This window comes from Capricornis sumatraensis, chromosome 5, assembly GCF_032405125.1.
Source record: "Capricornis sumatraensis isolate serow.1 chromosome 5, serow.2, whole genome shotgun sequence".
NCBI classification, from domain to species: Eukaryota; Metazoa; Chordata; class Mammalia; order Artiodactyla; family Bovidae; genus Capricornis; species Capricornis sumatraensis.
Genome location: NC_091073.1, coordinates 27,138,195 through 28,291,627, shown reverse-complemented (window position 1 = coordinate 28,291,627; position 1,153,433 = coordinate 27,138,195). Strand labels below are relative to the sequence as shown.

Sequence of the window (1,153,433 nt, the reverse complement as noted above, 5' to 3'; positions counted from 1 at the left end):
GTAAGAAATTATATGAAAAAGAGGTGAGGAGTACAATACCATCTTTTGTTTCCTTCCTGAAATCAGATGAATATATCAATGAATTAAACATTTTACAAACAGGAAAAGGCTTTATCTGGTTCAAGTTAAGTGACTAAACTCAAAACGAAATTCCTCCAGCTTTTGTCTAGGATTATATCCTGGATTATTTAGGCCAAAGGCAGCATAATATGGACTGATGAAAAATTCTATTGTCGTGATAAACTGACAACTTAAAAGGCTATGGAAAAAGATCTGGGCTGTGCCTTTTGAGTCACACAAGAAGAGCGTTACCAAGGAGACTCCATAGCTACCACAGAGATAAGTGGCTCAGGTAAAAAGGTAGGGAGAAAGCTAATCAGCCACCAGTAAGCAGAGGACTTTTGGTTTGTTGGTTTGTTAATGGACTTTTGGTTTGTTGGTTTGTTAATGGACTTTTGGTTTGTTGGTTTTGATCTTGCTTTGCCTGCCACTTATCACCCGTAACTATACGTGTGAAACAATGGTTGTGCAGTTAGTGTTCTAATCAGTTATACTATCTCCACTGAAGCTCTTCATCACAAATATAGTGAAACTCAGAGCTTTTTAGTTCAGACTGTTGTGCTATGAGTTACTGATTTGAGACATTTCACAAGAATATTTGAGGTCGAATCAGATGCAGATTTAATTGAAAAGTTACGGAAAGTTAGCTGAGCAAGAAAAGTATCTTATCGAAAAATGTGTATGCGTGCTCAGTCCATTAAGTCACATCTGGCTCTTTCCAGCCCCATGGACTATAGCCCACCAGGTTCTTCTGTCCATAGGATTTCCCAGATAAGAATAATGGAATGGGTTGCCATTTCCTTCTCCAGGGGATCTTTCCGATCCAGGGATTGAACCCAGGTCTCCTACACTGGCAGGCAGATTCTTTACCACTGCACAACCAAGGAAGCCCCTAGCAAAGGGTGCATCCGCTTTATTATGATAAATTGTTTGATTTTACTACTTCTTACATCACAGTTTTTATGTAATGAAATGAACTCATCGAAGGTTTTTAAAATCTAAGTTGATTAACTTGTTTTTCCAGTTCAAAGTACTAAAGTAATACCCATTTTTTAAAAAGCAGAATGGCTTCGTTTAACCTGTTCCATTATTATTCATCTATGGAAGAAGATATTAAAGCAGGGAACATAGGAGCAGATGCTGGGATGTGGTGTTGGTAATGTGTAGAAGTAATTTTCCTGATTGTTTTCATTTTCTCTGTTCAGTTCAGTCACTCAGTCGTGTCCAACACTTTGCAACCCCATGGACTGCAGCACACCAGGCCTCCCTGTCCATCACCAACTGCCAGAATTTACTCAAACTCATGTCCATTGAGTCAGTGATGCCATCCAACCATCTCATCCTCTGTCATTCCCTTCTCCTCCCGCCTTCAGTCTTTTCCATCATCAGGGTCTTTTCAAATGAGTCAGCCCTTAGCGTCAGGTAGCCAAAGTATTGGAGTTTTAGCCTCAACATCAGTCCTTCCAATGAATATTCAGAACTGATTTCCTTTAGAGTTGACTGGTTGAATCTCCTTGCAGTCCAAGGGACTCTCAAGAATCTTCTCCAACACCACAGTTCAAAAGCATCAATTCTTTGATGCTCAGCTTTCTTTATAGGCTAACTCTCACATTCATACCTGACTACTAGAAAAACCATAGCTTTGACTAGATGGACCTTGGTTGGCAAAGTAATGTCTCTGCTTTTTAATATACTGTCTAGGTTGGTCATAGCTTTTCTTCCTAGGAGCAAGTGTCTTTTAATTTCAGGGCTGCAGTCACCATCTGCAGTGATTTTGGAGCCCCCCAAAATAAACTCTGTCACTGTGCCACTGTTTCTGCATCTATTTGCCATGAAGTGATGGGACGAGATGCCATGATCTTAGTTTTCTGAATGTTGAGCTTTAAGCCAGCTTTTTCACTCTCCTCTTTCACTTTCATCAAGAGGCTCTTTAGTTCTTCTTCACTTTCTGCCATAAGGGTGGTGTCATCTGCATATCTGAGGTTATTGATATTTCTCCCGGCAATCTTGATTCCAGTTTGTGCTTCTTCCAGCCCAGCGTTTCTTATGATGCAGTCTGCGTACAAGTTAAATAAGCACAATGACAATATACAGCCTTGACGTACTCGTTTTCCTGTTTGGTTCCATGTCCAGTTGTAACTGTTGCTTTCTGACCTGCATACAGATTTCTCAAGAGGCAGGTTAGGTGGTCTGGTATTCCCATCTCTTTCAGAATTTTCCACATTTTGTGGTGATCCACACAGTCAAATGCTTTGGCATAGTCAACAAAGCAGAAATAGATGTTTTTCTGGAACTCTCTTGCTTTTTCCATGATCCAGCGGATGTTGGCAATTTGATCTCTGGTGCCTCTGCCTTTTCTAAAACCAGCTTGAACATCTGGAAGTTCACGGTTCATGTATTGTTGAAGCCTGGCTTGGAGAATTTTGAGCATTACTTTACTAGCATGTGAGATGAGTGCAATTGTGCAGTCGTTTGAGCATTCCCCAAAGAAAGGCAATGCTCCAGCATTGCTCCAGCGCTGCGCAGCTGCCGCTAATTTTCTCTGTAGGATACAAAATAATTAATATCTTAGATTGAGACTGGTGGGGAAGTATTGGGAATTAAGAAATCGTGAAATATTTGTCTTTGGAAGTATAGTATAATTGTATGAAAGCATGAAGGGCCAGTGTATTTGATGTTAATAGTCTTCTATTATAGCTGGAATCATGAATAGGTCATGTGTCTCCCACCAGCCCTGTTCAATTACAAGTGTTCAGAGGTTCATAAATTGGGTGTAATAAGCCAGGTAAATTTGACCATGTCAGAGAGGTGCAAAGAAACTCAGGGCATATGTAAGGGAGTGTTTGTATTGACTGACCTTAGAAATTAAGATGGGTTAAGGAAGGCAGATAGAAATTGAAAAAAGCAGGGTAGTGAGATGATGGTGGGGTCAGTTTTAACATTATAGAAATTAGAACTATCACGTTAGAGAAAATTATTTTGCTTTATGAATCAGAGTATTCATTCTTGATGTAATCATCAAAATTATACCTCACTTGATGTGATTATGTTCTATAAGACAGGGTGAGAACATCTTATGCCAGGCATTATTTATTATAAATCAATTTTAAATATATGTGTATTTATTTATATATTGTTAGGTAGCACTGTTACTAATTTGTCTTAAGTTTAATAACCATCACAAACCAATTTTCCAACTGTATGCTTATATTTTAATAATTTGCCATCATGTTTTCCATTTTTAAATTTCATTTGCCACCATTTCTAAGGTTTTAAATATGGCCACATTAATATTATTATATATGTATACATACTATAATATATGAGGTAAAATTTTAAAATTATATACATATAGTGCACATTATTTGTGTATAATCAAAACATCTCTGTAGTTGGATATAGCCATACAAGTCAGGGATACCAACTGCCTCATGCACGGGACTGTATTCAAGTTGTAAGGTGTAATTATACCTAAATGTAAATCAATCTATTTATCCATCTATCTCTATATCTACATTTTGTCCTTATAGATGCCCAAGATTTCTTTCATTTCTTATTCATTTATCTTAGAGCAGGTGGAAGGAATCACTCTAGTGACATTCATATCAGCCGATTTCCCCCTCTTATTCAGTTCTTAAAAGGTCAAAGGAAAAGAATCCACAGCTTAACTTGGTGTTTTCCATTGTTGGATAAATGACAGAATCTCTTGGTAAGCTTTTATAAATGACTGACACCTGGGCTCTGTCTCAGACCAAATCAAAATATTTGCAGTGGGGTGGGGTGAAGATCTGGACTAGAGTTTTCCACTTATACGAATCAAATCCAGTCTTAATAGGCTGCCCATCTATTTCATTTGTAGGGATACCATGATCCCCTAGTCAATACAAAGGTCTCTGGGGATCAGACTATTCTAATTAATGTCTTAACTCCATGTCAGCCAATTAACTATGTTCACCATGTCCTTGACAATTAAGTGCTACCACCTGGCTTCTGAAACCCTCCAGGATTTTAATGGTATTTAGAAATGGCAACCCACTCCAGTATTCTTGCCTGGAGAATCCCAGGGATGGGGGAGCCTGGTGGGCTGCCGTCTATGGGGTCGCACAGAGTCAGACATGACTGAAGTGACTTAGCAGCAGCAGCAGAAATTGATTGTAGCACTTTCCTCTATAAACAGCATACAAAGAAGAGGCACAATAGAGCTCCTTCAAAATGGAGGTGAGGGGCTCCCTTCATATTTTTCTCATAAGCTTGGTTAAGACATTGTTTTTTAGACTCTAGGGAGCATAGTTAAGGTTTGGGGTGAGTAAGAATGTCTTACATATTAAGTTCACTTTACCATTCCAGTCACACTAAGCCTTTGGTTAACTGCCTTTACAGTTTAATAAGGAAGATACAGAAGTTGAGTTTTATTTGATATAGACTGTCTTTTGTTCATATTTTAGTCAACCAACCAAACAGACCATTTTGAACCATTGAAATTGATACATTCGAGCTGGAATCAGCATGTCAATAAATTCACCCTAATCAAACATTATATTATATTCTACCCTAATCTCACACATATTCCTATGCTTCTATTAAATATAAGTGGTAGAATCATGCAGCTCTTCTTTTTTCATTGGACTATCTCATCAATCAAATTTTGTATCTCATCTTTTGGTGCCTAATAAGATTTGTTGTTGTTCAGTCCCTAAGTTGTGTTTAACTCTTTGCAACCCCATGGACTGCAGCACACCAGGCTTCCTTGTCCTTCATCATCTCCCAGAGCTTGCTCAAACTCATATCCGTTGAGTCAGTGATGCCATCTAACCATCTCATCCTCAGTTGTTCCCTTCTCCTCTTGCCTTCAATCTTTTCCAGCATCAGGGTCTTTTTCAATCAGTCAGCTTTTCACATCACGTGGCCAGAGTATCAGAGCTTCAGTTTTAGCATCAGCCCTTCCAATGAATATTCAGGGCTGACTTCCTTTAGGATTGACTGGTTTAATCTTGGTGTCCAATGGACTCTCAAGAGTCTTTTCCAGCACCACGACTGAAAAGCATCAGTGAATCTGGAGTTTGATTATAATGTCTAGAAGTAAGAAGCAAGAGTTAGTGGTAGCTGTAAGGAACATAAGCACCTCTGGCAAGACAACTACTTCTGGGATAGACCTTACATATTCTTCAGGTCAGGAAAACTAATCTCTTCTGCAGTGTTCAAAGGGCCATTTCTGCTGGCCAAGTGGTCACCATAGAATTTATGGTTTCAGAGTCCTTAGCTTCAGTGGAAGAGAAGGCAATGGCACCCCATCCAGTACTCTTGCCTGGAAAATCCCATGGATGGAGGAGCCTGGTAGGCAACAGTCCATGGGATCGCTAAGAGTCAGAAACAACTGAACAACTTCACTTTCACTTTTTACTTTCATGCATTGGAGAAGGAAATGGCAACCCAATTCAGTGTTCTTGCCTTGAGAATCCCAGGGATGGGGGAGCCTGGTGGGCTGCCATGTATGGGGTCACATAGAGTCGGACACGACTGAAACGACTTAGCAGCAGCAGCAGCTTCACTGAAATTTGTACATAAGCCACTGTCCCAATTTTCAGTGTCTTATTTCCTAAGCCATGATGATAACTTTAACAAAAGAAGCTTTGAGAGGTTGAGAATTGAATTTCTGTTGTAATTCATCCATCTATAAAGTGAGACTTTGGGTCTGGTGTTTGGAAATCTTGATGGTTACAGGAAATGAAAGGAGTCACAGAAAATTTGAGTTCTCATATGTGGTCCTTATGCTAAAAACTTAAATCCTTCAGCTCCTTGTTTTCTTTTATCCATGTTCTTCAGTACAGGTAGAAGGAAGCAAACAACCCCATTATTTTCATTTTCGCTAACATTTTCTACAGCAGCAAATACTTGGTCACTTGCAATTATGTCTTTAGATATTTGATTAAGGGTTCTATAGATGCAATTTGTTTAATTGTTTTGCAACTGCAGCCATGGATTGCTACTATCCCCCTTTCCCTAGGAAGCAGAGTTATTATTGACTTTAATCATATCAGAGAACCAAAGGCATAACCCCAAACCAATTCACTGAAGGCATCTTTAAAATTCTGTGCATTTGGAATCATACATGGTCCATTCAATTAGAAAAGTAGATTGAATATAGATATAGAATAAGGAATGTGTTACAGATATTTGGCCTTATACAGAGACATGCTGTTAGGAAGAGAAGATGGATATAAAATATAAACATTGAAGGTATAAAATTTCTTACCAGAAAGCAGTAGAGATGCTTGGGTAATCCAAATAAAAGGGGAACAAAATTTCATCCCCCAAGACTTGCCCTTCTACTCATTCAACAAAACATGAATCTACTGAAGGACAGCAGAATGTACAACCCCAAATACACTTCTTTGGCATAAGAATTATCCTGAGCCTATTATTAAAAAAAAAAAAAAAAACAGGAGACATGAGGGAAGTTCTGAAAACTAGTAGTTTACTCTTTCATAAACAATATTTATAAGGGAAATCTCCTTTGCAAAGGTTTCTCCTCTGTTCCAGGAAGAGAAGGATGAGTGACCCTTTAGAAATGTATCATGGAAAATACATGGACTTAGATTTGCATGCCAAACATACTTTCATTTTCTGTGCTTTGCTTGAAAACCTCCCATAACTACCCTCTCACAATGTCTTCTTTTGTTTTCAGCAACTAAAGATGGTATTTCAGGTGGTGGGCTTAGACCATTTCAGAGAGTTATTCAGTTTTCCTGGATCTCTCCCGTGTATACAGGAGCTATACATGTTATGAAACTTCTGTTTATTTTTCTCCTGTTAATCTGTCTTTAATTACAGTGGTATCTTAACCAAGAATTCAGAAGAGTGAAGGGAAATCTGTTTTTCCTCTTCAACACTGGTTACTGCTGTGGCGAAATTTTGCAGATATAATTGAAATTTTATAAAATTGACAAGGTTATGGAGGACCAGATAAATAGTCTGCAAATGAAGTGCTTTATAATCTGTAGAAGTCTACTGAAGTATTACTAGGTGTCCTCAGTTACTCGTGGTGGAGTGGGGGTGGGGAATAGAATAAGAGTTTTAAGATATCCATCAAAATATTTTACACAGTTTCTAAGCCTAATAAGACAATTATTGAGATTCTAAATTTTTAATTAGCAAGTAATCAAAGCCTGAAGTAAATTTTTGTGCATCAAGTAGGATGAGGAATAGATAAATTCCAAACAACTTGAAGATTATAAAATGATGATCCAGAATATCATGTTTCCCAGGTCTGTTTTCAAAACATTATACAACTGAATAGATTTTGAAGTTATATCTAAATGTATCTTGAATTTTATAGCTAGAATTTTTAAACACTCAAATATTATATTTTAAAATATTAAATTTTCCTTTAATAAAACTGAATTACTAAATCCATAATTTTATATTACCCTAGCGTAGCAAACTTTACAAGATCCAGCACTCCCCAAACCAATTGCCATCTTTACACTTAAACTACAAAAATTAGATCTGTGAGGTAGTTAGAATAGGAAACAGGAGTCCAGAATGGCAGTGGCTAAAAGACAAGGAAGGGAAAACCCTGCAAAAATAGAACAAAGGAGGGTCAAAGGAAGGTCCGAGGACCAGAGTGAAGACCTCAGGTAGAACAAACAGCACTCCTGGCCAGCCCAGTTTACACAGGGCGGGCCCGGGGGGAGGAAAAAACACAAAAAGATCCTGGCTAGCCCAATTTACACAGGGCAGGCCCAGGGTGGAGGAAAAAACATATAAAAAGAGGAGCCAAAGGGCCAGGCTCTCTCTCTTCGCATCTTTGAGTTGGCATGCCCTCATGCCTAGAAGATGTATTTTCCTGCTATTTTCTAAATAAAACTGAGTTGTAACACGGAGCTGTAACACTGATCTGTCTAAGAGCTATAACACGATCTGTCTGAGAGCTGTGACATGCCGAGGACTTTAATGTCAGTTACTTCAAATCTTTGTTGTGATGAGACAGAACTGAGGAGATTACACTCCCCTGACAGATCCATAAACAAAGCTAAAAAGTGGTGGAAAGCCTACTAAAGATATTGAAAGTAGAACAGAAAGGAAAGAAAATAGAATATAAAGGAATTACATAGTGAATGCATAAACACATGGGAAAAATATTGAACTGTCTTGTATGAAAGGAATAAAAAATGAGGGAATCTAATTAAAAGTTGACTCCTGAATTGTTTTGCATTTATCCCCATAGCAATTTTCATGGATATGAAACAGACTGTTTCACTTCTGGCTTGAAGAGAAGTCCAAGTATGTGGATGACAGTTCCTATTTAAATATTTGGTATTTTTGTTAACTGTATTTGCCTTTGATTTGATGAATGTGTTTGAATGAAGGTACACATTTATACATTATCCTTAGCCTTAAGGAAACAAAGCTCTTTTATAATGCCCTGCTCAGGAAATTTAATTGGATTAATTTAGATAATGCAACTGTAAGAACATTTCTGAGATGTCTATATAAATAAGTTGTTATGCCAAGAACAGATCTAGATAAAATTATGATGTGTAAAGAATGTTCTCACTTCCCTACTCTGGTGATAATTCCTCACCAGAGCAGAAACTGTGTTCATCTATCAAAATTTGCCCTGAGGAAATTTCTGGGACATGTTTTGTCTTATATGGAGATAGAATCATGTATAAAATGTGGCTAGTAATAAACACATGAGTAAAAAGTAACAGACCCAGCATGACTTTATATCTTAGAGCATCTCTTAAGAAATATGTTTTTAAATATTATCTTAATCTTCATTAAGCAAAATGAAAGATTCTTCATTATTGAAAATTCAAACATTACTCAACAGAATTGGGTGGTTCTGTTTGTGTACTTCGTAGTTTTGGGTTTTAGAAAATCTGTACCAATATTCCCTGAAGTTTTATTATACAAATAAAGGATTGTTACACATACGGTTTGGCTGAGATTAGAGGTTGGTATTTCCAAAGTTTCTGTTGGAAAATTCACTTTAGGAAAGATCCACATAAAAGAGTCCCTTTAGATAAAAAGTACAATAGAAGAGTGTACCCTTTAACGAGTGTCTTAACTTTATAGTCTCAGTCATTTATTGAAATAGCATTTAACATATACCTAGTACATGGAAGGCATACAGTTAACATTATTTGAATAAATGAATGCATGCTGTCTTACAGTGGGTGTGAAAAAATTGCATTTACCCCAAAGTGTGAAAGTGTTAGTCACTCAGTCATGTCCAACTGTTTGTGACCCTATGGACTGGAGCCTGCCAAACTCCTTTGTCCATGGAATTCTGCAGGCAAGAATATTGAAGGGTGTTGCCATTCCCAACACAGGGATTGAATCTGGATCTCCTGCATTGCAGGCAGATTCTTTTACCCTAAAGAAGACAGTAAAAGGAATTTTACTAAAAATATACTTAAAACAGAGTCATGTTTGCAGGTATGGCTTCAATGTGATCAAGTAACCTCAGAATCCTTTTTGGAAAGAAATAGGCTATTTATAATTTTTAAAAAGCAGAATAATCATTTTTAATGAGATTATATCTCTGAAAATGTATTTTTTATACCTAGAAAATACTGACGTTCATCCTTTAAAGAGAAAATTGCATTCTTCTCCTCCCACCAAAATTCTCAAAACAAATTATTTAAATTCATGTGAATATTCAAGAGATATCCATGACACTGTTGTTGTTTAGTTGCTAATTTGTATTCAAGTCTTTTGTGATCCCCTGGACTATAGCCTGTAAGGTTCCTCTGTCTGTGGAATTTCCTAGGCAAGAATACTGGAGTGGTAGCCATTTCCTCCTTCAGGAGATCTTTCCAACCTAGGGATCAAACCTGAGTCTCCTGCATTGCAGGCAGATATTTCACCTTTGATCCACCAGGGAAGCCCATCCATGTTAGTTAGATCAGTCGGTCAGTCGTGTCCGACTCTGTGACCCCATGATTCACAGCATGCCAGGCATCCCTGTCCATCACCATCTCCCGGAGTTCACTCATACTCACGTCCATCGAGTCCGTGATGCCAACCAGCCATCTCATCTTCTGTCGTCCCCTTCTCCTCCTACCCCCAATCCCTCCCAGCATCAAAGTCTTTTCCAATGAGTCACCTCTTCGCATGAGGTAGCCAAAGTACTGGAGCTTGAGCTTCAGCATCATTCCTTCCAAAGAAATCCCAGGGTTGATCTCCTTCAGAATGGACTGGTTGGATGTCCTTGCAGTCCAAGGGACTCTTAAGAGTCTTCTCCAACACCACAGTTCAAAAGCATCAATTCTGCGGCCCTCAGCCTTCTTCACAGTCCAACTCTCACATCCATACATGACCACAGGAGAAACCATAGCCTTGACTAGACGGACATTAGTCGGCAAAGTAATGTCTCTGCTTTTGAATATACTATCTAGGTTGGTCATAACTTTTCTTCCAAGGAGTAAGCGTCTTTTAATTTCATGGCTGCAGTCACCATCTGCAGTGATTTTGGAGCCCAAAAAAATAAAGACTGACACTGTTTCTACTGTTTCCCCATCTATTTCCCATGAAGTGATGGGACCAGATGCCATGATCTTCGTTTTCTGACTGTTGAGCTTTAAGCCAACTTTTTCACTCTCCTCTTTCACTTTCATCAAGAGGCTTTTTAGCTCCTCTTCACTTTCTGCCATAAGGGTGGTGTCATCTGCATATCTGAGGTTATTGATATTTCTCCTGGCAATCTTGATTCCAGCTTGTGTTTCTTCCAGTCCAGCGTTTGACATGATGTACTCTGCATATAAGTTAAATAAGCAGGGTGACAATATACAGTATAGGACTCAAAATAATAGAGGGAAATTTTTTAAGTAAAAAGGAATTCCACAGGTATCAAATGATTAGAAATCCTTAATAAAGTGAAGTAAATACCAAAAGTAATATGCTTTTCTACTTCTATATCCAGTATGTTTAAATTGATTAAAGTGGTTGTAGACTCCTCTTTACAGCAATCTAAATCAAGAAAGTTTCCACCTTCATGAGCCCGTATTTACAAACAGCCTCAGGTTTTCAGCCTGTGTTCATTCAAGTGAAACATGATCCCTTGCTTAACTAGATATTCATCAACTATTTAAATGTGTACATTTTGTTTGTTTTTGCTGTGAAAAGCAAATGTTTGTTTATTTTTAAATTAATGTTTATTGACGAATGGTTGATTTACAGTTTTGAGTTAGTTTCCGCTATACAGCAAAGTGAATCAGTTATATATATACAAATCTCCACTCTATTTTAGATTCTTTGCCCATATAGGTCTTTACAGGGTATTGAGTAGAGTTCCCCATGCTATGTCGGTTCAGTTCAGTTCAGTCGCTCAGTCATGTCTGACTCTGTGACCCCATGAATTGCAGCACGCCAGGCCTCCTTGTCCATCACCAACTCCCAAAGTTCACCCAAACTCATGTGCATCAAGTCGATGATGCCACCCAGCCATCTCATCCTCTGTTGTCCCCTTCTTCTCCTGCTCCCAATCCCTCCCAGCATCAGGGTCTTTTCCAATGAGTCAACTCTTCACATGAGGCTGAAACTCCAAAGTATTGGAGTTTCAGCCTCAGCATCAGTCCTTCCAGTGAACACCCAGGACTGGTCTCCTTTAGGATGGACTGATTGGATCTTCTTGCAGTCCAAGGGACTCTCAAGAGTCTTCTCCAACACCACAGTTCAAAAGCATCAATTCTTCGGCGCTCAGCTTTGCTCATAGTCCAACTCTCACACCCATACATGACCACAGGAAAAACCATAGCCTTGACTAGACAGACCTTAGTCGGCAAAGTAATGGCTCTGCTTTTGAATATGCTATCTAGGTTGGTCATAACTTTCCTTCCAAGAAGTAAGCGTCTTTTAATTTCATGGCTGCAATCACCAATGCAGTGATTTTGGAGCCCCCCCAAAATAAAGTCTGACACTGTTTCCACTGTTTCCCCATCTATTTCCCATGAAGTGATGGGACCAGGTGCCATGATCTTAGTTTTCTGATAGTAGGTCCTTATTCATTATCAGTATTTATATAGTAATGTCTCTATATCAATTCCAATCTCCCAATATATCCTTCTCACCCTTTCCCTCTTGTTAACCATAAGTTTGTTTTCTACATCTGTTGACTCTGTTTCTGTTTTGTAAATAAGTTCATTTGTACCAATGTACATTTTTAAATGAAATAAAAAATCTTACTTAGAAGAGAGAGATGTTTGTCATGATTTATGAGTAGTAAAATGACACCTTGACCACAAAGCAATTACATCCTCATACTGACAGAATGAAAAATTACCACTAACAACAGAAAAGCAAGATTATAGTATTATTAGAAAAAAAAAAAGTTGACCTCCAAAATGCCAAGAGAAAAGGCATGAAAATATTCTGTTACTCTGTATAGAACCCTGGTAATACCTGAACTATTTACATCAGCTTTCCAATAACAAGCTAAATTGCTTATCCATGACTTTCATTAAAATACAAATTTAAAAAACATACAGGGTTTAATTTATTTGATCTAAAGGGCAATAACACTGTTGGCCTACTTTTTAAGGTGGAGTTAGTTTAAGTAGATATAATTTAGGCTGAAAAGTTCATGTGAGAAGTAGAACATATTAGGTATCTTAGGAGAATAACAAAGTTCTCTGAGGATCCTAAGGAACTTATATAACTGCAATTACATAACTGGAATAGAAATAGAAAAACTTTTGTTGTAGTTTATTTCAGGAGGGAGCATATAAATTTAAAGGTTATGCATCTTATTGGTAATAGTTTGATCAGTTAAGGTGGTGGAATAAGACCATTGCAACTTAAAGCAACAGTGAAGAACGCCAAAGATTTAAGAGGGAGTCAAATCAGAGAAGAGGAAGTGTGTGTGTGTGTGTGTGAGTGTGTGTGTGTTTGCCTTAGTGCATGCAGTAGAAATTCAAACAGAAATATGTTTTAAAGAAAATATGAGTGGGCTGATAGGTAAGTCTGAGCTTGAGAGTATATTCATTTCCCCCTCTCCCTTTGGAAGATCAATTCGAAAACAATGCAGAGGTGCACTAGACAAAGGAAAAAATCAGTCAGTTCAGTTGCTCAGTTGTGTCCGACTCTTTGCGACCCCATGAATCGCAGCACGGCAGGCCTCCCTGTCCATCACCAGCTCCCGGAGTTCACTCAGACTCATGTCCATTGAGTTGGTGATGCCACCCAGCCATCTCATCCTTGGTCGTTCCTTTCTCCTCCTGCCCCCAGTTGCTCCCAGCATCAGAGTCTTTTCCAATGAGTCAACTCTTTGCATGAGGTAGCCAAAGTGCTGAAGTTTCAGCTTTAGCATCATTCCTTCCAAAGAAATCGCAGGGCTGATCTCCTTCAGAATGGATTGGTTGGATCTCCTTGCAGTCCAAGGGACTCTCAAGAGTCTTCTCCAACACCACAGTTCAAAAGCATCAATTCTTTGGCGCTCAGCTTTCTTCACAGTCCAACTCTCACATCCATACATGACGACTGGAAAAACCATAGCGTCGACTAGATGGACCTTTGTTGGCTAAGTAATGGCTCTGCTTTTGAATATGCTAACTAGCTTGGTTGTAACTTTCCTTCCAAGGAGTAAGTGTCTTTTAATTTCCTGGCTGCAATCACCATCTGCAGTGATTTTGGAGCCCAAAAAAATAAAGTCTGACACTGTTTCCCCAACTATTTGCCATGAAGTGATGGGACCGGATGCCATGATCTTCGTTTTCTGAATGTTGAGCTTTAAACCAACTTTTTTACTCTCCTCTTTCACTTTCATCAAGAGGCTTTTTCGTTCCTCTTCACTTTCTGCCATAAGGTGGTGTCATCCACATATCTGAGGTTACTGATATTTCTCCCGGCAATCTTAATTCCAGCTTGTGTTTCTTCCAGCCCAGCATTTCTCATTATGTACTCTGCATATAAGTTAAATAAGCAGGGTGACAGTATACAGCCTTGACATACTCCTTTTCCTCTTTGGAACCAGTCTGTCGTTCCACATCCAGTTCTAACTGTTGCTTCCTGACCTGCATACAGATTTCTCAAGAGGCAGGTCAGGTGGTCTGGTATTCCCATCTCTTTCAGAATTTTCCACATTTTATTGTGATCCACACAGTCAAAGGCTTTGGCATAATCAATAAAGCAGAAATAGATGTTTTTCTGGAACGCTCTCGCTTTTTCGGTGATCCAGCAGATGTGGGCAATTTGATCTCTGGTTCCTCTGCCTTTTCTAAAACCAGCTTGAACATCTGGAAGTTCATGGTGCACGTATTTCTGAAGCCTGGCTTGGAGAATTTTGAGCATTATAAAGAAAAAATAGAGAACAACTAATTGGAAGCTGATGAATATTAGTTCGTGGCATGAGAAGGAATTGGGATTGGCTGTGTAAATTACTGAGAAATTTACTTCTGCAGATTTTTAAATAATTTTTTGTAGTTTGTTGGAGACAGTAAGATCGAGCACAACAAGAAGTCTTTACAAAAAGGAATGCTGAAAAAAAAATAGCATTCGTTTCCCATCCATGTATATATCAGCTATGCATGAGGCACTGTGCAAGGACTAACCATACGGAATGTATAGCCTCTACACTATGATGCATAACATCTATATGAGAGACAGTTAACCCTAAGACAGTAATGTACATGAGAGAGGTATGAATGAGATGCTTTGGAAGCACAGAAGCACACTTCTGTACTGGGGGGACATGGAGAGCTTTCCAGAGGAAAAGATGGCACGTTTTTTCCAGGTGAATGTGGGATTGTGACTGGATGGAATGTTATGTTAAGAAGTGCTTGCACTTCTGAAACACCTGGAGTATAGTTTCCTTAATAGATGGATTGTATGATATGAGTCAGATGGGACACACGATGATCAAATCATCAAAACTTATATATTCAGGAGTTGGATTTTGCTGTAGATATATTTTAAGTAGGGGGCAGGCATGATCAATTTTCATTCAAAATTTTAAAAAAATTACTTTCAAAAACTGATAAATCTGAAAAGAGGTAGAGTAATAAGGAATGTATCATGTCAACCTAGGTCAGGAGCTGGAGATCAGATTAAGCCAGAGGAAGTATGAGTAGAGAAGTAGGAATAGATTCAAATGCTGATTATGATAATGATGATGGTACTGATGATTGTTTCTGCTGTTCTTGCTGCTGCTACTGATTACAGGTAACGTTTCTGAGAACTTACTGTTTGACATGTTCTGTGGAAAGTTTATTATATAAATCCTATCACATAATCCTCTGGCATCCCTCAACCTATTTTTATCTTCATTTGAAATAAAAGGAGAGATTAGAACACATATTTGAACAAAGATTTTCTCAGTATAATGACAATAATGCCTACTCATCCTGCAATTCCACTTGAAATAAAAGATTCCTGCCCTTTGTCATCTAATTTGCATACTCACCCATGCTCTTATATGAAGCATTGTAATAAGGGTGCCATCTCTAATATTTACATCTTTACTGGCTTTTATGTGTGAGTAGCTAGACTGATAATTATAATTCTATTGCTTCTTTCATGGGCATCAATTATCATATTAAAAGAGAAAAAAAAAAAAAAAACCTGAGAACATCCCTTGAAAATTACCTTGAGTACATGTAATTTTTTACTTGTAACAAATTTATACATTAGGGTGATTTTTAGTATTGAAATTTATGATGATCAGTCTATAAAACAAGAAAGCCAATGCTTTATCAGGTAATCTTTCCATTATGCTAAAAAGTTAGACTGATAATGATTCAGAACTTGCGCCGGAAAACCAATAATTCTAAGGTTTTACTTGAATGGCTCCTTGCATTATCAGGAACACCTTTTTGACACTGTAGATGAAGACTGTGCATCCAGGCAAGCTTGATAATGACATTCTGTCATCATACAGCACACAGGGTGAAGCCCCTGGGGGGAAAGAGAATGTCTTAAACTAAATGGACAGCTAATGAGATACTTGAAGGCACAGCCAGTGAAATGTGTTATGGGAACAAGGTCTATACAAATTTGTTTGAGGCTTCTGGTTCATTGATCTGTTTATGGAGATGTCATAGGTTGATATATCCTTTATTGCTGTTGCCAAGAACGGATTGAAGACATATTGAACACATCTTATTTGGTGAGAGTTCCCAGAGGGAGTATGAGAATGAGCAACCTCCATCAATAACACTGGAGGGTACCCTGCTTGATTTAAAAAAAAATTAATTGTGTAGTAATTGCTTCTCCAGTGTTGTTTATATTGCAGCCAATTCTGAATGTTAGTAATTTACCCTGAAGAAGCAAGCAAAACCACATGTCCTTAACATTGTCATGACTGTCCGTCTCATTTATGTGTAATTTAGCTGTGTCTAAACAAAGGAAGTAAATGAAGAATTAAGCAATTAAAGAGGGAATTTATTTCCACCAGCCACACTAGATCACCATTTTATCAGTTTTCTCAGTAGTGACATTGACTCTCCACTTCTGTTTCCAATGAATATAGGTGAAAACACAAATTAAAACTGAAGCACATATTTATACAATTTGTAATCATGAGTTTGAGCAGAAAGCTGATGAAGATGGTGGCTCACTGGGAAAGAACCTGCCTGCCAATGCAGGAGACGTAAGTTTGATCCCTGGGTTGGGAAGATCTCCTGGAGAAGGAAGTGGCAACCCACTCCAGTATTCTTGGCTGGGAAATCCCATGGACAAGAGGAGCCTGTTGGTCTATAGTTTATGCGGTTGCAAAGAGTCAGACACAACTTAGCAACTAAACAACGACAAGGCAATGATATCAACACTCCTAGAGGAGAATAAGAACAGTTCAATATAAATACAACTCTTTTAAATGAGAAGCTGGGGAAAAACTGATATTTTCAATAGGATTTTTCACATTTAAGTATTCGGATGTCTGTTTACCAAAATCCCACAGAAACACAGAAAAATCAATTTAATTATAAAACCCGTAAAAGCAAGTCTAAAATAAAAACAATTTAAGTCAGTAGGAAAGCTGCAAATACATTTAAATATATTACAATAGTCATATCCTTGACTAGTTAATAAAAGAGAATACTTACTATATTTACCACATCGTATGTATTTCAATGTAGTAGGAAATTATTAATGACACAGCAGATGAAAATTTCAGTGATTCAGATTTTCTTCAATATATCTCCTTATAATTTAACCATCACAATGATACACCTTTGGCCAGGTGGCTAAAAATTGTAATGATGTGCAGTTTATAGCTGGAAATTATAGAAATCATAACATAAAAATTTAGAATTATTTTAAAAATTATAATTTCTACTGCAGATTTCAGTAACATACATTAATGATGAAAATGGACTGCTTATAATTTCTAAAAGTACAACAGCGTGTATACACCTGTCATTCTATCTTATTTCACCTTTTGGATCTCTGTTCTCTTTACTGTTGGACAAATTAAACTATTTGAAAAAGAGGCTTTTAAAAATATTTTATCCTTTGAAGTATTAATCATTCAGTCATGTCTGACTCTTTGAAAATGCATGAACTGTAGCCCGCCACGGTCCTCTGTCCACGGAATTCTCCAGGCAAGAATACAGGAGTAGGTTGCCATTCCCTTCTCCAGCAGATCTTTTTGACCCAGGGATCAAACCCAGGTCTCCTGCATTGCAGGCAGTTTCTTTACTGTCTGAGCCACAAAGGCTCCAGATTTTAACCTTTATCTTTACTATCTGAGCAGAATTGTGATGATTAATTTTCTGTGTCAGCTTAAATGTGCCATGGGGTACCCAGGTTGAATATTATTTCTCGGTGTGTCTGTGAGGGTGTTTCAGAAGGAAATTAGCTTTCGGATCAGTAGACTGAGTAAAGATATTGCCCTCCTCAGTATGGGTGGGCATCATCCAGTCATGAGGGCCTGAATAATAGAACAAAAAGTTGGAGGGGAGAATGTATTCTGTCTGCCAGGCTGTAGAGCTGGTACATTGGTCTTCTGTCCTTCAACTAGGACTTATACCATGAGCGATCCTGGTGCATTTGGACTAGATTTTATACCATCAGTTCTGATTATTTTGGTTTTCAGGCCTTTGTACTTGGAGCTTGCTAGAACTAGAACTGTACAGTTAGCTTTCCTGGGTTTTCAGCTTGCAGATGGCAGGTCATGGTATTTCTCAGCCTTAATAATTGCATTAGCCAATTCTTTACAATAAATCACACATATATATGAATTATGCAATTATAGAGGATATATATATAAAGGAACATGGTGAGCTACAGTCCATGGGTTGTAAAGAGCTGGGTACACCTGAAGCAACTGAGCACACGTGTGCATGCACACACACACACACATAATATACATATGTATTAGAGAGACAGTAAGAGAGAACCATGACTAACGCCAGGATATTTCAATGATAGCTAGTCTTTCATGCTCCTAGTAAAGAATTCTCATGTTGTAGGTTACCTGTATGGAGGCAAAGGAGGTTATTTACAGATTATCTGTTTCAGTTCAGTTCAGTTCAGTCGCTCAGTCGTGTCTGACTCTTTGCGACCCCATGAATTGCAGCACGCCAGGCCTCCCTGTCCATCACCAACTCCCAGAGTTCACTCAGACTCACGTCCATCGAGTCGGTGATGCCATCCAGCCATCTCATCCTCTGTCGTCCCCTTCTCCTCCTGCCTCCAGTCCCTCCCAGCATCAGAGTCTTTTCCAGTGAGTCAACTCCTCACATGAGGTGGCCAAAGCACTGGAGTTTCAGCTTTAGCATCATTTCCTCCAAAGAACACCCAGGGCTGATCTTCAGAATGGACTGGTTGGATCTCCTTGCAGTCCAAGGGACTCTCAAGAGTCTTCTCCAATACCACAATTCAAAAGCATCAATTCTTTGGCGCTCAGCTTTCTTCACAGTCCAAGTCTCACATCCATACATGACCACTGGAAAAACCATACCTTGACTAGACGGACCTTTGTTGGCAAAGTAATTATCTGTTTATAAGCATTTTAATCCTTTTTTAGCATACTTCCCTGGTGGCTCAGATGATAAAGCGTCTGCCTGCAATGCGGGAGACCCGGGTTCAATTCCTGGGTCGGGAAGATCCCCTGGAGAAGGAAATGGCACCCTACTCCAGTATTCTTGCCTGGAGAATCACATGGACAGAGGAGCCTGGTAGGCTACAGTCCATGAGGTTGCAAAGAGTTGGACACAACTGAGCAACTTCACTTTCACTTTTTTAGCTTATCATTGGATTTATTATCTCACAACTATGAACTAGCTTAGTTATATTTGAGATTCAATTTAGTCTGCTAAATGTTTGCATTAATTCACACTGTCATTTTTGTTATGCAGAACATAGTAGGTTATGCTCATTTAACCAAAAATACAAAAATTTCAGTTTAAAACCAGGTAGAGTATACTTATAGCTGAGTCACATTGCTATACAGCAGAAACTAATGTTGTAGCACAATTATCCTACAATTAAAAAGAAAAAAAAAGCATGTTTGTTTCTCTTCATGATATTTCTTTGGTGGGTTACTGTAGGTTTTCCTCTAGCTCACCTCCACTGCCGGCCCAAGGCTAATAGGGAAGTGACCATCTAAGCCACGCTTTGACAAATTACAGCCCACAGGCCAAATACAGCATCCTCCCTGTTTTAGTAAATACATCTTTATTGAGATTCAGCCATACCCGTCTATTTATATATTCATTTTTTCTACTTTTAACTAAGACAGCACAGGAAAACACCTGCATCAGCAACCCTAAAGCCTGCCAAGCCTAAAATATTTGCTATGTGACCCTTTTTGAAAAGTTTATTGACCCCAATCTGGTACATTTCTGTTGCTGAATGGGGAAAATGGAAAGAAATCGGGTCTGGTGAGCCATTCTCTGTCTCTTAAAGTTTAATTCCTAAATTGAATTTTATCACATTTTATCTTTTAAGCAAGGGATCATGTGTTCTATTTACCTTGACATATTTCAGTTTAGCAATATCTGCCCATTAATTTTATACTGTAAGGACAGCTAAACTGCAGATTAAAAAAAAATTGAATCACATTATTTTTTCCTGGAATATTTCAGTCTTTAACTATCTCATGACACTGGATATTGATGAGAAGTCTGAGATCAGTCCGATTTTTTTCTCCTCCACTCCCATAAACTCTCTGCCCCTTACTTTTGTATTGATTGCCTGAAAAAAAATTTTTCTTCTTGAAAATACAGCACTTTAAACAGGGTGTGTCTCAGTGTGTCATTTTCCCTGAATAATCTAAACAGTTTTTTTTTAATTAAGTAATACAACATGCCTTTTCAGTGTACTTATTTAATTCTTCTTTCAGTGGAAGAAAATATTCTGTTGTATTGGTTCTTTTTCTAGTATTTGGTGTTAACTGTGATTTTTAAGACCTTTATGTCATTTTATTTTGGATATTTTTATTCACTTTCTCAAACTCATTACTTTTGTAATATTGTTGCTTCATTCATGATTTTGTTCCCCTGAGTCTAAAATCCTCCTATTCGTTTAGTTTTTCACATTAATCATCTCATGTTTAATATCTCATTTCATTGAAAGTATGCTGTGTTTAAATCCTTTTGTGGAAACACCTATAATACTAGTGGAGTTATTTTGTGTGGCTGGGTTTTGTTTAATGTCAGAATTAAATACTTCATCACTCTGATTTTAATGTCTTTAGTGTATCTTCTTATAGTGGATAGATGTCATTTTGCCTCATTTCTCCTTTCACTCATGTCTTAAAAAAATTTTTTTTTATTGTTGTAGAGTTGCTTTACATTGTTATATTAGTTTCTGCTGTAGAGCAAAGTGAATCAGCTATAAGTGTGCATCAGTTCAGTTGCTCAGTCCTGTCCGACTCTGTGAGCCCATGGACTGCAGCCTGCCAGATTTTCCTGTCCATCACCAACTACTGGAGCTTGCTCAAACTCATGTCCATTGAGTCAGTGATGTCATTCAACCATCTCATCCTCTGCCATCCCCTTCTCCTCCTGCCTTCAATCGTTCCCCAAATCAGGTCTTTTCCAAGGAGTCAGTTCTTCACATCAGGTGGCCAAAGTATTGGAGTTTCAATTTCAGCATCAGTGCTTCCATTGAATATTCAGGACTGGTTGGATCTCCTTGCAGTCCAAGGGACTTTCAAAAATCTTCTCCAACACCACAGTTCAAAAGCATCAATCCTTTAGCACTCAGCTTTCTTTATTGTCCAACTCTCACATCCATACATGACCACTGGAAAAACCATAGCTTTGACTAGATGGACCTTTTTTGGCAAAGTAATCCTCTGCTTTTTATATGCTCTCTAGGTTGGTCATAGCTTTTCTTCTGAGGAGTAAGCGTCTTTTAATTTCATGGCTGCAGTCACCATCTGCAGTGGTTTTGGAGCCCCCAAAATAAAGTCTCTCACTGTTTCCATTGTTTCCCCATCTCTTTGCCATGAAGTGATGGGACTGGATGCCATGATTTTACTTTTCTGAATGCTGAGTTTTAAGCGAGCTTTTTCACTCTCCTCTTTCACTGTCATCAAGACGCTTTTTCGTTCCTCCTCGCTTTCTGCCATAAGGGTGGTGTCATCTGCATATGGGCTTCCCTGGTGGCTCAGATGGTAAAGTGTCTGCAGTGCTGCCTCCCTGGCTGCCATCCTCGTTTTGCCCCAAATAAAACTTAACTCACAACTCTCAAATTGTACATCATTTTTTAGTCAACAGTTATGGCGACCGACGAAGCAACCCAGAGTGGACTTACTTCCTTCAACCTGACTCCACGAGGAACTGGAGCTTTGGTACCAGCAGTGGCCCCTGGTACCCATCTGCCTCTTTGGTGGGGGGAGGGAGGGGTGCGGGGGGTGCAGATGAATTTGGGACACTCTAGGGTTGTTCTGACGCTTATCTCAGTAATCTTTCTTTGGATGAAGATCAGATGCCTCAAGCGTGACCAGCAACCAAGACAGGAAGAAGACATAATTTAAGGAACTGTCTCCAACATGGATGGAAGGACCTTTCTATCAGGTACTATTTAAGGAACTGTCTCCAACATGGATGGAAGAACCTTTCTATCAGGTGCTCATACCCAGTGAAACTGAAGGGAAATTGACTCCTGGGTTAATTCCCACTTCCAAAGGCCCCTAAGCTGGACTGGTCTATGGAGAAGGCTTCTGACTTCAAACTCACCTTAAAACAATGCTCAGAGGAAACTGCACTACACCAGGACAAGAAGAAGATGACATCAGAAGCAGACAGCTTGCCCAAGATGCTGATCTGACTTTTATGATCATTTATCATGTTTTCATGATTCCTTGGACCTATGCCTATCAATCAAATATTTTCTATCATGGATATGATTCTATGCCAGTTTAAAACTCAATCAGATTGTTTGGTTGTGGCCAGTTACCTGAGTCTAGTACTTCTGGATTACCTTGGGGAATTTCCGTTCTCTAGGGCTCTGTTGGATACACCCTAGGAAATTTATTTCAGATGAATGTTCAGTCCTGTTCTATCTATTCATAATATTACTAGATGGGATTCTCTCACCTGACCAGTTAACAATACCTGCTCTGATGCTGGCCATAGATTTAAGTTTTCTCTTAGGGTCATTCAAACTCAATCAGAATGATGAGCTAAGTCTGAATAAAAAATTAACCTCTTATAATTATGGGGTGAATCTACATGGTTAACACCAGGCTATGGTCATTTAAGTTTAAAAGCTCCTCTATGTTGCTGCTGCTGCTGCTAAGTCACTTAAGTCGTGTCCAACTCTGTGCGACTCTATTGGCAGCAGCCCACCAGACTCCCCCATTCTTGGGATTCTCCAGGCAAGAACACTGGAGTGGGTTGTTGCCATTTCCTTCTCCAATGCATGAAAGTGAAAAGTGAAAGTGAAGTCGCTAAGTCATGTCTGACTCTTAGCGACCCCATGGACTGTAGCCTACCAGGCTCCTCTGCCCATGGGATTTTCCAGGCAAGAGTACTGGAGTGGGTTGCCATTGCCTTCTGCCCCTCTATGTTGGGAATGGTTAAATCATACTAAGAAATGATCAACCTGATAATTACGAGACAAGGCTGGGTGGTTTATGACATATGCCTATTATTACCCTTAGAGAGAGTGATTGGTATAGAACTCAGTGGATTTGTGGCACTAATTTATGGCCCTGACATCTACAGGAATGAATATGAAGTTGTAGGATGGGAGTCCCATGAATTTAAGGTTATACATGTTAATAAATTAGAGGTAACCCCAACTAATCTACCATTGGGATGATCCCAATGGGTCAAAGATCTGCATTCTACTGGTCTGACCATCTAGCAGCTTTATGTGTGTGTGTGTGACTTAAGTGGGGTTAGAGGATGTAATTGGCCATATCAAAGCCTTAAATTACATGAGCTTTAAATGACAGTAACTGCACTATTAGCCTATTGAATTCTGATATCTCTCTGTTGAGAAAGGCAGTGCTACACAACTGCAAGGTCCTTGACACCTTACAGGATCTCAGGGAGATATCTGTGCTACAATTCAAAGTGAATACTATATTTATATTCCTAAAAATCCTTTAATGTATGTAATACATTTGATGAACCATATGAAAAATCAGATTACTGCTTTAAGTGACCCATTCCCTAGTCTTGATGATCTTTTAAACAACTGGTTTGATGTGGGAGTTTAATGGCTAAAATATTTACTTTTAATTCCACTAATAATATTAACTATACTATTTGTATTTTGCCTGTTTCACAAGATTATTGCTTCTTGTATTACCAAATGTATGACTGAGCCTTGAACAAAAATAATGATGACTAGACCTAAAGCAGTTGATCAAACATATAGCTCAATATGTGATCAATGATTGTAACAGTGTAACTCTAGATACAGGAAGATGCAACAAAAGGGAATACTTTCCTGGACCGTAACTAGAATACAGGTGTCCAGAGAACTTTGACTTTTAAGACCTCAGTTCAGTTCAGTCACTCAGTCATGTCCGACTCTTTGCAACCCCATGAATCGCAGCACGCCAGGCCTCCCTGTCCATCACCAACTCCCGGAGTTCACTCAGATTCACGTCCATCGAGTCAGTGATGCCATCCAGCCATCTCATCCTCTGTCGTCCCTTTCTCCTACTGCTTCCAATCCCTCCCAGCATCAGAGCCTTTTCCAGTGAGTCAACTCTTCTCATGAGGTGGCCAAAGTACTGCAGTTTCAGCTTCACCATCATTCCTTCCAAAGAAATCCCAGGGCTATCTCCTTCAGAATGGACAGGTTGGATCTCCTTGAAATTCAAGGGACTCTCAAGAGTCTTCTCCAACACCACAGTTCAAAAGCATCAATTCTTTGGCGCTCAGCTTTCTTCATAGTCCAACTCTCACATCCATACATGATCACTGGAAAAACCATAGCCTTGACTAGATGGACCTTAGTCAGCAAAGTATTGTCTCTGCTTTTGAATATGCTATCTAGGTTGGTCATAACTTTTCTTCCAAGGAGTAAGCGTCTTTTAATTTCATGGGTGCAATCACCATCTGCAGTGATTTTGGACCCCCCCAAAATAAAGTCTGACACTGTTTCCCCATCTAGTTCCCATGAAGTGAGGGGACCAGATGCCATGATCTTCGTTTTCTGAATGTTGAGCTTTAGCCCAACTTTTTCACTCTCCACTTTCACTTTCATCAAGAGGCTTTTTAGTTCCTCTTCACTGTCTGCCATAAGGGTGGTGTCATCTGCATATCTGAGGTTATCAATATTTCTACCAGCAATCTTGATTCCAGCTTGTGTTTCTTCCAGTCCAGCATTTCTCATGATGTACTCTGCATATAAGTTAAATAAGCAGGGTGACAATATACAGCATTGACGTACTCCTTTTCCTCTTTGGAACCAGTCTGTGGTTCCATGTCGAGTTCTAACTGTTGCTTCCTGACCTGCATACAGATTTCTCAAGAGGCAGGTCAGGTGGTCTGGTATTCCCATCTCTTTCAGAATTTTCCACAGTTTATCATGATCCACACAGTCAAAGGCTTTGGCATAGTCAATAAAGCAGAAATAGGTGTTTTTCTGGAACTCTCTTGCTTTTTCCATGATCCAGCAGATGTGGACAATTTGATCTCTGGTTACTCTGCCTTTTCTAAAACCAGCTTGAACATCTGGAAGTTCACAGTTCATATATTGCTAAAGCCTGGCTTGGAGAATTTTGAGCATTACTTTACTAGCATGTGAGATGAGTACAATTGTGCGTTAGTTTGAGCATTCTTTGGCATTGTCTTTCTTTGGGATTTTAATGAAAACTGACCTTTTCCAGTCCTGTGGCCACTGCTGAGTTTTCCAAATTTGCTGACATATTGAGTGCAGCACTTTCACAGCATCATCTTTCAGGATTTGAAACAGCTCAATTGGAATTCCATCACCTCCACTAGCTTTGTTCGTAGCGATTCTTTCCAAGGCCCACTTGACTTCACATTCCAGGATGTCTGGCTCTAGATGAGTGATGACACCATCATGACTATCTGGGTCATGAAGATCTTTTTTGTATAGTTCTTCCGTGTATTCTTGCCACCTCTTCTTAATATCTTCTGCTTCTGTTAGGTCCATACCATTTCTGTCCTTTATCGAGCCCATCTTTGCATGAAATGTTCCCTTGGTATCTCTAATTTTCTTGAAGAGATCTCTAGTCTTTCCCATTCTGTTATTTTCCTCTATTTCTTTGCATTGATCGCTGAAGAAGCCTTTCTTATCTCTTCTTGCTATTCTCTGGAACTCTGCATTCAGATGCTTATATCTTTCCTTTTTTCCTTTGCTTTTCACCTCTCTTCTTTTCACAGCTATTTGTAAGGCCTCCCCAGACAGCATTTTGCTTTGTTGCATTTCTTTTCCATGGGGATGGTCTTGATCCTTGTCTCCTGTACAATGTCACGAACCTCCTTCCATAGTTCATCAGGCACTCTATCTATCAGATCTAGGCCCTTAAATCTATTTCTCACTTCCACTGTATAATCATAAGGGATTTGATTTAGGTCATACCTGAATGGTCTAGCGGTTTTCCCTACTTTCTTCAATTTCAGTCTGAATCTGATAATAGGGAGTTGATGATCTGAGCCACAGTCAGCTCCTGGTCTTGTTTTTTTGACTGTATAGAGCTTCTCCATCTTTGGCTACAGAGAATATAATCAATCCGTTTGTTGTTGACCATCTGGTGATGTCCATGTGTAGAGTCTTCTCTTGTGTTGTTGGAAGCAGGTGTTTGCTATGACCAGTGCATTTTCTTGGCAAAACTCTATTAATCTTTGCCTTGCTTCATTCCGTGTTCCAAGGCCAAATTTGCCTGTTACTCCAGGTGTTTCTTGACTTTCTACTTTTGCATTCCAGTCCTAGTCCAGTAATATATAGCACCTTGAGTAGCCTATCAACAAAAAACCTTCTACAGAACTGGGAACAAGCCTTCCCAGCAACATGGGACAAAATGGTCATGAAATGCCCCCCAAAGTATGGTCTGATTTATGAGCACTAGGGAGCCGTGTCACAAGGGGGCTGAAATTGACACTTATGAACAGCATTGCCAACAACTGAACAACAAAGGCATTTGCCATCTGCCTCTATAGGAGATTGAGCTCCATGCTGCTATAGCTATTGACCTTCAACAACCCCTGAGGGAGTTCAGGGTGGAGTGAGGTGCTCTAGGGAATCTGGTGGGACAGGTCTTTAGATAGTTGGATGCTTTTAGAACTTTTCAGGAGACATAAGAGAAGCTGACTTGATCCCTGGGTTGGAAAGATCCCCTGGAGGAAGAAATGGCAACCCACTCCAGTATTCTTGCCTAGAAAATCCCATGGACAGAGAAGCCTGGCGGGCTATAGTCCATGGGGTCACAAAGAGTCAGACACAGCTAAAGTGACTTAGCACAGCACATCTGCATATCTGAGGTTATTGATATTCCTCATGGCAATCTTGGTTCCAGCTTGTGCTTCAACCAGCCTGGCATTTCACATGATGTACTCTGCATATAAGTTAAATAAGCAGGGTGATAACATACAGCCTTGACATATTCCTTTCCTGATTTGGAACCAGTCTGTTGTTCCATGTCCGGTTCTAACTGTTGCTTCTTGACCTGCATAGAGGTTTCTCAGGAGGCAGGTAAGGTGATATGGTATTCCCATCTCTTTAAGAATTTTACACAGTTTGTTGTGATCTACACAGTCAAAGGCTTTGGAGTAATCAATAACCCAGAAGTAGATGTTTTTCTGGAACTCTCTTGCTTTTTCAGTGACCCAACGGATGTTTACAATTTGATATCTGATTCCTCTGCCTTTTCTAAAACCAGCTTGAACATCTGGAATTTCACAGAGGTTCATGTACTGTAGAATCCTGGCTTGGAGAATCTTGAGCATTACTTTGCTAGTGTGTGAGAATAGTGCAATTGTGTGGTAGTTTGAACATTCTTTGGCATTGCCTTTCTTTGGTACTGGAATGAAAACTGACCTTTTCCAGTCCTGTGTCCAGTGCTGAGTTGTCCAAATTTGCTGGCATGTTAAGTGCAGCACTTTCACAGCATCATCTTTTAGGATTTGAAATAACTCAGCTGGAATTCCATCACCTCCACTAGCTTTGTTTGTAGTGACGCTTCCTAAGGCCCACTTGACTTCACATTCCAGGATGTTGGGCTCTAGGTGAATGATCACACCATCTCCTCTTTTTTTATTTATATACAAATATTTTTATTGTGAAAAGTATGATAATACTAATCCATTTACAAGTCCCAAAGCACCAGGATTAAGGAGAACACATAATTTTATACACACATTTTTCATACAAAATGTTGTTCTTTATAGGCATTTGAAATAAATGATCCATACATCAGTAGCACTGATTGTGAAATAAGTATCTTGCTCTCTGTCTCAGGATGACCAAATTTCCTTCATGTCTATATCACCACTGTCTTCCCAGGCATCTCAGATGGTAAAGAGTCTGCCCGCAGTGCAGGAGACCCCAGGTTGATCCCTGGGTCAAGAAGATCCCCTGGAGAAGGGTTTGGCAACCCACTTCAGTATTCTGGCCTGGAGAATTCCATGGACAGAAGAGCCTGGCGAGCTACAGTCCATGGGGTCACAAAGAGTCAGACACGACTGAGCAACTGACACACACACTAGGTCACCGCAGAGCATTGCGTAGAGTTCCCTGTGCTATATAATAGGTTCTCATTAGTTATCTATTTTAGTTAGATTCACTCATTTCTAATTTGAACAGTTGTATTAATATTTTGTTTTTCTCATGTGATTTAGTTACATTTTCCGCAACTCTTCTTACTGTTTTATCAAAGACTTGTTTGTCTCCACCTCTATTTTATCTGAGAGGGATAAATTGTATGTTCTCTTTGGTCTTCCAGGAGCCTGAACATATGCCAGTATTTGTGTAGGGGAAGGTGGGAGTGGGTTAGGGTCAAAAGTGCTGCGTTAGAACTATGTATTCAGTTTGGGAACTGGCAGTTAGTCAGGAGTTCTGTCACAGGGCTTACACCACCTGGTTGGAATATGTTCTATCCTTGTTAGAGATATTTTTGAGCTTTGAATTTTTCCCCAGTGCATTTGGATCCTTTTGCTTTTGGAAAACACACAACCCAGATATCCTCATCAATTACTTTTGTTAGTTTTTGAGTTAGGAAATTCCAGGATCAGCCAGTCTTTACTCTGCCACATTATTTAGGATGTTAAAAGCTATTATAAATTTTTTGTCAATTTTAGAAATGCCCCCAGATCATTTTCGGAGGAAAGCAATGAATAAGTAATAAATGATAGATATGTTAGCCCTACATAGCTGATTCTTCTGTATAAAAACCATTTGTCAACAGTTCAAGAGTACGGCTTCAGGTTATGCCAACAAAGTATTTTGAATGAAATTTAAAGCAACTCTATTAAACAGGTTTCTAGCCTAATTTTTTTCCTTATAATCCATTGCACTGCTTGATATGCAAGTGACAAGAATATTAGCTGTCAAGGTGACACATAATTCCTATTAAGAATTCAGTTCAGTTCAGTCATGTCCGACTCTTTACGACTCCATGAATTGCAGGACACCAGGCCTCCCTGTCCATCACCAACTCCCGGAGTTTACCCAAACTCATGTCCATCGAGTCGGTGATGCCATCCAGCCACCTCATCCTCTGTCGTCCGCTTCTCCTCCTGCCCCCAGTCCCTCCCAGCATCAGGGTCTTTTCCAATGAATCAACTCTTCACGTGAGGTAGCCAAAGTATTGGAGTTTCAGCTTTAGCATCAGTCCTTCCAAAGAAATCCCAGGGCTGATCTCCTTCAGAATGGACTGGTTGGATCTCCTTGCAGTCCAAGGGACTCTCAAGAGTCTTCCCCAGCACCACAGCTCAAAAGCATCAATTCTTCGATGCTCAGCTCTCTTCACAGTCCAACTCTCACATCCATACATGACTACTGGAAAAACCATAGCCTTGACTAAATGGACCTTTGTTGGCAAAGTAATGTCTCTGCTTTCGAATATGCTATCTGAGTTCAAAATGGAATCAACTAGGCATAGGTTCAATCTTGGTTGTTTCTGACCAACTGAGTGACTTTGGGTAAACCACTTCACCTCTCTGAGCTCTAGTTTCCTCTTATACTATCCGTATCTTTGGGTTATTGTGACTTCAACTGTGGGTGAAGTATCTGGTTTATTCTGTCATAGAATATCCTCAGCAAATAGTTGTTATTAATGTTAGTTAATAATGGAGAGTTTTATTCAATTTAATAAAAGCATAAGGTGATAACTATCCTATGGTTTTACCATAAATGTAAAAACACATAGATGTAAATGTGGTGGCTATGTATTGCCACAACAAGATATGAAAAATAATTGTCAAAAATTTTGAAGACCTGAAAACAAGTGTGTAAATATTGTTCCACATACTGCCTTAGTATAATAGATCTGAAATTGTTCAAGTAAATCTCATTTACTCTAGGGAGTAAACAATACTTTAATTCTTTAATTTTTAGTTATTTTTAAATAACTTGATTTTTATTTATTGTGTTTCTTTCCCATTTGGAATAGTAATTTCAGTTAAAAATTTCATAGCAAATTTATACCATCTAAATTATTTAGAAAACTGAAGATTTAACAAATGTCTTCGTGAGTCACATACTTTCCAGCTTTTCTTCTTTGGTAATCAATTCTCTCATATCTTATAAAATGAGATAAACTTCCAGTTGCAACTTATTGATGCAGAAGTGTAGTATATGACTTGATAAATGTAAGTTAAATTAACTGAGTGTATTAACTGTTGAACACTTCAAAACCCTCAACATCTACCAAAGAAAATAATTTTTAAAAAAACCTCACATGTTTGGATAGGGCATTCTTGTGCTAAAACAAAATGGTAATGATTAATGTTATGTTAATGTTACATTTTTCTGAGTGTGCTTTTTAAGTTTCCTCCAGGATAATCAGAGAAAAGGCAGTTTTTTATATACTGGTTGTGGGTGGTTCATGTTTTCTTCCTTATATCTATTTATTATGTCTGCATTTTATAAAAAATCAATATAAAGCAATAAAAAATCTAAAGCAAAACTAATTTAAAACTTTCTATAGGAAAAGAACATGTAAAATTAGAAAATTTGATTTACAGGAACATTTGATTTGACAGAGAATAAGTGTTCAATAAAGCAAACTCCACCTAATTACATTATTTCAGTGTTTATAAGAATTATGTTTGTCCATTTATTCGTTTGTTGCTTTATTTCAAAATAAAGCAACTTTTTTCTTTTTTAAAAGATCTTGACTTCACACTTATGTACATCAACAAATCCACTTGATTTTCTCACAGTATCTACCTGCTGCTGCTATTGCTAAGTCGCTTCAGTCGTGTTTGACTCTGTGTGACTCCATAGATGGCAGCCCACCAGGCTCCCCCATCCCTGGGATTCTCCATGCAAGAACACTAGAGTGGGTTGCCATTTCCTTCTCCAATGCATGAAAGTGAAAAGTGAAAGTGAAGTCGCTCAGTCGTGTCCGACTCCTAGCGAACTCATGGACTGCAGCCTACCGGGCTCCTCCGTCTATGGGATTTTCTAGGCAAGAGTACTGGAATGGGGTGCCTTTGCCTTCTAGTGACCTGTTAAAGTCAGAAGGACAACCGCTATGAAATCTTCGTAGATTTTGTTGAACTTTAATTGCCTTTTTAGTATGGCTGTGGACCTCTGAACCTGTGACCTTTAATCTCTTATGGAAAACAGAAATATTACTTTACCTCCATGTTTACAATTTTCTACAAATAATTTTCCTGAAAATAATTTATTTCTGCCTAATTATGCAATCATAAGGATTTGTTCATTACAAAGTGTTATTCACTGTTTTATTGAGGAACTTATTTTCAAGATTCTTAAATCCTTGTTTACATACAGAAAAGTTTTACAGGCAGTTCTTAATCCGTAAGTGCAGTTTTTATAAGGTGCATAACTTAAATGTGTAAGCAGAGATATCACAAAGCAAGACCACCTGACCTTAATATTCTGAGAAATGCTTCCAGGTGATACTAGTCCCCTCTTCAGTATTATTCCACCAATGTGTACCACTTGTCTTTAAGCACTAGGTTCTCATAAGGATGCTGCTGTCTGTGGCAAGTTGACCTTTCACAGGGCAGTAGAGCTACTCAAAAAGTGTGATCACTGTATATTAAGCAGTATAAATACAGGGATGGTGCATACCTTCTGACCTAGAGGGTCTTCTGACTTCTTCATTACCTCTGCCTTTGTCTTTTCCCTCATTTTCAGAAACTATGACATATTAAATGCATTCTGTGAAGGAGAGATTAGAAGCAGCATTCTCATGGGAATTACCCATTGACTTTAGGCTTTAACACAAAGGATAGAGCCCAGCCCAATGCTTTATGGGACTAAATAAGACCTTTCATATTGCATATGTTCAAGAAAAGAAGCCCACAATACATCATCAGAAGATTGATACATAATAATCTATGTTTTTTAGATCCAAGAGCCATTGCTCTTTGAAGGGTCAACTAATCACTATTTTCCCCATTCTTTGTCTCCCTCATAGGACAATTATGATGTCGTACTTGGAAAAACCAGAGCCCTGCTAAAATGGCATATGGCATTTAACAATATAAATCTCCATTTTCAATGCTTGCATAAATCTAATGATTTTTTTCTCTTGAGCAAAGAGTCTTTAATGCCTTCCTGGTGTGTTTTGCAGAGCACTGGATCAACATCACACATGGAATATATTTGTAAAGAGACAGGCAGGATTATGTCATACCCAGAAGGGATAATAATCAGGTAACAAGCCTGCATTTGCTGTATTAATCATATTTTTGTGACTGAGAGAATTAAGAATAGAGTTGGTTAATATACTCAAGTTGACCTTGTTCTCAGTCTCTAATTTTGGTGTTTGAAATCTGTTGACCTGTCGGCACATTGTGTCATTGATAAAGTAAGGCTAATCATGCTTAATACCTCCTCACTGGCTTAGAGCTTTGGAAAGTAAAATTTCACATTTTGCATGTTAACTTGAAAACGTTTATACTGTTCAGGTGCTAATGGCTTTCTCTGGCAAAGAAAACTAAAGCATACCCTCGTATGATGATTTAAAGATTTTTTTTTCCTCAAGATTTTGTTTTGACATGTATACACTGCTTTATTTGTTTGTTTTTATTTTTGGCTGCTCTGGGTCTTCATTGCTGTTCATGGGCTTTCTCTAGCTGCGGAGAGCAGGGGCTGCTCTCTAGTTGCAATGCAGGGACTTCTCATTTTGACGGCTTCTCTTGTTGTAGAGCACAGGCTCTAGGTGCACAAGCTGCAGCAGGAGCAGCACACAGCTTCCGTAGTTGTGACTTGCCTGCTCTAGGATGTGTGGGCTTCATAGTTGTGGCACTGGGGCTCATTTGTTGTGGCTGATAGACCCTAGAGCCTGGGCTCAGTAGTTTCGGTGCGAAAGCTCAGTTGCTCCACGGCATGTGAAATCTCTCCAAACCAGGGATCGAACCTATGACGCCTGCGTTGGCAGGCAGATTCTTATCCACCATGCCATTAGGGAAGTCCTGATTTGAAGAAGATTTTAAGTGAATAATTACATTAATATTTTAAGTCAATTGCACATCATATTTATATCATAATATTTAGGGTTGTTAGCATTCAGTAAAAATTAAAATGTAGATATTAAGGGTATTAAGATGGAGGGAAATGATAAAATGCAGTTTTAAGGAGACTATTTGGTTTTAGGTAAGATAATGTTACATTACACCTGGTAAAAGGAAATTTAGTAAAATTTTTCGGTACAGTTTAGCATCGAATTGGAAATGAGAATGACTGGAAATGGTCATGTTTTGTTAATAAGCTTTTGGGATGAATTTTATGGAATAATTGTATGAAACAAGGTAGTTGTAATACTCGTCAAAAACCTATCAGTTGAACTAGAGTTAGAAGTGCTGTACTAATAAGATATTACTATTTGTCAATCTAAAAATCATATAATAGTGATGCTATAATTGATAAAAGTCAAGAGTTTGAAAAGTCATGGATGAACAGTCTTTCTATTAAGAAATGGTCCATTTCCTAAATGATACTTCATTGCAAAGCAGTTGTACATGTCTGTCAATGTCAGCTTGCATACAGAGAAGAGTACAGGATAGGGTAGAATGTGTGTTTCTTTTTAAATTAAACAAGGTAGACTTTATAGCCATTTCTCATTTTTTCTTTTTAACAGAGCGCCACTTTTGTTCAGGCACTGGAGAGCCAAATACTAAAGGTCGTATATTTTAGAGTGTATGTACCTGGGGCTAATTTTGTTCAGCTAAGCCTATGATTATAATTCAGTTTTCATACTGATGGCTGAAACATGTGGTTGACTTCTGGCTCAATAGAGATGAGGGAAAATCTGCAAGGAGGGTTCTGGAAAAGACTTATTCTCACTGATAGCAAGAAAAAGTAGAGGCAAAATAAGTCTTCTCTCTGATGGATTCTTTTGTGACACCTGAACCTTTGGCACTCATTTGGGAACATGACTTGAGCCAACATTAAAGACTTAGTCAACATACATGTAGGCAGAGAAAAATCATAGAAAGAATGACTCATTATGATGTAATGTATCCACTAAATTAGCCAGTCATTCTGACTCTGATCTTTTTAGCTGCAATATGAAATTTCTATACTGCCAAGTTAGCTTGTTTGGGTTCTTCTCTAACTTTCATATAGTTGATACTTGAAGTGTTAGTCGCTTGGTCATGTCTGACTCTGTGACCTCATGGACTGTAGCCCACCATGCTCCTCTGTCCATGGGATTTCCCAGGCAGGAATACTGGAGTGGGTTGCCATTCCTTTCTCCAGGGAATCTTCCTGACCCAGGGGTCGAACCCTGGTCTCTGCTTGGTATTCAATATATTGAAGCACTTATTTGTGATAGACATTCTTTCTGAGTGGATTTGAAAGCATTGAAAGTTTATATCAATGGCATGGGTGTATCAATTAGGGTTGCATTCATCCAAATTTGTAGGACAACTTTTAGATAATATTAAAATTTAGAACAGAGAGGACCTAAGGTAACATTTTGTACATTTTCTTTCCACCTTGCCATTTTATAACAAGTACAGTGAACTCCTGAAACATTCATTGGCCTACCAAAGAGAGTCTAGTTTTCTGTATTTAGAGCTATATTTAGATACTTGTCCTTATTCTTGATTCAATTCTCTTTATGTTATACTATGCTTTTTCATGAAGCTTAGGAACTAAATCATATATCTGATTTTAATTATTACCTTAAAGCCTTGTTATGTAGTTGTCTTTAAAAAAAACTGGTGGTAGTTATGAATTTTCAATATTAACCAACAGACTTGCTTTAACTCTTGGTATTGGCTAGTCACTGTCCATGGTGCTATCATAGTGGAGAGAGGAAAAAAGCTTTCTAATGTTGACTCAGTTCTTACTTTTTGATATTAGACAGTCATATACCTGTGGTATCATTTAAATTTTATTTAAAATAAAAATTTATTTTAAAATAACTTTTAAAGTTATTGCCCACTTAAAAATATAGCATATTCACTATATTTGTCTTGAAATTAAGGTTTTAAAATTGTCTTTATTTCTTTGCGGCATCCTTGGTGGCTCAGATGGTAAGGAATCTGTCCACAATGCTGGAGACCTGGGTTTGATCCCTGGGTCAGGAAGATCCCCAGGAGGAGGGTATGGCAACCTGCTCCAGTATTCTTGCCTGGACATAGGAGCCTTGCAGGCTATAGTCCAAGGGGCAGCAATGAGTCAGATAATGATTGAGCAATTAACACTTATTTGTTTATTATACTGGTAAGAGTTTAGATGAATATCTTTTTAGATTCTATGTGGTCAATAATAGAACAGTTTAAAATTATAACAGAATAATAAAGTAATTGCATGATTTGAGTTTTAGTTAGAAGTTTCAAGCACTGGTTTAGAAGTGGTAGTTTAATATGTTAAAATTTTTTTAATATGTTTAAATTTATGATATATCAGCATCTCAGACTGCCATGAATCAATTATTAATATTAAATATAAGGAAAGTTACATACTTTCCTCAAAGAACTATAATTTCCTTACCAAGGCCAATGAGACTCTATATGATCTAACCTCCCTAATCTCTTTCATGTCCTACCAAGCTCCTCTTCTTTTACTTGCGCCAGCAACAATTGCCTTTGTGCTATTCCTGAAATATACCAGCATGCTCCAGTTTACACTTTTAACTCTTTATTGTTCCCCCTTCTAGACGGCTTTTTTCTTCACATTCATATGGACTCACTTATCTCCTTCCTTCTGGTGTTATTTAAAATGTCACTTTCTGTACATAAATGACAAAAAGCAACGTAAAATTGATTTAAAATGTTGACAACATGGTAACAAGTCACATGATAAAAGGCCCAGTGAACCATGTTCATAAACCATCTAAATGGTTTTCGTGTCACTGATAATAGAGGTATCATCATGAGTGCTTCTTTGACCCTATTGGCACAGAACAGCTTTCTTTGTAGTATGTATTCAGCTCAACTATGAAGAATTTCACATTTAGCTTTATTTCAACTGATAAAAGGACTTATCTTTTACACATTTAGAGATAAAGAAAAAGTCAGATAACTTTCCCAAGGCCAATTGACTTGTAAGTAATACAACTGGGAGGGTACATGCTTTTAAGTAGTAGTTTTTTTTTTTGTTTTGTTTTGTTTTTTTTTAATAATAGAGATCTTTAAATATCTAAAAAGCATAATATTTATTACAAACCTTATAAAAGTGATAATTGAACTTCAGTAACTTTATGCTTTTTGGGGAAGAGCATTTTAGTGTTTTTCAAATACAGGTTACGTTATTTTGCTTCAAGTGTTTTTTGTTTTTTTCTTAAATTATTTTCAGGATAAAAGAATCTTTATCCAGTCATGCGCAAAATTCAATAAACTGAATTTTCCATAAAAATGTAGGATTGTATGTCATTCCAATCTATAAAACTGCAGAATTTAAGCCAACATTGTTAGGTTCCATAAACATTACAGTTCTCACCTCGATCCTGGACTCCAGCTCAGTTTCAGACGTGGCTCTGTTTTGTAAAGGATATGAGCAAAACAATGATTTAGAAGAGAATAGGCTGCTAGCTCAGTTGGTAAAGAATCTGCCAGCAGTGCAAAAGCCTTGGGTTTGTTTCTTGGGTTGGGAAGATCCCCTGGAGAAGGAAAAGGCAACCCACTCCAGTATTCTTGCCTGGAGAATCCCATGGACAGTGAAGCCTGGAAGTCTAAAGTCCATGGGGTTGCAAGAATCAGACATAACTTAGTGACTAAACCACCACAGGCTGCAAGAATCTCTAATAATCTTGAAAGAAGCATTAAGTAAGCCATGAAGATCATATCTAAGTATGAATAATCTAAGTATGATCATATCTAAGTATGGATAATCCAGTGGAAGAGTCATGGTAATTTGGGAACTTTTGAGTGTCTATCACATGAGCAAAGTGATAATAGCCCAGATAATTTAGAAACAATGAATTGAATTAACTGAGTTCATTAAAACATGGCAAGTTTATACTGTGATAATTCATCTTTTCCATTAAAAGGACTTATTCAGTCCATGACCATGTATTCTGTTTGCCCACAAATATACAGTTCTTTGAAGCATTGTTATTTACTAATCCTGAAATAAACATTTTTAAAAATCAAAACTAAGGAGAGTGCTTGAAAGGAAGTTTCAAACAAAAACTTGAGAATTTTCATACTGGGACAATTAGTGACATAAAAGGAGTTCAGTTCAGTTCAGTTGCTCTGTCGTGTCCGACTCTTTGTGACCCCATGAACCGCAGCATGCCAGGCCTCCCTGTCCATCACCAACTCCCAGAGTTCACTCAAAATCATGTCCATTGAGTCGGTGATACCATCCAACCATCTCATTCACTGTTGTCCCCTTCTCCTCCTGCCCCCAATCCCTCCCAGCATCAGGGTCTTTTCAAATGAGTCAGCCCTTTGAATCAGGTGGCCAAAATATTGGAGTTTCAGCTTCATCATCAGTCCTTCCAATGAACACCCAGGACTGCTTTTCTTTAGGATGGACTGGTTGGATCTCCTTGCAGCCCAAGGGACTCTCAAGAGTCTTCTCCAACACCACAGTTCAAAAGCATCAATTCTTCTGCACTCAGCTTTCTTTATAGTCCAACTCTCACATCCATACATGACTACTGCAAAAACCATAGCTGGGGATTTTATAGAAAAGAATTATTGAGGAGCATATATGGAGATGAAAACAAGTGTTGTTTCCCTAAATTTCATCATTATTTGCTTTCAGACACAGTTAACAGTAGTTTTTCCACAGATCTACCTGCTTTGAAAAATTGCCTATTGAATAAGCAACTACATGCCAGATAAATGATTTTCTGACCATGAATTTGTTGGCTTGGGTGTAATGCACTTCCACCATTTGTTGATATACGTCATCCTACACTTTACTTTTCCTGCTGCCTCCTAACCTTTCTGCTTCAATTTGCAATAGTGGTTGATGTCTAAAATGTGTAGCCCTGTGGAGACAATCCCAAAATGAAATGGGGCAGTCAGACCTTGATACCACCAGTAGATCAGACTCATAATACTTCGGTTATGTCAGTCTAAACATAATGGAGACAGCAGTCTGTCCTAAAACAAAATTTAAAAAACAAAAAACCTGTTTAAAAACCTGCATTAAATTAGATTTAAAAGGAAATGGCTTGATTATTCTTATATGATACTGGACAGAAAATGTTGCCCAGGACATGGTCTCTCTGTCCCTTGTCACTGATGATGAAGTGACCTTCTCTTTGACTTAAAAGATTATGTATCTCAACCTGATACTTCAATAATTTCTCATCTACCAGTACTTAACGGTGTTCCCAGAGTCTACCAACAGTACTGCAACAGTGTGAGTGAGCATTGCGTATATATATAATAGGAACTGCCATTTAAGTAAAATCTTAAATATCACTCAGCCCTAGCTAGCTGTAAAAATACCTTTTTATTACCCTTCATCTCTTTTCCTTCTCTTTTGCATTGTCATGAGAAAACCTGAAATCTCTAAAGTCTGTAATTTCAAATATCATTACTGATTTAAAAAAAAAAAATTATAGGACTGAATGACAAGTTGGAATGATTTGAAACCCAAAATTCAGGAAACCAAGTTTGAGGCATAGGTTCATAATTCTTGTAGAAGGGTGCATTCTAAGTAGCTGTACTCAAATTCTCTACTCTTTGTGATACAGGTTTTTATCACTTTTCTGATGCCACGTATTGTCTCCACAAAATGCTCTGCACACTCTGGATTACTAGAATTAGAACTCTGCTTTTTGTAGGAGCTAGGAATGGGTTGCCATTTCCTTCTCCAATGCATGCATGCATGCATGCGTGCTAAGTCACTTCAGTCGTGCCTGACTCTGTGCGACCCCATAGATGGCAGCCCACCAGGCTCCTCTGTCCCTGGGATTCTCTAGGCAAGAATACTGGAGTGGCTTGCCATTTCCTTCTCCAATAAAGAGAAAAGAAAAATATGACCAACTCACCAAACAAAGTTTTGTGTCAGCTTTTTCTGTGCAAGAAAGCTATAGAGGAAGTTTAAGTACCATTTCTAATTCAGGTCAAAAACCAAAATTTCTTTTTTTTTTTTTTTTTCCTCAAAAGAAACAATTTATTTAGAATAAAACAAAAGCAGCTCAACTGTGAGCGCACGTTTGAGTGACAGCTACTTTTAAGCTGTGTGAGCCATAAAAAGGGTTTTTCTTTTCCAGAAATCTTGTGTACACAGCACAAAGCAAGGTCATTTTTTTTTTCCACTTAAAACACCGGCATTGGCATCACAATAGCAGATACACAACTTTAAGCTGCCATTTTAGTAAAATGCACAAATACTAAACAGATTAGCTTTCAATTTCTAAGAAATATTTCATGATCACCTCCAAGATCACCCCTGCTCTCCATCACTATAACATGACACATTGTATAATGCACACTTTAAGTCTATAAACTGAAAGACACAATAACATTTTTTATATTTACGTTTCAGATTCCCCCTTTCCTTCCTTCATTCCTCTTTCCCCCCTTTCTTTCTTTTTTAGTATTGTCTGCACCTTCCGCTGGCTCCATTTATCCAAGATTTCTGGATTCTCACATTTTAAATCCACATGTGACTGCTAACCATTTAGCACTACCATTCTTCACCATCCCCAGTTTATGTAGGCCAAGACACTGGAGCTAATTGGACAATCTATTGGAGACAGAGAAGTTATCTTTGATAGATTTCTGTATGTTCCACTATATTTAGTGTTTCAGTCTCCTTACCCTCTCTCATGTCTTCTGTGTTGTTTCCCAGAGTGGAGAAGTGAGTACCACTTCCTCCATGGCGGCTCCATGAAGGTTGATGACTTTTATTAATAGCAGCAGACAACCCAGTTGACTGCACCCTCTCTTTGGAACATTGGCTTCTGCAATTCACAGGACGTCACCCTTTGCTGATTTTCTTCTTACTTCTCTGGCTTTCCTTTCTCAGGTTTTTTCCTTTTTTTAGGCTGATTTCTGTTCCTCATTGTACTCTTGAACTGGAATATATTGGGCTACATTTGATTCTTTCTTTTTTCTGTGATATATACATAATTATATGTACATGATAATATATTTTCTCCCCATATGCAATGTGTCATCTCTGTATAATGCATCTCTTAATACACAGTATATCTTCTTTACATACATACAAATGTATGAGTCATTAAAATGCTATTGAAAAAATGGAATATTAATAATTATAGCCAAACAGATTCATGACTTATTAGTTTCTAAAAACTTGCAAAACAATTGTGATCAAATAGCATGTTATATGATGGAGAATATGCTTTCTAATATTAAAATTGTTTATCTTTTGAGAGGTCAGTTAAGTAATTTTCCTTATTGTTTTATGCCATTTCTTTCATGTGCTTATATATTATATTTGCACATATGTAGTATATGTGTATCATAATTAACATATATTTGTATATAGTAGAGTAACAGAAACATTATTCTTAAAAAGTAATAGGTCAATGAATAAAATAATTCTTAAATTTTACATATTACTCCATTAATGTTTATTTAGCTTATTTTTAGATACAGATTTTATTAGACTCAATGGATATTATGTGGCATTTATAATGGAATAATAAGGGATTAAAATATTTGCATATATCATGTGGTCATCATATTTGATGGGTCATATGACCAAAATCACTTAAAATATTTTTCATGAAATATGCTCATTATCTAGTTCTATTTTCCATAATTCTCCCATACTACCTTGGACTTTTCCAAATAATTGAAATTGGAAATATAAATTGGAATCTAGCTAAAATAATTTATTGCTTAAAATGGTATACTGACTTTCTTTTGAGAGTGTAATGCTGAATTATGAAATACATGAACACTCAATGGCTTAAAACAATAACCATTTTTTAGCCCATGAACATGCAGTTCATTGATTTAACCTGGTCTTAGCTGGTCAGTTCTGTTCATTTTGGCTGGACTTACTCAGATCTAGTAATCAATAGCTATAAACTGATATAGGTTAGCTATGGGAAAACTGGTGCAACTGACTCTCACCATTTGCCCTTAAATGTCTAGGTTGAGCATATTTTCTCAGGGAGGACAGAGATGCAAGGGCACAATTGAAAGCGTCCAAGTACTTTTCAAGGCTCTGCTTTTAAAATACTTGCCAATATTCCATTGACCAAGTAAGTCTTATGCCCAAATCTGTAGTAATAGTGGGAGAGTTCTGTTTGGTTTTAGGTCAAAAAACATGAACACTAGGTGGGGAGCAGAATAAGGTCAGCAATGGAAATAGTCTACCACATGTGATATGAACACATTGGAAACTACTGTAGGAGTTATAATCATCTGTGGAACATATTAACCGAAACATACCCCTCTCCCTCAAAATTCTCACTCAAAGTGTATATGTGTTCAAAAAGCCATACAGATGATTGGAATATATACACCTGATTGGGAATCACTAGCTTAATAAAATTAATACCAAGAGATATGGTGTGGCAATTGATTGGTCTAAGAATGTACTTATATTTTTGGAACAGTCAAGCAGTTTATCTGGTTCAGGGCATCCACAGAAACTTTAAAAGTAAGCCATTTATTCAAAGGAAAATTTCTTTCTAGGACTTGTGATTTATCCCTTGTGCTTACTTTTTAAAATATAAAAATCAAGAATAATAAATATCTAACTTCAATAAAATGGTCCTCCTAGATTCCCTGTTTTCATATTTTCACTTGGTTTTTCTACTTATTTCATTTTATAATCCAGTTTTTTCCTTTATCCAGACTTCCCAAAGGATCTGTCTTCATTCTCATACTTGCTCTGATTCAGTGGACTTTTCTAATAATAGCTTAGTAGTAATCTCTGACTAAAGTCAATGCCACAAAATAACTCTGCCTTTAGTATTTTAGTGCCATTTGAATTACTAATACCAGAATGTTATTTTCCAGCTCCATCATAAAATGTTATTGTAGTAAAATATCAAAGGTCAGGTTAAAAATACTGAAATAAGAAAATATATATGAAAATTGACTCTTGAAAACACATAAATATGTACAAGAACTCTATTAGATTTTAACATAGGAAAAAACATAGACTATTTTCTATTTTAATTTTTCCATTTTTTAATCTGCTTCATTGACTGGTTTTAAAATAACCTCTCATCTAGAAACTTCAATTCTTATGAAAAAATAAGGTTATTTTTGATGTTCAAGAATTTTGATGGCATACCCCTGTTTTTGTCTATTTTCATTTTGTTGCCTTTGGCTTGGTGTTTTATCTGTGAAACATTGCCAGACCAGTGTCATGAGCTTTTATGTCTGTATACTCTTCTAGAAGCTTTGGAGTCTGGGGAATTGTTTAAGTCTTCAGTCAATTTTAAGTTGAGTTTTATTTATGATGTAAGATTAAGGCCCAATTCCATTTTTAAGTATGTGGATATCAATTTTTCTAAATGCCATTTATTAAAGAAGCTAACCTGTCCTCATTGTGCATTTTTAGCACCCTTGTCAAAGATCAATTGACCATATGATACATGGACTTATTTCTGGGTTTTCTATATGTTATTCCATTGATGTGAATGCTTTTACTTATGTCAATACCATACTTCTTTAATTACTGTTATCTTTGAATTACATTTTGTAATAAGTAAATGTGACGCCTTCTCCAAATTTTTTGGTTATTTAGATATTTTGTGTTTCCAAATATAGTTTAGATTGTTTTTTCTACTATTAAAAAATGCCGTTGTTTGTTCTTCCTTCTCCAAATTTTTTGGTTATTTAGATATTTTGTGTTTCCAAATGTAGTTTAGATTGTTTTTTCTACTATAAAAAATGCCATTGGGATTTTGATAGGGATTGCTTTGAATCTATCGGAGAAGGCAATGGCAACCCACTCCAGTACTTTTGCCTGGAAAATCCCATGGACGGAGGAGCCTGGTAGGCTGCGGTCCATGGGATCGCTAAGAGTCAGATATGACTGAGCGACTTCACTTTTTTTTTTCACTTTCATGAATTGGAGAAGGCAATGGCAACCCACTGCAGCACTCTTGCCTGGAGAATCCTAGGGACGGCAGAGCCTGGTGGGCTGCCGTCTATGGGTTTGCACAGGACACGACTGAAGTGACTTAGCAGCAGCAGCAGCAGCTTTGAATCTATAGATCACTTTGGATAATATGGACATTTTTAAAATATTATGTCTTTCAGTCTAACTAAAACTCTTTGGAGAAAAAGAAACAATGAATAGATTGAAACAACTACCAATAGCATTAAAAATGAACTGAGGACATGCATAAACATTTCTCCAAAGAAGCCATACAGATGGTGAACAGGTTTTTGAAAAGGTGTTAAACATCATTAACCATTAGGGAAATACAAATTATAGCTACAATGAGGTATCACTTCATACCTGTTGCTGCTGCTGTTGCTAAGTCGCTTCAGTCGTGTCTGACTCTGTGCAACCCCATAGACGGCAGCCCACCAGGCTCCCGTGTCCCTGGGATTCTCCAAGCAAGAACACTGGAGTGGGTTGCCATTGCCTTCTCCAATGCATGAAAGTAAAAAGTGAAAGTGAAGTCGCGCAGTCGTGTCCAACTCCTAGCGACCCCATGGACTGCATCCCACTAGGCCCCTCCATCCATGGGATTTTCCAGGCAAGAGTACTGGAGTGGGTTGCCATTGCCTTCTCCATCATACCTGTTAGGATGGTTATTAAAAGAAAAAGATGAGTATTGTCCAGGATGTGGAGAAATTGCAACCCTTGTAAACTGTTGGAGGAAATGCAAAAATGGTGATGCCACTATGGCAAATAGTATGGAGGATCCTCGATAGATGAAAAACAAAACTGCCTCATGATCCAGCAATCCCACTTCTGGGTATTTATTTAAATAATTGCAATTAGGGTCTTGAAGAGATAGTAGCATTTCCACATTGCAGTACTAGTTACAGTAGCCAACCTAAATATCCATCAGTGGATATGTGGTATAAAAATACAATGGACTATTACTCAGCCTGAAAAAATATGAAAATTGTGCAATATGTGAAAACATGGATGAATTATAGAAACATTGTACTAAATGAAATAAGGCAGCCACAGGAGGGTATATATGGCATGATTTCATTTATATGAGATATCCAGAATAGTCAAACTAATACAAGTAGGGAGCAGAATAGTGGTTGCCAGGGCTAGGAGAGAAGGGGAAATGGGGAGCTTCTAACCAAAGGGTGTGAAGTTTCAGTAGTGCATGCTGAATACATTCTAGAGATCTGCTGTATGTTATCATGCCTAGAATTAACAGTTCTGCATTATACACTTAAAGATTTGGTAGGAGGTTAGAACTCATAGTAATTACTACCTGAGTAAAGGGCTTCCCTGGTGGCTCAGATAGTAAAGAACCTGCCTGCAATGCAGGAGACTGGGTTCAATTCCTGAGTGGAGAAGATCCCCTGGAGGAGGGTATGGCAACCCAGACCAATATTCTTGCCTGGAGAAACCCATGGACAGAGGAGCCTAGAGGGCTGCAGTCCACAGGGTTGCACAAAGTCAGACATGACTGAAGCAACTTAGCACTCATGCCACAGTAAAACACAAAAATAATATTATTGGATAAATTAGAATTAAATGTCATATTTGAAGAAGCTCCTCAAATGGATGATCTACCTATTGAAAAGCTGAGGCCTGGTTTCAGAAAACTGGACCAAAGAAAGTCTAAAGTGCTTGAGGCATGTTTCCTGGCACCATGTTGCATCACCTTTTCTGAGTCTGAAGCCAAAACTCATAGCTTAAAGAGTAGGATGTTGATTGTCAATGTGTTACTAATCAAAAGCTAAGCCCTAAGATTTCCAAACCAGACATATTTGCAAAACCATTGCAATTTCTTATTTTTTTCCCAGTATCAGCTATTCATCTCACACTCCTGAAAAGCAATGCATGACTTCATTCATTATGATCTGTGCTTTGGTTTGAACAATTCAGGAATATTCATCAAGATTTACCATTAATCAGTTAAAGATGTTCATAAACAAAGCCAATGAATAATTCATTTAAAATTGAGTACATGTGCTCTTATGATGAATAATCATGGACTGACCTGGAATTTGTTAATGACTTATGAATATTTATCTCTCGATGGTACTCCTGTGCAATTCACAATACCATGAAAACAGCTTGCTTTCAGATTTCACTGTGTACTTCTGCTGAAGATGCCACTGGGACCATTAAGTATCTTTCCTAAAGGATTATAAGACAATAAAAATTGTCAATGTGATGTCATCTGCAAGACTTACTAAACACACAAAAAATATTGATTTTTTTCCATAGTCTCAATCCAGATTTTTCTCAGATAATATTGCCTTTCACCATATGATCTTCTTATATGACAAGAAGATTGCTATGTGAGGCTCCCTTAACTAGTCAGATGTGAAAAATGTGAAAAAATAAGTCAAATTGAAAACCAAATGCTGGAAATAACATTTCCCTGAAGCAGCCGCTAATCTTATGCCAGGTGCAGAATGCAATGCTCTTCTGTGAATGTCTTCTGAGTGTGCCCCCTGGCCGCTTGCAAATAGGAAATTTGACAACAACTTTGGATTCAGTGTTTATATGACATGAGATACTTCAGCCTAGGATTGTCATCAGCTGGCCCTTCTCAGGGTGAGGAGAGTTAACAAGCAACGTTTTTGGAACACTTAAGGGGTTCCAAGTGCTTGGCAATCATTTACCAGTTAATCTTTGTTTGAGGGAGGTCAATTTTCACATGAATTTTCTGCCTGAATTTTCATGTGAAGTGTTTCACACAGATGTGAAATAATCTCTAAAAAGGCCACAGGGCAGCAAATCTAGGGTAAAAGAAATAATCGGATATAGACCAGGAGCAACTTGAGGAACCAGAAAATTATACCTTTGGTTGACCATGTGGATGTTCTTTGTACCAGCTACTCTTCCTCTAAACACAGTCAGTGAGTCAGTTCAGTCGCTAGTTGTGTCCGACTCTGTGGCCCATGGACTGCAGCACACCAGGCCTCCCTGTCCATCACCAACTCCCAGAATTTACTCAAACTCATGTCTATCGAGTCGGTGATGCCATCCAGCCATCTCATCCTCTGTCATCCCCTTCTCCTCCCACTTTCAATCTTTCCCAGCATCAGGGTCTTTTCAAATGAGTCAGTTCTTTGCATCAAGTGGCCAAAGTATTGGAGTTTCAGCTTCAGCATCAGTCCTTCCAGTGAATATTCAGGACCAATTTCCTTTAGGATGGACTGGTTGGATCTCCTTGCAGTCCAAACGACTCTCAAGAGTCTTCTCCAACACTATAGTTCAAAAGCATCAAATCTTCAGCCCTCAGCTTTCTTTATAGTCCAACTCTCACATCTGTACATGACTACTGGAAAAACTGTAACCTTGACTAGACCAACCTTTGTTGGCATTAAAGTCTCTACTTTTTAATATGTTGCCTAGCTTGGTCATAACTTTTCTTCCAAGGAGTAAGCGTCTTTTAATTTCATGGCTGCAGTCAGCATCTGCAGTGATTTTGGAGCACCCCAAAATAAAGTCTGTCACTGTTTCCACTGTTTCCCCATCTATTTGCCATGAAGTGATGAGATCAGATGCCATGATCTTAGTTTTCTGAATGTTGAGCTTTAAGCCAACTTTTTCACTCTCCTCTTTCACTTTCATCAAGAGGCTCTTTGGTGCTTCCCTTTCTGCTGTAAGGGTGGTGTCAACTAAAAAAGATGTACAACTTGTGAACTGCAAGTTAAGTTTTATTTGAGTGAAATACGAGAACTGCAGCCCGGGAGGCAGCATCTCAGATAGTTCTGAGAGACTGCTCCAAAGCGGCAGTGGGAGAAAGCCAATATACAAGGTTTTGGTGAAGGGTGAGTTCAATACCATGAAACTCAATTTACAAAAGGTTTTTTGTTAGTCATGAGGGTCTGATGTCACCATGAAGGGATTTAGTGCTTCTGTAGATATGAGGAGATGCAAAGATTGAGATCATAAAATCTGTTTCTAAAAACATCCAACTATATGCATCCTGTCCCACCAGATTCCCTGGAGCACAGTGTGGCTCACTCCACTGTGAACTCCTTCAGGGACTGTTGAAAACCAACAGCTATAGCAGCATGGGTTTCAGTCTCCCTAGAGGCAGATGTCAAATGCATTTGTTGTTCAGTCACTGGCAGTGCTCTTGGTAAGTGCCAATTTGTCGTTGTCAGTGGTGTCACCTGCATATCTGAGGTTATTGATATTTCACCCGGCAGTCTTGATTCCAGCTTGTGCTTCATCCAGCCCAGTGTTTCTCATGATGTACTCTGCATAGAAGTTAATAAGCACGGTGACAATGTACAGCCTTGATGTACTCCTTTTCCTATTTGGAACCAGTCTATTGTTCCATGTCCAGTTCTAACTGTTGCTTCCTGACCTGCATACAGGTTGCTCAAGAGGCAAATCAGGTGATCTGGTATTCCCATCTCTTTCAGAATTTTCCACAGTTTATTGTGATCCACACAGTCAAAGGCTTTGGCATAGTCAATAAAGCAGAAATAGATGTTTTTCTGGAACTCTCTTGCTTTTTCCATGATCCAGCAGATGTGGGCAATTTGATCTCTGGTTCCTCTGCCTTTTGTAAAACCAGCTTGAACATCTGAAAGTTCACGGTTCACATATTGCTGAAGCCTGGCTTGGAGAATTTTGAGCGTGACTTTACTAGCGTGTGAGATGAGTGCAATTGTGCGGTAGTTTGAGCATTCTTTGGTGTTGCCTTTCTTTGGGATTGAAATGAAAACTGACCATTTCCAGTCCTGTGGCCACTGCTGAGTTTTCCAAATTTGCTGACATATTGAGTGCAGCACTTTCACACCATCATCTTCCAGGATTTGAAATAGCTCAACTGGAATTCCATTACCTCCACTAGCTTTGTTTGTAGTGATGCTTTTAAGGCCCACTTGACTTCACATTCCATGATGTCTGGCTCTAGGTGAGTGATCACACCATTGTGATTATCTGGGTCATGAAGATCTTTTTTGTACAGTTCTTCTGTGTATTCTTGCCACCTCTTCTTAATATCTTCTGCTTCTGTTAGGTCCATACCATTTCTGTCCTTTATCGAGCCCATCTTTGCATGAAGTGTTCCCTTGGTATCTCTAATTTTCTTGAAGAACTCTCTAGACTTTCCAATTGTATTGTTTTCCTGTATTTCTTTGCACTCATCACTGAGGAAGGCTTTCTTATCTCTCCTTGCTATTCTTTGGAACTCTGCATTCAAATGGGTATATCTTTTCTTTTCTCCTTTGCTTTTTGCTTCCCTTCTTTTCACAGCTATTTGTAAGGCCTCCTTAGACAGCCATTAAGCTTTTTTGCATTTCTTTTTCTTGTGGATGGTCTTGATCCCTGTCTCCTGTACACTGTCATGAATCTCCGTCCATAGTTCCTCAGGCACTCTGTCTATCAGATCTAGTCCCTTAAATGTATTTCTCACTTCCCCTGTATAATTGTAAGGGATTTGATTTAGGTCATCCCTGAATAGTCTAGTGGTTTTCCTACTTTCTTCAATATAAGTCTGAATTTGGCAATAAGGAGTTCATGATCTGAGCCACAGCCAGCTCCTGGTCTTGTTTTTGCTGACTGTATAGAGCTTCTCCACCTTGGGCTGCAAAGAATCTGATTTCAGTGTTGACCATCTGGTGATATCAATGTGTAGAGCCTTCTCTTATGTTGTTGAAAGAGGATGTTTGCTATGATCTAAATACAGGCAGGAGTTGATTTATTCTTTGCTGTAATCTTAAGAAGTTGGTGTTAGCATTGTGTCTATTATATAGATGATTAAACTAAGGCACACAATGTGCAAATCAGTTGTTCAGTACATGGCTAGTAAGTGGCAGATCTGAAATTCAAATCCATTCAGCAGGGCTCCAGGCTGGTCTGATGTGTGCTTAATTGCTCAGTCATGTCTGACTCTTTGCGACCCTTTGGACTATAGCCTGGCTTCTCTGTCCATGGGATTCTCCAGGCAAGAGCACTGGAGTGAATTGCCATTTCCTTCCCCAGGAGATCTTCTGGACATAGGGATCAAACCCACATCTCCTGTGTCTCTAACATTGCAGGTGAATATTTACCCACTGAGCCATCAGGGCTGGTAATCATTCTCATATGCTATCTCCACCACCTGTGAGATGTCTGCTGCCCCATATTGTGTCTTGCCAGTCAAGATTGTCCCACCGTATTTTGTCCATGCCAGCAATTATCTGTATATACAGTTCTGCTACGTTTTATCTAATAAGCTTGTTTTATGTCCAGTTACTCTCTTGTCTCTGGTAGGGAGCTATTCAGTTATCCCTAGTATGCAACTCTTTTTGTTCTCTGAAAGTCTTTTGAAAGAAAAACTTTTAGAAATGCTTTTAAAATGCCATATAAGTAGGTTGATACTGTCCCTTTTAAAAGATTAGCTAGTCAGGAGGAAGTGTGGAATTTTATATCATTTTTTCGAGAAAATCCTAAAGTGTGTCTTGGAAAAAGGGGATGCTTTTGCAGTTAAGCCAGGGAGGGGATCTTAACTAACTGGATGTGTATATATTAGTAATAAGTGCAGGATTGAACCAGCAGAGGAGATTGCATGATCTTTGACTTTTTTTCCATGATGCCAGGACATTTTTCTTAAGTTCAGGTGTGGTATTTCTGGGTATATTTAGGCAAACTACTTTGAGACTGGAAATCCTGTTGATGTCACACACTGGGTGGTTAAATTCTTCAGTTTTCAGTGAAAGTTAGTGGTTGCTATGAGGTCAGTCTCTATTCAAAATAAGTATTCTATTTGGAGAGAGGAAAAATCTTTGAACTATTTTACTTTCCTTTGAGTTCAGGACTATTTTATGCAGTTTTAAGTGTTTATCTCTGGACCAAGCTTTTAGATTATGTATATACATTTTTAAAGCAGTTCTCCCCATCTCATCAAAAGGATAGTAATATTTGTTAATAACCAGAAATTATAGTTATTGGTTACTTTACAAATATTATTGGTATAATGGGGATGATATCCGACAGCTTTAAAAGAGCTGTGAATATGCAATGGTAAATATAATAATATAATTATGAAATCTGTTTAAGAAACCAAATTGAAAAAAATAGATTCTTAGAAACATTTCTGAAATTACCTAAATTATTGATGTTCATAGAACTTCTTTCTTTTGTGTTTAAGATTTTCTTCCTAGGAAAAAATTTCTAAGGGCCAGTAGTCTTCTAAATGTGTATAAAATTTTATGAAAATTATTCTATTCACCTTTTTCATAAATGTTGTATACAGTTGTCTTCAAATAAAATAGTCTGATTCAACAACAGGAAAATATAGCTTTATTATTAGGATTAACAGCTATTTTAAATAGACTGATTTCATATTCAGGATTTTTCAAAATTTTTCTCTCTTTCAGTTTGCTGACACTTTGTATAGGTCTTAGATATTACTAATACAGATTATTCTTTTGTAGACCTACTGTAATGATACTGTTTTCTCATTTATACGTATTACTTTAAAATCATAATTGCTATTTTAACAAAATAAAATCTGTTTTTAAAATAAAAGTCTTACCTGCATTAGCTTATATACTGTCTATGATGTCTCTCATGTACTTTTATTATACCTATATTAAAAAGGAAAAAATTGAGACAGATTTAGTCACTCAAAGTTGCAGTTAGTATTTGGCCAAGTTCAGTTTATACATAGGCCTTTAAAATATAGAACTTGCATTCTTAACCTATAATTTGTTGGGGTTTTATTCATTTCAATTTATATTACTTTTCTCCAGCTTTACTGAATCATAATTGATAAATTCTGTTCTGTTTCTAAATCTCTAATAGTAGTACCCAGCTAATGATAACAACACCCCCCTGTTTTTCCATCAACCATTATCACTTTCTTTATGCCCTCCATCTTCCTTTTCAAAAACTGTCTCCACATTTCTAACTAATGTAGTTTACAGAACCATGTCTTTATTTTTCACTGTTAAACTTTACTTATGGACTTACATTATAGAAGAGGATTTACCTTGTAGAGTTCTTCCCTTTGGGATTCCACTTCTATAGCCATTCTCCTAAAATACTAATATCTAACTTCCTGGTTAAGTCAGATTTCAGTGTTTACATTTTTATGGTTTTGCAAATATTGCTCTCAGTTGAGTCATTGTCAGAACTTTCACACTTCATTTCTGTACTAAAGACACTAACACTTCATTTCTTGTATGAGTTTTTCTTTATCTTGGAGTTACCTCATTCACTTCATTTGCTTTTTTCTATATACTTAACACTAACTCAGCACCCAAATGCTTTCAAAGAACTGTAAAATTATTTTCAATATGATCTAATACTTAATATACATCTGTAAGTTTTACTATTTTTCCCTTGATATGTTCTTCCTGGATCTCTGTTTCCCTTGCTCCCATCTGACCTGTTTATTCACAAAACCCACTGCACATATGGCTTTGAATATTACCATTTTTCATCATTCTGAGAATTTTCTTCCTCTGACTTCTCTATTGGATCTCATGTGTTCCATTTTGGTATTTACTTCCTAATTTAGGTGGAGTATTTTCTAAGAGATCAGGAGTAAAGCATTTAGAGACCTCATACGTGTAATCATGACTTGACTTTAAATTGTAGGCTGAAATTATTTCATTGACTTCTAATTTTCTAGATTGATCTTCTAGAAATACCCTGAATACATATAGGTTGAAATACCCTGCAAATTTTATATGTAACCTTTTTCCTTCTCTGGAAAGAAAATCTGAATATAGGTTTGAAGTATCATTATGATCTTGCCTGGCTTACTGTGATGTTTTTCTTCCTATGGAATAATCAGACAGTCCTTATATGTAATCTGAAAATCCATAGGATTCAGGTCCAAGAAATCTCCCTCCCTGTATCTTTCTTTGTTATCTCTTTCTGGAACTATTAATTGCTGGTTAAATTTTTTGATTATCAAATATTTATCTTCATCAGGGTTAACAAATGTTTCTATAAAGGGCTAAATATTAATATCTTAGACCTTTGGAAGGTCTGACACCCTTTACAGTCTCTGGCACAAGTGCTCTGACTCTGCCTATAAAAGCAGTCATAGATGGCACCTAAAGGAATGGGCATGGTTATGTTCTAAGGAAACATTATTTACAAATACGGTGAGTAGGCTGATTTGGTCTGCAGAGAATTGTTTGCCAACCCTGATCTTGATCCACTTTACTGAAATCATTAATTTTAATTTTTATAATTTTCCAAATCATTGCTTTGGATTTTCTAGATGAAATCATTCACATATAGATTTGTATTAAAACAAACAGCACAAAAACATAGATTCTTTCTTTTCACTGCTACAACATTCTTTGAAAAAAATTTTTTTGACAAGATGTTTCAAATGAAGGACTTAATACTATTGACAGCAATATTCTAATGTTAATGTAAATGATTCTAGTATCATACTAGCTTTTAGTTTAAGAGGATTTCTTAATTTTCAAAGTTGTTTTTTTAACTTTAAGTACAGTTTAATTGACTTGAATTGAATTGAATTGCCTATGCCCCAACCAGTAATGCTGAAGAAGCTGAAATTGAATGGTCAATGAAGACCTACAAGACCTTTTAGAACTAACACCCAAAAAAGATGTCCTTTTCATTATAGGGGACTGGAATGCAAAAGTAGGAAGTCAAGAAACACCTGGGGTAACAGGCAAATTTGGCCTTGGAATAGGGAATGAAGCAGGGCAAAGGCTAATAGAGTTATGCCAAGAGAACGCACTGGTCATAGCAAATACCCTCTTCCAACAACACAAGAGAAGACTCTACACATGGACATCACTAGATGGTCAACAGTGAAATCAGATTGATTATAATCTTTGCAGCCAAAGATGGAGAAGCTCTATACAGTCAGCAAAAACAAGACCAGTAACTGTGGCTCAGATCATGAACTCCTTATTGCAAAATTCAGACTTAAATTGAAGAAAGTAGGAAAACGACTAGACCATTCAGGTATGACCTAAATCAAATCCCTTATGATTATACAGTGGAAGTGAGAAATAGATTTAAGGGACTAGATCTGATAGCTAGATGCCTGATGAACTATGGGCGGAGGTTTGTGACACTGTACAGGAGACAGGGATCAAGACCATCCCCATGGAAAAGAAATGAAAAAAAGCAAAATGGCTGTCTGAGAAGGCCTTACATATAGCTGTGAAAAGAAGGGAAGCAAAAAGCAAAGGAGAAAAGGAAAGATATACTCATCTGAATGCAGAGTTCCAAAGAATAGCAAGGAGAGATAAGAAAGCCTTCGTCAGCGATCAGTGCAAAGAAACAGGAAAACAACAGAATGGGAAAGACTAGAGATCTCTTCAAGAAAATTAGAGATACCAAGGGACCATTTCATGCAAAGATGGGCTCCATAAAGGACAGAAATGGTCTGGACCTAACAGAAGCAGAAGATATTAAGAAGAGGTGGCAAGAATACACAGAACTGTACAAAAAGGATCTTCACAACCCAGATAATCACAATGGTGTGATCACTCACCTAGAGCCAGACATCCTGGAATGTGAAGTCAAGTGGGCCTTAGAAAGCATCACTACAAACAAAGCTAGTGGAGATGATGGAATTTCAGTGGAGCTATTTCAAATCCTGGAAGATGATGCTGTGAAAGTGCTGCACTCAATATGCCAGCAAATTTGGAAAACTCAGCAATGGCCGCAGGACTGGAAAAGGTCAGTTTTCATTCCAATCCCAAAGAAAGGCAACGCCAAAGAATGCTCAAACTACTGCACAATTGCACTCATCTCACACGCTAGTAAAGTAATGCTCAAAATTCTCCAAGCCAGTCTTCAGCAATATGCAAACCGTGAACTTCCAGATGTTCAAGCTGGTTTTAGGAAAGGCAGAGGAACCAGAGATCAAATTGCCCACATCTGCTGGATCATGGAAAAAGCAAGAGAGTTCCAGAAAAACATCTATTTCTGCTTTATTGACTATGCCAAAGCCTTTGACTGTGTGGATCATGATAAACTGTGGAAAATTCTGAAAGAGCTGGGAACACCAGACCACCTGACCTGCCTCTTGAGCAACCTGTATGCAGGTCAGGAAGCAACAGTTAGAACTGGACATGGAACAACAGACTGGTTCCAAATAGGAAAAGGAGTGAGTCAAGGTTGTATATTGTCACCCTGCTTATTAACTTCTATGCAAAGTGCATCATGAGAAACGGAAGAAGCACAAGTGGGAATCAAGACTGCCGGGTGAAATATCAATCACCTCAGATATGCAGGTGACACCACCCTTATTGCAGAAAGTGAAGAGGAACTCAAAAGCCTCTTGATAAAAGTGAAAGAGGAGAGTGAAAAAGTTGGCTTAAAGCTCAACATTCAGAAAACGAAGATCATGGCATCCGGTCCCATCACTTCATGGGAAATAGATGGGGAAACAATGAAAACAGTGTCAGACTTTATTTTGGGGGCTCCAAAATCACTGCAGATGGTGATTGCAGCCATGAAATTAAAAGACGCTTACTCCTTGGAAGGAAAGTTCTGACCAGCCTAGATAACATATTCAAAAGCAGAGACATTACTTTTCCGACTAAGGTCCGTCTAGTCAAGGCTATGTTTTTTCCTGTGGTCATGTATGAATGTGAGAGTTGGACTGTGAAGAAAGCTGAGCACTGAAGAATTGATGCTTTTGAACTGTGGTGTTGGAGAAGACTCTTGAGAGTCAAGGAGATCCAACCAGTCCATTCTGAAGGATATCAACCCTGGGATTTCTTTGGAAGGACTGATGCTAAAGCTGAAACTCCAATACTTTGGCCACCTCATGGAAGAGTTGACTCATTGGAAAAGACTCTGATGCTGGGAGGGTTTGGGGGCAGGAGGAGAAGGGGATGACAGAGGATGAGATGGCTGGTGGCATCACCAACTTGATGAACATGAGTTTGAGAGAACTCCGGGTGTTGGTGATGGACAGCAAGGCCTGGAGTGCTGCAATTCATGGGATCACAAACAGCTGGACATGAATGAGCGACTGAACTGAACTGTACTGAATTGAATTCCATAGAAACAGACATCTATTAAGGTAGTCATGATTTTTTTTTTCCCTAGCAACCTAGGATATAATGTAATGATAACATAATGGTATTATTTACTTGGTGGGGTAAATCTCAGTTAATCTTGGAGAAAGCAATGACACCCCACTCCAGTACTCTTTCCTCGAAAATCCCATGGACAGAGGAGCTTAGTGGGCTGCAGTCCATGTGGTCACTACATGTTGGACAGGACTGAGCGGACTTCACTTTCACTTTTCACTTTCATGCATTGGAGAAGGAAATGGCAACCCACTCCAGTATTCCTGCCTGGATAATCCCAGGGTTGGGGGAGCCTGGTGGACTGCCATCTATGGAGTCGCAAAGAGTTGGACACAACTGAAGTGACTTAGCAGCAGCAGCAGCAGCAGCAGCAGCAGCAGCAGCAGTTAATCATGGTGTTTGATTTCAGTTGCCAAGAATTTAAGTAGGATTGTAACATATATTTATTTTAATGGTCTTACATAATCTTTTAAAAACACATATTCAATTAACCAATTAATTGAATCCACACTTCATGCATATGGAGCCTGTATGAAAAAAAAGCCCATATGAAAAAAATTTTATTCAACCTATGCAAGTTGACGAGGTAAAAGTGGAAATAGTGACAGATTTTATTTTCTTGAGCTTTACACTCACTGCAGATGGTGACTATAGCCATGAAATTAAAAGATTCTTGCTCCTTGAAGGAAAAGCTATGACAAACCTAGACTGCAAATTCAAAAGCAAGAACATCACTTTGCTGAAAAGAGACCTTATAGTTAAAGCTATGGTTTTTCCAGTAGTCATGTACAGATGTGAGAGTTGGACCAGAAATAGCTGAGCACTAAAGAATTGATGCCTTCAAATTGTAGTGCTGAAGACTGTTGAGAGTCCCTTGAACAGCCAGGAGATCAAGCCTGAAGGAAATCAACCCTGAGTTATATTTTGGAAGAACTGATGCTGAAGCTCCAATACTTTGGCCACCTGATGTGAAGAGCAGACTCTTTGGAAAAGACCCTGATGCTGAGAAAGATTGAGGACAGGAGAAGGGGCCAACAGAGGATGTGATGGTTGGATGGCATCTTTGACACAATGGACATGAATTTGAGCAAAGAAGGATGGGAAAGCCACAGTCTCTGTTCTGCAGCATGCTGCAGTCCATGGGGTCACAAGGAGTCAGAAGTGACGTAGTGGCTGAACAAAACAAGCGGATCACTAATGATGTTGACTTAGCAAATGGCACATTTTTTGTCCTCTCTATCCATGAGACATTTGAATTCAAAGATTTACAAAAAGAAAATAAGTCATTAAAACAAAAGTAGATTTAAAAAAACAAAAGTGATTGGTGTGAATAAGAGATGCTAGATTGGGCTTCTCTGATGGCTCAGATGATAAGCTAAATTACATAGAAAAAATAAACATCTGCCAAGAATAGGATAAGATATAATGGCCAATTTTATGCTGAGTAGTCTACCAGTTCTTATTTTGTGAAGTTTGATTATTCAGCTGTTTCAGTTTTTTACCTTCTTTATGTATACCTTTTTTACCTTTAAAATCTAAAATCCTTAAGTTCAACATTCAGAAAACTAAGATCATGGCATCCAGTCCCATCACTTCATGGCAAATAGATGGGGAAACGGTGGAAATAGTGTCTGACTTTATTTTTCTGGGCTCCAAAATCACTGCAGATGGTGATTGCAGCCATGAAATTAAAAGACGCTTACTCCTTGGAAGGAAAGTTATGACCAACCTAGAGAGCATATTCAAAAGCAGAGACATTACTTTGTCAGCAAAGGTCGATCTAGTCAAGGCTATGGTTTTTCCAGTGGTCATGTATGGATGTGAGAGTTGGACTGTGAAGAAGGCTGAGCAGCGAAGAATTGATGCTTTTGAACTGTGGTGTTGGAGAAGACTCTTGAGAGTCCCTTGGACTGCAAGGAGATCCAACCAGTCCATCCTAAAGGAGATCAGTCCTGGGTGTTCATTGGAAGGACTGATGTTGAAGCTGAAACTCCAATACTTTGGCCACCTCGTGGGAAGAGCCAATTCATTGGAAAAGACTCTGATTCTGGGAGGGATTGGGGGCAGGAGGAGAAGGGGATGACCGAGGATGGCATCACCGACTAGATGGACATGGGTTTGGGTGGACTCTGGGAGTTGGTGATGAACAGGGAGGCCTGGTGTGCTGCAGTTCATGGGGTCGCAAAGAGTCAGATATGACTGAGCGACTGAACTGAAAACCTAAAATTAGGTTTTTACACATACTGTTAATCTAAAGAAATTTTAAAGTGTTAGTATGAATTATAGAATGTGCAATTAGCTGTTCTTTTATAGCTTAAAAAAAATCACTGGTGAGTTATATTATCCCAGAGCTTTATTTGGATTTAATTTTTTAATTTTTCATAATTTTCCAAGTTATTGATTTATTCACTTTTTGCTTTACCCAGTCAGTTTTGTCTTTACATATGTTTAGAAAAAACATTTAACTTAATGAGATTTCAAATTAATTGGCCTATGTGTGGGCATGGTATTTTCTTAAAATATCCTGAGTCTCCTTTAAATATATTGGAAATGTTTAACCGTGTAAACTCTTGAAAGCTACTGCTGCTGCTGCTAAGTCACTTCAGTCATGTCCAACTCTGTGCGACCTCATAGACGGCAGCTCACCAGGCTCCCCCATCCCTGGGACTCTTCAGGCAAGAACACGGAAGTGGTTTGCCATTTTCTTCTCCAATGCAAAAAAGTGTAAAGTGAAGTCACTCAGTCTTGTCTGACTTTTAGCGACCCCATGGACTGCAGCCTACCAGGCTTCTCTGCCCATGGGATTTTCCAGGCAAGAGCTCTGCACTGGGTTGCCATTGCCTTCTCTCTCTTGAAAGCTAAAGAAGTGTTAAGGACATAGGGGATGTAGAATGACAATGGCTTTCATTGTCTCTGAAAGTTAAAATATTCAGTCACTTGGAAACACTGCAAAACTCTTGAAGGTTACCTACTCAGATTGCCTCAAACTGGAAGTTGGTTTTTCAGTTGTTTCTTTGCAGATGTAAACATAGCACTTTTCAAACTCAGATAGATATCACTTAATTGGCATACATACAAAAGGCAATTAAAGCATAAATTTGCCTTGAAGACTGTTTGAGAATTATGATATTTCTTCAGTTCAGTTCAGTCGCTCAGTCATGTCCGACTCTTTTCGACCCCATGAATCGCAGCATTCCAGGCCTCCCTGTCCATCACCAAATCCCAGAATTCACTCAAACTCATTTCCATCGAGTCAGTGATGTCATCCAGTCATCTCATCCTCTGTCGTCCCCTTCTCCTCTTGTCCCCAAGCCCTCCCAGCAACAGTCTTTGCCAATGAGTCAACTCTTCACATGAGGTGGCCAAAGTATTTGAGTTTCAGCTTTAGCATCAGTCCTTCCAAAGGACGCCCAGGACTGATCTCCTTTAGAATGGACTGGTTGGATCTCCTTCCAGTCCAAGGGACTCTCAAGAGTCTTCTGCAACACCACAGTTCAAAAGCATCAATTCTTCAGCACTCAGCTTTCTTCACAGTCCAACTCTCACATCCACACATGACCATTGGAAAAACCACAGCCTTGACTAGACGGACCTTAGTCAGCAAAGTAATGTCTCTGCTTTTGAATATGCTGTCTAAGTTGGTCATAACTTTCCTTCCAAGGAGTAAGTGTCTTTTAATTTCATGGCTGCAATCACCATCTGCAGTGATTTTGGAGCCCCCCAAAAATAAAGTCTGGCACTGTTTCCACTGTTTCCCCATCTATTTGCTATGAAATGATGGGACCAGATGCCAAGATCAGTTTTCTAATGTTGAGCTTTAAGCCAACTTTTTCACTCTCCACTTTCACTTTCATCAAGAGGCTTTTTAATTCTTCTTCACTTTCTGCCATAAGGGTGGTGTCATCTGCATATCTGAGGTTATTGATATTTCTCCTGGCAATCTTGATTCCAGCTTGTGCTTCTTCCAGCCCAGCATTTCTCATGATGTACTCTGCATAGAAGTTAAATAAGCAGAGTGACAATATACAGCCTTGACATACTCCTTTTCCTATTTGGAAACAGTTTGTTGTTCCACGTCCAATTCTAATTACTGCTGCTTCCTGACCTGCATACAGATTTCTCAAGAGGCAGGTCAGGTGGTCTGGTATTCCCATCTCTTTCAGAATTTTCAACAGTTTATCGTGACCCACACAGTCAAAGGCTTTGGCATAGTCAATAAAGCAGAAATAGATGTTTTTCTAGAACTCTCTTGCTTTTTCTATGATCCAGCAGATGTGGGCAATTTGATCTCTGGTTCCTCTGCCTTTCCTAAAACCAGCTTGAACATATGAAAGTTCATGGTTCACATATTGTTGAAGCCTGTCTTGGAGAATTTTGAGCATTACTTTACTAGCATGTGAGATGAGTGCAATTGTGTGGTAGTTTGAGCATTCTTTGGCATTGCCTTTCTTTGGGATTGGAATGAAAACTGACCTTTTCCAGTCCTGCGGCCATTGCTGAGTTTTCCAAATTTGCTGGCATATTGAGTGCAGCACTTTCACAGCATCATCTTCCAGGATTTGAAATAGCTCCACTGAAATTCCATCATCTCCACTAGCTTTGTTTGTAGTGATGCTTTCTAAGGCCCACTTGACTTCACATTCCAGGATGTCTGGCTCTAGGTGAGTGATCACACCATTGTGATTATCTGGGTTGTGAAGATCCTTTTTGTACAGTTCTGTGTATTCTTGCCACCTCTTCTTAATATCTTCTGCTTCTGTTAGGTCCATACCATTTCTGTCCTTTATGGAGCCCATCTTTGCATGAAATGGTCCCTTGGTATCTCTAATTTTCTTGAAGAGATCTCTAGTCTTTCCCATTCTGTTGTTTTCCTGTTTCTTTGCACTGATCGCTGACGAAGGCTTTCTTATCTCTCCTTGCTATTCTTTGGAACTCTGCATTCAGATGAGTATATCTTTCCTTTTCTCCTTTGCTTTTTGCTTCCCTTCTTTTCACAGCTATATGTAAGGCCTTCTCAGACAGCCATTTTGCTTTTTTTCATTTCTTTTCCATGGGGATGTTCTTGATCCCTATCTCCTGTACAATGTCAGGAGCCTCTGGCCATAGTTCCTCAGGCACTCTATCTATCAGATCTAGTCCCTTAAAACAGACCTATTTGGCAAAGAGAACCTTAGTATTTTTTTCTTCCCGCATATATTTGTGAGTTTGAATTTTTAGCACATATGGCCATTAAAAAAATAAAATAAAACTGTTTTAATAGAAACAATTATGTGTGCATTGTCATTTTCAATCTCATGTGTTTTCAAATATTTATTTAAACTTCATTTTAACATGTTCATTTTGAAAATCACTTTTTACTGTAATTAAATTTTGTGTATTTATGTGTTAGTTGCTCAGTCATGTCTGACTCTTTGTGACCCCATGGACTGTAGCTCACTAGGCTCCTCTGTCCATAGAATTCTCCAGGCAAAGAGTATTGGAGTGAAATTATTGCCATTGCTTTCTCCAGGGGATCTTTCCAATGCAGGGGTCAAACCTGGGTCTCCCAAATTGCATGCAGTTCTTTATCATCCAGCCACCAAGGATGCCCATTTAAATTTTGCTTTTGCTTTATTGTATAGTTTGTATTAATTTCCTTTTCTTTTCTGAAGTGGTAATCAAATTTTTGATTAAAAAAAAGGAGAACTATGTCTTCATAATATTGTCTATGTATTATATGTAGATAATAACTGAATTTTAAAGGTATAAAATATGTTTCATGCAAAATTTTTTTAACTTTGACAATTATATGGCATTTTTGCCCCAGGAAGGGAGACTGTTGCACAAAATATTTATAATCATTGATTTGCTTTGTGAGACTTAAGTAATTTCACCATAGATTAAATATTTTAGGTCTTATTTTTCTCTAATCTATATTAGCTAAGGGTTTCCCTCATAGCTCAGTTGGTAAAGAATCTGCCTGCAATTCAGGAAACCCCAGTTAAATTTCTGGGTCCGGAAGATCCACTGGAGAAGGGAAAGGCTATCCACTCCAGTATTCTGGCTGGAGAATTTCATGGACTATACAGCAAAGAGTCAGACACGACTGAATGACTTTCACTCACTTTTAATATTAGCTAACATTTCCAGGTAAATGAAAGCAATCCTGAAAGTGAAAGTGTTAGTTGCTCAGTCATTTTCACATCTTTGCAATCCCATGGACTGTAGCCCACTAGGCTCCCATGTCCATGGAATTCTACAAGCAAGAATACTGGAGTGGGTTGCCACTTCCTATTTCAGGGGATCTTCCCAACCCAGGAATTGAACCCTCGTCTCCCACATTGGCAGGCAGATTCTTTACCATCTGAGCCACCAGAATATTAGCTAACATTTTCAGATAAATGAAAATAGTTATATTGCCTAACAGTAGTTATTAATATTACACTATTCTTCAGTTAATAGAAATAGCTCTTCTGTTAATATTTTACCAAGAATTTTATTTGTTTTATAATCACAAATGGATGGTGATTTATTTTTTAAAATTTGAGATTTCTTTAATTCATATCTTTTTTCTCCTTTGAACCATTAAACAGTGAAGCATATTCATAGATTTCCTGATAGGTGTTCATGAATTTCTAGATTAAAGAAGCAAAAGATTATCATAAGTCAAATACAGTAAATTTTTCATTCATGATGAATATATGGTATTAAAACAAACCTACCATTAGCTGTTAAATTGATGAAGAAAAAACAGAAGAAGGCATTAATATTCAAAATAAGAAATAATAAGGAGAGATGACTTGAAACATAAGAAATTTAAATTTAAATACATTTGTATATTTTCAGTTCAAATAAATTTGAAGACCTCAATGAAATGGATAATTTCTTAGGGAAATACACATTAACAAAAGTAACCCTAGTCGAGTTAAGACAGCTTCAACAGGGCAATTCCCTAATCAAGAAAATGATTAAGGAACTATCATGTAAGTGCCAGGATCAAATGGTTTCACAAAGGAATTCTACCAGTCCTTCAAACTAGATAATCTCATTGCTCTATAAATCATTTGAAAGCACTAGCAGTAAGGAAAAACTTAAAAATTCCTTTTAGAAAGCAATTATAACACGCATAGCTTAGGTTCCTTCTTCTGTCTTCAGTACAGCTTTTCATCATTTGCTTTCATTCCAATAAGCCTGTCCACGAGAAGGAAACGACAGGATAGTGTGAAAGATCATATGGTGTTCTGTGGTGAATTACTTTTCTTCTTCTGTATTAAAGCCTTAGCATTCTCTGTCATCAGACTATATGTGGGTGTTATTTGTATTGAATATAATTTTTCATTTTGATCTGTTGCTACTTGATTTTTACTCTTTAGACATATATAGACTGAATATGGGCTCATTTTCACTAGGTATATAATATTATTGCTCCATTGCTGGCATATGTTTTTAATCCTTATGCCTTTGCAATATACATACTTGCTTATATTATAGTGTGACTTCATTCCACATTTATTGTTTTCTGCTGTGCATGCTACTTTGCTTGAAAATTATAATTCACCTCTTTATTTTTCATGATTTTCTTATGTAGATTTTTTTCTTTTAATCTTCTAAGTCAGTAGTGTCCATGACATAAGGTTTGATGCAGAGTAAATTACTTAACATATGTAAATCACTTAGAAAAGTACTCGACATAAGTATTTGACAGTAGTTATTTTGTTTCAAGTAAGCAAAATTTAGCTATATATTTAAATTTTGTGTGAGACTCTCAGTTTTTGTAAGTGTATGTACACTGGGCTTATCTCAGTCACGGTGGATGTCAGATTCCTTTATCCTTACCTGCCTCCTGGTCTGTTCCCTTGCTCCATCAGCTGCTACCAGGACAACTAACCCACGTGCCCTTGGTCTTCCACCCATTTGAGAGTGAAGCCCAAATTCTCATTATCCTCCCACTACTTACAGATGTACTCCAAAGTTAAACTTGCCTGTTACTCCAGGTATCTCTCGACTTCCTACTTTTGCATTTAAATCCCATATGATAAAATGGACATCTTTTTTGATGTTACTTCTAGAAGGTCTTGAACCTTGGCATCAGTGGTTAGGGCATAGACTTGGATTACTGTGATGTTGAATGGTTTATCTTGGAAATGAACCAAGATCATTCTGTCATTTTTGAGATTGTACTCAAGTACTGCATTTCAGATTCTTTTGTTGACTACAAGGGCTACTGCACTTCATCTAAGGGATTCTTGCCCACAGTAGTAGATATAATGGTCATCTGAATTAAATTCACCCATTTCCATTTATTTTAGTTCATTGATTTTCTAAGATGTTGATGTTTAATCCTGCCATCTCCTGCTTGACCATGTCCAATTTACCTTGATTCAGGGACCTAACATTCCAAGTTCCTGTGCAATATTGTTGTTTAGAGCATTGGACGTTAGTTTCACCACCAGGCACATCCACAACAGGGCATTGTTTCCACGTCAGCTCAGCCAACCTCTTCATTCTTTCTGGAGCTATTTCTCTGTTCTTCCTCAGTAGCATATTGGACACCTTCTGAACTGGGAGGCTCATCTTCCAATGTCGTATCTTTTTGCCTTTCCATACTGTTCATGGGGTTCTCAAGGCAAGATTACTGGAGTGGTTTGCCATTCCCTCCTCCAGAAATTGACTTCGGCAATTGCTGGAGAACGACCAGATAATACACCTGAAGTCAGGAATATTAGCTTCTCTTGTCATGAGATTTGACTTTGACCAGCATTGGAGGTGGGGGTAGGTGTGGGGGAGTGATATCATAGATATAGTAGTGTTAGTCTTTTAGTTGTGTCTGACTCTTTGCGACCCCATGGACTGTAGCCCACCAGGCTCCTCTGTCCGTGGGGATTCTCCAGACAAGAATACTGGAGTGGGTTGCCATTCCCTTCTTCAGAATAATAGATATGCAAATAAGTTAAATTACCCTTTCCATACTTTTCTGAAAGATAGTATTTTTATCCTGTTTGGCTGAGTTAATGGACGTGTCTGTTTGTGAAACTGCATGTTCATATAATTTTCTTGTGTTTTTTAGAATGTCGTTAGTTCTGTCCTGATTAGATGATCTCCACTGCATGATGATTTTCTGATGTTTTCATGACTTAGTAACACAGCAACATGTAGATTATGGATGGCAGTTTTGAACTTGCTTCAGAATCCTTTTCCATTGGGATCCACTCACAGCTAGCAACTATTCACAACTTATATAATTGAGTTGGGATATTATTCTCAAGTGTATTGTATGCTACTTCTGAAATTTCAAAAGACCTAAAGCTGTTGTCTTAGTTGTTAGTGTCAGGAAGTACAATACAATGAAAAATCTATCTTTTTATCTTAAATATCCTAGAACATCACAGACAGTTGTCATCCAGACCCCTCAATATCTATAGAATTTCTCCAATAGTGTGTTGGTAAATGTTTAACGGTTAGAACTGGACATGGGACAACAGATTGGTCCCAATATTGTCACCCTGCTTATTTAACTTATATGCAGAGTACATCATGAGAAATGCTGGGCTGGAAGAAGCACAAGCTGGAATCAAGATTGCCGGGAGAAATATCAATCACCTCAGATATGCAGATGATACCACCCTTATGGGAGAAAGTGAAGAAGAACTAAAGAGTCTCTTGATGAAAGTGAAAGAGGAGAGTGAAAAAGTTGACTGAAAACTCAACACTCAGAAAACTAAGACGATGGAATCTGGTCCCATCACTTCATGGGAAATAGATGGGGAAACAGAGGAAACAGTGACAGACTATTTTGGGGGCTCCAAAATCACTGCAGATGGTGATTGCAGCCATGAAATTAAAAGACACTTACTCCTTGGAAGAAAAGTTATGACCAACCTAGACAGCATATTCCAAAGCAGAAACATTACCTTGCCAACAAAATTCTGTCTAGTCAAAGCTATCGTTTTTCCAGTAGTCATGTATGGATGAGAGTGTTGGACTGTCAAGAAAGCTGAGCACGAAAGAATTGATGCTTTTGAACTGTGGTATTGGGGAAGACTCTTGAGAGTCCCTTGGACTGCAAAGAGATCCAACCCGTCCATCCTAAAGGAAATCAGTCCTGCATATTCATTGGGAGGACTGATGCTGAATTTGAATCTCCAATACTTTGGCCACCTGATGTGAAGAACTGACTCATTGGAAAAGACCCTAATGCTGGGGAAGATTGAGGACAGGAGGAGAAAGAGACAACAGAGGATAAGATGGCTGGATGACACCACCGACTCAACGGACATGAGTTTGAGTAAATTCCAGGAGTTGGTGATGAACAGGCAGGCCTGGGGTGCGGTAGTCCTTGGGGTAACAAAGAGACGGACATGACTGAGTGACTGAACTGAAATGTTTAACAATTAGCTCTCTAGCAAAAAAAAAAAAAAAAAAAAAGTACTCTTTTTTAGATATGTAAATTATTTCATAGAACTACTTCCACTATTGCCAAAATTTGGCTCTTTGTGCACCAATGCCAAACTGAAATACAGAGAGTTATGGAGGAGAAGGAAAGATTGGCTTCATTAATTTGCCAGGCAAAGGGTGCTAGCACCTCAAAAACTGTGCCCTCCTCCCTGGGGAATAGGGAGAGGTTATATAGTCAGGCAAGAGTGTTGTAGGAAGAGGGACCCCTTCAGGGCCTGAGAGTGTGCTCTTGTCTAACATGTGGAGATGAGTTGTCCAAGGAGCCCTACATGCTGACAAAGGAAGAGATTTGATTGGTAAGGAGCACCCTGAAGCAGTAGTATAAGGGAACCTGGGAGAATTGCTCTGCCACTAGGACCTCCTGTCATAAAATAACTCATGCAAATGGTTACTATGGTGCCTGACCAGGGGGTGCGGTTTCGGTCAGTGTGCTTCCCCTAACTGAGGTATGTGATAAGGATCAAGGCAGTCATAATCTTCATTTCTTTTCTGCAAAATCTTGAAAGGGTGGGGTTGCTGACAAGCTTATAGTGTGTTCAGGGTCTTAGGTTGTCTCCTAATCTTGATGTGCTTCTATGGTCACTTTACCTTGCCTTAGATGGTTTCCTTGCTGCTTCTCCTTTGATTAGTGACTGTTCTGCCCTTTGGAACTCAGAGAAGGTCATGAGGCTGGAGTGTTGCCTGCAAGGATGGGAAACAAAAAGGCCTCTATGCCCAGGAGTCCCATAGGGCCCTACTCAGCATCGTCACCATGGCTTATTTCAAATCATCAAAGTGGCATTTCAGAATCCATACTTGGGAAGAGATACACACATTTGGATCTCAAAAGCTGTTGCAGGCCAGCTGCATGAAATCTCTTTTATATTCTGAAAGTGGAGAGTGAAAAAGTTGGCTTAAAGCTCAACATTCAGAAAATGAAGATCATGGCATCTGGTCCAATCACTTCATGGGAAATAGATGGGGAAACAGTGGAAACAGTGTCAGACTTTATTTTTGGGGGGCTCCAAAATCACTGCAGATGGTGACTGCAGCCATGAAATTAAAAGACGCTTGCTCCTTGGAAGAAAAGTTATGACCAGCCTAGATAGCATATTCAAAAGCAGAGACATTACTTTACCAACTAAAGTCTGTCTAGTCAAGGCTATGGTTTTTCCAGTAGTCATATATGGATGTGAGAGTTGGACTGTGAAGAAGGCTGAGCACTGAAGAATTGATGCTTTTGAACTGTGGTATTGGAGAAGACTCTTGAGTCCCTTGGACTGCAAGGAGATCCAACCAGTCCATTCTGAAGATCAACCCTGGGATTTCTTTGGAAGAAATGATGCTAAAGCTGAAACTCCAGTACTTTGGCCACTTCATGCAAAGAGCTGACTCATTGGAAAAGACTCTGATGCTGGGAGGGATTGGGGGCAGGAGGAGAAGGAGACGACAGAGGATGAGATGGCTGGATGGCATCACTGACTCGATGGATGTGAGTCTGAGTGAACTCTGGGAGTTGGTGATGGACCAGGGAGGCCTGGCGTGCTGCGATTCATGGGGTCACAAAGAGTCGGACACGACTGAGCAACTGAACTGAACTGAATGAATTACTCGGTGATCTAGGATACATGTAGCATTCTGCTTATCAGGATCAGTATGGTGTTACTTCTAGTAGTATTAAGCTATGTATTTTTTCCCAGTAGTCATGAAAAAGGCTGAGCGCCGAAGAATTGATGCTTTCAAACTATGGTGTTGGAGAAGACTCTTGAGAATCCCTTGGACTACAAGAAGATCAGACCAGTCAATCCTAAAGGAAATCAACCCTGAATATTCATTAGAAAGACTAATGCCAAAACTGAAGCTCCAGTATTTTGGCCACTTGATGTGAAGAACCGACTCACTGGAAAAGATCCTGATGCTGGAAAAGATTGAAGGCAGGAGAAAGGGACAACAGAGGATGAGATGGATGGATGGCATCACGGACTGAATGGACATGAGTTTGAGCAAGCTCTGGGAGATGGGTGATGGACAAGGAAGCCTGGCATGCTGCAGTCCATGGGGTCACAAGGAGTCAGACAACAACAACACCAAAACGTTGAGCAGGGCTCAACTTTTGAAAGAATAGTATAGCCCAGTAACACAACATAAACTGATTAAAATCAAGTGAGCCCAAGATATAAGACAGGTCAAGTTGTCTTGATCCTCAATCAGCAAGTTATATGACACACCCAGAAGCACCATGACAGTTTCAGTGAGTAAAAGTTAGTCAGTTGTGTCCAACTCTTTGTGATCCCATGGACTATACAATCCATGGAATTCTCCAGGCCAGAATACTGGAATGGGTAGCCTTTCCCTTCTCCAGGGGATCGTCCCAGCCTAGGGATTGAACCCAGGTCTCTGCATTACAGGCAGATTCTTTACCAGCTGAGCCATAAGGGAAGCCCATGACAGTTCCAAGACACCATCAAAAGACCAAAAATTGGCAGTGGCCCAACTCTTGGAAATCTCCACCTCTTAGACAAAGTAATTGGAATAATCCTCCCACTCATTAGCCCGAAATTACCCAGCCCATAGAAGCTAACCATGACACATTTCGAGGCAGTTGGACTGGCCCTCTGCAATGGTCCACACTGTGTCTGTGGGGTGTGCTTCTCTTTGAGTCTCTTTGAATAAATCCACTTTATCTGTCACTGAGTACCTTCTGTGATGAGACATCAAGAACCTGAGGTCCATTAGGTCCTGAAACCAGGTACCATGGGCCTTGGCTGGGTTCAAGTCCTGGTCACATGGGTTTGAGTCCCAACCTGCGTATTGGCTGGGTTTGAGTCCCAGCACATGGGTTCAAGTTTCAGTCTGAGGGCAACGGTTCTGTTAACACAAGTCGTGTGCCCAACAACACAGTGAGGCCAACCAAACTGAAACATCGGAGTCTGGAGTGGAGAAAAGTTTATTTCAAGGCCATACAAGGAGCTGAGGTGGCTCCTGCACTAAAAAGCCTTGAATTCTCCCAAGGGTTTTGGTAAAGCATTTTTTAAAAGCCAGATGAGGGAGAAAGAGGTCACGGGGTGCATGATCAGACTGTGCACATTTCTCTGGTTGACTGATGATGCGGGAACAGGGTGTCACAGGGGTTAAGATTGTCAGTCCTTAGGCTCTAGGAAGCCTGGGGCTATGTGCTCACCCAGGAGGTAGTTAACATATTCCTTTTGGTAGGGGGTTTTCACATCTGCAAAACAGCTCAGGAAATTTGCACCAAATACTGTTGTCTAAGTACTTCAGAGAGAAGCTAAAGCAGATTATGGGAGAAGGCCTGTCCCAGGACAGTCCCATAGGGTCCTGCTCCAATACAGTAGATTGTGTATGATGTTCTGTAGACCACAAGAACATCCTGTGTAATTTTGTATGGTATATCAAAGAAAATCAAAGCCTATGTGTGTATATTATGATAGAAGAAGAGAATTCATCTGAGTTCTACATTGAAGTTGCATTGTTGGCTTTAACATATGAAAGTAAGCCGCTTTGGGGCTCTCTATCATGGAGCTCAAGAAGAAAGTTCACAATGGAGTATTACTCAGCCGTTAAAAAGAATTCATTTGAATCAGTTCTGATGAGATGGATGAAACTGGAGCCGATTATACAGAGTGAAGTAAGTCAGAAAGAAAAACACCAATACAGTATACTAACACATATATATGGAATTTAGAAAGATGGCAATGACGACCTTGTATGCAAGACAGGAAAAAGGACACAGCTGTGTATAACGGACTTTTGGACTCAGAGGGAGAGGGAGAGGGTGGGATGATTTTGGAGAATGGCATTCTATCATGTATACTATCATGTAAGAATTGAATCGCCAGTCTATGTCTGACTCAGGATATAGCATGCTTGGGGTGGGTGCGTGGAGATGACCCACTGAGATGTTATGGGGAGGGAGGTGGGAGGGGGGTTCATGTTTGGGAACACATGTAAGAATTAAAGATTTCAAAATTTAAAAAAAAAATAAAAAAAAAGAAGAAAGTTCAGTTCAGTCACTCAGTCATGTTCGACTCTTTGCAACCACATAGACTGCAGCCCTCCAGTCTTCCCTGTCCATCACTACCTCCCGGAAATGGTTCAGACTCATGCACATTGAGTCGACGACACCATTCAACCATCTCATCTCTGTCATCCCATTCTCCTCCTCCCTTCAGTTTTTCCCCAGATTCAGGGTGTTTTCCAGTGAGTCAGTTTTTAGCATCAGGTGGCCAAAGTATTGGAGCTTCAGCTTCAGCATCAGTCCTTCCAATGAGTATTGAGGACTGATTTCCTTTAGGATTGACTGGATCGATCTCCTTGCAATCCAATGGACTTTCAAAACTCTCCTCCAACACCACAGCTTAAAAACACCAAGTCTTGGTGCTCAGCTTTCGCTTTGGTGCAAGTCTGACACCCATAAATGACTACAGGACAACCCATAGCTTTGACTAGATGGACCTTTGTCGGCAAAGTAATGTCTCGGCTGTTTAATATGCTGTCTAGATTTGTCACAGTTTTTCTTCCACGGAGCAAGCGTCTTTTAATTTCATGACTGTAGTCACCATCTCTAGTGATTTGGGAACCCAAGAAAGTAAAGTCTGTCACTATTTCCATTATTTCCCCATCTATTTGCCATGAAGTGATGGGGCCGGATGCCATGATCTTAGTTTTTTGAATGTTGAGTTTTAAGCCAACTTTTCACTCTCCTCTTTCACTTTCATCAGGACGCTCTTTAGTTCCACTTCGCTTTCTACCATAAGGGTGGTGTCATCTGTATATCTGAGGTTATTGATATTTCTCCTGGCAATCTTGATTCTGGCTTGTGCTTCATCCAGTTCAGGATTTTGCATGATATACACTGCATATAAGTTAAATAAGCAAGGTGACAATATATAGCCTTGTATACTCTTTTCCCAATTTGGAACCAGTCCATTGTTCTACATCTGTTTCTAACTCTTGCTTCTTGACCTGCATACAGATTTCTCAGGAGGCAGGTAAGGTGGTCTGGTATTCCCATCTCTTTCAGAATTTTCCACAGTTTGTTGTGATCCACACAGTCAAAGGCTTTACCAGAGTCAATGAAGCAGAAGCAAATGTTTTTCTGGAGTTCTTTTGCTTTTTATATGATCCAACGGACCTTGGCAATTTGATCTCCAGTTCCTCTGCCTTTTCTAAATCTAGGTTGAACATCTGGAAGTTCTCTGTTCATGTACTGTTGAAGACTAGCTTGGAGAATTTTGAACATTACTTTGCTAGTGTGTGAGAAGAGTGCAATTGTGCTATAGTTTGAACATTCTTTGTCATTGCCTTTCTTTGGGATTGGACTGAAAACAGACCTTTTCCACTTCTGTGGCCACTGCTGAGTTTTCCAAATTTGCTGTCATATTTAGTACCGCACTTTCACAGCATCATCTTTTAGGAATACAAATAGCTCAGCAGGAATTCTGTCGCCACCTCTAACTTTGTTCATGGTGATGCTTTGTAAGGCCCACTTGACTTTGTACTCCATGTCTGGCTTTAGGTGAGTGATCACACCATTGTGGTTATCTGGGTCATTAAGATCTTTTTTGTATAGTTCTTCTGTGTATTTTGCCACCTCTTCTTAATATCTTCTGCTTCTCATAGGTCCATACAGTTTCTGTCCTTTATTGTACCCATCTTTACATGAAATGTTCCCTTGGTATCTCTAATTTTCTTGAAGAGATCTCTAGTCTTTCCCATTGTCTTTTTTCCCTCTGTTTCTTTGCATTGATCACTTAGGAAGACTTTCTTATCTCTGCTCACTATTCTTTAGAACTCTGCATTCAAATGGATATATCTTTCCTTTTCTCCTTTGCCTTTTGCTTCTCTTCTTTTCATAGCTATTTGTAAGGCTTCTTCAGACAACCATTTTGCCTTTTTGCACTTTTTCTTCTTGGCAATGGTTTTGATCACTGCCTCCTGTACAATGTTATGACATTCCGTCCATAGATCTTCAGGCACTCTATCTATCAGATCTAATCCCTTGAATCTATTTGTCACTTCCACTGTATAATGTAAGGGATTTGATTTAGGTCATACCTGAATGGCCTAGTGGTTTTCCCTACTTTCTTCAATTTAAGTCTGAATTTTGCAACAAGGAATTCATGATCAGAACCACAGTCAGCTCCTGGTCTTATTTTTGCTGACTGTATAGAGCAGGGGAAATAGATGGGGAAACAGTGGAAACAGTGTCAGACTTTATTTTGGGGGGCTCCAAAATCACTGCAGATGGTGAGTGCAGCCATGAAATTAAAAGACGCTTACTCCTTGGAAGAAAAGTTATGACCAACCTAGATAGCATATTCAAAAGCAGAGACATTACTTTGCCAACAAAGGTCCGTCTAGTCAAGGCTATGGTTTTTCCTGTGATGTGAGAGTTGGACTGTGAAGAAGGCTGAGTGCTGAAGAATTGATGCTTTTGAACTGTGGTGTTGGAGAAGACTCTTGAGAGTCCCTTGGACTGCAAGGAGATCCAACCAGTCTATTCTGAAGGAGATCAACCCTGGGATTTCTTTGGAAGGAATGATGCTGAAGCTGAAACTCCAGTACTTTGGCCACCTCATGTGAAGAGTTGACTCATTGAAGAAGACTTTGATGCTGGGAGGGATTGGGGGCAGGAGGAGAAGGGGAAGACAGAGGATGAGATGACTGGATGGCACCACTGACTCGATGGGCGTGAGTCTGAGTGAACTCCGGGAGTTGGTGATGGACAGGGAGGCCTGGCGTGCTGTGATTCATGGGGTTGCAAAGAGTCAGACACAACTGAGTGACTGAACTGAACTGATAGAGCTTCTCCATCTTTGACTGCAATGAATATAATCAATATGATTTTGTTATTGACCTTCTGTTGATCACCATGTGTAGAGCCATCTCTTGTGTTGTTAGACAAAGCTGTTTGCTATGACCATTGTGTTCTCTTGGCAAAACTCTATCAGCCTTTGCCCTGCTTCATTTTGTACTACAAGGCCAAACTTTCCTTCTACTCTGGGTATCTCTTGACTTCCTACTTTTGCATTGCAGTCCCCTATGATGAAAAGGACATCTTTTATTGGTGTTAGGTCTAGAAGGTCTTGGGTAGGTCTTCATAGAACTGTTCAACTTCACCTTTTTCAGCATTAGTGGTTGGGTCATAGACTTGGATTACTATGATATTAAATGGTTTGCCTTGGAAATGAACAGAGATCATTCTGTCATTTTTGAGATTGCATTTTGGACTCTTCCGTTGACTATGAAGGCTACTCATTTCTTAAAAGGGATTCTTGCCCAAAGTAGTAGATATAATGGTCATCTGAATTAAATTTGCCCATTCTGGTCCATTTTAGTTCACTTATTCCTAAAATGTCACTATTCACTCTTACCATCTCCTATTTGACCACTTCCAACTTACCTTGATTTGTGGACACAACATTCCAGGTTCCTACGTAATATTGTTCTTTATGGCACTGGACTTTACTTCCATTACCAGTCACATCCACAGCTGGACTTCATTTTTGGTTTGGCTCAGCCTCTCCATTCTTTCTGGAGCTATTTCTCTACTCTTGACCAGTAGCATATTGGGCACCAACTAACCTGGGTAGTTCATCTTTCAGTGTCATATCTTTTTACCTTTTCATACTGTTCATGAGATTCTCAAGGCAAGAATACTGAAGTGGTTTGCCACTCCTTTCTCCAGTGGACTGCGTTTTGTCAGAACTCTCCACCATGTCTCATCAGTCTTGGATGGCCCTACACAGCATGGCTGATAGTTTCATTGAGTTGGACAAGGCTGTGATCCAAATGATTAGTTTGGTTAGTTTTCTGTAATTGTGGTTTTCATTCTGTCTGCCCTCTGATGGATAAGAGTAAGAGGCTTGTGGAAGCTTCAAAGAGGAAAATTTTTGTCAAATCAGTTTCTACAGAATAAGTGCCAAAGAATGTGTGAAAATGAGTCATTCCATATGAGATATGGCAGTTTTAATTAAGATTACCATATTGATAACACTATAGCCCTTTACATCATCATCTACTGTGATCCATATGGTTCTAGCCAGAGGCCATATAAGTGAACTGAAGGGGATATGTCTGTGTCTGTCTGTGTTAGTTGCTCAGTCCTGTCCAACTCTTTGCAACCCCATGAGCTGTAGCCCACCAGGCTCCTCTGTTTATGGAATTTTCCAGGCAGGAATCCTGGAGCGGGTTGCTATTTCCTCCTCCAGAGGATCTTCCTGACCCAGGCATTGGACCCAGGTCTCCTGCATTGTAGGCAGTTTCTTTAACATCTAAGCCTCCAGGGAAGCCCCAAAGGGGATATAATGGGGGCCAATCATAGTGAATCCTTCACTTTTTTTATGTAGATACATTGCTAATTGCTATATTATATATTGACATATTTTTAAACTAAAATCAAATACAGGTATAATAAAACTCATTTTGTTTTAATTATGAATGGTAATTATTTGGAAAGAAACTTATAGTTCAAAGAAGCTTGTCATACATATATCTTTAAAACAGTAAGAGTTATAGGTAAATAGTTTCATATATTATTATATATGTTATTTTTCATAAATATAATTTCCTCCATAATATTTTATCTTTCTTTCTTCTTTTAGAAGTGTTCAGGAGATAAACTTTCATTTTTGAAATTTTGTCAAGCAAAGACCGTATCTCAAGGGTCAAACTCAATGAGTATTCACCAAGCTGAACATAGTAATGGAACTGCCCCCCAGATTGAGAGGTAGGGCATTATTAAGATACCAAAAATCATTCTTGAGTACCCCATTTCACTTAATAACCCTAATGATAAAGGTAACTATTGCCCTGACTTCTAAAGAGCTTAGATTAGTTCTGCTTTTTTTGCTATTAATGTAAATGGAATCATACATTATGTGCACTTCTGTTTCTGACTTCTTTGTCTCAACATTTTACTTGTGAAATTTATCCATGCTTTTGCCTTTAGTTGCAAATAATTCATTCCTGTTACTGTGTAGTATCTTTTTGTAAGGATATTCCATTTTAGTCAACCTAAAAATTTATAGGTAACAGTAAGGAATACCTTTTCAAATATTTATTGGCTTTTAAATATCTAGTATCTTTTGCAAATATTTGTTCAAGTCTTCTGTATATTCTTCTGTTAGATTTTTATCTTTCTCCTATAATAAGTTTATTTTAAATATGTTTTTGTTAGAGTATATATACTGCAAATATTTTTTCCACTCTGTGGATTGTGGTATCTTTTGCCAAATATTAAGATGGTAATAAAAGTTCAATTAAAAGAAGAGTTCTAAAAATTTATTTGAATATATTCTATCCTTCCCTATTTATTTTCTTTAAAAAGCTGATTTTATCTCTTGATATATTTAAGAACAAACATACTCTTTTTTACCTATATCTGAATAAATAGCTTTTTCAACATTGACTCTCCATTATCTGAATGAATTATCAGACTCTTTGCCTAAAAGGGGACAATTAGTATACTAAGTAGTTTTTTTCACCAAATAGTTTAAGGTTCAAATATATTCATTTTTAGTAAACCAACATATTGTTGACAGTGGGATCAGTATAGCTACCAACTAATGCCTAAGTGTCAACATTTCAAGTAAATAATTTCTTATGTCAAATTCAGTTTACTCAAGGAATAAGCAAATTATTATAATTATCTCCTCTCACCTTGTTTTTAGTAGATTAATTGACAATTCTCTCTTTTTATGGATGAATGCATATATACACGTGTGTGTGTGATGAAATGACACACACATACATAGAGTTGAAATAGTGTCTTACTAGAGGATAAGACGCAAATAATATTTCAGGCCTGAAGGACATTTAATTATAAGTTTGACAGCATTCATTACTGTGATTTGCAACAAGTCTACCAGGTTCAAATATAAAGATGTTAAATTTCCTCTAAGCAAAAGCATTGATCTGAAGAGTTAACTTCTTCCCCTTGACAAAATATATCAGAAAAGTGTGGGAAAGGCCAAAATAGAGCTACTTGTTCTTAAATACTTTAGACCACTGCGTTTTTTCAAAGTATGCCTTAAGATTTCCTAAAGGAAATCAGTCCTGAATATTCATTGGAAGGACTGATGTTGAAGCTGAAACTCCAATACTTTGGCCACCTGATGCGAAGAACTGACTCATTTGAAAAGACCCTGATGCTGTGAAAGATTGAGGGAGGGAGGAGAAGGGGATGACAGAGGATGAGATGGTTGGATGGCCTCACTGACTCAATGGACATGAGTTTGAGTAAACTGTGGGAGTTGGTGATGGACAGGGAGGCCTAGCATGCTGCAATCCATGGAATGGCAAAAAGTTGCACATGACTGAGCGACTGAACTGAACTGATGCCTTAAGAATAATCATTAATAAAAGAAATCATTGAATAGTATTGTTGTAGCCATATGTTCTGGGAGACAAACTCACTCAGAAGAACAATGCAGATAGTGGAGAGCAGTTTATTACATCGGCAGGCCCAGAGTCTCCTCTTAGCCAAGGACCCTGACAGACTTTTGTGAAAACCTTGTATACTTTAAATGCACTGCTCAAGCCCACATTCCTGAATTCCTTAAACCTAGCCTGGAAAGTGTTAAAGGGAGATGCAATCAGGTTACAGCCATGATTCATAATAAGAAGGGTCAGCTGTTTATACATTGTAGCCTGTACCAATGGGTGCCATAAAGATTACAAAGGCGCTTGACTACAAGGGGATTATTACATTCTTTTTGGCAACGGGAAATCTTGGTATAGAATCTGGTGTGTATCAGTCCAGGAGGCCAGTTCGGCCATAGGTATGTTATACCCATGGTTACCAGGCGCGTAGTCCAAGGCTCAGTGAAAGTGCAAGATGGAGTTTCCTTCTTTCTCAAGATGGAGTCAGCTTGGCCTGTTCCTTTCCTCCCTCAGTATAAGTAGGAGAAAGAATAAAATAGAATAGGGAAGTAGTAATATCAGTATTACCTAGAGTTTGTAACTTTAAAATTTCTAGTTTTTGAAAATAGCCTAATATTTCCTGCAGATTACATTAAAATAATTGTACAGCATTCTTTTCTTCTACAGTGACTTCTTTTTGTGTGTGACTAAGTGATTTAAGAACAAAAACAAACGTTCCTTTGAATTATTTTTCATTTTCAATCCATTCCTTAGGGGCCATTGCTTTTTCTTTCTCGATTGAAAATTTTAAATCTAAGCCCCAAATGTTCTCTGATGCATTAGAAACATATTTCCCCCCTTTGCTCTTGACTTTGCCTAGATGGATAAGTCATAAAAGGATGGGGGCATAAGCTGTTTTTAGATTTGTCTAATGTACAACTACTTCTCTAAATTAAAGAAGTACTCCTTCCAAGTATCCTCTTCATATACACACATATGCATATTCATGCATAAAAATAAGCTAAATAAGTCACAGGAGACATTTTTTTCTTGAGCTTTTATTTCAGGAAATGTAAAATCCAGCCAAAAGGAAATGGGTTGCAGAGAATACACAGCTTATTTATTGTCAAATTCATTCAAGTTAAATGACTCAGTGGAGCCAGCAGTCATCAAGAGGAAGGGGAGGTGGAGTAATAGAAATATCCACAGTGTATTATTTAACCAACAGAGAGCTGTAATGGAAGAAAAGTGAGAGTTTTGATTAGGGTGTGGGGCTCTCTCTGGAGTGGGTACTTGTTGTACCTCTGTTTCATAGGTGAAAGCCACTGGGTCTCCAGTCACTTCATTTGTGTTTAATCTTTTAGGGGGTGGAATGATTCCTGATCTCTGTGATGTAAAAATATCTGTGATGGTGTTCTGCTAAGAGCAAATATATAAAATATCCAAATGACTATAATAATCTTCATGTTTTCACATCTTAAACATATTTTTTGGATGTTTCATTTCAGTCATTTTCTTGGACTGAATATAGATTTTTTAAAATTTATTTACTTAATGAATCAGCATATTGAAGTTAATATTATAGTTTAATAGCAACCTTCACTAAAGTTCCAAACAAGAATTTCTTCATCTGAGAATTTATTTCAGGAACTTTTAGCCCTGTAGAAATAGCCTAAGCATCTAGATAACACCAATATCTTTGAAACATCAGAACAAATTTACAATTCCAAGAATAGCATCAACATGTTACCATCTCACTCTTCAATACAGCATGCTTTTCTTTTCTAGTCAAGCCTTTGAAGGTAGGGTATTGAATTTTTCTTCAAACTTTTAAATGATCCATAAATATCCTTCCATAAAAGACCTAAAACTACTTTTTTGGAAAGCCTTTAAATTTTTCAAATGGTTGATACAATTTGTGCAAACTGAAAATGTCAGCAGGGAAAAAAGGATCACTAGAAAGAATTACAAACTGTTGAAAAACAAGGAGCAACCTAAGATACAGTCTCTTCTTCTAAAAATTGAACTCTAAGTGACAAATTTGGTTGCCACAGAGAAGTCATTAAAATTTTTTTCTTCAGTCTTATACTTACAAACCTAATAGGAATGTAGCAAAAGATGAGGTTTTTTTTTTTCCATTTAGTAAAATTTTTACTTGAAATAAAATTCTGATAAATCTATTTTTATTCAGAGTTTTATTTTCTTTCCTGCTTCAACCAAAGTAACATAAAAATAAACTCCAAAAAATTTTTTAGGACAGTTTTTATTGCCTTTTTGCAACTGGGCTCCATTTGTAATAGGATATTTTGTAGGACAATGGTATGTAGCCCTTCCTTCAAGGGAGTATTTGTTCAGGGTGTGTGCAGGAAAAAGCAGAAAAGTGGTGCCGAGTTTCTATTTTCAGTGAGTTTGGGATATAACATTGACCTGTCTATTCTTCTCCATCATTCACTTGCATACTGCCACTGTCTGACAGACCTAATACACAGAACTAAGTAAGAAGGCATAACCAGTAGTATCAGAGAAGGTAAGAATACTTCTAATCAATGCAGAACAGCAATGCCTGTGAGCATATCTGAGAGATCACATAGTACCACTGTATTTTGAATCTCTGTCTTATATTTTTCAGATATACTGAAGGTGAACTGGGTGCTCAACACCAAATAACTGTGGTATTTTTAGTTATGAAAGAACAAAAAGTTTGACTTGCCATGTATTAAAATATAACAAAAGATAATGTTTCCCCCCTAGAACAGCTTTGCTATATCAGATACAAAATAACCTGTTTTATTTCTTTTTTCCTTTTTTCTTATAACAAAGTAATATAAAAATCAATGTAAACATTAAAAAATACAGAAATTAGCATAGCACATTTACCTTCTCAAAGCATATTTTTCATAACTTGACTCATAAATATATCGAATGAACATGTCAAAGAATTTTGAACTCATTAATGAAGGAACCAGTGGACGTTAAAATGTAGTTACCAGTGGTGTAGATGTGAGATGCTTTAGGACTTGAGGACTTGGGGGAAGAATTGTGGAAGGGAAGGGGCTCGCTGGGCTTGAAGCCTGGGTTGGATCTGGGCAGAGGACAGGTAATTCAGAATCACACCCTGGTGAAAAGGGAGAAGGAAGAAAGTGTTAGTCCCTCAGTCGTGTCCACACTTTGCAGTCTCATGGACTATAGCCCACCAGGCTCCTCTGTCCATGGGATCTCCTAGGCCTGAATACTAGAATGGGTTGCCATTTCCTTCTCCAGGGGATCTTCCTGACCCAGATCACAAACCTGGGTCTCCTGCAATGCAGACAGATTCTTTACCCTCTGAGCCACCAGGGAAGCCTAGTAGTTACCAGTGCAACTGAATATTTTTACACATTTTAAAAAAGGTACTGTTAGAAGATTTCTAGTTCAGATAGAAAACTGGAGGCAATAAAATCCTGTTGAGTGTGTCTTTTCTCCAGGCAGAAATCTGCAAATGACCATGTATAGTTTTCCACTTCTAGATTAAAAAACAACAAAAACCTCACTACCTGATTGAATCTCCTGGTACAGCCTGACCATTGTCTAAATGATGGTAGGTTTAAGCTCCAAAGCCTAACACTGTGAGTCTAATCCTATAGGTATCAGTAATTAAAAAAATAAACAAACAAAACAAAACCTTGTTTATTGGTTTCCAGGAAAGTGAGCATACCTTTCTTTGTTGAAGATGAACATTTGCCTATATCCTATGCAGAACCAAGCATGAGATGATCCAGAGAATATCTGTAGATGCTTGAGATAAATGCAGAGAATATATGTAGATGAGACTGAATAGCTGTGTTTAATTTATTACAGAACCAGTTTCAGTGTGGAGAGGAGTAAAGTTCTTTATTGGGGTATCAGGAATAATTCTTTCATAAGAATTGTATCAGCGTTGTCTCTGAGGACAAGTTAAGGACAGCGAAGGCATTGACAAATCTTTAGGGCTTTCAAATCCATTTTGAAAATTGTAGAATCTCTGAAATATTTATGTAATTCACAATTTACTTGTATAAAATCGTTTACTTTGAATCTCTTTCCATGCTTCTCTTATAATAGTGTTAAACTAGGCCAAGACATATGGAGCATTTCAAATAAATCTAATTTTTTCTATTTCCCTTTTGATTAAATGAGGAAAACAAGCCTTTATTATTCCCCAAATGTCTCTAAGAACTCTAAACTTAGTTTTAGATAGAAAAGACATGCATTTTTGGGACTAAATTTAGGGTTTGATCTAAAGGAAAACAAAAAAGATTAGCATGGAAAATTTGGTCATCTGATTAAAATAGGCTCCTAGGTGTCTAAGAACCATTAATCAGTATGGCAATATAATACTTTAAGTAAACATGAGAGAAGAAATCTCAACTCCTTCTGATATGAGCAATATATTTTTCATTGTTTAAATATCAGGGACATGATGAGGACAAAACAAAATCATACATTTATTTGGATACTCTGATGAGGCATGAAAATGTAGCTGTTTGAGCATACCATTTCAATACTCCATGCATGCTGCAGTCCATGGGGTCGCAAAGAGTTAGACACAACTGAGCGACTGAACTGACTGATGTTAAGAAATGACAACATACTTAAATTATGATATTAATTGATACCTAAATTCTGTCTTGCACTAATATGTGGCTGTAAAAAATGTATCAGTTCACATTTTAAAAACTTGCTTGAGGACAAGACTACATCTTTCTTTCTCTTAAAACCAAGAACTTATTGCATATGTGCAGTCATTTTTTTCCATGCCATTAAAATTCTTAGTCTAATTTCAAACATCAAAATTGATTATAACTTTCAGTCAGGTAAGTTCTATTGCAACTGAAGGTAGTGAATGATAACTGTCAATGTCAACCATGTTGCTAGACAACAAAGGATCTGGAGCAAAATAATGGGCTACCTACTGATACCCACACTACATTTACCCATTCTTAATTGACTACATGGACGTGTTCATTAACTCGACCACCAAGTATAGCCATTCTGTAGCATGCTAAAGTAACAAAAACATGTGTGTGTATATATATGTGTGTATGTATATCTTACTCCTTGAAAGGAAAGTTATGACCAACCTAGACAGCATATTAAAAAGCAGATACATCACTTTGTCAACAAAGGTCATCTAGGCAAGGCTATGGTTTTTCCAGTAGTCATGTACGGATATGAGAGTTGGACTATAAAGAAAGCTGAGCACCGAAGAATTGATGCTTTTGAACTGTGGTGTTGGAGAAGACTCTTGAGAGTCCCTTGGACTGCAAGGAGATCCAACCTGTCCATTCTGAAGGAGATAAACCCTGGGATTTCTTTGGAAGAGATGATGCTAAAGCTGGAACTCCAGTACTTTGGCCACCTCTTGTGAAGAGTTGACTCATTGGAAAAGACTCTGATGCTGGGAGGGATTGGGGGCAGGAGGAGAAGGGGGCAACAGAGGTTGAGATGGCTGGATGGCATCACTGACTCAATGGACATGGGTTTGGGTGGACTCTGGGAGTTGGTGATGGACAGGGAGGCCTGGTGTGCTGCAGTTCATGGGGTCACAAAGAGTTGGACATGACTGAGTAACTGAACTGATACTGATATATATATATATATATAATTCAGACTTTGTAATATTTTACAAAGTATCTAAATATTATCTGGAGGCTTCCCTGCAGGCTCATCAGTATCTACCTGCTAATGCAGGAGACACGGGTTCAGGCTCTGGGTTGGGAAGATCTACTGAAGGAGGAAAACCCACTCCAATATTTTTGTCTGGAGAATCCCATGGACAGAGGAGCCTGGCAGGCTACAGTCCATGGGGTCTCAAAGAGTTGGACACAACTTAGTGACATCATGTCTGACTCTATGACTCCATGGATTGTAGCCTTCCAGACTCCTGTGTCCATGGAATTTTCCAGGCAAGAATGCTGGAATGGGTGGCCATTCCCTTCTCCAGAGGATCTTCCCAACCCAGGGATTGAACCCGTTTCTCCTGCATTGCAGGCAGATTCCATTTGAACCGCCAGGGAATCCCTAAACAACAACAAAATATTGTTTATTAATGATTTTATTTCACGTCATGGTAAATAGAAGGGGAAAAGGTGGAAGTAGTGACAGATATCGTCTTCTTGGGCTCTAAAATATCTGTGGATGGTGAGTGCAGCCGTGAAATTAGAAGACGATTGCTTCTTGGCAGGAAAGCTATGACAAACTTCAGTTCAGTTCAGTTCAGTCACTCAGTCGTGTCCGACTCTTTGCAACCCCATGAATCGCAGCACGCCAGGCCTCCCTGTCCATCACCATCTCCCAGAGTTCACTCAGAATAACGTCCATCGAGTCAGTGATGTCATCCAGCCATCTCAACCTCTGTCGTCCCCTTCTCCTCCTGCCCTCAATCCTTCCCAGCATCAGAGTCTTTTCCAGTGAGTCAACTCTTCACATGAGGTGGCCAAAGTACTGGAGTTTCAGCTTTAGCCTCAGTCCTTCCAAAGAAATCCCAGGGTTGATCTCCTTCAGAATGGACTGGTTGGATCTCCTTGCAGTCCAAGGGACTCTCAAGAGTCTTCTCCAACACCACAGTTCAAAAGCATCAATTCTTCGGCGCTCAGCCTTCTTCACAGTCCAACTCTCACATCCATACATGACCACTGGAAAAACCATAGCCTTCACTAGACGGACCTTAGTCAGCAAAGTAATGTCTCTGCTTTTGAATATACTATCTAGATTGGTCATAACTTTTCTTCCAAGGAGTAAGCGTTTTTTAATTTCATGGCTGCAGTCACTATCTGCAGTGATTTTGCAGCCCCCCAAAATAAAGTCTGACACTGTTTCTACTGTTTCCCCATCTATTTCCCATGAAGTGATGGGACCAGATGCCATGATCTTTGTTTTCTGAATGTTGAGCTTTAAGCCAACTTTTTCACTCTCCTCTTTCACTTTCATCAAGAGGCTTTTTAGTTCCTCTTCACTTTCTGCCATAAGGGTGGTGTCATCTGCATATCTGAGGTTATTGATATTTCTACTGGCAATCTTGATTCCAGCTTGTGTTGCTTCCAGTCCAGCGTTTGACATGGTGTACTCTGCATATAAGTTAAATAAGCAGGGTGACAATATACAGCCTTGACGGACTCCTTTTCCTATTTGGAACCAGTCTGTTGTTCCATGTCCAGTTCTAACTGTTGCTTCCTGACCTGCATACAGATTTCTCAAGAGGCAGGTGAGGTGGTCTGGTATTCCCATCTCTTTCAGAATTTTCCACAGCTTATTGTGATCCACACAGTCAAAGGCTTTGGAATAGTCAATAAAGCAGAAATAGATGTTTTTCTAGAACTCTCTTGCTTTTTTGATGATCCAGCGGATGTTGGCAATTTGATCTCTGGTTCCTCTGCCTTTCCTAAAACCAGCTTGAACAGTTCATGTATTTCTGAAGCCTGGCTTGGAGAATTTTGAGCATTACTTTACTAGCATGTGAGATGAGTGCAATTGTGCGGTAGTTTGAGGATTCTTTGGCATTGCCTTTCTTTGGGATTGGAATGAAAACTGGCCTTTTCCAGTCCTGTGGCCACTGCTCAGTTTTCCAAATTTGCTGGCCTATTGTGTGCAGCACTTTCACAGCATCATCTTTCAGGATTTGAAACAGCTCAACTGGAAACCCATCACCTCCACTAGCTTTGTTCATAGTGATGCTTTCTAAGGCCCACTTGACTTCACATTCCAAGATGTCTGGCTCTAGATGAGTGATCACATCATCATGATTATCTGGGTCATGAAGATCTTTTTTGTACTGTTCTTCCATGTATTCTTGTCACCTCTTCTTAATATCTTCTGCTTCTGTTAAGTCCATACCATTTCTGTCCTTTATCGAGCCCATCTTTGCATGAAATGTTCCCTTGATATCTCTAATTTTCTTGAAGAGATCTCTAGTCTTTCCCATTCTATTGTTTTCCTCTATTTCTTTGCATTGATCGCTGAAGAAGGGTTTCTTATCTCTTCTTGCTATTCTTTGGAACTCTGCATTCAGATGCTTATATCTTTCCTTTTCTCCTTTGCTTTTCACCTCTCTTCTTTTCACAGCTATTTGTAAGGCCTCCCCAGACAGCCATTTTGCTTTTCTGCATTTCTTTTCTGTGGGGATGGTCTTGATCCCTGTCTCCTGTACAATGTCATGAACCTCATTCCATAGTTCATCAGGCACTCTATCTATCAGATCTAGTCCCTTAAATCTATTTCTCACTTCCACTGTATAATCATAAGGGATTTGATTTGGGTCATACCTGAATGGTCTAGTGGTTTTCCCTACTTTCTTCAATTTAATTCTGAATTTGACAATAAGGAGTTCATGATCTGAGCCATAGTCAGCTCCTGGTCTTGTTTTTGTTGACTGTATAGAGCTTCTCCATCTTTGGCTGCAAAGAATATAATCAATCTGATTTCGGTATTGACCATCTAGTGATGTCCATGTGTAGAGTCTTCTCTTGTGTTGTTGGAAGAGGGTGTTTGCTATGACCAGTGCATTTTCTTGGCAAAACTCTATTAGTCTTTGCCCTGCTTCATTCCACATTCCAAGGCCAAATTTGCCTGTTACTCCAGGTGTTTCTTGACTTCCTACTTTTGCATTCCAGTCCCCTGTAATGAGGAGGACATCTTTTTTGGGTGTTAGTTCTTAAAGGTCTTGTAGGTCTTCATAGAACCATTCAACTTCAGCTTCTTCAGCATTACTGGTTGGGGCATAGACTTGGATAACTGTGATATTCAATGGTTTGCCTTGGAAATGAACAGAGATCATTCTGTCATTTTTGAGATTGCATCCAACTACTGCATTTCAGACTCTTTTATTGACCATGATGGCTACTCCATTTCTTCTGAGGGATGCCTTCCCGCAATAGTAGATATAATGGTCATCTGAGTTAAATTCACCCATTCCAGTCCATTTTAGTTTGCTGATTCCTAGAATGTGAACGTTCACCCTTGCCATCTCTTGTTTGACCACTTCCAATTTGCCTTGATTCATGGACCTGACATTCCAGGTTCCTATGCAGTATCGCTCTTTACAGCATCGGATCTTGCTTCTATCACCAGTCAAATCCATAGCTGGGTATTGTTTTTGCTTTGGCTCTATCCCTTCATTCTTTCTGGAGTTATTTCTCCACTGATCTCCAGTAGCATATTGGGCAGCTACTGACCTGGGGAGTTCCTCTTTCAGTATCCTATCATTTTGGCTTTTCATACTGTTCATGGGGTTCTCAAGGCAAGAATACTGAAGTGGCTTGCCATTCCCTTCTCCAGTGGACCACATTCTGTCAGATCTTAAACTTAGACAGTCTGTATCAGTATAGTTCAGTTGCTCAGTCATTTCCAACTCTTTGCAACCCCATGGACTGCAGCACACCAGCTTCCCTGTCTATCAACAACTCCTGGAGCTTGCTTAAGTTCATGTCCACTGAGTCAGTGATGCCATCCAATCATCTCATCTTCTGTTGTCCCCTTCTCCTCCTGCCTTCAATCTTTCACAGGATCAAGGTCTTTTCCAAGGATTCAGTTCTTCACATCATTGGCCAAAATTTTGGAGTTTCAGCTTCAGCATCAGTCCTTCCAGTGACTATTCAGTGTGATCAAGGCTATAGTCTTTCTTGTAGTTACATATGGTTGTGAAAGCTGGACCATAAAGAAGGCAGAGCACTGAATAACTGATGCTTTCAAACTGTGGTGCTGGTGAAGACTCTTGAGAGTCCCATGGACAGCAGAGATCCAGCCAGTACATTTTAAAGAAAATCAACCCTGAATACTCATTGGAAGGACTGATGCAGTAGCTGAAGCTGCAATATTTTGGTCACCTGATGCAAACAGAAAACTCATTGGAAAAGATCTTGATCCTGGGAAAGAGTGAAGGCAGGAGGAGAAGAGGTAATCAGAGGATGAGATGGTTGGATGGCATCACCAATGCAGTGGATGTGAACTTCGGCAAACTCTGGGAGAAGGAGAGGGTCAAGGAAGCCTGGTGTGCTGAAGTCCATGGGGGTTGCAAAGAGCTGGACATTCTGGGCGACTAAACAACAACAACAACAATAATATTTGAAATAAATCCGTACCTTTGGGCTAGGCTTATCCTTAAATAAGTAAGGTAATTGAACATTTTGTTAAGCTTACAGACAAGAATGAAACTGAATACTTATGAATTCTTAACTAATACTTATATTAGCATAAAGTTTTAGAAGTTTTTTCTCCCTCAGGTTTCCTGAAACTTCGTTTAGTTGCTCAGTCATGTCCAACTCTTAGTGACCCCCTGGACTCTAGCCTGCCAGGCTCCTCTGTCCATGGGATTTCCCAGGCAAGAATACTGGAGTGGGCTGCCATGGGTTCCCTAATATTTGGTTTATGTGACCTTTATTAGTCTCTATAAGCTAATTAAACAGTGCCCCTTAAGAGATTTTATAGTTCAATATATTGATGTAACATGAAAGAAGGAACAATTTCAAAACTCACATCAAGAGAAACAGATGTTTCCTAATTATAAATACACGGATATGTAGAGCTTGCAGGTTTGTTTTTACAACATCAGTCACGAAAATAAGCACAAAACAATAACAACAAAAAAATCAATGCTGCAAGTCTCAAAGGGCTATTCTTTCTAGTGGGTAAGAAATATTTTCTTCATCAAGTTCACAAAGAATGCAAATGAACAAAATAAAAACCTAAATAGATTTATGTCATCTCTCACGTGACTGAAAAAGATCTCCATCACCTCAGAAAAGATTATCAAATGTTCAGATTATAGAACTAGAATCCTAATCATTTCTGCAGCCCAGTAAGAAATAAGGTATTGGTCATACATAAAGTAGAATCAGTACCATAGTTGATCAATAACCTGAAACAAAATGAGGACAAGGGGGTGGGGGTGGGGAGTAGATTAAAGTACTGTCAGCATATTGGCACTTGGCAGTAACTCTAAAGATCCATTCTAAACCTCAATAAAATGTCAAAGATTTAATACTCATTAATCAGGAAATCACTCAAATAAAAACAGTAAAGCTTATTTCAAGAACATTCAAGAAGTTGAGAATTTATTGAAGTATACAAAGTTAAAGGAGAAGTAGGAGGAAGAGAAGAGAAGAGTGCTGTGAGGATAAGATTAATTACATACAATCCTATTTATTGTCTTACAAGGCAATAAATCCATACCTTTGGGCTAGCTTTGTCCACTAGACAGAAAGTTACAAGTTAATAGCAACATCACATTTTATGAACTACAATTAAATAATAAACAGAAAGTTAAAAAAAAAAACAGATACATTCTCTTGGGTCCAAAAAATGAAAAGATTCTTATTAAAAAAGGTACATGATGACATTAAAAGGGCATGCTATATTCCATTTTGTTGTGGTTTTCTTTTACTGTTTGCAAATTTTATATTATTTCTTGGTACTTTATAATTTCAAGTGCCAGAGATTACTATTTGGTCCACAGATTTTTTTTTTTCTCATATATATATAATTATACTTGGGAACTTTGTATGGGATCTTATATAGTTTGAAAGCTTCAAACTTTTCATGGTAGGATACAACTGCCTATTTCATACTTAACTCATTAAAATGACCAACTGGTGACTTTTCTAGTGGTTCAGTTGCTAAGACTCTGTGCTCCTAGTGCAGGGAGGCTGGATTCAATCCCTGGTTGGGGAACGAGATCTCACGTGCAGCAAGTAAAAGATCCTGCATGCTGCAAGGAAGATGGAAGAGCTTGTGTGTTGCAACTAAGACCAAGCACAGCCAAATAAATTAACTAATTAAAAAAATATGGCCAAATGATTGTACATATTTTCCATTTTATCCTAATATGCCTCTCTTCATTATATTATTACATCATATAAACAGTAAAGATTTAGATCCTTATTACTTTTAATCTTAAAGAGAAATAATTTTAGGATGTAAGTATTTCTACATTTTTAATTAATAGTATAGTGACATGTTTCTCTATTTTGTGTTATTTTTTAGTTGAGGTGTATGTCTCAGTGGTCAGTGAGTAAATGATTTGTGAATATGAGTCTTTGAACCATGTTCATTGTGTTTACCATTTTGTATGAAAACGACAAATACTTCTGTTCAGCTGGTTTCTCAGTAATCATGTATATTCACTAGCTTTTTCTTTAGTTTGCTTTCTCAACAAAGCAAAGTCTAGAGAGACTGTGTTATTCTCTACAAAGGTTTTGTGCATTTTATTTAGTTTTCCCCTATGGGAAAGTCTGAAGGCTAGCAGTAGTGTTATGATTTAGCTAGAAATTCTTGAGATGAATAAGCAAGTTGTGAGTGGCAGAAAAGGGTCTGCAATAGAGGAGTAGGAGGAGAATAGAAAGGGAAAAGGAAAAAAAAAATTACTTCATATTGTAAAACCTCAGCAGCAATTAGAACTAAATATGCACCATCATCTCTAAGAAATTCATTATAGGTTTATTGCAGTTTTCTTCTTTTGTAATCTGTAGAAACAACTGTAATCTGCAAGAAAACAATATATTGAAAATGATACATTTTTTCTGCCCTTTTAATCTGTAAAAGAAAAATATTTCTTAAATAGTTTTAAATTTTCACAATTTACTTATATTTATAGAGTTTATCTCCTAATATTCTTAAAATTTGTAGGCTGCCAAGTGACTGAAATTTTGTAAACTCTCCTAAAATATGCACACATTTTTTCATGTTATAGAATTTATTAGGTTGATTCTTTCAATTCAAATGAATAATTTTTCTCAGACATCTTTATACTCACTAAATTGCTGAGTTAGTCTGATTCTGGTTCTGCCAATCCCAGTCTAAAAGGTATATCCTGATGCTAAATTGGTCTTTCTAAACCAGACATTTTCAATTATGAAGAAATCTGTTACACATCTCATTGGTTCCCTACAGTTTCATTTCCATTTGTTCTTCCAAATCTACCAATCTGTATATATCCTAATGTCAGTTATGGATTTGATTAGAAGTCATTTCCCTCAAAGGGGTCTCCAAAGTTTTCCATATAAGCTAATATGCACTATTCAGTGTGTTTAAGTTTACCTGTCAGTTGTATCTCCTCTCTGCTCTCATCCCAAATGGGTATATTGCTACATTTAAATATAATGCCTAACTCGAGCTTTTTTGATATTTAATATTATTAACTTTATATGATATATTTTAGGATATTATGGCTTAATATTTTATTAGTAAAAATCAAACATATGAAAGTTTCTATATTTTCCCTTGAAATTAAAACCCAGCTGTCTCACAGTGCATTGCATAGAGTAAAACAAACTTATAACTTGACACATTTCACAAAAAAAAGGACACTAATCATTTTTATATGGGAGCCTAGAAGTTACTACTAAATATTTGATGAGTATCAGTATGCTCATTTACCCCTAAACAAATTAAATGAGCATTTTCTCACAGACAAATATGTTAAAATAAAATAAAATAAAATAAAATATTTTTTATTTGAGCAGTGTATTTTGTTGAACTGAACCTTCATGTTTCCTTTCAATATTTTATTAATATTGCTTTCCATGTTGTCTGTTCTAATCTAAATATGTTTATTATTATTGTAATTTTATGTGTTTTAGGTTCACAAATACCTTATTTTTAAAAGACAAAGCACAACTCTTAAAGTATAGATATTTTGGGATTTGGATGCTATTATGATATGTACAGATGAATACAAATATACTTTAATATCTAGGTGCCTATAGTTATTTCCTTTAGGAGTCTAAAATGTGCTCTGTACAGTTTTATTTCCTTCTTCATGCATTAATTGTTCCATTTTTCTGTTTGAGTGATTGTATAAAATAAAACTAAAGGAGTATTCAACTCTATTTGTGTATGAATATATAATTAATATTTTACATAATATAAACAAAATATTTTAGTGAGCCTGCTATGTGCAAGTCCCTGTAAAAGGCTTTAAGGAGAGAAAATAAAATCATCTTTAATATATATATCATGTATGAATAAAATATCATTAATAAAAATTTTAATTTCTGCATATCTTACATATTGGAAATGGAGATAAATTGCTAGGCTTGCTTCTTGGCTTCACACTTGCCAAATCAGCTGCAACCAGCTTTAAGAATGCTTCATACAATTCTTTAATGCCTTTACTTTTTAGCACTCTATGGATTTCAAGGAGCTTTCAAATTCAATGACTCATTTAACTCATACACCCTTATGAAAGAAAGTAGGCGGAAACAGAAACAGATTCAGGGTTGTAAAGTGACTTGTTTGGGGCCAAAACAGTAACAAGTATCTGTGAATTTCCTTTTGACTTTGACTCCAAGCTCAGATATTTTTTCATGATAACTTGAATTCTTTTTCAGAAATACATTGATTATACTGGAAATGAAACTGTTGGTGGTTGCCTGGGGCCACTTTTCTTCACTCTCTCTGGCATCTTTGTTCCCCAGTAGAGAGGACATTGACATACTTGATGGGCCGTGTATAGACACATAGGAGTTCAAATTTCAGATGTGATGTTTTCTCACACTGATATGGAGAATTTGGACAAGAGTCGATTTCTCTGATCCTGTTTCCCACATTGAAATGAAGAACTGTGCAACTAAATGTTTGTTCAAATCCACTCCAGCCAGATTATTCTGTTCTAGGAACTGGCTGTTTCTATTCTCTATTACAGAATTGAACTTAGCAACAAAATGATGGATCTTATTTGTCAACAAAGAGCTTCCCAGTCATGCCTGACTCTTTATTTCTGTATGTTCCATTATGCAAATAAATATCTAAAGTGTACTTGATAAAATGATAAACCTTCAGTTTATAGAGGAGGCCTCAAAGGGAGAAAAACCATTTATATAATCACAGCACTTATATATACTGGAGGACATCTTTAAACACATGTAATTATTATAAAAATCAATGCTGACCTTCTCTACAAACACTACTTTGCAACATTAAATAGGATAAGTCATTTATTTAGGAAAAGCTAATATGGCAGAGTTACTGACTTTTGTAAATTTGAGATTAAAAATTCCCCAGATCTTGCAAAGTATTTTCAGCATCTTGAATTGCTAGTCTTTTGAACAAGAATGTTTCTTTTCAAAATGTCCTCAGCCTGATATATTATTACTATGACATATCAAATTGAGTTATATCATGTAATAAAACATACTGAGAAAGATACATTGTTTTGAAGTACAGCAGACTCCTCTTATCTGAAGTTTCATCCATGATTTGTTAACCCACGGTCAGCTGAGTCTGCAAAATATGAAATGAAATAATAATTCATATATTTAAAATTGCACATCATTCTTAGTAGCATGGGGTTTCCCAGGTGGTGCTAGTGGAAAAGAATCTGCCTGCCAATGCAGGAGACTTGGGGGGATCCTCTGGGAGAGAAAATGGCACTTCACTCCAATATTCTAGCCTGGAAAATTCAATGAGTGGTGGAATCTGGCAGGCTACAGTCCATGGGGCTGCAGAAAGTCAGACATGACTGACTGAGCAGTGACTATCATGATGAAATCTCATTCTGGCCCACCAGTTGTGAATCATCCTTTTGTCTAACACATCCTGCTCACTAGTCACTTAGTAGTATCTTCATTATCCGATCAACTGCTTGGTATCACAGTGCTTGTGTTCAAGTCACCCTTATTTTACTTAATGGCCACAGTGCATAAAAGTAGTGATGCTGGCAATTTATGCCAAAGAGAAGCCATCAAGTGTTTCCTTTAAGTGAAAATTCTTGACTTAATGAGATTAAAAAAAAAAAAAAGTCACATGCTGAGATTGCTAAGATGTTCAATAAGGACAGATCTTCCATCTGTGAAATTGTGATGAAGGAAAAAGAAATCCATGCACCTCAAACTGCAAAGTACCTAAATGCTCAGTTAAGATGGAAAAAGGCATTACACTTACGCAATAAGATATTTTGAAAGGGGGGAGACCACATTCACAACATTTATTACAGTGTATTATTATAATTGTTCTATTTTGTTGGTAATTTTTGTTGTCAACCTCTTACTGTGCCTAATTTATACACTAAACTTTACCATAGGTATGTACGTATAGGAGAAAACGTAATATATATAGGATTTTGTGCTATTCTCACTTTCGGCATCCACTGTGGGTTCTGGAATGTATTTCTATCAGAAGTCTTCTATCAGAAGTCTACTATAGTAGTCTTCCAAAACTTAGAAGAAAGCATGTCTTAAAAAAGATACAGATGTGCATATCTAAAATATCCTCACTTGCATTGTTTTTGGTAGAAAATAATCAATGTGCCCTAAGTATGTAAGTAAATCATATGTAAATTTAGGCATTATATTAGCATGTCTTTATCAGGCTTTTTAAAACATTCCTTATTGAGAATTGCATGTGTGAAACTTTGAAAAATATAAGATTTTGGTAGGGAACATTTGGAAAATTGAGTGTTTAGAAGAAAGTGTCATCACTTCTTCACAACAGATATACCTTGTCAACAAGGATTAGTTTTCATTCCTTGCTTGACAGCAAGTTAATCCTGTCTGTCTTTTCAGTGCAGAGCAGTTCCATCTGAAGCCAATGAGGAAACATATAAGTTTGCAATTACAGGAGATTTAGACATGATGACAATTTATTTGCCTTAATTTCTAATCTGTCTAACTAAGAAGCTTTGTCTCTGATTAGATTTTTGTTTTAAGTGAGGCCAGTATGTAGCAAAAATTATATACCCCCTGTATCTGTTTAAAATTCCTATTGATTGAATATACATTTGCAGTGTACATTGCCAGACTTTAGGTTTCTTAGAGACTGTTACCAACACTAAGATTTAAGGACACAAGTGTAGAAATTTTGAAAATTATTTCAAGAAATATAAAGAAATATTGAAGTAGTTTTGAACTCTTGAGAATATGTTACAGAATAAAGCAAATATTTAAGTAGGTTTGTTATGTTGTTTAAAAATTCCAGAAATTGTACTATCTGAGGAGAAAGTAGAAAGGTTCTTACCACTTAAGTATTTCCTCAAATCCTTACTAGTCTTGGTAACTCTCAGTTCAGTTCAGTTCAGTCGCTCAGTCGTGTCCAACCCTTTGCAACACCATGGGCTACAGCACACCAGGCTTTCCTGTTCATCACCAACTCCCGGAGCTTGCTCAAACTATGTCCATTGAGTTTGTGATGCCATCCAAACATCTCATCCTCTGTTGTCCACTTCTCCTCCTGCCTTCAATATTTCCTGGCATCAGGATCTTTTCAAATGAGTCAGATCTTTGCATCAGGTGGCCAAAGTATTGGAGTTTCAGCTTCAGCATCAGTCCTTCCAATGAATATTCAGGACTGATTTCCTTTAGGATGGACTGGTTGGATCTCTTTGCAGTCCAAGGGACTCTCAAAAGTCTTCTCCAACACCACAGTTCAAAAGCATCAATTCTTCGGTGCTCAGCTTTCTTTATAGTCCACCTCTCACATCTATACATGACTACTGGAAAAACCATAGCTTTGACTAAATGGACCTTTGTTGGTAATGTCTCTGCTTTTTAATATGATATCTAGTTTGTTCATAACTTTTCTTCCAAGAAGCAAGTGTCTTTTAATTTCATGGGTGCAGACAATATCTGCAGTGATTTTGGAGCCCCAAAAAATAAAGTCTGTCACTGTTTCCACTGTTTCCCCATCTATTTCCCATGAAGTGATGGGACCGGATGCCATGATCTTCGTTTTCTGAATGCTGAGTTTTAAGCCAACTTTTTCACTCTCCTCTTTCACTTTCATCAAGAAGCTCTTTAGTTCTTCTTCACTTTCTGCCATAAGGGTGGTGTCGTCTGCATATCTGAGGTTATTGATATTTCTCCTGGCAATCTTGATTCCAGGTTGTGCTTCCTCCAGCCCAACGTTTCTCATGATGTACTCTGCATATAAGTTAAATAAGCAGGGTGACAATATACAGCTTTGACTTACTCCTTCCTGATTTGAACCAATCTGTTGTTCAATGTGAAGGAAAGTTACATGGCAAAACAGCCTGGAGTTAAACTCCCCTCCCCATTGGTCCTCCCCACCATTCTATGCAAAACAAAGAACTCTCTCACCTGAACAAAAGAATGGACATTAAGGTTGATTTGCCCAACTCCCAGCCGGTCCAGCCTCTGGCTTATCTCCAGAATTCCTTGCCCCAGCCATTTAAGAGATAACTACTCTGAACAACCTTGGAGAAGAACAGGTCCCCTTAAGACAGTAGATTTCCACATAATATGCCTATATACATTTACTCTTTTCTTGGGTTAGTTGAGCAGCTCACTAATCTGATTGCTGCCCCTTCTCGCCTCATTAAAGGTGATCTGTTCCTGTAAAGTGCCAGTCTCATTCTTTCTCTGAACCTCTCTTTCTCTAACTCCGTACCCTACAACATGTCCAGTTCTAACTGAGGCTTCTTGAACTGCATACAGATTTTTCAAGATGCAGGTCAGGTGATCTGGTATTTCTATCTCCTTCAGAGTTTTCTACAGTTTATTGTGGTCCACACTGTCAAACGCTTTGGCATAGTCAATAAAGCAGAAGCAGATATTTTTCTGGACCTTTCTTGCTTTTTCAATGATCCAGCAGATGTTGGCAATTTGATCTCTGGTGCCTCTGCCTTTTCTAAATCCAGCTTGAACATCTGGAAGTTCATGGTTCATGTACTGTTGAAGCCCAGCTTGGAGAATTTTGAGCTTTACTTTGCTAGTGTGTGAGATGCATGCAATTGTGAGGTACATTGAGTGTTCTTTGGCATTGCCTTTCTTTGGGACTGGAATGAAACTGACCTTTTCCAGTCCTGTGGCCACTGCTGAGATTTCCAAATTTGCTGGCATATTGAGTACTGCACTTTCACAGCATCATCTTTTAGGATTCGAAATAGCTCCCCTGGAATTCTGTCACCTCCACTAGCTTTGTTCGTAGTGATGCTTCCTCAGGCCCACTTGACTTCACATTCCAGGATGTCTGGCTATAGGTGAGTGATCACACCATTGTGATTATCTGGGTCATGAAAATCTTTTTTGTACAGTTCTCCTGTGTATTCTTGCCACCTCTTCTTAATATCTTCTGCTTCTGTTAGGTCCATACCATTTCTGTACTTTATTGAGCCCATCTTTGCATGAATGATTCCCTTGGTATCTCTAATTTTCTTGAAGAGATCTCTAGTCTTTCCCATTGTATTTTTTTCCTCTATTTCTTTGCATTGATCACTGAGAAACACTTTCTTATCTCTCCTTGCTATTCTTTGGAACTGTGCTTTCAAATGGGTATATCTTTTCTTTTCTCTTTTGCCTTTTGCTTCTCTTCTTTTCATAGCTATTTGTAAGGCTTCCTCGGACAACCATTTTGCCTTTTTGCACTTCTTCTTGGCTATGGTTTTGATCACTGCCTCCTGTACAATGTTACGAAGTTCCGTCCATTGATTTTCAGGCACTCTATCTAGGAGTTCTAATCCCTTGAATCTATTTGTCACTTCCACTGTATAATGTAAGGGATTTTATTTAGTTCATACCTGAATGGCCTAGTGGTTTTCCCTACTTTCTTCAATTTAAGTCTGAATTTTGAAATAAGAAGTTCATGATCTGAGCCCCAGTCAGCTCCTGGTCTTGTTTTTGCCTACTGTATAGAGCATCTCCATCTTTGGCTGCAAACAATATAATCAATCTGATTTCGATATTGACCATCTAGTGATGTCCATGTGTAGAGTCTTCTCTTGTGTTGTTGGTAGAGGGTGTTTGCTATTACTGGTGTGTTCTTTTGGCAAAACTCTATTAGCTTTTGCCCTGCTTCATTTTGTACTCCAAGGCCAAATTTGCCTGTTAGTCCAGGTATCTCTTGACTTCCTACTTTTGCGCTCCAGTCCCCTATAATGAAAAGGACATCTCTTTTGGGTGTTAGTTCTAGAAGGTCTTGTAGGTCTTCATGGAACCATTCAACTTCAGCTTCTTCAGCCTTACTGGTCGGGGCATAGACTTGGATTACTGTGATATTGAATGGCTTGCCTTGGAAACCTGGTGACTCTCTGATGCCTTTAAAAATAAGATTTTATTTCTCTTTTATCTGCTTTGTTAATTGTTCTTGACAAGAAAATTGGTTTGATATTAGTAAACTCCCCCACTTAGAATGCACATTTCTCTTTCTAAAATTGAAAGATAAACTGTTAATTATAGAAAGACTTGAAAATTTCAGCTATATCAATAAATATGCACAATCAAGACTTCTTGTATAATAACAGGCAAAAGTGAAGAATTCATTGCAGATGGCTAAACTGTATTTCAAGCTGCACATGTGGAAAAAAAATTCTCCCTACTTAAAGCCACACCATATTTTCCACTCAAGCCATTTGTAGGTTGTAAGGGGAACACTTTATAATGATAAAGTGAAATTCATGACAATTTTAGATGTGTATACACATAGAAAAATAGCCTCAGAGTACATAAATATTTTCAAATGTTGAGTAAAACTTGAGTGCTTAGAATTAAATCCCACTTGGTCATTCTGTGTAATTCTTTGTATATATGGTTGGTTTTGATTTGCTAATGTTTTGTTAAGAATTTTGGTATCTACAATTATAAGAAATATTGATTTGCAGTTTCCTTTCTTAAAATGTCTTTACCTGGTTTGGCTTCATAGAATGAATTAGGAAATATGTTCCTTTTGCTATTTTCTGAAACAGATGGTAGAAAAATGATATCATTTCTTCTTAAATGTTCTGTAGATTTACCAGTGAACCCATCTATGCATGGTACTTTATCTTTGGAGAGTTATTAATTCATCATTCAATTTCTCTAATGCATTTGGGCCTATTGAGATTGTCTGTTTCTCTTTGTGTGACTTTTGGTGGATTGTATCTTTCAAGAAATAGATCTGTTTTCTTCTAAGTTATCAAATTTGTGAACATATGTTTTTTTAATAATAAATCCCTTATTATCCACTTAAAAAACATGGTATTGGTAATGATGACTAATCTTTCATTTTTTATCTGTAATTTGTATCTTCTTAACATTTGTTTTTAATTCTTAACATTTGAGATGGTTTTATTACCTATCTGGTCTTGCATATTGTCCACTTTTTAAATTATATCCCTTAGCATATTAGTCGTAGGTGCTTTAAATTTCCAGTCTTATAGTTCCAACATCTCTGCCATTTCTGAATCTGGTTTTGATACCTGTTCTGTCTCTTTAGACTGTGTTTTTTGACCTTCAGCACATCTTGTTAACTTTTGTAAAAGTCAGATGTATTCTGTGAAGTTAAAGGAACTGGGGTAGAGAGGCTGTTAGTATGCAGCTTTATGTTTAGCTGGCTAGGAGTCAGACTTGACTCCGCAGCTGTAGCTGTGGTATCAGAGGCTAAATTTTCTGAAATATCCTTGTTTTTATCTCCAATGTTTTCTTTGGGTCTAGAGAGTCCTTCAATAGGATCTAAGCCTTGTATGTCTTTTAGTTGTAATCCCTTACTGTTGTACAACAGCCCTAGTGAGGTGTGGAAGAGGAGAAGCATTCTACATGATTAGGTCTGTCTTCTAGTAAGCTTGAGTTGGGTATTTCTCTTTTCCCACATCAAAGACTGGAGAAGGCTATATTTTCATATTTCCCTTTCTCCTGGTCAGTTTGGGCTTTGGTAAAATCCCAGGAAGTTAGGCTCTGATGAAATAGATTCTCTTGAGGCAGTTGTCTTGTTAAAAAGCACAGGGAGTGCTCAGTGTATTTCAAACATACTTTTTCAGTTTGATCACCTTTTTTCTTGGTGTGTGGACTGGAGTGATGATTTACAAGTGCCTTACATATAGAATGGAAAATTTAAAGTCGTCCCCAGAACTTTACAGTAACTTCCCTGTGATGGTATGCTCAGATGAAACCCTGTCGCTAGAGTTGTCAGGCCCAGTGCTTCAACTATAAAGCCATCTGTGGTTTTGAAAGTCACAGATTAATTTTCTTTACTCTCTTTATTGTACTGTCCCCTTTACTTTGAAAATTCTATTCTCTGGTCTCAACACTAAAGTTAACTAATTTCCACTTTTCTCTCAAAATTCACTTTATTGTAATTCTTGTTGGTACTGAGCTTTCAGTGCATCTCACTAGGCTTGTACTAGCTTCTCTAATTTTACTTTTCATAGTATATTGCAGCTGTCTTTTAATTTGCTTGTCTCCTTGACCAGACTGCTTTGTAACACTAGAACTTGCCACATAGGAGTTGTTCCATTGGTAGTGGTAGTTTAATCACTAAGTCTTGTCTAACTCTTGTGACACCATGGACTGCAGCCTGCCAGGCTCCTTTGTCCATGAGATTTCCCAGGCAAGAATACTGGAGTGGATTGCCATTTCCTTCTCCAGGGCATCTTCCTGACCCAGAGATCGAACCCAGGTTTCCTGCATTACAGGTGGGTTTTTTACCAACTAAGCCACCAGAGAAGGCCAGTTGTTCCATTACTGATCATCAAATAAATGGGAGAATGATACATGTGATAGACACTACTGTTGAAAGATGAAAAGATTGACGATGGGATTGGATAATTCTAGAGTTGCATGGCCTATAGACATTGTTTACCAATCTCTTTAACAGTGTAATGAAATATTGACACATGCTACAACATTTTTGTGTAATGTTGAAAATATTGTACTAAGTGTAAGATGTGAGTCACAAAAGATCACATTTTTTATGATTTAATTTATATGAAAAGTCTATATTAGGAAAGTCTATGTAGTTGGAAAGTAGACTAGTGGTTGCTTAGGTTCGTAGGGGTTGAGAATAAATGGAAAGTGGCTGCAAAAGGATATGGGATTTCTTTTTAGAATAAACTGTATGTTCCAAAATTGATTGTAGTGATTATTGTACCATCCTATGAATATAAGAAAACTGTTTAGAGATGCAGACATAGATAACAGCCTTGTGGACAAAGCAGGGGAAATAAAATGTGGGACAAATTGAGAGAGTATCGTTGAAACATAAGCACTGCCATATGTAAAGTGAAAGTGAAGTCGCTCAGTCATGTCCGACTCTTTGTGACCCCATGGACTGTAGCCTATCAGGCTCTTCCATCCATGGGATTTTCCAGGCAAGAGTGCTGGAGTGGATTGCCATTTCCTTCTCCAGGGGATCTTCCCGACCCAGGAATTGAACCCAGGTCTCCCACATTGCAGACAGATGCTTTACCGTCTGAGCCATGTGTAAAATAGATAGCTAATGGGAAGTTGCTGCATAGCACAGGGTGCTCAGCTTGGTGCTCTGTGACAACCTAGAGGGGTGGGATGGTTTGGGAATTGGGAAGGAGGTTCAAGGGTCAGGAGGACATATATATACTGTGGCTGATTCACATTGTTGTATGGCAGAAACCAACACAACAATGTAAAGCAGTTAAAAATAAAAAAAGAAAAATGTTGAATTGTAAACTTTATACAGGTGAATAGTAAAATGAGTTATGCTGTGATGAAGCTACATTATTTTTTTGGTAAAGGCATGATGCAAAGAAACAGCAGACTAGAGAACGGTGACTTTAAGAACTAATTTCTATAAAATTTACACAAAGCAGAAAAGAAAAGAATACTTACCAATTTATTTTATATGGCCAGCATGATTATATCAAAATCTGACAAAGACCTAAAGGAAATCTGCAGGCTAATCTTTTTAGTCAACATAGATGTTAAAATATAAATAAATCAATAGCAACAAACAAATATAAAATATAAAAGACATAACACATCAAAACTGAGTTAAATTTATTTTAGATATACAAGGCAGGTTTAAAGTAAAAAATTAATGTACTTTATATATTAATAGTAAAAAAAGGAGATTTATAAAGTTTTATTAATTGATGCAGAACAAACTCTTGATAAAATTACTTATGGCAGTACTCTACTTCCTCAACCCCAGTGCTCTTTTTCAGAGTTTCCTATATCAAAACATCCACATTTCCAGTTGATGAACTTGACTCCATGGTGAAGCCATGTCTAACACTGGAGGCAGCAGCATTTAGAGAAAGAAAATAAGAATAGTTGTTTTGCCACCCTTTGGCAGACTACATAAAGCAGTCCTCAGTCCCCTTCTCATGCTGACTCCAAGATTCTGTCATGAAAACTCACCTTTAAAGCTGGTTTCTGTCTTTGGTGGGAGCTCACCAACTCTTCCGTTATCCTAAGTTTCACAATCACAGTGACCCCTTTTAGATCTCAAGCAATTCTGTTAACCCTTCAGTTTTCTTTTTGCTAAGTCCTTGCAGTCTTCTGAGGTCACTGGCATAGGTATTATTTTATTAGTATTTATTTTTGGCATTTCAATATGTTTTCCAAAAGGAATAGAAAAAAACCTGAGTATGCAGTCACGCTTCTTGACCTAAATATATCATTATGCAGATATTTTCTTCATCTTTAACTATGATGTAACTAGTCACTAAATTAGTTCTAAAATAATTAGCAAATTCCTGACTCCTAGCTGTTGACTGAAAGTCAATGGAAAAACAAAACAAAGAACAAAGCAGCTTATATCCTTCAAAAACTTTACTGATGTTTTCTGATTATTGAGAATTTTTATAAGCTTCACTCTAAATTTTTTTTTCTTTGTTTAATGAAATTAAGCATCTCCAAAAGACTATAAAACAAAGTACTCAGTAAAATACCTCTAATTCATATACCTATTGATTTAAGCTCTGGAATTTATTATGAATACAGCTAAATATAAGTGAGCATACCCTGAACATTATGAAGTGCATTTATGCATTTTTATGAATTGGTTTCTTTCTTAGCTGGTTGCAGGGCCTCCATAAAATTGAATGCCTGAAGGATTTTAATAGCAGATCATTGACTTTCCATTCATCTATTACTGCTACTCCTCATTTCTATTTTCTTGGCACTAAATAACCTTAACCATAACAGCATATATTGAGTAGTCTTGACATAAGTGGAAAATTGACATATTATTTGCAAAGCGGAGAATTAGCTGGTTACAATGGAAGTATTGGGCGGCTTTCAGTTCAGTTCAGTTCAGTCGCTCAGTCGTGTCCGACTCTTGGCGACCCCATGAATTGCAGCATGCCAGGCCTCCCTGTCCATCACCAACTCCCGGAGTTCACTCAAACTCATGTCCATCAGACTGCTTTACTATAGGTCAAATACAAACTATTGTATGTCCTCATTCAAGCACCTTTTAATATTCTTGGTTTCCCATTTCCATATCACCACCTCAGTTTAGTTTATCTCCTTTCTAGATTCTTCCCTCTGTTGACCTATATCCATCTTGATTTTGTCCAATTATTTCCCGCTTAGGAGTAAGAGAGATTCTAATAATGTGCAAAACAGAGCATGCCGTTTTCTTGCTTAAAATTCTTCAATATTTGCTCATTTCTCTTAGGAAAAAAGACAAAATTCCCTCACAGGAAAAATAAGAACGTGCAGAATCAAATTCCTTCTAAGCTATCTACCATCTTCACCCTCTGTGTTTCACTCAATGTAGTTTTGTTTTTCATAGCTCCTTCACTGAGATAAGGGCTTCCATGGTGTCTCAGACGGTAAAGAATCTGCATGCAATGTGGGAGACCCAGGTTCAGTCCCTGAGTTAGGAAGATCCCCTGGAGAAGGAAATGGCAATCCACTCCAGTATTCTTGGCTGGAGAATTCCATTGACACAGGAGCCTGGCAAGCTACAGTTCATGGGGTCACAAAAGGTCAAACATGATTGAAAGACTAACATTTCCACTTTTCAATAAGAGATGATCCTAATTATTTCAGAGTCTTTGCATAAGCTGTTACCTCTGCTTGGAAAATACTTGGTCTTTTATTTTATAACCAAATGACTCATATATTTATATTTTATCTTTTTGGTCAAGAAACTGCTCTTATTAGTTACAACATACCAGGTGCTATGATAACATTGCAGATACATGGGTGAGCCCATAAGACACAGTCTTTGGCCCCAAGGAAAGAAAAGTCAAACTAGGAAAACAGACCGAGAGCAAATTCTTACACAAATAACCTGACAGTTATGAAAGTGCTGCAAAAGAAAAGCATGGAGCAGTATGAGAACATAAAATGAGTGTGATAAAGATATTTCACCTAATCATGGAGGTCAGAGAAAGTTCCCATGAAGAAATGATGATTAGCTGAGCTGTGGAAGAGGAACCATTAAAGGCCAAGTGGAGGAGACACAGCGTAAAGGCACTGCTATGGGAGAGATCAAGCAAAAGTGAAGAAATGGCATTTCACTCCATGATTGCTATGGACTGACTTGTGTCCTTAGAGAATGCAGATGTTGAAGCTGTACAGCCCAGTGTGATGATATCTGGAGATGGGTCTTTTAGGAGGTAATTATGGTTAAATGAGATCATAAGGGTGTGGTTCTAATCAGATCGACTGACTAGATCGACTACTTAGATGAAGAGGAAGAGAAAGGCCAGGAGAGGACATAGCAAGAAGGTGGCTGTCTACAAGCCAGGAAGAGAGCACTCACCAGAAAATGGATCTGCCAGCACTTGACCTTGGGCTTCCAAACTTCTGCAAATATGAGAAATAAATACTTATAAATATTACTAATGATATGTCATTATGATAGCCCAAGCAAACTAAGGGCTGCCCTGGTGGCTCAGATGGTAAAGAATCTGCCTGTGATCCAGGAGACCTGGGTTCAGTCCCTGGGTTGGGAAGATCTCCTGCAAGAGGGCATGGCAGCCTATTCCAGTATTCTTGCCTGGAGGATCCACGGACAGAGAAGCCTGATGGGCTAAAGTCTATGGGGTCACAAAGAGTCGGACATGACTGAGCAACTAAACAACAACATCCAACCAGTTCCATTGCAACTGCCCTTCTCTTGATCTCACTTCAGCTTTGCTCGGTGTGTTTCTTCCTTCTGTTGACAAACTTTTGTTTCATGGTTTGGGAAAATGCTGCCCCAAATTCCAAGTTTATTTTATGTAGATCAACTTCTAGAGCAGGAATAACTCCCCACTGTTGCTCTAGAAGGGGCTTCCCTGTTGGCTCAGACAGTAAAGAATCTGCCTGCAATGTGGGAGACCCAGGTTCAGTCCCTGGGTCAGGAAGATCCTCTGGAGAAGGGAGGGGTTACCCACTCTGGTATTCTTGCCTCGAGAATTCCACGGACAGAAGAGGCCAGCGGGTTACAGTCCTTGGGATCACAAAAATCAGACACGACTGAGCATACACGCACATTCATATAAAATTCTAAAGAAGCATACTGATTGGTCCTGCTGGGTCGTGTGCCTAGACATTACTGTGAAGTATGCTGGGCTCACCTGTCGCCAAGGTCAGAGTCGTGACTAGAAGAAAGACAGGCGAGAACCATGCCTGGCAACCAAAAGCAGCTACCATGGCACCCCAGCACTGCGCTCAGGTTTATGCCCTCCTTCACTTTTTGACTCTGTACTTTAGTCATTTCTTTGAGAGTACCTCACTTTGAAAGATAGTTCCATCATCTTTAAATATTTAGGAAAACAACATACTTAAAGAAACTCTAAGAATCCATTTACAATGTGGCTAGTGTAAACATTCTTTTACTTGATTTCAAGTGTGTTACAATAGAATACCTGAAATCATTAGAATTGAGAAGTAGTTTGTCGCTGCAAGAAAAACAGAAAATTGGAAGCCAACTTTTCCAGCTTTTATAAGCGCCAAACCCTTGTCTGCACTCACTCTTAGGACAAGAATTGGTTTGTACTAACTTTTCCATTTATATTGAAATTTACAATTTCACCCATGAAGTCTCTCAACACCTGGTAAATTCCTCTCTAGAGAAAACAGTCTATCAAGTATGGAAATAATCCATCACCCTTAAATTCTAATATGGACAAAAATAAAAATGGAGAAAATAAATAGTTTAGAGTAAACTAGATAATTTTAGATAAGTTAATATGTTAACTGTTATTTTAAGAGCTGACAGTATATTGGGTTGGCCAAAAGGTTATGGAAAAACCTGAATGAATTTTTTGGCCAACCCAATATGTTGCTTATTGTAATAAATTATAGAATAGGGAGTGGTATTTTGCTCTGTACTTCATGAAATATTAATAAATCCATAATCCCCAGTTACTCATAGAAATCTAAATTTATCTAAAACTTACACTAAAAGTATACATAGAAACAATGTTATTTAATGAGAGTGAGTTGTTAACAACAGGTATTAATTGAGTGCTTACTCTATGCTTGGCATTTTCTAGGCGCTTGGGATACATCAGTGAATAAAGCAAAATTGCTTGCACTCATAGAGCTTAAGTTCTAAAAGATTCTAATAATTATTTATACTCATAGTTAGTTGAAAACTTCAAAGATGTCTCACAGTAAATGAGGGATCTGGGATCATGTGCCTACTGAAAAGTGTTAGTCGCTCAGTCATGTCTGACTCTGCCACCCCATGGACTGTGGTCTGCCAGGCTCCTCTGTCCATGGGATTTCCCAGGGAAGAATACTGGACTGGGTAGCCATTCCCTTATCCGGGGAATCTTCTTGACCCAGGGATCGAACCTGAGTCTCTTGCATTGCAGGTGGATTCTTTACTGTCTAAGCTACTGTGGAAGCCTATTAGACAGGTCCCTGTAAATTGGCTCTTATGTTAGTGAAATCAGTTCACTTCATAGGCCAGCCTTCAACTGCATAGCTACAGAAACCCAATATTTTGTAAACCAAATGGTGCTTCATAAATCTCTCACAGGTAGAATTCAGTTAAACTCACTGACACCAGTGTGTCTATGATAAAATCACTGGTTTACATTAAAAATTGTAAAGGCTGGTGTACAGAGACTAAGCTCCTCTATGCATTCTTTCACTGTGGACAAAAGCTATAATCAGAAGATTGCTTGGAGAGCATAAAATTACAACATGGGAACTGAAGAGCGGTTTCAGATATTTGCAATATCAGATTTTTCAAAATCTGCTAATAGTAGCTTTCTATGACGTGTGTAGCTCCAAATTTTTGTGCAAATTATTTTGCCTTTCCTGAAGTATATGCATAGATAAACACAAACATGCTTTCTTCTTGTGGCTGATTCTATAAAGAGCTTTCCAGTTATTTAGTTAAGAACATGATTTCTCAGTCTTTCCATTGTCCTTCCCTCAGATCCATGCCCCTGGGAAAAGAAAAGGAAAAGGATTCAGAAAATGTGCTTGTCTCTCCTTTAAATAGTTGCATGATCTTCATTACTTTGCAGTGCTACTGCTGCTAAGTCGCTTCAGTCGTTTCCAACTCTGTGCGACCCCGTAGACGGCAGCCCACTAGGCTCCTCTGTCCCTGGGATTCTCCAAACAAGATTACTGGAGTGGGTTGCCATTTCCTTCTCCAATGCATGAAAGTAAAAAGTGAAAGTGAAGTTGCTCAGTCGTGTATGACTCCTAGCGACCCCATGGACTGCAGCCTACTAGGCTCCTCCATCCATGGGAATTTCCAGGCAAGAGTACTGGAGTGGGATGCCATTGAGTAGACCTGCCTTAGCAAATGCAGTATAAGATTTCAATCAGAAACTCCTTCTTGTTTCTCTAAATCTCCAATTAATACCTAATTAATATCCTCTAATACCTAATTGATGTGTTTTTCTAAATATTTTTTTCCCCAATCCGTGACATTCTGTTTCTGGGTTTAGTATCTGAAAATGGATTTTCTACACTCTGAATAATAGTTATCAATTTTTCTCCACCAATCCCAGTTTTAATATCTTAACAAACTCTCACTAGTCTTTTCACTGTCAGCTCTACTTTAAAACTGATCTTCTTTCATGTTTCTGGTTCATCCTATCTGGATGAATTTATTATGTTTATTCATATTCCCTGTTATAGTGTCCTATTACTTTGTGAAGAATTGAAGTGAATTTGGTTTATATACATATAACATAATAAATGCTCCCCACAGAAGACAATGGCATTTGTGCAAAGGCTGGTATTTTGAATAAAGTGCAGCTGGAAAAAGCATTTGTGATATTGAATTACAAATGGGTTATTCGTGTCTGACAAATTCAACGCTGTGTTTGTCCTTAATGGATCACTCTGAAACTGGTTTCTGATTCACAGTACAACCCAGGTTCTACAAATTAACATTGGGAGATCTGTAACAGATCATTGTTCAAAGTCTTCATATCATGACCTGGAAGATAAACCTGAATTGACCTTTGGTTATCGTATGTCATGGACTTACCCAGGACATCCTGCTTTACTAGTGAAATCACTGCTGCCAGAATATTTATTTTATTTGTTCCTTCCTTCCTTCAAATAGTTGGTTATTGAGCTACCTAGTGGCTCAGATGGTAAAGAATCTGTCTGCAATGCAGGAGACCCATGTTTGATCCCTGGGTCGGGATCCAGTATTCTTGCCTGGAGAATTCCATGGGCAGTTTGGTGGGCTATGTTCCATGGGGTAGCAAAGAGTTGTACACAACTGAGCAACCTATGGTGGACATGGAAGTGCCTCAAGATCCCCCTTCAAGCAAGGACTCTGGAAAGCTGTAGCTTAAACTCCATCAAGTCCACTTCAGCTTTGCAACTGAGGACAGGCTTTGCACAGAAAGGCCCCAGCCAATGACTGAGTCAGACTGTGGCATCAGGACACAGGCACCTCTGCTCAGAGTGGGTCTTGTCAAATTCATTACAGGTTTTGCAGACTGACATACACCGTGGTTTGATGACTATCCCTTTCCAATCTGGCTTTTTCCAATTTCCTTTCCCAGATATGTCTCCCAAATGTAACTTTTGTACTCCTAACTCCATATGGGTATCTGATTCTCAGAGGACTTGATGATGCCAGAACTGAAGTTTCAGAATGGGATCACTTCCTGCCTAGCTGGAAATGATAACCACATATGAAGAGGACTGTGGGGCCTGGATATTGCTTAGCTCAAGATGGCAGTCCAGTTACTAAAATTCCACCTTGTCACTGATAGCAAATGCAGAGAAAACTATGCATATAAGGTCAATAGAATCTGTTGACTGAAATTAAATTCCATTCATATCCTAACTAAAGCATGTTGAAAGCCTAAAAGCTTTTAACAAATAACTGAAAACTAAGTGTGAAAGCCAGAGGGTTTTATCTCCTGCAGGAGGAGAGAAGAAAATAATAAACTAAAGGATTTAATAGAGTTTTAAAATTTCAATGACATTTTTAATATTCAGTTGAGCAGGTGGGAGAACCTGGAACCCTGACACATGGGATCTTGGTGAATAAATCTGAACATTCCACTGCTCAGATTTATCTGAAGCCTCAGAGTGCACATAGGTGGCCAGTTCTCTCTGTTAAGAGCTTATGGTCTCCCTGCAAGAGAAGACACTGCAAAACCTCTCCCAACCAGGGCAACAGGGGGCCATCATGAGGATCTATCCTTACTTTCTCTTCTATCTTCAAGCCATTAGGAAGGGAGAAGTAACCGCTTATCTTAGTCAGGTCACATATCTTAAGGGAGAAAGACTTTATGTCACAAGAGCTATAGCAATTATCTGCTGGATATTGGCAGGAATTGGGGTAGTACAGATAGGACTCAATTTTAAGGGTGCTTGATCAAGAGGGTCATATAAGACTGAATTTGTTGTTGTTTAGTCACTAAGTCGTGTTTGCCTCTTTGTGACCCCGTGGACTGTAGCCTGTCAGGCTCCTCTGCCTGTGGGATTTCCCAGGCAAGGATACTGGAGTGGGTTGCTATTTCCTTCTCCAGGGGATCTACCCAACCCATAAGACTAGATAAAAAAGCCTTTATTGACTTATAACTTCTTTTGATATATAGGATTTAATACCACATAAAGAATCCTAAAATTTACTGTGGGGATGGTACTAGAAACCTGTAGAAAGTGATGACTTTGCTGGACACAAATGTGAAATGCCAGAAATCCTTTGGCAGACAGTTGAGAAACAAATTAAAAGGCTCAGGGAAGTGGGCATGAAAGAGTGGATATTCTGGGTAAAGCCTGGTGTTCTAGCAGAAGATTACATTTCTGGGAAGACCTAAGAGATATAGCTTGAAAAGGAGTATATTTTATCCACATTAACATCCTCCTTCTAAATGTCCCCTCATTAAAGCAGGGACAGTCAAATTCTGGATGAGGGCTCCCTAAAGGTATATGGGTAAGTGGACTCACGTGGCACGTAGGGAGGATGGTGGCAGATCTTCTTCAAGAAAGGACTCATTGACCAGTTGCAAAGACTGTGGTCAGTCGATAGTCTCATTGCTAAGTCCTCCAGGCCAGCCTCCACTTTTGAGCTGAGATCAAGCTGACAAGTTTCTTTAAAATCTGTGATTATTTTCAGGAACTTAAAGGACTTCATACACAAACTCAAAAGTTCTTTTCACATATATAGTTTATTTATATAGTCAAAAAATGGTGTTTTGAAGCTTGATGATTTATTAACACTATTTTCTACTCTTGGAGAGATCTTTAAAAATCTCCAGAATATTATCCTGGAAAATAGGAATATATAACATGCACAAATTTTTCAAGAACACATATATTGGGAGTCATTTTCATCTTGTTAGATGACCTGCTTTAGCATCCATTGGGTACAAGGCACATACTTTTTCCTACTGGCTGACCCACCTTCTACTTCTGTCCTCACAATAAGATTACTTCGTGGTTTCCTCAACTGCACGCTTTGCTGTCTGCTCCCTCTTGTGGACTGTTCTTTAGTTGGTTTGATTTTGCAATCAAGTTTAGACAGCACCTATTGCTGTATTTCTAAGACTGCTTGCAGTAACATGAGACTTGTATTTTATGTTTTGAACAATGCCTGGTCAGTACATACTGATGTATTTTACATTAAAAAATTTTTTTTAATTAATTTAAAAATCAATGATTTTTTTAAAAGGCAGTCAGAATAATTTTATTGAGCTATTAACTATAGGTAGATTGTGAGTGAGTTTTTAAAATTTCCTCATTTCTCAAATATCCTATAATGCTCTGCTGTTTTGCACTTATTTTTTAACCAGTTTTTCCTTAGCTAATTGAATTGTCTCTAATGTGCTTAGATAAAATTTAGAATTTAATGCTTAAATTTAACATTCAATCAGACAGAGAAAACTGATTGAGCAGTCTTTTGTAGTATATCTCTTTATTTTTTATACAATTGTGAAAGATTACTTTACATTTACAGTTCTTTAAAAACATTGGCTATATTCCCCATGTTATACAACCCACGCTTGAGCCTATCTTGCATCCAATAATTTGTACTTTCCAGTCCCCAACTCCCATACTGCCCCATACCACTGGTAACCACTGGTTTATTCTTTGTATCTGTGACTCTGCTTCTTTTTTGTTACATTTGCTAGTCTCTTGTATCTTTTAGATTCCATATTAGTAATATTATAGAGTATTTTTCCATCCCTATCTGACTTATTTTACTTAGCATTAATGCCCTCCAAGTCTATCCATGTTGCTGCAGATAACAATGTTTCATCTCTTCAATGGCTGAGTAGTATTGCATTGTTTGTGTGTTGTTGTTGAGTCATTAAGTCATGTCCAACTCTACAACTCCATGGACTGTAGTCTGCCAGGCTCCTGTGTGCGTGGGATTTCCCAGGCAAGAATCCTGGAGTGGGTTGCCCTCTTCTCCTTCAGAGGAGCTTCCCTGATCCAGGAATTGAACCCACAACTCCTGCTTGGCAGGTGGGTTCTTTACCACTGAGCCACCTTGGAAGCCCATGAATATGTCTTTGTGTGTATATGTGTGTACATTTCCTTTATCCATTCATCTGTTGATGGGCACTTAGATGATTTACATATCTTGATATCTTGGCAATTGTAAATAATTCTACATACACTGTGGGGTATTTATCTTTTTAAATTAGTGGCTTTTTTTTTTCTGGATACATACCCAGAAATAGAATTGATGGATCATATGGTAATTCTACTTTTAGACTTTTTTGTTTGTTTTTTAAGGAAACTCCATATTGTTTTCCACAGTGACTGTACCAGTTTACATCCCCATCAACAGTGTACAAGGATTCCATTTTCTCTATATCCTTGACAACTATTTTTTAATATATATATTAGCCAGTCTCACAGGTATGAGGCAATATCTCATTACAGTTTTGATTTGCATTCCCTTGATTATTAGCTATATTGAGCATCTTTTCACATGCTTCCATATGAAAAATTCTCTTTGTAAAATGTCTATTCAGTTCTTCTGTCCATTTTTAGAAATTTTTTTGGATGTTGAATTGTGCAAACTGTTTGTATATGTTAGATGTTAATCCCTTATGAATCATATAATTTGCAAATATTTTCTCCCATCTGGTAAGTTATCTTTTCATTTTGTTAATGGTTTCCTTTGTGGTACAAAACTTTTTAAGGTAGCCTTTTACCTAAGTCACATTTGTTTATTTTTGCTTTATTTTCTTTTCTTTAAGAGATGGATCCAAAAAATATTGCTGCAACTTATGTCAAACAGTGTTTTGTTTATGTTTCCTTCAAGCACTTCTATAGTATTTGGTCTTACATTTAGGACTTTAATCCATTTTGAGTTTATTTTTGTGTATGGTATTAGAGAATGTTCTAATTTTATTGTTTTACATGTAGCTATCCAGTTTTCTCAGCACCACTAATTGAAGTGATTTTCTTTTCTCTATGATATATTCTTTCATATATTAATTGACCATAGTGCATGGTTTTATTTCTGGGCTCTGTATTCTGTTCTGTTTATCTGTGTGTCTGTTTTTGTGCCAGCACCATACTGTTTTAATTACTGTAGTTTTGTAGTACAGTCTGAAGCCAAGGAGCATGATTCCACCAGTTCTGTTCTTCTTTCTCAAGATTATTTTGGCTAATTGGGGTCTTTTGTGTTTCCATAAAAATTTATAGATTTTTTTGTTCTAGTTCTGTGAAAAATGCCATTAATATTTGACAGGGATTGAATCTGTAGATTGCCATGAGTAGTGTGGTCATTCTAACAATATTGATTCTTCCAATCCAAGAGCATGCTATATCCTTCCATATGTTTGTGTCTTCTTCAGTTTCTTTCATCAGTGTCTTACAGTTTTCAAAGTATGGGTCTTTTGCTTCCTTGGGTGTTTATTCCTAAGAATTTTATTCTTTTTGATGTGATGGTAAATAGAATTGTTTTCTTTATTTATCTTTCTGGTAGTTAGTTTTTAGTGTATAGTTTATAACTTAATACTTAAATTTAACATTCACTCATACATAGAAAAAATGATAAAGCAGTCTTTTCAGTGCTAGCTGGGTAAATGGCAGTTTTATCATTTGTTGCTTACAACTACAGTGACTAAGTAAGGAGAATTTCAGAAACTGATGATTAAATTCTGAACATATTGTAAAATGTATGAGAAGATTGCAAAAGATGCTATAAAGGAAAGAAGAAAGGGAAGTTAAAATATATTATTTGGTCTTGATTCTCTTAAAATGAAAATTGGGAAGGCAAAGGGAAGTCTATTATAATTTTCACATATATTTATCAGTTTTACCTATCAGTTTTATTATAGAATATGCCAATCTAAGCTTATTTTATATCTCAAAACTGTCGTGCATCCTTATACAATTCCTCTTTTAATTTCCTTTTGTTCTTCCTAATAAACCTTTCATGTTTTGTCTTTTGGCCACGAATTTTACACCCTCATCTTCATTTATTTTAGTCACTGTGGATTTTCCTCCAAGACTTAATTTAGTTCCCTCATTAACACTTGCAAAGCAGTCCACTACATTACAAAGAATTACTGAAATACATGGTTATGTAAATCTTTCTTAACTTTCAGCTGTGGATATCTTATATTTTCTTAGCTTATATTATTGAAATCATATAATACTCTGTACGACCTAAATTCTTTTGTCAGTATGTATTTGTTTATTTTTATGTTTCCTTGGCTAAATCATTCATAAATCAAAATAATCAGGGGATAGATTCTTTCTGTGTTATACAGAAAATAGCTGTCTGGTATTCACTAGGATTTTTAATTATGACACATACGTATCCTAATTCAAGTGTCTTAGTGATACTTACGTTCCAACATCATTTAGGACTGTATGATGACTGAAATATGAATGGGCAGTAAATGGGACATTTCCAAACTCATCACTGCATAATTCACTTCAAATTAATTGCTTTGGGAATATGCCATTTATTAGAAAAACCTGTTCTAGGAACAAAAGAAAAGAATACATTTTTTAAACAGAGTTAAAGAAACCTTTGAAAGTACTTGAAATCCCATCTCTTGTTTTCTTTATTTGCCTAGAACGGTAGGCAATGGGAGATTAATACAGATTTCAAAAGTTTTTATAAAAATTCTGAGGCTTACTCATGGGAAAAAAAATAAAGAGAATAATATTTATCTCCTAGTAACACTTACAAATAGCTGTGAAAAGAAGAGAAGCGAAAAGCAAAGGAGAAAAGGAAAGATATAAGCATCTGATTGCAGAGTTCCAAAGAATAGCAAGGAGACATAAGAAAGCCTTCTTCAGCAATCATTGCAAAGAAATAGAGGAAAACAACAAAATGGGAAAGACTAGAGATCTCTTCAAGAAAATTAGAGATACCAAGGGAACATTTCATGCAAAGATGGGCTTGATAAAGGACAGAAATGGTATGGACCTAACAGAAGCAGAAGCTATTAAGAAGAGGTGGCAAGAATATACAGAAGAACTATACAAAAAAGATCTTCATGACCCAGATAATCACGATGGTGTGATCACTCACCTAGAGCCAGACATCATGGAATGTGAAGTCAAGTGGGCCTTAGAAAGCATCACGAGGAACAAAGCCAGTAGAGGTGATAGAATTCCAATTGAGCTGTTTCAAATCCTAAAGATGATGCTGTGAAAGTGCTGCACTCAATGTGTCAGCAAATCTGGAAAACTCAGCAGTGGCCACAGGACTGGAAAAGGTCAGTTTTCGTTCCAATGCCAAAGAAAGGCAATGCCAAAGAATGCTCAAACTACTGCACAATTGCACTCATCTCACATGCTAGTAAAGTAATGCTCAAAATTCTCCAAGCCAGGCTTTAGCAATATGCGAACCATGAACTTCCAGATGTTCAAGCTGGTTTTAGAAAAGGCAGAGGAACCAGAGATCAAATTGCCAACATCTGCTGGATCATCGAGAAGCAAGAGAGTTCCAGAAAAACATCTATTTCTGCTTTATTGACTATGCCAAAGCCTTTGACTGTGTGGATCACAGTTAAAATTCTGAGAGAGATGGGAATACCAGACCACCTGACCTGCCTTTTGAGAAACCTATATGCAGGTCAGGAAGCAACAGTTGGAACTGGACATAAAACAGACTAGTTCCAAATAGAAAAAGGAGTACGTCAAGGCTGTATATTGTCACCCTGCTTATTTAACTTCTATGCAGAGTCCATCATGAGAAATGCTGGGCTGGATGAAGCACAAGCTAGAATCAAGATTGCCAGGAGAAATATCAATAACCTCAGATATGCAGATGACACCACCCTTATGGCAGAAAGTGAAGAGGAACTAACAAGTCTCTTGATGAAAGTGAAAGAGCAGAGTGAAAAAGTTTGCTTAAAGCTCAACATTCAGAAAACTAAGATCGTGGCATCCGGTCCCATCACTTCATGGGAACTAGATGGGGAAACAGTAGAAACAGTGTCAGACTTTTTTTGGGGGTGGGCTCCAAAATCACTGCAGATGGTGATTGCAGCCACGAAATTAAAAGATGCTTACTCCTTAGAAGGAAAGTTATGACCAACCTAGATAGCATATTAAAAGGCAGAGACATTACTTTGCCAACAAAGGTCAGTCTAGTTAAGGCTATGGTTTTTCTGGCGGTCATGTAAAGATGTGAGAGTTGGACTGTGAAGAAAGCTGAGCGCTGAAGAATTGATGCTTTTGAACTATGGTGTTGGAAAAGACTCTTGAGAGTGCCTTGGACTGCAAGGAGATCCAACCAGTCCATCCTAAAGGAGTTCAGTCCTGGGTGTTCATTGGAAGGACTGATGCTAAAGCTGAAACTCCAATACTTTGGCCACCTCATGTGAAGAGTTAACTCATTGGAAAAGACTCTGATGCTGGCAGGGATTGGGGGCAGGAGGAGAAGGGGACAACAGAGGATGAGATGGCTGGATGGCATTACCGAGTCTATGGATATGAGTTTGGGTAAACTCCAGGAGCTGGTGATGGACGGGGAGGCCTGGCGTGCTGCGATTCATGGGATCGCAAAGCATCAGACACGACTGAGCTACTGAACCGAACTGAACTGAACTGAGCATTGAAAATGAAAGTGAGGAAACATTTTGTAATCTATCCGTTGAATGTTAAGGAAATTGACATTATTTATATATCATTTATGAATAATTTCTTTTTTATTATTTTTTAGTTTTTATTTGGAGGATAATTGCTTTACAATATTGTGTTAATTTCTGCCATACATCACCATGAATCAGCCATAGGTATACATTTGTCCCTTCCCTCTTCAGCCTCCTTTCCACCTATGATTAATTTCTTATTTAAAGTAGATGGATGTGCAACTTACTTCATCCAGGTTTAAAGCACACCAAAGAAAATTTGAGTTTAGTTGTCCCAAGAGACTTAATCAATTTCCTGAGCATATAGTTTTTAGAATTATTATAACACAGTTACATTTTTATAAACTTTTATGTATTTTAATGGGCAATATGAACATTAGCCCTCTTAGTTGTTATATCATGATTTAGTGCTTCCAGATATGTTGGTACTAAAAGCAAAATTAATAATAATGTGATGAGTATATTTTCTCTCTTCTGTGGTTTTCGGTTTCATTTCACCCAGCCAGCCACCTTTGCTAGCAATTACCAAGGTATCTGTCTCCGCCTCGTTCTCCTCCTCTGTCCCTCTTTTCCCACTCCCTTCTTTTTCACTATTTTCCCCAGCTTCTACTGGTACTTAGATTCCCCACTCAGTTAAAAATTATCCAGAATTTTTACATTGGCAATCACATTGTGCTGGCTAATTATCCCGGTGTTTTTTGTCTGTTCATTTTTTACTTCAAGTCTTCTATTTTCCGTGAAAGGTAAACGTTCTCCTGGAAGTTCAACCTTTGAACTCTTCAACCTAGGACCTCAAGCACATTGAAAGTTTAAACCTTCACAATCCTAGGCGTATAGTACAGTAGCTGCACATTAGAAATGCCTACTACAGGACTAGCTTTCACATTTGCTATCACAAAAGTGAGTGGGCTCACTTTACCCTCCAGCTGTAGCTGTACATCTTCCTACCGTTGCCTCATGTGTGCCTGTAATCCTTTGGTCCATCGTTGAGAACCTTACTAAGTCTCTCATGAAGAAATAGTTCGATTAATTTCAGGTCTTCCATGTTGCAGAAACAAAGTTTAAGAACATATACCTTATCGTCTCTGTTTATCTACTCTCCTACCCCACAAACAGTTCAAAACGGGACAGTAGTGGAAAAGGGACAGCGAGAGTTTCCCCTTAATGGGGGCAGAAATTGAACTTCAAGAAAACTAGGTAAAGATTTTAGTTTAATCTGTTTCCCACTGGACTAGAAACTCCTGTAACAGACCAAACTGGGAAACATGCTATATCACAGTGACCCGCAGAGCTCTGTGCCCTGTTAGCCTTTCAAAGTGGTTTTGAATATTGTTGAGACAAAAAATTAAATGGACAAGTACATATAAAGAAGGCTTTTGAAAATTAAATCCAAGTTTTCCCTCTGGAGATTAAAATTTTTGTTATTATAAATACTTCCAAAGAATAATTCAGGCATATAGTTAATTTTTGGAAATGTTTTCACCTGTATATAAAGTATAACAATCAATAGTTTGTTCTTACCCATCAAAGGAAAAAGAGCAGAATGATTTATATCCAAGATGAGAGTGAGAAGAAATACAAATACAGATGATTTTGGTAAAAGTAATTTTTTCCTTTTAGATTGGCCGGCAGCCAACAGAGAGGATGTTCAGAGTGTTCTGCCCTTGGGCAGTTCAGTGGGTCATGAAAGAAAACCATTTTAATTGTTTACGGTTCTCTTGACAATCTTTGGGACACATTTAACAGGCTGTCTCTATATAATATCTATCAGAGTGTCCTTTCTTAATACCTCCTTCTCAGAACTATACATGCTTCTCTTATCAGAATTTAACAAACTGGATCTGAGAATCATTTGGCATGGCTATACTTGTTAATGAAATCTATATCATCTTTAGAAATGACATAACTATAATTTACTTATTCTTGGAACCATATTTTATAAAATCAGGATGAGATTTCCACATCTATCATAGCAATGGCACCCCACTCCAGTACTCTTGCCTGGAAAATCCCATAGACGGAGGAGCCTGGTGGGCTGCAGTCCATGGGGTCGCTGAGGGTCAGACACGACTGAGCGACTTCACTTTCACTTTTCACTTTCATGCATTGGAGAAGGAAATGGCAACCCACTCCAGTGTTCTTGCCTGGAGAGTCCTAGGGATGGGGGAGCCTGGTGGGCTACAATCCATGGGGTCGCTGAGGGTCAGACACGACTGAGCAACTTCACTTTCACTTTTCACTTTCATGCATTGGAGAAGGAAATGGCAACCCACTCCAGTGTTCTTGCCTGGAGAGTCCTAGGGATGGGGGAGCCTGGTGGGCTGCCGTCTATGGGATCACACAGAGTCGGACACGACTGAAGTGACTTAGCAACTAGCATGAATGATTAGGTATCCTAAACTTCTGATTGCAAAATCAGACTTCTAAATGAAACCCCCACCACTAATGATAACGTTCTCCTCTCTCTAAGTGCTAAGTGCTAAGTGCTAAGTGAAGTCACTCAGTTGGGTCTGACTCTTTGCGACCCATGGACTGCAGACTACCAGGCTCTTCTGTCTACGGGACTTTCCAGGCAAGAATATTGGAGTGGGTTGCCATTTCTACTCCAGGAGATCTTCCCAACCCAGGGATTGAACCTGGGTCTCCCGCATTGTAGGCAGATGGTTTACCATCTGAGCTACCAGAGAAGTCTCCTCTCTCAGTCTTTTCTATTTATTTTTCTTTTATTTTTCTAGTTCTCTGAGAAAAGAAACTTGAGAAGTGTTAAAATTCTGAGCCTAATACACATGTTTACTGCACAGCCAGAAGGTCAGCGTGGCTGGGCCTAACCTTAGCAGAAAAGCAGCAGGCATAGCAATGGATAGGGGCCCATGGCCTTCAGAGGCCCTGCTCATGGAGGGGTTTTAGGGCATGATAAGAACTGTTGCTTTTCAGTTCAGTTCAGTTCAGTCACTCAGTTGTGTCTGACTCTTTGCAACCCCACAAATCGCAGCACGCCAGGCCTCCCTGCCCATCACCAACACCCGAAGTTCACTCAGACTCACATCCATCAAGTCCGTGATGCCATCCAGCCATCTCATCCTCTGTCGTCCCCTTCTCCTCCTGCCCCCAATCCCTCCCAGCATCAGAGTCTTTTCCAATGAGTCAACTCTTCACACGAGTTGGCCAAAGTACTGGAGTTTCAGCTTTAGCATCATTCCTTCCAAAGAAATCCCAGGGCTGATCTCCTTCAGAATGGATTGGTTGGATCTCCTTGCAGTCCAGGGGACTCTCAAGAGTTTTACTTGAGTTGATTTTATGTGGTTTACATTTTAGCAGAATCCCTCTCATGAGTGTTGAGAACAGAATGCAGATTTGAAAAGATGGAGTAGGTGGGATCTATTAATAGGATTATAATAACCCATGGAGGAGTTGATTATGGCACTAAAGTATAGCTATGAAGGTGATGAGAATGGTTCAGATGCTGGATTAAGGATCTGTAGATGGAAAAAACGCAGGGTGTGAGAAAAAGAAGGAACTCAAGATTGACTTCATCTTGTCATTTTATGTGTCTTGAACACTCTGTTGAAGCAGCCTTAATAGGATTGTGTGTCTGAACCTGTTGTGGAAATAGCCTAAATAATTAGATCAACTGCATTCACTGGGATTATTTCAGCCATCTAGATATGGGAAATCTAGCCATTCAGATAGTATTCTGAACTATTGAAAAGATGCTCACCCAATCACAGTTAAATAAAGGCAGTTACAACAATGATATGTTTTTATCCTATTACTTTGGCAAAATAACATTTTCTTTTTTTTTTTTTATTTTTGCAAAATCATATTTTGATAGTAGAGATATAAGGGCTTGGGAAGGCAGAATTTTTCATACACTGTAGAAATGTGGGGGAGTGTAGCTTGGTAGGACCACAAGAAAGGAGTGATATTTTCTATGCATAAAAATTTGAAGTTCACATCTAACTTTTAACTAGAAATTTTACTGTTCAAAATTTACCCCAGAGATAGATTTTTCAGGTATGTTTCATGCATATATATCATTGTTGTGTTTTTTTTAACAATAACAAAACATTGAAACTGACAACTTCCTGTAGGTCATTGGTTGAATAAATCATTATTTTTTGTTATCCATTTAATACATTACTATGCAATAGCTTTTTAAAAGTATACAATTTATCTCTAAGATATATTCTTAAGTAAAAAGTGAAAGGTGGAAAATTTTTATAATGTAGCCTTTTATTATTAAAAAGGTTTATATATGTATTGATATATAATATATATGTATCTATATGCATAGAAAATCTCTTGAAGAGTACACAGATGGTGAACTGACATAGCCTTTGTGAGGAGAATTTATTACCTCAGAAGAGATCCTTATGTTTGACCTCTTTTTCAGTGGTGGATTTATTTTTTTCATGTTCATGTATTATACATTTAATTAATTTAGTTAAAAATACAAAGCAACTGTAATGTAGAGGTGGTATGACCTAATATAGAAGACAATACTCCGTAAATATCCATCTGTTAACTTCTGAATTATTTTAATTTTAGTTTATTCTGAAATATCTGCAATATCTAAGGTAGTGGTCAAAATTATCTGGGTTATTGTTTTATTAAGTATCTCAAGTTCTATTTTGTGTTCAATATAGGCACTGAGTTCTTCTTCAGTGTCCAGCATAGCTAATAGAGGCTGGAACATTGGAATACCAATGACTTTTTATTTACTAACCTTGTTTGTTTCTCAGACTTGTTTTGATCTCCTTCAGGCGTTACATTGCATTGACCACCACCTATTGGTAGTTACTGTATTCTACCTTGACTTCAAGATGATCACTCTTTCTTGATTTTTTTCCCCCCTCTTTACTCCTTTTCCTTCTATTCTTTAGCTGGCAGTTGCTTCTCCTTTGTGTCCCCTTTAAGGATCAGTTCTCCCCAGGGTTCTGTCAGTGCAAGTCAGGTAAATATTCTTAACTTGAAGTTCACAGACCTCAAAGTTGTTGTTATAACTCAGAGGCGGATCTGTGAACTTGGATAAGAAAAAGAGTTACAATTATATTCATTAACCTTTCATTTAAAATTTGAATGTAGATGAAACCCACAGTAGTAGTAACAGTACCGTATCTTTGTGACTGCAATAGACATTGAATCGTTTTATATCACATGACAGTTATTATAGATACCCAATATATCACTTATACTCACCACTACTTTTAAATTATAGTAGTTTTTAGTTTTCCACAGGATCTTGTTATTGATTTTTTAGTGAAGAGGTGGATGTATGATCATTCAAATGTGTTTTGCCAACATTTTAGGAGTTGTGTTTTAATAAATGGTTTTCTTTGTGACCCTGTGTATTTAATTCTACACATTTAAAAAGGTTGTTTAAGGCTTTCATAGATTTACCAGTCTCTCAAAGAAGTGAATAACACAGAAAAGGTGAAGAAAGTTAAGTCTTTCCATGGATGAGCACATCACTTCCAAAACTTCACTAGTCATCTAGAGTCTAGTAACCTTTGAATCTGTATCTGTAATAAAGACTTCTTTCATGAACTAGACCATCCGGAAGTCTCATGGACATTTTAAATTCAAGTCATCCCAGTCTGGACTCTCTATGTATCTACCATTCCTCCCCCTCCCCACCTGCAAACCTCAATCCTGTTTACTCTCAGTTTAGTTATATTGTCCACATTCATCTAGCTTTGCAAACCAGATCATTCAGTCAGTCATTCTTTGTTTCAATGGCTTAACAAAGAGAGAAAAAAAATTATTCCATCTGGCAATTTTTGTGCCAAGAGCTATTTGGGATTTGCATCTCAATTTCATTTTATCTTCACACAATCCTACACAAAAAGAAGGTTACTGGCTGCTTGGTAGGCTGAGAAACATGAGCTTAGAGAAACTGAGTAGTATTATTAAATGAGAAAATCAGGATTCAAGTCCAGGTTTGTCTGATTCAGAAATCATGCTCTCTCTATCACATAGGAGGTCAGTAGAGTCCATTTTGCTGTTCTTATCCTAGTAGAAATGCAAGAAAGCAGGAGCCATGCTTCTCCCATTCATTCTTCAGCGATTCATTGATCTCCCCCCATGCTTTACAGGGTCTTAGGTCTCTGTTAGGAGAAAAGATAAAGTTGAATGAGACATGATACCCACTCTTAAGTACCTTGTAGTCCAAGGGACTCTCAAGAGTCTTTCTCCAACCTCTTTAGGCAGAGTGAATTGCAGAAATTGGAAAAAAAATAAAACTGTTTTAATAATTGGATAGTGTGATAATAATCAGAGAAGGGCATCCCATTCCAGTACTCTTGCCTGGAAAATCCCATGGACGGAGGAGCCTGGTAGGCTGCGGTCCATGGGATCGCAAAGAGTCGGACATGACTGAAGTGACTTAGCAGCAGCAGCAGCAGTGTGATAATAATACCAATTTTTTTTCAATGCCAACTAAAGAAATGAAAAAATAGGTATAGCTTCAAAGAAGCAGTTACAGAATTTGTTCTACTATCTTGAATTTGTTACACAGTCACGTTCTTATTTGTGAGTATATTTCATTCAAAGTTTCCAGCACTGTCACAGATAATAAATTTGCATAGAAATGTGGACAGGATCATGAAAGAGACCATAAATCACTGTCAGTGATAAAATCTGACTTTTTACATTTTTCTCACTGTGATTGAAACAAACAAATCTTTACCACACATTAGTAGATTCTTGAGAATTTCCCCTGTAACTGTTATGCCTATATTTAAATACTTGAATAATGTTTTAAGAAATGAATTTTTTATTTTCTAAAAACAGTGCATGCTTGCTGTTTTTAGAAGTGCATTAAATCCAGAAGAAAAATGTAAAAGATCACCTCATATGTGCAAGCAAATACTATTAAAAGTTAGATTAACACATTTCCACATATCCCTCTCATATATTTTAAGAGAAGAACACATGAATAGATAGCTAAAAAGACATAGATGGGAACACTTTAATAAAAATTGGATTAAACATGCCACTTCATACAAAGTATGAATAGTTTTTAAGTAAACAATGTATTTTTCCTCTTAAAGAAGTTTAATTTCTTAGTGTTTTTCAAACTAAGCCTGCTGCTGCTGCTGTTGCTGCTAAGTCGCTTCAGTTGTGTCAGACTCTTAGTGACCCCATGGACTGCAGCCTCCCAGGCTCCCCCACCCATGAGATTTTCCAGGCAAGAGTACTGGAGTGGGGTGCCATTGCCTTCTCCACAAACTAAGCCTAGTGTAGTCTAAAAATGTGGTTAGTTTCCCGAGTGATGACAATCTGTTATAATTGCCTATGTGACTGCATCAGATATTGTTTACAAGCCTTCCAGTAACACTAATTAAAGAAGAAAACATTCGCTCAATAACTGGGAGGAAGGAAAACCTTGTCCTTGGGGAAAACCCTAAGCACTGACCCGTTTCAATAGCTACCCTCATGCTTTCTACAGAATCACTTTTGCTGGAGCATGATGTTGTGGGTGGGTCTTTTTGATTCTGTCCACCTCCATGTTTACCCTTGGACAATGAGGAGCTTCATCATCATTCCTCCATCTATTTTTCTCTTTGTGAAACTGGACACTACCACTTGACAAGCTTTTATATCCTCTCTTCCTCCTCCCTTCATAGCCATACATTTTGGTTAAGCATGTACCCATATAAGTTGCTTTCACAAACTGTATATCCACACTATACCAAAAGTTGCTCAATATAACGTAGTTTTATACATATTTAAGATGCTTTGTGTTCTTTATCTTGTTGAAGTCTACTAGTCTCAGAGAAAGTCTTCAGAAGAAATAAGGTATATTGCTCCCTTTTAAGAGATGGAGAAATTTAAAGAGTAGTTGGTTTGTGATTTGCTGGAAGTCATAGAATATATTAGAGTACAAGCAGAACCAGGATCCAAATGTCCTGGTTTCTAAAGCAGGACATTCTCCAGTACATCAAGACACATCCCTGGCTCACTGTTCCTAGTGAGGATACAAGTAGTAAGGAATTTGTAGCAAAGTACAGAGAGAAAACTGCTTATTGCATTTTAGTATATATGAACTACTCATGCTATCACAAATTTATTAAAACTCCAAAAGATTATGCTTAATTTGATTCAAGAAAGACATTTTACTTGATTTCTTTTAATTCACTGCCATCATTTCCTTTGAGAAGGTTCATTTACTGAACCAAAATTAGAAGCATCAGTTGTTCCATACCATTTAGAACATTTGTAACTATGGCAAAATTGTTTTTTCACAATTGATTCTTAATGGAACCAAATATTATTATGCCTGCTAGAAAAAGAATTTTGGAATAGGCAAATGAAGTGTTTTGAGTTTGATTGACTACATTTTTATATAAGGTTATATTTTTCTTTCTGAATTAAGATACTAATTTTAGACACTTATAATTAGGTCAAAAGCTGAACATTTAAAGTATCCATAACCTGACAACTCAGAGATCCTTAGTCCTACTTCACTATGATTAATGATTTTTCTTTCCAGAATATAAAAATAGGCTTAGAAAAAACTGTTAATGTAGGGAAATCATTGTAATGGAACCCCAGTCTCTCTCTCCTGGGTTCCTTTGCCCAGCTCCTTACATATTCCAGGACCTGTATATTTGCAGTCTGGCTGTCCTTCAAAATCCATTCAGGCCATGTCATGATACTCAACTATGATGATGATTTATCTGAAAGTACAATCTATTGATTGAGAGACTTCATTTTCCACTTGCGTTCTGTTCATTGTGCTTACTCTTTTGAACCTATATTTGAGGTGAGAGCTGTTCCTCAGGGCTGCTTAACCTTTGACATCTTCATACCAGCTTGAAACAGACTGACAGCTGAAATCTAGATATGGGTTTCATTGCTTAAGAGTCTCAAAAGGATTATCTTTGTGCCATGGTTTTGTTTCAAGTTCATAATCCATACCAGACTATAGAGCATTCACTACAGCAGCTGTGGGACAAATCACCAGGTTTTATATATTGAATCCAGAGGCCTAGAATGTCAAAGTGTGTGGCCTTGGCAATAATCATTTTTGCTTTTTTTTTTTTTTTCTCCCCTAATAATGGAATGATAATGCTACAGCAGATCTAGCCCTGGGAAGTTTTTTTCACTATACTTAAGGTCAGATCTTGCCACCAGAGTTTCTGATTTAACTCATCTAGGGAGGGCCTCAGTCACCAGTAAATGTTAAAGGATCCTCAGGTGATTCATTTCCAGCCAAGGTTAAAGGCCTCTGCTACACCCTCAGTGATCACAGGTCTTTATCAGCCGAGGGGGAGACAAGACGCCAGCTAATGGTCCAGGCTAGAACTCATTTGTTTCCTCTTTCAAAAGAGCTCCCAGAAAAGTACACACATGATAAAGTCAATCTCATAGCTATGCACATATTAGAAAAATAACTGACATTCAGTATTTGACTTGGAATTACTTCCTTTTTGTTATGTTTAACTTTGAAATACAATATACATTCACTTTATTTATATAACTGGGATTTGGCTTGCTTTTCTGTAGGTAAGTAGTAGGCTGGGTTTAACGGCTTTGGTCCCTAGAATTCATTCCACTATGACAAAAACAGGAATAGGAATAAAAGAATAATGATTTAAACTATCTTTGTCCTCTTTTGTTTTAAGGGTAGTGTTGCTACCAGCTATTGTAAGCATGAGTACTTTGGGCATAAGAACCTTAGTTTGCATCATATATATGTATCACCTACATATATAAATGTATATAGGATAAGAACCAAAAGGATGACTTTTTTCCACATAGGTTATTTTTTAAAGGGGCTACTAAAGAGCCTCTTGATTAAAGTGAAAGAGGAGAGTGAAAAAGCTGGCTTAAAACTCAACATTCAGAAAACTAACATCATGGCATCTTGTCCCATCACTTCATGGCAAATAGATGGGGAAACAGTGGACACAGTGACAGACTTTATTTTGGGGGGCTCCATAATCACTGCAGATGGTGACTGCAGCCATGAAAATTTTAAAAGATGCTTGTTCCTTGGAAGAAAAGTTATGACCAACCTAGACAGAATATTAAAATGCAGAGACATTACTTTTCCAACAAAAGTCGATCTAGTCAAAGCTATGGTTTTTCCAGTAGTCATGTATGGATATGAGAGTTGGACTATAAAGAAAGCTGAACGCTGAAGAATTGATGCTTTTGAACCATGGTGTTGGGGAAAACTCTTGAGAGTCCCTTGGACAGCAAGAAGATCCTACTAGTCCATCCTAAAGGAAATCAGTCCTGAATATTCATTGGAAAGACTGATGTTGAAGCTGAAATTCCAATACTTTGGCCACCTGATGTGAAGAACTGATTCATTTGAAAAGACCCTGATGCTGGGAAAGATTGAAGGCAGGAAGAGAAGGGGATGACAGAAGATGAGATGGTTGGATGGCATCACTGACTCAATGGACATGAGTTTGAGTAAACTCCGGGAGTTGGTGACGGACAGGGAGGCCTGGCGTGCTGCAGTCCATGGGATCACAGAGTCTGACACAACTGAGCAACTGAACTAAACTGATACCTGTGTAGGAATTATAGAGAATGGGCTCACAACTGAGCAAACAAATCTGAGGTTTTGAGATTTAAAGAATATCAGAAAGTGGAAGAATGGGGGGAAAAAAACACCAAAGAAAGGATAGGGAAGCAATTGCAAAGGCAAAGGGTGGTAAATATCTCAGTTCCCATTTGGGATATGCATGTGTGTGGGCTGGAAAGTCGGGAGGAGGGAGGTGGATTTAAAAAAAAAAAGCTCTCCCAGAACAGGAAAATATTTTGTTAAAAAGGTAATATATTTTTTAAAAGTATTGGGTCAAATGTAATTATTTAGAGGGTGGCATATGAGTTGTATTAGCCCTATTTAATACAGTGAGGTTGTAAAATACATAATTTTGTTTGGTTAAATACAACGATCAAATAACTATAACTCATGTAGCCTTAGAACAAAGTATTGCAATCTTTTCAAACTGAGATGATTTTTAGAGTGCTCACTAATGCTTAATCACTCCTTCCTCTGTCTCTTTTCCCTAATTGCATCATACTTCATGCCAGGGAGATGTGAAGTCTCCTTTTGATACTTGAAAGGAGTAATACCTACTGCTTTAGTCACATAAAGATGCCTTTAAAAAAAACATTTATGATCATTTATAATACCTGTCCTATCTTGAAATATAATTCAGGGGGGAAATTTGGCTAGTAGGCATCCAGTTTTTAATGCATGAGCTAGAAATCTTCCTATATATTTCATAAATGTGTGTATGTATATATATATGCTTCCCTGGTGGTTCAGTGGTAAGGAATCTGCCTGCCAATGCAGGAAGCATAAGAGATGCAGGTTCGATCCCTGGGTCTGGAAGATCTGCTGGAGGAGGGCATGGCAACCCACTCCAGTATTCTTTCCTGGAGAATCCCTGTGGATGGAGGAGCCTGGCGGACTACAGTCAATAGGGTTGCAAAGAGTTGGACACAACTGAAGCAACTTACTGCGCATGAATGATCTTTGAATCTCAAATGATGACTAAGCAAATTTTTCAAGGAGTTTTAGAATCAAGCTGAAACTAAATAAACGCATAATGAGAAAAAGCATAGTTTGTTCTTGAAAACTTTAAATGAATATAAATATGTATGTGAATATATATATTTATAAATCCATTTTATCTTACTATAATTTAGTCATGATTGGTCCTAATTAGAAACTTGGCTTGGTTTAAATCATACCACAAAGTGCTTTATTGCATGGAAGAAAATGTCCTTGATTCACTTTCTATTTATTATGGAAATAAATGCTAGTTCAGGGCTTCATGGATTAATCATACAGATGATTCTCAGAAATCCTTTCCCTACAGTGTAAAATCAGATACTGTGCAAAAGGGAAGAGAGATGATTAACTTCTTTCCTCCTAGTGTATATGGTCCCATAGTCTAATCACTGCCTTGAAGAGAAAATAATTTTTTTGTAGAAGACAGCTGTGGCTAGGCATCTGGCTTAGAATTAGAAGACCAGGTGTTATTTCTGGCACAGCTCTGTGATATCTTGGGACCATGATTTATCTTCTCTGACTCTAAACTCTCATTGATAAAACAAAAGTGTCAGTTTTCCCTCAGAAATTTTAAGGATTAAATTTAAATACTTTATAAACTGTAATGAACTATGCAAATAATTGTTTTCTTCTATGCTTATGACAATTTATTAAGAGCATGCATGCGTGCAAAGTCACTTCAGTCATGTCCGACTCTTTGCGACCCTATGGACTCTAGCCCCCAGGCTCCTCTGTCCATGGGATTCTCCAGGTAGGAATACTGGAATAGGTTGACATTTCCTTCTCCAGGGGATCTTCCTGACCCAGGGATCAAATCTACAACTCTTGTATCTCCTGCATTAGCAGGTAAGATTATTTACCACTAGTGCCACCTCTGTGCCTGCTAAGTCGCTTCAGTCACGTCCAACTCTTTGTGACCCCACGGACTGTAGTCCTACAGGCTCCTCCGTCCATGGGATTTCCCAAGAATACTGGAGTGGGTTGCCATTTCCTTCTCCAGGGGATCTTCCTGACCCAGGGATTGAACCTGGGTCTCCCGCCTTGCAGGCAGATTCTTTACCATCTGAGCCACAAGGGAAGCCCTATTAAGGGCATATGAGGTATCATATTTATAGCACTTCACTTAACTGTGTGCATCAGGAATTTGGCAAGTCTCAGCTGAGAGGTGTGTCTCTGACCCTCTTGGTATCAGGTGGAGCAGCTGGGACCAGATGACCCACTTCCAGCATGACTTCTTCATTCACAGGTCTGCTCTCTGGGTGCCCTTTGGCTCCCTGTCTCCATCTGGCATCACAGTGAGACGCTGACATCTTGCACCATGGTCATCTCAGGGTACTCACTTTTCTTATGTGGTGGCTGACTTCCATGAAAGAGGACCTGTCAACCCCAGCTCAGGGTTGTGCCCAGAAGGGACACAGAATCCTCCTCAGTGTGTGCTCCTGGTCAAAGCCATCTTAAGGACTGCACAGGTGCAAGGGGAAGCAGATTCTATCTCTTGATAGGGTGGTGGCCAGGTCAGCTGGGCTTTGAATCAGATCTGAGCCATTATCTTCTACTGCTTGAGTTTATTTTTTTCTGATAGACATTTAATAAATGAACACTTCTAGCTTCTTACATATTACACAAAGCATGCGTGCTCACAAAACAGTATATGCAAAGGCATCTATTGCCTGCTATCTTACCATCTGGAAATATCCAATCTCTGAACATTTGCACATACTTTTGTTACTATGACAATTGATAGTTGAATTGTATGATATTGAAAGTGTGTGAAATGTCAGTGTAGAATATTTACACTTTATTTTGACTAGGGTACTTTAAGTCTAAGGAATAATGGACTTTTGATGCCTAAGACAGCCTGGTGATGAAAATATTTTAAGACATGGATACGATGGAGGCAGCCACCTCCTCTGCATACAACTAGTCATCGTTTTTATAACTTTGCAGTGTGGAAATACATCTGTGGTGTATATATGATGTATCAATGTGGGTGAAATGCCCTCTTTATTCCTTAGGATAGTTGACTAACCAGAACACCACATTCCTTCATTATGTCAGAAAGGAGAAGACTAATTTTTCTAAAACTGTCATAAATGTTATTAGTACTCACCGCTAGAATAGCACCAGCTCTACAATGACCTTAGTAACCGTGACCAAGTCATACTGTGGCTCTCCTTCAGTAATCTCAGGTGGATGTTGAGGGACCATTTACTGTGTGTGTGTGTGAAAGAGAGAGAGAGAGAGAGTGAGAGAGAGAGACCTCATCCTTTTCATTCATTCTGGGGAAATTCCAATACTGCTCTTCCTCCACTATTTTTCCTCCTTGCCTTCTTGATGTCTGCTTTCTCTGGCATTCTCTTCTCATCTTCCACTGGGCCCCTTCCTGATAGGATTGAAAGGAAGAGTCACATCGTTTGCAAGTGGCAAGACCTTGAACTCTGTGATGGGGCCCTCTTCTTCCCTGTGTCTACATTCCCATTCTCTTGCATGCTGTGGAATCTGATCTATGTGAGGGGATCCCAACCTTCAATATCAGAAAGTGCCTCACAGGAAACATAGATGAATAACATCATGCAGGCTGGATACAAATAAAATACGGTATTCGGGATTACTGTTTTCTCCCTGGGTGGTTCAGACATGAGTAAATGGAAATACTTTTATAATATAAATACTTTTCTACTATAAAAATTTTATCAGTGAAAACTGACACTCAGACTCATTGTGTAAGAGACAATAAAGAGTGGGGGGGAGTATGGCAAATGGAAGGACAAAAGCCTTATAGGAGAGGCACAGGCATTACTCGGCTCCAGGTCACTGGAATCTTGTGAGAATGCAGAGCTGTTATTACCAGATCCAGTTTATGTGAAGTCCCTTGATTTTTAAATGTTGATGACCATTTTCAAACAAAATAAAATTATATATAGATCAATAAAACATATCTTCGGGTCAAATTTTGCCCATAGACCACTCGTCCATAAATTTATTGACTCTTGACTGTCATCTTCTTCCTGAGCTTTAGATTTATATCCAGCTACTCCTAAAACACCTTCATCAAATGCCTAAAAGGCATCCTGCTTAACATGTCCAATCAGAGCTCTTACTATGTCCCCCTAAATCTCCCTCTCTCTGGAAATGGCATCATTATCAGTTTAGCCATCTATCTTCATCATCTTCTTTCTATTCCTTCCTGTAGCCCAATACATCAATAAGTTATGCTGTTTCTAATCTCCAGAATTTAGCTAGAGCACATGTGCTTCTCTCCATCTGCACCATCAGTCTCAGTTTTTGCTCAATTTCACTTTCCTAGACCAATGTGATAGCCTTTATGTTGTCTCTCTGCTTCTGCTCTTTGCCCTTTTCGTCCTTACTCTATCAGCACTGGAGAAGTACTAGACGACCTCGACAAAAACAGCAGCAATATCATTCTTTCACTAGAACCTTCCAGTGACTTCCCACTCCAGTTGGAATAAAAGCCACAATCTTTTCCATGGCCTGCCTTTTTATAATCCCACTTGCTCGCTCACTGTTTTTAAGCTACACTAATCTTCCCAGTGTCATCGAAGAGGACAGGCTCTTGTCCGTCTCAAGATTGTGGTGGTTGCTTTTCTCCTGGAGCTTTGAATAGTTGGCTTCTCAATTTTTAGGTCTTAGCCCACGTGTCTTCTCAAAGAGGCATTTCAAGACCATCTTATCTAATGAAGCCCTTTCTACTCTGTTTCTATCATGTCACCTGATTTATTGTCTCCATTAATAAACTATTAATTTGATTGCATTTTTTTACTAGTTATAACTTCCCTACTCAAATGTAAACTCTGGTTAAAGGAGAAATCTCATCTTCTTGTTCGCTCAGAAAATTCCTGAAAATTCTCAAATCATAAATTATCCTATATTTGTCTTTTTTTTAATGAGATATAAATTGACATGTACCATTGTATTAGTTTTAATTATTTAGTTTATGTTATTTAGTTTTTAAAAGTTTTTTTAATTTTTAAAATTTTATTTTCAAGTATAATTGATTACTTACAATTAATTGATTAATTACTTATAATTGATTAATTGTGTTAGTTCGTATATTTTCACAACACTTTATTCTCATATTTTAAAAATAATGTGATTACATGATAAACATTTTTTCCATGTAGGGTCTAGCCTGGATCTAGCCTGACATGGTATTTCAGAATAAATATTTGAGGGAATAAATGGTTTGAATACTTATACATATCTAGTATGAAGATATCACTATTTTACAAAAAGCCTCTAATTTTTAACATGCCTGATGTTCTCTGGACCTGCCTATGTTAATGACTGCAGTCAGCACCAACTTTTCCCATTCTCTATGAACTGCATAATTGCTTTGGCATCATCACAGGTGTCATTTCTTCTGCCCAGAGTGATCCTTCAGCTCAGACTCCTCTCAGTTATCCGGACTTCTTTTCCGTTCTTCCTTCAAATCACAACTGAATATTGCTCCCCAGTGAAGTTTCCCCCACCCACCTCACATCCCATCACCTGAGACCTGCATTGTGTGTGTTAGTCGCTCAGTTCTGTCTGACTCTTTGCGACCCCTTGAACTGTAGCCCACCAGGCTCCTCTGTCCATGGAATTCTCCAGCCAAGAGTGCTGGAGTGGGTAGCCATTTCCTTTTCCAGGGGATCTGCCTGACTCAGGAATTGAACCCCGGACTCTGGCATTGCAGGCAGATTCTTTACCATCTAAGCCGCGAGGGAGGCCCTTGCGACCTGCATTGGTTTCCCCCAAATATGTTTTTTATGTCCTTTTAATTTATATCTCTTATCCCACTTATAATTAACCTATTTTCTGTTAAATTTTGTTTACCATCTGTAAAGACCAAGTCTGTCGTGTTTACTGCAACATTACAGACTTTCTAGAACAGAGGTGAAACTAAATAAATGTTCATGAACAACGATTTGTTACTTTATATTTGAAAATAGGGAATTCACTTTTCTGCTATTCCGGTTCCCTGGGGAGTACAAATTAATTACCATTAATAGAAATTAGTTAACATGTCATCCTACATTACTAATACAGGACCTTCATTCCCTAAAACAGGTTTCCTCCGTTATTTCTGGGAGGTCTTAAGGGATTTGCACGTGTGCTCATGAACCCCTCCTGTCAGTTACCATATGTCTGCCGTTCCCTTTCCTCTCTTCTATGGATAATTTGCCACTAAAGGACCTGTGTGAATGGATTCTGCCACTGTGCTCCAAGCTCTCAGCAAGTCAAATTCCATTTTTTCCTTTCAGGCACCATTGCTTTCCAGGTGGTAAAGTACCTGGGAAAGAACGTGCCTACCAGTGCAGGAGAGGTAAGAGATACAGGTTCGATCCCTGCGTCAGGAGGATCTCCTGGAGAAGGGATTGGCAACCCACTCCAGTATTCTTGCCTGGGAAATCCCATGCACAGAGTAGTCTTGTGGGCTACAGTCCATGGGGTCATAAAGAGTCAAGACATGACTGAAGGAACTTATCAGGCACCATTGCTGGTCTCTGCCACCGTATGTGCTGCTGCTGCTCTGAAAGTGCTGAGTGCTTTAAAACATTCTGTGTGGACTCACTCCATTGAATAATATACAGAGAAAGAGAAAAGACTCCTCACTCTTTCCTGAATTGTACCTTGTAACAACAATAACATCTTGTATTCCAGTCCTCTACAGATGTTTTTAGAGAAGAAATTATTTATTTCCTGATATTTTTAAAATTTATACTCATCCCTCTTAGGAGTCAGGCACAAATTCATGAAACCCTGAGTGAGATTTAGATTTAGTGACTGTTTCTCACTTTTCTCAAAATTACATTACTTTTCTTTTAACTGAGGCTTTGATGTGGTTGGGAGAACATGTCTCATCCATTTCCCAAGCCTGGAATACCATTGAGGTGTTCCCCACCCACCAAATTTTGTGTCAGTAAGAAAACAAACAAACATCGCATCCAGGCAGATTCAGACCCTGTGTTAAAATCTAATGGAAAATGGCAATTGTCGGGTAGGAAGAGTAATTTTCCATCTATGCTTCTAAGTTCATGGTTGGAACACCCCCTCCATAATAAAAGTTCAACAAGAGAAAAACAAAAATTTATAACATATATATATCTCCTGTACACATGGGAAATAACTGGGAAAACTGAGTGTTCAGAATGGCCAAAACCAGCACATTAAATACTTTCTCCAGCTAAAGACAAAGGAAAGATATTGGGAGTGGGGAGGCCAGTTATGGGAGGTAACTGGGAGAAACATAGCAAAAAAGGCTATGAAGGGAATGGTAGTTAAGTAGGTTTAGGTCACTGCCTTTTTCATTGATAAGAATTGCTGCAGATTTAGAGATTTCTCTTATAAATGTAAAGTTCTCTTGCGAAAGGGTAATTTCCACTCATTTTTCAGAGCTTTTCCTATGTCTGCTGTTTCTTAAAAATAATCAGGCTAGAATAACATTTATTTCAAGAAGGCATAGTTTGGGGTGGTAAATTCTGCTCCCCTTAACAATTTCCGCATGGCAAACCACCTGCTATTGTTATTTACTGTGACGCTATACAAAGGCAAACTAATGAACGTGGTCTCAGGATCACACAGCCAGCAATGGGCCTAGGTTTCAGATATAGGTATAGCAAATCCATCAAAATGATCAGGGATCCCAGCCAATGTCCCCTTCTTTCTCCTTTTCCCTTTATCTTTGCTGATGACTGCAAGAAATTTCATAGGCTTATAAAAGGGAAAAACACTGGTGTGAGACCAAGGACTCAGAATAGCATGGCGTCTGCTCTTCAGCAGGCAGTGTTTTTTCAACGTGTAGGTGACTAAACTTTTCCATAGAAAGAATTTTCCACTCAGATAAATCTGCCATACTTTATGACCAAATGCAAAACAGGATCATAGACCCGGAACAGCCTAGAGAAGGCCTGACCTGCCGTTTACATCCTTGCAAGAGCCAACTGAGCTCTGAGCAGTGAAGAGCCTCACTGCCTGAGAAATACAGAAACACCAGGTAAGAATTCAGAGGTCTGCTGTTAAAATGCAGGAGTTGGAACAAAATAGCAAAATTGTACTCTTAGAAAATTAGTAGAGATGGAATGACCTGGGAGGGCAAATGTTTAAATCAAGAGAGATAAAAATAATTAAGGGAAACAAGAATAGACTGAAGAAAGACCTTGCCAATTCTTAGGCTCTGCTTATAAATAAGGATCAAAGGGAAAAGTGAATACGTCTAGAAATGAAAAACAACTTACTTTAACCCAGATCTCATATGTGCATGCGGGCTAAAATGCATAGGTCGTATCCGACTCTGTGTAACCCTATGGACTCTAGCCTGCCAGGTTCCTCTGTCCATGGGATCCTCCAGGCAAGAATACCGGAGTGGGTTGCCATGCCTTCCTCCAGGGGATCTTTCCAACCTAGGGAACTGAAACCACATATGTTTCTGCACTGGCAGGCGGTTCTTTATCACTAGCACAATCTGGGTAGCCATGATCATATATGTATTACTTTGAAATATTTAAATATATGGCATGACTTTGACTGTGTTCACATATCCATTGAAACTTCATGCTTTGTCATGTCTTGGTGATTTTTACCACCTGCACGAAGTGATGGAAGCTAATACTTCCATTCAGTGATGAGGAGGCATAAGAAAGCATTATTCACAAGTAGCTACTGATGTATTCAGATGTGCTTAACTGCTCAGATTCTTGTTGTAATTAAATGGAACTCCCACAAGGGGGAGCAAGCGAACACGTCTCAAAGCCTTGTCCAGGCAACTTTCCAACTGAAGGTACACTCGATTCCAGAGGGAACTGCTCAGTATTCCCCCCAGCCCCCAACCCCGGAGAATCATTTGCAGCCTGCATTTTACTGTGGGAAGTTTCTTTCAGATTTATTTTCTCTGTTTTTTTTTTTTCAGCTGCTTTTTTTAGTTGTAAATCCATGCTTCGGTTGAGCAGCAAAGCAACTGCTTTGCTGGAGTTCCCAGCACACTCCAGCAGGGAAGTATTTCCCTGCAAGATTTCTAAAAACCTTGCAGAGTCAACAGAACCTTCCCCAGCGCGTTGCCAAAGGTAGCACTCTGATTACCCAGCTTGGGGCTGGGGAGAGGGACGACATAGACGGGAAGGAGACACTTTGCTTAGGGAAGCTCTGGGAAAGAGGCTTCATGACTCAGAAAGAAGCGCTGGGGAAGCGGGCAGGTCAGCACAATAGATGCAATTAGCAAAAGCAATTAGCATCGGCAGATAAATCCCTCCCTTTTGACTTTCTTCTGTGTATTGCCAAGGCAACCCAGACAGCCTCCTCCTTTCCTACCCCCTCTCCATCCCAACAACCCCGATTGCCACCCACTCCCCCTTCTCCCCACTTCTCACTTACTGCCTCTGCCCTTGGTATTGACTTTAATCAGGTTGCACCTGGGTTAGCACGTGTGTGGGGGTGGAGGAAGGGCAAAATGGATGCGGAGAGTGAGGACCTAGGGTTTGCAGATGAGATTTTCAGTGGTGGGCTCACAATCTGGCCTTATTTTACCCCTTTTTGTGATCCTCAGCTGGCATGAAAAACACCTTTCTTTTCATCATGACATGGGAGTTTGCAGCTGCAGAGCAGTGCGCCAGGCACTTCACTATCTGCTCCAAGTGGCATCTTTACACATTTAAATCTGCCACTAGCTAGTTTATTGTAAGAGGAGCAACGTTTGGAGTTCATTTTCATGGCCACTGATAGCTGGAAATTGTGAAGAGCAAAATCACAACTCAGGAAAAGAAATGGGAATGACTTAAAAAGTGGTATATATTATGAAAGGAAAAGTGAAGTCGCTCAGTCGTGTCCGACTCTGCGAACCTGTGGACTGCAGCCTACCAGGCTTCTTGGTCCATGGGTTCTCCAGGTGAGAATACTGGAGTGGGTTGCCATTTCCTTCTCCAGGGGATCTCCCCGACCCAGGGATTGAACCTGAGTCTCCCACACTGCAGGCAGAGGCTTTAACCTCTGAGCCACCAGGGAAGCCATTATATATGCCTATAAACAGTAGTATCTGAGTGAGAAGCGGTATTGAGGAAGAATGTAGGCACTTTCATTTTCTGATTTAAACAGTTTTGCCTTTAATTAAGCAACTATGTAATATTTTTAAAAATACAAAACTACTCCCAAGCTAAAATTCCTTTAAAACTAAAGACATTCTGATCAGTTGGGAAAAAAAAGTAAGATGTAGATTCGAAATGAAGCCAATAACTCCAATAATAGCAAAACCTTCCCTGAATGTTTTCTGCGTGCCAGGCAGTATTCTAAGCCCTCATTTGATTCTCACAACCACTCTGGAATGTAAGTATTTTTATCTCCTTTTTGTCAGATGGGGGAACTGAGGAACAGAGACAACTTGCCCAACATTACTTAGCACTGTAAGCTACCAGGCCATACTGCCTTTCCCTTTCACAACTGTCTGCTGTGATTTGTTGTAACATTGCATTTGGACATTATTCCTATAGACAAGAAGGAGCAAAGGACAGGTAGGCAGCTTGATAACATTAAACATAATTAACCCTTTGGTCTAGCGAGTCATCATGTAGCTCTGGAGTCAGGTGGCACAGTGGCAAAGAATCTGCCTGCTAGTGCAGGAGACCCGGGTTCTATCCCTGGGTCAGGAAGATCCCCTGGAGGGAGGGGATGGCAACCCACTCCAGCATTCTTGCCTGAAAAGTCCCATGGACAGAGGAGCCTGGCAGACTACAGTCATGGGGTCACGGCTTAGCGACTAAACAGCAACAAATAGGTACATGCCTGTCTAGACTTCACCACTTCGCCGACTGGTGGGATAGCTTCTCAGCCTCAGTATACAGACGTGTACTGTAGGTCAAATAATAGCCACCTCCCATCCAAACTACCCACTCTCCTTTCGCGTCTCATCCCCCTCATCCAGTGCCTCCCACCCCCATGTTTTGGATACTTTCTTCTTTCTTGATGAAGAAAGTTCTGGATAAAGACATTCAGATAACATTTTAGTTGTGCAGTGCTTTTCTGAGGGAGTATTGACACTAAAATAGAACTCAACTAGAAATAGAAACACTTAAACCAAAGACACGCATAATTCTTAAATATTGTGGGAATGAGTTCCTCACAGCAACTTTGCCCTGATTTGCACCTCTATTTATCATTTGCATTTTCTGCTTTAAGGCTTCACTATAGTTTTCTCTGTGTTAGTCACATATATAGCACATACAGATATGTAGAAATGACAGGAAAGAAGTGAGAGACTTTATAGAATGCTTTGCATCCCTGCCCAGCCTACCCATAAATGTGCTAAGTCTTGGCTAACATGGGTGATACAACCCATATCGAACCTCACATTTTTCAACTGGTTTTTCCCTCCAAAGGCTGTTTTATGGGAAAAAAGAAAGACTGCCCATTTAACTTCTCCAGATTTATTGAGATATAATTGAGATAAAAATAAAACACTGATGTATTGAATAATGATCACCACCATCACGTTAGCTAACACCTGCATTATGTCATCTAATAGTCTTGCCTGGAGAATCCTATGGACAGAGCCTGGAGGGCTACAGCCCATAGGGTCACAAAGAGTCAGACATGAGTGAAGTGACTTAGCATGCACACATGCATGACGAAAATATTTAAGATCTACTCTCTTAGCAACTTTGAAGTACTTAATTCAGTATTATTAACTATAAACACAATATTGCACCTTAGATCCCTAGAGCCTCCTCATAACTGGATGTTTATACTCTCTGACCAACATCTCTTCTTTCCCATGCCCAGCCCCTGTGAGTTCAGCTGTTTCATATTTCATATATAAATGATATCATATAATATTTATCTTTCTATGTGACTTACTTCACCTAATGCTCTAAAGTTCTGCTCATGTTGTCACAAATGTAAGGATGTCCTTTTCGTGGCTGAATAATATTCCATTATATATATGTGTTGCATCATCTTAATTCATCCACTGACAGACACTTAGCACTTGGGTTGTTTTCATATCTTGGCTATTGTAAATAATGCTACAGTGAGCATAGGAATACAGGTACCGCTTCAAAATTCTGATTACGTTGCCTTAGGCTATATACCCAAAGTGAGATTGCTGGATCATATAATAATTTTTTTTTTTAATTTTTGAGATGCCTCCATAATGTTTCCCATAATGACTGCACTAACTTACATTTCCACCTACAGTGTGCAAGTGTTCCATTTTTTCCACATCCTTGCCAACACTTGTTATTTCTCGTCTTTTAGATGACAGTTATCCTAACAGTTGTGAAGTGGTATCTCACTGTGGTTTTAATTTGCATTTTCCTGATGATTAGTGATGTTGAGTACCTTTACATATACCTGTTGACTATTTGTGTGTCTTCTTTGGAAAATGTTTATTCAGTTCCTCTGCCCAGTTTTGAATCATTTTTGTTTGTTTGCTTTTTATTTATTTTTTCTGCTATTGAACTGTGTGAATTCTTTATATTTTTGGGGGGGTATTAACCCCTATCAGGTATTTGATTTGCAAATGTTTTCTACCATTTTGTAGGTTGCTTTCATCCTTATTTTTAGATACCATTCTTGAATGGGATGTTAAATGATTTAATCTCATGGAAAAACCTGCTGCCCTCGTTGGAGACACAGGATTGAGACGTAAAGAACAGTTAGTTCACAACAGACCCATATCAGTTCACTGGCTTGAATGCTTATTCCTGGCCACTAAGGATCTGAAATTTTCCTTGATCTGTATTCAGGCTATGACTCTTAAACACCAGGAAAAAGTACTCCATGGTACTTCTTTTGCAAGTAGTGAATTTGGTTATATGCCCCAGCTGTTCTATTGAGACTGTAGAGCTTGGCAACTCCTGAGCATGTGCACGTGCGTAAACACACACACACACACACACACACACACACACACACACAGAAGAGAGAGAAAAATGGATCTCTCTTTGACTTAAATTTTCAGGGAATATTAACATGGAGCCCAGAGGTTACAGTAGGGACTTTGGTTTAGATTCAGAGAAAGATGGAGAATCAGAGAAAGGTTTTCAGGCCTGTGCAACCCTCTTGACTTCCCTTGTCTTAGATACTAGACACAGGGAGGTAGGATTAGAAGTGGGGAGACCAGCTAGAGGAGGACGAGTGCAATAGACGGATTGGACGCCAACTGCTATTTGGATCAAGGTGGGTGAATCTTGAAAGAAAATGAATTCAAGGTAGACAAAAAAAAGTAGCCCCAAAGGAGGCGGTGACAGGATGAATGTAGTGCTTGAAAGAAAGAGGAGCCAGAGAAAACTACAGAGTATATACTTTGATTAGAGAAAATAGGGTTTCATGCTTCCATGATTATGGTTAGATGACGCTTAGTGGCACAGTGCTACCTGTAATTTGTCCAAAATGGGTTAAATCTAGAGAAAAAACATTCCATGGCTTTTTAAGAACTGTGTTTCTGTAGCAATGGAGTCCCCTGCAGCAGAATGGGCTGGGCTTCTGCCTGCCAATCGTGGTGCTGATAACATCTCCCTTTGTTACCTCAGGAAGATCGCATCATCTTTCTGGATCTCCTTCTGTTTCATTTGCAAAAGCCAAATGACTGTACCAGGCTATCTGAGGTCCACCTCAGCTCAACATTCTGTAATTCTTTGTGCCTGTTACCTGATGAGGCAGACAACTCACTCTTCAGATGTAATTGAAGCTAATGGTAAAAATGTCACCCAGAAGATTATCAAATGGCTTTCTGTCAAAATGAGTCTGGGAAATATTTCAGAAATGAAAGTAAAAATTATTTTAAAGCATTACTAGTTCATAAATTGGAGACATTTCTAAAGGTCAGAATTTTAAGCCTCAGAAATAACTATTTACAAATAAGGTAACATCAATAAATCAATAATATGTTTTTGTTTGAATAAATTGCAATGTTTGCTTCCCCCCAAGAAGGACTTTCCTGGTGGCCTCTCAGCCTAATTATAAACCATAAAGAAGAAATGTTGAGTTAGAGTCAGAGGCATTAGTTTTGTACTGTTTCTGAGTAAGAGATGGAAAGAAATCATTCCATATTCATTGATAGATTCTCCAGTTTGCACAGTTTATTAACTTAGTTCCATAATATTTACTTATGAAACATCAATCAAAGAATTAAACTTTCCGAACAAAAGGATGTATTTTATGATCAAATTGAGCCTTCAATGAGTAATCTCAAAATAGTAGAGTTGTTTTATCCTCCTGCTCAAGTATCTAATCACATATTTGCTAAGAAACTATTTTTTATAAATCATTCCATAGGTTGGCTGCTTACAAACCATTAATTCTTTCATTCATTCAGTATACTATGTGCAAGCACTATTTTATGTATGAGGGATAGAACCGCAAACAAAGTCATTAGGCTTATGAAACATTGCAATGGTCTGTTTCATGTTCACTTTCTCCGTGTCAGGTAAACTATCTTTGAAGAAGCTAGAGTGTGAGATTGTCCACACTTGATTAGAAATGTAATTCTTAAACAGATCTTGCTGCTGCATGTGTTTAAATCCAATTATTGACTACTACTTACCATTTTTCCTTCTTTAGCTCTCAGCATTGCTATATAAGCTGAAATTTTTAATTAATTTTTCATCAACAAGGATCTTTCATGTAGGCCAGTGGACTGTGTACATTTCAATAAATTGAGGTACTGTGGTTAAGAGTAAAGAAACTGGATTGGGAATCAAAAGTTTAAGCTCTGCCCTGTCATGTATTATGGACTCAAACAGTTTACTCACCTTGTCTGAGCTGAGGCCTCCTAAGTAAATTGGATGCCTCTTGAGGTTTTCTTAAGATTCTAGTGAAATGATGTATCCTATTATTCTCACCTCTTAAAGCATGCTAAGATACTAATGTTTAAAACACCAATTTTTAGTTTTAATAATAACAGCCAAATTTGTTGTATATTTGTAACATACTCCATATGCATTATAGAGAATGAGAAGATAAATAGCTTTTAATTAACTTGAAAGTTTTAATCATCACATCTTTTTATTCATCAAACGTATCGAATCAGAGAGGTTCCCAAGACATATCAATTTACTTCTATTATCTTTAACTTCTGACTGACAGATCCAAACAGCACACTCAAAACAGAGCGTGACAGAAAATAAAATGTCTTTACCTCTGTTTATCTGAAAGAGGATGAGCAAGGGTAATTCATTTTACAGTGAGAGTCTTATGCATTCCAAATAGTACAAACCACTTGTGGGGACATTCTTCTCATTTCTAGTGTGATTTTACCCTTCAGAGATTTACAAAGGGTGACAAAGGTGTTCCACAGGTACTGCAGATTACTTATCAGGATGTCTTAGGCTCAGTGAGATCACAAAATAAAGTGCTGATTGAGAGATTTTGAGAGTCTCAATAGAGAATGGAAAATGAACAACACTATCCCTACCAATAAGTTAAAGTGGTCTTTGAAATTTCCACAGTAAATTTAAAGACTCTAAGGGACAGAATAAAATAATGGCAGTGCCCAGGGCAAAATGAAGCATAGGTTATGTACTAAGAGCATATCAATCATCTCAAGCAGAACCAGCCATCATTCTTAGCTGAATGTTAGCCTCATATTTTATTCTCTCTGTCTTCAAGTATGTCCCTGTTCTACTGTCTTACTAGGGAAATTGTTTTATTTTAGAAAATCTACTTTAAATATTTGCAGGGAAGCATTTTATCTTTACCTATTTAGCATTCCTCATAAGTATTTGTTGTTGTTCAGCCACCACGTCCGACTCTTTGTGATCTCATGAACTGAAGCACACCAGGCTTCCCTGTCCTTCACTTTCTTCCAGTTTGCTCAAATTCATGTCCGATTGGAGTTGGTGATGCTATCTAATTATCTCATCCTCTGCTGCCCCTTTCTCCTTTTTCGCTCAATGCTTCCCAGCATCAGGGTCTTTTCCAGTGAGTCAACTCTTCTCATCAGGTCTTCAATATACAGACACTAGTGCCTGAAAGAAGGGAAAAAAAAAATCTAAACGTGATGGACCACATTATTGACTCATGTTTCTTATTTTAAAATAAGTTGATTCTTGGTCATGTGATCCACACTTGAAAATAATTTATTAACTGTTCTGTTTGCTCGATGAAGTACTAGACATATTATGGATTTGGGAACTGCCATGGGAAATAGATTAGCATAGGTCAGCATTGAGTTGACATTCAGAAACTGAATGAAGGAAAAACAAAACCAGATACAAATATCACAAATGATTATATTACTTTACATCACTGTGTAAATAAACTAATCAAATGGAAACAGTCTCATATAGAAACTAAGTAAATGTGTTTTGGGAAAGTTTCAGCTCATAAATTGATATATGATATATGTCTCACACCAACACTCTGAAGCCACTTCTTTCTCCCATGCACTAATGATTAAATGCTCAGTGGCTGCGCTTGGCAAACCATTTTGTCTCATGCAGCCGTCCATCAATTTTCTGTAAGAGGAAAAGCAAAATTAGAACTCAACTATTATGCCATTGACAAAATAATAAGTAGAGACCCACCAAAAATGTGATTAAAGAACAAAGGTGTGAGCAACCCAGTTCTGAAGACTGTCATCTCCACCACACATAAGCCTAGTTTAATATTTCAAAGAATAAATACAGACAAGAGAATGAAGTGGGAGGTTTCCCTGGTGATCCCATGGTTAAGACTTTGCCTTCCAATGTAAGGGATGTGGGTTCAATTCCTTTTAGGGGAGTTAAGATTCCATATGCTTTGTGGCCAAAAAAGCAAAAAATAAAACAGAAGCAATATTGAAACATTCAATAAAGACTTTTAAAATGGTCCACATTAAAAAAATCTTTAAAAAAAGAGAATGAGGTGAAAATAATTGTTAAACAGCAGTACAACAATCTATGTGCTAAAAGGGTGAGGGGGTGGTTATTTTAAGAATGTCTCATTATTGGATTTGACAATATAGACTTCATCAAACTTGTTTCCTTAATAAATCTTAAATTAATATTTATTTCTTCAAAGGACAAATAGAAGATAATCAGATAACATGTCCTATAACACAAAACTAGATAAATGTGCAGCTTCTTCCTGACTCTACTGTAGTGGATGTTGAGGTATACCAGATAGACCACCCGTTTAGAAGTAATGCACAAGTTTCTTCTGCAGATGGGGGAGTTCCTGGCTCACAACCCTCCCTAAGAATTGTCTTCTGCCAAAGGGAACTTTCTCTCCAGAACAGGTGGAAGAGTAAAAGGGAACAAAACCTGAGCCCCTTTGCCTCCATTTGGGAAGTTTCTTAGGTAGAAGGCCAACCCCAGAACTCCCCGGGGAATCAGGTCAGACCTCTGCGGTCACTCTTCCTTCTGCCCAATCCTGCCTCCTTACCTCTCTTTCTGGTGTTTTTCTGAAGAGTGCTATTCAATATACCACGTGTAAACAAATGTCAGTCTCAGAGTCTGCCTCCTAGGGCACTGACCTTGGCATTGGCCTCCTCTCTAATTAATTACAGTTTGAAAATGCATACACTCTAACAGGAAATTGGGAAATCTCTGCATTTTCTCATTACTTTACCATCATTTTATTAAATTACTTTGCTCATTGTCTCAAAAAGTCTTATACCACCTCCCACTTTCTATTCTTTAGCAATCTTGATCAAATTTTGATCACATCAAGAGTACAGAACACCAACTTTTTCTTTTCTAGATGCATGATTTAATAAGGACAGAAAATTTTGAAAGGTCATTGAATCCAGTTGCAGTTCTAGTTTTCAAAAGCCAATAGACTATGAACATTCTATTCAGTCTTCCAAATTAGCATTAGTCATCCCTGTTCAAAATGTCCCTGTCTGACAGTTCATGCAGATTTATATTCCCAGACATAGGCTACTATGAAAATTAAGTTTAAAAGAAATGAGCCAGGAGTTCTATCAGGAGCAGTCCAATTCTATTAGGTGCAATTTGTATTTTTAAAAACAACTTAAATATACAAATAATTACCCAGTATCTAATAATGCTTACTATCTAGTACGTATAACACTAAACACTTTTCCCATATTGTCCCTAAACCTCACCACGTGTGCACATGGTCTAAGTCACTTTAGTCATATCCGACTCTTTTGAGACTCCATGGACTGTAGCCCAGAGGCTCCTCTGCCCATGGGACTCTCTGAAGTGGGTTGACATGCCCTCCTCCCAGGGATCTTCCCAACCTAGGGATCAAACCTGTGTTTCTTATGTCTTCTGTATTGGCAGGTGAGTTCCTTACCACTAGTGCCACCTGGGAAGCCCAAACTTCACTGTAAACTACAAGTTAAGTATTATTAGTATTATACAAAGAAAGAGACGTGAGTTTCATGACTTTTATGTAACTAGGCCATAATTGCATGTTTTGTTAGTGATAATTCTGAAGCCCATTGGCCAAAGGCTACCAAGGACGCACCTATAGTCATACAATGTCAAGTTTATTTAGCTTGGTGTAGCAAGGGAGACAGAGAAGGCAATGGCACCCCACTCCAGTACTTTGGCCTGGAAAATCCCATGGACGGAGGAGCCTGGTAGGCTGCAGTCCATGAGCCTATGGTTGCAAAGAGTCGGACACGACTGAGCGACTTCATTTCCACTTTTCGCTTTCATGCCTTGGAGAAGGAAATGGCAACCCACTCCACTGTTCTTGCCTGGAGAATCCCAGGGGTGGTGGAGCCTGGTGGGCTGCCGTCTATGGGGTCACACAGAGTCGGACAGGACTGAAGTGACTTAGCAGCAGCAGCAGCAGCAGCAAGGGAGAACACTCCACAGGCCAGCCTTGGGACTTTCTCAATCTGAGGAAATAGTGAGAAGCTTTTACAGGGTACTGGAGATTGGTTTGAGTGGTTTTAAAATGAGTTGTACAAAACAGATTATCAGTTAAGATTGGTAGAGTGAGAGAAGCAGGAGGTATTTACTGATTGGTTATGGGCTCTTAGTGTATATGTTTAGTCTTGCAGTCGTGTCTGACTCTTCGTGACCCCATGGACTGTAGCCTGCCAGGCTCCTCTGTCCATAGGGATACTCCAGGCAAGAATACTAGAGAGGGTTGCCTTATCCTCCTCCAGGGGATCTCCCCAACCCAGGGATGGAACCAAGGTCTCCCACATTGCAGGCAGATTCTTTACCATTTGAACCACCATTAACCACAGGGAAATGTTGCCTCTAGTTTTCTTTGATCTAAATCTATTATTGTGACATATGAGTTAATACTCTTTAAAGGGCCCATCAAGCAGTTTCTCAGTTGACCTAAACCCCATAGCCACCATCTGAAAGCTGCCAGTGGACATGAGCCCATTTTATCTTTTCCGCTCCATCATGCTGCCTTCAATCTGGGCAAAAATTCTAGAACATGGGTGAAGTAAAACATTTTCTTTAACATTTAAAACTTAATTTAAAATATAATGTATAATATATTGTATAATTAATGTATAATTATGTATAATGTATAATTACTGTATAATATAATGTATAATTAAAGTATAATGTCTATTGATGTGAGCCTCACCTCAGCTTTCTCTTTAGCAAAGTAAGAATGTAACCTTTTCCTTCTCAGAATTGGATATTATTTTCTACAGTTAGATATACTGATCAGCAGAGGTTTTTTTTAAAGTAATTTTAGGATTAGTCAGCAGAAAATACTCTAGAACTGTGGAAGGACAGGAAAACAAGAATGAGAATTTGATTTTTAATATCACATATAGTTAAGAATTACTTTGCCAACAAAGGTCCATGTAGTCAAAGCTATGGTTTTTCTGGTGGTCATGTATGGATGTGAGAGTTGGACCATAAAGAATGCTGAGCGCCGAAAAATTGATGCTTTCAAACTGTAGTGTTGGAGAAGACTCTTGAGAGTCCCTTGGACTGCAAGGAGATCAAACCAGTCCATCCTAAAGGAAATAAACCCTGAATATTGCTTCCCTGATAGCTCAGTTGGTAAAGAATCTGCCTGCAATGCAGAAGACTCTGGTTCGATTCCTGGGTTGGGAAGATCCCCTGGAGAAGGGAATGGCTATCCATTCCAGTATTCTGGCCTAGAGAGTTCCATGGACTGTCTAGTCCATGGGGTCTCAAAGATTCAGACATGACTGAGTGACTTTCACTTTCATTTCATTTTCATTCATTGGAAGGACTGATGCTGAAGCTGAAGCTCTAGTGTTTTGGCCACCTGATGCCAAGAGCTGACTCATTAGAAAGAAACCCTGATGCTAGGAAAGACTGAAGACAGGAAGAGACGGTGACAACAGAGGATGAGATGGTTGGATGCCATCACTGACTCAATGGACATGATTTTAAGCAAGCTACGGGAGGTGGTGAAGGATAGGAAGCCTGGTGTGCTGAAGTCTATAGGGTCGCAAAGAGTTGGACATGACCGAGCAACTGAAAAAGAGCAAAATAGTTAGGAATTGCTGACAGTTTTTAAGGTAGAAAATGAAATCATAAAAATACTAGTGGAATGAATTTGGGAAACTATGAAAAGGAAAAGACCTCAAACCCATAAATGGGGCTAAGGCCTATATAATACAATACACTTTTTAAATGTTAGATGTTATAGAGCTCTGATATTAATTTTATTTGAGCAATACAGTAGTGGAAAATGGTTCTGATGTCTTGAATCTGACTGAACAATCAGTGTTTGCTCTTTTGCAAAGAGGAAAGTTGAACTGATCTGCTTTAGAGCCACTGATCTTAAAGGATGACATTTCTGCCCTTCTCACTTTCTCCTAGACCTTGTCAAGCAGAACATGAGTGATTTTGCATGCTTGTTATAACATTGCATAGTTTTGATTTACTGTGCAAGTGAGAGACAGTCCTCTCCTCTATTCATCACTGTGGCCACTGCAGAAGGACAGCATGGGTGATGTAAAGACAGTGTGTCCTGTTCTGGAGCTTAATATGGTAACATAGCTTGACAAAGACTGTTTTCAAACATATAAGGTTAATTTTGCTAAAGTCGGGATGACTGACTTAGGAGCTATTATGGTTACCTGTTGCCCTGATAAACTCCCCTACAGCTTAGTGAATTAAAATAACAACCACTTTAATATATCTCCTGCTTTGAGGGTTAAAAATTCAGGTGGGCTTATCTAGACAGTCCTGCTCCCCATGGAAGTGGTTTGGATCACTGGTCAGTATCCAGTTAGCTGAGCCCAACTGGAGGGTCTGAGACTTACACTTACATGACTTATTTCTTGGTGGGGATTGCTGGAGTGATGGGTTTAGCTGGGTTTCTCTTCCTTCCTTTTGCTGTGTAGTTTTAGGGCCTCACCATACAATATCTCTGTATCTCTACCAGATAGTTAGACTGCTTGCGTGGATGTATGGGGCTCCCAAAGACCACAGTGGAAGCTGCCCACAGTCTTAAAAGCTGAGCCCAGAACTAGCATAATTTCACTTGTGCCAAATTCTATTTGTCAGTTGTCATCTCCAGCCCAAATTAAGGGGCAGGGCCATGAGATCCTGATTCTTAATGGGGAGAGTGCCAAAGCATTTGTGGTCATATTTAGTTTGTGATGGGAGTGTGAGAAGTTGGGTGAAGCCTCCACTCATTGCTGTCTCAAACCTGGCAGGGCCTCTTCCCACACAAGTAGAATCTATTTGTTTACTACCTTCTGACATATCAACCCTGAGGGAACCAAGGATGCTAGAAAGACTGTACACACTGAGTGGTACCCATCAAGAAGCCACTAGTATTTTTTGCTGAAAATATGTTGTTTGAGTTTATCAAGAAATGTAGCTTGTAAGCAATTTTAGGGTGCTCTTATTTGCCATCTCTTAAAACAACTAAACAGACTATAATGTAGATGGTTGAAACTAGTGGGAATGTCTAGGATAGCAGTATATATTTAAATGGTATGTGAACTCTGCTTTTAAATTTTGTAGATCAGATAACATATATATTTTAATTTTATGAAGATAAGCGTTACCAATTTCAATTCTGCAAAGAAATTGGATTCTCAAATGAGATTTTTTAAACAAGCACATGTTTTCTTTTGAATATTTTTTTTTACTTAAAGATGTGTCCAAACCTAGAGTCTTATTATTGACCAATGTACTTATTTACACAAAATTATATTTATAATACATATATAATGATTAGTTGAAATAAGCAGTAAATACCATGTGCTCTTATTTTTAATCAATAATTCATTAATGAGGACATCAGTGTAAATGATGAACATCTTTTTTCAAAACCTTTTTTATTGTGGAAAATTTCAGACATACACAAAAGTGAAAGGAGTAGTGTAATAAATCCCCACAAGTCCATTAATTAGCTTCAAGAATTATCAACACATGAACAATCTCATCTCATCTATGTGTCACTTTTCCCTCTCCATTTTTTTTAATGTGGTAGGTTTTATTGGTTATTTACTTTTTTAAATAAAGCAATGTGTATATGTCCATCTCAGACACTTAACTATCTCCCTTGGGTGAGTTCTCTGAATCTGTGAGTCTGTTTCTGTTTTGTAAATAAGTTCATTTGTATCAATTTTTTTAGATTTCACATATAAGCAATATCATACTGCGTTTCTTTTTCTCTAAGATTTCATTTAGTATAATAGTCTCTAGGTCCATCCATGTTTGTTTTGAATGGCATTATTTTATTCTTTTTAATGACTGAATAACATTCCCTTGTATATATGTACCACAATTTCTTTATCTATTCCTCTGCTGATAGACATTTAGGTTGCTTCCATGTCTTGGTTATTATAAACACTGTTACAATGAATATTGGGATTCATTTATCCTCTTGGACCATGTTTTTCTCCAGATTTATGCCTGAGTAAGATTGCATGATCATAAAGTAACTCTATTTTTATTTTTATAAGGAACCTCCATACTGTTTTCAATAGTGGCTATATGAATTTACATACCCAATAGTATAGAAGAGTTCCCTTTCTCCAAATTCTTTTCAGCATTTATTGTTTGTGGATTTTTTGATGATGGCAGTTCTGACTGGTATAAGGTGATATCTCACTGTAGTTTTATTTACATTTCTCTAATAATAATAGAGGAATAGAATGGGAAAGACTAGAGATCTCTTCAAGAAAATTAGAGATACCAAGGGAAAATTTCATGCAAAGATAGGCACAATAAATGACAGAAATGATATGGTCTTAACAAACAGAAGATATAGAGAAGAGGTGGCAAGAATATACAGAAGAACTGTACAAAAAAGATCTTAATGACCTGGATAACCATGATGGTATTATTACTCACTTGCAGTCAGACATCCTGGAGTGTGAAGTCAAATGGACCTTAGGAAGCATCACTATGAACAACGATAGTGGAGGTGATGGAATTCCAGCTGAGCTATATCAAATCCTAAAAGATGATGCTGTGAAAGTACTCCACTCAATATGCCAGCATACTTGGAAAACTCAGCAGTGGCCACAGGACTACAAAAGGTCAGTTTCATTCCAATACAAAAGAAGGACAATGCCAAAGAATGATCAAACTGCCAGACAATTGCTAGCAAGGTCATATGCTAGCAAGGTCATGCTCAAAATCTTCCAAGCTATGCTTCAACAGTACACGAAGCAAGAACTTCCAGATGTTCAAGCTAGATTTAGAAAAGGCAGAGGAACAAGAGATCAAATTGCAACACCCATTGGATCATAGAAAAAGCAAGAGAATTGCAGAAAAACATCTACTTCTGCTTCATTGACTATGCCAAAGCCTTTGTGTGGATCACAACAAACTGTGGAGAATTTTAAAGAGATGGAAATACCAGACCACCTTATTTGCCTCCTGAGAAACCTATGTGCAAGTCAAGAAGCGATAGTTAGAACCTAGAATGGAACAACAGACTGGTTCCAAACTGGGAATGGAGTGTGTCAAGCCTGTATATTGTCACTCTGTTTATTTAAGTTCTCTGCAGAGTAAATACATCATATGAAATGCCGAGCTGGATGAATCACAAGCTGGGATCAAGATTGCCGGGAGAAATATCAATAACCTCAGATACACAGATGATACCACGATTTTGGCAGAAAGCAGAGAGGAACTAAAGATCCTCTTGATGAAGGTGAAAGAGGAGAGTGAAAAAGCTGGCTGAAAACTCAACATCCAAAAACTGATGATCATGGCATCCAGTCCCATCACTTCATGGCAAATAGGTGGGGAAACAATGGAAACAGTGACAGACTTTATTTTCTTGGGCTCCAAAATCACTGAGGACAGTGTCTACAAAAGCCATGAAATTAAAAGATGCTTGCTCCTTGAAAGAAAAGCTATGAGAAACCTAGACAGCATATTACAAAGCACAGACATTACTTTGTCAACAAATGTCTATATAGTCAAAGGTATGGTTTTTCCAGTAGTTTTGTATGGATGTGAGTGTTGGACCATAAAGAAGGCTGAGTGCCGAAGAATTGATGTTTTTGAACTGTGGTGTTGGAGAAGACTCTTGATAGTCCCTTGGACTGGAAGGTCAAACTAGTCAATCCTAAAGTAAATCAAAGCTGAATATTCATTAGAAGACTGATGCTGAAGCTGAAGCTCCAATACTTTGGCCACCTGATTAGAAAAGCAGACTCGTTAGAAAAGACCCTGATGGTGGGAAAGGAAGGCAGGGGGAGAAGCTGAATGACAGAGGACGAAATGGTTGGAGGTTAGATGACATCACCAGCTCAATGCGCAAGATTTTGAGCAAGCTCTGGGAGATGGTGAAGTACAAGGAATCCTGTCATGCTGCAGTTCATGGGGTCGCAAAGAGTTGGACACAACTGAGCGACTGAACAACAGTAGTTAGTGACGTTAAACACCTTTTCATGTGTTTCTTGCCCCTCTCTATGTCTTCTTTGGAGAAATGGCTGTTTAAATCTGCCCATTTTTTTATCGGATTGTCTGTTATGATGATATACAGCCACATGTGAATGTGTTAGTTGCTCAGTTGTGTCTGACTCTGCAACACCCTGGACTGTAGTATTTAATGAGATTTAAACAGCCTCTCAATTCACTTGATAAACATTAACTGAGCTCCCACTCTTGTCAGACTCTTCTATGAGTGTAATGATGAACAAGATGAATGAACCCCCATTGTCCAGAAGCTCACATTGTACTGGAGGGAGAGACATTAGTAAATAAAATAAGAGTATACAATTTGGAATAGTAATTAGTGCCCTAAAATTCAATTTAAGGAAAAGGAGAAAAATAGGGGGGCAGGGATACTCTCCTACATCACATGGTCAATCAGGTCCTTTCTAAGGAGGTGAGGTTTAACAGGGCTAAATAAATACAAAGAGTAGACTCTGTGTGATCCTGCCCTTTCCCCATTATCTTTTCTCCCCTGACTAAAGTCTTGTATGGCACTAATTAATATCATAGAACTATATATGTTATAATATCATGTATAAGATGATTTTCTTGTCTGCTCCCTTGAATAGAATGTGAATCTCAAAACTTAAGGATAGCAGATGCTGAGTCAGTCTTATCCATCATTACAGTTCTAAATGGTATATTATAAATATATCTGTCTCTAAATCTATCCAGTTCTCCAGATGAGGTAGCAAGGGCTCTTAAGTTGCCAGGTGTCTTAACCCAAATCTTAAAACCTAGTAAATAGAATGAGGAGGTAGAAGGAAGGAAATGAACATGTGCTGAGTGTTACTATGTGCCAGATATTACAATAGGTACTTATCTAAGTCTATGATCTAATATAATCCGTAAAGCAACTGTGATAGGCTGAATGTTAGCCTCCAAAGGTCTCACATCCTAATCCCCAGGACTTGTAAAGGATGCCTGATTTAGCTAGGGACCTTGGGAAGAAGAGACCATTTGATCATCCAGATGGGCGGTAATCACAGGAGTCTGATAAGAAGAAGGCAGGAGATCTGAGAGAAAGCAGATGTTTAATTTGGAAACGAGGCTGAGGTGATGTAAGGAAGAGCTATGAGCCAATGAATTCAGGTAGCCTTTAGAAGTTAGAAAAGGTAAACGAGTGGATAATTCCTTGGAGCCTCTAGAAAGAATGAGCCATGTCAACACCAAGACTTTAGCCCAATAAAATTGATTTGGAACTTCTAGTCTCCAAAACTTTTTAAAGATAATAAATCTGCATTGTTTTAAGCCATCAGGTTTGTGGTAGGTTGTTATAATGCTCATAGGACATTAATACAGCAGCCCAGCTGGGGAACTCAGGTAAAGGTTAGGTACCTTGTTCAATATCACAACACCTTGGTAAAAGAGAGTTAAGTGTTCTGTGTCTGTGCTCTTAGCGCTCCAAAGTTTATCATCATAGGCAGAAATCACTCCCGTGTTTCAGACTGTCAAGTAGTTACAAGTAATTCACAAAGCACTTACAAAAAGATGATATGGCAAGCGGTTTTTTGATGGGAAAATATTTATTCATTTTAGGTTTCACAAGCTCAGCATCAAATACAGGTCTTCCATACCAGAGGCCACCTGCTCCTACAGAACAGCAGCCCTTTATGAATTAGACATTCAACCACATTCTTCAATGCTAAAGTGCCCTGCTTCCTTCTCTGCAGAATGAACCTAGCACTTTCAACAAGCTAATTCTACCATGATTATGCAGCAGTAACAATGTTTATTGGGGTATAAGATCATTCCATAGTGCTTTCAGCTTAGAATGAGTATCAGTATCAGCGGGGTGAGATAGCTAAAAAGTTTGTGACCAAAATTCTTAAGAAGAAGGCCATCAACCTGATGTGCAGCAACTGCTCTTCTATTCTGGAGGTAAGTGAGGACTGTGGTCCACATGGCTTATATTTGATGTGTTATTCTTCAGTCAGATTCCTTGTCTTCAATCGGCTCGCCTTCTCTGAGCCATCACTATTGCTTTGATAAAATATAACAGGAGGAGGTGTACCATCTGCTTCTTCATATTCACTTAATGCGGTTCTCTTGACCTTCACACTCGCACCTCATTCAGTCTAAATAAGATCTAGAAACAAATAATTCATCTGGGTTGTTGAGCCATGAGCTCAGAAGAGAATACTGGGGCATGGAGGCTCTTTCCCTCCAAGATAAGGTGACCCATGCAAAGCATATAGAGACAGTGCCTTAAAGAAAGGCAGACCATGCTACACCATGGTTGAATGCTTAGGAGTCACAGAAACTCACAGGCTTATCTTGTGCGCTTCCTTGGAGTAGAACACAAGACACTGCTTAATTGAATCCCTGAAGGGTAGATGCCTGAATATAATGAAAGCTTTGGGCTTCCCTGGTGGCTCAGTGGTAGAGAATCTGCCTGTGAAGCAAGAGACCCAGGTTTGATCCCTGGGTTGGAAAGATCTCCTGGAGAAGGAAATGGCAACCCACTCCAGTATTCTTGCCTGGTGGAGGAACCTGGTGGGCTGCAGTCCATGGGGTCACAAAGAGTCGGACATGTCTGAGCGATTAAGCACAGCACAAGCAGGTGAAAGAGGAAAGCTGCCAAAAAGAGATCCCCAGAGCCTAGCACCCACAATACAATCCTATGCATTGTGGAGATCCATACTCCGCTCCAAGCCCTCTGAGAAAATCCACACAATGTGCCTGAAGACAGCAAACATACAGGAATGCTGTCATGAAAGAAAACGAAGGCCAGACTACAGAAATAGGAGAAAAGACTTTCGCCCTTCTTTAATTAATTCCTCTTTTCTCACCTCAGTTCAAGAGGAAGCAGGAAAGGAAGGAGGAGAAGGATGAGGGAAAGTGAAAGATAAGTGAAAAATGCCGTTTCTCATAGGAAGCCTTTGAGCCATGGGCCAGTCTTGAATTGTGGAGAAGAAAGAAGCTCTGAATGGAATTTGAGATTAGACTAGACTGAACTTTTGGAGAAGTTGACTGAGTGAGTCAGAATAACTGAAGAGGAAATAGAAGTCACTTGGAAGTTATGAGATTTGCATAATGTGCTCTCAGGGAGCAGGGAAGGTTGATCAAAAAGGAATGATAAGTGGAATACTTGGTTAAAAATAGACTTCCAGAACACATTTCTGTCAAATTTAGTTCACTCAATAAACCAGTTAACCTCAAATGATGTAGGGTGCGACAGTTAGGCCTTGAGAGCAGACCGCCCATCTTATTTTCAGGTTTTCTGCGTCATAGCATACATAACCTGATGTCTAATAGCCTTAGAAATCACCCTCACATGAGAATTTAGTCTCTCATCTCTTTCCATTGAATGTGCCTCTGTAATGTATTATAAAATGCAGTGATTTGGGGCTTCCCAGGTGGTATGTGTTAGTTGCTCAGTCATGTCCGACTCTTTGTGACCCCATGGACTGTAGCCTGCAAGGCTCCTCTGTCCATGGCGATTCTCCAGGCAAGAATACTGGAGTGGGTTGCCACTCCCTTCTCCAGGGGATTTTCCCAACTCAGGGATCGAACCCAAGTCTCCCACATTGCAGGTGGATTCTTTACCAGCTGAGCCACTGTTCAGTTCATGGACATAGGGGCCAGGTGGACTGCAGTCCATAGGGCCACAAAGAGTCGGACATGGCTGAAGAGGCTTAGCACACAGTGATATTAGTGATCATTATTCAATTCTATTCCTGCCTTACAGAATCAGATCAACTTTAGATTTCCTTGGTAGGTGTTTTTCTCATCTTATTGTTTTAGTTTCTGGTTTGTGTAAGTTGCCACACTTTGTTCTTGCTTGGAAACTTTTCCATTGTTTCATGTAATAATAAAGTAGAAGAGAGACATGGGATGATAAGAAATTATAAAATGTATTTCCAGGAGCAAAATTTGGAGTATCTTTGAAAGCACAAAGACAATATTTGTGTTTCTTTAGGGTTTATCCTTCTAATCGATGGAGAGAAGGAGTAAAGGAAACATTATTTTCTAAATGATTTTTGAAAAATTTAAGGTGTCTTGAATGTCAACCAGTAAAAGACTGTCAATTTAAATTAATCATGGTTATATGAAATAGCTAGAAAATAATATTGGGAAAGTTAAAGCCTATGTTTAGTCATTGAGTGGCCTATGGACATTTAGAAGATAAATAAAAGCATCCTCTAAATCTGAGACAAATTTAAACACTAAATATTAGTAAAGCTATTATACAAACTGGCTTTTAAGAAGGAAAGCTCTCTTCCTTATCCTGTATTACTTGGAAATTTTAAGAGCCAGCATGTCTCAACTTTTCATTTCTGCTTTAAATCTTATTCCCCCACCAAAATAGGAAAAGAAAAAAAAAAATCCAAGGCATTTAAATCAAAATATGTCAGACTTAAGGATGGAATTTTCTCTCTATTCTCGTCAAATGTCGTGAAAAGCATATTTGTGCATCAAAATGTTTTGAGCCTACTATATATGTGTCATTATAGAATGATAAAGGTCTATTCTCTTCCCTGTTATAAAATAAGCCATTCAGCAAGAGTCAGGTTGTCACATCTGGTTGGGATCTTAGGGCTCATCTAAATCACTCCCTTCGTGATTGAATTCTATCATCCAATATTTCTCATCTGAAAAGTTACAGAATTTGAATCCGTGACCATTTCTGCTGACTCTTATCCAGTACACTCATTCTTTCTGGAGAGCATTTGTCCTTTTAAATTTGGCTTAAAATAGCATACACATTCTTCCCCCTACTCCAAACACCTCACCCCAAGCTACAAAATAAAGTTTGGAATAATTTTATCTTTGTATTTTTCAAAGTTCATAGTTGTTTTGCTTTGTGAAGTACCTTTCCCGTTCCATTTTCTTGTCTCTGCGTTTCTTCTGCTCTAAGCCTTAACTCAATTATTCACACATTGGGCATCTATGGACGATACTGTGGCCTAGAAGCTGGGGTCAGTTGTAGGAGAAATAGGACAATCTGTAGAAAGGTGGCAAGCTACAGAACTTAGTATGACCCGTTTCCCAATCACTCAGTCTGCTTACAAGGTTACATTGTAGTTTGTGTCAGATTAGCTATTTGTATCAGCATGAAAATATGATGATTTTGACCATGTTTCCATAATCACTAGGGGAGGTTAGATAGGGGAGGCTACAGTGCTTTAACAATAGACCCTGAATGTAGTGGCTGTAAAAAAGAGACTTAAAAATATTAGTTTTTTTCCTACACAATAGTCTAGGACAGCACTTCTCAAAGTGTGAGAACTGTAAGGGAGGTAGATTCTTGAGCCCCTCTCTGCATGCCGTTGCTTTAGTTGTGTCCGACTCTTTGGACTCCATGCACTGTAGCCCGCCAGGCTCTTCTGTCCATGGAATACTTCAGGCAAGAATGCTGGAGTTGGGTTGCCATGCCCTCCTCCAGGGGATCTTCTCAACCCAGGGATCAAACCTGTGTCTCTTATGTATCTGGCAATAGCAGTTGGGTTCCTTACCACTGGGAAGCCCCACTGTAGATGTACTGAATCAGAAATGCTCGTCTAGAGGGCCAGCAATATATGTAAATTTCCCAGATATTTCTGATGTACATTAAAATCTGTGTGACAATTTTCCAACCCAGGGAGATATATGTTTATGATAGTGAAAGGGGATATCTCTGCCTTACTAAGTCATTCAGAGACCCAAGTTGATTATATCTCTGCCATCTTCAACTTGCCCTCAAGAAACGGGTAAGAACACAGAGCAGAATATGTGGGAAGTTTCTTTATCTCTCTTTTTTTTAGGTGCAATCTTTTTTTAATTGTTATTGGAGTATAGTTGCTTTGCCTTCCCAGGTGGCTCAGTGGTAAATCTTCCTGCCAATGCAGGAGACACAAGAGACGTGGGTGGATCCCTCTGATGGGTAGATCCCTTGGAGTAGGACATGGCAACTTGCTCCTGTGTTCTTGCCTGGAAAATTCCATGGATAGAGGAGCCTGGCAGGCAATAATTCATGGGGTCACAAAAGAGTTGGACATGACTGAGCAGCTGAACACACACATAGTTACTTTACAGTGTTATGCTAGTTTCTACTGTAAAGAAAAGTGAATCAGCTACATGTATACAAATCCCGTCTTTTCTGGATTTCTTTCTCCTTTAGATCACCACAGAGCACTGAGTAGAGATTCCTGTGCTATACAGTATACCATCCTTATTTATTTTATATATTGTATCAATAACATATGTATGTCAATCCCAATCTCCCAATTTATCCCACCTCCTCCTTCCCCACTTGGTATCCATGTTTCTTCTCTATTTCTTCACTGTAAATAAGATAGTCTATACTAATTTTTTCAGATTCCACATATATGTGCTGATATATGGTATTTGTTTTTGTCTTTCTGACTTACTGCACTCTGTATGAGAGTCTCTAGATGCATCCACATCTCTACAAATGACCCAATTTCATTCCTTTTTGTGTCTGAGTAGTATTCCATTGTGTATACATATCACATCTTCTTTATCCATTCCTCTGTTGATACACATTTGGGTTGTTTCCATATCCTGGCTACTGTAAATAGTGCTGAAATGAACATTGGAGAGCATGTGTCTTTTTGAATTATGGTTTTCTCTGGTTATATGCCCAGTAGTGAGATTACTGGGTCTTATGGTAACTCTATTTTTAGTTTTTCAAGGAACCTCTGCACTATTCTCTGGGCTTCCTTGGTGGCTTGGTGGTAAAGAATCTGCCTGCAATGCAGGAGATGCGGGAGACACACGTTCAATCCCTGGGTCAGCAAGATCCCCTGGAGGAGGTCCTGGAAACCCACTCTAGTATTCTTGCCTGGATAATCCCATGGACAGAGGAGCCTGGCGGGCTACAGTCCATAGGGTCCCAAAGAGTCAGACACAACTGAAGCAACTTAGCACCCATGCACGCATACTTCTCCATAGTAGCTTTATCAATCTATATTCCCACCATTGCAAGAGGGTCCGTTTTCTCCACACCCGCTCCAGCATTTATTGACTGTAAATTTTGTGATGATGGCCATTCTGACCAGAGTGAGGTGATGTGTCATTCATAGGACCATTGCAGTGCTTCTTACTTACCTTTCGAGGAATTTCAGCAAGTCGTCACAGCCAATTTTAAGAGAGACTGAAAAATGTAATGTAACTAGGTGTCTTATATCCAGTTGCTATTAAAGAAGGGAGAAGAGATTTTGGTGGATGGTCTTGGCAACCATCACATAATTATTTTTGGACAATTGGGTTTACTGGTGATGGGTTTTATCTCTCTTTTTTCTTTAATCTTACATTCCTATTGATGTTTCTTTCACTCGGGTACTTTAATTCTGGCATCCTACAGGAGCATTGCATCATGGGAGCACAAGTAAGAGGGCAATTAAAGAAAGAGTAAGCAGTTAACAGTGCCAGATGCTGCTGAGAAATTGATGAAACGAGCACTAAAAATATCCCCTAGATTTGGCAAAATGGAAGTCCTTGATGACCTTAAGAAGGATTGTTCCATAAATAAATGGTACATAGCTATGTTGGCATGAAGTATGCTAGTAGATGCATAGGAGAGGAGAAAATGAAGACAGCAAAACAAGTAATTTCTTTTAAAGACCAACTGTGGAGTGGCAGAGAGCTGGAAATGTAAGTAAGGGTGATATATGATAGAAGCCTAGGATGACTGCATGTTGATGGAAAAGTTCTAGTTGAGAAGGTATGGTTAAATATTAGAGAAAGCAAAGTTAGATAATATTCCTGAGAAATTATGATGGGGTCTAAACACACAGATGGGAGGAGTTGCCTTGGATAGGAAAAGAAAAACTCCCCCTAATGTAATAGGAAAGATGGAGACATACCGGGAAAGAGAAGAAAATTTGAATCAATCATTGGGGAAACTGAGAGAGGAAGTTTCTAGGGTAATGCAGATGGACTGCTGAGCTGTATGAAAGCTCATACTGATTGAAGCTACTTTGCACAAATCTACAAATCATTATAATAGCCTGTTAATGTTATATTGCATTGCCTTATTAATTTGGATGCTATCAACCCTAAAACTTACATTTATTGAAGTGTCTGTTAATTTTTTAAAAACAATAAAAAACTGACCAAGAGTAGGAAAATCTTTTTTTTTTCTTTTTTGCCTAACTCTGCTTAATTAATCTGTGGTAAGAATTCCTTAGTCATCAGGCTTCTTACAAATATAACACTTTGTGAAATTCAGCAACTCTCTCAAGACTTCAAAATGAGCACTCAGATGGAAGGTTTTTAAGAGTTGACATCATTTATCCATATTTTATTGGAATTTTAGAAAATTCTGAAAAGAATCTCATCAAATGAACCAGTATTTCATGTTTATTAAAAAGTAACTAAGAAAATTGAGTGCCTCATTTAAACATCCCATATATGTGCCAAGAAGTGGAGGGGGGAAAGACCTTTGTCAATCATTAGACTTTTTTTTTAATGGAATCTGCCTATAAACTGTGAAGGGACTTGGATATTTATCCAAGGTCAGGTTGTTTCAGCCTTGTAACCTGGCTGCTGTCAGCGTCTGGGTGTAGGATTCATTTTGCTGGAGCCCACCATGTTGCCCTGGAAAGTTAACTTCCCTTTCCAGGCTCTTACAGTCTGGATCACATCGCATCACCCTAATAATGGCAAGTACCAACTTGCTCCATGGGAGAAAACCTATGACAAACCCAAACAGCATATTAAAAAGCAGAGGCATTACTTTTCCAACAAAGGTCCATGTAGTCAAAGCTATGGTTTTTCCATTAGTCATGTGTGGATGTGAGATTTGGACCATAAAGAAAGCTGAGTGCCAAAGAATTGATGCTTTTGAACTGTGGTTTTGGTGAAGACTCTTGAGAGTCCCTTGGACTGCAAGGAGATCCAACTAGTCCATCCTAAAGAAAGTCAACCCTGTATATTCACTAGAAGAACTGATGTTAAAGCTGAAGCTCCAATACTTTGGCCACCTGATGCAAAGAGCCGACTCTTTTGACAAGACCCCAGTGCTGGGAAAGATTGAAGACAGGAGGAGAGGGTGATGATGGAGGATGAGATGGCTGGATGGCCTCACCGACTCAATGGACATGAGTTTGAGCAAGCTATGGGAGATGGTGAAGGACAGGGAAACCTGGCGTGCTACAGGCCATAGGGTTGCAAACAGCTGGACACGACTGAGTGAACAGCAACAACAACCAGACATCTGGGCTTCCCTCATGGCTCCGGCAATAAAAAATCTGCCTGCAATGCAGGAGATGTGAGTTATATTCCTGGGTCGGGAAGATCCCCTGGAGAAGGAAATGGTAACCCACTCCAGTATTCTTGCCTGGGAAATCCCATGGAAAGAGAAGCCTGGTTGGCTACAGTGTACGGGGTTGCAAAAGAGTCAGGCACAACTTAGCAACTAAACAACAACCAGACAACGAAGGATAACCCTTCTGCTCATGATTCAAATCGGCCCGTCCTCACGAGCCTCATAAACCTGACTCTACTTTGCCTGCCAAAGCTACCTGTATGGCTGTCACCCCCTCGCTGGTTGCAGCTCCCTGAGTGGCCCTGCCCAGCGGCCAGCTCTCCTCAGTTGCATTAAGTAACAAAGTGTTCAGCCTTTCATCTGCATTAATCAGTGTGTTGTATGCTACCATTAAAAGAATTCTTCAAGTCTTATAAAACAATTGGCGCTGTGGTCAAAACCACTGACTTGGATAACTTCTTGGGTGACCACTCCTGGCCCACTAATTGGCTCCAGACCAAGGAGAGAACAGTTTGGGAATGGAATTCGAGCTTGAGCTTTAGTCCTGAAGCCTGAGGCCCCTTGAGCCATGCTTTTCAGGCCAGAAGATTCCGCAGGTCTGCTTTTAGTCACAGTCTGTGTTTGCCAGAGACCTGTTCCAGGAGACTCTTCTTGTTGGTGGTGGTAGTTTCTTTGTTATTGTTTGAGGCAGAATTCTGGTTGGTCTGTGTGTTTCATGGGGCCCCTGTGCAGGGAGATGTCGATTGGGCTCCCCCATAGGAGAGACCACCCCATAAAAGAGAAATAGCAGCTGAGTCTCATTTTGGTGTTGCTTGAGTAGGGGTAGAAACTACTGGTCTTTGCTGCTGTGTATCTCATTGAAACTTTATGCTCTGTAGATTCTCAGGAATATCATAGGCTGCACCTTCGGGGACCTGCTGTGTGTGTGTTAGTTGCTCAGGCGTGTCCAACTCTTTGTGACCTCATGGATGGTAGCCTGCCACACTCCTCTGTTCATGGGATTCTCCAGGCAAGAATACTAGAGTGGTTTGCCATTTCCTTCTCCAGGAGATCTTCCCGACCCAGGAATCGAATCAGTGTCTCTTATGTCTCCTGCATTGCCGGGTGGCTTATTTACCACTGATGCCAACTGGGAAGCCCGTACATATATATAATATACTGTATATATTTTTAAACAAAGGTCCACAACTTAAAACAATTGAAAATCCAAAATTTACTAGAATCATTTCTTCAACAAAAGGATTCAAAGGCTGCTGTTTGCCTTTTGTGCCTCTAAACACAGGCTCTAAATTTACTTTAACAAGTTCTAAAGTGCACCAGTTGACAAAGCTTCATATACTTAATTGTACTGGATCTCATATTACAGTTTTGTCAGGAGATCCTACTAAATTTAAACATGGAACCCCCTCTGACCTTAGGAGAGTAACTGACTATAAAGGAGAAAGAATAGGTATTCTTCATTTTGTTATAGCTCTGCCTAGGTTTCCTATAGTCATAATATCTGTTGCCCTAAAATATTCTATATTGGATGTGGACACTCTGAAACAATGAGCAATAAGTTGAAGCTAAGTAATGACTTGATATAAAAGGATTCCATGTACCTCCCAGTGAAAATAGTTAAGATGGCCCAATGAGTTAAAACAGGGCCTTAAAAAAATTCAAGCTTTGTATAAGACCTAATTAATATAGGTGCTATATTAATTAGGTGATTATGTCCACCACCTCTCTATTTAATAGTCGAATTTTACCTATACTTAAACCTCTTATAATTGAAGGGAAAAAAGAGCAATGCCTCACAGTGGATCACTACATTAAGGTTACTTACATTAGAAGGGATGGCCACTGTGGCAGAAAAATGGGAGAGAAACCACAAAAAATGAAACAACACAATGAAGTATGCCAGGAAACGTTCAAACGCAGAGGTGACCGAAAGCAACATATGGAAACTCACATCCCAGTGTGTGTCAGTGTCTGAGGCAAAAGTCTGGTAGAAGCCATGCAACTGTGCTTGCTCTCAAGAGTCATATTTTCTCCCTGCTGGAGGAAAATCACCCATGTATGTGCAAACATGCTAGCTGGCGCTAAAGGTTTGCAGTAAAACATAGTCTCACAGGGAACACCATTGAGCATGATACTGATGGGCAGAAAATGAAATCTGAAGTAATAGCATCTCATGAAAAATTGAGTTGGGCCTTTCATCTCAGTGGATATATCCCTTCTAAAAGGAAGCGCCAGTGAGGCTTGTCTCTACCTTAATACAGAGTCACTAACTAGTATTGATCTCAACAGTTGTAGTAATTATTCTCAGCTAAATATCCGATTGTATCATTGAAAGGACTACAACCCAAGAAGCTTAGTTATTTTCTCTCAGAAACATATTTCTCTTTACTAAAAACACTGATTTAGAAAAAAAAAAATTGACAGGCAGTCCTGTTAGTGGCTTCTTCACTACAAAGGTTTTATCAACCTCTTCTCACATCTGCAGGAATTTCAGGATGCTTATGGGGCCCATAGGTTGCACTTAGGTTTTTGATGTTAGTAACTGAGCTTGGTTCAGTGCTGTACACCACGAGACCAAAAATCACTTGCCACATACTGGCCTTTCCTAGAAATGGTGGCTCTCACAGATCCCTAAGCATGTGACCTTCTATACCCAGTTGGCAATTATGCCCTGGTTTATAAATGCAACACCCCTCAAACTTAGCGCCTCTACTTAGTCCTTCTTCTTAAAGGATGAAACCAAACCTGAGCCTTCTGGGATATTCTGCCCGAGGAGCGCTTGGTCTTTCCTATCCTCAGTCTCTTGCCAGATGACAGGCTGCTTGATAAGGCCGTCTTTCCCCCAGTTACCTTAGCTACCAACAGAGGTCCTTGGGATCAACTGATAGAAGAGAAGTGCAGTTTTGTAAACTATTAGGCGGCATTGCCACCATCATGAATGATGAAGCTCAGTGGTATAGCTATCAGGGAAGGTGCTCAGATGGTAAAGAATCTGCCTGCAATGCAGGAGACCCGGGTTCAATCCTCAGGTCAGGAAGATCCCCTGGAGAAGGGAATGGCTACCCACTCCAGTATTCTTGCTTGGAGAATTCCATGGACAGGCCTGCAGCCCACAGAGTCACAAAGAGTCCGACACAACTGAGCAACTAACATTTTGGGCTTCCCTTATGGCTCAGCTGGTAAAGAATCTGCCTGCAGTGCAGGAGACCTGGGTCCAATCCCTGGGTTGGGAAGATCCCCTGGAGAAGGGAAAGGGCTACCCACTCCAGTATTCTGGCCTAAAGAATTCCATGGACTGTATAGTCCATGGGGTTGCAGAGTTGGACACAACTGAGACTTTCACTTCACTTTGCTTCACTTCAGTGGTATAGCACTGCTTCCCATCTCCCAAGTGGTAAGTCTGTTATAAAGGACAGGGCCCAAGAGTCAGAAAATTTGCCATGCTTCAGAGAAGCATTTTAGCACTGGACGCCCTCATCAGTGAATTACTCTGTATACATTTTTCTTTTCTTTTTACGTATACATATTCTTGAATCATTGCCTAAAAGTTGTTCCCTCTGTTCAGGATAAAAAACTCTGTGAACCTCTTTGCTCACAGCCCAGAATAGAAATCAAGGTCACACATATCTCTGCATGTATTAAGGTCACAATATAAGGCTCCAGCAGGTCATTCCTTATCCCTTTGGGCATTCCAGACATTGCTGACACTGATCAAGGCACATATTTCACTTCTCAGAATACACGGTGCTGTGCTGCTGGACTGGCAGCCAATAAAACTCAATTCTCCAATAGGTCCCAGACAGCTGGTCTAATTGAGAGGCCTAATGGGCCCCTCAAAGAACTCTCTGTTCAGTCAAAAGATGACAAACCACTGGACAGTGTCTATCTTGCCCCCAGGCATTAATCCCTCTTAAGTCAAGGCTTCTTAGCCAACTCATACCACACACCAGCCTTCAGAAAATCCTACCTTTAGACGTTTGCTTCATTTAAAGAGACAGATGTCTGCCTACTTGTATATAAAGATGCATTATATATGAGGTCCTTTAATAATGTCTTTTCCTGCTGTTATAGATTTCAATTCTGTTCCTCTCCCATAGACCCATTCACTATAGCCTGTCTCATGGGCCAGGTTCCTGCCCATCTGACATGGGACTCATTTGAGCCCAAACTTCCACCACTCCAAGAATCTTCATCAATATTCAGGATAATTAATCTTGGCTCTCCAGCTGATTTCTTCCAGAAAATTAAAATTACTTCCCTGGGAACATTCCCTTAGGCAGTGTGGGCTACCAAAAGGGAGAAAACTGGACTTAGTAAATAAAATGAAGATAACATGAGGAGATAATAATAAAACCAACATCATATCCCATAATGATGAAGTCAGACAACCCCTTGTTGGTACTTACGCATGCCAGAGGAAACTCTACATCAAACAACAAGTCTTTCAAGTGCAGTCACATACTATTCTGTTGATCTGGAGAAGGAAATGGCAACCCAGTCAGTATTCTCACCTGTAAAAATCCCAAGGACAGAGAAGCCTGGCAAGCTACAGTCCATGGGGTGCAAAAGAGTCAGACATGACTGAGCGACTGCAGAACTTGATCTTATTGCTATTGGTCTGGATGCTTTCATTGGATTGCAATTCAGAGGCTCCAATCCTCCAGCTAAGTTACTGTTTCAACCAAATTTGGCAGTTTCTGGAACCCACATCCCTACAACCTGATGTCTTTACTGGCTTGCCCATTACCCACCAAGTCAACAACTGAGGTAAAGGGTCCATGGTAATTGGCTAAATGGGAGGGCTTGCCTATGGGGAAATGCTGGAGCTCCACACTCAGCCACAGATATTTTAATTTACAAACATGACATCCCATTAACAAGATGTACCCCAAATCGATCATGTGATTTAAAACCTGTCTGCAATAGAATCCCATTCATCATCCATCTAGACAATCTCTTGGACAGTGGGAGCTTTTAGATTTGGCCACCCTTCATTACAAATTTAATTATGTCAGTTGGGTTCTGGTGCTTTAGTTCAACTATGGTAATTTCATTGAGGCAAACATCATCTTTGTTAGCTGTTCATCCACAAAGCCTTGATTTTAAAAATGTTTTTTAAGTCAAGCTCCCAGGATCAAAATTGTCTTCATATTTTACAAGAGGCTCAGTCTTGTTATAACACTATAGAGCCACAAAATCAAGACCCTGATTAACTTGAGCGGATATCCATATATAAAGATACGTCAGTCCCATATCCCAAATTTCTTTGCCCTGGACTAGGAGTCTGTTCTTAGAAAAAATACCACGTTAGATAATACTACCTGGGCCTAAGACTTGGAAATGACTTGGCACCCTGTGACAGAGACAGCTACTCCCAAACACTGAGACCACCATCCCGGAAACACTCTTTACTGACTCTCCTAAGATGCCAACCAACTGGACATGAACTCTTTATTTTATCTATTTATTTTTGTAGATTTGGGATTTTGTATGTTTCTTGACTTTTGCTGTTTACTTAGCCTGTGGTATGCTCCTTGCTCTATATCTACACTTACAGACCAAAAGGGACATCTTATAAAGGTTACTGCTCTCTGTGCCATTCCAAAAATTAATAGGAATTATTTCTTCCCCAAGTAGGTAACTGCCTCCCATTGGTCCACCCTTTAGTTGGACCTCCCACTCTGCAGAGCCTTATCCCGCTTCCACTCTCCCTCCAGCTTGCCACCACAACCACCCACCCTATATGGCCACCAAAACCACCTCTTGCCCTTGGCTATGAACAAATACCACTAACCTTTACATATACCTTTCTGAACTAGCAATACATGTGTGTGTGTATGTGTGTGCTCGGTCATGTTGTGATTCTTCTGTGACCCCAAGGACGGTAGCCCACCAGGTTCCATTGTCCATGGGATTTTTCAGACTAGAATACTGGAGTGGGTTGCCATTTCTTCCTTCGGGGGATCTTCCCAAGCCAGGGATGGACCTGCATCTCCTGAGTCTCTTGCATTTGCAAGTGACTCTTTCCCGCTGTTCCACCTGGGAAGCCTGAAGCAGTTCATACTCTCCATCTATAAAATGCTGCATCTACCACCTTAACTCAGGGAATACAAGATAATATTATCAAAAATATATAATTTGGACATTAACACACCTTACAAGTCCGGCATGATATTGTTCAGTTCAGTTCAGTCACTCAGTTGTATCCGACTCTTTGCGACCCCATGAATCACACCATGCCAGGCCTTCCTGCCCGTCACCAACTCCCAGAGTTCGCTCAAACTCACATCCATCGAGTCAGTGATGCCATCCAGCCATCTCATCCTCTGTTGTCCCCGTCTCCTCCTGCCCTCAAACCCTCCCAGCATCAGAGTCTTTTCCAATGAGTCAACTCTTCGCATGAGGTGGCCAAAGTACTGGAGTTTCAGCTTCAGCATCATTCCTTCCAAAGAACACCCAGGACTGATCCCCTTTAGAATGTACTGGGTGGATCTCCTTGCAGTCCATGGGACTCTCAAGAGTCTTCTCCAACACCACAGTTCAAAAGCATCAATTCTTTGGTGTTCAGCTTTCTTCACAGTCCAACTCTCACATCCATACATGACTACTGGAAAAACCATAGCCTTGACTAGATGGACCTTTGTTGGCAAAGTAATGTCTCTGCTTTTGAATATGCCATCACTCAGACGTGAGTTGAGTGAATGCCAGGTGTTGGTGATGGACAGGGAGGCCTGGCATGATGTGATTCATGGGGTCGCAAAGAGTTGGACACGGCTGAGTGACTGAACTGTACTGAACTTACTAGCGTGTGAGATGAGTGCAATTGTGTGGTAGTTTGCGCATTCTTTGGCATTGCCTTTCTTTGGGATTGAAATGAAAACTGACCTTTTCCAGTCCCGTGGCCACTGCTGAGTTTTCTAAATTTGCTCGCATATTGAGTGCAGCACTTTCACAGCATCATGATATTGTTAGAGACTCCCAAACTTCAGATCAGTTTTTGCCTTCAAATAGGAAACTTGGTTACAGGTTGACCTATTTGTACTTCTACTTGTTTTCCTCCTTCTGACTCTCATAATAAAATATTTTCCTAAGCAATTTAGGAAATTGCTACTCTCTGATATCTCCTCTACTACCTAGGCTACTAGATTTCTTTAGATAATTGAGCCCAGAACTGATGCCAAGACAACAGAAGGTCAGCTGTAATATAGTTTTGGTTTTGTGCTGTCTAGACTCAGTTTTGAGGACCTAACTAATAAGTGGTCAGTCCACTTCCTGAGCAACTAATTAAGTCCACACTCCAGCCGTGTCCCTTATCAGGCTTCCACCTTCAGAACCATTGCTCCTCCATGCTAACTGCCTCAAGGTCAGGAAGCAGGCAACTGAGGACTGCCCCTATGAGCTGAGCCGGAAAAAGCATACAAAGTAGCCAGCCCACAGGGGTCCCTCTGGACCTAGCTAATCCTCTCTCCTTATCCTCTATAGCTATAGCTTGCTGGTACCTGATGGGATGGTGGGGAGGGGAATTCTTCCATGTCTCTGTCTGGTAGCCATCTCTTCTTTGGAACTCTAAATGATAGGGAGTTCTCCTTTTCATCTATCTAAATGTCAGTATGTTTTGTTCCTCTATCAAAAAATCTTTAAATCTCATGAAACATGTAGTTTATTTTCCTTGACTATAAAGCAATAACAGGAATGTTTCACCCAAATCTGAAATTTCTAAATTCTTAGGATTGCCCCAAAGCAAAAATAAGTCACCTTAAGTTACCGAAAATTTAGATAATACATTTACACCTCCAATAAAGCCTTGTGACCTAAATGTCAAAAGAACCTAAATGTCAGAAGAAGATTAAACTCTTACAGGCATTGATTCATCATAATCATTGTCCTTTTTTGTCTTCGTATTTCTCCTGTCGTTCTGTTCAAATCAGTTTTGTTTCCTCTGATCTCAGCTTTTTTGAGCCATTGGTATTCTAGAATGGCACTCTTCAATACACTAGCTATTAGTCAAAGTTAAATAAAATACAATAGAATTTTTTATCCTTAAGTTACACTAACCACATTTCCAGGTCTCAGTAGGCGCATGCTACTAGCTGTGACTATACTGGTGGGTGCAAAAAGGCATTTCTTGCATTGCAGAAAGTCCCATTGAACAGCTGTCTTCTGGAATACCAGTGCCTATTAATTCCTTCAACTACTTCCAGTATTATTTGTAGACATAGTCTTATGGAACATATCAGTATTTTAGGTGAATGTTTGCTAACTGAAGGATAAGATAAAACAACCCAGGAGAAAAAGTGATAAAAAGTAAGAAAGAATGCACTTAGAGGAAAAAATCATTTTTAACCTAAAGAAGACAGATATACCAATTATGATAAAAGATTCTATGCAATCTTGGTATCCCTAATCCTTTTGGATGAGTCTTTCTTTCTCTTTTGTCTACCAGAGATAGTATATTATCTTGGATTTGATCTCTACTCTTCTGGGTGGTAAATGTTTTTCTGGGCACACATGTAGTAATACAAAACAAAAACAGCAAGCATTTGCTCTTATGCAACGTTCAGAAGACTTTCCTAAATGCATCTGAAAATATGCTCCTGATAATGTGGTTGGCTATCCAGACAGAGTGTGGGCATGATGTGAACAGGTCATCATGAATCCTTTTGGGTTGTACTGTCTATTAAGTCTTGCTGAGTGGAAGCATGGTGACTTTCCCAATTAGATATGCATTGCAGCAACTTATACTCATCTCCGTTCAGCAAACCGCATGCTCACTTAGAACATGTATGAAACATTGTCCAGCATTGGTACTGGTTTTGAAGTAGCCTGAGCATGTGTCTGAATGCTGGGATGGTTCCCCACATATCATGCTTAAGATTAAACCTTGATAAATTCACATTTTATAAAATGTATATTATTTGATCTGCTTTTTTGAGCAGCTGTATGTGGCCATGATTATCAGCTCATTTTATATATCCTGTGTGTGTGTGTGTATGTTCATGTGTGGTGTGTGTGTGTGCATGGCAGTGTTTCTAAACCTTAGCACTGTTGACATTTGAGACATTTGTAACTGTGTCAGCCTCTGTTGTGAAGGAAGGCCTGTTCTATGCATTGTAGAATGTTTAGCAGCATCCATGTCCTCTACCTAATAGATGCTAGTAGCGCCCCCTCATACACAGTTGTGACAAACAAAAATGTTTCCAACTGTTGGCGTATGTCTCCTGGGTGGCCAAATAGCCTGTATTTGGGAAGCTCTGTTCTATGATCATTTCTCAGAATTATGAACATGTTCATATGTATGTTTCTATAAATGTAAATATAGCACATGAACATGCTACTGACAGCAAATATTCAATATTGCTTTTGGCCTCCAATCCCTCTACACTAAACCAGTCTGAGATGCTATGGTATCAGGTAAATACTCAAATCTGCAAATATCAAATCTATGACTTGTGCAAATTGCGTAAGTGGAAATAAAACCCTTGATTAATAATACCAAATCAAAATCACCTCTATGTAATCTGTCTTTATTAATAGAGCCCTGAGTAAACACATCATTTTTTTACTCAACCAAAAGATGTCCTTTTAGTGCAGAGAAATTATTATGTTTGGCCATATCTAAGTCACTGTTTTTGAAGTGAAATTACAAGGCTGGTGAAGATGCAATGCAATGATTATAGTTTATAGTTTATCCTCCACAAAATGATAGATCTTACCCTGCTGGCACAGTCAGTGACGAGTCTGCCTGCAACACAGTAGACCTGGGTTTGATCCTTAGGTCGAGAAGATCCCCTGGAGAAGGAAGTGGGGAACCCACTCCAGCATTGTTGCCTGGAGAATTCTATCGACAGAGGTGCCTTGCAAGAGTTGGACATGACTTGGCGACTAAACCACCACACAAATCAGAAAATGTAAAATTAAAAACCACCACCAACAAAAGCTTTTGAGTTTGGAATTTGAGTATGGTGAGGTCTCCTTTGCCCTGAGAGCCTCTTAATCCCTTTATTTTAATTAGGATTGATTACTCATAGATAAGGAATTATGACTGGCCATACTCACACATGCATGAAGGGCATTACAATCTCAAAATGAGGCTGCACAATCAGTCACAGACACATGTTGCCCGGATTGAAAAAGAAGGCAACGTTCTTCCAGATTTAAGCCTGGGATCCTTTACTGGTTAACATCCACGGTTCATTAGGAATTACTATTTTAAAATAATAAATTCTATAATTTTGTGTGAAAGCTTACTTATTGTATCATAGTTTGATGTTAGTTTCTAAAAAGACATTTTAAATATAGAGAATTATAATCATTTTTGTGTGTATATATAAATATATATTTGAATATATGTATATATTTAAATATATTTATATAAATGTATATATATTTGAAAACTATATATATATATAGTTTTCATTTTTAATATGCTGGTGACCTAAAAATGGGATTTCTCTCCATCTTTGAGAGATTCTGCCAGTGTTCTCCTTGCTTATCGTGACATCCATCTGCGAAGTGTTGGAGTAAGAGGTAATTAAACCACTAAGTGCAACATCTGAAGTTTCAATGACAACCCTTTGGCATGAAAGGTGAGGACGGAAAGTGTTTTGCCAAGATGTGAGGGACGGAATCCAGAATTCAGGACTATCATCACCATATCACTCTTGGAGTCCAAAAATATTAAAAAGGATTTAACAAAATAATTAAACCAGGCTCATGACTAGAGGAGCTTTTGCATTTGGCAAAGGCACTTGAGAGCAGACTCTTCCTTAGCAACCACTTAATCATGATCTCATGGCTTGTTCACCCATATCCCCATCATCCATTCAGATGCTTGCTTTTGTGTGTGTGTGTATTTCATATATATATGGATATATTTATATATCCATCAGTTAGTCCAGAGTTTCTGTCTGCTTTGCTTAAGGAAAACACATTTACCTGTAATATATTAGATAGCCTATTTTTCAACATTTTAAAATATAAAACGCATCAGGAATCAGCACTACTATTTTCTCAGATAAATCTCTGCACTGATTACCATGAAGTACATTGATGTCACTATCACTATGACAACATTATGACAAGAACTAGTCACTCTCAGCTACCTAGTAAAAGGAATTGTCATCTGTATTTGCGAATAAAATGTAACACACATTAGAATCTCTATTTTCCTGCATAAATTAGTACCTTAATGGCTAGGGAGTTCTGAATCACAGTTGGATGAAGACCGTATTCCTGTTTATGTTTCCCTAAAGGTAAGATTTGACTATTTGAGGATTCTATACTTTAATTTTTCAGGAGGTTAGAAAGGAATCAATTGTTTTATCGTTATAAGGAAGTATTGGAGGCAATAAGTACTCTTCATCTGCTTTTTTGTTTTGTTTGTTTTTCATTTAAGGAAGCACAGAGCTGTGATATCAACAAACGGTCTGAATAAATAAGTGAGCTTTGGGATCTTGAAGTTTTCTATGTGAAGCAGTATTTGAATCAGTCTTTATGATTTTAGGATTTTGCAGAATTTTTAACTTTCAGCTTCTTGTGATAGAAGTGAGTCACCCTCTTGTACTGTTCCATTTTTAATTAAGCAAGGATTCAAAACCATATTTTCATTGTTAGCTTTAAAAATAAGTTGCCTCTCCTGCGATCTCTGTTCCCCTTCCAATAGGGATGTCCTACAGAAAATAAACAAAGGTATGCTGTACCCTTAGAGAGACAACATTAGCCCCCATAAACACACTCCGCTGACTACATTTTTAGAATATTTATGCTCAATTTTGTACTTGTGTTGGTTTGTACAGTAGAGTGTCAGCATTCTGACATTTGTTGCTTAGAGAACTTTATCACCACACAGCATGACATGAAGCAGTTGGCAAATCTCAATCTTCCCAGGAATGTTTGCCTTTTTATTTGATCTGAGCCAAACAGAAACTCTTTAGAGGAATTCCTTCTTTATAAGACTTGGTTGACCTATAAAAAGGAAAGCAAAGGTATGACTTATCTTGATTTTGAAATTCTACCTTTCATTTTGAGAGTTAAGATAATATGACAGATATCACATAGAAACAGGAGCTGCAGTCATAGAGTTAGTCAATGTGTTCCCTTAATTACAAAATCCTTAATGAACATGATTGAAAGACTTTTCTTAATTGTAAATGTATGTTGTATCATTTGGTGCTAGACACACTGAAGGAAAAATAAACATTTTTGACAAAAGGCGTGCTATTCCAAGTATATTATTTGATGCAAAAACACTATGTTTTTGTGTTACTCGAGTATCCATCTGAAACAGTTGGGGAAAATAGTTGCAAAAAATTGAACATGGATAATATTTATCTGTAAACATCCTGAAGTTTCTCTGAGAAGTGATATGATTAACTCAACATTCAATATGTATGTATTTTGGTATAAGTCTCTGTCTTAGAACACAAATGTACATATTCTGATTATATTTTTTTTCCTCGCTCCCTGATTATGCTGTTTTTTAAATTAAACAACTTTTGTTTTCCAAATTCTACTTATGATAGCTGCATTAAACACCATCTAGTATACAAAGAAGAAAATAAATATTTCAATAGAAGGTGTTTTGAAAATATTTCAATGGCATCTTGAGCAAAAATTAAACACAGATAAGCATAGATATGAAGAGAAGAAAAATAATCAAGAATCTGTTGGCTATGCAGAAACTTAAGAGAAGAGAGAATTTCAGACTTGTACTCTTAGTGGGAAAAAATAACAACAACTTCAAATTGATTGCTTTAAGAAATTTGTTTCCATGAGGCATAATTCCCCTGCAAATTATAGTTTCTATTTTAAAGTAAGCCTTTAGCAGAGCATATTGTATATAACTAAAAAAATCTGCTCAGTATCACTCATCTAACCTATTTTTATCATATAATAACACAAGCATTAGATTTCCTGTATCCTCTATAAAGTTAACCTAATTTCTACAGCCTTTTCCCATACACACAGACACAAACACATACTTACATGCTTTTATGTTTCTTCTTCTCTCTAACCCATCTGATATGGTTTACAATAATTTTATTTTTATGTCTGTCCTTTAAAATTCTTACAAAAGTAAACCAACTTAAAACTCAGTTCCTATCATAAATGAACAAAATTGACAACAAAAACCTAAGAGCAAAGGTTAAAAATCTGTTTTTGAAGACAATGGTCTGCTTTTCTGGTTGCCTGATGTCCTCTTCCAGCCTACAGAAGTTGTTTTGTGGAGTTTGCTCAGCGTTGAAATGTTCTTTTGAGGAATTTGTGAGGGAGAAAGTGGTCTTCCCGTCCTATTCCTCCGCCATCTTTATGCTCCTCTGAAACTGGAGCCGATTATACAGAGTGAAGTAAGCCAGAAAGAAAAACACCAATACAGTATACTAACACATATATATGGAATTTAGAAAGATGGCAATGACGACCCTGTATGCAAGACAGGAAAAAAGACACAGCGGTGTATAACGGACTTTTGGACTCAGAGGGAGAGGGAGAGGGTGGGATGATTTTGGAGAATGGCATTCTATCGTGTATACTATCATGTAAGAATTGAATCTCCAGTCCATGTCTGACGCAGGATACAGCATGCTTGGGGCTGGTGCATGGGGGATGACCCACAGAGATGTTATGGGGAGGGAGGTGGGAGGGGGGTTCATGTTTGGGAACACATGTAAGAATTAAAGATTTTAAAATTAAATTAAAAAAAAAATTTAAAAAAAAAAACAAAACTCAGTTCCCTGAGAACAATTTTTTATTTGAAGATTTAAGCAGCTATAGATATTATGGTAATCTCTGAGAGAGCTAGGGCATCAGAATCATAAAGGAGTTCAAATCTTAAGGAATATGGTTTAGATCTAATAGGATATTAATCCTACTAAATCAATCACTTTAACATGATGAATACTCCCTCACCTAGTATTTTAAATTTAAGTTCTGTGATTTTATAGCACGTCAGAAATAGACGACAGTGAAGTACGCCTCTTTTTCTTTCTTTAGGATTTAAAAAGAAAGTGTTTTATTTAATTGCTCTGGAAATAAATAAAATTTATTGCTTATAAATTTAGAATGAAAGGACAGCATAATCTCTGTGTTATACACAGACTGATTTATTGCAGATTGCCCATTTAAGTTACATCAAATAGCTTTTACTGCACACAGGGAATCCTAACGTTTAAAAAACTATTCAATTTAAAATGGAAACTTTTTTCTAGTACATTTGTTAGAGTATATATCAAGCCTTAGTTTCTGTGCAATGTGTGGTAAAAATGGCATTTGTGACTAGCACGACAAAGATCCCAGACACTGATTTTTACCTTATCCAGTTCCTAAGGCAAAGTAGTGTGTCATTACTTTCCTTAAACAGTATCATCTTGATTTAGCTTAAAGTTACATTCAGTGTTCTTTTATAAGCAGGTTTAGGTATGATCAGATACTAAAAAAAAAAAAAAAAGGCTTTCATGAATCGAGGAATTTTTCCATGTTCAGTATTGTATTTCACAAGCTTAATGTTAATATACCTAATTATTTTTCCTTTCCTTTTTTCTTGTATAAACCTAATTGGTTTCACAAAGTTTGTTTTAAATTCAGTAGATTTTGTTTTGTAGTTAGGAAATGGAAAATCGATAGATATTTTTACTCACCTACAAATTTTAAATCAAATAACTGTTTAAAAAATATTGTATTTAGTGTCCACAAATGAGATATCCTGGGACCAGACTTTTCTGCTATGAATATGAGGTGAGTCTTTCGTTAATATTATGCAAAAGAAGGTAGGAAGCTTTATTTTCTGCAACATAAATGAGATATTTTTTTCCTCTACCATCTCAGAGCTCAGTGTACATAGGGATACCATAAAATATATTTATTTATGATATTTATTTTGTGAGCCCAGACATGTTTCAGGCTCTGAAATACATAGGCCCTATTTACTTGCTATATCACCATCTGTCAGAAAATATTTTGAGTTGAATAGAGGCAGCAAAAGAATGAGCCGATGTGCAGATGTTGTTCAACTGAGAAATCAATTATTCCAACAATTGAAATTGTCCTTTAGGGAGTAGAGAAATTTTTTTTTTTTTCATTGTGATACAATAGTTTACTTGATCTGACTCCTTGGGATGGAAAGAAAATGCTAATTATTTTTCATTCAGATTTGCATTTGAAATTTCACTTTAGGACTTAGCACAAAAATGGTTCAAGAGCCCTGTGACACCTCCACCCTCTAGCCGTGTGTTCTGTGCCAACCTAGTCTTTACAGCTGATCTGCACTCAACAGAGAGATTTATAAATGGTTTCCACAGCAGGAGTTCAGGGCCATCTTTTGGAAGAGAGTCTAAGGACTATTGCACAGTATGTTCTCATTAAGATTTGTTTCCCTGTTAAAACAAGGATAGCTTTCCCAGGAGAAAAATCACCAAAAAGGCAACTTTGGGGAATGGGCAGGAAATTCTGAGGGGCAATATTATTTGCATTCTCTTTGATATTGATGAGGGAAGCATTTTGAGGTTGATTTCTATCCTCTTTGTCTTTTTCTCCTCCAAGTCATTCATTCATTTATTTCCTTTTCCCCTTGTCATTCATTCTTTAACTTATTCATTCAACTAGTATGTACTAACCATTTTAGCATTGTAAGCCACTCTGTTGGAGAAGGAAATGGCAACCCTCTCCAGTGTTCTTGCCTGGAGAATCCCAGGGACAGCGGAGCCTGGTGGGCTGCCGTCTATGGGGTCGCACAGAGTCGGACACGACTGAAGCGACTTAGCAGCAGCAGCAAGCCACTCTATTTGCTGAATTTGCTCCTAATACGAGAGTTTACGTTTTCCTATTACCATCTAGTATTTCTTCACTACTTGATGCCATCCAAACAAATGTTCACTTCATTGTCTGTTTCCCTCTCACAATTTGCACCTTGTGAGAAAGAGAATGTCTCCACGTTGTTCAATGCTGACTCTCCCAGATTTAGCGGGTGGCCTGGCATCAACAATAATAATTAAGTAGCTACCTTTTGTTAAAATTTTTTTAATGTTTGTTCAAAAATGAAAGCATGAATGAAGGAAGTCTTACTAGGGGAATCATTGGCATTGATAAGGCCCCAATCATGTTAATGTACTTAATGACCAATTGATTCCATACATTTTCACTTTCAGATAACCCAAAGTTTCCTATAGTCAGAGGGTTTCTGCAATCTCTCCTTTTCATCATCTTTCCAGCCCATTGGTATTCCACAGGCATTAGAATTACTTTTTTTTTTAATTTTTATTTTTACTTTATTTTACTTTACAATACTGTATTGGTTTTGCCATACATTGACATGAATCCACCACGGGTGTACATGTGTTCCCAAACATGAACCCTCCCTCCCACCTCCCTCCCCATAACATCTCTCTGGGTCATCACCGTGCACCAGCCCCAAGCATGCTGTATCCTGCATTGGACATAGACTGGCGATTCGATTCTTACATGATAGTATTGAATTACTTTTTGTGTGTGAGAGATTAACAATGTATTAAAGAAACCATCACTTGAGGCAAAGCCCCTAATTGTCCTTATATTGTTTATGATTCAAAAATCCTTAAAGAAGACCGATGGTAACAACAAGAGTGTATACTTGCTTTGATTCCAACATCCTCTGCCTCTGGCACGGTTGTTGCTATCAGAGTTTTTGTTAACTTTTATTATTATTTTAATATTTATTTATCTAGACTGTGTTAAGTCTTCACTGCTGCATGCAGGCTTTCTCTGGTTGCAGTGAGCAGGGTCTACTCTTTGTTAAAGTGCAAGGGCTTCTCATTACAGTGGCTTCACTTGTGGAGCGCAGGCTCCAAAGTGTGGGCTCAGTAGTTGCAGCACGTTGGCTCAGTAGGTGTGATGCACGGGCTTAGTTGCTCCAAGGCATGTGGGAGCCTTCCCGACCAGGGATGGAATCTGTGTCTTCTGCATTGGCAGACAGATTCCTTACCACTGGACCACAGGTCCCTTACGAATGGCAGAATGCAGGACAGGACAATGAACGTGTAGGGGCGCCATGAACCATCAAAATAATTTGGACATACAGAAAACATGTCAAAATAAAGAGCTAGTGTTTTACAAAAATTAATGGAAATTCTTGTATTTAAGTTAAAATAAATAGTCAGCAATGCATAATAAGAAAATGCCCAGAATATTAGTGTGAGAAGAAAACATACCACATTCTTTGAATGATGCAAATGTATAGTGAAAATGCTAAAAGCATGAAATTTCATGTTCTTTGATAAAAATATATGCTTAAATAAAGGATATCATGCATTGCATTTATAAGGTGGATATTAAAATTTTACTTCTGTTTCAACAGGTGATTTGATTTAGTTCATGCTCTTCTGGAGCAAGAAACCTGACCCTTACCCCAAGGAGATCTTTGGGGAAAAAATGAATAATTGTCTCTCAGTCAAGTTACAGGGAACATTCCAGTAATGGATAGTAGAAAGGAGTGTATGATATTCAAGTCTCATACAAGACTGGAATGAGACTATTGGCTAAGTAATTCAAGACTAGAGAGCAAACAAACAAAAAACCCAAACAGTAACAACAACAAAAACCCCAGAAAGAAAAGGGTAAAGACAGAGTCTGTTGTTTCCAGTTATCAAAAGTAGTGGATATATTAATTTGTTTTTCAAGAGAGCTCTCTTGAGAATGTATAATTTTAGTTCCACCTTCTGTATTAAAAAGAGCTACAAATGGGTAATTTATTATCACAAATATTTTAATTTTCACTGTGAAAACAGTACTGTTGCATATATTTTGATTCAGGTAGCCATACATGCAGACTCAACAAATCAAAAATCTTTTAAATAAAATTTTATAAAGCCTCAAGTTATTAGAAGCTCATTTTTTTTCTTTATTCAAATTCTAGTTGCTTATCAACATACTTGCTTATCAATTAGGAGCAGGCTTGTTCTGTTTACTGTTTCTTGACTAATCTGAAAGAAAGTCAACTGAAGCTTTTTTTTCTTATTGTGATATGCATTTTAATATTTGACGGGAAGGAAGGAAGCAGAAAGATCAAATCTATCTGAGATTTAAAGGTATGAGGATAAGAGAAATGTTCTTGAATTTTCTGCTACCATCACCATTAAGCATAAAGTGCAGTTCAGTTCAGTCACTCAGTCGTGTCTGACTCTTGCGACCTGATGAATCGCAGCAGGCCAGGCCTCCCTGTCCATCACCAAATCCTGGAGTTCACTCAGACTCATGTCTATTGGTCAGTGATGCCATCCAGCCATCTCATCCTCTGTCATCCCCTTCTCCTCCTACCCTAATCCCTCCCAGCATCAGAGTCTTTTCCAATGAATCAACTCTTCGCATGAGGTGGCCAAAGTGCTGGAATTTCAGCTCCAGCATCCTTCCCTCCAAAGAAATCCCAGGGCTGATCTCCTTCAGAATGGACTGGTCGGATCTCCTTGCAGTCCAAGGGACTCTCAAGAGTCTTCTCCAACACCACAGTTCAAAAGCATCAATTCTTCGGCACTCAGCCTTCTTCACAGTCCAACTCTCACATCCATACATGACCACAGGAAAAGCCATAGCCTTGACTAGACAGACCTTAGTCGGCAAAGTAATGTCTCTGCTTTTGAATATGCTATCTAGGTTGGTCATAACTTTTCATCCAAGGAGCAAGCGTCTTTTAATTTCATGGCTGCAGTCACCATCTGCAGTGATTTTGGAGCTCAAAAAATAAAGTCTGACACTGTTTCCACTGTTTCCCCATCTATTTCCCATGAAGTGATTGGAATGGATGCCATGATCTTCATTTTCTGAATGTTGAGCTTTAAGCCAACTTTTTCACTCTCCTCTTTCACTTTCATCAAGAGGCTCTTTAGCTCTTCTTCACTTTCTGCCATAAGGGTGGTGTCATCTGCATATCTGAGGTTATTGATATTTCTCCTGGCAATCTTGATTCCATCTTGTGTTTCTTCCAGCCCAGCGTTTCTCATGTTGTACTCTGCATATAAGTTAAACAAGCAGGGTGACAATATACAGCCTTGACATACTCCTTTTCCTCTTTGGAACCAGTCTGTTGTTCCATGTCCAGTTCTAACTGTTGCTTCCTGACCTGCATACAGATTTCTCAAGAGGCAGGTCAGGTGGTCTGGTATTCCCATCTCTTTCAGAATTTTCCACAGTTTATTGTGATCCACACAGTCAAAGGCTTTGGCATAGTCAATAAAGCAGAAATAGATGTTTTTCTGGAACTCTCTTGCTTTTTCCATGATCCAGCGGATGTTTGCAATTTGATATCTGGTTCCTCTGCCTTTTCTAAAACCAGCTTGAACATTAGGAAGTTCATGGTTCACGTATTGCTGAAGCCTGGCTTGGAGAATTTTGAGCATTACTTTACTAGCGTGTGAGATGAGTGCAATTGTGTGGTAGTTTGAGCATTCTTTGGCATTGTCTTTCTTTGGGATTGGAATGAAAACTGACCTTTTCCAGTCCTATGGCCACTGTTGAGTTTTCCAAATTTCCTGGCATATTGAGGGCAGCACTTTCACAGCATCATCTTCCAGGATTTGAAATAGCTCTACTGGGATTCCATCACTTCTACTAGCCCTGCTCATATTGATGCTCTCTAAGGCCCACTTGACTTCATATTCCAGGATGTCTGGCTCTAGATGAGTGATCACACCATTGTGATTATCTTGGTTGTGAAGATCTTTTTTGTACAGTTCTTCTGTGTATTCTTGCCACCTCTTCTTAATAGCTTCTTTTTCTGTTAGGTCCATACCATTTCTGCCCTTTATCGAGCCCATCTTTGCATGAAATGTTCCCTTGATATCTCTGATTTTCTTGAAGAGATCTCTAGTCTTTCCCATTCTGTTCTTTTCCTCTATTTCTTTGCATTGTTCCAAAGAGGAAAAGGAGTATGTCAAGGCTGTATATTGTCACCCTGCTTGTTTAACTTATATGCAGAGTACAACATGCATTGATTGCTGAAGAAGACTTTCTTATCTCTTCTTGCTATTCTTTGGAACTCTGCATTCAGATGCTTATATCTTTCCTTTTCTCCTTTTTTTCCCGCTTCTCTTCTTTTCACAGCTATTTGTAAGGCCTCCTCAGAAAGCCATTTTCCTTTTTTGCATTTCTTTTTCATGGGGATGGTCTTGATCCCTGTCTCCTGTACAGTGTCACGAACCTCATTCCACAGTTCATCAGGTACTTTATTTATCAGATCTAGGCCCTGAAATCTATTTCTCACTTCCACTGTATAATCATAAGGGATTTGATTTAGGTCATACCTGAATGGTCTAGTGGTTTTCCCTACTTTCTTCAATTTCAGTCTGAATTTGGTAATGAGTTCATGATCTGAGCCACAGTCAGCTCCTGGTCTTGTTTTTGTTGACTGTATAGAGCTTCTCCATCTTTGGCTGCAAAGAATATAATCAATCTGATTTTGGTGTTGACCATCTGGTGATGTCCATGTGTAGAGTCTTCTCTTGTGTTGTTGGAAGAGGGTGTTTGCTATGACCAGTGCATTTTCTTGGCAAAACTCTATTAGTCTTTGCCCTGCTTCATTCCACATTCCAAGGCCAAATTTGCCTGTTACTCCAGGTGTTTCTCAACTTCCTACTTTTGCATTCCAGTCCCCTGTAATGAGGAGGACATCTTTTTTGGGTGTTAGTTCTAAAAGGTCTTGTAGGTCTTCACAGAACCGTTCAACTTCAGCTTCTTCAGTGTTACTGGTTGGGGCATAGACTTGGATTACCATGATATTTATTGGGTTGCCTTGGAAACGAACAGAGATCATTCTGTCGTTTTTGATATTGCATCCAAGTACTGCATTTCGGACTGTTTTGTTTACAATGATGGCTACTCCATTTCTTCTGAGGGATTCCTGCCCACAGTAGTAGATATAACAGTCATCTGAGTTAAATTCACCCATTCCAGTCCATTTTAGTTCGCTGATTCTTAGAATGTCGACGTTCACTCTTGCCATCTCTTGTTTGACCACTTCCAATTTTCCTTGATTCATGGACCTGACATTCCAGTTTCCTATGCAATATTGCTCTTTCAAGCATCGGACCTTGCTTCTGTCACCAGTCACATCTGCAGCTGGGTATTGTTTTGGCTTTGGCTCCATCCCTTCATTCTTACCCCACACCCAAGGTAAAAGAAACCCAAGTTAGATGGTAGGTTTTGCAAGAGGGCATCAGAGGGCAGACACACTGAAACCATACTCACAGAAAACTAGTCAATCTAATCACTCTAAGACCACAGCCTTGTCTAACTCAGTGAAACTAAGCCATGTCCGTGGGCAACCCAAGACAGGCGGGTCATGGTGGAGAGGTCTGACAGAATGTGTTCCACTGGAGAAGGGAATGGCAAACCACTTCAGTATTCTTGTCTTGAGAACCCCATCAACAGTATGAAAAGTAAAATGATAGGATACTGAAAGAGGAACTCCCCAGGTCAGTAGGTGCCCAACACGCTACTGGAGACCAGTGGAGAAATAACTCCAGAAAGAAAACAGAAGGTAGACACAGATATTTCTGTTCCAATTTTCTCTGATACATAGAACATGGCTTCATGGGCTACCACATGTTTCTCTCCATTTCTTTGCCAGAAAGATCTCCAGCAAATATTAGAGTAGATTCCTTCTTTTAAATGTAAACCTGTCTGCCTGTCTGTCTTTCCCCGTGTCTCTCAGTTTCTCAGACACCTTGAGCTCCAATTATTTTTCTGGCTAACATTTCCAGTAGAGTTTATTAGTTGTACATACTTCGGTAATTTTTATATTTTAAACAATATTGTTCTTCAACAAATATAATTCAAGTCTTTTCAGCTCTACAATTACATGTTGCCCCCAAATGAAATCTGAAAGTATGTCACATCAAAGTAGTTTTTCATAATTTTCTTTAATTATAAAAGCCATTCACCTAAAGTATCAATCACATTGTTTAAAGTTAGCAAGCTCTTCTTATTTAGGGTATGCTGTGTATAAAATAGTTTATTATTTCTATTTATTTGAGAGTTTAAGAATCTTAAATTTTCCTTAGCACGTTTGGATTAAAGTTTTCATTTAAAAGTGCTTTCATCTTTCATGTAAAAAAAAAAAATTGTGTAGATAGCCAGCTATGTTTCAGTCTGAAACTTAGTATTAATTCAGTAGTTTAACTGAACCAATAACTATTTTGAGGCATGTCATTAAATTTGTTCATTTCAAATACCTGGCTCCTAGAGGACTTCCTTGGTCTATCAGTAGCTAAAATGCCAAGCTCCCAATGTAAGGTGTCCAGGGTTGATCCCTGGTTGGATAACTAGATCCCATACACCACAAGTAAGAGTTCTCATGCTTGAACTAAAGATCCTACATGTGCAATGAAGACCCAGTGAGGCCGAATAAGTAAACAATAAATAAAATAAATATTAAAAAAGAGAAACCTCAAATAACTGGCTCTTATAAAATTTCCATTACATGTGGAATGAATAAAACATGTCAGCAGAATCTGTTGTAAAAATGTACAGTTTATTCATATTATGTCCTTAAGATGGAATTTTAAAGGGCTTTACCTGTGAAGAAATTTCCATCTTCTTATTTTTATATAATGATCTCTAATATGGATTTTATATGGTATATTTTAACAAAATTGTGTTAGCAATCCAATGGAAGTATTTCCTTCTCTAATTCTCAGCTGTTTGTCTTTACAATATCCCTGTGCTTGAGTTAACCACATAAGAAAATTAAAAATTAATTAGACCTCCTGAGGTTATCGTGCACTGGGGCCAAGGGAAAAATCCAACTCGATCCCTCATCTGGCCAGTCGATTTAATAGAGGCAGCACAGACTCCGGGAGTATGCAACAGTGATTGAACATTCTTTTACAAACTTCTCCCATTGCTGTCTAATTAGGATTTTCCCCTTGAACCAGGAAAATGGTGCCAATCCATTCTGATATCACCAGCATGAATCACTAAAAAGTTATTTAGCAAAATTTTACTATGCTTTTAATGTTGTACTATGTGAGATATAAAAAAGCATTTTAAGCCTTAGTCCTTCCATCAAGACACTGTGTCTTAACTAGGGAGGCACATTAAAAAGCTAAATTGTATCTTATTCCTTCACTCCTAGGAAATGAGAGAAGGAAATGATTAGCATGGGCCGTTACTATAAAATCACCACGGAAGAAAAAGACTCGAGTCAGGCCTTGAGAATTTGGGAGGTTATAGTTTTGTTGACAGAAAGAATGAAAGATAGGTTATGATGGGAAAAATATAATTAAATATATGAGTCAGGAAGAAAATAGCGTATTTAAGAGGGAGAAAGGAGTGGCCATTTGGGAGTGTGCTTGCTATGTATGAGTTGGGATTTTTTTTAATTGGAGTGTAATTGCTTCACAATGTTGTGTTACTTTCTGCTGTACAACCAAGTGAATCAGCTATATATGTACATACATCCGCTCCCTCATGTACTTCCCCCGACCCTGCCCCATTTCCACCTCTGTAGATAGATCATCACTGAGCTGGGCTCCCTGTATTACAGAGCAGCTTCCCGCTAGCTAGCTATTTTTGTCAAGGTAATGTATATATGTCAATCCTACTCTCCTGATTCATCTCACCCTCCCCTTCCTGAAAATGATCTTAAATATATGGGAGTGCTGCCAAATAATGAAGAGCATTGAAAAGTCAAATATATGATTGTAGAACGGATCAGAAATTTTGTTCATAATATTTAATGTTCTTTTGATGGTAGGCCTATCCAGATTTAATAGGGTTTGGATGGTGGTGTTAATATGTTATTATTACTCTGTTCTGTTTTATTTTTCTATGTTTTGAAATAAATCTGTGTTTCCTAATGATAACTAAGTGGTCTGTGTATGTAATGAATACAAATCATCACTAAACCACAATTAAGAGACAAGTGTTTTGGTTTGGTTTTGTTTAATTTAATGTCTCTTCTAAAATGTAGATTGGAATTTTTTTCTTACAGACCTTGCTATAAATGGTGCTCCAGTTTCTATCATCATTCTGCCATCTTGAGCGTCACTGATTTGGTTAAAGAAATTATACTTCTTGCCCCTATCTCATTTAATGGCCAACAGTCAGTTATTCATTAGTCTTTTCTCCTCACTACTGTCAGCAAGATCTCTTTAAAATGAAAATTTAAAAATAATTTTTCACTGCCCCCAGATTACCCAAATCCTGTTTAAAAAATTTTAATTATGTTAGAATAAATTCCAGTGTTCTTTTGATAATCTATAAGATCTTATTTTTTTATTTGATTATCTAATTCTTTGTCTACTAAACTAATTTACGTTCTTTACTTGCCATTTATCTGAAATATTTACAATTATTCAGAGTGCTATGTTATTCTGTGACTCTATGATGTAGCACTTTATATTCTTATCTATAAAATTCAACTATTAAACACATCAGCTCTTCCAAATTTTTATCAGACATCACTTCCAATGTAAAGTCTTTCCTTACTCCTAAATTTCAACCCTTTTCCCTAAAGATAATCAAGTTTACTAATGTAAAGTTTTATATGTAAACTCCTTAGGGTAAATATCATATATTTATATTTTAAATTTTATTTATATATTTTTTATTGCATTATATACTACCTCAGGGAAAGGTCTATTCTATATTTATCTACAGATTTCCATTGCTTAATGCAGTGTCTGCAGTATGATAGATTTTTATTAATATTGGTTGAATCAGAATAAATCTTCCACCTACTGAAAGGAAGAATAAAGAATTTTTGATACATGTTAGCTGTGGAGTGGGTGTACAGCTCATGTTTAACACCAGGAATTCTAGAACAAGCTTATTTGCCAGTCAAACCTTGCTTCATCACTCCCTAGCACATCAAACCATTGTCTTTGGATTTTAGTAAGGTAATTGATTCTCAAGGGCAGATATCCCACCCACTCTTAATCCAATGTCAACTTATTTAAAACAAACAAGCAAACAAGTAGGCCAAGAGAGACAAAGTTGAGCAGCAGAGAGAGAGTGAGACAGACAGACAGACAGACAGAGGGACAGAGAACACAAATAGTTCGTAAGCTCTCGCTTCTGGTGGCCTTCCTTAGGACCTGTGGTCTATATCTGGCGTGAGCTCATTTTACCTGCATTTCTGTCCCTTGAAACCAATGGAATCCTAAAAAATAAAATTGAGTATATATACATATATATGTGTATTTTTATTAACAGCTTCAGGGTTTTATATATTTGTTGAAAGTAAGATGGAAAATGGAAACTACCACTTGAAATAATCGTAGAAGCATTTATTAGCTTTGCTACTAGTACTATCTTGTTTTGTGTGTACACACACACACACACACACACACTACACCTATATCTATTTACAAAGAATTCCATAAACATTAATGTGTTCTAAAGAGGCAAAGGGAGACGTTTCATTATACTTTGAATGAATTGCGTCAAAAATCTTGATTTGCCAGGATTGTGATGAAAAGCTCGTTTTTTCTAATGTGAACATGTACTTTCTACCCCAGGATAAATCATTTTATTCAAAACATAAAGTGCTAAGCTGATTCTGATCTTTGAAGAAGGTGATGCTGTGCTTTTGCTGTTGCTGCTGTTATTTTCAAGCAAAAATGTGATGTCCTCTATACTTCTGCAGCTGAAATGAGGAATGTCATTTACGACAACTCTTTTCAAATTGGAAAGTACCTTATTCGTTTCTGAAATTGGAGGAATAGGGAAGCTTATAAATTTATTTCTCAAGTTGGAGAGTCTGAAGTACCTCATAAAAACACGTAAACCATTACATGATCAGTAATAAGTCAAACTGATGATTATTGGTAATTATAAACTTTCTCATACAGTGTTCATACTGACAAGTGTTTTTTTCACAATTCTAGACAAATGGTTGTGTGGTTGGTGAGACTATGCTTATAAAGGAGTCGCAAATATATCATCCCATGTGATATCAAGGCTAAGAGGAGAAGTGTGTCTAGCCAGTGGATAGATGTCGTAATGAAGCAGCCTGCACTACGTGTCTTCATGTTATTATATTTTTTCTATTATATGTAATGTGGATCCTCTGAGAAGTAGTTGCTGGCGATCTATCTACTCAGAAGGGCTGTGAAGGTTTATTGTGAAGTAAAATTAAAAAAAAAAAAAGAAACTTGTTAAAAAAAAAAGAAGAAGAAGAAAGAAAAGTGGGTGAGGAGGAATTAGCAGGATTCTGCAGGAGACATTTTCAGTCCAAGGTTTGAACTTATTAAATTCTGTCAATCCAACAAAGAAGTCTGAAAGAAAGGTTACTCATTAGAAGAGTCCTTTGTTAAGCAGAAATGACCCAACTTGTATACCACAGTTTACTCAACTATCTGCTGCATCCAAAGAGTGGCCTTGGCTCAAAATTTGTGATGAATGAGAAAGACCTGGTAAATGGAAGCCATCATCTGAACCACGCTCTGCAGAGCTGGTCAAGGATGCTGTCCTTGCATCACCATGGCACATCCCTGTGGTGTGCAGCCACGCCTGACTCTGAGCGACTCTACAGACTGTAGCCCACTAGGCTTCTCTGTCCATGGGGATTTTCCAGGCAAGAATACTGAAGGAAATGGAGTGCCATTTCCTCCTCCAGGGGATCTTCCCAACCCAGGGATCAAACCTGAGTCTCCTGCATTGCAGGAGGATCCTTTACAATTGAGCCATCTGGGCTCACTGGAGATACATAGACAAAGAAAGGTGTATGTTAATCAAGTTAGTAAGCACAGTTCTTTGAGAAACAGGACCGTTGGCCAAAATTCTAAATACTGTGTTTTTAAATTAGAAAGGTTTTGCTTACTGAAGTATCCAGAAAGTGCTCGAGTGGCAATTGGAAGGAGAGATATGGAAATAAAATCAATATTCTGTTCAATAAAACAAAAATAAGCAGTTAACCTGCATGTATACAAATCTTCGAAACAAATGAAACACAAAACCATTTTCAAAATAGAATAAAAATTCAAGGATAAAAGGAAATAGATGATGAGCATAAGTAGAGTCATGCCAAAGAAAATGGAATAAAAGAAGGACCTAAAAAAGTCTTTTCTAAACTGGAACATATATTAAATAAACCATACAACCCCTAAAATAACTATCACCTCCAAGAATGAGTTTGCCAGATGTGCAAGTGAGTATGTGGAATTAAAACATGTAATAAATCTGTAAGTTCGGATGTGATGTTCTCTGGTGTCTGAGCCCTTCTGCCTGAGATCCTGAGTAATGAAAAATTTACCAATGGCTTTTATTTTATTTGACAGAAAAAGAAGTATTTATTATTAAAACTTTCAAAATCTGGATAGAGAAGATAAGTGGATTCTCAGCACTGAGCATACAGTGTTCACATCAACTTTAGAATGAAGCAAAAGAGGATCTGCTATGGGACATTGACAGCAGTATCACACTAGTCAGTGTCAATATAGGTTTTGGAGGAAAATCACAGTTGTCACTGTCATTTTCACTCCTTGGCTAGATTTGCTCTATTAAACAAAGTGATATTTATAAATTAAATTTTCTCAAATTATAACATAAACAAGTTTGTATTTGCGTTTTTTTCTTTTTCACTTTCAGTAATAAAATCTAATGTTTAGAGCTTTTCATTTGTTGACAGCAGGGACTGGAAGAATAGAACTAAACTGTTTAAATTACTGAGATTTCCAGTGACCTCTTTCAGGTTGGCACATTGGAGCAGGTACTTAGTGAGCTAGCACCACAATATGTAATTTAGTAACAAAAATGGTTACTGGTTACAAATGAGTTATGCCGCCCTTAGTGGACTGTAGGACTGTGAATACCTGATTTAGTTTCCTCCCTCAAATTTAAAGATATTTAGTTCAAGAAACTGGATCATGATGGCAGATGGAGTAAATAAAGGCATGTAACTCTTGTTTACCTGAAATACCCTAAAAAGATGAAAAATGTGTTTTTTAAAAAGATCTCCCTCCTGTGCTGGCAAACAAGAGAGTCAGAGCCAGGTGTCAAAATCATTCTGTCAGAATCAGCAGTTCTCACATAACCCAACTATAGGCAATTACACAGTGTAACTGAAAAAAACTATTAATACCAGAAATAGACCTATCAATAAATGTGCAGTTATTTTATCAAGAAATTTATAGCATTTTACTAAAAACGTGTGAGAGATCTGAGCAAGGGGAAGCAAGTTCACTATTCCTAAATGTGAATACATATTTGTGAAGATGTCAGGTTTCGTCTAACCTCCCTTCCTATTGATTTATAACTCAGTCCAATCCCAAACAAAATACCAAGTAAAATAATCAGCATCAGTGATTTCTCTACAAAAAGAAGTTAATTTCAAAAACAATGACCACCATGAAACTTTGGAATTACATAGCTAGGTTCTTTCTTGACTTTTGATGTAAGAATAAAACTATTTATTTAACTATGAACTGGGACATTTCCTTATGCCTAGAATTTTAGAACACCTAAAAGTTCCTTCTCAAGAGAAGTTCCCATGGACGACCAAGAGACCATGGTATGGTCTCTTTCATAGGAATCACTGTGAAAAGATGAGATGTAAAGACATGAAGAGATGATTTAAAAATTGGCTAAGGATCTGCATGGTACCTGTGTGGAGATGATCAACAAAGAGGGTGGGGCTGAAAACCCTGAAGTAATGAAAACATCAGTTACTTTAAGAACTAGAAATGGTATCTTTGGGAACTTTGGTCATAAAACCAATCATTAAAGGAAGAAAATCAGGTAGTTTGGGCTGAAAAGTATTGAACACATTTCCCGAGACTTTGACTTTCTTGCTCCCTCCCTCTCTTCCTCCTTCCTCTCTCTCTCTCTTTGCTATTTTAGTAATATCTTCTGGAAGGGGTATGTATATGTAGAGAGATTGGTGGAGAGTGGTGTTAATGTAATTAAACAAGAAGGCCACTAGACCGAGATGGCTCTCAGGCTTCAGGAGCGCATGGAAGCAAACCAAAATCTAAGTCAGAGTCAATGCAGCCACTAAGTCTGAGGAGATAAAACCCAAGAACAACCTATCGCGTAGCCAGCTAGGCTTTCCTGTTTAAGGCAACTGTCTAAACTATAGGCAATCAAGTCCTTGCTTTGCTTCCTCATCTTCTCTATAAAAAGGTCTCCCCTAATTCCTGTCAATATAGCCCTCCTCACTACATTGGGTTTCATCCTACCCAATTCAAATTGATGTATGCTAAAATCAACTCTTGAAAATTAAATGTGCCTCAGCTTATCTTTTAACAGGGTTGCTTAACAAGTTAAGAAACTACCCAGTTCCTTTTTGCATGTTTACCATCTGCCATCTACTAAAATATCTTCTGTCATGAAAGGGTTCCTCTGTTGAAGATCCCATCCTCATGAGGTCACCAGAACGGCCTGGAGGCCTTCTTAGCTACATCATTGAAAATTTTGCAGATGGAAGGGAAACAAATGTCTATCACAGCAGTTGGGGATGCTAAAAGATACAGTGATATGGGTGCCAGGTTGACTGGATGTTGATTTAATTCTTGTAAAAATTGTTTGAATAATATAATGATTTAGAAGTTGTATAAGGGTTTCAAAACAGTGCATTTAAATTGTACATGTACAATAGAATAGAGTCTGCAGTAAAACAGATTCTGTGCAACTATACAAGTGTGAACTTAATTTTGAAATTTCACTGTATGTTATATTCACTCATTCATGAAAAATTCTATAAATGAGTCTATTTGCCTTATTGTCAAATTATATTATTTAGGCCTTTATGTACAATATTTTGGGACAGGTATAAAATCTGTAGTATATGGCAATAGGCATGGTAAAAGTCATCACAGACTCATGTTAAAAAGAGGAGCTTACAAAACACATGTCAAGATGTAATGTGAGGAAAGGGTATCAGGGTTATTGTTAGGTGAATAATAGCTGGCAGCAGAAAATATATTCATAACCCTTCCCATCCTTGTAGACACATCTGTAATATTTCTCAGTCTTCCTTGGTTGGAATTAATCTCTCTCTTTCCTTCTCATGTTCTTATGCTTCCCAATCCCTACTTTTAACATATTCTATTTTATATTTCTGGAGAAGGCAGTGGCACCCCACTCCAGCACTCTCGCCTGGAAAATCCCATGGATGAAGGAGCCTGGTTTTGTGATATAAGAAAATATCTCCAGTACTAGGCAGTATTATTTATTTTATCCATCCCAAAGGTATCACAGGGTAAATAACTCTTTAAGTGGGTCAAAGAAGCTTTCACACAGTTCCTATTGGGACATTTCCAGAAAGCTTCAGAAATAATATAGAAAGAAAAAAAAAAAAAAAGAGGAGAATCAGCAATTTTCAAAGATTGCCTGAGAACTAATTTTTGGAGGCATTGAAAAATGCTTAGAGTTTTTTATTAATGGTTTTTATGCCATTTTTGGTTTTAAAAATGAAGCAAAAATATTTAAGAAGATAATAGATTCAAAAATATGAAATTTGAACCATGAAACTAAAAAACTAAGAGGTTCACAAATTCAGATTTGGTGTTAGCATATGATTGGCCTGCTAGAGGTTAGAGAGACCATTCCTTTTGCAATGGAATTGTGAAGGGTGATTTAGAGAAGCCAGGGAGAGAGAAACAAGAAGGAAGGCTACATAAATGTTTTAACGTTGTTCTCCGTTCATTTGCCTTTTGTATTTTTTTTGAATGAAATGTCTTCTCTCTCTCTCTCTTTTTTTTTTTTTAACCAAAGCAAAGTCTCATGCTTAATATACAACCCAAACTTCATCTTAACATCTGCTGTGCTGCACACATGGGTATATTTATCTTTTTCTTCTCTAAGAGCCCATATTTCTTATGCAATTAAGTTGGTTGGTGATGTTATGATAATATTTCTTATACAGACACAGGAATGTTGTTAGAAGCCAAGAGGTTCTAATTAAAAGCTGAGAAACTGTCATACTCATTCATGTAGCCTCTCTGGTACAGATAGAATGCATATTAATTTTTGGATAAATAGAATTGATTAGCAACACACTTTCACATCCCATAAAAATGTGGGCTCCTCTAGTATGTTACTGGGTTTCCCTGATGGCTAAATGGTGAAGAATCTTCCTGCACCCGGGTTCAATCCATGGGTTGGGAAGATCCCCTGGAGAAGGAAATGGCTACCCACTCCAGTATTCTTGCCTGGGAAGTGCCTGGTGGGGTACAGTTAATGGGGTTCCAAAAGAGTCAGACACAACGGAGTGACTAAACAACAACAATGAATATGTTACTACTTAGCAGCAGATTTTGCATTTCAAAAAAGGCTTCATAAAATCTTTACCAGATATTGAATGAAACTAATGAAATAACAGCACATACATAATAATCAACTTTACAGTAACAGTACTCAGCCTTTTAACAAATTTAGAGTCCTTTATGTGTGGGCATGAACAGTATGAAAAGGCAAAGTGATAGGACTCTGAAAGAGGAACTCCCCAGGTCAGCAGGTGCCCAATATGCTACTGTAGATCAGTGGAGAAATAACTCCAGAAAGAATGAAGGGATGGAGCCAAAACAAAAACAATACCCAGCTGTGGATGTGATTGGTGATAGAAGCAAGGTCTGATGCTGTAAAGAGCAATATTGCATAGGAACCTGGAATGTCAAGTCCATGAATCAAGGCAAATTGGAAGTGGTCAAACAGGAGATGGCAAGAGTGAACGTCAACATTCTGGGAATCAGCAAACTGAAATGGACTGGAATGGGTGAATTTAACTCAGATGACCATTATGTCTACTACTGTGGGCAGGAATCCTTTAGAAGAAATGGAGTAGCCATCATGGTCAACAAAAGAGTCCGAAATGCAGTACTTGGATGCAATCTCAAAAATGACAGAATGATATCTGTTCGTTTCCAAGGCAAACCAATCAATATCACAGTAATCCAAGTCTATGCCCCAACCAGCAACGCTGAAGAAGCTGAAGTTGAACGGTTCTATGAAGACCTACAAAACCTTTTAGAACTAACACCCAAAAAAGATGTCCTGCTCATTACAGGGGACTGGAATGCAAAAGTAGGAAGTCAAGAAACACCTGGAGTAACAGGCAAATTTGGCCTTGGAATGTGGAATGAAGCAAGGTAAAGACTAATAGAGCTTTGCCAAGAAAATGCACTGGTCATAGCAAACACCCTCTTCCAACAACACAAGAGAAGACTCTACACATGGACATCACCAGATGGTCAACACCAAAATCAGATTGATTATATTCTTTGCAGCCAAAGATGGAGAAGCTCTATACAGTCAACAAAAACAAGACCAGGAGCTGACTGTGGCTCAGATCATGAACTCCTTATTGCCAAATTCAGACTGAAATTGAAGAAAGTAGGGAAAACCACTAGACCATTCAGGTATGACCTAAATCAAATCCCTTATGATTATACAGTGGAAGTGACAAATAGATGTAAGGGACTAGATCTGATAGATAGAGTGCCTGATGAACAATGGACAGAGATTGGTGACATTGTACAGGAGACAGGGATCAAGACCATCCCCATGGAAAAGAAATGCAAAAAAGGAAAATGGCTTTCTGAGGAGGCCTTACAAATAGCTGTGAAAAGAAGAGAAGCAAAAAGCAAAGGAGAAAAGGAATGATATAAGCATCTGAATGCAGAGTTCCAAAGAATAGCAAGGAAAGATAAGAAAGCCTTCCTCAGCCACCAATGAAAAGAAATAGAGGAAAAGAACAGAATGGGAAAGACTAGAGATCTCTTCAAGAAAATTGGAGACACCAAGGAAACATTTCATGCAAAGATGGGCTCAACAAAGGACAGAAATTGTATGGACCTAACAGAAGCAGAAGATATTAAGAAGAGGTGGCAAGAATACACAGAAGAACTGTACAAAAAAGATCTTCACAACCCAGATAATCATGATGGTGTGATCACTCACCTAGAGCCAGACATCGTGGAATGTGAACTCAAGTGGGCCTTAGAAAGCGTCATACGAACAAAGCTAGTGGAGGTCATGGAATTCCAGTGGAGCTATTTCAAATCCTGGAAGATGATGCTGTGAAAGTGCTGCACTCAATATGCCAGCAAATTTGGAAAACTCAGCAGTGGCCACAGGATTGGAAAAGGTCAGTTTTCATTCCAATTCCAAAGAAAAGCAATGCCAAAGAATGCTCAAACTACCACAAAATTGCACTTATCTCACATGCTTGTAAAATCACGCTCAAAATTCTCCAAGCCAGGCTTCAGCAATACATGAACCGTGAACTTCCAGATGTTCAAGCTGGTTTTAGAAAAGGCAGAGGAACCAGAGATCAAATTGCCAACATCCACTGGATCATGGAAAAAGCAAGAGAGTTCCAGAAAAACATCTATTTCTGCTTTATTGACGATGCCAAAGCCTTTGACTGTGTGGATCACAATCAACTGTGGAAAATTCTGAGAGAGATGGGAATACCAGACACCTGACCTGCTGCTTGAGAAACCTATATGCAGGTCAGGAAGCAACAGTTAGAACTGGACATGGAACAACAGACTGGTTCCAAAAGGAAAAGGATTATGTCAAAGCTGTATATTGTCACCCTGCTTATTTAACTTATATGCAGAGTACATCATGAGAAATGCTGGGCTGGAAGAAGCACAAGCTGGAATCAAGATTGCCAGGAGAAATATCAATAACCTCAGATATGCAGATGACACCACCCTTTTGGTAGAAAGTGAAGAACTAAAAAGCCTCTTGATGAAAGTGAAAGAGGAGAGTGAAAAAGTTAGCCTAAAGCTCAACATTCAGAAAATGAAGATCATGGCATCTGTTCCCATCACCTCATGGGAAATAGATGGGGAAACAGTGGAAACAGTGTCAGACTTTATTTTTCTATGCTCTGAAATCACTGCAGATGGTGACTGCAGGCATGAAATTACAAGATGCTTACTCCTTGGATGAAAAGTTATGACCAACCTAGATAGCACATTCAAAAGCAGAGATATTACTTTGCCAACAAAGGTCTGTCTAGTCAAGGCTATGGTTTTTCCAGTGATAATGTATGGATGTGAAAGTTGGACTGTGAAGAAAGCTGAGTGCTGAAGAATTGATGCTTTTTAACTATGGTGTTGGAGAAGACTCTTGAGAGTCCCTTGGACTGCAAGGAGATCCAATCAGTCCATTCTGAAGGAGATCAGCCCTGGGTGTTCTTTGGAAGGACTGATGCTAAAGCTGAAACTCCAGTACTTTGGCCACCTCATGAGAAGAGTTGACTCTTTGGAAAAGACTCTGATGCTGGGAGGGATTGGGGGCAGGAGGAGAAGTGGATGACAGAGGATGAGATGATTGGATGGCATCACAGACTCGATGGACGTGAGTCTGAGTGAACTCCGGGAGATGGTGATGGACAGGGAGGCCTGGCATGCTGCGATTCATGGGGTCTCAAAGAGTCAGACATGACTGAGTGACTGAACTGAACCAAACTGACTATGTGGGCATCAGAGTCATTGTGAGGAGGCAAAACTAGTTTTGATTTGGGGAAGACCTGTTTACATAAGTCACTGTATTCAAAAGTCTTTGAAAAGTGTCAAGTAGCCTCACTTGAGCTTTGCCAATGTTAGTTTTAATCTGTCTCTTAAAATGATCGCTTTTTCCATGTTACAGGTATTATTGTCCCCCAGAAGATATATATCTCATACTGGCTTCGTCAATGGAACTTGTGATCATTCTTTCTAAAGAATTACATTCTAAAGGCCTAAAGTCAAATGAAGAGATGCCCACCTTCAGATATGCCTTCTGCTTATAGTGCTTGTACAGCAAATACTTACATGGTTATTACCTGTATATTCATGATCCTGTGTATCATTTGTGACTATCAACTTAGCGCAGTTTCAGTCAGACATTTTATCCTGTTCTGTTTATCACTGCCTTCCATTTTCACTGGGTGTTGAAGTTTTAAACCGTATCTTTCTGTCCCAGCTCCTGAACTCTTTGTTTCCAGCTGGCATCTTCTTAGACAAGCAGTTCTAGGTATTCCTGAAGCTACGTGTTCACATCAATATCATTAAATGTCTCCCTCCTCCTTCTGCTGCTTTGCAGTGTTCAGAGATGACTTTCAGGTGTGTTTTGAAGTCAGTCAGTTTGAACTGGAGCACTTTTGCTGGTTCTTTGAGCGAACTTGACTGTCCTTCCAGATAAGTCACCGTTAGTCCATGAAGTAAAATTTTATAGGACTGCCTTTTTATAGGATTGGCTTTCCTGTTCTCAGCCAAGAAGGTTGACTCTATCCCGCAGTGAAAAGTTGGACCTGTTCAATATTAGCATTAAGTTTTGCCAAATAGAGGGTTTGTGGCATCAGAGGACTGGCCTCCACTACAGATGGCTCAAGGGCATTGAAGGTGTATACAATGAGTTTTTTCCTCCTGTTGACTTTAACATACTCTACCCTTCAGGCAGCAAATCCTTTGGCTAGGTCATTGCCCCTCAAAGTATGTCAACTTTTTACTTTGCAAGTAATCAAAGCAACATAAAACAAAATTCTCCAGGGAAACTCAGAGATTTGACCCTTGTGTTCATAATTTAGACAGTATCATTGAAGTTCCACGCAGCTGATGCAGGAGTAGTGGGAAAGCCATTTTCATAGCCATAAACAGGCCCTCTTTGGTTCCAAAGGACATTGAAACTGCCTCTAGCCAGTAGCATCAGGGTTACAGCTCCCTGTCCAAAATCCTGTTTGTGTTCTGCTTTAAAACCACTCAGAGCCTGACAACCAGGACAGACCATCAGTAAGTAAGGGGGAGGTGGGCTGGTTTTGTACGCTAGTGATATCTACATTTGATGCAGTCACTGCACAATTACAAAACATTACCATTTGTATAGTACATTGAGAAAATGTAAAGGACCAGTTACAGTCAGAGCGATGAATTGTGGCCTCTGTAGGCCTGCATGGCCCCACTGGAAGGTTAGGAGATCCAAGCAGTGCTATGCTCAAACCAAACCTATTAAACTAAGAGTAAATAAACCTAGATTTTTGGTCCTTGTTCTGCCTCTTCAATAGCTTCATGAACTGGGTCTTCAAAATTGTAGCCAATATTTGCTAAAAGCAACACAGAACATAAATCATTTTCTTATGCAGTATCTTATTTAAAACCTGGCTATCCTATGATATTGGTCCTTGTCTTAATTCATTCAGGCTTCTATATTAGAATCTCAGAACCTGGGTAGCTTAAACAATAAATATTTTTGACTATTCTAGAGGCTGAAAGGTACATGATCTCAGTGCAAACACCTAGGTTTCCAGGTGAGGAGGACTCTCTTCCTGCCTTGAATTCAGCCATCTTCTTCTCATATCCTCTAATGGGGAGAAACAGACAGCAAGCTCTGGTCTCTTCCTCTTCTTATAAGTATACTGATCCCATCATGGAACAATACCCACATGTCATCTTCTATGTCTAATTACCTCCCAAAGGTCCCACCTCCAAATATCACCACACTGGAGTTGGGGGCTTATGGCTTCATGATAGGAATTTGAGGAGGACACATTTAGTCTATAACACCATCCTATAGGGTCATTAAATCTCTTAAGTGACAAACTTATGTTAAATGGTTCTCCTAGGACATTGACTATTACATTATAGTTGGATTTTGAATCAAAACCATCTGTCTCCAACTATCATTTTTTGTTTTAAACCATTGTACATGGCTTAACAATTTTACCCTACTTTGAAAACAAATAATTTTCCAACAACATTCTTTTTGACTCTTAATACAATAGCAAAGCAACCATTTTTAATACATGTAGTATTTACCCATTTCCTTTCCAAGTATTAACAGAATTATTCCTATATGACAAGTGCTGGTGCCACAGAAAAAAGGAGCTCACAGTGTGGTCAAGGGGACAAGTTAACACACAATTACAGTTTGCAAAGGTGCTATAATAGAAACAATGTAAACCTGGGGAAGAGACCCAACAGCAGAGGTTGGGAAGGGGAATGGGCTAAAAACTCAGTTAATGTGGGAAAATATACCTGCTTCCCTGGTGGCTCAGACCGTAAAGAATCTCCCTGCCATACAGAACACCCGGGTTCAATCACTGAGTCGGGAAGAGCCCTGGAGAAGGAAATGGCAATCTGCTCCAGTATTCTTGCCTGGAGAATTCCGAGGACATAGGAACCTGGTGGACAACAATCCATGGGGTTGCCAAGAGTCAGACATGACTTAGTGACAAAGAGTCGAGAGCCGGATACCTAAATTGAATTTTGAAAGATGAGGAGAAAGTAATTTTTGATGGTGTGCCCCAAAGATGGAGTTTTAAAGATAAAAGAAAGGGTTCATGTGAGAGCAAACAGAAATAATACAGTGCTTTGGGAAACCAGATGCTTTATGGTTTAAGAACTGGGCATGACAGTGAAAGTGGTAGGATATGATTTCACTAGATTGTCAAATAGTGATATTTTACAAACTGCACATTTTGCTAAAAAAACTATAGACTTCTGGTTACAAGGAAGGAAGGGAAATAAGATGATCAGATTAGATTCATGGAATATACTTAATTTGGAGAATAAATTGTGAGAGAAAGAGCACTGTAGATTGGGAAAACAAAGTGCAGGTAAATTGAAAAATATTTTTAAAAAGGATTGAAACAAAGGCTGACATATGAATAGAGTACTTGATAGAGTGATTAAGGGAGTCAGAAATCAACAGGCTGTATGGATGACTGTACTTAGTCAGGGTGAAGACTAGAAAGTCAAAGATAACTCCCGAGTTTCTGACTTGAGCAACTTTGTTGAAGTTCATGCCAATCACAGAAGAAGGGAAAACAGGAGGATGATCAAGAATACATGTGTTTATTTGGGGCGAAAAGTTGAGATTGAAGCACCACTGATAATAGAAATCTATTTCTAGAAAGAACTTAGGCAAATACAAAGAAATATTTCTGAGGTCAAAGTTTTACTTAATGGGAAAAGTATAGTTCTGATAACTTATGAAAAGTGTGTAGAATGAAAGTCAAAGAGTGGAATTCCAAGATTTAAGAAATTAAAAGAGAATTGAGCTTGCAAAAGAGATTGTGAAACACTATTTAATTTTTTTTTTTTTTTTGATCTAGGGTATAGCCAACTAGCAAACAGTATTGTGTGAAGCACTAACTTTGACAAGACTTGTTCACAGGGGTTCTCTCTACTTCTTTTCTTCACTCTGCAGTTGAAAAATCTCTGGCTTCTGCCCTAAAGTTTCCATTGGACTGGCACCTGCAAATTATCTTCATTGTTGAATCAAACGTGTGCTTCCAAGTCCTAATTTTATTTGACGTGTCAACAACTTATCGCAGTTGATCTCACATGATTCCAGACACTTTGTTTTCTTTATACCTGACAGTCTTCTGAGAAAGTGAAAGTGAAAGTTGCTCAGTCGTGTCCAACTCTTTGCAACCCCAAGGACTATACAGTCCATGGAATTCTCTAGCCCAGAATACTGGAGTGGGTAGCCTATCCCTTCTCTAGGGGATCTTCCTGACCCAGGCATCAAACCTGGGTCTCCTGCATTGCAGGCAGATTCTTTACCAACTGAACAAGTGGGAAGCCCTATAGAGACTTCTTCCTAACTCTTTGGCTTAAGTCTCTTTTGTTGGCCACTCTTCCTCTAATGAACCTTCTAATTTTAGACTTTCTTCAGACTCAACTGTGTACCAGCTCCTGTTTGTGTGTTCTCCCTGCAGCTTCTATGTATTTGGAAAAATATTTACATACCAGTGACATCTAAATTTGATCCTGAACCTAAACTTCTCTTCAGATCTCTGGACATATGTAGACAACTATTTACTCATAATCCCCACTTAGATATCTAGTAGGCATCTACTTTGCATATTTTATATATTCTATATTTAATATATTATATTATATGTTCTTCTTATCTCCTTTGTCTATACCTAACTGATGCTTTTGAGCTGTGGTGTTGGAGAAGACTCTTGAGAATCCCTTGGACTGCAAGGAGATCCATCCAGTCCATCCTAAAGGAAATCAGTCCTGAATAGTCATTGGAAGGACTGACGCTGAAGCTGAAACTCCAATACTTTGGACACTGATGCGAAGAACTGACTCATTTGAAAGACCTTGATGCTGGGAAAGATTGAAGGTGGGAAGAGAAGGGGACAACAGAGGATGAAATGGCTGGATGGCATCACCAAATCAATGGACATGAGTTTGAGTAAACTCAGGGAGTTAGTGTTGATGGACAGGGATGCCTGGCATGCTATAGCAGTCCATGGGGTCACAAAGAGTCGGACACGACTGAGCGACCGAACTGAACTGAATATCTAATATATAAATAATTGTTGGATTTGGTTCTTCCTCCAGAATGTCTCAACTAGGTCCACATTTACTTATTTTGACACCAGCTCTGTAATTCAAAGGAATCACCATGCTTACCAGAATGACTCTAAGAGCCTCCTGTTAACTTTCTAAGTTTCACTCTCTCTGTTCTTGCAGTTTATTCTCAATTCTGTGGCTGGAGTGATTATTTTAAATGCAAATATCATCTTTACGCTGCTTAAATCAATTAATGGCTTACTGTAATATGATAAAATTCAAAACCTTGGTGCTCCTTGCAAGGCTTTTCATAACTTTTTATTTTTCAGCCTCATCTCATAACTCTCTACCTAATATTTAATGTATTTCTCCAAACTCATCCTCAGTGCTCATCTCTCCGAAGTGCTCTCTACCCATGACTAAAAGATTCTTTGTCATGGCCATTACCATGGACATCAGTTGTCACTTAGAAGTGCAGCATCTCGGCACATAGAGAGAAATTTATGTGGAGGTCGAAGAGTCAGAGATGACATCCAGGTTTTTTACTTGAACAAGCAGATCTACGTCATTTTCTCTCTTCACGCATACTTAAATCTGAGATTCCCTACATGGATGAAACTTCTTTAGAAAAGCCTTCTTTGATCCCCTGATAGAGTGCTTCTCACATTAGAGCAGCATCATAATCATCTGGAGGGCTTGCTGCTGCTGCTGCTGCTGCTCAGTCGCTTCAGTCGTGTCTGACTCTGTGCAACCCCATAGACGGCCTCCTACCAGGCTCCCCCATCCCTGGGATTCTCCAGGCAAGAACACTGGAGTGGGTTGCCATTTCCTTCTCCAATGCATGAAAGTGAAAAGTGAAAGTGAAGTTGCTCAGTCGTGTCCAACTCCCAGCGACCCCATGGACTGCAGCCTACCAGGCTCCTCAATCTGGAAGGCTTAGTAAATCACAAATGTCTGGGTCCCAACCCTAGAGTCTCTTACTCAGTAAGGCTGGTATGAAAGGCTGAAATCCATGTTACCAGCAAGTCCCCAGGTGCTGTTCATGCTGCAGGTCCAAGGACCACACTTTAAGAAGCCTTGCTCTGCTGAGAAGTTTGCAGTCTTAGCTGCAAGGTAGGAATAACTGGTGGAGTATTTTTTAAAAAAAAAAAAAAAAACAAAACACTGATTCCTGTACCACATCCTAAGTCAGTTAGATAAACATTTCTGGGACCTTCCTATGGATCCTGAACTTAAGATGGCAAGCGTTAGCTTCTTCAGATACTTGGGGGACCTATAATAACATCCTGATCTCTGATTACTAATATCTTAAGATAAAACACTTTAAGATTTTCTTGTCTGTTATTTCTGCTGAAAGTTAAACTCCATGTTTGTTGCTGTGAATTTACAATTTGGAAATGTCCTCCACATTCTAATTAACCCAGTAAAGTGTTAAATTTTTGTATGTTGTAGTTAATACAGAGACTTAGCATATTTCAGTGGGATGGAGGCTGGGTTTCTAGAGGATTCGTCTACCAAGTCACTGTTTTAAATGGCATGCTGAAAAGTTTGAAGTTAAAAAGTAAAATTTCAGTACAAACATAAGAGGGAAGAGTTGTTATGAATTTTCATAATGAGTGGATTTAAAGTAAATAATCTTTCAGTCCAGGTTAAGGAAAAAAAACAGTGAAGATAGAAAAGGGTGACATTAGGATGTTTTTAATCTCAGAATTATTCTATTTTGGATACTCTGATACAGTCTTCCTATTGAACCACATTTTCTAGACCTCAAGAATTATTTTTCTTCTCTTGCAAGTTTCTCTTCAGATAGGAAAATACAATCGTCAATATGTTATACTTAGATTTGTAAACTACCTATTAATAGAAGGGATCGCTCCAGGTGTGTTGGTTAAACAAATGACTTTTTACCCTTTATTATTTTGACCTTGGGAGGAGTATATTTCGCTTTGGGTCTTCATAATATGCGGGTTTTATGTGGAAGCCAGTGACTGGGAAAGGTTCAGAATTAATGTGGAAAGTTGTGCAATGAAAGCCGTAGATGAATGGTAATGGACTGATTGGAGTTATTGAACCCTCTAAAATAAAGAAAAAATGAGAGATGCATGGATAGGGCTTGCTTCAGCAGCACATATACTAAAATTGGAATGATGCAGTGAAGATCAGCATGGCCCCTGCTCAAGAATGACAAGCAAATTCATGAAGTGTTCCATACCAAAAGAAAAAAAATGATTGGACAAAAATACTGGAACTGAGTACATTCAGCTATGTCTAATATATCTCTTTCAGCATTTGCTTTTCTTGAACTTCTATTTGAAGATACATGATAAACTATTTATGATACAAATTAAGATAACCACATATATTTTCAGATTTTGATTTTAAAGTGCTTCATGTATATAAACCAAGAAGAGTGTTTTCTTATGTGGATTATTCAGTACATACTATTATGCTGCTGCTGCTGCTAAGTCACTTCATTTGTGTCCGACTCTGCGACCCCATAGACGGCGGCCCATCAGGCTCTCCCATCCCTGGGATTCCCAAGGCAAGGACACTGGAGTGGGTTGCCATTTCCTTCTCCAATGCATGAAAGTGAAAAGTGAAAGTGAAGACGCTCAGTAATGTCCAGCTCTTAGTGACCCCATGGACTGCAGCCTGCCAGGCTCCTCTGTCCACAGGATTTTCCAGACAAGAGTACTGGAGTGGGGTGCCATCGCCTTCTCCGACATTCTATTATACGATCATATAATTACATTAACCTGACTCCAGTGTATTCAGAATAAATCTCATTAATACAAGAATAGTGGTTAAATATACATATACATATTTTCTGTGTTTCAAAAAGCTAAGGATGCAAAAATAAATTATTAGGTAGAAATTTACATTTGAACAGTAATTCACCTAGAAACAAGTGGAATGACAGAAACATAAATTAAAAGACTCATAAGAGAACAGTTTTGTTTTTGTAAAGGAAATTGTTTTACAAGCAAAGTGACAAATGGCTTAAAACAATATTCTTGTTGCTAGGCTCTTAGATCCCTAAACAGACCTTATACTTTTTAGGTTTAACCATAACAAACTGAAACATTATAAAGATGCTTAGTAAAAATAAGAAGATGACTCACTGCAAAAATTAGAATTTTGCTCTTCTACTAGTTCTTGAAACTGTATACAACAGATAATTCTTTCTTCAGACTTTCTGCCTTTTTTTGTTAATCACTTGTCTTAACAACAGTCTCACTATGTGAATTTTTTTAATTTTTAAAAAATACAATATTATTTAAATATTCTCTTAGGTTATAACCTATTATTTCTTGCATGTTAGAAACAAACTATTTTATTTGGAAACATTTTTCCACTATATCTGTCTGATGAAAAATATAAAGTGGCTAGTTTTGATGAATCAATCCAGTATAACAACAACAGATTAAGAAACTTGATTCAAATGTTAGAAGAATCTTGCCAAGTGATAGGGGTACAGTATTGAGAAAGGAATTTAAAATGACAGAGTAATTTTCTTTCTTTCTTTCTTTCTTTTTATTACTCATTGGCTATGTAACTGTGGGCAGGTCATGTCTCCTTCTGAAATTTTTCAACTGCCCAACTTTCATGATGACATAGATTCCTTGGGTGCAAGACAGTCAGAAACTTTGAGGTCTTGATATTTGTATTTTAATAAAGGACAGAAATGGTATGTACCTAACAGAAGCAGAAGATATTAAGAAGAGGTGGCAAGAATATACAGAAAAACTGTACAAAAAAGATCTTCACGACCCGGATAATCACGATGGTGTGATCACTCATTTAGAGCCAGACATCCTGGAATGTGAACTCAAGTGGGCCTTCGAAAGCATCACTATGAACAAAGCTAGTGGAGGTGATGGAATTCCAGGGGAGCTATTTCAAATCCTGAAAGATGATGCTGTGAAAGTGCTGCCCTCAATATGCCAGGAAATTTGGAAAACTCAGCAGTGGCCGCAGGATTGGAAAAGGTCCATTTTCATTCCAATCCCAAAGAAAGGCAATGCCAAAGAATGCTCAAACTACCGCACAACTGCACTCATCTCACATGCTAGTAAAGTAATGCTCAAAATTCTCCAAGCCAGGCTTGAGCAATATGTGAACTGTGAACTTCCAGATGTTCAAGCTGGTTTTAGAAAAGGCAGAGGAACCAGAGATCAAATTGCCCACATCTGCTGGATCATGGAAAAAGCAAGAGAGTTCCAGAAAAACATCTATTTCTGCTTTATTGACTATGCCAAAGCCTTTGACTCTGTGGATCACAATCAACTGTGGAAAATTCTGAGAGAGATGGGAATACCAGACCACCTGACCTGCATCTTGAGAAATCTGTATGCAGGTCAGGAAGCAACAGTTAGAACTGGACATGGAACAACAGACTGGTTCCAAATAGGAAAAGGAGTACGTCAAGGCTGTATATTGTCACCCTGCTTATTTAACTTATATGCAGAGTACATCATGAGAAATGCTGGACTAGAAGAAACACAAGCTGGAATCAAGATTGCCGGGAGAAATATCAATACCCTCAGATATGTAGATGACACCACCCTTATGGCAGAAAGTGGAGGACCTAAAAAGCCTCTTGATGAAAGTGAAAGAGGAGAGTGAAAAAGTTCGCTTAAAGCTCAACATTCAGAAAACGAAGATCATGGCATCTGGTCCCATCACTTCATGGAAAATAGATGGGGAAACAGTGGAAACAATGTGTTTTTTTTGGGGGGGGGAGCTCCAAAATCACCGCAGATGGTGACTGCAGCCATGAAATTAAAAGATGCTTACTCCTTGGAAGGAAAGGTATGACCAACCTAGATAGCATATTCAAAAGCAGAGACATTACTTTGCCGAATAAGGTCCGTCTATTCAAGGCTATGGTTTTTCCAGTGGTCATGTATGGATGTGAAAGTTGGACTGTGAAGAAAGCTGAGAGCAGAAGAACTGATGCTTTTGAACTGTGGTGTTGGAAAAGACTCTTGAGCGTCCCTTGGACTGCAAGGAGATCCAACCAGTCCATTCTGAAGGAGATCAGCCCTGGGATTTCTTTGGAGGGAATGATGCTGAAGCTGAAACTCCAGTACTTTGGCCACCTTATGTGAAGAGTTGACTCATTGGAAAAGACTCTGATGCTGGGAGGGATTGGGGGCAGGAGGTGAAGGGGATGACAGACGATGAGATGGCTGGATGGCATCACGGACTCGATGGACGTGAGTCTGAGTGAACTCCGGGAGATGGTGATGGACAGGGAGACCTGGCGTGTTGTGATTCATGGGGTCGCAAAGAGTCGGACACGACTGAGCGACTGAACTGAACTGAACTGTACGCTTATAGTCTTGAAATGGGAATTGAGGATGCTCTCATTGAGCTATATCACATTAAAAAGATACAGAATCGACTACAACTTATGAAGTGTAGATTTAGATTTATTCTAATTTATATATTTTTAAATTATATTTATTTATTTTTGCTGTGCTATTTGCTGCTTTTCTCTGTTTGTGGTGAGTGCGGGGCTTCTCTCTAGTTACAGTGCACAGGCTTCTCATTTCAGTGGCTTCTTTTGTAGCAGAACATGGAGCTCTAGGGTGTGTGGGCTTCAGTAGTGTGGTTTCTGGGCTCTTAGAGCACAGGCTCAATAGTTGTGGCACACGGGACTAGCTGTTCCACGGCATGCGGGATCTTCCCGGACCAGTGACTGAAGCACTGCCAGGTAGGTTCCTTACCTCTGAGCCACCAGGGACGCCCAAATTTTTGTTTTCATGCAGCATGTGTGCGTGTTTTAAGGGGAGTTAAATCAGTTTAAAACAAAGATTACCATGATTAAAATAGAAATATATTAAGAAATGAGTATAAAAGCAAGTGGAGTCTGGCCTAAAGAAAAAATATGATAGTTAAGAAAATAGATGGTGTATTGATTTTTCTCTGCAAGAATTTGTTCGTGATTTTTTTTTTTTTCTGAAAACTTTCTGTCAAAGGTCAAGCTTAAATTCTACTGGAGGTGATGAGCAGATCATGAAAATCCAAAAGCGCACACAAAAATAACTTAATAAACACATACAAATCAGTGATGCCATCCAATGATTTCATCCTCAGTCATCCCCTTTTCCTCCTGCTTCAATCTTTCCCAGCATCAAGGTCTTTTTCAATGAGCTGGCTCTTCTCATCAGGTGGCCAAAGTATTGGAGCTTCAGCATCAGTCCTTCCAGTGAATATTCAGCATTGATTTCCGTTAGGATTGACTGGTTTGATCTCCTTGAAGTCCAAGGGCCTCTCAAGAGTCTTCTCCAGAACCACGGTTCAAAAGCATACATTCTTAGACACTCACCCTTCTTTATGGTCCAACTCTGACATGCGTACGTGACTACTGAAAAACCACAGCTTTGACTAAATGGACCTTTGTCAGCAATTTGTCTCTGCTTTTTAATATGCTGTTTAGTTTTGTCATAGTTTTTCTTCCAAGCAGTAAGTGTCTTTTAATTTCATGGCTGAAGTCACCATCTGCAGTAATTTGGAGGCCCCCAAAATAATGTCTGTCATTGTTTTCATTGTTTCCCCATCTATTTGCCATGGAGTGATGGGACCAGATGCCATGATCTTAGTTTTTTGAATGTTGAGTTTCAAGCCAGGTTTTTCCACTCTCCTCTTTCTCCTTCATCAACAGGCTGTTTAGTTCCTCTTCACTTTCTGCCATAGGGTGATCTGCATATCTGAGATTATTGATATTTCTCCCAGGAGTCTTGATTCTAGCTTGTGATTCAGCAGCCTGGCATTTCACATGATGTACTCTGCATATAAGTTAAATATGCAGAGAGACAATATACAGCTTTGATTTACTCTTTCCCAATTTGGAATCAGTCTGTTGTTCCATTTCTGGTTCTAACTGTTGCTTCCTAACCTGCATACAGATTTCTCAGGAGGCAGGTCAGGTGGTCTGGTATTCCCATCACTTGAAGAATTTTCCAGTTTGTTGTGACCCACACAGTCAAAGGCCTTAGGATAGTCAATGAAGCAGAAGTAGATGTTTTCTTGGAATTCTCTTGTTTTTTATATGACCCAGTAGATGTTGGCAATTTGACCTCTGATTCCTTTGCCTTTTCTAAGTCCAGCTTGAACATCTGAAAGTTCTGAGTTCATGTTCTGTTGAAGCCCTTGGAGAATTTTGAGCATTGCTTTGCTAGCATGTGAAATGGGTGCAGTTGTGTGGTAGTTTGAACATTCTCTGGCACTGGCTTTCTTTGAGATTGGAATGAAAACTGACCTTTTCCAGTCTTGTGGCCACTGTTGAATTTTTTAAATTTGCTGACATATAGAGTACAGCACTTTAACAGCATCATCTTTTAGGATTTGAAATAGCTCAGCTGGAATTCCATTACCTCCACTAGCTCAGTAGTTGCCCCAAAGCATGTGGGATCCTTGTTCCCATGCCAGGGATTAAACTGGTTTCCCCTGTATTGGAAGGCAGATTCTTAACCACTGGACCACCAGGGAAGTCCCCCCATAACAAATAATTTTAAAATTTTATTCTACATCAAATTGTAGCATGAATATCCCATTTAAAACAAAATCCAGCTTTCGGCTTTTGGCTTGGAGGCGGCAAAGGTGCAACTTTCTTCGGTCCTTCGGAATCCAGGTTCATCCGACACCAGCTGCCTCCACCATCCACCTAAATTCGACCCCAACGAGATCAAAGTCGTGTACCTGAGGTGCACCGGTGGGGAAATCGGTGCCACGTCTGCCCTGGCCCGCAAGATCAGCCCTCTGGGTCTGTCTCCAAAAACGGTCAGTGATGACATCGCCAAGGCAACTGGTGATTGGAAGGGTCTGAGGATTGCAGTGAAACTGACCATTCAGAACAGACAAGCCCAGATTGAGATGGTACCTTTTGCTTCTGCCCTGATCAAAGCCCTCAAGGAACCACCAAGGGACAGAAAGAAGCAGAAAAACATTAAGCACAGTGGAAACATCACTTTTGATGAGATCTGATGAGATTGTCAACATTGCCTGGCAGATGTGGCATCAGTCTCTAGCTAGAGAAGTTTCTGGAACCATTAAAGAGCTCCTTGGGACCACCCAGTCTGTGGGCTGCAATGTTGATGGCTGCCACCCTCATGACATCATAGATGATATCAACAGTGGCACAGTGGAGCACCCCACTAGTTAAGAACTGCAAAGGAAAAAGAAAAATAAAGGATCATTTGACAACAACAACAACAAAAAAAGCAAAAACAAAATCCAGAAGAATGACTTTAAACTCCTTATTATAAATTCCCCCCAAATTTTATCATCAGCAGTTATTGCTTAGTGCATCTCTTCACAAGTATCACAGATTTCTTCTTTAATTAGCTAATTGCAGCATCCAAAAAGTTCTAATGCAAGCTGTTGTGTTTAAGCGGGTCCAAATAATGCTGGATTCCTGAATCTACCATTTACAAATTTTGTAATAGTAGATAAGCTAGTGAGTCTCTATTTTTCCCAATCCTCCCATGTACAGACTATTGGCATTAGTATGTAGAGTTATTCTGAGGTTTGAATGCAATTCCTCATGTAAAGTATGTGAAACATTGGGATAATAAAGCACAACACTGATGAATTTATTAGGTCATTCAATGAAATCTAATTGTCTAGATGCTATTGACAATGAGCCTGAATTTATTTAACAATGACCCCCAGAAAAACCCTGCTACAGTGATAAAGTGACCTTTGATGGGCACATTTCTTGAGAGAAGGAGGGACAGTCTTTGCAGGGTAATAGCTTAAGAGTAATCCACAGCTAAAGAGAAGTCAAATAACACTGTGAAGGAAAGAATTGTGGGGACCAAGAGAGGAGTGAAATGCACTTGTTAATAGTAAAATGTAGTAATTAGAAGACATTTATTTGCATATTTATTCACTTTATTTTAATGTACCTTGTTTAACTGTAAGTTAATTCTAGCAATAGCTGTGTTTAACAATTGAATCAGCAGAGTTTTGAAAATTCAGTAGTATAGTTGACTCTCCTGAGGTGGTACAATTGCCTTTTGCAAACCACTGAGGGACACTGATTGTGAAAATGCACGAGTGATATTTGCACATGTGCTTTGTTATCTCAAAACAGGCATTACAATCAAAGTTCTATTCACCAAATGTCTGGCAAAAAATATCTGCATATTATCACACTATCTAGAAACCAGAGTCTAAGACTCATCTTCATCATTCCCTGACAATAAAAATAATGTGGATAATTTCTTCTGGATTATGAGTTCATACATTCCCTGAACAGAAAATATGTCTATAAAATAACCATTTACTTGTAATCATTGTTATCTATTGTAGGCTACACTTGATTTATTACAATAATCTGAATTTTTTGTGGGGTTTTATTTTCCTATGACATATTATGTATAGCATTAGAATTCAGAAAATAAATTCATTGATGTGTATAAACATGATTTTTTCCATTCTAAAACTAAGACTTCATTAACTTTAATAATCTCTGTTTTCATCCTTCTAAAAGCAATGTTACAATACAACAGAAAATGACCTTTCATTATATCTCAAGTGAAGGAATCTGTACATATATTTTTTTATACTTCTGTATTTTAAATACAAAAATAAAGAAAATAAACATACTTTTTTCAATAAGTCAGTTGGTTATCCAGTAAATATTTAATGAGCAGTTACAGTGTGCTTGTTAAATTATTCCAGGTATGAATAAAATAGAGCACATTTTTGCATTCATTTTGGGGCTTGTCCTTCATTTCATGTTGATTCATTTATGTTTGTTCTTTGAAAAGAAGAGGATTGCAAGTGAAATGGAGAAGGTATTTTAAAGTGATGAAGGAAGGACCTTAGGAAAGATAACATTTGACTTGATCCTGAAGTAAAATAAGAAACTGTGTCATGCACATATCTAGGGGCGAGACTATCTGGAAGAGAATTCCAGGCAGAGATAGCAGAAAGTGCCAAAGCCCTGAGGCAGAAGCTTGTTTGGAGAATTCAAAGGGCAGAGGGAAGTGAAAAAAGCTGCATGCGTGCCCAAGACACTTCAGTCATGTCTGACTCTTTGCAACCCCATGGACTACAACTCACCAGGCTTCTCTGACCATGAGGTTCTCTAGGCAAAAATACTGGACTGGATTATCATGCCCTCCTCCAGGAGGTCTTCATGACCCAGGGATCAAACCAGAGTCTCATGCATCTCCTTCACTGGCAGACAGGCTCTTTACCACTAGCGCCACCTGGAAAGCAAGCTGGAGCAGAGTATATTGAGAACAGTAAATGGAAAAGAAAACAGAATCACGGACTGAATCAATAATTGCTAAGCCCTGTTAGGATATATCACAATATTAAAACTAAAACAGGGAAATTATGACCCCCCCAATTGCCCCTTTATAAAAAATATATATGAGAAATAACTTTCAAATAAAATTGTTATTATTAATAATATAATAATACAAATGACCAGGAATGAACATAGTATTATTCCTGTTAAATTAACCTGCATCTTCTGTATACAGTTTTGTTATAATAACCTTTCTTTGGAGAAATTTGCTTCATTAATTCATTTATTTACTGAGTATTTATATGCATTATTTTAGTGTCAGGCTCTTTTTTAGGAGTAAGAAATAAGAAGTGCAATGAAAAATTTCCTTTTCTCAATGTTGTTTACCCTCTATATTCAATTTTGTACTTGAAAATATTATAAAGACATTTTTATATTCACTCACTATTCTAGATCTCTAACACACTTTTGATTCATCATTTTATATGCAATTCTTTTGAAATACTATATCTAAAACTTTAGAATTTTCATGATTATGATTATATGTTTCAACATATGTGGTTGAAATTATAATAGACTTATTTAAATATTGCTTATCTGTAGTTTAAAACATTATTATGAATAAAACTCAAAGTTCAGCTGTAGGAATATTTCCATGTAAAACAACCTGAAGATAGTATGCCATGGACTCATTTGGGATACTTTGAGCTGCAAGTAATAGAAACCTCTGCTCAAAGTGTCTTAAACAGTAGGAATCTTCATTAATTCTTTTTTATCCTGAACTAGAAGCTAGAGTTAGGCAATTCTAGGCAATTTAAAGGCTCAACGAGTCAGAATGCCACTGAAATTTATATTATACAAATTTTTACTCTTTTTCTCTGATGGCCTAAGGATTCTTTTTGTCCTCTATGTATCATGTCTTTGCCGAATGTAAGAGAGAAGCAATTTTCAACGCATGTTACACCTCCTCATGCCTCTTTCTCTTTTGAACTGATATGAAAACCTCCATCAGGTCTCAGTAGAAATTTGTCACTGGCAAAGGAGGACAGAGTTCCTCATTTTGGACATCCATGATTCAGGATCTAGTGTGGGGACAAAGGCCCATTTTACCTAACAAATTATTTGCCTAATGTAATTTTTTAAAAATAAATTTATGATTCTGTTTAAAAGGAAGGTAAGATTGGGGAAAATTGCTATTGAGTGGGCAAACAATATCTGTCACTTTATGTTCCTCAGTTTATTTGAACTGATAAATCTTTCATGCAATAGCAAAGATAAATCTGTGAACTAGATTAATATAAATGAGTACAGCTCCAAAGAAACTATTACTAATTGGATTCTAAAATTGACTGTTACTTAAGTTGCATTCAAAGTAATAATTTAGTAAATTGTGAAATTATATCTTGTTAAATCTATACTGCTTCTAAGCATACACTTTGTTAATTTTTATCTAAACTGTTTAGTATAATTTCTGTATCTTTCCATTATAACCAATTTCTAAAATCTAGTATTATTTTTAAAATCTTATGTGATCATTATTTTAAGTGATTAGGAATTGACCTTTCTAGCTAGTTAGTCACTTCCAGAGGATTTTTCAGAATAAGTGACAAGAAATTTAAGTTAGTACTGGGTATTATTCACCAATATTTCAATCATTATTATTAATTACCTGAGAACCACCTCAAGAATTTTTGTAAACTATCAGCCATCTCCATGAACAACGTATACGTGTATAAATTATGCACGTTTTCTGCAGTGAACACTCTCTATAAAATCCATTTAAGCACCCCTTAATTCTACAAGCCTCAGGGATTTCCCAGGTGGTGCAGTGGTAAGGAATCTGCTTGCCAATGCAGGAGACGTGTGCTCGATCCCTGAGTCAGTAACATCCTCTGGAGGAGGAAATGGCAACCCACTCTAGTATTCTTACCTGGAAAATTGCACAGAGAGAGGAGCCTGACAGTCTACAGCTCGTGGGGTTGCAAAGAATTGGACATGACTGAGCGACTGAACACACACACAAGATAGGAATTCTGATTTAAATTACTATTTCAAAAATCATCTTTTATAAAAAAAAAATCATCCATTAAAATCACACATTGAATTCTTTTATGGATAAGACAGTCTTTTCAAAAATCCTCCCCCAAACAATCTCCAATTAAGATTCCTATTCATTATATAAGACACTACTGATTTAATAATTTTTTATATGTGCTTGAACAGATGCAGTTCTTATGATAATATCAGTTCTTTTTATAATCATTCCCACTGTCTATGCTCTATTGAAGTTAGTTGACCTTTGCTCTGAGCAAGAATAAGTAATTCATCTCATAAATTTTCATGAAAAAATATAACTCTGCTTTCCTCACATCTAATATTTAAATCATGATCCTTACCATTACAAAAAGTACGATCTGTAAATCAACTATACGTCAGTGGAAAAAATGCTGAAGGTAAAGGTATGATCTGTATACTTTGAGACTTCAAATAATAAATTTATATTCAATCAAAGTTTTATTTTGGACATATGTTACTTGAAAGGAACAGTCTAAGGAATTATTAAAAACCTTTTAATTTCATGTTCCCATGAAACAAAATACCTAGAATCATATCTTACTATGATAAAATATATATATTTGAATTGAAATAGGATTTATCAGTGTCCTTAGTCATTAAAAAAATGGTAACATAGGAAATGTTAAATTTTGAATAGTGATTTTTGATGCTTTTGGCAAAATATGGTTCCAGACAAGTGTGCCTTACAGAAAAATATTGTTGTGTCTCCAGAATAAAATATTTAACTTTATACATTTGTTGATATGATCTGCTTTATTGGACAGGAAAAACAATGCAACTGAAAGTTTTATGTATTTCTTCTGAAAGGTATTGTTACTCAGTCGTGTCCTATTCTTTGCGACCCCATGGACTGTAACCCGCCAGGTTCCTCTGTCCATGGAATTCTCCAGGCAAGACTGGAGTAGGTTGCTATTTCCTACCCTAGAGGATTTTTCCAGCACAGGGATCAAACTGGGGTCTCCTGCGTTGCAGGCAGATTAAAAAAAAAAAAGAAAACCATTTGAGCCACCAGGGAAGCCTGTCTATGAGGGAGACTCAAGCCTTATTATCTGCTCATTTATTTCAGTCAGCCCAACTCCAATGCCTAATAGTCTTTACTCTAGGGCCCTTCTCACTTGCTGTTTTCCTCTCTTGGATGTCATTTCTAAAACTGCATTTAAAAATCCTTTCAGGGACTTTTGGACATGGACAACATATTCATATTTTTAACCAATTTGGAATTGTGTGTGTGTTGAGGAGGTACAGATAACATGCAGAACCTCCATGGTTTCTGTGTCGCTAATCGCATCCGTGAGCATTATCACGTTTGCCTACTCGGGTCCTTGTGTGTTGTGTGCAGGTTTACATACGCTATAGCTGGGCACAGAGGCCGTAAAAACAGTAGAGGAAAGAAAAGGCAAGGCACAGATGTTTCATTCATGGCTTGTTTGATTGGATTCTGTCTAGGTGTATCATATGTATTATTTCATTTAATTTTTGCAACAATGCTATGAAGCTGGTATTCATCATCATCCTAGTTTACATATGAGATAACACATGTTACATGTATCAGATGTTTTAGAGAACATACATATTATATATATATTTTTTAATGTCATGAAAGAAAGAACACTGCCACTCTTGCCAGTCTCTGCTCGGTTAAATTTTTCTCAGAATTTGAGTATTGCATAAAGAAGATTTTAAGTGGAGAAAAACATTTTTACCACCAAGGTTAAGAATGAAACACTTAAGGGAGTGTTGGACATTTCACAAATCACTAACTTTATGTTTCCAAAATAAGTGCAAGTGATTATTTTAACATTGAGGCTAACTCTTTGTACATGCAGGAAAAAGATCTGATTTATTACTGTTTCTTTCATACTGTGGAAAACATATATATAAATATATATATATTCATCACCTACATGATTGGCACAGAATAAAATGCATGGAACAGAAATATTAATGAGTAGTCTAGTTTTGAAGAGTTAAAATTTGATGAGTAAGATATTGTAATATCTTATGTAATGATATAAAGTATGCACACAGAATGCTAAAAAAGCATGCAAGAAGAACATTTGAAGGTTTGAAGTCATCTGGGGCTTCTCTGGTGGTTCGGACGGTAAAGAATCTGCCTGCAGTGTAGGAGACCCAGGTTCGATCCCTGGGTTAAGAAAATCCCCTGGAGCAGAGCATGATAACCCACTCTAGTATTCTTGCTTGGAGAATTCCATGGACAGTGGATCCTGGTGGGCTTCAGTCCATGGGGTCGCAAAGAGTTGGACCCAACTGAGCAACTGAGCATGCTTCTATAAAACCTACAAATATAATAGTTTCACTTTAATCATTCTCTATCCTGGTGTAATACTACTAGACTACTCCTGTAACTTCAGTTCTGTTCAGCTCAGTTGCTCAGTCGTGTCCGACTCTTTGCGACCCCATGAATTGCAGCACGCCAGGCCTCCCTGTCCGTCACCAACTTCCAGAGTTCACTCAGACTCATGTCCATCGAGTCAGTGATGCCATCCAGCCATCTCATCCTGTCGTCCCTTTCTCCTCCTGCCCTCAATCCCTCCCAGCATCAGAGTCTTTTCCAGTGAGTCAACTCTTCTCATGAGGTGGCCAAGGTACTGCAGTTTCAGCTTTACCATCATTCCTTCCAAAGAAATCCCAGGGCTGATCTCCTTCAGAATGGACTGGTTGGATCTCCTTGCAGTCCAAGGCACTCTCAAGAGTCTTCTCCAACACCACAGTTCAAAAGCATCAATTCTTTGGCACTCAGCTTTCTTCACAGCCCAACTCTCACATCCATACATGACCACTGGAAAAACCATAGCCTTGACTAGACGGACCTTAGTCAGCAAAGTAATGTCTCTGCTTTTGAATATGCTATCTAGGTTGATCATAACATTCCTTCCAAGGAGTAGGCATCTTTTAATTTCATGGCTGCAATCACCACCTGCAGTGATTTTGGAGCCCCCCAAAAATGAAGTCTGACACTGTTTCCACTGTTGCCCCATCTATTTCCCATGAAGTGATGGGACCAGATGCCCTGATCTTCGTTTTCTGAATGTTGAGCTTTAAGCCAACTTTTTCACTTTCTTCTTTCACTTTCATCAAGAGGCATTTTAGTTCCTCTTCACTTTCTGTCATAAGGGTGGTGTCATCTGCATATCTGAGATTATTGATATTTCTCCCGGCAATCTTGATTCCAGCTTGTGCTTCATCTAGCCCAGCATTTCTCATGATATACTCTGCATATAAGTTAAATAAGTAGGGTGACAATATACAGCCTTGATGTACTCCTTTTCCTATTTGGAACCAGTCTGTTGTTCCTTGTCCAGTTCTAACTGTTGCTTCCTAATCTGCATACAGGTTTCTCAAGAGGCAGATCAGGTGGTCTGGTATTCCAATCTCTTTCAGAATTTTCCACAGTTGATTGCGATCCACACAGTCAAAGGTCTTGGCATAGTCAATAAAGAAGAAATAGATGTTTCTCTGGAACTCTCTTGCTTTTTCCATGATCCAGCGGATGTTGGTAATTTGATCTCTGGTTCCTCTGCCTTTTCTAAAACCAGCTTGAACATCTGGAAGTTCACGGTTCATGTATTGCTCAAGCCTGGCTTGGAGAATTTTGAGCATTACTTTACTAGCATGTGAGATGAGTGCAATTGTGTGGTAGTTTGAGCATTCTTTGGCATTGCCTTTCTTTGGGATTGGAATGAAAACGGAGCTTTTCCAGTTCTGTGGCCGCTGCTGAGTTTTCCAAATTTGCTGGCATATTGAGTGCAGCACTTTCACAGCATCATCTTTCAGCATTTGAAATAACTCAACTGGAATTCCATCACCTCCACTAGCTTCGTTCATAGTGATACTTTCGAAGGCCCACTTGAGTTCACATTCCAGGATGTCTGGCTCTAGATGAGTGATCACACCATCGTGATTATTCGGGTCGTGAAGATCTTTTTTGTACAGTTCTTCTGTGTATCCTTACCATCTCTTCTTAATATCTTCTGCTTCTGTTAGGTCCATACCATTTCTGTCCTTTATCGAGCCCATCTTTGCATGAAATATTGCCTTGGTATCTCCAATTTTCTTGAAGAGATCTCTAGTCTTTCCCATTCTGTTGTTTTCCTCTATTTCTTTGCACTGATCGCTGAGGAAGACTTTCTTATCTCTCCTTGCTGTTCTTTGGAACTCTGCATTCCTGTAAAGGCAAGTTTTATTGGCCTAGAAACTTGGACTCCTGAGTAATGATTTGAACAGGATGATACAGAGTGATAGGAGAGTTTCCCAAAGAAAAGTCTACATCCGCTCGCAAAAGAGGGTGGAAAGGATGCTGAGCAGGCAGATGAGCCTGCCCTTTGTTTACATGCAACCATAAATTGTGATCTTTTCCTCCTCGGTTCCTTTTCTCCTTCCTTTCATGTTTTCTTTAGGGGGCAGAAGAATGCTCTATATAGACAAGTCAAAGTTAAGGAGGACATTTAAAAACTGAGAAAAGGAACAGAAAGTGCCCTCTAGAGATACTTGTCTGCCATTCCCCAAGTCCCCACTGTTATAACACAGGGAAGCTTCCCAGGAATTTCTTTTTCTTCATCCTCCTCTCCATTCTGCTCCTAAATTATCTCCGTATTCATTCAGGTGGAGTACTTTCACTTGTGATTTTGATTCAATTTAGCCAATTCTTACAAGAACTGTTCTACATCAGTTTCCTTCATTTTCCTTTGTACAATTCCCAGCTGGTGTACTCAGGCGTGCCCTTTGCAGAGAAAGCAAAACAAGTCTTTGCTTCACTCTTAATACCCTCTCAATCACTCTTTCTTTTTCTCCTCATTGCTTTCTCTCTCTCTCTCTTTTTTTACTCTATCCCTGCTAGGTTCATTTTCTTGTCCCTATTTTTCACCTACACTTTGGGGTCTGATACTGAATACTCCAGAGGTTGTTTTTAAAAAGATAACTAGCAAATAAAATCGTTTTATGTGTGTCCTTACTCTTTTTACTCTCATGTTCTCTGTATTTTCAGAAAGCACCAGATGGAAACTTTCTTCTCTTTCATTTTTCAAGCACTCCATGTGTGGTTACCCTCCTACCTCTGATAGCTACTTCTCTGTCTCTGCTATGATATTTCTTACCTTCCCCACCTCCAAAATATGTGTGTTTTCTAAGCTGTTTTTCAACCATTTTTTTCATTGCACTAAACATTTTCTGTTTAGACCTCAGCTAAATGTATAGGTATAAGTGTGACTTCTCCACTAACAACTTTCTAACTTTTGCTTAGGTCCTTCACTTACTAAAGGGCTTCCCTGGTGGTGCAGAGGTTAAAGCATCTGCCAAATGTGGGAGACCTGGGTTCAGTCCCTGGGTTGGGAAGATCTCCTGGAGAAGGAAATGGCAATCCCCTCCAGTATTCTTGCCTGGAGAATCCCATGGATGGAGGAGCTTGGTGAGCTACAGTCCACGGGTCACAAAGAGTTGGACACGAATGAGCGACTTCACTTTTTCTTTCACTTTCACTTACTATACCAAAATGGAACTTGCTTCCCAGCAAGTCAGATCCAAAATAGTGACACCTCTGTTCTTGCTAAGAATATCACCTTTGTTTTCTTATCAATCCTCTCATTAATAATTCATGGAGATGCTTCTCATCACTCAACCTCTGGCTCTGAAAAATCCCTCTTCTCAGTTTTATAGACAACAGTTCCTGACTGGCTGCCCATTTATCTTTTGCCTAGATTAGCATTTCTCAGGATGAATCCTATAGTCTTGCTACTCAAAGTATGGTTGAGACACCAGCTATATAGTTCTTATCAGGTAATTTTTTGTTTGTTTGTTTTTTAAATTTATCTTTAACTGGAGGATAATTGCTTTACAGTGTTGTGTTGGTCTCTGCGATACCACAACGTGATTTGGCCGTAAGGATACATGTGTCCCCTCCCTCTTGAGGCTCCCTCCCCTCACCTCCATCCCACCCTCTAGTTTGTTACTGGGCACCAGGTGGAGTTCCCTGTGTTATGCAGTAACATCCCACAACTATCTGTTTTACGTATAATAATGTATATGTTTCAATGCTACTCTAGAATTGAAGAATCCTCAGACCCTACTGAATTAGAACCTACATTTTTAATTAGAGCCTTTTTTTGGTAGCTCAGATGGTAAAGAATCCTCCTGCAATGCAGGAGACCCGGGTTCAATCCTTGGGTCAGGAAGATCTCCGGGAGAAAGGAATCCCATGGACAGAGAAGCCTGGCGGGCTACACTCCATGGGGTTGCAAAGTCAGACACGACTGAATGACTAACACTTCATTTTCTGTCAAATATGAGTTCCATGAAATTTTTTGGAGGGAGACAGGCACTCAGGAACGGTGAAGGAGGGAGGGAAGGAGGAAAGTAAAGAGGGAAGGAGGAGGAAGGAAGGAAGGAAGGGGTGAGTAGGGAAGGGTGGGGGAAGGAAAGGAAGCAGCAGACAGAAGAGAGAGAGTACCGATTGTTTTTCCTCTTAAATATTCCCGGTGTGATGAGCTGCTTAAAGCCTTACATAAAGAAAGAATATTTTCATGTAATATACTTTAGAGGTCTTGTAAAGAGCATATTGGACACTGGTCTAATTCACCGACTCCCTCATTTTCTGTTTCATATAGCATTATTGCTCTTATTCATGATTATCAAACCTAACTATAAACATTTATGTGACTGTTTTATGTGAACATTTTCAGTCAAAAATGCATGTAATAGCTTTATTATATTATTTTTACACAGATTTTTTTGGTTTGGAGTTATATGGTAGGATATTTTTAGAAAAAAATTTCTTGATAGACATTATCTTATTTGAGGTGTTCCTGAATCTTTGAGACTCTTTCATGGTTCTTTTAAAATCTAAAGAGTTCATCCTGCTGTTGATGTGAGATAAATTTTATTTTTCTCCTTGGTTAAAAAAAAATACCCTCAGTGTGACACACTCACCTATCTTACACATTTTCACAATAAAGACTCTCGTCCTTTCTGGAGATTTCCTATAAAAACATCATGAATTCACAGACGGATAAGGCTGCCGAAGCCATTTTAAATTGGTATCCTATTTGCAAGCTCATTAAAGCCCACAATGAGATAGGACCTAGTCACCACTGATCTGTCAGTTGATATGTCCAAAGTAAAGATGACACGTGAATGCTTTCTTGTCCAATAAAACTCAAAGCAGTTTAAGGCTTGTCTCAGCATTAGTAAAGTGCTTTTAGAACCTCAAGACTCCAAATGTAACATTAGGCTGTAGAGAAAATGATGATGGAAAAGAAATATAGTTGTATGGGTTTTCTTTTGTTTGCCTCAGTCACTGATAAAAGTCATTGAATTAAAAAAAATTGGGCAGATGTCAGGTACATATCAATATACCACATGGCATTTTAATCAAGCTAAGGGGGCTGATTGAAACAGACATTTCTTTTGTAATTGTTTGGCTTTATTTTTCATTTCCTTAAGTGAGTATTCATTCAGAAATATACCCATTTCTGCATATTATTTTTACATGATAAAATTTATTATATTAGACAGATTATATTGTAGAGATATCAATAGGAACAAATTGTGGTAGAATATATATAAAAATTCACTCTTGATTATTCTTAAAATTAGCATTTAATGATTTCTTATTGTTTATAAATTCTCTACTTTGGAGTCCTCAATCAGCACATTAAAAAAGCAATAGCTTAATCTCTCAACAATGACTGAAAATAAATAAATGAAAATGAAATTTTAATTCAATGAGATCATATTGATAATTTATAGCATGCCAAGCACTCCTGCACTCAAAGAATTGATAATTTTCAGATTATCAGATAATTGCATTTATAAATAGCATATTTTTTATTCTTATTACAAATGTTTATTTATCATATTAAAATATACTTGTAGCATATTTGCATAACGAAAAATAAGATTTGCCATTAAAATTTTTTGGAGTACTATTCCTCTCCTGTGAGTGATTTATTAAATTAGTAATTTTGAATGTTAGAGATGTCAAAAGGGAAAAATAATTGAAATTATTTTTCTGCTGATCAAACGGAAGTTGAAATTATTCATGAGGTTGAAACACTGAAAGCATACTTACTGAATCTAGAGCTGACAGGTACTTTAAATGTTCGCTTTTTCCTGAGGACATTGATCATCTGCAGATACAAAACAATGAAAGGGTAGTCAGAAAGGGTGTCGTTTTTTGTGATGCCACAAAGAAAAATTGCTACTGACAGGGCATCGTTTTTCTACAGAGTCAGGGGGTAGATTCTGGAGAGGATATATTGAGATGTAATATTGTTAAGGAGGCAGCCTTTCCCAGTTCTTCACTTCTGTGCCATAATTGATAACAGAGAAAATAACAAAGCAGTGCCTTGTAATTTTCAAGCATCAATTGAATAGAGAAGCTTTTGGAACCATTGAAAGTGAGGTGTGTTTGTTGTTTTAAATATTAACTATAATTAATGAGCAGAAAAGCAGAAAGTAGAAAAACTGAAAAAAATTGAGTTCTGAAGCTAGTTGAAATTTTATCTTCATAAAATTATTGTTTGTGTGTATGTGAAATTTTTTCCTCTCTTTTTGTACATCACTTTTGGAAATTCCATCAATTGATGGGCACTTAACTTATGGGGACTGCAGTTATAAGTAAGACATCATTTCTACCCTGAAGGAACTTGTGAAGTGATCAAATTAGCACAATAATTACTTAAATAAAAAGGCAGAATGTAGTAACCTTGAGAGAGGTACAAATATAGCTGGACCTGATTCATGCAGCACAGAGTTCCCATAGATTATATGCCAACACTGTGCAAAGAATAAAAATTTAACTCTGGGGATAAGGAAAATCTTTATAAACAAATCAATTTAAGATAGGAACTAAGGGATTGGTAGATACAATTTCCAGTGATGAAGAGAGAATAGGAAGACAACTCCAGGCATACAAAGTTGTCATGATGTAATGTGCATAAAGGCAAGTTTAAGTGTATTCAGGTGGCAGAGAATAATCTATTAGAGAGTAAGTGGTGACGCTTTGTTGTTGCTGTTTAGTTGCTAAGTCAGGTCCTTCTCCAGGGGATCTTCCCAACCCAGGGATCTAACCCGCATCTCCTGCATTGGCAGACAGATTCTTTACCACTGAGCCACCAGCGAAGCCTGGAGATGCGTAAGTAGATGATTAATCTGGAAGTAAAAGTATATCCTAAGTGAAATATCCTGTGGAGGTTATTGTTTCTCAGTGCCAGCTTCACCCATTTTATTGTATTCTCTGTGATATTGGGAATGGGAGTCAACAAACTCCATTTCTGCAATTTCTTTACTATCTGGGAAGCGATGGTGTGTTATTGGAAGGGCAGGGATTGTCTTTCTCCCTACAATTTCTATCTGCATCTTTTTAGCATCAGCAAACTCTAGCAGCTCTAGTGCTATTTGGTACTTCTAGAGTCAACCACTTAGCATTTCCAAGGTGGCCCAAGAATTACTCATAAAGTTCCTACCATATTCCGTCACCTCTTCTTCTTACACTGTAATCCCCAGCCAGGTTCCTGCATGCCACCTGGAAGCCCTTCGGTCATGATTACCGTTGTTGTTGTTGTTCAGTCATTCACCCCTGTATGACTTTTTGTGACCCCATGAACTGCAGCACGCCAGGCTTCCCTGTCCTTCATCATCTCCTGGAGTTTGCTCAAACTCATGTCCACTGGGTCGGTGATGCCATCCAGCCATCTCGTCTTCTGTCACGCCCTTCTCCTCCTGCCTTCAATCTTTCCCAGCATCAGGGTCTTTTTTTAATGAATCAGCTCTTTACATTAGGTGACCAAAGTATTGGAGCTTCAGCTTCAGCATCAGTCCTTCCAATGAATATTCAGAGTTTATTTCCTTTAGGATTGACTAGTTTGATGTCCTTGCAGTCTAAGGGGCTCTCACGAGTCTTCTCCAACACCACAGTTCAAAGGCATCTGTTCTTAGATACTCAGCCTTCTTTATGGCCCAACTCTCATACCTGTACAAGACTACTAGAAAAACCATAGATTTGACTATACTGACTTTTGTTGGCACAGTAATGTCTCTGCTTTTTAATATGCTGTTTATGTTTCTCATAGCTTTTCTTCCAAAGCGCAAGCACCTTTTAATTTCTTGGCAGCAGTCACCATCTGCAGTGATTTTGGAGCCCAAGAAAATAAAGTCTATCACTGTTTCCATTATTTCCCCATCTATTTGCCATGAAGTGATGGGACTGGATGCCATGATCTTAGTTTTTTGAATGTTGAGTTTTAAGCCAGCTTTTTTCACTCTCCTCTTTCTCCTTCATCAAGAGGCTCTTTAGTTCCTCTTCACTTTCTGCCATAAGGGTGGTGTCATCTGCATATCTAAGGTTATTGATATTTCTCCCAGGAATCTTGATTCCAGCTTGTGCTTCATGCAGCCTGGCATTTCACATGATGTACTCTGCATATAAGTTAAATAAGCAGGGTGACAATATACAGCCTTGAAGTACTCCTTTCCCAATTTGGAACCAGTCCATTCTTCCATGCCCTGTTCTAACCATTGATTCTTGACCTGCATACAGGCTTCCAGGATGCAGGTAAGGTGGTCTGGTATTCCCATCTCTTGAAAAATTTTCCACAGTTTGTAGTGATCCACACAGTCAAAGCCTTTAGCATAGTCAATGAAGCAACAATGGATTTTTTTTTCTGGAATTCTCTTGCTTGATCTTCGGTTCCTCTGCCTTTCCTAAATTTAGCTTGAACATCTGGAAGTTCTGGGTTCACATAATGTTGAAGCCTAGCCTAGCTTGGAGAATTTTGAGCATTACTTTACTATCTTGTGAAATGAGTCCAATTGTGTGGTTGTTTGAACATTCTTTGGCATTGCCTTTCTTTGAGATGGGAGTTAAAAGTGACATTTTTCAGTCCTGTGGCCACTGCTGAGTTTTCCAAATTTGCTGACATATTGAATACAGCACTATAAGGGCATACGTCTTTTAGGATGTGAAATAGCTCAACTGAAATTCCATCACCTCCACTAGTTTTGTTCGTAGTGATGCTTCCTAAGGCCCACTTGACTTCACATTCCAGGATCTGACTCTAGGTGAGTGATCACACCATCGTGGTTATTTGGGTCATTAAGACCTTTTTTGTATAGTTCATCCATGAATTATTGCCACCACTTCTTAATATTTTCTGCTTCTGTTAGGTCCATACCTTTTCTGCCCTTTATTGTGCCCATCTTTGGATGAAATGTTTCCTTGGTATCTCTAATTTTCGTGAACATATCTCTAGCCTTTACCATTCTATTGTTTTCCTCTATTTCTTTGTATTGATCACTTAGGAAGATTTTCTTATCTCTCTTTGCTTTTCTTTGGAACTCTGCATGCAGATGGGTATCTTTCCTTTTCTCCTTGCCTTTGCTTCTCTTCTTTTCTCAGCTACTTGTAAGCCTCTTCAGACAACCATTTTGCCTTTTTGCATTTTTTTTTCTTGGGGATGGTTTTGATCACCACCTCCTGTACAATGTTATGAAACTCTGTCCATAGTTCTTTAGGCACTCTGTCTATCAGATCTAATCCCTTGACTCTATTTCTCATTTTTACTGTATAATAGTAAGGGATTTGATTTAGGTCATACCTGAATGGCCTAGTGGTTTTCCCTACTTTTGTCAATTTAGGTTTGAATTTAGCAATAAGGAGTCCATGATCTGAGCCACAGTCAGTTCCCAGTCTTGTTTTTGCTGACTGTATAGAGCTTCTCCCTCTTTGGTTGCAAAGAATATAATCAATCTGATTTCAGTATTGCCCATCTGGTGATGTCCATGTGTAGAGATATGTTATCTCTTGTGTTGTTGGAAGAAGGTGTTTGCTCTGAACAGTGTGTTCTCTTGGCAAAACTCTGTTAGCTTTTGCTATACTTCATTTTGTATTCCAAGGCCAAACTTGCCTGTTAGTCCAGGTGTTTCTTGACTTCCTTCTTTTGCATTCCAGTCCCCTTTGATGGAAAGGGTATCACTTTTTTTTTTTTTTGGTGTTAGTTCCAAAAGGTCTTGTAGGTCATCATAGAACTGTTCAACTTCAGCTTTTTCAGCATTAGTGGTAGGGGCATAGACTTGGATTACTGTGATATTGAATGGTTTGTCTTGAAAACAAACAGAGATCATTCTGTTGTTTTTAAGACTGTGCCCAAGTACTGCATTTCGGACTATTTCATCGGCTATGAGGGCTACTCCATTTCTTCTAAGGAATTCTTGTCCACAGTATAATGGTTATCTCAATTAAATTTGCCCATCATTCAGTAGTTTTGTTCAACTCCCAGTTTGATGATACTTTTGAATCTTTTTATTTTTTCCTTGCCTTGGGGACTGCAACGACTTCTTTTATATCCCATTTTTCCTTTAGCCTTTTGATATCTGAGTAACCAGTTATTTACAGTAAGCAATCATGTTTGAAAAGCTTAGCTTGTTTCCTAATTCTTGAATGTCCCTTAATGTATATGAACAGCATCGGTAAATTTGACAAATTAGTGAATGTAACAAAGAGAAACTGATTCAGAAATACAGAGAACAAATCAGTTGTTGTCAGTGGGGAGAGGAAAGGTCAGGGGGAATACAGGGGTATGGGATTAAGAGGTAAAATAAGCTGTAAGTGTATGTTGTATAACACAGGGAAGATAGCCAATATTTTATAGTAACTATTAATTGAGTAAAACCTTTAAAAATTGTTAATCACAATATTGTACACCTGTAATTTCCATTAGTATTGTGTAGCAACTATCAGTTCAGTTCAGTTCATTCGCTCAGTCGTGTCCAACTCTTTGCGACCCCATGGACTGCAGCATGCCAGGCTTCCCTGTCCATCACCAACTCCTGGAACCTACCCAAACTCATGTCCATCACGTTAGTGATGCCAAGCAACTATACCTCAATTAAAAAAGCATTGGGAGATTTTGCCGTGGATGTGATATAACAAGTCATGTGTGTTACAAAGTTTGTCTGTATGATTAATAAAATGCATGATAATCTCAAGTATGGTATGCATTTGGGAAACAGCTAGTAATTCAGATAAAGCCAAAAATGTGAGTTGGTTTTGATAGAAGGGAAGTCCTTGCAGACATCATTGTTGTTGAGTCACTAAGTTGTGTCCTACTCTTTTTCAGCTCCACGGACTATAGCCTGCCAGACTGCCCATGGGATTTCCCAGGCAAGAATTCTGGAGTGAGTTGTTATTTCCTTCTCCAGGGGATCTTCCCCACCCAGAGATCAAACCCACCTCTTCTACACTGGCAGGAGGGTTCTTTACCCATGATCCACACTCAGTGAAGCAGGGAGGCCCTGCTGGCATTGTTAAGAGTAGTTTAAATGACACGTAGAACACAGAATACAGAGAAGAGTGTGTTGAAACAATGAAGATATTAATCCAGGCTGTGTATATTTCTACTGAAAAAAAAGGTTTGCTTTGAAAGAACAGAGAAATTCAGTAACAGACAAAGAAATATGTGTGATCAAAGAGATTTTTATAGTCTGGCAGAGGAAAGAACATATTATTTTGAGTTGCTAGTGGTTTCAATAAAATTCTAAGGAAAGCTTGATTATAATTAGCATATTGCTAGGATAACTAGGTATTTATATAGTTAGCATTTCTTATGTATATGATAAATCTTTATGTTGCCATAATTATGTTCATTTATGAATTACTAGTGCTTGACAAATAGTATTTGCTCAGTGAATATTTGAAAGACTTATTCTATATTTTAGCATATCTATTTTCATTAACTTTTATTTATAAATCTAATTTTAAATAGATTTTTGTTGCCAAGTTGAAAGGACTTCTGCAATAAAATTTTATTTAATTAGATATCACAAAATTTCAAGCAACTCCATTACTTGCTCTTGTCATCTCATCTAGATATAGTACTATGAGTGATATGTTTGTAATAGCAATACAGGAGAGAGAAGAAAAGAGCCTAGGTTCCACTCATTGTGGACGAGACCACCATCCTCCCCATCTGCATAAAATCAGGATGCACAAAATCTAAATCACCTTGAAACAGTTAAGTAGATACATCCGCCTACCAACAACTCCAACAACAGGAGGGAGTTGCCTGTATTGAAAACTTGATGCTTGATAAAGAGAAAAGAATCTCACACACACACACACACACAAATTTAATGATATCATATTCACACGTTCTAGAGAGACAGAGTCACCACATGCCACAGATGACCAGATGGGATGAGTACTAAGAGAATGGGTTCAACCAAGCAGTGGCAAGCTGAGAAAGCAAGGACCTGTGGATAAATGCCTTTCATGGGGTCAGGTGGAGTACACAAAGAGAAGCTGCAAGGGGATTACATTGGTTCTTTGAATGTCACTAGCTCTCAGTCATAGGAAAGTGAATGGGGTAATTTGTAGCAACAGCAAGCCTTATCACATTGGTGCTTATCACAGCCTCTTTGTGAGGATATTGAAACAGCCAGAAAGTAAAGTTTTTAAATTTGCAGTACAAGTTAACATTCCTCTCATGCAGTCTCAGAAGCAGAGAAGACAGAGGTGGGACTAGAACAGTATGCAAAGAAATGACGGCAGAAAACTTCACAAATTTGGTTAAAGCTATAAATCTAAAAGCTAAAGCTGAATTAAATTTTTTAAAGGATAAACTCAAGGGATCCAAGACACATTATCATTAGACTTATGAAAACTAAAAACAAAGAAAAAATTATCAAAAGTGACCAGAGAGAAGCAAGCCATTAATTGTAGAGAATCCACCAATTTGAACGATCAGTTCAGTTCAGTTCAGTCGCTCAGTCATGTCCGACTCTTTGCGACCCCATGAACCGCAGCACACCAGGCCTCCCTGTCCATCACCAACTCCCAGAGTTCTCTCAGACTCAATGTCTATCGAGTCAGTGATGCCATCCAGCCATCTCATCCTCTGTCGTCCCCTTCTCCTCCTGCCCCCAATCCCTCCCAGCATCAGAGTCTTTTCCAATGAGTCAACTCTTCACATTAGGTGGCCAAAGCACTGGAGTTTCAGCTTTAGCATCATTCCTTCCAAAGAAATCCCAGGGTTGATCTCCTTCAGAATGGACTGGTTGGATCTCCTTGCAGTCCAACGGACTCTCAAGAGTCTTCTCCAACGCCACAGTTCAAGAGCATCAATTCTTCGGCATTCAGCCTTCTTCACAGTCCAACTCTCACATCCATACATGACTACTGGAAAAACCATAGCCTTGACTAGACAGACCTTAGTCGGCAAAGAAATGTCTCTGCTTTTGAATATGCTATGTAGGTTGGTCATAACTTTTCTTCCAAGGCGTAAGCGTCTTTTAATTTCGTGGCTGCAGTCACCATCTGCAGTGATTTTGGAGCCCCTCAAATAAAGTCTGACACTGTTTCCACTGTTTCCCCATCTATTTCCCATGAAGTGATGGGACCGGATGCCATGATCTTTGTTTTCTGAATGTTGACCTTTAAGCCAACTTTTTCACTGTCCTCTTTCACTTTCATCAAGAGGCTTTTTAGTTCCTCTTCACTTTCTGCCATAAGGGTGGTGTCATCTACATATCTGAGGTTATTGATATTTCTCCCGGCAATCTTGATTCCAGCTTGTGTTTTTTCCAGCCCAGTGTTTTTCATGATGTACTCTGCATAGAAGTTAAATAAGCAGGGTGACAATATACAGCCTTGACGTACTCCTTTTCCTATTTGAAACTAGTCTGTTGTTGATAGTAGACCTCTTATCTGAAATTTATGGAAGCCAGAAGGAAGGACGTGACCTTTTTCAAGTTTTGAAAGAAAAATGTCAACTGCAAATTCTTGATGAAAGTAAACATCAAGAATGGGAAAAAATAAAGACTTTCTCAGACAAAAGAAAACTAAAAAAGAATTGTTAGTGAACATTAACTTAAAATTTCACTTTTAAAAGTAAGGTAAATCATTCTAAAGGGAAGTGAGATTTAAAGTTGTCGTGAAGCACTATATGGTAATACCTAGAACACCCACTGAAAAACACACAATGCAATGTATCAGTAGTCAAAAGCACTATGAATAAATCAAGACAAAGTCTTTAAAAAACAAACTTTTAAAGTCACCTATAGGAATCTCAGATGGTAAAGCATCTGCCTGCAATGCGGGAGACCTGGGTTCGATTCCTGGGTCAGGAAGATCCCCTGGAGAAGGAAATGGCAATCCACTCCAGCACTCTTGCCTGGAGAATCCCATGGACGGGGGAGCCTGGCAGGCTGCAGTCCATGGGGTTGCAAAGAGTCGGACATGAACTGAGCGACTTCACTTCACTATAGAAATGTAAGAAAAGTGAAAAAGAGTAAACCAACAAAATACAAAACATAAATTATCATCACATACTTAAGATCTAAGATATGAATAATTACTAAAATATAAGTAGTCAAAATACAACAGTTAAAAGACAGATTAAAATAAACCCAGTGCAACTATTGCAATTTTATTTTAAACATAACATACCCAGGTTGAAAGTAAAAAAAAAAAAAAAGAAATAATATACTTTGTAGATATTAGTAGAACATTACAGGAATACTTATATTTATATCAAATAAAGTAGACTTCAGAACATAGAGAATTACTAGATACTGAGAGCCCTTACATAATGAAAAAAGGTTCCATCTGCCAAGAATACACAGTGATCTTAACTATGAATGATTGTGTACTCAACAAAGCCTCAAAATATATGGCTTCTGCCACTGCTAAGCTGGTTACCACTGTGATTCTCTATATTTGCTGGTCTCTCTAGTTTTGGATGATATTTCGTCTTGTGACCTCAGATCTCTAATAGTTATAAGAAGAGTCATTGATTTCCATTTTTCAGATATGTCTTGATGTGAGGATGGGAATGACAAGTTCCAAGCTCTTTATATATCAAGGGTAACACTTTGAGTCAATAGACTATCTTTTTTTCTTTCCATTTAGCACTTCATCCTTAAAAATTCTCCTCAAATATCAAGCACCTAATGGAAATTTTCATGTCACGTTCTTCCCATTTTTATTTGATTGGATTTGATCTACCGCATACCCTTCTTTACTCTCCTTCTCCTACGTTTACTGATGCTGTCACCTTCGTCTGTAATCTTTGAATTGCTTGGTGGGCTCTCTATGTTAGGAAAGTGGTGTATCATTCATCTCAGTGTTTATAATGCAGAGCACCATATCTAGCATGCAGGGCTTAATTTTCATATGCAAAAGTAATGAATATTATGATCAATATGATGCCTAACTTTAAGTTACATGTTTTAGTTGGAGTAACAGGGAAACTAATAGGTATTCTATATATAAGGTAAAAAGTACAAAAAATTGCTGAGTGCACAGGTACTACCTATGAGAGGATAAGTTTCATGTATTCTAGAGAAGAGGAACCCTGAACTCAATATGAAAGAGTTGCTTGAATCAAACAAAACAAAAAAGGGTCCCAGGGGGACCAATCTTGAAAGAACAGAGATGACATCTTAGAGTGTGAATGTGAGTGACCGCATGGTGGGGTGAAGACTCACTGATCCATATGTCGGAACATTATGTGTGAGTCTGGCTGAAGCTGAGCAGAATGCGTGACAGTATCAACTTTCTCGGTGAAGCGGAAGACAAGGTCATTTGCTCTGAGTAAGAGGCGTGTGTCAAGTGGGAGTCTCAAGGAAAACCCTAACACCTGAAATAGTGTATTATTAAGGAAATGAGAGTAGTGACCGTTGAAAGTGGTTCAAAACAAGAAGGGGCAACTTAAAGGGAACAGAGAAGAAATTCTGGACCAAGGCAGTGTGAGAGAGGGTGTGAAGGTAGGGAAGACATGGAGAAGTGCAGGCCATCATGTGTGCAGGACACTTAGCACTCTACAAAAGAAATAAGCCTGAAGCCACCACTGGGATCATCAGAGTGGAAATGGTGAGGAAGCAGACAAGGCAATGTTCAGTCACGGTCAACCCTGTGCAACCCCATGAACTGTAACCCTGTAACCCACCAGGCTTCTCTCTCCAGGGATTCTCCAGGCAAGAATACCGGAGTGGGTTGCCATTTCTTCTTCCAGAGGATCTTCTTGATCCAGGGATCAAACCCATGTCTCCTACTGCTTCTTGCATTGTCAGGTAGATTCTTTACAGCTGAACCACTGAGGGAAGCCCCAGGTAATAGGTTTCCACTAAAATACTTAGCTTTGACATTGGCATCTATTTATCTCTACTTTCATATCTAGTTAAAGCGTCTGCCTACAATGTGGGAGACCTGGGTTTGATCCATGAATTGGGATGATCCTCTGGAGAAAGAAATGGCAACCCACTCCAGTACTCTTGCCTGAAAATCACATGGATGGAGGAATGTGTTAGGCTACAGTCTACAGGGTCACAAAGAGTCAGACACAACTGAGCGACTTTACTTTCACTTTTGTACCTAGGGGGGGAAATGATGAATTTTGTGTCTGAAACTTGTTGTTGTCCAGTTGCTCAGTCATGTCTGACTCTTTGCGACCCCATGGACTGCAGCATACCAGGCTTCCCTGAATCTATATAACACTAAATATTTTTCATTTTAGCATCATTAAAACAGTTCTGGCTTCTCATGTGAAGTTTTCAACAGTTTCCTGTATTATTCTCCTGGTGCTTGTCTCTTTTGACTCTAGTCCATTCAACTCATTATCACCAAGTGAATCATCCTAACTGTTCTCCCAATGAACTCATTCTTCTGAAGCACATTCTGAGTGTTTCAACATTGCTTGATCAACTGCTAATGTTCCTGTTGCTGACCAGTGAAACAGATCCTGGCTACTTGACGCAAGATAGTATCATTTCACCAAGAGAAAATGGTTCATAAATTAAATAAACCACAATAGGACAAGGCTTCAGAAAGTTTAGAAAACAGGCTGACTTGATCTAGACAGAAACATGTGAGGATGTTTCTATGGAAGTTTATCAACTGCAATATCTTCATATAGTTTGGGAAACTTAAATTTCTAGTGAGAGAGTGCTACTGGCTTAAGTTAGTTCCCTTGACTTTAGTAACAAGATATCTTTATTTACCATCCAACAAAATTGTATCCAAAGGAAAATCAGAGTTTGTTACCAGAAGATAGGGAAGTAGAGCTAAGTAGGGATAGACAGAAACTAAAACAAGTCCAAAAATCAAAACTCAGATATGTTTTGAATATAGTCCAAAGATCTTAGCCTGATAGCCAACCTTTTTCTTTTTGTATGGCTTCCATATACTATTTCAGTGTCATACAACATTCCAACATATTGTTATACAAATAACATCACCGACTCAATGGACATGAGTCTGAGCAAGCTCTGGGAGATGGTGATGGACAGGGAAACCTGGCATGCTGCAGTCCATGGGGTCACAAAGAGTAGAACATGACTGAGCAACTGAGCAACAACATTCCAACATATTGTTATATAAATTAAGTCAGAAAATAAATAATCACTTACTAAGTCGGACGTGACTTAGCGACTAAACCACCACCAGTACTCTCACTTTTACTTCGACACCCTTGGTCTCCCATCTGAGATTAAATGAAATACAATATTGCTGCAGCTTGACTTCTCTGGCTTTTGGTATTCAGGTGCTTACAATGTACTTTAAAGCACTCCTGAAAGTCTCCGATAATCATACACATCTTTATCAGATGATTGAGACTTGGAAAAGTCAGTGTGGTTTTTGAAGGAAAACAAACAAACAAAAAGACTTACCACCTCTTCTTAAATTTATTAATTTTATTTAGATGTGAGTAATTAATAAATCATTAAACTTTAGTGACTATCTGACATTGAGCTACATGTTGAAGGTATAATATTAAAAAAAGAAAAGAAAAATTAGAATCCTCCCTCTCATAGAGCTTACAAGTGACATTGGCAAATATTAATCAAATAAACAATAAATGCACTATTTAATTAATAATTATCCTAAGCCCTCAAAAGGAACACATACTTCTTTTTCAGCACCTGGCTATAACATTTACATGATGTAAAATCAACTGCTTAAAGTGTTTTCAGCATTTGGACAGATCCTCACACGGACACATTTATTGATACTGTGATAATTATGGCATGTTTCTAGTTTCAGTTTTTTTTTCAAAGAACTAAAACCACAAAGGCAAATGAGTGTCTTTTCCTCACCAAGTTTATTGTGTAATGAGGGTGAGCCCACAGAGTAACTGTACTATTGTAGCCTGTCCCACTGCATGCATGCATTTAAAGTTAACAAGATTATTAAAACACATAAATTAATGGTTCTGTTAATCTTTAATTTGGTATGATGTATATCAGATACAAAGTATCAGTTATAATAAATATGCATCTGCCTGAAATAAATTATAAGATGAGAAACGTAGCTTAATTAAGATTTTAAATTGTCAAGAAATCTGCTTCTAAGTAATTTAATGTTAATATAAATTATTGACGTTTCAAATATTAGTTAACATCCTGTACGGATTAAACATAGATTAAACAGTTATCTGCTGTGTTGCCTTAAGTATTCTAATTTCATATCTTAAATGATACTTCCCTGTTATAAGTAGAGAAATGATAATGCAGAGCTGTTAAGAATATGACATCTGGAGCCACATTATAAAGTTCTAGGCCCTTCACCATTCATCACTGAATATGGTCCTTGGATAAATTACCTAAATACTCAATGCTTTGTTTCTTCCTCTGAAAACTGAAAATCACAACAGTATCTGCCTTTTGAGATGGTTTTGATTATTAAATGAAGTACCATTGTGTATTACATAACTTTTAGATTAGTGCCTAGAAGAAAATGATTTCTTATTGAACATGAATATATTTTGGTGGATGAAAAGGAAACAAAAAGTTAACATAAAGCTTTTTAAAAAAGCTGTCAAGCTTTTTAAAAATGTATTTTTGAATAAATCTTTCCAATAAAATATTTGCTTACTATAGGTGTTTGTTTCTGTAGCTTTTAAAATAATGTCATAATTTTTTTTTGTACAAAGTATCATGACATCACAGCTTCCCAGAATTATCATAATAGGTGTAAGCTTTCCTGTAAGCATTTGACGTCAATTCCCATTGATATAGAAGTGCTTATGAGCCAGTACTTCATGGAATTATTCAACCTCAAAAACCATTTTTAGATAAATCATCCAGGACAAATACAGTGCCTGGAATTCAGGTCATGCCAACTGAGGAAAAGTGACTGATTTTTAAAAATATATTTAGTCATTGTCTGTTTTAATTATGCAATTTATTTGTAGGCTGATGTGTAGTGAAGCCCATTTGCAAATTTAATTTTTCATATTGGCCAAGAAATTTTAGTTTTAAACAATGGCCTGGGTATATTTATAACTATTTAGTAAATCTGCAATGAAAAATACTGTTGTGTTTTTCCTCATATTACTCTAAGAAGAACTACAAGGCTGAATCCCAATAATGCAGTGTATACCTGATATTGGTATACATAAGAAGAATGGCAAGATTATAAAAATTGTTAAGAATGATTAGAAAAAGATAACAGGACACCAAAACATCCCCTCTTTCAGGAAATCTTTCTATACACTGAGTGTTTTGAGAATCTGATGTTTAAAAATAGTTACAATCTGAAGAGAAGAAATTACTCACTGTAGGGAGAAATGAATTTGTCTTAATAGGCATAACTGCTTGGGGTATACAGGTCACATATATGATTTTTCCCTCCATCAAACTGGATGCAAAAAATTCATAGAAAGCCATCACAAAGAAATGAGTTCAGTTTAAGAAAAAAAAAATTACTTAAGGCTTAGAATGAGCTTCTCTATTTTGTGCATGTACTTAATATTTTCATATTTATATTTATCTCTTGGTAAATATTTATCTCACTGAGACTGAGACGTTTCATTAAAAAGATACATCCTAAGTTTCTCAAACTAATTTCAAATATCATACAGATGGCTGATTTCATAGTAGTGAAGATAAAGATAATGAATCTTGTTAAAATTTTCATGATTGTATAGCATTTGTCTTTTCAACAAAGTGCTTTGTTAAATTCACCTGAAACAATCTGTATGTATATACATTGTCAACACATAGTGCAGATAGGCATAATTACTGTTACAGATTTTAATACAGGCTCTTCCTTTCAGGTTACTTGCCACTCTAGAAGTTATAGAAATGTAAGTTCCAGTTTAATAGACATTTAAGTTTAAATCACATAAAGGATACAATAGAAAGCTTTTCAACCTCTGTCCCTAGTCAGAAATACCTGCATTTCGTCTTATGGCCGTCTTTCCTAAACTTAAGTAATGGAAACCATATTTAACCAGTTAAATAGCTTAAAGCTAAAGTATCTATAAATTATCAAGCTAATAAGCTTGAAATTATCCATGGGATTTCCCAGGCAAGAATACTGAAGTGGGTTGCTATTTTCTTCTCCAGAGGAAATCTTCCCGACCCAGGAATCAAAACTGGATCTCCTGCATCGCAGGCAGATTCTTTGTTAAGAGAGCTATGAGAGAATCCAGCTATTAAATGAAGACTTAGGTATTCTCTTTCAAAAATTGCATTTAAAAGGATTATTTATTACAACTCCATATCAGTGCAACTGAAAAATCTTTGAGTGCTTTCTCTTTTTAAAATTTTTAACTGAAGGATACTTGTTTTACAATATTGTGTTGTTTACTGCCATACATTAACATGAATCAGCCATAAGTATACATGAGTGTTTTATGTTTGTAAGCCATGTCCAAATACAATACACGTACATTTTGACCTGTAAATCTAGGAAAAGACAAACAAATAGCTCTAAAATGTTAGAGAGAATGACAAGGTTGTTGTTCTAGGATTAGAGAATTATTTAAATCCACCTATCTGGTTTCTTAGTAACACAAAACCAGTCATTGCATAATAGGTATGCTTTGTCTTCTTTCAAGTCATTGGCCCAATTAATAAATATACAATATAAAATATGACCATTTGCAGGAATTGTCTTACAACTCACTCTGCTAAATCAATTACAGCGTAATCCACATCTATCATGGAGACAGTCAAATGAGTGGCTAGACTGCTAATTTCCCATGTAAAACTTCCATTTCAATACTCCAACTTGTCTGTCATAGGCTTTCTGTTTTGTGCTTTAAATCATGTTTTGCTGCATTTCCTGTAATGTTTAACCATGTGTGTAGCTCAGGACTTCACACAGTGTGGATGCTTTAAAAAATTTCGTTGAGCTGTTTCTTCAGTAATTCATATTATCACTTGTTCTGTCAGACCTCTTTACAATACCATTTACCATCCTTGAAGTAGAGGGGGAATTCTGTGTGATTTTAAAAAGTGTCTTGTCATACCAGCAGTGTGCTTGCTGCCCATAAGGGAATCATGCAGATTCTACACTGTTATTCATTTAAAGTAAATTAAATAACAGGAAAGCCGTTTACTTAAAACTTAACCTCCAGTGAGGAGGAGAGATAATAACCATAAAACGGATAGTTCTTGTGTGTGTGTATGTGTGTGTGTGAATGTGTGTGCATGTGAGTGTGAGCATGTGTGTGTGTGTGTGAAAGTGTGTGAATGTGTGCATATGCATGCATGTGTGAATGCATGTGTGGATGTGGGGGGAGACTTGCATGAGCACACGTGTGCATAAGTGCACATGGAACTCTACCAGGCAGTGACCAGTGTGCTTTCCACGTGCCGAATTCTTTGATTCTGTAAATCACTCTATGGCGCTGTTATTATCCTCATTTTGAGAGGGACCAAGATGGCAACACTGGCTCCCAACACCTTGCAGGAGCAGCTCACGGCAGTACCACTTGCACAGCTACATATAGAGAGCTGAGAGAAGCCCGGACACTAGCTGAGCGACTCCTCCACGTCGGGTGAATGAGAAAATACCCACATCAAAGTGGATAGAAAAAGCTGAGACATCCTCTCCCCAGAAACCCCACTCCTGGCACAGAGCCATATACTTAGGAGGGAACCCCTAACTCCTAGCTTCTCTCTGAGGAGTGAATGGTTTGAAGCACCCCTCAATGGACCAACTTTTAAGGCTTCCATGTGAGGGATGGTTCTGAAAGTCAAAGGGGCTTATGTCCACAAGACTATCTGGGCTATAGAAAACAAAGAAGCCGTTCTTAACAGGCACTCAAGAACTGACCAAACTATCACCCCGGGGCTCAACACAGGAGGAGGAGAAAAAATGCCCATGCTCTCAGTCTTCACTTGGAAGGGATTTTATTACATGCTTCGCATGCTTCCTTTCTCAGGTCTAATTTCCCTGTGTCTAGGAGCAAGCTGTGATTCTCCACGATGTCAGGAGGAGCCAGTGGGTACTTCCACTGCTTCCTTCCTCCAGTGCACTCTAACAAAACGAGATCCCCAACATCTTTCTGGAAATAGCTCATTTAAAGAGCCTGGGTCCCAGTTTTCATGACAACCACCTGAGGGGTGTGACCATCAGATCGCCTGGCTCTGACAGCCAGTAGAGTTTGCATTCACAACTCCAACAGAACTACAGCAGAGTTGTTTTGTTCTTTTGCTTTATTTTAAGTTGAAGTATAGTTACAATATTGTGTCAGCTTCAGGTATACAGCAAAGTGATTTGTTTGTGTGTGTGTGTGTGTGTGTGTGTGTATGTGTATTCTTTTTCAGATGCTTTTTCCATTAAAGTTATTACAGAATTCAGTATAGTTCTTTGTGTTACACATTAAGCCCTTGATTGTTTTTTGTTTTTATATCAGTTTGCTCAGTCATGTCTGCCTCTTCATGACCCCATGGACCACAGCATTCCAGACCGCCCTGTCCGTCATCAACTTCTGGAGTTCATTCACACTCATCTCCATTGAGTCAGTGATGCCATCCAACCATCTCATCCTCTGTCGTCCCCTTCTCCTGCTTTCAGTCTTTCCCAGCATCAGGGTCTTTTCAAATGAGTCAGTTCTTCCCATCAGGTGGCCTAAGTATTAAAGCTTCAGCATCACCATCAGTTCCTCCAATGAACACCCAGGACTGATCTCCTTTAGGATTGACTGGTTGGAGCTCCTTGCAGTCCAACGGACTCTCAAGAGTCTTCTCCAACACCACAGTTCAAAAGTATCAATTCTTCATTGCTCAACTTCCTTTATAATCCAATTCTCACATCTGTACATGATTACTGAAAAAACCATAATCTTGACGAGATGGACTTTTGTTGGCAAATTAATGTCTCTGCTTTTTAATATGCTGTCTAGGTTGGTCATAACTTTCCTTCCAAGGAATAAGCGTCTTTTAATTTCCTGGCTGCAATCAACATCTACAGTGATTTTGGAGCCCCCAAAATAAAGTCATTCACTGTTTCCACTGTTTCCCCATCTATTTGCCATGAAATGATGGGACCAGATGCCCTGATCTTAGTTTTCTGAATGTTGAGCTTTAAGCCAACTTTTTCACTCTCTTCTTTCATTTTCATCAAGAGCCTTTTTAGTTCTTCTTCACTTTCTGCCATAAGGGTGGTGTCATCTGCATATCTGAGGTTATTGATATTTCTCCTGGCAATCTTGATTCCACCTTGTGCTTCTTCCAGCCCAGCATTTCTCATGATGTACTCTGCATAGAAGTTAAATAAGTCACAATACACAGCCTTGATGTACTCCTTTTCCTACTTGAAACCAGTCTATTGTTCCATGTCCAGTTCTAACTGTTGCTTCCTGACCTGCATACAGATTTCTCAAGAGGCAGGTCAGGTGGTCTAGTATTCCTATCTCTTTCAGAATTTTCCACACTTTATTGTGATCCACACAGTCAAAGGCTTTGGCATAGTCAAGAAAGCAGAAATAGATATTTTTCTGGAACTCTCTTGCTTTTTCCATGATCCAGCAGATGTTGGCAATTTGATCTCTGGTTCCTCTGCCTTTTCTAAAACCAGCTTGAACATCTGGAAGTTCATGGTTCACGTATTGCTGAAGCCTGGCTTGGAGAATTTTGAGCATGACTTTATTAGCATGTGAGATGAGTGCAATTGTGCAGTAGTTTGAGCATTCTTTGGCATTGCCTTTCTTTGGGATTGGAATGAAAACTGAGCTTTTCCAGTTCTGTGGCCACTGCTGAGTTTTCCATGTTTTCTGGCATATTGAGGGCAGCACTTTCACAGCATCATCTTTCAGGATTTGAAATAGCTCAACTGGAATTCCATCACCTCCACTAGCTTTGTTCGTAGTGATGCTTTCTAAGGCCCACTTGATTTTCCATTCCAGGATGTCTGGCTCTAGGAGAACCCCATGAACAATATGAAAAGGCAAAAAGATAGGACACTGAAAGAGGAACTCCCCAGGTTGGTAGTGCCCAATTTGCTACTGGAGATCAGTGGAGAAATAACTCCAGAAATAATGAAGACATGGAGCCAAAGCAAAAACAACACCCAGGTGTGGATGTGACTGGTGATAGAAGCAAGGTCCGATGCTGTAAAGAGCAATATTGCATAGGAACCTAGAATGTTAGGTTCATGAATCAAGGCAAATTTAAAGTGGTAAAATAGGAGATGGCAAGAGTAAACAACATTTTAGGAATCAGTGAACTAAAATGGACTGGAATGGGGAAATTTAACTCAGATGACCATTATATCTACTACAGTGGGCAAGAATCCCTTAGAAGAAATGGAGTAGCCATCATAGTCAACAAAAGAGTCTGAAATGTTTATATATATATAATTAGTGTGTATATGTTAATTTCAAACTCCTTAATTATCACTCCTCCCTTCGCCCCTTTGGTAATCATAAGGTTGATTTTGTGTCTGTGAGTCTCTTTCTGTTTTGAATATAAATTCATAGCTTTTATTTAAATTTTTTAAAGTTTCAGCCTTATTGAGGTGTAATCAACATGTAAAATTATGATATTTAAGGTGTATATTGTGATGATTTAATGCATGTATACAAATCAAAGGATTTCTATGTTGTTGAACATGGCAGTATCATCTTTCTCATCACTGACTAAAATTCCACTGTGTGTATGTATTATAGGTTTAATTCACCTTTAGCCATTCATTCTTTGGTGGGCACTTAGGTTTCCATATTTTGCCTATTGTGAATAATGATGCCATGAACATGCAGATGCAGATGTCTCTTTGAGATCCTCTTCTCAGTTTTTGGATATATATCAAGTAATGTAGGTTGCGGGTCATATGCTCGTTCTATTTTTAATTTTTTAGAAACTTTCATACTGTTCTCTGCACTGACTGCACCAATTATATTCCTACCCACAATGCACAAGGGTATCCTTTTGTCTATATCCTCAGCAATACTTGCAATCTCTTGTCTTTTTGATGAGAGACATCCTATCAGGTGAGAGACAATACATCGTTGTAGTTTTAATTTGCATGTTCCTAGAGTCGGACACCACTGAGCGACTTCACTTTCACTTTCCACTTTCATGCACTGGAGAAGGAAATGGCAATCCACTCCAGTGTTCTTGCCTGGAGAATCCCAGGGACGGGGGAGCCTGGCAGGCTGCCGTCTATGGGGTCGCACAGTGTCAGACACGACTGAAGCGACTTAACAGCAGCAGCAGCAGTGACTGGTGATGTGGAGCACTCTTTCACATATCTGTTACCATTTGCATGTCTTCCTTGAAAAAAATCTATCACATCTTTGTCCTATTTTGTAATTATCATTTTTTTGGTTATTGAGTTATGTAAATATCATTTATATTTTGGATGTTAACCCTTTTGGATATGTGGTTCACAAATATACTCTCTCATTGCATCAGGTTGCCCTTTTATTTGTTGGTTTCCTTTGTTGTGCAGAAGTTTTTAGATTCTTGTAGTCCACTTTTTATTTTGGTTTTCTGTATTTTGATATTATATCTAAAAAAATATTTGCCAGAAACAAAGTCAAGGAACTTGGACTTCTCAGGTGACACAAGTAGTAAAGAACCCACAGGAGATATAAGAGACACAGGTTTGATGTCTGCGTCGGAAAGGTCCCCTGAGAGAGGGCAGGGCAACCCACTTCAGTGTTCTTGCCGGGAGAATCCCATGAACAAACGAGCCTGGTGGGCTCCATAGGGTCGCAAAGAGTTGGACACGACTGAAGAGACTTAGCACAGCACAGTATGAAATGAGGAACTGTGTCACCAGCTTTGTTCTTTCTCAAGATTGCTTAGGCCGTTTGAAGTATTTTGTGATTTTACACCAATTTCAGGACTTTTCTATTTCTGTGAAAAGTGTCATTGGATTTTTGATCGAGATTTCATTTAATCAGTAGGTTGCTTTGGGTAGAATGGTCACTTTTAAACATTAATTCTTAGAATCCATGAGCACAGTATATCTTTTCATGTATCTGTGTCTTCTAAAGAACCAGTTGTTAGCATGTTGATGTTTGGCAGAAACGAACATAATACTGTAAAGCAATCATCCTTCAATTAAAAATAAATAAATTTAATTTAAAAAGAAGCAGTTTTTAAATGAGAACAGGAGTACCTTACCCCTGTACCATAATTATACACCCATACTCAACACAGAAGAAACAGGCAAAGTTGCCCATCTCCCAGTTTTTCCTGGGTGGAGGCTTAACTGCATACTTTTCCAGCTGATACTCGAGGATCTGGCTTCTAATTACCCTGCTAGATACTCTGTTAGGTGCTGATTGCAAGCAGTCCCTTTGGTGTACTGACAGGTCTTGGCACACCCTCAAATACTGGGAGCCACTGAGAACAAAGACTGCAGCTTGGACAATCACAAAGGATTGAGAGAAAACCCAGAGCTTGAACTGGACTGACTGATAGACTTCGTCTCCTACAAGAAAGCAGTGTGTCAAGATTAGGAGAGATGGCTGTCTTACCTTATGTTCAGAAACCAACTTGGAAAGGCAAGGGAAAGGAAGAAATATAGGAATATGTTCCAAACAACAGAACAAGATAAATCTTTAGAAAATGATCTTAGTGAAAAGGGGATAGGTGATTTACTGAAGAGAGGGTACATGCAGACAAGCCAAAGAAAGCAGAGGTAGGTATGTTTATATCAAAGAAAACAGACTTTAAGCCAAGATGGCAACAAGAGACAAAGAAGGCCATTGTATGATAATAAAGAGGTCAATTCATCAAGATTATATAACAATTATAAATATTTATACACCCAGTGTCAGAGTACATAATTGTATAAAGCAAATATTATCAGATCTGAGGAGAGATATAGACAGCAGTACAGTATCAGGGGACTTCATACCCCACTTTCAATAATGGTTGATTATCCAGAGAGAAAATCAATAAGGAAAGAGTGGACTCAGGCTACATGATAGATATAACACGCATACACAGAACAGTCATTCTAACAATAACAGAATACACATTCTTCACAATGCCCATTGAACATTTTCTGGGACAGATTAAATGTTAGGCCACAAAACAAGTCTTCAGTTCAGTTCAGTTCAGTCGCTCAGTCGTGTCCGACTCTTTGCGACCCCATGAATTGCAGCACGCCAGGCCTCCCTGTCCATCACCAACTCCCAGAGTTCAAACAAGTCTTAATACATTAAAAAAGATTGAAATCATATCAGGTATCTTTTTCAAGCACAGCAGTATAAAACTGGAAGCCAACTGCAAGAGGAAAAAGTGAAAATTCACAAATATATAGAGAGTAAGCAGCATGCTCCTTAACAACAAATGGATCAAAAAAAAAAAAAATCTTGAGACAAATGAAGTTGGAGACACAACATACCAAACTTATGAAATGCAGCAGAATCAGTTGGAAGACAGAAGTTGGTAGTGATAAATGCCTACATTTAGAAAAAGCAAAGATCTCAAGTAAATGACCTAGCTTCAGACTTCAAGGAACTAGAAAAAAAAAAAAAGAACAAACTAAGCTCATTAGCAGAAGAAAGGAAATAACATAGATCAGAGCAGATCAAAACCACAGTGATATGTTACCTTACCCCTGTTATCAAAAAGACAAGAGCTAAATGGTGGCAAGGATGTGAAAAATGGGGACTCATGAATTGTAGGTGGGAAAATAAATCAGTGTGACTTCTATATGAAGCAGTATGCAGATTCCTCAAAAAATTAAGAATGCTGTATGATCCAACATTCTCACTTCTGTGTGTATATACATATATATCCAAAGGAAAGGAAATCATGATCCTGAGGAAGTATTTCTCCTCCCATGTTCATGACAGCATCATTCACAATAACCAAGGTATGGGAACAACCTAAGGGCCTGTGAACCAATGAATGAATAAAGAAGATGCTTCTCCTCTGTCCTTTGACTTCTCCAAGGAAGAACACCAGAGTGGGTAGCTATTCCCTTCTCCAGGGGATCTTCCCAACTCAGGGATCAAACTTCAGGTCTTCTGAATTGTGGTTAGATTCTCTACTGTCTGGGCCACCAGGGAAGCCATTATACCCACACCCACACCCGCACCCACATAACAGGATGCGCCTCCACCTCAGCATGTAAACATTTTCTGGCCACTGCAGAGCCTCTGCTTCTCCTTGCCCTTCACCCTAAGTTGCATTTTTCATTCTAGACATCCTATTCTGTGTCCTCAGGTGGGTACCCTTTGGGAACCAGGGAGTAGCTCTCACTCCAGGCAGCAGCATTGGTTGCAAGAATCAGGAGTGAGGTCACTGTGAGTCCCACCTATGACCTGCCAACAGTGTTGATCCAAAAAGAGCATTTTCCTTTTTTTAGCATCCACCACTCTGCAATTACCTGGGGCATACACACACACACACACACACACACACACACACACACACACACACACATATAACTCAGCCTTGAAAAGAAGGAAATTCTGTGGTTTTTAATAATATAGGTGATCCTGGAGGGCATTAAACTACATAAAATAAGTAAGAGAAAAAAAAAATACTGCATGGTTTTATTTATATATGGAATTAAAAAAATACTTGAACTATCAACAGTAGTTGGAGAATTAGGTAGAGGCTGGTAAAAGGATACACACTTTCAGTTTTAAGATGAATATATTGTGAGGGCCTAATACATAACATGGTGACATAGTGAGTAAAACTATATTTTATAATAGAAATTTGCCAAGAGAGTAGAAATGTTAAGTGTTTTCACAAAAATAAGAAAAAAATCAAATGCATGAAGTGATGGGTATGTTAAGCTGGTAATGGGAATTCTTTCATAATGTATATGTACCTCAAATTATCACACTGTACACTTTAAATATATTCTAATTTTGTTGATTATACCTCAGTGAAGGGATATTTTCATCCTTCATTGCATCAATTGCATTTTCTGCCCATTTCTCTCTTCTCCTTCTAAGATCCTGATAATGTACATGTTGTTGTTGTTCATTAGTTAAGTTGTGTCTGACTCTTTGTGACCCCATAAACTGCAACATGTCAGGCCTCCCCGTGCTTCACTGTCTCCCTGAGTTTACTTAAACTCATGTCCATCGAGACAGTGATGCCATGCAACCATCTGATCCTCTGTCGCCCCTTTCTCCTCTTGCCCTCAGTCTTTCCCAGCACCTGTGTCTTTTTCCAGTGAGTTTGCTCTTTGCATCAGATGGCACAGTATTGGAGCTTCAGCTTCAGTATCAGCCTTTCCAATGAATATTCAGGACTGATTTCCTTTAGGATTGACAGGTTTCATCTCCTGCTGTCCAAGGGACTCTCAAGCGTTTTCTCCAGTTCAAAAGCATCAATTCTTCGGTGCTCAGCCTTCTTTATGGTCCAAATATCACATCTTTACATGAATACTGGAAAAACCATAGCTTTGAATATACAGACCTTTGTCAGCAAAGTGATGTCTCTGATTTTTAATATGCTGCCTAGGTTTGTCATAGCTTTTCTTCCAAGGAGCAGGCTTCTTTTAATATCATCATTGCAGTCACCTTCCACAGTGATTTTGGAGCCCAGGCAAATAAAGTCTATCACCGTTTCCATTATTTCCCCATCTATTTGCCGTGAAGTGATGGGACCATATGCCATGATCTTCATTTTTAATGTTGTGTTTTAAGCAGGCTTTTGCACTCTCCTCTTTCACCTTCGTCAAGAGGCTCTTAGTTCCTCTTCACTTTCTTGCCATTAGGGTGGTGTCATCTGCATATCTGTGGTTACTGATATTTCTCCCTGTAATCTTGATTTCAGCTTGTGCTTGATCCAGCCTGGTACTTTGCATGATGTACTCTGCATAAAAGTTAAATAAACAGGATGACAGTATACAGGCTTGACGTACTCTTTTCCCACTTTGGAACCAGTCTGTTGTTCCATGTCCAGTTCTAACTACTGCTTCTTGTCCTGCATACAGGTTTCTCAGGAGGCAGGTAAGATCATCTGGTTCTCCCGTCTCTAACACTGTGCTGTTCTTTCACAGTGGATAAACTCATAAATAACCTTCCCAGCAGTAAACTGTGATGAAATAAGATGTTAGCTTCTAGCCTATAAAATATGAAAATTGAACTAGATGAGGTCAAAGGGCCTGTCCATAGCCAGCATGTGATTATTACTTTTTAAAGTCAGTTCCATAAGATTGTATCTTTTCTGGATCTTCCCCAACCTCCCAGGCTACATCTACTGATTCACAGATTGGAAACCAGTGGAATATTCCCCATGTGACAGTCTGCTCAATTTAAGAGGTAGCTTTCCTTTCATCATCTAAGTCGAATTTGGCTAGGTTTTAAATCATGTTTGATATAAGTTTGAACTATTTTATTTTTATAAATCATAATATACTTAAATCAAAAAACTTTCATTACAAAGTAGGAATACATTTTTTATGGGGCCATATGTCCTGTGAATGCAATTGGATGGTGTTTATCTTTCCAGTGCTTTGCAGTAAATGGATGTTCAGTAAATGTTTGTTGAATAAAATTAACATGACAAGGTGTTTTTAAATACCAGCTTACATGAAAGTCTGTGATTGAACATGGACTTATATTTACTGTAAGTAATCTATGGTATTACATTATTTAAGCTTTGCTTCTCATAATTTTTGTTTGTATAAGATTTACCTTCTTTCTATTTGTAGAAGGTCAACAAAGGTCTTGCTTGTAATCACCGATTCAGGACTATTATTTTAGAAACACACGCTTAAACGTGTAACATCCTATTTTCTTTAAGCATCTGGCCCAGTACTCATTAGACCCTTTGCAGATTTAAAAGTCAAAAGTGGGAGAAAACCATGTGTTTCTTAGAGATTATATGGGTCCTGTTGTGACTGGTTTGTACAATGTTCAGGAAATGAGATTTTAGGGAATTTTATTGATTGAATTTGTATAGTAGAAAAACCATTTTGGAGAAGTACTGGGGAGAGGCATTTATTACAGTTTTGTGGGGTCTGAGTGATATGCCTGAAAGGATGCTTGAAACCACAAGAATTGAGTCACTTCCCTAAACTGCCACAGTTATTTACCAGCAGAGTAAGGGCTGGGTGAATTTAAACATCTTTATTCCCTGTCCACTTATCTTTCCAATGCCTTGCATTCATAGGCTAATGCATTGACTCATTTTCTCATTTATTAAAAAAAAACACAACTGTTTACTGTGCATACACATATTTTAAGCACTTTGATGGATTCCAGAGATACATGAGTGAGCTAAACAAACAGGACTTCTGCCATTGTAGGTTTACTAAACTTTGGCTTTTCTTTGCAGTGAATGAGTATTATTAAATCACTGAATTTAGTTTGAGAATACATGTTTCTATGGTAAAAGAGATTTAGTTGAAAGTTAGGAAATTGTTTCTTTCTGTATTCCCATAAATTGTAGATTTTTTTTGACTAATGGGAATTTATAGGACACGTTCATTTTTCTATCACTATCTTTTTAGATTAAGTATTCAATGATCCCTAGGAAGTTTCTGAAAATTTAGAGCTGGGGGCCAAGAACCATCTTAGAGAAACGGGCATGAGTTTATGAAGCAGCTATTTTTAAGTTTTCCTCCAAAATGGAAAATACTGAGTTACAAGGGTCAGAGATAAGGATCGGCCATCAATCCCCAACCAAAACTTTTTTTCTTCCATTATCAAACCTTGGGGATTGTGTGGTAGTCTTGTTAAGAAAGTGGTTTCTTCTTTAAATCTCACAAAAGTTGTAAGCAAGTTTTTAAAAGCCAGCCAAACTAAGTGCTCATGATCAATTATTTCAATTCTTCCTGGTTCTTTCTTTTCTGTCTAGGCTGGATCTTTAGTTTCCTGTTTGTCTATAATAAAGATATCTAAGAAATTCTCTCTGTCTTGAGAATGTTTACAACGTAACTACTCCTCCTAAATATATTTGAATTTTAAAATGAGAGTAAAAGTAAAGCTGAACCGCTGCCCCCCACCGATATTGCTAAATGATGGGATTTGAAGGGCAGAATAACTTTCACATCACATCACCTAGGAATAAAGTTAGTCTCTGTATCAAATGTGTCTTTCAGTGATGTACACTACTTTTGGCTAGTTCCTTAGGTTCCATTGTATATAAATACGAAATGTGGAGTTACTCATCACATTTTTAATTATGTTTTTAATTTGTTTATTTTTAACTGAAGGATAATTGTTTTACAATATTGTGTTGTCATTCATCAACATGAATCAGTCACCGGTATACATATGTCCCCTCCCTCTTGTACCTCCTCCCCCCCTCTCCCCCCATTGCACCCCTTAGGTTGTCACAGGGTCCTGATTTGAGTTCCCTGTGTCATATAGCAAATTCCCATTGGCTATCTGTTTTACATATGGTAGTGTATATGTTTTCATGCTATTTACTTTTCAGATTTTTAATATCAGTTGCATGTTATATGACACTTATTTAATGAAAGTGAAAGTGAAGTTGCTCAGTTGTGTCCGACTCTTTGCAACCCCATGGACTGTAGCCTACCTGGCTCTTCTGTCCATGGGATTTTCCAGGCCAGAATACTGGAGTGGGTTGCCATTGCCTTCTCCTGGGGATCTTCCCAACCCAGGGATCAAACCCTGGGTCTCCCGCACTGCGGGCAGACGCTTTACCATCTGAGCCACCAGGGGAGAGATTGAGGCAAAAATATGTGGCTGTTTGGCATCAGTTTTCATTAGAATTTGACATTTGAAAAGTTGTAGATACTCTGAATTTACTGTATTGCATGATTTTTAAAAGAAAACTTTTTTTTTTTCTGTTACAATTGTAGTTGGGTTGGTTTAGTAAAATTGATATTTATTGGATAATTGAGAAATGCTTTGAACATTCACTGGCCTTTGTTTTGCTAAAGGCAGTGATTTTTCTAATGTAAACAGATCAGGAAAAGATGTACTATCTAATCCTTTTGGGTTTCTTCCCTCCTTCTGGGTTCCCTGTTGTATTTCCAGGGGCTTTTTCTTTTTTTTTTGCATTAACATCTGTTCAATTTAATCCTGACTCTACAATTTCTAACAACTGGGAAAATGTATGGCAAATATGAAGATTGCTCAGAGCAAGGTAGAGATAATTAAAGGTGTTCATTACTAATAAAATAAAAAATAATTAAGTTTATTTTTAGTTCAGAAAATTGAATGCTGAAAGAGGATTAAAAGTAATATTCAATTAAGGTAAGTGCATGAGCGCTCGTGCATATGTGTGTTCATAGTTTCCCATCCTATTACAGAACAAGAACACGAAGACAGACTATAGCAGATAAATTTAGTCATTAAGAAGTATTCTAGTCTTGGGGGGTTTGGAGACCCTCTTTAATTTATAAATTCTGCTGCATATCACCTTATGTGAGAATAATCTGGAGATATAACAGGGCAAGGAACGAGCAGCCAATAAGGAGAAAAGGAACATTCATAGACAGCGGTAACCAGTAGGTTTCACCAGAATTTGTAGCCAACAGTGTTATTAACACATTGAAATCACAGTAGATGTATCACAGGGGAGCTGAGAGACACCCAGGGGCATGTATATCAACATTGTCTGCATTTAAGCTGTTAAACACACTCCTTAATAGCTGTCTGTCTTTGCACACATTTTGTAAAACAGGCATGTTTTTTTTACTGACATTTTTATTCCCCCCCAATTTATTATTTTATACACATAGTTCAAAACTTTCATTTTTACCTGTGCCCTAATTGGTTAGACATATGTACAACTCTTTTAACATTCGCCTACTCTCTCCCATCCTTTCCTTCTTCATCCTCATCCATCCCCTAATCACCTGTTCCCAGGTTACCAAGTCCAAATATAGAAAGAGTGTGCAGCTGCTACAGTTTCTAGAAGTGGGTTAGGCAGGTCATTGATGAACAATGACCCATCAAGGACTTTAGTTGGCTGAAGGGAGAGACAGACAGGTATCAGGTTTCCTGCTGGAGGGGAATTGTATTCTGAATGGTAGTAATTGCCGTGAATCAAGCTCAGTGCTTCAACGACAGCCACTCATACCTGTCCAGTCTCCTCCCTTGTCTTATAACTGGTCCAGCAGTTAAATAGCTGTAGAGCACCATCTCCTGTCTCATTTTCCCTGAGTTCCAACAGCAGTAGTAGCAACAGCAGCTGTAGAAGCGGCAGCCAGAGATAGGCAAGGCTGTTGCTTGCAGCCGCTGCGTGGATCGCCTCCTCCTCGCTACACACACACACACACAGACGCACACACACTTCAATATCAACGCATCTTGCTATAAATCAAGGACTCAAAGACACGAGAGAAGAGCATTAGTCATGGACAACAGGTATTTCATCTCTGACAAATTCCTCCCGATGCTTATTGGTATGGATAATAAAATAATCATTCGTGATACCTAGTGGGAGCCTGGAGGCGGCCGCGGTAGAGGCGGGGGGAAGTGGGAGGAGTGAGGGGTGGGGAGGGGGGCTGCCAAGATGACTTTGAGGCTCCGGAAACCTCCAGCTTTCAGCCTCCGCGGTTTTTGAGTTGCAAATTGTCAGGAACCGGGAGGCTGCCGGCAGCCCGTGTTGTTGACTGGAAGTGGATTTCCATCTCTCAGACACTAGTTAGACTGGGCTGGGTGTTCTGGAAGGGGGGTGGAAGTCGAGAGGAGGAGATGCTGTGAGCAGAGTTCTTGAAGCTCCACTCCTCTGGGGAAGCCGAGCTGAGAGGGAGCCTTCTGACTGAGCGGAGCGTGTGAATTGGAAGGGATCCTGTTAGCTGGCGAGTCCCGGTTCCTCTCCGGAAAAGCAGTCGCTCTGGCTTCAGAGCTGTGCCCAGCCTTCGCCTGCATCACACTGCAGTAAGTTCAGCTCGACACGGTTGGTAATTTGAGTGGCTTCTGGGTATGTGGTGCGGGGGGAAGGGAAGCTGACCAGAAATGGCGAGGAAAGTTAGAAAAGCAGAGCTTTGGATTCTCCAGGAGATATTGAATCGGTTTGTCTCTTTGACTTCCGTCCTAGTTATGCTGTGACCGAGTTACTCTGTTAGGTACCTACGGACACTGCTTGTCGGGTAGGTCTGCAGGAAGCACCCTGTTTATGGTGATTTTCGGCAACAACACTGGTAAATACGTTTTCTAGATTTACTTACAAGAGTGGGCTTCTCAAAGTTACTAATGCATAACAGCTTGCATTTTCAACAGAAAATTTGTGAGGAGGCTGGCTTAGATTTTCAAATGCCCAGTTAATTAAGTTTCATTCCAGACTTACTGGTAACCTGTAAAGAAGCCATCAAACAAAACAAGAGTCTTTGATTTACTTTATTAAGACGTGAAGTAAGTCTTTAAATAATTGCTAGGCAACAACCTGAGGCGACACTGATGATATGAGAAACATTCAAGTACTCTTTAGTGGGTACAGGATTTCCCCACTTTCTTACTCCAGCAATAATCTCTTCCACTTGCTAAACGGTGCCTTCTTTGAAATTTCTAAGTGTTGGTTTATTACATACATGGATTTATACTTAGATCCAAGCAGCACTGTGTTCACTGGAAAAAAAAAATGAGGCTTAAAAAACTTTTTAAGAAAATGACTTCTACTGGTTGCTCAAATTGCAGATAACCAACTTTTAAAAGGAGGTAGAAACAGGTCAGCCCATTGTAAAGCAAATGACCAAATGAATGTGAATACAAGCAGAACATGAAAGGTCTTTTTCAAAAAGGAAACCAGGAATAATCTAAGAACACTGGGGTATTTCTAACCAGGTCCTCTCTTACACTGACTATATTTTTATAATAGAGAAAAAAAGAGGACTCTCAAGCAGAAAGAATATGTCACAAAAATACTAGATTTAGCTACAGGATAGTTGAAGACAATACTCTGTTACTATAGTTTTCTCCAAGAAATATTAATGGAAAAGCAGAGGTTATCCAAAACATAATCCAGAATTTTGAGATGAACACTTTCATGTACTGCCATAAATTCTATAGGTGGAAAGGGGTGTCAAATAAAGGCAACTATTGTGAAATATAAATTAATTGGAATTCTCTATTATTAGAAAAGAGGAAACAAAAGATCAGTCTTTTCCAATTATTTTAGTTTAATAATCTCCAAATATTATAGTTTTCAGTTTTATCAATATTTGTCTAACTACCTAATTGTGTTTTTTTATAAACATATTCTGAATATAATTAAATTACTTTGCCTATGCATCTTAGGGATCTCCAGATATATTTGTGTTCTTATTGCAATACACAGCTTGTTGGAGGTAGTCCATTCCACACATGCATAATTTCTCAGTGCAAAAAAACTTACATCACAAAGTCAAATATAATCCAGGGGATATATTTGTTATGATAGTGCATGCATGATGGTGGTTAAAGTTTTTAGCAAAAAAGAAAAAAAATCTATACAAAGACTAAAAGAATATGTTTGTGGTGAGTTTATAAGTAGTTCCCAGATAACTCTAGAATAAATCATTATCCGAACTTCAATAATTTAGCTAAAGAGAATAAAAATCAGCCTGAGAACCTGGTTAAAATTGATAAAAATTTAGATTGAATAGGAATCCTTCAGGATCTTTTAAAGAAAAAAACTTAGGCAGGTGGTATTGAGTTTGGGGAATACCTTTGCTTGGTAATTTGGTTGTCCTATTGGTAAACAAACCTCGTGTTATATCCGAGAAGATTTTCAAAGCCATTTTTGGAATAAAATAATTATTTTGAAGTTTAAACTATTGGTAAGGTTTGCTGGAACAGAGTCTGAACTAGACAAGTCTCCTGTGACTCATGCTTTTCCTTGCACACGTGAAAGAAGGAAGAGCTGTGGCCAGACAAGCCGGACGAAGATCATCTGGTCCCTCAATCTAACTCTGCCTACCAATCATGACTGTGACGTTGATATCCAGGCTTGAAATGATATTTTAAGAATATCCTTTCCTGGGTGCTTCTCTTCCTGGCTGGCCTCAGGAATAGAACTGTGCTTATGTATGCTTGGTACTCTAGCGTTATTCGCTTTATAAGAGTAACGCCTTTAGCTTAGAAGCACCTGCCTGGAGGGAGTTCTAGACAAGATATTGGTGAAGCCTCTTCCTAGTGTTCCTCTTGCATCCATGGCATTTTCTTTCTCTTGCAAAACACCAACACAAAATATGACCTCCAGTAAGAATCCCACCCACCTGTTCATCCTTAAGGTATTGACTGTGAAGTAGGTTCAACTCCTTGATAGCTCCTTAAGTTATTTGCATGCGTGGTTTTCTCACCGTGTAACCCATTAGAAGTTCCTGGTTATAGTGAGCAGTAATGGCAGGACTTAGGTTAAGCACTTTGTTTGCTTTATAATTGTAGTCAATTTACAGTATGAGTTTCAAGTGTATACCATCGTGGTTCAATATTGTTATGATTGTGTTCCATTGAAAAATTATAAAATGTTGGCTGTATAACCCGAGCTGTATATTACAGCTTTGTATTTTATTTATTTCAAACCAAGTAGTTTGTACCTTCCCCTGTCATGCCCTTCCCAAGGTTAAGCACTTTGAATATGTTTTCTCACTTATGGGATAAGAGCTACAGGAGAGAGATGGCATTCTCTCCCATTTATAAGAAATTCAGCCCCAGAGGGAGTAAGCAAATTACCAAAAGAACATATTTAGTAATGGTGGGTTTGCATTAGCCCTCAAGTGTGACTAGCTCCAACCCTTCATCACTTTGTCACTTTGTTTTATTACAAAGGTACTCTACCATGGATCAAGTGGAATGAGCTGATTGTTTTGTGGATGGTGTGGGCTCAGAGTGCTTGAAAAATTATATCAGTCAAGAGAGAACTCTCAGCTTTGCTGATACCCAAGATTGAATCTGCTTAAATTGGAACCTAAATTGACCCCAAAACCAAATGTGGCGTACTTTACAATTCCAATTTCAGTGTTCTGCTCTGGCTTCATGAATCATGAAAATGAAGCTGAGGGCATCTTTGCTGGGAAGAAAGATGATGGAGTTAATGTGGGAGTGAAATAAGGAGATCGCATGGTTGGAGGCTGGGCTGAGACCTTGTCTAGATTCTGTGCTCTGGGGAACTCTTAAAAACAACCTCTTTTGGCTGTGTGTGGGGTGGAGATGTTTAAAGACACAGATAAAGCAGAGAACCAAAATATCTCCTTAAATAGGTCTGATTATAAAAATTAGATTAGCCTTGTGTCCAGATAATCTCCTTTGTGTGTGTGTGCGTGTATGTGTGTTCAAGAGTAAAAATGATGATTCAAAGGAAAGTAGGGATAAAGACTAGATGATGACTGAAGAGGAAAAGCAGTGCTTGGAAATATCACTGGCTCTTGCATAATCACCTTCTGAAAATTTGCCAGGAAATGAAAGGCCATCTTTAACTGGTGAGGATAAAAGCAAAATGGTTCATTTAGGTAAAATTTGAAGTGTTAAGAATAACATGATTACTGTCATTTGTCATCTCATCACAGAAGACAAATACTAACAAGGAATAAAATGAAAATGTTATGGGCGTAATGCCAAGCAATATTTTAAGATTGGTCTTTCTCAGCATGCTAAATTTAAACAGCTGAAATTCTTTTTTTTTAAGTATTATCTGAGTCAACAATTGGAAATGAAGAATTTGCCTTGTAACAGGGAGTCTGTATTGCATTTTAAGTTTGAAACACAATGTCCTTGACTCAGTTATTTCTTATTGGCAATATGCCAGTCACTACAGATTAAGGAGCACGAAAGCTGTCATCTTCAAAATCAATGTATAAATGTAGATGCTCCATAAGGAAAGGTGATGCTACTGAGCTGTTTTCATAGATCCGTATGGTGATGGGGCTTTGCAAATACATTCATGATGTCAGCCCTGATTCTTTCTCTTTTCTTTATCATTTGTGATACTGCCGGTGGAGGTTAGGAATAGAGTTAGTTTCAAGGGTTGATTTTTGAATGTGGTGCCTTGGCTTTCTTGCCCCCACATTTTAAAAATAGTGACAGTAACTTTTATTGTGTGCTTCCTACATGCTAGTTGCTTGTTTAAGCATTTTGAGCATATAATCTTGAAAGTACTCATATGGGATAATCCTATTATCATCATCATTTCCATTTTATAAAGAGAACACTGATGCACAAGAGGGTTAAATGACTTACCACACAGTTAGAGACTAGGATCCAGCTGGGATGGGAACCCAACAGTCTGGCTTTGGAGCCCATGCTTTTAACCAAGAGCTCCAACCTACTCTTATCACTGATTTGTTATGACCCTGCATGTTACAAGCTGTTTGGGACTTCCCTGGTGGCTCAGACGGTAAAGCGTCTGTCTACCTACAATGCGGGAGACCGGGGTTCAATCCCTGGGTTGGGAAGATCCCCTGGAGAAGGAAATGGCAATCCACTCCAGTACTCTTGCCTGGAAAATCCCATGGACAGAGGAGCCTGATAGGATACAGTCCATGGGGTTGCAAAGAGTTGGACATGACTGAGCAACTTCACTTTCACTTATGGCTATTTTGGGGCTTCCCTGGTTGCTCAGATGGGAAGGAATCTGTGTGCAGTGTAGGAGACTCAGGTTTGATCCCTGGGTCAGGAAGATTCCCCTGGAGAAGGCTATCTCTGTCTATAACTTCTTTCTGGATACAGTCAGTCTGTTAGGATTTACCTGCTGATGCATCTGTATCTCTTAAGCTTCTGCTCTAGTATCATCACCTTCTTGAATTCTGTTTATATTCCACGACTGGCCCCACTCTCCTTCTCAATGGTTCCACTGAAATGTGTGCTTGACTTTAAAATTGAATATGCCACAGAAGGTTGAATAATCTTATCTAAGGAAACCAAGCCTTTTTTATCTCTGGGACTTCAGTGCTGGTACACTGGATTCAAAGCTCTAATTCAATTCTATGAAAAAATTAGTCGCTTTCACAGGCTTTGCTGTTGTTCAGTCGCTAAGTCGTGTCTGCCTCTTTGCGACCCTATGAGCTATAGCCTGCCAGGCTCCTCTGTATTCTCCAGGCAGGAATACTGGAGTGGGTTGCCATTTCCTTCTCCAGGGGATCTTATTGGCAGGCAGATTCTTTATCAGTGAGCCACAAGGGAGGCCCTTCACAGGCTTTACCTCTGCAAAGGAAGGCTAGAGAATAGTCTTTCAGTTGTAAGTTGCAAGGTCTGAGCCATGTAGTATATTTTAATACATTGAACTCATAATTATTATAAAATTACTCACAAGATATTTCTCACCCTGTCTGGGACTGCATATCTAGAACATAGGAGCTAATGTTTTATGATATGATAGATGTCATACTTATTTCCAAATCATAATATTGAAATTTGTAATGATAGCTAGTTTATGGTACTAATGTATTTTTAAGGGGGAAATATTGGAATAAATATTGGAATAAATTATCCATTAAAAATGTTTTGCTCTGTGGGACCATAAAGTTGCGAAATGGTGCTTTTTATAAATTGTTTGTTGAACTCTTTTTTGAGGAAAAGTCTTGAGGCTTTAATTCAGTCATTGCTCAAAAATATTGAGTCATATCTGTGACCAGACGATAGAAAGTTGACTACCACTAGAGAAAAATGAAGAAATGGATGAAGGTGAGAGTGAAAGTTGCTCCGTTGTGTCCGACTCTTTGTGACCCCATGGACTATACAGTCCATGGAATTCTCCAGGCGAGAATACTGGAGTGGGTAGGCGAGAATACTGTAGTGGGTAGCCTTTCCCTGCTCCAGCGAATGTTCCCAACCCAGGGATAGAACCCAGTTCTCCTGCATTGTGGGAGGATTCTTTACAAGCTGAGCCACAAGGGAAGCCTGGATAATGGTGGGAAAATTAATCCCCATTTCTCCTCCTCCAAAAGAAGCATTTTCTGTTTATGGGATAATTTGGGTTTTACTTGGTAAATGATTTTTAAAATTTCTTTCAGTAAGTATGTAAATATTATAACAATGTGAACTAGATGGACATCACATAAGGCTTTCCAAAACACAATATTTTTATTAAAAATATCATCTTAGGTCAAATGATTCTATTTCAGTCTCTTTCTAATCCACATGAATTAGTTATGAAATATTAAATTATAACCAGGAAAAGGACAGACGGAATGAGAAGTGCGGTAGCTATTTAAAATCTCTTTGAAATTCTGTCAACAGACTAATCTCTGGATAAGCTTCCCCCACTAAGGTGGCTAGGCCTTCTTTTGTAATATAATTACAATTAAGTTGAAAGAATCTTAGCTCATATCATAGTTTGATGATTCATCTTGAAGATGTGGAGAAGTTGACTCCATGTATAATTTCTGAACATGCAACAATGCTCATTTGAATTTCATTATTCCCTTCTTAGACACTATGATATAGGGGTTAAAACTTACATTTTATATTCAAATTGCCTAGCTGCAAATCTTTACTACTTGGATGACCTTGAGCAAGTTAGTTAAATTCTACGCTTTAGATTTCTCTTTGAAAAGCAGGGATAAATGAAAATGATACCCACTTCATAGAATTAAATGATTTAATCATGTAAGGGTCTGAGAACAGAAGGCACATAATAAATATTTAAAAGTATTAGTTATTTATTATTTCCTATTAATTTGGGGGATGTTGTCTTAGGTAAAGAATGAAATATCAATAACAGAAAATATTTGAAATAAAATCTAAATCTAAAAGTAGTTTTTAATCTTAGTTTTATATTATTAAAAATATGACTCATAAAATCTATTAAGTGTTATAATCAACATTCTCTATAGAGTCTTATTGTTTTTCCCAAAAAGGTTTTATTGAATTTTAAAAAATGGTAACAGTTAACCCAGATCATTTAAATAACACATGTAAACACCACCCATAGAGTGGCTGGCAAAATTTTAATTCACCTCCTCTTAACTAGAATCATAATAAGAGGTCTTTCATTTTCATTCTTCTTCTTAAAAGTATAGTCACAGCTATCCCACTCCAGTATCATGCCTGGAGAATTCCACGGGCAGAGAGGCCTGACAGGCTACAGACCGTGGGGTTGCAAAGAGTCGGACACAACTGAGCGACTAACACACCTACATCATTCATTTAAGGTACAGAATGATATTCTGTTTTCGTTGATATTGACTACTCTGCTGTTTATAGCCAAGCCTGCTGGGAAATGTGACCTCTTCTGTGAGGAGACTGATTACTCCCTAGATCAGCTCCTTTTGAATTGGATGAACTGGATAGAAGAAGAAACAGAGGTGCTGTGCAAAAGCATTATAGGATCCTTGACCTGAAAACAGGCTTAAAGCACAAAAGATGAGTTTGTAGTTTATTCAGCAAGTTGTTTTGCTGAGACAGAGAATGTAAGGAAAAGTTCTTCCTGGGCTTTTGACCAAGGAATCCCTTTGCTGCTTCCTTAATCAAAAGACATAAGAGCTGCGGAATTCTCACTTGCCTGCTCTTTGTAGTATATGTTGTAGAGATTGTCAGCAACACTCAACTATTTCTGGGAAATGTAAGGTTCAGTAGACTTAATTATTAAAACCATCTCCTTAAGAAACACAACTCGTAACACCACGACACTGGATTCTGTTTCATCTCTCAGTCATGGATGGGCTACTGTCTTTGTCAGGCACTGGGCCAGACTCAGGGAAGGCAGTGGAAAATAATAGACAAGTTCCTACAGTACTGGCCTCATTTCACTGAGAGAGAAACAGGAAGCAGATAGATTAAACAAAGACCCCAGGGCGTGATTTATTGTTGTGGTTGTTATCATTGTAATACATGCTATGAAAAAACACAAAATGCTAAATAGAGAACAAAGATCCCATTTACTGGAGGACAAACTGGTTTCAAGACCCGTAAGAACTACTCTCCCCCACACCCCCCTCTTTTTTTTTTCCTTTTTCATTATAGAACAAATTTCTAGTGTTCACAGTGAATAGAAGGGGATTATACACCTGAGATAATCCTTTAAACCAAGACAGATGAACTCATGGTGAATCAGAATTTCAGAATTATTGAGCAAAACATTTTCATTCAGGCAAAAACATGACTCCCACATTGCTTTTCCCTTTACCTTTATATTACAGGATTATTCAGCTCGTGGCAGCTTTTAAAGATGAGAAAAATGCATGTACTCAATGTTGCTTAGTAACTTCTCTTGCCTGTCATTTTGGGCTGCACATAAACAACTCGTAACTTCCCCACACTTGTCCCAAATTACTAGAATCGGGAAAGAGCACACAAGCTGATGAGTCACTTTGCGATCCTGTTGTTCCTAATAAGAGTTCTGATTACCAGGATGGGTGCTTTATTGTTATATAATGTTATTTGCCACGCCATATGTCAGAACTTTCTGTTTGGCAAGTAGAGGTTCCTTCCCTATAACACATGGAAGAAAGCAAAACATAAAAGCCTTTCATGGGAGGGCTGTTGTTTTGTTTTGGGTCTTTGGTTTTAAATGTGCTCTATCCAAAGTGTACTAGACAGCATTCTGTGGGAGTAAAGTGGTAAGGTTTTTGAGCTTCAAATGGGGATTCTGTTTTGGAGCTACTAATGCTCCTTTCATTCAAACTACCTGCAGAACTGCATGGTGGCCCAGCTGGTGTTGAGGTAACTATATTATCTTTGTGTGCTAAGTCACTTCAGGCATGTCCGACTCTCTGCAACCCTATGGACTGTAGCCTGCCAGGCTCCCCTGTCCATGGGATTCTCCAAGCAAGACTACTGGAGTGGGTTGCCATGCCCTCCTCCAGGGGATTTTCCCAACCCAGGAATTGAACCTGTATCTCTTATATCTCCTCCATTGGGAGCTGGGTTCCTTACCACTTGGCGCCACCTGGGAAGCCCATATTATCTTTATAAGCGCACTTTCAAAAAAACCCCAAAAGAATGGTTTCAATGTGGCTGTAATAATTTTCCTATTCTATTGGTTGAATTCTTGAAATTAATAACTTTGCAAAAAAGGAAACACTAAGAATCTGTTAGATTTGATGTATATGTCAATAGAATTGTAGTACTTTGTTGATCAAAATTTCTTTTCTGCTAAGTGTCAGAGCTCTTTTGAAGGAGCTATACATTGGTGAGTATCATGGGTGAAGAGGACGTGCCATACTCTCTGGGTCTTTGACATCTGTTTTGCTGATCCTAATAAGTTAAAATCCTAACTATCTCAAGAAATAAGGAAAAATTGTTTGAGAAATACCAATGTGTTTTAAGAGAAGAAAAGGGAAAGGAAGCTTTCCTTATCTAAACGTTGTTTAGTTGCTCAGTTGTGCCTGACTCTTTGCAATCTCATGGACAGTAGCCTGCCGGGCTTCTCTGTCCATGGGATTTTCCAGGCAAATATACTGGAGTGTGTTGCCATTCCTTTTCCTGGGGATCATCCTGACCCAGGGATCAAACCCACATCTCCTGCTTGGCAGGCAGATTCTTCACCAGTGTGCCACCTGGGAAACCCATCTACACATTAAGCAAAGTTAAATAGTTTTCCATATTAAGGATGTCTTACAATTCTTCAGATGCAAGTGTGTGTTAGATTCTCTTGGAGTGAGATTTAGTACAAACTTCTCTGACCTTATTTAATCACAGAATCCCTCTTTATGGAAGTATCTATTAATATATACTTGAAAACCCCAGAACACAATGTGTTGTTCTAATTTCCAAGCATCTACCATACATCAGATTAGTAAGTTCTGGGAAGAAAATTATAAATAGAATCTGGCCCTAACATTAAGTAGCTTCTAAATTGGGTGTTGCAGGAAGACACATAGATGTAGAAATTATAATATCGTGGTCTACGTGCAGCAATAAAAGTAGTTGCAGAGGTTTACCTGATTGCTATAGGAGATGAAGAAATAAGACACTAAGAAATTAATCACAGATCATTTAGAGTTTGAGTTGGGTCTTGAGGGAAATTTGGAATTTATCAAAAAAAAGGACAATAAAAGTATCCACAAGGGTATATTCACAAGAGATCATTATTCTTTTACCCTCAAGTGGAAACCAGTATTCCTTTCATTCATCCAGCACAACTCTTGAGTGAACAGTTGGCTACATGAATAGAGAGATGAGAGCAGCAAAGAAGGGAAAGAGATATATAAATTGTGTGGTACAGATGGTAATTCATTCCTTTGAAATAGATAACAATTCATGAGAAAATAATGTAGAATGAGAAAGCATATAATTTAGGGAACACATCTTGATGAATTCGAATATTTTTGAGTGTATTGGAGTAGATGGAATTGTGAAGAGGAAAATGAATCGTCACAGAGGAGGAAAACAGTGAGAGATTTGTGGTATTCCAAAGACCAGAGAAAAACCTCCCACAAGAAAGACGAAGTATTCATAGCTGCCAGATGTTGCTGAGAGGTTAAGATGAGGAGTGAAAAGAAAAAAAATCCTTGGATTTGAACACAGGGGGCTCCATGCTGATCTTCCTTAGCTAATGGTGTGATTGGGGTGAAGCCGACATAAAAAATGTGTTAAGGACTGAGTAGGAGCTCAGGAAACGGAGATAGAGTGACTCATGGTACATGTCTGTCTACAAAGCTTTTGAGAAAAGATAGGCTGGTTCTGAAGAATCATAGACATTTGAGGAAGCTTTTTCTTTTCTAATGTGGGAGATTCTTGAGCATGTTTCCATAACTATGAGATGTTGAAATAATTAAAATGTAGAAGCTAAAGGGATGTTTGATGGATACCACAGAATGTGGAATTGAATTGGTGGCTTGGGCCATGAGTAACATTCTCTATAAAGAAAGAGGAAAGGAAGGAGGAGAAGAGCAATCTGAGTAGGTGTGCATGTTTTGTGGTGCTAAATTGAGGATATTTCTGGAATTTAAATTTATTTTGTAGACTTTGTACAAAGTGGGGAAAATTTAAAGTTTTTTGACAGTGCTGGAGACTTTATGATAAGAGAAATCTAGAATCTGGATTATATTGGGGGGCATTTAAGTAATCAATTTACAATGATAGTAGTATATTACTGTTTATCACTCAATGTGTGACTCCTTTCAGCAGGTCAGGGTATGGCATAAAAACAGTTCACCTGAGATACATGGTTTCATTTTGCTTTGCTTTTTATATTATCATCCCCTACTGCCTTTGGTGGAGAAGGAAAGGGCAACCCACTCCAGCGTTCTTGCCTGGAGAATCCCAGGGACAGGGGAGCCTGGTGGGCTGCTGTCTATGGGGTTGCACAGAGTCGGACACGACTGAAGCGACTTAGCAGCAGCAGCAGCAGCAGCAACTGCCTTTGGTATCATCTGTCATCTTTATTACTCTTTCAAATTTAGAAATCTGGATGACAGTTTTTTATATCTCCTATTTTGATAATGATTAATGAAAGTATATAGGTAGATAAGTCAATCAATACCCTACAGAAATTCCTTAGCCACCTTACCTTCGTTAACATACCACTCTGTTGCAGGTTAACCACTGGACAATGACTCCAGTCTGAATCTTGATATTACCTGAAATTTATCATGTTTGAGATAATGAATCATGAAGCAGTCATCGCCTAATTCTCTCTACCTCCTACCAGTCTCTAGTACCTTGACATACCTTCTTTTCTTCCCATGCTTTTTTTCTCATTCATCTTTTCTATACTATTCGGGCAAGGACTAGTGTAAAACTTAAATAAATAACTCTTTGCTCAACCAGATCTTTATTCCTTTGTATTCTTTTCTTTCATTTTATATCTGACAAAATCTACCATCTCTCTATTGAGCACCCTGGCTTTGCTTTTTCACTTGGGGTACTGAATGCTAGTGAAAATTAAAAAAAAAGAAAACCTGAAAACTAGTACCATAATAAACTTGTGATCTCCCATCTTAGTCTCATCTTTGTAATTCTTCAAGTGCCTATGTTTTATTTTCCTTACCATTCTCCACAGCAATCTTCTCATAACCCTGCCGCACATGTACTGCATATTTCCTTAAGAAAAGAAACACTTGAATATCTGTAACCTTTCCTCTGTGTCATTTATTTTTTGTACTGGCATTTAAACATTTTAATTAACTTTGGTTTGAATTTTAAAAAATATGAATATCCACAATTACTTCAACCTTGTTCCCCATTGCCACCCACCTTCTCTATACCCTGGCTCAGTGGAGAAGGAAATGGCAACCCACTCCAGTATTCTTGCCTGGAGAATCCCAGGGACAGAGGAGCCTGGTGGGCTATGCTCCTCGGGGTCGCAGAGAGTCAGATATGACTAAGCATGCATGGAGATAAAACTCCATGACACTGCCCCTCTTTATCGCTTCAAGAATGTCTGTTGCCACTCTGTTCTCTTCCAACCCAGTATTCTTTTGACATTAAGCTGCTTAAAATACCCTTTCTGTCAGTGCTCCTTTCTCATCTGACTTGTTCTCCATTGTGTCTCACGCTCTTTATTTCTCAGAGCTTAGAACAGTAACTGGTATAAAACAGGTGCCTTAAAAAATCACTGAATATGTAAGTGAACTTTGAAAATGTCTCTTTCTAGACTAGGGTCGATCAGTTATCTTGTAGAGCATCTCCCTGGGTCAGCAATGTTTTCATCCTCATTCTCTGAAATACATTGTTTCTTATGTCTTTCCTGTGCATTTTTCAGCATGATTTTTCACTGATTCTGAACAACTGTCTATGCTTTAGCATATGTTTTCCCCTTGGAACATAATAGTAATAAATATATTTGCTCAATTGGATATAAGTCATGTGATTCTGTTTTGAGAGAATGAGAGTAATCTTTTTTAATTTTAAAAAAGTTGTAAATTTTTAATTGGAAGATAATTGCTTTACAATGTTGTGTTGGTTTCTGCCATACAGGAAGAGATTATATTTTTTTTTATATGAGGGTAGGAATTAGAGCTTTATTTCTGCAGGATTGGCAGCTTACATTAGATTTAGGCATTTGTTTTATTTGTGACATTTATCTGCGGATTGATGATTGGCATTCAGTTGTGAACCTGAATATAAGGAGGGAAAAGGATCAGGGTTGTTTTCAATATTTGACAAGAACAAGGAGGGAGACTTTGAGGGCTTATAGGAAATAAACAGAAAGCTAAGAGGTCACCAATGTGGAGAGAATAGAAAATAACCTAGTCTGTTTTCCCCGGTGCTGGGACACTTTCTCAGAGCCTTATTTAAATGGTGATGTGCCAATAACAGAAAAAAAAATAGTTTTCTCAGGCATATTAGAAAAAATGTGGAAAAATTCTTATAGAAAGCTTTCATTGTGATTTTCAGGCACAATTGGTGTGTGGGTGGTCACTTGTTCAGATTCTTGCTTTCCCATAACCTCATCCATCCTCCAGTCTTCCCATAGAAGCAGATCTCAACTAAGGAGATAACTGAGGGCATTTTCTGGAGGAAATATTATTCCTGTCAACTTTGATTTCAAGTGAATTTATTCATAGCTATACACTAGTCTGCTTTGCAATTTGAACTTTTCACTTACATATAGTCTCAGAAATCATAGACTGAGGGTGTCCCTGAAAAAGCTTTTGAATTTCTAATGTTTTTTTTTTTTTTCCCTATGTACTTTTACCTAAGCAATATAAATGAGTAAGGTTAACTGAGACCTATAAAAAACTTGTTGTTTAGTTGCTAAGTCATGTCTGACTCTTTTGTGATTCCATGGACTGTAGCCCGCCAGGCTCCTCTGTCTATGGGATTCTCCAGGCAAGAATACCAGAGTGTCATTTTGCCTGGAACACAGTATAGTATGTGCCCTCGTTAATTTTATTTCTAGGATTTAAAAAAAGTATAAGTTCACAAGGAAATTAAAACTGTGTGGAAAAAGCAGCCTTTCTTTCTTTCTTTCTTTTTTTTTTTTTGAGAAGCCTTTCAAACTGGGAAGCTATTAGATTTTACATTTGGTAAATTCTGGTAAGCTGACACATGTAACTGGATATGCTAGATTTTTTCCTTTTTATTGGTTTTTTACATCACTGAAAGAGGTTAATGTATTTCTGTATAACATTTATTGTAGGCAAAACAGGAATAGCTCAGTTGGTAAAGAATCTGCCTGCAGTGCAGGAAACCGTAGTTCAATTCCTGGCTTGGGAAGATCCCAGTATTCTGGCCTAGAGAATTCCATGGACTGTATAGTCTAGGGGGTTGCCAAGAGTCGGACACGACTGAGTGACTTTCACTTTTTTAAACAGGAAAAAAACACGAAAAACTAGTTTTCGGTTTTGAAAAGTGACTTCCTTGATTGGTCTGAATTGAAGGTGGTGGAAGTCAAGGTTCCCCCTGTCTTACTTGTCCAGAGTCTGTTTATTCCACTCTTTTGTTTCTGTCAGTTGGGGGTGGAATTTTATTTTCTTATTTGACATCTTTCCTTTTCATTTTCCACTTTATATTGCCAAGGGATTAATTCAAAACTATTCATTGATTCACCTGAAGACTTGTTCTTCCCTGGGCTTCCCAGGTGGTTCTGTGGTAGTGAATCCACCTGCCAAGCAGGAAACAAGGGTTTTATCCCTGGGTTGGGAAGATCCCCTGGAAAAGGATGTGACAACCCACTCCAATATTCTTGCCTGAGAAATCCCATGGACAGAGGAGTCTGGCAGGCTACAGTCCATCGGGTACAAGAAGAGGGACAAAACTTAGCCAGTAAACAGCAGCAATACCATACAATGAGCAATGTGTTGGTGGCCTGTTACAAACCAGGGGATGTTCATTGTCTCTTGGGTAATATGCAGTTCTGTTTCTTAAAATGAGCACTGATTTATGAGATGACCTTCCTCTCCCATCTGTTTTGGAGCTGGAGGATTTTCCCAGTGGGCTTTTTGGTAGGCTAGAGCTAGGCCCTCTGCAGTTTGGTTGGTTGGCCTAATAAAGGACAGGAAAGAGAAGAAGAAATAGCTCTTTGGTGCAGCAAGAATGCCAGTTACATGAAGAGGGCTGGCCCTTTAGTACTGATATGGTCCTCCTACCCAGGTGGTGATTAAAAGAACCAAATCCCAGGTCCTACCCTGTGTTGGCGGGGAGGATTCCGCCCTCTGCATGATATTCTGGTACTTTGAACTTTGACTGTGCCCTTGTGTGGAATAAAACAAAGCCTCAGGGAGCACCTACTCACCCACATTCTTAATCCTGTGTTTATTCTCTGCAAGGATTATTTGCTAGTGTAATTGTGAATCAAAGTGAAAGCCAAACAGAGCTGAGTCATGGTCCTAATTCTTGCCAATGCTAGAATCTGAACCAGATTTTTTTCTTTTCACCATATTAGAGTCAGTGATAGAAAAGATCTTTCCTGGGCTAGGCATAGATTCCTTGCCATGTCCTCTATAACATCACCACTACCTGGTTCCATCGTGTTCCTTTTTATCCATATCATACCCCCTGGAGTGCAAGATGTACACTTTTAATAAATATTACAGAAATCATTAAGTTTTAAAAAAATTCTGACAGGCCAGCAGTTATTACGCTTACCAATGCTTGTTTACTTACACTTCCTAATTTCAGTATTTAAATAAGAGAGCACAAACACTACATACATGTTACGAACTTTGAAACTTCATAGCAATGCTCTATATTCTATGCTCTACAAACTAAGATCATGGCATCTGGTCCCATCACTTCATGGCAAATAGAGGGGAAACAATGGAAACAGTGAGACTTTATTTTCTTGGGCTCCAAAATCACTGTAGATGGTAACTGCAGCCATGACATTAAAAGACGCTTGCTCCTTGGAAGAAAAGTTATGACCAACCTGATGTGGCTGCTGCTGCTAAGTCGCTTCAGTTATATCCGACTCTGTGCGACCCCATAAATGGCAGCCCACCAGGCTCTGCCATCCCTGAGATTCTCCAGGCAAGAACACTGGAGTGGGCTGCCATTTTCTTCTCCAATGCATGAAACTGAAAAGTGAAAGTGAAGTCATTCAGTCGTGTCCGACTCTTTGCGACCCCATGGACTACAGCCTACCAGGCTCCTCCATCCATGGGACTTTCCAGGCAAGAGTACTGGAGTGGGTTGCCATTACCTTCTCCAGCCTAGACAGCATATTAAAAACCAGACACATTACTTTGCTAACAAGGGTCCATCTAGTCACAGCTATGGTTTTGCCAGTAGTCATGTATGGATGTGAGAGTTGGACTATAAATAAAGCTGAGCGCTAAAGAACTGATGCTCTTGAACTGTGGTGTTGGAGAAGACTCTTGAGAGTCCCTTGGACAGCAGAGAGATCCAACCAGTCCATCGTAAAGGAAATCAATCCGGAATATGCATTGGAAGGACTGATGCTGAAGCTGATGTGAAGCCACCTGATGTGAAGAAGAGACTCATTTGAAAAGACCCTGATGCTGGGAAAGATTGAAGGTGGGAAGAGAAGGGGACGACAGAGGATGAGAAGGTTGGATGGCCTTATCGACTCAATGGATCTGAGTTTGAGTTAACTCCAGGAGTTGATGATGGACAGGGAAGCTTGACGTGCTGCAGTCCGTGGGGCTTCAAAGAGTTGGACATGACTGAGTGACTGAACTGAACTGAACTGAACATTCTAAGCAATGACCTTGCCTTCTAATTTTCAGAAATATGCCTCTCTTTTCACACAAAATATGACAATGAAGAGGGTTGATCCTTTCAGATTTAAGATAGCAATTGGAAAGGAGACTCATTAAACACAGGCAAGAGAGGTATTAGAGTCTTAGTTGATTAAATGATTCAAGAAATACCAACACTGGCATGTACAATGAAGGAGACCCAGGTGTTAAGAATAATGTCTACTATAGAATTCTTACTCTGGTGGCCTCTGTGTATGTGTGTGTGTGTTCAGTTGCTCAGTTGTGTCTGCCACTTTGCGACTCCAGGGACTGTAGCCCACCAGGCTCCTCTGTCCATGAAATTTTCCAAGCAAGAATACTGGAGTGGTTGCCATTTCCTATTCCAAATGGATCTTCCCAACCCAGGGATTGAACCTGGCTCTCCTGCATTGGTTGGCAGATTCTTTACCATTTCGCCACCCACTAATTCTGTAAACAGTTACAGTTGCCATCAACATGCACCTAGATTATAATTGACCTATAATTTATTAATAATTTCTGAATTATCAGGTGCATTCACCTTTCATCATTTCTTATCATCTTCAGCCTCTTCAGCATTAGCCATTTTTGATAGCTTCACTCACTGTCACATCTCTATCCTCTGTCATATGTTAAGAATGCACTACTATAGCATTATTTCTATTTATTCAAGCAGTCAAAAGCATTTAATGACCATTATTTGCCAGGCACTCAGAAAACAATGCTATTCAAACACATAAATAGTTTCTGTCCCTACTGACCTTACAGTTTAGGGAGCTGGATTGATATTAATCATTTATTATTTAATTTAATAAATATATTTGGCCACCATTGTGGGAGATGTGGGTTCGATCCCTGGGTCAGGAAGATCCCCTGGAGAAGGAAATGGTAGCCCACTCCAGAACTGTTGCCTGGAAAATTACATGGACAGAGAAGCCTGGTAAGCTGCAGTCCATGGGATCGCAAAGAGTCAGACATGACTGAGTAACTTCACTTCACTTCACTTCAGACTACCTATGTGGTGTGAAGTTCTATTCTAGGCATCAGAAATGGAGTGTAAAAAATAGGACATTGAAAAACTTAAATTTTCTTAGAGGAGTTGTTAGTTATGTCGGACTCTGTGACCCTATGGGCTATAGGCTGCCAGGCTCCTCTGTCCGTGTGAATTTCACTGTCTCACCTAGGAAGCTCAACAATGAAACATATAATTTTATATATGAGTGTCATGAAGAAAACTAAGGACAAGAAGAAAGTGATAGAGAACAGGTTTTAATTTAAATACTGTACTATTTTATATTTATTTTAAAAATTTGTCCCATTTTCTGTATACATATTACATTTGAAATTCTTTATTCCCGTATAGGTGATTTACAGTGCTGGTTGAGTTTTAGGTGTACAGCAAAGTGATTCAGTTTTATGTATATATATATATATATAGGTGTGTGTGCGTCTTTTTCATAGTCTTTTCCATCATGATGTATTACAGGATATTGAATAAAGTTCCCTGCACTCAACAGTAGAACCTTGTTGTTTATCTACTTTGTATATAATAGTTTAAAATGTTTTTGATGTATTCAAGAGGTGGTATTAAGTAGGCAGTTGGGTCAACAAAGTTGAAATTAAGGGAAGTTGTTGGAGACAAAAAAATGTGAGCATCAACAAGTCAGATGAACAAACCAAGCCAAACAAAAACAGAGATACAGGGAACGGAGTAGTGGTTACCAGAGGAGGAGGGTTGGGAAGGAAGAAGTGGGTAAAGGGGATCAATTATACAGTGATGGGTGGAAACTACACTGCTGGTCTCGGTCATTGTGCAGGGTGTACAGAAATAGAAATAGTGTTGTATGCATGAAATTCCTTTAATGTTATAAATCAGTGTTACCTCAGTTTAAAAAAGTGAACATGTGTACAGACCTGGAACCAAGGGAGGTCACCTAGAGGTTGAATGTAGGTAAAGGAAGTCCAGTGCTGAGCCTTGGGGTAAACTAACATTTCATGGGATAGAGAAGAGGTGGGAGAATCTACAAAAACAACTGAGAAGGAGCGGCAGGAGCTAGCCAGGAGAGCGTATCACTACTTCCCAGGATGCCAAATAAGAAAGTGTTTCAGTAAGGTCTGCTGAAATGTGCAGTTGCCACTGAGAAGACCAGCAAGATAGCTACAGGTCGATCACAGGATTGGAAGAGAGAGTTCTTGGTTGACCTTGCAAAGGGCAGTTTCAGGGGAGTGGTGGGGCAAAAGTCAGACTGAAGCAGACTGAAATGTGAGTGATTGGTATTAATGTAGAAAGAAGACGAATTAAATACCAGTGCAAGTAAGTTGGGAAATCACATACAAAATGAATGGTCCAAATATAACAGTATTACTTGACCCAGTCAAGAGGGCTTGAAATGTTTTATGAAGTGATAATAAACTGAGGTCTGAAAGTATCAGCTAGATAATAAAGCAGAAATAGAAAATGATATAAGAAGAGTTAATTGCATGGCATACTTGATGGGTGAAAGAGAAGTCTTTTCAGTTTGGAGTGAGTATGTATGAGCTTAAAGAGGGGTCAGACGGTATAAAGCTGCGTTAAGGGAGCTGCTGTTAAGGAGACAATATCATCTATTTTGATTAGATTACTCTAGCTGTAGTGTGTATAGAATGAATAGCGGGTTGATGGCAGTTGAGTAACCCATTAGCAAGGCATTGTGGTGAGAAAGGTTAGTGATTTTTTCGTCTAGTTTATAGCAGTTATAGTGAAAGTCGTCGTTGTTCAGCTGCTAATTCATGTCCGACTCTTTGCGACCTCGTGTGAAAAATGGAAACCTGAGAACCACTGGTGAACTGCAGCATGCCAGGCTTCTCTGTCCTCCACTCTATCCCAGAGTGTGCTCATACTTACACCCTTTAAGTCTGTGATACCATCCAACCACTGTATCTTCTGCTGTCCCCTTCTCCTCCCGCCCTCTATATTTGCCCAGCATCAGGCTCTTTCCCAATGAGTCAGTTCTTTGCATCAGGTGGCCAAAGGAGCTTCAGCATCAGTCCTTCCAGTGCATATTCAGGGTTGATTTTCTTTAGGATTGACTGATTTGATCTCCTTTGCTGTCCAAGGGAGATAAAGATAAATCTGAGTGATATTTATGAACTGTGAATAGTGCTTATAGCAATCTGGTTATGAGATGATGAGGAAATGATGTAGAGAAGTTGAAATGAGCTCTAAACTTTTATCATTTGGTGTAGAGAGGCACTACCTTGGTACCAAATAGAGAGAAAATTGGAGCAGGATTCTAGGGGTTTGCTATTAATTTTGTGGGCCTTAATGAATTCAGTTGCATTTGAGAGACTTTTGAGCCCTCTTCATCTGCCTACTAGAATTTTCTGTCACCCTATTGACTTCTCAAGAGTATTATTAAAACTAAGTTTATGTTTATCCTCCCAACTTTCTCCTTTCCATGATCCCAGGCTCAGTCACCTAAATGTCCCCTCTTCCTGGTACCCTCTCAGCTTCCATATTAGCTGCCTCAAGATCAAGCCTCTTGATCTTTCCTATCTGTTCTCTCTCACATTTTTTTCCCTTCTTTTACATTTTTTACACAACCAGGCAATTTCAAACTGTTAAATTTTACTCATCTGTACTCTTAACCTGCTATGTAGTGTCTTCATTTTCAATCCATTCCTTGCTTTGTACTTCTTTTTTAATCCTCCGTATCAAATTTTCAGTGTAAGATTCTGACTTTCTCATGTCTGTGCTCAAAATAATTCAGTGTCTCCCCATTTCCTTTGAAATAAGCCATAAGTTCCCCTCGGGTTTGCATCCAGCTAAAAATAAATAAATAAATAAAATTGTTGATTTTCTTTAACTTGCTACACTGTCTAAGGCAATGCTTAGGTTTAAATCTTGACTTTAGCAATTACCAGTTGTGTGATTTGGGTTGCATTGGTTAGTTACAATTTTCTGTTTTTCAAATGGAGTTAATAAAAGCAACTCATTTTACATGGTTGTTTTAATGTCAAAATACATGACATTCTCTTTGCACAGCCCCTGGCACAAAGCTGACACACATTTAATACAAATTCTGGGATAATTCTGTGAGTCTTGCACTATGTGCCTGCTCTGTATGCAGACGCAGATTTAACCACATCGTGAGCACACCTTTCAATTCCCTTTGGTGCCATATTAGACTCCTTCCCTGATGGCTCAGTGGGTAACAAATCCACCTGCTAATACAGGAGACAGAGGAGATGTAAATTGTAACTAAACAACACAACCCAAATCATGCAACTGGTTTAAGTGCTAAAGTCAAGATTTGAACCTAAGCATTGGAGAAGGAAATGGCAACCCACTCCAGTATTCTTGCCTGGAGAATCCCATGGACAGCGGAGCCTGGCGGGCTACAGTCCACAGGGTCCTGAAGAGTCGGACACGACTGAGTGACTTCACTTTCACTTTCACTTTTTATTGCCTTAGACAGGGTAGCAAGTTAAAGAAAATCAGCAGTTTTGATCCCTGTATCAGGAAGATCCCCTGGAGGAGGAAATGGCAACCCACTCCTGTATTCTTGCCTGGAAAATCCCGTGGACAGACGAGCCCGGTGGACTTCCATGGTAGACTACCAAAGAGTCGGACGTGGAGCACATGGCGTATCGCACATACTTCTGCCTAGAATGCTTTCTCCTTCTCTTGGCAGATTCTCCCCCCAACACAATTTCTTCCTGTTTGAATTATTTCATATCTTGAAGGAACAGGTCCATTTTCTCTCTCTCACTCTCTCTCCTCTCTCTTCCCCTCCCTGTTTACTTCTCTCTCCCTCTTGTAAGCGTTCCTCATTCAGCCCTTCCCCTCCCCAGTCTCAGGTTCTGTTCCCCCACATGTTTATATACCTCAACATGTGACATCTTACAGAAAAACTCAAGTGAACATTTTGCCCAACCCAGTATCTTATCAGCTCTTTGTCTGTAGCCTTGTCTATTGCTTTCTTGCCTTAACCACCCAGTGGTCCTTGAACATAGGAAATTTATTTGTATAACATTCATAGTGTTTCCAGTATTTGTAAAGAAATGAGTATGGTGTAAGTGGGCAATTCCTTCAATCACCTGTACATATTCTCTCTTTTCCGTCTCACACACTGATTTTGGCTCTACTCCACATCCAGAAACATCAAATTACCTGTCCCAGATCTTTTTCCTTAAGGATAGGAGCTTTTAAGTCAGCAGGCTTCTAAACCAATCATTGCTAATGTGTTTTCCTGTGCTCTCAGGAACTCTGAGTACATTTAACTAAGCCCTTCTGGCAACAATGGGCCTGCTTTTGTGTTCCAAGTCATTAGTTGGGGGATTTTTTGGTGTCTTTTTCTCCCAGTTATTCATAATTTGGAGGAAGCAGTCTTAGCAGAGGTAGCCAAACAGCCGGCTTAATGCTGTTCCACTCAGAGATCTCCAATAATTGGCTTCTTAAAAAAAAAAATGTGTCATAAAAGAAGAATATTTAATATATTTTCTGTTTCCTGCCTAATTTCCTGTGGTCGAAGTTTTGCCGAGTCCTGGCCTTTGGAGCATGAGCTGCCGGTTTTTAGGGTGTTCCAAAGGCATGAATCAGGATTGATTCTTATTTTATTCATGGCTATACTTGGTGGTAATTTACACAGCCTGAGATGAGGGTTTATTTTTCCCCTCTGAAGGTTTCAGGGATGTTTTTGTCAGGTTTTGGAAAATGTGCTCCAGGAGCAGTGATAAATTGAGTGCTGCCTTAGAGAAAGTCAGGCTGTCAGGGAACATATTTATCTCCACGTTTGGGAAGCAGGGGCAGGAGAAGCACAGACCTTTTAAAAACCTGTGTGAGAACTTTTTAAGGTAAGGGAGAAGGTCAGTCTGACATGGCTTTCCATCCATTTTGTTTAGAATTTATGGGCTGCCCAGGCATAAAGAATAATCTGAAATCCATGACTATTCAAACATGAATATTTCTTTTTCCTGTAGTAATGCAGAACTGAGGAAGATTGGCTAGTTAAGTTCTGTTTCGGGAATAGATATCCTGATATGAGAAATAACTATATTAAAAAGTACTGTCCCAGGTTTGCTTAAAGCAGATATTGGCCTGTTTTTGTAAACAAAACTTGGGAACGTGGCTGAAGTCATTTGTTGATATTGTTTGTGGCAGCTTTTGCACGAAAACAGTAGAGTTGTGTAGTCACAACAGAGACCTTTAGTCCTGCAAAGCCTAAAGTACTTGCTTGGCGACCCTTTAAGAAAAAGATCGTTAACTTCTGGCCAAGAAGGACATTTTTTTCTATTCTGTTTTCTAGAATGACATGAATAAGAAGCTTACTCTAATTGTGATAAATGACAGAATTGTGATGGCAGCTGTGTTTATTGTGTGTGTATGTGTTCAGTCACTCAGTTGTGTCTGACTCTTTGTGACCCCATGAACTGTAGCCAGCCAACCTCCTCTGTCCATGGAATTTCCAAGGCAAGAATACTGGAGCAGACTGCCATTTCCTCCTCCAGGGGATCTTCCTGACTCAGTGCACCTCCTGCATTGGCAGGCAGATTCTTTACCCGTTGGACCACCTGGGAAGTGCATCTATTAATTATTGGTATGCTATTTTACTGATTGGTTCATTTGTCAGATATAATTGGGTTTAAAATAGGGCTAACAGTGAAAAGACAATATATTTATATCAGCCTCATCCAGCGAAAGTATTGATGAGGGGCTTAATTAGACCTCGCAGAGTTAGGTATTAGTTGTAGAGCTAGACAGTCTACTGGTGTGAGCAAATTGCCAATTAAACCTGTAGGTTCAAGGTTCTCCAAATTGTTCAAAAGTATAAATGGTCACAGTGGTTAATGTCAAACCACAAAGCCCTCAGTATAAACTCTTAGCGAAAACCCTAGAGACTGTCCCACACTCTGCCTCTGTCTCTGTCTCTTTCCGTCTCTAACATCTCAATCTGTGTGTGTGTATTCTTCCATCTTACATATTCACTCAAAGAAACTAGAAAACTTGAATGTATTAATACTTTATATAGATCTACATATTTTGTGTTCTAGTTATGTATTAAATGTTTACAAGCACTCATTGATGATCATCTAATCAAATGTTAGCACTGTGATAGGTACTAAAAGGGAGCAAAAAGGCACAACTCCCAAATTTGCCAAATCTTCATAATTGGAGAGGATAAATATTTAATACTTTGTTGGGGTTCTTTAATGGACCAGAAAACGTGAAAGAAAGAAAGAGGCTAATATTCCCTGGGTTATGCAGAAAACCAATAAAGCCCTAGGACAGAGCTTGTACCGCTCATGTAGGCGCAGGGTGCCCTCTCAAGAATTCTGGAGAGGTCTTGAAAGCCCAGGCAGGAAAATGAGCTTGGCCTCCGCACTCCATGGAATCAGCCAGAAAGAGAGATAGAGAGAGAGAGAAAGAAGTACACGGGGACCCAAGTCTCTGGTGGAACAAAGGTACTTTAATGAATTCTGTATGGATATACATACCATATTACAAGGTAGCTTCTTCAGATAAAGATCAAAAGACCAGACTTTACAAGTTACGAAGGAAACAACAGTAATGGAGGCCATAAAGCCAAAAGACAATCTATATGAAAAGAGGGTCTTAGATAATCCCTTTCAGCATAAGGAAAAGCTAATGAAGGAGATCTCTTCAAGAAAATTAGATACCAAGAGAACATTTTATGCAAAGATGGGCTCAATAAAGGACAGAAATGGTGTGGACCTAACGGAAGTAGAAGATATTAAGAAGAGGTGGCAAGAATACACAGACGAAATGTACAAAAAAGAGCTTCACGACCAAGATAATCACAATGGTGTGATCACTCACCTAGAGCCAGACATCCTGGAATGTGAAGTCAAGTGGGCCTTAGAAAGCATCACTATGAACAAACCTAGTGGAGGTGATGGAATTCCAGTGGAGCTATTTCAAATCCTGAAAGATGATGCTGTGAAAGTGCTGCCCTCAATATGCCAGCAAATTTGGAAAACTCAGCAGTGGCCACAGGACTGGAAAAGGTCAGTTTTCATTCCAATCCCAAAGAAAGGCAATGCCAAAGAATGCTCAAACTACTGCACAATTGCACTCATCTCACATGCTAGTAAAGTAATGCTCAAAATTCTCCAAGGCAGGCTTGAGCAATACGTGAACCATGAACTTCCAGATGTTCCAGCTGGATTTAGAAAAGGCAGAGGAACCAGAGATCAAATTGCCAACATCTGCTGGATCATGCAAAAAGCAAGAGAGTTCCAGAAAAACATCTATTTCTGCTTTATTGACTATGCCAAAGCCTTTGACTGTGTGGATCACAATCAACTGTGGAAAATTCTGAAAGAGATGGGAATACCAGACCACCTGACCTCCGCTTGAGAAACCTATATGCAGGTCAGGAAGGAACAGTTAGAACTGGACATAGAACAACAGACTGGTTCCAAATAGGAAAAGGAGTACGTCAAGGCTGTATATTGTCACCCTGCTTATTTAACTTCTATGCAGAGTACATCATGAGAAACGCTGGGCTGGAGGAAGCACAAGCTAGAATCAAGATTGCCTGGAGAAATAGGTTTGTTCAGTAGGTTTGAACAATAGGTTCAGTGGGTTTGTTCAATAACCTAACATATGCAGATGATACCACCCTTATGGCAGAAAGTGAAGAGGAACTAACAGCCTCTTGATGAAAGTGAAAGAGGAAAGTGAAAAAGTTGGCTTAAAGCTCGACATTCATAAAACGAAGATCATGGCATCTGGTCCCATCACTTCATGGGAAATAGATGGGGAAACAGCGGAAACAGTGTCAGACTTTATTTTGGGGGGGCTCCCAAATCACTGCAGATGGTGACTGCAGCCATGAAATTAAAAGATGCTTACTCCTTGGAAGAAAAGTTATGACCAACCTAGATAGCATATTCAAAAGCAGAGATATTACTTTGCCAACAAAGGTCCGTTTAGTCAAGGCTATGGTTTTTCCAGTGGTCATGTATGGATGTGAGAGCTGGACTGTGAAGAAAGCTAAGCGTCGAAGAATTGATGCTTTTGAACTGTAGTGTTGGAGAAGACTCTTGAGAGTCCCTTGGACTGCAGGAGATCTAACCAGTCCATTCTAAAGGAGATCAGTCCTGGGTGTTCATTGGAGGGACTAATGCTAAAGCTGAAACTCCAATACTTTGGCCACCTCATGCAAAGAGTTGACTCCTTGGAAAAGGCCCAGATGCTGGGAGGGATTAGGGGCTGGAGGACGACAGAGGATGAGATGGCTGGATGGCATCACCGACCCAAGGGACATGATTTTGAGTGAACTCTTGGAGTTGGTGATGGACAGGGAGGCCTGGTGTGCTGCTATTCATGGGGTCACAAAGAGTCGGACACAACTGAGCGACTTAAATGAACTGAACTGAACTGAACTGAATGAAGGCAATCCTATGCAAAAATCCCATCTCTTTGATCTCAGTCCTGGGAGTGGCTTGCCACTCTGCTTGCTCCTATCAGGAACTGATAAGGAACAGAGGGCTCAAGAGAGATAGGAAACAGCACACAGGAATCCTACTGTTAAACATTCCCTGACAATACATCACAGACAAATTCATACTTTCACATGCATGTATATTTTTTTCTCCCATTTACCTTCTATCTGAGAGGAAAGGCACAAATCTTAAGCATATGACTCCATGAAATACAAGCTGCACACACCCATGTAGCCAAGCCAGATCAAGAAACAGAAAATTCCCATTGTTCCTCCAGATGTCCCATCCTGGTCATCCCCATCCTTCAGGGAAAAGCACTGCCTGACTTCTAACCTCAGAGATTCAGGCCTGAAATTCCAAAAGCACTGAGTTTCTGATACACACAAATCAGGACATGTGCATATCTGCCATCCTTTGAGAAACAGATCTTGGTTGTCCTGGGTGTGTGTACTCCCTTCTCCAGGCAACAGGAGCAGATTGACTTGCCTGGTTTGGCCACCTGCCTGGCCTGCTGATTGCAACACTTGTCTTTTTGCATCTTTTGATGGCAGTTTCAAAGTCTTGGTACATTTGACCCCCTTGAGCCTTTTGTCTTTTGTGTAACAAGGTAGTGTTAGAGATAAATAAGTACATCAAAAAGAAAAAAAATATATGTAAAATGACAAATTTATCATGGGCCATATACACAGAAGGTAAAAACAGAGTTTGTTATAGGGCATGATCATTTGGACAGAAGAGTTACAGAACCTTTTTTCTAATAAAGTGATTATTTAGCTAAGGCAAAAAGTGAGAAGGAAATAACAAGATGAGAGGAGAAAATATATCCCAGAGAAGTCTCTTTATACATTCATAATTATACTAAGTACTTCACTGTGGGACTTCCCTGACAGTGAAAAATCTGCCTCCATTGCAGGAGACCCTGGTTCAATCCCTGGGTTAGGAAGATCCCCTGGAGAAGGGAATGACAACCCACTCCAGTAGTCTTGCCTGGAGAATCCCATGGACAGGAACCCGGTGGGCTACCGGCCATGGGGTCCCAAAGAGTCGGGCATGACCGAGCAACTAACACTTTTACTTCACTTTTTTTTTCCACTTCACTCTACTAATCCCATTAATTTTTTTCTGTTTGACTCTTGGCGACCCCATGGACTGTACCTGCCAGGCTCCTCCATCCATGGCGTTTTCCAGGCAAGATTATTGGAGTGGGTTGCCATTTCCTTCTCTAGGGAATAGTCCCAACCCAGGGATTGAACCTGGTTCTCCTGCGTTGCAGACAGACTCTTTACCGTCTGAGCCACAAGGGGGCTTCTAAAAGCTTGTTTTTATATGCTTAAAATGACACTTAACTTTTCCATTCTCCTTAAATTTTCAGCCATTACTTTTCATGCAATTCTCAGATCACTGGAGCTCCTATTTCATGTAGAAACATGTAACAGAAATTCAAACATTTGAAACAGGAAATACAGCGCTCCCTACCAAATTACAGAGTGATTCCATCCCCACCCCTCCTTCTTTCTGCTAGTATGAGAGGAAGATTTGGTCCTCTGTGGAGTCTAATGGTCCCAGCATTTGTGGTTGTTTGGTTGTGACTGTCATGTCCAACTCTGGGACCCCATGGACTGTAGCATGCAAAGCTTCCCTGTCCTTCACTATCTCCCAGAGTTTGCTCAAACTCATGTCCATGGATTCAGGGATGGCATCCAACCATCTCATCCTCTGTTGCCCCCTTCTCCTCCTGCCCTCTATCTTTCCCAGCATCAGGGTCTCAGTATATACTCTGCCAGACTCTCTCCCCTTCTGTGGACTGCCTTGTTTCCCTTAATAAGTCTCATTCGTTCTTTGTCTTATCCTTTATCCTCTTTCTTCCTCATTCTCTCAAATATATTTACAGTTTCTGTTTTCTTACTTCCAAACTCCCCTACTGTTTATTTTCATCATTCTATTTGAAACCACCAAATTCTCTTTCTTACGAAACTTCTGTTAAAGCTGAAGTATCTATCACTTCCAAATTCCCCCAAATTTCCTTGTGTTCTTTGGTGGTGGTGTGTGTGTGTGTGTGTGTGTGTGTGTGTGTGTGTGGTTTCTTTGATTGTATTTTTGGGAAGAACCTTGACGTGAGATCTAACCTTTTAATATTTTAAAGTGCACAATAAAAATTCTATTATATAAGATAAATAAGTTCTAGAGATCTAGTGTACAAGATTAGTACCTATAGTTAACTTCTTGAAATTTAAATCATGTGTCTGTACTAATTTCAGAGAACGCAATGGCATCCCACTCCAGTACTCTTGCCTGGGAAATCCCATGGACGGAGGAGCCTCGTAGGCTGCAGTCCATGGGGTCGCAAAGAGTTGGACACGACTGAGCGACTTCACTTTCACTTTTCACTTTCATGCATTGGAGAAGGAAATGGCAACCCACTCCATATTCTTGCCTGGAGAATCCCAGGAATGGGAGCCTGGTGGCCTGCCGTCTATGGGGTCGCACAGAGTCGGACATGACTGAAGTGACTTAGCAGTATGTACTAATTTAAGTAATGTGTCTATGTATGTGTATATATTCATATGTACAGTTAAATATATAAAACAAAAAGTGTGTATACATGTATATGTGTATATAATAAATGCAGAATATTCATAGCAAAAAATATGACTTTCATGGAAGTGACTCAATATGAGCTCATTCCAAAGATTTTATTCACTTTATCAGTTACTGAAGGACCTAGTAAAATGCCCAGAATGATTCAAAAGAGAATTAGACAGTGTTGAAATTTACAGAGTTGGTCACATAGGAATGAAAAATTAACTAAACGAAAGATACAAAAGTGGTTATTATAGTCATACAAGGTAATAAATAATAGCAGTTGAGTTTTGTCATAGAAGTCATTTCTATTTCTCCTAGACAAAAATCATTTAAAATTTTCTCAAAGAAGGGTCATCGGCATTTCAGTCAGTTCTACAAGTTAACCTTTACTTTTAGGTAGTTGCAGCATATCTTGATCAATAATAAATAGGAAGCTGAACAAAAGTACCCAGCCCTGGAAAGTCAAAAAATCTCCCCTTTGGGTGTGTCTGGTATATAGCACCCAACCACTCTACAGAAATAACACCAGGTAATCCTTTGGCTGTTTCCAAATAGAGACAAAAGTGCATGACTTGATTTTTCTGTGTATAGTCTTAACTCCTATTATTTTCCCTAGGAAATTGTAAAATGTTATAAATATTTTGACAGTTTTATTAGATAGAAATTTAAATCACCTTTATGAAAAAGGTATCAATTAAAATTTTAAAAATGATTTGTTGGGAGGAAATACATTTTATTCAAATAATAGTCAAAGTGCTAAATTCTCTCATGTTCAATGATGTGTAAAAAACAATTTTAGAAAAGGTGATAGAGCTATAGAAAGAACAAATTATAAAAGTGATTCTGATAGCTAAGAATATGAAATGATCCCGGTCTCAATTGTTGTCATAGAAACAAAATGATGACCATACCACCAGCACCACCAACAATAATATAATTCAGAATTCACCCATTAGATTGGAGAAATTTAAAAACATTTAAATGCTTCCAGTATTGACAAGGATATAAAGAAATTGCTCTTAGGAGCTGTCAGCAATTCTGTAAATGCTGTGGAAAATTTGAAAAGCATCTTGCCATAACTTATTAAAATTCAAATTTCCCATCATTTTTTGGCCCAACAGCTCCACTAATTTTTATTCAGTAAAGATATCTGAACATAAAATATGGCAGTGTTTTTTTAATTGTGGCATTATCTATTATAGCATAAAACTGGAAATAAGAGCAAATAAGCATCAATAGTTATTATTGAGTAAATTATACTTCTATACATGTAATATTCTGTGGATACAGAGAATGTTAGAATCACCGTATGTCTTTTCTGTTTTAAAAGTAATAATGGTAAACTATGGAATGTGTAGCTTATGATCAACTATTTTTTTCTTCCAGTTTTATTGAGATTATAATGGACATATGGTATTGTATAAGCCTGAGGTATATAGCATAGTGATTTGACTTACATGAAGATCATATCTTTAAAAAAGAAAAAAACATCTAAGAGAAGAGCGTTAAGTATTTCCTATTTATGATGAGGTTGTATCAGCAGAGAAAAGTTACACACAAAATTTTACCAGTGATCAGACTGCAGTTATGAGACTGATATGAGGTTCCAAAATACATTTTTAAATTTATTAATTTAGCATTTTGTTTAAAAGAACATTAGTGTTTTTGAGTTTACATGTAAATTTATCTTTCAAGGCACTTCTTATGGCATGAAGAATGCAATCTAAACTTCTTTCCCCATCTGTAAGTCTTTTGTGATTCACTTCTGCTCCAACTTGACCTTGAGCAACTCTAGTACTCCATAACAGCCTTGAGGAATAATATCTAATTTTTAATTTATTTTGAAAAAGAGTAATTCTTTCTTAACTTAAACACTTTCTATTCACTACCATACACTCTCGCTGGAACCATATTTCCCGAAATTTTTTTGGCTGATTCACTCTGTCACTTGCCTGTAATTGTCACTTTGATCCTTTAGTAGAAATTAGGTCCCCCAGTCATGAATTCTCAAAAGGATTCCGGAGAATTTAGTTTTTTAATAGAAACCAAATCTACCTCATATGAAGCTCAGAATTGCTAATATGAAGATTTTGAGCATGCTTTGCAAGATGAACTAGATAAATATTCATTAAATGTAATTTTTAAAAAGTAGAACCCTATTATGAGAGAAAACAAGGATCAGGTGTACAATTCTGGACTGTATCATTTAGAAAGGATTTTGACTTATCATGCAAAAGTCTCATGTGGCAAGATTATTTCAACATAGTATTAATTTGCCTTGGATAAGAATGACTGTCCTTGCTTGATCTTTATTCCCAACTATAAGGTGGTTAATTGGAAACATTTTCATTGGATAAAAGAAGGGAGTTTTATAAATTTGTTTACTAGCCTAAATATTTAAGATCATAGGCCTATTTTTTGGACTTTATAGACTTAGGTTGTTTCAGATTTTAAAAAAAGTTTTGACTATTTGGTTTAGAACCTTCTAAAGACAAATATTTAGATAGAATGAAGCATTATGTTGGATGTTCTGACAAGATGAAGTATAAACTATCCAACTAACTTGGAAGAAGAGTGAAGTGTTTTATATTTAGGGGGCAAACTCCCACTGAAGTAATAGAAACAGTCTCTTTCAAATGATTTATCTGACCAGAGTCATGTACTGAATGCAAAGAGTGGAAGCTTATCATATTAAATTGTCGCATTAGATAGGCCTGGCTAGCTAACCATAGACAAATCATATCTTAAGAGGATATCCTTTACCTTGGTTATGAATATTTTTAAAATAATGTTATTTTTATTTACTTTCTGACTGTGCTGGGTCTCCGATTCTGCACAGGGTTGTCTCTTATTTGTGGCAAGCAGGGGCTACCCCCTGTTAGTGGTGTGCAGGCTTCTCACTGTGGCGGCTTCTCTTGCTGCCGGAGCGTGGGCTCTAGGGTCTGTGGGCTTCAGTAGCAGCAGCACGCAAGCTCAGTAGTTCCGGCTCTCAGGCTCCAGAGCACAGGCTCAGTAGCATTTGCTCCACGGCATGTGGGATCTTCCCAGATCAGAGGTCAAACCCATGTTTCCTGCATTGGCAGGTGGATTCCTCATCGCTGAGCCAACAGGAAGCCCAGGTGGTGAATATTTTGAAACACATCACTATAGATCTTTTTATTTGTTTTGTTTGGAAAGAGTTACATTACCCTGAGTGTGAGCCTTGATACACAATACATCCTTAATAAAACAGATGTATCAGAAATCTGTATGATAGATTTTTCTGTCTGGTTACATGAGGCTGTGAGTATACCATTCATTATCAAAGAAAGGCATGAATTTTCGTGTCCTAAAATAGAATGATTTATAGAACTATAGGTTTTATTTTGGTGGTGATGTTTACATAGTTGTTGGGTTTTTGATACAAGTCGAATGGCCTGGGGAGATCTTATGACCTATGCCCCAAGCTAAAATATATGCAAGATATAAAATTAATTCAATAGGAGGGAAGCAAAATTAGTATGTAAGATATTTAAATAGATCACATAATATAAAAATATTTGCATCTGAGTTTTTTATACCCAATAAAAATATAGTTTATAAACTACAACTTTTCACCAGCTTATAAATTATGTATATATAGTTGTATAACTACTGTAGTTGCTGACATCACTTAAAGCTTCAATGCAAGAACATTAGTCCAAGTTTTACTCTCCATTATTCTTTATGGATACAGATGAAATAAAGGGAAAGGTGGAAGTGTTAAATTCTGGATTATTTTTGGCATAAAGTTTTCTAGTTCACTTGATTTATAGATGCATATGTATAACAGTCAGACATAAAAAATTTGTTGACAGACTTTATTTGTGTATGTACACAGTTCACTGATAAAATATTATCAGCTTCCCCATTAATTGGACAATTTCAAAGTCACTGTAAGTTAAAATGAAAAGTCTATTTCTGCCCCTTCTGTAAAAATTGGCACAAATATGAATTCTTTTTTTGAACACATATAAATTAGGCACTAGAGTTACAAAAAATCATAAAATGACAATCAGTCCCTCAAAGCAAGGGCTTTGGTTTAATTTTCCTATATATAGTTTTTCCTCATGACAAATCAGCATATTTTCAAAAGCTTCAAGGGACTATTTTTTTGTAGAACGCTGCTCTGTGGAGAGTTACTTCATCATCCCCTAGGAAAAGTTTCTTTAGTAAATAAACAGTGAGCATCGATCACAAGCTTGATATTCTGGAGAACATTCCAAAGCTAAAGAAGGCATATATATAAGTTATAAGCCGCTGACACATGCAAGCCAGCACCAGCTGCGCACAAGGGTGATGGAAGTGCAGTGCCCAAGTGATTACCCAAAACAGGACTTTTCAAAAGAATATATCAGTAGGAATGAGACCAAAAAATTGGCTGAATTTCAGCAATAATATTGTAGACCTTAAATTACATATGTGAATTCTCAGAGACAACAGTAATGATATACAGTAGTTACGAAACTTCCCTTAGCATCCCCAGCATTGTTTCACAAGGAGAAAAACTCTTAACTAAAACTGTGGTCGAGACTTCCCTGGTGGTACAGTGGATAGGAATCCGCCTGCCAATGCAGGGGACATGGACTCAGGCCCTGGTCCAGAAAGAGTCCATGTGCTATGGAGCAACTAAGCCCGGGTGCCGCAACTACTGAGCCCTCGCTCTAGAGCCCGCGCGCCGCGGCTACAGAGCCCGCGCGCCGCGGCTACAGAGCCCGCGCGCCGCGGCTACAGAGCCCGCGCGCCGCGGCTACAGAGCCCGCGCGCCGCGGCTACAGAGCCCGCGCGCCGCGGCTACAGAGCCCGCGCGCCGCGGCTACAGAGCCCGCGCGCCGCGGCTACAGAGCCCGCGCGCCGCGGCTACAGAGCCCGCGCGCCGCGGCTACAGAGCCCGCGCGCCGCGGCTACAGAGCCCGCGCTCTAGAGCTCGCGCGCCGTGGCTACAGAGCCCGCGAGCCGCGGCTCCTGAAGCCTGTGTGCCTAGAGCCTGTGCTCTGCAGTGAGAGCAGTCACCCCACTGAGTAGCCCCTGCCTGCCACAACTAGAGAAAAGCCTGCACAGCACAAATACCAGCACAGACAAACATCAATGAATGAATGTGTTTAGAAAACTGTGGTCATGTAAGTCCTCTTAATTTTTTCACATGATGTCTAAGACTATTAATGTCCTTTTATTATCTTCTCAGCACTAAGCACAGTTCTTAGCACCGAAAAAGCTTCGAGATCTTGAAATGGCGAACATTGAGAAATTTTTATTTTCTAAAACAGAATTTGGTGGCTGTTACTAATCTTCATTAAAGGATACACAGGATATGAGGGCAGCAGTTTGAAATAAAAGTTTTTTATGATTTGATTCTATTGATGACAATTATTTACATTGAATAGACTATAGATAGTGCTAGGCACAGTAGATTTGGAGTACAGAACATGTATGTGGCCTGTTTAAGGAGACATGCCCATGTCACCAAATGACACTGTAGAGCACCCTGCAGTTCGTCTTGAGCACCAGCTGTATAGGAAAGACAACTTCAGAAATGCAGGTGAGTTACGTTGAGTTGAATTTGTTGCAATTTACAATTCAAAAAAAAACCAGTATAAAGCTGACATAGTAGCACTGATATAAATAAGCATGAAAACCTAACAAATATAACAAAAACAGCTGAGGAAAATTATTTGGGTTCTAGCTTGACTCTTCTTAGTTTTCAAGGCAAAAATGTAGCCACAACAGTTATTTACTGGAATGATGCTTAATAGTGTATTAGGCAAGATAATTTCTTTCTATCATGAATGATTGTGAGTTAAGGATATGGTATGTGTGTACTAAATCTAACATTTAGCATGTATGTACATATTCATTCACATTAATTTCTAAATGGTATTCATAAGACATTGTATCAGTAGTTACCAGAAGCATTTTTATTTTACAGAGGGGTGCAAATTGCTATAGTTCAAATATAGAACATTCACTTACCTCTGTGGCCTAATGAGAAAAAGCATGATGACTTCTAAAAAGTGACTGTTAAAATATTCTTAGATTTTTAAGCTACAAGCAGATATAGGAAGCAGAATTTCCCTTCCAAAATAAAGGAAGTGGTTTTGGCATTTAGTGAGGATGCCTGGAAAAGAATAGAAAGTCCTAGATGGCAAATAACTTTAGAGGAACAGAACTTATTTTGTCTGCAGCTTGTAGAGACAGCTTCATTTCTTCATCGTCACTTCTGTTAATATGTTATTGATCGAACTGTGGTTAAATTCTTATTCTTTGAATGCTGTCCTGGATTTCAGGTAAATTCATTTTAACTCAGGGAAATTCATCACGCTGAAACTGTTAATGACACATCGAACTCCTCTGTAGATAATGAGCATTATTTTCTCACACAGAAGGAAAATCCCTTACCATGCAAAGATGCTTATGGAATTATGCAAAAATATCTAGTCATTTAATTTTCTTCCCATAAGCTAGCAAGATGAAAAAAGGGTTTGGGAAAGGAAGATATTGCAAAGCTATTTTTTCTTCCTTCTTATTTTAGAGGAACAACTTGAAAATTTACATTCAGGGGACTGTGTGATCTAAGTTTTTTTGTTGTATCTAACAATAAATCCATGTAGGGGGACTGATTTCAAATAATGCCTCAAAACTCAGGATATAATGAATCTTGTTGTAGTTGTTACTTTTTTCCAGTTGTTACTGAAAAAATGCCCTATTTCAGATGACTTAAATCTTTTGTAGTGATACTCTCCTTTTTATCATATATGTATATTCAGTATTTTAACTGTACGTTAATGTTTAGTATTATCTATTAGCAATATCATACTGCTTACTGTATTTTAAAGTAATATAATATTTTTCTTAATTATAAACTCATGGTGAGATTTTGTAGATAACAAAATTGAAATTCTCATACATTAATCCATCTGATATATTAGGACAAATGGAGGTAAACAGTTTGTGTTATTAACCTTAATGGATTGAATCTGAAATATGGAAAGTATATTCTATTTCCAGTGCTAAGCTGTATCAACTAACTTTTCTCCACAAAAATTGCATTATAGTGAATGCATGTCTACTGAAATGATCCATGAGTTCAATTATGATAAAATAAATCCTGATTAGAGAGAAGTAAATGGGGCAACTAAAGAAATAGAGCAGAGGAACTCAGGTCCTTATTTTATCATCATTTTCAAAACAGATTTCTCAAGGACAGGTGTGCGTGTATGTGCGTATGTCTGTGTGTGTGTGAGTTTGCACGTGCACACATGCATGGACATGCACACTTACATAGGTAATACTGCAGGATAACAGGATAAGTCTCTTCAACTAGAGAAATTCATTCTCTGATGCATTGACCGAACTAGTAGAATTTTATTCAGAGGACAAAAAGCTATTACTAAAAATATTTAAAAATCACAACTGTATATTTTTTATTCATTGTGAGTAACTCAGCATTCTAGTTTTTCACATTTTGACTAATAAAAATTATTTTTCCATATCTGTGTACTCACCACCTATGTAATATTTTATAATTAATTTACTAATGGAATACATAAATACTGCCATTACTGAATCTGCCACTTTTATTTCTTTCAGAAACTGAAACAGTTTTAAATAATTTTCATTCAGTTCAGACATCTTTAGTAATAATGAATTTGTAAGTTTGCACTTTGGTAACTTTCCCCAGGAATAGTGGAGCGCAAAAGTAACTACATCATTGTACACCTATGTGTCATAAAAAACCATGCACATGTGCAAATGTATATATATATAAATGTGTGCTTGCATATATGTATATATGAACATGTACATGTGTATATATAAAAACATATAAAAACTTAGTTGACAGAAAACAACAGAATTCTGTAAAGCAGTTATCCTTCAATTAAAAAGTAATTTAAAAAAGTTATTGGGATAGTTGATACTAGGTTGGTGATATTTCTATTTGTTTTGTTATATTTGGAATATTTCACACAAATTCATAGGTATAGTCTGCAAAAAAATGTAATGTGTTTGAACTTTTACTATTTGCTATTCTTGAGTAACGTTTACTTGAGTAAATTTCTAAATTTATATCTGTTTTATTATATTCTTCCTTTATGTTTTTATTTGGTCATTGTGATCAAAGTATCAGTTCAGTTCAGTTCAGTTTAGCCACTCAGTGGTGTCCAACTCTTTGTGACCCCATGAATTGCAGCACGCCAGGCCTCCCTGTCCATCACCAACTCCTGGAGTTCACTAAGACTCACATCCATCGAGTTGGTGATGCCATCTAGCCATCTCATCCTCTGTGGTCCCCTTTTCCTCCTGCCCCCAATCCCTCCAAGCATCAGAGTCTTTTACAGTGAGTCAACTCTGCATGAGGTGGCCAAAGTATTGAAGTATCAGCTTCCAAAGAACACCCAGGGCTGATCTCGTTTAGAATGGACTGGTTGGAACTGCTGGCAGTCCAAGGGACTCTCAAGAGTCTTCTCCAACACCACAGTTCAAAAGCATAAATTCTTCAGCGCTCAGCTTTCTTCACAGCCCAACTCTCACATCCATATATGACTACTGGAAAAACCGTAGCCTTGACTAGACGGACTTTTGTTGGCAAGGTAATGTCTCTGCTTTTCAATATGCTGTCTAGGTTGGTCATAACTTGCCTTTCAAGGAGTAAGCGTCTTTTATTTCATGCTGCAGTCACCATCTGCAGTGATTTTGGAGCCCCCCAAAATAAAGTTTGGCACTGTTTCCACTGTTTCCCCATCTATTTGCCATGAAGTGATGGGACCAGATGCCATGATCTTCGTTTTCTGAATGTTGAGCTTTAAGCCAACTTTTTCACTCTCCTCTTTCACTTTCATCGAGAGGCTTTTTAGTTCCTCTTCACTTTCTGCCATAAGGGTGATGTCATCTGCATATCTGAAGTGAAGTGAAGTTGCTCAGTCATGTCTGACTCTTTGCAACCCCGTGGACTGTAGCCCGAGAGGCTCCTCTGTCCATGGGATTCTCCAGGCAAGAATACTGGAGAGGGTTGCCATTTCCTTCTCCAGGTGTCATCTGCATATCTGAGATTATTGATATTTCTCCCAGCAATCTTGATTTCAGCTTGTGCTTCTTCCAGCCCAGCTTTTCTCATGATATACTCTGCATAGAAGTTAAATAAGCAGGGTAACAATATACAGCCTTGACGTACTCCTTTTCCTATTTGAAACCAGTCTGTTGTTCCATGTCCAGTTCTAACTGTTGCTTCCTTACCTGCATATAGGTTTCTCAAGAGGCAGATCAGGTGGTCTGGTATTCCCATCTCTCTCAGAATTTTCCACAGTTGATTGTGATCCACACAGTCAAAGGCTTTGGCATAGTCAATAAAGCAGAAATAGATGTTTTTTCTGGAACTCTCTTGCTTTTTCCATGATCCAGCAAAGGTTGGCAATTTGATCTCTGGTTCCTCTACCTTTTTGAAAACCAGCTTGAACATCAGGAAGTTCACAGTTCACATATTGCTGAAGCCTGCCTTAGAGAATTTTGAGCATGACTTTACTAGCGTGTGAGATGAGTGCAATTGTGTGGTAGTTTGAGCATTCTTTGGCATTGCCTTTCTTTGGGATTGGAATGAAAACTGACCTTTTCCAGTCCTGTGGCCACTGCTGAGTTTTCCAAATTTGCTGGCATATTGAGTGCAGCACTTTCACAGCATCATCTTTCAGGATTTGAAATGGCTCCACTGGAATTCCATCACCTCCACTAGCTTTGTTCATAGCGATGCTTTCTAAGGCCCACTTGAGTTCACATTCCAGGATGTCTGGCTCTAGGTGAGTGATCACACCATCGTGATTATCTTGGTTGTGAAGACCTTTTTTGTACAGTTCTTCTGAGTGTTCTTGCCACCTCTTCTTAATATCTTCTGCTTCTGTTAGGTCCATACCATTTCTGTCCTTTATCGAGCCCATCTTTGCATGAAATGTTCCCTTGGTATCTCTAATTTTCTTGAAGAGATCTGTAGTCTTTCCCATTCTGTTGTTTTCCTCTATTTCTTTGCATTGATGGCTGAGGAAGGCTTTCTTATCTCTTCTTGCTATTCTTTGGGACTCTGCATTCAGATGCTTATATCTTCCCCTTTCTCCTTTGCTTTTCACTTCTCTTCTTTTCACAGCTATCTGTAAGGCATCCCCAGACAGCCAATGTGTTTTCTTTGCATTTCTTTTCCATGGCGATGTTCTTATCCCTGTCTCCAGTACAATGTCACGAACCTCAGTCCATAGTTCATCAGGCACTCTATCTATCAGATCTAGTCCCTTAAATCTATGTCTCACTTCCACTGTATAATCATAAGGGATTTGATTTAGGTCATACCGGAATGGTCTAGTGGTTTTCCCTACTTTCTTCAATTTAAGTCTGAATTTGGCAATAAGGAGCTCATGGCCTGAGCCACAGTCAGCTCCTGGTCTTGTTTTTCTGACTGTATAGAGCTTCTCCATCTTTGGCTGCAAAGAATATAATCAGTCTAATTTCGGTGTTGACCATCTGGTGATGTCCATGTGCAGAGTGTTCTCTTGTGTTGTTGGAAGAGGGTGATTACTATGACCACTGCATTCTCTTGGCAAAACTCTATTAGCCTTTGCCCTGCTTCATTCTGTGTTCCAAGACCAAATTTGCCTGTTGCTCCAGGTGTTTCTTGACATCCTACTTTTGCATTCCAGTCCCCTATAATGAAAAGGACATCTTTTTGGGTGTTAGTTCTAAAAGGTTTGTAGGTCTTCATAAAACCATTCAACTTCAGCTTCTTCAGTGTTACCGGTTGGGGCATAGACTTGGATTACTGTGATACTGAATGGTTTGCCTTGGAAACGAACAGAGATCATTTTGTCGTTTTGGAGGTTGCATCCAAGTACTGCATTTCGGACTCTTTTGTTGACCATGATGGCTGCTCCATTTCTTCTAAAGGATTCCTGCCCACAATAGTAGATATAATGGTCATCTGAGTTAAATTCACCCATTCCAGTCCATTTTATTTGGCTGATACCTAGAATGTCGACGTTCACACTTGCCATCTCCTGTTTGACCACTTCCAATCTGCCTTGATTAATGGACCTGACATTCCAGGTTCCTGTGCAATATTGCTCTTTACAGCATCAGACCTTGCTTCTATCACCAGTCCCATCCACAACTGGGTATTGTTTTTGCTTTGGCTCCATCTTTCTGGAGTTACTTCTCCACTGACCTCCAGTAGCATATTGGGCACCTAATGCCTGGGGAGTTCCTCTTTCAGTATCCTGTCATTTTACCTTTTCACACTGTTCATGGGGTTCTCAAGGCAAGAATACTGAAGTGGTTTGCCATTCCCTTCTCCAGTGGACCACATTCTGTCAGACCTGTCCATCATGACCAGCTCGTCCTGGGTGGCCCCCCATGGCATGGCTTAGTTTCATTGAGTTAGACAAGGCTGTGGTCTGTGTGATCAGATTGACTCATTTTCTGTGATTATGGTTTCAGCATGTCTGCCCTCTGATGCCTTCTTGCAACACCTACCGTGTTACTTGGGTTTCTCTTACCTTGGTCGTGGGGTATCTCTTCATGGCTGCTCCAGCAAAGCACAGCCTGCTCCTTACCTTGGACAAGGGGTATCTTCTCACTGCTGCCCCTCCTGATCTTCAACATGGGATAGCTCCTCTAGGCCCTTCTGTGCCCGTGCAGCCACTGCTCCTTTGGCGTGGGGTAGCTCCTCCCGGCCGCTACCCCAGGCCTCGGATATGGGGTAGCTTCTTTTGGATGCTCCTGCGTTGTCGCAGCCTGGCACTCTCGGCTGCCACCCATGACCTTGGATGAGGGGTAGCTCCTCCTGGCCACCGCCCCGTCCTCGGACTTGGGGGGTAGCTCCTCTTGGCCGTTTCTGTGCCATCCTAGCCTGGCACTCTCAACTGCTGTCCCTGACCTCGGACGTGGGGTAGCTCCTTTTGACTGTGCTCGTGCACCGTCGCAGCCACCCGCGTTTGTGTGCCGTCGCACAAGAGCATAGGGTATCAATAAATATTTTCAGGTGTTAATTATTGTACTCCTAAGCAGGCTGTTCTGTTGTTGTTTAGTCAGTAAGTTGTGACCAGCTCTGTGCGACCCCATGGACTGTATCCCTCCAGGTGCCTGTGTCCATGGGATTTCCCAAGCGAGAATACTGGAGTGGGTTGCCATTTCCTTCTCCTGGGGGTCATCGTGACCCCAGGGATCAAACCTACATCTCCTGCTTGGGCAGGAGGTTTTTCTACCACTGAACCACCTAGGAAGCCCACTAAACAGGCTACTTTCATGATTAAGAACAAAATGTGAAAATGTTTATTTGTCCTTGATAACAACACAAGTAAAGATGAAGTTGAGTGGGTTCATATTTGAATGGAAGACTGCAGAGGGGTAGTGGGAAGGAACACTGACTGTGTTGAATTTGTACTTCTAACAAGAAATTAACTGCAGCCATGAAATTAAATGACGCTTACTCCTTGGAAGGAAAGTTATGACCAACCTAGACAGCATATTAAAAAGCAGAGACATTACTTTGCTGACTAAGGTCCATCTAGTCAAGGCTATGGTTCTTCCAGTAGTCATGTATGGATGTGAGAAGGGGACTATAAAGAAAGCTGAGCACTGAAGAATTGATGCTTTTGAACTGTGGTGTTGGAGAAGATTCTTGAGAGTCCCATGGACTGCAAGGAGATCCAACCAGTCCATTGTAAGGAAATCAGTCCTTAATATTCATTGGAAGGACTGATACTGAAGCTGAAACTAATACTTTGGCCACCTGATGTGAAGAAAAAACCCTGATGCTGGGAAAGATTGAAGGCGGGAGGAGAAGTGGATGACAGAGGATGAGATGGTTCGATGGCATCACTGACTCAATGGCCATGAGTTAGAGTAGGCTCTGGGAGTTGGTGATGGACAGGGAAGCCTGGTGTGCTGCAGTCCATGGGGTCGCAAAGAGTTGGACACAACTGAGCGACTGAACTGAAAGATGATATATTATTCCTAAGAAGTTTAACAGAGCTTTTGGAAAATTCTATTTTTGAGCCAGGATACTTTTCTTACTTTTGACAGTGATTAGAATTTTCCATTACACTGGTCAGTTCTTGTAGATGACGCCACTCTTTGATGACTTTTTTGAACTTACATTTTGGATTGCATTTGAGTATGTTATGATTATCACTAAATAGTTGTATTCCTACTAAGTTGTTTGTCAAATAAAATGTTAGATTCCTTACGCCTTTCACATTGGCTATTTCAGAGTTGAAAAAGCTTCTCAGAGAAATATTTATTATTTACAGCATGCAAATATTTTAATAAGCAACTTTCTTTGCTGGGAGCTAAGAGTGAGGCTGGAAGAATGTCTTAGAGAAAAGGCACTTATAAAGGGCACAATTCTGAAAATAACTAAAGGCAGCAAAACAAGCAGGGTTCATTTTCAGAAGTTTTGGAGCCACTTGGGTTCTTGAAACAATACTGATGATGTCAATGCTATAGAAATAGTCACTAATAATTATCTTATTCATTCAACAAGCATTTATCTAGTACCTGCCGTAAATCAGTAACTGTGCTGGGCATTTGGAATATAATAAAATATATGACAGATACTTTGTCTAGATACTTCCTGTAAATTCTGTGATTTTAGAGCAGGCAAGAAATAGGTTTCATTACATATGCCAGCATTAATCAACTATTAGTATTTGCCTCCAGTGCTTTGTACAGAGGAAATGTCTGAGCCTGCCTGTTGGTGCCGCAGTTAACTATTTAAATTGTTTATTTATTATCGTGGCTGTTTGAGTGTCTAGTGGTAGCAGGTATGTGATGTATTTGCTATCCCTGTTCTACACCTTTCTTTTTTAGAATTGGCATTTCACTGAAAAAAAGTAGTTGTGCTTTATAGGTATCATATTTATATAAATATAAATATAATATGAGCAGATTAATAATAATTTTTATATTAAACTGCAGAAATGACTTATGATGCTAGAGTCTTCATCCTTTATAAACTCGTATTTATTTTTAGATCTAATGAATCACCATTTGCCCTTTGCTTCACAATGAACTTAGAGAGGTGAATGTTGTTGAGAATTTTAGTCCTGTCTCAATGATAGCTTGTTTTTGGCCAAGTGCCATAACCATGATAGAAGTTTTAGCAAAAAACATTAGAGAATGTTAACATTTCAAGCTTCTAAAGATCATTTAAGAAAAAAAAGTACAGAAACTAAATGGGTAAACATTGCAGTTCATTTTGATAATGATCGGCTATTGTCTGCACCGTGCCACCTGTCTTTATATCTCCCCATATGTAGCAATTAACAGTAAACTTGTTTATGTTTTTACGAGATCTAAACAGTGCTGGGTACTTAGTAAAGCCTCACTGAATGCTTGTTATTTGATAGATGGCAGGTCTATGTGTCCTAAGTCTTTTTTTCAGCTCTATACTGTGCATATTTTATAAGAAACGAAAAACCTAGTCTTTCTGAGTCTGAATTCTAGATAATATTAGCATACCAAATGTTGAGGTATATTAACATTATCAAAGGCAAAAAACAGTAAGCATGTTATAAATAAATAATAAACTGTATAGGACTGACCTTACGGATAGTAAATCAGAATAAAGTTAATCTTGGAACCTAGAGACAAATTTTCTCAAGAAGGTCAGGCTTAAGTTAGTCTTTGTCAGGATTTCCATAATTAGAGAAAATGAGAAAAGATTTTTTTCCAAGGCATTAGAGAAAATAGCCTTAGTGGAAGGCCAAAGTATTTTCTAAAGAATTAACTCATTATTTCATGTGTGTATTTATTTCATTTCACTCATTTATTCAATGCCCAAAAAATTGCTTGTGTACCTATAGTGCAGATTATAGGAAGCTGCAAAATGGAATAAACAGGGGATTGAAGCAACCACTTAATTTAAGGTATTTGTGGAATACCTAGATGAAAAGCTCAAGTTAATATATGACTCTGTGGGCTTGGATTTTACGTGAAAATTAGGGACCCAGATAAGTTTAGAAGGCTTGTCATATAGGTGTCAGTGTATCCATAGATATGGTGAGGTCACTAAGGCAAAAAGTATGTAAAGTCAAGACCCACAAGATACAACTCTGGGCCAAAGTGTTGCGGAAATTAAGAAAAGTTGATAACAGGAATTAGAAAATAGAGAGGTAGAAGTATCATCAAAGAGAGCGTAATATAAAAAGTAAGTGCCAGATTATAAAACATAATTTAATATTGTCTCCCAGATTATAAACTAGATCTGACATAGCATGAACATTAATGAGTTATCTCTTATTTGTCTACTGCTGTGTCATTGATAGTGACTGCTGCTGCTGCTAAGTCACTTCAGATGTGTCCGACTCTGTATGACCCCATAGATGGCAGCCCAAGAGGCTCTTCCGTCCCTGGGATCCTCTAGGCAAGAAAATCTGGAGTGGGTTGCCATTTACTTCTCCTTGATAGTAACTACATATCAGTAAATTATTATAACTGCACAGCATAATTAATTTAAAAATCTGTATATTTTGTATATATAATTGTTTCAAAGAAAAATTGGTTATAGAACAGAGAAATGCCCATGTATAGTAAATGTATGTTTACTTTCCTATTAGTGAACTACCTTTATAAAATTTAATGAGAATAAACTTTCAGAAACTTTTACTGAGATGATTAATTATATATTGTTCAAAGTAAAGTACTTAACTGCTATGAATTGATTGATATGATACAACATAGCAGCGTAAACATTTTCCTACAAGTGGAATGAATATTTTATTTTCGGAGGAATGTATGCTCAATTACAAAACTGTGATAAACTGCATTGGTACAAAATAAAATGTACAGGAAATTATGGACTGAGGTAAGCCCTACGTGTTTAATTGTTAAAACATGATAGAGTCTCAAAGTCTCTAGAGTGGACCATGATGTAAAATAAAAACCTAGACTGAATTCTTAATTGCTTTTTCCAAGAATTACATAGGATATTTTTGGCTTTTCATTACTCATTTTGATGAGCAACGTAATTCTTTTTCTTTGTATGTAATACTCCCTTTGGCAAGATGTCATTGCTCATCTCTGTAGGTTTAAATTTTAGTGATTGCCATCACAAGGATTTATAACATTTAGTTATAAAGAATTCTTACAGTGTTTAGATTATAAAATCTAGAGGGCATGTCCTTGCAGTTTGATAAAAACATTCTGTCTTGAAGATGCAGTGGCAGGGATTTCTTTTTCCACTATTTTCTTGGAACTACTTAATGTCTTTATCTTCCTTTTGAGGCATCTGAAATTTGCCTTCGTGCCAGGAAGCAAGGAGTGCACAGCCTATTAATATAGACTGAGTGCTGAAATATGAACAGAGACTATGGTAGCTTCTTAGGGTTACACTTTAATTCCATCAGAACCCCTTGAGGTAGGTACTGTCTTCTCATTTCATATATTAGGGAAGATTTACCCTCTTCTCCACTTCTAAAGAGGGAAACTGGAAAATGGAACATTAGAAAAGTTGAATGGAAGAGAAACGGTTCATGAAAGGAAGTGGAGATTTAAAGCGAAGGTGGGAGGAAGGCCTGAGATTGGGGGTAGAACCAGAGTCACCGTGCATAGAACTTCTCTAAGTGAGAATGTGAGCACGGGAGCTATAGAGGAGTGGTGACCAGGGCTTTTCCAGTGGTCATGTATGGATGTGAGAGTTGGACTGTGAAGAAGGCTGAGCGCCGAAGAATTGATGCTTTAGAACTGTGGTGTCGGAGAAGACTCTTGAGAGTCCCCTGGACTGCAAGCAGTTCCAACCAGTCCATTCTGTAGCAGATCAGCCCTGGGATTTCTTTGGAAGGACTGATGCTGAAGCTGAAACTCCAGTACTTTGACCACCTCATGCGAAGAGTTGACTTATTGGAAAAGACCCTGATGCTGGGAGGGATTGGGGGCAGGAGGAGAAGGGGACGACCGAGGATGAGATGGCTGGATGGCATCACTGACTCGATGGACGTGAATCTGAGTGAACTCGGGGAGTTGGTGATGGACAGGGAGGCCTGGCGTGCTGCGATTCATGGGGTCGCAAAGAGTCGGACACGACTGAGTGACTGAACTGAACTGAACTGACCAGGGAAGGTTAAAGGAAAATATTAATAGCTCCTTCTTCTGTACTGAATTGTAAAACCTTCCATATAGTCCACATTGTTGTCCATGAGAAACACCTCAGGAGGGTTCTTGGTCAGACTAGAGCCAGAACAAAGTTCTCTTAGATGAAGATTACATGTTGATGATGAAATGGAGAAGCAGAGATGTTGAAAACAGTGCAGTCCAGGTCTGTCTGATGCCAAACCTCATATGTTGCTACTCCATTAGCATGCCACTTGAGATCAGCTATCAATCCAAGAGGAAACACCTCAGAAACACTGCTATATCCTTTGTTGATGATAGCTTAGTAATTATTCTGTTAACGATGCCTGGATAGCTGATTTGATTGTTTTGACAGATATCTGAGAATTAGACATCCGTCAGAGAATCAGTGCTAGTGGTTCTTGAATATAGTAATATGTCCTAAGGAAGTGTACTTCTCAGCTCTGCTGGTATTATTAAGGATGATTCTCAAAGGAGTGAATGGAAGCCTAAGTTAGTTTCACATTCCATTAAAAGTAAACGAGAAAATATGATTCATTTCAGATATTTATATAGGTTAACTACATTTTCTTTTAATAATTTAAAAATATTCAGAGCTTTATTACTGTTTTTCATAAACACTGCTAAGCAAATGAATTTGAAAAATTAGTGTTCCAGTTTCAAAAAACACACAGTCAGGCTTTAAAGAGTAATTTAGCAATACTATCTCATAAAGTGAAATGCAGTTCAAGAATGTATATTTTTTTTAATGTAAGCAGAAAAATATTGGCTTTAATATATTTTGCCTCCTGCTGGAAATTAGTTCTTGAAGTGCTTGAAACTCAAGAGAAATGACATTTTAGAAGAACAGTGTAAGTAGAAAATGAGTATTTTCTGAAAGTATTTCATAAATTTATGTGATTGGATTAGAACATAGTACCACTCTCTTCAAATAATTAAGTAGCCTCTAAAGTAGTCACCAGCCTTATAAATATAGTAATTTACCTAAGACTATGCATATCAATATCTTAAAAATACTAGTTTACATTACAGTGCTTTATAAGAGAATTTCTCTACTTTGCCACTATTAACATTTGAGGCCAGAGAATTCTTTGGGGCTTGTCATGGGCATCACTGGGTGTGTAGCCACATCCCTGACCTTTACCCTCTGGATGCCGATAGTGTCCTCAAACCCACCCACAGTCCTAACAATCAAAAGTCTCTCCAGACATTGCCAACTGTCTCCCGGGGAAAAACTGTTACAGTGTGAGAGCTTGTGCCCCATCAAAGTCATCTTTAACTCCATCTGAGCTACCTTCATACATTATTCTAAGGCTTAATACTTGCTTATATTATTCATGGTGGCTCAGGTGATTAAGAATCTGCCTGTAATGTAGGAGACGTTGGTTCAATCCCTGTGTCAGGAAGATCCCTTAGAGAAGGGAATGGCAGCCCACTCCAGTATTCTTGCCTGGAGAATCCTATGGACAGAGGAACTTGGTGGGCTCCTCTGGGGTCACAAGAGTCAAACATGACTTAGTGACTAACACTTTCACACTTTCATATTATTCATAATTATTACAAAATAATTTAGATTTCCTATTTGTGCTGACTTTCACAAGCTCTGTATAATACTGTAGCTCAAAAAATTAGTATTGTGATCCTTTCCATCTTGGCCAACCAAGATTATTTGTTACTAATGAATGAATTAATTAAAGTCATTTTATTTGAAGATGCTCTTCAGAAGAGATAAAATGTTATTTGTGGAACATTCTGCCTGTGACTAGACTTACTTTGTTGAATGTCAATTTCTTTGACAACTACTGTCATTTTGCTTTTTAGAAATGGACTTCTTATACCTAAGGAAGAGCCCAATAAATTCAAATACAACTAAAAAAAATAGGTACCATCTGTAATTCTAAACTTAGTTGAAACTTTTAAAAACCAGATTAATTTTTCTGACTCTCCTGTGAGCTGGTTTCTGTATGGGAGTTTTGTCACAGTTGGCTAACCTCAGATAGCAAAGGAGGTGAGGTTATAGTAGGAATAACAGGAACTGTAAATAACCAGACTAGAGCTCATATATCTCAAAAGATCATTTCATTAGAGTCCTTTTCCTTGATGATAACAAATCCATTCCTCTTCTGAAAGTGAAAGTGAAGTTGCTCAGTTGTGTCCAACTCTGTGAAACCCTATGGACGGTAGCCCACCAGTCTCCTCTGTCCATGGGATTTCTCAGGCAAGATTACTGGGAGGGTTGCCACTTCCTTCTCCAGGGGATCTTCTTGACCCAGGGATCGAATCTGGGTTTCCTGCATTCCAGGCAGACTCTTTACCATCTGAGCCACCAGGGAATCCCATTCTAGAGTCCTATTAATGGAGTTAATATTTACCTGGGTTGTTTGTGATCATCTTTTAGTTCATCAATAGGTCAATTCTTTACAAAATTAGCTCTGAAATATCTCTAGAATTTGCCATTTCCTCTCCATCCCCACCGCTGTGACTTTTGCGTCTAACCGTGAAAGTGAGAGTGTTAGTCGCTCAGTTATGTCTGACTCTTTGCAACCACATGGACTGTAGCCTGCCCAGCTCCTCTGTTCATTGTATTTCCCAGGCAAGAAGACTGGATTGGATTGCCATTTCCTTCTCCAGGGGATCTTCCTGACCTAGGGATCAAATGCAAGTCTCTTATGTTTCCTGTGTTGTAGGCAGATTCTTTCGGAGAAGGCAATGGCACCCCACTCCAGTACTCTTGCCTGGAAAATCCCATGGGTGGAGGAGCCTGATAGGCTGCAGTCCATGGGGTCACTAGGAGTCAGACACGACTTAGCAACTTCATTTTCCCTTTTCACTTTCATGCATTGGAGAAGGAAATGGCAACCCACTCCAGTGTTCTTGCCTGGAGAATCCCAGGGACGAGGGAGCCTGGTGGGCTGCCGTCTATGGGGTAGCACAGAGTCGGACACAACTGAAGCGACTGAGCAGCAGCAGCAGCAGCAGGCAGATTCTTTTACATCTGAGCCAGCAGGGAAGCCCATTAGAGCTCTGTTTGTACCCTACAGAGCTGCCTCCAAAATCACCGCAGATGGTGACTGCAGCCGTGAAATTAAAAGACACTTGCTCCTTGGAAGAAAAGCTGTGACAAACCTAGACAAACCTCAAAACATTACTTTGCCAATAAAGGTCCGTCTAGTGAAAGCTATGGTTTTTCCTGTCGTCATGTATGGATATGAGAGTTGGACCATAAAGAAAGCTGATCACTGAAGAACTGATGCTTTTGAACTGTGGTGCTAGAGAAGAATCTTGAAAGTCTCTTGGACAGCAAGAAGATCAAACCAGTCAATCCTAAAGGAAACGAACCCTGAATATTCACTGGAAGGACTGATGCTGAAGCTGAAGCTCCAGTATTTTGGCCACCTGATGTGAAGAACTGACTCATTTGAAAAGACCCTAATGCTTGGAAATAGTGAAGGCACAGAGGAAGGGGATGACAGAGGATGAGATGGTTGGGTGGCATCACTGATTCGATGGTCATGAGATTGAGCAGGCTCCAGGAGTTGTTGATGGACAGTCGTGAAGCCTGGTGTGGGCAGTCCCTAGGGTGGCAAAGAGTCAGACATGACAGAGTGACTGAACTGAATTGAGAGCTGCCTCACAGGAGCCCTGGTCTAGACTTCACTGCCAGCACAGTTCTTGCTGAGATATGATTAGAACCATGAGATTCTCCTGCTTATATTTTTGCCATAATTACCGATTTTCCAAAGAGTAGTCTGGAGGCCTCAGCCTGGTCTCTGATTCCATTTTTTTCCTCCAGTTATCATCTATCATCCCTTTCTCCATAGCCTCTCTTCAGTGCTTTTAAATGATTTATAATACCCTTAGCTGTTACCTGTTTATTTTTCTTTCTTTTTATGTATTCTTCCTTCAGCCTAGCTAGTTCCTAGTGCTTCTACAGGATTCTTCTCAAATGCCTCATTTTTTGCAAAACCTTTTCTCTAATGCCCAGTCATATGTAATTCTATTTGTATTTATCTCCTTCTCCTTTGCTGTACTATGCTCAGTTGTGTATGACTTTCTGCAGCCCCATGGACTGTAGCCCACCAGGCTCCTCATTTCATTGGATTTCCCAAGCAAGAATACTGGAGTGGATTGCCATTTCCTTATTCAGCAGATCTTCCTGACCCAGGGATCAAACCTACATCTCTTGCATCTCCTGCACTGGCAGGCAGATTCGTTACCACCGTGCAAGCCCATATTTATCTCCTTGTATTTAATAATTTAATACATACACTCTGTCCTTTGACTTAAGAACATGTAGGGGTACCTACAGAAACATATCTATTATGTAAAATAAAGATCGTTATAAAGTAGCTTCTATAGGAAAATTGAATTAAGATTAACGTTTACAATTTTAATTTTGCAAAGTCAGTATCCTATCTTTAATTTGGTATCTTTTAAATTTTAACACATGCTACCTGAAATTTTAAAGTTGTATTTTAATGTATCTTATAATATTCTTAAATCCTTACACAACTAGAGATATGTAGTAAATATCCATTCCTTTTAGGTTTGAAGTGGTTTTCCCATTTTTCTCATACTAAATAGTATATTTTGAGGTTTACTTTTCTATTTCATTCTAAAATATGTAACTTTAATCAAGATCTTTTTAGTTTTCCTTTTGCCTTTTCGGTTTGGGCTCTGACTTTGAAGGAGTGGGTTTAGTAGATAACCTTAAAAACCTTCTCTGTGATTCACCCTTCACCTTGACTCCTTTAGCATCCCTTTAGGCCTGGCAGGTGGTCCACTCAGCGTGGGCGTTGGAGGGGCAGACTACACACAGAGGTGCTGTTCCATGCAGTGGGGCAGGTAGGAGCTGTCCTTTCAGCACCCATTGCTCAGCTATCTGCCGCCCAAACCAACAAAGCCCCCGAAAACCTGTCAGGTGTCTCCCTTAGGTCTTTATGTTCCCACACCTTGGAACCCTACCACAGAATGGTCTGTTTGTTTTTTTTTTTTCTTTTGCTATAATTGCAAATTATACCCAATATTTTTTGAAATTTAAATGAGAAATATTAATGACATATGAGACCCAAATGATTAATACCTAATATAAAAAATTAATTACATATACAAGAAAGCAGAGTCCCAGTGGAAAATGGACAAAGTGAAAAAGAAGAGACAGAAAATTACAAATGTCTAATAAATATCAAAAGTTGCTCACAGCTTCACTACAACTTAAAGAAGTGTAATTTACAATGGTTTACCATTCCTGGATCATTAAATAAAATAGATTAAGAAGCATCCAGCATTTCCTCAGAGCTCAGTGCCATGGGCAAGTCTGCAATTCCTGACTCTATACTAGTCCTCTTCTCTTCACCTCTTGTCATGTCTAGTAGAAAATGAGTTCTACCGAGAGTTATTATAAATAATAATTCCTGAGGGAAAGTACAGAAAACAAAGTAAATTTAAAGGTTTTTGTGACCTTTATAATACATTTAATGCAATAGAAGTAGAGTGGTTGAAATAAAACAGAAATATACAAAATGTTTTGTAAATACACAAATTTAAAAAAGAAAATTGTAAAGGTGAATAAGGAGATCCATCCAAGCCACCAGGGAAACTCAAGTTAATGATACAACTACACTATATGTTGAAAAGAAAAAAAGAAAAGAGAAGTAATGAGGGCCCTTTAAAATATTTAGTCTATAAATAAGGTAGCAGTAGAATTTAGTGGTTCCAATCCACTGAGAGGAGGTTCCTCCACTAGACCCCATGAGTTTGACTTCTGACTCCATCGTTATTTAACTGTGTAACTTGAGGCAAATAAATCTTCATCTCAGTTTTCTTATATAAAATACGGAAATAATATTACCTCATTGGAACGTTGTTATAACCATTAAATAAATATAAAGGGTTAAACATGTATCTAGGTTATAGAGAACACTTAATAAATGTTACCTATCTTTTTATATTTTTCTATGTATTGATCATTTACTATTTTTAACCATTTCACAGTTTACTTAGATTATGCTGAAAGTTAAACATTTAAGCACATTTTCTTCTGTTGTAAAATCTATTTAGTATACTTATATTTGAAAGTATAACTGAGCAGAAATATTTTTATATATTTTACTGGAGGTTTTAGAGTCTGAAAAGGGGCTTCCGCAGTGGCTCAGCAGTAAAGAATCCATCTGTAATGCAGAGACGCAGAAGACTCAAGTTTGATCCCTGAGTTGGGAACATCCCCTGAGGGGGAAATGACAACCTACTCCAGTGTTCTTGCCTGGGAAATCTCATGAACAGAGGAGCCTGGTGGCCTACAGGCTATAGGAGCACGAAGAGTCTGGTATGACTGAACAACTGAGCCCACGCTAGAATGAGAAAGATAACATGTGCCAATGCAAATAGTGAGAAAAACCCATACATTTATATGATTCATAAATAAATACAGTGGCCGAAGACTGTCAGGGGCCTAGTATTATATATATATGCCAGCTATCTTGAAATAAAATGGGATTGTGGGAAAAATCATCCTGAGTTTGAATTCTGAGTGTGAATTTTCCCTACAGTGGTATCTTGTATCACTACTAAGTCATTTTCTTACCCCAATATAGTAATACAGGGATATAATGTATCATTCACTGTTTATGAAGGAAGTGTTTGGCATCATTCAAAATTCCCAGGGGAAGTCAATATTTAAATTCTTAGAGCCTTTCTAGAATGTCTCCAAATCTATGAATTTTCTCTCTTGTTTATATACATAGTCAGACAATTTTGCACATACTAATAGGGTGTTCAAAGATTCCCTGACACTGTCTGTGAATGATTAAATATCCTGAGGGGAGAAACTGAAGAAAGGAGATTGTTATACATGATCCTCTAAACGTGAATAATATTTAACTATGCCATTTGAACCTATAAAATTAGTAAATAAATATAGAATGTTATCGCTGTTTAGTTGCTAAGTCGTGTCTGGCTCTTTTGCAACCCCATGGACTGTAGCCCATGAAGCTCATCTGTCCATGGGATTTTCTAAGCAAGAACACTGGAATGGGTTACCATTTGTTTCTCCAGGGGATCTTCCCCACCTAGGAATCAAACCCACGTCTCTTGCATTGCAGGTGAATTATTTACCAGTGAGCTACCAGGGAAACCCAGATTAACACTGGAGAAATGAAATGCCTCTTAGTATTTACATATCATCCAATTTTACAGTGTAATAAAAAGAGAATAGAGTATCTGTCTTTAGAAAAAGATGCCAAAATGCCATTTTAAAATCATTTTCTTTTGCTTCCTGTCTTATCTCAGTTTTTGTCTGCCCTTCACAAAATCATTTCCTGAGTTCCAGTTTATTAGGATTATGTACACATATAAAAGAAATATATAACGGGAGATAAATATAGATGTACATGATTGTTGTCAGAGCTCAAAGTTTGTTCAAGAAGCACTTATATTATGAAAGAGGCCAAGAGTTTTCAAGAGTGGATGACTTTTGTCATTCAAAAGTGAATTTGTGTTTTGTAAGAAAATACTTAGCACCTTATAGATCTAAAATACAAAACATTTTAAAACAGGTGCTTGAAGTTACAAAGTTTCAGTTTCTAAAATGACAGAAATGATAGATTATATTTAAAGTATTTATTATGCTGTCTTTTATAGTCAAAGAAGTTACTTAACAAAGGAAATACCTGGCACATTGTTGTTAGACTGTGCCTATCATTGAAGTATGAAAATATAAAGCCACTTCTGCCCATATATGTATAGTTAATGAAATTTTTTCTTGTCATTTTGTTTTAGTGAAAATAAGTAAATACATGTCATCAAATTGTTTCTTATGTCTTGCTACTGTTTTCTGACCATATGGCTGTTTATTGAAATCACCTTAATTTTTGCTACTAGGCCTTTTGTTACAACTTTGGCTATATTTTGCATCTCTTTGGGGTGCCCTTAATGTATATCGAAAGTGACATTATTACATAAAATAATTCTTGGATCTAACATAACTATTGTGAGATATGCATTTAATCTAATTTAGGTATTAATATTTGCATTTAGCAAAGAAAGGAGGTGAGAAAGGAAGGTATTTATTAAACAACATGAAGATTCCATAATTAAAGCAGCAGTAATCTTCAGTGGTTTGGTAGGAGGAGACTGGAGAAGGAAATTGTGAACTCTTGAAACAATAATGAGAGAGAAAAAAGTGTCTTTCCAACCTCCTACACTACTAGTTACCTCCTTCTCTGCTCTTGTTTGTCTGAAGATGAAAGCCAGTGATCTTTGTATTTCAGTTCTCTTGGTTCATCTTTTTGGAGTCAAGCTTTCCTATCTTTTATGGCACTCACTTATATTATGACTCTGAAAAAACACATATTTGATAATGACATACACTCTTGTCCCTGGGTATGCACTGGGGATTGGTTCCAGAACTTATTTCTTCCTTACCCAATATTGTCACATATGACTGAAGAATCAAATGTCATTACCAAGACTAGTAAGGAGAATCAACTCTGATACCACATCCCTTTACTACCTTCTTTTCTTGATATTTGGGCTTCCCTGGTGACTCAGATGGTAAAGAATCTGCCAGCAGTGTAGGAGACACAGGAGATGCAGGTTTGAATCCTGGGTTGGGAAGATCCCCTGGAGAAAGGAATGGCACCCCACTCCAGTACTCTTGCCTGGAGAATTCCATGAACAGAGGAGCCTGGTGGGCTACAGTCCTTGATCACAAAGAGTCAGACACTCTCGAGCGACTAACACTAACTTTTTTTTTTTTTTATTAAATTTTAAAATCTTTAATTCTTACATGTGTTCCCAAACATGAAACCCCCTCCCACCTCCCTCCCCATAACATCTCTGTGGGTGATCCCCATGCACCAGCCCCAAGCATGCTGTATCCTGCGTCAGACATAGACTGGCGATTCAATTCTTACATGATAGTATACATGATAGAATGCCCCTGTATGCAAGACAGGAAAAAAGACACAGCTGTGTATAACGGACTTTTGGACTCAGAGAGAGAGGGAGAGGGCGGGATGATTTGGGAGAATGGCATTCTATCATGTATAACACTAACTTTTTGTTATATTCAGATCTCTTGTCCAGGTGCCAACCCGTTTTGCTCGGATTTTGGTTTTCTTACCTGACATACCTTACAGTCCATACTCTCTGCCTGGGTTATCTCTTGATTGCTGACCACAGTGCTTTTGCTGCCTGGAAAGCCCTCTGTCCTGTTCTCTGTCCCCTGGTGAACATGTTATTCAGGTCAGACTTGGATTGTACACTTCCGCTTTGTAGCTCACCTTGATCTTTCCAGCCAGAATCGCGTTCTCACCTCCGTGCTTCCAATAGTGCGCTTGTTCACCGAGCTGCCTCATGTGAAGGTGAATGTGTTTATGTTTGTCTTTCCAGATAGACTATGAGTTCACTGAGATGCAAAAACACTGCTTAATTGTGTTTATTTTCTCCAGAACCCACGACAGTGACATGCACTTGTCACTTGATGAGTGTGTGATTGGAATATCCGTGCCTTGCCCACTCTGGCTGGTTTTTATCAGCTCCCTGGATGATCTGCCTGGTGGCTTTGTTGGTCATTAACGGAGGCTCCTATTCGTATCTTCCTGCTGTTCTAGTGGTTCTTTCTCTTTCCTCTCCTTCCTTGATCTGTTGCCATGTGACACCGTGACAACTTAATATCCCTCATGGCTCTCTGCCACCTAATTATAATACCCATTTTGCAGGCCAAGTAATTGTGCTCCCTTCAAAGCGAGTGCCACCTCACTAAACAAATTTTGTTTGTGTTCCATGGGGCAGAATCTTAATCTCATGTAGAGTTGATTGTGTCCTTTTGCATATGCCTTCCATTGCTTTTGCATGCATTTCTATGTCTGGATACACATACTTTCTGTTTTTACTTTCCTCAGGATATATACATTCATACCCTACAATAACATGAGAAGAATGTAGTCATGCTAGTTCTTTGATGTATATTACTGTTGGTCTTCAACATCCTTTTAATTGTTATTTTTTAACCTAAAGATCTGCTGTGGACAGTCTCTGAAGTATCATCTTATGGAGGCAATTGGAAACAAATAACCTAAAGTGTGGTTCTTGACTTTTCTTCTTTCAGTAGTGCTATAGGCCTGGAAAATCCCATGGACAGAGGAGCCTGGTGGGCTGCAGTCCATGGGGTTGCTAAGAGTCGGACACGGCTGAGCGACTTCACTTTCACTTTTCACTTTCATGCATTGGAGAAGGAAATGGCAACCCACGCCAGTGTTCTTGCCTGGAGAATCCCAGGGATGGGGGAGCCTGGTGGGCTGCTGTCTATGGGGACGCACAGAGTCAGACACGACTGAAGCAACTTCGCAGCAGTAACACAGGCCAGTATTGGCTCCCCAGGTGGCTCAGTGGTAAAGAATCCACCTGCTAGTGTGGGAGACAGCTTCAGTCCTTGGATTGGGAAGATCCCCTGGAAAAGGAAATGGCAACCCACTTCAGCATTCTTGCCTGGGAAATCCCGTGGACAGAGTCTGATGGGCTGTAGTTCATGGGGTTGCAAAAGAGTCGGAGAGAACTTAGTGTCTAAACAATAACAACAGGCCAATATTAGAAAACAGTTTCAGCTCACATTCTAAATTCTTAACACAATCTTGAATATTTGTTTGGATTCTGTTGAAAGAATACTCTTAGAGGTCTTATAGGACTTTTTCTATCTACAAACCCCTTGGCATATAATGAAACTTCATCAAAGGAGTGACCACTGCCATATTCTGTTGGTTAAAAGTAAATCACAGTTGTCATCCACAGTTAAGGGGAAGGGATTATTTAAGGGTGTAACTCACTGGGATTCAACCTCAGATGTGTCCCTCACACTCATCTTATGGGCAAAAACTTAAGCTTGCTAACATAAGTTCATTGTGAAGAGAAATTTGGCAGCATATAGTAAAGTGTGCTCTAAAAAGCCAGCAATCACATGTATACTTATGTGCCTGATAGATATATGAAAAAATGTCCAATTGCATTATTGTTTTTAATAATGAAAAATAGGAAATAAAATATAAATTCTATAAGTAGAAAAGTAGATGGATAAATTTGACATATTCATAAAAAGTTTATTGAAATATAACTGATTCATGATGTTAGTTTCAGTTGTACCACAGTGATTCAGTTCTATGTAGAGAGATTGTTCTGCACATGTATTCTTTTTCAGATTCTTTTCCACTTTTTCACTGTGCCATACAGTGTGTCCTTGGTTATCTATTGTGTATGTAGTAGTGGGTGATCATCCCTCCTACTTTGTCACTCCCTACCCCGCTCCAGTACTTTGGCCGCCTCATGCGAAGGGTTGACTCATTGGAAAAGACTCTGATGCTGGGAGGGATTGGGGACAGGAGGAGAAGGGGATGACAGAGGATGAGATGGCTGGATGGCATCACTGACTCGATGGACGTGAGTCTGAGTGAACTCCGGGAGATGGTGATGGACAGGGAGGCCTGGCGTGCTGCGATTCATAGGGTCGCAAAGAGTCGGGCATGACTGAGCGACTAAACTGAACTGAACCCCGCTTTCTTCTTTGGTATCCACACATTTGTTTTTTAATGTCTGAGTCTATTTCTGTCTTGTAAATAAGTTCATTGTATCATTTTTTTTTTTAGATTCCACATAAAAGCAGTATTATATGGTATCTGTTTGTCTGACTTATTTCATTTGGTATCATAATCTGTAGGTCTATCCATGTTGCTGCAAATGGCATACTTCATTTGTTATTACGACAGAATAACATTCCATTGTGTATATATACCACATCTTTATCCATTCATCTATCATTGGACACTTAGGTTGCTACCATGTCTTGGCTGTTGTTAACATTGCTGTATTAACATTGGGGTACATATATGTTTTTGAATTAGAATTTTTCTCTGGATATATGCCCAGGAGTGGAATTGCAGATAACTCTATTTTAGTTGTGAGAGGAACTTCCATACTGCTCTCCACAGTGGCTGTATCAATTTACAGTCCCTCAACAGTAAAGGAGGGTTCTTTTTTCTGCACACTCTGTCCAGCATTTATTATTTGTAGATTTTTTGATGATTGGTACTGACCAGAGTGAGACAATACCTCATTGTACTTTTGACTTATGTTTCTCTGCTAATTAGAGATATTGAGCACCTTTTCATGTACCTATTAGCGATCTGTATGTCTTCTTTGGAGAAAAGTCTTGCTTAGATCTTCTGCCTATTTTTTCACTGGGTTGTTGTGTTGATATTGAGCTATATGAGCTGTTTGTGTAATATATTTTGGAAATTAAACTCTTGTTAATTGCGTAGTTTGCAATCTGTCGGTTGTCTTTTAGTTTGATCATTTCCTTTGCTGTGCAAAAGTTTGTAAGTTTGATTAGGTCCCATTTGTTTATTTTTATTTCCATTATTCTAGGATTCACATTCAAAAAGATACTGCTGCAATTTATGTCAAAGAGTGTTCTGCCTGTACTTTTCTCTGAGTATCCAGCCATATAGTTTGGTCTTTAATTTTGCCTTTAGTTTTGTGTATGGTGTTAGAGAGTGTTCTCATTTCATTCTTTTGCATGTTGTTGTTGACTCACTAAGTCGTGTCCAACTCTTTTGCAGCCCCATGGACTGTAACCCATCAGGCTTTTCTGTCCATGGGATTTCTCAGGCAAGAATACTGGAGGGGTTGCCATTTTCTTCTCCAGGGGATCTTCCTGACCCAGAGGTTAAACTCACATCTCCTGCATTGGCAAGCAGATTCTTTACTGCTGAGCCACCAGTGAAGCCCTCTTTTACGTGTAGCTGTCCAGTTTTCCCAGGACCACTTGTTGAAGAGACTTTCTTTTCTCCGCTGTGTTTTCTTGCTTCCTTTGTCATAGGTTAATTTACCATAAGTGCATGGGATTCTTTTCAGGGCTTTCTATCCTGTTATGTTGATCTATGTGTCTGTTTTTGTGCTGCTACCATACTCTTTTGGTGACTGTGGCTTTGTAGTATAGGCTGAAGTCAGAAACCCTAATTCCTCTAGGTCTGTAATTCTTTCTCAAGAATGCTTCTTTAGCTATTTAGTGTCTTTTGTGTTTCCACATACATTTAAACATTTTTTTCCTAGTTCTGTGAAAAATACCATTGGTAATTTGGGATTGCATTGAATCCATAGATTGTCTTGAGTAATATCGTCATTTTAAGTATTAATTCTTTAATACAAGAACATTGTGTATCTTTCTATCTGTTTGAGTTTGCTTCACTTTCTTTCATAGTTTTCAGAGTACTTGTCTTTTCCCTCCTTAGGTAGATCTATTCCAAGTTATTTTATTCTTTTTTGATACAATGTATTGATACAATGAATACTTTTGGTCCACAGAGCAGTAAAAATGAATGAATCAGAGCTATACATTCACATATATATATAGATAAAATATATAAATAAAATATGTATTTATTTATAGAAGAATTGAGTGAAAAATGCAAGATATAGAAAGTGCTATACAAAGTATATAAAGTGACAAAACATATAAAATGATACTATATAGTGTTTATACCTACACACATCTATCTATTTGTCGATATGTTACAGACACAGTAAAAGAAAAAAAGAAGCTAGAAGTGATAAATAGTGGTGTTAACATCTGAACTTTAGAAGATGTGAGTGAATTTGTATGCATGAAAAAAATGTATGCTTACCAGTTGGAAAAATATCAGTTGTAACTAAGAACTTTTTAATTTGTATTTCAATAAGAAACTTTTTTCAAAGGACACCTGGGGATCTATTTGCTAGATTCCATGCAGACGGTTTTTAAAATTTAATCTGGAATTTTTCTGTTCTTAGAAGTAAGCCTCAGGAGGCTAATAAGGTGAAGTTTATTCCTTGAAAGTTGTTCAGTTATAAGTTCCCTTATAAAAAGTATCTTGAATATTATGAGATTTCATATTTGACTATGGTATTATTTCTATCATTAAAATTGATGGAAATCCAGAAATTCAATTGTACTATAGGTTTAGGAAAAATTTAATTACTAGTATTTATTGCACCGTCTAAATTGAAACTAATGCCATAGTATAACTATAAAATGATATTTTTATATATTGTCTTCTGCATGTTTTACATTATCTTTTAATTTTTATTACTTTTGCCCTATTCTCAGGGTAAACAAATATCTTTTAAAGTGCACATGAGGTATTCTTCAAAAGAATAGAATTTTATCGAAAGCCATTTGCAATCAAAATAGAGTGTTAATATTTAGAAATTAAAATGAGAACAATGAATTGAATATAGAAAGAATCTGGTCTTTCCAAAAACATCTATTCAAAAACGCTTTTGAAATATCTGAGACTAAAAGAGTTTAATCACTTTTAACTTAGGAAAGCAACATGCTCAATCAGTCTCTAACAAAATGGGTACATGTGTTTTGAGTGTGTGTGTGCTTGTGTGAGTGTATGAGAGTCAGCTATGTCTGTTGATTAATGGAAATACACATTTACAGAATCAAATGTTCAGATCTTCATCCTTGTCCAATGTGTCGTAGAAACAGCTGTAACAAACATCTCAAGATTAAAAGTATATGCCTTAAGTCGAAGGGATATACAGCTTGTCTCTGGAAGAACTTTGAAGATAGAATCTGTTAGTTGGAAAGAGTTCTCATGGGTGATTTAGGCTCTCCTTGAATTTACAAGTGCTGCTAAATTTAGGCCATTCTAACCAGGAGAGGCTGAGGTGTGCTATTTCTCTGCTGATCTCCAAACAGCTGCTGCTGTTCCTCAATCTTTTTTGAGATAGACCTGATTTAAAATATTACAACCTCATTTCACACCTTGAATTCTTCTCAGAAAGAGTGATTTAATTTCAGTACCTTTTTAAAGAAACCTCTTGTACATTACAACCTTTGTCATATGGTTCAGTTCGTCACTGTTTCTGGTTTCTGAAGGACGTCCTACAGGCTGTCTGGAATGCATTACCCTACAGCACGCTTCTCCTGAGGAATTACTCCAGAATTTTAGAATAATTCCATAATTAAAATAATCTTTTTGTGTATGTCTCTTTGGTTATAGAAATGTTCACTTTTTTCCCCCTTCATGACAATTAACATATGCCTGATTTCATTACTTGATTTGTTCCTTCCGTAATTATGAGGACAAACTTCTGCAGGCTAAAAGTTTAACTTGTAAAGAAAAAAAAATTCCTTCTTTCCATTCAGTTATTCAGTGTAGTAAATATAGTGCCTTCCACAACATATTTAATACCCCCTGAACAGCAGCAGCAGCAGAGATTATATTATCATTTTGCCCAAGGTAGGATATAAAGAAATTAAATATTGTTCCAAGTAACAGTTTTAGGGCAAATATGGCTTTGCGGTTACCATGCTAAAATTGTGTTTTCTTAGTCAGTTTAGAGTTTATGGTTTACTTCTATATGCTTAATGATACAAATTGGACATTATTCTGTAGGTAATAAAGAACCATTAAAGGATGTCAGAGGTCAGATCAGAGGTCAGATTCACAAATGCCGATGGGTTCTTAGAAAGGGTACCTTGATTGCAGTGCTGATAATGGAATAAAGAGGGCTGGGGTCAAATGAATGAGGGAAGATGTCATATAGATATTTTGTAATGCAGTGACCAGAGGGATGGAGACAATGTATGTTTTGCTTATAGGATGTCATGTGAAATTTAAACTAACCACCATTTTTTTACATAAATTTTAGGGAAAATAGTTACATTCAAAAAATGTACAAGCTCACTTCTAAAAGTTTCTGTAGTTTATGGTAAAAAAAAATCACTAATCTTGAACCCTTGGTAATTTTCAGTTCAGTTCAGTCTCTCAGTCACGTCCAACTCTTTGCGACCCCATGAATCGCAGCACGCCAGGCCTCCCTGTCCATCACCGACTCCTGGAGTTCACTCAAATTCACGTCCATCAAGTCGGTGATGCCATCCAGCCATCTCATCCTCTGTCATCCCCTTCTCCTCCTGCCCCCAATCCCTCCCAGCATGAGTCTTTTCCAATGAGTCAACTCTTCGCATGAGGTGACCAAAGTATTGGAGTTTCAGCTTTAGCATCATTCCTTCCAAAGAACACCCAGGACTGATCTCCTTTAGAATGGACTGGCTGGTAAAAGATGTTTAATATTCTATTGCTGATATCTACCTGTGTGTCCGTAAATTGAATACAGCTCTATGTTTTTGTACTGTGGATTTACTACAAGCATTACTTGTTCCTCAGAGCAAAGATCAAATTTCATTTGGTAAAAAGGTCCCTGGTGTACTTCAATAATGATTTTCCTTAGGCAGTTGTGTACTGTAACTTGAAGTTGAATAACATCTTTAGAGTTGATTATTTTCAAGGGATTAAAGGTTTGAAGGATACTAGTTCTTCCAGCAATCATCAATTTACAGGAAGTGCCTGAGACTGAATTTATTATTTTTTTAATTAATAGAAGATTATAAGCACCTGCATTCTTAATTCAATACAAAATCTGAATGTATTATATTGGAGGCTCTTCAGGAAAGGAGTTAATATTTGGAGAATTATTTTTAGTGAATTTCTGCTTTCTTAAGCTAGATGTCGAAAACAGTAAAGAAATGTTTATCAGTTTACCATAATCAGCACTCTAGGTACTGTTTCTGTTGAAGAAGTCCCAGGTCAAATAGATTGAAAAAGCCTTTTAATGGCATTCTTCCTTGATCAGTGTTCCATCCTGGAGGTGGAAGGAAAGGGTTATCCTTTTTCCTTTTCATTTTCTCCTCTTTATTTGGGCTTAAATTTATACTTGGAAAATCTTTGTAGAAGACAAACAAGCCTTGTTTCCTGTCAAAATATAACACCAACAAAAAACTGGCATATGAAATGTATCTTTTCTTTTTCTGAGTTCATGATCTTTGCCTTTGAGTAATATATCCTGCTAGGTTTTGATTTTTTGTTCCAAGATTCTCAGTCTTTGAGCAATCCATCACTGCAAAGTCCAAAGTTAGAAGAAAACCCACTTTAAATATTTATACTCCACTCCCAAAGGCTCTATTCCTCCCTTCAGAGGGAGATAGAAAATACTTGGCCATATGAACTTGACTGTATAATGTAAGAATAGTAAATTAATAGTTAAACACTCATATACTCACATACATTTTGCATATTTGAACATCTATGAAAATGTAATCACCATCACCATAGTAAAATGATACTTCTTGTACTTTTTGTGTGTGTCAAATATTGCTCCAAGTCACTTGTTCTTTTCACTGTCCCATAAGAAAGTACAAAATACTCTATGCTTTAAAAAAACCATTTATTGCACTCATGTACTCAGTGGGTCAGGCTTTTAGAATGGGTTTCATGGGTTCACTTGTTTTTTTTTTTCCTACTCTCTTTGGTGCCTCTTCTGGGAAACTGCCAGCTTGAAGAAGGGACTGCTTGATAACTTGGGGTGGGATCATCCGAAGGCGTCTTCACTCACATACTTGAGAGTGATTTTGGATGTTGACCGAGACTCCCCTAGACTGTTGACTGATACACCTACACATGGCATCTGCAGGTGGTCCCTTCACATGACTACCTCAGGCTCTCTTCCAGAGCATCATAGAGCATCACTTCCACTGTAATCTACTGGCTAACAACTAGTTGTAAATGTACTCACACAAGGAGGAAACAGACTGCACCTGTTGGAAAGGTACTATACAGAGTTCTAGAAGGGCATTTATACTCAATTTCACATTGAGAAAGGTTGTGCCCAGGGCATGATCATCGTTTCCCCTTACCGTCTATTCTCTATCCTGAGGGGTATCCTCCTTGAAACTATGTGTGAAAAGAAAAACAAAATTCACATAAACTAATTTTCTTAAGAAGAATAAAATAGTCAGGTTAAAAACCAGGAGTACAAAATGCAGACTATTAATACAAAGCTTGATTTATTTCCCTGTTTTACATCATCAAAGATTTCCCTTGAAAGTGTTGGCAGAGTTCAAAAATAACACAATTATGAGTCTTATATTAAGCCACCCACACAGTCTTCTAAAAGGTTTGTAGACTTCGAATCTGTTTCCCATATATGCATACTGTATATATGTATAAATTAAATACTATAGATATATTTTAGATCTTTACTTACAAAAGCAAGGAAAAAGAAACTGCTATGGAGAATCTTTTATTTGTTATGCACCAAGCACATGTTATTTCATTAATAATACCTGTGGGAGGTGCATGGTGTTATCTACTTTTCATGAAAAAGGAATTAAAGCTCAGATAGATTAATTAAATTGCTTTACCTCAGGAATACAACTCGAAACTTGAATGGGGATACAGAGCTATCAGATTCAGAAGTAGTAGTTTAAGAATATATTAAGAATTAACCAATTAAAATCAGGCTGTTATAATTTTAAATTAATGAAAAGCAATATCCCATTAGTTTTTAACTCTGCCTGTTGTTTATACTACATGCCTTTAATGAGCTCAGTTTACCACACTGGTGTATAATTGTTTTCAGTTATACACTGTTACTTTCCTCTTCCCTTATCATTGCCTAACTAATCTCTCAGCTAATAACAGATATATAGAGATATAAAAATTGAGAAAACCAAAATTGTCAATCAGAAGTCTTTCACTTTATCAGCACCAAATCTATAAAATCACTTGTATCTATACACATTGGTAAGATTAATTTTGGTCCTTATGTAATGCATGGAACTTATCTTCTCCTGCTGTTAAGGACTTTAAAAATCCTTTATAAAAGGACTTTGAAACCCCAGTCAGTTGCTCTCTTTCCTGAAGTTTGAATCACTCTTACTATAAATTATTCTCTTCAGTTTACAAGTTTTTTTCCCAGGGAGTCCTACAAACAGATGAAATCCACTGCCCATTCTTCTCTCCTCTCCATAGCTCCTTTTGGCCATCCATTCACCCCCACAATCACAGTTCTCAAGGAGTTGATGATATTCACAGTCTTCCCAAATCCAGTTCTACTATGCAACCCATTTCAGTTTGGCATAGTCAGCTTCAGAGAAATTGCTTTGTTGAAGTCACCAGAGACCAGCATATTGCCATTGGATGTTTCAATTCTCTTCTTATTTAACTGCTTAGCAACGTTTGAAAAATGCCTTTCTTCCTTGTCCTTAAAAGATTCTTTTCTTTCCCTTCTGTAGTTGGTTTGACACCACATTCTTTTCTCCCCCAGTGTTTTTCCACTTGTAATCGCTAATTTGGAAATGCCCTAAAGCTCTGTCTGGGCCCACTTCCTCATACCACACACTTTGTGCTGATGTGCTTGATATTTCATATTTGTGCCTTCAGATTCCCTACTTATCCTCCTCCCACTTGGGTTGGTGACTCATGGGGCGGTTTCCTATGGGCTGCACCAGTGGCTGTCTTTGCACTATGGCTTATGACTGGGTTTGATCAGTGTGATGCAAGGGAGAGTTGGAGGATAACACGGTGGGGGAAGTTATTGCCCATCTCCTCCCAGCTAAATCATTGAAAGGGAGATACATTCTAGTACCCTACTATACAAGTCTATGCTTCCTATCATGATTTTGTATACTCTGGGGTTTCTTACCTGCAACATCTCTAGTCCCTTTGGGCTTAGGGTCAGTAAGTTCCCAGCTTTTGCTAGAGCAGGATACAGCACCAGCCTCTAATAGCTTTGCTAATCTCTGTCTACACTTCCTAAATAATCCTTTTATTAAACTCCTACTTATTCATTTTATTGGTATCTTCTGTTTCCTACTGGGATCCTGACAAATGGGATCCTTCACCAGGAAACAAAGACTGAGATGGAGTTACAGAAACAAAGGCTTATCTGGAAGTTATTCCTGTGAAAGATTAAAAAAGAAGAAAAGGAAGATAAGGCAGAAAGAGCCTTCAGACAACAATGTAGCTCAAGTACCTGAGAAAAGAAGGAAGGTGGGAGATGCAGCATTGGTTATGAATAGCGTCAGATTATAATGCAGACAGGCCAGCCTCAGCCAGGCCACTGGGGAGTTTTGGAGCAAATATGGATCTTTAAAGGATTCCTCCATTGGACAAAGTGGCATGACCTTCATCCATCCATCATCTTTCATCATCAACCTTTACTTCTGAAGAATGTGACCTTGCTTCAAAAGCTACATGTATTCTGAAGGAAAAAGAACTCAAAACTGTCAGCTAACTGAACCCTTTGCAGCTGAATGCAAGTTCTTTCTTGAAGGCAGAGCTTGGTAGCACAGCTTTATGGTCGCCGTATCAGGGAAACTGTATTTCCGTATCTTCACACATTGTCTGTATCAGAAAATTCACAATATCATGCCACCGTATTTTTTTATTAGTTCTAGGCTTATCTCACTTTCTAATAATCCTTTAAATCTAGAGTTCTCTTCACAAATTTGCCACATCCCAAAACAAATATACTGATTTTTCTCTTCTTCTGAAACTTGATACTGCTCTAGTATTTAGAAACTTTAAACTCCACCCTTATGTACCCTATGTTGTTGTTGTTGAGTTGCTAAGTCATGTCTGACTCTTTGTGACCCCATGGACTGAAGCCTGCCAAGCTCCTCTGTCCAAGGGTTTTCTCAGGCAAGAAGAACTGGAATGGGTTGCTGTTTCCTTCTTCACGTCATCTTCCTGACCCAGGGGTTGAACACTTGTCTCCTGCACTGCTTGGTGGGTTCTTTTCCACTGAGTCACCAGGGAAGCCCTCTATACACTGTGCTCAAGCCAAAACTATAGGAGTCATTCCTGACCCCCTCATGCTGCACACAGTGTATCCTATTGTGTGATATGACTCCGGAAATGTATCTTGATTTTGGCTTTTCACTGTCACCTCTAGTGTGACTTTCCTACTTAAAGCCACTATCAGCTCTTATCCAGTTACTGGAATAGCCTTCTGTTTTGGCCTTCCCACTTCCATTCCTGTTATCTTCCAATCCGTTGAAGAAAAAAAAAAAAAAAAAAACTTTGTAAGATATATGGGGAATATGTTTGTCTCCTGTCATAGATGTCAGTGGCTTCCTAATTTACTTGAGCTAAATCCTCAACATGGCCTCTGAGAAAGTTCATGCTGTGGCTTTTACCTGTTTCTGAGGTCTAATCCCCTTCCCCTCTTCCTCACCAGGCTTCAGTCACCCTTGCCTTCTCTGGAGGTCTTCTAATATTTATATTCTTTTGTTTTGTGTTTGTTTCTTCACTTCCAGGTTCTGCTCAAAATGTTTTTCTTCTCACTCAAGTTTATAACTATTACTCAACTTTTATGATTTAATTTAAATAAAACTTCTCTGTGTATTCTACTTTGGAACTCTTAATCTAAACCAGGGCTCTTTCATAGAGTTCCGTTACCTGTATCTCATATAACTTACTTACAGTTTGGGGTAGTGGTAAAGAATCCTCCTGCCAGGGCAGGAGACGCAGGAGGTGTGGATTCGATCCCTGGGTTGGGAAGATCCCCTAGAGGAGGAAATGGCGATCCACTCCAGTATTCTTGCCTGGGAAATCCCATGGACAGAGGAGCCTGGCAGGCTACAGTCAATGGGGTGGTGAAGAGTCAGACATAACTTAGTGGCTGAGCACACACACTGCAGCTTATAATTATTTATTTCAGTAGTTGGTTAGTTTTCCAGGCAAGAATACTGGGCTGGGTTGCCATTTCCTTCTCCAGGGGATCTTCCTGACACAAGAATTGAATCCGCATGGCTCAGTGGATTCCTTACCCCTAAGCCACCAGGGAAGCCCCTTATCCAGACATTGTTTTTGCCTCATTCGTGAAGGGATTGATTTCTTTTCCTAATTCTGGAGAAATGTTTTAATTCAGGTGCAACAGGCCGAAGAGCCTTATCCAACTCCTCCACTATATGTATTTCCTACCACCAACTAAGCAAAGTGGCACATCCATTGACTAGTTGAGAATGCACTCTAACAGCCAGCAGAGTGGATTCTTCCTGGCTTTCATTTTACGTGCGCAGAGAAATCCCCATGCAGGAAAACAGGAAGTCTGTTGAAAGTGTCATAAGAAATCTCAGCTGAATACTGCTGTTTTCTTTGTATACATTTATACAGAGGCAGAGACTATAAGGAAATGTTGCCATCATTCCCACCTCCTTCTGAGGCATAGCTGTGCCTCTTGATTTAATATTACACATGCAACATTTTTCTTTACAGACTTATGATACATTATTTCAGCTAGTTTAAAATATTTGCTTAGGAAATATGAAATGTTCGTTCATCTAGTTTAAAACATTTGATTAGGAAAACCGTCTTCATTTTTACCCCACCCTTACTTATTTTCTTATTTGGCTGCATGCCATTTGGTGAGAGTTGGAAATAACCAGAATTGTGAAAATCAAAAGGCTTCCATTAGGAGAAGAGTCAGAAGGAGAAATTCTATTCAGAGCACACTGGTGTTGGGATTAACCAGATCAAAGAGCCAGAGAACTTACTTTGAATCCTTCAGGGATGTCATTACCCTCTAAATACCTCTTGCTGAAATGCAAATGGATTGGATCAATTCAGAAATCCTGTCCTTGCTACAAAATGTGCAGACCTCAGGTGACAAGATAATGCTAAATAAAGAAAAGCTAAGTAGTGCTTTTGTTAAATATCTAGATGTAATTTATAGATTGTCCTGGTGCTCATGTGTAAGTGTTGTTATTACATATTGCTTAACTGACAGCTCAATTATGGCATCCTTTGGAAATGCTCATTTATACAAAGTCGATTATATTTAACAACCAAACATAGAAGCTATGGGAAGTAAAGCTTTTTTTTTTTTTTTTAATTGTAAAAACTTTGTATCTCTAAGCTCAGCTTATTTTGTTTATGTCAAGTCAGTTGAAGGGAGGGGAGGTGGCGTTAGGGAAAGTGGAACCTTTGGTGACTGCTGTTCCTGACTCCTTCTTTATGAGCCATTTTGTCTTTATCAACTTCAGGGCCACCTTTTAACTGCCCTATCCTTGTTTTTCATTATGGAAAAAAGCATTTAAGTGAATTCATTCTATAAATATTTACATATCCCAAGCACTCTTCTAAGCCCTGTGAACCAGCAGTGAACAGATAAAAATCCATGCCTTCATGGAACTTCTCTCTTAGAGCACAGGAGAGGATGGTGACTCAAAATCTAATAAATATGATTCCGATGAAAGGCAAGTTCAATAAGTATTTTTAGTTACTTAATTCACAGCTCAGCTGGTAAAGAATCCACCTGCAATACAGGAGACCCTGGTTCGATTTCTGGGTTGGGAAGATCCCCTGGAGAAGGAATAGGCTACCCACTCCAGTATTCTTCGGCTTCCCAGGTGGCTCAGCTGGTAAAGAATTGCCTGCAATGTGGGAGACCTGGGTTTGATCTCTGTGTAGGGAAGATCCCCCTCGAGAAGGGAACAGCTACCCACTCCAGTGTTCTGGCCTGGAGAATTCCATGGACTGTGCAGTCCATGGGTTTGCAAAGAGTTGGACATGTCTCTTTTTGATAATAAACAAATTTGATATGAACATTTGATAAGATATTGTATTCCAAACAAAAGTGTAATGGAGGGATGGTGTGTATGAATGTTCAAGTATAAATTGAATGACCAGGTGCGACTTTACTGAGAAAACATAATTTGTGTAAAGATCTGAAGAATGTTAGTTAATCAGTCTTTTTTAAAAATAAATATTTACTGGAGTATAGTTGCTCTACAATTTGTGTGAGTAGTTTCTGCTGTTATAGCAAAGTGAATCAGCTATGTGTATACATATATTCCCCATTTTTGGAGTCCCTTCCTATTTAGGTTGCCACGAGCATTAAATAGAGTTCCCGGTGCTATACAGTAGGTTCTCAATAGTGATCTATTTTATATGTAGGTGAATTATTTTATGCATAGTATCAGTAATATGTATATGAATGTCCATCCCAATCTCCCAATTCATCCCACGACCCCACTTCCCCCGTTGGTGTCCATACATTTATTTTCTACACCTGTATCTCTATTTTTGCCTTGTACATAGATCATCTGTACCATTTTTCTAGATTCCACATATATGTGTTAATATACGATAGTTGTATTTCTCTTTCTGACTTATTTCACTCTTAATGCATCATTTTAAATTTGAGTTTCTTATACCAAATTAACTGAGGAATTTTAGTAAATTTCAGAGCAGATATCCAGGTGGAAACCTGTAGTTAATTAATAAATTACTATTGTAATTTTAATTAGCTTGTTGGTAATTTATCAGACAGACCTCTGGAATCATGTCAGTTCATGAATACCCACGGACAGGCCATGTTAAGGAGAGTAGAGAGACCAGGGGAGCAGGTTAAGAAGCTATCACAAAAAAAAAAAAAAAAAGAAGCAGCTATCACAATCCGAGTGAATGAGAAACTAAATGAAGACGTTGACGTTTTTCCAAAATGACATTTTCCCAATGTAATCAGGATTCTTGCCTTTCCTGTATTTCTTTTTGTTCCTTGTTACTTTCAGAAAAGTGCCCCAACCTCCCTATTTAGCATTGAAATTCTGTAAAAAATTGGCCTCTTATTGGTTTCTCTAATAGATTTGTCTGCATTCCAGTAAAACTTTATTTACATAAATAGGTGGTGAGCCAATATTTTCTGTAATCAGTTGTTTGCCTAGCCTAGGTCTACTTTATGAGACTTCCATTCTTAGCTTATGGCTTCCATTCTAGAAGTTATCTCACTAGTATAAGAAACTGCTGAATTTGTAGCCAGTGTGTCAACATTCCAGGTGGGAAGTTGGAGGCAGAGAGAAGAGATTAAGAGAGCACTTTCCAGCTCTTTTCTCAAATAGAACCTTCCTACATATCTCACCCGACATCTGCCACATCTCACTGAGTACTTCTTCATGCAAAGCACCAAAGGAATCTGTTTAGGTGGATATATTTTCATTTAATAAAGTTAGGTTTCTTGTTATGAAGAAAGCAAGAAAGAATGGGTATTGTGTGGGTTTCTAGCAGTCTCTGTCCTGTCAGATTCCTAACAGGTGTGTCAGTTTCTTCATTTGTCAAAATGGGAGACTGTTAGTGCCTCACAGAGTTGTTTGGTAAAGACTGAATAATCCAACTTTCTGCCATAAGGGTGGTGTCATCTGCATATCTGAGGTTATTGATATTTCTCCCGGCAGTCTTGATTCCAGCTTGTGCTTCTTCCAGCCCTGCGTTTTTCATGATGTACTCTGCATAGAAGTTAAATAAGCAGGGTGACAATATACAGCCTTGACGGACTCCTTTTCCTATTTGGAACCAGCCTGGTGTTCCATGTCCAGTTCCAACTGTTGCTTCCTGACTTGCATATAGGTTTCTCAAGAGGCAAGTCAGGTGGTCTGATATTCCCATCTCTTTCAGAATTTTCCACAGTTTATTGTGATCCACACAGTCAAAGGCTTTGGCATAGTCAATAAAGCACATATAGATGTTTTTCTGGAACTCTCTTGCTTTTTCTATGATCCAGTGGATGTGGGCAATTTGATCTCTGGTTCCTCTGCCTTTTCTAAATCCAGCTTGAACATCTGGAAGTTCATGGTTCACGCATTGCTGAAGCCTTGCTTGGAAAATTTTGAGCATTACTTTACTAGCGTGTGAGATAAATGCAGTTATGAAGTAGTTTGAGCATGAAAGTGAAAGAGGAGAGTGAAAAAGTTGGCTTAAAGCTCAACATTCAGAAAACTAAGATCATGGCATCTGGTCCCATCACTTCATGGCAAATAGATGGGGAAACAGTGGAAACAGTGACAGACTTTATCTTTTGGGGCTGCAAAATCACTGCAGATGGTAATTGCAGCCATGAAATTAAAAGACGCTTGCTCCTTGGAAAAAAAGTTATGACCATCCTAGACAGCATATTCAAAAGCAGAGACATTACTTTGTCCACAAAGGTCCATCTAGTCAAGGCTATGGTTTTTCCAGTGATCATGTATGGATGTGAGAGTTGAACAATAAGGAAAGCTGAGCGCTGAAGAATTGATGCACTTGAACTGTGGTGTTGGAGAAGACTCTTGAGAGTCCTTTGGACTGCAAGGAGATCCAACCAGTCCATCCTAAAGGAGATCAGTCCTGGGTGTTCACTGGAAGGACTGATGTTGAAGCTGAAACTCCGATACTTTGGCCACCTGATGCAAAGAGCTGAGTCATTTGAAAAGATCCTGTTCCTGGGAAAGATTGAGGGCAGGAGGAGAAGGGGATGACAGAGGATGAGATGGTTGGATGGCATCACCAACTCAATGGACATGGGCTTGGGTGGACTCCAGGAGTTGGTGATACACAGGGAGGCCTGGTGTGCTGCGGTTCATGGGGTCCAAAAAGTTGGACACGACTGAGCAACTGAACTGAACTGAATAATCCAACACATAAATACTGTCAGGAGAACATTCTGTATACTGTAGGCTCTTAGTAAAACTGACACATTGCTGAAATTGCCTTATTTTCATCTTTTATGTTTCTTTGTTATATTTTTGGTGTCTGGAATGCTTTCAAGCACACAAGAGATTGGGAAACATTTTTTGGAATAAATTAATGAACTGCCATTGTCATCAGTTTAGGTTTTTGAGTTGTAGGTAACAGAAACTGATTCTGGCCTGCTTATTTGTTATTAAAATAATGATACCTTTAGAAGTGACAGGATACCTAGAATGTCAGGGTCAAACAGGGACAGGTATCCTCATTATTGCTATAATCATTAAGACCAGAGCTATTTTCATGCTGTTCTTGCGTAACTCTCTGTTCAACAGTTAAAGCCCCATGAGACAGAGTCTGATGATCAAAATGTTACTGAATCATCTGTCTCCCTTTGGATACAACAGTGCACCTTGTTTTACAGTCCCACCAAAATTGCATCTAACTGGAGAGAAGCAAAGAGTCAGGATGAAATCAACGTGAAGGATGAAATCAGCAGAAAGAAACTGGGTGGAAAGCGCAAAATTGTCTATCACATAGTCTCATTCCTTTTAGTTTGTGTTGCTTCCACAATGTTATGGTTGTGATGTGAGAGCATATCCTGGGAGGAAAAGAAAAAGATCTAGCAATTTGGCCTCTGTTAATGCATTGGTATCTTCTTTTTTTTTTTTTCCATTTAAAAGCAAACTATCACCTTGTAAAACTAATTGCCAGAACCTTAAAAGAGAACACAAAGAGATTTGTTGTTGCTTTTTCTTTAGGGTAAGATGACAGACTGTGACAATAAGGTTGTAGGGTTGATAGTGGAGAAGAGTAAAGAGATATTGAAAAAAGATTAGGCAATAATGCCAAATACAGGTTCCATGCCTTTAGGTAATGACATCTATGTACTTAAGCCTTCCAGTGATTTAATTGCATAAATATCTAAGTAATTGTTTCTAAATATTTTAGTTTCGGTAATGATGACAGTGCCAGTCTGGTGGGTCAGTGAGCGATTGATTACTGTCTCTGATAAAAAGTTAAAGCCAGATGGTTTTTCATTTTGTTTGCTTTTATAGATGTTGCAGTGAATGTAGGGCCATGAAACCTAGGAGCTTATTTTTAAGCATGACTCACAGTAGTTCCATCTACTATCATTATGAAAGTCTGTCAGACATTTGAAATTGCTTTAGTTTGGTAAATTTTATTGGGAGTTTTACACATGGTAAAATTAATTTTTCTTTTTTTTTACTGCTAAGAAAACAGGCAGTTTATATGGCTCCCATACTGATATGCATAATTGTAAATATATATGCTGTGGGCTTCCTCAGTGGCTCAGTGATAAAGAATCTGCTTGTAGGGCAGGAGATGAAGGTTCTGTCCCTGAGTTGGGAAGATCCCCAGGAAGAGGAAGTGGCAACCCACCCTAGTACTCTTGCCAGGAAAATCCCATGGACAGAGGAGCCTGGCAGGGTACAGTCTATGGGGTCACAAAGGATCGGACATAACAGAGTGACTGAACACACACACGTGCACACACACACAAGTACAAATATCTGTGCTTCCATTGATTACCATTGCAAACCATTGTTAGAAAATGGACAGGGCATCAGATTGTTTGTATAGGTAACTTAGATCTTACTTAGCTTCATTTAAAAATTTTGGTTTAAATATAACATTCATTTAGATGTTTAAATACTGCTAATTCAGATTGATAAAAATGGCACCTTTCTTTGCTCTTGGAATATGGAGTTTATAAAGCTGAACAACATAAAAAAACTACTTGTATGAAACTAGACCTTATAAAATTTACTTCACACTTTGTATTTTTAATCATATTTCTTCTATGATTTGGTATTAGAAAACGTATATAAAATGCCATTAAAGAGTGAGCAATGAAATATTATTATGCAAAATAGAATAACTGAAATATTTAGGAATTTAAAATCTTTAGCATTCTGTAACTTGTCAGTTTTTTTCTTCATTTAATAATGCTAATCTTTCAATCTTTATGTTTTTCTCTCTACAGTGATTTAATACCTTATTGAAACTACAAACTCATATCCACAGTGGTCTCATGTTGACAGATTACATAGTTTGAAAGCATGACATATTTTATAATGAAACATGCCATGTGGAAACTTTGAAGCCTAAATTCTGCCAAAATCTGAATAAAGAATTCCTCACCTGGTATGTAAGAGATCTCCTGACCACCACCATGACAAACCAGGAAAAGTGGGCCCATCTCAGCCCCTCAGAATTTTCCCAGCTTCAGAAATATGCTGAGTGTAAGTATTCATATTGATATGATTTTACTTGGTATTTATTTTAAATGGCATATTATATACTTTCAATAACAGATTATAGGTCCTGTTCAGCACTGGGATAAACGTCTTTTGTGTTGGCAAGTAAGTGGACTTGAAGCTACTTGTTTGGCATGAGGAAAAGGAAAATCACTAAATCTAGAAGAAAAAGAACTGGATGTTAGATGCAACACTGAACTTGGGAACCCTCCAGCTGTAATAGGTGCGATGCAAAGGAAAAAGAAGTTTGGGAGAAGAGAGATTGGCGAGTCTGTAACCAAGAAGAAGGATTAGCAGAAGTAAGAGGAAAAGTGAAATTTTTCCCCCCTTGTTTGTTAGCATAACATTTCTATAAGACTGGGAACAGGGAGTCTTAGATACATTGTGGCCAATCCCACATGTATAATAAGAGGTTGTAAAATAAAAATACAGAATAGAATAAGAGATTGTAAAAGAAAGAGAAGGTATTAGGGTGTGTGTATTAATATGAAGATAAGCCATGGTGATTTGTTTTATAGTGTGCAATTTTTAAATATGATTATCTTTACACATAAACAGCAGGATTGTATTTATTGTTTCTACCATGGATTTTTGAAAATTTACATATTTCACAAATTGAGTTTCAGCTGTAAATATAGGGGGCAGCTGTGTCAAGGTATTAGAGAAAATGAAGCAACTAAGAAATAGAAAGCAGCAAAAGGTTGCTGGGAGCATGATGAGTAGAGAAAAAATAAGCAGAGAATGTCATAAGAATGGTGATTATGAGTGACGAAAATGCAAGAAATGGACAGTGAGAAAGAACCAATAGCACACACAGTAGTGAAGGAGGCAGAAGGTGGAGCAGCTGGCTGGAGATGCTTATGCCAAGAGCTGGGGTGTGTAGGAGAGAAGTGACAAGAATGAACTGAATGATGTTTTGAAGGACAGGTGGAGAAAAGGATTAAACTCAAATGAGGGATCTTGAATAATAATAAATAGATAGGTGAGTGATAATAAGACTGATTTATGGGGTACATATTATAAGACAGGAACTATCTTAGAATGTCTGTTTATCTGGAAAGGCCAATAAATAGGTATTCCAGTCTTTCTAACTGGAGGGCTGAAGTGTTCTGGGTAAGGTTTTGAGAGTGCTGATGGGTATTTGTAAGGAAGATGCAAATTCCTATAAGAACCTGTGAGTTTTCTCCATCAATAATGATTAAAAATAAACAAAACAAAACAAACAGTGACTACCAAATTGGGGGGAGGAGGGCAAATAATTGATATCAAAATGTGGTCCCAGCTTCAAAAACTGTTTGGAGCCCCTTAAAGCCGGGTTCATCTACTTATCTCATGAGGACAGCTTAGTCCAGAATGGCTGAATTCTTGTCAGCATGTTTATAACTCAGTAGTTTTGAAGCTGACTGGATGGCATCACCGACTCAATGGACACGAGTCTGAGTGAACTCCGGGAGTTGGTGATGGACAGGGAGGCCTGGCGTGCTGTGATTCATGGGGCTGCAAAGAGTGGACACGACTGAGCGACTGAACTGAAACTGAAAAATTGGTTCACCTGTGTTTTCTAATTTTTATATGCTCTTTACTGTAAATATTTCTGAACATCTTTACAGAGAGTATTTTGCTTGGCATGGTGGGAAATGAAGATATGCATTTTTGGAATTTACAGTTTAGTGAAGGCTAGGAACTGATGGATAAATGACTCTAGATCTAGATAAAATATAATCGAAGGGCTACAAGCAAAGTTTAGGTATCTGTAGGGTTACAGTGTGCCACTTGAGATAGGGAGAAAGTGAAATCTTCATGAAAGAGGAATTTGAAATGAATTTAAAAAAAAGACAAGGTACATGCAAACAAATGATATATTTTAAAAGAAAAATTTAGCATATATTTGAGAAAGTGAGATGAGCCACATTTAGCTACAACACAAATTAAAGAAGTGAGTGAATTAAGGCTGTAAAACTGAGATGGAATTAAAATATACAATACCCAACCTGAGTTAGACAGTGAAAAGTATTTGTAGGATGCTAAGGGTTGGTTGTTATGAACAGCATTATAGCCCAAGAATTTGGATTTGCAAATATGAAAATAGTATTTGAAACAGACAGAAATTATGGCAGTGAGCTACTGCAATAAATTAAAAATTTGAATGGAGAAAGATGATAATAAAAACATAGATTTAATATTATATCATTAAAACTAATGGAAGAGAATTTAGGCAATAATAAAATATGAGAATTGAGAGAGAGGAGCAGATTTCAGCTCTAAAAATTTGATTGGAAAGACCGGGGTATTTGGTGACATAATTCCCCAAGTAGAATAAACATGATAGTTTTGTTTAGGTTATACTGAACTTAGCTGGACTTTTAAAATATATTTTCCAGTGCTTAGATACCTACAGGAAACATACCTATGGAGGCACTAATATAAAACAGATAAATTATTGCCAGAGCAGCTAAATTATTATTTAGAATAACTTTGGCTCAACTATTTAAATTGCATTTGAACTGATAAGTAGAATTTAATGCTAAAGTATTAAATATATTATTGACCACTACTTTTATTTTATTGGCTAAGGAATATGGGAGTACATTTAATTACATCATTAAAATCCTTCATTTTGTAATAAATTTGCAGAAATACCTATGACAGGTATAATAAAAATTGTCAAATGTAAAAGTTGTAACCTATTGAGACAAAGACTAATGGGCATTCCATAAAATAGTGAGCAGTGACCCAGTGAGTATAAGAACATTATTAAAGCAGATTTTTTAAGGAGACAAGTTAACTGTAAAGAAATAAATAGTACTGGTTCCATGATCATTAAACTTCTTCTCTTTTTTAAATGACCTCGACAGCAATGAAAAGTGCTAGATTTAATCCTTGAAGTTTCCTGTATAATTAAAAAGCAAAGACCGCTACGATTAGGATGTATCTTTGTGTAATAAATTGCCATTGTCAAAACATAACTGGAAACAAATTTATTAGCCTGAAGATTATAAAAGGGATATATTTTCCATGCTATTCAGTACATGTCATCAGTTTATTTGCAGCCTTTAAATCAGATTTTTCATGTTGCAATGCAATGTTGGCAAAGTGACATTCTTCCACAGTCTATTAGAAAAATGCTATATTAGATTTTAATTGCTTTCTTGATTTTAATTGTTTTGTGAATTTCAATAAGAAATTGTTTGTATATATTAAATGACTCAATTTTTAAAAGTTATTAACTTAAGTCTATATTTGTAGCATGCCAAGGTTATATGTGATATATTTCAAATAAGTGTTTTATATGCTTTTGGGGAATGAAGGTGTGGCTGTCAATTTCTTGGTTGAGATGAATGAATTCATGGAACTCTTACCCCCACAAAACCAAATCACTCAGCGTTAGTCCTATAATACCATATAGATCTTTTCCTCAAGTTATCTGATCTTGAGTTCTCTCCACAATTGCCATAATATATCGTGTCTTACTTTTTTTAGGCTGCTAAAATGAAATACCACAGACTGGGTAACTTATAAAGAATAGAACGTTATTTCTCATAGTTCTGGAGGTTGGAATTCTGAGATCAGGGTGCCTGGCATGGATTCTGATAAAGGTCTTTTGAGCTGCAAACTGTCAGCTTCTTGTATTCTCACATGGTCGAAAGAGCAAGAGGGGCAGCAAGTTCTCCTGGGATTCTTATAAAGGCTCTAATCAGAGTTCTAGCTTCAGGACCTCAGGAGAAATTCATTTCCTCCTGCAGGGGAGCTTCCTGACTAAGGGATTGAACCAGGGTTTCCTGCGTCTCCTGCAGAGCAAGCAGATTCTTTATGGCTGAGCCATCAGGGAAGCCCATTTACCTCCTAACCACAACCCCCCCATCATATTGTGAAATAGGATTCCAACATACGCATTCGGGGAGACACAAATTTTAGTCCATTATACCCTGCAACTATACATGTTGTTTCAACTTCTAGGCTTTCCTCATAATTAATTGGGGAAAAATTAAATGATATTAGCATAGCATTCCTGGCTAGGCAGCTAGCACATCAGTTTGTGTTCAAGTCCTGGTCCCACCATAGTGCAGCAAAGTACATAGTACTTTGTCTGACTTTCAAAAGTTATATAACATCTCTGTGTCCCAATTTTCATACTTCTAAAATGGGAAAAATAATAAATATGTCAAATGTTGTGAGTATTAAATTGAATGAGTTAATATATGTCAAGTAATGAGAACAGTGCCTTGTGAATTGCAAGTAATGTAGCTGTTTACAATCATTATTTTAGTAGAGAAGGAGGGACTGTTTTGTTGGCTGTTTGAACATATTGTTGATGATCGAGTTAAAAAGTGCCACATTTTGGAGCATGAAGAACCAATGTCTTTTTTTTTCTGCTACAGGACCAAATTTTTCCCACAAGGTAGAAGCTTCTGGTGCTGTTGGCAGCCTCAGATCTGTGTTGTCCCCACAAATGCTCAAGGCAGCTAATGCGAAGCCCGCTGTGGCCGCCTACAGCATGCTGAGCGCATGCTCCTGTTTAAGTTTTCAGACTGAGTCACTCCATGGGAAGCATTTCCATTGATATGTGGGAGAGGAGTATAATTTTCTTTCCCACTCTATAAAAAGTCATCCAAACTGTTGTTGTAAAATGAAGAGCTCTCACTCCTGCCGTGTAGAGAATTGAGCTTATCAGATTACTAGTTGTCAGTGCTTCCTGCTGTGGTTTCAAGACACAGCAAAGGGTTAAGAAATTCCAAATCTTTTCATGGATGAAAATATTTTCTATGTAAAATCTACACAGTATTTCCAAGTGATTCATTATCTGCCCACATATTGTCACTTAGGATTATCTTTTTATTTGCTATTTATAAAGAGTGTTATAGAGCATGTAAATTATTTTTGAGAAATACTGTGTTATTACAGTGGGAACACTTCTGAACTTTCATAAATTTCATACTGTTTATAGCAGCTGGCATTGTAGAGGGTTGCAAAATTATATGATGAACTTGTTCTTTTCAATAAGGACCAGTGTGCCTAATATTTGGACCAAGTGTACAGTTTCTTCCATTGGAGAGAGGCGTGCAGTATGACTTTGTGGAAAAAACACAGGCTTTGCAGGCAAACTAATATTTGACAGCGTTGAACTCCTGCTCTGTCTTCAACTTATTAGCCCTAGGGCCTTGGGGAGGTTATATATACTACCTGTGGCTCAGCTTACTCACCTGGAAAAGTGGAATTCCACCTCACAGTGTTGTAGGATTTAATGAGACAGTAGCCATCATCATCAATAATAGATTTTTAGTACCCTGTTCTAAATACAAGTATTGATTCATTTAATACAGTAAACCTTAGAGGAGGCAGATGATCTCTTAGGAAGATTACTTGGCCCATTGCTGTGGCACAATAAGTGATGGCAAAGATCAGAACAGTAATAATTCATTTAATATTTCTTACAAAGATCACTTTGTTCTTAAACAGGCTTTTAATCATGTTTCACATGTAGGAGAAACTGGAATCCAGGATTCATCGGGTCCTCTTATCTCCAACAGCCACAACCATCTCTCAAAGGGCTTTTGTGTACAGGACAGAGCTTCTAACTGTGGCTGTGGCTTTTGCTCCCAAATATACCCTTCTGCTCTCTTATTCTGCTTCATCGCACTGGATCCTGTGTGGACTTCCATGATGCCCTGTCTTAAGTGGAGTCATTTTTCTTCATCCTGCCCACACGTCTTTCTCCTATTTCTGGAACCTCCCTTACTCTTCGTTATGAAAAACATGTGAGGGAAAAGAGAGGAGAATAAAATCAGCACACAATTGTAATAATAATAAAAAAAATTGGCAGAGTCTTTTTCCGTCTTAAGTAGCTTTCCTCTCTCAAGAAACCCCACCCTTCAGCATGATGATCTGTATCTTTGAGATGTCTTCTGTGCTTGATCCATACCTGAAGGTTTAAGGAAGTGGAGGGAGAGACTAGACCTCCCCTGTGCATATTCAGCTTATTGGTAAACAAGTTTAGATCACATATTAGCCCTCTGATTCATCTCAGTGGGATTAGCTCTCTTACTTTTGTCCTTGACTCTTTGTTACATTGGCTCTATTTTGGGAGGCCAAGCCACTTAATGCTAATTACTCTCTTTGCCCAGACAGAAGAATAAATGGCTCAGAGTCAATTAGCATAGTGGCTGAAAACACATAACTCCTTGTTAGGTTAAACTGGGTTTGAGTTCAAGGGCTGTGATGCACACCTTGTTTTCCTCACTATGCCATAGGATTGCAATAATGATTCAGCGTGAAGAGGCCTGTAACATGCTCAGTACTCAATAAATAACTCTTTTGTTGAGAATCCTAATGGTGGTGATGGAGGTGATTTCCTGTGAAAATGAGGACTTTGTTCTTGGATTTATGCCTACTCACTTCTACTACTCACGCAGACTGTCTTGACTTTGCCCTGACACTTGTCTGCAGTTGGAATCTGTGACTCTATTTTAGATAATCCATGTCTTTCATTTCCAACCCTGTTTCTTCTTATTCACATTGATTAACTCAGCAGTTCCTGGCTCTCACCCAGATTTTATTTCTGGAATGTATGTTGGCTGCAAAATCTCTTTCGCCTCATCTCTGGCTTTGGTTCCTATTTGTTGTACTGCTTCAGGCCGAATTTCCTGCTGGTGGCTTCTCTGGGTCCATGTAGCTTAAGTTTTTCAATACCTGAATCTTGTAGTAGTAAAAGAAAGTAATAACTATGAATGTCTAAGTTTCCATTATTTCAGTATCCTGAAAAACCATCATTTTCAATGACTTTTAACATCTACTTTTTTTTCAACTTTTCAAAATTGCCCCAAAGCCATAAATTAAGATTTATGGTCAAACAAACTTTAATATTGAAGTTAGGATTTCTGAGAAATGTTTTGGTCAGAGTGGACCAAATTGGGCTATGATTGGAAAAGTTAACAAAATCTCAGTGGCTTAACAAAACAGAAGCTTATTTCTTGGTCCTATGTACATTTCCAAATCTGAATCAGCAAATGGTTTAATTTCACATTGTCCTTAATCAAGTCCCAGTCAGATGGAGTAGTCATCAGCTTTAAAAATTGGCACATGCTGTAACAGAGAGAAATAGACTTTGTACACTGGGGGCTGACTCTTAAGGCTTCGTCCTGATAATGTCATTGCTTACGTTTCTTTGGCCCAAGCAATCCACATGATCACATCTAACTTGAAAGGAGTACAGAAGTGCATTCTTTCTGTCTGTCTAGCACTGGGGAAGATAGAAATATTTGGTGAAAACTACAAATGTGAACAGTAACTCACAAGTATTTATTGTGGATCATTAAGAAAGTCATTGCAATCTCTTTAAGCTTCTGTTTCTTCACCTTATAAAATGAGGCTAGTACTCCCCACTTATAAATAATTAGTCTTGTTGTTATTACTAATATTAGTATGATGAATTGTAACAAAAGTTATCACAAAAATTCATAGAGGTTAAATTATGCACTTCATCCTTAATTGAGTTGTAGATTAAAGGTTGCTATTTTCTAGAAATTTCCTTAGATGCTGCCATCTACATTTTAGCAGGAAGTGCCCTCCACACACATATGCATACACACACACACACACATGCACTAATATGAGTATGTATACTTCAGTTCAGTTCAGTCGCTCAGTTGTGTCCGACTCTTTGCCACCCCATGAACTGCAGCACGCCAGGCCTCCTTGTCTATCACCAACACCCTGAGCCTACCCAAAGTCATGTCCATCGAGTTGGTGATGCCATCCAACCAGCTCATCCTCTGTCATCCCCTTCTCCTCCTGCCCCCAATCCCTCCCAGCATCAGGGTCTTTTCCAGTGAGTCAGCTCTTTGCAGCATGTGGACAACATATTGGAGTTTCAGCTTCAACATCAGTCCTTCCAATGAACACCCAGGACTGATCTCCTTTAGGATGGACTGGTTGGATCTCCTTGCAGTCCAGGGGACTCTCAAGAGTCTTCTCCAACACCACAGTTCAAAAGCATCATTCTTCGGTGCTCAGCTTTCTTCACAGTCCAACTCTCATATCCATACATGACTACTGGAAAAACCATAGCCTTGACTAGATGGACCTTTGTTGGCAAAGCAATGTCTCTGCTTTTTAATATGCTGTCTAGGTTGGTTATAAATTTCCTTCCAAGGAGTAAGCATCTTTTAATTTCATGGCTGGAATCACCATCTGCAGTGATTTTGTTGCCCCCCAAAATAAAGTCTGACACTCTTTCCACTGTTTCCCCATCTATTTAGAGGAACTTAATTTTACTCACTGCTTGTTATTTAGCCAGAAATATTTAGTACCTTTTACTCTTAGGCAGTAAGCTTGGTTTCAGATAATACAGAAATGAATATCATGGTTCTTTTAGTCAAAGAGCTTAGTCTATTCAGAGAGAGTAAATACCATGGCAAATGATGATAAAGCAATAAAATACTTACTCCTGCTAATATATATGCAAGGTTCTTTTAAAATGAGATACAGTTGACATATAACATTGTATTAGGTGTACAACACAGTGATTTGATATGTATTGCAAAATGATTACCACAATAAATTTAGTTAACAGCTATCAACACAATGACAATTTTTTCCTTATGATGATAACTTTTAAGAGGCACTCTCTTAGGAACTTACAATTATATAATACAGCATTGTTAACTATTGTCACTATGCTGTTCTTATAAGGGAGAGTTTGTACCTGTTAAACACACTTACCCATTACACTCATCCCTTGCCCCTTGCTTTTGGAGAAGCACAATTTTGTTCCTGTAAGTTTCTGAGATTCCACATGTAAGTGAGATTATACAATATTTGTCTTTTTCTCTTCTGACTTACTTCACTTACTATATTGTCCTTAAGGACCACACATGTTGTTGTCACAAATGTCTTTCTTTCTAATGGATAGATAACATATGTATCAGTTCAGTTCAGTCACTCAGTCGTGTCTGACTCTTTGCAACCCCATGAATCACAGCACGCCAGGCCTCCCTGTCCATCACCATCTCCCGGAGTTCACTCAGACTCACATCCATCGAGTCTGTGATGCCATCCAGCCCCTCGGTCGTCCCCTTCTCCTCCTGCCCCCAATCCCTCCCAGCATCAAAGTCTTTTCCAATGAGTCAACTCTTCGCATGAGGTGGCCAAAGTTCTGGAGTTTCAGCTTTAGCATCATTACTTCCAAAGAAATCCCAGGGTTGATCTCCTTCAGAATGGATTGGTTGGATCTCCTTGCAGTTCAAGGGACTCTCAAGAGTCTTCTCCAACACCACAGTTCAAATGCATCAATTCTTCAGCTCTCAGCCTTCTTCACAGTCCAACTCTCACATCCATACATGACCACAGGAAAAACCATAGCCTTGACTAGACGGACCTTAGTTGGCAAAGTAATGTCTCTGCTTTTGAATATACTATCTAGGCTGGTCGTAACTTTTCTACCAAGGAGTAAACATCTCTTAATTTCATGGCTGCAGTCACCATCTGCAGTGATTTTGGAGCCCCCCAAAATAAAGTCTGACACTGTTTCTACTGTTTCCCCATCTATTTCCCATGAAGTGATGGGACCGGATGCCATGATCTTCGTTTTCTGAATGTCGAGCTTTAAGCCAACTTTTTCACTCCTCTTTCACTTTCATCAAGAGACTTTTTATTTTCATTTATTTATTTTTTTGTGTGTTTTGTTTAATTTTTTTTTAATTTTTACTTTATTTTACTTTACAATACTGTATTGGTTTTGCCATACATTGACATGAATCCACCATGGGTGTACATGCATTCCCAAACATGAATCCCCCTTCCACCTCCCTCCCCATAACATCTCTCTGGGTCATCCCTGTGCACCAGCCCCAAGCGTCCTGTATCCTGCATCGGACATAGACTGATGATTCGTTTCTTACATGATAGTATACATGTTTCAATGCCCTTCTCCCAAATCATCCCACCCTCTCCCTCTCCCTCTGAGTCCAAAAGTCCACTCTACACAACTGTATCTCTTTTGCTGTCTCGCATACAGGGTCATCATTGCCATCTTTCTGCGGGGCATACACACTGAGGAAACCAGAATTGAAAGAGACGCATGTACCCCAGTGTTCATCGCAGCACTGTTTATAATAGCCAGGACATGGAAACAACCTAGATGTCCATCAGCAGATGAATGGATAAGAAAGCTGTGGTACATATACACAATGGAGTATTACTCAGCCATTAAAAAGAATACATTTGAAACAGTTCTAATGAGGTGGATGAAACTGGAGCCAATTATACAGAATGAAGTAAGCCAGAAAGAAAAACACCAATACAGTATACTAACACATATATATGGAATTTAGAAAGAGACTTTTTAGCTCCTCTTCACTTTCTGCCATAAGGGTGGTGTCATCTGCATATCTGAGGTTATTGATATTTCTCCCGGCAATCTTGATTCCAGCTTCTGTTTCTTCCAGTCCAGCGTTTCTCATGATGTACTCTGCATATAAGTTAAATAAGCAGGGTGACAATATACAGCCTTGACGTACTCCTTTTCCTATTTGGAATCAGTCTGTTGTTCCATGTCCAGTTCTAACTGTTGCTTCCTGACCTGCATACAGATTTCTGAACAGGCAGGTCAGGTGGTCTTGTATTCCTATCTCTTTGAGAATTTTCCACAGTTTATTGTGATCCACACAGTCAAAAGGCTTTGGCATAGTCAATAAAGCAGAAATAGATGTTTTTCTGGAACTCTCTTGCTTTTTCCATGATCCAGCGGATGTTGGCAATTTGATCTCTGGTTCCTCTGCCTTTTCTAAATCCAGCTTGAACATCTGGAAGTTCACGGTTCACGTATTGCTGAAGCCTTGCTTGGAAAATTTTGAGCATTACTTTACTAGCATGTGAGATGAGTGCAATTGTGCGGTAGTTTGAGCATTCTTTGGCATTGCCTTTCTTTGGGATTGGAATGAAAACTGACCTTTTCCAGTCCTGTGGCCACTGCTGAGTTTTCCAAATTTGCTGGCATATTGAGTGCAGCACTTTCACAGCATCATCTTTCAGGATTTGAAACAGCTCCACTGGAATTCCATCACCTCACTAGCTTTGTTCATAGTGATGCTTTCTAAGGCCCACTTGACCTCACATTCCATGTCTGGCTCTAGATGAGTGATCACACCATCGTGATTATCTGGGTCGTGAAGATCTTTTTTGTACAGTTCTTCCATGTATTCTTGCCACCTCTTCTTAATATCTTCTGCTTCTGTTAGGTCCATACCATTTCTGTCCTTTATCCAGCCCATCTTTGCATGAAATGTTCCCTTGGTATCTCTAATTTTCTTGAAGAGATCTCTAGTCTTTCCCATTTTGTTGTTTTCCTCTATTTCTTTGCATTGATCGCTGAAGAAGGCTTTCTTATCTCTTCTTGCTATTCTTTGGGACTCTGCATTCAGATGCTTATATCTTTCCTTTTCTCCTTTGCTTTTTGCCTCTCTTTTTTTCACAGCTATTTGTAAGGCCTCCCCAGACAGCCATTTTGCTTTTTTGCATTTGTTTTCCATGGGGATAGTCTTGATCCCTGTCTCCTGTACAATGTCATGAACCTCCATCCATAGTTCATCAGGCACTCTATCTATCAGATCTAGTCCCTTTAATCTATTTCTCACCTCCACTGTATAATCATAAGGGATTTGATTTAAGTCATACCTGAATGGTCTAGCGGTTTTCCCTACTTTCTTCAGTTTGAGTCTGATTTTGGTAATAAGGAATTCATGATCTGAGCCACAGTCAGCTCCTGGTCTTGTTTTTGTTGACTGTATAGAGCTTCTCCATCTTTGGGTGCAGAGAATATAATCAGTCTGATTTCGGTGTTGACCATCTGGTGATGTCCATGTGTAGAGTCTTCTCTTGTGTTGTTGGAAGAGGGTGTTTGCTATGACTAGTGCATTTTCTTGGCAAAACTCTGTTAGTCTTTGCCATGCTTCATTCCGCATTCCAAGGCCAAATTTGCCTGCTATTCCAGGTGTTTCTTGACTTCATACTTTTGCATTCCAGTCCTCTATAATGAAAAGAACGTTTTTTGGGGGTGTTAGTTCTAAAAGGTCTTTAGGTCTTCATAAAACCATTCAACATCAGTTTCTTCAGGATTACTGGTTGGGGCATAGACTGGGATTACTGTGATATTGAATGGTTTGCCTTGGAGATGAACAGAGATCATTCTGTCATTTTTGAGATTGCATGCAAGTACTGCATTTAAATTATATATATATATACACATAATTTTATTTACCATTTATTTGTCTATGGACAATTAGGTTGTTTATATATTTTGGCAATTTCAAATAATGCTGCAATGTAAATGAAGGTACAGAGATCTCTTCAGGATATTGATTTTATTTCTTTCATATAAATACTCAGATGTGGAATTGCTGGATAATATGGTAGTTCTATTTTTAAATTTTTGAATAATCTCCATACTGTTTTCCATAGTGGCTATACCAATTTATATTTCCATCACAGTGTACAAGGTTCTCATGCACATCCTTTCTGATACTTGTTACCTCTTTTTGATGATGTCCATTTGAAGAGGTGTGAAGTGTTATCTCACTGTGATTTCATGTGGCATTTTCTTAATGATAAGTGATGTAGAGCACCCCTGTTTGTACCAGAAATACGCATCTTTCTCTGAGCAAATGGGTGTTTCAGTCCATAGCTTCTGCACTGTGTCCTGTGGGCCAATTGAAAACTTATATTCTATTATAGACTTGTGAGACTTTGGGACATAAACCCTGTTGGCCAGGAGAGCCAGATAATCAGGGGGTAAATCCTCTGGGCACAGCTGCAAAAGCTGGGGTACCAGACCTCTGTGCAAACTCCTTTCTGGAATATCAGGCCACCTGGAGCAAGGCAGGTAAAGAGAAAGAGAGCAAAGATGGTGCCTGCTAGCCTCCTGTCTTTGGAGAGTATTACAGTCAGCCCCTAGATGGGTATTAAATTAGATGCTTGCTCCTCAGGCCACAGCTTTTAAGCTAAGAAAATAGCCCTTTTTAATGAAAAGACTGGACATCTTTCGTACACAAAATTTTGCATATTTTGTTCTGGAAGATATAATTTTACTCATTTAAAATTCTGCATCACTCCATGATCTCTCAGTGGTATTGATTACATTAATATACCTATATCTACATCTCTCTATGTATGTACAGATGTCTGATAAACAATACATAATATGTTTCATTTTGAAATCTGAGCATTACATATTTAATCTGCTGCCTCTGCACTGGACCTGGGGGCTTAGCCACAGTAAGTCTGCTTGGGCTGTTATGAACATTTTCTCAGTTCCCAAAAGCCTTGTGGGCCTCCTAGACACAAGCCCCATTGGCTTTCACAGATAGACGTTTTGGAGGCCCCTCTTTCAAGTGAAAGGATTCAAAGCTGGGACACCATATGTGGTGTTCAGACCCCTGGCTCATCAGGGAAAAGTGGTATTTATGAGTTCCCTCCTAGCTGTGGATCACCACAGTGGGGCCGGGGCTCATGGCAGAATTGTACCTCAGCCTTTAGTACCTATTTTGATGTGGATTTTTTCTTGTTTGCCCTATACGTAGGGGTCATTCACATCCTCATTGTTTACAGCGTTCTTACTTAGGGAATTATTCCATGTAGCTGTAGAGGAAGTGAGTTCAGGAGCTTCCTGAGTCACCTTTTTGAACCAAAATCTAGCAAGACTCTTTGAGAGCTTTTAACTCTTCTTCGCATGGATAGGTGTTGAAAGGGGAGAGGAATTTTAATTGAAAGTATTGAATAGAGTTTTTCAAAAAGCAGAGAAACTCCAAATAGATATCAGAGCATGTGTTGAGGCATGAAAGAAAGTTGGGAAAGTAGGGAAGAGTTGGAAATGTGTGTTGGTGTATGTATATATTTGTGTCTCAGCAGATATATGTGTACACGGACATGTGTATGAAGACAATACTAAAGAATTCAGCGCCAGTCATACAATACCAATCTGTAAGTGACATTAATAAAACATTGCCTATCAACATATAATCATTGGGAGAAAGTAAAGATGCTGAGTGGAAGAGAGGCAGAATATATACAAACTCTTCATAGAATCTTAGCCATGAGAAAAAAGAGGAAGACTCAAAGTTAATCGAATAAAAAGAGGGATTTTGTTCTTTCACATAGGAAAGAAAGACATGTTTATAGGAAACAAGTTGGGCAGCATATAAAGAGAAACACTTGGTGATGAAAGATTTTGAGCTTATGGCCAAATCTAGAATTATGTTTTGGTTTTATTCAGTTTTCTTATTCAGTCCTTTATTCAGTCCTTCTCTACTGTTTATTTTCTTAATGTATTAGTTTTGGTCATTATCAAGTTACATAACCTTTCTAAAGTTTAATTTTCTCTACTGTGTAATTAAGAAAATAAAAAGCCCACTCACAAGAATATTGTAAGTCTCAAAATAATATGTGTGGAAATGCATTGTAAATGGCAAACTACCATATGTAAGTTAATTATTATTTTTATTGTTACTATCATTAGAATGTTCTGAGTTATCGTTCTGCTATTTCTTTTCTTTTTCGTAGTTCAGTATCTCTGTTTCTTGCAAATACACATTTATAATCTTATTATTTATTGAATTGTGTAGTTTGTTTCTGTGAGATTATGTAAGAAATACCATCCTATTTCTTGTGGCCTAATTTTCCACAATTTATCTTCAAATCCAGTTGCCTCTTTCAAAGCCTTGCCTAGGGAACATCAGGTACAGGGATTATTTTTGCATACTCCCAAAGTGTATTTTATAAGGAAGAACATTGCCAAGACTACAGTGGGTCTGAGATCTTACCATACTTATAGTCTTAGAAGAACTTGTGATTGTCTTTACCACCATAATCAGTACCCCACAAATTGTTGAAAACTTTCCCATCAGATTGCCTTTCAGTTCATATAAAGACAACTTCAGATTTGTGCCCAGATATCTCCTTGTCTTGGTCTCTGATTCCTCTTCTTTCCCTGTGCCCTAACACTGGGTTTCCAGGTACATCCTATTTACACCCTACTTTTCAAGATAGGAGAGTCACCTACTTTTCTATATTCATCCAGAGAGGATGAAGGGAAATACAGTTAGTTAAAGCTATTTTAGAGCCTAGTGTGAAAAAGAGGCATAATTCTTATATTTTATTTTTTAAAAGTCAGTCTTTTAAAATACAGTTACACACACAGACACACACACCTTTTTCTTGCAAGTAGCAATCATTAATTTATTTTTCATTGCTTCGTTATAGAATGAGCACAGAAAGAAAGGATCTGGGAGAGGGAGACCAAAAGCTCCACTCCGGGCAAATTCTCCCCTTTCGTTGAATACGTTGCCCCTTCCCTGGTGGCTCAGCTGGTAAAAAATCCGCCTACAATGGGAGAGACCTGGGTTCGATCCCTGGGTTGGGAAGATCCTCTGGAAAAGGCAACGGCTACCCACTCCAGTATTCTGGCCTTGAGTTTTCCATGGATCGAATGGTTCATGGGGTCTCAAAGAGTCGGACTGAGCGACTTTCACTTTCAGAAGCTCAAATAGTAACACGTTCTGCTCCAAAGGTACTGATGACATGAGGCAGGATCCTCAACATTCATGCAATTGCAAGGAGTTCTCAAAGTAGAAGTCAAAGTTGCTCAGTTATGTCTGATTTTTTGCAACTCATGGAATTCTCCAGGCCAGAATACTGGAGTGGGTACCCATTCCCTTCTCCAGGGGATCTTCCCAACCCAGGGATCGAACCCAGGTCTCTCCTATTGCAGGTGGGTTCTTTAGCAGCTGAGCCATCAGGGAAGCTCATTTGAGCTTCTACAGCTGCCAAATGATAAATGACTTCTAGATCTTTTTAAGACTTAGGATAAATTAGGATAATCCACTCTCCCTTGAAACATGCCCCCAAACTGAAGACAGTGGGAAATCAAAACTCTCACATTAAAAAAAAAAAAAAATCAGGAAAAGAGTAAAATGGTGGTAGCCATAACTTCAACCTGGACATGAGCATCCCCCAGATGTTTACAAAATTCTGCCAAATCTTTCTTATTTATAGTCTCCCTATGGATATCAGACGTTGGTAGTGGTAATTTTTAAATTCTTTCAAATGAGGATCTTTATCTAGAAATTTACTCATGAAAGATATGCTTTAGTTAACTATTCAAGGAGGTAGCCTGTAATGAAAGGAATGCCAAGGAAAGCATGGAACAGAGTTTATATTCTGATTATTGGTAGGATATAATTTGATATGATTACTGATATATCCTGTTACCAATATCAAATAAACTGTTTATGATAAGAAAATATTATAAATGAGCCAGAATTATTTTAAAATAATAAACCTTTCTGGGAGGGCATATTTTCCTTTCTACTCCTCTCATATATTCACTTGACGAATGGCAGAATTTTAAAGAAAATTAGACATCTTAAACATTTTGGAGTCTTTGGGACCAGAAAACTTACATCCTCATTATATCCAGCCTCTTTTCTCTTCTTGGGTGCCAAAGACATCAGGTGTTTCTCTCAGTGTCTCTGGGAATTATTTCTGAAGCAGCAATAAGTACTTTCACAGGCCTTTCATGAAGCACTGTTATATGGTACATTTAATGATGATTTCTGCCATTTCCCAAGCTGCTTTCTGGCCAAAGAACCTTGCAGAACTCTTCCTCCTTCTTCCACTATTGGCTGCCATCTGCATTATATTGAATTCTCTGCTCATTTTCCTTATATTGCATTATCTAGTCTAATCTAAAAAGCATAGAGTTCAAAAGTGAAAAACAACACCATTAACTTAAGAGTTACTTAATGTAATCCTTCAAAGGCTCCATCTTGGAGAAACAGACATTTGTAAATGGATCATGGATAAAATTCCATGTCTCCTATAATTATATGCTGCTTCAGTATTCCTGAGTCCATATTCCGTATAAAGTGAAAGAACTCTTTCTCCTACTTTGTAGTTTCCCTTTCATCTACTTCTTGCAGGTCCTTTGGTACCTGAAAACTTTCGATATCAAAAAAGTTTCCACTTTCTGTTGGCTCCTTTCCACTGCAGTCTGTAGGCTAAGACATGTGGATTTGTTCTGATGATATTTTGACCTCTAACTGACCATACAAATTGGCACAAAAGCACATAAGGGGAACATGTTAAGGTACCACTTGGTCTTTCCTGTGAGAGATAAAGAATAGGTCAGTACCTAAAAGAAGTTGAAACTGACCTTCGGTAGCAGCATTAGTCTGCTTACAGGTGCTTACAGGTGCTGAGTCCACATTTTTCTGAAGCCCACATTTTTCTGAGTCCACCATTTTTCTGAAGCCGTTGTTCTCCTCTGGCAGCTTCAGAGCCTTCTCAGTGTAGTCAACCCAGCTGCACAGATTTTTTTTACATTTAGACTGTAGAGATATGCCCATATTCTTTCTAGGGAAATGTGAACAGTAATGCCCAGAGGTGAACTAAATAATAACAGTCACCGGAGACTCTGTCCAGAATTCTTCCTCTGTTAGTGCAGATACCTTGGAATCATTACACTTCTCTCAGGGTCTTCAAGTCAGTAGCTCCAGCAGGACACTACTATAGGAAGTGCAGTCAGATGCAATAGTATGGTATTTTTGTCCAGCTCTAGGAAAGAGTCCACTTGAAACATAGTTACCAGCCTGTACTATGCATTTCTCCAGAAAGTCTTCCTCAGTAGTAGGTGGGATGATTTTTTTGAAGTGAATCCTGTAGCTTGCCCACTGTGTCACTTCACTTAATGAGGTGAAAATTGGAAATTCTCATTGCAGCCACATAAAGTGTCTACTAACATCTCAGCTTTCAATTGTCTGTATCTTATAAGTCGATATGACCCTTGCTTTATCAGCTTTTTTTTTTTCTGGTTCACCATAACCTCTGACTTTTCTTGATTTGTTTGAATTAATAACAACCACAGAGATACCCAGACATCTAAGAGAGATGGATGGCTGGCAGAGCATGACACTGGGCCATATAATTGCTCCTACGAGGTCTTCTTTGAATTGTACCTGGCTTTCTTTTTCTTAGCCCTCCTCTCCAGCATATTTTGTAAAAACTTTCTAGTGTATCACAGAATTGCATTTATTTTATCTTCTATTGCCCGGGTGATCAAGAACTTAGCATAGGTATCTGGACATTTCCTTCTCTAATAAAAATTTGCTTTTGAAACCACTAATAGCGTAGACCTCAGTATACAGAGATACTGCCACTTCCTCCAATTTTTCCTCGACACACACACACACACACACACACACACACACACACACACACACACACAGTATAGCTTGTTCCTAGCTTTTGAGTGGAGACATTATTACATTATTCTCAAAGCTTATGTTTCTCCTTCAGGTTCACTTCAGAGTCCAAGATATCTCCATGCTGCCAGTGCCTTTTCTCTTAAAATGCTCTATGACTCTACTGTCAAGTAAAATACCACAGTGGAAGTTTCTGAAACTGTCTATTGTATGCTTGAATGTAAGTGAAACCATTCTGAAGGTCAAAAATCCTGAGCAATGCCTTCTCCAACTAGTCCCATGCTATTACTCCATACGAAGTTCAAAGGGTGTTCAGGAACTGTCCATGTTTCACAAAAAATGTAATGCCATGAATATCTGATCAAAAACATAACCTAGAATACAAAAAATAAGACGAAACATTTGTTCATCTGTTCTGCCCTTTATTCTCCTGTTTTCCTTCTTCTGTCTCTCTCTCTGTTTTTTTTTTCCATAGCTCTTTGCAATGTCTTGGCTCCCTCCTGCCTGAGTCCCACTGGATCAAAGCTGACAAGACCACTATTTTGCTGTCCTGGGTAGTTATGATCAGCTATTATCCATAGCTTCATCCCATGAGGGCAAAAGATAGCTCGTTGCAGACCTTGGGTCTATATTAGAGTATTCAGAGTGGTGCGCTTTTAAAGCAAGCCAAATGTTTGCATGCTGCTATTTATTATTACTCAGAACACATCTTGGATGACAAATATAATATACTGTCTAATACTTACAAAGAGTTTACCATGAGTTCATTTTGGTCACATTCTTCTAAGTACTTGTGCTTTAACTATACTGACATATTTGATCCCCATAGCAACTCTATGAGGCCAGCAATTACTGTGATTATCTCCATTTTAAAGATGAGGAAATGAAAGTCTGGAGAAATTAAATAATTTGCCTGTGGTCACAGAGGTATTAAAGTATAGAGACATGGTTCAAATCAGGTGGACTGTGTCTTGGATCCATGCATTACTGTTATCACCATGCTATACTGTTATCCTTTGGTTGATCATTAGTTTTAAACCAAGTATAAACAAACAAAATTGCTCTCCAGCAGAAATGAGAATAGGAAGGGGAAAAATGAATGAAGGTCCTAAGAAGTTCAAATGATTCATAAAGGATGTGCATATTTGCTATGACCAAGAATACAAAATATAAAGTATGGTATTTCTTGAAGGCTGCTGGGCTATGAAATGAATCATTTTCCAAGTGTTGGAAAAGGTGTAAAAATACACCTTTTAAGGCAGCCTGAAGATAGTTCCAATGGGCAGGGAGTTGGAGTCACTTGAAAATAGTCAGAGTCTCATGAAAAAAATTAGAGATTATGGACAGAAGCTTTGATGAAGAAGCTATATTTCCCCCAGGCAGAATCTATTTCTGGACTTTAGTAGGAAGAAGCATGATGGGGTCTGCCAAGTTATTTGAGGAAGCATTAAAGGCTTGGCTCCTTTTTATTGCAAGTTTAACACTACTGCTCTGTGGAAGTCCCTGAGCAGTGTGGGCAAAATCAAATAGGCTGCCTCAGGCAGCAGCAGTAACAAGAAATGCTGAAGGTATAATCTAGTAAGTGGGCAAAGGGAAGTTTGCGATTGGAGAGTTAATGCAATTGACAAAAATGAAATGAATCGGCCAGGAAGCCCAGGATAGCTCTGTGTTTGTGTTCCTTTTGCACTCCACCTCATACTCTATCCTTTGTTGCTAGGATGTAGAGGTAAGAATTCGGTTATGTTTTTGTTTTAAATGGGTAGGAATTCAGTTATCCTTTTCTTTTGAATAGAGAGTTGATTTTAGGGAAAGGAGAAATAGCCTGGATCGCTTGTTTAAATTGTGACCGTTTTGAAAAGTATTTTTGTAGAGTTGGGGCAGTGCCTTGTTAGGCGGTAGCCAGTGAACAGCCTAGTACATGTAAGAGATACCTGGCTCTAGAAAGGGGATCTTCAGTTCAAGCCTATAGGGTACCGTGTATTTCCCCCCACCTAGAAAACTTGCAGAACAATAGCTGAATGAATGCTCTGTAATAGTTCTGCTCACCTGGTACACAATTTTCTTAGTTTGGCTCCAATTTATATGTCCATCAAGCAAGCTGTTTCTGTTGGGACTAATCCATATGAAATGGGTCCTTTATCATGAGAATTGAAACATCTAAAATTATTGTTTTACAATCAATAAAAATAGATCCTTAAGTTTTGCTTTATATAACTTTGTAATGTGATCTCAAATAACAAAGACTAATCAAACCATCAATTTAGTGATTTAAATAAATGGTAGGTGTAAATAAACTTAATGTGCCTCTGATCTCTGGAATAACCCAACTTCGCTGTGATACATCAAACGGTATACACAAACTTCTCCAAATCTAGGCTATTGAAGAAACTTTCAAATATGTTAATATATATATATATATATTTTTTTAGCTATATAATGTAGCATTCTGAATTGTAATCAGTAATGAAAATATTTTGCTACTAATTTTCCTCTCCTAAGTAATTGAATTTGATCCACCTCTCATCCTCTTTTCTTCTCAGGCTGTATTCTATCGTCATTCTATTTCATTCCTATTTTCTTCCCTCAAACACCATTTTTTAATCATAATTCTGAGAGAGAAAGTTATCATCCTAGGAAAAATTAGTATCCTCATTGGAAAAAACAAAATTATTTTATTCTCTGACATGGAATTTTGTATCATTTATTACTTGCTGTTTATTTAGGGAGAAAATAAATGAGGTGAAAAAGATAACACATCTAAAACAAAAGTTAATAGGGTTACAGGTTATGCTAATATAGACTGGGGAGTGAGAACAATGAAATGAATTAAAATTATTTTAAAAGCCATGTATTTCTTTTCAGGTAATCTCTAAAATATAGAGAAAGAGGGAAAAAATGTAATACCTTTAGTTTCACTTCTTTCTTCATTGTTAATCTATTTTTCTAAGAGTTGTTTGTTTGGAGGTAATTGATTTTAAGGAGATCCAACCAGTTCATTCTAAAGATCAGTCCTGGGTGTTCTTTGGAAGGAATGATGCTAAAGCTGAAACTCCAGTACTTTGGCCACCTCGTGCGAAGAGTTGACTCATTGGAAAAGACTCTGATGCTGGGAGGGATTGGGGGCAGGAGGAGAAGGGGACCACAGAGGATAAGATGGCTGGATGGCATCATCAACTCAATGGACATGAGTCTGAGTGAACTCCTAGAGTTGGTAATGGACAGGGAGGCCTGGTGTGCTACAATTCATGAGGTTGCAAGGAGTAGGACATTACTGAGCAACTGAACTGAACTGAATTGATTGTAAATATTGTTTATTTTTCTCTCAGTTAAGAAAATAATCATAAATTAAAAAATTTATCTCTGATATTGTAAAGTACTATCAACTTTTTGCATTCTCTCAGTTGAAATTAACTGAACTATAAAGCTTTCTATGTCCTTGTATTATTTTTACCTTTAGTAAGATGCTATAATAGCTATGTGTTTTCCTCTAAAGACTAATTTCTTTTTTAAGGTAATTTTTATTGGAGTATCATTTGTGTTACATCCAAAAACTAATTTCTTTTTTTTTTAATTAATTTTTAAAAAATTTTTATTTTTACTTTATTTTACTTTACAATACTGCATTGGTTTTGCCATACATTGACATGAATCCACCACGGGTGTACATGCGTTCCCAAATATGAACCCCCCTCCCACCACCCTCCCCACAACATCTCTCTGGGTCATCTCTGTGCACCAGCCCCAAGCATCCTGTATCCTGCATCAGACGTAGACTGGCGATTCGTTTCTTACGTGATAGTATACATGTTTCAATGCCATTCTCCCAAATCATCCCACCCTCTCCCTCCTCCTCTGAGTCCAAAAGTCTGCTCTACACATCTGTGTCTTTTTTGCTGTCTCGCATACGGAGTCATCATTGCCTTGTTTCTAAATTCCATATATATGTGTTAGTATACTGTATTGGTGTTTTTCTTTCTGGCTTACTTCACTCTGTATAATCGGCTCCAGTTTCATCCATCTCATTAGAACTGATTCAAATGAATTCTTTTTAATGGCTGAGTATTACTCCATTGTGTATATGTACCACAGCTTTCTTATCCATTTATCTGCTGATGGACATCTAGGTTGTTTCCATGTCCTGGCTATTATAAACAGTGCTGCAGTGAACATTGGGGTACATGTGTCTCTTTCAATTCTGGTTTCCTTGGTGTGTATGCCCAGAAGTGGGATTGCTGGGTCATAAGGCAGTTCTATTTGCAATTTTTTAAGGAATCTCCCCACTGTTCTCCATAGTGGCTGTACTAGTTTGCATTCCTGCCAACAGTGTAAGAGGGTTCCCTTTTCTCCACACTCTCTCCAGCATTTATTGCTTGTAGACTTTTGGATTGCAGACATTCTGACTGGTGTGAAGTGGTACCTCATTGTGGTTTTGATTTGCATTTCTCTAATAATGAGTGATGTTGAGCATCTTTTCATGTGTTTGTTAGCCATCCATATGTCTTCTTTGGAGAAATGTCTATTTAGTTCTTTGGCCCATTTTTTGATTGGGTCGTTTATTTTTCTGGAATTGAGCTACATAAGTTGCTTGTATATTTTTGAGATTAGTTGTTTGTCAGTTGCTTCATTGCTATTATTTTCTCCCATTCAGAAGGCTGTCTTTTCACCTTGCTTATAGTTTCCTTTGTTGTGCAGAAGCTTTTAATTTTAATTAGATCCCATTTGTTTATTTTTGCTTTTATTTTCAGAATTCTGGGAGGTGGATCATAGAGGATCCTGCTGTGATTTATGTCGGAGAGTGTTTTGCCTATGTTCTCCTCTAGGAGTTTTATAGTTTCTGGTCTTACATTTAGATCTTTAATCCATTTTGAGTTTATTTTTGTGTGTGGTGTTAGAAAGTGATCTAGTTTCATTCTTTTACAAGTGGTTGACCAGTTTTCCCAGCGCCACTTGTTAAAGAGATCGTCTTTACTCCATTGTGTATTCTTGCCTCCTTTGTCAAAGATAAGGTGTCCATAGGTGTGTGGATTTATCTCTGGGCTTTCTATTTTGTTCCATTGATCTATATTTGTGTCTTTGTGCCAGTACCATACTGTCTTGATGACTGTGGCTTTGTAGTAGAGCCTGAAGTCAGGCAGGTTGATTCCTCCAGTTCCATTCTTCTTTCTCAAGATTGCTTTGGCTATTCGAGGTGTTTTGTATTTCCATACAAATCTTGAAATTATTTGTTCTAGTTCTGTGAAAAATATCGCTGGTAGCGTGATAGGGATTGCATTGAATTTGTAGATTGCTTTGGGTAGTATACTCATTTTCACTATATTGATTCTTCCAATCCATGAACACAGTATATTTCTCCATCTATTAGTGTCCTCTTTGATTTCTTTCATCAGTGTTTTATAGTTTTCTATATATAGGTCTTTAGTTTCTTTAGGTAGATATATTCCTAAGTATTTTATTCTTTTCATTGCAGTGGTGAATGGAATTGTTTCCTTAATCAAAAACTAATTTCTAATTTGGCAAAAATATCCTATATTCAGTGTATACAGACATAATGTTTTTAAGAAGCCACTTTAAAAATCTGCTGGTTTAGGAATCAAATGTCGTTTTGAGGATATAAGAAATGTTAATCAATTAATAATTAAATGTTGCATCTTATCTACATATTTCAATATTCTATCCATTAATTTAGTCATTTCTTTGTCCTTCCTACTTTAACTTTAGTTTGCACTGAGATCATACTGCTTCCTCAATTATAGTTTTTGAAAAGTTTTTTCCTTCTTAGTTTTCTTTTAATGTGTGAAGAAATTTTAGGCTCATAACTTGTCTCAAATGATATAAGTAGATATAAATTTAATTATCAAATAAATTGTTCACAATTGTCCATGAAAAAAAAATCAGTTGATCTAAGAAAGAAATGGAAAATGTTGTCTGGGCTAAACTGAGCATACAACCTGGGAGCAACAACTCAGAAAGCTCTGAGAACTCTTCTACCCTTTAGAAGTCAAAGCACAGTTATATCAGTTTTTTGAAACAGAGGGCTGTCCATTCAATGATGTATTATTGAGTTTACACAAGGTAGATCTGCAAGTACAAAGTGTTGGGTCATCCTGACCCCTTACAGGATCAAGAAGGAATGTATCTTTTAAGAAGCTGTCTTGTTGATGCCAGGAGATTATTGTACTTTATGGTGGAGCAGGTATTTCTGCCAATGGGGAGGTTTGTTTAATGCATAATGTAGATATACAATGCAAAATTGGAGGGAGAATGGAGGATAAAGGGCAGAGAAAGGTTTTTTTATGTTTAAATTTTTCATGTTTCACCATAAAATATGAATTTCATTTCACACAATAAAAATATATAAATTAGTTTAAATCTTGGGTGAATTTAGCTGAGAATAGATTACATCATTCAACTATACTTAAAATATTGAGTTGAAAAATATTATAGTTTTAGATATACATGATTTCTGAGATGAAAGAAAAATCTACAAATAAGCCATCATAATCAGAACTTCAAAGTCTTAAATTTGTGATTTTGTGCTTGCAAGAACAGTTGTAGAACACTCTAGTAGTTCCATCTGTCTTTTAGTAGTTTATGCTTATCCTTTCATAAGCTCCCTTGTCCCTTTATGTAGTCCCTCACTATTTTTTCACTATGAAGGTGAACAGAATTTGCCATCCCCCAATATACCTCTTTGGCATAAGTAGTTCATGGACAGAGGAGCCTGGTGGGCTGCAGTCCATGGGGTCACAAAGAGTTGGACACAACCGAGTGACTAACACTTTCACCCAGGTGGTGTGTACACCTGACGAGTGAGATTTCAAAATTGCAGTTTTGAGGGCTTCTACTTATAGTCCCAGACCAAAAACTGATATAGTCATCAGCTTGTGAGCAAATTGCAGGTCTAATATCACATTAATCTTTTTTATAATGTTATTTGTTTTATCTTATGAGTTATAGGATTTCGTTAAGCCCTATGCATGGTTTGCTAGACCTCCTCCAGGGGCTCAAGAATTCCAAGACTTGCTCCCTATTTTATCTATATTGCTGCTCATCTTACTGGTAACAGTCTGTGCACCTACTGGCAGATACCTAGTCAGCACAGTGTCCAGGCAGGTCAGAAGCAAGGTCAGAGGCCTGCTCTGCTTTCTTGTCTCTAAAGCCTGAATAAGACTATTTCCACTTAATTTCCCTATCACCTCCCCTAAATGATCTTTCATACATCAAAATCTTTGTTTTGTCTTTTGCTTGAAACAGTATTTAAGGTGGTGGCGATGGCCATTTTGGATGCTCAAAATGGCTATTTTGAGTTTTCCTGGGTTTCTGTCACGTATACAGGATATATTCTATGCTCAGTCACTCAGTCGTGTCCAATTCTTTGCAATGCCATGAACTGTAGCCCACCAGTCTCCTCTGTCCCTGGAATTTTCCAGGTAAGAATACTGAAGTGGGTTGCCATTTCCTCCTCCAGGAGGTCTTCTGGACCCAGGTATCAAACCTGTGTCTCTTGCATCTTCTGAACTGGAGGGCAAATTTTTACCTTTGCACCACATGGGAAGCCTATATAGGATGTATACATATTATTAAAATTTTGATTTCTTCTTTGGGAATTCAGTAAATTTCTAACATTTAAGTTAGCAAGACTGAACTTTCAATTTATCAAAAAGATTATAAAGCTATTTTTAAGTATATATACCGTAAAACATGGGAGCTTCCATGGTGGCTCAGAAAAGAATCTGCCTGCAATGCAAGAAGGCAATGGCACCCCACTCCAGTACTCTTGCCTGGAAAATCCCATGGATGGAGGAGCCTGGTAGACTGCAGTCCATGGGGTCGCTAAGAGTTGGACATGACTGAGCGACTTCACTTTCACTTTTCACTTTCATGCATTGGAGAAGGAAATGGCAACCCACTTCAGAGTCCTTCTTGGAAAATCCCAGGGACTGAGGAGCCTGGTGGGCTGCTGTCTATGGGGTTGCACAGAGTTGGACACGACTGAAGTTACTTAGCAGCCACATGCAAGAGACCTGGGTTCTGTCCCTCAGCTGAGGAGATTCCCTGGAGAAGGGAATGGCTACCCACTCCAGTATTCTTGCCCAGAGAATTCCACGAACAGAGGGGCATGGTGGGCTACATACAGTCCGTGGGGTCACAAAGAGTCAGACATGATTGAGAGACTAATGCTTTCACACTTTCACCCTAAAACATGGGGCTTCCCCAATGGTTCAGTGATAAAAAATCTGCCTGCCAATGCAGGAGATGCAAGTGACATGGGTTCAGTTCCTGAGTCTGGAAGATTCATGGGAAGAGGAAATGGCAACCCATTCCAGTATTCCTGCCTGGAAAATTTTATGGAGAGAGGAGCCTGGCAGGTTACAGTCCATGGGGTAGCAAAGAGTCAGACATGACTGAGTGACTGAGCACACACATATACACACCCACACACATACATACCCACACACACCCTAAAACATAATTATTGCAAAAGGTTTACTTAAAAACTCTTATCCTACTTATATCTATCTACAATAAGTCAATTGCTTCTAACAATTTTGTTTGGATTATTCATGAAAACCCATGAGACATTAGACAAACTCAGCCATTATCTCAAGCTAATTTTCTTGCTGACAAATTTTGTAAAAGATATAATATGAATTTATATGACTAGTAAACTCAGGCAGAATTAAAGTTGTGTGTCTGAATTATATGAAATACTTATAACTCTGAATTGTGCTGTGCTCAGTCATGTCTGACTCTTTGCAACCCTGTGGACTGTAGCCAACCAGGCTTCTCTGTCTGTGGGATTATTCTGGCAAGAATACTGGAGTGGGTTGCCATTTCCTCCCCCATGTATCTTCTAAGTCAAGGGTGGAACCCATGACTTCTGCACTGGTAGGCAGATTCTTTACCACTGAGCCACCTGGGAAGTCCTTGTAGCTCTGAAGATATGCTATTTTAATTAAGCCAACAAACTTCAACTAGCTTTTATTTATGGAAGATTACCCCAGATTATATGAACTTGAAAAAAATTTGGGTTAGTTTCTATATTTCTGAGAATTTTAGTATACCCCAACACCACCCTTATGGTTGAAAGTGAAGAGAAACTGAAGAGCCTCTGGATGAAAGTAAAAGAGGAGAGTGAAAAAGTTGGCCTAAAACTCGACATTCAGAAAACTAAGATTAGGGCATCTGGTCCCACCACGTCATGCAAATAGATGGGGAAACAATGGAAACAGTGAGAAACTTTATTTTGGGGGGCTCCAGAATCACTGCAGATGGTGACTGCAGCCGTGAGATTAAAAGACGCTTGTTCCTTGGAAGGAAAACTATGACCAAATTAGACAGCATATTAAAAAGTAGAGACATTACTTTGCCAACAAAGGTCTGTCTAGTCAAAGCTATAGTTTTTCCAGTAGTCATGTATGAATGTGATAGTTGGACTATAAAGAAAGTTGAGCACTGAAAAATTGATGCTTTTGAACTGTCGTGTTGGAGAAGACTTTTGAGAGTCCCTTGGATGGCAAGGAGATCCAACCAGCCCATTGTAAAGGAAATCAGTCCTGGGTGTTCATTGGAAGGACTGATGCTGAAGCTGAAAGTCTAATACTTTGGCCACCTGATGCGAAGAACTCATTTGAAAAGACCCTGATGCTGGGAAAGATCAAAGGCAGGAGGAGAAGGGGACAACAGAGGATGAGATGGTTGGATGGCATCACCAACTCAATGGCCATGAGTTTGAGTAAACTCCGGGAGTTGGTGGTGGACAGGGAAGCCTGGCGTGTTGCAGTGTATGGGGTCGCAAGGAGTCGGACATGACTGAGCGACTGAACTGAAATCTTATATGAGGATTACCTGCCTTATATACTTGCAGTTCTTATATGCTTGACTTCCACCTGACTAATTAACCCTCTTTTACTAATTAATGTTGGTAATATCATCCGTTGGTAGAGAAATATTCTATCTAGAGTGTACCTGTGTAGACACAAATAAACATAAATACAGACGCAGAGAATTTATATAGTTTTAATATTTGTGGAGAGGATTTTTCTCTTGCCCAATTTCCAAATACCCTCCTTCTTATTTTTTTCTTCTTGTTGATTAGAAACCTCTCTCTAAAATTTGCATTTCAAAGAATGGCTCTTAGGTCCTAGAAAACAGGAGTGCTAGACAATCCAAATCACAAAAGCACAGAGGAAGTTTCCAAATTTTTTTTTTGCTTTTGTTTATTTCCAGGATGGAGTTTCAGGGCACATTTGTTTATTATCACAGATCTAGAGTACTTAGTATTTAATTTTTTTTCTCTTCTTAGGTGGAGAACAATTCTGTTTGTAATCTCGCAGTACCTACAGGCCTTTGGGGATGAATAGGGGTTTGGGTCTTGGTAGGGCTTAGACTTGGCTGTGGAACCACACCACTGGCCTTGTGGAGATTTTCTGATGGGATGTGGTTCAGTCACTAAATCATGTCCTACTCTTTGTGACCTCATGGACTGCAGCATGCCAGGCTTCCCTGTCCTTCACTATCTCCTGGAGTTTGTTCAGACTCATGTCCATTGAGTGGCTTATGCCATCCAACCATCCTATCTGTGGCTGCCCCCTTCTCCTCCTGCCTCAGTCTTTCCCAGCATCAGGGCCTTTTCCAGTTAGTCAGCTCTTTGCATCAGGTGGCCAAAATATTGTAGCTTCAGCTTCAGCATCAGTCTGTCCAGTGAATATTCAGAGTTGATTTCCTTTGGATTGACTTTTTTGATCTCCTTGCTTTCCAAGTGACTCTTGAGAGTCTTTGAGGGAATGGTTACTTCCAAATTCTCAAAGAATTGGATTGCATATTGAATATCAAGCACTGGCTCACTCATCAATTAAATTATCTTCTATTTCCTTTATTATATCATGTAGAAGATTTCCAGCTAAGATGGAAACCAAAAGATTTATACCTGTTTAAACTCTGGATAAAGCTTTCTAACAAAGGCATTTGGATATTCTTTTTCTAAGTGCATGATTCAATCTTAGACCAGTTCACTCTAAGGGGAAAAAACCTCTAATGTGGCTTCTATCAAGCCTTAACTATCAGCTTCTAGCTTCTGTGCCATACTGTGTGATTTCTGGCAGTTTTGTTGGTCCCCTTAATATGTACAAATAATACTGCTTAGCCCTATATGCCTTCTGTTTTTACAGTACTGGATAAAGTATACATTCACCATTGAGCTACAGTGTTCATCCTCAAAATACAAGTAGAAGAGACACAGTCACTCTACATAAAGCTTGTTAAAGTATACCATTTTTCCTACTGTCCATGAAGAATTAATCAGTTGGTATAAGAAAAAAGTGGGAAATTTTCTTAGAGCCAAATTGTGGATTATAACCCAGCATAGTTTTAAGTCAGCATAGTTAGAATCCACCAGTTAGTATTCAGAGCACAGTGATATGTTTTTGAAACAGAAACTCTGCATTAAATGATGTATAACTGACAGTTTACACAATGCAGATCTGCAGGTACAAAGTGGTAGGTCATCATAACCCCTTACAAGATCAAGAGGAAATGTTATCTTTAAGGAGTTGTCTGATAGGTGCTAGGAGAACATTGCTCTTCATGGTTGAGCTGGTTGTACACGGGGAGGTTTGGTCCATGTGCCGGGGTCCAGCCCCGGTGGGTCCAGGAAATTTGAAGGGGAGACGGCGTGGTGAGGAAAAACTTATTAATTTAGAAATATAAAAGAAATTAAGAAGAAACAGTATGGTAGGAAAATTTAGTGGAGAAAAGAGGCTGAATAACTTGGTTTACGGGGAAAGCCAATAAAACTTCAGGACAAGAAGTTTGTACCATCTACGTTAGGCCACTGGTGTCCGTTTGAATAGCGGAGAGTGCCCCGCCTTGGGCTCCCTCTCTCATGGATCTTAGAAGCCGGGGCAAGTAAGTAGACATGGCGAGCCTCCTCGCTTCAGATGGGAATTCAGCCTGAAAAAGAGAGAAGGAGAATAGACCACACAGGGGAAACCAGTCTTTCCAGTGACTGGCCCATCCCCTATTGTTGTAAAGGCTTTTTATACCTTTTTTTTTTACACATAGAGATCAATGGATAATATAAAATTATGCAGCGTCAGCAGCCCTGACTCTTGTCGGGACCAGGCTTTCTCTCTGCATACTTAGTTGTATACACAGGTTTTAAGTGATTTACATCATCTTTTGGCCAGAAGGCCAATTAACATTTTATGGCCCTTTTCTGATAAGGATTTGTCAATCAGAAGACTTATTTGTGTTGTTCTTGCCAAAGTCTGGTGTCACTCTCAGAAAGCACTAAATAAAGTTACATTCTTACATAGCAAGGATACAACAGTTTATAACAATGAAAGAAGTACAGTGATTTATAACAAAGAGAAAAGTAATTAACTCAAAAGTCTAGTGTTGCTAACATCAAAATTACTATATTCCTATTTCTGCATCCCGATTACATTGATTAATATCCTCCCAGGTGCCTAAAAGATAATGAATATGGAGGCCTGGCAGCAGTCATTGAGTCAACAGTGAAAACCCGTCACCAATATAATTTTTAGCTCTTTAGAAAAGGCTCTGTATCTTTAAGATGCTTTAAGCTTTGTGCCTCTCATGGTTGGGGGGCTGTAAGCAAGTCACAAGTTGTAAGAAGTCCGGGGGAACTGTCAGGCAAGTTAGAGAGCCATCAGAGAGGTTTGAGCTGAAACATTCCTTTCATATGCGGGAGACTGATGCCCTGAATTAACTTTTTTCCAGAGAATGTCAGAAGAATGAAAAGCACAGTACAATAGAGCAGGCCAACTCTGGCTTTTTGGGGGGTAGATGTTCAGGAAAACCCAGGGGGAACCCCTGAAGCTAGATCACACCTTTGCGTTTTGTTGGGCTTCCTTCCTCATGACCTTTGCTATGGGCTGATTCCTCACGCTGGCTCCCGGCATCCATGTATAATGCAATAATGGGGAGAGAGGAGGGGCAGAGAACATTTTTTTAAAGTCAAAATTTTTAATGTCTTGCCATAATACAGGATTGTTACTTCACACTGTAAACTTTGTACTTAATTCCATCAACTCTTATATCCTAACTATAAGAATATAGTTAAAACTTCAACAAGTTTTGTTTTTACGTAGTGAATACAAGTGCTCCTGGCCAGACATATCTTTTCCCATAAAGTATTCAGGTAAAACTGACACAAGTTCTTTACATAAAGCTTGTTTAAATGTTATACTCTTTAGAATCCTATAATCCCTTACATTCCTGTAGTCTTTCAGACTAACTGTTGCCCACACCAGGGCTTCATCAGTGGTTTTTGGGCCACAGTGCATGAGTCTCCTGCATACTCCTGGAAACTTTCTTTCCTTCACCTCATGATGGTTTTGCTGACTCTTGTGTAAAACGCTGTGGGTACTCAGTGAGGAACTGAGCCAAGGGACATTGGCCCTTTTGTCAGCCTTTAACTTGACTAACCTGCCTAAGTGCTAACCCAAATGGTTGCTGGTCTGATATTTCATTGTAATTACTACCTTCCCATTTTAAAATTTCTTCAAGCTAGAGTAACTATAGTGGACTAGTTTGGGACCTTTAATTTTGGGGGACCAACAGAAGGTTCCTTTTGTCACAAGAACCTTTGATTGTGTTGTATCAAAACCTTTGCTTTAAGTCCATCTATTTTATTTTTGTTGTTGGTGTTCAGTCACTAAGTCCTGTCCAGCTCTTTGCAACTCCATGAACTGCAGTATACCAGGCTTCTCTGTCCTTCACTGTCTCCCACAGTTTGTTCAAATCCATGTCCACTGAGTCGGTAATGCTATTTAACCATCTTAGTTTTTGTTTTTCCCTCCTCTTTTTGCCTTCAGTCTTTCCCTCATCAGGGTCTTTTCCAGTGAGTTGGCTCTTTGCCTCAGATGACTCAAATGTTGGAGCTTCAGCATCAGTCCTTCCACTGAATGTTCAAGATTGATTTCCTTTAGGATTAACTGGTTTGATCTCCTTATAGTCCAAGGGACTCTCAGTCTTTTCCAACACCACAGTTCAAAAGCATCAATTCTTCAGCACAGCCTTCTTTACGGTCTAACTGTCACATCATACATGACTACTAGAGTAACTCTAACTTTCAGCCTTTACTTTGACTCCATCAGTGGTTGATTTAACCAGTTCTTAGTAAAAATATAAAGATGTTTACAATGTTGGGATGAGTCGTTTTACTCTCCCCTTTCTTTATGTTTCCTCTTTGTTTTGACCCAGTCAGTATTCAGTTTATTCTTTAATTATAATTTAAAAATTTCCACCTTTTAGGGAAGTTTCTCCTTACTGTACCCTTGGCCTCCTCTCTTACTCTTATGAATTAACTTAATGTTTTTATTAGCATCTGTAAGACCCTTAAGGGGAAGATCAGACAACAAATCTAATAAGCTTTCCCAAACTGCTTTTAGGTTTTGCAACAATAAGATTATATGAGGTGCTCCTGTGCAAAGGACCCCTTAATTATAGCATTTACCATGTGACCTGGGTAGTGAGCTCTTGGGTCTATATCAACCGAAACATGCTTTTCTACTCTAGGAGCCATGTCTTCAAAATCGAAGACATGACTTCCAAACTAATCACCCTTGTTCAGCAAGTTTGAACTTAATCGTTCCAATTACTGTAGGATTTTCTCAATAAATGTATACTATAGTACTACAAGATTTGTAGTAGACTGAATGTATGTAGAACGACAAATACTGAGGGATAACAGGAAAATTATACATGGATTTTCAACTGTGTGAGGGGTTGCTGCTGCTGCTAAGTCGCTTCAGTCGTGTCCGACTCTGTGTGACCCCATAGACGGCAGCACACCAGGCCCCCCCATCCCTAGGATTTTCCAGGCAAGAACACTGGAGTGGGTTGCCACTTCCTTCTCCAATGCAGGCAAGTGAAAAGTGAAAGTGAAGTCGCTCAGTCCTGTCTGACTCTTTGAGACCCCATGGACTACAGCTTACCAGGATCCTCTGTCCATGGGATTTTCCAGGCAAGAGTATTGGAGTGGGGTGCCATTGCCTTCTCCATTTGAGGGGTTGGCTTCCCTAAATCTTGCACTGTTCAAGGATCAACAGCATTTCAGTAGTTTCGTTAGGAACCTGATGACACTGATCTACAAAATGAAACAACTCCTTATACCCTCTGATTTCCTTAGTTTTTTGAAAATCTGCCGCTGTCCAGGAGAACTGAATTCTTTGCATTGGGGATCCAGGATACATCTGCAGAGGACATTGTATAAAAATGTCTAAAGTTGGCAGATCCTGATTATAGAGGCCTGGGAAGTAACAGTGTTACTGAACTCAGGTTTGGCTGCTTGTAGCTTGTAAGCCAATATGTTAGAGGCAAGTGTTGGTTGAAAGGAAAGATGGCTTTATTTAGGAGGCCAGCAGACTGGGGAGAAGGCATATTCATGTCCAAAACCAATGAAAACATTTAAAGGGCGAATCATTTGGGGAAGGGGTCAGAATGCATGTTATCTACAGCTTTCATCAGAATGGTTGATTTCGTGGTAACAGGGTGTTGCTCCAGGAATCTTGTGTTCAGCTTAAAGTTACCATCCTCTACGCGAATAGGGGCCTTAGTTCCTACTGAAGAAATCAAAGGTATTGTTCCGTATATTATGTATATTCTTTGAGGAAGAACCAGGACCCTGCCCCAAGGCTGCACTATTGTTTCTTGACTGATTCTCCATTTCTCTCCATCCCCTTCCTTCCCTGATTCAGTCAGTTCAGTTGCTCAGTAGTGTGTGACTCTTTGTGACCCCATGGACTGCAGCACGCCAGACCTCCCTGTCCATCACCAACTCCCAGAGTTTACTCAAACTCATGTCCATTGAGTTGGTGATGTCATCCAACCATCTCATCCTCTATTGTCCCCTTCTCCTCCTGCCTTTGATCTTTCCCAGCATCGGAGTCTTTTCAAATGAGTGAGTTTTTTGCATCAGGTGGCCAAAGTATTGGAGTTTCAGCTTCAGCATCAGTCCTTCCAATGAATATTCAGGACTGATTTCCTTTACGATGGGCTGGTTGGATCTCCTTGTAGTCCAAGGGACTCTCAAGAGTCTTCTCCAACACCACAGTTCAAGAGCATCAATTCTTTGACTCTCGGCTTTCATTACAGTCCAACTCTCACATCCATACATGACTACTGGAAAAAACAATAGCTTTGACTAGACAGACCTTTATTGGCAAAGTAATGTCTCTGCTTTTTAATATGCTGTCTAGGTTGGTCATAAATTTTCTTCGAAGGAGCAAGCATCTTTTAATTTCATGGCTGCAGTCACCATCTGTGGTGATTTTGGAGCCCCCCAAAAAAAGTTTGTCACTGTTTCCCCATCTATTTGCCATGAAGTGGTGGGACCGGATGCCATGATCTTTGTTTTCTGAATGTTGAGCTTTAAGCCAACCTTTTCACTCTCATCTTTCACTTTCATCAAAAGGCTCTTTAGTTCTTCTTCACTTTCTGCAATAAGGGTGGTATCATCTGAATATCTGAGGTTATTGATATTTCTCCCGGCAATCTTAATTCCAGCTTGTGCTTCTTCCAGCCCAGCATTTCTCATGATGTACTCTGCATATAAGTTAAATAAGCAGGGTGACAATATATAGCCTTGACGGACTCCTTTTCCTATTTGGAATGAGTCTGTTGTTCCACGTTCAGTTCCAACTGTTGCTTCCTGACCAGCATACAGATTTCTCAAGCGGCAGGTCAGGTGGTCTGGTATTTCCATCTCTTGAAGAATTTTCCACAGTTTGTTATGATCCACACAGTAAAGGCTTTGGCAGAGTCAATAAAGCAGAAGTGGATGTTTTTCTGGAACTTTCTTGCTTTTTCAATGATCAAGTGAAAAGCCACTGGAGTGGTGGCTGTGCGGTGTTGGAGCAGCTGTGAGGAGATACCCTTTTTCCAAGGGCAGAGAAACCCCAGCAAGATGGATGGTGCTGGAGCGGTGGCTGCGTGGTGCTGGAGCGACTTTGAAGAGATACGCCATGTCCAGGGGCAAAGAGAAAGCCCCAGCAAGATGGTAGGTGGAGCAAAATGGCATTTAAATCAAACACCGTACCTGCCAGAGATGCTCAGAGGGCTCAAACAAATCATGTGTGCACCAGGACCCAGAGACCCCACAGAAACTGAGACAGAGCTGTGTTAGTGTCTCCTATGGAGTATGGGTCAGCAGTGGACTGCCGCAGGGACAGGGGCTCTGGGTGCAGCTGGCTCAGGTACGGCATAAGCCCTCTTGGAGGAGGTCGCCATTTAGCATACCAGAACTTACACAGGACTAGAGAAATAGACTCTTGGAGGGCACAAACAGAACCTTGTGTGCACCAGAACCCAGAAGAAAGGAACTCCACAAGAGACTGACCTGGACTTGCCCGTGAGTGTCCAGGACTTTGCCATGGAGGCGTGGGTTGGCGCTGGCTCTCTTCAGGGTTGGGGGCACTGAGTGAAGGAGGTTGCCATTATCTTCATTACCTCCACCATAGTTTGCCCCAGGAAACTAACAGAGAGGGAAAACATCAACAGAAAATTGGATTAAAGGTTTACTGAGCATTAGTCATAGCAAACGCCCTCTTCCAGCAACACAAGAGAAGACTCTACACATGGACATCACCAGATGGTCAACACCGAAATCAGATTGATTCTATTCTTTGCAGCCAAAGATGGAGAAGCTCTATACAGTCAACAAAAACAAGACCAGGAGCTGACTGTGGCTCAGATCATGAACTCCTTATTGCCAAATTCAGACTCAAATTGAAGAAAGTAGGGAAAACCACTAGACCATTCAGGTATGACCTAAATCAAATCCCTTATGATTATACAGTGGAAGTGAGAAATAGATTTAAGGGACTAGATCTGATAGATAGAGTGCCTGATGAACTATGGACTGAGGTTCGTGACATTGTACAGGAGACAGGGATAAGAACATCACCATGGAAAAGAAATGCAAAAAAGCAAAATGGCTGTCTGGGGAGGCCTTACAAATAGCTGTGAGAGGAAGAGAAGTGAAAAGCAAAGGAGAAAGGGGAAGATATAAGCATCTGAATGAAGAGTTCCAAAGAATAGCAAGAAGAGATTAGAAAGCCTTCCTCAGCCATCAGTGCAAAGAAATAGAGGAAAACAACAAAATGGGAAAGACTAGAGATCTCTTCAAGAAAATTAGAGATACCAAGGGAACATTTGATGCAAAGATGGGCTCAATAAAGGACAGAAATGGTATGGACCTAACAGAAGCAGAAGATATTAAGAAGAGGTGGCAAGAATACTCAGAAGAACTGTACAAAAAAGATCTTCACAACCAAGATAATCATGATGATGTGATCACTCACCTAGAGCCAGACATCCTGGAATGTGAAGTCAAGTGGGCCTTAGAAAGCATCGCTATGAACAAAGCTAGTGGAGGTGATGGAATTCCAGTGCAGCTGTTTCAAATCCTGAAAGATGATGCTTTGAAAGTTCTGCACTCAATATGCCAGAAAATTTGGAAAACTCAGCAGTGGCCACAGGACTGGAAAAGGTCAGTTTTCATTCCAATCCCAAAGAAAGGCAATGCCAAAGAATGCTCAAACTACCGCACAATTGCACACATCTCACACGCTAGTAAAGTCATGCTCAAAATTCTCCAAGCCAGGCTTCAGCAATACGTGAATCGTAAACTTCCTTATGTTCAAGCTGGTTTTAGAAAAGGCAGAGGAATCAGGGATCAACTTGCCAACATCCGCTGGATCATGGAAAAAGCAAGAGAGTTCCAGAAAAACATCTATTTCTGCTTTATTGACTATGCCAGAGCCTTTGACTGTGTTGATCACAATGAACTGTGGAAAATTCTTCAAGAGATAGGAATACCAGACCACCTGACCTGCCTCTTGAGAAATCTGTATGCAGGTCAGGAAGCAACAGTTAGAACTGGACATGGAACAACAGACTGGTTCCAAATAGGAAAAGGAATACGTCAAGGCTGTATATTGTCACCCTGCTTATTTAACTTATATGCAGAGTACATCATGAGAAACGCTGGACTGGAAGAAACAGAAGCTGGAATCAAGATTGCTGGGAGAAATATCAATAACCTCAGATATGCAGATTACACCACCCTTATGGCAGAAAATGAAGAAGAACTAAAAAGCCTCTTGATGAAAGTGAAAGTGGAGAGTGAAAAAGTTGGCCTAAAGCTCAACATTCAGAAAAAGAAGATCATGGCATCTGGTCCCATTACTTCATGGGAAATAGATGGTGAAACAGTGGAAACAGTGTCAGATTTTATTGTTTTGGACTCCAAAATCACTGCAGATTGTGACTGCAGGCATGAAATTACAAGATGCTTACTCCTTGGAAGAAAAGTTATGACCAACCTAGATACTATATTCAAAAGCAGAGACATTACTTTGCTGACTAAGGTCGGTCTAGTCAAGGCTATGGTTTTTCCAGTGGTCATGTATGGATGTGAGAGTTGGACTGTGAAGAAGGCTGAGCACTGAAGAATTGATGCTTTTGAACTGTGGTGTTGGAGAAGGCTCTTGAGAGTCCCTTGAACTGCAAGGAGATCCAACCAGTCCATTCTGAAGGAGATCAGCCCTGGGATTTCTTTGGAAGGAATGATGCTAAAGCTGAAGCTCCAGTACTTTGGCCACCTCATGCAAAGAGCTGACTCATTGGAAAAGACTCTGATGCTGGGACGGATTAGGGGCAGGAGGACAAGGAGACGACAGAGGATGAGATGGCTGGATGGCATCACTGACTCAATGGACGTGAGTCTGAGTGAACTCTGGGAGATGGTTATGGACCAGGAGGCCTGGCGTGCTGTGATTCATGGAGTCGCAAAGAGTCGGACACAACTGAGCAACTGAACTGAACTGAGCAACTGAACTGAACTGAGCACAGCCCCACCAATCAGAACAAGACCCAATTTCCCCTTTAATCAGTCTCTCCCATCAGGAAGCTTCCTTAAGCCTCTTACCCTTCTCATTCAGAGGGCAGAGAGAATGAAAACCACAATCACAGAAAAGTAACCATTCTGATCACAGGGACCACAGCCTTATCTAACTCAATGAAACTGTGAGCCTTCCCTGTAGCAGCTGTTTGAACCTGCCTTTGGAACTCAGGGAAAGTCAAGTTTATTTCCTACAAAGAAGAGACAGGGATATGGAAATAATTTGTACCTGGGAGAGTCCCACAGAGTCCTGCTCCATTTCAGAAGGAGTGTTGAGAGACAGCAAACTGAGCCCTACTGCCTGTTCTAGGTTCTTTCGCTAAATTCACCTCCTGGCTTTCAGTATTTACATGACTAACCTGTATACCAAGGTCCTGGAGATCAGGCTGGAGTGATTTTAAATCTTATAAGATAAGGGAAGCTAAAACAGGCAGATGGAGGGAGATTTTGTGAAGAGAATTTACATTGGATGTGGACCTTAATTTTTATTCTAAGTCCATTTTCTGTTCTTTCATTCTATTAAGGAACTCCTATGGCCTTAGAAGAAGTATAGGGTGTTATACTTCTTTGTGTCCTCTTTCCTTAGGTATCAATAATACAGTTGTTCAGGATGAGAGCAAAAGATCCATTATCTGTCTGTTGATGAGTAGGGTCTATTAATCTCAGTAGTAATTTAAACTAATATGCCATTTTGTGGCTTGACTAAGGGTGTAGGAGGTAAAACACAAGAAGATTTGGAAAGTTCACTCCCAAAGTTAGCCTAAGAAAGCAAGAACTTTCCTTGTCACAGAACATTCCAGGTTCCAAGAATGTGAGATGCTTCCAGCAGTAGACCCACTAATCTCTGACATTGTTCAGGTGCTACCTGAATGGGACTTTCCTAGAACTAACAAAACAATGAAGGTTGTGATGACAAAGACCCTGCATTGCAACAAATTTTTGACAAACTCCTCTGAGAGCCATCAAGGTTGAACAAAGAGAATGCTGCTTATTGGATCAGCCTGTTCAGCTGTCCACCAAATGCATCCCAGTACATACATCCTCCAATTAGTGGAGACCAGAGGGAATATTCTCACTGGTAACAAAGTCAGTCTATCAGGACGTAGAACAAGATGAAAGGAAAACCTCATCAGACTGTGATTTTCCTCCTTATACCAATGACATACAGAACAAAACAATAACTATCTCTGAATCATAAAATGAGAGTACTTAAAAGAAATTATTACCGAAGTTGCTATGAAACCCTTAACCTCAGATAGGGACTTGAATCCATGAAGGCAGAACTCAAACACAGCCAAAACCTAGTTTGCGACTTGAACCCACGTGGCCAAGACTCGAACCCAGCCAAAATCCACAGTCTTCCAACTGATATTACAGACCTGGTTTCAGGACCTAATGAAGCTTAGGTTCTTGATGTCTCATTGCAGAAAGAAATCAGTGAGAGACAAAGTGATACAAAGAAGTAGATTTATGCAGAGGGAAACACAATCCATAGACAGAGTGTGGGCCATTGCAGAGGGTGAGTGCGGTTGCTCCAAAATGTGGTGACATTAGTTTTTATGGGCTGGGTATTTCATAGGCTAATGAATGGGAGAATTATTCCAACTCTTTTGGGGAAGGGGTGGAGGAATTGGGCCACTGCCCACTGTTTGGTCAATTGACAGTGCTTTGGAACTGTCAAGGTGCCTCTGGGTGTGTCATTTAGCTTGCTGATTGAGGATCAAGGGCCAGTGGAAGTTAACTTGTCTGCCATCTTGGACCCATTTGATTCTAATCAGTTTATGCTGTGTTCTCTGGCTATGTCATTCTTTCAAAAGTTGTGCCCTGCTGCGTTCCCTCTGGTTTTAGCTATACTCACATAATTAATTTCACAGGTATTTTCTCCTGCTAAGCTAAATTTAGGAAAATGAAAGGATTCCCACTTCCTCAGGCCCTATTGGCAGAGATTTGTGAAACTGACATCATAAGAATTCTTACCTTGGGCTTCCTTTGTGGTTTGGTGGCTAAGAATCAGCCTGCCAGTGTAGGGGACATGCGTTGGATTCCTTGTCTGGGAAGATCCCACTTGCCTTAGAGCTACTAAGCCCATGCAGCTACTGAACCTGTGCTCTGGAATCTGGGACCTGCAATTACTGAATGTATTTTTGTTGTTGTTGTTACAAAAATGTAACTTGTACTTAGTTTTCAGAGCTTTACTTTGTGTTGACCGTTTCTTAAAAACAGCCAGCTTAAATAATCACTACGCCAGAGAAGTATGTGTTTTGTTCCTATTCACTTAGCTTCTAAAACTCAGCTTTCATTTCCTCTAAGTGCAGTGTATAGGACAATGACTTCCAGATGTAGATTTCTAACCCAATCCTCTCCCCTCAACTTCAGCTCTAAATTTGCAGCTGTCTAGTAGACATCTTCAGCGGGATGTCTCCTTGACATTTCATATTTAACAGATCTAAAATTGAATTCTTAATTCCCTTCTGTTCCATCAAAATAAAACAAAAGTTAAAATACAATTCTGTTAATCTATTAGGTTGCTGCATTTTGAATTTGTGCTATTATTATTCCATAACTTTGGAATTCACAAGTGTATTTCCAACTTTAAACATAGCGTTTAACACACAATGGGCATTGAATAAATAAGAAACTACTGAATTAATGAAACTTAAGATAGAGAAAATTGCTCTAGTCTATATATATAGAACGGGACATGATATGATACTCAAAAATAAACAAAAATAAACTTTTGATACAAAGATAAGCTTTTCTAATTTCAAGATTTCCCTTCTTCTAGTCATGGGTATGTTATTGACTTAGATGTGAAGAATATAAATAGACCTTTATTTTTCATCTTCTTTTTTAATCTCCAAGTAATAACGTGTCTGTAGGACACACCTTTGGAATCATACAGAGAACTTAGCATATTTATTGCAGATATATGAAGTGTTTCTAAAAAGCTTAGTCTGAGATTATAACTATGAAATTTTGGTCAAAAAGTATTCAGTGGACTCACTAAGGTTTTCCGGGTCTGATTTAACAACAAAGCCACACTTTGTTCTATACTTTTCAGAGTTCTAGTTCTGAGATAAATCTCTTTGATAGTTTTAGATTAACTTTGTTAGAGTTTCTGGGCTTAAACCTGATTAAAAAAAAAAAGACATATCAAGGTCTATCTCCCTCAAAGCATTTCATACACAGTCCACTTACATTAAACATTTTCCAACTGTCCACTCAATGATCAACTCTAAGTTCATAGAGAGTATTTTGCTTCTTTTTTGTATTTATCTTTGAATTGAAATACTTTGAATTTTTCGACAAGATTTTTTTTTTTTTTTGAGCAAGCTAATTTAATACATGACTTTAGCTAATGGGAAACCATAAATAATAAACACTATTTCCTGCTTATATGTGCAGTTAAAATTTTAAAAAAATGTTTTAAAATGGTCAATACAAGGGCATTTCTCCAAGTGTTAAATCATCACTCACTACAAAATGCCAGTGTCAAGTTTTTTTGGTTTTTGGGTTTGTTTGTTTGAAGATTTTAGTACTTAACGGAACTCGATTATGGAGATAGTCAACTCTATCTTGAAATAGAGTGTGGTCTAAGCAATTTGGAAAACAATGAGACACTACTATATATCAGTGCTATATAATACAAGATTGCCTGCATATTATTATACTAAAAGGGTAGGATTTTCTGGATGATGTTTGAAAAAAGAGGTTATTTAAACTGAGTTTAAAAGTTTTTTTTTTTTTAATTGATCTAGAATCTCTGTTGTTTATATAGAAGGTGACCAAGCATGATTTAAGGCACAGGGCATCATTAGATGAATGATAATTGAAGGTTACTAGGTCTTTGTTCAATGAACTGGCATGAGGCAGTATATTGAAAGGGTGAAAAAAATGGGTAACTTCTCCCTCTCTTCTTCCCACCTTCTCTTTTTTTTTTCTAGCTTTTTTTCTTACCCACAGGATCCCCAAATATATGGGGTGGGGGAGGAGGGTTTTCTTTCTGAATATTTCAAACTATCCTAATCTCTGTCTTTTCAGAATTTATTAGATTTATTGGATATACCATTCATTTTACTCTTCATTTAATGACTTAACATAATGTTTATGTACTTTTTAAAAAACTCTAAGTCATATGATATAGTGGTTAAGAATGTAGTCTTAGAATTAAGCTGCTTAGGTTTGATTTTTGCTTTACAAGCTAAGCAGCTATGGACAAATGGCTTCATTTGTGTTCTTCAGCTTCCTCATCTGTAAAATGTAGATGATTATAGTATATATGTCATGGGGACGTACTGCCAGTAAGTATAATTTTTACTTCTTATCATTATTGGTCAATAAACCAATTAGTTTATCCAAATAGAATACATATAACTGGACATCAATGTCTCCATGCCCATTTATTCCCCTTTTGTATCATATACACTCTGTATGTATTAGAAAAATGATAGATATTGTTCAAAAGAAAGCAAATTTGGAAAGTGTATCCTTTGCATCTGGAAATGATTGAGAATAGAATAATGGAAGCAGAAATGAAAAGCGAGTAGCGTAACGGCAAGAGCAAATGCTCTAATGATTAAGTGCAATCAGTTATTTTAAGGAATAATCAAATATTTGTTGCTTTATATTTATTTTTAAACTGCATTAGAACTAAACCTGTTTTTGTAACAGGCACTCATGCCTGACTTTGTGTTTCTGCACATCCTTACAGTCCCATTATCTCTAGTTGTTCTCTCTGTCCCTCATTCAGATAGTACCATCCCTAATAGATGAAATTTGAGCATGCTGCTGCTGCTGCTAAGTCGCTTCAGTCGTGTCCGACTCTGTGCGACCCCATAGACGGCAGCCCACCAGGCTCCCCCATCCCTGGGATTCTCCAGGCAAGAACACTGGAATGGGTTGCCATTTCCTTCTCCAATGCATGAAAGTAAAAAGTGAAAGTGAAGTCGCTCAGTCATGTCTGACTCCTAGCGACCCCATGGACTGCAGCCTACCATGCTCTTCCATCCATGGGATTTGCCAGTCAAGAGTACTGGAGTGCGTTGCCATTGCCTTCTCCGAAATTTGAGCATACAGTGATCCAAATATAGTTTCAACAACATAAACACGCAATCGTCTTTATCATTATTCCCTTCTTCTTGCTTGCAAGGTGGAAACTTCGCTTAACAACTGGAAGTTGGATTTAGAATGCTGACTAATATAATAACTGGACTGGAGGCAATTGTGTTTTTTAGTTCTTTTTCTTTACCAAACAGCCATTGCCTCTGCTTCTGTTTCCCTTATGTTGCAGCTGTTTTATTGTTCCTTTGTTCAAATCCTCAACTGACAGCCTTACCCAGTTTTCTGGTGCTGTCACAGGAGGGAGAAGGGAAAGGGGCGCCTGCAGGGGTTTAATGGACTGTTTCTCCTCACTGCTGGAGAGCAGAGGGGGCCACTCCACCTGGCTCTTTACTGCTCTCCTTTGATGTAGGTGGGTTGGCATTCTCATCTTAGCCTGCTGGTTCAAGATTCTAGAACTGCATGCATTAGAGGGGGCAGAGTTAAAATGACTGAATTAAGAAAGAATAGAATTTGGACCACCCCTGATTTCAGTCACTGTATTTTTATTTCTGGAAAATACCTTTCAACCACTTTCAATAGCCCCTTGTAGGAGGATTGCTACAATGTCTCAAATTCTGATATTTTTGAAACAAATGTGCTTAGTTGTTCAAAGCTCCCCTTCAGTGAGCCTATAGCAGTTTCAGGCTCCTAAGAATTCATGTTCTAATCTTCTGGAACGTTGATATTATCAAAGTTTCCTAGCAGAAGTCACGATTTGTATACCCAAGAGAAAACCTGGAGTTTTTCCCAGTTGTTATCTGGGTTGCTTTCTCTTACATTAGTACATAGTAGAGCAATTCAGAATTAAGCTTGGCAGATACATGCGACGCCTACTGGTACTTTATTGTTGTTTTTGCAAGAATTGATTCTTGCTGTCAGCATCAGGCCATGATCTCTGTGCTTCTGCAAGCACATGTACATTTGTATTATTATATTTCACGGGGAAGTGGTTAAAAATATACTTTACTTTGTACTGTATCATTATTGTCAATATCTGTGACAGGGATATGGGAATAGACACTAAGTAGACAATTGGTTTTGACAATATAATCTAGACATTGTGTCAGTTGTGTTTGATTTAGATGAAAACGTGTATTTCCCTAGTAAGAAGCAAAAATGTATGTTAATTAACATATCTACTTCTGATTCAAATTCTAAAATCAGTATATTACTAAAGAAGCATACATGTTAGACACCTTGAAAAAGAATATTTTTTAAAACTCTTCAAACTCTAATCTAATATTTACTTGGTTTTATTACTAATCTCTCCTTGATCATTTTTGTTGTAGTTAACCCCTTGACGCTTTTATGTTTTTACTTATATAGTTGGTTATTTGAGTTTTTAAAATTATAGTAAGAATGTCAGACTAGATTTCATCTTTATTTTTTTTAACTAAAGCTAAATATTATACCTTTTTTTTTCTTTTTTTGTAATTCTTATTCTAGTGTAACTAGACATTAATATTATGGTTAACAAATTAAAACACAGCATTTACTAGACTATGAGATGGGTTCTTAGTGGGACAGATGATTTAAAGTATCTCAATGGCATTTAGTTTTATGTATGTGTGTGTGGTAGTTGCAGTTATAAACCAATATCCTCAAAACAGAATGTCACAATCTCTGAGCGAGATTATGATCAAATTAAAGTGGGAGATGAACTTCATGATACTCTTAGCCCTAAGGTATTTCATGAAATCTCAAAAATTGGAACAAGGTCTGAACTTTAGAAGGGATTTGAAATGAGGAAAATAAAAAAACAAGTATTGATGCGTAATATGAAATGGAGCATATTACAGACAGAAAACTGGCAGTAGTCTGTGAGCTCTCTTTAGTAAGTGTGTCCTGGGCTGCCGTCTATGGGGTTGCACAGAGTCAGACATGACTGAAGCGACTTAGCAGCAGCAGCAGCAGCAGCAGTGTAGAACATAAGTCATACTTTGCATCAGGAGTTCATCCCTGAATGATATGTGCATAAATATGTCGGCTTTCCTACAGGGCATTTTTCATTCAGGATTGTTTCTTTTTGTGAACATTATTATTATAAGCCATGTTGGTTCAGAAATTTGAATGTTTGTTGTTGCAGTAAAAGCATTCACAGGGAATACAGGTATCATCCTATAATATCATGCGCCCATATGTAAAGCAGTGTGATATGTCCTTTGCTATTCTGTACTTTGAACTTAAGAGACAGTACTATTTATACTATTTTTTAGACTAAAAAGTTTAAGGGTTTTTTTTTCTTTCTTATTTTTATTTTTATTGAAGTTAGTAACTTTTTCTGTTTGTACTTATTCTTTCTCCCCCAATTTTTTAATGCATTGATTATATATTATTGTATCTGATTCATGGCTACACACTTATTCTTCTCATACACTTTATTAATCTCAACATCATTTTCATAACATTAGAGCATGAGGAGTTACATATTTTTTCTTAGAGAAATCCTTTGAGAAATTCTTTCATCTGAGCTTCCCTTGTTTTCTTTTTGCTTTCATCCTTGGAATTCCCTTTACCTTTTTTTTTGAGTTTGTTTACCCACTTCATGGATTTTATGCCTTCTTCTTTCTTTGCTCTACTCTCTTGTTCAAAAGGCTGCATCATTCAGTAACTTAGTCAGGTTGAAAATGACAAAAGACCTGATGACTGCTGCCCAAATCCTGTCTGCTGAATTGCACTGCTTCAATCTGAATAAGTGCTTTGCGGGTCTTCTCTCTTAACTGTGCCTCCCTTTCCTTTTTGTCTAGTTTTGGGGTTTTTCTCTCTGCTTTTTTAATTTCTTGGTTTATTCTCATATTTTGGTAACACACATTTTCCACTCTTATTAAGGTAGGCACACTCTTTTTGCATCCTGGTTTTGTTTTTTGTTTGTTTGTTTTGCAACTTGAATATCTAAAAATATCCCTGTTTTACCTTGCCGGTTGATGGAACACTTGGCTGAGTATAGAATTCTGTGTTAGAAATAATTCTATTCCAGACTTTTGAAGGCATTATTCCATTGCCTCCAGTGTGTATTTAGATCACTGTTCCTTTATAATGTTCCCTGTATTTTTTTTTTAATACATATGGTTTAATAGTTAAGTCGTGTCCGACTCTTTGCAACCCCATGGACTATAGCCTGCCAGGCTCTTCTGTCCATGGGATTCTCCAGGCAAGAATACTGGAGTGGGATGCCATTTCCTTTTCCAGGGGATCTTCCCAACCCAGGAATCAAACCCAGGTCTCCTACATTGCAGGCAGGGTCTTTACCAAATGAGCTATGAGGGAAGCCATACATACATACATACATACATACATATATATATATATATATATATACATATATATACATACATACATACATATATATATACATACATACATATATATATTATATGTATATGTATATATTATATATATATGTATATATATATATGTATATATATATATATAAAATCATCAAAGTATAGTTGAGTTATAGTGTTTCAGGTGCACAGCAAGGTGATTCAGTCATGCAGATACACATACTATTTTTGAAATTATTTTCCATCATATGTTATCACAAAATATTGACTCTAGTTCCCTATGCCATAGAGTAAAGCTTTGACATGACTGAGCAACTGAACTGAACTGAACTGAAAGCTTTGTTGCTTGTTGCACATCTATTTTTTAATTAGATATCTAGCATTCTATTGGTCTTCTTTTTTTTTTTGGTGTTCTAAAAGGTCTTGTAGGTCTTCATAGAACCGTTCAATTTCAGCTTCTTCAGCGTTACTGGTTGGAGCATAGACTTGGATTACCGTGATATTGAATGGTTTGCCTTGGAAAGGAACAGAGATCATTCTGTCGTTTTTGAGATTGCATCCAAGTACTGCATTTTGAACTCTTTTGTTGACCATGATAGCTACTCCATTTCTTCTAAGGGATTCCTGTCCACAGTATTAGATATTATGGTCATCTGAGTTAAATTCACCCGTTCCAGTCCATTTTAGATCGCTGATTCCTAGAATGTCGACGTTCACTCTTGCCATCTCCTGTGTGATCACTTCCAATTTGCCTTGATTCACAGACCTGACATTCCATGTTCCTATGAATATTGCTCTTTACAGCATCGGACTTTGCTTCTATCACCAGTCGAATCCACAACTGGGTATTGTTTTTGCTTTGGCTCCATCCCTTCATTCTTTCTGGAGTTATTTCTCCACTGATTTCCAGTAGCATATTGGGCACCTACTGACCCGGGGAGTTCCTCTTTCAGTATCCTATCATTTTGCCTTTTCATACTGTTCATGGGGTTCTCAAGGCAAGAATACTGAAGTGGTTTGCCATTCCCTTCTCCAGTGGACCACATTGAGTCAGACCTCTCCACCATGCCCGCCCGTCTTGGGTGGCCTCACATGACATGGCTTAGTTTCATTGAGTTAGACAAGACTGTGGTCCTAGTGTGATTCAGTTCAGTTCAGTTCAGTTGCTCAGTTGTGTCTGATTCTTTACGACCCCATAAATCACAGCACGCAAGACCTCCCTGTCCATCAAAACTCCAGGATTTCACTCAGATTCACGTTCATCGAGTCAGTGATGCCATCCAGCCATCTCATCCTCTGTCGTCCCCTTCTCCTCCTGCCCCCAATCCCTCCCAGCATCAGAGTCTTTTCCAATGAGTCAACTCTTCGCATGAGGTGGCCAGAGTACTGGAGTTTCAGCTTTAGCATCATTCCCTCCATTGAACACCCAGGGATGATGTCTTACAGAATGGACTGGTTGGATCTCCTTGAGTCCAAGGGACTCTCAAGAGTCTTCTCCAACATCACAGTTCAAAAGCATCAATTCTTCAGCTCTCAGCTTTCTTCACAGTCCAACTCTCACATCCATACATGACTGCTGGAAAAACCATAGCCTTGACTAGATGGACCTTAGTCGGCAAAGTAATGTCTCTGCTTTTGAATATGCTGTCTAGATCGATCATAACTTTTCTTCCAAGGAGTAAGCGTCTTTTAATTTCATGGCTGTAATCACCATCTGCAGTGATTTTGGAGGCCAATAAATAAATAAATAAATAAAGTCTGACACTGTTTCCACTGTTTCCCCATCTATTTCCCATGACGTGATGGGACCAGATGCCATGATCTTAGTTTTCTGAATGTTGAGCTTTAAGCCAACTTTGTCACTCTCCTCTTTCACTTTCATCAAGAGGCTTTTTAGTTCTTCTTCAGTTTCTTCCATAAGGGTGGTGTCATCTGCATACCTGAGGTTATTGATATTTCTCCCAGCAGTCTTGATTCCCGTTGTGCTTCTTCCAGTCCAGCGTTTTTCATGATGTACTCTGCATAGAAGTTAAATAAACAGGGTGACAATATACAGCCTTGACGTATTCCTTTTCCTATTTGGAACCAGTCTGTTGTTCCATGTCCTGTTCTAACTGTTGCTTCCTGGCCTGCATACAGATTTCTCAAGCAGCAGGTCAGGTGGTCTGGCATTCCCATTTCTTTTTGAATTTTCCACAGTTTATTGTGATCCACACAGTCAAAGGCTTTGGCATAGTCAATAAAGCAGAAATACATGTTTTTCTGGAATTCTCTTGATTTTCCATGATCCAGCAGATGTTGGCAATTTGATCTCTGGTTCTTCTGCCTTTTCTAAAACCAGCTTGAACATCAGGAATTTCACAGTTCACATACTGCTGAGGCCTGGCTTGGAGAATTTTGAGTATTACTTTACTAGCATGTGAGATGGGTGCAATTGTGTGGTAGTTTGAGCATTCTTTGGCATTGCCTTTCTTTGGGATTGGAATGAAAACTGACCTTTTCCAGTCCTGTGGCCACTGCTGAGTTTTCCAAATTTGCTGGCATATTGAGTGCAGCACTTTCACAGCATCATCTTTCATGTTTTGAAATAGTTTCACTGGAATTCCATCACCTCCACTAGCTTTGTTCATAGTGATGCTTTCTAAGGCCCACTTGACTTCACATTCTAGAATGTCTGGCTCTAGATGCATGATCACACCATCATGATTATCTGGGTCATAAAGATGTTTTTTGTACAGTTCTTCCGTGTATTCTTGCCACTTCTTCTGAATATCTTCTGCTTCTGTTAGGTCCATACCATTTCTGTCCTTTATCCAGCCCATCTTTGCATGAAGTGTTCCCTTGGTATCTCTAGTTTTCTAGAAAAGATCTCTAATCTTTCCCATTCTGTTGTTTTCCTCTATTTCTTTGCATTGATCACTGAAGAAGGCTTTCTTATCTCTTCTTGCTATTCTTTGGAACTCTGCATTCAGATGCTTATATCTTTCCTTTTCTCCTTTGCTTTTCGCTTCTCTTCTTTTCACAGCTATTTGTAAGGCCTCCCCAGACAGCCATTTTAGTTTTCTGTGATTATGGTTTCAGTGTGTCTGCCCTTTTGCAACACTTACCGTCTTACTTGAGTTTCTCTTACCTTGGCCGTGGGGTATCTCTTCATGGCTGATCCAGCAAAGCGTAGCCGCTGCTCCTTACCTTGGAGGAGAGGTATCACCTCACCGCACCCCTCCCGACCTTGAACGTGGAATAGCTCCTCTAGGCCCTCTGGCACCCACTCAGCTACTGCTCCTTGGACATGTGGTTGCTCCTGCTGGCCACCACCCCTGGCCTCGGGTGTGTTGCAGCTCCTCCTGGTCGCCGCCCCTGGCCTTGGGCAGAGGTATCTCCTCTCAAAAACTCCTGAACTGTTGTAGCCTGGCACTCTTGGCCTCCGCCCCTGACCTCGGAGGCAGGGTAGCTCCTCTAGCCTGCCGTCCCTGACCTCAGACGGGGGATAACTCCTTTTGGCTGCTGCCCCTGACCTCGGACGTGGGGTTGCTCCTCTCCGCTGCACACAGGACTGGGAAAGATCAGTTTTCATTCCAATCCCAAAGAAAGGCAATGCCAAAGAGTGCTCAAACTACCGCACAATTGCACCCATCTCACATGCTAGTAAAGTAATACTCAGAATTCTCCAAGCCAGGCTTCAGCGATACGTGAACCGTGAACTTCCTGATGTTCAAGCTGGTTTTAGAAAAGGCAGAAGAACCAGAGATCAAATTGCCAACATCTGCTGGATCATGGAAAATCAAGAGAATTCCAGAAAAAACATCTATTTCTGTTTTATTGACTATGCCAAAGCCTTTGACTGTGTGGATCACAATGAACTGTGGAAAATTCAAAAAGAGATGGGAATGCCAGACCACCTGACCTGCCTCTTGAGAAACCTATATGTAGGTCAGGAAGCAGCAGTTAGAACTGGACGTAGAACAACAGACTGGTTCCAAATAGGAAAAGGAATACGTCAAGGCTGTATATTGTCACCCTGTTTATTTAACTTCTATGCAGAGTACATCATGAAAAATGCAGGGCTGGAAGAAGCACAAGCTGGAATCAAGATTGCAGGGAGAAATATCAATAACCTCAGATATACAGATGACACCACCCTTATGGCAAAAAGTGGAGAGGAACTAAAAGGCCTTTGATGAAAGTGAAAGAGGAGAGTGAAAAAGTTGGCTTAAAGCTCAACATTCAGAAAACCAAGATCATGGCATCTGGTCCCATCACGTCATGGGAAATAGATGGGGAAACAGTGGAAACAGTGTCAGACTTTATTTTTTAGGGCTCCAAAATCACTGCAGATGGTGATTGCAGCCATGAAATTACAAGATGCTTACTCCATGGAAGAAAAGTTATGACCAAGCTAGATAGCATATTGAAAAGCAGAGATATTACTTTACCAACAAATGTCCATCTAGTCAAGGCTATGGTTTTTCCAGCAGTCATGTATGGATGTGAGAGTTGAACTGTGAAGAAAACTGAGTGCCAAAGAATTGATGCTCTTGAACTGTGGTGTTGGAGAAGACTCCTGAGAGTCCCTTGTACTGCAAGGAGATCCAATCAGTCCATTGTGAAGGAGATCAGCCTTGGAATTTCTTTGACGGGAATGATGCTAAAGCTGAAACTCCAGTACTTCAGCCACCTCATGCGAAGAGTTGACTCATTGGAAAAGACTTTGATGCTGGGAGGGTTTGGGGGCAGGAGGAGAAGAGGATGACAGATGATGAGATGGCTGGATGGCTTCACTGACATGATGGACGCAAGTCTGAGTAAACTCTGGGAGTTGGTGATGGACAGGGAGGCCTGGCGTGCTGCGATTCATGGGGTTGCAAAGAGTCGGACACGACTGAGTGAATGAACTGACTGATTCTATTCCTACAAAGTCAAACAAGTGGAATCAAAATGCCATACATTTTTTAGTAAAGCAAAAATTCATGTTTTAAATATATATATATATACACACACAAAAGCTTTTCTTCTACACTGGATAAAGACTTGAGAAAGAACATTAAAAAAAAGATGGAGAAATTGGAGAATATAAACTAAATGATATGGGAGCACTGGACATGAAATACAAAAAATGAAACAAACTTGATAATAGTAAAGATCATCATATCTTCCATTTGTTTTTAAACATGACTCGTCATTATAGACATATCTGGAGCTCTGGAGATAGAAAGGAATACCTAAGCATTTATATTTTTCAAAAAATTTCAAGATAAGTCTGATATGCATCTGGATTTTACAAAATGATTACAGATTTTTCTATTAGATCTTAGTTTTGGTGATACAGCGTTCTATTATTTTTCTGTTGACCGATCATGATAACAACGGTATTAAATGAGTAATAGTTTACATAATCACAATAGTAAAAGATATTTATTAGTTTTTATAATTAATAGACGAAATAAATAAATAAATAAAGATAATTACAAGCCAAAATAATTGTATACAATTTGGGTGGGGATGGGGTCATCAAGCAGAGTGATGTAGTAAGTGGAAGTGCATACATCTGTCCAGTCAGTCTGTCTTTTGGTTGGTGCATTTAGTCCATTTATATTTAAGTTCATTATTGATATGTATGATCCTATTACTGTTTTCTTAATTGTTTGATTTATTTTCTGTAGGTCTTCTCTTTATCTTGTGTTTCATGCCTACAGAATTCCCTAGGTCATTGGTGGTGCTGAATTCTCTTAACTTTTGCTTGTCTGGAAAGCTTTTGATTTCTCCATCAAATCTGAATGAGAGTTTTGCTGGGTACAGTATTCTTGGTTGTAGGTTCTTCCCTTCTGGCTTATAGAGTTTCTGTTGAGATAGCCTGATGGGATTCCCTTGTATGTTGTTTGTTGTTAATCCCTTGTTGCTTTTATTATTTTATCTCTGTCTTTATTTTCTGTCAGTTTGATTACTATGTGTCTCAGTGTATTCCTCCTTGGGTTTATCCCGCCTGGGACTCTCTGTGCTTCCTGTACTTGGTTGACTATTTCCTTTCCCATGTTAGGGAAGTTTTCAGCTATTATCTCTTCAAATATTTTCTCAGCTCCTTTCTCTCTCTCTTCTTCTGGGGTCCCTATAATGTGAATGTTGGTGTGTTTAATGTTGTCCTTGAGGTCTCTTAGACTATCTTCTTTTTTTTCATTCTTTTTTCTATGTTCTATTATATGGCAGTGATTTGCACCATTCTGTCTTTCAGTTCATTTATCCATTCTTCTGCCCCTGTTATTCTGCTTTGGATTCCTTCTAGTGTATTTTTCATCTGTGTTTGTTTGTTCTTTGCTAAACATTTCTTGCATCTTCTCAAGCTTTGCCTCCATTCTTTTTCTGAGATCCTAAATCATCTTCACTATCATTATTCTGAATTCTTTTTCTGGAATGTTGCCTATCTCTACTTCATTTAGTTGTCTTTCTGGGGTTTTATCTTGTCCTTTTATCTGGGACATAACTTTCTGATTTTTCATTGTGATCTGCTTTCTGTAATATGGTTTTTGTTTTAGCCACAAAACAAAATGTGAGATTTTGGTTCTTCTTGCTTCTACTATCTGCCCTCTGATGGATGAGGCCAAGAGGCATGTGTAAACTTCTTGATGGGAGGGACTGGCAATGTGAAAAACTGGATCTTGCTCTGGTGGGCAGTGCCTTGCTCAGATCAGTTCATTTCAGGCACTCGGTCATGTTTGACTCTTTTTGACACTATGGACTGCACCACGCCAGGCTTCCCTGTCCACCACCAACTCCCAGAGTGCACTCAAACTCATGTCCATCAAGTTGGTGATGCTATCCAACCATCTCATCCTCTATTATACCCTTCTCCTCCTGCCTTCAGTGAGTTTTAAGCCTTTTTCACTCCCCTCTTTCACTTTCATCATCAAGAGACCCTTTAGTTCTTCTTCACTTTCTGCCGTAAGGGTGGTCTCATCTGCATATCTGAGGTTATTGATATTTTTCCTGGCAATCTTGATTCTAGCTTGTGCTTCATCCAACCTGGCATTTCTCATGATGTACTCTGCATATAAGTTAAGTAAGCAGGGTGACAATATACAGCCTTGACATACTGCCTTCCTGATTTGGAACCAGTCTGTTGTTCCACGTACAGTTCTAACTATTGCTTCTTGACCTGCATATGGATTTCTCAGGAGGCAGGTCAGGTGGTCTGGTATTCCTGTCTCTTTAAGAATTTTCCACAGTTTGTTGTGATCCACACAATCAAAGCCTTTGGCATAGTCAAGAAACCAGAAGTAGATGTTTTTCTGGAACTCTCTTGCTTTTTTGATGACCCAATAGATGTTGACAGTTTGATCTCTGACTCCTCTGTCTTTTCTAAATCCAGCTTGAACATCTGGAAAGCTTTAATTCAATTATCTGCTGATGGGTGGGGTTGTGCTCCCTCTCAGTTGTTTGGACTGAGGGGACTCAGCCCTGGGATCTAGGAGCTCTTTGGTAGGGTTAATGGCAAACTACAAGAGGGTTTATGCCAAAGAGGACCTTGGAGTGCTCCCAAACCTGTGGTGAGCCCCTGCCAACATACACCTCCACAGGAGACCCTCCAACACTAGCAGGCAATTTTGGTTCAGTCTCCTGTGAGGTCACTGCTCCTCTCCTCCGGGTCTTGGTGCATGCAAAATTTTGTTTGTGCCTTACAGGACTGGAGTCTCTGTTTACCCTAGTCCTCTGGAAGACCTGTAATCAAATCCTGCTGGGCTTCAAGGCCAGATTCCCTGGGGATTCCTTGTCCCTTTGTCTGGTCCCCTTTGTCTGTGTCTGACATGGCATTCTGAATCTTCACAACAGTGCAAGAACTTCTTTGGTATTATTGTTCTCCAATCTGTAGGTCACTCACCTGGCAGGTATGGGATTTAATTTTATCATTATTGATCCCCTCTTACCATCTTGCTATGGCTTCTTTGTCTTTGGATGTGGGGTATCTTTTTTTGGTGGGTTCCAGCATCCTCTTTTCGATGGTTGTTCAACAACCAGTTGTAATTGTGATGCTCTCACAGGAGGTGGTGGGTGCATGTCCGTCTGTTACTTCAACTTGAACCAGAAGCCTCAGGTTAAGGTTTTAAGAGGTGCCACAGCTTTACTATGTAGTCAGAAATGGAATATATGTGTGTCTGATTACATACTCTATGTTCTTTTTTCATTTGCTATTCTGTTGAATGGTCACGATTCCTTCTGTCCTATAGCAAATAAAAGCCAAAAACAATGATCAATGATAATTTTCAACCATCAACATGGATAAGAGCTCAGAAAAACTTTGGGTAACATGGCACGTTGGAAATAAGGAAGCACCAAAGAGACAAACAAAACATAAAAGTAGCCCCTCCTTCCGAATCCCTCCATTTCCTGATTATAACCCTTTATATTTATTCATAATTCATCACATTTCATGTATAATTCATAATGTTTCATTTAAAATAATATGGATTGCCAGGAAAACAGAAAATATGAAGACTAGAGAAATTATAAAATACTGTAATTGAAATGCCAGAACAAAAGAGCAGAAGAAATTGATCATAAACAGTAGTTAATTATATATTAGAATATGCCTTTCTGAGCTGAAGGACACATGTCTACTGACCAAAAGGGTGAACAGAGCTAATAAAAAGAAACACTTGCCTAGAATACTCTCATAATACTTTTAACTTTGAAGGATAAGGAAAACATTTATATGTACTTAAGCAGGTGATTTCTAAATTAGAACATTTGATCAGATTTCAGATTTCTCTCTTCAGAGCCAGTTTGCAGAAGAAGATGAAGTTATGCTAGTTAAAGTTGAGTGGAGAATAGGTTTAAGATTTGGAAGCTAACCCTTTGATAAATGAACACAATAGAGATGAATACCCAGATATTTATATGAGTTTTGTGATCTTGAAATCAGTTGGTTCTTTATTAATCAGAATAGTATTACTTGAAAAAATTCTTACTGTCAACAGTATTTTGGGCCACAGTAGTAGAAATCCTAGCTCATAGTGGTTCCAACATTTATATGTATGCCTATATTTTTTCCATGTCATCTCTCTTTCTCTCTCACTGCTTTTCATTTCTGTGATAGCTTGATGTTCCCAAGAGCAATCTTGGCTGGGAAAGCTGGGGAAATATGCCTTAGGTATACTAAATATGAGAGTAGTTTTTCTGTTGCAATTGAAGCAAAAACTGAATGCTGCATTATTTACATCTGCTCATCTATATCTCTCTTCCTCTCCTACTAAGGCTTGCTAAAGGAAATAGCTGCAAGTTAGGAGCATTGAATGTGTTAGAAATTCAGACAGTCAAGGTCCTTGGAATAGTGCTGGTTATTAACAAAATGATCTTATGCTTCTCACAAGTCTTTGAACATTTTAAGTATGGCATTGCAAAAGTAAGAGAACAGGCTGGTTTTGCTTTGCGCATCAGTTCTCAAAATTTTATGAGCTTTGTTTTCATATTTTGAGCTCATACTTAGTACATCATTGTGTTTATTTTTCTCCTTGGTTTGGATCTTGTGCCCTCAAAGCCGTATTTACTAGAGGGGAAGAAATTACAATTGAATCCAAGTTGTGGATTGAGGATAAAAGGGAACTGAAGATAGGAGAAACACTTACTGATGCTGCAAAATTGCTAAGGTGCAATTTCACAAGGCTAAATTTAACCTAACAAGCACACATGGTATTTTAGTTGTTGAAATCGTATTGCTTTAAAAATGAGTTTTTAATACCAAGAATAGTTCACATGTGGGAGCTGAGAGAACGAATAGAGTGAAGAGAGGGTTGAAAGACTGAAGCCTCAAGTCTGTGACAAGATAAATTCCAACCCAAATGTGAAACTGGGATCATTTATCTGGGACCCAGGGAGCTGTAGGTTAGAATATTCTACAGACATTTTTAATTTTCTGAATTCATTATGCAAATATTTCTACATGGACAATGACTTAATATTAAAGAATGATAATCTTAGAAGAATATAGTGAAATAAGAACTAGGGAGCAAGGGGCAGAAAAAACTGAGATGTTTCAAGAGAATAAGTTTGTCTGTTCTATTAGGAAAATATATTGTATTGCCAGCACTAAGAGGAAAGATTTTATTTTAGAGTGAAAGAAAAATCTGCTACCATTTTAATGAAAGAAGAATAGGAAAGATAAGTGCTCCACAAACTTCAGTCAGTTCAGTTCAGTCGCTCAGTCGTGTCCGACTCTTTGCGACCCCGTGAACTGCAGCACGCCAGGCCTCCCTGTCCATCACCAACTCCCGGAGTTCTCTCAGACTCACTTCCATTGAGTCGGTGATGCCATCCAGCCATCTCACCCTCTGTTGTCCTTTTTTCCTCCTGCCCCCAATCCCTCCCAGCATCAGAATCTTTTCCAATGAGTCAACTCTTCACATGAAGTGGCGAAAGTACTAGAGTTTCAGCTTTAGCATCATTCCTTCCGAAGAAATCCCAGGACTGATCTCCTTCAGAATGGACTGGTTGGATCTCCTTGCAGTCCAAGGGACTCTCAAGAGTCTTCTCCAACACCACAGTTCAAAAGCATCAATTCTTCGGCACTCAGCTTTCTTCACAGTCCAACTCTCACATCCATACATGACCACAGGAAAAACCATAACCTTGACTAGACAGACCACAAACTTAGGTAGGTAATAAAAGCAAAAGCCCAGAACTCAGTTATTTGTATGCTCCAAGTTCATAGTGGCATTTTTCACAAAGCTAAAAGGTAGAAGAAACCCAAATGTCCGTCAAATGATGCATATATGAGCAAAATGCCATGGAAAGAAATATTACCCTTAAAAAGTAGAAAGTTCTGATACATTCTCTTACTTAGATGAACCTTGAAGACATTACACTAAGTGAGATATTTCAGTCTCAAAAGACAACTATTGTATGATTCCACTTGTATGAAGTACCTAGAGTAATCAAAGCCCTTGGGACAAAGAACAGGATGTTAATTTCCAGGGACTAGGGGAAGAGGGAAAGGGAGAGTTATGATTTGATATGGGTAGAACATGTCATGTCCTTGGGGGAGAAATAAAAATGTTCTGGAGATGGATGCTGGTGACAGTTGTAGAACAACCTGAATGTACTTAACGCCACAGAACTATACACTTAAAAATGGTTGCAACAGTATATTCTGTGTTATGTGTATTTTACCACAATAAAAAAAAATAGTGAAGCCTCCCCCTCCCCAATTTTAGAAACTTTAAGGGATGAGATGAAAACAATCAACTTAGGAAATTGTGATCTTAGGCTGTTTTAACAAATTATGTACATAATTTGAATATTCTTTCATTCAAAGTAGATAATGTACTCATTTCCACTTATATAGAATAAATAAAAAATATTGAAAGTACTTCATATCTGAATAATAAAACCTTAATGAAAACTATGAATTTTGTTTTAGAAGAGCCATTGTTTTAAAGTATGTACTCTTTCTTCTTGTATAACTCCTAGATGTAACTTTTTTTTTTTTTTTAACTTTGATCAGTGCTGGGTCTTCACTGCTGTGCATGGGCTTTCACGAGTTGTGGCGAGTAGGGGTGGTCTTCTCGCTGCCGTGTCTTCCCTTGTTGTGGAGCACAGGCCCTAGGCGTGTGGGCTTCAGTAGTTGCAGCACATGGCCTCAGTAGTTGTGGTGCATGGGCTTAGTTGCTCTGCAGCATGAGAAATATTCTCAGAATAGAGATTAAACCTGTGTCCCCTGCACTGGCAACTAAATTCTTACTGCAATACCCAGGGTGGTGGTTTAGTCGCTAAGTCGTGTCTGACTCTTGTGACCCTTTGGACTATAGCCTGCCAGGCTCATCTGTCCATGGGATTCCCCAGGCAAGAATACTGCAGTGGGTTGCCATTTCCTTCTCCAATAATAATTGGAGACTGTTATTAATCTCCAATTAATTATTAATCTCCAGTTAATTATTAACACCAGGGAAGTCCATAATTCTTTGTAATTAAACACTAAGAATAATTTAATATTGCCTGTCCTATTTTTTTATTGAAGTATAGTTGATTTGCAATATTGTATTAGTTTCAGAAGTATAGCAAAGTGATTCAGTTATACATACATATACATCTTTTTTTTTCAGATTTTTTTCCCTTATAGGTTGAGACAAAATGTTGAGTAGAGTTCCCTGTGCTATATAGTAGGTTCTTGTTGGTTATATATATATTTAGTAGTGTGTATATGTTATTCTCAAACACCTGATTTATCCCTTACTATTTGGTTTTAAAGCAACACAACTTTATAAATATTATATTAATAGAGATTGAGAAGTATGGACTATTTCAAATAGGTCTCTTCCAGTCCTCCAAAGCCCCAACTTTTAGTTATACTATGATAATCAAAGGGTATTTAAATAATCTTCCAGCTCATGGCACTCTACTTGGCACTGTTTAAAGCTTTTGAAAACTGAACATTGCAGAGCTGCATGGTCTAATACGGTAGCTACTGCCATGAGTGGCTACTGAGTGTGTGACTTGGTATTACTCCAATTTTCAACAAACATGAAATGAACACTATGTTTCAAAACTTAGTAAGATAAAGGTATTAATTCATAATTTAAAATATCAGTACATATATTCATTCATATTTTAAAATATCAATACATGTTGAAATGTTGATATTTTAGGTATTGTGAATTAAATTTATTTAAAAGTATTTTGCCTATTTCTTTTTATCTTTGTTCAATGTGGCAACTACAAAATTTTAACCAACTTTTGTGGCACTTTTGTGGCAAATTACCTTTGTGGCTTGCATTCTATTTAAATGATAGCAAATGCTGTCCTAGAATGTTATTACCTAAACGTAACTGAACCTCACAATGAGAAAACCACTTCAGGATGAGATGCATTCACTTAGAATAGAGATTAATTGTCAAGAGTGACTAGGTTTCAGCTAGATTACCAGAAGCAAGACCATAGCTTGAATGTGAAAGTGTTAGTTGTTCGGTCGTGTCCAACTCTTTGTGACCCCGTGGACTGAAGCCTGCCAGCCTCCTCTGTCCATGGAATTCGCCAAGAATACTGGAGTGGGTTGCCATTCCCTTCTCCAGGGGATCTTCCCAACCCAGGCATCGAACCCTCGTCTCCTGCATCGCAGGAGTATTCTTTACCATCTGAGCCACCAGGGAAGCCCCAAACCATAGTTTCCTTCTTCCCAAATCTCTGCCATTTCTTGAGAGCTGCAACATGGATGCTTCTGCCACTGATCTCTGAGTAGAGCCTTTGAGAGTTATTTTTCCTAGTTTCAGGACAATTTCTAAGTTAATAAGTCATTCAAGTTTGCACTATAGTACATTCTTTCAAGTCTTTGGGAAAAACTTAAATAGGAGACTAAAAAATGTGGAATTCAGTGAGCTGAAAGAGTTAACACAAGATCCTAACAGGCTTAACAGGAATTTGCTTGTGCACCAGAGTTAGTGGAAAAGAGGCAGGTAAGCACAATCCTAGAAGTTTCGTATTGGAAATCTACATAGATGCATTTTTTCCTATTAATGCAGTAAACTGATATCATTAAAATGTGCCTCCTGAGTAAAGGATCTGTTGTTCACTTTCATATATGTAATCTAAAGCAACAAGGTTAAAATTTCTTGAGGAAAGAACTGCATTTACTGTTTTGAATGATGTTTTTCACTCTATATCCTTTTACTGCCTAAAACTCTGCTGTACTGTTGACTCTAAATTATTCTATGTTTTTATTTGATATCTGTTGATCAGACATGCATTCGAACTGATTTTGTAAAACATTTCCTAAAACCTAAGAATCTTCATGGAAAAAAAATTGCCCACTGTTAGACATTGTTTACTAATGAAAATGAACATTTATTAGAGAATCCCAAATGTGTTAGAATATTTGTTTAAAAAAAAATTTCCTGCTTTTCTTATTTGAGTGGAAGGTAAAATAAGACCTCCATGTTTCTGGGAATGATGGCACCTCTCGTATAATTCACAGACTCCTTGACCCTAGCTTCAGTTGAACTTGAAATCTTAAACTTAATGTTCGTTCACTCCTTTTGATATGACCTTGAAAATATGACCTCTATTAGTAGTTGACCTGAACTATCAGATATTAACCCTTGGCCTACAGCAAGAAACCTGGTGCTTATGGGTGAATAATTAATATTGTTGTAAATTAAGTCACAAACTTCACATGCAAATAAATATTTAAATATAAACACTTAGAAATAATTTAGTGAGAATCTTTAAACTTATAAATAGACTTTCTTATGAGCTTGACTTATGAGTATGAGCAAACTCAGAGAAATAGTGAAAAACAGGGAAACCTGGCATGCTGCAGTTCAGGAGGTTGCAAAGAGTCAGATATGACTGAGCAACTGAACAACAACAATGAGATACTTTGATTTATGTCTTCCTCTTAATTAGTTACACTTCCCATAAGAGCTAGAAAGAGGATGCTAGGCAAAAACTTGGCCTACATTTAAGTTATCACCTTCTCAAGTTTTGTTTCTAGAGTTCTCCTGTTAAAAACTAAGAGCTTTTATATCCACATCATTTGAAAACTTTAAAATTTAAGTGTGTATGAAGGGTGTCTGATATGGTCGAGCTAATCCTGAAGTAAGAGACACTTGGAACTGTTACCTTAGTTGTCATCTGTTTTGTTCCTCAGATTTCAGGAGGCCTAGGTACGTGAGTTATACAGGGTCACATAGCTAAGTAGTGACATATCTGGGGTGAAGACCCGGAATATCTGTATCTTGGTATAGTTTTTTCCACTATTTCTGGAGAAGCTCTTGGCCTTTCCTGGCAAAATGAATCGTGTGAATTAAAAGCAACATTTTTCTCTTGTCTGTTTTCACTTGGGTTGCTATGACAGCCCAAGTCCATGCTTTATTTCCTTTTTGTAATCTCTTGTGCTACATTCAGGCTGTGCTGTGCTTGCTTGCTCAGTAATGTCCAACTCTTTGCGACCCCACGGACTGTAGCCTGCCAGGCTTCTTTGTCCATGGGGATTCTCCAGGCCAGAATACTAGAATTCTTCCCTACTGAAGGGTCGAACCCAGGTCTCCTTCATTGCAGGCAGATTCTTTACCAGCTGAGCTACCAGGGAAGTCCATATATATATATATATATGTCCCCTCATTTTTAGATTTCCTTCCCAATTAGATCGTCACAGAGCACTGAGCAGAAGCAACTCTAGGGTTGTATATTTTATTACTGAATTGCCCTGGCTATCAAGAATTTCATTTTTAAAATGAAAAATGAAAAATTTAAAAATTTGCTACATTTATGTCTTCCCCCAATTATTGTCTTCATCAAGTCTTTATCCTGTACAATACTCCTTCACTGACTACTCATTCCAGTTCAGTGTCCTTAAACTGTCCTTGAAATCTTTTTGATTTGCAATCTCTCTCTCTCTCTCTTTTAAATTCAGCCTTACTACATTTCTTTTGAACTCTGAAGAGTTTTAATGGAGGGTGATGAACTCTTAGTGTTTATGCCTGACTTGAATAGTTCAAAATCTTTTGTACAGCTACTCCACTTGTTAACAAATGTGTCCTCTTATTTATTACTTTTGTACAGGACTCTTCTTTCTGAAGAACTTACTTGCTTCATAATAATATTTTATGTATTGTAAATATTAACAATTTTTAGCAGTAGTATTTTGGGGAGTGTTCAAGTAAGGAAAATCTGATTTATCTGTTCCTAGAAACAGTACTCACAGAAATCCTGTTAGTTTAGAATAAAAACACTGAATGACCACTTGCAGTGCATGAGTCTAATTTAAAAAAGGAGGCTAATGTACTTTCTTATGACAACTGGGGATATTTGAATATGGTTTAAAGACTAGATATGAATTTTTGTAAGTTATTATAGGTGTCATAATGGTGTTTTAACTTTGCATGATCCTTATTCTTAGAAGTTATATGATGAAGAAAGTATAGGTGAGGTGTCATGTCTATAACTTACCATAAAGTAACACCGAAACATGTATTTATGCAGATAAATGACAGATAAACAAATATGACACAATGCTACAATTACTGAAGCTGGTTTGAGGGGATGTTTTTCATACTGTGAAATTTTTTATAAACAAAACTGAAACCAAACAAAGGACTATTATACTAAGAAGATGCTCTAAAGCAGTAATACCCAAATGTTTCTCTCCTATTTGTTGGATAATATAATTTTGGAATGTAGGAACTCTATGACAGAGATGAGAAGATGTGTGTTAGGAGGCATTTCTAGGACTTGCAACACTATCCCTTTCAATGCCACTTATATAATTTCTGTTACACATCAATATTAATCTTTCCTCATCAGTGTGATTTGATGCCATGTTTTTCTAAACTAATGTTCCAGTTTTTCATAGTAATCCCCCATGGGGCAGTGTAGAAGGAAAATAATATTTATTTGGTGCCAGTTCAAAATATTTAACCCAGACTTATGGATGAAAGTATCAATTATTTTAAATTATTAAGATCTAGTCTTATAGCTATGAAAATTGATGCTTATTCATTTGTTCTTTTTATTAAGTATTTGAGTTGGATACTATGATAGAAACTTAACATAAAAGGATTAATAAGGCATCATCTCTGTTCCCAAGAGACATAATATAGTGGGTGATACAAAGGAGAGAATGGGAAATTATATGATCTGGGAGGTAAAGCTCCTGCAATTACAAAGAAGCTAAACTTTGATTGTCTATGGAAAAATGAGAGAATGAGAGAGAGAGAGAATTTACCTAATTACCTGAAAAATTCCAGGACTGCTCTAGCTTTAGGCATAGCTTCCTGCTTTCAGGAATTTGTCTCCATTTCTCAACTCTGATTTTTCTCTCCCTGAAGCTTCCTTGTCTTTCCTTCTGGCGGCAGGGTGACTTGAGCAGTGATCCATGAATACCTTATTGGTGTACAAACCTGGCAGAAAGAGCTGTGATTGTGATTGTTCAGGGAAATCCTAGAGCTGATGATGCTAAATAGCGTCTCAACTCGCTCGTTGCCACAAGTGCCGTGGCTTTGACTGTCTGGGCCTCTATTATAGTGCCATCCAGGGAGGGCCTCTGGAATAACACTTAGAGTACGAGGGAAGTGGATTCTAAAAGAGATTGGTAAGTAGGCAAATATGACAGCTATTCATTACAGAAAATGAGATGTTGACCAATAAGATGTTACATGGTACTTGGGGAAGCTTAGGAGGGATCCTGTACATCAACCAAGGTGACTGCATGTGAATTAAGGACAAGAGTATGATTTCATATTCAGAATTTTCCCTCTTACTAGCTCTAGCACTATACATGCATTCACATGGCTTTTATGAAGCAGAGAATAAGTTGCCTATTTGTGTTTACTTTTCCCTTTATTTGGGATCATGTATTTACAGAACTAGTTATGAAGAACTAGATATTGTGTCATGATTTTCACTGTATTTTAATTTATACATGTGTAAGATCCAGAGACTCATTAGGAACTTTATAGAAGACCTATAAAACCTATAGCCATATCATCAGTAAATACAGTCCAATGCTAGGAAGTAATCCCATATACGTATGTGAAAGAATACTAGAATCATTCAAATATAAACTAGTTATAGAACATTTTTTTAATCTTTCTGAACTTCACCTTGAATTAAAGTTAGCTATTCAGGAATATTGTAAATTAAGATAGAGTTATAAGAAAAATAGAAGCTAAACACTGCTGTGTAAAATTATGATGGAAAAATCAGAGAATAACATGACATATAAATTTGCACAAAGTACTCAAATATTTTTGGAATGAAATATGAAGAACTAGTAACATCCTAGTGTATATGTAAAATAATAGTGGTTATTACCAGAACATTGTAAACTGCAAATTCAAGTAAGCAGAAATGATTTGAATTGGTATAAAGATCTTTTTAAAACATGATTACAAATATAGGATATATTTTAATTAAAAATATATAAATACACTTGAGATTTAAATTCTATGAATTCTTAGTAAAATTACTTTGGAAGGAAAAGTTATAGGCTTAAAAATTTTGAGAACCAGAAAGAAGCATAGAGATCATTTCCGTGGAATACTTCCAAGATGGAATTGTAAGGTCACACCTTTTATTTAAAAATCTTACTAGTGTTGATCAATTAGGTATTTCAATAGTTGAAAACAAAATCATAGTTTATCTTAAAAAAATCTGTACGCTTCCATGGACTAGAAACTGGAGAGAAACGTGAAATAAGATGTGTAATTAAATATGTAGGCATCCTGGAATTTGCTTTTAGAATCGTATATAAGAGGCTGAGATTTCAGTGCTTGTGTATCACTGAGAGCTAAAAGGACCCCACAAAAGATGAGATGCCAGAAATATGGTCAAAGTTAGGAAACAGGTTCTTTGGTGAGTCTAATCTGTGAGAATAAGCTTGAAAATGATGTCCTTGTTGCTTGGAACATCAAAAACAAGAAAGGGGAACAAAGCAGCTAGAATCTTAGAATGACTACCCACTGGATTATAACTTCTGTGATAGTTCCATTTTCTCTTGAGTAGTATTCCACAGGGCAGCAGCTTGCAGTGTTCAGATGGATGGTATACTGCACAATTCTCAGGGTTATGATTTGCATTGTGGCCCAAATAAATGGATCCACTAGAGTTGCGTGGTCTTAGGATAACAATTCACCAACCTAAATCTTAAGGTTAGGCAGTGGGCTTTAAGACTGAATGAAGGCAATTATATAATTTCTATAAAGAAAGAGATGAGAATAAAACAAGGAATAAATCTGCTCAAAATAAACCTAAAAATGTAAATATGATAATCAATAAGGAAAAAGAAAACAAGCAAACAAAACGCAGCCAATAAAAATCAGTTCTAACAGAATTTTAATAATTTTATGACTGAAAAATTTCACAAAGAACTAGAATTTGTAAACAACTGCAGGAACAAGACAAAATGAATTACAACAAATAGAAGTGAAATAATAATAGGTGCATCTGAAAAGAGGCGAAGAAATCTCTGGGAAAGAAAATATCATTACTGAGATGCAATAAACTGAATAGGTAGAAAAATGCCTAAGTTGGAAATAAGTAGATGAGTAAATTGGAAGATAGTAGAGGATGATTCCCTATGCAGAACAGATGAAGTTAAAATAAGAAAGGAACATTACAAAGACACGAAAAATTAGATTGAAAATATGTGACATGTGACTGTTGGGAGTGCTAGAGAAAGAGAATGGAAGTTGTGAGTTGATGTTTGAAAAATGTTTCCCCTGAATTATCTAGAACTGAAGGAAGACACAAATATTCTATTTGAAAGTGAATGCCCAGTGTTGACCAAGAAAGACAGAAAGGTGGAGGGATGGATAGATGGATGGATGGTTGAGTAGAAATAAAGAGATACATACATGCATATGTAGATAAGCACAGAAACACAAAAAATGTGTTGAGACTATAATGTTGAAGCTGCAGAATATATAAGAAGTAAATATTAAAAGAAATTTGATGAAGAAGACAATACCTGATCTATTTTTTAAATGCTTAGGGGCTGAAATCTTCTTCAATAAGTGAAATCACCACACAATGAAATAATAATTCAAACTGCTCAAGGAAATTAACTGGAAAAAATATACTTTTTCAAATTGATGTCAACTGATTTAAAAGTAGAGGCAAGTAAATACTCAGCCTCAAAGCTTAGCCCCAAAACTACCTGAATTTAAAAAACTACTGACAAAAACACCAAAAACAGAAGTGAACTCAATGTAAAGAAACATACAGGAAGCAACGTGGTAAATGTAATGCACTGTTGAGTAGAAAAATTAATAATAAGGATTTTTTTAAGTTTCAAAAGAAAATATTGCAATTCTAGACAATAGTTACAAGGAAAATAAGGGCAGTGTTCACTTGTTATTGAAATATGCTAACACCCTTTTGAAACAGTAATAGAAAAACAGAACCATCTTAGATATTAGAAATATTGGCTCTTGGTATAATACATATAAGCATAATCAACTTAAAACATCGTGTCTAGTTTTCTAAAGATAAAACAAAGAAAAAATGGTACAAAAAGCGCACATACCCAACTACACAAATACATAGGCACTCACATATACCATGTGATAGAAATAAGTTCAATTAAAAAGCAATCATAATTAAGTCAAACACGTTAACTCAGTCATGAAGGGATGGTGCCTAACAGGTTTGAAGAAAAAGACAGCCATTTGATATTTTTAAATCAACCAAAAATGAAGACATGAGAAATAAACAAGACAGGGTGAAACTAAAATAATGGCAGGAGGTATTTAGGTAAGTTGTAATCACTCCTTGCACACAAACAGACTCACACAATTAGCTGGTATAACGATGCTAGGAAAAAAAATTAAAAGCAAAAGTGTTAATAAAAATAAGTAGGCTGTCTCCTGGTATTGAGAGATCCAAACCAATGTAATTATAGGGGAGGAAAATAAAACACTCTCTCCTCTTAAAATGTTTGCTCAAATGACACCTTCTCCAAGAAACTTAAAATTCATTCCTCTATTTATATTGAAAACTACCCTCAGCTCAAACACTTCAAACCCTCCTTTCTTGCTTTATTTTTCAGCCTTGTCATTTCTGAGATTTTTCATTATGTTTATAGTTTGTTTTTTAGTTTATGAATAAAGATAAATTGCTAAAATTTTTATGAGAAAAATTTTCTGCAAGTATTAAATATATATACTCTTTCTGTTTATGAATTCATAAATATGCAGCAAATGTAAAAAGAAATCAGGATGGCGAAGATCCTCTTCAGTTTTATGATGTGGTTATTTGCAGGTAGTATTGATAGGAATATGTATACAGGCTTAATGAATCTTTTTATTTTGAATGGATTTTATTTTGAATTGTTAAAAGTGAACTGAAGAAAAATATAACACAGCATTTGTTAAATATGTGTGGTGGGTATACTTATGACTATAATTTTATTCTCTAAGCTTCTCTGCATTTTTGAAATATTACTAATAGAATAATAATTTCTTCAATCAGAATTTGATAACATTTCAACCTTGTTTCATAAATTAATTACATTATAAATGTAATAAAAAATGTTATTACAAATGTTAATGTTACAAATGTTAACAAGTAAAGATTTTAAAAAAATTCAGAGATGATCACAGAAATTAAAAATAATATTTTGTGTGATCTTCACAAAATAGCCTGAGAGAAGCCAAATACATACTGCTGGCCTTATTAATATCAGGCTGGCTAGATTTTAATGGATCTACCAACTTAATGGATCTACCCCACATTCCTACTGGTTGTAATGAACATTTGCAGAAAAATAATTGCATTTGTAAAATTCATGACAGCAGAGAAATAAGAGAGGCAAAAAAGAATTGAAGAAAGGAGTACTCCTTTAAAATTAGATTGCAGTTACAGTAGTGGCAGCGATTTTGTAAATTGGAAATTAAGTACAAAAATGATTAAAATCAACTTAATAGGCTTTAATTTATAATATAATAGTGAACTCTTGATTTAAAAGGACCATAAATTTGGGACAAAATCCTTGACATTGACAATAGATGTAACTTTAGATATAAGAATTTCTCAGGGAGATTGCTAATCTTATCACAAGTTTGCTTTTAAAGTCAACTTGTACATACATTTTTTTGTAAAACCTGAGATGTGTGTACATCTCTCTGCTTCTGGAAAGCAATATTATTGTTCAGTCGTTCAGTCGTGCCCAACTCTTTGCAACCCCATGGACTATAGCACACCAGGTTTCCCTGTCATTCCATCTCCCAGAGCTTGCTCTGACTCATGTCCATTGAGTCAGTGATGCCATCTCTGTCATCCCCATCTCTTCCTGCCTTTAATCTTTCCTACCATCAGGTTCTTTTCTAATGAATCACCTCTTTGCATCAGGTGGCCAAAGTATACAAGCATTATTAATTGTCTTCATTAAAATTCTGAGTACAAAGTATACAAAATATTTGAGGGATACTTAAAAATCATTCAGTTTTCCCTGATTTCTAAAAACTGAGTATTGTGGTAAGATTCAGATACCCAGACAGAGAAGGCAGATGCAGGGTCAATGCATTATGGAAGCTGAAAGAGGAAATACAGTATTTGAATATCACAAGTGAAGGATGGAAGGAGAAGAGGCAGGAATGCTCTCTTGGGACGTTAGTGGTGGATTGACACATCTTGATAAGTCATGATGAAGAGAGGAATCCCATTCAAATAGTTTTCTCTTTTCTGAATCTGAGAAGCTCCATGGACTATTTCTTATAGTCCATGAATCTTTTGCCAATAGTCTTTTGCCAGAATGACTGCCATTATTTTTCTTAAAATTCACTCCAATATTAATGCAGAATAGCAAATGCATCTTATTCCTTTAGGAATTCTAAGAAGCTTCTCTAGCTGTTGTCTCGGATGTTTTCATTTCCTCTTCTTCTAAGATGTATATTATAGTGTATATTATACACAAGTATGGGTAATGCAGTGCAGTCCTTTTTAAGCATCTCAACTGGTAATTTTGCCTCATCAGATTTTTTTATATCGTGTATATATTTTCATAGACATGTGCTTTCCTTTTCTCCTTAATGAGGATGTTAGTGTTCTGCTGAAAGAATGTATTTCTTTAAATTTAATTGTCAGATTCAAGAAATTTAGTTTAACATGGAGATAATTTCCTATAGAATTTCTTTTTATGAAACTAATATTATGTTTCCATGTGGTGAAATTTTCTAGTGGATTGACTTAAAGGTATTTGAACGGAAAAAGTATGAAGGGCTTAATGATAATTCTGGAGATATGATGCATTTTCCTTAAAGACATTTTGCAAAAAGATGAGGTGTCATTATATTAAACAAATCCAAAATGCTCTAATACTATATTTACAAAGTAAGTTTCAAAGTAGACAGAACAGTTTAGTTCTATCATTGTGCAGCTACTTGAGACTGTTCTACTCCTTCTTTGAATGGCTTCTAAGAAGTATTGTCTGTTTCCTTTCCACTTCATGATGAGAATGATGATTATAATGATGGCAGTTCTTTAAGGTGTGTAAGTACCTTGCAATCATTATTTCATTTAACTTTCATTATATCCTATTGATGTCAATACCATTATTACTACGAATACAACTGAAACTCAGAGATATTAAGTAACCTGCAAGTATCACATTGCTAGGAAACAAGAAAGCTAGAATTTAAACTCATGACTGTTTGTCCCAATGTCCAGTCTTGTCCCAACTGACATTACAACTAAGCTTCTTGATCCTTTACTTGAATGGAACAGTAAATGTTTGTGATCCATTGCTGCTGCTGCTAAGTTGCTTCAGTCGTGTCCGACTCTGTGCGACCCCAGAGACGGCAGTCCACCAGGCTCCCCTTCCCTGGGATTCTCCAGGCAAGAACACTGGAGTGGGTTGCCATTTCCTTCTCCAGTGCATGAAAGTGAAAAGTGAAAGTGAAGTCGCTCAGTCATGTCTGACTCTTAGCAACCCCGTGGACTGCAGCCTACCAGGCTCCTCCGTTCTGGGATTTCCCAGGCAAGAGTACTGGAGTGGGGTGCCATCGCCTTCTCCAAGATCCTGTGCTGAACAGCCCTTAAGGTTGTCCTTATCAACTGCTGTCCTCACTCTTCTCACTGTCTGAAATGGATCTTTAGTTTTCTCTTTAAATTATTTTCGAATAGGTTGAATATGTATGTGGTTTAAAAGTTAGACAGTAAGAAGGAGAATAATCTAAGACGTCTCATTCCCATAACACTGAAGGGCTGTCCCTACTGATTCCTTTCCTCATCTCTGGTTCCCTGTTGGTAACTCATTTTATTGGTTTCTTATTTATCTTCCCAGGGTCTCTTTTTGCAAATATAAGCAACATCTAATATACATCATTTTCTTTCTTACTTTTTAAGCAAAACTTTTCTGAGATATATATTTTTTCTTGTACTCTGCTTTTTTACTTAACTGGTACTGTTTCCCTAGCTGAATATAAAGATCTTTCTCATTATTTCTTAATAGCTACATTGTATTCTTTATTATCTAAGGAAATGTTTCCTGTAGCAGTCCTATTTCAGTGATCCTCAAAGCATATGTATATATATATATATATTTGTTTTAGAAATTGGGAAGGATCTTTTTTTCACTCCTGGCAGTTACCAAACCCATCTCATACTTCTATGTAATTACAGAGATAAAGTCATTTCAAATTGGTATATCAGAGATGTGGTGTGAATAAAAGACAGTGTAGTTATTGAGATGCCAGGAAGTTAATTGATGAATTAAAAAGTGGAATGATATAATGAGAGGTTTTGGAGACCAAACCCCCTCCCCTAAACTGTAGTCATTAGGATCAGAGAGACCTGGATTTGAAGTCTTCATTGCTACTTACTGAATCCATGAACACAAATTAGTTGTTTAGCATCTCTGATCTTCATTTACCTCCTTTGTAAAATGAGAAAAATAATAGATGCCTCAGAAGATCATGATGAGGGTAAATGAGGTAATTAATATGAACATAGAGAGTATGCAGCATATTGTAGCCATATAGTAGAAAATTATATCTTCTTTTCTGTACGTTATTATTCAAGTTAATCTTATAAAAAATATGAGTTTGCTTTTCCATCTTCCTCATCTGATCTTGTCAACGAATGAAAATTAAAATGTTTACGATGAAAATGTCTTTCTTGGTATACAGCAATGCGGTTTTCTTTGAACTGTTATATAGTCTCCATCTTTCTATTTGGTCTCTTTCTGTGCTAGGCTTCTGATGATTTTATAAGAAGCATCTTAAGTGATCAAGGCCACCCACTGGTTTTAATCAGAGCTGCAGAACTGCATGGAGCTAAAAAAGCATGAGAAGGGTAGCTACATGACAAGGTTGAATGCTAATTGGATTTGAGGATTAGAGTGGCATGCATAAGCTCTGCACTTCTTCATTCTCATATTTGGTGATGTTAGAACATTTTGCTCTGAGAAGGCAAAGCAGATTATAGCTCTTGAAACAAGGCGAATGACCATACAACTCAGTCTGAATTCTGTCAAGGCTTCCTGCCACTTGTAAGCAAATCTATTCCTGGAACAGTAATAACCACCACACCCAGCTAGATGGCTATTTTAAGTAATACAGTACTGAAAATGTCAGAAAATTCTTCAGACAGTTTAAACTGGCAAGATGCCCTCTGATCTGTGATTCATCTCATTGTCCACTTTTTATTGCTTTTGAACATTTGACAGAGGACTAGCAAATAAGAAGACACATCTGTTCATATTTAATTCCTGATGGGGACTGTAAGATGCTTTATGTTATAGCTGAAAATGACCTCTATGAACTCTTTCAGAAAAGCAGATTAAAGATAGCTTTTAAGATGCACCAAATAATTTTCCTATTTATTTTTAATATTTTTATGGATATTAGCAAAACAAAGCTGATTATTCCACCATTCCTGTGCTTCTGTTAGCTCTCTTCAAGGACTGGTTTGCATTTTCCTAAGTACTTCAGTGTTATTCTTTTACCTCTTGCTCTCATAACCATGGGACGGATCATCGCCTTACAAGACTGAACTTAATGAAAATGCAAATTTAACATATCAATATTTGTGGGACGTGGTTAATGAAGACTAAGAGGGAAATCGACAGCACTAAATGCATATATTAGAAAGAGGAACAATTCAAATCAATATTCCAATCTCTCACTTCAAGAACCTAGAAGAGTAAGACCAAACTAAATCCTACCAAAAATGGAGGATAAAAATTACAAAGACAGCAGAAGTCGATAAAATTGAAAACAAACAACAACAACAGAGAAATTACATAAAACAAAGAGCTGGTTCTTTGAAAAAAATCAATAAAAATTGACAAATCTCTGGAAACAGTGACAGAGTAAAGAGGGAGAAGACACAAATTGCCGCTATCAGGAATGAAGCAGGGAGCAGAGCCAGTCTTAGCTCACATACTATGAAGTGGATAATCAGAATAGCCCTGTCAGTTCAGTTCAGTTCAGTTCAGTTGCTCAGTTGTGTCCGACTCTTTGCGACCCCATGAATCGCAGCATGCCAGGCCTCCCTGTCCGTCACCAACTCCCGGAGTTCACTCAAACTCACATCCATCGAGTCGGTGATGCCATCCGGCCATCTCATCCTCTGTCGTCCCCTTCTCCTCCTGCCCCCAATCCCTCCCAGCATCAAAGTCTTTTCCAGTGAGTCAACTCTTCACATGAGGTGGCCAAAGTACTGGAGTTTCGGCTTTAGCATCATTCCCTCCAAAGAAATCCCAGGGCTGATCTCCTTCAGAATGGACTGGTTGGATCTCCTTGCAGTCCAAGGGACTCTCAAGTGTCTTCTCCAACACCACAGTTCAAAAGCATCAATTCTTCAGTGCTCAGCCTTCTTCACAGTCCAATTCTCACATCTATATATGACCACTGGAAGACCATAGCCTTGACTACATGGACCTTAGTCGGCAAAGTAATGTCTCTGCTTTTGAATGTGCTATCTAGGTTGGTCATAACTTTTCTTCCAAGGAGTAAGCCTCTTTTAATTTCATGGCTGCAATTACCATCTGCAGTGATTTTGGAGCCCAGAAAAATAAAGTCTGACACTGTTTCCCCATTTATAATGATCAAATAAATTAAATTTGTGGTTTGATAAAATTTCCTAAAAGAAATCTCTAGGCCTAGATGACTTCACTGAAGATTTCTATCAAGCATTTAAAGAAGGAACACCAGTTCTATACATACTGATCTATTAAATAGAAAGGAAGGAAATACTGAGCAGTTTGTTTATGAAGCTAGCATTACCCTGATACCACAACCAGATGAAGATAGTAGAATATCAAAAAATGATAGCCTGCCATCCCTCACAAAAATGGCGCAAAAATTCTTAATAAAATTTCGGCAAATACAATGTGTAAAGCAATGCAGTATATTTAAGTTTGGCTATATTCCAGGGATATAAGAGTGACTCAGTATTAGAAAATCAAACAATTCAATATACCTTGTTAACAGGCCAAAGAATGAAAACCGCACAATTATTTCAATCAATGCAGAAAAATCACTGGATAAAATTAAATATATGTCATAAAGAAAAACTGTCAAAAAAAGAGAGGGATATACTCAACTTGATAAAGAGCATCTATACAAAAGACACAGCCAACATTCTGCTTAATGGTGAAAGACAAAATGTCTCTTCTGAAGACTGGAACAAGGGAAAGATGTTTATTTTCCCCTTCTGATTCAAAGAGTGTTTGAATTTCTAGTCAACCCAATAAGGAAAGGACAGGAAATGTTGTTTAGTCACTATGTCATGTCTGACTCTTTGTGACCTTATACATTGCAGCACACCAGGCTTCTCTGTCCTCTACTATCTCCTGGAGTTTGCTCAAATTTATGTCCATTGAGTCAGAGATGCTAGCTAACCATCTCATTCTCTGCCACCCCCTTTCCCTTTTGCCTTCAATTTTTCCCAGCTTCAGGGGCTTTTCCATTGAGTGGGCTCTTTACATCAGGTGGCCAAAGTATTGGAAAGGGAAATAAAAATAAAAAAATAAGAAATAAATCTATCACTATCTGCCGATAAAATAGTTGTCTTTGTTGAAAATCCTCAGAAATCAATTTTTAAAACTTAGAATTATTAAGAGAGTTTCTGTTTTCAAGATAAAATATAAAGATTCCCATATGTGTTGTTTTCCTGTGAATTAGAAAAGAACATAGGGACACTGAAGTTCAAAACAATATTATTTATAATTAGTCAAAATATACTTAGATGTAATTCTAACAAAATATGCATAAGACTGGTGTGCTCAAAATTAAAATTTGAGATGAAGGAAATCTAATAAAATCTTAGTAAATGGACAGATATGTTCATGGTTTGGAAGCCTCAACATAGCAAAGATGGAAATTATCCCTAATATAATATACAGATTTAAGGCAATTACTATCAAAACCTCAGTAAGATTTTTTAAGTAGATACAGACAGTATTTTTCTAAAATATATATCAAAAAGCTGAAGGAACTAGAATAGCCAGAACAATTTAGAAAAAGAATAAAGTGAGAGGAATTAATTACTCACTTTCAAAATTTTATTGTATAACCACAGTCATCAAGACTGTGTTTTTTTTTTTTTTCAGGTTAGAGACATGATTAATGTAGACAGAGGACACTGAAATAAACCCACAAACAATATGCCTAGCCAATTTTTGACAAAAGTGCAAAACTTAATGGAGAAAAGAACTTTTGAAACAAGAAGTGCTTAAGCGATTAGGCATGCTTTAGCTAAACATTAAGCTACAAATAAATGAGCCTAAATCTTAAAATTTATTAAAAGATTAACTCAAAATGAATCACAACCTTATTTTTAATGAAATAATACCTTTAGGGAAAAACCAAATGGAAGAAAATCTTGGAGATTTAATGCTAGACTTGATACTATAAACAAGGTCCATAAAAGGAAAACCTGATAAAATGGACTTCATCAAAATAAAACATTGTGCACTTGACTCTGTTACAAGGAAAAAGAACAGGCTACTCATTGGGAGAAAGTATTTACAAAATGTGTGTGAAAAAGGATCACTATCTAAAATATTCCAAGAACTCTCAAAACTCAACAGTAGAAAACAGAACAAACATTCCAATTAGCGCATAGACAGAAGACCTGAACAGTTATATCCCTGAAAAGGATATGCAGATGGTAAATAAGCATGTGGAAAGATGTCAATATCATTGATGAGACATCACTACTCACCTATTAGAATAGCTAAATAAAGAAATAGTGGCAACACCACATGCTGGAGAGAATGTGGAGAAACTGCTCATTCTTTGCTGGCAGGAATTTAGAATGTTACAGCTACTCTAGAAAGTAGTTTGGCAGTTTTCTTAGTAAACTAAGCATGCAACTACCATATAACCCAGCAATGCCACCTTGGGCATTTATCCAAGGGAGCTGAAAGTATGTTCACATAAAAATGTGTACATAAATCTTTTAAAAAGCATTGTGATTACCATAGACTAGAAACCACCTAGTTGCTCTTCACCTCGTGAATGGTTGAACAAACCTTGGGAGCTCCATACAGAAGGATGGTACCCAGAAATACAAACGAACTGACTATTGACACATGTGACAGCCTGGATAAATTAAGGGAGGTTATGCTGATAGAAAGAAGTCCTCCAAAAAATATTGTGTGCTGTATGATGTCATATATATCATGGTTTCGAAAATACAAAGTCATAAAAACAAAGAAGAGATGAGTGTTTGTCAGACTAAGAAGGAGGTGGCAGCTAGAGCAAACTGGGAAATGGCAAGATATTACTGTTGAGAACAGCTAGGAGAAGAACACATGAGATTTCTGTTTCATTTCTTAGAACTACGTATACGTCTACAGTACGCTCAGATTTAAATGTTTGGCTTAACCCCCACCCCCACCCCCCAGGGTAAACTGCAGCTGCACATTGCCGAAGTTCAGGGTGGGAGTACTGAGGCAGTTTTCCCTGTGACCTTGCTGCATCCACTGCCTCTTTCAGCAGACCCTCAGTGCCGATGGCACAGATGAAGCTTTGTTGCTGCCTCCCATGCTACAGTAGTAGACTGCGGTCCCCTGTTGCTCGGTGTAATGTGTTTTAAAAATACATTATATTAGAGAGTTTGATATGGATAGGTACACACTGCTATATATAAAATGGATAACCAACAAGGACCTACTGTGTCCTATAGAGAACTCTGCTCAGTGTGATGTGGCCGCCTGGATGGGAGGGGAGTTTGGGGAAAATGGATACATGTATACGTTTGGGAAGTCCCTTTGCTGTCCACCTGAAGCTATCACAACATTGTTAGTCAGCTACACTCCAATGGAAAATACAATTTAAAAAATAGATTGTATTATTATTAGGTGTAGCAAGGCTAACAGATCAGGAGATGCTGGCAATTGAGAAGATAGCTTGATGCATTCACAGATCTTAAAAGAGAACGGGCACATCCTGTGATGAGGGGCTATATGTGGAAGTACCAGGGCCACTCAGGAGGCAAAGGAAGCGAGGAGAAAGCTTGAGTGAGAGCCTTTATTATGATTTCTGTGAGAAAGAATAGTTGAGGCAGGGAAAGAATGAGTGAGGCAGGGTAAGTCAGTTGAGGATTGGTTAATTTGAATAATGAATTTCAGCAAGCTGTGGGTTGTTGGACCTGGCTCTGGTTGCGTGGTGCTTGACTCTGGGGTAAACAGAGCAAATAGATGGTCCACAGTAAAAATCTGATTAAGGAGAGGTTGGACTGTAAGTTCTGGATTGAGATGAAAAGGTCTGCTCACAGGCAAGAAGTGAAAGTGTTAGTCACTCAGTCATGTTCGACTCTGTGACTCCATGGACTATTCCCTGACAGGCTTCTCTGTCCATGCAATTCTCCAGGCAAGAGTACTGGAGTGGGTTGCCGTTCCCTTCTCCAAAGGATTTTCACAACCCAGGGATCGAACCTGGGTTTCCTGCATTGCAGGGAAATTCTTTACCACTGAGCCACCGGGGAAACCCCACAGGCAAGATTGAAGTGAAAGTCACTCAGTCATGTCCGACTCTTTGTGACCCCATGGACTGGAATTCTCCAGGCCAGAATACTGGAGTGAGTAGCCGTTCTCGTCTCCTGGGGATCTTCCTAACTCAGGGATCAAACCCAGGTCTCCTGAACTGCAGGCAGATTCTTTTAACAGCTGAGCCACAAAGGAGGCCTGAGAATATTGGAGTGGGTAGTCTATCCCTTCTCCAGGGGATCTTCCTGATCCAGGAAGCGAACTGGGATCTCCTGCATTGCAGATGGGCTCTTTACCAACTGAGCTATCAGGGAAGCCCACAGGCAAGATTGAGAGTTAGCTCACCCTGCAAGGAACCATCCCTTCAGGTTCAGCAAGGCCCCAAGACATCAAAGCGTGATAGTACAAAACCCAAAGGCATGGGCAATATAAATGCTTTTGGTGGAATAGGAACGACCGTGGAGAATTTCATATCATCTGTTGTGTTCTCAGACTTAGAAAGATTCTGTGGACCTTCTCCTCAGGGCTCCTGAGGTTCCGGATTTTCCTGGCCTTTCCTCAAAGGCAACATACCTCTGCTCTGAATCAGGGCCATGTTCTGAAAGGCATTAGGGATTTTCTTGCTCCTCTTTCAATAGCAGCAAGCTTATGCTTGGTATCGGTTCAGAGGGCTGTCTGTCCCTTCCCCAGCGGTGTCCTACTGTTGCTTGTTACTCAGTCCAGTCCCCTGGGGTCCCGTGGCATGTCTTTGTTCTTCTGCTCTAGCCTAGTCTTAGCCATGAATTTTTTTCAGAATCTATAATACTGTAAATGTATATGTTTGTGTATTCCTGAAAAATTTTTGAACCTTTGCTTCCTATGAAGTTTGTAACAGGAGATATCTGTTATTGCTTAGCAACATGAAAAGCAAAAAAAAAAAAAAAGAGAGAGAGATAGGTGATGCTTCCTAATGACTTTCTGCTAAAGAGTTCAAACACTATTTGTAAATAATTATTTGAACTTATGGGACAGAAAGTTATAATATAGCTCTCTTTGAGCCACAGATCTTTCAGCTGTAGTGAAAAAAGAAAAATTATTCCTTTGATATCTGAATATTGCACTTTTCAATACTATTGAGGTAAATTTGATTTACCCCAAATTTTGGTATATGAAATAAATATTTATGTTAATCTGGTATTTCAGAAGTGGTCTTATTTATGATTTTTTTTGAACGTACAGTGTCTGTACAGTTTGCGATTATGATTCAATATTTGATTTTCTATTTTGGGTTTTCAGCTTGGAAAATCGGACTTGACTTTCTTTGTGTCACACTCATCCTGTTACATGCTCTTTCTCACAAGTTTTTGTTTTCATGCAGGAGGCCTTAGATTTCTAGTTCAGTTCTCTATTACATATATGTGTGATTTAGTTCTCTATTACATATATGTATGGTATATGATTACATATATGTATAATCTTACATACATGTATGATTTTAATGACCTAACAATATTACAGCCAAAATATTTTACTTAAAAATAAATCAAATGACAAGGCAAGGTTAGAAAAGCATGACCAAAGGCATTTCTTCAGTTCAGTTCAGTTCAGTCACTCAGTCGTGTCCGACTCTTTGCAACCCCATGAATCACAGAACGGCCAGCCTCCCTGTCCATCACCAACTCCCGGGGTTCACTCAGACTCACATCCATCGGTGATGGTATCCAGCCATCTCATCCTCTGTCATCCCTTTCTCCTCTTCTCCCCAAACCCTCACAGCATCAGGGTCTTTTCCAATGAGTCAACTCTTCACATGAGGTGGCCAAAGGCATTTCTTAGAGCCAGTAAATTTGCCAGTCATTTCCTATACTTTTCTTGAGATACTAAGATCCCTGAAAATGATTTTAAAAAGCTGATTAGCTGATTCTAAATCTTTGAAGTATCATATTTTTATATCATATTACTTTTTACCATGCATTTTTCTGAGACTTTGATATGAGAAATAATCATATGGAAAATAAATGTAAACTGTCAAAGGGAAATGGAAAATAGAGATGAAAGTCGATCAGAGTATTTAGATGACTCTGACTTGCTCTTTATCATAGAAAGCACATTAGTACCTTCATCTTATGGTACATAGTGATGTGGGACATGTTACTCTGACACAGCCAGCATCTTAGTTTATGACAGCTGGGCTTTGGTAAAGGAAGGAGAGAGTCTTTCAGCAGTGTGGCAGTCTAGCCATGTTGAGAAGTTTTGCAAAAGTAAGCATGCACTAAAATATATTGTTGTGGAACTCACACACACACAAAAAAAACCATGAAAAATTTCCAAAGGAAAAAACACACAAACAAACAGAATGGGTAAGAGAACAAAGAAACCTTGTTACCCTGGGGAAAAGAATGCTATCAATAATTCAATCACTCTTAAATATATAGATAATCATAATAATTTATTATGAAGACTAAAAAATGCATAGTTAGAACTCTAATCAACTTGCATATAATTTGGAAGGGAGGTGAATATGTTTAAAGTATTCAATGGCTCTTTTGTTGTTCAGATTTTTATTAAAATTAGACTTTATTAATATAAGTATAATCTTATCTCAAGTGTAACCATTCAAATAATATTGTACAGAATAGGACGTACAAAGCAGAAAAGTACAAAAAAGAACATGAGCTGAGGGCAGCAAGTCAGTAGATAGTGATAGCTGAAAAAATTATTAATACAGTATATCCTAATCTCACTATATTTACTCCAGAAATGAAAGTTTTTGACAGTAAAAGTGCAATTAAGGCAGTTTACGATATCATATTATGCTTGAAAAAGGAGCATTAAAAACATTTAATAAAAGTCAATAGACATTTTTGATTAAAAATTATTTATAAACTAGAAAAACAGAAAAAGTCTTTAACTTGATTAAAAGCATTTAGCAGAAAAGTATAATAAGTATCATTTGTAATGGCAAGACAGTATAGGTGTTTCCTCTAAAATCTAGAACAAGGATGCCCATTGTCACTAATTCTGTTGAACATTATAATGGAGGTTCTTATCAGTAAAATAAGAAAAGAAACAAAAGATACAGGGTTGGATTAAGAGGAGCAAATTAATATAGTCTATGGGTAATGTCTCCTGTACAGTGTCACAAACATCCATCCATAGTTCTTCAGGCACTCTGCCTATTAGATCTGATCCCTTGAATCTGTCACTTCCACTGTATAATCATAAGGGATTTGATTTAGGTCATACCTGAACTGTCTAATGGTTTTTCCTACTTTCTTCAATTTAAGTGAATTTGACAATAAGGAGTTCATGATTTGAGCCATAGCCAGCTCCTGGTCTTGTTTTTGCTGGTGGCATAGACCTTCTCCATCTTTGACTGCAAATAATATAATCAGTCTGATTTCAATGTTGACCATCTGATGATGTCCATGTGTAGAGTCTTCTCTTGTGTTGTTGGAAGAGGGTGTTTGCTATAACCAGTGTATTCCCTTGGCAAAATTCTATTAGCCTTTGCCCTGCTTCATTCTGTACTCCAAGGCCAAATTTTCCTGTTACCCCAGGTGTTTCTTGAATTCCTATTTTTGCATTGCAGTCCCCTATAATGAAAAGGACATCTTTTCAGGGTGTTAGTTCTAGAAGGTCTTGTAGGTCTCCATAGAACTGTTCAACTTCAGCCTCTTCAGCATTATTGGTTGGGGCATAGACTTGGATTACTGTGATATAGAATGGTTTGCCTTAGAAACGAACAGAGATCATTATGTCGTTGAGATTGCACCCAAGTACTGTGTTTTGGACTCTTTTGTTGACTATGATGGCTACTCCATTTCTTCTAAGGGATTCCTGCCCATGGCAGTAAATATAATGGTCATCTGAATTAAATTCACCCATTTCAGTCCATTTTAGATTGCTTGTTCCTAAAATGTCAATGTTCACTCTCGCCATCCTGTTTGACTGCTTCCAATGTGCCTTTATTCATACCTACCATTCCAGATTACTATGCAATATTGCTCTTTACAGCATTGGATTTTACGTCCATCACCAGTCGAATCCACAACTGGGTGTTGTTTTTGCTTTGGCTCCATTGCTTTATTCTTTCTGGAGTTATTTCTCCACTGATCTCCAGTAGCATATTGGGCATCTACCGACCTGGGGAGGACATCTTTCATTGTCCTTTTCACACTGTTCATGGGGTTCTCAAGGCAAGAATACTGAAGTGGTTTGCCATTCCCTTCTCCAGTGAACCATGTTTTATCAGAACTCTCCACCGTGACCCATCCGTCTTGGGTGGCCTCACAGGGCATGGCTCATAGTTTTATCCAGTTAGACAAGGCTGTGGTCGCTGTGATCAGATGGGTTAGTTTTCTGTGATTGTGGTTTTCAGTCTGTCTGCCCTCTGATGGAGCAGGATAAGAGGCTTATGGAACTTCCTGATGGGAGAGACTGACTGAGGGGGAAACTGAGTCTTGTTCTGATGGGTGGAGCCATGGTCAGTAAATATTTCATCCAATTTTCTGTTGAAGGGCAGGGTTGTGTTCCCTCCCTGTTATTTGACCTGAGGCCAAACTATGGTGGAGGTAATGAGGATAATGGAGATTTCCTTCAGAAGGTCCCATGCACGCACTGCTGCACTCAGTGCCCCCAGCCCTGCAGCAGGCCACCACCAACACACGCCTCACCAGAGACTCCTGGACACTCACGGGCAAGTCTGTGTCAGTCTCTTTTGGGGTCACTGCTCCTTTCTCCTGTGTCCTGGTGCACACAAGGTTCTGTTTGTGCCCTCCAAGAGTGCTGTGTAAGTTCTGTGGCTCTGTGGTGGGGTTAATGGTGACCTCCTCCAAGACGGAGTATGCCATACCCAGGTCTACTGAATCTAGAGCCCCTGCCCGTGCAGCAGTCCACTGCTGACCCGTACCTCCTCAGGAAACCCTCTGTCTCAATCTCTGTGGGGTCTCTGGGGCCTGGTGCACACAAGGTATTTTTGAGCCCCCTGAGCATCTCTGGTGGATATGGGGTTTGATTCTAAGCAAAATTTCACCCCTCCTACCATTTTACTATGGCTTCTCCTTTGCCCTTGGACATGGGGTATCTCCTTAAAGTTGCTCCAGCACCACGCAACACTCAATATGCCAAAAAATTTGGAAAACTCAGCAGTGGCCACAGGACTTGAAAAGGTCAGTTTTCATTCTAACCCCAAAGAACAGCAATGCCAAAGAATGCTAAAACTACCATACAAATGCACTCATCTCACATATTAGCAAAGTGATGCTCAAAATTCTCCAAGCCAGGCTTCAACAGTACATGAAACATGAACTTCCAGATGTTCAAGCTGGATTTAGAAAAGGCAGAGGAACCAGAGATCAAATTGCCAACATCGATTGGATCATAGAAAAAGCAACAGAATTCCAGAAAAAACAACTACATCTGCTTTATTGTTGATGCCAAAACCTTTGACTGTGTGGATCACCACAAACCTTTTATGAGATGGGAATACCAGACCACCTGACTTGCTTCTTGAGAAATCTATATGCAGATCAAGAAGAAACAGTTAGAACTGGACATGGAACAACAGACTGGTTCCAAATCGGGAAAAGAATATGTCAAGGCTGTATATTATCATCTTGCTTATTTAACGTACATGGAGAGTACATCATGCAAAATGCTGGGCTGGATGAAGCGCAAACTGAAATCAAGATTAGTAAGAGAAATATCAATAACCTCAGATACACAGATGATATCACCCTTATGGCAGAAAGCAAAGAACTAAAGAGCCTGTTGATGAAAGTGAAAGAGGAGAGTGAAAAAGTTGGTTTAAAACTCAACATTTAGAAAACTAAGATCATGGTATCCAATCCCATCACTTCATGCCAAATGGATGGGGAACAATGGAAACAGTGGCTGACTTTATTTTATTGGTCTCCAAAATCACTGCAGATACTGACTGAAGACATGAAACTAAAAGACATTTGACCCTTGGAAGAAAAGCTATGACAAACCTAGACAGCATATTAAAAAGCAGAGATTTTACTTTGCCAACAAATGTCCCTCCAGTCAAAGCTATGGTTTTTCCACTAGTCATGTATAGATGTGAGAGCTGAACTATAAAGAAAGCTGAGTACTGAAGAATTGATGCTTTTGAACTGTGGTGTTGGAGAAGACTCTTGAGAGTCCCTTGGACTGCAAGGAGATCTAACCAGTCCATCCTAAAGGAAATACACTGGGTGTTCCATCTCCCAGGTGTTCACTGGAAGGACTGATACTGAAGCTGGAACTCCAATACTTTGGCCACCTGATGCGAAGAACTGACTCATTTGAAAACACCCTAATGCTAGGAATGAGTGAAGGTGGGAGCAGAAGGGGATGACAGAGGATAAGATGGTTGGATGGCATCAGCGACTTGATGGGCATGAGTTTGAGTAAGCACTGAGAGTTGGTGATGGACATGGAAACATGGTGGTTTGCAGTCCTTGGGGTGGCAAAGAGTAGAACACATTGAGCGACTGAACTTAACTGAAAATTAGTGATTAAGCCAAAAAAAAAATTAAATGCTTTATAAACACATTTTGAGGATTAATAATTGAATAGGTGCAAGATGTAAGAAAGTGAAGGGGAACTAAAAAGCCTCTTAGGAAAGTGTAAGTGGAGAGTGAAAAAGTTGGCTTAAAGCTCAACATTCAGAAAACTAAGATCATGGCATCTGGTCCCATCACTTCATGGGAAATAGATGGGGAAACAGTGGAAACAGTGTCAGATTTGAATTTTGGGGGCTTCAAAATCACTGCAGATGGTTAAAAGACACTTATTGCTTGGAAGACAAGTTATGCCTAGATAGCATATTGAAAAGCAGAGACATTACTTTGCCAAAAAGGTCCGTCAAGTTAAGGCTATGGTTTTTCCAGTGGTCATGTATGGATGTAAGAGTTGGACTGTGAGGAAAGCTGAGCGCCGAAGAATTGATGCTCTTGAACCATGGTGTTGGAGAAGACTTTTGAGAGTCCCTTGGACTGCAAGGAGATCCAACCAGTCCATTCTAAAGGAAATCAGCCCGGGGTGTTCTTTGGAAGGAATGCTGCTAAAGCTGAAACTCCAGTACTCTGGCCACCTCATGCGAAGAGCTGACTCATTGGAAAAGACCCCGATGCTGGGAGGGATTGGGGGCAGGAGGAGAAGGGGACGACAGAGGAGGAGGTGGCTGGATGGCATCACTGACTCGATGGATGTGAGTTTGAGTGAACTCCGGGAGTTGGTGATGGATAGGGAGGCCTGGCGTGCTGCAATTCATGGGGTCACAAAGAGTTGGACACAACTTAGCGACTGAACTGAACTGAACTGAAGGTGTAAGAAAAATACAAAAAACATATCTACATTCCAAAAATGACAGCAAAAAAATGTAATTAAGAAGAAAAAAGATGTTATTCAAAATAGCAGTAAATATATACTGTACTTGAAAATAATTCTGACAAAATATGTACAATAGCCTAATGGAGAAAGTCATAAAATTTTATTACAATTTATTGAAGCTGACATAAATATAAGGTGTCATATTTCATATTCATGGCTAGGAAGCTATTAAAAAAATCACCTATTTTCCACTAACCAAGCCATAGATTTAATTAATATTTTAAAAAAGCATTTGTAAATATTATTGTTACTGTTAATTAAGAAATTCTTACTAAATTGTTAGGGAGATTTAAGAAATTTTGCTATATAATAAAACAGCAATTTTATGATGGAGTAGGAACAAAGATTAGCAAGACATTTCCAATATTAAAATTATGATGCCAATATTAAAAAAATGTTGAGTAATACAAAATAATATATAGGTGAAGAAGACCTTGATGCTGTGAGTGTAAATAATGGATCCATTTTGCACAAAGGGCAAAATAACAGAGAGCTGTAAAGTCTAATATTCATTTAGTAAAAATCTTAGAAATAATAAAGATGTTAGGGAATTTGGAAAAAAATCTACATAAAAATAACATGTTCAAAATGCTATGCAGACTAAAATGTGTGGAATGGTTTGAGCTGTTGACTGTAAGAAATGGCATCTACTTGATGCATTTCTAATAACATAAGATTAGCTTTACAGCTATTTTCCTCAGGGAGAAGCCACATTATTTGTTTAAGAAGTAAATGTTACTAGTAAGTGCTTATTTTTATAAATGCTGAGTGGTTTTGAAATTTTAGAATCAAAGAACAGGGAAAATATAGAAGTGTGTTTGTTACATTGAACTCAGAAGCTCAAACAGAGAGAACTAAACTTTCTTTGATTTATAAAAGGAACAAATTTATACCCTTCCTGCATAAAACGGGTAGTGAATGTTCCAGATCTGTGGGTGGTTCTACATCACGGAGTCATTTCCTTTTATCTTGTGGCCTTGCCAGAGCACACTCTAGGCTGCGAGTAGGTCCTGTTCATTTTCCAGCTGGCAAAACCAGGAAACAGAAAGCCTGAAGAAGGTGCATCACTATCAAAGTGTCCCAGTTTGGAATTAGCACAAGTAACTTCCTGGTATTCCATGCCCTATTTTTACATCTAAGCTGGCCATATGCCCAGCTACTACATTAGAGGAATCTCCATCACAGAATAAATATGTAAACATAAAGACATGGTTAAGAAAAATTGGGAAAAGTAGTAGTGAAATAGTGTAGACCAAACAATTTTCCCAGACTGCATAGAGAACAGACAGCAGATACATTGAGACTGGAGGATCAAGAGATAGAGTTTTAGTGAATTGTTTGCAGTTATAAAATGCTAATCAAGAGAACTAAAACTAGGGGTAGAACCAGTAAGATTTTGAATAGGTCTGTGTGTTTTGGGAAAGGTTTATTTACAACACAGTTCTTTTCTTTTATAATAAAAGATATTGTGACAAGAAACAGATCACTGAGCAGAACAGCAGATAGAGATAGAACAGAGATAGCAAAATGGTTAATTCTGGCGTTTGGGTGAGCTTTTTACTTTCATACCTTTTGGTACTGATTGAGTATTTTAATCCAGCGTAAAATAAATACTTTAACCATTACTCTTAAATGATGGTTACAGTAATAGTATTTCTGTAATTAAAAATAGAATAATGTTAAAACATGATAGCTGTGTCTCTTAATTAAAATATATTGAAACTGCAGTGCTATCTCTACAAGAATAAAAGGTAAAGGTCAATTCCTTCAGTTCTTTTAGCTGAAGGCAAGAAATAAGAAAATAATGCTTTCTTAGTTGACTGGATATTTTGTATCAGAAGTGTTACACAGGACCTGAACCTTTTTCTCTTTACTTTCTAGAAAAAATCAAGCAATTAGGAAAAATGATTCCATCTCCAAAGGGTTCTAGAGTAATTAATACTAGAAAATCAATTCTCAGTTTATTTTGATACAATCCTATGAAATGAGATTTGGTTAATAAGCAGCTAGTGTACTCATTTATGAAAAGATTTTAACATAATCAGTGTACCAATTATGAAAAAAACTTTTATGGAAGTACTTTATATATCAGGTGCTGTGGAAAAAATTAGGAATAAGTCATAGTCATTTACCTAATGGAGTTTGCAATATAGCATTTACAGAGTGTTTTACAACTGGAAAAGGCTTAGAAATTGCCCAATCTATCATCTCTGTTTACAGATAACCAAAATTAGGTCCAAGGAGTATATTTGCCCTAGTGGTACTGCTCTCCTAACTCTGAATCTTGTGTTCAGTCCACTTGAGAGCACTTTTATTCTTCAATCTGTTTATCTTGATATTCTTTAAGAGCATGATGTTCAGTAATCACACTGCTACAATGCAAGGAAAAATAATTTACTAGTAATACCTATGTCTACTTCAGGCTTTCCAGGTGGTGCTAGTGGTAAAGAACCTGCCTGCCAATGCAGGAGATGAAAGAGATGTGGGTTCCATTCCTGGGCTGGGAAGACCCCTTAGAGGAGAGCATGACAACCCACTCCAATATTCTTGCCTGGGAAATCCCATGAATAGAGGAGCCTGGTGGACTACAGTCCATGGGGCTGGGAAGAGTCGGACATAACTAACGCAACTTAATTATTAATATCCATAGCAGTGTAGAATCAGAAATTAATGTGGCATTTTTACTTGAGCACATGATCACTATAGTTAGAGTGCAAGCAGATTTGCACCACGTTTGAATCATGTCCAGACTCTGTACCCAGTACCACATATACACTGTGATGACAAATTAAATTGGTTCAAACTTGGTGAAGAGCAAATCAACATGATGGAAAAAAAAGTCTTCAAATACGTTAAACCTTTGACACGTCTATGTTTCCTTCAGGAATTCATCCAAGGACAGAAGTGAATACGGTGTGAAGATGCATGTATATATATGTCATGTTCATTATGGGCTTCCCAGGTGGAGCAGGGTAAAGAAACTGCCTGCCAGCGCAGGAGACACAAGAGACGTGGGTTCAGTTCCTGGGTCAGGATGATCCCCTGGAGGAGGAAATAGCAACCAACTCTAGTATTCTTGCCTGGAAAATCCTACAGACATAGGAGCCTGGTGGGCTACAGTCCACGCGGTCACAAAAGAGTTGGCCATGACTAAATGATTGAGCATGCACGCATGCATGTCTATGATGCTTTCAATATTAACATATTAAAAAAAATAGCTCTTAAATATAAGAGATTCATAAATGAAACACACCCATACAAGGACATAATTTTCATCCAGTTCTAATGATACTAATGGCGTGGATATATGTCTATCAACTTAAAAAAAGATTTAAAAATGCAGTAAATATAAAAGCAACTTGAAAATGTGATGTAATCTGTAATCACATTTTTCATAAGTTCTGATGACAGTTTTCTAAATATATATTTATACATGCATATTGAAAGCATTCCAGAAGAGTATCACAATGTTAATAGTAGTCATTTGCAGGTAGAGAGATTATAAATGGTCATATCTTTTTATATTTAAGTGCATTCTGTTTTTTTAATGAGCATTATTATCTATATATTCATAAAAAATACAATGATCTTGCCTTTATATATGAAAATCTTAATGGCAAAGGAACACACGCCACTTAACATGATGTCATTCTGGGCATTGAGAGCTGAGACATGTAAAGTAATGTGTGACAGAAGGGAGGAAAGGAATTGGAGAATACTAAGACAATAACAAATTATTGTTTATAATGTCATAAGTTTGGATAAATTGGCTGCCAGTTTCACGTAATTGGCCATCTGTCTTGGTTAACTCAGACTTTCTTAGAAAATCTAATAATTTGGAAAAGATTGTTGCATATGATACATAGTTTCTTAAACTTAAAAAAAGAATGATTGATATTCCATTGTAATCTGTTTAAGCTTTAAATAGCATTGGCAAAGGGACAGTTGTTACAGACTTAATCTGATAACTTCAGAGTAACATTCAAGCAAAACCAGTCAGTATGCCACAGCAAAATGACAATGATAATAACAAATGAGTAAGAGAAAACCTAAACCCTTTCACCACTTTCCATTTCACACTATTCTCAACTTTTCCATAATTTCAGATTTCAACTGAAACAACTTTCCAAACTATTTAGAATTTCTTTATAGTTGTGTATGTACTTGAATTATGTGCCTGAGTTACATAAAGCTCTTGCTAGATAATAATGAGTTTATTTTAATTTCTTGGGATTCTCTTAAACTATGGAGGAGATACTTTCTCAGTTTTCTCAGTCTCTCCTATCACAGAAACAACATCAAGATGATTTCACCATAGCCAGTAAATCTCTTATGCCCAATCATTCAGGCTTGTAACTTGTCTGTATGTGTGTATGTGTGTGTGTGTGTGTGTGTGTGTGTGTGTGTGTATTAGTCTCTCGGTTGTGCCTGATTCTGTGAGACCCCATGGACTGTAGCCCGCTGGGCTCCTCTGTCAGTGTGATTCTCCAGGCAAGAATACTGGAATGGGTTGCCATGCCCTCCTCCAGGGGATCTTCCTGACTGAGGGATCAAACCCAGGTTTCCCACGTTGCAGACAGACCGTTTACAGTCTGGGCCACCAGGGAAGCCCAACTTGTCCTTATACTCTTCCCAATTCTGTAAGTGAGAGCAAATGATTCTGATGCAAGTAAGGGCCAAAAATCCAACAAGGCAGCTGGCTGTTACACATTCTAGTAACTCAAGCCAATTTACAGAAGTCACACTGTCAGGAAAATGAGCTTATTGTCATTTTTTTTTGCTGTTTGCTGCAGACACTGCAAAAAAATTTGTGAGGCAGTATGCGTTTATAGAGGATCTCTGTGGTGACTCGGTAAAGAATACGCTTGCAATGTGGGAGACCTGGGTTCAGTCCCTTGGTTGGGAAGATCCCCTGGAGAAGGGAACAGCTACCCACTCTAGTATTCTGGCCTGGAGAATTCCATGGACTATAGGTCCATGGGGTCACAAAGAGTCAGACACGACTGAGTGGCTTTCACTTTCACAGGTCAAAGGTGCTTTTATCATGATGTTTGACAGGTTACAACAAAAAAGAATTTCCCAGAGATATTGCCCAATATAGTCATTTTTACTTATGGTTCATTTATGTCTCCTGATGATCTCATATTTTGTCCTCTGATACTCATTTCCTGACATTTTCTACAGTATAGTTTAATTATGTATTCTCTGCTCTTCACTACTGATGACTTCACACTTTTTTAAAATACACCTGAGAATATTACTCCTTATTGAGAACAACTGATATTGGGGATCATACTGTTCAGGTTTGCCTGGATCCTCTGATAGACTGCATTAAATTCCAGTGCCGTTCTTGGCTTTTCTCACTCTTGTGGTCTCTTCCTCATTACCTTGGTTATTCTTCAGTTACTTTGAATTCGCTGGGTGTATACATTCTATTTCTACATAGTAATTGGAATGTATGCATCCCTCATTATCTGTATCAAATCTATTATTGAAAATGTGTTGACTATTGATTTTTTAAATAGAAGTCTTATGCCATTATTTTTAATAGGAAAGTTAAAATGCATTCCCAGCCTATAAAATCACCCAAATTTTCCCAAGTTGTAATGAATACTGAAGCACATATATATTGATAAAAATTTCACAGACTTTTGCATAATGTAAAGCACTAAAGCAACAGTTACTTAATCATTTAACACAATTATTTAGCACTTTGGAGTGTATTAGTATATATGTGTGCAGTCCATAATGACACTGACATGTAAAGTATTAGAAATACAAATTACCTTTCCTCCTAAGCACAGACTTGAAGACTTGAAGAATGATTAATGTGTTAAAGATGAAGTAAATAAAAATAACCTTTAGAAAAGGGAAACAATGAAATGACAAGGTAGATTTTAAATTAAACTCAGACTTTTTGATTGAAGTTTAGTGGTGAGAAAAGAGGTGGAAGATATAGGCAAAGCTGCTGCTGCTTGCTGAAGTGGAAAGAGGAGCAGGAGGGGGCTGATGAAAGTGTGAGCGAGGCAGGAATAAATGCCTGAGGCTTGACCATGTCTCAGTACAAAGCCATGTCCAAGTACATGCAACCAGTAGACAGCTTTGTCCTTTTGGCCCTTTTGGCTCTAGAAATGGATGCTTGTAAAACTATCAGCTGATGCTATATATAACAACAAGAGGCTGAAACTCTTAACTCCACGTCCATTTCCATTCCCTTTGTTTGTGTCAATAAAATGTGATAATATGACAATCTGAACTATTCATATTCCTTTCATGAGAACATGCATTTATTTTAAAATTTATTTAGTTAATTAAGGGTGTCTTTGAATAAGCATTAAAATAATCAGTTTAATTCAATCTTTGCAGTTGAGTGTGTCTTTTTAATATTTGATGTAATAAAAGATTAATAAGAAATATGCATTAGTAAGGGGGTTCCCAGTTGGCTTGGTGGCAAAGAACTACCTGCCAATGCAGGAGAAGTATGTTCAATTCCTGGGTGGGTCAGGAAGATCCCCTGAGGAAGGAAATGGCACCCCACTCAATATTCTTGCCTGGAGAATTCTATGGATAGAGAAGCCTGGAGGGCTACAGTCCATGGAGTCTCAAGACTTAGTGGCTAAAACAATACCAACATGGCACTATTAATTCTGATGGACAGAGAAATATGTTTTCCCAAGGAAAAGCACTTGCATAATTATTGGAGGTGCTAGATGAATTAATCTCTTTTCTCATAGGATACCAGTTTTAGTTGAAAGAATAATTGACAGACTATGTTTTTTTAACACGTTTTGCCAAATTGTTTTCATCTGTATGGTCTAATATTTATTTAAAGATTTGCATCAAATATTTATATTTTCTCTCAATTTATAATAATACTTTATTTTAATGAATTTCTTGCTGCAATTCCTTGCTGTTGCATACAAACTTATTCTGCAATATTTTCACTGTTCATAGTAGTAAATGTGACCTCTATGTTAGACCCAAGATGTGTGTTTGGTTATTTCTCTTCATAAAAGTTTTGAAAGTTTAGCAGCAAAGTATAAAACAAGGTCTTTTTTCATATTTTATTTATTGTTAGGCATGAGATCTGTTTTGTATCCCAGTTGATCGATTTGAATATCTTTTGATATCAGGACCATTATAATTAATCTTCCATCAGAGCAAAGTCATGTGCATCAGCATCCCACCACAGATACTGCATCACATCATATTATCTCCAATATTGCCAGTATCGCTGGCTGTACTAATAACAGTGGTAAGGGGAGATAGAAAGGTTGCTTGCATATTATCTCATAATCAACAATCCTAGAAGGATGTCCTTGAGCAAGACATGCCCTAGATATAGCAGAAAAGATGTTTGTAGGGGTTTCTTTCTTCTTGAAACTTCTTTTAAATTAATTTTTATTGCAGTTTAGTTGCTTTGCAGTGTTTTGTTAGTCTCTACTGTACAGCAAAGGGAATCAGCTCTATGCATACAGCTCTATGCATACATACATCCCCTCTTTTTTGGATTTCCTTTTCGTTTAGGTCACCACAGAGTAATGAGTAGAGTTACCTGAATTATACAGTAGGTTCTCATCAGTTATCTATTTTATGCATAGTATCAATAGTATATATGTATCAGTCCTAATCTCCCAATTCACCAAACTCCCCCCACCCCCATTTCCCCTTTGCTGTCCATATATTTGTTCTTTAAATCTTTGTCTCTATTTCTGCTGTACAAACAAGATCATCTGTACCATTTTTTTCTAGATTCCACATATATGGGTTAATATACAATATTTGTTTTTCTGACATACTTTCCCTATGTATGATGGTCTCTAGGCCCATCCTTGTCTCTACAAATGGTCCAATTTCATTCCTTTTTATGGCTGAGTAGTATTCCATCTGGGTCTTCCCAGGTGGCTCAATAGTAAAGAATCCACCTGTCACTGCAGGAGGTATAAGAGACATGGATTCAGTCCCTGGGTTGGGAAGATCCCCTGGAGGAGGGCATGACAACCTATTCCAGTATTCTTGCCTGGAGAATCTCATGGACAGAAGAGCCTGGCAGGCTACAGTCCATGGGGTCGCAAAGAGTTGGACAGAGCTGAGCACACACACACACAGTATTCCATTTTATATATGTACCACACCTTTATCTATTCCTTTGTTAATGACATCTAGGTTGTTTCCATGTCCTAACTATTGTAAATAATGCTGCAATGAACATTGAAACTTCTGGTGAATGGTGGCAGCAAACTTGTCACTGAGCTGTGACTGCCTCTTCATCATGTACATGTTACGCTTTGGATGCACCACAGTCTTCTTCCTGGATTGCTCCTAGGCAGTGACCAAGCATGACAGTGTTGGCAATAGATCGAGTTTTCAACAGGACAGGCTTCCAGTGGGTGGTGTTTGCTCAGGAGCTCCTCGCTGCTCTGGTGGAGATTTTCTCAGAGCTGCAGCACTTCATAGGCCTGGCTTCTCTTTTCTCTTTCTCATCTCCTTCCTCAAGTGCTATACCAGCTTTAGACTCTGAAGCTTCTCCCTGCCTGCTCCCTCTCCCTTTTATCTTTCACACATGTTCTCCATTTTTTTTTACATGAACATCTCAGAGAAGCTGAGGTAACATACCGTTTAACAAAAAATTAACCTCACAAGATTCCATTAAGATCCCTGAGTTTTTCAAAGCAATGCTGCCATAAAAGTTTTGGCTGAACATCACCTTTAAAGTTTCTGCCTGAATCTAGTGTGCAGTAGGTAGAATAGTGCCCCTCAAAAAGACATGGCCAAATTCAAACCCCTGGAAACTGTTGGAGGAAAATGGTCTTTGCCAATGTCATTAAAAGTTTCCATATGATCTCATGCTGGATTTATAGAAAGCTCTAAGTCTAGAGGCCAGTGTCCTTTATAAAAGGCAGGAGAGGAGCAGATACAGTGAAACAGAGAAGGCCGTGTTCCAATAAGGACAGAGACCATTGTGATGGGTCAACAAGGCCAAGATTGCCAAGGATTTCTGGCACCAGAAGCTAAAGAGCAGGCAGAAGACAGAGTCTCCACCAGAGTCTGCAGAAGGAACCATCCTTGATGCTACCTTAATATCAAACTACTGGCTTCCAGAACCATGAGAAAATAAATTTCTATTGTTTTAAACTTCCTGGTCTGTTGTTTTTTTTTTTTTTTTTTTTTTTTGCAGCAGCCTAAGAAACACCTAAACTTACTTTTGGCAGCTTTTGATTTGGTGGCAGGTTTTTTTTTCCCCCCTTCTCAGACATGACTGAGAATGTTTTCTGTAGTAGAACACTTTGATCAATGGATTCCTGCAATTCCCTGCGGAGGCTGCTACAGCCCCATTCAATTCTCTCATTTCTGACTCTTAACTGATGCAATGGTGCACAGTCCTTAAAGCATTTCTGGCTGCTTTGTAACTAAACTCCTTTACAAAATCGTCACCCTTAATCATTCCCTTCTTTTCTATAGATCTTCAAAAATATTTAAATATTTTGGGGCAAGCTTTTACTCTAATAGATGAATGGCTGAAACACAGTTAAACTGCATCAGAAATAAATCCTTTCACTCAGAATAGCCACCACATTTATTAGCGTTTTAGCAAGATTTATTTTTTTTTTAGTTTGATTGCAGATTATGGAAAAAGTCAGTTTTAACTTGTTATAGCAAATATTCCAATGTAAGTTGTAGAATGTGAGAGAAATCATTAAAAAAAAAAAGCCATAAATTTATCTTCTGAATACCGATAGTGATATTCAAAACACTAAGTGACAATATCCAAACCCAGTGTTTTATCTCCAGTCTACTTTCTGATCAATAACTTGTAAAAATGTAAAGATTGATTGTCACATGGTAGGTAAAATTTTCGGTTTAACATTGTCGATTTAAGGGAATGTAATCAAAGCCAATCACTTTTCAGAGTAGTCAGTATAATTCTAAATACATTTCTCAAATATTGATACCTGTGCTAATGTTACTAGAGGTTCTGATGTCCCGAGGAATTTGACATGCCGGAAAAGCATATTCCTTTTAGACCTGGATTTCTTGCTCCTCTCTCCTTTTCTCACTTTATCTGGTAGTGGGATCAGAAATCTCCAAGTGCCTCAATCTGAACTTTCTATTTAAAAATTGGATAATATTTAAGAGAAGTTTGAGAAGTATTTAAGAGAGATGAGCATATTAGGAACGGAATGTTTATGGCTTGCGGAGCTGAGTGTCCTTCTAGCATATCTGGTAATGTTTTCAACTATGAGTCATTGACTGTTGTGGCTGGAAGAGTCCTTAAATATTGTTTCTTCTAATTTCATCAGTGTTAGAGGGAGAAACTGAAGGTCTGTCTTATGAGAGGGCTATACTGTGGATCAGGGGTCCCCAGTCTGTCTCTGGGCTGTCGGATCAGCAGCAGCGTTAGATTAGAAATAAAGTGCACAATAATGCAATGTGCATGAATCATCCTGAAACCATCCCCTCCACCTCCATCCATGGAAAAATTGTCTTCTATGAAATCAGCCCCTGGTGCCAAGAAGGTTGGGGACCACTGCTATAGATCATCTGAGATCCGGGGTCTAGAATAATTCCATGTATGGTGACAGCTCTCCTTTTTGCATTAAAGCTTTCACTTTCTCCAGAGGCATGGTAAGGATGAGTGGGTGCAGAAAGCCGCAAGATAAATATGGCCCATTTCCCTGAGTTCTGCTTTGAATTTAAAACATGGGGACAGTATTTTAGAGTTTTATGTTCTTTAAAATATGTATGTGAGCAAATTATGTTCTCTGAAATCTGTATACCAGCAAAATAAATGTTTCCATTTTTCCAGATTGCATAATACTGTGTATGTTAGTAAACGTACAGAGTGCTGGAAATTTTTACAGTCAGAAACTATTTAGAAATTTTGATGATTTTTGTATTGTCTTAAAACAGGGTATTGTTAGCATTGCAACTACAGAATATAGTATTGTTTCCAGAAAGTCTGGTTCCTCAGTACATGTTTTGCAGCCCACAAAATAACTTAAACAGTAAAATAAAACTTACATATCTGAGCTTATATGAGTTTCAGAATTTTTAATGATGTGTAGATTAAAATTATAACTCATAGTTGCATTTCATTAAATATTTTGATTGAAGCACATATACATGGCCATTTAATTCTGTTGCCTATAAGTGAATTTCCCATAAGATTAAAATTAATAATTTAAATATAACTTTAAAACATTTTATATTATGTCTTGGTTATTGTTGTAAATAAGAAGTTTAAAATATCTAGTGAAAATGCAAAGAGAATGAAAATGAATAATAATCTCAAATTAAGGTTATGACAAAAAAAACCAAACACTCCCAGAGCTCAGTGTAAATCTGACAGCACAGATGATGATAAGGGCTCACAGTTAAGATGGTACGGGGTGGGGGGGTAGGGGGGTTCGGGATGGGGAACACGTGTATACCTGTGGTGGATTCATGTTGATGTATGGCAAAACCAATACAATATTGTAAAGTAATCAACCTCCAATTAAAATAAATAAACTTATATTAAAAATAATTAAATAATAATATAATAATAGTTAAAGTGTCCCGGGTACTAATCTCAGCAGAAGCACAAGGAAGGTATTATCGTTATCCAATTTACAAATAGCAGTTTTGTCATCACAAATAGTGAATGGTAGTTATTTAACACTATGCTTAGTCACTCAGTCGTGTTCAACTCTTTGTGACCCCTTGGACTGTAGCCCATCAGGCTCATCTGTCCATAGAGATTCTTGACGGAAGAATACTAGAATGGGTTGCATGTCCTCCTCCAGGGAATCTTCCCAACCCAGGGATTGAACCCAGGCTTCCCGCCGTGCAGGTGGATTCTTTACCATCTGAGTCACAAGGAAAGCCCAAGAGTACTGGAGTAGGTGGCCTATCCCTTCTCCAGGGTTCTTCCCAACCCAGGAATCGACTTGGGGTCTCCTGCGTTGCAGACAGATTCTTTACCAGCTGAGCTACCAGGGAACCCCCTTAATTAGCACTGCTGCTGCTGCTACTAAGTTGCTTCAGTCATGTCCAACTCTGTGCGACCACATAGACGGCAGCCCACCAGGCTCCTCCATCCCTGGGATTCTCCAGGCAAGAACACTGGAGTGGGTTGCCATTTCCTTCTCCAGTGCATGAAAGTGAAAAGTGAAAGTGAAGTCGCTCAGTTGTGTCAGACTCTTTAGGAATCTAAAAATCAATATTTAGTTGAAAAGGAGCTCGTTAATTTGAAGATGTTACATCATATGTGTGAAGGGGCTGCTTGAATAATACTGCATGAAATGATTGTTTCTTGCCACTGTGCATCTGTCTATCTACCTATATATCTGTCTGTATAGTCTTTTTCTGGAAAAAAAATATTAATGCAACATATTCAGTATGTAAAGCCTACCTTCACTGAAGCTGATAAATGACTTAAGATGATGTTTTAAAAGAAAGAAAAAATTATAGAGAATAAATGAGCTTGACTTTAAGTTCAAAGACTGGGGAAAGAATAAGTAATTTCAACCACACACGAGTTAGAAAGTGTCATCAAGGAATGGAGAGTATTAAGAATCATTTCACTCTTTATGTTTCATCCTCTCCAAAGTGAATTGAATGAGTCTGTACTGGCGTGGGTGGAGAATCATCCGACAGGCAGGGAAGAGCAAGGGTGGTCGAAAAGGGGACAAGAGTCTTATCCTGCCTCTCTAGAGAAATAATCCTTTTCATTATGAATAGTGATGACTCAACTTAGAGCTGAACTGCATGAGCTTTCTATTTTGTTTTCCTCTGAACAAGGAAGAAGGCTGAAAAGGACCGTTATTGAATAGAACATTGTGAGTCTAAGTGTAATTGGACACTTAACAGAATAGAGAGAAAATGGAAGGGACGGGAGCACAAAGAAAGATGAGGACCACTGAGGTACTGTTGGCTCCGGGGAGGCACACATAGAAAGCAACCCAAGGTGCCAGTTTCTCTCTTCCACATCCCATTATAGCTGGTACAAAGGAGGTTGGTGTCTAAGTAGAAGGCATAAAGCTCTGAAAAGCATAGCAACTGCTCATAATTGTTCTTTCAAACTCAAGAGGATGACCAGCAACATCACAGTGGAGTCCTCCCAAGTTGAAGTAATGATCTAGAACCCAAGGGCTGCCCCCATGAGAAGTCATTGAACTTGAACCCTTGTTTCCTCCTGCAGCTCTCTGGCCCTGTCTCACTCCGTAGCACTTGGATGGACAAACCATAACCCTAGGTAACTTGAACTCTTCCCTCGCAATATATCTCACTGGTTTAGTGAGATAGTCATGCCCTATTTCTCTTATCTGTTCACTTTGGCTGTCTTCTGCATGACTTTTCAACACCCCAGCATGTATGTGCTAAGTCTCTTCAGTTCAGTTCAGTTCAGTTCAGTCACTCAGTCATGTCCGACTCTTTGTGACCCCATGAATCACAGCACGCCAGGTCTCCCTGTCCATCACCAACTCCCGGAGTTCACTCAGACTCATGTCCATTGAGTCAGTGATGCCATCCAGCCATCTCATCCTCGGTCGTCCCCTTCTCCTCCTGCCCCCGATCCCTCCCAGCATCAGAGTCTTTTCCAATGAGTCAACACTTCTCATGAGGTGGCCAAAGTACTGGAGTTTCAGCTTCAGCGTCATTCCTTCCAAAGAAATCCCAGGGCTGATCTCCTTCAGAATGGACTGGTTGGATCTCCTTGCAGTCCAAGGGACTCTCAAGAGTCTTCTCCAATACCATAGTTCAAACTCTTTGTGACCCTGTGGACTGTAGCCCTCCAGGCTCCTCTGTCCATGGGATTCTCCAAGCAAGAATATTGGAGTGGGTTGCCATGCCATCCTCTAGGTGATCTTTACACCCAAGGATCGAAACCACATCTCTTTCATCTCCTGCATTGGTAGATGGATTCTTTACCACTAGTGCCACCTGGGAAGCCCTCAAAACCCCAGACCTTTCTTCAAATCTCCATGAATTCCTCTCTTCTCTCTTCTCAGTTAATGCCCTTTCTTTCTTCTTCATTGAGTAAAGTACAGTAAGTCATCTATGTACAAACAAGTTCCGTCCCAAGAGCTCATTTGTAAGTCCAGTTTGCTCATAAGTCCAACAAAGTTCATGGGATTCTCAAGGCAAGAATGCTGAAGTGGTTTGCCATTCCCTCTCCAGTGGACCACATTATGACAGACTTATTGGAAAAGACCCTGCTGCTCTGAAAGATTGAGGGCAGGAGGAGAAGGGACAACAGAGAATAAGATGGGTGGTTGGCATCAATGACTCAATGGACATGAGTTTGAGCAAACTCCAAGGCAATAGTGAAAGACAGGGAATCCCGTTGTGCTGCAGTCCATGGAGTCGCAAAGAGCTGGACACGACTGAGCAACTGAACATCAACCAACAGAGGTAGCCTAGGTACCTAACTAACACGATTGGCTATATAGTACTGTGCTGTAATAGGTTTATAATTCCTTTCACACAAATGATATATAAAAAAGCAAAGGAAATATTTTTAATTTCACAGTTCAGTGCCTTGTACAGTGGTACAGTACAACTGGCATATAGGGGCACATTTCTGAAAGTTCACAACTTGAAGGTTTGTATGTAGAAGACTTACTCTAATCGGAAGAGAGCTTTACATATACCAACTGCACACCTAGTTGCCCCAGCACATGAACTCATATATTCTCCCATCTCCCTTAGGTAAACTGTCCAAACCCCTACCTAACCCAGACCTTCTGACTTCCTGCTGTGAATGAGATTGCATCATTTCTTTCCCACTATTTTAGTGGTTTTTCTCTTTTTTTTCCCTCTTCCTTTTCAACAATTCCCCATCTACTAGATCATTTCTATTAGCATGCTGTTTTCTTTTTTCTCCTCTTAAAAAATCATCTTGAGTCCACTTCCTGCAGTCTAGCTACTGCCCAAATTCTTTGCTTCCATTTGGAGCAATCTTGTTAATGAGTTGCCTCTGTTTGCTGCACCCTTCCTCATCTTACTTTCTCTTAATTCACTCTGACTGGGCTTTTTCTCAGCCTCTAAACTGAAACCATTGGGAGAAGGCGACGGCACCCCACTCCAGTACTCATGCCTGGAAAATCCCATGGGCAGAGGAGCCTGGTAGGCTGCAATCCATGGGGTTGTGAAGAGTCAGACACAACTGAGCGACTTCCCTTTCACTTTTCACTTTCATGCATTGGAGAAGGAAATGGCAACCCACTCCAGTGTTCTTGCCTGGAGAATCCCAGGGACGGGGGAGCCTGGTGGGCTGCCATTTATGGGGTCACAGATTCGGACACGACTGAAGTGACTTAGCAGCAGCAGCAAACTGAAACCATTATTGACAAAACATGAATGACGTTCTTCTTGCTAAATCCAGTCCGCTCTTCATCTTACTTTACATTATATAACACTTTGCTTTCATGCCTCTTTGCTTCTCCTGGTGTTCTTGTTATTTCACTCAGTTCAGTTCAGCTCAGTCATGTCTAACTCTTTTCGACTGCGTGGACTACAACATGCCAGGCTTCCCCTGTCCATTACCAATTCCCGGAGCTTGCTCAAACTCATGTCCATTGAATCAGTGATGCCATCCAACCATCTCATCCTCTGTCATCCCCTTCTCCTCCTGCCCTCAATCTTTCCCAGCATCAGGGTCTTTTCAAATGAGTGAGTTCTTCACATCAGGTGGCCAAAGTATTGGAGTTTCAGCTTCAGCACCAGTCCTTCCAATGTATAGTCAGGACTGATTTCCTTTAGGATGGACTGGTTGGATCTCCTTGCATTCCAAGGGATTCTCAAGAGTCTTTTCCAACACCACAGTTCAAAAGCATCAATTATTTGGCACTCAGCTTTCTTTATAGTCCAGCTCTCACATCCATACGTGACCACTGGAAAAATCATAGCTTTGACTACATGGAGCTTTGTCAGCAAAGTAATGTCTCTGCTTTTTAATATATGCTGTCTAGGTTGGTCATAGCTTTTCTTTGAAGGAGCAAGTGTCTTTTAAATTTCATGGCTGCAGTCACCATCTGCAGTGATTTTGGAGCCCCCCAAAATAAAGTCTCTCACTCTTTCCACTCTTTCCCTATCGATTTGCAATGAAGAGATGGAACTGGATGCCATGATCTTAGTTTTCTGCATGCTGAGTTTTAAGCCAGGTTTTTCGCTCTCCTCTTTCACTTTCATCGAGGCTCTTCAGTTCCTTCTCACTCTCTGTCAAGGACAGTGTCATCTGCGTATCTGAGGTATTTCACTCAGTACTCATTCTTAGTCTCCTTGCATGTTCCCCCTCTTTTCCTGACATCTGAACCTTGAACTGTTTCTGGTCTCAGTCCTTGGTATTCTTTTCTACAGTCACTCTCCACGTAGTATCATCCAGTTCTGCATTTAAATGTCATTTATACAAATCACACTCAAAGTTAGTTCTTTAGCTCAGACAGTCTTCTGAAGTCCACACTGAGTAGCTATTGCCTCCTTGATGGACACATTTGGATGTCTAGTAGATTTCTCAAATATGAACTGCCTTAAACTAAAGTTGGGAACTCTCCGTCTCAGTGCTCCTTCTGTGGTGTTCCCCATTCCCCTTTACGGCAATGTCATCCTTCTAATTCTTGAAACATATCAACAAAATCTGGGGATCCTTGTTGATTCTTCACGTTCACAGTCCATATCCAATCCATCCGAAAATCCTTTTGACTCTGCTTTCAAGATAACTACTCCAAGACTAATACTTTCATGCAAAGTCATCATATCTCTTGACTGAATTGATATAATACTTCCATAATTATTTCCCTGCTTTTATCCTTCTTTTCTACAGTCTGTTTTTAATACAATATAGTGCTCTTTAAAAAATATTTTGAAATAGTGATAGACTCACAGAAAGGTACCAAAATATATGTACAGGAGGCTCCATGTACCGGTTGCAGATGGTTACTTCTTATGTAACTACAGTTTATAAAATTCTCTCAAAACCAGAAAATAAATGTCGGTATTATCCACAAAACTTATTCATCAGTTTTACATGAACAGAGTGCTTCTTTTAAAGTATAAATTAGACAGGGTTTTGCCCAGATCTTGCTTTTTCACAATAGTCTGCTCTAATCTTGTTCTTTTAAACCATAAACTTTCTGCAAGCGGATAATCCTTCTTACCTTATAATATTTCTCCATAGTAGTTGAAATCTCTTAACGTACTATATTTGTGTATTATGTTTATCTTCTATCTTCTTGTACTAGACTATAAACCCGATGAGCTGGAATATTTTTGGTTTTGTGCAATGATATATATTTCAGGGACTTAGAATAATACTTGTTCTAGACAAAAATATTTGGAAGAATAATAGCACACTGAAAACTGGGGTTTTTGTTTTTGTCTTTATCTCTGTTTGTTATGAAAGACCTGTTCTTTCTCCCTGAAGTATATTTTATATAAACATTTTGTGTTTATTAGTTCATTGAATACTGCCCATATGAGTCCAGTGTTATCATCTCTTCCCAACTCCACATTCATGTCTCGTCGAAGGCTTGAAGTGGCCACGATGGGAATATTTATAAGAGCTAAACCAGCAAACACATCAAGTCAGCACCCTGTATCCTCAGTAATTGTTAAACATTTGCAAGCACAACACTGCATCTGGCCAGTCAATTCAGCCACCAATTAAAATTCTTAAATAAAATTGTTTTCCTTATCAATTTTGTGATGTTGTATACATGAGTGGCTCAAATAAAAGTATATATTGTCATAATGAATTTCCTATTCAGTACAGTGTGTATACAATATATATTATTTCACTGGCTTTTAGGACAGTATCCAGATGCCTTCAGTTTGTCAACAAAATTCTCAGATGTTTTATTTATCCAAGATTCTCTCCTACGAATATCCTGTCCAAGACATCGCGGCAGAGGCACACATCAAGAAGTTGAGTATAGGTAGATGAAGAAGGGAAGAAATAAGAGCAAATGCATAAAAGTGTTTTCAGGATTAGTTGTTTAAGAGCATTATCAGCAAATAATGAATATTAAAAGGAAAAAGGAAATTTTCATAGTCTCAAACCAACAGTTATTCTGGAATTAAATATTTGGAATAAATTAAATATTTATTCTGGAATTAAGTATCTTTCTGGAATAATGGAGATAACTACTGCAATGCCTGTAGCCCCTTTCTCAATGATATTATGGCCGTCACCTTGTAAGTTAATAGTAATCCCGAGAAATTTGCAAGAATATTTGGAGAGGAAACATACAGTGAGAACAGGTCAAGAGTTTATTTTATATCTCTTCTCTATGTACTTGTATCACTAGAATATTCTTCTTAGGATGTTCTTTTAAACTACAGGTGTATAGGTTTCCAGTAGTGCTACTCTCTGACTCTTTACTTTTAACAAGTTACCCTTTTTTTTTTCAGTCTCTTGGTGCTTTTACTGTAATTTTCATACAAAGAGACGTGAACTTCTGTCTCCTGATGACTAGTTCTCCAAATATCTTATTTTATATTGCCGTCGGTGTTCCTTTTCTGCTACTGAATAGAGTGTAAGTAGAGCATCTTCTATATCACCTGAGGAATTGCTTTAACAGCAATATCAATTTCTGGATTTTCAAAATACCGTTTTTTGGCCATTGTAACTGGAGTGAGAGTTCATAAATTTTTAAATAAACTATTCTAATACAATTTTATTTCATGGATTGAAGCTAGTTGAGCAATAACCAGACTACACACACACACACCACCCACCCACACACACATGCATAGGAAAATGCAGCAGGGACTAATTGCTGATTAATTCTCAATTTATTTGTATATCTTTTAGAGAATCAGATCTATGGTTAATTCGACCTTACCTGAATATCAGAATCATGTGAGGAGCTTTTTAAAAAATCCTGGTCTTTCAGATCCATCCCAGACCAATGTACTGTTTATCACAATGTTTTGGGCCCAGGCATCAGTGTATTTTAAAAGTTACACAAGTGATTGTAAGATGGATCTAGGTTTGAGTACCACTGGATTAGACACAAAACTGTTTGGGTTGGACAAAGATAAAGCTTTTTGTTGATGTTCAGTTGCTAAGTTGTGTCCTACTTTTTGAGACCCCATGGACTGCAGCACACCAGGATTCTCTGTCTTTCCCTGTCTCCTGAAGTTTGCTCAAACTCATATCCATTGAGTTGGTGGTGCCATCCAACCATCTCATCCTCCGTTCCCCTCTTTTCCTCCTGCCCTCAATCTTTCCCAGCATCAGAGTCTTTTCCAGTGATCTGGCTCTTTACATCGGGTGGCCAAAGGATTGGAGCTTCAGCTTCAGCATCAGTCCTTTCAGTGAATATTCAGAGTTGATTTCCTTCAGGATTGACTGGTTTGATCTTGCTTTTCCAGCACCACAGCTCAAAAGCATCAATTCTTCCTCCCTGAACCTTCTTTATGGTCCAACTCTCAAATCTGTATATGACTACTGGAAAAACCATCGCTTTGACTATATGGACCTTTGTCAGCAAAGTGATGTCTCTGCTTTTTAATGATCTATCTAGGTTTGTCGTAACTTTTCTTTCAAGGAGGAAGTGTCTTTTAATTTCATGGCTGTAGTCACTGTCTGCAGTGATTTCAGAGACCCCCAAAATAAAATCTGCCACTCTTTCCATTTTTTTCTCCATCTATTTGGTATGAAGTGATGGGACTAAATGCCATGATCTTAGTTTTTTGAATGTTGAATTTTAAGCCAGCTTTTTCACTCTCCTTTTTCACCTTCAACAAGAGGCTTTTTAGTTCCACTTCCCTTTCTGCCATAAGAGTGGTGTCATCTGCACATCTGAGGTTATTGGTATTTCTCCCAGTTATCTTGATTCCAGCTTGTGCTTCATCTAGCCTGGCATTTCGCATGATGTACTCTGCATATAAGTTAAATAAGCAGAAGGGCAATATACAATATTGATGTACTCCTTTCCCAGTTTTGAACCAGTCTGTTGTTCTTTGTTGGGTTGTAACTTTTACTTCCTGACCTGCATATATTTTTCTTAGGAGGCAGATAAAGAAGTCTGATATTCTCATCTCTTTAAGAATTTTCCAGTTTGTCATGATCCACACAATAAAAGGCTTAGCATAGTTAATGAAGTTGAAGTAGATGTTTCTGAAATTCTCCTGCTTTTACTCTGATCCAACAGATATTGGCAATTTGATTTCTGGTTTCTCTGCCTTTTCTAAATCCAGCTTGTACATCTGGAAGTTCTTGGTTCATGTACTGTTGAAGGCTAGTTTGAAGAATTTTGAGCATTACTTTGCTAGCATGTGAAAAGGGCACAACTGTATGGTAGTTTGAGCATTCTTTGGCTTTGCATTTATTTGTGAGTGGAATGAAAACTGACCTTTTCCAGTCCTATGGCCAGGGCTGAATTTTCTAAATTTGTTGTCATATTGAGTGCAGCACTTTAACAGCATCATCTTTGACAATTTGAAATAGTTCAGCTGGAATTCCATCACCTCCACTAGGTTTGTTCATAGTAATGCTTCATAGGGCCACTTGACTTCACACTCCAGGGTGTCTGACTCTTTTGCTAATTTTAAATACCATATGTTGCTAAGGGAAATGTTAATTATCACATATAATTTTGTACCATTTACAGATAGTCCTCAACTTATGGTGGATTAACTTATTGCTTTTTTGATTTTATGGTGGTTCAAAAGAAATATATATTCAATAGAAATTCTACTTTGAGTTTTGGATTTTGATCTTTTCCCAGGCTAGTCTGCAGTACATTACTCACTCATGATCCTGGGCAGTAATAGTGAGCTGAAACTCCCAGTCAGTTGCAGGATTGCAAGGGTTAACAACCCACATACTTACCACCATTGTCTACCCATACAATCATTTGGTTTTTCACTTTCTGTACAGTATTCATTGGAAGGACTGATGCTGAAGGTAAAACTCCAGTGCTTTGGCCACTTGATGTCAAGAGCCAATTCATTGGAAAAGACCCTGTTACTGGGAAGGATGGCGTGCAGGAGGAGAAGGGGGCAACAGAGGATGAGAAGACTGGATGGCATCATTAACTCAATGTTTATGAGTTTGAGCAAACTCTGGGAGACGGTGAAGGACAGGGAAGCTTGGTATGCTTTAGTCCATGACACGACTGAGCAACTGAACCACAACAGTATTCAACAAATGGCTTGAGATATTCCACATGAGATCCACCTAGCTTCCCAGGTGGCACTATTGGTATTGGTAAAGAATCCGCCTGCCAATGCAGGAGACATATGAGACGCAGGTGTCATACCCAGGTCATGAAGATTCCCTGGAGAAGGAAATGGCAACCCACTCCAGTATTCTTGTCTGGGAAATCCTATGGACAGAGGAGCCTGGCGGGCTGCAGTTCACGGGGCCTCAAAGAGTAGGACATGACTAGCATCTGAATGCACATTTCCCACTTTATTGTAAAATTGTCTTTGTGTTGGACGATTTTGCTGAATCACTAAAAACATTAATGTACGTGTTCTGAGCACATTTCCATTAGGCTAGGCTATGCTGTGGTGTTTGCTGAGATATTAGATGTCTTAAATGTGTTTTCAGGTTATGGTATTTGTAGCTTATGTTGGGCTTATTAGAACATTACCCCATCAAAATTACGAATATCTGTGCTAGTATGTTATACACATGAATGCTAACTCAGTACGTATATTAGAAAAGTATGTCTAAAGTGTGTGTCTCTTTACACAGTTGCAGCTATGCAACCCTACTATTACAGGGTTAAAACAGCCACTGCCAAGATGCTTCTGACTGGGCACAGGAAAGATTTCTAAGTCACAAATCTTTGTGATAAGGGGAAAACCTCTGCTGATAAGTCTAGGTTTTGAAGGAAACTTTTGAAAACACTGAGTTGAGAGACCTAAAAGATGGTTTTTCCATAGTCCCATCTAACATGAATATTAAAGGCATTGTTAGCCTCTTTCAGGTTATCAAAGCTTTTATTTTTCCCTGAAAACCCCATGTCCTCACTGAAGGAGGGACCCATGGCATTGTTAAGTTTGGCAAATAAATGATAAGATTATTAATTTATTATGAATTCTTTAAAACTTGTTATTTTTTAAAAATGGCAAATGAATTTGACAAGTTGAATAGTCATGTTGTTAACCCGTGGGATGATTATCTTCTCTTATTAGTTATGACTGTTATTTGGACGGTAAAACTATTGGCTGTCCTGTGTCCCCAGGTGAGACACTAGGGACTTGCCTTTCCAAAAGTCAAGTAGAGGTTGCCTTTGGGTTGTAGATCCAAGATCAGTAGATGGGTCCAACCCAGGTTCCGTTCAAATTACTCCTTTGCTCTGGGTCTCAGATCATGTGAAGACCTTGTGGGCACCCTTTAAGGGGAGAGTGTCTGTTTCCCACCATCCTTCCATTCTCTTGAATACCCATCTCACTCTTCAGCACCAGATGTTCTGGGGACTTGTCTTTCTAGTGCAAGGCTTCCAGGTTGCGCCTTCCAGTTTGTGGGTCTTGACCATCCATACCACATTTCTATCCCTTCTCTAGTCTTGTGGCTTCTTTGTATCTATGGTTTTATAAGATCTTTCCTGCTGGTCTTTAGATTGTTTTCATTGCTGTTTGCTCTGTAAAGAGTTGTAATTTTGGTGTGCCGTGGAAGGAGATAAACTTCTCCTCCACTCTCTTGGCCCCTCCTGTTATGCTTGTTGTATACATAGATGATATTTCTTCATCTGTTAATTTAAGTCAGTAAAAATATAGACTATTTTCTTGTACTAGAAAAATAAGTAATATAATTTTCTGAACTCACAAAAGTCATGGATTCCAAAGGAGAAGACCTGGCTATAATGGAAAATTCTATTACTTATTTTTCTATCATAAAGAGACCAGATTTATGTTATATAAAAGAGTTTGGATCACTATGTTACTCTCTTTTATCTGTGAGACTTTGAATAATAATGGCTTCTTTAACCTTGATTTTGTATGTGTTAAGTGGGGAGAAAGTTTGATTAGGTAATAAGGTAATTTTGAGTTTTAACTAATTTAAGATAAAACACTGCAATCTCCAAAACACTCTACGCACACAAACTTTAATTCATAGTGTTCATAGTATTCAGAGCATAAAGCAGGTATAGATTTTAAGAGAATTGTGATGAGGAGCTCCACACAGGGCAAATTGTCTGCTATAGTTCAAGATGACCCTGAGAGTTTTGCGGACAAGGTGTCAGATAAATATGGGATACACTTGAACTTGAACTTGATATTGAAGGGGATGCTGGGTAAAAAGAATGTCATGAAGAAAGGAAGGGCTCTGAAATCATGAGTTGCCTTGGGAATTAAATGTCTGTGTATTGCTGACAGGGAAGGCACAGAACAGGATTATTTACAGGTAGCTGTAGATCATATTTTGACACATCTGTGATGCCAACAGGAGGAGCTTGTACTTCAGTTCAAAGGCGAAAGAAAGCATTGAAATATGGTGATATGTTTGAAGTCTGTTTAGGATGGAACACGACAGGAAAAGGAATTTATTGGATACTTGACACTTTGCTGTACGCAGTGTTTCCAGGTCTGTGTCATTATTATAATGTTAAGTATTAGAAAATTGAGCCACAGAGAGATTAAATATATACCCAGGGACATTCAGACAAAGAGTTCTGGAGCCACGACTCAAATCCAAATTTATCTGCCTTTAAATCTTTCCAAGACTCTATGGGACCTTTGCAATTAATCTGACAATTGCACATTGAGCTTTTTTGGAATAAGGAAGCAAAGAGGCAGTGAAATCACAAAGGAAGCTCATTTGAGATGCAACAGACACCTAAAGAGATATGAAACCTATTTTTCAGCTGTGTTTTATAGGACCTTTTAGTTTGGTTCTTTTATTTTCTTAACATTGCCAAATACACTTTATTTTTATGTCAGAATTATGTAAAAGGATTTAAATTTTCCTTGAAAATCATGTACACATTCAGAATTTTACTAGCTATACATTTCTAAAATATAACTAGTTTAGCTCTCTTGGCATTAGATTTCCTGTGACTCAGCCAAACTTGAAAGGATTCAGAGATTGAGCCCTTTAAAAGACTTCTGGAACAACTCATGCAGTAGAGCAGGTGTTAGAAAGAGAAGCCAAAATCTCCTCTATCAATTCCCAGGTAAATTTCCTCCATTCAAGCATACATCAAAGGCATTTGCTGAACAAAATTACCCCTGCTTTTAGACTCGGTACCACCTTGCTTTTTAGATCACTCTAAGAGTGATGGAAAAGACCAGCTAAAATGAACCCATTCTCTTTGTTGTGGTTATTAACATGAAACTACTTCCTCGTAGGATGGATATGCTAGTCAAAGGCAGCAATTGGTATCCAGTGTTCTTCTCCAAGTTTCCTTTCCTAGTAGCCAGGGCAAGCTTTGAGGACTCTGGAATTAGCCCTGTATTTCAGAGTTGCCTCAAGTCACAATCCTCCTTGGCTTTGTAGGAGACTCGGTATTTTGTGCTGAGCATCTATGCTGATTCCTTATTCCAAGGGTTAAACCAGCTGTTTGAATCTGGCTGCCCAGTATTTCAGTTGTCAGTCTTTTTGGAAGCTGGACTTTTGTCCCATTACAAATACATATTAACTGTGAATTGATCTCCCAGTTCACAGCTGCCTGCCTGTTTGGCTCCCTGCCTGGATTTCTCAGCCCAGAATCTGTCACTGTGCTCTTATACTTGAAGCTCTAATATTAGCTGAACTATGACTGAAATTATGTCTTTCACTCAGCTGCTATCTGTTCATCTAGGCGTCACGTCCTTGGTTTATCTTCTGCTAGAGGGTAGGATGAATATAGCTAGGCATCCTTTCTTCTCTTTGTTGCTCCATTTTTTTGTTTGTTTGTTTTTGTTTTCTGGAGGTGCCATGTGGCTTGTGGGATCTCAGTTCCCTGGCCAGGTATGGAACTCATGCTCCCTGCAGTTTAAGCCAGTGTTCAAACCATCGGACCACCAGGGAATTCCTGCCCAGTATTGTTTTAGACAGACTTGATTTAGAGTTGATATAAGCAAAAAGTTAGCAATATTATAGGTAATAGGGTGAAATCCAGAAAAGCAACTGATATACAAAATAAGTTAGTATGTAATTCTCCTATAAAGGCACTTAGCACACAGCAGTAGGTATTTCACAGTCTAGCACAATTTGGGAATCCAAGCAGATGTGTAGACAATCTACATAAGGGGATTCTGTTTAAAAAGCATGAGGCTAAGACAAGATATCTGGAATGTTTTGATATTCTGTACCAAAATCTCTATCTATAGAAAGTTGGCTAGGAAAGTCAAGACCTCAGTCTTTGAAAGATTGGACCCAAGAGGAGTTCCTGGGACATGAATAGAAGAGCAAGATAAGGTTCCAGGTTCTAAACTAGACTATGGAGTGGGGATTGGATTGTGGGTAAACTTCAGATGTCAAGACGTTAAAAATGGAACTTGAGAATTGGAAGAGGAGTACCAGTTGAGCTGATGGTGATTCATCTGAACATGAATCAGAGCTTCTTAAATTGTCCCAGACCCTGATCGTCACTGAGCCTCAGATCATGGAAAATGCAGTCATCAAAATAGAGATTTTGGCTTTTAATTCATTAGTTTGTTCTTAGTGGTCTCCCTCTAAAACTATTCCAGGGTGAACTATGACCAGAAGACTGTTAAAAAGTGACAAGGAAAAATCTGAAGGCTGCTGTCTTCTCTTGGGGCATTTATAAATGATTACTGAATGTGTTTTTCATTTCTGTGCATGCTTAAATGAAAAGCCCATCTTCAGGTGGTATCTCTAAAGTTCTCTGTAAGGCCTGTGTATCAGAAACCAGAAAACATTTTCTCTCTTCAGTTTTATTATGGAGCCAAGGTGTGGTTAAAATAGTCCACTGGGATATATTCTATTAGGATTATTCTAGTTTTTACACATATGAATATATGTATGTCTATATATGTGTATGTCTCTGCAGGTATGTACAGAAGGTTATACACCTAAATCTGTAAGCAAGAGGAAGTAAAAGATTTTGTCCTAACTTAGACTAGTGCCTTTTTTATCTGCAGAGAAGGATTTGAGAATAAAGAATCAGCTTTTTATTCTTTTTAATATAGCACCTGGTCTCTGAAATAGTATGTTTCTGCCAAGGTGCATGTCAAAGCAATTACTGTAATTTGTTGTATTTTAGGAATAGCTCTGATCATTTCAATCCAAATATTTATTGCAATTCTATTGCTTCAGCTTTGTAATAAATTGAATGTTGTTCAAAAATAAAAATGTTCATTTTCTTCTCTAGGGTCACCTACAATCTAGCAAGGGACACAATAAAACAATTTAACCTGGAGCACAGTATGGAAATTGCTAGCAAAATATATAATGAAAAAAATTATTTATAGAAAGCTGCACAGGCTTTAAGCATGTAATAGTGCATGCACACACAAACACTCACACCAGAGAATCTCAGCCAAAAGACAAAACAATCCACTTAAAAATGGTCAAAAGTCTTGAAGAAGATATTCAGACGGCCAATAAGCACATGAAAAGATGTTGAAGATCATTAGTCTTTAGTAAATGACTACTCTAGTACAAATCGTAATCATTTTATCCATCAGTTCAGTTCAGTTCAGTTCAGTCGCTCAGTCGTGTCTGACTCTTGGCGACCCTATGAATTGCAGCACGCCAGGCCTCCCTGTCCATCACCAACTCCTGGAGTTCACTCAAACTCATGCGCATCAAGTCGGTGATACCATCCAGTCACTCATGCTCTGTCGTCCCCCTCTCCTCCTGCCCCAATCCCTCCCAGCGTCAGAGTCTTTTCCAATGAGTCAGCTCACATGAGGTGGCCAAAGTATTGGAGTTTCAGCTTTAGCATCAGTCTTTCCAGTGAACACCCAGGACTGGTCTTGTTTAGGATGGACTGGTTGGATCGCCTTGCAGTCCAAGGGACAAAAACTAAAAAATAGCAAGTATTGACAAAGATAAGAAAAATTGGAACCCTTACACGTTGCTGGTAGGTGTGTAAAATAGTACAGCCATGTAAAAATCTGTTTGGCAATTCCTCAAAACTTTAAACATAGAATTACCATATGACCCAGCAATTCTCCTCTTAGGCATATACCCAAAGAACTGAAGCATATATTTGAATAAAAACATGTATACGTGAATGTTTGTAACATTTTTATTCATGGAAAAAACTCAGTCCTGTATGAGCTGATGAATAAAAAATAAAATGTGGTATAATCATAAAATGTAATATTTTTAGCTGTAAAGAGGAATGAAGTGCTGACATGTGCTACAACATACATTAACCTTGAAGAATTTATGCTAAATGAAAGAAGTCAAACACAAAGACAATGCCTTATATGATCCCTTTTGTATGAAATGTCTAAAATATGGGTTACTTTTTGATGTGAAGAAAATATTCTGGAAATAGATGGTGGTGATGTCTACACAGTGTTGTGAATATACTAATAAACCAGTGACTTGTATAGTTTAAAATGGTTAAAGTGGTAAGTTTATGTTCTGTGAGTTTTATTGCAGTAAAAAAGTATAGTCACATACACTTAAAACTAAACACAATTTGCAATATAAAGAAAATTATAAATTCCAAATAAAAGTATCATTTGTAAAATATAGGCATGATGCACTTAATGGGCATCTAAAAGTGAATTTTCTAAGAGTTTTTCGAAAGCTCATTTGTAAATTAGTTGTTTTGGGAACTGGAAAATGTTTTATGGTGATTCAAATATAACTGAGTTTTGAGGGTAGGCAGGAAGGATTATATTCAAGTGCTGGGAAATAGTATCCACTCCCTAGCCCGTAATAGAAAACTAAAAATCTGCTTATTTCCCAGATTTTAGTTTCAAGCTCATTTTATCATTGTTATTTACACTTGATTGAATATTTAAAAGACAATGATACTTGTGTAACTTTCTTCTTTAAATATATTGTAATTCTTAGATGTCTTGGTCAAAATTGTATTTTGATATGATAACATTATGTTAGCAGATTGACTACACACATTTTTATTACATTTATATATAAATTTTAAGCTCATAATTGTGATCTTTCATGACATGATTTCCTGTGTTAATTTTTTTTTTAATTTTTATTTTTACTTTATTTTACTTTACAATACTGTATTGGTTTTGCCATACATTGACATGAATCCACCACGGGTGTACATGCGATCCCAAACATGAACCCTCCTCCCACCTCCCTCCCCACAAAGGTATAAAACTTTTGGAAAATCATAACTTAAAATACTTTTGGTAACATATCTAGACTTTTTTCTTAATTGACATAAGGTAAATTGAGCCTTATGGATATTTAGAAAATTCTCTCCTGCAAAATACTAAGATGTATAGTTTGCCTCTGAATGGATCCTATTTTTCTTATTTATCCAGCAGGGCTATTTTTAGTTAATGGAGTGATATATGGAAAATGCACTGTGTATGGTAAAGTTCAACAAAGAATAGCTAGGTTTTCTGTTTTTTTTTTTTTTTTTAAACTATGTCATTCACTTAAATGTTATAAAGAAAAGAAAGGGGAAAAACATGCTACTGATTCATTATTTGCATATTAATTCATATAGTAATAAACAGTGGCCCCATTCTTGGACAGAACATGTTTTCTTCTGTTTCTTTTCTTTTTTCTTTCCTTTTTTTTTCTTTTTTGCCACACACACAACTTACTGGATCATAGTTCCCTTCCCTGACTGGGGATTGAACCTGGGCCCAACAGTGAAAGCACTGAGCACAAACCCCTGGACCACCAGAAATTTCCCATTTCTTTCTTTTTGTGTGTATGTGTGATTGCCTTTTCCAATTATATATCCCTTCAAAAATGATAAAGAATGTTTTGCATATTTATCTTAAAATTTAGTATCTGATGGTATTTATTTATATTTTAAGAAGTCTTTGTTTCTGAACTGGGTTATGCAAGCGTACTAGCATATATAAACAATATGTTTTCTATTTCTTATAGATTCTACAAAGAAATTAAAAGATGTACTTGAAGAATTCCATGGTAATGGTGTGCTTGCAAAGTATAATCCTGAAGGGGTAAAGCCTTTTCATTTTTTTCTTTATTTAAGTTTCATGTAGATGTTTGGAGGAGGGATTTCTTAACGAAGAGTTCTTGGAAACATATATTCATATCCAAAATGAAATTCATAATGAGATGCTATTCTGGAAGACACATTAAATGGTATACTGCTTATTTTCATCCAAAAATTTTTTTGCTATTGAAAATTGCATTTCTATATTGTATGCTTGGTAGTATATAGATTATCTATAATATATGCTAGGTTCTTTTCCTAAAAGTCAGGAAAAATTTTTAGATAGAAAAAGAGAGAAAGTGTGTCTGACTTTCTCTAAGACCGACTTAATGTTAACTCAGCATCAGGGCAGGAAGTGGTGCCTTGACTGAAGAAAAATTCTGTGATGGATATCAGATCTATTACTTTAAAAAGCAAGCTTTGATACAAAGAGAGGAATTTATTCTCCTTATCTTGTTTTTGTCTGGTACCAGTAAGCTTTTGAGTCCCTGAAATTCTTTCCCTATAAAAACCTGATGTACTGTCCAATTGCTTTGAAACCCCTTTCTTAAATGAATGACTTTCTCTTCCTAATTATTTGTTAATAACCTTGTCTTTTATGTTCGCTGAGAAATGCTACATAATAAATGTTTGATCACCACTGCTCTAAGTTATTTTGCAACTTTACCAAGTGATAGTTGGATTTTATGGGAGTTAAACTGCCCAGATAGTTGGGTTGTATGGGAGTTAAAACAAACTGCCCAGAACTCTTTTACCTGGATATATTATTTAGTTATTTAGACAGATTTGTTTGCTGATTAAAATGTGATTTGGTTTTTGTTATCATTGTTATTGTGGTTTTGAATGTTCACAAAATGACAGTTCTTGGCTATCCTTAATATTTTGCTTCTCTGGGAGTTATAGAACTAATGTTTTAGTCAAAACCCAATCTTTAAATTCTGACCTCCTTTTAGTATTTTCAATACTTAACTATTTTTATTACAATAATTACTCTTTTTCCTTTTATATTTTTATTCTGTCTGCATTCCAATACATAACTATACTTTTTAAAACTTTTTAGTCTGAGATTAATTTTGTTTTTTTTAAAAATAAAGTTAATGTTTAGTGCCTACAAATGATACAGAAAATAGACAACTTAAAGTCATTTCCATTTGCCTATATCATGGGGGGAAAAAATCACATATTTGCCCTCATTCTGCTCAGATTTTATTTTCCTAGATCTTTAGAGAGAGAGGAAAAAAAAAATGTTGGCAGGTAAATTTGTAGAACTGAAAATCTCAAACACCAAGAAAGCAGGGTTGAAAAGGTAAAAATGACAGCTTTACTGAACTGTTACAAGACCTCCAAAATTCAGTAATTATTTACATTCTCAAACATAGTTGAAAACCTGCATTACCTATTTATATACAGAGAGAAAACCAGTTTTCTCTCCCTAAAGATAGTTGTCATCTATAAATTCATTTGGAATGTGGTCTTGTTTGCAAATAGACTTTTTGCTTCAATTATTTCTTATTTAAAGGGCTTTCAGGACTTAATCTGACTGATAACTGGATTTATTGAGGTAATTACTAGATTTGTTATTAGATGCATATGATGTCAGCCTTCTCAATAATGTAATACCTCTCCATAATTGCACAGATTTGCTCTTGAAATGCATTATTAAAATAATGAACAGTTGAAAAACAAAAAGCTAGATCTTATTAAGACTCAAAATTATCTCTAATTTGAGTAAAACCTCTCTCAAATTTTAAAGTTGATGTGTATTTTCCTTTCAGGAGAAAAATTTAAAGTTGTTATGAATCTTTTAAACACTAGTATGTATTTTATAAAAATCAATAGGGTATATTTAAATCTATATATTTAAATATTTAGATTCAGTGTTTAGAATTAAAACTTCAAGGTCTAAAGATTCTGTTCAGTGCATACCTTCATCAAGTTTATAAAAGTTTGCTCTAATAGTAGAAAATAATTCATACTGTCAACTCACATGTGTGAAAATATCACTCTATTGACTGGTCAAGTTGAGCTCAGAGTAGACATAGTTGAGTACCTAATTAATGTTCAGCTATACAACAAAAACTAGGAAAGTGATTAATCCAGTCACGCTTTATAGTAAATGACTAATACTTTGCTTTCTAAAATAGACATAGTCTGTATCATCCATGGAAAATGTATTTTCAAAGAGACTACAACCTAAATCTCTCTCAAATCATTTTCTCCTTTACTAAGTAAAGTTCCTTAAAGGGTAGATGCATTATTTTTGTTATCACTTACTTGAGCTACTGAATTATAAAAGCTGTGTATACAAACTTAATCGAATGAAAATGTGACCTGTTTTAGCCTATGTGAAGAGAATATTAAGTGTAATATATGGATGAATCATTTATTTTTAGTTCTTATGCAGAAATAAATGACAGAATCATAAAATATACATTTAAACAATGGCTTTAAAGATGTTTTAAGCATGAAAGCTTGAGGACGGTCTTGAGAGAACCAAATATGATGGTAAATAAAGAAACTCACTTTAAGAAGAGTAAAATGCCTTTCCCAAGATGCACCATCTAGGTTTGTGACAATAACTATAATTAAAATCTAGATGTATATAATCTCAGTTTAAGATATTTCCTGTTTACTTAATTGATGAGGCCATTAGAATGAGAGGGGAAACCAGGGGATATGAGAAGGATGAGGGGAAGGAAAACCTATTTCCTATGCATTGACTGGCATAACTTATATATGAGCATGGTGTGTTCCATTGCACCCAATTATCACTAACTCATACCCAGTAAGGTAAGAGATGCCTATTAGTTTCACCTAATCTTATGTGAACAATGTAAAGCTTATCATATAGGTAGATTGTAATGGCCATCCATTCTTAGTGAGAAGGTTCATAGTAAACCAGTCAGAACATCACAGATATAATAGATTCATAAGAGTAGTAGAATTTTGTAATATGACCATCAGTTTGGCATTGAAAATGTAAATATTTTCCTCTGGATTTCAAATTCCATATCAAACTATTTTGTTGGCATCTAAAACAATGGGAAGAAATTAAGTAGTAGCATATACATAGAGAAATTAAATATTTACCTTTAAAGAGATGGAGAGAAGCTAGGCATGTTATTCTGACAGGAGGAATCATTAGAAGTGGGGAATAAGTATAATCAAATATACCTTTATATATTCTATTATATATTTATATTCTCTGGAAGGTTTCCATTATACTGTATGTGTTATTCATTATATTTTCCTATGTCAATTAGAACTGTTTGCTTATTACATTCTAAGACTGATCTACTCAATGAGTCTCAAGTTTTAGCTGGCATCAGAATCACCTGGGGTCTTCCTAAAATAGTTTGCTGACTCCCCACTTTAGTTTCTGGAATGGAGTTCAAAAATTTCTCTTTATCAGTTTCCCAGTTGATGCTGGAGCTATTTCGGAACCACATTTTGAGACCCCTGCATCTAAAGTGTGTTTTCAAATCAATCTGTAAACTTGACTTTGTAGTTACATTATCAGCAGTATGAGATGATGAGTATAAATTATCTTACATTAACACATGTATTCTTTCTTTCCTTGCATGCACAGAAACAAGACATTCTTAATCAAGTAAGACATTTTCTTTTCTATTAAAATCTGTCTTTTTTTTCTTTATTCTGATGTGAGCTATGAATTTCTCATCTATATCACTGAACTATACTTTTGTACCAGTGAGATGCATATATAAGATTAACTGTAATACTTATAAAGATAAAAGTGACTGATATTTGTTCAAGTTCTCAAATAGAGAAACTATACCTCAATAGAATCAAAAAGGGTCCAGAGTGCAGGCTTCAGTTTTGTAGACTCTTGAGCTTGATTTTTCTAATTTCACCAAAATATCATCAGGCTCTGGTAAAAATATTTGTTTAATGAAAGTCTTAAATTATTAATTTATGATGAGAGATTTAACAATAGGATTTAAATGCAATTGATAAGAACTTCTGATTGGTCTACAGTGCTATTAGCATATGTGAGGAAAATATGAATGAAAAGCTCTTGATTTTCACCCTCCTGGGAAAAAGAGTAAACCCATCTGTGGTTTCAGCCACTCTCTCTTAGTCATGTCCATTTCGTAAAGGAGGTTTTAGGTCCATAGTTCAGTTGGATGCACAGAATTACAATACATTGTGGAGTTCTCTGAATGGATGTTTATATCCCAGTAGGAATGTGTGCATGCGATTTTACTATTAATAAAATGCACGAGCTGTCTAAAACCATATTGTCTCCCTTGGACCATACTAGGTATGTATTAGCTGCTTATTTTTTTTATTAATATATATATTTTATTGAAGTATAGTTGACTTATAATGTGTCAGGTACACAATTCAGTTATACATATGCACATATATTCCATTTCAGATGATTTCCACTATAGATTATTACAAGATATTGGCTATAGTTCCCTGTGCTATACATTTAAACTTTTACTTGTTGTATATCTATTGTTTTAAATTAGAAATCTAGCATTCTATTCATATTAAGTCAAACAAATGGAATCAAAATGCAATAAAAATTTTAGCTAGGAAAAAATTCATGTTTTCAAAAATACATATACATAATGCGCAAAAGAAAAGGCTTTTTTCTATGCTTGATAAAGGCTTAGAAAGAACATCAAAAAAAGAAGAGATAGAGAAATTGGAAAACATAAACTAAATGAAATGGAAGCATTGGTATGCAATAGAAAAAGTGAAACAAGCTGGATAAAGGGTCATCATGTAGTCTAGTTGCTGTTAAGCATGGCTACTCATTAGAAACTCTATCTAGAGTTTTGAAGAAAAATGCACTAGCTGCTTCTTATTTGCTAGTTTCCATGTTGTTTCAGTGACAGCATGCACTGTAGTTTCGTCCCTGACATGTTTCAGTATGATTGATTACATCAGAATGAACTTGACTGACTTAGATGCTGATCCTATGTATTACACTCTCCTAGGTTGCAACACAGCTGAAATGGAAATTCACTGGTGCTAATTGTTACTAGCCCCTTTCAGACCTGACCTCTCAGGAAACCTACTAGCTCCCCCAAAGGCAGTTCCATGAGGTTTATGTTATTAGGCGGCAACTCCCATGGACAGAGGAGCCTGGTGGCAACATTTCATGGAGTTGCAAAAGAGTCTGACATGATTTAGCAACTAAACAACAACCACCACTTCAGAATAAGCAGTTGTTTTTATGAAGCAGGCTCTAGCTTCTGAAGGGCATTTGTTGTATACTTTGGTTCACAAACACACCATCCCACACAACTTGCCTTCCCGCTCCAGGCTGTCTGAAAACTGGTGGCAGCTGAGCCTGTCTCTGTATGGGGTCAGCCTAGTGAGCTGCCTCCTTCCTGTTCCTTGTTCAGTCTTTGTTCTGGATGCAGTTTAGCAGGGAAGCCACTTCAGTTGCAGAGTATAAACAACGTGGAAAGCTGAGGGTAGCCCAAGGGAAAAAGTCGTGTGAGGCTTGCATACTTATTGCTCTCCATGTGGTTTTTGTCTACCTTGTCCTGTGAGTGTAAGATTTTCTTTTTACATTTCCTGTCAGTAGATGATTCTTGGCCCAAGGCTGAGTTAACTTTTTATCGCTCCCTGGGTATACCTTATCTTTGTACCTAGTACTCTGTACTGGGTTTGTGCTAATGTGCATAGCCTTTATATTCAGACAAGTGAGTTGCCTCAGTCCCTTAAGAAGAAACCTGGGAATTCAGAACCTACATTTTGTAGTGTTGCTGGCTAATGTATATTTTAAATGTCTTTAAAAAGGATATTGATGCAATTATAATTAGTAGCAAAGATAAACACCCTTCTATTTTAAGCTATAATTGTCCTTCCAGAATCAAATTCAACCTTTGCCATTAAAGAAACCACCTTGAAGTGTAATAGAGAAAATACAGTCTTAGGAATCCAACTGAACTGAGTTTAAATTCCACGTCTGCCACATACAAGCAGGTCTTAGACGAGTTACTTCATCTCTCCTAGCCTTAGTTAGTTCACCTATCAAATGAAGAGACTATTGCCTCTGCTTAGTTGTTGAAAGGGTAACATTCTCAAGTAGATGTAAAATATTTAACCCTGTGTCTTACAGGTGTTCCACTGATGTTTTGAGGCAGTGGTTGTTGGTCACATTGTACGGATCAACAGGCTTTCAGTGAAACTTCTGGAGAACATATAAATGATAAAACCAAGAATATCTGAGATATCCCAACCAGTCCTAGAACCTCAATTTTCTCATAGCCTCAGTGTTTCTCATCCAAAAAGTTAGGAGGTATAACACGGTGACTTTGATGTCTTTTTCCATTGCTCAATTGATTTCCTTCTAAGGTATGAGTGGAGCACAAGTCATGTGATTTGCTTCCCCGATCAAGCCTTGTTGCGATCTAGAATGCTGTCCTGGTGGTCTAGTTAGGGTGTCTGTTGTTCCCCACCCCCCACGACTGCATAAATGTCAGGAAAATTAGTTAGCAAGGAATTGATGTAACATGTTTACCAATATTTCTGCTTCACTTCTACCCTATTGCTATCAAAACACTTTCAGTCATCTCTTCCTCTTATCAAACTTATAGCCAGAACACAGTTTTGAAAACATACCATGAAATGGAAGAATAAAATGCCTACTATCATCCTGTCGGGATTTTGATTATGTATTACTTATTGTTGAAATACTTTGTAACTTTTATTTCAACACGTGGCCTCAGTTTTTATGCCCTTGATACTCCAAGAATTGCTCTCACATGGAATGGACCATGTCCAGAAATTTGAGAAAATATTTGCCTAGCTGCTTGTGAGATTAATTAGTTATGTCATAATTAAACAAATCAATTTGAATAACTCCTTGCAGGTTTCTAGTAATTGCACTGAGGAGCAAATCTCATCATTTCCAAAAAAACACACTGTTTTATATCTGTGAAAATATTTAGAATTTGAGAATGGACCATCTGCCACTTCTTATCCTAAATTGCAAGCTTAATGATTTAACTGCTTAAAGTGACTAGGTGATATCTGTCACAGTCAACATGTCACAAATGATCCATTTCTCCCTTAATGTTCTGTAATAAATATACAGAAATTTGAAAATAGGTAAATATTTAGAATATATAAAATGTAATTATACTAATTGCTTCCAATTGCTTTTTCTACAGATGAGCTGCTAAAACAAGCTTAAATAATTTGAAAAATAGGCTGCTAACTCTCTTTAATTTGATGATAAGCACTAACTTTGACATGTAGTAAACATTCTGTATAGGTTACTCTTGCATTTCTTTCTTTTTTTTTTTTCTTAACACCATACACAAAGATAAACTCAAAATGGATGAAACACCTAAATGGAAGACCAGAAACTATAAAACTCTTAGAGGAAAATATAGGCAGAACACTCTATGACATAAATCACAGCAAGATCCTCTATGACCCACCTCCTAAGGTAATGGAAATAAAACCAAAAATAGACAAGTGAGACCTAATTAAACTGAAAAGCTTTTGCAAAGCAAAAGAAACTGCAAACAGGTTGAAAAGACAGAATGAGAGAAAGTAATAGTAAATGGAACAACTGACAAAGGATTAATCTCCAAAATATACAAGCAGCTCATGCAACGCAATACCAGAAAAACAAACAAGCCAATCAAAATGTGAGCAGAAGACCTAAACAGACATTTCTCCAAAGAAGACTTGCAGATGGTCTTTCATTTTTTCATAAGTTATTAAATAATTCATATAAAAGTTAAAAATCAGAGAAAAAGTGATGTTGGGAACTTCAGGTGATCTTTTTTACTTGTTTAAGGAAAAATAGGGGCTTCCCTGGTAGCTCAGCTGGTAAAGAATCCAGATACAATGCAGGAGACCCCTGTTTGATTCCTGGGTTGGGAAAACCCACTGGAGAGGGATAGGCTACCCATTCCAGTATTCTTGGGCTCCCCTGGTGGCTCAAACAGTAAAGAATCTGCAAGATTCTGGAAGATCCCCTGGAGAAGGGCATGGCAACCCACTCCAGTATTCTTGCCTGGAGAATCCCTGTGGACAGAGGAGCCTGGCGGGCTACAGTCATGGGTTTGCAGAGTCAGGCATGACTGAGTGACAGAGCACAAAGGCAAAGAGAGAAAATTCTTTAGGTGCTTGCTACACCTAAAACTTATCTGAAGGTTTGTCTGTTGTGTTTATTTGTATACTTGCATCAATAGGAATAGATTTTTTCAGCAGGAATACATTTAAGGATATTAGTGGAAAATCTGGACATTTGGGTATAAGGATTTAGAGTGTCTAAGGAGTTTAAGTTTTTTTTTTTAATAGCTAGAGGAAATGATAAATGATATTCTTAAGATCAATAACCAGTAACACTGAAGAAGCTGAAGTTGAATGGTTCTACGAAGACCTACAAGACCTTCTAGAACTGACACCCAAAAAAGATGTCCTTTTCATTATAGGGGACAGGAATGCAAAAGTAGGGAGTCAAGAAACACCTGTAGCAACAGACAAACTTGGCCTTTGAGTACAGAATGAAGCAGGGCAAAGGCTAACAGAGTTTTGCCAAGAGAACGCATTGGTCATACCCAACACCCTCTTTCAACAACACAAAGAGAAGACTCTACACATGGACATCACCAGACGGCCAACACTGAAATCAGACTGATTATATTCTTTGCAGCCAAAGATGGAGAAGCTCTATACAGTCAGCAAAATCAAGACTGGGAGGTGGTAAGAATACACAAAAGAACTGTACAAAAAAGATCTTCTTGACCCAGATATGATGGTGTGATCACTCACCTAAAGCCAGACATCCTGGAATGTGAATTCAAGTGGGCCTTAGGAAGCATCACTATGAACAAAGCTAGTGGAGGTGATGGAATTTCAGTTGAGCTATTTCAAATCCTAAAAGATGATGCTGTGAAAGTGCTGCACTCAATATGCCAACAAATTTGGAAAACCCAGCAGTAGCCACAGGACTGGAAAAAATCAGTTTTTATGCCAATCGCAAAGAAAGGCAATGCCAAAGAATGCTCAAACTACTGCACAATTGCACTCATCTTACCTAGTAGTAAAATAATTCTCAAAATTCTCCAAGCCAGGCTTCAGCAATATGTGAACCGTGAACTTCCAGATGTTCAAGCTGGTGTTAGAAAAGGCAGAGGAACCAGAGATCAAGTTGCCAACATGCACTGGATCATCAAAAAAGCAAGAGAGTTCCAGAAAATCATCCATTCTACTTTATTGACTATGCCAAAGCCATTGACTGTGTGGATCACAATAAACTGTGGAAAATTCTGAAAGAGATGGGAATACCAGACCACCTGACCTGCCTCTTGAGAAATCTGTATGCAGGTCAGGAAGCAATAGTTAGAACTGGATATGGAACGACAGACTGGTTGCAAATAGGAAAAAGAGTATGTCAAGGCTGTATACTGTCACCCTGCCTATTTATCTTGTATGCAGAGTACGTCATGAGAAATGCTGGGCTGGAAGAAGCACAAGCTAGAAACAAGATTGCCAGGAGAAATATCAATAACCTCAGATAAGCAGATGACACCACCCTTATGGCAGAAAGAGGAGAACTATAGAGCCTTTTGATGAAAGTGAAAGAAGAGAGTGAAAAAGTTGGCTTAAAGCTCAACATTCAAAAAACGAAGATCATGGCATCTGATCCCATCACTTCATGGCAAATAGATGAGGAAACAGTGGAAACAGTGGCTGACTTTGCTCCAAAATCACTGCAGATAGTGATTGCAGCCATGAAATTAAAAGACACTTACTCCTTGGAAGGAGAGTTATGACCAACCTAGATAGCATATTCAAAAGCAGAGACATTACTTTGCCAACAAAGGTCCAACTCTTCAAGGCTATGGTTTTTCCAGTAGTCATGTATGGATATGAGAGTTGGAGTATAAAGAAAGCTGAGTGCCGAATAATTGATGCTTTTGAACTGTGGTGTTGGAGAAGACTCCTGAGAGTCCATTGGACTGCAAGGAGATTCAACCAGTCCATCCTAAAGGAGACCAGTCCTGGGTGTTCATTGGAAGGACTGATGTTGAAGCTGAAACTCCAATACTTTGGCCACGTGATGCAAAGAGCTAATTCATTTGAAAAGATCCTGATGCTGGGAAAGACTGAGGGCAGAATGAGAAGGGGACGACAGAGGATGAGATGGTTGGATGGCATCATTGACTCAATCGACATGAGTTTGGGTGAACTCCGTGAGTTGTTGATGGACAGGGAGGCCTCGTGTGCTGCAGTTCATGGGGTTGCAAAGAGTCAGACGCGACTGAGCAAGTGAACTGAACTGAAGATCAATAAGTTAACTTTTCTATTTATTAATTTATTTCTAAAGCCAATGGGAATAACAGGCTTGCATTCAAGAGAAGACCAAGTATATATTATTGAAGAATTCCAATCAAATGATGAAAACTGGAATGGCAAGGAGGATTATAATAGAGCCTGAGGGCAGATTTAGAATATTTTTCAGTAATGGGGTCAAAAGTAATAGGTTACATTTAGAATATCAAAAAGAATTATAGTCAACTCAGAGTTTTCAAGATTGTCGAACTGAGATAATTCATCACTGTTTATTTTTATATTTGTTTCCCTTTTTTGTCTAATGATTAGCTTATTATTAGACTAGTCAACAGAGTTGATGGTGACAAACCAGTTGTACTAGATATGGATTTTGGAAAATCAGAATCTGCCTATAGAATTATACTTAGCTGTAACATAGAAGCTTTTGAAATCATAAATATTTAGCTCCTTGGCAATGAATAGGAATCTTTGACTTTGGGCATTTTAGTTGATTTTTCTGAGGCTCAGAGAATTCATTACAGCCTTCCTGGCTATAAAATAGGAGTGATAGTCGCATTTGCTCACGGAGTTATTGTGATTATTAAAGTATAGCATACACATAACATACTTAGTCCAGTTCCTAGGATACAATAACATTTAGATAAGTTTCCATATATACAACAAATACTTTAAGGAAATTCTAATTTAATTTTTTCATGTATGGATAATAGAGCATATTACTGACTATAAAGATTGAAAGGAGAGGTTGAAGTCTTTAAGAAGTAGTTTGGCAAAAAACAAAAAAAAAGATACCAGTGAGGATAAACATATAGCAAGTGAGAAAAGCACATGGATGAAAAATTACTGGATTGCATACCAAATAATGCATGTATATTATGTATCAGATATGTATCAGATATTGCTCCCTGGTGACTCAGACAATAAAGAATTGGCCTGCGGTGCAGAAGACAAGAGTTGAATCCCTGGATTGGGAAAATCCCCTGGAGTAGGAAGTGGCAACACTTTCCAGTATTCTTGCCTGGAGAATCCCATGAACAGAGGAGCTTGGTGGGCTGCAGTCTATAGGGCTGCACAGAGTCGAACACTACGGAGCGACTAACACTTTTACCTGCATTGTATCTGGACATGTGGAAGAAATAGAAATGGTCAAGATGATCTTTGCTACCAAGAAGTATCAAGCAATTAAATATATTTTACAAATTGCTGGCCAAATACTTCAACTAGGGAATCTTCCCTGTAGCTCAGATGGTAAAGAATCTGCCTGCAATGCAGGGGACCCAGGTTTGATCCCTGGGTCAGGAAGATCCTCTGGAGAAGGGAACGGCAATCCACTCCAGAAATCTTGCCTGGAGCATCCCATTAACAGAGGAGCTTGGTGGGCCACAGTCCATAGGGTCAGAGTCGGACATGACTGAGAGACTAACGCTAAACTACTGAGGAATTCTTAAGTCCTGAAAATAATCAATGAGTTCCCTGACCCCCCTGTAGACTCTCAATCCCTCACTCTCACATGGTAGCTGAGCATTTCCTGATCTGTCTTCTACACCTTGTCATCTTGATGTTTCTCCCAATAATAACCCAGACATATTTGGGCCTTGATGGATTAGAAAGAAGATAATTTTTAGGATAATATGTATTTGAAATCATTCCAAATTTTTGGTTATATTCTTATCAATAGTTTTGTTGATTTAGTTTTATTTTAATTTGCTACAATATTACATATATATTCATATGCTATCATACTTTAAAATAATCTCATTTGAGATTTATTAAAACAATATATTCCTGGTCAAAAACTTTTTGCATTTATTCTATTTCACAAATTCTTACCATCCTACCTGAATCAGTTTTCTTTCTTGCTAGATGTCATACAAAGAGGTATTAAGTGAAATTGTGCTTCTTTCTTTGTTTTTGCTATTCCAGTGTCCATATTTCAAATATATCATGATAACCTGCAATGTAAAAGAATTATGTTAAGCACTCTGTGGTGCAGAGTTGTGTTGGATCTTATAGTCTAGCAGGAAACAAGAGATACTTGTAATTCTGCCTGTACACATACATGCATTAAGAGAGTCATTTGGTAATTTTTAAAAATTTATTTTTTTCATTGAAGGATAATTGCTTTACACAATTTTGTTATTTTATCTCAGACATCAACATGAATCAGCTATAGGTGTACATATGTCTCTTCCCTCTTGAACCGCCTTCCCATCTCCCTCCTTGAAGATGCAAGTATGCAATCCTTAAAAACTTACAGATGCATGGTTATTCACAAAATCTTTATTCTGTTTTATTTTTCGAGGAGAAATAACTTTTAGAGCATTTGGTGTGTCATTCACTTATAACTCACACCAGTTCTAGTGACAACACTGAAACATGGGCAAGACAGCATCCTACGGGATGAAGGTGGAGTCTATTTTTAAAAAATGGTACAAATGAACTTGTCCACAAAACCGAAATAGAGTCACAGATGTAGAAAACAAATTCATGGTTAAGGGGGTTAGAAGAGGAGGGATAAATCGGAATGTTGGGACTGACATATATTTATATATATATATACTATGTATAAGAGAGATAACTAATGAGAACCTACTGTATAGCATAGGGAACTCTGCTCAATACTCTGCAGTGGTCTATATATATGGGAAAAGAATCTAAAAATAGTGTTTATATGTATATGGATAACTGATTCACTTTGCTAAACACCTTAAACTAACACAACTTTGTAAATCAACTATACTCCAGTAAAAATTTTTTAAAAGAGTAGATTTCAGCTGAAGTACAAAATTTAGTTGGATACAGACTCTTGATCACAAGATATACTGAAAATCACAATAAAAGTAACCCGCTTAAAATTTTTCTAATCTATTATGTGAATTTCATAATTACTAAAATAATTTGAAGTATCATTGTTTGTTATTCTTGCCATTTGCCATCTCTTGCTGAAAAAAAAGGTCAATTTTCTCTGTGAGACTTAATAAATGTTAGTTTTAAGTAAAGACTGGTACAGTTAATAAATTATGCACTTCTGAGGTAGTGAAGCTAATTCCATTTGCCAAAACTAAGTTTTAAATATCCAATGTGAAATTTACACTTTCACTCTTTCTCTTTGATGGAAGTTTCTCTGTGGCAGTGTAGGAGATTATCAAGGAGTGCTCTGAAATCTGAAGTAATGTACAGTCTATTGCAGAATCAATTTCAGTGCTGCTGCTGCTGCTGCTGCTAAGTCACTTCAGTCGTGTCTAACTCTGTGCAACCCCATAGACGGCAGCCCACCAGGTTCCCCCGTCCCTGGGATTCTCCAGGCAAGAACATTGGAGTGGGTTGCCATTTCCTTCTCCAGTGCATGAAAGTGAAAAGTCAAAGTGAAGTCGCTCAGTCGTGTCTGACTCTAGCAACCCCATGGATTGCAGCCTACCAGGCTCCTCCATCCATGGGATTTTCCAGGCAAGAGTACCGGAATGGGGTGCAATTGCCTTCTGATAAGCATAAGCAATGAGACATTTAAAATGTAGATTTTCTTTTCTGAAAATATTTTAATATCAAAGTTATTTATTTAGAATCTCAGAAAGTTAGCCATACTACATATTAATGTATATGTTTTGGTTCAGTAACCTTTATATCAGCGTTTGATTTAACATAATTAGTTAATGATATAAATTAGTTATAAACTTACATATAATGATACAAACTAGGAAAATTGATATGGAAATGGTGAAAGAAAGCCTCTGACTAACAAATTACTGCCTACATCATTTGCGTTCTTTTGCTCGGTAGCCAGCAGTATTGTACACATAGTAGGCACTCAGTCAACACTTAATGATAAATGAATTGAAGTAATTTCTTTGTTAATGGTTTTAGCTACTTAATCTTTGATACTTCAGTGATTCATTTGTGTCTTTTAAAGATCACCTGTTAATCAGCGGTGTATACAAGCTCATTAGCAATTGTGAAAATTGGACTTTTTGTCTGATATAAATGTTGTAAGATCCTGTTATATAAAACTATCCTATTATTATTAGTCTTACTATCCTATTGTGATCATGAAAGTGATAGTTGCTCAGTCATGTCCAACTCTTTGTGACCCCATGGACTGTAACCCACCAAGCTCCTCTGTCCATAGAATTCTCCAGGCAAGAATAATGGAGTGGGTAGCCATTACCTTCTCCAGAGGTTTTCCTGGACCCAGGGATGGAACCTAGGTCTCCTGCATTGCAGGTGGATTCTTTACCATCTGAACCACCAGGGAAGCCCTATTATAATGATATGATCCTGTTAAAATATGTTAGATCACATGATTTTCTGCTGCAACCCTCCAATAACTGTTCCTCTCACTCGACTTTAAAGCCATAATGGTTTATTTTTAAAATTTATTTATTTTTATTTACCTACTTATTTGGCTGTACCAAGCTTAGTTGTGGCTTGTGTAATCTTAGTTCCCTGACCAAGGTTTGAACATGGGCCCTCTCATTGGGAGTATAGAGTCCTAACCACTGGACCACCAGGAAAGTCTCACCATAGCACTGTACTGATGGTCTAAAATATTTTTTACAGAGTCTGCCCCCATATACACACCACCAAAGATCCTGTCTTTTACCTCCTCTCTATAATTCTAGTCCTTCCTCAATCCTGCTCTAGTCTCTTGCTTTTCTTCAGTACCTCTTATAGAAAGTCCTCTAAAACAAGAACATCTCAATGCCTCAGGACATTTGCACCACCTTTTTTTAATCTTTCTGGAATGTTTTTTTCTCCAGAATATGTGTGAGGCTTGCTCCCTCATCTCATTTCAGTCTTTATTCAAAGAACAGATTCTTATTACCTAATCATCAGGTTTAAAACTACAAGCACCACCCCCAATATACAATATCTTCCTTCTTTATTTCTTATACAACATTTAATAGGGCTCCCTGGTGGTAGTGCTAGTGGTGAAGAATCCACCTGCAATGCAGGAAAAGCGGGAGATGTGGATTTGATCCATGGATGGGGAAGATCCCCTGGAGAGAGGGCAGTGGCAACCCACTCCAATATTCTTACCTAGAGAATCCCACGGACAGAGAAGCATGGTGAGCTACAGTCCATGGGGTCACAAAGAGTTAGATATGACTTAGCACATATGTACACACTACTTAATACCTTCAGACACTATACATTTAAGCTATTTATTATTTTTTCTTATTCCCTTTATTAGAAGATAAGCCCCTTGATGGAAGGATTTTGCATGTATCAGTAACATCTTTACCCCATGACCTAGAACAGAGCCCAGTACAAAGTGGATATAAGTATAATGTACATTTGCTGAATATGAGAAAACTTCATCCTGAAACTACCAAAATAAATTAATGATAGAGTGACGGCATTTCTTTTCATTCACTTTGAATCTTCTTGGATGAATACTAGAGCTATTTCTTTAGTATTAGCAGGAATTTAAACATCAAGAATCCAGATGGTCAGATAGAATAATGAAAGGCACATAGAAATGTGTTTTGAATTTGTGCCAACTTGGCAGCAAGCTCTGAGCAGCTTCCCGAGTTTGTATTCTTTAGAGATTCTCTATATCTCCCTAAATAGTCTGTGGCCGCTCCTTCAAGTTAAAAAAAAAAAAGAAAAAACAGTTTTCAAAATCTTAAATATAATTTGGATTGTGTGTCTCTGAACTTCCAGCCAATTTGATTTTTGAGAACTCATTTGGTTGTTTGATCCTACTTTTTGCGTTAGTGTTTCTATTGCTATGCATATAAATGATTTCATTCTATTTAAAGGTCACAATCTTCAGAAACCAATGCTAATGCTGCTACATGACAGCAGTAGAAAATAGGAGATGTAAATTTGGAAATATTCTGCTAAATCGTGAGATAAGAAAAATGTACAGATTGAGGATAGTATCAATGTAAAACACAAAATTTTAGAGAAGATTGGAAAATGATTTTGCTAATGAGAAGTAAATGACTTAACCAGGAAAGGCATTGAAGATTAATTCCTCAATGAACATGAAACACTGAAGCAGCTGCCTTTTGGCTTTGAAGAAGTTTGGGTTTTACAACATTGTAAGCTGAGTGTATGGAGAAGGCAATGGCACCCCACTCCAGTACTCTTGTCTGGAGAATCCCATGGACGGAGGAGCCTGGTGGGCTGCAGTCCATGGGGTCGCAAAGAGTCGGACACAATTGAGTGACTTCACTTTCACTTTTCACTTTCATGCCTTGGAGAAGGAAATGGCAACCCACTCCAGTGTTCTTGCCTGGAGAATCCCAGGGATGGGGGAGCCTGTTGGGCTGCCGTCTATGGGGTTGCACAGAGTCGGAAATGACTGAAGCGACTTAGCAGCAGCAGCAGCAAGCTGTGTGTAATGACAGGAAATGTAAGAGAAAGGAAGTTTGCTCCTACCAACACTGTAAAGAAGCTAGAGGAAGAAGCTGACATCATCACTAATACATCAGTCATAAATAGGATGACATCATCTTGTGGAAATCATTTAAGAACTAAGGAACTTTTTATTCTATTCTTATGTCTTTGAAAGGCTTTTAGTTATTTTAAAGTAGGTTAATCTCCTTTTAAAGGCTTGTTTTCTGAAGGCAATCATTTGCCAATGTTGCCTGACCCAGAACAATTACAGCCCAATATCTAAGACACAAAAACTCTGGGTTAAATTTGGAAAAATGCAATGAAATTCTAATATTCTGAATCAATAGACTAGGGCAAATTAAGGTTATAAAAGTCTAACTTCAAATCAGTGCTTCTTTTTGTTTATTCACTTTTATTTTTTAAACTGTTTTATTTCTTTTACATCCTTGATGCCCAAGGGTATTTACATCCTTGATGGCCAAGGGTACATTAAGTGCTTTACATCAATTTATTATTATGTTGAGGCAGCACTGTTGAATGGTTCATCTTATATGGAGGAAATTAAGGTATCGAGGTGTCAGATAATAAAAATAAGCTATTTTTTTTTGCTTGCTGAGCAAGGGAGAGCTGCAACACTGGAGCAAGTTCAAAAAAGTTTTCCTGAGACCTGAAAAAAAAAAGGTATCAAGGAGAAATGTATTCCTCATTAAGAGAGATGTCATACATTAAGTTCACTTGTTTTTTCCTCTGGACTGGCTATTTTCCTGATTTTCATCATTAAGTCACAGGCACCGATTTCAAGGATGTTCTATGTGGGTGATATAGGGGTCTATAAAGGGCATAAACACATTTGGGATGAGGCAGAGTTTTCCTTAAAAGAGCAGATGCATGTCTTGCCCCAAATCACTCAGGTGGTGAGTGGAGGTATTGGAATATGAAACAAAATTGTTTTGTTCTGAAGTCCTGGTTGTTGTTTTTGTTGGTTGGCTGTTGTTGTTTTCCTGTGTTAAACCCTTAACTTGAAAAACTTCTGTTTTAAAATATAATCTTACTGTAAAGGAAGACTCAGAGGAAAAAATTCAGTAATTACAGTCCTTGGTTCACACTTAATTACCAGATTTCTCAAAAGCAAAAACAAAGGAAAAGCAAATAACAAACAAACAAAAATAGAAAAGAAAGAAAAAAGTAGACTAGGTAATGATCTATTAAAGGCAAATGGAAACATTATGTTGATTTGGTTTAAGGTTCATTCTTCCAATATTGTTGGGATTTTTTTCCTAACAAACTAAGAGATTGTTAATATAGATAAAGAACTTGAGTCACAGAGAGATGAATAAATTGCTCACTGTCACACAGCTGGATAGTGTTGGGTCAAGAGTTGATCTAAGGAGTCTTACTTCAAGACCATGATTCTATCATCTGTTATGTTTCCAAACATAATGCTGACTTACCAAAGGGTACAGAGAGAAGAGATACTATAAGTAACTTTAATATTAATCATGATACTTGTGAATACGTTTATCACACAAATTTCCTGTAACTTTTTGAATTAACTCCTGGTTTCCTTCTTCACTTGTTGTAGCAAATGCTTTCTGAAAGTACTTCAGCTGATTGATGCTGTTCTTTAAATATTCATGATATTCATAGATTTTAGTTTTGTGGTTCAGCTGCTTGTAGACTGCAGTCCGTGGGTCACAAAGAGTCGGACACAACTGAGAGACTGAACTGAACTACTAGTAGAATTTGTAATATTCTGTGGTGGTGATGATCCACTGAACATGGAAAGAAATGAAGTCTTTTTACCACCGCCAATATATAACCAACTATAAATATATATATATATATATATATATATATATGTATATATATATATATATATGAGAAGGAACTGGCAACCCACTCCAGTGTTGTTGCTTGGAGAATTGCATGAGCAGAGGAGGCTGGCAGTCCATGGGATTGCACTAGTCAGGGACGATTTAGCAACTAAACCACCACTGCCATATATATAAATATACATATACACACACATATATATAAATATTTGAAGTGCCCTACTGAGAATGAATAAGCAAAACAAGACTTAATTAAAAATGTCAGATTAAGTTGCAGACAGGATCTTAGAACATTAATAAACAGAATAAGTGTTTTTTATATTGGCTTGAGATAATATTTGGTACAAAAGCATACATAGTATATATAGTTAAATGTTATATGATCTAATATGCAAAAATTTACTTTCTCATATTGATATCCTTATATGTATTATTCCATTTTAGGTTTATTCGAAGTAGTACAGTGATAAAATTGGTCATTCCCTACCACCATATCCCAATAATTTTACGTAAGAAAAAATAAGCTTTTTGTATCCAAAATTTGCAGTTTATGGAATTAAGTTTATTCTCATCTGCCAGGAGTTTTAAAAAAATTGGTAGTTTGTTTTTTTGCCTTATTTTTAGTTTCATCTCCATTATATTGAAGTAATTGGTAAGAAAAAAGAAACCTTTTAAGGGCTTCCTATGAGGCCTATAGCTCTTGCAGTCCTTTGATCTGGACAGATGTGGCTTCATTTCAGTTTCTTCTCTGTAAGTCTCCCAGTCCCTTCAAATAGCCTAGTAGATAGTAATCCAACACAGCTCCAGGGGCCTTCTCTTCCATGAGGTCTACATCTGTTTCCTGGACAACATTTATGCACGAGTGTCCCTGCAGTGACAAGGAGAGTTGGCTAAGCCCAATGCAATGCCATTGTCCTGTTTCGGCCCTAAAGTACCTGCACCCTTGTTCTCAGTTTCCCAGGCAGGAGTCAGATCTTGGCCCACTGTTCTCATCTGCTTGGAGAAAGCAAGCTCTCTCAGTAGCTCCTGTGAAATTCTCCCATGAACTTGAGAATAGAAGGTAGCGCCCATCACCATTTCCCCAAGTGGACATGGAGATTCTCAGTGTAGCAATGGTTCTTTGCATGCAAATGTCAGCTCTTTTATAGCTCTGCTCTGAGTACGAGTGGGCAGAGATCTTGAAGTAGATTTCTTTGACAATTGCCTAGGAAGATTTAGAATTTCACTTTAGGATTTTATATCCATTGGTCTTGGTGTTAAGGTAAAACTTTCATGTTAACCACTTTCTCCAGTGGTTGAAAATAGTGTTTATTATTAGAGACAAAGAAAGGAGTCAAGAGGGATAACTTTCTGTGTTCATGCTGTGTTCTTGATTCTGCATCAACACCTTCACATAGTTGTCTGATTTAATCATCATAATTCCATGGAATTGTGACTATTCTCCCCAATTTACAGAGGAGGAAATTAACTTTCAAAGAGTAAAGTTTTTAAGGCCACACAGACACTATGGAAATAGGGATGCCTGACTGGAAAGCTCTTGTTTTTCTTGCTCCATTGCTGCAGGTAAGACATCTAAATCTAATCACCAGTGTCAGTGTAGGATTGCCTGGTTTATTTCTCAAAGAGTTACCTTCCTTTTGTAGACTTGGATGTACGAATGTTTGAGATCATTTCTCCTGCTAATGCTCTTGAACGCTGCAAACAATCTTAACATTGGCTGAGTCTTAAAATATATATTTAAATTTTTTTTTCAGACAATAGATTTTGAAGGTTTCAAGCTATTTATGAAGACGTTCCTGGAAGCTGAGCTTCCTGATGATTTCACAACACACCTTTTCATGTCATTTAGCAACAAGTTTCCTCATTCTAGTCCAATGGTAAAAAGTAAGCCTGCTCTCCTCTCAAGTGGTAAGTCCAAGTATTTACTAAAAGTCTATATAATGCAAAAAACCTCAAAGGGCAATGTCAGTACAAGTTCTCTATAAGATGAGATGATTTGCTTAGAAATTACCTTTGTTGCAGGATTTATCTTTTCAAACTAAGATTGTACAACTAAACATTAGAGAAAATATACTTTATCCTTATACATCACTTGTCATTACAGTGTCTTAGAAGTCTATGTTTTAGGTAATAATTTTAAGAGATGCTTCCATAAAATTTAAGAAAGTGCTCTTTTAAATTACTGGGATATATATAATATCATATATCATACACCATGTATCATATATCATATATCAGTAGTCACAAGGCAGTTATGTCTAAAAAACATAGTATTTAATATCACTTGTTCAAATTACCAGTATTCTTTCACATTTTTAGATTTGTAACCTCAGAGTATTAATTTTCCTCTTAGATACTTAATTCAATTTTGTCACCATAGAGATGTTTAGGTCTCTTATTAGGTGTAGGTTTTAATGCATTACTACCTGTCACTAAGTATGTCACTCTCCACACAGTCAGGAAAACAGAAATCTCACTATGTTACTTTAGGGAATGTGAAATAGGAAATGGGTAAAACAGTGTTGGAGAGTTTGAAATGCAAAGATGAACACTGAGGCATGCGGAGGTACAACCATGGGAAGCATATGCCTCCCCCAGGTTGGAGTCATCAAAACCCAGAAGCTAGGAAGGAAGACCTCTTGAGCCGGAAGGCAGAGTTTGAAGGTGGGGAATTTTGCCTGGCAGATGGTGACCATCAGACTCCTGTGCAGAGGATCCTTCCTGACAGGCTCTGGTAGCTCAGGAACTCAGGGAGGAGCCCACAGCCCTGGAAGTCAGACCTCTTTCAACATCACCATGGTCTCTGCAGGACTGAATGGCGGGCTGTAAGCTGCAGACTAGAGGACAGTTGCTGCTGGAACCAGGTTCTGCGAGAGTGAGATGTTGGAAAGGTCTAAGAGGAAGTGCAGGTAGAATGGCAGGAACCAAGCCCTTCTCTCTTCTCCCTTCTCAGGTCTCTTTCATGCCCTCTCTGAACCCAGCCAGATTCCATCAGTCAATGGAGAAATGTAATCTTCAGCAGTATGTCTCAAACTCTGATCTAGGACTCTTTAAGGCTTCTGAAAAATCCTTCAGTTCAGTTCAATCGCTCAGTTGTGTCCGACTCTTTGCGCCCCATGAATCGCAGCAAGCCAGGCCTCCCTATCCATCACCAACTCCCAGAGTTCACTCAAACTCATGTGTAACAAGTTGATGATGCCATCCAGCCATCTCATCCTCTGTCATCCCCTTCTCCTCCTGCCCCCAAACCCTCCCAGCATGAGGGTCTTTTCCAATGAATCAACTCTTCACATGATGTAGCCAAAGAATTAGAGTTTCAGCATCAGTCCTTCCAATGAACACCCAGGACTGGTCTCCTTGAGGATGGACGGGTTGGATCTCCTTGCAATCCAAGGAACTCTCAAGGGTCTTCTCCAACAGCACAGTTCAAAAGCATCAATTCTTCGGTGCTCAGCTTTCTTCACAGTCCAACTCTCACATCCATACATGACGACTGGAAAAAACATAACCTTGACTAGATGGATCTTTGTTGGCAAAGTAATGTCTCTGCTTTTCAATATGCTATCTAGATTGGTCATAACTTTCCTTCCAAAGAATAAGTGTCTTTTAATTTCATGGCTGCAATCACCATCTGCAGTGATTTTGGAGCATAGAAAAATAAAGTCTGGCACTGTTTCTGCTGTTTCCCCATCTATTTCCCATGAAGTGATGGGACCAGATGCCATGATCTTCGTTTTCTGAATGTTGAGCTTTAAGCCAACTTTTTCACTCTCCTCTTTCATTTTCATCAAGAGGCTCTTTAGTTCCTGTTCACTTTTTGCCAAAAGGGTGATGTCATATGCATGTCTGAGGTTATTGATATTTCTCCTGGCAATCTTGATTCCAGCTTCTGCTTCTTCCAGCCCAGCATTTCTCATGATGGACTCTGCATATAAGTTAAATAAGCAGGGTGACAATATACAACCTTGACGTACTCCTTTTCCTATTTGGAACCAGTCTGTTTTTCCATGTCCAGTTCTAACTGTTGTTTCCTGACCTGCATATAGGTTTCTCAAGAGGCAGGTCAGGTGGTCTGGTATTCCCATCTCTTTCAGAATTTTCCACAGTTTATTGTGATCCACACAGTCAAAGACTTTGGCATAGTCAATAAAGCACAAATAGATGTTTTTCTAGAACTCTCTTGCTTTTTCCATGATCCAGTGGATGTTAACAATTTGATCTCTGGTTCCTCTGCCTTTTCGAAAACCAGCTTGAACATCTGGAATTTCACAGTTCATGTCTTGCTGATGGCTGGCTTGGAGAATTTTGAGCATTACTTTACTAGCATGTGAGATGAGTGCAATTGTGCGGTAGTTTGAGCATTCTTTGGCATTGCCTTTCTTTGGGATTGGAATGAAACTGACCTTTTCCAGTCCTGTGGCCACTGCTGAGTTTTCCAAATGTGCTGGCATATTGAATGCAGCACTTTCACAGCATCATCTTTCAGGATTTGAAATAGGTCAACTGGAATTCCATCACCTCCACTAGCTTTGTTTGTAGTGATGCTTCCTAAGGCCCATTTGACTTCACATTCTAGAATGTCTGCTTCTAGGTGAGTGATCACACCATAAATCCTTAAAGATCCCCAAACGGTTTTGTTTATATGTGTGATATTTATTTCTATTTATCATGTTAAAGATGACACATTCTATAAATGAAAATGATCAACCCACTGTTGTTCAGTCACTGAGTCGTGTTCGACTCTTTGTGACCCCATGGATTGCAGCATGCCAGGCTTCCCTGACCTTCACCATCTCCTGGAGATTGCTCAAACTCATATCCATTGCAACGGTGATGCCATCCAACCATTTCATCATCTATTGTACCCTTCTCTTCGTGCCTTCAATGTTTCCCAGCATCAGGGTTTTTTCCAGTGAGTCAGTTCTTCACATCAGATGGCTAAAGTACTGGAGTTTCAGTTTCAGCATCAGTCCTTCCAGTGAACATTCAGGACTGATTTCCTTTAGGATTGACTGGTTTGATCTCCTTGCAGTCCAAGGGACTCTCAAGAGTCTTCTCTAACACCACAGTTCAAAAGCATCAATTCTTCAGTGCTCAACCTCCTTTATGGTCCACCTCTCACATCCATACATGACTACTGGAAAAACTATAGCTTTGACTAGATGGACCTTTGTTGGCAAAGTAATGTTGCTGCTTTTAACATGCTGCCTAGGTTTGTCATAGCTTTTCTTCCAAGGAGCAAGCGTGTTTTAATTTCATGGCTGCAGCCATCTTCTAAGTGATTTTGTAGCCTGAAAATAGAGTCTTTCACAGTTTTCTCTGTTTCCCCATAGACTTGCCATGTAGTGATGGGACCAGAGGCCATGATCTTAGTTTTCTGAATGTTGAGCTTTAAGCCAGCTTTTTCACTCTCTTTGATCTTCATCAAGAGGCTCTTTATTCCTCTTTGCTTTCTGCCATAAGGGTGGTGTCATCTGCGTATCTTAGGTTATTGATATTTCTCCTTGCAATCTTGATTCCAGCTTGTGCTTCATCCAGCCAGGCATTTTTCATGATGTACTGTGCATATAAGTTAAATAAGCAGGATGACAATATACAGCCTTGGTGTCCCCAATTTGGAAACTGTCTGTTGTTCCATGTTTGGTTCTAATTGTTGCTTCTTTACCTGCATACAGGTTTTTCAGAAGGCGGGTAAGGTCATCTGCTATTTCCATCTCTTCAAGAATTTTCCAGTTTGTTGTGATCCACTCAGTCAAAGGCTTTAGCATAGTCAATGATGTAGAAATAGGTGTTTTCTGGAATTCTCTTGCTTTTTCTATGGTCCAAAGGATTTGGCAATTTGATCTCTGGTTCTTCTGCCTTTTCTAAATCCAGCTTGAACATCTGGGAGTTATCAGTTAATGTACTGTTGAAGCCAGCTTGAAGAATTTTGAGTATTACTTTCCTGGTGTGAGAGATGAGTGCAACTGTGTAGTAGTTTGACATTTTTGGCATTGCCTTTCTTTGGATTTAGAATGAAAGCCTACCTTTTCCAGTCCTGTGGCCACTGCTGAGTTTTCCAAATTTGTTGGCACATTGAATGCTGGACTTTCACAGCATCATCTTTCAGGATTTGAAATAGCTCAGCTGGAATTCCATCACCTCTACTTGCTTTGTTTGTAGTGATGCTTCCTAAGGCATACTTACCTTTGCACTCCAGGCTGTCTGGCTCTAGGTGAGTGATCACACCATCTTGGTTATCAGGGTCATTAAGATCTCTTTTGTATAGCTTCTGCTTCTGTTAAGTCCATATCCTTTCTGTCCTTTTTGTGTCCATTTTTGCATGAAATATTCCTTTGGATAAACCCCTTAGATGTTGACAACAATATTATCTTTATGAAAAATGATCATTTTCAAACTAAATAATGAAAAGGTATACATTATATTATACTGTTACAAATGACTACTGTCCAGCTACATAGAAGACAGCTGAGTAACCACATTTGCTTCTGTGTCAACATGTATGTCATGTAACCCCTTGAAAACTCCACTGTACCCTCATGAGGAAATGAGAGTGAAAAAAACAAATGACAGCTCAGAATCCACACTGACACCATATTGACCTTACAAATCTCCTGAGAGAGACTCAGCTATCCTATGGGAGCCACAGGTCTAGAGACTTCCTGCTCCGACATTACAATGTAGAATATCAACGTGTGGGTAAAGAAGTGATGGGAGTTTTACTAGTTAGCACTTGACCCAGAGAGATGGTATGGGGAGGGAGGTGGGAGGGGAGTTCAGGATTGAGAACACGTGTACACCTGTGGCGGATTCATGTTGATGTATGGCAAAACCAATACAGTATTATAAAGTAAAATAAAATAAAATCTGAAAAAATAAAATAAATAAAATAACAACAACAAAAAATAAAACATGTAATTAAGAAATAGGTGATTGAGTCATAAACCAAAATTGAGCAATCTGATGCAGAGTCCACACTGTTAAGTCTTATACTGTACTCCTTTCCTTTCTGTTAGAAAAGTCATATATTTTTCCTTGGGTAATTATGTTGTTCCCTGCTTTTTAAACAGAGAAGGCAATAGCACCCCATTCCAGTACTCTTGCCTGGAAAATCCCATGGATGGAGGAGCCTGGTGGGCTGCAGTGCATGAGGTCGTGAAGAGTCGGACACGACTGAGCGACTTCTCTTTCACTTTTCACTTTCATGCACTGGAGAAGGAAATGTCAACCCACTCCAGTGTTCTTGCCTGGAGAATCCCAGGGATGGGGGAGTCTAGTTGGCTGCCATCTATGGGGTCACACAGAGTCGGACACGACTGAAGTGACTTAGCAGCTGCTTTTTAAAACAGATGTACACCTTTCATATGTGATATTTTGATCCCTTTGAAATATTAAACAATTAATATGCCTTTACCCATCAAATATTTTAGTTCCTCAAATAATTCCCCATATCTCATGAAGTGAGAGGACTCCCCACACTTGCTGATTCTCTGAGTGGAATTCATTTAGTTTATTCTGATTTATCTGTTTCAGCTTACCAGTGTTCTGTGCTGCATATTTTTAAATGGTAGAGATTCTTACTTGGATCTAGAGATTAAAACTTCTGTATTCTCTGTTTCATTCTATAAATGGTTTGCACATTCAGACATAGCAAAGTTGTCCCTTATTTAAATTTACATGAGCAAGCAATACTGTCCTTGGGTTTTGAAAAAAAGCGGGAATATTTTTTGATATGTTCTCTCTCTGAGTCAACAGATTCAGACTAATTGTGTCAGACTTGGAAGAAAGAGACAAGTCGAATTATTTTGGTAGTTTCATAAGGAATTCAAGTCTCAAACCCTCTTTTCTTTAGATAGCATATAGTAAATGCTACATGTAAGATGCCAAATTTACAAGGAGTAGAGATCAAATGGGGTTTCAAAATGGGGAAAAAATGAGGACTAACAGCTTGTACTTCATTTGGGATAATCACACATTCTGCAAAGACCTACTTGAAAGGAATTATAAGGTAGGCTATGTAACTCTTATACCACAAGAATAAATTAAACCATGATGCCTTTTCAAAGCATGGCCTCCAATTTTAAAACATAGGTGCATAGTGTCCTTGGTAGCACTCTTTCTCATTCTATGTACTTTGCAGGATTACCTTCAATAGTTTTCTTTTTTTTTTTTTTTCTTGGAAATAAAGAACACTGTAAATAGTAAAATTTTCAAGACCTGGGGTAACCTTGACTCAGAAACCATATATATATAATTCCTTGAGACTTAAAATAATCTAAGTTATCTACATAAGATGTATTCATGTTTGAAAACAAGTCACAAATTATTATTGAATAATGAGGTGCTATAATCTGCTTTGTTGATCACTCTGAGAATTCATCTGTTTCATCACCACATTACCATCAGGAATATGATAGCCATTCTTGATTATATAGACTGAATAATAAGAGCTTCTTAACAGGACGACATACATTTTAAAAGGAAAAACTATTGTTCTTATTAATGAACAGTGATCATGTATTTGGTAGAAGTAAAATACTTAGTTTTTATAGAATGAAATATTTTAAGATAAACATAAGTAAGTATAAGGAGAAGGCAATGGCACCCCGCACCAGTACTCTTGCCTGGAAAATCCCATGGACCGAGGAGCCTGGTAGGCTGCAGTCCATGGGGTCACTAAGAGTCGGACACGACTGAGCGACTTCACTTTGACTTTTCACTTTCATGCATTGGAGAAGGAAATGGCAACCCACTCCAGTGTTCTTGCCTAGAGAATCCCAGGGACAGGGGAGCCTGGTGGGCTGCTGTCTATGGGGTCGCACAAGTCGGACACGACTGAAGCGACTTAGCAGCAGCAGCAGCAGCAGCAGCAGCAGCAGCAGCAGTAGCAGCAGCAGCAGGTATAAGTGTTATGAGTGTGTAGGTAGTTGTGTTTGTTGAACTCGTAAAGCCAAATGATCCACCTGGCATTTCATGTAGCAGATGATATATTGTTTTGGAACATTTTGTTGCCGATAAGTGCCTCTTATCACATATTTAAACATATGATGATTAATTCTATTGTTCCCATGTTGTACTCTTAGTTTTTGAATGTATCTCCTATGTACCATCTTTCCACCTTTCCCATAACCTCTTCTGCTTCATTGTCAATGCCAAATCCTTAATCCCAAATCTCTTTACTATTCCAATGACCCATTTCTCATTTTACCCTCTCTAGAATCTATCACTTGAACTATTACTATTACAAAAAGGTTTTCTCATTTGGAATCCCTTTTTTTCTTCCTTTCAAGAGGCTCACAAACCCTCAGTCATGGATCTCTATTATGATCCCATATTTCAGTCCCTATGATTTGAACACAACATAACCAGAGAGAAATCTCATAAATACACAGATTTTTGCCACTATAAATTCCTAACACCAGGTATCTTTTCCCTTCTATTTTTTGATTGGGGTATAACTGCTTTACAAGGTTGTGTTGGTTTCTGCTATGCAACAACATGAATCAGTCATTAGTATACGTGTATCCCTTCTCTTCAGAGCCTCCGTCCCAGTCTCTATCCCTCCCTCCCTCCAGGTCATCACAGAGCACAGAGCTGAGTTCCCTGTGCCGTACCTCAGCTTCCTGCTGCTGCTGCTAAGTCGCCTCAGTCGTGTCCGATTCTGTGCGACCCCACAGATGGCAGCCCACCGGCTCCTCCGTCCATGGGATTTTCCAGGCAAGAGTACTGGAGTGGGGTGCCGTTGCCTTCTCCACAGCTTCCTGCTAGCTATCTAATTTACTCATGGTGACTGAATACCCACGGGCTTCCCTGGTTGCTCAGTGGTAAAGAATCTGCCTGCCAGTGCAAGAGATGCTTGTTCGATCCCTGGTTGGGGAAGATCCCTGGAGAAGGAAATGGCAGCTCACTCCAGTATTCTTACCTGGGAAATGCCATGGACGGGGGAGCCTGGTGGGCTATCGTCCACTGGGTCTCAAAGATAATGGATAGAGCTTACCAACTAAAGAACAACAGGCTAACACCCAGTATTAACATGGTCTTAACACCTCTTCAGCTTTAAAAAAAAGAAAAAAAATCTATTCTGAAAAGTATTTATTCTTGTTCTCATCTCCTAGATCAATTAGATTAAACTTTTGAAACCTCCTTTGGTTTATTCGTATCTTTCCCCTCACTCTCAACAGATGACATTTATTTTTTAACATCACACACACACACAGCAGGCATTGTCTAACATAAAAAGCCTCAGTTATTTCTCACACAATCCAAAACTCTTTATTACCCTTTCGGAGAACGTATATTACTATATTCCAGATGGAGCCCTTCGTCTGAGTGTTCCATAAGGAATCAAACTAATTGTATCTGAAAGTCAAATAATTATATTCTACCCAAATCTGCTTCTATGCCTATCTTCTGTCTTGGTGAATGGAACCTGAGTATTTATCAATTTCCCTACCTGAAAATCTTGGACTCTCCCTACCCTTCACTGCTTTTCTCTTCACGTTTAATTAATCGAAAAGTGCTCTCTGTTACTCGTTGTAACTTCTTCTTCTCAAACGTTCTGCCAGTGTCATTTGATTCATTGTGTCATAGACTTTTAGTTAGCATGACTCCCAGGCCCTACCCTTCTGTGTGCAAAATGGTTTTTCTAACACAGCAGTGTGATAATATTATTTTGAGGTTCTGGCTTTCACTGTCACCTGCTGGAATGTTCTTTAAACCTTTATTTTCCAAGTAAACGTAAATCCTAGTTATTTAAAGTCAATTAAAGCTGAGTTCCTTTGCTTTGGGGATGGTACAGGAGAGGTCTAAGTACAAGGAAGTCCTAATCTTTCTGCCTCACTCCTACACTCTCATCGCCACCCCCTTCCCCAGGCTGGATACACCCCCTCCTGAAGTGCCCTCGCTGAGCCTCCAGGGCCTGGGCAGGACAGTCAAGAAGGTGACAAAGTCTGAGTTTCATAGCATTAAGTCCATGCCATGGGCTTCCCTTGTGGCTCAGCTGATAAAGAATCCACCTGCAATGCAGGAGACCTGGGTTCAATCCCTGGGTTCAGAAGATCCCCTGGAGAAGGGAAAGGCTACCCACTCCAGTATTCTGGCCTAGAGAATTCCATGGACTGTGTAATCCTTGGGGTCACAAAGAGGACACAACTGAGTGACTTTCACTTCACTCAGGAGGTTTCCCAGATGGCCCTAGTGGTAAAGAACCCATCTGCCAGTGCAGGAGACCTAAGAGATATATGTGCTGTCCCTGGGCGGGAAGATCCCCTGGAGGAGGGCATGGCAAGGCACTCCGGTATTCTTGCCTGGAGAATTGCATGGACAGAGGAGCCTGGTGGGCTACAGTCCATGGAGTCGCGAAGAGTTGGGCATGACTGAGCACACAATGCAGGCATGCACATGCAGCTTGCATAGTCTGCCTCCAGCCCTCACTCTCTGTCTCCTTGCCCCATGCACCCAGATCCTCTTCATGTCCAACTGTTAGCTGTGACTTAACATGTGCTTTGCTTGCTCAGGACTCTGAACTTTACTGCATGATGTTTCCTCTGCCCTTATTTCACAGCAAACACCATTCCTTCATGTCTCAGAGAGGGCTTCATTCTAATTCAAGAGGATATGCTGTGTTCCATATTAGGGGTGCAGTGATGGGAGAGATGGGGTCCCTAGAGAATGCAGCTGGGAAGCACCCTGGGCACCCTTGTAAAAGTCCCACCATCTGCCGCTTGCAGGATAGCTGGCATATCCATGCCTGTCTCTAGCTCCCACCTGTGACTGTTGTAGCTCATGCATTCCTAGAAATAACGCACTTCAGCTAAATATTACTTCTTTTTGTATAAGATAGCAATTCAAAGTAGATATTTGTGACATTTGTAACCTTCCTTTCTCTAATAATAGGGCAATTAGAAGAGGAGGTTGTATGGTTTATTAGATGCTTCAAACACTCATTCTGTATATTCCTGTTGGGCTCCCAGGGTCCAGAATATTAACTTTATAACAGAAAAGTGAAGTGAAGTGAAGTCGCTCAGTTGTCTCTGGCTCTTTGCAACCCCATGGACTGTAGCCGACCAGGATTCTCCATCTGTGGAATTTTCCAGGCATGAGTACTGGAGTGGCTTGCCATTTCCTTCTCCAGGGGATCTTCCTGACCCAGGGACTGAACCCAGGTCTCACGCATTCCAGGCAGATGCTTTACTGAGCCACCAGGGAATCTCCCTTATAACAGTAAACGTTCTTTATTAGCCATCAGTTCAGTTCAGTTGCTCAGTTGTCTCTTGACTGTTTGCGACCCTGTGGACTGCAGCACGCCAGGCCCCCCTGTCCATCACCAACTCCTGGAGTTTACTCAAACTGATTCCCATTACATTGGTGATACCATCCAACCATCTCATCCTCTGTCGTCCCCTTCTCCTCCCGCCTTCAATCTTTCCCAACATCAGGGTCTCTTCAAATGGGTCAACTCTTCGCATCAGGTGGCCAAAGTATTGGAGTTTTAGCTTCAACATCAGTCCTTCCAATGAATATCCAGGACTGATTTCCTTTACTATGGATTGATTGGATCTCATTGCCATCCAAGGGACTCTCAAGAGTCTTCTCCAAGACCACAGTTCAAAAGCATCAATTCTTCGGCGCTCAACTTTCTTTATAGTCCAGCTCACATCCATACATGACTACTGGAAAAACCATAGCTTTTGACTAGACAGACTTTTACTGGCAGAGTAATGTCTCTGCTTTTGAATATGGTATCAAGGTTGGTCATAACTTTTCTTCCAAGGAGTAAGCATCTTTTAATTTCATGGCTGCAGTCACCATCTGCAGTGATTTTGGAGCTCCCCCCCCAAAAAATTTCTGCCACTGTTTCCATTGTTTCCCCATCTATTTGCCATGATATGATGGGACCTTGCTGCTGCTAAGTCACTTGAGCCGTGTCCAACTCTGTGCAACCCCATAGACGGCAGCCCACCAGGCTCTCCCGTCCCTGGGATTCTCCAGGTAAGAACACTGGAGTGGATTGCCATTTCCTTTTCCAATGCATGAAAGTGAAAAGCGAAAGTGAATTCACTCAGTCATGTCTGACTCTTAGCGACCCCATGGACTGCAGCCTACCAGGCTCCTCTGTCCATGGGATTTTCCAGGCAAGAGTACTGGAGTGAGGTGCCATTGCCTTCTGCGATGGGACCTTAGGTCAGTGTAAAATTTAGGTGGTTATTTCTTATTAGCTGTTTTATAGGGTACAAAGAGACCGTTTTCCTAGTATTCTTTAAATCAGATCTTGCAGTGAATTGACCAGTTGTGCCATTTAATTATTCATTTTACTATTCATTAATTCGTGCATACATTCCTTTTCCAAAACATACTATGTGTCAGGAATTCCATAAGAAACAGAGGATCCTTTAGAGTCAGGGAGAAAAACAGGCAGTTAGGTGATCAATCATCTAACAGTAAAATAAATGCTCCCCTCTATTTATCAGGAGTGTCTGAGATTTGAACCATAAATTAAAAATATCCAGGTTAGCTAGAGGTAGGGGTAGGTATGAGTGGGAGTGGATTGGAAGTTCCAGGAATAGAAAGCAACCTGTACATTTCTCTTTAAATAATAAAATCGTGTCCCATCACAGTACAGAGCACAAACTTTAAGACAGTCAATATTTATTTATTCAAAAATATTTATTGATCACTTACAATGTGCCAGGTACTATTAAAATTACTGGGAGTACATCGGTGACCAAAATAGAACTAACCTTCCCATAGTCACTTACATTCTAGTTGTGAAAGAAAGACTAATAAAAAAGTTTAAAAAAATTATATCAGGTTGAATGGTAATGAGTGCTTTTGGCAATAATGAATCAGGAACTGTGGGTAGAGGCTGAGGATGAATGAAAGTCCTAGGTTTCTCAAGGTTGATTGAAACTGGGATGAGGGTCAGAAGGAGGTAATTTTTGATGGTGCCAGAGTGGATAGTAGTCATGACTTTGGAAGTATTTGGCTCAGCCTGGAGATAGGGTTGGGGGAGGGGTTCTGGCAGGATGAGAGTCCTGATGGCCTTTGGAATGGGCAAGAAGGTAGGCTTTTTGGGCACCCTCAGAGACCTAGGCTGGGCTTTGACTCATTTAGACTGGGACAGATGACATGATCAGAACACAGATGAGCTGGGTAGCCAGGATCCCATGGTGGAGAGCGTTGTCCATCATGCTGCGTTTTGAATTTTATCCAGAAGAAAATGGAGAGCTGTGGAAAGGATGTAAGGCAGAAAATACCCACTGTCAGGGGTGTGGAAGCTATCACGGAGGCAGATGAGGTTGAGAGTATAAAAAAGATTGAGAATAACAAACACCATTTCTGGCAAACGTTAAGGTACTTTTCATCTTGGGTCCGCTCTCATTGCCTGTTTGATGTGGCCACAGCACAGTGGATTTGTTCTGAGATGCTCCATTATCAATAATGGTATTTCACTCTTGTCATATTGTCTGCATAACCAAACAGTCATACCACAAGGGCTTGTTTTAGACAGAAAAGGTGAAGCAAATCCTTTTGGTTCATAAGGAGGTTAATCAACTTAAGAACAGAAAATTGTATAGTGAAAATGAGGTACTTAAACTTTGAGAAAACGTTCCTTTGCCGAATGACCTTGCTGAATGTTCTTGCCAGAAGATGCACTTCATTAATTGTGCTGAGAAGAAAGTATCACTCTTATCAGGACTGTCTTAAGGATATTCAGTGGATGTGTGTGTGTTTGTGTGTGTTTACTGTAAAGTAGTTTTATAGGTCTTTTGTGTCTAATAAGCTATTCAGTTTCCACCATGCAAACAGAGGTGGGGCAGTTGCCCCCAAACGCAAACTGAACACAGTACACGATGATGTAACTATGAGATGAGTAGATTCTTGGCACACAGTAGGCCATTTGAAAGATATTTGAGCATTTATTCATGTAGATATACTTTATTGATAATAATGATTAGAGTCTGTGCAGTTTATATGCCTACATACATATGCTTTAGAAATAAAGATAAAAGAATTTTTATACACTGGCCAACTAGCATTTATATTTCAACCATTACATTTTTTGTACCACTATAGTGCCAAATTCAGACTTCTAATTAGTACTATTATTAGTAGTAATGCTTACATTATGTTACTCCCAATAAATCTTTTATCCTGAAACCCTATAAGGGCAATATAATATTTATTAGTTTCAGTGCAGTTCAGTTGCTCAGTTGTGTCCGACTCTTTGTGACCCCATAATCACAGCACGCCAGGCCTCCTGGTCCATCACCAACTCCTAGAGTTCACTCAAACTCATGTCCATCAAGTCGGTGATACCATCAGCCATCTCATCCTCTGTTGTCCCCTTCTCCTCCTGCCCTCAATCCCTCCCAGCATCAGAGTCTTTTCCAATGAGTCAACTCTTCGCATGAGGTGGCCAAAGTATTGGAGTTTCAGCTTTAGCATCACCTTCCAAGGTACACCCAGGACTGATCTCCTATAGGATGGACTGGTTGGATCTCCTTGCAGTCCAAGGGACTCTCAAGGGTCTTCTCCAACACCACAGTTCAAAAGCATCAATTCTTCAGTGCTTAGCTTTCTTCATAGTCCAACTCTCGCATCCATACATGACCACTGGAAAACCCATAGCCTTGACTAGATGGACCTTTGTTAGCAAAGTAATGTCTCTGCTTTTCAATATGCTATCTAGGTTGCTCATAACTTTCCTTCCAAGGAGTAGTGAAGTGAGTGAAGTTGTTCAGTCATGTCCGACTCTTTGCAACCCCATGGACTGTAGCCTCCCAGGCTCCTCTGTCCATTGGATTTTCCAAGCAATAGTACTGGAGTGGATTGCCATTTCCTTCTTCAAGGAGTAAGCGTCTTTTAATTTCATGGCTGCAGTCACCATCTGCAGTGATTTTGGAGCCCCCAAAAATAAAGTCAGCCACTGTTTCCATTGCTTCCCCATCTATTTCCCATGAAGTGATGGGACCAGATGCCATGATCTTCATTTTCTGAATGTTGAGCTTTAAGCCAACTTTTTCGCTCTCCTCTTTCACTTTCATCAAGAGGCTCTTTAGTTCTTCTTCACCTTCTGCCATAAGGGTGGTGTCATCTGCATATCTGGGGTTATTGATATTTCTCCCGGCAATCTTGATTCCAGCTTGTGCTTCTTCCAGCCCAGCGTTTCTCATGATGTACTCTGCATATAAATTAATTAAGCAGGGTGATAATATACAGCCTTGACGTACTCCTTTTCCTATTTGGAACCAGTCTGTTGTTCCATGTCCAGTTCTAACTGTTGCTTCCTGACCTGCATATAGGTTTCTCAAGAGGCAGGTTAGGTGGTCTGGTATTCCCATCTCTTTCAGAATTTTCCACAGTTTATTATGATCCACACAGTCAAAGGCTTTGGCATAGTCAATAAAGCAGAAAAGAATGTTTTTCTGGAACGCTCTTGCTTTTTCCATGATTCAGCGGATGTTGACAATTTGATCTCTAGTTCCTCTGCCTTTTCTAAAACCAGCTGGATTAGTTTGCAGAGCTTCAAATCAATCATAGGTATCGTTTACTGTGTGATGTGTTCTAAAAATATTTAGTAGCAAGCTAGAAAATATGCCATGATATTAGGTATTTGCTTTTAGGCGCTAGAACAGAAGCCCTATGAAAATGGGATTTTCATCTGTGTTGTTCAATATTTGATCTCCTGTGCCTAGAACCTAGTTTTACATGAATAACACTAAAGGTCTTTAATATTTATTTAGGTTTGGGACTTCCTGGTGTCTCAGCAGTGAAGAATCCACTTACCAATGCAAGAGACAGTGGTTTTTTTTTGATCCCTCTGTTGGGAAGATCCCCTGAAGAAGGAAATGGCAACCAACTCCAGTTCTTGCCTGGGAAATGCAGAGAGCTTGCTAGGCTACAGTCCATGGGCTTGTAAAAGAGTTAAACATGACTTAGTGACTAAACATAACAACAACATGCTTATGCTAGTTGTATACCTATTAAACAAAAAGAAAAATCATTCATAATCCATTTCCCTCTGAGAAAATGCATGTAAAGATTTGGTAAATATGTATTTTTATGTGTGCATGCTCATACATGCAAGCCAGTGTATACACAGTCTTTTCACAAACCTGTATTAAATAGATGGCCCAAGGACTGATCTGAATGGAAGGTGAACATTTAAGAGCTCTCAGCCATGCCTAGGATCTCTAATTTGGTTCCAGAAGTTTATGAAATAATCAATATAGGTACTCTTGAGAGTCTTGAAAACCAGTCTTAAAAGGTCATTTATTGAGAGGCAGGAGACAGATTTCACTGATTTGGTTTTTGCTCTCTAGCGCCACAAAAGTATACTTAAAGCTTGAAATAATCCTGCATCAGGTTGCCTTTTAAATTGTGGGTACACAACTGGTCTTTGTTTTCTTGAATGCAAAATGGAAATAATATCTGTCTTACTGGGTCGTGTGAGACTCAAAAATGTAATTTACATTAACAATGCCGGCTATTACTGTTATTCACAAATAGGTCATTTTTCTGTATTTCAGTTTTGCAAATACAGAATAAAGATCAAATTCAGTATAGTCTTTTCCCCCTTACAATATCATACATCCAGAAAGAGCATAGTAAAATTTAAAGAGTATTATTAGGGACTTCCCTGGTGTTACAGTGGATGAGAATCTGGCAGTGCAGGGGACATGGGTTCGATTCCTGGTCCAGGAGGATCCCATATGCGATGGAGTGACTAAACCCATTGGCCCCAAATACTGAGCCAGTGCTCTAGAGCCTGAGGGCCACAACTGCTGAAGCCTTGTGGGCCCGAGAGCCCATGCTTAGCCAAAAAAGAAGCGCCGCATGAGAAGCCTGTACACCGCACCTAGAGAGTAGCCCCCACTCACCTCAGCTGGAGAAAAGCCTGCATGCAGCAGTGAAGACCCAGCACAGCCAAATTAGTTAATTCTTTAATTAAAAATAAAAAGTATTATGGAGATTTCATTTTAATGTGACAAGTGCAGGAATTTTGGTAACATGACTTTTCACATGTGCTGGTTTAATTCCCACACTTAGAGTATATTTAGGGAACTGAGATTAATTCAACCAACTCTCAATACGCGGCCTGTGGACAGACAATGTGTCGCCTGCACTGTGGTTGCCACTAGCTCAAGGTAGCACTGAAATCTAAATTCAACAATCAATTAAAACAACTCAGTTCTTTACTCAAATACCAGCCACGTCTTACGCTCTAAACAACTGTGTGTGGTTAATAGCACTGCTTTAAACAGTGCAATGTACAGAACATTTTTATCATTGCAGAATATTATACTGGTCAGGACTGAGAGAAAAGTCTTGTTTTTACTGCTTTTGGAAAAGAGCCCGAAGTTCAAAATAAGATGTGCTTGTATGCTCAGTCGCTGAGTCGTGTCTGACTCTTTGTGACCCCTGGGATTGCCAGGCTCCTCTGTCCATGGGATTTTGCCGGCATAAGTACCAGAGCGGATGGCCATTTCCTTCTCCAGGTGATCTTCCTGACTCAGGGACTGAACTCACATCTCCTGTGTCTTCTGCACTGGCCGGAAGATTCTTTACCACTGAGCCACCTCGGAAACCTTGATATGTGATTATACTATGTGATAAACTGCTTGAGAAGCCCGACAAATTTCTGCAAATTGAACCAGTATAAAAACTGGAAAAACCAAATTACCAGAGTGTTTTCTTGCGTGATAACTTCAGAATTTTAATTTGTGTTATTAGCTTTGAATATTTCATTTTAATAGAGGAAGGAAAATAATGGAGATAACACTACCATTTTCATTATCTGGAATGCTAGTGTTTGAAAATAAAATAAACTGGAGCAGAGACGGAAATTGAACATGTACCAAGACAGATTTGCTGATAATTGAACCTTGAGACTGGAATTAAATGTATCTATTAGAATAGAACCTTTAAAATCATTGTTTCAAGAAATGGAGTATCCATATCAGAATACAATGAAAATAAGGTGTTTGAAGAATTTGTTAGTTATAAACAATATTCAATTTGACTAATGTTAATTATTTTTGTACTTAAAACTTTGCAGAGAAGAATGTTTATATATATGTGTATATATATGTATATATAAAATCATCATAAAAGCAGAAGAATGCTGTCAGAGTACAGTTTAATTATTCCTAATAAAATTAATAGACTCTAATTGCCATGCTTATTTTTCATTTTATTTTGTACTTTGTTGTATCTTGTAATATATATTATATGTGTATAGCTATATATGGGTCTGTGGACATAAATGGCATATGTGCAGGTGTATACTCTTCACTTTTGTGGGGAAATTTTTAAAGAAGCATAACCTTGGGCAAGTCAGAGAATGTGTGAATTTGGGTGTCAATCACATGATCTTCAGAACTAAATATTGACCGCTTGAGGCAAAACAAAGACACCTTGCTTTTATATCTAGCTTCACGTACAGTTCCAATTGTGAAGAGAGAGTTTCGCCAGTGATTGGATGGGTTAAAATGGGCTTTGTTAAAGGGAAGTAGGCTTTTGAGCCTCTTCTTCAGAGGCTATTACTGCTAAAGAGAATTGTAGATTTCCATTTACCATCTCACTTCATGAGGTGCTGGAGGCAGGAAACAAGGCTTGCTATGTTCATTTGCCATTTGCAATCTCCTATGTTTTCTGTATAACGCTTAGCACAAACTGCTTAAAAGGAAAAAGACTTTTCTTCAGGGAAGTGTACTTTCTGAGAGATGAGTAAATACTGGGTAAGACCTACAGCCAAATTTAGGGACAGGAAAAAAAATTTTACAGGGTAGAGTACAGATGTAAAAATAACCTCTGTGAAGACAGATTGAGGCCCTATGACCTGTTTTCAAAATACTAAATGAAAAAATAAACATTTTCATCACATAAGAAAAAGTGAGCTGATCTAAGGGAGAAGGTTAGGGCAAGAACCATCCCAAGCGTTTTTAATGCAATACCTCGAGATTTAGTAGTAGTCCAGCTCTCTCTCTATTTTTTTGTTGTTGTAAAGTAATTGTGAAAAAGGCCTTTGACATTTTATTTGTTTTCTCTGATGCACCCTATAAATCTTTGCAAAAAGTATACATGTTACCTCTCAAATTTAGCTGAACTTGGGCTTAAGGAAAATTGGATTCATTCTTCCTTGTATGTTGTCATATATGCCCATAATTTCTTTTTAAATAACTTTTCAATTCTTTTATATATGAAATTAAGGTGTAATTCAAAGCATCATACAACTTTTAGTTTATAACGTATCACGAATTGCAAATGGCAAATGGTCGTTTTGTCTAGCAGAAACAATTTTAGTAGAGTAACATGTTTCTTGACCAAAAGTAGTATTAAATTTAAATTATACATTTGTGTTATGTTCAGTATGTACATTACATACAAGAAAGGCAAGCAGAAAACTGTGATACTCATGTTCTCCAAAGTTTCGTGTTCAGTATTATGAAAACTGATACTGAGATACCATAACCTTCGTTTTATAAATAAAGATGATCATAAATGAAAAGATGTAAGTGAAAATGGATACTTTTTGTCTTTCTTCCAGATGAATGTGACAACACACGCTTTTTATTCTTTCTTATTTTGTGCTGAGTTGTGGTGTAAAAGAATTAAATGTAACTTATTAAATCAGTGCCATAAAGGGGGAGCACGGAAGAGAGGATTAGCTCATCATGCAGGATGAGTTAGGTCATAGTTTATCCAACCGTAATTCAAGTGCTGTATTCTCCAAGTCTGGAAGTTATGGCCATGTGAAGGATCAGTGCCAAAATGTCTTTTATCATAGACTGAAACTGCTTATTCCTGCAGCTCGTGAGGCTTTAGATGGTTAGTTAGAAGTAGTCAGGTATTTTCTTTTTAAAGCTCAGGATTGTCTTCTATTCTCTGCCCTTGGTTTATAAAAGTGACCATATTACTTTGCATTAGCTATACAGTGACACTTTGTCAAGGGGGGGAAATCAATTTATAATGTATGTATGTGTATATGTATATATGTGTGTGTGTATATCTTTTTCAATAACAGTAAACAGAAGTAGCATTAACGTGAAGCATAGAGTTATATTTGAAATAAGGCTTTGGTAAAAATGAAAGATGTAAAGCACTGGTTTTCAAACTGTGGGTTGTGGCCCATAATGAATTCAACTTAAGGGGTCTTTGACAAAAGAATTTTAAGAATGAAATAGAAGAGAATAGGTTAGCAGTGGAAGGAAAATATTGGCACATGTAGGAAACCTCCTAGTGTGTGTGTGTATTTGTGCTGGATTAAGATGTAAATTGTTTTCCTTACTTTTTCTTCCTATTGGCCTTGAACAAAAATAGTCTGTAAGCTTAGTGTAGACTAAAGAGGACAAATTTGCTAGTTATGAAACTCTGGCAATTAATTTCACTAAGGTTGTGTCTCATCTGTAAAATGGTAATAATGCAGTCTCCTTTACAGGGTTAATGGGAGAGTTAAGTAAGACAATGTTTCACGTTCAAGTGCCCAGCGTGGTTCCTGGGCATATCACACAGTCAGTAAATGACACATTTTCTTAGTAGTAACCTTGTGATTACTAAACTAACTTCTGACTTTTCATAATGCATGAAATTGTATTCCTGGATATCTTGACATGGGTGAAGGAAATGACAGGTATTTTATCAAAGTTGCACGTGGAAGGAAATAAACTAGAGCAGCAGATGTCATCAGGTTGAGGTGTGCTGGTGAATGACAGATGAATGACAGGCTTTTAGACTGCTGTATTTGGTTAAGGTTATTCCTTCCATTCCAGTAACACCTGGTTGATTAGGAACCATGTAGCCATTCGCCCCATTAGCCGTCTCACCCTCATACTTTTTGTATGACCAGACAGACCTCAGAGGGTGATCGGGGTTTTCCTTGTCAGATGCATATGGTCTTGTTTCAGAGGCTTCTCTCGTAAGATGGAACTGTTTATTGTGAAAAGGTTTCAGCTTATTCATCATCATCCAGATAATCTGCAGTCATTAGCTCTTATGAGTACACAGTCAAGTTCACTACCCTTGTCTTGGAATAGGCACAATGAATAGGTGTCAGAAATAAAGTATGGACCGTATTTAAACTGCAGTTGTGTAGTCTTACTTCGCGAATTAAATCTGTCATGTTTATCCAGGTTTTTTGTATGTTCTTTTTCTCTTACCCATGGGAAGATTCCTTGATGGCATAAAGGATGTCTTTTGCATGACTGGACATAAATGCATGTTTTATGTATGAGTGATACCTGGTTGTCAGTATATAAGTCGCATTGTGACAGATTCACACATCCTCAGCTCTTTTTTTTCTTTTAAATTTTAATGAAAGACCATTTTTCAGTCTTCTAAATGATTTACAGCTGTCACTGCCTAAAGTGGAGAAAGGTGGAATACGAAAGTAGTGCTTCATGCTTTGGGTTCTGTCCACCAGCCAACCCTGGGCAACAGAATTCTGACCCACATACCCTCCAGTGAGTCTGCAGAGCAGCCTAGTGTCCCTGAATGCCAAAGAACTCTCCATTACTTAAAAGAGTCATGGAATGTCTGTCTCCGTTGTACTAGTACCAGAGGTCTGGGTTGTTTGATGCCTAAGAAATATACAGTTCTTTATATGGTCTATGTATTCATTATCTCTTCATTTCCTTTTTTTTTTTTTTTTTGTTTGAGAGCACTGTGAATTTCTTTACGTATGTAAAGACAAATCATTTTTTTTCCAGGTCTGAAAATGAATAAAGGTGCCATCACCCCTCCTCGTACTTCTCCAGCAAACACGTGTTCCCCAGAAGTAATCCACCTGAAAGACATAGTCTGTTACCTGTCTCTCCTTGAAAGAGGAAGACCTGAGGATAAACTGGAGTGTATGTGCCTCTTCATTTAATTTACTTTTCATGATTGGGGTGGGGGAAGGGCCTGGATATTGACGAACCTAAAATTGTTTCTACTATGGTTGCCTATATTCTTATTAAATGAAGTGACCTCGGTTATTAGTAATAAAAAATCCTCCAACTGAAAATCAGACAGTTAAAAGATATTAAGAATCTATCAATTTTAGGTTATTATTGATCAAAGTCTATTTATTTCTGAGTATTTGAGTATGTTCATCAATTGACCTATTTTTTAAATTTGCTCAGTTTGTTAACCAGGTTAATGTTGAAAAGTATCTTTTGTGTTCTTCTGAAAAAAAAAAAAAACAACGCTTACTTCTAATATATAAAAGATCTTCTCATTGGTCAGAAAGAGGATTCAGTTCATTGTACACAGTCCACCTGAGCCTTTCTCTTTGGAAATCTTCATTGAAAGCTTCTGCACTAAGTTTCTTCCCTAGGAACAAATAATTTCTTAAATGCCAAATATGGAAGTTTCATTTCTAGAAACTAGCTCTGAATATCATAGTTAAAGAATAGCTATTTTCCTTCTAGCATGTAGCAGGCATTTCTGATGGAGAATTTCAATCTAGTTGAAAGGAAATGTGATCTCTTTAATAAAATACAGTTACTGAGCTCTCTCTGGTGGCGGACTGTACTCATTGCAAGGCAGTAATATACTTTCTTAAAAACCTTTTCTGTAAGCCCAATCATTTAATAATCTATTCTGTCTCTAAAGTCCTTGCTAAATAGAGAGCTGGTGGTTTGTTCGGTAATCTGATTAACCTGGTTATATTAGATAGCATTAAAATGAATTAAACATTCTTGCTAGCTACTGGGATGATAGTAAAGACAATGAATCCTAAATTTGATATTTTAAAATCAAATATAGAATATTATGACAGCTCAGAACTATGGTTAGGTAGCATGATTGGTTAAATTTAATGATAACTTTTAAAATAATATTTCTGTTACTAATAAAGAATTCAATATATGATTATTTAAGTCACACCTGCTTAGGTTATGAATAAACCATATTAACATCATTCTTTAAATACATATTTATTAGTTCTAAATGTTGAATATTTGCATTTCAAGATTTATTTGTATTCCTAAGAACCTGCAGAAATCTCTCTCATTCCAAAATAAATATTAATGTTTAGTGAATTTCTATTGAAGTAAAGGCCAGCGAGAAAGTTTTCTCAGGTGTTATCAGGGCCAGGTTTGGGATGATTTTAAAAATCCAAAGACAAATATTCTATTCCAGGTCTGAGAATGAATAAAGACAACATTACTTCTCCCAAGACAGTCTTTGTGTTCCAGTTTAATTATTTTTAGGTCAACTGGAAGTATTTTGTTTTTAAGGTAGAATTCTTAAGACGTATGTTTTGGTATGTTTTAAGTTCTCTGTTTGAATCTTTGAATCTGTAGTCTTTGTCCGCTATTGCAAGGCAGAATGTTAACCCAGGAATGATTCAAAAACATTTGATGAATCAAGTCAAACCTGATCTGCTGCTTACCTTTCTTCAGTGTAATCACTCCCCTTCTCTCTGTTCTTTGAGTTTTCCAGCTCTTTTTTGAGCTTATAACATTCAGCTACATTTTCTTTTTGTCTTAACCATATCTTTAGCTTTTCCTCATAGACAGACCTGTTAGCTCCTGACATTACTGCTGTGGTTTTCACCAGGTCTGGAAAGTAAATGCATTTCAGTTTCAGAAGCACATGAAGGTACCAGCTATATTGTGGTTTTCCTCTCTACCATCCTCAAGTTTGGAGGACCTTACCCTGGTTTTTACTCATCTGGAGCTTCTGTTTATGTCTGTTTCTTAAATGCCAGAGTTTGGCTCCTTGCTCTACCAATTAAATCAGAAACATTTCTTTCATGTACTTCCCTAGCCATGTACTTGTACATTTTCCCTTTTACAATTGCACATTTACAAATTCCTATATGCAGGTCAGGAAACAACAGTTAGAACTGGACATGGAACAACAGACTGGTTCCAAATAGGAAAGGAGTATGTCAAGGCTGTATATTGTCACCCTGCTTATTTAACTTATATGCAGAGTAGATCATGAGAAACGCTGGGCTGGAAGAAGCACAAGCTGGAATCAAGATTGCCGGGGGAAATATCAATCACCTCAGATATGCAGATGACATCACCCTTATGGCAGAAAGTGAAGAGGAACTAAAAGCCTCTTGATGAAAGTGAAAGGGAGAGTGAAAAAGTTGGCTTAAAGCTCAACAGTCAGAAAATGAAGATCATGGCATCTGTTCCCATCACTTCATGGGAAATAGATGGGGAAACAGTGGAAACAGTGTCAGACTTTTTTTTTGGAGGGGGGGCTCCAAAATCACTGCAGATGGTGACTGCAGCCATGAAATTAAAAGACGCTTACTCCTTGGAAGAAAAGTTATGACCAACCTAGATAGCATATTCAAAAGCAGAGACATTACTTTGCCGACTAAGGTCCATCTAGTCAAGGCTATGGTTTTTCCTGTGGTCATGTATGGATGAGAGAGTTGGACTGTGAAGAAAGTTTAGTGCCAAAGAATTGATGCTTTTGAACTGTGGTGTTGGAGAAGACTCTTGAGAGTCCCTTGGACTGCAAGGAGATCCAACCAGTCCATCCTAAAAGAGATCAGCCCTGGGTGTTCATTGGAAGGACTGATGCTAAAGCTGAAACTCCAGTACTTTGGCCACCTCATGAGAAGAGTTGACTCATTGGCAAAGACCCTGATGCTGGGAGGGATTGGGGGCAGGAGGAGAAGGGGACGACAGAGGATGAGATGGCTGGATGGCATTACAGACTCAATGGATGTGAGTCTGAGTAAACTCTGGGAGTTGGTGATGGACAGGTAGGCCTGGCGTGCTGCAATTCATGGGGTCACAAAGAGTCGGACATGACTGAGCAACTGACCTGAACTGAACTGAACATTCATATGTTGTATTACAGTTACAGATTCTGAAAAGTTTTTCAATAAGTTTTTTAAAAAATTTAATGGTTGTTAATTGGTGTGCCTGTGTGCTTAGTCACTCAGTTGTGTCCGATTCTTTGCGACCCCATGGACTGTAGCCCCCCAGGCTCCTCTGTCTATGGGATTTCCCAGGCAGTAACATTGAAGTGAATTGCCATTTCCTTCCCCAAGGAATCTTCCCAACCCAGGAATCGAAACAGCATCTCCTGCAGCTCCTGCACTGTGGGTGGATTCTTTATCATTGACCCAGCAAGGAAACCCCTGGTAGTTAATTTAATACATACTTATTTCCAAAATGGTTATGACTTATTAAACACAATATATACTAGAGAGAAGAAACTAAGAAAATTAAAATTAACACAAAAGTGGATATGATGAAGCACCTGATATAATTAACTTTTGCAGCTGAGTGTTGTTTTGGAATCTCAGTTTTCAAGTAGCTAAGTAATAAAGGAGTAGAGACACATTGCCTTGGGTCAGAGATTCTTGAACTTTATCACGTGTAAAAATCACCTGCAGGACTTATGAACACACTTACTGGGCCTCAACTCTAGTCATTCAACAGGCTTGGAATGGGATTTTAGAATTTTCAGGTCATGCTTATGTGGCAGGAACCACATTTTGAGAAGCATTGGTTTATGCAATTCCTTTTGTCTAATGAAAATACATAACACACACACATACACAGACACACAATTCACCTGAAACTACAATTGTTTCTTGGAATTGTCTGTGACAGTATTTGATATGCTTTCCCTGGATTATTAGAGAAGGAAATGGCAACCCACTCCAGTATTCTTGCCTGGAGAATCCCATGGACAAAGGAGCTTGGCAGGCTACAGTCCATGGGGAGTTGGACACGACTAGGTGACTTTCACTTCACTTGCCTGGGTTATTACACAAATGAATGGGACTGTTTTAAATTTCTTCCCCCCACAAAACAATGTTTTATAGATCTATTCAGTGATTGCTGCCACTTCTAATCTCTCCACCTCTCTTCTCTGCCAGGCATTTACAAAATGTTTAGAAGAAAGCATTTTTTTTTTCCCCATTGAAAGGAAACTAATAAACCAAAGCTCTGAACTTTCCCCTGATTACATCATCTTCAACTTGCTTTCCATCACTGGTCTTTAACTCAATGCTAATGCCCAAATGTGGGCTTTCCAGGTACTGAGACCACCCTCGCCGCCCTCCCCCCACCAATCAGTACAAGGTATTTATTCACCTGCTCCCACGCACCCTTGGAAAGTAGGTGTGCATGCATGTGTGTGCATGTCCTCAAGTTGTGGAGGAATTCTATTTTTATGTCTCCTCGTTGGCACAAGTTACCAACCATCCAGACGCATAGACGAGAACATTGTGCCAGGGCCGACTTGCCCTCTTTCCCTTAAGCCCACGACAGTGCTTTATGGAGAGTCATTCAGTATATCCTTCTTAGAGTCTCCTTACATTCCTCAAATCTGTGACTTCACCTCCATTTTATTTCAGCCACTCACTTTTGTTGCTACACCCTAAAACCTGTAGGGCTTCCCAGGTGGTGCTAGTGGTAAGGAACCTGCCTGCCAATACAGGAGACAGAAAAGACGCAGGTTCAATCCCTGGAGGAGGGCATGGCAACCCATTGCAGAATTCTTGCCTGGAGAATCGCATGGACAGAGGAAGCCTGGTGGTCTACAGTCATAAGGGCGAAAAAGGTCAGACACGACTGAGACGAATTAGCACACATGCGCAAGGCTTGTAATTTCCAAAGACTACTCTCATTCTAAAAATTTAAATTCTGGGGTTTTACTTGTACTACAGCCTGTGTTTACTTCACTTACTTTCCAGCTTTTACTTTAAATATTTATAGCACAATTCTCGAGAACTTGGACCCTTCATTTCACTAATTGAATGAATCTTAGCTTTGACCCTTACTATCTAAGTGATCTGGGAACATATGTAAAACCTCTCAGGCTTTAGTTTCCTCAACTGTAAAACTGATATAATAATAGTGTCTATCTTGTATGTTCCTTTAAGAATTAAATGAACCATTATTTGCTAACATAAATTCCTTTACATTTCTGTGAATGTTAAGTGAAATAAAAACGAGAATTCTCACCCCTTGACCTCTTCCTCTCGAGCTTGCCTGCATTTTTTGCATCTCCCACCCCATCACGTAAAGACTGATTCATAATCTGTGAGGTCAACCATTCCTTTTCACTTAGGTTCTGACAGTCCAGTTTATGTGCTAATATACCAAGCTGCCAGAGATATTGTGAAATACAAATACAGTTCAATGGATTATAACTCTACTCACAAACCTCAGCTGGCCTTCAGTGCCTTTTCTGTTTCTTTAATCATTGATATTCCTCTAGTTAGAAGTTCATTTAGGTGTTTTGCTACTTCAAACACCTACTACGTAATCATCATTTCACTGAGCTGTGAATTCTTGTAACTTCCTCTCATATTACCTAAAACGTGTCAGCTTTTACACCTGTACTTTCCTCTTTCTCTTCTGACTCAGGATGAATGTGTGCCTTTGATCATTCCCTACTGAGTAACACACAAAAGTGAGCCCTTAACTTAAGCATCCATATACAAATCCAGCTCCACAATTTGACCCCAACCTACAGGGCCCATCTTGCATTTGGCTTTGATTTGCATAAAAAGTCCCAGGCTCATGAATCTACTTTTTAGTCACTGGACAAACCCGGACCTTTTCCAGCTTCATGCCTTTGCTTAAAATGTGCCTTCGCTAGATGTGTATATGTTTCCCACAGTATATTAGATCCAGTCTGTGCATACATGATAAGCTGCTTCAGTTGTGTCTGACTCTTTGCAACTCCGTGGACTGTAGCCCACCAGGCTCTTCTGTCCATGGGATTCTCCCACCAGGGAATCTTCCCAAACCCAGGATTGAACTTGCATCTCTCATGTCGCCTGCATTGGCAGATGGGCTCTTTACCACTATCGCCATCTGGTATAGTCTGCACTTGAAGCCCTGCCCACCTCATGAATTGTGTTGCCATCTCTAATTAAAGTATTTCACTCTCCTTCCTTGTACCCTTATGCTGGGTATAAATTCCCACTCTAGTACCTACCACTTGTGTTTGTGTATTTTTCAAAAGATAGATGCTTGATTAAGGATAGTTATATGGAACTGTAGACTATGGGTGCTTGACAAGAGAAAAATAATGGAAATTATTGAAGATATCTCAGATAACCATTATATCTACTACTGTGGGCAAGAATCCCTTAGAAGAAATGGAGTAGCCCTCATAGTAAACAAAAGAGTCCTAAATGTGGTACTTGGATGCAATCTCAAAAACAACAGAATGACCTCTGTTCATTTCCAAGGCAAACCATTCAATATCACAGTAATCCAAGTCTATGCCCCAACCAGTAATGCTGAAGAAGTTGAAGTTGAATGGTTCTATGAAGACCTACAAGACCTTCTAGAACTAATATCCAAAATAGATGTCCTTTCATTACAGGGAACAAGAATTCAAAAGTAGGAAATCAAGAAATGCCTGGAGTAATAGGCAGAGTTGGCCTTGGAGTACAAAACAAAGCAGGGCAATGGCTAATAGAGATTTGCCAAGAGAACGCACTGGTCATAGCAAACACCCTCTTCCAACAACACAACAGAAGACTCTACACATGGACATCACCAGATGGTCAATACCAAAATAAGATTGATTATATTCATTGGAGCTGAAGATGGAGAAGCTCTATACAGTCAGCAATACAAGACTGGGAGTTGACTGTGGCTGAGATTATGAACTGCTTATTGCCAAATTTAGACTTAAATTGAAGAAAGTAGGGAAAACCACTAGACCATTCAAGTATGACTAAATCAAATCCCTTACAATTATACAGTGGAAGTGACAGATAGATTCAAGGGATTAGATCTGATAGAGTGCCTGAAAAACTATGGATGGAGGTTTGTGACATTGTACAAGAGGCAGTGATCAAGACCATCCCCAAGAAAAAGAAATGCAAAAGGCAAAATGGTTGTCTGAGGAGGCCTTATAAATAGCTGAGAAAGGAAGAGAATCTAAAGTCAAAGGAGTAAAGGAAAAATATAAGCATCTGAAAGCAGAGTTCCAAAGAATAGCAAGAAGAGATAAGAAAGTCTTCCTCAGCGATCAAGGCAAAGAAATAGAGGAAAACAATAGAATGGGAAAGACTAGAGATCTTTTCAAGAAAATTAGAGATACCAAGGGAATATTTCATGCAAAGATGGGCACAGTAAAGGACAGAAATGGTATGGACGTAACAGAAGCAGAAGATATTAAGAAGAGGTGGCAAGAATACTCGGAAGAACTGTACAAAAAAGATCTTCATGACCCAGATAACCAAGATAGTGTGATCACTCACCTCGAGCCAGACATCCTGGAGTCAGAAGTCTTGTGGGCCTTAGGAAGCATCACTATGAACAAGCTAGTGGAGGTGATGGAATTCCAGTTGAGCTATTTCAAATCCTGAAAGATGATGCTGTGAAAGTGCTGCACTCAATATGCCAGCAAATTTGGAAAACTCAACAGTGGCCACAGGACTGGAAAAGGTCAGTTTTCATTCCAATCCCAAAGAACGTTCAAACTACTGCACAATTACACTCATCTCACATGCTAGTAAAGTAATGCTCAAAATTCTCCAAGCTAGGCTTCAATAGTACATGAACCATGAAGTTCCAGATGTTCAAGCTGGATTTAGAAAAGGCAGAGGGGCCAGAGATCAAATTGCCAACATCCGCTGGATCATGGAAAAAGCAAGAGAATTCCAGAAAAACATCTACTTCTGCTTTACTGACTACTCTAAAGTCTCTGGCTTTGTGGATCACAACAAGCTGTGAAAAATTCTGAAAGAGATGGGAATACCAGAGCATCTAATCTGCCTCTTGAGAAACCTATATGCAGGTCAAGAAGCAATAGTTGGAACTGTACATGGAACAACATACTGGTTCCAAATCAGGAAAGGAGTACATCAAGGCTGTATATTGTCACCCTGCTTATTTAACTTATATGCAGAGTACATCATGAGAAATGCCAGACTGGAGGAAGCACAAGCTGGAATCAAGATTGCCAGGAGAAATATCAATAACCTCAGATACACAGATGACACCACCCTTATGGCAGAAAGCGAAGAAGAACTGAAGAGCCTCTTGATGAAAGTGAAAGGGAGAGTGAAAAAGTGGGCTTAAAGCTCAACATTCAGAAAACTAAGATCATGGTATCTGGTCCCATCACTTCATGTTAAATTTATGGGGAAACAATGGAAACAGTGACACTTTGTTTTTGGGGGCTCCAAAATAACTGTAGATGGTGATTGCAGCCATGAAATTAAAAGATGCTTGCTCCTTCTCAGAAAAGCTATTACCAACCTACACAGCATATTAAAAAGCAGAGACACTGCTTTGCCAACAAAAGTCTGTCTAGTCATAGCTATGGTTTTTCCAGTAGTCATATGGATGTGAGTGCTGGACCGTAAAGAAAGCTGAGCACTGAAGAATTGATGCTTTTGAACTGTGGTGTTGAAGAAATCTTTTGAGAGGCCCTTGGACTTCAAGGTGGTCCAACCAGTCCATCCTAAAGGAAATCAGTCCTGAATATTCATTGGAAGGACCGATGCTGAAGTTGAAACTCCCATACTTTGGCCACCTGATGCAAAGAACTGACTCTTTGGAAAAGACCCTGATTCTAGGATAGGTTGAAGGTGGGGGAAACAGAGAAAACAGAGGATGAGATGGTTGGATGGCATCACCAACTCAATGGACATGAGTTTTAGCAAGCTCCAGGAGTTGGTGATGGACAGGGAAGCCTGGTGTGCTGCAGTCCATGGGGTTGCAAATAGTTGGACTCGACTGTGTGACTGAACTGAACTGTTTGAAGTTATCAAATAATATTAATTTTACACATTTATTTAAAATACTTGCCATTCAGTTTTGAATTAGTGTTTATCAAATTATTGATGACTTAGCTAGAATAAGTTCTAAGTGAGCTTATAGTTAGTGAAAAGGAAATCAATACAAAAATATCCAGAAAATAGATAATTGACATACAGATAATGAGAACTACCCTGTACATTAAAGTTACTGCTATGTCTAGAATCAATCTTAGAACTACTGAAAATTAACATTGAAAAGACCTTCAGTTCAGTTCAGTTCAGTTGCTCAGTCATGTCCGACTCTCTGCGACCCCATGAATTGCAGCACGCCAGGCCTCCCTGTCCATCACCAACTCCTGGAGTTCACTCAGACTCACGTCAGTCGAGTCAGTGATGCCATCCAGCCATCTCATCCTCTGTCGTCCCCTTCTCCTCCTGCCCCCAATCCCTCCCAGCATCAGAGTCTTTTCCAGTGAGTCAACTCTTCGCATGAGGTGGCCAAAGTATTGGAGTTTCAGCTTTAGCATCATTCCTTCCAAAGAAATCCCAGGACTGATCTCCTTCAGAATGGACTTGTTGGATATCCTTGCAGTCCAGGGGACTCTCAAGAGTCTTCTCCAACACCACACTTCAAAAGCATCAATTCTTCGTCGCTCAGCCTTCTTCACAGTCCAACTCTCACATCCGTACATGACCACAGGAAAAACCATAGCCTTGACTAGACGGACCTTAGTTGGCCAAGTAATGTCTCTGCTTTTAAATATGCTATCTAGGTTGGTCATAACTTTTCTTCCAAGGAGTAAGCGTCTTTTAATTTCATGGCTGCAATCACCATCTGCAGTGATTTTGGACCCCCCCCCCAAAAAAAAAAAGAAGTCTGACACTGTTTCCACTGTTTCCCCATCTATTTCCCATGAAGTGATGGGACTGGATGCCATGATCTTCGTTTTCTGAATGTTGAGCTTTAAGCCAACTTTTTCACTTTCCTTAGACATCATCTAGTTAATCTTCCTGTATTGTCAATGAAAAATCTAAAGCCCAGAGAGGTTTATTATTATTTATACTATAAGTTTAGCTGGCTCTGACTAAAATGCATGATTTCTGACCTGCTGTGTGTCTGTTAGTCATTTTCATGTCTGACTCTGAAACCCCATGGACTGTAGTCCATCGGCTCCTCAGTCCATGGGATTTCCCAGTCAAGGATACTGGATTGGGTTGCCGTTTCCTTCTCCAGGGGACCAACCCAAGTGTCCTGCATTGTAGGCAAATTTTTTACTGTCTTAGCCATCAAGGAGGTCCCTCTGACTTGATGCTCTTTTTATTTTGCAAAGCTGCCTTTCCTTTTTTAGATTACTGTTTCTATTGTAGAAAATAGGAAAAAGTGTAACACCATTACCTTAGATGCCAAAACTCGAAGTATTATTTTTGCCACTGCCCTTATGTTTTATTAAGTAGGTCTTGAAATACATAAAACAGTAGAAAATTAAGAGTTAAATAAATTCTGGCTTAAATGTCTTTTAAAATATAGACTGTAATCTTTAAAAACAATTTCCATAATAATATTTTCATATCAATAACATATTATGCAAAAAACAAAGACATATTCAATGCAAAGATAGATTAAAAACCTGAAAATCTTTTGGAAAACAAATTAATTCTAGATGAATTATCCTCATATTACATAATGTGCCTTTCCTTTGATCTTTTAACCAAATTCATGTGTGGGCACATAATTGTTTCTATATAAAGTGTAATTGCATGAGCATAAAAATAGAAAAAAAGTAGTTTAAATGAGTTTCTGATTTTGTAACAGGTACCCATCTTTGGAAGGTATCGTGCTGACAGAATAATTTTAATATTGAGCTTAAATTATTTTTGCACCTAAAATTCTATGTCCTTATATATTGGCTTTAAAAATAAAACCTATTGGTTCAATAATTCACTTGACCTTGGAGACTAATTGTATTTTTAAATTCTAACAAAAATAGGCTTATTATAATGTTTGAGGATAGGTATTAATTTTATCAATATTATTCAGACATGATTTTAGAACAGAAGGTATCTATAGGCTTTCTGCTGCTGTTAAGTCTTCAGTCGTGTCCGACTCTGTGTGACCCCATAGACAGCAGCCCACCAGCCTCTCCCATCCCTGGGATTCTCCAGGCAAGAATGCTGGAGTTGGTTGCCATTTCCTTCTCCAATGCATGAAAGTGAAAAGTGAAAGTGAAGTGGCTCAGTCGTGTCTGACTCTTAGTGACCCCATGGACTGCAGCCTACCAGGCTCCTCCATCCATGGGATCTATAGGCTTACCAAGCCAAATAATTTTCATCTTCCATAATGTTAATAACTGCCTTATTTTCTTCATTTGATTAGTTTTTCTATTCCTATATAACTAATTAATTTTCAAATCTTCCACCCTAAATTCTGGTTTAGAAACTTGTGCTCTTCATCCGTTCCCTCATCTTTCATTTCTAGTTACCTTCCACTTTTATCTTAATTTCTCAATCTTTGAAATCACTATTTTTAGATGTTAGAGTTCCAAGACAGAACTTATAGTATTGTTAAATCTTACAACTTGTTTTCTTGTGTCTTTTATTTGACATCTGAGACATCTACTATGGGCTTCCAAGGTGGCACAGTGGTAAAGAGTCAGCCTACCAAAGCAGGAGATGAGACACAAGAGGCAGGGGTTTGATCCCTGGGTTGGAAAGACCCCCTGGAGGAGGAAACAACAACCCGCTCTGTATTCTTACGTGCGAAATCCCATGCACAGAGGACCCTGGCGCTCTACGGTCCACTGGGTCCCAAGGAGGTGGACATGACTGAGCACATCTTCTACATCTATGATGCCTTTTTTTTTTAACTCTTTCTAGCGTAATTTGCACTTCACAGAGAATCCATTTTGTTCTCAACACCATCCTTATTTACCTTTATTATTATTTCATAGCTTGAGACTTTCCTCTTAGTTACAAGATTCCCCTTCCGCCTTTCCTGCTTGCTGGTTTCTTCCAAAATACTTTGCCTTGATTTGAAACAACTGCTTGGTGCTTGTGGGTAGGTGGATGGGTGGGTGAGGTTTAAGCCTGACTCATGAGAGATGAGGCAGGGGGAGTTAACTTTTCTCAGTGTTCAGTGTATACACCTTCATGTGATTACAGTCTGTTTGGTATGATACACCTACCATCAGAATACCTGAACACCCTGAGCTCAGAGCCCCTGTGGTTTGACTGCTGTAAAGGTCAAAGGTCCAGTATCCTATAGGTTAGGGGGGTTGGCATACCCTCAGGTCCAAGGTGTGAGGGGGTTGCACTGAAAGGACTAATTTCTCTTCATGAACAATGTTAATTAGTTTCCCTTTCTGTGCGAATCTGTGCCCCCTCTTCACCACCAGCTTAAGTTTATATTCCTTAAGTTTCTCGGTCAGTCCCCATGTCTTTTCCAGGTTTTAAAATTTTATGATTCTTATTTCCCCTCACGTTTCCTTTGTACTTGTGGGTTTATGCCTGTTTCATCCCTAATTGTTGCCAGTGGACTTTCAATAGAAAGGTAACTTAAATGTACATGTTTAATATTTCATATTTTGCACGACCCCACTACAATTTTAAATTAGGAAAGTGGACTTACTTTTGAAAAGAGAAGTTTTAGAATTCCTCTGTCTCATCCAGGATCAAAGAAAATGTTTGTCTTTGATTTATACTTGAGATTTGGACTACTGGATACTTAGTGCTCAATATATGTATGTTATTTTTATTATTGCTATAATAACTAAAACTTGAATTTCTCCAGCTTTCTTCCCTGATGAATTTGAATTTGTAGACAGCCGTTAACTCCTGTTAATGTGTTTAGAAATCAACACTAAAAGTATACTAGGGCTTCTATTTCATTCAGTAGTGAAACTGTTTCCGAGTCCAAGCTTGCCCTGCTCGCCGCTCCATGACAGGCCAGTGGATCTGAGAGAGGAGGTGTTGAGGCAAGGAAAACGACTTTATTTGGAAAGCCAGGTGACTGAGAAGATGGCAGGCTGCTGCCTCAAAATAAACTGTCTTATCAGGGTCTGGATGCCAGGTTCTTTTATAGATCAGAAACGGGGCGGGGGGGGGGGGAGGAAGGTGAGGAAGCAAAGGAAAACAGCTATTAATTTTGCAAACATTTCCTAGAATGGCAAGCCTCTGGCAGGGGATGTGTTAATTTCTCCCTTCCTGCCAATTACAGGTGGACCTCTTTCTGAACAAAGGTGCTTGAACAGTCAGGTAGGGGGCAGCATTCTCTGAGGCAGCCCATTCTGTATGATAATAATAAGGAAAGCAACTAAAAGCAAGTCGAAGAAACAGTTCCAACATGGAGTCACAATTGGCTTCTTTTCTGCAACAAAGTGTTTTCAGATCAACTTTCCTGCTCAAAACAACTAGAACATTTAAACTCCATATTTAAAAAAAAAAAAAAAACCTGTTTGTAAACTTATTAAGACAACGTTGTCCAACTTGTGGGTCATTTTCGTGGGAGTGGGGAGCCAGGTTTTTGGCAATATTTTTAAACTGTGATTTCTTAGATGGCTGAGAGGCTGAAAGGTAAAGAGCTTTGGTAGACAGATCTTGGGGGAAAAACTTGAATTCTGGAGTCTTTCTAGTAAGTGTATTATGCTTCTAAGTGCGATTTAAATTTCCAATTTCTTTATAATGGAAAACTTTGAGTACTTTATTATGATCAACTACTCATACATCTTCCTTTTCTGAAGCATCTGCTTGACTTTTTTGCCTTTCTTAAATGCAGTTTTTTTAAAATTACTGAGCTATATGGTCTGTTCATAATATTCTAGAAACAAGTCCTTTGCTATATAGATGTGTGTTCTGAAAATATTTTTTCAAATCTGCAGCTGACTTATTTTATTAAGTCTTTTTTTTGATGAACAGAAGTTCTAATTTTGATGAATTTTAATTTAACTACTAAAAAATACAATCTTTGATGGTTCATATTGGCTTATGTTGATTTATGAAGATGTTGTCCTGTATTTTCTTCTAGAATCTTTAAAGCTCTGCCTTCATGTGATTCAGTTTGAGCTTAATGTTCATACTTGGTGTGAAGTAAGGGTCATGGTGATTTTTTAGTATGAATATCCGTCCAGCTGTTCCATCATTTTTTGTAAAGACTTTTCTTTTTTTTTTTTTTAATTTTTATTTTTACTTTATTTTACTTTACAATACTGTATTGGTTTTGCCATACATTGATGTAAAGACTTTTCTTATCTCACTGAGTTGTTTTGGCCCTTGTTGATCATGCATGTATGGATCTCTGTCTGTCCTCTCTAGCGCCCATTGTTTTATTTGCATATTCAGTATGCCACTGTCCTGATTCCTTGGATTTTTATCAACTCTTGAAGTTAGGTCATGTAAATCCTTCGGATTTGTTTTTTTCTTTTCAAAGTTGTTTGGATATTCCAAGTTTATTTTTTTAATTTTTATTTTTCTGTGCTTAGTTGCTCAGTTGTGTCCAACTCTTTGAAATGCTTTGGACTGTAGCTCACCAAGCTCCTCTGTCCATGGGCTTTCCCAGGCAAGAATACTGGAGTATACTGTCCTTTCCTCCTTGATGGGATCTTCCAGACTCAGGGATTGAACCCAAGTCTCCTGTGTCTTCTGCACTGCCAGAAGATTCTTACCTGCTAAGTCATCAGTCATGTGAATATTTAAAACAAAGCTGCTGTTATTTTTGCTGAGATTGTCTCCATTATATGGAACAATCTGTGAAGAATTTACATTTTAATGATATTAAATATTTCAATTCATTAACATAATATATCTTTTCATTTATATAGGTTTTATGTAGTTTTTCTTGGTGAAGTTTTATATGGTTAGCACAAAGGTCTTGTCCAACTCAATAAATTTTTCTTACGTATTTAAGTTTTTGAATATTATTGTGAAAGGTATATTTTGTTTCAATTTCTAATTTTTGTTTTCCTCAATTTCAATTTTTTGTTTTTTTACAAGAAATAAAACTGCAGTTGCACTTTTATCTTACCACATCACTGAATATGTATACATATATAGTTATAGGTAAACATCTATATCAGTATTTATACATTATAATTTATAATATAATATATAATATATGTTATATAAGATGTACTACTTAACATAGTTATATAAGTTCTAATATAGATATAATAAATATGATATATATATTTCAATGTAAGACATATCTATATATATATATGATGGGGCTTCCCTGGTAGCTCAGATGGTAAGAGCAGGAGGCCCAGGTTAGATCCCTGGGAAGATCCTCTGGAGAAGGGAATGGCAACCCAATCCAGTATTCTTGCCTGAAGAATTCCATGGACAGAGGAGCCTGGTGGGCTACATACAGTCCATGGGTTTGCAAAGAGTCAGACATGACTGAGCAACTAACACTTTCACTTTCATATATATTTGTTATATATGTTCTAATACATATGTAAGTTCTTATATATATGAAATATGTATTTTTATATATAAGTTCCAATTCTTTTTGATGATTCAATAGAATTGTGTAAAGATACAGATGCATCATTTGTAATTAAAGAGTTTTAATAATTATTTTCTTATATGTATGCCAACCCCTTGCTGCTTCTCTGTGCACAGACGGCACCTTTCAGTGTTAGCCCCCTGTCACACACCCTTCTCTTCAATTACCACTGCTGCTGCCTGTCCTCACCGTGGGTTATGAAAAGGTCCTTTTTCCTTGGGTCACTGCCATCTGGCTAATCTTCTCGGCTTGTGCTTCTGATCGGTGGAGGCTGCCTCCTGTGCAAACTCTATTTTCAAGTCAAGCTGGTGGAGAAAAGGCTCTAACTTTTCACCTGTTATGGTGCTTTATAAAGTTTGGCTTTTAGAATCGAGGAAGAAGTTTCAGATGCTGCCCAAAATGAATGGCAGATACCCACACATTCACACCACTTGTGTGTCTGTCTTTGAGCTCATATTTCCACGAAAACTTGCCAGTAGGCATAGGTTTTCCACCTAGCAGAGCTGTATGGAATTGTTTGGCATTTACTTAATCCTTATTCCAGTAAAGATTAACACAGTCACAACTGTCCCTCATTGTAAAATATAGTTAGGTTTTTGAAAGTCCTTGCCTTGTTCCTGGCATTTAACCCCTTCTTTGAGTCGTGTAAGAATTCTTGCCACTTAAAATATATTTTTATCATTTTATGCTATACTAAAAAATCTTTTTTCTGTTTGTTTTTTTATAAAATTTATTTTAATTGGAGGCTAATTACTTTACAATATTGTGGTGGTTTTTGCCATACATTCACATGAATCAGCCAGGGGTGTACATGTGTTCCCCATTCTGAACCCCCCTCCCACCTCCCTCGCCATCCCATTCCTCAGGGTCATCCCAGTGCACCAGCCCTGAGCACCCTGTCTCATGCATTGCACCTGGACTGGTTCACATGTAATATATATATTTCACATATAATATACATGTTTCAATGCTATTCTCTCAAATCATCCCACCCTCACCTTCTCCCACTGAGTCTAAAAGTCTGTTCTTTACATCTGTGTCTCTATTGCTGTCTTGCATATAGGGTCATCGTTACCATCTTTCTAGATTCCACATATATGCATTAATATACTGTATTGGTGTTTTTCTTTCTGACTTACTTCACTCTGTATAATAGGCTCCAGTTTCATCCAAATCATTGGAATTGATTCAAATGCATTCTTTTTAATAGCTGAGTAATACTCCATTGTGTATATGTACCACAGCTTTCTTATCCATTCGTCTGCTGATGGACATCTAGGTTGCTTCCATATCCTGGCTATTGTAAACAGTGCTGCGATGAACATTGGGGTACATATGTCTCTTTCAATTCTGGTTTCCTCGGTGTGTATGCCCAGCAGTGGGATTGCTGGGTCATATGGCAGTTCTATTTCCAGTTTTTTAAGGAATCTCCACACTGTTCACTATAGTGGCTGTACTAGCTTGCAATCCCACCAACAGTTTAAGAGGGTTCCATTTTCTCTACACCCTCTCCAGCATTAATTGCTTGTAGACTTTTGGATCGCAGCCATTCTGACTGGTGTGAAATGGTACTTCATTGTGGTTTTGATTTGCATTTCTCTGATAATGAGCGATGTTGAACATCTTTTCATGTGTTTGTTAACCATCTGTATGTCTTCTTTGGAGAAATGTCTGTTTAGTTCTTTGGCCCATTTTTTGATTGGGTGGTTTATTTTTCTGGAATTGAGCTGCAGGAGTTGCTTGTATATTTTTGAGATTAATTCTTTGTCAGTTGCTCATTTACTATTATTTTCTCCCATTCTGAAGGCTGTCTTTTCACATTGCTTATAGTTTCCTTCATTGTGCAAAAGCTTTTAAGTTTGTTTAGGTCCCATTTGTTTATTTTTGCTTTTATTTCCAGTATTCTGGGAGGTGGGTCATAGAGGATCCTGCTATGATTTACATCAGAGAGTGTTTTGCCTATGTTCTCCTCTAGGAGTTTTATAGTTTCTGGTCTTACGTTTAGATCTTTAATCCATTTTGAGTTTATTTTTGTGTATGGTGTTAGAAAGTGTTCTAGTTTCATTCGTTTACAAGTGGTTGACCAGTTTTCCCAGCACCACTTGTTAAAGAGATTTTCTCCATTGTATATTCTCGCCTACTTTGTCAAAGATAAGATGTCCATAGGTGCATGGATTTATCTCTGGGCTTTCTAATTTTTTCCATTGATCTCTATTTCTGTCTTTGTGCCAGTACCATGCTGTCTGGATGACTGTAGCTTTGTGGTATACTAGAAAATCTTGAAATGCATAGTATCTATGTTGTGATAAATTCTTTTTTTTCTTCCTGAATTTTATTATTTAGTATATAAGAACAATTATCATGGTCTGCAAGAGATATGTATGTCATTAAGCAAGCCTAACATTGTATCCTTTAATTCAATAGGTATACATTTTCCCCTTACTTTTCAACATCTTTAAAGTCTGTTTCCATTTTATAATAAATAGGACATCATAGCTAGGTTGGTAGCATTTTTTTTCCTTTTAGTGATATGCAGGCTAGTTTCATCACTGACTCAGTGGACATGAGTTGGAGTAAATTCCAGCAGATAGTGAAGGACAGGGAAGTCTAAAGACCTGTAGTTCCTGGTCACAAAGAGTCGGACATGATTTAACAGCTGAACAACAGCAGGCTAGTTTTGCATCTTATAAATATCTTAGAATTTTTAAAATATAATACTTATTTTTAAACATGAAAAATAATGAGTTACAGATTAAAATCATTTCATAACTATGTCTCCTAGTTGTCGCTGTCTTTAGTTCATTATAAGCCTCAGACATCAAGACTCTTCAGAAAATTATACAAACCCAACACAAGCCCTCATTTCCATTCCTCTATTTTTACAGCTGTGGCATTCTTCTCTGTTGATCTCAGCCCAGCACCTGCAGCCTTTTCTGTAGTATCCTGGTGGTGTGTGAGCTCTTCAAGGGGTCCTTAGGCCAGCCATGGACCTCTGCCATCCTGCTTTCCTGAGCTCTCTGTGGTGGAGCCAACAACATCTTTTTCATGTTTGATTAGTTCAAAAATTGGTTACCCCATGAAACTACAGCTCAGATTTAAACAAATATATCACTATACCCATGACAATAACACAGTTTTGTTTCTGCATCTTCTGTCAGAAAAACTCCCGTATTTTACACTAAGTTTTCCTTTCACATACTGTCTAATGATCAGTCAGATCAACGGCTTATATGTGTGTTATGACCTATAGCTTTTGATATATGTGTGTGTGTATCATCTTGCTTAACTTTTACAACAAATATGTGTCTTAGGACATGGTGAGGATTCTCATAGTATAGATAAGAAAGCAGTGTTTGACTAAGCTCACATAACGGTGGATGGCAGTTTTCAGATTATAATTGATCTCCAAACCTCTAAATCAATTATTTCTTCTTATCCACAGTGTTCTTTAATATCCAGACTCTGAATGTCTAAACTCCTGCTCTTCTGTTAATTTTGAATTTCCATTTAATGATCTTGTAAAAAAATTTGAACAAACAATAGCAGTTTTTCATGATTTCTTGCTGAATAACAAAAATCAGTAGAACTTATATCTGATATCCAGTACTTTTATTAATGATTAATGATTAACTCACATTGAAAGCTTAAGAAATGATCCCATAAATCAACTACTTAAAGGTGGGGGGTGGATTTAGTAGTGTTTATTTCTGACAGAAAATAAATTTTCAAGAGTATGCCTTATCCTAGCATTGATCTTACTCACCTCTAATCTTTTTTTCAACACCTCTTTTATTTCTAGTTATGTTTCGCCTCTATGACACAGATGGAAATGGCTTCCTGGACAGCTCGGTAATTTTTTCTTCAAATTTTCTGTGAAAATTTCAGAGTAGTTTGTTCTGAAAAATGCAATGAATAAATTTATACCTATTACCACAGAAGACACAATATAATTTCCATGCACTCATACAACATTTTTATCATCTGACTTTTTGAAAGCAAGTGATCTGAGGAAACTATTAGGATTATAGTTGTTCTATTAAATAAGTTTACTACAAAAAAAGTGACTTTTTATACAAAGAAAGAAAAAGACTCCAGCCCTGTCTGAATAAAGTGTAAGAGAAAGATGAGGGCAATGCTCTAAAAAGGTATCTATACATATATATATATATCAGTGAGATTTAACACTTAGGAAAATGTCAAGAATACAGGTAGAATTTAAAGGAATTATAAAGTCAATTCAGTCATTTTATTATTTTCCCACTTTTTAAAGAGGCTTCCCAGGTGGTGCAGTGGTAATGAATCCTCCTGCCAATGAAGGAGACACAGGTTTGATCCCTGGGTCGGGAAGATCCCCTGAGGAAAGCATGACAACCCACTCCAGTATTCTTGCCTGGAGAATCCCATGAACGTAGGAGCCTGGCAGGCTACAGTCCATTGGGTCACAAAGAGTCAGACATGACAACACATAGCACCCACACACATTTTAAAAGTACTCTTAGTCTCATATGTTGATAAAATTGGCAGTTATCTTTAAAAATGCTTTGGTAAACTTCCCTTTGAAAAACACCTTATCCCATTTTACACTCTATGGTTTTAGTTATGAAAAGAAATAGAAGAAAATATAATCTCACAGAAAGCAATAAATAAATGTTTATTTTATTCATAATATAGGTGTATCATTCCCAGGTTTCAGAGGAGTAGTTAGCTTCTTAGTTCTCAAATCAGAGCCTTATAAATATATCTGTTTAACAGATGAATGTATATATGTATTTCAGATATATTTTCTAACATTTTGTATATTATATCATGTCCTATTGTATGAAGAAAATATAAGAATATTATTAAAAGAATAAGTATCAGATTATGGAAATTTTGAAGTACATAGGTACCTATAAAAACAAATGTTTCAATATACTGAATACTGATTAAAATAAACACTTCTGACAATGAGTTTTTCTCATCATCTGATGTACTTCCCAATGGCAGAACTCAAACAGATTTTACAAGCAGAACAATGAAGCTGGACACACATTAATGTAACACTGAGTAGGATAATGGTACATTAGCTTCTCCACAGAGAGATAAAAATATATAATTCCTCATTTAGAAAATGACCACCAATCTGAACTGATGCTGTGATTGTGGGATTTCTTATGTTAGGGTATTTCTAATTTTTCAAATACTGTTTTCTTTAGTGCCTAGTAGTGTTCAGCTTTGCATTTAGGAATATTAAGCTGCATGATACATTCTCTCATTTTCTGGGGGCATTTCATGGCTAGGCATTTAGGTTTCTCCCACCTATGTCAATATGCTTATTGTAACACTTCTGACTATACTAATGTAAATTTATTTTTAAATCAGATTTGTTTTAATTTTTATTTTTTTAATAGTTCTATTACTTTATTTAAAAAATTAGTTTATTTAAATAATTTTCTTTTCAATTAAAGAATGTGTCTTTACTAGACTTTTAGCCATGGGTTGGCAACTGATTTGAAAATCCAGTCAAATGCTTCTTTTGGTCTCTGGATATTTTTTGGTTAACATATAGTAGATTACTAACAATATTTATAATTATATTCTGAATATTACACAACAAGCTGAGGATAAATGTTTGCTTATGATTGAATTAGTCTTTTTTGTAAATAAAGCTCTATGGTTTTTGGCCACACAATTTTCTGCCCCAGGAGATTTCCTTCACCACCAGGTTGGAACTGCAATTCCAATCTCATTTTCTTAGAAATTTAAAGGCTTAGCTGTTCATATATTGGAGACACAGCAGAAGAAAATTAATACTTTGAGAAATGACCAATATGTCTAATAACACTAGTTAATGTTTATTGATTACTTGTGTCAGATAAGAGCAATGTATTTTATATAATGTATTTAATCTTTGTAGCAACTCTATGAACTAGGTACTATTAGCATATCGATTTTTACTGTTGAAAGAACTGAATCTTTGAGAGGTTAAATGACTCATCTGATATCACATGCCCATACAATAGCATACCTAAAATAGTTTCAATTTCTCAAAACATAGCCAGAGACCTCAATGGTCCCAAATCATAGTTGTTTAGTCACTAAATCATGTCCACTTCTTTTGCAACCTCAAGGAGTGTAGCCCACCAGGCTCCTCTGAGCATGGGATTTCCCAAGCAAGAATGAGTTGCCATTCCCTTTTCCAGGGGATCTTCCTGACCCAGGGATGGAAGCTGCATCTCCTGCATCTCTTTCATTGGCAGGCAGATTCTTAACCACTGGCCCACCAGGGAAGCCCAGTGAGGGCATTGTCAGAAGTAGCAAGGTGTACATACGCAAAGATAAAGTATCTGGAAAATTAGTTACACATACGCACGCACACACACACACACACACACACAAATTCTAGCCTCGAATTCCAAAATAGTAGTGTTAATTGCCCAGTCGTGGCCAACTCTTTGCCACCCCACCGACTGTAGCCTACCAGGGTCCTCGTTCCATGGGATTCTTGAGGCAAAAATACTAGAGTGGGTTGCCATTCCTTGCTCCAGAGGATCTTCCAAATCCAGGGATTGAATCCAGGTCTCCTGTGTTGCAGGCAGATTCTTTACCATCTGACCTACAGTAAAGTCCTGATACTACACTTGATCCTGGCCAAATGTGTTTAAAATTGTTTCTTATCTGTAATAAATAAATAACATTTGTATTTGCATTGTTTCTGAGACAGCCTATGTTATAAAAATAATACTTTTATGATTAGAGTTATATTTTTCAATTTCTCAGAAGGATCCACAAATCCTTCTATCAAGAGAACCTCTTTAACCATATTTTCTTCTTCATTTTATATTAACCATATATATTAGATTAGAGATTTGAGTAGAATATATTTTATTGATATGCTTTTCAGCTTTTTTCCTTTATACTTCTTATACTTTAAATTGTCATACTATAAAATTATATAAATGATATAATAATTATATCATTTACTGACTATTAAAATTATTAACATTCACAAAGTGCATTTAGTCTGTTCTAAAGATACAGAAGAATTAAAACATTAAATAAATCGGTATGAAAATATATTTTAAGTTAGTTAGCCAAGGCATCTATATTAACCAGCACTTCTTCACAAAGTTGTCACTGAGCAGAAGAATGTGAAAATTCAAACTAAAATTCTGTCTCCTCATAAAATAAATTCTACATGCCTTAGCCTCCAAACCTTGAGCTGAACACACCTCTAGCAGAGCAAATTATACCAATAAATGGCTAAAATAGTCAATATACATTCTCATTATATCAGAATAAAAATAAACCTCAGAGTTACCCTCAAACACTTCCTCCCACCCTTCCACACCTGTTTTTCAAGCTGTGGAGTAAGGATACTTGGAGGGAAGTTTGGAACAGAGGGAACAAGGGTGTACCTGTGGCTGAATTCTTATCGAAGTTTGACAGAAAACAACAAAATTCTGTAAAGCAATTAACCTTCAGTTAAAGAACAAATTTAAAAAAGAAAATGACAGTTTGTGAAATTATGCTTGCTCCTACTTTCACCAGATACTGCTTTCCAAACAAAACTTTTCCTAAAAATCTTCTGCTGGAAGGAAATCTTTCTTTGTATAATTGTGCCCTCTCCTGGTGAAGCTTTCTAGACAAAGTCCAGAAGGAGCAGATATTTAGTACAGTCGACTTCACAGTTGGCACAGTGGTGAAGAACCCTGCTGCCAGTGCAGGAGACACAGGAGATGCTGGTTAGATTCCTGGGTCCGGAAGATACCCTCAAGGAGGAAATTGCAGCCCATTCTAGTATTCTTGCCTGGGAAATGCCATGGACAGAGGAGCCTGGAGGACTGTAGTTCATGGGGTCTCAAAGAGTTGGACATGACTGAGCATGCATGCATATGTTTACTTTTTATATAAAAGTAATCATTGCACTCTTTTAGTGTTTGAGCTACATGTTGAACAAATCAATTCCTGCAAGTCAAAGCTGAAGAACTTACTAAGACCTTGTATTCACTCTCTCTCTCCCCCTCCCCTCTCCTCCAGGAACTAGAAAACATCATCAGTCAGATGATGCATGTGGCCGAGTACCTCGAATGGGATGTCACTGAACTGAATCCAGTAAGTATAGGGATGATTTAACTCTTGGCTACTTTCTAGAAGGCACTTGCCTCTTTCATCTTTTTTGCCGTCCTAGTATGTAACTGGCATTTGATTTTATCTTTTCGTAACTCTTAAGTTATTATTTATAATCAGTAGTCAAAGTGGATTCTGAGTATAAAATAATGTATTTGGTTTTCTGAAGTTCTTAGCAGTGATATCTTGCTTTTCTTTCTCATGGAAATTAATCTGAATGATGGTCTTAAATAAGTGTAAGTAAACACGCTGTTGATGACACTACCAAGGTCATACCATGCCATGAAAAAATCAAATAGACACTTATTTTAGGATCTCCACGTTTTCCCTTATATGGGAATAGCTGGAGTAGTCAACCTGAAAGAGGAAGAAGGTGATTATGAAGATGATTGTGATGTAGTCTGTGCACAGAACACTGTTAGCTTTCCATCTGTGCTATTTAAGGCTTGCAACCCTAAGAGGTAGGTACTACTGTTTGACTCATTTTACACATGAGGAAATTGAGACCCCAAAAGTTTTTGTTTTAATTTATTTTATTGAAGTATAGTTGATTTGCAATGTTGTGTTACATTCTACTGTATGGCAAAATGATTCAGTTGTACTTATATACACATTCTTTTCCATTATGGTTTATCACAGGAGTGAGTATAGTTCCCTGTGCTATACAGTAAGACCTTGTAGTTTATCCATCCTGTGTATAATAGCCTGCATTTGGTAACCCCAAACTCCCAGTCCATCCTTCCCATCCACCTCCTTCCCGGCAAGCACAAGTCTGTTCTCTGTGGCTGTGAGCCTGTTTCTGTTTCATTGGTAAGTTTATTTGCATTATAGTCTAGATTCCACGTGTAAGTGGCATCATATGGTGTTTGTCTTTGTCTGGCTTACCTTGCTTTAAATGATAATATTTAGGTCCATCCTTGATGCTGCAAATGGCATTATTTCATCTTTTTTTTTTTTTATGGCTGAGTAATAATCCATTGTGTCTATGTAACAGGTCTTATTTATCCAATTTTCCATCAGTGGACATTTAGGTTGCTTCCATGTTGGCTGTTGTAAAAAGTGCTGCGATAAATATTGGGGTGTGTGTATCTTTCTGAATCGTAGTTTCCTCCAGATACATGCTCAGGATTGCAGGGAGACCCCAAAATGTTAGTGACTTACCCCGAACTCTCTAGCTAGTTAAAGATTGATCTAGGAAACATTAATCATATTGTTTAAAGAAACAGTATCGAACAGTGCCTATAAGAGCATAAAAACGTCTTGTTTTCCATAGATGTATATCCAAGTTACCAATATTATTCAAATATGTATTAAAACATACGTGGTTTGAAATTTTTATTTCAGTCACAGGTAATATTTGGGGGAGAGTTAATGAATGTTATTGATTTTAGTTTCTGTTTGAAACCAACTCAATTTAGGAAATTGTACATTAATTAAGTAAATACAAATCAATTTAATTTAAATGGTTTACATTTTATATGAATTCAAAGAGCCCATTTAACCACATAAATTCCCATTTATGCAGTCAGCTCCATGGTGATGGCATGATAATGTGATAGGAGAGCTCAAATCACATTTTCCTTGCGTTGCAAACTAATGCAGTTAAAGCACAACCAGATCAGTGCAATGTTGTGCACGGGGCCAGCGCCATTCTTACTGGGATTAGGGTTTTCCACATTTTAACTCACCTGGTTTTTCTTTTTCCTTTTTGAATGTGCAAATGCATATACTGTACACAGAATGAGTGGCAGATATCATTGACAAACCTTCAGTTTGCATATGGAATAATAAAGTAGATGGTAACATATTTAATTAGAAGCATATCTCTTGATTCACCGTGATACCGTTTTCACTGAAATCAAAGGACTTCTTGTAAGTTCTGCTGCCTTTGTTGGTTGTGTTTATGTAAAACAGCTTTCACTATCATACTTAATACCTGTGAATATAATTTATCTATTAATCAAGCCTCTTGTGCTCACTGGAGTAATAAAGGGAAGAGAACCTTTTTTAGTCAGCTTTCTAAGCAGACGGAAGTACCACTACATCACAACAAAAGTATTTGGTGGTGGTGGGGTTTGAGAAAATGGGGATCTGGATGCTCTATGGAAGGGATAGTGGTGGCTGGGTGGTCTAATTAGAACAAATACATACTGGAAAATGCGATTAAGAAGCTAAATAGCAGTATTAGTCATTTGTGGCATATACTAATAAGTCTGTCCTTTCTGTGGGCAGTATAGAGTGTCAGGATAAAAGCCTTGCCTGTGTCTGTAGTTGCTGTCATAGTAACTGCCTCATCCTGCCTGATGATTCAGCAACTCTCCCCATTTCAAGCGTGTGTACTTTTATATACATTGTTTGACTCTTAAGTTGGCATGATAAATAACGAGAAGGGTACATTTGATGTTGATGGCAGTTAGTAGGGGAGATGAGATGTCCTTGAACAGAGTTCTTAAAAACTAACCCAGGCTCTCCCATTAGATAATTAAGTACAAAATGAATGGATCAGTTCTCTGAAACAAATGCTCTGTGTTTTAGTTCTCTTCCCATTTGTTCATTTCTGCTAGTTCATGAGAGTGCCTTCAAGAGGTAGAACCAATCGCCAGTCCAGGTTCGATGCAGGATACAGGATGCTTGGGGCTGGTGCACTGGGATGACCCAGAGGGATGGTGGGGAGAGGGATGGTGGGGGGAGGGAGGGGGTGTTCAGGATGGGGGACACGTGTATACCCATGGCGGATTCATGTTGATGTATGGCAAAACCAATACAATAAAGTAATTAGCCTCCAATTAAAATAAATAAATTTAAATTAAAACAAAACAAACAAACAAACAAAAAAGAGGTAAAGCCTTTTAATCAGACCTTATGTCCAATTTTAAATGAACTCCCTTGTGCTTCATTTTGAGAGTAATGAAAGTATTACAGCATCATTTTTTCCCAACAAGACTCTTTCCAATACCTATAGATATATTTGTTTCTATGAAGGAAAATAATCTGATTTTAAAATACTTCTTGAGGAAAAACACCAATCAACCAAGTTCAGCGATGTTGGGGCAAATGATCCTTCTATCAACAAACATATCAAGTATTCCATTTATTGCACCTCTTCACATTTTTCTTCTGACGCGCTCTGTGTTTCTTTCTTTCTTTCTTTTTGAATGGATTAAAACTTCCATATTAGATAAAAGAGGTGAGTTACTTCCTTCCCTGGATTCTTCCCCATTTTCCTCTTTGGTGCCATTAGATAGGAGGTACTACGCCTTTCCAGCTGCCTAGGGTAATATAATTTCTGCTAATGTAACATAGGGCTTCCCAGGTGGCACGAGGGTAAAGAATCTGCCTGCCAATGTAGGAGACACAAGAGACGTAGGTTTGATCCCGGGTTGGGAAGATTCCCTGGAGAAAAACAGGGCAACCCGCTCTAGTATTCTTACCTGGAGAATCCCATGGGCAGAAGAGCCTTGCAGGCTACAGTCCATGGGCCACAAAGTCAGACATGACTGACCCACTGGACAGACAATATAACGCTAACAGCACCTATATTAAACTTACTATGTATGCTAGAAACTCTTCAAAGATACTTATACTGTATTAGCGCATCTGACTCTCACACCAACCCTTGGCATTCAAAACACACATTAGCACTATGCAGCCAAGAGGTAAATGTATCACACATACTGTGGAGAACACTTCGAGACACTGTATGCAAGTCATCTTTAGAAAAGAGATCTAATCCAAATGGTCTGATTGTTTAACTTCTTGGCTCTATTAAGTCCTGATAGGCAATTAAAAGTGACTTAATTCCCCTGCCCCATACCACTTAGCAAAGAATTATTTCAGCTCTTTGCCATGAAGTTAATTTGTTCAGTCATTATCTGGCATATATTTGAATTAAAAGAAATAATCTAGAGACAGCAATTAAAGATCACTTTCATCCATAAATTAAAGATACCTTTTTGTTTGAGCTCTGCCATTCAATGACAAAATATTAAAAAGTTAAGCAATTATGTTTAAAAGTTGATCAGTATAAGTAGTCATGATCTAGAAATCATAGCAAAACTACTGTTATTCTCAATGACAGGATTAACATTGTACCAAGTTATCTAGATAGTCACCTCAACTTCCCAGTTAGCTGCTGGTGTATGTGTGTGTGTGTGTGTGTGTGTGCGTATGCCCGTGCACATGTGGGTATGCATACTGAGTCATGTCCAACTCTTTGCAACCCCCTGGACTTTTAACCTTCCAGGCTTCTCTGTACATGGAATTTTCCAGGCAAGAATACTGGAGTGGGTTGCCATTTCCTACTCCAGGGGATCTTCCCAACCCAGGATTGAACCCGTGTCTCCTGAATTGGGAGGAGCCAATCGCCAGTCCAGGTTCGATGCAGGATACAGGACGCTTGGGGCTGGTGCGCTGGGATGACCCAGAGGGATGGTATGGGGAGGGAGCAGTTCGCTGCTAGTCATAGTTTATTGGGCTTCCAAGTGGGTCAGATGGTAAAGAATCTGCCTGCAAGGCAGGAGACCTGGGTTTGATCGCTACCCACTCCAGTATTATTTCCTGGAGAATCCCGTGGACAGAGGAGCCTGGAGAGCTATATAGTCCATAGGGTCGCAAAGGGTAAGACACTCCTGAAGCAACTTCACACACACACACACACACACACACACACACACACACACAGACGAGTTTTTTATTATAATCAATTCATTGTAATACTTGGTTGTATCACATGAAACTTATTTTATTGATTCATTATCAAATTTTTCCTCATCTTCTCTATTCCAGATCCTCCATGAAATGATGGAAGAAATTGACTATGATCATGATGGGACAGTCTCTCTGGAGGAATGGATTCAAGGAGGCATGACAACAATTCCACTCCTTGTGCTCCTGGGCTTAGAAAATGTAAGTATTTACACAGATGAGGTAACCTGGTGGTGAGTCACTGGAGGCCTCTTTTATACATTTTGCTTATAAATTCATCTGTTTTCTACAATTAAGTATTTATTGAGTGCCTGATCCTTCTAATAGGTATGACACTGTGCAATTTAACAGTAGCTCCTTGTATAGTAATACTTGCCATGAATATATTAGTTCATTTTAGGTATCACCTTATTGTTTAATACATGATTGCTCTCTTTTCCCCACTATTTAAAGTGCAATCTAGTTTACAAAGTATTGACCTCATTTTATCTAATGGAAGAAATGCCCCAGCATGATTGCATGCTGTGGTTCTTACCACACTCCATCCATTTCTATACTTCCTCTCCTCATGAAGATGATCTAGTTTATCGGTAAACAAACCCGTAAGTGGAGGAGCCAATTATAATCGAGGTGGTTGACTATATGTACACGTAAGTGTATGCATATTTTGGACTTTGGGCTTCCCTGGTGGCTCAGACGTTAAAGAATCTGCCTGCAATGCAGTAGGCCGGGGTTTGATCCCTGGATCAGGAAGATTCTCTGTTGAAGGAAATGGCAATCCACTCCATTACTGTTGTCTGGAGAATCCCAGGGACAGAGGACGGCTACAGTCCATGGGACCGCAAAGAGTTGGACACAACTGAGTGACTAACACTCCACAGCTCTCCATATATATTGTTCAGTTGCTCAGTCGTGTCCAAATCTTTGCAACCCCATGGACTGCAGGACACCAGGCTCCCCTGTCCTTCACTATCTCCCAGAGTTTGCTCAAATCCAAGTCCACTGATGCAGTGATGCCCTCTAGCTGTTTGATTCTCTGCTCCTTCTCCTCCTCTCCTCAGTTTTTCCTAGCATCAGGGTGTTTTCCAATGAGTCGGCTCTTTGCCTCAGGTGGCCAAAATATTGGAGCTTCAACTTCAGCATCAGTCCTTCCAGTGAATATTCAGGGTTGATTTCCTTTAGGATTGACTAGTTTGATCTCCTTCCTATCCAAGGGACTTTTGGAGTCTTCTCTAGCACCACAATTAGAAAGCATCAATCCTTTGACACTCAGCCTTCTTTATGGTCCAATTCTCACATCTGTACATGACTACTGGAAAAACAATAGCTTTGACTATATGGACCTTTGTTGGCAGAGTGATGTGTCTGCATTTTAATACGCTGTCTAGGTTTGTCATAGCTTTCCTTCCAAGGAGCAAGCATCTTTCTGTTTTCCTTACATAGCAGTAATCTGCCAAAGTTTTTCCTTCTAATCCTGTCAGCGTTTTCTCATATCACTGCCTCCAGTGGTAATTAAAACTGGTGGTTTGGGGAATAACATAGCAACCTAAGATCAGAATGTGATATGATAGTGACTTTGAATCTAGAGCTTACTACCCCAGTGTGGTTGAATTTCGGTAATAGTTAATTTAAAAATTCAATACTGGATTTTTATACTTAGCTTTAATAAATAAGAATTAACTATCACCTTCAGATAGTATAATGTATAATTAGATTCAAAGAGCATTACTTATGGAAAGCAGTATGGCACGTAGAATAGTTAGAGTTTTGAGATGCAAGATCATAGTGTTCATTGCTTCTCTGCTGCCACCCAAACTTCTCATGCTTTTTAAAGTATTTATTTACTTGGCTGCCCTGAGTCTGTGTTGCTATGTGTGGAATTTCTCTAGCTGCAGAGTGGGCTACTCTCTAGTTGTGGGGCGTGGGCTTCGCATTGCGTGGTTCCTCTTGTTGCGGCTCCCATGCTCTAGAGCACAGCTTCTGTAGTTGTGGCAGCTGAGCTTAGTTGCCCTGCAGCATCGGGGACTTCCTGGACCAGGAATTGAACTGGTACCCCTTGCATTGCAAGACAGGTTGTTATCCACCAAACCACCAAGGAAGCCCCTTTTATACTTCTTGTTACCAGCAATAACAGTTTTCAAATTCAAGACTATGCTCTAATTAACTCAAGATACCCAATTTTGAAGTCAGTTCCCAAGAGCTCTTGCTGTCTGTGTAAAATCTGTGATAGTGTGTAAAAATATGTTGCACATTTTTTACATATTATTTTGGGAATATATAAATGGGCTTTGGGATGGTGGAATTCGTCTGTTTCATCTGGATCTTCAAATTCTTCTACATTCAGGTTAATCTTATGGGGCCCATGGGATTTTAGAAATGGTCAGAGGAGGGAAAAGTAGAATTACTAATAGATGATAAATAGGAAGTTAATCTTAAGGTAAATAATTTATTAAAACAAAAATAATATAGGCCTTATTAATAGATACATAGTTCCACATTTTGAGAATTAATAAAGCAATACTTCTTGTGTCTGATGTTCTTATACTATACATAACCTAGTATCTTCTTGTAATAACTTACTATGTATCTCTGCATCAAAAATATTTCTTTCATTTTTTAATATACTTTCTGACAAAGGCATATGTAAATCAGAATACTGGGTGAAACAGAAAATAAACTGACAAAATCCTAACTTCAGAAGGTTTGGTGTATGTTCTGTACTGAAAAATAGTTGGCAAATGACTATTCAAGATGTTCCAATGATAGTGGTTCCTTAAAATGGAATTTTATACTTTTAAAACCAAAATTTTTTTTAAGCATTTATGGAAATTCTAGTATGAGAGAAGATTTAGGAATGAGCAAGCAAATTATTTGATAATATCAGGTTTTTTTGACAGGAAACTGGAGAATTGGAAACATCTATATTTTTAATATCACAGAAAAAATTTGAAATAATATTTTTCTTTGGAAGACATTGCTTACAAATTTTTTGCAGCTTTACTAATAAGTACAGATATTTGTGAAATTATGAACATTGCCTGGGTCCACAAATCTGTATGAATGTTAATTAAAAATATTTTAAACAAATATGGTATACCCCAGATACTAGAGGGCTTCCCTGGTGGCTTAGAGGGTAATGTCTGCCGCAATGCAGGAAACTCGGGTTCGATCCCTGGGTCAGGAAGATCCCCCGTAGGAGGAAATGGCAACCCACTCTAGTACTCTTGCCTGGAAAATCCCATGGACGGAGGAACCTGATAGGCTACAGTCTGTGTGGTCTAAAAGAGTCTGACACAACTGAGCGGCTTCTCTTTCCTTTCCTTCCGGTTTCTAGCAGCAATTTCTTTAATTCAGCGGAATGAAAGTTCTATGCCATTAATGTCCATCATGTTAATGTTACATAATTTACTTTATATTGGTATTCTTAGATTTATAGTGTATGTGTTTCGTTAAAAGATTTTTTGGGGGGGTGCTTAATGAGAGAAATTAATTCAGGGTTCAAAGAAACCTGAGCCGCGTTTCCAGTGATGGCCACTAGATGGCAGGGCTACATTGTTTAACTTTTGTAGATGGACTATGAGATTGGATGTTTTCCCTGTGAAGAACAATTCTGAGAGTGTTTTCTTCACTTAAAAATAAAAAAGAAGCTGATAATGTTTTTAATATCATCTTTTATAAAATAGATAAGCCATTAATTTTATTCACAAATCAGAGCATCTGTTTGTTAAAAAGAGCTTTTTAATTCCCAGACATGGTATGTATTTTACAAACCAGGAATGACGCAATGACAACTGAGTGATGAGGGCCTTTTCTTTTTAGTAACTGAGATTTATTTCCTTTTTTGTAGGCAGTTAATGTGCTATATTATTACCTGTTGAGAATTTAATTCATGGAGCCATTTCCCCCATACCCTACCTGCTACTTTTACTTTTCGGATTAGAAATCTAAAAGTTTTCGGTTGAGTTCAGCCACTTCATATGAGGCCTGTCTTATTGTGTTGCCCTGTATATTCTTGTCTATTGTCTATTATGAGCTCAGGGAGTAGATGCTAATTGATAGTGCATGTTAAATACCACAGTGTATTTGAAAATGACCGTGGTGTACTAGCCCAATTACACAGATAGAAAATTGTCCTGGGAGAGCAGTCGTCACTTGTAATGTTAGGCAGAGCCGTTGTGAGTTTACTGTAGTTCAGTTTTCTCCACCAACAGGATCTTTAAATCTACGCTGTTTTACATTATACCTATTTTGGTGCCAAAATCAGAATCGTAGTTTACCGGAACCTTGTTCTTTATCAAATGCTAGAGGGCAAGAGTCATTTTCTTTCCCTTAGAAGAGGTCCTTCAAACTTCATGAGACCCAGTATAAAATGATATAGTCTGTCATTTTGGGGGGGGCATTTCATTACAATAAAAACCTTATGTATGCCACTGAATCATTCTTCCTTCAGCATTCATCTCAATTAAGAATATGTTTTTTGTTAAATCTACTTTGAATGGATAAAATGTATTAAAATAACTGCGTCTAGCAATAAACTCTGAATGATGACAAACTTTGCCTGTTAAAGGACAGATAGCAAATAGTTTAAACTTTGTGGGTCATAAAGTCTCTGTTGCAACTGCCGGACTCTAGCAGCTAATTGAGAGAGCAGGGCTGTATTCTAATAAAACTTTATTTACAAAAATAGCTTGTTGGCTATGGTTGACCCAAGGGCCATAGTTTGCTGACCCCTGATTTATTCCATTGTTATTATGCCATATCACAAATTACATATTATATATTCTGTCATAAAATACAATGAGTTTTAACTGGTTTTAAATCATTTTGGAAAGAAAAGTCTGATTAAAAAAAAACAAACAGATCAATTAGATCATTGCAGTAAGGACCAATGAAGAGATGATAGAATGGCAGTTAACATTATCAAATTGGCCTTCACCCTGACTTGGTTTGGAGAAGAAAATACCTCCAGTATTCTTGCCTGGGAAATCCTGTGGACAGAGGAGCCTGGTGGGGTACAGTTCATGGGCTCACAAAGAGCTGGACATGACTTAGAGATTAAACAACAACAATAACTGGCTCGGTTATGAACTAACCAGGTGATTTTGTGCCAGACAGTCATCTTCTCTGGACACATTCAAAGAAGGTAGACAGGAATATCCCTTTCCTTTTCTAATATTCTTTCAGTTCAAACGTTTGTTGTACTAGATGAACAAAATAATTAATGATGCTGTGAGCGTGTCCTAAGTTGCTCAGTCGTGTCTGACTCTTTGTGACCTCATGGACTGTAGCCTGCCAGGCTCCTCTGTCCATGGGATTCTCCAGGCAAGAATATCGGAGTGGATTGCCGTTTCCTCCTCTAGAGGATATTCCCAACCCAGGGATTGAATCCACGTCTCTTAAGTCTCCTGCATTGGCAGGCAGATTCTTTACCACTCGTGCCCCCTGGGAAGCCCCAATTAATGATGCTCCAAATCCTGAAACCTTTTATTTAGGATCATTGTTAGATTTTTCAAAGAAAATTTCTAAATTCACACTATCATAAAAACTAGAATACAGATTTAAATAGAAGCCTGGCTTAAAATAAGGATACCTTAAATTCTTAGTCTTGGATTGTTGGTGCCAAGTCTGGCCTGTGTGATTTTTGAGTGGTTATTTATTTTGATTTCTTTATTTTTGTTCAGAGTCCTGGTTTTTAAACCCTATAGGCAGTTTACAGTTTAAACTTTGCCATTGTTTGAAATGTTTTGGTATATGTATTTTTGTGCCTGATTCAATAAAGTAAAAGAATTGTTTGGTTTGATTTCTGATGAAATTTGTCCCCTGGTGAATATGAATGGAGAGCAGAAGGTGATGTATTCTTCTAAGCTGTATTTGGAAAAGTCATGTTTCACACTCTATTTTTTAAATTTGGTTGCAATATTGTTCTGCTGTTTATACATTGCTCAATCAGGAAAGGAGTTATGAAGCTGGATAAATGCAACCATTCTTGAGATTCCACATCAGGTCATTCAAGGAAAATGACCATGTGATGTTACAGTCTTTTGAACTGGCATTTGAACCATAAGATTATCAGGGTCTGAGCCTGACTTCAGAAAGTGTGATCTGGAGAAGGATAGTTGGTTGTAGCTCTGCTCAGAATTTTGAAACTTCTCTCTACATTTTCTTTTTGTCTAAAAGGGCAGTTTCTTTTGTATTGTTATATTTTTTGAGACATTGAACAAAAAAGTAAGATAATTTAATGGCGCTTATTGTTGATTGAGTTGGAATCCATTTGCAACCTTAGCTCTCTATGTGTTGTAATTGAAGGCAGCTGAAATGAGCCTAGCAGGGGAATGGGAGCATTCTTGCTTTGACATCAGTGAAATTTCTCCATGACATTTTTAGAAAACGTGTGTGTGTGTGTGTTGGTTGCTTAGTTGTGTCTGACTGTTTGCAACCCCATAGACTGTAGCCCACCAGGCCCCTCTGCCCATGGGATTCTCCAGGCAAGAACACTGAAGTAAATTGCCATTTCCTTCTCCATCTATAGAAAATAATGATATTTGCAACATCCCCAGTTCACTTGAGCACTGTGTACGATCCTGAGGTATTCAGGGGAAAAAGCTAAAACTTTACAAATCACTAGGTAAAGAAATAGTTTTCAATATTTTCCAAAGAGCATTCTTCTCTTTGACATTTCCTTTTAACTTAAAAAGTCAAAAGGAATTAAAAGGTGAGGAAAACCCTGATGCTGCTCTGAATTTTCCTGGATTTCATTAAACATTTCTCTGACATCAGCACAGAACTGAACTACTTCATTATAATATACAGTGTTTACGAAATATCAGGAATACATTTTTATTAAGAGTAATGTCTCGTGATGGAAAAAAATAGGAGAACACAATTTTTATGAAATAAACCATTTTAAATCTACAAACATCCTTCTCAAATCTTTTAGCTGAAATGCTGGGATGTTACACAACTCAACCCAATGATGGTAATAATATTTGCTGTTTATGTAACACCAATCTTCTGAGGAGCTAAATTGACTTCACAGGTATTGTATAATGAAACCTCACACCACGGTCTGGGTGAGGAAAGTGGTTACTGTCATTTTATTCGAGAGGAAAATAAAGGTGAAATGGCTTATCCACATTTTCATCAGGGCCAGGAATCAAGCCTTCCAGATTTGCTCTTCATTGCTTTTTTAGAAAAATGAATTCCTTCCTATGACAATAAATATTTATTTGCAATAGAAATACTAATAGGCATATGCTGTCCCCGCTGATGGAATATAGTAAGGGACCCATCCTCCCCCACCCCCACCAAGTTTACCATCTCAATAAGACAAACAAGACAAGACATGAAGACACAGAGCGTTGGAGTGTAATTTGCACTGCTGAGAAGTAGTTGGCTCCTGGTTTCAATTTCTTCTCTTGAAGTCACATACATATTTCATCCTTTGCATAGTTTGGCGATGTATCCGGCTAAGAGCTATAAAGCTATTTAATTTGTTTTTTGGTAAAGTGTTTTATGTCTGGATAATGGATTTGTACATCAGTGGCAGCCTGTAACATGGCTAAGTGTTCTGATTGACAGAACACCCACGTTCAGACTTGTTTATTTTTTGATAAGGAAAATGCCAGCTAACTTAGTCCATATGTGTTCTTCCACGGGAGGAGGCTTACTCACAAGGAATGGACACTCATTTAAAAATAAAATGACAGGGATTATGAGAACAGTCATACATATGAGAATTAAATTTTCTTTTCTCTTTTTCACTTAAAAATGTTTTGTAAGCATCAATCCTATTACATAATATTTAATGCTAAATTTATCAATATATTTTTAAAAAATTCACCTCTTAATCTTTTAGTATCAGGCTACCTTATTCTTATTTGAAGGAATAGAATATTTTAAAATATAGACAGTTTATTATAAACTATAGCAGAATTAAGCAAATATATAAAGCTTTCCCACCTGGGCTTCCCAGGTGACTCAGTAAAGAATCCTCCTGCCAATAAGAACATACAAGAGTAACAGGTTTGATCTCCGGGTTAGGAAGATCCCCTGGAGAAGGAAATGGAAACCCATTCCAGTAGTCTTCCCTGGGACATGCCAAGGAGAGAGGAGTCTGGCAGGCTACATGGGGGTCACAAGGAATCTGACATGACTAAGCACACACTTGCGTAAAATATTCCATTCATAGAAGATACTAGAAATCTTATGACTCAAGCAAACCAGAATTGGATTCAGAAATTACTATAAAATCTATTTCTTAAGTTTTTGGGAAAAAAAAAAAGAAACCCCATTGTCTTGAGATGTCCTCTCCATGACACCTTCTGCAGAAGTGTTTTTGTGGAGAGCTTGTGAGTCTTTTGTCGGGAAAATGAAGCTGTGTATTATCAAGAACTGTGAAGGTTCTAAGAGTTACCTACTTGTATGTGAACAAATGAACTTGCCACAGTTCTGTGGGTGCTGGCAGAGGACATGTGTCTGGGTCAGAAACCAAGATTGCTCTCTCACAGCAAAGAAGCAGTAAGAGTCTCAGAGCTGATCTAGTTCTCCAGGACTGCCAAGTCTTGGGGTGATGCAGAGGCCCAAGTAACAACATCAGAGCCAACCCTCTGGCCTGGGGTAACCAAAGTGAAAGGAAAAGCGTGAGTCACTCGGTCATGTTTGACTCGGCAACCCCATGGACTGTGCCCGCCAGATTCCTCTGACCATGGGATTCTCCCGGCAAGAATACTGGAGTGAGTAGCCATTTCGTTCTCCAAGGGATCTTCCTCATCCATGGATCAAACCCAGGTCTCCCGTGTTGCAGGCAGATTCTTTATGGTCTGAGCCACCGGGGCTGAGCCATATTATCATAGGCAGTAAATAAGCTTGCCTATAAAAGACAGATTATTTTCATTATATCAGACTGTAAGTAAGCCTGCCCTGTGCTCTGGAGGGAGATATGTCTCAAAATGCAAGGCTGTACATTGTTGAAAGAGGACAGTTCTGCTTACAAAATGTGCAGATGATCAAGAGACCCATGGAGAACTATCTCCCAGGAAGCATTTTCATTAATGTTTCATATTATGATGCAAATTTGACATTTCTGGTTCTAATGTAAGAATCAGTTACTATGAATTTAATTGAGTGCTTCAGATCTGGTGGTTTATGTCTTGACTAGGAATAGGAAAAAGTGGTTAGGAAGCATTATTATTACTATTTTATTATTTAGAGAAACAAGATGATCAGGACATGTTTATATTATCTCACTCCCACAGAATTTGTGTTAGTGACTCAGCACATAATAGGTGCTCAAAAAATTATTAGGTCTGTGTGTTCTAAGAAATATGGCAACTTGACTGACCTGGAGAACCAAGACCGGCAGTGATTTCTATAGAATACCAATAAATGCTGTCTAAAATTAATCTGAGTTGGATACAATTTGGTGAATGATGCGCAAGGAGTACATGTTAATACAGAAAATGATGGTGATAAAAGTAACAAATATATAGTAACTTCATTTAATATCTTGACCTCCTTGTAAGGAATTCAAGAGATTTGTAAGCATCCTATTATTTTGTTTTACTTCAGTGTTGGGCAATGCAGATGTAATTCAGTATCTGATAGAGGATAACTATTATGATATTATATAGAATTTTAGAAGAATAAATGATAATTACAGTTTTGCCAAGATTTTGGATTAATTAAACTCGATTTTATTGTGGTAAAGAATGATAGAGATTGTTACAAATAAAGACAATAACTTAATATTTTGCCATTTTTTCAATGAAATTAAATTCATTCATATTTTTTCTTTTCATATGATCATTCATGTTTTGCAAAAGAGAAGTAAAGAAAAAATTAATTAGAGCCTTACAAATACTTATTTTTTTAAAATTTATCTATTGGAGACATACAAAAATATATGAATGTAACTTATAACATGTAAAGAATCCCCCAGCTGAAGCCTTAGAATACCATCAGTAACTTACTTCTAAGTCGTATGTTTTCATCCTATCCTACCCCTCTGCTTCCTTATAAGAAAGACCTAGTCACCACCATGAAATTTGTATATTCGTACTATTAAGCAAGGCTTTGGAGCTACCCTGGTAGCTCAGTCAGTAAAGAATCTGCCTGCAGTGTAGGAGACCCAGGTTTGATCCTTTGGTCTGGAAGATCCAATGTTAATATATTCAGTCTAGCTTTTCACCTCTTAGAATCATCTAATCAAGAATATTTTGTCTTTCTTTATTCATGTATTTATTTATGGAATTGTCCTAAAAGTGAAATATCCAGGTGAGGCAGACACGCCTCTGTTCTCAGGAGTGCTCAATTGGGCAGACCGTGATGCTGGTTCGGGACCTCCTGTTGAACTGTTGATATTAGATGGGAATCTGTGGGTTGCTGTAGCATCTGAGATTTGTTAGCAGGATCTCATTCCACTAGAGCACATGTGTTTTTCTAGACTCTGTGGCGATCTTGCAGAAAGTCAGGGATGAAATAACAGATTGTCTTCAAATGCTGCCGTCCAGCTCTGAATTTTATTGGCATTTTCTTATCCCACTGTTTATTTCATTAAGTGAAATCTGTTTCTCTTACGTCCCATGCAGAATGTGAAGGATGACGGACAGCATGTGTGGCGACTCAAGCACTTTAACAAACCTGCCTACTGCAATCTTTGCCTGAACATGCTGATCGGCGTAGGGAAGCAGGGCCTCTGCTGCTCCTGTGAGTATGTTCCCTTTGCCTGGACAGTATCACCTCTGGTGAGGAAAGGTTGATTTCATGGCACAGTCTTCTTTGTAGACAGAGTCAAGAAATTAACCTGATCCTTCCTGTTCCTATGATTTATGTCTCCCTGTCGTATGTTTCTGAAGACTTAGGTCATTCTAGTTTTAACTTTCTTCAATTTTGGAAAACCCTCTCCTTGGGAAAGGAATAAGGACATTTTCCAACTCACAAGCCATTTTCTTTCCACTGTAATTTAGTTTATTCATGATTCTCACTGCTTCTGCCAGTATTAGGAAAATTTCCACTGGCCTCTCATGCTTATATCTTACATTTATGTATATTTGTCCTTTTTCCCCCAAGTTAGATGCTTTATTCACATTGTTTTCCTATAATGAGCTTATTCCTTTCAGTCTTTTAAAAATAATTACTTGATCAGTTTGCACTCAGATTAAGAAATCACAAGGAATAAAAACTAATCTTGTACCTCAGACACATGAGTTTTAATTCTATCATGGAGAAGTTCTTCATATATGGTTAATAGGTATTAGAATGCAAAGTTTTGCCCGTTCATGAATTGCAGCCATTATTTTTATTTCAGCACACTTATCTTTGCAATATTTATTTTATTCTACAGAATACTGCCCACTAGAATTTTTGAATAATGCTTGGATCGATTGGCAAAAGGCACTTAAGAATTTTTAAACCAACAGCATGTACTCCTGAGGAACTTCTGCATTCTGTGCTACTTCTGCTAAAACAGGGGGAATACTCAGTCCTCCTCACTAAGGGCGACGTTGTCTTAGTCCAGCACGTTGCCCAGCCATACCCTTTTCTGCAGTGTATGTTCGCTGAACCTGTCAGGTTTATTGGACCCATCCCATTTTTGTGCATTTATAATAAATCTAATTTCTTACCTGGCTTCCATATAATATATACATACTTTTCAGATATTAATTTTAGCTAATGGCTTCTTTGGTAGCATATTTGGGAGAATACTTTCAGATATTTTATTTGACATTAAAAAACATATTTTAGGACCACTTTTAAGTGTTTATGGATTTTAATAAAGTACCATAAAATTACCTCATACCACTTCAGAGGGCTGTTTCTGGTGGCCACATTTAAGAGGCTGGTTACCCCAGAATATTCTCCATATACAAAGGAAGTAATTTATTTTCAAGGATTTATTATTTTTAAGGAAAATAATTTTTAAGAGTATTTTCTATTGATGGGAGCTTATGAAACAAAATGGTAATTCTCAAATAATGTGGGTAGTGTCATGTAAGAGTGAGAATCTTACTCCCAAATTTTAAGTGGTAAGTGTAGCAAATGTAATATATAACATTATTACCATTAGGGAACAGAAGAGGAACTAGCTTTTCTTCCTCACTGTTGCCAAAGGGAGTCACAGATGTGGCTATTGGGGAAGAGTTTTACTATATAAGTATTATGTGAACTTAGTATTTTTTTCATTCTAATTCCATATAGTGGTTAATTTCTTTTTGTTTTGTTGAGAGAGCTACCTGGTTGCTTTTTTACTTAATTTTTATTCCCTGTATTTATGCATTTATTATTCTTAATTAGAAACCAGTATTTTATTAAAGAATATCTTTATAAGACCCTGAGGTATACTCAAAATCAAGCTATGTAGTGATTTACAGATGCCAAGAAACTGTATATGTTGGCTTTGTGTCACATTTTACACACACACACCCATATATATCTTTGTATGTGTGAATATATGCATATTTGTGCTTAGTCGCTCAGTCGTGTCTGACTCTTTGGAAATCCATGGACTATAGCCTGCCAGGCTTCTTTGTCCATGGGGATTCTTCAGCCAAGAATATTGGAGTGCGTTGCCATGCTCTCCTCCAGGGAATCTTCCCAACCCAGGGATTGAACCCAGTTCTCCCGCATTGCAGATGGATTCTTTACCATCTGAGCCGCCAGGGAAGCCCATACATACTTGCATATACATATTAATTTTGTGTATATATATATATACCATAAAATATAAATATACACTCATTTATATCTTTGTATATGTGTATATACACATTTGTGTATATATATTAATTTTTGCATATTCTATATATCATAAAATACATATATACACATGCACACACATGCACACACACACACATACACACACACCATACGCTGTCTAGCAAAGGTTTTTCCTTTTGGAGACAGATTGCCATGATGGCTATGAAGGGTGAAGTTTAGCTGAAGGCCTGGCATGTATGAGGAAATCTATTCTCTGGAAATAGACTAACCAGCTATTTAAGATTTAGATAAATCAATAGACAAAACAGCAGAAACTCATGGGCTTTTACTCCCATGCCTGCCAGCTGCTCTCATGCCTATACTCTGTAAAATATAGATCTTTTCTTTCTAACAAATGACACCAAGCCATTTGGCAGTCATCAATTTGTCTTTAATATTTTTGTCATCTGGGAATCATTGTGAAAAATCTGAGTGAGGCCTGATTTAATTAAGCATTTCCTGCTGTGCCATGAGAGAAGAATCTTGGTTTTTCACATGCATAATATTTCCTGTACTAATTGGCCTGTTGTGTTCCATGGTCAAAACAGTAGACTTGGGCCTTTTCTTGATGTCGCTGATTGGATTGATTAGGGAGCAGTGGCTATGAATCAAGGTTCTGTTTTCGTCATTCTTTCTCTGTAAAATTGCAGTCTGGGCCCGGATGAGCTCTGAATTTGTGTACACGTTTTCTTTCAGTTTGCAAGTACACAGTCCATGAGCGCTGCGTGGCTAGAGCGCCTCCTTCGTGTATCAAGACTTACGTGAAGTCCAAGAAGAACACTGATGTGAGTGCATGGCCGTGCTGGCTGCTGGAGTGCGTTGCTTGTGGATGCTGCTTCTCACTGCAGCGCTCTCATTCTGTTCTAGGTGATGCATCATTACTGGGTTGAAGGCAACTGCCCAACCAAGTGTGATAAGTGCCACAAAACGGTCAAATGCTACCAGGGCTTGACGGGACTGCACTGTGTTTGGTGTCAGATCACAGTGAGTAACATTGGAGAATATATCTCTTCCATTCACTCCTGATGAACACGCTGTATCCCATGCTCTCTGATGAGTCTTAGAAGGCCATCTTGAATGTTAGACTAAGTCCAAGTGAGCATAGCATAATGGGAACCTCTCATCTCACGTGTGGCTCCCAAAGGGATAAAGGTCAGAGTCGAATTTGACCTCAGAGGGTCCAGAATTTTAGAGCTAACCTTACAGATAGTGCTGTCATGAGGCTTTCAAACTGTGCTCTTTGGAGTTCTAGAAAGGTAACAAGGCGCTGTGGCTGTGGGTGGGCAGTGAGCTTGGAATATTGACTGGGTAGAGCTCAGCTAGCTCTCTGCCCTGAAACTCTATTTTGGTAGAATTTATTATTCTACATATTCTGTATTTATTTTGAGTATAGGATCTATTAGGCTTAAAAAGGGTAGAACCATGAATAATGTGATCAGAAGACTTAATTTTATAGTGAAGATGCTAAGACCAAGAAAATTTAAGCAAATCATTAATGACCACACAGCTAAGTAGAGATGCAGGCGTGTCCATATTTTAGTTCTTGATGATTCTAAGAACTCACTTAATCCTTCTTTACAATGTGTTGCTGCCTTGCTCCTTTCATTAAGTCATAGATTGAGGGATACAGGTATGGATGTAAATGCTAACCATTAAAGCATTGACAATGAAGAAAGAGGAGGTCACTTGGTCTTTTCTGGGAAATCTGTACACTCTCCCTGGCTTGCATAATTGAAAAAGCTGCTTCAAATAATTTCTGGGATAAACACATTTATTAGGTGGAACCTCTAGTATTTCATGTTGTATTTCTGGAAATTAATTAGAACGCACATTTTTAAGGATAATCATTTTTTACCATTTAGTACAAAAACATTTATGGGGCTGAATTTTCCCCCCATTGACTTTGTTTTCTCTTTACATCTAGTATATGAGTCATCTTATTTATAGGACAAATTGTTCTTGCATTGTGGGAATTAAACAGTAGAGAGCAGTGTATCGCTTAAGCAAAAAAGTTTCTGTGTAGTGCCCCTGAGCAGTCCTCCCCAACATACACAGCATTTAAAAATTTTCTTAAGTACACATACACACACAGGATAATGAGAAAAACAAACTGTGACTTGTAATTCAAAAGTACAATTAAGTACTTTTTTTTAAATGAACACATTTTCTTCAATCATTTTCAGCTATTACTCAGTTAAATTATATTTACATCTGAAATTTCCTCAATTATGAAAGACAGTTTTATTTTTTTGAAGTGACTGGGTATTAAAATGTCTAACAATGATTTAAACTATACATGTGAATGACTTAAACATATTGATTTCTCAGTTTTAAGAAGACCATAAGTATTTTGTTTCTTAAAAACTTGTGCTCATTAAAATATTAGTTTTCTTTTCTAAGCATCTATAAAAAATTTAATTTTTGTTTCAGATTTTATATAACTCTATTATTCCTCTTATTTTCCCCATGGAGTACATCTTTTGTTAGTTATATCTTTATTTTACTGTAAACTGAAGTTGGAGAATATCAGAATTTGTTTCTTCCTTGTATTTCAAGTTATTTTCCATCATTGATACATTTCAAATGTGTTATTTTCTTTCCCATTTTCAATTTCTTTTTTTTTATTGGAGTATAGTTGCGTTACAATGCTGTTAGTAACTGTTTCTGCTGTATAGCAAAGTGAATCAGCTCTATGTGTCCATATGGTCCCTCTTTTTTGGATTTCTTTTTCCTTTAGGTCACCACAGAGCACTGAGTAGAGTTCCCTGTTCTATACAGTTGGTTATCATTAGTTGTCTATTTTATACATGGTAGTGCAAATATCGGAGAAGGCGATGGCACCCCACTCCAAGTACTCTTGCCTGGAAAATTCCACAGACAGAGGAGCCTGGTGGGCTGCAGTCCATGAGATTGCTAAGAGTCTGACTTGCCTGAGTGACTCCACTTTCAGTTTTCACTTTCATGCATTGGAGAAGGCAATGGCAACCCACTCCAGTGTTCTTGCCTGGAGAATCCCAGGGACGGGGGAGCCTGGTGGGCTGCCGTCTATGGGGCCGCACAGAGTCAGACACGACTGAAGCGACTTAGCAGCAGCAGCAGCAGCAGTGTATATATTTCAGTTCCTATCTCCCAGTGCAGTCCACCTATCCTTCCTTTCTTGGTATCCATACATTTGTTCTCTATGTATGTGTCTCTATTTCTTCTTTGCACATAAGTCCATCTGTTCCACCGTGTATTTGTATTAATATACAACATTTGGTTTTCTCTTTCTGACTCATTTTAGTCTGTATGACCGTCTCTAGGTCCACCCACGTCTTGGCAAATGGCACAATTCCACTCCTTTTCATGGCTGCGTAGTATTCCATTGTCTACATGGACCACATCGTCTTTACACATCCCCCTGTTGATGGACATCTAGGTTGCTTCCATGTCCTGGCTATTGCAAATAGTCCTGCAGTGAACACTGCAGTATGTTTTAAATTGTGTGTTTAACATTTGAACAGTATAAAATTATGCACTGCCTTCTTTCCTGCTATAAAAGCTTTTAGAGATTTTAAGCTTCTTTATTTGACTCCTCTTCTCTTTACCCGATTTAACATCTTCTGCCTTTTTCATTCTGTGGGAATTACTCTCCTCAGAGTTACCATTGCTAATAGTGTCTTAGTGATAATCAAGGCATCTTGAAATGTGTTTTCTTATTTTATATTCCATTTTGGTTTTCTTGCTTTCTTTCTTTTGTTGCAGTGGTTCTGACCCTGAAAATTTACATTTCTAGCCCCATAAATCTCCAGTTATACACTTATTTTTGGTCTTGATCCTGATCCTAGTCTTATAAGAGATTAGGCCTTTCCTTTTGTAGGAAAGAAGACACCATGTCTGAATAAACTCTGCTTTTGTAATCTGAGGATTTCAGGACCAATTCAGTTCAGACAACATGCCCCTAACATCTTACTCTTAAGGTCAATGTGTACCTGAAGATGACTCTTTTGTCACTACAACAAAGCACAATATAAACTATAAATGTCTTCAAATCCCACCTTCTACCCAGAGTATGGGCTAACAGGGAACACGGAAGGGTTTAATGCAGAGTCAGAGGGAAATGAAGCTTCTCAGGGTGCTTCTTAGCTTACTAAACTCTCCCAAGACCTGAAGCTTCTGGGTAACTTCAGCCTTATTTGCTATAAACTGTGATATCCAGGGTTCTGTGTTTGGTTCATGAAACAAAACTCAAAATTAAAAAAAAAAAGTTCTCATGTTTCCAGAAGAAAGAATATATATATATACATATATATATATATAAGCTTCTTATACGTAGCTTCAGCTTCTATACTCTTTTGGCTTTTTAACGTTAAGCAATTATATGAATGTATTTATCAATTTATTGATTTTCTGCCTAGGTTAAATAGAAGATATCTGCCTCTGACCATTTCTATATATACTATGATCTGTACTTTGTTCTTGGGCTATTGTATGAAGATTTCAGTCTAAAGTTGATCTGGTCTTGACTGACACACTCCTGATTGCCTTTATTTTTAAAAAAATGTTTATTTATGTATTTGGCTGCACTGGCTGTTAGTTGTGGCACATGGGTTCTTTAGTTGCAGCACGTGTGATATAGTTCTCTGACCAGGGGTTGAACCTGGGGCCTCCCGCCTTAGGAACATAGAGTCTTAGCCGCTGGACCACCAGGGAAGTCCCCTGCCTGCCTTTAAACAAACTGAATCTACTTTCTTATATCTTAATGCTTCCCAGAAAGTGCTATAAATATACGAAAGAGCTAGCAGAAGCTGTGAAAGTGATGGGACATGCACCATCAGAGCTGAGTGTTAGGGAGGCCTATCTGAATGGAGTCTGTATGGAATAGATTGGAGAGAGGAACAAAGAGAATGAAACCTGGTTTCATTTCAGTGGTTTTACAAATGCTATCACTTCTTTTAAACGTAGGGCTTGAGTCTTAATTTGGTCATAAGTTAGACTGACCATATTCCTATATGTGTCTCTGTTCAACAACTAAGGCAGTAGTTGTATAATCCTGGACAAAGTATATACAAGCTTTGGCCAGTTTCTTAATTGTCAAAATGGATATAATGTTACCTATCTTGTAAGATTTTTTTTTCAATTCTATTTTATTTACTTCTCCCTTTATAAATATCTTTACTGCAGAATCTCATACACAACAATGCTTGCATGTGTGCAAAGTTGATTCAGTTGTCTGACTCTGAGACTCCATGGACGGTGGTCCACAAGGATCCTCTGTCCATGGGATTCTTCAGGCAACAATACCAGAGGGGGTCGCCGTTTCCTTCCCCAGGGGATATTCCTGACCCAGGGATCAAACCCGAGTCTTTTAAGTCTCCTACATTGGCAAACATGTTCTTTATGTCTAACTCCACCTGGGAAGCCCATACTAGTGCTTAGTGATTGGTAATTACTTTCACAGCGAAGGCTAGATAAAATGTCATGTGTATGTGTGTGTGCATGTGTGTGTGTGTGCGTGCTCAGTCATGTCTGACTCTTTGCGACCCCATGGACTATAGCCCAACACACTCCTCTGTCCATGGAATTTTTCAGGCAAGAATACTAGAGTGGGTTGCCATGTCCTCTTCCAGGGGGATCTTCTCAATCCAGGGATTGAACCCACATGCCTTGTGTCTCTTGCATTGGCAGGCAGATTCTTTACCACTAGTACCACCTGGGAAGCCCAGGTAAACTGTCATGTGGGGGCACAAAACTCAACCTCTGGCTCACAGAGGGTACTCCATGAATGTTACTCAAACCATCTCTCTCCCTTCTGGAAGGATCTCTAATTTCCCAGTCTAAGAATAATACCTGCATGTTCTAAAAGCATCCAGAAACATGTGGTCCTGAATATCACTAAAGCCTAGACTAAGCTGATTTATTTATATTCACAAACTCTCTTCTATGAAACATAATAACATCATGCTTGCAATGATTGGAAATAGAGCTGGAAGTCAATCTCTTATCCTTGTCTTTCACCTCTATCTCATTTATTCAACCTGTCACTGAGCCTCTAAGTTTCCTCCTTAAAATATCTCTCTCAGATTTGGTTTTTGTCTTCACCATTCACAGCCCAAGTGCAAGCTCTTAGCACCTCTTAACTAGATTAGAGTCAGAAATCTTGGCTTACTTCCCTAACAGAAGGTACTTTTCCTATAACACAGGCTGCAAACCACCTCCAGAATCAACTTCTGAAAATACTGTTTTGTTATCATATGCCACCTTTGGCAACCCATAATAGTTCTGTGAAAATAAATGCAGCCCTCACCTCTTCCTACCTCAACCTGGTTTTCATTTCCCCAAATATGAGAGCGAAGCCTAAGTGCATGACGTATGTAATATTCCCCTCCATGCCCAGGCCCTGCTATAAGTTGAGTATGTCTGTGGACAGTTCCCAGAGAAAGCCATACTTCACCCCCATGTTATTTAGCTCACTTTGCTTTATTTTTTAGTATTGTTAAAGATTTTATTTCTTTATTTTGCTGTGTTTGGGTCTTGATTGCCACATGTGGGCTTGCTCTAGTTGTGGCAAGCGAAGGCCACTCATATTCAGGCTTCTCACTGCTGTGGCTTTTCTTGTTGCAGGGCACAAGCCCTAGGATGAGTGGACTTCAGTAGTTATGGCACATGGGCTTAGTGGCCCCATGGCATGTGGGGTCTTCCCGAACCAGGGATTGAACCTGTGGCCCCTACATTGGTGGATTGTAACCAATGGACCACCATGGAAGTCCCTTGCTCACTCTGATTGTCCTGGATGCACCCACCTCAAATTCTAACTACACTTCAAGAACCAAATTAAGTTCCGTATTTCCCTTGAGATCTTCCTTGACACTATATATTTACTTTTTCAGAATACTTTCCGAACTTTTATTCCACACCAAAAGAGGACTGACATGCTGTCTAGAACTGTCACGTGTGCATGCTAACATTGTCTGCACTGCTCGATCACAGTCTTACCCGCTCCCGATCCCATATACACCTGTGGGTCACCCTGATCACCCTAAATCTTGGTTCAGTGCTGAATATAGAGGATATCCTCAACAATTTCACCTTCATGACAGACATCCTTTTCTTCTTACTGCTAAATGGTGAATTTTAAAGGTATGACTTAAATTGTTTTTTTTTTAAACATCCTGTAATCCTCAAATATACATCAGGTATACAAGTGTGTGTATACAAATACTTAAAGGTAAAAAAAAAGTATTAGTCGCTCAGCTGATGGGGTCCAGCCCCCACAGGATCCAAGGGAACCCTCAGGAGAAACGGCGTTGGCGAATAAATGAATGAGAGAGGAATAGAGGAGAGAAGGAGGCTGATATTCCTTGGTTTACACTGAAAGCCCCGAGACAAGGAGCTTGCCCTGTTCACGGAGGCCACAGGTGCCCTCCCGGTCTCCCGAGGGAGTGAAGATGCAGAACGTCTTCCCGTTCAGGTCTTAGAAACCTGGGCAGATAAGTGAACGCAGGGACCCTCCATGCTCCAAGGGATCAGCCTGAAAAAGAGTGTAAGAGAGAAAAGGAAAAGAAAAAATAACACACGGGGTGACCAAGTTTCTTCGAGCGAGGCCCGTTACTTTATTTTCAAAAGGGACTTTTATACCTTAATTTGTACATAGAGGGAAATGAAAGATACAAGGTCAAACAGAGTCAGCCCAAACATTCCAGCAGTTGTGCCCTTATCAAAACCAGGATTTTTTCTGCATACCTTTCCCACAAATGATGTTGTGTACATTATCTTCTGGCCTTGGAGGCCTGTGAACACTTTTGACCCTCTTTTGATAAAGGCTGCTCAACCAGAAAACTTATTTTCCCTCAAAGTGTTTTTTCTTTTATATTTCTAATCTATGTCAGCCCCAGAAAATGCTAAACAGAGTTACATTTCTCAGGGAGCAAAGGTGCAATGAGTTACAAGAAAGAAAGAACCAATTAGCTCAAAGGTCTGATGTGGTTAATTCAAGGCTACACTTGTTTTTCTTACATTCCAACTATGTTAACTAATGCACTCCCAGGTGCACAGTGGATAAGAGATATAGGAACTTAGCAACAAGCATTGGCCCAGTAATGAAATCCTACACCAGCACTACTCTAATAACTTTTAGCCTATGTTTTAGGCTTCCCATGCCTCTCACAGTTGGGAGGCTGCGAATAATCACATGTGTAGCTGCAAGAGTCTGGATAAACCTGCCAAGCAAGCTAGAATGCTAACAGAGGGGGTTTGATTTGAAATATTCCTCTCATGTCCAGGAGACTTATTAGCTAGAGCCCTAAGTTGATTTTCTCCAGAGAAAGGTGGTCAGGATAGCCCCCTGTTAATGTCAGGAGAGTTGGTGAAAGGCACAAAACAGTAAGACAGACAGATTCTGGTTTTGGGGTGGATGCTCGAGCTGGTCTAGGGAGCCCCTTGAGTCCTGAAACTTTGCCTAACAGTTCTCTTCCACATGACCTTGTCATGGGTGGGATGGCCCATGCTGGCTCCCGGCACTCAGTAGCATCCGACTCTTTGCAGCCCCAGGGACTGTAGACCATGAAGGCCTTCTGTCCATGGAATTCTCCAGGGATGAATAGTGAAGTAGGTAGCCATTTTCTTCTCCAGGGAATCTTCCCAACCCAAGGATCAAACTCAGGTCTTCCACACTGCAGGCAGATATTTTACAGTCTGAGCCACTAGGGAAAACACCTCTTTTTATTCCAAACCTGTGGATTCCTGATGTTACAGAATTTTGCCATCATTTAGATAGAAAGTTAGGCTCTTAGAACTGAGTTTTATCTCCTTTTGTAAGTCTCACCACTTAAAAATGAAAACAGGAAAATCCTAAGAAAGAACAGTATAATCTGCCTCCTGACATTTAGGCAGCCGCTTTCCTGTGCTTTGTAATTCAGTCGTCTGGGCTGAATGTCTTCATCGCTTCTTTTTTCCTCCTCTTGCTGATATTCTCTGATCCTTAAGATATCACTGTTTAATCACTGTTATTAGAGAGATGCAAATTCAAGCCACAGTGAGGTATCCCTCACACGGGTCAGAGTGGCCATCATCAAAAATCTACAAACAATAAATCCTGGAAAGGGTATGGAGAAAAGGGAATCTTCTTGTACTGTTAATGGGAATGCAAATTGATGCAGCTACTATGGAGAACAGTATGGAAATTCCTTCAAAATCTATGAATAAAACTACCATATGACCCAGCAATCCTACTGCTAGGCATATACCCTGAGGAAACCAGAATAGCTAGGACGTGGAAGCCATCTAGATGTGAGTTGACAGATGAATGGATAAAGAAGTAATGGTACATATACACAATGGAATATTACTCAGCCATAAAAAGGAATGCATTTGAGTTGGTTGTAATGAGGTGGACAGACCTAGAGTCTATTAAACAGGGTGGAGTAAATCAGAAAGAGAAAGAGAAATATCATTTATTAATGCATATATATGGAATCTAGAAAGATGGTACTGATGAACCTATCTACAGGAGATAGGAGAGGCAGACATAGAATATACTTTTGGACACAGTAGGGGCAGGAGAAGGTGGGATGATTTAAGAGAGTAGCATTGCAATGTATGCATTACCGTATGTAAAATAGATAGCCAGTGGGAATTTTTTGTATGACACAGGGAACCCAAAGCTGGTGCTCTGTGACAGCCTAGATGGGTAGGATGGGGAGGGAGATAGAAGGGAGTTTAAGAGGGAGGGGACATATATATAGCTATGACTGACTCTTATTGATATATGACAGAAACCATCATAATATTGTAATCATTACTCAATTAAATTTTTTTTTTTTTTAGAAAAAGATCTCACTGTTTATACCTGTTGATTTCTACCATGAAAGCATTTTCTTGACATTCTATTAAAATAGGTTGTCATTTTGCTCCTGGTTGTGGTAAAATGTCCATGGTCGGGCAGGACTCACAGTATTGGTAGATGATACTTTTCATTTGAGCTTGGCAAATGCGAGCCTATATTGTGACTATAGATTATTGACTTTTGGTATCATGTAGGACTACTACTTATTTTAAAATAGTCAACTCCTAACAATAATGTTTAAAGGTTTCCAATGACTTTACAATAGAGAGATTCATGCTTTAGCAAATGCCAGGGTTAACGCAGCACCTGAAATGGAAAAATGTTAGAGATAAAAATATATAGAAATCAACAAATATTCCTCTAATCTGGTCAGTTCACTTTTCAGCAGAAAATCTATTTCTTTTTTCTTCCAAATTCTTACAGAAATTTATTTTCTATTTTTCTTCCTTTCAACTTTTTAGATTCTGTTTTCTTCTCAGTACAACACCTTCACTCTTTTCTCAACTCCATCCCATAAACACATATACATATACACACATACACACAAGCTTATTCACACATTTTCTTTTTCTTCCTAAATTGAGACAGCTTTTTTCGATAAACACAGATCTGGCTCTAAATTAAGTGCTATTAGAAATGTTGTAAACTCTGAAATTATTTCCAAATGTTTAATTCACTTCCAGAAATAGCTGGTTTATATTTTATGAATTTTCTAGCTATGATACTGCTACGCTTACACAGAAATGGAAGTTTTTGTATATATAATAAAATATGACCTGATGATTTCTATGCCTTACTCTAAAAATGCAAAGTTAACTGTGAACAAAAATAAAAACACTTTAAAAGGTAACAATTTCTTTACTCTGGGGTTCCATTGGCCATTCCATTTAAGAGGCAGGACTCATCAGTGTTCTAGTTTATTGTTCTTCTTGATGAGGCTTTTCCTCTGTTTTGCTGATTTAGAATCTGGGTTATCTTTAAGATAATTGTCAGACTTTAGTATCTTGCTGTCACTGAGAAGGACTCAGTTTTGACTTTTTTTTTTTTTTTTTCTGTAAAACGGCATGGTGATGAGTTTAAGCAACTTGTTATTACTACTGTTTATACTCACTTTATTCCTTTTTACATTTTTATTTGAAACATATCATACATATAGAAAATTATAAATATCCCAGGGAGAGAGCTCAGTGAATTTTGCACAAATGAACACTATGTGTAGCTAACACCTGATGGAGAAGCAAAGCATTACCAGTAACCTAAGATACTTTTAGGGGCTAGTGGCTTTTAAATTCTAGTATATGGTTTCTATTTTGTTGATATTTTCTATGTTGTTAAATAGACTACATTTGTTGCAAAGTTTTAATTTTACAGCAAAAATTATGTACACTTTTAATCTTGATAGTCTTGGGAACCATAAGCATTTTCTCATTGTCCTTCATATTTTATAGTTTGTCTTCAAGTATGTTTATGAACAATACGGTCAGTGCAGTAGACCTGCTATACACACTGTGGAAAAATCAGTATTTTCCAATGTGGTGTCCTCAGCTTTGATACTTCCGGCTACAAATAATGTCATGATGTTGATGGACACCCACACATATTTAGCAGCTGCCAGATTCCAGTCTTAAGAGAAATGTAAGGTACCTTATATGTTATTAGTTAATACAGACTTCTTGAGGAGGAGAATTTTCTTGCACTGTGTCTTCCTGTTTCACTGATGATGATATGGTTACTGACATCCTTGTAGATCCTGCTACATGCTTATGTTCCTGCAAGACTCTGTCTCATAGCCACCTGGACCACATGGCAATCAAACTGGGCAGTGCCATGCTGAGTTCACTTAGCTCTGCAGGGAAGCCAGAGCTTCCCAGGTGATGGTAGTGGTAAAGAACCCACTTGCCAGTGCAGGAGACATAAGAGATGTGGGTTTGATCTCTGGATTGGGAAGATCCCATGGAGGAGGGCATGGCAACCCACTGCAGTATTCTTGCCTGGACAGAATCCCCATGGACAAAAGAGCCTGGTGGGCTACAGTCCATGGGTTGCAAAGAGTCAGACATGACTGAAGTGACTTAGCACACAGTGCACATGCAGGGAGCAGTGTTTCATAGGACCCGTTCTAGTACCTATGCTCTGAAACCCTCAAACCTCAATATGAAGAGGTACTCCATATATTCTGTTTGGCTTATCAACTTCGTGATTCTTTCTGAGTGCTCAGTTCCTTGTTTGTTTTGCTGGAAAACTAGCTTAAATACCAAAAAGCTGTCATTAAATTCATTTTATTTTTGTTGTCTTTTATTACATCTGGTAACCCTCAAATAACTGTATAGAGAGGTTAGTCATCCCTTCCCATATCGGTTGCAGATTGTTAGAAATGCATGGGATGGAGGCAGAGTGGAGGCTGAGCTGCTCAGCTTGTGTAGGTGGTCAGTGCTGGCAAGATCTTAGTATCCTGCCTCTCTACCCTTCAGAGTTGCATGTAAAACTTCAGTCACTGCAAGCAAGTGTGAAAATTCAGTTTTTTCTCACTCTGTGCACACAGAAATTTTATCTTAGAGTCTTGCATTGTCAGTTTTAAATAGGTAGTGCAGGATTGAAAAGCAGAAGCTTTTTCTCTGTGACACCATGGTACAAAAGAGCCTTCAAGACACACAGCCTGACTTTGATTTTTGGTTCACTTTTCATAGCAATTGGTACATTCCTTTCCAAAGGCTACCATAACGAAACGCTGAGAATGAGAGCAGAAAGTTATTCTATCATAGTTCTGCTGCTGCTGCTGCTAAGTCACTTCAGTCATGTCCAACTCTGTGCGACCCCATAGACGGCAGCCCACCAGCTCCCCCGTCCCTGGGATTCTCCAGGCAAGAACACTGGAGTGGGGTGCCATTTCCTTCTCCAATGCAAGAAAGTGAAAATTGAAAGTGAAGTCACTCAGTCATATCCGACTCTTCACTACCCCGTGGACGGCAACCCACCAGGCTCCTCCGTCCATGGGATTCTCCAGGCAAGAGTACTGGAGTGGGGTGCCATTGCCTTCTCTTCATAATTCTAGAGGCTAGAAACCCAAGATCAAGATGCTAGCAGGCTATGCTCCCTGTGAAGCCTGTGATGAAGAATCCACCCTCACCTTTTCCTGATTCTGAGAGTGGCCCCCAATCATTGGTGGTCCTTGGCCTTTGGCTTCATCACCAAATCCCTGCTTCTGTTGTCACGTGACCACTTCCCTCCATGTCTGTCTCTTTATATCCAGATGTCTCTTTTCTCATGAGAAAGCCGGTCATTGGGTTAAACTCCAAGCTATTTCAATATAACTTCAACTGAACTTGAATATGCCCTACAAAGATTTTAGTTCTCAATGAGTTCATATTGTACAGATACTAGAATTCAGGACATTAACTGGGAAAAGACTCAATGTAACCTGCAACCCTTGATACTCTGTTTGGTTTGAATCCCAAATTTCAGGGTCATGATTTATTCTGAGAAACTTGATGAAGTCTAATATATTAATAATATATTTAAACCAGTCACTAATTTTATTTTGTGGAAACTGTGCCTTTCCACTTGCCAGATGATTGCCTGTTAATTTAGTTCTTTTTTGCATATGGCTTTAAGTGCTTCTTTATCTTGAATACCCCCTTGCCTCTTGACAAAGCAATGCCTGGTAAGATGAAACCACTTTTTTAATAAGGAGTTTACGTGTCACTGAGAAGCAAAACTGCTAATTATGGATGAATGTGTAAAGGTATTTTTATTTCATGTAATGTGGCCTAGTGTGAGTTAATTACAGTACAAGTAGCCTTAATTCCAAGGCAGGGCGTTACCATGATAGATGTTTTAGATCCAAGGACAACGGAGATAGCCCTTCAGTAGTGCGCTACTCAGGTGAGCTATTATCGCCAGCAGCACATCTCCTCATGAGACTCCTGTGCTTTGTGTTAAGGAACTGTTACAAAGGTAGGCTTGTGTTGGAAATTAATATAACCAAGATTTAAATGGGGTGGCTTTTGGTTCAGAACTGAAAAATAAGTCAGCTCCTTTTTGGTTCTGAACAAAACCTGTTATTTTATTAACATCTGTAATTTTTTTAAAAGCATGACTATTTCATATTACATTGATAGGGAGTTGAGGATAAAGGTGTCCATAGGTGCCTTTAAACAACTATTAGCTTAACAATTCTATATGGCTCCAATAAGAATTATCACCTCAATTTAAAAAAATCACTTATTTAATATACCATAATATAATACCTTAATTTCAACTTGTGGCCAGGTTTGATAAAAATATCAGTTTAAATTCATACATGTTGAAAAGTAAATTACACTTATGATTATACACTTACTTAATGTAGAGCTGATAAATACAATATACAGATAAATTTTTATAATCGTAATCATCTTCTTATATTTATATCCTGCTCCTACTGAGATGAATCTCTGGTTACATTTACATATTGAATTAGAAAGTTAAAACTAATGATGGGATCAATTATGCCCCATACTGAGCTGTGCACTTTGGAATGACTTTGAGAAAACAGGAGGGTCAAAAAAAAAAAAAAAAAAGCAGCTACAGTGCACAGTGGTTTCAAGATTATGCTAACAGATAAGCATAGGAAGGATTGTAATGGATGATAATGTGTGTTTGTCAAAGAAATCAGGCTTTTCAGGGGGAAAACCTAAAGGACATTTCTAATATAAACATTTCTGAGAATTAGAAAATATATAGGCTGGGTCACGGAAGTTGCTGCACAGTTTATTTAAGGCAGACTGTATAAGAACAGATGTCATAGGAGTCCCTTTATGATCCTGTTTGTTTGTTCTTGTGATTCTTTAAATGTATTTGCTGCATCTCAGGTGAAGTAGAATTTGCTTCATGTTTGCTGTTGTTATGCAAAATGATGGTTTCCTCTTTCTCCTTCCCTAGCTGCATAATAAATGTGCTTCTCATCTGAAACCTGAATGTGACTGCGGACCTTTGAAGGACCATATTTTACCACCCACCACAATCTGTCCAGTGGTACTGGTGAGTTTTGCCTTCTCATCATTCTGATATAACTTGGGATTTCTGTAACTAACCGGTGCACCCTACCACTCGATGCTTTCAGAGGTCATTTTCCATTGATCAAGGCAGAGCTCAGTAGACCTAAAATACCTCCTTACTTCAGAGAAGACCTCTTTGCCCACTATATTTCCTTTTGTCCTCATGGCACAATAAACTTATCAGTAAGGTATGCTCTAACTGAAGCTGACTCAGGTTTTATCACTCAGTCATGTTGTACTTACCAGAAATTGTATAGGCAGAACACTTCCACATTTTACGTGTTTTATAGATCGAGCTTCCCAGAATAATGAAGTTATTCTCATGGGCAGTTTTGCTGGAGATGCACATTATGTATCTGCAATTGGGAAGTCTCTCACCTAAGTCAGAGGCTACCTAGAATGAGGACACACACCTGAAGAGAGCTGTGCACTGCCACGAGGTGTATTTTATCTTCTATTAGAGAACAATATATTTAACTACCTGCAAAACAGTTACTTGATTCAATAAATATACAAGCGAAAAAAAAAAATGCCTAAGTAAAGTAACCTTGATAAGAGCAAATCCTGATAGAAAGAGAAGCAGCTATTCAAAGATAATATTCACATTACCTTTCAAAATCCAAATTGTTTCTAAAGTGAAGCAGTTATTTTACAAAACAAACCATTTTATATCCATAATGCAGTTCTCATTTTTTTTTAAACAACATGGAAATTAACTAGCTGGAACTTCAGTTTGATGTAAAAAAATACAACAACTAAGAAATGTTAGACAAATACTTTTCTAAAGGTCAACTTAGAAATTAATCAAATTATTCAATTTGCACCCACTTATGATTCATTTTGTAATTATCTGTAAAATACTGGATGTATTTAAATGCCTTTATTTAAAAAAAATTAAAAACTCTTTATTTTTTCAAACTGCAAAGAAAAAGCAGAGGAAAATACCTCCATATTGCTGAGGATAGCAATAACCAATTCTAAAGTTCCCTTTATCATGTAAGAATTATAAGACATCCTGTAGTAAATAAGATTAATTAAAATTAATGAGAGCCATATTAAATTTTTTATTCTTTTGTAGTATTTTCTTAAAGAGAAAGAACTTGTAGAATTTTTATATATTTGCATTTAAAAAAATACATAGTAATTTGTACTGGTTTAGATGCATTCTTAATCTCAGATTTTAACAATAAGGAAAAAATCTATTATGTCATTCTATTATCCAGCTATCTGTGTAAAACCCTACTAAATTCAGTGAGCCAGGAGATAATTTCTTTGACCTACTTATGTCAGCCTCTAGTCTTATAAGCTCAAAAATGAGATAGATTCTCTTATTATCCCATCCTTTCTTTCTTTGAAAGAATCAAAGGTAAAGAACATGTGTTGAATAAATGGTTTTGTCTTGAACAGTCTTGCAGACTCTTTCATTGCTTTTGTAGACACATTTGATTCTGAAGATTTATTTTCTCATTAAATCTTCCTAAAGTTTTTTTATCATGATTTGTATCTCAGCATTTGCTGTATTATCATTTTCTTGGTACTAACTGAAGTATTAGGCACTGTTAACCACCTCGTCCTTCATGAATGTCTATCTTCCTTGATTCCCATCATCCCACCCTCTCCTGATTCTTCTTGTGTTTCTCTAGCTACTTGCTTCTTATATCTTTCCTGGTTTTCAAGAGGTCAGCCTGCCCCATGTTGGCTCCCATCCATATGCCCTACCCTCACTCGCATGCCATGGCTTTCTGCTCTTAACATTCTTCCCAGTGAGATCTTGCTTATTCATTTATTTCATTACTGTATTAATTTATATTAAGTTAAACCTCCACTTATGAGTCTCAAGTGCTCAACTTGGAGGTTCCATGTTGTTTACATGCATGATATATTATTATAAGTAATAACAGCAACTTCTACTTATTGAGCACATATATTATACCAGCTACTATGCTAAATATCTTAGTCCATCTGAAAAGTGTTTATTGTTTAGTATGCCCAATAGTATTAACAGTGGAAAGAAGCCCAAATAAAATCTTTGCCTTCATAAAGTTTTCATTCCAGTGGTGTGAAATAGGCAATAAGCAAAGCAATAAGTAAGTGATTTAGTATCTGTTTGTGCCTCAGATGGTAAAGAATCTACCTGCCATGTGGGAGACCCAAGTTCAATCCCTGGGTGGAAAGATCCCCTGAAGAAGGGAATGGCAACCCACTCCAGTATTCTTGCCTGGAAAATTCCATGGACAGAGGACCCTAGAGAGCTATAGTCCATGGGGTCACAAAGAGTTGCACATGACTGAGCAGCAAACACTTTCAATTTTATATTAACTTACTGGTGGTATTTAAAGTTTAAAGGACAAAATTAAAGTGGGAAAAGAAAAGAAGAAATGTTGGAATTGCAGTTATAAGAGAGCAAGTGAAGAGTTCAAGGAAAATAGAGTTCAAGGAAATCGTAGAGCCAAGAGTTGAGGAATGGGAGAGAGTTGCTATCGTGGCTCTCTGGGGACAGAACTCTGTAGACAGAGGAGTCACCGGGGAAGAGAAGCACAGGCTCCAGCAGGAGAAACCTGACACATCTTAAGACATTAGTGCCTGGGTCTGTTTTGCAACGCGAATAATAGTAGAGAATTTCAAATATGTCTTACGATTTTCATATGCCTAGGACAATTTAGGTTATTCTAAGGTCTTTAGCCTTTCAGTTCAGTTCAGTTCAGTCACTCAGTCGTGTCCGACTCTTTGCGACCCCATGAATCGCAGCACGCCAGGCCTCCCTGTCCATCACCAACCTTTACTGTGAAAGAAATTGGAAGTCAGACCAGATGAGAGAATGATCTGACTTATATATTTAAAAGAACATCAGTCTAACTGGTGTGTTTAGGGGCTAACAGTGGAAAAAGGAAATGGCACTTAGATTTTCTTTAGAAAAGTAGGAAGCTGGCTTATTGCTGAGAAAAAGGATAGTTTGAGAGTTTTGCGGATCAGGAAGAAATTACACAACAGTCACTTGGAGAATGGGAGCTATGTGGATCAAGGAAATACCAGATGATTGCCAGGGAATAAGGAACAGTCTCGGGTTAATAATAATGAATTTAGAATAAGATCAGTAAACTTGAATGGGTACTTTTCTCTGGTGATATTCAGTCGTATTTCTCCAGTTATATTCTAATTCCAGGAGTAGAATAGCCATGAGTCAGCTTTAATGAGACTGTGTTTTACCCAATATGATCAAAGGAGAGGGAATCAAAGGAGTTGAGAGTATATGCAAGCAAGTAATTGGGATTGGCTATGGAATTTAAGCTGGGAAACAAGGGAAGTTAAGGACATGGAGAGTCAAGTACAATAAGGGATGTTAGGAAAATACATTTGTGGGTTACAGTGGGATCAAAGATTGTTGAAATCAACCTTATTAGTGGCAAGTTACAAGAATGAGTGAGATAACAATTGAAATTATGGAGGGGTTGCAGTTATTGATGATGATAGGTATGAATTAATTTAAATATCACAGTGATGCAAAAAAAGTAAATATTGCAACTTTCTCGATTTTACCTATGAGAAAAGTGAGAAACAGAGAGATTAAGTACATTTTCAGTGTCAGATGGCTATGAAGTAGCAATCCAAGATTGGAACCCAAGAACAATCATTCCAGAGCTTGTACACTGAGCTCATCATTTCTAGCCTTTCTCCAAGTCCCAAGATGGGCCTTCTGCTATTGGCCTTTTCTAGAGCCTTCATTCTCCATCCTTCCCAAGCTGGAAGCCTAAGAATTATCATTGGTCTTCATCTTGAATGTCAGTTTTATCATTAGGCAGTCTATACTGATGTTCTTACTTCTCTCTTTTGCCTTCAACCCAACTGTAACTGTCTCATATGTTACTCGCAAATTGTTTTCCAGAATTTTCCTAATATTAGTAGAATTATTATAGAATTGCCTCTTCTTTTCATTCTCCACACTGCTTCCGGGATCCACTTTCAAAAACACAATAAAAGATTTTCCTACTCAAATATGTTAAAATACTTAAAATATTTTTAATGATTCTTATTTGAATTACAAAGTATCTAGCAAGGTAAATAAGGCTCTTTAACTGAATCACTCCACGTAATCCCTTACACACTGTCTTACACGCTAGAAATCAAGGATTTCAACTACTTGAAATTCTCTAAGTATACCTGCTCTCCAAAGCCTTTGTAGTTTTGTATAAGTCAATAAATTGGCCTGAATCATTTTGCCTTGCTGCCTTGCTAAGTAGAAATTAAAGTTTGCTTTCTGATCATGGAATTAGTGCTTGATTCTTAAACCCATTAGCTATTTAAATACTAAAACTTTAAACAAATTAATAAAGTTGTTCTGCACACAAAATTGCTTAATATGCTTCAACTGACAGACTCTGAGGCTTTTTAATTTGTGAATTTTCAATAACTTCCCAGGAATGATTTCACACTGTATTTGCTACTGGAATTTTTAAACTTTCATTGAAAGAAAATCCTTAGTCCTCACACATAATACAATATTTTTTATTATCTAATAACAACTTTCTTCTTAAAAATATAAGTTCTCAGTTTCTCATAATCATGTGAGTTTCAAACTCGGTAGCAATGTGGTCATTAACATTATTTAATAGCTCATTCTAGAAAATATGGAATGAAGAATTAAAACCTAATATTTCATTGAAGTTTTTAATCCCTTTGACTCTGTTGTCAGGAATCAGTTATTGAATAAGCAATGTAAACTTACTACAGATTAGATATCTTATCTCTGGTTGAAGCATTTTAATGGCATACTTCTAGGTCAAGGTCAGTAGCAACAGTCTTCTTATATTTTAGAGCATCCCTTCAGGTATCAATTTTATTCATTTATTTTGAAAATTTCTATACCTCTCTTCTCAGACCCCAAATTCTCCCAGATACTGATTAGCTTTAATGATTCAATAGATATGTGCTTACCTGTTATGAAGATTAGCCAAGTCAGCATGTTCTTTGCACTGATGACATGCTTTTATAAGCATACACTAAAAATTACTTCCGCAGTTAATTTGTCTTGATAGTGTCTACTTCCATAAAATAAAGCCAACTATAAATAGAAATGTAATCAATGATTCCATATATCAAATGTAATCATGGATTTCTGGAATTGCAGTTGATTTCTAGCATATTTTAAGTATACGATCAAAAGACACGTCATCATGTAAAAGTTATCTAGGTTCTTTGTGACTGTGTTTATGAACCTATAATGCTTTCTCCGAGGATTTTCCAGCAAAAAAAAAAAATTAAAATGACTAGAACTATTCTCTCTCTACTTCCATACTGAGGATAATTCAGGACTGTTTACAAAGGTAAATTTCTTGAAGGTCTATCCTCATCTCACTTCCAAACAACTGGAAAGTGAATCCAATCCAGTCCAATTAGGACTCTTGATCAGCAGCTTAATTTCTAGAAAAAGCCATTAACCCTTACCAAATGATAGTCAAAACAGATGTTCTTCCTTTAATGGACTCCATCAAAAGTGCATTCCTGATTCTTGTTTTGGATCACTCTCAGAAATTTCAGATTCCTAATCCCAATCAAATGTCAATGTAAAAACTGTAATAATTTCATATACACCATGACCTGATGAGCATGAAAATTGCCCACTCTTTTATGAGTTTTACTCCTAACCCAGGCAGATTTGGCCCATGCTGTTTTAGTCCCTCAGAGGTTTGCTTTAATTATTTTGTACCACTGTGTCGTCAACCTACACTGAAAGGCTTTAAAAAATAATATGAAGCTGCTCCATTGTAACGAAAAAGATATGTTTTTAGAGATTCTTTCATTTTCTAACAGAAGTCCCTTTCCACTGTGTTTATTATCGTTTAATAACCTCTGAATATTAGTATTATTATCATGTTTCATCTTCTATCCTTAAGAAGAATAGAGTAAAATTTATTCTGACGTTTGACTGTGATGCTCAGTTGTATGTTATTTATTTCCGTGTGCTAATCTATAAGTCTGTTGTTATCCATTTCATAAATTCAGTTCACTATAATAGTCTCATTCAGTCGTTCTCAAATTATTTTTGATAGTATAAAATTTTTTTAAGTCCCCGAAATCAATGGAAGAGGCCAGATAGAGTCCATCTGATTTTCAGAATAATTTTATAGTGGAAGCTTTAAATTTGATACTTCCCTAGAAATAGGGGAAGTCTTACATTAATTATAAATTTTATGTATTTTTTTCTAATGATCAGGGTAACTGAGTGTCTATGATTACATGTGTTTTTATAATAATTTTTCAGTTTGAGTTGGGGTTTTATTCAATTAATTCTGCTCCTGTCAACAAATGAATACTTGAGATGTATCCTGAGGAAGTAGCTTTTTTAACTTTATATTTGAACAACAAAAGCTGATCACCATAAAAATCATGATGCTCTGTGATTTAATTTTCTCTTTATAAAACAATTACTTTACATTAGAATTTAAAAGCAAGCTTCTATTTTCTAACTAACAAGGAGCTAATTATTTAGTAATTTTCTATATCAACATATATTAGTAAAGTTGATAAAATATGGGGACTATGTAATGTTGATTACTTTAAATCTGGATTTATATTACATATAAGTATCCATTCTTCGTGTAACTGTTAAGACTATGCCTTTCAATTGTTTTTCAGATCATTGCTGATCAACAATGTATATTATTTTTATTTATAATAGCTGCAGTGCCAGATTCCTCCTGTTTTTCCTTCTCTTTCCTTCTTTCTTTTTTCCTTTCTTCCACTGACTTTTATATAAGTCACCAAAGCTAAAAATTCAGATCAGAACAGTTCTCTTATTCACTGTAATTTTGACTCTGTTGGGCAAGACAGGCAAGGAGATTACATATTCCAGTGTGGTAAATCTTGGCTTACTGGGGCTTTTCAGTGAACAGAATCTTCATCTATTCTGAGGGTAATTCAAAGAGTACATGAAAATGTTCTTGAATGTAAGATGCGTGAGCTGAATCTTGAATAAAACAAGGATTTGGCCAGCAAATGCAAAGTGAGCTTCATATGGATAGTCTCAGAAATAAGAGAGCGCAGGGTAAGATCTTGAAACAGCAAAATGTTTATTAAGTTTCATGAAGAAATGCGAGGTGTGGAGAGACAGACAAGACAAAGTCTGAGACGCTGAAAATCTTGACCTTTCTTGTCAAGGAAGTGGGCTTTATCCAATATAGATAAAGCACTACATGGTCAGATTTGTGTTTTAGAAAGATAACTCAAGTTCAGTAAATTTAAAGCAGAGAGCAGAGGAGATATGAGCGTGCAATTACTAGGCTGTGAGGGAAAAAAAAAATCACAAAACACCAACAGAGGAAGAAACTGAGGGAAAGAGGATAGAAGATAGTAGCAGAGAACACAATATTAGGGCTTGATTTTATTTCAAGATAAATTAATTTCAAAGGATGGTAAAGTCCATTATGTTGAACCAGAAAATGAGTGTTAACCCCTTATTATATGAGAACTATGCATTTATTGTATATAACTTATTGAAACAATATGAAATGACTAGAAAAACATTTAAAAGTCTCGGAAACAGTTATATAAGAACAATTATTAATGTATCAATAGAACCACTACTTCGGAGAAGGCGATGGCACCCCACTCCAGTACTCTTGCCTGGAAAATCCCATGGACGGAGAAGCCTGGTAGGCTGCAGTCCATGGGGTCGCTGAGGGTCAGACACGACTGAGTGACTTCACTTTCACTTTTCACTTTCATGCGTTGGAGAAGGAAATGGCAACCCACTCCAGTGTTCTTGCCTGGAGAATCCCAGGGATGGGGGAGCCTGGTGGGCTGCCGTCTATGGGGTCACACAGGGTCGACAGGACTGAAGTGGCTTAGCAGCAGCAGCAGGACCACTACTTAAGTTTACCTGTTGATGTTTAAATGTTTATTTTGGCATTTTTGTAATTAGCCTTCGCATATCATGTACCATCCTATTTTAACATATAAACTGACATGGTTAAGTGTCTATATATTTCTACATACTGTGTAACATCACTATTAATGGTTGTATAATATCTCATTAATTGAAGACATAGTTCAGTTGAAACAGTATTTATTTTTAGCATATTTGCAATTCTTACTTTGATCTTATAAATACCACTTTAGTGAACATCTTTATGAAGAGTGTCTTTTCCGAGTTGCTCTCTAATCAGAACTACAAAGTATTACTTCTTCCTCAAACAAACTTACTTTCTTCTGCAAATGAATCAGATTTCACAGTGGTTTTGTCTTTTCTGTGCTATGAACACACCTCCAAGTCAGGAATACAGAACAGAGTTGCATCCTAAAGTCAAACACTAGTTTTACAGTCACAAAGAGTCAGACATGACTGAGTGGCTGAACTGAACTGAACTGAACTCATTCCTTATTTAAACATTTAAAAGATTAATTTGGTGGGACTACTTTATCTTACTTTTAAACAAACATAATATTATCAGAATATACTGTAAAGATAGTATTCATTGACAGGAAGCGATATAAAACAAAGAATATGTTCAGCAACATGCTTCTTTGGACCAATTGTGGTGTGTTCTTCCGGGAACATTTTCTCTTATTGTAATATCCTATACCTTAAATTCACCTTTATGAATGCTAATAAAATAAATAATAAAACTTGTTAGCTCGGAGAAAGGAAAGCAAAACTACTTTGCTAAACTAAAAACATAGTCTTTAGATTTGATTCATATGATTCTAATTCTACCTTTCTCTTCTTTACTGTGACTTTGCAATGTGTCCAAGTCATGGTATTGCTGAGGCAGCAATCTGTGTATCTCTAGGTATAACAGCCTCAGAGAACCATATGTCTCTATTAACTTTTCCTCTTATTCCGATCTTTCTTACTCTTCCACTATTATAAGAATTCTACTAAATTATGCATTGTAGATATGGTAAGTCTTAAATAGCAGAGAGTATGTTAAATCTTTCCTTCGAGCATGTGTTTACTCCCCAGTGATGTCAGAGGCCTGTTAGGGAGTGGAAGTATCACATACGCTTTCTTTGTCACAGTCCCAGGATTCTGAATTCTTCCTGTCCCATCTTTCACTTAACCCTAACCAGTAACTGTTAATAGCAACAACCTCAATACCAAACATCAGCTCATTAAAAGAAGGAGGGAGATATTTGAATTCTCTGTGATTCTGAATGTTAGATATTGAATTCTCATTAACCTTATTTCCTGAACTAGTCAGAGAGTGCACAGAAGTGTAGAGAGTCTGGGAGAGAGGTGTGAACAGTTGGCTAAGGATGTGACTTGCTGCACGTTTTATTTAACATCATTTCAGCTGCTTCATTTTCCATTTACCTCTTTAACCTTAACCACAGTTACTAAAGTCATCTATTTCCTTGAAAATTCTTTATGTAAGGTACCACAGGTTTGCGCTATGTAATTTTCACTTTTTGTCTAAAGAGTGGAACAAAGCACATTGTCAGTGCTCAATAAATGTTTCATCAGTGTCATTACTTAATATTCATTTAATTAATATTCATTATAGATCAATTCATAATTGTCATCAGAGTAATGATAGGCAAGAAGGAATCTCATTTTTCCCCATATTTTGAAAATCTAACTCAGACTCAATTTCATGGTATTATTCATAAAGGAGAGCTGCTTTTTTAAATTTATTTTTTACATATATAAAATTAAATTCTAAATGTTCTTGTATTTTTTGCCTGTGGTTTTTTGCTTCAAAATCCAATGAAGGATATATTATTGGAGAGAGCTATAATGTTTATAAAATATCTGTAGATCCATTTTGTTTGGGTGTAGTCTTCATGTACTTTAATGGGCCATAGTACAAGAAGGCTCAAAAGGACCCAGCATCATTTAGTGATGATTCCATCATCTGTACTTGTGAGGTTAACCGTTTATATATTACTTTGTCTTAGTCAGTTTTATTGGTTTCTAAAGAACCCATCGTTATGCTAACCTAGGCTATATTAGACAGAATATGTATACCCATAGGCAGGGTCTAATATAGCAGAAAAGTTAATATATCAGAGTTATAGTCTTACCTAGTGATTATGGTAGAATTCTATTTCTGAGACTAAATGTTTTTAGTTTGTTTTTAATAGGACTACAGAAATATTCCTACAAGTTTCTATGATATTTTATGTCTAAAATATTGCTGTATCCAGAGCAAGTTATAACATTTTTTTAAAGAAACAAATATATACCTTCTTGGTTTTTTCAAAAATAAAACACTGGTACTTCTCTGGTGGCACAATGGATAAGAATCTGCCTGCCAGTGCTGGGGACATGGGTTCAATCCCTGCTCTGGGAAGATTCCACATGCCTCGGAGTAGCTCAGCTGTGCACCACAACCTCCAAGCCCATGCTCTAGAGGCCACACACCACAAGTACTGAGCCTATGTGTTGCAACTGCTAAAGCTTGTGCACCTTAGAGCCCACAAACAGCAACTGCTGAGCCCACGTGCTGCAACTGCTGAAGTGTGCATGCCTAGAGCCTATGCTTTGCAACAAGAGAAGCCACCACAATGAGAAACACACGCACTGCAGCTAGAGAGTTGCCCCCACTCCCTGCAACTAGAGAAAGCTTGTGCAAAGCAACAAAAACCCAGCACAGCCAAAATTAAAAACATGCAAGCAACCCCCCCCCCCAGAAAAAACACAAATGACTAATATGGCATAAACTGGAAGTTCAGTTACTTGAAAATCTGATTGAAATCTAAAACATGTAGACAAAAATGAAGCATTAAAAATATTCAAAGCATAAAAATCTATGAAATAGACTCAAAATAAAGAATATCATGTATATGCCTGTTAGTGAATTGTTATTCTACAACTTAGCACCAACAATATTCTAGGCAACTTATATGAATATACAGTGAGCAGTAACATAAAACGTAATGTTTGTGCCAAATTGTTAGACTTAGAAATTTATGTAAAGTATCCTAAAAAGTTGACAAAGATAATTCAAAAATTTGTACCTGAGTTACTTAGTCACCTTCAGAAAAGGGGGAAAATATTGATTTGACTATTCACACCTTAAAAACAAATGATTCTCTTAGAGGAAACTCTTCTTTTTGTTAGTGTTATTACTAAGACTCAAAATTAATTTCTTCCATGTGAGATCATATTGGTATGGGACTACACTTTAGTAATATTGCTGTAATCGGTCTGGTAGTGTTTGTTTCCTTTGGTTTCACTTTTTATAACAACTGTCAATGCAGACTGATGGCTTGTGGCCAAAGTGCATTTTAGTGTAAATGAGTCTGCCTATTGCCAAAATAATATAGTAATAATTCTGCAATAAGTAATTAAACAAGCATAGCAGTTAAAAGTTTAGATGGATGTAATAAATAAAGATTGATTGGAGCAATCAGACAGATGAAAATGCTGATAAAATTACATGACCAAGAATACTAAATAAAACATCTCTTTCACAACATACTGATTTGAAAGGGATATATAGAAGGTCAAGGAAATATGTGGAGAAAAAGAATAATGCCTTAGCAGAAACTAAAATGTATCAGTATCCACATAGGGAAAATCAACATTGAGAACAACTGGATCAGTAATTTGGAGGAAAAGGTTAAGAAACTCCTACAATCAAAAGGAGAATGAGAAGATAGAGAGACTTTACTACCCCCTAAACAAAAACTTAAATCTATTATGTCTAAATATTGAAGAAAGTCAAGTTGAACTAAAAAGTGAGTGCTCAGTCTTGTCCAACTCTTTGAGACCCTATGTACTGTAGCCCACCAGGCTCTTCTGTCCATGGGATTTCCCAGGCAAGAATACTGGAGTGGATTGCCATTTCTTTCTCCAGAGGATCTTCCCAACCCAAGGAATGAACCTGTCTATGTCTCTTACATTTCCTGCATTGGCAGGTGGATTCTTTACCACTGTGCCTCTTGAAAAAGAGCCTACATTTCTTCAAATTTGCTCATCTACCTAATGCAATTTCCATGTAATAGTTTTTGCTTGACAAAATGATTCCAAAGTTTGCCTGAAAGAATAAATGCGCACAAACATATTATAAATTCTGAGGAAGGAAAGTAAGGAAAGACCTGTATTAACAAATCTTAAGAATATATTTACTAAAGCTACAGTGATCATAATGATGGAATAGTAGCTCTGGGAGTTACAAAGAACTGGAAGAAGATATAAAACATACTGAACTATATGTAATTGTGTGGTATATGATGAATGTTGCATATCCAATCTGGTAGGGGCTAATGGAATTTATGCATGTTGAGATTACTCTATAGCCACATAATAAGCTAGATGTCCATCAGCAGATGAATGGATAAGAAAGCTGTGGTACATATACACAATGGAGTATTACTCAGCCGTTAAAAAGAATACATTTGAATCAGTTCTGATGAGATGGATGAAACTGGAGCCGATTATACAGAGTGAAGTAAGCCAGAAAGAAAAACACCAATACAGTATACTAACACATATATATGGAATTTAGAAAGATGGCAATGACAACCTTGTATGCAAGACAGCAAAAAAGACACAGATATGTATAACGGACTTTTGGACTCTGAGGGAGAGGGAGAGGGTGGGATGATTTGGGAGAATGGCATTGTAACATGTATACTAGCATGTAAGAATCGAATCGCCAGTCTATGTCCGATGCAGGATACAGCATGCTTGGGGCTGGTACATGGTGATGACCCAGAGAGATGTTATGGGGAGGGAGGTGGGAGGGGGCTTCATGTTTGGGAACACATGTACACCCGTGCTGTATTCATGTCAATGTATGGCAAAACCTATACAAAAAAAAAAAAAAGATAAATTCTACTTTCCACCTTTTCCAAAATCAAACGTGGATTGAGGATTTAATTTTTGCCTTTTGAAAGGCTTTTTATTTTTTTTTTCCTAAAGAGAAAAATAAAAGTTGACAGCCTTGGCCATTCAAAATTTTCTTTAGAAAATGGTAAAGGCTAAAACTTACAAATCAAGATAAACATAGCATTGTAACAAAAAGCCCTGTTGTGTAAAAATAATGCAAATAACTAAAAAACAGTTTTAAGACTTAAAGCTTATGAATAGTCAGGACTATCACACTGAAAAATGAAATAAACTTTTTTGAAATGATATTCCTCATTGTTGAAAAGGATTAAAAAATTGGCTATTCTCTTCAAACATTGGTAAGATCAAATTGCCCTCAACTGTCTTAAAAGCTCCCAAATACATCTTAGGGTTGATATTTCTGCTTGTTCCCCCAATCCCATTCCCCTCACCAAAGAAACATTGAGGTTAGTACAGGTCAAATATACAGATCTGATTTCATTACAGTAGAAATACACGCTTTATATCATTCTTTTCTTCTACATTTTAAATTTTGAGTTCAGTAAAAATGAGTCCCTTCACCACTAGACATTTAAGAATAAATCCATCTTGCAAAGGTAACCTTTGTTGGTTAAGTTTTTGTGGCTTTAATGATTCTAGGTGAAATGGTGGCGCTCATGAAGTATTTATATACATGCTTTCTTCTGTTTTACTGTTAAATATAACTTGTCTATTCTCAACTTTCACTTGAAACCTGAGCCAGAATTGATTTATATATAACTTTTTGTCCATACATCAATTTAATGCATAGTGCAGTGATTTTTTTTAAACTCAATCTTAGGTCAACCTATGTTTTCTCTAAATATGGAATAAGGATAGTTTAGTTCTGTGGGAGACCTCCATGCCCACTCTTTGCTTTTCAGTCTAGATGATAAAATCTATCATTCCAAATTCTGTTCCTAACACTAAATAGGAACTTTCACCAATTCTTTCTTGTTTGCCCAAGGAAACCCAAGTTCTAGAGGACTACAGCTCATCCCCTCTTGTTTTATTCCTATGACATTGCTCTTGTTTCATCCCCACCACTAATATTCTCAAATTATGTCATGTGGTTACCAGTTCTCCAACCTCCTTGAGTTATCCAAGGCCTATATTCCTCCAATTTCTTTCATTCAAGCATTGTCTGCCCTCTCTTTCCTAGAACTCCCCAATTTTTTCCTTTTATGATATTAGTCACAATCTAATAATATACTGATTTGCAAACTTCCAATTGAAAAAAATCTCAAACAAGGTGTAATTTAACATGTTTATGATAGGTAGCATTTGATGGCACTATAATTTGAGCCCAGCACTTGAACTTCTCTGTTTATACACTTGTTTATTTGTCAAAGAGCCCATACCAGATGAAGGGGCTGTTTTTTCTCATGTGCAATGTTGTTTTCCATAGTTATGTATCGATGTTGTCTTTCCCTGCCTCTTAATGTAGCCATAGGTATATGCAGGTGTATATTCAGTGTATAGGTATCTGCAGGTGTAATGATACATTCAGTGTATCAAATTTCCTCCTTCCTCCTCAACCTACATTATTCTAATTTCTGACTGTAAAATGGGTCTAAAAACTACTCTGGCTTTCCTAAATCCAAGACACTCTTTTTAGATGGATTCCCAAGGAGTAGAACATGAACTCGGTTTAGTTGTGTGTGATAGGAATATTTCTTTATTAAAAATAATCTTTTGAAGAAAGAAATAGTAACCCACTCCATTATACTTGCCTGAAAAATCCCATGGACAGAGGAGCCAGGGAGGCGACAGTCCATGGGGTCGCAAGGAGTCGGACACGACTGAATGACTCAGCAAAAATAATCTTTAAGGGAGGAGAAAGCAGTAGAGGCAAAAGGCAGGCTTTGAGCAAGGAAGTGGTCATAGAGAGAGTTTAAACTTTGGCCTAAATCTTGAAGGCTCTTGGACAAAATCATATCATAGGATTTTTCTGAAAACAAGGGGGTGGCATTCTTAACCCATGTGTGCGTGCTAAGCCATTTCAGTCGTGGCTGATTCTTTTCGACCCTATGGACTGTAGCCCACCAGGCTCCACTGCCCATGGGATTTTCCAGGCAAGAATACTGGAGTGGATTGCCATTTCCTTCTCTAGGGGATTTTCCCAACCCAGGAATTAAGTTCGTATCTGTCTACCTGTACTGGCAGGCAGGTTCTTTACCACCAGTGCCACCTGAGGAGCCCCTTTGTAACCTGTTCAGTTCAGTTCAGTCACTCAGTCGTGTCTGACTCTTTGAAACCTCATGAATCGCAGCACACCAGGCCTCCCTGTCCATCACCAACTCCCGGAGTTCACTCAGACTCACGTCCATCGAGTCAGTGATGCCATCCAGCCATCTCATCCTCGGTCGTCCCCTTCTCCTCCTGCCCCCAATCCCTCCCAGCATCAGAGTCTTTTCCAATGAGTCAGCTCTTCGCATGAGGTGGCCAAAGTACTGGAGTTTCAACTTCAGCATCGTTCCCTCCAAAAAAATCCCAGGACTGATCTCCTTCAGAATGGACTCGTTGGATCTCCTTGCAGTCCAAGGGACTCTCAAGAGTCTTCTCCAACACCACAGTTCAAAAGCATCAATTCTTCGGCGCTCAACTTTCTTCACAGTCCAACTCTCACATCCATACATGACTACTGGAAAAACCATAGCCTTGACTAGACGGACTTTAGTCAGCAAAGGCATGTCCCTGCTTTTGAATATACTATCTAGGTTGCTCATAACCTTTCTTCCAAGGAGTAAGCATCTTTTAATTTCATGGCTGCAATCAGTCATCATCTGCAGTGATTTTGGAGCCCCAAAATAAAGTCTGATACTGTTTCCACTGTTTTCCCATCTACTTCCCATGAAGTGATGGGACCAGATGCCATGATCTTTGTTTTCTGAATGTTGAGCTTTAAGCCAACTTTTTCACTCTCCTCTTTTACTTTCATCAAGAGGCTCTTTAGTTCCTCTTCACTTTCTGCCGTAATGGTCATGTCATCTGCATATCTGAGGTTATTGATATTTTTCCCGGCAATCTTGATTCCAGCTTGTGTTTCTTCCAGTCCAGCATTTCTCATGATGTACTCTGCATAGAAGTTAAATAAGCAGGGTGACAATATACAGCCTTGACATACTCCTTTTCCTATTTGGAACCAGTCTGTTGTTCCATGTCCAGTTCTAACTGTTGTTTCCTGACCTGCATACAGATTTCTCAAGAGGCAGGTCAGGTGGTCTGGTATTCCCATCTCTTTCAGAATTTTCCACAGTTTATTATGATCCACACAGTCAAAGGCTTTGGCATAGTCAATAAAGCAGAAATAGATGTTTTTCTGGAACTCTCTTGCTTTTTCCATGATCCAGCGGATGTTGGCAATTTGATCTCTGGTTCCTCTGCCTTTTCTAAAACTAGCTGTATCAGTCATGGGAGTTCTCAGCCGTCAATACTCAGAACAGTTGGGGATCAATGCTCTGTTCAAGTAACTATGGATCTCCTTTGGACTGCTAGCAGCATCTACGAGACACTCTTTCCAAGGATGGTCTTTTTTGAATCCTCGACAATATTTGACAGTATTTGAAATGCTCTGTTGTCATATTCTGTCAAACTCAACTATGGCATTTCTACTGGCTCCTGCTTCTCTAGCCACACATCCACATCGCTAAACTCCTAGTCGTCTTTCTATTCTTAGTTATGTGTAGATGCCCATTTTAAGTTATATTCTCATGTCATTATGTTCTATATAAATTACCTCATCCAATTTCATGAGCACAACTACCGCATTTGAATATATCTGTTCTCCCTTACACCCTTTAGATCTGAATACTCAATGTCACATTTTAAATTTCCTTTGGAGGCCTCAAAGCCAATGTACCAGGAATGGTGTATCTCTTTATGTCTAGCACCTAATTCAATTTGACATATAATAGGTGCTCAATGAATATTTACTGAGTTAATGAATAACAGTTAGCACTTTTATTCCAAACAGTCATCACTCTCTTTCCTGAGTCAGGAAGAAAATACATCACACAACAATAGAAATATTAAATACAAATTAAAGTGAATATGCAATAACGAAGCTTATATTTTAAAAAATCTTAGATAACCTATGATAATTGAATTTTATTGTTATAAGCTAATAAAATTGAGTTTGAAGTGTGTCATGATAATATTAGTGAATGTCAAGTTAGCATGGTATTTTTGGAGTGGCATTTGAGGTATTTTAAAATTATTACTATACTTTGAAAAATTTGTGATTGTTATGGTGTTGTAGTTATATAAAGTATCCAATAGGTGGTACTGTAAAATGCCTAATGTTTAAAGTGGTATTGCAGGTAGAGTTTAAGCAAACAGTTAAAAATTCGGGGAGAATTAAGATGTTTTCCCCTGGATATTAAATTATATTTAAAATTGGATTTTAAGAATATAGCTTAAGTAGCACAGTAGTTCATGTGAAATATTATAAATATTTTCTTAATTCTCAAAATTCATGTATACTACAAGATGCAATTTTTAATTAATTCATATTATATTAGATTTTTTTTTGTTCTTTTTGTGGTGATTACTATCAGTACCTGTGCTATTTTAGTTAATGGTACTCAAATCGCAGCATTTTCAGTAAGGAACCATAGTTGCATGTCTGTTAACTGAAGTTCTAAAAAAACTTTTATGTTCAAAATAAAGCAAACTAGTATGTGATAATCTCCTTGCTTAGCAAGAATGAGTCCATTATTTCTTTCAGTTTTGGGTTTTCCTGAGACCAATCTAATATCTGAATGAAGCATTATATCATTTTGTAAATATAACATGCATTCAGAACATTTACAAATATATAATTTATTAAGTTAAAATATCTTATAAAAGTAAGCTATAATTATCAATATTGACAGATTGGTTGGAGTTTGCTTCTAAAGCATGTATGAAAAAGAGCAATTTGTAGATGGCTTAGTTTATCTTAGAGCTCATTCAGAATTTCCATTACAAATTTCCTCTGTATATTTGTTTGTAAGTATGAATACTGAATTTTGATTACCAGAATAAAGTTTTATTAAACCTACTTCTAAAGCTAAAAATGTCTGAGGGATTATGTAATATAGAAGGTTTAAAATTTTCTGTTTAACTTAAATATACAGAGATGCTACATAGCTTTAAAATTTTTTGCTGCTGTTTATGATATTGCTCTCGAATAATGCTGAGTATTCCTTTGTGTGATGGTTATTTATCTTTTAATTTATTCAGTAAAATTTTATTGTATATGACATTATGCCAGGTATTAAACTAAGATAAATAGCTTTTAGGAAGAATGACTTTATGTGAATCAGCAGCTTCTTGTGCGATATGCATCTCATGTCCTGTGGCTTCTTTATGCATTTACTATTTTTTCCATATTTTGTATAATCAGAATATGTGATGTGATATTATATGTACTCTTACAAGGAATATATCCTTAGGTACACAGGAATCTTCTGCTTAAAGGAAATAAACAATTGAAGGAGCTTGATCTAGCATGAGTAATTAAGGATATCTTCTCTATTAAAAGAAAATAGTGCCTTTCCAACCATTATCTCCTAAGCCAGATTAGAATAAATAGATGAGACTTAAATAAAAAGCTATGAGATGAACACCTAATTGCCTGAATACTTCAAGTTAAAATTTTTTTTTTTCTGCCCAATATGTTCCATGTGATGATAACAAATTTATGGATTCATCAGGGAATAAAGGGGCCTCTGGCATTTTATCCAGATTCTTTAAGATGTGTATATGCATTTTGTATTATGCTCTTTTCAGAAATAGTGGCACACACTGACTCATTTACTCAGATTTCCTAACATGCTGGATGTATGTAACATCATGGCAAAGTTCCTACATGAGCTAAATGGGATTAAATATAAAGTGCATGCAGAGCTCCAGTAATAGTCTCTTAATAGATATCAGATACTTTTTATCGCTGCCCTCTTTTATTTCAGTAACATTTTAATTAATTCACACTGATTGAATAAATGTACATTGAGACTTGTTTCCTAATGAGGGCGCATTTAGAGGAAAGGTTTTGCATCATTCTGATATCCTGTGGGTAATTATATTCTAATTATATGGTCGGGGGAAAAGAGTCTATAACTCAGTACTGATATTGTTCATTGGACCCAATTAATTACATGCACATAATGAAAGTTCATGATAAGGTTGACTGGCAGTCAGTGTAAAATTCTAGCTCAACTGAATCTAAGCCAAATGTGAATACAGAATTGGACTTTAACCTGGTTAGATAATGCTTTGGTGTGAAATCAGCGGATATTTAGAGGGGCAAAGGATGAAAGCAAATTTCATTATAACTTATTCGTTTCTAAATTCAAGGTATTTTCCAAGATTGATGAAAAGGAAAACTTAGCAGCCTAATGCTTTAATTCTAAATATTATTATCAATATTATTTCATTACCTTGAGAGATTTTTCTGTATTTTAGAAAGTGAGTCACTAAAGATACAATGAATGGTACATTTCTAGAACAGGTTCATATATTTGTTGAGAGAAAAAATAGGCATAGCAGGAAGAATTACTCATTTAATGGATGTAAATTCAGTAGACATTAATCTACTGTATTAGGGTGCTTTATTATTTCAAACTACCATATTTCATTCAGACTCTTGCCCCCCACTTTCAAAGGATAATTATATATACATTCCCATAAATAGGTAACTTTTAATTATCTATTTATAAAGTAAGTGTTGTAAAGAATAATCTGAAAAAATAACCAATAAGTCATGTATGTTTCATTTTGGAATGCATTTTGGCGATGTTTAAATCTGATATTCAGAATTTTGTAATATTTCAAGCCAAAGTCTGAGGACATGGTCTAAATATTGGTTCTCATCCTTTCTTTACTCAATTTCATTGTTTCCTTTGCTCAGATTTTGGAAGAGACATTCTCCAAGATTGAGGAGGCTAGCTTTTTCCAACCCTCTTGTCTTCTAAAACTATTCGCGTATCCTCTCCTTTTGTTCATTGCTTTCTGCTTTGATCACTTCTCTTCACCCCCACCCCCTTTCTTTCTTTCTCTCTTCTAATAATCCTCACATCCTTTCATTAAAAGATAAATCTGCCCGGTACCATGTCCTTATTAGCAGCAAAAGTGTTTTCCAATGAGGAAAATACAGTCGGTCCTTTCTTGCTGAGCCCTGAGCAGGCAGTAGAAACGTTTGGGTTCTACAGTTCATAAAACAGTTAACATTAATTGGGAGCTTACTTGCCAGACATCCTTTTAATTCTGAAGGTGATATAATGATGATGTTCCCTCTGCATTTGAGAAAAGTGAAGCTTAGAGAGAAGAAGGAATATACTAAGTTAATACAACGTGCAAGTGTTAGAAGCAATACCTGCCTTACCCTGAATCCCATGTTGTAAACTTATCTTTTATGTTTATACTACCATCCTCCAAAATTGGTGATATGAAATAAATTTGGGGCATCTAGACCTTCAAAAAAGGAATGAGAAGAAAAATGCTGAAGAAAAGTACTGAAGTAAAGTAGAGGAGAAAAGAAATGAAAAGAGAATAATAGATCAGAGAGTAGGCAAGCAATGTAAGCAGTCTTTGTGAAGTTACATTTATTGTGAATCACAGCCAGAAAGAAATTGAAAACACTCCCTTCACTGTACTGGCTTCTGATAATTTTATGAGACCTAACCAAATAGGATAATATTTCTAGTGGCTTTAATTCATTAGGTAATCAGGGAGGCAAACGATAACATTATTCTTGTTGATTGTTTTTATATATAGATAGTGATGTTTGAAGTGATTTTGATATCACCATTAAACATTTTTAATATTTATACTGAAAACATTTGGCACCACTTTTGTTTCCAGTTGTCCATTTTACCAGGTGTATGCATTCCCAGATGGTTCAGTGTGCTTTCTTTCTGGACACAGGCACGAATATTGAGTGAGCTTATTGAGATAAGGAGGGAGCCCTTACCTTCAGTATCTCCTGAACATACTCTGCAAACACACAGAAACAATCACATCAACAAAAGTAAGAATAGAACACCTTTGTGAGTGATTGTAAGAGAGTGAAATCATCTCAGTTAAAAATATGTTTATCTTTAAAGTTATGTTGGTGCAAGGTTCAAAATTTTGCTCCAGTGAGAAGTGGTTAGGCTAAGAACACTGGATAAGATTACAGTATGTGTATTTTCTAAAAACAAAATTTTATTGAAGTATAGTCAGTTTACAATGGTATTTCAGTTTGTGGTATACAACAAGGTAGTTCAGTTATATATATATATATATAATCATATATATACATATTAATTATTTGTAATGAATATATATGTCATATATATGTTCATTATATATGATGAATATACATATTCTTTTTCATATACTTTTTCATTTATTATAGGATACTACAGGATCTTATTGTTTATCTGTTCTATATATAATAGTTTGCACCTGCTAATCCCAAACTCTGAATCCATCCCTCCTTCTCACATATTAATCAGATATGTCAAGGGCCAGGGGAAAGGAGAAACAATTCATGTTTCTTCTGATACACTTGCCATACATTGAAATAACCTTTGGTTAAAGATGTTAATAAACAACAAAAGCACAAAAATCATTTTGATCCATTTCCTTTAAATATTTGTATTGTGTTCAGATTTGTGAGTGTACATACTTAAGAATGTGCAAACTCATAAAAAGTTAAATAAATTATGACACTTCAATGTAAAATATAAAATTCCTAGAAACATATTAGGTTTCTATACCTAGAGATGTCCTCGAGCTATATATATATATAATTTATCATGTGTGAGGAAGGAATAATTTACCCTCTTAGGGATAAGCAGTGCAGAGAGAAGGCAATGGCAACCCACTCCAGTACTCTTGCCTGGCAAATCCCATGGATGGAGGAGCCTGGTAGGCTGCAGTGCATGGGTCGCTAGGAGTCGGCACGACTGAGTGACTTCACTTTCACTTTTCACTTTCATGCATTGGAGAAGGACATGGCAACCCACTCCAGTAGCTTTATTTGGACACTAGGTTTATCATGGCACTGAAAGTTTTTGTATTTAACTAATCCATGCTGACATGCAAGCCTGTTCTCTCAGTCAGAACAGGAAAACACTGTGGTTTATAACTATTTGGCTGTGTTTGTCAACATTTAAACTAATTTTGTTTCCAAATCACTTAAAAAATAGAGGTGGTTATAAAACAAAATCTTTGAAAAAAAGTTTTCGTTAAGTCTGCTTTTGTTTTAATGACTCCTGCACAGAGAAGCAATAAGTTTGAATTCTGTCACTAACTTTATTTCTTGGCTAGTCATCTAAACTTTTTGATTCTATTTTCCAATTTAGAAAATGAGATATCTTGTTTTACTGGGAGGATTAAATGATACCACAAGCATTTTCAAAAATGTATAAATATTCTTATATTGGTATAAGGTATTAATATAATTAAAAATGATTTATAACTAATTAGACATTTTTATGGAGAAGGCAATGGCAACCCACTCCAGTACTCTTGCCTGGAAAATCCCATGGTCAGAGTAGCCTGGTGGGCTGCAGTCTATGGGGTCACTAAGAGTCGGACATGACTGAGTGACTTCTCTTTCACTTTTCACTTTCATGCATTGGAGAAGGAAATGGCAACCCACTCTGGTGTTCTTGCCTGGAGAATCCCAGGGACAGGGGAGCCTGGTGGGCTGCCGTCTCTGGGGTCGCACAGAGTCGGACACGACTGAAGCGACTTAGCAGCAGCAGACATTTTTAATAAGCAAATACATTTAATGATATAATTCTGTTAATTTGGTATTCTGTTGAAATAACTATGACCCTTTTAATGCTAGCACTATACTATGATTATATTTTAAACATTGTCAAACTTCTAATCTCTCCACCAAAGATTTTTCCTTTGTCTTATGACAATTTGAATTAAATTGTCAATTTAAAATGATTACATGTTAGAAAATATGAAGACAAGAGATATCTCAATACTTAAGAATAATAGGATTTTTAAAAATTCTTAATATTAAGTTAAACTTAATAAGTGCCCTGAAGGTAAATGTATCTTTTAAACTAATTATCTGTTCTTTGTATTCTGTTTAATATTAAAATGGTACTGATTAAATAAAATCAATCACATTCCTCTGTAGTCACACCTCACATTTGCTTAAATAAAACAATACACATCTCTTGTATTAATTCTGATTAAAAATACATTACATATAGAGTTACACATTCATGATAATTTTTTAAAAACTGAAACATTTACTCTGCTCACCCTTGATATTTAAAAATTATATACAGAAATTAAAAAAAGAAGTATGAAATTTCTGAATTTGTTTTCTGTCAAGTTGCTTTTTTTAATTTTTCCCAGATGCCATGTTTTCTTATTGTAACTCAGGCTACTGATAAGCAAGTTAATTTAATGTGTACTCCTTGCCTACATATCTTGATTGAAACTAAGCTCATGTATATGTTGTTTCCATCACCTTTATTCTTGGAGTGAATTTCTAGTGTTGCTGTCAGATGGCTGAGCATTGATGGTGAAATTCTCAGAGCTGGTTGTTTTCTCTCTTATGTATTTATTACTTTTAGTTCCCACTGAGCTCTTAATTTCTCTTGATCCTGTTATTCATCAGCTGCTTTCCCATTTTCTGGGAAATAGTGACAAAATTTGTACTATTTCCTTAATTTCTTCCTCTCTACTACCTCTCTGCCAAATTTACTCACCCTCTGTAGATAACTCACATCCCCCCTACTCTTGAGAAAGATGAAGCTTACAAACATGAGTATCTGTAAGTAACAGATTCTCTATGAAAGTGATAGCAAAATGGCAGCCAGGCTTCAATTTCACCCCATAGTGTTTTCATGGGGGATACCTTAAAATCGGATTTTTATTATCCAACTTGGCACAGTCTTTGCCTTTTGTGGCATTGGGCCCATTTGTATTATCTTCTTGGTCCCTATAGACTTTTGCATTCCAAACCCCTGTGAGTACAATCTCAGAGCTGTTTCTTTCACCATTTGACACTCCCTCAAAGTGAATAGTGGCTTAGAGAATTCTCCAGGCCAGAATACTGCAGTGGGTAGCCGTTCCCTTCTCCAGGGAATTTTCCCAACCCAGGGATCCAACCCAGGTCTCCCACTTGGCAGGCGGATTTTTTACCAACTGAGCCACCAGGGAAACCTGCACCATGCCCCCCTCCCCTCTCAATGGCCCCTCCAAAAGCAATCTGGTAAAGAATCCACCTGCAATGCAGGAGACCCCAGTTCAGTTCCTGGGTCTAGAAGATCCTCTGGAGAAGGGATAGGCTACCCACTCCAGTATTCTTAGGCTTCCCTGGTGGCTTAGTTGGGGGCAATGTGGGGGACCTGGGTTGGATCCATGGATGGGGAAAATCCCCTGGAGAAGACAACAACTACCCATTTCAGTATTTTGGCCTGGAGAATTCCACTGATTGTATAGTCTTTGAGGTCGCAAAGAATCAGATTCAACTGAGAGACATTCACTTTCTTTCTTTCTTTCTTTTCACTTTCAAAATGAATAGATTTGGAAAAGACTAATAGCTTTTATATAAGCTTCTGCCTCATCTGAAAAAAGTTTTTGAAGTACCTCCTTTTATTTTTTATTTTCAAATGGTCCCTCTGTGTGTCTCTCTGCTTCTTTCTCCCAGCAACCTGGATGAATACCTAATTTTTTTAAATTTTGAAAAGAGAACTCTTGAATCTCCATGAAAATAGTGCTCATTACTGCCTGCCACGCACATCATGCTGTCTCCACCTAAATTTTTAGAATTTGCCATGTTTTCATGGAAAATGTATATTTAAACACACATACGTATATTTTATTTCACTATAGATTTTGCACTCTTTTAGGAACTAGAGGATGTAGGTAGAAGGTAAAAAGAGAGATCAATTTTTTCCACAAATTTCATTACAAATATTCTCAAACACAATACATATGAATCCAGTATATCCCCAAGCTTGTATGAATTATCAGTCATTCTTATGATATATATACATATATATATAATGATTGAATTTTTAATGATTCTTATATATGTATATATGGCTATATGTATGCATGTGTATATATTTTCTAAAAATACACTAATATATAATTTATTAAGTTGGACCTTTTGAAAGTAAATTGCAACTAGTATGATGCCATATCTCTAAATATTTCAGCAGGTAAATTCTAAGATAAGAACAACATTTATAATATTATTATGAAAATATTAGCTATTCCATAAATCAGTAATAATTCTTTCTATATTTCTATGCCGATAATCATCTAAAAATGACTTACGTAGATTGTTTTATCTCTTTGTTGGTAGTGCTGGTGTGGACAGGAGCTATGTGAAGTTCTTGCACTACACTTGGCTATTATTCTGAACCATTTGATAACTGTAGTTTTTTCACTTGGTATAGAAGGCATACGAGATTCATGCCCTTGTTGTTGTTCAATCTCTCAGTCATGTTTGACTCTTTGTGACCCCATGGACTACAGCATGCCAGGCTTCCCTGTCCTTCACCGTCTCCCAGAGTTTGCTCAAACTCATAACCTTTGAGTTGGTGATGCCATCCAACCATCTCATCCTCTCTTGTCTCCTCCTCCTGTCTTCAGGCTTTTCTAGCATCAGGATCTTTTCGAATGAGTCAGTTCTTCTCATCAGGTGGCCAAAGTACTGGAGCTTCAGTTTCGGCATCAGTCCTTCCAGTGAATATTCAGGGTTGATTTCCTTTGGGATTGACTAGTTTGATTGCCTTGCTTTCCAAGGGACTCTCAGAAGTCTTCAGTTCTTCAGTGCTCAGTCTTTTTTTCTCACATCAATACAAGATTACTGGAAAAACCGTGGCTTTGACTATATGGACCTTTGCAGGCGAAGTAATGTCTGGGCTTTTTAATACCCTGCCTAGGTTTGCCTTTGCTTTTCTTCCAAGGAGCAAGAATTTTTTAATTTCATGGCTACAGTCACCATCCACTGTGATTCTGGAACCCAAGGAAATAAAACTCTGTCGCAGTTTCCATTGTCTCCCCATCTATTTGCCATGAAGTGATGGGACCAGATGCCATGATCTTTGTTTTATGAATGTTGAATTTTAAGCCAGCCTTTTTTCACTCACCTATTTCACTGTCATTAAGAGGCTCTCTAATTCCTCTTTGCTTTCTGCTGTAAGGTGGGTGTCATCTGCATATCTGAATTTATTGATATTCTCCCTGCTCTTGTTTCCAGCTTGTGCTTCATCCTGCACGGCATTTCACATGATGTATTCTGCATATACGTTAAATAAGCAGGATGACAATATACAGCCTTGATGTACTCCTTTCCCAATTTGGAACCAGTCTGTTGTTCCATATCTGGTTCTAACTCTTGATTTTGACCTGCATAGAGGTTTCTTAGGAGGCAGGTATGATGGTCTGGTATTCCCATCTCTTGAAGAATTTTCCACAGTTTCTTGTAGTCTGCACAGTCAGAGGCTTTAACATGGTCAATGAAGCAGAAGTAGGCATTTTTTCTGGAATTCTCTAGCCGTTTTTATGATCCAATGGATGTTGGCAATTTGATCTCTGGTTCTTCTGCCTTTTCTAAATCCACATTGTACATCTGGAAGTTCTCAGTTAACATACTGTTGAAGCCTAGCTTAAGGATTTTGAGCATTACTTTGTGAGATGAGTACAGTTATGCAGTAGTTTGAATATTCTTTGGTATTGTCCTTTGGGATTGGGATGAAAACAACTTTTCTAATTCTGCGGCCACTGCTGAGTTTTCCATACTTGCTGGCGTGTTGAGTGCTACACTGTAACAGCATCATCTTTTAGGATTTGAAATAGTTCAGCTGGAATTCCATCACCTCCACTAGCTTTGTTCGTAATGATGCTTCCTAAGGCCCACTTGACTTCACACTGTAGGATTTCTGGCTCTAGGTGAGTGATCACACCATTGTTGTTATCTCGGTCATTAAGATCTTTTTTGTACAATTCTTCTGTGTAACTTGCCACCGCTTCTTAATCGCTTCTGTTAGGCCCATACTATTTCTGTCCTTTATTGTGCCCATCTTTGCATGAAATGTTCCCTTGGTATCTCTAATTTTCTTGAAGAGATCTCTAGTCTTTCTCATTCTATTGTTTTCCTCTATTTCTTGGCATTGTTCTCTTAGGAACACTTTCTTACCTCTCCTTTCTATTCTTTGGAACTCTGCATTCAGATGGGTGTATCTTTCCTTTTCTCATTTGCCTTTCACTTCTCTTCTTTACTCAGCTATTTGCAAGGCCTCCTCAGACAACATTTGCCTTTTGCATTTATTTTTCTTGGGGATGGTTTTGATTACTACCTCCTTTGCAGTGTTACAAACCTCCATCCATACTTCTTTAGGCACTCTGCCTATCACATCTAACCCCTTGAATCTATTTGTCACTTCCACTGTTTAATAGTAAGGGATTTGATTTAGGTCATAACTGAATGGCCTAGTGGTTTTCCCTAACTTCTTCAATTTGAGTCTGAATTTTGCAATAAGGAGTCATGATCTGAGCCACAGTCAGCTCCCAGTCTAGTTTTTGCTGACTGTACAGAGCTTGTCCATCTTGGCTGCAAAGAATATCATCAGTCTGATTTTGGTATTGACCATCTGGTGATGTCCATGTGTAGCATGGTTGAGCATCTTTATTTGATTTCTTGAGAGTCCCTGGAGACTCGCTCAGGTCATTGCCATAGAATAGGATAAGCCACTTAATCTGGATTTAAGGAGATCACACATTGGTATATTGTAATGTAGATAGAAGAGCTACATCTGTGTCTTTAAATGTTTATTTAGATCTAAACTTCAACCAAGAAGTAAGAAAGGTAGAAGGCTGACAAAATGCTCTGAGCTGGCCCAAATAGAAGCTAACACACACAATTTCCCTACCTCCAATTGCCCTGGGTGTTATATTGACTGACTTGGGCTCAGAAGTCAAGCATATTATCAACACCAGAAGCTTTCAATGAAAGTCCTATCAAACCTGTTGTCAATCCATCTGAGAAACAGCATCAGTGGCCCCCAGAGGCTTCTCCTGTTAATGGGATAGTTGTCCCAAGTTCATCTTCCCAGACGCCATAACTTTTTTTGACGGAAATCTGTGGCTACAGTATTTTATGCTTATTCTCTGGAAATATATTCTAGTGCTGAATTGTGGTTGTTATTGTTGTTCAGTTGCTAAGTCATGTCCAGCTGCTTGCAACCCCATGGACCGCAGCACACCAGGCCTCCCTGTCCCTCCTGGAGTTCTCCCAAGTTCATGTCCATTGAATTGGTGATTGTATCCAAAAAAGCCCTCATCTCCTTTTGCCTTCAATCTTTCCCAGAATCAGGGTCTTTTCTAGTGAGTCGGCTCTCCAGATTAGGTGGCCAAATAATTGGAGCTTCAGCTTCAGCATCAGTCTTTCCAGTGAATATTCAGGGTTGATTTCCCTTAGGATTGACTGGTTTAATCTCCTTGCTGTCCAAGGGACTCTTAATGGTCTTCTCCAACACCACAATTTGAAAGTATCCGTTCTTCGGTGCTCAGCCTTCTTTATGGTCTGACTCTTACCTCCATACATGACTACTGGAAAGACCATAGCTTTGACTGTATGGACATTTGTTGGGAAAGTGGTCTTTGCTTTTTAATACACTGTGTAGGTTTGTCATAGCCTTCCTTCCAAGAAGCAAGCATCTTCTAATTTCATGGGTGAAGTCACTGTCCACAGTGATTTTGGAGCCTAAGAAGAGAAAATCTGTCACTGCTTCGACCTTTTCCCCTTCTATTTGCCATGAAATGATGCCCCATGATATTTTTTTTCATGTTGAATTTATGCCAGCTTTTTCACTCTCCTCCTTCACAGTATAAAAAGGCAAAAAGAGTTTTATTCCTGAACACTGATTTCCTCTAGGGCTGTCCTACACTTGTTTTGTTCTGCTCTTGGGTGTATTGGATCCTTCTAGTCCATCCCTGTACAAGTAGCCATGAACCTCTCATGTAGGCATTTCTTCTTCTGGGTTTTGCTTCCTTTCTGGTGTTCTACTGGGTAAGGGAGTAAACTAATATCTGAACTCTTAGCTCTTTCATTCTCATTTTGGGAGTTCTCCCCACATGGCTTGGTACAGGAGAGGAAACTCAAATATTCTGAGTGTTCTCTTCTTTCTAGAGACACACAGTGTCCAAGAACTACCTTCCTATCAACCTTTCCTATTCCCGCTTGAACCAAAGAAAATATTTATCTAGTATGATGAGTGTAATTTATCACCTGTTCGTCCAGATTTGTGTTTTATGGTATGAAGTCCCATAGGCCACAGCCTTTTGGAATTTGGTAAATGAATCTCTGTTTCTTGCCAGAAAAAATAAAAACAAAACAAACAAACAAAACAACAAAAAAACATACCCCATGTGACTCAGAAAAGGATGGATAGTGGATAATTGGAGATATACTGTCACAAAGACTGGTTTCAGTGTATTTAACTTAATCTTTTAATAATTATTCTCAAGTAAAATTTTCTACTTATTTCATTATATTTTGAATTCTTACTGCTATTAATAGAATATATACTTTTTATTTCCAGAATATCACAAATTAATTCAACTTCATAGCTGTATCTACATCAAAAAGATGAGTGTTTTTGAGATAGGATTGAGAGTTGGAATGGAAAGTGAAATAGTGGGCTGAGTAAATGGGCAAGTTAAAAAGTTAGTAAGAATGGTTTATGAATGATAATGGAACTTGGAGATGAGGTCTCATTCCAAAATACGAGTGTAATATATCACTGTTATTATAGAGAGGTCTGTGAAATTGACCAAATATTAGTCTACTTTAAACATATGAAATTGTATTTTGAATAAGTAACTCTATAACATGATCTCTTCTGCTTTAGAATGATCTTTATTTCATGAAGAGATCTTTGTTTATTAAACAAAGTAAGAAGAAAAATTATGACAAAGAAATGCATTTGTAATGTACTCAATTATTTCGCAAGTGTATAGTGATATAATAATTTTCATGGTATTTGCTTTCAGTATGACATTTTTTTCGGCTTTAATATGAACTTCTCTTTTTCAGCAGACTCTGCCCACTTCAGGAGTTTCAGTCCCTGAGGTGCGTAAGCAAAAAAGGTTTTCACACTTACAATTATAGGTCATTATCTATCCGTATTGTTATAAATACCATTTTGGGCTGTGAGAGTGACATACTAATGTTAATCCGTATGTTTTATTTTGTCGCATATTCTTATATTTGGAATTGGGATCTTTGCATTAACATTTTCATATTGGGATAGACTTGAAGCCTATACCGTCTACCTTCGTGACAGGCATTAGGGAAACAGGAAGTTATGTGGCACAGAATAAGCAGGATAAAATAATAGTGACTTTGCAGAGTTTTGACCAGTGTGTAAGAATAGCGTTATTCCTATTTGTCACATTTACACTTCGCAGAAAACCCAAACAGTTCACTAGTGTAAGCCCTTAAAATGTAGCTTGCAGTGATAGTAAATCGAGAAGCTCTTGTTCACGTTGAAGTGCCTGTTACTTCTAAAAGAGTACATCTACATTAATCACTTAGCATATAACATTGCATAGGAAGTCATAGGAATACAATATAGTCATTAAATAAATTACTTTGATTTTGAAAATAAATGTAGGCATTGCCACAGCATTTATTTTCAGTAAAGTGTTAACTTTACCTTCAAGTTAATGAAGTAAAGCCTCCACATTTTTCTGTGACGATCCCCATTCAGTTGCTATTATCTCTAAAGCATATGCTCAGATGGTATTTTTTCACTTAAAATTATAATTTGAATCTGCTTGCTTAGAATATATTACTCATGATATCTAAATACTATATGAGTATGATTTATTTTCAGTTCAGTTCAGTCGCTTAGTCGTGTCCGACTCTTTGCGACCCCACGGACCGCAGCACGCCAGGCCTCTTTGTCCATCACCAACTCCCAGATTCCACCCAAACTCATGTCCATTGAGTTGGTGATGCCATCTAACCATCTCATCCTCTGTCATCCCCTTCTCCTCCTGCCCTCAATCTTTCCCAGCATCAGGGTCTTTTCAAATGAGTCAGCTCTTCTCATCAGGTGGCCAAAGTATTAGAGTTTCAGCTTCAACATCAGTCCTTCCAATGAACACTCAGGACTGGTCTCCTTTAGGATTGACTGGTTGGATCTCCTTGTGGTCCAAGGGGCTCTCAATAGTCTTCTCCAACACCACTTAGAACATTACATAATTGCACAGAAAGTAATAACCTCTCTCTCTTCTGCTCTAAAATATTTTCTAATCGTTGTAGACTGCCTCATTACATTTTTTAAAATTTCCTTTTATAACTACAGGCATACTTAAAATATACTAGTAGCTATGACTGATATATACTGTTTCTAATCTGAGAGATATCAAACTATTTTGGTATTCTTTAAGTCAGCTGATACTCTTATTATTATAATTATTCTAAAGTAGACATGTTAAATTACACACTCAGGTAACATAGGTATTAGGAAAGTTTATTATTTAGGCTACTTTTTTTAGTGTCAGAGAATTAACTTTATGGTTAAGATAATTGAGTTTATATTTGCCCCATCATAGCTCATTAGATAATTAACTGTGAATTTAAAAATTTTCACACTATAATTTATACACTATAAATGAAATTAATAGACCAAAATTGCTGTTTTCAAAACATGATTTTTTTAAATTTGTCAATGTTTTCTGCTATGAAGTTTTAAAAAGTCTTCCTATACTGGTATATAAAGCTATATTGGTTTTGTGTGTGCATATATGTAAATGTATATTTCTTGGCTAAACTTTTCGCATGGGAGCAAGAGCTTTTCTTTGCGGATACATCTAATATTTAGAAGTGGCATAGACCCTTTCTTGCATACATCATAGCCTTATTGCCCTCAATAAGTTTCAATTATCAATTGTTTCAAAGTATAACAAAAGCATACCTTATTTTGTGAAAAGATATTTGCTTAGTAAGAAAATACTTTCAATTGTTTAAATGTATAAGAAAAACTCACAGACATCTACAAATCAATTTCAGTGTAAAAAAACCTCTCACTTTTTATTACTAATTCTCAAATCTTTTATAGATATTGTGTCCAGGCCAACTTGACTGTTTTTCCTACACACACACATACACACACACACACACATGTATCTTGTTTTATGTGCCTTTCCAAAGGATGTAAGTAATTTTTCACGGTAACACCTTATTTTATAATCAAAACTTATTGGTTTGAGTGATAATTAAATTATACAGTTTCAATTAAAAGATAAATTCTACTTAGAACTTGCATAAACAGATAGGGGGCTACATAGAAATTACTAAGTTAAGCTTTTAACTCACCTGATAGAAAGAGATAATGACTATGAAAATACAAGAGAGCTACTTATAGATTTTTAATCTTCATTTTTCCATGGCCATCAATTATTATGGTTTATCAAGGGAATGGAGAGGGAGTGGTGTTGAGCTCTATATACTGGTACCTAATTTTCTAGTGGCCCAGCCATAGCTAGTAAACAGCCCAAATGATTTTGGCGTGGACTTTCCCATTCCTAAATTTCATTTCTTCCAATCAAAATTTCTTGAACAGAAATCTTCTAATCTTTCATACTTAACATTCAGTATAAAATTATGCTAGATGAGAATAGACATTATCATGTGTGATATATGAAAACCAGGGCTGTGGATCAAAGTATAAATTTTACCTTCAGGCTGAGTTGGTGAGTAGCACCTGCAGGTATGTTAAGACTAGGAATGAGTCTTTCTCGTTTGTTTTCCTCTGTCTTCCTACAAAAGACTCAGATTATCACACCGAGTTATGGTGACATCCTTGAAAAACAAATAAAATACTGTAAAGTTAATAAAGTACTTCTTTGCAATACCCATCTTTACTAAACAGCTTACCTGAGTTAATGGTAAAATGTAGCCTTTTTTTTAAACTATTTTAAAAATCACTGTCATTTACCGAGTGCCTAATTTATGCTAGTACTTTATGCTACTTAATGCTTTTTCTCAATTTATCATCACATGAAACTTCCCATTTTATAGATGAATTAAGGGATGGCTTAGAAAGGTAAATAACTTACTTGCCCAAGTCTTTACAGAGACAAAGCTCGAATACAGTCTCCAAGCTCACATGTTTTGTTTGCCTTTGTACAAAATATTTTTTGCTTGTTGAATAAGTATTTAATTAATTAAAAAGAAATGGAAATCTTTATATCATTTGTCATAGCTATGCTTAAAACTATATAAAATATTTATAAAAAATCAAGACTACTTTGCTACTCAGCTGTGTTTCACTGCAACTTCTAAGGATTTCTAGTAGATTTTGAGCCTTCACCATGATTGTAATGATTTAATGTTTCTCAGCAGGAACACGTTTAAATCTTGTAATAAGGTTATGATAATTAAAGGTGCAGCTTTGCAACTGTCATTAAGTTGCTTTCTTGGAGTTTGTAACTTGTCTAAATCCTGATGAACATGGTAACACTCCTGCTTCAGGGAGATATTTTACACTGTGTTCCTCAGGTTAAAATCTTAGAGTTTCAGGGAAATGCTTAGGGACTAGCTCCAGTGGCAGAATGGGCTAAGTCACCACTTGGGCAAGTAATGCAGTAGCAGAGAAAGCAGGTTATGAGATTCCAGTAAAGGATACTGTTGGCAGGCAAGCAAAACTCGCCCCCACCCTTTGTGGCTTTTGTACCAATCAAGGCGCTTTGCCACTGCCTGTCTCTCATGCTGAGACTGGACAAAGAGAAGAAAATCCTGTGCTTGAGGTAATCATCACTTGCTGCTTGTCGTTTGTGAGTGATCGATAACAGCAGGCTTAAGTATTGTGGTAAACGTCTCTTTTGTGAAAGCACTTTTCAGCAACTTACAAATACTCCTGAGAACCAGCATGAGATAGAAAAAGACTTTTTTTAGAGCACGTATTTAAAGTGACGTCTTTTTATTTCATTTATTGCATCTTTCTGTTTTCTGTGGATTGTCTTTTCATCTTTTCTTCTCTGTTTACGATGATGGTGATTATTTTGGAATTCTAATAGAACATATTACCCAGTTGAGATCTGTTGTGCTACTAGTGGAGTCTAAGGATCACAAGACACTGAATTCTATGTTTTAAATGTCTGCATAGCAAACACAAGTGGTTGATATTTGAAAATGCTGAAATATTGATAACTGTATTTTATATTTTGTAGTTATATGTTCTGTGTTCTTTCATTTTTTTGGTTAAAGCAGCTCTTTTCAGTGTTTGAATAATTCCTATTGATTGAAGCAATAATTTTCTGACTCTTTATATCTAGGATAATTTATCTGGCAGAACAAAATTTATCTTAATTATAACAAAGTAATTTAGTTTGTGATTTAGAGCCCCAAAACATAAAAAAAAGATCTGAAGGTGAAGTGATAAGTACTGCCCCGTATTATCACAGAGCACTTTTATCCTGAATAAAGATGCAAAATAATGCCGGCAAGCTCTTCCTGAAATTTTTCTATAACTTTAGCATTGGAAGTAACATTCTTAGATATCATAATAGAACTTGGCCAGTCAGGGAGAATCAACCCCCAACACGGGCCAGTGACATTTTGGTGGACATCAGATTTTTCAAAGATGTAATTGCTTGGCCTTTCCTGTGGCTCATATAGAATCAAAAAGAAGTGAAGATTTTCTTAGTGGAAATAGGGAAAAGTATTCAACTACCCTCCTGTTATCCTATGCTGCTTAAGTAAAATATAGTGAAGAGTTCAGAGAGACTTCCATACAATTTGGAAATAAACATGAAACAAATGAGTATAATACAAAGAAAACCATGGAAAAAATATTAAATGGTTTATGAGTCTTTCTTGTTTATAAATTGTCAGTCTGATTAATTCTAGAAATTCCAACCACTAAGCATATTTCCATCAAACAAAGAAACCACTTTGTTCTCGGTGGTGTGTGTGTGTGTATTTGAATAAATATGTTTTGTTATCTAGATCATATAGTAAAATTCACCTGCTGATGAGTTGACTGAAGTTTTTTTCATAATCTGTGATATACCTCTTATGATTCTAGACTTTAAAAATAAAGTTTTAACAATTGAAAAGTCAATTTAAGGTTTTCAATTTTTTTTTAATTTTACAATTGCTACTAGAAATAGCTTTAGTTTTGTCTAGTCTGCAGTTTTCTCAGAGGGATGACCCCCCTAGAAAGAAATGAAATCACTTAAACAAGTGCTTTCTGCCAGCTAGAGATTCTCAGCCACACAGGATTTTCCCCAGCTATACACTTTTTTATTGTTTTGTTGCTAAGTCATGCCTAACTCTTTTGGGACCCCATGGACTGTAGCCAACTAGGCTCCTCTCTCCATGGGATTTCCCAGGCAAAAATACTGGAGAGAGTTGTCATTTCCTCTTCCAGGGGATCTTCCTAACCCATGGATCAAATGTGTCCAGCATTTCCAGGTGGATTCTTTACCGCTAAGCCACCAGGGAAGCCCAGCTCTATGGGCTAAGAATAAAATATTATTAATTGATAATTTGGTAATTCTTTACAGACATACACTCACATGTTTACATGCCCAGAGTTACATTTATAAATAGTCTGGATGCAAATACTGAGTTCCATTGTAACTAATCAACTTAAATTTTATTTATATCTTATAACTCAAGCATTTAGGAATTTAATGCTAAATAACAATGTTGGATTACAAGGCAGAATATACGATGTATAAATGATAACTTTCACAATATAGATTTTTATAAAACACTGTTACCATGTTTTATTTACCTGAATGTTAGAACTCAGAAAAAAAAATCCCCTTACCCAGCAAGTATTACATGCTTGAACTCAGCACAACATGCTGTGGATTTTCAAATGTAGGTTGCTGAGCTTTACTCATTTAAAAATATACCTATTGTAATTAGTTAACTTTTTAATATATATGTATTTGAAAATATAACAAACATTTTACATAATGGTGATATTAAAGAGCACCCTAATGTAAGAACCATACCTATTTTACATTATTCACAATGACTTTCATTTATTTAGCACATGCACTAATATAGGCACAATATTAGAACTTTATATATTTTCTTTTAAGTCATATACAACTTTAAGAAATAGGTATTGCTGACTCCATTTTGAGTAAGACTCAATTCTCTAAGGCTACATAGTATTTAAGTAGCAGAGATGGATTCCACTTGGGATTTCTGACTTCAAATCTCATCCTATAATTCACTCATTTATTCATTATACCCTTAACTATCTGTGGACAAAATGTAAGTTGCAAGCTTAGAAAGAATGATCTGTTCCTTAAAATATCAATATCTTTGCCAGAAATTCTGCTTATATGAGAATATATCAGTTTCCAAAGAATTTGAATTTCAGGAATCCTATTGCACAAGCCATTTTTATCTACACAAAAATATATTCAGTGCACCATGAAATTGCAAGGACTATAAAGGGCTATGCTGATTAGCATTTATTTTGGTCCAAGAAGTTTTCTGTTCCATTTGGCCTTAATATATATAAAAAGAGCTTTACTTTTAATTGCACTTAAATATATTTTCCTAAATGACAGTAATTGAGAAGTAATTGACAAAATACATGCAAATATAGGAACAGAAACATATATATGTATCTGAATATATAACAGAATACATGGCACTCAAACCTTTAAGCACACATTGGAGACATTGGTAATTGATCAGGACTGTTTTTCACATCAAGCTTAGACATGCCTTAGGAGTTCTTCTCAACACAATATTTCAGGCACTTCAAATTGCTTGATTTTTTGAATGTTAAGATTGATTTATTTCTGCATTCATTTATAGTGATTTTATCAGGCACTGATCTAGGATTTAATGTGAAACAGTTAAGCAAAGTCATTTCTCTATGAAGCTTTGATTAAAGTGTAGGAAGACCAGTATTAAATAGATAACATTTTAAATTATATTAAAAAATATGCATACACACAAACATATAAAGGAACAGAGTCTCATGTTTGACCAGGAGCAAGAAGAGCTGTCCAGCAGAGTGCAGAATGGATGTAAGAGCCCAGTATTAAAAGCACAATTATTGTGATCAAGAAACAAAGATGGGGTTGGTGTAGCTGGATAGCAATTATAAGGGATGAGTGTGGCTGTTACATAGAGAATCAACTGGAGGGAGACAAAATGGAAAGTGATTGACTCATTAAGGTGATGGCCACAATAATTAAGGCAAATAAGATAATGGGGGCTTAAAACATGTAACGATAGATGTGATGAATAATCATCCAGTTCGGGATTTATTTTTAAGGTGGATAGGGAGAAACTTTTAATTAGTTTTTATTGTTTCAGGATTCATATGCGTTCTAGATACTTATGTGGACAGAGAGAAAGGGCATTTATTTATAGGAATTAAGCTCCTGGGGAAAATCTGAACAGTGTTGACTTAAAAAAATAGTTACAACCTAAAAGCTCAGGGTTATGTTTTATTTGGTGGGAATTTTTAGGAGGTCAAGCCCGGGAGACAGCCTTTCAAGTAACCCTGAGAGAATTGCTCTGAGGATGTGGGGGCAGGAGTCAGGATATATAGAAATTTGCAACAAAAGGCACGTAGTATGAACATCAAAAATATTTTTGTGAATTAAAACCAGATATCTCAGGTTAAAAAATTTGGAGCTTTTTCTGTATGGGAAGATGCAAGAATCTGGACACTGAAATCAGTCCCTTCATATGCATCTCAGCTATCTAGGACCAGCATCCTGCATTGTTTTCACACCCTGAGCTCCTCAGTGCTCACCATAGGGAGTGGCTGCAGCAAGGTGGTACTGTTCTTCCTGGTTGCCCTTAGGGGTCAGAAATCCACATTTAGAGGGATGCAATTGCTGATCTCTATGATATCCTTGTTTACTGATATGGCAAGAATATTCCTTTTCTCAACAGGGAATATAAACTTCGTCTTCATTATCAAATTGAAGTCGAAAGCCTTGGGTGTAAATGAAGTTACCTAGGGAGTGTGTGTAGACAGTGAAGGTGAGAAGCCCAAGGGAAAGGTCAAGGGTTAAACATTGAGATTATAAGGCTGGAGGAGGAAAAACAGAAAAGACTTAGGGAGAAGTTAGTAAAGTAAGAGGAGAGCTCAGAAAAGTGTTCTGGAACCCAGTTGAACCAAATTTTCTAGAAGAAAAGGTCAATTCTGTCAAATGCTGCTTAAAACTTGAGAAGTTAAAGACCGATCAACAAGTGTAGCAAATGAGCAGGTCACTGGTGATTTGAATAAAAGGTGATTTGGTGCATTAATGGTGATAAAGGTTTATTAGGTTGGGTTGGAAAGAGTGAGAGGAGAAGTAATAGAAACAGGAAGAAGACAACTATGAAAATGTTTTCTGTTATAGTGAATATAAGTATTAGCTGGGAAGGAATGTGTGTTTTAAGTTTTATGTCACTCTTGATCAATAGTAGTTTAAGGGTCTATTTTCAATATTGCCTGTATTTATAAGCATTAAATTTAGTGCTCAGTACAAATTCCTTTACAGTCCTGTAGTATTATCTGTACCATTGTTTATGAAAATGGTTAGCTTTAGTAGTCCTTAAGAACTTTTAACAGAGTCATAATTGGGCACCTATGATAATATGTTTTGGTTTTCTTTCACCACCTTTATTTAACTGAGCCAGTTCTAAGCGTCTGGTTTCATATTATTCACTAGAAACCCCAAATTAAGAAGCTGGGTCCAAGTTAGTAGCCATGAGATTCTTCTCTATGTTGCCTTTGTAGTAAAGCAATTAAATATTTTCAATATTTTGATACAAGATTTTTTCCTAACAGGAAAGACAAGCGACAGTGAAAAGGGAAAAGGGTGGTTCCCATCAGTCAAACAAAGTGACCGACAAGAACAAAATGCAAAGAGCCAACTCCGTTACTGTGGATGGACAAGGCCTGCAGGTAGGATTATTTTAATCCAAATTTTAGTAGCTTTCATATTTGTTACTTTGGTGCTCTTAGAAGGGCATATGTCCAGCTATCAACACATTTATTTAATGCACAAATTTGTTCAGTAGATAATTTTAGAAACATTTTTATTAATTTATCAAGATGTCACTTTTATAGTTGACAGAGTGACATTCTGATTAGATTAATCATTTATGACATTGTCTTCATTTAAACTTAAATTTATAAGAGATCTTTTGTCAATCTGAAGCTTTTGCAAATTAGTATAAAATATATACATTTGTGTTATATATATGCATTATTTATTTCCAAGCATACTTTCTCCCTGTATATATTATTGTATCTATTTGGAAGTCATTTTGACTGAAAAACATGTTTTCAGAAAATAATAAAATGAACTCTGTTGTGTAGAATTTTTTTCAAATTAATAATAAAAATAAAGAATCCATTATAATTTATCCATATCTTCCAGTGTTTTAAGTTGACATTGAAACTGCATATATGTATCTGTTTTAACACAGGTAACTCAAAATCATGTTTTTAGTACTTTAAAAACCTCTGAGTTACCCCTAGGGGTCCCTGACATCAAGAGAAACATTTCTTACCGTCTATATATTAAATGATTAATATTAATTAATTAATTAATAGTTTCCTGTGCTGTGTCTTTGTTGCTGTGCACTAGCTTTCTCTAGTTATAGAGAATAGGGGCTACTCTTCCTTGTGGTGCTCAGCTTTCTCATTGTGGTGGCTTCTCTTGTTTCAGAGCACAGGCTCTAGGCACTCAGGCTTCAGTCGTTGTAGCATGCGGGCTCAGTAGTTGTGGCCCCCTGAGCTCAGTTGCTCCATGGCACCTGGAATCTTCCTGGACCAAGAATTGAACCTGTGTCCCTTTCAAACATGAACACAATCAAAGAACTTGGCTTAATCTATGGATTAAGTTTTTGTTGTTGTTTTGTTTTCTGAAGTCATTTTTGTTTTGTTTTCCTATCTGTATGTTTCTGTCTTCCAATTTCTAATTCTTTTCCTTAAGAATATGCTGCAGTTTTCATGTTCTCCAAGAAACTTTACCAACCTCTTACCACACAAAGATATAGTATGTTACATACTCCAATTCAATATATTTTATATCTTTTTCACTTACTATTTTATCTGTGGTTCTATGGGTTATGTCTTTTATGTCCTCAGTTTGCAAGGACAGTTGAGATCACATGGTAGTTGCCTAAATGCGTTCTTTTTCATTATTTTCATTCACTGAAAACAATAATTATGCTAATGTTAATCAGATTACTGATTTTTTGACATAATAAAACATTGTAAATAGAAAATTGTTTATGAGTCATTAAATTCAAATGTAAAAAGAGGAAATTCTGAATGATAAATTTATTTACATTGGTTAGAGAGTATAGAAGTTAATTATCAAAAGAGGAAGTCAATGTCTACACATTTTGAAAGGCATACTTGTGTGTTAAGCAATCTCATTGAAAGTCCCAAATATAAAATTCATCCACAATTATGATAGTAAAAACTTTTAGGTTAGTGATGCTGTGAAATTTTTAGTGAAAATAATCAACATTTGTAGTTTCAATAGGTCAGTTGATGATATTGGTTAGTTTAAATCTATAGTTAATCTGGGTTCCTGCAATAAAAATAACAAAAGGAAACCTAATTTTGAAATTTAAATATTTTCCACAGATTTTAAAATTCAAATATATTTCACAACATACTTCCAACATACATGGATGGGAAACATGCATCATTTGTTAAACAGTATATGTTAGCCACTGTGATAATATTTTATGAATATTAAGTGATCTTTCTCAATGATGTCTGAGATAATTATGAATTCTTGTCTCCAACATATAATAAATATTATTATTACCCCTTTAAAAATGAATACATTGATGTTCTAAAGTAAAATTATTCCTAGGGCCTCTCAGTTAGTGAGGTAAGAACGAAGGCCATCAGACTCAGAGTTTGTGTTACACTCTTGAGATCCCTGTTCCCTTGGTTAACAAATTTTAACAGGTCTAGAAATGCTAAATTTCTGACCTCCTTGCTCTTCCATGTACTACTTTTGCAAATTTTGAAACAAAAATTTGAAAGTGCTAGAATTATGACTGCTTTAGTCTCTTTCTTAATATTTCTATAGTTACACCTGTCTTACCTCAAACATCAAAACCAAAACTAAATGGTGCATGCAGAGTGTTCTAAAGACTTTAAACTGACATAGCAATATAAGATTATTTTCTTTTTTTATTCTAAAGGATGCAAAATTTTCAATCTTATTATAACTAAATCATATCAAAAAAATAGATGACTAACCTTCTCTGTGTATGTGTTTCCTTTTTCTAACCAGATAATAACTTTATAGTTTTCTTTGGCATATAAAATTGTCAGGTAAATTTGTTGGTTAGCAAAGGGAAGGCATCAGCCCTTATAACACATCAGTAAGTAAATACTATGATCATCATCACTTTAATTTTTATCTTAAAAATATTTGTACATAATCACTTCACTTTTGCTTTCACATGCAATCTCTTTCACCTCAGCAGGATGGACTAAAATATGATGCACGTAGGTATTCACATAATTTTGGAGAAAATATTTAAAAAGTGGACAATAAATTATTGGATAGCTATTTCATACAAAATGGAAACATAATTTTTGTTGTGGTAATCAATTTTAAAATAATAAAATGCTTATTCTTTGTCACAAAATTTAAAAATGTCTTCCAGAAAATTAATTTTCTGCGAGTTATAAAAATATATATCACCAAAAAGCATTGAGTTGCAGCCCAGTTTGCATATAACTCAGTGACAGAAGAGATCTACATGGCTTATAGACTATTAATCACAGTTAAGCACATTCATCTTACTTCTTTCCAGCTAACCAGCATAATGATCAGGATTATTATTTCTAATTAGAGGAAGTAATAGATCATGTATAACCTTAGGATGAGTCTCATTAATTAACCCGAGTCCTAGGGGACTTCAAATAGAGGTGGTTAGGCACTCCGTCTTTGTCATCGCTCACACCACAGGTTTACATTTAATACATATGATCAAATGTAACTGAAACATGCAAACGATGTGAAAATACAGATGATTAGCTACATGAGAACAAACAATTAGAAAAACAGAACAGTTGTTTAAACTGTATTATGCCGATGTTACCTTGTCCCTAAACATTCTTTTGAGAAAAATTTCCGAAATGTGTCACTTACAAACCAAAAAGTCTATAGTGTGTAGTGCTCTTAGCAAAACATAAAGAGGAACCTTTATAATGAAATATCTGAAAGTGAACTAGTGTTGTGCCCACCACAACTGCTTTTCTCTTTCCCTACTGGTTTTATTATTTACAATTATCTCATTCTTATAATTCCCCAAACTGTAAACTACACATGCATATATGTACTATACAGAAATGTATAGCATGAGTATCAAATTTATTCTTTTTCTTTGATTATATGTATATGTCTGTCCACTTTGGGATCCTCAGGCTTACTGATTCTTATAATCAGCTCTTCATTGTCATTTTAAGTCTCTTAAGTCTGAAATTCCTATTCTATATTTTGGGTATTATAACAACCTCTAAAATGAGTTCTGGTCTCCATATATATAAAATGTACTCAGTTATAGATGAAAATATGGAACTGAATAAGATGTATCAGGGCTGAGAATCGGCCTTGTGTATAATTTATGTAAGATAGAGAGACTGGGTCTCATTAAGAAGTGAAGAGTAGGGGCATTGCCAAGAGCTTTGGCCCATGCACTGAAATGATGGAGTTGCCATTGCCTGAGATGGAGGGGGTTTGGGTGAATAAAATTTGTAGTAAAATGTCTGATGCTGTTCAACATCCAAATAGAAGTATTGAGTGGGCAGACAGATACGTGAGTCTAGAATTCAGGGGTGAGAGTAGATATGAATTTGGGACAGAAAGGCATACTGATTGCACTTAATACCATCACATATTAATTTGGTAAGGGAGAGAGTATATGTCGAGAGAATGGTTGAACTGGGATCCCAAACCAGTCTGACCCTAAAGCCATATTCTAAAGTGTTTACAATATATAAATGAAACTGCTCCTCTATATGAGTAAATGCGATCTTGCGTGATTTATTTTTATAGAGGAGAACCCAGTATGAGCTCTTTCCTGCTGCATGTAGTGCCTTCACACCTAGTTTAGAACCATTCTGCAGGATTTCAAGTATCACACACGCTATAAAATATTCCTTAACACTTTCCCCCACCATCAGTGTTTTCTTTGCTATACTGTATTACCCATTCCCAATGTTTTGTTTTTGTTTTTTTAAAGACTGCTCTGAGAAGGGTTCCATAGACATACCTCCAGCACAAGAGTGGTGTGATGGGAAGCTGAGAACAGGTTCAGGGTTCTTTTACACATCAGACAGAGTAATTTGCTTTTCATCTGTTTTATATATTGTTCCACTTGAAATTATTTCAAGCACTATATAAATATTTACTTCCAAGGTCAAAGAGTTGGGAAGATCCCCTGGAGTACGAAATGGCTGACCACTCCAGTATTTTTTCCTGGAAAATTCCATGGACAGAGGAGCCTGGCAGGCTACAGTCCATGGCATCACAAAGAGTCAGACATGACTGAGCATATACACAGGCACAACAGAATTTTAAACATATTTGTATTTTTGTCTTACTTTTTCCCATCCCACTAAAATCTATAACAAAATGCATATGAGGTTTTAGGATGACAATAAATCAGTTTTCAAAGTAATTCTTTTACATTTTATTTCAGAATTATTATATAAAAGTAAAAATTCAAAATGTGTCCTGTTAAAGACTATATTAGGTATAATTCAAAAGACATTTAGTGAACTTGAATGTAAAATTGATGTATTAGTGCTATCTAATCTTGAGATTTCATTCTAGTTTCATCAGTTGTCTCGATAATGCTTTTATAACAAAAGAAACTAGTTCAGAATCATGCTAGCTTCTTGATTTTTATGGTTGTGTTATGTATAATAAGAGAATGTTCTCATATGTAGGCAATCCTAAAAGCCCGGGCTTCTTTTACTGAGGCTGAGGAGGAATATGAGACAATTTACAAATTATAGACTCTGTCACTAAGATGCTGCCTCTTGTTGTTGTCCATTCGCTCAGTCATGTCTGACTGCTTACAACCCTGTGGACTGCAGCACACCAGGCTTCCCTGTCCTTCACCATCTCCCAGAACGTGCTGCTTCTCACTTCAGGACTATAAGTGAACACAGTGTTGTTTATTTTTATCTCATCAGACTTGAAAATGGCTCTGTAGTACTGTAGGTCTTTGGCTCTCAAATCTAAAAACACAGTCTTTGGTCTCCTACCCAAATTTAGTATGCTAGACTTTATAGTAACAAAGTTTAGCAGAATTCTGGAGCTTTTTGAATGAGTGTTGAAAAAGATGCTGATTTGCCTGAAACCATCACTTTTCTTACATAAATACCACCATTGTTAAATGATCCCCTGATACCAGAATTTCTGTGGTTCTGATATGGAATCACATATTGCTCCTTCAATAGAAGTTATGTTAGGTCAGGTGACTTATCTGTTAGAATAATGGTCAAATAGGCACTATTCTGTAGTCTCTGATAACTTACAAATAAATATTGAAGTGTTTAATGTTTTATTTTTATATAGTATTATTTAACAAGTCTAATTTATGGAAAGGGGCTGTGTGAGGAAAAGTTTGATAGCTTGGTTTTATTTCTGTTCTTCCATTTGTTTGGTACTTAATTTTTGTGATGTGTAGAGTATCATCATTATCCTAAATTCTTTATTTAGATTCTCTCATATTTTTTAATCCATTTGACATAATTATCCATCTACTGAGTCCTAAAAATGACATCTAGGTTTTTGTATCTTGAGATCCTCATCAGACTATATTGGAGCTTCCCTAGTGGATCAGTAGTAAAGAACCCACCTGCCAGTGCAGGAGGTGTGAGTCTGATCCCTGGGTTGGGAAGATACCCTGGATCAGAAAATGACAACCCACTTACCTGAGAAATCCCATAGACAGAAGAGCCAGGCAGGCTATAGTCAATGGGGTTGACAAAAGTGTTGGATAAAACTTAGTGACGAAACAATGGATTATACTATATTCTGGTGGGATCTTCATAATCATGTTTCCTCAGAACACAATTTGCTGTTGCATGATACCAACCTTTTTTGATAAATCATAATTATGTCTTTCAACATTTCAATTAATAAGCCTTTCTGAAAGACATTCCAGGATATATTTTCAAGTGAATTAGAAAATTTGCCCAAATAAATGTAATGTAATCTCATGTAATGGTAAGCTGGATGTTGAATTTTCAGATGATCACCCTAACTTAGTATTTGGGTTCAGAGGCTATGTTTTCCTAAAAATTTTTATTTACCTTGAGAATGCCACTTCCATTTAAAAATAAGGACTAGCAATTTACATGAAGTTAAAAAATCAACTAAGATCCACATCTGTTACTTTTTTGCATGTGAAAATGTTAGGAGTGCCATCTGATTTGTAACAGAGTGAGAAGTAAAGGAGACTGAATACTAGTTGTCAGAGGTGTGTTTTGGTGTTCAGCTTTTAATGAGAGTGAGGGGAAGACGCACTGCAAGTTTGTAACACAATGGCTTAACCTCAGGGGCACCTTCTGTACAATAATAATTGAGCTCATGGAGTTCAGGGGAGAAGAGCTGGAAACTTACTCCAGGTTCAGCTCATCCATCTCATCTCCCAACTGAATGAGAGACTAATCAGAAACAAAATCCATGTGCCCTCTTTACAAAGGGAAGTAAAACTGAGTCAGAAAAAATAGCTTGTGAGAAGAACAAGTTAGGTAAGAGTAGAAGAACTGTGAATGTTTTATTCAACCTCCTCATACAGTCTGAAGATGTCACCAATTTCTCAGTGCCTATAATCATTAGAAAAATGGCATTTCAGAAGAATTAGAAGAAAATAGATTGGTAGGATATTTTAACATATTGTTTAACAAGCAAAAGGAAAAAAGATGATATGATGAAATGGTTGTTTTTAATCTCCTCATTGAATATTTCAAGTACTTTCTAAGGGAAAAATACCAGAGCAATAACGGATATTTCGAATCTACTTTCAAAAAGTAGACTGATCTAAAACCTTTCAACGTAATATTTATTTAGAGAATTATGTTAGTTGCATGTTTTATTATTAAAATATTATTATCATCAAACTATGTTTAAATGGGAGTTACATAGTCGTACATTGAATAGAAATACTTTTATTTAAAAGAGCTTATCTGAGTTACATAGTCATACATTGAATAGAAATACTTTTATTTAAAAGAGCTTATCTCTTAACATGGAACTTAAGTAAAACACAAGTGTTCTTTGCCACTCTATCAAAAGATAATTTCTCCCCCTTGTCAATGAAATGCTATTACCTTACCTGCTTTGTTTCTGGTGATACTTTTCATTACTAAATATATATTTGTTTGTTTCTCATGTTTATCTCCCAGATTATAAGCTCCACTAGAGCAGGCACTTTTTTGGATTACATCAAGTATATAATGATGAAAAGTGCATGGTGTATAGGGGCTCAGTCAATTTAATGAATTCCTGTTTAGCAAGTAGCCTGGATTAACTGGCATTCTCAAGTAGGAAAAGAAAGCATTGAGGAGGTGCTGTGCAGATGGGGACTCAGGCTGAAAGTGGCCTCAAACGATCTTATTTAGAGTCTGGTTCACAAGTCGTTGGGAAGATGGATTCCAAATGTGCTACAAAGCTCTGGAGTAGGGATCATTTCTAAGATGGATCTAATTTGAGCTCTTTCTTTCCTAACTTTCTTCCCCACTATATTCTGCTTTATTCTGGGTGGTTTATTCAGTGTCCCACAATTGGACCTATTGTTTTCATCTCATAGCTACTGAGAGGTTATTCTCTTTCCATATTATACCTGCCTTATCCTCTGCCCCTGTTCCTAGTGGAGTGGGTATTCCTGTTGATACATATGGAGACAAAGCACAGGATTTAACTAGGTTATTAAATAGATCTAGTATCTATTATCTATCTGTGCTGTTTATCTCCTCATTACAGGACAAAAGAACCATATTCTTGAATTTGCTAATTGGCATGTCATAAAGTAGAAATAACAAGGAGTTCTCTTTATATCTAATGTAAATAATTTGTCCACATATTCAACTTTTCTTCTAGATCACTCCAGTTCCTGGTACTCATCCACTTTTAGTTTTTGTGAACCCCAAAAGTGGTGGGAAGCAAGGAGAACGGTATGTTTTTAAAAGTCAGCTTTATTTACTGATTTTTAAAAAAAAAAATCAGCTTTATTACTATGTCATATACATGTGAAACTAAATTTATGGTATAAAAACATTTAAAACTATTATCCTTCATGGTTCAGTAATTTTAATGTGAAATAAATGGTGCTGTCATCTCTGTGTAACAATGTATATTGGTATGATCTCTCCCTGTTTTACAGTTCAAATTTTAATATAGTAATGGCCTTTTGCAGAGATTTTATTATCATATCTCAGATATCTGAATTCTCTCCACCCTGCCTATTAACTTCCCTAGCCATTAATAAAGAGCTTTGCATATAGCACAGCTCCATAAATACAGTTGGATGAAAATTCATTCTCTAGAGGGTCAACAGGTGACTTCAGGTAAATCATCACCCAGTAGTAAGGAACGAAATTCATCGCCTGCCCAGTAGTGAGAAATGGAATTTACATTCAGCTTCTAGACAAAATATATTTTAATGATTATCTGCATGTGTGTTTGGAGAACATGATGACATATACACTGGAGAAGAATAGTATATTTACTCAGAATAATAATGAGCTGCATTACCTATAGTCTCAGTATTCTTGTGGACACTATTTTTTTTTCCTTTTTGTAAAATTAATGATTAAATTCTAATAATTACTAAAGATATGAAAGTTGCCACACTGAAGAGTAAATTTTATGTCATCCTCAGTTCAGTTCAATCACTCAGTTGTGTCGGACTCTCTGCGACCCCATGAATCACAGCATGCCAGGCCTCCCTGTCCATCACCAACTCCCGGAGTTCACTCAGACTCACGTCCATCAAGTCAGTGATGCCATCCAGCCATCTCATCCTCTGTCGTCCCCTTCTCCTCCTGCCCCCAATCCCTCCCAGCATCAGAGTCTTTTCCAATGAGTCAACTCTTCGCATGAGGTGGCCAAAGTACTGGAGCTTCAGCTTTAGCATCATTCCTTCCTAAAGAGTGTCATAAACAGAAATTTAGTTGTTACCTGATACCTTAATAATTTCTAGAAATTTTTACTGATCCCAGCCAAAAAATGAGCAATCAGATAAAAGCATTCACAAAAACACTGTGATAATAAAATAGAAATTTCTATTGTGGTTTTATCAAATAACGAAGTTGAAATGTTTCTATGAATAATGGAATTTTGAAAAGTAATTTACTTTTCTATCATTTAACTTTCCAACTTTATTTCAGTTAAATGAAGAATGGTCATTTTCCATTCAATAAAATATTATTTCTGCTTAAAACGTTTTCCCTTTTTATCACCATATATATTTTAAACTCTGCTAAATATGATAGAAATTATTTTAAATAACTAGTGGCTTATTGATATAAAGTATTTATAATGTTTTACTAAAGAGACTAGTTGCCTTACTTTTAGACACATGAAATAGTAAATGATGATGATAAAATCATTTCCTCCTTTACTACTCATAGTTTGTTGTTGTTTATGTTATAGATATCTTGAAAAGAAGCACACTCTTCACAAAGCAATAGATGAGACTAAAATTCATATTTGAAATTAGAAACAAATGGAGTATAAAGTGAAAAAATTTTTCAAGTGGAAAAATCTCCCTCAAATTAAAATAACATTAATCATGCCAAATGACCCTTAAATGAAATATCTTTCTCCCTCTTCTCCTAGTACCTAAAGATAACTCTTTAAAAAATATAGATAGATACACTGAAATTATCAATAAATTAAATTTAATGGGGCAAGGAGGATATTTGAGTTCTCCTGTATGCACACTCCATGGGGTCGCTAAGAGTCACACATGACTGAGCGAATTCACTTTCACTTTTCACTTTTATGCATTGGAGAAGGAAATGGCAACCCACTCCAGTGTTCTTGCCTGGAGAATCCCAGGGACGGCAGAGCCTGGTGGGCTGCTGTCTATGGGGCGCACAGAGTCGAACATGACTGAAGCGACTTAGCAGCAGCAGTATGCACACTCACTCACGTTTTGTCCTTTATACGCTAACAAGGACCATTCAAAATCAAAAGAACTGTAAATATGTTTAAAGGAGAGAGATCTACTATGTGTGTGATCATAAATGCATAGGGGCCATCTTTCACAAATAATGGGATTCTATTCAGGGTTTTCTCTTCAAAATATGTTTCTTCCCTGGTGGCTTAGATGCTAAAGAATCCACCTGCAATGCAGGAGACCTGGGTTCAATTTCTGGGTTTGGAAGATCTCCTGGAGGAGAGCATGGCAACCCATTCCAGTATTCTTGCCTGGAGAATTCCCATGGACAGAGGAACCTGGGCAGGCTATAGTCCATGGGTTCACAACGAGTCAGACATGACTCAGTGACTAAGCACACAGCACAGCATTCAGGGTTTTCCTTTTAAAATATGTAGATTTTATTCTTTGATGTATTAGATAAGCAGGAAAAGGTCACAGAAATAAATATTCACACATAGGTAGTTTCCCATACCCATCAACAGCTGTGGAAGAGCTCACACATCATTTAGACGGCAACACTTGAGAGAATCTAGTCTCTGCTAGAAACTGGGGATGAGATAGAAGATATAGTCCTACAGGGAGGCAGACACATAAATAGATTTTCTACAGCAGCCCCAAGGTAGAAGCTTAGTTAAGCGTGTTTAAAATAAAGTTGCCATGGAAGTTCAGAGGAAAACAGTCATTGTCTCTGAAGACTCAAAAGTCTAGCTTTTGAGTTGGTTCTAAGTACTCTTGCCTGGAAAATCCCATGGATGGAGGAGCCTGGTAGGCTGCGGTCCATGGGGTCGCTAAAAGTTGGATAAGAGTGAGTGACTTCACTTCCACTTTTCACTTTCATGCATTGGAGAAGGAAATGGCAACCCACTCCAGTGTTCTTGCCTGGAGAATCCTAGGGACGGGGGAGCCTGGTGGGCTTCTGTCTGTGGGGTCGCGCAGAGTCGGACACGACTGAAGTGACTTAGCAGCAGCAGCAGGTATTAGACAGGTAAAGGAAAAAAAAAGACATAATTGTGGATGAGTGTGCTGTTTTGGTAGGGAGCCAGAAGATATTCATTGGGGTTGAAATTTAAGAGGAAGGAGGAGAAAGATGAGAAAATATAATAAAATATTATATATGTTTCCTGACTGGCAGTGATTTTTCTTCTTGGAAACAGCATGACTGTACTTAAGTAGCAGAACAGAAGAAGGCTGTATAGGCAAGACTTTCACAGATCTGGTGAGAGAATTTGAAAGCCTGAAGTAAGGCATGAGATAGAATAACCAGGTATGGTAGACATTACTCAGTTAGAAGGTACAGGATTGTCCTCTGTTTCAGGTGCTGGGGAAAAAGAGGTCCCGAGAATGACTAAAATCATTCTTAAGACACTGGGTGGTAATCATTATTCAAGATCTAGAATGCAAGGGTATTGCTCAAGGAAGCAGGACGATATAAACAGATATTTGGAGATTTCTATCAGTAAACATGTGTGTATGAGAAAGTCATTCAGTCATGTTCAACTCTTTGTGACCCCATGGACTATACAGTTCATGGAATTCTCCAGGCCAGAATAGTGGAGTGGGTAACCTTTCCCTTCTACAGGGGATCTTCCCCACCCAGGAATCAAACTGGGGTCTTCTGCATTGCAGATGGATTCTTTACCAACTGAGCTATCAAAGAAGCCCTATCAGTAAACATGAGATGGATGCATTAAGATATATAGTAGTATTTTCACATATATGTAAAAGCTAATTTTAAAAACTAAAAATATTTCTTTACATGTGATATTTTGCCTCAGAATTCTGATATGAGATTGTGTGTATACTTGGAAACAGTTCTATTGTATTGGTTAAACAATGATTAATTTATTTCAGAAAAAAATGTATTGTTTGATATGTTCCTGGTGAAATAGTTTAGTAATTTTGTGAGCTAGCTCATCAAGCTGATTGTTTATGTGAAGGAATTAAGCAGATGGGATCACAGTCTTCACTAACATACGTACATACATACAAAGTGTCCAAAACCATTATATATATGGGATAAATAACTTTCATCTCTGTTAGGGTGGTCCAATTTGTAAATTACACAAGGATCTATTAAGAAAGATATTGAACTAATTTTATCCTGGTATTTTAAAGTATTTATTTGAAATCTTATTAGATAAATAATATGCAAAAGCAGGATAGAGAATGTTCCAAATCAGTGTGCATTTTAGAATAAAAACTTGGAGGTACCACTAAATTTAATTTTTTTCTTCTATGTTTTCACCTTTATAGAATTTACAGAAAATTCCAATACCTACTAAATCCTCGTCAGGTTTACAGTCTTGCTGGAAATGGACCAATGCCAGGGTAAGTCTAAATATATTATTGCCATTAACTTATTTACTACTAATTAATTAAATAAGCAGCCTGACAAACCTAGAAATAATGTTATTCAAATACAGCAGCCAGATTAGTATAGATAACAACACTGAATATCAACTACATAAGAGTAACTAATGCAGATGCTGGTTTTCAAAATGACCTGTTTCAATCAGATTGTCCTCCTTTTAAAAATATTGTGAAGTAATTCTCATACTATGCTAATGTTAATAATAATAATAATAATCGCACCACAAACATACACGTGTATTAACTGGATGCTGAAATAACTAAACCATCTTTTGGTTGGAAGTGCTGCTCTCTTTTCCTTTCTTTATTAAATGTAAGATACAGATCTACTACAGAAGAAAAAATGCTGGTTAACAAAGACTGGAAATCATAATGTGATTTTTTCATTTACTACCTACCAAATCCAATAGCTATCACTCTCTTATAAGATACCCTGTAATAGGCAAGATGTAGTGAAATACAATTATTTTTCAACAGATACCATATACTTTTGATGTCATCAGTCTGCACTGAAATAAATCATTATTAGTTTGGCCCGTTTAACTAATTAATGTCATCTTTCACTGATCTGATTTCTGTCTATCAACATGATAGGAAACATTATACCAGATGAAGTAGAAAAAAGGTCTATAAACAAAGTTCTTTTTGAAAAATATGTCAGTATGATCAAAGTAAGTCTTCTAGGTTATTCTCAGAAATGAGAAAGCAAATGTTAAAGTTGTCTCTTAAATGCTCAGAATAAAATGGATGCCATCAAATCTTCTGTTAGATAAATGAAACTATATGCAATTAATTAGCACAGGCTCCCATACTTATACTCATCTTTTTCTTCCCTCCCTGCTACCTGTTGTCCAGGGCCAGTTTCAAATGCTGAGCAGTGATGGGTGGAACCACCTTGCTGTAGAAGGCAGGCTCCCCATAGGAATTTAGTTCAGAACACTGCCTTTGTCAAACTCCAGTAGAGGATCATGATCAGATTATTGACTAACTCAGCCACATGCAGTAAGTTCCAGCCTTGTCAAAGACAAGCAAAAGTAAAGCCTTGATATTAACACAGATGCTCAAGCAGGGCGCCTCTTTTTCTTGTTCTTTAATATTCTCTGCACTTCAAAAAAATAGCTCTTACTCTGCAGGGGCTTCCCAGGTGGCACTAGAGGTAAGGAACCTGTGTGCCCATGCAGGAGCCGTAAGAGATGCGGGTTCCATCCCTGGGCTGGGAGGATCCCCTGGAGGAGGGCATGCCAACCCACTCCAGTATTCTTGCCTGGAGATTTTCATGAACAGAGAAGCCTGGCAGGCTACAGTCTGTTGTATCACAGAGACTTGGACATGACTGAAGCGACTTATTCAGCACTTACTGCAGGATTAAGGAACTGTGCTTTAAGAAGTTTAGCTACTCCAAGACCTCTGTAGCTCTACTAGACCAAGTAAATCTAGGATTTGCTGGTATTTTATAGTTAAACTAAATGTCTGCTGACTTATAATTATAAACCTCATCATTTAACTGCCCCGTGTTGTCATAATCTTCTCCATGAAATGAAGAAATAGGACCAGCATCATAGGATAGTTATGAAGTAAATTTGGGATGAGTTCCATGAAGTGCTTACTACATAATATGTCCCTGATGAATTGTATTTGTTGTCAGTATCATTTGAGGTAATGTTAGTTAATAACATAATTGCTGTGTAGCTTTATGTAAATATACTGTAATAACATTGATGTTAGCCTTATTTTCACATTTCATTTTTTCTACTGTACTTTAAATATATATTACATGTTTCCTTTTACTCTTTGACTGTTAGGCATCCTATTACCTTATCTATTTTAATATTTTGAAAAATGAAAATAAAATATGCACTTGTATAATTTTACACTACAATGAATATAATTTAGAGATTAAGTTAAGGGCCCCATTTTAAGGTCTAGCACCTTTCAGGGTGTTATCATTGCAAATTGTTTGTGTGTATCCTCTAAGACCTTCTATAAATCTAGATATTAATATATGTATATTAGGGCCTCCCAGGTGGTGCAATGGTAAAGAATCTGCCTGCCCATGTAGGAGATGCAAGACACATAGGTTCAATCCCTAGGTCAGGGAGATCCTCTGGAGTAGGAAATGATACCACACTCCAGTATTCTTGCCTGGAAAATTCTACAGGCAGAGGAGCCTGGCAGGCTTCAGTCCCTGGGATCACACACAGAGTCAGACATGACTGAGTGAATGCATTTGTATATATACAATGTATTCATATATAGACCTACATGTATGTTTTGTATAGAGAAATAGATCTTTTGTATAATTTAGAGTATAGTTTTTTATTGCTCTGCAGCTTGCTTCTTTTTGCTCAAAAGCATATGGTAAATATTGTCCAAATTCAGTAGATACTGATAAGCTTAAATGTTTTTAAGAGCTATACAGTATTCCATAGTTTTTTTTTTTTTTTAGCTACTCTTACTGGGAAATATTTATATTGCCTGCACTTTAAAATTATTGGAATAATTTAACAATCAATCTGTTTTTAGAAGCATATTCAAATATCTTAAATTTTACTTGTCAGGTTCTGTTGAATTACTATACAGAAACTTTGTATTGAATTATAATCCCCAAAGCAATATATAATGTTTTATTTCCCATAACATCTTTTAAATTGGCTATCTTCAGTAATTTCTATTTTTGTCAAAGGTAAAAATATATCCTTATTTTTATTTGCATGGTAATCAGTTTTAAAGTTGGAAATGGCATTAGTTAGATAGACTTTCCTATAAATAACAGAAATAAAATCTAGTTTCTGATCCAAAATAGAGTTTACTGAAAAGTTATGAAGTTGCTCATAGAATTAATGGAAAAATGAAGAAATATGTTTCAGAAAAGATAGGAATCAGAGCAGTTTTAGGCAACTCCTCAAGTTGGAATGGCTGATTCTTGTTAATATATGACAGAAAAACACAAAATTCTGTAAAGCAATTATCCTTCAATTAAAAAGAAAGAAAGAAAGAAAGAAAAGAACAGTTTGAGGAAACTCTGACTAAGAAGACAGAGTCCATAGTTTACTCCTAAGAGAAATTGATTCCAAATGCTTTAGGTATCCTTATTCTTCTATTCAAATCCTTAGGAGAATCATATTTTTGGTTTTCCTTGTTTCCCATGTTACAGTGTTAGCACTTTGGAATAGGGCTTCTTGATTTACAAGATTACTATCAAATTATTTGTTTCCTCAAAGCCAGATGAGGATGTCATAACCTGAGCATGAAAGACAGATTCTTGGCGGGAGTAAACAGTGTGTGTTCACCACCATCCAACCACCAAATTATCCAATATCTTTTCTTTTCTGAAGATAAAAGTTGAAAAAAAAATACCAGTCATTACTAATGCTACTAAATATGTCAGCAAAAATACATGTCTTCCTAAAATGTAGATAACCCAGAATCTTGTATAGTTACTATATCCAGCTTCAAGTCCTGGTTCTTGGAAACATTTCTGGAGATGAGTATTTTCTCCTTTGTCTTTATCCATTTGATCTCAATGTACATAAATACAATAAGAAAAATATATATTTAACTATACGTGAATTTCATTAAATGACAGTGTTAATAATACAAAGAATGAAACACATGTAAAATCTATAGGCCTATAGTCCTAGTTTTACTACTGATTAAAAGCTATAGCTGAAGCATAAAACATTTCTCAGCTTCTTGGAAATGTTTCCCTAGTGTAGGGACTCAAGTAGTTTTAGCGGATAGGTCTGAGATTTTGGTTGTACTGCTTGTGTAGAGCAGAATTCATTCTTCACGTACTTTGAGCGACAGGTGTGGTAGTACATGGCACTACTAGAACTTTAGCAAATATTTCCAGATCTCCTTCCAGGCACTTGATTTTGACTTTACTCCTTTCACCTTGGTATTAAGCGTGGTGTCTGACTTTCTCTTACAATAAAGTGTGACCAGAAAGTAGAGTTTCCACTTTTTCTCTTCCTTTACCACACTGATCAGCAGTATTGGCATGAAAATATGGTGAGAGAGGGCACCCGTCCCCAGCCTTACCCAACCAAGATCTCCATAGAATGAATGATAAATAAGCCTCTGTAAGATTATGCCACTGATACTGGGGGTTGTTTGGTACTGTGTGTAACCTCACCCTTACAACTAAACCAGTGATTGGAGCAGAAATCTTATTTAGTACTCCCTACTTCCATTGTAGATCAGTGAATCTATTTCTCCTTGGGAGTTACAGTTAGTTTTATACCAATCAACATCATATTTGTCACTTTTGCCTATTTGTCTAGTGGTATGAGGCACCTCAAAATGTCCAAGTATTAGTTTTCAGCTTCAATTCAATGAAAATTTTATCTCAAATGGTAGCATTCCTCTTTGGTGTTAAAACATTTAAAACATAAGAGTTAAACACCTAGAGAGTCTGAAGCAAAATGTTTGAAAGAGTATATTAGCCAGTATTCTTTACTGGAACAGAACCAATAGTATATATTATGAAGAAAGATTTATTATACGGAATTGGCTCACATGTTAATTGAGGCTGACAAATCCAAATTTATAGAGTGGATATTTATTTTTTCTTTCGCAGGCTAGTAAACTGCTATAGAACTAAGAAGTGTCAATATCCTAGTTCAAAGGTGATCACACTGGAGAATTCTCATTCCTGGGATAGGATCAGCGTTTTGTTCTATCAGACTTTCAATTGATTGGATGAGGCTCACCTGTTTTAGAGAGGGCAGTTTGCTTTACACAGTCGACTGATTTAAATGTTAAATCTCATTCAAAAATACCCTCACAGAAACACCCAAAGTAATGTTTGATCAGCTCTCTGGACATCCATTGCCTAGCCAATTTGACACATAAAATTAAGATTCACAGTGAGTATTAACTATAATAAATTATAAGTTTCAATACTCAAACTCCAGAATCATTTTGGCTCTAGAACCATATTTTCTGAATTGGGTAAGACAGCATCATATAGCATCATATATATCATATATATATATCATATATATATATATATCATATATATATATAGTTCATATAGCATCATATAGTTTAGAATATATGACATAGCTGTTTCTTAGTGCTCCTACTGGTTCAGTGACTGAGTCTTTAGTAGGTCATTTCAATGTGCTATGAACAACTGTTTCTCCCTGATAAAACATATAAGATGACCTTTATGTCTCTAGGGCATCAACCAACTCTCTTTCTTCCTTCTCAGTGAAAGGCATTTCTTGAAAGGAGACAGCAATATGTGAGACACCATGACAGTTTATTGGAGAAATAAATGGCAACCCACTCCAGTATTCTTGCCTGAATAATCCCATGGACAGAGGAGCCTGGTGGGCTACAGTCCATAGTCTCTCAAAGAGTCAGACCTGACTGAGTGACTGGGCATATGATAAAGCATTCAGTAAGCCATTTGCTGTGACCATTGACAAAGGCATAATGGGAAGGAAAAGTTAGTACAATTTCTAGAACCAGTGTGTAGGTAGTAAGGACAAATGGCTGCAGTTGTATTATGGAAAGGGACCAGTGACTTTAGGTTACCCTTAAGTAAATGGGTTAAATTCCCTTGAGTTATAGTAACATATTGGAATTCAGTAATTGGTTCATTCAATGACAACTGAGTACTCCAGAGTCAGTAACTACTCTTCTTGTTAAAGTTAAATTCGTGTTCTTTATCCCTTCCAGAGCTTCTGTCCCTACCAACATGAACATGAGTGTTTTGAACACTCATGGAGTGACTATGAAAAATTGCCAACTTGCATTTCTTTGGAGCAGGAATAGTCCCAATACTGGGTCCACTCTGAGAAATTCACTTGCATAAATTTTCCTCCCATCGCTAATAGTCCATTCTTGTCTTTTCCAGTTCCTTAATAGTGTGACACATATTTGTAATTAGTATTATTGAATTCATGTGTTTCCTCAACTCTGAACATCTCTTTATCCAGTAAAGGTAAACAGGAAATTTTATTGTTTGAGATATTGCGCACTGGTCAGAGGTCATTTTTTTCCTTATACTCAAATTATTCCTGATTTAGTTGTACTGCCACTGTAGCCTACTGCCAGCTACTTCTGATATATCATGGAGAGGCACTGGAAAATGAGTGCCTCTTATTTTATCCTTAAACAATGAGAATGGAGGACTCCCTATGAGGGCATAGGTATGGGTTGTTAAGAGGGTTTGGGAGTACAGCCTGATGTAGAATATCTGAGGTGTGGGCCTAGACAAAGCTCCCCAACTGGTTATATGGAGATGGCATGGATAAGCACTGATTTAGGAGATTAATTGCTATATAATAGGTATTACAGGCCTTACTGATATGATGGAGTTGGAGTAACTTCCCAATTAAATTAATAATAAATAATCACTTTAAATTATTTGACAACCATGAATCTTTTGTGTTACCATTTTTGTAGGTTGCCTCATATGGCTGAATCAGGAATCTATTTTGATCTTTATTCAAATTTAGAAAAACAATCTCATAGACCTAGGTTTGGCTACCTGCCTATACTATTGTTTGGGTCAATATAGCTGGCTTCTTTGTTTGATAGATGTTCTGATATTGTATTCAGCAGCGTATTTCCTCTATAATCAAATAAGACCAAAGCAACAGATGATTCAAACAAACACTTTTTCTTACATATATTAACTGTTTATTTCCTATGTAAAGCATATGCCCTTTTACTTGCCTATTTTCATTTTGATTTGTCTTTTCTCATGTTCATTTTAAAATCTTATGGTATAAGTATTTACATCATCATTTTATATATGTTGGAAGAGTTTTCTTTTACTTTGTCCTAGTTGCTTTCAATTTATATAGTTTGTTCTTTTTTGTCCATATAAATACATAAAATTTCATCTGTTAATTCTATGCTGAATGCTTTCTCAATTTTATGTTTTAGAAAACTTTTCCTCAAGCCAAAATTACTGAAATATTCTTTATATATTTTAGTCTTTATATTTTGTTTTAAATTCTAACCTTTAATCTTTGAAGATTACAAGTTTTTTAGAGATGCATGGACAGAAAGGATGACATCAGAATGGAATGCTTTTTTCCTTCAGATCAAAATCTAGCTGCCCCAACAGAAGCTGTTCATTAGTTCACCATTTTACCACTGATTTGACATCCTTCATATAAGGTGAAAGCATATTTATGTTAGACTATCATTGCACTTGTCTTTGCTTCATTGATCTTCTTATTGATTCTCACTAGTGACTGTCTTTTTGTAAGTCCCTATTATGCCCTCAAAATTTAATGACATTTACTCTCCTCAATATGTTGTTATTGTCTTGAATCTTAAAATATGAGTTTGAATGGAATTGGATTGAATTTCTAGTTTAATCTTGATCATTTCTTTTTATACTATTTAAAAGCTTTATTTCCTCCCATGATTAGCAAATGGGTTTCATATTAGTTCAACTGGAAATTTTCTTCCTTTAGTTGCCTTTCTCATTGACCACACTATTGGCAGGAAAATTACTTTCTCATTGGGGAAGCGTGTCCTGTTTTATCTCTGATGTCAGTGCCCAGGCTGCATGGCTAGTGGTAGACCCACATTTCTAAGAGAGCTGGTCCTCAGATGTATTCCAGGAGGCAAATGCCATAGGTAGCTGTTCAGAAACAGGATTCTGGTCAGGCGATGCTGTAAGCCTTCACTAATCCCATAGCTGACCTGCTCACTTGTTATAACTCCTCCCATCCCTGCTTCTAGCTGTACCATCCCTGATCCTGGGTCAGCTGCAGGAGGTATCTTTACAGTGGTGCCCTTTCAATGTATTGCTTTTGAAACTGTTCTACTCTGTAAAGTTTCTTTACTAACCTAATAACCAATGTGATTTTATTTTTATTTTTGGTTTATTACTTTTCCAATGCTACTTTTAAAAAGTAGATATGTTTTTTAAAAATACACATTTTATCTGCCACCTTGAACCTGCAGAAACTTTATTCATTCTTTTATTTTCCTATTTTTCATTTTTCCTTTTCCCCAGTTTTTAAAATCTTCTTGAGTACATCTCTTCTCTAATCTTATCTTTATTTCTTTTCTCACATTTTGTTTAGAAGCTTTTTTTTTTTTTTTAATGTATTGAAGCCTTGCTGATACCTGGTATGAGTTAGCTAGAACTACCAAAACTCTCCAGTCACTTCCCTTTTTATCTTTGTTTTTAAGACATAAATAAGTGTTTGTTTGTTTTTATTATTTCTCTTTACATAAACTCTTTCACTCTGGTAATGACTATTTTAGTTAAACATATCTGAAACTAGAATCCGTATCCTATAACTTGTTTCATCCTAATGAACATATTGTGATAAAATTGAATAATTTGTTTGCTGGTACAAATGTGTTGCAAAAAAGAAATATATATGTGTGTATATATATATCACTGGTCTTCATAGAATGAGTTTTCTTTCCCTCACAACATGATAATAAATATGCACATCTCTAGCTGTTATACCAACTGCATATGCTAATGTGACTTATGAAAAGTTAATATCAAGTTTTCTGTATATGTGTGATATTGGTTATTCACTCTGACTTTAAGCTTCATGAAAGTGCAGATGGCTTATTCTCATATCATCCCTAAAATATTTAAGTAAAAAATAAAAAGTATTTATTGAATTGAAAAAAATATACAAGATCAATATTTTTAAATTATGTAAACTTTTTTCCAGATCTTTCGGCATAGTTAGGGATAAAGAATTGTTCTGGAATGAGTGCCTTATAAAAGTCTTTGGTTTCATCTACCTGAACTAAATGTAGAACATATATAATTACAAAAAAATGAAATGTAACAGTCAACATACAGATTCGCATATTCCAAGTATTACACATATTTCCATATTAAAGCCTTGGAATATATTCTCCTGTTAAAATAAATTTGTAATTTAGAAAACACATAACACCTTCCACAGATTTCATGACTTTCTTAATTTAAAATGCTATTTAATGTAACAAAATTTCTACCATATTTTACTTAAATAAAAACCCTCTTGAATCAGAATTTAAGACCTATTACTTATGTCTTTTGTTATGAAATCTTGTTATGTCAGAGAGCTTAACAAATCCTTAATATGCTAAGAAACTGTTAATCAAAAGAAGAAATGAAGAACCCCAGGGTTAGTAGAAGGAAAGAAATCATAAAAATTAGAGCAGAAATAATTGAAAAAGAAACAAAGGAGACTATAGCAAAAAATCAGCAAAACTACAAACTGGTTCTTTGAGAAGATAAATAAAATAGACCAACCAGTAGCCATACTCATCAAGAAAAAAAGGGAGAAGAATCAAATCAACAAAATTAGAAATGAAAGTTCAGAAATCACAACAAACAACACAAAAATACAAAGGATCATAAGAGATTACTATCAGCAATATATGCAAAAAAAATCGACAACTTGGAAGAAATGGACAAATTCTTAGAAAAGTATAACCTTTCAAAACTGAACCAGGAAAAAATAGAAAATCTTAACAGACCCATCATAAGTACAGAAATAGAAACTGTAATCAAAAATCTTCCAACAAACAAAAGCCCAGGACCAGATAGATTCACAGGTGAATTCTACCAAAAATTTAGAGAAGAGTTAACACCTATCCTACTCAAACTCTTCCAGAAAATTGCAGAGGAAGGTAAACTCTCAAATTCATTCTTTGAAGCCACCGTCACCCTAATACCAAAACCAGACAACGATGCCACAAAAAAAAAAAAAACAAAACTATAAGCCAATATCACTGCTAAATATATATGCAAAAATCCTCAACAAAATTCTAGCAAATAGAATCCAACAACATATTAAAAAGATCATACATAATGAGTAGGTGGGCTTTATCCAAGGATTCTTCAATATTCACAAATAAATTAATGTGATACACCACATTAACAAATTGAAAGGTAAAAGCCATATGATTATCTCAATAAATGCAGGGAAAGCCTTTGACAAAATTAAACACCCATTTATGACAAAAACTCTCCAGAAAGCAAGCATAGAAGGAACATACCTCAACATAATAAAAGCCATATATGATAAACACACAGCAAACATTATCCTCAATGGTGAAAAATTGAAAGCATTTCCCCTAAAGTCAGGAACAAGACAAGGGTGCCCACTCTCACTATTACTATTCAAAATAGTTTTGGAAGTTTTAACCACAGCAGTCAGAGAAGAAAAAGGAATAAAATGAATCCAGACTGGAAAAGGAGAAGAAAAGCTCTCACAGTTTGCAGATGACATGATTCTCTACATAGAAAACCCTAAAGACACCATCAGAAAATTGCTAGAGCTAATCAATGAATAAATGAGTAAATTTGCAGGATACAAAATTAATAAACCAAAATCCCTTACATTTCTATACACTAACAATGAAAAAATAGAAAGAGAAATTAAGGAAACAATCACATTAACCATTGTGATGAAAAGAATAAAATACTTATGATAAATCTACCTAAAGAAACTAAAGACCTATATATAGAAAACTATAAAACACTGATGAAGGGAACCAAAGATGACACAAATAGGTGGAGAAATATACCATGTTCATGGATCAGAAGAATCAATACAGTGAACATGAGTATACTACCCAAAGCAATCTATAGATTCAATGCAATCCCTATCAAGCTACCAATGATATTTTACACAGAAGTAAAATAAATAATTTCACAGTTTGTATGGAAATACAAAAAAACTTGAATAGCCAAAGCAATCTTGAGAAAGAAGAATGGATCTGCAGAAATCAACCTGCCTAACTTCAGACTATACAACAAAGTTACAGTCATCAAGACAGTATGTTCGTGGCAGAAAGACAAAAATATAGATCAGTGGAACAAAATAGAAAGCCCAGAGATAAATCCACACACCTATGGACACCTTCTCTTTGATAAAGTAGGCAAGAATATACAATGGAGAAAAGACAAACACTTTAACAAGTGGTGCTGGGAAAACTGGTCTACCAAGTGTAAAAGAGTGAAACTAGAACACTTTCTAACACCACACACAAAAATAAACTCAAAATGGATTAAAGATCTAAATGGAAGACCAGAAACTATAAAACTGCTAGAGGAAAACATAAACAAAACACTCTCTGACATAAATTGCAGCAGGATCCTCCATGACCCACCTCCCAAAATAAAAGCAAAAATAAACAAATGGGACCTAATTAAACTTAAAAGCTTTGCACAACAAAGGAAACTATAAGAAAGGTAAAAAGACATCCTTCAGAATGGGAGAAAAAATAGCAAATGAAGCAACTGACAAAGAATTAATATCAAAAATAAACAAGCAGTTCAATACCAGAGAAGTAAACAACCCAATTCAAAAATGGGCCAAAGAATTAAACAGACATTTCTCCAAAGACATACAGATGGCTAACATACATGAAAAGATTCTCAATAGCACTCTTTATCAGAGAAATGCAAATCAAAGCCACAATGAGGTACCATCTCACACTAGTCAGAATGGCTGCTATCGAATAGTCTACAAACAATAAATTCTGGAGAGGGTATGGAGAAAAGGGAACCCTCTTACACTGTTGGTGGGAATGCAAGCTAGTACAGTCACTATGGAGAACAGTGTGGAGATTCCTTAAAGAACTGGATATAGAACTGCCATATGACCCAGCAGTCCTACTGCTGGGCATACACACTGAGGAAACCAGAACTGAAAGAGACACGTGTATCCTAATGTTCACTGCAGCACTGTTTACAATAGCCAGGACATGGAAGCAACCTAAATGTCCATTGGCAGACAAATGGATAAGAAAACTGTGGTACTTATACACAGTGGAATACTACTCAGCTATTAAAAAGAACACATTTGAATAATTTCTAATGAGGTGGATGAAACTGGAGCCTATTATACAGTGTGAAGTAAGTCAGAAAAACACCAATACAGTATCAGTTCAATTAAGGCATATATGTGGAATTTAGAAAGATGGTAATGATGACCCTATATACGAGACAGCAAAAGAGACACAGATATAAAGAACAGACTTTTGGACTCTGTGGGAGAAGGTGAGGGTGAGGTGATTTGAAAGAATAGCATTGAAACACGTATATTACCATTTGTGAAACAGAGGACCAGTCCAAGTTTGGTTTATGAAACAGGGCAATCAAAGCCAGTGTGCTGGGATGACCCATTGGGATGGGATTGGGAACGAGGTGGGAGTGGTGTTCAGGATGAGGGACACATGTACACCCATGGCTGATTCATATCAATGTATGGCAAAAACCACCACAATATTGTAAAGTAATTAGCCTCCAATTAAAATAAGTAAATTAATTAAAAAAAAAACTCAATCTGGCTCTACTGGAAATTTCCAGAGAAATAAGCATTGTTTTGGTAGTGTAAGAATAAAGCTCTCAACTTACCCTTTCAATCCTAATTAATCATAAAATGTGCTGTAGATGATTTTGCAACCCCCCAGTTAAGTGTGTGGGCATAATTCTGTCTTTGCCTTGATCATAATTCTGTCTTAGCAACTGAGTCTGAGAATCAATCTATGCTTCTGTACTAAAGATCTGCAGGTTATACAAGTAAGAAAAATACAACATGCTCCTAGAGTTAACAAAGTCATATAACTTCCAGTCTTGCCAAAGAATTTTGGGTATTACAATTCTATAGTCACTTTCCACAAACATCAACAAATTGATTATGACTTTAACGATGTTGAAAAATCTGAGCTTTTATCATTCATTTCACAGAGAAAATAATAGCTCAACAACAGGTTATAGATCCTAAGCTATTGTTAGAGGTGATTACTTATCCAAATTATTGAACACTGTAAAAAAATGATATTTTCTCCTAAATTGGCTGTTGGAAATGAATCATTCATTTGTCTATATCCTTTTACCTGTTGCTTGTTTTATTCTACAAAAGTCAACTTTCTAATAAGTATCACAAGCTATTTTAGTTGACTGTCCTCAGTTTGCTGTTACTAAGTCTGTTAAGCAAGCTTCCTGGCATAACTTTATTGTCAGCCCCAGGGAGTCAAATAGCAATGTCTTACTAATGAGTGAAAATAAGAAAACTCATAGCAGATGATTATCTCAGAATCCTTTATTAATGATAATTTAGTAAACTACTCTTATATTAGAAATAATAACTGGACTATTAAATGTAGTCCACTCTAAACAGAATAATGATGCAACAACTAAATGTGAAATGGTAGTTTAATAATAACAACATATATGGGTATATATATATATTTAATATTAGTAATGTAAATTGATGCAGCATATATTCATTCAGTGGCTACCAGTTGCCAGGAAAAAGTGTTAGCACTGCCAACCCAGTATGAACAAAAGAGACAACACTTTCTGCTCTCATAGTCTTATATTTTAGTAGAAAAAGGCACAGATTAAAGTAATAAAATATATACATGTCAGCAGGGAAGGCAAAGAGTGTACATTGATAGTCAGTGTTCTGTGACGGTTCTTTTAAATAGGCCGAGCAGGGAAGGACTCACTGAGTATAGACATGAAGGAGATGAGCGAACAAGTCATTTGGTTATTTATAGAATAACATCTGGGCTTCTAAGGTGGCACTAGTGGTAAAGAACCTGCCTGCCAGTGCAGGAGATGTAAGAGCATTTAAAGCAGAGGAAAGAGCAAGAGTAAAAGCATCATGATTGGAGAATATTTGACATAATTGGGAAACATTAGCAGGAAGGTCAGGGTGGCTGGAGCAGAATGAATAGAGATAGCATATTAGGATAGTACTGATGGGCCAAATCACATAGGGTCTTATAGCTACTGTGACCATAACAATTATTTTACCTGGGATTCTCTTGGTTTATTCCTGGTGTTCCAGCATCCAACCCAATTTAGTATTAGCGTAAGACTTTGGTATTTTTAATTTAAGTATGATTATTAATGGGTATGTTATATAATGGGTACATTATAATAAACTTGAGGGGTTTGCAATTTGTCTAATTTGTTCATCATGCTTATACTGTTATCCTCTAACAGGATGCAAGATGTCTAATGAACAGAGTTCATGAACACATCTAATGAACAGAGTTTTCATTTTGACTTATAATTATTTCATCTAAAAAGGCAGGGAAAAAACCTCTTTTCCTAATCCTTCCCACATAAAAGCAACAATGTCTTCTGAAATACAATATACAGAGAATTCAAAGATAAAATTCAGTGGTCACTGGAAAACCTTGTTGACCGACTGGTATACTTGTTATGCTAGTCCATTATGGTGTGGCCTGTGCCTCTCATCTCCTTGTAAGATGAAAAGGGGAACAGATATGATAATCAGCATTGTCAGTGGAGAACTGAGAAATCATAGAATAGGTGGACATGAAATATATGTGAGGAAGAGAAGTTGAACAGTCTGCTCAATACGTTTAATGAGGTTTGAATACTCTTCCTAAGTGTCTTATTAAACAAATATATCATATATAAATATTGTGTTGAGCCTTTCTGATTAAAATACTTTTATATAAAACATTTTTATTTTGCAATAAAACTTTTAATCAAATATTTCTCAAAAAGGAAAATGCATATTAAGTGAAAAATTAAGGTCTGAATTTCTGTGTTTTAAAAAGTATTGATGATGAATACATCATTTGTATGAAATATTTACCAATCTATTCCATTTGTGATGGGAACTTTAGCAATATCACAGACCACATGGAAACCATAAACACAAATATGCTAAAGAAGCATCAGTTTCTGTTTCAAATTAATAGTGAGTTCTCTGCTTGAAAGCAATCTTTTAAACTGAAGAAAATCTGTTTCCATATCACTCTTTTAAATATGGGGCATCCCACATGGTGCTCATGGTAAAGAACCCTCCTGCCAATTCAGGTAGATATAAGAGATGCAGGTTCAATCCCTGGGTAGGGAAGATGCCCATGTAGAGGGCATGGCAACCCTCTCCAATATTCATTCTTGCCTGGAGAATCCCATGGACAGAGGAGCCTGGCAGACTGTAGTCCATAGGGTTGCACAGAATCAGACACAACTGAAGTGACTTAGCACATGTGCACATTTTTAAATATGATTTTTTTCATTTAGATATAGTGTGACTTTTAAATTAATGTACATTTTTTATTTCAAACTTTCTTCTTTGTGGTATAAGTAAGAATATTTATTAAAATTTTGGTTATACAAGTAAAAGAAAAACTTTTAAAACAGAAAGTGATGCCATTTTTACATCAGAGGCATCAGAATATTTTAAATAGAAAATTCATTTATTGCAATAATTATTTTAGTGCATTCAATTTGTGAACTCACAATCAAGTTTTTGGAAGTTCATTTCAATGATGGAAAACACTGGACATCACTGATAATGTTATCATAGACTCAGTTAAAAAGTACAGCCCTGAAGATTCAATTATTTGTTTTTGTGTTGATAATTTAAATAGACATCTTGGTAAACCACATCATTATGACAAAAATGTTTTTCACTAAAGTAAGAAACATAGATAAAAATATATGCTTTGAATTGGTTGTGGCATGCACATAAATCATAATTGCTTTCAAAGACACTTTAACAGTCTTATGAATTACAATGAAAGCCTTAATTGTCAAGTTTTATGAGTAAGCACATGCTCACACACATTCACAAATTATTCAATCATTCTCTTACTGATTCTACAGACACTAAGGCACCTTTAGGGGGAAAAAAGTAAGACTCAAATCTTAGGTCACTGAGGTAATGAAGACTTCAAAATCTCTATGGATAACACTATACTGGCTCGACTTTTTCAAATTATGCCCTCCTTATCAATGTAAAACTGTAAAACTCAAGTTTAAGATAATCTGATATGGAAGCAATCAGCTTATAGAAATATACAATTTGATCTTATCTTTTCATTTTTCATAAAATTATTGTTCAAAATTGTTCATATGAAAAGCCAATTAAATGAAAAAATTTAAGTATATCAAGCTAATTAATATAATTGTGTTTTTATTCTTGATTTTATGATGATATCTATGAGCTACCTTAAATTTTCAGTGTTATGATTTATTTTAATAAATTTTATGTGTATATTATATATTGATTTATATATGTATATATAATCTATATACACCTAAATTGGTATATATTTTTGCATATTTTTTAAAGAGGATTTCTGATTTTTCTAAACATCACATTCCAGAAAATCAGTATTCATCCTTAACCCTAATTTATCAATCAGAGGGCATGGCAAGTAAATTGTCTCAATTTATTTTCATTACTCCTGCCCTGATGAACATGTTGAGATTCATACCCATCCTGACTTCCTTCCCCGTTCTCTCACTGAAGAGGCATCTCTCCTCATACATAACGTATATTCAGCTTCTGTTCTGGGTGCCTGCTCCTCTTGCTTCTTTGATACTCTATTTATATCCACCTCATCTCATTGCTACATATTGAGCTATTCCTATGCTACTGGCTTTGTATTTCAAGTATGTAAGCTCTCTTAATATATAACTACTCTGCATAAAATAATATGGGTTAGTGTATGGAAGCATGTGTAATGATTAAAGTGTTATAATCACAGGAATGGTTAGAGGAGAGAGGTTCAAGAACAAAGGGGAAAACAGAATAACATTTCCTGGGTCATTCCAGAGTTGCAAAATGTGAGCAACAGGTTAACTTGAGGACACTTTCATTTTTAATTAGAACATCTCTGTACAAATGCATAGCTACTTACCTTCCCAACTCTGTATGCATATATATATATATATATATATATATATATACGTACATACATACATATATATATACACACACACCCCAAACCTAATAATAATCATATATATATATATATATCATATATATAAAACCACATCTTCTTTATCCATTCATCTGTCAGTGGACATTTAGGTTGCTTCCATTTCTTGGCTATCGTAAACAGTGATGCAATGAACATAAGGTTGCACGTATGTTTTTGAGTTATAGTTTTCTTTGTATATATGCCCCAAAGTGGGATTGCTGGATCATACACTAGCTCTGTTTTAAGTTTTTTAGGGAACCTATTCCCATTTCATGATTTTGATCATCAAGTGTACATGGATTCCTTATGAATATTTTCTTGCATCTCAGATTTATCTCCCCATGTAGACTTATTTTACTAATTAGTCTACAGTTCCATGCTAATGTCCCATTAGTTAAATTCAGTTCAGTTGCTCAGTCATGTCCGACTCTTTGCGACCCCATGGACTGCAGCACACCAGGCTTGCCTGTCCTTCACCAACTCCTGGAGCTTGCTCAAAGTCAAGTTCATCAAGTCAGTGATGCCATCGAATCATCTAATTGTCTGTCGTCCCCTTCTCCTCCTGACTTCATCTCAAATTTTACATTTTATACATTTCATTCTCTCATTCTTTTCCAAACTTGCTCACTGACTATAACTTGATGAATGGAGGAAAAAAATTCACTTTCCTATGCATTTATTCTCCTCTTGCTGTTGCTGCTGCTAAATTGCTTCAGTCGTGTCCGACTCTGTGCGACCCCATAGACGGCAGCAGGCTCCTCTTGCTAATCTGCATTAAATGCATTAACTTTTTTCAGAAAACATCCCATAGTGATATGAACTGGATATTTTCTTGTCTTCCTTCTCAATTAAGATACTTGATGGCAAGAACTCTACCTGCTTTTGAGTCTCTGGACTGTAACCTAGTTTCTGGTACACAGTTGTTGTTAATAAATGCATATTAAATAAGAGAATTGATGCAGGTCCTATATCATTCATAAATTTTTTTAGGTATATGGATTTTGGATTAAATGTATCCCTTTCTATAGATATAACTATTCTTTTGTATTTGATATTAGTCAAAGTAAAATTTTATCTTTATATATGTCTAGATTATTTCCTAATTTAGAATAACTTCTTACTTCACATTCTGAAGTCACTTGGTAGAATGATCTGATGCATATGAAATAAAATTCATCCTAATTATTAAAAACATTGGGATAACAAAATGGATTTGAGTGGCCTTGCCAAACAGCCCCAAACAAAGTAATCACTTTTACTGCTACATGTTAGGGGTTTAGACTGTTGTTTGTACCACAGATTATAAATCTATGCTTTCCAATTGAAAGTATTAAGAATTATTATGAGTTTTTTCAAGTTAACTTTGAAAAGACGGAGAAGGCAATGGCACCCCACTCCAGTACTCTTGACTGGAAAATCCCATGGACAGAGGAGCCTGGTGGGCTGCAGTCCATGGGGTCGCGAAGATTCAGGCATGACTGAGCGACTTCGCTTTCACATTTCATTTTCATGCATTGGAGAAGGAAATGGCAACCCACTCCGGTGTTCTTGCCTGGAGAATCCCAGGGACGGGGGGAGCCTGGTGGGCTGCCGTCTTTGGGGGTCACACAGAGTCGGACACGACTGAAGCGACTTAGCAGCAACAGCAGCAACTTTGAAAGATCAGGAAATATGCCTAATTTCTGGCTAAATTAACCCCCTTATCATAGTTTTCACTTCATTCTAAAATTGTTAGTCAGTTTTGCCTGTGTTGTAGTTGTATGACTTACAAACTGAAAAATATTTTAATTACATTTAAAAATATATATTTTTAATATATAAAAACGCATAGTTCTTTTTCAGATTGGCTGCAACAGCAGTAATAATATCAATGATATCAAAGTATGTATAGACACCATATAGGTATACTAAATCAAAGTGGAAGGTATTAAGAATTGGTTTTTTAGACCAAAAAGAAAATAGTTTCAAATCATAACAATATCACAGACCAAATATTTTTGCCTAATTTTAGCGAGACAGTTGTGAAACCATCTAATCTTATGAGTGTAAGAATAATATGTATCTATGTATATGTAGGTATGAGGGCTTCCCTGATAGTTCAGTTGGTAAAGAGTCCGCCTGCAATGCAGGAGACCCTGATTCGATTCCTGGGTTGGGAAGATCTTCTGGAGAAGGGAGGAATGAATATGAATTGAGCTGAATAATAAGAGTTAAATATCCTTGTTTCTGGCTCAAAATGTTTAAATCAAAATGTAGACCTTTTTAAAGGCAAACTCTTGAAGTAAACTATTTTAAACAAAGAGAAGGAAAAAATGAAAGTGAAAGCTAAAGTCCAGTCCATGGAATTCTCCAGGCCAGAATACTGGAGTGGGTAGCTTTTCCTTTCTCCAGGGGATCTTCCCAACCCAGGGATTGAACCCAGGTCTCCCGCATTGTGAGCAGATTCTTTACCAGCTGAGCCACAGGGGAGCCCAAGAGTACTGGAGCGGGTAGCCTACCCCTTCTCTAGCAGATCTTTCAGACCCAGGAACAGAACCGGGGTCTCCTGCATCGCAGGTGGATTCTTTACCAACTGAGCTATCAGGGAAGCCTTTATTTGGGATCCTTAATACAAAGACGTGAATATGTACAATGAAATGAGCATTCACTCTGGATCATTATGCTAACAATATTTGTCAGTCTCACATTTATTTCCTATAAGTATCAAAGAATATAATTTTGCAATATATAATGTACAATATGTACATTTTAATAACCATGTTTATTTATATTTATATGCTCAATCTGATATATAAAAATTATATACAAATGGCAGTATCACTTACTTTCTATCAATAATAAAATGTGAAATTGGAATTAAAAGAAATTCCTACATATTGTGCTTTAAAAAATCCGGTCATAAGACACTTTCCAAGATAATGGAATCAGTGCTGCAATTTTTCTTCTCTCTTAGCAAGTTTTTCTGGTGTGCTTTTTAGATATTGTTATCAGACACAAGTGAAAACTTCCTAATTTTTCTGTACCTGTTTTATCCTAATATGTACTTAAAATGGAAAGTAGACTTCTGAATCTTAGATGAAATACTTTTACTTGCTTTTAGTGGCATTAACCATCTTGATCTTACTACTCACTTTTTTTTTTTTTTAAGTGTGAAGGCATTAGACACAGAGTTACTTAACCCACACATTACATAGGCTCTTGCTCGAGTTTAGCTATCAGGGATAAATAAAAAATACTCTAGGAGAGTCAGTGCTATAATGATGAACACTGAAAACGCAAGAATCATTGATTTGCTTTAAAAAGTGTCCCAATTTATTTTTAAAAAATTTCCATTAAATGGCAAAAAAATAAATTCAGGACCCATACATGATTATTTCATTGCAAAATGAAAAAAAAAAAAAAAGAACCTACTGGTTCTTCAAGTGAAACGTTTACCTTCACAGATAAAACATGTAGTCTACAGTACAAAAGTGTCCACAAAGGGGAATCTTTTCAAACACTCCTCATTCTATCATCCTCTGCATCCTTAGTATGACTTTAGAAGTATGAGCCTCATAGCTGCTGGTTTTTGCAGCTTAATGAATGAAAAGTCAATTGTCACACAAAGTCTTCCACTTTGACTCTGCCAAGTCTCTTGCCTTTGTTTTCAGGCAGAGCTGTTTTCCTATGCAATTTCTGTCCCCATTGCCATAAGTAGGTCTCCCAGTAGTTTCTGCTGGGAGATAGGACTTTCATCACTGCCCAGCTTTGCTCCTTTTTGTCGGAACATGATGGGTGAAGACGGTGGTAAAATAGAGGAGGGACAATCTGATTTATAAAATATATTTACTACTTTTCATAAAGAGAAAATTCTTGAATTAATAATATCTCTGGATTGTTGTTGCTGTTCAGTGCTCAGTAGTGTTTGACTCTTCGTGACCTGTTGGACTTCAGTGCCCCAGGCTTCCTGGTCCTTTACGGTCTCCTGGAATTTGCTGAAACTCATGTCTATTGAATTGGTGATGCCATCCAACTATCTCATCCTCTGTGTCTCCTGTTCCACCTGCCTTCTATCTTTCCCATCATCAGGGTCTTTTCCAATGGGTTGGCTATTCACATCAGGTGACTAAAGTTTTGGAGTTTCATCTTTAGCATCAGTCCTGCCAATGAATATTAAGGGTTGATTTCCTTTGGACTGATTGGTTTGATCTCATTGCTGTGCAAGGGACTCTCAAGAGTCTTCTCCAATACCATAGATGAAAGCATCAGTTCTCTGGTGCTCAGCCTTCTTTATGGTCCAACTCTCATATTCATACATGACTACTGGAATAGCAAGCTTTGAATATATGGACCAAAGTAACATATCTGCTTTTTAATATGTTACCTAGGTTTATCATAGTTTTTCCAAGGATCAAGTTTCTTCTAATTTTATGGCTGCAGTCACCATCTGCAGTGATTTGGGATTCCAAGAAAATAAAGTCTGTCACTGTTTTCCTTGTATCCCCATCTATTTGCCATGAAGTGATGGGACTGGATACCTTAATCTTAGTTTTTCAAATGTTGAGATTTAAGCCAGCTTTTTTACTTTCCTCTTCCTTTCAGCAAGAGGATCTTTAGTTCCTCTTTGTTTTCTGCCATTAAGAACGTGTCATCTGCATGTCTGAGGTTACTGATATTTCTCCCCTAATCTTGATTCCACCTTGAGCTTCATCTAGCCTGGGATTTCACAAGATGCACTCTACATAGAAGTTAAATAAGCAGGTTGACAATATACAGCCTTGACGTACTCCTTTCCCAATTTTGAACCAGTCCATTCTTCCATGTCCAGTTCTAACTGTTGTTTCTTGACCTGCATATAGGTTTCTCAGGAGGTAGGTAAGGTGGTCTGGTATTTCCATCTCTTTAAGAATTTTCCAGTTTGTTGTGATCTACACAGTCAAAGGCTTTCGCGTAGTTCATGAAACAGAAATACATGTTTTTCTGGAATTCCCTTCCTTTTTCTATGATCCAATAGATGTTGGCAATTTGATCTCTGGTTCCTCTGCCTATTCTAAATACAACTTATACATTTGGAAGTTCTCGGTTCTTTAGGCCCAGATTGAAGGATTTTGAGCATTACCTTGTTAGCGTGTGAAATAAGTGCAATTGTGTAGTAGTTTGATGTTCTTTCGTATTGACCTTCTTTGGGAGTGGAATGAAAACTGACCTTTTCCAGTTGCGACCACTGCTGAGTCTTCCAGAGTTGCTGCATATTGAGTGAAGCAGTTTAACAGTATTATATTTCAGGATGTGAAATAGCTCAACTGGAACGACACTTCCACTAGCTTTGTTCTTAGTAATACTTCCTCAGGCCCACTTCACTTCACACTCTAGGATGTCTGATTCTAGGTGAATGACCACACCATCCTGGTTATCTGCATCATTAAGACCTTTTTTGTACAATTCTCCTGTATATTCTCTTCTTAATCTCTTTTGCTTCTGTTAAGTCCATACTCTTTTTATCCTTTATCATGCCCATCTTGCATGAAATACTCTCTTGGTAGAAATCTCTTGAAGAGATTTCTAGTCTTTCCCATTCTATTGTTTTCCTCTATTATTTCTCCTCATTTTCCACTTGAGAAGGTTTTCTTATCTCTTTTTGCTATTCTTTGGAAGTCTGCATTGAGATGGGCATATTGTTCCTTTTCTCCTTTGCCTTTCACTTTTCTTTTCTCAGCTATTTGTAAGGTCTCCTCAGACAACCATTTTGCCTTTTTGCATTTCTTTTGGGGGCATGATTTGATCACCACCTCCTGTACCATGTTACAAACCTCCATCCGTAGTTTTTCAGGCACACTTTAAGATCTAATCATTTGAATCTATTAGTCACTTCCACTGTATAATCATAGGGATTTGATTTAGATCATACCTGAATGGACTAGTGGTTTTCCCTACTTTCTTCAAATTTATCTGAATTTTGAAATAAAGAGTTCATGATCCGAACCACAGTCAGCTCCTGGTCTTGTTTTTGCTGACTGTATAGAGCTTCTCCATCTTAGGCTGCAAAGAAGATAATCAATCTGATAATGGCATTGACCATCTGGTGATGTCCATGTGTAGAGTCATACCATGTGTTGGAAGAGGGTATTTGTTACGAGCAGTGCATTCTCTGGGCGAAATTCTGTTATCCTTTGCCCTGCTTCATTTTGTACTCCAAGGCCAAACTTGCTTCTTTCTCCAGGTATGTCTTGACTTCCTACTTTTGCATTCCAGTACCCTATGATGAAAAAGACATCTTTTTTGGGTGTTAGTTCTAGAAGGTCTTGTAGGTCTTCATAGAACCACTCAACTTTAGCTTCTTCGACATTAGTGTTTGGCACATAGACTTGAATTACTGTGATATTGAATGGTTTGTCTTGGAAATGAACTGAGATCATTCTTTTGTTTTTGAGATTGCATCCATGTACTGCATTTTGTACTCTTTTGTTGACTATGAGGGCTACTTCATTTCTTCTAAGGGATTCTTGTCCGAAGTAGTAGATATAATGGTCATCTGAATTAAAGTCACGCATTCCCGTCCATTTTAGTTCACTGATTTCTAAAAGGTTGATGTTCACTCTTGTCATCTCCTGTCTGACCACTGTCAGTTTACCTTGATTCATGGACCTAACTTTCCAGGTTTCTATGCAATATTGCTCTTTACAGCATCAGAATTTAGTTTCACCACCAGACACATCCACAACTGGGTGTCATTTCCACTTTGGCTCAGCCTCTTCGTTCCTTCTGGAATTATTTCTGTGCTCTTCTCCAGTGGCATATTGTACCTCTGCCAAGCTGGAGGGTTCCTCTTTCAGTGTCCTATCTTTTTGCCTTTTCATTCTGTCCATGGGGTTCTCACGGCAAAGATGCTAAGTGGTTTGCCACTCCATTCTCCACTGCACCACGTTTTGTCAGAGCTCTCCAACATGACCTGTCTGTCTTGGGTGTCTCTGCAGAGCATGGCTTATAATACAATTACATTTATATACATCCTTTGTTTATTCCACAAAACAGGCAAATAAAGCAGAAGGTATTAATTCCATTTTAAAGATACAAAACTGAAGCTCTCCTAAGGCTACTATTCAAGGCCCTGGAGAAGGGAATTAAACCTACTCGAGTATTCTTTTCCTGAAGAATCCCATGGACAGAGGAGACTGGCAGGCTACAGTCCCTGGGATCACAAAAGAGTCAGATATGACTGAGAGACTAACACACACATGGTATTCAAGGAATGAATGAAGTAAGTAATGAATTAATCTCTAGGGAAAAGTGCATGGATGGAGTAGAATAAGAAGTTAAGAGAGAGAAGTCAGTTTTTCAATCCATTTAGCAATCAGTTTACAGAGAGTAAGCTGATTTTACAGTCACACAGTTTATTGTTTGGGGGTAGGATCTTGCAGAAGAACCAAAGATGACCATTTTAAAAGAAAACAAGAATGAATAACCGATGAAACACCACCATGGAATAGAAGAGCAATGGTGAGTCATATGGGTGATTAGGCTTTTACTTGAAACAGTTATGGTAAACATTTCAGATACTGGCATATTTGAAAAGCTTTTAGAGACTTTAATGATAAGATCTTTGAAAATGTAGGAGACAAACAAATTAATACAGAAATATAGTTGGTATAAACTAATTTAGGAAGAATTTAAAAATATTGCCTCTTTCAATAATTATTAAAGGAATTGTAATATTTAATACCTCTTAATTAAGAAAATCAAAGACTCACCAGAAATTGGGTAGTTGCAAGTGCTAACAATTTTTATATACAGATGATCCAAAATAAGGGCATATTCTGCCAGGGGTTTTAGGAGATGGACTAATTTGATAAAAAATTAGAGGTGGTATGAAGAAAAATATATTAAATCTGTTGTGTCCATGAATATACATGAAAAGTTGTAAATAAAATGTTAGCAAACCAAACCCAATTCTCTATAAAAATGTTAATAAATAGTGTCAATTTGAGCACATGAAAGTATAGTAAGAATGGTTTAGTGATACATAAATATGTAAATGTATACTCCCACATTACCAGTTAAATGAATCATATCAGTATTTCACAAGGTACAGAGAATATTAACATTGAATTAGAATATAAATTCTTTCTATATGAAGAAAATTTTATTAACCTTATCTAAGATGTTACTCAGAAAAGAAGAAGAAAATGCCTACCACAGACATCATCCTAGTTGGGGAAATTCTGAAAGTATTCCATTTAATTTCAGGAACAAGCTATACATTATCTAATTCAGCAAATTATTGAAGCCAGCCATGGGCAGCACAATAAGACAGGGAGAGAAATAACAATTATAAGGATTGAAGATCAGTAACAGTACCATTGTCATTAGCACAGGATACAGTTGTTTAAATAAAAATCCAAATAAGTCTACAAATAAAATATAGGCAATAGAAAAAATGAAGAATCATGTGGCTGTTTATAAGATCAATAAAGAAAAGTCAAATGTATTTTACATGCCAGCAACAGAAACATTAATAAACAATTTAAAAGTTTAAGATACTAATACAAACTATAAACTATCTAAGAATAAATGTAACAAAGACTTGCAAGCAAAAAGTTCTAAAAATTTAAGGATGTTAAAAGAGTAATCAAAACATCCTATATCCATGGATGAGGAAATAAATAACATCATACATAGGCTTCATGTAACTCCAATTTTTTAAAAATAATGATTTTTTGTGGCTTTTATGGAATATGAGAAATTAAATTCAATATGTATATAGAAAAGCAAAAGAGAAATAATAGCTAAAATTTTTCATGCTCATTGAAATATTGACTAACTATAAAGCTGTACTATTATAATAGTGTGGTACGGTGCAGAGATGGACACATTCATGAATTACCAATACAGTATTGTAAAGTAAAAAAAATAAAAATGAAAAAATTTAAAAAAATAAAAAATAAAATAGAATAGAGTCTAAAAGAAAAATACCCACATATGGAAATTTGATTCATGATGGATCGGCGTGATATTACATTGAGTTATCCAAAACATGAAAAGATGGATTTACGGATGGAAATTCTTTCACAATTCTTAAAGGAAGGAAGACAGGAAGTGAAAAAGGGAGAAATGGAGAAAGAGAAAGAGGGAGGGTAGAGGAAGAAGAAAGGTAGTGAAGAAGGGAAAAGAAAAGGATCCTTTTTTGACACAACCAGTGTAGAATGCTGTGAATATTTTATGTATAATATATATTCTCTTCTATGTTAATACTTCATACCATCCTCTCTCACATCACCACAGACAATTTCTTTGTCAAAAATAAAACTGAAATTTTAAGAGAGTAAATGTGTTCTCTTCTGACCACTGAGGAAACAACTATTTTGTTACACAAAACAAGCTAAAGTGCTAGCCACTTATCATAAGATGGATAAACTTCAGTACATTAAAACTAAAATCTTGTTTGTTAAAATACTCATTTAGGAAAGGAAAAGAAGAAACTTTCATCCTGGGGGAAGTATTTGCAGAAAACCACAAACTAAAAAAACAAACAAAAAAATCCTTAAGAGGATTAAAAGTTTAAAAAAAGTAAAGAAGTTTTACAAATCAGCAAGAAATAAGGAGTAAAGATGGGGAACACATGAAATTTAAAAAAAAGTGACATTAAAGTATTAGAGCAGATGGGCTCAGCACACTTTTTCTAATATTCCTGATAAGTACATGCATTGCTATAACTACTATAGGATACCAATTGGTAATATCTTGTCAAACTGCAAGAGTGATCACCGTCCATGTGCATTAGAAACTATTTCTGAAAATGGATTTTTATAATAATATAAAATACTCCAAATATTCAATGGCATGGATTTTAAAAAGCATAATCACACAAATGGTATTGAACACAGCAGTAGGTATAAAATAACTTCAGCTACTCATGGATGGAAATTCAGCTACTACATGGAGGAATCTTAGTAACAATGCTGTGAAGAACAGGCAGAATACAAACAATGTGTTGTTTATGGCATGTACATGATAACCTGAAATTCAGAATAATGCCCACCTTTGTTAACAAGGGAGGAGGGTCCTATGGGGAAGGAACACAGAAGGATATGTAAGTTATTAGAAATGTTCTACTCTCTGGGGTGGACAGCTGGTACATTGTATTGCTTATATAATCTAAGCAAACTAACCCAGTGATAATCTGGAAGAAAATTTTGCAATGTGTCTAACAAAAGGTAAATATCCACAATATAATACACAACAAAGTACAGGACAATTTTGTGCTCTAAATATCTGTGCTTCCTATTACTATGTAGTGGTGGTTCAGTTGATTTGTTTATATTACTGTTATATTTACACATTTTGTATTACATTATCCAAAATTTTAATGATGCTAATTTGAATGAAAATATTACTAATCATGTCTAGTGTTTATAAGAATAAAATACAACTCATGGGAAAGAGGTACAATGCTTTGATGATGCAGTTCACAAAGGAGGTAACAGGTCTGTGAGCCTACAAAAATATGTTCAACAACTAGTAAACAGGGGAATCTGATTTTACAATAATAGCACCACGGTATTTTTTTTTTACTTATTGAAGAAATATCATAAAGTTGTTTATAAGTAGTGTTTTGAAGTTTCAAGGAAATGGACATGTACATTTTCTATAGTGGGAACCATCCAGAGGGTAATGTGTTTTTGAAATGGAATATTTTCCTTCTAGAAGATTAGCTTTCAAAACTGATACACTTGTTCAAATAAATGTATCCAAACAATGTTAAGTATAATACCTGTTATTTTGTGGCAGTGAAACACTAAAAATACTTTAAAGTACATGAAATGACAGTATTTTTAATCATAGAATGTTATATTGTGTTAATCGCTCTGTCGTGTCTGACTCTTTGTGACCCCCATGGACTGTAACCCGCCAGGCTCCTCTGTCCATGGAATTCTTCAGGCTAGAATACTGGAGCTGGGTTGTCATTCCCTTCTCCAGGGGATCTTCCCTACACAGAGATTGATCCTGTGTCTCCTTCACTGTAGGCAGATTCTTTACTATCCGAGCCACCAGGGAAGCCCCAGTGTGATAAAATTGACGTGTACGTTTATATATGTAGTCTTAAAGAAAATTTTCTTAGATGACTGCATACAGTCTTCCCTTGATATCCACAGGTGACTGGTTCCAGGACTCTCCAGATAGCAAAATCCACAGGAGCTTTAAGTCCCTTACATAAAGTGGCATTTGTTGGCATACACTTAAATGAACTTTAGGTTACTTATAATACTTAATAAAATGGAAATGCTATGTATATAGTTGTAAAATACAATATACTTGCTTTGTAGTAAGTTGTAATTCACCAAATTCAAGTTTCACTTTTTGAAACTTCCTGGATTTTATTTTTAAAGATTTTCAATTCCTGGTTGGTTGAATCTGCAGATGCAGAACCTACAGATAGGAAGAGCCAGTTGTATTATATTGTTACCACCAGGGCTAGAAAATTGAAGAGACACATTTCCAGATATTCTGTCCTGTTTCAATTTTTTTTTTCAAGAAAATAGGCATGTATGATTGTATAACTAGATGCATTATTTGTCTTTGTAGTTTTCCCCAAGGTAGGTTGCATTAATAAGCATGCTACATGTGGTAGCAGCAGAAGTGGTGAGCATTATCACAACCAACCCAGACATTTTTGTGTATTCCTGGGTATTAAACACTGACACGGAGGTCAAAAGAGAGGAGGAAGCCTGGCTTCTATTCACAGATTCAAAGTCAGAAGGAAACCCTGAAAACAGTTGGCTAAAACCTCAGATACAGCCTGATCAATTTCTCCCAGCAAGGGAGAAGGCAGAAAATTCTCAAAGACATTTTTTACTGAGCTATTAGTTACATGTATATAATTGTTCAAGAGAGAATTGTTGGTAAATAAAAATTAGTAAATAAAACAAGGTTTTTATACATATGTCTAGATAATCTGTATAGTCTAGGTAAACTGCATATCACATATGGGACTGTACCTTAATGAAAATTATTATAATTTATTAATTTTATTTTTTCACTTTAGAGTTGTTAAAAGAAAATATATTATGGAATATAGAAATTATGATAACATTTAAATTAAGACATGTTGATATTTCTATTTTAGAATTTCATTGTAGATAAGGGTTTACTATTTTTCAACAAAACCTAAATCTTTCATTAGATGAAATGCTAAATATATAAAAATAAAAATGTCCTAACTTTGAAATATCAATCATATGCTGTAACATGCTTATTTTTCAGGTTAAACTTTTTCCGTGATGTTCCTGATTTCAGAGTGTTAGCCTGCGGTGGAGATGGAACTGTAGGGTGGATTTTGGACTGCATAGGTAATGAAGACATGTATTTAATGTGGCTTGGGCCAGAGTGGAAACCTTAAATTCTGTGTATTTCATTTGTTTATTTAACACATCCATATCTTTGTTAAATAAAATACACAGTGATAACAGACATCTGGAATGTTGATGGCTTAATTTATTCTGTATTTCAGATTTTTAACCATCAAAATAATTTACAAATAACTAGAAATGCTTGTTTTCTCATTCATTTTTTTCATGGAATTTAATAAACCTGCTTCCTTGGTGGCCCAGCTGGTAAAGAATCCACTTGCAATGCAGGAGACCTGGGTTCAATCCCTGAGTTGGGAAGATCCCCTGGAGAAGGGAACAGCTACCCACTCCAGTATTCTGGCCCGGAGAATTCCATGGACATTATAGTCCATGGGGTTGCAAAGGGTTGGACACGACTGAATGACTTTCACAGATACTTCCAGATCTGTACTGACCAATTCTTTGTTAAAAATAGATCCTTTCTTAAAAAGGAAAGACCTGATTCAAAAGAAGCTTTAGTATCTATATGTATTGAAGCAAAGTTTTATTCAATCAGTGCAGTTGAGAATATTTGAACTTTTCATACCCTCAAAAATATTCAGATTAAAGATGAATACATATTGTCAACACCCTTTTGGTAAGCACCTAACAATTTTACTCTACTAACTTTTTTTTTTTAATTTTTAAAAGAAAAGGGAAAATTGTATTCTTTGGCCCACCAATAAACAATGTCAGTAGTATTGATATTTTAAGGACAAAACCAGAGTTCAAGAATGACCAAAATTAAGGAGTCCTTTGAACAGTGTCTGAGGACTTGTAAGAATTTTAGTGAAAACAGTAGGAATTACTGGTTTTCATTAGTCCCTAAAATCTAAGCCTTCGGTAGTATACTGTGGCACATCCCTACATAATCTATTCCTTACCCATTTTTACCCACATATGCTTACTCTGAGGGGCGGAGAAGGGAGAAAAATAAAGTAATATATGTTTGTGAGATGTCTTCAGTGACTCAAACAAAAGCATGTCAAATTTTAGTGATATGATCTTTTCTGAACCCAAACACTATGTTGTATTAACTTGAATCTCAAACAAAACCTGGTAATGTCTTCTGTTGTTGACTCTGACACAGAGCAACACAACCACTGTTAGCATTTCACTAACTTTTAGAATTCAACTGTTTTCAAAATGTATTTTTTCTTAAAGTATACCTAGACTTGATGTTGCCAAAGGACTTTTCTAAGGAACCTACTTTTCCACTTTAGTGAAATCCTTGTGTTGCATATACCTGCACCCTTGAGAATTTCAACTGAGTTAAGTCAAACGTGCTACAATTTTTAACTAAATTAACATATTTAAAAGTCTTTCCTCACATATAAGTCTTAAAAATTCCTGTCAGCCTGTGAATTATGGTATTTACTTGTTTTATAAATTTCTACAAATGCATATGTTCATCAGAATTTATAATTGTATATATCTATAAAATGTGACTTTTTCTAAGTACCCTGTACAATGCCTTCCATGCCAAGCTGTGTTTTTTTTTTTTAATTGTTGTTCAGTCAGTGATCAATTTTTTTTTTCTTTTAATTTTTCAATTATACAGAAAAGGCTAATGTAGTCAAGCATCCTCCAGTGGCTATTCTGCCTCTCGGGACCGGCAATGATCTAGCAAGATGCCTGCGATGGGGAGGAGGTAAATAGAAATGACAAACCAACAACAACAACAAAAATCTTAAAAAACAGTAATATAGTGCAGAGCGCCCTCTTTCAATAAACGCAATTTAGCGTTTCTTCACTGCATGACAGCTTTCATGTGCTTTTAGCAAATGTAATTGCTGTCAGATATGTAATATAATTTTGAATAATAGTCTGGGGTAGAGAAACAAACAGTGGACCAAGAGTTAGACTGTGATTGCTAATTATACACTAGATGAGAGGGCAAGTGTCTAACTTTCTCTGGTTTTGGGGTTTCCCACTTAAGAAATGAGGTAAGCAGGGGTTAAATTTAAAATAATGTTCATATTTTTAATCTCTGACTTGTGTGAAAGAATCACAAACAAAGGAAAAATGTTGAAAGGTGAAAGGAAAACTTGTCCAGGAGTGAGTACAAGATGTAACCAATTTTCTGAGACTCACTTTGCATATGTGGTATGTTCTTCACTTGGAATAGACAGTTAAGAATAGAAAGAACACAAGATCTGCTTTATAAAGGGCCTTAAATTCTAGTGGAATAGGAAGTCATATGTAAATTGTGAGACTTCTTACTGACAAGTAAGATACTAATCAGCATAATGAATGACCTTACTTAGGAACTGACAAGGTAAAATAGGGAGAACGTGAGGGGTAGTGGTGCTTTAGTCACTAAGTCCTGTCCCACACTTGTGACCCCAGGGACTGTAGCTCACCAGGTTTCTCTCTCCATGGGATTCCTAAGCAAGAATACTGGAGTGGCTAGCCATTTCCTTCTCCAGGGGATCTTCTCAACCCAGGAATCGAACCCAGGTCTCCTGCATTGCAGGCAGATTCTTTCGGTCTGAGCTAAGAGAGAAGCCCCAAATAAGTCCAATCGCTCAGTCCTATCTGACTCTTTGCGATGCCATGGACTGCAGCACAGCCAGGCTTCCCTGTCCATCACATACTACTGGAGCTTACTCAAACTCATGTCCGACGTGTCAGTGATGCATCCAACCATCTCATCCCCTTCTCCTGCCTTCAATGTTTCCCAGCATCAGGATCTTTTCAAGTAAGTCAGCTCTTCACATCAGGTGGCCAATGTATTGGAGTTTCAGCTTCAGCATCAGTCCTTCCAATGAATATTCAGGACAGATTTCTTTAGGATGGACAGGTTGGATCTCTTTGCAGTTCAAGGGACTCTCAAGAGTCTTCTCCAGCACCACAGTTCAAAAGCATCAATTCTTCGGCACTCAACTTTCTTTATAGTCCAATTCTCACATCCATACCTGACTAATGGAAAAATCATAGCTTTGACTAGATGGACCTTTGCTGGCAAAGTAATATCTCTGCTTTTTAATATGCTGTCTAGATTGATCATGGCTTTTCTTCCAAGGAGTTCAGTTCAGTTCAGTTCAGTCGCTCAGTCGTGTCCGACTCTTTGTGACCCCATGAATCGCAGCACGCCAGGCCTCCCTGTTCATCACCATCTCCCGGAGTTCACTCAGACTCATGTCCATCGAGTCCGTGATGCCATCCAGCTATCTCATCCTCTGTCGTCCCCTTCTCCTCCTGCCCCCAATCCCTCCCAGCATCAGAGTCTTTTCCAATGAGTCAACTCTTCTCATGAGGTGGCCAAAGTACTGGAGTTTCAGCTTCAGCATCATTCCCTCCAAAGAAATCCCAGGGTTGATCTCCTTCAGAATGGACTGGTTGGATCTCCTTGCAGTCCAAGGGACTGTCAAGAGTCTTCTCCAACACCACAGTTCAAAACCATCAATTCTTCGGCGCTCAGCCTTCTTCACAGTCCAACTCTCACATCCATACATGACCACAGAAAAAACCATAGCCTTGACTAGACGGACCTTAGTCGGCAAAGGAATGTCCCTGCTTTTGAATTTGCTATTTAGGTTGGTCATAACTTTTCTTCCAAGGAGTAAGCATCTTTTAATTTCACAGCTGCAGTCACAAGCATCTTTTAATTTAATGGCTGCAGTAACTATCTGCAGTGATTTTTGAGCCCAAAAAGATAAAGTCTCTCACTGTTTCCATTGTTTTCCCATCTATTTGCCATGAAGTGATGGGACCGGATGCCGTGATCTTCGTTTTCTGAATGTTGAGTTTTAAGCCAACTTTTTCACTCTCCTCTTTCACTTTAATCAAGAGACTCTTTAGTTCTTCTTTGCTTTCTGCCATAATGGTGGTATCATCTGCGCATGTGAGGTTATTGCTATTTCTCCCAGCAATCTTGATTCCAGTTTGTGCTTCATCCAGCCCTGCATTTTGCATGATTTACTCTGCATATAAATTAAAGAAGCAGGGTGACAATATATAGACTAAACGTACTCCTTTCCTGATTTGGAACTAGTCTGTTCTTCCATGTCGAACCCAGGTATCCTGCATTGCAGGCAGATTCTTTACCATGTGAGCTAAGAGGAAAGCCCCCAATAGGGAGTACTCTAATAGGTGGATAATGACAGAGCCATATAGTATTGAAGGTGGACTTGACAGGCAGAAGAAACATCAGGTTTAAAGCCCTAGAGATAGGAAGTCACTTGACATACTGAAGGAACTCAAAAATGGAATACTGTAGATGGAACAGATGATAAAATGGAGAATATTTCAAGATGAAATCTTAAAATAATTTGAAGTATCATTAATAGGCTAAACTTACCTAAAGATATCAAAGAAAAGAAAACCATATTTGCTAAGAAGCAAGAACTGAATCCTAAATATTTTTAGCATCTAAACCCAGTGAAGTTTGAAAAGTGTCTACTAAGACAGTGTGAGTCAGAAACCCTTGGGGAGCTTGTTAAAGATACAGTGGACTGACCTCACCTCATATATGTTGAATTGGAATCTCTCGGGATGAAACTGCACAGGTGATTTCCTTTTTAAGCAAACTCCTTAAGAAACTTGCGGCTGCTGCTGTTAAGTCGCTTCAGTCGTGTCCGACTCTGTGTGACCCCATAGACAGCCTCCTACCAGGCTCCTCCATCCATGGGATTCTCCAAGCAAGAGTACTGGAGTGGGGTGCCATTGCCTTCTCCGAAGTAACTTGATTCACAGAAAAATTTGAGAACAATTGTTCCATTTGTTCCTGGATAACTTATGGACTCTACGACGTGTATATGTATTTATGTAAATGACAGAATTTGAAATCAAGTTAAAAACATGGCATATGATATAGTTGTGATTTTCATTAAGGATATAACAATAAAAGAATATTATAAAATGATGTGTTAAATTGTATAGAATCTAAAGATAGATAGATAGAAAGAATGAACCATTGCTTATGAGATGCTCATATATTCCAGTGTTAATATTTGCATATTGATTAAAAAGAAGAAACTCGTTCATGTGGCTTCTTATATATTCTTCTCAAAAGTATTTTTGGTATTTGAAAATTAATAACTTTATTCAGTTCTAAACTGGCAAATGACTTAAATCTCTAAATTGAGTATAGAAGTTCCAGAGTATCCTCTAATTTTTTCCTTATAAAACAGTTTTAAAGATATTATCAGTGGACAGAGACAGGTGGATTATAGTATTTGTTAGAGTGTATATTGATGATGAACTCTTTGTATCTAGTATATGTTGGCACTGTTTAAGGTGCTAAATAGTGAATGAGAAATAAAGGGCTTTTCCTGTTTGATAATTATATTTTCACTGAGTATCCAGACAATAGATCAGTGAATAATGAAATATATAATTACAAAATAAGTCAAGATTATAAAAGAATCAGAATGTGTTTTTAGAGAATAATAGAGGGAAACTCCCCTGGAGGAGGGCATGGCAACTCACTTCAGTTTTCTTGCTTGGAGAATCCCATGGACAGAAGAGCCTGTTACAGTCCATAGGGTTGCAAAAAGTCGAACACGACTGAGGTGACTTAGCACAGCAAGACACAGAGGGAAACTATTCAGCTATATAGTCAAGAAGATGTACTTTAGGAAGTAACATTTAAGCTGGGTTTAAAATATGCGGAAAAAGAAAGAGCTCTCTGTATTGAAAGGAATGAAGGAAGAGTGATGATGTAACTCTAAGAGGTTGTTGGGTGACGGGTAGGTATGGCCTCCGGAGGGAGGTGGGAATAGTATGATGTTGGAAAGAGAAGGAGGAGCAGATTATGTAGGCCTTAGTGGTCGTGATAGAAACTTATATTATTGAAGCACATAGCAAAGCTTTGGAAGAGTTTCAAAAGCAGAGTGACACAATGACATTTACGTTTTCAAAATAAGTTAATTTGGGCACATAAAAAATGGTAAGAAAATGTGGAGATGTGGGGAAGCATAGTTTGAGAGACCAGAACTTGTATTACCATTGAAATTAGAGGATGAACAGACCAAGCTAGGGCAGTGGTCATGCTAATGAAACAAGTGGACACACTGACATTTTCAGGGATAGGCTGATTCAGCTTGCCCGTGGATTGGGTGGGGGCTTTGGTGAAAGTGGGGTATTAAGGGGGCACTGCAAGATGCTCAAGATGAGCAGTTAGGAAAATGAGGGTGCCATTTGATAGAGTTTACTAATAGACACACACTCTGAAGTGGTGTGAATTATTTCTTGTCAGGTGTCTAACTTTGAGCAAGTTGCTTAAAACTGTGTGCTTCAGATTCTTCATCAGAACTTCAGGTTCTTCATCAGAACTTGAAGAAAATAGTTGGAGGTGGCACTAGTGGTAAAGAACCCGCTTGCCAGTGCAGGAGACAGCAGAGACACAGGCTTGACCCCTGAGTTGGAAAGATCTCCTGGAGAAGGGTATGACAACTCATTCCATTATTCTTACCTGGAGAACCCATGGACAGAGGAGCCTGGCAGGCTATGGTCCATAGGATCTCAAAGAGGCAGACATGACTGAGCGACTGACACTTTGCACTAAGAACCCTACCTTGAGGGTTCTTACACCCCAGATATCAAGTTATTTGCCCAGTGTCTGAGCCCTTCTTGTAATCATACTAATTATCATTATACTTAACATTGGGGAAAGAAATTACTTTATTTGACTAATAATCATTTGGTTCACTTAATGTCACTGGAATCTATTGACTGGAAGTTTAATTTTTATGAATGTATTAGAAATTTTGGAAAATATAACATGTACAAATGTAGGACTTCTTAGGACATTTGAGAAAATAATTTTCATTTCCTTTGCAGTTTTTTTCTGGCAATACTTAATCCCTCAAACAAAATTCTGAAAATTATTGCAAGAAAAAATACTGTGAAGAGTAAGGGAGTAAGAGACAGAGTTTTAGATGGAACACACTCTTATAAATGTTTTATTCATGTGATTTTAAATTTGTAAAAATGATTTTCTAGATAGTTTCAGGTATTATGATAACATCATATCATTAAATGGAAGATAAATACTAATTATGTTTTCATTTGATTTTTTAGCCTAGAGTGATTATAGGCTTTAAATCAAAATAATATAAACAAAGTAGCATCATTCTTTTCTAGAGCAAGCTTTTGTTTGCTTATTAGTAACTTTATCTTTTAAAAAAAATATAATCATACTGAGTTCAGGAATGCTATTTATAGTTATGAATCACTATTTAACAAGCTTGAGCACAGATAAATACAAACATGTAGGGCATAGATATCTGTTAAGTGGAGAACAACAATTTGGAATTCTTCACCTTTGTGAATTAATACTGAAATTCACATATGATTCTCAAAATAGATTTATTGCCTCTCTTTCCATTTTTACTTGGCTAGAAGACTGATTGATACCGGCCTTTTTCATCTGTATGTTAGTTGCTCAGTCATGTCCAACTCTTTGCAACCCAGTTTACTGTAGCCTGCCAGGCTTCTCTGTCCATGTAATTCTCCAGGCAAGAATACTAGAATGTGTTGCTATTTCCTTATCCAGGGTATCTTCCAGACCCAGGGATCAAACCCAGGTCTCCTGCATTGCAGGCAAATTCTTTACCATCTGATCCACCAGGGAAGCCCAGCCTTTTTCATACTTACCCATAAAAACTTTGAGAACATTTCCAGTGCTAAGAATTTAAGTTGATTGACCCTACTTAATCTCACTTTATTAATATTTTCATTAAATTAAATTCTGTTGTGTTCTTTCCTCATCAGTTCCATTCCTCCATTTTTCCAGTGTTATGTTGGCAATGCTTCTATTAACATAAGCTGTAGCTGAAAAGAAGCTCAATGTTTGTTTAAAGCATTATCATTTACTTATATTTATGCTTACTGTGTATATATTTCCATACTATATTATACAATATTAGTTTAATATATAAAAATTATTTATATCTAAAACCATCAAACTTATTTTCAAATAAGAGTAGAATTTGGAAAATATATGAATATAAAATCCTTTTATTCCATTCAATGTGGAATATATATATATATATAATTGGGAGTTTTAAAAGAAATTTTAAAAGGAAATAAATATTGAGAATGAGCATGGAACTATTAAGAAGATCTGAAAAATAAGTACGCTTAATTTTTGTAGCCTTGCAGTTGAAACAATTTAGTGTTTTATCACTGAGTACTATTCTATGCATTTTATATATGTTCATCAATTCTGAATTATGTTATAAATGTGATATGGCATCTATTATTTCCTTTAATGTTTATGTGAGTGTAATCACTGTTTATTGTACTCTTTGCTCTGTGTATTGAAGAGTGCATAATTATTTTTTTAGACCTGTGTATGATAAGAAGAGATGTAGGTTCCAGGATGAGTATTCCTGATTCTTGGTTAATAGTTAATCCTCTAATAGTTAATTCAACAAATACACCATAAATATAATTTATTTGTCTTTAGAGCGTATTGGCATATTATGGTACCTACTCTTTTTTCTTTTAATCCAATTCATTTTTTTTAAGTGTATGTTAACACCTCTAATGAGGACTCATAACTTCAGGCATATACTTATTCAACAGATAAATTATTAAAATATAAACCTGAGTTGGACACAGAAAAACATCTATGACAATGTTCCAACTCAAGACATCATTTCAAGAATCTGTGTGTATAGAGTTAGAGGGAGATACATTAGTTATTTCATATCCTAATGTCATCATCAGTATTGTTGTTGACAACTTTCTACTCTTCTGCCTCATAGACTAGGACCTTTTATGCATTTTCTCTTTTTTCCTCACTTCATTCTCACACCAAAGCTAAGTTTTTATGGAGAAAGAAGCTATTTAGAATGTTAAAAGCAAACACTTCAGTAAATAACACAGCTAGGGTTAGGCCACAGCCCTAATTTACTATAACGCTAGATAACTAAAGGTACGTTTAAGAGAAAATACAATATTAAGCAATAACTCTCAGGCCATGGTTACTATCTATAGTAGATTTATTTAAAATGGATTTGTTGAGCATTACTGGAGGGTACATCTGGGAAAAGGAACATCTAAGGAGAAAGATGTCAATAATTATAGTGCAGTATACTAGTTCTATGGTATGGCTGGTTTTGAGAACTGTGTGTTATGGTCCTGTATAGAATCTATCATTTTGGGAGGGTGGCTTCTGGGAAAAAGTATTATCAAATGTAAAGCCTGCAGAGAGAGTACAAGCAAAGGACAAGTTCAACATGGCAGCAAGAACTTTTATTTTAGCAATTGGGTGGAGGGTGTCTTCTTTGGGAGTAAGAATTCACAGGAGGATGATACCCAAACAGATCATCAATTCCATTTTGAATATATTGATAAAAAGTTTTGTGAGGGGTATGCAGTGGCTATACTGAGAATTTGTACCACAGGAGAGAAATATGAGTTGCAAATTAAAGCTACAGATAAAATATTGATATGAGTATAATAAGATTGGTCTTAATTCTTCAACTTGCATTAAATTTGCTTCGAAATGCATTATTTAGCTTTAGAATGATACAAACATTCACACACGTAAATACATATAAGTTATAGCTTTTATTGTTTGGTTATATTTTTTCTCAAGATAATTTTTTTTCATTAGGTTATGAAGGTGAGAATTTGATGAAAATCTTAAAAGACATTGAAAACAGCACAGAAATCATGTTGGACAGGTGGAAGTTTGAAGTCATACCTAATGACAAAGATGAGAAGGGAGACCCAGTGCCTTACAGTATCATCAATAATTATTTTTCCATTGGCGTGGTAAGATTTTCCACTAAATGTTCTTTCTTTTAAACCAGTTCTGCATAATCACTGACATAAACTCTTATTTATAAAGATTCACTGCTTATAAGTAATTTATTTTAGCTTTGTGTCAGCAAAACACCTCTTCTAATGGGTAATAATAGTAAAACTTCTGAATTTATTTAAAATCAGAGAATCAGTGATAGATTTTTTATGTGAAAAACAAAGAAAAGAAGCTATATGTAATTGTTTGATCATTTTTTAGTAAAAATAAGCTTAGAATGGTTTATAAGGTTTGTAAAATGGTTTATACGGTTATAAGTTTCACATTACTAAAATTGTGACAAGAATGCATCAAATGCTATCTTATTTTGAAATCTATATTACAATATCACAATGTATTAGTTTTCTACTTATAGAAATTATTTTTTAAATTATGATTTAGTTTAAAGGCTAAGAAAAATGCTGTTAGTATTCTCAAGTGGTTAATCAGTCAAAAAACTTTTGTCTTAATTTCTTAAAATTTGAGACAAATTAAAATATCATTTGGCAATTTAAAGAGTTATTGAAATTTCAATCCCTAAGGAATTAATAAATTTAACAGTGATTTTACATGTAATTATATAAATATATTACCCAGACTTATGAAGTCTTAAAATATATATCTACAGCATTACATTTTATTGAACATATTCACCCAATATTAATGTACGTCATGTCTCATTTCTCTTATGGATGTGCATGTACACACACACACTCACACACACACAAACACAAATAGCAAACTATAGAAAGTATTGGTTGAGTCCATTAACTTAGGAGTCAAGCTACCTTGGTAAGAGTTCTTTAACAGTTTTTTTCTCTTCTTAGTTTTCAACAATTTACCTGTTTCATGATGGTTATTATTTTGTCCCTCATAGTTATAAATAATGTGATTATGCATGTAAAGAGCCTCATATAACGATGCATAATGAAGGCTAAGTATACAATTGTTACTATAGTATGATAATAATTATTTATTTCAGGAAAAATGTAATGCATTTGATCCATAAAAATCCCATTTATATGAATGTGAACAGCAATATTTTAACACAGCTTTACTGACCTAATTCACTCATTTGAAGTAAACCTTTTAATGATTTTAATAAGTCTGTCTCATTTTAAAATGTTTTTATCACCAAGGCAAGAAACCTCATGCCCACATGTAGTCAATTCTGAGTCCTTACCCTAGCTCCAAACAACAACTAATCTTTCTATCTCTAAGATAGAAAGTTTATGGATAGTTCATATGAAAGAAATAATACAATATATAGTCTTTTGCATTTGGTTTCTGTCACTTCACATAATGTTTTGAGGTTCACTTATATGAACTACATGAAATACTGTATTCCTTTTACTGCTGAGTAGTAAGTATCCCATTGTATGGACGTATAACATATTGTCTATCTCTTCACAATTTGATGTAGATTTAGATTGTTTCCAGTCTTTGGATATTATAAATAATGTTACTCGTTTAAGTCCTTGTAATTAATTTTTTTTTTTAGTTTGGTTAGTATACTTTTTAATTCAAGGATTTCTATTTGATTACTTTTTTATATTTCTAGGCATTTAATTGGCATTTCCTATTTGAATAGTCATCGTTATATTTTCATTTATTATTTAAGCATAGTTTACATTAGTTCTTTGATGTATTTATATCATAATTTTATATAATACATCAAAATACATATAATATTGTTTGGAAGTCTTTGTCTGCTAAGTCCAACATCTAGAATCCATCAGAGACATTGTTTGCTTTTTTCCAAAATATGTGTTACACTTTCCCATTCCTCTGCCTGTTTGTGAATATTTGGTTGGAAACTAGAGATTATAACATATTGTAACAGCTGTGGATTTGCATTCTCCCTCAGGGGTTATGGTTGTTCCTGTGTTTGTTTAGAGAGTTCCCAGAACTAATTATATGGAGCTGTTCTCTCTTCTAGTGTATGGATATACTGATGCCTCTGAATTTTTGTTTTTCCTTTTGCTTTTATATTAACACTGGCTTCTGGGGATTGTTCCTATGTCAGTATGATTGACCAAAGTTTGTGTTTACACCCCTTGAGACAGTAGGTTTTCATCCCTTTGCTGCTGTATCTGTATGTTCATTGGGGAACACACACAAACTTCAGGCAGTTATTAATTCAGCTTTTAATATCTGTTGGCCCTTTTATGTCTTGTGCTCATGTACAAGGCCGCTCACTTAGCCAAGGATGTGTAGATAACTCGGGCCTGGGTTAGTCTGTTTTGAACACATATGCAACCCTCTTTAGTCTGTCCTGCACATGTATACAACTATGCATATAGAGTTTCAGACAGCAAGGAATATGTGGCAACTTATTGAGGCCCATGGGGTTTCCCTGGTGGCTTAGATGGTAAAGAATCCGCCTTCAATGCAGGAGACCTGGGTTCAATCCCTGGATTGAGAAGATCCCCTGGAGAAGGGCATGGCAATCACTCCAGTGTTCTTGCCTGGAGAATTCCACAGACGGAGGAATGGCAGGCTACAACCATAGGTTTGCACAGAGTTGGACTTGACTGAACCAACTAAGCAGCAGCAGCATTGAGGCCCATTATGGCTGTATCATTCCCAAGATCTCCTATTAAAAATTTGGCTAGTTGCCTGGTTAGCTGCTTGCCTTAATCAGTTTTGCAAACTTAGGCAAGCTGCTACATTTGCCACTGAGATGACTATTATTTTAGATAACTCTCTGGGTAACGGAATTTCTCTAGCTTCCACTCCAAATCATGCTAGCTCCCCTGACAGTAAAGTTGCTTGCTTTCTTAGTGTGCCCAACCCTGCTAGAACTATAGCACTGATGGAACTGAAGTGTGAGGTAGCAGCTCAAGATTGAAACATCACAGATTGCCAGCATTCTTATCTTAGGTTCAGTAGTGTTTTTCTTTTTTTTGGTAAACAGTTGTCAATTTGTTATAGGCCTCTGATGAATTTTCAGTGGTCTTCAAGAGAAATTATTTCTGTTCCATCACAGGAGACATTTGGCAATGTTTGGACACACATTTGCTTGTCATGGGTGAGAGAATATTGCTCTTGCCAGCTAATGGGTAGAAGATAGGAATGCTGCTAAACATTCCCATTTTATAGAACAGCCCCCCAAATGCACAAGAAAGAACCACATAGTTCAACATGTCAATACAACTGAGGCTGAGAAACTTTAATATTAAGAAAAGAATATTAATTACAAAACTCAAGGTGTTGGAAAATGGAAAATAGCTAAAACCTAAAGAAATGAGAAGGAAAAGCTGTAATAGAAATGATAGGACATATAGCAAAGAATAATCAAATCTACTGCAAAACTGATGTTTTAAAAATATTGTAAAGAGAATTGCAAATAATATAGAATGATAAAGAACAAAAATCACTCCATAAAGACAAAAAGTAATATCCTAACTGAAAATATATTAAGACTAAATAAGGGAGTGTAGCACAGTTACTGAGTATAAAATAAATTTATTCAATAGTATTCCATTATATAAGCAATATTCAACACATTAACAAAAACAGCAAGCTAAATAGTAAGTATCTATGAATTGATAAAGAATATACAAAACCTACAAATAGAAATGTTAAAACTCTCTACAAGACATAAAAATAAGAATAAATAGAGATAGTTTCTATTCTTAGATGAGATAGCTTAATATAATATTGCACATTAATGTATGCCTTTAACCTATAACTAATCAAAATTAGAGCTGGATTTGTATGAAAAATTTGAAGAACTTTTTCCAAAATATATGTAACAAAGTAGCTCATTACATCTTAATAAGAAGAAAGAATTTTACCAAATTAGACATGCTTCAAATGAATTGGATAATTAAAACGGTGTAATGAATTAGTAGATGAAGAACTCAATGGAAAAGCAGAGAGACACATACAGAAACTTGACAGAATGGATGTAGCCTGAAATCTCATTGGAAAAATAATGGTGCTCAGTTGATATGTGTTCAAATACTAGCTTCCTAGGGAGAGGAAATTTTGCTAGAACTCTGTCTCACATTACACAGGCAATTGCTAGAAATACTGAAGTACTAAAGTTGAAATGCAAGGTTTAGGGCCTAATACAAGTATAAAATAATATGCAATGGCACTCATTTATGATTATAAGGTAGCACAGAACTAAACAAGGCAGCTTTTGATTGTTTTCTTTAGAAGAGTGCTGTTCTATTTAACTTGCAGCCTCTTTCACTGAATATGACATGGGAAGGAGAGGTGTGAAAAGAGGGAAAGCATTCTTGCCTGAAATATTTGCCTCTGTCCCAGCAAGATGGAGGATCAACACTCAGTGTCAAATCAGACCAGTAGACCTTATAGAGTTCAAGTTCTGGCTTTCACTCAGTGAGTTCTGTTTATCAACTTATGATCTTCTGCCCCGGTGAGTAAATCCACCAGACAACAAAAAGAACTGAATCATGCACCTCAAGTTATTGCTGAGTATGTAATAAACAGTTGAATTGGAGCAATGAAAGTATAAGGGGCACATTTCAGTTTTTTTGCTATCACCAGCATGAGAAAGCTTAAGATGGCTCATAATTTGTACTTGAAATTATCTCTAGGAACCCTCCTACCTCCTAATTGTAAGATATTCTCAAAATTTTACTGTCGATGTTGTTTTCATTATTTCGATGGTTGCCTTTCATATGCTGACTGTAAGTGCTTTACAGTTTACATAAAGCCTTGCTTCAAATTTTTAGAGAATCTGTGAGTTAGAAATATACAAATGTAATCTTCATATACAGCTTGATAATAACCTTTGTATTAGAGTGGGTTTTGGCACAACCTCAAAAATTAGTGGCCTGACAACTGAAGATTAGTTCTTCCTCCACATGTTAAGACAGAGGAGTTGGCTTTTTCGGAGAGGCTCTATTCCAGTTGGTCATCGACCCAGGCTCCTTTCTGTCTTATGGCTCTACCATCCTCTAGATACAGAGTCCTCTCTATTCAACAACTGGGTGATAAAAGAGGGTGAAATATTGGCATTTGAGAGTGTTTTTTATTTTTAAATGGACCAGGCCTGGAAGATGTTCAGCTTATAACCCACTGGCTGTATCCTAATCAATTAGTTACACCTAATTGTAAGGATGGGCTTCCCAGGTGGCAATAGTAGTAAAGAACTCACCTGCCTATGCAGGTTAGATGTAAGAAATGCATGTTTGATCCCTGCGTTGAAAAGATCCCCTGGAGGAGGGCACAGGACCCCACTCCAGAATTCTTGCCTGGAGAATCCCATGGAAAGAGGAGCCTGGTGGGCTATAGTCCATTGGTTTGCACAGAGTTGGATGTGAGTGAAGCAACTTAGCATGCACATGACTGTTCAGAAAGGAATTCTGTTTGCCCAAGATGAAAAGGGGGAATTGGTAAATAGCCAGTTTCTCCTAATTTTTTCTTTGTAATGCCTTTCACTTTTAGCCAGAACAGTGGAAATAATTCTGAAGTCACAGTTAACTCTGTAAATAGGTATTCATCTACAGTGGTGATCCTTAAATAAAAGATTCTTTATTAATTATTTTCTTGTGTTAGATGCTGTTTGAGGATTGGCAGTGAAAAGGATAGAAGAAGTCTATGTAATCACTAAACGTACAATATTGTGAGGTGAGACAGAATTGTCATGAGAGACTTACCATCTGGGTTTTAGAAATACAGATGATGGAAATTAACAAGAAAAACTGATAATTGCTACTTTTTAGTCTGATTTTGTACTTTAATGACTATAGATAATCTCAGAACTTACAGTTAGAAAATTTTTCATCCACCGGATAACATCAAATTCATATATGCCATTAGTTTCACGCTCATTGTTGATTCTTCATTCATCAGTATCTACATTCATCAAAAAAGTATCTTTTTTTTTGGTCAGGCCCTGGAGTTGTAGAAATGAATAAAAGAGACAGATCACCTCATTATTAAAATCTGGATCTTAATAGTAGAAGTATTAAAAAAATGCACAAATACAACTTTTGGGGGAAAACTGTGATATATACTGTGAAAGACAAAAGTTGCCAAGAGCTAGAATAAGGGACACATTTAGTTCTCATAGTCAAAGAAGGTCAGTATAAACAAGGTGCATTTAAGAGAGGATCTAAGGAATACATGTAAGTCAGGTGGACACCAAAGAGATGGAAAGTGCATACCAAGCAGGTATAACTATATGTGAAGAGCCTGAGGAGAGAAATGGCCTGGTGTGTTCTGACCTACAAGGTCAGCGTGCCTGGAACATAAAGAGAGAAGCTGGGAATGAATAACAAAAAAGACAATAGCAGAAATGGCTGCTTCTGTGTCTTAAAGATGCTTTGAAGCCAAAATGTGGTCTTTGTTTTTTGAGAGGCCATTGAATGATTCAGTGAATACAATCAGGAAATGAATTAGTCCAATTTATGTATAGCAGAAGGTCTTCTACTAGAGGTGAAGTTAGACATTAATAGAAAGGTAAAACAAGTGTCATAAAAATGATCCATATAGCTTTGGATATTTCATTTTAACCTAAAATCTATAAAAATAATTGAATTGACCAATTTTTTCTTAAAGGCCCAGCTACTGTCATTTATTTGAATGTCGGTCATCAATGGGGGTTCTACAAAGTTTGCTTGTATAAATCACACTCCATAATAAACCATCTGTTATTTCCATTTTTAGATTCTTTTAAGTGGAACAAAAACTCAAGAGATACTTGTGAAGCAATCTGAGTATAAAATCCTTCTCGAATTTTACAATAGTTTCAAAAACCTTTTATAATGCTCTCTCTTACATATAATTCTATGGCAAAGAACATATAATTCTACAGCAGTTTCACAACTGCATTTATATCCAATCTTCCCAAATCATCTTTGTTTTCATATATAAAACAAAGGCTCTTTTTGTAATTATATTTTCCATTGCTATAATAGGTAATTAAATTATATAATTATAATAAAGACTAAAATTGGCATAAACAGTGTTGGAAACCACACAAATGACTCTTGGTAAGTATAAACCTCAGAATGTGGAAACACTCGCAGAAAGAAATAGTTGAGAAGGGCTGGAATTATACTGAGTTACAGGCAGCTTCAGTATGTTCAGGGGACAATAGGAAAGATGTAAGTGGGCCTCCTCTGGGGCAAGGATGAGCGCATCTCCTGGATCCCTGAGCAAATAGGACTCTGTTACCATAGCTAAGAGGGGGACTGCAGCCAGGTTACAGGGCAGCCTCAAGAGCCATAGTCTTGGGACTTCCCTGGTGGTCGACTGACTAAAGACTCCAAGCTCCTAGTGCAGTGGTCACAGGTTCGATCTCTGATCAGGGAGCTAGATCACATCTACTGCAGCTAAGAGTTCTCATGCTACAAGTTAAAGATTTCGCATGTTGCAACTAATACCCAGGACACCAAAATAAATAATAAATGTATATATTTACATAGATCTGTAGTCTGCATTTTAAAAAGCAATTTCTCCAGTCTCAATTAACCAGGCTGGAGAGAGAAACACCTTGTCAGCCCAACTAGGGATCCCGAGGCTCTCTAGGCTCTTTTCTATAGATGGATGAACTCCTCACCTCTCCTTCCCTCTTGGAGAAGGTAGGGGAGAGGCAGTTTTAGGATTGTTTCTCTCATTCCCCAAAGCCTGGCTGGGTGCTGAGCGCCACCTGTGTGTTTTCCTTAGGGCAGAGTCCCCAAATGCTCACATTTAGAATCAGCCTCTAGTCGTGAAGTTAGCTTGCCATCTAGAGGTGCTCACCTGCTCTCGGCTTGCTTGCTCACGTGAGACGCACGCACGCACGCACGCACGCGGCACACGCAGCGCACGTGCATGTGCACGGAGCGCCAGCCAGGAGGTGGGGAGAGAAGAGGCCCGCAAACCTCTGCGGGCACCAGGGGGGTCAGTTGCCTGCTGAAATCATCAGTGTAGGCTTCAGAAGCAGCTCATGGGCCATGCTCCTGGAGGAATCTCTGCTTTGATCTGTAGGCTCCATCGCCCCTCATTGAGGTCCAAATGCCCTAGTGATTGTGGAGCCTTCTCTCTCCTACCTGCTCCCAGTCTCTGCCACCCACTTCCCACCAAACTGGTGCTGAGACCCTCGGTGCTCCATGTGAGTCGAGAAAGAAGTGGCCTCTGCGGCAGCATCCTGCGAGGCACAGGAAGCTGAATGAACACTCCATCCCGATGCTGAGGGAAATCTGAGCCTGAATGGAGCCTTTTTTGGCACTGAGCTGGGCCACGCTGGGGGAGGGGACATGCCAGTAAAGGAAAGGTGTTCTCAACCCCTTCAGTGGAGCTGTTCTTGGATGTTTTGCTCTGCTGGAACTTCTCCGCTGGACTCCCTGACTCGGCTAAGGTACTATCTATTCCTTAGTGATTGTCGAAAGCTGTATTTCTTGAGGTGGGGATGGGGGGAGGGTGACTGCAGAAAACGCCCCCTGCACTATCTTGCCCACTTCTCCGCCAAGATTTTTTTTTTTAAACAAAAGGAAATAAACACAGAGCATAATAAATCTGAAAATACAGCCACAGTTATGGAAAATATTTCAATGGTTATAAAGTAAATCATGTGCATCTGTGCCAATAAACTTTACAATGTGGAAGAAATTGAGTATTGCCCGTCTAAATGGAAAAAGTGAAATATGCTGAATGGCAGCGGTGCCCAACATTTTTTTGGCACCAGGGACTGGTTTCGTGGAAGACACTTTTTGGGGGGTTGGGTGGGGGTGGTAGTTTCAGAGTGATTGAAGCACATTACATTTATTGTGTACTTTATTTATGTTATTATTATCTCAGCTCCACCTTAGATTCTTACAGATTAGATTCAGGAAATTGGGAACCCCTGCTGAAGGGGTAGGAAATCTAAGGTAGTAGTTCTCAAACTTAAGTATGTATCAAAATCACCTGCAGGACTTTTTAAAATGCAGATTGTGACCCTTAAGCCCAGGCTTTTGGTAGCTCTGAAATGGAGTCCAAGAATTGATGATTCTAACATCTCCCAGGTGATCCCAGTATCTCTTGTCCATGGTCACACTTTGAGAAGCATTTCTCTAAGCATACAACCAAAGAGGTAGAAGTGAAAACATAGTAAAAGAGCTATTAAAACTGGTGTCATTTAAACAGTCTTTCATAGCACAGATAATTCTTATATTTTAAAAACTGTTCCAGAGTATAAAGATAGAATGTTTTCCCTTTCATTTTGTATAGCTAGCAAACCTCAATATAAAAACCCCTCTAACACAACCCCCAAAAAGAACAAGTATATAAATACAACAGTTGCAAACAACAACATTAGCAAGTAAATTCAAGTATTGAAATTAAGGAATACAACCTATTGACAGAGTAGGGTTTATTTCAACAAAGGCAAATGTGTTATTTGCATAATTATTTAAATAAAAAGCAGGTTTGTGAGTTTTATAATTGAAAACCACTGAAAATGTGTAAACCATTTTCTACAAATTAACATGTAATATCATATTAATAGTGGCATACTAGAGGCATCCCAAATAAAATCAAAAAGAATACAGGGATTATATTTGTCATCACTGTAGTTAGTATTTCTTGGAAAATGAGCTAATTTAATAATAAAAATTTAAATGTATAAATATAGATAAGGGACAAGCATAATGTTATTTGGAGATGATATGATGTCATATATAGTCAATATGCATCAGCTAAAAATGAAACTAGTAAATCAACTTCAGTTGCCAAATACTAGGTAAATATATAGGAAAATGACCCTAAATCCTTCCTTTATAAAATTACCTATTAATATAAATATAAAAGTACAGGAGACAGGGACCAAGACCATCCCCATGGAAAAGAAATGCAAAAAAGCAAAATGGCTGTCTGGGGAGGCCTTACAAATAGCTGTGAAAAGAAGAGAAGCTAAAAGCAAAGGAGAAAAGGAAAGATATAAGCATCTGAATGCAGAGTTCCAAAGAATAGCAAGAAGAGATAAGAAAGCCTTCCTCAGCGATCAATGCAAAGAAATAGAGGAAAACAACAGAATGGGAAAGACTAGAGAGCTCTTCAAGAAAATTTCATGCAGAGATGGGCTCAATAAAGGACAGAAATGGTATGGACCTAGCAGAAGCAGAAGAATTTAGAAGAGGTGGCAAGAATACACAGAAGAACTGTACAAAAAAGATCTTCACGACCCAGATAATCACGATGGTGTGATCACTCACCTAGAGCCAGACATCTTGGAATGTGAAGTCAAGTGGGCCTTAGAAAGCATCACTATGAACAAAGCTAGTGGAGGTGATGGAATTCCAGTGGAGCTGTTTCAAATCCTGAAAGATGATGCTGTGAAAGTGCTGCACTCAATATGCCAGCACATTTGGAAAACTCAGCAGTGGCCACAGGACTGGAAAAGGTCAGTTTTCATTCCAATCTCAAAGAAAGGCAATGCCAAAGAATGCTCAAACTACCGCACAATTGCACTCATCTCACATGCTAGTAAAGTAATGCTCAAAATTCTCCAAGCCAGGCTTCAGCAATACGTGAACTGTGAATTTCCAGATGTTCAATCTGGTTTTAGAAAAGGCAGAGGAACCAGAGATCAAATTGCCGACATCTGCTGGATCATGGAAAAAGCAACAGAGTTCCAGAAAAAACATCTATTTCTGCATTCTTGACTATGCCAAAGCCTTTGTGTGGATCACAATAAACTGGAGAAAATTCTGAGAGAGATGGGAATACAAGACCACCTGACCTGCCTCTTAAGAAACCTGTATGCAGGTCAGGAAGCAACAGTTAGACCTGGACATGGAACAACAGACTAGTTCCAAATAGGAAAAGGAGTATGTCAAGGCTGTATATTGTCACCCTGCTTATTTAACTTACATGCAGAGTACATCATGAGAAACGCTGGGCTGGAAGAAGCACAAGCTGAAATCAAGATTGCCGGGAGAAATATCAATAACCTCAGATATGCAGATGACATCACCCTTATGGCAGAAAGTGAAGAGGAGCTAAAAAGCCTGTTGAGTAAAGTGAAAGAGGAGAGTGAAAAAGTTGGCTTAAAGCTCAACATTTAGAGACTGAAGATCATGGCATCTGGTCCCATCACTTCATGGGAAATAGATGGGGAAGCAGTGGAAACAGTGGCTGGACTTCATTTTTCTGGGCTTCAAAATCACTGCAGATGTTGACTGCAGCCATGAAATTAAGATGCTTACTCCTGGGTAGGAAAATTATGACCAACCTAGACAGCATATTCAAAAGCAGAGACATTACTTTGCCAACAAAGGTGTGTCTAGTCAAGGCTATTGTTTTTCCAGTGGTCATGTATGTATGTGAGACTTGGACTGTGAAGAAAGCTGAGTGCTGAAGAATTGATGCTTTTGAACTGTGGTGTTGGAGAAGACTTTTGAGAGTCCCTTGGACTGCAAGGAGATCCAACCAGTTCATCCTAAAAGGGATCAGTCTTGGGTGTTTATTGGAAGGACTGATGCTGAAGCTGAAACTCCAATACTTTGGCCACCTGATGCGAAGAGTTGACTCATTTGAAAGGACCCCGATGCTGGGAAAGATTGAGGGCAGGAGGAGAAGGGAACAATGAAGAGGATGAGATGGTTGGATGGCACCACCGACTCAACGGACATGAGTTTGGGTGGACTCCGGGAGTTGGTGATGGACAGGGAGGCGTGGCGTGCTGTGGTTCATGTGGTTGCAAAGAGTTGGACTTAACTGAGCGACTGAACTGAACAATACACAATTACAAGTTTTTTTTTTTTCTTTTTCTTTTTTCCTCATGTTCAAAACTTTTGAGACCTACTTTCTTGTATAGCACCTTGGAAATATGCAATTCAGTATTACTGACTATAGTTTCTATGCTGTATACTACATTGCAGTCACAGTTGCTTTATAGTTGGCAAGTTATACCTTTTGACCCCCTTCACCCATTTGCATCCCCTCTCCTGGCATCCACTAGTCATTTTCTGTATCTGTGAGCTTTTTTTGTTTATTTATTTATTTTGTTAGATTCCACATACAAGTGAGAACCTTACAGTATTTCACTTTAACTTATCTCACTTAGCATGGAGTTTTCAAGGTTCATCCATGCTGTCACAAATGGCAAGATTTCTTTCTTTTTATGGCTAATATTCCATTGTGCATTATGCCTCATTTATCTGTCCATCCATCAGTTCAGCTTAGCTTGTTTCAAATCTTGACTGATGTAAATAGTGCATGAATGAACTTGGGGGTGCATGTATCTTTTCCAATTAGTGTTTTCTCCATTTGCTTCTTACAACTCCACTTTCTCTTGTCTATCTTCCCTTTGGGGGTTTGGCCTTATGCATCCCAAGTGTATCAAGGTACTTATTATTAGCCCTAAGACTCCTGGCTCATTAATTTTATTTTTCAGCTTTCGATAGCTGTGGCTTTCCCCTCCATAATGACACTGACTCTGCCTTGTCATGTTTTTGATTTTGTGGCTTTGCACTGGTGAGTCAATTCCTGGTGAGTCAACACTCATCGGAAGTGTGTACATCTGGAAACTGTAGAACTCATACTCTGTGAAAGTTCTCTGTTGATTCACTTTTCTTACCAGTAAAGAAAGCAAGAGAGATTATATATTTAAAATGCAGAGGGTATAGTTCAAATTAGTAATAGCTGCCTCAAATACACAAAAAGTTCATTGAAAGTGAAAGCCACTCAGTTGTGTCTGACTCTTTGCGACCCCATGGACTATATAGTCCATGGAATTCTTCAGACCAGAATATAGGAGTAGGTAGCCTTTGCCTTCTCCAAGGGATCTTCCCAACCCAGGTCTCCTGCATTCCAGGTGGATTCTTTACCAGCTGAGCCACAAGGGAAGACTCAAAAGATCATTATAAGTCCCTGTAACTATTACGTTTTCCCTGCCCTATTTGTAATCATCCACCTAAACAAAACATGCCATATTGCAACAAGGAGAGTATTCATGTATAAGATCAGTGAAGGAAGGTTGTTAATACCAAAGGTACTCCTAGTGCAGGGTCCAGTTTAAAAGAGTAGGAGAATATTCTTATGGGCCATTTACTAGAATTTATAAATGGCACATAGAATAAATAGTTCATAACTTCTGATTGTACTTACATTAACATGTAAAATCTAAAATATTGACTCATCATGGTCATATAGTACCCTAGTTCTGATTAGTATTTTAGTCACAAGGGAGTTTATTTATTAGTGTATTCTACAAATATTTATTCAGTGCCTGTTGTAGTTCGTGATAAGCATTATAGTGGGTACAAAGATGAACACTGAGCCAGAAAAAAGTATGAATTCCACCATGTGGAACATAAGTCATTACACACATGCATCTTTCCTTTAATGTGGCTAGAAGGTATACCAATAAGTAATGTTTCAGGGAATTAATTTTTGTCCCTTTAAAGTGTCAGCATATTTATCTTATTGGAGGTTTACTCGCTGAATCATGTCTGACTCTTGTGAACCCATGGACTATAGCCCACCAGGCTCCACTGTCCATGGAATTTCCGGGCAAGATACTGGAGTGGATTGCCATTCCCTTCTTCAGGTGATCTTCCCTACCCAAAGATCGAAACCAGGTCTCCTGCATTGCAGATAGATTCTCTACAGCTGAGCCATCAGGGAAGTCTTTATCTTATTATTTTAAGGTTATGATATTAACTGAGAAATCTGTATGCAGCTCAAGAAGCAGCACTTAGAACTGGACTTGGAAAAACAGACTGGTTCCAAGTTGGGAAAGGAGTACGTCAAGGCTATGTGTTATTCACCCTGCTTATTTAACTTACATGCAGAGTACATCATGCAAAATGCCAGGCTGGATGAAGCAAAAGCTGGAATCCTGATTGCTGGGAGAAATATCAATAACCTCACATATGCAGATGATACCAGCCTTATGGCAGAAAGAAAAGAACTAAAGAGCCTCTTGATAAAAGTGAAATAGAAGAGTGAAAAAGTTGGCTTAAAACTCAACATTCAGAAAACTAAGTTCATGGTGTCTGGTCCCATCACTTCATGGGAAATAGATGGGGAAACAATGGAAACAAGAGAGACTTTATTTTTGGGGCTCCAAAATCACTGCAGATGGTGACTGCAGCCATGAAACTAAAAGACACTTACTCCTTGGAAGAAAAGTTATAACCAATCTAGACAGCATATTAAAAAGCAGAGACATTACTTTGCCAACAAAGGTCCATCTAGTCAAAGGTATAGTTTTTCCAGTAGTTATGTATGGATGTGAGAGTTGGACTGTAAAGAAAGCTGAGCGCCGAGGAATTGATGCTTTTGAACTGTGGTGTTGGAGAAGACTCTTGAGAGCCCCTTGGACTGCAAGCATTTTCCACCAGTCAATCCTAAATGAAGTCAGTCCTGAATTGGAAGGACTGATGCTGAAGCTGAACTCCAACACTTTGGCCACTTGATGTGAAGAACTAACTCCTTTGAAAAGACCCTGATGCTTGGAAAGGTTGAAGGCAGGAGGAGAAGTGGACGACTGATGATGAGATGGTTGAATGGCATCACCAAGTCCATGGACAGGAGTTTGAGCAAGCCCTGGGATTTGGTGATGTACAGGGAAGCCTGGTGTGCTGCAATCCATCCACGGGGTCACAAAGAGTCAGACACAACTGAGTGACTGAACTGAACAATGATATTAAGTATAAAGAGAACAATATATAATTATAGAGAATACTTAGCTTTCCAAAATAGATAGGATTTTTAGGATGTATGTCAGCTATTACCTTACTGTTAATTGGACAATCAGTGTATAATAAAATAAATATACAAACATCTGTATTACCTTTCAGTACCTGGGTTCGATCCCTGGGTTGGAAGATCCCCTGGAGAAGGGAAAGGCTACCCACTCCAGTATTCTGGCCTGGATTATCCGTGGAGTGTATAGTCCATGGGGTCGCAAAGAGTTGAACACTACTGAGCGACTTTCACTTTCACTGCAGAAGCAATAGTATGACTCAGTGTTTCAACCATAATAAATGTTAAAATAATGGAAGATATAAGAAAACCCATTTCTCACTAAGTATATCAGTGATCATCTTTGCAACTGAGAATATGCATAATTATGCATAATTAAAACCTATGAGTTATCTCCCCCACCCTCTAGGTTTCTAAGGGCTATTCTGAAAAGACCATGGATTATATCCATGGAAACGCTTCCACTAACATAAATTGTTTCTGGCTTGTTGACATTGCTAGATATTCAGTCACAGACTAGTGCTCATGTAAGATCATCTTAGTCCAATTCTGTTTTCCCTACATAGAGTATTGATTTTGTAGCAGCTGTTAATCATCCCAGTAAGTTCCAATTTGGACACTCTTCAACACAGAAGTCAGCACTGTGAGCAGAAACAAGCAAGGCAATAAGAATTTCAAAGGCTTCTGGAAAGGTCCTCCAGTTTTTGCAGAACGTATCCAGAAACAAGTTAGTATCACACGCTGTGTAAAAAGTGAAAGCCAACATGAAATTTAAAACCTTATTCATATTTGTACTTCTGAAATTGGAAGTGGGTCTGTTATCCCTGTAGAATTACTCTCTGAGTCTGGAAGAAATCTGAGAAAGACTAGGAGACTTTTAGTGCATCGTATATATTACCACCCAGACGTCCTATCAAATAGATATTTGCATGGCTGTGATTTAATAGCCTTCAACCCTAGTCAGTCACTAAGAGCTTCTCTACTTCTCCAGTATAGGAAAAATGTGACTACTTAATTCTCATAACCATAAATATCAAGTTAGTGGAATAGTTAGCAATCAGAGTTCTTATAGTCATTAGCCTCGTCTTACATGTTTCCTTACGCCTTTACTGCAAATACAAAGGAAATATCTTAACCTTATACATTTAGCTGGACTTCCCAGGTGGCAATAGTGGTAAAGAACCCACCTGCCAATGTAGAAGACCTAAGGGGCATGGGTTCAATCCCTGGGTCACCTGGAGGAGGGCATGGCAACCCTTGCCTGGAGAATCCCTTGGACAGAGGAGCCCGGCAGGCTACAGTTCATACAGCTGCAAAAAACAGGACTGAAGCAACTTAGCACACATGCATACATTTAGCTATGATCATAGACTGGTTAAAAACAGAGTTTTTGGTCTGGTCCTGAAATCAGTTAAATTAGACTCAACAGATTTGAGGCTGTTTAAATTTAAACAGATTTAAACCAAATCTGTTTTGTTTTAAAATCTCATTTCCTTGCTTTGTCCACTTCATTTACCTTTTATTATAAACATTATATAATTTTTAATAAAGATAATTCTGTTATTAAGCCAGTCATTGTGTATTTTCTTAAATGAGAAATTTGGATTATACATTTTAGAAATTAGAAACATTAATCAAGTAATGCCTACAATTCTCATTATAAAATGACATTGTTTTGAAATGTGTTTTTCCACATTTTATGACAAGGAGAAATTTATAATGATATTAGTGCTATATTGAATAATATGTTTTTCTGGATAGCTAACTTCATATTTTTTTGGAAGATTCCATTTCATTAGATACTTGTTTCTGAAATAGGCTATTTTAAAAAGATTTATAGTATTTGAGTAAATTGCCAACCACCAAAAATTAGTGATCTCAAATACTTGATAAATTTACCTCACAGCAATTTATCTACAAAATTTCAGTGCAAATTAAGTTCTAACCATTTTCTTAAAATTACATAGTGTTTCTTTTATTGGCTCAGCCACATTAAACTCTTTAGTAAATTGCAGAATAATCAACTTACTCTTTACTGAATGATAAATAATTTATTTATTAAGTGTCATATAAAATATTGAGAATTCTTTTCAAAACAGTTCAGTTCAATCGCTCAGTTGTGTCCAACTCTTTGTGACCCCATGGACTGCAGCACACCAGGCTTCCCTGTCCATCAATAACTCCTGGAGCTTACTCAAACTCATGTCCATTGAGTCAATGATGCCATCCAACCATCTTATCCACTGCCATTCCCTTCTCCTCTCTCCTTCAATCTTTCAGAGCATCAGAGTCTTTTCCAGTGAGTCAGCTGTTCGCATCAGGTGGCCAAAGTATTGGAGTTTCAGCTTTAGCATCGGTCATTCCAAAAAATATTCAGGACTGACTTCATTTAGGATTGAATGGTGGGATCTCCTTGCAGTCCAAGGGAGTCTCGAGAGTCTTCTCCAACACCACGGTTCAAAAGCATCAGTTCTTTGGTGCTCAGCTTTCTTTATGGTCCAACTCTCACATCCATACATGACTTACTGGAAAAACCATGGCTTTGACTGTATGGAACCGTGTTGGCAGAGTAATGTCTCTGCTTTTTAATATGCTATCTATGTTGCTCATAGCTTTTCTTCCAAGGAGCAAGCATCTTTTAATTTCATGGCTGCAGTCACCATCTACATTGATTTTGGAGCCCAAAAATATAAAGTCTCTCACAGTTTCCATTGTTTCCTCATCTATTTGCCATGAAGTGATGGGAACAGATGCCATGATCTTAGTTTTCTGAATGTTGAGCTTTAAACCTACTTCAAGATGCTCTTTAGTTCTTCTTTGCTTTCTGCCATAAGGGTGGTATTATCTGAGTATGTAAGGTTCTTGGTATTTCTCCCAGCAATCTTGATTCCAGTTTGTTCTTCATCCAACCTGACATTTTGCATGATGTACTCTGCATTTAAGTTAAATAAGCAGGATGACAGTATACAGCCTTGTTGTACACCTTTCCTGACTTGGAACCAGTCTGTTATTTCATATCCAGTTCTAACTGTAGCTTCTTGGCCTGCATACAGATTTCTTAGGAGGCAGGTCAGGTAGTCTAGTATTCCCATCTTTTTAAGAATTTTTCACAGTCTGTTGTGATCCACACAATCAAAGACTTTGGTGTAATAAATAAAGCAGATGTAGGTGTTTTCTGTAACTCTCTTGCTCTTTCAATGATCCAATGAATGTTGGCAATTTCATCTCTGGTTCCTCTGCCTTTTCTAAATCCAGCTTGAACATATGGAAGTTCATGGTTCATGTTCAGTTGAAGCCTGACTTGGATAATTTTGAGCATTACTTTGCTAGCACGTGAGATGAGTGCAATTGTGCAGTAGTTTGAACATTCTTTGACATTGCCGTTCTTTGGGATGGAATGAAAACTGACCTTTTTCAGTCCTGTGGCCACTGTTGAGTTTTCCACATTTGCTAGTATATTGAGTGCAGCACTTTAACAGTATCATATTTTAGCATTTGAAATAGCTCAAATGGAATTCCATCACCTCCACTAGCTTTGCTTGTGTTGCTTCCTAAAGCCGACTTGACTTTCCATTCCAGGATGCCTGGCTCTAGGTGAGTGATCACACCATCGTGGTTAACTGGGTCATGAAGATTTTTTTTTTTGTATATTTCTTCTGTGTATTCTTGCCACCTCTTAGTATCTTCTGCTTTTGTTAGGTCCCTACCATTTTTGTCCTTTATTGTGCCCATCTTTGCATGAAATGTTCCCTTGGTATCTCTAATTTTCTTCAAGAAATCTCTATTCTTTCTCATTCTGTTGTTTTCCTCTATTTCTTTGCATTGATCATTGAGGAAGGCTTCCTTATCTTTCCTTGCTGTTCTTTGGAACTCTGCATTCAAGTGGGTTTATCTTTTCTTTTCTTCTTTGCCTTTGCGTCTCTTCTTTTCTCAGCTATTTATAAGGCCTCCTCAAACAACCATTTTTTGTTTTTGCATTTCTTTTTCTTGGGGATGGTCTTGTTCACTGCCTCCTGTACAATGTCACAAACCTCTGTCCATAATTCTTCAGGCACTCTATCAGATGTAATATCTTGAATCTATTTGTCACATCCACTATAAACTCATAAGGGGTTTGATTTAGGTTATACCTGAATGGTCTAGTGATTTTTCCCTACTTTCCTCAATTTAAGTCTGAATTTTGCAGAAACTATTTCATGATTCTAGCCACAGTCAGCTCCCAGCCTTGTTTTTGCTGACTCTATTGAGCTGTTTGAAAAACAGATCCATCAAATAAAAACTGATAATACTATAATTAGATTTTACCCCCAAAACCAAAAACTCCAAACTACAACGTTGTATCTGAAGTTGGGACAAATTTGTTCATATATTAATAAATGTTCAAGTATTGCTCTTTCATTAAGCTTCTGATTGCTGTATTTTCTGACTGTTTTTTTTTTCTCTCCAGGTATTCAGTTTTTCTAATGTGCATGTTTAAATACTTTGAGTTAGTTATCCTGCACTTCCTTTATCACTCAAGAAAATTTATAGTGGTTTTGATTATTGACACAGATCTTTGATCTGTGAAGATGATACATGCAGTGTTTAAAATCCGTAATTAAAACATTAAATAATTAAATATTAAATAATTTCAAATGAAATATAAAATTTTATTGTAAAATTTTAAATAGAATATAAAATTTGGGAAAGGAAGGAAGTGTAAAACACACATTACATTTAAAAAAAGAAATATTTATCCTTAGGTAAAATCTCAGTCCAAAGAATTTTAGTTGCCCCTACTTCCTCTCCCTTTTGCGGAACCAGTACAAGATGGCTTTATTATCTCTTCTTTCTCTCACACCACTTTCCCAAAACTTCTTTTTCTTTTGTTATCCTTGACCTTCAGATTCACCAATTCAGTGACACTGGTTTCCCAATATTTTGCTGCACTTAACTGTGAATCACTTAGTATTTCTTGGTGACTCACTGGTAAATAATCCATCTGCTAATGCAGGAGGCACGTGTTTGATCCTTGGGTTAGGAAGGTTCCCTGGAGAAGGAAATGGCAACGCACTCCAGTATTCTTTCCTGGGAAATCTCATGGTCAGAGGAGCCTGGTGGGCTACAGTTCATGGGGCTGCAGAGTTGGATACAACTGAGCTACTAAACAACAGCAAACTGTGAATCACTTTCTGTTTGCTGAATTTCTTTTCTCACGTCTTTGCACTGCCTTGGCCCCATACCCTCTCAAAACTTAGAATGCTTTTCTGACCGCCTTGCTGACTATGTGTCACCTTCATGTACTTTTCTAATTTCATCTCTCCTTTAATTGTAAAAAATCACCAGCTCTGCACTTTTTTCTCTATGTCTGGTAGGCTATTTCCTTCCTCCTCATGGTTTTAGTCATTATCTGGAAATAGGGTAGCAATCTCTGTATCACACATGTAGATGTCTTCTGGAGTTTCACAAATCTCCACACCTAATCAAGGAATTGTGATGGTTCTGTATGTGAATATTCTGTGTTTCCTTTTCAATTTTCTTTTATTCTGTGCTGGTTTATTTATTTTTTATTTGTTTATTTTTATTTATTTATTTTGCCTCTAAGGAGCTCAGACTCTTATCACCTCTAATTTTCACTGTTCTGGTTTCTCCATGTGGCTCGTCTCTGCCTCCATCTTAACTCTTCAAATCCAGGCTCTGCCTAAGCAGCTATGCCTTCAGTGGCTCGATATGTCATATAGATGAACTCTAACCTCCTTATCATGTCTGGCCCTGACATATCTTCAGCTTTATCTCTATTTTGGAAACGGCCTGTCCTTTCTGAAATGCTTTTCCGTAATCTACAGTTTTTCTCATGCCAGCAGTTCTGTCAGGGTGAAACAGATCACCTTCATCAATCCCCCAACCCCCATCACTAATTTTCCCCAAATATATCTACCCTTTTCTAATTCACAAATTATAAGGTTAGCAGCAGTACATTTGTGAATAATCAACTCATGCTATGTTTCAGTTAAAAATTCTTTCCTGAGCTGTCAGACTAGGTTTGACACTCTTTTTTTTGTACCTCATGTCTCTTTTCACATACCTTTATTTAACATTAATCACATTTTATAGTCATCTGTTTGTCTTTCCCTAGAATCTGAGCACTTTGAGATTAGCAATGTAAGTTATTCAAGTATGCCTATTCTTTGAACACACATTAGCATATAGCATTTGTTAATAGATATTAAATGCTCATTTACTGTGAATGAATAAATATTCCACTCTTTTCCAAGCTACAGTCAGATCTTTGTGGTTCTTTTTCTTGCTCACATTTAATTAAGAACATTCTCATTGTTAGAGAAAAGCAAGCATTAAAGAATTTCCATCATAACTTAAAACTTTTCTATATATGTAGGAAGTTTGACATGGTATTCTTTTGACTATTTTTACAAATTTTGGAAAATAGGAATGTTGTAAATCTGCTTAATATGTATAAATGAATTCATAGTGTGTTGCATATTTTTCATACATGTATTTCAAAGCATGGGGTTTTCTCAAACAATCTGTAAATACAGGAGAGGCCTTTTCTGACTTGTACGGTTTTAACAGAATTTCATTTTCATAAAGTCATTAATTTCTGGGACATGGACTTTCCTAATGTTCCATAACTAATTTAATCTTACCTGGTTTTAGCTGCCATGTGCTTTTAATGACTAAACATGCAAAATGTTATCACAGACAAGGAATTTTTTTTTTAATATTAAAAAAAGCCCTACACACTTGGTAAGAGCTATAATGCTGCAAGTGACATTGATAAATGAGACTGTATTCCTGAAGATGTAATTAATCTGCAACAGGGTGAGAACAGCTCCTTAGGTAAATGAAACTAAATCAGCTGTGTAGTCTGTAATTAACTTACAGCCATATTAGTCCAAGTGTAATGTTATTCATTATATATGTAAGGTATTATTTTCTCCATATGAAAGTTGTAATTTGCTAAGTAATGATTAACAGTTCATCTTAATACTTCAGTCATATTATCGTAATATAATTGTCATCCATTTTCATTTTATTCCATTTACCCCTCTGTTTGAAAGGCAGGATTAGATGTCAGTTCTTCACATTGTATGTACAGAAATGAATAAATTGAAGATAAAGCCTGATTTATTGTGATTACCTCTGACTGACACTTCATGCAGCAGGTCTATTTTGAGTTATTTGAGAATGTGGAGATGTATACAATAAATATTAAAGCAGAGGTGTGGCATTCAGTCTGCATTGAATACATGTAAAGGAGAAAAGATTCAAAGAAAGTAAGTAAATACTGACTTTTAAAACCAGGTATTTATTCCATACATTCCATACTGAATACTGAATCTTCACAAGTTCAGGCGTTCAGTGATTGTTATGGATATGAGTTAGCCAGGAGAGAGCTTACTTTGTTCAAAGTATGGTGCTTTTCTAGACATGTTTAAGAACATTTTAGTGAATTAGGAAAACAAATGAGACTCAACACAAATATAAAACATGAGTTGGTTCTAAGAACTGCTTGGGATTCACATGGTCAAAACCCAACTCATGCTAGTTTAAGCTAAAATGGGAATAATTTGACTCACATAACTGATCAGTAAGTAGTGTTTCAGGCTTCAAGCTGGGTTTAGAGCACAATCATCAACACAATCATCAATACCATATTTCTTATTTTATCCCTCAATTCAGTTGATCTTTGATTTGTTTTCTAGCTTTGGCCCAGATAGTATTATCTGGATTAAGTATTATCTGGATAATTCTGAAATTATCTCAATTTTCTGGTCTACTTCAGACTCGCCTCATCTAGAGGAAGAACTCATTTCCTGAAATTCTACATCCGTAGTAGAAAGATGCAGTCTTGCCTCATAGTTGCAGCCACAAACCCTAGGGAAGCATTTGATTGAAAAACTTTTGAACCTACATTCAAGATGGGCTACATAATTTGTGAGGCCCAGTGCAAATTGAGAAGGAAGAGCCTTCTGTTCAGCAGTTAAGAGTTTCAAGAATAAAACAGTAGAACCTACTGAAAGACCCTCCTGATGATGAGGCCCTTTTTGACTACACAAGTCCATTGCCCCTGAAGCTCAGCTCAGCATTGACTCTTGCCTGAAGCAATCCCCGTGTCCTGGGGAACTGTTGTACCAAAGAAGGGTGGTGCTGATGGTGATGAGCTTATTTCTTCTTGAGTCACAAGGAATAAGTTGTCCTTTTTAAAGTGAGATTTTATTATGAAAAAAAGAGGAAGGGATATTTGGTAGGTAAAGCCAAAACCATGCTTACCAAAAGTCATTAAAAACTTGGGAAGTTACTAAAGAAGGAAACTGAGAGATTAATTCAAGTAAAATTTTATTGAAATCCTGGGTTTCTACTTGTGTGTGTGCACTTAGATGCTTCAGTCATGTCTGACTCTTTGCGACCCTTTGGACCATAGCCCACCAGGCTCCTCTGTCCATGGGATTCTGCAGGGGAATTTATCTGACCTAGGGATCGAACCTGTGTCTCCCATGTCTCCTGCATTGCCAGATGGGTTCTTTACCACTAATGCCACCTGGGAAGCCGTGGTTTCTACATGCATGGACATAATTCCTTGTTGGTCAGAATATTACTTAAGTACCATAATAAATGTTATTTCCTCTAAAAATGATTGCAAACTAGCTGAGAAGATTTGAAGAATCATGAAAAAACTGAGTTGTTATTTCTGACTTATTTTTACAGATGCAATTACTGGATAAAAGCAGAATAACAAGTTAAGTAAAAAAAAAAAAAAGTGTATTTGCCAAAACAGACTAGGTTATGCTGAGGAAACAAATCCTCAAAATCTAGGAGCTTAAAAAAATCAGAGGTTTATTTCTTGCTAATGTGTTACATATGTGTCACAGTCCAGAAGGCACAGTATTCTGGGTGTGCTAATTCAGGGGACTCTGGCTGATGGAGTCTTCCCCATCTGGAACATCTCCTTTCATTATGGCAGGGCAAAATGGTATTGGATTTGATGTTGGATTTAAAAGCTTTTGCCCAAAGCTGACACAAAACAGTTTTACACTTCATTATCAAAGGAAATGTGAAGCCCCAGATAACTGTGAGGGGGCAGGGAAGTTTATTTTTGCCCCATGTACCCATTAGAAGAACAAGCTCAGTGGTAAAGAATCTGCCTGCCAGTGCAGGAGACCTGGGTTTGATCTCTGGGTTGGGAAGATCCCTTGGAGAAAGAATTGACAAACTGCTTCAGTATTCTTGCCTTGGAAATCTCATGAACAGAGAAGCCTGTAAGGCTACAGTCCATGATGTCACAAAAGTTGGACGTGACTTAGCAACTAAAAAACATCTAAATAACACACAACCCATTAGAATAATAATATTGAGGAATATGTGCAGTGATTAGCAGAATTAGATCTTTTGGTTAGGAAATAGTGTAACCTCTACACTATACCCAGTACACTTGTGCTCTGATCAAGGATGCCAACCCTACACGCTTAGCCAGTCACATCCAAACTGGTCACAGTCCACAATCTCTGACCTAATCATACTTGTTTCTTCTTCAGGAGCTGAGAAAGTAGTCTATCTCAGTTCTTTGTTTGACCTCTCTTGAGTTAGACACGTAGAATTAAAAATAGCAATTTCCTGCCCTCTTTCTCACCATGTATATGATGATTCAGAACAAGATGACCCAAATACATGCTCCTACAAAGGGAAAGAATGGAAATCACCCAGCTGACCCTAATTTTTAGCATTTTCTTAAAGGTTCTTGAGGTTATATAACTGTAAGGGTTCCAACAGTGGAAAAGTGTTCAATTCAATTCAGTTCAGTTGTTCAGTCATGTCCAACACTTTGCAACTTCATGGACTGCAGCACTCTAGGCCTCCCTGCCCATCACCAGCTCCTGGAATTTACTGAAACTCATGTCCATCAAGTCGGTGATGCCATTCAATCATCTCATCCTCTGTATTCCCCTTCTCCTCCCGCCTTCAATCTTTCCCAGCATCAGGGTCTTTTCAAATGAGTCAGTTCTTCGCATCAGCTGTTTCAGCTTCAGCATCAGTCCTTCCAATGAATATTCAGGACTGATTTCCTCTAGGATGGACTGGTTGGAACTCCTTGCCATCTAAGGGACTCTCAAGAGTCTTCTCCAATACCACAGTTCAAAAGCATCAATTTTTCAGCACTCAACTTTCTCTATAGTCCAACTCTCACATCCATACAAGACTACTAGAAAAACCGTAGCTTTGATTAGACAGATGTGGTCCACTAGAGAAGGAAATTGCAAACCACTTCAGGATGCTTGCCTTCAGAACCCCATGAACAATATGAAAAGACAAAAAGATAGGACACTGGAAGATGAACTCCCCAGTTTGGTAGATGCCCAAGACACTACTGGGGAAGAGTGGAGAAGTAACTCCAGAAAGAATAAAGAGATAAAGCTAAAGCAAAAGCATCACCCAGCTGTGGATGTGACTGGTGATGGAAGTAAAGTCCAAAGCTGTAGAAAGCAATATTGCATAGGAACCTGGAATGTTAGTTCCATGAATCAAGGCAAGTTTGAAGTGGTCAAACAGATGGCAAGAGTGAACGTCAACATTTTAGGGATCGGCAAACTAAAATGGACTAGAATGGGTGAGTGTAAGAATACCTTAGAAGAAATGGAGTAGCCATCACGGTCAACAAGAGTCCAAAATGCAGTGCTTGGATGCAATCTTAAAAATGACAGAATGATCTCTGTTCGTTTCCAAGGCAAACCATTCAATATCACAGTAATCCAAGTCTATGCCCCAACCAGTAATGCTGAGGAAGCTGAATTTGAATGGTTCTGTGAAGACCTACAAGATCTTCTAGAACTAACACCCCCAAAAGATGTCCTTTTCGTTATATGGGACTGGAATGCAAAAGTAGGAAATCAAGAAATACCTGGAATAACAGGCAAATTTGGCCTTGGAGTACAGAAATGAGCAGGGCAAAGGCTAATAAAGTTTTGCCAAAAGAATGCACTACCAAAATCAGATTGATTATATTCTTGGCAGCTAAAGATGGAGAAGCTCTGTACAGTCAGCGAAAACAAGACCAGGAGCTGACTGTGGCTCAGATCATGAACTCCGCATTGCCAAATTCAGACTTAAATTGAAGAAACTAAGGAAAACCACTAGCCCATTCAGGTATGGCCTAAATCAAATCCCTTAACGGTTATACAGTGGAAATGAGAAATAGAGTCAAGGGATTAGATCTGATAGGCAGAGTGCCTGAAGAACTATGGACAAACGTTCATGACATTGTACAGGAGGCAGGAATCAAGACCATCCCCAAGAAAAAGAAATGCAAAAAGGCTAAATGGGAAAGTGTGATGGGACCTAATTAAACTTATTTTCTGCTTTCCAAAGACCCTGCTGTCCATTGTTCCCAGTTCCTTTGCTGTAGCCTTTTTCATTGCCCTCTTTGGCTACATCTAGGGTAGGTGTTTGGAAATTGGTCTCTCTTGAGAAGTGATATGTGTTCTCAGCAAAGGTTCTACTCAAAGGTTGTTAAGGCCTCATGGGTCATTACAATCTTGTAGATTTAAGCTTTTTTAGTTCTTGCTTTTCAAAATATTTTGACTATTGGAACTTCCCTGGTGTTCCAGTGGCTAAGACTCCCAGCTGGCGATGCAGGGGCCCCAGGACCAACCCCTGGTCAGGTACGTAGATCCCACATGCTGCAACTAAGGATCCCGCACATGACAACAAAGATCAAAGATCCAGTGTGCTACAGCGAGGAGCCAGCACAGCCAAATACATGAATACAAGTGTGTCAAGACCTATGGTGAGAATGATGCCATAAAAAGAGAAATAAATATACAGCATTTTGACCTGTAAGTTGACTTGCTGTTCGATTCTAGTCAGCAACATGGTCCAATACATATACCTACAATCCCTTTTAATTGATACTTAATTTATATAAACTTCAACTATAGACATTCAACCTTGTTGGATCTTATTTTTTTCCTTGAGCCATCTTTTGCAACTATAAGAATTTACTGGGTGCCACCGACATTAGCCTAACTTTTTCTGTAGTGAATATTAATCTTTCAGAGGTTCTAACACTGTGGAAAGTGAAAGTGAGTGCTCATTCATGTCTGACTCTTTGCAACCCTATGCACTTAGACACCAGGCTCATCTGTCCATGGAATTCTCCAGGCAAGAATACTAGAATGGGTTGCATTCTCTTCTCCAGAGAATCTTCTCAACCCAGGAAACAAACCCGTGTCTCCCACATTGCAGGCAGATTCTTTACTATCTGAGCCAGCAGGGAAGCCCATTAACAATGGCAGAAAGACTGTATCTTGAATCACATCCTTATCTTGAGCCAGTTTAATAAATTGAAAAAATTTAATAATAGGTATAAACCTCATACTCTTTCTTTATGAAAACAGTTTTAATCTGCTTTTTTGTTTCTCTAAAACTGTGTCAGTTTTATCTTGTACTGTATGAGATTGAGAAATTTCCTCTTCCAGCCCTAATGAATTATCTTTATCTTCTTTTATTTCTCATTACAAATCTCCACTTCTTTTCTGTGCTTATTTCTTTCTTGAAAGACCTTGCCAAATGCTAGCAGTGGCAACCAACACACAGTACTTATGTTAAAGGTTTCTCCTACAGCTCTAGATATTTAGTGTATGATCCTGTTCATTTTCACCAAGGTCTAATAACCTTCTTTCCTACTATCTTTGATAATAGTTTCCTCACTATATAGCATCTTCAGCCTAACTGCTATGCCAGTGTCGTAAGGGTTTCTTTCTCTTTTTTTCCTTTTTCTTCAAATCATGATAATTTCCTCTATAAGATAACAATTTCTGTTACAGTGTGGTAACAAAAAACACTCCAAGTCTCAGTGGATTAAAAACAGTTTATTTTTCATTCAAGCTCTGTGTCCAGCATATGTTGCCAGGATTCTCTGATCCATATCATCCTCATTCATGGACCATAATTGGATGTTGTCTCTACGACTTGGAAAGTTGATGGTTGTCTTGGCAGCAGAAAAGAGATACAGTGAATTACACACAGGCTCTTCAAAGCATCTGACTGACAGTGATATGTATCACTTTGGTTCACTTATTTTTTTTTTTTCCTTTAACAAGTCACATGCCCACTTCCTAATTTCTGTCAGTGCCTGGGAAAAGGAAACTGAAATACGGATAAACAGCCCTAATGATTATCGTAGATTGAATGCATAAAGAGGAGTAGAAAAAGTAAATGCAATTTTAGGAAAACCTGTAAAAGGGATAAAACGTTTAGCAATAGAGGGAGGTTAGAGGGATGGTGATAGAATGGGTAGAATAGCAGGTATAAAGGAAATGGTAAACTTTCAAAACCTGAGTTTATTAAAAAAAAAAAAAAAGCATATCTTGGCATCAACATGAAGAAGCATCTGACAGTAGGAATACAAGTGGGAGTGAATGAAAGGGAAAATTGACATTTGGGAGCAAGCCTAGAAAGCAAAGGAAGAACTGACTTATATAGAGAAAAAAAAAAAAGTGTGATAGGCCTGAAAAGCAAAAATGGATTTCTATAAAAAGAGAAAACAACACTACTAAGAAATTTATTAACACTCTTGTCCTAGAAGAATTTTCCTGTCAAATACAGCATGTGTAGTCTTATCATTACTATTATTCATAGCCCAACATATTTGACTAATCATGCAATCCTAATAATAAAGGTGCCAGATAATCTGAATATTCTTTGAAAACCAACCCCGAATTGTTTTCCACTAAAGACAAAAATTTGACTTGTGTATCAAGAGTGTTAGGGACCCATGAGAATCAAATATAACTGGACATTTTTATACCAACAAAATGAGGGATTCTCCAAACATGTTGGTGAATTTTGAATTTCTTTAATGAAGATTTTCTATTATTTGAATGATTCTGTATGTTAGGTGTATTTCCTTTGTTTTATAAGCCTATATTCCTTGACCAGTATCTTCAAAGCTCATGAAAATCAGTGCTCTTTTACTAAACATTTATAAATACAAAATTATGTAAGATTTTCTAAACTTATTGAGATGTAAATGATATATCAATGACATATAACACTGTCAAAGGTTAAGATGTATAGCATGTTGATTTAATACACTTATAAATTACAAAATGTTACCATCATTGTGTCAGCTAACACTTGCAGCGTGTCACATAATTACTATTTCTTTTCAGTGATGAGAACATTTGAGATCTCTTCTCTTAGCAAGTTTCAAGTATATAATAGTATTGACTGTAATCACCATATTCTACTTTAGATCCCCAGGACTCAATTCATCTTATGGCTGGAAATTTGTACCCTTCGACAAGTGTCTCTCCACTCCCACTACCCCTCAGACCCTGGTAGCTACCATTCTCATTTGTTTCTATGAGTTCAGCTTTTTTAGATTCTAGGTTTAAGTGATATCATACAGTATTTATCTTTCTCCAGTTTATTTTACTTGGTTTAATGCCATCCATGTCCAACCATGTTACAAGCAGCAGAATGGCCTTCTTTCTCATAGTTGAATAATAGTCCTTTATATTTATATAGGTGTCCTTGGTGTCTCAGTCGGTGAACAATATGCCTGCAATGCAGGAGACCACCTGCAGGAGACCACCTGCAGGAGACCCAGGTTCTACCCCTGGGTCAGGAAGATCCCCTGGAGAAGCAAATGGCAACCCACCCCAGTAATCTTGCTTGGGAAATCCCTTGGACAAAGGAGCCTGGTGGGCTATATAGTCCATGGGCTTGCAGGAGTCATACATAACTATGTATATATATCATTTTTCCTTTAGATAGATATTTTTTATTGTTTCTGTAACTTGACTATTGTGAATAGTGCTGCAGTAAATATGGCAATGCAGATCTCTCTCCGAGATCTTGTTTTTACTTCCCTGGCATGTATACTCAGAAATGGAATTTCTGGATCATATGATCAAGAATCTGCCTGCATTGCAGGAGACCTAGATTCAATTTCTGGATTGGGACAATCCCCTGGAGAAAGAAATGACTACCCACTCCAGTAATTTTACCTGGAGAATCCCATGGACAGAGGAGCCTAGGAGGCTATACATGGGGTCGCAAGGATCGGACATGACTTAACGACTAAACCACCACCACCACTTTTAATTTCTTGAATAACCTCTATATTGTTTTCCATAATGACTGTACCAATTTATACTCCCACCAGCTAAATATTCATAAATGCAACATTATAAAAAATTATATTGTGTAATTTTTATTTGATGAATTTAGTCATTTAATATTCAAAATGACTGCACCTAAAGAGGGGATTATTTTCTTGCATTATTATAACCTGAGCCAACACAAAGACTGTCTTGTGATGTCCTGCTGAAATGACCTAAATATATGTGATTTTTACATATCTGATGGTTACCTTATAACTGTAACTTGAATATTTTTTAATTATCTCAAGGTGACTTGAAATTTCAGAATTAATGGCTAGATCATAAAGAAGTAAACCTTCTATCCTGAAAACAAAGTAATATGCTTAATATATTAAAAAGGAATTTTAGTTAATATTCTTTTTATCAAAGTGTAATTTTTATAAAATGCATATCGTGTTCTACATCTACAATGTTCTTTCTATCTCTTTTGAAATCCCTGACGTATATGAAGATGTCCAGAAATGATTTGTGGAACTCTCTCCCTAGCATTTGAACCAATCCATAGCTTTGGAGCTAGCAGTGTCTTGCTTTTAAATTTATTACCATAATAATGACCTGTTGTTTATTGAGCTTCTTCTATATGTGAAAGTTACTTGGTACTAGATGCTTTACAAATTTTAATTCAGTTGGTTATCTTCACATCACTGTGAGCTAGTGACTACAACTCCTCTCTCATTCTTGTTGATGAGAAAACTGAGATTCGGGGAGGTCATTTTTACCGTATTGATGCAGCTGGTACAGGAGAAGGTGATATAAAAATTCTTACTTTTTTCAGGTAGTTTTTATAACTGTTATTGTTATCTCCTTCTTTATAAATATATCCTTTTAAAATACTGTAGCCTTGATAATATGGAAATTTTTTCATCACTTTATATATAGAAATTAATTTCTCACCTTTTTAAGAAAGAATAAAATATGATACAGACCTGTAATATATTATGGTCCACAGTATAAAACTGTGCAAATAACTCTTTATTGCAGAATCCGTAAATGGTTCTAATGGAACCACTCTATTTTCAAAGCCATCACAGCAAAATCAGATAATCCTTTATTTGGGAGCAGTTTAGTTGTAGAGATAGGGCATTTTATTTGCACATCAATATCTCCTGAAGTACTGTGGCCTCCATAGTAACCTGGCTGGCATTCTACTGGGAAAGAGGAGAGGAGGCATGACTGAAGACATCCCCAAGCAGGATCTTCCCCAACAGAAAATCTGCAAATTATGTGCATGGGCCACTGACAGGCAGAAGTGTTATATTCTTATCTGAATGTCTGAATCTTTTGGCTCCACAAGAGAGAGGCAGCTACAGGTTGGCTCAGGTGACTAGGCAAATTAATGAAATGCAAAATTGGTAAAACTGTACAGAAAATCTTTTTCTCCAGGATTATATAAAGGAGTGTAAGCGTTATCTAGGAAAATGAAGTATGCGCAGCTTCCTGGACACGAAGAATGATTTGAGCTGTTGTGAAGTAGGGAATTAGGTAGCACCAACCGTGTTCTTTCCCTGGTGGCTCAGATGGTAAAGCATCTGCCTACAATGAGGGAGACCTGGGTTCAATCCCTGGGTCGGGAAGATCCCATGGAGAAATGGCAACCCACTCCAGTATTCTTGCCTGGAAAATCCCATGGATGGAGGAGCCTGGTTGGCTACTGTTCATGGGGTCGCAAAGAGTCGGACACGACCGAGTGACTTCACTAGACTAACCATGTTCAGGGGAGCGGGAGAGTGACCACTGTGACTTAACAGGTATCTGCTGGTAGGTGACCCTAAGAGAGCTCAAAAACAGCAGTCTGATTCACCATGAAAAAATTGATAAGGAGTTTGGAGGTTAACATACAGTCTGTAAAGAACCATTGAAGATTTTAGGAAAACAGTTGATCATTTGAAAGGAATGATACTTTAGGAAGAATAATCTGACTGCAGCCAATAAATGTATTTAAAAGTGCTGGCAGGCAGACCAGTAATGAGCTCAGAGGCTAGCAGTTTCCATGGTATTAGATGATGATGTAATGAAACAGAATAGGATTATTAGAATGGCGATATCAGAAATCAAGCTATGCTAAAGACCTGAGGAACAATTGAGAAATTTTGGTAATGGATTTGAATGGAGGTCCATATGGCTAGTAAAAATGTTATGACTTCAGAACCTTCTGATTGAATTGAAAATTCAGGTCTGTAACACAAAAGAGGATGTGGCAGTAAATTTGAGAGTAGATTATTATGGGATATCATTGGGAAAATCCTACAGAATGTAAAAAAATGTGGTCTCTGAATGAGAGAATAAGTCATACCTTGAGGACTTTAAAAATGTTTAGTTTGCTTCTGTGTAGTTCTCTAAGTAACCCACTCCACTGTTCTTGCCAGGAGAATCCCAGGGACCGGGGAGCCTGGTGGGCTGCCATCTCTGGGGTCACACAGGGTCGGACACGACTGAAGCAACTTGGCAGCAGCAGAGGCAGTTCTCTAAGTATCAGAAACAAAAATGTCTATTGTTTCTTAGTATCGGAACTCTAAAGCACAAATAATTACTTTAAAATATGTTTTTCTATATATGTATTTGTGGGGAAATCTCAGTGATATTTTATCTTTTATTTGTACTTGGGCTCAGTTCATTCTTGCTTCAATTTTCATGTATAGCAAGTAACAAGATATATTTCCTACAGTCCCATTTGGGCTATAAAGCACTGCCAAATCTTTAACTCAGTTGGGAAGCACTTCACTATGCCTTACAAGTGAAATGGTACTATAACTGACCCACATCTCTGAATAATTTTTATTTCAATGTTTACAAGCATAGAATCATTATTTTTGTAATGCTGCGGTTGTCATTTACTTTGAGTTATTCTTTGTCCCCATGAATGAAAGAATATCACAGATATTTGGATAGGGCATCACTTGTCATACGAATGTGTCTGGAAAAAACATTTTTAATGGAATATTTTTCCAAGTGTAAACCATGAACCGCTAGTGAATATTGATGACCTATCAAATGTCAGCGAGGTGTCTGGTGGCTTAGATGAAAGCACAGTGGAGTTTTGTCCACTTATATCGTGCTAATTTGAAAAGAAGATTAATTACTATTTTCATAAATACCCTATTATACTATAATAATAGTTGCATTTGAAAGGATATATCCATGCTAAAAGGACAGCGTTGATCACTTGTCTTAAAATGTGTTCCAATAACAGGGTGAATTTCCTTTCACCTGATATGTTCATATTACTTGCATTTATTGCTTGCATGTTATAAATATGCATTTGTCATTTTTACTGTTACATTGAGTTTTATCCACAATTCATTGAAAGTTAACTAGAGCCTCAAAATGGGCCATTCAAATATAAATATAATGAAATCAGTCATGAAGTTGTAACTCAAACTGTGAACCAGACTGTATTGTAAGTGTAGAAGATAAAACTGAATATTCTCAGGGAAGCACATTAACAAGTGTAATGACTTTGCACAAGCAGCCAAAACAGAAAATGATATGATAGGAATTATGAAGATAAAAATCTTGTAAAATTAGATTTTATTGTATTAATGACTTTTTATACCTTACCCTAGAGCTTTTTAGGTTAGATATCTCTGACAATTGGGGGTATGAACTTATGCTTAATTTTCAAACAAAGAACAATAATATCTGTGGCAAACCAATTGAGTTATTTCAGAACAGTCATAATACAGTGTTTACAAAATTGATTACTATTACTTTTGCCAAAGGCAAGGAAAAGAGCAGCATTTCAAAGGCATCATTAAAGTCACATTTTCATAGGAAATATGTCACATGGTTGCTGAGAGTATTATAACAACATCTGCAAGGTTAATAAATCTCATACCCCCAAAAAAATGATATATGGGAAAATTCCTGTATCAAATGATACTTTTGATTGTATCATAACATTATTGACCTATACCTTAGAAGAACAAACAAGGGAGTTTTGCATTCTATCACATATTTCGCTTAAAGGATAACAATGATATGATGAGAGAAATGGGCTCAGTGATGTTTTATCTGCTTATCATGTGAAAATTTGTACTGTGGAAGATTAGTCAAATTTTTTCAAATCACTACGGAGAATTAAAGGTATGTTACAGTCAGTAATTAAAAAGTCTAAGTATTATACTCTGGAGGAGTTACTCCTGAAAGACAGTCCCCGTACTGTGACTATTTAATGATCAATATCCACCTCTGGATCTTGATTAAGTATAGACACAAATCAGTAGTGTGAAGGTGACCAAAAGGCGTGTCCTAAATATAAACTATTTTAGTATGCTGCTTGAGTAATTGGATAGCAACTGTAGGATTGTGCTATTTTCTTTATTGATTTTTTTATTGGAGGGTAGTTGCTTTTCAATGTTGGTAGTTTCTGCTGCACAGCAAAGTGAATCAGTTTTACATATACATATGTCCCCTTGTTTTTAGTTTTCCTTCCCATTTCGATCATCACAGAACACTGAGCAGAAGCAACTCTAGGGTTATATTTTTTATTACAGCCTGAATGCCTCTGGCTGTCAAGAAGAATTTTGATTTTGAAATGAAAAATGAAAAATTTAAAAATTCTTGTGAAATGTAAATGTAAGTAATTTACTCAGGTTTCATATCTTGGCAGTATTTTTAAAACATTTAGGAAATAAAATTTACACACCATAGAATTAACTCATTTAAGAATAAAGTTCAGTGATTTTGGGAGGCTTCTCAGGTGGCTCAGTGGTAAAGAATCCAGTTGCCAATGCAGGAGACATGGGTTCTATCACTAGGTCGGGAAGATCCCCTGGAGAAAAGAGATGGTAACCCACTCCTGTATTCTTGTCTGGAAAATCCCAGTCCATGGGGTTGTAAAAGAGTCAGACATGACAGGGTGACTGAGACAACAACAAATAGCATCATAACATCTAGTTCAGTATCATGGGGCTATTTCCTAGTTACCCACTATATAGCTGCAAACTCTTACATATATAAATAATATATATAAATAAATTATATGTATCTGTGTATATATATATATAATGTTTTTCACAGTAAGTAGGACTCGGGTTGGCTTCCCAGGTGGTGCTAGTCATAAAGAATCCACCTGCCAATGCAGGAGAGGTAGGAGGTGCAGACGGATCCCTGGGTGGGGAAGATCCCTTGGAAGAGTATATGGCAACGCACTCCAGTATTCTTGCCTGGGAAATCCCATTGACCGAGGAGCCTAGTGGGCTATAGTTCATGGGTTCTCAAAGAGTCAGACTTGACTGAGCACCGACACACAATGATTTTTACTACATTTGTATCACTGTGTAACCATCTGCATAAAACAGTTCTAAAACACTTCTGTCATCCCCAGAGTACCTCCTGTTTTTGCAGTCAGTCCTTCATGCAGGCAGTTCTGTAGTAGTCACCTCCAACATCTAGCAATTTCCTTTCAGTCTCTTGTTTCTTACTTTATTGCACTGACTACAAGCTGGTAAGTGGGTATATTTTTCTTGTTTGCAATAGTAGGGATAAACTTGAGATTAGCAGTTAAATTCAAGGGTCTTTTCTAAAGGTGAGAAACTTCCTTTTTAAAGCTGGATTGTTGATAGATCATCATGGTGAGTTTTATTGTACTTTACCAAATTATTTTTCAATACCTATAGGAATGACAGTGTTTTAAAGATATCAGTTTCCCTCTGTGCGTCGCTTTAGCTCCAACCCATACTTTTTTTTTTTCATGTTTTGATATCTGTTCAGACATTTTCTAGTTTCCTTAATGATTTCCTCTTTGACCAATGTGCATCCAGAAGTGTGACATTTAACAAATATTTGGTAATTTCTCTGTATTTTTTATGTGATTGATTTCCAGTTTCATGTTGCGATTGAAGCACATCCTTTGAAGTGATCCATTACAGTTAATTTACAGTTGCTGATTATTTTTATTGGTTTAAATTGTTTATCTTGGATGATACTTCCCATACACTAGAAGAGAATGTGTAGCTTCTATTCTTGGGTCTAGTGTTCAAGAAATGTCAGCTTAGTCAATATGGTTGGTAGTGTTGTTTTAGCCATCTATTTTTTTTATTATTATTTCTTTTTTTTAATTAGAATTTTGTGTATTTTATTAATGTTTTAATAAACTCTTGGGGTTATTTAACATTTGTATAATTTTTCTACTTTTTTTTTAAATTTTAAAATCTTTAATTCTTACATGTGTTCCCAAACATGAACCCCCCTCCCACCTCCCTCCCTATAACATCTCTCTGGGTCATCCGCATGCACCAGCCCCAAGCATGCTGTATCCGGCGTCAGACGTAGACTGGCGATTCAATTCTTACATGATAGTATACATAAAGTTGGTTTACCTAATATTAAGATTGAAATCTTTAAATCTCTAAATACAATTGTTAACTTGTCTGTTTTTCTTCCAGTTTTGTCACTTTTTATTTTGTGTGTCTTGGGATCTATTGTGAAATGAGTTTACTTTATGATTATCATACCTTCCTTTATGTCTGACAGTTTGCTGTTGTGAAACTTGTTGCCTCTAGCGGTCTTTCATGCTTTAAAGTTTATTTTCTTATGTATTACTACATTGACTCCAGGTCTCTTAGGAGTACTGCTTATGTGTTATACTGTTTTCCACCCCTGTGCTTCCAACCTAGTTGTGTCTTTGAATCTAAAGCATATTTCTTGTAGACAGATGATGGTTGAATCTTGTTTTGTATCCAAGTTGATCGTCTCTGCAAGTAATAAGTCCTTTCAATTTCTATAATTACTGGTATGTTTTTCACATCTGTTGTTTTGTCTTTATTTTCTGCAGATCTCATGAAATTTTGTTCCTTTGTTTTCATTTACTGCTCATTTTTTGGATTTTAACAAATTTCTATTCTATCATTTTTATTCTTCTGATTTTTTTTTTTACAGTTGAAGTATAATTTACACAGTCTAAAATTAAGTCATTTTAAGTATACAATTCATTGGCTTCTTAATGTTCACTTGAAGCTACTACCAGTCCCATCTTCAGTCAAACTATTACTGATATACTATGTATGAATATATTTGTCTTTTTAGACATTTTAGTTAGTTATTTAGTTCACTTGCTCAGTCATGTCTGACTCTTTGCAACCCCATGAATCACAGCACGCCAGGCCTCCCTGTCCATCACCAACTCCTGGAGTTCACTCAAACTCATGTCCATCGAGTTGGTGATGCCATCCAGCCATCTCATCCTCTGTTGTCCCCTTCTCCTCCTGCCCCTAATCCCTCCCAGCATCAGGGTCTTTTCCAATGAGTCAAATATTCACATCAGGTGGCCAAAGTATTGGAGTTTCAGCTTTAGTATCATTCCTTCCAATGAACACCCAGGACTGATCTCCTTTAGGATGGACTGGTTGGATATCCTTACAGTCCAAGAACTCTCAAGAGTCTTCTCCAACACCACAATTCAAAAGCATGAATTCTTCGGTGCTCAGCTGTCTTCACAGTCCAACTCTCACATCCATACATGACCACTGGAGAAACCATAGCCTTCACTAGATGGACCTTTGTTGGCAAAGTAATTCTCTGCTTTTCAATATACTATCTAGGTTGGTCATAACTTTCCTTCCAAGGAGTAAGTGTCTTTTAATTTCATGGCTGCAATCACCATCTGCAGTGATTTTGGAGCCCCCAAAAATAAAGTCTGACACTGTTTCCCCATCCATTTGCCATGAAGTGATGGGAGCAGATGCCATGATCTTAGTTTTCTGAACATTGAGCTTTAAGCCAACCTTTTCACTCTCCTCTTTCACTTTCATCAAGAGGCTTTTTAGTTCTTCTTCACTTTCTGCCATAAGGATGGTGTCATCTGCATATCTGAGGTTATTCATATTTCTCCCGGCCATCTTGATTCCAGCTTGCGCTTCTTCCAGTCCAGCGTTTCTCATGATGGACTCTGCATATAAGTTAAATAAGCAGGGTGACAATATACAGTCTTGACGTACTCCTTTTCCTATTTGTATCCAGTGTGTTGTTGCATGTCCAGTTCTAACTGTTGCTCCCTGACCTGCATATCATTTTATTGAGATATAATTGACATCTGACACTGTACAAGTTTAAGTCGTGCAGCATAATGATTTGAATAATATATGTCATGAAATGGTTACCACAATAAATTTAGTGAACATCCATCATCTTATATAGATATAAGTTAAGTTAGTCGCTCAGTTGCGCCTGACTCTTTGCAACCCCATGGACTGCAGCCCACCAGGCTCCTCTGTTCATGAGATTTTCTAGGCAAGGATACTGGAATGGGTTGCCATCCAAAACTAAATAAATCAAAAATGTTTTTCCTTGTGATGAGCTCTTCAGATTTACTCTCAACAACGTTCATATATAACATACAGCAGTGTAAATCATTTATCATGTTGTATATTCCTAGTACTTATTTATCTTATAACTAGAAGCTTGTACCTTTTGATTGCCTTCATCTAATTCTTCCTTTCCCCACCCTCTACCCTTGGTAACCACAATTCTGATTTCTTTTTCTATGACTCTGTTAGCTTGTTTAGTTATTGAAATTTTTTTTAATTTTAATTTTAATTTTTACTTTATTTTACTTTACAATACTGTATTGGTTTTGCCATACATTGATATGAATCCACCACTGGTGTACATGCGATCCAAGTGATCTGTAACACTATGGTAATTTCTGATAAACAGCATAACGATTGTTATTTCTATACATTTCAAAATGATCACCATGATACGTCTAGTTACTGCCACTGTACCGAAATATTTTTATTTATTTATTTTAATTGGAGGCTAATTACTTTACAGTACTGTAGTAGTTTTTGCCATACATTCACATGAATCAGCCATGGGTGTACAAGTGGCCCCTATCCTGAAACCCCCTCCCACCTCTTTCCCCATCCCATCCCTCAGGGTCATCCCAGTGCACCAGCCCTGAGCACCCTGTCTCAAGCATCGAGCCTGGACTGGCAATCTGTTTCACGTATAGTAATATACATGTTTCAATGCTATTCTCTCAAGTCATCTCACCCTCGCCTTCTCCCATAGAGCCCAAAAGTCTGTTCTTTATATCTATGTCTCTTTCGCTGTCTCGCATATAGGGTTATCGTTACCATCTTTATAAATTCCATATATATATGTTAATATACTGTATTGGTGTTTTTCTTTCTGACTTACTTCATTCTGTATAATAGGCTCCAATTTCATTCACCTCATTAGAACCGATTCAAATGCATTATTTTTAATAGCTGAGTAATATTCCATTGTGCTGGGAATGATTGAGGGCAGGAGGAGAAGGGGACAACAAAGGATGAGATGGTTGGATGGCATCACCGACTCAATGGACATGGGTTTGGGTGGACTCTGGGAGTTGGTGATGGACAGGGAGGCCTGGCGTGCTGTGGTTCACGGGGTCACAAAGAGTCAGACGTGACTTAGCAACTGAACTGAATATTCCATTGTGTATATGTACCACAGCTTTCTTATCCATTCATTTGCTGATGGACATCTTGGTTGCTTCCATGTCCTAGCTATTGTAAACAGTGTTGTGATGAACATTAGGGAACAGGTGTTTCTTTCAATTCTGGTTTCCTCAGTGTGTATACCCAACAATGGGATTGCTGGGTCATATGGGAGTTCTATTTCCAGAAATATTGTGTAATTGTTAACTGTATCCCCCTAGTGTATATTTTATAGCATGACTCACTTATTTTCTTACTGGAATTCTGTTTCTCTTGATCTCCATCACCGGTTTTTCTCCTCTCCCCCACTCCTCCCCTCTGGTAACCACTTTCTTATTCCGTTTCTGACTCTGTGTCCATTTTGTTACATTTGGTCATTTGTCTTCTTTTATAGATTCCATATATCAGTGAAATCCTACAGTATTTGTCTTTCTCTAACCTTAGTTAGCACAGTACCCTCTAGGTCCATTCATGTTGTTGCAAAGGGCACGGTTGCATCCTCTTCATGGCTGAGTGATATTCTGTTATATATATATTCATATATTTCTGTGTATATGTATATATATTAATATAAACATATATACACATATCACATCTTTTTGATCCATTTTTCTATGGATAGATTTGTCTTAGTTTGATCCTATATCTTCAATATTGTAAATAATGCTGCAGGGAATATAGGGCTGCACTTATCTTTTCTAATAAATGTTTTCATTTTCTTTGGGTGAATACCCAGGAGTGGAAGTGCTAGATTAAATGGTGATTCTACATTTAATTTTTTGAGGAATCTCTGTACTGTTTCCATAATGATTATACCAACTTACATTCCCATCAATAGAGCAAGAAGGCTCCCTTTTCTCCACATTCTTGCCAAAACTTATTGTTTGTTATCTTTCTGACAGGTGTGAGGTGGTATCTCATTGTGATTTTGATTTGCATTTCCTTGCTCATTAGTGAAGCTGAACATCTTTACATGTGCTTGTTGGCCATGTATACGTCTACCTTGTATGCATGTCTATAAATATTTATAAAACTAGAATCATAGACTTTGGCATTTCTTTCACTTAGCACAATGTTTTAAGTTTTGTAATATAGCATATGTCACTAGTCTATTTTTTTTAATTGAGTGGTGTTCTGCTATATAGTTATATCAAGTAGTGTACATTCTTTCATTAATTAATATGTATTTGGATTATTCCCAGTTTGAGCTATTAGTAATATAAATAATGGTGCATTCATATGCATTTCTTCATGTGGATACACATGTTCATTTCTGTCAGATAGATTCCTGCTTAATTGTTTGGCAAGTACCTGGTAAACATTTTAAGAAACTGTGGAACTGCTTTTCACAGGGGCTCTGTGTGCCACTTTATGTTCCTACCTGCATTACACGAACAGTTCAGTTTCTCCACATCATCACTAACTCTTGATATGGTCATTTTTTCAGTCATCAAGAAAGGGGTGTAGCAGTGTCTCATGATTTTAGTTTGCATTTTCCTAATGACTAATGACAATGATCATTTATTCATGTGTATATTAGAATATATAGGATGTATCTCTTTTTGGTTAAATATCTACTTAAAACTTTGTCCATAAAGAAAAAAAAAAAAAGGTCTCTACTGTTGATTATAAGGGATGTTTGTGTATTCTGGGCATTGTCCCATTATCAGATATATGTTTTTAATGTTTTCTTCCAGTCTGTGACTTGTCTTCCATTTTTGAATTGTGTCTTTTGATGTTTAACAGTTTTAATTTTAATGATGTCCAGTTTAAAAAATTTTGTGGATCTTTGTTTTTTGGTGTCATGTCCACAAACTCTTTTGTCCAATCCAAAGGTCATGAAGATTTTCTCCTATATTTTCTTCCAGAAGTTTGGTAGTTTTAACTCATCTGTTCAGATGTAGGCTCCATTTTTAGTTAATTTTTGTATATGGCTTGAAGGAAAATCCTTAGTTCTTTGTGTGTATGTGTTTATTGATATCCAGTTATCCCACTGCCATTTGCAGATATTCTGTCCTCTTCATCATTAAATTAACGTGATGTCCTTGTCAAAATTCAGTTGACTATAAATTTAAGGGTTTATTTTGGGACTCTTAAAGATGTTCTATTAGTCTACATGGCTATCATTATACCAATACCATATGCCCCATTGCTACAGCTTTGTAGTACTGAAATCAGATTGTGTATGTCTTTCAATTTTTTTCCTTTTAAAAATTGTTCTTACTACTCTGGGTTCTTTTTATTTCCACGTATGTCATATGATCATCTTGTCAGTATCTCCAAAATATCCTACTGGCATTTGATAAGTTAGTTAGTTCGGTCACTTAGTTGTGTCTGACACTTTGCGACACCATGGACTGCAGCACACCAAGCTTCCCTGTCCATCACCAACTCCCGGAGCCTACTCAAACTTATGTCCGTTGAGTCGGTGATGCCATCCAACCATCTCATCGTCTGTCATCCCCTTGTCTTTCTGCCTTCAATCTTTCCCAGCATCAGGGTCTTTTCAAATGAGTCAGTTCTTCGCATCAGGTGGCCAAAGTATTGGAGTTTCAACTTTAGGATCAGTCCTTCCATTGAATATTTAGGATTAATTTCCTTTAGGATGGACATGTTGGATCTCCCCACCATAGAACCATCAGATCTTACACAGCTGGGGAAACAGACTCTTGGAGCGCACAAACAAAACCTTGTGTGCACCAGAACCCAGGAGAAAGGGGCAGTGACCCCACAAGAGACTGAGCCAGACGTGCCCGTGAGTGTCCAGGAGTCTCAGGTGGAGGCATGGTCGGCAGTGGCCTGCTGCAGGGCTGGGGCACTGAGTACAGCAGTGGGGCACAGGACCTTTTGAAGGAGGTCGCCATTATGTTCATTGGCTCCACCATAGTTTGGCCTCAGGTCGAGCAACAGGGAGGGGACACAGCCCTTCCCATCAACACAAAATTAGATTAAAGATTTACTGAGCATGGCCCTGCCCATCAGAACAAGACCCAGTTTGCCCCCTCAGTCAGTCTCTCCCATCAGGAACGTTCCATAAACCTCTTATCCTTCTCCATCAGAGGGAGACAGACTGAAAACCACAGAAAAATAACCAAACTGATCATACAGACAGCTTGTTGAAACTATGAACCATGCAGTGTAGGGCCACCCAAGACGGATGGATCATGGTGGAGAGTTCTGACAAAACGTGGTCCACTGGAGAAGGGAATGGGAAACCACTTCAGTATTCTTGGCTTGAGACCCCATGAACAGTATGAAAAGGCATTTGATTAGGATTTCATTAAATCTGTAGTGCATTTCTCTGAAGTTGTGACATTGACAACACTGTTTTCCAACCCATGAAAATAAAATGTCTCTCACTTATTTCGATTTCCTTCAGTTCTCTTAGCAATGTGTTGTTCAGGTATTTTTAAAGAATTTTAGTCTTAGGAACTATTATAAATAGTATTTTGTCGGTTTGCTTTAAGATTGTTCAGTACTAGTATGTAGAAATAGAATAAATTTTCCTAGATTGACTTCTGTATCTTGTTTTAGTAATTAAAAAAATTTTGTGTATTTTTGATGGTGCTGGGTACTCACTGCTGCTTTGGGCTTTTCTCTAGTTGCAGTGAGTGGTGGCTAGTCTCTAGTGCAGGCATGCCATTGCAGTGGCTTCTCTTGTTGCAGAGCCCGGGCTTTAGGATGTGGGAGCTTCAGAAGTTGCGACACTTTGGCTCTGTAGTTGGTGCTGGGCTCTAGAGCACAGCCTCTGTAGTTTTGGGGCACAAGCTTGGTTGCTCCATGGCAGGTGGGGTCCATCTGGATCAGGGATCAAACCCATGTCCCCTGCATTGGCAGGTGAATTCTTTACCACTGAGCTACCAGCGAACTCCTTGTTTTAGTAATTTTCTACTGGGCTTGTAGGAGTGGAGGAATCCTTTTTCTGCATAAAGGATTATGCCATCTGCAAATAAAATGCAGTTTTCCTTTCTTTTTGGACATATGTAATTCCTTTTATTCCCTTTGTTTCTCTAGCTGTAACCTTTAGTGGAAGCTTTGATTATAAGTGATGAAAGGATATTCCATTTAGTGCAGCAATTTTTAAGGGCTATATTCAAGTGGATTTGAGGACACAAACTTTGCTTTTTATGTGTTTGCCAATATAAAAGTGTGATGTAATTGTAGAATATTTTTGACAATATTTGATAATGTTATTAAACAGACTAAAATTACTTTTTATTACATATTATATAGCAATTTTTAATGTTTTCTGTTAGATTTAGAGTCTTTAGGTCTACTAGATATGTTTTAAAATTATTTTATAGGGGGAAACAGCCTAGATAAAATGAACTGGAAAACTTGGTATCCATTCATGGCATTTTATGCTACCTTCTTTATTTTATGAGAAATGTTATCCTGTACTAGACCAACTAATTAGTAAGGGAAAGGAAGACAAAGGAGATGTTTAGTCTAATGGTAAATTACAGAAAAGATTCATGGTGCGATTGTTAAGTAGGTTTAATCTACCTTTGTTGTCTTTTGTATGATGGCATGTTTCTTCTCAGGAACTTAAATATGAGTAGCTTGATCTCATGGATGTGTTCATGAGACACCCAATATTGTATGGTAAACACACGTAAAACATATTTTCATACTTTATATATTCCATTCACTTTTCACGGTTCCCTCTTTATAAAGGAGACAGAAAATTTAAATTGTAGGCTATTTCAATTAAATAATCAAGGGAGGAGGCAACTTGAGATGAGTTATTGTACATACAGACTGGCTAGCCATGTTAATTACTTACCAACTCCCTTCTTCAGGCTGACCAAAGGCATTACTCAATGCATGATCTTTATTTATTACCTCCCAATTTTTTATGCTTCATGAAGCAGTGTATAATAATTTATTTTAAAAATTAATAGTGTAACGATTCACTTTGGGAAAGCATTTATAAATAATTTTTAGTTACAACATTAAAAAATATAGCCTCAGTAAAGTGGCATTCCTGTCTCTGAAGGATTATTGACATTTTTATGTAAGGCAGAAACCTTTAATGAGATCTCAATCAAAAAAATGCTTCATTAATGACATAAGAATTAATCGATGCTGATCAAATAAATCTACCATAGTACATTCTGGATTTCACTTTATGAGTAGCTGCCCAGGTCAAAAGACTAACAAATTCATAAGTGACTACTAATAGCATTTCACTTGACTATGCATTTGTATCTGGCTAATTGTATAGGACAATATTTGAAAGTACTTCAGATTATAATTTATTGTAGTATAGAATTCCTTGGAGAAGGCACAGCAGGCAAAACAATATAAATTAAGGCTTAATCCAAAATAAACCATGTAGAAATACTTGAAGGTATATGTTGTATTTCATGGAACTGTGGGAAAAAATAGACAGTTCCTAAAAAATAACAGCGTTTGGATTATGTTGAAAAAATTTGCAAAGATTTGAAAGTAAGCAAGCTCCAATATGATAGCATTATCATTTCTTTGGATGCTGTCAAATCATCTTTATCCTTTAGGTAAGAAAATTTTATCTTTTGCTCAAAACATTTTTTTCATGGACAGTGATGGTACTGACACATTCCAGAGCTCCATTTCAACATTACATACAAAATATCATCATAATTACTATGTAATGGAATTGACATTATCTCTATTTCAGGGCTCATGTTACTGATCTTTTTAATTATAATATTAAATAAGAAATAGTAGCTTATATTGATTTTACAGATTTTTAATTCCTTTTTGAGTTACAAAGAATAAGTTGCTCATTGTAAAGAGACATTTTATTATGAAAAAGAGGAAAGCATTATTTGATAGGCAAAGCCAAAAATATGCTCACCAAAAGTCATTAAAAACACTTGGGAAGTCACTAAAGAAGGAAACTGAAAGATTAATTCAAATCTTTGCTTTCTACCTACATGAATGTAATTGTCCTTGTGGGTAAGATTATTATTTAAGTACCATAATAAGTGATATTTCCCTTAAAGATGATTGTAATCTAGCTGAGAAGATTGAAGAACTATGAAAAAATTGATTTGTTATTTTTGACTTAGTATTTTTACAGATACAATTACTGGATAAAAGAGTAACGAGTTAAATTAAAGTAATAAGTGTCTTTGCCAATATAGAATTGTTTATGCTGAGAAAACAAATCCTCAAAATGTAGGAACTTAAAAAACATTGAAAGTTTATTTCTTGCTAATGTGTTATATATTTGTCACTGTCCAACAGGCACAATATTCCTGGTGTGCTAATTCAGGGACTCAGGCTGATAGTCTTCCCCATCCAGAGCATCTTTCACTGTCACAGGGGGAAATGGTATTGGATTCAGTACTGGATTTTAAAGACTTTTACCCTGAGTTGACAGACAGTTTTACGTTTTATTACCAAAGTAAGTATGCAATCCCAGATAAGTGCAAGAGGGCAGGGGCATTCCTCAGCAAAATAGTTGATCTTCACCCTCAGCAAATACATAAGTAAATCATATTCCACGAAATCCTTCTCCTGGTATTTATCATTGGCACGCTGCACTTTTAATATTTGTTTAGGTTTTTAAATTCATACAATATCAAATAAATTTTCAGGAGAGAATCCATAATTATCCATTTCCAAACTTAAAGTCGAAGCTTTGAAAATAATTTAAGTAAATATCTTTGTTGTGCTTCGTCACTCAGTCATGTCTGACTCTTTGTGGCCCCATGGACTATAGCTTACCAGGCTTCTCTGTCCATGGGACTCTCCAGGCAAGAATACTGGAGTGGGTTTCCATGCCTTCCTCCAGAGAATCTTCCCAACCCAGGGATTGAACCCAGGTCTCCTGCATTTCTGGTGGATTTTTTTTTTTACCGTCTGAGCCTCCAGGGAAGCCCTGAGCCACCAGCGAAGATTCCAACTTGGGTCCTCAGTTCAGTTCAGTTCAGTCGCTCAGTCGTGTCCGACTCTTTGCCACCACATGAATCGCAGCACGCCAGGCCTCCCTGTTCATCACCATCTCCCGGAGTTCACTCAGACTCATGTCCATCGAGTCTGTGATGCCATCCAGCCATCTCATCCTCGGTCGTCCCTTTCTCCTACTGCCCCCAATCCCTCCCAGCATCAGAGTCTTTTCCAATGAGTCAAGTCTTCGCATGAGGTGGCCAAAGTACTGGAGTTTCAGCTTCAGCATCATTCCCTCCAAAGAAATCCCAGGGTTGATCTCCTTCAGAATACCAATTAGTAATATATTTTAAGTTTCACTCTTGGTTTGGATTCTGCCACTAAACACCAGTGCAAATGATCAGTCTCTGAACTTATTCTGCTTTGACCTTGTAATATCCTTCCACTTCTCTTTCCCTATCTTATTTGTCATTTGCCCTGTCATCTTTGTTGAAGCAATGTGCAAAAATATTACACAGCTGTTAAAAGATACAATCAGAGGTTTACTACCTATCTTGTAAAATGTATCTCCCCATTTACATGTTTTTCTAATGAACTGTGTGATATGTTTGGTTACCTATATGCATGCTCCATTAGTATAACATATTGATGACTTTTTCTGTTATGCTTTAGAGAATGTATATTACAATATAGCTACTCTGCAATTACCTTTGAGGAGACCCACAATAAAAATACGATTTCTACAGATTACTTCATAATTATACTTCAAGTTAGCATGTAGTTCAATGACTAATCATCATGTTACTTGCAATTTTTATATCTTGTAAGCCTGCAGTTTAAAAGACAGAAATAATTAGATAATTAGTCTTTGATTACATAGTACTCACCCTGTTCTTAAATGTACTTAAATGGTCAATAATTACCATGTAATTACAGAGCAATTATTGTAGTGCATTCACACCAGCATATGTAAGGCATGTCAGTGATTTCGTCCGCTATGTTTAGGTATTCATGACTCAGGCGTGGAAAGGTCACTGCAGGCTGCATTGGGGAAGAACTGCCTGAGGGACTGGGGCCATGTTGTAAAGGTGAGAGCAGGTGGCAGTAAGGTAGAAAGGCCTATTAAAGTGAAGTAGTGGTTTTTGAGATTTTTGACATTTTTAAAAGTAAATATAAAATATGTACAGAAAGAGAAAACCTAGAATTTATATTAACTGTTTAAAATTTGGTAGTCCATCACTTTGTTCTTTTCAGCAAGTCATTTTTTCTACAGTATCTCTTTTCACTTTATCCAAAGATGCTTTTTGGGGGGCTACTTAATAGACCATTTTAAATTATACGGTACAAGGTTCACACACTAAAAATTCCCATCTCACTTTCTTATAGCTAGAAGTTTTAAGTGCCAGCACCTGGCACTCAGCAAAAGATCGTAGTTAGCACATTTTCTTTTTATTGAGTTGTTGCATGGCAAGAATTGATAATTTTTCACTTTGAGAGTTAAATAAAAGTTGGTGCTTTAAAAATAGCTGTACATGGTTGAATTGCATACTGAGCTATGTAATTCTTGTAATGCTTTATTTTCTACATGTTTATTTTAATTATAGTCAAGTTTCATGAAAAGAAATTGGCATTATTGGTGTTAAGAGGAAAAAAGTAAATCTCAAACCCAACCAAATTTATAACATTTATGGTCATATTGTCCTACACTTTCTCTGAAACTCCCAAAAGCAGTTCAGACAGAAGCAGGCATGTCTAGAAATCCCAGGGAAACTCTGAGTTGAAATCCATCTAACCTTAATTCTCTTAAGTAATATATCTATGCCAAAACTGGCAAAGTTGGTAGTTCACCAGTGGCTTGGATGTGTACTTTTATTATTCTTTAATTTTGACTTTTCTTTGATGGAGATACTAAAAGATAAGGTAACCACAAAACAGGGGAAAATGTTTCTCAATTTAAGTCTTAAACACTTACTCAGATTTTATTGTCGTCCTAATACTTTTCTTTGTACAGTAGACAGTGCTAACCAAATGAGCTTCCTGTTTACTTATAGACATAAAATCAACCAGAGAACAATGCTAAGATATGCAAGCATATTTAAAGTAGTTCAAGGCTGTTTTTGAACTTACGTGTTCATGCTATTTAGAATATATTTTCAAAAGCCAAATAAATGAATCACTTATACTTGCAGGCTTTGTAAATGTGTGCGTGTGCTACATCACCTCATATATGTCCGACCCTTTGTGACCGTATGGACTGTAGCCTGCCCAGCTACTCTGTCTGTGGGGATTCTTCAGGCAAGAGTACTGGAGTGGGTTGCCATGCCTCCCTCCAGGGGATCTTCCTGACCCAGTGATTGTTGAATCCATGTAATGCCACCTGGGAAGCCCAGGCTTTGTAAATACCTAAGAGGAAATTCAGTTAGCTGTTCAACTATGTTTAACATTATCACTTGATATTTTAAAAAGGGAGGTGGGAGAATAGGTTAAATGTTAAGTAACTAAAAATTAACTTTTCTCATATCAAAATGTGTGTGTGTGTATTTACCTTTGGCCAGTTTTGGTTTGGATGTGTTAAGGTTTAAAATTCATTCCTTTTCTATGATGAACTGTTCTAGATCAACATATATCAAAGCAAATTGGTGAAAAATGCATTGCTTGTCTTCCTACTATTTCCTGGCGTTTATAAGCAACTTAGATTTTAAAGCCACAGCTCATTGTGGTACTCTCTTTTAGATCCTCACATTCAGTAAACATTACTTGAAATTATTTAGTTTAAAAATGTTTTTAATTGAAAACTAATTTCAATGCCTTTTTCAAAATTCTTCATGTCTTGTTCTTCTTTTACTCTTCCTGTTATTTGACTTATAACCCTTTGGGAGTAATTAGAATTTAGGTAGGTGCAAAGCAAAATGTACCTTAAAGCATTGGTTCTCAACAGCAGGTAATTTGGTCTCCCTAGGCACATTTGACAATTTTTGGAGATGAGTTGATTGTCACAACTTAGGAGGGATATTACTGACATCTATTAAATAGAAACCATGGATTTTCCTAAATAGTATATAGTACAGTCTGTAGTATAAATACTATACACAGCAGTATACAGTATAGCCCACCACAGTGAAGAATTACTCAGTTCTAATTCTATAGACCTGGGATTGGAAAACCCTGCTTTAAAGGAATGAGCATACATTTGCCTTAAGAGTCTATATTAACCTTATAGAATTTTAGCAGAATGTTTTCTGTTTTGCTCAAATCTTTTAAAACATACACAAATGAAGAAAAAATTACATGAGATTGAGTTTGAAAAGTATTATAAACTGTAAAGTAAAAATTAGCCTGCCTAGCTTTTTGGAAGCAGCCAGATAATTTTCAGCATATATAAAAAGCTACACTAAATCATTATTCTTAATGACATAAAAATCCTAAAATTTTCCCTTTTTAATGCTGATTTTCTTCAAATACTTCTTTCATAACCAAACTGTGGACACAGTTGTTATGATGCTATTAATAGAGATTAATAACTCACGGGGAATATGTTTAGATGGATAGATGGGTAGTTAGCTTAGTAAATAATAAAAAAGGCTAAAATATTTTTACTGTTGCACATGTAAAACTGTCTCAGTCTGCCTACTGGTTATTTCTTTTGAATTACCAGTGTCTCTACATCCATTATAGCAATTGGATCATCACGTCTTGCCTTTTATGAACAGTGTATGGCTCTAATTTAAAGGTCATTAGACCAAGTCACTTAAGTGACCTGTCAAGGGCATGTACCCAATGATTAGCCAAATGAGAGAGAAATCCTTGTTGGGCAGAATGATTTTCCCTGTGCTGCTTCATGGAGACAACTTGATAACACTCTTTTCGAGACATGGTAGAAATGTAGCAAAAGAGTATAATTTCCAGAACAGTCATTCTTGTTTCCAGCAAAGTCTAACTTTTAAACCGCTCAGAATGTCTCTCTCTCTCTCTCTCTTTTTTTTTCTTCAATCTCAATCTAACATCACAAATGAAACTTAGAGCTCCCCTGAAACAAATGAAGATGAAGTTTGGAATCATGCATAAAGAAAATTTTAACTGAAGTTGGAGAAAGTTACCAAGATCAGAGTTACAGAGTGGACGAAACAGAAAATACTAACCCACTTGCCTTAAAAATGGTTTTTCTATTTATATTCATGGCAGGGCCACCAAATCAGAGATAATGCTAAGAATAACGTTATCAAGGGGATTTAAAGTAGCAATAGTTTTCTAAAATAGAAAAAAAAATAACTAGGAATAGTTTAAAAAAATAACTTTTTACCATGGAAATGTTTAAACCAGAAAATGTAGAGAATGGTTATATACTTTTAAAGCCACTTCAATAATTAATAGAATCTTGCCAATTTTTACTTCAGCTGTAAGGATTATAGTATGTGTCTCTAACTGCTAAAGGCATTATTATACAGTTACTATTTATCACATTTAACAAAATTAGCAATAATTCCTTAATGTTTTCACAATCCTAATAGAAAAAAATGGCACATTCAAATTGGGCTAATTGGGTATAGTTTAATGAATGAACTATTTTGAAATATGTAGATAGGATCTGGGGATTTCACGGGTAACAAGTGGCCTGGCTTCAATTTGGGAAGAGAGTGTTGCTTTTAAATTCTCTTGCCTGGAATTCAGCAGGGAGTGAGAGTAGTGGCCTACACTCAGAAAAAGGAACTATAACCAATTCACTGGGAATGCTGTTTTCCAAGAACGCTGGATTTTGTTTCTTTCAAGTTTAAATTTAAACTACTAGTGTGTTTCCTAGGAAACTCTTTTGGAATGTATCTTATAATATTTTGAATATAACACAATAAATATACAATACAAAAATTTAATAGACAGTCACTCTCAGGTCTTAATAAATCAATGTTAGACATTTCCAAAGTGACTCTTTGAGGAGATACAAGGCAATTAATTTATTCAGTATGCCTATATGCCTCCATTCAGAGCTGGGGGTGCAAAGAAAAGGACAGGTTTTACTTTTGGCATATATGTCAGATACTTTAATAATTGTCTTTATACAGTATAGTGGATCATTTAGTTATTAGAGATATACAGTATAGATGCTATTGCAATCCTTGTTATAAAGATGAGGAATCTGAAGCAGAGAAAGACTTTATCACATTAATCACCCAGCTAATATGTAGTAGAATTAGCATTCAGACATTGATGTGTCTTAATCTGAAACTCACGTTCTTTTTACTGCAGTATGCTGTGTTTCCTATGAAACATATTTAGCAGCAGTTTTACATCTTGTGACTCATAATTATTTGTAGAGAACATTTGTATATAATAATTATATCCAAACAAGATGGCATATGACTGTTTCATTGACATCATCCATTTTACACTGTGTTCTAATATATAAACATTTGTATTTTGTATGTAGCCTTGATTTGGAGTGTAGTTTTAACAGATATTCTCAGGGGTCTAGAGCTTACTGTAGGTGAGCCTGTCTTCTAGGTTGTTAACTGAACTGTGTGAAGGAAACATTTCTTCAGTATAGAGGAATAACCTATTTTTTTGTTAATCAAAAAGGCTGTACCTGTGACAGACTTGCTTGGGGAATATTTTATACCAGTTGTTCGAAAGACTGTAATCTCTTTAGTTTAAACAACTTTCATGAACAAGAGAAATTGAAGTCTATCTTCTCAGTTTCCATGATATCTTCTGTCAAAGGAGATGTTATCAAAATTAAATGACTTTTAGAGAACTTATGACTGATCATTTTTACCTTCAAATATGTTTTTAAAGAGAATTTTTTAAGAAACAGAGGAAAGGATATTATCCATTTGATCTCAATTTGCAGCTTCCTATTATTGACATTTATCTTTTATCTTAGCATCAAAAAATTCTGACTTTTTTGGCTCAGAAAACACTAAATTATTGATAGTCCGTTCCTGGGTTTGCTCAGACACTAAGTTGTGTCTGACTCTTTGTGACCCCATGGTCTGTAGCCCACCAGTCTCCTCTGTCCATGGGATTTTTCCAGGAGTGAATACTGGGGTGGGTTGCCATTTCCTCCTTCAGGGAATCTTCCGAACTCAAGGATTGAACCCGTGTCTCCTGGCTCAGGAAGCATAATGTGATAGTTGGTATGGGGCTGTTGATAAGAGGTGGGTTTAGGTTCAACTTGGTCGAACACATTCAGTTCAGATCTGGTTAGTTTTATACTTTTTCCTGTCTCAGTGTTGTCTTCACAAAAACAGTTAGGTTTCTTGATCTCAATAGCTTGTTTTATTTTTTTAGTAATCTTCTGTAAATCAAAAGTCAGTGGGTGGCATAACCAAGTGAAGAGTCAACAGATCCTTTCACCACCCCCCCCAAACAAGTCTAAAGCTGGACAAACATAAAGCAAACAGTTATTTGCTCTAGAATTAAAGCAAAAATATAGTGAAGGGTGTTGATTCATGAAAAATGTGAACTTTAGGCAAGAACACTTCAAGTCTATGTATCATTTTTGCCTGGGTGTGCTCCCACACTCCCTTCCCATGTGTCAGTCTGGTAGTTAAATCAGGGAGGGGACTTTCTTGCTGCCCCTGCCAACTGTGGCTCAGTTAGTTTGGAGTATTGTCACTTAAAGTGGTCATCTCAGGAACAAATTGACGAAGATAATGAATACTTTATTAAGACTTAATGCACAGGCCCGTATGGCCTACACAGGTCCAGGAGACTGTCCACAAACTTAACAGAAGTTTAGGAGGTCAGGAAGACATAGAGGGCTTGGCAAACTTTCCATGTATCACAAGTTGACAAAAACTTAGCTGCATTCTTTTTAATTTTTTATTCATTAATTTATTTTAATTGGCGGCTAATTACTTTACAATACTGTGGCGGTTTTCGCCATGCATCGTCATCAATCAGCCATGAGTGTACATGTCCCACCATCCTGAACCCCCCTCCTACCTCCCTCCCCACCCCTCTGGTTTGTCCCAGAGCACCTGCTCTGGGTGCCCTGCTTCACGCATCAAATTTGCACTGGTCATCTCTTTTACATATTAATGTAATTCAATGCTATTCTCTCATTTTGTCCCACCCTCACCTTCTCCCACATTGTCCAAAAGTCTGTTCTTTACATCTCTGTCTCTTTTGCTGTCTTGTTACAGGCTTTCATGTAACAAAACAGTCCTAAGAAACCTGCAGTCTTTGGCTATAGACCCACTGGGTGGCATAGACATCTGAGAGCCTTGTAAGAAGTAAAACCCAGGATGAACTTGAAAACACAGTCTAAAGTGTAAGTGTACTATCTGGGTCACAAGTAGACCCATCAGAAAATAAAAGCCTTAATGGCTGAGATAGGTGAGCACAAACAGTGACCAAATTTTTCTTTGGACACTAAGCTATATAATAACAGAGGCCGCTGTTAACAATGCCAGGCTTGAAAAAACCAACTGAACAGAGATATACATTGTAGATCACGCATTGCTGGGGAGAGAGATTTCATAGATTTAGTCTGGGCACAATACGCTAGCAGAACAACAGCAATATCTTTAAGCAAAGAAAGCAATACTCTGATTGTTTTATTATCTAAAAAGCCCAATATTCAACAAAATTATGAGATGTTCAAAGAAACAGTATGACCCTACTTATGGAAAAAAAAGAGAAATTTGTCTGAATTTTTCCAAATGTTGAAAATGGTAGGCCAAGTTTTTGAATTAGCTATTATAAATATGTTAAAAAATAAAACAAACTTTATTAAAAGAATTAAAGTATATATGAAGATAATGACTCAGTGAATAGATTATATACAAGGGCAAAAATATTTAAAAAGCAGTGGGAATTTGAAAGTGATAGTACAGTAACTGAAAAATGAAAAATTCACTAGAAGGGCTCAATAGCAGATTGATGAAAAGAGAGAAGGAAACGAGAACCAGTGGACATGAACACAGAGCAATAGAAATTTTCTTATCTGAGCACACAAAAATACTGAAGATAAATGAACAGAGTGTGGGACTTTGGGGACAATATTACATATACCAAGATACAGATAATGACAGTCTTAGAATGAGAAAGGGGGTTTGAGATACAGGGGTTGAAAACTCTCAAAACTTGATGAAAAATAGTAATTGAAACTCCTGGAAATCAAGAAGTAATCAAATAAGATAAATATTAAGTGAATCACACTGAGACATGCTGTATGTCACACTGTTCAAAGATGAAATCACCATCTTGAAAGTAGCAAGAGAGAAGCAACTCTTACAGAACAAAAAATCGGCAACTTCTAATCAGAAACAGTGAAGGTGATATGAAGGGGGAGTAATTTATTCAAAGTACTGCAAGAAAAAAACCTGTCAACAAGAATAACTTATTGGGCAATATTATCCTTAGGAATAAATATGAGTAAAGATCTTTTCAGACAAAGACTGGAAGATTTCCTATACAATTTCTTGCTATGCAAAAAGTACTATAAGAGGTCTTCATGATGAGAGAAAGTGACACCAGTGAAGAACTCAGATTTACAGGAAGTAGTTAAGATTGCCAGAAATGGTAAATATGTAAAGAAATATAAAAAGATTCTGTGGGTCCCGTTTTCTTGTTTCACTTGTTAATTATTTTAAAATACACAACATGGTATCAAGTAGTCATTATGATGGACTTCCCTCGTGGCTCAGACGGTAAAGCGTCTGCTGGCAATGCGGGAGACCGGGGTTCAATTCCTGGGTTGGGAATATCCCCTGGAGAAGGAAATGACAATCTGCTCCAGCACTCTTGCCTGGAAAATCCCATGGGCGGAGGAGCCTGGTAGGCTGCAGTCCATGGGGTGGCAAAGAGTCGGACACGACTTCACTTTCACTTCCGCTTTTCACTTTCATGCATTGGAGAAGGAAATGGCAACCCACTCCAGTGGAGTGGAGATATATTGGAGCAAGATTTCTATATTTTAGCAGGATTAAGTTAAATTAGATTTTGGTAAGTATAGTTACATATTGATATTACTAGCAAATCCACTAAGAAAATAACTGATGTTTAAAATTAGCAGAGAAATTAAACAGATACACTGGAAACATTTATCACAAAATAAGGCAGTATATGAGAAACAAAAAAGTAAAATGCCATTAAACAATAGGAAACAGTAACAAAATAGCAAGCATAAATTCAGCCTTGTTAATGCTTTCATTAAATGAGAATGGACTAAATACCCAAATCTAAAAATAGAGATTGTTAGACTGGGTTTTACAAATCCAGTTATATATGTTATTTGTAGGAGACTAACATTAAATTCAAATGCAAACATAGGCTAAATGTAAAAGAATAGTAAAAGAAATACCGTGCACATAGCAACCATAAGAGAACTGGAGTGCTTAAAGATGACAAATGGCAGTACATCAGGATTATTTAAGACTTATAAATGTGTATGTACCCATGGAATTCAGGATATAAACATACATAGACTTCTAAATGCATGAAGCCCCTAAATACATAACCGCTGCTACTGCTAAGTCACTTCAGTCGTGTCTGACTCTGTGCGACCCTGTAGATGGCAGCCCACCAGGCTCCCCCATCCCTGGGATTCTCCAGGCAAGAATACTGGAGTGGGTTGCCATTGCCTTCTCCAGTGCATGAAAGTGAAAAGTGAAAGTGAAGTCGCTCCGTCGTGTCTGACTTAGCGACCGCATGGACTGCAGCCTTCCAGGCTCCCCCATCCATGGAGCTTTCCAGGCAAGAGTACTGGAGTGGGGTGCCATTGCCTTCTCTGCTAAATACAGAAGCAGGAGCTAAAAGATTAAAAATAAAAATGAAAACTTTAACATCATTGCCTTGATTTTTTGATACTTCACTCTGTAATTTATAGGAAAACTGACAGAAAATAGCAATAATATAGGAGTTTTTAACAACACAATCAACCAACTATATTAAATTGGCATATAGGGAACATTCCACCAAATGACTGCAGAATATACATTTTGTTCACTCACTCACACTCATGGCACATTTTCCTGTAGAAATTATTTGCTGTTCCACAAAACTAGTCTCAATGAATGTAAAAATATTGACATACAGTATATATTTATGCAGTATATAATTTGACCACAGCCTAATTACATGAAAAAGCCACAACAGAAAGAAACCTGGGAAAACCCCAAATAGTAAAAATTAAACAAGACACTTCTAATCATACATGAACAAAGGAAAAATCACAAATAAAAATATTTTAGCTAAATGAAAATGAAACCCCAGCATATATACGAGATGTAGTTAAAGCAATGTTTAGAGCAGAATTCATAGATTTAAATGCCTGTATCAGAGAAGGAAATGGCAACCCACTCCACTATTCTTGCCTGGAGAATCCCATGGACGGAGAAGCCTGATTGGCTACAGTCCACGGGGTCGCAAAGAGTCGGACACGACTGAGCGACTTCACTCACTCACATCAGAGAAGAAGACAGGTCTTATATCAGTTACCTAGTTTTCCATCATAAGAAACCAAACTAAATCCAAAGCAAACAAAAGGGATGAAATAGTAAATATTAGAGCAGAAATCAGTGAAATAGAAAATAGAAAGTAATAGAAAAAAATCACCGAAACAATTGAAGATTTATTTTTTGATAAAATGAACAAAATTGATGAAATATAGCTAACCAAGAAAATACGAGAAAAAAAATACAAGTTACCAAAATTCAGAATAATAACTAAAACTTCTAGAGGAAAACTAGGCTTCCCAGCTGGCTCAGATGGTAAAGGATGTGCCTGCAATTCAGGAGACCCAGGTTAAATCCCTGGATTGGAAAGATCCCCTGGAGAAGGAAATGGCAACCCACTCCAGTATTCTTGCCTGAAGAATCTCATGTACAGAGGAGCCTGGTGGGCTACAGTCCATGGGGTTACAAAGAGTCAGACATTACTGAGTGACTAACACTTTCACAGCGGAAAACTGGTGAACATCTCTGTGACTCTGGATTAGGCAAAGTGAGTTTAGGCATGCTAGTGAAACCATGACCCACAAACTAAAAATTGAAAATTAGGACTCCAATAAAATTAAACATTCTTGTCCTTTAAAAGACAAAGTAAGAAAAATATCAAAAAGCTAAACTGGGAAAAATATTTGCAAATCCTATGTCTGATAAATGACTTGTATCCATATTATGTAAATAAGTATCCAAGAATAATAAAACAACTTGATTAATAAAATGGACAAATGAATATACATTTCTCCAAAAACTTTTATTTATTTTTTTAAGGTGCAGAATAAATTATATTCGATTTAAAACTTTTAGTAACAAACATTAATTTATTCAAAGGTATATGACCCTTCAGGTTGAAAAAAGTCACTTTGATTCTCAACTACTCCTCCTCATTGTAGGCCCACAAATGACTGAGGTTTCCAGGAAATTATAATTTTGAGAAAATAATTCTGGGTTATTTCAGCATTGCATATGATATTGACTTAAATTTTTTTTCAGATACTTTTTAAAAAACAAGTACATGAAGAGCATAGCATTCTTAATCAATAGGAAAGTAAATTACAATAATAAACCTCTGCAGCAGGTCAGTTCAGTTCAGTCTCTCAGTCGTGTCCGACTCTTTGCGATACCCTGTACTGCAGCACACCAGGCCTCCCTGTCCATCACCAACTCCTGGAGTTTACTCAAACTCATGTCCATTAAGTCGTTGATGCCATCCAACCATCTCATCCTCTGTAATCCCCTTCTCCTCCTGCCTTCAATCTTTCCCAGCATCAGGGTATTTTCAGATGAGTCATTTCTTTGCATCAGGTGGCCAAAGTATTGGAGTTTCAGCTTCAACATCAATCCTTCCAATGAATATTCAGGACTGATTTCCTTTAGGATGGACTGGTTGGATCTCCTTGCAGTCCAAAGGACTCTCAAGAGTTTTCTCCAACACCACAGTTCAAAAGCATCAATTCTTTGGTGCTCAGCTTATAGTCCGACTCTCACATCCATACATGATTACTGGAAAAATCATAGCCTTGACTAGATGGACCTTTGTTGGCAAAGTAATGTCTCTGCTTTTCAATATGCTATCTAGGTTGGTCATAACTTTCCTTCCAAGGAGGAAGCGTCTTTTAATTTCATGGCTACAGTCACCATTTGCAGTGGTTTTGGAGCCCCCAATAATGAAGTCAGCCACTGTTTCCCCATCTATTTGCCATGAAGTGATGGGACCAGATGCCATGATCTTAGTTTTCTGAATGTTGAACTTTAAGCCAACTTTTTCACTCTCCTCTTTCACTTTCATCAAGAGGCTCTTTAGTTCTTCTTTGCTTTCTGCCGTAAGGGTGGTGTCATCTGCATATCTGAGGTTATCGATATAACCCCAGCAGTCTTCATTCTAGTTTGTGCTTCATCCAGCCCAGCGTTTCTCATGATGTACTCTTCATATAAGTTAAATAAGCAGGGTGACAGTATACAGCCTTGACATACTACTTTTCCTATTAGGAACCAGTCTTTTGTTCCATGTCCTTTTCTAACTTGCTTCCTGACCTGCATACAGATTTCTCAAGAGGCAGGTCAGGTGGTTTGGTATTCTCATCTCTTTTATTATTTTCCACAGTTTGTGGTGATCCACAGAGTCAAAGGCTTTGGCATAGTTAATAAAGCAGAAATAGATGTTTTTCTGGAACTCTCTTGCTTTTTTGATGATCCACCAGATGTTGACAATTTAATCTCTGGTTCCTCTGCCTTTTCTAAAACCAACTTGAACATCTGGACGTTCATGGTTCATGAATTGTTGAAGCCTGGCTTGGAGAATTTTGATCATTACTTTACTAGCGTGTGAGATGAGTGCAATTGTGTGGTAATTTGAGCATTCTGTGGCATTGCCTTTCTTTGGGATTGGAATGAAAACTGACCTTTTCCAGTTCTGTGGCCACTGCTGAGTTTTCCAAATATGCTGGCATATTGAGTGCAGCACTCTCTCAGCATCATCTTTTAGGAAATGAAATAGCTCGACTGGAATTCCTTCACCTCCAGTAGCTTTGTTTGTAAGTGATGCTTGCTGAAGTATACTGCTGCATACCCAGCAGGAAATCTATGATCAAAAGCCAGATAATACTGAGTGACGGAGAGAAGGTGCAAAACATGAGACCCACATTAATTTCTGATGGGTTGTGTGGAACAACCGCTTTCAATACATTAGGCAATTTCTTAAAAATTTAATTCATCCAAGGGAAATGAAAAGTGATGTCGGTGTAAATACATGTATCTCTATTCAGTAACATTTAAAAATTTTAATGGAGGCTTATGATTTGTTACTTCTAACTCAAAAGAGAATACTGTACATCAGTGTCACAGTGTAGCAGAAGAAGTATCACTGGAAATGCAAATTATCAAACATTACCCCAGACATTCTGAATCAGAACCTTTGGGCAGGGGAGGCAGCAGTCGATTTTAGTGAGCCTTCACCTTGATTCTGTTGTATGCTTGAATTTCAGAGCCACATACCTTCATATTCCTATAGTAGTGTGGTTCTCTTTCTCTGAGTGAAAATAAATACACAGCTCCTAAGTCTCCACAAGCCAAATACTGATTTATTTATTTTTTTAATGTTGAATAGGCAAGTATTTTTTAAACAAGTATTATATACAAAAGCATAAATTCATGTTTCTCTTGAAAAAAACCACCAGATGAGTCAGTACTCCTCTGCTCTTCCCTCCATGGCAGTATTGAGCTGGAGCAGGTCCTGTGTATCCCTTGAGACACAGAGGGCTCTTCATGTGTCTTCATCCCACACAGCTTCCTTCACGCATCTTCATTATCTGCATGACCCTTTTGGGTCTAATTTCCTTACCTTTAATTTTCAATTAAATGCCAAACTACTTCAGTACAAATTACAGATTTTGGAAACCACATTTAATTATTCAAATATGCAAGAAAATATTTTTAATATAGTATTGTTGTAACAGTTCTGGGAGATAGTATGTAGAGTTTGATTTTGTAGCCATATTTTCAGTTAGTTCAATGACTATGTTCACATTGTGTAGTTATTTGGAGGGTTTACTTTTTTTTCTTTTTAAGTCTCAGGACTCTCAGTCACAGTTTAATTATTCCTAGAGTGGATAGATTTGCTTGTGTTGGTAAAACAGTTTTTGCCTTTTAAAATAATAGAACTTCTGTGATAGCAATTTTCAATGAGAAATCTTCTTACATTTCTGTAACAACCACACTATTTATTTATAACCTATATTGCTTTAAAAAAAAAGATAAGGTGATTATTTAGATAATTTAATGATAAAGTTCTTATTTCTAGGTGAAAATGTAGAAGGTTGAGGTGGTGGCCAGATTGTACCAAGCTGTGTGAATATTTTTTTATTAAACCCTTGAAATGTGAAATTTATTGATTTTTCCCTCTCCCTGATTCATACTTTTTTTGACTAGATTCCTAAGTCTTTTTGAAAACAGTGATATTCAACTTAATAGATTAATGAAAAGATAGTTTAATAAATTTAAATTATTGAACATGTTAGGTTGTTTGAATCAGTTTCTGATTTATTCATAATAGTGAAAAGAGAAGTGTTTGATTTGCCTGTCAGGAACAACTACGAGATAATCCATCTCAGAGCAAACAACTCCTTTTCTTATTTTGAGACCTTGAACACTGCCACTGCTGATTTCATTATTTTCCTGGCAAATAGTCACAGAATCTGCTATAATCAATTTTCTCAAAGATTTGGAACAATTTTCCTCAAATTAGTAATGAAATAGAAAAAAATGAAACTATACTTTTTAGTGTCCCCTTTTTTTATTTTTGCTGATTTTAATATTTATTAACTGACCTTCTGATTCTCTAAACATGAGAATTGTTAGTTAAAGATTTATATTGTTGAAGGACTATCTCAGCTCTGAGTGGGGGATCTCGAAGTTGCTAACTTTTTGTCTACTAATCTTTTAAATTGGGAATTTAATAGCACCTTTCTTGTAAAGTTGTAGTAAAATATTAATTCAGAATATTCATTTTATTACTATACTTGATACAAGGTAAAGTTAAAAATAGATTAATTTGATACAAAATAATAGTTCAGTATCTGTTGATATCTGAATGCTTCTTATTACCACCTTTTGCTCATAACACATTTAATCACTTGCTTGTTTTATAATTAGATTACCAATCCATAGTATATTTCATATTCAGATATTTAAATAAAAAGATTATCTGCAATTATAAGCAACTCTGTGGAGTATAAGTAATAGTATTCAAGTAATAAATTGATACTTATACAGTTCGACTTGAGTATAACTTCTAAGAAAGTCAAGTTAATGTCCTATGTTTAAAGTTATTTTGAGGTAGGAATATGACCCTCATATATTTTCCTTTGTCAGTTCCAAACTAAAGTTTTTGAAAACAAGTTACTTTTATAGTGGGCGAGGTACCTGCATGATTTAAAAAGAAGATCAAAGTTTGGTTTATTATTTACATCACAAAAAATATTTCATTAGCTAGAACTATAAAAGCCTTGTGATTTAAATAGTATCCAAAATATAATTGGTTTTCAAGTTAATTAGTAGGGTTTTCATTGGCACTTTTATACAGTTAACATTCATCATTTATCTCCTGGGTTTAAAGATTTTAATTTGCCTTGCAAAGAAAAGGAACTTTAAAATGAGAATCAGATTACTTTTTGGTAATTAACTGCCTAGAAATGTCGGTAACCCAAAAGCAGAACCAGCAAATTTAGGCACAAAATAGCAGGTAGAACATTTTAACCAGTAGTAATCAGTGGAACATAGTAACTGCATAGAGGAGTTTTATATTTAGAAAATCATCCATATGTTCACAATTTTAGTTTCATTCTAACACTCCTTCATTAAATGAAACATTATCCTAGGTCCTAGGGAATAAGCAAAGCTGAATAACATATAGTTCTACCCATAGAAGATTTACAGCCTAGTAAAAGAATGTATTTCAGTATAAAATTTTGGCAACACTCATGATAAAAAATTGACCTTCAGCTATAGTGTTTAAAATCTAGTAGCTATGTTGAAAAAATCTTGTTTTAGTAAAACCTTTTTGTTGGTATAATAGGAAAATGTAGGTAATAATTATTTAAGTCTTAATTGATTCCAGAATTAGAGTGAGTCTGTCTCTTAAAATTTAAATGAATAAACTCTCAAAAAACTTCCCCCATCATGGTCACAGAGCTAATTCATTTTATTTATTTTTTTAGTGAGAAAGTAAAAGTTACCCAATTTTGCATGTAATAAAAGCAGAATAAGCATTTGACATAGATACAATTGTTCTAAACGGACATAAGCATCTACTATGTTCTATAGACATTAATTTTCTTTTTTTACATTTATTCTTAATTATATGTAATACCCCCAAATGTGGTCAAACCTACTTAATACATAGAAGATAGAATAATAAAGTATGGATTCTGTCTTAATCACTCTGTTCTATTAAATATTAAAGGTCTGTTATTAATAGCACTTTTATAATGGATGTCATTTTCTACCTTGGATGAAAATCTCATCTCCTTTCATGTATTCATTGCAGAAGTTATACAATCTTTTCAATTTGGAATCTTGTACCAGAGGAATTTTCTGTTGACCACATACCATATTTTCTTTGTAACTGCCTCAGTTCTTGACATGTAATAAATGCTCACCAGTTGTTTGGTGAATGCATAAATGATCTCATGATTAAATGAAAGAAAGAATAAAAAAGAAAAGAAATGAATTGTCACAAAGCAAAAATCTCTTTCTTTAGTTCAGGTAAACTGTTTTCAGGTTTTGGTGTGTAAACTTCTACTGCCAGGTAGATTTTTTGATTTGTCATCTTTTGAAACCTTTGTAATGGCGAACTTTTTGATAATTGAGTACTATGGTATGTTAATCGACTGGGACTGTCAACTATATTTAGTAGGAAAAATGGATGACACAGTAAGTTTTTACAAGTTGTATACCTTAATTATAATTTGAGAGATGTGTATGATACTCTTTGTTTTGGCAATGGCTATTAATCCATTTTCTAAAATCTGAGCTATCTATAGGAACATTTTAAGACAAATTAAAGATACAGTTCTCCAGATGACATTTTAGAAGATTCAAGCCATCTAAGGGCATAATACTACCACATATGCAGGTACACTTCAAGAGATAATTTATTTCTTAACATTTTACTATCTTTCAAGAAAAACAAAGGTATGATTGAAAAAACTTTACTGTTTGAGTAGTCATTAAATATATATCACTTACATAGATCCTCCTTGGTAATCAAATGAAGCAGAATAATTCCGTCTTGTAGGAAAATAAGCATTATAGCAGACTTCTCATATACCAGTTTCTGTGACTGTATTTAATGTTGTACAAATGTCAATATGTTGTATTGGAGGTGTGTATTCATCATTTGGTAAATAAGATACATATAGATAATGGACGCAAATTGACTGGAATCAAGATTAAAATTTGATATGAGGTCAAAATCACTGCAGATGGTGACTGCAGCCATGAAATTAAAAGATGCTTGCTCCTTGGAAGAAAAGCTATGACAAACTTTGACAGCACATTAAATAGCAGAGACCTTACTCTGCCAACAAAGGTCCATACAGTCAGAACTATGGTTTTTCTAGTAGTCATTTGTGGATGTGAGAGTTGGACTATATAGAAGGCTGAGTGCCAAAGAATTGATGCTTTTGAAATGTGGTGTTGGAGAAGTCTCTTGAGAGTCCCTTGGACTGCAAGGAGATCAAACCAATCAATCCTAAAGGAAATCAGGCCTGAATATTCATTGGAAGGACTGATCCTGAAGCTGAGAGTCTAATACTTTGGCCACCTGATGCAAAGAGCTGACTCATTGGAACAGACCCTGATTCTGGGAAAGTTGAAGGCTAGAGGAGAAGGGGATGACAGAGGATGAGACGGTTGGATGGCATCACCGACATGATGGACACGAGTTTTTGCAAGCTCCGAGAGATGGTGAAGGACAGGGAGTCCTGGTGTGCTGCAGTCCATGAGGACACAAAGAGTCAGACACCACTGAGCCACTGAACAACAAGAACGTTAAAACAGTAGTGAGCAGTCTAATTGTAGAAAAGACTAAATGTCTGTGTATACTATATGCAATGAAATTTAAGAAAATTATGAAAATACAACATAGTTTAATCAACCATTTAGAAAGGACAATTTGTTTCCTCCATTCCTGATTGAAATCTTATGTGATAGTAGACATTTCATAAAAGGTCAGTTAAAAATTGAATATAATATTCCTATTCACATCTTAAACTGTAAACGTTATGTAGATGAACTAATTCAACTCTGTAAGATGGAAGGATAATGAGATAATAACAATAGCATTGGATTTGGGCTCAAGAAACCTGAGTTAAATATATGACTCACTCAGTCACTTTAAATATATTAATTAGGTTATCTAGGTCCTAAATTAATATTCTAAGTATTTTCAGCCTCAAAGAGTTCAGTATCAACTTATCTAATATATGTTATCTCTAAAACTGATTTAATAGGAATTATGCTTAGTATCGGTGTCCCTGGTAGCTCACATGGTAAAGAATTTGCATGCACTGCAGGAGATGTAGGTTCGATCCTAGGGTTGGGAACATTCCCATAGAGCGCATAAGGAGAAAGGATTCTGGGAGTCTTTCCCAATAGGTCCACAAGGTCTTTGTTGCAATAATTGCACATCATCTGTCCCCCAAATCGATATCTTCTGTTGTTTCTTCCCTAAGAAAATGTTTTCCTTCGAATAGGCATCTTCAGGAGGTAAAACAGCTTAACCTAAGTAGCAGTAATTTAAGAAATTTTAGACAGCCTGTCAAGACAGTAGGGAAGGCATTCTTTAAGTCGATGATCCCTTTTCAGTTCAGTTCAGTTCAGTTCAGTTCAGTCGCTCAGTCGTGTCTGACTCTTTGCAACCCGATGAGTCGCAGCATGCCAGGCCTCCCTGCCCATCACCAACTCCTGGAGTTCACTCAAACTCACGTATATTGAGTCAGTGATGCCATCCAGCTATCTCATCCTCTGTCATCCCCTTCTCTTTCTTCCCCCAATCCCTCCCAGCATCACAGTCTTCTCCAGAGAGTCAACTCTTTGCATGAGCTGGCCAAAGTACTGGAGTTTCAGCTTCAGCATCATTCCTTCCAAAGAAATCCCAGGGTTGATCTCCTGCAGAATGGACTGGTTGGATCTCCTTGCAGTCCAAGGGACTCTCAAGAGTCTGCTCCAACACAACAGTTCAAAAGCATCAATTCTTCGGTGCTCAGCTTTCTTCACAGTCCAACTCTCACATCCATATTGACCACTGGAAAAACCATAGCCTTGACTAGATGGACCTTTGTTGGCAAAGTAATGTCTCTGCTTTTGAATATGCTATCTAGGTTGTTCATAACTTTTATTCCAAGGAGTAAGCATCTTTTAATTTCATGGCTGCAGTCACCATCTGCAGTGATTTTGGAGCCCCCCAAAATAAAATCTGACACTGTTTCCACTGTTTCCCCATCTATTTCTTATGAAGTGATGGGACCAGATGCCATGATCTTCGTTTTCTGAATCCTCAAATCATGTACTGTCCATTTCAGGTGCTCACAGATCCAGTCCTGATAATATTTTACTAGTTTTTACAACAATACATTTTTGAGCACTTCCCCAGTTATCCAGTGGCTAATACTCTGTGATGTCAATGCAGGGCCCCCAGATTCCATACCTGATCAGGGATCTAAATCCCACATGCTGCAGCTAAGAATTCACATGCTGCAACTAACAGTCCAACACACTGCAACAAAGTGGAATATCCTGCATCCCACAACTAAGACCTGGCACAGACAAATGAATAAATAAATATTCTTTAAAAATAAGAAAATGAAGCAATATGTTTTTTGATCACACAGATAGAAGGATGAAAGGTGAATATTAACAAAGCCACAGTTTGAAGCCTGCTATATAATCTTTGGTCCTAGCATATAGTTTCTTGATTTTATTGTACAGTATATATGAATAAACCTAAGATACACCTTCTCCATTGTTTATAACTGATTTAGTTAGAAACAGTTTTTAAAGAGTCCTGCCCAGTTGTCTCTTGGAGAGTTACCTGGGTGATAGAAGACTGTCATCAGCCTTTGTAGCAGTATTGCCTTGTAGCTATTATCCTCAGCAACCAAAGGTGACTTTAAAAATATTTTATAATGTGAATCTATCAGTGTTAGATGACTGTTGACAAATCTGTGTATCTGTGAGCATGCACTATAAGCTTAGGATGGACAAGTGTTTGGACTTTCATGTCTGGGAATTGTGCCATCGGTACACACGGTTAAGTCACATGTTTTGTGGGTTTTTTTTTTTGGCTCCCCCCCACACCATGCCATCTGTGTGTTTGGCATTATGCCCACTTGCAAGTTGGTCAGACCTGTGCCAACATAATGGAATGTAGATGGATGGTACATAGAATGCTGCAAAATGTAACATTTTAAAGGAGAAAACCTGCTTCAGGGGGCACCACATTGGTTCAACATATGGCCTTCCATGGATACCTGAGGAGAAAGGGTGAAGAGAGACAAGAAATCCACAGATACTCCCAAATGGCAACAAAAGTAAGAATGCTGTGACGATGTCTATACAAGTACGAAATGAAAACATTCTCATACACCTTATGGCTTGACATATTTAAAATTAAGTCATATGTGGAACCTCCATGAAAATGTTGATTAGTAATAGACCATTAAGATTTTTATAGCCACATTTACTATTTCAGGAGCATATATGATAATATGCTCAGAGAGTTAAGTGTTTCATTAAAATCGCAGTATTCCTTGGAAAAAATAATCAGAGCTTAAACACCTTTGAGTTTTGTGGGTCAAAGAATAAGATGCTAGGTTTTAGAATTTTCATGGAAAGCACTGGTTGATCTTAATTTTTTATGTCAGTGAGTGAGACTTTTTAATATTATATAGTTGTTTGAATTAAGCACTATGTGGTGTTGGAGAAAACTCTTGAGAGTCCCTTGGACTGCAAGGAGATCCAACCAGTCCATTCTGAAGGAGATCAGCCCTGGGATTTCTTTGGAAGGAATGATGCTAAAGCTGAAACTCCAGTACCTTGGCCACCTCATGCGAAGAGTTGACTCATTGGAAAAGACTCTGATGCTGGGAGGGATTGGGGGCAGGAGGAGAAGGGGACGACCGAGGATGAGATAGCTGGATGGCATCACTGACTCGATGGACGTGAGTCTGAGTGAACTCCGGGAGTTGGTGATGGACACGGAGGCCTGGCATGCTGCGATTCATGGGGTCGCAAAGAGTCGGACACGACTGAACAACTGAACTGAACTGATAGCTGGATGATCAGTTTAATGATATGAGTTTGAGCAAACTCCGGGAGACAGTGAAGGACAGGGAAGCCTGACGTGCTACAGTCATGGAGTCGCAGAGTCGGACATAACTGAGCAACTGAACAAGAACAAATGCTAGCTGATGCTGCAACAACAAACAAGCCTTTAAATCTCTATGCTTTAACCCAGTAGACATTATATGTTGTCCATGGGTTAGGCAGTTGTCTTCTAAATACCCCAGGCTCTTGCAGCTACTACCTCTGCCATGGTGTAAGTACATCGTCACCTTGGTATCATCCAGCCTACAGAAGGAGTGGGGAATAGGGCAAAATGAAGGAGCCCTGGACAGGTAACTACACCTGGACACAAGTGTAGCTACTTCTCCTACTTCCTCCACTTAAAATCTACTGGCCAGAACTAGCCAGTGTTTAACCTCCTAGGAAATACAGAGGAAAAGAGAGTATCAGGGAGTGTCAGCAGCCACTGCTACAGCAGCAGATGTCAGCAGTAAATATTTTTGTGTGTGGAAGATCCAAGGGTGTCACGATGTTCCTCCCCATTCACCTGCCGACAGAATCTTGAATTTTCATATACCCTGGGGATCCCAGGTGTCATCTCCTCACAGGTCTATTCATGGCTTTCTGATTCTGTGTTTCCAGTGACTTGCACAGTCTGTGGCATGTTTTTGTTTTATGAATGAATGAAAACTCTTCTCCTATAGTACTACTCAACTCAAAAGAGATTAAATGATTCTTATAAATTTCCAAAATAGCCGGATCTTCTGATTCCAGGTGAGGCTCTGTTCCAATACAGAGGACACTTTATTTGCAGATTTTCTACCTTTTTTCTTTTTTTTTGGCGTAAATGTTTTGAAGCTGGACCACATCGTTGTTCAATTTAAGAAATTTAAAAAATGATTAAAAAGTCATTTTTGACTGTAGGAGTTTGCCATTTTGCCTCCCCACAAACGTGCATTGTGTGACGGTCTGGACTTGCCGTAAGCATGCTCTGTGCAGTCAGGACAACATCCTTCCTATGGGTGCATTTACAGTTATTAGTTTGTGGGAGGCCTGGAATTTTGTTCTTTCCTATTAAGAGGATTCTGCCAAAATCTTTCTTGTGAGTTATCAGGAAGTGTGGTTAGTCATAGTGGTAGTGCGTTGTGAGTTAGAGAATATACCTTCAATAATGCCATAAGTTCTGCCTTGTGGTCCTTACGCTTGAAAATGCGATGCAGCCCTTACAGAAGAATCTGTGTGTAGCTAAAAGTGAAAGCATTTTAAGTCACGTTGCTGGCGGGGGAAGAAGGTTGCTCTGTCTTTAGAATCACAAGTGAAGAGACCTAGATATTAAACAAATGTGCTGCAGGTCGGAGAGAGGATAGAGAATTTACATGTGGACTTTGTAAAGAAGCAAATAAAATAAACTGGGGTTTTGAGCTTCATTCACATGTGTACTGCCCCGGCACTTTGCTGTTTCCATACTCTTTGTGACCGCATGGACTATGGCCCATGAGGCACCTCTGTCCAAGGGCTTCTCCAGGCAAGAATACTGGAGCGGGTTGCCATTTTCTCCTCCAGAGGATCATTCCAACCCAGAAATCTCTTTAAGTCTCCTTCATTGGCAGCGCCACCTGGGAAACCCATCTTCTTGAGGAACGTCAGTTAAAGATTTGTTTTCTGTTTCAAAAAGAGGAAGGGTTTAAAGAATATTTAATCAAAGCCTAAGGCAAATAATTATATACATATATGTTTAGGAGGCAATGTTAAAGGTGATTTTTGAAGGTATAATTTGAGTAACATGGACTAAGCATTTTTAAAATCTTTGCAAAGGCAGTGAACTTGTGACAAGTAGAAGGTAGTCTACACAAGATAATGGAGGATGCAGATGAGTGTGGGAAATAAGGGTAGGCAGTCTTGAAACAAGATGAGACAAAAATTAAGAACATGAAATAAATAGTTGACAAGTCTATGCCTTGACTGCAGCAGGGGCTAAAAGAACAACATTAGAGAGCTTTGTTGGAATGTAAAATCTTATTTTCTGCTTCTGATCTTTAGAGTGTAACAGGTATTGAATGCAAATCCTTGTGAATTTGAGGATTTGAAAATGTTTTAGCACATTCAAGGAGTGATTACATATAGAAGTAACTATGTTACATGACATACTTTACTGGTTCGTTAGGTTGAAAGAAATTTCATTTTCAGTGACACACAGACTAGTGCAGTTGGAGTCAAATTTTGGAGATTATCCACGAAAATGCCTGCGAAGAAGAGTCTAAATAAAAATCAATTTCAGTTCAACTATGAAGTTTTTGTGAGAATCATGTCTTTATCTGTTTGGTTGAAAGAAAAACAGTACTTACTGGTGATGATTTTGTTTTCATATATTGACAACTTCTCAGTGATACATGTAACTAGTCACTTTGGAGTATTTGTTCGCTTTAAAAACAGTAATGGAGAGTTCTTAAAATTTTATAGTAATTACACATCTCAAATGGATGAATGGTACCCTGTGAATCACGACGAGAAACCTATAGGGGAAAAAGTCAACAAGTTCATTTCTAGATGCCTCTTAGCTACAACCTTCTAACCACTCTTCATTTGTCAATACTGAACTTTAATGAGTCCGGATAAGAAGCAAGTCAATGGATATCCATTTAGCTAGAGATAATCTGAACTCCAGCTGATTGTCCTAGCAGCTGTGTGACTTCATTACCATTAGAAAGGCATGCAGCCAAGCCAGCTGGTACCCAAACCAGCTACTCAGTACACAGAGCATATCCATTTGTTGCTTTACACATCAAAATTACACAGGCTCCATGAAAAGTTTGGAGTAGGAAATAGAATCTGCATAAAGCTTTAATTTAAAGGGTTTATCATTACTATGCCAAGTACAGCTAGTTTGTTTTGTTTTTGTTATAATATGGTATATTGTGGTGGTTTTCGGTTCTTCCATAAATGCAGCCTCCGTGCAGAATTTGCATTGACGTACCAAACATAACTGCACATCATAATTTCCCAGTTAAGAAAACATTTTTTGGTTGTGTTTGTTTTAGTACTCAACAACAGTACATTTTCATTTTTTGTTTCAAGGCAGCTTTTATAGAAAACAGTTGCACAAACTTATTAATAGCTAGTTTAGCTGCCATCTGTCCCCTCCTTTCTATCCATAATTCCGCTGTTTAGATCAGGCTTCTGGTGGCTCTTCATTACACTTTTACAAAGGTTTTCTGACTGAACCCATTTGCTGGTCTGTCACTTCTTTATGTTACTAGTAGACAATTGTCTTGACTTTTAACCTCATTGTATAGAGCACTCTTTACACTGTAGTCTCTGGACCAGAAACCTCTGGAATGCAGATTTTAAGCTCTTTTCCAGATCCTCTGTATAAGTCTAGGAATTGATTTTATTTATACTAATCTTTGAAAAACGCTTCTGTAGTGAAAATTGTTTATTGTTTAGTTGCTAAGTCGTGTTCAACTCTTTTGCAGCCCCATGGACAATGTAGCCCAGCCAGGTTCCTCTGTCCATGGAATTCTCCAGGCAAGAATACTGGAGTGGGTTGCCATTTCCATCTCCAGGGATTCTTCCCAACCCACACATCAAACCCATGTCTCCTGCATTATCAGGCAAATTCTTTACCACTGAGCCACCAGGGAGGCCCCACTTTGGGCAGAATACCAGTATGTAAAATATACTCCCAGTTTAATAAAATGATTAAACTTTTACCTAAATAAAAAGGAGTTGCATATAGATCATAAGTTCAAAGTATGTGAAAAATCAGTGTATGTAAGTAACCCTTATAGTGTTATAGTAGAAAGAAAGAGGTTTGTCAGTCTCCTCCATAAGGATAACACAGTAGACGAGGGGTGGTCAGTTCCTGAGAAATTTAGTCACAAATGCAGAGTTTGTACAAGAATGCAGACGTTTCTAAGGAAAGACTAGCAACAGCATACAGTCACCTACATTAAATCCTGGAGAAACACAAAATCACAAGAGGAAAAAGACAAAAACTTAATTGCTGGAGTGAAAGCAAATATTCAAAAGAAGGACAGAGCAAGACCTTTGAAATCTTAAGCTCTCTAGTGATGCTTTCATTGATTCCAGTTTTTGTTGTTGTTTTTTAAATAAGAAAACTCGTCCTTGAATGGAAGATTGGGGGACAATGTAGCCCACCACTGGAGGACAATGTAGCTGAAGGTAGTAGAAAGTTCTTAAGTGAAGGAGAAAGGAAGTCTGAGAGTCAGAACACTAGGTAAGGTTTTTGAAATCTGGTAGGAAATGTAAGGGGCTTTGGGTGATATGGACAAGCTGCAAGAGCAGTTTTGCAGTTGGGATGCACTGTGATGGGAGCAATAGTACAGATCTTATCCTATTTTCAAGGACTATGTATTGGCATTTTAACAGCAATTATAAGACTCAAGACAGTCTAAATCAACTTTGAATTAAGTTGTCAATCTAATGTCAAATTTTGTGATCTTTTTATTTCCATCAACTGCATTCAAGGCTCAACTTTTATTAATAACATGTTAGTGCCAGAAAAATGCAATTGCCAAAGGATTTCCAAATCATAAATGAACAGTGAAATGACAGGATAGGTGTATTTGGCATAGTTAAAAATTATTTTGTCGCTGTGTAACACACTAATTCAAACTGTGAGGACTTAAAACTACCATTTTATCTTTCTCATGGTTTTGAAGGGCAGAGATTTGGAAAGTATCAGTGGGTGATTTATCTCTAATTCATGGACATCATCTCTGGCAGCTGGGGCTGTGGGATCTAAATCCAAAATAGGTTCTTCACCGACATATCTGGCCTGGTGGTGCTCTGCTTGCCTTTCCTCTGCCTTGAGGATGGCAAGTCTCTTCTCTCTCTTACATCATGGAGGTCTCAGCTTAGTTGAGCTTCTTACATGGAGGCCCGGTAGGTCCCCCGCAAAGCAAATATTTCAGAAACAGCACTCCAAGAGACTGAAGAGGCAGCTGCAAGGCCTGGAATATCACTTCCTCTCCATTCTGTCAGTCAGGCCCAAGTACAAAAAGGGGACAATACACTGTACATTTGACTGCACTACATTTCATGTGGATATGATACAGGAATAGAAAGCAACTGCTATTGAGACAGCTATAACATTCACCCCTCCTCAAATTTATGGCCATATTACATGCAGAATATGCCATCTCCTTCAAGAGCCTCAGCCCAGTGTGACATCAGCTCAAAATTCCAGAAAGTCATTATTGAAATCAGGTGCAAGCAAGGATGAGGTTCCTGAGTGCACTTCCTCTACTACAATTCCTTGAGTATGATTTATCCTGAAATAAAGATCTATTAAGAGCTCTCTACCCTCTGTACACACCCAACATACAATGACATGGGAAAAGAAGCCGAAGACACTCCCACTCAAAAGTAAGGAAATGAGAAGTATCAAGACATAGCGGTGACTGGTTCATAACAATTCTGAAATTCACCAGAGCACATCTTGTCAGTTTTGTGTTTAGCGTCTACTTCAGCCTTCTGGAGATGATTTTCTGAACGCCTAGTCCTGCTTTCTGAAACACTGTTTTGTTTCCAGAAAAATGCAGTCCGTATTTTCTGTTAAATTCTTACTTAGCTTTCTGCCTCCCCATAGTACGATGGGGCTACAGCAACTTCTTTTCATTCTGTTCTGTCTCTGTCCCCATCGGTCCAACTGGAAGAGTTTCTTTAAAAAAGTTTTCATGCTGCCTACATGTCAAACGATAAATCCACCCCACTAGACAGCAGGCATACCCCTATATATCTTCCTGATAGACTTTTCTCTAACTTGGCTTTCCTGAGTCTCCTGTGGGAGAATTCTCTTCAGATTTTTAAAACCCTGTTAACTGAAAGTCTATAAAGCATACTGTTAAGAGTCTTAGAAGACCCACTAAGCAATACCTTAAAATTTTTTGATATCTTAACGAAGAACCATAGTAGCAACTTTGTGATCTTAAGTCTGGTTCCATATGTTATTTGTGGTACCTGGGTTTTATCTTCCCTCTGAAACCAGTTCTTGAGAATATTTGATGAGAGGGATTGAGAATGAGAAACAGTTTTTTCAAACCCATCAAATCCTGGCTCATTGTTTTTTTCCTTTACATTTTACTTTAAAACTGCCTTTATTTGGTTCATCTTTCCCTCCCTCTCTGTCTTGCATTTTATTACAGGCAACTAGAAGATGTGAAAGGATTGTTTTTTACCTTTTGCCTAGATAGTCTTGTGACCATGTTCATGAATTTATTAGATACCATTCCTTTCTTCCATGTAAGAAGGAGGAGAAATGTTACTCAGCATTTCTCCACTATATAACAAAGGTCCTCTTTTCTCCAGTTCCCAGTACCATTTTTGCACTAACTCAATGGACATAAGATTGAGCAAACTTTGGGAGATGGTGAAGGACAGAGAAGCCTGGCATGCTGCAGTCCATGGAGTCGCAAAGAGTTGGACATGACTCTGCGACTGAACAACAATTCAAATTTCACCAATAAGCTCTGCGACTGAACAATAATTCAAATTTCACCAATAGGCGTTCTGATATCCTTTGAGTTTCTGCACATCAGCCATTCCCAGACCAATACTTTCAGCAAAAATGCTTATAGTACCAGTAGATTGCTTATGTTTAGGTACAGTATATATCATTTACTTGTTATTTTTATTATTGTTAATAGTAATCGTAGAATCAGAAGGGTGGAGGTGAGATTTTACAGAGTACATGGGAGTACTTAGAGTTACCTACAGTGCTTCTGATTATCCCACTTTAGGAAAGTTATGCTAGCAATAGAAGATCAAGGAACTTTTCAATCATGTCCTTTTGTTACTCAAGCCCTAATTCTGGTACCAAACATATATCAAAATTCAAGTGAATTAATAGTAAAAATATGAGCAGTTTTTAAAATTGCATTTATTTTATTGGAATCTAATTGTATAAGGTTGTTTGGGTTCCTGTTTTACAACAACGTGACTCAGCTATAAGTGTAAATAGCATCCCCTCCTTCATTAGGCTCCCTCCCACCTTCCCCATCCCACTCCTCTAGGTCATCACAGAGCAGCAAGCATAGCTCTCTGCAGTATACAGCAGCTTCCCACTAGCAATCTGCTTTACACATAGTACCGTATTTATGTCAATGCTACTTTCTCAGATGGTCCCACCCTCTAAGTCCTTTCTCTACGTCTACATCTCTATTCCTGCCCTACCATAAAAAAGAGCACCATAAAAGAGCATCCTAAGTACCATCAGTACCATAAAAAAAGAGCAATTTTTTTAATGCAGAGAAAGGTAAGATAATTTTATTTGAAAGGCTGATCAATAAAACCATGAAAATCTTACAAGCTTTTTATCCCAAAAGATGAAGTTTTAGATGACTTATAGTCTAGGTTGGTAAAGTTAAAAGGGCAAAGATGTTAATCAAACTAAAAATACAGGAAAATTAGCCATTGTTTGATTCTTGAAAGTTAACATTGATTTATACCAAATAAAACTCAGTCAAGAATATTATTTATAGACCATATAAAATTGGGAAACAGAAATATATAAAATATTTAGAAAAGCTATAACAGATTCATGATAATAACATCACAAGGATAATTGTGCTTCAGCTTAATGTATTTTCTAATTTGGGGCTTGACCTGTGGGAGGAGAAATGTGTCCTCTTCTCATTGCCATGGCCAGAAAGAAAATACTAGAATAGCCAGGCATCTTATCCATTTTGACAGTTCTTAGATTTTCTGTTTTCAGTATGTAGAAAAATATTAATTGTTCTATATTTTCTATTATTGCACTCAGCCATGCTTTGAACAACTTCTACCACTCTTCAGAAAGTATTTGATTTATTTGCTACTTGGCATCAAAGTTAGATTGTATAGTATAAGGGCATATGCTAGGACTCAAGAGACAGATATTGCTGCCACGGCTCGTTAACTATTTGCAAATCATTCCATTCAGAGTGTTTCCCTCAGTTTTCTTGCTTGTACGAGATATTTCAAACAAGATGATCTGTGAGATTACATATTTATGATTATGTTAATCTCTCCCTGGTCTGAAATATCTTAATTTCATTTTCGGTATTTAGGAATTCTTGCACCAGAAGACAGAGGAGTCAAACCAAAAATGAATCTTTCAAAAGTGATATTGATAGCCAATACAAATCATGTCTTTGTAGATTGTTGTTCAGCCACTAACTTATGTCTGACTATTTGCAACCTCGTGGACTGCAGCACGCCAGGCCTCCCTGTCATTCACCATCTCCCAGAGTTTGTCAAGCTTTGTATGGTAACAAAAAACTCACTAATCTCTCTTGAATAGTTCCAGATAAACAAAACATACTGAAAAATGGAAACATTTATTATTTTAATGAAACAAAACCTTGCTTCCCATTAAAGCTGATAACGCTGTACCTCAAATAACTACTTGATGCCAGCTCAGAACAGAATTATATTGCTGTGTAAAACCAGGGAAAGGGACAGAAAATAGTGAGCATAATTATATTTGGGACATTATTTGCTGCATTTTACCACTTAAGAAACACATGTAAAAACCTTTTATTAATGTTGTGATAAGGTAAGCTTTCCAAAACAGAATCACAGCTATCTTTTTAGATTGAGACTCTAAGATATACCCTTTACCCACTCTGTTCAAGAATATATGATGAGGACTCAATTGTCAATCAAATCAAATTAAAACTCTTTCCCTTCACACTGTCACAGCCCTTTCATATTCATACAAATGTCTTTATTTTTTCTCTTAAAAATCCAGTTTTCTTCTAACTTCCTCTCCATGTGATTCTTCTGCTTCCCTATCAATTATAATTATTCCCCATATGTGAGCAATTAATAAATGTAAGGCAAGTAAATATATATCACTATTTAAAGTAATTAGTAGTTTTGACATTTTCAGTCTGTTGGGATGAATGTTTTCTCATTGTACCATCCAAATTAGTTTGGTCCTATATGCCCTTGCTAGCAAAAAGCTGACAAGTGCTTAGAGATAAATCTTGATACTCATTGATAGAATTCTATACTTTTTGAGGAAAAAAAATTTATAATTCCCTGGAATTACTTCATGACCTTAATTAAAATGATTTAATGTACAATGGATTTTGATTTTGAATAATTTGTTGTACAGATTATCCTCTGAATCGATGACTCTCGAAAGCCTCTTCAAGTTTTTAGAGTTCCATGGCTTATTACTTATGCTATTTTTCTTTTCAGTTTTTAGCTGTATAATTTTATAATACTGTATGTTAATTAGGTTAGCGATATTAATGCATCCTTAGTAGAGGAGTTTATTTTTAATGTAACAGTTATGTTTGTGAATATATTTTAATGAGCTTTAAAGGCATTTAAGCAAAGTAAGCATCTTCAACAAATGCTATTAAATAGAATGTATAAGGCAGCAAATTTGCTTTTCCAAGATAATTTTTGTTTGTTTCAAAAGTTACTTTTCACAAATTAAGAAATAGGTAAAAATTACATGACTTTTGAAATGGAAAATATTCCTGGACTGGACTTAAACCCTTCAGATAGAGTAAAATATGAGTATTTCCCCATATATTTTAAAATTATAAGAATTTAATTCAATATAAGTGGGATATAAAAGTTTAAAATCAAAACCCTTTAAATATATATTTATATTAATAAAATTAAGTGTACAACCAAACTTTTGCTTTGAGATTTAGTAATGCTAGGATGTCAATGGCACCCCGCTCCAGTACTCTTGCCTGGAAAATCTCATGGATGGAGGAGCCTGGTAGGCTGCAGTCCATGGGGTCACTGAGGGTCGGACACGACTGAGTGACTTCACTTTCACCTTTCACTTTCACACATTGCAGAAAGAAATGGCAACCCACTCCGGTGTTCTTGCCTGGAGAATCCCAGGGAAGGGGGAGCCTGGTGGGCTGCTGTCTATGGGGTCGCACAGAGTCGGACACGACAGAAGTGACTTAGCAGCAGCAGTAGCAGCAGGATGTCAAATGCTTGACATAGCATTTGAGTAGCATTTGGTGATAGCAGTTTTATCAGCATTGATGACATGTAAATCATAAAACCAACTGTCTCCTAGAACAGAGCTATTTGAATACCACTTGAAACCAGAAATTGATTTTAAAACATTGCACGATTATTGAGCATTGTTGAACGTCAGTTTGTTCAACTATATATACAGTAATATCCAAACTCAGTGGATTATTTTTATTTTCAATTAATTTTTTGAGTATAGCTGATTTTCAGTGTTGTATTAGTTTCAACTGTACAGCAAAGTGAATCAGTTATACATATACATATACCCACTATTTTTTAGGTTCTTTTCCCAGATAGGTCATTGCAGGCTATTGAGTAGAGTTTACTGTGTTATACAGTAAACACTTATTAATTATATCTATTTAAATATAGTAGGGTATATATGTCAATCCTAATCTTCCAATTTATCCCTCCCTGCCTTACCTTGTTGGTAATCATAATTTTGCTTTCTATGTCCATGACTCTATTTCAGTTTCCTAATATGTTCATTTGTACCAGTTTTCAAGATTCCGCTTATAACTGATAACACATGACATTTGTCTTTGTCTGACTTACTTCACTCAATATGACCATTTCTGAGTTCATCCATGTTATTGCAGATGGCATTGTTTCATTCTTCTTTATGGCTGAGTAATATTCATTGTGCGTACACACACACAGCCCCCAGGTCTTTATCCATTCCTCAGTGGGCATTTATGTTGCTTCCATGTTCTAACTGTTGTAAACAGTGCAACAATGAACACTGGGGTCCATATATCTTTTTGAATTATGATTTTCTCTGGTTATTATTCTTGGTAATCCTGCCAAGTTTCGGTTCTTGCTTACAAACTCTGGGTCATTTGGTATTCTCTTAAGTTATGTAGTACAGGCTGTTTAAGCTTACTCGTCCCTGTCTAGATGTGTGTTGGGAAACAGAGTGACACATTCTGTTAGATGCCTTGTTTGAAGAACCCAGGAGCATGAAGTTAGCCACAGAAGACATTCTCTGTAACATGGGGGATGAAGTTCAGAGTTTGATGTACTTTTCCCCAACAAATAAAGTAATGTGAATGTGGAGAGCTAGTGTTTAAAGATTTTTCACTTTTTATACCACTCTCCTGCCTTGTACAACCTACATCTTGAAGCATTCTCACTTATCTTTAGAAATACATTCCTATTAGGTATGTCGACTTTTTGATACTCTACCTGAAATTGGAATTGCATAATCATCAACATAATTATAGAGCAGTAATATAATTTCTGTAAATACCTGAAGCAACTCCACCTTCTGTTTTCAGTTTTATTGCAAAAAACATTGCTTCTTCTGTTTACAAGAACGTCAGAGTATTGTTCCTGCCTTTTTGTCACTGTTGCATCAAAGAAAATTAAGACAAATAGAAATTTACAACTGTTGTGATTTTCCTAAGCACAGGTCTAAGTATGTTTAATTTTGTCAGCTTGGAACCCATCACAATGTTTAGCCAATAGTAGATTCTGAATAAATATTTATACAAGAAATGACTTTGAAAGTTAGTTTGATGAAAATGGTCATTTTCAATAAAGTACAATAATAATATACCCCATACCATTCTTTTTTTTTTTTGCTGGAATCACTCTGATTTGAATAAAAGAACCTGAGGCCATTCTGTTAAGAAATAACAGCCATTTGTAAATAAGAAAAAAATACTCATACATTGTACTATCTTATCACCTCTTATTTTTTTAATATGCCACTAAGGTAAAAGTCCGACAACAAAATGCTTCAGGCAGTTATTAAGTTTGACCATATGGGCATTACTTCTGCAATCTACATATGAAATAGGAAAACAAATCTTACACACATGTTTGATAAAACATGGACTATCTATTTGTTAAAGGTAAAGCAAGAAAATGCTACTTCAGTAAATTTTTAAAACTGCAAGTCAGTAGGTTAAATATTAATTTCAGTGTCTACAATAATGGGTACTTCTGCTATTTAAGGAAGTCATTTTTCTACTTTGTAGTCAACAAGCATATTGATTAGAATTAATTCACTGCAAAAAGTCTCTCATCATTTTTAACATTAGTTTTTCCTCTTTAACAGTAGCCTGAAGCCTATCTTTTTTTTTTTTTTTTGAGTGTGGTCAATTTAGCAACAAATTTGCAATTAATCATTCCCTGATTGCAATGAATGATCTGTCAATAATATGCAACTCACATTGCTAAAAGGGTTATTCTGAGCTTTATTGTTTTCTTTTTGTCTCGGGAATGCTTTGACTAGCTATATTTCCTAGAATGGATTTGAATAGTTGTTTTGAGGTAATGCATGCCAGTTTTAAAGAGACACTTCAGACTGCTCTGAGGGTATTAATCAAGATATGCCCTAACTTCTTTTGGCATTACAATATTTGGACATCTGTTCTGACTCCTTATATGTGAAACAAAACTCATACCAGATAGTAGAATAAATGAAGGGTTTCATTATCTTAAATGTCATAACATTTGTTTGAATTATCATGTGTAAATTTTAAATGCTGAAATTGTCATTTTGGTTTTGTTTCATCTATTTTGCTGTCCTTTCAAAAGACTATATGCCTGAAAAAATTCTTTTCTCTATTGAATTAATAATTTAAAAGAAATAATTTACTATTTTATGCAATAACAATGAAATTGTTGTGGATGAGCTATATATTCTGGTAATTTATAAAGCATAAATATTTTACTGAGAGAAAGTTACCCTTTTAAAGCACAAAAGGTTTCTTGTTATAATGGGAGTGTGTTTAGTGACAAATAGTACATTTTTTAAAAGCCATTTGTTGACTATTATTATAGTTCCCTTTGTGTAATGGTATTATAGATTCTTAGGCATTCACTTATTAAAGTCTTTTCCATTGTGTGTATCAGAAAAGACTTGTTTTTGAATTCCATGGTGCCACTAATTAGTGGCATCTAGATGTTCACAGGTCAATCTGAAATATAATAAGAATGTATTTGGACTTTTCATTTAAACAACAAAAATAATTTAATTGTGATAGATATCAAAAATAATATCAAATTTGATTTTAACCACCTTAATACCTTTGCCTTTCTGAAGGATTGTTTTTAGTTTATTTGTTGAACCATTATTGTTAATCATGGAAAGATAACTGTTTATCATGAATCTGTATCACATATATTCACTAAGCTTGCCAACAGTAGTCATACTAGATACTGGATTAGTGTCTATATATATATATTTTTTTTCATTTCACATTAGAGTGAAAGAATAGTATATAATGTAACTTACGTGAAGTGATTTAACTAAATCATGGAAGCAAAGTAGTGTTTTACAGACATTTAATTTTGAATATCTTTAGAACGCCATAGGTGCTTTCAACTTTATATTTTCATATTTGATGTCAGAGTCAGTGATGTTTTGCCTAGCAAACCATTTCAGTCCCAGGTGCCCCATAATCTTTTGCATGTGAGACTAATTTTAAGTCATTATAATTCTTAATTGAAAGCTATTTTTATAAATGTTGGTAATATGAAATGAGATAAAGTTTAAATTTATCTTTTTATATTTGCAAAAACTGAGAGATTTTGTATTTCTTTTAAATAATGGGATCCTGAGTTAAGACCAGCACAAAAATGAAAAAATTATCCCACCGGAAATATTAAATATGGTTTGTCTTAAGCTGTGCATATGTTTTGAGTTAGACATCTAAAATCTTGTCATTTTATGAAGCACTAAATAAACTAAAATACCAGATTACCATATAGGATAAAATTATAAATACTAAATGAGACAAAATACTAAATGTACTAAAGATTTACTCTGTAAAGGACAATTTTTATAAGACAATACATTTTAGTCATACATCTTCTCTAAGCAGGGAGAATTTATAGTTTGAGTTGGAAAGCACTTTTATATGTTTAAACATTCAAAGCCCCTAAAAGACTGAAACTAATATGTTGGTACCAAAATATGGAACTTTTTACCCACTCACATATTTATGGCATTTGATTAAGATCTCATTTCTGGCTTCCTTGGTAGCTCAGACGGTAAAGCATCTGCCTGCAATGTGGGAGACCTGGGTTCAATCCCTAGGTTGGGAATATCTTCCTGGAGAAGGAAATGGCAACCCACTCCAGTACTTTTGCCTGGAAAATTCCATGGATGGAGGAGCCTGGTAGGCTACAGCCCATGGGGTTGCAAAGAGTTGGACACGACTGAGCAACTTCCCTGGTTCATTTCTGTTTAAGTGCTCTGATAAGTAAATAACTACAATATGTAATTCTGTGATGATTTTTGTGCTTAAAATTAAAATGATATGTGGAATTTTTCATGGTGAATGAAAATTTTCAGAGTCTTAGAAATTTAACTTTCAAATAGCAATATGGAATGTGGAACTCCATTTTTAATTTATTCAAATAAACAGAATTGAACATAGTTGTCTGCCTAAACATAGTACCATTTTGCTAAACACATTGATATAAAATTATTTTATCAGAAAATAGTAACAGTAAGCAAATATGTCTCTAAAAGTGTTTGCACGGATTAAGCATTCAAAGTAGATATATTGAAAATGCTTATGTCTGAGTAAGTATGTGTGTTAGTTTGACTTACGCAAAGTTTGCCTGTGGCTATTACTATTCATTAAACCTACAAAGCGTATAATTAACAGATTTTTCACCTTTTCAACTCCACTCAAGTTTAAATGTTTTATTTTCATGTACTGTAAATAAATACTTTTATTGTTAGGATTTGTATTGCTATTGAATGTAGAATATCAAAATGATTTAAATTTCTTGGTACCTGTTTCTTTTAGAGATGACCCATGTTTCTTCATTTTGAAGGTTCAGTAATTACATAAGGTACTCAAAGCAGTTTTCTGTTTGTGAAATTACTTTATAATGGCATAATAGATATATGTACTAGTTAATTGCAAACAGAGGAGTTGTGATAACAGAAGTATAAAGATTATATTTAAATATTCATAAATATTGAGTAGATTCCCAGAGCTACTAAGTTTTAAATGTTAGAGTGGCCAGGGAATAAAAGGGCTTGAAAGCTAAGCCTCAAATTTTGAACTAGCATAGCTTCAATTGAACTTGATAGCTTCAGTTAGATCTATAGGACTGATTATTGACCGGATGTGGAAGAAAAGGGAAAGTAAGAAATAACTTTTACTCTGAATCCAAGTAGCTAGGATTTGGATGAAGGCATCAGTGATGGAAATAACAGTTTGAGAACTGCATCCATTTTGGGGGGAAAAGATGATGTTGGATTTGAATTTTCAACATGGGACCTGAATGGCAGAATAAAGTATGGATTTGGAAGTCTGGGTCTGAATAGAACAACAGCAGCCGAGGTTGCAGATACTGAACTAGATTTTATCAGAATAGCTGAAAGCTGTAGAGAAGAGTGTAAACAGAGATGTGGAGATTTTAAGAGCATTGGATTTTAAGACTGTTTCTTTTGGAAGAAATGGAGGACAGTGTTGCAGGGCAGGAGAACAATTCTGAAAAACACTTTGGAGTTCAGTGACTTGGGATTATTTTCTCACACTGTGGACTACTAATAACTTTGATTTCTCATCAGAATTGTCAGTGAAATATTTCTCAGTATCACTCAAAAAAGATCTTGAAACAAATATATGGCACATTTTTAAACGTGTAAATTTTAAGAAGTGCTGAAAAGATACAGAGAATCTAGGAATAAGCCGATAATTATATCTATATTAATTGTATGAAGTTACTTTTCTGAAGGAAACATTTTATTTAAAAAATTGACCCATATATTGTATACAACATGAAAGTGAGGAGCATTTTAACTGGTATCCATAAAGGATAATAATACTTATGCTGCTGCAGCTGCTAAGTCGCTTCAGTCATGTCCGACTCTGTGCAACCCCATAGACGGCAGGCTCCTCCGTCCCTGGGATTCTCCAGGCAAGAACGCTGGAGTGGGTTGCCATTGCCTTCTCCAAATAATACATATAGTTATTTAAAAATCTTGTGAAATCATAAATGTTACACTTTTCTTATAATTGTTCAGTAACAAGTTTTACATTAATCATTGATCAGTGGTCAATGCAAAGAAATAGAGGAAAACAAAAAGTGGGAAAGACTAGAGATCTCTTCAAGAAAATTAGAGATACCAAGGGAACATTTCATGCAAAGACAGAAACAATAAAGGACAGAAATGGTATGGACCTAAGAGAAACAGAAGATGTTAAGAAGAGGTGGCAAGTATACACAGAAGAACTACACAAAAAAGATCTTCAAGAACCAGATAACCATGATAGAGTGATCACTCACTTTGAGCCAGACATCCTGTAATGCAAAATCAAGTGGGCCTTAGGAAGCATCACTACGAACAAAGCTAGTGGAGGCAATGGAATTCCAGTTGAGCTACTTCAAAGCCTAAAAGATGATGCTGTGAAAGTGCTGCACTCAATATGCCAGCACATTTGGAAAATTCAGCAGTGTCCACAGACTGAAAAAGGTCAGTTTTCATTCCAATATCAAAGAAAGGCAATGCTAAGGAATGTTCAAAGTACTGCACAATTGCATTCATCTCACATGCTAGCAAAGTAATGCTCAAAATTCACCAAGATAGGCTTCAAAAGTACGTGAACCATGAACTTCCAGATGTTCAAGCTGGATTTAGTAAACACAGAGGAACCAGAGATCAATTGCTAACATCTGTTGGATCATAGAAAAAGTGTGAGAGTTGAAGAAAAACATCTACACTGCTTTATTGGCTATGTCAAAGCCTTTGACTATGTGGATCACAACAAACTGTAGAAAATTCTTCAAGAGGTAGGAATAACAGACCACCTGATCAGCCTCCTGATAAATCTGTATGCAGGTCAAGAAGTGGTAGTTAGAACTGGACATGGAAAACAGACTGGTTCCAAATCAGGAAAAGAGTACATCAAGGCTGTATATTATCACCCTGCTTGTTTAACTTCTATGCAGAGTACATCATGCAAAATGCCAGGCTGGATGAAGCACAAGCTGGAATCAAGTTTACTGGGGAAAATAGCAATAACCTCACATATGCAGATGACCCACCCTTATGGCAGAAAGCAAAGAATTAAAGAGCCTCTTGATGAAAGTGAAAAAGTTAGCTTAAATACTTCAGAAAACTAAGATCATGGCATCCAGTCCCATCACTTCATGGCAAATAGATAAACAATTGAAATAATGAGAGACTTTATTTTTGGGGACCCTAATCATTGCAGATGGTGACTGCATTCATAAAATTAAAACATGCTTGCTCCTTGAAAGAAATACTATGACCAACCTAGATAGCATATTAAAAAGCAGAGACATTACTTTGCCAACAAAGGTCCATCTAGTGAAAGCTATGGTTTTTCCAGTAGTCACAAATGGATGTGAGAGTTGGACTATGAAGAATGCTGAGCATCCAAGAATTGATTTTTTGAACTGTAGTACTGGAGAAGACCCTTGAGAGTCCCTGGGACTGCAAGGAGACCAAACCATTCCATCCTAAAGGAAATCCTTCCTGAATATTCATTGGAAGGACTGACACTGAAGCTGAAACTCCAATACTTTGGCCACCTGATATGAAGAACTGACTCATTGGAATAGGCCCTGATGCTGGGAAAGATTGATGGCAGGAGGAAAAGGGGACGACAGAGAATGAGATGGTTGGATGGCATAACTGACTGATGGACAGGAGTTTGAGCAAGCTCCAGCAGTTGGTGATGGACAGGGAAGCCTGGCATGCTGCAGTCCATCAGGCTGCAAAGAGGTGGACACAACTGAGTAACAACTAAACTGAACAAGTTTTACGTTCAGTTCAGTTTAGTCACTCAGTCGTGTATGACTCTTTGCGACCCCATGAATTGCAGCACACCAGGACTCCCTGTCCATCACCAACTCCTGGAGTCCACTCAAACTCACATCCATTAAGTCTGTGATGCCATTCAGCCATCTCATCCTCTGTCATCCCCTTCTCCTCCTGCCCCTAATCCCTCCCAGCATCAGAGTCTTTTCCAATGAGTCAACTCTTTGCATGAGGTGGCCAAAGTACTGGAGTTTCAGCTTTAGCATCATTCCTTCCAAAGAACACCCAGGACTGATCTCCTTTAGAATGGACTGGTTGGATCTCCTTGCAGTCCAAGGGACTCTCAAGAGTCTTCTCCAACACCACAGTTCTAAAGCATCAATTCTTCAGTGCTCAGCTTTCTTCACAGTCCAACTCTCACATCCATACATGACCACAGGAAAAACCATGGCCTTGACTAGACGGACCTTTGTTGGTAAAGTAATGTCTCTGCTTTTGAATATGCTATCTAGGTTGCTCATAACTTTTCTTCCAAGGAGTAAGCATCCTTTAATTTCATGGCTGCAGTCACCATCTGCAGTGATTTTGGAGCCCAAAAAATAAAGTCTGACACTGTTTCCACTGTTTCCCCATCTATTTCCCATGAAGTGATGGGACCAGAGGCCATGATCTTAGTTTTCTGAATGTTGAGCTTTAAGCCAACCTTTTCACTCTCCTCTTTCACTTTCATCAAGAGGCTTTTTAGTTCTTCTTCACTTTCTGCAATAAGGGTGGTATCATATGCATATCTGAGGTTATTGATATTTCTCCCAGCAATCTTGATTCCAGCTTGTGCTTCTGCCAGCACAGCGTTTCTCATGATGGACACTGCATATAAGTTAAATAAGCAGGGTGACAATATACAGCCTTGACATACTCCTTTTCTTATTTGGAACCAGTCTGTTGTTCATGTCCAGTTCTAATTATTGCTTCCTGACCTGCATACAAGTTTCTCAAGAGGCAGGTCAGGTGGTCTGGTACTCCCATCTCTCTCAGAATTTTCCGCAGTTTATTGTGATCCACACAGTCAAAGGCTTTGGCATAGTCAATAAAGCAGAAATATATATATTTTCTGGAATTCTCTTGCTTTTTCCATGATGCAGCGGATGTTGGCAATTTGATCTCTGGTTCCTCTGCCTTTTCTAAAACCAGCTTGAACATCGGGAGGTTCATGGTTCACGTATTGCTGAAGCCTGGCTTGGAGAATTTTGAGCATTACTTTACTAGCATGTGAGATGAGTGCAATTGTGCGGTAGTTTGAGCATTCTTTGGCATTGCCTTTCTTTGGGATTGGAATGAAAAGTGACCTTTTCCAGTCCTGTGGCCACTGCTGAGTTTTCCAAATGTGCTGGATATTGAGTGCAGCACTTTCACAGCATCATCTTTCAGGATTTGAAATAGCTCAGCTGGAATTCCACCACCTTGACTAGCTTTGTTCATAGTGATGCTTTCTAAGGCCCACTTGACTTCACATTCCAAGATGTCTGGCTCTAGGTGAGTGATCACACCATTGTGATTATCTGGGTCATGAAGATCTTTTTTGTACAGTTCTTTTGTGTATTCTTTCCACCTCTTCTTAATATCTTCTGCTTCTGTTAGGTCCATACCATTTCTGTCCTTTATCAAGCCCATCTTTGCATGAAATGTTCCCTTGGTATCTCTAATTTTCTTGAAGAGATCTCTAACCTTTCCCATTCAGTTGTTTTCCTCTATTTCTTTGCATTGATCACTGAAGAAGGCTTTCTTATCTCTTCTTGCTGTTCTTTGGAACTCTGCATTCAGATGCTTATATCTTTCCTTTTCTCCTTTGCTTTGCACCTCTCTTCTTTTCACAGCTATTTGTAAGGCCTCCTGAGACAGCCATTTTGCTTTTTTGCATTTCTTTTCCATGGGGATGGTCTTGATCCCTGTCTCTTGTGCAATGTCATGGACCTCAGTCCATAGTTCATCAGGCACTCTGTCTATCAGATCTAGTCCCTTAAATCTATTTCTAACTCCCACTGTATAATCATAAGGGATTTGATTTAGGTCTTACCTAAATGGTCTAGTGGTTTTCCCTACTTTCTTCAATTTAAGTCTGAATTTGGTAATAAGGAGTTTATGATCTGAGTCACAGTCAGCTCCCAGTCTTGTTTGTGCTGACTGTATAGAGCTTCTCCATCTTTGGCTGCAAAGAATATAATCAATCTGATGTTGGTGTTGACCATCTGGTGATATCCATGTGTTTACATTAGTAAATCCAAAGAAATTAAAAAAGAAAATAATTAGCATTTTTATTATCAAGTATTTTCTATAATGCTATTAGTTTGACTGCTTTACCAAATTATTTTCTAACTTAATCCTTACCGTAACTTCAAAGAGTAGAAACTCTTTCCCCAGGATTCCACTGCTAGTAAGTGATGAATCATGTTTGGTTTTTTTTTTTCCCCAGTGAAAAATTGAATGGTTATTCATTTAATGTATAAAAAAATAAGAGTAGACATTGCTGGAATAATGAAGTAGCAAAATCTGAATTATTCATATACATATAAGCATTCCATAAATTTATTCATATATGTAACTTAAGTTTTATCTAAGCATTGATGATTTCCAGTTTTCAAGCAATCAGTTCACTCAGTGGTGTCCAACTCTATGCGACCCCATGAACTGCAGCATGCCATGCCTCCCTGTCCATCACCAACTCTCAGAGTCCACCTAAACCCATGTCCATTGAGTCGGTGATGCCATCCAACCATCTCATTCTCGGTCGTCCCCTTCTCCTCCTGCCCTCAGTCTTTCCGAGCATCAGGGTCTTTTCAAATGAGTCAGCTCTTCGCATCAGGTTTCCAAAGTACTGGAATTTCAGCTTCAACATCAGTCCTTCTACCGAACACCCAGGACTGATCTCATTTAGGTCGGACTGGTTGGATCTCCTTGCAGTCCAAGGGACTCTCAAGAGTCTTCTCCAACACCACAGTTCAAAAGCCTCAATTCTTCGGCACTCAGCTTTCTTTATAGTCCAACTCTCTTACCATACACGATCACTGGAAAAACCATAGCCTTGACTAGACAGACCTTTGTTGACAAAGTAATGTCTCTGTTTTTTAATATGCTATCTAGGTTGGTCATAACTTTACTTCCAAGGAGTAAGCTTCTTTTAATTTCATGGCTACAATCACCATTTGCAGTGATTCTGGAGACCAAAAAAATAAAGTCAGCCACTGTTTCCAATGTTTCCCCATGTATTTGCCATGAAGTGATGGGACCAGATGCCATTATCTTAGTTTTCTCAATGTTGAACTTTAAGCCAACTTTTTCATTCTCCTTCTTCACTTTCATCAAGAGGCTCTTTAGTTCTTCTTCACTTTCTGCCATAAGGGTGGTGTCATCTGCATATCTGAGGATATTGATATTTCTCCCGGCAATCTTGATTCCAGCTTGTGCTTCCTCCAGCCCAGTGTTTCTCATGATGTACTCTGCATATAAGTTAAATAAGCAGGGTGACAATATACACCCTTGATGTACTCCTTTTCCCACTTGGAGACAGTGTGTTGCTCCATGTCCAGTTCTAACTGTTGCTTTCTGACTTGCATACAGGTTTCTCAAGAGGCAGGTCAGGTGGTCTGGTATTCCCAACTCTTTCAGAATTTTCCACAGTTTATTGTGATCCACATAGTCAAAGACTTTGGCATAGAAAATAAAGCAGAAATAGATGTTTTTTGAAGAATTTTAAGCATCACTTTACTAGCGTGTGAGATGAGTACAATTGTGTGGTAGTTTGACCATTCTTTGGCATTGCCTTTCTCTGGGATTGAAATGAAAAGTGACCTTTTCCAGTCCTGTGGCCACGGCTGAGTTTTCCAAATATTCTGGCATATTGAGTGCAGCACTTTCACAGCATCATCTTTTAGGATTTGAAATAGCTCAATTGGAAGCCAGTTTTCAAAGAAAACTTAAATTGAAGAAAAAAATCACTTTGTTAATACTATAGCAACATATCACATAAGTTTACATTTGATATTCTAATAGTCTTAATATTTTCTAGTTAACACAGTCTCTCCTGTTAATAATAGTCTCATTAGTCATCAGTCTACTATATTGTTTTGTTATTTAAAAGTCATTCTTGACACTATGACATAATTATAGTTTTATATAAGTTCATGAATTCCAGAAATAACTTTAAGTAGGCTTTTAGCCATTGAGCCTTTCAAAGACATAGGCAATGACTCTAGTCAAATTGCATATTTTACTGTAATATTTAGGTGAAGCTTTGTGTGTGTAGGTGTTTGTGTAATTTTTATATATGACCTACACTTGAGTCAAGTCAGGAACTCACTACAAAATCTTATGGGAGTAAAATTCTGCTTTTCATGATGGGGCTGGACTTTTGGTGACCTCACAAATGTTCAGTTTTTGTTGTTGTTCTGAATGTTAGTTACACAGTTGTATTCATTTATTCATTGTATACACTTTTATAAACTAGATGTTAAATTTCAGTGCAAAGTTTAGCAAAAAGTTTCAGTATGATCACAGAGGATTTTGTTATCTCTGATGAACTTCCTAATCTTATTCTATCTCAGTTGGAGGGAGTTATCTTATGAATCAGATTACCCAAACCCAAAACCAGTGAGCCATTTCTAATCCTTTCTTCCTGCTTAGCACTCAGTCACTGCCTAATCAATCAATCAATCATCAGGTATTGTTTGAAGTATTGACCTTATAAATATTTTATGAGCAGGTACGTTCCTTTCCACCCTTACTATTATACATATTGCAGTTCTAACTCAGTAGTTATTTTGTATCTCCCTAATATTGAGCCCACCAAATAAATCATTCATACAGTGTCCAAGTGATAGTTCTAAAATGCAAACCAGATGCCTGGTGTAAAACATTTCTGTAGTTTCATGGTTTTAGAATGAAGTCTCATCTTCCTAACATGAATAGTCTTTACTTTTAAGACCCAGTCGTGTAGAGTTAGTAAAAAGGAGTATGAGGACTGAATTCCAAGAAAGGTCATTATTGAAGTGATATGTAGAAAAGCAATGAAATAATCCAAGATGACGTGGCCTGGAAAATAGAAGGAAAACCAGGAATTGAGTTGGTCTGATACAAATCAACGAAGGAGAGTATTAAAGGAATAAAACAAATTAGAATCCGATTTACCTTGAGATCAAGGCTATCAGTGATAATGGACTGATAAGTTACACTCTAGATGGCAATACGGTAGGGAGTAAAAGTAGAGAAAGCAAAGAGGGAAATCATAGGTGAAAATTTCAAGTTGTAATATTGAAAGCCAGACTTCGGTATGGTCAGAGAGACTGACAAAGTGAAGTCAGAAAGTCTAAGTCAGTATTTTTAAGAAGTTTGAGTAAAAAGTGAGAAGAAAAGTGTCAATGTTTTGTAGTACAGGAGTTTAAGAGATTATTGTTTACATTATGGAGACCTAAGCAATTTAATGTTATAAAAAAAGAGCCAATAAAGAGGAAGAGGATGAGGTACTGGAGAGAAAGAGTATAAACTCCTGAGGTATTGTGATTCTTAAGAGGTCGATAAGAGATAGGATCTAAGCACGGGTTTGGGGGCTGATCTTGGAATGGATGAAGGGGACCTGTGTTAGAGCGGAAGAGAACTGGTATATTTGGAAAGTTTCTTTGGTTAGCTCTGTGTGTGTGTGTCTGTTTGTGTGTGCGTCTCTGTGTGTGTGTGTCTGTGTGTGTGTGTTATAGGTAATAAGTCCGCCTTCACAGGTGTGAAAAGAGTAAGAATGTCTAATATGTCCAAAAGGTCAAAGTCATTCAGTTAAAAACTGTAGACCAACTAGCTTATTTTGGAGTAAAGTTCAGTTTAAAGGTTGAGCCAAACAGAATTATTTTCCTTGAACACAACTCATATGAACTAATCTCTGCTGCTGCTGCTGCTGCTAAGTCGGTTCAGTCGTGTTCGACTGTGTGACCCCATAGGCGGCACCTCTAAACTCCCCAGTTCCAACAGCACTTAATGGTTTCCCTTGCATTATGTTGCCTTCTTCATCCTTGCATTCTTTTTGATGACACAGCCCCACAAGGTGTGCATCAAATATATTATATTCCCATTCAGATATTATATCCTCCCTCTGGGTATTGTAATTATTTTTATGTTGTTTTATTATGGAAAAAAAAACAAAAAACACTGAGATTCAGCCTCTTAAGAAAATTTTAAGTGTCCAGTATATACAGACTCAGGTACAGTGTTGTTCAGCAAATCTCTAAAGTTTATTCATATTATTTGACTGACAGTTTATGCCCTTGAATTAGTAACTTTGTTTTTCCCTCTCCCCAGCCCCTGACAACCACCATTCCACTGTTTGATTCTATTAAGTTGACTCTTTTAGATATCTCATAAGAAATGGAATTATTTGTCTAATAGTGCTTTCCTCCAAAATTCAATTTAAGAGGTATCTGAACTTTCCTTTTGCAACAGATAGAGAAAGAGAAAAAGAAGTGAGCAAACGTCAGAGAAGGAAGTTGTAAGTCCTTGGGTGTTTACAGTGTATCCTATCACAATTAGTGTTTTATATATTAAAACATGTAAGGGTTACATGTCTTTATATGTCACTATGATAAATCTTTTGTAGAACAAAAAATTTTGTTTTGGAGTTGTGTGACAGACGGAAAGGACAACTTTCCCTTATAATTTTAACTTTTCCTAGATATTGAGTAAACTTTTTTTTAATTATTATGTTAGAAGGAAAGTACTTTTATCTCTGAAATCTCTTGCAAATTTACTTACCAATATTACTAATTCATAACAGTAATGTTATAGCCCTTTATCCTCTCTAGTTTACTTTTGTGGGAGGTCTGTAGTCACTTTGTATGATGTTCTTTGTAGCACTAAGGCAAAAGGTATCCTGGGTGAGGGATTTTGGTCAAGTTCTTCTACCTTAGATGAATCAGGCATCTCTGATTATGGTCTGAAGCTACTGACTTACTGATTTTATTCTCTTCAAGGAGTGAATATAATTATAGGAAAGGACAGCTAATGTTACATTTGTTCTTGAGGACAAATAATAAGGGCAAATTTATTTATTTAATGACTACCAGTCAACTTCATTTTGTTTCCCAGACTCACCTAGGAAATACATCGTTAACTAAAGGAAGCTTACTGTTACATTGCAAATAGAGTTATGGATGCAAGCAGTGTCTCCTGATTCTCTAAATAATAATAGTTGTTTTAGGAAATATGCTGATAGCATTAACAGCAGTTAATGGTGAAATACCTCTTGAAAAGAATGTGATCAAAAGGAACATTAAGTGACCTGTCCAAATTGCTGAATTAAATAAGGGCGTCACACCATGAGCAGCGGACTGGGGGATGAAAGGCTGAAGTCATCTGTCCATCTGGTTAGGTGTATCACCTCAGGAAGGGCCATTACACCCAGGTAGATCTTTTCATTCTGAAATAAAGATATTAGTATCTGTCTTTTCTGTCAAAAAAGGCAAATACCTAATTCTGTAAAATGAATGGAGTCAAAATAGATAATTTTCCAGAAGTCCTTTGGAAATCATATCTCTGTACAAATATAGCATTTTGAATTTTACACATAAGGAAAAACAGTTGAGGGAAATATTTCCCAGAAATCACCATGACAGAATTTGCAGACTCCCTGTCATGTTTTCAGGGGAACAAGTTGCTCCCTGATGGCTCAGACCGTAAAGAATCTGACTGCAGTGCAGGAGACTCAGGTTTGATCCCTGGGTTGGAAAGATCCCTTGGAGTAGAAAATGGCAACCCACTCCAAGATTCTTGCTGGAAAATTCCATAGACAAAGGAGCTTGGCAGGCTACAGTCCATGGAGTTTCAAAGAATTGGATACAACTGAGTGGCTAACATTTTCACTTGAATTGTCATTATGTTTTCAGAGGAATGAGTTGCTTGGGAAGTTATCACCTGTGTTTTCTTCTATTGTATTTGACTTTATGAAGCAATTACAAAATGACAAATCAAGGGATCCTTTTTTTTTTGTTTTTTTTTTTTGGTGGGATATCTGGTGTTCAGGTGCTACTGTGACCATCAAGATGTTTGAAAGAATCAGGCTTCTTATTTTTTTCCTTTGCAGTTTTCAGCAGACACTTTTATCCTTATGTTTTCAAGTTATCTGCTTATACCTCTTAGGAATTACACCCAATTTCCTGTGATTAAATTGGTGGTGGTGGTGGTGGTGGTAAAGGATAGAAAGAAACTATATCTAGATCACAGTTCTTTGCCATAAAGAGGAACCTTGAGGGTTTAGGGTTTGCTTGCTTCTTGCTTGATCATGTGTTTATTAGCTGGGTGGGTACACAGCTGCCCAGATGAGATGACAGTTCCATTGGTTAAAAAGAGGATGGAAATATATATTGGAAAGGCATAAGGTGGCATCTGCCACAGACCAGTTTAACCCTATGTTTAACCCTATTAGAACCAAAATGCCATGGATAGGTATACTGTTTTAGGAAAGGAATATCTTGGAGAAAAATAAAGATGAAATCTACCTAAGGGACTTTTAGTATGTGTGTATTAAAAAGACAGAGAATGATGACAGATAGATAGGAAAGAGAAGGTGGAGGGACAGGAATGGGAAAGAGGACAGGAAATGAAATATAGTGCAGTACTCCAGTGAGCTTGTCCTCTAAGACAGACCAAGTAAGAAGAACATACACTGTCACTTCCAGGTACCTTATTGAAATCAACCATTTCTTAATATCATTTTTCAGACGTAAAGAATATAGTCATATTTGGAAATCATTTTTTAATAAAGCTAGAATTATTTTGGAAACAATTGGCCTTTAGAGACAGTGGATTACTATTTTCCTGTGTGTATGTGTCTCTGTGTGTGACTATTCCAACTTGATAACCTATGGTAGGTTATACAAACTGATGAAACTTCACTGTTTTCTTTACCATAGTATTTAGCTTATAGATTCACATGGCATTGTTGTTGCTGTTGTTCAGGCACCAAATAATGTCTTACTCTCTGTGACACCATGAACTGCAGCATGCCATACTTCCCTGTCCTTCACTATCTTTCTAAGTTTGCTCAACCTCATGTCCATTGAGTCAGTGATGCCATCTAACCATCTTATCCTCTGTCGCCCCCATCTCCTCTTGCCCTCAGTCCTTCAAGCATCAGAGTCTTTTCCACTGGATTGTCTCTTTGCATCAGGTGATCAAAGTATTGGACTTTCAGCTTCAGCATCAATCCTTCCAATGAATATTCAGGGTTCATGTCCTTTAAGACTGACTGGTTTGATCTCCTTGCAGTCCAAGGGACTCTCAAGAGTCTTCTGCAATACCACAATTCAAAAGCATCAATTCTTTGGTGCTCAGCCTTCTTTATGGTCCAACTCTCACATCCATACATGAGTACTGGAAAAAACATAGTTTTGACTATATGAACCTTTGTCGGCAGAGTGATGTCTCTGCTTTTTAATACGCTGCCTAGGTTTCTCATAGCTTTCTTCCAAGAAGCAAACATCTTTTAATTTCATGGCTGCAGTCACTGTCCACAATGATTTTAGAGCTCAAGAGAATAAAATCTGTCACTGTTTGCACTTTTTCCCCATCTGTTTGTCAAGAAGTGATGGGGGACAAGATGCCATGATCTTTGTTTTTTGAAAGTTGTGTTTTCAGCCAGCTTTTTTACTCTCCTCTTTCACCTTCATCAGGAGGCTCTTTAGTTCACTCTCTGCCATTAAAGTGGTATCATCTGCATATCTGAGGTTGTTGATATTTCTCCCAGCCGTCTTGATTCCCACTTGTGATTCATCCAGCCTGGCGTTTCACATGATGTGCTCTACATAAAAGTTAAATGAGCAAGGTGACAATATACAACCTTGACCTACTCCTTTCATAAGACTGATTCAAAGCAACCAGTCCTTTGTTTCATGCACAGGACTAACTGTTGCTTCTTGACCTGCATACAGGTTTCTCAGGAGGCAGATCAGGTGGTCTGGTATTCCCATCTCTTGAAGAATTTTCTACAGTTTATTGTGATTCACACAATCAAAGGCTTTATCTTAGTATAGCAAAACTAGATCTTTTTTCTGAAACTATACTCCTTTTTTGGTGATACAATGGATGTTGGCAATTTGATCTCTGTCTTGGCCTTTTTAAATCCAGCTTGAACATCTGGAAGTTCTGGGTTCATGTACTGTTGAAGTGTGGCTTGGAGAATTTTGAGCCTGGCTTGGAAAATCTTCAGACATACATTATTATTTTATGACTGTTTTAATCACACCTCTAGTCAGAAGTCTGATGTAAATATCATCATCTCACAGTACCAAATCCCATCTTCTAAATCATCAGAATCAGTTATAGATGAGTCTCATAAAAAATTATTTATTGTATAAAACTAGAAACCAAGTTAACTGCTTTCTATGGTGATGAAACAAACACAGTATAACAGTTAAACATTCCTGCTTGAAAGAAAGGGCAAGATAGCACAGGGTCATTGACCCCAAGCAATATCAATACTTGAGTTGGAAACATCTGCAAGAAGTTTACAACGTTGTAGGAATTAGGTTTTAATACCTTCTAGGAATTAGGTGGCCACCTTTCAGCCTACTACAGAAGACATCATGAAAAATACTGACTTACATGTAAAGAGAAAACCTAAGTAAATCACAGAAATTTTAAAAATTGTCATAATGTTGCTTCTTCCAAAAACTGCTAGGCCAGTAATTCATACATAGTCCTTTAAAACCTTCAAAGAACAAACTCTTTGCTGTATTAACTATTGTGAACCATAAAACGGAAACCTGACTCCCTTTTTTAAGGCAATACAATGAATATCAATATCTGACAAGAATCTGCCTATGAAATAATCTTATCTGTAACTATTGATGTAATGTTCTCAAATAAAATATTAACAGAAAATACATTGTGTATTTCAGATATTCAGGTAAAGAGTGTCAGGAGAACACAGATTGTTAACTGCAGATGGGTAATATATTATGGACTGTCATCTCTTATTTAAAACTTCAAAACCTAACAAAGCTCAGAAAACTAATATTTTCATTATTTACTTTGTGAGATGTATAATCTGAACTGGCATATTCTTTGCAGTGTTGATTTATCTTTCTTTAAGTCAATATCCATATGTCCTAGTACAGAAATATGTGAATTTTACAACATGTTGTTCCTGACCCTTTGGGTTTGTTATTTAATTTATCTTTTATGCATAGGGTAACTTTTCTGAAGTCCACAAAGTTTTAAATACCAAAGCCCAACTGTCTCTTAAGTACTTCATCTAATGCATATGGGAATTTATTTCATTTACTATACCAGTAAACCAAAAGAGAAAATCATGTGACTCTCAAAGTGATAAATATATTTCTGTAATAATAAGAGCTAGCATTTATTTGCTTGCTTTATAATGTCAGGCACTATTTTATTAGAACATCCACATCTTCATAGTAAAGCAGGTAGTACTAGTATCATTCCTATTTTAGAAATAGGAAATTAGAAACACTGATAGCCTAAGCAACTATTTAAGGTCAAAGATCCAGTTAAGTTTGCAGCAGGTCTCAAACCCAGGCAGTTTAACTCCAGAGTCCGAGTTCTTAACCTCTCTGCTATCGTCAGTCAGTGTCTGGTGATTATTTTAATAATTTGTCCATTCAGTCAATCACAATTTGAGTGCTTGGTCTTTCATAGGCTAGTAAAATGATATGATATCCAATTCTGTGGTATGAAAGTGAATCAGACAGGTAGAAAATGTGTATACTCACTGAGCTTTCATCACCATGCACGGTGCTTAAGAGGAGAAGATGATAAAAAAGCTGCAAAAGACAAATACATAGCCTGTCATATTGTGTTAGCATGCTGTGTGTAAGATGATAATTGGTATTATAGAAAAATAAAGCAGGAAAGGGAAACAAACTCTTAATAAAATATAACTGAATAAAACATCTCTAAGTCTGATAAAAACAAAATTTCTCAAAAGTGAAGCAAGAATTTTGAGTAATAACAACACATTACATATATTACTATTATTAAATTAAATATGCAAAATGTGTATCAGCATTTCCATTTGGTATTGTTCTGGCTGTACTATGTAAAGCCATTAGATAAGAAAAAAGACTTAGAGGTGGAAATGTCTGAAAGGAGCTGGAGAATGTTTATAGATGGTAGGACTGTGTTCCAAGGAAAAAATGAATCTATTGAAGGGAACCATATAAAATAACAGAATTATGAGATACCATTTCACACCAGTCAGAATGGCTGCAATCCAAAAGTCTACAAGCAATAAATGCTGGAGAAGGTGTGAAGAAAAGGTACCCTCTTACACTGTTGGTGGGAATGCAAACTAGTACACCCACTATGGAGAACAGTGTGGAGATTCCTTAAAAAACTGGAAATAGAACTGCCTTATGACCCAGCAGTCCCACTGCTGGGCATACACACTGAGGAAACCAGGATTGAAAGAGACACGTGTACCCCAATGTTCATTGCAGCACTGTTTATAATAGCCAGGACATGGAAGCAACCTAGATGTCCATCAGCAGATGAATGGATAAGAAAGTGGTGGTACATATACACAATGGAATATTACTCAGCCATTAAAAAGAATACATTTCAATCAGTTCTAATGAGGTGGATGAAACTGGAGCCGATTATACAGAGTGAAGTAAGCAAGAAAGAAAAACACCAATACAGTATACTAACACATATATATGGAATTTAGAAAGATGGTAATGATAACCCTGTATGCAAGACAGCAAAAGAGACACAGATGTATAGAACAGACTTTTGGACTCTGTGGGAGAGGGAGAGGGTGGGATGATTTGGGAGAATGGCATTGAAACATGTATAATATCATGTAAGAAATGTATCGCCAGTCTAGGTTCTATGCAGGATACAGGATGCTTGGGGCTGGTGCACTGGGATGACCCAGAGAGATGATATGGGGAGAGAGGTGGGGGGAGGGTTCAGGATTGGGAATTCATATACACCCGTAGCAGATTCATGTCAATGTATGGCAAAACCAATACAGTATTGTAAAGTAAAATAATAAATAAATAAATAATAAAATTTAAAAAAAGATTAATAATAAATAATAAAAATGTTTCTATATAAAAGATAGTCAGTTAAAAAGACAAAATAATAAAGAATCATCTTATGGTAAATACAAATGTAAGATAAGTATGTATGAAATTAATAAAAATATATTGGACTTAATGTGAAGAAAATTTTGGACCCTACTAAAAATCATATGAGAAAATATAGTAAGCAGAGAAATATATCTTAAAAAATAGAACATAATATTATAAAACATTCTAGTTCTTCCAAAATTTATCTATCAAGTCAGATCTAATTGCAAAACCCAAAGATTTTAGCTGAATATTCATAGCAAGGTAATGTGAATAAAAATAATGTCAAATTTCATCAAATCTTCTAAATAATCGTACATTTTTAAAAGAGTTAAATGAGGACTATGACCTTTGCCCAACAAATATGAAAATTGATTACAGAATTACAACAATTGAAGTAATTTGGTATACTGGTTCAGAGTAACAGAAATGCAGAGATGGACATTTATTATATATAAGTTTTGTCTTTCAAACAAAGAGGGAAACAAACTGTTGACAAACTCGTATTAACATAAATAATATATCTTTTGGCAAAAATTTGGCAAGATTTCTGCTTAACTCTTATGCCAAAATAATATGAAATGATTCAGATATTACACTGTAAAATATGAAGTCATAATGGCCAAGACATACAAAAAGTAATGTTATTCCTAAATTGGAGAAAAGAAAGAGATTTCTAAGCATGACTCAAAACTCAGAAAATTTTGATATAACTGAAATATAAATAGTTTAAACTCTACAAGGTAAAAAAGTTAGAAAACAGACTTGTGAAATATTGGCAATGCATGACTTTTTCTATACTAGATAAAAAGGCATGAAATGCCTGCATGCTAAAGATGCTTCTTGTATTCAACTGTTAATTCCACAGCCCTTTCTTATATGGTCTGGGATGATTAAAAATTCTGTAATCCTATTTCCTAGTTTGTAATGCTGTATAACAATAGCTAGCTCATAAAATTTTTTATGGGGTTAAATGAAATACTACATATAAAGCTTTTAAAACAGTGCTTCAGTAGTAGTAACTATGTAAGTACTATTTCCTCACTATGGTTATTAACATAAATAGTTTCTTAATGTACACAGACAAAATGGATAATGTACTTAAGTAGGTACTCCACAAACGAATAAATATGAACAAAAGCATATGAAAAGATCATCAACTTCAGTCAACAATGACAAAACTTTATTTAAACAATTGTGTCATACTTTTTAGCCCATCAAATTCAGAAGGTGATAAACTTAATGATGACTAGTCACGTTAGACACTGTTAGTGGGAATGTGTTAACCTTTTGGAGAGTAATTTTTCACTACACAATAAAACATAATACTTACCTACACTTTCAGCCAGGAATTCCACTTCTGAGTATTTGCTGTAACTATATATTCACAGAGATGCATGAAGTTAGTATAGAATTTGGTAACAAAACATTAAATAATATTAATTTTGGTAGCAAAATAGTAAACCCAAACCACTACAAATAGGAGATAGCTGCATAAATAATTCACATCTATTAAGGACAATAGGCTACTGGCACTAAAAACATAAGGAAAATTCTTGTTTCCTGGATATGTATATGCTTTATTAATAAGTGAAAAAGAAAATCCCAGTTTCAGCACAGTGTGTATAATTCCATTTTTGTAAATATACAGTTGTGCATATGTATTTTCATACATTTATGCTTTTTAGATAGGCTGTTTTCAAATGGTGCATGAGAAAGGACCTTGGTTATTATCTGTCGGAATTAAAATTGGGGAAAGGTGGTTCTTTCACATTTTATATAGTTTTATATACACTGAAATTTGTAATATTGCTTTTATTTAAAGTATATGCACTTCCCTGGTGGCTCAGATGGTACAGAATCTGCCTGCCATGCAGGAGACCAGGTTCAGTGCCTGGGTCCAGAAGATCCCTTGGAGAAGAGAATGACTACCCACTCCAATATTCTTGCCTGGATAATTCCATGGACAGAAAAGGCTGGCAGGTTACAGCACATGGGATTGCAAAGAGCTGGACATGACTGAGCAACTAACTAACTAACTAATGCTACATATCAGTCCCTGGGTCTGAAAGATCCCCTAGAGGAGGGCACAGCAACCCACTGCAGTATTCTTGCCTGGAGAATCCCATGGACAGAGGAACCTCCAGGGCTATAGTCATAGGGTTGTGAAGAGCTGGACAGACTGAAGCAACTAACAGTTTTACTTCACTTTAACTGAAGAAAAAGATCATAATCAACTTGAGAGCTCAAGTTCTTTAAAAAGAGATACCCTAAGATATTCTCTGAATATCTTTTGAAGGAATTAAAAAAAAAATCCTTTGAAATCCTTGAGGATGTGCATGGGATGAGTGTTGAGTTGAATGCACAAATGGACTTTCAGAGTGCTCATTGCTATTTTGTAATTGTTGAATATAGCAAAGCTGAGAAGATATACTAAAAGCTGTGAGAATGAATAAACTGTGATAAAGCTTCAAGCATTTATTAAATCTGTACCAAAACTTTGAAATCCTATAATTTTACCAGAATTGACAGACCCTTGTACTGAAGCAGATAGTGTGACTCAATAAGGGTTAACGCTCTAAAACAGAATATCATTTCTGCAGTTCAGTTCAGTTCAGTCGCTCAGTCATGTCCGACTCTTTGCGACCCCATGAATCGCAGCACGCCAGGACTCCCTGTCCATCACTATCTCCCGGAGTTCACTTAGACTCATGTCCATCGAGTCCGTGATGTCATCCAGCCATCTCATCCTCGGTTGTCCCCTTCTCCTCCTGCCCCCAATCCCTCCCAGCATCACAGTCTTCTCCAGTGAGTCAACTCTTCTCATGAGGTGTCCAAAGTACTGGAGTTTCAGCTTTACCATCATTCCTTCCAAAGAAATCCCAGGGTTGATCTCCTTCAGAATGGACTGGTTGGATCTCCTTGCAGTCCAAGGGGCTCTCAAGAGCCTTCTCCAAAACCACAGTTCAAAAGCATCAATTCTTCGGCGCTCAGCTGTCTTCACAGTCCAACTCTCACATCCATACATGAGCACAAGAAAAACCATAGCCTTGACTAGACGGACCTTATCGGCAAAGTAATGTCTCTGCTTTTGAATATACTGTCTAGGTTGGTCATAACTTTTCTTCCAAGGAGTAAGCGTCTTTTAATTACATGGCTGCAGTCACCATCTGCAGTGATTTTGGAGCCCCCCAAAATAAAGTCTGACACTGTTTCCACTGTTTCCCCATCTATTTCCCATGAAGTGATGGGACCGGATCTTAGGAGGGTAAAATTTAAAAAGCCTATCAAGAGTGACTGTAGATGTGGAGTGTTGGTAAAGATGTGGAGTAACTGGAACTCACATACTTTACTAGTAGGAATGGAAAATGGTGCAAGTACTTTGAAAAATAAGTTTTTTTTTAAATACAAAGTTAAAATGTATTCATACCATCTAACACAGCAGTCTCATTCCTAAGTTTTTACAAAAAGGCATAATCACACATGTATACAAAAAGAATTGTGCTCAAAAGTTCATAGCAACTTTATGCATAAAAGCCAAACGTCAGCAATTAATGAATGAACAAACAGATTGTGGTATACTTATTTAATAGAACACTACTTAGCAATTAAAAGGGAGAAATCCCCAACATTGGAACAAATGACTGAATCTTAAAGACATTACAGTAAAATGAAAGAATCCAGACATGAGAGTACTTGTACTTTCCATTTATAGGAAATATTAGAAAAGACAAACTATAAAGACAGCAGATCAATGATTTGTATATGTATATATGTATGAAAGTACGTAAACGCAAAGGGCCTTTTGGAACTTTTGGGGTGATGGAAATTTTGTGTATCGTGATTGTTGAAAGTAGTTATTAAAACCTTCCTCAAGACATTTAATTGTATCCTTAAAATTGGTAAACTTTATTATATGTAAATAATACATCAAAATTTCATTTGAAAATCTTTGAAAAATATTCCAAAAATAACAAATGGAACATCACACATTTCAGCTTTTGAAGCTCTTGAAGAAATCACAGTTATTATAGAAGAAAAAGCTCACACACAGGAAGTAATTTATTCATCAAAAACTAAGGAGGAACTGAACTATTTCAGGAAATCAATGAAAATTCATCTAGTATACAAAGTTTAATTTTAAATTCTATGGTTGCATTTGGAATAACTCTTGATAACATCCATTTGTCATTGGTTAGATTTATATCCTATCATAAACTGTAATGGAATTGAGAAAATGTTTAATTTGCTATAATATTCAGAAATAAATTATTTGTCAAGTTTTGTAGAAATAATTATCAGAATAATTATATTTATATTTAAGGAATATAATTATAATTATATTCCTTAAATGAATTAAAAATATAGTACCTATGATAATATTTAGGTAAGCATATTTTATAGCTCAAGTAAAAGATTAGTATTGATAATGTCTTCTTAGTAGAGTTTGCTTTTTATAGATATCTCAGCAATTTTGTTTGCTCTATTTGAAATTTTATAACCTACAGAAAATAATCAAGTATTTCATAACTTAAAATGCAACTTTGGAGATTTAGGGTAACTTTATTTTTTTAAAAAATAATAAGCTCTCATAGAAAAGAAAAAAATCAGTCTTTAGAGAAATACCAGTACAGAGTATCAAAGGTAGATATGGCTAAGAAGCTCATTCTTTGATATATTTGTATGCATGTGTGTGTGTGTATATATATATATATATATATAAACATACATATATACACATTTTATATGTATGTATATATGCACACACATATGTACATATTTACATATATATAAATTATAAAGTACTACACAAAATACTCTGCTTTGAAAATCAACCTAATGAGATTTAATTTCTTTTGCTTTAAAAAAGATCAATAAGTTTTATTTCCTCTATCTGATTTTATTTTTTAAATTAAGGTGAAATTTTTTTAAATTCAAGAAATAAAACCAAATTGAGAGTCAGTAAATATATTGCAAAGAGTTGGACACAACTGAGCGACTGAACTGAGGTGAACTGAACTGAAATATATCTTTCAAAATTATCCAATTCAACTATTTTTTAGCATTCTATTTAACTTTTAGTAACAGTCTAATGTGGGTGTAGAATATAAGAATACCCCAGTTATACAGAAGACTATTGCAATTGCTATATAGAATAATCTAAAATATCTCACCAGAGTACTTTTATAAAGGGGTATTAGTATCTTCTTGTAAAGGTAAGAAAACTGTGACTCAGGGTAAATAAGTAATTTGCTCAAAGTAACAAGTCTTGGAAGTGAAAGGCTGTCTGAACTCAACATTTAACCATTCTAGGATATGAAAGAGAAGCCAGTTTAGGTTTTGTTTCCAAAAAACTGCAATATATAGAGACTGAAAGGGCAAAGTTCATGTAAAAAACCAACACTGTGTGTGTGTGCACACTCAGTAGTGTTCAGCTCTTTTGTGAACCCATCGACTATAGCCCATCTGGCTCTTCTGTCCATGGAATTTTCCAAACAAGAATACTGGGGTGAGTTGCTATTTCCTCCTCCAAGGAATCTTCCTGACTCAGGGATGAGACCCATGTTTCTTACATCTCCTGCATTGGCAGGCAGGTTCTCTACCACTGTGCCACTTGGGAAGCCGGTGTTTTATTATTTGGTCTTCTTAGAGAACCTTTAGTGTCCCTGAAATATGGCTGCTGGGTAAGTTTGCAGGGTTTGGCAGTTCTCTTTGAAGTCTCTTGGGGTTATGCCAAAGGGACAGGGTCCCATGGGAATTTAGTCTGAATTTTCATCCAAATGAACACCTGCTGTCATTGTCCCTTATCCATCCTTTAGTCAGCAATGCCAGCTCTCTCTTTGTGGTGGGACCCATTCAACACAAGGAAAAGGCATGCCAGTGTTCTTCACTAGCTTTTATTTCCCTCCTCTCTTTCCTACATGATTCATTGCCTGAGTGTCTTGGAAATAGAGGAGCTAAGGCTAAGTGTATCTTTGGCTGTGTGTTGTTCTGTATTTCTGTATTTATTTCAAAATAAATGATTTTTAAAATTTAATTAATGATAATGCTGTATAATACACCATAAATAGCCCAACTCAGATTTTTCCTATAATTTCATACCATAGCAACAGAACTTTGCTTTATTTAAAATGTATTTTTATGAGTTATTAGTGAAAATTTTTTTAAAAGGAAGAAACTTTAAGTTTTAAAGCTACTGGACTAATAAGAGTAAACACCTTGATATTCATACTTAGTAAACCAGGAAATTGACCGTGTATGTATAACAAAATTATATCAGAATCTCAAAACATAGAATTATTGTACAAGTGTTGTTTCAGTACACATCTGTCTATACCTTTGTGTCCTTTACCCTTGTGGATTAATTCAATTACTCAACAATTTTTTAGAGGATAAAATATACACAAACATTTAGAGTTCTATCACATCTCTATCTTGGGGGAAAGCAGTGCTCTGTCTGCCATCTGCAGAGGGCATTGGTCCCTCTCTTGTGCCTAATGCTTTGTTATGCATGAGTAAGCACATTAGCCTTTTCATTTCATTCATTAGACTTTTAATCCTTGATTAGTGTTTTCAGGATTCTTTCAAATACACAGCTTCTTTATTTCCTTTCTGTTTGGTTTATCTTTTTATTTTATCCCTACTAGGAAACAAAATTAACAGTTATTCACCAAAATTGCCCCATTTCTTCTGAGATGACTGGTAAATATATTAGTTTCTCATTGGAGTGATTAATCATGTGTCGATGGAGAAAGGGAAAATATCTCCTTGCTTAGAATAACAGAGACAACCATTAAAAGTCAGAAAGAACAGCAAATTGAGAAGCATGAATCGCAATATTCCACCAGTCTCACATATTGTGTGATTCTGTGTCATAGAAACTCTGAATGCATTTCCTAAATGGAAGAAACATCCATTAGGGTGTGGAACTGGTATATTTGGGATCTCAGAGTTTAGTTACACTTGTCACCAATTTTCCAAAAATAAATTTCCCCTTTGTTATTTTTCTCTGGTAAGCAAGATAAGTCAGAAAGTAGCTTGTGAAATGAGCAGTTAATAACTACATATCCAATACATTCTTCGCAAACTTTGAAGTCACGTATTAAACTTACCTTTACTAAATAGAAACACTCACGTTATATTTTTACCCATAATTAATCTCAAAAGACGAGACTAGGAGCTTCTCCACTCGATCATTTCTCCACTTACACCATCTTTCTAGCTTTTGTATAACAAGAATTTTAAATATTTTTTGACATTTATGTACATATGAACTATTTTAAACTTTCTTTAAGCATAGACCAAAGGCATGTAGAGGAGGTGTATGCATTATATGTAAATTAATTCCTTGAAGTAAATACGAAAAGTAACCAATAGTGACTAATTCATACTTGTGCAGAATTTATGTGTATTACTCATTTCTGCCTGATTACACGATATCCTCTTGACAATGGTATTTTTTAGGAAAGGTTAATTTAAAATATTATTCTTTAAGTTTTTCTCTTTTAATTGTTTCCACAAGATTTAGGATCATAAACTGTCCTGTCTTTTGTTTCTCTTTCTCTCCTTAGGATGCTTCCATTGCACACAGATTCCATATCATGAGAGAGAAACACCCAGAAAAATTCAATAGTAGGTAAGATGAAAAAATGATTCATTATAATTATGGTTGCTGTTGATGGACTGTGTCATAAAAAGGGTCACTGTATGATATAAAACACTTAACATATAAATGACTTGAATAGGGCTTGGCATGTGTATAAGTATTAAGACATAAATGTAAACATATTTAATTTTCCTTGCTAAATTTTAGGAAGGTTATAATAGGGAATACAATGTGATCATCTTTGGTTCATTTTCATACTGAGAAGAAAGATATCAAGTATAAGGTGAAAGTAGTTATTAGGATACACTGGAAGCCTTTACATGGCCCAGTATGTGAGGGGTGATCATCCTAAATCTGAAGGAGAAACACGAGGCTCTGATTTGGTCATGCTGAGTAACTGTACATTCCATAGGTATCATATAAGACCTCTAATTTTTGTACTATCAGTCCTGTATTGGCTTAAGCTAAATGGAAAATAAACCAGAGAAATATAAGTGCTGACAAAAACTACTGTTAAAGACTTTCTCTTCAAAGCAAAAGCCCTTGAAAGCCAAAATTAGTTTTGCTGCTGTAACAATACACAGACATTATTTCCTCAGAAATGTAGATACTGACTTTTGCTGATCTTCAGGGAAATTGAGAAAGATTGGCTTTGTTATCTTCCCCATTTCTAGAAGGAAATATGGCCATCTCCATCCCGCTACCCAGGAAATTTTGGGCAGAAGGGTATTTTGTTTAATTATACCCATTTCTACTTTGTTCATTTCCCAGTTACAAAATAATAGTCAACATTTATATATACATATTTAAGTGATTTATATATTAATGTTCAAAGTCAAAGGCCCTGGGATCTCTCTATTTGGCTAGGTTGACATTATACCATGAGTGTTATAGAACACTTAGAACTACTGGAAATTCTTCTGTTTATTTCAGTTTTGTTATACACTGGGAGATTGACATGATTTTCTTCCATGTGATTCCATAATAAATGAATGTATTTTAAATCTATTTTAGATGTTTTAACAATAGACTTTAGTGTACTTCTTTATATAAGAATTATCATATTAAATAGTTTCATGTAAGATCCTACCTAATTTTCATTATATTGATCTATTTAAATGTTTTAGCAAGACATATGAAAATGTATTTCCAAAAAGTACCCCAGGTATCACCTTGAGATCTTCCTACCCTACAGATGATAAATCATGATGCTATGGTTTACTTTTTCTTTCATAGTTCAAGCATCTATGATTTTGTCTTAAGGAAAATGGAAAAAAGTATGCAATAAATATACATATATGTGCATATATTATCTTTAGAAAGATTTGCAAAAATCTTTTAACTTTGGTTTCTTCTAGAAAAGGGAAAGAAATGGATGGGATGGATACTGAATTTTTATTGCAGTATTTTAATTTTATGCCATCTATATTACAAAATTAAGTCAAAAGTAATTTCTTAAAAACTTTACACCATTTTTATTTATATCTAGACTATACATGTTTATTTTACAAGATTTAATTTTATTTCATGAAATTTATGTAAAAATGATGTAACAATAAAATTACATTTACCTTGTAAGTATTTTAGCACTTGATGATCCACCTTGAATATACTGGAAATGAACACATTTGTTAATGCACATAAAGCCATATTATAGAATCAACTCTCTTATGCTTTCCCCAGTGCCATTCTATGAGTCTTTCATGTGTTGATATTCATATATTAAAATAGGTTTCAAGCCAAAAAGATGCTATTTGAGAAATGCTCTATGCAGTGCACCCCTATAGGAGATTTACAATTTAAAAGCCCATCAATGCATTAAAATACGCTTACAGGGGGAAATTTTTGTTCCAAACTTATTCAACAGAGATAGGATGAGGGAGAGAGTGGAGAAAACCAGAGAAACAGAAAGAGAGACATGTGCATGGGGAGGCAGAAAGGAGAAGAGTACAGAGCAGTGTATCGATATATGAGATGCTCAAGTTTGATGGCCTTTATTAGAATGCCAGTATTTATAATGCTCCTTCAAAGCTAAGCAATTCTGTTCTCCAGAATAATTTTAATTATTTTAATAATGAAGACTTCTATTATTCATATATGTCTATTTAGGTTTTTTTATTATTAACTGCAGTACTAATCTATGACATTGCTCACTGCCTAGCATGTGGTTAGATGTCATTGACTACAATGTGTTTATGTATCCCAAATTAGAAGATGTAAAATTGCATCTTACTGAAACGTTTAAGTGTAAATTTAAGTCAAAAGTAACTCTCGCTTATATAAAGGGAGTATTTCATTTGGAACGGTAATAACATAGAAAATCCCTTCTATATTGACACAGCTCACACGTTTCTAGTATGAGTTCAAAGACTGCCAGCTGTATCAGTAGTTGCTCAGTGAATTATCGCTGACTATTTTTTTTAGGTAACAGTCAGCCCTAAAATTATATATATTGCCAAGTTAACTATCCATATTTATTGAGTCTGTACTTTTGTAGATTGTCTTCACTCAGTGTTATGAGCATTTATGTAATTCCCTGCACTACAATGCAGCATATTCAGAATATGAAAATATTCTAATAAATTTATATGAGGAGGAAGGCCAGATAGTGTGCACAAGCACTTTCATACTCACAAGGACAACTTTCTAGATTTCAACATTGATACGGGTTCAGCTAGAGCACTTTCATATGTTCAGGAATTTGCAAATGGATTTTTTTAAGTACTCCTAATAATGGTGTTTCAGATCAGATCTCTTGTCACAATAAATCATACGCCATTAATATTATCCTCTAGCATGCTCACCTTGAAATTCATTTATATTTTAAAGAACATGATGTTTCTAACATTATCTTAAGGAAATTAATTACCAAAATATATAGTTCTGTTCTCTATGCTTCTTATGACAGAAATTGAAAGAACTGGGAAAGATAATGATTTTTCTGGTGGTGCTTAAGCAAGTGCTAGTTGAGAGGGTTATATCATTTTTTTCCAAAATTTCTACATAAATCTATGTTAACTGTTAAAAGGAAATGTGCTTTTCAACTTTCTAAACTTTAAGACAGTCTTTAATCAAACTGAATTGAAATACATATTTCTGTTCTTTTAGGCTGGAAAAAATAATTCTTGAAGTGTCTGTGCTACTATGTCTTATGCTCATAATTCAAATTCATTATACTTTTCCTAATTTTATTTAGAAGAAGAATTTTAAGTTTTCACTTTTCCTAAAAAAATTAACTAGACATAAACACACTAAAATATTAACATAATTATGAAGGGTTATAATAGTTTGGAGAAAATGACTGAATTCTATGTGTAAATCTCGGTAACACTGACAAGGACTTATAAGTAATATGCAAAATGCAGCTAACTATAGAAAAAGCCTTAGTGATTTGCAGAAATTTCTTAATAATGTAGTCGTAACTTGTTTTTAGAGTACAAATTCTAACTCCTAACATACAACACTTAATGAACCTGCTATCAAACATCAAGGGCTAGCAGTACTCCACAAAGATGCTGTTTCATTATGTCATGTTAATCACTTAAAAGTATCTCATATCTAACTCCCTGAATGAAACAAAGATCATTTTCTTAGTCCCCTGTTCAAGAGGTATGAGCCTTATTTCTGTCCTACTTTCTACTGTTTTATGAAGAAATCTGTAAGTAGAAAACTTAAATTGGTATGTAAATTTTAATAATGCAGTTTAACTAAGAATCTAGGTAGTGATATAAGATATGACAGAGGAGCTTTGCCTTCCAAATGTATGAGAAGAAACAAAACTGAAAAATTAGTATTCTAGACTGGTAATTTGATATTACCATATTAACAAGGGGCTTCCCTCACAGCTCAGTTGGTAAAGAATCTGCCTGCAATGCAGGAAACCCGGGTTTGATTCCTGGGTCAGGAAGATCCCCTGGAGGAGGAATTGGCAACCCACTCCAGTTTCTTTGCCTGGAGAATCCCTTGGACAGAGGAGCCTGGTTGGCTACAGGCCCTGTGGTTGCAAGAGTCAGACATAACTTAGAGACTAAGCCACCACCACTATATTAATAAAACCTAATTTTGAAAAGAATCTGTGCTCTGCAGATTGCTCAAATTAATAGTCAACATGAATTTAGGAGATTTGCCTCTGCCTTTAAGAACACATTCACGCTGTGGAGTGATTCTTGACTTCTTTCCCTGACGATAGGCTTTGAGAGATCATGGAATGAGACTCTCTCTCTGGGACTTTAGTATCTATGTAGTACATGGACTATAATGAGCACTCAATGGATATTTACTAAATTTATTCATTAAATTATACATTATTAAGTGGTACATTTGTTTTTGAAATAACTACTTATTGCCGAGAAAGATAATGGAAAGAGAGTTGAAATATACCTACAATGAGTCTTGATTCTAAATAACTATTCTTTTAGGTATTATAAGATTTTTCTGTATTCATGTATTTAATATCCCAAGACCTCAGCCAGCAGTGTTAACACATTTTTACTATATAAATCCCTGAGCACTGTGAATGCTTTGCTAATTAATAGCATATGCTTACTTATAGACTTAACACTTGTATTATCAACTTTATAGGTTAATAATATGTAATTCTCAGTTATTAATATTACCTTGGGCTTCCCAGGTGGCGCTACTGTTAAAGAACCCGCCTGCCAGTGCAGGAGACATAAGAGACATGGGTTTGATCCTCGGGTGGGCTAGATCCCCTGGAGGAGGGCATGGCAACCCACTCCAGTATTCTTGCCTGGAGAATCCCCGTGGATAGAAGAGCCTGGCAAACTAGAGTCCATAGTGTTGCAAAGAGTCAGATATGACTGACGTGGCTGAGGCAGCATGCACCCTGTGATGGTGTTTAACTAAAGACTGAATAGAAAAGGTCTCTCTCCACAGGTATATGCAATAATTATTTTGCAGTTGTATATCATGTGATATCAAGTAAAAGACAATAAACTAAATCTTGCCTAAGTTATAACAATCTGAAGAGATATTTTACTACACAAATATTTTTTATCAGTCAAAACCAGTCATAATATATTCTTGTGTGTGTGTGCTCAGCTGATTAGTCATGTCTAATTCTTTGCTACTTCATTGGCTGTAACCCACTAGAGTCCTCTGCCCATGGAATTTTCCAGGCAAGAATACTGGAATGGGTTGCTGTTTCCTTCTTCAGGGGGTTGTCCTGACCCAGGGATCGAACCCATGTGGCAGCCTGATTCATTAAACACTAGTGCCACCTGGGAAGCCCGATATATTCTTAGAATTCAATAAAATAAACATTCAAAGCTTCACAAGCAATGTTCAAATTCTGTGTGGCAGTTTATTTTAGGCCTTTGACCCCACTTTTGCATCCACCAGTCAAGACAACTTCATTATTGCATAGTGAAACATTTTTTTCTATTTAAAAATACAGATTATGTTTCATTGTAAACTTCCACATTTGTAAATGATACCATCTTTTAAAAACCAACTAGGGAAATGACACTATTGATATTAAAATTTTGAATATTTGTCATTTAGTATTTTGAATGAAGCTGTATTCATTAGAATTTTTCAAATTGAACAGGGACGTTTTGGACTGAATTATATACTCATGAGATTCTCATGACCTAAAGCATTTTTATGTCTTTATTGTCTGTGTACCTAGCCAACTTTGATCTATGTTTAAAAATAAAACTTACTCATTTTTCATTGGCACTTAGAATGACTACTGAATTATATCATTTAAATAACATTTCTTTCGTTTTTTGTATAAGCATTATTAGGTCAGCTTTTACAGATGGCTGAACTATTATCCTCATATAAGATATATTGTGTAGATAAATAGATGGGTATATAAACTTAGATTTATACTTTTGTGTACATAGATACACACCTTCCCTGGTGGCTCAGTTGGTAAAGTATCTGCCTGTAATGCAGGAGACCCAGATTCTATCTCTGGGTCAGGCAGATTCCCTGGAAAAGGGAATGGCTGCCCACTCCAATATTGTTGTTGGAGAATTCCATAGACAGAGGACCCTGGCAGGCTCTATAGTCCATGGGGATGCAAATGTGCATTTGTGTTGCATAGATTTATTTATTTGGGTACATTTATGCTATACATGGGCTTCCCTTGTGGCTCAGCTGGTAAAGAATCTTCCTGCAATGTGGGAGACCTGGGTTTGATCCCTGGGTTGGGAAGATCCCCTGGAGAAGGGAAAGGCTACCCACTCCAGTATTCTGGCCTGGAGAATTCCATGGACAGTCCATGGGGTCGCAAAGAGTCAGACACGACTGAGCGACTTTCACTTTCACTTTCACATGCTATATATATTTCCTGAGAGTTTCAGCTTTTCATATCATACTGTTTTTCATAATTATATGTCTTATTGCTGTATTTGTAATATAGAAGTTAAAATAATTTAGTTACTAAGCTATCCTATCCATATAGTTTCATTTGTGTGTTGAAACTCATTAAATGTGTGTCTGATCTGAGCAGGTGGAAATATAAATGGTTAAGCGAGTTAAAGCCTTGTGAACACTGACACAAGAGATTCGATTCCCCTGAATCTTTGTGCATTATTTCCTGGTACCATTAAACTGAAATGCTAACTTTTATATCAGAGTTGTTCAAAACCATGTTTGTAAGATAGCTCTTTGGAATAGAGTGAGTGAGAACTGGAGCGTAAATCAGGAAAAGATTTACTTTTTCTTCCATCTTTGCCTCTCACTGTCTTTTCTTCATTTTCTCCAGCTTTCTTATTCCTGTTCTCTCTTTTTTTTATTTATTTTTGACACTGCAGGGGAGTAACAAAAGGAATAGTGATGGTCTTGAAGTTGGATAAAATATCGGTGTCTGCTGTTGATTTGGTTGACTATTCTGTAGGCATTTAATAAGTAGTTCTTTTCATGTAATGGGCAGCGCACCAGATGTTGAATTTTTAAAGTCTCTAAGGCAAATGAGGAAAATGACTTTGGGGTTATACAGAAACCATAAATGGTTCTAGGTCCTGCACAAGAATGTAAACTGGGAGAAAAGTCGACATTGTAACAGTACAGAGGGATATTTTATGGGGCTCTCAAGCTAAGGTGAACATTGAGCTCTAAGGAGTATTGTAAGGGTTGCTTATATATTATCTGATTTAGCTGAAGAAGAAACATTCCTAGTTTTTGCTTGTAAGATACTTTTAGATATTTTATTAGTATCATCTCCATGCAAATATTCCAAATTTTTCCTCCTTGATTTTGCCTCTCTAGTCTCAGGATTTGTGTTTTTGCTTTACATGAATTTGCAAGTGTTTTATGCAAAACTTTTGACTCACACACAAACACAATTCCTAGGATACCAAATTAAGAAACCAAATTTGTGAAGTAACAGTGGTTAATTCAGAGATGATGTCTGAAAAGTCACAACTGAATAATCCTAGACATAAATAATCAAAGATATAAAGTATTTTCTTACAGGGAAGAATTTAAACAGAAGGCAACTTAAAAAGAATTTCTGCTCATTACTATAGATTCTATGTGTACATGGAATCTTTCAGAAAAAAATTATCAAATTGAAACACTAAATTATTTCTTGTTTAAGCTGACAGCATATATATGTAATATATATAAATGTGTACATTTATATGCATACATATAATTTAAAGAAATCCATGATAAATGATCAATTTTAAGAGAAAAGCCAAAGATAAGCCTAGCTATAAGTTAAAGCCGCTGTTTTTTAAGCTCTGAATTGAAGATAGAGCCCTAAGAACCCTATCCTCAATTTACCAAGTGTTTCAGTGTTGGAAGCACTGAAGCTTCTATTTTCTTTGTGTTCAGGCCTCTTCCCGGGTTTAGCGTTAGTCTAACTGTAACAGGAACCAGGTGTGCTCTAGGGGCTGAGGGGGTCCACTGCACTAATTAGACCGTGGACAAAAGGTTTTGGGGAAAGAGCTTGTAACACTGACCAGTGTGAAGGACAGAATTTTTTTTTCCTATAATGTTCATCGGTAATCTAGAGGCTTGCATTTGTAATTCATTAAGAGTTCAATTCCTACATTCTTTAGTATAGATAAAGTTAGTCCCAGATAAGTTAGTTACTTTGATATGAAATTTAAATGCCTCATTTATAGTATCCAGATGCTTTAGGATTTATTCCATCAATAATACAATAGAAATATTTTGGGGCCTTCCAAAATAAAATCTATTGATTCCTGTTAAAAATTATCCCTGGCGTGGATCCTTGAAGACCCTTTTTATACCAGTTCTTTATGGGACATATTAAGTGTAAAGTAAGTCTATCTTGAACTCTTTCCAAAGAGGTTAATCACCTCATTATAAGGTAATTTTACCTGAAGAGTAATCCTCCTGCATGGCTAATTGGAACTAATTAGATGTTCTCCATTGCTTCTTGCCCCACCTAAGCATTAGTTACTAATGCTTTTCCTTTTGGAATACATGTTCTTATATGGGTATGCTCAGCATTATTTTCTGACTAAATATAATTAATTCTTAAAGATAACCTTGAATGGCAGACTTACTTTTTTTTAAAGAAACGGTTTTCCCACATATATTTTTCTTTGGAGAGAAAGATGATATTCTCAGATATGCAGCATCTTGAAGATTGTGTTTTCTGCTTTGTATTTCTACATGACCAGTATTTTCACAAAGTGTGGAATCTTATTTAAGTCACCATCATTATTCCATGTATTAGCCCTAAAATATGAAGAAAAAATAATTTCCTTAATGGATAAATTTCTGAGGAGACTTAGAAAGTAGAAATACAAAAAACCTTTGATTTATTATAAATTTTTAATTTTAACTTCTTTAGAAGTTATCTCCCTCTCCACCTCAGCTTCTATCAAGGAAAGTAGCAAACATGGTGTAACTTTATTGTATTTTTTAAGATTTTGTTTGGCAAACACTTACAAGAGGCCAAAATACGCTAAGAATCGCCAAGGTATTCTCTTTGCTATTGCTCCATAACAAGCTCTTTGCCACCATAGGAGTTCAAGTTCTTCCCTTTTCCAATAACATTGTTCCTATATAGTGGAAGCCCTCACTAGCAGTATCCTAAGGCCTGTCGGTGTCCTCCTATCTCTTCCAGGTTCTTTTCAACCTTCAGCTCCAAGGCAGTTGTCGCATGTTATCTGTTTTGCTGCCTTTCACTTCCACATATCAAAATCTCTTTCCTTTACTATTGCTAAATAATAAACTACTCGAGGGCTTGACAATGTAAAACAACTGTTTTGTTATATGCATAGCTTCCATGGGTCAGCAGTACAAACAGGACGAAGCAGGGATGGCTTTTCTTTGCTTCACCTAGTCTTGGTCTTCAGCTGGGAAGACTCACTGGTTGGAAGTGATTTGATAGCTAGTAGATGGGATCGTAGCTTCCCTGGTGTCTCAACAGTAAAGAATCCACCTGCCCATGCAGGAAACACAGGTTTGGTCCTTCACTTGGCAGGATCCCCTGGCAGAGGAAATAGCAACCCACTGCAGTATTCTTGCCCGGGAGATCCCATGGACAGAGGAGCCTGGTAGGCTGCAGTCCATGGGGTCACAAAGAGTCGGACACGACTTAGCAAATAAACAATGGAGGGTATCTGGTGGGTGATGCTGGTTGTCGGCTGAGACCTTATCTGAAGCATTTATTTATTTATTTATTTATTTTGAAGCATGTACTAGTCAGTGTTCTCCATAGAAACAGAACCAGTATATGGTATCAGCCATGTGACTGTAGTGACTGAAAAGGCCCAGAATTTACCTTCTGCCATCTGGAGACCCAGGAATACAGTGGTGTGATTCAGTCTGAGCCAAAGGCTCAGAGGAGCAGATGGTGATAATCTCAGTTTGAAGGCCAGAGAAGATGAGATAAGATGTCCCAGTTCAGTCAGTGAGGCAGGGGAAAAAGGGCAAATTCCTCTTTCCTTTGCCTTTTATTCTATTCAGGTCCTTCACAGTATGGATAATGCCCACCCACAATGGGGAGAATACCTTACTTTACTGAGTCCACAGATTCACATGCTAGTCTCATCCGGAAACACTATCACAAACACACCCAGACATGATGTTTAATTGGAGCACCCTGTGACCAAATTATCACATGAAATTAACTCTCACCAGTACCTACGAATGACTTCTCCCTGTGGCCTGGGCATTTTCAGAGTCTGGTGGTCTAGGACAACCAGAATTCTACCATGGCAGCTCAGGCCTCCAAAAGTTAGTGTCCTGAGAAGACAAGGAAAAGCTGTATCACTTAGTTTTGGAAGTCACAGAGTTTCATGTTCACTGTACTTTTTATTGATTGAAGTAGTCAAAGGCTTAGTCAGGTTCAAAGGGAGGGAACATTGATATCTTTGCAGAGGAAAACTGAAATATGTTCTGTAACCTTCACAGAAGGGATTCAGTGAGGAAGAATACTAAGGTCTTGTTTCAAAGCAGCTGAGTTTAATGGGAACAATATCACAACATACCATTTAGTAAAAGCTACTATTTATTTAGGAATAACACTTTCACATCATTTGTTGTCACTGCCATTCGGTCTCTCAGTCATGTCCGACTCTGCAGCTCCATGGACCACACAGAGCAGGCCAGGCCTCCCTGTCCTCCACTATCTCCTGGAGTTTGCTCAAGCTCTGGTCCAGTGATTTGGTGATACCATCCAACCACCTCATTCTCTGTCGCCCCTTTCTCCTCCTGCCCTCAATCTTTCCCAGCATCAGGGTCTTTTTCAGTGAGTCAGTCGGCTCTTCATATCAGGTGGCCAAGTGTTGGAGCCTCAGCTTCAGCGTTAGTCTTTCCAATGAATATTTATGATTGATTTCCTTTGGGATTCACATCATTAAACTGAGTTTATCATATGATAACTTCTTTAATCCTTAAAGAATGGCTGCTCTGTAACTACTGCGGTCTTTATTTTGTAGTAGTAGTAGACGTGTAGTAGACATGGTTACTGTCCAAAAACACTTCATAGGAGAACCAAAGCTCATGCCCGTCAGACATCAGCATAGTCAGGAGTAAATGATGTCTCCACACTATCTTCATGCCCTGCCCTTGTTCCTATGGTACTTACTTTCTTTCGGTTCTTGACTTAGATCTTCTGTTGGAATTCCCAACTGCCTTCTTCATTTTCTGGATCCTCTAAATCTGGTAACATTTCAGTAGTTTTATTGCTAATTGTGTTTCATTATTACCAGTTACTGCTAAGCATGGTTGCTGAGTTTGAAACCTGTCCCAAGTACTCAGATCTTCACTGTGCTTATTAGGTGCCTATAATTTGCTAAGGATTGGTGAGGGTGACAAAGGGAATGCTAGATTTTACATATAATCTTCTTTAGATAGGTTATATAAATAACATGGACACTATTTCATGTCTATAGGCAGAACTGAGATGACCTGGTTTGGAAAACAGGCTATTGTAACTTAAAGGACAACTTAAATTTTAAGAGCAAATTGTTATTTGGGGGAAAATCCTGGCACTTTATCCCAAACTCTATTGGGAAAATGACTTGTATCTCAGAACTTCTGAAGAAGGAACAACTACTTTAACGATCCTCTTGTTATCATTAAATAATGAATAAGTTCTGAGAGTCTTTCCAGAAACTTCTTTGAGAGTGATCTCAAAGGAAGGTGAGAGTTAGCCCACCTTCCTTTATCAAGCTCACTAATTTCTCAAATCCCTACTAGTTTATAAGGTGCTCCGTGATTCGTTTCCTGGCCTGACTTTTGACGTTTTCTCCGTCCTTTGCTGTTTTGCATCTCCCTGCCTTTTAGATTGGCTGTTGCTCTTCATTAGAATGATACTGACGGAATTACTGCTTCCTTGTTTCACTTGACTGGGTTTTAGGCTCCTGAACTACTTTATGCGTTTCTTTTTGTATGTTTTTAAGAGGACCAATCTTTGGTGTGTTTTTAATTCCTTGAAGAATTTTGATTTAACTTCCAGGCTCTTCCTTTTTCAAAACTGTACTTTAGTGCATCGTCTACTCTAGGAGATCGTGAACGACAGGCTAGCCTGGCATGCTGCAGTCCATGGGGTCGCAAAGAGTTAGACTCAACTTAGCGACTGAACAACAGCAACTACTTCATGATAAGGTTAGGGAAGAAGGGGTCACAAATCTCAGTAATTAAATTTCAAAATACTTGAAGTTCATGTTTGAGAATAGATTTTAAAATTTCATAATCCTAGCTTGCGAATATCAAAAGTGGAAGCCTGAAGGACTCAGGGCATGATATTTCTGTTGTAGTCATAATTCTGATATTACAGAATCTCTGAAGTGATCAGAAACAACAGAAAAGCTTTATTTTAAAGTATATAGTTCTATAGCACTTCAAAGCAACTTGACAATAAAGAGCAATGTACTTAGGAAACTAATGTTGGAGTTGGTCATGCCTGGGAAAGAATGACAATTGCATTAAGCCATGAAAATATTAAAAAAAAAAAAAGGAAGACCTTACTGAGTGCTATTTCCAATGTACTTTATAGTTGTTAAAATTTCCTAGTTTTATTTCTCAAATCTAGTTATGGTTGTTTCATAATTCCAAATTTTCAGTTTTCGGACTTCAGTTTTTTTAATGTAAGCTTCGTCATATACAACACATAACAAATTTTGTATGCTGAATAAAGACTATTAATGTAGACATACTTGTACGACTTTTAATAAAGTCATCAGTTAAGCTCAGTTGCTCAGTCGAGTCCTACTCTTTGCAACCCCATGAACCGCAGCACACCAGGCCTCCCTGTCCATCACCAACTCCCAGAGTCCACCCAAACCCATGTCCATTGAGTCAGTGATGCCATCCAACCATCTCATCCTCTGTCGTCCACTTCTCCTCCTGCCCTCAATCCCTCCCAGCCTCATGGCCCTTTCAAATGAGTCAGCTCTTCGCATCAGGTTGCCAAAGTATTGGAGTTTCAGCTTCAACATCTGTCCTTCCACTGAACACCCAGGACTGATCTCCCTTAGGATGGACTGGTTGGATCTCCTTGCAGTCCAAGGGACTCTCAAGAGTCTTCTCCAACACCACAGTTCAAAAGCATCAATTCTTTGGTGCTCAGCTTTCTTTATAGTCCAACTCTCACATCCATACATGACCACAGGAAAAACCATAGCCTTGACTAGATGGACCTTTGTTGACAAAGTAATGTCTCTGCTTTTGAATATGCTATCTAGGTTGGTCATAACTTTCCTTCCAAGGAGTAAGCATCTTTTAATTTCATGGCTGCAATCACCATCTGCAGTGATCTTGGAGCCAGAAAAATAAAGTCAGCCATTGTTTCCACTGTTTCCCCATCTATTTGCCATGAAATGATGGGACCAGATGCCATGATCTTAGTTTTTGAGCCTTAAGCCAACTTTTTTACTCTCCTCTTTGACTTTCATCAAGAGACCCTTTAGTTCTTCTTCACCTTCTGCCATAAGGGCATAAATAAAGTCGTAGTCAGATGTCTATTTTCTTTTGATGAATGTGTTTTCAAAATTTGATTTATATCTTGTGTTTTTAACTAATTTTTAAAATTGTAAAATACATATAGCAAAATTGTACTGCTTTAATTACTTTTATGTGTACAGCTGGTGGCTCAGATCATAAAGTGTCTGCTGAAAAAAAAAAAAAAAGTGAAGTCGCTCAGTCGTGTCCAACTCTCTGCAACCCCATGGACTGGGGCCCACCAGGCACCTCTGTCCATGAACTCTCCAGGCAAGTACACTGGAGTAGGTAGCCCTCCCTTCTTAAGGGGATCTTCCTGACCCAAGGGTTGAATCTGTGTCTCCCACATTGTAGGAAGATTATTTACTGTCTGAGCCACCAGGGAAGCCCTTACCACCATCTATGTCCAGAACTTCTCTTTCTTCTCAGTAACACTCTGTACCCTTTAAACAACAATCCCCTTTCTCCCCTCTCTCCAGTCCCTGGTAACCACCATCTTACTGTCTGTCTTTCTGATCTGACTCCTGCATGTAAGGGGAGCCATACAATATCTGTCCTTTTGTGACTGGCTGCTTTCACTTAACATGATGTCTTCAAGGTTAATTCATATTGTAACTTTTTTGTAGTGTGGTATAGTCAGAATTTCTTTCCTTCTTAAGGCTGAATAATCTTCCATTGTATATATATATACTACAGTTTGTTTATTTATTCATTTGTTGATGGACATCTGGGTTCTTTTCACCTTTTAGCTATTGTGAATAGTGCTGCTGAATATTGGTATTTGAATATCTGTGCAAGTCCTAAGCTCATTTATAAAATTACTTTTAAGCTGCCTGAAAACTTTAAAGGAGTTACAATCAGCATTAAAATAATTTTATTCTATAAAAGATGATAGGGCCTAGCATAGCTAGATCCTCAAATAATTAGGTAAATGTGAATCTTCAAATAATTAAGTAAATGTGAATTCTTTGGGTCTCATTTTTTCCAGCTCTCTGTTTGTCTCCTCTGTCTTTGGTGTGCAATGGCTCATCTCTGAAAATTTTTCTAAGTGCTGAGAGAAAACTTGAGCATAAGTTTCTAAGAAACTGTCTAACTAATCAACAAATAGATTTACCCTATAACGAAAATGTTAGAAGTGTACCATGTATATACATCAAATATATATAATTCTCTTAGGCAAATATTGACTCTCGAAAAATTAATCACTTCTTAGTTTATGGCTGAATGTTTTAAATTTCCAAGAATACTCATATATCTTATTCAGTAGAGAATTAGAGATTTACACAGTTGCAGTCTATTGATAAAAGCAAAAAACCTATTACTACCAAATTTTAAAAAGTTGCACAATTTTAACTCAAACACCCTTAACACAGTTTCATATTTTTCCATTACTTTTTAAATTTATCTTTAATTGAAGGATAATTGTTTTACAGTATTGTGTTGGTTTCCTCCATACATCAGCATGAATCAGTCATAAGTATGCATATGTCCCCTCCTTCTTTTACCTCCCTCCCACTCCACCTCATCCTACCCCTCTAGGTTGTCACAGAGGGACTGAGCTCCCTGTGTCATACAGCAAATTCCCACTAGCCATCTATCTCACATATGGTAATGTATATGATTCCATGTTACCCTCTCCATTCAATGTGTGTGTTAGTCAGTCATGTAACATGAGAGAAATGTTTATTCCCGGTCTCTAATATAAAAGTGCTTGGAAAATAAGTGAGGTTAATAATGAAATATCCTCCCTGCCCTTGAAAAGCCTCTAGGGCAGTGCAGAAGACAAACCAAACATGTAATCACCATAAAATGTGGTAAAATTATCGCTAAAGTTAACTGCAAAATTGAGTGCAGTGTGCTACTAGGAGGAAGTGTCTGGTTATGTTGGAGGTAAGAAAGAAAGAGGCTATTACCCTTAAAAATTAGTCTTCTCTATAGCCATGTCCACTGCTTACAGCATCGTCACCAAGTCCCTCCTCTGAAAGTCACACATGTCACTTCTGCTCACGGTGTGATTCTGAAACAGCCATCCTGAAAGGCAAGAGCTCAGGAAAATGAGGTCTCCCACTGTGGGGATAGGTGCCCACTTGAAGCCTGGGAAGCGGTACACATAGAAAGAAAGGAAAATGGAAGTTGAGCAGCAGACTCTGCCAAAATCTAAATGTATTGTAAAAGTGAGTTGGGCTGTTCATGGACTTTAGGATGCTTAGTTTACTTTCTCAGGTTTCAGAAGTCGGTTATGTCTGAATTTCTGTGGTCCTCATCTTCTATTACGTGTGCTTAATGATGTAACAAAAATACTTACATCAAGTGTGAAAAAACCTTACGTAATAAAACTGTTCATAATACAAGTGGTCAGTCCCACATTTATCAGCTTTGTAACTTTAAATCTTTACTTGTCTGTTTATCTCTAGGCAGAGCACATGCCACTTATGTCACCCTTCTAGTTTGCTGAAAAGTTCATTATTTACTGTGACAGCATAATTTGTTTTGGATTATTTTTACACATAGACATATTCAGTTCTTTACAAGTATTTTTTACATATTTTCATCTTGCTGTCATTACATTTTTCCCTTATTTAATTCATTTTGCTTTAGTTTTTAAGGCATATTTAAATTACAAAGGTCATTTGGAATTTTGATAATAACTTCTGAAGTACAGAGACATTCATGTCCTTTAATTCATGTAATCTGTGAATTTATGAATATAACTATAGTTATAGTCATAGTCACTTTACATTTATTGGCATTTTTACATTTCAAACTAGATGTTTTAGCCTGTTTTGTATTATCTAAACAGTATTCAGATATATACAAACTAGCTGAAACAATTACGTGGCATGCATAAAAGAATACAAAGTCTAATAAATACTATATTGTTTCTCTTTATTAATTTTCATTATTTATTAGAAAAATTATTTCATTAAGAATACCATGAATTACCATGAACACTTAACATAATATCACATTTATTAGTACCCATCTTATATTCTCATAGCCTAGTAGTTACAAATCTGATAGTTGTATTTTGTTCTAACCATGTACTATAATAAAACTCATCACAAATGTCTTAAAGGCTCCACTATGTTCTAGTTATGCTACCAAATGGTTTTTCTATATTATTTTATTTAATCTGCACACAAAGCTATGACATTGGCGCTATCATTATTCCCACTCTTTGTTGGAAAATAGAGTTAGAATTATAAGGAACTTGTTTAATTTACATATTCAGCAAGTTACAAGCCTTCTGTTCTGATGAACAGTCATTTAGTATATATCTACTAACCAGAAAATATTTTTATTGCTCAAGGTAAGATATGAGTTTGATACCATTCCAGTGACATGGAATCTATGGCTTAGTAGCAGCTTCCCAAGTGGCTCACTGGTAAAGAATCCCCCTGCCAATGCAGGAGACTGCAAATTTGATCCCTGGGTCAGGAAGATCCCCTGGAGGAGGACATGGCAACCCATTCTAATATTCTTGCCTTGAAAATCCCATGGACAGAGGAGCCTGGTGGGCTACAGTCCATGGGGTCACAAAGAGTCAGACATGGCTTAGCAACTATGTACACACATGGGAAAAAATATTTACCATACTATGAAATGAATGCAGTAATCACAGCATCATACCTAAGTATATGAAGGTGAAGATAATTTTCATGTGGTAGCACAAGGGAAGGCTTTGTGTAAAATGTGATTCCTGAACATGGTTCTGAAAGATGATTGTGGAGTTAACAGATAAAATATCATATGTTAAGATAAAGAGGCATAAAACACACCCATATGTAGTGAGAACCATAAATAGTTTCAGATAGATGAATGGGTGGATGGATGGATGGATGGATAGACAGATGAGTTTGAAATATAAAAAATGGAAAACTGAAGGGTATTTGTTGATCGTACTCTGATCACAAAGAACTTGGATAGTGCCACTGGAAACTGGGATTTTATGTCCTTGAGGTAATATGAAACAATAATAGGGTTTACGACAGGATATAGACTAAGGAAATGGATTTTTAGAAAAGGAGCCAATGTTATCAGACTTAGTAATTGACATGGCTGTGAATATGGGCTTGAAGGAAATAGGGGATGAAAATATTTGAATGAAGGTAGAATGGTAGCAATACCAACCAAGAGGCGAATATAGGAAGAAGAGGTGGTATGTGGGAGGAAGATTATGAATTTGATTCTCTGCTTGTTGAATGTGAGATATCTGTCTATGGAAAAGCCAGATCAGTTCCATGGACAGTAGATCCTTTTACTGGCCTGGCATTCTATGGAGTGTCTGGGGTTGAGATGAGGAGCTATTAAAAGAACCATTCTTGGCACATCATCTATAAGGTAGAACACTGGTAAAATCCAGATTAGTGATAACTCTGTCATTTGACTGGGTTTGGATGCTTTGAACTATACTTGCTATAATAAGTGGCTTTTTGAAGACACTGACTTAAAGTTATTCATGAATTATTAATGTATTTTCACATATTATAAGATAAAATTATATTACATATAACTCTAGTAATATATGCAATTATATACATTATAAATAACTAGTTTTAGAAGAGGCATTTATGTAGATTTTTTTTATTTATTTGCTTATTTAGGCTATTTTTTCAGAAGCATTATTCATTATTTTGGAATATTAGCTTATTAAATTGTGTCTTTAATTGTTTTGGGATAAGAAATTTAAGAATCTACCTTTATTGTGACCCTCACAGAAAACTTCATTTTGTTAGAACTCCTGGAATTAAGTTTAAAGTTCACATTCTTACATAGTTTCCTTTCCATAGAGTCTTAATTCCAGAAAGAAAGACAGGACATCCTTGTCATAACAAGTCTTGAAATGATTCTTTAAAGAAGTTGAAAAATCAAACCAGCAGAGGGCAGTGGCCCACACACACTCAGTCATTGCAGCAATCCTTGTCATCAAAAAGCAGGGAGTCCTTTCTTAATAAGCTCACAGGCTTATTGTTTTGCAGAGTTTTGTTAGTACCAGAAGGTAGATATTTATACCAGTAGTCCTTATCTTGTGTAAATATAAATATGCATCTGTTTTAGCAAAGTGCACTTTGAGTTGTATTTGAACACTTGAGAGTTTGTTATAAAAAGTCAAAATCTGAGCAGTCTGTGTTGAGAGGTCAAAGGACATTTGTGTACCCTAGTCCTGCTAACCAACTAAGGAGATTTTGATCACAATTGATAGACAGGACCAGATTTAATCTGATGTGGAAAGGATGTTACTTAAGGCAAACTAAATGTCAACATTTTGATACTTTCTTAATTGTAACATTACTAATTTTAAAAAAGCCCAAAAGTCTGTAGCAATTGTCTAATTGGAACTGAGGGCATTCTAAGAAAAAATATTACTTAAAAAAATTCTTAGATAATTAAAGACCAATAGCATTATTATGCTATAATACATAAATTATTTCTAAGATTTTTTTCAACATCCCTCCCCTCCTGGGCTTAGAATATTTAATGATCTTGCAAAAATATTATCTTCTAAATATTAGAAAATGTAATATTTTTCTGTAAAAAGCATTTTAGCTAATTTCATATTTTACATATATTTATTATTATTTTCTTTAATTTTCCATTTAGATAAGAAAATAAGGAAAACATTTTTAAGTTCAGAGAAGCTTTTTAACGTATATACTTTATTGACAACTGTGTATTTTAGGTAATTGCTTCATAATATTAATTTGTTTTTAATGATGCTGGCCCTTTTAAATGCCCTCTTTACCAGCACACACTGATTTCTTGTTGTTGTAACATGAAGCATACTTTTAAACTGTGTTCGATTAAATACATGCTATATCTGTTGAGTTGCTAAAATCTGTTTACTTTTAAAAGCTGTTGTGAAATATGTTTGCTTCATATGTTATAAAGAGAAGTTAAAAATTCTCATTTCTACTTTATGATCCAACACAGTGAAAGTGTAGTAAACTGTTTAGAAACCTGCAGGAAGTTAATTTTAATGTTTAATAGTGTGAGGGGGTCCAGCCTCTTTTCTTCATTTGATGAAGCTTGTAACAATTTTGTTTGCCAAGTTTGCCAAGATGATGATTATTTAATAAAGTGACAAACTGTCCCACTGATAGGATACATTAATTTGCCTCTAAAGCTGTTCCCTGTCCTTCATAAGAAGGTGATAATTAGGTTTTCAGATTAGAATAAAATAATCATGTCTGTTATATAGATGCAAGTTAAAATATATTTAATCCTTTATACAAACTTGAAACAATTAAAAGCTGTAAAATATTATGCTGTGTGAACTTTTAGGTGAATACAGCCAATATACCAAGTTAATTTTAAGCTAACATTACTCTTTGGAAGGTTAACAATTGGAAAAATAATGTAAGAGGTGATTAACTTTTTAGGTGAAGCAATAGTATTAGGCTTTGCTGGGACATTTACCTAATAAAACTACACTCATTCATATCCTGATTTAATTTCTTGCTCTGTCCACACAGATCTTGCAGTTTAATCTTTCAGAAGTCACATAGAATCAGTTTGTGCATGTATATTAACATCCTCAATTTCTAATGTTGAGGGCTAAAATCATTGTCAGATACTAGAAATGATTATATTTCATTTTTAACTTTATATTACACGAAATTAACTCAGTCCCACAAATAGGAAGAGTACTGAAAAGTACTCTGTGGTGTTTGAATTTCCAACAGTGAAAACAGAATTTATAAAAGCAAAACACTAAGTGATTTTTTAAAAAGAAAAACTCTTTCATTGCCTGTGCTTGATGATGGCACGTTGTCTTAAATTTCTAAAGCCTCATTTTCTCTAGCTTTAAATAACCAAAGGTAATTTCCTCTTCTTAAAGTTTTCAGAGTATTAAAAACTTTCCTAAATCTATTTCCTGAACCAAGTTGGAGACTGTTCAGTGCACATTCATTTAAAATACCTTTAAATGTTCTGATTCAATTATTTTTAATAGAGTGAAGAATGTTTGGTGTAGCTTTGACTGTACATCTTGAAAGGTTGGGTTTTAGTTAGAAAACATACAGAATTAGCTCCTGCTCAAAGATAATCTGTAGAGAAATGTAAGTAACCAGAAAACCTTGTTACATATGCTGCAAATGTCATGTACCTTCTTTATGCATGTTATATACAGAATTATGACATAAATGAAGTTATGGTAAGACACTGGCAAGATAAAAGGAGATTTTATTGATAATATGCAAAAATGCCACATCTGTTTTTATTCATTCTGCAATTATTTCTTTGAGGGAGCTTTTATACAGCTGTGAAAACCTAGAGAATTTGCACAAAACAACTTGACAAATGTTCATGATTCCATACCAATGAAATGCATTTTAATTTCATTCTGAATGTTTCAAGCTCTCTAGCACATAAACAGTAATAAAACTCATATTGAAGTTATTTCTGTGATTTTTAACTTTATTGTTCCAATGATACAAGCAAGTTTTCCTGGTCCTCATTAAGAATTGTTGAGACTCTAAACAGAGCTTACATAAGAAAAAGTAGACTGATGATGCGGAAATTTGAAATTGGCCTGTCATGTTGTCATAGCAAGTGCACACAGTGTGTGAATTCTATTTCTGCTTTCTACCAACTCTGAAACTTCGGGCAGATTATTTCGAATCAGCACCATTTTATCACTTAAAACAACAGAAACAGTTACAGAATAATAATAGAATTCCTAGTTCTCAGCATTGTTAAAAGATTAAATTGAATAACGCAGAAGATATAGCTAAAGTAATTTCATTTTCTTTGCTTTTTATTCCCATCAGAATTCACTATCAATATTATCATTTGAAGTGCATAAGGAATACTGATGTCAGAATAAAGGGGCCAGTAATTCTCTGGAATTTAGGAAGGCAGGTGAGAAATACTAAGTGATTTACAGAAAATGGAAAATGAAGTAGGAGGTTTTTGAAAAATTTAGTATTTAACAGGTAAATAGCATGGGACTTCCCTGATGGTCCAGGGGTTAAGACTCTGCTTCCAATGCAAGGAGCACAGGTTCGATTCCTAGTTGAGAAACTAAGGTTCCCACATGTTGCATGGCCAAAGGAAAAAAAAAAAAAATGATAGCATGTGTCTGATAATCACATATGATTTTTCTATGTAATGCAAAAATTGTCTGATAGTAAAAAGAGCACAGAATTTAGATTACAAAGTATGTTATTATTCCTGGTCATGGAAGTTGCCTCCTCTAAACTGGAATGATTTTGATCAGACACATCATTGGTTCATTGTACCTCTCTGATGTGATGAAGTGAAGTGAAGTTGCTCAGTCGTGTCCGACTCTTTGCGACCCCATGGACCATAGCCTACCAGGCTTCTCCGTCCATGGGATTTTCCAGGCACTAATACTGGAGTGGGTTACCATTTCCTCCTCCAGCGGATCTTCCCAACCCAGGGATTGAACCCAGGTCTCCCACATTGAAGGCAGGCACTTTAACCTAATGTTCGTGAAAACACAGGCTAGCACAGGAATTGGCTCAAGATGATTTTCCAATAAAAATCATGGTCAAAAAGAGAAGATAAAGTTGATAGATACATACAGGTAGCACTAGTGATAAAGAACTCACCTGCCAATGCAGAAGACATAAGGGATGTGGGTTCAATCCCTGGGTTGGGAAGATTCCATGGAAGAGGGCATGGCAACCCACTCCAGTATTCTCCTGTGGAGAATCCCATGGACAGGGGAGCCTGGCGGGCTCCGTAGCGTCACAAAGAGTCAGACATGACTGAAGCAACTTAACCCACATGTACATACAGAGAATGCTGTAGAATTCAGCAGTATCTCTAGATGGAAGAGCATTTTCAGAATATCCTTCCCTCCTGAAGACAACACAAGCTATGATCACTTTCTAGTATAGCCAAGCAAGATAGATCAGGGGTTGGAAAACTATAGTGTCCCATACCAGTTCTATTTCTCTGATCGCTTTGTGGAAAAAAAAAAAAAAAGGTTTTTTTCAGAACACAGCCAAGTTTCTGAATTTTCCTGCTATCTATGCCTGTATTCAAACCACGTGAGCAGAGCTGAATTGTGACAGAGACAATGTGATCCGCATAGCCTAAATAGTTACTATCAGGTCCTTTATAGAAGAATTTACCCCCTGGAAGAGATAGAAAACTATAATTATGGAGAAAATGTTCAAAAGAGTGAGGGTAGATATCAGAGGATATGAAAGGAGGGGAGAAAATTCCAGTTCTATACCATAGGGACATAAACAATAGATACAATTGAGAAATACAGGTTTCCCTCACTATCTGAAAATGGGCCATTCTTATATCTTTTGTTAAGCCGAAATGGTGTAAAGCTAAGAAGCTAACTTGTGGATACACAAGATAATTCAAGATAAAGTAGAGATGCTCACAGATGCAGTTCAGAACTAGGATGACTTACTGCTGAAATGCCAAGTTTAGTTCTCAGGGAAGGAGCTTGAACGTGTTACTCTGTTGTTGGGGTGCCTGCTGTTACTACAAAATCAACCTGAACACTATTTTTGCTTTTCTCCTTTTTCCATGAAAGTGAAGACCCTGTCAGGATTTCTTTAAGTTAGGGAAAATAGTCTTTCACAAAAGTGAAATGACATAAAGCAAACTTGTAATACATGGGGGCTTACTTGTACTGTGGATGAGGAATTTAAGTAGACTTCTAACCTTAAATCATGTGTGAGTTTTGAGCAATTGTGGAGAAAAGAGTTCTCTGCAAAAGGTAATACATTCTAGTTCTGACCCATATGTGTTACACAAAATTGTGAACTAGGACATGTGAAATAGATACTCTGTGTTTAGTCTGTATCTGGTTCAGCTTTGCTTATTTGTTAGGATACCAGAAACGTTTAATTTGATCTTAGAAATGGCTATAGTGATGATGATGGCTATAGTGTCCTCAATGACAAGGATATGCTCTGAAATCTGACAGCCTAGATCTCAATCCAGGCTCCTTTGTTTACCAATTGGGTGAGCAGGGCACCCTCTCTGTGCCTTGGTTTCCTTCTCTTTAAAAAGGCATGATTGTAATTCCTGTCCTTGAGAGTAGGAAAGCAGTGTATGAGTTAATGTAGAATTCAAAGAACTATGACTGGCATGTACTAGTCACAGTATGCATAAGCCATTGCTACTTGTTTCCATGCACATGCATATATTAGTTTACATTAACTGTACCATTTCTATTTACTGTTTATGATTTACATTGTGCAGTGTGAACTCAGTCAGTCTCATTTGACCTTTTTTTTTTTGGCCTTCATAGGGCTCTGGTTTAATTTTACCTTCATATAGATATATCTGTTTGGACAAATGGACTCTTATCTGAAAATTTCAGTCAAGAAAGTGTATTATAAAGTGATTTGCAAACAATAGTTATCTAAATGTTAGTCGCTATATAAATATTTCTTTGGGGCCTCAATAGATGAAGTGAAGCATAAATACTTAGGTACTAAAAGACAGAAATTTGCAGTCCTAGGGTTCTGAGTTTATCCTTATTTTCAAAATAAATATTATCTTAAAATACATAGTTGAATAGTTTTAAATTCATATGAGAATAAAAGTGTTAACATATCCTAGGTAATTATCAGCTTGTTTTTTGAGTTCTAAAAAAATTTTTGACCTTTGTCATTATTTTTTTAAATAATAAAATGCATGTACATACTGATGTTCAATTTTTAATTTACTTTTTATGCATTATTTTGTGTGATCTTGAGATGTTCAAGCTCAGAGATGTATGTCACGTATGCTCTTTTCTATTTGGCAGGAAATATTGCAAGCATATTGATGGTGATAATTAATATTTTCTAAACAGTCAGAAAACAGGTGTACCTTTCCAAATAGATCTCAAAACAAACTTGTTGAATGACTTCAAAAAGAACTTTAAAAAAATGTAGAAATTGTCTTGAAAGTCTATTTTGAATGTTGTTACAAATGATTATGTTAATTTTTAAAGATAGAGATCATGCTTTATTCATCTTTGTATCTTCTTTATCAAGTGCCTAGTACACAGTAGATATTCAAAGTGTATCGAAGGATATAAATTTTAAATGTCTCTTGTTACCTTTCAATGGAAGTTTTAATGATCTCTAAATATTTGTGGAATAGAGTTAATGGTAAGAGTAGCTGAGTTCATTTCATATTATTATATAAAAATTACTAGCCTTGGCAATAAACTATATTAATACAAGCAGTAAAATATAGAGCAATTGTAAATCTGTGCAAAAAAGTGCCTTTCTTTAATTTCTATAATTGAGCTCATCTTGTTTATGAGTCCCTATTCTCACTGAAGGAGTAAACAATTGGTTTTGTCAATTAAAATGTTTGTCATTTCTATTAAAAATTTTTTCTCTTTATTGTGTGACATCCCTTACATGCAAAATCTAAAGAGAAACAGTACAAATGAGCTTATTTACAAAACAGAAACAGACTTACAGAGAATGAACTTCATGGTTACCTGGGGGGAAGAATGGGGAGAAGAGGTAGGGAGTTCGGGATCAACATGTAGACACTCCTCACTGCTGTATTTAAAATGGGTAATCAACAAGATCCTGCTGTATAGCACAGGGAACTTTGTTCAGTGTATGTGGCAGCCTGGATATAAGAAGAGTTTGAGGGAGAATGGATACATGTATATCTATGGCTGAGTCCCTTTGCTATCCTTCTGAAATTATCACAGCTTTGTTAATTGGCTATACCCCAATATATAATAAAAAGTAAAAAAAAGATTTTTCTCTTTCATTTAGCTTCCCAGTTTTTCTAGGTATCAGTCTCTACTCACTGCCTTTGTCCTGCCCATTTTCCTTCCCAGAACAGTGTTTGGATACAAAAGGCATAAGACATTTCCTCTTAACACAGAAAAAACTCTCTGATCTCTATCAGGTGGCCTCTATCTCTAATGAAATGCAGCAGGAGTCACTGGGCATCTTCCTCTGTCTGATATCCTCTGTGGAGATGGCTGATACCTGCTCCTCAGGACTGTGGACTGTGTAAGGGCTTTCTTTCTCAGCATTCTGCACTCACTACCAACTTGTCCTTAATCTATGCCTCCTCCTCTTTCATCCTCTTAACACTTTTTGAGTCCATGTTTTGGAAGGGTCTTAGAATTCCAAGATGCTTTTTCTTTGCCATAGTAAGGTCTCTGTCACCCTCAAGGTCTTTCTCCAGATGCATTTGACTGGACACCTCTTTCACCATTACTACTTCACTTGGCCTATGCCATGTAGAGCATGGAATTATACAAACATTGTTCTTTCTACTCACAGATGGAATGTCCCTAGGTTGCTCATAGGTTCTTTGCCTCATCCTATGTAGGTATCTTCCTTTTCCAATCTGAGTGGTTGACCAGAAGAGTGAGGGAAGCAACACTTGGACATAATCTCTTGTCTTTCCATTACCAGCGGTTTTTCTCCCATCTTGTCACCCACCACTGCCACCCAGTAACAGTAGGGCTTTGCCCTTCTCGTTAAGCAGAAATCCCTACTATGTCTCCTTATTCTGCAGTTTCTGTGCATTAATTCATTTCAGTCTTCTGGTACCTGTCTCTTGAAGTGTAAATCTCTGCTGTGGAAGTACAAAGGCCCCTTGTCTTTCAAGTAGGCCTGGTTTTTTAAAAAGTCAGAAATGTGTGTCTTTAGTTGATTAGCTGGATAATGCCATCCCCACAATGATATGCATGTTTATGTAATTAGTAGGGGATTCACAGGCATTCATGATTTTGTTATTAACCAGCAAGACAAACATGAATGTAATATTTCAAAAATAAGAAAAACAACTTTGTTGTATCTATGTGGCATAATCACAAAATATGTTCTTATATTATTTTTTATTCTATGAAATAATTTATCAGAAATATCATAAAATTACAGTGAGTTATTTTTTAACCTTAAAAGTAAACCATACTGAGCTTTGAAAATCAAAGTCCACTAATTTAATTACACAAGGTACTCCTTTGTTTACTTTCTATGCTATGTAGTATGTTTATAAAGTCACCAATTAGATGGTTTCACTGAATGTTCTCCATGTGAGTCTGGCCCAAAACTGGAACAGAATAACTAACTGGGTTGGCTAAACATTTTGACTCAAGAATCACACACAAATTAAATGTTAATTCTCTTATTCTTTTGAAGCTGGTATTTCCTTAATCGGCCATGAAAGAAAAGCTTGCAAGAATATCTATTAAGGGAATGTAGATGTTTGAGAGAAGGTTAAATACCATGATAAGATATTTTAAAAAATATCTCATGGAATTTGTAATGGTAAAATATGTCAGCTGTGCTCAAGAAAGTGGATGTAGATATTATAGGCAATTGAAAGTAGTAGGTGGTTATTTTAGCTGGAATGCCTCCCAGAGCAGATGGTTTTTTAGGAGTTTTTGAAGGAGAAGAGCAAGGTGGCCTGCCTGCCTGGCATATATTAATTGAGTGCCTGTTCCAAGTGTAGGGGGTGGTTGGAAGAATGTGTGATATCTTGAGTGGGCGAATGATACAAACAGGCATAACTTCAAAATAACCTGAAATTTATATCCCAGAAAGCTTACAGACAATTCACAAAGACATAGTTACGGCTGTAAGGAATCAGAAAAATGCAAAATTACACAAACAGAAAGTTAACATGTAAAATAGAACTTAGCAAACCATGGTCAATATTTTCACATTTAACACTGGGCTGTTGCTTATCAACAAAAAATAATTTACTAATTAGGTAAACTTTACTAATATGCCTTCTGAGTTTGAGTTTTAAAAGATCAGATTTCATCAAGCATTTAAAAAATATGATTAACATCTAAGATTTCATACACATAGATTGTTTGAGAATTGACATGGATTAACTTGTGTAGTCATTATGTTTGTTATCTGAGTTCACAATGACTCTCGAATTTATCCCATCCAGCCATTACTTACAACCTCCATTCTGGTTTAAATAACATTACCCCATGCAAGTACCACTGGAAAATCTAATTCCATTCCCAGCCTTTCCAGTTAAAGAAACCAATATGTTACATTCAGATTGATTTTCTTAAAAATTGGTTTTACTCATTCACTTGATAGATTCATGGATAAGAATATAAAACTTGGAAACAGACTACCCAGGCTTGAGTCCCAGTCCTGCCTCTTCCTAGTTATGATCTTGGGCAACTTACTTAACTTCTCAGTTTACTAGCTCTAAAAGTATATATCAAATACATGGATGTTAAAATTACTTACCTCAAAAAGTTGTTATAGATACAAAAACTCAACCTCTGTGCACCAGTGCCAAATCAAATATTGGAGACAGAGTTTTGGGTGAAGTCTAGCGTTATTGCTTTGCCAGGCAAAGGGGGACAGAGGGGCTTGTGCCCTTAAAAACTGTGTCCCAACCTGTGATGGGATGAATTTGACAAGGAGTTTTATGGCAATGGTTCAAGGGCAGGGTTGCTGATAAGAATCAGTGTGTGTAGGGCCTGCAGCCCTTTCATCTGGCCTCCGGTGGTCTCCTGATGATCTGTGGTTTTCAATGTTATCACACTGTGACCTTCTCTATGGAGTGAAGAATGCTTCCACTGGATGGGGTGGTAATTCTATGGAAGAGCTCAAAGATTTTGTTATGAGTATCCCTTGAGGCGGAACCAAGACCTTGCCCCAAGACTGCACTATTGTTTCATGGCTGTTCCTCCCTTGTCTCTGCATCTCCTCCCTTTCCTGGTTAGCAACTGTTTGAACTTGCCCTTTAGAACTCAGGGAAGGTCATGGAGGCTGAAACTTATTTCCTACAAACAAGAAACTGGGAACACAACCGAGAAAGGCTTTGGTATCCGGGAGTCCCACATGGTCCTATGTGGCTTCATTAAGAAGAATAAATGTGTTATTATTCACAAAAGATTTAAAGCGATGCTGGACACCTCTCAAGTGCACTGTGTTTGACTAAATAAAGGTCATGATCATACTCAGAAAACTTTAGGACTCTCTGCTGCACAACAGAAAATTAAAAATTCTTAGGCATTCAAGGTCTTTTCAACCAGCCTTTGATTTTCCTGTCTTAACCAATCTTGTTTCCATAGGCAGGTATTCTACCATCAGTATTCCATTCCTTTTGTATTTTCCTGCTTGCATCTTTTAACCTGTAGCTTTCCTCAAACTAGGATGCTAATCAGCATTCCAATACCATACTCATGTCCATCCATAAGCTGTATATTAGATCAGCCACAACATTCAGATACCTCCTTTACCCTGTCTCCTGTGTCTTGGTTTTATTTTGCACCCTCTCCTGATGTAATTTTCCCCTTTCAAATTCCTCAAATACACATATAACAATGTTGTGTTGGTAATAAATTGTTTTTGTAATCTGTAGTGTCTCTCTAGCTAAGTTGCTAAATTCTTAAAGAGTGTATGTAGCGTCAGCACTCAGTGCCTATCCTTGCACGCAAAAGATGTACCTAAGTCTATGGTGAATGAGAAAATAAATATGCAGATAAGTAAATGCACGCATAAATTGGAGTATCCAACAAATGGATTTCTTGTGTTTTAAAGAGATTAGAAGGCCTCAGGTTCTCAGAATTTCAGTGTCATTCTGTCAGGTTTAAGAAAATGTCTCTAGTCAAGAGCCCACTAAAAATCAGATACTTAGTTTAAAATTTTCAGTGAAAGCACAGAATTAGTGTTACTTGAGATGACCAAAGTCAGAAAATCGTTCTGATACACACAGAAGCTTAGAAACAGTTAATGGGTTTTATCTTGGAGAATGCCAGTGGATGTGCTATGACAGAAGCAACAGTTGTAGCTGTCACCTAAAAAAAGATGCACTTGAGAGTTGTAAGTTAAGTTTTATTTGGGGCAAAATGAGGACTGTAGCCTGGGAGGCAGCATCTCAGATGGCTCTGAGAGACTGCTCCAAAGAGACACTGGGAGGAAGGTCAATATGTAGATATGAGGAAATGCAAGGATTGAGATCATAAATCTGTTCCTAAAAATATCCACCTATGTAAAGACCTGTCCCACCAGATTCCATGGAGCAAAGAGTGCTTCACTCTACCCTGAACTCCCTCGGTGGGTTTTGAAGGTCAACAGCTGCAAGAGCACAGTGTTCAGTTTCTGCAAATGCCCTTGTTGTTCAGTTATTGGCAATGCACTTGGCAAGTGCCAGTTTGTAGTTGATGTGTAAACTACAAATTGGAACTTGATATGTCAACTTCGTAAAATTGACACTTGACCTCATGTCTATAAAAGCAGTAAATCCCTTCATGGTGACATAAGATCCTCCTGACTAGCAGAAAACCTCCTGTAAAGTACACACTTGATTGCATTGGACTCCGCCTTCTCCAAAACCTTATATATTGAACTTCCTCCCAATGCCTCTTTGGAGCAGTCTTGCTGAGCTTTCTAAGGTATTGCCTCCCTGGCTACAGTCCTCATTTTGCCCCAAATAAAATTTAACTCACAGCTCTCAAGTTGTGCATCTTTTCTTCAATCAACATAGCCTCTGCATGATTATTAGCATAGGCCTGTTCCTATTAAGAAGGGTTTTCATTATTTCAAGTCTAAGAACTGGATGTGTTGGCAGTTTTAGTACCCAGTGACTGAGAAAATAATTATACAAAGTAGCATAAATATACTAATGCTTTAAAATGAGTGTATCTTATAACCTAATTAAGATAAGTATCTTTGAGAATTATTTGTGTATATAGGTGCAAAATATTTCTAACTTGTTTTCTGGATATGTGAATTTTTAGACCCATTGTAATATACTGATGTACCCTACCCATGATCCACATTTTGAAAGCTACTAGAATAGAACCTGGCATTAATGAGGTCAAAAAAAACCTGAACTCACCTATCATTTTGGGAGAGAAGCTTTTAAAGGCAAAATTTGGTGTGAGGATTACAGGGTATGCGACTTTCTTCTCTTTGACTGGTGGTAAGGTAACAGGGCAGTGTTCCAGGAGTCTTTTGTTCATTGTGTTCAGCTTGAAGTTACCGTCCTCCACCTGGGTGGGAGCCTTAGTTCCTACAGAAGAACTCAAAGATAATGTCATGTCTGTATGTATATATATATTTCTTCAGGAAGAACCAGGACCCTGCTCCAAGGCTATAATTGACCATTCCTCCTTTGTGTCTTTATTCCCTTGCCTTCCTGATCAGCAACTGTTTGAATCACCCCTTTAGAATGCAGGGGAGGTCAAGGGGAATGAATGGAGCCTGTTTTCTGCAAACAAGAAACAGGAGACATGGAAAGAATTTGTACCAGGGTGGGCCCTACAGACCCCTGCTCCATCCCATTAGTTTCTGCTGTACAGCAAAGTGATTCAGTTTTATACACATAAATACACATATATTTCAGATTCTTTTCCATTATAGTTTATTAAAAGATAATGGATATAGTTCCTTGTTCCATACAAGAGGTCCTTGTTGTTTATCTATTTTATATATAGTAGTATGTATCTGCTAATTTCACACTTCTGATTTATCCCTCCCACCATTTTTCCCCTTTAGTAATTTTTTTTTATGTGTGTGTGTCCATGATTCTTTTTCTCTTCTGTAAATAAGTTCATTTGTATTGTTTTTTTTAGAATCCACATATAAGTGATATAATATACTTATCTTTGTCTGAGTTCATTTAGTATGATATTCTTTAGGTCTATCCTTGTTGCTGCAAATAGCCTTATTTCATTCTTTTTATGACATTCTTTTCTGTTGTATAAACACACCATATCTTCTTTATCCATTTATCTGTCAATGAACGCTTAGGTGGTTTTCATGTCTTGGCTGTTGTAATAGTGCTGTTGTTGGGGTGCATGTATCTTTTTAAATTAGAATTTTCTCTGAGTATTAGTGGAGGATTGGGATAGCTGGATCATATGTTAGCTCTATTGTTAGCTTTTTAAGGAACCTCTGTACTGTTTTCCATAGTGGCTGTACTGATTTGCTTTCTCATCAGCAGTGTAAGAAGGTTTCCTTTATTCCATACCCTCTCCAGTATTTATTGTTTATAAACATTTGGTGATGGCCATTCTGACCTGTGTTAAATAATACCTATGAGCTTGTTTTTATTTGAGCCTCCATATGTCCTTGGATAAGTTCTTAGCCAGAACTCTGGAGGAGACACTTTAAATGTGTCCTTAGATACAAATTGAGAAAGTGGTAAGCTGAGTAAGAGAGAAATACAGAAAGCTCTTAAAAGACATGGAATACAAGTTGGTATTTTATCATAATTCTTTGCAAATATTATTAATCAAAGATTTGATCATTGGTCAATGTTTAATTGAACTTTTTGATTGACGTTTATGATAACATGCAGTTTCTGGCTGCATGTCATGTGTTAAAGTCATATATGGAGTGTGAAAAAGCTAACAAAGCCAGTTTCTATTAAAGAAAACTGTACCTCTTTTCCCCCTTGTATCATTCTTAAGGAGTTAATAGAGCAATTGATAAAACAACTAAGTAAACCAATTTGCCTAAGTTCTCATGAAGGTTTGCTGAGGCTCTTAGACGTGGTTCTAAGGATGTGCAGATAACTGTCTTAGAAAAGAACACATTTTGTTGGAGTGGAACATTAGTTAAGCAGCTGCCTTTCAAAACACACAGAGTTTGTATGATTCTTGGGTCCACTGTTGACAGGGTTTTCTCCATTCCTTTTAGAAAACAAATTGACTTCAAAGGGAATTCATTTCATGATGTATGGGGAGGCCCTAACATTGACTGAACAGGAGATTGCTAGAAGTGTTGGAGACAATTTTGATTGTGATGTATATAAAAGAGAGGATAAACAGCCAAAGAAGTCAATGAAAAATGGATTTTCCTCATGTTACAAATTATGCTGATTGAAATTTAACTTAAAATCTAAAAAAGAAAAAGCCTCTAAAAAATTCAGTGTAGACTTCCTCTTCTGATAGAACTGTGAACTCAAAGGAATTTCTGCAACAAAAAGTAGTTGAGTTTCATAGAAGGCATTATTTTAAGACTTGCATTTGTTTTGAAAATCATAATTCTAACAAAAAAATAGCATTTTGATAGATGTCTTGGTTTATAAGAAACATGAAACTTGTGGCTGTGTTTAATGAATATATGGCATTATAGACACTTTATCTTTGAAGATGCAGGGTTTTCTTTATGATCCTTGGAAATAGTTTCCAGCTTTTAAAATTAAAGAAAATGATTTATCTATTCTTATTATCATGATCAATTAAAGCCAAAGTTCATACTTGGGGCTCCATTATTATGACCTTCATTGCATTATTTCTTTTCTGCTGCTTCATCTTATTTAATTATATTTCTGAATTTTATGTGTACTAGTAAATCATTATTAAATAATTTGGGGAAATAAAAAGAAATATGATTAACAAATAAACAAGACATGCAAAACTGGGATATTTCTATTTGGATTTTTTTTTCAGTATAGATCAATTTTTGCTTTGATAATGAACACTAATTTCACCTTGAAGATAATAATGCAGTGGAATGTGGACAGTCTTTGAGACAGCATATCCAAAATATATCATGAAAATACAGGAAATTAAGAGATAAGGGGCTTTACTTCTTCATTTTCTTCACAGTTTGTCATACTAGAAGCCATGCACATTTTAAAATATACATCATGACAAGGTGCCACAAAGAAAAGAAACAGCAAGAATTAAGAAGCTAGGGAGATGATTAGTTCAAATTTTTAACAATTATACTTTTTTCTGAAATGATTTTGCAGTATGTAATAAGTTGTTTTGATATTATACAGAGTTGTTTTTTCTTTTTTTAACAGCTGGAGCATTAGGATTTGGACATTTTCCCCCACTTTTCTTTCCTATTAAATGTCTCTACAGAATGGTCATCTGCTAAAAGATGTTGCTAAAATTTGCCTGCACAAATTTTTCCTGGGAATGTTTAATTAGTTTTTTTAAATTAAATTGGCCATAATAACCTTTAAGTGCTCATTTATTTTTGAACAATTCCTTGAAAATAGTCATCTTGAAGATCTAGTGTACTTTATATGGTTACATGAACTTAAAATAAGAAATCATTCAAGGATTAACATTAAGAGTGACTGTTGATAGTTGGTTTGTTTTCTGTTTTAAGTTTTTAAATTATTTAGGTATGTGATTCTATGTATTAGTCAGTCTTTCATATTAAAATTGTATTTTGTTTTCTCTTCCATCTTTTGTAACTTAAATGCCATCATTTTACAGCTAATAAATATGTACCTTTTGATAGATTTTATAGTATTTTAAACTCATTCAGTGAAGGAAAAATAATATATACAGTCTTTTTTCATTTGTAACATGGAAAATAGACATTATAAAAATTTCATAATTAATAGATCCTATACTTGAGAAAAGATTAACATTTCTCCTTGATTTTCTTTGTTTGACCTTCAAAATATACTCTGCTATTTGTTTTGTATTAGTGTAAGAAACCTGGGAATTGGTATCAGGTAACCATAATGATTGGAGAAGGCAGTGGCACCCCACTCCAGTACTTTTGCCTGGAGAAGCACAGATTCTGTGCTATGGTGTCGCACAGAATCAGACACGACTGTAGCAACTTAGCAGCAGTGGCAGCAGCAACCATAATAATCAGAAAAGAAATTAGTCCTGGATCTTATAGAAAGATAAAGGAACCATCAGGATGGCTGTTAAAGGAAGATGTAGAAGTATACAAATGACAGAGATGTTGGAGACAATAGTAGATAATCGGAAATATATTAAAGGTTAATGCTATGGCTTTATTACTCATTCAGTTCAGTTCAGTTCAGTCCCTTAGTCGTGTCTGACTCTTTAATTGGAAAATTAATTTTTTTAATTTAGCAAACAAATAGCTAATCATGATTTTTCTCAAGTAAATTTGCTGCAGGACATAAATAGGTATATTCTGGGGTGGTTTAAGGTATTTCAAATATAATATATTATTTATTATTTTATGCCATTTTAAATAACATTCCTTCAGTTCAGTTCAGTTCAGTTCATTCGCTCAGTTGTGTCCAACTCTTTGCGACCCCATGAATCGCAGCATGTCAGGCCTCCCTGTCCATCACCAACTCCCGGAGTTCACCCAGACCCATGTCCATCGAGTCAGTGATGCCATCCAGCCATCTCATCCTCTGTCATCCCCTTTTCCTCCTGCCCCCAATCCCTCCCAGCATCAGAGTCTTTTCCAATGAGTCAACTCTTTGCATGAGGTGGCCAAAGTACTGGAGTTTCAGCTTTAGCATCATTCCTTCCAAAGAAATCCCAGGGTTGATCTCCTTCAGAATGGACTGGTTGGATCTCCTTGCAGTCCAAGGGACTCTCAAGAGTCTTCTCCAACACCACAGTTCAAAAGCATTAATTCTTTGGCCCTCAGCCTTCTTCACAGTTCAACTCTCAGATCCATACATGACCACAGGAAAAACCATAGCCTTGACTAGATGGACCTTAGTTGGCAAAGTAATGTCTCTGCTTTTGAATATGCTATCTAGGTTGGTCATAACTTTTCTTCCAAGGAGTAAGCGTCTTTGAATTTCATGGCTGCAATCACCATCTGCAGTGATAAAACACGGTATTCATGAGTTTATCTTGAAATTATAGGTTTTAAACTTAGTAATACTAGCTATAACGATACATAAAGATAACATACATTAATTTGGGGGTATTTATAATTTAGTAGGTATTAAGCTAAGGGCTTTATATACATCACATATATTTGAAAGTGGAAATAACAATAGGACCTCATTTATCATTTCCTGTGAAGATGAAAAGTCTGATCAATAACAAAAGTTTAGTGCAAATTTCAGGAAATTTTCAACCTTATCTATTTTGTCATTGCTGTTATTTTTATTGTTACTTTAGCACTTAATGATACAGTATTCACTATTCAATTTTCCAGATTTGGTATTGAAGGTAAGTAAGAGAGGTCACATAAATTGTAAAACTTAATTATTGGATAGACTATTTGAATTCTTATCTATCCATCTTTCAAGTCTATCCATTCTTAAAATCTGTCCATCTTTGAAGTCTATGACTTTGGCAAACATGCTATGTTAATAAACAAGTATACCATATCTTTTTTCACATGATATTTCTGTGACATTAAAGTTTTATAAAGAAAAATAGTATACAATTGTTAGTGAGAAAAACAGTGCTAATACATATCAACTGAATAATACTACAAATTATAACAGACATATATTAATATAATATCAAAATCTGACCCAGAAATTTAGAATTATTCAGTCAATGCAGTTGCTCATTGGTGTCCGACTCCTTGCAACCCCATGGATCACAGCACACCAGGCCTCCCTGTCTATCACCAACTCCCGGAGTTCACTCAAACTCATGTCCATGGAGTTGGTTATGCCATCCAGCCATCTCATCCTCTGTCATCCCCTTCTCCTTCTACCCTCAATCCCTCCCAGTATCAGCGTCTTTTCAATGAGTCAACTCTTCACATGAAGTGGCCAAAGTATTAGAGTTTCAGCTTCAACATCAGTCCTTCCAATGAACACCCAGGACTGATCTCCTTTAGGATGGACTGGTTGTATCCCCTTGCAGTCCAAGGAACTCTCAAGAATCTTCTCCAGCACTACATTCTTCAGCACTCAGCTTTCTTCACAGTCCAACTCTCACATCCATACATGACTGTTGGAAAAACCATAGCCTTGGCTAGTCGGACATTTGTTGGCAAAGTAATATCTCTGCTTTTCAATATGTTATCCAGGTGGTCATAACTTTCCTTCCAAGGAGTAAGCATCTTTTAATTTCATGGCTGCAATCACCATCTGCAGTGATTTTGGAGCCCCAAAAAATGAAGTCTGACATTGTTTCCACTGTTTCCCCATTTTTCGCCATGAAGTGATGTGACCAGATGCCATGATCTTAGTTTTCTGAATGTTGAGCTTTAAGCCAACTTTTTCACTCTCCTCTTTCTCCTTCATCAACAGGCTTTTCAGTTTCTCTTCACTTTCTGCCATAAGGGTGGTGTCATCTGCTTATCTGAGGTTATTGATATTTCTCCCAGCAGTCTTGATTCCAGCTTGTGCTTCTTCCAGTGTTTCTCATGATGTACTCTGCATATAAGTTAAATAAGCAGGGTGACAATATACAGCCTTGATGTACTCCTTTTCCTATTTGGAACCAGTCTGTTGTTCCATGTCTAGTTCTAACTGTTGCTTCCTGACCTGCATATATGTTTCTCAAGAGGCAGGTCAAGGGGTCTGGTATTCCCATCTCTCTCAGAATTTTCCACAGTTTATTGTGATCCACACAGTCAAAGGTTTTGTCATAGTCAGTAAGGCAGAAATGTATGTTTTTCTGGAACTGTCTTGCTTTTTTGATGATCCAGCAGATGTTGGCAATTATTAGGGATGAATAATTTAAAATCTCCATGCAACTTAATTACAGCTTACAGATATAATAAATCATGAATATTGTTGAGAATCATCATTATCAAATTACTACAGTTGTAGATATAAAGAGGATTTATAAAATTTGGCAGTATAATAACTAAACTTGAAGAATATTTGCAGTGAATATGATTTTTAATTATATTTATAAAGTATAATTATTTCCATGTAATAGCCAATGTTTATAAATTTCTTTTCCAAAGTAAAAAATGCAGGTAATTAAATAGTCTTTTATTTCTTTGCATTATGGTGGATGGGCTTCCCTGGTGGCTCAGTGGTAAAGAATCCACCTTCCACTGCAGAGATGTGGGTTCGATCCCTAGGTGAGGAAAATCCCATGCAAATGGCAAGTGGCAACCCTCTTCAGTATTATTGCCTGAAAAATCCTATGGACAGAGGAGCCTGGTGGGATATAGTCCATGCAGTCACAAAGAGTCAAACATGACTTAGTGACTAAACAACAATTGTAGTGGATAGATATTGTGATGACGCTCAAGCCAAACACTTAAAAATGCTGAGTAAAATATAAATTCCTGGCTATGATAAAGTGCAAAATATAAATTCATGGCTGTGTTGCAATTCACAGGGAGTTTCTCAGTGTTTTAAAACTGGGAGAGGAACATTGATAATATAAGTTTAACTGGAAGCAAAGCTGCTTTGGGTATGTCTACAGAATTTGGTATTCTAAAAAATTACATTTTACCTATTCCAATGAAGTCATTAGCTAAGATTTTCAGTGTCTTTAATTTGGTTTTAGAAGGTTACCTTCCCACAAAGCTAAACACTTGAAATGCTTTAAACTAAATGAAAAGAGAGCTGAAAGAAAAGTCCATCCTCAGGCAGGAAAAAAAAGAACAAACCTATTTTGCCTAGACACAAAGTTGATATAATAAAAATAATAATCCAAAAAGTAAGAAAAAAAAATAAAACTTCCAGATTCATCTTAGTAAAACGACAGAGTACCAGAGAAGGAGAGAAACAGAGTGAGAGGCTTAAAAAAGTGCCAGAGCGAAAGGACAGGTTCTCTTCAGAAGAACACAAGGGACAATTAATTATTTAACATTATCAATAAAAGTCAGAGTACTGCAGAATATCTTCACATTTCTGAGAAAGTAACCAATAACCCATGATTTGAAAATCAGCTAATTTATCATTTGTGGACTACAAAACAATGAAACATGTTTCTACAGTAAATAAGAGGGTTTATCTCCAATAAACTTTTACTTCAGGAAGTTCTCAATTTAACTTATGTTCAGAATAAAATTTAGCATGTGAGAAGATATTTGTGTAAATGAAGACAAGTCTAAGTTTTGGCTGAATAAATCAGTAATGTCTAACTGAGAGGTAGATAACAGTATAATTCAAACACATAAGTTGAGAGAGAAATGAAGGGGTATAAAGATTTTAGGTTTACTGTATGCTTCAGAAGTAAAACCCTACTTCCAAACCAGTAAAGAAAAAAATAAGGAATCAAATGTCAAGTAAAGCAAAAGAAGATAAAAGAATTTGCAAAAGAGCTACAGAAAATGGAATAAAATAGAGAACATAAAAGCATACCCAACATATTATTTTGAATTAAACTTGACAGGTACAGAACAGCCATTGGCAATTTGTATTTATGAAAATGCCTCATATGTAAGTGATATTATCTATGTTTTCAAGAATCATAATAATGAAAATTATATTTTTATACAAAAAGTTAATCAGCCATATCCATTATAATCTATAACAGAAAGAAAATAAGTAAAACCCTTATTTAGAAATGCCAAATTAGAGATCAAAGAAAGTAGTCATATGGACAGCAGAAAATATTTAGAAATGAAGTATAATGAAAATATATTAAAACTTTTATGATAGAGTTAGTGTGTAATTAAAGGAAAGTTATAGCTGTAAACACTTATCTTAGGGGAAAAAAGGTAAATTAATGAATCAATCATTTAACTTAAGAAGTTAGCATACCCTCAAATAATTCACAGATACTTTAAAATATTTAGTATCTTTAAAATGTTTATAAGAAATTGAAATGAAATGAAGTTGCTCATTCATGTCCGACTCTTTGAGACCCTCATGGACTTTAGCCTATCAGGCTCCACTGTCCATGGGATTTTTCCAGGCAAGAGTACTGGAGTGGGTTGCCATTTCCTTCTCCAAATATTTATGAGATGATATTAAAGAAATATATATAGAACAAAAACAAATTTGAAAAAAAGTTAAGTATTTGCTTATGGAGAAGATAAAATTTTTTAGCAAGTTAGGTCACAACAGAAATAATAAAGAATTTCAGGAATTTTGTAAGAGAATTGAAATGCAGAAATCAAGATAATAAAAATAAATAACTTGAATACAGTGCATCTGGAAAGAGGGCAATTTGTAAGATTAATACAATTTATAAAACTTAACAATACTAAAACTTGTTAGGTATAAAACAAAAAAATTTAAATAGCAGTTAAAAATTAAAGCACTCCTTCATTAACAAATGTTTTTTTAAAACATGCTTGGACAAATACTCAGGATGTGTGAATTTAAATAGTGAACATACCACTAGAGAGTATAAACCATTCATTTTATTTTTTGAACGTATTGATAAGCATAGTCCAAAATAGAATGATGAGAACTAAACCTGATTTCATATATTAAAATAGCTGCAAAATTCTAAGCAAATGCTTGGAAATCAAATCCTAAACCAGATTTTAAAATATTAACTATACTATATCAAGTTAGATTATCCCAAGATTACAAGAATTATTCAAAATTAGAATACTTTTGTAGTAGACATATATCAAAAGCAAACATTTTAAAATAATTTTTATATATCCCATTAAAATATTAAAAGAAAGATAGTAAATACAATTAAGAATCTGCTAATTAAAATCCTTAGCAACTGGGAATAAAAGATAAAAAATATTAGAAAATTTAACAAACTTGATAGATAATGGTGAAAATTGAAAGTATATACTTATGAGGAAGAATACAAAGATGCTTACAATCTCATTATTTCTCTGGAACACTATACCAGAACGTATCAGATTAGTAAGTCAAAAACATGAAGTAAAACAAAATTTACTATGACTGGGAAAGAAACTAGATTGTCCGTGTTATTTGTTATATACATGATTATATGGAGAACACTAAATAGTCTACATTCAAATTATTAGAAACAGTATGAGAGATCTGATATTTTGTAGTTTTCAAATATAATCCAAAGGAAAGAGAATTAAGTTCTATTTACAAACATGTCAGAAAATAAAAATCACACTGTATAAATCTAACAAAGTTGCATAAGACCCTCAAGAACAAAAAAATAAGATGCATTTATTGTGTTAGTGTTAGTCGCTCAGTTGTGCCCTGATTATAGAACTTGTTCAGGAGGGCACAGCCAGTAAATGTTGAAGTTAGGATTAGACCCTATGCATGTCTGATTATTGCCTGGTGGTGTTTAGTCTTGCAACCCCATAGACTGTAGCTTGCCAGGCTCTTCTTTCTATGAAATTCTACAGGCAAGAATACTGGACTGGGTTGTCACGCCCTTCTCCGGGGGATTTTCCTGGTCCAGGGATCAAACGTGGGTCTCCTGCATTGCAGGCAGATTCTTTACCATCTAAGACATTATAAAAGGGTATTAAAAACCTATTCATTAGTAAGAAGGCTATCATCAAAATGTCAGTTCACTTTAACTTTTAATTCATTTACAATCCTAAAAACGTATTTTTTAAATGGAACTGGACAAGCTTATCTTAAAATGTATATGGAAGGCAAATGTTTACAAACTATCAAGATAGAGTATAAGAGTTTGTGTTACCAAATATTAATATGTATTATGAAGCTATGAAAATTGAGGCAATGTGAAATGTGGTTTGGGTGCAAAAAAGGAAAAATACTGTTAGAAAGGATTGCCTGAAAACAAGCCCACCCAGGCCCCCCCAAAAAAACAGGAAAGCATAATATATGACAAATAGCATTGTAAATCAAAGAGGATATTTTTTAAATTTATTATTAAGTGCTGTAGAGAAAAATATTGCATAAGAATCTGGAATGTTTGCACTATGAAACAAGGTAAATTGAAAATGGTCAAACAGGAGATGGCAAGAGTGAGCACTGACATTTCAGGAATCAGTGAACAAGAATGGAGGAGAAGGAGGAGAAGGGGACAACAGAGGATGAGATGTCTGGGTGGCAATACTGACTTGACGAACATAAGTTTGAGCAAGCTCCTGGAGTTGGTGATGGACAGGGAAGCCTGGCGTGCTGCAATCCATGGGGTCACAGAGAGTCGGACCCAACTGATTAACTGAACTGAACCAGATTGGGAGACCAGATTGGGAGAATTTAATTCAGATGACCATTATATCTACTAATGTGGGCGAGAATCCCTTAGATGAAATGGAGTAGCCCTTATAGTCAATGAAAGATTCCAAAACATGTACTTTAGTGCAATCTCAAAAACAACAGAATGATCCTTATTTGTATCCAGGGCAAGCTATTCAATGTCACAGTAATCCAAGTCTATACTCCAACCACTAATGTGGAAGAAGCTAAAGATGAATGGTTTTATGAAGACCTATAAGACCTAGAATTGACACCAAAAAAAAAAGATGTCCTTTTCCTCATAGGGGAATGGAATGCAAGAACAGGAAGTCAAGAGATATCTGAGGAAACAGGCAAGTTGGCCTTGGGATACAGAATGAAGCAGGACAAAGGCTAAAACAGTTTTGCCAAGAGAATGCACTGGTCGTAGTAAACACCTTCCAACAAGCACAAAAGTGATGATTCTACACCTGGACATCACCAGATAGTCAATACTGAAATCAGATTGATTATATTCTTTGCAGCCAAAGATGGAGAAGCTCTATATAGTCAACAAAAACAAGACCAGGAGCTGACTGTGGCTCAGATCATGAACTCCTTATTGCAAAATTCAAACTTACATTGAAGAAGGTAGGGAAAATCACTAGACCATTCAGGTATGACCTAAATAAAATTCCTTTTGATTATACAGTGGAAGTGACAAGTAGATTCAAGGGATTAGATCTTAGAGTACCTAAAGAAATATGGACAAAGGATCATTACACTGTAGAGGAGGCAGTATTTAAAACCATCCTCAAAAAACAGAAATGCAAAAAGGCAAAACGGTTGTTTGAGGAGGCCTTACAGATAGCTGAGAAAAGAAGAGAAACGAAAGGCTAAGGAGAAAAGAAAAGATATACTCATTGAATGCAGAGTTCCAAAGAATAGCAAGGAGAGATAAGAAAGCCTTCCTAAGTGAATAATACAAAGAAATAGAGGAAAACAATAGGATGGGAAAGCCTAGAGATCTCTTCAAGAAAATTAGAGATACCAAGGGAACATTTCATGCAAAGATGGGCACAATAAAGGACAGAAACATTATGGACCTAACAGAACCAGAAGATATTAAGAAGAAGTGGCAAGACTACACAGAAGAACTATACAAAAAAGATCTTCATGACCCAGTTAACCATAAGGGTGTGATTATTCACCAAGAGCCAGACATCTAGAGTGCAAAGTCAAGTGGGACTTAGGAAGCATCACTATGAACAAAGCTAGTGGAGGTGATGGAATTCCAGTTGAGCTATTTTGAATCCTAAAAGATGATGCTGTGACAGTGCTGCACTCAATATGCCAGCAAATTTGGGAAACTCAGCAGTGGCCACAGGACAGGAAAGAGGTCAGTTTTCATTCCACTCTCAAAGAAAGGCAGTGCCAAAGAATGTTCAAACTAATGCACAGTTGCACTCATCTCACGCACTACCAAAGTAGTGCTCAACATTTTCCAAGCTAGGCTTCAACAGTACGTGAACTGAGAACTTCAGATGTTCAAGCTGGATTTAGAAAAGGCAGAGGAGCCAGAGATCAACTTGCCAACATCCATTGGTTTATAGAAAAAACAAGAGAATTCCAGAAAGATATCTACTTCAGTTTCATTGACTATGCTAAAGCCTTTGACTTTGTGTATCACAACAAACTGTAGAAAATTCTTAAAGTGATACTAATATCAGAACACCTTAACTGCCTCCTGAGAAACCTGTATGCAGGTCAAGAAGCAACAGTTAGAACCAGACTTAGAACAATGGATTAGTTCAAAAGTGGGAAAGCAATACATTAAGGCTGTATATTGTCACTCTGCTTACTTAAACCTTTATGCAGAGTACATAATGTGAAATGCCGGGCTGGATGAATTTCAAGCATTACTTTGGTAATGTGTGAGATGAGTGCAACTGTGCATTAGTTTGAACATGAATCAAGATTGCTGGGAGACATATCAGTATCCTTAGATATGCAGATGACACCACCCTTATGAAAGAAAGTAGGAATAACTAAAGAGTCTCTTGATGAAGGTGAAAGAGTTGGCTTAAAACACAACATTCAAAAAACTAAGACCATGGCATCCAGTCCCATCACTTTATGGAATATTGATGGGGAAACAATGGAAACAGTGACAGAGTTTATTTTCTTTGTCTCTAAAATCACTGCAGATGGTGACTGCAGTCATGAAATTAAAAGATAGTTGCTGCTTGGAAGGAAAGCTTTGACAAACTTAGACAGCATATTAAAAAGAAGAGATAATACATCGTCAACAAAGGTCCATCTAGTCAAAGCTATGGTTTTTCCAGTGGTCATATATGGATGTGAGAGTTGGACTGTGAAGAAAGCTGAGTGCTGAAGAATTGATGCTTTTGAACTGTGGTGTTGGAGAAGATTCTTGAGAGTCCCTTGGACTGCAAGGAGATCCAACCAGTCAATCCTAAAAGAAATCAACCTTGAACATTCATGAGGAGAACTGATACTGAAGCTGAAGCTCCAATACTTTGGCCACCTGATGAGAAGAGCTGACGTATTAGAAAGGACCCTGAGGCTGGGAACCGTTGAAGACAGGAGGAGAAGGAACGACAGGGAACGAGATTGTTGGATGGTGTCACCAACTCAATGTACATGAGTTTGAACAATCACTGGGAGATGGCCAAGGATATGGAAGCCTGCTGTGCTACAGTTCATGGGGTCACAGTTTTGGATATGACTGAGCAACTTAACAGCAACAGCAATTAGAAAGGAGTGCCTGGATACAAGTCCCACCACAGGAAAGCATAGCATATGTCAAATAACATTGTAAATCAAAGAGGAGATTGTTTAAATTGTCTTCAGGGGTTATTTGTCTATTTCAGAAAAAGTAAATCAGATCTCTATATCGTATCACAAACTTAAAAAAAAGTTTAATAATAAAATTGACCAGATAAGTTGACAACATCTGTATCTCAAATAAAACTTCAATACAAAAGATAAGCTGTATCTAGGGAGAAATAATTGTAATGTCTGTAACTGTTAAAGGATTATTATTTAGAACATGAAAAAACTTTCTGTGGTTATAAACAGAAAAGTGAGGTTTTTTTTTTATTTAAATGGACAAAAGATATGAATAAAGCAATTCTATAAGGCAAAATGTGTACCCAGTGAATACAAATTATTCAATTGGTTTCAATGAGGAAAAAGCAAATTAAAAGTTACCATTTTATAGCTTTCAGAATAATTAAAATTAAAGGTCTGATAACACCAAGTGTTGGCATGCATGAGAAGCAAAGGCAGATCTTAAACACTGCCTATCATGTTTATGTTGATAGAAACACTTTGAAGAACAGTGTATCAGCAGATGTAAAGATGTACATATGCTAAGAACCCACACTTCTATTTCTAGCTATGTATTCTAGAGAAATTCTAACATATATATGCCATGAGATTTGTTTGAAAATGGTAAACATTCTTTGCATTCTTTATACTTGAAAGATAAATTTGAGTCTTCCTACTGTGTCATCAACAGTGAAGTGAAAGCCGATCAGTAATGTCTGACTCTTTGTGACCCCACTGACTATACAATCCATGGAATTTTCTAGCCCAGAATAATAGAGTGGGTAGCCTTTCCCTTCTCCAGAGGCTCTTCCCAACGCAGGGATCGAATCCAGGTCTCCCACATTGTAGGCTGACTCTTTACCAGCTGGGCTACAAGGGAAGCTCGTGCCATCAACTGTTCAGTTCAGTTCAGTTCAGTCGCTCAGTCCTGTCCGACTCTTTGCGACCCCATGAATCGCAGCACGCCAGGCCTCCCTGTTCATCACCATTTCCCAGAGTTCACTCAGACTCACGTCCATCGAGTCAGTGATGCCATCCAGCCATCTCATCCTCGGTTGTCCCCTTCTCCTCCTGCCCCCAATCCCTCCCAGCATCAGAGTCTTTTCCAGTGAGTCAACTCTTCTCATGAGGTGGCCAAAGTATTGGAGCTTCAGCTTTAAAATCATTCCTTCCAAAGAAATCCCAGGGGTGATCTCCTTCAGAATGGACTGGTTGGATCTCCTTGCAGTCCAAGGGACTCTCAAGAGTCTTCTCCAACACCACAGTTCAAAAGCATCAATTCTTCAGCACTCAGCCTTCTTCACAGTCCAACTCTCACATCCATACATGACCACAGGAAAAACCATTGCTTTGACTAGATGGACCTTAGTCGGCAAAGTAATGTCTCTGCTTTTGAATATGCTATCTAGGTTGGTCATAACTTTCCTTCCAAGGAGTAAGCGTCTTTTAATTTCATGGATGCAGTCACCATCTGCAGTGATTTTGGAGCCCCCAAAAATGAAGTCTGACAGTTTCCACTGTTTCTCCATCTATTTCCCATGAAGTGATGGGACCAGATGCCATGATCTTCGTTTTTTGAATGTTGAGCTTTAAGCCAACTTTTTCACTCTCCTCTCTCACTTTCATCAAGAGGCTTTTTAGCTCCTCACTTGCTGCCATAAGGGTGGTGTCATCTGCATATCTGAGGTTATTGATATTTCTCCCGGCAATCTTGATTCCAGCTTGTGCTTCTTCCAGTCCAGCGTTTCTCATGATGTACTCTGCATATAAGTTAAATAAGCAGGGTGACAATATACAGCCTTGACGTACTCCTTTTCCTATTTGGAACCAGTCTGTTGTTCCATGTCCAGTTCCAACTGTTGCTTCCTGGCCTGCATACAGATTTCTCAAGAGGCAGGTTAGGTGGTCGGGTATTCCCATCTCTTTCAGAATTTTCCACAGTTTATTGTGATCCACACAGTCAACTGTAGGTCGATAAATAAACTGTGGTAGCAAATTCGAACAGTGGAATAGTGTTCAGAAATGGTAATGAAAGAATTTGAGTTATATCTGTCAGCCTGAATATATCTTATAGACCCCAATGCTTGATCCAAAAATGGAAAGTGCAGTAAATGCATATCTCTAATAATATTTTTAGAAAGTTTTAAAACTTACAAACATTTTTATGTTTTAGAAATTCATACATAGAGAAAGCATTATCAATCCATGGAGATGACAAGTGTCAAATTAAAGACAGTAGTTATCTATGTGAAAGAAAGTAGTTATCTATGTGAAAAGAGGAGGGGAACTATCTGACAGGATCACCAGTATTTTTATAATACTTCTATTCATCATGTTATATATGAAATATTTTGTAATAATATTTCAATAGAAATAGAAAAGTATATGGCTTTTATATTGAAATACTTTAACAAACATTTGCAAATGCCATAAAATCTCATTTTCTTCTCTACTGAAGTAGGAGTAACACTGACATTACATCAGCTTATTTCAGGAATGAGTGTGATACAGAGTAAGTATAAAGAGGAAGTTTAGATATAAGTACATGTAATAAAAGCAAGCCTACCTTAGGAAAGCCACACCTCCTTTCATGTTTATTTCCCTTAAACTCACTTTATTTGGTGATGTCTCATCTGACTATGTTTTCAATTAAATATCAGGCACTCTTGACTTGGAGAAAGCCTGAATTAAAAAAGTGTAAGGCTATCTCCCAGTAATATATAATTTTTTCATCATTAAAGGATTTGAAATGTTTAAAATGTTAAAAATTGTTAAAGGTTAGGGAATATAGTCAGTTCAGTATGTATTTTTTTTTCCTTATTACTTAGATTTTAAGACATGGAAGTGTTAACCTTTCAAAAGGCATAGAGAAGATAATTAGGTGATACTTAATTGAATGTTTCTTTAAGAAATATATTTCTAGATTGAAACTGATTCTTGCTGCCAACACTTACTTAGATTGCTAGAAGGACATCTTGCTTCACAATGTCAGGTCTAATTTGAGATAAAATAATGCATCTAACAATGCTGTCATCTATAATTCATGGCCACTCCTAAGTGAAGTTCATTGAAATCTCACCCATGTTCCAACCTCCGTCACTCCAGGAAGCAAGATTCACTGCACTTTCTGTTTTTATCTAAATTACTATGTTGTCTGTATAGTGGGTTTGGGTATTAAATGGTTCTCAATAACACATAAGTCTACTTGACAGTATTCCTTTAATAAAAGAGTCCACATTTACTTTTTTTTTTTCCTTTTTAGAAGATCAATACAAAAATGACACTGCTTTTGATGGTTTCTTTACTAAGTCCTCCTCCAAAATGTCACGTTTCGTTATACTGTAAAAAAAAAAAAAAGAAAAAAGACTACCTTTGCTCTCTCTCTTTTTTTTTCTGTAGTAATTTATTTTATTTTTAAATTTTTTAAATTTAAATTGATTTATTTTAATTGGAGGCTAATTACTTTACAATATTGTATTTGTTTTGCCACACATCAACATGAATCCGTGATGTGTGCACATGTGTTCCCAATCCTGAACTGCCCTCCCACCTCCCTCTCCATACCATCCCTCTGGGTCATCCCAGTGCACCAGCCCCAAGCATTTTGTATCCTGCATCAAACCTGGACTGGCGATTTGTTTCTTATATGATATTATACATGTTTCAATGCCATTCTCCCAAATCATCCCACCCTCTCCCTCTCCCACAGAGTCCAAAAGACTGTTCTATACATCTGTGTCTCTTTTGCTGTCTTGCATACAGGGTTATTGTTACCATCTTTCTAAATTCCATATATATGCGTTAGTATACTGTATTGGTGTTTTTCTTTCTTGCTTACTTCACTCTGTATAATCGGCTCCAGTTTCATCCACCTCATTAGAAGTAATTCAAAAGTATTCTTTTTAATGGCTGAGTAATACTCCATTGTGTATATGTACCACCGCTTTCTTATCCATTCATCTGCTGATGACATCTAGGTTGCTTCCATGTCCTGGCTATTATAAACAGTGCTGCGATGAACATTGCAGTACACATGTCTCTTTCAGTTCTGGTTTCCTCGGTGTATATGCCCAGCAGTGGGATTGCTGGGTCATAAGGCAGTTTTATTTCCAGTTTTTTAAGGAATCTCCACACTGTTCTCCATAGTGGGTGTACTAGTTTGCATTCCCACCAACAGTGTAAGAGGGTTCCCTTTTCTCCACACTCTCTCCAGCATTTATTGCTTGTAGACTTTTGGAACGCAGCCATTCTGACTGGTGTGAAATGGTACCTCATTGTGGTTTTGATTTGCATTTCTCTGATAATGAGTGATGTTGAGCATCTTTTCATGTGTTTGTTAGCCATGTCTGCTTTGGAGAAATGACTATTTAGTTCTTTGGCCCATTTTTGATTGCGTGGTTTATTTTTCTGGATTGAGCTGCAGGAGTTGCTTGTATATTTTTGACATTAGTTGTTTGTCAGTTGCTTCATTTGCTATTATTTTCTCCCATTGTGAAGGCTGTGTTTTCACCTTGCTTATAGTTTCTTTTGTTGTGCAGAAGCTTTTAATTTTAATTAGGTCCCATTTGTTAATTTTTCCTTTTATTTCCAATATTCTGGGAGGTGGGTCATAGAGGATCCTGCTGTGTTTTATGTTGGAGAGTGTTTCACCTATGTTCTCCTCTAAGAGTGTTATAGTTTCTGGTCTTGCATTTAGATCTTTAATCCATTTTGAGTTTACTTTTGTGTGCAGTGTTAGAAAGTGTTCTAGTTCCATTCTTTTACAAGTGGTTGACCAGTTTTCCTAGCACCAGTTGTTAAAGAGATCGTCTTTTCTCCATTGTATATTCTTGCCTCCTTTGTCAAAGATAAGGTGTCCATAGCTGTGTGGGTTTATCTCTGGGCTTTCTATTTTGTTCCATTGATCTATATTTGTGTCTTTGTGCCAGTACCATACTGTCTTGATGACTGTGGCTTTGTAGTAGAGCCTGAAGTCAGGCAGGTTGATTCCTCCAGTTCCATTCTTCTTTCTCAAGATTGCTTTGGCAATTCGAGGTTTTTTGCATTTCCATAGAAATTGTGAAATTATTTGTTCTGGCTCTGTGAAAAATACCGTTGGAAGCTTGATAGGGATTGCATTGAATCTGTAGATTGCTTTGGGTAGTGTACTCATTTTCACTATATTGATTCTTCCGATCCATGAACATGGTATATTTCTCTATCTATTAGTGTCCTCTTTGATTTCTTTCACCAGTGTTTTATAGTTTTCTATATATAGGTCTTTAGTTTCTTTAGGTAGATATATTCCTAAATATTTTATTCTTTTTGTTGCAATGGTGAATGGAATTGTTTCCTTAATTTCTCTATTTTCTCATTATTAGTGTATTAGGAATGCAATGCAAGGGATTTCTCTGTGTTGATTTTATATCCTGCAACTTTACTATATGATTGATACTATTACTATATCATTGATTAGCTTTAGTAATTTTCTGTTCGAGTCTTTAGAGTTTTCTATGTGGAGGATCATGTCATCTGCAAACAGTGGATTCCTTTTATTTCTATTTCTGCTCTGATTGCTGTGGCCAAAACTTCCAGAAGTATGTTGAATAGTAGTGGTGAGAGTGGCCACCCTTGTCTTGTTCCTGATTTTATGGGAAATGCTTTCAATTTTTCACCATATAGATAATGTTTGCTGTGGGTTTGTCATATATAGCTTTCATTATGTTGAGGTATCTTTCTTCTATTCCTGCTTTCTGGAGAGTTTTTATCATAAATGGATGTTGAATTTTGTCAAAGGCTTTCTCTGCATCTATTGAGATAATCATGTGGCTTTTATTTTTCAATTTGTTAATGTGGTGAATTACATTGAATAATTTGCAGATATTGAAGAATCCTTGCATCCCTGGGATAAAGCCCACTTGGCCATGGGATATGATCTTTTTAATGTGTGGTTGGATTATGATTGATAGAATTTTGTTGAGGATTTTTGCTTCTATGTTCATCGGTGATATTTGCCTATAGTTTTCTTGTTTTGTGGCATCTTGGTCAGGTTTTGGTATTAGGGTGATGGTGGCCTCATAGAATGAGTTTGGAAGTTTACCTTCCTCTACAATTTTCTGGAAGAGTTTGAGTAGGATAGGTGTTAGCTCTTCTCTAAAGTCTTGGTAGAATTCAGCTGTGAAGCCATCTGGACCTGGGCTTTTGTTTGTTGGAAGATTTCTGACTACAGTTTCAATTTCCATGCTTGTGATGGGTCTGTTAAGATTTTCTATTTCTTCTTGGTTCAGTTTTGGAAAATTGTACTTTTCTAAGAATTTGTCCATTTCTTCCACATTGTCCATTTTATTGGCATATAACTGCTGATAGTAGTCTCTTATGATCCTTTGTATTTCTCCGGTGTCTGTTGTGATCTCTCCATTTTCATTTCTAATTTTATTGATTTGATTTTTCTCCCTTTGTTTCTTGATGAGTCTGGCTAATGGTTTGTCAATTTTATTTATCCTTTCAAAGAACCATCTTTTGGCTTTGTTGATTTTTGCTATGGTCTCTTTTGTTTCTTTTGCATTTATTTCTGCCCTAATTTTTAAGATTTCTTTCCTTCTACTAACCCTGGGGTTCTTCATTTCTTCCTTTTCTAGTTGCTTTACTTGTAGAGTTAGGTTATTTATTTGACTTTTTTCTTGTTTCTTGAGGGATGCCTGTATTGCTCTGAACTTTCCCCTTAGCACTGCTTTTACAGTGTCCTGCAGGTTTTGGGTTGTTGTGTTTTCATTTTCATTCGTTCCTATGCATATTTTGATTTCTTTTTTGATTTCTTCTGTGATCTGTTGGCTATTCAGAAGCGTCTTGATCAGCCTCCATATGTTGGAATTTTTAATAGTTTTTCTCCTGTAATTGAGATCTAATCTTACTGCATTATGGTCAGAAAAGATGCTTGGAAGGATTTCAATTTTTTTGAATTTACCAAGGCTAGATTTATGGCCCAGGATGTGACCTATCCTGGAGAAGGTTCCGTGTGTGCTTGAGAAAAAGGTGAAATTCATTGTTTTGGGGTGAATGTCCTATAAATATCAACTAGCTCTAACTGGTCTATTGTATCATTTAAGGTTTTGTTTCTTTGTTAATTTTCTGTTTAGTTGATCTATCCATAGCTGTGAATGGGGTATTAAAGTCTCCCACTATTATTGTGTTATTGTTAATTTCCCCTTTCATACTTGTTAGCATTTGTCTTACATATTGCGGTGCTCCTATATTGGGTGCATATATATTTATAATTGTTATATCTTCTTCTTGGATTGATCCTTTGATCATTATGTAGTGTCCTTCTTTGTCTCTTTTCACAGCCTTTGTTTTAAAGTTTAATCTTATCTGATATGAGTATTGCTACTCCTGCTTTCTTTTGGTCTCTATTTGCCTGGAATATCTTTTTCCAGCCTTTCACTTTCAGTCTGTATGTGTCGCTTGTTTTGAGGTGGGTCTCTTGTAGACAACATATATTGGGGTCTTGTTTTTGTATCCATTCAGCCAGTCTTTGTCTTTTGATTGGGGCATTCAACCCATTTACATTTAAGGTAATTATTGATAAGTATGATCCTGTTGCCATTTATTTCATTGTTTTGGGTTCGAGTTTATACACCTTTTTTGTGTTTCCTGTCTAGAGAATATCCTTTAGCATTTGTTGGAGAGCTGGTTTGGTGGTGCTGAATTCTCTCAGCTTTTGCTTGTCTGTAAAGCTTTTGATTTCTCCTTCATATTTGAATGAGATCCTTGCTGGGTGCAGTAATCTGGGCTTTAGGTCATTTTCTTTCATCATTTTAAGTATGTCTTGCCATTCCCTCCTGGCCTGAAGAGTTTCTATTGAAAGATCAGCTGTTATCCTTATGGGAATCCCCTTGTGTGTTATTTGTTGTTTTTCCCTTGCTGCTTTTAATATGTGTTCTTTGTGTTTGATCTTAGTTAATTTGATTAATATGTGTCTTGGGGTGTTTTGCCTTGGGTTTATCCTGTTTGGGACTCTCTGGGTTTCTTGGACTTGGTTGATTATTTCCTTCCTCATTTTAGGGAAGTTTTCAACTATTATCTCCTCAAGTATTTTCTCATGGTCTTTCTTTTTGTCTTCTTCTGGGACTCCTATGATTCAAATGTTGGAACATTTAATATTATTCTGGAGGTCTCTGAGATTGTCCTAATTTCTTTTAATTTGTTTTTCTTTTTTCCTCTCTGATTCATTTATTTCTACCATTCTATCTTCTACTTCACTAATCCTATCTCTGCCTCCATTATTCTACTATTTGTTGCCTCCAGAGTGTTTTTGATCTCATTTATTGCATTATTCATTATATATTGACTCTTTTTTATTTCTTCTATGCCCTTGTTAAACCTTTCTTGCATCTTCTCAATCCTTGTCTCCAGGCTATTTATCTGTGATTCCATTTTTATTTCAAGATTTTGGATCATTTTCACTATCATTATTTGGAATTCTTTCTCAGGTAGATTCCCTATCTCTTCCTCTTTTGTTTGGTTTGGTGGGCATTTCTCCTGTTCCTTTACCTGCTGGGTATTCCTCTGTCTCTTCATCTTGTTTATATTGCTGCATTTGGGGTGGCCTTTCTGTATTCTGGCAGTTTGTGGAGTTCTCTTTATTGTGGAGTTTCTTTGCTGTGGGTGGGGTTGTATTGGTGGCTTGTCAAAGTTTCTTGGTTAGGGAAGCTTCTATGGGTGTTCTGGTGGGTGGAACTGGATTTCTTATCTCTGGAGTGCAATGAAGTACCCAGTAATGAGTTATGAGATGTAAATGGTTTTGGAGTAACTTTGGGCAGCCTGTATATTGAAGCTCAGGGCTGTGTTCCTGTGTTGCTGGAGAATTTGCATGGTATGTCTTGCTCTGGAACTTGTTGGCCCTTGGGTGGTGCTTGGTTTCAGTGTAGGTATGGAGGCATTTGATGAGCTCCTGTTGATTAATGTTCCCTGGAGTTAGGAGTTCTCTAATGTTCTCAGGCTTTGGACTTAAGCCTCCTGCTTCTGGTTTTCAGTCTTATTTTTACAGTAGTCTCAAGACTTCTCCTTCTATATAGCACTGTTGATAAGACATCTAGGTTAAAGATGAAAAGTTTCTCCACAGTGAGGGACACCCAGAGAGGTTCACAGAGTTACATGGAGAAGAGAAGAGGGAGGAGGGAGTTAGAGGTGACCCGAATGAGATGAGATGGAATCAAAAGAGGAGAGAGCAAGCTATCCAGTAATCACTTCCTAATCACTTCCACAGTCTGGACCACTCAGAGATGTTTACGGAGTTATACAGAGAAGAGAAGAGGGAGGAAGGAGATAGAGATGACCAGGAGGATAAAAGAGGGGAATGGAAAGGAGAGAGACAGATCTAGCCAGTAATCAGTTCCCTAAGTGTTCTCCACCATCTGGAACACACAGAAATTCACAGAGTTGGGTAGAGAAGAGAAGGGGGAGGGAGGAGACAGAGGCGACCTGGTGGAGAGAAAGGAGAGTCCAAAAGAGGAGAGAGCAGTCAAGCCAGTAATCTTGCTCCCAAGTAAAAATGGGTACTGAAGATTGGGTTCTTAAAGGTACAAAATTGATAACAAATACCAAAAAGCAAAGATTAAAAATCTAGAGTAGAGGTTGAATTTTAAAAATACAATATTAAAGACAAGAAGAAAGAAAAAGTCACAAAAATTATTTAAATATATATATATATATATATGAAGTTTGCTTTAAAAAATAGGGTCTTTTTTTGAAAAGTAATAGTAGGTTATAAAAATGAAAAAGAAGTAATAGAGGACGTAAAAATTTTAAAAAGTTAAAAAAAAAGAAAGAAAATGAATGACCATAAAAATAGTAAAAATATATCTAGGACTTTCTCTGGTGTTGTGGGCAGTGTGGGGTCAGTTCATTTTCAGATAGTTCCTAGGTCCGGCTTATATTTCTCAAGATCTATAGGCCCCTTCCTATGTAGTCGGTACTAACGACAGGGTTTTAATCTGTTTCACCTGTCACTTCCAAGGCGGTTCCCTCTGTTTTAGCTTCTTCTGTTTGCTGGTCTCTTCAGTGTCTGATTTCTGCCCTGACACAAAGGGGGCGGTGGTGGACACTTTTTTTAGGCTCACTTGTTCAGTCACGCTGTGGGGAGAGAGGGATGCTGCCAAAAAATAACACTGGCATGTGCTCACAGTGTCTCAGCCACACTGGGCCTGCCCCCACTCACGGCGTGTGTGCCCTCCTTACCCACACAGCTCAGGCTCTAGGTTGCTCCACCAGGAACCGTCTGAGGCCGACCCTGGGCTGCATGCACCTCCCAGGTCTAAGCCGCTCAGGTTCAGGCACTCGGGTAGTCCTCAGAGGCTCAGACTCCACTGGGCCTGCATTTTGTGCCCTTCCCAGGTCTGAGCAGCTCAGGTGATGAGGTGTTTGGTGAGCGTGGTCACTGTGACTTATCACCTCTCCCGTGCCTGCTGCTCGGTTTTCTGGGTGTTCAACCGGTGCACCTTCTCAGGCGGATGATGACTGTCCAGAACCCCAAGAAGTCTTAGTTAGCAAAGAAGCCTGCTTGCAGTTTGGTAGATAATGTCTCTCTGGGGCTGCAATTTCCCTCTTCTGGCTCTGGCTACCTGTCACCCAAAGGGGATGGTCTGCAGCTGGCTAATTCTGTTCAGTCCCTTGTTCTGTGCACGGTCCTGGTGGTGTCTTAGGTTAGAGCTTTTCGCGTGGTAGCTATCCCGCAGTCTGGTTTGCTAGCCCAATTTAGTTCACTCTGATTACCCTTGGGGCATTCAGGCCCGGTCCTTACTCTAAGCAATGCAGCCCACACCTCCCTGCCCAGCTCCCGCTTACTAGTGGCGGATGCAGGCGTCTGTGCTGCTTCTCCGCTGGGGGAGTTACCATTGGGCTCATAATCTGTGGGTTTAATTATTTATTTATTTTTCCTCCCAGTTATGTTGCCCTCTGTGCTTCCAAGGCTCACCACAGACTCGGCAGTGAGAGTGTTTCCTGGTGTTTGGAAACCTCTCTCTTTTTAAGACTCCCTTCCTGGGACGGAGCTCCATCCCTACCCTTTTTGTCTCTTTTTTGAACTTTTATATTTTTTCCTACCTCTTTTCGAAGACAATGGGCTGCTTTTCTGGGTGCCTGATGTCCTCTGCCAGCATTCAGAAGTTGTTTTGTGGAATTTACTCAGCGCTTAAATGTTCTTTTGATGAATTTGTGGGGGAGAAAGTGGTCTCTCAGTCCTATTCCTCTGCCATCTTAGGACCGCCTCCCTACCTTTGCTCTCTTGACCAACTAATGCAAATCCATCAGGCTCACTAAGCATCAGTGTCAGGGTAAAACCCAATAACACGGTGGAGAGATTGAGCCCCATTTTCTTAATCCTGGCTATTCTAATGTTACACTGACAAGTTGGATCAGCAAACTCTCCAGTCGGAATTGATTTGTCCTAGTATCCTTGCTTTTCTGTTTGATTTAGATAGATACACATAGAACACAATACTTAAAAACTTCAGAAACTGCAGACTTGATAATAAGGCTTTGCCATCTAGGTACTGTCACGTATTAATGATTTTTGTTATTTGTTATCTTGTAATACAATATTTAAATTTTGTAATTTTATCTTTCCCATACTGAGCAGAAAATGTTAACCTATAAGCTTCCTTTTCTTTGTCTTATTTTTCAGTTACTTAAAGGCCAATAAATTCTGCCTTGAAAATGCTTTCTCTAGAATTCTCTAAGGCACAATCTTGCAGTTATTTTCTAAGAGAGACTTAAAGGAGAATACTAGGGGAAATTTGAGGGGTTATAGAGTGCAAGTGGGGAAATTGACTTTTGAAAATTTCATGATAAATTGTTGAAAATATTTTAAATCCGTAGAGATTAAAGACAATTCTCTGTTTTGGAGATTGCCTTTTAAGATTCCAATTAACACAGTTATCTTAGTTGAAAATATATTTAGGAGATAATGCAATTAAAAATAATAAAGCACTTAAAGAAAGCTGGCATGTACAGTCACATTTGGTAAGTAAATGATTTCTAATGAAAATTTTAATGGATATATTTAGCACACTTTAAAGAGTAGAACATACTTTCTGTATTGCTCCTCAACTTAAATTAAATTTTACTTTTCTAAACCAGGAACCAATAAATGTGGAGGAAATTTGAAATCAGTAAAAAAAATATGAATACTTTTAAAAGTATCAAAGTCATTTTATGTTAATTCTGCAGTACTAAGTAATGTAAAAATTCAATCTCTACTTTCGTGGACTTGGTTACTGAATCAATCAACTCTAGCTTAGTTTTTATTTATTATCACTTTTTCTGAACCTCAATATAAAGATTTTTTTCTGTTATTATCATTTCATCTCCTTTATATATTTAAAAATGAAATGCATCTCCATAAATCATAAAGTCTTGGTTCCCAGAAAAGTGTTTTGTGTATAAAAATGAAATTTATGGTTTGCTGAGGTTGCAGTTCTTTACTGCAGAAACACACGAATAAGCAAAAAGAGAACCCCCCCCCAAAAAAAGCCTTCATGCAAATTAAGTTCATTAAGGAACATGAAATTAGTTGTCTTAGTAAATTCTGTGAAAGCATTTTAACAATTACATAGTTTTTAATAGTTCACTTAGGTAATTTCAGTCTTGAGAGTCATTAAATGTTTTCAGATTATGCTTGCTTTTTTGTGTTCTAGTACTTTTAGTAATATTATACTAAAAATTCTAATTAAAATGAAAATCAGCCTCCTAGAGTTTGAGCTAAGGCAAGACTATCTTGAATGAATTTTATGAGCAAAATAGATATACTACTTGCTGATGAATCACTAAGAAGTCACTAAGAGTGAAACGAAAAACTTAGTTAAAAAACAGTTTTTTGTTTTTTTTTTTTTTTAAGGGGGGATCTTCCCAAGTGGTGCAGTGGTAAAGAATCCATCTGCCAATGCAGGGGATGCAGATGTGGCTTTGATGCCTGCTGCAGCCCACACAGTTGCAGAGTCAGACACAACTAACTGAGCACACCCAAACATTCTCTCTGAGCTAGAGTGGTCAGAGGTTTATAACACCCTTCCCCTGAGTGGACACCCTCCCAACACAACTATCCAAGGAGGCAGAAATGCCTGTGAAGACAGGGATCAAGAATTCTCAGTCCTTAGCCAAACAAGAGAAGGCAATGGCAACCCACTCCAGTGTTCTTGCCTGGAGAATCCCAGGGACAGTGGAGCCTGGTGGGCTGCCGTTTATGGGGTCGCACAGAATCGGACACAACTGAAGCGACTTAGCAGCAGCAGCAGCAGCCAAACAAGAGGTGTGATATCCATTCCATTGTTAAATGAATCCAACTCTAGTAACAACTATTAGTTTGATGAATTTAATGTTTAACTTTTATGTATTTCATAATTCTCTTTGCTCAAAGTTAAACATTCAGTACTGTTAAAATTAAATAGGAATTAATATTGGTATTGGAAATTAATTTTTAAAATTCTGCATTTTCTAAAGTGCTAATGCATGTAATCAGGATAGTTAGGCATTAAATTCCATTTGAAATACTCTTTGCGTGAAGAACACTGATAATTTCTATCGATCCTTTCTTTGGTATTTTTCTAAATCATAATCAATTCTAGCACTCATTTTCCCTGTATTTCCAGAAAAGAAATGTTAGTACGACCTGTGTCACATTTAACAACTATATCTTCTTGTTTGGAGCTTGGAACATATTTCTAGAGATTGCTTTCATAAATGTATTCAGAAAACTTGCTTTCTGTCATGATTTACAGTAGAAAATTAAATGAATAATATTTTCAAACATAATTAAATATTCAAATTGATGAAAGCAAGTAAGTTTGCTTTTTTCTTGCATAAGAGAAATAACAGAAATTAGAAAAATATGTGAAATGAAGCAGATAAACCATTGAAGATAATATGACATTGATTATCATGTTGGGAGCATTGTCATGGCATTATTTACTACTTTTATTGATTCTTATAATAAAATAATAATAAATAATGTCATTTATTAATAAGTTGTTTGTTTTTTATCTAGTTGCCACAATACTTTAATTGCATTTACTGTACTCAAAATCACCCCATTGGGTCAGTACAGCCTGCTTTTCAGAAGAGATTTAGACATTGAAATAAATTTTTCAATATCACATACTGACCCAATGAGGGAGGAAAAACTGAGCTTAAGTCTATCTGACCACTTAGTCCTATGCATGAGTCATGAAGATTATATTAGTTTTCTTTTGCTGCTGTGCATATTACCTCAAACCTAGTGTCTTACAGCAACAGGGGGTGATGGGGCATAGATGTGATTTGTGAAGGGATATTCAACATTGTCTCTGATTTGTTACTTGAGATATAAAAATTTCAAATAACAAATGTTTAAGGTTTTGGTTTATCAAGACCACGACATGTTAGAAGTATGTGATAAACACTGTACAGCAGACACATTTTCTCATCCTGTACCACTGGTTATCTCCTTTTGAGAATTTGACTAAAATTGAGTTCTCTTCAGACAAAGAAAGAAATTCTTGTATATACATAAATAGTCTAAATGTAGTCTACATTAAATGTAGTCTCTAGGAAGTTACAAACTACTTAGAAAGGAAATAAAGAACCCCCAGAACTTATTATTTATTATTTTGCAGTTTGCTAGGTCAGAAATTTTTGCCACATGTTTGTGTTAGGGATTAGGCATTGGCAGGGCTGCATTCTTCTAGAGGAGAACCATTTTCATGACTTTTCCAGCACAATCCCTGTTCTCTATCTTCAAATCCAGGTTGAGTTCTTTTCACATCATATCTTCTAATCTCTTTTGTACTATCACATATCCCTTTGATTTTCTTCTGCCTTCTACTTTTAAGAACATTTGTGATCATAGTGAGCTCAACTAGGTATCCAGAATAATCTCCCCATGCAAAGTCCTAAATTTAATCATATCTGGAAAGCTCTTTTGACTATGTACTGTCACATTGTCATCGCTTTGTGGGGTGAGGACATAAAAGATTAGACAGCTTTGAGGGAGGTGGGGATTATTCTGCCTAATACAAAGAGTAAACTTTCCTGGTCAAAAAAAAAAAAAAAAAACCCACAACAAACAGTAGTGTGAAACTGCTTGTCTAGCTTAGATTTATTGATACAATTAAAGTAGCTTAAAGTCTTTTTGATTCTGAGATGACTGTTTTATATTCCAAAAAATGGTAATTATATATTTTTAACTAACTGTGCTTGATTGCCCTCTCATTTTCACCAATCTCCCTAAAGTTAGAAAGGAATATATATACACATGTATAATTATTGAGTCTTTTCTACAAAATAATGTGTTTTGAATATACTATTTAATTTTTCACTTGAGTCATTTTTTTCCAGATAATCAGGTTGCACAAATCCATGATGTCATTCTCATAAAATACAATACTGTTGCCTTCATATTGCCATTTTTTGTTGACAGAACCTGAAGATACTTAAGAACCCAAGGTCACACAGCACATTAAAATGCTTGGTTTAAAACCCAGATTTCTCTGACCCCAATGCCTATAGTTTCAAGTCAAGTTCCCTAGAAAATTATTCTGAAGTGGAGTTTTGGATACAGGAAATGCATTGGTATCAACAATGATGAGGGAACAAAGAGATTATGGTTAGAAGTGTTGAACTTTAATTAAATCTCAAAAAAGTTTCAGTTGATCCCATGGACAGTTCTAGAACTAGAATGGCAAAAGGTGAAACTTTTCTTAAAGCAAAAGGTGAAACTTCTCTGTCTTTGATTGACCTTCTTCCCTAGGAGAAGCTGTGATGTAAAGCTAGAGGTTCTTCCTTGCCCAGCTGTGATCAGCTGTCAGTATTTCAGCAACTAGAAAAATGGGGACATTAGTCTTCGAAGGGAGGAAATAGAAAGATAACTAGAATATACACTGTCCTCATGTGTTATTTCCATCTATGCCTATTAGAGTTCCATCCATTTACGGCGTTTGATTTTCTTCCCTAGGACTGGTTTCTGGGCTTCATACTTCCTTATTTCTCCTAGGCACATCTGAAATGTGTCACTTGAGAAAGAAAGATGGCTCTGGAGCAGAATGAAGAAAAGAAAACAGGACGAGAGATAGAACGTGAAGCATGGAATGAGGGAAATGGAGGCAATGAACTTAGAACTGGGACAAGGCTAAAGAAGTCAGAATTTTGGCAGTGGGTAGACATACAGGGGAACCACTCCTCAAATATCCTTCTTTGGGGGATTATGGTTCATAGATTATTAGTTCATAGATTATGGTTCATAGTATCTCCCTGAATTTGCGCAAACTCATTTCCATATGGATCTTACAGGTCAATTTCTGTGTATAACTTTTAAAAGTCGTAGCAAGCCAGTAAACCCAGGGGATACAGATAAAGCCAAAGACCATGGAGGGCAATTGAAACTCTTTCTGAGAGATGAGGGCTGCAGTCCAAACCTGGGGAAGTAGAAGTAGCATCATGAATAAGAAAGGGAGAAGAAGTGGAAAGACTTTGGGGCTGAATCAATTTAGAAACATATCCTGAAAGAGCAAAGAGATTTGAAAGAGACTGCAATACACAATGATAGTGTTTGCAGCCCAGTTTTCACTGAAAGAGGTGGTGAAGTGAGTGAAAGTCGTTCAGTTGTGTCCAACTCTTTGTAACTCTGTGGACTGTAGCCTGCAGGCTCCTCTCTCCATGGAATTCTACAGGCCAGAATACAGGAGTAAGTAGCCATTCCCTTCTCCAGGGGATCTTCCCAAACCAGGGACTGAACCAGGTCTCCCGCATTGCATAGTCTCTGGCATTACAGGCAGATTCTTTACCATCTGAGCCACCAGGAAGTCTAAAAAGAGCCTGGTGGTGATATATGAACATATGACTCTTGTTGTTGCTGTTATTCAGTGGCAAAGTCATGTCCGAGTCTTTGCAACCCCATGGACTGCAGGATGCCAGGCTTCCCTGTCCTTCACTATCTCCCTGAGTTTGCGTAGACTCATTTCCTTTGAGTCGGTAATGCCATCCAACTATGTCATCCTCTGTTGCCCCCTTCTCTTGTCCACCATCTTTGCCAGCATCAGGATTTTTTCCATTGAGTTGGCTCTTCACATCAGGTAACTATCGGAGCTTCAGTTTCAACATGAGTCCTTTCAATGAATATTCAGGGTTGGTTTCCTATAGGACTGACTGGTTTTATCTCCTTGCTGTCAAAGGGACTCTCAAGAGTCTTCTCCAGCACCAGAGTTCAAAAGCATCATTTCTTTGGCACTCAGCCTTTATGGTCCTACTCTCATATCCATACATGGAAAAACAATAGCTTTGACTATTTGGACCTTTGTCAGCAAAGTGATGTCTCTGCTTTCAGTATGTAGGTTTGTCATAGCTTTTCTTCCAAGAAGCAAATGTCTTTTAATGTTATGGCTGCAGTCACAGTCAGCAGTGATTTGAGGGCCCAAGAAAATAAAATTTGGTACTATTTCCACTCTCCCCCCACCTACTTGCCATGAAGTGATGGGACCAGATGTCATGATCTTAGTTTTTTGAATGTTGAGTTTTTAAGCCAGATTTTTCACTGTCTTTTACCCTCATTAAGAGGTACTTCTGTTCTTTGCTGTCTATCATTAGAGTGGTATCATCTGCATATTTGACGTTGTTGATATTTCTTCAGCAGTCTTGATTTCAGCTTATGACTCATCCAGCCAGGCATTTAGCATGATGTACTCTGCATGTAAGTAAAACATAATTATTGGAAGGGTTATTATATGGACTTCTTACTACTTTCTTTTCTGAAAATTACATAATTCATAGCCAAAGTGACAAAGAGAACCCTTTATAGGTGTAACAATAAGGACAGAAAGATACAAAGGGAAACATTTCTGATTTAATGGTAGCAATTTCTTCACTTAGCAGTGAGAAACCAATAATTGTAAGGGATTTTATAAATAGGGGGGTTTGCATATATATAAGCTGCAGCAGCAGCAGCAAGAAAGCATATTGAAGTCTGTTTTTATCAACAGAAATAAAAACGTGTAAATATTAGGAGGAGAGTCATCATTGTTTTCATATTTCTGGGCAAGCACTTTCATTTTCCACTGAAGCATATCTGGCATACCCTTTCACAGCTAACAAATGTCAAGACATTGCAAAATGTACCTTATAAATAATCATGTTAATGTGCAAGTGAAGATCATAATAAAGACATGATCTCTCTTACCATATATTCATGTGGCTTTCCTGTAATTCAGTTCAGTTCAGTTCAGTCGCTCAGTTGTGTCCGACTCTTTGCGACCCCATGAACTGCAGCATGCCAGGCATCCCTGTCCATCACCAACTCCCAAACTCATGTCCATTGAGTCAGTGATGCCATCCAACCATCTCATCCTCTGTCATCTCCTTCTCCTCCTGCCCTCAATCTTTCCCAGCATCAGGGTCTTTTCAGATGAGTCAGCACTTCACATCAGGTGGCCAAAGTATTGAAGTTTCAGCTTCAACATCAGTCCTTCCAATGAACACCCAGGACTGATTTCCTTTAAGATAGACTGGTTGGATCTCCTTGCAATCCAAGGGACTCTCAAGAGTCTTCTCCAACACAACAGTTCAAAAGCATCAGTTCTTCGGTGCTCAGCTTTCTTTATAGTCCAACTGTCACATCCATATATGACCACTGGAAAAACCATAGCCTTGACTAGACGGAACTTTGTTGACAAAGTTATGTCTCTGCTTTTGAATATGCTGTCTAGGTTGGTCATAACTTTCCTTCCAAGGAGTAAGCATCTTTTAATTTCATTGCTGTAATCACCATTTGCAGTGGTTTTGGAGTCCAAAAAAATAAAGTCAGCCACTGTTTCCACTGTTTCCCCATTTTTCGCCATGAAGTGATGGGACCAAATGCCATGATCTTCGTTTTCTGAATGTTGAGCTTTAAGCCAACTTTTTCACTCTCCTTTTTCACCTTCAACAAGAGGCTCTTTAGTTCTTCACTTTCTGCCATAAGGGTGGTATCATCTGCATATCTGAAGTTACTGATATTTCTCCCAGCCATCTTGATTCCAGCTTGTGCTTCTTCCAGCCCAGCATTTCTCATGATGTACTCTGCATAGAAGTTAAATAAGCAGGGTGACAATATACAGCCTTGACATACTTACTCCTTTTCCTATTTAGAACCAGTCTGTTTTTCCATGTCCAGTTCTAATTGTTGCTTCCTGACCTACATACAGGTTTCTCTGTCTATCAGATGTAGTACCTTAAATCTATTTCTCACTTCCACTGTATAATCATAAGGGATTGATTTAGGTCATACCTGAATGGTCTAGTGGTTTTCCCCACTTTCTTCAATTTAAGTCTGAATTTGGCAATAAGGAGTTCATGATCTGAACCACAGTCAGCTCCTGGTCTTCTTTTTGCTGACTGAATAGAGCTTCTCCATCTTTGGCTGCAAAGAATGTAATCTATCTGATTTTAGTGTTGGCCATCTGGTTATGTCCATGTGTAGAGTCTTCTCTTGTGTTGTTGGAAGAGGGTGTTTGCTATGACCAATGCATTCTCTTGGCAGAACTCTATTAGCCTTTGCCCTGCTTCATTCTGTACTCCAAGGCCAAATTTGCCTGTTACTCCAGGTGTTTCTTGACTTTCTACTTTTGCTTTTCCAGTCCCCTTTAACGAAAAGGACATCTTTTTTGGGTGTTGGTTCTAAAAGGTCTTGTAAGTCTTCATAGAACCATTCACCTTCAGCTTCTTCAGTGTTACTGGTCAGGACATAGATTTGGATTTCCATATTGAATGGTTTGCCTTGGAAACGAACAGAGATCATTCTGTCATTTTTGAGATTGCATCCAAGTACTGCATTTCAGACTCTTTTGTTGACTACTGTGATGACTACTCCATTTCTTCTAAGGGATTCCTGCCCACAGTAGTAGACATAATGGTCATCTGAGTTAAATTCACCCTGTCCAGTCCATTTTAGTTTGCTGATTCCTAGAATGTTGATGTTCATTCTTGCCATCTCCTGTTTGACCACTTCCAACTTGCCTTGATTTATGGACCTAACATTCCAGGTTCCTATGCAATATTGCTCTTTACAGTATCGGACCTTGCTTCTATCACCAGTCCCATCCACAACTGGGTGGTTTTTTTTTTTGTTTTTTTTTTTTTGCTTTGGCCCCATCCCTTCATTCTTTCTGGAGTTATTTCTCCACTGATTTCCCATAGCATATTGGGCACCTACTGACCTGGGGAGTTCATCTTTTAGTGTCCTATCTTTTTGCCATTTCATACTGTTCATTCCCTTCTCCAGTGGACCACATTGTGTCAGACCTCTCCACCATGACTCGTACATTTTGGGTGGCCCCACATGGCATGGCTTAGTTTCATTGAGTTAGACAAGGCTGCGCTCCATGTGATCAGATTGGCTAGTTGTCTGTGATTGTGGTTTCAGTCTGTCTGCCCTCTGATGCCCTCTCTTAGCGCCTATCATCTTACTTGGGTTTCTTTTACCTTGGACATGGGGTATGTCTTCACGGCTGCTCCAGCAAAGCGTAGCCACCACTCCTTACCATGGATGTGGGGATCTCCTCAAAGCCGCCCTTCCTGACCTTGGACGTGGGGTATCTTCTCTCGACTGCTCCTGCACTGTGCAGCCACTGCTCTTGCGATTACATACATATAAATTGTTTTTGCTTCAGTGTAATTTTTATGAGAAATCTCATATAAATCAATATATACCTCTTTCTCCTTAAGAATTTATCAATGCTTTAGTAATATAACTTAATTATTGGATTAAGTATGAAACTAAAGTATTGTCAGAAAATATTTAATACTTAATTACAGATGAAGTTTAAGGCTGTTAGAGTATTGCCTTTAAGGAAGTAAGTACTTAATGTCATTTGAAGATAATTTTAAAATCTGCTATGTAAGAGCTGTCAGATTGTTCCTTTAGTTCATGAAATGGTTTTAGAGTGTTGAAGTAGTTTTTATTTTCCAAACATTTTCAGCAGCACAGTGTATGTCTACCCTTAAGATTAAGTTGATCCAATTAAATTTCTGTCATTCAACTACTTTTTCACCTAGAAAAGCAGAAGGTTTGTGTTTCAAATGGATATTACAGTGCAACAGTTTAAAGTAGTATCTCACTAGAGGTAGATAAAAAATGTAAAGTTAAGGAAATTCAACTGGTAGTAAAAATGAAGCTGTACAACAGATAGTTGGGTCAGATGCCAGGGAAGTGGTCAGGAAAGCAGATACCAAATCGGATAAGTCAGGGGAGAAAATCACCCAGTCTCAAAAGGAAAAGTCTAATAAGGATATGTAATAATGAAGTAGAAAACCAGCAGTACAAGAGAGAAGTAACTATTTACACTGGGAGATGATCAGAGATTCAGAAAATCAGCCACAGCTAGGAAAGAAAGCCATGTTAACTGATAGAGCAGAACAAGGAAGGCAAGAGACTGAGCACAAGGAAATGATGCTTTAGAAGAAATTCCTCTCTGATATAGGCAATTCCAGGTATATAATTCTAGATTAGATATTTCTATGTAGAATTGAAAAAGAATCTAGAGCTAGTATTGTCTGGGGTAGGGGGTGATGGTTAGAGTTAGAAAATCTATGTGGTGTGGTATGAACATGCTGTACTTAGTTGCTCAGTCTTGTCCAACTCCTTGTGGGCCCATGGACTGTAGCCTGCCAGGCTCCTCTGTCCATAGGATTCTCCAGGCAAGAATATTAGAGTGCATGGGGTCGCTAAGAGTCAGACATGACTGAGCGACTTCGCTTTCTCTTTTCACCTTCATGCAATGGAGAAGGAAATGGCAACCCACTCCAGGGTTCTTGCCTAGAGAATCCCAGGAACGGGGGAGCCTGGTGGGCTGCTGTCTATGGGGTTGCACAGAGTCGGACACGACTGAAGTGTCTTAGCAGCAGCAGCAGCAGCCATTTCCTTCTCCAGGGGATCTTCCCAATCCAATGATCAAACCCGGGTCTCCTACATTATAGACAGATTCTTTACTGGCTGAGCCACCAGGGAAATTAGATAAATGTTATTTTCATCTAAAATATAAACTAATGATATCTAAGTGCTGGACATAACAAATATTTACTGACTCAGTATATTAGAGATTTGGTTTGGAATGTTTTGTTGTTTATTAATCATAGAAATATGAGATTTTAGATATTGAAACTATGGACCTGGCTTCGAATTACCTATTCTGAATAAGAATAATGGTACTATAGCACATGGTAAACAGTCATGGATTTTTGTTTCTGGATGTAATTTAAAATAATGATAAATTGACAGATTACAATATCTTCCATGTCTAATATGCAACAACTTATTTTACTGATTCAAAATTATAGATGAAAGTCACATGAGTCTCAAAAGATCAGCCAAAATGTAGCCAATATTATTAGGCGTTAAACAAAAAGCACCATAATTTGTAATATTTTATTTATGTATTCATTTTTATTGAAGTTTAGTTGATATAAAATATATTCATTTCAGATGTACAACATAATGATTCAGTACTTCTATAGATTATATTCCATTTAAAGTTATCATAAAATATTCTCTATATTCTCTCTAATGTACAATGTATCATTGTCTCTCATTTTATACATGGTAGTTTGTATGTCTTAGTCTCCTATCTCTATGTTGCCCCTTCCCCTTCTTCTCTTACCACTGTTAACCACTAGTTCATTCTCTGTATCTGTGAGTCTGCTCCTGTTTTGCTATATTCAATTGTTTACTTTTTATAATCCACATATATGAAATAATGTACAGCATTTGTCTTTCTCTGTGTGACTTACTTCACTAAGCATAATGCCTCTAGGATCATCCATGTTACCGATGGCAAATTTTCATTCTTTTTTATGACCAAGTTGTATTTCATTGTGTGTATTTACCACATGATCATTACCAGTCATCTCCTAATGAACTCTTAGTTTGCGTCCCTATCTTAGCTATTGTAAATAATGCTTTATGAACATTGGGGTACATGCAGCTTTTAGAATTAGTGTTTTCTTTTATTTTGGTGTATACCTAGGAGTAGAATTGCTGAATTATATGGTAGTTCTGGTTTTAATTTTTTGAGGAATGACCATGCAGTTTTCCATTCTGCTTGCATCAGTTTATATCCTCACCAAAAGTGTACTAAGGCTGCCCCTTTTCCATGTCCTCACCATCACTTATTTGTATTTTTATGATAGCCATTCTGACAGATGCCAAGTGATATCTCATTGTCATTTTGGCTTGCATTTCTCTGATGATTAAATGTATTCAGCATCATTCTGTTTGCTTGTTGGCCATCTTATATCTTCTTTGGAAAATTGTCTATTCAGATCCATTGCCCATTTTTAAATTGAATTGTTTGATATTGAGTTGTATGATCTGTTTATGTATTTTGACATTGGCCCCTTATTGTATATTCTGTGCAAATATTTTCTCCCCCTCATATGTCATTTTTTTCATTTTGTCAATGGTTTTGCTGTGTAGAAAGCATTTTATATTTAATTAGGCCCCATTTATTTATTTTACTTTTGTTTCCTTTGCCTTCAGGACAGAGACAAAAAAAATATTGTTGCAATTTATATCAGAGAGTGTTCTGCCAATGTTTTCTTCTGTAGTTTTAAGGTTTCCAGTCTTAAATTTAGGTGTTTAATCTATTTGGAGTTCATTTTTGTACATGGTATGAGAAAAATGAACTAATTTCATTCTTTTACATACAGCTGTCCAGTTTTCCCACCACCACTTATTGAAGAGGCTGTCTTTTCCTCATTGCACATTTGTGCTTCCATTGTTTTAGATTAATTGACAAGTACGTGTGTTTATTTCTGAGCTATCTATTCTGTTCCACTGATTTATGTATCTGTTTTTGTGCTAGTACTATAGCTTTGTAGTATAGTCTGAAGCAAGGAAGTATGATATCTTCAGTTTTTTTTTTTTTTTTCTCAAGATTGCTTTGGCTATTCAGGGTCTTTTGTGGTTCCATATAAATATCAGGATTATGTGTTCTAGTTCTGTGGAAAATGTCATGGGCATTTTGTTAGGGATTGCATTAAATCTATATATTGCTTTGGGTAGTATGGACATTTAAAAAATACCAAGTTTTCAGTCCTTAAAAATGGAGTCTCTTTTCATCTCTTTATATCCTCAGTTTCTTTCATCAGTGTTTTGTAGTTTTTCATAGCATACCTTGGCTGTTATTCTTTGTTGTTCTTGTTTTTTCCTGGTGCAATTTTAAACCAATTGTTTTTCTTTTTTGCTTTTTTCTCTCTGATAGCTTATTAGTAAATAGAAAAACCAAAAACAATTTCTGTATATTAATCCCTTATCCTGCAACTTTACTGAATTCATTTATCAGTTCTACTAGTTTTTTGGTGGAGACTTTAGGGTTTTCTATATATAGTATCATATCATTGGCAAATAGTGATGATTTAATTCTTCCCTTCCAATTTTAATTCCTTTTGTATTTTTTGCCTGATCATCATCTAGGACTTTTACTACTATGTTAAATAGAAGTGGTGGGAATGCAAAATAGTTTTAAAAGACAAATGTACAGTGGGATATAAAAGCATAGATCTTATTCTGAGTCTTACTTCATTTTGCTCAGAAAGGTTCCATTGATATGTGGAAGTGTAAGCTAATCATTGCCCTGCTGGGGGCCAAAATGGACCAAAGAGGACTTTGTATACCTTAACAACAAATACAGTCTAGCCCAACCCAACAGCATTTCTATGAAAGAATGAAAGTAAGAAGTCTAGAAAAAGGACAAAATCAGTAAAACCAAAGATTTTACTAAGGGAAGCCAGAACAATATGTGTTAAAACTAGTAGCCTTGACATTATTTCCCCATAATAGGTTTTCTTATGTATTCTAGAACCCATCAGAAAGTAGAAAAATACCGGGATGAAGTGCAGATTAGATTCTTTGAGATATACATTACATGTGACAAGGATTAATGACATTCAAAGCATGGGACCTGGCTGAGTGACTAATACTTTCATAGGCTTGCTTGATGGCTCAGATGGTAAAGAATCTGCCTGCAATGCAGGACAACTGGGTTTGATCCTTAGGTGAAGAGGATCCTCTGGAGAAGGAAATGGCAACCCACTCCACTGTTCTTGCCTGGAAAATCCCATGGACAGAGGAGTCTGGCAGGTAGTCCATGGGGTCACAAGAGCTGGACATGACTTAGTGACTAAACCAAACAAAGCATTACTATGATAGTAAATTACTATCATGAATAACACAAAAATTCCTCTTTTTCCTGACAAAATAATTTTTTTTCCTTCCTAAAACAAGTAGCCTGTTTATTAATTACATGAAGGTTTCTAGCTACATATGATACAAAAGGCTCAATTTCCTTTGCTTTTAGGTCTTCCCTTAATCTGAATTAGTAAATATCAAGGTTAAAAGAGGAGAGAGTTTATAATGTAACACATGCATACATGCATATATTTGCACAAATATGTTTTTCTCCTAATAAGCTTTCTCTAAATCAAAAATGTCTCTGCTATCCTGCCTTAGAGTTCCCAACTTATCCCCACGGTCCAAATAAACGAAATACTTCATTTAAAAGCAGTAATCAATAAAAGGTCCCAGTGCAGACTCTATACAGTGGTACAGCAACAGAGAAATACAGGCTGAGAAAACGCACCAGAAAAGTATTGCCATGAGCACAAAGAAATCACATCTGTCTTATTATTGTGAAATACACACTCCCTCAGTCCCATCAAAAGCCTCAGTGCAATAAGTCAAGAAGGCAAAACTTCAATACCTCAGGATTTACAAAGGTAAAACCTGAACTGGAAGAGAGAGATTAAGAAGATGTGGAAGATATATTTAAGAAAACAATTACAGAAAAGAAAATCCCAGGGAGAGTAATGCAGAATGCCACTGATGGAAGCAGTCCGGGATGCAAAGAACAGAATGGATGAAGCAGAGCAAACTGAAATTAAATGAAAGTGGAAGTGACTGTAGAAAAAAATATTTTTCTGACACACACACATATGTATGCATCAGAAAAAATTATAAGACAGAGCCTAGCACAGTGTCTAGTGCATAACAAGCCTTATTATTGCTGATTGCCAGTTGAACAAATAATAAACCTATATAAAATGGGTGTTCTGAAAGAAAACTGCACACATAAAAAATAATATAAACATATACTTAAATGAATATAGACTTGAATTTACAGTTTTTAGGGCCAAATGTAAATGACCAACCCTAAAACATATCGTATTATTATACAGAAGAGCCTGTTCTGACTCTGTGATCATTCTGTTCCATTGACTTTAACCTTTATTTTTCATTGCTTTTGCTTTTATAATCATACATAGTGCCCTGCCTCCAGGAGCCCTGTCCCTCTGCTTGAAGAGATTAATACTTCCCTGCCCTGAGGTTGGCCATTCTGGAAGATATTTGCAAGATAACAGTCTATACTTCCTCAACCCCTCTCTTTCTCTGACCTATAAAAGAATCTGACATCCAGACCCCCCCATGATGAATATTTTAAACAGTAGTCTGCCATCTTCTTGGTCAGCTATCTTTCTGAATAAAGTCCTATTCCTTGCCTCAACACCTTGTCTCTTGATTAAATGGCTTGTTCTGTGGCTAGCAGACCAAACTTGGACTCAAACAATATTACATTAGGTTTGAAATATAGATAAAGACTCTCTGAAGTATCTAGGCAAAAAATTTCAAGTTGGCCCTAAAGAAAAACAATTCTGATTGGTCTGAGACTTATCACAAAAAAAACATTCAGTGCTAGAAGATAGTAGGAAAAATTTCCTATGAAATTCTTAAATGTGTATAGAGTGAATCCAAGATTCTTAACCAGCAAAAATGTTATTTTGACATAAATATTTTTAAACATGCAAAAAACATTCCTAAAGATACCTTGATGAAAGAACTACAAGTTGCATGTTGTTGTTCAGTAGCTAAGTCATATCCAAATCTTTGTGACCCCATGGACTGCAACAAGCCAGAATTCTCTGTCCCTCACAAACTATCAGTTTGCTCAGATTCATGTCCTTTGAATTGGTGATGTTATGTAACCATCTCATCCTCTGCTGCCCTTTTCTCCTTTTGCCTCAATCTTACAGGTTGTATATATGTACAACTGAGACTTAAATTGGAGGAAGTAGGGAAAACCACTAGACCATTCAGGTATGACCTAAATCAAATCCCTTATGATTGTACAGTGAAAGAGAGAAATAGATTTAAGGGCCTAGATCTGATAGATAGAGTGCCTGATGAATTATAGAATGAGGTTCATGGCATTGTACAGGAGACAGCAATCAAGACCATCCCCATGGAAAAAAAAATGCAAAAAAGCAAAATGGCTGTCTGGGGAGGTGTTACAAATAGCTGTGACAGAAGAGAGGTGAAAAGCAAAGGAGAAAGGAAAGATATAAGCATCTGAATGCAGAGTTTCAAAGAATAGCAAGAAGAGAAAAGAAAGCTTTCTTCACTGATCAAGGTAAAGAAATAGAGGAAAACAACAGAATGGGAAAGACTAGAGATCTCTTCAAGAAAATTAGAGATGCCAAGGGAACATTTCATGCAAGGATGGGCTCGATAAAGGACAGAAATGGTACAGACCTAACAGAAGCAGAAGATATTAAGAAGAGATGGCAAGAATACATGGAAGAACTGTACAAAAAAGATCTTCACAACCCAGATAATCACAATGGTGTGATCACTCACCTAGAGCCAGACATACTGGAATGTGAAATCAACTGGGCCTTAGAAAGCATCACTACAAACAAAGCTAGTGGAGGTGATGGAATTCCAGTTGAGCTGTTTCAAATCCTGAAAGATGATGCTGTGAAAGTGCCACACTCAATATGCCAACACATTTGGAAAACTGAGCAGTGGCCACAGGACTGGAAAAGGTCAGTTTCCACTCCAATTCCAAAGAAAGGCAATGCCAAAGAATGCTCAAACTACCACACAATTGCACTCATCTCACATGCTAGTAAAGTAATGCTCAAAATTCTCCAAGCCAGGCTTCAGCAATACGTGAACCGTGAACTTCCAGATGTTCAAGCTGGTTTTAGAAAAGGTAGAGGAACCAGAGATCAAATTGCCAACATCTGCTGGATCATGGAAAAAGCAAAAGAGTTCCAGAAAAACATCTATTTCTGCTTTATTGACTATGCCAACGCCTTTGACTGTGTGGATCAAAATAAACTGTGGAAAATTCTGAAAGAGATGGGAATACCAGACCACCTGACCTGCCTCTTGAGAAATCTGTATGCAGGTCAAGAAGCAACAGTTAGAACTGGACTTGGAAGAACAGACTGGTTCCAAATAGGAAAAGGAGTACGTCAAGGCTGTATATTGTCACCCTGCTTATTTAACTTCTATGCAGAGTACATCATGAGAAACGCTGGACTGGAAGAAACACAAGCTGGAATCAAGATTGCCGGGAGAAATATCAATAACCTCAGATATGCAGATGATACCACCCTTATGGCAGAAAGTGAAGAGGAACTAAAAAAGCCTGTTGATGAAAGTGAAAGTGGAGAGTGAAAAAGTTGCCTTAAAGCTCAACATTCAGAAAACGAAGATCATGGCATCCAGTCCCATCACTCCATGGGAAGTAGATGGGGAAACAGTGGAAACAGTGTCAGACTTTATTTTTGGGGATTCCAAAATCACTGCAGATGGTGACTGCATCCATGAAATTAACAGATGCTTAATCCTTGGAAGAAAAGTTATGACCAACCTATATAACGTATTCAAAAGCAGAGACATTACTTTGCCAACTAAGGTCCGTCTAGTCAAGGCTATGATTTTTCCTGTGGTCATGTATGGATGTGAGAGTTGGACTGTGAAGAAGGCTGAGCGCTGAAGAATTGATGCTTTTGAACTGTGGTGTTGGAGAAGACTCTTGAGAGTCCCTTGGACTGCAAGGAGATCCAACCAGTCCATTCTGAAGGAGATCAACCCTGGGATTTCTTTGGAAGGAATGATGCTGAGGCTGAAACTCCAGTACTTGGCCACCTCATGCAAAGAGTTGACTCATTGGAAAAGACTCTGATGCTGGGAGGGATTGGAGGCAGGAGGAGAAGGGGACGACAGAGGATGAGATGGCTGGATGGCATCACTGACTCGATGGATGTGAGTCTGAGTGAACTCCGGGAGTTGGTGATGGACAGGAAGGCCTGGCGTGCTGCGATTCATGGGGTCGCAAAGAGTCGGACACGACTGAGCGACTGAACTGAACTGAGACTGAGAATCCCATTCTTTAAATATTTTTAATAAACAAATGGAAATATAAACTAAAATAAATAGAAACTGAAAAGTTAATTTTTAACTTTTTGAATTAAATAATTTTTTAAAATAATTTTATGTTATTTTCAAAAATTCAGCTGAGTTTATTTGAAGATCTAGTTGGTTTATTCAACATTTCATGAATCAGGCAGCATCATCATCTAGTAAGTTGAAAGCACTGGGATGTGCTGTACAAAATGGAAGGCTTTCATAGGCAGAAACACTGTGGGACAAGAAGGGTATTAGTGAAAGAAAAGAATACATTGTTTTTGGTAAGGTCACCTCTGCCTAGGGACCAGGAAGGACTAGGGTCTTATCAGGCAGACTATTTTGCTAGCCTTGATCAGGATATTCCAGACAGACTGGTTTAAAATTCTACTGGAGAGACTAGAATTGAATTAGGTTAGGTATTAAGTTTTGATGGGGCTAAAAGTGACTCCATTTTGAACCACTTATTTATTTTTAACAATTTTATTTAAATAATGAAGCAATACCAGTCTATATATTTAATAATATATGAAGTATATTTGTTATTATTTGTTATAGTATATAAATTAACTTATTATAAGCTTAACTGTTTTATCTTAGGTAAAATGTTAGTTGAAACAATAAGCAAAGTCAAAAATGTCTTCATATAATGATGTCAAGAAAGTTGTTTAAATAAGTGCTTTTGATAAATGAAAGTACTTAGTTCCTTTGTCTTACTGCATTTAATCAATCCTGGTTTGAGATGAATTGACTCTAAGATGTCAAGTCATATAAATATGCATAACAAAATAATTCATATGGGCAACTTTATCATTAGAAATAGTAAAGTGGTCACCTATTTATATTAACCATTGTTTTAGCACTGGTATGAACATTATGGGGCTAAGGTTGCACTAGTGGTAAAGAACCCGCCTGCCAGTGCTGTGCTGTACTTAGTCACTCAGTTGTGTCTGACTTGTTGCAATCCCATGGACAATAGCCCAGGAAACGTATAAGATTCTGGCTTGATCCCTGGGTTAGGAAGATCACCTGGAGGAGGGTATGGCAATCCACTCCAGTATTCTTCCCTGGGTAATCCCACGGACAGAAGAGCCGTAGGGTCGCAAAGAGTCAGATGTGACTGAAGTGACTTAGTATATTTACATGAACGTTATGGTCAGTTCAGTTTTCACATTGGAGAAATGTGAGCTATTCAAACTGAACAAATAGATATAAAATATTTTAAAACTGAATTAAAGAAGAAACAGATGCAAGTTAATGGAAACTTGAATAGATGGAATTAAAGTAAAGTAAATAAATTACAAGGAAATGGCTTAAGTACCTTAAGCTGGGAATACTCTGATACTTTTTAGTGATATAAGAAATGTTTAATTATTTTAGGTTTTGAATCATTTTTTCTGCAAACAGACTTATTTCAAATCATTTTTTAAATGTAAAAAGGTCATAATTTTCACTCATTAAACAATAAAACAATGATGTAACAAATGAATTTAGGGATATGACTGTCCTTCAGTAAAAATAAAGTTTCCATAGTAGTATTGCTTAATACAGATTTAGTAGAAGTAATTGTATTGGATTCAACAAACTTTAAACACAAGGCTCAGTGATAGCTTTCATGACAATCGTAATCTGCTTAATAGTTTCTTTCTTCTACTTATAATTTGAGTAAGAAATGACTGAAATACTTCACTATCAAAAAATTGCTTAAATCTGAGGCCAAGCAGAGGGGTACAGTAAGGTTTACAATGTTTTAGTCAAATTATTTTGCAAAGGCTTTTTATTTCCCACTCTGCCCTTCCTTACTGTGATGGATGGCTTTCTTATATAAGGAAATTTCTTATATTAGGCCATCTATCCATACTTCATTTAACAATCACTTATTGATCTCCTACTCTGTTCAAGGGGAGGTTTATTTTTACAGTAAAGAATCAGGTGTGATTTCATATATCTCACAAGCAGATTACATATCCTCAAATCACTTATCTTAGTGTACAGATTTCTAAGTCCAGCTTTACCCTTTAATGCACATATAGCAAATTTCCATTGCAATAAGCTTTTTTTTTCTAACCCCAAAGTAGACTGAACAGCTTCAATACCTGCAGGTATTTTGGGTTAGGTAATTTGTGTAATGTGATACATAAGGTGTTTGCTGTGCTAAGTTGCTTCAGTTGTGTCTAACTTTTGTGACCTTATAGACTGCAGCATGCCAGGCTCCTCTGTCCATCAGATTTCCCAGGCAAGAACACTGGAGTGGGTTGCTGTTTCCCACTCCAAGAGGATCTTCTGGACCCAGAGACTGAACCCATGTCTCCTGCGTTGCAGGTGTATTCTTTACCAGCAAGCTATGAGGGAAGCCCCAAAGGCTGATTTATATATAAACAAATGTATGGCAGAATCGATCTTTATCTTTCACTAAATACAAAAGCAAATCAAGAGAATTTGTGTTATGGCCTTAATGCCAGTGGTCCATCACAAAGATTATGAAAGAATATGCTTTATATTATAGTTAAAAGTATATTTAAAGGCATTCCTAGTTATCATTTTAGAGGAATTTTAATGCATGCATTTGTCCAGTGTGGACATTGAAAAGTGAGAAGTTTAACAGTTACAGTATTGAGGATAGAATAAATTAGCCAATCAAAGGAGGAAAAATCAGTGGGAATCATGTCTCAACTCTAAACAATTTCTGGGATAAAGTCAGTATTGGTGATGTTCTTTATAATATGAGTACTTTTCTCATATTTCAACTCCAATCAAACCATAGAACTGAAGTAATCATTTACTTAAATGAAAGTTGGGTAAGTGAGTACGAAGCTGGGAAGACATGCAGGGTTAACACATATCTTAGACAGTGTGATGCAGGGGAGTAATCGCCAGGTTTGATCAACCTAGGTTTGAATCCCTTTTCTACCATCTACTTGCTATGGGATCCTGAACAATTTTCTTAAACTCTTCACTCTCATGTCCCTCTGTTAAAATGGGAGAATTCGGAAGAATACACAAGATGGAATAGTTGACAAAGAGCAAGAGCTAAAGACTCTGGCGACTCAGTTTGAATCTTAGTCATATGTCTAGAGAATTTGATAAATTTTAGTAAGTTACTTAAGCTCTCCAGCCTGCTGGATGAAAGAGAAAGAATAAAACCCACTTCTTAAAGTTGGTTTTGAAGATTGTGAGATAGTGTATATAATACATTTACAGGGTGCCTGGAATATTAATATAATGAAACTTCCAGAAAGAAAGTGATGAAGCTTAACTCTTGTATATGAGAGGTCAAAAAAAAAAAGCTTTTTTGCTAAATGGCATTTGGGCAGAGACTTAGGAAAAGGAAAGGGATCTGGGAACTTCCCTGGTAGTCCAGTGGTTAAGACTGTGTGCTCGCAGTGCGAGGGGCATTCCTGGTCAGGGAACTAAGATCCTGTTTGCGAATGTGATGCACAAAAAATCTGGAGTGAAGAGTATTTTGAGCAACAAGGAGAACTGGTATGAAAAACCAGGAACAAATCCAGGCTTGGCATATTCAAGGCAATGGGGCAATGTCATAGGAAGAGAATGAACAAAAGGAAAAAATGGGGATGGGGGGGCAGAATGAGGACAGAAGAGCAGAGGTCCAGGCCACATTGGGCCTCTCAGAGTGATAAGGACTAAATTTTACTGATTGGTGGGGTTTGGCAAGTTGTATTGGGTCAACTCTGATTTCTGCCTGGAATAATGACTGAATGGAAGTAAGGATTTAAGTGGCAAGACCAGTCTAGGCAGGGAGTGATACTAGTTGGAATGGGGTGAGATGAGGCTCAATTCTGGATATGCTTTGAAGGTGATTAATGGGATTCATTGGTTGATTATATGTAGGATGTGAAAGATAAATACATGGTAAACTTTAAAATTTATGCCTGAACAACTAGGAGAGTAGATGAACCATTTATTAAGGGGAGACAATTGTAGGAGAATCAGATTGATGAGGAATAGATCATGAGTTTTATTTTCAGTTTATTTCCATGTACCAAATTCAAAGATTGAAATAGTTATAAAGGTTAAATGTATGTCAGTGGTTTAGATGTAATCACTGTGTGAAATGCCAATGATTTCGGTTAACTTTTTTCAGAAATTCTCCTTTCTGAATTTTAGTTAAACTTTATATGGAATGACATTCTTGAGTTAAAAGATGCAAAGCTACTACTAACTCTTTCAAAATATTTCCAAACCAGTTTAATGAACTGCTAAGGAGTAATGACAGTTAAATAAAAAATTTATGCATAACAAGATTCATTGGCTTTTATATACTAATTATGGACCAGATGATATTTGAGCCTATTTGGTAAAGACTAAAAATGTAAATTATGAAGCCATTTAAAACTTCTTAAATGTCAGATAATTTTATTAGTGTTCATGCAGTTAATATTCCATTGCTGATTTCAGAAGACAAATAGCATTATTCTCTTTGACAGTTATTTTAAAGATAGGCTATTTCATTCATCTTACCTTTCAGACTAAAATACAAAGTATGTAATAAATTTAAAGAATAATTTCTAGGATGGCAAAAATACATTATGTTATTGAGTCTCAATATCATATAGATATTGTATTATTTACTGTCTAGCCATCTGGCTATCTTGTCATATACTTATCCATCTATTAATTAGGTCAGCTGTAATGTTCCTATTGTTAGGACTTTTAATTTACTAAATCATAATGGTGTTCTCTATAAGAGAGAGAGAGCATGATCATGAAATACAAGCTATATTCTCAGAAAAAAAATTAAGTCCAAGCATTTCCAGTGTTTACCTATAAAATAGTACATCAGTCACTTTGTACCTAAAGCCTAGTTTTCTCATCAAAATATGCATTGACTTCATAGAGGTAATTTAATGATGTAATGTATGAAGAACTTAACACCATACCAGAGATATAAATAGTACCAATAATTGCTTGCAGACAATATTTCTTATATTGTTATTAATCTGTTATTATTTTGATGATTCTACTGTACTTATGGAATTTTTGATAGCTCAAACTCGAGATGAATAACATAGCATTAAGCATTAAAAATATGTTAATGTGAAGAACTTGTTAGCAGTTAAGATTAAAAATATCCTGTAAGAGAAATAAAATCTTAAAACAATACTATCAAATAAAATATATCAAAGGCATTTTCTTTTCAAGAGCATCCTTTGATATTTGAAATAAATAAAGCTTGGGAGTTCTCTTTGTTCCATGTTGCTATATGTGAATAACTGTGGAAAAATTGGATGGTCTTTTACCTGAATAAAACGTTCATGAATTTTAAGCTTTTCTGATTTAAAAGTAATCATTTAAAGACAGTATTTGTTGTTGTTGTTCAGCTGCTAAGTTGTGTCCTATTATTTGCAACCCCAATGACCGCAGCACGTCAGGATTTCCTTCACCATCTCCCGGAGTTTACTCAAGCTCATGTCCATTGAGTCGGTGATGCCATCCAAGCATCTCGTCCTCTGTCATTCCCTTCTCCTCCTGCCTTCAATCTTTCCCAGCATCAGGGTTTTCCAATGAGTTGGTTTTTCACATAAGGTGGCCAAAGTATTGCAGCGTTAGCTTCAGCATCAGTCCTTCCAGTGAATATTCAGGACTGATTTCCTTTAGGATTGAGTGATTTGATTTCCTTGCAGTCTAAGGGACTCTCAAGAGTCTTCTCCAGCACTACAGATCCTAAGCATCAATTCTTCAGTGCTTAGCCTCCTTTATAGTCCAACTCTCACATCTGTACATGACTACTGGAAAAACAAAATGTAACATTGATGCTGTTTGTGATGCCAGTTGTCTTGTTGTTCACACTGTCCACACTGTTTGCTGAACCCGGGGTAGACAAGGGGCAAGCTAAGAGGCTGGAAGAAAACTCGAGGAGCCATGGGAACTGCAGACATATTTATTGTTTCCTGGCTGACCCAACAGCTGTAGGAGCAGCCATAGCATAACCTAACACAACACAACCTCTCTCCTGGCTGACACAGCGGCCATTAACAGTGTCTCTCCTGGCTGATGCAGCAGCGATAGCAGTAGACAGGCTATATTCACTCCTCTCATAGTAGACCCAATGGACACAGCTGTAACACAGCAGTAATGACGTGACTTTCTAGGTGAAGCTCATATATGCATACAGCACACAGCCTGGGTCCAAATGAGTACCTTGCGATGCACATGCGCAGTGCTATAAATGACCTTAGCTGTTACATAGTCATTATCTACAAAAGGTGGAGCTAGAGAGTTTGAACACGCCATCTTGGTTAGTTTGCTCTCTCCCTACACCGTGGCTTTGACTATACGGAACTTTGTCAGCAAAGTGATATCTCTGCTTCTTAATACCCGGTTTAGGTTTGTCATTGCTTTTCTTCCAAGGAGCAAACATCGTTTAATTTAATGGCTGCATTCATTGTCCACAGTGATTCTGGAGCCCAGGAAAGTAAAATTCTGTCACTGTTTCCATTGTGTCCCCATCTATTTGCCATGAAGTGATAGTACCAGATGCCATGAATTAGTTTTTTGAATGTTGAGTTTTAACCCAGCTTTTTCACTCTCCTCTTTCACTTTCATCAAGATACTCTTCAGTTCTTTGCTTTCTGCCATAAGGATGATGTCATCTGCATATCTGAGGTTATTGATACTTCTCCTAGCAATCACGCTTCCAGCTTGTGCTTCATCCAGCTTGGCATTTTGCATGATGTACCCTGCATATAAGTTAAATAAGCAAGGTGACAGTATACAGCCTTGAGGTACTCCTTTCCCAAATTTGAACCAGTCCATTGTTTTATCTCCAATTCTAACTTGCTTCCCGACCTCCATACAGCTTTCTCAGGAGGCAGGTAAGGTGGTCTGGTATTCCTATCTCTTTAAGAATTTTCCAGTTTGTTGTGATCCACACAGTCAAGGCATTAGCATAGTTAGTGAAACAGAAGTAGATATTTTCTGGAATTTCTTGCTTTTTCTATGATCCAACAGATGTTGGCAATTTCATCTCTGATTCTGCTTCCTTTTCCAAATCCAGTCTGTACATCTGGAAGTTCTCAGTTCATATACTATTGAAGCCTTGCTTGAAGGATTTTGAGCAATACCTTGCTAGCATGCTACGGTCCATGGGGTCACAAAGAGTCAGATACAACTCAGCGACTGAACTGAACTTGCCAGCATCTGAAATGAGTGCAATTGTGCGGTAGTTTGAACATTGTTTGGCATTTCCTGTCTTTGTGATTGGGATGAAAACTGACCTTTTCCAGTGCTGTGGTCACTGCTGAGTTTTCCAAATTTGCTGGCATATTGGGTGCAGCACTTTCACAGCATCATCTTTTAGGTTTTGAAATAGCTCAACTGGAATTCCATCCCCTCCCCTAGCTTTGTTCATAGTGATGCTTCCTAAGGCCCACTTTACTTCACACTCCAGGATTTCTGGCTCTAGGTGAGTGATCACACCATCATGATTATCTGGGTCACTGAGAATTTTTTGTATAGTTCTTCTGTGTGGTCTTGCCAGTTCTTCTTAATATCTTCTGCTTCTGTTAGGTCCATACCGTTTCTGTCCTTTATTGTGCTCATCTTTGCATGAAATGTTCCTTTTGTATCTCTGATTTTCTTGATGAGGTCTCCAGTCTTTCCCATTCTGTGGTTTTCCTCTGTTTCTTTGCGTTGTTCACTTAGGAAGCCTTTCTTATCTCTCCTCTTATGTTTCTTTCTTTATTTAATAGAAAAACAGAGGTTTTATTTGCATACGTTTATGCAGTGGTAGTCCTCAACAATAACAGAAAAATAAACTTCAAAAAAATAAATATGAAGTTATTCCCATTAAGGGAGCTGACCCTTCTCTTGATATTTCTAGAGGCCAGCAAGCAAATTCTGAAGTACAGTGATACCTGGTTGACTCTAGATTAATCATATTTAGAAACAATTAAAGAGCACTAAATTTAATTGTATTTTTCCTTTTAGATTACTGGAACTGAAGATGGTAACATGATTCAGCAATATGATAAAGGAGATTAGTTGTCACAAGTGCACTTTTAAAAATAGATAAACATAATATATCAATATTTATATATATACATTCTATAAATATTCCTATTATTTACCCAGGAGGCTGTAATAGCTTTTTTGGATGCTAAATATTGTCTGAAGTGAATTTTTATTGCCTGTTATAAACTCCTAAAAGAAGGGTTTATAATGGGAACATGGTGAGACATTTAATATCAGCACTGAAATAGGTACTTTTGAGTTCCATATTTGTTTGAGAACAATAACAGCAGTCAGAGTTTCTCCCAGAGGTATAGTTTCTTTAGCTGTCTGTCTAAGTGTATCTAATTACAGGAGTATGCTTTTTGCCTATTCAATGTTGATACTAAACATTGTTTTCCATTACAACAATATTCTTATTTTAGAGCTTTTAAAATATACTCTACCCAATAAAATATATATGGAAATTATATTTTAAGATTGAGTGAACTGTTTTCCATTGATAAAGGTTGAAAGGCAAATTTCTTCTTTTTTAAATAATAATTCTAGATAATTTGAGTGACTTATTTTAGAACAAATATCCACTTTCCACTTTATTTGACTTGGGGGGGCATAGAAAACATGGGCAATAACTGATAAATTATGTAATAGTTTACAGTTTAAGAAGTACTTTTAAAATAAATTATTTTATTAAGCCTGAGAAAAGCCTATGAAATGTGTTATCTTTATCATTCTGTCTCTCTCTCTATTTGCATGCATGTTTGCTAAGTTGCTTTAGTCACATCCAACTCTCTGAGACCCTATGGACTGTAGTCTGGAGGCTCTTCTGTCCATGGGGATTCTCCAGGCGAGAATACTGGAGTGGTTTGCCATGCCCTCTTCCTGGGCATGTTCCTGACCCAGGGATTTATCTGTCCATAAAAATCATTTGTTTATGGCCTAACAGTGAGAAACTACCACATAAGGCTTTTCCGAAATACCTTGAGCCATTTTGATGGATGAATGAAGTAAATTCTGAGAAACAAATGAGCATATACATTTGTAATGTGTGAATGATAGCTTCTTTCTCATCACTTAGGTAAGGATTTAGTTAGCTCATATCTGAACTGAACTTATGCATCAGAGGGCAGACAGAATGAAAACCACAATCACAGAAAACTAACCAAACTGATCACATGGATCACAGCATTGTCTAGCTCAATGAAACTATGAACCATGTTGCATAGGGCCATCCAAGATGGACGGGTCATGGTGGAGAGTTATGATTAAATGTGGTCCACTGGAGAAGAGAATGGGAAACCACTTCAGTATTCCTGCCTTGAGAACTCCATTAACAGTATGAAAATGCAAAAAGATATGACACTGAAAGATGGACTCCCCAGGTTGGTAGGTGCTACTGGAGAAGAGTGGAGAAGTAACTCAAGAAAGAGTGAAGAAGTGGAGCCAAAGGAAAAACAACACCCAGTTGTGGATGTGACTGGTGATGGAGTCCAATGCTATAAAGAACAGTATTGCATAGGAATGTGGAATGTTAGGTCCATGAATCAAGGTAAATTGAAAGTGATCAAACAGGAGATGGCAAGAGTGAACAATGACATTTTAGGAACCAGTGAACTAAAATGGACTAGAATGGGAGAATTTAATTCAGATGACCAGTATATCTGCTACTCTGGGCAAGAATCCCTTAGAAGAAAGGGAGAGCCCTCATAGTTAACAAAACAGTCCAAAATGCAGTACTTGGGTTTAATCTCAAAAATGACAGAATAATCTCTGTTCAATTCCAAGGCAAACCATTCAGTATGATAGTAATCCAAGTCTATGCCCCAACCACTAATGCAGAAGACGCTGAACGGTTCTATGGTGATGTACAAGACCTTTTAGAACTAACACCAAAAAAAGATCTTTTCATCATAGGGAACTAGAATGCAAAAGTAGGAAGTCAAGAGATAACTGTAGTGACAGCCAAGTTTGTCTTTGGAGTACAGAATGAAGCAGGGCAAAGGCTAACTGAGTTTTGCCAAGAGAACACACTGGTCATAACAAGTACCCTCTTCCAAAACACCAGAAGACTCTACCCATGGACATCACCAGATAGTCGATATCAAAATCAGATTGATTGTACTCTTTGCAGCTGAAGATAGAGAAGCTCTATACAGTCAGCAAAAACAAGACTGGAAGCTGACACTGGCTCAGATCATGAACTCCTTATTGCTAAATTCAGACTTAAATTGAAGACAGTAGGGAAAACCACTAGACCATTCAGGTATGACCTAAAGCAAACCTCTGATGGAAGTGGAAGTGACAAACAGATTCAAGGTATTAGATTTGATAGACAGAGTGCCTGAAGAACTATGGACAGAGGTTTGTGACATTGTACAGGAGGCAGAGATCAAGACCATCCCCAAGAAAAAGAAATACAAAAAGTCAAAATGGTTGTTTGAGTTGTTTGAGGAGGCCTTACATATAGCTGAGAAAAAAAGAGGAGCTAAAGGCAAAAGAGAAAAAGAAATATATACCGATCTGAATGCAGAGTTCCAAAGAATAGCAAGAGGAAATAAGAAAGTCTTTCTCCATGATCAATGCAAAGAAATAGAGGAAAACATAGAATGGGATGGAGGTTCATGACATTGTACAGGAGACAGCAATCAAGACCATCCCCAAGAAAAAGAAATGCAAAAAGGAAAATGGCTGTCTAAAGAGGCCTTACAAATAGCTGTGTAAAGAAGGGAAGTGAAAAGCAAAGGAGAAAAGGAAAGATAAACCCATTTGAATGCAGAGTTCCAAAGAATAGCAAGAAGAGATAAGAAAGCATTTCTTAGTGATCAATGCAAAAAAATAGAGGGAAACAATAGAATGGGAAAGACTAGAGATCTCGTCAAGAAAATTAGAGATACCAAGGGAACATTTCATGCAAAGATGGGCTCAATAAAGGACAGAAATGGTATGGACCTAACAGAAGCAGAAGATATTAAGAAGTGGCAAGAATACACAGAAGAACTGCACAGAAAAGATCTTCACGACCAAGATAATCATGATGGTGTGATCACTCACCTAGAGGCAGACATCCTAGAATGTGAAGTCAAGTGTACCTTAGAAAGCATTACTACGAACAAAGCTAGTGAAGGTGATGGAATTCCAGTTGAGCTATTTCAAATCCTAAAAGATGATGCTATGAAAGTGCTGCACTCAATATGCCAGCAAATCTGGAAAGCTCAGCAGTGGCCACAGGACTGGAAAAGGTCAGTTTTCATTCCAATCCCAAAGAATGCTCAAACTACCGCACAATTGCACTCATCTCACACACTAGTAAAGTCATGCTTAAAATTCTCCAAAACAGACTTCAGCAATACCTGAACTGGGAACTTCCAGATGTTCAAGCTGGTTTTAGAAAAGGCAGAGGAAGTGGAGACCAAATTGCCAACATCTGGTGGATCATGGAAAAAGCAAGAGAGTTCCAGAAAAACATCTATTTCTGCTTTATTGACTATGCCAAAGCCTTTGACAGTTTATTGTGGAAATAAACTGTGGAAACTTTGAAAGAGATGTGAATACCAGACCACCTGACTTGCCTCTGAGAAACCTGTATGCAGGTCAGGAAGTAACAGTTGGAACTGGACATGGAACAACAGACTGGTTCTAAATAGGAAAAGGGGTACATCAAGGCTGTATATTGTCACCCTGCTTATTTAACTTATATGCAGAGTACATTATGAGAAACACTGAACTAGATGAAACACAAGCTGGAATCAAGATTGCTGGGAGAAATATCAATAACCCCAGATATGCAGATGACACCACCCTTAGGGCAGCAAGTGAAGAGCAGCTAAAGAGCCTGTTGATGAAAGTGAAAGAAGAGAGTGAAAAAGTTGGCTTAAATCTAAACATTCAGAAAATGAAGATCATGGCCTCCGGTCCCAACACTTCATGGCAAGTAGATGGGGAAACAGTGGAAAAACTGGCTGACTTTTTTTTTCTGGGCTCCAAAATCACTGCAGATGGTGATTGCAGCCATGAAATTAAAAGACGCTTACTCCTTGGAAGGAAAGTTATGACCAATCTAGACAGCATATTCAAAAGCAGAGACATTACTTTGTCAACAATGGTCCGTCTAGTCAAGGCTATGGTTTTTCCAGTAGTCATGTATGGATGTGAGAGTTGGACTGTGATGAAAGCTGAGTACCGAAGAATTGATGCTTTTGAACTGTGGTGTTGGAGAAGACTCTTGAGAGTCCTTTGGACTGCAAGGAGAGCCAACCAGTCCATTCTAAAGGAGATCAGTCCTTGGTGTTCATTGAAAAGACTGATGTTGAAGCTGAAACTCCAATACTTTGGCCACCTCATGCGAAGAGCTGACTCATTTGAAAAGACCCTGATGCTGGGAAAGATTGAGGGCAGAAGGAGAAGGGGATGGTGGAGGATGAGATAGCTGGATGGCATCACTGACTCTTTGGGCATGGGTTTGAGTGAACTCCGGGAGTTGGTGATGGACAGGGATGCCGGGCATGCTACCGTTTATGGGGTCGCAAAGAGTCGGGCATGACTGAGCGACTCAACTGAACTGACTGAATAGAATGGGAAATACTAGAGATCTCTTCAAGAGAGAATCTTCTCCAACACCACAGTTCAAAAGCATCAGTTCTTCGGCGTTCAGCTTTCTTTATGGTCCAACTCTTACTTCCATACATGGCTACTGTGAAAACCATAGCTTTGATTAGATGGACCTTTGTTGGCAAAGTAGTGTCTCTGCTTTTTAATATGCTATCCATGTTGGTGATAGCTTTTCTGCCAAGGAGCAAGCGTCTTTTAATTTCATGGCTTCACCATCATCTGCAGTGATTCTGGAGCCCAAGAAAATAGTCTCTCACTGTTTCCACTGTATCCCCATCTATTTGCCATGAAGTGATGGGACTGAATGCCATGATCTTAGCTGTTTGAATGTTGAAATATAAGCTGTCTTTTTCACTCTCCCCTTTCACTTGCATCAAGAGGCTCTTTAGTTCCTCTTCACTTTCTGCCATAAAGGTTGGTCATTTGAAATGGCTCAACTGGAATTCCATTACCTCCACTAACTTTATTCACAGTGATGCTTCCTAAGGCCCACTTGACTTCACACTCCAGGATGTCTGACTCTAGGTCAGTGATCACACCATCATGGTTATCTGGGTCATTAAGATCTTTTTTGTATAGTTCTTCTGTGTATTCTTGCCACCTCTTATTATCTTCTGCAAGTTCTCATTAGTTATCTATTTTATATATAGTAGTGTGTATACTGTTTGGATGCATGCATGTTCAGTCACCCAGTTGTATCTGACTCTTTGTGACTCCATGGACTGCACCATGCCAGACTCCTGTGTCCGTGGCATATTCCAGGCAAGAATACTGAAGTGGGTTGCCATTTCCTTCTCCAGGAGATCTTCTTGACCAAGTGATTGAATCTGTATCTTCTGCATTGGCAGGCAAATTATTTACCACTGAGTCACCAGGGAAGCCTGTTAATGTTTGTATATGTCAACCCCAATCTCCCAATTTATCCCTTTCCCTTTTTCCCCTGGTAGCCGTAAGTATGCTTTCTGTATCTGTGACTCTAGCTGTTTTGTGAATAAGTTAATTTGTATGGTGAATGATTTTTATTCATTTTAAATGTTACTTATCAAATCTTTCTGTTGAAGTTCAAGAATAATCTTTTTTTGGGTGAAGTAACAGGAAAATATTCAGAAACTATATGAAAATTTTCATAGTCTGAAATAAAAGATGATTACTTATTCTAACAGCTTTTACCACTCAAAAAATTTATAGCTTATCTCACTGAACCATAGTAAGTCTGTTTGTTATGTTTCCCTGAAGTGTTTTATGTGAACACTGAAGTGAAGTGAAGTGAAGAAGCTCAGTCATGTCCGACTCTTTGCGACCCCATGGACTGTAGCCTACCAGGCTCCTCTGTCCATGGAATATTCCAGGCAAGAGTGCTGGAGTGGGTTGCCGTTTCCTTCTCTAGGAGATCTTCCTGACCCAGGGATCGAACCTGGGTCTCCTGCATTGCAGGCAGACACTTTACCATCTGAGCCACCAGGGAAGCTGTGAACACTGAAGTTCCTAGTTATTTCGCAGTTTTTATTTTATTCTAGTGTAGTGTCTATATATAACAACAATAAAATAAGTGTAAATACTGAATTCTTTGATATTATGCAATTAATCATCTTAAATATACTCAAAAATGTAGAATCCTATAACTTAGAATGAGATTTCAAAAAACACTTTTGTTGTTGCTCTGTCCCTCAACCATGTCCAACTATTTGCTACCTTATGAACAGCAGCATGCCCGGCTTCCCTGTCCTTCACTATCTCCTGATGTTTGCCAAAACTCGTGTCCATTGAGTCGGTGATGCCATCCAACCATCTCATCCTCTATTGACCCCTTCTCCTCCTGCCTTCAATCTTTCCCAGCATTCTGGTCTTTCCCAATGAGTCAGCCCTTTGTATCATGTGGCCAAAGTATTGGAGCTTCAGTATTAGTCCTTCCAATCAATATTCAGGATTGAGTTCTTTCAGTATTGATTGGCTTGATCTCCTTGCTGTCCAGGGAGTTCTCAGGAGCCTGCTTTAGCACCACAACTTGACAGCATCAGTTCTTTGGCACTCAGCCTTCTCCATGGTCCAACTCTCCCATCCATACATGAGTACTGGAAAAACCATGGCTGTGACTAAACAGACCTTTTTCAGCCAAGTGATGTCTCTGCTTTTTAATACACTGTCTAGGTTTGTCATAGGTGTTCATCCAAGGAGCAAGCATCTTTTAATTTCATGGCTTCAGTCACCATCTGCAATGATTTTGGAGCCCAGGTAAATAAAATTCTGTCAATATTTCCATTGTTTCCCCATCTATTTGCCATGAAGTGATGGGACTGAATGTGATGATCTTAGCTTTTTGAGTGTGAGTTTTAAGACAGCTTTTTCACTCTCCTGTTTGACCTTCATCAAGAGGCTCGTTAGTTCTTCCTCACTTTCTGCCATCAGGGTGGTGTCATCTGCATTTCTGAGATTATTGATATTTCTCCTGGCAATCTTGATTCCAGCTTGTGCTTCATCCAGCCCAGCATTTTGCATGATGTACAGTTCATAGAAGTTAAATAAGCAGTGTGACAGTATACAGCCTTGAGGTACTCTTTTTCCAATTTTTTAACTAATCTGTTCTTCCCTGATTGTTTCTGTTACTACTTGACCTAAATGCAGGTTTCTCAGGAGGCAAGCAAATTGGTCTCATATTCCTGTCTCTTTAAGGATTTTCCAGTTTGTTGTGATCCACACAGTCAAAGGCATTAGCGTAGTGAATGAAGCAGAAGTAGATGTTTTTCTGGAATTCCCTTGGTTTCTCTATGATCCAAACAATGTTGGCAGTTTGATCTCTGGTTCCTCTGCCTTTTCTAAATCCATCTTTAGTACTTCTGTAAGTTCTTAGTTCATGTACTGTTTAAGCCTAACTTGAAGGATTTGGGGCATTACCTCACTAGCATGTGAAATGAGCACAATTGTGCAATAGTTTGAAAAGAAAACAATCCTTAGTGAAAATAGTAGAGAAGCAGAGAACTTATATATCTTCCCCAATGTCATAGAATGCTTTATTGGAAAAGCGAAAATATATCAGTTCCTATGATTCTCACTCTTTCTATCATATATATATATATCTTTAATATCAATGATATACATAGTAACTGTTAGCATGTGATTGTATCAGAAACTTAACATGAAGGGAAAAAAGTCATCCCATGAGCGATGTCTGGTGAGCAGAGCACAGTCTTGACCATTGAAAGCATGAGCTGCAACTTAGAAAAGATTTCCGTTAGTCGTCCACCAAAGGAAATGTTGAGTAACTTTGATTGGAGTTATAGAAATGAACTAATTTAAATTATTTATGAATAAATTTAAAGTTAAGTGCAAGATTTTGGTCCTGATACATAATCTAAGAAAATTTTAAATTTTGCTCTTGATGATTTAAAAAATGAAAGTGAAATCTTCCAAAATATCAAAGTTCCCCAGTTTCATAAGACAGCTGAGAAGAAGCACCACAGAATTTTATTCATTTAGATAAAATGAAATCAAAGCAAAGCCGTATTTATAAATACATGAATATAATATGACTCAAAGTTAATCATTGATTTTATGCATAAAGCCAAACCAATTTAAATACTTACTAGAAAATAAACCTTCCAAAAAGAAATAGATGTATTTACTTGTAATTACTTTATATGTCATTCATTCACTATTTTTGCACACTTTTTTTTTAACATGTTTACATCAGGAAATATGTGTTAACTTTTAAATCCATTCTTTACTAATACTCTGTTGTAGTATTTTATTGATTTAAACATAAATCACATTAAAAAGACTTGAAATGATTTGCTGTCTTATTTGGAGTATTTAAATTATACATAGTTATCAAATTATGTGCACAAGAAATAAAATTTTAATGGATAAGTTACTAAGGGGATCAAATCAAATGACTCAGCTTGTCAGAAATGTGAAGTGCCCTTCACACATCCCTAAGGCTGGAGATTGTTATTTCACAACTCTGCCAACCTATTCAGTATTAAGCCAAGGAATGTGTGGAGCTTTTATTCCCAGTTACAGGAATCTATAATTTTAAAAAAAGTTCTATCATGTTATTTGAAAAAAAAAAATTCTATATCATGACATACAGATACTTCAGATTATTTCAGGGTTGGTTGGTTGGTTTGTTTTGTTTTGTTTTGTTTTGTTTTTTTCTTGCAGCGTACCTATTCTCTTCTTTAGGTAGCAGAAGTAAAGAATTTTAATGCTGTAAGAGACAGATAATGTAGGCAAATTCTTGAATTACACTTGTAAAGAAACTAAAACTTGGATTAATTAAATATCTGAAACAGGTGCCCCTCTTTTTTATTGGCAGAGATGAGAGCAAGCCCTTGCACCTGACTTCTGGAAAGGGACTTTTCAGCTATACTGTACTGTTACCATCTCCAGGGCAATATGGAAATACCCTTGATATCATGTGATTCTTTTCAGCTGTTCAGATAAATTTAAAAATCATCCCCAAATTTGCTCTGTTCTGCTTTCAGAGCATAAACTTTGCTTAACCTCCTTCATATTCCTTATACACACTTTTTCTCTGCCCTGTCTAGTATCTTACAAACTTTCACTTTCAGTGAGAAAGTTTGGAAAGTTTCACTTTCTAAACTCTAGACATATGGAATGGATATTCATTTGTCCTTAGTATTCATCTGCTTCATCTTTTAATTGTTATGTATTAAGGCATCTTTTACCAGTATTCATTTACTCTTTTTCTTAAACTGCCTGAGAAAGATTGTAAGCCTGTAAAGTTAAAATATGTACAATCTATTTAAAATAATGTAAATATTATTGATTCATTCTTCTGCTCATTTTTTAATAGTTTTATTGCTTTTTTTTGATGTTGAGTTGTGTGAGCTGTTTATGTGTGGTGAATATTAACACCACATCAGTCATATCATTTGCAAATATCTTCTTTTCTATAAATTATCTGTTGTTTTTTTCATGATTTCTTATGCTGTGCAAAAAATTTTAAGCTTCATTAGGTCCCATTTGTTTATTTTTGCTTTTGTTTCCTTTGCTTTAAGAGGTGGATACATATTGTGATTTATGTCAAAGATTGTTCTGTCTACATTTTCCTCTAGGAATTTTGTAGGTTCTGGTCTTACATTTAAGTCTTTAAAGCAATTTGAGTTTATTAGAGAATGTTCTGATTTCATTATTTTACAATTAGCTGCCCAATTTTCTCAGCACCACTTACTGTAGAGACTGTTTTCTACATTTATCTTCTGTTTCTTTGTTGTAGATTAACTGTAAGGGTGAGGGTTTATTTCTGGGCTGGATTATTGTAGATTTAGCCTCTAACCTCTAAGAGCAAACCTCTGTTCTTAATATGCCCTAATCTCTCCCACTGGAAAACAGAGTCTTTTATTTGCATAGTTTATGCCCTTCTATGGTGGCTCAGATGGTAAAGAATCCGCCTGCAATGCAGGAGACCTGAGTTCAGTCCCTGGGTCAGGAAATCCCCTGGAGAAGGGGATGGCTACCCACTCCAGAATTCTTGCCTGGGAAATCCCATGGACAGAGGATGGCCATGGGATCGCAAAGAGCTGGACACAACTCTTTGCTCTTATGCTTTCATGCCCTTCTAGCTAATCTGGTTTATAGCCCCTTTTCTTTATAGCCAAAATGCTGAAGGAGTTTTCTATATTTCCTGTTTCCACTACTCAAGTCTGATCCAATCTTACCTACGTGGATCACACGTTTTTTTGTGGGTGCCAGTGACTTTCATGTCACTTTCTTCAGTGAGATTCCTTTTAACCAATTCTTACATGAGCTTTCTGCAGGGTTCATTACAGTTCAGTTCAGTCGTGTCTGAGTCTTCGTGACCTCACGCACTGCAGCATGCCAGGCTTCCCTTTCTATCCCCAACTCCCTGATCTTGCTCAAACTCATGTCCATCGAGTTGGTGATGCCATCCAACCATGCCATTCACTGTCCTCCTCTTCTGCTCTTGCCTTCAATCTTTCCCAGCATCAGGGTCTTTTCCAGTGAGTCAGGTCTTAGCATCAGGTGGCCAAAGTTTTGGAGCTTCAGCTTCAGCCTCAGTGCTTCCAGTGAATATTCAGGACTGATTGCCTTCATGATTGACATTACAGTTGGATACTTCTAAAAACATTTTTTTTTTCACTTGAATACTATGATAGCATATCTCTAGCAACTTCTACTCTATCTCCCCTTCAGGATTATTCCCCTTTCATCTGGAATAGCTAAAGACTCATTATTAACCCCTTTTACCTTTACTTTGTTGACCCCATATGTGATTCTTAAATGTACATGCAATCCAGATTTCTCCTCAGAACCAGGCTAGTTTATCCAATTGCCTCATTGCCATCTGCTCTTGCATGTTTTGAAGGTAAATTCAAGGTAAGGATATATAAAATGGATTTAATAACTTTCCTCCTGAAACTTGATGCCATTCCAACATTTGCTCTCTCTTGGAATGGCAGCACTGTTCTTCTCATTTTGCAAGTTAGGGTCCTATAAACCACCTTCATCAGCTCCTTCTCACTCAGTATTGCCCCTTTCTGTGCCCTGTCCCTGTACTGACTGTTTAAGTGACGTACTGTCTTTTGATTTTCATAACTCTAGAAGGAAGATACTATCATTTTCTTCACACTGTACTCTCCATATCCAATCCACTGTTAAATAATTTTAGTTTTGCCTCATAAGTAAATTTTAGATTTATCACTTCATTTCATTTCTGTTGACACCTTCCTCATTCAAGGTCCTGTAATCTCTCACTTGTATTTCTCAGATAACTTCACAGTTCTCTTCCCTGTTACACACTTTTCTATACACTTTTCCTTTATAGCATTATTCCAATTACTATTTGAAATCTGTTCATGAGATTATTCTGACAATGTCTGTCTCCCAGATTGTATTATAGAAACCTGTGCTTTGTGTTTATCTTTTCTGAGAACTTTTATCATCAGATATTAGTGTGGTATCTGCTTTATAGCAGAAATTCATTATATATTTTTTAATGAATGAATGTTTAGATGTCCATTTTTCTCTGTGCTTACACATGTATGCACACTGTTATACGTACACATCATATGTCTACACATGACCTTCACATATAAATAGCTGCTCTTAAACTTATCCCATATACATATGTATACAAATTTTGATAATCAAGCGTATGTATACAATCTTTTTTTTCTTATATCAACATGGCCTAGTTTTATTAAATAATTTTATTATTTTTTCTATAGTAATACTTAAATGGCTGTGTATTATCCCACCACATGAATGTGAAAAGATGTTTTAAATCACCATCATCTTATTTTACTGTTATAGATGATAACTTGGTTAGCATCTTTGATATTAAGCTCTGTTTATATCTGTAATTAGTTCCAGATAAAAACAAGGAGATAAAGGAGCATAATGAAATACTAGCGGTTTCAATCCTTCAGATTAATTGCTCTTAAAAGCAATTATTATTTGTCAGATCTAATGTTTGTTATGTTGTTTATTTGACAAGCATCCTGTAAGATGGTTATTATGATCTCCATTGTACAGAAAGGTAAGTTAAGACTCATGGCATGAAGGAAACTACTGGGATTATAAGGCAAGCAAATGGAAAGTCAACAATTTGAGTCCTAGTCTATCTGATTACATTAAGACTTATTAATAATAGGCTATACTCATTTTAAATTTCTTTCCCTCCAGAGAATTTATACTAGTCTATACTTCTGTATTTCCATATCTGTGCCATCGGTACTAATGCTCTTTCTAGTCTTACTGAGGAAATATATTTTTTCCATTTAAAGACATATGAATTTATTTCTAGTACATTGTTATATGTTTGAGTATAAGTAAGTTTCAGTACATTTGTATCTTTCTCTGAGTTGCCTGGTCTTTTATCATTTGTATTGGTATATTTTTTTAATATGATTGATTCTCCAGAGCTCTGTCTATATTAAGGGCATTAACTATGTGCCTCATATGTTACAGGTGTTTTCCTATTTTGTTAATTTTCTTTTAGCTTAGTTTATGAAGTGTATATGTGTATGTGTGTGTTTACTTTTAATGTTGCAATCAATTTAGCTCTTGTTTAGTCAAATAATTTAAAACTATATGCTTTTATCATATTGAAGATTTGACTTTTGACGACATTTTAATAATGGGTATAGGTTAAATAATTCTTGAAAGAAGTGTGCTTAGAAATATAAATTGTAAATATGGCTGGTTATATAAGTAGATAAAATTTATTTCAGGTGTGTCTTGCTGAGTAAAAATGTCTTAGAGATAGGAATAGCAAAAGGTTTTAGAAATAGAATGAATGTACACATGAAATGAGTTTGGAACAAAATGAATAGAAAGTTACCCATAACCAGACTTCATAAAAATATATGCTATTATAAATTTTAAAATATGTTAAAAGATTCTGCTAAAAGATTGTTTTTGAAAAGTATGTATATGTGTATGTATGTATGTCTCTACATATATGTGTGTATGTATGTATGCACATACATATATGTGTTTATATACACATATGTATGCATATACATATATATCTGTGTGTGTATTTACATATATATGTAAACAGGCTTGGTGTGATTAAAATATCAAAATAATTGATGGAAGAATAGCTAAGGGATTTACATATGAATAGGGTGTTGTAAATTGTAGCATCATAGTGTTATATTCATTGAAATTCCATGACTGTTGCTATAATGAAAAAAATGTAAAATGTTAAAAAATTTAAAATAAAAAATGCAGTGAACTAGAGGAAATAAGATTATAGAATAAGTTAGAAATGGCAATAGTTGCATAAATTTGCAGAGTACCTCCCCAGATTACTTTACTCTCACCTCAGTATAATAAAAGAAAGTGAAAGTGCTAGTCTCTCAGTCTTGTTGACTCTTTGCAACCTCATGGACGGTTGCAACCTCATAGCCTGCCTGACTTGTCTGTCCGTGTAATTCACCAGGCAAGAATATTGGAGTGGGTAGCCATTCCCTTCTCCAGGGGATCTTCTTGACCCAGGGACTGAACCAGTGTCTCCTGTGTCTCCTGTACTGGCAGATGGATTCTTTACTGACTGTGCCACCAGGAGCATCCCATGAACAGAGGAGCCTGGCAGGATACAGTCAGTGGGGTCTCAGAGTTGAACATGACTGAGCGACTAACACTTTCAGTATAATAAATTATCTAAACATTTCCTGTTTACCTAAAAGCCTGGTAACATTAATAATGTGGTTAACTTCACTCTCATATATGCTGTGTATATGAATGCTTTGTTCTATAATCCTTCTATATAGCCTATTGTGTGTGTGTGTGTGTGTGTGTGTGTTAGTTGCCTAGTCATGTCCGACTCTTGGCAACCCCATAGACTGCAGCCCACCAGGCTCCTCCATCCATGGAATTCTCCAGGCAAGACCACTGGAGTGGGTTGCCATTTCCTTCTCCAATTGCCTGTTTTAACTGAACCATACTGATCATATGATTGTCAATAAATATATAGTTGTTTGCTTATTGATTTGAAAAATTTCTTTATTTCAGTGCTTACTCTCCCCAAGATAAAATTTGGAGTACTTCCATGATAATTGACATGTCCCTGATTTCTTCTGACACCCAGCACTTATTAATAATGCCTAGCTGATTGTTAAACCTTCAGAGACCAAAACCTCAAATGAGTAACGGATTGCTACACGCTGGGTAAAGGATATGTTTTACTTTGTCAAGAACCACCATATTTTTTCTTCATAACTTTATGTGCAAAATGTGTTCTACCTCCTTAGAGTATATATTATATAACCTTAGCTCCAAGTGAATAACAGTTATCAATATGGTCCCCCAAGAATTGAAAAGTGATGTCTTCTGGTGTTGTTGGATTTTGTATTTTGTACAAAACTGTTGTAGAGTTGACAATTCTCTCACCTCTAACATCTTCCTGTGTCAATATGCATAGTTTCCAACAATTGTATTTTACTGATCATATACTGTTTATGCAGAGAAAAATACAGAGAACATAGTTAACACAAAGTTACCCACACACCCCCTCCATGTGTTTCCCAGAGGATGGGAGCTTCTATTTTTAATGCTCCATTATTGTTCTATCCAGGCTGTTACTCTTGTTTTCATCTAGAGGAGAGCAGCAGGGTTTAATCTTTGAAATTTAATTCCTAATTCTGTTTATTCTATCTGTCCTTATTGGTAGTTCTGTTGACCTCCCATTCACTTGCCAGTAGTCTCAAGGTACCTGATATATAATATTTGTCTTCATTCTTATTGCATCATCATTTGAATTCTTCACTCTCTATCTTTAATCACAGATTTTGTCATATTACTTTGTAATACAACTCATTAGAAAAGGTGGATTATTTTTCCCCACATCATTAATCTCAATTTGAGTCATGTAATTTATTTGGGGCGGTACAATGTTAGTATATATTAATTGAGTTAAGGCTCTCATTTGTTTGTATGGTTAGACTTGCCTCTTGTCCTCTTGTCACCCAAAATAGGAAGAACATGCCGAGGCATTTCTTTCCCATCAGCTTGGCCACCCAAATGAGAACAACATAGGGGAGATCAAAATACTGCAGCAAAGATCCCACACAAGCACCTTAGCACAAAGTGGCCTAGGTGAGCCCAACCTTGATCAACTAAATACAGTCAAACTGAACACCCATGGGCTAAAGACCATAATGTTTGTTATTATATACTAGTGAGAATTTTGAAATTGTTTATTAGTGACCAAAGCTAATTAGCAGATATTATAATTACTTAATACATTTGATGAAGCCAAATCCATTTTAGCAACTTTTTAGCTTTTAAGATTATCGTTGCTGAAATTCATGAACTAAAAGAACTATCATTTCCATCGTGTTCCTCTACTCCTTGTCATATTCATATGTAAAATATATCATTGCCCTCACTCTCTGACTTCTGTTTTTTATCCTTTTTGCTCTCTCACTCCTGCATTCCTTCTTAATTGCTTTTTGACTTCAAAAAAACCTCATGTATTGATGCCTCCATTTTTTTCCCATAACTGTCAGCATCTCCTTGAGTTAAACTTTCTATTCAATACAGAACCCATCGTCACTCACTTGAGTAAATCCTCACCTAGTCTTTCTCTTTCATTTGCTATATATTTTTCCTGCAAATCCCAAACATAGATCAAGCCACAATTTATATTCTTTCTTCAGTCAGACTAGTAGTATAATTGTGGGAAATTGTATAACTTAAATAACTCCACAAAATGAGATGCAAATATTGCCATAGCTCATGAATTATTCAAGATACTACTTAGCTTAAAACCAGAAAGTGTAAGATCTTCTAGAGGTTTCTCTCACTCTCTTTATTTCCCAGAGTGAAAAGGTTTAGACAGTTGCAAAGTGGGCCAGTTCTCTGCACCCTTAAGCTTGTTTTCCTTCTAAAGAAATCGAGGTCACTATCAAAATTTATTTCTAGTTTTCCATACAGAGCCATCTTTCTGGGAGTCAGCCAGATAGGGCCTGTAAGTGTGGTCTTGATCAGGAATATATAACTTTTGTCTGTTTCCCATCTTCTTATATCAGGGATAGGCAGTATTTTTCTTTATATCGCTAAAAATATAGTATTTACAGGTGATCATCTTTCACTTCTCAGTAGGGTCCTTTCCCCAAAGTATTGAATATAGTGAGCCTTAATGACCTGAAGAATCTTCTGCTACTTCTAGCCCACTGTGTTCTCAGATCAATTCCTTGACCTTTGCTTTTTCTGCTAGAAGGTTGAATTCTTAGGGTGAATTTGCCAGGTTATTGGGTCATCTGGCATTGGATTTGGCTTTCAGCCACTGAAAGCTGTTGATAAGGAAGATTTTTATTAATAATGGTACAATGGGGGAAAAGGAAAGAGAAGCAAAGAGCACTTTTGGTATATTAGAGAAGACTGACGATTATCGTATACTAACGCATATGGCACCCCACGCCAGTACTCTTGCCTGAAGAATCCCATGGACGGGGGAGCCTGGTGGGCTGCCATCTATGGGGGTGCACAAAGTCAGACACGACTGAAGCGACTTAGCAGCAGCAGCAGCAGCAACGCATATACATGGAATCTAGAAAGATGGTACTGATGAACCTATTTGCAGAACAGAAATGGAGACATGGACATTGAGAACACACTTATGGACATGGTTGGTGGGGAGGAGGGAGAAGGTGAGATGTATGGAGAGAATAACATGGAAACATACATTACCATATGTAAAATAGATAGCCAAAGGGAATTTGCTGTATGACTCAGGGAACTGAAATCAGCTCTGTAACAGCCTAGAGGGATGTGATGGGGAGGGAAGAGGGAGGGATGTTAGAGTGGGAGGGGACATGGGTTGAGGTTGAGTGGGAACATGTAGGATGAGGTAATCAAAAAATACATATGTCCATTCCCTATGTCTGTTTCTCCATTGTTTCCCTGTAAATAGATTCTTCAGTACCATTTTTCTAGATTCTGTATATACACATTAGAATATGGTTTTTATCATTCTCTTTCTGACTCAATTCACTCTGTGTAATAGGTTCTAGGTTCATCCACCTCATCAGAACTGACTCAAATGGTTCCTTTTTATGTTCATTTTAATGGCTGAGTAATATTCCATTACTGTGTGTATGTACCACAGCTTCTTTATCCATTCATCTGTCAATGGACATCTAGGTTGCTTCCATGTTCTAGCCGTTGTAAATAGTGTTGCAGTGGGGAGGCGAGGGTGAGATGTTTGGAAAGGGTAACATGGAAACTTACATTACCATATGTAAAATAGATAGCCATTGGGAATTTACTGTATGACTCAGGAAACTCAAATAGGGGCTCCATATCAACCTAGAGGGGTGAGATGGGAGGAAATTTCAAAAGGGAGGGGATATATGTATACCAATGGCTGATTCATGTTGAGGTTTGACAGAAAACAGCAAAATTCTGTAAAACAATTGCCCATCAATAAAAAATAAATTAATTTTTTTTTAAAGTACGTACAGACCACTGCATTGGGAAGTTCATTATGAAATGAGGTTGCATCTCTCTTTTCATCACTGGGCTCAGTTTCTGGCATATGGTGACTACCCAGTAAACGTTAATTTCATGCAACAGGATCACCTTGAATACTGAGTTCTAATTTGATTTGAGGAATAGTTTATAGCAGAGTAAATCAATTGAGTGTATATGCTAGTTTGTTGCTAGGGAGAATGAAGAATGAAATAAAGTCTGTATGTGGATTTGCTCGTTTAAATGTTTAGTTGACCAGGTTTGGATGACATAGCATAGCATTCAATAAAGAGAAGCCAATGATAGCATTTTTGTTTCAGATTTCTGATGTGGAAAGCAGAGTGTGGCTTCTTAAAAAAAGAGTAGATTAAATGGAGAGATCTGAGAGTATGTGTAGATACATCTCACAATATCAGCATTAAACAGTTTCTAGCCTACTTTACTCTGACATTTTTACCTAATACCTATGTTTGACTGTAGGAGGAAAGGATTTTCAACCTTTCTAAACTGACTTTGTATATTACAGTAAGCATGACTTTGGATATATACTTCTTTCTGACATGATTAAATGGATGAACTCTCTGAAAACTATCTTCCTCAAAGGAATTCTTTTACTTCTTTCTTAAAAGAAGGTCTTGTGCTCATGGCTAAAAAATTATAACAATTAGATAAGTGGGGGTGCTGGTATAATGTAACCTTGCTTTCACATTCAGTGAAGATGATAATCACTAAGCAAATTAACAAAGTGCACGCACACACACACACCTGTATCACAGGTCTTGATTTTAGGTGTCTATCCTCCCAGTTTCCATGATTCATATAGAGTTTACTGGTTTCAATAACAATCTTTGTCAAAGGCTATTTGAAAAGAGCAAGTCACTGTGGTGGTTAGGTAGATGACAAAGTGGTCATATGTAAATAGTTTCTGAGGTCTTTATGTGAGAAGTTCACTTCCTTATTGAAAACTAATGGATACTTTGGGACACTAATTAGTGTTCCCTAAGAGTTCTCCAAGAGGAATTGCGTTGGAATTGATGTGAATTGGCAGAAAGCAGCATAAATTGATTTGATCACTAAAAGGCCTTGCATTTGAGGCTTTTTTTTTTTTAAAGTGGAAAATGGTCCCCCAATGAAAACATATATCATAGAAGAATGAGGGAAGAGAAGATAAAGAAAATTGAATGTTTGTCATTGATCAATTATTCAGAATCAATTATGGTTTGTGAAGGAAAGCATGCTGTGCCAAAGCCAAACCAAACTCAAATAAGCATGAGAATTAATTACTTTCATGCTTGTATAAGGCTAGAGGAAGGAGGGTGCAGTATCTGTTGGCAGAAATGTAGTAGGAGCAGAAAATTATGATGACACAGTGAGATTCCTTACTCCAGAATGTCAGATATTTTGTTATCAAGGAAGGGATTCTGAAGTCAGTTTAGAAGAGAAGTATTGGAGTTCTCTAGAGAGATAGAACCGATAGAATGGATATATACTATAGTATATATATAACACATGTAATAAAACATATAAAAGCTTATATGCACATGGTATATATGTATGTACGTACATATATATGTATATATACACATATGTATATAAGAGAAAGCATGCTAAGTCACTTCAGTCGTGTCTGACTCTGTGCGACCTAATGGACAGCAGCCCACCAAGCTCCTCTGTCCACAGAATTCTCCAGGCAAGAATACTGGAGTGGGTTGCCATTTCCGTCTCCAATATAGGATAAAGAAACATTTTATGAAATTGACTCATGTGGTTGGATTGTGGGACTGACAAAATTTACAGAGCAAGCTAGCAGGCTGGAAGTTTTGCCTAAACTGGCATTACAGTCATGAATCCAATGACTGAAAACTCAGGCAGGTTTTCTGTGCTGCAGTCTGGGGAGCAGAATCCCTTCCCCCAAAGGGACCATTGTCTTTTCTCTTAATGCATTCAACTGATTGGATAAGGCCTACCCACATTTCGGAGGGTTACCTACTTTATTCAAAGTCAGCTAGTTTAAATGTTAATCTGAAAACCACCTTCACAATAGCACATCAACTGATGTTTGACCTAGTATCAGTGTTTGAACATCATGGGCTGACCAAGTGGACACCTAAAATTAACTAACAGACTTAACTGTACCTACTTATAGCCAGGTCTGTGCTATAGATAATAAACTCTCACATTTTGATAACTAGTTTTACATACTACATAGTCATAAATTTCATATTCTCCCAACATTATTGCAAGTTAAGCAGGGAAGGAAATTTGAGTCCACTGACATAAATAAGGGAACAGAATCATTCAAAACATTAAAGTCTTAAATTGTACATTGAAGTTCACATCCAGTGTCATAAAGAATATAATTAGCAGCCAATATAAAATTGTTAATAAGAAAATATATTCCTAGAATTCAAATTAGGTGTTATTAGGGTTATTTTCGGAGAAGGCAATGGCACCCCACTCCAGTACTCTTGCCTGGAGAATCCCATGGACAGAGGAGCCTGGTGGGCTGCAGTCCAAGGCGTCGCTGAGTCGGACACGACTGAGCGACGTCACTTTCACTTTTCACTTTCATGCATTGGAGGAGGAAATGGCAACCCACTCCAGTGTTCTTGCCTGGAGAATCCCAGGGATGGGGGAGCCTGGTAGGGTGCCGTCTATGGGGTCTCACAGAGTCGGACACGGCTGAGGCGACTTAGCAGCAGCAGGAGTAGCAGGGTTATTTTGGTATGAACATCTTTATCATTAAATTAAAATTATTCTATGCATTTGAATTTGTAAACAGCTTCAATTTAGCTTGAAATATTTTTACTTAACAGAAATTGGTAAACTGTGACAAAATAATTTTGATGGTAAGAATGATTCTGTCTTCTTCTTTTGAAAAATGTGAAAATCATTTAAGAAATGAAACATACCTACTTCTCTCAGATAACCTGTATCTATATCTAGAGGGAAGGAGAGAGAATTAAAGAGGAATCCGTCAGTCTCTGCAAAGGAATCTGAAGTCCCCCTCCCTCTGAAGGAGACTGAAAAGTCTTTTCACAGTTGAAAAGGGGCAGTGATTCGTATTTGTTGAACAGGATGTGTGTATGCCTGTGTGTGCATATATAAATGATAGGGTTTTTTCCCCTTGAGATGGATTATCCCTCCTATGGAATTACTCTTATTTGCAGATGTCATACATAAAGAGAGAAATTTGTCTACCAGTATTTTAAACGTCTCCCCCAGTGAGGCAGTGTTTCCCTTTCACTGCCCCTGAGTTGAATTTTTTGAGCTGAGAAAGGTTGAAGAGTCTCTCCATTTTTAAAGAGTGAATTTGTTAACTATAAAGCTAGAAAGACATTATTATACTAATTATCTAAAACATTTTAAAACTAGCCTAATGCAAACGATTATGTTTGGAGTTAATGAAGCACCGATTCCCCTAATATAGTCGAGTAAAGGGAAGAAAGATCTTTTGCCAATAAAAATCTCATCAGGTGATGGCCTTGACAGAACATCCCACTATTCCTGTCAGCCAGAGCTGTCATAAACAAACCACTGATGAGACAATGACAATAATTAACACTGTGTTAATGGGATATGGAACTTCACATTTATTTTTTCAGCTACAGTGAACTGAATGAATGCCAAGCAGTGCACATGGCTTAACATCATAACATGTTTCTCCTTTATTTACTGGGGTTATGTTGGCTCTCTTGTGTTACTAACCAGAGATATGCTTCCTTAGGCTCATGGGATGGTAGATAAGGATACTAATATGTTGGAAATACAACAGCTATGTTCACATCACCATTAAAGGTTAAGAGTAAATAAATTGACTTCATCTGGACTTTGTTTTGATTAAGACTATGGCAGTTTGACCCTGTACAATGGAAGATACTTTGGATTATGATTGTAATTCTAAGGGAGGACATCTTTTTAAAAAAAATCAGAAGTTTGAGCCCACAATTAAAATAATAAGAGGCAATGGATTGTATGAGAGATATATGGTCATTGACAGAATTAGATTATTAAAGTCAGGAGAGGTGCTGGCTAGTGCTGCTACAAGAAAGAATTTTTGGTGGTATTTTTGTAGCAAGGTGTCACATTCTAACACAGGGTACCAAATTAAGTTAAGAAGCAGTGAAGGATAGCTTGGCCCATAGGTTCCATGGAACTTCCTTTATTGTACATCTCTAGACCCATCACTTCAGTCTAACATGTTTATACTCTCCTGTAATTTTAAATGTGTATCTAAAAGATCTCTCCCTCTTGGCATTGCTTCTTTTCAATAAGATATTTATGGAACACATGAATACTTCCTAAAGCCGCCTTTTAGGCTTAATAAATTTCATCTTACATGAGGAACAAACATGGTAAGTCTAGACAGATTTTTTTTTCTTTCATTTTAGCTTCTCTGCTTGAACTTGAATCAAAGGAAGTAACTGTATTACATAAAATGCATTCAGTTGGAGAAATGGAACTGTTTTGATCTCTATTAAATACTGGAATTTTTTTTTTTTTTAAGTTTGAATGTACTCTAAAAAGTGGGATTATTTTTACCCTCCTGAATGACAAATCTTTCTGAACAGGCTTTCCAGCAATTAGTCTTGCTCTAATGCTATTTCTACACTGGCAAGACGAAGCCTGTGACTTGCCAGATATCTGGAGAATATGGTGCTTTCTGAACAGGCACCAGCATTTGTCCAAAAGCCAGAGTATACGCTTGTACTTGGCCAGTGTAGAAACAGCAGAAGAGGCCTGAAGTACTAAGATTATTATTGGATTAGCTGGGTGATTTCTCTCAGGAATCACTGCTTTACTTCTCTAAGAGTCACAAATTATTAAATGTAACGCAAGGAGATCTGTAGGTTATTCTGTTTACTGCATATGCATTACGTTTGGCATGACTGAGAACTGGAAGGAAGTAACATCATGATCCTAACTCTAAGGGAGAGCATATAGGGTGTTTTCATCTTAGACTCACAACTTAATTGAAAAAAATATGGGATTTCAAAATGAACTTTTAGAAAACTATTGCTACACACACTCTAGTGTACAAATGGTTTTAATAGTCTCGTAAATACTTGTGCAAACCATTCTTTGAAGTACTTTGAAATGAAATTCTGTTATTCTTGTCAGAATTAATGGTCGTTTTCATAATAATTTTTTTTGTTGATATTGTCATTATGTATCTCTTCTATCAAAATGGAAAAATCTTGGCAGTCGGAAGATTGTTAAATTTTCATTTTGTTAGATTCAAAGATTTCAAAATAATCTGTTCCCTGTTCTGCCTCATTCTGAGAACTTCAGGAGAAATGGCTTTTTAAAAGGACACCATGTTGAAGTAGATTTTCTTTGTCATTCTAGAAACATACACTTTGAATGTCACTTCCCAGTCTGTCTCAATTAAAGTGTGATCCCGTCTGTTTTTTTTTTTTTTTCCTTAAGCCGAAGGCAAAACTCACTTTTTCATAGGAGTAAATGTATAGGATAATCACTGTACATGGTAATCAACTTACTTGTCTCAAACCTTAGTGCTTGGCTATAGAATTAGTTAAAGGTTATAATGTGGGTCAATATAGAGTCTAATATTTTCATCTTTGTTTCTATTAGAGAAATATCCTTGTTTTAGAATTGAGGTACTAAGTGATCTCATGTGTTAATGATACAATATAATGATTCTGGATTTGACTAATATCAAATAAATTTTTCTGAATAATATTTCAGTTGATGGCATAAAATATAGCTATCAATAATTACTGAAGAACTGAACATTCAAGTGGTAAATTCCTTTTTATCCCCACAGTTATATCCATATTCAAAACACAGTTTTGTTGTTATTCAATTTCTCATTCATGTCTGACTCTTTGCAACCCCATGGACTAAAGCACACCAGGCTTCCCTGTCCTTCACCATCTCCCAGAGTTTACTCAAACTCATGTCCACTGAGTCGGTGATGCCATCCAACCATCTCAATCTGCTGTCGTCCCCTTCTCCTCCTGCCTTTAATCTTTCCCAGCATCAGAGTCTTTTCTAATCTTTTCTAAGGCTCTTCACATCAGGTGGTCAAATTATGGGAGTTTCAGCATCAGTCCATCTAATGAATATTCAGGATAGATTTCCTTTAGGATTGATTTGGTTCATCTCCTTACAGTCCAAGGGACTCTCAAGAGTCTTCTTCAACACCACAATTCAAAAGCATCAATTCTTCATGTTGAGCCTTCTTTTTATAGTCCAACTCTCACATCTATACATGACTAATGGAAAAACAACAGCTTTGACTAGACAGACCTTCATCAGCAAAGTAATAGCTCTGCTTTTTAATATGCTGTCTAGGTTGGTCATAGTTTTTCTTCCAAGAAGCAAGCATCTTTTGATTTCATGGATGCAGTTACCATTTACAGTGACTTTGGAGCCCAAGAAAATAAAATCTGCTACTGTTTCCCCATCTATTTGCCATGAAGTGATGGAGCCAGATGCCATAATTTTAGTTTTTTGAATGTTGAGTTTTAAGCCAGCTTTTTCACTTTCTTCTTTTCACTCTCATCAAGAGACTCTTCAGTTCCTCTTCACTTTCTGCCATAAAGCTGGTGTCATCTTCATATCTGAGGTTAGTGATATTTCTCCTAGAAATCTTGATTCCAGCTTGTGCTTCATCCAGCCAGGCGTTTTGGATGATAGACTCTGTATATAAGTTAAATAAGCAGGGTGACAGTATACAGCCTTGACATACTCCTTTCCCAATTTGGAACCAGTCTGTGGTTCCATGTCCAGTTCTAACTGTTGCTTCTTGACCTGCATACAGGTTTTGCAGGAAGCAGGTAAGGTAGTCTGGTATTCTCATCTTTTGAAGAATTTTCCACAGTTTGTTGTGATCTACATAGTCAAAGACTTTAGCATAGTCACTGAAGCAGAAGTAGATGTTTCTCTGGAATTCTCTTGCTTTTTCTATGATCCAACGGATGTTGGCAATTTGATCTCTGGTTCCTCTGCCTTTTCTAAATCTAGCTAGAATATCTGGAAGTTCTCAGTTCATGTACTGTTAAAACCTGGCTTGGAGAATTTTGAGCATTACTTTGCTAGCATATGAAATTAGTGCAGTTGTGCTGTAGTTTGAACATTCTTTGACATTGCCCTTCCTTGGCATTGAAGACGACTGATTTTTTCCAGTCTTGTGGCCGTACTGAGTTTTCCATATTTGCTGGCTTACTGAGTGTAGCACTTTAACAGCATCATCTTTTTACTGAGCATGGCCCTCCCCACCAGAGCAAGACCCAGTTTTACCGCCAGCCAATCCCACCCACCAGGAAGCTTCCACAAGCCTCTTAACCTCATCCATCAGAGGACAGACAGAATGAAAACCACAGTCACAGAAAACTAACCAAACTAATCACCTAGATCAAAACCTTGTCTAACTCAATGAAACTACAAGTCATGCTGTGTAGGGCCACTCAAGATAGACAGGTCATGGTGGAGAGTTCTGACAAAATGTGGTTCACTGGAGAAGAGAATGGCAAACCACTTCAGTATTCTTACCTTGAGAACCCCATGAACAGTATGAAAAGGCAAAAAGATATGACACTGAAAGATGAACTTCCCAGGTCAGTAGGTTCCTAATATGCTACTGGAGAAGAGTGGAAAAATAACTCCAGAAGGAATGAAGAGGCAGAGCCAAAGCAGAAACAACACGCAGCTGTGGATGTGTCCAGTGGTGAAAGTAAAGCCCAATGCTATAAAGAACAATGTTGCATAGAAAACTGGACTGTTAAGTCCATGAATCAAAGTAAATTGCAAGTGGTCAAACAGGAGATGGGAAAGAGTGGGCATCGACATTTTAGGAATCAATGAACTAAAATGGACCAGAGTGGGTGAATTTAATTCAGATGACCATTAAATCTACTATTGTGGCAAGAACCCCTTAGAAGAAATGGAGTAGCCCTCATAGTCAACAAGAATCCGAAATTCAGTACTTGGATGCAATCTCAAAGACAACAGAATGATCTCTATTTGTTTCCAAGGCAAACCATTCAATATCACAGTACTCCAAGTCTGTACCCCAACCACTAATGCCAAAGAAGTTGAAATCAATTGGTTCTATGAAGACCTGCAAGACCTTCTAGAACTAACACCAAAAAATGATGTCCTTTTCATCATAGGGGACTGGAATGCAAAAGTAACAAGCAAGTTTGTCCTTGGAATACAAAATGAAGTAGGGCAAAGCCTAACAGAATTTTGATAAGAGAATGCTCTGGTCATAGCAAAAGCCCTCTTCCAACAAGACAAGAAATGACTCTACATCTGGAAATCACCAGATGGTCAATACCAAAATCAGATTGATTATATTCTTTGCAGCCAAAGATGCTGTGGATGGTGACTGCAGCCATGAAATCAGAAGACGATGTTTCTTGGCAGGAATGCCATGAGAAACTTAGACAGTGTGTTGAAAAGCAGAGATATTCTTCTGCCAAAAAAAGGTCTGTATAGTCAAACCTACGGTCTTCCAAATGGTCACATGTGGTTGTGAGAGCTGGACCAAAAAGCAGGCAGATTGCCAAAGAATTGATGCCTTCAAACTGTGGCACTGGAGAAGACTCTGAGAGTCCCTTCGACAGCAATGAGATCAAACCAGTCAATGTACAGGGAAATCAACCCTTAATATTCACTGGAAGGACTGATGCTGAAACTGAAGCTCCATTGTTTCGGTCATCTGATGCAAACAGCCAACTCACTGGAAAAGTCCCTAATGCTGGGAAAGATTGAGGGCAGAAGGAGAAGAGGGCATCAGAGAATGAGATGCCTGGCTGGCATCACCAATGTAATGAATGTGAACTTGGGCAAAATTTGGGAGGTGGTGAGGGACAGGAAGTCCTGGCATGCTTCAGTTCATTGTGTCACAGAGTCAGACCCAACTGGGTGACTCAACAACAAAAAAATATATTGTTTACATTCTAAAGTGCTTTAAGCATTTTTAATATATTTCTTTTGAGAAATATATTCTCAAAAGCTAGAGACTGCTTTTGTTTTAGGAGTAGTAATGGTGATGATGATACTAGTTATATTCCTCTTTTACCAGTAAGAAATTGAGGCTTACAGAATTTAAAACATTGGTTTATATTCATATGTTTTACCAATTACAGGGTAATTTCAGGAGATTCATTTTTTATTCAAAATTTCTTACTAATTTCATACCTTTTTTTCTATTTGCACCAGGTGTAAATGTGAGTAGGAATCCTTTATCTGTAGAGTTTGCAGGTGGCTTGCTAAAAGTTGTATTTAAATAGTCCTTAAAATTTGTAGCCTTAGACTGGTCCCACCACTGATTTAGCCAGCTTAGAAACCCAAATGACTTTCAAAATAAGACCTTAGGCAGGCCGTTACCTTTTGTTTTTGCATCCTTTTAGTCATAGACTATGGGTTAACATCTATGCTCACATTACTTCACAGATGACTCCAGATAGTAAATGCCAACCACTGTTGATTCTAATTCCATTCCCATGATGTGTTTGTAACCACTGTTCTGTCTGCACCCTCATTCTAGTTCATCAGAGAAAATTACTACTGAGTCCTTTATTCCAGTAGATCATTTTCTCTTTTGAGAAGAAAAAATGGTAGTAAAAACAGAGTTCAAGGCTTTGCCTTCACACATGCAAGTTAGTTTTCTTTTTTATGGAAGTAGTTGTAACTTTGCCCCCCTGTTCATTTTTGAAGTGATAACATGAATTTGTCAGAATCATTAATCTGAGTTTGTGCTCAAAGCCCTGTCAATTGTGAAGCCTTTGAATGATTTATACCTTTAGAACCGTTTACCAATCACACTGATATCCATTGTAAGGTGTCTTTCTGTTTTTGTAATTATTCATTTTGTATTCACAAGGACGTTTCCAAAACCTCAGCTCATAGGAAACATAGGAGACTATTTGTTGGTAAATGTGGTTTTACATAATGTTTTACATGGATACTATAAAACTTGGCATTTCTTGTTTCTTACCATCTTTAATCTTTCAGCTGGTCATGATCACTGATCAAAATCCTTCAAGAGGATGAGATCAAAATAGATATTTAGGTAGTTGCGTACAGTATGTGAGCATTTATGGTGCTTATGTCACATTTTCTGCAACGCATAAAGCATTCTTTGAAGTAAATCCAATTTTCCTATCAATGCTAAGTGTTCAGAGATTTCAGTAAAATTTTGGTTATCTGAAACCAGACTTCTTGTTACCCCATTCATCTTGAAAGAACATGAGTAGAAGGAGGCTCCAATTCCTTGAAAACAGAGTCTAATTGTTAGGCAACCAGGAACAACTAAAGTTCTCTAAAACAAATAGAAGACTCAAAGATTATACTTGATATAATAAAGCAGCCAAATAGTATATACTCTCATCAGCTGATAAGAACCATCCACTTTTTTTTTTTTTCATATGAAAGCTAAGAAGCAAAAGAGTAGCAATATTGAACAAACCCAAGTGAAAGTGGCATTGTGTAGTGAAAAGGGAAGACACAGTAAAGAAGGGTTCATTGGACCATGGTAGTAACGATGAAGGTAATGATAGTGATGCAAGTGGTGAATGAGACTCTAATGCTAAAGAAAATGAACCGAACCATGAAGAGGCATAGTAGGAAAAGCGGCTTTGTTGGTAGAACCACAGTGGTTCTGGACTCCGGAACTCATGGAAAGTATATACTAGAGGTGAGCTACCTTAAAAGGAGAAGAGAAGCTAAGGTCTAACTCACCACATTAGGACCTGAAGATATGCCCATAGATTCTTTCCAGTGACTAGGTAATATTGGGAAGGGAGAAAGAGGTAAATGAGCAGAAACTTCTGTAGTTCCCAAATAGTCTTCATGTTAAAAGCAGACCAGCCACTATGCTTAAACAGTTTGAGGATGGCACACATCCACAGCTAATGCACTGACAGTTCTTATCCCCTCTTCAGTTCTGTACTAGTAAAACTGACACCTCTAATTTCAGCTCTTCACAGAGTATTACACATGTCATTAATGTTAATAATCTCATCTGCCATCATTAATTAAGTCTGTCATGTTCTGACTGCCTAAACAATATTGAAAGAAAACAGTAATTCTTTTGGAGATTCCTGTGCCCCAATTCATATAAATCAGTATAAAACTCTCTCAGAAAACTTGAAAAGTTCTTTGGACAGAATATTATATCCCTCCAATATCTTCATGTAGCATAATTTTTACAATAGAAAGCTTGGGAAGTGATTAGTAGACAACTTCTCAACCCAATTCAGAGTTGGGAATTCTCCTTGCTCTGAATTAGTCAGATGTAGATAAGAGGGCAGCATATTCTGCCTTTTTTATTCAGTAACAAACCTGTTTGGTTTTATTTTTCACTTGGTCTTTAGAGTTCTAGTGCTCTATCAGTTTAGTACATATTTACATAGCATGGCAGCTTCTGCTGTGGGAGAGCTGGGTGTGGATTGAATCATATTATCACCCTGGTATGAAAGGGAGCAAGAAGCACTATAAAGCACAGTTCTTACAGCATTTAAAAATGAAATGCTGATTCTGTTTAAATGTGTAATCAGCTTTGTTCTTGTAGTTATTTCATTACTAAAGTCATGTCCTACTCTTTTGCAACCCTATGGACTATAGCCCGCCAGGCTCCTTTATCTGTGGTATCTCCCAGCAAGAATACTGGAATGGGTTGCCATTTCCCACTCCAGAGGATCTTCCTGACCCAGGGATTGGACCCACATCTCCAGCACTGGCAGGCAGATTCTTTTCCACCGAGCCACATGGGAAACCAGCCTGACGTACATATCATCAATGTTGTTAAATATGCTGTTTGAAAAATCCCAATCAACAAACAAAAGCTCATTACAGCTTTTTGGCCCATAGCAACAAAGACCTGGGGCTGCTTCTTGCTTTGGGGTGAGCTTGATTATTGTCTTTATTCTAGATCTTGGTATGTAAGGTTTAACTAATAATGGCTCTGAGTCCATAATTAATGAGATTCCTAATGGTAAGCCAACATACTTTATTTAGAAAAGATAATCTTTTAATAATTTAGACAAATGGCCTAAGATATTTGTTCCATATAAAGTTTTAGACACTTAATCACCATGCAGAACTAAACTTCACTGGTTCTTTTTTTTTATAAGATTGTTATTGGATTTCTACCTTGATACTATTTTTTTTTTCAAATAAATAAATCCTCAGTAAAATTTAGAATAATATTTGGGATTTCTTTGGTAATATTTTGCAATCAAACTAAACTCTGGGAATTTACATTTACTTTCATTTAGTTATTATATTTAAAATATATTATTTCCTAACTTGCTCCACATATAAAGAAGCAAATAGAAAGCATCTTTACAGAGGTGCAAGGTTGACCTGCTCTGTCATTCTTTGGTGACATAGTCACATAATTACAGTCTAGGAGAGCAAACTAATTCATATATTGATGACACACAATGGGAAAACTTATATTGAAGGCAGTTCTTCAAATGCATATTTTATAACCAAGAAATTTTATGTTATGAAAGTGATATATGGAGTAGCTTGTATTGCTTCAGTGAAGTCATTTTTAGGGGGGAATATTTACCATTTTCTTGGAGAAATTCAATAGGTAGGCCTAAATGTTCAAGGATTTTATTATCTTAAATGAACTGAGTTTATTGTTTTATCAATTACATAATTTATACCTTGTTCTTTTTTTTATAGAATGTGAATAATACCTTAATTAAACCTAAACTTGTTTGATAGATCCAAGGATCTAAGATATTGCATATTAGGAATTTGTACATATTTATATGTATGGTATGGTAATGTACATATTTGTCCATATGGTAAGATATCATTAGACATGACGGCTCTCTAAAATGTTTTTATATGAATTTTAGAGTGCTGAATTCTCATTTATATATTAAATGGTAAATTCGAACAACATTTTAGAATTACCTTCTTTAAATTTTTTACCTAGATCTTTAACTAAAAGATTTTTTATGTATTTACATTTATTCCAGAAATAATATCAAACTGTTAACTAACAGATTTATCCATTATATATTTGAAAAGCATAGTAATAAAATTATGAAGAAATATTGTTAACCAAAATTTGCTTTGAATTACAAAGATTATTTTAAAGATTTTTCTAATGTATGAGCATGAAAAAGAGCAAATGGTGGGATGGAAGTAAGAGATAGTAGTGAAAATATTTTATCATTGTGTTCATTACCATAAATCAAAGGCACTGTAAGATTTGCCTTTATGTTTGGAAGAACAAGCTTTTTATTGACTGTCTTTCATAATTAATAGCATTTACTCTTTAAATCAAATTAGTCCACTTTTCCTGTTAAAGCCTCATTGTAGGATCATTTTTTAAAGCACAAAATGACCTTGACAAAAATAAAGGATCGATAATATGTTGATTAGAATTCTATTTGGTCTAATAGCAACTGTTTCCTTGTCATTAGTTCCTGCTACAAAACTCTCAGAGGTCATAGTTCATTACTGTCTCCTGGCAGCGTTATTTTCTCCATACAGAAAACGTTGACCCTACTGAACAAAACACTGATGGATTGACTTAGTCATATATATGGATTTTCTTAATACTTCTTTAATCAGCTAATTTTGTGATTCAAGGTTGTATTACAGGATATCCATCAACTGGGCAGGAAGAAGAGAACAATATGCCAGGGAACCGAGCATCCTCAGAATTTCTTGTTAGACATAATCAATGAAGGGTAGAGAGGCTGTGCTTTATTGCAGAAAAAGAAATGCATAAAGTGATTGAGGTTTCAGAAAATCAAAATGCAAGCATTGATAGGGAAACACGTGGCAGGAAGAAACTGCACATATAAGAGCAAGTTATATAGGTGTTCATGGTTTGACATGTTGAAAAATAAAGCTAGAAAATGTTCCACATAAGCCTTTGGAATCCTTGCTGAATTTAAGAATTTCTCCTATGAAATGTGGTAAATTTTAATATAAACACCTCCCTTTCACAGTAATTTGAGCAAAGAAATACAGGTATTTATGAAACAACACATCCAATAAACAGAAACCATTACTTGTACATTCTTTATTCATAATATATGTGGACTTCACTGGTATAAAATATATGTAGTCAAAGAAAAAAATAGTTTGCTTTGGTTAGCCAAGGGCAATAAAGGACAAATGAGATGCAATTAAGCACAGAACAATTTAGGATAATTCTAATAGCAAAGTCTTTAATGATGCTTTGATACAGATGAATTTGATTTAGAAATATTTCCTAAGTTAAGTTGTGGAAACCTATCTCTTCAGTCACTTAAATTTGGACAGGCAGAAGTTATTATGCTGAATGAGAAAATGGAAACCTTGGAAAGGAACTAAATGACCTAATTGATCTTCTTTTCCATCACTGGTTTCTAGATACTACTGTAAATTAAATGGGAAAAGATTACCTTCTTACTATATAAAATAAAAAGAAATGAACTGGACTTGCAAGTGCTTATTATATATATATATTTTTATAAAGTTTAGGAAGGTGGCATTAGTGGTAAAGAATCCACCTGCCGATACAGGAGACATAATGAAACGTGGGTTTGATCCTTGGGTCAGGAAGATACCCTGGAGGATTGCAGGGCAACCTATGGCCAGTATTCTTGCCTGGAGAATCCCATGGACAGAGGAGCCTGGCGGGCTAAAGTCCATGGGGTAGCAAAGAGTCAGACACAACTGAACAACTTACACACACAGCATAAAGCCATGTCTCAGTTCAGCTCAGTTCAGTCACTCAGTCGTGTCCAACTCTTTGTGACTCCATGGACTGCAGCCCACCAGGCTTCCTTGTCCACTCCCAGAGCTTGCTCAAACTCATGTCCATTAACTTGGTGACCCATTGAACCATCTCATCCTCTGTTGTCCCCTTCTCCTCCAGCCTTCAATCTTTCCCAGCATCAGGGTATTTTCAAAGGAGTCAGTTCTTCACATCAGGTAGCCAAAATATTGGAGTTTCAGCTTCAACATCAGTCCTTCCAATGAATATTCAGGACTGATCTCCTTTAGGATGGACTGGTTTGACCTCCTTGCAGTCCAAGGGACTCTCAAGAGTCTTCTCCAACACCACAGTTCAAAAGTATCAATTCTTCAGTGCTCAGCTTTCTCTACAGTCTAACTCTTGCATCCATACATGACTACTGGAAAAACCATAGCTTTGACTAGACAGACCTTTGTCAGCAAAGTAATGTCTCTGCTTTTTAATGTCCTGTCTAGGTTGGTCATAACTTTTCTTCCAAGGAGCAAGTGTCTTTTAATTTCATGGCTGCAGTCAGCATCTGCAATGATTTTGGAGCCCCCCAAAATAAAGTCTCTCACTGTTTCCATTGTTTCCTTGTATATTTGCCATGAAGTGTTGGGACTGGGTGCCATGATCTTTGTTTTTTGAATGTTGAGTTTTAAGCCAGATTTTTCACTCTCCCCTTTCACTTTCATCAAAAGACTCTTAGTTCTCTTGATGACTAAGACTAAGAACTAAGACTCTTAGTTCTTTACTTTCTGCCATAAGCATGATGTCATCTGCATACCTGAGGTTATTGATATTTTTCCCAGCAATCTTGATTCCAGCTTGTTCTTCATTATGCGAAATGCTGGGCTGGATGAAACACAAGCTGAAATCAAGCTGTGTCTATAGCCACCTTTTTGCCTGTGTCCTTTCCTGATATTGTTCTGAGTGGCTCTGAGGTGACATATGCAATATTTGTGTTATATAAATCACTTCAGATAGCTGGATGATAGTTTTCCTAGAACAGAGTAGTAGTCACAGTTTCCTGTCCTGATTTAGCAACAAATAAATCATTAGAAACTATAAAACCTTTATCCTTGGATTGCTCCATCAGCAACTGGAAACCCGGTAAGACAGGTAAATAAATGGTAAGGGAAACACACAAAAAATGAAAACCCAAAGATGTATCAGGTAAATTAGCAGTGTAAACATTTTATGATCTTGAGGGAATAGAGCAATAATACTCTATTCTTAAAGGGGTTCACAAACTTTTTCTGTAAAAGCAAATAATAAATGCTTAGGACTTTCAGAGTAAGGTGCAAAATTAACAGTATTGTATATGTTATTACATAACAAGAAAGAAAATACATTTTCATATATTTTTATTGATAACATTAAAATATATTTGTTGAGTGCTATATTGGTAATACATGTTTATTAATGAGAATGGATTTTCTATTTTAAGGGAGTAATACTTTGCTTAACTGTTTCAAATTTTGTGTTCCTTGTCATCAAATCAGTTGTAAACATACAAACTATATAGAAACAGATTTGTTTTGATCTGCAAGTCCTTGCCAAGTCCTTTCTTTATTTTGGACCTATGGTAGAGATTTTTCTAAAGATGTTTTATCTCTTGTATGGGAAAATTAGGTGAAATCTTAACCCAAAGTTCCCTGAAATATCTGTATTTGGACCCCAAACTAGAGCTGTACCCAAAGTGTAGAATAAAGGTTTTCTAGTCAATTACATGTGATCAAATATCGATGAATTCTTTCATTTTCTTATTTAGAAGCTTTGTTTTGTAATGAAAATTGTGTGTATTTTTACCTAAAATATAATCAATATAAAACATTATATCAGTTTTAGGTACACAAAGATGACGATTTGACCTGCATATATATTGCAAAGTGATAACCACAACACAGTTAACATGCATTATCACATGCAGTTATCAATTTTTTTTTTCTTATAAGAAGAATTTTCAAGGGAAAATCTTTTCAAAAGATTTCAAATAGACAATAAAGTACCCTATTTTGTTAGTTGTAATCAAAATTACTTTTTACCCATGGGTTTTGGAATTTCCAATAGATTTTGACCAAAATCACATATACTCAACCATTCTTTACTTTCTAAGTGCAGCCCAGAATACCAATCTGCTTCACTTGCTGAATTCACTCTAACAGTGATTTTTGGTGCCCAACTGAGACCCAAAAGATCGATGGATAAATGGCCTAAGCTTCTATTACAGAAACAAAATGATTGTTTATTTATATTCATATATGTTAATTTACTTATTAACTACGTATACTTTCTAAACAGTCCTATTGAATACATAGAATAATCCACTCATTGATAATTATGAGGACACAGAAATATTTTGTGAATATTTTAATGAATGCACTGTCCTAAGTCACTTCAGTCATGTCTGACTCTCTGTGACCCAGTGGACTGTAGCCCGCCAGGCTCCTCTGTCCATGGGATTCTCCAGGCAAGAATATTAGAGTCGGTTGCCATTCCCTTCTCCAGGGGAATCTTCCTAATCCAGGGATTGAACCCACATCTCCTGCAGCTCCTGCACTGCAGGTGGATTCTTTACCGCTGAGCCACCAGGGAAGCCCCATTTTCATGATTACATCATGATATTAACTACATAAAGAAATAAGCTAGACCTTTGTTACCTGTCTTCTTGTACTCACAGTTCCCAGAAAAAGGTTACAATTGTACAGTCTTAAAAAGTTTTGCCTGAAAAATTCAACAGTGTATTTTCTATGTAAATTAGTGTTTTTTCAGAGATCAGAGGAAAGAAGAAAGTAAAAGTAGAAAATGTACATGCTTTAAAATTTCTAAAGCAGTTAATATCAAAAGAACATAAAACTCTCTTGACAAAGAAAATACGGTCAGGTACTTTTTGGTGTTATCATGCTATTCACATATTCTTTGAGGAAGCACATGAAGTTTATATAAAATATACCCTTGGAGGTATTGCTTTTATGTATATTTTTAAGGAGTCTAAATATAGCTCTTTTTACAGGGATATTCAACTAAGTGTGTATGTGCATGCTAAGTTACTTTAGTTGTGTCTGACTCTTTGTGACCCTATGAACTGCAGCTTGCCAGGCCCCTCTGTCCATGGGATGCTCCAGGCAAGAATACTGAAGTGGGTACCCATTCCCTTCTCTAGAGGATGTTCTCCACACAGGGATCAAACTCGGGTCTCTTGTGTCTCCAGCACTGGCAGGCAGGTTCTTTACCACTAGAGTCACATGGGAAGTACAATCAAAGATAAAAATCAACTCAGTGTTCTAAATCAACTATTTATTTAAATCAACTCAGTGTTCTAAATCAACTATTTATTTAATTCTCATCTATAGGTTTAGTACAGTCTCTCAGTATTATATCTTTCCAATCCAGAGATACAATGAAAACATAGAATTGTTCATTTTATCTTTAGCATATATGTATTACCAAAGAACTGGAAGTATGAATTTTAAGTGTCCATGTATCATGTCTGAAAGACACAAATGGCCATTTTCCAATATCTTTCAAGTTATCTCCTTCCATTTTCCTTAGAATGGCTCAAGTAGGATGATAGAATATGAAAGGTTGTGGGGAAAGAAAGTTGACTCACCTTTTAAGTGTCAAAATTTCAGTCAGACTCTTACCACAGACTTAAACACAGCAAAAAACAAAATAGATAAAATTATACATTTCCATACACAGTTGGTTTTATGTGGTTAATTAAAAGTGAATTAATGTGATATTGTTACTAAATGTGTTCTTTTAATCACAAAAATACCTCTAACTAGCAAGTGGAGATACTAAATATGTCAAACTGAATACATACTGGTTCATGTTGATTTTTCTTGAATTTTATTAATTTTTGCTAAAAACAAATTTCCAAAGAATTAAACATTTTCTCTAATTTAAGTTATAACTTATTTGAAGCTAAGACAAACATTCCAGAAATTGAAGAGGTGAGTTCTTAAAGGAAACAGCAAAAATGTCTCCTCAAAACAAGTCATTTTATCTACTCTACATCAATACCGGTTAATTGGTACACCTTTCTCACCTAAATGAGTATTTTATGCATACCTATTCCACCTTCTAAATTCTTTTGCAATATTTTATGTAAATAATTTTATTTCCCCTTCTCAATTCTCTTGTGATAATTTAAGTAAAATCATGGAAAAGATCTCTGAATGAAATATAAACCAAGATAAAATGAAATACCTTTGGCTCTGGGATATGTGAAAAATAACCCCAATTTCTTCTGTTTTGTTGTTGTAGTTGTCTTTTTGTTGAAGAAATGTCTTGTGCACTATAAATATGTTCAAATTTTCAGATGATTATAATTCATCTTTTTCTTTGTGGTTCTTGTCAAGAAATCGATGAAATGACATAAGAATTAAGGGTATAAAATAGTTCAAAGATAAAGTGTTCCTTCATTATAACTTTCTCATGTTAAGCCATGGATGGCACTTAAAGGAGAATTTTAGTTTATCAAGCTGAAAGGGCAAGTAAAAATTTATTTCTTCAAGAAAATCTCTCTTCTTCAAGAAAATCTCTCTTCCCTAAGATTAGCCTCTTCTAGAATCCTCAAGACCTTTATTATCAAGTTATTAAGACAAATAAGTAAAGTTAAATTTTATGAGTATGAGAGATTTTCGTTTGCTGACGTAATAAAAGGAAACATTTTGGCTTGCAGCATCAGAAGAGAAGAAAGTTCTGAGTAGCTCTTACCGCTTGGAATTACACTAGTATTTAAATAGAAATATTGAACAGTGATTAGTAGGCATAATGAAAGATTCTGTTAGCAGATAGTTTCATGTGTGGCTCACAGTTCACTCAGAAAACGGGAAGTAGTGTTTTCTCTCTGGAAACAGCTGTGATATACTTCTGTCTCCTTACATTCAAATGACTGTCTGCACCCCCGCGTAGGGTTTGGAGGTCATTTGCCAACCAGTTATGATGCCCCCCACCCTGTACATGTTGGAAGTGTTTCACTATAAAGGGGCTTAAATGGCATGCCCTCATCTTTTAACTTTAACAAGGGCCGTTGATGGATGTGGTCCATTTAAATGTACAACAGAGAGCTGAACTAGATAACGAACTTATTATTCCTCTCGGAGGATTATAGGTTAGTCCCGACGGAGTGCAGTAAGCCAGAGCAAATCCATATCTACTGGCTAAACAATAGCCAGAAGGCTGACTAGAAATATTGATTTACTTTCTAGGCCATTTAGGCCTTAATGGCGGAGAAAAGCTGAAGTGCTGTTTACTTTTCTGCCTGAATCGACCAAACAACCAGTCCATTTTTTACAGGTTTTTGATTGATTTCGCTTAGAAGAATTAGAGGTGATTTATTTTTAAGCTGAAAGCAACTCGTAAATATCTTCAACTGTATGGGTTCCCTGAGAGGAAATGTTAAGTGGAAAGACTTATTGAGAAAGACTTTGTTGCAAATCAATGGGAACAAGGTATCATGCCTCACTATGAACCGTCAGATGTCATACACCTTTCCAGAGCCCTGTCAGGACTATAATCTCATCACTTCAGTGTCTGTCCTTTTGAAAGCTCTCAAGTTCACCAAGCTTGAATAAATTTAATCGCCTGACTGAATTTCAGCCAAATGCACCCCGCTGACTTTCAAAGGGTCCTAGATGGGACAACATAATGGTGTGCAAGGCTCGCATGGAGCATTTTCGATGTTGATGGGTGAAAACAGCAATTTATCACACAAGTGGCAATTTTCCATGATTCCTCAATCCCACACACAGAAAATGTGTAACTCCAACAAAGGAAGGAAGCCTACACACAAAGGAGGGCTCATCCCAGATGGTACCTTGTTAGTCTGACTATTAAAAAAAGATGTCAACACTTAAATCAGTTATAATATTGAAAGATATGCTTCAACAATAACAGCGAAAAATTGCCTGTGATTTACTGTTCACTCGGGCAAGGGCATGACAAGACTGCAATGAAAGGGCAGTTAAGTGTTTTAAATGACCTTCCTGAGAGTGCCTGCCTTCATGTGTAGAATGAGTTAACAAAGGGGTGAAGGATGGCCCTTGAAATTCTATATGGAAGTTCTCTATTCTGCATTGGCCACAGAGGGAGAAAGGAGTTCAACAAGCTTCACATTTCATCTCTGTGCTCTTCTCAGTTGTCATCACCATAACTGTCTTTTAAATTTTTGATATTTTGCTCTTTGGAAAAATTATCAGGGATTATTCTTTCCCACCTTACTGAAAGAATTTTAAAAATTGTATTATCAGTAAAAATCAATTGAGAACTTTGCACTCATCAATTATTATAATTTTAATAATATACAATTATCTTTATAATATTTTTTTCTTGACAATAAAATCATATTTGCATGTGGCAGAAAATTTAGGTAATAAATAAAATTTTAAGTATTAAAAAGATCACCCATAAGTCCTTCAGTCTAAAATAAGTACTGTTATCTTTTAGTATTTTTCCTTTCAGTCTTCTTCTGGGGAGGGGGAGTTTAGGTTTGTATGTATATTTGCTTAATATTAAAACTAAAACTTTTGAAAAATTGCATATTGTTTCATTTAAATTATTTCAGAAGCATTTTTACATAATCTGTCAAAGAGAATTTTCCTTCAAATCACAGTTCCATTATGATGGGGAACTGTGGGGTTTGAAAAGGACCCTTCTCCATCTGACAGTAATAACCTGTAAAATGGGAATAATAATAGAGCACATACCACATGAGATATTTGAGAGGATGAAAGTATTTTATAAATAGCAGTGGTGATCAATCTTTTGAATTTATAGCTTAAAATTTGGTTTACCTGATTCTTTCATTTATTTTGCTTTCACAGTACAAAATTTAGCTACCTGAGTTTTCTGTTATATCCATTGTTATTAAAATGGCAAGTGCTGCTTAGTGAAACCATAACATAGAAACCTCCTATTTGAAAGACCTTCAAAATATAATAAATGCAAAAATCTAATTGATGTTAATAATCTTTTTGTTTCTCTCTCTTCCCTCTCCCTTTTGTCCTTCATTTCTCCTATCAAAATATTTGATCATTTAGAGGAAGCTAGACCTCCTGGGAGAGGAGTGGTACATGTCAAGCTGATAAGCTTGAAAAAAACATGTTTGCTTGAGTTCACCAGAGGGACAGTTAGCCACCGCTTTGCTGTAATCACTGTAGACCAGGGACAGCAGTAATTCATGGGCTGACAATTCACACTTTCTCTCTCACTTATCTCTTTCTTTTTACTAAAATCTCTGCCACTGTTTCAGCAACCGGCACATAGTTATGTTATGATCCCTGTGGCATGCAAGCCCTTCTCATCACAGATCTTTCTTGGTGAATGAAGTTGTTGAATTAGAAAAGAATCATCCTTGATACACAGTCACATGTTAGGGCAGAAGGTCACACTCAGCCCTGAATCCCTAACTGTAGAGTGATTTTATCCTTGGAATTTAAATGGAGATACTTGATAGGAACAAGTAGGAAGCTCAAAGAAAAATTTTAAAAATTTATTTCTGAAAGTGAAATGTATCATTAAAAAAAAAACAACAGCTGTTATCAGGGAGCTGAACTGGATTTGAAAATGCTAGCTTAAAACAATGATTATAAATGCAATACTGCATTATGACATTAGAAGCTTCCAGGCCGAAAGCACTAGCTTAGAGCAAAATTTCCCACATGCCATGTGGAACTGTAGTTTTGAAATAAATTAATAGTTCTCATATTTAAACAAGTTCAAATAAGTACTATAACCCTCACTCTTGGAAATTCACAATCCACATAACATTTTAAAGGCTCTGTGATATTTTATATTTTAGTCTTTACTAGCTTCTCATTGAAATTCAGTATTTCCTTTGATTTGAATGAAGATACAAAGCTCTACTAGTTCCTGAGACTTTGTCTCCAGTTACAAATTACAGATGTTTTCATATCAAATTAGGGTTATTGCAACTATTATGAAGAATTGTTTATACTCAACCCTATTTTAAAATTTTTGTAGGTATTTGACCTATTACTAGATTTTATTTAATATGTTAATAAATACTTGCATTGATATTAGCCACAAACTTATTTTTATCTTTTGATAATGGCACTTCAGTACAATTCATTTCCTTTGAAACTCTATAGATTTTGTTTTGTGTATTTAATAACATTATCCTGAAAAGGGATGGATGACTGTCAAAAGGATCTGTTACATGAAAAGTAGTTAAAAACCTTTGCTAGGAATAAACTTATTCAACTATGTCTAACCTAGTAATTTCAAAATTATTTATTTTTGAATTCTTATTTTTCCCACTGACAATCAAGTTGGAATGAGTCTTCCAGGGGACACTTTTGAGAAAATTTTGGCATGACCCTTGCTCCATGGATCTACCACATTATTCTAGAGTTCTGTCTATACCTGGCTGCCTCAGTGGGATCAATGTACCTGAGGTTCCTAGGTTTTTTTTCACCCCCAGACTTCTCAGACCCTATGTAAATGTGAATCTCCAAGATGATGTTACTATGATATTCTAAGCATCCTTCCCCCAATTCTTTTTTGCCATGGAATCCTTTTCTCTTTCAGAACAGAACTTAAGAGCTAGCATTTAACATGATAACCTGTGTGGGAAACATTGTGTTAGTACATTTTAAGTGATGAATGGAAAACGTTGAGTTGATAAGTACAGGTAAAAATGGTGTTTTGGTTCAGAGAGAGAAAAAAAAAATTGGTGAGGTATGAGCTATATTCATACACTGAGATAGACTATCACAAGACACTTTCTTTCAAGGGAAGTGATTGATCATTGGCAACCACTTGTTCATGTTCTCACTTGCCACTGGGTTTCTCAACACACACCGTTGGCATGTGGGGCCAGATAGTTACAGTAGGCTGCTATGTCCTGTGGATTGCAGGATGCTTATTATCACCCTTGGCCTCTGCTCAATAGATGCCAGTGGCAGCTTCTTGCACCCTTCCCTGCCTCAGTTGTGACAACTAAAAATGTCTCCAGATACTGCCAGACATCTCCTGGCAGGCAAAATTGGACCCATTTGAGAACCAGTGGAGTAAATATCTATAAGAGAAAATAATTTGTCATTCTTTAGGAACATTTCAGAGTCAAGGTGAAAACTGATTGATCTGTTATATAATTAATGATACAGTTACACAGGCAGTTTTTCAAGAGTGTTCTGTAGCCCTTACTTCTAAATGTGAGGAAAATTCAGTATGCCCTCCTATTTATTTTGTTAGGCTTTATATCAAATATCAGCATACTTTTTCTGTGTCATCAGATAGTAAATATTTTAGGCTTTGTGGGTCAGACCGTCTGACACACCTGCTCAGTTCTGCCATCATATAGTGAAAGCAGACACCAACAATATGTAAATATTTGAGCCTCTGGGTTTCAATAAAACTTTATTTACACAAAAGGTATGGTAAGCTAAATTTGGCCAGCAATCTAGGTTTCTCACTCTTGCTTTAAATGCTGTTTATTAATTTTAGATCTAGAATAAGAAAAGATGATTTTTAAGAAACATATTCTTTGTATTCAATATACATTCAGCTAATAATTTAATTATACTAACTTTCAAAATTGACACTGTATCATATCTAAAATTTTGTTTCTATAAATTAATGAATCAGTTTGACATATTCCTCACAGATTTGTTAACATTTATGTATCTTGTGCCTGAAAGTAAGGTAGAAATGAGTAAGTGGATTGTTACAGAGATGTTAGACAATACATACCTCATCTTTAAAAGCCTTTCAGTACATGATTGATTATAACCAAAGACAGCCACACAGTATAGTCAATCTTGGTTCCTATAAACAAACTATATGCTTTATTAAAACCTCAGTATAAAGCCAATTAACATGTCCTCTATGGACAGGCTATGTTAAATGATACTACTGTATAGCCATATTCCCCTTTCTCCTTAGAATTAGAACCCTGGGTTTACTGCAAGGTGATAATGCATTCAGCTAAAAGACTACATTTCTCAGGCTCTTCTCCAGTTCCGTGTGACTGTATGACTCAAGCAGTGGCCTAAGACATAGCTCATAGATGTGTTGTGCAGGATATTCAGAAAGGATGTTATTAAATAGTTTACTAGCAAGGAGCCTCTTTTTGTTTTCCTTGGCATCTTTGTTTTCTTGGCCTGACATGTTGATATGAGGGCTTTAGCAGTAGAGGCCCTGTTGGACAATGGGGATAGAAACCACACATTGAGGATGGCTGAGCAGAAAGATAGGAATCTGGGTCCCTTATGACACTAAGAAGCCAACACAAAAGACTGTGTACCTACTGATGTCTGCCACATGAAAAATGAATGCACTCCTAACTTTTTAAACTAATGTGGTTTTGGATTTTTATGTTATGGGCTATAAAATATGATCACACTTGACTGAATTAGTCATAAGTTTGAAAATGGTTATAATGTTCATTGGATGATCATATGAAACCCTGACTTCCTAAGTACTTAAGGAACTGGTATACTTCAGACCAGCTACCTGGGCGTGCAGGCTAAGTCGCTTCAGTCATGTCAGACTCTTTGCGATCCTATGGACTGTAGCCCACCAGTCTCATCTGTCCATGGAATTCTTCAGGCAAGAATATGGAATTGGGTTGCCATACCCTCCTCCAGGGGTATTACCTGGACACCAGTCCCAAAAGAAAAGAGGTGAGGAGATCTGAAATATTATTTGGAAACCCTATGTTCTCCAGAGATGTTCTTCCCTGAGAACCATCATAAATAGGAACTATTTATTGAAGAAAACAAACAAACAAAAAAAACCTTTGCTGTTGAACTTTGTTTTTATCAGAAATCTTACTTTTCAGTCTACTCTAAAAGAAAAGGAAGAGGAATTCTTCATACTCAGAACGATCAAAATGTTACCCCATGGGCAGTCAGAATACCAATGAGATTAGTTCCTTGCCTGCCCTGCATGCTGTTATTATATTTTCCATACTTTAAATTTCCTGAAGGATCTCCTCTTGACTCTTCACTGTCACTTCCACATTCACCACCCAGTGGCCCCTGTTGCTGATGCATAGTCCACCTCATTGAGAGTCACCAGAACCCCCATGCACCATCTTTGTCCTTTCTTCTCAATCTGTAGCTACAGGGGAAAGCCCATGGCATTAAAACCTCATAAACTTTATGATCCTTCCTATTTTAAACACTCTTCTTTTACAAAATACCTTTGCATGCTTGGGCTTCACAAGTGGCCCTAGTAGTAAAGAACCTGCCTACCAATGCAGGAGACATAACAGGCACGAGTTCCATCCATAGGTAGAGAAGATCCCCTGGAGGAGGGCATGATATCCCACTCTAGTATCCTATTGGAAACACTCTTATTTTACAAAATATCTTTAGGTCCTCTGAAATGCTTAATTTTGTAAGAGTTGTTACTTTTTTGGGCTTCCCTGGTGGCTCAGAGGTTAAAGCGTCTGCCTGCAATGCGGGAGACCTGGGTTCAATCCCTGGGCCGGGAAGATCCCCTGGAGAAGGAAATGGCAACCCACTCCAGTATTCTTGCCTGGAGAATCCCATGGATGGAGGAGCTTGGTGGGCTTCAGTCCATGGGGTCGCAAAGAGTCAGACACGACTAAGCGACTTCACTCACTCACTCACTTTGGTTTTAATACTACCTTAGTAATTGTTTTTAGGTAATCATACCTATCAGTAAGAAGTATAATTTCTTCTGTGAACAGAACAAGGTCTTTCTTACATAATGTTTTACCCATTTGGGGACATGTGTGTTTATGTGTGCATCAATGTATGTGTGCTATATATGCAAGTACTTAAAAAGGTCTTTGGGGATGGTTGGTAAGAAAATAAAAGCAAAGGAAATATGAAAGAATAAAAGGTATATTCCTCTCTATATGTTGTGTGCCTCTTTGAATAAAACTTTCTGTTCAGTTCAGTTGCTCAGTCATGTCTGACTCTTTGCAACCCCATGGAATGCAGCATGCTAGGCCTGCCTCTCCATCACCAGCTCCCAGAGTTTACCCAAACTCATGTCCATTGAGTCAGTGATGCCGTCCAACCATCGCATCCTCTGTCGTCCCCTTATCCTACCCTATTCGATCTTTCCCAGCATCAGGGTCTTTTCAAATGAGTCATTTTTTCACATAAGGTGGCCAAAGTATTGGAGTTTCGGCTTCAACATCACTCCTTCCAGTGAACGCTCAGGACTGATCTCCTTTAGGATGGACTGGTTGGATCTCCTTGCAGTCCAAGAGGCTCTCAAGAGTCTTCTCCAAAAACCAGTTCAAAAACATCAATTCTTTGGTGTTCATCTTTCTTTATAGTCCAATTCTTACATCCATACATGACTACTGGAAAAACCATAGTCTTGACTAGATGGACCTTTGTTGGCAAAGTAATGTCTCTGCTTTTGAACATGCTCTCTAGGTTGGTCATAAATTTCCTTCCAAGGAATAAGCGTCTTTTAATTTCATGGCTGCAGTCACCATCTGCAGTGATTTTGGAGCCCCAAAAAATAAAGTCTGACACTGTTTCCCCATCTATTTGCCATGCAATGATGGGACCAGATGCCATGATCTTCATTTTCTGAATGTTGAGCTTTAAGCCAACTTTTTCACTCTCCTCCTTCACTTTCATCAAGAGATGCCGGGAGCCAGCATGGGAGATCCCACCCATGACAAGGTCATGCCGAGACACCTGACAGGCAAGGTGAGTCAAGTCTCAAGGGCTCCTCTGCCTAAGCATCTACCCCGAAACCAAAATTTGTCTGTTTAGTGTCTGCTATACTATACTCCTCTGACATAACAGGGGGCTATCCCCGACCACCTTTCTCTGGAAAGAGTTAACTTAGAGCTCCAGTTAACAGTCTCCTGCATAGGAAAAGAGTGTCTCAGCTCAAATCCCTCTGATGGCTCTCTAACTTGCCTGACAGTTAGAGACTTTTACAACTTGTAATTGTTTACAGCCCCTCAACCGCAAGAGGCACGCAGCTTACAGCATCTTAAAGATATAGAGCCTTTTCTAAAAAGCTAAAAATTATATTGGTGATGGGTTTCACTGTTGAGTCAATGACTGCTGCAGGCCTTCATATTCTTTATCTTTTAGGCACCTGGAGGATATTAATCAATGTAATTGGGATATAGAAAAAGGAATATAGTAGTTTTGACGTTAGCAACACTAGACTTTTGAGTTAGTGAACTTTCTTTTTGTTATAAATCACTGTACTCCTCTTTCCTTGTTATAAATTGTTGTGTCTTGCTATATAAGAATATAACCTTAATTAGTGCTTTCTGAGAGTGGCACCAGACTATAGTAAGAACAACACTTTTAAGGCAAATAAGTTTTCCGGTTGACAGACCCTTATCAGACAAGGGCCATAAAATGCTAATAGGCCTCCTGGCCAGAAGATGATATAAATCACTTAAGACTTGTGTATACAGCTAGGTATGCAGAGAGAAAGCCTGGTCTCGATAAGAGTCAGGGCTGCTGATGCTGCATAACTTTGTATTATCCATTGATCTCTATGTACAACCAAAAGTATAAAAAGCTTACCTGGATAATAAAGGATGGACCAATCACTGGAAAGACTGGTTTCCCCCATATGGTCTTTTCTCTTTCTCTTTTTTCTGGCTGAATTCCCATCTAGAGTGTGGGGGCTCACCATGTCTACTTTCTTGCCCTGGCTTCTAAGACCCATGCAAGAGGGAGCCCAAGGTGAAGGCAGGGCACCCTCCGCTATTCAAGTGGGCACTGGTGACCTATGTAGGTGGTGCAAGTTTCTTGTCTTGAGACTTTATTAGCTTTCCACATAAACCAAGGAATACAGCCTCTTTCCTCCTCTAAATTTCCTACTACACTATTCTTTCCTAATCTCTTTATATTTCTAATTAAATTAGTCCTTTCCCAGACGCCGACTCCGTCCCCGCTTCGAATTCACTGAATCCACCGGAGCTGGACCCCGGCAAAGAGGCTCTTTAGTTCTTCTTCACTTTCTGCCATAAGGGTAGTGTCATCTGCATATCTGAGGTTATTGATATTTCTCCCAGCAATCTTGATTCCTGCTTGCAATTCATCCAGCCCAGCGTTTCTCATGATCAACTCTACATATAAGTTAAATAAGCAGGGTGACTATACAGCCTTGATGTACTCGTTTTCCTATTTGGAACCAGTCTGTTGTTTCATGTCCAGTTCTAACTGTTGCTTCCTGACCTGCATACAGATTTCTCAAGAGGCAAGTCAGGTGGTCTGGTATTCCCATCTCTTTCAGAATTTTCCATAGTTTGTTGTGATCCACATGATCAAAGGCTTTGGCATGATCAATAAGGCAGAAATAGATTTTTTTCTGGAACTCTCTTGCTTTTTTGATGATCCAACAGATGTTGGCAAATTGATCTCTGGTTCCTCTGTCTTTTCTAAAGCCAGCTTGAACATCTGGAAGTTCACGGTTCATGTATTGTTGAAGCCTGGCTTGGAGAATTTTGAGCATTGCTTTACTAGCATGTGAGATGAGTGCAATTGTGTGGTAGTTTGAGCATTCTTTGGCATTGCCTTTCTTTGTGATTAGAATGAAAACTGACCTTTTCCAGTCCTGTGGCCATTGCTGAGTTTTCCAAATGTGCTGGCATATTGAGTGCAGCACTTTCACAGCATCGTCTTTCAGGATTTGAAACAGCTCCACTGGAATTCTATCATCTCCACTAGCTTTGTTCATAGTGATGCTTTCTAAGGCCCATTTGACTTCACATTCCAGTATGTCTGGCTCTAGGTGAGTGATCACACCATTGTGAATATCTGGGTTGTGAAGATCTTTTTTGTACCATTCTTCCATGTATTCTTGCCACCTCTTCTTAATATCTTCTGCTTCTGTTAGTTCCATACCATTTCCATCTTTATTGACCCCATCTTTTAATGAAATTTTCCCTTGGTATCTCTAATAACACTTTAGTGGACAAAAATGCTAACTCTGTGCACAAAGAACCCTGTTAATTGTGGGTAAGAACTTCATAGATGGCATACCCCAACTCTAGTCTTCTAAGTTGCTCTGCCATACTGTATCCACATGCAATCCCATTGTCCTTCTCTGTAGGACCATTCAGGCAACTGTTACCAGACTAGCAGGTGAAATATTATATGAAGACTATTTGTAGTCTAAGACTAAATCGTCTTGTAAAAATAAGTTGAAAGATGGCTGAATTTGAACCCATGTGAAATACATAATTCAGGATCCAGAAAGATATCATGCTGACAAAATGAAAAGATTGCACTATTACAAAGATTTGGTAGAATCGGTAACCAAAGCTAAAGGTTGCTGTTTGGGTGCTATTCCACTTTAAGCACAGAAGGGAATTGAAACTGAATATTAATCACCATTCCTCTAAGACCAGTATGTTTTAGGAAATGGTTTGCGATTGTTGTTGTTCAGTTGCTAAGTCATGTCTGACTCTTTGCGACCCTATGGACTGCAGCACACCTGGCTTTCCTGTCCTTCATCATCTTACAGAGTTTGCTGAAACTCATGTCCATTGCGTCAGTGATGCCATCCAATCATCTCATCCTCTGTTGTCCCCTTCTTCTCTTGCCCTCAGTCTTTCCCAGGATCAAAATCTTTTTCAGTGAGTTGGCTCCAATACAAATTACTGGAGCTTCTGCATCAGTCCTTGCAGTGAAAATTCAGGGTTGATTTCCTTTAGGATTGTCATTTAGGTTTATGATTAAGCCATGGCTAAATACAGAAAGAAACTGAGGAGGACATCCACTATCTCAATGCCAAGAAAGAAACAGTGCTACAAGCTCTGTGACTAAAAGGAAAACCTGTTAGTAAGATACATTTCTACTCCTGTAACTTCCATTTTCTTATCTCTAAAATGTGTGTACAAAGTGATTTATCTCAATGAGTTGTTATCTAAATTCCATAAAGTAGTACATGTAGAACTTTTTACATAGTGTCTGACACATAGAAGCCACTCAGTTAAATTTTAATCATTGGACTATTATTCTCAGGGTTGTACCTGCGGATTTTAGTACTTAGAAAAAAAAAAATGGAGGTCCACAAAGCATACATACATCTAAATATTTATAAGTTTTAAGTCAATCTAATGGAGTAGGAGATGGCACCCCACTCCAGTTCTCTTGCCTGGAAAATCCCATGGATGGAGGAGCCTGGTAAGCTGCAGTCCATGGGGTCGTGAAGAGTCAGACACGACTGAGCGACTTCACTTTCACTTTTCCCTTTCATGCACTGGAGAAGGAAATGGCAACCCACTCCTGTGTTCTTGCTTGGAGAATCCCAGGGATGGAGGAGCCTGGTGGGCTGCTGTCTATGTGGTCGCACAGAGTCGGACACGACTAAAGTGACTTAGCAGCAGCAGCAGCAACCAACTTGTTTATTAATGCTGAATAAAATAAGTTGTATCTGATTAACTTGGCACAACAACATAGAGGGCCATGTTCCAACTTTGTGAAGTTTTTCACTTGGAGATGACAGCACAGAGAAAGTGATGCCCTAGCCACAGCCCTCAGCCAGGCCTTTCCTCTTCTTTTCCCAACCGAAGCTCCGTGGAGCATTATAAGGGGCTTAGCTTTCATCTACAGGGCACCTCGGTCTGCACATACCTCCTGAACACAGCATCTCCTTGGACAACCCTTGAGCCTAAGGGTCCCCACCAGCATATTCTGTCATCAGGAGAGAGGACTGCCCAGTCTCTAGAGGTGGGCACAGGTCTATCTGGGAAGAGATTAAAAGAGGAATTATTTTATTAAAAGCAGTTGCTTAAAATCAGCTGAAGCCATCAACTAGCCAAACACATGGCATCAGTCAGGATTCCCCCCACCCTACTCAATTTCCTCTTTCCCTGAATCATCAAACTTCCATATATGGACTAGAAATAAAGCTGGGGGAAAAAAATCAACTCCATAATTTCTTTGAGGCACCTAATGATGGATTTATTTTAGAATTTCTAGTAACTGTGGTGTGTGAAGTTGGTGCAAGAAAAAAAAGATTTTGTACATGGAGTGTAAGGTATAGTTTAGGCCAAGGCAGAAAAGAAAGAGAGACCACCTCAGCGGAGGTAGGTTACCTTTATTCAGGCAAGGAGGGGCGACAGCCAGCCTAAAGATCAGGCTGAGGTGAGAGGGATCAGAGAGGCTTCATATTTAAAGGGAGGTTTGTGGAAGTGATAAGGGAAACATTAGTCAGGCAGGACATTTTGGGTAATCTTTAGTTGAGATGGCATTTGTAGTTTAACAGGCGGCAGGAGGTTTCTGGGGAGGGGGTGATAAGTCCCAGCTAGATGCAACAGGCCAGGGGTGTCTGGGTGGGACTTGAAGTTTGGTTTTGTTTTCCCTGAAATCAGATGATTCAGCAAGGGCCTTTGAGACAGTTGTTTTCTTTTCTAGACCCAAGGACTCCTTCATGGAGGACTTACAGATGAAAAAAACATATAACAGGTTTTACTTAAAGGGGGTTCAAAACACTCATTGAATTTAGCTTAATAAGACAAATGAAGTCAGTAAAATGAATTTGACTTAGCGATTACACTTTAGAAACTGAAGGTATCTATTGTAGTAGGGAAAATTCTTTAAATGTGTGTGTGTAACATAACTGTCTTCAGTACTCTCAAAAAATAATGTTGGCTAAAACTAAACAATAAATTTAAAAATTCTTCCACAGATGACATTTTCCTCAACGTCATTATGCCTTCTTTTTAACCAACACTTCTTCCTACTCTTTCAAGCCAATTTTTCTAACAACTTCTTTTCTATTTCAACATATTGTCTAAGTATTTATAATAGACAGGAACAGAAACATTCATTTTCCCCCTTCCCTTCTTAATCCTTTGTGTAAGTACATAAGTAAAAAAGAGATCAGAAGAAAATAAGTAGGTAGATGCTTGCAGGTAAGCAGTTTATTAAAAACAAGGGTTGGTTTTGGTCCTTTTGAGGTTTTCAGTGTTCAATCTGTATCCCACTGCATGCATTCCCCCAAGTCTCTAAGTGTGTTACACAGAAATACTTCACTGAAGCATTTGATGTTAGTCTGTAATAAAAGGACTTCCGTGGTGGCTTAGACAGTAAAGAATCTGCCTGCAATTAGGAGACCTGGGTTAGATCCCTGGGTTGGGAGGATCCCCTGGAAAAGGGCATGGCAACCCACTCAAGTATTCTTGCCAGAAGAATCCCTGTGAATAGAGCTTGGCGGGCTACAATCCATGGTGTTGCGAAAAGTCAGACAGGACAACAACTAAGCACAGCACACGCACAGCTCTAATGGATGGAAACTAGGTAATTTTCCATCTTTTATATAGACTAAATTCATCATTCCCTAGTGTGTACTTGACTTTGTTTTTTCCCCTTTTATTAAAAAAATTTTTTAAATTTATTTTAATTGGAGGCTAATTACTTTACAATATTGTGGTGGTTTTTGCCATACATTCACATGAATCAGCCATAAGTATACATGTGTTCCCAATCTTGACCCCCCACCCCCACCTCCCTCCCCATCCCATCCCTCAGGGTTATCCTGGTATACCAGCCCTGAGCAACCTGTCTTGTGCATCGAACCTAGACTGGCGATCGATTTCACATATGATAATATACATGTTTCAGTGCTATTCTCTCAAATCATCCCAGCTTCACCTTCTCCCACAGAGTCCAAAATCTGTTCTTTACATCTGTGTATCTTTTGCTGCCTTGCATATAGGGTCATCGTTACCATCTTTCAAAATTCCGTATATATGTGTTAATGTATTGTATTGGTGTTTTTCTTTTTGACTTACTTTGCACTGTATGATAAGTTCCAGTTTCATCCACCTCATTAGAGCTGCTTCAAATGCATTCTTTTTAATAGTTGAGTAATACTCCATTGTGTATATGTATCACAGCTTTCTTATCCATTCATCTGCCAATGGACATCTAGGATGCTTCCATGTCCTGGCTAATGTAAACAGTGCTGCAATGAAAATTGGGGTACACGTTCTCTTTCAGTTCTGGTTTCCTTGGTGTGTATGCCCAGCAGTGGGGTTACTGGGTCATATGGCAATTCTATTTCCAGTTTTTTAAGGAAGCTCCACACTGTTCTCCACAGTGGCTGTATTGGTTGCCATCCCACCCACAGTGTAAGAGGGTTCCCTTTTCTCTGCACCCTCTCCAGCATTTATTGTTTGTAGACTTTTTGATAACGGCCCTTCTGACCGGGGTGAGATGGTGCCTCATTGTGGTCTTGATTCAGTCTTGATTTTCTCTGATAATGAGTGATGTTGAGCATCTTTTCATGTGTTTATTAGCCATCTGTTTGTCTTCTTTGCAGAAATGTCTTTAGTTCTTTGGCCCTTTTTTTGATTGGACCACTTATTTTTCTGGAATTGAGCTGCAGGAGTTGCTTGTATATTTTTGAGATTAATTCTTTGTTAGTTGCTTTGTTTGATATTATTTTCACCCATTGCACAGGCTGTCTATTCACCTTGCTTATAGTTTCTTTCATTGTGCAAAAGCTTTTAGTTTTTTTTTTAATTTAAAGTTTTATTTTTACTTTATTTTACTTTACATTACTGTATTGGTTTCGGCATACATTGACATGAGTCCGCCACAGGTGTACATGAGCTCCCAAACATGAATCCCCCCTCCCACCTCCCTCCCCACACCATCCCTCTGGATCATCCCCGTGCACCAGCCCCAAGCATCCTGCATCCTGCATCGAACATAAACTGGCAATTCGTTTCTTACATGATAGTATACATGTTTCAATGTCATTCTCCCAAATCATCCCACCCTCTCCCTCTCCCTCAGAGTCCAAAAGTCCACTCTACACATCTGTGTTTCTTTTGCTGTCTTTCATACAGGGTCATCATTACCATCTTTCTAAATTCCACGTATATGTGTTAGTATACTGTATTGGTGTTTTTCTTTCTGGCTTACTTCACTCCGTATAATCGGCTCCAGTTTCATCCATTTCATCAGAACTGATTCAAATGTATTCTTTTTAACGGCTGAGTAATACTCCATTGTGTATATGTACCACAGCTTTCTTATCCATTCATCTGCTGATGGACATCTAGGTTGTTTCCATGTCCTGGCTATTATAAACAATGCTACGATTAAGTTTAATTAGGCCCCATTTGTTTATTTTTGCTTTTATTTCCATTACTCTGGGAGGTGGGTCATAGAAAATCCTGCTATGATTTATATCAGAGTGTTTTGCTTATGTTTTCCTCAGGTTTTATAGTTTCTGGTGTACATTTAAGTCTTTAATCCATTTTGAGTTTATTTGTGTATGGTGTTAGAAAGTGTTCTAGTTTCATTCTTTTACAAGTGGTTGACCAGTTTTCCCAGCATGACTTCTTAAGGTATCCAGAGGTGCGTGGATTTATCTCTGGGCTTTCTGTTTTGTTCCATTGATCTATATTTCTGTCTTTGTGCCAGTAGCATACTGTCTTGATGACTGTTGCTTTGTAGTATAGCCTGAAGTCAGGCAAGTTGATTCTGTCAGTTCCAATCTTCTTACTCAAGATTGCTTTGGCTATTCGAGGTTTTTTCTATTTCCATACAAATTGTGAAATTATTTGTTCTAATTCTCTGGAAAATACTGTTGGAAGCTTGATAGGAATTGCATTGAATCTATAGATTGCTTTGGGTATTGTACTCATTTTCACTATATTGATTCTTCTGATCCATGAACATGGTATATTTCTCCATCTAATTGTGTCATCTTTGATTTCTTTCATCAGTGTTTTATAGTTTTCCATATATAGGTCTTTTGTTTCTTTAGATATATATTTTCCTAAGTATTTTTTTCTTTTCATTGCAATAGTGAATGGAATTGTTTCCTTAATTTCTCCTTCTGTTTTCTCATTGTTGGTGTATAGGAATGAAAGGGATTTCTGTATGTTAATTTTATATCCTGCAACTTTAGTATATTCATTGATTAGCTCTAGCAATTTTCTGGTGGAGTCTTTAGGGTTTCCTATGTAGAGGATCATGTCATCTGCAAAGAATGAGAGTTTTACTTCTTTTCCAATCTGGATTCCTTTTATTCCTTTTTTCTTCTCTGATTGCTATGGTCAAAACTTCCAAAACTGTATTGAATAGTAGTGGTGAAAGTGGGAACCCTTGTCTTGTTCCTGACTTTAGGGGAAATGGTTTCAATTTTTCACCATTGAGGATGTTTGCTGTGGGTTTATCATATATGGGTTTTATTATGTTAAGGTATGAAATTAAAAGATGCTTACTCCTCAGAAGAAAAGTTATGACCAACCTAGATAGCATATTCAAAAGCAGAGATATTACTTTTCCAACAAAGGTCCGTCTAGTCAAGGCTATGGTTTTTCCAGTAGTCATGTATGGATGTGAGAGTTGGACTGTGAAGAAAGCTGAGCACCAAAGAATTGATGGTTTTGAACTGTGGTGTTGGAGAAGACTCTTGAGAGTCCGTTGGACTGTAAGGAGATCCAACCAGTCCATTCTAAAGGAGATCAGTCCTGGGTGTTCTTTGGAAGGAATGATGCTAAAGCTGAAACTCCAGTACTTTGGCCACTTCATGCGAAGAGTTGACTCATTGAAAAAGTCTCTGATGCTGGGAGGGATTGGAGGCAAGAGGAGAAGGGGACAACAGAGGATGAGATGGCTGGATGCCATCACCGACTTGATGGATGCGAGTTTGAGTTAACTCCAGGAGTTGGTGATGGACAGGGAGGGCTGGCGTGCTGCAATTCATGGGGTCGCAAAGAGTCAGACACGACTGAGCAACTGAACTGAACCTATGTTCCTTCTATGCCTGCTTTTTGGAGGGTTTTTGTCATAAATGGATGTTGAATTTTGTCAAAGGTTTTCTCTACATCTATTGAGATAATCACATGGTTTTTATCTATCAATTTGTTAATGTGGTGTATCACATTGATTGATTTATGAATATTTAAGAATCCTTACATCCCTGGGATAAAGCCCACTTGGTCATGATGTATGATGTTTTTATTATTTTGTTAGATTCTGTTTGCTAGAATTTTGTTAAGGATTTTTGCATCTATGTTCATCAGTGATATTGGGCTGTAGTTTTCTTTCTTTTTTTTGTGTGTGGCATCTTTGTCTGGTTTTGGTATTAGGATGATGGTGGCCTCATAGAATTGGCAGTTTGCCTTCCTCTGCAATTTTCTGGAAGAGTTTGAGTAGGATAGGTGTTAGCTCTTCTCTAAATTTTTTGGTAGAATTCAGCTGTGAAGCAATCTGGCCCTGGGCTTTTGTTTTTTTGGAAGATTTCTGATTACAGTTTTGATTTCTGTACTTGTGATGTGTCCGTTAACATTTGCTATTTCTTCCTGGTTCACTTTTGGAAAGTTACACTTTTCTAACAATTCGTCCATTACTTCCAAGTTGTCCATTTTATTGGCATATAGTTGCTGATAATACTCTCTTATGATCGTTTGCATTTCTGTGTTGTCTGTTGTGATTTCTCCATTTTCATTGCTAATTTTGTTGATTTGATTTGTCTCTTTTTTTTTTCTTGATGAGTATAATGATTTGTCTATTTTATTTATCTTCTCGAAGAACCAGCTTTTAGCTTTGTTGATTTTGGCTATGGTCTCCTTTGTTTCTGTTACATTTATTTCTGCCCTAATTTTTATGCTTTCTTTCCTTTCACTATCCCTCGGGTCCTTCATTTCTTCTTTTTCTAGTTGCTTTAGCTGTAGAGTTAGGTTATTTATTTGATTTCTCTTCTGTTTCTTGAGGTAGGCTTGTACTGCTATGAACCTTCCCCTTAGCAGTGCTTTTACTGAATCTTGTTGGTTTGGGGTTATATGTTTTCATTTTCATTCATTTCTATGCATATTTTTATTTCTTTTTTTATTTCTTCTGTGATTTTTTGGTTATTCAAAAGTGTGTTGCTTACCCTCCATATGTTTTTATTTTTAATAGTTTTTTCCCTGTATCTGACATCTAATCTTACTGAACTGTGATCAGAAAAGATGCTTGAGATGATTTCAATTTTTTTGTTTTTGAATTTACCAAGGCTAGATTTATGGCCCAGGATATAATCTATCCTGGAGAATGTTCCATGTGCACTTGAGAAAAAGGTGAAATTCATTGTTTTAGGGTGAAATGTGCTGTAGATATCAATTAGGTCTAACTGGTCCATTGTATCATTTAAAGTTTGTGTTTCCTTGCTAATTTTCTGTCTGGTTGATCTATCCGTAGATGTGAGTGGGGTATTAAAGTCTCCCACTCTTATTGTGTTACTGTTAATTTCCCCTTTCATACTTGTTAGCATTTGCCTTACATATAGTGGTGCTCCTTTGTTGGGTGCATATATATTTGTAGTTATATCTTCTTCTTGGCTTGATCCTTTGATCATTATGTGGTGCCGTTCTTTGTCTCTTTTCATGGCCTTTATTTCAAAGTCTATTTTATCTGATATGAGTATTGCTACTCCTGATTTCTTTTGGTATCCATTTGTATGAAATATCTTTTTCCAGCCCTTCACTTTCAGTCTGTATGTGTCCCTAGATTTGAGGTAGGTCTCTTGTAGACCACATATATAGGGGTCTTGTTTTTGTATCCATTCAGCCAGTCTTTGTCTTTTGGTTGAGGCATTGAACCCATTTACATTTAAGGTAATTATTGATAAGTATGATCCTGTTGCCATTTACTTTGTTGTTTTGGGTTCGAGTTTATAAAGCTTTTCTGTGTTTCCTGTCTAAAGAAGATCCTTTAGCATTTGTTGGAGAGCTGGTTTGGTGGTGCTGAATTCTCTGAGCTTTTGCTTGTCTGTAAAGCTTTTGATATCTCCTTCATATTTGAATGAGATCCTTGCTGGGTATAGTAATCTGGGTTGTAGGCTTTTCTCTTTCATCACTTTAAGTACATCCTGCCATTCCTTTCTGGCTTGAAGAGTTTCTATTGAAAGATCAGCTGTTATCCTTAAGGGGATTCCCTTGTGTGTTGTTTTTCCCTTGCTGCTTTTAATATTTGTTCTTTGTGTTTGATCTTTGTTAATTTGATTAATATGTGTCTTGGGGTGTTGTTTCTTGGGTTTATCCAGTTTGGCACCCTCTGGGTTTCTTGGACTTGGGTCGCTATTTCCTTCCGCATTTTAGGGAAGTTTTCATCTATTCCTCAAGTGTTTTTTCATGGCCTTTTTTTGGCCTTCTTCTTCTAGGACTATTATGATTCAAATATTGGGGCATTTAACATTGTCCCAGAGGTCTCTGAGATTGTTCTCATTTCTTTTAATTCTTTTTTCTTTTTTCCTTTCTGCTTCATTCGTTTCCACCATTCTATCTTCCACCTCGCTTATCCTATCTTCTGCCTCAGTTATTCTACTGTTGGTTCCCTCCAGAGTGCTATTTATCTCAGTTTTCTTATTATTCATTATTGATTGACTCTTTTTTGTTTCTTCTAGGTCCTTGTTAAACTTTTCTTGCATCTTCGCAGTCCTTGTCTCCAGACTATTTATCTATAACTCCATTTTATTTCCAAAATTTTGGATCACTTTTACTATCATTATTCTGAATTCTTTTTCAGTTAGACTCCTCCCTATCTCCTCCTCTTTTGTTTGGTTTGATGAGGTTTTATCATGTTCCTTTACTTGCTGAATATTTCTCTGCTTTTTCATCTTGTTTAGGTTGCTGTATTTGGGGTGGCCTTTCTATATGCTGGAAGTTTGTGGTTCCTCTTTATTGTGGAGCTTACTTCCTGTGGTTGGAGTTGGATGAGAGGCTTGTCAAAGTTTCCTGTTTAGGGAAGCTGGCATCAGTGTTCTGGTGGGTGGAGCTGGATCTCTTCTCTCATAGTACAATGAAGTGTCCAGTAGTGAGTTTTGAGGTGTCTATAGGTTTGGTGTGACTTTTGGGCACCTGTGTCTTAATTCTCAGGGTTATGTTCCTGCATTGCTGGAGAATTAGCTTGGTATGTCTTGCTCTGAAACTTGTTGGCTCTTGGGTGGAGCTTGGTTTCAGTGTAGGTATGGAGGCTTTCGGATGAGCTCTTGTCAATTAATGTTCCCTGGAGTCAGTTTTCTGGTGTTCTCAAATGTTGGATTTAGGCCTCACGCATCTGGCTTTCACTCTTATTCTTATAGTAGCCTCAAGACTTCCCCATGCATACAGCACAGATGATAAAACATCTCTGTTAATGGTGAAATGATTCTCCACAGTGGGGGACACCCAGAGAGGTTCACAGAGTTACATGGAAAAGAAAAGATGGAGGAGGGAGATAGAGGTGACCCGGAAGAGAAGAGGGGGAATCAAAAGGGGAGAGAGCAATCTAGCCAGTAATCAGTTCTCTATTTGCTCTCCACAGTCTGGAACACTCAGAGAGGTTCATGGAGTTCCATAGAGAAGAGAAGAGGGAGGAAGGAGACAGAGGTGACCAGGAGGATAGGAGGGGGAGTCAAAAGGAGAGAGACTAGTCTAGCCTGTGATCAGTTCCCTAAGTTTTCTCCACAGCCCGGAACTTCCAAGGAGATTCACAGAGTTAAGTAGAGAAGAGAAGGCGGGGAGGGGGAGGAGATAAAGGTGACCTTGTGGAGAAAAAGGAGAGTCAAAAGTGGAGAGAGCAATCAAGCCAGTAATCACACTCCTAAGTAAAAATGGGTACTGAAGATTAGATTCTTAAAGGTACAGAATTGATAACAAATACCAAAAAGCAAAGATTAAAAATCTAGAGTAGAGGTTAGATTCTCAAAAATACAATATTAAAAAAAATTTCAAAAGTTATTAAAAAATGAAATTTGCTTTAAAAATAGGGTCTTTTTTTTTCAAGTTAATGACACATTTAAAAAATGAAAATTAAAGGAGTAATAAAAAACTTTAAAAAAAAAACAAAAAGTGATAGTAGTAATATATATCTAGGAATTTCTCTGGAGCTGTTAAGGGCAGTATGGGGTCAGTTCAGTTTCATATAGTTCCTTGTTCCAGCTTATACTTCTTTTCAAGGTCTATAGGTTCCCTCCAGTGTAGCCAGTGCTAAGTACATTTTAATCTGTTGCACCTGTCACTTCCGAAGCTGGTCCCTCTTCTTTGTTTCTTTTGGCTTCCTCTGTTTGCTAGTCTCTTCAGTATCTAACTTCTGCCCTAAGACAAGGGGGTGAAGGTGGTCATTTATTTAGGCTCACTTGTTCAGTTGTGCTGCAGGGAGGGAGGAACACTGCAAATATCACTAGTGTGTGTGGGGAGTGCTCGCAGTGCCTGGGCCACACTGGGTTTGCCCCGCTCACAGCGTGTGTATTTTCCGGGTCTACACTGCTCAGGCTCCAGGTTGTTTTGCAGGAGAACTGTCTAAAGTGGGCCCTGGGTTGTGTGCACTTCCCAAGTCTACACCACTCAAGTTCAGGTTCTCGGGTACTCCACAAAGGTGCAGACTCAGTTGGGCCTGCGTTTTGTGCCCTTCGCAGGTCCGAGCATCTCAAGTAACCAGGTGCTTGGTGAGCGCACTCTCCCCATCTGCAATAAGTCTTATCACCTCCCTGATCCCTGCCATTCAGTTTCCTGGGTGCACAGCAGGAGTGCTGTCTCAGGGGTGCTGTGTATCTCCTCTGGGGAGCTGATCTCTGGCTGCGACCCTCCTGACGGATGTCAACCATCCAGAATCCCAGGAAGACTTGGTTAGCAACTGGGAGCCTGCTCGCAGTTTGGCAGGGGATGCCATCACCGGGGCCGAGTTTGCCTCTTGCCTTCCAGCTCTGGCTGTTGCCCGCCTGCCTCCCTGCCTCCAACAGGGGATGGGTGGGTCCGAAACCAGCTAACTCGCCTCTGGTATTCATTCAGTCCTTTGTTCTGTGAGTGGGCCTGGCAGTGCCTTAGGTTAGAACTTTTCCAGAGAAAGTTCTGTCTCTCTCTCTTTCCTCTCTTTTTTTTTTTTCTCTCTGGCTGTCTCACAGTTTGGGTTGTTTTCTCTGGTTAGCTCCCTCAGATTGCCCTCAGGGCATTCAGGCCTGGTCCTTACCCTAAGCATTGCAGCCCACGCCTCCCTGTTCAGCCCCCGCTTTCTGGTGGTGGACGTGAGAGTCTGGGCTACTTCTCCGCTGGGAGTTGCAGTTAGGCATCTGTGGGCTTTATTTTTATTTTTTTTCCTCCCAGTTATGGTGCCCTCTGAGCTTCCAAAACTCCCAACAAACCCACTGGTGAGAGGGTTTCCTGGTGTTTGAAAACTTCTCCTCTTTTACGAAACCCTCCCAGGGATGGATCTCCATCTCTAACTCTTTTGTCTCTCTTTTTATCTTTTATATTTTGTCCTACCTCCTTTCGAAGACAATGGGCTGCCTTTCTGGGCACCTGGTGTCCTCCGCCCGCATTCAGAAGTTGTTTTGTGATATTTGCTCAGCGTTCAAATGATCTTTCAATGAATTTGTGGGGGAGAAAGTGGTCTCTTCATCTTATACCTCTGCCATCTTAGGACTCCCCCCTGTACTTGACTTTTTTAATTCCTGGAGATGACTTTGATAGCTTATGGAGAAGGATGTAGGATTCATGTTGGATTCATGATCTCTGAAGAAGATTTAGCTTCAGGATCAGGGACCAGGCTTGATCACACAGAGCTTTTGTGTGGCAGAAGTTTTATTACAGTGAAAAAACACAGAGAGAGCTTCTAACACAGACACCAGAAAAGGAAGGGAGAGGAGCCTGTCACTAGTTTTAGCAAGGGAGCTATATACTCTTTCTACTGGTTATTAACAATAAATGGAAAGAAAGTGTCAAGGTTGTAAAGGTGTTACCAGACCCACTCCCATAATTTACATTTTAAGATAACAGGATTAGAAATAATAATAGAAAGATCTTCCCACTCCCATAATATATGTTTTAGATAACAGGATTAGTAGGAAGGTGCTTAAGAAGGAGAAACATGTCCTCCAGCAGGATACATTGTTGTTAGATAATGTTTAGCATTTAAGGAAGAACATACCCTGGAGCAAGGTGAGTTATTTTGTTGTGTAATCATTAGACCTGGGCTTAAGGGAAAAAGAAAAAAAAAAATTGTGACTAAGAGGAAGGAATGTAGGGGGGAAAAAAAAGAAAGTTTGTCTTTTTCTCTTTCTCGAGAGCCCCAGACACTTTCTCCTCCTTAGGTACCCAAGACTTCTTATCAACCTACCTGAGAATTAACTCTCTCAACTTCTCTCAGTTCAGTTCAGTCGCTCAGTCATGTCTGACTCTTTGCGACGCCATGAATCGCAGCACGCCAGGCCTCCCTGTTCATCACCAACTCCCGGAGTTCACTCAGACTCACTTCCTTCGAGTCAGTGACGCCATCTCATCCTCATTTGCCCTCTTCTCCTGCCACCAATCCCTCCCAGCACCAGAGTCTTTTCCAATGAGTCAACTCTTCTCATGAGTGGCCAAACTACTGGAGTTTCAGCTTCAGCATCATTCCTTCCAAAGAAATCGCAGGGTTGATCTTCAGAATGGACTGGTTGGATCTCCTTACAATCCAAGGGACTCTCAAGAATCTTCTCCAACACCACAGTTCAAACGCATCAATTCTTAGGCTCTCAGCCTTCTTCACAGTCCAACTCTCACATCCATACATGACCACTGGGAAAACCATAGCCTTGACTAGACGGACCTTAGTCGGCAAAGTAATGTCTCTGCTTTTGAATATGTTATCTAGGTTGGTCATAACTTTTCTTCCAAGGAATAAGCGTCTTTTAATTTCATGGCTGCAATCATCATCTGCAGTGATTTTGGAGCCCCCCCAAAATAAAGTCTGACACTGTTTCCACTGTTTCCCCATCTATTTCCCATGAAGTGATGGGACTGGATGCATGATCTTCGTTTTTTGAATGTTGAGCTTTAAGTCAACTTTTTCACTCTCCTCTTTTACTTTCTTCAAGAGATTTTTTAGTTCCTCTTCACTTTCTGCTATAAGGGTGGTGTCATCTGCATATCTGAGGTTATTGATATTTCTGGCAATCTTGATTCCAGCTTGTGTTTCTTCCAGTCCAACGCTTCTCATGATATATTCTGCATATAAGTTAAATAAGCAGGGTGACAATATACAGCCTTGACGTACTCCTTTTTCTATTTGGAACCAGTCTGTTGTTCCATGTCCAGGTCTAACTGTTGCTTCCTGGCCTGCATACAGATTTCTCAAGAGGCAGATTAAGTGATCTGGTATTCCCGTGTCTTTCAGAATTTTCCACAGTTTATTGTGATCCACACAGTCAAAGGCTTTGGCATAGTCAATAAAGCAGAAATAGATGTTTTTCTGGAACTCTCTTGCTTTTTCCATGATCCAGTGGATGTCAGCAATTTGATCTCTGGTTCCTCTGCCTTTTCTAAATCCAGCTTGAACATCAGGAAGTTCACAGTTCAAGTATTGCTGAAGCCTGGCTTGGAGAATTGTGAGCATGACTTTACTAGTGTGTGAAATGAGTGCAATTGTGTGGTAGTTTGAGCATTCTTTGGCATTGCCTTTCTTTGGGATTGGAAAGAAACCTGACCTTTTCCAGTCCTGTGGCTACTGCTGAGTTTTCCAAATTTGCTGGCATGTTGAGTGTAGCACTTTCACAGCATCATCCTTCAGGATTTGAGATAGCTCTACTGGAATTCCATCACCTCCACCAGCTTTATTCATAGTGATGCTTTCTAAGGCCCACTTGACATTCCAAGATGTCTGGCTCTAGATGAGTGATCACACCATTGTGATTATCTGGGTCGTGAAGATCCTTTTTGTACAGTTCTTCTCTGTATTCTTGCCATCTCTTCTTAATATCTTCTGCTTCTGTTAGGTCCTACCATTTCTGTCCTCTATCGAGCCCATCTTTGCATGAAATGTTCCCTTGGCATCTCTGATTTTCTTGAAGAGATCTCTAGTCTTTCCCATTCTGTTCTTTTCCTCTGTTTCTTTGCATTGATAACTGAAGCAGGCTTTCTTATCTCTTCTTGCTATTCTTTGGAACTCTGCATTCAGATGCTTATATCTCTCCTTTTCTCCTTGGCTTTTCGCTTCTCTTTTCACAGCTATTTGTAAGGCTTCTCCAGACAGCCATTTTGCTTTTTTGCATTTCTTTTCCATGGGGACAGTCTTGATTCCTATCTCCTGTACAATGTCACGAATCTCAGTCCATAGTTCATCAGGCACTCTATCTATCAGATCTAGGCCCTTAAATCTATGTCTCACTTCCACTGTATAATCATAAGGGATTTGATTTAGGTCATACCTGAATGGTCTAGTGGTTTTCCCCACTTTCTTCAATTTATGTCTCAATTTGGTAATAAGGAGTTCATGATCTGAGCCTCAGTCAGCTGCTGGTCTTGTTTTTGTTGACTGTATAGAGCTTCTCCATCTTTGGCTGGAGAGAATATAATCAATCTCATTTCAGTGTTGACCGTCTGGTGATGTCCATGTGTAGAGTCTTCTCTTGTGTTGTTGGAAGAGGGTGTTTGCTATGACCAGTGCATTTTCTTGGCAAAACTCTATTAGTGTTTGCCTTACTTCATTCTGCATTCCAAGGCCAAATTTGCCTGTTACTCCAGGTGTTTCTTGACTTCCTACTTTTGCATTCCAGTCCCCTATAATGAAAAGGACATCTTTTTTGGGTGTTAGTTCTAAAAGGTCTTGTAGGTCTTCACAGAACCGTTCAACTTCAGCTTCTTCAGTGTTACTGTTTGGGGCATAGACTTGGATTACTGTGATATTGAATGGTTTGCCTTGGAAATGAACAGAGATCATTCTGTCATTTTTGAGACTGCATCCAAGTACTGCATTTCAGACTCTTTTGTTGACCATGGTGGCTACTCCATTTCTTCTGAGGGATTCCTGCCCACAGTAGTAGATATAATGGTCATCTGCGTTAAATTCACCCATTCCAGTCCATTTTAGCTCACTGATTCCTAGAATGTCGACGTTCACTCTTGCCATCTCCTGTTTGACCACTTCCAATTTGCCTTGATTCATGGACCTAACATTCCAGGTTCCTATGCAATATTGCTCTTTATAGCATCAGACCTTGCTTCTATCATCAGTCACGTCCACAGCTGGTATTGTTTTTGCTTTGGCTCCATCCCTTCATTCTTTCTGGAGTTATTTCTCCACTGATCTCCAGTAGCATATTGGGCACCTACTGACCTGGGGAGTTCCTCTTTCAGTATCCTACATTTTGCCTTTTCATACTGTTCATGGGGTTCTCAAGGCAAGAATACTGAAGTGGTTGCCATTCCCTTCTCCAGGCGACCACATTCTGTCAGACCTCTTCACCATGACTTGCCTGTCTTGGGTTGCCCCGCAGGCATGGCTTAGTTTCATTGAGTTAGACAAAGCTGTGGTCCTAGTATGATTAGATTGACTAGATTTCTGTGAGTATGGTTTCAGTGTGCCTGCCCTCTGATGCCCTCTTGCAACACCTACCATTTTACTTGGGTTTCTCTTACCTTGGGCATCGGGTATCTCTTCACAGCTGCTCCAGCAAAGCACAGCCTGCTCCTTACCTTGAATGAGGGGTATCTCCTCCCGCCACCCTTCCTGACCTTCAACGTGGGATGGCTCTTCTAGGCCCTTCTGTGCTGGGACAGCCACCACTTCTTGGGCATGGGGTTGTTCCTCCTGGCCGCTGCCCCTGGCCTTGGGCGTGGGGTTACTAAATAATATTTTGAGTCAGATATGTATTTTGGAAAAAGTTTTGATTTACAGAAAAGTTGCAAAGATGGTATAGAGAATTTCTATATACCAAGAGATGCACAGAGATGGGGAAATCCACAATGATGAAATAATTTCATCTTCTCCCTGCTTTGCACTAAAGTTAACAACTTAGTCATAAAACATCTGCCAAACTAAGAAGTAAACATCCCAAACTGATAAATTAACATTACTATGTGTTTTTTTCTGTTTATATATGCAAATGGATTAGAATGTCATTCTCTTCCCCTAGAAATGACTGAATCTCCAAAAAGAACCAATGCTCATAAAGAGGTCAATTTCAAAATTAGTAGGAAGGAAAAGGGCCTCTTGAGCCTTGAATTAAATTCATTTGTTTTTCATTATTTTCTTGCTTTCAGTAGAAGACTTTCACCCCTGCAATCACATAGCTTACACAGTTTTGGCTGTGCCATCCTGAGCACAGTCTAAACTATCTTGAGAATGTCTCTGACAGGGTATCTTTGATAGATTTCAGCTGCACGGCAGAATCACTGGGGCCCTGAGTAGGCTGGCAGGCCTGGTGCATTTCCAGTCTAGGAAAGTCCTCTGTGGATTGAAAAGACAGTTGTTTTAGGTCACCATCCAAGGAGCACTATGAAGACAGGATGGTATTGTACTGTCTACAAATACACTTCAGAGGGAAAACCACAAGGGAAAACCTGACTATGAACAGTTGTGCACAAAGCTAAAGAAGCACATCCTCCCAAGGGAGCTGGTGACTGCATTTGGCAAGAATCCCCAGAAAATCCAGGGATCCTGGACAGGGGCCCAATGTGATGTATATGATTATTGATGGGAGACATGGTACTTTGTTGTTACCATAGATAACTTGGGGTCCTGGTAAGGTGTGTTGTTTTGATATGCACTTTTTTTATATGCAGCTTTTGGGGCTGCATTTGTTACCAAGTTTAATGGTGCTAGTGGTAAAGAATCCACCTGCCAATGCAGTAGACACAAGAGATTTGGGTTCAGTCCCTGGGTCAGGAAGATCCTGTGGAGAAGGAAATGGAAACTCATTCCAGTATCCTTTCCTGAAAAAGTCTGTGGACAGAGGAGACTGGTGGGCTACAGCCCATTGGGTTGCAAAGAGTCATGCACAACCAAGCACTGCATTTAAATACATATTACCATTTTTATTACAATCAGTTCAGTGATTCCATACCTGTCCTTGGAAAGATAAGAATGCACACTGAGGAATTTTAAAATAGAATACAAAAGCATGCCCCTCAAGAAAAGCAAGACCATACTTTAAAATCATAAAGAGAATTTTAAAAGTTTAACAAGACTACCATCATTGCAATTTTTCATCTTTCATTTTAGATTAAATCATGGGAATAAAACAATTTTCTTTTTTCTTTCTCTCTTAAGAGTTTAGTACATTATAATAGATATGATGTTGAATGATTGCTAAATTAATGAAACCATTGTTAGAATTCTCTACAAGTGTAGAGATAGATTTATAAAAGGTACACTTGGGGGCTGGCTGTTTGACCCCATTTTTGTCCCTTTTAGCTTTGAAAGAACCTGATTAGGAAACCATTCTGTACAATGGATCAAAGGATAAAGTCCCTTGAGCAAGAACTCAGAATCTCATGGCACAGAATTGTCTCAAATTTAGGGGTTCTCATGGTTCATAACCCCACCACCACCACCACCACTTTAACCTACGTACTATATAGCATCATCACTGGAATCGGCAAAATGCAGAGACAGTCGGGCACTTACATTTCCCAAATACTGGCTTGTTACAGAAGCCTTGGGCTGCCTTGTGCCCTGGAAATTTTCCACATGGTTATGGGGGCAAGGAAGAGGTCCCAGACTCTCACACCAACTGCAAACTTCTCTTCCAAGTTATGTTATTTATAGAAAGACTACTTCTGCTTTAAAAAACCAACTTCTCACCAGTCTGCCTGCATGGAAATATGTGGGTGATCCTTTATCACCTTAGAAAATTATTTAGCACATAAGTTTTCATAAGTTGGCTTTACATGAGTTTAAATGAGCAACACACATGCTGCTTGAGGGGCAGAGGTAGGGCAGTCATGGTTTTTCTGAGGCTTTTATTATCCTATTTGCTAGAGTTTGGAGCACTGCAACAATGGTTTCTAGAATTTGTGAACAGTCAGTATTACCTCTGCTATAAAGTATTCGACTTTTAATAGGTTTCTGGAGACAGGAATTTAAAATGGAAGCTTGCATAATTAGTAACTTTGTTTTGGAGGCATACTGGTAGAATCTTCAACTGATGTAAGGTTATTTTTATGATGAAAATATATGTCTGTTTTCATAATCTTTGTGACAAGAAAGATAGAAAATATATTTAAAATATTACTTGATGGATTAAGTAACTCATGAAGTTAAAGAGAGTGTTGAGAAATATAAACAGTTACAGTCCTTTGGCCAGCAAGGAGCTCAAACTAGTCAATCCTAAAGCAAATCAACCCTAAATATTCATTGGAAGCACTGATGCTGAGGCTAAAACTCCAATACTTTGGCCACCTGATGCGAAGAGCTGACTCATTGGAAAAGACCCTGATATTAGGAAAGATTGAGAGCATGAGGAGAAGAGGCTGACAGAGGATGAGATGGTTGGATGACATCATCAACTCAATGGACATGAACTTGAGCAAACTCTGGGATATAGTGAAGGACAGGGAACCCAGGAATGCTTCAGTCCAAGGGGGTTGCCCTATGGGATGCTTTCTGGTGAGAAGAGCTTATTTAAGGTCTAAGATAAGTAAGAATTTTCTAGGTGAAAAATGATAAAAAGGAACCCCAGCAAAGGAAGTATCCTTGATGAAGTTTCTAAGACAGAAGTTAGACAGTTTGTCCATTCCTCAAGGCTACATTTGGTAATGTCTGGGGACATTTTAGATGGTCACAAGGCAGTAAATGCTACTGGCACAAGAAGATGCTAGTGTTAGTCACTCAGTCATGTCCGATTCTTTGCAACCCCGTGGTCTGTCCATGGAATTCTCCAGGCAAGAATACTGGAGTGAGTTGCTTTTCCCTTCTCCAGAGGATCTTCTCAATGCCAGGATTGAGCTCAGGTCTCCTGCACTGGGGGCATGGCAACCCACTCCAGTAATCTTGCCTGGAGAATCCCCTGGACAGAGAAGCCTGGTGGGCTGCCTTCCATGGGGTCACAGTCTGACACGACTGAGCAACTAAGTACACACACACTCTTACATTGCAGGCAGTTTCTTTACCATCTGAGCTACAGGGGAAGCGCAGTAGAGGCCAGGGGTGCTGCTAAATATTCTATAACACACAGGACGATGCCCACAACAAAGAATGATTTGGCCCTTATCCTGCTATAAGGCAGGAAAATGGTCTCATGTTTAAAAAAAAAAGGAAGATCCCTATGACTACACCTTATCATCGGAGGGTGATCAAACAATCACATAGGACTAAATAGGCTTAATTAAATTGCATCCTAAATTCAAATGAATTCACTGTAGGATCTGTGGGGGCCAGTGGTGTGACGTTGTGGGGGGGAAATGGATTTGGCAAAACTTGACTTTTATTTGGAGCAGATTATGATAATGGGAGTCTCCGCTGAGGCACGTACATTCCAAAGATGGGTGCTCATACAGAACCAACATGTGACTTGTTAAAATGTTCTACCACAGCAACCCTGGAGAAGGAGATGACAACCCACTCCAGCGTTCTTCCCTGGAAAATCCCATGGACAGAGAAACCTGACAGGCTACAGTCCCCGGGGTTGTGCAGAGTCGGACAGGACTGAATGACTGAGGACACACCATGCCAAAGTACCAAAGAGTCTAATGGGTATAAACTAGAAGGTTTTTGAGGTGGATTTCTCTGGAGGAAGATGTGCTATTGGGTCCTTTTCACCCTCCTAGTGGAATCAGTCCCTGCAAATCCCACCTCACCCGTGTTGGGAAAGGAGATTTAAGGAGTTGACTTGGAGATCTTTCTCTGTCTCTGCCTCTTTGTGGGGCATTGCGTGGGATTTGTTTCTGAGCGAGGTAAACGGTAGGTGGCTGACTGAGGCAGCTGTTGATAGCAGAGTGGAGGACTGCAGTTTGAGAAAGGATTGTGCTCTCTGGGTTTTCCAGGGTAAATCGTTCAGCTTGAGGGCAAGATGCCATGTGCAGGGAGAGGAGGTGGGGTAGGAGAGGGGAGAACATGAGCTGCTCTGGGATTGTTTTAGATCCTTCGAAAAGGACAAAGTGGCTGCAGCAGGAGATGGAAGTTAGATTGACTGTCTTCCAGAGAATGTGGAGAAGGGCAGAATGAGCTGGAGTGACAACAATCTTGACTGTGTCAGGGGACTGTGGTTAAATAGCTCCAGTGTTGTGTTGGGAAAAAGGGGTGGAGGACAGTGTTGGGAGAAATTTCTAAAGAATGAAAGCAAGGGCCCAAAGGAAAAGGGAATTGTTAAGATATTACAGAACTAAAAGTACAGAAGTTTTCCCACTGTGATACGAAACAAATGAGAACTATCTTGCTCTCCTTGCCTCTTCTGCTCCAGGCTGTAAATCAAAAGGGCCAGAGAATATAGATAGTAAGATGGAGCAGGAAAAGAATAAGGCCTAGGTGAGAAAAGAGTGAAGAATTTGACTCCCTTTTCCTTACTATAGGCATTCTTCTCTCACCAACCATTAGCTATGGCAGGGAAGAAATTTCAACTTTAAATTAGATTAAGAGTTTTGATGAAACTAGCATTTTAATTAATGATGTAAAACGTTTATTTTGAGCAAAGAACTAATTATAGAATAAATTTAAAGCAAATCTCAAAAGTTATTTTTTGTGATAACCTCACTTTAATCAGTTTAATTCAATATAACTGTTACATAATTGAACAAATAAAAAAAAGTCTACTTTTTGGGAATAGTTTGGGAGTGGAACAGCATGTTTGGAAAGATATGTTAGAGCATGTTTTGAACATGTTAAGAAGTGTTATGCTAAGATAATAAACAATCCCAAACTAAAAGTGACCGAAAACCACGAAAGATTCATCTCCATAATGCCCTCAATTTCTTTGCAGGGACAAAGGAGCTTGGTTTACTTTGCCCAATCAAGAATCCAAGTTGATAGCACAGCCATGTACTTGTACTTTGTCATTCAGTGTTCAAGAAAGGAGAGAATTTCAGAGGAGCTCTCTAGGACAATTAAATATTCCAGTCCTGAAATGACCCACGTTGTGTTCATTAACATCCCATTAGTCAAAAGTAGCCACATGGCCCCATCCTACCATACAGGGACCAGGAAATATAATTCATCTTGTTCCCCAAAGGGAAAATATTTATCCAGTTGTGTGATTAAATGATCAAGGCAATTGATGATAATGACTGAGATTAAAGTAACAGAAATAAAACTTTAAATGGCTGGATTTGAAGGATATACTTGAATAAAGTCTTCTAGAGGTATAATTTTGAAAGCGTATTTATGATTTATATGAGTTCTAAGAAAGTGTATGAGTGAATAAAACAATGTGAATATGTAAAGTAATAGATTAATAAATATAAACATAACACATTTGTTACCATCTAATGGCTCTAGGAATTGCCTTAGGAAATCGTGACTATATTTAATTCTTTCTGTATGTGCATTCCTCTAATGGTAAAGATATCATGAAACAAAGAGAAGCTGAGTCACAGGATGCAGATATTTCTATGGCAGTGCTTTGGCATATTTTTTAAAACTTTGCTACTTGTTGCCACAAGTTATAATGTATACAGTACTTTCATTATAGGCTATATCACCAAGTATATTTTCCTTCATATTGTGTTTAGCAGAATTTCTAATATGTTTAATACAGTCAGGGATATAATTATAAAAGTATATTCCTCTCTAGAGGAAATCCTTGAGGCAAAATTTAAGTTCAAAGCTAACATCTAGCTTTTAATATCCTCTATCTTGAATACTAATTGATTATTTCAAAAATACACCTAAGTGCAATGTTAGATGACAAAATCACTGTGCACTTCATATTATTTGTGGAATTAAAAATATAGATTTGGATTTGGCTTCAGGTATAATAATTTGTAATATGAAGCAAAAATTAGTTCTGGCTATATATTAAAATAAATGAGAGAAAAAGAAAAATTATTTGAGAATTATTATTTTCAAAGTGAAAATAATGTGATACATGTAAAAATACTTCTCTCTGTAACAGAAAATTAGGGACTTTCCTGGTGGTTCAGATGGTATAAAATCCGCCTGCAAAGCAGGAGACCTGGGTTTGATCCCTGGGTTGAGAAGATTCCCTAGAGAAGGGAATGACAACCCACTCCAGTATTCTTGCCTGGAGAATCCAATGGACAGAGGAGCCTGGTGGGCTACAGTCCATAGGGTAACAAAGAGTTGGATACAACTGAGCAATTAACAGAAGTCAAATGTCAATGTATTTAGGATACAGCGAGGTAAATTTGCAGGAGGTAGAATTATAGATTGAGGATTAAAACTTACCCATAAAATATAATCAACTCTAATTTTGTGAATTCTTGTTAGAGTATCAAAACAATAATATAACTATAATATCATATCCTTAAATTATCTACCAAATAGTAAAATATGGCCTCTCAGTTTAAAATGATGTTTCCTAAGGCTAAAGCTGAAACTCCAGTACTTTGGCCACCTCATGCGAAGAGTTGAATCATTGGAAAAGACTATGATGCTGGGAGGGGTTGGGGGCAGGAGGAAAAGGGGACAACAGAGGATAAGATGTCTGGATGGCATCACTGACTCAATGGACATGAGTCTGAGTGAACTCCAGGAGTTGGTGATGGACAGGGAGGCCTGGCGTGCTGCGATTCATGGGGTCACAAAGAGTTGGACATGACTGAGCGACTGAACTGAACTGAATGAAGGCCCACTTGACTTCACATTCCAGGATGTCTGGCTCTAGGTAAGTGATCACACCATTGTGATTATCTGTGTCATGAAGATCTTTTTTGTTTAGGTCTTCTGTGTATTCTTGCACCTCTTCTTAATATCTTCTGCTTCTGTCAGGTCCATACCATTTCTGTCCTTTATCGAGCCCATCTTTGCATGAAATGTTCCGTTGGTATCTCTAATTTGCCTGAAGAGATCTCTAGGTTTTCCCATTCTATTGTTTGCCTTCATTTCTTTGCATCATTCACTGAGGAAGGCTTTCTTTTCTTTCCTTGCTATTCTTTGGAACTCTGCATTCAGATAGGTATATCTTTCCTTTTCTCCTTTGCTTTTCACTTCTCTTCTTTTCACAGCTATTTGTAAGGCCTTCTCAGACAGACATTTTACTTTTTGGCATTTCTTTTTCTTGGGGATGGTCTTGATCCCTGTCTCCTATACAGTGTCACAAACCTCATTCCATAGTTTATCAGGCACTCTGTCTATCAGATCTAGTCCCTTAAATCTATTTCTCACTTCTGCTGTGTAATTGTAAGGGATTTGAAATAGGTCATACCTGAGTGGTCTAGTGGTTTTCCCTAGTTTCTTCAATATAAGTCTGAATTTGGCAATAAGGAGTTCATGATCTGAGCCACAGTCAGCTCCCGGTCTTGTTTTTGCTGACTGTATAGAACTTCTCAATCTTTGGCTGCATAGAATATAATCAATCTGATTTCAGTGTCGACCATCTGGTGATGTCCATGTGTAGAGTCTTCTCTTGTGTTGTTGGAAGAGGGTGTTTGCTATGATCAGTGTGTTTTCTTGGCAAAACTCTATTATCCTTTTCCCTACTTCATTCTGTACTCCCAAGGCCAAATTTGCCTGTTACTCCAGGTGTTTCTTGACTTCCTATTTTTCTATTCCAGTCCCCTACCATGAAAAGTGAAGTGAAGTGAAGTTGCTCAGTCGTGCCCCACTCTGCGGCTCCATGGACTGTAGCCTACCAGACTCTTCCATCCATGGGATTTTCTAGGCAAGAGTACTGGAGTGGGTTGCCATTGCCTTCTCCAGGGGATCTGCCCAACCCAGGGATCAAACCCAAGTCTCCCGCATTGTATACAGATGCTTTACCATCTGAGCCATGATAGGGAAGTCCTGTCATGAAAAGGATATCTTTTTTGGGTTTTGTTCTAAAAGATTTTGTAGCTCTTCATAGAACCATTCAGAGTGACTGAACTGAACTGAATTTAAAATGAAATAAGTTATCTAATTATTTTATGTAGATAATGGGAAAATACAGTTTGAAAATGACATTTGTGCTCTAACATGATAAATGCTGTATCAAGTAACTTTGAGTAAGAAATTAAAAATACTTTATCTTTAAGATCTGTCATTTACAACGCATATGACCTAAGATTTTTGTTAGTTCTCAAGGTTGAAAATATGACCATAGTCAGGAATTTTAACTTGAATTTATGTAGTTCTGGACAGTATGAGTAGAATTCAGGAAGACTGTAAAACTCTAGAGGTTTTAGGCATAACCTTTACATATGTGTCCTGTGTATTTCAGCACAGAAGGTTTATGACTCATTGAATTCTCAAGGTGTCCATGACCTATAGAAAGCTATGAACCATTGCTCTTTGTATTTACTTCACATAACTCATAAAGCTAGTTACAGACTAATTGGCTGTTGCATCTAGATTTCTTTTATGTGCTCTCTAATTTATTTTTACAAAAGTGAGATAAAAGACTTTTTAGCACTTCACTGGAATTCCTGCATACATGGTAACATGTGGAGAATGATGAAGCCACATTACACTGGGGATGGTAGGAAATTTAGATTGACTCAAGTGTTAATATAAAACCCATGCCTCATCTTTACCTGTAATTCCAGGTCCTTGCTTTTGTAGTATTTGCAAAAGGTTAAGAACATAATTGTTAAAATCATGGGGCTAGATAAAGTCCATATTGAAAAAGGTCAGTATTTTTTCAAGTGCTTAGTACTGAATCCTTTTTCTTGTACATGTGACAGAATTTGATTGATACTGTAAATGCTGGGCTGTTTGCTGCCCCTCTGTTTTTGTGTTGATTCATATTGCAGATATTACTTCAACAGTGGTTGAATGAGGCAAAAAGTGGAGAATTATGATGATGGAGACAGAAAGTTTTAGAAGACACTGTCATATTGATCGATTCTCAGAAGACTTGAGTCTAATCCATGTCTAGCCCCAGTTCTACCCACTTCAGACCCTCATTCGCGGGGGCCGGGGTGGGGGGTAAAAAGAAAAAGCTCTGCAGTACTTTTCTGCTCTAAAAGTGGGATTCCACAATTAATGTTTGTTTTCATCATTGATTTTGTAAGTATTGAGTACTTCTAAGCCTGTGGCACTATGAAGAAGATTAAAATGAAATTAGCATGGAGTCTCAGAGAAGGCAATGGCACCCTACTCCAGTACTCTTGCCTGGAAAATCTCATGGATGGAGGAGCCTGGTGGGCTGCCATCCATGGGGTCACTAAGAGTCGGACGCGACTGAGCGACTTCAGTTTCACTTTTCACTTTCATGCATTGGAGAAGGAAATGGCGACCCACTCCAGTGTTTTTGCCTGGAGAATCCCAGGGACTGGGGAGCCTGGTGGGCTGCCATCTATGGGGTCACACAGGGTCAGACACGACTGAAGCGACTTAGCAGCAGCAACAGCAGCAGCAGTAGCATGGAGTCTCAATCCTTAAAATGTTGACTCTCTAAGAGGAAACCATAAATGATCACAATACTTTAAAATGATGTTTCAAAAGAAAGGTATATATTTGATGTTCACAGCCAGTGTCATAAAGTGGAATTAGGACTACCAAATATATTCATTTATGTGACACATTTGCAGATGGTGACCTTCTATATGATAATCTTGGTGCATTTCCTTAGGAAATTCTGTTTTTCTGAAGTCTGTTGCTCCACGGCTTTTGGTTCTTGAGATTTATGCTCCCATGCAGTCTGGGCCTGAGCTTCATTAGCACCTGATTTACCATGAGTGCAGATGGTTATTGGAAATAAAAAGTCAGCCATTTCCTATGATTAAATCTCTCATGGGCTGCATCTCCCTCTTAGCTATTTCCTTACTATTGCATATGATTCATTCGCAAGCAGAACAGTGATTATTATATGATTGTTAAATCTAAAGTGGGAAGGAAAGTAGATTATTAGAAAAAGTCTAGTAGCTTATTAATATATATTATGTGCTACAATGAAATGATTTTACCAAAGTATTAGCAGGATGATAGATTTATGGATGATGAGAGAAAATTACTCTATTGTGACGATTGGGTGTAACAAAAAGAATTCAGATTCTTTTTTTTCTTTTCTTTCTTTCTTCTTTCTGCTTGCCTTACTTTAAGGGGTTCTTTCTTAAACCAATAATCTCCCCAAATGCCTCCTCATCCTTTGAGCAATCATGTAACTGTGAGTCTAATAAGCAAATGAAGGGAAATCCAGGAACATTAATTAATTCGCTATATTTTTTGAGCTGAGAGGAAAGCAAGACTTTGTTCCCAAAAGAAGTATTTTAGTAGCTTTATCTGATTGGAAGTAACTGACTGTTACTTTTTCACTTGACACTTCCCTTTCATGTGAACAGTGAGAGTCTGAGAAATTGTATCTCCCTTTCAGAATGTTGCATCCTCTTTATATGATGCTGAATTAATGAAATTTATGACCACATAGTACAGAGTCAACTTGTACAACAGAGACTTGTTGATTTGCCTGGTTATTACTGTATTTAATTGCCCTATCATATTCCTCTTCATCTGTGTAAAAGTCTAAATCATTCAATTGAAAGACAAATACAACCACAGTTACCAGAGCTCTCTTCTCTCTAATTCATTTCCATTATTAAATTTATTCAGGTTACTTAGTTTCAGCTCTGAGGCTTTGGTTATGCACAGGGTTTTAACAATGAAATTCAAGCATTTATCTGCTGATCTTTTAGGAATGTATTTTGCTGCCACTTCCTGAATGCTCATGCAGCAAATAATTGTATCAAAAGAAATAATATACATAGACAAAGAAATACAAATTCAGTATAAGTGCTGCCACTGACAGTATTCATCATAAGAAAAATATACTACACAGCAAAGTGTCTGGCCTCCTCTAGTAGCACTTAGACACACTGAGCTAACATTCTAGTCTGGGTTGTTTGGTCTCCTCCACTTGGCTTTGGGTATGTTTTCTGCCACAGGGCCTTTGTGCTGTCACCTATACTAGAAATGTGCTTCCCTCCTAGTAATTATAACCTCTCATGAAAACATTCTCACTTTTCCTCCTTCCCATGGTACCATAGCAATTTCACTTGTGTGTGCTTAAGGAATTACTATCTTTCCCACTATACTGTAGGGCAGAGTCTCTAAGGCAGAATTGATGGAAGCTTTTGCTGACTTCTTTATATGTTATGCTTGCTGCTAAGTCTCTGCAGTCGTGTCCAACTCTGTGCAACCCCATAGAGGGCAGCCATCTTGTTTAGCACATTATAAAACTTATAATGTGTAGTAATGTATCATGTGTATTACACTTATGTGTAATAAGTCTGTGTCTTTTATGCATTTTTACACAGCTCACCACACCAAAACTTGGTGCCTGAAAATAACAGCAATTTATTATTTTTCATACTTTTGGGGTTAGCAAGGCAACTCTTCAGCTGCAATAAGCTGGTGGATTTGCTGGGCTTGGGCTCAACTAGAATATTAGATCTTTCTCATCCCATCATTTTCCACCCTAGGCAAGAGGTTCTTAAGACAGTGCTCCATGAGAGGGAGGGTGGCCTTTAAAAAGCTGTTGAGGCCTAAGCTCTTGAACTTGCACAGCATCATTTCTGTTTTATTCTGTTGGTCAATCACTAGGGCTAGTCTAGATGCAAGGGGGGTGAAGAAAAAGATTTTCCTCTGGAAAGGAAATGTACCATACTCCTGTTGCATAATGGCATTTATGCAGGATGGGGAAGAATTTGTGTCTGTTAAACAATCTTACTGTTGTATTCGGTAATATTTTAATTAATTATAAATGCAAGTATAATTTAATTTTGAAGCTAGTTCAGGAATTGGCTGATATATATGTTTTATGATTTGTTGTATTTGCTTTGGATTTTTATTTTATATACACTGTGCTCTAAGAATGAGAAGAAACGGAGAGAGTGGTTCATCAATTCTAAGAGATAATAGGCGATCTAATCTCACATTTCGATAAATAAAGGCTGTGAGCTGTATAAGAGCAGGAACTTAATCACTAATGAACTTGCAGCAATTGGAACAATTTCTGGCGCATAAGAGGTATTTATAAAATATTTGTTGAATAAATGAATGAATGAGAAAAATTAATAGACATCCCTTTCTTTGATCTTCATTTTTACATTCTTAAGGAAGTCACTTTTTCTTGTCATCTGTCTCAAATGGTTAGGTTCTAAATTTTTAGGGAAAAGACTGAGGGACAAGTAGTGTTTCTGCTCATCCATGTATTGAGTTGTCCAAAAAGTTTATTTGAGTTTTTATGTAAGATATTTTTTCCATGAATATATCCATGAATCCATAATAATGAATTCTGTCAAGATTTAGCAATAATAAAACATATTACATACATATGAATAATCTTATAATTATTTTACATTTGACGACTTACTAAAAAGAGCCTCCGATAGATTTATTTTCATATTGATTGATAAAAATAACAAGATATCCTCTGCAATCTCTATAGTCTGTTCATAATAGGAAACATCACTGAGTCACTAACCTAAACGAGTGACTATAAATATCCAATAATATTCAGTATGAAATGACTTCAGTACTGTATCTGGATTCAGCAAAATTTTTGTGAACAAAGGTATCATTTTGTTCTTCCTCAGCTGAAAAATACAGATGACTTTTTATTTAAATTTTGGGAAGTGATGCAACGTGTTGCTAAGTATATTACTATAGCAAAAAATGTTACTTTATTGATTTGTTGATGGTAATGCAGATTGGAAAAAGTTTTATCTTATAAAATATCTTCAACTGTAATTCATCTCCACTTATTATCTGCTTATTTGAGCATAATTTCAAACAGTAGAACATAGAATATGGGCTTGGCATAATTTTTAAATAAAAAATAGATAATGCTAGAGAGAACAGACGTGGAAATCTTTCTTAGAATTGTCTAACGTGTACTTGAATGTACCAGCACAATGATTAATCTCCAAAAAATAATGCCTACATCTGTCAATTAGTTCATATACAAGTCAACCTGAATATTTTATATAAATTTTAGTATCTTGACTGGAAACAAAAACAGGTCATGATATTTCAGGGAGTCATCTGGGTCCCTCAGGATATAAATCAGTGACAAAAAACACAATCTAAATAGTAATAGATTTACTTATTCATGTGTTAGACTACATAATTCTTCAATTTGATGGAAAATATCAGTATTTTCATATAACTCAAGTAGTCTGATTCGTATCCTTATCATTTTTGTACAAATAATTAATGTGTTGGTAAAACCATCCCTCTATAGCATTGGGAAAAGGAGGATTGTCTCATTTTTAATTCCAGCTTGAGAGAAGTTTTAAGGTGAATAGCATTTTCAAAATGCACAGCTGTGGTTCTTGCTACAGAATTAGAAAATGACTGCTGATGTGTGAGGAAAAACAAAAGTAAAACATTAACTAATATTCAGAGAGTAGAAACAAGTTGTATTAGAAGTAATTTTTTTTTAAGTTGTGAAGCTGTGTTAGTCCTCAACAGAATATAGGCAAGGGAAATAATGTGTGAAGGAGCTGTTGTTGCTGCTGCTGCTGCTAAGTCGCTTCAGTCATGTTCGACCCTGTGTGACCCCACAGATGGCAGCCCACCAGGCTCCCCAGTCCCTGGGATTCTCCAGGCAAGAACACTGGAGTGGGTTGCCATTTCCTTCTCCAATGCATGAAAGTGAAAAGTGAAAGTGAAGTCACTCAGTTGTGCCCGACTCTTAACGACCCCATGGATGGCAGCCTACTTGGCTCCTCCATCCATGGGATTTTCCAGGCAAGAGTACTGGAGTGGGGTGCCATTGCCATCTCTGGTGAAGGAGCTAGATACATGTAACTTTTTTTCTTTATTTTTTGTAAGTTTTACAAAATACAGCATCTAAAAATTCTTTAAGAGAAACAGATTAAAAATATAGCAAGGTGAAATATGTTTTAATGATTCATCATTATTGATTGCAAGCTATTCTATGACACAGAGGATAGTAATAGAAAAGAATTAATTGGCCTTTCAATAATGAAAAGTAGATGTATTTTGCAAAATAATTCATGTAATCTTTTTCACATGTTGAATTCCCTATGTTTGAAACAAGTTTAGTGATTTCAGATGTCATTAATATTTTAACATGCAGAGCAAATGCGATTAAACAGTTAATTAATTTAATAATGTTGACTCCTTCTCATAATTGTCAAATGCACAAAGTTATAAATTAATTCATATTCTAGCTTTAAAGACTTGTCCATGAGTCGGGTCAGAAAACTGAAGCTGTTTTTACTGTAAGTCTACTGAAACTATTACATTTAGTTAAATTCCCTGAAACTAGGGAAACTGCCACAGTTGCTGTCTTGTTAATGACTCTTTGTGACCCCATGGACTGGAGCCTACCAGGATCCTCTGTCCTTGGGATTCTCCAGGCAGGAGTACTGGAGTGTGTTGCCGTTTCCTTTTCCAGGGATCTTCCTGACCCTGGGTTTGGACCCACATCTCTTGTGTCTCCTGCATTGGCAGGCAGGCTCTTTACAACTAGTGCCACCTTGGAAGGCCTTATATTCTTGTATTTAGTGCTTAAATACTTGATTGGCTTAGTACATTCCATAAAAGTAAATAAAACAGAGAAAAGAGAGAGACAGAGACGGAGACAAATATAACCAAGAAAGTCAACTGGCAAATAGTAGAGAGAGGATATAGCAAGAAATTGTTTTACTATCTAGATCAACATACTCGATTTGTTATCAAGCTAGTTGTCTTGTGGGGATTAGCGGCCTTTAAAGCTGTCTTATAGACATCTTCTCAGGGAGCAGTATGTTGACTGTGTGATCCTAGCCCAATTTCATCCTCATTTTTAGAAAATAGAAAAACATCATTGTATAATGACATCCAGAAGTGATCGAGCTGTTAATCACTTGCTGAAGTTACCATATAATAAAATGTATGAAGAAGTGAAGTGAAGTCGCTCAGTTGTGTCCTACTCTTTGCGACCCAATGGACTGTAGCCTACCAGGCTCCTCCCTCCATGGGATTCTCTAGGCAAAAGTACTGGAGTGGGTTGCCATTTCCTTCTCCAGGGGGATCTTCCCGACCCAGGGATCGAACCCAGGTCTTCTGCATTCCAGGTAGATGCTTTAACCTCTGAGCCACTTAAAATAGGGGGAAAATAGTGGTGATTCCTCCCCAGAGTAGAATGAACAGTTCCATAATTCAAGACATCATATTCATGATATCAAAATCCATGGAATTTTAGAATAGCTCCAGATTGCTTATTAACTATGGTATTAGAGCAAAGGAAAGGGATGGGTCTTAGACTCTGAAAAACCCAGCCAATTTCCTTCCTTAAAGAAATTTGCATTTCCTTGTTAACGTGTTTACTCTTATTGCATCCTATGAACCTCCTGTTTAGAACTCATCACATTTGATATTAAATCATTTCATATACTTTTTTTTTTTCCTAACTAGAAGTTCAGTGTAATGTGAGCAGAGACTTCTGTCCTGTGTGCAGATCTAATCCCATCGTCTGTCACAGTTTCATGTCTAGAGTAGGTGTTCAGAATATGGATAAATGAATTTCCCCTGTAGAGAGCAGAAGTTTCTCTCCTTTCCCCTGACGTTCAGAGTTAGGCATGGAAAGTTCCTAATTCCTGCATTTGTAGGGCTTTCCTCTCCATGGACAGAGGAGCCTGGGTCACAAAGAGTTGGACATGACTGAAGAGCCTGACCGCGCACACACACCTTGTTTTGCTTTTATACATACTGAAGGGAATTTTTATATTAGGGAAATTTTCTGTTTATGAATTCAATAATCCACTGGAAAGAAGTAGACCTTTATTTTATATTGAGGCCTATAAACCTTCATTACAGTTTCACTGTCAACTTCAGCTAGGCTGTGTAAAAGGTGTTCCTATTTATATTAGTGAGAGATATTCTCCCTTAAATATTTTTGTACATAGTCTCAGATATCATGGTCTATTTTATTAATTCAAATATCATTGACTTGATTTCTAAGTTTTTGATATGGGACAGAGGAAAGTGGGAAGTGTGAACTTACCAGCTGGTTTCTAGTCTATAACTATGATAACAGTATTAGTTGCAAATTAGGAACACTTCAAAAAGGGGTGGTTTGTGACTTTTTTGCTGAGGTTATTTCAAGTCTATAGACATAGAAATCATTCCTTAAAATTTAAGGTGATAACTTTTCAGTGATATTTGCATATCTAGTCACAGGATAAGCACAGGGAATTATGCTAAACAGAAATTCACTACCTTAACTCCCTTAATTCAGCTACCACAAAATTTCACATCTAGAAAAATTGTATTGTATAACAAATATATATATCTTTTGGGTTTTCCAAATATCTCACTGGTAATAATATTGTGAAAATTCTCTGTTGAACTATAATGGACAGTGCTGTCAGTATGCTTTTGGCTACACGTGACAGAATATATGAAGTAAATAATGAGTTTATTAACAAATCTCACATGAGTGGAGATCCAGTAATGGACTGCAACGCCATGGACTGTAGCCCACCAGGCTCCTCTGTCCGTGGGATTCTCCAGGCAAGAATAATGGAGTGAGTTGTCATGCCGTTCTCCAAGGGATCTTCCTGACTCAGGGATCAAACAAACCCATGTCTTGCACACTGCGGGCAGATTTTTTACCATCTGAGAAAGAATGAGCCTTGCTTTCACATGTCTTTTGTTTATAATGGAACATCTCTCAGGTCCCATTGGTCTGTTCTAGAGATTACATTGTCATCTTTAATTGACTTATTTCAAGAAAGGGAGTTAAAAATACTTTCAAAATAGAAATATGAACAAAAGAGTCATTTAGTGATGATCACCCATCTGACCTCTAACATTTCCCTAATGGCTTAGAAAAAGGGTTCATGTGATGCTGCATTCATTATTATATTTAATAAGAGGCAGTATGGGAAAAAAGGTAGAATTTCTGCGTTAGATTTTGCTGCTTCCCATATTAGGTTGGGTGAGTGACTTTAAACCTCTTTGGGTTCACCTGTGACAGTGCCATGCTGAATGACCATACAAATATTACAATCACAGATTTCATTTAATCTCCCTAATAATTTTCTTTAAGAATATTTTATGATTATGAAATACTTATTTTAATAATAGAGATCTAGTTGCTATTGAAAGATACTAAGTTCTAAACATCTTGAACACCCATTTAAACACATTTCATTTAATTATTAATTCATCCTTGTTCTTTGAGGTCTTACTATGTATATATATTTTAGATTTTTAGATTTTAGATTTTAGAATTTTAGATTCTGTAATATGACATTAGTACTGCTTTTATACTTTTCCATTCTAACACTCCTAATTCTTTCTAGTGTGGGTTGCTCAGTCGTGTCTGATTCTGCGTTCTCATGGACTGTAGCCTGCCAGGCTCCACTGTCCATGGAATTCTCCAGGCCAGAACACTGGAGTGGGTAGCTGTTCCTCACCCAGGAATTGAACTGGGGTCTCTGGCATTGCAGGTGGATTCTTTACCAACTGAGCTACCACAGAATCAAAAAGCAGGAGAAAGAATATTTAGGAAAGAAATAATTGTTTTCTGTTAAGGAAGAAAGTCCTTTTATATAAAAATAGTCTTATATAATCACATATTCTTTTTCTTTCTTCAAGAGAATTAAAACATACTAAAATATTCAATTTTGAGAGCAGCTTTCATCTTACATATGAGCAACTTTGATCTTATACAAGTAATTCACGTTAAAAATTGCATTTTTAGACTACCCATCTCTTTTTTTTTTTTTTAGATACTAAGATAGAATGTTTTATGATTCTGTCTGCAGTTTCTGTAGCATGTTTCATTGTCTCCTGAGGGCTTAACAAGTGTGCCTTAAGGATGCACATTAGATGCAAGCATTTTTATATATCATTAAAAAAAATGTGTCTTTACCTGTTGTTTGCAAATATGAGGAATGTTTGCTGTCTTCCATATGAATATAAAGTGACTCCACTGTAGTCATTACAGTCGTGTTTCTTCCTTACGAACTAGTATTATCATCATTATTCTTTTGCTATGAGAGAATATAACTTCCTATTTAAAAAAAAGCATAGATTTGAGGGTTTCAATAAAATGTAGTTCTTTTTATAAGATATAATCATATTAAGAGTAACACCTCACCTCGTTTAGGAATAAATGAGTAACTCTGTTACTTGTTTTTGGTGTAACATTTCTTGGCAATGAAAAACAAAACTGAACTGAGTTTTACAACATAAATGTACCACTTTCAACATTTACCCTATTGCTATAAGTCAACAGTACATCTCTCATCACCAACATTGTTAGCCAAATTCAAAATTCCTGTTTCTAGAGTATTCCATCAAATTGTGAGACTGAATTTTTAATATTAAAATAAAGTGAATGAAATGTTAGAAACATTGTTCTCCATAGAAAATAATTTTAAAACAAGTTTTGAAATGACTTCGGAATGCTAACATAACAGGATAACAGGGAAAAAATGAAGGCAAACTAATATAAATGAGGTTTTTGAAACATGCTTAATGAGTAAAAAAATATTCATTTAAAATCCATTTTGACTAAGCTCCTGAGGACTTCATGTTTTTGCTTTCATTTGAAAAGCAAAGGTCAGAATTTTATTTTATCTGATGAGCATGTTATTCAGATAGTATAGATATAATCCCTTAGCTAAGGATGTCTGATAATGGATTCAGTTGTCTATTAGTAGACTTCAGTTTTACACGTATATAAATGGTCTTCCAGTATCTCCTACATCACCACTAAATACATGAAAAAAAAAAAAGGTGCACACCTGTGAGAGAAAAAAATGATATTTGAGTAATTTGACTGAATTAAAGCTTTTTCTGTGTTTATGACTTTCAAGTTTGCTACAGTAAGGTAAATGAGGCAATTTCACCCTTTTTATGTTGTATCTCTGTTAAAGTGAACTTCATATCTAATTAGGTTCCTCGGTATTCTTTTTTGGGAATTGCACCGGCAGTTCATGTTTTGCTTGTTTTATGTTTGCGACATTATCATTACTTAGCAGACAAAAGTTCAAAAAAAGTTGTAAACCAGGAAGACAAGTTCTAAGGTTAAATATATGGCTAGAAATTAAAATGCCTATTTGAACAAAACTTGTCGAACTAAATATTACCTAAATTTCACTGTGGCAAGAATAATTGTTTTTCTGAGCAATACCTCTGATAGTTCACATTTTCCTGAGAATGTGCAAAAGAAGCAAAATCACTGGTAGTAAGAAAAAAGAATGCCTGGCAAATCAATGCTAATTTCATTTTTACTTGAACATCTGGTAGCCAAGCACTTTAAATATTAAACTGAAGGCTGTAGACTTACAATTAAATTCATTGAAATAGGATTTACTATATTAATAGCTTAAAATTATAATAGGATGAATAACTGTTTTTAATTTTTTTTTGGAGGACTTATGTCATCATACCTGTAATCACAAAACTTGTCTAAGAGTACAATAAATTTGACTGTGGTGTGAACATTTCATAGTGGGTTAAATGTCCTGTTACCTTGTTCTTCAAATCCAAAGCTATATGTTTCCTCTGACAAATTTGAGTTTGAATTATTTGGATCATTTTCTAATGTGAGCCATAAAAATAAATAGCATACATGCTTAAATGTGCTTTTTGCATTTCTACAACCTAAAAACCAGTTTGGTTGAAAAAAATAAAATTTAACAGCTTTTAATTTGTCATGTGGAATCTGATCCTATGTGCTTTTTATTGCCTCCATATATTTATCTAAGTGAAACATAAAATGGTTGTAATAATGGGGAATTTAAAGCAGCTTTTGCACATGAGCAGTAATGCTAACTAATATGGTGAAAAAAGACTGAATGTAAATTCTCAGAATTTCTGTTTCTTGTGATGTGTTTGCTAAAGTAAGTATATCTTGGTTAGCTTATAGAATCTCCTCATCATCCTGGATAAGCTATGAAGAACTTTGGGAAAAAAAAAATGGGAGTAATCATTTGCATGCAATTTGAAGTCATATATATAATTTTCAAACTTCAATACAGTGAAGTTTGAAAATATCACCAAACCTGTCAAAATGTAAACTCATAAACTCATAGTCCCCCTTTCTTTCCCTTTGATATCACCACATATACCTCCAGATAATGCAGGTATGGCAGAAATCAGTGTTATCTAATACTACCAGTTCGTATTGATGCACCCTAATTTATGTCTCTTAAATTAAGCCTCTTCTTCCATTTTCTTTGCCCCTTGGTTTAGGCCTTCAATTCTTTTTCACTTGCACTATTCCAGTTACCACACTTCTGTCCATAGCACTAACAGTTTCGCCATTGCCACTCAGTTATTCATTTATGTTATTTTATCCATATAACAAGACTGGCCACATCCCTCCAGTGCTAACAGACTTCTATAGCATCCTGTAAATCTGTAATATCAAGTCTAAACCCCTTAACTTGGCATACCCCTAGTTAGCCCATGCTTAGCAATCTCTTTAAGTCATTCTGCATGCTTTTTTTTTTTTTTTTTAACTTGGAGCATAATTGCTTTACAGTGTTGTGTTGGGTTTCTGCCATACAACACCAGGAATCAGTCATAAGTGTATATATATCCCCTTCTTCTTGACCCTCCCTTTCTCCTCCCATCCCTACCCCTCCAGGTCACACTGAACTCTTAAAAACCTGCCCCAGAACTTGTCTCACTTTCATCCTGTTTGTCTTCTTCTTATCCATTATGATGTCACCTTCTCGTCTAAAGCTTTCTGGACCCTTGAGGTAAAAGCAGGAGATTCATCAAACTGTTTTTTCACAATATTTCAGTCATATTTAATTTAGAGAATTAGCTTTTTAATTATTTTATATGCCCATAAACTTTAACATTCTGAGCTCCTTAGAGACAAAGATAATCATGTTCATAGTTGTATCTTTAAGATAAACACAGAATATGAAAGTTAATGTTCTCACTGAAAGTTGATTGCATGAGTGATGAATAAATGAATCCAGGAAGGTCTGGATAAAAGGTCAACAGAAAAGTATTATTAGAAAACGTGTTGAATGTAGAAAGCCAATTCCAAACAGCAGCAGCATAAAACATATACTAAATATCATTTAAGGATTGTCTAGAGACTATTTGATACTGAACAATGTCTTCCTATCAATTTATTGAATGATATCTTTTTATGATAATGATGCATTAATAGGAAAATATTTTTAATTTTCCTAAACTTCAATCAATGTGTAGAATTGTGAAACTACATTTATTCTATAAAGTAGACTGTTTTCATTAATTTAACATAAACGTACATGTAGGCCTAGACCCATAGGTCTTATTGTTAAATGTTTGACATTGTTTTCTCTAGCTAGTTATCATCTATTTCTGTCTACTCAGACATATGAAATCAGGCCATATCCAAGGAAGACAGTCTTGAGAAAAAGAATGATAATTCATAGTGCTAGAATCCTCTGAAACTTACCTTGGTTTTCAGATTATCGGCCTTAATATGGTAATTAATGCAAGAAGGGCAAGTGAAAGTTTTGTAAGCAAATAAACCTTGTGTGAAACTAAATATTATTGGATGTGTCTAGGTAGATAAGGTTATTTTTATAATTCATAATTTCATATCAGAGAACTCTGTACAAGACAGCATAACAATAAGCACTCCTGTTTTTTTATAACAGGCAATAGTATTTGCATTAAATAGTAAGGTCCTTGCAAAGTGTCTTTTTTAATTGTCGAAATGTTTTACATTCTAATGTGAAAAGCCCATGTCAGTGTTTATAAAGAAAAAAATAATTTGCTGTTAAGTGACATTTGAATATCATAAAAATTTTCTTTAGTTTTGCTTTCATGTGTGAAAACATATATCTCATTTTACCCGTATTTTCTTCTAACTGAGGGCATGACAGTATGTTAGACTATGTATAATTAAAAACTGCAGCTTTTTGTGAAAATTAATTTTTAGATCCAGTACTAGATTATATAAAAATCTAGTCATCCTTTGTACAATTACTTTAAATGACCATTAATTTAATTACCTGTACAAAGAAACAAAGATATGGTCACTGATTTCTGGGAAAAAATAAATTTTGAATATCTTAATTCCAGATTAAACACTGTAATAATTTAAAACTATATTTTATTTGCAACTTTGTCATGCTGATAACTCCACTCCAGTACTCTTGCCTGGAAACTCCCATGGACGGAGGAACCTGGTGGGCTGCAGTCCATGGGGTCGCTGAGAGTTGGACACGAGTCAGTGACTTCACTTTCACTTTTCACTATCATGCATTGGAGAAGGAAATGGCAACCCACTCCAGTGTTCTTGCCTGGAGAATCCCAGGGACAGGGGAGCCTGGTGGGCTGCCGTCTATGTGGTCGCACAGAGTCGGACACGACTGAAGCGACTTAGTAGCAGCAGCAGCCGCATGCTGATAAAATATTGTTATTACTTCTTTAGTTCTATCAGGCTGTATCATAATTTCCCACTGTCATTCATGTAACAGAGGACAGTATCTTTAAATGATAATTGATAGTGATCTAAAAAATGCTAAATTTTATCCTGTGGATAACTATTTTTTTATTTTTAATATACGTTCCAATCATGGTAATTTCTAGTCAATGCATAGCCATCTAGAAAAATTGAGCATATTTAAGTTCAGTTTCCTGAAAAAGGAAAAAAAAAAAGATCTCATGAAAAGTCTAGACCTTTTTTTTTTCTCTTTCTTCTAATGATTACAGAGTGGCTGGTCTCAAATCAAGTTGTCTAAGAACTAGCTACAAATCATAAGCACTAAAACCATATTTTAAAATCTGAGCAACCACTGTTATAGAAAAGGCAAAGATATACTTGAATCTGTCAGATCAACACATCCCTATAATCCCCTCCAGGACAATCACATAATTTGACAATAGCACTTAAACTTTGAAAATTATGTGAGCATTTTTTACATAACAGATGGTACATGTCCTCACACCTTTTCTATCACTCATAATACAAGACAGGTCTACCCCATTTTTAAAAATCCCTTCTGTTATTAATAATTGCCTAAGCTGCTTCTTCCTTTCCTTTTTCAGAATGAAGAACAAATTTTGGTATTTTGAGTTTGGCACATCTGAAACTTTCTCAGCCACCTGCAAGAAGCTACATGAATCTGTAGAAATAGAAGTAAGAAAATGAATTCTCTTTATAATTCTATGAAATGGCTTGAGTTTATTAATTTGTTGTGATAGCCCATGGAAGAAGTTAGAATTTTAGCAATCCTCATAGCTTTACCCAGTATTCTAAAATGTCTTTTCTGTCACTCATTGAAAATCTAGCACTATCTGAAATACTAATGAAAAGTTAAGTGTGAGTATGCATTGTTTAATACAGCATAAAAGAACTGAGAAGTGGAAACAACTGTAGACATCGCTGGATATAGTATGGACAGAAAGCTGTAAGATAAAAGAAAGTACTTGAAGGGAAAGAAAAAAAGTTGCAGAATACATGAAAAAAAAACATATTATTTTTAGGTCTCAATATCATATAACCTTTAAAAATACAGTTCACTAAAATTGTACTTGCTTTCATGAATAAAGGTTAAAAAATATACTTTTCCATTTCCTATGCCCATTCATTAGCTAGGTTTTCTCGGTTGCTGAGGTTGCCATTTCCCCATTACATTTGTAGAAAGTGAAAAAGTCAAGAAAGAGAGCAAAGATGGCAAGAAAAGATAGACTTTAAAAAGGTTTGGAGCAAATATGTCTATCAAAATTAGATACATTGTAGGACTAAAAATTTTGGAGACAAGTTATAATAAAAAATGGCTTAGTTTTATTTAGACATTTTTAGGGGTTAAAGAAAAAGGAAAAGTTAAATTTTGATAAGTAGTAAAGACAAATGAACAGGATCGTGAAACAAGGATGCTTAATGACTAGCTTATGTGAATTGAGAAATACTGGCTTTAACACTTTTCATTTTAAAAAGAAACAACTTGTCAGCTGAGACCTAAATCTTTAGTGGCAACTTTTCAGGTAATAAGTTTGGTAGACAAAAGTAGTTAGGGACCACAGAGAAATATGATCATCTGGCTAGGTTCTTCATTATCCCAGCCTTCTAATTTACTGTTAATAACAGCAAAAGTGGTACTAATTCAGACTATATCTCTTCAGGCTTTTTCCTCATCATGATTGATAAATAAAGTATTACAGATAAAATTGATTGTCATGATACGGGAAAGGCGCTTCATGACTGAAACAGCTCATAATCCTGAAAAGGATTATTTTCACAAAAGGTGAAGGATTTGGGCTCAATATGGACTTTCTGTGACTGCTATTTGTGATGATATATGTGTGTATATGTTATATATATATATATACATACACTTATATAGCTATATGTACATATATATATTTATAAAAACCTCATTTATTAAAACTCATTATTTAAAAACTTATTATATAGTAGATTTTAAATATTTCTGCCCTCAAAAACTGTTGCTTAAAGAAAATCTGTAGCAAAAGGCAAAAATGAAAAAGAAAAAACTGAAGTGTGGCTTTGGTTGAATATAGGGTAAATACTGTGAAACCTCTTGCACTTCTCTGTACCTTCACCTACCAATGAACATAGATTGAACATAAACTGAACATAAATTGAAAAAAAATTATCTGAGAGAGATACTTCATGCTCATGGTTAGGTAAACTCACGGTGGTAGTGATATTAGTTCTTCTCAACTTGAGCTAAAGACTTAATGCAATCCCCAAATTCCAGCAAATTATTCTGTGAATATCAGCAAACTGATTCTAAAATTCATCCAGAGAGTCAAAAGACCCGAATAGCCAAAACAATATTGAAGGAGAACAAATTTGGAGCACTGACACTATCTGTCTTTAAGACCTACTACAAAATAATCATCTGAGTTAAATTCACCCATTCCAGTCCATTTTAGTTCACTGATTCCTAGAATGTCGACGTTCACCCTTGCCATCTCTTGTTTGACCACTTCCAATTTTCCTTGATTCATGGACCTGACATTCCAGGTTCCTGTGCAATATTGCTCTTTACAGCATTGGATCTTGCTTCTATCACCAGTCACATCCACAACTGGGTATTGTTTTTGCTTTGGCTCCATCCCTTCATTCTTTCTGGAGTTACTTCTCCACTGATCTCCAGTAGCATATTGGGCACCTAATGACCTGGGGAGTTCCTCTTTTGATATCCTATCATTTTGCCTTTTCATGCTGTTCATGGGGTTCTCAAGGCAAGAATACTGAAGTGGCTTACCATTCCCTTCTCCAGTGGACCACGTTCTGTCAGACCTCTCCACCATGACCCACCCGTCTTGGGTTGCCCCACAGGCATGGCTTGGTTTCACTGAGTTAGACAAGGCTGTGGTCCTAGTGTGATTAGATTGACTAGATTTCTGTGAGTATGATTTCAGTGTGTCTGCCCTCTGATGCCCTCTTGCAACACCTACCATCTTACTTGGGTTTCTCTTACCTTGGGCGTGAGGTATCTCTTCACGGCTGCTCCAGCAAAGCACAGCCTGCTCTTTACCTTGGACGAGGGGTATCTCCTTACTGCCACCGTTCCTGACTTTCAACGTGGGATAGCTGCTCTAGGCCTTCCTGCGCCTGCGCAGCTCAGATGAACATTACATCTACTACTGCGGGTAGGAATCCCTCAGAAGAAATGGAGTAGCCATCATGGTCAACAAGAGAGTCCAAAATGCAGTACTTGAATGCAATCTATAAAACGACAGAATGATCTCTGTTCATCTCCAAGGCAAACCATTCAATATCACAGTTATCGAAGTCTGTGCCCCAACCAGTAATGCTGAAGAAGCTGAAGATGAATGGTTTTATGAAGACCTACAAGACCTTTTAGAACTAACACCCAAAAAAGATGTCCTTTTCATTATAGGGGACTGGAATGCAAAAGTAGGAAGTCAAGAAACACCTGGAGTAACAGGCAAATTTGGCCTTGGAGTGCGGAATGAACAGGGCAAACACTAATAGAGTTTTGCCAAGAAAATGCACTGGTCATAGCAAACACCCTCTTCCAACAACACAAGAGACGACTCTACACATGGACATCACTGGACGGTCAACACCGAAATCAGATTGATTATATTCTCTGCAGCCAAAGATGGAGAAGCTCTATACAGTCAACAAAAACAAGACCAGGAGCTGACTGTGGCTCAGATCATGAACTTCTTATTACCAAATTGAGACATAAATTGAAGAAAGTAGGGAAAGCAGGTAGACCATTCAAGTATGACCTCAATCAAATCCCTTATGAGTATACAGTGGAAGTGAGAAATAGATTTAAGGGCCTAGATCTGATAGATAGAGTGCCTGATGAACTATGGAATGAGGTTCATGACATTGTACAGGAGACAGGGATCAAGACCATCCCCATGGAAAAGAAATGCCAAAAAGCAAAATGGCTGTCTGGGGAAGGCTTACAAATAGCTGTGAAAAGGAGAGAGGCAAAAAGCCAAGGAGAAAAGGAAAGATATAAGTATCTGAATGCAGAGTTCCAAAGAATAGCAAGAAGAGATAAGAAAGCCTTCTTCAGTGATCAGTGCAAAGAAATAGAGGAAAAGAACAGAATGGGAAAGACTAGAGATCTCTTCAAGAAAATTAGAGATACCAAGGGAACATTTCATGCAAAGATGGGCTTGATAAAGGACAGAAATGGTATGGACCTAACAGAAGCAGAAGATATTAAGAAGAGGTGGCAAGAATACACGGAAGAACTGTACAAAAAAGATCTTCATGACCCAGCTGATCATGATGATGTGATCACTCACCTAGAGCCAGACATCCTGGAATATGAAGTCAAGTGGGCCTTAGAAAGCATCACTACGAACAAAGCTAGTGGAGGTGATGGAATTCCAGCTGAGCTATCTCAAATCCTGAAAGATGATGCTGTGAAAGTGCTGCACTCAATATGTCAACAAATTTGGAAAACTCAGCAGTGGCCACAGGACTGGAAAAGGTCAATTTTCATTCCAATCCCAAAGAAAGGCAATGCCAAAGAATGCTCAAACTACCGCACAATTGCACTCTTCTCACATGCTAGTAATGTAATGCTCAAAATTCTCCAAGCCAGGCTTCAGCAATACATGAACTGTGAACTTCAAGCTGGTTTTAGAAAAGGCAGAGGAACCAGAGATCAAATTGCCCACCTTCGCTGGATCATGGAAAAAGCAAGAGAGTTCCAGAAAAACATCTATTTCTGCTTTATTGACTATGCCAAAGGAAAATTCTAAAAGAGATGGGAATACCAGACCACCTGACTTGCCTCTTGAGAAATCTGTATGCAGGTCAGGAAGCAATAGTTAGAACTAGACATGGAACAACAGACTGGTTCCAAATAAGAAAAGGTGTACGTCAAGGCTGTAAGTTGTCACCCTGCTTATTTAACTTGTATGCAGAGTACATCATGAGAAATGCTGGACTGGAAGAAACACAAGCTGGAATCAAGGTTGCCGGGAGAAATATCAATCACCTCAGATATGCAGATGAGACCACCCTTATGACAGAAAGTGCAGAGGAACTAAAAAGCCTCTTGATGAAAGTGAAAGAGGAGAGCAAAAAAGTTAGCTTAAAGCTCAACATTCAGAAAACGAAGATCATGGCATCCGGTCCCATCACTCCATGGGAAATAGATGAGGAAATAGCAGAAACAGTTTCAGACTTTATTTTTTGGGGCTCCAAAATCACTGCAGATGGTGACTGCAGCCATGAAATTAAAAGACGCTTACTCCTTGGAAGAAAAGTTATGACCAACCTAGATAGCATATTCAAAAGCAGGGACATTACTTTGCCGACTAAGGTCTGTCTAGTCAAGGCTATGGTTTTTCCTGTGGTCATGTATGGATGTGAGAGTTGGACTGTGAAGAAGGCTGAGTGCCGAAGAATTGATGCTTTTGAACTGTGATGTTGGAGAAGACTCTTGAGAGTCCCTTGGACTGCAAGGAGATCCAACCAGTGCATTCTGAAGATCAACCCTGGGATTTCTTTAGAAGGAATGATGCTAGAGCAGAAGCTCCAGTACTTTGGCCACCTCATGAGAAGAGTTGACTCATTGGAAAAGACTCTGATGCTGGGAGGGATTGGGGGCAATAGGAGAAAGGGACAACAGAGGATGAGATGGCTGAATGGCATCACAGGCTCAATGGAGATGAGTCTGAGTGAACTCCAGGAGATGGTGATGAACAGGGAGGCCTGCGTGCTGTGATTCATGGGGTCGCAAAGAGTCGGACATGACTGAGCGACTGAACTGAAACTGACAAAGTAATCAAAACAGTGTGATATTGGTGAAAGAACAGACAAAACAAGAAAACACTGTAGAACCCAGAAATATATTCCCATAAATATAATCACCTGTTCTGTGACAAATGAGGAAAGCCAATAGAATGGTGAAGAGAAAGTTTTTAAACAAATAGTGCTGGCATGACTGGAAATCACTGGCAAAAAAAAAAAAAAAACCTTCACAGGCCTTCATCTTTAATAAAAATCACTGCAAATGGATCACAGAGCTAGATGTAAAATGCAAAACTCTCAAGCTTCTAGAAGATAACATAGGAGGAAACCTAAATGGCCTTGAGTATAATGATGCCTTTTAGATACAACACCAAAGGCAAAAGACAAGGAAAAAGAATTGATAAGCCAGACTTCATTGAAATTAAAACTTCTGGGGTTTAAAAGACAGTGTCAGGAGAATGAGAAAACAAATCACAGACTAATATTTGCAAAAGACATATTTGATAAAGAACTTTGTATATTCAAAACGTACAGAGAACCCCTACAATTCAACAGTAAGAAAATAAACAACACTATTGAAAACTGGGTCAAAGACTTTAACTGATACCTCACCCAAGGAGATACACAGATGACAAATGAGCAGGTGAAATGACACTCCACGTCATATTTCATAAGGAGAATGCAAATTAAAACAACAATGATACTGCTACACACCTATCAGGATATTGCTAAAACAAAAAGCTGGTGAGGATATGGAGCAATAGGGGGTCCAAATCATTTCCAGTGGGAATGCAAAGTGGTACAGTGACTTTGGAAGAGAGTTGGGAAGTTTCTTACAGAGCTAAACATGCCCTTACCACATGATCCAGCAATCCTACTCTTTAGCACTTACCCAGAGGAGTTGAAAATATATGTACACGCAAAAACATGCCCATGGATGTTAATAAAAAATTATTTAAGAATTGACACAACTTGGAGGCAAACAAGAGGTCCTTTCGCAGATGAATGGAAAAATAAGTTGTGGTATATCCAGACAATAGAATATTATTCAGTGCTGAAAAGCTACCAAACTGAAAAGACATGAAGGAAACTTCAATGCATCTTCCTAAGTGAAAGAAGTCATGGTGAAAAAGCTATATGCTGTATAATGCATATGATATTCTGGAAAAGATAAAACTATGCAGACAGTAAAAGATCAGTAATTGCCAATTAAGGAGGAGGTGGGGAGGAACAGGCAAAACACAGAAGTTTTTAGGGCAATAAAAATACTCTATATGATATAATGATGGTGACTACATGTCATTATACATTTTTTCAAAGGCATAGACTGTATACCAAGAGTGAACTCAAATGGAAACTATAAACTTTGGGTGATTATGAAGTGTTGGGGTAGATTCATCAGTTGTAACAAATGTACCACTCGGATAGAGGTTGATGATAGTGGGAGAGGCTATGCACTTGTAGGAACAGGAAGTATACAGGAAATATCGATACCTTCCCCTCAATTTTGCCATGAGCCTCAAACTGCTCTAAAAAATAAAGTCTTAATTTCCAAAAAGAAAACACATCAATCTATCATACAGTATTATGTTTGTCACAAAGTGAAAAATGTTCAAGGAAAAGTTTATATCATATAGCAAAAGACACGGAATGAAAATAAGTATGGAAAACATTGATTTTAACATTACAAGTGGTAAGATTCAGTAATTTTGTTCCACCAAGCTTTACTTCTTGAGAAGAACTCTTTAGGGCCGTGTTTCTACATGTCCTCCAAGTCTGGCTTCCCAGCTCTACATTTACTGCCTTATTCTAGCCACCACTAGGGTAGCATTTATTAAGTCAGAGCCAGCGCTGTGCACTCCTCATTCTATTGTTCTATATCTTGAAATACTGTTATAATTTGTATGCATGTATCTTACTTCTAAAACTTGGTTTGTGTGTGTGTTTGTGTGTATGGATGGTGATGTAAAATCTGCTTCTCTACTCACTTTTTAATGAATCCAGTCTATCATATTAGCAGAATATACGCCTTTGTACCCTCAAGGTTACTTCCTAATTAAATATAATAAAAACAGCAATTTGGAAATTTGATTCTGCTTGCTCTTGCTTCCTGTTTGGCCTAAAATTATACCAACTATGGTTTGAAAATATATAACAGAATAAAAGCACTTCAGTACAAGAGTACCTCAAGTAATAGATATATATTTTTGATGACAGCTTCTTCAAAACAAACCATTTGCTGTGTGACCCTTTATTTCACATCTTTTATTTAGGAAGCTCTTTTTTTCCCCAAAGAAGGTGAATATTTGGAATAATGTTAGTATCAAGAGGTAATAGGGTGTGCTGCAGTCCATGGGGTTGCAGAGTCGGACATGACCGACTGAACAATAATAGTTGATAGTAATAATAGTTAAGATTTATCAGTTATTAAATATACCTCATGCTTGGTGCTAAGCAATGCACATCCGTTACCTGATTTAGTCTTCCCCCAAATCCTTTTGTTTAAAGAGATTCTATTGTTTCTCTAGTGCAGAGACACATATGAGCATTTTATTTCATAATTTAAAGAAACAATAAGAATTGTATTGCTTGCTGCCAAAATATTTAAATCTAAGGAAACAGATCAATTGGAGAATGAATACACACACACACACACACACACACACATACTTTTGTTGTTTAGTCACTAAGTCGTGTCTGACTCTGCAACCCAATGGACTGCAGCACGCCAGGCTTCCCTATCCCTCACTGTCTCTTGGAGTTTGCTCAAATACTGTGAAAGAGATTTAACAAAGGTGAAATTTTTAACTTGAAGAGTTTCTTATCTTCTAACTTCATAACAAAATATAAAGAAATTTAAAAATTAAATTAATAGTTTAAATTTACAAGGTAATATATTAAAAGCAACATTTATATTAAACTGGAGCATGGATATGTACCTAACACTCTCGTGTCGTCAACTGGGATTGAAGCTTATGAAGTTCATGAATTTTTAATTTACTCTTTGTACTGGCAAGGTTCATGAGAGAATAAAATGCCCCATTCTCCAAAGTATTTCAGTCTTTTGGTATTTTGTGAGACTTGGGAGGATGGTATTTTAAGGCCAAAACTTCCATCATCCAATCCTGAGTTTTGTTTTAATGATTAAGATGTAAAACTTAGATATTTCCATAAAACCTAAATGAGTTCAAGAATTAACAAATTTCAAGAAGTGTGTCAGGGACACAAAGCTAATTAGCAGAATTAGAAAGACAAGATTCTGATTGACCAGTAATCTGGAAAGCACAATTATTAAAGACAGTAAGGCAGATTTTCACAGCTTTGTCTATGCTCCATATATCAAAATCATCCTGGATGATATCGCAGCATGTACTTAGAGAACCTGAGCCCAGCCTCCCCCCTCCAAAAGACTCTCTTGGAATGGGAGAAATAAAACTTTGGATGAATATTCTTTCTTAAATTCTTTATGAGGCATCAGTTCAGTTCAGTTCAGTTCAGTTCAGTCGCTCAGTCGTGTCCAACTCTTGGAGACCCCATGAATCGCAGCACGCCAGGCCTCCCTGTCCATCACCAACTCCCAGAGTTCACACAGATTCATGTCCATCGAGTCAGTGATGCCATCCAGCCATCTCATCCTCTGTCGTCCCCTTCTCCTCCTGCCCCCAATCCCTCCCAGCATCAGAGTCTTTTCCAATGAGTCAACTCTTTGCATGAGGTGGCCAAAGTACTGGAGTTTCAGCTTCAGCATCATTCCTTCCAAAGAAATCCCAGGGTTGATCTCCTTCAGAATGGACTGGTTGGATCTCCTTGCAGTCCAAGGGACTCTCAAGAGTCTTCACCAACACCGCAGTTCAAATGCATCAATTCTTCGGTACTCAGCCTTCTTCACAGTCCAACTCTCACATCCATACACGACTACTGGAAAAACCATAGCCTTGACTAGACGGACCTTATTCGGCAAACTAAAGTCTCTGCTTTTCAATCTGCTGTCTAGGTTGGTCATAACTTTTCTTCCAAGGAGTAAGCGTCTTTTAATTTCATGGCTGCAGTCACCATCTGCAGTGATTTTGGAGCCCCCCAATATAAAGTCTGAAACTGTTTCCACTGTTTCTCCATCTATTTCCCATGGAGTGATGGGACCGGATGCCATGATCTTCGTTTTCTGAATGTTGAGCTTTAAGCCAACTTTTTCAGTCTCCTCTTTCACTTTCATCAAGAGGCTTTTTAGTTCCTCTTCACTTTCTGCCATAAGGGTGGTGTCATCTGCATATCTGAGGTTACTGATATTTCTCCTGGCAATCTTGATTCCAGGTTGTGTTTCTTCCAGTCCAGCATTTCTCATGATGTACTCTGCATACAAGTTAAATAAGCAGGGTGACAATATACACCCTTGACCTACTCCTTTTTCTATTTGGAACCAGTCTGTTTTTCCATGTCTAGTTCTAACCGTTGCTTCCTGGCCTGCATACAGATTTCTCAAGAGGCAGGTCAGGTGGTCTGGTATTCCCATCTCTTTCAGAATTTTCCACAGTTTACTGTGATCCACACAAAGGCTTTGGCATTGTCAATAAAGTAGAAATAGATGTTTTTCTGGAACTCTCTTGCTTTTTCCATGATCCAGCGGATGTTATGTTGGCAATTTGATCTCTGGTTCCTCTGCCTTTTCTAAATCCAGCTTGAACATTTGGAAGTTCATGGTTCACATATTGCTGAAGCCTCACTTGGAGAATTTTGAGCATTACTTTACTAGCGTGTGAGATGAGTGCAATTGTGTGGTAGTTTGAGCATTCTTTGGCATTGCCTTTCTTTGGGATTGGAATGAAAACTGACCTTTTCCAGTCCTGTGGCCACTGCTCAGTTTTCCAAATGTGCTGGCATATTGAGTGTAGTACTTTCACAGCATCATCTTTCAGGATTTGAAATAGCTCAACTGGAATTCCATCACCTCCACTAGCTTTGTTCGTAGTGATACTTTCTAAGGCCCACTTGACTTCACATTCCAAGATGTCTGGCTCTAGATGAGTGATCACACCATCATGATTATGTTCGTCGTGAAGATCCTTTTTGTACAGTTCTTCTGTGTATTCTTGCCATCTCCTCTTAATATCTTCTGCTTCTGTTAGGTCCATACCATTTCTGTCCTTTATCGAGCCCATCTTTGCATGAAATGTTCTCTTGATATCTCCAATTTTCTTGAAGAGATCTCTAGTCTTTCCCATTCTGTTGTTTTCCTTTATTTCTTTGCATTGATCACTGAAGAAGGCTTTCTTATCTCTTCTTGCTATTCTTTGGAACTCTGCATTCAGATGCTTATATCTTTCCTTTTCTCCTCGGCTTTTTGCTTCTCTTCTTTTCACAATTATTTGTAAGATTTCCCCAGACAGCCATTTTGCTTTTTTGCATTTCTTCCCATGGGGATGGTCTTGATCCCTGTCTCCTGTACAATGTCACGAACCTCATTCCATAGTTCATCAGGCACTCTATCTATCAGATCTAGGCCCTTAGATCTATTTCTCACTTCCACTGTATAATCATAAGGGATTTGATTGAGGTCATACCTTAATGATCTTCCTGTTTTCCCTGCTTTCTTCAATTTAAGTCTGAATTTGGTAATAAGGAGTTCATGATCTGAGCCGCAGTCAGCTCCTGGTCTTGTTTTTGTTGACTGTATAGAGCTTCTCCATCTTTGGCTGCAGAGAATATAATCAGTCTGATTTCGGTGTTGACCATCTGGTGATGTCCATGTGTAGAGTCTTCTCTTGTGTTGTTGGAAGTGGGTGTTTGCTATGACCAGTGCATTATAGTGACAAAACGCTGTTAGTCTTTGCCCAGCTTCATTCTGTATTCCAAGGCTAAATTTGCATGTTACTCCAGGTATTTTTTGACTTCCTACTTCCTCAGCCATGCCTGCAGGGCAACCCAAGACGGGCAGGTCATGGTAGAGAGGTCTGACAGAATGTGGTCCACTGGAGAAGGGAATGGCAAACCACTTCAGTGTTCTTGCCTTGAGAACCCCATGAACAGTATGAAAAGGGAAAATGATGGGATACTGAAAGAGGTACTCCCCAGGTCAGTAGGTCCCCAATATGCTACTGGAGGTCAGTGGAGAAATAAATCCAGAAAGAATGAAGGGATGGAGCCAAAGCAAAAACAATACCCAGCTATGGATGTGACTGGTGATAGAAGTAAGGTCCGATGCTGTAAAGAGCAATTTTGCATAGGAACCTAGAACGTCAGGTCCATGAATCAAGGTAAATTGGAAGTGGTCAAACAGGAGATGGCAAGAGTGAACTTCGACATTCTAGGAATCAGCAAACTAAAATGGACTGGAATGGGTAAATTTAACTCAGATGGCCATTATATCTACTACTGTGGGCAGGAATCCCTCAGAAGAAATGGAGTAGCCATCATGGTCAACAAAAGAGGCTGAAATGCAGTAGTTGGATGCAATCTCAAAAATGGCAGAATGATCTCTGTTCGTTTCCAAGGCAAACCATTCAATATCACAGTAATCCAAGTCTATGCCCCAACCAGTAACGCTGAAGAAGCTGAAGTTGAATGGTTTTATGAAGACCTACAAGACCTTTTAGAACTAACACCCAAAAAAGGTATCCTTTTCATTATAGGGGACTGAATTATGAGGCATAGTTGACGTATGTAAAACTATACATATTTAACATAGACAACTTGATGAGTTCGGAGAAAAGAAATGCCATGGAATTATCACAATCAAAGCCATTGACATCTCATCACCTCCAAAAGTATCTCCTTGCCCTCTTTCTACATGCGTGCACATGTGTGTGTATGTGTGTGTACACATGTGTGACAAGAACAGTCCAAAGATCTTCCCTCGCTTCTAAAGTTACACAGGTGTTCTGTTTTTTTATTTTTTTGGCAATGCAGTTCTAGATGCAAAAATGAAGGGAAACAGTAAGATGTGGATCTCAACGAAGATGATCATAGGAAACAAAAATTGAATTAATTAAGTCCAAAACAAACAAACAAAAAAATATCTCCTTATTTCAGGAAAAAATAAGAAATGTGGTGGAGGGGTCAGACAGTGTTACCATTTCATTAAGTTAAATATATTTTATATTTTCTTACTGAGGCAGGTAAGGAAGAAATGAGACAAGTAAAAGTTAAGGTGAAATTTCTATATTTACCAGAAGTTATTTTTAATAGCTTTTAGTGAGAAATTTAATATCCCAACTATAATTTCTGGGAATCTCCTAAAAAGAGAAACATGCAAAATTAAAGTGTTTTTTTTTTTACTAATACTTATGGCTAGTGCTTGCCACTCCAGTACTCTTGCCTGGAAAATCCCATGGACGGAGGAGCCTGGTAGGCTGCAGTCCATGGGATCGCAAAGAGTTGGACACGACTGAGCGACTTCACTTTCACTTTTCACTTTCATGCATTGGAGAAGGAAATGGCAACCCACTCCAGTGTTCTTGCCTGGAGAATCTCAGGGACGGGGGAGCCTGGTGGGCTGCCGTCTATGGGGCCGCACAGAGTCGGACACGACTGAAGCAACTTAGCAGCAGCAGTGGCAGTGCTTGATTCTTGAACCCAAAGAACTATTGCTATGCTCAACATGTTCAGCAGCTGTGTATGTGCATACATGGCACCAGTTTTAAGTGTTCCTGTTTTCCAGGTATGCAGGTATGCTTCCATCTTCCTCTCCTTTGCCTGCTGTCTCCCACTCCACTGTAAAAAAAACTATGCTATTATCTGTAATCAGCACTTTTATCACCATCACCAGATTACCGGCTAATACTAAAATTACCTAAAAGGCATTCTGAGTCCCTATATTACAGTGTGTTTTGTGGATAATACTTTTAAAATGCATTTCAAAAAACACGGAGCTTAATCACTGGTGAAATACAGAGTACAAAGCCTTCAAATATCAGAAGTCCCGTTGAGCCACTTTTGTGTACGTGTCTGTTTTAACTTGCAGGTTTGCTGCTGTAGTTTTCTGTAAAACATAATTCATACTAGGAATTACCTATAACTTTGCAGAAACTCTTTTAAAAATCAGGTTTATTTAAGTCATTTTACATCATGCCATTTTAAACAATGAACAAAGCAATGTTTTATGTTTTATTAAGTAAAATTATGAATAATTTTATCTTACCTAGGCATAGAATTAAACTCACTATGAAAAAATATTTACAGTTTATCATCAATCATATCTCATCAGATTTATTATGCACACTTATTGCTCTTCAAAGTTCTTCACATGTTTTGAATGCTCGTTAACTGGATCTCAAACACTAAAATCACATATAAAAATTTTTCTTTAATACTTCTATGTAGTATGGCGCATGGTATATTTATAACCTAGGATTAAAATATATTTGAAGAAAAATGTAAACCATTTTCTTGTCTTTTTGGTAAATTTGTCTCTAGAATAAGATCTTCCATTTCAAAACTGAAATGAGTGGACAGTGGCCTGACAACCTTGCACTCTGCAAATGGCTCCCAGAGCACTGTATGTTAATGAACTTTCTTCAACATAATAAAAATATTCAGGATTTATTGACTCACTGAGGCTGTTGGCTTTTAAATTCTTTTCCTCTGTAGCTACCTTTTTAAAAATCATAAATCTTCCAAGCAGATGAAAATATTATCTGACACAGTATTATAACGTTTATATTTCATAGCCTTCACTTTAGCTTTTATTTCCATGCACTCAAGTGGTATGCCACAACTCCTGGTCTCCATCAGAACCAGCTCTGGAAATTTCCAGACTAATCAACACAGTGTTAAAGCCAACAGAGGAAGATAGCCTGCAGTCAAGAACTAGTAGAAACAAATTATTAATAAATAGGCATTTATGTAAGAACATTGTCCACCTTTCATAGGAACCTCAGTGTTCTTCATTGGTCCTTCTTCTTTGGGATTTCTTAAGGATTTTTTTCGACTTTTCAGAGAGCTGCTTACTATTTCCTTAAACCTACATGTGACAAGAGAGTGAAAACATGAATAATAGTATACACTGATGTTTTTAAGTTGTCACATGTGATTCCCTGAGTTCAATTAAAAGCAAACAAAAAAACCTATTTGCAACATGCTCTCCTTTTCTGCAGATGAACAAAGGAATACTCCTTCACTAATTCTGAAAGTAACTTGTCACAGTGGGGTTCAGAGGCCTAGTCAAATAATTGTCTTAGTGTACTACCTGCTGTGTTCAATATTGAGTGAAAATGGAAGCCAGGCCCCAACTCCAGCTTATTTCACAATTCTTCTGTTATTTAAATGATTTTAGTCAGTTTGGGGGAAGCCAGACCTTTATAAATTAACAGCAGGGAAATACCAAAGGTGTCAGATTGCATATTTATCATCTTTTTCGTGTAATACTTAAATATGTATTAAGAAGTGACTGACATAAATTAGGCAGATTTCAGAAGCCACAGGCCGTGGCTTGTAGAGGACCCCCTTCTGCTTGACATTTCATCCTTGTCAAAGATCAAATTATTTTAATTTAGGCTGCAAATTATAAGGAATGAAGACTTCTTTGTGGGAATTCCCTGTGGTAATCTGACTTTTGTTGTTACTGCTGCTTGTCAGTGTGCAAAAGATATAATATGCATGCAAATAAGGTTAAAAAATATGTACTATCTAATTATCCAGCCAGTACATTCCACTTGAAGACAGTGGGAGGCCTGACACACAGTATGTGTTTGATTCATTGAGGCCTGCAGGGTATTTACACAAGATTACTTTTAATTATGAAATTAATATCTGTTTATCTAGAATATATAGCAGTAAGTGAGTATACACATGAGCAGAATTTTTTAGTAAAAAGAAATTGTCTTAATTTAATATATGAAAAGAAGGGGGAAAAATCAGTTGTTTCTGAGGCAGAAAAGAAAGGCATCACCCAGATCTTGGTTTCACCCTTGTTGAAACAAATTGACTGAAAACTTGGCACCTTCTCTAGAATTTGTTTCTAGCTCCTCCAAGTAGGCTCAAGATGTGTTGCTTTATTTCACAGTTTTTATATCTTAGTGAACTAGATACAGTGTTAGATTCAGTATGATTAGGAAAATGTGGGAGAAGAGATGTTTGTAGTTTTTTTCTTTTACAATTAATTTTTTTTTGTTTTTATAATTTTGGTGGCAGATTGTCTCTTCTAAGTTCAAAAATCAATGGTTACTATTCGAAAGAAAATGATGAAATTATGTCCACATTTTTTTTCTGTAATAAAAACACAGCAAATAAACAATCCCACTGAAGCTATACTTTAATATGTGAAGTTCATATTCCAAACAATATTTACTTGTAAAACATAGGGTTACTTACTGGTAAAGCAAGTTAATCTGCTCATATTAACTTCTAACTAAAAATGGCAGAGGAATATCTGGGATATATTTATAAACTACTCTAATGATCATTTTAGAAAACCCAAAGCAAATGAATAAATAATAAGACTTTAAAAATACAGTATGGCCTTGTCACTTTCCACCCATTTCCATCAGTGGAAATGTATAGAAAATTTGAAAAAGTAAACAGTGACCATTCTGAATAAGTATCTGGTAGAATGTTTCCTATTTTGCACCGTCAGAAGGGTGAAGGATGTCTTATTACCCAGCAAACAAAAAATCTGGCTGGACTAACTGATTTCATTTTTCAGTCTTTTGTTCCAGCAGTTCCTAGTAATGACAGGGTGGGAATTCCTTTTACTGCTGCTGATCTTGGCATTTCCTTTGCTCAGCCTCTCTTCTCCTCCATACTCATCTAAATAGCTGTGCATCTCTCTGCCTTTGACACTGTGCTTGGAACTTAATCTAGTCCAGGAAAATATCCTTGGCCACTTGAGTGTAATTCATATCTCTTTGAATTACCTTCTCTTTTTGGAAATCTTTAAGCCACTTCTTTCGCTGCTCCCCAAAAATGAGACCCTGAATTATGAATTCTGTTTCTTCATTTTCCCCCAATAATATCTTGCAGTGTGTTCTAAATAGGAAGCAGTCATTACAATTTTGGTGTGAAATGTGACCAAACTTAACAGAGTCAACCTCTTTGTAACACAATGGAAATCTGCAGCTCATTATATATGCAGACACTAAAGTGTGCCTTCCAAAGGTGTTCGTTCTGTAAGCAAAGATACATCAATGACTTACTTTGATCATTTTTAAAGACTATTCATGATACCTGGTAAATGTTATTGACTGCTTTATCTTTTATATTGACCTTTAGGGTAACCATTTAAGTGTTCTTAAAGGATTAATTTAGAAAGAATAAGATTATAGATTTAAAAATTCTTACCAAATGATGAGAAAATGCAAAAGATGAAATCATATTGTTTCTGTTCTTTTCATCTTTCTGATCAGTGTGATGGAGTACAGATTGATTTAATAAACATCTCTCTGGAAGGAATTGCTATTTTGAATATACCAAGCATGCATGGAGGGTCCAATCTTTGGGGAGAGTCTAAGAAAAGACGAAGCCATCGCCGAATAGAGAAAAAAGGGTCTGACAAAAGGACCACGCTCATAGATGCCAAAGAGTTGAAGTTTGCAAGTCAAGGTAAGTTTTTTAACATTTAATTGTTAAGTGGCTTAATAATCAGCTCTTGAAGGCTACTCTAAAATGAAAGCGTTTTCCATTTTCCTATAGTGTGTATATTTATGTGGTTATATTTTTAATGATATTAGATATACAAGTGAAATTGTTATATCATAATAGATTCTAAAAGTCATGTATAAACTGGCTATATTTTCATGGACTTTTTCTCCTTTATTCTCCTTTTCTGGATATAGTTCTTTACACAGGAAGTTAAAATGTGTGTGAGTTTTTAGTAGATTATAATATAGGATTATTATACATTAAATTCTAGAATGTGATCATCTTGGTTAAGATGTTTGAGTTGCTATAAACATGGCCTAGATTAACACTTTTCCTGAGGTGTGTTGAAGGTTTTATTCTTAGCTTTCTTACGTGAAGCTGTTGTCATAAACATCATATATAATGGCATGTTTAAATATCCCATGGTCAGTTTTGATTATCTGCCTCTATTTTTCCAGAAATTTAGTAAAACTTGGAATGTCTGGAAAACGAAAGGTAAAGAGCTAACAAAATTGGGTGCCATAGTGATGGATTAATTTTCAGTTCCACGGAAATAGACTTCACATTGGGACATGGCAGTGAATTCTTGATGATAGATTTTACACAGACACCAAATTGGTGGTATTCTAATAATTGATCATGTCCCAGTTTATGTGTAGTATCCATACTATTTTTTAGCCTTCTAGAATCTACCTAAAACCACAGATGGCATTCAGATGGCCAAGAAAACATATTGGCCCAGCCGTGTGTAGCAAAGACAAAATGGGAAGTGGTTACAAACTTATGGGATAAATAAAGTAAATAAAAATTTGTTTTTTTAATAAATAAAGTGTGAGCGTGGTTGATTGCGGGGGTCCAGCCCTGGTGGATCCAGGGAATTCAAAGCGGGGACAGATTCAGTGTCTAGGAAAGGACTATTTAATTAGAAAAGAGAGATTAGGAAAGAATAGTGTAGTAGGAAAATTAGTGGAGAAAAGAGACTGATATTCCTTGGTTTACACAGAAAGCTTATAAAGTCTTAAGACAAGAAACTTGCACCGTCTACGTTAGGCCACAGGTGCCCACTTGAATAGCAGAGGGTGCCCCACCTTGGGCTCTCTCTCGTGTGGGTCTAAGAAGCCCGGGCAAATAAGTAGACATGAAGAGCCTCCGCATTCCAAGGGATCAGCCTGAAAAGGAGAGGGAGGGATAGGGAGAAAGAGAGAGTGTCGACATGAGGGAGGCCAAGCTTGTGCAAAAACCCCATAACTTTATTTTTAAAAGGTGTTTATATACCCTAAGTTTTACATAATGGAAGATACAGAGTCAGGCAGGGGCAGCAGTCCTGACCCTTTCTGAATATCTTTTTGTATACAAAAGGTCTCAGGTGATTTACATTATCTCTGGCCAAGAGGCCAGTTAACACTTTATGGCTCTCTTCCTTAATGAATGTTAATCTCATTTCCCCTGAAGTGTTTTTCTTTAATCTGCATCACCCTCAAAGCACTAAAGTTACATCCCTATAGAACAATGGTGCAGTGGGTTATAACAAAGAAGGTACTTAACTCAAAGATCTATGTTGCTACTTTTTTTTTTTCTATATACCAACTATATCAACAAATAAAAGATATGAAAAATTGACAGCAAGTATTGGCTCAACAAATGAAACCCTTAATTAGTCCTATTCTAATGATTTTGACTCCTTGGAAGCCCCTACATTCCTAGGATGTTTTGAGCTTCCTGTGCCTCTCGCAGTTGGAAGGCCGCAAACAATCACATGTGCAGCTGTAAGAGTCCTGTAGGCAGGCTAGAAACCCATTAGAGGGGCTTTTGGATTGAAACAGTTTTATTATGCCCAGGAGACTTATTATCTAAAAGCTCTAAGTTAACTTTTTCCAGAAAAAGGTGGTGGGGGGACAGCCCCTGTTAATGTCAGAAGCGTAAGCGAAAAGCATAATGCAGTATGGCAGGCAGACTCTGGTTTTGGGGGTAGATGCTCGAGAAAATCCAGCAAGGCTCCCTTAAGGCCGGAGTTGCCTTTGCCTGTCGGACCCCTTAACCTCATGACCTTTGCCACGGGCGGGACTCCCCGTGCTATCTCCCCCGGCAGTTGATCAGCTTGATGCTGGTGGGAAATAGTTTCATGTTTTGGTGTCTTCAGGTATCTGATTCAAGTTTCAGTAGAGACTAATGTAATGTAGAATTTGGTGACCATGAAGGTGGAAAAAAACTGACAGATGAACCAATTAAGTATCCTCTTGAAAGTCTTTATTACAACCTGCCAATAACAGACAGTTTTTATGCCCATTAAATGTATTGGTGATCCTAAAAAGACAAATCTTGTAGAGTTGTGGAATTTAATGCACGAAAGTGTGTACCAAATTAACTAAGAAGCTTTATATTCAGAATTAATATAACTGCATGAAAACATGGAGAAAAATGGTTTTGGGAGAGATACATAGAAAAAATGAATCAATTTGTGCTATATGAATTTTAAAATGAGGGGAATTAGGTATAACTATTTATTTCTAGGAGTTGTTGACAATAATAATGTAGATTTCTAAAAAGATTCCTAAAAAACTTCTAAGTTAAAAATTAGTTCCAGAAACATACTAAGACCAAACCTAAAAATCTCTGCTTCTATCCCTAGGGAAACAATGAGAACATATAATAATATAGTCCACCGAGTTAAAAAAGTTTTATATATATATATGTGTGTGTGTGTGTGTGTGTGTGTATACAATATGTGTGTAATAATTTCTACATTTATTTTTTTCTGTTTTATCACTATATGTTAATACTTGGCATGTCCTTTGCATGTAGATATTTCAGGTGTGTATCTGAATTGATTCTCAATGCTCAGCTGCCGACTATGTTTACCCAATGAGATGTTAAAGTTTGTAAAATTCATGGCTGTGCTCCACCAGGATAAGTGTCTGTAAACTCACTATGGATCTAGCATCCTGGTGGCACTAGTGGTAATGAACCTGCCTACCAAAGCAGGGGACATAAGAGTCACGGATTGATCCCTGGGTCAGGAAAATCCTCTGGAGTAGGAATGGCAACCGACTCCAGTATTCTTGCCTGGAAAATCCATGGGTAGAGGAACCTGGTGGGCTACACTCCATGCGGTTGCAAAGAGTCAGACACAACTAAAGTGACTTAGCACACATGACCTCATTCATCCCCCTTGGTATGCTGAAGAATACACATTTGGAGTGAAGAACAGACAGATCAGCCAGAAGTATAGACTGTCAGTGCCTATAACTCTAGAAAAAGGTCTCTCTTCCCATCCTATCTTCTTGCTTTGTACTATGAAACTATTGGTTTCGAGTTTCCATAATCTTGGGAAAGAAAGAAGTGAGATCCTACAGAGTTTGTGACTTAAGGATACATTTTTCTCAGTACAAATGAGTGAAGTCTCTCAGTCGTGTCCAACTCTTTGCAACCCCGTGAACTGTAGCCTACCAGGCTCCTCCGTCAATGGGATTTTCCAGGCAAGAATACTGGAGTGGATTGCCATTTCCTTCTCCAGGAGATCTTCCTGACCCAGGGATTGAACCCAGGTCTTCCACATTGTAGGCAGACGCTTTACCATCTGAGCCACCAGGGAGTACAAAGAGGAGGAAAAACATCAGAGATCAGAGTTTTCAAAAGTTGTATTAGTACAAAAACATGCTTTATAATGGATTTGGCTAAACTGTTCTTCTCCTCTCTGTACCAACTGTGCTTGTAAGTTTGGGTTAGGTTTTACTTCAAGATCAGTATGCTTGCTCGGTCACTCAGTCATGTCCAGCTGTTCATGACTCCATGGACTGTAGCCCACCAGGCTCCTCTGTCTGTGGAATTTTCCATGCAAGAATACTGGAGCAGGTTAATGCTTAAAATTACCTTATCAGCTGAATATTTTTAAAAAGATTTCTATATTAACCAGTCTTTCCTTTTATTAATTTTATCAAGATTTTTTCATTTTGATATGTTTCACAACAGAATAGTTAAGAATATCTCAAAATGTTTCTAAGTTTTGATTTCACATTTATTCTATCAATTCTTAAATGTTATACTTAATTATCAAAAATGAAAGAAACTTACTACTTAAAATATCTGCATGTATCCCTCTTTGAAATGGTAATTGTTCCTATCATTTGATCTTGTTTTCAATTTCTTGATGCCAAAATAATAGTATTAAAGGTCAATCAGTATTTCAAATCTAACTGTATTTTCAAATTTACATAAAAGGACAGGTATTGTCTGTAGAATGAAATACAGAGAATATAATTCTAGTCCAACAAGTTTTCTTATTTAACCTAGGTTCAAATTAATAATTTCACTCTTAGAAAGATAGAATTAAATAAATTAAATGGGTTAATAATTTAAATTTCTTCTTTTTAAGATGCACTTCTTTAAATATTAACTAGCAACTTTCTGATATTGCTCTGTAAAAAGATTTAAAGTTTAAACTAAATTTTTGCTGTATTAAAATATAAGCTTGTTGCCATAAACTTTAGGAAGTTTTGGTGGTTGGGAGAGGGGGGAAGTATATCTAACTTGGTTCTTGAAATGAATAATTTTTATTCTTTAGTGGAAAGACTTAAATTAAGAAAAAAGTTTGCAAGTTTGTTTTAATTTTTTTAATGTCATAGATATAAGGTACAAGGTGAGGTTTGGAGCATGACATACTCATTTATACTTTGCCCTACATGATCTGTAACTCCTGCACAATTTATATGCTTGCAATCTTTGAAGACACTCAGAGTATCAGATCAGAGTCTCATCACGCAATAAATTCACTAGGAAACTTTATGGTTGATTTAATTTGAGTTGATCAAAATTATAAGTAATTAATTTGATTACATTATTGTTCTAGTAAAATATTCTAGAACAGTTGGATGCAATTTTGAAACTTTTTTGTACATTTATCTAATTCAGACATTTTCTTTGTGTGTTTGTCTTTTTGTTTTATTTTTGTTGTTGTTTGCTTTCTTTTACTTCTTTAGGAAATGTAAATGTGTGTATCATATATTGACAGCATGGTCTTTAAGCAAAATTGTGAAATCATCAAATTTGACGTTCAGTGCCCTTAGCCATAATAGTCTTTCCCATTTCTTTCAGTTGCTAAGTAAATATTTGTCTCTACTTCTTCTGCATTAAATCCAAGCATCAGAAAGATATCTAAAAAATTCCTTCACATTAGTATATAAATGACTGATTGCCCATGAATGTAGAGGTATTTGTAAAGAAGCAAAGCCTTTTAAAAGAAGCAAAGGCCTTCAGCTAAACCATTATTTTTCACACTGTGTTCCATTGAGCTATAACTGCAGTTCTTGTTTATAATTCATTTCTGTCATGTTTTGAAACAACAGAAAACCTATAACAAAACCCTATAAAGTGCATTCTATAGAAACAATTTGTCATATTGATGATTCTTAAATCATCAAATTGTGTTACTAGACAAAACAGCTTCCTTTCCTCCTCCTGTTCCGCCTCCTCTTCTTCCCACTGGCTGGATTGATCTGTAGATAGATGGAGAACATGATAGTTATTTCTTTCCACACACATGTTTGTAAACATATGTCTAAATGAGTAAATAGATAAATGTGACATTAATTGGAAAATTCTAGCTGTGCAATGGTCATTTTAATATATATCATTGTATATGTAATGAGGAAAATTGTACAAATGGGTACATTACCACCACAGTGTATGTGAATCACAACTAAAAGACCAGCAAGCTCAGGTACTTTTGCTTGGCACAAACAATAAACAGAGCTTAACAATCAAAGGAAATGAAAACAAGGTGGTGATAATAATGCTAATTAATACTTTTAATGAAAATGGAACTCACTTCTTAGAAAAGTTTTTGCGTTATAAGAAATTGCATTAGTTAACGGTCTCTGCCAAATAATAAGTTTGTACTATTTTGTATATTGGATGGAGTTTTAACAGAGATTTATGATACAAACATGCTCACTACTGCTGCTGTTGCTAAGTCACTTCAGTCGTGTCCGACTCTGTGCGACCCCATAGACGGCAGCCCACCAGGCTCCCCCGTCCCTGGGATTCTCCAGGCAAGAACACTGGAGTGGGTTGCCATTTCCTTCTCCAATGCAGGAAAGTGAAGAGTGAAAGTGAAGTTGCTCAGTTGTGTCCAACTCTTAGCGACCCCATGGACTGCAGCTCACTAGGCTCCTCTGTCCATGGGATTTTCCAGGCAAGAGTACTGGAGTGGGGTGCCATTGCCTTCTCCGAAACATGCTCACAAACATGCTCACAACTTCTGCTAAAGAGACAGTGATGAAACTGAAATAGTTTCAGATAATATGCAGAAATAAGACAAATTTGATTAATTGAAACTTTGAGTTAACATCTGAAGCATGCAGCAAGTAAATTTTATTGACAAAGTTGAAAAACTACTAAAAGGATACTTGTAAAAAGTATTTTTTAACAGCAAGGACCTCTCAAGTAATGTGAACAGTTTTCACATATTCTAATGGTTTTAAGCTTTGACGATACAAGTCTAACTATACCATTTTCCAGTAAGGAATGCAGAATGGTGCAAGACTGCCAAGTGAGAGGTACCAAGTTCATGTCATTTACAATTACTTATCTGTCTTGATCAGGATAGTCCCAATATCATACAACAACAACAAAAAAAAACTCCAGAAATCAATGAAAAATAGGCTGCCTATAACACTTCAGCTGCTCTCCTCATAACTCCATTATTCCCATAGAGTGACTATATCACAGGTGTTAGCAATTTGAACCTCTAAAATATATTTGCAGACATAAAGTTCTAATTTTCTCTTTAATTTATTGGTCTTAAAAATATTGCTTCATTAAAAAAAAAAAAAAAAGGTTGACTGCTATAAAAAGTTTGAAAACCAGTGAGCAAAAGTAATTACATTCAAGCCGTAGAATTTCAAACATTTGCCAAAAGCTAAGGGAGGTACTGTCAGGAGCAGCTGGACTTCCTGCTTGAAACCTCATTAACTAGGTGACTGTCTACCCCACATATGGATACAGATAGAAAAGTTTATTTTAAAAGCTAATTAACGTATGATATTGTCGATAAAATCTTCAATGTTTTCATTCCCATTTACCAATGCTAATTCTTTTCTTTGGGCCAAATTTCTCAGGGTAGCATACACTCCACTGAAGGAAAACTGAGCTGTACCCAGATGAATAGTTTAAAGTGTGATAGTTTTTAAATGTACAGTGGCTGCTGTTTTCTTTTTGGTAAGAGGTACTTTTTTCTTAATTTATAATTTTAAATAATTTCATTTTTGAAATAAGTTCATTTAATTAAAATAGTGCTGTGCTAAGTTGCTTCAGTAACATCCAACTCTTTGTGACCCTCTGGACTGTAACCTGCCAGTCTCTGTCCATGGGATTCTCCAGGCAAGAATACTGGAGTGGGTTGCCATGACTTCCTCCAGGGCATCTTCCCAGCCCAGGGACTGAACCCATGTCTTCTGCGGCTCCTGCATTAGAGGCGGATTCTTTACCACTGAGCCAAAACTAAAAAATAATAGAGGAAGTATATGGATATGGGAAAAACGGATGGTGGGACCAGAAAGACTAAAGTGTGGAAAACTCCATGAAGGCTAATATTACAGATTCCAGCACTTTGTTTTATTTGCATAGCCCCGATTTTGTATACTTAGTGTAAACCTTTTTTTAAAATTCTTCATTATCTTGTATGAAATTTACTATGTATAAGTTCCCCCTAAATAAGCTTACACTGCACGTACTCCTACCCCACCTTATTTGATGTCTGTACTCTGTACAGAGGAGACCAAAACCTTCATTCTCTTTAGGAGCTGAAGGGTAGAACTGTGTACCTGATTAACTGTCTTGGACTCTCTATATCAAATGACTTTATCTATTATTTTGAAAACTCTGAAGAAGTAGAAAGGAAAAAAACATCAATCCAAGCCGAACTGATCAAAGAAAACAAATGAGTTGATATCTGTGACAGCTTGGCTAAAGTTGAATTTTGTTTCTGAAAATAAGGTTATAGGCTTCAAGGTCTTTATCATTAAAATGGGGACTGTGAGTTCTTGAAGAGTTGGGATTAACCTATGTGTGCTGTTATTGTATTGCCTAGAAAACTGTACAAGGGATATTTAAATAATAAGAATCGAATACTTCCTACTCCTTGTAAAAGTTACAGTTACCTGAAATTTTAGAGAAAGGAATGGCAACTCACTCCAGTATTCTTGCCTGGAGAATCCCATGGATAGAAGAGCCTGGCAGGCTACAGTCCATAGCATTGCAAAGAGTAGTTCATGACTGAGCAACTAAACCACACCTGAAAGTTGATAAAAATGGACATTTGTCATGCATTATCAATTTTTCTAGACATTTCTATGGGTTATGTAGGGTAATTTAGAAGGCACCTTTTTTTTTTAAGTTGTCTAAATATAACTGCAACATTCATTTTAGAACTGTAGATGATGAATTTGGCATTCAAACACCAGAAAGCAGAACAATTTCCAAGCATTTAAATTCAGTGATTAAATCAATTACATTTAGAAGCAAAAAAAGGATTTCATGTTGCATTATTATACCTCGATGTTAAAATTGCTGAAAAAAGATCATGGCATTTGAGATGTTGCATTTTACAGAGATATATGCATATACCAATACCATGACAATTTCATTAGTTTAAAATAGATAAATCCACACATTTGCTGTCTAGTAACCTTTAAGGAGATGTCTCAAGTTGAGCTTCTAATTGTATGTTTTTAAACTACCTCCTTTGAAAATTTCTAGCAATGGATAATGCAAATAATAGCAAGTACTTAATAAAGCCATCTAAATATCAAAATTTCTGTTTGCCATTTGAAAATTACATCATATACCTGTATATCTTAATGTGATAGGTCTCTCTCCTTTTTTTTATTTTTATTTTTTACAAAAAGCATGAATTTAAAATTTGTACTAGTCACTCTTTCTCAAGCACTCTGTCACTACTCAGTGAGCTCACAAATAAAGTGGTCAGTGTGTCAGGAAAAAAATAAATAAATAAATAAAATGTTTAAAAATCTAGTAATATTATGCATAAAAACCAGGCTAACTAACTCAAAATCTTTCCCATTGGATACTCATTATTTACAAGGGCCAAACAGGTCTGAAGCAAGAGCAGAAAACAACTTATGAGAATATATTAAAAATATATATATATATAAACAACTATAAAAAGAAGTTATAAAATGCAAAACATTTCTTATGTATAAAAATATATTTTCAGAATATAAGATCATGTGCTCTTGTATTTGGCCTTTCAGTTCAGTTCAGTTGCTCAGTCATGTCCGACTCTTTGTGACCCCATGGACTACAGCACACCAGACCTTCCTGTTCATCACCAGCTCCTGGAGTTTACTTAAACTCTTGTCCATTGAGTCGGTGATGCCATCCAACAGTCTTGTCCTCTGCCATCTCCTACTGTCCCCTTCTCCTCCCACTTTCAATCTTTCCTAGCATCAGGGGCTTTTCAAATGAGTCAGTCAGTTCTTCGTATCGGGTGGCCAAAATATTGGAGTTTCAGCTTCAACATCAGTCCTTCCAATGAATATTCAGGACTGATTTCCTTTAGGATGGACTGGTTGGATCTCCTTGCAGTCCAAGGGACTCTCAAGAGTCTTCTCCAACACCACAGTTCAAAAGCATCAATTCTTCAGCGCTCAGCTTTCTTTATAATCCAACTCTCATATTCATGCATGACTACTGGAAAAACCATAGCCTTGACTAGATGGACCTTTGTTGGCAAAGTGACGTCTCTGTTTTTTAATATGCTATCGAGGTTGATCATAACTTTCCTAGCTGTCCTATAAAATCATGCATATATTGAAGAAGTATTTATGAAATTCCTGCTTGTCACAACACTATAAAAACTTAAAATATCCATCTTTAGAAAATTATTTATTCATTATGGAGCTATATGAAATACCATTTTGTGACTAGGATTATTCCTGTATACCCCATGTTCAACAGTCAAAGTTTCAAAATCTGACATACAATATAATTATAGAAATAAAATCTGACATGCAGTACAACTCTTGAATTTCTTATAGTGAAATCAATAAGGCTACAAAATTATTTTGGACAAGGCAATGACACCCCACTCCAGTACTCTTGCCTGGAAAATCCCATGGATGGAGGAGCCTGGTAAGCTGCAGTCCATGGGGTCGCGAAGAGTCAGACACGACTGAGCGACTTCACTTTCACCTTCCATTGGAGAAGGAAATGGCAACCCACTCCAGTGTTCTTGCCTGGAGAATCCCAGGGACAGGGGAGTTGCACAGAGTCGGACACGACTGAAGCGACTTACCAGCAGCATGGTATAAATTATCATTTAAACAGAAATGTGGTGTTTTCTCATACATATTAATGATATCATTGAAATTAAAGGTTTATTCCTGAAAACAAATTGAAATTAGGAAAATGAAGAAAATCCAAAGAACAGGTAGATAGGAATTGTAAAACAAGGAGCCATTTGCTTTCACCTACTAAATCTAGGAAATTTGAAAAAAATAAATGAGGTTTTAGTAATGGTTGGATTTTTAAAAATATGTGATTTGGCAATTGATTTAATAGATGCAAGGGCAAAAGGAAAGGAATTTGTTTACTTGAAGTTTTAAATGAAGGTTCAGCTGTTACCTTCTCTGTCTTCGAAGGCAAAGTATCTTCTTCATTTCAAATTGCTAATGCTATTCCCAGACTCCTCTGTGTTTCTAACTATTATTTCTGTGTTTCTAACTATTTTCTAACTAAAATTCAACTTCTGAGTTTAATTTTAAATTCAGAGAAAGATGGAAAATATAAATGCTTTAACAGGTCATTTTCTCCACAATGCTGATGTCTAATATTAGGGATAAGACAACTATCTTACTTGTTTCTGTGAACAACATACAGTCATGAGTCTTTTTTAAATAATGGCAGATTATTTACCCAGGCTAAAACTGCAGTATAAATTTTAATCTATTTAACCTGTGCATGGTAGAAATACAAGGCATATTTCCAAGTTAAATAAATATTGGCTGATTATGTAAGTCTCGCCTCCTTAACACTGGTACAGCATGCTTTCAAACAGTAGTCACAAAAAGTTTCCCAATATGAGGCCATTCATAGAAATGTCCTAAATGTAAAGCAAATATATACAAATAACTTTGTCATTTGAGGGTGATGGTTTGACACTCAGCTAATAGGGAAGTTAAAATAGCTTTCCTATTATCAGTACATGTAAAAATGATTTCATATGTCCTGATAATAGGGGAATATTTTTAAACAGTAAAGACAAAAGAACTATCAAAAAGACATGAAATCAGCTACATAAACTGTTAAATATAAGTCATTTCTATTTTTTTTCTATTTGTATTAAACACCATATTTTCTTTTCTATCGAGAGAAAATAACCAAGAAAACATATAATCTTATTGAGAATGAAGCTTTAATAATACCATCTTTTGGAGTGATAGTATGTCTCATGATTTCATGTCATGATAGAGACACTGAACTTTTTATTTTACCCCTCTTTATTTATAAGTGTTTTATTTCTGATTACTTTAGTGGATATAATGAAAATGCCACAGTCTGGCTCCTGGTATTCCTTACACACAGTTGTCTGAACTACCAAAGTGTTCCAGGGTCAGGGTAGGGTATAGCAGAGAGCAAAGAGACTTGTTCCTTGGAAGAATCAAATCTCACCATAAGTAATTATCTTTGACCTGTATGTACCTTTAACCAAAACGACTAACCACTAGAGCTCCACTGCCGTGAATTTTAGTTTTTACAAATACAGTATAGAGCTAGTTAACATAGAAATGGTAGCTTCTTGGACAGTATCCAGCCAACTCTGTTTTTTGTGGAAATTGATAGAGATTTATATAGATCACGATTCCTTCCATACTGAATAATTATTCTCCTGGTTAACAGTCATATTGTTCTTCCTTGGATAAATTATAGATTTATAACTCGGGTGCAGGCAATGGCACCCCACTCCAGTACTCTTGCCTGGAAAATCCCATGGATGGAAGAGCCTGGTAGGCTGCAGTCCATGGGGTCGCTAAGAGTAGGACAGGACTGAGCAACTTCACTTTCACTTTTCACTTACATGCATTGGAGAAGGAAATGGCAACCCACTCCAGTGTTCTTGCCTGGAGAATCCCAGGGGACGGAGGAGCCTGGTGGGCTGCCGTCTATGGGGTCGCACAGAGTTGGACACGACTGACGCAACTTAGCAGCAGCAGCAGATGGTGTCTGTTTGAGGCATTGTCTATTGGCTGGTGTACAGTACAGCTATTAATCAGAGTAAATTAAAAATTGAGGCCTGAATGTTGTAAAGTGACAGTCATTTGAAAAAAGACTAAAAACCTCTATGGATAAACATAACTAGTTTAAATGAGCCCCCAAGCGGCTTTTTTGAGAAAGTTCAAATGCTGCACTGTTACTCTAATTATCCCATAATATGGTATAAAATAACCGCCTCACTTTATCCTTATATTTATAAAGCTGTTCCCATTATCATTATATTTTACCTGTGCAAGTTCTGAAAGATTGCCACTCGTTGAGAGGTTCATTAAGAGAATAATTATATCTCACAGATTGACAGAAAGAAAATGTATCTTTGAACAATTCCATTTCCCTGAACAGTTTGTTTCAAGGTGGAAGACAAGTCTATTAAGTATCTTCTGCCCTTTTTAAACATGTCAAAGCTAACCATTAATACTGAAATTAGTAATTTGGTTCTGATTTAATGAAGGAATCAGCTGCTATTTGAAATGAACTCAATTTCTATGAATGAAACAAACATTTTTAACATTGAATAGCAAAAGTATTTAAGAATCTTCTTATGTACAGTGATATAACCTATATCTCTTCTGATAGTTAAAGCCCTTAGCATATAGTCTTCTTCACTACTAATGCTTGAGAATATTTACTTCCTCCAAATATTATATCATACTATTTTCTTACTAAATAAATATCATTCATGTTTTAAGAGTATCTTTTTAGAAAAATAGTAAGTAGAAAGTCAACCAATAGCAAAGAACTTTCTGTTTTTAAACTGCAAGAAAGTTGCATAGAATTTGTGACTAAATGACTTTTCAAAATTAAAAGGAAATTCATGTGCACAAAAATGTAACTTCAATAGAAAATAGGTCTAAGACATAGCACCTCATATTTAAACATGTTGGTACTGTGCAATAAGCTACCCATGGTCACATGCAAGTCAACTCATCATAAATCTATATGGTAAGTAACTGGACAATAATAAAATAATATATCAATCACTGATGATTTCGCCAAGCCTTCTATACTTGATGATAAACACTTTCTTCCTGGAGTTCTTATATTGTAGTCTTTTCTTAGCATCATCCAGCCCAGATTGCTAAAACTGTAGTACAGGATATCATATTCAGTGAGCTTAGTGGGAAACAGAGAGTCAGTGCATCTTTTATTCAGTATAAAAATACAGATGTATAGAACAGTCTTTTGTACTCTGTGGGAGAGGGCAAGGGTGGGATGATTTGGGAGAATGGCATTGAAACATGTATAATATCATATATGAAATGAATTGCCATACTGGATGCTTGGGGCTGGTGCACTGGGGTAACCCAGAGGGATGGTATGGGGAAGGAAGAGAGAGAGGGGTTCAGGATGGGGAACACGTGTATACCTGTGGCAGATTCATGTTGATGTATGGGAAAACCAATACAATATTGTAAAGTAATTAACCTCCAATTAAAATAAATAAATTTATATTTAAAATAAATAAATAAATGTAGAGAAGAAAATATACAAAAGATGCTATTTGATTTTTTAAAGACAGTAATTGTATCAAACATAAACAGCAATTTTAAACATGTATAGGATCTGAAGAACTCTCAGAGCTGTGAAATGAAATAATCTGTGTGTCTCATTTTATATGTATACAACCAAAACATGCTGATATATTAACGATGCTATTTGGAGTCAAAGGTTGAATATGAGGTATTGTACATTTTTGTAGTTAGGTGTTATTTTTATAATTCTTCTTTGTATATTTTTCTGTCCTTTTTTATTAATGAAACCTGTTTCTTCTGAAGGGATTATATAGGTCTTCATCTCTTTTTGTTACGATAGACTATTTTTAGATTTCTTTTTTTTTTCATTTTTTTATTTGTGCTATTTAGCTTCTGAATATTTTATATATGTTACATTTATAAGCATTTCATCCAATATTCATACAAAAGTTAGGGATTAACAAGGAATTATGATAGGTATTTTGATTCTTGAAGAAGGGAATGAATATCCTGTTTATGGTAGATATTGAAATGTAACTTCCATTGCACTCTAAGAAATTGTCAAGTTATCGACAATAGCAAACAAAAAATGCAGTAAACGTGTTAATTTAGGCTTAAAAATCGAATAGACTTTATAGAAGAGTGTATTAAGTGAGTACTCAAATAAAATGCCTTAATCATGTATATGCTGTGACAGAGTTTATATGCATGTGTGTCTTTGTAGATAGACATATATGCTGACAGTTTATGGGGTGAGACATATGGACATGCAGATATCCCAATGATGCATGGAAGTGAATCACTTGAACACAATTTATTTTGGAAGTTCCAATCAGAAAGAAAAGCAGGGGAAACAAAGCATTGCTTTAAGAAAGGAAGGGAAATTTTATTTTTGTTTTAATAGCAATAGAAGGGAACATGATAGAACAAAGCATTCTCTAAAATATAAATCATGATCCCATTATTCCGAGGGAAAAAGAGATGAAAATAGGTAGAAGGGAATTCTTTATTCCCTTCTTACTTTCCTTTTTTCCCCACTGTATGTTATCCTTTGGGAATAACGCTGTCTTCAGATTCCCTTACTCTTCCGTCTTCAGACGAGCAAGCCCATCCCAGAGTGACCCTGTCACGTGGCCGAACACTCTTCATCTAAACCCTCTTGATCAATCCTTGCAGTATGCTGACACCTACTTAAGAATCAGAAGACAGTAGTTTCTGAAAGTCCATAGGAAAATTGTGTTGACTTAAAAAAAACGCACAACATGAAAGTTGCAAGTTAAGTTTTATTGGGGGCAAAATGAATATTAGAGCTGAGGAGACAGCACTTAGATAGCGCTGAGAAACTGCTCCGAAGAGGTGGGGGGGAAAGACAGTGTTTATGTGATTCTGGTGAAGGGAGAGTACATGCAGTCAAGCCCATATTTTTCCAGAAGGATTCTACTAGTCTCCTGGAGCTTTCTGCCAGTCACGAGAAACAGTCGTTACTGTGAAGGATTTTAATGCTTTTCTGGATGTGAGGAGATACAAAAATTGGGCTCATAAAATTGGCTCCCCCAAATACCTCTCTGAAAACCTGTTCTGACAGTTCTTCCAGAGCACAGAGTGCCTCATTGCTGCTCTCCACCCTGAACTCTCTTCAGGGGGTGTTAAAAATCAGCAGCTGCAGGAGCACATGATTTAATCCTCGTAGAGGTAGATGGCAAGTGCCAATTTATAGCTGACATTGTTTACCAATGCAGCATTGACATTTCTCTCTTTCATTTTTAAAGTTGAACTATAATTGAACGTATAACGTTGTATAAGTTTAAGCTGTACAACTTTGTTGATCTGATGCATTTATATTTTTGCACTGTGATCACCATCATAGTATTAGCTAAACCTCTATCATGTCACGTAATTATTATTTCTGTTTGTGTTGAGAATAACTAAGATCTAGTTTCTTAGCAACTCTGAAGTTTGTAGTACAGTGTTGTTGACTGTACTGTATTCACTTTTTATTTTTTGATTATATGTCTTCTCATGATGTGTGTGATAAAAAGAAGTTATATTCCATGGCAAGAAAAAAAAATGAGCAAAATAATATCATGCCAATTGTTTGCCTTAAACAAAATCCTCATGCCAATCCAGACTGTCTTCTTCCTACTGACTTTTCAAATCAACAGCCCCTGAGGGGAAAGACTTTTGACATGGACAATGTAGGGCAGTGAATTTCTTAGAGATAGACTTTAGTTTTTGATTTTCTGGACTATAAGAATATAGCAATAATAAGTTATTTATGGAAAAGAGAAAGAAATCTGTGACCTCAGACCAATTGTTAACTTGGCAAATCTGTTTTCTAACCTGTATATAAATGAAAAGAATCCTTTCTGATATTTTCACCTTACAGAGTGATTTGTAGATATTAACACATTTCAAATAATTTACTATAGAAATGTAAGGTGCATATTTGATCAACTTAAGGATATGCACAAAGCTATCACCCTAGAGTATATGGAGCACTTGTATGTTTGGCCTGCATTTATGAGAGAGGAGACAAAGATTAAGCAGTCATTCTCCATCCATGGAAAATTTAGCCCTTCTAAGAATTAATCCTCACTCTTCAGAATTATAAAAATAACTAGGATTCTTACTTCACATTATGAAAAATATTTCTTTTCCTGAGAAACTGTTTTATGGTTAAATAGTAGAATTCTCAATACTTGAAATCTTTAAATGAGATCTGACAGGGAAATAAGTACTGATCTACCATTGAATTAAAACAATTATTAATCATCATTTCCCAAGAAAATGCAAATTCCTTTTAAAATATTTGTGCCAACCCAAGTTGATTAAAATTCAGTTCACTCTTTCCAGGTGTTGAGATGATTGAAATACTTTGTTTATGCTGGTTAGTTTCTTGGAGTCTCATCTGCTCATTCATTCCTCTCTTCTTCATGGTGAATTGTGGAAAATGTTTCCTTTCTGAACTCCCTTTGATTGCACACCTTCCATCTTTCTTTCTCACAAAGATCTTCAGATTGTGGTGGCCATAGTACTGATTCTTTAGGAGCTAGATGAGCAAATTGCCCACCAAGTCACTTTGCCCATCAGTTCAGATTGTACCTGCTGCTCTTAAATTTTGGTTTCCCATCCTGGCAGCATTACTGGTGATTCATAGAGATGTTGGTTTATAAGTGAAAGTGAAAATCACTCAGTCGTGTCCAACTCCTTGTGACCCCATAACTGTACAGTCTGTGGAATTCTTGAGGCCATAATAGTGGAACGGGTAGCCTTTCCCTTCTTCAGGGGATCTTCCCAACCCAGAGATCTAACCCAGGTCTCCAGCATTGCAAGCAGATTCTTTACCAGCTGAGCCACAAAGGAAGCCCAAGAACACTGGAGTGGGTAGCCTATCCCTTCTCCAGCAGATCTTCCAGACCCAGGAATTGACCCTACAATGAATCCCTCGCTTAAGTAAGCTGTACTGGAGAGGACAAGCTGTGTAACAAATTACTGACTTTGTGAGGTGCTGCCTGCTGGAGTGAAAATAAATTTTAGGAGAGGGCAAGGGGCAGGTAGTGGGAGCTAGCTAAGCTGCAAAATTCTTTTCAAACTGGTACTGCCTGTGTGCCAGTTGATGTGGCAATAATGGTCAGCAAGATTTATGGCCCTTTAACATAGACTTAATAAGAAAAGGAAAATCAGAGTTTTCTGATTTTGTTTAAAGCCTCCTGCTTTAGAGCAGCTCCTTCTAGGCATCAGGCTTGCAGTGTCATTATAGGTCGTTCACAGTTCTCAGGGAACTCTTTGTATTGTCTCAAGACTTTGAATTTTTTTTTGTTGTTATTGTATGTGTTGTTTTACTATTGTTGGTGATGTTGACAGTAGAATTTGTAAACTGATATGGAAAAAGTCTCACAGAGTTAGAGTGTGGTATAGTCAGTCAGTAAGTTCAGTTGCTCAGTCATGTCCAACTCTTTGTGACCCCATGGACTATGGCACGCCAAGCCTCCCTGTCCATCCCCAACACCAGGAGCATGCTCAAGCTCTTGTCCTTCAAGGTGGTGATGCCATCCAACCATCTCATCCTTTGTGGTCCCTTTCTGCTCCTGCCTTCAATGTTTCCCAGTATCACAGGGTCTTTTCCAATGAGTCAGTTCTTCGCATCTGGTGGCCAAAGTATTGAAGCTTCAGCTTCAGCATCAGCCCTTCCAATGAATATTCAGGACTGATTTCCTTTAGGATTGACTGATGGGATGTCCTTGCAGTCCAAGGGACTCTCAGGAGGCCGCTCCAACACACAGTTCAAAAGCATCAATTCTTTGACTCTCAGCTTTCTTTATGGTCCAACTCTCACATACATACATGACTACTGAAAAAACCATAGCTTTTACTAGACGGACATTTGTCAGCATAGAAATGTCTACGCTTTAATATGCTGTCTAGGTTGGTCATAGCTTTTCTTCCAAGGAGCAAGCATCTTTTAATTTCATGGCTGCAGTCACCATCTGCAGTGATTTTGGAGCCCAAGAAAATAAAGTCTGTTACTGTTTCCATGATTTTCCCATCTATTTGCCATGAAGTGGTGGGACCAGATCCCATGATCTTCTTTTTTGAATGTTGAGGTTTAAGTCAGATTTTTCAATCTCCTCTTTCACTTTCATCAAGAGGTTCTTCAGTTTCTCTTCACTTTCTGCCATAAGGGTGGTGTCATCTGCATATATGAGTTATTAATATTTCCTGGACAACCCTAGTAGAGATTGACTTTTAAGTGTGATATGTCCCTTTAAAGTATGATCTGTTTTTCTGTTTCCATTGATATTTCTCCTGACAGTCTTGATTCCAGCTTATACTAAATCTAGCCTGGAATTTTGCATGATGTACTCTGCATATAAGTTAAATAAGAAAGGTGAAAATATACAGCCTTGATGTATTCCTTTCCCACTTTGGAACCACTCCATTGTTTCCATTATTGCTGGATTGCTGGTGCAAAGTCTTGTATCTAGCATTATCTCTGTGTAAACCTTCATATATATATATATATGTGTATATATATATATATGTATAGGCAGCAAGAGAGATTGCATGTAACTCTTTTTTTCATAAATGATCAGTGAATGAACAGATTATGCTTTTATTAACATTTTTTTCTCCACCTGTTTTCTTGATTAACTAATGGTTTTTGTCTTCATTAAAAATTGTGTAGGATGGACAGAACTTTAAAAATTAAGTGAAACAGGAATAAGCTCTTCAATTGAGCAAATTTATTTCCCTCGTTTAAAATCTGTTTTTCTGAGGTTGAGGTGAAGGTGAAGTCGCTCAGTCGTGTCCAACTCTTTGCGACCCCATGGACAGCAGCCTGCACCAGGCTCCTCCATCCATGGGATTTTCTAGGCAAGAGTACTGGAATGGGTTACCATTTCTTTCTCCAGGAAGGAGAAGTATTTTTAAAATCATTTTACAGTGTGCTATGTATACTTAGGGCTTCTCAAGTTGTTCAGTGGTAAAGAATCTCCCTGCCAGTGCAGGAGACACAGGAGACACGTGTTTGATCCCTGGGTCGAGAAGATCCCCTGGAGTAGGAAATGGCAACCCACTCCAGTATTCCTGCCTGGAAAAATTCAATAGACAGAGGAGCCTGGCATGCTATAGTCCATGGGGTCACAAAGAATTGGGACACGATTGAGTGGCTGAACATACATGTATGCTTAATGTATAGGTAACAAAGAACAATGATATTAAGACCAGAAGCAACAACAAACACACAAGATGTTCATTCAGTTGTTTCATACATGACCAGCCAAATGGACTTGTGATCATCTCCTTCTAACTTACTCCACTCACGCCAAATTTATCTTTTTGATGCTCATCACAAACACCAAGCATGGCACCAGCTCAGAGCCTTTGCACTGATATTCCCTCTGCCTGGGATTTTCTGACCTTAGCTCTTCACATGGTTTCACTTCTTTAAGACTGCTGATAGAATATGCTCCCTTTGGAAAGGGCTTCCCTGATCACATACCTACCTAAAATATCATGCCATTCCTTCCCACTCCCTACTCCCTGTCTTACCCCTGTCTTACTATGTGTTATCCTTGTTACAAAGTTGAACACGTTAATGAACTAAAACACTTGTACAGAAAATTGTACATATCATAGTTGTACAACAGGTGAGTTTTGGCAAGTGAACACATCTCTGTAGCAACTCTTCCAGATCAATAAACAGAATATCACCAACCTCACAGAACAGAGCCCAAACCCATTTCCTCCTCAGTATCCTGGCTTTTATTACTATGAATAAGTTTTGTCAGTTTTTAAACTTTACACAAGTACAGTCATGTAGCTTATATTCATTTATGTCAAGCTTCTTTAATTTCATAATTTTATTTTTCAATTTTATTCATTGTATTAGTATACTATTTTTTTCATCATGGAGCTATTATAAATTCTAATGCTATGAACATTCTTGTACAGGTCTTTTGATGTGTATATGCATTTATTCTGGATATAGACTAAGAAATGAAAATTACTGGATCATAGGCTATGTATATGTTCAGCTTTAGTAGATACTGCCAAAAGTGGTTTTACCAGTTTACACTCCATTCAGCAGATAAGGCTTCCAGTTGATTCCATATCCTCACCAACACTTTGTATGATGAGTCTTTTTAATTTAGTCATTCTGTTTTGTTGTGTTTTAAAAATACATGTTACTAATTGACTGATGATGTGGAGCCCCATTTTATGTAAACAGGTTATTTGGATATCCTCTAGTTTCTTGCCTATTTTTTACTGGGTCAATCTAGCTAGCTTACTGTGTATTTATAATTGAAAGAACTAGAGTCTTGTTGGTTCTGTGGATTGATAATTTATTCTCCCACTATGTGGCTTACTTCTTTATTATTGATGTCTTTTGAAAATCAGAACCTCTTGATTTGATTTAAGTTTTAGTATATTTATTCCTTTTTGATTATTGCTTTTTATCAGTGGTTAGGTTGTTTTTATTATTTTTCTAAATCTTTTAACATCTCCTGTGTTATTTTGGAGAAGCTTTATTTGTTTAACTTTTAAATGAAATTGATTTTTGTGCATGGTTTAAGATTGAGGTCAGGAATAATTGCTTTTTGCATATAATTACTCAATTTACAAAGCACACTTTGTTGAAAAGCCTCCTTAACTCCATTGTTTAGTGGTAACATAATATTGATTCAGGTATCTGTTTATGTATTGACTTATTTCTGAACTCTATATTTCTATACTAAAAATAGGCAAACTTCTCTAATGTCAGAGAATAAATATTTCAAATTTGGGGGTCATGTGCTCTCTATCACACCTATTCAACTCTGTCACAGTAGCACAAAAGCAGTCAAAAACCCTACATAGATGAATGGACATGCTCTGTTCCAGTGAAACTACTTCCAAAAACAGGTGGCAGGCCAGATCTGACTCATAGCTACAGTTTGCTGACACCTGTTCACCACCATCAGCCTATTTGTCAATGTTTATGTCAATACTGCACTGTACTCATTAATGTCTTGTTTTTCAAGAAGAATATTCCCTTTAAGTTTTCTTACACATCTCAGAATCAGCATGTTAATTCCTCCAATCAAGAAATAAATAAATAAATAAATAACTGAAGGGATTGTAATTGGAATTACATTGGTGCATTTAGGCAAAATTAATATGTTTACAATCTATGTCTTCCAATTCATGAGCATACTATATCTTTCCTTGATTTAGCTTTTTAAAAACATTTCTCAAAATAATGATTCATAATTTTTGATGTATAGTAGTCTTATGCCTAGATGTTTGATGTTTGGGTATGCTATTCTAAATAGTATATTTTCTGATATTTACTTCCAAATTGTTGCTGTTATACAGATACAAAACTTTCTGAAGCTAGTTATCAGTTCTGACAGTGCATACATCAATTCTGTTGGATTTTAAATATCTGTTTTCATATCAGGTACAAGTGATAGCAGCTGTATTTTTTTCTTATAATAACATTATAAGAAAGTAAGTAGTGATGATTCTCATGAATGCTAAATTATGTATCTATGCTATTATGTATTTAGACCTTTCCATTTTACTCTTCTTAGTTCCCTTCTTAATGTTTGCAGTAAAGTGCTAAATGCAGGTGATGATAGCAACTTTGATTTTGGAGAGTGAAGAGGTGAATTTCAGTATTTCACTGTTTATCTGATGTTTGCTGCATGCTTTTATAGGTACATCTTAGACTAAAGATTTAGCCTTCAACTTTACTAAGTTTCTACTATAAATGAGTGTTGAATTTTATCAAATTTTGGTTCCATATGTATTGAGAAAAGCATGCAAATTTACTTTTTCATTCCCGAATTACTTTAATTTTCAAATTTTAAAGCAACCATGCATTCCATTGCAAAATCTAACTTGGCATGATGTCTTGTCGTCTCTGTGCAGCACTGGATTGAATTTACTGCTAATAGATTTAGCATTCATGAGAATCATCACTACTTATTTTCTTATAATGTTATTATTAGGTTGAATTAACAAGGTAAACCAGGTTAAGCTCATTAGTTAAGCTCATTAGCTAGTTTAAAGTTATGCCAGCCTTGTAATACAAGTTGAGTTTACTATCTTACTATATTTTCTGAAGCCATCTGCACCCAAAATTCTTCTTATTTTTAAAAATGTAATTATCTTAAAAATATATACTATGACTCAGCTAGTATTTCTGCTGAACTGGGCAGCTTATCTGATGGATTTGTCTGGATCCTGGTCTTTCCTAAACGATGGGTCCTTACTTAGCCCCTTTTCATTAAGCCAGATCATGGAAGCATCAGAATACTTTCCTATAGTAACCTAAACATCAGACCTACTGTTCCATGCTCCCTCTGCATCCATTTCCCCTTGAATACCAGGATCTGTGGCTCCACAGAGCCTAAAGGTGCAGGAATTGGAGGCACAGATTCTCAAGATGGGTTATTTTAAGAGTGATCATAAGTAAGACCGCTTGTGCTTTCTTTCTTTTGTTCTCAGATGCATGCGTTCCACTTACTGCGAACAAAGCACCAAACAACCATTATTAATTTAGAATGTAGACTGTATCTAGAGGGTGACAGTCCATCCTTGCAGTACTTCTCCTGGTTGGTACTTCAGTTGAGTCTTTAAATAGCATTCCACTTTGCTATCAGTTCAGCATTTTCTTGGTAGCTGAGGTAAATGAATCAGTGTATTCAATAATAATATGCCCTCTGCTCTACTTCTTTGCTGAAAGAGATGTCCCTTGATGATATGATCCCCTGGAGAAGGGAATGACAATCTGCTCCAGTATTCTTGCCTGGGAAATTCCATGGACAGAGAAGCCTCATGGGCTATAGGCCATGGGATGCCAAAGAGCTGGACACGACTGAGCAACTAATACTTTCACTGGCAACATGATCAGTTTCCCTTATTAGTGAGATGAGTAATTCTGTCTATCTGGATAAATTGTGGAGGAAATGCTACGTCTATTCATCTATGAGCAGTATGTTCATCAGGTGTTCATCTATGATACAGAGATCTTCAAACTTTGTTCCCATTCCTCTAAATTCATGCACATGCATCTTTGGAACTCTTTATCAAGATGTACATGAGTCCATGTAAATTTCACCTTACATGACTTTTCTTTCCTTACAAAGGATGACTTTCCAGAATTCCATTCACTGGGAGAACTTCCCTTTACCTCCATCTTTAAGAAGAATTTTAGAAGAACAGCAGCCAGTTTTTGATGTGCTCCAACATAACAAGGAGCTTCCCTGATGGCTCAGATGGTAAAGAATCTGCCTGCAATATAGGAGACCGGGGTTTGACTCCTGGGTCAGGAAGATCCCCTAGAGAAGGAAATGACAACCCAAACAAATATGCTTGCCTGAAGAACTCCATGGACAGAAGAACCTGGCAGGCTACGATCCATAACATGAGACAAACCATCTATTAAACTTGTGTAAACTTTTTCCTTCTCTGACATCTGGTCCTAAGAGATATAGGAGGGAACTGAAGGAGAGGTGCTCGTCCAGCAGTGGTGAAGACCAGGCCCACCTTTTCCTGCAACTTTCCATACTTCCTGGCCCTACTCATGTCTGATCCAGGTGCCCCACTTCCATCTTATGACTTAGTGCATCCTTCTGTACACATTATGACAGGTCAAGAGACTTAACAGGTCCCCAAACTAAGAATCTGTAGTTTACTGTTGTCTATTTCACATGGATATAAACTTATTTTGATTCTTCCTTTTGAAAGAGAGAGAAATAAATACATTCTCCATACCTCACACTGAAGGCTGTGTTACTCTGCTCCAGAAAAATACCATATCTTGCAGAGCAAATGCAATTGATGTTGCTATTTTGTAAAGTTTAGTTTTCTACTGTTCTAGGCAATTATCCATCCCTTATTTTTAACAGATGTTAGGCTGGTGTCATAAATGAGAATAAGACAGAGACTACTACCTCTGCCTTCTTTAAATCTTTGTAAATGACATTAATTATACACAGAACAAGAAACCAATGGGAAGGATCTGCCAATTAGCAAAGATGTGCAATCCAATAATATATTTCGAGGTCTCAGAAAAGACCACCTGATGGGTCTGTGGACTACCATGTGCCAGATGAAGGCCGGAACTCCGTTTATTATCTGGCTCCCTCCCATGTCTTTTCTATTAGGAGGACTGTTGTATCATTTTGGGCCTCAGGATATCAGTTTTAGTTTTGACTCTGAGTGAACAATCCTTGAAAGTTCTGCATATTTCTCTTTATCTAATGCATAGTCCCTTGAGTAAAGACCCTTAAGAATCTTTGGAAAAGGAGTATGGGAATTACGACTTCATGCTATTGTAATACTGCTCGGTACCACCTCTTAGAGATCTGTCCTGTCCTTCAGCAGATAGTCTTCAAACAAAAGTCTGAGACTCAATCCAGGTCTCCAAACTGTGCAAGAGATGGTGAGTGGGAAGCGGGAGTGATGTAGAGGGAGGAAGAGATCAAGGAGGGAAACCTGAGCTAGTCTTCTATTCATCTGTTCTTGATTTATTCTCATTGTGTAAATTGAGCAACACCCTGCCCATTTGTCTTGATGCGGAAACTCCGTATTCTATTTATTTACTCTATCTTCTTTTTTTAAGGTTATACCCAGTTTTGCCACGCCTGTGTTCCTGCTCATTGCAATGATTGCATCTGCCTTTCTTCTGGTCATTAAGTGCCACTTCTTGGTATTTATTATTTAGAGATTCTGTCACTCACATTTTTATCAAGAATCCCAGTTCTGTAATGTCATTTCCAACCTTGCCTACAGAAGACAGCTACCACTGAGCTTCTCAGTGATACTGAGTACCTCTCCATAGCACATTCTTAAGTATTTGGTAAATGGAGCATCTGATGGGCTTGCCCCTAGATTATAATTAGCTGGTGGGGTTTCTGACCTTACATATTTATTTTTTCTGAGGCATGCCCAATTTACTGAGTCTTTGATCTGTTCATCCTTCATCTCCCATGGCAGTTCTAGAATTTCTACCCACTTAGCATAGGTCATAAATTTTCTCAAATTTCTGAGAACCATCCTGGCAGCTGCTAATTCCATCTCCTAGGATATGTGCCAGGGTTTTAAATTCTGTATCACAGGAAAGTGCTCTTATATCAATTAACTACTGTATCTCAATGTGTATTCTGTCACCTGTTGACAAGGACCCTCAGGACCCATGCTGTGCATACTCTCCCAGCTCCTGCAGATCCTTCACCAACTTCACTGACAGCCCCTCCATCTCTTAGCACCCCATAGCATCTCTGGTCTGGTGGTGCTGATATGTGACCATTAACTTTTGTCTAGTTGTCAGAGGGACTGATGTCAGCAAATCCAAAGGGAAAGCAGGATTATATATCAGAAACCTGCCTCTTGTCAGGCCTCTACCTGGTCTAGTAGATCTTATAAAAAGAGAGATAGAGCCACTTTTTACAAGCCCAGGGAGAATCTAGGAAATCTGATTTCTGAATTGCATCTATCCAGGTATTACAGTTGTAGCTCTCAGGATTCTTCTCTCTCTCTTTTTATTTTTTTAATGTGGACCATTTTAAAAATCTTCATTGAATTTGCTACAATACTGCTTCTGTCTTATGCTTTGGTTTTTTCAGCCCTAAGGCATGTGGGATCTTAGCTCTTCTACCAGGAATCAAACTCACATCCCCTGTATTGGAAGGCAAAGTGTCAACCACTGAACCACCAAAGAAATTCCACAATTCTGAAGGTTCTTCTGATCATGGATTAGGAGATCAAACTTCTCTGAAGTCTGGTGCTTTCATGACTAAGTGCCAGGCCTGGTTCTTCGCTGTCCTTGCTCTCTGGCTATAGAAGATTAGATATCTTTCAATTTTGCATAAGAAGCCCTCTGGCTTTCCCTTTTTGCCTGGAATTACTGATTAATCAAGTATACTATTTACTTTCACTTGAGCAATTAAAAAAAAATTGTATGGAAGATCTGTTTCAGGCTAGGCCCTGAGTATACACAATGAACAAGAGAGAATGTTCTACCTCTAGCAGACCCTTTCATTTAATCTTAGCAACAGTCCTGCAAAGAAAGCAGAGCTATGCCAGTTTTTAAAGGTGAAGAAACTCAGGTCATTTATCAGTAGTAGAACAGAGAGCATAGACACTGTTGGAGACCTACTTATGGAAGTGAGTGAAGTGTGTCCCCTATTTTTAGCTTATTCTAGAAGCAAGACCTCATTCTACCCTGGCACAGCCTCTAAGGGGCTTTGTCCCCTTAGGTTTCCCATCAGATTTAATAGTCCCCGGTTCCTCCCTCATGTAGCCCATACATTTCCCCTCTGTCTATATTAATACTTATAGTTCTACACTTATTTCTAGATTTACCTAATAGTTCTAAACCGCTGTTAATGTTTGTCATCTTGTAACTAGTTCGATAACCTCACCTTATTTGTGTTAAAAAAAAAAAAGATGCTTATGCCTCCATATTATTCTCTTTTGTTATAAGATTTGACAGAGATGTTTGTAATTAAAAGAAAAAAACATGTTTTTATTTTGGCTATTCTCTGAACAGATATATTTATACCATTTAATAGCATGTTAATATTAGCAGTATAGTGTAAAAATTTAGGTCCTTTAATAAGCATTATTAAAGAAATCTATTAGAAGTTAATAAGTAGAGAAGGAACTTAATCTAAATATATTAATTTCATAAAGAGAAATGTAAATGTCCAAATTTAGGGAAAATGTTATACTAGTTATGGCATAGCCATCAAAAATCATATGTTGAAGTATTGTTTTGTTTTACATTTATATTTTCACTTGGTCTTTTATTGACATATAATACTGTATAGATTTAAGGTATACATGTGTTGATTTGATACATTTATATATTGCAATATGCTCTCAGAATTTTAATAATATTTAAGGATATTTATGATGTTGAATTACCCAAAAAGAACCTGATATAAAACTATACAAAAAGCATTATTATTATTTTATTTTTAGTATATACATATACATGAAGTACATAAAGAATTATCTCCAAAATGAGATAATAGATTATTTTTTACTTTATGTTTATTTTTTCAAATTTTCTATAATTAGTTTATGTTTGTGTGTGAGTCACTCAGTTGCACCCAACTCTTTGAGACCCCCTGAACTGTATAGCCTGCCAAGCTCATCTGTCCATGGAATTCTGCAGGCAAGAATACTAGAGTGGGTGCTTTTCAAAATAGGAAAATATAGTATTTCACAATATTTTATTTTTAAAAATCTTATTGATATTTACCCTAAGTCCCTAAGCCAATGGAAATATTAGTTAATTGATACATCAGAGCTAAAGTGAAGCATGTTCTTGTTGTTCAGTTACTAAGTACTGTTTGACTCTTTTTGACCCCATGAACTGCACCACACCAGGCTCCTCTGTCCTTGCAATTTCTCAGGCAAGAATACTGGACTCGGTTGCCATTTCCTTCTCCAAAAGTGAAAGATACTTACACATAATTTCAGAATGTCAATATGGGAATATATTAGTGGGTTTGAACACATCTAAAGAGCTTATATAAAATTTTGAGGAAGATACTATGATTTTAGAAGAAAAAGAAAAATTAAGTGAATGATGCATTACAATATTTAGGGAAAAGCACAATGGATGTAGTTAGCAACATGTAAGTGAAAAAAATTACATGCTTTAAGTCTGCTAGCATTACTGTTATTCATATTAACTACTGATACTGAGTTTACTATCACAGAGCAGTTTGTTTATGAGTTGGCATTCAGTACTGTACATGGTAAAATTTATATTTTATTTGTACACATATGGCCACATTTCTCTAATCCTAAGAAAGTTCCAGCTGTTCTTTTCCTATATGCATATATAGCAGCCAGCAGCTCATCTTTCATTTAGAAAATTCTCTAGTCTTTAACCTTTACTGTTATTTGACTATCTAATTAATATGCCCAGTCATACATTAGAAATATGTTAAAACTAGAATTAAATGTCTTAGATGAAAGCTTATAATACCACATCATTTTCTATGAAAGACTTTAATTAATTGAAGTCTAGAAATATTAAATGACTCTGAGCATTTTTTCATACTGTTAAAAATTTTCCTGTTTTAGAAATTAGAGATAAGTACAGTTTGAGATAGTGATAATAGTTGTTAGGTATTTGATCTCTACTGTGCTCCAAACATAGAATTAAGCATATTACTCAATTATTTAGCCATTTTTCTACTAGTATTATTGTGCTAGTTTATATGTTAAGCAGTGTGATAGATTTGAATAGAAGGTAGAAAATAAAATTAAACCAGCAATTATTACAAAGTATGTGCTCAGTCATATCTGACTCTTTGCAACCCCATGAACTGTAGCCTACCAGGCTCCTCCCTTCATGGGATTCACCAGGGAATCTTCCTGATCTAGGGATCAAATCCAGGTCTCCTTTACTGCAGGTGAATTATTTTCAGTCTGAGCCACCAGGGAAGTCCCATAATAAAGTATATGATCAGCTATAAGGGGAAGTACTAGTGATAGAAATATATACTAGGAGCGCCACAGCTTGTGAAAGAGATCAGGGAAGTTAGAAAACAGATGACATTAAGTGAAGACTTGAAGAATGAGAATGAATTAAGTATCTAGAGATATAGATAAATGTTTTTATTATTCTAGGTTTCTGATGGGGTTTCACTGGTGGCTCCCTGGTAAAGAACTCAGGTTTAATCCCTGGGTCAGGAAGATTCCCTGGAGAAGGAACTGGCAACCCACTCTAATAATCTTGCCTGGAAAATTCCACCAACGGAGAGGCCCAGAGAACTATAGTCCATGGGATTGCAAAAGAGTCAGATATAACTTCATGATTAAATAATAACAACAGATTTCTGGTGGGACAGGAGGACACATTTGAAGAGCTGAAGACATTCAGCAAGAAGTCCCGTTAGAATTGGCTAGTGATTGGCCTGATTATTTGCATTGTGTCCCCTGCTCTCCTGCTGAACTGTGAGAATCACGAGGGCAAGGAGCATTCTTTTCTGTTTCCTTTTATATTCCCCTGGACTGAGCTTGGTTCCTGGTACATAGTAGTAACTCAAGCATTAATTGTGAAAACAAAACAAAACTAGAGGAGAACTGGAAACCCTGAGGCTGAGGACAACCTTCTTACACATCAAATAGATAAATTTAATATTAACCCTACAAGTGATGCAACTGACCCAGCTTTTAAAATAGTGCTCAAACTCACTAAGTGGGTGTACAGTGACATGAAGAACTCAGTTCTGCCCAAAGCCAGAAAGGTTTCCAATATACATCATAACTCTTTAGAAAAAACAAAACCACAGGCCTAATTCTGAAGTATGGAGTCATAGGAGCTAGGGAACATTCCATTTTAGTTCCTTATCAACCTTGCCAGCCAAAAATTCTGAGAAATAAAATCACTTTACTTGATAAAAACTACAATATAAACATATAATAACCACTATCAGTACCTATTTCATTGTTATTAATATTGGCCAAAAAAAAACAAACAAACAAACCACTTTCAAGTCCCAGCCATATTCTTGCTATATTAATTAGCAGCCCCTTCTTAGAAACCAGCTATAGGATCATTAATCCCTCTACTAATTCTTTTGCTTTTCCACTAGTATCTTTTATTTTATTCCCTTCTTGCTCACTTTATTTTATACATCATCAAGCTTTTAAAAAACTTTTTATTGGCATATAGTTGATCTACAATGTTGTGTTAATTTCATGTGTACGGCAAATAAATCAGTTATACATATATGTATATCCAATCTTCTTTAGATTCTTTTCCCAGACAGGCCATTACAAAGTATGGAGTAACAGTCCCTGTGCTTATGCAGCTTGTCCTTATTAGTTATCTGTGTTATATATGTGCTATGTGCTTAGTCGCTCAGTTGTGTCCAACTCTTTGCAACCCTATGGACTGTAGCTAGCCAGGCTCCTCTTTCCATGAGGATTCTCCAGGCATGAATACTGGGGTGGGTGGCCATGCCCTTCTCCAGGGAATCTTCCCAACCCAGGGATCGAACCCAGGTCTCCTGCACTGCGGGCAGGTTCTTTACCGTCTGAGCCACCAGAGAAGCCCCATTTTGTATACAGTAGTGTGCATATGTCAATCCCAGTCTCCCATTGTATCCCTTCCCATCCCCTTACCCCTTGGTAAACCATCTAATTTGTATTTCTCTTTTGTAATTCACTCAGTATGACGATCTCTAGGTCCTTCCATGTTGCTACAAATAGCATTATTTTGTCCTTAGTAGTGGCTAAGTAATATTGCATTGTATGTATGTACCTAATCTTCATAGATAGGAATCTATCTGTTCCTCTGTGGATGGGTACTTGTTTCCATGTCCTGGCTGCTGTAAATAGTGCTCTACAGTGAACATTGAGATGCATGTGTCTTTTTGGATTATTAATTTTTGTTGATTCTAGTCTAACTTCTTTATCTTGCTTTACTGTGATTTATCACAAATTACCAATAAACATCACCAAAATATAGATGGGTATGTGTATGTGGAAAGAGAGAGAGACAGACAGAGACAGAGAGAGACTCTGACTGACTCAATGCCACTGGACAAAACCAAATGATTCCAGATAAGTAAATAGTTTCTCAAAAATTTCAACTGCTTTGGAATGAATTTAAAAATCTTACTTGGGACTATCAGCTCTAACGGAAAAAGAAAGAAAAAATATCACTTAGATTTTAGGCCAACTAGTTGAATAAATCTAATCTTCAAATTTAAGTCCTAGGATTAAAATTGGTCTCATCCATTCTTTTTAACCCTTGAAAATTCATCTGCTTTTGCACTCTGCTGTTCTCATGCAAAGTGACATTATCATTTAGATAAAAGTTTAAATACAAACATCTGAAAAAAATACTCAAGCTGGCAATCTAGTCATCTTGTCAAGCTCTGGCAATTACTACAGAACCTTCTGCTTTCTAATATTTATCTTTTAAAATAAGAAACCTGCTGCTCTATAATACAGGGAGCCCAGCCTGGTACTGTATGATGACCTCAGTTCAGTTCAGTTGAGTCGCTCAGTCATGTCCGACTCTTTGCAACCCCATGAATCACAGCACGCCAGGCCTCCCTGTCCATCACCAACTCACGGAATTTACCCAAACTCATGTCCATCGAGTCGGTGATGCCATCCAGCCATCTCATCCTCTGTCATCCCCTTCTCCTCCTACCCTCAATCTCTCCCAGCATCAGGGTCTTTTCCAATGAGTCAACTCTTCGCATCAGGTGGCCAAAGTATTGGAGTTTCAGCTTCAACATCAGTCCTTCCAATGAACATCTAGGACTGATCTCCTTTGGGATGGACTGGTTGGATCTTCTTACTAGAGAGGTAGAATATGGGAAAGGGATCCTCAAGAGGAATAGAGATAAATAATTATGACTGATTTGCATTGATGAGACCACCACAACATCGTAAAGCAATTATCCTCCAAATTTTTTTTTTTTAAAGTAAGAAACCTGAAAAGACTTTAGGAATCACTGCTATGATAAGTTCATTACCAAATCACAGTCTTAAAATTACACTGATGCAATATATTGGAACACTGCCAAGAAGACCTTCTTGTCTCTGAAGTTAATGACAAGGGGGCCATCTGATGGATCACAAACGACTGGATCTATATATGAAAATTGCCATTAGACATGTTCAGAAAGCCTTGAATTTCAGCATTTGAATAGTGATTGTGAACATACATCCACATACATGAGAAAAGTCATTGTCTTTAAAGTTGGTTCTTTCTAATCATGACTGCCTTATTGCCCTGCGTGTCAACCTCACACCTGACTACAAGAGATTAGGTCCCTACTTGATATCATTGGAAATGAGGCAAGAAAGAAACAAGCAAACCAAAAAATATTGTGCAAGTGGATTGAATTAACTGAATAATAACTGTTAATAACAACAAAAAAAGAAATGAGGTACAAATCTCAAATAGTATTTTTGAGATATGTATGTACTTACAGTAAAAAGTCACAGATAATACAGTAATAAACTGTGTAAACTTCAAAACTGGAGGTTGCTTTCTGTCATTGAAATAATTCTATAGTATTGCCAGATGTAGTCAGTATCAATAATGTAAACTCATAATGGTTTTCACTAGGCTTAAAATAGACCTACTGTGTCATAAATGGACAATTTTTTACTTTATTGAGAAGTTGAAAAATTCCACAAAATTTCTATTAAAATTCATAGCATATTAAAATAGACATTTTATTTCTCAGTGTAAAAATTGAAAGTCAAATGACATTTATGAACTCACTACTGGACACTAAAGTGGCAATGATTGCTTACCAGGGGAAATGTCTGTGAATTGAGCTTTGGCTAATGTTTAAAGAGAAAAACAATCTGCTTGGACTCTAATGTAAAAAACTAAACCTGCAATTTCTTTTCTTGAAGCTCATCTCATTACCTGGCCTTCTGAGGTAGAAAACTGGATGTAAGTGAATGCTATGAGGCTTAGCACAAAGTGACACTGTGGAATGTTATGACAAGAAAATCTGGAAATATTGCAGAAATCAAAACGCTCCTAATGGTGCAATAAAAAAAAAATCTATAAAACACCACACTGCAAAAATAAGCTGTCTTACATTAACTGCATGCAATGATGCCAAATATAGAACCCTGACAGGCTAGGCAGATATCAAAAAAATAAATAAATAAAAACTAAAAATAAAAAGATAATTCATCTTCAGGTCAGTCATTTTAGCCTGAAGCAAATAAACTTGAACATGAAGAATTACAGGTTGATTTGTTATTTTTGAGAAAATCTATTTGCAGCTGCCCCCTGTGCTTAAGTTTTGTGTATATATAAGGATGTGTGTGTGTGTGTGTATGTGTGTGTGTGTGTGTGTATGTGATGTTAGTTTTACAAGAGGAAGCTATGTAAACTAACAGACATATAACATAAAAAATAAAACAAAATAAAAATGAAGAAGCAAACCCATCTTCCAGTTTAGGATTTCATTAAAGCTTTGAATTGTTTGTGTGTCTGATAACATTTATCCTCTAATGCATGATAGATTTTTAAGTCCTCACATGATTTTCATGATGGCAAAAGAAGACTGAAAACAAACTGCATAAAAACTCTGCAGCCTGCACTCAGAGGGCTCCTGGCCACTCATTATTCATAACTAAAGAAAGAACTTCAGTGTTTACCTGGAGCTATTGTTTCAATATAAGTGGCAGTTGACCTTTGGGATTTCTATCCCTGTTTAAACTGACTTTCTTTAATGCTTATAAGTTAATAGAGAGTACCATCATGATTTAGTGAATGTTTTTGAACCTGAAGACAAGCACAGTGCAGCTGGATCAAGACCAGGTCTGGTCTGAACAAAGAAACATCAAACAGCAAAGGAAAAAATAAATTAAATGGGAAAGTAAACCAGGGTTCAAAGGGTAAATATAACAGGTTAAGTTATTGTATTTAATTAAGTAGAAAGAAGCACAGTATCAAAAGGATCAATAATCAGTAAGACATACATTGTTTCTGAATTCAGGCTAAGTATCCATTTATTATCGTGGAGGGGTGAATGTGGTTTTATGTGAAACACCCTTCCTAAAATGAAAGAAAGAAAAATAAATTCATCTTACTTTTCCATAAAGGGAAAAATAATCATAAGCACCAAGACAAATTTTCTTGAACCTATGGAATTCCTTAAATAAAAATGAAATACAGTCATGTTTGTCAGTATGTTGGGCTTCCCTGATGGCTCAAATGGTAAAGAATCTGCCTGCAGTGCAGAAGACTCAAGTTCAATCTCTGGGTTGGAAAGATCCCATGGAGAAAGAAATGGCAACCCACTCCAGTATTCTTGCCTGGAGAATTCCATGGATAGAGGAGCCTGATAGGCTTACAGTTCATGGGGTTGAAATGAGTTGGACATGATTGAGAGGCTAACACTTTCACTTTCACTACACTTTGTTATATTACAATTAAACTTTGTCATTACCACCTATGGTCTTCCCTTTCCATGTTTCATAATGTCCCTGAGAGAAATACTTCACTTAGGTATGCCAGAAAGAAAGTCATTTTGAATACATATGAAAATTTGTCTAATATAATTCTTTATAGCTGGGATAAATAAATTTCTTTTTGCCTTGCAACATATCTATGATAACCATATTATACAATGAGATCTTGGGCTTCTCCTAACTTCCATAGTATAATAGATTATTCAAAGATTTTTTTTGGCCAAAGTTTCATTCTGTGTTGAGAATAAAGACTAAAAGAATACCTGCTGTCATAGATCTTACATTATAGCAAAGATTTTACATTAAGTAAATATACACAAAAATTTATAAATTCAGTGTCATCATATGGTGCTTTCTGATATGAGAGAAATAAACAAGACGGGATAGAGTAATTGATGGATGCTTTTCTATTTAGAATGAGCAGTGAGGCACACTTCTCTGAGAAAGCTTCCTTTACTTTGAAGCAGAAAAATGAGGAAACAGTTATGTGATGAGCCAGTGAAGGTATATGGTTGGTAAAAGAAGGAAGGTGAATTGCAGAGATCCTGATGTGGGCAAAATATTTTAGTCTTTTTGAGCAAGAGCAAGGAACTCTGTGTGCCTAGAGTGAAATGAGCAGAGGGAAGGCAGGCTATTTACAGATGAAAATAGGAGAAGACAATGGCAGATTATTGGAAGGTTTTCAGTAGGGACCATGATCTAATAAACACTTCATTAATCTTAGGACAAAATATAGCACTCATGTACACAAGTGTCAAAACAAAAAATACCTTGCTGTGACTTATCAGGGAGTGATTACCTGTGTAACATCACCAAAAATATAGAACATTGGCAACACCCCAGGAAATTACCTTATGTTTTCTCTTCATCTTCTAGCCTTGAACCACCACATTAGAGACGCTTATCCTGACCTTGATGATAAATGCTTTCATGATTTTCCATCTAATTTTAACACCTAAGAATGTATCCCTAAACATTATAGTTTAACTTGTGTGCTGAAATAAATTCAGTCATTTATTCTTTTGTATCTGCATTTACTTATTCAGTATTATATTTGTGAAATCTGCTCATTTTGTTGTCTTTGACTTTGGTTTGGTCGTATTTGTTGCCATACAGTATTGCAGAGACTGAGAAAATCAAAGTAGAATGCAGTCCCTGTGAGAATTGCATGATTTCAATTGGCTCTTATTGCTAGAGTTCTGCCATTTGGGGTCCCAAACCAAGACAAACAGTATTTCGCAAGCCACCTGCTTTGGTGGCCTGGAACTCAGCCCCATGACTGTGACAGAAATACTCTTCACTCTCCTGGAATTCCTCCTGAAATGAAGGAAAGCCCACAGGGTAAAAGCAATCCACTCCCTGGATATCTCCATCCTTAGTCAAAGGGTGACCCAGGTTCTTTACTTCCTTATTAGCTTTTTAAGCCTTCAAGTAGATGGGCATATACATTTACACATCCATGCATATATATACACATTTGTTATTTAGTTGCTGAGTCATGTCCAACTCCTTGCAACCCCATGACTACAGCATACCAGACTTCCCTGTCTTTCACTGTCTCTCGGAGTTTGCTCAGACTCACGTCCATTGAGTCAATGACGCCATCCAGCCATCTCAGCCTCTGTCACTCCCTTCTCCTCCTGCCCTCAGTCTTTCTCAGCATCAGAGTCTTTTTCAGTAAGTTAGCTCTTGGCATCTGGTGGCCAGAGTACTGGAGCTTCATCTTCAGCATCAGTCCTTCCAATGAATATTCCAGTTTAATTTCCTTTAGGATTGACTAGTTTGATCTCCTTGCTATCCAAGGGACTCTCAAGAGTATTCTTCCGCATCACAGTTCTAAAGCATCAATTCTTCAGCACTCAGCCTTTTTTGTGGTTCAACTCTCACATCCATACATGACTACTAGAAAAAAACATAGCTTTGACTATATGGACCTCTGTTGGCATATACACACATACTTGGGCATGTACATGTATATGGATATGCTTATGCATATGTACATGTATTATACAGCAACACTACTTATTTTGTTTGTAGAACTGGACCAAATTACCTAGTTCTTATCACAATAAGTAAAGCCTTCCTAATTTATATTTTAAAAATACTGATTACCTTAAGAAGAATGGAGTTTACCTAAGTGGTAAGAATTAAAGACAGAATATAAGCTAGATCAATAATTCTGTTGTCTGCACAATAGATGAAGATATCTTTGGCTGGATATGATATCTGTGGAGAGAGCTTATTTTTCTTTAGGTAGGAATCTCAGGGCTTGCCAGTTGTCAGGTATGTAGGATATGGGAAATACAGATGTTAAATAACTTGACTTCCAAGGGAAAATTCTGTACAGGATAAGCTATTCCTCTTTCATTGCAACTTGATATGTTAGTCAAATGAGATTGTTTTCTTTGGTGTTATTTTTCCATTTTTAAAATATGTTCTCAGATTTTGCATTTTGGAAATATCATTATAGGATGGTGCATTTATTAAATAAAATTTCAAATGCCACAGATAAACTAAAGGAAAAGTACAATAATTTATTTTTTAAACCTTGACTATTAAAATCATGGCAAGTGTATTGCAGGTAATATGTGCCATATGAAACTCCAATGCCTAATAGTGTAGGAAAATTAAATCCAATCAAAGCTGCATCCAGTTGAAGGATCTCCTTAAGAAAACCCATCTGGTTCAAAACAAGTCATCTTTGACTGATAAACTAATGTCTAATCACTTTCTCTGCTGAGTGAATCAGTGAATTCAACAACCATTTGCCTTAGTTGAAAGGAAGTCTCTTAAAGTTCCTTGTTGAAGCTAAAAGTAAAACTATTCAAAGCCAGGAAATGAAAAAAAAAAAAGAGTAGAGCTTCAGAGGAGACTTTTCTATGAATGATGTATTTGCTAAAACTGGATTCTGGATGCTTAAGCAAGTTAGGATTAAAGGACAAGTATTAAAAAAAAAATGAAAGAAACATCTAATGTAGGAGTGAAATATAAAGTTGACAAATGTTTAAATTGATCAAAAGTACCTAGACAGCATATTAAAAAGCAGAGACATCACTTTGTTGACAAAGGTCCACATAGTCAAAGCTACAGTTTTTCTACTAGTCATGTACGGATATGAGAGTTGGACCATAAAGAAGGCTGCACGTGGAAGAATTGATGCCTTTGAACTGTGGTGTTGGAGAAGACTCTTGAGAGTCCCTTGGATGGCAAGGAGATCAAGCCAGTCAACTCTAAAGGAAATCAACCCTGAATATTCGTTGGAAGGACTGATGCTGAAGCTGAAGCTCCAATACTTTGGCCACCGATGCAAAGAGCTGACTCACTGGAAAAGATTGAAGGCAAAAGAAGAGAGTGGCAGAGGACAAGATGGTTAGATAGCATCGCTGACTCTATGGACATGAATTTGAGCAGACTCCAGGAGATAGTAAAGGACAGGGAAGCCTGGTGTGCTGTAGTCCATGGGGTTGCAAAGAGTCAGACATGACTGAGCAACTGAACAACAAATAGTTGTAAATACAGGGATTTTGGTGGGTGTGTTGTTTCTCTTTGGGCTCAGTAATATCAAGTATAACATAAACTATTAGCAATAGCCTGATAGACAATTTGTCTCGGGCATGAGGAATGTAGGTTGTGCCCCATGGGGACCTGTAACACAATATAAGAGAGGTATCAAGTGTAAAACACCCCCGAGTGAGTTTATAACTGTCGCCCTTTTTCTGCCTTTCCAGAAACTCTTCATATACTCTCCTGTCCATGTGGTCTAAACCATGTGACTCAGTGTTTGATTCATAAAATTTTATCACAGTGGATATACATTGTGTGTGTGTGTGTCTGTGTGTGTGAGAGAGAAAGAGAGAAAAAGAAAGAGAGAGGGAGGGAGAAAGATAAAGAAGGATGAGCTGAAATGGGTATAATACTTTGTAGTAGTTGTTGGTCTAAATGAAGTACATTAGTCTTAATATCAATAGTTTTTTGGTTTTTTTAGCTTTCTGTACTGAAGCAAATCTTTTTCCCTAAAACTTTTAAAAATACATTCTGTCATTTATTCATTCACCCGTTTAATATTGAGTCCTTAAAATGTATCAAAAACTATTCTAGAAGATTATGATACCTTGATCAAATGATTCTTATTATAGAAATGTAATTTTATATTTATTTAGGCTTTTCCACATAGCCATTTTTTCATTTGCTTTTTTCCCTGGAAACTCTACATTGTAGCTTGCCTGGAACTTTTATAAAATGCCCTTTCACTTTTTCTGCCTGCTACTACTTACCTTTCCTCTAATATCCACTTCCACAGCCAACACCTCCACTAACTTTGGATAAATATGAACTGAAATTATGAGGATTGTTAGAAAAGAACCAATTATAGAAGGTCATGAAACAAGGTAGAGGGAGGGTTGAAGATTCAGATACTTATTTACTGGGAAGCAAGAGTATGTTCTGTGTTTTTGAGAGAGTATGTAAAAAGTAAACTATCCAGAAAACCATGTCCAAGAAAAAGATAAATGAAGTTGCAGGCCCCATAACCCTGAACTCGGATAGAAAATGGAGAGAAGGTGGCTTAGACGGTGAAGCGTCTGTCTACAATGCGGGAGATCTGGGTTCGATCCCTGGGTCCGGAAGATCCCCTAGAGAAGGAAATGGCAATCCACTGCAGTACCATTGCTTGGAAAATCCCATGGACAGAGGAGCCTGGTAGGCTACAGTCCATGGGGTTGCAAAGAGTCAGACACGACTGAGAAACTTCACACAAAGATCTAACGCACAAATGCCTTTTAACAGATACATGCAGGTTTGGAGCTTTGAAAAATTATAATTCAAACACATTTTTGGTCCCTGAAGCTCATTTAAGAAATAAAAGGAAATAATGTATTTTATTCTATAATTCTAAATAAATAAATCTAATATAAAGTGACCTATGAAACATTTATTTGAGGTTAAATTTTACCAAAATGAGATCAGGCAATGATGGTGACATATTTGCTAACTGAAAGTAAAATAGGTTACCAAATAATTCATCCAGTACAATGCCGTTTTCATAAAGAAAAAGTGTATATTTTCTATACATGCAATCATACTGACTTTCATTAAATATTTATACAAAGCTTACTGTGTGCCAGGAACTGGACTACTGCTGAGGAAACAGTAATGATCAAGAGAAAGATCTTTTTCTCTCATGGGGCTTTTGAGAGGAAAAAGATAACAGAGAGAGAAATGTAGTACCCAATGACACATCCCATCCCTCAATAGCTGGTCTGCTCCATTTTGAAAAATTTCTGGAACTTTCCTAGTCTAAAAGGTCAGGTAACTCTGGTTAGTCTCTTTTTTAGCCCCCATAAAGATCCTGTGAAACCTAAGCTAATTGTTCTTATTAGCCATCTGATTCTGTCATTGAACTGGTGAGTCACTTAAAAGCCCAGTCCTCGGTCTTATTCACAACTATCTCCCCAAAGTCATCCCATAATAGATTTTCAGATAATCTTTTGAATGACTGAATAACAGACAGCCACCAAAATGCAAGTTGCAATAAAACACATGACACACTTCCAAAGAAATTATGTAAAAAGAAAAGAGTCTCTATTTGGTAAATCACAATGAACAGATATCAGTAGAACAAAACAAGTATTTTTATTATCTTTCATAAACTTGGAATAACTTTACCCTCATCCTCATGTCCTCTTCCTCTTTTATACTTTCCATTGGCAATATTCCAACATTTCCGACTTTTCAAATGATTCATTAGGCGCAGCATGACACTCATCACATCAGAGTGGCTGTCAATGGGCAACCACAGGCTCTGTGTGCTTGATGCTCTTGAGGGTAGTGGATAGCCAGCTCTGACTTTCCAGAGAATGATTGAGAGTGTAGTCAACAGTGCAATGCTCCCTACTCTGCAAGAGGATCGCATCCTCATTTCTGGCATCTGTGAATTATGTTGTTATGTAGCAAAAGAGAAGAGGGTTGCAGAGGAATTAAGGCTGCTGATCCATGGACTTTAAAATAAAGAAATTATATTTGATTAACTGGTTAGGTCCAGTGTAATCTTAAGGGTCCTTGTAATTGGACGAGGGAATTAGAAGAGAGAAAACCAGGGAGAAGGTGGCATGAGAAAGACCCAGCCAAAAGCTGCTTGCTTGGAAAGGGGCCCAGGAGCCAAGCAATGCAAATGGTGTCTGGAAGCTGCAAAAGACGAGGGAATGGATTCCCCTTCGTAACCCCCAGAAAGGAGCATATCCACCAACGTTTTGATGTTAGTTTATTCAGACCCACTTTACACTTTTTCCCTCCAGAACTGAAAGATTAACAATTCGTCTTCCCCATTGAGTTTGTGCTAATTTGTTTCAACAATGGAAGACTAATAAAGGGGAGGAGAGTAAGAAAACCAGACTGTACACAATCAGAGAGGAAAGTTGTGAAAGATTCAGCAAGAACAGCATATAAGGACTTTGAAATTTATTCAGAGCGAAGTAAGAAACCGTGGAGGGGTTTCAAACTATAGAATTTTAGAAATTAAACTCAGTCCACTCTGTGGAAGATGGATTATAGGTAAGCCTGGAGGATAACACCTAGAAAAAGGATGCAGATAGAAAGAAGAAGGAAACCCAGGAAGAGATGAGGAGTAGAAAAAGAAAAAAAATACCAGAAAGACAAACCATGTTACCATTAGCTATTTTGAATTTTGACACATCAGGTAATTCATGTGTTTTCTTTTTTATTTTTTTTCTTTCTGTTTTACAAGTTTCTTTATTGAGCACATTTTACATGGTATGCTAAAAAAAAAATCAATAAGTGGCAAAGAACATAGAGAATAAATCAGCCACAGGATAAATCAGGATAATTAGGTCCTGTTCTGTGAAGAGAAGAGAAAATGACATTGGGTATCCCATGATGGAATGAAATACAGAAACCATGGGGAGATTTCATGGTTTCCTCTGTTCCTCTTCATCCTGGCAGGTACAAATAGAAGCTGGGCACTGAGATATTTTTATCATACAGCTGCAAATTCAGATAAACTGTCTTTCTTGACATGATATCTGAGGTGTCTTTCTATTTTTAAGTGAGCAAATTTATAAAAGAATCTTTATTTCCAAACTATTCAGTGATTAGTGTTTCTAAGTATAATGTATGCACTAAATGTACATGTTCAACAAATAGCAGTATTTCTAATTTAAATATAAAGAAAATTATTTTTAAACAAAGAGGTTCAAAGGACATGTCAGTAGGTGTCTACTGAACTTTTCTTCCTTCTATTTTCTCATCCTAAGAATGATTTAGAGACAATCATTCTAGCTTTCTCAATCTGTGGTTTGACCATCCAGAAGACCCAGTACACTAGATGATTAATTTTTGATCTGGTATTTTGCATCATGTAAAGATGATCTCAGATGAAACCAGTAGTAGCCAAAGCTCTGCATACTTATACTGTTTTTAATGAGGGCTTCCCTGGTGGCTCAGACTGTGAAGAATCTATCTGCAATACAGGAGACCTGGGTTTGATCCCTGCATGAGGGAGATCTCCTGGAGAAGGCAATGACTGAAGTAGGAGCCATTAACACCAGCACCTCTGAGAAATCTGATTTCAAAACCAGAAACTGCTCATCTCATGGTTTGAAATCATATAGCAGGTATGCAGAGGCTCTCTCCATGTGCAGATAGGTTAAATAGTTTTCTTAAGATGGTAGTATAATTCATCCAATAAGTAAGACCACCCAGGATCTGAATTAGAATGAGCCATTTAGTAACATGTACTTTCACCTCTGGTTTAAGGATTAATACTCCTCCAGAAAGAAATAGAATAGATATGTCCAAAGATTGGTTCCCTATTTAAAAGTTCCAAAACACTGCTGAACTATACCTTTTACTTTGTACCAGTTTATTTTAAAAAAAGAACCAGGTTTGAATTGTAGTTAAGCCAAGATATGAATACAAGCAAACAGAGTTCAGCTGACAGAGAATGGGAGTATTGCTGCAACACTTTTCACAGCTTGAATGCACTTAAAATACTGTGACAAAGACAACATTACCCTATTCTGCATCCTGACTCAGTGCTGATGGTGAAGCACCACTTTGCAGGGGAAAACCCAGCAGGAGAAAGAGAAGACCACGTAATTGAGTCATGTCATAGCCACCATAGATAAAAGTGCAGTGAAAAAGAACTTCTCATAGAGAAGGACTTTTGTATTTCAACATTATAGTTAACATGTTCCCAAAGACATTAACAATTACTTTTTAAAACCAAAAATATATTAAACCAAAGTGCATTTTCACAAACAAAATGAGTAAGTTGTCATAATTTCTACTGCTTTTCACAACATACTATGTTAAACATAACATTCAGACTTCAAAAGCAAGCATTTATCCCTCAGAGATTGTGCCTCTTTTATGAAGAAATTGAATAGGAGGTAAATGGTAGATGTTACTAACAATTTCCAAAAATTACTTTGTCTGAAACTCCTGAGATTAGCCCTTGGCTCTCTGGCCAGTGTTTGCTTTGTTGTCTAAAATAACCTTATGATCTGTTGCTTAGAGAAGCAAAATGTTTAGGGCAACAAGATCTTTGTTGCCTACTTATAGGGTTTGTGATTTTACTAGCAATGGCAGAATTTTCTGCTTACATTGAATCAATTACCTCCATGTATTCCTGCTCTTTACTATTTGAAATCTATAAAAATTTCTGAAAATAAAAATTTAAAACTGGAGCTTTTTTCTGGGTCATGTAAAAGGGATTATACTGAAAAATTTTCTCATCAAAACAAAAATGGTAGAGAGAATTTCAAACTTCTATTAGGCCAAAACTATAGATAACTCTAAGAGTGACTGGAGAATGTCCTCTAAGAAGGATTTTTTAAAATGATATTTTAAATTTATGATCTATTTTTGGCTGTGCTAGGTCTTTGCTGCTGCATGGACTTCTCTCTAGTTGTGGGGAGTGGGGTCCACTCTCTAGTTGTGGTGTGCAGGCTTCTCATTGCAATGGCTTCTCTCGTTGCAGAGCATGAGCTCTAGGGCACTTTCTTTGCAGCACATGGGCTCAGTTGCTCTGCAGCATGTGGGATCTTCCTGGACTAGGGATCAAACCCATGATCTCTGTATTAGAAGGAGGATTCTTCATCACTGAGCCATGAGGGAACCCCCTGAGGAAGATTTACTTGAATCAAAACAACTGGGGGTTACCAAGGAAAGAGCCAAAATCTGGAGACATTTTAGGACCAATTTCACTTCAAACTCATGTCTCCTTGAGACATAAATGAAATTCTTCCTTGTACCTAGGTCAATAATAAAGAAATTCCTTAAATTTACAACTTAGGAAATGATTTAATGTTTCATCTCTTTGTAGTTAATGATGAGCAGCATTTGTCTACTTTTCAGAAAATGTGGTATTTTGGCACTTAGGCCCTAGTAGTACTCCGTGGCGGTAGGGGAACAATGGGTCTGTTATTTGTGATCATTTTCCTTGACTATGCAATCCCAGTCCATCCAAGAGTCTGACATTCCCTGATTTAGCTCTACTTAACTCATGGAAATTAGGTTGCCTTATTATGCTATCTGTGGTAAACTGAATTATTGTTCACAAATATTCCCCTGACAGAAGAAAAGGATACATATGCTCCTATAACCTCTTGACCTCCTGTGTGACATGTGACCCTTTTTGCTGAATAGCATATGAGAAGAAGTAGTTGGTGTCTCCTCTGGGCAGAACCTTCAAGAAGCAATGTATAGTTAGCATGTCTCCCTCCACCCCCATCACAACAGTCAGCAGTGTCCCAGATAGTTTGAAGGAAATATGCAGCCAACTTAGAATTCATCTTGAATGTGCTGCACAGATAAAAATAAAGCTTTTTGATTGTAACTCACCAAGAACTTAGGTTCTTTGTGCAACAAGATAAACTAGCCTTTCTTGACAGATTGATCTCTCATCATTGATCTCTCAGAACGTATGTTTTCCAAAGCCAAAAGTTAAATCTAAGAAGTCATTCTTTTCAAGATGTTCAGATTGTAGAAGATGAAAAAATTAACTTTCAATCAGTCACTGGAATTCAATTTCATGTCTTTCCCAAAGAGGGATAAGAGATCTAATGTTAACTCCTCTGTTTCCCAAATCTCTTTCTTGGAATGCAGTACCTTAAAAACCTGAGGTTGCTTAGAATAAGGAATACAGCTTTTCACCCTGTACATGTGTTGGGCTTTGGGGTCAAGCCAGAGTCTCTCTTTCCTTTACTGTGTCTATGTGCATCCTTCCATACATGTGGTTGCATGTTGATTGTAATGTATGCCAAATCTATAACAGTGTTACATGCACTTTGGATTGGGTTCTACCATTTAATTTTGCACATTTCCTGAATGTCAGTTAATGAGTTTGTAGTTCAGGTTGACCACTCCAGAGCAGCAAACATAAAGGACAGAAAAATACAGCTGTTTTTCTTGATACTAATCATACAGATTTGCAAGTTCAGTTCAGTTGCTCAGTTGTGTCTGACTTTGTAGCCCCATGGACTGCAGCACGCCAGGCCTCCCTGTCCATCACCAACTCTTGGAGCTTACTCAAACTCATGTCCATTGAGTCCGTAATGCTGTCCAAACATCTCATCCTCTTTCATCCCCTTCTCCTCTTTCCCAGCATCAGGGTCTTTTCCAGTGAGTCAGTTCTTCATCTCAGGTGGCCAAAGTATTGGAGTTTCAGCTTCAGCATCAGTCCTTCCAATGAATGTTCATGACTGATCTCCTTTAGGATGGACTGATTGGATCTCTTTGCAATCCAAGGGAATCTCAAGAGTCTTGTCTAACACCACAGTTCAAAAGCATTGATTCTTTGGCACTCAGCTTTCTTTATAGTCCAACTCTCACATCCATACTGACTATTGGAAAAACTATAGCCTTGACTAGACAGACCTTTATTAGCAAAGTAATGTCTCTGCTTTTTAATATGCTGTCTAGCTGGGTCATAACTTTTCTTCCAAGGAGCAAGTGTCTTTTAATTTCATGGCTGCAATCACCATCTGCAGTGATTTTGGAGCCTCCCACCCCCAAAAATGTCTCTCACAAAGTCCCTCACAAAGTGATTCCATTGTGTCCCCATCTATTTGCCATGAAGTGATGGGACCAGATGCCATGATCTTAGTTTTCTGAATGTTGAAAGCCAACTTTTTCACTCTCCTCTTTCACTTTCTTCAAGAGGCTGTTTAGTTCTTCTCTGCTTTCTGGGTGGTGTCCTCTGCATATCTGAGGTTATTGATATTTTTCCTGACCATCTTGATTCCAGCTTGTGCTTCATCCAGCCCAGCATTTCTCATGATGTACTCTGCATATAAGTTAAATAAGCAGAGTGACAATATACAGCCTTGACGTACTCTTTTTCTGATTTGGAACCATGTCTGTTGTTCCACGTCCAGTTCTAACTGTTGCTTCCAGACCTGCATACAGATTTACAAAGCCACACTTATATTTTATCAAGGCATTTGCTTAGAAGAGGCTAACAATATGTCTCTCTAACCCACTTCTCTTATAGAATTGCTTTTGTTACAATTTTGTGGAATTTTTCTTTTTTCTTTTTCTTTTTAAAGTATAGTGATAAAGAAAGGTATTTAAAAAAAACAAACTAAAATTCAGACAGTATTTAATGGTATTATCCTTTTCTGTTATTGCATGTTATCAAGACTTAGAAATTTATGTTATTACTCTTTCAAATCACTTATAACAAAATATTTTCTGGTTAAAGTTGTGTGATTAGTCCATATCCTATAATATTCAAAATAGAACATATAAATTACCTGAAGCATTTATTTTTAATAAAATTTAAGTGTGGTATCTAATATAAATGCATACTTTTTCAAATATATTATTTGTGTTCACAAATTACCTGTATTCTAGAATGCCTTCAAATACATTTACTTCAGTTTTAAATATTTTACATTTATTCATAAGTCTTCACTGCGTTTTTCCAATTAAAGTATCAGTGCATTTGTCTCATTACTAATATTCTTCTTCCCTCACTCTGAAAAAATACTAAAAACTAGGTGTTTTTTCAAGCATGAGTCTCTGTTGCAACATTTCAAAACAATTTCTAAGACATCTACAGTAAATGTTCACTTTAATATTAAATCTATCAATTGCTTCCAGATCTATAGACATTTTCAAAGACTGTTTCTATAATAAACCATGTGTCTTGGGAAATTAGGAGAAATCTGTTCTTAGATCCTGAAGAGCTATGCCAAAGAACAGCATGCTACAAACAGTACTCCAAAACTCTGTTGTCGTCACATCTATCTGTATCACTGTATGTGCTAGGGGCTGAGTGTTGGCTGAGACCCAGCCTGCGTGGATGCTATCGCAAGCCTTGCATTCAGGAGCAACAGTGCATATGGGTGTGGGCTGTGCTTTCTGGTAGCAGAACCAGACTGACCCACCACAACACATCAAGGAACCTCCTGTTTGGGTACGTCTGTCTGTGAGGAGGTTTCCAGCTGGTCTATTTGCTATACATTTGGATGCTTTTATGTAAACAACGAAAACATTGAGGGAATTGCCCGTGGAGTCTGACTAACGAGCACAGGCTGACTTTGGCTACTCTACAAGGATAAAATGATGAAGGTAAAGAGAGTAGAAAGAAGGTGCCAATTAAACAGAGGGTTAAAAGGGAAACAGGAAAGCATGGAAAATGTTGCAAGAAAGAACACAGGAGAAGGTAATGGTTAAAAGTGCAAGGGGCACTTTACTCCTGGGAGTATATAATTGGTCAGAAGTAAATCATAGCAACCATGAGTGAGGCCTAACAACTAAAATGTGTTCTTACAGTCAGTTCCTGAGTGAGTTCTTTTCAGATTATGAATGTGCAAGTGAAAGTGTTAGTCACTCTGTCGTGTCTGATTCTTTGCGATTCCATGAACTTAGTATATTAATTCAGTGTATGAAATATACCACAGACGTGGTGGTGCTAGAGAAAAGTCTTGAGAGTCCCTAGACTGCAAGGAGATCAAGCCAGTCAATCCTAAAGGAAATGAACCCAGAATATTCATTCTAAGGACTGATGCTGAAGCTCCAATTCTTTGGCCACCTGATATGAAGAGCCAACTTACTGATAAAGACTCTGATGTTGGGAAAGATTGAAGGCAGGAGGAGAAGAAGACTACAGAGGATGAGATGGTTGGATAGCATCACCAACTCAATGGACATGAGTTTGAGCAAACTCAGGGAGATACTAAAGGACAGGGAAGCCTGGCATGCTGCAGTCCATGTGGTCATGAAGAGTGGACATGACTTAGCAACTGAACAGTAACAGCAATGGCACTAAAAATATTGAAAAATAATAAATGTAATCTCTCCCAGGCCAAAGTCATCCTGGATTATTAATAGTAAAAACTCAGATAGACGCCTCATTTCCAGAAGGTCAGGAGTTCTAACACCTTCAAATTCTTGCCAACCAGTTCAGAAAGTTCAAGATACTTCTTATATACCCACAAACATGATCTTCTTGGCTTAGACATGGTATCTGTCATTCTGTCCATTTCTGATCCTGAGAACATTAGGATCATAAGAATATTAAGAAAACTAGCAAAGAAAACTTCTATTATTCCTGAAGTGTTATAGTCTCAGTTGCCTGTGCCATTTCCATTCCATTACACATTCCAGTGTACCCCAAAAGAACCAAGGTGAAAATGAGACAGTGCCATGGGATTAAGTTGTGCTTAAAATTCTGACCTTTCAGATGTATTTCACAGTTGGTTCTGTGAGGCTCAACCCATTGGAAATGGCCCTTCTATTAAACTAAAATTATTAAAATGCCTTAGATGTAAGCATATTCGTGAAATCTGTTATTATTTCATGTTGTATAATAATACAACAATTTGGCACCAAGTTCTAGGACACATGTACTGAAAAATCTCTGCACTCACTTTCTCTACTGTTCTCTCATTATTCTACCACCTAATTTAAAGAGCGCTTCACTTAAATGTTTTGTTTGAAGCCTACGGTTGTCAGTTATTCCTAGTGAAGATCTAGTACCACGTGAACCATGGACTCTAATCGTGTGTTTACAGTGACATGGCTTCCATATCAGTCATGTAGTCCATGCAATAGACGTAGGTGAAAACCATCAATAAATGATTATTAGTTCAACACATCTTTGTTGTGCATCTACCAATTGTTAACTATGGTAACACACTTAGAACAACTTAGAAGTTCCTAGAAAATTTCCATTAGAAATTCTGGAGATAAGTAAAAATGGCATCACAAACCCTACTTGATTGAATTAACCCTAACCTAATTAGAAAAGAAATACTGAAATGTAGAACTCAGGAACTCATTGTTGTTGTTGTTTAGTCATTAAGTCATGTCCAGCTCTTTTGTGACCCTGTGAACTGTAGCCCACCAGACTCCTCTGTCGATGGGATTTCACAGGCAAGAATACTAGAGTGGGTTGACATTCACAATTTTATGTTTTTGGTGCCTTCTTCTCAATGGAAAGAAGCTTCCTTGGTGGCTCAGAGGTTAAAGCATCTGGCTCCAGTGCAGGTGACCCGGGTTCAATCCCTTCCCTCCAGGGGTCGGGAAGATCCCCTGGAGAAGGAAATGGCAACCCACTCCAGTATTCTTGCCTGGAGAATCCCATGGATAGAGGAGTCTGGTGGGCTACAGTCCACAGGGTCTCAAAGATCAGACACGACTGAGTGACTTCACTTCACTTCTCAATGGAAACATTTTTCTAACATTGTCTTAGATTTTGGCATGTATTTTGTAATTCTAATAATAACTAAAATATGTTAAGTTGTAATGTGCTTATGTATTTATAACTGCAGTTATTGAAAAACAGTCTAGAATCTCAGAATTTATCCAGACATTTAATGATCAATGAACTTACGAAAAAGTTCTTATGAACTTACAAAAGTTTCCCATCCAAAAAGATCTGAAAAATGTTATGCAACACAGTTTCTATTTTTCAGTCTCTCAGTCGTGTCAAACTCTTTGTTGGACTCCATGGACTGCAGCACCCCAGGCTTCTCTGTCCTTCACTGTTTCCTGGAGTTTACTCAAACTCATGTCCATTGAGTCAGTGATGCCATTCAACCATCTCATCCTCTGTTGCCCCCTTCTCCTCTCGCCCTCAATCTTTCCCAAAGGATTGCAAAAATGAGAGTTTAGGACAGTGAACAGTATACATGAATGTCATTTTTAAGTAACCTTTTCCATGTATGAATGCTTACCCAATTCTCAGTTCAAACTCCTCCTCTTTTGAACATCATTAGTTACCATAAGAGATTCTGAAATCCAAATCCAAATTTTGTCTCCTCTCATATTCTTTAGTACAAGATATTAGTGTTCAAGCAGTGCTCTCTCATTACTCATTTCACTTTTAAAAATCTAGATGCCATAAAGCCCATATTGTTGGCATGCTAATGTATGAAGTTATATTATTCCTTAAGTTTGTCCAGTTATATGTACTCCACCCTTCCAAAGTATTATGCTCCAGTGCTCAGTGAAGTACACACTTTGGATAGATAAGAAGTGATACCACACAGACCTGGGCAAAGCTGGCTCACAGGTGTTGTCTGTTACATAAGATAGATTTCATGAAGGGCTTCCCACAGTGGTTGAAGAGAATGCTCAGCTGCATACTTGCACTAATTATAAATAATGATTTCTGACATTGAAAATTTTGTGGGTCAGTAGGCAAAGAGGTCTCTAACATCTAATTGCTGTCACTTTCTAAAGGGAATTTTTTATAAAAGAAAAACCTATACCAGTCCATGGATGTATACAGAATAATTTCTAGTAATACAGAAAAGGCAGTTCCAAACATAGGTCTTTCTAAAAATGTTTAAACACAATATAATGTGATATTTAACTATTTGAAGTTAATCCAGAAATGCTGACTGTTATCAGGGTTATTAAGGTCAAGGATTTCTCAAACGTGCTAAATTTGTGTTTCTCTAAATTACTTATGTAACATCTTCCCACATACATAAATGTACCTTCCCAAAGTATGTATCATAATTGATTTCAAAAGTAAAAAGCATTTAATGTCCATCTTTGGCGCTTAGTTAATTGGGGTCCAATTAATGTATGTTGTGAGTCATCAGATGCAGCTCGGTATGTATAACCATCAATGAGTCAAACCCAGCTGATTTGTCCTCCACAAAGTGGTCTATGAGACTTTTGTCTCAAATAACATTTCCTTACCTCTGCTAAACTGTTGTACACATAATTTTAGTTCTTTGTCAGTTCTCAGTCTGCTGCATTTGGAATGTCTTTGAGAAAGATGAATAGGATGAGCAGCTTAAACCCCTAGATTAGGGTATCTTCGTCACCTAAAATGGCATCTTCTCTGAGACATTTACTTATTGCATCCTTCCCACCACTTAGGTCCATTACCACTTTGTAGCCTCTCTATTATAGCAGTAACTGTGATGCAATCAATAACTTTCTGGACACACTAGTAAGTTTCATGTCTTGTTCGATTTTGTAGCACCCATGCAATGGCAGTACATTTTATTAGTGTACTTAGGGCTCGGTGTACATAAATGGTCAAATCGATAAAATATACATATTAGGAATGAGTTATTTCTAATAAGTTATTTTAAATTTAACATTAAGCAGTAATTCTGGGCAGTCCTAAGATGGCAGAGTAATAGGACGGGGAGACAACTTTTTCTACCACAAATTCATCAAAAGATCATTTGAATGTTGAGCAACTTCCTCAAAACAACTTCTGAATGCTGATGGAAGACACCAGGCACCCAGAAAGGCACCCCATTCTCTTCGAAAGGAGGTAGGACAAAATATAAAAGACAAAAAGAGAGACAAAAGAGTTAAGGATGAGTCCCATCCCAGGGAGGGAGTTGTCAAGGAGGAGAAGTTTCCAAATACCAAGAAACACTCTCACCAGTGGGTCTGTGGGGAATTTTGGAATCTCAGAGGGCAACGTAACTGGGAGGAAAAAAAAAAAAAAAAAAAACACAGAATACGTGCCTAACAACAACTCTCAGTGGAGAAGTAGCCCAGACACTCGTGTCAGCCACCAGTTAGTAGGGGCTGAACACCCAGAGTTTCAGGTTGCATGCTTTGGATAGGGACCCAGCCTGAATGCCCTGAGGACAATCTGAGGGAGCTAACATGAGATAGCAACCCAAACAGTGGGATAGCCAGAGAGAGAAAAAAAAGAGAGAGAACTTTCCCATGAAAAACTCTAACCTAAGGTGCAGCCTGACCCGCTCACAGAACAAAGGATTGAGGAAATACCAAAGGAGAGCTAGCCTGCTGTGGATTGGCCCATCCCCTCACCAGAGGCAGAGAGGCAGGCAGGCAGCATCCAGAACCAAAAGGCGAGGGGCTTCCCTGACCAGGAAACCTTGACAAGCCACTAGTCCAACCCCACCCACAGGAAGCAAGCTCCACAATAAAGAGGAACCACAAACTTCCAGCATACAGAAAGGCCACCACAAACACAGCAATCTAAAAATGAAAAGGCAGAGAAATATTTAGCAGGTAAAGGAACATGATAAATGCCCACTAAATCGAACAAAAGAGGAGGAGAGAGGGAGTCTACCTGAAAAAGAATTCAGAATAATGATAGTAAAGAAAATCCAAAATCTTGAAAACAAAATGGAGTTACAGATAGACTAGAGACAAGGATTAAGAAGATGCAAGAAATATTTAACAAGGACCTAGAAGAAATAAAAAAGAATCAATAATGAATAATGCAATAACTGAAATCAAAGGCACTCTGGAGGGAACCAACAGTAGAATAACTGAGGCAGAAGATAGGATAAGTGGAAGATAGAACGGTGGATATAAATGCAGCAGAGAGGAAAAAAGAAAAAAATTAAAAGAAATGAGGAAAACCTCAGAGACCTCTGGGACAATGTTAAATGCCCCAACATTTGAATGATAGGAGTCCCAGAAGAAGACAAAAAGAAAGGCCATGAGAAAATACTTGAGGAGATAATAGTTGAAAACTTCCCTAAAATGGGGAAGGAAATAGCCACTCAAGTCCAAAAACCCAGAGAGTCCTAAACAGGATAAACCCAAGGCAGAACACCCCAAGAAACATATTAATCAAATTAATGAATATCAAACACAAAGAACAAATATTAAAAGTAGCAAGGGAAAAGCAACAAATAACACACAAGGGGATTCCCTTAAGGATGACAGGTGATCTTTGAATAGAAACTCTTCAGGCCAGAAGGGAATGGCAGGACATACTTAAAGTGATGAAAGAGAAAAACCTAAAACTCAGATTACTGTACCCAGCAAGGATCTCATTCAAATATGAAGGAGAAATCAAAAGCTTTACAGACAAGCAAAAGCTCAGAGAATTCAGCACCACCAAACCAGCTCTCCAACAAATGCTAAAGGATCATCTCTAGACAAGAAACACAGAAAAGGTTTGTAAATTGAAACCAGAAACAACAAAGTAAATGGCAACAGGATCATACTTATCAATAACTTCCTTAAATGTAACTGGGTTGAATGCCCTAACCAAAAGACAAAGACTGGCTGAATGGATCCAAAAACAAGCCCCCTATATATGCTGTCTACAAGAGACACACCTCAAAACAAGGGGCACATACAGACTGAAAGTGAAGGGTTGGAAAAAGATATTTCATGCAAATAGAGACCAAAAGAGAGCAGGAGTAGCAATACTCATATCAGATAAAATAGACTATGAAATAAAAGCCATGAAAAGAGACAAAGAAGGACACTACATAATGATCAAAGGATCAAGCCAAGAAAAAGATATAAATATATATGCACCCAACAAAGGAGCACCACAATATGTAAGGCAAATGCTAACAAGTACTAAAGGAGAAATTAACAGTAACACAATAAGAGTGGGAGACTTTAATACCCCACTCACACCTATGGATAGATCAACTGAACAGAAAATTAGCAAGGAAGCACAAACTTTAAATGATACAAGGGACCAGTTAGACCTAATTGATTTCTATAGGGCATTTCACCCCCAAACAATGAATTTCACCTTTTTCTCAAGTGCACACAGAACATACTCCAGTATAGATCACAATCTGGGGCATAAGTCAAGCCTTGAAAAATTTAGAAAAATTGAAATCATCTCAAGTATCTTTTCTGATCACAATGTGGTAAGATTAGATGTCAACTACAGGGAAAAAAAAAACTATTGAAAATACAAACATATGGAGGCTAAACAACATGCTTCTGAATAACAAAAAATCATAGAGGAAATCAAAAAAGAAATCAAAATATGCATGAAACGAATGAAAATGAAAACATGACGACTCAAAACCTGTGGGATTCAGTAAAAGCAGTGCTAAGGGGAAAGTTCATAGCAATACAAGTTTACCTCAATAAACAAAAGAAAAATCAAATAAACTTTACACCTAAAGAAACTAGAAACAGAAGAAATGAAGAACCCCAGGGTTAGTAGAAGGAAAGAAATCACAAAAATTAGGGCAGAAATAAATGAAAAAGAAAGAGTGGAGACTATAGCAAAAATCAACTAAACTAAAAGCTGGTTCTTTGAGAAGATAAATAGAAAACCCATTAGCCAGACTCATCAAGAAAAAAAGGGAGAAGAATAAAATCAATAAAATTAGAAATGAAAATGGAGAAACCACAACAGACAACACAGAAATACAAAGGACCATAAGAGACTACCATCAGCAATTATATGCCAATAAAATGGACAACTTGGAAGAAATGGACGAATTCTTAGAAAAGTATAACATCTCAAAACTGAACCAGGAAGAAATAGAAGATCTTAAGAGACCAATCACAAGCATGGAAATCGAAACTGTAATAAAAAATCTTCCAACAAACAAAAGCCAGGACCAGATGGCTTCACAGGTGAATTCTACCAAAAATTTAGAGAAGAGCTAACACCTATCCTACTCAAACTCTTCTAGAAAATTGCAGAGAAAGGTAAACTGCCAAACTCATTCTATGAGGCCACCATCAGCCTGATACCAAAACCAGACAAAGATGCCACAGAAAAAGAAAACTACAAAGCCAATATCACTGATAAACATAGATGCAGAAATCCTCAACAAAATTCTAGCAAACAGAATCCAACAACATATTAAATAGATTATACATCATGACCAAGTGGGCTTTATCCCAAGAATGAAAGGTTTCTTCAGTATTCACAAATCAATCAATATGATACACCACATTAACAAATTAAAAGATAAAAACCATGTGATTATCTCAATAGATGCAGAGAACGCCTTTGACAAAATTCAACACCCATTTATGATTAAAAAAAAAAAAAACCTCCAGAAAGCAGGCATCAGTTCAGTTCAGTCACTCAGTCATGTCCGACTCTTTGAGACATATTAAATAGATCATACATCATGACCAAGTGGGCTTTATCCCAAGAATGAAAGGTTTCTTCAATATTCACAAATCAATCAATATGATACACCACATTAACAAATTGAAAGATAAAAACCATGTGATTATCTCAATAGATGCAGAGAAAGCCTTTGACAAAATTTGACACCCATTTATGATTAAAAAAAAAAAAAAAAACCTCCAGAAAGCAGGCATCAGTTCAGTTCAGTCACTCAGTCATGTCTGACTCTTTGAGACCCCATGAATTGCAGCACACCAGGCCTCTCTGTCCATCACCAACTCCCGGAGTTCACTCAAACTCATGCCCATCGAGTCGTTGATGCCATCAGCCATCTCGTCCTCTGTCGTCCCCCTTTCCTCTTGCCCCCAATCCCTCCCAGGATCAGGGTCTTTTCCAATGAGTCAACTCTTAGCATGAGGTAGCCAAAGTACTGGAGTTTCAGCTGTAGCATCATTCCTTCCAAAGAAATCCCAGGGTTGATCTCCTTTAGAATGGACTGGTTGGATCTCCTTGCAGTCCAAGGGACTCTCAAGAGCCTTCTCCAACACCACAGTTCAAAAGCATCAATTCTTCAGTGCTCAGCTTTCTTCACAGTCCAACTCTCACATCCATACATGACTACTGGAAAAACCATAGCCTTGACTAGACAGATCTTTGCTGACAAAGTAATGTCTCTGCTTTTGAATATGCTATCTAGGTTGGTCATAACTTTTCTTCCAAGGAGTAAGCATCTTTTAATTTCATGGCTGCAATCACCATTTGCAGTGATTTTGAGAGTAGGCATAGAAGGAACATATCTCAACATAATAAAATCCATATCTGATAAACCGATAGCAAACATTATCCTCAATGGTGAAAAATTGAAAGCATTTCCCCTAAAGTAAGGAACAAGACAAGGGTGCCCATTTTCACCACTATTATTCAACATAGCTTTGGAAGTTTCTTCTCAATCAGAGAAGAAAAAAGAATAAAAGGAATCCAGATTGAAAAGAAGAAGTAAAACACTCACTGTTTGCAGATGACATGATCTTCTAAGTAGAAAACCCTAAAGACTCCACCAGAAAATTACTAGAGGTAATCAATGAATATAGTAAAGTTGCAGGATATAAAATTAACACACAGAAAACCGTTTCATTCCTGTAAACTAACAATGAGAAAACAGAAAGAGAGATTAAGAAACAATTCTATTTGCCATTACAATGAAAAGAATAAAACACTTGGGAATAAATCTACCTAAAGAAATAAAAGACCTATATATAGAAAACTATAAAACAGTGATGAAAGAAATCAAAGGTGACACAATTAGATGGAGAAATATACCATGTTCATGGATTGGAAGAATCAATATCGTGAAAATGAGTATACTACCCAAAGCAATCTATAGATTCAATGCAGTCTCTATCAAGCTACCAACAGTATTTTTCAGAGAATTAGAACAAATAATTTCACAATTTGTATGGAAATAGAGAAAACCTCGAATAGCCAAAGCAATCTTGAGAAAGAAGAGTGGATGTGGAGAAATCAACCTGCTAAACTTCAGACTATACTACAAAGCTGCAGTCATCAAGACAGTATGGTACTGGCACAAAGACAGAAATATAGATCAATGGAACAAACTAGAAAGCCCAGATAAATCCACACACCTATGGACACCTTATCTTTGACAAAGGAGGTAAGAATATACAATGCAGAAAAGACAATCTCTTTAAGAAGTCGTGCTGGAAAAACTGGTCAACCACTTGTAAGAGAATGAAACTAGAACACTTTCTAACACCATACACAAAAATAAACTCAAAATGGATTAAAGATCGAAATGTAAGACCAGAAACTATAAAACTCCTAGAGGAAAACATAGGCCAAACACTCTCTGACATAAATCACAGCAGGATCCTCTATGACCCACCTCCCAGAATAATGGAAATAAAAGCAAAAGTAAACAAATGGGACCTAATTAAACTTAAAAGTTTTTGCACAATGAAGGAAACTATAAGCAAGGTGAAAAGACAGCCTTCACAATGGGAGAAAATAATAGCAAATGAAGCAACTGACAAAGAATTAATCTCAAAAATATACAAGCAGCTCATGCAGCTCAATTCCAAAAAAATAAATGACCCAATCAAAAAATGTGCCAAAGAACTAAACAGACATTTCTCCAAAGAAGACATACACATGGCTAACAAACACATGAAAAGATGCTCAACATCACTCATATTCAGAGAAATGCCAATCAAAACCACAATGAGGTACCATCTCATCCAAGTCAGAATGGCTGCTATCAAAAAGTCTACAAACAGTAAATGCTGGAAAGGGTGCTGAGAAAAGGGAACCCTCTTACACTGTTGGTGAAGATGCAAACTAGTACAGCCACTGTGGACAACAGCATGGAGATTCCTTAAAAAACTGGAAATAGAACTGCCTTATGACCCAGCAATCCCACTGCTGGGCATACACACCGAGGAAATCAGAACTGAAAGAGACACGTGTACCCCAATGTTCATCGCAGCACTATTTATAATAGCCAGGACATGGAAGCAACCTAGATGTCCATCAGCAGATGAATGGATAAGAAAGCTGTGGTACATATACACAGTGGAATATTACTCAGCTATTAAAAAGAATGCATTTGAATCAGTTCTAATGAGGTGGATGAAACTGGAGCCTATTATACAGAGTGAAGTAAATCAGAGAGAAAATACCAATACAGTACATTAACACATATGTATGGACTTTAGAAAGATGGTTCAGGATGGGGGACACATGTATAACCATGGCTGATTCATGTCAGTGTATGGCAAAAACCACTACAACATTGTAAAGTAATTAGCCTCCAATTTAAATAAATAAATTAATTTACAAAAAAATAATAAAGCAATAATTCTCTCCACAGATGCAGACTGAGAAAGTCTGGTTAAGTAATATTATAGAAATAGAATTTTCCAGTTTACTTTTTTCAAAATAATCTTAAAAAAATTTAAAATATTCTCTTTCTTCATTTTTAAAATGGAAGTTATAATAGTACCTACACCATTTGGTTGTTGTATTAACTGACATAATCCACAGGAAAGTTCCTAACCACATGGTCAGCATACAATATTTTCTAAATGCTAATATTATTTTTGTAATACTGAAATGTACCTTAGGAAAAATAGATATAATGCATAGTAGTATGATCTAGTAATAAGTATAATCCCTCTAATAATTTAGTGTATACTTCTAATTACTATTATGTGTATATTACATACATACAATAAAAATGTGATATAGTACTGGGTGTATAATATTGCAAAACAAATTTTCAGTTAAAATGTACCCTGGGCATCTACTTTATACTGTAAATATATTTAATGCAATTTCAGTAGTGTTTAATATTCTATCTTTTAAATCTACTGTAATTTATCTTGAGTTTTATGTCTTTATTAAGTAAAAAGTTGCTTTTTTGAAAACAGTAGATTTTCAAGAAATGTTTACCGTTTACCTAATAAAAGAAGTTTGTTTGAGAGGAGGAGATAGGATGTAAGAATATATGTAGTTCTACAACTCAACAACAATGATAAGCAGGTTTACTTGACTTTATTATAGGGACTGGGGAGCTGTGTGGTATCACTGTTCAAAAATATTTCTGTCTCTAAATAATGAAGCTGTAGTCCTTAGCAGGGCTGATGTAACTGTGTGCTAATATATTAAGAAACAGTTAAGCTTCAACTACTGCATCACAGCAACATGAATTTAATACCTTCTGATTTTTGAGTATTAAAAAAAGAACAAAATATTTTCTGTATACTAATAGATATTAAGCTGGCAACCAAAATCATGAATGAGATTTCAGAACTTCTTGCATTTATATTCCTAGAGAATAAAGAAATATCTCTTTATGAATGAACAATTAGAAAAGCACTCACTTTAAAATATGTGATTAAATGACAATTTAGCTTGTTGCTTAGAATTTGCATTGTCCTAGAATTTGATTAGCTTCATCATCATTATGAACCAGCTTTGGAGATGTGTTTCCACACTTTTGGAATTCTAATCTTAACTGGGAGAACATCACTGACATTTTGGATTTGTTAAGGGCTATTAAGAATTGCTAGTTGATTTTCTCAAGAAATTTTGTATTTTCTTAGTTGTTTCTTACCTTCTGCCGGATGTCTGAAGCAGAGAAACTATGGCTGTTCTAATAAGCAGAGACCCTGTTTGAATTGAAACTGTTAAATTTCCATACGTGGACTTTATTTGATTCCTTCTAAGACTCTGATGCTGGGAGGGATTGGGGGCAGGAGGAGAAGGGGACGACAGAGGATGAGATGGCTAGATGGCATCACTGACTCGATGAACATGAGTCTGAGTGAACTCCTGGAGTTGGTGATGGACAGGGAGGCCTGGCATGCGATTCATGGGGTCACAAAGAGTTGGACATGACTGAGCGACTGAACTGAACTGAACTGAGGCCTGCTGTGATTACGTGCTTGCTAAATGTTGCTTTCCTCTTTCTGAATAAAAAAAAAATTAGAAAGAAAAGTGTGGAAAGATTTTAGTGTAAACCTAGTTCAGCTGAAGAAATGGCTTATGTTGAATTATGACCCAGTACTTTGTGTTCTGTCACTGGGAAAAGAAAGTTTATAATAAATGTTTGTGCAACAAGGTTTCTCACAAAGACTTTTTATTGATTAACCACTCTATGTCAGGGTGAATTGGGATTATATAGAATTGTGAGTTGTGGTGTCTGCCTTAAGATTCAAAAAGATATATACACATTTAAAAACAGAATGAAAAAAACCAAAAACCATGGGAGTTAAGTATATTCAAAGCAATTGTAACATAAAAAGTGTCCATTACTTCTGCCCAAAGGTGGTAGAGGAACGTTTCAGAGGTAGTGATGCTTAATCTAAATTTTAAACAAAGAAGAGAAATTTATCTAAGGCAAAGGGGAAAGCCTTTCAAAGTAGACAAAAATGCATTTGTGCTACACATGCAAGGAGAAACAGCAGAATGTGAGAAGCTAGATATAAGTCTGATGTTAAAAGAACAAGTATCAAGTGATCAAAACAATTTAAAGCCAGGTAGGGAAGAGTCAGTTCATAAAGGGTGTTTTTTGCTATACCAGCACATTTGAATTTGGAATAACTAGAAATCACTGACAATTTTTCATAGATTTGAGGAGGTAGGCATCTTAGTAAAACAGAACAAAACAAAAACAAAACTCTGACGAGATATATAAAACTAGGATTAAGTTGTTACAAGAGGAGAAAGCAAGGTTAAAAGTTGGAGACTATTGCAGGACAGATCATTGTATAATGCTTGCAAAGAACCTTCTAAATAGAATACCAAAATCCAGAGGAAGAAACTGAAGATAAGACTGTCACATTTTGGCGATGGGGGTGTGAGGTGCTACCTGGAGCAAATAGGAAGTCATTGACTACACAGGAAGTTACCTTTTACCTCAAATCCTGGGTGGTTTATGCACAAGAGCATGCAGGTTGTGATGCTGTCTTACTAACCAAAGTCCCATCTAAGCGCATTGCTCAAGCTCATAAAAAACAGGGACATAGATGGTCAAATCTAGGACAGTCTTTCACAATTCGATGAAATATAAGTATGTTTCCAATGATTTAAATCCCTCTAAAAATCATTCTGCAAGTAAAATATGAAATAACTCCATATATTATCATATTGCTTATCTGTGGATACAAAATGAAATTACTAATATGCAGATATATCTTTGTAAAAATGCATGCACACTCTCTTCAACATGAACAAAAGGGAGGGAGTGAAGGAAAGAGAAGGGAAAATAAAGACCATTTACTAGTAACAACTGAGTAATATGTCTATGCAGTTTTAGAACATGCCTTTGCAGGACAAGAGATGAATTTTATCAGTGAAAATATATAATACACAGCATTTGTAAGTAGAGTTGTCAGTCAATTATAATCTGTTCTCTGTACCATATTACATGAATACCAGCCATTATAATATACTATGCGAACTGGAACAGTAAAGAATCTGCCTGTAATGCAGGAGACCCAGGTTGGATCCCTGGGTCAGGAAGATCCCCTGGAGAAAATAATGGCAACCCACCTCAGTATTCTTGCCTGGGAAATCCCATGCACAGAGAAACCTGGCAGGCTACAGTCCATGAGGTCACAAAGAGTGGGGCACAACTGAGTGACTAACATTTTCACTTTTGTGCTAATCAGAACAGTAAGATCCTTGTTGTTGTTCAGTCGCTCAGTTGTGTCTGACTCTTTGTGACCCCATGGACTGCAGCATGCCAGGCTTCCGTATCCTACACTGTCTCCCAGAGTTTGCCCAAGTTCATGTCCATTGAATTGGTGATGCCATCCAACCATCTCATCCTCTGTCACCCCCTTCTCCTCCCGCCCTCAATCAAGATCTTTTCCAGTGAGTCGGCTCTTCACATCAGGTGGCCAAAGCACTGGCACTTCAGCTTCAGCATCATTCCTTCCAAGGATTAGCACAATCCTGAAAGTGAGTGAAGTCGCTCAGTCGTGTCCGACTCTTAGCGACCCCATGGACTGCAGTCTACCAGGCTCCTCCATCCATGGGATTTTCCAGGCAAGAGTACTGGAGTGAGGTGCCATTGCCTTCTCCATAGCACAATCTTAATCAATCCCAAATCCAGCCCTCCAGCCTTGCCATCGTTACTAGCACAATGTGATAAACCAGAGAGCTCACAGTGCTTCATAGAAATATACTGGCTATGAGTATTAAGTAGTCAACCTGAATCTATAAACTACACATGCACATCAGTTTCATGTTCTTATTCTCTTATAGAATCTCATCTGAAATGAGACTGCCAAATACATCATCACATCTCCTATTGAGGAAAGTTGTGATCCTTGTTATGAATTTAGGCTGGTGATGGGACACACATTGGGTTGCATTATCTTCACCTCTTGGCTCTGCTATTCTAAATATCTTATTATCAGAAACATCCATTCATCCAACTATTCTATCTACCACCAAAAATAGGCTCCCTAATCTCAGTACTACCATCTATATAAGATGCATTTTTATTTCCTGCTTAAATCTTTTATTATTCAGAATGGATTTGCAGTTGGAATCTTTCATTTAAGAATGCTGGGGCAACAGCCATTTCTAAAAGATAAAAATTCTTATGAACTATGAACATCTCTTGGTTCTTATGTGATTTATTTTGTTATATAGAGACAGTAACGGGTCAGAGAAAAAAGTGTTTTCAGTTGTGGATGTTTAAACATTAAAGGAGTGAAAATAAACATAGTGAAGAAGATTCTAACAATATGGCAGAAAAAGAAACTACAGTGTAATCTTCAGCTAACTGCATAGCTTCTTCAAAGACATAAATCTCAACCAAAAAAACGGTTGGAAAATATGATTTTCTTATTTAAAATTATAAATGTTCTTTCGTAGTTCATGGTCCTCTACATAGATTTAAAAAACACATTCCTTTTTTATCACATGAGATTTTTCTTCCAACCAATAATCTTGCGCATATGTATATGGTAGTAACATTGTTGTTGTTCAGTCGCCCAGTTGTGTCTGACTTTTTACAACCCCAGAACTCCAGGCCTCCCTGTCCCTCACCATCTCCCTGAGTTTGCCCAAGTTCATGTTCATTGCATCCATGATGCTGATCAGCCATCTCATCCTCTGATGCCCTCTTCTGCCCTGAACTTTCCCAGCATCAAGGACTTTTCCAATGAGTTGTCTGTTCTCATTAGATGACCAAAATACTGAAGCTTCAGCTTCAGCATCAGTCCTTCCACTGAATATTCAGGGTTGATTTCCCTTCCCTTAAGATTGACTGGTTTGATCTCCTTGCTATTGAAGGGATTTTCAGGAGTCTTCTCCAGCACCATAGTTCAAAGGCATCAGTTGTTTGCTATCTGCCTTCTTTATGGTAATAATAATGTCTGCCATTTGTATAGAATTTTTTACAATTAAAGAACTTTAGTATTGAGAGTCTGTGACCAAGTGCCTTGCCAACCTGATAGGGATATTAAAAGGTTACTTTCACATACATCTTTTACATTTCTTTAAATTGAAAGATGATTAATTCATCTAATTCTACAAATAAATATAATATCATCCTGTGATGTTGGTGAAGGATAATATATAAATGGCATAATTAGCAAGAGTTCTTTGCTTTTTAGTCTAACTGCTGCCCTTCAAAGCAAATTAAATTGTCACATCCGCACATATAGTATTGTATGCTTGTTTACTTGTTTTAAATCAAAGTGTCAAGGAAAGAAGAAGGCTAGAGACATGGAACTGTAACTTGAACACACTGACGGGATATGGCCATATGCATGATCTTTCCATAACCAAACCAGGCAAGAACACAGAGATTTCTCTTCTGCTCTCTTTATCCTCATTAGCAAAACGTTAGGGTTTTGTTCTAAATAAGAAACATAGTATTGTTAGATTTTTGGCAAATCAGAGCTTGCCCTTACCCCCACTCCCTCCTCAGCAGCACACATACAAAAGGATACTGGTGAAATCAAGTTCTTGGGAGCTATTTTCTTTTTTTCCCTTATAAATCCCAACTAGAAGCTTTTGTGTTAAGGGCATTTAAGTGGAGAATACCTTTTTTGTAGTGCTCTCTTTCAGAGCACTCAGGCCATGTGCTCTGCCACTATTTTAGGATGGTGATGCTTTCCCTTTAAAGATGCTTATCCTGCCCCTCAAAGGCACCATTGTCTGCCTGGGATTCTCAGTTTGGTTGCTTTTAGCCCCTGATAAATTAGTAATGGAACAGAATAGGAGGCATTGTGGCTCCTGTGCCCTGTTATTAAATTGTGGTTTGGTGCTAAAATGTATACACCACAGCCTCTGTAATGATAAGTAACTCTCTGACTAATTGGGCCAGACTCAATAGAATCATAGAGCTACACGGATTTTCAAATTCTTCGGTCTACGTCATTTCATGTTTTCAAGGAAGACTGAGACCTTGGAAATTGACTTGTACAACAACATAAAACAGCAAGCAGCATAGCTTGGTGCATGACATATTCTCTTTTTCATACTATTTCCCTTTGAATGGAAGTTCTGATATCTATTAAAGTATTGAGAAAATGAATTTAAATTTAGCTACAGACTTCTTCTGGAAAAGGTCTGAGAGTCTTATAAACCATTTTTTAAAGTTCAAGGCCGTTCTTTAAATTTTTTAGTCAGTCATCAATTCCTAAATCATTGTTTACTCATAAGAGAGCCTGTATTCCCATAGGACTCTATTCTTTTCAAAATGTATTCCTACAGTCTTTTCCCTTCGAGCTTGATGCATATTATATCAGGCAAAATACTGTATTTTCTATAAAGTTTTTAAGGAAGATATTATTTTCTGTGATTTATGGTGGCTCAAATGGTAAAGAATCTGCCTGCAATGCTGGGGGCCCAGGTTCAATCCCTGGGTCAGGAAGATCCTCTGGAGTAGGAAATGGCAACCCACTTCAGTATTCTTGCCTGGAGAATTCCATGGACAGAGGAGCCTCGTGAGCTACATTCCATGGAGTCACAAAGAGTCATACATGGCTGAGCAATATCAGAATAATAATAATAATGGTTTATCCAATTTTAATCTGAATCCTAACAGCTACATATTTAAATTTTCTCTTTTAAAAAGTCATTTTTGCTTTCTTTGTTTTTTACACTTTAAATATTTTAAGATACAAAAACCTTAAATATTTTACCCATTTGTTTACATGCTTCATCCATCCTGTCAATTACTAAAAGCTTTTGAAGGTAAACAAACTTCTTAAGCATCTTTCAGAACTCCACAAGTTTTAGCTATGGCTTCACAGAAAGAAGCCTTCAATATGTCTATTTAGTTACCAAAATGAATTTGTCTTTGACAGATAAAACATATGTATAAAATTATTTTCTTGAGGTCACATAGGAAATTAGTAGAAAGATAGGACTACAATAGTGTGTTCATAAACTCGCCTATTTTCTTAAACATTGTACTGCTTGGGCAGGTACTAAGAATGCATGTTCCACCAAAAACCTTTTTCTGAGAGGAGCTAATTTCCGAGGTCTCTTCCTGAAGAGGCAGTGTTTTGCAGCCCTGTATGCCCACATTTACCCCAGTCAGAGCTGATGGAAAGGACAGGTGAGGTCCTGACTCAAATGACACAACACAGAACCTGGGCTGAGGAGTGACTTCACAGCTGAAATGCATGGTTTACAGGAGGGGTGAGAACAGCTGGGATACCAAAGGCCAGCTCAAGCTGGGAGGGAATAGAAGTTGTGAGTAAGCATAATAGCCTGGTTAGGAGGGAGGAGGAGAGGAAAATGTAGCGCATGTGCAGTAAAAAGTGAAAATGCCATGAGAGACAGAGTGTGCAGCCTGTGAGAGGCTCAGTGAGAGTGGCCCGACCCTGGAATTGCGTCACTTTTGATAGCTGTTCGTTTCTGTTTTTGCTTGTATCCACATACGTCTTGAAAATTAAACCCCTTTCCAATTCTTCTTTTGAATAGCAACAGTAAAGAGTCTTATTCCCTGGTGGCTTGGATGGTAAAGAATCTGCCTGCAATGCAGGAGACCAAGGTTTGATCCCTGGGTTGGGAAGATCCCTTGGAGAAGTGAATGGCAACCCACTCCAGTATTCTTGGAGAATTCCATGGACAGAGGAGGCTGGCAGACTACAGTCCATGGGGTCGCAAAGAGTCCGACCCAACATGACTGAGCAAGTAACACACACACACACACACACACACACACACACACACACACACACACACAATAAACAATACACTTAATTAAAGGCATAGAATTCCTTGACCCCTGATTTAGAAAAATCAGTTAATTTCCATCTTTTCACAGTGCCTACCCATTAATTCTCGATCTTATGAAATGTTACAGGATTTTAAACACAGATAATTAAATATTTGTGACCTGTCTTAAGAAGTATCATAAAACCTTCTCTGTGTAGTTCATTCTAAGATGTATTTTAGATTCAAATCAGATCCTGATATTTCTCAGGAGTAAAACCAAATTTCCTTAACAAATAAAACGAAGAAGAATGGATTGCATCTAAACAAAAAGTTTCTAAATCTATGAAGGGCAGTTCAGTGCTGGTTATTTTCCTCTGATCTAGCTAGTACCTTGACCTGAATTGCTCCCACACTGCCAGAATATGAAGTTACATTTTGAGAGAATATATTTGATTTTTGTGAGACTGAGTGGTGGAACTGGAGAAATGTGAATTCAGAAACAGTCCTTGAAAGAATATAGTCTTTAGAACGATACGCTACCTATGACTCAAAGCCGTGCAGTGTGCACTAGACAGTCACCAAACAAACCGACGGAGTTGATTCTTGGCGAGTCTTTGAGCCTGGCACTCAGTTCAGTTCAGTCACTCAGTCATGTCCGACTCTTTGCAACCGCATGGAATGCAGCATGCCAGGTCTCCCTGTCCATCACTAATTCCCAGAGTTTACTCAAACTAATGTCCATTGAGTTGGTGATGCCATCCAATCATCTCATCCTCTGTCGTTCCCTTCTCTTCCCACCTTCAACCTTTCCCAGCTCAAGGTTTTTTTCAAATGAGTCAACTCTTCGCATCAGGTGGCCAAAATATTGGAGTTTCAGCTTCAGCATCAGTCCTTCCAGTGGACACCCAGGACTGATTTCCTTTAGGATCGAGTGGTTGGATCTCCTTACTGTCCAAGGGACTCTCAAGAGTCTTGTCCAACAACACAGTTAAAAAGCATCAATTCTTCAGCACTCAGCTTTCTTTATAGTCCAAATCTTACAGCCAATAATGACTAGTGGAAAAACCATAGCTTTGACTAGACAAATTTTTGTTTGCAAAGTAATGTCTCTGCTTTTTAATATGCTGTCTAGGTTGGTCATAACTTTTCTTCCAAGGAGCAAACATCTTTTAATTTCATGACTGCAGTCACTATCTGCAGTGATTTTGGAGCCCAAACAAAGTCTGTCACTGTTTCCATTGTTTCCCCATCTATTTGTCATGAATTGATGGGACCAGATGACATGATCTTCGTTTTCTGAATGTTGAGCTTTAAGCCAACTTTTTCACTCTCCTCTTTCACTTTCATCAAGAGGCTCACTTAGTTCCTCTTCACTTTCTGCCATAAGGGTGGTGTCATCTGCATATCTGAGGTTATTTCTATTTCTCCCGGCAATCTTGATTCCAGCTCGTGCTTCATCCAATCCAGCAGTGGTGGTTTTAAAATACATTTAGAAATTCTTTGATATTGCTCACAGGTGGGGCCTAATTCTCCTCTTGAGTCCAGGGTAGACTGGGTGGCTCACTAGCAGTGACTAGAATAATTGTACATTGTGGTATGTGATTGCAGAGACTAGATCAAAAGAGGCATTGCAACTCCCTCCTTTCTCTCTGATTCCTCCCTCTGCTGTGTCAGGAGAGATCCACAGGCAAGGAACTAAGGCTGTTGCCAACAGCCAGTGAGGGACTGAGGCATCCAGCCAGTAGCCATGTGAGTGAGCCATTACCAGAAGCAGATCAGCCCTGGTAAATCTTCAGATGCTTGGTGACCGCTTGGCTGCAACCTCATGAGAAACTAAGTTATAATCAGCCTGTTTGATTCCTGATCAATAGAAACTCTGCATTTATACATGCTTGCAGTTTTAAGCTGCTAAACCTGAAGTTCGTGTGTCACCTATAACAGATAACTAGTACACTACCCTTAGGGCTTCCCTGGCGGCTCAGATGGTAAATAATCAGCCTGCAACACAGGAAACCTGGTTTGGTCCCTGAGTTGGAAAGATCCCCTGGAGAAAGGCATGGCAACCCACTCCAGTATTCTGACATGGGAATGCTACGGACAGAGGAGCATGGTGGGCTACAGTCCATGGGGTCACAAAAAGTCAGACATGAGTGAGCAACTCACACACACAAACACACACACACACACACAGAGGTATACATATACACCCTACCCTTACATTCTATAGAGAGACTATCAAACTCAATGGTACTTAATGTTGTGATATTCAAATTATTTGTCAATAACGGCTTCCCTATCAGAAATGATACATAATGTACCCTATTTTCAAAATGTTTAGTGTGTATTCTAAATATGTTATACTTTGTAAAATATTATACTTTTAATTAAATTGTTCAACCAACAGAAGATTTGCATGCTTTTCTTAAAGGAAAACAAGATTTACTTTCTCCAAAACCAATTAGTAATGCTAGGAATTCCCAAAGATTCTATATCCTCTAAAACATGTTTATTTCTTAAATCATGCTAGCTTCAGTTTTAAATTTTAAAAGAAACCAAGAAGAAGAAGAATTTCTTATATGTTTTTACATTGTTATTCTGAGGATTCTTTGAGCACCTCTTCATTTTGAATTCTAAATCAATAATTTTGCATATGCTTAAAGAATCTTGTATTTATACACATATATACACAATATATGAATACTAAAATGCATATGTTCTTTTCCATTCCATTTTTGCTTTATTTATTTATTGGCATTGAAGATTAATTCCTCCCAAGAGGCAGCTGCCTGTGGGTGGTAGGTGAATTCACTGCTTACTTAGCTCACAGAATCTTTATAAGATGACTTATAAAATTGGTGATGAGAAGTATGTGGAGTGTGTTTGTGTTGTTTTGATGTTTAAGATAGATGTTTAAAATCTGCAAGTCATATTGTTCTGTTCAGTGATTAGATCAGTGGGCTAGAAACGAACAGACCTGATATCTCTAAAACAAACATAAACATAGGGTAATACTTGGTTGCCATCCCTGAGATTTTTCTTTAGCCCTGGGTTTGAGGACTTAATTATTTCATTATTTCTGTATATTCTTATAATGAATTAGTTTCTGACATTTAGATGTTTGGCCCATTGTAGCCTACTTATTAGAATGGTTCTGAAATAGTTTCATGAAAGAGAATCACAAAGTGGAGTGTCAAGCCAGAGATTCACACCATTTACCCTTGTTGTTATTTAGTCACTAAGTTGTTTCTGACTCTTCCACGACCCCTTGTACTTTAGCCCATCAGGCTCCTTTGTCCCTGGAATTCTTCAGGCAAGAATACTGGAGTGGGTAGCCATCACCTTCTCCAGGGGATCTTTCCAGCCTAGGGATCAAACCTGGGTCCCTTGCATCTCTTCCATTGGCAAGTGGATTCTTTACCACTGAGCCACATGAGAAGCCCTATGTTCTGATTATTTCTTGTTTTATAACAAAATGCTCAAAGTTTAGTGGCTTAAAACAACAACAGTTTAGCAAAAAACAAGGTTCTTTGGGTCAGTAGTTTGTTGAGTATTTCTTCTGTTCCCTGTGGTATGACTGGGATCACGTCACTTCCTGGACGCCAGCTCGGCCCTAGTATAGAGCTGAAAGGCCAAGTCCATGTGGGTCCATCTAATGGTTCCAACAGACAGGAGGTGGAGGCTGCCAGTTTTCCTAAGGGCTTCCCCAGAAATTGGCACAGTATAACCTCTGCTGTTGTCTTCTGATTTAAACAATCCAGAGCTTTCTAGGACATGATAGGAAAAACATCAAATAATTACGGCAGCTTTAATCTGCCACATCCTGGAAGACTTGCAAAGATATGCACTTATGCACCAGTATGTCTCATACACAACAGATAACTCTAGAGGGATCCAACTTGCTCATAATCTATATTTCAAGTGAAATTGGTTTTAAAATAAAAGGTAATGTTGTTGTTGTTCAGTCGCTAAGTCGTGTCCAGCTCTTTGTGACCCCATGGACTGCAGCATGCCAGGCTTCCCTGTCCTTTACCATCTTTTAGAGTTTGCTCAAACTCATGTCCATTGAGTCAGTGATGCCATCCAACCATCTCATCTTCTGACCTCCCCTTCTCCTTGTGCCCTCAATCTTTCCCAGCATCAGAGTCTTTTCTAATGAGTCAGCTCTTCCATCAGATAGCCAAATTATTGGAGCTTCAGCTTCAGCATCAGTCCTTCCAATGACTAATGACAGAGAAATTAAAAGACAAAAGCTTCAGTTACACTGAAGCACATTTGCTTGCTTAAGTATTACTGCATTGTAATGCTGTTGGTGATCTAATATTAGTATCAAGGAAATGGATTTGATGATCATTTTAAGTTATGAGACTGTATTAAAATGAACAACATTGTCCATTTAGTTAAAACAATATATTTTCTTTGTGTATTTAAAGGAAACTGAGCCATTAAAATAACCAGAGAGTAAAATTGTATAAAAATATAAAATGATACAGTGGAATATTGTTTTATTTTGGACATGTTGGATAAATAATGGTGAATATATTTTGGTACATTGGTATTTAAAATCTCAATAGAAATACTTAAAAGGTCAAACGCACAGAAGCCTCTACCTGTAGCAGCAAAATGACATCATCTCTAGCCTTTATAGCTGCAAACATTTTTCAAAGACAGCAATTATGAATGCTCTTCTAAGAACCAGTCGATATATTAGCTTTCTTTAAAATATACAGCTGCAGCTGTAAGCCACATATATTTTATTTGGCCTTGCTAATTTTCTCTGAGTTCTAGGAGCTATGGATTTTTGAGATATTTGGCTGAAACTCAAAATGAAAAATCATCTTAAAAAATAGAAAAGCGTTTCATTCTTTAAAAATGCTAAAAATATATGATGCAAAATGTCATAGTTTGGCTGTAATAGCAAAATTCTTAGAATCAATCAGTCAAAAATAACTGTGTTATTTAAGTGCAATTTGAAGACATACTAACTAAAAACAGTATTTTAAAACCATCTATAAGAGCTTGATAGCTTCTCTACACACTGATAGCTATTTGCTTTGTAAAATAACAATTGAATGAGCACAGAGAATAGACCACCATAGAAAAGGTTGCCTTTTATGTAGCACTAACATACAGTTAGTAGCATTTACCTACTTAGTCTGGGCCAAGGGCAAGAGGGTACTTCAACAACAACCCAAACTACCCTGTTTTAACCATCATTTTCACTATATAATCCCCTTGCAATAAAAGCAAGTAGCACACTAAAACTCACATAAACACCCCAAATTGGAAGACATTTTATGTATGTTTACTTTGCCAGAAAGAATATTATATTATGAAAAAATGAACAACTGCTTGGCTCAGTCATTTTTTTTTCATTTTCTAACTTATTCATTTATTCAGAATATATTTAAAGAACATACTATGTGCCAGATCCTATTATCAATGCTTAGGCTAGAGAGAAATAGACATAGTTCTTGCCTTCAATAGAGTGAGAACCTAAAGGGAAAATACACATAAACAGATAGTTGGAAAATGCAGTTACTGGGACAAGGATGGGATAACGTAACATCCTAACTAAGTTTTGGAAAACTGGGGAGAGATTTCTCAAAAGAAAGACCAAAAGGACATTTTGAGAATTAGCTCAGTCAAGGAAAATATTTGGAATATGAAAGGAATATGACTATCAGGAGCAACTAACAGTATGGGTGGGCAGTAGAGGAGTGTGGAAGTTTATGTCATAAGTTGAATCACATATGAACTAAAACTGCTAAGGAAAAAACAAAAAGGAAAATGCAAGAGAAAGGGAGGCATTCCAAACATAAAGAAAAGTTCCTGAAGCCAAAATGTTGTGCTGATGGTTGGGGCCAGAGGTAAAAAAGCATGAAAATGAAGTACCAGGTACAAAAGTGAAAATTTTTATCCAATTTCTAAAGAAGTTACTTTGAAAGTTTTAAAATCTGACATGACATACTTGTTTTCAAAATGAGCTCTGGCTTGGGACAAAAAAAAAAAAAAGAAACCCTACCAGAGACAGGAAGGTGAAGTTGCTGTTACATAAATGTGAGTCAAGGATGGAAAGCTGAAAGAAGAAGCCTTCCAGCTCTCACGACCGTCTTCTCAAAGTCCTTCCCTTCCAGATTCTGCCCGATCCCTGTCAGAAAGACAATGCTACATATTTTTGGTTTGTTGTTGTTCCATCGCTAAGTCATGTCTTGACTCTTTGGTGACCCACGTACTGCACCACGCCAGACTTCCCTGTCCTTCACTATCTCCCAAAGTTTGCCCAAACTCATGTCCATTGAGTCGGTGATGCCATCCATCCATCTCATCCTCTGTCGCCTCCTTCACCTGCCCTCAATCTCTCCCAGCATCAGTCTTTCCCAATGAGTTGGCCCTTTGCATCAGGTGGCCAAAGTATTGGAGCTTCAGTGTCAGTCCTTCCAATGAATATTCAGGGTTGATTTCTTTTAGGATTGACTGGTTTATGTTTTAGCAAAACCATACTTCTGGTAATGTTTCAGCTTTATTACTTATTGCCATGTAACACATGTGTATGTGTGTTTTGGTTGCTAAACCAACCTAGATTTTAGTGACTTAAACAACCATTTTCTTTTCCCATGATTATGTGTATTTACTGTACTGAGCTTGGCAGGTTTTCTGCTCCTGGTGATGTCGGCTGAGGCTGTGGTTCATCCAGGTGCACAAATGGAAGGAAACATCCAAGACATCTCACTCACATGCTGCACCCCACGCTGGGACACTTGGACAATTTGGCCTCTCTTTCTTTCCCTGAAGGCTTGAGACTCATTCTCCACATGACCTCTCTAAAGTTCACTCCATGAGAGTAGTCCCATTTCTTATAAAATGAGTTGGAGTTCCCAAAAGTGCAAACACAGTAGCTCCTTAGCCTTTTTAAGGGGTAGGCCCTGTTCACTGATGATCTCTGCCACTCACAAGAGTTGAGCCTACACCCTAACAACATGCTCAGTTGCTCAGTCAGATCCAACCATCTGCAACCCCAGGGACTTTAGCCTACCAAGCTCTCTGGCCACGGATTTCTCTAGGCAAGAATACTGGAGTGGGTTGCCATGCGCTACTCCAGGGGATCTTCCCAACCCAGAGGTTGAACCCATGTCTCCTGAGTTTCTGGCATTGGCAGATGGATTCTTTACCAGTGTACCACCTGGGAAGCCATACTCTTAAGTAAGGACCTTAATTATGATCAGGACTTATGATCGTTTTAGGATTCCTACCAGGAAAACAAAACAAGAGCATTCCTAGATGGCCTACTGAGGTATCCCTGGAAACAAATGTTTTAATTTATCTTTGGGTTTATTTAACGTAGAAAAGCTAAACCCATAATGTTTGGTATGGCTTTTTCAGAGAGATTTCTATAAAGATATATGAATACTAAAAAGTTGATCTTTTCATGGTTTCCTCCTTCCTCTAGTTGTAGGGTATGTCATCACAAAATAAACACATAACATGTTAATACTGCCTGCTTTTAAAAGGTTGCAAACTTACAGTTTACTCAGGTATGTAGACAACATTTAGTTTATTTTACCAATAATTGATCGGGTCTGATTTACACCACCTGCTGAGTAGCAGGAAAGAAAAAAATAATAGTCCTATCTGTTTTAAAATGCACTTAAGACACCCAATGAATCTCTTTACATAATGTTTAGTGATTCAAAGATAAAATGTACAACCCCTTCTCAGATTTTCAGGATCTCATCTGGATATGTGATGAGAGGGGTGTGGCCTAACTCACCTCATGATAGGAAGGGAAAGTGTGACTTGTTGGATAAAGTGTCTTCTATCTCCCTTGAGTCTGAGTGATAAACCTTATCTTGCTCATTGCTGCTTGTCCAGTTCTGAGCTACAGTTTGACTTGAGCTACAGTTTGGTGTTTTGAGCTACAGTTTAATGTGGTCTGACTAGTAGGAGCTGGTTTGGCCAGAACCCTGTGTGTGGCATCTCATATCCTCTTTCTGTCTGGGTGTTTCACAGCTCCATCTGCTTGAACTATGCTTTGCAGTTGCCCTGTGGCAGGTCCCTGGCTCTGAGCCCAGGAGGCACCCCAGCCATTCCTCCAGGTACAGTGTATCCATCTGGGTTTCAGCCTTGCTACAAGGTAAAAGAGATGGCTCTTTCCACTCAACACCATTAGATATTGAGTTTATTTTGAGAAGCTGAAAATTCAAATTCTGTGTTACCATCTGGAGAGCTCTGAATCTTTAGAAAACTCCCTCTGCCCTCACTATACCTCTCTTAACTTAAGGCCAGAGAAGATAAATCCCCATTCTTAATTATTCACCACAAAACCCCAGAATTTATTCAAAGTCTTCTGTAACATATAAAGCAGATTTTACTAAGCAGTCTTATTCTCACAGTTTGTTCTCAAGTTATTTCATTAGGAGGCATTACAGGGAAGAATTTGTTTTTGTTTTGTGTTCATAAGGATATCTCTTGGAATACTGCATGTCTAGTTGAAAAAGAATCAGACCATAGGAATATCAAATCCTGGTACTTAAACAGTTAAAAGATACCAATAATGTACCTTTTTTTTAATAGCAAAAATTACTTTCTGTGTTAGAATAAAATATAGCTGTATAGACCATGTTTTAGTTTCTTCCTACATCCATTTTAAGGAAGAGGACCTTGCTCAATCTTATTTTATATTTGATTATGTGTACGTACTGTGCTGTGCTTAGTGACTCAGTCATGTCCGACTCTTTGCAACCCCATGGCCTGTAGCCCACCAGGCTCCTCTGTCCATGGGATTCTCTAGGCAAGAATACTGGAGTGGGTTGCCCTTCTCCAGGGGATCTTCCCAACCCAGGGATCGAACCCAGGTCTCCTGCATTGCAGACAGATTCTTTATCAGCTGAACTACCAGGGAAGCCTGATCATGTGTATACTATATATTAAATTTATTATGGATTAATTGAATCTAAATATAAAGTCTATTTTAATTTCTAAAGAGAATATCAAGTCAGTCCTAAAAAAGCAAAAATATCAACCTAATTCTAGGTGGTTTGGAATAGCTGTGTCCAAAACTTCTGTCTCTCATCCTTCACCATCTGCAGTTTACAGAGGGAAACAATTTCATTTCTTCAAATAATTCATACCAGCACTTATTTCTGCATAAAAATATGAAGGAGCTAGCTATACACATTTTGAAAATATTGCTTGAAAAATAGCAAATCCAGTCTATGCATTAGTTGCTTTATTTCTGTGATACCTAAACATATCAATTTGACTGAAATGACAGCTTTTTGCCACTGTAATATTTGTCTGAATTATTTTGACATCAAGCAACCCAATATGTTGAAGAAGGGAATGGAAAAGCATACCTTGCATAATTTAAAGCAGTTAAAACATAGTTAAAATCATCAAGCAGTTGCCCAGTTCATTTATTTAATCTTCTTACAGTCTGCAAGTGTAAATGCAGTCATCCTAAAGAAGCTTTGATATTTATTTAGCTAACTGCACTTAGTGAATAAAGTCCCAGAATTATTTTTTATAATGGTTTTCTTGACTTTTAATTACAGTCAATGTATAGTTCACAATATTCCCTTTCTATTGGGTAGACAAAATCTTAATGAGCAATAAAGCATATCTTTCTGTGGGCTTAAAGCAAGTTTTAATCATAACCTTACCTGAGTTAAATGTTAACATTTTGGTTAGTAGTAAGGTTCACAGAAATGAAATGTTACTGTAATTCCATGGTATTAAGTGGTCACACATAGACCCCAAGAGTAGCTAAAATCAACTAAAAATGCCTAGTTGGCTGACCTTTAATAAGCTGAAGTCTCACTCTTAATTATATTGGTTGAAAGTTCCTAACCTTACTGATGCAATAAGAATTGAAAGCTGGAGATGCTGCCTTATTTTGTTATTTGTAATAATCCCTTTTATTTGAATGATGGATAATGTCTAGGAGTTCTTATGATATCTTGGATGTCATGAAAACAACAGTCTCATCTAGCTGTGAGCCCACTGGCTTATGTTGCTGGCTGATCACCAGCAAGGTTTAATTTTAAACTTGCTAACACAAAATAGTAACTGGAAAGCAGTTTGTTTCACTTTTTTCTTAGTAAAATTATGATGGAAAACTGTTCACCTGGGAAAATCCAAATTCATATCATAAACATAATCCTGCTTATAAGGAGTACTAATGACATACTTTATGAATTTTAATTTCTGTTTGGAAGTCAGCAAGTGTGCATTCTATAAATGTAAACCATCTGTTGGCACCTCCTAAAAGACTAGATTTCAGTCCATCCCAACATGAATTATTTATTTTGATGGATTTCTTTCCTAAGCAAATTCAAGGTTGTGTGTGTATATGTGTGTGTGTTTTAATCTGTTTTTAATCGGCAGTAAAGTTTCAAAGTCAGGACATGCATAATTGCCAACCAAGAAGATAAAGTGCTCAACAAATTGTATTTGTTTTATATAATATAATTCTTGTGAAATTAAGAGACACCATTTAACATTAGAGCAAAGGTGAAAAGAGGAATAGGAGGAAATGCAATTAAAAATTTCTGTGATATTAATGTTTCAATGACATATCAGAAGTACCTATTGCTTATTTAAAAAGAGAAACCCATAGCTTTCCATTGACAGTATCATATACTGCATAGTTGTAAGGCAAATACAACGAAAATCAACATTTTAAATATGTTCACTTAACTGGATGAACATTTACTGTATTTTGAACAAATACAAAAAATCTCATTGAAGTTAACAAACCTTGTTACGTTGCCAGTGTTGCATTGTTTAAAAAAATAATTCTTGTTGATAAATATTTGAAATAGCCCTTTTATGTCAAAGTTTATTGAGCATAGTCATATACTTCTGAGTTTGCTTTTAACTTTTTTCTTTCAATGAAAATTTTCACTAGGTAGGACAGAGACCATCAATGCCCATTAGTGAATCTGTAATCTAGGTAGGAAAGAGATGGATGTCCAAGGAATTTCTTAAATCATGTTAACAGGAAATGGTGTAGAGTTCAAGGGGGAAAAAAGCTGTGCTATTGAATAGTTGCTGCAAATCTGTTGAACAAATTTCATATTCAAATACATAAGACATCTGCATTATAAATTAGAGCAGTATTTGATTCATGCTTTAAGAATCAGAATTTTCTGGTTTTAAAATAAATGCCTTCCAATAATAATTTAAAAGCTACAGATTTTCCTAGGGCTAATCACTTTTTTTTTTTTTTTTTTAGAGAGAGGTGGACCCTAGTTGAAGAAACACACTTACCCTAGAGCTCCAGATCCCTTTTTCATTCCTTATTGAGTCATTATTCCATCTTGTGACATGGGCAAATTAAATCAACTGTGAAAAGTCTGTTCCTCTTTGTACCAAAGACCAAGTTTCTGCTGTACATAGACTTGATTGTGCTTATGTGTATTTCCATAACACTTGTTGCCATTGGAGAGCTACAGCTGCAGTTGCCATCTCTGGGTTGTTCCCTCCCATCTCTTTCACCCTCTAGCAATTTTTGTTCTCTTCCATTCAGGCAAATTTGAACTGATTAAATGTTCTTGGATTATGCAAGGAAGCTATAAGACAAAGTGTCCTGTTGCATTTCACTCTAAATTCAGCAGTTTGTAAATTGCATATTTTGGTCTTGAAAATGTATCTTTAGTTATTCCTCTGGGCTACAAGTCTAAAATGCATTTAATTCAGAAAGTCTATTGATTCTTGACTGTGAAAAAAAAAAAAAAATCTTAAGACACCAACACAAAAGAATCTGTATTCCTCTTCTTATCCAAAGTTCCTTCCCTAAGCTCAAGTCTTCCTATCTCTAACACAAACACAGCATTTTATTCTGGGTGCCCATCAAAAATTAAGGATATCAGGGAAGTGATATCTAACACGAAACCTTATTGGTTTTAAAAACAGTGAATGTTAAGCAGGATTTATTAATATAAAGGCTTTTCACAGTCACAAGGAAGTCCTTGTACTGCTATGCACATCAGTTTATACTCATCATGGTCCTTTGGTTTATTTTATTTTTCCTAGTCAGGACACTTCCAAATAAAGAATACCATTGTTTTACATTGACATCTGTTTACTAGGATAATAAATATGTATCATATCTGTGTTTTTGTTAAAGGTGCAATTCATTAGTGCAGGCTCAGATAACTTAAAGCTTAGACCCAATATGAGTTACACTTATTATTTGATTAGAAAAGACTCATAGAAAAAGTGCTTACTCCTGGCCCTTGCTCGCTCTTTACTCACATTTCTTCTGTGTTTCTCATGATGCTGCTATTTACTTTGTCTTTGGTAACTCAATATTTAGAGGGAAAAATATCTAGCTATAATGTAAGTACTAGGAATGAATAAAGATTGAAAATTAATGAGTTAATAAATTAACTTAGAATGTTAGGAAAATAGCATAAATACAAAAATCATGTAAGGGGAAAAGCATATAAAAGGTAATAGTAGAAACTGATTTATTAGAAAACAAAAACTCCATAGATAAGCAAATAAAAGGACTGGTTCTTGGAAAGTCTAGTTAGTTGCTTAGTTTTACCTGACTCTTTGTGACCCCATGGACTGTAGCCCACCAGGCTCCTCTGTCCATGGAATTCTGCAGGCAAGAATACCAGACTCAATTGCCATTTCCTTCTCCAGGGGATCTTCCTGAACCCAGGGATTGAGCCCAGGTGTCCCACACTGCAGGCAGATTCTTTGTGTCTGAGCCACCAGGGAAGAGTTAATATAATGGGGGAAAAAAGTACTGAGCTTTAAAAGGAATGGTAAATAAACAATGAGAATTGTAAGAGGACATTAGAATGAAGAGATTGAAATGAGAATTTCTGGAAAGAGTTGTTCACAAGCCCCCTAAAGTTCAAGAGAAAAAGAAATGAAATATATGTGTATTATGTCTAACACTTGGCAGGACCTCAGTGATCTTTTCTGGTACAGATTCAGTGGGGTCAGAGCACATGATCAAAGCTTGAATGCAGTTACATAAGAGTGAATGGCAGGTGAGGAAGTGTAGAAAATAAAGCTCAATAATTTTGCTAAAAGCTGTGAAGGGAAGATGAGGAGAAAAAGCTGGGAGGATAATCCAATAAAGAAGTGGAGCTTTTTCGCAAACCACAGTGAGAGAATTAGGAGAGGGAGGTGAGTTTGGGAGCTGGAAGCATGTCTTCATAGTATTATTCTCTGTGTGAAAGTCTTTGGAAAAGACATCATTTTAGCTTTCTTCTCCACTCTTACCTTTGAAACAGCAGAGAGGTCTGCAAGTAACCTCTGGCTGTGGTTCCTGTTTACAGGTCTCTGAAAATATTTCAAGATACTTTTTATAGGGTTTTTCTTTTCCCCACTTAATTAGGGGCCAAGGGACATGCTTCGAGTAGAGTGAAATGTCTTTAATTGAATTCTGTGTCTTGGCTTTTGTCATTATAAGAGTATACCCATATTGACTCTGCTGATTGCATTATGTGTAGTAGCAATAGGAGGGTGATTAACATTAAAATATTTTAATCATTAAAACACCTCTAATTAAATTATTTTATTTTTTCCAAGGCTTAATATGGGAATGTTTTCATCTTTGTTGCCACATTTATATCTGTCTTTCAACAAGACTTTTCAAGTTTGTTTTGATTTTCAAGAATTCTTACTCCAACAATGGGGACAACTTTAAAAGAAGGCAAATTTAATTGGTTTGACAACCCACTTAGACTTCATCCCATTGTCCTCCACATCTGTATTTTGTTTTATAACCCTTTTACTTGCTGTAATCATTTTTACTTGAAAGAAATTTGTGAATTTTTCTTTTGAAGTTAATTTAATGGATCAGATGTGGGACTTCCTTCAGTTTCCATTGACTGCTCTGCCAAGAAGAAAAGAAAAATCCTATTGTTTACACTTCTCAGTGCTAGGGAGCATTGTTCACTCTTGGGAAATCATCAGTATTTTTTAATATGTACAGAAGGAAGAATTCTATGTGAAGTATTAAGCAACGGTTTGAGATGAGATTTTAAAAAGCAGGGAAACTCAATTGGGTTCTAGTTTTTATTTATTATCTTTTAGGGTAAACTTGGTAACACGCTACTGTGTTTGCCCTCAAGGAAAAGCAGGGAAACAAACACAGTTTTGGACATTTAGAAAAGATTTTTAAGTATCTAGAAGAAGCTTAAAATAATTGAAATATATGAAGTACTCTGTGTGTGTGTGTGTGTGTCTGTGTGTGTGTGAGAGAGAGCAAGAGAAAGATTGGTAAAACATATGATAAGCACAAGTGTAGAGAACTCTTACAAAGAACATGGAGTCCATGCTGGAATTCAGGTGATAGCAGTACAAGGCAAGCATCTTGCATTCAATTCAAATTTTGATACTTGTCATATCCTCCCAAAAGTTTTTCAGTCCCTCTGTGTTTCAGATTTTTGCCTACATGAAATGTAGCTATTTTTGTTATTTTTCTCCTCATTCTTCTTCTATTCCTTGATCTCTTTCTTCTTCCTCTTCTTCATAAATGAAAGGAAAACCAAATGTTATTGAGTTTAAATGCCTTGTTATTAGGAAAATGTTTCATATTTACATTGGAGAGCCAAAAATAAATCAAAAAAAAAAAAATTTCCCCATAACCCTCATGAGTTTAGCAATCATGTTTTGGCATCTAAGCATAAAATCATTTTTCAGATCCTATTAAATTGGTCATAACTGATACATCTCTGCATATTCTGGAGAACAGTGGACCATTCTCCACACAAGGACAAGCCAAACAGACGTGTTCACTTCAGAAGATGACTGATGGAGCCAAGCAGATCTGTCGTCTTGTGGAGTACAGCAGGGTGGACGGGGGGAGGCCAACAAGGGTATGTGGTGGAGTCACTCACCATGGTGGAGCAGACACATGCTTCTGAGAGGAGGACAGAGGAAGCAGAGAGGCCTTTTAATTTTCACTTCCAAGCATAAAAAGATTTTATTGAAGGCGTCTATAAAAAATTGTCCTCATTACTGTATTCAAAACTCTAATCTGGCAGGTGGGAAAAAAAAATTGGTTGCCAGAGAGATTTCAGACATAAGAGCATTAAGGATAGAGAAATAGGGAGCGGTAGCTATTTCAGTGGTTAATAATCAATTATTAAGACTAGGTAATACAGGCCTTTCAGGAGACATTAGATAATCCAGTGCTGATAGCCAGGGCCAGACAGCCAGGGACCCAGGAAAGGGAACAGACCCAAACTCACAGGCCTTATCACTGTGCCTCACTTCTTAGTTACCCCTAGTTCTGTAGCACCCTCCCCCACAAAAGACCAAAGCAAAAACATATAATTTTATTTCAAAAGCTACTGAGTGCATTCTTTAGAATTATAACTTGTTACATAGCTGTCCAGTGAGTTATATGCCATTCTTAGCACAGATTTTCATTATTGTGGTTTAGTTGCTCAGTCGTGTCTGACTCTTTGCAACCCTAGGGACTGTAACCCACTAGGCTCTCCTGTCCATGGGATTCTCCAGGCAAGAATACTGGAGTGGGTTGCCATTTCCTTCTCCAGGGGAATCTTCCCAACCCAGGGATCGAACCCGAGTCTCCTGTGTTGGCACAATTACTTTACCACCCAGACGCCTGGGAAGCCCACTAACTTCTCAAATACCTCTTTTCGTATGCTTACTTGGCTCATTAACCTTCCTTCTTTTGTTTTGTGAGATATTTTCCCCAAAGGTCATGATATCATTAAACATGTCATTTTGTTGTTTTTACTTAACTGCAGTCAAATTTCAATCTTCTTTACCTGACCACATCCTTAAATAATAGTAATTAGAATTTGAGGTTTCATCAAAGTTTTCAGGAGGATATTTATTTTACCAGATAGCCTTTTCTTTTATTATTACCAAAGTTTATCATAGTGTGTGTGAATGTTTGTGTGTGTGTGTATTTCCCTCATATAAATGAATCTGATAGATTAGTTTCAAATTTTGGGAAGACTTCTCTATGACATTTCCATGATTATCATTCCTCTCTCCACTCAAAAACTGTTTCCTATACCTCTCTCTCTACAGATGAAATATAAACAGTAAAGATAATGAAAGTTGTGGGAAAATTAGTTGTTGGCACTTAGTGACACTGCTCAAAGATTTTATGATAAAATGAATTTTGAGAAAATTGTTAAAAAGAACAGTGGTGGGTAAATTCATTCTGACTTTCTTCTCTAGTTTTTTAACATCATTCTCATTATTCAAGGCCTGGATCATGTTCTATTTCCTCTTTATGTCTTCCCCAGTCTTTCTCATTTTGCTAGAAGTCTCCTTATTCTCTTTATGTAGTAATAAGCACCTGTAAAGTGGATCTCTGCCTCCCACACTCCCACAAAATCCCTCATAATATCTTATATAGAAGGAAAATATCAATAATAGGAATTTGCATTTAGCAATCTTTGCCTCCTCCATGGAGTGGTTGGCATTTAGTGATACTGCTCAAAGATTTTATGAAAAAATAAATTGTGAGAAAATTATTAAAAAGAATGATGGTGGATAAATTCATTCTTACTTCCTTCTCTATCTTTTTAACATTATTCTCATTATTCTCATTATTCAAGGCTTGGATCATGTTTATTATTAAAATGAGAAGTAAAGTTAGAAGATTTGACCAGTATCAAATACCAAAGATGGGGCTAGAAATCAGTTATTGTGACTCTCAGTTTAGGTTCAGATTATGGCATGGCTGTAGAAATAAAAGGATAAAGTGAAGTGAAAGTCGCTCAGTAGTTGTGTCCAGCTCTTAAAGTAAGCGTTATTTCGAAGGAAACATTGACAATATTATAGGCTAATTTCAGAAAGAGGCTACGGTCAAAGGTAATTGTCATCTCAGTTTTATTGGGAGGACAGTAATACTATTAAGAGGGGAGATTTTATGTATCAGATATAGTATGCTAAAGAAATAATCCAACTTGAATATTTTTTGTCTACACATGTAAGAATTAAAGATTTTAAAATTTAATAAAAAAAAAATAAAAAAAAAAATACATGAAGTATTTGAATAGCTGTGTGCTTTGGTGTGCTAATGCTTCAAAAGAGATTCCTGAATCTGTTTGCTTTGGAAACTGAAATGCCATATCAGGAGCTAAAATTGGGCTTTCCCTATGTTGAGTATGTCTTAAGTGGATGAGATGTTGGTAATTTCAGCATACGACCTTGACTTTTAAAGATAAAAATCAGGATATCTGACTTAGTTGCTGCTGCTGCTGCTGCTGCTGCTAAGTCACTTCAGTCGTGTCTGATTCTATGCAACCCCATAGACTGCCTCCTACCAGGCTTCTCTGTTCCTGGGATTCTCCAGGCAAGAACACTGGTGTGGGTTGCCATTTCCTTCTCCAATGCATGAAAGTGAAAAGTGAAAGTGTAGTCATTCAGTTGTGTCCGACTCTTAGCAACCTCATAGACTGCAGCCTACCAGACTCCTCCAGCCATGGGATTTTCCAGGCAAGAGTACTGGAGTGAGGTGCCGTTGCCTTCTCCGTCTGAGTTAGTTACTTGATATTAAAAACAAATAAAAAACATTCATCTACAGCTAGTTCTAGGAATTTTTAAATGTATTGCTTGTGTGTCATCACCAGCTCATCACTTATTCACTTCCTTTGACCTGTCTGCCCCTTGATAGAACTAAAAGTCCATTTCTGCCCATAGGAGCGATAGGTGTCCAAACACTGCAGTCACAGCACACACTTTCTTCAGTGCAGATTCTGTCTCCCACTCATTAGAAGGCATTGGGTGCAGCTTTGGCAACCTTTGTACAGCCTCGGACCAACATGCAAGTTTCTCTCCAAGTCTCTCCCCTTTTACATTTTAGCTTTTTCTTATCCATCTCTTCTTTTCTTAGTCTAAGAGAAGCTAAATTGCCTAAAAATAGGCTTAATGCATTTGCTTATGGACTTCCTCACTTATTTGCATTTAACGTCAAACTACATTTTCAAAGAAAGATTATTCTATTACTGTAATTCTTTTTCCATCAGATCATCTTCAAATTACCAATTTTCAAATTGTCATCTTTATTAAGAAATATATGTTTGCTTCCTATTTGCATGAAGTCCAAATTCTGAATTCTTGCAGTGTCTCAGAAACACGCAGAAAGCTTCATACACACACACACACACACAAAGCCTTCATATATTTGGATGTGGTTCTTCTATATTTATGAGACTTCTATAGAATTTAGAAGCAGTAACATCATCTTCAGTTATTATTATTGACTTGGAAGTTATGAAGGGTATAGTTGAATTTAAGAACTATGACCTTTCTCCAAGGTCACCAATTAAATTTTATAACTTACTTTATGAAAAGCCGGAGTCAAAAGAAGAGCAGAATAACTTTTTCTTCCTTCAGGTTGTAATATAATTTATGAACAACCATCAGGATACGCTCAAAGTATTTCCACAATGTAAGGTATTGCTTTGAAGGGCCTGGGTGGTGTTACTGGATGAATTCTGACCTAGATTCCTAAGAGAAGCAGGCCGCATGGCTCTGCGCGCCTTCTCAGACAAACAGTAATCTGATTCTCAAGCACAGAAGGCTGTCAGGATTTGTGACCTTTACTGTGAGTGATATAAGCCGCACCAAAGTGGAGACAGAATTACCTCTTACCTTGCAGAAAGTCACTGTCAAGGTCATTTTCAGGACAATGCAAGGAGAGGTGCCCTACTGCTTTTTTGCCCTGTGAGGCCTTTCTCTTTGACTGATTTATCCATCCTGGGTACACCCCGTTCCAGTAATTCAAAGAGAACTCATTCTCCACTAGATGAGATCAAATCTGGTAACCACCAGAAATGGTTTCTATGAAGGAAAATGATGTCAGCCTGCAGGCAGGTCCGGGGCTGGTGGAATCAAATGAAATCGGTGTAGGTTTTCTTGTCTGCCAGGCATCATATGCCTAATAAATATGGACCAGAGAATGTTGATTTGTTTCACGTTGGCCTTTTGTACTGATGTGTTGAAATATATAAATCACTGCAGATCAGTAATGTAATACAATTTGTTCTATTACCTCAGCTAGCTCGTTGATACCTGTTACTTCTAAAAATAAGATATTGCAAGGGAGTTTCTTTATACTTTATTTTAATCACTAAATTACAATCATTTTATAATATTTGTAAAATTGCTTCTTTCTTAATATTTTCTCCAGGACTTCACATGCTATATCTCTCACATGTGCCTTCTTTCTGTTCTTATATCTGCAGAAATATTCTCATGATATATATAAGTTCCCTGGAGTTCAGGCATATCAATATTATTCATTCATTTTACTTTACTTTCCTACTTTCAGATAAAAGCCAGTCAGCTAAAACAGAACATTTTTAATTCAATTAAAATTTTAAGAGCTTGTTCATTTGTACTGTTTCCTGTTAAATGCATATAAGCTGCTTAAAAGTCATTTTAGGACATGCATAATAAGTGTTGTAGAATATTGTATGTCATTGTTCATAAGTTGTATGAGTTGGGTTTAGGAATATAACACTCACATATGTAATTTTAATATATTAAGATTTATGTAGGACTCCTCTTCACATGGGTTTCCCTGGTGGCTCAGAGGTTAAAGCGTCTGCCTGCAATGCGGGAGACCCGGGTTCGATCCCTGGGTCAGGAAGATCCCCTGGAGAAGGAAATGGCAACCCACTCCAGTATTTTTGCCTGGGAAACCCCATGGATGCAGGAGCCTGGTGGCCTACAGTCCACAGGGTCGCAAAGAGTCGGACACAACTGAGCGACTTCACTTTCCTCTTCACGTGATCAAAGTTACTCAGGATTTTGATAGCCTTTATAGAGTTATGAATCACCATGGAAGAAAATGCTAAGATAAAGATCTTAGCTAGGAGAAAGTGGATGTTTGAACTACTAAGAGAAAATCAGGCTTTTGTTGTTGTTCACTTGCTAAGTCATGTCTGACTCTTTGCAACCCATGGATTGAAGCATGCCAGGCTTCCCTGTCCTTCACTATCTCCCAGAGTTTGGTCAAACTCATGTCAATTGAGTCAGTGATGCTATCTAACCATCTCATCCTCTGATGCCCTCTTCTCCTCTTGCCATAGTCTTTCCTAGCATCAGGGCCTTTTCCCATGAGTCCATGCTTTGCATATGGTAGCTAGAGTATTGGAGCTTCAGTATCAGTCCTTCTAATGAATACTCAAGATTACTAATTGTCTTTATATTTTGAGTTTTTATCTGATATACAGTATGCATAGGAATTATTACCATTACAGTTTATAGCAATAACAATAATGACCATTTACTTTAATTATATGCCTGTGGAATGAGCTTAGAAGAAAGCTCCATACATTTAATTAATGATCTGACTAAATCTAAGTCAGTTAGCAGTTAAGTCACTTCTGGACCATTTCTTGGTGGTGCTTGAGTTTCTAACGACTGGTAGGCATTTATTTATCAAGAGGCAAAAAGGAGGATAAAGGTAACATGGACTTTAAGAACATCTGTGGTCATAGTTACTTGAAAGAGACTTGAAGAGAACTTCCCCAAATGGTTTGTGAAATGATTAACTCAGATTCTACAAATTCAATAAAAGAAAGAAAGTGAAAGTGAAGGTCACTCAGTCCTGTCTGACTCTTTGTGACCCTATGGACTATACAGTCCATGAAATTCTCTAGGCCAGAATACTGGGGTTGGTAGCCTATCCCTTCTCCAGCGGATCTTCCCGACCCAGGAATCAAATCGGGGTCTCCTGCATTGCAGGCAAATTCTTTACCAACTGAGCTATGAGGGAAGCCCCTCAAATTCAGTGAGAGGTACTTTAAAAATTTCCAGGGACTCCTTAGGCTTATTAGTTTTTTATTTTTTTAAGAGCATAGCACCTCTATTCATCTTTATAAATAGTAACCATTTACTGAAGATGTCTTAGCTTATCAAAAGTTAATTACTGAGCAACTGAAAAACAAGGAAGAGCAAGATGTCAGAGCAAATGCAGCTTCTCGCCACTTGCTTTCTCTTTATTTTTTGATAAAAGTAAATAGGAGTCCCAAATGGCAGAAGCTAAGCCCTTTCTTCCAAGATCTTTCTTTTGGGTAGGGAACAAAAGGTAAGGAGCACTTTATGACATTTCTGGTTGAGGGGATTGAAAGAGGGAAGTGGTTTATTTTTTCTTATAAGGCATCTTGTGCTACAGTGACCATGCTGATAATAATAAGGAAGCATGGACATAGGTTTCTGAGGAGAATCCTGGATGTCCCAGGCCAAAATAAAATCATTTTGCCACTTATCACTTAATGATGGCTTAACTTCTCCAAAGATAAGAATTTTTTAAATAATTACACAGCTATTTAAACGTTGACACTTCTTGGTTATTTTGGATGCAATACAAATGGCTTGTTAAAATGCTATGATTTTTCACAAGTACTGCTAGTCACCAAAGAAAAATTCTTTTAAGCAGAACCTTGGCTTTGGAGGATCACCTTGTTATTCTGTTGCCACCCTGGGATGTAGAAGGTTGAAATCATTTAACAGAGGGAGTTAATAATGAAATCTCTTCAGCATAAAAGTATTTTCTGGATAATGGCAACATATTAGCAATGCATAATTGGAAAGGGGGACACAGAAGATATGTGGCCCTCTACTGTGCTGTCCTCTTCTCTTCCTCCCCTTTTCCTTTCCATTAATCTTTTAAAAACAATTTGTGTATCACGGCCAGTAAGGCAATTACATTGTTTTAAAATTATTAATATATTTCTCATCAACATTAAATGTGTTCCTGTAGGGTCTATAAATTGTAATAAGGTTAAATACATCTATCTCTATAGGTTTATCTTTAAGCTCTCATCTCATATTAATCCCTTGTACCAACTAAATGTCAGTCTCATAACAATCAGGACAGCTAGAGGCATGGTCTCATCACCAGTGACCCCACTCAGTGTTCTTTTGGAAATCCTAGCCTATCTTAACCGAGAAGGTTATGGCAACCCACTCTAGTACTCTTGCGTGGAAACTCCCATGGACGGAGGAGCCTGGTGGGCTGCCGTCCATGGGGTCACTAAGGGTTGGACAGGACTGAGCGACTTCACCTTCACTTTTCACTTTCATGCATTGGAGAAGGAAATGGCAACCCACTCCAGTGTTCTTGCCTGGAGAATCCCAGGGACAGGGGAGCCTGGTGGGCTGCCATCTATGGGGTCGCACAGCGTCGGACACAATGGAAGCGACTTAGCAGCAGCAGCAGCCTATCTTAATAGGCTCCGGTAGAAGTCTTTGGCTTTCATTGAAAGAATCTCTGGTGGCTCAAAGGGTAAAGAATCTGCCTGCCATGCAGGAGACTGGGGATCGACCCCTCAGTCGGGAAGATCCCCAGAGAAAATGGCAACCCACGCCAGTATTCTTGCCTGGAAAATTCCATTGACAGAGGAGCCTGGCGGGCTGCAGTCCAAGGGGTCGCAAAGAGTTGAACGGGACTGAGTGACTTTCACTTTCACAGTACTGTTGTAAATCTGAGAAAACTTTTAGGCATCCCACACCATAGAGTATTTTCCATTATTCACATAAAATTCTCACCCTAGTCAGAACCAATTCTATGTGACATTTTCAACATTTTTAACTCAACCAAGCCTAAGTATTGACAGTATTGTATACAAGGACTTTATTGTGATTTTCATTGTTTCTTTTATTGTGCCTATCAAGATTTAAGGAATGTAATATTGTCATGGTTAATGGGCTTTATATATGAAGGAATAACACTGCAGTTGCCTTTTATAGTTATTTATGTTCTTGCCTGGAAAATCCCATGGACAGAGGAGCCTGGTGGGCTGCAGTCCATGGGGTCACTAAGAGTCACACACGACTGAGCGACTTCACTTTCACTTTTCACTTTCATGCATTGAAGAAGGAAATGGCACCCCACTCCACTGTTCTTGCCTGGAGAATCCCAGGGACGGAGGAGCCTGGTGGGCCTCTGTCTGTGGGGTCGCACAGAGTCGGACACAACTGAAGCTACTTAGCAGACTTAGCAGTAGCAGCAGCATAGCTGTAAAGGCTTATTGAACAGATTAATATGTATCTGAATAGGGAAAAGAACAGTTAGTCCTAATAATCTGCAGATCATCTCATATAAACGTATGCAATCTTCACAAAGAAAGAAGTGTAAGTGTATTCTGAATTCATGAGTTTATACAGATGTCATGCTTTTGATTATCTGAATACGCTTTATGGACCTTCAATTTTATTATTTTTTTTTTCTGAATATAACCTAGCATTATGTTTGGGCCCAATTTACCATGTTAAATCAGATTCTTAAGAAACAATGTAGCTTAAGGAGACCAAATTAATCATACAGAGTTGAAGTTTTTATTCTGGGGTGAATAAAAAGGCTTCAGAGAATCCATAATCATCCCTCAGAAATAAAACATAAAAATTTTGTGTTCAGGGGTGCTTGCGCTTATTCGCTCAGTCATCTCTGACTCTGCAACCTCATGGACTGTAAGCCACCAGGCTCCTCTGTCCATGGGGATTCTCCAGGCAAGAATACTGTAGTCGGTTGCCATGCCCTCCTCCAGGGGGTCTTCCCAGGGATCAAACCCGAGTCTTCAATATTGTAGGCAGATTGTTTACCATCTGAATCACCAGGGAAGCCCATGTTCAGGGGTAATGGACTTTAATTACCAATAGGGTCTTATTTCCGGAGAAGGCAATGGTAACCTACTACAATACTCTTGCCTGGAAAATCCCACAGACGGAAGAGCCTGGTGGGCTGCAGTCCATGGGGTCGCTAAGAGTCGGACAAGACTGAGCGACTTCACTTTCACTTTTCACTTTCATGCATTGGAGAAGGAAATGGCAACCCACTCCAGTGTTCTTGCCTGGAGAATCCCAGGGACGGGGGAGCCCGGTGGGCTGCCGTCTATGGGATCACACGGAGTCGGACACGACTGAAGCGACTTAACAGCAGCAGCAGCAGAGTCTTATTTCGGAGAAGGCAATGGCACCCCACTCCAGTACTCTTGCCTGGAAAATCCCATGGATGGAGGAGCCCGGTGGGCTGCAGTCCATGGGATCGCTAAGAGTCAAACAGGACTGAGCGACTTCACTTTCACTTTTCACTTTCATGAATTGGAGAAGGAAATGGCAACCCACTCCAGTGTTCTTGCCTGGAGAATCCCAGGGACGCAGGAACCTGGTGGGCTGCTGTCTACGGGGTCACAGAGTTGGATGCAACTGAAGCGACTTAGCAGCAGCAGCAGCAGAGTCTTTCTGAACTTGAGAACACAATACTAATTTAAAATCACACTTAGAACTATGTTTACATAAACTGAGTTCCAAATTATGTTTTACTCTCATTGGTTCGCAAGAAGCCTGTGGCAACTATACCGTGGAGTTTTTCCTGGTTTACATGAGGCTGGATGGATGTCTGGTAAATGTAAATTCTAGTCTAGACTCAGAGATTCATTGACCTTTTGACCTAGAAGATAATTTAACAAATTCTTTTTTTTTTTTTTTGAGTTACTATGAAGATACTAATCATCTACCTAGAAAGTTCAGAGAACGTAATGGATGAGCAAACACATGATGAAATGATGAAGTGCTATACAAATGTAAGAAATTACTGTGACTGCGTTGCTTGAGACTTTGGTATGAAAACGTACAGTCTACAGAAAATTGCACAAAGCAGTCTGCCATGTAAAGATCAAAGTGAACTCTTTCAGAAAGCACTTTTTAAATTCCATGCTCTCTGATTTTCAAATTTATCATACCTATGAGCTTTAAACTTTGCTGAATGCATTTTAACATTTTTTTAAACTTTGAAATCAGCAATAACATTCCTAGAGCTGTAAAAACATGATGTTCCAACTGCACTTTTTTATAAGCTTTGTACCCTTTTCTTGGTTTTATTGCCAAAACAACCCATGGAAACAAAAGATGCAGAAAAGATATGAAAGGAAGTAACGACTGCTGAGCAGTTATCCTGTAGATGAATAATAGACAAGTACATAAACAGATGCAAGCCTAACACGAATGCAAAATGAATGAGAGGAAACTAACAGAACAAGCAGTTACAAAGTTAGGCTTTGGGAGTGGGCATTCATCTATCTCCCTTGGAAGATGTTCTATTGCTGACAGAACAAAATCTCTCTTTACTGTAATATAATCATTGCTTTATATGCCTCTATCTCCTTTTGACAAGTTAAAAGAAAAAAAAAATTAAGACCTAAGACAAAGCATTCTAACTTTCTTAGGCAATATTCCTATAATACTTCAACAAGCATCAGAAAGTTAATCATCATTTATACATAGATATAGTATGTAGTTAATCAACTAATATTTTCCTCAAATATTAGTTTGAAGAATTATATGTCAAATCAGATACAGCTTTGACTAAAGTTTTTTACTAGGAATTGTTGCTGTTTAGTCACTAAGTCGTGTCCTAAACTCTTTTGCAACCCCATGGACTACAGCCCTCCAGGCTCCTCTGTCCATGGGATTTCCCAGGCTAGACTACTGGAGTGGGGTGCCATTTCCTGGATCTTCTCAACCCAGGGACTGAATCCACATCTCCTGCATTGCAGAAAATTTTTTACTGCTGATTTACTAGGAAATGCCTGTTTGGATTAACTGGATTTACCTTTTCTATGGTTATTGTTGTTCTTCAGTTGGTCAGTTGTGTCCAACTCTTTGTGACCCCATGGACTGCAGCACACCAGGCTTCCCTGTCCTTCACCATCTCCCTGAGCTTGCTCAAACTCATGTCCATTGAGTTAGTGATGCCATCCAACCATCTTGTTCTCTGTCGTCACCTGCTCCTCCTGCCTTCAATCATTCCCATCATGGGTCTTTTCTAATGAGTCAGCTCTTTGCATCAGGTGGCCCAAGTATTGAAGCTTCAGCTTTGGCATCTGTTCTTCCAATGAATATTCAGGGTTGATTTACTTTAGAATTGACTTGTTTGATCTCTTGCAGTCCAGGGGTCTCTCAAGAGTCTTTTCTCTTCTCCAGCACCACAGTTCAGGAGTGTCAGTTCTTCAATGCTCAGCCTTCTTTATGGTCCAACTCTCACATCCATACATGGCTACTGGAAAAACCATAGCTTTGACTAGATGGACCTTTGTAGGCATAGTAATGTCTCTGCTTTTTAATATGCTGTCTATGTTTGTCATAACTTTTCTTCCAAGGAGCAAGCATCTTTTAATTTCATGGCTGCAGTCACCATCTGCAGTGATTTTTGGAGCCCCCCAAAATAAAGTCTGTCACTGTTTCCATGGTTTTCCCACCTATTTGCCATGAAGTGATGAGACTGGGTGCCATGATCTTAGGTTTTTAAATGTTGAGTTTTAGGCCAACTCTTTCATTCTCCTCTTTCACTTTTATCAAGAAGCGCTTTAGGTCCTCTTCACTTTCTGCCATAAGAGTGGTGTCATCTGCATATCTGAGGTTATTGATATTTCTCCCAGAAATGTTGATTCTAGCTTGTGCTTCATCCAGCCCAGCATTTTAGATGATGTACTCTGCATATAGGTTAAATAAGCAGGCTGACAAAATATAGCCTTGACAGACTCCTTTCCCAGCTGAAACCAGTCCTTTGTTCCATGTCTGGTTCTGACTTGCTTCTTGACCTACATACAGATTTTTCAGGAGGCAGGTAAAGTGGTCTGGTATTCCCATCTCTTGAAGAATTTTCCAGTTTATTGTGATCAACAGAGTCAAAGGCTTTGGCATAGTCAATAAAGCAGAAGTAGATTTTTTTTTCTGGAATTCTCTTTCTTTTTTGATGATCCAACAGATGTTGGCAATTTGATCTCTGGTTCCTCTGGCTTTTTAAAATCCAGCTTGAACATCTGGAAGTTCTCAGTTCATGTACTGTTGAAGCCTAGTTTGGAGAATTTTGAGCATTGCTTTGCTATTTTGTGTGAAAGGAGTGTAATTGTGTGGTAGTTTGAATATTCTTTGGCATTGCCTTTCTTTGGGATTGGAATGAAACCTGACCTTTTCTAGTCCTGTGGCCACTACTGAGTTTTCCAAATTTGCTGGCATATTGAGTGCAACACTTTCCACAGCATCATCTTTTAGGATTTGAAATAGTTTAACTATAATTCCATCACCTCTGCTAGCTTTGTTCATAGTGGTGCTTCCTAAGGCCCACTTGACTTCAGACTCCAGGATGTCTGTCTAGGTGATTGTTTACCAGATTGATTTACTGATCTTCTATGATGTTATGAAAAAATTAGAAAATGGAGGGTAAATATTACATTAAGACTTAAAGGAAAAAAAGAAAAGTGTCCAGGAAGTAAAAAAATAGACCTAATATTCTGAAAATGTTTAGTTGCCCACAGCTTATTTTCATCAAAACTTTTTTCCAGTTAGTTTTAATTTTTGAAATATAGTCATCCTATTAGTATTTCTTGTGGAAAAACTGAATTGATTTAAGTCTATTGACTTGATAAGTTAAGGTTGATAAATGTTTTGCTAGCAACTATGTCAGAAAAGAGAAATCTAGGATTAAATTACTTCTCATAAATAATTCAGAGTTGGGAAAAGTTTAATTGCTTTGATTTTTAGAAAATTCTATGAACATTGTTTTTTTTTTTTCAGATAAAGATTTCCCACTATTTCTAAAATTATTTAAATCAGAGGACTGTGTTACATTCATCAGCTGTGTGAAATTTGATTCTTAATTTGATGTTCATTGAAAACTCAAAATTGTCCTTTTATCAAATATATATTTTTAATTTTTTACCTTTTTTCTTCTTCAATGACATTTTGATAAATTATATATTCTGGAACAATAGTGATTTGTTCAAAGCGTCTCTGGTTCCTTAGCTTGGCAGAAATAATAATTTATCATTACTTTTCTTCCTTAATTGTACTGAATAAACTTCACTTTTCTAAGAAAACTGCTGTGCCATCCCTACTTATTTGGGAAATGATAAGCTGCCTTTTTGTTGATAGTTACTTGTTCTGATGCTTGGTTAAATTGTAACAATTATAATTCATTTTAAATGATGATTATGAAGTATTATTGGTTCTTCAAATGGTATCTGTAATTTGAAAAGTCTGTAACTGCAAAATAGTTACATCACTCTTTGAATTCTATTTTAAAATCAGGATTAAAATGCATATTTTGCAGTAACTTTTGATAAAAATTATCAAATAAGTACATGAGCTCATTTTAATTTATTTTCTTTCAAAAGTCAGCCTGACTTAGTAGTATCATAAATTAACTGTGCATGTGTGTTGTGTGGCCGCCTATGTTCATACATGTGTGTGTGTGCATGGGGGCAGAAGCACTGGAAAAATATGGTTGCTATTTATGCACACTATTGCCATAACATTTTATAGATTTACATAACATCCAAATTAGCTTCAAGAAGCTAAACATTAATTCATTGTTTTTCAATATATAAGGATAGGTTAGCTTTTCAGAGGAGAGGTTGAAGCAGAGTTAAAGAGAATTAGTTGGCATTTTGAAATACATTTATCTATCTATCAGTACCTTACTTCACACGTTGCCTGATTACACTTTTAGCAAGTACCATATACAATATGCTTCAATGATGTTTAATTATAAATTTTTATTTATGAAATTACAAACCACTAATTTTCCAGAGAGTAGTGATCAAATATTGGCATTGTGCTTCACTGAAGGTGACAAAAACCCCTGATAAAATTGATATTCACTCCCGCATCCTGAAATAGGGTCCCATTTCTGAAGCCCTTCTCTGCTGTACAGAATGACAGTTTAGTTTCTTAATATCAAATTCCTTTGCCTGTTCCAAGCAAAACAGATGGTTAAGATAATTATAATGGAAATGGCATGCTGAGAAAACTGTGGAGAAACCATTCCCTTCTTTTATCCTTCCTTTTTCCTCTTTCTGAATGTAGTGGATAAAGGTATGGAGCAGTAAACAGAATATGCAAGTCAAAAAAAAAAAAAATAGTGAGTTCTAACTTTAACCCATGGAGGTGACCTGGGAGAGTCAGATGGAATCAGCCAACCTCTGCAGGTCCCAGTTTCCTTGTCTGTAAAATCCAGATGAGAGACTTGTTTACCTCCGTGGAACCTCTGTATCCACCTGGCAAAGGCTCCCTGAAGAAAGAGGAGGAGGAGCCAGCTTGAGCAGAAGAAATGGTTCCTTCAAAATCAAACCCAAGTTACTTTTTTGTTGACCAAAAGAATTTTTATGCAAAAAGCATTTCAAATGCATTTAAAACAGAGAGCAGAAATGAATCCGAAATGCCTAACGTATGCTTTTTCAGCACTTTCTAGCAATTATGACAATTTAGGTGGTTATGTAAATTACACAATTCTTGTAAAATGACATAATTATGAAATGTTGGGGCAGAAACAGAAAAGGATTACATTGCTTTAAAGTGAATACTTCTATGATCTAAGACTAGATCCATCACCTTTTCTAATTTCTTTGGAATTTTACTGTTGCCAGTGGAAAAGTATCAATAAGGAAGTAATGTTCCAAGAGTGTAAGTATTGATAAAATCTGGACAGGGTGGTATACTATAATGAGGCTATTTTAAACTGAATTTTATTGTTTTGATTCAGATTTTCAAATCTGTCTGCACAAACAATTCATCCACACGAAACTGTTTTCAAAAATATTATCTTTATTTCTAGCAATTAATTTGGCTTTTAGAGCATTTGTAAATATTTGTAAAAATATTTATAGCAAGTGTTTCTCTTAGCATTATATTTTTCACATTTTCAAGAAGAGGAATATTTTATTGGGGAGATATTGCTAAGATAGTTCCAAATAGTCTAAGAACCATAAAAATACATATGTGTGTTTGCATATTTGCAGAAACCACATTTACTTTTGGAGAGTAGTATATGAAATGTATTTTCTTTGTAAATCTGTGGTTAATACCTTATCCTTAATTACCCAGTTACTTAGCAATGACAAGTATATATGTAACTGTGTTTGTGAGAAGGAATAGAGGACTTCTTTTCCTTTCACGGTTTTGTAGTGTGTTGAATTTCAAAGTCCATCACGAAGTTCCTTACTTTTCCTCCAGGCTGGAAAATTTCACCCCAAAGAAAGGTAGAAGAATGAGCATGCAGGCAGAGGTTTATAGCTCTCAAGAGCTGTTACTTGCCTGGCAAGGAGTACTTTGAAGAGACCATGTCTTCTAGGCAACTTGGTTTCCCTTTTTTGAACCCAGACTAGGTGTACTTCCTCCTCTGAGCATCACAGTTAAAATCGCCCTTGCCAGGCCTTTCCTCTGGCTAAGGCAGTTGTGATATTGTTTAGTCACTCAGTCGTGTTTGACTCTGTGTGACCCCATGTACTGTAGCCTTCCAGACTCCTCTGTCTATGGGATTTCCCAGGCAAGAATACTGGAGTGGGGTGCCATTTCCTTCCCCAGAGGATATTCCTGACCCAGGGATCAATCCCGCATCTCCTGCATTGCAGGCAGATTCTTTACCATCTGAGCCACCAGGGAAGCCCCTTGTTATCTAAGATCATCATTATCAAGAATATTAAGAATATTCATTATCTAAGAATATTAAGTTATATGGAGCTGGGAGGGGGGCAGGTAGTCCCAGAAGAACATTATCTATATTAAGAACATTAAGAAACAGGAAGCAGAGCAGAGGGAATGGGTGAGGTGCATGTCTCCATAGATGGAGAGAAGAGAGCCTCCTACATCTGTCCCTGCAATCTCTACTCCTACCCCCAGAAAGGGAAAGAAGCAGAAAATAAAGCTTCCACTTGTCACTCCCCATGTCACAACTGAGCTTCCCCAGTGGCTCAGTGGTAAAGAATCTGCCTGCCAGTGTAGGAGATGCAAGAGATGCAGGTTTAATCCCTGGGTCTGGACGATCCCTTGGAGAAGGATATAGCGACCCACTCCAGCATTCTTGTCTGGAGACTCCCATGGACAGGAGCCTGGCAGACTGTAGACTGTGGGGTCACCAAGTGTCGGACACGACAGAGCAAGCACACACTACATTATTACCTTTACCTCAGGGAGTAATTTCCATCCCTCTGGCTAAGAATGGTTACTACTGAGCAGTACAGACCTCTGATGAGGAAGGACTTTTTCTGCCAATCACCCTCTCTCACACTTGCTAAAAAGACAAAGACAAAGGAACAAAAGGAACAAATGAGAATATTTACATTGCTAAGTTTGCAACTCAGAGGGGTAAAAAAAAAAATGAGTCCTGGGACTCAACAGGACATCAAAAAGGAAATTCTGGAACTCAATTTCTGGGAAAGAAGAAAAGACATTGGCATGAATTCTTTACAAAGTAGCAAATAGCCTCCCTTGGCTCCCTTAGCCTCCCTTGGCTAAGAGATAAAGTACAAGGAAAAGAAAGACAGAGATACTCATACACTGCTCTTCACTCAGTCTCTCCGTATAGTCCAGTTTGTTGTTGGCTCACCAGACTAGGGTGGTGTGTTGTCTGGAAAAATCATTTCCCACTACTTCCTGTCCATGTTCCCTTTCGTCTTTCTTTGCCTGCTCATAGCTTAAGGCAAGCCTTTTTAATACATAGGCTTGTGTTGTCTTGAGTTCCCTTCATGTCTTCCAACTCTAGCCAAGACACCTCAAGAAGTCATTCTTCCTTTTTTAAGCCATTAAAGCAAAATATCAAGCATGGATAATAAGCTTGAGTTGTCTCTGTGTGTCAAGGACAAAATGCTATTTTTAAATGGTCGGCAGATTCTTCCTGTTGGTCTGGATGTAGTCTGTATCTCACAATTGTTGGAGCTTAGAAGCAGATATCTTAGGGCTTGTGAAGAATTTTTGCTTCACAAGGAGCCTGAAATTTGTCCTCTGAGCAGGCATGCTCATCATTCTGGGAACTGCACTTTGCAGAGCATGTTATAGTCATACAGATACCTGTTCATGGCTCTGAGAGACACCTTGAACTAGTAACTAGACAATTCACAGTAAGTATTAACTTAACGTGTCTTGGGTGCTTCCTAAGAGGTGCTTCTTTCCCATTTTGGATGTCCTTAAAAGGTTAGTTAATTCCAGTAGGAATCTGAGCTCACCCTGTGCTTTAGTGCATGCATGTGCCAGGTAGAGTGAGACTGAATCCCATAGATTTTGAGAACCAGTCATTCTCCTTTAAAGATTCGCTTGCCTTGGTCTCCATGGTCTGGACCACCCTGTATGGTAGGCTGTAAATATTCTACTATAGCAGATACATGGTCACACTTTTAATCATACAAACACAAAGGGAACTGGGATCCTGAGGAAAAGAGCTCTTCCCCACCCCCCCTCCTAAATTTCCCTGACCTTTGAATGGAAGGGATTTTGAGCAGCCATTTTTCTACTGAAGACACATGGCTTCTGAAACTTCCAAGTACTTAAGGACTAAGGATAAAGAGGGCCCAAAGGTAGGACTCCTGGGGAGGTGAGACTTACACATTCTAGAAGCATGAGATCTCAATTATGTCCGACTCTTTGCAACTCCATAAACTGTAGCCCACCAGGTTGCTCTGACCATTGGATTCTCCAAGCAAGAATACTGGAATGAACAGCCATTCCCTCCTCCAGGGGATCTTCCTGACTGAGCGATCAAACCTGAGTCTCTTGCATTGGCAGATGGCTTCTTTACCACTGAACCATTTTAGAAGCCTGCATTCTAGAAGAGGGGATATTTAATACTCACTGTAATCTGTTACTTTCCTTCATTTGATTCCCTCCTGTTAAATCTGTATTGAGTTGTATCATAGATGGTAGGGGAATTAAAGGAGAGGCAGAAGAATGCAGAAGGAATACAACAATCTGAATCAGTAGTTCATAGCTCACTGGAGTGGACCAGCAGAAGAATCTGGGCAGTGGTCACTAGGAGATAAGTCCTTGGCAGGTTTATGAATGATGAAAGCACTCCTGAGAACTCTTAAAAATATTAATAGGAAAATTCAGTAAAATCTAATCAACTTCTCCCCAACTCAGAGGAAGGGGCTTCCACTAAATTGAACATGGTAAGCCAGACTTGATAAATTTGGGATATTTGAATAATATTGTACTTTTTTCCCTTATAAATGCATATCAACTAAATTTTTTTCCCCTTCGGAAACTCAGTAACCATGATTTTCTTTCATCAGAATTACAATACGATAAAACTTCAGGCATTGTCAAAGACATAACATAGTAACTAGTTTTAGGCAATATTTTTCCTGAATAATAAAAAATTATCTTTCATTCCATACCAAGAGGCTATGTATATAAATATACAACACATACATATATGTAGAAATCCACCCATATATGTATATGCTTCTCTAGTGGCTTAGATGGTAAAGAATCTGCCTGCAATGCAGGAGACCCAGATTTGATCCCTGGGTCAGGAAAATCCCCTGGAAAACATGAATGGCAACCCACTCCAGTATTCTTGCCTGGAGAATTCTGTGGACAGAGGAGCCTGGTGGGCTATAGTCCATGAAGTGGCAAAGAATCAGACACGATTGAGTGACTAAAACTTTTTAATATATGTATATACCATAAATACAGCATACATGTGCAAATATGCACATACATATATGCACATAATATGTAATTTGACCATATGCCAAACTATTCCTTTTGTAGAAGTTATGTCATTAATTTCTGATATAGTCAGTTCTTCAAAATGCTAATGAATTACTTTTTTACAGAATAGTTTTCTTTTGTAGAATAGTATTAGCAAATATGGCATCACCTGAGTAGTCCTTAAAAGGTACACTCTTGCTTAATCCAATTTGTCAATCAAAAATGAGCAACAGAAAAAAAAAAAAAAAAGAGCAACAGAGACTTGAAACATGTGTTCCAGGAGGACTACAGCATAATAATGAAGATGCAAATATTTACATAATAATTATTTAATTGTTTTAAAGATATTCATAATAGATCTACACCTTCACGACATGTTTCCTCTGGTAGGATAGAAAGGATGACTGCCCTAAAGTATTTAGACTTAGCAAGACATAGGGAGAAGGCCATTTTCCAGACAGATATATTAGCATGTGTGAGAGATACACTGAGTAGAGAAGGCTAGGTCTTGATCATTTTTAATTGTTGTTCAGCTGTTAAGTTGTGTCTCTTTCCAACCCCATGGACTGCAGCATGCCAGGCTTACCTGTCCTTCACTATCTCCTGGAGTTTGCTCAAACTCATGTCTATTGAGCTGGTGATGCCATCCCCAACCATTTCATCCTCTGTAGATGCTTTCTCCTCTTGCCTTCAACCTTTCCCAGCATCAGGGTCTTTTAAAGTGAGTTTACTTTCCTTATTTCAGCTAAGGAAAGTAAACATCAAAGAGAATGGAAAGGGACAAGATTAGTGAGAATGGTCTACTGATCTAGCAACTTTATTCTGAAGCTTAACATTTTAAAATACTTGTGAATCTGTATTGCTATATGAAATGTAGCAAAGTTGTTAATGTTACAATAATCTTCTGGTTATACCAGTTTTTCAGTTGAATATCTTAGTTATTGCTCTGTCTTATCTTGATGTCCTTAATTTCTCCTTTTCTTTTATTTGTGGAAGATATTTAACGTTACAGATTACCTCACAAAGATTTATGTAGGGAGGCCTGGTGTGCTATGATTCATGGGGTTGCAAAGAGTCGGACACGACTGAGCGACTGAACTGAACTGAACTGATGGCTAATTCATGTGGAGGCTTGACAGAAAACAAAATTTTGTAAAGCAATTATCCTTCAGTAAAAAATAAATAAATTAAAAAAATAATTCTTCAGTTAATGACTTTTCAGTACAAGAGTTTTTGAAAATATATAGACTAGATTTCATATTTTTCACAGTGAAATGACATTTTCCCCCAAGAATATACTGAATGACTTGACCATAAGAGGTTTTATGTTGACATTAGTGTTTTAGGCAAAAATTCACTCACCCATTTGTGGTAAGTCAGGTGTTCTAATAAAATAATTCACACAAAATGAATTGTGTGGATTTGCCAAGTGAGGAACTGAAGAGAAAGCATCTTTTACCATATGTTAAGTTAACCTCTTCTTTTGAGGCCTATTGTGTTGAGCATTTTTGTCCTAATAATGTTTTCTTGGTCCCGGTCTATGACTTTTTTAAAAAAATATATTTTAGTGCGATTTTAGATTTACAACAAAATTGAGAAAAAATACAGAGATTTCCCATATCATCGCTGCTTCCCACACATGCAAAGGGTCTCTAATTATCAATATCCCACACCAAAGTGGTGCACTTGTTGTTTTTTGTTGTTCAGTTCTTAGTCTTATCCGACTCTTTGCAACCCCATGGGCTGCAGCACATCGGGCATCCCTGTCCTTCACCATTTCCCAGAGCTTGCTCAAACTCATGTCCACTGAGTCGGTGATGCCATCCAACCATCTCATCCTCTGCCATCGCCTACTGTCCCCTTCTCCTCATGCCTCAATCTTTCCCAGCATTAGGGTCTTTTCTAATCAGCTGGGTCTTTGCATCAGGTGTCCAAAGTATTGGAGCTTCAGCTTCAGGATCAGCCCCTCCATTGAATAGTCAGGATTGATTTCCTTTAGGATTGACTGGTTTGATCTCCTTGCTGTCCAAGGGACTCTCAAGAGTCTTGTCCAACACCACAGTTTAAAAGCATCAATTCTTCAGCACTCAGCCTTCTTTATGGTCCAGCTCTCACATCAGTACATGACTACTACGACAAACAGCTTTGATTAGAAGGACCTCTGTCAGCAAAATGATGTCTCTGCTTTTTAATATGCTGTTTAGGTTTGTCATAACTTTTCTTCCAAGGAGTAGATGTCTTTCTTGGCTGCAGTCACTATCTGCGGTGATTTTGGAGCCTAAGAAAATAAAGTCTTTCATTGTTTCCTTTTTTCCCCCCATTCTGTTTATCATGAAGTGATGGGAACGGATGCCATGATCTTTGTTTTTCGAATGCTGAGCGTTAAGCCAACTTTTCACTCTCCTCTTTCACCTTCATCAGGAAGCTCTTTAATATTACACTCTTCCAAATTACTACAGTTTATATATCCGTTTACTTACCTAAGGATATCTTGGTTGCTTCCAAATTTTAGCAGTTGTGAATAAAGCTGCTATAAACATCCATGTTCATATTTTTGTGAAGACCTAGTTTTAAACTCCTTTGGATCAATACCAAAGAGCATGATTGCTGGATTGTTTGGTAAGAATATGTTTAGTTTTATAGAAACCTCCAGTCTTTCAAAGTAGCTGTACCATTTTGTATTCCCAGTAGGAAAGTGTAGAGTTCTCATTGCTCCATATACTTGTCAACATTTGGTATTGTCAGTGTTCTGGATTTGGCCATTCTGATAGCTATGTTGTGGTACCTCATTTAATTTGCATTTGCCTGATGATATATAATGTGAAGCATCTTTTCATATGCATATTTTCATCCATATATGATTTTGATGAGGTGTCTGCTAAGATCATTGGCCTTTTTTTTTTTTACTTTACAATACTGTATTGGTTTTGCCATACATTGACATGAATCCACCACGGGTGTACATGCATTCCCAAACATGAACCTCCCTCCCACCTCCCTCCCCATAATATCTCTCTGGGTCATCACCATGCACCAGCCCCAAGCATGCCGTATCCTGCGTTGGACATAGACTGGCGATTCGATTGGTTGGTTGGTTTTTACTGTTGATTTTTTAAGAGTTCTTTGTTTATTTTCAATAAGTCTAAACAGATGTGACTTTTGCAAGTATTTTCCCCTTTGGCAAGTATTTTCCTCTAATTCTCTTTATGTGGTCTTGTTCAGAGGAAAAGCTTTTAATTTTAATGGAGTACAGCTTATCAATTATTTCTTTCATGGGTCAGTATTATGTCTAAAAAGGCATCACCATTCTCAAAGTTATCTTGGTCCTCTCATCTTGTAGGAGTTTTATAGATATATATTTTACATTTAAGCCTCTTATCCATTTTTAGTTAATTTTTGTGAAGAATATGAGGTCTCTGTCTGGATTCTTTCCTTTTTCCTTCTAGATGTCCAGGTTTTCCAGTACCATTTGTTTAAAAGACCACCTTTGCCTCACTGTATTGCCTATGCTCTTTTGTCAAAGATCAATTGACTATTTTTATGAGGATCAGTTTGTAGGCTCTCTGTTTTGTTCCACTGATTTATTTTTTATTCTTTAACTATTAACACATTGTCTTGATTACTATAAATTTATAGCAAGTACTGAACTCAGGTGACATCAGTCTTCTAACTTCAGTTGTTCTCCTTCAATATTGTGTTGACATTTCTGACTCTTTGACTTCTCCACATAAACTTTAGAATAGATTTATCAACATCCATAAAACAGCTTGCTAGGATTTTATTGCAGCTGCATTGAACAGTCGGACACGACTGAGCAACTTCACTTTCACTTTTCACTTTCATGCATTGGAGAAGGAAATGGCAACCCACTCCAGTGCTCTTGCCTGGAAAATCCCAGGGACGGGGAAGCCTGGTGGGCTGCCATCTATGGGGTCATACAGAGTCAGACACGACTGAAGCAACAGCAGCAGCAGCAGCAGCAGCATTGAATATACAGATCAATTTGGGAAGAATTGATACTTTGACAACATCGAGATTTCCTATCCATGAACATGGAATATCTCTCCATTTACTTGTTTGACTTTAATTATTGGAATTTTGTAGTTTTCCTCTTACAGATCATGTATATATTTTGTTAGATTTATACCTAAGTGTTAAACTTAGGAGGGTGTCAATGTAAATGATATTTTGTTTTAAATTTCAAATTTCACTTGTTCATTATGTGTATATAAAAAGCAAGTGATTTTTGTTCTGTAACTTTACTGTAATTGCTTATTAGCTCCTGGAGTTTGTGGAGTTTTTTCTGTTTTTTTTTTTTTTTTTTTTTTCAAATTTTCTCTATAGATGAGCCTGTCAGCTGAAAACAAAGATAATTTTATATTTCTTTTTCCATATCTTGGCACCATTCCTTCTCTTTTCCCTGCTTTATTGCATTAGTAAAACTGCCAGTCTGATGTTGACCAATAGTAATGAGAGAGGATAACTTTATACCTGAAAGGAAAGTTGTGAATTTCTCACTATTAAATATGATAGCTGCAGGTTTCCTGTGAAAAGTGAAGTCGCTCAGTCATGTCCGACTCTTTGTGACCCTGTGGGCTGTAGCCCACCAGGCTCCTCCGTCCATGGGATTTTCCAGGCAAGAATACTAGAGTGGGTTGCCATTTCCTTCTCCAGGGTATCTTCCTGACCCAGGGATTGAACCCAGGTCTTCTGTATTGTGGGCAGATGCTTTAACCTCTGAGCCACCAGGGAAGCTCAGGTTTTCTGTAGATAGTCTTTATCAACTTGAGAAAGTTCTCCTCTGTTTCTGGTTTAGTGAGAGCTTTTATCAAGAATGGGTATTGGATTTTGTCAAATGCTTTTTCTGCACCTATTGAAAGAATCATGTGATTTTGCTGTTTTATCTATTGATGTGTTGAAGAAAGACATAATTGTTTCTCCCATGTTAAGCCCATCTTGCATAACAGATAAATCCTACCTGGTCATGGTGTGTAATACTTTTTATACCATTTTGGACTCAGTTTGGTAATATCTTGTTGAGGAGTTTTTCATGTAAGTTTCTGAGAGATACTGGTCTATAGCTTTCTTATAATGTCTCTGTTCAGTTTTGGTGTTACAGTAACACTGGCCTTATAGAATGAGTTAGGAAGTATCCCCTCTGCCTCAAAGCAATAATATAGAATTTGTACAGTTTCTTTAAAAAAAAAAAAGTTTGATAAAACTCACTGTTGAGCCCATTTGGGCCTGGTGCTTTTTGTTTTGGAAGATTGTTAATTGTTGATTCAATATCATCGATAGATATAGTCCTCTTCAGAGCAAATACTTCTCGTGTGAGTTTTGGCAAATTGTATCTTTTGAGGAATCTGTCCACTTCATTGTATTTTCAAATTTGTGAATATAGAGGTGTTCATAGTAGTCCTCTATTATTCTTTTCATTTCTCTGGCGTCTGTAGTGATATCTGCTCTTTCATTTTCTGATATTAGTAATTCGTACCCTGTCTCTTTTTTCCTAGTTATCCTGGGTAGAGGCTTATCAACTTTATTGATTTTTTCAAAAAGCTAGCTTTTGGTTTCATTGATTTTTCTCTATTGGGTCCCTGTTTTCAATTTCATTGATTTCTGCTCTAATTCTTTTTATTTTCTTCTGCTTGCCTTGAATTTAATTTGCTCTTCTTTTTCTAGTTTCTTAAGATGAAAAGTTACATTATTGATTTTAGATCTTTCTTCTGTAGTAATGTATGCATTCAGTGCTATAAATTTCCTTCTAAGCATAGCTTTTGCTGAATCCCACAAATAAGTTGTGTTTTCATATTCATTCAGTTCTTTGATCCATGTGTTATTTATAAATGTACTGTTCAATCTCCATGTACTTTGTTTGGCATTTTCCAGTTATCTTCTGTTACTAATTTTTTTATTTAATTCCATTGTGATCTGAGAGTAGACATTATTTAAGATTTTTTTTGATAAAAGTGTGTTTTCTTGTACAGAATGTGCTCTGTTTGGTGATGTGTCCTATGAGCTTGAGGAAAATGCATATTCTTCTATTGTTCAATGATATATAGATATAAATTATATTCATTTGATTGATGATATTGTTGAGTTCAGTTCCTTAGTGATTTTCCTTCAGTTCCTTAGTGATTTTCTTCCTCCAAGATCTGTCTGCTTCTGAGGAGATGTTGAAGTTTACAACTATGACAGTAGATTTGTCTATTCTTTCATGCAGTTCTGTCAGTTTTTGCCTCATTTTATTTGATATTCTGTTATTAGGAACACACACATTGAGAATTGTTATGTCTTCTTGAAGAATTTGTGCCTTTATGATTATATAATGTGCTTCTTTATTTCTGAAAATTTCCATGCTTTAAGGTCTTCTCTGTCAGATATTTAATATGACTACTTCTGCTTTCTTTTGATTAGTGTTAGTATGATATATTTTCTTCATCTATTTACTTTTAATCTATTATTACGTTCCTTTAAAGTGATTTTCTCATAGACAACATATAGTTGGGCTGTAGTTTTTGATCCTCTATGGCAAGCTCTGTCTTTTAACTAGGGCATTTAGACCCTTGACACTCCAAGTGATTAGTGAGGACTTTCTTGGTGGCTCAGTGGTAAAGAATCTGCCTACCAATGCAGGAGACATGGGTTCAATCCCTGATCCTAGAAGATTACACATGCTGCGGAACAACTAAGCCCATGCACCACAGCTATCGAGCTTGTGCTCTAGAGCCTGGAGCTGCAACTGCTGAGCCCATGTGCCACAGCTATTGAAGCCCACGTGCCCTAAAGCTTGTGCTTTGCCGCAAGAGAAGCCACCACAATGAGAAGCCTGTTCACCACAACTAGAAAGTACACCACACTTGCCTCAATTAGACAAAATCTACATGCAGCAATGAAGACCCATCACAGCCAAAAAATAAAACAAGTAAATCTTTTTAAAAATGTGATTATTAATACAATTGGATTAGCAGCTACAATATTAATTCCTGTTTTCTATTTATTGCCCTTGTTCTCTGTTCCTTTCTTGTCTTCCACTCTTTTTCTGTTTTTTGTGATTTTAATTGAGCATTTCATAAGATTCTGTTTCTATCCTTAGCGTATCTCTTATAGTTGTGATATTTTTAACTTTCTCTAGTGGTTATTAAAAATTCACCTTCAAATGAAGCCATATACTTCATGAGTACTATAGGTACCTTATAATAGCAAAATAATTTTAATTCCTTCCCCTCTTCCCTTTTTTCATTGCTGGCATTTATTTCACATACATAAGCACACATAAGCATATATATGAATACATTGTTGTTATTATTCTTTTGAATAAATTGTTACCTGTTAGATTGATTAAGGATTAGAAATAAAACATTTTTTTCTTTTATCTTCACTTATTTCTTCTTTTTGGTCATCCTTTCTCCATGTACATCTGAGTTTCTGACCTGTATTGTTATCCTCCTCAGTAAAGAACTCCTTTAAATATTTCTTACAAGGCAAGTGTACAGGCAACATATGTCTTCTATTTGTGCTTGTCTAAGAAAGTCTTTATTTCCTTCTCATATTTGAAAAGTAATTTTACAGGGTACAGAATTCTAGGTTGGTGATGTTTTTTTTTTTGTTTGATAACACTTTAGATATTTTATCCATGCTCTTTTTACTTGTATGACTTCTCAGGAAAAGTTGCATGTAATTTTTATTTTTGTTCCTCTCTAGGTGAAGTGTTTATTCCTTTGCCTCTTTAAAAAATTTTTTCTTTGCCTTTGATTTTCTCTAATTTGAAAATGATATGCCTAGATAGTGTTTTTGGCATTTATCTTGCTTGATATTCTCTAAAATTGTTTGATCTGTGATTTGGTATCTAACATTAATTTGAGAAAATTCTCAGTCATTTTTGTTTCAAATATTTCTTCTCTTCCTTTTCTCTTTCTTCTTCTGATACTCCCATTACATGTATGTTACACCTTTTATAGTTGTCCTACAGTTCTTAGATATTATATTCTGTATTTTTCAGTCTTCATTCAGATTCTTTCCTCAGTCATCTTCAGTTAAGCCCATAAAGTGAAATATTAGTCACTCAGTCATGTCCGACTCTTTGTGACCCCATGGACTGTAGCCCCATAGGCTCCTTTGTCCATGCAATTCTCTAGACAAGAATTTTCTAGACAAGAATACTGGAGTGGGTTGCCATTCTCTTCTCCATTTTAAAAATTTCTATTAAAGTGGCGTGTTTTTTTTTTTAATCTCTAGAATTTTCTTGGAATTCTTTATTAGGATCCCCGTCTCTCTGCTTATATTCTCTATTCTTGCATACTGTCCTCATTAGAGTTCTAGCATATCAATCATACTTGTTTTAAATTCCTGATCCGAAAATTCCACCATCCCTGCTGTATCTGGTCCTGATGCTTGCTCTTTCTTTTTAAATTTTCCTTTTTGCCTATTCTATGCCTTGTAAAATTTTCTTGATAGTGCAATATGATGTGTCCAGTAAGAGGAATTACTGTAAGTTGACTTTTAGTCGTGCAGTAGTGTGGGTAGCGAGTTGTCAGAGAAAGGGAGCATTCTGTGGTCCTACACTTAGGTCTCAGTCTTTTAGTTCTCTTGACTGTAAACTTCAGAAGTATTTTTGCTTTTTTTCTCCCTCTTTGTGTGGTTCCTTCCCTGAATGGCTTGAATGGACTGGAGTTGGGTATTTCCTTTACACTACTCAGTTAAACTCTGGTAATACTACAGCAGGTTAAGCTATGATTAATTAGTCCTTCCCCCCTTCCCAAGACAAGCTTTGTCAAAAAGAAAAAAATACTCTGGTATGTATTTAATATTTAATATTCTGGCTTCTTTTATTGTCCCCATGCACAAAGCCTGAGGGGATTTTTCTCTGATATTTAATGTGGGAATCTGGTTAAGATCTTGGAGGTAAATCTTACAGTATTTTGAGGGCTCCCTATGACTGAAGCCCCCTGGAATTTTTAACTCTGAATTGTTCTTACTGAGCCTCCAGCAATTTATCATTTACCATTTAGCTTTTCCTACCTCAGCAGCGATCCTCACAGCATTTTTTGCTTGTGAGTTGAGGTGTGTTGCAGTAAGCCTAGATTCCCTACGTTTGCCTGTCAGTTGGAGACCAATTTGATCTGTGTTCTCCTCTCACCTAAGAAGAGTTAATTTTTTCAGTCTATTTGTCCTTTTATTTGTTTTGACATTTAAGCTCCTAATATATAAAACCAAAAATCCCCAACTTCAGTAGCTGTTTCTATCCTGTGGTCACTAGGCAAATAGCATCAGTTATAAAATAAAATTAAAATAAATTACAGAGAACCCTGTTTCTAGAGGAATTAGTGAGCCACAGAAGCTCATGATATAGTAACCTTAGTTTTCAAAGCCAGAAATTCTTTATGATACTGATTTTGAGTTATCTGAGCCCAAAGAATATGAGTAGTTAAACCACTCTGTACAGTAGCTAGTCAGCATAGACAATAGCTTGATAAATGCTGTTTTAATTGATGATACACTTGGCAGACACAACAAACAACACTAATGAGCCTCACTAAACTATTTTATTTAATATTTTCAGTAGCACACATAGTTGTCCAGAATTCGAAAGACAGATATGATCTTCTGTGCAAGAGATGAGAGTAGATCAAACTTTAACAGAACCTCAGGTTTTAAAGTGAAAATGAAAGTTGACCAGTTGTGTCTGACTCTTTGCAACACCATGGACTATAGTCTATGGAATTCTTCAGGCGAGAATACTGGAATGGGTAGCCTTTCCCTTCTCCAGACCAACCCAGGGATCGAACCCAAATCTCCCGCATTGCAGGCAAATTCTTTACCAGCTGAGTCACAAAAGAAGCCCAAGAATACTGGAGTGGTAGCCTACCCCTTCTCCAGCAGATCTTCCCCACCCAGGAATCCAATTGGGGTCTCCCACATTGCAGGCTGATTCTTTACCAACTGAGCTATCAGGGAAGCAGTTTTATTATACCTGCAGTTTTCCATTTTAATGAAATCATAGATAAATATTACATATGTATATATGAAATGTGTATGAATTATATCTCTTTGTTCCATGCTTTGGGTATTTGCATATTTTTTCATTGAGTCAAACATGAAGGACTGAAACAATAAATGACGTTGCTGACTCTCTTTTTCTCTTCTTCCTCCTTCCTTTTCTCTTCTCCTTGTGTAATGTTATCAAGATAGAACCCAGTGAAATTCCATACTTGAAACAGAAATTCAGTTGATACTTATTCCTGGTGAATTGATCTTAGAAAGTAATTTTGTTTATTTTTATTATATAGTCTATTTTTAAAATTTACACTGGCTATTTTTGTTTGGCTATTTACTCATAGATTTCTCTAGTAACTTGCATATTTGGGGAAAATATTTTGAAACTCAAACACTTAGTTATTATGTTTGAGTAAAAAATTAAGAAAAGGGAACTTTTTAAAGTGTAAATCTAGTTTTAATTTCCAGTGTGTTGTAAGTGAGAATGAGGTAACCATATATCTCTCAAACTCTCCAGAGTGAGATTTTTCTGGACAGGAGTTCATCAAGATTATGAAAAAAGCATAGTTCAAAGTAGAGTAGACCAAGACTTTCATAACCTGTAGTATTACCCTGGATATCTCACTCAGTCATTAGATAAATTATGTAAGCTTTGTAGACCTCAGGTTTCTTATCATTAAAATTAAATATTTTAACCATATGACCTGTTAGCCACTAGCTTTAAAAGTTTATGATTCTAAGTGAATGTTAAAGACAGCATAAGTGTCTCATCTAAAAAAGTAATTATAGAAATTAATTCTAATGCCATAATTATTTTTACATGTGATTCATTTCATGTATTATAAGTAAGACCACAGATATTGACAAGTATTTGCTAATTATCTGAAAAAAATTGCCAATGTAGATTTGGTAAACTATATTATTCAGTTTGATATGTGTATATATCATAAAATAATTATAAAAATATTTGTTATCATTTGCTTTATGAGGTCTTGATTTAAAATCTTTCTTCAAGAAAAATAGTCATGAGGCTGAAATTTATAAGAGAATTACAAAAAAGAGAATTGCAGAATATCAGGTAAAATAGTTAAATGTGTAATTCCTTTAAAAAAATAATACTGAAAACCATCTCCTCTCTTTATCAGTTTGGTTATAATTCACATTTCAAACTTAAAAATAATCTAATTTTAAAAGTCTTAGAATCAGAAAGAGAAAAAATATCTATTTTGCTTACATATAATCCTCCTAACATTCACATGCCAGATGGTGTTTCATATCAGGTCAGAAATAATGAAGGAATCTGACTTTAAATTTAAGAATCTGGGAGAAAATGAATAACTAGGGATTACATATTTGCAATAACATTTTCCCTGAAATTCAACCTTTTGTAATAATTTTTGATAGGCTTCTGTCTCTGTGTGTGGATTTATTTTTACTTATTTCATTTCTATTTTACCTTGTTGGGATTCTGAAATGTTATTTATGATGTGATTAGACATTTTTTTTAATCCTTGGATCTCTGTAGCTAAGTAATAATTTGACCTTCAGATATTTCAAACTGAAAGTCAGTGACTAGTGTAGAAACTAGAAAATGCCTAATGGGGAGAGAAAAATAAATAGAAATTCTACTAAGTATGGAGGAGAATAATATTTTTCTAATTCATTTTAAAGAAACTAATAATAAAATTAAATGTCCTGAATTGTTATGCTAAAATAATAAATTCCCTTCATACAGAAATAGCACATGTCATAGGCATAAACCTGGCTGACTTTACAGAATAAATTAGGCATTTTTTATTGCATGGAAATTGAAAAGTTGTATTCTTAGTTAATAAACTCAGTTTTATTATTGTCTTGATTTCTGTCAATTCACCTTAATAGATCACATGATTGTCTTTTTCTTTAGCTAACCTAATTAAAATTAATTCATCACAATATTCTACCAGTCACTGGCTGTTTAATGTCTGTATATAATAATTATCTGCTTCCGTGGCTTGACTGCACCAAGCTGTTAAAAAACAGGACAAACATTTCAAGTAAAAATGTGGCTGAATTATGTAAATCCAGTCCCAAATTTCAGCCAAGAAAACACCTCTAAAGTTTCATTTTTGACATGGTAGTCCTTTTGGACTTTTTAGTTCTGTGGATTCACTCTCTAGTGAAATTGGTAAAAATTGTTTTAAAAAAATGCCTCCAGAAACATTCAAAGTCTCTTAAGTGGTTGTAAGCAAGACAAACATAGACCATATAATGAACAAATAAGAAACACTCAAAATCTGCTAGAATTATTGTAAATTCAGAGAGAAGCATCCTATCATCCCCACTTCTGCTTCAGAGCTTGAGCTCGGAGCTCCACATCTTTCCACAAGAACTGACATCATCTGCAATAAAATGTAGAGAAGTTCAAAGTGAAGAATACTCTCAGATATAGTTGTGGTTATGAAAAAAGGACAGTTGGGAGGAGACTGACAGCTTCAGTGGAAATATAAGCTAAACCTTAAGTTGGCTACTTCAAGGGGAAGAATCAGTGACAGATGTATCTGAGAAGTGGCTTCCTTGGATTAGAACAAATTTCAAACAAGAATCTCAGGAACTGTTCTTTCAGATGATCTCAAGTTTGATTGGATCAGGCTGTCAACAATTTATGGCTCAAGGCATTGTTGAAAATAAGAGCACAGATAATTACCAAGTATTAGGCCTGGTTGTGGTAAGGGAAGGAGACAAAGAGAGCCCCACAAAAATTCTTGATGTGCCAGAGTGACTGTAGCAATATCCCAGATTGTGTTCCCTGAGAAGCAACATCAGAGGCGTAATGCTAAGGGGTGTGAGTGGAGAGTTGGTAGTAGTGGGAAAATTGACTGAAATAATCACTAAACAAATAAGCAAATAATAACAAGCCCTTAGGATAAGAGGGAAGTACCCTGAATTGCCAAAGCACACTATTTATAAAGTGTCAAATTTCCAAAAAAAAAAATAAAAAAGAGAGAGACAACTACAGAGAAACCCAAAAGTATGATCCATATACAAGGGGAGTCGGGGCGGGGGGAGGAAGACGACAGAAACTTCCTATGATTAAACCAAATGTTAGATTCAACAGACAAAATCTTCAAAGTAATCATCTAAATGTATTCAAAGAAATAAAAAAAATGATAAAAGAAGTAAAAGTATGATGACAGTGTTACATCATAAAAATGTATATTAAAAAAATAAGCACAACCAGAAAATTGAATATTACGTTTTATTCAGCTGACTTACTGAGTACTTCCTGAGTAAATCCTGAAAGTGAAAAATTCAGTAGATTTCAACTGAACTAGTGACTTGAAAATTGCTTGATAAAGATTATACAGTTTGAAGGGTAAAAAAGAATTAAGAAAAATGCAGTGCAGAGAAATATGAGACACTATCTAGTGTACCCAAATACGTATAATAGGAGTACCAGAAGGAAAGGAGAAAGTAGCATAAATACCATTTACAAATAATAGCTAAAAACCTTGCCAAATTTATTGAAAACATTGCACATGCAGGAAGCTCAACAAATTTCAAGTCATATAAACTCAAAGAGGTCCATAGTCAGAGACATCACAGTATAAATACTGACTCCAAAGATAAGGAGAAAATCTTCAAATCAACAACAAGAAAAAACACTCTAAAAGAAAGTTCCAATGAGATTAATAGAACAGTGGAAGCCAGACAAAAAATGTGGGAGATGTATAACATTCTAAAATTGCTCAAAGAAAAACAGTCACCAAAAATTCTATATTGAGCAAAACTATTTTATAAATGAAGGCAAAATAAACATATTCCCAAATGAAAGCATGAGAATTTATTTCTAAGAAACCCACATGGTTTGAAATACTAAAAGAAAATCTTTAGGCTGAAAGCAGTTGACCCCAGATAGTAACTGGAATTTACCAAATCATATGAAAACAGTAATAAAGTTAACAATGTAATGATAAAATATAGCACATTTATATATTTTTTCTCCTTTCTTAACTGACTTTAAAGGCGAAAAACTTTATGTATTATTTGGCCTGTAATATATACATGTGTAATACTTTTGGCAAAATAATATAATGGAAGTGAGTAATCTAAGCTGTTTTGGGTAGGAAATTAATTCCAAATAATAACTTGATTTACAGGAACAAATGAAGAGATCAGAAATGATAAGGTTAATTAATAAAAGCTAGATGGTAATTGCAGCCATGAAATTAAAAGACGCTTACTCCTTGGAAGAAAAGTCATGACCAACCTAGATAGCATATTGAAAAGCAGAGGCATTACTTTGCCAACAAAGGTCCATCTAGTCAAGGCTATGGTTTTTCCAATGGTCATGTATGGATGTGAGAGTTGGACTGTGATGAAAGCTGAGAACCAAAGAATTGATGCTTTTAAACTGTGGTGTTGGAGAAGACTCTTGAGAGTCCTTTGGACTGCAAGGAGATCCAACCAGTCCATCCTAAAGATCAGTCTTGGGTTTTCATTGGAAGGACTGATGCTAAAGCTGAAACTCCAATACTTTGGCCACCTCATGTGAAGAGTTGACCCATTGGAAAAGACCCTGATGCTGGGAGGGATTGGGGGTAGGAGAAGAAGGGGATGACAGAGGATAAGATGGCTGGATGGCATCACCGACTCGATGGACATGAGTTTGAGTGAACTCTGGGAGTTGGTGATGGACAGGGAGGCCTGGCGTGCTGCGATTCATGGGGTCGCAAAGAGTCGGACATGACTGAGTGACTGAACTGAACTGAAATGATGCTTATTTGTTCTCATTTCTTTTCCCAACTTCTTTAAAAGACAGAAAATTATGTAATGTGATAATTATGAATATAATATTAAAATATTAGCATTTATAGATATAATTATAAAAATAATATCACAAGAGGATAGAAAAAGGAATACAGTTATAGGACTACCACTTTTATATGTAACTGCAATTGAGCTAGTATTAATTTGAAGCTGATTTTTATAAATAAAAATGTATTTGGTAGGCCTCAGGGCAAATACTGACATGGCTCAAGAACATAATGATGAAAAAGTCTTTAAAGTAATTAAATCATTAAATTAATTGAAATACTACATTAGAAAATATTTACTTGCAAAAAAAGCAGTACAAAGATACAAAAACGATATGATCCATACCAAAATAAACAAAAACATAAAAGTAAAATGACAGACATAAATCCAATTATATAAAAGAGACATTAAATGTGACTAGTTTAAAAACCTGATCAAAAAGCAGAAGTTGTCACAGGGGAAAAACAAACAAACAAAAAACCATGACCCTACTCTATTCTGTCTATAGAATACATTTTATATTCAAACATAAGACTCAGTTCGGTTCAGTACAGTCGCTCAGTCGTGTCCAGCTCTTTGTGACCCCATGAATCAGGCCTCCCTGTCCATCACGAACTCCCGGAGTTCACTCAAACTCATGTCCATCGAGTTGATGATGCCATCCAGCCATCTCATCCTCTGTCGTCCCCTTCTCCTCCTGCCCCCAACCCCTCCCAGCATCAGGGTCTTTTCCAATGAGTCAGCTCTTCACATGAGGTGGCCAAAGTACTGGAGTTTCAGCTTCAGCATCAGTCCTTCCAAAGAACACCCAGGACTGATCTCCTTTAGGATGGACTGGTTGGATCTCCTTGCAGTCCAAGGGACTCTCAAGAGTCTTCTCCAACACCACAGTTCAAAAGCATCAATTCTTCTACATTCAGCTTTCTTCACAGTTCAACTCTCACATCCATAAATGACCACTGGAAAAACCATAGCCTTGACTAGACGGATCTTTGTTGGCAAAGTAATATCTCTGCTTTTTAATATACTATCTAGTTTGGTCATAACTTTCCTTCCAAGGAGTAAGCGTCTTTTTAACTTCATGGCTGCAATCACCATCTGCAGTGATTTTGGAGCCCCAAAAAATAAAGTCTGACACTGTTTCCACTGTCTCCCAAACTATTTGCCATGAAGTGATGGGAACAGATGCCATGATCTTAGTTTTCTGAATTTTGAGCCTTAACCCAACTTTTTCATTCTCCCCTTTCACTTTCATAAGAGGCTTTTTAGCTCCTCTTCATTTTCTGCCATAAGGTGCTGTCATCTGCATATCTGAGGTTATTGATATTTCTCCCGGCAATCTTGATGTACTCTGCATATAAGTTAAATAAGCAGGGTGACAGTATACAGGCTTGACATACTCCTTTTCCTATTTGGAACCAGTCTGTTGTTCCATGTCCAGTTCTAACTGTTGCTTCCTGACCTGCATATAGGTTTCTCAAGAGGCAGGTCAGATGGTCTGGTATTCCCATCTCTTTCAGAATTTTCCACAGTTTATTGTGATCCACACAGTCAAAAGCTTTGGCATAGTCAATAAAGCAGAAATAGATGTTTTTCTGGAATCTCTTGCTTTTTCCATGGTCCAGCAGATGTTGCCAATTTGATCTCTGGTTCCTAGGAGGTAGGAAAACTATCTCTATTCTTATAAAACATGATCTTTTATTTAGGAATTTTTAAAAATCCATAAAATACTATTAGAACTGAAATTGAACATGCATATCAGATACTAGACCATTATATAAAAATCAGTTGTATTTCTAACATTTGCAATTAAGCAAAAAATGAAACTAAAAAGTGTCATTTATAATAGCATCATAAAATAATATACCAGGAATTAAACAAAATTCAAAGCTCAACCAATACTGAAAAATAAAAACATTGTTGAAAGATTTTAAAGAAACTCTAAACATTTCCTTTTCATGAATGGAAAATTTAAAATTGTTAAGATGTTCAGTTCAGTTCAGTTGCTCAGTCATGTCTAACTCTTTGCAGTCCCATGGACTGCAGCATACCAGGCTTCTCTGTCCATCACCAGCTCCCAGAGCTTGTGCTAACTCATGTCCATCCAGTCAGTGATGCCACCCAACCATCTCATCCTCCATCATCCCCTTGTCCTCCTGCCTTCAATCTTTCCAAGCATCGAGGTCTTTTCAAATGAGTTAGTTCTTTGCATCAGGTGGCCAAAATATGGGAGTTTCAGCTTTAGCATCAGTCCTTCCAGTGAATATTCAGGACTGATTTCCTTTAGGATGGACTGTTTTGATCTCCTTGCCACCCAAGGAACCCTCAAGAGTCTTCTCCAGCACCACAGTACAAAATCAATTCTTCGGCACTCAGCCTTTTTTATGGTCTAACTCTCACATCCATACATGCTGCTGCTGCTGCTGCTGCTAAGTCATTTCATTTATGTCTGACTCTGTGCAACCCCATAGATGGCAACCCACCAGGCTCCACCATCCCTGGAATTCCCCAGACAAGAACACTGGAGTGGGTTGTCATTTCCTTCTCCAGTGCATGAAAGTGAAAAGTGAAAGTGAAGTCACTCATTCATGTCTGACTCTTCGTGACCCCGTGGACTGCAGCCTACCATGTTCCTCCATCCATGGGATTTTCCAGGCAAGAGTACTGGAGAGGATTTGCATTGACTTCCTGGTGGCTCAGATGGTAAAACGTCTGTCTACAATGCTGGAGACCCGGGTTCAATCCCTGGGTTGGGAAGATCCCCTGGAGAAGGAAAAGGCAACCGACTCCAGTACTCTTGCCTAGAAAATCCCATGGACAGAGAAGCCTGGTGTCCATAGGGTCGCAAAGAGTCGGACACGACTGAACAAGTTCACTTTCACTTTCTCTGTACATCCATACATGACTACTGGAAAAACCATAACTTTGACTAGAAAACAGACCTTTGTCAGCAAAATAATGTCTCTGCTTTTTAATATGCTGTCTAGGTTGGTCATAATGTCTAGGTTGGTCATACTGTCTAGATTGGTTAAGATGGTGAAGTCACTCAGTTGTGTCCGACTCTTTGCGAACCTGTGGACTGTAGCCCTCCAGGGTCCTCCATACAGGCAAGAATACTGGAGTGGGTTGCCATTTCCTTCTCCAGGGGATCTTCCCAACCCAGGGATCGAACCCAGGTCTCCCACATTGCAGGCAGACGCTTTAACCTCTGAGCCACCAGGGAAGATTGCATGTATTGGTTAAGATGGTAATACTCCCCAAATTGATCTACAGACTCAGTGTGATCACTGTCAGAATCATAGCAGACTTTTTGTAGAAACTGACCAGCTGATTCTAAAACTCCCATGAAATTGCACAGGATCCAGGATGGCCAATAATCAGGAAAATGATGAATAAATTTGAAATATTCTCACTTCCCAATTTTAGAAAGTAGTATAAAGCACTAAGTAATCAAGACAGTGCTGCACTTGGATAAGGACAGACATATAGGTCAATGGAATAGAAATGGGAAAGCCATGTGTCTGTGATCAGCTGATTTTGACAAAGGCACACAGACCATTAAATGGGGAAATAAGAGTCTTTTCCACAAACAGAACTGCAACACCTGGACAAGCCAGCCACATGTAAAGAATGAAATTGGACTCTTACCTTATAACATTTATCAAAATTAACTTGAGTCAAAAACCTGAATTGAGGGTCTAGAACTATGAATTTTTTAGAGGAAAATGTAGGGGTATATCTTGATGCCCAAATTTGACAATGGATTCTTATGTAAGACACCAGTAGCATGAACAACAAAAGAAAATATATATGTAAATTGAACTTCATCAAAATTAGAAGTATGTGCTTCAAGGACACTATCCAGAAAGTGAAATGACAGTGCAGATATAAGGGTAAGTAATGGTGAATCATGTATCTGACAAGAGACTTGTATCTGCAATATATAAAGAGCTCTTACATCTCAATAACAAAATGATGAATAATCCAGTTCAAAAATGGGGAAAGTTTCTGAATAGATATTTCTTTGAAGAAAATATACAAATGCTCAATAAGCATATGCAAAAGTACTTGACATCATCACTGATCAGAAAATTGCAACTCGAAACCACAATGAACTGCCATTCCATATCCATTAGGAGAGCTAGAGTTAAAAAGTCAGATTAATAATACGTGTTGAAGAAGAAGTAAAGAAATCACAGCCCTTACACCTTGCTGTTTGGATTGTAAATGATTGCTACTGCTCTGGAAAGCAGCCTGGCACTTACTCAAATGGTTAAACATAGAGTTAGCGTGAAAGTGAAAGTTGCATGGTTGTGTCCGACTCTTTGTGACTCCATGGACTATACAGTCCAAGGAATTCTCTAGGCCAGAATAGTAGAGTGGGTAGCCTTTCCCTTCTCCAGGGGATCTTCCCAACCCAGGAATCGAACCCAGGTCTCCCACAATGTAGCCAGATTCTTTACCAGCTGAGCCATAGGGAAGCCCAAGAATCCTATCCCTTCTTGAGCAGATCTTCCCAACCCAGAAATCAAAATGGAGTCTCCTGCATTGCAGGCAGATTCTTTACCAACTGAGAGTTAGCATATGACCTAGGTAAATTACACTTACACTCCTAGGTAAATTTCCAAGAGAAATGAAAGCATGTGGTCACACAAAGAGTTTTATATTAATGTTTATAGCAACATTATTTATAGAAGTCAAAAGTTGGAAACAACCAAAATATCCACCAATGGATAAATAAACAGAATATATTCATAGGATGAATTATTATTCAGCCATGAAATGGAATAAACTACTGATACATGCTACAACATAGATGAACCATAAAAGCATTATACCAAGTGAAAGAAGCAAGTCACAAAAGGCAACGTATCATACGATTGCATTTATATGCAATATCCAGAATAGGCAAATTTATAGGAATTGAAAGTAGGTTAGTAATTGCTGGGGAGAGAAAGGGACTGAGAAATTTGGGGATTAGGGACTAAGGGGACAATATTAAAGGATACAGGGTGTCTTTTAAAGGGTATAAAAATGTTCTAAAGTTTACTTTGAGTATATTGAAAATCATTGGATTGTATACTTTAAATGGTTGAATTCTACAGAATGTGAATTCTGTTTCAATAAAGCTGTAGAAAATAAATAAACAAATAAAACAGTCTCTGCCCCAGGTGGTTTAGCTACTTCCCCAAAGTAAGTAGTGTGAAAAGCCCATAAATGGACAAAAATATGATCAGCTTCTTCTTATCTTCCTTTAGGCCATATCTTATTCATTATGGGCAAGAGCCACTTCCAAAGTAGATCAGGTCTTCGTTCCCATTAGCATTTGGCCTTTGGTCAATTCACAGCACAGAAAGAGCTTTCTCTGGCAGACAGTTTTAGACCACCAACAAATTCACCTATGAGGTCGAGCAAGTATCATTGTGGTTTTTACAAATTTTTTATTAGAGTGATATTTTTATATAACTATTGAGTGCTTTTGCAAAATGATTTCAATGTTGAGACATATAATCTTGATCAAGATTTATAACTTCTTAAAACTACCTTTTAAATACGATTTCAAGTGTCATAACTAAGTTAGGTTAGAGCTCAAATTTAGTATCTATTTGAAAAAGATTTCAAATTCTTTATTTTCTCTGAGTAAACCAGTGCATTCCTTTTTCTGTTCTCTATTTTGAACACATTAATATTAAATACCTCATATTGAAAATGATTATTCTTTTTGCTCAAATTCTTTTTAAAGACTACAGTCATAGGAACATAAAGCCACGTCTGGTAGATATATCTATGTTTATATGAATCTACCCTACCAAATAAAACTTATCTTATTTCAAAGTTAAATGAAATTTAACATTTGCCCATTAGTAAGGACCCTAACAGGAAACTGATTAAACACTCAAGTAAGGCTAATTTGAGGAGGGTTTATTTACAAAGGTCTTTTCACCTACTACAAAAGCATGGGTAGGACCAGGGTATCAGATGCAGTGAAGTTGTTACTACCTAGACCGCAGCGAATGAAGGGGGGAAGAGGGGAAAGAGAATGAGCTGCCTTGAGAGGAGCATACCTTTCCCTCAAGGCTCGGTTTACTTGGCAAACTTGTGGTGACTTCACAGGGAGGGAAAGAAATTAAATAGCTTCAAGTCTGAATGGAAATTTTTATTCATCTATATTTGAAGGAATGATGCCATTTTTTCAGATTTGTGTATAACTTTACTTTAGCTTATTTTGAGGTCTGTTTTGCTGTTTTCCATTTATGTTCTAGCCAGATCTATTGTAATTACCTCTATGACCTCATCACAGACTTTTTTCTTCCAGTTTTATTGAGATATAATTGACATAGAATACTGCACAAGTTCATGGTATACATCATAATGATGTGACATAGATCATGAAAAGATTTTCCCAATATCTTTAGCGAATGTATCTCATAAAGTTACAATATTAAATAGGAAAAATAATTTTCCTTGGGTTGAGTACTCAGGATTCACTGTCTTAATAGCTTTCATATATATCATACAGCAGTGTTGATTACCTATATAATATTGTATATTACATTCCTAGTATTTATCTTATAACTTGATTACTTAGTTCCCACTCCCCTCACCGGCTACCTGTGGTAGCAATGAATCTGATATCTTTGAATTGTTTTTGAAGTATAATTTTCTACAACACTTTGTTAGTTCCTGTTACAAAACAGTGATTTGGTATTTCAAGAAGACCACCAAGATAAGTCTAGTTACCATTTGTCAACCTACAGGGATATTACATAAGTATTGTCTATATTCCCCACATTGTGTATTACATCCTCATGACATTTATGTTGCAACTAGAAATTTGTACCTGTTTATCTTGCTCCCCTATTTCTCTTCCCCCCTCAAGCCTGGCCCCTCTGGCAGCCACCTCTTTGATTTTTGTATCTGAAAGTTTCTGTTTTGTCACATTTGTTCATTTTTAAAAAAAATTTTTTTTTAATTTTTTTAATGTTTATTTTTACTTTATTTTTCTTTACAATACTGTATTGGTTTTGCCATACATTGACATGAATCCACCATGGGTGTACATGTGTTCCCAAACATGAACCCCCCTCCCACTTCCCTCCCCATAACATCTCTCTGGGTCATCCCCGTGCACCAGCCCCAATCATCCTGTATCTTGCATCAGACAGACTGACGATTCGTTTGTTACATGATAGTATACATGTTTCAATGCGATTTTCCCAAATCATCCCACCCTCTCCCTCTCCCTCTGAGTCCAAAAGGCCGCTCTACACATCTGTGTCTCTTTTGCTGTCTTGCATACAGGTTCATCATTGCCAATTCCATATATATGTGTTAGTATACTGTATTGGTGTTTTTCTTTCTGGCTTACTTCACTCTGTATAATTGGCTCCAGTTTCATCCATCTCATTAGAACTGATTCAAATGTATTCTTTTTAATGGCTGAGTAATACTCCATTGTGTATATGTACCACCACTTTCTTATCCATTCATCTGCTGATGGACATCTAGGTTGTTTCCATGTCCTGGCTATTATAAACAGTGTTGCGATGAACATTGGGGTACATGTGTCTCTTTCAATTCTGCTTTCTTCAGTGTGTATGCCCATCAGTGGGATTGCTGGGTCATAAGGCAATTCTATTTGCCATTTTTTAAGGAATCTCCACACTGTTCTCCATAGTGGCTGTACCAGTTTGCATTCCCACCAACAGTGTAGGAGGGTTCCCTTTTCCCCACACCCTTTCCAGAATTTATTGCTTGTAGACTTTTGGATCGCAGCCATTCTGACTGGTGTGAAATAGTACCTCATTGTGGTTTTGATTTGCATTTCTCTAATAATGAGTGATGTTGAGCATCTTTTCATGTGTTTGTTAGCCATCCATATGTCTTCTTTGGAGAAATGTCTATTTAGTTTTTTGGCCCATTTTTTGATTAGGTCGTTTATTTTTCTGGAATTGAGCTGCATAAGTTGCTTGTATATTTTTGAGATTAGTTGTTTGTCAGTTGCTTCATTTGCTATTATTTTCTCGCATTCTGAAGGCTGTCTTTTCACCTTGCTTATATGTTCCTTTGTTGTGCAGAAGCTTTTAATTTTAATTAGATCCCATTTGTTTATTTTTGCTTTTATTTCCAGAATTCTGAGGGGTGGATCATAGAGGATCCTGCTGTGATTTATGTCGAAGAGTGTTTTGCCTATGTTCTCCTCTAGGAGTTTTATAGTTTCTGGTCTTACCTTTGGATCTTTAACCCATTTTGAGTTTATTTTTGTGTGCGGTGTTAGAAAGTGATCTAGTTTCATTCTTTTACAAGTGGTTGACCAGTTTTCCCAGCACCACTTGTTAAAGAGATTGTCTTTACTCCATTGTATATTCTTGCCTCCTTTGTCAAAGATAAGGTGTCCATATGTGTGTGGATTTATCTCCTGGCTTTCTATTTTGTTCCACTGATCTATATTTCTGTCTTTGTGCCAGAACCATACTGTCTGGATGACTGTGGCTTTGTAGTAGAGTCTGAAGTCAGGCAAGTTGATTCCTCCAGTTCCATTCTTCTTTCTCAAGATTGCTTTGGCTATTCCAGGTTTTTTGTGTTTCCATACAAATCTTGAAATTATTTGTTCTAGTTCTGTGAAAAATATCACTGGTAGCTTGATAGGGATTGCATTGGATTTGTAGATTGCTTTGGGTAGTATACTCATTTTCACTATATTGATTCTTCCGACCCATGAACATGGTATATTTCTCCATCTATTAGTGTCCTCTTTGATTTCTTTCATCAGTGTTTTATAGTTTTCTATATATAGGTCTTTAGTTTCTTTAGGTAGATATATTCCTAAGTATTTTATTCTTTTCGTTGCAATGGTGAATGGAATTGTTTCCTTAATTTCTTTTTCTACTTTCTCATTATTAGTGTATAGGAATGCAAGGGATTTCTCTGTGTTGATTTTATATCCTGCAACTTTACTATATTCATTGATTAGCTCTAGTAATTTTCTGGTGGAGTCTTTAGGGTTTTCTATGTAGAGGATCATGTCATCTGCAAACAGTGAGAGTTTTGCTTCTTCTTTTCCAATTTGGATTCCTTTTATTTCTTTTTCTGCTCTGATTGCTGTGGCCAAAACTTCCAGAACTATGTTGAATAGTAGTGATGAAAGTGGGCACCATTGTCTTGTTCCTGACTTTAGGGGAAATGCTTTCAATTTTTCACCATTAAGGATAATGTTTGCTGTGGGTTTGTCATATATAGCTTTTATTATGTTGAGGTATGTTCCTTCTATTCCTGCTTTCTGGAGAGTTTTTATCATAAACGGATGTTGAATTTTGTCAAAGGCCTTCTCTGCATCTATTGAGAAAATCATATGGCTTTTATTTTTCAATTTGTTAATGTGGTGAATTACATTGATTGATTTGCAGATATTGAAGAATCCTTTCATCCCTGGGATAAAGCCCACTTGGTCATGGTGTATGATCTTTTTAATGTGTTGTTGGATTCTGATTGCTAGAATTTTGTTGAGGATTTTTGCATCTATGTTCATCAGTGATATTGGCCTGTAGTTTTCTTTTTTTGTAGTATCTTTGTCAGGTTTTGGTATTATGGTGATGGTGGCCTTATAGAATGAGTTTGGAAGTTTACCTTCCTCTGCAATTTTCTGGAAGAGTTTGAGTAGGATAGGTGTTAACTCTTCTCGAAATTTTTGGTAGAATTCAGCTGTCAAGCCGTCTGGACCTGGGCTTTTGTTTGCTGGAAGATTTCTGATTACAGTTTCAATTTCCGTGCTTGTGATGGGTCTGTTAAGATTTTCTATTTCTTCTTGGTTCAGTTTTGGAAAATTGTACTTTTCTAAGAATTTGTCCATTTCTTCCATGTTGTCCATTTTATTGGCATATAATTGCTGATAGTAGTCTCTTATGATCCTTTGTATTTCTGTGTTGTCTGCTGTGATCTCTCCATTTTCATTTCTAATTTTATTGATTTGATTTTTTTCCCTTTGTTTCTTGATGAGTCTGGCGAATGGTTTGTCAATTTTATTTATCCTTTCAAAGAAACAGCTTTTGGCTTTGTTGATTTTTGCTATGGTCTCTTTTGTCTCTTTTGTTTCTTTTGCATTTATTTTTGCCCTAATTTTTAAGATTTCTTTCCTTCTACTAACTCTGGGGTTCTCCATTTCTTCCTTTTCTAGTTGCTTTAGGTGTAGAGTTAGGTTATTTATTTGACTTTTTTCTTGTTTCTTGAGGTATGCCTTTATTGCTCTGAACTTTCCCCTTAGCACTGCTTTTACAGTGTCCTGCAGGTTTTGGGTTGTTGTGTTTTCATTTTCATTAGTTTTCTATGCATATTTTGATTTCTTTTTTGATTTCTTCTGTGATTTGTTGGTTATTCAGAAGCGTGTTGTTCAGCCTCCATACGTTGGAATTTTTAATAGTTTTTCTCCTGTAATTGAGATCTAATCTTAATGCATTATGGTCAGAAAAGATGCTTGGAATGGTTTTGATTTTTTAAAATTTATCAAGGTTAGATTTATGGATGTGGTCTATCCTGGAGAAAGTTCCGTGAGCACTTGAGAAAAGGGTGAAAGTCATTGTTTTTGGGTGAAATATCCTATAGATATCAGTTAGGTCTAACTGGTCTATTGTATCATTTAAAGTTTGCATTTCTTTGTTAATTTTCTGTTTAGTTGATCTGTCCATAGGTGTGAGTGGGGTATTAAAGTCGCCTGCTATTACTGTGTTATTGTTAATTTCTCCTTTCATACTTGTTAGCATTTGTCTTACATATTGCGGTGCTCCTATATTGGGTGCATATATATTTATAATTGTTATATCTTTTTCTTGGATTGATCCTTTGATCATTATGTAGTGGCCTTCTTTGTCTCTTTTGACAGCCTTTGTTTTAAAGTCTATTTTATCAGATATGAGTATTGCCACTCCTGCTTTCTTTTGGTCTCTATTTGCGTGGAATATCTTTTTCCAGCCCTTCGCTTTCAGTCTGTATGTGTCCCTTGTTTTGAGGTGGGTGTCTTGTAAGCAGCATAGAGAGGGGTCTTGTTTTTGTATCCATTCAGCCAGTCTTTGCCTTTTGGTTGGGGCATTCAACCCATTTATGTTTAAGGTATTTATTGATAAGTGTGATCCCGTTACCATTTACTTTATTGTTTTGGGTTCGGGTTTATACACCCTTTTTGCGTTTCCTGTCTGGAGAATATCCTTTAGCATTTGTTGGAGAGCTGGTTTGGTGGTGCTGAATTCCCTCAGCTTTTGCTTGTCTGTAAAGCTTTGGATTTCTCCTTCGTATTTGAATGAAATCCTTGCTGGGTACAGTAATGTGGGCTGTAGGTTATTTTCTTTCATCACTTTGAGTATGTCTTGCCATTCCCTCCTGGCCTGAAGAGTTTCTATTGAAAGATCAGCTGTTATCCTTATGGGAATCCCCTTGTGTGTTATTTGTTGTTTTTCCCTTGCTGCTTTTAATATTTGTTCTTTGTGTTTGATCTCTGTTAATTTGATTAATATGTTTCTTGGGGTGTTTTGCCTTGGGTTTATCCTATTTGGAACACTCTGTGTTTCTTGAACTTGGGTGATTATTTCCTTCCCCATTTTAGGGAAGTTTTCAACTATTATCTCCTCAAGGATTTTCTCATGGTCTTTCTTTTTGTCTTCTTCTGGGACTCCTATAATTCGAATGTTGGAGCGTTTCATATTGTCCTGGAGGTCTCTGAGATTGTCCTCATTTCTTTTAATTCGTTTTTCTTTTTTCCTCTCTGATTCATTTATTTCTACCATTCTATCTTCTATTTCACTAATCCTATCTCTGCCTCCGTTATTCTACTATTTGTTGCCTCCAGAGTGTTGTTGATCTCATTTATTGTGTTATTCATTATATATTGACTCTTTTTTATTTCTTCTAGGTCCTTTAAACCTTTCTTGCATCTTCTCAATCCTTGTCTCCAGGCTATTTATCTGTGATTCCATTTTGATTTCAAGATTTTGGATCATTTTCACTATCAATATTCAGAATTCTTTCTCAAGTAGATTCCCTATCTCTTCCTCTTTTGTTTGGTTTGGTGGGCATTTCTCCTGTTCCTTTACCTGCTGAGTATTCCTCTGTCTCTTCATCTTGATTATATTGCTGCGTTTGGGGTGGCCTTTCTATATTCTGGGAATTTGTGAAGTTCCCTTTATTATGGAGCTTCCTCACTGTGTGTGGGGTTGTATCAGTGGCTTGTCAAGGTTTCCTGGTTAGGGAGGCTTGTGTTGGAGTTCTGGTAGGTGGAGCTGGGTTTCTTCTCTCTGGAGTGCAGTGGAGTGACCAGTAATTGGTTATGAGACGTCAATGGTTTTGGAGTAACTTTGAGCTGCCTGTATATTGAAGCTCAGGTGTGTGTTCCTGTGTTGCTGGAGAATTTGCGTGGTATGTCTTGCTCTGGAACTTGTTGGCCCTTGGGTGGAGCTTGGTTTCAGTGTAGGTATGGAGGCATTTGATGAGCTCCTATTGATTAATGTTCCCTGAATTCAGGAGTTCTCTGATGTTCTCAGGCTTTGGACTTAAGCCTCCTGCTTCTGGTTTTCAGCTTTATTTTTACAGTAGCCTCTAGACTTCTCCATCTATACAGCACTGATGATAAAACATCTAGGTTAAAGATGAAAAGTTTCCCCACATTGAGGGACACCCAGAGAGGTTCACTGAGTTACATGGAGAAGAGAAGAGGGAGGGGGTAGTTAGAGGTGACTGGAATGAGATGCAGTGAGATCAAAAGAGGAGAGAGCAAGCTAGCCAGTAATCACTTCCTTATGTGCGCTCCACAGTCTGGACTGCTCAGAGGTATTCACGGAGTTATACGGGGAAGAGAAGAGGGAGGAAGTAGACAGAGGTGGCCAAGAGGATAAAAGAGGGAAATGAAAAGGAGAGAGACAAATCCAGCCAGTAACCAGTTCCTTAGGTGTTCTCCACCGTCTGGAACACACAGAGATTCACGGAGTTGGATAGAGAAGAGAAGGGGGAGGGAAGAGACAGAGGCCACCTGGTGGAGAAAAAGGAGAGTCCAAAGGAGGAAAGAGTGGTCAAGCCAATAATCTCGCTCTCAGGTAAAATTGGGTAGTGAAGTTTGGGTTTTTAAATGTACAAAATTGACAACAAAAACCAAAAAGCAAAGATTAAAAATCTAGAGTAGAGGTTGGATTTTCAAAAATACAATATTAAAGAAAAGAAGAAGAAGGAAAAAAGAAAAAAGAAAACCAAAAAAAAAAAAAAAACAAAGCCACAAGAATTATTAAAAAACACCACCAACAACCACTCAAAGACTATATACGGTGTTTGCTTTAAAAAATAGAGTCTTTTTCTTGAAAAGTAATAGTAGGTTATAGAAATAAAAATTAGAGGAGAAATAGAAGACTTAACAATTTTAAAAAGTTAGAAAAAAAAAAGAAGAAAAAGAAAAGAAGAAAAAACAACCCCACAACAGTGTCAACAAAAAACAAACAAAAAAGAAAAAGAAAAAATGAAAGGAATGATTGTAAAAATAGTAAAGATATATCTGGCCCTTTCTCTGGTGTTGTGGGCAGTGTGGGGTCACTTCCAAGGCGGTTCCCTCTGTTTAACTTCTTCTGTTTGCTGGTCTCTTCAATGTCTGATTTCCATCCTGACACAGGGGAGGAGGTGGTGGACACTTTTTTTTTTTAGGCTCACTAGTTCAGTCACGCTGTGGGGAGTGGGGGATGCTGCAAACAAATAGCACTGTCGTGTGCACGCAGTGTCTCAGCCCCGCTGGGCCTGTCCCTGCTCACTGTGCACAAACCACTCCGGCTCTACGATGCTCAGCTGGGAACCGTCTGAGGCCGGCCCTAGGCTGCGTGCACCTCCCCCGTCTAAGCCACTCAGGTTCGGCACTCAGGTTGCCCTCAGAGGTGCAGATTCGGTTGGGACTGCGTTTTGTGACCTTCCCAGGTCCAAGTAGCTCAGGAGTTTGGGGAGCTGCAACTTGTCGCCTTTCCTGTCTCTGCTACTCAGTTTTCTGGGTGTACTGCTGGTTCCCCTTGTGAGGCAGATGGTGACTGTCCAGCACCCCCAGAAGTCTTAGCAAAGAAGCCTGCTTACTGTTTGGTAGGTAAAGTCTCTCCGGGGCTGCGATTGCCCCTTTCCAGCCCTTACAGCTCTGGATGCCTGTCCCCAGCGGGGGATGGTCTGTAGCTAGCTATTTCCGTTCTGTCCTTTGTTTTGTGCGCGGTCCTGGTGTTGTCTTATGTTCGAGCTTTTCGCGTGGTAGCTATCCCACAGTCTGGTTTGCTAGCCCAAATTAGTTCATTCTGGTTACGCGTGGGGCGTTCCTGCCTGATTCTTACGAAGCACTGCAGCCCGCGCCTCCCGCGCCTCCCTACCCTGCCCCCACTTGTTAGTGGCGGATGCAGGCGTCTGCGCTGCTTTTCCGCTGGGGGAGTTACTGTTGGGCTTGTAATCTGTTGGTTTTAATTATTTATTTATTTTTCCATCCTGTTATGTTGCCCTCTGTTTCCAAGGCTCGCCACACACTTGGCAGAGAGAGTGTTTCCTGGTGTTTGGAAACCTCTCTTCTTAAAATTCCCTTCCCAGGACGGGCTTCCCTTCCCGGGACAGAGCTCCCTCCCCACCTCCTTTGTCTCTTTTTTCATCTTTTATATTTTTTCCTACCTGTTTTTGAAGACAATGATCTGCTTTTTTGGGTGCCTGATGTCCTCTGCCAGCATTCAGAAGTTGTTTTGTGGAGTTTGCTCAGCGTTGAAATGTTCTTTTGAGGAATATGTTCTTTTGAGGAATATGTTCTTTTGAGGAATTTGTGAGGGAGAAAGTGGTCTCCCCATCCTATTCCTCTGCCATCTTAGGACTGTTCATTTGTTTTGTTTCTTACATTCCATATGTAAGTGAAATCATACAGTATTTGTCTTTGTCTGACATTTCACTTAGCACAATTCTCTGTAGGTCTATCCATGTTGTTGGAAATGGCAAGATTTCATTCTTTTTTATGGCTGAGCAATAGTCTGCTGTGTGTATGTGTACATATGTATATATGTATGTTTGTGTGTATTGATATATATATATGTATATCACCTCTTCTTTATCCATTCTTGGGCATTTTGACTGCTTCCATATCTTTTGGCTATTATAAATAATGCTACAGTGAACACGCTGCTGCTGCTAAGTTGCTTCAGTCGTGTCCGACTCTGTGCGACCCCATAGACGGCAGCCCACCAGGCTCCCCCATCCCTGGGATTCTCCAGGCAAGAACACTGGAGTGGGTTGCCATTTCCTTCTCCAGTGAACATAAGGGTGTATATATCTTTTCTAATTACTGTTCTCAATTTCTTTGAGTAAATACCAAGGAGTGGAAATGCTGGAGTGTATATTAGTTCTATTTTTAATTTTTTGAAGAAACTCAGTACTGTTTTCCTTCATGGCTATACAGTTTACATTCCCACCAAGAGTGCATGTCGGTTCCCTTCTCTCCACATCCTGACCAACACTTGTTATTTGTTCTGTTTTTTGATAGTAGCCAGTCTGATACGTGTTGAGTGATATCACTTTCTGGTTCTGATTTTCATTTACCTGGTAACTAGTGATGGTAAGCCTTTTCATATGTTTATAGACCATCTGTATGTCTTCACTGGGAAAACATCTGTTCAGCTCCTCTACCCTTTTTTAATCAGGTTAGATTTTTCAAAAATGAGTTGTGAGAGTTCTTTGTATATTTTGGGTATTAACCCCTTATCTGATATATTGTTCAGTTCAGTTCAGTCACTCAGTCATGTCCGACTCTTTGAGACACCATGAATCGCCACACGCCAAGCCTCCCTGTCCATCACCAACTCCCGAAGTTCACTCAGACTCACGTCCATTGAGTCAGTGATGCCATCCAGCCATCTCATCCTCTATCGTCCCCTTCTCCTCCTGCCCTCAACCCCTCCCAGCATCAGAGTCTTTTCCAATGAGTCACCTCTTTGCATGAAGTGGCCAAAGTACTGGAGTTTCAGCTTTAGCATCAGTCCTTCCAATGAAAACCCAAGACTGATCTTTAGGATGGACTGGTTGGATCTCCTTGCAGTCGAAAGGACTCTCAAGAGTCTTCTCCAACACCACAGGTCAAACGCATCAATTCTTTGGTACTCAGCCTTCTTCACAGTCCAGCTCTCACATCTATACATGACCACAGGAAAAACCATAGCCTTGACTAGATGGACCTTAGTCGGCAAAGTAATGTCTCTGGTTTTGAATATGCTATCTAGGTTGGTCATAACTTTTCTTCCAGGGAGTAAGCGTCTTTTAATTTCATGGCTGGAGTCACCATCTGCAGTGATTTTGGAGCCTCCCCAAAAAAAGGCTGACACTGTTTCCACTGTTTCCTCATCTATTTCCCATGAAGTGATGGGACCGGATGCCATGATGTTCGTCTTCTGAATGTTGAGCTTTAAGCCAACTTTTTCACTCTCCTCTTTCACTTTCATCAAGAGGCTTTTTAGTTCCTCTTCACTTTCTGCCATAAGGATGGTGTCATCTGCATATCTGAGGTTATTGATATTTCTCCCACCAATCTTGATTCCAGCTTGTGTTTCTTCCAGTCCAGCGTTTCTCATGATGTACTCTGCATATAAGTTAAATAAGCAGAGTGACAATATACAGCCTTGACGTACTCCTTTTCTTATTTGGAACCAGTCTGTTGTTTCACGTCCAGTTCGAACTGTTGCTTCCTGACCTGCATACAGATTTCTCAAGAGGCAGGTCAGGTGGTCTGGTATTCCCATCTCTCTCAGAATTTTCCAGTTTATTGTGATGCACACTCAAAGGCTTTGGGATAGTCAATAAAGCAGAAATAGATGTTTTTCTGGAACTCTCTTGCTTTTTCCATGATCCAGCAGATGTTGGCAATTTGATCTCTGGTTCCTCTGCCTTTTCTAAAACCAGCCTGAACATCAGGAAGTTCACGGTTCACGTATTGCTGAACCCTGGCTTGGAGAATTTTGAGCATTACATTACTAGCGTGTGAGATGAGTGCAATGTGCAGTAGTTTGAGCATTCTTTGGCATTGCCTTTCTTTGGGATTGGAATGAAAACTGACCTTTTCCAGTCCTGTGGCTACTGCTGAGTTTTCCAAACGTGCTGGCATATTGAGTGCGGCACTTTCACAGCATTGTCTTTCAGGATTTGAAATAGCTCAGCTGGAATTCCATCACCTCCACTAGCTTTGTTTGTAGTGATGCTTTCTAAGGCCCACTTGACTTCACATTCCAGGATGTCTGGCTCTAGATGAGTGATCACACCATCGTGATTATCGGGGTCGTGAAGATCTTTTTAGTACAGTTCTACTGTATATTCTTGTCACCTCTTCTTAATATTGTTAGCAAATGTCTTCTCTCAGTCAGTAGGCAGCTTTTTCATTTTGTTGAAAATGTGCTTCATTGTGCAAAAGCTTTTTAGTTTTATGTGGCCCCACTTGTTTATGTTTGCTTTTGTTTCCCTTGCTGGAGGAGACATATCTAAAAAAAGTATTTCTGAGATCAATGTCAAAGAGCAAAATGTCTATGCTTTCTTCTAGAAGTTTTATTATTTCATGCCTTATATATATCTTTAATCTATTTTGAACTTATTTTCATCTATGATGTGTGAAAGTCCAGTTTGATTCTTTTGCATATAGCTGTCAAGTTTTTCCAATACCATTTATTGAACAGAGTATCATTTTCCTACTGTATACTCTTGCCTCCTCCTCATAGATTAATGGCTCATGTAAGTGTGGATTCATTTACGGGCCCTTTATTCTATTCCATATATCTATATGTCTGTTTTTGTGCCAGTACCATACTATTTTGTATACTCTAACTTTGTAGTATATAGTCTAAAATCAAGGAGGTGATAGTTCCACCTTTGTTCCTTATCAAAGATTGTTTTGGATATATTCAGGTTATTTTGTGTTTCTGTATATATTTTAGAATTATTTGTTCTAGTTCATTGGTACTTTGATAAGAATTGCATTGAATCTGTGGGTTGCCTTGGGTAATGTGGTTATTTTAGCAACATTAATTCTTTCAGCTCATGAGCACAGTATATCTTTCCATCTATTTACTTTCCCTTTAATGTTTTTCATCAGTATCTTCTAGTTTTCCAAGTACAGTTGTTTTGCCTCCTTAGTTAGATTTCTAGGTATTTTATCCTTTTTGATGAGATTTTAAATGGAATTGTTTCTGTTAAATTTTGTCTAAAGTTTTTCTCACATTTCTGAAATGATCCCATAATTTTTTTTCTTCAGTTAATTAATACCCTCTATCACATTGACTGATTTTCAGATTGAACCATCTCTTCAACTTTCGTGATTTCTACTATTCTGCTTCCAGTTCACTGATCCATTTCTCCATATCATCTAATCTATTCTTGTTTAGTATTTCATTTATTTTATTCTTCAGCTCTGTCAGTTTCTTTATATTTCCTAACACTTTGTTAAAAACTTCTAACTTCTTACTGTGTTCAAACAGTCTTCTCTCAAGCTCTTTGAACGTCTTTATGATCTTTACCTTGACCTGTTTATCTCCACTTCACTTAGTTATTCTGTAGTTTTGTCCTGCTCCTTAATTTGGAGTATAGTCCCTTATGACCTGATTTTGCTTGATACTGTTTTTATTTCTATACATTTGGTAATTTGGTTATGTTTCCTGATCTTGGAGAAGAAGACTGTTGTAGATATCCTTTGCATCCCAGCAGTGCATTCTGCTCATATCACCAAAGCTGTATGCTCTAGGGATGTCCTCTATGTGGGCTGCATAGGCCCTTCTGTTAGGCTGTTTACTGTGGTCAGTCAGATAGGTCTGTCTAGCCCCTGATCTGGGTGGTTGCCATTCCCTACCTAGTATGGAGGCCGTGTGGCTTCTGGTTGGTGAGGAGGAGTCACAAGGCTGATGTCTGTGGAACCCCATGGGTTCCTGCAGCTAGTCCTGGTGCACAAGCGTATGCAACTGGGTCCTGAGGGCATGGTGGCACAACTGGAGATCCCAATCTAGTGTTAGCCTGCTGTTTAGCCGGCCAGTTCCTGACATGGCTGGTTGAAAGACCAGGGTGTCCCAAAGTTAGTATTGGCCATTGGTGAGTGGGGTAAGATCCCAGAGAAAGGTCCAGGGTGTCTCAGAGCTGCTGTTGACCTGCTGGTAGGTGGGCTGGTGCTCTCATCGAGCTAGCTGCTTGACCTGAGTTGTCCCATATGAGTGTAGAAAAGCTGGGGGTTGAGGCCCAGTCCTAGTATCAACAAGCTAGAACAGGATTTAAAAATGGCATTTGCTAGCTCCAGTGTCCAAGTGGTAAAACATACTCCCCAAAATGTCTTTGTGTCCCCAAGATGAGCTTCACTTGCCTCCAGCCTTTCTGAAAGGCTCTCCAAGATCTGTAGGTAGATTTGACCCAGGCTCCTTTCCAATTATTGCTTTTTCCCTGGGTCTTGGAGAATGTAACATTTTGTATGCATCCTTTTTAAAAGGAGTTTCTACTTCCTACAGACCTCTGCCTCTCATCCAAAGTAAACCCCACTAGCCTTCAAAGGCAAACATTCTGGGGTTTTGTCTTCCTGGTACAGAACTTGTGCTAGGGAGATCATGGTGGGGCTCAGACTCCTTGCTGCTTGGGAAGAAACTGTGCAGTTGCAATTATCCTTCCATTTGTGGGTTACCCACCCTGGGTTTGGGACTTGACTTTACCATGTCTCCTCCCTCCTACTCATCTCACTGGGGCTCCTCCTGTATAGATCTTTTCTGCTTTTCAGGTCTTTCTCATCAGTAGTTACTCTGCTAACAGTTGTAATGTTGGTGTTGCCATGGGATGAGATGAGGTCATGATATTCCCCTACTCCACCATCTTCACCACTCCTCTCATCTCAGCAGAGTACCTTGTGATGATAAATTTTTCAGTGCTGTCTATAAAAATGGATCTTTCCTAGTTCTCGAGGCACCTGAATTTCTTGACCCCTGGTATTCTTCTTTTCACTCTTATACTCTTATTATAGACTTTTAGATAAGCCTGGTATGCTTAATCATTTCAGAATTTGGCAATGATAATGAAAGATTATAAATACTTTAGACTACTAGTTCAGATTAATAATAAAAAATATTTATGATATTGCTTTTCCTATAGGTTAATGAAAATGGGAAAATTAAAATTATAGAGATTGCACCTGGAGTTCAAGCTTCAAAGATTTGGCATCTAGAAAAAAAATCCATATAACATGGAAGCAAACAAATATTAAACTTAAGGCAGAGAAAATCAGTGGACAGTTACTTACAATTATTAAAATTATTACTGGAAACATATTATTTATAAATAAAACTGAATTATTTTCACTTTTTAGAATTTAATATCCAAATAGTACTTTAGAATCCTCATGCATGTCCTTTAGAAATATAATGCACTTGGGATCTATAAGTTGCCTCAGGGACCTTCCAGAGCTTTCTCTAGTTTTTTGAGGCATATGTTGGGATGTAAAGAGAAAAGTGACTTTCTCAACCCCTTCACATTTTCATTAAGTGGGCGAAATGAAATAGGAATCTAGGTTAGCGATTCAGAAGAATTTTTTTCATATATTATAGATTTATGTATTTTTAAATGAAACATAATATGTAAAATTGATAAAAATCAAAGTGTTAGTTGTTCAGTCATGTCTGACTCTTTGTGACCCTATGGACTGTAGCCTGCCAGTCTCCCCTGTCCATGAAATTCCCCAGGCAAGAATATTGGAGTGGGTTGCCATTCCCTTCTCCAGGGGATCTTCCCAATCCAGAGATCAAACTATTTTCTGAACTCACAATCCTTCATCTCCAGGACCCTCCCACACATACTCACTGACAAAAGTGGTAACATACCATTTCTATTTTCATAACAAACATTTTCTTTCTATAATTTATAATAATATTTTAAACAAAATTTCTCATTCATGGCATAATGAATACACTAGCATAACTTTAAGAAGTCCAAAACTATTGGGCATGGCTGAAATTGGAGTAATGTTCACCATATTTTACCCTTGTCATTCTATTCTTTCTTAAATGTACTCCTTACATTCAACTTCCAATCTGATTTAAAAGGTAAAGACCAAAACTGTATTCCCTTATTATTCTTTCCCCTCGTAGTATATTGTTCATTTCCTTCACAGTAACTTGCCAACCAGTCCATCCTAAAGGAGATCAGTCTTGAGTGTTCATTGGAAGGACTGATTTTGAAGCTGAAACTCCAATACTTTGGCCACCTGATGTGAAGAACTGACTCATTGGGAAAGACCCTGATGCTGGGAAAAATTGAAGGCAGGAAGAGAAGGGGACGACACAGGATGAGATGGTTGGATGGCATCGCCGACTCAATGGACATGGGTTTGGGTGGACTCCAGGAGTTGGTGATGGACAGGGAAGCCTGGAGTGCTGCAATTCATGGAGTCGCAAAGAGTCAGACATGACTGAGTGACTGAACTGAACTGATTCTTTATAATTTGTTAATCTTAGGGTTTGTTTTTTTTTTTTATTAATCTGCTAATGTTGTTAGCCAGTAAACTCCCAGAAGGCAGGAATGGTATCTAATTGTTTTCAACACTTTGAAGTTCTAGCACAAACCTTGAGACATAGTAAGAGCTTGGTAACTATTTGTAAGTGAAACTATAAGTTAGTGTGATTAAGGAAATAATATCCAGGCCATGTGTACACAGTGGCACACTTAAAGAGAAAATAAGCTTAGCATTCTATAAACAAACATGTTTCAAAATGCTTGACTTTTGTGAATAAAACACATGCCTTCTGAGTCTTTGTTCTCTCTTTGTATGTGTATGATTTTAGTATGCAGAGAAATAGCATCAGTACTAATCATATTAGATAAGACCTCAAATGCAAAATCAGATTCAGTTCAGTTCAGTCGCTCAGTCGTGTCTGACTCTTTGCGACCCCACGAATTGCAGCATGCCAGTCCTCCCTGTCCATCACCGACTCCCAGAGTTTACCCAAACTCATGTCCATCGAGTTGGTGATGCCATCCAGCCATCTCATCCTCTGTCATCCCCTTCTCCTCCTGCCCTCAATCTTTCCCAGCATCAGGGTCTTTCCCAATGAGTCAGTTCTTCACATGAGGTGGCCAAAGTATTGGAGTTTCACCTTTAGCATCAGTCCTTCCAATGAACACCCAGGACTGATCTTTAGGATGGACTGGTTGGATCTCATTGCAGTCCAAGGGACTCTCAAGAGTCTTCTTCCACACCACAGTTCAAAAGCATCAATTCTTTGGTACTCAGCCTTCTTCACAGTCCAACTCTCACATCCATACATGACCACTGGAAAAACCATAGCCTTGACTAGACAGACCTTTGTTGGCAAAGTAATGTCTCTGCTTTTCAATATGCTATCTAGGTTGGTCATAACTTTCCTTCCAAGGAGTAATCTTCAGTTCAGTCGCTCAGTCGTGTCCGACTCTTTGCGACCCCATGAATCGCAGCACACCAGGCCTCCCTGTCCATCACCAACTCCCAAAGTTCACTCAGACTCATGTCCATTGAGTCAGTGATGCCATCCAGCCATCCCATCCTCTGTCGTCCCCTTCTCCTCCTACCCTCAACCTCTCCCAGCATCAGAGTCTTTTCCAATGAGTCAACTCTTCGCCTGAGGTGGCCAAAGTACTGGAGTTTCAGCTTTAGCATCATTCCTTCCAAAGAAATCCCAGGGCTCATCTCCTTCAGAATGGACTGGTTGGATCTCCTTGCAGTCCAAGGGACTCTCAAGAGTCTTCTCCAACACCACAGTTCAAAAGCATCAATTCTTCAGTGTTCAGCCTTCTTCACAGTCCAACTCTCACATCCATACATGACCACTGGAAAAGCCATAGCCTTGACTAGACGGACCTTAGTCAACAAAGTTAATATCTCTGCTTTTGAATATGCTATCTAGGTTGGTCATAACTTTCCTTCCAAGAAGTAAGTGTCTTTTAATTTCATGGCTGCAGTCACCATCTGCAGTGATTTTGGAGCCCCCAAAAATAAAGTCTGACACTGTTTCCACTGTTTCCCCATCTATTTCCCATGAAGTAATGGGACCGGATGCCATGATGTTCGTCTTCTGAATGTTGAGCTTTAAGCTAACTTTTTCAATCTCCTCTTTCACTATCATCAAGAGGCTTTTTTGTTCCTCTTCACTTTCTGCCACAAGGGTGGTGTCATCTGCATATCTGAGGTTATTGATATTTGCTTACTTGCTTGCAAATCCCATCTCTAACATTAATTAATTAGGTCAGTTAATTAACTCTACTTCAGTTTTCTCACCTATAAAATAGAGATACTGGTAACTTCTTTTGGGAACAATTTGAGGATTAAATAAGGTAAAACATATAAAACAGTTGTATACTACTGCTTCTCTTGGGCTTCCCTGGTGGCTCAGATGTTAAAGAATCTGCCTCCAATGCAGGAGACCAGATTTGATTCCTGGGTTGGGAAGATTCCCTGGAGAAGGAAATGGCAACCCATTCCAGTATTCTTGCCTGGGAAATCCCATGGACAGAGAAGCCTGATAGGCTACAGCCCACAGGGTCGCAAAGAGTTGGACATGATTGAGTGAAAGTGGTTTCCATTTCCATACTTACTGCACTTATTAAATGTTCTTAACATTAATATTATTGTTATCATTATCATCACTATTATTGTGGGCTTATCTGCATGCATACACTGGTATGAAATTTAAGAGAAAGAAATTATGCACACAAGTGATAGAAAAGAAAGAACATTAATACTTATGCTTACCATGAGCCTGCACTTGGCTTAGCTGGTAGGGATTCCACCTGCAATGTGGAAGACCTGGGTTCAGTCCTGGGTTGGAAAGATCTCCTGGAGAAGGGAACCCACTCTAGTGTTTTGGCCTGGAGAATTCCATGGACTATATAGTCCATGAGATTGCAAAAAGTCGGACAACTGAGTGACTTTCACTTCACTTCACACTTTGTAAAGTGCTTTTACTATATTATCCATATTTTACTCTTACAAAAAAATTTGTCTTAAAACTTTCATTTTCTCCCAGGTTTCTCATTAACCAACTTGTCACACATGCATGCTGATATAACAGGTTCCTCTCTTATGAAATGTTTTTATTTGCCTAAGTTGAAACATTGTTTCCCTCATATGAAAAATCTCACTGCAACCTCAGCCACCAAACACGTGTCCACGTTGTCCTTGAGGCTCCACTCAAATGGCACCTCTCATAGTAACCATTGTCTTCATGCTTCTGTCTTATCATTTGCCACCATGATGAGGGTAGGTGTTCCTAGATCAGCTCCTCCATTTCACCATGAGCTCCTTAACTTGTTTAGCAGCCATCCTTCCACTTCACTTCACTTCAGTTCAGTTCAGTTCAGTCGCTCAGTCATGTCCGACTCTTTGCGACCCCATGAATCGCAGCACGCCAGGCCTCCCTGTCCATCACCAACTCCTGAAGTTCACTCAGACTCACATCCATCGAATCAGTGATGCCATCCAGCCATCTCATCCTCTGTCGTCCCCTTCTCCTCCTGCCCCCAATCCCTCCCAGCATCAGAGTCTTTTCCATTGAGTCAACTCTTCGCACGAGGTGGCCAAAGCACTGGAGTTTCAGCTTTAGCATCATTCCTTCCAAAGAACACCCAGGGCTGATCTCCTTCAGACTTAGATGGTGCATACTGAGTGTTGAGTGGGAGGAGGAACAGAAGCGTGTGAACAAGAGGGTAGCAAAAGCTGAGACAGCACTGTGTGGCTCTAAAACTTCTCAAACAGTCAATGCAAATTTCCCTCAGCTTAATGCTGTTTTTCCTTAGTTCTGATTAATTTGAAGTTAGTTTAGGTAAGGATAAAGAAGCAGTTCACACACTTAATCTTCTCTTGCTATTTTCAAATTTGTGCTGCATTCTTGCATGTAGAACCATGCACCACATTTGAAGTTTCATTGTTTTGTTGTAATAATGTGATAGAAGAGCACAAAATAATGGCCAAAAAAAAAAAAAAAAGATTTTGAGAAAATATATTCTAATTAAAAGAGAGGGAAGTGGCAATGGCAAACCACTTCAGTACTCTTGCCTGGTAAAGTATAAAATATGTTTGTTTCAGAAAAGGGAAGAATATGGAATTAAAATAACTAAAATAAGAAATAGGTATTGATCCGACAACCCAGAAATAACTGCCATGTAAAATTTCTCTATGTTTTCTTCCTATACTTGTATTTATATTGCAATGTACAACCAGAACACACTTTTTTAAAAAATTTCTTATTTCCAAAATATGAAATCATAATAAATTTCTTTGGAAATATAAATTTGAAATAGCATATTGAATTTGACTTTATAAACGAACATCCCCTAACCAAGTCTATGGCATATTCAAGAAAGAGAAAAGCTATATTTGCTGTAGAAAATGATGACAAGAGGTGATGTTATCTGGCCTTCTCTAAGTCGTTCTGTGGGGAATAGGGCTTGGGGAATCAGTGCAAAACTACTGATATTATGGCTACTACTGTTGCTAAGAGTATAAAACTAAACTTCATCTGTAATCCAGAAGTCTTGTGTCTTCCACCAACATTTATAAAACTGTGATGATAACCATATAGTTTATATTCTCACCATAAGAGTATAGAGAATACCATCCTCACCTCATTATAGCTTCTGATGTATAGTTTATAGTTTATTTCAAGAAAGGAGCAAAGAGGTGAGCAGGGAGAAGAAAATATGAGGCCATGTTGGCTCTGTCAAGGGTTTGGAATTTTGAGAATAATCAGCAAGACTAAGTTTGTTTAAGACCATAAAGAAATCTGAGTGCTGAGGAATTGATACTTTAGTACTGCGGTGCTAGAGAAGACTCTTGAGAGTCCCTTGGACTGCATGGAGATCCAACCAGTCCATCCTAAAGGAAATCAGTCCTGAATATTCATTGGAAGGACTGATGCTGAGGCTGATGCTCCAGTACTTTGGCCACCTGATGTGAAGAACTGACTCATTGGAACAGCCCCTGATGCTGGGAAGGATTGAAGGCAGGAAGAGAAGGGGACGACAGAGGATGAGATGGTTGAATGGTATCACGGACTCGATGGACATGAGTTTGAGCAATCTCCGGGAGTTAGTGATGGACTGGGAAACCTGATGTGCTGCAGTCCATAGAGTCACAAAGAGTCGGACAGGAGTGAGGGACTGAACTAAACTGACCTGAAGTGTGTTTAACCAGGAAAGTGATGTGATCAGATCTGCATCTGAGGGTGACTGATCCCCTGGAGGAGGGCATGGAAGCCCACTCCAATATTCTTGCCTAAAGAATACCCAGGGACAGAGGAGCCTGATGGCCTACAGTCCATAGGGTCACACAGAGTTGGACACAATGGAAGTGCCTTAGCATGCACGCACACAGGGTGATGCAAGGCTACTAGTTCAGAAGCTGCTGCAGTTACTTTGGGCTAGGATGGTGGTATCAGCGAACAAAAGTGAGAAAGTGCGAGAAGTAATTGGGAAGGAGCCAATGGAAAGAGCGAGAGCCACAAGGGAAGCCCGAGTTTTAGAAAAGTGGCGATTAAAATGTGTAAGTCAGCTACAAAATTGAACTGAAATCATGTTGGTGAATGAGGATTTCTAAAGAACGAGTATTAACAGGACTAAAAAAAAAAGAAGCTTGCAGAATTCCATTTTTTAATTGTTAAAGAAAATGGGGAGTGAATACATAACTAGGAATATGTAGCCAGAAATGCAGGAAACAAAACATGAAGGGATATTACAAACCAAAGGTTAAGAGACTGCCTGAGAAAGAGCAGTCACATATATCATATGCCACAGGCATCTCTAATAGCATGATGAAACCCTTTGATTTTAGTATCACGAAGGGGATGACTTATGACATCAACATGATGAATTTTAATGAAATGTTAAGGAAAGCAGCCAGAGTTGAATGGTTTGAGAGGTAAGTGGGAGAGGAACAACATAAAGAAACGTGTAAAAATGTTTAGTTGTGCAAGAGGTGAGCAATGGTGAAAGGTAACCATTGCAGCAGAGCAAGCATCAGTGGGGGTTTCTTTTAAGGAGGGAATCCTGAGTGGGTTTAATTCAGAGGGCAAAAATCCAGCGGAAAGAGAGAGAGTATGGAAATTCAGGTAAAGGTGAGGATATAATGCAGATGGAAATGGGTTTGCTCTATAAAGAGCCCACAAATCCACTGTAACGGGAAACAAAGGGGACCAGGTGGGTGCTGGGTTGTGTAGGCTCTAAAACAGTAAACTATCGAAGCAGTGCCCTTCTAGCGATTTCTAGTTTCTCCGCAGCAGATGCTGTGGTCATTTCTTGAGAGTAGGGGAGACTTGAGAGAGGGACATAGTCTATGCGAGGCTCCGTGCTGCAGAGACTGCTGGATGGATGATCTCTACCGTCCTCACCCTACCGTGCTGATTGATTCTGAAGATGAGTTGTATGCAGAGACTGTGTGCCGAGCCAAGCCACATTAAGACTCTGTTTCAATTCTCATATTAAAATCTGTCCTTTTCCTGGCAATAATATGTAGAGACAGAATTGTAAACTGAAGAACTAACCTCCATATTACGCTCATGGATTCATATCTAACTAAATGGAAAAGATGAAAGCTGCCATCTTTCTGGAGTGCTGTCTGCTAACCAGCCTCAGAGAATTGGCTGGCTGCCCTTGATTCTGAAAAGGATTCCTCTTTGCCTTTGTGTTGAGTGAAAGAGTCAGGCATTCACCCCCCAGCGGTGGAGGCATCGCTCCTTCGTGCTTGGCCATGGCACCACCAGATGTATCATATAAATGCTCTAATGGAGAATGGTGGACTAGGAATACAGGAGATAATCTCAGGCAGGCAGATGCTAGCAGTCAAGATTACTCAAGCTGTATTGAAATTTCCTTTGCACCTGGCACTGGAGGTGTTAGCCATGCCAGTTCAATCCTTGCAACACAGATGTTCTTGTTGTACCACTTTGTATGTATAACATTTCGGTTTCTGTTCAGCTTTGCCATAGCACACATAAATACTGTAATCCAAAGACCACCCATTTGTTAGTGCACCTGCGTCTTCAACCAGATTTCTTTCATCCTTTTCAATGACTGCTCAACATTTTTTTAATGAGAGAGCTACAGAGTGAATAACCTTCTGTATCTGCCAGATAACTTGACAAAAATGATGATGATGATGATAAAAATAACAATGCCAGATCCCCCTCTAAGAAAAATAAATAAAATAAAAACAATGTTATTAAGACATTGAAGTAAACTGAATTATCCTTAAGCAAAGATAATTTTATGGACCTCCAGTTTAAGCTTTTATTTCTGATTAGTGAAGATAGGTTATATAAATGGATTATTTTGTTCAAAGCTAAATTCTCCTGTTCTCTTCAAATAGATTGGTAGAGCTTACCTCTTAAGGAGCAGATTTTCCTGTATGTGAACCTCTGAAGGCCCCATTTTAAATTAATAGCAGAGAGCTCTGTGCAGCTGGAGACTGGATGTGACCTCCTGAATATGGGATAAAAAAACCTTTGGAGGGAGGCAAGATCATTACTCTAGAGAATACCCTTGTGTAGTTGCTCTCTTACTGAACTAGGGAAAGGGCATCAAAACGTTTTGATCTTGTTTTCATAATTGCAAGCAGCGTCTGTAGCCTTCCAAATAGCTAATTTTGAAAGATCTCTCTCTATGAGAAGGAATTTCAGTGCTACTTAATTTTGGTCTGAGGGGGAAATGGAACTGCCTTTCATTATTCATTTGAAACAAATAAATGTTTAAACATGAGCTATATTTTAAAAATAGATAAGTGGTGATGGTTTTCAAAGTTTTTTCATCAGTAGTAATAGTTTTCCAGGTTGATATTCATGTCCTGCTTGCTTCCCATTCTGCACATGGCCACAATTATATTCTCCCTGAGACTTATACATGTGCCCACAGAGAAAAGGGAAACAACACACGCCATTATATCAATATTACTGTAGTAATTTAGTAATTCTTTGTGCTGAATATTGAGGCAATCAAGAAGCCAGCTAATTAAGGGATGGAGTAGAAAGAAGAGGAGAACCCAAGAGGAAGAATGAAGAAACGAAAGAAGTAAATAAAAAAAATTAAAACTAGTTATACCCAGAGCCCAGAAGTCTCTGAATGTCCTTTTATTTATTTCTGACAACTCTTGGAGCTCTATGACAGGACTGAACAAAACACTGGCAGTGTATTCAGTGAATAGTTATGGAATTGGGCTTGCTGTGGAGGTTACCTAGTAGTGCTGTATTCCAAAGTTAAAGACATAAGGCTGGAATGCAGAAAAATCAAGAAGAAAGCAGTAAAAGTAGTTTCTTAAATATTTTAAAATTAATGCAACTATTTCCATTTAGAACTCTTTGATTCTGTGCAAAAAAAACAGCATATGAGTACACATAGGTGCAAGGAATCATCAATCCATGACTTGGAAGAAAGAAAGAAGAAGAAGACATATAAAGAGGAAGAACTCAGGGCTGTCTGGCAATCCCTGCTGCTGCTGCTGCTGCTGCTGCTGCTGCTAAGTCGCTACAGTCGTGTCCGACTCTGTGCGACCCCATAGACGGCAGCCCACCAAGCTCCCCCATCCCTGAGATTCTCTAGGCGAGAATACTGGAGTGGATTTCCATTTCCTTCTCCAATGCATGAAAGTGAAAAGTGAAAGTGAAGTCGTTCAGTCATGTCCAACTCAGCGACACCATGGACTGCAGCCCACCAGGCTCCTCCGTCCATGGGATTTTCCAGGCAAGAGTACTGGAGTGGGGTGCCATTGTCTTCTCCAATTAATTCACTAGTTTACCATGCAATAAAATAACAAAGGCTTTGAATAAGTTAAACTGGCCAGTAACAACTTATCAGTTTTCTTCAGTGATAACTGTTCTTCTACACAGGCAGGATAATTAATTCACGGATGGTCTTTCTGGTCTATCTTCAACTATTCTTACACTACATAATCAATTAGGGACATCTTTTTACAGATATATGAAGAGAACACAGGTAGCTTTATGTAAGTTGAGTTTGCTAAATCTAGTTGTTATGACAGGGGATTTCTGACACAAAAATTGCTCACTGCACACTGAACCCCAGAGAAGTGATGAAACAAGACAGCTGATGTTAGGAGGTATATGGGAGTGGGGTTGTTAAGATTTTTACAAATTATAATAACAGGACAGGACACAAAGCTGGAATATTGGAGCTTGGGATACAAAACGCTCCCCCATCAGTATTTATATTGATTGCTCAGTTCAGTTCAGTCGCTCAGTCGTATCCGACTCTTTGCGACCCCATGAATCGCAGCACACCAGGCCTCCCTATCCATCACCAACTCCTGGAGTTCACTCAGACTCATGTCCATTGAGTCAGTGATGCCATCCAGCCATCCCGTCCTCTGTCGTCCCCTTCTCCTCCTGCCCCCAATCCCTCCCAGCATCAGAGTCTTTTCCAATGAGTCGACTCTTCGCATGAGGTGGCCAAAGTACTGGAGTTTCAGCTTCACCATCCTTCCCTCCAAAGAAATCCCAGGGTTGATCTCCTTCAGAATGGACTGGTTGGATCTCCTTGCAGTCCAAGGGACTCTCAAGAGTCTTCTCCAACACCACAGTTCAAAAGCATCAATTCTTCAGTGCTCAGCCTTCTTCACAGTCCAACTCTCACATCCATACATGACCACAGGAAAAACCATAGCCTTGACTAGACGGACCTTTGTTCACTCAGACCTAATTAAAAGAGTCTACGACCCTTATTCGTACCCTGTTAATCAAGTCATTAATGCAATATAAGTTATCTGTGAAATGAGTCTTTGATCTTTCACAGAGAGAATTCTTTTTTCATTTAAAACAAATTCACATTTTTTGTAAAAGTCACTGTTTTGAGCATATTTCTTTGAAAAATGCTGATGGTTTTGTAATCATTTATTTTCTTAGATCCCGTTTGCACTACAGTTTTTAGGGTCCTTTTGGAGATAGTGTGACAGTACTGCATTTTGCAGCATGAATGGTAGTAAATGGTCTTAAGTTCTTAACAACAAATGGATTTCTCTAGAGAGACCAAAATGGTGACTTATCAGTTTTTCTCATGCCCCTTAAAAAGTGGCTCTGCTTCAACAGATACTTGCCAGTTTTTAATTTATCCATGACTTCTCACCCTACCCCACTCCCATATACCATGACTTCTCACCCTACCCCACTCCCATATACCTCCTAACATCAGCTGTCTTGTTTCCTGGCAATCCCTAGCATCCAGTATAAACAAGAAATGTTGGAAATTGACTTGAGCCTCCATTAATCCTCCCGGCCACCTATTTCAAAAATGAGGATAAAATAGAATATGCTTCTTTATTCTGGACTAATCTTTGTGCTTTTTTATTTTTCTAAGGCCTTCTAGTACTACACTGCCACTCCAGTTCAAGAATCTGGAGCACTGGGACTTCCCTGGTGGTCCAACTATAAAGAATCTACCTGCCATTGCAGGGGGACACAAGTTTGATCCCTGGTCCAGGAAGGTTCCACATGCCTCGAGGCAACTAAGTCTGTGCACAGCTACTGAAGTCTCTGCTCTAGAGTTTGTGCTCCACAACAAGGGAAGTTACCACAATAATAAGCCCATGCACCATAACTAGAGAGTATCCCCCTCTCACCACAAATGAAGTCTGACCACATCAATGAAAATCCAGTACAGCCAAAAATAAATAAATACATACATAAATAAATTCACAGATACATAATTTGTTAAAAAGAAACTGGAGTACTAGTACTCACTATTACTATTCAACCCTTGGAATGCTTTTACTATTTAAATGAAACGCTTTTGTTGTTAACAATATTGGCAACCGCTATTTAGAACCTGTCCTGTACCAAGTATGGTGCTTTTTTTAAAACATATTCTCTTATAGATATTTTATTTTGCAATCAAAGAGACAGGTACTTGCAAAGTCTAAATATTTTTCAAGGTCACATAATTAGTAACTGAAGTCACAATAATGTGGATTTAGATCTCATAAAGTTTGCATGTTTAATCACTAGCAAACTTTACTGAGAAGATCATAGAGCAATTTTACAAACAAAATTCTGTAGACATGTTCACGGATCATATGAGAAATGGTATTAAGTAATATTTAAATTTTGAGATTGCTAATTTGTAAGATATTTTACTTTGCCAAGAGGATATAGGATTGGGTTGCATTTTTTTTCTCCTGTTTTTTATTTAACGGTATTAGTAGCCCCAGAGTCTCTCCAAAGGACAGAATCAGGCTTAAAAGCTGCACTCTCAGGAACCACAGGCAAAATCCATCGCCTCACTTTTCCACAGGGAACGCTACAGTCAAGGCTTCTGTGGAGGAGCACGGTACCTTACAATAGATGCTACCTTCTGACAGTCTTCCCTCTGAAAACACTTTCTCCATGCCATCCTGGCCAGAGTCCTTTCTGCCTGGCACCTCCTTCAGGGCTCACATTCCAAATGAAAGCCTCATATGATGTGCCTATTGGCAGTGCCCACATCACATGCTGCTGGATCCCATGTGCTGGGTCATGTGCAGGCACACCATGTGTTGGTGGGTCACAAGCTGATGGATCATATGCTGACTCCAAAGGAGGCAGAGCCAGGAAGCTGCTGCTCTCTGCCGAAGGCAGAATTTATATTCCTGAAACACAGGGAGATGACTTTAAAAGTGCTGGGCAGCAAGGGGGAAAAAAAGCAAATGTCTTCACCGCTGAATAAGAGAAAAGATGAAAAGTTATTTTCAACACCTTTATTCTCCATCTCATACTTTTTTTTTAACCTTAATACTTAACATTTTCTCTATCATATATGTCTTTTAGTTGAATATTTTCTTAGCAAATGCTGTAAGTTGTCCTTTACCACTGCGGTCCAGTAATAAAATTTACTTCCCTATCAGACTTCTTGCTACAAAATAGTTGAAAGAAATTACTTTTATTCAATGTGATGTTTACTTGTATCTTAGAGTTGGCTGCACTCTACCATTTATTATTTGACCACTGCAATAGTCCAATAAGACAAGCTTGTTATATGACATTATTTTCACTTTACAAATTGAAGAAACTAGATTTCAGAGGGGTCTCAGTGCCCCAAACTTGATTTTGTTATCTGTCACATAAAGTGTTTCAGTGGAAGACCAGCAGCTCTTCAACATAAATTCAGACTCTTTAAGGTAGTTTATAAAAACCATGTGCCCAGCACTTGCTTATTTTCTGAATCTAATTTGCCTCTTCCTTCATAATCCCTGAACTCTAGTCAGGGATTGATTCCTGGATCAAGAAGATTGATCCCTGGGTCAAGAAGATCCCCTAGAAGAGGGCAGTCATACTGAACAATTTCTGAGTCATTTTAAGAATCAGGATTTTTCTCACTTTTCACTGTCCCTTTACACATGCTATTGCTCTGCCGAAAACCGCCACTGCTACCTGTTCACCTAGCTGAGTCTCATATTCTCAGGTTGTTGCTGTTCCCAGGTTCCTCTGAGAAATCTTGCTTAAGGATTTCCCTTCTTCCATGCTACCCAGCATCTTGAACTTAGCCCCATCTTAATCCCTATCACATTTTTTCAGTTAGTGTGTTGGGGAACTGTTTGCCTATGTGAATTCCCCACACCACCTCCTCTCTTTATCAGGCTGGAATCTCTGTGAGAATACATACCATGTCTTCCTAATTCTTCTCAGAAATGCTAGCTCTTTAAGGAAATCGACAGCTTTTATTTAATACATACATTTCTTCTGAATATGTGCATTAATAAATTATCACCTGTTTAGCATGAAATAGTAGATACTGTCTTATTCAAAGTCTAGTTTTTCTTGTTTACGTCCGCCTGTTCGTCTTTCTGGCTGCATCTCTATTTTATTTATACACAATTTATTATTATTTGACTTGTCTGCCTGTATTTTACCATTCCCAGTTTTACAGATACGGTAAGACCTTTCCATGTTCCAGCTTGGGATTTTTTTGTAGTTAATATCATCAGCTCAGAAGACAAAATCACAACTGCCAAGTGGAACCAAAAGTGAAACACTCTGGGCGGGAACGTGTTTGAGTGCAACAAGGAGATTTGCAAGGAGGGCAGGTTGGCTTGGTGTTGCCAGATCTTCCTGCCTTTCAAGAATCTCAGAATTACCTTCTTATGTGTAATCTACTTTTTCTAAATGTTAACCAAATGGGGAGAAAGTATTGTATGTATCTGATAATCAGTAAATATCCAAAATACATAAGGAACTTCCCTCCAACTGATTAGCAAAAACAAAACAAAAACAAGATAGGCATTTCTCCGAAGAAGACATATAAGTTAAGAATAGGTGTATAAAAGGTACTCAGCAACAATAATCATCAGGGAAATACAAATCAAGACCACAATGAGTTCTCACCTCAGACCTCTTAGGATAGCTATTTCCTATGAAAATTAAAAAAAAAAAAATTGTTGGTGAAGATGCAGAGAAAAGGCAACTTTGTACACTGTTGATGGGAATGTAAAAATTGGTGCAGCCCCTGTGGAAAACAGTATGGAAGTTCCTCTGAAAGTTAGTAGAATTACCATGTTATCGAACAGTTCCACTTTGGGGTATATTTCCACAGGAACAAAAATCAGAATGTTTAAGCAGTGTCTGTATTCTCATGTACACTGCAGTGTTATTCACAATAGGAAAGACGTGAAGGCAACCTAAATGTTTATGAATAGAGAATGGGTGAATGAATTAAGAAAATGTGGTATATACGTACAATGAAATATTGTTTGACCTTAAAAAAAGAAGGAAATCCTGCCATTTGTGACAGTATGGATGGATTGGAAGACATTATGCTAATGGAAATAAGCCAGACAAAGAACAAATACTACATGATCCCACTTATATGAGGAATCTAAGAGTCAAATTCATAGAATTTGTGTTAGTGAACTGTTAGTGAACTGAGAGAATCTCCTAGCGAAGGAAATGTCAACCTACTCCAGTATTCTTGCCTGGAAAATCCCATGCATAGAGGAGCCTGGTGGGCTGCAGTCTATGGGTTGCAAAGTCTTGGACACAACTGAGCAAGCAAGCAGCAAAGAATAAAAAGCAGGGGTACCAGGGACTACCGGAACAGAAAAACAAGTAGAGTTTCTTCAAAGGATACAAAATTTCAGTCGTACAAGAAGCAAACTCCTAGAGATCTCTTGTAGAGCATAGAGCCTATAGTTAACTACACTGTATTACGTACTTTAAAAGTTTTCTAAGAGGATAGATCTTATGTTGTGGTGTTATCACAAAAAAGGAGGGAAGGAAACTTTTGGAACTGGGATGTTTATGGCATAGATTATGATGATGGTTCCATGGATGTATTCTTATTTCCAAACTCATCAAATTGTATACATTAAATATATTCAGCTTCTATATGTCAGTTATACCTTAATAATGTAGTTTTGTTTTTAAAAATTGAGAGATTAATAAAAGGTTTGACATTCATGTTTGTTGTCTAGTTGCTAAATTGTGTCCAGCTCTTTCGTGACCCTATGGATTGTAGCCCGCTAGGCTCCTCTGTCCTTGGAATTCTCCAGGCAAGAATACTGGAGTGGGTTGCCTTTCCCTTCTCCAGGGGAATCTTCCTGACCCAGGGATCAAACCCACATCTCCTGCATTGGCAGGTGGATTATTTACCCCTGAGCCACTAGGAAAGCCCAATAAAAAGTTAGCAACAATTTAAAAGTTTAGAACTTTTGATAGTAGGAGTCAAACAAGTACGTGAAGCAGATTCATCCCTCTGGCCAACAATTTGTGATTTTTGCTCTCTGAAAAGATGATATGAGATGTTCCAAAGAAAGAGAGGGTTGCTGTGGATGGGTCCTGAGAACAGCTGTAGCACCACAGTCAGCACCCTGGACGAGTCCTGAGAAGGTGATAAGATGTCCTCAGATGGAAGGGCTGAGAAAAAGCCCCGAGACAAGTCTCAGGAATCTTCCTCAGTTCTACACGTTCATGGCATCAAAATGCAAAGCTTGTGCCCCTTGAATAATCATGGTAATACGACACTAAACATGAGAGCCTGTTTTCAAATTGTCCTGGATATTATACAACTTTCAGAGAGGAAAGGTTCTTTAAAATATCTGAGATGGAGTGTACAGAGAAGATGGATAATGGGAAAATGTTAAGCACAATTAAGTTGAATAACAGGAAGTAAAGGCTATAATATTTTTGTTGAATACCAAATGTGGGCTCACACACACACACACACACACACACACACACACACACACACAGAGTATGCTTTATTCAAATGATTATTTTTTTCCAAATAAAAGCATATCCCCTGATTTCAAAGAGTTGCATGAAAATAACTACCAGAGATAAAGAACAGAAACAATTGATTTATCTCTTTTCTCCCTGAATTGATCCACTTGAGCATGTGTCCCTGTCCCATACCCATGACTCTTTCAATATCCTTCCTAAGTGTGGAAAAGAATTGCTGCCCTTTTGTTATGACAGGGATCTTGACTATTTCATAGTATTTCAAAGACACGGTCTCCTTTTAGCCAGTTCACTAAGAACTAAAACCTTTTCGTTCTCATGAGTAAAAAGCTAGTGAAGATTTTTATGAGATAATTTAGATCATATTAACTCTTCAGCCAATCATAAACCCTATATTTTCTCAGCAGTTTTATATTTCCCACTTTAAAATGTGTGTAACAAGTTGGTCTCATGTAATGGATTGGAGTATGGTCAGTGACTTAACCAGAGACTTCAGGCTAACCGTTTCCTTGCTCATATTTATCTGGATAGACAAACACACTTAGACACATTTAGAAGGTTCAGTTTACCTACTGAGGCTATTTGTGGATCTGTGTAGAAGAGCTGAACATTAGGTCATGTCAGAACTGAACATGAGTGCATATATTAAGCCTCAGTATACAAGTTCCCAGGGTTTCCCAGGTGGCACAGTGGTAAAGAATCCTCCTGCCAGTGCAGGAGATGAAAGAGACTCAGGTTTGATCCCTGGTCAGGGAGATTCCCTGGAGTAGGAAAGGGCAACCCACTTCAGTATTCTCACCTGGAAAATCCCATAGACCGAGGAAGCTATCAGGCTACAGTCCATGGGGTCGCAAAAGAGTGCAGGACTGAGCATACACAAAACAAGTTTCTGTGTGTCCAAATGTCATCTACTGTAGCACAGCATGTTGAAATTTGTGAACAAAAGAACCGTCCTGTCCTCATTTTGCAGTGTGTGGTTTAATATAACGTATATCAGTGATTTACATAAAGGTTAAGTAGCTGAAAACACACTACGGGACAGTATTTTTAAGTACAGTTGCATCAACTCATTTTCCTCCTAGTCAGGAATATGCTCATCTATGAGTACCACCTCCTATTTTATGTTTTCTCAAGTAGATGGCTCTGGGAAGCTTGGTTAACATGACAAAAGGATAGCTATCTTGAAATTCCTTGGGAAAGGAGAGGATAGGAATGATGCTGAAGTACCTTTTATGGGTGCTCTTCAACTAGCAGCTCCAGCCTATCTAAATATTACAGGTTATCAGTTGGCATCAAGTTTTTCTTTGCCCCACACCTACTGACATAGATAGATGAAGACTGGACATCCTTCCAGAGGTCACCACAATATGTCTCATGGAGACAGAAATGAAGCTTTGTGAAGAACTTGCATCTCATTTATCCCATCTAAATGAAACTCTTCACATTTCCTACAGCTTCATGACATTTTCCAGGGCCCAGGGGTCTGTGATTATATAGGATGTGCTCTGTAAAATCTGAGGAGAGGCCATTCACTTGACAGGGATGTGAATGGTGACCCCAAAGTGATGTGGTATGGAACCTGGACAGCTGCACGCACTGGCCTGCAGCTTTAGTGACCTCTAAGACCTGAAGCTTTGCTTTTTGTTACTGTATCCTGGCTGACTCACTCCAGCTTACATGCTTTAATGCTGAATATTCTGGTTTATATATATGACATTTCTCCAAACGTGGATGAATCATTGCTGTCCTTGGAATTTATTCATTATCAGAATAAAAAACGCATGAGAACAAGATTAAATCAAAATATATATCCACCTCTGAGTGCTATTATAAATTTTGTAGATTATTATTTTCTCCTCATTCCAATTTTTACTGGCTAATCCAGTTATGAGTATTAGGGAAAATCCTGAGAATGTTCATGTGTGTGTCCTTTCATGTAGTGCAGAAACACTTTAGAGTATAGAAAGAATAAAGCTTGAAGCTTATTTTTTTGGGCTACTGTTCTTTTTGATACCCCAAGCAGAGATTATTCGCACATCTGTTGATTTTTTTTCACATTGCACACATTTGCACCTTTTTTTTAAATGTTGACTGAATCACTTAATTGTAGAAGAACATTCATTTTAATGTAAATCTTACAGTATTACATGAGTGAATGTATGAAAATAGCTTGGAATAGTTTAAATTGGGCAGAATTCAGCTTTGATCATAATGTGCCTCTTCAGCATTAAAATAAACTTGCAACATATGCTGAAAAACATGTGTAATAAGTAAGTGCCTCTTGCATGGTGACTTCTTTGGAAAAAATAAATCATCATTTAATAGAATTCAAAATTCATAAAATAATTCTAACACTTAACCACGTAAAGATATGATTAGCATCTTATACTGACAAATAAGTATCTATTTCTAATTTAAAGAAAGAATTTTTTAATTTTAAAAATCTTATCGAATTATAATCAGTTTTGGAAATATTTGAAACGAAACATTTAGTTGGCAGTTATATAATACTTTATTATATTGTTATAGACATATTCCTAATTTATTTTTGTGGTTTAAAATATATCAAAGAATGTGGTCATCAATTTCAGTTTTTAAAAGTAAAAACAGTGACGTGGTCAGTAAAAATAATGAAGTTATCAATATTTTTGAGTCATGATAAAGGTTAAGAAGAATTAATAATGACAAACTAGTTACCAAAAACAAAATGGCTAGATAACAAATAACTGTTTTTGCCTTTGAAAATGACCTTGACATTATTAATTAATGACAGTTTTCCGAAGAGTCCAAAGAATCATTCTATCAGCCTCCTTGGGATGCAAGGAGGAATTTTGATACCCTGAGAAGAACCCTAGACACCCTAATTTGTCTTCTGTGACTTCTCCATCTGCAAAATTGTATCAGTAAGAAATCTTCCATTGCAAATTAAAAAATTCCATCTAACCATGGCTTAAGGCTAGTCCTTAAGTACTATAAGTGTATTAAATCATGAAAAAATGTGGGAAACTAAACAGAGCCATATAAGTGTAAGAAATTACTACTACATAAAAGATAATCTTGTAAAGGACAGGGAAGCCTGGTGTGCTGCACTTCATGGGGTCGCAGAGAGTCAGAAACGACTTAGCCACTAAACAACAACAAAAGCTAATCTATCAGTATTTATCTGTAATCAAAAAGAGTACATTGTTTGTCCCTTCAAGAATGTTTCTCTAAAATCAGGAGCCTCTTTGTTCCCCAGCTAGCACTCGTTATAAAACAGATTGAAAAGTGAGCCTGTCTTTCTTTTGGAGACTCTTATAGAGAAGAATCAGAAAGCTTGAAGTGTACTTAATACAATACATTATTACTAATTCAGCATATGCTTATTGATTGTCTGCACTGTGCCAAGTTGTGCATTTGAGGATCTAAAAACAAACTCCACAGCAACACAGTGTACGATTCTCAGTCTTAAACGTTTCAAGTTAATTTGGCGCTAGTGTTCATGTCTACAGATTCGTTTTCTCCAGGCAGTCCTCTCTGGAGTTTTACAGTGCTCTGCATGAATGCCTTCACAGAGACTGGTGATATCAGCTTGAGTGGGTGCTAAGTCACTTTAGTTACGTCCGACTCTTTGTGACCCTATGAACTGTAGCCCACCAGGCTCCTCTTTCCATGGGATTCTCCAGGCAAGAATACTGGAGTGAGTTACCATGTCCTCATCCAGGGATTGTCCCCACCCAAAGATTGAACCCTCATCTCTCATGTCTCCTGCATAGGCAGGCAGGTTCTTTACCAACAGCGCCACCAGGGAAGCCCATGATATCAGGATATCCTAAACCAAATTCACCATGTTTTCTGCTTTTCTGCTGACTTTCCCCATCTTGGTTGTTGGCATTGCCATCGGCTGGCCTCACAAGCATGAACCTGGGCATCACTGTGCCTTCCAACACACCCCGCCTCCCAGTTCACGGAAGGTCACTTCTGCTTCCTGTGCGGTTTCCCTTCCATGCTCTGGCCGTGGCCTTACTATAGCTCCTTGTCATCCTTACCCAGGGTTCTTCAGCAGTGTTCCAGTTGCCCACTCTGCTTCTTACCTCGCTTCTTTACAATATATCTTTCACATCACTCCCTAACTGTTACTTTTAAATTTAAATGTATTCACTTTTCAGCTTAGAAATCTTAACTGCTGCTGCTAAGTCACATCAGTCATCACGCCAGTTGTGTTCGACTCTGTGCGACCCCACAGACGGCAGCCCACCAGGCTCCCCCGTCCCTGGGATTCTCCAGGCAAGAACACTGGAGTGGGTTGCCATTTCCTTCTCCAGTGCATGAAAGTGAAAAGTGAATGTGAAGTTGCTCAGTCGTCTCCGACTCAGCGACCCCATGGACTGAAGCCTACCAGGCTCCTCCATCCATGGGATTTTCCAGGCAGGAGTACTGGAGTGGGGTGCCATTGCCTCCAGTCAAATGCAGGGAAAAACCCAAGCTTCCAATCAAGGTTTATAAGGCCCTTCATGAGTGAGGCCTCATTACCTCACTTCTCATAACTTTTCCCTGTGCTTCTTATAACCCAGGGAAAATGGAGACTTTTATAATTCAATGAACATACCATGTCATTTTAAATGTCATTTTGTTTCTACACCTTTTTTATCCTGGAAGAGCTTCACTTAACCCAACATCAGAAAACTAAAATTTATCATCATCATCACTCCAGCAAGACTTTCCCTAAACTTCTCCTGTTTGACTCTCCCCACCCCCAGGTACCATCCATGGAATTAAACACTCAACACTGTTTTCAATGTATTCTTAGAATATGTGTCTGCGTGGGTGCTAAGTCATTTCTGTTGTGTCCAATTCTTTGCAACACCATGGACTCTAGCCCTCCAGGCTCCTCTGCCCATGGGATTTTCCAGGCAAGCATACTTGAGTGGGTTGCCATGCCCTCCTCCAGGGAATCTTCCCAACCCAGGGATCAAACCCACATCTCTTAAATCTCCTGCATTGGCAGGTGGTATTTTTACCACTAGTGCTCCCTGGAAATCCTGAATATGTGTCCACTGTAGCATTATTTATGCTGCATTATAATTTTTCTTTACTCTTTTTATCCTTTCTCGTAAGAATACTGACCTCTTTGAAGTCAGGAACTGTAACAGCTTTTGCATCAGTCCCAGTCACTTTCTGCAGCGCCGGGCACATATTGACCTACTGAGCATCTGCTTGGCACTCAGTGTCACTTTGTTGTATGAAATGAATGGATAAAGGAACACATGAATGTTAATTATTCTGAAACAATATATATGATTTAACAAAATAGAGATGACATTTAAATCAGGGAAATGAAAATTCTTGCCAAAATTCCTAATCAAGATGGAATAAAATAAGATCATCAGAAATTCATAATAGCTATGTAAAAGTTGGGATTACTTTTATGAGTAGTGTGTGGGGGAAATCAGAATTGGACTAAAATATCAATAACAATTACATTCAACAGTTAGAGCTTTCATGTAGTCCATTAGGCAATGAGATGACCAAAGTGAAAAGTGATTTGTGTCATTTTTTTAATTGCTTGGTGTGGCACTCCATGATCCACACTATATGAATCTTCGGTATTCTGTTTGCTGCCTCACAGTGTGGGTTGAGTGTCAAAAGAATCATAAAGATAGAGTGTTTTTTTAACATTTAGCAGTGGGTTGGTGGCATAAAAGAAAGTACAGAAAGAGGTGTTATTAAACTAAGCCTTAAAGGATTAACAGAGTCTAAGTAAATGAGGAAAAAGCTTTGCTTAATAGTGAGGAGCAGAGTAGTAGCAATGGGACAGATTTTAGGAACCAGAAAAATACTAGTTTCAACAAGGTGTGAAAATTTGCACAGAGGAATACTGGAAATAAAATTACGGATAGCTGAATGCCAAGGCTGTTGAGCTTTAAGGAATACTAAATGCAAAGAAATAGGGGAAAACATTATAATGGGAAAGATGAGGGATCTCTTCAAGAAAGTTAGAGATACCAAGGGAACATTTCATGCAAAGATGGGCACAATAAAGGACAGAAATGATATGGACCTAACAGAAGCAGAAGAGATTAAGAAGAGGTGGCAAGAATACACAGAAGAACTACAAAAAAGATCTTCACAATCCAGATAATCACAATGGTATGATCACTCACCTAGAGCCAGACATCATGGAATGCAAAGTCACGTGAGCCTTAGGAAGGATCACTACAAACAAAGCTAGTGGAAGTGATGAAATTACAGTTGAGCTATTTCAGATCCTGAAAGATGATGCTGTGAAAGTGCTGCACTCAGTATGACAACAAATTTGGAAAACTCAGCAGTGGCCAAAGGCCTGGAAAAGATCAGTTTTCATTCCAATCCCAAAAAAAGGCAATGCCAAAGAATGTTCAAACTGCCACACAATTGCACTCATCTCACATGCTAGCAAAGGAATCCTCAAAATTCTCCAAACTAGGCTTCAACAATACGTGAACTGAGAACTTCCAGATGATCAAGCTGGATTTAGAAAAGATAGAGGAACAAGATATCAATTTAGCAACATCTTTTGGATAATTGAAAAAGCAATAGAGTTCAAGAAAAATATCTATTTCTGCTTTATTGACTATGCCAAAGCCTTTGTCTGTGTGTAACACACCCAACTGTGGAAAATTCTTAAAGAGATGGGAATTTCAGACCACCTGACCTGCCTCTTGAGAAACCTGTATGCAGGTCAGGAAGCAACAGTTAGAACTGGACATGGAACAATAGAATGGTTCCAAATAGGGAAAGGTGTACGTGAAGGCTGTATATTGTCACCCTGTTTATTTAACTTATATGCAGAGTACATCATGAGAAACCCTGGGCTGGATGAAGCACAGGCTGGAATCAAGTTTGCTGGAAGAAATATCAATAACCTCAGATATGCAGATGACACCACCCTTATGGCAGAAAGTGAAGAAGAACTAAAGTGCCTCCTAATGAAAGTGAAAGAGGAGAGTGAAAAAGTTGGCTTAAAAGTCAACATTCAGAAAATTAAGATCATGGCATCTGGTCCCATCACTTCATGGGAAGTAGACGGGGAAACAGTGGAAACAGTGTCAGACTTTATTTTTGGGGGCTCCAAAATCACTGCAGATGGTGACTGCAGCCATGAAATTAAAAGACGCTTACTCCTTGGAAGGAAAGTTATAAATAACCTAGACAGCATATTGAAAAGCAGAGACATTACTTTGTCAACAGTGGTGTGTCTAGTCAAGACTATGGTTTTTCCAGTAGTCATGTATGGATGTGAAGGTTGAACTATAAAGAAAGCTGAGCACCAAAGAATTGATGCTTTTGAACTGTGGTGTTGGAGAAAACTCTTGAGAGTCCCTTGGACTGCAAGGAGATCCAACCAGTCCATGCTAAAAGAAATCAGTCCTGAATATTCATTGGAAGGACTGAAGCTGAAACTCCAATACTTTGGCCACCTGAGGTGAAGAACTGACTCATTGAAAAAGCCCCTGATGCTGGGAAAGATTGAAGGCAAGAGGAGAAGGGGACCACAGAGGATGAGGTGATTGGATGGCATCATGGACTCAATGGACATGAATTTGAGTAAACTCTGGGAATTGGTGATGGACAGGAAAGCCTGGCATGCTGCAGTCTATGTGGTCACAAAGAGTTGGACATGACCGAGCGACTGAATTGAACTGAATAATTAAACGTGTCAGAGAAAGAGAATGATACGTCTCAAGTACACTGAACAGGGTGAATTTTACAATGGTAAAAACTGTAAGTCGTGACACTCAGGTGCCCAACAGTTTGCAAGTGAGAGAAACCCAATTCAACTGACTAGATAAAACAAGGCCACTTTTATTGTAAATATCTAAAATGATTTTGAAAGATACAAAATTTATACATTTGATCATGTAGCTAAAAAAAGAAGTCAATGACAAATTTCAGGAATAGCTGAGTCTAAGTGCACAGACAATTTATTAACCAGAATGGCTCCTCCCATGCAGTGGCAAGTCACCCTGTAGAAGCTTCAGACATGTTCATTTGGGGACTTATATTACAATGTGAAATTCCACTGTCCAAAGATTGTATCCGGTCTTTGTTTATGTCTTGCTCACCACTGTACCCTTAACACCTAGCTTAGCAACTGATACATATAATTTTAATCTTTCTTTGATTTTTTTCTGTTTTAACATTTTTGTTTCTGTTATTCATGATATTATAATAAGCATGTGGTTAATAAGAAATGTCCTATTTTCCAGTAGTCTTCCCAGAGATCTAAGATATTGTATACTTGCATCACTAATATTTTTATTTCAAAAATCATAAAGAATAGCCATACAATTATTGTATTAATTTAATGATCTAAGAAAGATCTTCATTACAATGGGCTACCTATAGCCTACTTATGTATGGTTCAGCTTTGTTCTACCTACCAGTTCAATCCCACTGAACATTTGGTTCTGGTATGTCTTGCAGCAGGAACTCCTGGGCATCATCTTTTCATCCCCATTCTTCAAGGAAATAACATGAAAACTGGGCTTTATTTCTGCCCCTGGGTTTACAGTGAGCCCACTCCTATCCCAAGAAACCTGCAAACTGCTGACGTAGTTTCTTTCCTGTCTTTGACTCTAAGGTGGAAATACTCTTTGCCTCGCCTTGTGGAAACCAGAGTTCAGGGCACTGATATTAGTGTTGTGGGTAATACAGTCTTGGATCTCTGACTCCAGAAGTGCTTATCTTCTGCCAGACTCCCTCAGATCATGGCAAGTTATCATGGTAGCTTTCAAGAAAGGTAAAATCTTAGATACTTCCTTTCTTGATCATGATATACATTCTCTGGCGTAAACTTCGCCTCTCACCTAGGTTCTTTCTAGACACCTGCTCTTTAATTTTTTCTTATTACTCTCATTCCTGGGCTTCAACAATTTCCTCTTATTGATGATACTTGCAGAACAATCTTTTCACTTGCAGTTTATAGTAACTTTCCATTCTGAACATGCTAGTTTTATTGAATCCTTTACTAAGATAAAAAAAAAAAAAGGAAAGAACTGAATATCTGAGTACAGTTTTAAGATGCTACCAAATAATTCAATTATTTGACCTCTCACACTTCCAGCCCAAAAGTATGGATTTATCAGTCCAAAATTAGGCCCTTGGCTCGTTTCCCCTGCATGCACTGTTTTATTTCATGCCTGATGACCTTAGTTTGGTGGCCTACATCAGGGAAAAGTTGCAGTTCCTTCCATAGCATTTGTTCGGTAATGTGCACCTTTGCCCTGGGTAGACGTATACCAGCCATACTCGTCCAACAGAAATCACTAGTAGGTATCCTTTAAAATGCGCATCTCAGCTATACAAACACTATTTGAGGGGTAGACATTTCTAATAATATTTTCCCAATGAAATTGATACTCATTCTGCATTTTTACCCAACTAAGAGAAAAAAAAAAAAAAAAAGAAGAATAGGAACTTTCTGCACAGGAGCTTTAACCTTTCTGGTAGAAGTGGCGATCAGTCCAAACACATTAAAATTCTATTTTCCCTTCCAAGTGTTTGCTGCAGATGACCCCCACTGATCTTAAATATATTTCTGTATCTGTAACTGAATAGAGGTTTTCCGTACAGCATGTTCTAATGGCACTCTGGCCTTTAGCCAACAAGGCACTGAATAAGGCTATTTTTAAAATACAGAAACTGGGAACAGCTGCAGCAATCAAATTTGATAAAAACAGAGAGGAACTTTGCTATTTTTTTTACGGTTTGTCCAAGTTTAGACTTCTTTCATAGAACTGCTTTTGTTCAGCTGTATGAAGGGCTACAAGACCAATACAGTAAAGCCTTTTTAAGTAAATAACTTTTCAAAGAATGATACTAAATAGAATAAATTTTCTCTGTGTGGAGGGTATCAATGTGGTAGTACTTTAAACTATTTTTTTAAGGGTATATCTCTTATATGAGAGGGTAGGAGAAGAATGAGTTATGTTAGTAAAGTTTGTGCTACCAAAGAGGTTTTGGTTTCCCCCACACCCAAAGGCAGTCCTTGAAAGGGGAGATAAAGTTCTGAGTTTCTTAGCATTGGAGATCTGAAAGTTTGCATTTGAACTTCTATTGTGTTCTCAAGTGTTTTTAAGGGTGAACATACTTTGAATGTTCCATTTCTACTTTTCCCATTACTATTAGTCATGAATGTTGCCGTATTTCCTGAAAGATGAATTAATATCAGTGTGGTTCTTTTCTAAAGTTAAAATGACATGCTTTTTAATATGTAAAGAAAAACTTTCTCACAGAGACCTTTTGTACTTATTTGAGTCCCTCAACATGTCTACATACAAGGGCTTATTCTTTAATGTTTTAAAAAATTCAAGCTCTTTGGAAGCTTGTCAGTACATGATTAATAAGTGTCATGAGTTGAATAGACACTGCAAAGCTCCTACACAGTAGTAGGTTACAGGTTCTCGCTTCTAAGTGATCACATGTGTGTAATGGATTTCTCTGCTAACTTCCTAATTGACATGACAAAGGATATTGTATTTCTTATAAGTATTTACAAATGGGATTAATTTAAAAATCTCATCCAAATGAAACTACTTATGTCAACATTAATTCAATTTAGTAACCCAGAATGTAATTTAATTCTTCTTCTGTGGCCAGAAAGCCATGAAACAAAATTATCTTACTGCATAAGGAAAAAAACAAGGAGGATAGATAGAAAACAGAAGAATTCAGGTGTATTTTAATCTATACTAACTTGTTAACAGGTAGCATATTAGATACATTACCCCATCTGTCTGTAGTTTATCATAAGCCAAATGAAACAGTGTCTTCTCTGACTTGAATGAATCAAGAAGTGTTCCTCTTTAAATGGTGAGGCAATGGTGATTTAAGTGTGTTGTTTCTCAGTGCTTGAGGCTGTCACAGTTCTTGTCTCAGTCCTGTTCCTGTGTCCTGTCCTTGGTTGTTTGGGGCGAGTGGTGGTCCTCGCCCCTGCATAACAGTAAAACTCCTTAAACGCACTCTATGTGACCCCATGGACTGAAGCACACCAGGCTTCCCTGTCTTTTCCTATCTCCTGGAGCTTGCTCAAACTCATGTCCGTTGAGTAAGTAACACCATCCAACCATCTCATCCTCTGTCACCCCATTCTCCTCCTGCTCTCAATCTTTCCCAGCATCAGGATCTTTTCCAATCAGTCCATTCTTCACATCAGGTGACCAAAGTATTAGAGCTTCAGTTTCAGCAACAGTCCTTCCAATGAATATGTAGGGTTGATTTCCTTTAGGATTGACTGGTTTGATCTTCTTTCCGTCCAAGGGACTCTCAAGAGTCTTCTCCAGAACCATAGTTCAAAAGCATCAATTCTTCAGTGCTCTGGGCTTTATGGTCCAGCTCTCACATCTGTGCATGTCTACTGAAAAAAACATAGTTTTGACTATACAGACCTTTTTCAGCAAAGTGATTTCAGGATATAATCCTATATCTTAACCACTACCAAAAAGTTCCAAAGAAAATTACTTGGATTTAATTCTGATTAGTCATGTAGCCTCTTTTCAGAAAATAAACTGCCAGTAGAGTAAGATTTACTTCTGACCAGCAGTACTTTTATGCAAATAGCCTCAGAAAGCACAGTAACCCCAATGTATTACTCTTGCTAGGCATATAATATTTATATGTAACCAGGAATAATTGGATATCAAAGCCAGCTCTGTTATACAGGACAACTTTTAGTGTAAATCACTATTCCTCACAATTATATTTGGTCTGTATTTTAATTTGCAAGTGAGTTCCAATGTATTACCATGTTTGTATTTCACATTTCATTAAAACTAAAATAAGGAGACTGTTGGACTATACTATTATATTCTATAATATATTTCAAGAAAAGAGCTCGTTTTCCTAGTGCTTCTGGAAACTGAATATTAAGATCACATCATGCTCATGCTCAGTTGCTTCAGCCTTGTCTGACTCTTTGCAACCCCATGGCCTGTAGACCATTAGGCTCCTCTGTCCATGGGATTTCCCAGGAAAGAATACTGGAGTGGGCTGCCATTTCCTTCTCCAGGGCATCTTCCCAACCCAGGGATCAAACCCATGTCTCCTGCATTGCAGGCAGATTCTTTACCTCTGGGCCACCAGGGAAGGCCAAATATCACATAGTGAAAGTGAAGTTGCTCAGTCGTGTCCGACTCTTTGCGACCCCGTGCACTGTAGCCCATCAGGTTCCTCCGTCCATAGCATTCTCCAGGCAAGAATACTGGAGTGGGTTGCCATTTCCTTCTCCAGGGGAATCTTCCCGACCCAGGGATCAAACCCAGGTCTTCTGCATTGCGGGCAGACACTTTAACCACTGAGCCACAATAAGATCACCACTGCCCTCTCTTAAGTTGGATTTTAAATTTTTTTTTAATTATTGGAACTACTTATTTCTTAGAAGGTAAGGGTTGGTGATCTTCCTGGTCACTTTAGCCTCTTAGATAGATTCAGTTGCTCAGTTGTGTCCCATTCTTTGCAACTTCATGGACTATAGCCTGCAATGCTCCTCTGTCCATGGAATTCTCCAGGCAAGAATACTGGAGTGTGTTGCCATTCCCTTCTTCAGGGGATCTTCCTGACCCAGGGATCGAACCGGGGTCTCCGGCACTGCAGGCAGATTCTTTACCATCTGAGCCACTAGGGAAGCCTTTAGCCCCTTAGCAGGCTTCAGTGTTGGAATTCAGGATGCCTCCCCCGAAGTTATTCAGACTTTGCTGACATCAGCCCTCATTCATGTGCACTTGCTTTGTTTGGCGATAGCACTAATGCAAGGAGACACGTAAAGTAGTTTGGTTTATGAAAGAGGGCACGGGAAGCATGATGTTGTGAAAACAGCCCCTCACACCCTAATGGCTCGTTCACACAGAAAACAAGCATCAGCCTTCAGTCCCTCCTCAAAGCTTAACAGGAACAAACCGACTCAAGACCCCAGAAGCAGCAGTGTTCAGAATCACTGCTAGCTTGTACTCCTAAACCCTATGCCTACATTTACTGATAATACTCATTGCCAGTCATAGCAATAGCTTTCTGTGGGGAGTCTTTAAGCTGGCTCTCTATGGCCTTGTGTATGAAATGTCCATGACTTCTGGGGTTGTGTGTCCTCAGGTGAAAGTCCTCTTTCAAGTATGCCATAATAAAGCGATTGCCAGCCCTGGACCACTTTGATCGCAGTAGGGCAGTTGTTGACAGTATGCCAGACTACTATGATTCTTGTGTGTGTGTGTGTGTGTGTGTGTGTGTGTGTGTGTGTGTGTGTGTGTGTGGTTTTTTTTTTTTTTTTTGATCCATTTAGGGAAGTTCAGAATGTTAGAATGAAAATACATGAAGTTATAGTCAGCTCTAGCTGGTTGTTTTTTTTAAAAAACAGATGGCTTTAAAAGAGATGATCAAATCTATTCTTTAAAAGTCATTTTTAAAGTCAGGCATGTGATTCTGCTGTGTGTGTGTGTGTGTGTGTGTGTGTGTGTGTGTGTGTGTGTGTGTCTGTATATACCTTAACTCCTTATTTTTCAGATTTAATCAAAGAATGGGATACTTCACACTGCTAGATTTTCCAAGTAACTCTCCTTAATCCTTTATGTACAACACTTTAACCTTTTTCATTTTTTTTTCTAACCACATTGGATAGAAATTCTTTCAAAAAGTGTTCTGCATGTCTTAGACTTCTTATCAAAATTCTTCTAAGTATAATTCATTTGCATGACCTGGAGTAGTCATAGTGAATGAGAGTTTTATACTATATTATAATTTGGTGACAGCATCTGACCTGATTCAGTGGTATGATTATTAATGGCACCGTTTAGGATATCATATATTTCTTTGTTGTATTTTTGTCTTTCAGTCACTGATAACATTTAATCGGTTAGTTCTTAACTGTTTTCGATATGTCCAATTACATGGATTTTGGAGTGAAGCAATCTAGTTGGAAAACCATACTATCAACTGTGTGTAAAGACTTGAATAGATAACACAGTTTCCTCCTCCTCAAAAAAAAAAAAAAAAGAATAATACTGGCCTTAAGGTATTATTGGAAGTCTTAACTGGAAAAATGCCTATAAATCTCTTATCAGAAAGTCTTCTCATAGTAGGTGTACCATATACATTATATATATATATAAAATCTCTATTTCCTTGACAGACTTATAATTGTATTGTATGTTCCATGAGATGCTAGAAGATTGCCTTAAAGATACTTTAAAAAGGTCAGTTTTCATTCCAATCCCAAAGAAAGGCAGTGCCAAAGAATATTTAAACTACTGCACAATTGCACTCATCTCACATTCTATCCAAGTAATGTCCAAATTTTTCCAAGCTAGGCTTCAGTAGTATGTGAACTGAGAACTTTCAGATGTTCAATCTGGATTTAGAAAAGGCAGAGGAACCAGAGATCAAATTGCCAACATCCAGTGGATCATAGAAAAAAGCAAGAGAGTTCCAGAAAAGCATCTACTTCTGCTTTATTAACTATGCCAAAGCCTTTGACTGCATGGATCACAAAAAGCTGTGGAAAATTCTGAAAGAGATGGGAATACCAGACCACCTTACCTGCCTCCTGAGGAATCTGTATGCAGGTCAAGAAGCAACAGTTAGAAGTGAACAACAACAGTTAGAACATGGAACAAAGACTGGTTCCAAATTGGGAAAGGAGTATGTCAAGGCTGTACATTGTCACCCTGCTTATTTAACTTATATGCAGAATTCATCTTGTGAAATGCCAGGCTGGATGAAGCACAAGCTGGAATCAAGATTGCCAAGAGAAATATCAATAACCTCAGATACACAGATGACACCACCCTTATGGCAGAAAGTGAAGAGGAACTAAAGAGTCTCTTGATGAAACTTAAAAAGGACAGTGAGAAAGCTGGCTTAAAACCCAACATTCAAAAAATGAAGATCATGGCTTCCAGACTCATCACTAAATAGCAAATAGATGGAGAAACAGTGGAACAGTGACAAACTTTATTTTCTTGGGCTCCAAAATCACTGCAGATGGTGACTGCAGCCATGAAATTTAAAAACACTTGCTCCTTGGAAGAAAACCTATGACCAACCTAGACAGCATATTAAAAAGTATAGAAATTACTTTGGCAACAAAGGTCTGTTAATCAAAGCTATGGTTTCTCTAGAAAAACTGGATGTGAGAGTTGAACTATAAAGAAAGCTGAGCACCAAAGAATTGATGCTTTTGAACTGTGGTGTTGGAGAAGACTCTTGATATTCCCTTGGACTGCAAGGAGACCAAAAACAGTCAGTCGTAAAGAAAATCAGTCCTGAATGTTCACTGGAAGGACTGATGCTGAAGCTGAAGCTCCAATACTTTGTCTACCTGGTGCATAGAACTGACTCATTGGAAAAGACCCTGATACTGGGAAACATTGAAGGCAAGAGAGAAGGGGACAACAGAGGATGATGGTTGGATGGCATCACCGACTCAATGGACAAGAATTTGACCAAGGTCTGAGAGTTGGTGATGGACAGGGAAGCCTGCAGTCCCTGGGGTTGCAAAGAGTCAGACACGACTGAGTGACTGAACTGCACTGAACTGAACTTGAAACACAGTTCATGTTAATACATTTTTGCTTTAGCTCTCTCCACTCAGCTGCTTTTCTACTTGCATTTTCTAGTTTATGGAGGCTGGAGAAACCAGCTTTATGTTCATGAGGCGTACATATAGAAATAGAGCTACCATGTGACCCTGCAATCACACTCCTGGTTATATCTCCAGAGAAAACATGGTTGAAAGGATACATGGACTCATGTTCATTGCAGCACTGTTTAAAATAGCCAACACATGGAAGCAACCTAAATGTCCACTGACAGGAGAATGGATAAAGAAGATGTGGGGGGTGTGTGTACACACACAGATATATAAATACAATGAAATATTAGTCAGCCGTTAAAAGGAGTGAAATAATGACATTTGCACCAACATGGATGGACCTGGAGATTCTCTTACTGAGTGAAATAAGCCAGAGACAGAAAGACAAATATCATATGATACCACTTTTGTGTGGAATCTAAAAAATGATAGGAATGAACTTACTGAACAGAATGAGACTCACAGAGAATGAACTTATAATTGCTGGAGGGAAGAACAGGGAGAAGGGATAGATAGGGAGTTTGGGATGGACATGTACATACTGCTGTATTTAAAATGGATAACCAACAAAGAGAATGAAAGTACAGTTGCTGGAGGGAAGAATGGGGAGAAGGGATAGATAGGGAGTTTGGGATGGACATGTACTTGAAAGTGAAAGTGAAGTCGCTCAGTCGTGTCCGACTCTTTGCGACCCCATGGACTGTAGCCTATCAGGCTCCTCCATCCATGGGATTTTCCAGGCAAGAGTGCTGGAGTGGATTGCCATTTCCTTCTCCAGGGGATCTTCCCGACCCAGGAATTGAATCCGGGTCTCCCTCATTGCAAGCAGACGCTTTACCGTCTGAGCCACCAGGGAAGCCACTTACTTACTGCTGTGTTTAAAATGGATAACCAACAAGGACCTACTCTTCAGCACATGGAACTTTGTTCAATGTTATGCGCTAGCCTGGAGAGAGAGGAGTTTGGGGGAGAATGGATACGTGTGTGTGTGTATATATATATGACTGAGTCTCTTTGCTGTTCACTTGAAACTGTCATAACATTGTTAATCAGCTGTACCCCAGAACAAAACTAAACTGTTTAAAAATAAACAAATATTTAAAAATAAATAAATAAGAGTCAATTGGCAGGGACTTCCCTAGTGGTCCACTGATTAAGAATCTGCCTTGCCGTACAGGGGACAAGGTTAGATCCCTGGTGGGGGAACTAAGATCCCACATACCACATTCCAAGGAGCAACTGAGCCTGCTCACCACAAGTGAAGATCCCACGTGCCACAACTAAGACCCAGCCAAATAAATTAAAAGTAAAGAATCAATGGGTAATAGACAGACATGCTACAAAATCATCCTTGAAGCGTTCACTTTAGTGGAGTAATTTCATATACCCCTAGGGGTTTTAAAGTTTATTCTGGATCCTCAGGCATGTTTCATATGTTTGCTAGCTAAAATAAGCATTGCTGGAAGGCATACAGTCTTAGCACTTAGAAGGTACAACTCCATAGCTAGCCTGGTGTTACCTTGGCCAATAAGTCCTTAAGAGTTGTGATATAATTAGCAATTTAGGTGATGACAGAACGTCCTTTCTGAGTCACTGAGTGTACCCCCAGGACATAGCTGGCCTCTGTGCTACAGCATGCTGCTGGACACCATGCACAAAGGAGTGTGCCCTGCCCTGTCCCCCCCATCCCTCTCCCTTCAGTACACACTCTATTCAATGAAATGCCAAAATGCTACAACCCACATTCAGTCTGTGTTTGTCATGCATCCTCTTCTGTTCCCTACATATGGCAGTCTGAAACAATTACATAATGAGATGTATTATCAGTGTGTAACTGTCAAAAATGAAGAGCCTAAGCTATGAATAAGTATTCTCCATGTATTAGCGGTGCTGCTCCTGTGTTCTCAAATCTATACTGCACTACTGACCTTCAGATTTTCTGTTCATACCCCCAGATTACCTGTATCTCAATACGCAGCACTAGCAATGTTCAGGAAAAGGTATACAAAGTCAAAGGCAGATTAAAGTAGAGTTTCTTACCATATTTGTGCTATAGTCCTCTTTGCCATTCTGGTAAAATCTACTGATTCTTCCTTGGAGTAATGTTTTAAAATTCATTAAAAAATATGTAGGCTTCAAAGGAAACCCATAATTTGAAATGTTAAGATTTCAATTCAGTAATATATGTGCTTCTTTTCTAAATTTTTATTTGAGTATAGTTGATAAACAGTGGTGTGTGGCTCAGACAGTAAAGAATCTGCCTACAATGCAGGAGACCCAGATTTGATCCCTGGGTGGGGAAGATCCCCTGGAGAAAGTGAAAGGGTTAGTCAATCAGTTATGTCCAACTCTGCGACACTGTGGACTATAGCCCGCCAGCCTCTTCTGTCCATGAGATTCTCCAGGCAAAAATACTGGAGTGGGTTGCCGTGCCCTCCTCCAAGGGATCTTCCTGACTCAGGAATTGAACCCATATCTCTTATGTCTCCTGCATTCAGGCAGTTTCTTTACCCGCTCAACCATCAGGGAAGCCTTCCAGCATTCTTGAAATCCCATGAACAGAGGAGTCTGGCAGGCTATAGCCCATGGGGTCGCAAAGAGTCTGACACAATCAGTTATACATATGTGTGTGTGTATGTGTGTGTGTGTGTGTGTGTGTATCCACTCTTCTTTAGATTCTTTTCCCATATTAATAAATTACTTTTAGAAATCTAGCAGAAGCTTAATAATTATTAAGATGTCAAAGATTATAAAAATAGAATTTTAAATAGAATTCTTAAATATAAAGTATAAATAGAATTTTTAAATATTGCAACAACTATAATGTGATATGGAAATATGTGTGATATCTATCAGTGACAAAGTCAGAGGTATTTCTACTACAACTGTGGTTTCTTGCCTAAATTTATAATTGAAAGAAGTTCTTAATTTTAATTAATGTTGGTTAAAAAGTCATATTTTTCTGCATTCAGAATCACTGCCCCTGTGTTAAGAAGCTTGTTCTACTATACCCAGTTTTTGTTTTTCATGACATCTGTTCCCTCTGAACACCTTTTCTAGACTTTCTATTTTTAAAATGGAAATACTAAATTTGGCAGCTTTCCTTGCCTCTGTTATACCCATGGAGGCATTTGGAAAGATATGTTAACTCTTTCAGAAATGTACTGTTTTTCCTCTTCAAAAGTAACATTAAATCGATCAAAAGCACCATTTTCCTTGGAATAGACACACTTCCTAGTATCAAGAGGTCAGGATTTCTCAGTACTCAGCTGGAGACTCTCACAGGTAGACCTCTCACGTGTGTCTTCAGGCCTGCGTGCAACTTTCGCCTTCCTACCTATGACTGAACTTTCACACACAAGAAGGCTAACCAGATGCAATGAATGAGCATAATGTTGAACATTAAGCTGCTCTACTTTCTTTTGTAACAGGGTTATTTAGAAACTCCGGTATTTCACGATCAACAACAAACTGATTATAGGAAACCTCACAGTATATGAGTATGGTGAGATTCCATAGTTGAAGTTCTTTTATGAACCAGCACACACACTAAGGAATGAGTGCTCAGACATTATGTCTTTCAGGCAACTGTGATGCCATTAGGATTTATAGAGGCAGTACTAAAGTGAAACCCAGGCTTCCCAGGTGACTCAGTGGGGAAGGAACCTGCCTGCAGAGCAGGAGATGCAGGAGACATGGGTTTGATCCCTGGGTCAGGAAGATTCCCTGGAGGAGAGCATGGCAACCTACTCCAGTATTCTTGCCTGGAGAATCATTCCCATGGACAGAGGAGCCTCCTGGGCTACAGTTCAGGGGGTCACAAAGAGTCTGACATGACTGAAGAGACTTAGCACGCAGCATGCACTAAAGTTGAAAACATCAGTGGCCAGAAATAGTTACTATTTCACTCAAGCAGTCAGGCAGAGCTTGGCACTTTCTTTCTAAAGGTCTGAATAATAAACATTGTAGGCTTTCTGGGCCACGTGGTTCCTGCTGCAGCCACTCTCTTCTGCCATTATAGTGTGAAAACAGACATAGACGAAACCTAACCTAACCGGGGTCTGCTTCCAATAAAAGCTAATTAATGAATGCTGAAGTTTGAATTTAATGTATTTTCAGCTGTCACAATGTATCAATTTTTCTCCCATTTGTCAACATGTAAAAACTATTCTTGCAAGCCATACATAAACAGACAGTGGGCTTGATTCAGTTCATGAGCTCAAAGCAAACAGCCACATAGCAAACCAATTAAGGAGGATCTGGTTGGTTATGCCATCTCAAGGGGATCTGTGCTTAAAATAAATTTTAGCTAGAATGTGAAGTGAGGAAGTTTTTGATGTTACTAGATGATACCACAGGTAGAAATAGAATTCAAAATTATGTAGAAATTATCTTTGTCTGAAGTCAGTGAGGACACTGCCCCCAAAGATAGTAGGTAAGAGGCAGCATTTGTATATAAAATTGTTGTGTTATGGGAGCAAATTTGTGCAGCACAAATTAGAATTTCATTTTTTTCTGAATGCTTAATTAGAAGAAATATGTTGTTAACTTTGCACTAGTAAATACACCACTATTTCTATACAGTTCTTTGTGTTAGCAAGAACATAAAATGTTGAATGCCTACATCTTCTAAATCTATAAGCAGAGCCTTCATTACCAGTGATTAATGGTAGAACTGATTTTCGGAGCATTTTTGCAGGGAGAAAAACAAAGACAAATTAGAAGAAAGAAAAAAAAATCAGAAAGAGGGTGGTAGACAGTAGCAATATGGTGTAGATGTAGACAGCCCCTGTGATTCATGGAAAAGTTAGGGCTCACAGATTAACTCTGTCGGGAGAAAGTATTTCATTTCTTGTAGAACAGTTTCCATCCACCAGATCATTACAGAAATCAGTGTAAAATTTCACCTATTTAAGAACCAAGCAGTGGAAAATACAGAATACTGAACACGAACTTCATTTTTGTGGTGGTGGTTGTTGTTGTTGTTGTTTTATAAATATCACCAGACACACATCTGGGGTTTTAGTGCTTGCCACAGTGCAGTTTTCTGGTTGACATATATCTAAGAAATGCGTATATTAACACCCAGGCTATAGAGCCAAGCACATTTTAGTGCCGGCTACAGCTGAAAGAATATGTTTCCATTCCTTGTCCATCTGTTCTTGGCAACATAAATTTTAACTAGAAACACAGAATAAGTTTGATGAGAAATCAGTCTAAATATGGTTTAGAACAGCAAGGTGAATGCTCTAAGATACTATGACTGGTTAGCATTTGATTCAGTAGCTGGATAGTTGTGTCCACATGTGAAGAAATCTCCTGCTGCAGCTAGAGCTTAAAGTTTAAAACACAATGGTTTTTAGAAGTCAGCTCAGTTCAAAAAACGTACAGTGGATTGGTCACACATTGTGTTTTCAGAGCTTAGATAAAATGTGCCAAAGATCAGGGGCCTAACAAATTTTGAGGTTTCAAAGTGCTACTTACCACACACATGAACAACACTGAAAATATATCATTCATCTCTCTGAACTTTGTGCTAAAATGGATTCACTAGTGGGAAATGAGGACTTTCTGTACAAAATGGAGTACATACAACACACATATGCTGGTTTTGCTTCAAGTCCACGCTCAGCTATGACTAGTTATTACACAGTTAACTTGTATAATCATATCTTACCTTATACCACTCTATTCCACCCCTCCAGCTCTTTTTGCTACTGAAAACAATATTAAACAATTTATTTGCATTTGAAAACACATGGGATTACATGAAAATATCATGATAGAGAAGGACCATATATGTACACCTAAAATTTTTCCTTCAAATCAAGGGTTCGGGCATTCTGAGCCAGGTAAGTGAGTGGAGGGGCTGTGTGCCACAGTTGTGCTCTGTAGGGTTTTACTGATAACGACTATCTCCTCTGCTACTCTGGAGAGTGAAAGTTTGCAGGTTGGAAAGGGACCTTGCAGCTCACGCAGACACCACTGTCACTCCCACAATAAGAAATACTTCTATCAGTTTTAAAAGTATCTGTCTTTGGTATGGCTGATTTACCAAATATAACATTATGATTACACCTTAGATTTTGGCTCTGTCACTTCGTCTTTATGTTAATATAAATAAATTGAGTTAACTTCTCTGATTTTCAGCTTCTCCGTCTTTAAATTCTAATAATCATATTTGTCTTAAATTGGTTTTGCCAGGGGAGCAAGTGAGGTGATATTGAGCGAGTGCTTAGTCAGTGACAGGTACTTTGGAAACACTCGACAAGCGATACCTAAGACTGTTAGCTTTTTTTTTTTCTACTGTCCTCTGGTTAAAAAAAAAGAAAAAACACTGTATTAATATGGTGATAATTATCAAACCTACTCTAGAATTTGGTAGCATATTCTTTACCATCAGGAAAACATTTCTGTTTTCAAGGTCAAGAAAAATTGTGCAAGTTTCCCTATGACTGTGGCATAAAGAACGTGCCTGCCAATCCAGAAGACATAAAAGAGATGTGGGTTCAATCCCTAAGTTGGAAATATCCCTTGAAGGAGGGCATGGCAACTCACTCCAGTATTGTTGCCTGGAAAATACCATGGACAGAGGAGTTTGGCAGGCTATATAGTCCATAGGGTTGCAAAGATCTGGACACAACTGAAGCAATTTAACCCGCACGTGGACAAGTCACTCAGTGATTTAATGCCTCAAGTCTTCTTATCTTTAAAATAAGAAACTTTAATTCCATGATCTCTAAGATCTTTTGTCGGAGTAATTCAACAAAATCGTGTTTGACAGCATGTCCTCATACTTTATTTATAATACTGAAATGTGTATTTGCTGCCAAATGTCTGATGTGGGGGGTATAAATGTTCCATATATACATGTGGAATAACGTTAAGTTTGTTGATGTTAAAGCTACTGGTATATTTTTTGGCATTATTTGGCTCAGAATCCTTTCTTCCCATTTTGTTGTAGAATAAGCTGACAGCACATCTTTTCCCACAGGGCCTCAGGATTTGCTTAAACTGAGAGTTTCAGAAGTAAGACAGACCATCTTTTTGTTACTTTTAGTATGGTATCTGAAACAGAGAAGCCTTCTTTCTCAAGAAGCTTTTATTTTTCATTTCCATAATGTCTAATGGCACGGCATTGTATGCATATGCACTGTAATTTACAAGGCTTCTGTTTCCTTTCAGATCTGAGTGATCAGCTGCTGGAGGTGGTTGGCTTGGAAGGAGCCATGGAGATGGGGCAGATATACACAGGACTGAAAAGTGCTGGGCGGCGGCTGGCTCAGTGCTCCTCTGTTGTCATCAGGTAGCCCTTTCTCTGTAATTCAGCAAGGAGGTTGACATGTGAAAAGTGAAGTGGAAGTGTTAGTCACTCAGTCATGTCTCACTCTTTGTGACCCCGTGGTCTGTAGCCTGCCAGGCTTCTCTGTGCCTGGGATTCTCCAGGCAAGAATATATAGTGGGTGGCCATTCCCTTCTCCAGAGGATCTTCCTGACCCAGGGATTCAATCCCCAGTCTCCTGCATTGCAGGCGGATTCTTCACTGTCAAGCCACCGGAGATGGCATAGCTACAAATTATTTAGATTAATGTTATACAAGATTTTGATAATGATTTTGTTTCATCTATACATTGTTATCAATGATTAATACTGATGCAGTTTAAAATAATGGAAATTGACAGAATTTATAAAGATTTGATTCACTGTTACTTACCATGTTCGTTGGAATTTGATAACCTTTTGTTGAGACCATGGATACAATTCTAACATACAAATTCTACCTCCTCTAGTCTGGTACACACAGGGTTGAATCTACAGAAGCACTGAAGTATCTAATAGGCAAACTACCCAGTGAAAATGCTGTTAAGGCATCATTAACATACATTCTTTCATGAAGTCCACCATTGCTTCTATAAATTAAACAATGAATTATTATGAAGTAAAATGTTATATGTATATTGCATTTAAATCTTTTGAAAACCCTTTTTTTTCAAAATTATGCCAGTAAAACAAAACTCTAATATTACCCTAACATGAAACTACAGATTATAGCACAGATATAACTGATGTTATATTAACATATATGAAAGAGTTAATACTGGAAAATGTGAGATAGCAAACACCTTTCCTCCACGTTTGCAATGTGGGATTGCATGGAAACAAGGAGGCTCGTTTTGCTGTTGTTCTTGTTCAGTCACACAGTCATGTCTGACTCTTTGCCACCCCATGGACTACAGCACACCAGGCTTCCCTGTCCTTCACTATGTCCCTGAGTTTGCTCAGACTCATATCCATTGAGTCGATGATGCCATTCAACCATCTCATCCTCTGAGGCCCTTTCTCCTTTTGCCTTCTATCTTTCCCAGAATTAGGGTCTTTTCCAGTGAGTGGCTCTTCACATCTGGAGGCCAAAGTATTGGAGCTTCACCGCTTACATCAGTCCTTCTAGTGAATATTCAGGGCTGATTTCATTTTGAATTGACTGGTTTGATCTCCTTGGAGTCCATGGGACTCTCAAGAGTCTTCTCCAATACCATTATCTCAAAAGCATCAATTCTTCAGCATTCAGCTTTCTTTATGGTCCAGCTCTCATCCTTGCATGACTACTGGAGAAAACAAACCTTTGACTATACAGACCTTTGCTGGCAGAGTGATATCTCTGCTTTTCAATATGCTGTTTAGGTTTGTCATAGCTTTTCTTCCAAGGAGCAAGCATCTTAATTTCATGGCTGCAGTCATTGTCTGCAGTGATGTTGGAGCCCAAGAAAAAAAAGTCTGTCCCTGTTTCCATTTTTTTCCCCCATCTATTTTCCATGAAATAATGGGATTGGATGCCATGATCTTCATTATTTGAATGTTGAATTTTAAGCCAGCTTTTTCACTATGCTCTTTTATCTTCATCAAGGAGTCCTTTAGTTCCTCTTTGCTTTCTACCATTAGGGTGGTGTCATCTACATATCTGAGATTATTGATATTTCTTCTGGCAATCTTGATTCCAGCTTGTGCTTCATCCAGCCCAGCATTTCACATAATATACTCTGTATAGAAGTTGAAAAAGCAGGGTGACAATATACAGTCTTGACATACTCCTTTCCCAGTTTGGAACCAGTCTGTTGTTCCATGTCCAAGTCTAACTGTTGCTTCTTGACCTGCATATAGGTTTATCGGAAAGTAGGTCAGGTGGTCTGGTATTCCCATCTCTTGAAGAATTTTCCACAGTTTGTTGTGATCCACACAGTCAAAGGCTTTAGTGTAGTCAATGAAGCAAATGTTTTTCTGGACTCTCTTGCTTTTCCTATGATCAACAGATATCGGCAATTTGATCTCTGGTTCTTCTGCCTTTTCTAAGTCCAGCTCATATATCTGGAAGTTCTTGGTTCATATACTGCTGAAGCCTAGCTTGAAGGATTTTGAGCATTATGTTGCTAACATGAAATGAGTGTAATTGTGCTGTAGTTTAAACATTCGTTGGCATTGCCCTTCTTTGAGATTTAAATGAAAACTGGCTTTTTCCAGTCTTGTGGTCCTGAGTTTTCCAAATTTGCTGACATATTGAGTGAAGCACTTTCACAGCACTGTCTTTTAGGATTTGAAATAGCTCAGCTGGAATTCCATCACCTCCACTAGCTTTGTTCGTAGTGATGCTTCCTAAGGCCCGCTTGACGTTACACTCTAGGATATCAGGCTCTAGGGGAGTGACTACATCATTCTGATTATCCGAGTAATTAAGACCTTTCTTATAAAGTTCTTCTGTGAATTTGTACCACCTCTTCTTAATGTCTTCTGGGTCTATTAGGGCCATACTCTTTCTGTCCTTTATTATGCCCGTCTTTGCATGAAATGTTCCCTTGGTATCTCTAATTTTCTTGAAGAGATCTCTAGTCTTCTATTGTTTTCCTCTATTTCTTTTCATTGTTCACTTAAGAAGGCTTTTTCACCTCTCCTTGCTATTCTTTGGAACTCTGCATTCAGAGGGGTATATCTTTCCCTTTCACCTTTGCCTTTCACTTCTCTTCTTTTCTAAGCTATTGGTAAAACCTTCTCAGACAACTGCTTTGCCTTCTTGCTTTTTTTCCCCTGCTTTGGGATGATTTTGGTCACCGACTCCTATACACTAGTACAAACTTTCAACCATAATTCTTCAGGCACTCTATCAGATCTAATCGCTTGAATATATTTATTACTTCCACTATATAATCATAAAGGATTTTCTTTAGGTCATACTGAAGGGCCTACTGGTTTTCCCTAAACCCTGAATTTTGCAATGAGGAGTTCATGATCTGAGCCACAGTCAGTGCCCAGTCTATCTTTGCTGACTGTATAGAGCTTCTCCATCTTCAAATGGAAAGAATATAATCAGTCTGATTTCGGTATTGACCATATGATGATATACACATGTAGAGTCATCTCTTGTGTTGTTGAAAGGGTTAGCTCTTGGCAAAACTCTGTTAAGCCTTGCCCTACTTCATTTTGTACTCCAAGGACAAACTTGCCTGTTACTCTAGGTATCTCTTGACTTCCTACTTTTGCATTCCAGTCACCTGTGATGAAAAGGACATCTCTTTTTGGTGTTAGTTCTAGAAGGTCTTATAGGTCTTCTTAGAACCACTTAGCTTCAGCTTCTTCAGCATTAGTGTTTGGGGCATAGACTTGGATTAGTGTAATGTTGAATGGTTTGCCTTGGAAACAAACCAAGTAATTCGGATTGTGCCATTAACTGTACACCCTACATTTGTCTTTTGTTATCCAGAATTTTTTGTGTATATCATCACAGGAAGCATTTAACATTCCTGTAACTAAGATACAGGGTATTCACTGATAGTCAAGGTTTGTGCTCAGTCATATCCAGCTCTTTATGATCCCATGGATTGTAGCCCACCAGGCTCCTCTGTCCATGTGATTCTCCATGCAAGAATACTGGAGTGGGCCACCACCTTCTCCTCCAGGGAAATCTTCCCGGCCCAGGGATTGAACCTGCATCTCCTGAATTGGCAGGCAGATTCTTCACCATTGATCCTCCTGGGGACCCCAAGTCAAGAGCTGAGTTCCTTTTATAAAAGATAACTTGAGAACAGAGCCCAGCTTTTACCATATTTGTATTCCCTGGTCTCACCATTTTATATGGGACATATGGTCTGCTGTATAAAGTATTTCTGTGCTAGACTTGGATTTTTTTTTTTTTCCCTCCAGGACGAGCAAGTCTCTGCCAATGCAGATTGATGGGGAACCATGGATGCAGACCCCATGCACTGTGAGTCCAGAGTAATTAAAATCTTATGTCACTTTCCTGTTTGTTTCCCAGATATTATACCCTGCCATAGCTAACTAATCATATACTCCTATAAGTAGATAATCACAATACCTAAGCTTTGGACCTATCACCAAGTGCCTTTTTTGTTGTTTTTTATATGAGCCATTGCATTCAGGTATTAGGCAATATACACCTTTGGCAATGATTTAAGAGTTGAATGCTTAGGTTAGCCAAAGTGTAATCTTTAGATACCATAGTTATCTATATATAGCCACATATAACCACAGTTATAAATGTGAAACTAAACAAATTTGTTAAGGTTTCTCTTAACCTTTCTTGTAATTATTTCCGAACACCTTATAAGAAAAATATTTATGGGACCTTCAGACATGATTCTTCCTAAATGTATCACTCATCTCTTCTTTGCCTCCAATTGGAATTTGAGGGCTTCCTTATGCAGAAAAACTCCATTATAGTTGCTCTCTCCATATGAGATATTTTTTAATTCAGACATTTAGACCTTGCTAAATTTCATTTTTATAGTGAATATTTTAATTTCAAAAGTATGTTAGGTGCTAATCTTGGCACTAAAAATAGAAACTGATCACATAATGAAACATTGGAGTAATAAGAACATGAAATAGAATGTATTCAATAATATAATTGTCCTCAAGGAACTTACATTCTGATAATAGATTAAGTAAATTAATAAATCAATAAATATAGACAAACATGTATAATATAACTTTTGATTACAAGAGTTATGAAATATGATGGAGCATGAAAAAGACAACTTCAGGTAAGTATGTCTGGGAGGTCTTTTTCAAAGAAGAATCCAAAAGCTCAGTGTGTTAAACAGTAAGAGGGATAGTGTGACCAAAGTTTTAGATGTAGGGTGAGAGTGTAAGAGGCAAAGTAGAAAAGATGGGCAGGAGACAGATAGAGTAGAAAAAAATGATGGTGAACAATTAACATGTGGTTCAGAGTACACTAGGAAGCTGCTGAAGGCTTCACGCATCATCTGATTTACATTCTTAAAGTTCACTTAACTGCTATGTGGAGGATGGATTGCATTGAGTAGCAACTGGGACATAGGGTTCAACAAAGTGCTCTGCGCTTGGACAGCAATAGTGGCTAGGACGTGGATGGATTTGAGGTACATTCTGGGCGTGAAAGAGGGAGAATTTGTTAATGAGTTCCCTTGGGATGAGGGATAGGAATGAGGGAAGGAGATGAATCATGCAGGTAGCTGCCATCTGAGAATAACAGTACCATTTACTCTGCAGTTTAGATTGGGAGGGAAGGGGTGTAAGGAGTGACAAGGTAGGTCTTATTGTTTAGTTGCCCAGCCTGTCAGACTCTTGACAACTCTATGGACTGTGGGCTGCCAGGCTCCTCCGTCCATGGGATTTCATGGGCAAGAATACTGGAGGGGGTTGCCATTCCCTTCTCCAAGGGATCTTCTCAACCCAACAATCAAACCCACATCTCCTGCATTGGCAGCTGATTCTTTACCTCTGAGCCACCAAGGAAGCCCCAGGTTAGGTCTTAATCTTTAATACAAGCATTGTGCTAATGTGCTGGTGTTTCATGGTTATAGGTGAGTGTTGTGTTGGGTATTTTTTTAGAGGAATAATTGACATACAACATTACTTATTAAATATTTACACAAACTCTAAATAACATATATCACCATTTTTCAGAGGGAGAAAACTGTGTCATTAGAAGGTCACATAACGTACTCAAGGTCAGATATGTAGCACATATGGAACTCCAACCCAGGACTCTTTCATCATTCATTAATCACTAGTTTTTGGCTACCAATTCCAGAAGCACAGCTTAGCATATAATATGGGAGTTTAGGGTTTTACCTTTCCATTGGTTTTGACTCTAAAGCATTTGGCTCATCAATCTTTGGTATAACACATAAATGTGACTTTTTGTTTACTGCTGGCATATTTCTTGTAGTTAATTGGCCCCGAGTGTGTGTAATCTACTAATTCTATAATAATGATGTAAGACAAACTTGTCAAAAAGTCTTTCGAGGATGGCAATTTCTTATGCTTTCTCGTATCTCTGTGCTTGATTCCAAGTATGTTTTAAAAAATCTCCTGTTCCTCCTTTTACCAGCAAGTGTATATTTACATCTTGTTTCTTGTTCTTCACTCTCCCCGTGACCTTTACACCTGTACACTCACATGCATATTAAAGGTCTTGTTACTGTTGCTGCCAGTGGTGGCGGTGACACGCTGATTGCAGAGACTGGGATGGTGGTGGTCATGGTGAAGCTTGTGGTGATGGTCGTTTTGATGATGCTGGTGCTAGTGGTGATGACGGCCAGTGGTGGTCATGAACTGGCAGAGGTGCTATCAGTGTTGGTGGTGCTCGGGGTCACAGTGGTGGTGGTGATTGTGGTCACGACGCAGGATGGTAGTGGTAGTAGCAGTCCTCTTGTTTTAATGAAACGTCACTGGTCTTCAGTCTGGGTCACAAAAGAATAAATGAAAGACAGTGAAACCAAACAGCTTCCATGAGTACCCTGCATTGTTTTGGACTCTTCTCAGAGAGAAGCGAGATTTAGTCCCTGTGCCATGTTTTAAATCAACAAAGATTAATGGCAACAGTAATACATAACATTTATTAAGCTTTTACTTTGTGCCACTTGACCTGTATTGACACATCGAATTCTCACAGAAAGCATATAATAAGCATCATTTTATGGGTAAAACAGCTGAGGCAGACAAAGGTTAGTTTGCCTGATTCCACACACAGTAAGTGGCAGAGTAGAAGCTAAAATGCAGTTAGCCTGGCTCTGCAGTCCATCTCCTTCATGGCTGCCCGCCACCTAAGAAGGCCCCAGGCCATCCCTGTGGCCTGCCACGCTAGAGCATGACCTTTGCTGTTAATAAATCACCTTCTGCCTCTCCCCAGCCAACAGATGAAGTCTGTTATCTATTAAAATCTAATTAATATTTTATAATACTTATAGCATATTTCACACAAGCTTTTCTAATGACTCTTTTGTTAACTTTCTCTCAAAGAATAACAAGATATTCATTTCAGCTATTAATTATCATGATCTAAACAATGGTTAAATTAGTAACAGGTTTTATATAATGTCTACTTCAGTTTCCACTCTGTGTAATCTCTCTTATTCATTTAAGACATTTATTGCAGTCTACACAGTGGGCCAAGAACTGTACTAGACTATGGCTCATTATTGTTATTTCACATTCTGGCATACCCTCTTTTTCCTAGAACCACATGGAAATCTGAGCTTTAAATTTCATTTTAACTATAGAGAATATTTAGTATTCATAGCATTGGTATGGTTGGACTAAAGAGTGTTCTTTGCTTCACTTGAATAACACATTGTTCCTCTTACAGAACATAAAAATGATAGAATGTTCAAATTCTTTGCTGAATTTAAATATCCATAAGCTGATACTCAATTTATGAAGGGATTGCTTTAGATATAATTTTACAGCATAGCAGAAGTTCTGCTTTTCTGTAAGTGAAATATTTAAAATAGAAAAGCAAGTGACAAATAGGTCTTGACTCTTCAGTCAATGAACACTTTTTAAAAACCAGAGTGATACAAATTCTGGAGATGGATGTGGTGATGGTTGCCCAATAGCATGAATGTACTTAGTGCAATTGAACTATACATTTTAAAATGATTACAGTGGTGAACTCTACATTACATATGTTGTACCACAAATTTTTTAAAAAAGCAACTGAAAAAAATTAAGGTGATATTCACTTACAGATTTTACCAATTCTAAGTTCAACTATCAGGTTGGGGGCTGGGGGGAGAGGAAAGCAAGGGTTTAAAGCTACCTTTTCAAATGTATGCTTTGCAATTATTTTTATGATTATCAACTTACTATAAAGTAGTCAACAGAAACTTGTTAGTTATGCCTGTGTTCACAGTTTTGTAAGAGTCACTGAGTTAATGGAGAATAGATTTTAACCATTTAACAATTGTTGTTCAGTTGCCAAATCGTGTCAGACTCCTTGCGACCCCATGGACTGCAGCATGCCAGGCTTCCCTGTCCCTTACCACCTCCCGGAGTTTGCCCAGGTTCATGTCTGTTGAATCGGTGATGCCATCCAACCATCTAATCTTCTGTTGCATAAGCATGACAAATTAAAGACAGTTGATTCTAGAAGACATTATGTTGAAGCAGTTCATGAGCCTTTCTTCAGGGTGGAGTCTAGAACTTAATTATGCTCCCCTTCCTATCTTCTTCCTCCCCAGTCCTTCTCCCTGAGGACTTGGTATATACTGACTTGGTTGTCAATATGTTCTCATTGTGGGAAGAAAAAAAAGAATAGTTTCAATAGGAGAAAAGGGAGAGTAGTAATGTATGAGAGGTCATGTACTAGGTCAGATTTCGCATTGGATCTGCACACCCAGCCCTCCCACCCCAATTTATTACAAGTGATGGGTGCCTAATTTAAGTTTCATTAAGTGAGGAGCAACCATACCAAGCCTTAAATTCAATGTAACCAAGATGAACTCTTCATGCACCTTCTTCCATCTCCTCCCCAGCCACTAATAATGACTTCTTCTTAAGTTCCTTAATTCCTATCCTTCCTTTCACCATATTGAGCTAGTGGAGCTCAGTGTTCGTTTCCTAAGCTAGAAACATAAGGTCATCCTATACTTCTCTTCACACACTAAAATTCAGTATCTGTGCACACTTGATCAAGTGTCATATTTCCAGGTCTTTTCTTTTAATCCCTACCACCATTGTCCTGGATTTGGTCCATTTCATTTCTCTCTCTCTCTCATCAGGTACCTCATCAGTCTTTCCCCCTCTCCATTTTTTTTTTTTCTATTTAAATCCATCCTTAGCTTTTCTACCAAAATGATCACTATAAAATACTAATCTCACCCTGGCACTCTTCTAATTAAAACATTTAATTACTTTCTATCTGATAAAGTATATTTGAATCAAGCTTCCTGTTTCATTGCAGTCATCAATTACTTCTTTTTGCTATTTTCATATACTTTGCTTTTGCCCAAATAAACTTTTCTTTGTCTTCAGTTGAATTATACAACTTGTCTTTTGAGACTCATTTCATGCTTCCACTCTTCCTTTTTTGAATATCACCCCTCTCTTCGTTCCATCTCATCTCTGATCCCTATGAGTCTAAAAACTCAGCCCCAGTGCTATATGGCTTTATCAAAGAGCTTCCCATGTTAAACTGAAATCATCGGGTTTTTGACTAGCTTCTTGGTAGACATAAGCTTACTGAGTGAGGTCAGGCACTATGATTTTGGTCACCTCTCTACCTCCAGAGAATACCACTGTGCCTCACACATCATTAGTGGCCAACACCATGCATATTTTGAGTTTGTGTTCCTTAACTAATTCTTGGAGAAGTGTAACAATTTTGAAAAATGCTTTCTACTAAATCTTTCACTGTACATAATATAGGTTGGCTAGCAATTCATTCTCATATTTTTCATATATACATACATGTAAAAGTTATTTTAAGTTATCTTTATTCATTACATTCTCAAAGCAAAGAATTTTGAATGTACCAGGAAGAAATACTTTCTTAACCTTAAAAGGCTTAATCTCTGTTTCCTGATATAGGACAATTAAATTTCTTGGGCCACTTCCTTCTGTATTATCAATTATGTATTCATTTTACACATTGTATAGGCTGCATTCTGTTAATATGTTGAAATATTAATAGTCATATGTGAATTATTACTTGTGTTACCTTTATGAAAAGTAATGCCAAAGAGGTTGTAATGCAATATCACTCTGGGTGCTTTATGTATGATTAATTCAGAAAGGATGCCTGAAACTTTCTTCCATGTGGTAGAGGATGGGAAGGAAGTCAAGAAAACATCATGAACGAAATGGTGAACGAACCACAGGTGAAATATGAAGGTGATAGCTGAAGTCAAGGCAACTTCTAGTGAAGGCGTTTACAAGTGTTTTAGTCCTGCTTAGCCTATTTTAAATACATTCCTTTGTATGATAATTCTCAGGACTCTGACCCACTTGCCCAACCTCAGCCTCTAATATTAAATACCTTCAACACTCGACTCAGCCCTGACTCTGTAGTCAGCCAATCCCAGCCAATCCCTGCCAAGCCTGGTAGTCTTGCTGCGTGATCCCTAGTATTTGTGGGACACATACTTGCTCACTGAGTGCCCATGGACCAACTCCCTCCTTCGGTTCCCATTTCTACTGTGTGAGCCATTCTGTGAGATGCTGTTTTCTGACTTGCACGCCAGTTTCCTTCTCTGGCTCTAGCATCTAATTGATTCAGACATTGGCTAGTTGCCTCCTAGCCTTTGCCTGCCCCCTCTCTTAGGAAGGCTGGATCTTTTTCCTACAGCCCTAAACACTGAAGTTACTTGGAGTTTGTCTTCATTTTGACACTTGTTTTTATAAAGAGAATATGTTCAGAACAATTTTAAAATGCAAACTCTTTAAAAGAGAAACAGAGTTTGGGGGCCTAATAATTTTACTGATGTGCTTGTTGTAATTATTTAAAATAATCATAATTTTAAAGTGTTATTTTATCTGAAACCATTTGCTGAAATACAAATTAACCTCAGGACATTAAGACAGAAAGCACAAATTTTATAAACGTAAGATTTTCCAGTTCCAGGAATTTAGTGATATGTAGATGAAGGCTAATTGAATTTTAAAATATTTAGATGTCATTAAGATGTTTGGAAGAAACCATAGTAATACTATTTAACATTATTTAGCATCATTTACCAGTTTCTGTTCTGTATATTCATATTTTTATTTGATCCTCAAAACAACCCTAAGAAGTCAGTAAAGTTATTGTAACTCCTATGTGTGTGCTCAGTTGCTCAGTCATGTCCACCTCTTTGCAGCCCCATGGACTGTAGCCCACCAGGCTTCTCTGCCCATGGAATTTTCCAGGCAAGAATACTGAAATAGGTTGCCATTTCCTACTCCAGGGGATCTTCTTGACACATGTCTCCTGCACCTCTTGTATTGGCAGGAGGCTTCTTTACCACTACACCACCTGGGAAACCATACCATATCATAAATTAAAAAATTAAAACCCTGAAACAGATGAGCCAACCACTTTGTTCAAGGCCACACAATTAGAGGTAGTCAGTGGGCTCTAATGCCTTTTCCCTTAATTATGAGGTTTTGCCGCCTCACTCAGTTGCTTGTATTAGTAATCAATTACAACTTATCATTTATGACAGAATTCAGTTCTTTTTCACCTAGTTTACATTTTCCTCTTTATTTGATACATTATTTTTTGCTTCCCAGTATAGCCAAAGCCATCCGATTGCCAGAATTACTACTGAGCAACATAATTACGATCATCCAACTTCCTGATCTCAAAGTTCATTGTCTCTTCATTTCTTACAGCATAGAGTTCAGTGTCCTTGTAACGTCATTAAGTCATTCTCCCAAGGCTTCCATCTGCCAGCTATACTTCATCAGGACCACTCTCCAAAGGTTTTCTATTCATACTGCTTAATTATGTACTTAAAATCTCCATCCCTTATTTTGTGGTTTAGAAATAGACACATTCTTCTTGCCTTCAAGCATGCTCACAGGGAATCTAGTTTCTTCTAGCAGTTCTCTGCTGCTGCTGCTGCTGCTGCTGCTGCTGCTGCTGCTGCTGCTGCTGCTGCTGCTGCTGCTGCTGCTGCTAAGTCACTTCAGTCGTGTCCGACTCTGTGTGACCCCATAGATGGCAGCCCACCAGGCTCCCCCATCCCTGGGATTCTCTAGGCAAGATCACTGGAGTGGGTTGCCATTTCCTTCTCCAATGCATGAAAGCAAAAAGTCAAAGTGAAGTCGCTCAGTCGTGACCGACTCTAAGTGACCCCATGGACTGCAGCCTACCAGGCTACTCTGTCCATGGGATTTTCCAGGCAAGAGCAGGACTCATTTAATCTTCCCTATGGTTTATTATTTTGCCTGAATTAATTATCCTGTGCTGTTGGGATATGTATATTTTTGTACGTTACTTTAAAATCTTTCTGGAAGGCAATAGAATATAAATGCACATATACCAAAAATAAAATAAGATCTCTTCCTTCAACAGCAAGCTTAGCATCAATTTCCTCACGAAACCTTTTAAAGTCCCTATCTGTCTGAAGTAAACTGTCTGATTCTTTGCACTCCTGTCACTCTCTATTGATATTGTCCAGCTCTTCTGACTTAATTGTAAGCATTTTATGATTTCACCTTTACTTCCTCCTCATACCTCATGTATAGAATATAGTTTCTGATGCAAAGTCCATATTTGAATTATTGCTCTGCAATATGTAATGCATCATTTTTCCAAGGCTGCTTTCAAGAATTTTTTTTTTTTGTCTTGACTCTTCAGTGTTTTGATTTTGATGAGTCTGGTTATGAATTTCTTTGAACTTATTTTTGTTTTGGTTTCTCTGAACTTCATGAATCTGTAGGTTTATGTCTTTGGCCACATTGGGAAGCTTTCAATCATTATTTGTTCAGATATTGACTTAAGCCCACAGTCTCTCTCCTTTCCTTCTAAACCCTGATGATGTGTTTTAGATATTTATATAGTATCTCAATATCTGAGTCTTAGTTAATTTTTTCCTTCCTCTTTGTTCTTTCTATTCTTCATACTAGATAATATCTATTCACCTATATTCAAGCTCACTGACTTTTTTCTCCCTTATCTCCATGCTGTTCTTGAGCCCATGCAGTTAACTTTTATTTTGGTCATTGATTTTTTTTTTTTTTTCTGTTGTAAAATTCAGTTCTCTATGTTAGGCTTCATAAGGTCAAATCTATGCATATACTGCTCAGGGGAAAACTCAGGGGATCATATACAACTTTAAGAGATAGTCTTTTTGAGGCCTCTCCACTCCAGGATCTCCTTGATGGTTTTTGATTCCCAGGGCTCCTCTGATTATAAATACAAGGCTTTCGTTTCTCTGCATTGCCATGTACTTCTCCATATAGCTCCTGCCTCCAGGGCCCTATGGTAAGGGGACAAAGAGAGAAAAAATCAGTAGGTATCTGCCCATGATCTGGGGACGATAGTTTCATGGACCAGAGAGAGCATCCCTGGAGCTGTAGGCACCTGCCACTGCTATGGAACTCCCAGGTGACTGGGGTAGGAGAGATTGAGGCGGCGAGGGGAGGGGCGAAATGAAGCAAGATGCCTCTCTCACCCTCTCTGACCTCTGCCTACAGGTCATTCATTTCCTACGCCTTGAACCAGAAACACAGGGATTTTCGATGGAGCTCTCCATCTGTACTTGTACAGTTCCAAGTGTTAAGCCACCTTTAACTCCAGACTGGGAAATATGAGAGGGGAGGAAAGAAACAGGAAGATATCACTGGTTCAGGGACTCTCTCTGCTCTGGTTTCCTTCCCCAGCCTACCTACTGTCACTTGCTTCTCAGCAGTCCATACTTAGCTGTGCCATGCGTTCTGTGCAGGGTTTGTAGTTGCCTTCAGTGGGAGAGTCACGGAATGTGCTTACTTCTTTTTGACTAGAATGGAAAACACCACCACTCTCCTTAGATTTTGTATTCGGCTGTATTGAGCTCTGCATGAATAGTACCCATTGATTGGTATATTATTAGCCAGAAGTACCTATCTGTCAACTTCAGATTTCACAGTATAGTCCCCACTTACATGTATTTTATAAAACTTCTAAATGAATCTCAGAAGTGCTCTAAACCTTGAATCATAAATCTTATTCTTTATGAGAAAACGTCCTCAATTTTCTTCCATTCCTGTGTCCTGCATTTAAGCAGAGACCACATTTACCTTGTCACTTGAGTAAAAGTAATCAACCAAAAAGACGTAGATTTTCTACCCTCCTATACAAATAAAGGTAAGTTTTAGGTATTTGTCTAGACAGTAATGATGTGGATGACCATATGAGGGTTTTTTGGTTGTTTTTTTTTTAGATTACTTCGTGTGTAGGTAAACATGTTTTAAGACTATTGCAATTAAGTTATGTGATTTTATGGGAGGATTTTAGACTGTGGCAGTGAGGTTAGGTGAATGTTTGAGGTCATGAAGTAAAGAATTATGAAACTGGGACTATTTCTAACTTGTTTTTTTCTAGTCTCATCATCAATTCATTGGGCTTATTTGCCTAAGGATAGAAAGTTCAAAGAAGAGAAAATACAAGGCCTCTGAAATTTTTGTAGTGCACAGTAGAGGGGAAAGGAGCGCAAGTGTAAAACAAACAGCCAGGCAGTGAGATTTTCTCTGGCAGCTTCTGACCACTGCAAACCAAGCAGAGGGCACCTACATAGAGAAGCAAATTGAGTAGCTTTAAGGAGAGAAATTGTTTTAATGGCCCTGTCAGCCCACGTGTAAAGTTGAATATCATGAAAATCCTTTCTGCTTGGGAATACCATTTAAATGAGAATTTCATGTGATATTATATTAGAAAATACAATACTATCAGATGGATTGTTTTTGGTCAGTCGCTAAATCATGTCTGACTCTTTGTGACCCCATGGACTGCAGCCAGGCTTCTCTGTCCTCTGCTGTCTCCCAGAGTTTACTCAAACTCATGTCCTTTGAGTGGGTGATGCTATACAGCCATCTCTTCCTTTGCCACCTCCTTCTCCTTTTGCTTTCAGTTTTTTCCAGCATCAGGGTCTTTTCCAATGAGTCGGCTCTTCTCATCAACTGACCAAAGTATTGGAGCTTCAGTATCACTCCTTCCAATGAATATCCAGGGTTGATTTCCTTTAGAAATATCTGGTTTGATATCCTTACTGTCCAAGGGACTCTCAAGAGTTCAAAAGCATAGATTCTTCAGCACTTAGCCTTCTTTATGGTCCAACTCTCACATCCATATATGACTACTGGAAAAACCATAGCTTTGACTAGACGAACCTTTGTTGGCAAAGTGATGTCTCTACTTTTTAATATGCTGTCTACGTTTGTCATAGCTTTCCTTCCAAGGAGCAAGCGTCTTTTAATTTCATGGCTGCAGTCACCATCTGCAGTGATGTTGGAGCCAAAAAATTCAAGTCTCTCACTGTTTCCACTGTTTCCCCCTCTATTTGCCATGAAGTGATGAGACTGGATGCCATGATCTGCATTTTTTGAATGTTGAGTTTTAAGCCAGCTTTTTCACTCTCCTTTCTCACCTTCATCGAGAGGCTGTTTAGTTCCTCTTTGCTCTCTGCCATTAGAGTGGTGTCATCTGCATATCTGCGGTTGTTGATATTTCTCTTGGCAATCTTGACTCCAGCTTGTAAGTTGTCTAGCCCAACATTTCACATGATATACTATGCATAAAAGTTGAATAAGCAGGGTGACAATATACAGCTTTGACAGACTCCTTTCCCAGTTTGGAACCAGTTCCATGTTGGATTCTAACTGTTGCTTCTTGACCTGCATACAGGTTTCTCAGGAGGCAGGTAAGATGGTCTGTTACTGCCATCTTTTTAAGAATTTTCCAGTTTGTTGTGGTCCACACAGTCAAAGACTTTAGTATAGATGTCTTTCTGGAATTCCCTTGCTTTCTCCAAGATTCAATGGATGTTGGCAATTTGATCTCTAATTCCTCTGCCTTTCCTAAACCCAACTTGTACATTTGGAAGTTCTTGGTTCATGTATTGCTAAGGCCTAGCTTGAAGGATTTTGAGCATAACCGTGCTAGCATGTGCAATGAGTGCAATTGTATGGTAGTTTGAACATTTTTTGGCATTGCCTTTCTTTGATATTGGATCACTTGTTTCCATTGTTTATGTGCTTATACCTCTCTCTTGATTACCAAAGATACGATAAATATTTTTAAAGGCTAATCATGGCCAGAACAGTGTTTCCTGACAAGAAGCTACCAAAGTCTAAATATAAACAGTCCATGAAAAGATTTATGGGGAGAATGGGGCAAATATGAGAAACTGGCATCTATAACTAAGTCCACTTCTCTAGCCCATTAGCAGAAATTCAAAGTAGTCTGAGGTTAAAAATATTTTTCATTCTTTGAAAATAATGTTTTATGGTATTTTCATAATGAGGGGAGGAAAAAGCTGCTTAGAAATAGTATAGCAAAATACCTATATCCCAATGGGAAGAAAACAGAAATAAAAGCCAGAATCTGGGGTATCATATTTGTTGTATTGGTAATCTCTGGACTTCAGAGAATTACTTACTTGTGGAACTGTTTCTTTATTACTAAAACCAGCTACCTACAAACTATGACAGTACTGGAGGGTTGTTGAAAATTAGTTTGTACCTCATTTGTCAACACTAAAAATATATTATTTTCTACTGTTTATTAGTTTTGTTATAACCAATAATATACATACATTTTCTTCTTTTCCAGTGTTTAGACTAACTTCCTTGTTATTCTGAGTCATACAGGGAGAGAAAATAGTTAAACTCATGGTATTTTGTGTTGGGATAGTAGTTGATATCTTTTTGAGATTTAGCCAAGGTGTTAATAGAAAATATAGCAGTGATTTTTACTGTTTTCCTGTAATCATTTACAGATAAACTCATATTGGAAAGGATATCACTTCACCATAATATTTAGCATCTTTCAGTTCAGTTCAATCGCTCAGTCGTGCCCCACTCTTTGCAACCCCATGAACTGCAGCACGCCAGGCCTCCCTGTCCATCACCATCTCCTGGAGTTCACTCAGACTCACGTCCATCGAGTTGGTGATGCCATCCAGCCATCTCATCCTCTGTCGTCCCCTTCTCCTCCTGCCCCCAATCCCTCCCAGCATCAGAGGCTTTTCCAATGAGTCACCTCTTCACATGAGGTGGCCAAAGTACTGGAGTTTCAGCTTTAGCATCATTCCTTCCAAAGAACACCCAGGACTGATCTCCTTCAGAATGGACTGGTTGGATCTCCTTGCAGTCCAAGGGACTCTCAAGAGTCTTCTCCAACACCACAGTTCAAAAGCATCAATTCTTCAGTGCTCAGCCTTCTTCACAGTCCAACTCTCACATCCACACATGACCACTGGAAAAACCATAACCTTGACTAGACGGACTTTAGTTGGCAAAGTAATGTCTCTGCTTTTGAATATGCTATCTAGGTTGGTCATAACTTTTCTTCCAAGGAGTAAGCATCTTTTAATTTCATGACTGCAATCACCATCTGCAGTGATTTTGGAGCCCTCCAAAATAAAGTCTGACACTGTTTCCACTGTTTCCCCATCTATTTCCCATGAAGTGATGGGACCAGATGCCATGATCTTCGTTTCCTGAATGTTGAGCTTTAAGCCAACTTTTTCACTCTCCTGTTTCACTTTCATCAAGAGGCTTTTTAGTTCCTCTTCACTTTCTGCCATAAGGGTGGTGTCATCTGCATATCTGAGGTTATTGATATTTATCCCAGCAATCTTGATTCCAGCTTGTGCTTCTTCCAGCCCAGCGTTTCTCATGATGTACTCTGCATATAATATTAAATAATAGTTAATGCATCAGGTTGACTTCCTGGGAAGTCTTATTTTGAAAATTTGACAAAAAAAAACTACTTTCTCATTAAAAGTTACACAGCTATTGTGACATGACACTTGCCTCCGTAGCAGATACACCATTTTTAAGGAACCTTAAGGTTCTAATGGGCTTACTTTAGAAAAGGGAAAAAGTAGACAAGGTAACATGTATTTTTGTTGCTAAAAGGAAAGAGGTAACCCATAAATTATCAGGAGAAAAATTGTTAATTGGTGGATGTACACCTGAAAATTACTATTTACTTAATATTTAAATACAAAGTAAGGATGAATCTTAAGATTCTTCATTTGTTATGGGTATAAATCTTGGTATTTTGAGGAAAAGAAAATTGGCTATTAATAATAGTCTTCTGTCATCTGGAGACATAGTTGAATAATCAGATGGCTGTTCTTGTGGGTATAATTTTTAAGGTATGAGTGGTAGTAAGACTCCAAAAGCAGTTCAGTACAACATAAACTAAAAGCATCCTTTTACCTAAGACTTCATTGGTAAATGCTCCTGCATAGATTTATATTTCTAAGCCTCTTCTCCGCCCCAAAGACTGGCATGTTAGTGTTTAGTGGCACTGTTTTGTGTGTTCCCCTATTACTTATGCATTAATTAGTTTTGTTTACCTGTGCATAATTTTTTCCTAATTTCACAACAGTTGTTGTTTTTGTAATTGACAATACAATTTACTGCATGTATGCTTTCTGGCTTGCAAACAAAGATGTTAAGGTGTAGAGCACCAACCTCTTCATCTTAGATTGGTTTAAAAAAAAAAAAAGGATTGGTTGTGACTAATTTCCAATTAATTTGCAGTGGTTACAGGGAACAAAACAATTGCACCTACTAATTAAAATTTAAAATATTCCAAAGTGTCATCTTTAGGTGTCTTTGGAATATATAATTTCCATTTTGGTTCATTGCTGGATCTGTAACATCCGTGAGCCTGACAGCTCTATTAATTTAAAGTCTCAGTAATACCTATTAGTACAAAACATGAAAAAACTACCATTAATCATTTATTTTAATTTTGCAGCTCTGTCATTTTCTCAGTATGTTTTAAAATTATGATGACACCATAATGTGCACAAATCGACCTGGGTGAAGGGAAAACAGATCGCTCTACTTAGGAGAGATACTGAAGTACATTGTTAGAGCTTAATTGATGCCAAACTAATTAGATTTGCTTGCATTTTGCACAAAATTATTTTAAACATATTTAAATATTTTAAACATGTTTAAATATTTTAAACATATTTAAACATTAAAAATATTTTAAATATTTTCTTCCTGAATTGTATTTAAAAAATTATCCCAAATGAGTTATGTTTACAGTTAGACTTACACCTTTTTATAGTTCTTTAATGCATTCTGTTTAAATATTGTGAAATAAACCCACACTGTTGTTTTATTTTTCATTTTGAAACCTGGATTAATCTACACCGTTTCAATTTAGAAAAGGTCATTTCCGCTTAGTTTGAAGATAATAGTATTTTCATAGATATGTTCGTGGGTAGGAACTCCAAACTCAAAGTGGACACAATGTCCAAATACATGAAAGGGCAGAAATTGAAATGAAAAATATATATGTCTATAATACCTTATGCATTTTTATTGATGTGATCTGGGACTGTTGAACATGCTAAAAGTGATGAAATTATATGCACTCAACAGAATTTTGTCATTAGTTTTCTAAAGGACCAGTAGATATTTATATTTAAATCTTGTTCAAAATTAAATATATTTCTGTAGAATGGGTAAAGTTAGTAAGTCTCTTAATTGATGGGCATTGTTGTACCAATAGAAAAGTTTGATTTTTTTCTTTACAGAGCAGTCAGAGGTCTCTTTTTCAGATACAAACTATAGATTCATTAGGCCTGAATCTGACCTTTCTCCCTTGTGAAAGACTTTATCTAGTTCATCATTTCTTCTGATTTTGTGCATTAAAAATTAGAAAATACGGCTAACATATTCTAAACTTTTCCTCAAAATGTAACATGCAGTATTGCTAAAAGTTTTCAAGAGTAAACTTTCTTTATCCATGAACAGAGCACAGTATTTCATAGAAATAGTCCCAAGATGGGTTACTAATTTCAAATTAAAATTTTAATTAAAAACAATAAAATACACTGAATAAAATTTAATCATTTATTGTTTTTATTTCCTTGAATAGTCAGAACACCATTGCACATGTCTAATTTGAGGAGATTTTTTTAAAAGAGAGGATTTTAACATATTACAGACATACCTAGGAGATAATGCAGGTTTAGTTCCCTACTACTATAATAAAGCAACTACAGTAAGTCACATGAATTGTTTTGTTTGCTTGTTTCCTAGTGCTTGTATGTTATGTTTACCGTGCACTGTAGTATAGCAAATGTATGACAGCACGTTTCTAAAATAGAAAGTGTAAACCTAAATTAAAAAAAAAAAACTATTTATATTTGATCTTTCAGTGAGTCATAATCTTTTTGCTAGAGGAGGGTCTTACCTGGGTGTTAACATCTGCTAACTGATCAAGGGTGGTGGTTGCTAAAGATTGGGTGGTTGTAGCAGTTTCTTAAAATAAGACAACAATGAAGTTTGCTGCATCGATTCTTCTTTCCCCCAGTCAATTCCTCCGTAGCATCAGTGCTGTTTGACAGCATTTTACCTACAAGATAACTTATTTCAAAACTGGGCTCAGTCCTCTCAAACCCTGCCACTGCTTTATCAACTAAATGTATGTAATCTTCTGAGCTCTTTGTTCTCATTTCCATACTCTTTACACAGTATCCACCAGGAGTCGATTCCATCTCCAGAAACTACTTTTTTTGCCCATCCACAAGAAGCACCTCCTCATGGGTGGAATTTTTATCATGAGATTACCGCAATTCAGTCATATCTTCAGGTTCCACTTCTAATTCTTGTTCTCTTGTTATTTTCACCACATCTATAGTTACTTCCTCCACTAATGTCTTGAACCCCTTAAAGTCATATATGAGGGTTGGATCAACTTTCAGACTCCTGCAGTGTTGATATTTTGACCTCTTCTCGTGAATCAAGAATGTTCGTAATGATGTCTAGAATGGTAAATCCTTCCCAGAAGGTTTTCTGTTTACTTCACCTAGACCCATCAGAGGAGTCACTATGTGTGGCAGCTATAACCTAACAAAATGTGTTTCTTAAATAATAAGAATTGAAAGTCAAAATCAATTCTTGTTCCATGGACTGTAGAGTAGATATTGTGTTGGCAGGCATGAAAACAACATTAATCACATTGTATATCTCCATCAGAGCTCTTCAGTGACCAGGTGCATTGGCAATGATATTTTGAAAGGAATCTTTTTTTCTGAGCAGTCCATCTCAACACTGGGGTTTAAATATCCATAAACCATGTTATAAACAGATGTGCTGTCATTTAGGCTTTGTTCTTTCATTTATATAGCACAGGTGGAGTAGATTTAGCATAATTCTTAAGCATCCTAGGATTTCCAGAATGGTAAATGAGCACTGGCTTCAACTTAAAATCACCACCTGAATTAGCCCCTAACAAGAGAGTCAGCCTGTCCTTTAAAGTTTTGAAGCCGAGCATTGACTTCTCCTCTCTAGCTATGAGTACTGACCCCTGGTGGCTCAGTGCTAATCTGCTTGTAATTCAGGAGACCTGGGTTCAACCCCTGGGTTGAGAAGATCCCCTGGAGAAGGGAATGGCAACCCACTCCAGTATTCTTGCCGGGGAAATCCCATGGAGCTTGGTGGACTACAGTCCATAGGGTTGCAAAGAGTTGGACACAACTGAGCTGCTAACATTTTCGCTTTCTCTAGCTGACATCTTCTTCCCGTATAAGGCTGTTTTGTCTGCACTGAAAACGCATTGTTCAATGTCGCCACCTTAATTAACTGTCTTAGCTAGATCTCCTGGATAGTGTGCTGTGGCTTCTGCATCAGCACTTGCTGCCTCACCTCATACTGCTTTGTAATGGAGATGACTTCTTTCATTAAACCTCCTGAACTAAGCTCCGTTAGCTTCAAACTTTTCTCTTAAGGTTTCCTCATCTCCCTCAGTCTCCATAGAACTGTGGAGAGTTAGGGCCTTGCTCTTTATCAGACTTTGGCCTAAGGGAATGTTATGGCTGGTTCAGCCTTCTGTCAAACCACGGAACCTTCTCCATCTCAACAATAAGGCTGTTTCGCATTCTTATCATTCTTGTGTTGACTGGAGTAGCATTTTTGGTTTCCTTCAAGAACTTTTCTTTTTTTGCAATCACAACTTAACTGTTTGACACAAGAGGCCTAGCTTTTGGCTTGACTCAGCTTTTGACATGCCTTCCTCACTCACCTTAATAATTTCTAGATTTTGATTTAAAGTGAGAGATGTATGACTCTTCCTTTCATTTGAACATTTTGAGGCCATTGTAGGGTTATTATTTGGCCAAATTTCAATATTGTAGTGCTCAGGGATAGGGAGGCCTGAAAAGTGGGAGAGAGATGGAGGAATGGCCAGTCACTGGAGCAGTTAAAACAGACAAAATTTATCTATTAAGGTTGCCATCTTATATGGGTACAGTTCATGGTGCCCTACAACAATTACAATAATAACATCAAAGATTACCTAGCACAGATCATCACAACAAACAGAATAATAATGAGAAAGTTGGAAACATTGTGATAGTTGCCAAAATGTGACACAGATACATGAAATGAATGAAGACTGTTGGGAAAATTGTGTGAATTGTGCGCATTGATTTGCTTGATGTGGGGTTGTCACAAGTTTTCAGTTTGTATTTAAAAACTACCTAGTATCTGCAAAGCACAATAGAATGAAGTGCAGGAAGTATGCCTGTACATTGCTTTATCCATGTGACAATTTGCTATGTGAAAAGACCACATAAAAGAGGATATATAAAATATTATTCATGAAAAGTAGAATCTCAAATTGTGAATATTGTTAATATTCTCCAGTTACAGTCAAGGAGAAATATTTTATTGTTTTGTTCTTTATTAAAATTTTTGCTTTTTTTCCATATGATCAAATATTTGGAGAGACCCTTGAAAAGAAAAATAATTTCTAGGTTAAGTTGTGAAATCATTTTTCTGCAAAGACATGAAAATTATAAAAACAGTTTTTTACAATGTCATTGACCTTCCTGGCTACCAGCTTATAATAATGAAATAAAATGAAAACCAAATTTATACCTTAAAGGAGATTTCAAACCCAGGTATGCATATTTCCTCTGCTGTGTGGACAAATAGCCCATCACTTTCAGGAGAAAGTTTCTCTTTTCTTATTGTCATACCTATTTAAAATTCCTGTGAATTTAATCAGCAAGTAAACCTCTCAAACCCATTCTTTTAGAGATTTCATTGTAAATCTCCACAGTGATTTCTTTGAGTTTGATGTTAGATCAAAGACTTTGACATTAAACTTGGAAATTACTATCATTCCAGAAAATAATGGCTGGAATCATAAAGAAGCTGGCACAGGGATTTTAGAAAATTGTTATGTTTCATTGCTTTGCTTTTTGGCAGTTATGGACCTGAAAAATTTAGCATGCTCTTTATTCCCTCTGTCATATGGCTCAGCTACACGCATGAATTCAAAATGGTTTCCATTATTGGAAAGAGACACTCTTATTCCAGAATCAAGCTAGGTAACTTTTAATGTTCCAGATAATTGCTAAATTAAGCTCTCTCCGCAGATATTTTATGGCATTTATTTTGCTCTGAAAACCCCATTCATTTTTAAGGTAGCTGAATAAATCCAGTGATAATAAAGTCTTAAAGAGATGAATCAGGAAAAGAAAATTTTGGCTAAATGCAGGGGAAATATTTAAAAAGGAAAAATCCTACCTTCTGAGATACTTTCTAAGAAGCACAATATTATTAAGCCCACCCTGGTGCAAAGCAATAAAGAGATTAAACATTGAAGCCAAATTTGATCAGTTGATCTGTTACTAAAATTGAGAAAGCTAGTATATATTCTAATTCAGAATTTTCACAGAATAAATTCTGAATGGTGGCACTCAGTATAGCACAGAGATGCCATATGAGACTATTTCCACTTTTATTCATCTTTTAGCTTGTTGTTGTTTAGTCGCTAAGTCGTGTCTGACTGTGACCCCGTGGACTGTAGCCCACCAGGTTTCTCTGTCCATAGAATTTCCCAGGTAAGAACACTGGAGTGGGTTACAGTTTCTTTCTCCAGGCGATCTTCCTGACCCCGGGATTGAACCCGTCTCTCTTGCATTGGCAACTGGATTCTTTGAGCCACCTGTCAAGCAGTCTTTTAGATATTGACCCATTAAGTCATAATTTTAAATTAATGTTCATTATTTGACTGTAATTGCATCAAGGGTCAGCAAGTTTAATCTTTGAGCCAGATCTACACAGTCACCTGTTTTAGCATAGTCTCAAAGAGTTAAGAATATTTTTTTATATTTTTAAGTGGTTGAAAAATCCAAAAGAATAATAATAGTTCATGATGTTAAAAGTATATGAAATGCAGATTTTAGTTTCATACATGAAGTTTGACTAGAACATAGTCACATCCATTTGTTTACATTTAGTCTGTGGCTACTTTTGTGTACAACAGCAGAGTTGAGTTGTTACAGAGACTTCATAGACCACAAAGCCTAAAGTGTTTACCATATAGCCCTTTACAGAAAATATTTGCCAACCCCTAAATTGCATAAGCATCTTACAGTAATATAACTCTCAAATATGATTTCTAGATTTAGAATTAGCATTAATTTAGTAGTTTACATAACTTACATGCAAATCATGGTGAAAATGGAGGCATGCCTAGCCTCAGTTCAGTTCAGTTCAGTTCAGTTCAGTCGCTCAGTCGTGTCTGACTCTTTGCAACCCCACGAATCACAGGACGCCAGGCCTCCCTGTCCATCACCAACTCCCAGAGTTCACTCAAGTTCACATCCATCGAGTCGTTGATGCCATCCAGCCATCTCATCCTCTGTCATCCCCTTTTCCTCCTGCCCCCGATCCCTCCCAGCATCAGAGTGTTTTCCAATGAGTCAACTCTTCGCATGAGGTGGCCAAAGTACTGGAGTTTCAGCTTTAGCATCAGTCCTTCCCAGAACACCCAGGACTGATCTCCTTTAGGATGGACTGGTTGGGTCTCCTTGCAGTCCAAGGGACTCTCAAGAGTCTTCTCCAACACCACAGTTCAAAAGCACCAATTCTTTGGCGCTCAGCTTTCTTCACAGTCCAACTCTCACATCCATACATGACCACTGGAAAAACCATAGCCTTGACTAGATGGACCTTTGTTGGCAAAGTAATATCTCTGCTTTTCAATATGCTATCTAGGTTGGTCATAACTTTTCTTCCAAGGAGTAAGCATCTTTTAACATGTAATTTGAATGTCTCACCTTCATTAATAGAAAACGAGTAGGCCACATTGAAGACAGATTTGAAATGTTCGCCTGATCATACTTCTTTCTAGTCTTTCCTCCTAACTCCCTGGTTGCTGCTGCTGCTAAGTCGCTTCAGTCGTGTCCGACTCCATGCGACCCCATAGATGGCAGCCCACCAGGCTTCGCTGTCCCTGGAATTCTCCAGGCAAGAACACTGGAGTGGGTTGCCATTTCCTTCTCCAGTGCATGAAAGTGAAAAGTGGAAGTGAAGTCACTGAGTCATGTCCAACTCTCAGCGACCCCATGGACGGTAGCCTACGAGGCTCCTCCGTCCATGGGAGGGTTACTTGTCCTCATATTCTTTCATAGTATATAATTTCCTGCTTCACTGTTATATATCCATGTTCCCCCATTATGTAATACAACGTCTGATATTCACATTTGAAACACACATTTGTCCTTTAGTCATCTCTTTCCAATGGATAATGTTATTTACAGCGTCATTACATCCAAATCTGTCTCAAGACCCATTCTCTGTTCTGAACACCAGACCTGCATATCCCAAAGACACTGAGCATCTCCTCTAGAATATCACACTCTATAGGAGTTCACCAACTTACTGCCTTTCACTCATGCCCAAAATACATCTCTTTCTGTGAAAAAGCATCGCCACACACACAACAAGCAAAGCCAAAAGCATAAAAGTCATACTAGAACCTTTCTCTTTTTGATTATTCCCTGCATCCATCATACCCTGCAACATGTGCCTCCTTGCTGTCCCTCAGATCTGCCCTCTATTCTGTCCCCATTGCCAATGCTGCAACTAAAATCCAGTTTACTTCTTTTCTAGATTATTTTATTCACCTCCCATCTGATCTCCCTGTTTCTGGTATGACATGCAGCCCCTAAGCCATGCTTCTGAGTCTCACTGCTAAGACTCAGTTTAATTATGTCCTGTCCTTCACCCATGATCTGAAGGACATTATTTTGTGTTCCCAGTGCATTCTGAGAATATCTCCATAGCACAACGTGAGTCACATCCTACTGCTACATATGTTACCCTCAGTTGACCCTGTGCACCTCAGTGATGTTTTAAAGAGTATCTGTTCAACTTGGAATCCCCATCACTATACTGAAAAAAGCTAGACCTAGTAGATGAACAACCAAGCTAATTAAAATTGAGCTAAATTAGGTTATTTGGTTCCATTGACATTAGCTTTCAGCCATATGTTTGGGGGATGAGTGTAAGAAGGTGCTGGTCATTCATTTATTCAGTCAGTCAACAGATTCCTACTGGTCTTACCCCCCTAGCAAGTGACACACAGACCAAGGCTTCTCAAAGGTGAATGCGTGTGTGAATTACATGGGAATCTTATTATAAAGTGGAATCTGATTCAGGCTTGGGGTGGGACTAGGAGACTGCATTTCTCACAATGCTGTCAGTGTTCCTGGTTTGTGGACCACATTTGGGGAACCAAAACACTAGAGAGAAAAGCTGTTTCTTGCCAAAGGGTTTTTATTGTTAGATACATGTACCAAAATTATAGGTATGCATTGAAAAGAACAAAATGTATGGAATTTCAAGGAAAATGACTAGCTTCTGTCCCATCATTTGGGTCACCAGATCCATTCTTTGATTCTTTGGCTGTCTCTTCTGATTGAGGCTTCCCCAGTGGGTCAGACAGCAAACCTGCCTACAGTGCAGGAGACCAGGGTGTGATCTGTGTGTCGGGAAGATGCCCTAGAGAAGGGCATGGCAACCCACTCCAGTATTCTTGCCTAGAGAATCGAATGGACAGAGGAGCCTGGCAGGCTGCAGTTCATGGGGTGACAAAGAGTTAGACACAACTGAGTGATTAACACTTTTTTCACTCAAACAATCTGCTTTGCTATAGTGTTTTTTTTTTGGGGGGGGGGTGTTGCTTGTTTTTTTTTACTTAATAGTTTTAGGTATATTCTGCTTAGTTTATGCTTTACAAAAGTGGTTTGTAACATTACTCCATTTAAATCTTACTAATAATTAATATCTGCTGGGTGATTTTTATGTGCCAGATAACATTCTAAGCATTTTGTATGCATTGATTCATTTAGTCCTTACAAGCAACCAATGAAATAGGCATTATCTCTATGGTATAGATAATGAAAATGAATTAGTCATCTGCCCAAAGTCTCCAGACAGGAAGTGGAGATCCTGTCGGTCTGATTTTTTAACAAGTATTCTATTCTGCTTCTGAAAAAAGACTATTTAAATGCATATAAAACATAGAATGATTGAGATTATGAAAATGTCATCAACTATAGAACCAAGTTACTGACACACAATTACATTTTTTTTCCTACAGAGCTTTTATCATCTCTTTTCCTTTCTTTGTAAAGCATCATTATAATAATTCTCATTTCTTAAACACTGCACCATATCAATTAATCTATTATGCCCACTCCCTTCTTTATATGGACGAAGCCCTGGACTGCAGGTTTCTTCCTGAGTTTCTTGCAGATCAGGGTCTCAGTTGGATCCTCTTTTTGTTGCCATTGTTGTTTTTAATAAACTTATATTTTAGAGCACTTTGAGGTTCACAGTAAAACTAAGGGGAAGATACAGATATTTCCCGTATAGCTCTCATCCCACACACACGCATGGCCTCCCGACTGACAGAATTACCCCCACAAATGGTACTTTTGATAGAATCGGTAAACCTCCATAGACACATTGTGTTCACTCAAAGTCCATAGTTTGCACTGGGTCCATTCGATGTTGTTCATTTCATGGGCTTGGGCAAGTGTATAAGGTCTTTATAATAATAATATACCTATTATTATAACATCACAAGGAATGTCACTGTCATGAAAATTCTCTGTGCTTCATTTATTCATCTCTCTCTCCCATAACCCCTGGCCCACTGATCTTTTCACTGTCTCCATAGTTTTGCCTCCTCCAGAGTGTCATATAATTGGAATCTTATTGGATATAGCCTTTTCAGATTGATTTCATTCACTTAATAATGTGCATTTAAGTTTCCTCCATGTGCATTCATGGCTAGATAGCTCATTCCTTTTTAGCACTGAATAATATTCCTTTGGGCTTCCCAGGTGGCGCTAGTGATAAAGAATGGGCCTGCCAACGCAGGAGTCATAGAGACATGGATTCGATCCCTGGGTCATGAAAAGCTGCTGGAGGAGGGCACAGCAACCCCCTCCAGTATTCTTGCCTGGAGAATCCCATGGACAGAGGACCCCGGTGGGCTACAGTTCATAGGGTCGCACAAAGTCAAACACAACTGAAGCAACTTAGCATGCGCACACACACAGTATTCCTTTGTCTTGATTGATGCAGCACAATTTATTTATCCATTCACCTACTGAAGGACCTCTTGGTTGTTTCCAAGTTTTGGCAATTATAAAAAAAAGCTGCTGTAAATATTTGTGTACAGGTTTTTATGTAGATGTAAGTTTCCAACTTTTTTGTATAAATTCTATGAGTGCAAACACTGGATCACATGATGAGTATATTTAGTTTTATAAGAAACCACCAAACTATCTTCCAAAGTACCATTTTGCCCTCCCAGTACCTATGTATGGGAGTTCTTGTTGCTCCACATCCTCACCAATGCTTGGTGTTGTCCATTTGATCCTCTGTTTTTTGAATCTCTTTCTTAGCTCATACATCTGTTTTACTGGAGAACACCCTCATATATGTTTTAAAGGGCATACAAAGGGCAAGCTCTCTAGATCTTTCTATGACTGAAAATATATTCATTGTACCCTTGCATTTAATCGATACATCAACCAACATAGAGAAATCTAAGATAGAATTAACTTTTCCTCTGAGGTTTAAAGGCATTCCTCTGTTTTCTTCTACCATTAATGTTTTTGAGAAGCCTGATGCCATGCTGATTTTCATGTCTCTGTAAGTGACCCGTTTTTCCTCTCAGAGGGCATTTGTTGTTGTTGTTGTTGAGTCGCTAAGTCATGTCCAACTCTTTGTGACCCCATGGACTGCAGTGTGCCAGGCTTCCCTGTCCTTCACTATCTCCCAGAGTTTGCTCAAACTCATGTCCATTGAGTTGGTGATGCCATCCAAACATCTCATCCTCTGTCACCCTCTTCTCCATCTGCCTCCAATCGTTCCTAGCATCAGAGTCTTTCCAGTGAATCAGCCCTTCACATTAAGTGGCCAAAGTATTGGAGCTTCAGCTTCAGAGGACATTTAGAATCTTCTGTATGTCATTGTGCTTTGAAATTTCAAAATAATGTGTGATTTGAGCTGGGAAGGACAGGGATCAAAGTTTGCTGGAAGGTTCTCAAGAGCACCGCTTGGCACAAAGATTCAGAAGCAGGAATCAGCAAGGAGTGCTTGGAAGATTTGAGAATCAGCTTTCAAACCCAGCCCTTGCATTAACCGACTTGAGTGGGGCATTTCAGGTTACAGAACCTAAATTTTTGTCCTGTATTGTAAAATAAGGGTGTTGACACCTACCTCCTTAGGGCTATTGGGAGGGTATACTTAGATAATATGTAAGTAAAGTTATGAAAAAATATTGTTTTGGTATTAGGTATGATAATTCCTTGAAGATAGATCCATCCTCATTCTAATCTTATTAGGATGCTCTGATAAGTACTTGGTTTGGTGGATGTGGCATACAGAGACTGGGTGTTAAGCAGGGTGTTCCTATAACATGAGGAAGAAAAATAATACTCTTCACAACAAAGAGTAGGTAGGAATATTCAAAGCTGAAAAACAAGGAGCTAGGAAAGAAAATATCAATGAGCTGGGCCAAATAATGCCTGGAGGATGAATCCAGAAAGACTTTCCTCTCTTCCTCAGTTTTAGTTGAACTAAAGTCAGCTAAATTTGGAAAACTCAGCAGTGGCCACAGGACTGGAAGAGGTCGGTTTTCATTCCAATCCCAAAGAAGGCAAATGCCAAAGCATGTTCAAACTGCCACACAATGGCACTCATTTCACATGCTCAATTTCACATTTCACATGATAATGCTCAAAATCCTTCAAGCTAGACTTCAGCAGTATGTGAACTGAGAAATTCCAGATATACAAGCTGGAATTAGAAAAGGCAAAGGAACCAGAGATCAAATTGCCAGCATCCATTGAATCATAGAAAAAGCAAGGGAATTCCAGAAAAACATCTACTTCTGCTTCATTGAATACCCTAAAGCCTTTGACTGTGTGGACCACAACAAACTGTTGCAAATTCTTAAAGAGAAGGGAATACCAGACTACCTGACCTGCCTCCTGAGAAATCTGTATGCAGGTCAAGAAGCAACCGTTACAGGTAGACATGGAACAATGTACTGGTTCCAAATTGGGAAAGGAGTACGTCAAAGCTGTATATTGCCACCCTGCTTGTTTAACTTCCATGCAGAGTACATCATGTGAAATGCTGGGCTGTATGAAGAATAAGCTAGTATCAAGATGGCCAGGAGAAATATCAATAACCTCAGATATGCAGATAAAACCACCCTAATGGCATAAAGTGATGAGGAAGTAAAGAGCATCTTGATGAAGATGAAAGAAGAGAGTGAAAATGCTGGCTTAAAACTCCCCATTCAAAAAATGAAGATCATAGCATTCAGTCCCATCACATCATGGCAAATAGATGGGGAAACAATGGAAAGAGTGACAGACTTTATTTTCTTGGTCTCCAACATCACTGCAGATGGTGACTGCAACCACGAAATTAAAAGACACTAGCTCCTTGGAAGAAAAGCTATGACTATCCTAGACAGGGTATTCAAAAGTAGAGACATCACTTTGCTGACAAAGGTCTGTATAGTCAAAGCTATGGTTTTCCCAGTAGTCATGGATGGATGTGAGAGTTGAACCAAAAAGGAGGCTGAGCACTGAAAAATTGATGCTTTTGAACTGTGGTGTTGGAGAAGACTCTTGAGAATCCTTTGGACAGCAAAAAGATCAAACCACTCAATCTTAAAGGAAATCAATCCTGAATATTCATTGGAAAGACAGATATGAAAGCTGAAGCTCCAGTATTTTGGTCACCTGATGGGAAGAGCCAACTCATTGGAAAAGACCCTGATGCTGGGAAAGATTGAGGGTAAAAAGAGAAGGGGGCAACAGAGGATGAGATGGTTAGATGGCATCACTGACTCAATGGACATGAATTTTAGCAAACTCTGGGATTTACTGAGGTATAGAGAAGCCTGGTGTGCTACAATCCATGGGGTTGGCAAAGAGTCAGACATGACTAAGAAACTGAACAACAACAAAACAAAGTCTTTGGAGAGAACACAAACAGCTAGTGAACTAGACACTGTTCATCATGTACTGTAGGCTATAAACCTCTCCTCTATCCCTTTTAGAACATAGGTTTTCAATTCTATGTACTTTGATAATAATACTTTTATGAGAGTAGACTTTTGTCAAGAGCAACTCAAAGAGAAGGATGAGACAGGTAGCATCTGAATATCTTGTGTAAAGCACTTAGTGTAATAGTCTGCACACGCTGAGTCAAATCTTGTCATTATTAGTGTTAATATTATAATTATAAGGTGGGGCCACCTATCATACTATATAACCCTGACAGTTCTATACAGACAAGAAAACTGCCTTGTAATCCTCCATCTGGTTTCTATATGCACATTTTTATTTCATATTAAATACTTATAAAACTGAAACCAACTATTTTCATCTTTCTATTTTTAAAGATGCTCAATCTTAATTTGACATGGGAAGATGGAAGTAGAAGGAGTCATGAGATTTTCATGCTGTTGCTTTCTAAAGGAATAGCTAAGTAGAAATGAAGAAACTATACAAAACGTCATTCTAATTCTGGCAATATTTATCTTACCAATGCTCTTCTACCTTCATCTAGAGAAGGGAATGGATACCCACTCTAGTACTCTTGCCTAGAGAACTCCATGGACAGAAACACCTGGTGGGCTACAGTCCATGGGGTCACAAATAGACACGACTGAGCGACTAACATTTCACACTTCTACCTTTATATAGCCATTCCAGCTCCTAGGCGCCCCATCACCATTGCTTAGGATTGCCTACAGTTCTCTCTCAGTTATAAACTCAGATTCCCTCCAAACAAAACAGTCAAGTTGCAAACTTCTCTTGCTTATAGTTGGTGCTCAATAAATATTAATGTATTCAGAAACAACTAAGTAACTACCCAACTCTTAAAATAGTGGAAGCACTCAAAGAGACCCTAATGTTTGGTTTGTTTTCAGACTGCGGAGATTTAATCTATTCTAATGTCATTGAGGGATATGTTACTCCTTTCTCAGTATTGCTTTCCTCATGGATAACAAGTTTAAAAAATAGTAATAAAAATATAAGAGTGTGAAGTTGGAACAGGCATCTGAGTCATTATTGCCTGCCTATTGAGACACCCTTAACCAGGGTCCCCCAACACGAACCATCTGAACATAAGTAACACTTTAGTCCCTACAGCTTTCTGAAGCCTACACCTAGATTTTCTGTGATTATAAAACCAGCAGTTCACCCTGTTACTGGACTGGTATTATTCTCATCCTTATTGGAGTAGAGTTTGCTTCTGCTGAAATATTCAAAGATCTATGATTATTCGATGAGGCAATGTATGCAAAGAGCCTGGATACATAATAGAAGTCTCATGAGTGCAACTTTCTTCCATGGTATCTCCCTGAGAGGAAAACAGCCAGTTGTTTCTCATTTTTATAAAGAATGGACAAAAAGACAGATTTCAGTTTTTACAGAAATAATGTGAAAGAGTTGTATGTGACCAGAGAAGTGCTTAAACAACTAAGAGGACAGAGGATAGATAATTTTAAAAATAAGACTGGCCATTATCCAGCTTAGAAACTAGAACTAGAACTTCAAAGTAGTCAGTAGCATGGATTAAGGGTCCTACTGTGTCAAGAGCACTTAGTGAGATATTGTTCTGTTTTCAAAGGAATAGTAACCTGTGATTTCTTTTAAAAGATATTGTTAATAAAAAGATAGCCATGATGAAGCAAAATCTAAATAACCTAAAAATTTTAATACAGAAGGCAAACAAAATCTCATACACAATAAACTGTGGTATTTTGGTTCTACTTTGTTATAAATTGATGCTAATCTTTTTTAAGTGACTAGCATGATATACTTCTTTTCCTACAACAACAATAGTTTGGTAATAATGATATTGTTTTCCAAAAGACCCTAATAGTGACATACCCTCTAAAGGATTTAGTCCAATAACTGTGAATCAGAAATCTTCACTTTCTTACCATGGCTTCTTATATTCTGTTTGAATCTAAGATTATTCTATAAGTAGCATGTGTTAACTGCATCCTCACATATTCATTTTTAAAGGACATTTTGTACAAGAAGATTCATTTTTATATTCAGCATTAAAAAATAGTACCTTTCTGCCTAGCCTCATACTTCAGCATCTATAACACTATTGAACATACTTGTTAAATTTCTGATTCTTACTTGACTAGAATCTATTGAGGGTAGAGATTTGTGCTTTTTCTATTTGTTAAAGGCTCTTGGTACAGTGTCTGAAACATAGTAGGGGCTCAATACATTTGATAAAATGAATGAATGATGGTATATTAGTTACTCTAGAGGAGTGTAAAAATCAATGGTAAGAGGTACAGTGAAATCTAAGTGTGAATTATTAGGAGAGAAAATCTGGCTGAAATCTTTTTCAATCTACATAGATAGGTACATTCTGACATCTTAAGTATCTGGCTATTGATTCCTCAGTTAATAAGATAACAAAAGTAAAATCAAACGAAATCAGATATCCAGAGAGTTTGAGGCTGGTTTAACCTGGTGGCCTTTTACAGGTACAATTTATTTTTACAGTACAAAGAACACTGAATCTTCCCAGAATAACCTGATTCCAACAGAGTTAAATAAAGTTGCTCATTTATCCTGATTTTTGACATACTTCTGTCTTTCTAGACTGTCTAGAAAGATCTCTACTTCCCAAAAGCCTCAGTGTGAATTTTAATGATCCAGTCCATGTGACATCCCCTTTTTTTTTTTCATTGCTATTAGTGAATGACAAGTGAAGGGTATTCATTTTAACTTGAAAATGTCAGCTATGCACTTTAAGAGATATATTTTTGCAGCTTGTAATGAGGTGGTGTTTCTTTTTGAAAGAAATACTCATCTCTGATGCAAGTGCTGTGCAGGTGACAACTGATATTTAATAAGCGATGGTTCTTATATTAGTCGCAGTTCTCTAAAGAAAATGTCTCAGATTGCTTTTGAAAAACTCTTAGCGTCACTAGCCCAAAGGCATGATGTGACCTTTTTATTACATAATGAGAATCATTTATTATCTTACAATGTATCTTAAAGTCACAGACAAAATGCCACTTTGATAATTGCTTTCAATTAGCTTTGAGCATAGCATATATTCATAAAATGTCTTCTCTAATTTAGACTTGAATTAGAGAAAATTACAGACATAATCTACTTTAAGGTTGTCTCATTTAAGGTGATTCGTAGTTTTATTTCAAAGAAATCAAAAAGAAGAGCTTTAGAACAGTCTTTCAGAATGTTTTAAGCAGGCTTTTCAATATTTGATTCTATTCTATTAGCAATTAATTAATAAATTAGAAAGCTAGTTCATCATTTCTGACCTTTTATGCACGTTAGCTTTCGACTTTCATTCTTAATGATTGTTTTGAAATTAAGGCTTGCAGTTCGTGTTGAAAGAGAGAAACAATCTGATTAACAGGGTAAATAAGGCTTGCCTTGGTACCAAGTACATCTTGATGTGGGGCTATAATTGAGATTCTGAGTACTATAATGGTGCATCCTTTCCTGTCTTAAATAAATAATACATAACTAATGGTCAATAAATTATACTAGATAACCATGTGGCATGAATGAGGAATTTGGGGATTTAATACAAGCCAGGTTAGAAGTCGTATGATACTTAAAATGTAATTTCAATTAAGTTTGGTTTCTTGTTAGCACCCTGAGCATTGGTATATAGTTTAAATTCATATCTTCCTTAAAAATATTTTTGCAATAATGGAAACTCTGAAACTACATTTTACGCTTGTGCTGTTTCAGTAACACAGGCAATGTGATTAACCTTAACAGAGATTCTCAGAAATTCGTATTGTACCCAAGGATTACTCCCTCCTCTTTCTCTCTTTTTTTCCCTAGATAAAAATTATACACAAGAACCAAGCCCCAATGCTGATGGGCCCTCCTCCCAAAACCGGGTTGTTCTGCTCCCTCGTCAAAAGAAGCAGAAACCGAAGCAAGGAATAATCCTGTATCATTCCATTGCTGGCACTGTGATTGTCATAATTGGGCCATGGAACACTTATGCTGGAAATCTTTGAACAAGTTTAAGTCTCCTGCTCATGTAGAATCTTGGAATTGGTTTGACAGTTTTTGTGACTGAGTTAATGTACAATTCAGCTAATAGGAAATTTACTGTCTCAGTTTTTACAGGCATCTTTGCATGAAGAAAGCGGAAGTTTACATGAAGTGATACTGCATATTTTTGTTGCATGCATTCCCATAGATTTTTATGTCTCCCATCTATTCCTTCACCAATTTCCATGTACTAACCTGTAAGAAAAATCTGTACAATAACAACAAAAAAAAAGGATACATCACAGAAAATGTGATTCCAGTTATTAATAAGCACTACTTAATAATGCTTCAGTGATCATAATTGCAGATTGCTATACTTTTCCCATTAAGGATCAAACAGCATATCAATGATCTTTGGCCTATGACTTGAGGAGCAACTTTTAATTGAAAGGTTTTATTAAATAGTTGTCTATTTGCTGTATCTAAATAGTTTTTCTTTGACTTCTTGATGCTTCAGAGTGGAATTTATTAATAAAATATCAGGTGTAAAGTTTTCTTGTGCTGAGAAGTAGGAAGTGGTTTTATTTTGTTTAGTTTTGTTTTTAATTCTACGCATAAGTGAAATCATGTTACTTGGTAGTAAAGTGTGTTACTATGGCAAGCCTTATTCACTTTTGCATGTGAATCTAGAAGAAAATTCTTAATCACAACAGTAACCAAATAGATGTTTGAAACTATGTGCCTAACTGTATTTCCCACCAAAGATTCAGAAAAAGATGCTTGAGAGAAATGGGTTATGCATAATTAATTAAGCATCATGAAGAAAATTTATGGTTCTAATGATTAATTTTGTGATGGCTAAAACTCTGGAAGAGAAGGAATTACCCATTAATTATAATTAAAAATCTCCTTTCACAGACAATAAGCTATGCAACACAATCAAAGCTCAATAGCTAATTTCTTGCTTTTTTGATCATTTGTGAGTATAGGTGTCTATAATTTTGAATGGGTCAGCTAAGTACACTTGAGAAAGTAAATGACTGTATCATTTCCTTTCGAGTATAAATTGATCCCTGTAATAATATTGAGCTCTTTGAAGTCAATCATGCATGCAGTTAGCACCCTCCCTTTCAACTACCACACTCCCATCTCCATGACTTTTCAAATATTCATTTGGAAATAATGCCCTAGATTGTTATTAAAGTTTTTCATGGCATGGCTGAATTCTCTGATTGTTTGAAGAAATTATGCAATAGTATTTTTAAGTGTTTCATTTAAACCTATGATATAAAATTAAATGCTTGTTCTGAGCAGTTTTGGTATTGTTCATTCATATTGAGCTGCATCTCCTCGTTGCATGTTTTGTTTTTAAACATGCCATAAGGAAAACAAGTGCTTGAAATGCATGATTTATTAGTTTCTCTCTCCATTCTGCATTAAAGTACTAATGATTTTCAGTTCTGTTTTTCTATTGATTCATTCATCTTTGAATTACAGATAGCATTTAGTGATTCTTGAACATAATCCTGTACGTGGACTTATGGATTTCCAATTAAATTGCTATAATTTTTGTTCTTTGATTGGAAGACTCAACTGAATGTTGTTATACTACTCTCAGGCAATGTGCTATCCTGGAAGATTATGTCTAAAGCGTTTTCTTTTAGTGTTTCAGGAACATTGGATGGTAAATATAAATCAACAAACGTTTAATTGCTTTAAAAATAAAAGCTTTTGAATAAATTAAGACATTATTTAGCATTCTCAGGAAAATTATCGTTATAGTTGCAAATGTAGCACAGCAATCACTTGCCCTAGTATAATAAAAGTTATTTGGCAGAGCAGTTATCTAGACCAGAAGAAATCTCAAAGCAGTAACAAATGCATTACTGACATAATGTTACATAACACACACATTGATTTTTGTGTATCTATGGTTACAGGTAATAAATATTTTCACACAGACTGACAAAATTTTCTGTAATGGGCCGGCAGGCTTTGTGTCAGAAACATACTCTGAAGGCACAAATTATTTTGTGTTCAGGACAGCATACAATTATTTCCTGGCTACCTTTCATAGTTTGAAGGCAGTACCAGTTTGTGAATCAGTTTTAACAATCTGTGCACTGAAGAGCTGTTGAATAGACAGTGAGATGAGAGAAATCAAGCAACCTGCTTATGACCTCAATAGTTGAAATAATGGGCTGTAGCTTTCCTTCAATGTAGCTAATAATTGTAGTTACATCTTCAGTCAGTGGGATTCATTGGTACCGATAATAAATGTTTAAACAGGAATCAAACTTTCCTCTCCCCAACTCACTTTCTAAAGACACTGATGAGCTTGCCCTTCAAGAACGCTACTCAAGGGGTTTGGAAAGTGATTTTTAAAAACTAGTTTGATAGTTTTGAAATCAGAGAAGATATTCTCACCATTTTCTGACAGCTTCAAGTGAAGAATATGTATTTTAAGAAACATTCCAAACTTAAAGCTCTATGGTATATAGAAATATTAAATACAGTTAGCTTTGTAAGGTGGAAACTTTTCTTATATGTGTGTGGGTGAGCGTTCGCGTTGTTGAGTCAATCTCTTCTAAATACGGTAGATATAGTTGTATAAAGTTTTAAATGGATGAAGCTCTTGAGTAAATATTATACTGGGATTTCTGGGTTCAGAGGAAAATGGGAAAAGAGATATGTGCTTTGCTGAGTATTGCCATACAATGAGTAGATAAATAGAAATTCCAGAATAAAGCTGGATATCTATACTGCTAACAGGAAAGGAGGTGTCTGTGTAGAATGGAGAATTTTAAAGGACATAAATGTATTCCTCTACTTACATGTGTATACCATGTATATCTGATGCTGTTAAATTTATTGTGGAAGGAAAATATATCTGATAGGAAGTAAAGAAAATAGAATTTTAAAAGAGTTTTTATTTTTAAACAGATTGTGTGATTATAGCCAGAATAAAGCAAAAGACTCAGATATTTAGTGTATTCTACTGCAGGAGGAAATTTAACTCCAGTGAGAATTATTGAATGACATATATGTGTGTTTTTCACATTTTGTTCTTTTTTCCTTATTTAGGAGGATGGGAAACAGTTGTGCTTTTCAAGGAAGAATCTGTTTTGAATCTCAGACTGTATTCTACTTGAATAAGACAAAACTTTCAAACAGCCCCATTCCTTTTTGTGTCAGAAGTTTGTTTCTCATTGGCTATAAAAAGGAAAATGTTCCTTTCTTGGCACATATTAGCCCAAAGAGCTATTCAAATATAGTACATATATTCTAAATGAAAATATTAAGCCCTTGTAATATACGTTGAGGATGTAAAATTTAAATAAATAAATAAACAAGCAAAACTTTGCAAAGGAGCTTTTATTTGGGGAAATGCAGAAATCACCCCTTAAGTCTCTCAATGAAAGTGCATTCTATTTAAATAAAGTTTGAATAAACTCACATTTAAAGGATTCTCTATATCCTTATTGTGTTTAAAAACATGGAATTCATTTCATTATACTATATTATTTTCTCAGAAAGTGTTATTATATATAGCATCCTGCTTTTTAAAATAAAAATGTTAACACTCGGTTATGTCATTCCTTTCCACCATTTTGCCCAAATTTTGTCCATAAATTAGTTCTTCAAGCAGCTGACAATCTACCCCAGTGGATATCCACTGGGGGTACCCGGCAGGCCACCTGTCTTTTGTCAGAGATAAAGAGTCTGAGTACTGGGGGACTGAATTTGGTGTCGTTAAGAATTGAACCATTTCTGCTTTGCTTGGCCCCAGGATTCTGCTAAGAACAATGTTCTACCAATTTTATAAATTCCAGGAAGGCCAGCAAACCCACTGATAGCATCAAGGGAACTGAAAGACTAGACTGGGGGTTCTGTGAGGGCTTCTTACATTGAATTTTCTGGATGAAACTGATTTCTGATTTTATTTTGGGTAACAGACTTCACTAGATATCTCATGGGCACTGAGTAGGTACACAATATTTTACAAAGGAGCTGCAGAAATTAAAGAATTTTTTAATGATGTAAGCCTCTAAGTGTCTTTCCATCTGTTGGAAGAATTAACTAAATTGTTGACTAAGGTAAGGACCAAGTTGGGCTTCCCTGGTGGCTCAGTGGTAAAGAATGCACCTGCACTGCAGGAGAGGCAGGTTCAGTCCCTGGGTCAGGAAGACCCTCTGGAGGAGGGCATGGCAACCCCTTCCAGTATTCTTTCCCGGAGAATCCCATGGACAGAGGAGCCTGGCAGGCCATGGTTCATGGGGTCACTGAGAGTCAGACACAACTGAAGCAACTGAGCACACGTGCATGAAAGGACCAAGTTAAGCAAAATGTGATACATATTCAAATGGGAAAAGATTACTTGGTTGAAGGAATTCCAAAAATCCTCTAGAGAAGATAAATCTGCAAATGGCTTTTCAGGCTAACTTGTCTTTTACATGAAGAGACAAAGAGAAAGAAGGAGCTCTTGAATCAGAGAAGATGAGTGAGGGCATGGGGTTAGAAACCAGGTCCTCGGGCTTCATTGCCTCAATTATCAAAAGACCAGGGAATTCATAAATTAGACATTTGAATCATGGGTCTTTTAAAAAATTATTAGAAGCAAGAGAAGGGAAAAAAGGAGCATGGAAAAAATAAAGAAGGGAAGTAATTTGGGAGGGAGAGAGAATAAAGGCAAAACCCCAAATTAGGATTAAGTGACTATCAATTAATTTTGCATCCTGGAATCAAGGAAAATCAAGGAAAAATAAAAATACAATTACCAAGTCTGATTTGGAAAGCCTCCAAGCAATATCTGGCCAGCCTACATTTTCAGAGAGTTTTAACTAAAAGTATCTTAATAATATAATGTTATAAACTCTCTAAAATTTAAAGAAAGCTAAAGTAATAGAGAATACTAATTGTAGAATGTGTTCATGATAACAGTTTTGTAATATTTTTCTACAGAGCAAATAGATAACTCAGTCTTTTCTCTACAATGGTTGAATAAGTTTTTTAATTGATAATTTCAAATTTCATCTTGCCTTTCTAGTTCCTGTTGGTAATATCCCATGGTCATTCCTCCAAAATAACATTTTTGTGGTTAAACATTTCTGAATTTCTATTTTATATTGGCATATAGTTGACTAACACTGTTGTGTTACTTTCAGGTATAAAGTGATTCAGTTCTTTTTCAAATTCTTTTTCCATTCCAGTTCTTAAGGAATGCTGAGCAGAGTTCCCTGTGCTATACAGTAGGTCCTTATTCTTTACCCATTTTCAATATAGCAGAGTGCACATGTCGATCCCAAACGCCCAGTCTATGCCTTCGCCTGACCCTTCCCTCCCGGGGAACCATAAGTTTGTTCTCTAAGTCAGTGACTCTGTTCCTGTTTTGTAAATAAGTTCATTTGTATCATTTTTGTGTTGTTTTTACATTGCTCATATGCCTCATATCAGCTGGTATTGCAGAGAATTCGGGCCCTTTAACCCCACTAGTCATGGTCTAGTTCATTCACATCCTTACAGGACCCAGAGGCCAGTATGCCAGGATGAAAATGGCCACTGAACTCGGAGTAGAGCTGTGTTTATTGGGGTCCCTTTCATTTGAGGTCAAGATTAGTTATGGATGCTTACCTAGGCTGGACTTCCACAGTGGCTCAGGAATAAAGAATCTGCCTGCCAACACAGGAACTGCTGGAGACTTGGGTTCAACCCCTGGGCTGGGACGACACCCTGGAAGAGACTGAAATGGAAACCACTCCAGTATTCTTGCCTGGAAATTCCCATGGGTAGAGGAGGCTGGCGGGCTATAGTCCATATGGTCGCAAAGAGTCAGACACGACTGAGCGACTGAGCATGCGTGCAAGCTCACCTAGGCTACGTAGGGTGTTGCCTGATGTCCTGGTGGATGAGTTGGTCCCCAGAGTGAAACAGTGCTCTAGGATTCAACCGTGTGACTGAGCAGCCTGCTGCTCCGCCCCTGTATTCATCAAGCTTTGGAGTGGGCCCGTGCCAGTGAGATAAATGGAAGATCCGGCGTGGGAACTTCAAGATAACTCTGCCTTTGGGAGCCGTAAGAAGGCTCTTGACACAGAGATGTAAACTTTAATCCCAGCTGCTTTTTTCACAGAATATGTTTCAGGAGAAAATCAATCTCTCTAAGCCTCAGTTTTCTCACCTGTAAAATACAGATAAACACAACACCCATTTCAGGGTTATTGTGAGATTAAATCGAGGTAACTTTCAAAATTACTTTCTATTGGCAAGCATTCAAATGACTCTTTTCAGCTTTAATAGAAATGTAATAATAGGAATTTTGGTAGTAGCAGCAGCAGAAAAATCCTCTTTGTCCCTACTTCAGCCCTTCCTCTTCAATGCCAATTGTATTTGTCTGGAAATAGATGATTTTCCTTATTGGATCACTGTTTTTTACATGATAAAAGTTCAAAATCCTCATGCATAGAGGGCTTTCATAAGCTGAACCTTGTCAACCTTTCCTGTATCTTCTACCCTCTTATCCCCATGTGCAAACTTAGTTATAGCTATTTGCCTTCACCAAATATACCATGTTCTTTCAGGACCATGCAGTTTGTTTTTATATAAGATTGTTTTTATGTAAGATTTTATAATCACTGCCACATTCCCTTCCTCAAGGGTTTGTTTACCTCCATTCAGAAGGATCTCTGGAGCCACCCTGGTCTTGAATGTATTAGAATGAGTTATTCTGGTGAGGTTTGTTGTGGTGGTGGTGGTTTTTTTTTTTTTTTTTTTTTGTGCTCCTTTAAAACTCTGACATCTATTCTAAAGTTCTTTCACTCTATTTCAAATAGTTACATACCTGATTTTCTCATTAAACTTATGAGTCATTTGAAAGCTAGCCTTTGGTCCTCATCATTAACTATTCCCCTGGACTATCCTGTATTAGATATCCAATAATTTTTGAATGAATAAATAACAGCCACTAAAATAAGTCCCAGTCACTATAAAATGTATTCCTTGTTTCAGAAGAAAATATTAAAAGGAAGGAAAAAGTCTATAATACATCATAAAATTGATATTAATACCACAGAAGTACTTTATTATGCCTTATAAACATTGGGTGAGTAAACTTATACTTTATCCTAATGTCCTTTTCATCCCGTCACTTTACCATATGCAATAGTACAGTATTTCCAACTTAGTGAATCTAGTGACCGATAGTGGTAAAGAATCTGGCTGCGATGCAGGAGACACAGCGGACTCAGGTTCAGTCCCTGGGTTGGGAAGATCCCCTGGAGGAGGAAATGGCAACAGGCTCCAGTATTCTCGCCTGGGTAATTCCAGGACAGAGGAGCCTCAGGGGCTACAGTCCATGGGGGTACAAAGAGTCTGACAGGACTGAGCTCACTCATGGCACACTTCAACTCACAAACGGATGTTAGTCAGTCTGCACGGGATCTGCATGCCTGTGCCAGTAGTTAGAGCAGTGGACAGCTGCCTTCTCCAAAGAAAGCTGGGGAGATGATAAGCAGACTAATGGCCCCCTCATCTTTGGAACCTGTGAATATGTTACAAGACAACAAGGAATTAAGGTCTCAGGAAGAATCAAGAATGCTACTCAGCTGACGTTAAAATAGAGTATTCTGAATTATCCAGATGAGCCCAATGTAATCTCAAGGGCCCTTTAAAGTAGAAGCAGTCAGAGGTCAGAAGGGGAGATCAGAGTTGGAGAGGCTTTGAGGGTGCGTTGATATACTCTATCCTGGTTTTAGTTATTTGGAAGTTTGTAGTATGATTTTTCCCCTTCTTGGGATACCAACGACACTTGCCTGGAGGAGGAAGGAATGATAGAAAGATGTCTTTAAAGGGGAGGTTTAGAGTTACCTTCTCAAATTAAATTATTATGTCAGTCCCACAGTTTCCTGCACGTTCCCTTCCAAGTTCAGCTTCAGCGGGAGCAATAGCTGAACAGAGTCAGAGCCCTACTTTTGCTTTTGGAATGCTATCCCAATTTGAAGCCTTGAAAGAGTGTGCTTGGTAAATGCTAATTAATTTAAACTGGTTTATGTGAAAAAATATCAGATAATTTGAGGGGGAAATTAAGATACCTTGCCAATATTTTACAATGTAAAAGACATACTGGATTCTATTTCTAAACAAGAATTTCCCAAGTCAAAGGAAGATTGCAGCCAGATGAAAACTTAAACCTAGCATATATTTAACCTGACTCCTTTTCCTATTCCAGAACCTTCACTATGGTGAGTTGCACACACTGAAACTGCCACCCACCCGCCTGGGGGAAATTAATCAATTCAGTGGTCTTGGTACAGTTTAGTGACAAAAATTCCCTCCTTGAACTTTGGGCTCCCCTTAACTTTTCTCCAACTAAGCCTCAACTTTTGGATTTCTTTGTCTCTGCACTGTCCAGCTCCAGCAAGAATCCTGTTGAGGCAATTTAGCCAGATTCCCCAACCTCCACATCTGATCATGAGATAGCTAATCAGGTTTCTCATCCCCACCACTACCCATCAGATGACACTTGATTACTGTGCCTGCCTTCGGTGAGAATGCCACCTTGCCCCAGATGGTGCTTCTGAGTAATTTCCCATCCAATTCTAAGTAATTTGCCCCTTAGCTATAAATCCCCACTTGCCCATGTTGTATTTACAGTTGAGTCCAGCCTCTCCTCTATTGTAAAGTTCCGTTGCAGTGGTTCTATTACCGAACCAAACTTGGGTCTGCACAGTAAAGCCAATCCTCTAACACTGGTTTGTGGTGAAGGAAAATGCAGTTTTTACTGCAGGGCATCATGCACTGAGTCAAGGCAACTAGTATGCAAAAGGCGGGAACTCCATGACGGCTTTTAGGGAGAGGTTTTTAGTGGCAGGATGAGGGAGAGTTGCCAGGTATGTCATCAGCTTGTGGAGAAAGTTCTGATTGGTTGCTGGTGAGATCACTGGGAGACAACAATATCAACCTTCAGGTTCCAAGGGGTCTGGGGTCTATGTGCTTTGGGGCAGCATGAAGCTAACTTCTTCCACCTGGTGGGGGTTTCAGCATTTGCAAAGCAGCTCAAAGGATATGGCTCAGAAGATTATTTAGTTCCCTTGAGGCCGAACTAAAGGTCCTTGACTTTATTTAATGGCTAAATTATTATTTTGTCTTGCTTGACTGTTTTCCTTCATTTCTGCATTTTCTCACTTCTCTGATAAAATTTATTCTTTGCAACCTGGTGTAGCCCTAGGAGGCTAAGATTTTTCTACAAAGAAGCAGTTGAAAGACATGGGCTCAGGGGTGGAGGGTCAGGGTGGGGAGCTCCCTGGAGTCAGAAAGGCTCCATGAGGTCCTGCTGGGTTACAGTTCCTGTACCTCTCTCCATAGCCCCTGCCCCAATAATGATGTTCTTACCCTGCTTAAACAAGTGTCAGGGAACAAATGTCAATGTTTGCATTACCATTAATCTCTGGTATAATGAAAAATTCGTATAATGAAGGCACATTACCAGAGTCTAAGGACTGTCTCAAAGTTCCAGTCCTATAAAATAATATTCCCTTTCAGAAATTTATCTTCCAAATAATTTGATTAAATGCAATCAAATAATTTGAAAAAAAAATCAGAATGTAGGAATAACTGCTATTGCCGTTGGAAAGATTTAAGAAATTGATGGTTTGCAATTTGGTGATATAGGCACTTGTCAAAGGGCCATACACCCCAGATCCTGAGTTCACCTGAAGCTCTGGAAAGGTCCTTACACTGACACTTCTCTGCTGAGAACACTCATCTGCAAGGAATTAAACCTGCTAGGGCATGCCTAGGCTCCACTCGGAAGTGAAGCCTAGTGTTAGCCCCCAGCTCAGTTTTCAACCAGTTGGAGTGGAAGTCCACTGATAAATGTCCCAGCTTCTCTTGTCCTTTTAGTCCTGACAATTCAGAGGTGCAGTTTCTCAGAGGGTTCCCAGTGAGCCTGAGTCCCAGTTGCCTAGAGCAGTAGCCCCCTCACTGACATACACTTTTTTTTTACCTTGTCTTAGGTCTCTTGCCTTCCTCTGTTTCTCACTTTTGCTTCCTGGTTTTACCTTCGACATGAACTCAGTTCAGTTCAGTTCAGCCGCTCAGTTGTGTCCAACTCTTTGTGACCCCATGAATCACAGCACGCCAGGCTTCCCTGTCCATTACCAACTCCTGGAGTTTACCCAAACTCATGTGCATCGAGTCGGTGATGCCATCCAGCCATCTCATCCTCTGTCGTCCCCTTCTCCTCCTGCCCCCAATCCCTCCTGGCATCAGGGTCTTTTCCAATGAGTCAGCTCTTTGCATGAGGTGGCCAAAGTATTACAGTTTCAGCTTTAGCATTAGTCCTTCCAGTGAACACCCAGGACTGATCTCCTATACCCAATCTCGCTCTTCTTTGGAGGGAGCCTTGTCTGGAGGGAGCTTTTCTGAGCACAAAGGCAGCACTAACATCCTACCTAAGACTGCTGCTTTTGTAAAGGGAACTAGTTATCAAAGCTTAAGGAAAAGGTGACAAATACCCAAAAAGGCCAAGAGGATGTGAAAAGGTAAACTGAGTCATGTTAAACATGTAGAGTTAATTTGAGTGGTCAGTTCAGTTCAGTCGCTCAGTAGTGTCCAACTCTTTGCGACCCCATGAATTGCAGCACGCCAGGCCTCCCTGTCCATCACCAACTCCCGGAGTTCACTCAGACTCACGTCCATCGAGTCAGTGATGCCATCCAGCCATCTCATCCTCTGTCATCCCCTTCTCCTCCTGCCCCCAATCCCTCCCAGCATCAGAGTCTTTTCTAATGAGTTGACTCTTTCCATGAGGTGGCCAAAGTACTGGAGTTTCAGCTTTAGCATCATTTCTTCCAAAGAAACACAATAGAATATTACTCAGCTATAAAAAGGAACACATTTGAGTCCATTCTAATGAGGTGGATGAAACTGGAGCCTATTCTACGGAGTGAAGTAAGTCAGAAAGGGAAAGACATACTGGACATTAACACATACATATGGAACTTTAGAAAGACAGTACCAAGGATCATACATGCAGGACAGCAAAGGAGACAAAGATGCAAAGAACAGACTTTTGGACTGTATGGGAGAAGGTGAAGGTGCGATGATTTGAGAGAATAGCATTGAAACATGTATATTATCATTTGCAAAAAAGATGACCTTCATGACTATGCATGAAGCAGGGCACCCAAAGTCAGAGCTCTGGGACAACCCAGAAGGATGGGGTGGGGATGGAGGTGGGAGGGGGAGTTCATGACGGTGGGGACACATGTATGCCTGTGGCGATTCAGGTTGATGTGTGGCAAAAACCATCATAATGCTGTACAGTAATTATCCTCCAATTAATATCATCAATTTTTTAAAAAAGCAAAAATCAATTAGAATCAGTCAGCATCTAATTTAGCAAAAAGAAAGGAGCTCCAAGGACTTGTTCAAAATGAAAGCCTTTCATACACAGAAGGGAGCAGGAACAAAGAAGTAATCTGAGCCAAAAAGCTGAGTGGTTATTGCAAGGTTACTTTGCTTGAGTGAGAGGCCATAATCTTATCAGGCAGATACCAAACTACTGATTAGGAGATTCTGGACTGACTGGTTTAAGATTCCATTTCTCAAGAGCTGAAACTGTATTTAAGTCTGTTTCATGTGAAGCTTAACATAAGCAACTCTATTTTGAACCTGTTTCCACCCCCTCCCCCCACCTTAACAGGGGTAGCATAAGGACCATAGCCCTTTGGTTAAATCATGTAAGTGGGCATTGGATAAAGGTGAGAACTGTGTCAGAACTGACACACTTAAACTTGGTTTATAGGTCGCTGGAGCCACATTGGGGCAAGCAGATTGCTACCAAATGAGAAAGGTATGCTGACATCACCATGTCTTCCACTTTCCAAGAGGAATGGCAAATTAAGATTTTTGTATGAAGTCTTTTAATTTTAACATGCTGTGTGGCTAACAAACAAGCCAAAACACTTGTATTAGTGTTGTTCAGCCCCAAATTTTTAAGTACGAAGAATTTTTTCTCTTCTGTAAATTGCCACTTCTGTAGTTAGGAAAAATAGTGATATCTGTCTACCTGGTAATGATGAGACTCACTACTATCTTACCACATTCTCTCTGCTAAGAAGTCTGGATCATTGTTGATGTCAGTTGTTTCAGCTGAGGTTAAATATGCTGAAACACTCAGATGAAAATAATGTGTATCTCTTGATTCCTTTAACAAATTTAGTATGTGTTTACTGCTGCTGCTGCTGCTAAGTCGCCTCAGTCGTCTCCAACTCTGTGCGACCTCATAGATGGCAGCCCACTAGGCTCCTCTGTCCCTGAGATTCTCCAGGCAAGAACACTGGAGTGGGTTGCCATTTCCTTCTCCAGTACATGAAAGTGAAAAGTGAAAGTAAAGTCGCTCAGTTGTGTCCAACTCGTAGCAACCCCATGGACTGCAGCCCACCAGGCTCCTCCACCCATGGAATTTTCCAGGCAAGAGTACTAGAGTGGGTTGCCATTGCCTTCTCCAAATGTGTTTACTAAATGCCTGTAAATGTTTACCAAATGCCTCAGGAAGTGTGTGACTAAAGCAAAGGTCATTGTCCTCATGGAGATTATTAATATATTCTAACTGATGGGACCATGGTGCCATTTAAAATGCCAGTACCTAAAAGTTTTAATTAAAAACTTTCATGAGGCCATACTAGGGAAGTTTATAAACAAGTAGTTTATAGGAGAAGTCATAACTTTCATATTATCACTAAGTTTAGGACATTTTTCATTCTTTATTCAGTTTTCCTAATCAAATTTTATTAACTCTTAGTTTTACTCAGAACTTTTCCTGAAATGACTTTACATAATAAAACAAAGTTCAGTTCAGTTCAGTCGCTCAGTTATATCCGACTCTGCAACCTCATGAATCGCAGCACGCCAGGCCTCCCTGTCCATCACCAAATCCCGGAGTTCACTCAGACTCGCGTCCATCGAGTCAGTGATGCCATCCAGCCATCTCATCCTCATTCGTCCCCTTCTCCTCCTGCCCCCAATCCCTCCCAGCATAGAGGCTTTTCCAATGAGTTAACTCTTCGCATGAGGTGGCCAAAGTACTGGAGTTTCAGCTTTAGCATCATTCCTTCCAAAGAAATCCCAGGGCTGATCTCCTTCAGAATGGACTGGTTGGATCTCCTTGCAGTCCAAGGGACTCTCAAGAGTCTTCTCCAACACCACAGTTCAAAAGCATCAATTCTTTGGTGCTCACCCTTCTTCACAGTCCAACTCTCACATCCATACATGACCACAGGAAAAACCATAGCCTTGACTAGATGGACCTCAGTCGGCAAAGTAATGTTTCTGCTTTTGAATATACTATCTAGGTTGGTCATAACTTTTCTTCCAAGGAGTAAGCATCTTTTAATTTCATGACTGCAATCACCATCTGCAGTGATTTTGGAGCCCCCCAAAATAAAGTCTGACACTGTTTCTACTGTTTCCCCATCTATTTCCCATGAAGTGATGGGACCAGATGCCATGATCTTCGTTTTCTGATTGTTGAGATATAAGCCAACTTTTTCACTCTCCTCTTTTACTTTCATCAAGAGGCTTTTTAGTTCCTCTTCACTTTCTGCCATAAGGGTGATGTCATCTGCATATCTGAGATTATTGATATTTCTCCTGACAATCTTGATTCCAGCTTGTGTTTCTTCCAGTCCAGTATTTCTCATGATGTATTCTGCATATAAATTAAATAAGCAGGGTGACAATATACAGCCTTGACTTACTCCTTTTCCTATTTGGAACCAGTCTGTTGTTCCATGTCCAGTTCTAACTGTTGCTTCCTGACCTGCATACAGATTTCTCAAGAGGCAGGTCAGGTGGTCTGGTATTCCCATCTCTTTCAGAATTTTCCACAGTTTATTGTGACAAACAAATAAATATGGTAGATGTTTTATTTGTATTACATGATGTTGCTGTTTTTAATTAATGGAGTTGAAGATAATTCAGAGTTTTTAGCTATAAGGAGATTGAATAGGGACTTAAATCCTACAAAGTAGTTCTCATTATTCAACATATACATGCCTTTTAAGGTAGGGTGTCAAAGAGCAAGTATCTTTGGGATTCCCATATCTACCTGAAATGTGGGAAAAAATTTTATGTAAAAACCAACACAAATCCATACACATGTTTAAAATGGAACAAATATTAAAGTGAAGCTTCAGGTTTGCAATAGGTCATTGAAAATAGTCCCTCGAGTTCTCTGGTTTATTACATCAGGACTTTGGACAATGGTTTGGGTAAAGCCCTGTTCCATACTTAAATCTTCACCAAGAGCCCAATCTCATTTCCAAGCCACAGACCTAATCCAGCTGCCTCCTGGTAACTCTGCTTGGATGTTCCACAGGTATCACGGACTCACTGTGCTGGAAATTTGACTCTTCTACATTCTCACCTGACAAACTTCCCCGGGTCTGTAACTGCCTTTTCAATTTAATGGAAATGGTATGACCTACTATTTCACTGGAGTAGGAAATGGCAACCCACTCCAGTATTCTTGCCTGGGAAATTCCATGGACAGAGGAGCCTGGTAGGCTACAGTCCATGAAGTTGCAAAGATTCAGACACGACTAAGCGCACAAGCATAGCACTGTTCAATATCTAATCAGTTACCCAAGGTTTACTGTTCAGTTCATTTCACATCTTTCCATTTATCTTCTACTTCTATTCCCCGTGTTGTTGGCTAGCTTTTCTTGTTTATCTCTCATTTGAACTCTTCTCAGTAATTATGTAACTCATCTACCCACTTTCACTTTGCTCTGCTTTCAGTTATCCTACCGCATGATGCATATATATATATATTTTTTTTAAACACTCACATATTCAGTTCAGTTCAGTCGCTCAGTCATGTCTGACTCTTTGCAACCCCATGGACTGCACCATGCCAGTCTTCCCTGTCCTTCACCAGCTCCCAGAGCTTGCTCAAACTCATGTCCATCAAGTCCATGAGTCTGTAATAGACATCTCATCCTCTGTCGTCTGCTTCTCCTCCTGCTTTCAATCTTTCCCAGTGTCAGGGTCTTTTCCAGTGAGCCAGTTCTTCACATTAGATGGCCAAAGTATTGGGCTTCAGCTTCAGCATAAATCTTTCTAATGAATATTCAGGACTGACTTCCTTTCAGTTCAGTTCAGCTGCTCAGTCGTGTCCGACTCTTTGCGACCCCATGAACCACAGCATGCCAGGCCTCCCCATCCATCACCAACTCCCGGAATCCACCCAAACCCATGTCCATCAAGTCAGTGATGCCATCCAACCATCTCATCCTCCGTCGTCCCCTTCTCCTCCTGTCCTCAATTTTTCCCAGCATCAAGGTCTTTACTAGTGAGTCAGCTCTTCGCATCAGGTGGCCAAAGTATTGGAGTTTCAGCTTCAACATCAGTCCTTCCAATGAACACCCAGGACTGATCTCCAGTGAACACCCAGGACTGATCTCCGTTAGGATGGACTGGTTGGATCTCCTTGCAGTCCAACGGACTCTCAAGAGTCTTATCCAACACTGCAGTTCAAAGCATCAATTCTTCGGTGCTCAGCTTTCTTCACAGTCCACCTCTCACATCCATACATGACCACTGGAAAAACCATAGCCTTAACTAGACAGATCTTTGCTGGCAAAGTAATGTCTCTCTCTGCTTTTTAATATACTGTCTATGTTCGTCATAGCTTTTCTTCCAAGAAACAAGTTCTTTTAATTTTATGGCTGCAGTCACCATCTGCAGTGATTTTGGAGTCCCCTGAAATAAAGTCTCTCGCTGTTTCCATGGTTTCCCCTATTTGCCATGAAGTAATGGGACTGGATACTATGATCTTCGTTTTCTGAATGTTGAGTTTTAAGCCAACTGTTTCACTCTTCTCTTTCACTTTCACCAAGAGGATCTTTAGTTCTTCTTCACTTTCTGCCATAAGGGTGGTGTCATCTGCATATCTGAGGTTATTGATATTTCTCCCAGCCACCTTGATTCCAGCTTGTGCTTCATCCAGACCAGTATTTCACATGATGAACTCTGCATATGAGTTAAATAAGCAGGGTTGCCATATACAGCCTTGACGGACTCCTTTCCTAATTTGGAACCACTCTGTTTTTCCCAGTCCGGTTCTAATTGTTGCTTCTTGACCTGCATACAGATGTCTCAGGAGGAAAGTAAGGTGATCTGCTATTCCCATTTGTTGAATAATTTTCCACAGTTTGTTGTGGTCCACACAAAGGCTTTGGTGTATTCAATAAAGCAGAAGTAGATGGCTTTCTGGAACTCTCTTGCTTGGCTATGCTCCAGTGGATGTTGGCACTTTGATTTTGGTTCCTCTGCCTTTTCTAAATCCAGCTTGAACAATTCATGTACTGTTGAAGCCTGGCTTCGAGAATTTTGAGCATTATCTGGCTAGCATGTGAGATGAGTGCATTTGTGTGGTTGTTTGACCATTCTTTAGCATTGTCTTTCTATGGGATTGGAATGAAGACTGATCTTTACCCAGTCCCATGGCCACTGTTGAGTTTTCCACATTTGCTAACATATTGAGTGCAGCACTTTAACAGCATCATCATTTAGGATTTGAAATAGCTCAACTGGTATTCCATCACCTCCACTAGCTTTGTTCGTTGTGATGCTTCCTAAGGCCTACTTGACTTCACATTCCAGGATATCTGGCTCTAGGTGAGTGATCACACCATCATGGTTATCAGTGCAATGAAGATATTTTTTTATAGTTCTTCTGTGTATGCTTGCCACCTCTTAATATCATCTGCTTCTGTTAGGTCCATACCATTTCTGTCCTTTATTGTGCCCATGTTTGCATGAAATGTTCCCTTGGTATCACTAATTTTCTTGAAGAGATCTTTAATCTTTCCCATTCTATTATTTTCCTCCATGTCTTTGCATTGATTACTGAGGAAGTCTTTCTTGTCTCTCCTTGCTATTCTTTGGAACTCTTCATTCAGATGGGTATCTTTCCTTTTTTCCTTTGCTTTAGCCTCTCTTCTTTTCTTAGCTGTTTGTAAGGGCTTCTGAGACAACCATTTTGCCTTTTTGCATTTCTTTTTCTTGGGGATGGTCTTGATCACTGCCTCCTGTACAATGTCATGAACTTCCATCCATAGTTCTTCAGGCACTTGGTTTATCAGATCTAATCCCTTGAATCTATCTGTCACTTCCACTGTATAATTGTAAGGGATTTGATTTAGGTCATACCTGAATGGTCTAGTGGTTTTCCTTACTTTCTTCCATTAAAATCTGAATTTTTCCATAAGGAGTCTTGTTTTTGCTGACTGTATGGAGCTTCTCCATCTTTAGCTGCAAAAGAATATAATCAAATCTGATTTCAGTATTCACCATCACCATGGTGGTATCCATGTGAAGAACTTTCTGTTGTGTCACTGGAAGATGGTGTTTGCTATGACCAGTGCATTCTCTTCGCAAAATTCTGTTAGCCTTTGCCCTGCTTCAATTTGTACTCCAAGGCCAAATTTGCCTGTTACTCCAGGTATCACTTGACTTCCTGCTTTTGCATTGCAGTCACCTATGATGGAAAGGACATCATTTTTGGGTTTTAGTTCTAGAAGGTCTTGTAGGTCTTCATAGAGCTGTTCAACTTCAGCTTCTTCAGCATTAATGGTTGAGGCGTAGACTTGAATTACTGTGATATTGAATGGTTGCCTTGGAAATGAAGAGAGATCATTCTGTCATTTTTGAAATTGTACCCAAGTCCTGCATTTCAGACTCTATTGTTGACTATGAGGGCTACTCCATTTCTTCTAATTGATTTTTGCCCACTGTAGTAGATATGATGGTCATTTGAATTAAATTCGCCATTCCAGTCCATTTTAGTTCACTGATTCCTAAAATGTTGATGTTCACTCTTGCCATCTCCTGTTTGACCACTTCCTATTTGCCTTGATTCATGTTTCTAACATTCCATGTTCTTATGCAATATTGTTCTTTACAGTGTCGGACTTTACTTCCATCACCAGTCACATCCACAGCTGGGAGCAGTTTTTACTTTGGCTCCATCTCTTCATTCTTTCTGGAGTTATTTCTCCACTCTTTTCCAGTAGCATATTGGGCACCTATCAATCTGAGGAGTTCATCTTTCAGTGTCCTATCTTTTTGCCTTTTCCTACAGTTCACTGGGTTCTCAAGGAAAGAATACTGAAGTGGTTTGCCGTACCCTTTTCCAGTGGTATATTACTCATACACTACTAATAACATAGGAAAACATGCTGAATAAAATGAATTCTTTTTCATGTACATGCAAATAGCTTTAAAATCTTATAATATCTTTACTCTGTTGCATATAGAATAAGCTATTTTGACTGGAGGAGGAAAGAACAAGAGTAATAAAAATACACAGCAATCATCTCATCAAAATCACAGTCCACAATCAAGTTAGGTATGTTACAGTGAAGAAGGGACCTTAGCCACCACATATATAGAAAAGCATTGAGCAACAGCTAACTTAGGAGACTTTGAGCAGAACTCAGAGTTCTTCAAGGAATTTCAGGACCTCTACTCTCATATTTTTTTACTCTCTAACATCCTTGTAATCTTAGAAAATGCAGGGCTTTTAATATCCTATTATTTACTAGAGAACTCATTAATGTATTCCAAGCTTGTTTCACTGCCTCCAGTCATTAAATTGTGACTTACAATGTAATTGTGCAAGAAATAATGGATAAAATAGGAGTTTAAAACACTTAGCATCTATAAAGAGCTGCAGATGTGCTAATAAATATTTTCAAAATGTTTGCACATATTTGTAACTTTTTCTGTGCTCTCTAGTAACAGCATGCTGGGAGCTCTATTTTTCACATCCACGAAGAGTTACTTGGGTTTTGGCTTGTAATGTTTTAGATTACCTTAACATATGCAACTCTAAATATCTGGCATGTCTTTTAAAGTTTTTATACCATAGATTTTTTTTCTTGTTCTCACTGTGTGTTTTCTACCTTTCGAAGAGGTTCTTTGAAAAAGACACAAGTTTTGTCTACCACTCATTTATTCACACACAATAACACATGCTACCTCACACACAATTTGGCAAAGTAAATCTAATTGAAGAATGGGGGAGTCAGTTATAACCTGTATCAATTTCAAGGCATTAAGCTTTATAGTGTTAAAGGAATTTTGAATGTTATGGAAAATGCTTATTCAGTTGTTTATTTTTTATTTTTATGAAAGAAAACAAATAGGCCGAAAAGAGGTTCCCTTTGGTCCATATAGCTGGAAGATCAGTGGTGATTCTTTGGTTAAAAAAGTAATACTCTATTCCTTAATGAATGCATAAATTAAGGTTTCTAAATGATCTTTTGGTTTCAAATAACTTTGCTGCTAAACACATAGTTTTGGCATTTAAGAACGATATTTAGAAGTTCAAGAATAAATTTTTAACTCCTTTGCTCTTATTAGTGATTTTATTCTGCTAATTTATAAATGCTCCTACACTAGAAATGTCTGTTGATTTGAGAGAAGGGGTAATGGGCATTTGAAAATAGAAAACAATAGCATCAAATCAGTATTCCATCCTAGAACTCAATCTTCCATTGGTTTCTAGTCCATATATCTTTTGACAAGCATAATAGCATCTAATTTTATAATGGTTAAATTACTGAAATACCCATTTCATTTTTGAGCTATTTTGGAATTTGACTTTTATAAATTAAAAAAAAAAACAATTTTTTATAGCTCATTTTAGTTTTTAAATTGTTTTTTATGTCTTGGGATTTGTACTTCAGGTATGTGAACAGAATTCTCATTCTCTGGTGTCTTTATCTTGTCAAAACTATCATTTACTTTCTACCATATTTTTAATTTATCTAAATCAGCCCCAGTAACACTTTGCACTTTTAGAACCAAATATTTAGGGCTGTAAGAACCCCTCATTAAACATACTTTGAAAAATTATGCTTGCATAGATTAAGTTATTTGTCTACATTCTCATAGTTAACTAGGAATAAAGCACCCACCTATTCCAAGATACTTCTTTCTCCATAAATAGTTCAAATTGTTAAAAAATACCAAATTCTAATAGACTTTTCAAATAGAATTCTAGTCAAGTCTGGATTCTCCAGTAAAAGTCTATAGTAGTATAGCTATTTTCAAAACACTTGGTTTCAGAGAATAATTAATTGTAGAGGCAATTTGCATAATTATATTTTATTAGCCAAATATTAAGATTTGTTTCTTCTGAAAGAATGATACCTGATAATGCGGATAATTGAGGAGTGGAGTGGACATGAGTTGGCAAGGTTATTCAGAGTTTTAATATGTCCTGGGTAAAATGCAAAACCCCAAATAAGCTAGGTAATTGAAATAACTAAGGATAATGACAACAACAATATGGGAACCTAGGCATGAATATGCTTAAATTGGTTATTTGTTATTTGTTATTTTAAAAGTTGAGGCGTCCAGATTCTTTCAAGTTTTTATATCTGTTTTGTTTAGAAAACTTGATTCAGAAACACCACAGAGAAGAACAAGATGGCAGAGGAGTAGATGGTTGTAGAGTACATGTCTCTCCACTGGATACATCAGGAATACACCTTCAGACACAGAAGTGCATGCAGAACACCAGCTGAGAGCAGACAGGAGTACCTGACCAGTGGAAAAGAATATATAGAACCATACAAAACTTGGCAGGAGGAAGGAACCAGGGGGAAAACAGGAGTGTTAGTAGGACTGGACCTGCCCTCGGTGGGTGGGGGAACTGAAGCAGGGGTCTGATCCCCCACATTGGGGCAACTATCTAAGTCAGAGGAGAAATATTTAAGGCTGAGAGTGAAACAGCTAATCTGGGGCAGCCTAAATGGAATGAGAATCAGACAGTCCTTGCCACAGCCATAGGTACCCTGGACAGGGACTCAGGTCCCCTCGAAGGCACAGAGGCTGGGAGCTGGAGTTTAGGGATTGTGGAGCAATCCCAGGGAGAGGGCTGCTGTTGACTGCAGAGAGACAGATTGAGGGGACATGAAGGAGGAGACTGTGGTGGGAAATGCCTGTGGAGGAAAGCCAGGCAGCCATGGAAGCAGAGTGATACTGCTGAGTCACACATAAGGGATTGAGCCATCATCATAGCCTCTCTCTCCCCACATGCCAGCATTGGCAGCTGAACAATGGAGAGGCTGACCCATCAAACTCCTGACACACTCAACTACAGAGTAGGACCCCACCCAGGGTGTCTCTTTAAGTGCCTGATGCACCAATCTACAGAGTAGGACCCTTGCCAGGGGGGCCTCTCTATGTGCCTGATGTGCTGAACAACAGAGAAGGACCCCAGGCAAGGGAGCCCTCTAAGTGCCTGAAAAGGCAGAGCTATGGAGAAAGACTGGCCAAAGAGGCCCTTTTGATCATCAGCTACAAGCTCAAAAAAAAAAAAAAAAAAAAAGACCCTGACAGGGCTGTAACTCCTGCGGCAGAGGCAGTCAGTGTCCTTAATACTTGGCACCACAAGGGTCCCCACAAGCCAAGCAGCTGTGCCACCTTCATGCTCAACTCTCACTGGAACAGAGATGTCACAGGCAAAAAAATTCTTGTCTATGCATGCAGGGTTGCACTGGTCATGTCCAACTCTTTGTGACTCTGTAATCCAACTCTTTGTGACTCTTTGTCACCTGCCAGGCTTCTCTGTCAGGGGAGTTCTCCAGGCGAGAATACTGGAGTGTATTGGCCAATACTGTTTGCCATCTCTTTCTAGAACACTATTATTTCCTGCTGCCCTGGCCGCCATCTCCCCTGAGTACCTGGTGCTGCCAGAACCCCTGCAACCCAAGCAGCTGCACCACCTCCACCCCTGGCCCTCACAGGGGAAAACCCAAGTTCTCCAGGGCAGCCTCAGGAGCAAACCCCAGTGGACAACCCACATGAAGAAATGAAAATAAAACCACAATTGAAACCCAGGGGCAGTGTGGCTAATGAAGAAGACCTAAACCTTCCCACCAGCTCTACAAGCTACAGATTAAATCCACACAATCAACTAGGCAGACTCTCTCTATGGAATTTATAAAGGGACACTGAGAGCTCCACAAAAGAAAATGCACTAGCTTTGATAGCTGTGGACGTTGGAGGCAAGAACACACAGGAGCCAGATTAACATCTGAGCTTCCCCCATGGTAGGTCCAGAGACCAGCAGTGTTGGAGGGCATCCTAGGGAGGTAAGGTGGACTGTGACTCCCAGCGAGGGAAAGGACTCTGACAGCAGAGACTCAAGAAAAACATTTATTAATTGTATGTTTTGACTTGTTCAGTAGATTCTTTTGGATTTGTTTTCTTTTTCCTTTTATCCCACCCCTCCCCCCTGCTTTCTGTATTTGTCAGTTTCATTGGTACTAGGAAATCTAATAAACCTCTGCCTCTATGTTGAGCTTTTGCAGTTCTGTGGAGTTTTCCTTTTTTTTTTTTTTCTTTGTCTTTCTTTAATTTTAATTTTTAACTTTTAAAACCTATTATTGTTTTTTCTACATTTATTCCTTCGTTTTCTTATCCTACTGTTCTTCTCCTCTTGTAGTTAATCTTTAATGTATATAAATCTTCTTTTCCTATCTCTATTTAACTTTGCACACCTATTCTTTCATTTCTTTCTTTCCTTCCCTCTCAACATATTTTTTAGTTTTTATTTTCATTGCATTATTCCCCAATTGACACCTTGCTTTAGTTTTGTTTTCCAGGTTGTGCTTTAGTTACTTTTGTTCTTAACTGGTAGATAGAATTTTTGGTTTCCTTTGTTCTCCAGGTCAGTCTACTGTAGTTTATTTTCGTTGGACTGTTTTGACTTTGCTTTGGGGTGTGTATGTATATGTGTATATTCCATTATTTTAATTATTATTTGCCTGATTCTGTAACTGTCATTTGTCTGGGATTCCTCTTTGGTTTATTGGTTTTGGGTATTTGTTTTAATCTCACTTAATGCCATAACAAACAACTTGTGGAATCTTCGTTCCTGACCAGAGATCAAACCCTGAGCCTTTGGAGTGGAAGCACTGACTCCAAGAGCCTAGACTACCAGAGAACTACCCCTAGGGAGAATCAAATTGTGAGAACTCACACAGAGGAAACTAGTTGAATTCAAGGCCCAGCATCACCTAACCACCAGTAGGACCCTGTGCAGGATGCCTCATCTAAACAACAAAAAACGAAAATACAAACCCAAACATCAGAAGACAGGATTACCACCTCACCCAGCCTTGTCCATCAGATGAAAAACAAACAAACAAACAAAAAATAAAAAACAAAAACTCAGAGTAAATCTCAGCCTATATGAAGCTTACACAAACCACTGGACCATACATAGGAGGGGAGAAACCAAAAGAAATAATCCAACCTTGAAACCTGGGAAAAGGAGACCTCAAACCCAATAAATTAAAAAAATAATAATAATGAAAAGGCAGAGAAATACTATGCAAATGAAGTAACAAACTAGAAACACAGAAGTCCAAATAAATGAAGAGGAAATAGGCAAATTACCTGAAGAGGAATTCAGAATAATGATAGTAAAGATGATCAAAAACCTTGAAAACAATATGGAGAATATGCAAGAATCAATTAACAAAGACCTAGAAGAATTAAAGAATAAACATACAGGGATAAACAACAAAATTACTGAAATTAAAAATACTCTAGAAGGAATCAGTAGCAGAATATCTGAAGCAGAAGAATGAATCAGTGAGCTGGAAGATAAAATGGTGAAAAAAATTTCTGAAGAGCAGAATAATGTAAAAAGAACGAAAAAAAAAAAAAAAACTGAGGATAGTCTCAGAGACCTCTGGAACAATATCAAATGCACCAACATTCGAATTACAAGGGTCCCAGAAGAAGATGAGAAAAAGAAAGTATGAGAAAATTTTTGAAGAGATTATAGTTGAACATTTCCCCAACATGGAAACGGAAATAGTTAATCAATTCCAAGAGGCACAAAGAGTCCCATACTGGATAAGCCCAAGGAGAAACACATCAAGACACATACTAACCAAACTAACAAAGACTAAACACAAAGAAAAAATATTAAAAGCAGCAAGGAAAAAGCAACAAGTAACATACAACAGAAACCTCATATGCTTAAGAACTGATCTTTCAGTAGAAACTCTGCAGGCCAGAAGGGAAAGGCAGGATATATTTAAAGTACTGAAAGGAAAAATCTACAACCAAGATTACTGTATCCAGCAAGGATCTCATTCAAAATTGATGGAGAAATAAAAAGATTTTCAGACAAGAAAAAGTTAAGAGAATTCAGTACCACCAAACCAGCTTTACAATAAATGTTAAAGGGACTTATATAGTGAAGAAATACAAGAGAAGAAAAAAGATCTACAAAATCAAACCCAAACAATTGAGAAAATGGCAATAGGAACATATATATCAATAACTACTTTAAATATAAATGGATTAAATGCTCCAACCAAAAGACACAGACTGACTGAATGGATACAAAACAAGACCCACATATATGCTGTCTACAAGAAACCCACTTCAGATATAAAGACACATATATACGGAAAGTGAGAGGATGGAAAAATATATTCCGTTCAAATGGGAAGCAAAAGAAAGCTGGAGTAGTAATCCTCATATCAGACAAAATAGACCTTAAAATAAAGATTACAAGAGATAAGGAAGGACACTACATAATGATCAAGGGATTAATGTAAGAAGAAGACATAACAATTGTAAATATCTATGCACCCAGTGTGAAGAGTTGATTCATTGGAAAAGACTCTGATGCTGGGAGGGATTGAGGGCAGGAGGAGAAGGGGACGACAGAGGATGAGATGGCTGGATGGCATCACCGACTCGATGGACGTGAGTTTGAGTGGACTCCGGGAGTTGGTGATGGACAGGGAGGCCTGGCGTGCTGTGATTCATTGGGTCACAAAGAGTTGGACATGACTGAGTGACTGAACTGAACTGAACTGAACTGATGCACCCAATGTAGGAGCACCTCAATACATAAGACAAACACTAGGAGATATAGAAGGTGAAACTGACAGTACCACAATAATAGTAGGGGACTTTAACACCCCACTCACACCAATGGACAGATCATCAAAACAGAAAATTAATAAGTAAACACAAGTCTTAGATGAAACATTGAATGAGATGGATCTCATTGACATCTTCACGACATTCCATCCAAATGCAGAAGAAAACACCTTCTCAAGTGCACATGGAACATTCTCCAGGATAGACAACATCTTGGGTCACAAATCAAACCTCAGTAAATTTAAGAAAATTGAAATCATATCAAGCATCTTCTCTGACCACAACATTATGAGACTAGATATCAATCACAAGAAAAAACAACCACAACAACTGTAAGAAACACAAACACATGGAGATTAAACAACACGTTTCTAAATAACCAACAGGTTACTGAAGAAATCAAAAGGGAAATAAAAAATTTCCAGAAACAAATGACAATGAAAACACTACAACTCAAAACCTATGGGATACAGCAAAAGCAGTTCTAAGAGGGAAGTTTATAGTAATACAATCCTACCTGAAGAAACAAGAAAAACATCAAATAGACAACCTAGCTTTACACCTAAAACAACTGGATAAAGAACAACAACCAAAAAAACAAAATTAGTAGAAGGAAAGAAATCATAAAGAGCAAAGCAAAATAAGTGAAAAAGAAATGAAAGAAACAATAATAAAGACAAATAAAATTTCAATAAATTAATTTTAAAAGTTGGTTCTTTGAGAATATAAACAAAACTGACAAACTTTTAGCCAGAGTCATCAAGAAAAGAAGAGAGAAGAATCAAATCAACAAAATTAGAAATGAAAAATGAGAGATTACAACAGTCAATGAAGAAATACAAAGAATTATAAGAGACTGTTATGAACAACTATAAGGCAATAAAATGGATAACCTGGAAGAAATGACAGATTCTTAGAAGAGTTTGATCTTCGAAGACTGAGCCAAGAAGAAATAGAAATTATGAACAACCCAATTACAAGCACTGAAACTGACGCTGTAATCAAAAATATTCCAAAAAACAAAAGCCCGGGACCAGATGGCTTCGCAGGAGAATTCTACCATACATTTAGAGAAGAGCTAATGCCTACTGTTCAAAAACACTTTCAAAAAATTGCAGTGGAAAGAACACTTCCAAGCGCATTCTACGAGGCCACCATGACCCTGATACCCAAACCAGTCAAAGACAACACAAAAAAAGAAAACTACAGGCCAACATCACTGATGAACGTAGATGCAAAATTCCTCAACAAAATTTTAGGAAACAGAATTCAGCAACACATCAAAAAGCTCATATACCATGATTAAGTTGGGTTTATTCCAGGAATGCAAGGATTCTTCAAAATATGGATATCAATCAATGTGATACACCATATTAACAAATTGAAAGATAAAAACCATATGATAATCTCAATATGCAGAAAAAGCATTAGACAAAATTCAGCACCCATTTATGAGTAAACTCTTTAAAAAATGGGCATAGAAGGAATCTACCTCAACAAAGTAAAGGCCATATATGATAAGCCTACAGCAAACATTATTCTCAATGGTGAAACACTGAAAATATTTCCCCTAAGATCAGGAACAAGACAAGTGTGTCCACTTTTACCACCATTATTCAACATAGTTCTTGAAAGTCCTAGCTATAGAAATCAGAGAAGAAAAAGAAAGAAAAGGAATCCAGATCAGAAAAGAAGTAAAGCTCTCACTGTTTGGAGATTCCATGATACTGTACATAGAAAACCGTAAAGATAGTATCAGAAAATTACTAGAGCAAATTTAGCAAAGTTGCAGGATATAAAATCAATACACAGAAATCACTTGCATTTCTGTATACTAACAATGAAAATGCAGAAAGAGAAATTAAAGAATCAATCACATTTACCATTGCAACAAAATGAATTGAATCAGTTCAGTTCAGTAGCTCAGTCACATGCCAGGCCTCCCTGTCCATCAGCAACTCCCAGAGTTTACCCAAACTCATCTCCATTGAGTCAGTGCTGCCATCCAACAATCTCATCCTCTGTTGTCACCTTCTCCTCCTGCCTTCAATCTTTCCCAGCATCAGGGTCTTTTCAAATGAGTGAGCTCTTCGCATCAGGTGGCCAAAGTATTGGATTTTCAGCTTCAACATCAGTCCTTCCAATGAACACTCAGGACTGATCTCCTTCAGGATGAACTGGTTGGATCTCCTTGCAATCCAAGGGACTCTCAAGAGTCTTCTCCAACACCACAGCATCAAACATTCAAAAGCATCAATTCATCGGTGCTCAGCTTTCATTAAGTCCAACTCTCACATTCATACATGACTACTGGAAAAAATCATAGCCTTGACTAGATGGCAAAGTAAAGTCTCTGCTTTTTAATATGCTGTCTAGGTTGGTCATAACTTTCCTTCCAAGAAGTAAGAATCTTTCTATTTAATGGCTTCAGTCACCATCTGCAGTGATTTTGGAGTCCAGAAAAATAGCCACTGTTTGTATTGTTTCCACATCTATTGCCATGAAGTGATGGGACCAGATGCCATGATCTTCGTTTTCTGAATGTTGAACTCTAAGCCAACTTTTGCACTCTCCTGTTTCACTTTCATCAACAGACTCTTTAGTTCTTCTTCACTATCTGCCATAAGGGTGGTGTCATCAGCATATCTGAGGTTATTGATATTTCTTCCAGCAACCTTGATTCCAGCTTGTGCTTCATCCAAACCAGCATTTTGCATGATGAACTCTGCATATGAGTTAAATAATCAGGATGGCAATATACAGCCTTGATGTACTCCTTTCCCTATTTGGAACCAGTCTGTTGTTCCATGTCCAATTCTAACTGCTGCTTCCTGACCTGCATACAGGTTTCTCAAGAAGCAGGTCAGGTTGTCTGGGATTCCCATGTCTTTCAGAATTTTCCACAGTTTCTTGTGATCCACACAGTCAAAGGCTTTGGCAGAGTCAATAAAGCAGAAATAGATGTTTTTCTGGAACTCTCTTGCTTTTTCCATGATGCAGCAGATGTTGGCAATTTGATCTCTGGTTCCTCTGCCTTTTCTAAAACCAGCTTGAACATCTAGAAGTTCACGATTCACATATTGCTGAAGCCTGGCTTGGAGAATTTTGAGCATTACTTTACTAGCATGTGAGATGAGTGCAATTGTGTGGTAGTTTCAGCATTCTTTGGCATTGCCTTTGGGATTAGAATGAAAACTGACTTTTTCCAGTCCTGTGGCCATTGCTGAGTTTTCCAAATTTGCTGATATATTGAGTGCAGCACTTTCACAGCATCATCTTTTAGGATCTGAATAACTCAACTGGAATTCCATCACCTCCACTCGCTTTGTTAGTAGTGATGCTTCCTAAGGCCCACTTGACTTCACATTCCAGGATGTCTGGCTCTAGGTGACTGATCACACCATTGTGATTATCTGGGTCATGAAGATCTTTTTTGTACAGTTCTTCTGTGTATTCTTGCCACCTCTTCTTAATATCTTCTACTTCTGTTAGGTCCATAGAATTTCTGTCCCTTATTGAGCCCATGTTTGCTTGAAATGTTCCCTTGGTATCTCTAATTTTCTTGAAGAAATCTCTAGTCTTTCTCATTCTGTTGTTTTCCTCTATTTCTTTGCATTGATCACTGAGGAAGGCTTTCTTATCTCTCCTTGCTATTCTTTGGAACTGTGCATTCAAATGGGTATATCTTTCCTTTTCTCCTTTGCTTTTCACTTCTCTTCTTTTCACAGCTATTTGTAAGGCCTCCTCAGACAGCCATTTTGCTTTTTGGCATTTTTTTTTTCTTGGGGATAGTATTGATCCCTGTCTCCTGTACAATGTCATGAACCTCTGTCCATAGTTCATCAGGCACTTTATCAGATCTAGTCCCTTAAATCTATTTCTCACTTCCACTGTATAATCATAAGGGATTTGATTTAGGTCATACCTGAATGGTCTAGTGGTTTTCCCTACTTTCTTCAATTTAAGTCTGAATTTGGCAATCAGGAGTTCATGATCCAAGCCACAGTCAGCTCCTGGTCTTGATTTTGCTGACTATAGAGCTTTTCCATCTTTGGCTGCAAAGAATATAATCAATCTGATTTCGATGTTGACCATCTGGTGATGTCCATGTGTAGAGTCTTCTCTTGTGTTGTTGAATGAGGGTGTTTGCTATGACCAGTGCGTTCTCTTGGCAAAACTCTATTAGCCTTTGCCCTGCTTCATTCTGTACTCCCAAGGCCAAATTTGCCTGTTACTCCAGGTGTTTCTTGACTTTCTACTTTTGCATTCCAGTCTCCTATAATAAGAAGGACATCTTATTGGGGTGTTAGTTCTAAAAGATCTTGTAGGTCTTTATAAAACCGTTCAACTTCAGCTTCTTCAGCGTTACTGGTTTGGGCATAGACTTGGATTACCGTGATATTGAATGGTTTGCCTTGGAAACAGAGATCATTCTGTCATTTTCGAGATTGCATCCAAGTACTGCATTTTGGACTCTTTTGTTGACCATGATGGCTACTCCATTTCTTCTAAGGGATTCCTGCCCACAATAGTGGATATACTGGTCATCTGAGTTAAATCTACCCATTCCAATCCATTTTAGTTTGCTGATTCCTAGAATGTTGACGTTCACTCTTGCCATCTCCTGTTTGACCACTTCCAATTTGCCTTGATTCATGGACCTAACATTCCTGGTTCCTATGCAATATTGCTTTTTACAGCATCAGACATTGCTTTTATCACCAGTCACATACACGACTGGGTGCTGTTTTTGCTTTGGCTCTGTCTCGTCATTCTTTTTGGAGTTGTTTCTCCACTCATATCCAGTAACATATTGGGCACCTACTGACCTGGGGAGTTCACCTTTCAGTGTCCTATCTTTTTCCCTTTTCAAACTGTTCATGGTATTCTCAAGGCAAGAATATTGAAGTGGTTTGCCATTGCCTTCTCCAGTGGACCACATTCTTTCAGACCTCCCCAACCATGACCTGTCCATCTTGGGTGGCCCCACGTGGCATGGCTTAGTTTCATTGAGTTAGACAAGGCTGTGGTCCATGTGATCAGATTGGCTAGTTGTCTGTTATTGTGGTTTCTGTCTGTCTGCCCTCTGATGCCCTCTTTCAGTGCCTACTGTCTTAACTGGGTTTCTCTTACCTTAGACATGAGGTATCTCTTCACAGCTACTCCAACAAAGCGCAGCTGCTGCTCCTTACCTTGGACGTGTGGTAGCTCCTCCTGGCCGCTCCTGCACTCCACAGCCGCCACTCCTTTCTAGGAATAAACTTACCTAAGGAGACAAAAGAACTGTACACAGAAAATTGTAAGACACTAATGAAAGAAATCCAAGACCACATAAACAGATGGAGAGATATTCCATATTCCTAGATAGGAAGAATCAATATTGTGAAAATGACTATACTACCAAGTGCAATCTACAGATTCAATGCGATCCCTATCAAATGACCAAGGACATTTTTCACAGAACTAGAACAAAAAATTTCACAATTCATATGGAAACACAAAAGACCCCGAATAGCCAAAGCAGTCTTGAGAAAGAAGAATGGAGCTGGAGGAATCAACCTTCCTGACTTCAGATTATATTACAAAATTTCAGTCATCAAGACAGTATGGTACTGGCACAAAAACAGAAATATAGACCAATAGAACAAGATAGAAAGCCCAGGAATAAACCCATGCACCTATGGGTATCTTATTTTTAACAAAGGAGGCAAGAATATACAATGGGGCAAAGATGCAGCCTCTTAAATAAATGGTGCTGGGAAAACTGGACAGCTACATGTAAAAGAATGAAATTAGAACACTAAACACCAAACACAAAGATAAACTCAAAATGGATTAAAGACCTAAATGTAAGATCAGAAACTATAACACTCTTAGAGGAAAACATAGGCAGAACATTCAATGACATAAGTTAAAGCAAGATCTTCTATGACCCATGACCCACCTCCTAGGGTAACAAAAATAAAACCAAAAGTAAACAAGTGGGACCTGATTAATCTTAAAAGCTTTTGCACAACAAAGGAAACTATAAGCAAGGTGAAAAGACAACCCTCAGAATGGAAGAAAATAATAGCTAAAGAAAAAAATGACAAAGGATTAATTACCAAAACATACAAGCAGCTCATACAACTCAATGCCAGAAAAATAAACAACCCAATCAAAAAGTGGGAAAAAGACCTAAACAGGAATTTCTCCAAAGAAGACATACAGATGGCTAACAGACACATGAACAGATGCTCAACATCGCTCATTATTAGAGAAATGCAAATCAAAACTACAATGAGATAATCACCTCACACAATGGCCTTCATCAAAATGTCTACAAACAATAAATGCTGGAGAGGGTGTGGAGTTGGTGGGAATGTAAATTGATACAGCCATTATGGAAGACGGTACGAAGACTCCTTTTAAAACTAGGAATAAAACCACCATATGACCCAGAAATCCCACTCCTAGGCAAATACACAAAGGAAACCAAAACTGAAAAAGACACATGTGTCCCATTGTTCACTGAAGCACTATTTACAATAGCTAGAACATGGAAGCAACCTAGATGTCCATCGATAGATGAATGGATAAAAAGTTGTGGTACATATACATGATGGAATATTACTCAGCCATAAAAAGGAATGCATTTGAGTCAGTTCTAATGACATGGATGAACCTAGAACCTATTTTACATAGTGAAGTAAGTCAGAAAGAGAAACATAAATGTCACATTCTAACACATATATACAGCATCTAGAAAAATGGTACTGGAGAATTTGTTTACAGGGCACCAATGGAAAAATAGATATAGAGAATTGACTTATGGATATGGGAGAGGGGAGGAGAGGGTGAGATGTATGGAAAGAGTAACATGCAAACTTATATTACCATACGTGAAATAGATAGCCAATGGGAATTTGCAATATGGCTCAGGAAACTCAAACAGGGGCTCTGTATCAACCTAGAAGGGTGGGATGGGGAGGGAGGTAGGAGGGAGGCTCAAAAGGGAGGGGATGTATGTATAGGGGATATTTATATGCAGGAGAGTGGGTTTGATCCTTGCATAGAGAAGATCCCCCTGAGGATGGTATGTCAATTCGCTTTTGTTTTCTTGCTGGGAAACCCCATGAACAGAGGATCTGGTGGGCTACAGTCTGCATGTTGAGGTTTGACAGAAAACAACAAAATTCTGTAAAGAAATTTACCTTCAATCAAAAATTAATTAATTAAACAAACAACCATAAAAATAAATAAACAATACAGCAAGGTATGTTTTCTAGTCATAACATTAAGTGTAAAGTGATAAAAATATTTGATGCTTACATTAAAGAAGAGTATACTATTCTTCCTTTAAGTTCAAAAACATTTCTTTAAAAACTGATTTGTAGGAATTTTACTAATAAAATGAAGTTCTTAGTTTAACACTTTGAAGAGTGAATACCTCATATATGTTTTGTACTGTGTGTACTCAGTCGTTTCGGTTGTGTCCAACTCTTTGCCACCACATGGACTGTAGCCCACCGGGTCCTCTGTTCATGAGGTTTCCCAGCAAGAAAACAGAAGTGAATTGACATACCCTCCTCAGGGGGAGCTTCTCAATCCAGGGGTCAAACTCGCATCTGCTGCACTGAAGGTGGATTCTTTATAGCTGAGCCACTGGGGAAGCCACATTTTGTAGTATAGACACTCACGTTTAACTTACCTCTACCAGCTTGATGTGGATTTTAAGTTAGGGTCAAAGTCACTCCCGAAAGTGACTCTTCCTTCCCGCCATTGCCCATGCTTACATGGACACGCATTCCTGCTTCTCCTCTCT

The 1,153,433-nt window shown here is 37.6% G+C and overlaps 1 protein-coding gene, 2 non-coding genes and 1 pseudogene across 8 annotated transcripts; 3 read left to right on the top strand and 1 right to left on the bottom strand.

Moving 5' to 3' along the window:
• The first annotated feature begins 199,954 nt into the window (after positions 1-199,954).
• LOC138080519 (U6 spliceosomal RNA) lies at positions 199,955-200,057 on the top strand. Its single transcript, XR_011144979.1, has one exon. It is a non-coding gene; the product is annotated as a U6 spliceosomal RNA (small nuclear RNA).
• Positions 200,058-205,390: 5,333 nt separating this feature from the next.
• LOC138080230 (large ribosomal subunit protein uL11-like) lies at positions 205,391-206,011 on the top strand (annotated as a pseudogene).
• Positions 206,012-321,494: 115,483 nt separating this feature from the next.
• DGKB (diacylglycerol kinase beta) lies at positions 321,495-1,120,594 on the top strand. 6 transcript variants are annotated; one of them, XM_068972345.1, is made up of 25 exons: positions 321,495-321,564; positions 434,879-434,955; positions 438,541-438,561; positions 455,182-455,335; positions 476,137-476,277; positions 495,425-495,474; positions 499,645-499,719; positions 504,520-504,639; positions 515,025-515,142; positions 517,888-517,976; positions 518,059-518,175; positions 531,935-532,033; positions 561,921-561,953; positions 570,661-570,777; positions 578,972-579,045; positions 583,290-583,364; positions 612,348-612,433; positions 614,034-614,123; positions 622,044-622,204; positions 728,105-728,169; positions 896,228-896,318; positions 912,743-912,938; positions 1,085,490-1,085,610; positions 1,089,495-1,089,555; positions 1,120,487-1,120,594. In XM_068972345.1, exons 1-25 carry the CDS (start codon positions 321,495-321,497, stop codon positions 1,120,592-1,120,594), a joined length of 2,409 nt encoding a protein of 802 aa, XP_068828446.1. The 6 variants fall into 6 exon arrangements, with proteins under 6 accessions (XP_068828446.1, XP_068828445.1, XP_068828448.1 ...); XM_068972344.1 differs by having other exon boundaries at positions 561,918-561,953; XM_068972347.1 differs by lacking the exon at positions 438,541-438,561.
• Positions 815,189-815,261, bottom strand: TRNAC-GCA (transfer RNA cysteine (anticodon GCA)). The gene has a single exon. It is a non-coding gene; the product is annotated as a tRNA-Cys (tRNA).
• Positions 1,120,595-1,153,433: the final 32,839 nt, after the last annotated feature.

Coding starts and splice junctions, on each gene's coding strand:
- DGKB (XM_068972344.1), top strand. CDS start 321,495: ATGACAAACCAGGAAAAGTGGGCCCATCTCAGCCCCTCAGAATTTTCC. Junction 583,365..612,347: donor GGAAATGGACCAATGCCAGG/GTAAGTCTAAAT, acceptor CTTATTTTTCAG/GTTAAACTTTTTCCGTGATG. Junction 912,939..1,085,489: donor GTTGAAGTTTGCAAGTCAAG/GTAAGTTTTTTA, acceptor GTTTCCTTTCAG/ATCTGAGTGATCAGCTGCTG.